The sequence below is a fragment of the Alternaria rosae genome, assembly GCF_020736505.1.
Source record: "Alternaria rosae strain MPI-PUGE-AT-0040 chromosome Unknown BKA58scaffold_8, whole genome shotgun sequence".
Classification (NCBI taxonomy): Eukaryota; Fungi; Ascomycota; class Dothideomycetes; order Pleosporales; family Pleosporaceae; genus Alternaria; species Alternaria rosae.
In genome coordinates this window covers 1-887477 of record NW_025763577.1, presented here as the reverse complement: position 1 = coordinate 887477, position 887477 = coordinate 1, and the positions used below count along the sequence as shown (strand labels likewise).

The following is an 887477-nucleotide window of genomic DNA, read 5'->3' as shown; positions in this document are numbered from 1 at the left end:
ACTTGCTATGGAAGTGGGGGAGACCTCGATAGATGAAGAAATGACATCAGAAACCTCGCTGGCGGTAGAGGAAGAGCTTTCGGCAACAGGAGTAGAGGCATCAGACAATGCGATGGTGCCAGTTTCGGTCGAAGAAACTGCGTCCGGGGTTGTGGTAATTGTCGATGATGATTTTTTGGTCAAAATAGCTTCGGATAGGGTAGAAAGCTCGGAGAAAGATGACGAAGAGATATCGGAAGTAGCAACAGCAAACGAGGAAGTAAGATCCGGAATAATGACTGTGGTTGAATACGAGATGACGATCTCGGAAGAGACATCGGCAGACGATAAAACAACATCCGAATAGGTAATGACTGATGAAAAAGAGGCTTCGGGTGAGACAACAGCCGATGAGACGACTATTTCGGAAGATGTGATGGGAGTGGAAGATACCACAACAACGGATGAAGAGACTGCAGGTGTCGGAGAGGCGCTCGAAGACGAGGACTTAGTAGGCGACGAACTGATGGTCGAAGACTTAGTGGTCGGACTCTTCGTAGACGTCGTCTTCGTCGAAGAAGGCTTTACAGAGGAAGACTTGGTAGAGCTAGTAGCCGGTTTGACGGAGCTGGAAGAGGAATGAGTGAAAGTTTGCAGAGTAGACGAAGAACGAGCGTTGGAGCAGGTACCAAAGTCAGACTTGCAAACAGTGCCGCAGTGAGCAGCGCTGGAACCGCACCATCCGTAGTCAGAGCAGCAGTCTCCAAAGCCAGATTCGGAGCAAGTATAGCCGGAAGATCCGCCGCAGGAGCCATCGGGAGAGATCTTGCTGTCAGGCTTGTTGATGCAGGTGCCGAATTGAGGGTTGCAGCCTTGAGTAATCTCACAGTGGACGCGGGAGGAACTACACCAGCCGCACCTATTAATGTTAGTCGGTGGTCAGAAGAGTCATGTCCGTAAATAGCGTACTGAGAGCAACAGTTGCCGAAGCGTGAGCCCTCGCAAGTAAGTCCGGTAGCTCCGCCACACTTCCCTGTTTCCGTGACCGCAGCAGATGAGACCGCCGTGAGGACAGTCAAAGCCCAAATGAATACTGGACGCATGGTTGCAATGTAGTTGAACGAATGTGAATCTTCGAGTCAGAAAGAATGATGACACCAAAAGGAATCAAATAGAGACGGCCAGAGAGCAATACACAAGAGACGATGAGCGAGTGATAGCTACTGTAGAAATCTGTTTAAAGCTAGAGACATGATTATACACAACGTAAATTATATAAGAGAAAGTAGATTAAGAAGAAAGGTACTCTTGAAGTTACTAAAGAAGCGCGCTTAATAACTCTAAAGAAGTTTAGAGTGTATAGTAATAGTAAAATGGTAAAAAAGAAAGCGCGTGTTAAGGTAAGTAAATTATTATAAAGACGCTATAAACGCTATAGTAAAGTGAGCTATACCTTACGTATACAAGTAAGATATAGTAGAAGTTTCTAATTAATTTTATCTATTATAAATATTAATAACTATTATACATGATTATAGTTATAGTAGAATCTTTGTAAAAAGGTTCTACTTGCTTATTGAATATGTTAGAACTTTAATTCTATATACGTTTTTAGTAAGAAGAACGTCATAGCTAACGCGCTCTCTTACTACCCCTTAGGAAAGCTCGCGGGTGATTTGCTTGCAGTAGCGTAGGGTATTTACATCACGAAGCGGATTTTCAGCGCTATTGTAGGCACCCGCAACGATAGCGAGCAAGAATTCCGAATATATGTTATCTATACTAGAGATGGCCGCCTGCCTTACAGTAATATTATCGGAGATAATGCAAAGTAAATCTACCTATAGGTACCTTTCTCCCAGTTTCTCTACTAATAATATGGCATCGTGAATTTTTGCAGCAATGCATGGATTAGAGGGACCTGCCTCGCAAGATAGCTCAGTCGGCTTATCTCTTCTGAGCTGTACCTGCGGGGCGTTTCCCCCAGACATAACTCAAGGCTATGCAGCGACATTTCCTGGACGCGGGGACGATGCATCTGAGCAGAACATCGATTACAAGAAGACCCTCCTTGGATATATCGCTCTCTAATGCTGATCGCTCTTGACAATGAGCGTGTTGACCTTCGCAGCGGGCGAGCCAATCTCGAATGAGATCGAAGTCTAAGAATTTAGGGCCCTGCGGAAGTAGACGGCTCATATGAGGGTACTTGGACGTGTTTTGTGTAGCCGCCCGGATACTACTGCCCTCGTCCTCGAGAAGCAGCCCGATCATTAGTTGTATCTTTGACCTGGAACTCGCTGTCATACACGTATACTGTCTTATAAATTATATACTGTGTTTTTTAATGTCATTATTAGGGGGCGTTAAGCTGGAGACGCTCTCTTCGAACAACTCCGCAACAGCTTGACATGCATCGCATTACAGTGGCTTTATACGAACACCACATCTGTGACGATAATATGGCTCCTCAACATCTGCGGGCGGCAGAAAGGCTTCGGGGGTTATCTTGAGTTGGGCGCATTTCTCGCAGAACCTCATGATTGAAAGCAGAGTAAAAGGATGTAGAAGGAACGATGATGATGCCTCTGAACAGCAATGAGGGGCAATTACGACCCCATCAAATTCCGGGCATGAGGCACAGCAAGACACCTATAGCAGCTCTAACTTTATCCATACATGATGGACAGGGCATGCGTAGCCGCCCAAGGTGGCTATGAAAGCTAAGCCCACGAAACGACAATAACACTTGGAAGTGATTCAGCTGCTGAAGGGGAAGGCATCGCAAATGTTGTCGAAGGCATCCTGTGTCTACGACGACATGAAGAGAATTGATAGTGAGACATTGCCATCCAACGCGAAATAACGGAAGGTGAAGATGGATGAAATGTGGATTGTTGGATGGTGTGATGATTTGTCGCGGATGAGGAAAGCGCGGAGGCTGCAGTGAGGCTGCGGCGGATGCTGCTAAGCCTCGCGCTATGACATCACCGGCCCTTTCACTCGTGCCACGAATCCATCAAGACAGCACGCGCAAGGACTTTGGTATGCATGCGCGAGTCGAGTATATCACGACAGGAAACTAGAAGACATGGAGAGCATGTATATTTGCAGCCGAACACTGCGAATCAAATTGCTGCGCTATTCAACGCGACGTGACTTCTAAACACCATGCCCACTATAGACAAAACAACAACGAAAGTCTAACCGAAGCGTTATCAATCTGAAAGCAACCGAACTCCAATAGTACGTTCTCATCTTGATCGAACGCCGACAGTACATTCTCATCTTGCTCAGCTCAACGTCCCCTGCCGACTCCTCTCCATACCCGCCGGCGCGGTGCCAACATGGCTCACGAGCTCCGCCTCATCGGCCCGATTCAATTTAGAGTCGAGCGCATCATCCAGACCTGTATTCCTCGTGCGCATCGGACTCGTCGCATCTGCCGCACTATCATCAACATCCAGTTCTTTTTCCTTACGTCTGATCGTACCCATGCTTGCTACACTAGCATCGTCGCCATCGGACTTCTTCTTGGTCTCACCCTCGCCGTTGTGCACTTCGATGGTAACGTCGGTATTGTCTTTGCTGAAGACACGAAGACCAACGACACACACGGCGTTCCAGGGGTCGCGCTCGAACTCATCTTCCTCTTCGACGAAGGGGTAGCGCGTGTTGTTGTAGCAGACATAGCGCTGGCGTTCGGAGAACATGCGCGGAATGTTGTCTTCGTCGTCCGAGAGGCCAGAGTCAAGCGAGCATGGGCCATCGAGGTCAGAATCCCAGGAGTCATCGGACATATCGTCGGGCGAATGCATTCCGTGCTGAGCGCGGTGGGAGTATTCGCTAGCACTTCGTCCGCGAGTGACCTGGATACCGGGTCGGATACCTGGGATGGGGGTGAGTGTGGCCCGGCGAACGCCAGTTGATGGTCGGTGCTCAGGACGTGGACTGTATGTCCTTTGACCGGGCGTTCCAGGGCGGAACTCATCAGTTAACGGCGTGGGAATAGGCGTCGGCAAAGGTGTAGGGATAGGCGAGTCCGTCATCTGGCCTTCGTTGTACCCGTCGCGACCTTGGTAGGCGCCTGGGAGATCAGTGTTGTAGCCACCGCGACCCTGAAGCTCCCCAGGCATGTTTTGATTATACCCACCCCTACCTTGCAGCTCACCAGGCATGTTCTGGTTGTAGCCCCCACGTCCTTGGAAGCCTTGACTATGGGTAGCAGGAGAAGGTTGTGGACTGTGGTTGTATCCACCGCGTCCTTGGAGGATTGCAGCTTCAGGAGTCGCAGAGCCGTGGCTGTCGCGGTTGTAGCCGCCACGACCCTGTAATGCTCCGGGAAGCGATGCATTGTAACCATCACGACCTTTGTTATACCCTCCCCGGCCGCCAAAACCGCCACCTGGACTAGCCGAGCGCTCACGGAGTGGGTCAAGGCTCGATGCACGATGGTGCCTAGACACCGCTTGATGAACAGGCTTAGCGTCTTCGTCGCCGGAAGTGCGGTTATCTTCCTCGACATTGATCCCAAGACCAGACAGGCCTTCGAGCTTCCTCTCGACTTCTGCCATATCGCCGGAACGATTGAGTTTGCGCGTCTCTTTCGCAGCTTTCTTCAGCTCTCGCAGCTCAGCCTTGTGGCGTAATCTCTTACGGCGTTGGTGAGCTTGCTTCATTTCGGCCTTCTTGCGCTCAACTCTCTCCTCCTTCTCACGTTTGGCCTTATCTTTTTCTTGCTCTCTGAAGTGTCCTTTGGCATGCGCAAGGTCGTAAGAGAGCCCGATCGATAACAGTTTCTCGCGCCGTTTAGTGCACGTCATCCGAATGACTTCATCCGGTGTCGGATTATCAGGTATCCTGGTTGCTTTGATCTTGAGCAAGACGGTGTAGTTACCAGGCTCAAGATCCAGCTCGGTAGAGACGGAGCGCTTCATATAGTATGTACCATTGCTACGAACGATGTACTCTTCTTCGTCGTCTTTGTGGAGTCGGAACTGTAAGTTGAACTCATACTGACCTTCGAGGCCTTGGTAGTAGCGATCGTCAAGCTGGCTGAGCACAATGACCACGGGGCCACCTTTTGCAAGATGTATCTTGAACTTGGTATCGAGGTAGTCGACGCTCCACGGAACGTTGACACTTGTCCACTGTTGAGATACAGTCCATTCCGGACCAAAGAGTCTCGTACGGTCGAAATGCTGGTAGGTACGCAGTAGGTCCTTGTACGAGATCCAGAAGACACCGTCGTCGCCGAACTTGTGATCAAGCTTCCTCATCCATTCCGGGGTCCATTCCTCTGAACCATCGCTCCAGCGACCAGTCCATTCGGTTCGGCCCCAGGGGTTTCGAAGCTTCAGCAGGCGCTGGCCGTCGATCTCGCGTGCTTCCATGACGGAGTAGGCGTGCTTCTCTTGGATGCCTTTGCGAGCACCGTAGATACCACCCATCTGGCCACATCCGAAGAGGAACGTCTTGTTGACATTCATGAGCTCTTCGCGCCAGAATTTGTCCTTGTCCAAGATGTCGGTTGCAAAGACTTCAGACGTGACACCTCCAGTGAGGTCCTCGATGCCTTCGCCAACAAAGCCGCCATCGATGGCGCTGTAGTCGCCGTGTGCTTTGGCAAAGGCCTTCTCGAGCAATGGCAGCCACGTCTCATTGGGATCGCTGCATTGCGCGAAGTATAGGGCCCTCGAACCAGTTTGCATAACAGTCCGGTATTCGTCCTCGGGGCTTTTTCGGTTCTGGAGCTCCAACCAGTGGTAGCGCTCAAGTTTTGCTTCATCAAAGTCCTCTTTGATGAGGTATAGCTTGTCGTCGATAACCTCGGAAATCCATTCGCCATCTAAGACAGGTTAGCTTTTGAGGTACTTGGCTATGCAAAAGTGCCCTTACCTCTGTGGAAGACGAATCCGTATACGCCAACTTGCTCATCGCGTGCAACGCATACCCGCTGTATCAATTCTTCCTTGTTCGAGATCGTCGCCAGTGCCGACATGAACCAGCAGTCGCCGTCGTTACCCTGCCGTACATCGTTCGCCGTAGCGCCTTCGATGAAAAATCGTGGTTCGTCGAAGATATCCTGTGACAGATTAGACATGCGACGATAGTGGTGGTGGTAATACATACCTCGACTCTCTTAACCGACAAAGGATGGAAGTCGGCTTTCTCTTCATGGAGTCCGGTCAAGCAGTCGGCGGGAGTGTCCGGAATCAGCTGCGACCGTTTGAAGTCGGCCTCTATATCGAAATGTGGATCTCGGTACTTCTGGTTCAGTCGTCGGCACTCTTTGACGATCTTTGCGACCTTTCTAGTGCAGGCTTCCTTGGCCTCTTCGTAAGATGCGAGCGCATTGACCCCGGGTATGGACCCTCTCGGCGCATGTGCGGCGGCACGTTTCGCATACAGATTGTCGGGTAAGATCGTAAAGATCTTACCGGGGTGTTTGGTCGTGAATTTGTTCCAGAATTCGTCGATGTTCCTCTGAGGAGCTTGTTTTCTGACCGGCAAGCGTGGCCGTGGCGCAGGAGCAGGCGTATCTTGAACCATGCTGGGCGCCCTAGAGTGTGGAGTGGTGATGTTGATGAAGTCGTTGTGAGTACCATTCGATGCCATTGTCAATTCTGTGCCGCGGCCCAAATGCTCAGGGGCTGGCTATGCTTCTTGGGGCGTACGGCGTCCATTGGGGACTCAGTCGTTAATAAATGTTTGAGAACGATTATGGAGTTGTCAGCCCCCAAAGACGCTTCTTAGAGCTGCCATGTATGGTGTGGTATTTCGAGGGCCTGTAAGAAAAGAAGTGGGGCAGTCAGACACGAGGGCGTTGCTCGGCGCAGCCGCTGGGCCCCCGCACACCATGCCGCTGCGAATCAGCTGGCCGCGGAGCTCCCGAACCCTTGCTCTCTGCCGTCACAAAGCGGAGAGGCAGATACAACGGCGATCTGATGCAGCTGCACTGGCCTGCGTCTTCAGCTGCAGACATGGACAGATGACGAGTAAGAGTGTTGGATTGTGACGCGACGCAGTAGGGAGGCTCTCGTTCTCTGGAAACGGCTCGGATGGTCAATGCGCGCAGCCAGGTTAGCCTGGGGGCGGCCAGCTAGCCTATTCTAGCTGACTACGGGTGGAAGCCTGACCGACTTCTTGTCTTCTCACATTACCAGTAAACGGTCGTCCGGTGATGGTTTGGAGGTGTGCAACTTGTTCACCGAAACTGCCTGCATATGGCGGGTGGTGCTATGACGCCTCTCACGTTCTGGAACCATCACCGCGCGGCACTCGCAATGGTCTGATGAAGCGTTCTTTGCAAAGGGACAGGAGTAACATCCAGACGTGTGAAACGTTCCATCGACGTATTCAGCTGCTCTGTGAAATCATACTCTCGGGGCAGTATCATGACGCCTGTGGGTCCTTCTTAGCCCCGGTCCACTCTGCAGGAAGGGCAATGGACATAGCGCAATACCAGCAATGTTCGAGAACATATTGATGCCGTACTAGGATTCACGTGAGCACAGGTTCGGACTGGAATGGTCTCAGTGGGTGTTTGTGTATCTCTGCGATCCCAGGGTGTGTGCCGACTCTCCATTGATAGGCAACTTTCCTCTGCGAGCGTGGGTCATGCGCAGGTATCTCGGTTCCGAGCCGCCGGACATGTCTCATTGCGTCCATGGTGCTGGAAACGACGCTGACTAACGCTCGCACAGTGCCTGCATAGGTGCTGTAACGTTCGGCAAGGTTCATGATGAGTCGACAGGAGTAGCGGTAATGGCTGCGCGCTCGTCGAGCCGATGTCTCGATAGGGTAAAACGGCATACGTAGCTCCCGGATGAAACAGTATCACCAACAGTTGTCAGGTCTCTATGTCAGCCCTAGCACCCAGCCCTACGAGCGATGCTGCGAGCGTCCTGCGATTTTGCAGGGATGCGATCTCACCGTAATTTCATCGCATACGGCCAATTGCGTCGCGAAGCCACACCTGGTGTGTGCTAAACGATAAACTCCCTCGAGCCGGACACAAGGGCGATCATCCAATCGCGAGTATGTTATTTGAGTGACCTCGGGAACTAACGTCTTTCGATGGTTCTATCGTAACGTTCGGGAATGCACAACTACGTAGGCTGACTGTTTTCCAAGGAGACTATAGGTAGATACAAACTGCTGGCCAACTCGGTCCTTGGGCGACACTTGAAGCTGTGACAACGCGAGGTCAGCTCCGGGTATGCAACACAGCTGGCGGAATGAGCGGTAAACACATCCCCTGAGCGCTTTCCCAGTTGTGAACACCCTGACGAGTCCAATACCGATCTGAAGATATGAAGTAGCATTAGGCTGAGTGCAAGGCTGAAGTGGTGAGATGTGGTGTGAGGCTTGGGACGTGTGCCGATTCCGGCGCTTGCCGAAAGCACGGACGAAGGCTTTAGCTCGATGCTGTCATTCCTTTGCTTGAGGCGCGCCCAGCCACCACAACCTCTTTACTCTATCAACATCACAAGAAGACGATATGAACAGCATCGCCCAGTATCACGTCGGGTGGCCCAGACCCAAGTCTACGTCTCGCAGTACTCGACTTCCACTTCCGCTGCTTTTCATTTGCCACTTCAAGTGGAGCCGCTCTCCCTTCAGATTTCCAGCTAGTTTCATTCAAACTCCCCTTCAGCCATTCGCGAGCATTTACGGCAATATCGACTATATTGCTTAAGAGGCCGCTCGATTGACTAGAAACATTGTGGTTCCGGGTTTCGACGCATCACGCGATGTCCACCCAATCGTCCAGACCCGAAAAACAAGGCCTAATCGCTGCTTGACTATAGATCACAGATACCCACCCCGCTTCTCGGTTGTCCAACTATCAACATGACGCTGTATGTAGCCATATTCATTGAACGATGCTATCAAGATTCACATCGCCTACCATCAACATGTTCCTCTTACGGCTGTGATGAGGTGGTCTCGAGCCTATCCTATCACATAATTCGCTTCCCGCTGAATCTGAGCTTCCAGTCGATGACGCAGATGCTATGGAACTAGTCACTGATCCGAACCCACCGTCGGAGTCCAGCTTCAATACTGGCCATGGCTCGTATCTTCGGAAGCTATCCAGCCATCGAGAGATGTTTTTGCGGTCGACATTGGCTATCAACTTTTCGGCGTCTTCCGTAACCAATCTCTCCAGGCACTTCTCATCGCCACCCAAGTCGTACGCATTTTCAGCATATGGATCGATTCCAGCTGCTTTTGCCGCCGCTCTTCTCCCTTCCAGCGCTTCTTCTGCATCTTGTATTATTTTCACATATTTACGGTTTAAATGCACAAATTGCAGGCCCTACTCATCCTTCAGCTCGTCCGGGTCGCGGTCCGGGTTGTTTTGACAATAAAACTCCAACAGGGGCCCGTGAGTGCCTCGAGCGTTGTCATGATGCTGCCTTGCAGACTGTACTTTTGCTTCGAAACCTGCAAATTGTTGCACCTATTCGTCTTTAACGTCAGTTAATTTTTCGTTGTACGCTCGTTGAGCCTGCGCCGGCGCTTCGTTGTCGCCCATGCGTGTCGTGGTTTCCAGGATAGAGCTATCAGTATTGGTATCCTCGCCGTCATAGACGTCACCGTCCCCATAGCGTCGAGACGGAATCCTGTGATGATACTCGTAGGCTTTCAACGGCCAGCCTTTGTCCTTGTCTTGCGGTAACGACCCAGCATGCTCCAGAAACATGGCTTGGTAATAGTCCATATCTGTCAGGATAGCGAACCATCTCTTCTCTGCATTCTGCAGCTTGCCCTTTAGCTGTCGTTCACGCGTCTTAAAACTCCGATACGCTGACTGCGCGCGTCTAACCCTTCCTTTTGCCTCTTTTAGACTACGTCGTTCTGCATGCATTCGAGACGGTGATCTGAAACGCGAGTTCCATTTCGCCACCTTGAGGTCACTAATGGCAGCGGTATACTCCTTCCACGCTGGTTGCGCGTCCTCATTGATCTTATCCAGATCTGCATCGATTTCTCTCTTCGTCTTTCGGTACCGGCGGCCCTCAATGACAGAATTACGCATCGCTGTGTACACTGTTTTCGAGAGGACGAGGGCCAATACATTTTTCTCGCCGTCAAAAGTCCGCGATAGGGTAGCAGGAGGATGCGCCGCGATGAATGGCGTGCTCATCGCCGGGAAAACAACGTAGGCAACCAGGCCGCTGGCACTGACAAGCAAAGGACGGACTTTTGGTCATGGTGGCTTGGGTCTTCTTGCCTATTCCGGGACGGGATGTATCATGAAGTGGAGTGGTGGCGTCTACTGCGTCTACTGTGTCTCTGGTTAACTTTTTGAAAAGCTGTGAATGCTTTGCATGTGAGCTAAGCTCAGATTCCTGGCGGATGTACAAATCAGCTAATTCGCGGCTTGAGATTATGGTATTAAGCCTCTGTTCAGCGTCCAGGCGAACTGCAGTTCGGGCTAATCTGACCTGAGATTGGTGTTCATCTTCTCGCATTCCTTTACGAACATGACTTCGATGTCGTTGCTTAGGTCTAGCCGCCTTCAGGAAGTAAGAGATACTTTTTCGCGTTGTGAATCGATCCATGCTGAGCATGTGATCTACGTGAATTGCAGACTGGGTGATGCTTTTCACATGCGTGTTGTGGAAGACAAGGGCAAGCTTAACAAGCGATTCGGTCAAAAGCTTTCATGGCGCGTCGAAGACAAAGCTCATTGTTCAGCATCGTTAGAAATAATTCTCATCGTTGTCCACTGCATTGCAACACTGACGGTTCGGCCAGTGGAACTCTGTTGTCTTGATATGCGATTACGATATAATAACGTATAACGTGATACATCTTGTCCGGGGAAGACCCTCGAGATAGACAATCTCATAGTTCTAGTCGGGAAGACCAGCACATGCAACTATGTGGGCTTTCACTAAATTAGGGTCAGCCTCATGTCTGAGCGCCCCAATGCCTTGGTATACGGAATGCCTAACGGGTGAAAAAGTACGGCTGTGGTTCGCCGCCCGCGCTCTGACCTCATTAGTAGACACATAGAAGCATGAATACTAGCAGAGTTCATCAATTCAACCTTCCAAACACCAAAGCCTCTTGACCAGCGCCCACAGCTTTCAACACCTCAACCGGCACACAAGACAAACGTGGAGCTGAAGGGATTAAAGGGTCGGGCGCTTTGATCCAGCAACAAGCAAGACTATGACGAACACTCGGGGCGGGAAAGGTAAGAAAGCCTCTATGTTTTATGCATGACGTCAGACGTGAGAAGCTAACAATGAAGGCCGCCGGCGCAAGAGACGGCTCGGAAGAGGCGATCATTATTCCCCAATTGAACCTGGTAGCCCTCGATCGAGGTCTCCAACACCACGTGATGTTCGAGACAGGTCGATCAACGATGAAGACCGTCAGCACCTCCCGTACGAGGAATTGGATCGACGAACTGCCACCCATAACCGAGCTGAGCGGTACGATTCTTACAATGGTCCAGACCCTGATGTGGCCTTAGCTTCTGTCGAGCACGATGCTGCACCTCTTGACGTTCTTGATCGCTATGCACGATCACCGCGAGCGATAACATCAGATTCTCTACTTGATACTGCAGTTGCGACTCGGCGCAACGGAAGTTCTCAGATCGATCTTGCGGTTTCCGCTGGCACACCTACCTATTCAGCTGTTCTTGAATCGAACAATGGCACGGGGAATCCCAACAAGGATAACTCTGTCAACCCCATTGAAGACCATGCTTGACGAAGCCAAAGTGTAAGGGGTAGTTGTAGGCAATAGTACTTGCTTTACACTACAAGAGAATAGTAGGGGACAGCTCTATATTTCTACGTTAATAAAGGTAGTTGTATGTAGGAGAAAGAGAATAATTCTTGTCCTTTCCTTTGCGGGCGGAGCGCAGGTTAAGAGCAAGTTTCTAGGCTAAGACCTAAGCGAGAGTAGCAAGCATATTGTGTGACTGTTCTCTTCACTCCGCCTTCGCCATCTTATGTTACACAAAGTCTGACTCCGCAAGACGATCCTTCTCATCCCCTATACAAAATCAGAAGAGCTGCTCGTCAGAGCAATCTATTTCTTTACGAAAACACCAAGACTTAGAAGCGGGCGATAGGCTTACAAGTAGTGTACGAGGGAGAGGACCAAAAGACGAAGCTCATCAATGCGGACCGTGTTCCAGTCAGGCAAATTTGGGAGATCCATGAAACAGCTCCAACCGGCGATTCAGACTCTTACCTAGGAAGGGGAAAGACCGCACCCACATCTGGAAGTCCGCATAGCTCGAAGACCACCAGAGTTGTGGTCACTCGCGTGGAGGGAGAGTTTCGAACTGCCTTCAGGATTACTAGCTGTAATAGCAAGCTCCAAGAAAAGATCGACAATATGGGTGGAGAGATAAGATATCTCTTGATCCATTTGGCAGGTCGGCCAGCACCACACAATCCAGCCGGTCTTCCGATCCTGCGCATCCCGTCCTGGGGAAACTGGTATGAGTTGTCGACCATGGATATTGGCAATATCGTCAGCTTCCGACCGTCCAGGAACGACCGACTCATAGGACATGCTCACATCACCGACATTGAGGAAGGTGTACTTCGGAGGACCGAGCGAGATGTCATAGGAGTCTCGACTTTGGCCATAACGTTCGAAGCGACTCCGCAATTGATCGGAATCCGGAACGTCAGCAGCGCGAAGCGAGGCCTGCAGAACGAGACACTCCACAAGCTTTCACACATCCACTCCCACCCCGTCCACATACCCCTCCCCAGGCCCAGAAAGACGCTGCTACTCGAAACGATACCAACAGCCGTAACCCTGCACAGAATCACACGGGAACTGATCAGCCTGGTACAAACAGTGCAAACGCCAAGCGCAGGAGGGACGATTCGGAAGACAGGCCTTCCAAGAACGGTCGGCGCCAATCCGTTTGATTCTTCTTCCGTATGATTCTCTACATTCTCTCCGGACATGTCGCTGATTTCCTGGGGCAACTTCCACTGAATTTGTTTTTTGTGCAGGATTAAAGTTGCAATTCACGCCTCAGCTTTCTGGAGCCATGTTGTGATCTGCGCTTTTTCCAAGCTCTTCAATATTCCCACTAGCCTCTTTTCACCCCTTTCCAGCCCTCACTCATCGATACAGAATGGGCCTGTCAATAGCGGTAGTCGAGAAGCATACGGTTCTTGCATGTGTTGTACTCGGTTCTATTTCTTTACTTTCTCGTCGATAGAATAGCACAAAGTCTCATGCTATTCTAAAATATCAAAGTCAATGGGTAGCTTCTCAGTTCAATGCCAAGTTCTTGCTTTCTACCCCCAGATGCTTCTGCTTCACACGCATGTATCAAGTGCGATGTATCTGTTGTTGATGCATATGCCATGTCTCTGGCACATGGTACACCCGATTTGTTTTATCAAAACCTCGATAATCTCTCGCGTTTGAAGGTGTCTTGCATCAGTTGCGCGGGGCATTACTCATTGAGGACAAAACGTCGAAGGAACCAATAACGGTTTGCTGACGTCTTCTCAACGTTTAGACCGTACCCCTGTGCACAAACCCGTTAATGTCTCCGCCGCAAATAGCCAGCCTTCCATCGTCTTCCCATCATCGCCCTGTAGTCTCCACATCGCCCCCTCCCCGGTAGCAACAATAGACTCATTCATCTCACACAACCATCGAGGGCTCTCATTCAGCCAAATAATCGACCAGTCCATCAGATGTGCCAGTCCGATATGTCCCAGTGACGCCAGTCCTGATATCACCCACTCATACCGCTGCGATACGAAAGCGCGTAGCTCATGAAACGTGGTCGTGGTAAAGAAGGCGACCTCGAGGAAGTGCGCATGGACCAGTGTACATATGTTGTCGAGAGTGATGCGCGAGAAGATGTGCGCGTTGACGAGCAGGTTGACGAAGAGCTTGAATGTAGGCTCGTGGAGTAGGATGGACATGAGGAGCGCGAAGTGAATGATCTTTCGAAATGTAAGCGCCATAGTCGCAAGTATAGGGTCGTCTGTCGGTGGATTATTGTGTCGTCGAGATGGACGGTATTGGCAGTGTCGCGTTGTAGAGCTGCTAGGACCGAATCGATAGGGCGCCTTGGCAAAGAGATTGGAAGGCGATACAGTCAACACCTACATGCCTCACAAGCTGCATATCATTAGCAGTGCTACTATGTTAGCATTGGTTTCTGTGTGTTGAGACCACCTGCCCTGAATGATCAGCTAAGGCAACGAAAAGCTCTGACGTTGGAAGGTGAACGCAACGATCACGTGACAGTTGGCACTTTCACTCCGGGGCTGCATCGAGCAGCACACGTCAATCAGTCGGGAACTGGCTACAAATACGCTCATCACATGGAAAAAGAGGCTAGAAAATCTGAAGTACTCTGATAGTCTTTTGTAATAGTGCTCCTTACAGGCGGCACCCAGACCTCGCCCATTGGGGGCAGTTGATTCTGGTCTTCTCCCTCGATCACTATCACAGTATGAGACAACTAGGAGCCACTAGCGTATGTCAACAATGAGCCACTTCATAGCTCATGGGAAATCTCAAGTGATACGTACGGAGTATTCGGGTTCGGCGCGCCTTTGACAAGCTTGAACCCACCTGGCTGGAGGTACTGAAAGACTTGTTTCGGGTCGTACTTTTTCGATATCTGAATCAGCCGTTGCTTGTTCTTGGATCCGTAGCTTCCGATGGGATCTTGGAACTCGGATGCGTAGTTGAGATACACAAAGTCATTGTCCAGATTCCTCCTCTTGGCTTCCGCTTTCACGAGCTTGATGATGTTGGCAATCACACTGTGAAACTTGGGTTCGTCTTCTTTGTCGTTCCAGGCCGCATTGAAGTTGAGTACGAAGTATGGGCCATTTGCTGGGTCGATGCCTAAAGCATTCCCGCCGTTCTTCTGCATGGCTTTGGTCGCGCTTTCCGTGATGGGCTGGATGGCCATGATGAGTAGAATCTTCTCGACGTCGGCGACGGTTGCTTCTTGCCTGTAGAACGTATCGACGATGAACTTGAGCAACTGTCTGTCCATCTTCAGACTAATACCCCACCAGGTCTGGTAAGCACCAGGAGCTGGGGCTCCCTGATTGAGGAGATCGGCCATGCCGGACATTGGGCGAAGGCCAGTTGTGTCGTCAATGGCAGTGATATTGCTCCAGCTGGAGAATACAGGCGCGTTCGCAATAGGCTTGGCATAATGAAGGTTGGCAAAAGCGACCTTGCCGATTCCAGGCGCGCTGGCGAAAGTCTAGACACATCAGCTTTCCGTGCATGAGGCGTGAACTTAGCGCACTTACCACAATTTGGGCGGCATCTTCATCTTTGACAGAACCAGAGACTGTGAACTGATGAATCGCATCTAGCACAGCGGGGTATGCATCTTCAAGGTACACCCGCTGACCTCCCCACATCTCGCCAAGAGGGAAGGCGTCGAGCTTGAAGTTTGTGACGATTCCGAAATTGTTACCGCCTCCTCTCAGTGCCCAGTATAGGTCGGGATAAATGGTCGCGCTGACGTTGATCGCGATGCCAGAAGCCGTGACTAATTCGAAACTCGCCACGTTATCACAAGCCCAACCGCGCTTGCTCGCGAAGTGAGATATACCGCCTCCAAGAATAAGGCCAGGCACGCCAACAGGGGCCATCTAGTCCCATCATCAGTGACAGGACCATAAAGTTGGCGCACATGCGTAGACTTACACGTCCTCCTGCGACACTCAGACCGTCTTTCTCGACAGCATTGTAGACGTCTATCCATCGAAGTCCAGGGCCGATGTCGACCGTTTTCTTATCGGAGGCAACAACAGCCTGCTTGAAGTTTTCCAGCGATACCGTGATTCCATCTTCGATACTAGATGCACCGGCCCACGCAACATGGCCACCGCCTTTTACGGCGAAGGGGCATTGGTACAACCTAGCCACAAGCACCAATGTTGAGACGTCGATTGTTTTCGTAGGCTTGAACACACAAGAAGGTCGTACTGAACTTTGTTGAGCAGACCAGTATCCTCCGGTAAAATTGCTGTATGCGGTTGCTCCTTCAGCCAAGACCTTGTCGGTGCCGAAGAGTATCGTCAAGGCGGTACACTAGAGTCTGTCAGCTTGCGCGACCGTGACTTCGTTGTAACATGCTCAAACCTACAGCATGTGAGCATTGTGCATCTAAGGCCCGCGCATTGAGTGTATTCGCAGGTTCTGGCAGAGCCGAAATGTCGACGGCTAGGTTTTCGAGAGCCGCAGTGATGTTGAAGTCCTGCGGCTCAAAGACAGCGCCGCTGGCTTGTGCTCCCACACCAGCTGCAAGAGCTGCAATTGGAACAAAACATATGACCTTCATCGCTACTGATGGCTGCAATCAATTGTGCGGATTAGGTCACTTGGCAGCGCGTTCGTGAGCGATAACCTGCGCGTTTGAGTCCCAAGGGCGCGTCGAGCTCTGGAGGGGCCCGGGGCTCTCACTTGGGGGCTCTTTTAACAGCATACCAGTGCGCCGCATCCTTCTGCACCTCGCTTGGCTGTAGGTATCTAATTTGAGGTACGTCTTCGATGATTGGTGCAATGCTAAGCCTCCTGCGAGAAGACGGTTGGATCCTGCGGGATTGTGGCGATGTGGTGAGCGAAGCCTTGCCGTGTCTTGCACGGAACGGGATGGGCTGTCGGCTGTTCCTAATCCGGCCTAGTGTGGTATGAGGGGAACAGCGCTCCCGAGGTCCAAGGTTCCCAGCTCGCCGTCGCTATGAGGTCCACGTTGATATGAAATTCATTGAAGACCACAGAAGCGCGATTCTTCGAAAAAGTTTGAGTCATGATCGAGCAGTGATGAGCTTCGATGATAGAACGATGGACGGAACGGGGCAGGCTGTGCCGGCCGAGCGGCAGAGGCGCGGGACGACCTCCAAGTGGAGATGAGATCCTTTCTCTCGGGAACATCGCCCCCACCAGACTGTGAACGATACTGCAGGTACTTCCAGCCCCCGCTGAACGACATCTTCAAGTACTTCGATGAGAGAAGTTCGAAGTAGTACGCTATCAAAGGTCACCGATAAAGTAAACAAGAGCTCTACGGCGTGTGTTAGACTGGTTGCACGATGGCAGTGCACGTTGTGATTGTGCTACTGGGTTGTACAATAACGGTCTTCGTGAGATATGCAGTAATACAGGCCCACCTCGCAAGATACCCTGCACCGCATATCAGTCTTATCAAGGTGAGCAGGCGCTTACGGAAATACTAATCGCATGGCTCCATTTCGCAAGCGGTAATATATCGAATACTCGGTCTGATGAACCCAGGCGTTGGTTCTGGTTGTGTCGATGTAGACTTTCCGCTACTTCATCAATCCCTTTCTTTTCAATCTACGTGACGACATACACTACAAGAAAGCTCCACCGCGTTGCATGACTCGAAACGCACTTCCGGTATACCAAACATCGACAACATGACGTCCCAACAACTTGCAGATGTTACTTGGGATAAGACTACACCTCCAGCAACTATGAGCAGACGCGAACTGGAAGGCATCAGCATTGCTATGCTGACACTTACATCTTTGGTCTTCGTGGCGCGGATTGTCACTCGAGTGTCTAAGCGGAGGACATTCGAGCTACAAGACTTCTTCTGCTATCTGTCTTACATCTGCTATGTAGCAATGCTGGTCATGTTTTTCAAGGAGAACGACCCCCTCTACCGAGCTGAGCGTGTCCAGAGAGGCGAGGCGCCACTGTATCCAGAGCTTTGTGCGTATATCCATCTTGCAATGTATAGACAAAGACGCTTCCTGACCCTCTTACAGTACACGACGCGGGAATGGTCTATCGATGGTTGACAGCTGGTCAACTGCTGTACTACTCATCTCTAACGGCAGTAAAACTGTCACTTTTAGCCCTCTACCGACTTCTGTTGAGCAAGGCATCTCCCAAATACATTGTGCTGTGGTGGACGATTGTGGCCTTTTGTGTTCTGGTAAATGCGGCATATGACAATGGTTCAGCGCTTTTCACTAATGTATGAACAGTCTTATGTGGGGAGTGCTATGACAACCATCTTCGTCTGCGACGACCAAAAGGCGAAGTACAACTACGGCATGTGCGCGAAACCGAATGAGCAAAAAAGAGCACAGTTTAGCCTATGGTTTGCGTACGCAGTAGATGTAGCGGGTGATCTCGCGGGTCCGTATGCCAGTCCTAACGATCAAAAGATTGTACTGACAAGCGCAGTAATGTTCCTTCCATTTCGCATGACGTGGAACCTTCGGCTACCTAGGGCCCAAAAGCTCGGGATCTTTGTCCTGTTCGGGAGTGGTTGGATATGCATCGTAGGTACAAGTGAAGAAACATTTCCCGCATTCACACAAGTGTACTGATACCATTGCTGCTAGGTCTTCGCCACGCTTCGTGTCGTTCAAGTCAGCGTCAAAGATGGACTGCCAAAGATCCCAGATCCAAAGTGGCTGCAAATGTGGACTATCATCGAGACTTCCATGGGTTGGTGGGCTCTTCACGTGCCACGGTACATGTGCTAACTCTGTTCTCAGCCGTCATCATTGGATGTGCTCCAGCATTCAACGCTCTTCGCCGTCGCTCTGGTCATCACAATGTTGAGATATCGTCTATTCGCCTGGATATCGAGACCGTAGGTGGCGACCACACTACTCAAGTGGAGCCTTATATGCGAGTTCTGCGAACCAAGGAGCAAGGGAGTGAAGAAGCACTGCATCCACGCGGTACTCCTGGACTCGCCTTTTGAGCTGGAGTCTTTGCCTTAGCCGACACTGTCGGCAGGTCCACGCATGCCGAATGATAAGCTAGTGTCAAAAATATCCCTGTTGCGAGCGCGGGCTATCATCGCACGAGTACTGGTTCTACGAAGAGTCCTAGCCCTGAGTGCCAGATACCTCAATCTTTCTCGTTATCCAGTGAAGGTGGAAGCGGTAGCCTAGGGACTGCTAGGGTGACGTCAACCGACAGCGCGCAGTCACCAACGGACACCTATCACTCATCACCCGTGACCTCTCAATCGGGTTTTTATCGTTTCAGATCTCTTGAATCTATTCGTCCTTTTATCTGTCAGATTCACTTCTTCCAAATCAAGACGACAACAGCCAACGTTAGTGGTTGCGCGGCAAAATCGACGATTGTAAACAACAAAGCGTACACTGCGCGCGCCCTCGCACTCAGTTTGACCTCCGCACACTTTTCGGAAACTCTTTCGATAACCACGCGCCATCGCGCAATTCTTGAAGCTTGAATTTACATTGCATCTTGTCTCCAAGTCAAAACTTCCTACGCTTTTCCCGTAACAACCCAAACGACGCAACACTACACCGCTTCGCCCATATCACAACAGACTACAGGAGTTAAACAGCCCAGAAGTCTACATTGCGTCGAAAGTTTACTGACTCACGATTTGGTGCCAAAGTAGACTGCACGGTGTTCGATCTTTCCATTGAACGTAGCGCTTCCGTCTGTTAGCTCCCACAGCAATCAAGATGTCTGCTCTGCGCGAGGGAATCAGAGGCGCTTCCGATATCCGCGTTTCGACTCATACCCCAACCCAGACCACAAAGTTCGAGCCCCAGTCACCGCCTGTCGTCATTTCCATTACCGCAAGCAAGCGCAAGCGCTCCGCAGACGAGCAGACCGATCCACTCCTCACAGCACCAGCCAAGAAGCTCAAGACATCAACGAATATTGCCCCAGTCTGCAACAAGAAGCCCTCTACAACCGCGACCAAGTCCCCGGGCTTCAGATCCACGCTCATCCCTCGCGGCCCCCGCAAAAATGCCACTCTCGGCGTCAAAGACGAGTCCCTCCTCCGCATGGTCTGCGATTGCACGACCGGCAAAGTAACTCAGCTTCACTTCCGCAAGATCCCACACTCCCTCATCGACTGGAACAGCTACCACCACATCAGCAAGATCAACGCCTGGCGCAACCAAATTTACGGGCGCGCCGGTCTAAAAGCCCGCTCCGTGAGCCTATGGTACGAAGCCGAGGAACTCTGGTTCGAGCTTTACTTCCAGCTCTCCATCGTCGAGGCGCGGAAGCGCGGGATTATGCTTCCGGGTAGCAGGCAGGTGCGCGAGGCGTTTAACAAGACGTTTGTGGGTAAGGTGATCCAGGGCAGGGCGGACGAGGATCTGCCGCCGAGGGTGCAGCGCGAGGGAAATGCGTTTGCGTCGAAGTTTAATCGTATGTATCCTTTGCTGAGGGCGAGGCTGAATGGATGCGTTATGGGCAGGTCAGGGGATGTGTTTGTACCGGTGATTACGTTTGGGATGATGGAGAGTTATAAGGTGATGAAGAGGAATTTGGCGGAGAGGGGGATTGAGGCTGAGTCTGAGTATGCGGATGGGCTTCAGGAGTGGCAGTGGTTTCTGTCGAATATGCCAGATGTTGACAAGCAGGCTGTTGTCAAGGAGGAGGAGAACGACAGGGAAATGAAAGCGAAAGAGTATGATGCTGTTGCTGCTTTGGTCAGCCTTGCCAACTCGCCTGTTGACCCTAGGGGTGGCTAGAGTGCATGTTGCATATAGACTGTTGAAAACGAACATCCAGACCGTTGTTAGGATCATGTAAACTTCTGGCTCAACATCTTTTCCTCGAATGGAAGACAACCTCACAGCATGGACGAGCAGAACAAGAAGGAACAAAGCGAGATGGAATGACGAAGCCTTTGCTAGTGTCTAGAACTCGCGGAATTTCCCACTCACTAAGTTCATCAGCCCACACATGTCCATATTGCCTATCTATCGCACCGCAGTGACTTGAGATATAGCACCTCTAGTCATCAACAAGTTCCACGATGTCGCCGAACTCTTGAAACAGCCACGGCTCCAGGTCCTTGAAAGCTTCGGGTACCGGCTTCTCCACAATTAGTGAGACAACGGCCGGCTCATCGCCGAACATGTTCAACATGCCTGCTACCTCGTCGTCCATACACGCGTCTTGTTGGTCACCGGCTGTATGCGGCTCGGGCAGCGTAGCAATTCGTTGTTGCATGTCTGGCAATGCTGATATTTTTGCGTGTATGACGCCTGCGATCTCCGATTGGGCACTGCTGGTGCTGTCAAAGAAAGGTGAACGGGAAGTCTTGATCGATGCTTTGCGAGGACAATCGGCGTGACTAAGCTCTGGCGGCTTTTGTGAGACGTGGTCTTCAAAACCGATCAAGCTAGAGTTTATCGGCTTGTCGTCTTCTCTGTAACGCATATAGTCCTCGTCGAGGCCGTTGTCCAAGGACTGTATGTTACTAATGTCGCTCTCGCGCATCTCCTGAAGATTTTGAGAATCTACAAGCCCAATGAAAGCCTCTCGAAGGACGGAGTCGTCATCGTCAAAGGCGTCAGATTCGTGGGTGGCTACAGGAGCTGCAGGCTCATAGTTCATGTAGTCTTCTGACTCTTGCGTGCCACCGAGTGAGTTTTGTTCCGCAATCTGATGCTGAGGATGATCGAAGTCGGCTGATGGCTCGTCAAACTGGAACTCACCATGATTGCTTGAAGCTGAATGCAGCTCAGCGGTAGAACGGCCCATAAAGTCAAGGCTATGCTCTCCTCCTTGGGGGTAACTATAGGCTGGCTTCTTGTACTTGACGGAATGAAGGGAAGAGGGAGGCTCTTTACCATGAATAGTCTTGTGCAGCTGATGCAGACCGCGGTAGTTCCTAGGTCCGTTGGTGCCATAGTCGGCTCTCTGCTTCTTTTCTTGTTGCGTGAGATCGAGCTCGTCAATCGGCGCAGATATCTTCCTCTTAGATGCTGTGAGCTGAAGCTTGGTTTGCTTCTCTTTGCCTTTCGGCGGTGGTGGTTTCTGCGTCGGCTCAGGTCGATCTTCGCCCGACGGTACGCGTTTGGCGACAGCTTTCTTCTTCGATGGTTTGTCCATGCCAGTCTTGCAACACTGGTGCTTGCATGCCTCTCGATCTTTGCACGAGTGATGACAAGCCCATTTACCGTTGGCTAGCTGGACTGGCTCCAGATCGTTGTGTTCGGCAGTAGCATCAACCGGTCGTGCGATGCGTTTGCTCTTTCCGTCATCCTTATTCTTGGCCATCTTGTTCTTCGCAGTATTCCTCAGCGTGATAGAATCGATAGGGTCAGCGTAATTCTCAATATAATCAAAGTCGAGGTCACGGAAGGAAGCATCGACAAGAGCATCGTCGTCCACATCACCATCTCCATAGTCATCGCTGGTGGCGGACATCTTTCTAAATGGTCTTGCAGTATCTGTGCGGCGCTTTGACATATTAGACTGATGTGATGTTGGCCGTTCTGACTCCAAGCGTTTTGGGGTTGAAAACATAGAAGCGGCGATCTGGGGCTTCACGGCGGCGGCACGCATACTGCCAGCTTGTAAACGTCAGTCACAGCTGTTATAATCGAGCCACAGTACATGCCTATGCCATCACACATGACGTAACAGTTGATTGACTGGTCGGGATTCGTCAAGAGTGCTGGGAATATGAGGCTTTGGCTAGACCCAAGCTTCGGGCCACTGCGACAAAGATTAGTACAGCGCAATACAGAGATCGCAATGGCTCACCTGATGCGAGCGAAATGCACCTTACGGCCATCGGAAGTATCCACCAAAAGGCAAACGTATATGAGTTTGTTGTTGAAGCGCTGTGGCGGCTGCTCGTTGATGAAGCCAATGTCGGCCTTGATCTGGATTTTGACTCCTTCATGGGTTTTCATCACCTGAACAGCCATTAGAATAAATAGTTCAAAGAAAAATTGCAGACTTACGGTTGAAGGTTGAGCATTTAGTGAGATGCGAAGCTTCGGAAACGATCGGACTTTCTCGAGCACGTCGAGGCCAAATGGGGGATTCCGACCAACGAGTGCTTCGATCCGATAAGGCTCGCAACCTTCAAGATCTTCCATAGACTTTAGCCCAGCATTGACGAGCTTCCTGACAGCGACGTTGCCGATGCTTCCAATTTGCTTCATTTGGAGCGGGCTATCGTCCCAGATTCTGGCGCCTAAGCTTCTCTCGAGCATGAGAGCACTGTGGATACTGATGGAGTCGCCTAAAGCGATCTGACAGTCGATGATGCATCTGATAAGACTGCCAATATTCTTGAAGATGATTTGCGTTTCCGTAGTATATTGAGAACGATGCTTGCCGGCCTCGCCTTCCCAGGAGATATCAGCAGACCCAAGAACTGATTGTACGATGAGAGATACCTTCTGCGATGGTAGATCAAGGTTCACAGGGATAGCCCAGCGGATTGAAGCGGACTTGTTGAGGAGCCTGTAGAATGCCTTTTCGCCTTGACGAAAGCGTATCGTAGAGTACTCAACAGCTTGAGCGATGGCGGAGAGCTGTGTATGAATGTCAGCAAGGTCCTCCAAGTAGCTTCAAAGTTGTGTAACTCACGATCTCTGAGGGAGTTGACTTCAGCCCGAGTTCCATGAAGACTTTCATAGTCTCGAAATGTACGTAGTACCGTGCCATAGCTTGACCAAACTCGGTGCATCTGAAGTACTCTTGCCCTGACACAAGATTGGCCTCGCGCAAGAGTGTAATGTCGCGGAAGCAGATATCATCGACTTGCTCCTCGATGCTTTGACCACTTCGAGCGCCGTCCAGTTTGTAGTAACCAGGGTTCTTCTGGAGTCGGACGTAAAGAAACGTACCCTTGAGCCATTTCCTGGCTGACTCTAGGTCGCTAATCGTGCCGAGACCTATCTCAGCGTTCATGTGATTTACCAGGTTAAGATGAAGTTTGCTCTCTATGAGGTCCCGGCCTGTGACCAACATTTCGTACCGGCGGACTTTCGCCTGCCTGGTCATGATGACTGCTACAGCTGAGTCGTCGTACTGGGGTCGTCCCGCGCGACCCAGCATCTGCATCATCTCCAGGTCCGAATACTCCTGCATTCCTTCCGCACCCCAGGCCATGGTATTCTTGATGACAACGAGATGGCAGGGTAGGTTGACTCCGACCGCGAGCGTGGATGTGCAGCAGATAACACTGATCTCGCCAGCGATGAAACACTTTTCGATCTTCGCTCGATCGTCAAGATCAAGTCCGGCGTGATGAAAGGCTACACCGGAAGATACGGTATCTCGAAGCTCCTTGTTCAACAGCAGGGGTGACTTAGACGGAGGCTTCCACATGCGATCTCGGTCTGATGCCGAGACCCACCAGTTTGCTATCAGCTTTGCCGTGCTGACTGTAGAGTTTCTGGTTGCACAAAAGACCATGAGCGGCTTACGCTGCGAGTAAGAAGCAATAACCTCAGGGATGTTGGCATCGAGCACCTTTTCAAAGCCGAATTCGTTGCTGGAGTTGTACGCAAAGCCTCGAACGTGCTTGCGCAGTTTGACTGGGCGAAATTCTTCGCCAAACTTCTCATTGGCGGCGGGGATGTCTGGCTCCGAAGAGTTCTTTCCCAACCATGCCGCAATGTCATGGAAGTTGGGTACTGTCGCTGATAAAGCCACAAAGCGCACATCCGTACCAATGGCCTTCATCCGCGAAACGACCGTCTCAAGCGTGGCACCACGATTTTCCTTGAGTATGTGCACCTCGTCGATAAGGAAAACCCTGATGAGTCTCATCAGCTTCTCGTGGTCCTTCCACTTCCTGGTCATGCTGTCCCATTTCTCGGGTGTTGTTATGATGATGTTGGCGCTCTGTACATTGCGTAGATCACCAAGGTCGCTATCGCCGGTCAGCTCGGCGCATTTGAGACCCAGCTTGTTGAACTTGGCGTCCCAGTCACGTTGGCGTTCTGCACACAAGGCTTTCGTCGGCGCTTGATAAACCACTTTGTACTGGCCGGTTGCGTTGGTGGCAACAGCCCGACAGACAGCGAGCTCGAGAATGACGGTCTTGCCACTTCCGGTGGGAGATGCAAGCACAAAATTGTCATCGGTCCTGAAGACTTGGTCGAAACACTTGGACTGTACGGCGTTGAAGGTCGGGTAAGGAAACACCGTTCGAAGAGGATCTGGTAGAGTAGTGACAGGGACCAGGCGGATACCTTGACATAAGGGAGCAGCGTTAAACACATCTTCTGGGTACGTCTGCGGCTCTGGGGAAGCTTGTCGACAATACGGAGGATTGAGATCGTCTCTGTGCTGTGCAGCGGATGCGCGTTGCTGGCTAGTATGTGGTCGAAAACTGGGCAGTGCGGCCTCGCCATGGGAGCGCTCATGTTGTTGTTGTCGGTACTCTTCAGCAACAGTTTGGCCGTCGCCTTCGAAAAGTGGAGCCTGTGAGCCGTGTCGAGGCCGGAAGTAAGTGACTTGCTCAGCACGCCGCTGGCTTGCCCTGAGTGCTGGACTAGAAGATGGGCCAAGCGGCATGTCGGAGCTGAACTCTTGAAGTGGAGCGGCATTGTAGGCGAAGCGATCTGGACGGCGATCAGCGTGGCTACTACTACCAAAGGCAGAGGTGGTTTCGACGTACTTATTTGACCTCGCATAGCCTGGTCAGGACGCGCATGGTTCTCTGCTTCTTAGTCAGCGGATGCCTTTCTGTAGTATGGGCTGAAGTACCTTCTTCATTGTACATGTCTTGATCACGACCCTGGTAAGACGACTGCGAACGGGCAGGCGCCGCATTACTGAAGAATGTGGATGCGCCCGGTGTAATCGACAACCTCTTCGTGTTTTGTGCAGCTTGCCGCTGGAAGTCAGAGTACGGAGGCCGAAGTACTCTGTCGTCTGCGCAGTGTGAGCCATGCAGTAATGGAAGCGAGGAACGACATACTGAATGAATCGAGTTGCTGACCTCGGTCGTACATGCTATCGTCCTCAACCACGTCATACTGGGGGTTGTCATATTGAGTGGCGCGATAGCGATCCCGAGGTGCGATTGGTCTTCCAGGCTGCTTGAACTGAGGCCGCATGTCGTACTGCGACGTGCGGCGGGGAGCGCCGAGCTGCTCGTAGCCATCATACGGATGGTGGTCGTCGTCCATGACTGCTATACTTAACTTGATCAGAGGCTCTTTGCCAGTAAAGGCGTGGCGGGAAAAGTTTGGAATCTAGAGTGGGGCGTTGAGTGAGAGTCGAGATGAGAGGGAAGTGACGATCGAGGAAGTCGCAGCCTGGTGTGCCACATCCGAGTTTGGCGGAGTCACTCAACGGCAATCTTCGATCAAGGAAAGTAGTAAGCGCGTGAATCTCTGTCAGTTATGCATGCAACTCATCCGCGTTTTGATCAATGGTCGCTGTATTGCTAATGCTCAAGCATCTCGCTTATGAGAATGCCGTTCTATAGATGGCGATTCTGGTGTTGCTTTAGGAGCAGCTTCATACACTGATGACCTCCGCGGCTTATTGATATCGATGGTGCGATCCACCGTTGTCTTCTCGAAGTCGGCAATCTTTACTGGCAACGATTGCGAGCCCCGCTCAGGCTTGGTGTAAAGATACGTCGCAAACAGCACGACGCATGTGCCCAGGAAGAACTGCCGATGGTCAGCATCATGGGCCTTGCCGTGCCATTAGAGACTTACTGATCGCGTCACCCTGAAGTCAAAAAAGTATACGCTTGCAATGCAACTAACTAAGATGGAAATCGATGTTGCGAAGTTCTTGGCGATATTATCGGCATAGTTGATAACAAGCGCAACGACGATGCCACCAGCTGCCTGAAGGCCGATGGCCGCCCAGACCACCCAGTTGTACCCGACGAAGAAACCCGTCTTCGCTATTATCTCTCCGTCCTTCCATATGACCCCCAGGAACAACGACGGAAAGAGCGACCAGAAACAGAGCTGGCAGTTACGGACCCAGAGCGGTGTCTGCTTGGCGCTCGTAGAGTCTTTCAAGATCTTCTCAAAGGTAACTCCGGCCAGGCCTGAAAGCGCGCAGGAGATCAGGACAGCCATAATCCCAACCCGGTAATTCATGTGGGGTATCTGAGCTGCGCGATCCTCGTGTATGCCCTCATATGACCCAGATCGTTTCCCTAACCGCCCTGCGACATTCTCACCGAGGTCGTGCAGCTGCTCCAGCGTCTTAGTCCATGGTTTCAAGCCCGATGCTTGTGGAGGTGACGGCGCAGTCGCTTGCGGTACTTGTATGATGGATACACCGATGATGAGGAGCAATAACGACAGCCACTTGCGCGCCGAGAGTGTTCTGCCCAACATCAACACACTAAAGATAGCCGTCGTCAGAATCTTGAGCTGGTACGTCACCTGGAACGTCGCGGCGTCCAGGTTACTGACAGCGATGTATTGGAGAGAATTTTGTATCGTGTACAGCACGGCCGGTATCGCAAGCTTCCAGCTCTCGTTCGTAAAGATCGCGGTCGTCAAGGTACGGAACAGTGTGGGGATCGTCGTATTCGAAGGAAGGTTACCTGACATTTCGTGTAATGCCTAGGACGGTCGTGAGCCTGACAGAATTTCATTCCTTCTGGCAAGTGCCCTACCATAGTCAAGCTGATAGCGAGCTTAATGACCTCATTCAAGAAGACGCTTGTGCTTGCGTGGTATCGTTGCTCTCCAGTCAGAGGCATTATCCTAGAGTAATGCATAATCTAAAGTCGCGTCAGTCACTGACACTCTCCGCTTCCTCCTCCACAGTATCTGCATGTTCGGTGTGCTCTTCGATCGCGTTGGGGTAGAAGTTCGCGGTGGAGGGCAATCGTACCAGGATGAGGGCAGAGTTTTGGAATATAAGCTGTGCAGGGATTAGCTTCTGCATATACAACGAGAGTGGCGGAGATTGGCTTACTGTCACGAGAGAGATGTGCTTCATGGGCACCCCGCCCAGTGTTCCTGAAGCTGATCTAACAACCATGGTGGGCTTCGCTCTCGTGGATTTGCTGTAGTGACGGAAACTCGCTAGTTGTGCATTGCGAAGGATGTTCTCAATAACGATAGTAGGTAAGGTCACAGTGAGTGTACGGCCAAACCTGTGCAGGACAAACGAGGCGTGCAGACTGGGTCCATCTTGAGTGCTGTCAGCTGGAGATGGGGCGCGGCTTCCGCTGCTCGAGCATTCGCGCCATGAGCTGCAGGGATGGGTTAGCGCCACCGATCAAGCTTGGCACTCTGGCCCATTTCCGATGACGCGCATCCAGACGCGTCACGTACATTCTCACCTTCACAACCACCACGACACTTGAATACTTGTCATATATGCGAGACATTCCGCCCAGGTAACCTGCAAACTGGGCCAAGATGAATGGTTGTTTCAGTAGTCTCTTAAGCGTTTCTGGGCATTTCGAGCATTGACCGTGGTGTAGGATCTGTTCATGCATCGTCTTCGGTTTTCCACCACAAGTACGTCGGATACTTCGTGATTTGATGCGAAAAGTGAAATTCGACATTGAAGCTTGGAACTTCTGTATTGCAACGTGGAATTCCGAACTAAAGCAGCCTCTGAAATGATCAGTATTTTCTCGTACCAAGGCGTGGCAAGGCTCTCCCGTATATGACCTTTTCAAAAGAATGACTGCTGCGATATAGAATTATGGTATATCTTGTTGTCGTTCATGTAGCGTCATGGACAACTACAAATATTGCATATTCATCGCGGGTGGGCCTACATATAAGACTACGCTGGCCGCAGTCACGCGGATTCCGTCCTTCATTGGCCAGAATACGCGAAGGACTCATATTTCAGGTAAGACATACAACGCCACCTAATGGCGTTCTCGCAAGCAAAGCGCCAACCAAACACCCCCCCAACGATCCACGCATGAGCTCGCCTTATCATTCGCCCACAGCATAGAGTGCAGCTGACATGGAACGCAACAGTCGCTGGTGCATACCGCTGCAGCCACTGGCACACCTCCACTGGACTTAAGTTGGGGCGCGAAGCACGTTCCGTGATTCCATTTAATCTCACTCAGGACCAACACCTCCAACATCAAACCCGCAGGGCCTACAGCAGCTGGTCCGATTCGTCCTCCATCACTACCGCCGCCTCCGCTACAAGCACACACGAGAGCTTGTTAAGACCATCAAACTGTCATATTCGTACATTCCGTCAATTGGACTCTTGCGCCGTCGTTCGAACTCTTGGCTACAGGCCCAGCAATCTCACATCCTCTATCTCGAATACGTCCGTTCGAAGCCTCCGCCCTTTTGCTTTCACTTTACCATGCTTCCATACCAATATCCAGCTCTTCCGCTGCCTGACACAGGCAAGTACACAAGGCTTCTAAGACTCAGTCCTGGCGACTTTTCAGATGAACTTCACGTGGAGCTGGAGCAGGTACTTTTGGATGGCACTTTCAACTACGAGGCTCTATCCTACGTCTGGGGCTCGACAGACCATCTGGTTTCCATTCTCGTCGGACCTTCCCGAGAATACACCATTTCGGTGACGCAAAATTTAGCGACAGCGTTACAGCATCTCAGAAACGCGAACGAGTCCCGAGTATTGTGGGTAGATGCAGTTTGCATCGATCAGAGTAATCTGGCCGAACGAAGTTATCAAGTCACTTTGATGAGCGATATCTTCCGAGCAGCATCTCGAGTTACTGTCTGGCTTGGACCCGAAGAAGACGACTCTTTCTATGCCATCAACGCGATGCATGCCATCGGTTCGAGCATCGACGTGGACTGGATCAACTTTACATTCAAGCCTAGGGTGTCAGTCAACAACCCGTCTTCCAGTGCGATAGAAAAACTCCAGGATTACCGGTTTCGAGACAAGGAAGCCAGTGCTGTCAATCGTCTATTACATCGACAGTGGTTTGAACGTCTCTGGATTCGGCAAGAGATCGGGCTGGCCACTCATGCAATCATTCATTGTGGTAAACTAACCATACCTTGGCATCTGTTTAGGAGTGCTGTCTTCTTCATTCACTCCAAAAGCCACAAGCTGATGTCTGCACTTGGAGCTCATCAGTACGCAAGTTTCCTCTCTCGCCTTGTGTTGATGTGGAGGATTTGCAGAGACCGAGTATATCGTCTACAACATCTGCGGATACAGCTCGCCCAAGTTGTATGCACAGACCCCCGGGATATGATATATGGCATCTTGAGCCTACTTCCAAAAAGTCAACAGGCCATGGGCATTGTCCCAGATTACACTCTGGATGTAGCTCTTGTCTACCAAGACGCAACTCTACGGTTCATAAATTACACGAAGAAACTCAACATACTCGTTCAGTGTGAGCTGCAAGCTATCTCTTCCCATGTGCCAACATGGGTCCCAGATTGGTCGATTGATCTAGAAACGACGCCAATTACCGGATCTGTAATTAACGCAAGCGCGGGTTTCGAAGCGATTGCAACTATCAAAGAAAAAGGGACATTGTGTGTCGTTGGTGTACCTACAGCGACAATACGGGATGTACTACCTATGCATTTTGACGAAAGCGAGGATCATTTTCGAACCATGCTAACAACCATTTGGAAACTGGCTATATCCAACTCGGCTACTTCGAATGAAACAGAGACATCGCTGCTGTCAGCGGTGTGTAATGGGCTTTGCTGTGGCATGTTCAGCCATACCAGGATCCCGATTCGCGAAGACTATCCAAAATTCAAATCAGTCATGCAAACGTTCAAGTCCAAATTGACAACAGATCCCCTCTTGGCCGGTGATGTGAACTCCACAGATGATTGGGCCAAGTACCAACGTAGAGTTGGAGAGATGTGCCGCAACCGGTCTTTCTTCGTCACGACAGAAGGCTCGGTTGGCATCGCTCCACTATTTGCCAGAACGGGCGATATAGTTTGTGTACTTCTGGGTTGTGAATGTACCATCTCACTTCGTCAGACAGGGCCTAATACTTATCAGGTCGTTGGGCCGTCATACATGTCTGGGGTCAATACTGGCGAGGCACTGTTGGGGCCTCTACCAGAACACTTCCAACCAGTCTCTTACTATAACGATGATGCAAAGGCATTTCGATATGCCTTTTGGAATAAGCAGACAGAAGATGCACAGTTCGAAGATCCTAGACTGGATAAATTACTTCTCAACACCGGCTTTCAAGTTCGTAGCCAGGTAGAGAACAAGTTTCCAAGGATCAAAACCAGTGTAGAAGCGCTCAGAAACGTTGGGATCGCGGCTCAGTATTTCAATCTCATCTAGGCAATTGAGCTTTTTCGAATCTGTATGTAGGACTCTCCGCTGGTACTGCCGTGACGCAGAGCGAGCAGCGAGCCACTCACGGTTTCCGCAATACATAATTTTCCCATACACAAAGTTACGCTCGAAGAGAAAGATCGCAACTATCAGAGCTGTTCCAGGGTACTTCAATACTGTTAAGCTCGACTACGGCGACCATTCCTGAGTGCTTCTTGGAACCTAATTTACAGATTTGTTTCTATCGCAATCTTCGGGAGCAGTAGTTCACACCTCGCACATTCAAGCAAGCGGAACATCTTCTATCTCACTGAGCTGTTGAACCGCAGCCCTGAAATGCTCATACACTTCTTCCGTGCCCATTCTATAGTCGGAGATAAAACCGGATGAACGCCTTTGATCATCTTCGATGATAGCGAGGAAAGCGAGATATTTATCGCGTGGATCGCTACAGCGTCGATATCGAAAGTCAAAAGCCACATCGAGAAGGTTACGCTGCGAAACCACGCCCCCTCTACGAGCAGCCTGCCTCATCTGAGATTCAAGAATATGAAGCAACGGCATCCAATCGAGCTCTTTCGCATTCCGCTCGTGAAGATTGTAGAGCGGAGATACGATCGCAGACTTGACGCGAAAGACCAACGCTCTTAATGTACGTAAGTCAGCGGTCCATTGAATCCGATACTGGCCACATTGTAAGACGATATGCCGAGCCAGGACTGCCTCTTGCACGGTCCACATTCGTTCAAACCATCGTCGGCCGATGATGTTGGAAACGCTACGTTCGAGGTCGGGTATTGCAATGTGGGACCAGGGCGCATCTTTTCCTTTGATGTGAGGTTGCAGAAACGACTGCACATGTTGCATATCTGTTCCCGTCTGTTCCGTCGGTACACGAAGGTCAACAACAACACTTTTTGCAGTTCCGTAGACCATGTCCATCTTTCGAACCTGATGATTCCTTTCGGTTACGTTTGATTGATCAATGCAGACTTGATCGGCCCACATCGTTCGTACTGACGCTGGGTACCTTAGAGCTTCGAAAGCGTCGTGAAGATTTTTGGTGATCCTAAATCGAGAGCCGTCGACAATGATCTCGCTATGATCGAGATCACTTCCCCAAACATAAGATATGGCCTCGTATGGGGGTGCGTCATGTGAAGTCGTCGCTATCAGACTGATCCGGATCGGATCCCCAGGATTTCCTGGATGGAGCTTGAGCAGACGAAGGTCTTCCGCTTTTGCCCAGCCGAGGGGAACATGGCAATGATATCCTTCGGTGTTGTTCTACACAACTAAGCGCTGGTCATGTCTGAAACTGGTGAAACCTACTAATATGGCAGAGGGTGGGGCTCCTGGACTGTCAACGGTACATCTGATCCAGAATCCGAAGGTGAAATGCCATCCAGTAGGCAGCCGTAATAACCATCGGTCAAGGTAGAAGGGAAGGGAGCTGAACTTGAAGAACCGCCCCCAGAATTGTGTCCAGTACGTCATTGTCGCTACGCAATAGCTACATGTAATATATCTCTCAGCTATTGTGGATCAAGATCTCATCGTAATCGACATGGGCTCTGGGAAAGTGGATGAGAGAGCGAAAGCAATGAGTCAAGAAGTCGCGGACGCATTACATACCCGAGTAGATTCCGGTGAGACCTGGAAAAGGCACAGCCACTTCATGGCGTTGTGGCGCACACCACACCAATCAAACCACTTAGCTCCATGCATGAACTCAAGTGATCATTGGCTCAGGACACAGCATAGATATCCCTCCGGCCGCAGTGCGACCCAGACAACATGAAAACCCCAGATTGCAGCGTGTCGGCCTGGGAGGTCCCCGTAGTCCAGACAAACCCACGTCGCCCACTCACCATACCATCTTCCGTGTGACTAGAGCGTTAGCTGGACATGAAAGAAGTCGCTGGATTGGAACTCGACGACACAATTCGAAGCGACGAGATACCCTCACCGTACCGTCAGAATTTTCAGAAACTGAGCAAGTATAGTTGATTTGATGTATCATTAAACGTCCAAGGGGTGCGACAAAACGAACCCACCTCTCCCAATGCGATGCAAACATAATCCCTATATGCATAAATCATCATACGAATAACCCCCTATAAATCATCAGTAACTCCACTCAAACCACTCCATAAACCACCCGACCGACCCAAACCATCACTCAGACACCATCAACATCCTCTCATATCTAATAAGAGTCGCCAAAGAACTGACTAGCAAGCATAATATCCCTATCCCCATTCGCAAAGTCCCAACCCACAATCGTCGGATCCTGACTACAACAAATGATCCTCCTGGCATCAAATTGCAGTTTGAAGACACGCGAGTTTGTGCCGTTGTTGTTGAGGGGAGCGGCAAGGGGATGAGGCGCGTGGTGATGATGGTGATGGTGGTGGTGTGGTGCAGCGTTGGCAGGGCCAGCGGCACCTTGCTGTGCGGGTGCGGCGTTTGCGGTGGGAGGATTATTCGCTGTTGGAGCTGGGTTGGCGGTGGCTGCTGTGTTTGTGGATGCAGCGTTGGCGGCGGCGGTAGGGCCATGCATTGCTTGGGATGCTGCGTGGAGGGCGTGCGCTTGTTGGGCGAGGGTTTGAGCTGCTTGGGCTTGGGCTTGAGCTTGCTGTGCGAGGGCTTGGAAGTTGTTTTGCTGTGCGGCGGGTTGCGGGTTGGCTTGTTGGTTCGGGGGTTGGGCTGCGTGGTTTGCGTTGGCTGCGTGGTTGACGGGTCTTCGGGGGCGGCCGCCGGCTGCTCGGACGGCGTCGTTTTGGAGGAGGGTTTGCGACTTCTCCCATGCTCCGTCGGGTCCTCGCTTCCAGATGATGACTGTCTCGTCATAGGAGCCGGAGACGATGCGCGCCCATTTGCTGCCGCCGCCACCTGGTGGTAGTTTAGCACCATATGCGAATACCTTTGATGGGTCACGAGAACCGGCGTTACGAGCGCGTCGCTGTTCTCTGCTGAGATTTTGCCCAGTCAGCTGTCCACTGGCCTGTGCTGCGAAGTAGTTCTGATCAATAGACCGCGCTTCGGCTTCAAGCTCCTCTTCGTTGCCAGGAAGGTCGCCAAATTGAGCTTGCACAGTGCGCACAAGATTACTGTGGCCGTTCAAGCAGGCTACCTCAGCCCCGGTTGCGCGATCGAAGATGCGTACACTTTCGTCCGAGCTGCCACTAACGATGCGTCGTCCGTCGAATTGGACACATGCGATACCCTTGGTATGGCCCGAGAAAGTTCGCGTGCATGCACCAGTGCGGACGTCCCAGCACTTGACACTCCTATCTCCAGATGCAGACACGATTTGACCATCAAGAATCTGGATCGCATTGACTGCAGCACCGTGTCCTTCCAAGGTCATGATCAGGCTGTACGGAAGGAGGGGTTTGAAATGGAGGTGTTGGGTCTCGACGTGTTCCTGCATGTTGATAATGTAAGAAGGGAAGCGAGCGCCCGACTTCATCGTCGATGAAGGATAGGTATCGTCCGTTGGCAGCATCTCCTTGCGATTCCATACTTTGATCGTCTTGTCTTTCGAGCAAGTCACCAGGTAGCGATCGTCGAACCTGAGATTCAGGACCGACTCGGAATGCGCCTTTTCGATTTCCTTGATTATGCGGCCGGTGGAGAATTTCCACAGAATAACTCTGCAGTCGCTACCACCAGACACTACAATGTCTTGCTCGGGGCGCTCGTCAAATTGTAAGCACAGCACGGACGCTGCGTGGCCGATGAGTGGCGGGTGTACAAGGCGCTGAGTGTCCAAGTTCCAGACCCTGATGCTCTTATCCCTGCTGCCGCTCACCAGGAACTTCCCAGAATACTGTATGGTATACACGCACTCGGTATGAGCTTCCTCGGGATGGTTTGGGTGTGGTAGCTGAAAGTTGGAATATCGCCCAGTGCTCCAGTTCTCTTCTAGCCTCCTCTTTTGCTTGTAGAGATATTGCCAGTTGATCCTTGCTTCCGGGCCGGGAAGCAAGAGCGAGGGGTGTATCGGAGGCCCGTTGTTCTCCGCGGAAGTGCTCGTCTGTAACGTCTCTTCAGTGACCGCGCCTTGTCTTCTTTCTCGACGCGCCACATCGGTGGGCGAGGCTGTGGGCGATGCACCGTGGAAAGAGATGCCCTCCATCTTATCCTCAGACCTGACAGATGGACTGTCATCAGCCTCTACAGCACCGTGTTGTTCGCCCCAGGCATTGCCCGCAGAGCCACTAACAGCCATTGGCTCTGATATGTTTTGCATGCCATTCTCCAACGCGGTCCCGTCACCAAACAACTGCCGTTCTCGTACGCGTTTCTTGTGGGATGGCTTGCCGTAGTCGGTATCTTCGGCGGCTCTGTGTCGCGTCTTCCGCTCTTTCTCCTTGAACTCTGCGCGCTTCTGTCTTTGCGCCTCCTCGTATGCGCGCACTTGTGGGAAGTTGGAGTTCCAGCCCTCTAATCTGAAAAGCAATTTCCATAAGGGGCTGTCGAGCACGCGTTCTCTCCACGAGCGGGATAGTGTCGACGCGCGTAACAGCGTCTCGGGGTTGAGATATGAGAGGATCTGAAAGGTGATCTCGGGCGGAAGGTGGATGACAGGGTCGAGGTGAAGGAGTGGGTTGAGCTTCTCGACGATGCCGGCTATCGAGGAGGTCCGCAGCGAGCGTAAAATAGCGTATGCGAATTCTTATGTGATGTCAGCGCAGACGCGCATGCTATTGTGATATGTACTTACCACTTCGCTCGTTCTCGCTCAGGTTCATAACCCAGTCGGGGAGGGCAAATGGCGAGTCGGCTTCCATCTCGGCGTCGGTCAAGCGCACGTCGCTGCGCATAGCCATATCGCCCTCATTCTGGCTCCTCGTGTCCTCGGAGTAGCCTTCGTCGAAGCGGTTTGCGCTCATGGCAGAGGCGGGGCGGAAAGGATGCATGTAGGGCGGGCCCGAAAATTGGGCGTTGGGGTTGCCTAGAGGGCCTGCCATGGTGGTGCACGCGAGGATGTGGGTGAGTGGAGACAAAGGTCGCTAGCTGAAAAGTGATGCTACGGCCGTTTGCAGCGCGCTGGACTGCGGCGAGAGGATTGTGTTATGCTGTCTCAACATGCGCTGGCAGGGTGGTCGGGCTGGTGCTGCCTGGCGCTCTTGGTAATCAGGGTACTGGCAATGCGGAAAGCGACGGGTGGCGAGGTACGAGGTGCGATGCGGGTTCGGGTTATCACGGTGGGGTGAGGTCAAGTCAAAGATGGAAATGTCAGCTTCGCGATGGCTCTCCAACTTTCGCAGAGCCTCGAGATGCCCAGGTGCAGCATGTCATGGCTTCCCGCGACACACGCCCGTGCACCCGCACCCATTCACTCCAGATCTGCCGCTAGCCGAGCTGCCTAGGGCATGCGGACTACTACTCGTGCGGCCAAGTCGCTGCATCTGAGACACACCAGGAGAGGGACGCTAGATGCCCGCCTAACGGTCTGATGCACTAGAAGTTGAAGGATGCGGGCTAGAAGAGTGCAACAATTCCCCGACGTCGCTGCCTTTCATGTGAAGGTCTGCCGTGTACGTGAAGCAGCGATTAGTCAACGGTTGCGCAATCGTTTGGGTTCTGTTTGAATTTTACTGTTGGGACGCGGGGACAGTTTGTGCTGTCAACACGGTTTGAGGATGCCTGACGATGCCTGACAGATGTGACAACTTCACGTGGATATCTGACGGCTGTCTTGAAGCTCTTATTCTATCGCCCAGGTAGTTTCGTGCGTTCAAGCGCCGATCGGGAACATCACCTGCTCTCGCGTTCGCCTGAGCTCGACCAATACTGTGTTCCCATCGGACGGCATGTGAGAACGGGCGCGTATCCAGCCTCCCATGGCCTTCCCGGCAACCTGATGGCCAAAGAATGGGAATCGCTTTCTCACACCGCTCGACTGCTGCTCTCTAACAATACTCGCATGAGCCGCGTGGTGTACTTAGGGCTGGAGAAATGGGTCCGCGACGGGCAAGCAGAGGGGCGATCGCGGCCCAAGGCAGCGCCTGTGCCGACATGACGAACCGCACGCGGCAGATGCTGGAGATGATGTGATAGGCACGCGCGTGCATTCACATTGCTAACCTCGCAAGTCATGAGAACGGGGTGGGATATGCTGTGCGGGCGAGGGCGAGGCGCCGTTGTGAGTCAGCTGTCATATATCGCAGACTCGGTCGTGATCAAAGGACTGGCACTGGAAATGAGTGGAACGGCGACGCGCCGCATGGCTGTGGGGTGTCACCGAGCCGTGCTGCAAACAGCGTCGTTAGCACAAACAGCGCCCAACGGCCAGCTGGAGTAGCCAGCAGATGCCAGCGACGGGCGTGTATTGAGTTTTGTAGTCGCAGTCACGTGCCGTCTGCAACGCCGCACATGGGCGGGTGAAACGACGAGCCGTGAACCCCTTTAGGCCCTCAGCGCCGCAGCATCTCCAACACCTTCTGACACCTGGGCAACCTGCGAGATTACCACGCCATTCTACTAGGACAGTTATCGCGACCCGAATGCAGGCCGGCGGTGATTTTGCTCCTGTCGCCGCACGCTCCACCTCGCCGCCCTGTGAGGATTAGCAGCAGCGACCCTGACCGCCTAGGTCTTAGCGCGAGCGCAAGGAGATCGATGAAAGCAGCATGGAGGGCGGACTATCGTTTCACTCGGGTCTGGTGAGAGCCCATACCACCTTTGCCGTCTCCCATCCACCCCCCAAGTCGCCCTCACAGCACACTGCACACGCCCGGATGACCTCGACCGGGCCGCCTGCCCTCATGTCGCACCAGAGCTTCCAGAGCACCTACTCGAGCTACTCGCACAGCAGCGCGCGCGACACGCAGAGCACCCAGGCCACCAGCAACTCGACCCTCTTCCACCCTCCGCCCGCCTTCCCGACATCCAGCACGCCCGTCAATGGCGGGCCCGTCGAAGCCAGCGACAATGTCCTCAACAAGCGGGCCGACAAGGACACCTCGCTCTTCCAACGCTGCCTGACGCTGCAGATGCGCCTGCGCTTCATCCCGGGCTTCGACCGCTGGATCGCCGAGGAGGAGGGCAAGGCCGACGACGATGCCGACCCCGTCACGCTGCTCTGGCGCACCTTCCGCCGGGGCTACCCGCTCATGGAGCTCTACAACGCCCTGGGGCCCCGCACGCTGCTGAGCATCCCCAGCTCCAAGCAGGACGAGAAGAGTCTCAAGAAGAACGAGAAGATGGCCTGCTACAAGTTCATCCAGAGCTGCGTCGCCGAGCTGGGCATCCCCCAAGAGAGCTGCTTCATCCTTGGCGACCTGTACGGTGACGACACAACTGGTTTTGTGAAGGTGAGCCCACACAACGAGACTGTGGGGTAGGCCCGCGCTAACAGATCCACAGGTTACCAACGTGGTCAACAAAGTGCTGGACGAGCTGGTCGCCCAGGGCAAGATCGCTGGCGTTGCCGAGACCCTGGAGACTGTCGGCGGCGTCGTCACTAAGCGCACCCAACGCGAGCACATTATCGACGAGCTGGTCAAGACGGAGCGCACCTACGTGCAGCATCTGGAGCTGCTGCAGGAGTTCAAGAAGCTGGTCGAAGAGAAGGGTGTCATTAGCGGCGACCAGGTCCACGACATCTTCCTCAATCTCAACGCACTCCTCGATTTCCAGCGCCGCTTCCTCATCCGCGTCGAGCAAACCAATGCACAGCACCCGGACGAACAAAATTGGGGCAACCTTTTCGTGCTATACAAGGATGCCTTCAAGGTCTACGAGCCGTATATCGCGAACCAGAAAAAGTGCGAGCAAATCGCCATGCGCGAATTCGACAAGCTGAAGGAGACGGGTGGACCGCCAGAGATGCGCCAGATGGTGGAATCGCCTACTCTACTCGCATCTTTCCTACTGAAGCCCTTCCAGCGACTCACCAAATACCCCCTCCTACTTCAGGTATGATATTCAAAGCCCCAGCTCAGAATCCCATTTCTAACACACTGCAGCAACTCCGCGACAAGGGCGACCTCGACGAAGGACGACGCCAAGACATCTCCAAAGGAATCGAAGCAGCTTCCTCCGTACTCGCAGGCACCAACGACGCGATTGCCCGGGAAGAACGCGTTGAGGCGGTTGAAGAGCTTAAGACGCTCGTGGAAGACTGGAAGGGTCACCGAATTGAAGGTTTCGGAGACCTGCTTCTACACGGCCAGTACACGGTGCTGAAGGGCGAGAGCATGACTTCCAAGAACGAAGAGCGCGAGGTATGCACCACCGCCACCCGACCCTGCGTACGTTGCTAACACCCTACAGTACAAGATTTACCTCTTCGAAATGATACTCCTCTGCTGCAAAGAAATCAACGTCAACAAGCCAAAGAACAAAATGTCCACGCGAACCCTGGTCACCAAAGACGGAAAGCCCAAGCTACAGCTCAAAGGCCGCATCTTCATGCAAAACGTCACAGAGACCATCTCCCTACAGAAGCCAGGTACGCGTTCCATCCTTCGTCTACCCTACTCTCACTAACCATTCAGGCTCCTACACATGTCAAATCTTCTGGAAGGGCGACCCTGGAATCGAAAACTTCATCATCAAATTCACCTCCGAGGAAACTATGAAAAAGTGGGCCATGCAGGTCGATACCCAGCGCCGCGTGTGGAAGGACCAGGCACGCACTAGTGCCAGCACCACAGCCTCGAAGCCGTCAGATACCCAGTTCGCGTACATGCGCGATCAAGTGCTCGAAAATCCCTACCAGGAAGACGACGATGAAGATGGCGACGAGGACATTGATCCCGTTACGGGCTATCCCTACAGACAGAATTCTTCCACGCCCTCGTTACGTTCGCGGTCAACGACTGGTGAAAGCGGCCCTCCAGATGGAGACTCAAGGGTACCGCCTCCACGTTTTCCTATGGGCTACAACGGTCAGCCAGCACTAACCCTGCGTACCCAGCAGATACAGAATGCCTCCAACAATGAATCCTACTTCTCACCTACGGCAGAAACACCGATGCAAACTCCCATGTCAACACACTCCAATGCCCGCACAAGCTCGTCGTCCAATGGCACATTCCCCTTCCCCCGTCAAGCTCCACCAAACGGATACTCTCACGATGAGAACAACCGCCACACTGCTCCTGCTCAGTCGCGCCACGGATCCAGGGGCGAAAACGTTCAACATCCCCAAGGCCGTGCGATGCAGCGCCCGTCACTTCCGGCCAATTCCACTCTTTCACAGCAAGGTAGATTGCGGGCAGCTAGTAGCCCTGACATCAACTCACATCTCCAAGGACAAACACGAAGAGCGCCGCCGTCACAGCCAGTACCAGATGTGCCACCTTTCCCTACCCACTACGCCTACAATGCCGCGATTGTCAACCGAAGTAACAGTAACTCGCCCAACAACCCACCGCCACGCGCTGCAACCCAGTCACCAGCGATCCAAAGAGACCGCTTGATACAGCAGCGAACCGCCGCGGAGTTGGCCAACGCGAACAACGAGTACCACAACAATGCCATGCGTCGCGATCCGAACTACCCCATACGTACAATGACACCAGCATCATCGTTTGAGCGGAGTCAGGGCACCCTAACTCCAGCATCTATGGATTCACGAAACATGTCGCCACCGCTTGGCCAAGACTCAAGCATACCTACACAACTCAAAGTCAAGGTGCACTGCCCATCAGCCGGAAGCTCCATGGTTCTGGTCGTCAGCACCAACATCAGCTACCAGTCGCTCAAAGATCGCATCGATGCAAAGCTCCAGCGATCAACATCCGTCTCTCTTGGCTCCGGCCAAGTCAAGCTGAAGTACCTGGATAGCGACAACACATACGTTAGCATCCAATGCGACGACGACGTACAAGAGGCGTTTGAGAACTGGAAAGAACAACAAAGCAATCTCAACCCTGGCGGCGGCCTCGGCGAGATTGAACTGTTCTGCCAACGGTAAATTCTGTTATTACACTGCTTTTCGGCATCATGGGCGCTACTGCTACTACACCACTTGGGGCATTGATTCAGGCGTTCTTTCACGGCGTGCTCGGCATACACCGCTTGCTCTTTTACTCTCTTTCCGTTCCATGATATATCCTAGGGGCCAACATACCCTTCTTGCCCCGGCGAAGTTTGGGTTTGTGTCTGTGTGGAGGGAGGCTGGCTTCACAAATACCTTTTTTGCTCTTCTCTCTTCTACCGAACGAACGGCACTATCGCATCATCCTATCCTAACAACATTTGCGGGATTCAGAGCTGGTTGGAGGATCATCAGCTGGTTCTGTCTGCGTGCGTTTGTCCTTCACAACAACGAGGGAGATCTTGTACTGCGCTTGTTATACTCGGAAAGACATGTTTTATCTATACCACGAGCTTCCGGTTTTCTTAGCTGCTTCGTAGGCGGTGCCGGCTCATCTTTTTTCTCTTTCTTCGGTTGAAGACTATAGGGTGGGCTTGGGTTGTGGTATGATTGAATGATGTAATGAATCTTTCAGCTTTGAGAATTTGAATTTTATTGTCCCTTTTTCTTACGTCTAGGTCTTCGGTGCAAGACTAAGTTGTTAGTACTTTAGATTGTTGAGTCGAGATGGGGTAGGTGTTGAAATACAATTATTTGAAGCTTTCAAGATACTCTGATATATCCGGTTCTCCGCCACTGCTTGTCATCTCATTGTGTCCTCTGGTGGTCTTTCCTGTCTAACGAATCTTGTTAAATCTCGAACTCCGCTCCTACTCCGAGCACCGACCAAAATCTTGGCACGACGAACATCCATTCATCCATCCATTTCCTAAAACAGATCCCTCATCTCAATGACATCACCCACAACATTCTCCCTCAATGCCTCCTTCATACACAATCTCGAACGCCCTCCCTTCAGACGCTTCAGCGATATCCTCTCTCTTCGCACTATCATGGCAGTCCCCCTTCTCCCGCCTTCAATTCGGAAACGTAGAGCCACACGATCTGGATAAGGCGATGACGCCGAAAATCGCGCAGCAGATAGAGGAAGGGAGGATGGTGTTCATAGTTGCAAGGGAAGAGGGGAGTGGTGACGTTGTTAGTGTCGCGCAGTGGAGTGTCCCTCCTTCTCTTTCTAGTTTCCAAGGCAATAGGGGAAGGGAAGGAAAGGAGCTGGAAGGAGAGAATATGGGAAAAGTAGAGGAGAAAGTGCAGGAAAAAGAAGAAAGAGAAGAAAGAGAAGCGTTTGATGAAGAAGTCTATCTGAATTCCCTTCCGCCTACTTGTAATCACGCTCTTATCTTTGAGTTCACGACGCGGCTTCGTGTTCTACGCGAGCGTACATTACAAGGCGCTCCGCATTTTCTTCTTGATAATCTAGCGACGCATCCAGAACATCGGGGACAAGGATTAGCGGCACGGCTTATACGGCATGCGCTGGATATGGCTGATGAGAGGGGTGTGGTTGTGTATCTGGAAACAGGGGAGGAAAATAAGGTGAGGGGGTTGTACGAGAGGTTGGGATTCGAAGAGAAGGGAAGAGAGAGGATTGAGTTGAAGAGGTTTGCGAGTAGGGAGGAGAGAGAGCGGTTGGAGGTGGGGGATATGCATGTCGTCATTGGGTACGTAAGGCTGCTATCTAAGACAACATAGATTACATGACATTTCGAGTCAAGGCTTGTCCATCAGCTCGGTCAACTTGACCTGCAACGAACAATCAGAGCTTCCCGATCTTCCCGGTAGGTAGCACTCAGACCCTCTTGCGCAACTTCCCCGTAACCGTAAGCCTCGCAACAAGAACACACAGTGCCGACATAGTCGCCGTTCCACCAGCGTAGAAGATGGCAGGGCGATATACATCGATACTCTGACCTGACCCGGCGTCTCGCCTACCACCAGCGGCCTCCAACAAGTAACCAGCAATTGGCGCACCCATCAAATACCCCACGCTCCAACCAGTGACCGACATGCTCATAGCCACGGCAGCTCGTCCGGGGCCAAAGATACCAGCGGCGACTGTTGGCTGGGTGGTAAAGTACGCGCCGTTTGCAACACCATTAAGGATTGCGAAGAGAACGAGCGGGCCCAGGGTGTTTGAGACTGGCCAGATGGCGAGCATACTCGCGGCGTTGAGAGCCATGATGATGACGAACATGTTAAGTGGGCCAAACTTGTCGCACAATGGACCTGCGATGAAACGGCCGATGGCATTGCAGGCGTTGAAAGCAGCGACGAGCGCAGCGCCAGTACTAGAGCTGAGACCAATCGATTGCGCAAACAATGGTAGGTAGTACGGCGGGACAAAGAGTGCAAAGACACCAATGGCGCTTGCAACAAACGTAGCGATGAAAGTAAGAGACCGGAACATGGAGAGATCGACAAAAGGTATGTTCCTAAGCGGCACGCGATCCTTGACCATCCACGCAGCAGGAAGACCAATAGCCCAGGTAAGCAGACCCTGTATGCGGAAGGTCCACTCGATACCAACTTTTTGATATAGCGCGTTCAATGCAACAGCCATGACGCAGCCGCCTACTCCGCCGCCCAGCTTAATAAGACCATTTGCGAGACCGAGACGAGCGCTGAAGTACTGCACGGGAACTGTGTTACAGACAGTCCAGTTGAGCGACATACCAATGCCGCCGATGACGCTGTATGTGCCAAATAGACCGGGGAGGTTGGACGTGCAGAAGCTCGCTCCAATTAGACCCAGGCCCATGAGGAAGACACCGAGGAGGATTGTTGTCCGTCCGCCTATCGATCTCATTAGACGGACGGCTCCTAGTCCGTACAAAGCGCCGCCTGCGAGTCCCAGAGAACCGACGTAGGAGAGCGTAGATGGAGGCACGTCTCTTAGTGTTGAATCGAGTAACGCAGCTTGTAAGACGCCCCAGCAGTTGATAATGGCGTTGTTGCAGAAGCTTGTTGTTGAGGAGCCCGCGACTACTATCCACCCGTATCCGCCGTCTGGTACGGCGGTGACGGAGTAGGCTGCGTTGTCTGGTGTTTCGTCATGGATTTGACTCAAAGATGACGGCCTGAATGTGGTGGGCAAAGCCTTGCTTGACTGCGGTTGCGAAGTGGCATGGACGCTCGTGAGCTCAATGCTATCTTCTGTAATGGTAGTCGTAGACATGTTGATGCTGTTACCCTGGAGTCGCAACAGGAGTGCAGACGCGGACAAACTTATGCGTGTCTTGCGAAGGGCGCGTTCACACGCCCTAGACGCCAGAACGACTGGTACTCAATGTAGCCGTGCAGGTAAGCGCAGAACGCCATGGGCCGATTTGACCTCGCTTCGTGCAGAAGGGGTCTTTTCCGATGGAAAGGGAAATGAGACCTACAGTGTAAGGACTCGTCAACTACAAGCAACGATAGACTTTCAGACGTATTCATGTATGTGCCTCCAGAGTACCATTCTACTGATGTGTCTATTACAGCCCATACCTCCAGAGTAGGCATTCCTTCTTCCTCTCTCGGGCTATTGTCGCATCGCACGTATCATGCTCCCCTTGCTGCATTCACCTGTTCAATTACTCAAGGTAACCATGATATATGGAAGGACGGATCAGTAGACGACTGCTTTCCGACGCATAGTTACGTTGGATGGTAGTCCGTCCCAAATTGCAGAACAGAGCGGGGAAGCTGCGGAGGTGCGCTAGTGCGTGATTAGTTACCTAAGCTCCTCAGGGTCCAAGGGTCCTCAAGCTATCGTCTGTCTAGCACTCATGGCACTCACCACACGCTTTCGAGTCCTACACGTCTCACAATTGTTCATACTACAGACTATCGGTATGCGCAGTAGTCCCGCCCGAGCTCTCGGTGCTTGTCAGGCTTTACAATGCGAACGACCAAGTTTCTTCTTTCAACTGCCCGGTTTTGCAGGCTAGGCGCGCTCGGTGCCCACTCGCTGAGACGCGACACGCCTCATCCAACATCGCATCCTTGATCAGTCCACGTCATGGCACATGGCATGTGCTATAGACAGCATATAGAGCTGTCTCACACTAAATCTGTTGCTAACATTTCGCACTTATTAACATTTACCTTCTATATCTCGTAAACTACAATTACAGCATCCACAATGGCAACAGAAGACACCGTCGACCTGAGCGCCGCACACGCGCCCCAACAAGCATCCCTCGAGGCATTCACCTCCATCCTCGACACCGTAAAGAGCGAACTCATCAAACTCCGTCGCGACCATGACAGTAACACCACCCTGCCCTATCAACTCCCCCCGATCCCTCTAACAACCCTCTTCTAGAGCACGAACCCGAATACTTCCGCGCAGTCTCCCACCTCTCTGACAGCGAACTCGCATCCTTCAGCGCCGACGACCTCGAATCCGTTCGCGTAGCCGTGACAGCATACGGTCTGCATCTGTTTGGCAAAGTCAAACTTCCCGCTTTAGACAACGGATACATCCACATTCGCATCTTTGGGTCTGCGAAAGAGGGGACGGATGGGAGTAGTCTTGATGAGAGGGAGTATAGTTTGCACAGTATACATACTGAAGAGGTGGTGAAGGAGGATGGGGATAGGGTTTATAGAGCAGTGTTTGGGAAGGGAGATGAGTTGGAGTGGTTTGAGACTTGATTGTCATATTGAGATGTCTAGACACTAAATTGAGAACTTCTTGAGAACTAAAAAGACGGCAGGCGTAAAGCCGCATTCACCTCCAAGATGCGTTCGTGAACCAAGCCAAGGGTCATCTTGCCGAACTCCTTGAACGCCTCGTTGTCAATTTGCCCGTTCAGCGTCTCAAGCTCATTGCGGTAGACTTGGCGAAGACCAAACACCTTTGAAATCTCATTCGTGATAATCTTCAGATTATCATCTCTGCTTTCTCGTCGCTTGTTGGCCTCATCCTGCCAGTATTCTTCACCCCCTGGCAATCGACCCAAGACTTCGTACTCCGAGACCATATCGACATCTGAGCGATACAGCTCAACAATTCGCTTGAAGCGGAATTCGTTGTGGGAATGGAAATGCTCTTTGATGCCGATGATGGTTTTCATGGTGTTGACAAAAGCTTGCCATTTCGCGAAGAAAGCCTCGATCTTGCTCAATGCCGAAGGGCTGGAAAAAATCACGCTCTTTGGTGGTTTTGGCACCAATATCATCGAATTCTTTGGCGAGCTTGACAAAAGCGGAAGGAGCGCAGTCGCCTGCATTTGCGCTCAGCCATTCGGCTTCGTATACGTTGATAGCGACAGTCAGCTCTCGGATCCGACCAGAGCAAACATCCGAGACCGTGGTGACGACGTCGTCATTTACAATAGAAAAAGTGGTAGGCTCCAAGCCACTGTCGGCGCCAACCTCACAGATGTGCTTATGGTTCCCGGGGTCTGGAACCCCCGAAGTCTGACAGGCAACATCATTGCCAGCCAAAAGATACCCATTCACGATTATTCCATCTAGGGGTGGCTTGAAGTCGAATGCTCCAGTCCAGTTTCCAGGGTCGAAGCTGGACGGGATGGTAGGTATGACGACGTTGCATTGAGAAGGCTTGAAGGTAAAAGCGAATGCTGGTGCTACTGGAGATGCTGCAACGGGGGAACTAGCGTGAAAACTGACATCATTCATGGTGCTTTCGCTTCCGTCCTCATCATCGCTTTCATAAGGTTGTGGTGAGCGAGGCGATATGATCTCGGAACCGTCACTTTCGTCAGACTCATCAGATAGTTCGTTATCTTCAGCGTCGTCTGCAGAATGATCTGATGGCTCTCCATTGCCTCCGGCTAGATTCCAAAGCTCGTGGGCGATCTGCGAATCAAGGCCGTGGTCTTCGGATATACCTTCGAGGATGTGCTGAGTTCCAGACTCGTCATCTTTGTACTCGTCGTCTGAACCAATGTCGATGCCGCCATCACTATGGTCGATCTCGCTAGAGGAGCAAGTGTATTGGTCATCGTCGTGAGAACAGGGAGGCACCGCCGATGCGTTGGCTTCATCCGGAACTTTCGTCTGCCCTGCAGTAGAAGCTTCATGCGCATGGAGCTGCTGGACGTGATCGAGGAAGAGCTGCCGGCCGGTTCGACTGCCATCAGGGTCGCGTTCAGACAAATCCCAGTACGTTTTCCAATCATCCAAGTCTTCCAATGCTTCATCAACGTCCTCGTCATATGAAGTGTTGCTGTCCTTGTGCTCGAGCGACGCCATCCGAATTTCGGTCTCCCAAGATGGCGCAAGCGCGACGACGTCAAGGTTCGGCATACGATTCACGGATCCCAATAACTTGCAGATACCTCGGATATGGCTTCGGAAGCCTCGACGGTTGTCTTTGCGCAGCTGTGCCTCTGATGATAGGCCTGCTTGGTGTGCGTCTGCATTGAGCATGACCTCAGTGGCTTCGGTAGCCGAGTCGGATTGAGTACACATATAACCAAGGTTGGCTTGCGTTTCCACTAAGTGCGATCCAGATGCCATGCTCTTGGTCTCGAGCATGTCGTAGTTCAGTCTGTCCATCTCCCAAACGGACCATTCTTCACCTGTCCAATAGCTTTCATCATCAACTGGCTAAGCTTCAGACCACTTCTTATCGCACTTGGTGAGCAGTCGCAAAGTCGATTTGACTTCGTCATCGTACTCGATTGCATCAGAGCCCTGCATCGAGCGGCACCAAATTTCAGACTCCCACGGCTTAGCAAAGTCCTCGGGTTTGCGTTGCATGATCGTGGCGCCGGGGGAGCTGAGTCTTCTAAACTTGGAGAGCTTGGCAGCGAGAAATTTGGTAGCTTCTGCGCGGAGTTTCTGCTCATTCTCCGTTAATATACACTCTTTTGTGGCCTCCACCTTAGAAGAAGCTGTTGTCATGTCTGTATCGGGTGGGCGCATTCCCGCAGTCAGACTGGGGTCGTAGAACTTCTTCCTTGCGCGAAGTGGCTTCGGAGTGAAGCTAGGCTTGGAAATTTTTGTTGTATCTGGCTGAACAAAGCTGGAATCCATACTGCGAGATGAGTCGCCCTATTAAGAAGACATGGTGGCACTTTGAAGGCGGAGAGGTGCAGAAAACACGCTGAGATGAGCTGCAGGTTGTTCCTTTTTTTGAGCCTCTTGCATGTAGCATTCGGGCTTGGGGAACGGAAGAACGACGGGCGGGATATTTGCGTGAATCTAGGCGGAGTTGCAAGTTGCGATGAGCTGTGTAAAAGACCGCAGTGGTTGAGGTGGGAGCCTATTGTTCCACGCGCACAATAACAACGGGAGGAGCGACCGCCGGATTCGCCGTGGTGGTGTGTGCGCAGTGAAGTGAAAGTGAAAGTAAAGACCGATTCCTGTTTTCCAACATGATGCCCAAGATTTCGACTGTACCATAAGTACTGGTCCCCAACTTACGGATAGAAAGATTGTGAGGTGTATGATGGAAGGTACGGAAGATAGGTAGTGGTGGCTGCCAATACTACCTTGGCCAGAAGCAAAGACGAGCATTGTTATTAGAGTCCATGGTATTTGACCCAGGGCTCTGCCACCCGCCAGGCCTTCTTCCTTACCATGTTGGCAATCCCGAGGTGCTGTGTACACGACGGACAGCTTGCGATGTCAGAGCAGACACTAGCCGATGGTGTGCGATCAAGGTGCTAGGGATTTTTGCAAGACCATGATGGAAATTCCTGGAGTCTTACATGACCAAGAATAGACATCCGACTCTACGGATCCTGAGAAGTATCCACTGAGGGGTGTCTCGGATCGCATCCAACATACGCGCATGACCTTTCGGCCGCATTCCAAGGTTGTCCATTAGGCTATATTGAGCTAGTTCTTTAGATAGAGAGTCACTTGCAAATTCGAAGTCACATCTTGGCTCCTCAAAACGGCAGTTGGAAGGTGAGAAGACGAGGCGCGGCGTTATGAAGAAATGAAGTAGACATCTGCCGGAGGACGTAAGGTTTGGGAAATTAGTGGGTCGAATCGCAACCAATAGGACGCGTCGGAAGCGCTGTCGCCCCGCCTCCCATTCTTTCTTCACGAGCTTTTCTACTTCTACTATGCTCAACCGATCGCAGCGCGTTTCCAAGCAGCGACAGTCCAAAGGCGTTTGCTTGTGTGCTGAGCAAACAGTATGACCATGGATTTTGACAACGCAGCTAAGGCACCTCATCGATCGATTGTTCGGCCCGGAGGAAGGCGCCAGGCCGGGATACATTGCGACTAGCAGTTTTCCGAGCTGAACACGACAAACAGATGCAAACGACTCATCCTCCCCATATCAGTGCTTGTTCGAGATAATATCGGCTGTCGCGATCGTCGCTGCAATTCTAATTCTTCGCCGTCGCCACGGTCTTCACGATCGAGCATCTGGACCAGTCTGGAACGTTATACCCGGCGCGCCCCTCTGACAGCCCTTAGCTCCCGAAGTGCATCACACCTCTGCAAAACACTCTGCGCGACCTCTGCTTTCAATGCTGGGCAGTAATTCGACATACAGATATCTCGATGCATCTCATGGGCGGTCAGCGCGTTGCCTTCTTCCCGAAGGCAGATGCGGCCGTCCTCGCATCGAGGCATGCTGCGCCGGCATCGTCCGAGCGCCCGACCACCACCGCGCCAATACTTGATCTTGAGAGTGCCGACAAACCCCTTGAGCCATGGAATGTGGAACAAGTCACGTCTGTGTATCCCAGCGATGGCGACATCTGGACACCAGCACCAATACCTGCCAAAACACTATGTCCACCTCAGTGCTCTGCGGATCGCTATCTCTTCCCAGTATTGACGCGGAACGAGAGGCTGAGGCTGACATTGCTCTACTACTATACTCGTGGGGCGCTTGAAGATGTAGAGTTGATGTCTCGCCTACAGGAAAAGGTTCATCTTGCGCATGAGACGGTAGGCTGGGAGTTTGTTATTGCCGGCCTTCTCAACCACAGCACTTACACTCGAATGGTCACTGTGAACCTTCCTCTTGCGATATTACCCCGTCGCGAGAGTACTTGCGCTCACACCATCAACCAACCACCCGGTGTAAGTGGACACTCATCGTTGCTGGGGCCACTACTGACATCTGCAGACTGTCTTTGCGCTGCAGAACATGGCCGAAGATTGGCGCTTCGAGAAGTCACCGCATGTTGAGCAGGGTGGCTTGCGCGCGTATGCCGGTGTACCATTGAGATTTGATACTGAATTCGGAGAGCACGTGGCTTTTGGCTCCCTTTGTGTCGCTTCAAATTCCCCCCAAGAGCCACTCTCTCCATTAGTGCAGCAATCCCTTGCTAGGCTTGCTGATTGGATTGTCATGGATATTGTGCACAGTGCAAGAGCTCGCCGTCAGAAAGAACGTAGGCGAATGCTGGAGCTGCTCTCTCAAGCTCAGCAGCAATGCGACAATCATCATAACATGGAGGAAGTGATTCCCAGAATGCTCGAGGATGTTTATCTCAATACGCGAGTGAGCATTCATCAGACCACGGATAGCCACATAAACCTCCCTGGTGGTACGAGCTTTCGCACGTCGGAACTGGAGCAGGGCCTCTGGGAGGATACAGCTTGTGAGTCATTATGATCGAGACGACTGTGACATATGCTGACTTTCGCAGATTTTGACTACGCCATCGAGAATCTCAATCATTCGGACATGACTGCGCCCCGGCCTGTACGGGCTATCGCGGCACAGTGCACCAGTCAGCGTGCGGCAATGTTTCTCGTAGTAGCCAGTAACGATCTCAAGATGGTCTTTGATGACATAGACTCCTGGTTCGTACATATGTGTGCGGTAAGCAATGTTAGGCTCGCCTTTGGGGCTTTCGCTGACAGTTTGTGACCTGTAGACAATATTATGTCGATATTGGCAAGGCCGCGCCCTCCAGGAGGCGCTCAGCGCTAAGGAAACGTTCCTTCGCGGTATTACGCATCAGCTCCGAACTCCTATACATGGCATTCTTGGCTCTGTCGAGCTTCTGACTGAGGAGCTCAAATCTCGAAACGTAGTTCCTTCGACGGCTGCCTCGTCACCCACTGCCAGCCCGGACATCGAACAGCTGGACCCATACACCTATATCAAGACTATCAAGACTTCGGCAAGAGAGTTGATCTCAACGGTGAATAGTCTCATCAAGCTGAATCAGTGGGCAGACATTGCACAGGCGGAACGCGTTCTCACAATGCATACAGTCTCTGAGATTGAAGATGCTTTGCTGAAGGAAACCCTGCTAGGACTATCGGACGATCTATCCACGCGACCATCGATTGTAATACAACATCGTCTACCACCAAGCTGCGACTTACTTGCTATCGACAAGCGGGTTTTTCTTGACTGCATCCAGCCGCTCATGGTCAACGCTGCTCAGAATGCCGCTGGTGGTATGGTAGCAGTGACTTTGTCAGTCGAGAAGGGTTGCCAGTCTTTCGTGGTTGATGTTGAACATAGTGGGCGCAAGACACCCAAAGGGAATTACGATCGCGTGTTTGACGCACATGAACAGATCGATCTTAGCGGTACCGAGTCTGCTTTGGGATTGACGTTGGCGAGTAAAGCGGCAACACTCTTGGGTGGCGAGATCACAATGGTGACTTCGCCCCACGGTGCGGGCTCGCATATCAGAGCGACGTTCAATGAGCCCGTGTGTGCAAGCTCATTACCTGCATCCCGTGCAGTGAAGGATAGGTTCAGTGAGCTTCCGCAAACTTTCCATCATCTCACGTCCAAGTCAGCGACGTCGTCTCTCGGCGATTACTTCACTCAGTATCTTTCGAGCGCCGGCTGGCCAGCATCGAACACACCTAAGGGCGCTTTTGTAGTCGTCGACTATACACCGAATCTGGCGGAGCTCTACAGACACACATCAAACATCGATGCCGACCAAGTCGCGATATGCCTCGTTCCAGAATGCGCATGCTTTCTGGACTTCCACACTGAACGTGTTCGACGGCAGGGGAACGTTGTTTATGTTCAAGGGCCTTTCCTGTCGGAAACATTCGAACAAGCGTTGAAGCACGCGGATGCAATCTCGACAGAATTACGGTCTATTGCTCTGGACACAGGACTCTGTGCGATCGGCGGGGTCGTCATCGAGCCAGTCAGCCAAGATCCTGCGCTCAACTCGAACGAGCGCCCACAACTGCCATCTGAGCGAGGTTCAATATTCCCAGATAAACTACAAAATGAACTCATCCAGTCGGTACGGAACTTGCGCATTCAAACTAAGCCTCTGGCTTCCGCGAAAGAGACCTCAACATCGAGCAAACCCTTGACACTCCTTGTCGATGACAATGTTATCAATCTTCGTCTATTAGAGATGTACTGTAGTCGTCGTAGCATCCCGTTTCGGAGTGCAAAGGATGGGCAGCAGGCTGTCAACATCCTTTCCGAGGCTCTCGTACCCAAATACGACCCGCTACTACGACAAAATCTGCCCATCCAACCTTTCGGGCTCATCCTCATGGATCTTCAGATGCCTGTATGCGATGGCATAGATGCAACGCGACAGATACGACGGCTAGAGAAACAGCACGGGTGCGAACGCAGTGTCTTGTTCATCGTCACTGGTCAGGATTCTTCAAATGATCGCAAGGCCGCAGACGATGCTGGCGCGGACGAGTTCTTAACCAAGCCGGTGGGACCCAAGGTTCTCGATCAGTGGGTAAAGAAATGGTATCCCGATATCGAAATATGAAGGATTGACCATCTATTTGCGCACTGAAGAACCTTCGAGTTTCCATGCTCATCATCCGAGGATCCGTGTAGAGCACATTTACGAGCTGCCATACGCCAAGGCTGTGCCGGCCGCTATACATGTACCGGAAGCCGCTTAGGGAACCCACGCAGGATGATGCAGTAGTTCCCCATGACCGCTGCAGTCTGGATGTCGTATTGCCTGCGCATTGTCGAGCGCCTTGATATCACACACCAAAAAGCTTGACCGAAGTTACTTGTGTGGTCAGAAGGATTGATAGGGACACAAATTGGGTCAGCTTTCCGACGCGCAGCCTTTTGTCATCACAAGCTAGCGGGACGGGATATGGCTGTTGATTGGTAGTGCCACCAGGCGATGACAGCTGCCGGGTCGCATTAGAGGCCGATATGTACGCTTGCTTTGACTTGATTGGACTCTGAAGGTTGAAGCATACAGCATCCAAAATATGATGTAGTTATCAGGGGGGGACCGCACGTATGTAGTAGATTGCGCGACGCATTTCGTCATCACCAATCAGGCACGCTGACGCCAAGTGATTATGTCATGCATATGTGAAACCAGATCGCACTTCTTATTTCCATGCCTACACCTCTATACCCCACCTCCTTGATCGTTGTCTACCACCATGATCTAAGCTGTATTCAAAATTGCCATTAGCAACTCGGCAATACACAGCCACATCGTGGCCGACTGCCCGCAGTTTAGGCACCAGCATCTCGATAACCCCCCAACTTAACGATGGCTCTATCATGGCTATCATACACATGCATAGCCATTCTTCTCGCAACCGTATATATCAGAAAACGACTCAGCGTCCGCACATCCCAACTCCAGCGCGATGCAGAAGCCGAGAAGCCTGGCCGTCTCAGGCTTGACGATGGCCTGACAGCATCCGAACGACAACTAAGAGCCAAGCTCGTCGCAGCCATTCCACACATTATCATCACACCTGACAAAGCAACGGAATTCAAAGAGTCTATGAATGCGTATTGGGACCAGAAAGCGTGTGAGGTACCGCCTGCATGTGTCGTGCAACCCCGCAATGTGTGGGAACTAGCGCAGGCGGTCAAGATTCTCAAACGCGACTTCGATTTGAGGGTTGAGCGAGCGAAAGCAACGGGGGAAGCGGTGGAATCGATTTTTGCTATTCGAGGTGGTGGTCATTCTGCTGTTGCTGGTGCGTCGAGCATTAAAGGCGGGGTGCTCATCGACTTATCGCTCTTCAAACAAGTCGTTCCTGCTAAAGATGGACGGAGCGTGGTCATTGGCGCGGGCTGCAAGTGGATCGATGTGTACTCGGAGCTCGAAAGAGAGGGTCTTGTGGTAGCTGGTGGGAGGAACTCTGCTGTTGGTGTGTCTGGTCTCACGCTCGGCGGCGGTCTCTCGTTCTTCTCGCCGCAATACGGATTCGTATGTAACAACGTCCTTGAATACGAGGTTGTACTAGCAGATGGAAGGATCGTAACTGCCTCGGAACAAGATAAGCCTGATCTTTGGCGCGCACTCAAAGGCGGAGGAAATAACTTTGGCATCGTGACAAGCTTCACAGTCCGCAGTTTCGCCGCCAAGAACGTCTGGAGCGGATTCCTCTACCTCCTTCCATGGAAAGCCCCTGGCGTACTCTCAGCATTCCACACCTTTGTCGCCCGAACACTAGCCGGTGAGCTAGACCAACGCCTCGATCCCTACGCCGCTGGCCCGTTGGCATGTTTCACATACCTCCAATCCGTCGGCATCCAGGCAATTTCTGTGCACCTCGCTCATACCGCGCCAGACACGAAGCGAAGAGGCTGGCCGGAATGTTGGCGTAGTTCTGGTTTCCAGAAGCTAGGTCGCGTTTGGAGTACGCTCAACACTCGCAGTCTAGTCGGTGCGACAGATGAGTTGGGCGTTTTGAACCCACCGGGACGACGACAAGAATTCGCGACTACGACGATCAAGAATGACAAGCTGACTTTGGAGGCGACGCATAAAGCGTATCGCGATGCGATACCGAAGATCAAGAAACATGGAATCAAGGGCATGAATTGGACGCTTGTCCTTCAACCTTGTCTACCTTCTTGGGCTCGGACGGGTGATGTGAACCCGCTTGGCCTTGATGAGGGATCGGATGAGCCGCTTGTTAATGTGCAGTTTACAGTGAATTGGGCGTTGGAACAGCATGACGAGGTGGTGAGGGCTATCACCAAGGAGGCGATTGAGCAGATTGATGCTTTTGCTTCTGAGCATGGGACTGGTCATCGTTATCGCTACCTAAACTACTGTGCAGCCTGGCAAAAGCCATTCGAGAGCTACGGGGAAGATAATCTGAACTTCTTGAAGGGTGTCAGTGAAAAGGTTGACCCTGAGGGCTTGTTCCAGCGAGGCTGTGGTGGCGGTTTCAAGCTCGCGTCATGAGAACGTTCTACCTCATAGCGCTGGGTCATGCATAGTGGGCAGATGATTCAGAACCATATAAAATTACTACACGTGCTACATCGGCCGTCGAAATGAATCATCGTTTGTCATCAACCCTCGTATCCTCGTCAATGCCGTTCGCTCTAGGAACACTTCCTCTGAGCCGTTCATGCTACCACAACTCCATATTACACATTTCTGGAACGCCATTACACCCATTTTGAAAACCCAAATCTCGCTAGATACTCATCCAACTCATCTAGTCAAGACCAGCGGCAATCGCAGCCAGAGCCCAGTCCATGAAACCGGCGTTGGTGTCAAGGATGTTGGTGTTGAACTCGGGGAGAGTGGGGTAGAAGTTGGTGCTGTATCCGAACTCCATGGTGAAGCCGTGGATCTTGTTGGCGCCAGACTTGGCGTATGTGCGGCTAGCAGCGTAGTCGTCCGAGGCACCAGAAGTGGCGTAAAGGCCGACGGATTGCATGGACGTGTAGTCACGGCCACCGACTGCTCGCATCGCAGCCGCCGTCTTAGCAGCAACGTTCTTGATGTTTGTTGCATCAGCCGAGGGAAGGTATTCCTTGTATGTGGAGTCGCCAAGACGACCTCTCTTTCCATCATACGCGCTGTTGAGAAAGTTCATGGTGGTGCTAGTGCTCTGAAGCTCATCGTCACCCCAGTTGTACAGGATGTCGCCAGTAGCGGAGTGGATATCCATGAACCACCTGATCTTCGGGAATGAGTCGTAGATGCTGACATGGTTCTTGGTCTCGGACTCTGATGCAGCAGCTGAGCCGTAAAAGGCCTCTGAGCTGGGCGAAGTGGAAGCAGGGGATGTGGAGGGGTCGAAGTACTTCTTGAAGTTCCAGAGGAAGTCGAAGTTGCGGTTGATGTCTACACCGACGGAGGCACCGCTGGTGCCGGATCGTGTGTTTCGGTTCTTGCGCCATAATGATCCGGAAGACTGGTCGTACGCAACACCGTCTGGGTTGACGAGTGGGAAGAAGACGATACCGGCAGCAAGGACGCTCTTGACCTGAGCATTGGTGTATGATTTGCTACCGTACTTGAGACCACTGCCAGCCTTGTTGGCGGCGAGGAGATCCGAGATCCAGTAGATGAGCTGATCAGGGCCTCCGCGCTCACGTGCGTGCATTCCAGCGGACAGATAAAGGCGGTACTTGGACTTGTCTGTGCCCGCGCCAACGTATCCGGCGGTTTGGGTAGCGCCATTGAAGGTCTTGTATGGCAGAGTGACGGTGCTGATACCGTATCCATTGACGAGTCCCTTGATGGCAGAGTTGATCTCGGTGGGATTCATGATGCTGCTCATGGTCGATCCCGTGGCCTTGGTGCCAAGACCAGACGGTGTGACAGAGCCGCCCGACCAACGGTCGCCAGTGCCGATCGGTGCAGTGGCAGCCCTCTTTCTGAGGTCACGACGGTGTAGGCTGATCTCTGCATGGTTTTCGTACTCTTTGGAAAGATACGCGATTTGGTCCTCGGTCAGTAGGGCGTGGAGCTCAAAATGACCTTCTTTGGATGGAACAGCCTTGGGTCTGCAGCCAAGATCGTATGTGCCATTGTTGACGATATCGAGAAAATGTGCTGGAGAAGGTGCGTTGAAATGAACAGGCAGAAGGCTACCGAGTACGGTAGTACTCTGGAGTATCAGAGCTGCGGCAAGAGCGTACTTCATCTTGAGTCTGCTTGAGGTGAAGAATATGGAGAACGTTAGAATGAAGTTGCCGGTGCTCTACAGTATGTCGTGAAACAACGTTGTTTTTATACATTCCTTCCATTTTCGTGTAGCGATCGACCTTCTCCTAATGGTCGGCAGGTGATACTCTAGCATAAACGTGTCGGACGTGTCATGGTGTTGCCTGCCGCTGATTGGCCGACTTTGCGAATTGCGCCGGGCGCTAACTTGATCTCCTTCTGCTTTCGTCTTGCCTCCGCTGAAACTCCAGATGCACCTGCCCGGGAGGATCAAGTAGATCCAGAGATGCATGGGCAATGAGAGGAGCTGCCCTGGGTGATGTGCAGCACTAGATAAGATAGATTAACTGGCCCTGAAAAGCAAGCCCTTTGGGGCAAAGTTTAGAGCTGGCTGGCCGGACGCTATCGTGAAGCGGTGATTTCCATCTCGGCGTTCCAGGGGAAGCAGGTGGCAGGACAAGACGGCTTCACCGAGCATACGTGCTGGCCACGGAAGTGACGCTGTATGGTTGTCCTGGGTCGTGACAAACTGGTTGGCGTCGGTAAATGACGGGTCTGCGCTCGCACAAAACAACCACGAAGTATTGCGCCATCGACGCAGTCCAAACACTGATCGCTGAGAAAGGCTGCAACTCACAAACGTGCGACTTTGATGGTGGACACTCAGGCCTCGGTGGTGGCAGGCGGAGCCCTGGAGATGCGGGTACCCGTCGCCAAGAGGGGCCACGTGCCTGAGTCTAAGCAGGGGCAAATTGCCCGGTAGCTATGTACGTCACCCGTTACGCCGAACGACTGCAACATACTACGTGCGACATACGACATGCGGAAACGGAGTTGAGCTGGGCTGACACCGGTTGCTTGATGAAGAGCGATGTACGAAACGCCTGTGTCCCTGGTATGCTTTTTCGTGTGCTGTCAAAAAGCAGCTCTCCCGGGGGGCAATCAGACTTTTGCCACCCTATCATACCTCAAGAATCGAAGATTGCGCCATAAGCCGGAACCCCCCGCCTTTCCATGTCGAATACAATCTGTTGTGTGAATCGTTTGTTGCTGATGATCAGCACAGCTTCTGCTCCGCTCTCTTTGAAGAGCCTATACGTCAGCAGACTCATATCTGGTTTGCCGGACTTGCGAGTATTGTACATGACAGCCCTTGGGTCTTTTCTGTAGACAGCATCGACGACGGCTTTGCCAAACGTAGCCTCGTGGTTGGGTGCAGTCCACAGGATGCGCATGGCGACGTTCTGGTAGGGAAAAATTGATAGGCATGGGCCGATGCCAGATCCTGTGGCTACTACGACAACGCTTTTGAACAATGTTGCTATACGCAAAACGCCAGAGGTAGGGATGCCTCGTCTCCAGATGTGTGTCGGTGCTGTATCGATAATGTTGCCTGTGAAGTCTCCAGCTCGACTGACTATCACAGAGTAGCCCTTATGGCTGGGCGCGTTCGAGATAGTAGCAAACCCATGCCAGTCGCGCAGCGGATGTTGGGCAAGGCGTACTCCCTTACCTGGTGCGATGTCAGAATCGAAGTGCAGGCGAAGAGCGTGCGAAGAGAGAGCCTCTGGTCGAACAGCCACGCGACGGAGGAGCAGCCACGGAAAGACGATCGCGCAGGTTGCCACTGCTATAAGCCAGACTGATGGATTCCGCAAGTACGATTTTGAGCTCAATGAGTTGCGGTCAATGGTCATATCTCTAGTAGTCAGGCCCACCAGCACCCAGTAGAGGATGAGCAGCGTCCATCCGCCAAAGCGATGTATGGCCTCCCAAAGGTCGTGGTATCGGTTGCGAACAACTGGGTGCGAAGACAGAGTTACAAAGAGCAACAGGATGAGGATGAAATATGAAAGCACTGTAGGCGCGGCAGAAATAGCTCTCTCATCAACATCCTTCCGCATCTCAAGGCCAGCAGCGACGGTGAAGATCAGAAACCAGAAGGCTGCAGCGATGGCGCAGCCTACGTGGATTCCACCGATGTGGAATACGTTCGCGCAAAGTCGGCGTACCCTGAGTGGTGCCCAAGTAGGCACGGAGGAAAAGACATGAAAGAGCAAGTTGATGACTGGCTCCGACCGTATCAGAATTGCAGCGCAGAGATTCGATGCGGTAGCGGTTGCGGCAGACGATAGCGGGTAACGGCCACGTTCGACATAGTCGTAAAGTAGCCAGCCCGCCAACCCAGTGTTGACGAATACGATTGGCAAGAGGAAGCAGCGGTACATGATAAGGGCACGATGTCGCAGCCAAGCCGTCAAATATGAGCTGCTGGGCTCCAAAAGCGTGACTGGCATATCGAGCGGTGTCGCGCATTCCACTGATGAGCCATACTTGGTGTCTATCACAGGAAATGCTTTCTCAAGGTCGAACTTGTCATCGCATAGTGCTCGGAAAGATTCTTGAGCGATTTTCGGGGTAGGCATGGCAACCTTCATTGGTGCCGCGAGAGTATCGACAGCTTTGTTCGATCTCGCAGATGTTACTTTGATGTGCTCTAGGCCGGCCGCTGTGTTTTTGACATTTGTCACAATGGATTCCAGCTGTGTTTTGTCGACTTTGCCGTTGGCGCTCAGAGGGATATCGTCAACTCGTAGCCATCGTTCAGGTACGGAGTAGTAAGGTAGATGTTTGCGGACGAACTCTTCGAGCTCGTTCTCATCGATTGATGTGGAAGACGCGTAAAAGCCGTGCAGTGACCCATCTACGACGAGCGAAGCCGCTCGCGTGATGCCGACAAATTGCTACATATCGTATTAGAAATATTCTGGCATGAACAATGGAAGCGTACCTCAAGGATGGCAGTAACACCGTCGAGTTCGACACGAAACCCCTATACTGGTCAACATACTGAGAACGCATAGCGGCTATTGGGGACAAACCTTGATCTTGACTTGATCATCTGTACGGCCAAAGGAGTCCAGGGTCCCATCCGATTTCCAACACACAATGTTGCCGAAGTCGTACATCATGGAACTATATCGTATTAGTAAGGGGTGTAAGACGAACGTTTTCTAACTTACCCATCGTTCACGAATCGATTGGGTTGGAACTTTTCGGCTGTGGTCAAAGGCAGGTTGATGTACCCTTTTGAGACGCCAACCCCGCCAACCCAAAGCGTACCCTTATGACCGAACGGTGCGAGTTTGCCCGAATGATCGAGTATGTAGCAGGATATATTGGGCAGGAGTCGACCGATCGACAACGGCCTGCCTGCTACGTGCTGTTGTGCAGAGACCAAAAATGTTTCTGTCGACCCAAGTAGGTTCCAGAAGGTCCTGTCTTGACCCCAAGCATCGGCAAGACTGATACGTATATGTTCAGCGCTGTACTCGTCTTGTTTAGGAATTATACTCACGCTTGTGGACATGCTTCTCCGGCTACAGCAATCGTCTTGATGTTGATGTAATTCTTTGGCTCATACTTCGCGAGAATGGAGGGCGTACATATCAAAGTGTCGATCTATTCACTCGTTAGCCATGTATAGCAGAAAGCAACTATTTGGACCGACCTTGCTGAGCGTTACGTGCCAGTCAGATCCCCTGAGGTAAAGCGTTCCTCCATTCATCAAACATCCGAGCATCTCCCATGCTCCTAGGCCGATAGTTAGTAAATCACACTATTCGTTGTTTATCAGGACTTACCCATAGCGAAAGAGATGCTCAGGACTTGCCCAATCTTTGACCCGACAGTCATACCCAGTCGGCCTGGTTCCGAAAGAAGGGCGTTCGTCTTGGTGCCGTGTTTGACGTCTACGCCTTTGGGTACCCCAGTACTTCCTGTCGGTGATCAGTGAGATCTGGAGGCGAAGTTTTTGGGACACATACCTGAAGTGTACATCGCATAAACACCATCTTGCGCAGTAACTTCGATCGCTGGTCTAGTAGGAGGGTAGAACGCCCCTGTGTTCATACCTAACTCAAGGACGATGACATCCTGGCCTGCAAAGCGTTTCGCCCTATCCCAGTACTTGGGAAGACACAGAATGAACTTGGCTTCTGTGTCGTCGAAAATATGCCGCAAAGATTGATCAGATGCAACGCCACCATCAATCGGTACATATTGACAGCCAGCCTTCATGACAGCAAAGAAGCCGATAAGCATCTCTATCGAGCGTTGCACAACAATACATACTCGTTGCTTTGGTTGAAGTCCCGAAGCGATGAGATAATGTCCTAGGCGATTAGCTGCGAGGTCCAGTTGCAGGTATGTGATGTTGTGGGATCCATGCACAGCGGCCACCACATTAGGGTTCGCATCAACAATACTCTCGAAAGCGCCATGGACCGTTTGATGAGAGACGGAAAGCGTTGGGCCGCGTCCAAATCGAGAGATACATTCGTGATCTGCGGTAGGGAGGTCTATCACGTCTTTGGGCAATGCATGCGTTTCCATAGTGTTGGTAGAGTAGCAATAGAGTGGGTAAGATTAGAAAAGTATCCTTCGCTGGTATGGAAGCGCAGTCTGATGGTGATTGAATGCAAAAGGGCCATGCTTGACGAGGAGTGCCGCGAATATATACCCAGCCTTATTCGTCCCGCGAACTAGGCTCACACGTTCACTGATCCGCGCATGCAGCAGGCAGCCTTATAGTCTAGACTGCTTCAGTGCAAGAAATTTCGTCAAACGCGTCGTTGCTGCAGTTGTGATCAGTCCGTCTGATCCGCTTACACCATTCTTCACGCATGGTCATTTCAAGATACGCCTTCTCGGCTACTGGGTCACGTCCTCGCGTGATCGAGGGAGTCCTGAGCACGAAAGGGCTGCGTGTGAATGAGGCATGGGTGGTCTCTTCGATCATGCAGGCGTATTATTGCACCCTCATACCGCTTTAGTTGAAGATAATCTGAGGTAAGGGATCGAACGTTTCAAGGGTCTGGCCATGTAGTAGATTAGCCAGCGTTTGAATTATTACCAGAAGGAATTGTCTCCATAAAGCGTCTTCTCTTGACACCCGAGAGAACATCCTACGAAAGGTCCTCTGAGATTGCTAAGAGAAACAGCATACGTATCCTTGGTTTGCTGTGCAGATACCGAGAGAGTGAATCGTAGCAATAAGCGCATTCTTGTTCCGATTAGCCATGGCGATTGCTGCATTCCTTCAGCAATGCGCTTCGATCTGACGTGCATTACGGTAGACGCATGACGGGAGGCATCGAGTCGCTGGACCCATGCCATCTTCGTACATATGCAGGAGGCCTATATGTCTTACCCAAATGAGATTGAAAGCGGCGTTGGAGCAGTCAAAATTGCAGGTAGGTCGCCGACCACCAAGTAAGAGACCATGTCAATGTCTGGGTATTGGCTCTAATTCCACACTATCACCATGATTCTTGCGGATCCGACGTTCACAATGCAATGGATTGTAGAGCGGCATAGCGTAAGCGTACCGATAATGGCGACCCATCGATGTCGACTGGAATAGTGCTCGTCCATGACCGTGGACCGCCGATGCAGGTCGCACATCTTCTTTTTGCAGTAACGAGTTATTGTAGGCGAAGTCAACGTGAATAGTAGGATTTGAAGAAGCCTTTTTGGCGCCCAAGTGGACCGGGAAACGGCTACGGACCCCACATTTGGGGCTCAGACTCGCCTTCTTGCAGGTGCGGTGTGCATCTCTTTGCCCATAGTACTGGTCACGGCGAATGGCGTTCGCATCGAACAAACGATACTTGGGCGATGCGTAGTGAAGTGGGCTAGGAGCTCGAGGCTGAATCTCACTGTGCCGTGCAGCACGCCACGATAAACATTAGCGGCACAATCCCCACGATCTCGTCTATGTACCGAGTCAGATCGATACTTACCTGGCTGCAATGTGGCTAGGTATTGATGCACGGCTTACTCACTCAAGCCGGTCCATAACCGGTAAACGGTATGTTCAGCGGGAACCGCCATTGAAGGTGGTGGCCCTGACAGGTTAGCATCAATAAGCGCGAACGGCTGATGAATGTATCCGCACGTAGTCCAGGTAGTCGGATGAAAGTGGTTATGAATATTCTGCAGCAGTTTGGTATCCAGTTGGAGCTGTACATGCGAAATCAATTTAGGCAAAGATGGTGGGTGGCGCTGACAAGCGGCTTCATCAGCTGCGCGCTGGGTTTGGCAGCGGGCATATTATGGATGCATGCCAGATCTTTGATGACTGCAGTGTTAGCATGGGGCGTTGGGCCGCTTCGCAGTATGGTGAGCATGTTTATCAAACCCCCGGGGCCAGACGGTGAAGCTTGCTCCTCCGATGACGTCACCACACCGTTCTGTGCAGTGAAGGGAAGCGTTGCCGTCGCCCAGGTAAGAAAGGATCGAACGAAAACTACCTCTTGTTGTATATGTCGCGGTAGTGGACGTCGCGCTCGTAGAAACATGGTGGAGAGTTGATGTCACATATTAGTGATCAGTGCTGGGCAGGACGCGCTTTGCTAGCGCCAAGGCCGTGCACTTGCCCGTGTCCATGTTCGAGAAATCCCCTCAGCGGGCTTGCGTTATCAAGATCCCCACAGCACTCACACATGCATTTGTCACAGAGTAGATTATATCAATCATGAAGTTAGCCAATTTGCGACGATCAAGCAGCGATATGACTTCAATACGCACGCCACCAACACGCGAACTGAAGATCAAATGAAGCGAAGGCGTTCAGCAATTCAGTTATACCTAGGTAGCTAATTGCATCCTATCTAGGTACCGTTGGCCGGTTGCCGATACTTCACGCCATCGATAATCGTGGTCAACGTTCCGTTCGCTTCGAGTATGTTCTTCATCACATCGATCCTCAAATGAAACCCGTCTGGGCCAGTCTTCTTGCTCCCACTCGCGCACCCCGTCTGCGAGATATCAGAGTACCAATCAAGTCTCTGGTCCCACACATTCAGAGACGAAACTGTCAGCTCAACGTCCTCCCAGCCGTTGATGACGTGCTCGCTGTCATTGGAGAAGTTGGTGTAGTTGGCAGCGACACGCTTGATGGAGTCTGCTTGTGGATGTGCCGTGTCTCCGATGAGCTTCACTTTCGCAAACCCAGAGATCCTCCCGTAGAGTGTATAGTTGCCTGGCTTTAGTATGGGTAGCGATGGGATTTTGGTTCCTGATGGGAATGGTGTCGCCCACGGTATGCGACTAGGCACCTTATAGACTGGGGCTGGACGCGAAGGCTTGCGATTGACCACATGAGCGAGCATGACACGATACTCACGTCCACCTGGAGCTGTTGAGGTGGGACACTGCAGCGGGTTCATGCCACCACAAGCTGGCGATGTGACGATAGCCTGCCAATACACAATGCGCGTGCTGTCCAAAGAGAAAGCCGGATCGGCTCGGCCGTTCCAGTTTGGGTCGTGAAAGCTACCTTCGCTATCATTGCCTTCCCCGTTGACCTGCTGCCCGTAGTACGACCCACGATCTCCATGACGATCCATCAAGATCGGTTGGAAGAAGCGACGTGGGCCATTGTTGCGTGTAGATGCGGCTACTGCAACAGCAATGATATCAATGAGAGGCGGAATACCTCGCATTCCCGACATCCACATTTGACGTTTGCTGGCACGCGTATCCTGAGTGACGAACCACTGGTCATCGGCAGAGAAAGCAATAGGATCAGCGTAATCAGGGTGACTAGTAAGACGGCGAACAATCCCAGTCTCGATATGAACCGCATAAAGATCGATGTTTGTCGATTCGGTCGGCGCACCGATGTAGAGTATCTCGTCGCCGGAACCACTGAAACCCCGCAGTTCGCCAATTGTGATGGAGTCAGGGTGAAGCTTCAACTCCTCACCATCAGCCGTTACGAAAGCTCGACGCTTTGGATCCACGAGAAAGTCGACATCGACCAGATCATAGCGAGGCACAACCGGGCCTGATCCTGAGGGTCTCGCATTGTACTCCAGACGCCCGAAATAGGAATACTGCCCAGCGTCGTCGGTAAACGAACTCCAGCCGATATGAACATCATCGGGGTGGATACGGAGCTCACGCGGACTGCCATCCGACCAGTGAATTGGATAGATATGAACATTGTCAGGTGTACATTTATCGCTAGCCAACTGCTCCCCGTTGCAGTCGAGGATGTTGTGGCCCCAGATTGCTTTGTCGCCGCTTCTGAAGACATGGGGATAATCCCGTTGTGGGTCTAACTCTCTTGCGTTCTCAGCCGGTACTCCACAAGTTAAGCACTTCCACGTGTCGCCGTTGCTGAAATTTGTGACATCAGCTTTGATGAGAATTAGCTGGACTCCATTGTAGATGCTCGCTGGATCGGGAGCCGCGGGGGCTCCAACGAACGTTACCGTGACGATCACGTTCTTGCCATCCGGAGTGAAGTCGCCAGCCTGGAACTTTTCGGTGAGTCCTCTCGCGATGCACCCGGTCGGATTTGGACATGCGCCAGGGTCTTGGCTTGGAGAAACTGGAGGTAAAGGTAGTTCGACGATGTCAAATTTTTCGGGCTTCGGAGGCTTCGGAATATGTAGGGAGGTTTCAAAGATAGCTTGCTGGTTGGTTTTGCCGGCTGAAAGGTGGTGACTGCTCTGATACGACAGGGGCACTAGGCTTGCGCCGAGGGCAGCTGCACCTGTGTATAAGTGCCGCAACGACATTTTGTAAGCAGTATTCTTGATCGTTGCATCAGCTTTGGCAGATTAAATGCATGATGGGTGTTGCAGCAGTTGCTTTATGGATGGATGGATGACGCAGTGTGAACCTTGCGAGGGTAGCGTACATCAATACGCCGAATACGCGATACGCGTACAGTGAGCTTTGACCCCCTGCCACCTTCTCACAAATCGCGCGTAACATCCGACTGCGATACCACTCCCCGCTGATTACCCATACATGGCTTCCTCCATACTTCGTAGCTGCTGCACTATAGCTCCATCTCGTTGTTCAATCGCGTAGTATAAGTATCTCGAGTTCGCCGGAGTGATTTCTAGCTGGCAGAATGAACAGAGTGCGCCTTGAGACTCAAATACGGCCTAGTCCTAGTTCGGGCTGGCCATTGAGATTGGACTCTGGTCTATGGTATAATTGCGATAGCTTTGATGTATTGGCGAGCTTCATGACTTCTCTTGTCAGCTTCAGCTAGAATACTGATTCACACTGTCTATCGACTGCCTACGTTGAGTGGCCTTGTGTGGTGATGTTGGCAGTGACTTTGGCCGTGACTCAGAGAGGCAACGAGGCGAACCGCTGTCCAGGGCGGCGCTGCGCCCTTTTGCTGACTCGACCGTCGAAACAGTACCGTTGATGTTCGAGGCGTAATTTTCGCGCACCAATCACAGCCGTCCGTCGAGAGCGCGTCTGAGCTCTTCTGAAACTGCGGTACCGTGGGCGGCTGGCTGTCTAGAAAATAGGTTGTCATCGCAGAGTTCGTAATATGATCGCATCAATGGATCGCAATCCAACAAAGTGTTGAAATGATGAGCGTATTCTGTGACTCACAAGAACTGGTGCTCCTCTGCATACATATAAAGGAACTCGTCCCGCCCAAAGTTGCGTAACGAATCGACCACCTGAACGACAGGCCTTTATCAACACCAATACAAAGACTTCGCTTCTCTAACAAGGGCAATAAACCGATTCAAAGGTCACAATCAGCTACTGCGGTTGTCAAATCTTTCTCTCAACACCAAACTATACGCGATCGCGTTACCTCAATGTCTACCACCACCAACAACGCCGAACAAGCCGTCTCTTACGCTGCCTTGATTCTCGCCGACGAAAACATCACCATCACGCCCGAAAAGCTGCAAGCACTACTCAAAGCTGCCGGTATCGAGGACGTCGAGCCCATCTGGACCACGCTCTTCAGCAACGCTTTCAAGGACAAGAACGTCAAGGACCTCATCCTCACCGCCACCACGGCTACACCAGCCGGTCGCGGTACCACCTCTGATATCAAGGACGATGAAAATGCAACCGGAGAGGATGGAAACGACGAGAAGGACGGAGAGGAGGGTATCGATATCGACGCGGACTCGGATGATGGGTCTGCATTTGGGGATTTGTTCGGCTAGGCAGCCAGCGGTAACGGGCAGGAGACTATGGGAGGAGGGAGAGGAGCAACATCGTCTTTCAGAGCGAACTGGGAGAAATGCGAGAGTTTTGAGATGCTACGTTAGTTGCGCAACAAACAAGAGGACCTTTCTCTCGCAAAACTTGCTACCTGCCTGATGTGCATGACTGATCGTGTCGCGCGCAACATACGACCACGTTCGGCTTGATCTGTGATCTTTAAAATGAGCTGAACGCAACCTGCTGACACTCTAATGGCTTAACACCGCGACCTGCATGCAAGCTTCGGTCCGGTCTTGAAGCACTACGACTGTAAGGGTGTAGAGTAATCATGTCGTATCCAAAGATCTGCGAGCGTGGCGCTTTACTTGGCCAACATAGCTGAGTATTGTGAAGAGACTTGCTAAGCTTCGAGTCCGAGGGTGAAGATGCTCGAAGTCGGCAGTGCGCTCAGGCCTGTTGCTGATCATAGAGTCAGCTGATTCATGTTACCCAAAGCCAGGACACCGGAACGAATAGTGAGCATTTAACTTGGAAGCATTTGACAGCAACCAGGAAGGATGTTCGGCATATTAAAAGCAAGCGGCCTGTGCAAATCGTATATTGTTTAGAACAGATACGAGTAAGTCGCGAGTTCAAACAATTATCCTGGCATTGCTGGGCTGCGTACGTTGATGTGTGCCAGAGCCTCCGAGCTAGGCCCGACGAATATTAAGCTTTTGATTGCGACAACCCGCGTACCTTGCTCGATCTGCAGCCGTCTGAATCGGAACCCACGCCCAAGGATTTGGTGAGAACTCTCACCCCGCAAAAGCTTGCTGACAGTCAGCTCGGGTCCGTACAACTGGGACGAAGAATCCAAAATTGACGGGCCGCTACGGCAGCCAAGCTGTATAAGAACGGTTCTGAACTACAACAGCACCATGTTGAACTTGCTGGCTTTCCGGGTGGTCGGAAAACGTGTTGTGGCGTATCGAAGTAGTGCCGGCCTGTGCATAAGAGATGCATGCGATCGAGGAGCGTACTATGAATCGACTCGGCGCATTCCGAGACTGCAGGCTAAAGCGACATCGACTGGTAGGTGACTTCCGTAGTATTCTGATATTAAACAAAGCGCACTGGTTCTCTTCTCGACCGATCAATCCTGAGGTCGAATACGTCGGGTCGCTGATATCCACCAACTACATCATGATATTGTTTGCCCTCGATGCAATCGTCAAGATTCATGTCGGCATATAGTATGTCTTCCTGGTCTTGCAATGCGTGTATATATGCTTTCTCGGCACCTTTGTAGGTAAAGCTAGGCAACGGCGCGCCAGTAGGGTCCAGGAAGAAGGTCGCGGCGCGAGGCATGGCCTGTAGGGTCTCGGCTACCACATCCGCCTGACTTGCACCCTCGATGATCGTTTTGATGGCGTCTTCACCAAGATGGCCTGAGCATGCTACACCGAAACATTTTGCTTCGAAGCAATGTGCGGCAGCACGGGTCTTGTTTGCGGCTAAGTTGTCATAGTTTGTTCCACGCGCAATGCTCGGACTCGGCTGCACATTGCTATCGTCGGCGGTTTGCTCGGCGGTTTGGGCTGTGTGACGCGAAGTTCTTGTCGGCCATATCGTCGGCCAAGTTGATATATGAATTTGCTCTGCTTGCGCGATCAAAGAATACCTTGCAAGTGCATTAGTGTTCTCGCCACAGATTAACGCGCCGATACGTCCGTATTGCGTGTTAGCCACGCGCAGCCCATAACCGTCACCGCTACTCCATGTGAGTTTTTCGAAGAAAGTCGGGACCAGCTTTCGATGGTGAACTAAGACTTCGCCTTCGGTTCCAATGAAGATGTTCGAATTGTACAGGCAGCCGTTGCTGTGTCGCGACCTTTCGCTGAAGCCGATGCTCACTAGGATGTTATTTGACCGAGCCGCTTCGCGCAACGCCTCCATTTCATCGCCATCAGCATAGATAGATTCTTGTACCATACGCTGGAACAGCGAGTGATTTTCAGTAGGGGGTCGTAGAGAACTCCAGATCGGAAAAGCAGAGATGTAGGTTTCCGGAAAGACCACGAGGTTGGCCTTGTTAGATGCCGCTTGTCTGATGAAGGATAAGGCTTTATCTGTTGTTCTGCGTGCATTGAGAAAGACGGGTGATGCATGGCAGGCTGCAACGCGTAAGCTGTTCGCCATGATGGAAGAATGCTTTTCTTATGCTTGTGTCTGTGGGTGAAGGAAGAGGGGAGTGGTAACGGTAAGCATCGCAACCCCGCGCCTGTGGCACGATTTCCCCGCACCTCTTGGAACCACGCAACCAGTTCATGTTGCCCTCACGAGCTCTACAGGCCCAACGGTATTCAATACTTGAGCCTGCTGTATCAATGGAGTCTCGGATGATCTCTGATCCTCACTCGGTTTCCGAAGCGGCCGTCACTACGCCAAGAAGAGGCATCGTTTCACGGACGGGTTTTACACAAAGTTGCCTTCACAAAGTCCCCTAATTTCGCACGCTCAGAAGAGACAGTCTCATCGGCCAAGCCGTGGCTGATGTCCTGTTGGGAGGTATCGAACACGATGCTTTGCAGGGAGCGAGCAAGGGAAGATGGAGATGCGATCTGGGCATGTTCGAACTCGCCGGTTTCCCTGGCTGATGGTGCTGGCACCCGTTCTTCCAGCTAGGAATGTGGAGTAAAATCGATACACAGCGTTGACCTGGGATGTTCGCCGTCGGTGGTAAGAGACCAGATGTGAGCAGGAACCCGTGGCCCGGTGGACGAGAGCCTTGGCCGTTACGCGCTAACCCACTAGCGTATTCAGGCTGTAAATTATCTGGGCCACTGTTCACTCCTTCATCGTTCCTCAGTATCATGTATAATCCACACACATTTGTTCGCGCGAGAAAAAGTTCTTTCAGTAGGCGGTTAGGGGACGTGTGACTGTGCCGACATTAGAAGACTTGCATCACAGCCCACTGAAGTACAGGCGTAGCTTCGGAGCGGCGATCCGATGCGGTAACACCGTAGTTATAACATCAATCGAAGAGAGGAGCTAATTTCCTGAGATAACGAGCATTTTCCAGGAAGTCGGATATGCACATGGCTCGATGCAGCATGTAAGTGCGATTGGTGTTGTGGCCTCGGGATTAGGACAGCAATTAGCCGCCTTGTAACAACGCCCGACCAGAGCATAACCCGTCGTTATATCGACATCAGTAATCGGTGAAAGGCTAAGAGCAGCAGCGGAATCAAGGCGCTGCTCGCTTTGTCACCATCTGGGCAAGCTGAAAAGTTGGAAGGCGTTTCAGCTAGCTCGTGGGATAAGTGACGTTCCAGGTCCGGCAATGTGCCGAGCAACCTGGGAATCCCACGGCAGTGACCGAAGCCACCTTCCACGTTTCGAGCTGGTTCCGGTACCTCAATTTCAGGAACTGTGCAGCCATTATGAATCTACTGACCAATCAAGCTACCGCGACGGCACCGATTGATGCGAAATTCCGCAGTGGGTCACCCGCGTGCCTGGACTGACAATCCTGACATGAACCACATCGGTCCGATGCAGCTTCTGTGCCCTGTGCGTCCAATTCATGCTAAACAACAACCCAGTCGCGACCGCCTCTGGAGCGCTTGGCGACACAGCGGAATGTAGTGGTGCTCCACTTTAGACGTTTTGACAGGATTGTTTATCTGATGAAGGGACTTCACGGCCCTTCTCCGATGACGCAAATGGTTTCGAAACCCAAGTTGGCAAGTAGCGCCATGTAAAGTTCAGTTTGGCACAGATGGTGTGCAGGCAAGGGTTACATGGCATGCAAGATCTTGTGCCCAGAGTGACTTGCATGCCGACTAGGCACAGCTCTGCCCGTCCCATGTCTGCCAGGCTCGACTGAGGAGGTATAAGAGTCTTGGGATCTTCCACTCAACCCTTCTTTCACCCACAGTCGATCATTCCTGCTCTTAGATACCCTAACAGTACTCGCTCAAGATGCGTTACTCACTCCTTGCTTTCGCTACTTGCGCTCTGGCAGCACGCCCTTTCCTCAACGAACCCGACACCGGTATCGACGACCAGTTGGCTGGATTCGTCGCTAATGACACCCTGCCTCCTCTCAAGTCTTTGGTTGGCCTGCCCGACTTCCAATGGGTTGGCCGCCAGCACATGAACACCTCCGCCTACACATACTACCGCAACGGAGCGGCTGGCGAATGGTCATACCGCAACAACCTCGAAGTCTTCTCCCGCTACCGATTGAGGCCCCGCGTCCTCCGCGACATCACCAACATCCAAGCCTCCATGCCCACGACTATTCTCGGTCACAACTTCTCAGCGCCCTTCTTCATCTCCCCATGTGCACGCGGTGGATATGCCAACGAGGATGGTGAGCTTGGCCTCGTCAAGGGTGCCGGCGAAGGTGACATCCTCTACATGACCTCGCTCTACTCGTCCAAGAGCTTGGAAGACATCTACGCTGCTCGCCCCAACGGCTCAGAGCAAGTCTTGTTCCAGCAAGTTTACCTTGACGGTGACATGAACGACACACAGGTGCTCTTCAAGAGGATCGAGAAGCTCGGTGCGAAAGCTATTATTCTGACTGTCGACTCTCCCGGTGATGGTGTCAGGCACCGTGCTGCCCGCTACGGTGTCGGTTCCGCCGACGTCAACCTGAGTCTTCTGACTTGGGATCTGTACCAGCAGCTATCCAACATGACCTCCCTGCCTATCATCCCCAAGGGTATCCAGACCGTCGAAGACGCTCGCGAGGCCGTCAAGCAGGGCGTAAAGGCCATCTTCCTCTCCAACCACGGCGGCCGTCAAACCGACACTTCGCCATCATCCCTCGAAGTCGCCCTAGAAATCTACAACGAGGACCCTGAGATCTTCCAACAAATCGAGGTTTACGCTGATGGAGGTATCCGCTACGGAACCGATGTTCTCAAGCTCCTCTCTCTCGGTGTCAAGGCTGTCGGTCTCGGAAGGCCCTTCATGTACGCCAACATCTACGGCGCTGAGGGTGTCGCAAGAGCGACAGAGATGCTCAAGTACGAGCTCATCAACGACGCGGCGAACATTGGTGTAACCGACCTCAAGAAGATCGGCCCAGAATTCGTGAACTGGAAGACTCCCGCTGTTAGCTTCAGCGTATAGACAGTGACGTCACCAGTTCTTGCTGCGCAGGAGCTCGAAAATTCCCTTCTCTTCAACTAGATGTATATACTTTTAGCAAACAATTTATCAAGACTTTCTTCAATTTCAAACATGTCGTCGCGTACTGCCTCTTCCATAAAGCCTGCTTTATACGCGTTCAGAAGAAGCACGCCCACAGCCCCTGGAGGCAAACACGCTAGTATCTTACCGTGTTGCGCTCCTTCCCGAGGCCCAGTCTCACTACATTTGGTTTCATCGCAAACTCCAACGTCAGTCGCCTGCAACTATCGAGTAGAGAGCGTCAGTCACTGTCCGATAATTCTTCCTGATTTGCTCAGCGACAAAATGCGCAAAGTGTTGGTGACGCCGCCATAGCCCGTTCACGATTCGCAGGCCCATTCGGTACCTTATCGCGCGCCTTATCGGCCACGTGTAGGGCGCATCTCAAGCAGTTCCCATGAAAATGCGCTGCCTCTCTAGCCCTCTATACGTGATGACATACTCAACCGGACATCGGTTAGGTAATGGAGATACTCGCGCTAGACATTGAAAGGCAGGTGTACGCCAGACGCGACACCGTCCTACACTAACAATATTTCCTCGCGCTTCATTCATGTCTTCCATAATCGGGCCTCAACCTTAACGCAGTTCTCCTCTCAAGCTCTAGAACGAACGAAGCCATCAGCATAGTATCTCGGGTTTTCGCCGCTCCCGTCCCATTCGATTTACACGTTATATAGCAGACTCAGCCAAGTCATGGTACATGCCACGGAGGATACGAATGCGAAGCCACAAGATGCGACAATATCCTTGACGCAGAGCGCTATTATCAATGATGGAGCGAAAACTTTGTCTGAGAACGACGTAGTCATCAGCTACCGCGGTGGCATCATCGAAAATAGACACAGCGTACACGCGGTCGTTGTCGACGCATCTGGCAAACCACTCTACACAGTCGGTGACTACAAGAGAATGACCCTTGCGCGATCATCAACAAAGCCGATCCAGACTCTTGCGATCTTGGAGACAGGGGCTGCAGAGAGATTCGATTACGATGACGCCGATGTAGCCCTCATGTGTGCTTCGCATAGTAGCGAACCTCGACACATCGAGCGAGCGAGAGCGATGCTAAAGAAGACGGGAGAGAAAGAGGAGGTGCTAACATGTGGTGGACACCCCGCTCAGAACCCTGCTGTGAATCGCGCATGGATCAAAGAAGACTACACGCCGACTGCTATTTGCAACAATTGCTCGGGGAAACATGTCGGTATGGTAGCAGGTGCGGTGTGTCTGGGCGCTACGGCTCACGACTACTATCTACATGAGCATCCCATGCAGCAGCGCGTGTACCGAGCTGTTGAGGATGTAAGCGGACTCACGAAGAAAGAGGTGCTATGGACTGTCGACGGATGCAACCTCCCCACGCCGGCGATGCCTCTTCCAAACCTTGCGCTCATGTTTGCAAGGCTTGCGGATGCCGCTGACCTTTCCGACGATCCTACCAAGACCACACTCGATCAGAGAACACGATATTTAGCTCTGATCCACAAGTGCATGGCCAGCTACCCCGGACTGGTTGCTGGCGAAGGTCGCTTCGATACAGCGCTCATGACGCCTTATAGTGGACAAGTTGTCGGCAAGATCGGAGCGGATGCCTGTTATGCAGTCGCAGTGCGTGCGTCACCCGACGCTAATCTGGCTGGGATAAATCATGGTGCTATAGGAATTGCTGTCAAGGTGGAAGATGGCAATCTCGATGTTTTGTATGCTGCCGTCATGGAGATTCTGGAACAGCTGAACATCGGTTCAAGCGAAGTGAGACGGTCATTGGATGGTTGGCGATACCCGAAGATCGTCAACACTGCAGGTGCTGTCACGGGTGGTTACGAACATTGCTTCAAGGTGCGAAGCGCTGCAAGCGTGGCGTAGCGATGGCGTAGCTGATGTTATCCCGAGAGGAGGACGTACACAGCAAACTTGAAGCGATTCGCTGCCTACCGATACACTTTAGAAGTACTTGGAAGTCAAGCATGGTTTATTTTTATCAAAGTATAGGAAAACTATCGATGCAGATATTACCAATCCTCTATAGCCCGCTGAACTGAGCTGCCGCAACATACCACCCATACAAACCGTGACAACATGTTGACAACCCTTATAGGTATCAGGAATTGGGTGATGTAGCCAGGAAGCATTCCATCAGGTGCTTCGTGAAAGGTATCAGATCTACAAGAAGCTCATCTAGCTCCATACCGAAGTCTGACTCCATGCGCAACGGGGCAAAGCTAGCCATCTTCAAGAGTATGGAACCCACCTCTTTACAAAATACGGGGAGCGTCATGCCATCAGACTCACGCCATTCTCGGATCTCTTGAGCCATTTTGGAGTAGGGACGTCGTGCTTTCTTCTTCCCCAGTGGAAGGGCTCTGAAGCCGCCCAGTATGGCTTGACCATCGCCAGAAAGACCAGTAGCCTCGCGGAACTCGACAAGTGTTCTCATGCATGCTAGCCATTTGTCCAGAGCTCCTTTGTACTTCTCGTACTCGCTGCTGTCCAGTCCCTTCCTGAGCTCGTCGGTGTATTTCACAGCCATCATGTCGACGTGTCCCACAACCTTCTGCATTTTTGCAATATCTTGGCGTCCAGGGTTGCGTGATTCGAGAAGGACAAGGAGCTGGATCCCCAGCTCACCCCGATCCCGAAGCAACTGGGACCCAACAGTGTTCTTTGTCAAATTGGCCCTGTCTTTGGCGGATGGTTCAGCGGCTTTCGCTGCGGTCATATGATGTGCTGTCATATAGCGTGGACTGGAGACTTGGGGCTCTCTCCTTGGCGTACCTCTTTTGTGTGATGGTGTAGACCCCACGGCTGTGTTGCTGCCGACTCGTGATCCGCTCTGTTTACGCTGGCTGTTTTCCAAAGCTGAGATTCGAGTACCCGCACGCCTGTTTGAAGGTATCACCACTGAAACACCGTGTCTGGGACGGCTTCGTATAATGTCATGCTTTGTGGAAGATGGTTTTCTCAATGATCGGATCTTTGAGGCTGGGACATTGGGATATTCTTTTGGTTTGGAACAGTTTGAAAAGGTAGTCGAAGAAAAGCGAGCGAGCTCATCCGTACTGCTATCAGACGATGGCGACATGCTGCGGATACACCTGGAGTTACCGACTCGTACGGCGTCCATGAAGCTTGTTGGCGGTGTGGGCTCGTCGGTTTCGGGCGCGTTCTGAAAGGCTTTCCCTTCGCGTCTGTCATCTTCGGCCTTACGACAGGCGCGTTGGATGATATAGCCGAACACGTTTAGTCGAATCCTGGATCGCGCAATGTTAGCCCTCATCGCTGTACTACGAAGCTTGCAAGCACTGACTTGTACCGATCATTAGGGTCTCCATAGATGAGGTGTCTCGGATATCCGTTCTCGGCGAACTCTGAACCGTTCTTGAATTTGGGAGCACACTCGGCGTCAAGGGCTTCACTGAGCGCCCCAGTGACATCAGGAGTAGTGAGGAACTCTGATTCCCCTCCATCGTTCCATATCTTATGCCCAGCTCCCTCGAGGCACTCGTTAACAGTTCCGTCCAGAGTGATACGCTGGTCGATAAGTGCTTCACGGATGGCGTTTCTTGACTTGTAAAGCAGCGCGATTGCGTGGACCTTGTCATTCGTGGCTATCCAAAATTCATGAATGGTAGGATTCGACTTGAATCCTGGTCTTCCTCGCTGTGTGGGGTCGGTGAACTCGTTTAGCAACCCCAAGCGAGAACGGTATGACGAAGCCTTGGTTGATCCTCTGGTGCATTCTTGGATCAGTGCTGTAATTTCTGGCGGCATAGCCAGAAAGTGTGACGACAAGTTTTTGCTGTCAGCTTTTCGAGTGGGTTAAATAAGACTTCTACCGCTTGCTTGTGTGGATCTGTACATACACTCTATTTGTCAGATGCTGTTTGGAACAAATTCGTCATCGCCTGAGAACAGTTCGAGTTGTGCGTAGAACGGTCTTCGACAGTCTCCGGTGTCGTGCTGTGAGGCTACCCAGGTGGTATGCAGAAAGAGCGTTCTCATGCCTGACTTATAACTGAACAGCAACTTCTACACACCAAAACATCTTCCGTACCGAGAAAGCTGATGACTTCGGCAGCTAAGCGCAGGTCTATTTCGCCGAATCGACCGACGGGTTCATATCTGGCGAAGATTCAACCCTCCGCATCTTATGACTCATCTCCCTGGTCGTTTCTAGGAATCTAGGTACGCCATGCCAGAATAGCTACCGTAATACCATGAGTAAAGAGGCTCGAATGACATTCGTAGCTCCTATCTTGAGGATGCAATTTCGGGGAACGTCGTCTCTTGCCAGATTGTTTACACGATCGGCGACGAAGGACCTTCATAGCTCTATACTAAGTTGATTCATTGGTTGAGATGATGTTGAGAAGATGTTGAGCTGCAAGGGGAACTTAGTACACTAGGCAACAGGCCAAGATCTGGTCTGAGAGCATCCTTCACGACGGTCGCACGGAGCGGAGACTATGTCCCATCTCCTCCAGATTCCCAGTTGTTCTCTGACGGAAGAAGCGGTGCTCGTCCCCCGGCGAATCGTTGCTGATCACACACTGCCTTATCAGACGGGTGTAGCAAAGCCGTTGCCGCAGGCCGTGCGTTCAGGATTCCATAGGCTGTAAGTCACTCATACCCTGGAGGCAATCATGCATCCCTCGTGGACAATACAAGGAATCAAAGCTTGGCTACAAAAATGTTTCAAAAATTGATGCATAGCAAGAAAGTTTCGCCTTCATGAAGTCCACCTGGAAACGGGCATAGGGTAGTACTCAGGCCGCCGTTGTCGATGACATCCCTACATGGTGCAGGCTGCAGCCTTTGCAGTGCTAAACCCCCAGGGAAATAGAGAAAAAGAAAAGTAGACAGGGTGATCTAGCGGGTGGCTGCAACAATGCTCATGCGCGGACTGACGGCTACTAGCATGTCGAGCCGAGACTGCATGGCAAGTGTGCATGCAGGTATGAGTCCGAATCACACCTTGGCGAGCGATCGTTAATGACAGTGATGAAGACCGTTATCGGTGAAGCCTTAGCACTTTGCGTCGCTTCTACTGCCTGTGAGTGTCTATGCACTGCATATGGCTGAGACAATTACGCTGAGGCTAACTGCATTCGATCCTAGGAGCAACCGCGCCGCAACGCCACCAGGACCCTGATGCTGCCGGTGAAAGATGTAGCGATGACTAACGACCCCTTTTTTGCGGCGCAACGTACCGCGTGCATTTCCGTTCAATCACCCGGGTCGATGGCACACACCACTAGAGCCGGGAAGAGAATAGGAGTCTCGGAGCCGGAACGCATCTATGACGTCGCCTTAATCGACTTACCGACACCTGTAGCTACGAGACAGGGATCATTTGTTTCAAACCTTGGTGAGGATCGGCCCGAGAGATAGTTTGTACGTCTGTCAAAGTGCAGCGTTGCCTTGATCGGATAAAATGGATACGTTAAGAACATCCCGTTGCTTCCATGATACGGTCGACTGACCTCCTTCTAGACAGGCAGATCAACACACTCCTGACCCGCATGTAACCCATAAACCATAGAATTCCTAGATGGTACATGTGCGAAGGCCTTATTCGTGCTTTATCGTCTGGTAAGTCAATCTCTTGACCTTTTCAGCCCCAGGGAATGTATCTCGTTTTGCCTTGTCTATAAGGAAGAAAGCGCATGTCACAAACACAATAACAAGCTTGCAGACAGCCCATACCATACATGACCGTATGGGAGTCGACCAAGAAAGTAGAAGAGCTGTCCATGTGCGCTCTGGTTTCGTCCGAGTGACCGCTAGCTCACCTGCCTGGGTTATGTGCTCTGTCCTGTTGGAAGCACGGCTCCTGATCCTGTTACATGCGCGGCTGAGAAGCCAACAGTAGACCAGCTTGGTGATCTTGTGCACAAGACTTCAGCTGGTGGTCACATTCCATTTTTTTGCATTACTCACCTGCTACGATCACCATCATTCTCGTACACGAGGTGAGCAGGATAACCACAGTGTTCGCAACCATTGTCGGGAGTGGTCTGAGATGGCTTCGTTTTATCGTTCGTCCAGATAAGAGGGCCGTAATTAGTCAAGCAGGTCTCGACGCTTCTAAATGGAAAAGTTGTATCCTCGCGATCGATGTTCGAAGGGCACCGGCCAACTAATTTAATTTCTATCGCGTGACGTTAACTCTCTAAAGAGGCGTATTCCTCAGCGATTTCGTGGGAGATCGGTGTGGTGTCTCTCCTGAAGTCGACAGCTATGCGCTTGAAAGCCTGCGGATCTCTCTTAGACTTCTATGGGTCATTGACTTCCGAGAGTTTGCGGAATCCTAATCGGTCGATATAGTAGCAGGCATGGTGTTTGTTCTTGGTCGAATTGAGTAAGGCTAGCCGACATGATGGCTGCTTAAGGCGTGCCATCCGAGCTGCAGATCAGGAACAGGTATTTGACTGGGAGCGATATTTGGCTCTCGTAGTACACGGATTGAGGCCAGTAGCAGAACTGGGAGAAAGTCAGTCGAAATGCCAGGAGTTGACGACATCATCTTGAGGCCTGAAAACGCCATGTCTTGCAGAATAAAGTTCATAAATGTATTAAAGTAGCGCACCTGTCGTAGTTGCGTGGTCGGGTAGAGATGGAGAGGTGCTGGGACTGCCGTTTTCAGCACCAGATGGAGTTCTCAATAAGAACTCAGGATTGAAGGAGCGGACGTGTCCATCGACGAGATTTAAACATGTGCACAAGGCTTGAGGCCATGTTTTCCTCTCAGCGCAGTTGTTTCCATAAACACCGCGGCCGTGAAACATAATGTTTCAGCACTTTGATAGCTTCCATCTGATTGAAAGCCACTGCTGGCGCCTTGGGATGATATGCCCTTACTAGGAGTCATGCCGGTGCCGTGATTCATCTAACAATCACTGTTGTTCGAGCGATCTGACTATCGAGTTTTTGGCCGTGTAGTGGGGATGAGGCATCTCGGAGTAGATGGATAAATCGCTGCAGATGCACTTGACGTCGCTGCGACCGGTCGCGTTCTCATCGCCGACACCGGTAATGACACGTCGGCTAGAATTTTAGTGTGGCTTATTCTTGAAGGCCGTGCATACAGCACAGTCTCGTTTTATGCTGTTCCATGCAAGTTCGTCAAAGTGGAAGCCGCGAAGAGGACACCTGCGGCGACATTTAGCGCGAACGCGTGACGTCACGCATTATCGCACGTCATGGAGGATGGTAGCTGAAGACAGAGCTTGAATGCCTTCGCAACGGTATCATCATCCAAATTGCAAACAATAGTGTTGTGAAGTAACTTAGGGTAGTGTGAGAACTTGATCATCGTTGGATTGCAACCGATCGACTTCCTCCTACGTACTTTTGGCCAAAAGTGCCCATTCATCCTTCAAGACATCAATGAACGCCCGACCATCCTGTCAACGCCCACCAACCAGGATGGCAAACAGATGTAGACTTTTTCGGGCTGCCTTCGCAACACTCACCTCATTCAGAACTGTCTAGTTTCTCCGACATCGCCAGCAGCTCACTCTGGATGTCCGCCTCTTGCTTGACCTTGATCCTTTTTGGTTCTGGCGCCGCGATCATTCCTGTGGTCTCAGTACCCGCTGAGCCAGCAGTCGGGAGCGCAGCCTCTGCGTTCCGCTTGGAGCTGAAGTCTGCATACACTCCAGCCATGTCGCCAGGAATAGCTATAGGTCTCTTCCGAATGGTTGCTGTCGGGATGTCGAAGTACGGTAAGCCTTGAATCGCCTTGTTGGTGATGCTCAGTGGCTTGGTGTTGCCGTCGATAGGCCCGGAGACGTAGGGCCTGGGTATAGAGCTCTCGTACATGGACAAGACGGGCATGGTACCGCTGAGCGAGATTTGAGTGCTAGCCTTGATTCTCTTTGCCTGTGCTTCTTCTTCTGGTCTCCTTACACGCCAATCGGGGGTGTTTTGTTCTGATGAAGCCGGGCGACCACAGAACTCATATTCGGCTGTTTTGTCGTCATGAAGTAGGCCCCTGGCAAACACCGTGGTAGAAGTTTCGAGATATGCAGGCCGATCGCGGTTGGGTCTGTTGGCCTTGATGTTGCCTAGATTGTCAAAATCATACAGCCAAAATGTGCTGAGCTCCCTAGCGGTGTATGTTCGGGATTTGTAGACTGCGTAACAGGCGTCGTCGTCGAGGTTTACATACCTTGAGGCTCCCTTCTACCGTAGATAATGGGATGCGGTACCTTCCCCATGTACATCTTCCAGGTCGGATGACCGCGTACTGTAGTCTTCGACCCCGTAATGAAGGCCTTGTTGGAGTCGCCCCTACCATCGCCATCGGTCCAAAGGATTCGCATTCGTTTTCCGTTGGAGACCATTGTATTCTCCCGGCCGGGGGTTGCTGCTGCGATGTATCCAGGTTTTACCATGATGTCTCCACCTGGGTGTTGTCTTACCTTACCGTCCAGAGGATATGAGATATGCCAGACGAATACAGGGGTTCTTACTTGAAGCAAAGACAGGGGGACTTACCGTGGATTTGGATGATACTATAGCGAAGAGTGAAGGAGAATCTCAACCGATACGAATAAGAGAAGGTGAAGGAGTTGTGACTGAAGAGAGGTGGATTATATAAAGCTCTGCTGCTAGCGGCGGTGACGGCCAGTAGCCACGTAGGAGGCGAGGTGTACGTTGAAGTACACCGTGGATCCACTGCCACGAGACTTGGACAAGAGAAGAGATGGGTGATGATGGGATGGCATGCAACGATATGAGAGCCTTCGGCGAAACAGCTCATGGCTATCGCAAAGTTTCTGTACACGAATTTACGTCTCCTACGATTAGCGAGCAACAAGATTGAGGATTAGCCTTTCTTAAAGGCGCGTACTGCTCTTCGTGAAGACTCCGTGCAACGATTTGGACAGATGTTCTGTAATTGAAGTCGAATAGTCGGTGACACTTTTCATACTGGGAAATCGTTACTGCTCGACATGAGCACGATGAGAGGACAATCGTGTATGATGACAAGGTATACGTGAGGAGCTTTTTTCTATGGCGGCATGGCTCAGAACCGCGGACATTATAGGAGCTCAGAGTGGTGTTAAGAGCAATTGTGGACGAAAATAGTCTAATTATGTCCTTACGGCATCTCGTCGATGGTCCGTGACGATGATGATGATGGTGCGGTCGAGTCGGACCTTCCTGGCGGATTGATGTCAACGATGTTGGCTCGGGCCAATCAAAGACGCCAAGAAAACGGTAGGTCATCCAGATCGAACTTCATGACCGCCACCACTTGCATCGCCAAATCCAACGCTCGCTGGACCCCCGAGCATCAATTGCGCGAGACAACACACATACAGCAATCACGATGCTCGCACGACACGCACCTGCCTCATCGGCGCTCAGCGCGGCCGCCCACCGAACGCTGCCCGCGGCTTCGGCAGCTACTCGCCTTTCGGCCGCTGCCCCCCAGAACCGCACACAGAAGAGGACGCTCGCGACGGTCCAGGATGCGCCACCAAAGAGGACATACGGCGGCTTGAAGGACCAGGACAGGATCTTCCAGAACTTGTACGGACACCACGGTGCGGATCTGAAGAGCGCGCAGAAGTACGGTGATTGGCACAAGACGAAGGAGATCCTTCTCAAGGGTCACGAATGGGTGTGTAGAGGCAATCATACACGGCGTACGAATCAAGGCTGACGGGTATAGATCATCTCTGAGATCAAGGCTTCTGGTCTCCGTGGCCGAGGTGGTGCTGGTTTCCCCTCTGGTCTGAAATGGGTAGGCAACGTCAAGACCTGTCATCGTGACTTCTGCTAATGGTTGCAGTCATTCATGAACTTCAAGGATTGGGACAAGGACAGCAAGCCCCGCTATCTGGTCGTCAACGCCGATGAGGGTGAGCCCGGAACCTGCAAGGACCGCGAGATTATGCGCAAGGACCCCCACAAGCTCATTGAAGGCTGTCTCGTTGCTGGTCGTGCCATGAACGCTACCGCTGCCTACATCTACATTCGAGGAGAATTCTACCACGAGGCTACCGTGCTCCAGCGCGCCATCCAGGAGGCATATCAAGCCGGTCTTATCGGCAAGAACGCCTGCGGTTCCGGATACGACTTTGATGTCTACATTCACCGAGGAATGGGCGCCTACGTCTGTGGTGAGGAGACCTCCCTCATCGAGTCGCTAGAGGGCAAGCCCGGAAAGCCTCGCTTGAAGCCTCCGTTCCCTGCTGCTGTCGGTCTGTTCGGATGCCCTTCCACTGTCGCCAACGTCGAGACTATCGCTGTCGCACCCACAATCTGCCGACGAGGAGGTAGCTGGTTTGCCGGCTTCGGTCGTGAGCGCAACCAGGGTACCAAGCTGTTCGCTATCTCCGGTCACGTCAACCACCCTTGCACTGTAGAGGAGGAGATGTCCATCCCTCTCCGCGAGCTCATCGACAAGCACTGCGGTGGTGTCCGTGGTGGTTGGGATAACCTGAAGGCTATCATTCCCGGTGGCTCTTCCACTCCCGTTCTACCCAAGCACATCTGCGACGACCAACTCATGGACTTTGACGCGCTCAAGGACTCACAGTCTGGTTTCGGTACCGCCGCTGTCATCGTCATGGATCAGTCCACAGATATCGTCCGCGCCATCACCCGTCTTGCCAAGTTCTACCACCACGAGTCCTGCGGTCAGTGCACACCATGCCGTGAGGGATCAAAGTGGACTCACCAGATCATGGACCGCTTCTCCAAGGGCCAGGGTCGTGAGCGTGAGATCGACATGCTCCAGGAGTTGACCAAGCAGGTCGAGGGTCACACCATCTGCGCGCTGGGTGAGGCGTTCGCATGGCCGCTGCAGGGTCTCATTAGGCATTTCAGGCCAGAGCTTGAGGCCAGGATGAAGGACTACGGATTGAAGAACGGCGGTGAGGCGTTGGCAGGTGGATGGGCACACGATGCCGCCAAGAAGGGTCTTCTTGTCTCGCCTGGGCAGTAGAGGAAGAGCTGGGAGATTTGTACTTTGCATTTTCCATGTTTGAACTTTGATTTCGGCGTGCATTTACTTTGAAGAGCTGAGCTGTAAATAGTTTCTCGGCGCAAATAAAGCAAGATTGAAATTGACTCGCATGACATCCTTTCTCGCAGCCATGATAGCAACGCCGGGAACGCCTTGCAAACTAAAGTAACAGTATTTCTCTTGGGCTTCCTTCTCAAGTCCCCATGCAGATCTGGATAAACTCCTCCCTCGAAATCGCGTTATCGTTGTCCATATCAAATTCCTCAATCATAGCCACCAACTCATCATGCGACAGCGCCTCGCCCAACTCCCTCGCAACACGAGTAAGATCCTGCAGAGTAATCGTCCCCTTCCCGCCTTCATCAAATAGTTCAAAAGCCCTAAGAATCTCATCCCTGGGATCACGACTCAGAATCCTCTGCGCCATGAGCGTCTGAAAAGCCTGAAAGCTCAACAACTGTCTGCCCGGCGCCGCATACTGCTGCTGTTGCTGTTGTTGTCTCGAACTCTGCTTCCCACCCTGTTGACCCCCGGCTGTCCCATACTGTTGCAGAATGCCCAGAATCTCCTGTTTTGGGAGATCAAATCCGAGTGCTTTCATAGCGACTTTGAGCTCGTGGTAGTCGATGTAGCCGTCCTTGTCGAGGTCGAAGAGGTTGAAGGCTTCGCCGATTTCTTCTCGTTGTTCTTCTGTGAGCTCGGCGAGGGAGGCTGCGCCGGAGGCTTCCATGCGTTGGGCGGTTTCGCGCGCGGCGCGCTCGCGTTCTAGGCGCTCGGATTCGAGGCGTTGGGCATTTTTGGGGTTGGGGGGGAAGGCGGGTGTGCTGCTGAAGGTGGGTTGCGGTTGGGTGGGTTGTTGGGGTGGTGCGGTGCGGTTTAGGCCGTAGCGTGGGCCGGGGCCGAGGGGGTTGGAGGATGTCGCCATGGGGAGGTTTTTGGTGGTGGTGGTTGAGGATGGGTGTTGTGGGATTGGTGGGGTGCGCGAGGTGGTGGTGGTGGTGGTGGTGGTAGACTCGCGCGGCCACGGTTTAGTAGGTGAGATTTGTGTTCAAGGAAACTTGCACAGGTTCACGGACGCTGTAACGGTGTACGGCGTAGTTGCGACAATTGTCCTCGTTGTTTGGAGATTCTCAATGTGGACGAAGATGCGCGGTTGTTTGGGACGCGAGGCGCGTCGGGCATGAGAGCTTAGCTGCAGCTCTAGCGCGATTTGGCCTCCAGTGGGGAATTGAGTTGTGTAGGGCTGACAGAGGCCCTGGCATACGACTACGATGTAAATTCCGGTACAATATAATAGCACTTATTTGTTGGTTCTCCTTCCGAAAGCGATCCCGAGATCTTTCTCCGTTTGATCTATTCGATGAACGGAGAGGACCGCTCGATTACCGCCACGAATGTCCACACAGCTGATCGAACCACCGAGGCAGTTAGAGCGCAAGCAATATGCATTGCATGTAAGCTATCCGGATTTGACATCCATTCGGACCTTCAATCTTCACATGATCTGAAAGACGCCTGTCTTATCGAGCAACCCTGCACTTGGAATGACGCAGTAAAGCGGCTGAGAGGAGGGCGTGAAGTAAAGGAGTGTAACGTCTCACCAGTCACAAAAACAAGTCCTTTGTCTGGCACACCTTCTTCCTAGCCAGAATCCCAGTCATCCATCTCTGGCTAGACCGGTCTCTTCCTTTCAATGTGACTCAATCCGGCTGTGCAGGAGGATTTGTCGCCAAGGCTGTCTTCAGTCACCAGGCAGCCGTAGGTAGCAACAGCGATGCCTGAGGGGTACCTTATGCATTCCCTTCATACAAGTCGCGCCCGGACAACGTGTCTTTTTATTCGTCAATCGCTATCTCGCTTTGTCATGCGTGCAGCGGCTGCAGTCGTATCAAAGGGTCTTTTGCTGGCAATCGTGTTTGGGAGACGCACACGTGACGCCCGGTGACGGGTTAGCGCAATTTTGACGTGCCTTCCTCCTAAGTGCAACCTCACCTTTGCTTGTCCCTCCAAACCCTCGCGCCCGTCGCTCTTTCCCTTCCATGACGGCCATTTCACTACTTAATCAGTGCCGCGCCTGATCTTCTTACTAATTCCACTCTTTACTCTTTTGCTCCTCGCAGGAAGCCCCCACCGCGCCTTGTTCTCGTCCGCCCATTCCTTGGCGCGTTTTCCGCGAAGCTCTCATCAACACCTGCCTCTCCCAGAGCTGCAGCACCTCGATTCTATCAACCACCCCGCATCCACACGACTCTACAGCGCATTGCTATCCAACTAGACACCATCACACGCGCAACCCGTCGGACACGCTTAAAATGTCCTTCGGCGGTGGTTTCGGGGGCTTTGGCTCCAACAACAACAACCAGTCTACTGGCTTCGGTGGATTCGGCTCGACCAACAATAACACATCAAGTGGTAAGTAAAAACTCTTGCTTGAATTCTTGGATCCCTTTACGCGCGACCGCTCCGATGCGCCCTGCGACATCGCCACGGCCATGACGACGAACCGTGTCTAACTTGCCTTCCGCCTCAGGCTTCGGCTCAAACGCGAACACCGGGACGAGCATATTCGGCGGCGGCGCAAATACGGGCAGTACAATGTTCGGTGGCGGCAACAACGCCAGCTCGAGCTCGCCTTTCGGCGGCTCAGGTACGTGGACCGGTTGCGCTTCACCATCGCGTCGCTATTTGGATTACTCCGCGTTTTTCGAGGTCGCTCTTTGAAGTACTACAGGGTCGCCAACGACGCTACGTGTTCCTGTGCTCCATCGCGATAGCCTCAAACTTCACGAGGATCCATTTTTCACGACCCGGACCAAAGACTAACTTTCCCTACAGGAGGCTTCGGCGCTAATACGGCACCCAAAACCGCTTTCGGTTCGCAACCCTTCGGCAGCTCGACAACAGGCGGTGGCCTCTTTGGTGGTGGAGGTGCTTCAGGTGGCAGTGCGTTTGGCGGCGGCTTCGGAGCGTCGAACAACAACACCGCTACCTCAGCTTTCGGCGCCAGCAACACCAACACTGGGGGTGGTCTTTTCGGTCAGAGCAAGCCGGCGACAGGCTTCGGCGCTTCAACAACAACTGGCGGAGGTTTGTTCGGAGGCGGCAACACTAGCAGTGGCTTCGGATCTACCAACGCGAACACCACAACGGGCGGTTTCGGTTCCAGCACTACTGGCGGTTTTGGTGCAGGCAACAACCCACCCCCAAACAATGGTACCGCCAGCACTCCGTTCCAGGCATTTCAGGAGAAGGATGGCACAACAGGCAACGCGCAATCGCAGTACCAGACCATCACCTTCCAGCAACCGTATACCAACTACTCACTCGAGGAGCTACGAGTAGCCGACTATAACCAGGGCAGGCGGTATGGCAACCAAAATGGCCAAGCTGGAGCGTTCGGACAGAGCACTGGCTTCGGCGGATTTGGTAGCAACAACAACACCACTGCTTCCACCGGCGGCTTTGGTGCAGCGGCCAATACTGGCGGCAGCTTGTTCGGCGGCGGCAATACCAACACCGGTACCACATCGGCATTTGGTCAGGGCACCGGTTCTGCTTTCGGAGCAAACAACAATACTGCGAGCGGCGGTCTTTTTGGTCAGAACAAGCCTGCAACTGGTGGTCTATTCGGCTCAAACAACAACACTACAACTGGAACTACTGGTGGTCTCTTCGGAGGTGGCGCCACTACGACAAACAACACTACTGGTGGGTTTGGGTCTGGAGGCGGCGGTTTCGGTGCATCAACAAACACTGGTGGTGGTCTCTTCGGTCAGAACAAGCCTGCGACTGGCGGTCTATTTGGAGGTGGTGCCGCGACCAACACTACCTCAACACCTTTCGGGGGTGGTGCCACGAACACTGGTGGCGCTTTCGGTCAATCGAACAATGCCGGCGGTGGTCTCTTTGGCCAATCCAACAACCAAGCCTCTTCTACCCCCGCGTTCGGAGCCAACAACACCGCCACAAATACCGGCGGAGGTCTCTTCGGCAACAACACGGGTGGAGGCTTTGGACAGAACAACCAGGCTCCTGCTCAGAACAACACCTCTGGAGGTCTCTTCGGCGGCGGTGGTGGTGGTGGCTTCGGCCAGAATAACAACAACCAGCAAAAGCCCGGTGGCCTCTTCGGCGGTGCAAGCACTGGTAACACGGGCGGTGGCGGCCTCTTTGGTCAAGCCAACCAGAGCCAGCCCGCTTCTGGCGGCTTGTTCGGCGGTTCTACTGCTAACAATAACACCAACAACACTGGAGGTGGTTTGTTTGGGCAGAAGCCTGCTACCGGCGGCGGTTCTCTGTTCGGCGGCAACAATGCTAACACTGGATCATCTGGTGGAGGCTTGTTCGGCAACCTCGGGAACAATAACAACACCCAGCAGAACACAGGAGGTGGGCTCTTTGGTGGTGGCCAGAACAACAATCAACAGAAGCCTGGCGGCCTGTTTGGCGGTTCTACATCGAACACAAACACTGGAGGCGGTCTCTTTGGTAGTGGAATGGGACAGCAAAACAACCAACAACAGGGTCTTGGCGGCTCACTCTTCTCGAACCAGAATCAGCAACAAGAGCAACCCAGCCTCAGCAACAGCTTGTTTGGGGCTTCGGGAAGCTCCCTGTTGAACACGTCGATGAACACCAACCCTTACGGCAACGACGCCCTCTTCGCTGGACTTGCTACCCCGACACAGAGCCCTGGCCCAATCGCAACTCCCTTGTCGAGCAGTCAGAAGAACAAGAAGAACGCCATACTTCCCCAGCACAAGCTCAACCCGGCTGCTTCGACACGACTTCTTACACCGCAAAACAAGAGGGGCGGTTACGGATTCTCATACTCCACCTACGGCACTCCAGTCGGTGGTGCGAGTCAGAACGGTGGCCAACTCGGAGGCAGCCTGTTTGCGAGCGGCAGTCTGTCTCGATCCCTGGGTAAGAGCCTTTCCACGAGCAATCTCCGGAACAGCTTCACACCCGAGACGAATAGCATACTGGCACCAGGTGCGTTCTCCAACACGGGACGAAACTTCGGTAACGGCAGTCTCAAACGACTTAACATCAACCGTTCCATCGCCAATCGGGCCCCACTGTTTGATGAGCCTTCCCAGAAGCGTGTCAGCTTTGCTGGTGGTGAGAGCCCCAACGGTGATGCTAACGCAGAGACTGCGCTGGTCGTCAGGCAAGATGAGGAAGATGCTTTTCCCCGCCCCAACAAGGACACCAACGGCGAACCTTCTCGCCCAGCAATGCAGCAAGTCAATGGAACGGAACTCGCCCGCGTTTCGGAGGAGCATGTACTTGCCCCCAAGTCCTCTGCATCCATCAACGTTCAACCGGGTCAGGACCCCAAGCCAGGCGAGTACTGGTCAAGCCCCTCGCTGGATCAGCTGAGGAGGATGAGCAAGCAGGACCTCAAGAGCGTACCCAACTTCATTGTCGGTCGTCACAACATTGGCCAAATCAAGTTCAACCACGGCAAGCCTGTCGATCTATCCGAAGTCGACCTTGACAGGTTATTCGGTGACATTGTTCAGCTCAATGCTCGTAACGCTACGGTGTACGGAGAGAGCTGCACCTGCCTGCCAAAGCCACCGCTTGGCAGCGCCCTGAACCAGCCTTCTGAGATTGTCCTTGGTAACTCTTGGCCTCGTAACAGGGCTGGCAAGAAGGATGTCAAGCATCTTGAGCGTCTCAAGCGAGTGGCTGGCACTACTTTCATCAAGTACAACCAGTCCACTGGCGAATGGACCTTCTCTGTTCCCCACTTTTCGTCTTACGGTCTAGACTACGACGACTACAGCGAAGACGAAGGCGAAGACGAAGATGCGTCAAGCGATCTCAGCGACGTCCCTGATACTCCTGCTGAGCAGCAGCACCGCTCGAGCCAGATGACCAGCACACCTCAAGATGACTCCTTCATCAGCCCACAGTCGCAGTCTAGCCCCGATGACACCTTTGACTTCAAGAAGGGAATGCGCGGTAGCCGTACTAGCGTGCCTGGTGGCTTCGGCGATGAGACGGCGTATGTGGATGACGAAGATATGGAAGACAACCACGGCGAGTCTTTTTTAGGGCAGCGCTCCGTGGGTTCGCTTGATGGGCAGCACGATGCTGACTACTCTGAAGAGAGCGAATCGGAATTGGCGCGCGACCAGAGCATGGCGGATTCTGTGTCGGGACCAATTCGAACCACGGAGCAAGACACCGCTAAGGAAGACCCGTTCAGGAGCACTTTGAAGCCAAAGTCGATCTTGAAGCCTAGCCAGCTCATGAAGCCCGGAGCAGGCACACCTACAAAGGCGCAACCGGTATTCGATGACGATTGGGCAAACCAACTCCAGCGCACCATCAGCCCAAAGAAACAGGATCGATTTGCTCTCCGCGAAAGCCAGGGCAACGTACTACGAGAACACGAAGCGCAGCCTACGAAACTTTCGCAGTCCTTTGGTGCGCGACAGATGACTACTGCCATGGATTTAATGGACTCTCTCTTCGGTGAGACCGAGAAGCAACAGTTTCCCAAGCGTGGTGGACACGGTATTGAGGTTTGAATTCCCCTCCCTATTGGCGTTGTATTCATGGGGCGTAATCTGTGGCGGGTTTCCTACGTGGTTCTCCTTCATAGATTGACGCTAGGACCTTACGTCCGCCCGTGTATGTAGTCACAAATTGATATGGGACAAGATTGCTGAAACTCTTGTCTCTAGTTACCCTATTCAAAACGACCCAAAACCGCCTCCGATCTCGACGAACTTGCCGATGCCGACAAAGAATTCCACGCTTGCAGCAAACCCCATTTCAGCGAAACCAACGTCTTGATCTACGGCAACAAGGGTCCCTCGCACCTCGAAGGTGGTGTCTTCCAAACCGCTCAAGACCCACTCGTCGATGCTACAAAGGATATGCGCTTCGTCAAGATGCCTACCTTTACTGATGTAAGTTTGTAGGCTATGACTATTGCTATGATATTGTTACTGATGATTGCAGTGTGCTCCCGAAACTCTGTCGCTTCAGAAACAATACACGAAGATTTACAGGGCCAATGGTGTACCTTCAGCAAGGCTCCTGACTGATCCTGCCCCAGTCGAGTTCTCCAGCATGGCAAAGGCCGTCGCGCTCGACACTCCGGCTGGCGTTCATGAACAACAGGCTTGGCAACTGCTTTCGCTTCTGTTTGACGATGCCGACCGGGTTCCAGCCGACGTGCAAGAGGAGAACGTCAACACTTACCGGAAAGAGAAGCTGTCTGAATTCTGGAAGCTGCTCGTCTGGGATGATGCGCAGAGGCATGCCCAGCAAGCCGCCTCGCCTGAAGAGCGTGCGATCGCCCACCTCAGCTGCAACAACGTTGCCGAAGCTTGCCATACATTGCTGGATGGACTCGACCTTCGGCTAGCCACGATGGTCTCGCAGATTGGTGGTGATGAAACGATGCGCCAGAGCATGGTAGCTCAGATCGAAGAGTGGCGGCGTCTGGATATGCTCTCCGAGATGGAGGACGCCCACCGTGCCCTCTACGAGCTTCTAGCCGGCAATTGCAGCAAGTCTGAAGGCAAAGCGGGATCTGGCAAAGAAAACCGTGCCTCTACCTTTAATGTCTCCAGCCGATTTGCCCTTGACTGGCGACGGGCCTTTGGTCTTCGTCTGTGGTACGGTACGATGATCGACGAGCCCATCGAGATGGCTGTCGCACAGTTTGCGGACGCCGTTAGAGACGGTAACGAAGACGTCAAACCAGTTCCCTGGTTCATTCAAGACAGCGTCGATATGGGCTGGAAAGATCCAGATGCTGAGCACCGAGAGGACCTGCTCTGGGGCATCCTCAAGCTCTATGCGGCAGAGAAGATGAGCCTTCCTGCAAATGTCGAGGACGTTCTCGCTCCCGAGAATGTGTCCGGCAATCCTTTCAACGCCCGTCTATCATTCCAACTATTCCAGCTCTTCAAGTCTAGGCAAGAAGACGATGCTGAAGCAGATGAGCGCAAGGTCGCTATGCCCACCGCTCGCGGTCAGGATGAAGAGGATGACAATTTCCGCCGTTCACTGCAGTCGTGGTCCGCACCTGGCGCTGCAGAAGATGTGCAGGCAGCGAACCCGCTTGTCGAGTTGGGTGATAAGATCACTCTCACATACGCGGCTTCGCTACATACACCAGAGCACTGGACCACTGCGATCTGGGTATACATACATTTCTCTTCTCCAGCCACACGGGAGCACTACATTCGCTCGCTTGTCAACCAGTTCTCGAGCTCATACTCCTTGGAGCAAGGCGATGCCACTTATGACTACCTTACAGGCGATCTCCAGGTGCCTGCGACATGGCTTCACGCTGCCGCTGCACTACAAGCGAAGTCGGGCGGCGATGCCTTGCACGAAGCCACCCATCTCATCAAGGCGGAGGAGCTGGAGGAGGCGCACGAAGTGCTCTGTCGAAAGGTCGGCCCTGAAGCTATCGTCTCTCGCGACTACGATGCCCTTCGTGAGCTCATGGGCGGCTTCGTGTCAACGTCGCCATTGGATCGTCCCAAGGAAGCGTTACAAGGCTGGGCGCAAGGCGGTCAGATTTACTTCGACTACATTGAGCTGATTGACCTAACCGGCCAACGCTCAAACTACCGCGTCGACGAGGAGCTAGACAACCGTGTCCAAGAGCTTCTTACCAAGCTACAGCGCGCTCTGGAAATTGCCGGACGCGACAGGCTGGGTACATGCGGTCTAGAGGAGCGTGTCGCTCTCATGGAGATCGCTGGTACCGTTGCCAACCTTATTTCAAAGACTCAGGTAAGTCAAGTTCTTCTTTCTGGCCATCGAGAAGTCGTACTAACATTCACACAGCGATCCAACCGCAACGCCATCCTCAAGCTCCCCCTCACCGAGGATCTATGGCTCAAGCACTCGATCGACCTCAGTACAAGCTACTACCGCAACGTCATGGTCACTAGTCGGTAGGACCGGTAGGACCGAGTACTCGAATCTGGTGGATATACTTGGCATGACAGCAAGCATGGAGACTTGGGTGATCTACTCTGGCAGGAATGGGTGACTGGGATACTCAACCCAAAGCTCATGGCGTATTGAGGTTGGAGTGATGAATGGACCAACTTTTCGCGAATGAAGCATGCATGCTGGGATACTGATTAGACTGGGGAGGAAAAGCGACTTCACTTCGATCATGTGTATAATAGGTTTTGAGTGTGGAAAATGAGTTTAATGCATTGTTTATGTTATTTCATCATGTGCTCTTTCGGATGCTGAAATCAAGTTCTCGCTATATCTGTCAAAGTACACTAGTTAGAGACATGACTTTGGAGACGGAGCTTTTGTTGTGGAAACGCGTGACTCAAGTTCTGAGACAGGAGAGTTACCGCTGAACCTTTCGAAATCAAGGCGTTCAAGTTTGAGAAGCGTATGTTGAACGAAACACGGAGGTGGTAGAATACGACGACTTGTATATCTCCGCGCCTGGTGATCACGTACCTGAGATGAAGGAGTGGCACTGATATATGCGGCAACTACATGTGCATGTGTTGCCATCTTGCGCGAGTATATAAATCCCACCCACGACCCTCAAGCCTCGTTACTTATCTGCAATATTCTCGCGACATGTTCCAGAAATACACATGCTTAGTGGCAAGCTCTTCTGATAATCTAAAACGGCTATGAATGGTATGATGTAAATATACATGTCCATCAAGGTACTAGATGCTATGTACAATGGCACCGCTTCGCCTCACGTTCGCGGCACAGAAGCCTGTGCCTGTTGCGCAGATGGAGCGGTGCCATCTCTCGGTGGCCCCTGTGAACGCCCACCGCGTGCACCACCTCGACCACCCCGACCTATCTTACCACGGCCGCCTCTAGCCGCATTATCGCGACCAGGTGCGCGACCACCAGCGTCCTGTTTCGGACCTGCCTTTGGTGGCGCATGTTCCTTCGAAGCTGGTCCAGCACCATCACTTTTCCCTTTCCCACGATCCGCATCATCACCCCCTTCCTTCTTATCCTTATCCTGACCCTTCACCTTGCCGCCTCTTCCACCACGTACTTTCCCTCGACCACGACCAGCACCTTTTGAGAGTTTGTCAACGAGTTTCTTGGTTTGTTCTTCTTCTTCAATAACGCGTCTGCTTTCTTGGTCCCACCATTGTTGGAATTCTTGTTCTTGTTGGATCTCTTGGAGACTGCGCTTGGCTGCTGCGTCGCGGATTGATGTCTTTTCTGCTTCTTGCAAAGAGAGAATCTCCATCATGCTGAGGTGTTGGCTAGGTGAGGTAGGTGAGTGTTGTGGTAGGGGGATGTGGCGGACTGATCGGGGGGTTGGGATGGGGTCTGTGGAGACGGACATGCCTCGCTCAGAGGCAGCGGGACGGGGTTGGGAGGGTAATCCAGCGCCGTTAGCATCTTGGCTCTGCGATGCAGTTCGCTTGTCCCTTTGCTTTGATGCAGCGCCCTTCTTCGCAACGGTTTGTCGCATGGTAAGCTGAGGGGTGCTTGATGCGCGAGAAGGCTGAGGCGATGGCTTCGATGGCGGCGACGGCGCCACCACTGGGGCCACGACAGGACTGTTACTCGGTTTCCGATGTGCGGCTGCTGTCCAAGGGGATACAGCTGGTGGAACAGGCTCTGGCTTTGCGATAGGTGTGCCGAGTTGTTGTGCTTGAAGTAGACGTTTGCGCTCCTTCTGTGACAACTTGGCACTGGCAGCCTTCGCGACTCGCTCGCTCTCACCTCGTGAAAGACCAAGCGACAAGTTTGATGGCGTAGCTGAGGAGTCTTGAGCCATGATGTCTTTGAGATCTAGCTTAGGGCCTGCGAGCGGTGTGGTACCCCACGGCTGGCCGGGTAGTCTTGTCTCCTTGACGGCTGGCGGAGGAAGAGGACTGACAGACTTCAGTGGTATGTTTCCTCCTTTATCAAACGTATGTGATGATGGTCGTGGGATCGTGCCCCAGGGTGTCTCAGGAGATCCGACTGGCGTTTCCAACGCCTTCTCCTCCCCAATCTGCTCTGTGAACCGCGGAGGCTTGATCTTCTTTGGCACATCGTCATCGTCTTCCCCATCTGACATTTCAAACATGAGGTCCTGGGTGGAGGCTTGACCCTTCAGTGCTGGTGAAAGCACTGGACTCTTAGCTTCTTTCGATACTCTTCTTCGGTTGCGCTGACGTAGCGGGGAAGCTGCCACTTCTTCCAGACTCTGAGCTCTGAAAGAGGACGAGAGATTGTCGCCATCCGCGTACTTGTTCGATAATACTATTGCATCGACCTTGGCGCGCTTGCCTCGCTCTATCCTTTCGGCAAGCTCTGGATAACGGTCGAAGAGAAGAGCCTCAGCTCGTCCACTTCTTGCAAAGGGTAGATAAGCGAGTTGGTTTTCATGGGCAACCTGGTTGAGCTCCAGCAGCAAATCCTCGTCCAATTCGTCTAGTGAGCCATTCTGCATGACTGCTTCCAAACTCAAGCACACGTACTCAAGGGCTGCGTCCTTGAACTCAGCAACTGAGCTAGGTGCAACTGCTGACAAGAGAGAGCAGACGTTTCGAGCATTGACTGGCCTCCAATTAGCGAGTGTATAACAAGACCAAACGTGAACACATACCATAGCGACCTATGAGTCTTTGACAAATCTGTGACAGACGGTCCAACATCAGTTCATTGGCCACAGACATGACGTCCATAACATGATCGAGCAGCTCGTCGAGCGCTAACAAGTCATTCAGGTCCTCACTCGTGACATCCTCAAAAATTTCCTCGCCAGCGTCGGTGTAGAGGTGGCGAACGATGAGCTCAAATAGACGCGTCTCAACATGCGTCAAGTCGATGTGAATGAGTGAAGACTCTTCAGTCCGCCTTCCCGCGAGCCACTGACCACCAGCACGTCCTCTGAACAAGCCTTCGAAGAAAGGACAACGTTGGCAAATTACATCCGAATGCAGTAGCATCTCGCCATCAGCAAGGTCAACGATGACGTCACCGGTCTCGAAGAAGGACTGCTCCTTAATGGCGAGCTCCATATCCATGTGCAATGATCTCCTTGGTTTGACCATTTGACGGACAGCAGGCTCGAGCTGTCGCATTTCGAGACGAGAAGCGACCTTCATCAGTTCGGTTCGTACCGAGCGATACCTGTGCGCCAAAGAAGGATAGTGCCGAGTGACGTTCCAGAAGTCTACCACGGAGTCGGTGTAGGCGTAGAGGACTAGATTGAAGATGGTGAGGAAGTCGAGACCCTGGAAGAGTACCAAGACTCTGTCCCCCTCTGCGCGGACAGCAAGTAGATCAGGCACCACGTATTCGGCGCCCCTGACACGAAAGTCGAGCAGAGCATCACGCAGTATACGGCTGCGCCCAGTCAAGATGAACTCGTGAACAGGTATCCGGACATCAGACAGGGTCGATCCGACTTCCATATTGTATGTTCGATCTTGTGTCATCGACGAACCTCGCAAAATGTCAGTCATCTCCGCTTCTAAGTCCTTTGACTTCAAGACACGTTTGCGGAGACCTTGCGCTTCTGAAGCTCGAGTCCAGAACCTTGGTGTTGGCTCTTCATCGTCTGACATTTCCTCATAGTTTGTCAACTCGTGAAAAGAGAGCAACGGTGCAAGATCGTCCCAGAGTCCAGCCTCATCCACACCGATTTGATTCCTGGTAACGTCGCAATCTTTGCGAATCGCGGCGTACGCGCCAAATGCGGAGGCGCGAACAGCAATGACCCTGGTCAAGCCCGAGACACGCTGAAACTTGTAGTCTTTCGGCTTAGACTCTACAGCAGCAGTGATACTTGCGTTCTTGATAGTCGCGCGTTTCGTACGTCTCCAGACGCTACCGACTTCAGTAGTCAATATGATGGAACCGTCCTGATCGACGTCGACGTCCCTTGCTGCCATATGACTCTTCTTGGACGACCAGATACGGAACGGTGCGGACAGTGCTCCTCTGATCTGCTTCGGATTCGTGGTCGATGTGCCGGCGTCCTGGGCACCCTCTGAGCGTCGACTGACCGCGACTGTGAAGACCTCACCAGAAGTAGACAGCGCACAAATGGTGTCACCACCTGACGTTATCTTGCTGATTCTATTTGGTGCAGTATCATACTTCGTAGTCAACCAACTCTCCTTGAGGAAGTTACTGGTGAAGCCGTCCAAAGGGAAGCTGAGTTTAGCATAGCCATAGTTGGCAAATACCCAGACTTCGCGATTCTCCAACAAGCATACTGTAGCACCGTCGATAGCCGAAACCGAGTGAATTGGACTGGAGAAAAGTGCTGCTGCAATTTTCCTAGGAATGACCTGCATCTCAAGCGACCGAGCGTCTGAATCGACAATACCGAGTTGGCCCTCATTCTTGCCAAAGGTGTACAGCGAGGTCGCGGTATGAACGACTGAGTGTATTCGAGATGCGGAGATGCCGGTAACAACATCTCGCTTCAAAGGTCCAAAGATCTGGCGTGGAATGGTCGATATTGGGTCGTCGTCTTTTACGGCGGGCTTCGGCAGCGCATACCCTAATTGTCCGTACGCATTATTACCCCATGAGTAAATCTCGCCTTCTTCGGTAATGGCCAAAGTGTGGTTCTGGCCCAACGCGACAGCAGCCACCTTCTTCTGACCTAGTCCGCCGCTTTCAATGCAGGCAAATTGATATCTCGTCGTTTCGTTACCCGTGCCTAAGCGACCGCCTGGACCGTGGCCACACATGTAGAGATTGGAAATTGGGTCAGTGGTCAAGACAGCGGTATGCAGTTTCGACATGCGTACGTCTTGAATGACTATTGGAGTATTCCGGATGTGAGTAGGAAGATCTACGGTACTGCGCGCTTGGAGGAGCCCAGAATCCTGCATTGGCGCGCCTGTCGCAGCCCAATACTGATTTTGGCGCTCGCGATGCTCCCTATAGAAACGCTGAAGGAGGTGATCTGGTCTGCGCAGAGTGATACGTTCCGGATACTGACGGTCATCTTCATCACCAAAACCGAGAGTGACGTTCTTGTTGCTGCCAAATGTATACACTTCATCTCCCTCGAGGAGCACAGGCGGCGCAATCAACTTCTTGCGCATCTCGTCATCCACATCGCCACTGTCGCCATGAGCCATCTCATCGTCTGAGTCAGAATCGAAAGCAGGCGCTTCTTCGGGTCGCAGAGTCCGGTCCTTGATAGTCATGGAGAATAAGTCCAAAGGACCGTATCCTTCCTTGTCTTTGATCTTGACCAGACCGCGCGCGTGCTGGTTGAACCCGCTAGATCCTTGGCCGAGGATGTCTTGCGCATCGCGGTTCAGAATGAGACGCGCGATGGCGATGTTGCCAAAGTAAAAGGCCCTGTGGAGCGCAGTCCAGCCGTTCTCTGCATCTTGTATGTATACATCGGTCCAAGGATGTTCTAGAAGTGCTTGCGCGAACTCCACTGCGCTTTCGGCGGTGGACGAGGCTGCATGGTGCAGGATAGTCATTCCTGCAGCATCGCGACTGTTGATGTCGAATCGACTAAGATTCGCAGCCGCGCCCATACCCATCTTGCGACCCTTGGCATTTGTTGTTGGCGAGGCATTGTAGCTGCCCGGACTCCCGTTCACTGCTGTGGCAAACCCTCCGCCCTGCCAGCCAGTGAAGCTTTTCTGTGTTGCAGATCGGTGCGTATGCGTGGGGGTTGCGAGGACATGTCGAAAGTTGTCGACATCATCTTCGAGGTAGTATTTCCAGAGATAGCCGCTCATGTGCCGGTAGGAGGAAGGAGAGATCCGAAGCTTGTACAAGGAGCACCTGGCCTCAACCTCAGGGGGGTCGAAGCGTGTTTAAAGGTGCTGGCTGTAAAGCTGAGGACGACTCCGGGTAGGGGGACCGAACGCGACTGGTCGGCGGGGTATGTGGCAGATGCAATCGTTGACGGGGGTAAGACGTGTACGTGTATCGGTACGCGGGTGGGAATGCGCGGGGGACGAGGAAGGGGCAAGGTGGCAAGTCGTCCGAAAGCGATTGCTGGCAGTCAGATTGAGCCTGCAAGAGGTACGATGTGGCGAAATCAGAAGATGGATTGCGAAAAGCTTCCTGGGCAGTCTGCGTGTTTGCAGTTGTGGTGGGAGGCGCAAGTGGTGGGGCGCGAAATGGGAGTGGGTTGACGTGCTAGGTATCTATGACGAAACTACCGAGGCGATTGATTGTAAGGGAGTCGCTGAGTCGCGAGAGTGAAAGGAGTCAGAATGAGAATGCTTTACTTCCTCAAGCTTCGGGCAGGCGCGATGGAGGGGTTAGTTATATGCGGCAGTTGCGAATATCGTTCGGAGGTGCACTGCGGGCGCGTTGTGGGATGGCCATCTCGAAGCCATGGGGATCCAGCCAATGGCGTGCGCCCTCCTCTCCACAAGCTGTTCTCGGAGGTCGACATTGCTTCCAACGGAAGCTCCTGGATTGACTACAGTGGGTTGTGACTATGGCATCCAAGTCATGAGATGTCCGACCTCGGCTATGACACGTAGATGAGGAAGCAGAGCTGGGGAGGGGTTCAGTGTTGCGCGCGATGAAGGCGAGCGAGCACGACTATGCTATATACCATGCACGGCCTCTCCACTCTGACTGGCGGTGAACCTGCCCTATATGACAGACTTTCAGAACGGCGCTTACAATCACTATCGGAAGGGCTTCTTGGACTTTGGATGCGCCTGGAGGGCGAGACTTGGTTGTAAAAGAAAGGTGAACCGCTGCAGGGCGGGAGCTAGCCTCTGGAGGCTACTTGGACCTAGCGATGAGTTCACGACAAGGGAGCTACAAAGAAGGTCCGAAGACGCGGCGTCAATCACATCATCGAGCAGGACATGATAGCACATGTTGATAGCCACGCGTTCGTGGGTGCCTTCGAGTGACGCGCCAAGGCCAGACCGTGGATATCAAAAGCAAGTGATGATGCTTTGCAGTGCATATGCAGCTGAACCGCCACAGGAGTTGCTCTTGCATGCATCGACACGTCTGTTCGACATGGGTCATAGGCAGCGAAGATACGAGTCGGCGCAGAATGTCCATCTGCGCAGACATTGGACATGCAAGCTATACCTTGTGCGTAATGAAACGATGTCGCACGCTGCCTGTTCCTGGCTCGCCGGCCATGACATGATGAAATCGGCACAGCGCGTCTCACCGGCAACGCGGTAGCACAGACGATAAAGCCGATCTTGTATGACCGGTCAGAGGCCAGAGGCTGCGAAAAGGTAAGGTGGGCTCGCTAACCAATGAGGCAATCTGTGCCAGGATAGCCGTCCACGTCGACTGGAGGGGGAGCGTGAATGCGCATCCGCGGGCCATGATGATGGTGGTGGATGATGGCGTGGACACGGTCTCGATGTCGGAGGTGTGGTCCCAGCTCCCTGAGCCCGCCGAAGCTTCCACAACGAGTCACGCCAGTCACGACTTGGACACTGCACACCTCCATCTTCCCCGGATTTGGCCCAAGTCAGATAGATTCCCTCATTGAGCACCTACTGCTAGCTCCCTGCAGCTCCCGATAGCTTTATCTTGCCCGTCCGACTACTGCGCGGCTGCTGCGTCGTTTATCTCGTGGCCGGCCCTGTCGCGAGCTTAGCTATCTTCCTCGCTCGTCATTCCACCACGGCCGCGTGACTGACTCCCGGCGCATGCGTCCCAACCCTCTCTGACTCTTCATACGCCATCCGCCATCCGCCTGCCCTGCCTGATTGTCTGCCTCTATCCAGGACTCAGCCGTATCAGTTGTCGTCCCAACAGCTGCAGCCAACCTCACTGCGCCCTTGTACCTTCCAGCCGGGTGCTCAGCTTAACTCCGCTCATTGCCCCAGGCACGCACTCAACACAGCACCAGCACCCTGCATATCATGGCTGCTGCCTGAGCCCTACCCGCCTGTTGAGCCATCCCCCGCGTGCCCAAGTCTTCTGAGAGACATATCTGACGGCTACTACGCGAACCTGACCCTGGCTGCACTCGTGATGGCTACGCGCATTCACCCTCGCCTGTTTCCGCCGCAACCATAACCGTCCTACTTCACTCGCCCGAGTCCCTCGCTGCCAGTCACGACACGACCTCTTCCCGCCCGTACCTGCAGGAGGCCGCCGCCATGCACCCATACTCGCGCCCCTCGCCGCGGACAGCCTCGCCTGCCAGCAACCTCCAGACCAACCCCACACGAACCAACAACCAGCGGCATAATAGCCAGGACATGACGGCCTACTCCACCACGCCGCCCTACAGCGACCGAGGCGCAGAAGAGTCGGAAGGCGAGATGATGTCGAGGGGAGAGCCCTCCTCCGAGTCGAGGGGGCAATACCACAAGGTCAACCAAGTCATCCAGGTACTTATCTTCTCCTCCCATCTGTCGCTGAACGCATACTCACTCCCAGCAGAACTTCTTCACTAAATCAGCCCTCGCCGTGATCTCTTCTCGCGTATCACTGCCTCCAGCATACAACAAGGATGGCAAGATGAAGCACAACAAGTGGGTATGTGCTGCCTATCCCGTCCCTTCACATTCCCCACTGACATGTCATAGTTCAATGTCGTCCTGCCCGACAGCGATGTACTCCAACGCCAACTCACCGAATGGAAACTCATGGATGCCGTGAACGGCCAGCATCCGTCACTATGCATCGACATCTACCTGGACATACAAGGCCTCGGCCACAACCAGTCGCTCGTCATACACGATGATGATGGAAAGAAGTGGGATGTCGCTGCGGCTCTCAACTCTGCAGATGCGACCTCCCGATCGTCAGGCCGCACTGCCAAATCCACACAGATTGTGCTCGAGCGCTGGAGGGTGCACGTCGGAGACAAGAGCTTGGTGCAGCCTTCAGAGCTGAGCGAACCGCTTCCCAACGTCTACAAGAAGGCCGTCGTCACTTTCCGATCCCTGTTCGCTTACCTCCGCTTCATGCCCGCGTTCAGATACAACAAGGTGCTCGCCAAGCAGCCTGCGAACTCACCCTCACTGAAGCTCAACTACCGCGTCTCGAATGGCGACTTTAACAGCCCCAGCGTCGATACTCTGAGTCTGCCACTCTACCCGACCGACCAGAACGAAAAGATCACAGACATAAACAACATCGAGCCCACCAACTCGCCTGTAGGCCCTCTGTGTGTGACCGTCGAGTACCGCACCAACTGCGAGTTCAGTGTAGAAGACTCGGAGTCTCTTCTGAGTTCGCAGTTCATGGGCCTGGACGACACTTACTTCGAGCAAAAGACACGCCAACTGCCTGGATCACTCCCCGTCAACAAGATGAATGCGCAAGAGAGTCCCGATGTTGGGCAAGCATATGGCAGCCTTTCAACGTTCCACCAAGTTGGTCCGCCAACAGGAACAAGCCCCATCTCAGCTCTTCGCGCAGCACGAGACATGCCGTCATCATCACCCATGGAGTCACCACCACAGAAGCTGCCACCCAACCATCGCACCGCCCAAGGCTCCAAGTCATCTTTACGCTCTGTGGATACGCCATCATATCAGCGACGAACCTCGGTCTCTTTCCAGCCCTTCAAAGCTGGCTCACTCTCATCCTCGCCAGCCCTTGGGGTGCCTCCATCTCCCACCAGCTCAGTAGGAAGACCCGGCAGCTCTCTTGGTCGGACCGCTACACCCAACCCACTCACTCAACCACGTAATCGAACGTCACTGACTGCCCTCCCTCAAACGGCTCTTCGGACACCTTCGTTACCTAACGACAATGTCATCACTTCTTCGGCATCAAGCTCGCCAAAGCCTGCACCTATCAGTCGCTACAGCAGTAGCTTCGGTCATAGGAGGAGCAAGTTTTCCACAGGCGGTGGTAGCAAGACAGAGGATGACAACCTCAGTAGTGGCAAGGGAAGCCTCTCTTCGTCGATGCAACGCGGGTCTGATACCATGAATGAGGGTACTGGGGGCAGTTCCGGTGAAGTCAAGACAGACGATGAGAACATTTCCGATTTCCTCAAGCTTCTCGAATCGAAGAAAGACCTCAAGAGCTTTACACGGAGCGACCAATCCGCGAAGGCAGCCACCATGCACAAGACTACAGCTCAGCTGTCCAAGTATCAGCGGATGCGAGAGTCTCATACGGGCCTTGCTGAATCTGTTTCCTCTTCCACCATGCTTCATCGCACACCGTCATCCTCCAGCCGCCATCTATCTAGCGTCCCTGCGATGATTGCCGGCACATCAGTATCGACAGCGTCTTCACCGGGCAAGCCAATCTCACCCCATACTCCGCACACACCAGCCATCCCATCTCGTCTCAGCGCAAACAGCATCGCTGAATACGACCAACCTACACGCAGTCGAAGCCGCCCTGGTCGAAGGACGCGCGAGCACGATGTAGTCAATGTCGAAGAGCAAAGCGAGAGCGAAGATCAAAACATGAACGCCATTGCCATTCCAACTTCACCACGGCCGTGGCACTACACTCGCCGATCAAGTTCAGTTTCCCAGCAAAATCGGACACTGCCTGACGACGAGCCAGACGTGTTCGGCGTCCGATCGGCCAGTCTTCCATCGGAGGAGGTTGATCGCGCTAACGATCTGCATCGTCTGACCAGCGCAGGTCTTACGTCTAGTGGACTTTTCGCGCAAACGGAGCTACTAGCTAGTGGCAATCGCGATAGCCAGACTGCTGATAACGATTCTCGCGACGACTTACCCCGGCCGTCGTCCACTTCCAACATGGCCAAACGCGGCACCCAGGCTGGTGCACGTGGCCGAGGCGGATTCTTCTCGCATAGCTCTTCTACCAGCCTCAGCACCGGCGGTACGAGCTCGACTGAGCGTCAAAGTCGTTACAACTTCAACAGCCGCGCTGCGACCAACGTCGACGACGACGAACCTCTGCTCTTCCAAATGAGCGAGATTGGTGCCGGGGGCTCCCGACGCAGTCTTGAGGAAGCACGAGGCGGCACCAGCACAGGTAGTGGCGGGAAGCGTGGATCGTACTTCCGCTGAGTCTTTTACTTTCAAAACAACCACGTCAAGCTTATGCACTTCTCGATACTTATTCACCTGCTTTCCCAATGGCGTTTCTGGGGCATGGAGTCTGGGATACCGTTTTCAACCATCCCTTTAGCGTGTTACATACGTTGTTGCGCATTTCCAACTTTTCGTTTTCCCACTTATCAGATTGAGTACCATGGCGGATGGATGGACCCGGCGTTACAAATGGGTGTTTGTTTTCTTGCAAACGGCCGGGAAGGACATCTAACTCTCATGTAAGGAGTGGATTTTCCATATGATTGTCATCAGTGTTTGATGCTCGGTGGGCGCGGAGTTCTTGGGACGGGATAGGACAGGCATGGTATGGGTATGGATACGGTCATCAGGGTAGCGCAGACGTCTTGATTGGATCGTCTACCTTATGAATCAATATGTGATCACTCCGCTCATCTTGTACTTCTTCATACTCGTGTATTCATACAAAACATAACACTACACTATCCCTCTTGTCCATGCTGACACTCCCTAAACCTTCGGCTTAACCCCCTTGTGAATAGCCGCAATCCCCATGGTCAAATCCTCCCACCCCTTCCCCGGAACCAAAAACCCGGCCTCCCTTATCATATTGCTAAATTCCTCTTGACTCGGAAACCTGGCTATACTCTCCACAAGATACTGATAACTCTCCCTATCCCCAGCAACCACCTGTCCAATCAATGGAATCGCACCGAAACTCCAGCGCTGGTACACGGCATCAAAGACCGGGTTGTTGACTTTGCTGAATTCGAGACACGCGAATACGCCGCCGGGCTTCAAGACGCGGAAAGCTTCTTTCAGGGCGATTTCTTTGTGCGTGAAGTTGCGGATGCCAAAGGCGACGGTGTAGAGGTCTATGCTTGCATCCGGGATCATATCCAGTTTCTCCGCATTCGCCTCTACGAAATCCAATCGCGGAGACCGCGCATACGGTGTTTGCAGCGACCGCTTCCGGCCTTCAGCTAGCATATCGGGGTTTATGTCCGCGACTACAACGCTGGTGTGGGGGTCGTGGTTTATGGTAGAGGCGTGGTCGAGCATGCGGAAGGCGATGTCGCCGGTGCCGCCGGCGATGTCGAGGATGGACATGCCTTGTTGGGTGGTGGGGGAGGTGAGGGGATTGAGGCCCGGGTTCAGGTTTCGCACGAAGTGGTCTTTCCAGAGGCGGTGGATGCCCAGGGACATGAAGTCGTTCATGGAGTCGTAGGAGGAGGCTACCGAGGAGAATACTGCGCCGACTGTGCAAGTTACCGTCAGTATTGGGCGTGTAGGGGGTGATGGAATTTAATTGGCATACCCCTCTGCTCCTTCAACGCTTCAGATATCGTCTCGAACCCAAAATGCGTCGTTTGCTGGCTGCTGCCGCCGTTCTGCGGCGACTTTGGTGGCGGCGTGCTCTGCTGCGCTTGTCGAACGGAGCACGAGAAACATCTGTACGGCTCCCTAGCCACCCTAACCTTGCTCCCGCCTAGCAATTGCCGTCCTATCCTCTGTCGCGAAGCCTGCATGTTTGCGCTGGTCGTGGTTGTTGTTCGACAAGGCTTGGCGGGCGACTTTCTAGAATTCATGCGCCATGACACGCGCATCTAACCCAGCCAGCCGTGCCAACCGGAAGTTTGCTAGCGCCCGCTCGCCATTGTTTGACCGCGGTTGAGTCGACTACGCCGACGCTTGCCGCCTACCCCAGGCGCATGCTTCCCCAGAATTATTGATATACCGCTGTTCCCCCGCCCGCAGTTTAGTTCTGAAGATGTAGATTGCCAGTCATGTCGTTCAGGTATACTTCGCGGATTTTACGGTTACAGAGGCTTTCGGGCTTGCAGGGACGGTTTGATGGGTCAAGAAGCGTTGTCGGTCCGCCATTGCAGTCATGTAGGAGTGTTGCTTCTACGCCTACGGCTGAGAGGTGAGTTTTGTGTCTGGTTGCTTTGGAACGAGAGGCTCACATTGTGTCCAGGGTGTTGTTTCCTGGTGCGCTGAACAGCGAGTTCACGAATACCATGGAGTTTATGCAACCAGCTCAGGCCCCGGCGATATCCACGTACCGTGTCATGAACCAGTATGGAGAGATCATAGACAAGGAGATTGGCGTAGAGACTACAGATGAGGAGGCTCTGTCGTTGTACAAGAATATGGTCAAGCGTCAGTGAGGCTGTTACTGTGTGTGGACATTGCATTGACAGGCTACAGTGAGCATAATGGATCTATTGATGTTTGAAGCGCAACGGCAAGGAAGACTATCGTTCTACATGGTACGTCAAACACCTCACATCTTCCAGCTTTATACTAATAGCACAAGGTCTCCGCCGGCGAAGAAGGCATAGCCATCGGCTCCGCCAGCGCCCTCTCTCCCGCCGACGTGATCTTCTGCCAATACCGTGAATCAGGCGTCTACCTGCAACGCGGCTTCACCCTCTCCTCCTTCATGAACCAGCTCTTCGCCAACGCAAAAGACAACGGTCTAGGCCGCAACATGCCCGTCCACTACGGCAGCAAAGAGCTCAACATCCACACCATCAGCTCAACCCTCGCCACGCAAATCCCCCACGCAGCAGGCGCCGCCTACGCCCTCAAGATGCAGAATGTGCAGAACCCTGAAACAGAGCCACGGGTCGCGGTATGTTACTTCGGTGAAGGCGCAGCCAGCGAAGGAGACTTCCACGCTGCCCTCAATATCGCTGCGACCAGACAAGTCCCTTGCATCTTCATCTGCCGCAACAACGGATACGCCATCTCCACCCCAACATCAGACCAATACCGGGGGGACGGCATCGCATCTCGTGGTGCAGGCTACGGCATCGCTACTCTCCGCGTAGACGGCAACGACATCTTCGCCGTCCGGCGCGCCACAGCCGAAGCGCGGCGCCTCGCTCTCCACGATGGCGGGCGCCCCGTCCTCATAGAAATGATGGCATACCGCGTAGGCCACCACAGCACCTCCGACGACTCCTTCGCGTACCGCCAACGCGTCGAAGTCGAAGACTGGAAGCGCCGCGATAACCCCATCACCCGGCTTAGAAAGTGGCTTGAAGGGCGGTCACTGTGGGATGATGCCAAGGAGAAAGAGTTGAGGTCAAAAACGAGGAAAGAGGTGTTGGGGGCGTTCGAACAGGCGGAGAAGGAGAAGAAACCTAGTATCCAGAATGCGTTTGAGGGGGTTTGGGAAGAATTGACGATGGAGCAGAGGGAGCATGTGAAAGAGTTGAGGGATGTGCTCGTGAGGTATCCGAAGGAGTATGATCTTGATGGGTTTGAGGGGGGATTGAAGGGTTTGGATGATTTGTTGGAGGGGAAGAGGGAGAAGTAGAGAGTACCTCTGCTTGGATGTAATACTACTGCATCGCCGGTCCCTATCCTGAAGCTACGAGAACAAACACGCGGCTAATGTACACATGATCAAGTTTTTCCTGCTCATCTTGTCTCCTCAACCACCGTATTACTACCCAACTGTCTCTCGTTCCATAGATGAAGATAGGTGACTGGCAACGGCGTCCAAATCCCGCGTCATAGTACTCACTTCTACAACCCCATACTTAACCCATGTCATCACATTGCACCACCGCACCACCGCACCACCGTTCCACAAAGAAACCATCAGGGTACCTAAGCACGCGAAGCGGCCGACGGCGGGTAACTACAGGTCCTTGCCAGTCTTGTCCAACGTGTCAAAAGCTGTGGAAGGTGGTATATACGCACGTCACATTCATTCAGTGTAGTGTCGCACGGTAAATCAATTGAAATTATGCTGAGCTATCTAGTTTTTTGCCGAAGCGACAGACGTCCATGGATAGTGGTCACTATGTAGCATCGACCAGCCAGTCGGGATCAGCGTCTTCATCTTCAGGGTCTTCCATCATGAGAGAGCCGGTCTCTGATGGAGATGAGGAGGGTGAGGAGGGCATTTCGATGTCCGTATTGGGTTTGAATGGGTCTTCGGGTTCGAGGTCGTCATTTTGTATTATGGATCCCTTCTCTGCATCTGACGCAGCATGGCCTTCTTCTGGTATGAAACCTCCGGCGGTATCTACAGGAGCATCAAGCTGTGAAGGCTCGCTATTGGTGTCTTTAGTAGCAGTGGAGGGACCTGCCTCGTCTACAGAGCCGTCACGGAGGAAGCCTCCGCCTTCTTCATCGTCCTCGGAAGAGTAGGTTTGACCATAGCTACTCCTGCGCCGAGGAAGCAATTGTTGCGAGTCCAGGATCGAGCTTTCAAAGCTTTGATGTCGGTTTAGGCTGATGGGTGCTGGACGATCGGTTTCTTCTGGAATGAAACCGCCACCTCCATCGCCATCGTGTTCGTTGTCATTGTCAGGTAGAAACCCGCCACCTCCGTGATTTTGCTCAGGTGGCTGGTAACCACGCGATTCGGCAACATCTCCCTCGTCGGGGAAGAAGCCTCCTGCCATTTCCTGTGCTACTAGCTCTCTATCCTCTTTACTAATCTCATCTTGCACATCAATGGCTGGACCCTTTTCGCCATCAATCTCGATAGCGTTGACACGTTGTGCGATGCGAAGGCCAAGGAAGAAACGTCTCCATAGGCGCAGAGACTCAACCCTTCGCGCCTCGGCTTCGGCTTCTTCTTGTTGGTGCTCCATTCCATCAATGACTGCCTGGACAGCGTCTGCGTACTCTTGTGCAACCACGACACCCTGAACGATTGCTGTACCATGGCGACCCTTGAAGGAAAAGCCAGTGACAGCATCGGCATAGTCTACCCCAACGATACGCGCTGCTTTCGATGCGAGCTTATGTCGGATATGCGTACCACCGGGTGGGCACATGGACGGGACGTAGAGGTCAAGATTGCCATAGGCATTGCGTGGCACGCGCCCCCGGACAACGGGAGGAGGGATGTAGAGCTCGGTCTGGAACTCTGCAAAAAGCCCCGCACCAACTTCGTCGACTTGTTCATCAATATCCATGTCTGCTCCGATTGAGGACCTTCTTCCTTTCTTGGGTTTGGCGCGCTTGAGTGGCTGCTCGCCAACTTTCACGTCCCGTCCCATACGATACCACTTGTCGGCTGTCCGGACTAGATGGACATTTGTACGACGGTAGATGGGTTCCATCTTCGGATTCATGGCACTGCCACAGTTGACCTTGCCGACCTGGTTCAAGGGATGTATCACTTCGTTATGCCGCAGGTGTCGCTCAAGAACATAGACTGGATGGCCTCTGAAGTCCTGCACATTCTTTGGAATACCTTCGGCAGCTTCTTTGCGTGCCAAAGTAGCATCTTCCATCTGGTCTCTGTCGAGAGTGGTTTCACGCTGGAAGAATTGCATCGCCCGTCTCCACCATTTATCACCATCAGGGGTAATTTCGACACGGTACTTGCGCGTCTTGGCATTGTACGCTTTCGCATATCTTCGGGTGACGTCTTTGGCAGTATAGTCTTCGTCGAACGCTATTGCGTAGGAGAGAATATTCTGAGCGAAGTTAAGCGGTGGCTCTAGCTTCTCAGGCGAGTTTACAGTAAATGTAGAATGTGTATCGATTGGTATCCACTTCTGGTAAGACGGGTTCAGTACCTCCACCCAATACACTGGATACGGCGTGTGGTAGGCTTTCTGTTTCTTGGGAGTTACACCTGTCTTGTTAAGAACGGCATGTCGCTCTCCCATCACACGCTCGAGTCTGGATAATTTCTTGTTACGCGGACCCTGTGACTTGGGTTTTGTTGGACTGGGCTCCGCCGGCTTGTTGTACGGATCGATGACTATCGTGTTTTTCTGAGCACTGGTCTTCTGCGGGGTGGCACGTTCGGCTGCAGAAGCAAAAGGTAATGGCTGTAGAGAACAAACAAGCCTAACCTCAATGCCGATTCCGCGAAGAAGAGCGCAAAACAGTTGCGTTCCAACATCCTGAGACCCTTGTAAAGTATGCGCTGCGGTGCGGAATTCATCTTTGTCCATAGGGTCATCTAGATCGTCAAAGTCTGAGAAAGGTCGGATAGCAGCTTCAGCTTCAGCCCATCTGGGCTTGTACATGCCTTGAGCCGTGATTCTGAACCGTTTTGACCACAGTACCTTGAGCTCGTTCAACCCATCTATAAATTGCTTCGAGGCCGAGTACTGCGACAAGTCGGGGTTGGGTACCAGGTTGGATAGGGTCTTGGAGGGCACAATCTTACGTAGCGTGTTTTGTACTCTCCTGTCGTTGCACCAGGCATTTCTGCGATGGACATGGTAGAGCAGACAGAGGATGTGCATCTTGTGGATATCCAAACGTCGCTTTTTGTCCACCGATGTTATGGCCCGCCGACGCATCTTCCTCCTTGTCCCAGTCTCCTCTATCTTTTTGGCTCCCATGGTAATAGAGATGTCGCCAATCTTGGGTGCAGCCTCAACGCCTTCGTGGGGGTCATCGGTATCGTCGCCGTCGGCAAGCGCATCTTCCCACTCCATATCGCTGTCATCTGACTCGTCCGAGTCGATGATGGTCTGACGGACTCGTTCGTTCGTGCGCGGTTCCTCGTCAGTGACGGAATAGGCTTGAGCGATGGGCTGCGATCGCGTGTGCGACGGCATCTGAGATTGTGGTGCAGCATCTTTCGTTTGAGACGGTGCGGGTACTGGCGATTTCGGAGCGTCACTAGGCGGTCCCCGCTGTCGTACTGGCTCAATATGGTGTTCCGGGCTTGGTTGTCGTCGTGGAGGCGCGGTTTTTCTCTTCTTGAGCGGCGGTTCGTCTGTGCTCATGGCCTGCTCTTCGCGCAGCATTTCCTGGAAGACGGCCGGCACGCCTCCATCCTCCTGCTCCTTCTTTGCCCTTCGCGTTGATCGTCTCGGGGTAGCCGACTCAGCCGCCTCAGGCGCTCTCCCTCGCGCGCCTGCCATGTCTGCTGTCACCGGTAGAGTTGGCGCAAAGTGTGGGGATTCGATTGTGACGCTTGCGGTTGAAAGTTACACAGCGCAATAGCAACCATCATGGCTGCAATAAGCAGAAATTAGAATGCGTGCAGATGCCGTGATTCGTGAGTGTACTGTGTTGCGGCGGCCTGCTTGGAGCGCATCAATGAAGACTGACCGTGATGACGCAATCGTCCAAAAGCGCGCCATCACGTGTTCGGCGATCTAGCCTCGATTTCAAGATTGCTTCCACATCACGTTCGACCAAAGTCACCACAACATGTATACCAAGGCCAATCCCATGCTCCACCTCATACAAGGAGAAAATGAATCAGATCTGCAGCCTACATTAAGATAGAAACACGCAAAGTAGGTCATCTAACGTCAACGTAGGCTCCAGGGTGTTCAGCTTTTTTCCTTGAATGAGGTGGCTCCATGAAATGGCCCTTCCCATGCTAAACCTATTATCTGGGACATGTAGTACAAACCGGCGTCCTCCAGGGCTTTGGAGGCTGGTACCCGGACACCATGGATGTTACTACCGCGGGTAACACAGGAGACTGTCGCTCTTCCCAGGCCAACATACTTCTTGAGGTGTGCCTACTCTACACAGTACATCGTTGCTACCCTTCACAGGAGTTGCGCCTACTGCATCTACGTGATCGGATGTCTTGTTATCTCTCAGTCTGCTCGAGCTCCCGAACGCATCAACATCATCAGCATCATCAGCATCACCAATATCAGTAGCAATACCAAAAGCGTCTATCACTACTACAACGACTCATCATGGAAATGTCTATGAAGCCCACCGATAATGGCATTCCACGCGCTCATCTTCTGGGTCTTCCATTTACGGTTGACCTAAGCTCTCCGAAACTGCCTACGGTCGATCCACAGCCAGTTGCCTCCCCACCGCGAGCACCGGAGTATACTGGCTCTCAGTATTCTCAGATAGTGGTAGAGACGAAGCTTCCAGCGCCAGATTCGGCCCATCTCCCAAAGACGAAGCCACATCACCGTCTACTTGGCGCGATGTCCAGTTGCTGCTCAACGAGTCGACCTCGTACACCCCCTGCGACGGCAACGGTACATGCACACGGCGATACGCGTGGCGAGGAAGAGGTGCCAGCCTTAAATAGCCCACATACCCAATCTCACGCCATGGGTATTTGCTGCTCGGGGTCTCCCCGCCCAAGTGAGGACTCTTCGCTAAAGCATCTAGGTGACATTGCGATCTCCGGCGAACAAGAGGACGTTGAGCTTGGCCCTCCAAATTTTGAGCGAGTCGTTCTCCGAATCGATGGTCTCAAGTGCGGATGCTGCGAATCAGGGCTTTCACGAGCCGTTGGCCGCATCCCTGCTGTTAGGGACTTTCAAGTGAACACTGTCCTAGCTCGGGTCGAGCTAGAGCTAGACACCAATCGGCTATCCGTTGACAAGATCATCGAGCTACTGGAAACCAGGACCGGATACAAGTTTGAGGAGCAGGTGGCGATTGCTGGTCAGGTTTTGGAGTTCATCATCACCGATCCTAGGCGTTTGCAGCATGCCGTCCAACCGCGCGGTGTCACACGTGTCGAAGCCCCCGAACGAGCACCATGGCGTCCTCTCGGCTTGTTGAGTGGGCGCACGGGCACAGCGCAGAAGAAGACGGCCGACGTCAACGGAGATGCAGATACCGAGGACAGCCCTCGCGGAACCTCGAAGCTACGTCTACCACCGACCAAGATATACTACAACGCGAGTGTCATCGGCGCGCGAGAAGTTTACGAACACTACCTCAAATACGATCCCGATCTAAGTCTAGCACCTCTAGTGGCAGACCCAGGGCTTGATCTTGGAGCCAAGCAGACCAGAAGAGCCTTGAAATGGTTTCTTCCCACACTGGCCTTCACGATTCCCGTCCTCATCCTGGCATGGACCCCACTTAATCACGAGAATCACACTTTTGCCCACATGTCATTGGCCCTGGCAACCGTCGTACAGCTCATCGCCTTCTACCAATTCGTCCCAAATGCCTTGAGATCCCTCTACCATTCCCACGTATTGGAGATGGACTTCTTGGTTACATTCAGTATGCCAGCCACAATCTGCGTGCACAAAATACGTTTGCTGACTACGTACTTCCGTAGGTACCACCATGGCGTACGTTTTCAGCGTCGTATCCTACAAGTACCAACTTGACGGTAGGCCCCTGGAAACTGGATCGTTCTTCGAGACGTCTACGCTGTTGGTCTCGCTTCTCTTGATGGGCCGCTTCATCAACGAATACGCCCGTTATCGAGGTAAGTGAAAAAATGTTTTATCACCCAGGAACCTATATTGCCTTCAGAATGTTATATCTTGCGCTTTTTCACCAATGTGGTCTTTGGGGTACGTTTTAATTTTTTTGCAGCTGCGAAGTCGGTATCGTTCAGATCGCTGCAAGCCGACCAGGCAATCCTCGTGCAGCAGACAACTACGTCATGGGCCAACGCAATCACGAGCAAGATTGACAGCAGGCTACTACAATACGGTGACTACTTCTGCACACCACCGCATGCCAGGATCGTGACGGACGGCGTGGTAGTGTACGGAGGCTCCGACGTCGACGAATCGATGATGACGGGTGAGTTCAAGCCGAACGCGAAGGGACTGGACTCCGAAGTCTTCGCAGGCACGAACAATGGAGATGGCCAGCTCATAGTGAGCCTAACGAAGTTGCCGCACGAGAACTCAGTGCAGCAGATTGCCGCCTTGGTCGAAGACGCTGAGTTGACCAAGCCGCGAGCACAAGCACTTGCCGATCGGATCGCTGGTTGGTTCGTCCCTGCAATAGCTTCCATCGGGCTCACAGTTTTTCTCATCTGGCTCTTTGTTGAGCGATACCACAACACAAAATCCTGGAGGGTACGGTATCCGCCACGTATACTTCTCAAAATTTCTAGCTAACTATTTTCCAGTATGTGTCAACCAGACTCTACTCCGCGGAAGCAGGTCGCGTACTGACGTATTAGCAGAAGCGCGGTACTCACTGCCATTACCTACGCCATCGCCACTCTCATCGTATCTTGTCCATGCGCCGTCGGTCTTGCCGTACCCATGGTCGTCATGATCGCAGGTGGTGTGGCCGCACGGCACGGCATCATTTTTCGGGACCCTCAGAAGCTTGAGGTTGCACGCAGCGTTACCGACGTCATCTTCGACAAGACCGGTACCATAACCACTGGAAAACTTGAAGTCATTGGAGTTCCCAGGTATCGCAAGACAGACCAGGCACTCATGAAGGGGCTTTTATTAGGCCTCTTGAAGGGCATCAAGCACCCCGTGTCCATCGCGATCACCCAGTATCTGGAACAGCACATGCTCGTCCACAAGGACTTCAAACTTCTTGAGGTTAGCAACATCACCAGCATTCCCGGTAAAGGCGTCCAAGGCAATTGCGCGAAGACTGGGGTGGAGGTTCGCGCAGGCAATGCAGAGTGGCTTCATATCAACGTTATCGGACAATCAAAGAATACGGGATGCTACGTCACCTACGGCGGCGACCTTCGCATCAGTTTCGAACTCCTGGATCAGCCCCGCCCTGAAGCGATAATGGTGGTTAGAGAACTTCATGCTCGAGGAATCAACGTGCACATGCTGAGTGGCGACAACGATGGGACTGTCAGCGACGTGGCGACAACTCTATACATCGACGAGGCGAATACAAAGGCTCGCTGCACACCCGAAGGAAAAATGCAATACATCCGTGATCTCCAGGACTCCCGCAGAAAATCCACCGTCATGTTCCTCGGTGACGGAACAAACGACTCTGCAGCCCTCAAACAAGCCCACGTAGGCGTCCACCTCAATGATGGCTCCGACGTTGCGAAGTCCGCAGCTGATGTCGTCCTCATAACGACCCGACTACATGACGTTCTCATCCTACTCGATATCTCGCACGCTGCATACCGACGTATCTGGTGGAACTTCAGTTGGTCGGCATTCTACAATTTGTTCGCCATCATCCTTGCTGCCGGCGCATTCGTCAAGCTCCAGGCCAACGTAAGGATTACACCGCAGTGGGCGGGCCTGGGTGAGCTCATCAGCGTCCTACCTGTGGTCTTGATCGCATTCCAGATGCGATTCCGGAACTATGGAAAACCGTACCGCATGATGGAGACAACGTATCAAAAATTTGAGGCGCCGAAGCGTGAGCAGCGACGTAGTCGCCAGAGTGCGAGTTCGGCAAGCGCTGGGTGTTGCGAATTTCCAACGTCGACTTTGGCAGCTGTTGACACGTTTACGGGTATGAGTCAGAAGCGTGGGCTCGGGAAGTTGGCGTTTTGGTTGAATTGGTGAGAACGGTTATTTTATTTGTTTTGCGTTTGGAGTTTTGCTGGGGTAGTAGGCTATATTGGGAGTGTGCAATTCATTGTTCTTGTCTCGTCTTCGTGCCTATTCGGGCTGCTTTCTACGTACACTCCTCTATTCATTCCAGGGAATGTGCCCTGGAGTATACATCGCACTTTACCGCGACATATCGCAAAGTAAAGTACAGTGTATATCTCTGGGACAAGTGTACTTGTCGCAGGTACATCATTGGAATGTATAAACAGCGAGCTGCAAGCGTCGCGCGACTCCACCATTCAACTGCAGACTCGCCTTACTAAGCTCACCAACAAGAAGAACTGGCATCAGCAGCAACTTGGCGTCCCTACTAATAGCAGAAATATATGCAGCAGCAGCATCGCCGTTAGCAGCAGCGTTGCTAGTGGTCATACATATAGCAACAGCCAGCTCAGTCACTCGCGGCCGCCGCCAAACCCGTTCGTCGGCTATGAAAACAGACCGCTGGCCCTTCCACCGCATCCGCAGGTACTTTTCCCCTTCTTTCTATCGAAATCCGTTCAATGCAGATGTATTTTGACAACATACTCTTTCCAATCCGCTGGAACGCCTTCTCGGTCCATCAAACCATGCACATATGTTTCTCCAACGAGCGTATAGTGACCTTTGGGCGCATCTGGGACTGCTCGGATGCAGAATGGTACGTTGCCTCCCAATAAGATAGCTATGGAGTCACCAGGAAGCATCTCCGGTGGACCAACGCCCATACGGCCGTCTGTCGTGATGAAGAATCTCCGATCAAACCCCGACGTAAAGCACGTCTCATAGAAGAAGCGATCATCACTGAGATCTTCGCCATGCAAGCTCCCCGCGGCATTGGGATTAGTCGCTCGAGCCTGACACCAAGACTGCAAGTTCCTTCCCAAACGCGTGACGTTTGCGTTGCCGAATCTTCGAGATTTGTTCCCCCTAGGAGAGTCGTTGGACGAAGCAGCTTGATTGGACGAAAGCGGCTCCCAGCTATCTGTCGTCAAGGTCCTCCAAAGCGCCTCTTCTAGCGTGTGATTCCCTAAAGCGCAAAAGACCCTTTCCTTCTCGGCTTCAATCATACGGTAGCATGTATCGAGGGTGTCGATGATGTTTTTCCAAGTAAGTCGCTCCGTATGTAGTATGTGTGAGACTTGAGAGATTGTCTGGCTTGGCTCAAAAGCGTCTACCGTGAGGATATCCTTCCTTCTCTCAATGTGGGCTGCCGTTGCGCCTGCTGCGGAATAAAGTGCTGAGCGATGTAGTTTGAGTTGTGCGACGGCGTACTGTGTTGGTGTTTTCGGGCTGATTTCCACGACCCAAGATGGTATGCCTGATACGCCGGCCATGGTTCTACCCATCAATGCACCCAATGAGCGGGTACCGCGTATATCCCTGACGGTCGCTTGAACGAAGACTTCTTTGGGAGAGAGACTGTAGTCAGGGATAATGGGCGGTGTACCTTGCCAGTCTGTTACGAGTCCTAGTACACCGAACACATTGTCCCTGATATTTGTCGCTTCGTGCAGGTGTACTAGACGCATGACTTGACTCAGACACAGTCTTTTACCTCGCTGTCTGAGCTTCTGGAGGGCTACCGCGCCGGTGTGCACGGCGAATGATAATTGACTCCAAGCCAACCTGCCGTTTGTCGGCAGTGACAAGCTAAGGCTTCTACAACAGCCTTTGGAGTGTCTGGTTATTGACTGAACTGCCTCTATGAGTGTATTCCATGGCATCGTGTTGTTGCAGTAAACCACTGTGGCCCGTCGAGCAAGCACCGTCTCTTGTACAACCCAGATCCGATACCACCATGGATTTCCAATCCATGTCTTCGTAGCTCGAATGACTGCTGACCAGCTCTCCTTGCGAAGCAGCCGCCCGTTCTCTACAGTGAAGAAGGGGATTTCGCCTACGTGCTTGTCCATGCCACAGATTCGTATGTAAACAAAGAAGCCAAGTACGTCCTCCGCCTCCTTTTGCTCTCCTCTTCTCCCATCTCGAATCTTGCTCTGCTTGAAGTAGTCATCCACGGTCGTGGCGTCTCTTTCATCTCCAGTCCAGTTGACGGTGGCTGGTCGTTTGAAGGGAGCTCGAGGGCTGCGTCCGTAGCCGAGCCAGATGAAGGTTTCTTCCGCCAAACTATATATTTCGCCCATAAGCTGTACTTGTTCCGAACGCTCTTTGAGGTCCGACTGGTTGATGCAGGCTGCATCTGCGTAGATGATCAAGGCCTTATCCGTTCTCCGCAATCGTTGCAGCCCATTGCGCAGATTCCGCGTTATCTCCAGCGACTCTCCATCGATCCTGATGGGTAACGTTACCGTTGGGTCACCCCAAACGTACGAGATGGCGTGGAATTTTGGGTTATCGTTCAGCGAGACGGTCTCCAGGTGGCATGCGATGTCATCATTCCAGGCCCCTGGATGAACATGGAGTAGACGTATCTCTTTCCGGGACGCGTCGAGCTGGCAATACATGTTAAGGTGCAGAGCTTGCTAGCGGTTTGCGACGGCTCGCATGGCGTGGAAGGCTCAACATCGTTACCTGGAGAGGCTGCTGAACTTCGCAGATTGCGCGTCGCATCCCTATCATTCAATTCCCCCTATAGGTGACGTCAACTGTGGCACGGACTGTTGCTACTTCCTGGTGTTGTTGGCTGAAATGGCATCTGGATATCCCATAAGCTGGGAGCACAGAAGCGAGCCAATCACCCAGGCGGCCTCGCGGGGCTGTGCTGGACGTGTATGGGTCGTGAGATTGGGGGCGGAAAGTCATGCTAATCATCCGAGCCAACGAAAGCGAAACGATGCAATATAGCAGAACAAGGTATATAATTTCATAACCATCATAACCATCATCGTTATATAGCCGCGTGGCCAACATCATCATGTGATCTTCTTTCATACATCTTTCATCTTTGGTTCAATCATCAGACAAAACAGCCGAGTACCAAAGGAAAACACAGCAAGGAAAACGTCATCATCGTAATATATAAGAGCAATTTCGTAAGCGTGTCCAAACAAGAAGCCAGCCCAGGATCAAGGGAAAGGTGGTTGCCGATCCGAAAAGCAATAAGAGGAATAGGTTTTTCGCTAAAACGCTTCAATACCGTCGCTATGCAGCCCCGCCGGGAAGGAAGAGCAAGATCAGGGGAAGGAAAACGGGCGTGGGTATGGGAGTCGTTACATAGCCCAGCTCGTTTCGATGGGGTAGGAACAAGACGTCCGGGCCCGATAAGACATCGCCGCAGTACTGGATAAGGATAGGCTTGTAGCCAGGCCGTAAAGGATGCAGTTTCATAGGAATCGTGGTATCGCTGAGCTCGAGCTCTTCAAGTCTTTTAGTTCGATGCGGTCGTCGTAAGGTTTTGGTGTCGTTGTTGCTTTGTGTAGGTCCCCTCTAGGGAAGCGAAGTCTATCGGTATATTCTTACACCCTGTATCCCGCCTCTTGGAGACATCCCGAGCATCTCTCGTAAGCGCGGACATATCCGCGACCGCAGTAGCATGCCGAGGTAGTTGATGGCGCTACAGAAGCCTTACTGGGTCGTCGTCCTCCTGCCGCAGCTGCCTGGGCAGCATCAAGACCACAGTCGGAGCTTCTTGGGCTGGTGCCGCCACTGGTGGTACTGGAGCTGTCGTAGTCGTTGGATGAGGAAGTATTGCGTCGGCCCGCTCCTATCGGTGTTGGCAGTCCTTGTGCGCCCTGGCCGGGCCGCTGTCCTGGGTACATTCCATCGTTTACCGAGAAGTTGCGGCAGATCATGTAGGCTCGGGTGGCGGCGGCATTCTTGGCTAGCTCTTCGCTTTCGTATTCAACATCCGTGGAGTACTCTCGGTTGTTTACTCTGACTGTTGATCCGTATCCGTAGCGTGTTCGGTAGGTTTGGAAAAGTGGGTCAGGCCAGTGGCGCCTTTGGCAAAGACCTATAACCGAGGGTCAGCAACCAGTATGCAAATTGAGTCTGCTATCGTGCTGCAAAGTCATAGGCATGGTCTCCCACCCCATTGTGTGGATCCCTTACACTAGACAGGGCTATCACCCATGAGTCTTGCACCAATTGCCATGTCGTCAAGACCTCATTTGGCTCAACTAGATCCAACTATGTGGTACTAACTGTCTAAAAAGAAAGGGAACAGTTCCAGCACTAACCTGTCAAGTACATAACGTAGAACATGTTGGAGGTGGTTGGAAAGGATTATTGACGTGGAATGAAGCGATTGGAACGACTGATGGCGCTTCGATGGTGAGCTGTCAGTCTGAGGGCAGGACTACTGCTGCGGAGTATTGCTGAACTGGCAAGCGTTCGTTGGTGGCGACGATAGTAGGCCGAGAGAGGTATCCGTGGTAGTGGTAGTATGACAGTAAATGTTTTTAGGGTGTGGGTGACGGTTGCCAATAAAGCATTGACAGCTGTACAAAAGAGATGAAAAGCGTTGATGTATGAAGAGCAAGGTAGAGGGAGCGGCTTGCAGTCAGTCGGACGGGGATGGGGGAAGCATATGTGCCTACTGTGGGATGGAGGAATATATTGCAGCAGGCGAGTGTAGCATGTATCCAAGCGCGTCTCGCCCACCAGTAAAATCCGTGGGGCAATTGGGCTTGTGGAAATGGATAATCTGCGGGTCTTGTTGCGGCTCTGAAAGAGGGAGACCCATAGTATGTGCTGGCGAGAAGGTAGCCAACGGTAGAGGTTCCAGAATTTTAGCTAGTAAGAGACTCAAACCTCAAAAGGTACAGCCTGACCGGTTCGCTCTTGCCACCGTGCTGCGCGCAGTAGCGCAGTGAAAAAACGGCTGGCGATCGGACACAATTGCTGTAACCCGTTTTCCCAAGGCTGGACATGTCTCGATCGGCATTGTGCAGGTTTAGACGCCTAGGATGGGCGCATAAACAACGAGGTGGCAGACGTGCATCCTAACAGCACTCTTTGCTCGTATCTCCCGGATGCACTGGGCCCACTAATGCAATATGCAAAGTGAGGGGAGAACGCAAATACGTCAGACTCTGCACCCTTTGTCAAGTGTACCGATACCCTGAAATCTTGGCAACAGAATGCGTGATATCGGCGTATGGTTTGGGAGGCAGGGTCTGAAAGGAATCAGAGACCAGACCAAACGTGCAGCAAAAAAAAAATGGGACTGCTAATCGGCTAGGGTACCAACCGCCAGAGTCGCGACTGGAGAGGAGTTGGACACGAATGTGTGACTGCAAGACAATGCAAAGCATAGTGGTTCGAAGCGAGAACGCGTCACAACAGGCATAGCATGGAGCTACCCGACAGCCCCAGGGGCGAGCGAGACGAGTTGATTGATGCGTTCGAGGGTTCGAGGAGATACCTGGGGTTGGTGTTACCAGAAAGCATCAAGCGTCACTGCCAACGCATACATGCAGAAAGCACGGTCCTCTGAATATCGCTACTTGGAAACGCGCCTGCAGCTCGAATAGGGAAAGGGTCAACGGCTGTTAGCTGTAAGCCGTGTGCATGCAGGCATAAATTGGCATTGCGGAGACTGTCTGATGGCGCTCCAGCACGTTCGCGAGACGTAGTGGAGTACAGTTTGACAGGCGATGATTGACGAGTAGAGGGCAGCTGGTAGGGGCCAGGCGTTCTTGCGCACGCGATCCCGGTCAATCGAGAGAGACAGAGATGAAGAGTTCACAGACCCTGGGATCCCCATGTTCAAGGCTGGTGGTAGGGCATCAAGTAGTCCCCACTTTGCCGAAGTCAAGACATTGGAGATAGCAGGATGCTAAGCTCAGCACGAACGGGTCTGGAGCTTTGGGAGGAAATTTTCGAATTGACACAAAGGGATCATGCATCGGGCGGCTGCAGAGCGTACTCGACAATTGACCTGCCGCGAAGTGGATAGCAGCAGTACAAAGGTTGAGGGTGCACAGAGCAAGTCGTCGTGGAGCGGAAGCAAAATTCGGACGATTCGATAGGCCGGCGCGGTTCACGACAGGCAGCGGTGCATGGCTAGGTCCCAGGTCCCAGTAAGGACCGCTTCTGTCTGGCGCCGATCCAAGATGGTGGTTGATACATGGAGCGGGACGATGGCGCTTGTGAATAGCGGCAACGAAGCGCAAGGAACAGCCACTGATATATTGGACAAAGAATAGTGTTTGAAGTCCAGGCGAGCGCGTCCAAGGCCAGCAGAATCGACGCGGAGATGAAGAACGAGCTTCAGAACTACGTCGCACGCGCGGGAGATCTGTGGATGACGCGAGCGCGCCAGCACGGCCACCCGCTCCAAGCTGCAAAACAGGCGGTGAAGAAGCCAGCGCTGTCAACCATGCGCCCCTCTTTCTGCGCATCAGTCTTTGACACTACGCATTAGCAAAGAAGGCTGTTCTTCAACTTACTCGACTGCGTGAGAAGGCGGCCATTTGGACCGCAGAGTCGTCGGCCCTGGAGGCGTCCTGTCGTGGAAATGTCGTCTTCGAATCGGCCTGATTCCATCAATAGGCTACTGAAGACCCACATGTTCGAGCGCTTTTCCAACCAAGAGCACCCTCACCCTCCTGTTCAGCCTCGCACGATGAGAGGTGGTGCTGCAGCCGGGTGTGGTGCAGGGTAATCTAGAGGGGCCGGGTTTCGCGTCCATTACCGATGCTCCATGAGGGACACAACGCACCGTCCCGACCCTCCGAATCTCGACATTGCAGATTGCAGCCCCTCAGGGTCCATTCACCCTTACACAACTCGAGGATGCGGTAAAGGCTCTGGCAGGCTCCTTCCACGCTCATGTGTGACGTCTAACAACATGGCGACTGCCAACTTTCACCGGCATCGGATAGCGGTGTCTGTTGTTCTGTGTCAGTAGCATCAGTTACCCCACGATTCAACCCGACATTCCCTCTCTAGTGACAGGTTTCAGACTATCGAGACAGGCATGGCTTGCGCATCGAGACTGTACGCCTCGCCGTCTCGTAGCAGCCGGGCTACGTAATTGCTGTCAGCTCACAAACAGACCACCCGTCGCACGAGGCGCGGTACGCGGGGTCAACGGCCAGACTACGGCGTCCGCAAAAAGCAAATGTAATTAGACCGTAGATGTAGTATGTACTACGTCTTGAACAATACGCTGTGCAAAGCGTAGGGGAACCGACGTTGACGTTGACGTTTCGAATGGCTCTCCGCCTACTCCGGAATCCGACAGATTACCTAGATATACCAACTTGACAACCTCATATATAGTATACACAGACTCGTATAACAAGCTAAATCACACAATCCTCTACTACGACTACCATCAAACCACCCAATCCAAAAACCGTCAAGATGCCCAAGATCGTCCGCCTCACCATGTTCAAGATCCCCGACCAGGACACGGTCAAAGAGGCCATCCAAATGTACAACACCCTCGCTCAAGACGCGAAAAAGGTACGCCAAAGCCCTCTCTTGACTCGCCAACATCCCCTCCAAGCCCTCCCATTCCCCTTCGAGATCTCCATACATACCCGCTCTCTCAGCCGAGTTACGGCCAGCACATATCCATCGAACGTGCAGTGCATACCGCCCGCCCCCTGCACGACGGACCATCTCATCACGTCGGAACCCCAGATTTATTCTAATCGCCCTCGGGCTATTTCCATCTTGCTCGCTCGATAAGAAAAGAGCGGATAATGGCGTCAACCCTCCTCTTCGCGCGCGCGGAGCAATGTCCCTGGCGGGTAACCGCTGGAAATATTGCCGCGGCTAGGAGAAATGGGGTGGGGGTGACGAGGCTGCAGCAAGCGGCCGACACCAGCGAGCACGCGGAATCAACTCCGAGTCACGACGCACACATCGGCCACCTTGGATCCATTGAAGCCTCACGATGGATGCGCATGCGCTAGAGATATACCGACAGCCTCCGCACCGACTGACTTCCGAGGCTATCGTCGTCCGCCGTTTGTTGTTTGCTGTTGCTTATCGAGAGGATGCATGCTAACGTCATTGTGTCTTTGTGCAGGACGGCAAGACGTACATCCAGCTTGCACAAGCCAATGCCACCTATGACGACCCGCGTAGCAAGGGCTATACGATGCTGGCGCGTTGCATATTCGAGTCTAAGGACGACATGGACTACTACGACAACCAGGATGAGGCACATGCTAAGATCAAGGCGCACTTTAAGCCGAAGGTCAACGAGCCGCCGCTCGTCATCTACTCGGATATGTCATAGAGGGGCTGGGTTGTGGTTTGTTGAGCGTTGTAGCGAAATACATGGAATCGAAAGAGTAAAACACATGTCAAACTTTGTTTCCCGTTGTGATGATGCCAGAAAATGACGAAAGAAAGCGCATGTGCTTATGCAATACCTTCACGACGACACCAGCCAAGTAGAGAAAAGAAGAGAGTTTTGCTCGGCCAAACACACGTATTGACAAAGCAAAGAACGTAATGACCGGTATTGATGGCATCAGACCTAGCTGCTGTCTCATCACTCGGCCCTTCTTTGTCTCGTCCAACATCTTTGTCCAAGACAACTCCGTTGGTTTACGTGCAAACCGAACAGTACGAGCTTCAGCTCTTCTATCGTCTCGCCTGAAGTCTCGACTCAAGCTATGGTTTTAACTTACAGGCAAGATGACAGTCTCAGATCTTTATCTCAGACGATCTTTGAGCAACGTCGCCGACTACTATTGACAACAAGTATTAAAAGAGTAAGACATCTGATGGAGCCGCTGACCCAGCCCAGGGACAAAGACGTTTACACAATGAATACTCCATGCTGATATGCAATCATCAACACTGGGGACACAATGTACAATCACGTTAGATTCGCTTCTTTGATCAAAAGAAAGAGACGGCATCTCCATTGTTCAAAACCTACCTGTGTACCATAAGACCTACCGTAGTCATCTCATACAGCTCTAGAGACCATACTTGAACTCGTCTCCATCACTATATACCTAGGTGACGAAACTGAACAACCCCATGGGCACAAAATCTTCTTCACCACAAATATCAACACCAGCACCAGCACCAGCACCAGCACCACCCATATAACAACCCCTTCGATTCTCCTCCAACCACAGGACAAGCACTTGCTGGGACTCCAGCACAAGAGCTATGTCACAAAGAAAGCGTCAAGCACCATCCTTGCCAGGCCTACCAACGTATTCATCCTCTGGCTCCTCCTCCAGTAGCTCAGACTCAAAACCAGATGACTACAACTCAAACTTCAATGAAAGAGCAGGCCGAACCCAAGAAGTAGAGTCAGCCCAAGAAGCAGATGTGGAACCAGGAGTCCTTCAATACATCTACCCACCAGGATCACCCACAGAGGTCGATACAGACGAACCTGAACTTGATGAAGATGAATCCGACCACGTAGATTGGGATAGTGAGGGAGAATCACATGAAAACGATGGAAAGGAGGAGGAGAATGATGGACAAGAGCATGAGAACCCCATAGAAGCCCAGAACAGCATCATCGTTGCGGAGAATCCTGTAGAACGCATACTCACAACGCCATCGTGGGCGGACTCGCTATCATCTATACCTTCAGCAGCTTCATCGCCGCTAGGCCCAAGAAGTCCCACTCCTCCCCCACCTTCTCCCGGCCCACCTGCGAACAAGCCGAAGAAGAGAGGTATGCCAGAGGGTACTGCTCCGAGCCCAGGACATCAAGATGCGGCAACGGGCATGGACGAAGACGGCGGTCCAGACCCCGAGATAGCAGCCCTAGTGAATAAGCGCAAACGCACCGAAAAGTCTAAGCCCAAGCCTCCGCCGCGGAAGAAACAACGCCAGGCGTCACCGGAGGAGGAGGAGGAGGAGGACGACGACGACGAGTCTTCTGGGTTATCGGATCCGCCGTCGAACCTCTCATCCCCAGCAGTAGTGAAGACAGCGAAGACAAAGGGTAAACAACTAACCAAAACCAAGGCAAACAAAACCCCTTCTACCACAAAAGGCCCGCCCAACACTATGAAAAGCGGTAAGATGAATAAGGGTGAGGAAACTGAGATAGCACATTGTAGCGGGAGAACGAAGAAGCGCACGCCGTGTGGGAATAAGAAGAGAGTGAGAAGGGGGCAAACGTATAATTGTGGGAAGCATTAGTCTAATGAGTGAGGAAGTGACCTAGGTAGGTCATTGAATCGATCATGAACGTGTAATTGAACTGCATTTCCAAGTAGGCATGACTCATTGTGGATGTTTTGTGATTTTCGCATTCATACCTGGACTACATACAGTATATGCATGCGCCATGCTCATCTCCATGTCCATCTTTCTTTCCTCTTCTTCCGCTATGCCGAAGCACATGTATAGCCCTCCCAAGTATCCAATTCCATCGCTAAACCCAGGACCAAAGCATCCCATCGATGCCAAGCCAACCCAGACGCTTTTCATGTCGTGAACGCAGCTTCTCGTGCTCGAGTAGAGGAGAGAGAAGAAGTCACAGACGCCTCCGCGGAAAATGCATTCTATATGCCGGGGTGTATGCAGAAATATACAAGAAGAATACACGTTATTAAAAAAAAAGTGTGTAGAGAAGATTTGCGTCGACGTGTTATTCGACCGGGTATCTCGTGGGTGCGTTTACATGATAATCGAAGGAGCTAAATCAAGTCAGCAACCGTATTCCACGTAGTGAGGTATGAAGGGCAAACTTACTGTCAACGTTCTGCTTGATAGACTTGTGAGGCAGAACCGAACCACCGTTAACGTAAACCTCATCGCCAATCGTAACATCATCACCAAGCACAGTCACGTTCTCGAGACGCGCCCACTTGCCCACGGTGCTGTTCCAGCCGACAATCGAGCTCTTGACCCAAGCGTGGTCCTTGACGCGGCTGTTCTTGAGCAGCACACAGCGCTGGAGGCGCACACCGTCGCCGATGACAACATTCGGGCCGATGGTAACATTGGGACCGATACGGCAGTTCTTTCCTATCTTGGCAGACTCGTCGATGAGCACGTTGCCGCCGTAGACGTAGGGTTCCGAAGCGGGGGTCAGCAGCTTGGAGTTCTTGCGCGCGAGCGACGAGAGGTAGAGGCATGTTCCCGACAAGAAGTCCTTGGGCTGACCGACGTCCATCCAGAAGCCCTCGAGGTCGAAGGAGTGGAGGAGGCCGTCCTTGACGATGGCGGGGAAAGTCTCTTGCTCGATGGATGTAGGACGGAGCTCGATGCGCTTGAGCACGCTCGTGTTCATGATATAGATACCGGCGTTGATGCGGTTGCCGACGAATTCGACTGGCTTCTCGACGAAACGGTCGATTTTGGAGGCGTGGCCCGGCTTGTGGACTACGACACCGTATTTGGAGGGCTCCTCGACCTTTGTGACGACGATGGTGCCTTCGTCGCCGTGTTGCTTGTGGAACTCGGCGAGCTGCTTGAAGGGGTAGTCGCAGGTGACATCAGCGTTGAGCACGAAGAAGGGCGAGTCGTCCTTGCCCAGGACGTTTTCGGCGAGCTTGAGGGGGCCGGCGGTGCCGAGGGGCTCGGTCTCGACGGAGAATGTGATGGTCACGTTGTATTGTTTCTCGTACTGCGCAGCGGATTATTCGTATGCTCTGGTTTGCCGTGGGGCGGGTATACTCACTGTCTTGAGCGCCTCGGCCATGATTTCCGGGCGGTAGTTGACGGCGAGGACAACATCTGTGACACCGGCAGCGGCCAGGGCCTCAATCTGATGCTGGATCATGGGCTTGTTCGCGAACTCGACGAGCGGCTTGGGGTAGGTGAGGGTCTGCAATTGGCGTTAGCATGGCCGTTGCTTTTGGCGTCGCGGGGCTCTCGAGCGAGCGCTGCGCGGGGAGTAAGGCATACAAGAGGCCTCAGACGGGTACCGAACCCTCCGACGAGAATGATGGCTGCATTGGCTGTTAGCTACGAACAAGAGAGTCGCAATTGGCCAGGCGTACCTTTCATATTGGCGGTGTTGTAGTTGCGTAAAGAAGTAGGTACTAGGAACTTGTCTCAGGGAACAACGGAAGAAAACAGTCAAGTCTTCAACACAACACAAGCAGACAGTAATTGCCGGGTATAGAAGAAGAGAAAAGAGTCACACGGTCGAGTGAATGCGCAGGGCAAAGAGCAAGGGAGCAGTTTGGTGATGAGGCCAGCTGTAGGTTATATGCGTCGAAGCACCCGCGTCCACAATTAGCGGAGCTAATGCTTTCCCTGGAAATGTTCTAGCTCCTGGCCGCGCCGGTTCCCCTTTCTTTCACCCACCACATGCGCAACCACCGAGTGCCGCTACTCCTCGTTAAACCACTCCCTAACCGCTATCGTGATCGTACGCTGGCCAGATGGGCCCCCGTTCCTGATCGCTCGCCCTATCCGCTTCTAATTCGGGGAATAGCTTCGTGTTGTGACTGCTGATAGGCTGAGTTCGTATTCCATCACGAGGGAACAATCAGCTCGTCTCTTTTCTGCTCATTGGGTACGTGACTTTGGTCACCGCTCTCTTCTCCCTTTTCCAGAGCGAATTGCACCACGTGCCTGTGAAGCTGTGAATTGGGCGGCGTCGCGCATTCAGAATCTTCTGATCACGCCTCGGTCCCCACGTCGGGACCCTGAAAGCTATCCGAGCCCCTGGTACCGCCGACATGTGGCTAGCTGTGGCTGACCGTCAACACTACCAAGCCTTTGACAAACGCCAATGTATCTGTCACGTCGCTGATGGTGCACCTGATCAATCATCAATGCACGACGTTTTGAATTTGCAGATCCATGGTACCTCCACTCGGCCCCTCACAGCCACACTCACGATGTTCGCTCCCCGCTTCAATCAGCGTTTATGCGACGCGCGTCGTATGTTGGTGGCGAGATTGCCACGATCACGCGTCCAATGCGCTTACGCAGTCTTGAATACGGGTAGATAAAATAGAACTGCGCTTCTGCCGTTATTCTGATCTAGTCTCTACGATGTTCTTCGGTACCAGATCATGTCCTCTCCGCATGCATTGGCTAAACGCTGGTTCCGAATCTTGTAATATACACACTCCCCGTACAAACGCCCAAAACACGTACTATACACAACTTCGCAACCCCTCTCGCGTCCTACAGACTCGTATATTATCTCAACTCCTCTTCCGAAAACTCATCGACCTCAACGCATCCCCCACACTACTCCCCCGCTTAAACATGCCCGGTCTCCTGCCCGGCCCATCCGTAGGACTCTGCTCGGGCGACAAACGCTGCCCTTGATTCCGCGGCGACCCCGTCTTGGTCGGCGTCTTAACCAAACCCTCACCAAACACAAACTCCTTGGTGAAAATCCAATTCCCACGCTCGTACCGCCACAGATCCAAACCCACGGCACGACCCTCCTGGTTCCTCTCGCTCAACTCCTGGCGTATCGTCGCGAATGCGCTGTCTACTTTTGTCTCTTCGTCTACTTTGTTCATGACGGTCCAGTGGGGGCGGAAGCCGCCTGCGTCTTGCTCGCTTAGAAATTCAGACCATCGGGTTTGTAAATCGGCGTGGACGTCTTTCATCGCCTTGTAGCCTGAGTCGACGTTTATGCCTACGCCTTTGCGCATACGGAAGGGCTTGCCAGTTGAGACGTCGAATGGTTGGATGCTCCCAGATACCTGTGCGAGCCCTTGCTCCAGCGCTTCCATGTGCGAATGTGGGAGTGCATGGAAGAGAGTGAGATGCGCCCCCGTGCGGTTGAGGTGTTTGGGGAAATACTGGTTTCGCATCTCGTCCATGGGTTTGGCTAGGGAGTCTGTAAGTTTGAGCGTGAGGACGTAGACTTGTTCGTCCTGGGAAGCGGTATTCGGTCTATGCTCTTGTCGGGGATAATGTCCTGAAGGTCGACTTTCCTCCACGACGTATGGCTCATTGTTGGCTTGCTTGGGACTCGTTTTGCCTTCCTTCTTGGTTGACCAGCCGCGGAAACTCGTTTTGGCACGGATTCCTGCCCCGGGGCGTTGGGGTTTCTTGGTCTGCTCTTTTTGCTGTGCTTGCGTTGCTTCAAAGGATGCGCGTAGATCTGGGTCTGAACAGGCTCGGGCCTGGATCTGAGGTTGCCGGACCCCGCCGTTTGGCGTGCTGACGGCGGCTGCGTAGGTGACTGCCATTGTGCTGAATCGTGGTGACGTTGCTGGTGTGATCCCGTTAGACAGTGATGACAAAGATTGACCCAGCTGCCTGAGGACAGCAATCCTCATCGAAAGCGGGAATGTGGCTGGTGATGTGAGTACTTTCATGTTCAGCTGCCCCTTGAACTTACGGAACTTCGGAAGATCACATACGTCACTCGACGGCCACTAGCGATGCGCCCGCGCTATGTGGAGATGCCTCAAGCTATCGCTCTTAGGTTTATAGGTTTGGAGTACTTCAAGCCTCGTGACTTAGGGTGGAGATACCATTGAGTCGTAGGCTTCGAAGCATTGTACCGCAATATAATTATGTATATGTAGCAGATCGGAATGTTCAACCACCGCAATGTACGCTTGTTCGTATTATGTGACCCACCGTGCCCGCTTCTACTGAAACCAGCTGTCTGCAGCCTATGCATTCGGCGTATCCAAGAGTCCCAAACCCCATGGCCTGAACTATTGCGTCCCAGCGACATAAGAATCTAGATCAACGTCTGCTGGTGGTGCGCCATCTTCCAATCGCCAGCCGCGCCTTCTGAAGCACCTTGCAGCACCCATGCGCTCGAGCAGATGGCCCTGAACGTCTCGCTGTCCCTTGTCGCTTCTACACGATAGTAGATGAGCGCGCTGTCCTTGCCCAGTATAACGACTTCATCGTGGCTGAGTTTGTATGACTTCCAGGGCTTGAAGTCGGGGCCTTGAAGCATGTCGTGGACTGTCGGGGAAGATACGGAGGTCAGGATGAGGTCGCTCGGGAAGATCATGACGGGATTGCTGGAGAGAAGCGGAACGAGTTCGGCGCCGGAACTGCATAGGGCTGCCCAGGCTTTGTGTTCGAGCGAGCATATCGCAGCGGTCAACGACGGGTTCGTGAGCGTGGGCGTCGACATAGTGATTTCGGATGTCGCGACGAATCACTTTGGTCTCGGGCGAGATGTTCGCAGTTTCCTGAGTTACTGCGGTGTTGCGATGGTGAGTCGGCCAAGATGATGGCGCCACGTTCAAGGCAGAGGCTTACCCCGCGACGCCATTGTGACATCACATCTCTACTTGTCGATATCTGCCAGGGCGGCGTTTTCGATACATACTGGTCTTGTCCTGTTGAGATCAAGCGAAGTTGTCTGAAATCGACTCCGGGCTATGCGCTGTCGCATCTCAAAGTTGATATAGTCTACCAGCCACAAGCGCGCCTTTGATGAAGAGGAAGGTTGCGCGCCACGGGCCTACGCGATAGTCGCGCAACGGTCTTGCATCGTCGAAATCTTTGCTACACGATTTCAAGACGATACTACGATGCTCGCCACTTGAAGCCAGGAAGGTGAATCGCTCGGCGGACCCATGCCGGGTATGCGGGGTGCTGCGTGTAAGCGGGTCCGTAATCGCAACGTCGTATCGCGCATCCATACTTCGGTGTACCATGCCGGCCTCTGCCTATGCGATAGGTGAAGACTCGGAATGCAGAGTTTGATCCAAGTCTGGATGGCGAGTGTCATGGACTGTCTTCGGCCGTAGAGGCGCCGGTTGAGGACCGCAGAGGCAAAGGCGCAGTTGCCTTGGTGGCGTCTACGTCACATACCGGGCGCATGCTGGTCCAGGCTCCAGGCGATAACGGGCGGTGGGCCAGCGGGGAACCTGCGCGGTGTAGCAGTGAAGGACGGCCACGACGGTGATGGAGCACAGTGAGGAGGTAATAGAAAATGGACAAAGTCTCGCCGTGAAGACACGAGCTAAGTGATAGCAAACAGCGACGTCAAGTAATGGCCAGTTGCCTGCGGTGTGCGTGGAAGCAGCCGGAATGTTCCCGTGCGCAGTTGCTGATTGGCGCACGGGCTCTCGCCGCATCATTACTCACTCACTGCCTCAGCCTGCCTGCATATAAACCAGCCTCTCCCCTCTCTGCCTTCTTCCTCACACCACTCTCACACCCCTCCTACAGCCCACTGATAAGCTGTTCTACCCAACCAACACTACACACACCACAAGACACAGCACACCGCAAACATGCAGATCTTCGTAAAGACCCGTAAGTAGTCACCGCCACCACGATGCCTCTGCGCCTCAGCTGCTAACACCTTCACAGTCACCGGCAAGACCATCACGCTCGAAGTCGAGAGCTCCGACACTATCGACAATGTCAAGAGCAAGATCCAGGACAAGGAGGGAATTCCCCCGGACCAACAGCGCTTGATCTTCGCCGGCAAGCAGCTTGAGGATGGTCGCACCCTGTCCGACTACAACATCCAGAAGGAATCGACCCTGCATCTCGTCCTCCGCCTTCGTGGAGGTATGCAGATCTTCGTCAAGACCCGTAAGTTGCCACATTGCTGTCCCTGACCCAAGACCCTTACTAATTCTCTCCAGTCACCGGCAAGACCATCACCCTTGAGGTTGAGTCCTCCGACACCATTGACAACGTCAAGTCAAAGATCCAAGACAAGGAGGGCATCCCTCCGGATCAACAACGCCTCATCTTCGCCGGAAAGCAACTCGAGGATGGCCGCACCCTGTCCGACTACAACATTCAGAAGGAGTCCACATTGCATCTCGTCCTGCGCCTGCGCGGTGGTATGCAAATCTTCGTTAAGACCCTGACCGGAAAGACCATTACCCTTGAGGTGGAATCCAGCGACACTATTGACAACGTCAAGTCGAAGATTCAGGACAAGGAAGGTATTCCTCCGGATCAGCAGCGTCTCATCTTCGCGGGAAAGCAGTTGGAAGACGGCCGTACTCTCTCCGATTACAACATCCAGAAGGAGTCCACGCTCCACTTGGTGCTTCGTCTCCGTGGTGGTATGCAGATCTTCGTCAAGACTCTCACTGGAAAGACCATCACATTGGAAGTCGAGTCCAGCGATACGATTGACAACGTAAAGTCTAAGATTCAGGACAAGGAGGGTATTCCTCCTGACCAACAGCGTCTGATCTTCGCTGGTAAGCAGCTGGAAGACGGCCGGACGCTCTCAGACTACAACATCCAGAAGGAGTCTACTCTCCACTTGGTGCTTCGTCTGCGTGGCGGACAGTAGGTGGTTGACGGTTGCTGACGGTTTACGACGGTATCTGGGACATGGCGTTGATGGGATGATCTGCCTGCGGGAGATCTGGTCTTATTCATAGTTTACACGACGGCTGATACAGCCTGAACAATGCATCAAGCATGCCTACGGGCGCTGAGAGTTTCTCAACACTTGTCTCTTGTGATGCCCCTGTAGCTTTTTGTTGTTGCGACACGCCCCCACTCGCTATCGCTGTCGGTGTCCCCATCTTGGTACTTAGTGCAACACCAACGGCTTCATTGCGCCGCCGAGAGCATGCGCTGCTGCCACGACGCTCATGTACCGCGGCTTCTTTCCGTTGACCCCACTTCAACTGACGCCATTGACCGTATCTCCGCTACCTAACTCCATGAACTATAGTGGCACCTCACAGCAACTCCACATCTTCAAAGAGGAGAGAGTACCTTTGGATCCATTTAGAAGCTCCAAAAGTCTGATCGGACTAAACCTTCGCGTTGCCTGCGGTCTTTCCAGCAATCTCCGCCGCCATCTCCGCGACAGACACCACTATATAGCTATCACCACACTCATCGATAACTTCAGAGCCACGCCATACAAACGACACGGTCTCCAACGACACGAGCAATTGCAACAATGGCTGACCAGAAGATGCAATACGTAAAGTACGGATCCCTCAATCGCTGGGCAGCGAACCAGCCATGGCAGCAACAATGCTGACGAAAGTACAGCTTGGGCAAGTCTGGCCTCAAGGTCTCCAAAGTTATCCTGGGCGCCATGAGCTTTGGCAGTTCCAAATGGCAGCCGTGGGTGTTGGACGAGGCTGAGAGCTTGCCTCTTCTCGAACATGCGTACAAGAGCGGCATCAACACCTGGGATACTGTAAGTCCACCCAACTGAACCTCTTGCCGCATAATACTGGGCTATCGATAAACCCGTGGAGTGTACAGAGCTAATGTAGTCAACAGGCCGACATTTACTCCCACGGCTACTCCGAGAAGATCATCGCGAAGGCGTTGAAGCAGTACAACATCCCCCGCAACAAAGTCGTCCTCCTATCGAAATGCTACTTCGGCGTCAACGAAGACGATCCTAGCCTCGGCATCGCCAGCGTATCAACCAACGACGGCGATATGGTCAACCAAGTCGGCCTCAGCCGCAAGCACATCTTCGACGCCGTCGAGAAGAGCGTCGAGCGCCTCGGCACCTACATCGACGTCCTGCAGATCCATCGGTTGGACCGCGATACCCCACGAGAGGAGATTATGAAAGCGCTCAACGACGTGATCGAACGCGGATGGGTTCGTTACATCGGTGCGTCATCCATGGCAGCCTGGGAGTTTCAGACGCTGCAGAATATCGCGGATAAGGTAAGTTTTGACTGTACGAAGTGCATGCGAGACAAGTATTGACTTTGCCTCTAGAACGGCTGGCACAAATTCATATCCATGCAGAACTATTACAACCTCATCTACCGCGAGGAGGAGCGCGAGATGATTCCTTACTGTCAGGATACCGGAGTCGGTCTCATCCCGTGGAGCCCGATCGCAAGAGGAGCTCTCACTCGCCCTTGGAACGACCGCTCTTCCAAGCGCGCTGAGACCGACAAGTTCCTTGAGATGCTTGTGCACGGGCGTGAAGACGCTATCGACAAGAAGATTATCGAGCGTGTGGAAGAGGTTGCGAAGAAGAATGGGGTTAGCATGGCTGGTGTCGCGACGGCGTGGTGTATCAAGAAGGGGGTTTGCCCGATTATTGGGTTGAGTTCCAAGGAAAGGATTGACGAAACTGTCAAGAATAGTAACATTCAACTGAGCGATGAGGATGCGAAGTATCTGGAGGAGGTTTATGTCCCTAAGGCGAGGCAGGGCTTCTAGATGATACTGTTCAGATATCGTGGTTTGAGGGAAACGCCATGTAATCGTCATCAAAGGGTCCATCGGCATCACTCCGTTCAAGGAAAGCAATGGACACCTAGAAGTCTACAAAGCCTTACAATTTCGTCGACGTTTATTGTTGCATCGATGTAGCCTGGGAAGCACCTGTCCAGTTTCTCCTTTGCGGAGGTAGCTCTTCAGGACGTGAGAGTTGCTCCAGAGGATGAGCAACGATGTCTCAGTATCGCCCAATGTTTCTACCATCATCTTACCCACAGCCTACACAATAACTTCCACTCGCAACTGATCAGCATCACTCACTCATTCGCCCACAGCCTGTACAACAACCTTCACCTCGAATACTCAGGAACAACAAGAATGAACATCACAATTCATCTCCATCTCTTTGTCCGTCTCCGACACACCGCCCGTCAGAACCCCCGTTCAACGACGCAAAAAGCAGTCTCAACTCCCCCGGTCAACGACGCGAAAAGCAACCCAAACTTCCCCAACACTTCTCCATCTCCATCTGCATCCCCATCCCCATCGGGATTACAAACCCCATACCTCACTGCCCGCACCTGACCTACTCGCCCTACCTACCACACCGCGTTCGCGCCACTAGTTCACCACACCGAACACAAGACACACTTACCAATCATCTCCCACCGCTAACTCATCTCGAGACGAGCCCCAAGCGAAACCGTTGAGACCAATGTATGTACATCCGGAGTGCGTACATGATGCATTACCTTGCATGCGCCACGCCGGTCTGGCGGCGTTGATTGTACAACGCATCAGTAAGTTGCTTTTCTCGAGCTGGGCTGTAGGGCTAGCCCCACAAGTGGCGAGTTTCTAGCTGGTTCTAGGGCGGAGCTGGTGTCTGCTAGATGGAAGTATGGGAAATTGGGGATCGGGGGGTTTGCGGTAGCTGGGTACCTAGGTAGGGAGAAAACATGGTATGGGCGGGTAGAATGGCGCAGGGAAAACTCCCTTCTAGAATCTAGACGATTCAACTACATGAAGAGAGAGAGAGGTAGCGAGACGATCAAGCTCATGATAGTGTACCGAGATTCGTGCATGAAACGTTGAGATGTAGCTAACCACGTCGTATATTGGTATGTATGGCAATCCCAACGTTGAACTTATTCCCGTATGTTCTCACGTATGCAAGATAATCGGCTACGAGACCCGGACCTCAGACTCGAAACCAAGTGTAAACCGCCCCAGCCAAAATGAGATCACCATGCGTTCCCTTTCCGGTGAATGTGGGAACCCACCTTACACACTTACACACGCCACACACACTCTAACCCCGCAGTAAGATGGTAGCCACCAAAAAAATCTAGCTGTACAAGGCCTAAACTCTACTTTACACACAGTGATCGCAAGCATACGCCTGTCTCTACACTACCACACGCTTGAACGCTGTACAACTTACGGTACTAACAAGACAGGCCCATCCCGTCTTACAAACTCTCGCCTAAGCACGCTCATGACCCATTGACGGACGGATCGGCTAGTCAGCGGGTGTGATCGTGATCGACAAGGAAGGGGCCGGGTAGATCATTCCAGTTTCCTGCCCATTGCAACAGGCTCGAACAGCTTTGTTAATTCTAGCTAAGCAAACGTTTGAAAGAGAGACGATGGCGCGCAGAACGGGTAGTGTCGGAAGCGAGGGGCGGGAAAGGCGGTGTGGTGCAGCTTTTTCCCGCGAGCCATAACCCGGAGTTTTGCCGGAGATGTAGTCCGGCGATACCATGGGCTGCATTGAACGTGAAACGCAAGTTGCAGTAGGAAGGGGAGTTCCTGTAGTTCTGGCTGTTTTGGGCAAGTGGGGTGCGAGGGGTTGGCGATGTAATGCAGGCACGGAGATTGGAGGTTGGTCTTGTAAAAGACTTTGTCGTTGCGGTGTAGAGTGGCTGGGGAGTCGGTGCGATTCCTGACTCACACACCAAGCATGCTCAGATTTTCACTTGCGAGTCACGATGAAGAGCAGAGTAAAGGCAAATAGTGATAATACCGATATTGATAATTCCCATGTTTTGATTTTGCTATAGCCTAGCAAAATACACCCAATAAAGACAATGATGGATAGATACATACTCTGTTTTCAGTAGTTAAAAAAGAAATCCGCCTCACTCACAGCTTTCAGCACGCAGGTGCCAAAAGGGCCGGAGGAGTATGTTCGAAGCCTCAAGGAAAGAAAGAAAGCCTGCTCGCTCGCTATGCCAGTAACACAATCGTCAAGAAGATGAAAAGGTGACTTTGTTCTGCTTGCTTGCTTGGAAAAGGAGGTTCGTAACACGATGTTGGACGTCAACAACACGGGAGAGTGTTGGAGTACGACACCATACCAGGGACCCCTCCAACAATGTTGCAAGGAACAACTAAAAAGGAAACAGGAAAAAATAAACATTTCAAAGAACACACAGGACCAGCGGTCCGCGGCTCTGCCTCGCTTGCTCGTGTTGTAAAATCAAGTAGTCGTGATCGTTGTCGTAGATCATACGTGCAGCCGTCTCCGTTCAGAAGGTCAATAAAAGTCGTATGAATTCATTTGTTGTGGTGAAAGAATATTGGTTTCCGGTGTCGCCGGGTAGTGAGCGTGATGTAGTTGGGAGAGTTTAGGATAAGCCGTAATCGTTGATCGTTCTCACAATCGCGGGCTAACATGGCATCCATAGGACACCGGGGAATCGCAGGAAATGCAGGACAGGTCGTTCATCATTTTAGGTTCGGGTCGTCAGCCGTTATGCGTGCAAACATCGGACACATGAGTCGTGGGTCGTTCTATGTATATGGGTTGTGCCGTGAAAGCAGGCTGCTGAGATGGTTGTCGGTGGATGAGTCGCGCGTAAACAATTGGTCGTGAAGAGTGTGTGCAGCCTGGTGATTAGATTATGGTAGAGCTTAGTTGGCCCTGATGACAAGTTTCGAGAGGAACTTGTTCGACAATGAGTCGAAGTCGGTACGATCGAACTTGCAGTCACTTCTTGAACGGAGGTACGTTTCTGTAATCTTTGTTAGCATGTTGAGGCAGTGGCAAAGGACGTCAGACTTACCATATTTAGTGACGTGCGCGCGGACCTCGGTCATGGCATCGCAGACCGCAGGGTTAGAGGCGAGGAGGTGGTGGTGTTTCCTCGAATCCCACTCGGTGAAAGAAGGAAGCTTCTGTGAGATGGCCGAGAAGAGACCAACAATGACACCAACAGGAGTGCCCTCCATCTCACCACAGAACTTGTTGACGGCACCGACGTCGGGGACGCGGTAGTTGCAGTCGAACTGGATCAGCTCCCAGACAGCGAGGAGGATAGCAGCGAGCATGAAGATGGTGGGCCAGTTCTTCAACTTGTCGCCACTGTAGACCGACTGGTAGAGCGAAGAGAGCTCCTCAAGAACATCCTTCTGCAGCTCACGCCACATGTCGGCAAGAGCACACTTGACCTGGAAGTTGATCATGACAGGTGCGATGGTCTTGCCAGAGAACTTGGACTGTTGGTCCTCGACCTTACCAGGCGTGTTGTCCTCATCGCCGAGACCCTCAATCATGGTGACGTGGAGAGTCAGGTTGTAGGCTAGGACAAGCTTGAGCGCCTTACGGATGACGGGAAGCTTCTCGCGAGTGTAGAAGCGGTAGGCAGTCTTCAACAACTCGGTGACAAAGTAGGTGCCCTCAAAGTACTCATCAACAAACTGCTCGAAACCACCGTCAATGTGGCGGTCAAGGTAGTCAGAGAGCATAGCGCGGGAGATGCCCTCCATGCCGGCGGACAGCTTGGCGGTGTTGATCTCGAAGTGGAGACCGTTGAGGGTCTCGTGCCAGTCAACACCAAAGCACTTCTCATCACGGACGTAGACGTCGCGGGCCATAATGGGGAGGTAGTGGCCGTAGCCGTGGGTAACGTAGATCAAACGCTCCGATGTCGAGAAGCCCTTGATGTTGCCGATAGAGAAACCAAGGCTGACGTGACGCTCGTAGTCGGCCTTCCAGTCCTTCATGAAGTAGGCAATATCCTTGATGTCGATACGCGTGCACGGGACCTGCCAGAGACGCGCGTGGGATGGCTGGCAACCAGCGCACGGGTCGCCCTTGTCGCAAGTCTTCTTGAGGAACTTACACCTCAGGCATGCGCGAAGCTTGCGGATCTCGTGAGCTTGCTGTCGCTGATCAGGCCTGAGAGGTCCCCTTCTCCTGCCGACGCGCTTCTCGCCCGTGGCGTCCTTCTTGGTGGTGTGAGCGGGTGTCTTCTTGACAATGGTCTTGGCAGGCTTCGATCCTGTCGCGGTCGCGGTCGCGGGTGATTTCCTGCGACGAGCCGGCGGTGAGCTGACGGCTGACGAGGTCGGCGACGCGGTATTTGACGAGGATTGTTTTATGACAATGGGCTCGACGCGTGCCATGGGCGGGCTGACGGACTGGGTAGGCGAGATGTAGTTGGCGAAGTCGTGATCGCTCATCGGGAGCCCGTGAGTGTGGTTACAGCTGTCAGAGTGGGAGTGGGAGTGGCTATGCGAGTGTACAAGCTCCAAGTTGTTCTCTGATTGAGGAGAGTGCATGGGGAACTGTATCTCCTCGAAACTGCTGAAGGAATGGGCTGACGGTGGCACGTCAGAGTGGTTCGAGTTTGACGAATTCGAGCCGGTGCGGATGTGAAGTGACTGGGCTGGGTTGAAGATGATGGCAGAGCTATCTGAGTAGTCGTACGAGTTGCGGTGACCGTGGCCGAGGCCGACGTCGACCCAGCCGTTGTCGCTACTTGAGAGCGAACGGATCTCCATCCAGTTCTCACCAGGTGAGCCAGTGCCAACGCTGGGATTTGAGTGAGCGGTGTATTCGGCGGGCGCGCTGCCGAGGTGAGTGAATTCTTGCTGGAAGTCGTTCATCGTTTGCATTGTAAAGGGCGCAGTAGTCAGGGTGGGTAGCCCGTCCATGCTGGTTGTGGTCATGAAGTTCATGGGCGCCATGGACATGGAGTTCATCATGTGCGGGTTGATACCGAACTCGACAGGCGACGTCTGCAGAGGCCCTCCGTATGTGCTGAACTCCGTGCCCATTCCCATTGAGCCCTGTCCGTAGCTATCCTGCCCAAAGCCATCCGTGTTGATGTTCATCCAAGTGGCCAACATGGGGTTCATCGGTTGCATGGCCGCGGGAAAGCCGAGGCCCATGTGGAGAGGAGCCATGCTCGTCGTGCTCGGGTGCGAGTTGTGCGCGGTAGACGCGGCTGCGTTGTTGATGCGGCGTTGCTGGTGCGGGTGCTGATGCTGGTGGTGCGAGTGCTGCTGCTGCTGCTGGCTGCCATCGTGCTGCTGTTGTTGCTGTGTCATGCTGCCGGGTGAGATTGGGAGCGGCCACGTCTGGGAGAAGTTGTAGGTTTGTCGGTTCGGGTCGAAGGAAGGGTCAAAGGCACCGTCCACGCCGTAGATGGCCCCGTCAAAGTCGATGTGTTGGTTCTCCATGTTTGCACAGAGAGTGAAAATGGGGTTCGAGTGTTGTCAGCCTCTTCGAGCTGATAGTAAGCGGTGAAGGTAAGCGGGCGGGCGATGGGCCGACCAGAGTGTAGGCGGATGATGCCAAGACGCGTACACCGCTTTTTGTATGCAAGTCCCAGCCCCACACACCAATGGCTCGTCTAGTCCTACACTTGGTTAGGATAGCGCCAGAAGCGCTGCAGCGGACCGCGCGATTCGCAATCGAGGTCAAAGAAAACCCTGACCAGCGCCGACGTGCACGAGGGTTCCTAGACGGGCGCGTTGGGTGGTGTGCGGGTAGCGAGAGGGTGCTCAACTATCGTGGAGAGGCGCCTCTAGTGAGCAGATCGTTGAGCGACGACAGAACCGAATTGTGTTCGCCCGCCGAGACGCTCCACCTGCGTCCTGGTTAGCCAGCTCCGCCTCTCGGTCTGGCTGTCGTCTGGCTAACTGAACCCACGCAAGCTGACGCCTCACCCTGCAGCAGCCAGTGAGACGGCGATGCAGGCCAGTGTGTCGCAATATCGCTCTTCTCTCGGATCAGCTGTCGCCTATCGAGCAGAATGACCCCTCTTGCGATAGTGCCGATAAGCGTTAGACTCGGGGTCTGGTAGGTAGCATCAGGGTGTGGAGGGGAGCGTTGGGGATGCCGCAACAAGCAAAGACAGCCTATACTCGACGCAGTGGGCTGGCTATACCCACCCCTCATGCCCGTGCTGGATCGTCCACCTTCACCTCTCGAACGAGCTGTTCAACATGCAGCCAGGCGAACCGGCCTGCGCTACTGGCGCCCGTCGGTGGATCTAAGAATATAGACTGCGACAAATGGTTGACAAAGTCGCGGATACTACCATGGACCAGGGCTGTCCGTATTTGCCTCACTGGCATGGCCCGGCCTGCGACTCTATAACGGCACTTCGCCGTCGACGTCCAGACTCACCGACACGTCCGAGGATGCCTCGCAACTTGTCCCGCCGTCATCATACATTCCAGAGTCCTCGGCCATCCATAGCTTGAGCGCCATACCTGCCTCCACGCGCGGTGCCCACTCGCCGGCGGTTCCTCGCGTTGGCAAGCGCTCATCGTTACCCTGGCATGCCGAGCGCCTTCTGCGTAACATCGCTTCCGATCGTACTACTGAGCACCATGTCTTGCATCCGGATTCTCGTCCATGGCAGCCGTTTCAAGTATTGTGCATCCTGTCATGCTTTGCCCGCATATCGCCGTTTGAGCAGCGACAGCTTGACAGGATAGCGCCCCTGGTCCTTACTGGTGGGCGTATTACATTGGTATCACTCTTCCTGTGGCATGCCGAGATTCGTCATGTGCTCGTGATCATCTCTGCCATCTGTTTCGTTTTACGTTGGTTTGAAGTATACCGTAGTTGTATGCTTCTCAAGTCTTGAGATGCTTCCACGTTTTCGGCGAGATCTGCGCGGTTCTGCAGTGTCGCACCCACAATTTAACAGGTCAGTAGCCACGCAAGCCACCATCATCCAAAGTCATGGGGAGTGGATAGCGTTGTGCTACTGTACGGCCTTGCTGACGTTTCTTTGTCCAACATCCTCAGGGCGTACCCATAGGCGAGGCGGCCGCATGTTGGGTCTCCGTATGACGCGAGCAACGTCGTCTTTCTATTGACTGGGTTTGACTTGCGACTTGTGCAGAGTACGAGAGGAAGAGGCGACAGGTTGGGGAATATCCCCGCACTTCATGTGGGATGTGACCGGTTGATCTTTCTAGCTCGAGAGTTGAGGAAATTGGGTGAGGCATTTGGGTACTTTGTGGGATGCATGCTTCCCCATCTCGTGAAGATAGAGTAGCCCTGGAAGTGGTGGCGGATGTAAGACCACGCAAGTAGCGCCATGCAGTAGAAACAGGTGGAATGAGAGCAGGGGTCGATGGAAATCCGTGGTGAGTACAAGGAGGAGTGGCGAGGTAATAATAGAGAAGTAGCGATAGCGACGAAATTTTGTGCCGTTTGTGATGTGAAGGAAGTCGCGGTGTACTGGTGCGCTCTTCCCGTACACGCGGCAGCCAGAGTTTGGTTCACCCGATAGATGAACGTCACGGTCTGTCCGCCATTACAACGCCATTCATCCTTTCATTCAACAAAACATTGCTGACCAGGTCATGCAAAGTCTCACCCTGTGTAAGGGGCAGTACTCGCGCATCCAGTTCATAGTCTAGAGAATACTGCAACACCAACTCAGCACGAAGCCAAGACGAAACGCCTGGCCTGTATCAACGCAGCGCAAATGGTCTTGCCCAGGCTTACTTCATTTATTGTAAATACCTTTGTGTTGCCTGTCACTAGATTATGTCCCACTGGTATCACCCTCGGCGCTGTGTAGCGGCTTTTGCTTGGGTTGCATCTCTACTCTGAACAAACGGACACATGCACATGGCAAGATGCATACCAAGGGCTTTCGATCAAGAGATGATGCTGAATGCGAAGAAGTCACGTGGACTTTCGTCGTGCACTGCGAGATGGTCGATGCGACATATTCCTAGGTTGAGAGGTAACGAAACTCCAGCAGAACAGTGTTAGAAGGTACGTGCATGTACATCGACTCAATCCGGTCGATCCTTTCCCTGCCGTTAATCTTCACCACTTGGTCAGCTTGCTGGCTTTGCAGCTGCCGGTGATTGTTGCGTATATACAATGTGGCGGCAATATAGCATACCTTATACATATCGAACCCTGAACTACAGCGAGACGAGACTCTATAACTCAGGCTATTGTAGATGCAATGACGCCTACTCAGGAGCCGTAGATGGCGGAGTACGGGAAGTTGGATATGTGGATCCGCAGCCGGCCTTCGGCTCCACGCGCATCTCCCGTACCTCGTGTAACGCAGACAGAGAGTGAAGCATTATATCTGAGACTCTTCGTGGGGCATGTCAATACATCGTCACTTCCATTCTGGTGAGATAGAAGGCGCTATTCAGTTAAGTGTTGTGCTTGCCAGGCTTCACCTTCTACATCACTCAATCATCACGAGCAAGCAAACTTCACAATACTCCAAAAGACCTCCAACATGGCACACATCGGCGCGCTGCCCAAGATCCACCGCTACATCACGGCTCATGATGATAAAGGCAAAGCCGTCTTCAGCAAAGCCTTCAACGAGGAAAGCAAGATGAAGGCCAACGACGACGGCATCGCCTTCGCTCTCAGCTTCACCACCAAAGGCTTCCCTGTCGATATGAACGACGACCAAGATCTCGATGTGTACGGCAATTATCTCAAGGACGCCCCAGGCCTTGTCGTCTCCGGTGGCACAGTTCTCCGTCACGTCGACATTCCCCCAGTCACAGCGTGCACGATGCACCGAACTGTGAGCTTGGACTACGGTTGCGTACTCGAGGGCGAAGTCGAATGTCTGCTAGACAGCGGCGAGAAGCGGTTGATGAAGCGGGGCGACGTCGCGATTCAGCGCGGAACGATGCATCAGTGGATCAACCACAGCAAGACCGACTGGACGCGCATGTTGTTTGTTCTGCAGGAGTCGAAGCCGCTGAAGCTTGCGGGCGAGACAGTGGGCGAGGAGCTTGCTGGTATGGCAGGTGTGCGTTCTTCCGATTGAGTCGTGTGTAGATGAAGATGAAGATGGGATGGTTCCCTATCGATAGCAGATGTCGCCAAGCCAGCTAGCACTCAATGTGATCACTCCCCACGTGCTCCACCCTTTCTTTCCTGTACCTGAGTAGCATTTGCAACAAACAAAGGGCAGTCGTTAACTCACGTAATGCTGGCCACACTATGCAAACGCGAACCGTGATACCCATACCGTATCTGGATGCTGCACCTGTACTCGAACAATACTAAGCAACCCTTGCAAGAACGCCATTATACGCGCCAGCCACTCACGGACGCCCAGACGTGTACTGTTCACGATTGAGACGCTACAACGTGCATATGAAAAAGATGGCTCTTCCATTACGTACCTCAGCACCTGCCCCTCGCTTAGAGGAGATTGTTCCCGGATCACAACGGATTGAAGAGCTTTCAGACGAAGAGCTTGAGAGCGACTACGAAGATATGGGAACCGCTACCATGGAAGAGCAAGCAAACATCGCTTACCTGGAGAACATAAGAATACCAATCAGAGACTCACTCGTAACGGACACATCGGAAGCGGATGATGAAACGTCCAAGGTCATATTACCTTTCCTGGAAGGCAACCCCAACAATTTCCCACTCAACGCCACTGGCATACCGAGCTTGCAGCGACGAAAGCACGCCTACTTCTTAGAAGGACAACTTGATGACTGGCCGGCACGCGCTGCCGCATTGGATGCTGCGCGACCATGGATCATCTACTGGTCTCTGCAAGGCCTGACCGCACTGGGGTCTGATATAACCGATTACAACAAGACGTAGGTCCATTCAATTCAAACACTCCCTTCTTTCCCAGAATTCGCATTTACAAGAGTTCGATTATACATGTTCTGATGAAATATAGAACACCACACACCGCTTCCCTAGCCCAACATCCAGACGGAGGATTCGGAGGTGGCTACGGGCAGTACGCCCATCTTGCCTGTACATACGCTTCAGTACTATCACTCGCCACCGTCGGCGGAAAGGACTCATATGAAACGATCAATCGCAAAACCTTATGGCACTTCTTGGGCCGGATGAAGCAAGCAGATGGAGGCTTTACCATGTGCGCAGGCGGCGAAGAAGACATACGCGGTGCCTATTGCGCCCTGGTCGTACTATCCCTCCTCAACCTCCCTCTCGAGCTACCACCCGACGCACCAGTACGAAAACAAGGCTTCACCACCTTCACAGACCGCCTTGGAGAATGGATCTCCAAATGTCAATCCTGGGATGGCGGCATCTCCGCAGCTCCAGGCAACGAAGCTCACGGTGCCTACGCATTCTGCGGACTAGGCAGTCTCGCCATCCTCGGCCCACCAAAAGAGACACTTCACAAGTATCTGGATGTCAACATGCTGATATACTGGCTCTCATCACGGCAATGCACACCAGAAGGTGGATACAATGGCCGCACAAACAAGCTCGTCGACGGCTGCTATTCCCACTGGATCGGCAGCTGCTGGTCCATCGTCGAAGCTGCAACCACGACAGGACTCTGGAACCGGGGTGCACTTGGCCGTTACATACTAGCTGCGTGTCAAGAGAACAAGGGCGGACTGAGGGATAAGCCGGGGAAAGGCGCAGATGCATATCACACTTGCTACAATCTGGCTGGGCTGAGTGCAGTACAGCATAAATATGCTTACGATGAGAATGTAAACAAGACTCTTAGTACAGGTATCTTTGGCGCACCTTTTCATTGGAAGATGGAGGGCCGATATGATGGCGAGGATAAGGTCTGGGATGAGGGTGATGCTGTGAGGGCGGTGCATCCTGTGTTTGTTATTCCCTTTATGTCGATGTATGAGACGAGAAAGTATTTTGAGGAGAAGGAGGGCTTTTGAGCATGCCAGTTCGCATATTTGAGCAGAATCTATATAGTCATGATAGGCTATGCTACCCCACACGCCGACGCCGTCGCTCTCGACCTGTAACACGCTCATGACTCCCAAACGCTATTGGGCCGGTTTCTAACCCTCCATCAAAGCAGTCATAACCATGACCACAACGAAACCCACCATAAACTCCTTACAAGACCGATCTGGAAAAATACATCATCAAACACTCGAGTCAGACTCAATGCCCATTCATCTTCCTCCCACCCACCTCCTCCAGAATCTTCAACTGTCCGGCACCAATATCATAAATAAGCCCATGCAGCGACAAACCACGCTCAACAACCGCTCTCTTGATGGCAGGATGCTGTTTCAGCACCTCGATCGACTGCTGAACATTCAGCTCAGCAACCCGCGCCGCCCTCGCATCGTCGTTGGGAAGGCCCTCCAGCTCGACTTTGTTCTTGCGACGGAGTCTGTCGGTGTTGTTAGTATGATAGCTTTTCAAAACCAGGATTCTGATCCTGCGAGCACGCGTTCACCCCACCAGATCCCTCCCCCACATGCTCTAAAACAAGGATGTAGTCAGGTCAACTTACTCCCTAACAGGCCCCAACCACTTGTTCAAAACACACCCCAGATCGTCATCTCCCAAAGCCGCATTCGCTCCTCCACATTTCGTGTGCCCACAGACAACTACTTTGTTGACTTTCAAATGCACAACAGCGTACTCCACTACACTCGCCGCCGATAGATCATCTGGATGCACTGTATTCGCGATGTTGCGGTGCACAAAGATTTCGCCGGGCTTGCAGTGACATACAGTCGTTTCCGGGATGCGACTGTCTGCGCAGCCGATCCACAAGATATCGGGAGCTTGGCCTGTAGAGGGTGGGGTACGAAGTCAGTATATGTCTCACATGCACTTCGTACAGCCAGGGCTTACCTTGGGCGAGGAGCGTGAACGCGTTGGGGTCGAGGGCTGTAGTGTCGGTGCGGTAAGTTAGGTTGCCGGAGAGGAGGTGCGCGAGGGGTTCTGGGGTGGGGTGGTCAGTTGTGGGTATGGTGTGATGTGTGCAGGATAGGATCCTTGTGCGCAGCGTCCGGGGTGATGCGATCGAAGTGTGGATCTGTCAGGGGACCTTGTATAAAGTCTACCATAGTCGGGGATATTTGAATCTGTCTTGTCTCCTGCGCATTTGCGTCTTCTGCGCCGAAGACATTGGAAATCCGTATCAGAATCAAAAGAAAGATACGCACCGATGTAAGTCGCCATCTTTGAGTCGGACCAGCGGCTGATAAGTCTATATCTATATCTCTGTAATGCCCAGTACCAAGTGTATGTCAAGCCTTGGCCACATTACCCACGGCAAGATTATATACCAAGTCAGAAAGAGAAGGGACTTGAATAAGGGACGTGAACCAAAGTTGACTTCAATTACCGCAGTCGTCGCATGCCCTCTTTTCCGACTGACTGAGGTCGCACGCGAGCGCCGCGTGCGCAAACGCTCTCACAATATGCGCCACTGTTTCTCTACACCCCTCTCTTACGTTATCTAGTTGGCCTATCATTGCGGTTATCGTAGCCGTTGAAGCCATACAAACGCGCTGTAATGAGCGCGCGGAAAAGGTGTGGAGGATGAGAGCGGTACCTAAGTAGCGAACCAACTTTACCTCTCCTCGACCGAAAGCCTTCGCACACTCATTCACGCCAGCTGATCGAAGCCACTTTCCATCAAGACAAAGAATGTACCGATCAGACTTTGTGTAACTGCCGCTTGAACATCCAACTCGCCGAGAAACGCCTCTATGCTGTGAGAGCACTATGAAGCACTTCTCCCGGGCTTAGTAGTGCTCAGCAACACTTTTTCTTGACTTGAATCTTACCCGTGCCGCATCTTGTAGTCACCATTGATTTCTCGGCGCTTCGCATGTTATTCTTCGTTGTGTGTGAGCTCCAAAGTTCGATTAGGTGGGAGGTGGCTTAGCATCCGCTGTCGCGGGCATGGAGGCATGTTGGTAGGAGGGGTTGCGGCGGCGTCAGTGTGTCACAGGATTTAATCAGCCGCATTTTCAAAGAGTGCTCGATTCCGGTATTCTGTGATAAGAGACGATAAATGATTCAAGAACATAAGGATGACATAAACTCACTCGCTTGAAGTACCACGTAACAGACACTTTAATACCCGACCCATCAGCCGCAGCGGTATCATAAAACTATGAAGATATCTAGGAGTACACTCCCTCGCGTACAAATGTAGTAAACTCCAAACACACAGTATCGCTCATACAGAAGAAAGCGGAAACAGCCTTTCGCAACCTCATCAACGCCACGCAGCAAGGGCTTTACAAACACGTACTACTACAACATCAACCACCACCTTCAGCGATGGCCTTGAGTAGCCCGCCGATATAGTTTCGGAGAGTAAGGTTGTGACTTGCAGTAAAGGCGATCTGATCTCGCAGCGGAGCAAAGATGCGGGGAACCCATCCGGCGTTCTTGGCCTCTTCTTCCTCCTTCTCTTCGTTCTCTCGTCTTTGTTCCGCTGCCGCGTCGCTGAGACGTGGCTTCTTGCCGCCGGCTGTGGCTCGCCTCGCGGCTTCGGGGCTTCCTTCACTGGCACTGAACGTCCGCTTGTGGGCCGGTGAGGATGGCGAGGTAATGTCGGTGACAGTGGTAGGTGGCGGGATCTTGTTGAGCTGCCGAGCAAGGTTACGAAGAACGAGAACCGAGGACAGAGGAAGGCCGGCCGCATCATTGGTATCATCGGTCGCCGTGTTGTAGTAGCGGAAGTTGGGTGCTGATTGCGCTCCTGCTGCATCATCTCGACCGCCGTATCTGCTGGCAGAGCTGGTCGATGAACTCTGGTGTCGCCCGCCCATACCCAAGCTACCCAACCCGACCGGTTGTCCGAATTGGGGCTGGAAGTTCTCATGCCGTGCTTGTGCAGAAGAAGTCAAAGGCCGTGACTCTGAAGGCGTGCGGTTGTGTTTCGCGTGGATGGCCTGCTTGATGCTCGTATCAGGCAAATGTGTCTTGACATGCTGTCCAGCCTCGAACGCGGATTCTGTGCCGTCAGGCGAGAATCGAGTGCAACCGCCCCAATGACAGTAGTATTTCGTCGCTTCTGGGGCGTCTCCATTCTCGATATTGACAATGTCCTTAATGTCCAGCTTTGGCTCAAGCAGCCACTGTCCGGTTTCCTGATCGCGAGGAACCTGAAGATGGACACTGACAACGTGTTCCCACATAGAGCGTGCTCCGGAAGCGAACTCCCCGCACTCGATATTGGCTGTCGAATGTTTCGAGTCGGCATGGCCGTTCAGGAGGCTCGGTGGATGCCAGCAGCAGCGCATGTACGGCCTCTTGGTGCTTGGGTCGACTGGTACGGATCGTGGCCGTATGCCTCTTATGGTATACTTTGGCTGCCCACCCACGGTCAACACCTGAGCGGAGGCGCCACCGAACGTCGTTGATACATTCGTTATGAAGTCCTTCGCTGGCATAAGCGCTTTGAAGGAAGCCGGGTTATTCGTCATATGTTCTGAGAAGGCTGCGTTATAGGCCGACCAGAGTTGAATCTGAGTAATCTCCCCAGTCGCATCCTCTTCAAAACACGTCTTGAGCCACTGCGAGCTACGTTCTGGTTCGTCAAGCGTCACAAGATGATCTATGATTGCAGATGAGAGCTTAGGCGCGTTCTCTGGAGGTGCAGAGGTCTTTGCCGTCTTGGCGGCACTCCTTCGTTCTTCGTATGCGATTGCACCGTACTGTAGCAAGCGTACCAGTTGCTTTACCACTCCTTCAATGTCAAATTCGTGTACAAGCGTCTCAACGTTGTCGGGGAAACCAGTGAAGAGATAGAGGAAGTCCAGGCATGCTATGCGCAGATCCTCGTCTTCTACTAGCAACCAGTCGCAGATTGACTTGAGGGTCCTGACTGGCACGTCAGAGAGCTTGTTTGTAGCCTCCAGGTTCATTGCTATTCGGGCGAGTGCTCTCAACGATGTGATGATGCGGCCACGATCGTCGGAATCCACTTGGGTGAGCAGAGAGCGATACAACGGGCTTTGCGAGTCCAATATCCAGTACTTCGTCAGCTGCTCGGCGATCTCCAGGGCGTAATGTTGTAGCTCCACGATAGTAGAGTGGTGGGGCAGATTGAGTGCGATAACGATCATGTCCTGGATGGATGGCACAGAGGCCGCGAAGATGGCGTTCTCTTTCAGCATCACCATGTTCCGGATGATGAGCGCAGCCTCGTTGATCATGGTGAGGGCCTTTGCGGACTGCTCAGGTAGGAGATTGTCGTGCATGTCGAGTGGGCGAAGAGACTTGATGCGCTGCAGCAGATCGCGGGTGCCGGTCAGTCCATTCAGGGTTTGCGGCTGAGTGAAGTCCTCTTCGACGTATGAGATGTCCCAGTTCACGTCGAAGAACAATGCGGACACGTCGATGACCTTGGCAATGAGTGCTTCTGCGAGCCCCGGGAACTGATCGAAGCGGTACTTGTCTCCTCGCTCATGTGAGATCTTGACTAGGTGGTGCAGCGCGTATGCCTCCTCCTCAGGCTCCTTTGACCGCAGCGCGTTCAAAGCGCGGATGTATATGCTGGGCCCTGGGAAGCCGGTACCGGGTAGCATCATGCCCTTGAGCGGCACCGGCCTGTTCTTTTTGTTGAGGATGTACTTCTTGCGCGACTGTATGTAGGTATCGAGGGAGTTGGACGGGGTAACGACGGGCTTCATGGTGGCTGGTACGGCTGTTCGTGGCTCATAGTTCGCAATCGTCATGGCCGCTCCGCTGGTGCCGTAGCCATTGGCTTGGGACGAGGTCAGATGGCCTGTCGATTGGCGCGTCTGTCGGGTTGAAGACTCGGGCTGGAAGAGCACTCGCTGCGGCGGCGCATGGCGGAGGGACCTTGTCGACCGCCCAAGGCTACCGGGCTCGTCCACGTCCATCTTGTCGTCTTTTGGTGTCTTCTCGACGTCGTCTTCTGAATCGGAGTCTTCCTCTCCCCTTAATCGTTCAGCCTCTCGATTGCTGGGTGGGAAGAAGTTGTCGACGGTTCGGTTGAGCAGGTCTCCGCCCTTTGCAGATACGTTCTCGAGGATTTCGGGCGGCGGGGGTTCGCGCTTGTGAACGGTGGATATTTCGTAGGCGCTAGAGCAGGCGTCAGCAGTTGTAGGTGCGAAGTTGTCTTTCACCATTCACGTACGCAAGGTTCTTGTAGTAGGCTGTCTTCACCAAAAAGGCCTGGGTTGTGATGCTGGGGCTCTTGGGCAGGAACTCAGTCGCGATTTTGCGCCACGCAAGCTTGTTGTTTTTGGTATCTGAAACCCTATCGTACCCTCCCTCTTCATTAACGCGTTTGTAGAGTCGCAACAGGTCAATGTGCCGGCTCCCGACTTTCGGTTCGCGATCCAGGACAGTGCTACACGTCGGGTCAATATGCGCTCATTGCGGCGAAACAAAGAACAAAAACCCACCCGCGCTTTTCGTGGTATTCGGCTAAGGTATTCAGAAAGTCTTCATATTCTTGGGTGCGCTCGACAGATTGTTCCTCTGGTTTGTTTGGGGCCATGGTGCGGCTGTCGCATTTACTCGGGACTGCTCGGGCACGGGTCGCGACGCATGCGTGGATTCAGCTGTGTGCCAGGCGCAATGGTGGATCTGCTCGTGAATGCGCGGCGCGCGTCGTTCGCGATGATGGATGGGCGAACACCAGAACTCCAGACTGCACCAAGTCCCTCGCGTTGACACGCACGGACCACATCATGTGACTGAGGTGGCCGGTCGCGACTGCCTTCGACCATCTCTCACATTCCTCAGCACCTGCGTGCGCGAGTGTCTCCATCACGACATGTTTTATCGCACAAATGCCATCACATGGTAGCTGATTGATCTTGACTAACAAACAGCCTTGCTAACGATCATGTTCTCCCTTCCGCTCCAGACTCTGTCAACAGCGCAAGACACCGACGCCAGCGAGCAGAGGTTCAACTGGCAGAAAGAGACCAATGACCTCACATTGATCATCGACAGCTATGGTGCGCGCGGTGGTCTTCAGCTCATGAAATTGTGTCAGGGCTCGCAGGTTCGGGTACGACGCATGCATGACTGATTACCCACCCACTCAGATTGAAAACCCGCTTCAAATGGTGTGCTAGCTAACCGTACGAGGACAGCAAACCATCGAAATCGAGAGACTGATCAACGAAGGCAATCAGATAACGCGTCTGAGTGAAGAGCGCGGAGTGAAGGTGCAGCCCGACCACCTACACATATCCGCCATTGTGCGCTGCCCTCTGCTCGCTATCAAATGGAAAGTGACCAACGACAAGATCAGGCGCATTCAAATGCGGTTCAAGTCAGACAAGGACTTTGACACTGCATTCAGCCACCTCCTTCGGCTCGGTCTTTACATGGGCGGCCAAAACGCAGTGCCGTCCCAATCAAAGTCTACAGCTCCGCCACCATCGCCGACACGAGGATCGTCCTCTCGGCCAAGCCTGACCGCTGTTGCATACCCTGAGCAGCCCACGGGTATGCAACAGGCCACTAGAGGTCACATCCCAAGTGGACTATCATGTCCTCCTTCGCGGCTGGCGGAGATCTCCAATCGACTGTCCACTAGTTATGACTTCTCTGCTTCTTTGAATGCTCAACTACCCACAGCGGCATACACCCGTCCAGCTTCTGCCACCACAGGATATACCAGGGAAGAATGCGGCACACCAGCAGCCTTATCAGACCTTCTTGCTCCTCCAGTCTTCTTCCCTCGTCCCACCTCAGCAACCTCGGATATCTTAGGACGCTCGCATGTTGACTCTTCATATACGTCAGATCAGCACATGCCGGACCTTCAAGAATCTCATCGTATGTCTACTGAGCGACCGGATACTGCCATGCTGTTCAACCGCCCTGGTAGTGCAAATCGTCCTGGTACTGCCGATCGCCCTGGTAGCACTGAGATACTACCACCGAGACGCGAGCTTCCTTTCCCCCGCTTCTCTTCGCCGCGTTCCTCTGGCAGCGACAGTGTGCGACCCTCTACTGGCACGATGGGGCCTCCCCCTCTACCAGCACGCGTAGCCAGTAACCGACCTGGTTCCAGCCGAAGCGCAACCAGCAAGGAGATCGATCTCCCACCTCTGCCCAAACCCACTGTTATCAGCAAGACCACACGTGGGAAGCAACCAGTGCAGCAGCCGCCTCGCACGCCGAATCAAGATCAATCCAGCCCTGCACGGGCAAAGACATCTCCACATGGCGGCATCGAGAATCAGTCACCGTTGACATCATCTCCAATCTCCTATCCATTATCTTTCCATAGGTCAAGCTTCAGTGCCTTACCAACACCGCAACCTCTCGGTGAACGAAGTAATGCTGCACAGAATCTTCACCATACCATGTCGTATAGTGGTCTCGACACCCCACCTACGTCTGTCGCCGGTCACCATGGTGTGAGCATGTCTAATCCAGGTGCTACTATGAGTGTGAATGAGAACAACCAGTTGGCAACGTATGCGATGCAGTCTGACGAGGGACGCAGAGCAGCGCTCAACGAGTTTGTCTATCGCCACCTGGAAAGCGACGACTTCCTCACACTCGTCCAAGACATGGAGACAGCTTGGGCGAGAGTTACCATGTGAACGCAATGAGAGGACCGCTGGCCAAGAGGATCTCTAGCAAGGAGTATGTGAAGGTAGGAGAATTTCGTCGAGAATTTTCAAGAAGACGTAGTAAAGAGTATGAAAAAGGGCGCGACAGCATCTCACGAACATCGAATCGTTAGGACATTGTCAGAGCTTTCGTAGTCTTGTGAAAGTAATACTGTCAACAGATGAGTAGCATGAAATTCCTTGCTTCAAATGTACCTAATGTCTACTCCCCTGCTCACCAACAACATACCCCCTCGCAATCCCACTCCTTCCCTCTTCCATCTTAGCTGCCCTTTTCCCACCAGCCCCCTCTTCTCCATCTTCCGCATCTCGGTAGTCTGTACCCAGACCCTGCCACGTCCTATTCGAGCGCAAATACTCTGCACCAGGCGACGCGACGCCCCCCACAGCCGCAATATCGCCATTCGCCCGTTTCGTCAGCGCCGAACTAGACGACGACGTCGCTGCATTGCCATTCACAGCTTTCGCCGCGCCACTCGAGCGCATAGGTCTCGCATGCGAGACGTAGCGACCAGTCCTAAGATCAAACTCAGGAGGTGCAGATTCCTCTTCAGAATCATAATCTCCATTCGCGTCTCCCTCTCCCTCTCCCTCTCCCTCCTGCGCATTGCTACCAGTATTCTCTTTTGTATCAGCCTCCCCCTCATCCAAAACCTTCTGAAAGTCTCCCTCCCACCTCCCCGTCCAAACCCTCTCCTCATCCCCCATCAACGCCACCTTGAGCTCCCACGGCGTAATCATCGGCCGCCAAAACTCCCTACTCTCAATGAGACTACTCTCCCAACACCCTATCACCACCCATCCCCCCACCTCACTGAAATTAGCCACCTTGGCCGCATTCACTTTGCCAACAACAAAGGTGTAGTATTTCTTGCCTGCGGCGCTGATTTGCCGTTGTACGTGCGACAGGATGTGCATGTAGTTTTTCACGGAGAGCGTGTTGATCAAGATGCCGAAGATGGGGGTTGTGGAGAGGGAGGTTAGGAGCGCGTAGCGGCGCATGAGGGTTTGGTGGGTGCGGGCTATGGAAGCGGTGGGTGGGGTGGAGGAGGAAATGATGTCTGTGGGGTAGATGTGTATTGAGGCGACGCGCGAGGAGAGGGTAAGGAGGAGAGACGTCGGGGGGTCGGAGATGTGGAAGAGGGCGTAGTCGTGGAGGGCTTCGTCTGTTTCCGTTGTGCTCGGTGGTATCGTTCGGTTTGGAAGTGGCGACGATGGGTTGTGCACGATTTCTGTAGCGTGTATGTGCGTGTAGCCGGCGTCTTGGAGGCGTGCGTGGAGCGGGCGGATGTGGTGGGAGTATGGTATGTCGGCCATGAGGATGACTTTTGCGTCTTTTTCTGGATATGTTCCTTGGAACGTTGCGATCACGGGATCGAGATCTAGCGGTCGTTCTGTAAAGACGTATACGACTGGTAGTCTTGAAGGAGGCGAGAGACAGGAACGGCCATAATGCACGACAACGTCCGCGTCGACGTGCTCTGCTGCAACCTCGTCTACGCAGCACGCGCCGTATGATGTGTCGCCCAGTATGAATAGACTCTCTTCTTTGCTCTCCTCATCACTTATCTCCGCCTTCTCCAAGCCCGCGCTGATTTCTTCCACGCCTGTTGTCCCATTTGTGTGTCCATTCTCCTCTTGCACCCCATCCCGCGCCTTCCTCGCCTTGCCCAGTCCCCGACTCAGCTGCTCATACACCCTCGGCGCATCAGTAAGCATATGATCCGAAAACTGCAACGCAATCCTCTTCCATCTTCCCTCGCGAATTTCCTTAACCGTGCGCTCGATCTCATACGTGAGCGTGATCTGCTCATCGGAAAGTCTAGGGAGACTCGACGTGTCTACGGCGGGTGTGGGGTCTTCGAAGATGTGCGTGTCGGGCGTAGAGAGTACGGGCGCGCTTTCGAGCGACGGGACGGCCATTGTGTGTAGTGGTCGCGTGTTGGCTGCGTTGTGTGCTTGAGGCGTGGCGGGGTCGTAACTTTTTTTGATGGGCGCGCAACTGGCGGGGCACGCCTCGGTGATGCAGGGACGGGCGGCGCCGAAGAGCCGCAATGCATGGTATGGTAATGTCGCACGTGTGATAGGTGAATGGCAACAGAACGTTGAATAATACGTGTAATGACTTAATTACTATCTACAAAAGAGAGGTGGTATCATGTTTCACCCGCGCTGAATCCAATCCCTATGTCGCCAAAAGCAAACTAGAAAATATCTCACATCATCAAGTAGCCAGACACGGCTGCTGCCAGAGCAAGACCGAGGACGTTGGGCACAAACTTTCCTACGCCGCTGTCGTCGTCGTTGTTCGTAGTGGCGAGCTGGCCGACGATCAACTCGGGCGTGTATGGCTGCGAAGTCTCGACTGTGGTGCCGTTCCAGCAGTAGTCAGTGAAGCACTGCTGGCACACTTGTGGGATCGCCTCGCCGTTGCGCTCCAAACTCCTAGAGAGGATAGCGCATCCGACGCAAGTGGGCCAGTTTGAGGCGCCCTCGCGCGTGGAATTTGCTTGGGTGACGACATCGTAACCGTTCTCGATCATGCCGTTGCGCTCGCTGATGCTGTAGTCGAGCTTGTTGAAAGTGGATGTGTTGGACCAGAAGACATAGGGGGCGTTGGGAAGGTAGACAACGAGGGGAGGAATGTTGTCACCCTCAGTAACGTTGCTGCTGTTGCAACCGAAGAATGCTGGGCGGCTGTTGAATCCTAGAGCAACAAAGGTGTCCTGGCCGGGGATGTAAGGGAATGAGGTCCTGTTCATAAGAGTGCCGCTTGCACGCTCGTAGGTTGCAACCAGAGAAGTACCGTTGGGCCAGTTTTGCGACGGGTCATCATCCTCGACAGTGTCACCAGAAGAGTCGATAGCAAAGACGACATCGACCTGGCGTACGGGCTGAATGACCGGGTTGAAGGGAATATTTTGGCCATCCTCACCACCATCCACGAGAGTAAGACGCTCCCTGTCAGCACTGGGGTTCGTCTCGTTGTGGTAGTGGAAGAACGGGTTGGGTGAGTAGTCGGCAATATCATCGCCATCTTCACCGATACCCTTGAGGATGTTCGATACAAAGTTTACCAGGATCTGGGGTACGTCTTGGATGGTGTTCAATGTGAGGAAGATCTGGTTGAACAAGGAGCTGCTGGTTCCCATGACGAAACCCAGGTTGTCGAATCCCTCAACGCAGCCCTGATCTTGTGCAAGTTCACCTTCACTGAAGTTGGAACCGATGTACTTCAGAGGAGCAAAGCCGTAGGTTGTAGGATCAAATGAACCCATTTCGAACGGGTTGAACTCGAAGTTGGTAGCGTTCAAAGAGATGATCAAGTCTCCGGGCGAACGCTCATCTGCGACGAGGATAGGCATTGGTGCGTTTCCGGACGAGAAGTCTTGGTCGTCCTGGATGGAAGAGAAGGTATAGGCTGTGGGTGTTAGTTTGTGGAAGTAATTGATATAGCGGTAAACATACCTGGGGCTCCATCGCTGGCGTTGATGAGCTGGAAAGAAAGACCGCGGCCGTAAACATCGGTAATCGACGTGTTGAAGTCACCAGCCGGCGAATCGCTCTTCTCCTTGACCGTGCTGACCAAGTTGTCGTAGTACTGCGCAGTCGAGAGCAGCTGGATTCCCTTCGTGGGAGGTCCCTTGAACAGCGAGTTCTGGAATTGCCAAATTGCCGAGTCCTCGCCCTTGTTGATGATTGCCTCAACCGAAGTGAAGTTGTTGGCGTAGATGCTGCCAATCATCCAGCCTCCTCCTGATAGTGCGGAAACATATGTGGATGCCTGCAAGATTCCTCCCAGATGTCCTGCACTCGTCGAGTTCGTTGTCCGACTGTCAAACGCCGCTAGAGCACCCGCACCGTTCAGCAGAGCCCGATATCCTCCACCAGAGAACGAGATCGCGATGTTCGGTAGGGCGGTAGTGTTGTCGCGGTGATTGCTGATGTATTGTCCAACGTCGAAGCCCTCAATATTGACGCGCTCGAGGAACTCGCGCATGGGATCTATCGTGTTCGGCCTCCTTTTCTGAAGCCATTCTGTCTCTTGCTGGGAGAGTTTGTCGGCAGATCGAATGCTCGGGCGCGTAGACGGGCAATTGACTTCGGCGGGCGCGTAGCCATTAGGAGCCTGGGGGGAGGCACGCTTCAAGATATCCAAGTCATTGGGAGGTACGACTCTAGCTTCTCGAGGAACAACGGCAAATGCTGTCATGCGTCAGTACGGTACGGTACGGTCCCTGCAGCAAAGCAGGGAGGCGCATCACTTACAGGTCGCTAAACTAGTCAATGCCGAAGCAGACAAAACAGAAGAATACTTCATCCTAACGAATGGATGCAAGGAAAAGAAGGGTGAGAGGGCTGAGAAGACGCGAAATGAATCGCCAACGAATGCGGATACATGGCAATGTTAAATGATGCGCTCCATGCTGACGGGAGGCTGCGGAATGACCCACAGGCGGCTATGCTCCAATGCACCAAACGCCCGGAAGAGCTAGGAGGATCTGACCTCATAGGCGTGCTACTAGGCGTGCCACTTGTCGTGGCTGAAGGCCCTGACGATCAAACTTTATTTTTAGTCCCATCTGTTCTCGTCGAGGTTTTGACCCTGTTTGGTTTGTAAGGTGGTGTCGCATGCCCGCCTGAATCATCAGGCCCTCAGCTGCCATCGGTCCTTGACAGATCTTCTTCGTTTGCAGCAGTTGCTAGCTGACACCGCCTTTCTGCTGTAAGGCTCTTGTCAGCGGGCACCGTTGTGGCGCGTCATCTCCCGTGAGTGGCTGGCGCTCATTTCGAAACAATACGCTTTCGGCAATCGGCAAGGTGCCGGTACGAGGGGGGTACGAAAAAGAACCTTGATACGACCCTGTCATCCTGGCATTGAGTGTGTTACTTTCTCCATGTTTGAGATGTGGAGACAAGCGTTTGGCGCAAAGTAACTATCGCTGCCCTGTTGTCATGCAATAAACAATGTCGTCATCTTCGTTAGGCCCTGATCGCAACAATTGCCGTACATAGCGCGTCGCGTCCTCGACATTAGGCAGCCTGCGTACGGTCATTTTATTCAACTGAACTACTAGACAATACCTTTAGAGCGTGTATTTCTTCACCACGGTGTATGCGCCATGCGCAGCGAGGAGTAGCTTCGCAAATAGTTCTGTTCCGAGGATCCGGACTCCGCCATGTCGATCAACGGGCGACACATAACGTCGCGGCGGTGCTATGGCCTCGCGCTACACAACGAATCGCGACGGTGCATAGTACTAGGCTACTAGCTAGATGTATGTATGGAGATGAAAGTATTGTTGACGCGGCCTGCAGAAGATGTCGCAGAGCGTAATCGTATACGCCGTACGAAAAGAGACATTTTCGGGAATTGCGCCCCGCTGCTTCCACCCGAAGTCACTTCGACGGCGGCAGCTGCGTACTACCATCTTGAGGTTACGCCACCTCCACCTTACAAATCGTTCGTTCGTTCGTCCGAATCTAAGCCTCCACGTCCACGTCTCGGATCAGGTCCTGGATCATGTGGCGATGGTCTACCTTCAACTATCCAACACCCCAGAGGAAGGAACTGCTAACGGGTGGCTGAGGGCCGGTTGCCGAACGTCAATTTGGACTTACTCGCCAAAGACCAGTGTGAGGTAAGTCATGATTCATGCACATCGAGCAACAACGACAATGAAGAAGAGCATGCGCCTTTGTCTCGAACTGGGTCTGATTTGGTTTGGGCTGGTGATTGACGTCTTTCCACATATATCAAAGACATCTACAGCATACAACGTCACAATCAACAACGACGATGGTCGCATTCGTCCTATCTGCATCATACATTGTATCAACTTCTCTTCTTGTATCTCGTGCATTCCATGTGTATTCTCCAACTATTCATTTCGTACAGTCAAAAGTTATAGCCACGGTACTTGTGCGAACCTGATATCCTTTCTCGATCTCCACGGCAACGTCCTGTATACCTAATCATCCCTTTCAACGACCAGACTCCTCTTGAACATATTGCGCCAGAGCACCGAGCGTCCCAGGAGCGGAAATTTGCCTCCGAAGTCGAAGGTACCCCACGTCGCGACTCCATCCTCTCTCACAAGCCTTCGTGCCAACGCCTCCACCTGCTCGAACCTGACAGTATCAAAGACCGGATTCTTGGAGGTCCAGTTGGTAGGTATGGTGATTTTGACCCTTCGTAGATTGCCGTCCCACTGCTTGATGTGCCATTCAGCAATCCAAGCACCCAAGTGTTCTTCCCAGTCTTTTGAGTCTCGAAAACGAGAAACTTGCCACTCTAGTTCCACGGATGCATCTTTCACATGTGCGCGGTTGAGAATGGCCATGAATTTGTCTTCTATTCCCATGTATTGGTCATATTCCCTTGCAATGGTGATATTGCGGAGCACTTCGCTGTTGAAGACGAGAGGGGTTGTGAAAGGATCGTCGGGAGAGGGAATGATGTCACATTCACTCTGAAACTCACAAACACGGTTAATATCGATTGCGTTGAATGTGCGCGAGGAGCCAAAGTAGGAGAGGGCTTCCGAACAGATTTGCTTATTGGTGAGGACCCACTTTGGGATGCCCCAACTGAACGCGGGGAGAATGTCGTCGTAGCGGATATCGAAATGGTCGTCGTCGCCATTGTCTTCCTCCGACTGTCGAACCTTATGTGTGGCTTGGACGATTAGACCCTTGGTCTTGAAGATGGTGGGCAGCCGGCCGAATGCCAAGTCGTAGATGCAGTCGCGGAGTTCTCTGGGTAGGCGGCCGAATGGGAAGGTACCAGTCGATTTCCAGCCTTGTGCAATCTCAGCTGCTCGACTGGCTCTACTGGCTCTGGCTTTGACCTCCATGCGTATATATTGGCGTATTTCCGGACAGTATCGATCTTGCACTCGGCGCGGTATCGGCGGTTGACGGTTCATCGTGGTGAAGATCTAGGTTGAGCTAAGGAGAGTGATGAGGAACGATGGGAAAGAACAGTATACACTCAAACAGAGCTACCGAAAAACCTCGCGGCAGTAAGCACAAACAAAGGCAGGGTGCAATCCATTCTCACTGCGATCTAGCTAGTGAAGCCCCCGCATACCGAGCCAGCAGACCTTACGGAATTTTGATAATTGCACATGAGCTGGCGGGTCATCTGTGTAGGGGCAAGTTGCCGAATACCATAGTGTCTTATGATTCCAGCGAGTAGTCAGTAGTACAGCCAGGTAGACTTCAACGTGATTACAGAATGTGCGTAGTACATGTCTAGGAGTATGAAGAACGTCCGGATATCATGTAGAGTATCGAGGCCTCACCAGGATTTTTTCATGTCCTCCTGGGCTCTGCATGGGCATACCTATCTAGCAAGACACAGAGACTAAGTTACGAACCCCCTGATTGCTTCACCTGCCACATGCAGCCTGATCGAAAGGCAAACATGGGGAGGGAAAGAATGACGCGGTGAGCAAGAGAAATCCGCGTTTGCAATCGCTCTCTCACCTTCACTTTGGATTTTCAAGTCTCGCTCACGTAGAAACGCGAAAGTCTCTTCGTCCATATATCGTCTATCGGCGACTCAGTTCCTGCTCTCTTCTTCAACACTCTACCTACCCACTTGTCTCTATCTACACATACACATACCAAACAGATTCACAATGTCTTCCTCAAGCATCAACAGAGTACGCCTGCTCACCCTGTTCGATGTCGATTCCCGCAAGGAATGGTTCAACTTCCTCCTCACTCCTTCAATGACCTGGAACGACATGGTGGTATCGATACAAGCAGCGCTCAAGCGCCACGATCAAGAGCTTTGGCTGCATGATAGGAATGGCGAGCCCTTGCTCGATACCGACTCTGTTTTCAACTTCGCCAGCATCGCGGACCGTGAGAAGTTGCTCGTTACGATTCGGGAAAACACACGTATCACGAGCTTCGTAGACTTGGAGGTCGTGTTGTATCTGGAAGAGGAGGATTATAGCGCGCTTCAGAAAACTCTCCAGGTAAGTTGCCGCACTCCTTGAGACTATGAATACGGGAAACCGCTTCATTTATGTCACCAAAGTCAAAGAAGCCTACACTGAAGGACATCTGGCTAACCCCTGATTTCTAGAAAACCGACATAGAAGAGAAGCGTATTCACATGGAGAAGCTTCGTCGCCGCGACGGTATCGCTTGGAAGAACATTTGTCGCATTGTTCTTCCTTACTCTGAAGTCAAGAAGCTCCTTGCCAAGATGAACAGCGTTTCTCAGCACAAGTTCAAGGACGCATACTCCGTAGCCAACTCCATGCAAATGATCCGAAACAACTGGCGCGTCCGCACCACAGACCAGACCAAGCACCTCCTCAAGGACCCGAGGTGCGTCGCCATGATCGGTATCTTCAGCAGAGCCCTCCCTGGTCAACACCTCTTGGGCGAAGACTTCATCGTCGCCGCCGTTAAAGCGCGTATCGCCGCGGGTGGATCGTTCGAACCCAAGCGTCTCATAGAGCAAGACATCTTGGACGCTATCCAAAACCTTTACAAGGCCGCGGACGCGATTGATTCGACTTGGAACGACAACAAGGCCACCAAAGCCATCAACAAGCGCGCCGACCGGATGGAGGCTTATGGCTCGCACAAGACGGGTGAAGCGGCGACTGCACTTGCCAACACTGAGGCCGAAGATATGGGTGAAGAGGCTGCTGAGGCGGCTTACATTGGCAAGGGAAAGGTGAAAGCGGTCGACAAGCTCGCTGGCCGTCTGGAGAAGACCAAGTTGCCGGACAACGTCATGGACGACGATGAAGGATACGAGGATGCCGACGACGACAGCGATTCAGATTACGTGGATTAGGTTGGTGGAGGAGCCTGGAGGATGTCAGTGAGATGGGTGTGAGTGGAAAGATACATCCTAAGACGTCGAACACCTCTTGGGTCTGGTATGATATCTTAGTATTTACTTGGAGTTTCAGCGAAGGTGTTCTGGGACCACTGTGGCGTTTTGGCGGTTACTTGATAAGTCACTCAAGCAATACTGGATACCCTGAGAACTCGACTACTTGTTCAAGAATATCATGATGATGAGATACCTATCGAGCAAATGCTTCATCCCGTGACCTATAAGCATGAATATAGCGCGGATAAGGTAGCTGCTTTTACTCAGGCAATCTATTTATCTGACATCTCGTCGTGACGTAGGCAGTCTGTGCGTGTACCGTTTGCACGTTCCCTTTTCTCGCACAAGTGAACGCGCCTTCACCTGATTCCCAAAACACCAAAACAGCATATTGTTGTATATATATGGATTAATTTTTCGATATTTCAATAGAATCTGAGGAGCCAGTAGCGTATGTCGCTTTGCATGTCTACCCCGTCGTGCGGGGTGTGATCCATTCACATACCTGGTTTCGGTGAAGCAATCTATTTTTGCTCCGGGTTCGAAACTGACTGCGGCCATCAAAGTGCGTAAGTTTTTCTTTTTCTTCCTCTGCTGATCACTCCTCTCTCTTTCACTTGCTGCGCGCTCACACACAGACACGGACGTCATTATCTAAGCTCCACGAGACCCCTCTAACCACCCAAAGAGCGCGCTATGGTATCTCTCGCTTTCCTGAACCTGTGGACTGTGGCCTAAGTCATCAAACTCGATCAACGTTGCATCTGGAATCCTAGCCGCTGCCTCTTTGCCCAACACCTCGTATTTCCCTATCTTAGCCTGCACTTCTGGCGGGCTCCACGCTTTACCGATAGCCGTGGTGTCTTTCGTCCCTATCAGAAGAAGAGTCTTAGGCTGCACCAGCTCAAACTCGTACGCAATCGGTTGAGTCAAGACCATATCCGTCGTCTGCGCCATATTGTACGCAAAGTCAATGTTCTCGGGTGACGTCCGGTAAAGTGAGACTAGCATGTTGACCCAGACATCGTATTCCGGCTTCCAGGTATTGACATAATAGGTAGCCTGTTGGTACTTGCGGATTGATGTGTAGTTGGTGGCCCGCTCGTCTTTATACAAGGCGTCGAGATTGCGCCATGGAACACCAAGTGCTTTCCAGTCTTCTAGGCCGATCGGGTTCGTGAGAATGAGATGGGATGTTTGCTCTGGGTACATGAGGGCGAAGCGTGTGGCTAGCATACCACCCATCGAGTGACCTAGTACGTATGTTGATTCCACGCCTAGGCTTTGCAATAGCAGATGTGTGTTTCGCGCCAGCTGTTGCAGCGAGAACTGGTAGGCTGGCGGTTTGGACGACTTGCAAAAGCCGATCTGATCTGGGATGATGACGCGGTATCCTTGGGTGGAGAGACGGCGCGCTGAGTCCTCCCATGTCGCGCCGCAGAAGTTCTTGCCATGAAGGAGCATGATGGTCTTGTTCGAGGCATAGCTGGCGTTATGAGCGGGGACGTCCATGTAAGCCATTGAGAGATTCGCGCGTTGCGACTCAAACTCAAAGTACTGTACTGGCCATGGGTAGGTGTAGTTCCAGATACTGGGTGGAACCGTGTTCGCGCTAACTGCCGTCGCAACGAATTGCGTGAGAAGTAGTAGCTTCAGCTGCATCTTGAAAATGACGATGGAAATCCGAGACGATTGAACGTGGTTTCGAAAGCGAGAGAGATGTGGTAGAACGTCAGGTTTCTATTCAAGGTATTGGGACTCTGACATGCATGTGCTGTGAAATGACGCCTGCCAATCTATCACACCGATCAAGACCCACTCTGATGCTTGTCTCCATGCACTGCTTCGTATCGTGATATCGATCTGGTGCGTGGTGCGAACGTGCGCATATACATTGATTTGTTAAATGCAAAAAGCTTACTGAGTCTCGTATGTTCTGACATGTATACAGTGTCTTTCCCTCTTCTACGCAGCGGTCCGGTGTGTCATAGCCGTGAGTGTATACAAAATGCTTGTTCTAGTTGCCAAGATGAGATTAATCCTCCAATGAGATGAAGGACACCGGCGGTACTCATGCAGGATGCCTCTGCGTTGTGCTATGTGGCGATTATCATCTTTCAACGGCCATGAATACGAGCGCCACGGTCGTTTACATGCACCTTCCGTTTTCCTCAAGCAAGGAAGAAGCCCTGTAGTCGATTGCCGGACGGATCCAGCATGCCAGGTTTTGTTGTGAGGGGAATCTGCACACTAGCTCCCAACATGGCTAGCATGAAGCTACGCGTCTTCAACCCCGGAACCCCATCAAATTTCCAGCTTCCACTCCTCCGCTCCCCAGTTCAAGCCACACCCCGCGAACGGACGCAGAGGACATTCACCCCGACCGACCCCTGCATCAATTTGGTATCCATGATGCCATCGCCACGAGGCCGGCGGGCTACATGCAGTGCCTAAACGGCTAAATTACATCGGACCTGAACCTCGGGTGAAGATGCGTAGACCACCATTGCGATGCTGCCGTCGGTGTGATTTAAGTGAAGGCCAAGCGATACATCAATCTAGAAGGATTCTTATCCATTGCGATATCAAGTGACAACCGAAGATACATCTCATATGCTCATGTTGAGGCGAATGTATTCGCTCCAGATATGATAGGTCTTAGTACGCCTTCGTCGCTCGGTAGAATCGTTGCGGTACCAGTCTTCTGCTTAAGCATTCTGCCACTGCCCCTGCCTAGTGATCGATCTACACCTCGTTTTCTGGGGTTAGTCCCGTTCTCGAATGCTTATTTCCAATAGCCTCATGTGGAGGGGAACTGCTTGTGGCTAGCGCTGCGGTTGTTCATCTGCAAGCACGATGCCATCCGGGTTACCGGTGTCGTATAAGAGGATCAAGATGAACGACCATGATTCTCCAGCTGTCGATCAAGTCTCTGCGCCAAGCTGGACATTCAAGATGACAGTCATCACCACCCTCGTTGCCGCTGCGGCCGCTGGTATTGTTGCTGTCTCTCAAGCTTCACCAGTTGTGGGATCAGCACCTGCCGTCGGCGTTTCGAACGCAAAGTCCTCTTTGACACTCATTTACCAGAACAACCTTAACGGCTCGGACGACAAGAACCACATCGGTGCCATCATTCTCGACCCGGTCCCTCAAGCCAATGCTGCAGCAGCCTGTGCCTCGCTCAACGAGAAACTCATTTCCAAGGCTACGCTCCAGAAGTACCAGGCAGATTTCAACGATGCTCTTTCATACCAGGATTATGCCAAATACACCGACGCTGAACGAGGGTACTACATTGACAGCGGCGTGGTCTCAGTCGGAAACCGAGTGAAGTACATGTCTGCTTCATCACACCACAAGCAACTGCCAGTCTTGTGCACACAGTCGGCAAACAACGGTTCAGCGAGCGCCGGGCCTGTGAACGGAAGTTCTATCTCAGTAGCATCTGGCGGAAACACATTTGTCGGATACCGAAACCAGAAGTCCTTTAGGTTCCTCGGCATTCCATATGCCGACACGCCTACCCGTTTCAAGTACTCTTCGCTCTACTCCAAGAAGGGCCAAACAATTCAGGCCACGGAATACGGCTCGAATTGCATCCAAGGTGGTGGTGGAAGTGAGGACTGTCTTTTCCTCAACATCCAGACACCATATATTCCTAAAGCTGGATCAAAGAAGCAGCTCCGCCCCGTCTTGTTTTGGATTCATGGTGGTGGATTCACAGGAGGGAGCGGTGCCGACCCACTCTCTGATGGTGGAAACCTTGCCAGCAAAGAGGATCTTGTTGTCGTCAACATCAACTACCGTCTTTCGACCCTCGGCTTCCTAGCCATTCTTGGAACAGACATCAAGGGCAACTTCGGTATCGCCGACCAGATCGTGGCGCTCGACTGGACTATCGCAAACATCGCTGCTTTCGGTGGTGATCCAGAGAGGATAACCATCGCTGGAGGATCTGCCGGAGCTGGATCTGTCCGAACATTGCTGGGTTCTCCCAAAGCCATCGGAAAATTCCAAGGCGCCGTTGCCTTATCCAATCTCGGAGGAGGCGTGACGCTTGGGCTGGACGGTGACTACGGAACAACATATTCGACCTATTACACAGTCAACCAGAGCTACACCGTCGCCGGGCCTCAAATCTTTGCGGCCGCTGGCTGCAATAGCACTGATGTATCAGCCCAGATCGCTTGTCTCGACAAGGTCCCTGCTGCAGACCTAGTTGGCTTCAACACTGTAGCTCGATACGTCGTCCAAGACGGTACATATGTCAACACGCCCGAACTCATCATTTCAACTCGCAATACCAGTACCGCGCACATTCCCGTCATCTTCGGTACTGTCCTCGACGACGGCGCTTCGTTCTCCACATACCCCACAAGCCCCATCTCAAACCACTCTCAAGGCCTTCAAGAAGCGTTAGGTATCAACAGCACATGGGCCGAACGCGTCATTCAGTCCGGTCTTTTCCCTTTCACCAGCACCGGAAACCTGACGCTCGACTCCTTCAACGTCTCGCAGCGTATTGCCACGGATAAAACATTCCGTTGCGCGGACCAATCGACAGTCTACTCTGCCGCGCGATCGAAAGCCTTCTCAAAGACATACTACTACCAACTCGACCGTTCCATCGACGGTTACGACCCCAACAACCTCGGCGGCCCCGCCAACGACAACCCTGATAACCCATACTTCCGCTTCCACGGCGCAGACTCGCCCTGGTTCTTCGGCGTTTTGAACCGCATCCGTGAACCAGAGGATCTGTGGAGTATTCAACTCACTACCAGCTACTTCGCTTCTTTCATTCGGAGCGGAGACCCGAATCCTAGCTTGAAGTATCTTGATGTAAGAGGATATTATAAGGTGCTTGAAGGTGTGACGAAGTATGGTCAGTGGATGCAGGTAGATGCGACTAAGAAGTCGGGAGATGAGATTAGGCTTTTGGATTGGCCGAGCAAGAGTGCTGGGTATACGGACGTGGAGCAGTGTGATTGGTTGGGGTATCCTCTGGACTACTATCTCAATGGGGGTATCTAAGTGGCCGGTACTGCTACGGGCCGTGTCATTATGTAGTCGTGTATAGGGGAAGCCCTCACAATGCACGTGTAATCGCCATCATACATTCGAACAGGTTACTATTGATGTAGTACATCTAGAGCGCCTGTAAAGAAACCAAACGATAAACACAAAGCTGACGGTATACTCACAATAATATTCAATGCGATTCTGCTCATCACCCACCACCTCACCAGTCCGTCCTCATACTATAATAAAAGTTTCCACTAACCTTCCCCAACAAATGATCTCCATACCTCCCCCTCCCATACCCCCTCCCCTCATCCTTACCCACGCCCATCTCCCCAGTCCTCTGCACACACTTCCCCAACGGCTCAACCCACGCCTCAAAATTCGGCTCATAGAAAAACGGCACACTAACCCTATACCTCTCCCCCCTATGAATAACCCGATGTTTGGTACTCTTCCAAAGCCCGTTCGTCCACCGCTCAATCATATCGCCGATGTTGACAACGAAGGCGCCGGGCAGGGGATCCGCGTTCAGCCAGGTAGTCCCGTCTTTGAGAAGGACTTGGAGGGAGGACGGGGTTGGGTCGGTGAGAAGGAGGGTTACGCAACCGTAGTCTGTGTGGGCGCCGCAGGAAAATTGGTCGATGTTGTCGTCACCAGAAATAGGTGTTGTGAGTGGGGGATAACCGATCATGCGCATGACCCAAAATGAATCGTTGCAGTTACGCAGGAAGATCTCTTCGTCTTGCGTCTCTTGTGTTGCTCCTTCTTTTGGTGGTCCAAGGTCCAGAGCTACGCCCATGGCGTGCACGAGGGCTTCGCCGACTTTCTTGACGCGCGAGATGTAATCTTCGTACACGGGCCTCAGCTGTTCAGGCTTCTCAGGCCATAGATTAACTCCCTGGAGACTCTTCACGCTGCCTGGTCCGCCGTCGCCTGGTTCTCTTTTATCAGACGGCCAGTCCCGGTACCAATCAATGGCTTCTTGCATGTCTTGCAACCCACCCGTAACATTTTCGCCGAGCCCCTGGTAGCCTCGTGCGCCGTCGCCTCCTTCTGGGCTGCCGGCGTCGAAGCGCTTGATCTTGTTCTTTTCTTCTAGGGGTAGAGAAAAGAATTCACGCGCCAAGTTGATGATTTCGTCGAGTTTGGTCGTGGAGATGCCGTGGCCGGTTAGGTAGAAGAATCCGTAGTTTATGCAGGCGGCGTTTATGGCTGCGGCGGTTGTGGAACGGGCTTCTTTTGAGGAGGAGGGTTCCATGAAGGGGGATATGTCGATTATAGGGAGTCCATCCTGTTGGGCCGCGGCGATAGGCTTATCGTAGCGGGAGCCGGAGTCGGGAGTGGGGTTGAGGTTTGTGGGAGGTGAGGATGCAGTGCCATTTGACTGCTCATCTCTTGCTAAAGGGAGGCCTGTATCCATTTCTGACGTGATGTCTTTCTTTAGATGAACGACTGTCTCTTGGATTGCATGCACTCTCTTGACACAAAGGTCGCTGGATGGGTTGTACTGCCTCTGACTCAGACACCACGGCACCCTTCACGACTCGCAACCGACCGTGCTGGGACAAAATCTGCAGTTGTTCCTAACTTTGTAAGGGCACTGCGTTTGAACTTCGATGAAGTTTGTAAGTGCGTACAAACGTGTGTTGAAATGCGAAGTCGGAATGTCAAACGTTCGGCTGGCGATACCCGATTGAGATTAGACGCGGCTATGTAGGGTATGTTCGGACAGATACCCAACAGTAGTAGATGTATCTTGAGATAATGCTACTGCCAAGGACTTTGTTTTAGTTTGTTAGTACGTATAGTTTTATCACATTTAAGAACCGTCCATCGCACCTAGGATCGAATGTCAATCAGCTCGTTACCAAACAGAGCATGGCAGTAAAGCATATCTATCTTCACACATATGAGGTCGTAAACAACACCATACTAGTCGTCATTCTGATTTCATTTCAAGTATAGTGGTATATCGCTCTATCCAGTGACCACATGTCATGCATCACATCATGATTAAGTACTATAGATGCACCTACAACGCATCGCAATCCGATACCAGCTAGCAGACATGGGGCCTTCTACATGATGACCTCGTTCGAGACGTCCTGTACCATACGTTAGCATAAGCTGAGAATTCGGATATCAATTGACTCACCCTCTTAAGCTCCTTGTAAGGCAAGCAAACACAGTTTTGCACACGGACTTCATCAGCAACAGCACACTCCTTGCCGAGAATGGTGATGCTCTGGACCTTGACGCCGTTCTTGATGACGCTGGTGGTGTGGCTAGTAACGGGAGTAGGTGTGCCCTCGACACGCGCCCAAGCACCGACCTTGCTGTGCCAGCCGATGATGGTGTACAAGACGCAAGCGTCGTGCTTGATCTCCGAGTCTTCAAGAACGATGGACTCCTTGACACGTACACCAGCGCCAATGACGACGCGGGGGCCGATGGAGACATTGGGACCGATCTTGGCGGTTGGGTCGATCTGCGCGGAGGGGTGGATGTAGACGGGAGGGAGGATGTTTGCAGAGGGGGCGGCGAGCTCTTCTGATCCTGTCTGGAAGGCCTTTAGGAGGTACAGAGCATTCGCTGGCACGGCGGACCCAGCGGTCTTGATCTGGCGCCAGAAGTCCTTGGTCTCGAGGACGAAGAACTGCCTGCTGTCGGCGATGTCAGACAGAACGTCCTGCTCCAACCGGATAACAGCATTCTCCTTGTTATCATCGTCGTCGTCGTTTTGGTAGAAGGAGGATTCGAGGTTCTCGGAGGAGGGGTACGACAGCAGCCGTGGGCGCTCGGTCCGTCGCTTGATGGCGCTGCGGATGGCGGGGAAGATGCACTCGGTCGCGAAGAGGTAGACGCCGCAGTTGATGAGGTTGGAGATGTGCGACTCGGGCTTCTCGACGTAGTGGAGCACGCGCTTCGTGTGCGCGTCCGAGACAATGCAACCAAAGTTGGAGGCGGCGTCGTTGGCGACCCGCGTACCCAGCATTACCGCCTCGGCATCCTTGTCCTCGAACAGCTTGAGCATCTCCACCAGCGGGAACGAGGAGCAGACATCGGCGTTGAGCACAAACAGCTTCTCGGGCCTGCCCTTCAGTATCACGTCGCGGAAGTGGTAGAGGCCGCCCGCTGTGCCCAATGCCTGGTATTCGCGGAGGTACTTGACGCTCAGGTGCGGCCAGCTGGTCGAGACGGCGTTGATGAACTGCTGGAAGACGGACTCCTCGTAGTAGCCGACGATGAAGACCTCCTTGATCTCGGGGACATTTGTGATGGCGCGGAAGCAGTGCTCGATTATGGGGTGGCCGGCGATGGGGAAGAGCGGCTGGAGTAGCGTTAGCGGGCATGTCGTGGGGCAGTCTATCTCGCGTCGTCGCGTACCTTGGGCAGTTCCATAGACAGAGGCCTAAACCGTGTGCCGCGAGAAGGGCCTCCGACCTAGTCTGGTGAGTATACATGGCTGCGTGTGTGTGTTGCGGGCAGGATCTACCAGAATAACGGCCTTGGTAGAGCCTCCAGACGGAGACTTGGGCCTCATGGAGAGGGAAGGCGGTTGCAGGCTCATATCGGCGTAGTTTTGGATGTGAAAAAGCAAGCTGGAATCGAGAGATTGTGAGAAAGTCTCAAGATCAGAAGAAAGGTGCAGTGAGTGCAATTGCGAATCTGGCCTTCAGGAACCAGTTGGTGGACCCTGGAAATCCAGCCCACGTTGGCGTTGGCGGTGAGGCGCCCTGGCGAATCGGGGCGTCGGCGCATCGTCAGGTGCATTGCGACTTCATCCCTTTTCACACGCCAGCAGTGAGGGAATACGAGCAAGCTAAATCCGTCGCGCATATACGATGTCATAGTACTAGCACTTCTGCTACCAAACAATGATCTGGATTTAGTCGATAGCTGCCAAGCATATCATCTGTCAACCACCTATGCTATACACAACGGGGACTCCCATCAACTCCAAGCCGCCACTACTTTCCTACGCCAGTCGCGAGCTTCTTGTTCTTCTTGATCAACGCGTTGAGCTTCTTCTCCAGCACGTCGTGTTCTCTCCTCGCCGCGTGCATGGCCTGCTCCGCCTCTTCCATAGTCAGCACACTACCTCTTCCTCTCCTCGTGTTGCCGCCATATCCACCCATTCCAGCTGTCGTCTCAATCGCGTTCATCAATCCCTGCATGTCCAGTCCGCTTCCACTGCCATTTCCAAAGGTGATGTTGCCGTTGCCGTCGAGACCAAACTCCTGTGAAGACTGGTAGCCAAGTCCAGCACCCACGAGCGCTTCGAGACCCTGCACAAATACGCCGCCGAGCTTATCGGCCGCCATCAATCCCATGCCGTCTATTTCCGTACTTCCTACCGCTCCTCCTTCAACAACTGCTTTAGCTGCTTTGGCTAATCGGTTCGAATTGACAGATATGTTTGCTGTCCCAGCTCCAGGTGCGCCACCAACTGCCGCCATCTCGGGGCGGGGCTGATTTGGCGGCGGGTTGTCCGTCTTGGGGAGAACGTATTGATTGAGGTAAGCGCCCGCATCAGCGGGTGTTTGCTGCTGTTGTGGAGGAGGGACCTGAGGCATAGACGCATCTTGTCCTTGTACGGGTGGCAAGGGAAGGTTGGTCGAACCGAGAAGCCCCGCAGAATTGTCCAGTCGCGGCATCTGTTGCCCGCCGTTGGTATTCAGCTTCTTACCTGCCTCCTTGAGTGCAGTGGCGATAGCTGGGAGGACGTCATTTGAATGCGCCGAAGAAGTCATGCTGTGACCGTGTGCAGTTTGCGTACGAGGGTGGAAACGGGCATGGCCTTTGAGTTCCTCGATGTGTTTCTCAAGCTCAAGTGCCTTGTTCTCAAGCTCCTCAGTCAATCCCCAGAAGAATTTGCCGTTGGGTGTGATGAGAGTCCTGGAGTCTGGCTTTGCGTCTTGGCTGTTCAGACGTACTGGCTTCTTCTTGGCAAGCGCCTCGAGATCGGCTTGGGAAAAGTGCAGCTTCAGATCCGGAGGTGTGGACACATTGCCATTCTGGGTAGAGCGAGTAGCATGAGCGAGTGACGAAGACAGCGGTTTGAAGAACTCAAGAGTCGACGCAAGGAGCTCGCCCGTGCGCTGCAAGTCAGCCATGATCGATTGAGCTGAATGTTCCCGCTTTTCCTTAGGCTGTTCGGGCTCGGGCTCGGGCTCGGGTTCAGGCGTTGCTATTGTCGAGATCTTTGCCGAAGACACTCTCCGCGATGCCACTGTTGGCACTTCGGGTTGTTGCTCTTCAACAGTAGCTGGCTTAGGCGACGCTGGCTGACTCTTGAATGCAGCGGCAATGGGTTTGACGTTTGTTGTCGGCTTTTTGGCTTTCTTCTTGCGCCCGACGATTGGTGCTTGCATTACCTCAACATCGGACTTGTTGTCTTCCAGTATTTCTTCTTCTATCTGCTTCTTTCGTTCTTGTCTATCCTTCTTGGCTTGTGACTTTGTCTTCTTCCTCACGGGCGCAGTCCCAACCTTACCGCCGATCGGAGGCGGTGAGCTGGCCCTTGAAAACGATGTCGAAGTGACTGAAGCAGTGTCCGATATTATTTCGCTCGGCGTGCCTGGTATGTTGACAGAAGCGATACTAGCTTGCCTAGATCGAAGCTTGTCGACCGTTGGGATCTGAGGCAAGGACGGTTGTGATGCGGCTGAAATAGGCGGCGGCACTTCTGTTTTTGGTGTCGCGACGACACGCAAAGTTCTCGGTGCACCCGCGCGCTTGATTGGCGATCCAGTCACCGCTGCGGCGGGACTTGGGGGTACAGAACTGGCTGACGTTGTTGGCACAGAGCGACTGTTTTTTGTCTGTGAGTCTGTTTTGGATGAGTTTGCAGCTGGAGAGCCTGCTTCGACCGGCAGCTTAGTTGCTGCTTGAATATCGAGCTTGCCAGGAGGCTGTCGCTTGGTCGAAGCTGGAGGTGTCGCGGTCGCTGCAGGAGTGCGCGCTGTCTCTTTTTGTGGCTCTCTCTTCGGTGTAGTCTGAACTGCAGGTTGGGCCTTCTTGGAAGCACCCTTCGACTTCGGCGTATCCTTGCTAATCGTTTCCGCCATCGACTTCTTGGTATCTGGTGTAGACTTAGGTGTCTGGGCAACATCCTCTTTGGCTGCCTTGGAAGCCTCTCTGGGTGTGGGTTCCTTGGGTGTCTGGGGAACGACAACTGCTTCCCTAGTCGTCGTCCTTGAGGGTGTCACAGGTGCAGGCGAGGGCTTGGAGACAGTGGTCGCGGTAGGTACTGCTGCAGGGGTTACAGGTTCGATAGTCTCGGCCTTCTGCTTGCCCTTGGTGTTCTTGTTGGGCGTTGAGTTGACAAGCGGCGTGGCAGGGACGACAGGGACGGCCGGTGTGATGGTCGAGGATGTAGTTCGAGACATTGGTCGAGATCCAGCACGCGAACGTGACTCTTCAAGGACCGCTTTGGGAATAGCTGGTGCTGTGAAGCCAGGCGGTATAGTGGGAGTCGATCGCCGAGGATGCTCGAAGAATTGTCCGCTTAGTGGAGTGCTTGGAGCGGGTCGTAGTGGCTCATTGTCGCTGTCGTTAACAAGTGCATCAACGTTGATTGATGCCTGTTCTTCTACACTCAAGGATCCATCATCTGCAGTACTACGTCAGCACTAGAACCTTGAATGTGTAAATCGACAAAAGCGGAGTCAGCATCTATAGGTACGGCGGCCGCCAGACGATGATCAGGTTGAGTTGACAAAAGCGCAAGGTACATCATGGTGCAAATGTCGTCTCTCGAACATCTTCGTCACTTGGTGGGCAAGAAAACAGTGAACAGGCCATCTCTCTATTAGAAAGTAAGCATGCCGACATGATGCGGCAGGAGGGGTAGTTACGTACATGCGATGGCCATGACGAAGACGACGAGAGAAGCCAACCTTTGCAGCGGCAGGACAGCGCGATCCACAAAATCATGACAGAAAATGAAAAGAAATGAGAAGGTATAGGTGCCGTGAAGACATGCCGGGGCCATATGCTTTGACAAAAACCGTGCAGTCCAACCATAACGCCAGGCGATTCAGTGTCGAAACACTGAATATGTGCCGATGCATTCGCCGTAAATCCGAAACGCCATGCAGCCATCATTGAAGTAAAGTACTAAGACAAAATGCCAAGCCGATAGGCCGACCCGAGTTCAGAATGAAAGTGACTACCATCGTCCAGCGCCGCCGTAGTTGTTGTTGGAATAGAGCGAAGAGAAACCACCTTGGCCTTGACCATACAAGCCCTGCCCGGCCATTCCGCCTTGATGCAACCTCGCCTGCAAGATACTCGGGTCTTGGACATCGGCAAGACCGCCACCCCCAGAGGAGGAAGTGTTGGCATGCCTATGCTTCTTTCCCTTTTTCTTGGATTTCTGCGAACCAGATTCCTGGTAAGCTCCAGGCGAAGGTCCATAAGGGAAGCTGAGGAGGCCAGGGGCAGGGGCAGGTGTGGAAGTTGAAGGATGTTGATTAAGGAAAGAAGGAAACATTGACTCACGCTTTCCAGCATCAGCTAGCCTAGCACCACCGTCCATGTTACGGCTGCGGAGCAGGTCCTGATACATGGCATCATTGTTGTTCCTCGCCGTTGCGCCAGCCCCATAGGGTAGACCACCGGTAGCGAAACCGTGGCCTTGGCCGAACATGCCAGTCCCGCTGACCGGGGGTGTGCCAGTAGGCTTAAGTCCTGGAGGAGGTCCCTGCACGTTGGTGAAGAACTGCCCACTCAACTGCTGATGCTGAGACATGGGGTTGAATTGATTGGCGTTCTTGGGCATCATCGAGTTTTGCTGGCTCATCAACTTCTGGTTCGCGACAGGCTGCACATTCGCAGAAGCGGAAGCGCTGTCGTTGGCGAAGCTAAAGCGCGAAGTGTGCCTGGTGTGGCTAGAAGCATTGTGCTGCTGAGGCTGCTGAGCACTCGGCATGTTGTTCAGAAGGCCCGTGGCTTGAGTGCCAGACTTGAAGTTGGAGAGCAATAGCTGCTGCTGTTGCTGAGGTGTAAGGCCTCTGTTGCTCAGTCCCAGGCTGCTGAAGTCCTCGGCCAATGGCGTGTTCTGCCCGAAAAGGCTGCCGCCAAAACCTTGCTGACCAGGTGGTGCAATTGCGTGTTGATTGAGGTGGTTGGTGTTTGTCTCGGGACCGTCTTCGGGCTCTCCTCCTAGCTGTAAGCTGCCGCCAGCCGTTGCTTCATTGTCTTCGCGCTCAGCAGTTGGGGCTTGTTGAGAAGCTGCCTTTGCTACAGCTACAGCTTCCGCTTCAGCCTCGCGCTGCAACGCCAGTTCCTTCTCCTTCTTTTCTTTAATAGCACGACGCTTAGCACCGCCATTAGGATCCAGTAGTTGAGGGAACTCGGTGACAGCTTTCAATTCTTCTTCCGACAGAACGGCGCTTGAGAACACGAACTTGAAGTCTGGCGAGCAGATGACCTTCAGTAAATCGTGGATACCATTGTCGCGGGGCTTCGGAGGGCGGGCGGCGGATGCGGGTGTCAGAGCAGGTGGCGGGGTTGCAGACTTCGATGCTTGTGCAGCCTTCTCCTTTTCCTTCTCTTTCTCCTTTTCTTTTTCTTTTTCTTTGTCCTTGCCCTTCTTCTTAGGTGGCTCAGCTGCTTTCGGTGGTTTAGCTGGTTGCGCGGGAACAGCATTTGTGACCATGGGACTGGCGTTGTTCGAAGCGACCGTGGAACGGCTGGCTCGGCGTTCCAGTAACGCCTTACTTCCCCAGCTGGCGGTTGCAGGCAAGCCGGGTGCCTCGTGTATCGAGCTCGACGTATCGGTACTATCCTGTCGATGCATCGGGATCGCGGCAGCGACAGCGGGACCCTGGTGGGCGGGAGGCGCGGCTCGAGACGTAGACGATTGTGACGGTTGTTGCGTCTGGATTGAGTTCATCATGGAGAGATCTTGGCGAGTGAAGCTGTCATTGTCTTCACCGGGTTCGTGCAGGAACATGCAATTGCGGTTATTGCAGGTCTCGCCGCGGAGGTACGCTGAACAGTACTTGGTAGTACCAAATTGAGCTCTACAAGAGACGTGAGCTTGTTATGATGCGTGTGCATGAATAGAGATTCACATACCTTAATGTCCTCTCGCCGTTCTGGGAACCGTCGACAGCATTGATGCACTTCTCTGCATCTTCCTTGCGAGCGAATGTTACATAGACACCCACCGACTGTTGATGCTGCGCGTTCTCCTTGGCTTTGCTGACGACAATCTTGAGGATCTTGCCGTACTGGCCAAAGTAGTCGTCACCACGAAGAGTTTTGAGTAGCTCGTCTTCGCGTATTGTCGGCGTGAGACCGGTCACGTATACGAGGTTCTTCTGGACGACACGTAGACCCGACAGGTGCTTGCGGCTGAGAGAGTCGGCTTCGGCTTTCTGTGCTTCCTTCTGCCGTATCTGCGCATTCTTCTTGGCCTTTTGCGCGATGAGCTGCTTGTGTTGTGCCATCCTGGGCAGTGTCAGATGTGTTTAGAGATGGAAGGTGCAGGGGACCCACTCTTCGGGGGAGATGGTCTTCCACTCGATCGTGGAGTCATCGTAGGGGCGACGGCAGGCGGGACACAGTCCGTTCATGGTCGTCTTGATGTTGTTGTAGCAGAACTGACATATCTGGCACGTGGGTCAGCATGGGACTCGACATGGTTCACCGAGTTTTGGCACAAAGGCGTACTTGGTAGCCGCATGGGCAGGGGCGGAAATTCCTGTCTGAGAGGTCAAACTCTTCGACGCAGAGCGGGCAGCACTCCTCCTCGTCATCGTCGACGAACTGGTCCTGCTGCAGTCGAGACATGGTGTGGTGTGGTGTGGTGTGGTTGCGATGTGTTGTTGAGAGCGGGTGGCGCTCAAAGTAGAGATACGTGGGGTGAGACGAGACCTGGGAGGTCAGACGAGAGGTCAGTAAGGAAACCGCGGAAGTACAAATAAACGCCGGCCGGAGTGTCGCTGTCGCTGGAAGAGGGATCCACAGGAGGTGATGGGGTTTAAGAGGCTGCACCTGCGCGATGGCACACCAGGTTCCGCTTAACGCTAGCGACTTACATAAGCGTGCATTTGCGGGTGGGAGCTGCGAACTCGACGACGTCGACGACACCACCACCCAGCGTCGCCCTTACCTGCTACATCGCGTAGCCTCACCACTCTCTCACCGCACACAATGGCTATGCGGCTAGCTGTCGGCCGGCCATTGGGCGCCGCCGTCCGCGCCTCGGGCTCCTCCCGCCATGCAGTTCGCACCTTTGCCTCCACGGCTCTCCGGGCAAAGGAAGTCGCGGGTCCCGAATCGGAAACACCAAACATGAGGGTGCGCATGTCACATGATATGGCTTATATGCGGCTTCTGACATGACTGCAGTTTGCTCCCCGCGACGAGACCGTCAAGCTCAAGCGCGCCATCGTCAACCCGGCCGACCACTACAAAGAGAAGGGCGAGGCCCTGCATAAATATGGCCAGTACATTATGTCATGTCTGCCCAAATACGTCCAGCAGTATGTCCATTCACACCTGGGGGTAACTAGCGTCTGACCCTACCCAAGATTCTCCGTCTGGAAGGATGAGTTGACTATCTACGTCCCACCCGCCGGCATCATCCCCACCTTCACCTTCCTCAAGTACCACACCGCCGCCGAGTACACGCAAATCTCAGATATCACAGCCGTCGACTACCCCACCAAGGACCAGCGTTTTGAGGTCGTCTACAATATGCTCAGCATCCGTCACAACTCGCGCCTGAGGGTCAAGACGTACGCGGATGAGGCTACCCCAGTACCCAGTCTGTGCGATCTCTACGACGGCGCCAACTGGTACGAACGAGAGGTCTACGATCTGTTCGGTGTCTTCTTCGTTGGACACCCCGATCTGAGGCGAATCATGACCGACTATGGTTTCGACGGCCACCCACTCCGAAAGGACTTCCCGATGACTGGATACACCGAGATCCGGTACGACGAGGAGAAGAAGAGGATTGTCGTAGAACCCCTGGAGATGACACAGGCTTTCAGGAACTTCCGTGGTGGTTCATCAGCCTGGGAGCAGGTCGGTCCTGGTCACGATCTCAAGCCGGAGAACGTAAGCTACTCATCATACCACACTCTCGACGCAGCATCTAACATACACCTAGTTCAAGCTCCCAACACCAAAGCCAGAGCCTCCCAAGGAGGGAGAGCAAAAGAAATAGAAGGCTTATAGAGTTTGGATTGTATATACCTGCGAAATGAATGTGCTTGTACAACACCCAATATCCCACGACATGCAAGTTACAGTCATGATATGATAGGTAGAGTAGACTCACCTGTCGGCTCTTCTGAGTCTGTACAAAGTAGACTGCATATTTGAGAAGGACCGACAAGACTTTCAAATAGAACCAGCTATGCTAAGTACAGGACCGACTATTGCAGCGCGATTGCGTCTCGTATTTCGATGATGAAGTCTCGATGCTCATGCCAAGCAGACCTCGCGTTTCTCCACCCAACCAGGTAAGCGTCAAGCGCTGCACCTTCCGCCGATTCTTACTAGTCGGGTAAACATCGGTAAATGCATAACGGCGTATTGCATGATCTGCCGTAGTATGGCTTGATGTGTAAGACGTACCACGGTAGCTATCATCGGAAGTCGAGCCTTGCACGTTCTCACCCGGAACACTACCCCGCTTTCCCCGTTTGCATCACAAGATGCCGACATCCCGGGGTGGAAAGGCTTCAGGGTAGTCTCCTTTGGTATCCCAAGTGGGCTCTTGAACATGGGCGCTCCGCCGCCATCACAATTGTCAAGCTGTATCATACCGACGTTCTCCCGTATTTCCGACTTTGGGCCAATCGCATGTGTCACCATACTTTAGAAGTAATTGCCGTCATCACACCCGTAGACCTGTCTTGCATCACTGCGCCAAGATATAAATACAATCAAGATTCCATAGTTTAGCATGCATCGTCAAGATGAAGTCCTTCATTCCCTCTTTCCTCGCAGCTACAGCCACAGCCGCAGCCACTATGTCTAACACCACCACCACGACCATCAAGCCTTTCAGTCTTTCAGCTCCACCAAACACTGACATTTGGCGCAAGCCTCCCATGCACAATGCCTTCAATGCATCAACCTACCCAGAGCAGCTCCCAACCTACACTCTGAAGAACTTCCAGCGAGCGCAACTGTCGTTCGAGCTTCCACCATCCGACCAACTCCGCCAATACGACCAAGCCGGCCTCCTGCTGCATGTCACCAAGCCAGGTGTCCCAGACAACCAGACCAAATGGATCAAGACTGGTATCGAGTTCTACTACGGAAAGCCCTACGTCGCGACCGTGGGCTGTGATGCCTGGGCTGACTGGTCGCTTACACCAATGCCTGATTTCAAGAACGGTACTATGCCTGGTGCTACCATTGAGGCTCGCCGGGAGAGCGATGCGCTTGGCAACAGTCTTTGGATTTACTGGATCATAAAGGATGAGGCTGGGAAGGAGGTTAGCAGGCAGCCATTGAGAGAGGTCACTTGGGTACTTGCGGAGGAGTATGAGCGATGGAGCATTAGTGTCGCAGGATACGTTTGCCGACCCACTGTAGCAGGTGGCGATAGTATGCTCGAGGCGGAGTTCAAGGACGGCGTGGAGATTGAGACTCTGAATAACGTGTAAGGGGAGGGTGCGAGCTGGGCGCTTGTTATGGTACGTGATGTCGTCACCTGCGGTTGCGACAGTACCTGACTGACAAACAGTAGATGGTGTACAAGTCTAAGTGACGCGTAAATAGCCAGTAAAAATTCGAATCTGGTATCATATACCTCTGTATATACACGAACTCTGCCGCATGTATCGTGCTCAATAGGGCTATCAAACCCAGGCCTTATGCCTGCAGCGTGCGAAAATCAACTCAAGTCTGCTTCCAGGAGAGTAAATTGAGCGATCATTGGCTTCTGAGAAGAGTCAGCCGAGCGTAAGCGACAGTTTCTCTCATTCATTGAGCAAGCACAAACTCACTGCAACTGCCTAAAGAAAGCACTGGCCTGTAGGTTATATCTTCTTTGATTTTGACTTGATCTTCATTTACCTGTATCTCTCGACCACAGCAATTACACATTCAATTGACTTGCACGACGCCGCCATCATGGTGCGCGTTCAATTTCATTGCCCATCCACCAAGAAGACTGTCGACGACTTCGTTGTCTCCCCGTTCACGACCCTCGAGCAAGTTCTACCAAGTGTACGACTTGCCCTCGACCTCAAGTACGCCGCGATCTACACTACCGAGGCCAAACCCATCACCGAGCCAAGCAATCTTCAAGAAGATCAGCGAGTCCTGGTAGCGGCCAGCGCCACAGAGGTTATCCTACCCGATTCGCCATCCGAGTGGGTCTTGTACGACGGCAAGGAAGGCGATGATGTCGACCCGGACGTTGAGTGCTACGGCCTTGAGTGGGATGTGAGTATACATCGATCTCTCCCCACCTCAACGGAACGTCACTGACCACGATGTAGGAGCTATGTGATCACGAAAAATGTCTCCACATCACCAGCCTGAACGAGCAGAAGCCGACAACCCGCAACAAGCTTCGAATCACACGCGAGTACAAACCTGTTGAGGCCCACATCGACGAGTACCTGGGCCCTGAGCCATTATCTACATCAAAAGCTGCCGAATTCGAGGACCAGATCCAGAAGTGTTGGGGCGTTGCCGTCAGCGACTTCCTACCTACGTCTATGAAGATTTACAACGCCAACAAGTACAGCAGCAAGCCCTGTGACATCGAGACCTTGGCTGCGTTGAGTATCACGGCCAGCTTCACCCAAGGCCAATCTCGTCTCGCCCTCGAAGTACTTGAAGAAGCGGTTGCTCTTCGGACTGAAGAGGATCAGGGTGACGACAAGGATCCCGCCTTGCGGAAAGACGATGTCCTCAACGCCATTACCATCGTCTATGAGCGGGCTGAAGTCATCCCGGCTAAGCTAATCAAGGGCAGGAGTGTGAAGGGGAAGGCGAGGAGGAGGTCCTCGAAAGGCGGTCAGAAGAAGGGCGGTGCTATGTCGAGTTGAGCGAAGTGATGGATGGACGAGGCGGCTACAAGATAGGTCTGGTGTTTACATGGAGTTACTTGAAGGAGCGAGAATATACCCGGAGTCTTTTGAAAGTAAGGTTAGATGTAGGAAGTTATACCCCGGCGGCTACATGCGGTTTGTACGGTACAGATGAACACGGGAGTTGTCTATGAAGCTGTGAAGATGGGCTACAGAATGCGATTGCAATAGATCCATCGAGTTTGTCCTTGCCTACCAAGCACCTCTGGCACTAATAAGCAGGTGAACCAGTATATGTATGCTTATATCTTCTGATGCTTACCTTCTCAAATTCTCCACATTTCTTCTCATACACACCACTACAAAATGTCAGCACCACCAAGTGCGCAACCGAAAACTGTGCAATCTACAGAAGAACCCACCATCTCTAGTAAGTTCAACTGCAAGGCTATTCCCCAAGAGAGACGTATCAGCTCTCTAACTAAGCAGCCCAATGGCTTATAGACAAGCTCAAGAAGAAGTCCTGTGAAAACAAAGAAGATTGTACGTCCACCATCCAGCTCACCTAGGCACTCTCCTTCCATCATCTATTCCCCCAACCTACCACTCTATCTCCTCATACCCCAATCATCTATCCCTCAAAACTATCATAACCCATTCCCCAGATCTCAGTATTCTCCGCTGCCACGTCAAAGAAATAAATTGCACGAAGCACGCAACACCACAACCTCCGTATTTATACAACAGAAACTTGAAGGTAACCGCCTGGAACGCGATATCTATGCGGCGAAGGAGTATGAGAGAATCACGAGGTGGAAGCTGCTTATTGAGCAGGTTGTCAGTGATGCTAAGCATGAGGGGTTGGTGGAGTTGATCAAAGGGGATAGGTTGACAAGACGTTGTTTGAGTGATGCGCAGAGCGGGTCTTGTCAAGGAGTGCAAGGTATAGCTGCGGCTTCTGAGGGCTATAGATCGATAAGATGAGAAGTGTTTGTGGTTTGTCAACTTGTGAGTTGTCCCATGAACCGACGCGATACCTAGCAAACCACATGTGTCACATCTATCAATGATGCCACCCTCTCTCGCTTGTAATTTTCTAAGCTTCTCGCTATCCTGCCACTCAGCTATCGCACACCCACTGCATCACTTTCTACATATTCATTCTAAGAGTCTCTCGATAAGACCCCGACTACTTAGGTAGTATGTCAGAACTCCAACATTCCAGCGTCCAAGCTGCCATTCCCGCAATCATCGAGATTCCCAGTAAGCTACCCGTCTCTCTATTCGAACAAAGAGGGACATGCTACAAAAGCACGACAGCTAACAAGTCTCCGTGAAACAGGTGAATGGTTTCTAGCCAAATTACCGCTCATGCCACGAGGAGATCAAGAAGAATGTGCGTAACTTGTCCTTCGCCAACCTAGCCCCCTACACCAGAAAGCTCCACTAACCCTACACAACCAAACGCAGACCTCCAGATCCTCCGCACCCAGGTGTTCGAAAGCAAGAAGAAGATAGACTCGGTGGAAGCACAAGGCAGCGCCGCCACTGCGGCCGCCCATTCTGAAGTCGAGGCAGCAAGGAAGGTAGTTGCGCAAGGAAAAGAAAGGCTGGAGCGCGCGAGAGAACGTCTGCAGCTTGAGCTTGGGAGGTCTGTTTATGCGATGTCAGAGGGGAGTAAGAAATATGAGGGTTTACGCGCGCTGTTGAAGACGGTTGAAGGGGTTGTAAGGGAGGATGGGTGGACGGACTTGGGGACGTAAGTGACGACGTGGGTATGTGTGATGTAGGGGAAAGGTATGTCAATAGCTCCTGAATTCTGGGTTATGGAACAACCCCGTGGTATGTAAATTTGGAAGATGATGCTGTACATGTCACCCACACCAAGTCAACCAATCTCACCGCCAACCCCCTATGCCGCCTGCGCAGCCCTCAAACCCCCTCTCTGTCCCGCATTCCGACTCCGCACTTCAGTCTGCCCAATCTCCAAATGCGTGCCCTTTTGGCTCTTCTCTAGCGAAATTGCCGCCCGATCAGTCACTTCGATATAATCCTTCGCATCACGCTCAACCGCACCGGGAGTAGAGACGTGTATGCCCTCGACCAGCACCTTCTCGTCATCCGGTATCTCCAGCGTAGTTTCCCTAATCTCGGGGCTTTGTGTTTTTGTGCCAAAGGGAGGGTCGAAGCGTTTCCGTAGCGTTTCGATCATCTTGCCGAACCAGAACCAGTTCAGGCCGTTGAGGATGATGTTGGAGGCGAGGTAGGCGCTTATGAGCCAGAGAGGGACAGTCTGGCCTTCGGCGAATCGGAGGACGTCGTGTTTGAAGCCGGCGTTGTGGAGAGTGGTGTTTTGCGATAGCTTTCCGACGTCTGGGTCTGAGTGCGTGTATGCGCCGGCGGCGTAGGCGTGGTAGACGTCGGTGAAGACGCGGATGGAGTTGTAGGATCCCCACACGATGCGGCAGGAGAAGAAGGTGCATAGCAGAATTATGCCGTTGACGAGCTGGATGGTGGTGCCGGTCATGTTCAGCTTATCGCAAAACCAGTGGATGTTTAGGAAGGGTGAGGAGAGTTCGTAGAGGATGAAGGTGCATGCGTAGTAGTTCACGAAGGGACGCTGTCACACGATCAGTACTCTGAATAGCCCCCATATGCTCCGAGAAGCACCGTGGTCTACTTACGAAACCCAGCGAGAATACGCAGAGGGCACAGATAGCATGGAACAGCATGCCGATACCGAATGCCTTGACATTCTGCACAGTAATGACCAAGTCCCACAGGAAGTAGCCTCCTGCCATGGCCTGAATCAAGCCAGACGCTCCAGTGTATCCATGCACGCGCTCCGTCGAGTCCATCTGATTCAGCTCCTTATCCGTCCACATGACCCATAGCGCCATACCGCAGACCAGCGTGCTCTGCACAAATGACACAATATGCACATCCCAGTTGAGCTTGGTTCGCGCTGTGAAGCCCGCGTATATCCGCGGGAAGAAGAAGCGCGAGATGGCGGGGGCGACATAGCTGAAGATAATCTGATAGAGCGTGAAGGCTGCCGCGACTTCGTGGAAGTGCAGCGGCAGCGTCTTCATGTTGAGGAAGTCCGCGACGGGCTGTACATATTTGACCAGGCTCTCCGGCGGCGCAATAGGGAACGGATCGTGCATCGTGGCAGGCGAGTGTGGGGTGCAGTAGACGCGGAGGTGGAGGTGGACGAGCGAGGAGTGATGTCAGGGCGGTAAGGGTTGCACGCGAGCAGGAGCGATGGTCCCTTCTTATTCAGGGGAGCAGCGGAGGGGCGTTCGGCAGGAAGGCAGAGCAAGAGCGCTTTTATAATCGGGCAGATACGAAGATCCAAGGCCGCGGCGGCACAGTGATGCACGCCGCTCGAGGATGCCTGGTAAAAGGTGCGGATGACGACCAAGCTTGGTGCAGTCCCTTGTTCTAGGCCGAGATGCGATTAGCGAGCCGAGGACCCATCGCCCTGCGCCAGAGGCACACGACAGATTTTATGTCCACCGGGTCATTTTTGTGGAATGCTAAATCACTGCCACAAGACCACGTCATGTTGGATGCTGTTTTATGTGTTCGGGTATAGTGCACCGCCACTAGAGGCGTCATGCTGTGACAAATCTCACCCTCTTCGGACGCCATATCACCGCATGCGAGGAAGAAGTTGAACACCTATTAAAAGTAAATAGCTCAGAGGTTTGCATTGACTTGGCTAACTTCCGTTTGTATAATGGGGTAGATTGCAGTGCAGCTGCCTAATTTCTTCCTTGTGGAGGTGGTAGTGGGTATCTTCAAAGCAATAATGTAATGATGAAGACGCCGCTCTCAAAGCCCATCAAGTCCGACGTTCTGCTTATGCCAACAGTCCCTGCACTTATCCAACCTCAACCTCTCAGCGTATGCTTCGATGAATATCGCTGCAACGTACGATGTTCTCTCAATCCTGTCGAGAAGGAAGTAGGAGTCTTGCAAGGTCCTATAGCTGACGGTTCGATCGCTGTGACTGAGGAAATTTGCCGAGTTGACAGTGAATTGACTCTGTTGTGCGGCCGGTACAGGTGAGTTGAAGATGGAATTCATACGTCTAGCCTCTTCCATGGAGGATATTGGCGGCGTGGGTAGCCCGGAAAGATAGTCAGGCTGAGCAGACGCATGATCGTGTGATGCCATGTTGGTCGATCCTGTCCATCCTCGTGCGTTCCCTCCAGGCAGAAGAGTACCCGCTGCTCTGTCTTCTGCTAGCAGATTTTCAATGTCCAATTGTGAACTAATCCACAGTGACCACACAGCTTCTGTCAAGTTGTCTTGTGTGTGTATATGGTTGAAGGCGATCCTCATCTCGTGCTCATTTCGGTAAGGATGGTGTCTGTTGGTCTGGCTATGCCTTCCACCAGGGAAATATTCTTGGCAACTGACAGTAGGATTTGGAACGCCCAGTTCGTCGTTGACCTGCTTGTTGAAATATGCGTTGCGATTCTTCTCACTCATCGACACCAATCCTTCCTCCCACATAAGTCGCTCGGCGACTAGGAAAAGTTTACGCACGTGGGCATGCGCCTCACGCTTCCCTCTGCAGATGGGGCAACAATAGAATGGCATGTACTGAAGGCTTGGAGTTTGCGTGAGATGTGCCTTCAATCCTGGTAATGGATATGGAATGAAGTCTTGCCGCGGGAATGGTACAGTCGCGGACGGTCTTTGGCCCCGACTTGTACTTAGTTTGCGTGTTCTCTCAGTTTCAGCAATGAGGCCATCTTCGAAGGAGATTTTGGAGTCTTCCGGGTCTGTCAGGAGGTCGCATGCCAGGTCAACTGGGCGTTTGCCTGGATTGGGAGCCATGGTGAGTATATTGTAGGAAAGAGAGGCGAAGAGGACGAACGATTTACATGAGTCTGTCAGTCGAGCTTTTTCGCTCGTAGTTGAAGCCCTGACCCAACAGGAGGAAGGATTACGAGTACTTGCAAGTGTCTCACCGGGGCTTTGAAGGGTCACCGTGGTACCGTGTTCGTGAGCGGGCCAAGGTGAGAGAACAGGCGAATAGACATTGTGCCCTCAGATATTGTTGAAACATTGCACAGGTTTGCCATTTTAATCGTCTGGCTGATCCTCAACAGACACACGCTGCGAATAGTACACCGGTGTAGGGTGGAGTGAGAGAATGCGGGGAGGTTCTGGGACGCGACTTACGCGACGGCTGCGTACAGGGATCAAGGATGCTCAAAAGTCGGGAAGGCGCGAAAGCGGGACACAGCAAGAGATTCGACTACAATTCTCATGTTGCAACCATGAAAGCTGTCCGACCATCTCTCCGCGCCAATGCAATATGTCAGAGGCATATCTTCTATGGCAACTCAACGTCATGTCGGACGAGTTTAATACCACGCCGAGCATACACACGACCCGCATTCGCGCCGAAACCCACCATCGACATCAAACACATTCGACAGAACCCAGGACTATATGAGCAGAACTGCATAGATCGCAACTATGCCGCACACAGCAAGTCGTCATGGCGAATCATAGAGCTGCATGAACAATGGCTCGCACTCCAGCAAAGCAGTCGCGACCTGCGAGAGCGCAACAATCGCATACGAGCCACTCTAGCCAGGACAGCATCGCGCGCCAAGGACGCCGACGGCAAGCCGGTAGCCTTGAGAGAGGGGTTGATCAGCGATGCAAAGGCATTGAAGGCGGAGTTGAGCTCTATTGAGGCACAAGAATCAGAAATCCAGGAAGAGATAGAAGGCCTGGCGCAGGATCTACCCAACTTAAGCAGCACATGCACGCCCGTCGGCACCGAACCAGATGTACTCGGCTACATCAACGAGTCCTCGAGGTCACAAAGTCGCAAGTCGCACGTCGAAATTGGGCAGGAATTGGGAATACTTGACTTCTCTGGCTCGGCGCAGACTTCGGGCTGGGGCTGGTACTTTCTAGTAGGAGACGGTGCAATGCTGGAACAGGCACTCGTACAGTACGCCCTAGGTGTCGGTAGGAGGAAAGGATGGAAAGCAGTCGCACCTCCGTCCTTGGTGTACTCGCACATTGCATCTGCATGCGGGTTCCAACCGCGGGATCAAAACGGGGAGCAACAAACATATGCTATCGAGCAGTCGGAGAAGGACAAGGCGAAGCCGCAACTCGCTCTTGCAGGAACTGCAGAGATACCGCTTGCTGGCATGAAGGCCAATCAGACCCTGGAAGAAGCGGAGCTGCCACTCAAGGCAGTCGGCGTGAGCAGATGCTACCGTGCTGAAGCTGGCGCAAGAGGAGCCGACACAAAGGGCTTGTACCGTGTTCACGAGTTTACCAAGGTGGAGATGTTTGCCTGGACAACGCCTGACAACATGGGAGAAGATCACTTTACCACTCCAACGGCACCGAGCTCCGAGTCAATCTTTGACGAGATGCTGTCGATCCAAAAGGAGATACTAGAAGCACTTGGGCTGCACTGCCGCATTTTGGAAATGCCCACAACCGATCTCGGTGCCAGCGCGACGAGGAAAATCGACATCGAAGCCTTCTTCCCATCTCGTGAGAAGGACGAGGGATGGGGCGAGGTGACGTCGTCTTCCATGTGCACTGACTACCAGAGTCGGCGACTACAGACGCGCATGCGTGTGAAGGGAGGTAAACTAGAGTTCCCGTATACGCTCAACGGAACAGCACTTGCTGTGCCCAGAGTCCTCGCGGCGATTCTTGAGAACCACTGGAACGAGCAGGACAGCACGGTAACAATACCAGAGGTGCTGCGTCCGTTCATGGGTGGGCAAGAAAAGATACAAGCGGAGCGTCGTTGATGGTGTGAAGAAGTACTGTACGATATGTATCATGTATCTAGACTATGATGTCAGGTGGTTGGGTGTCACTGGTGCCGCAACTAGATGCGCGACACCACTCAAGAAATATCTAGTCAACATATCCATCCTATGGCCACATCCTCTACCAAATCACGCTGCTCGCCCCCTGCATCAACTTTGGAAGCTTCGGACCGTCAGATGCTTGCACTCCCCTGTTTTGGCCGCGACATCCCAGCTGGTCGCCATCGAGGCTGACTCTGCGCTTGGCCCGGTTATGGCCGGCGATTGGCGCACAGCCTCCAACCTGTTCGAGCTGGGTCCCAGGGTGCATGAGACCAGGTGCATATTGGATAGCGGCCATGTGAACAACCGCCACAGCCACTGTTGTCTGGTGCTGCACGGCTCCTGAAACATTTTGTCAACACTGCACAGGTCGCGCAAAGCAGCAGAGTCTACCCTGTCGCGCTGAACCGGTTCTGGGCCAAGGTCCACCTTTGGCGCCATCGCATTCGAGGTGGGGTGGTTAGCCGGCCATTCTCGTCTACGGCCTGCGCACGAGTCCAGCCTCAACCTAGCATCAACAACCCAGCCGGCCGCCCACCACCAGCCTGCCTGCACCGCGAGCTGCACCGCTGCGTGCAACCACCGCACCACGCAGCTTTGTTGCTGTCGCCACACGCGCCCCTGCCCTCGCAGTGTCATCCGCCTCCAGCCATCCGCGAGCCGTCGCAATATTGTTGGAACGCATCATTGTCGCAAACCACTCCTTCGGCCACCCCGAGCACAGCAACACCAACCCGGACAGCGAGATAGCAAACGTCGCGGCGCATGGTTTCCTACCCAGACTCGGCGAGTGCAGAGCGCTCACTGCCAATACGGCGTCCCTCGTCGGTTGTATCGCACTCGTCGCGCGCATCCACCGTCCGCAGACATCGCCAGCACCGCTCCAATTTGGGGGGCTCGTCGCTAGCACCCCAAAATGAGTTCCCCGTGTTTACGCATACCGGCGACGTCGAAATCGTCATCAGCAATGGGCGGAAGGAAATGCGTTATTTGCTGCACAAGTTGATTCTGACGCAGTGCTCGGGCTTCTTCGAGGCCGGCACGAGCGATGAGTGGGCGACTGCTGGTGATGTGACCAACGCCGGGCCCAGCAACGGCACCGCCCTGTCGAGGATACCATCGGGATCACGGCCGGAGCAGAAGCGGAAATGGAGGTATGAGATGGATTGGGGCAGCGGCGATGATGACCTGCCCATGCTCGTGCAGAAGGTGTGTTTGTTTACCGTCCGCGACAGCGAGTATGCTAACGAGATTACAGAAGAACCAGCCCACCATGTTTGGCGGCGACCCAAGCCCGCCCGCGCAACCGCCTACTGCGCGCAACAAGCCTGCCGCACCGCAGTCAGGCTTCTTCCGCAGCATGGCCAACTTCTCCACCCTCCACGTGCCCGCGACAGCCACTCCCGAGACCGACCCCGACGACGACACCTTCCGAGACTACGACAACTTGTTCCGCATCTTCTACAACTACCCTCCCACGCTCGACTCTCTCAACATCGCGAATGCCTACGTAGAGTGCAAATCGCTGCTGCAGCTTGCCGACATGTACGACGCGCTTGGCGTCATCGGACCACGCGTAGACCATCATCTGCTGCGTTTCCAAGGCCGGTTGTGGAAGCAGATTGCGAAATACCCTCCCAGCTACCTCAAGCTTGGCTACATGGCACGAAGCAAAGCCATTTTTGCCGAAGCCATGGTACACGTTGTCGGACAATGGCCACAAGGCATCAATCAGCTACGCGGCCAGATCGCTGAGCCTGTAATCGAACTGATAGAAGACAAAGTCGACGAGATGGACGAACTGAAGGCCAAGATCGAAGTCAAGCTCTTCCGCCTGTCCCTTACAACCAGTCGCGGCGAGCGTGTCAGCCCATCGAGCAACTGGCTGGATTGGATAGCAGTCTCCCTATTCCGACAATGGCTCGCCGAGAACACCACGCCACCCCCGGCCCCGATCCTCAAATCGCCACGGCCCCAGAACTCACGAGATGGTGCGCCGCTGCCACCTCCCCCAGTCTTCAACACCGGCCGCATCTTCCGCTTGCTCGGCCAGGCCGGCTCAAGTTACCTCAACCACGACGAATGCAAGCGCTTCCTGCGACTGAACCCCGACCACTACAACCGCGACAACCTGAAGCGCTTCGAACGCAGAATCGAAGAGATCAAGGTCAAAGCCAAAGACGCCGTGAAGCCGCTGATGCGCAATTTCCTCGAACTCGACCTCCGAGAAGGTGGACTGCCCTATTTGACATGCACAAGAATCGATCCGCAAGACTTCCCATGGGATGACATATAAGAACTGGAGAAGGAAACGACTACACTGATAAGCATACACACCACTCGCCTCGACGTTTATGGATTGGCACAATCTGGCGCTCTTTTGATCTATTTGGCTTTTTGTTTTTTTTGGTTTCGTTACGAATGCGGGATGTTTTGGCGCCTGATACCCTAGGATGTTTACAGTTTATATGTAACTGCGCTGTTGTCGTTTTTTTGTTATTCCCACCCCCGATTTCCTTGACGATTTGATGATGTAGGAGAGATAGAGAGAGGTGTATGTATGTAGGAAGAGAGATGATAATTACCGTGTGTAAGAGAAGGAAGAAAAGAAGAGAGGGTATATGCTGGCCGTGTGCTTTCTTCTTCTTCATCTCTCTATTGGGGCAGATGAAGAGATGAGATGAGATAATCGACATTTCCACAATTTTTCCACTCCCCTTGTGATGTCCCCTGTTCGTTGTCTTACACTGCCGAGCCAATATCCTCTTTCATGTGCTTGTGGGTGGTGATCGTCCCTCGGTTCACATGTCCACTCCACACCTTCCAAGCTCAAAATAGCTACCAAGATGTTTTCTTCTTTCGGTCCCTGATATCAAGAGATAGCATACGGTACGTACTGCACCCGGGCGTTCCAGCGAGATAGGCTCAGGGCGGAAGGCTTGTTACTATCTACCGTCATGATCGACGCTGCATCCGCGCCAAGCCGTGGTAGCGTGTGGGGGCTGGTGACGCGATACGGTGGGTACGGGGAGGATGGAGAGATAGGGCGGAAGGATGAGGATTTTGTTACGGAATTCTGGAGTTGATATGAGATTGTGAAGGAGGCTACTCTGAGATTCTAGTGAGCTGTCAAAGTGGCCGACGCATGAATTAGCCCTGAGGACCTCGGGATCGTTGATCGTCGGTCGCCTAGGCATAGAATCCAAGACATGCGAGATAACGTCAATTGAGTTTGGTGAGATACGTGACAGATCTGTTAGATTGTGGGCATATCGTGGAGTTGATTATGCAGGTACCGTATCAAAATGTAAAGGTTTCAACTGCATCCATCCATCGTCGCCACCTCACCTAAGCAAAACACCAAACAACACTCAGGCATCTACATCATTCACTACAACCATTCCTTTCTAACAGCCGGTACGCGGGACAGAACCAAACAAATAACCTTGGAACCCTCCGATAACACTACCCCTAATCACTACCAAACATTGACGCGAACCCACCTCGTCGTTTCGCCGACGGGCCAAACCCTTCCCCCAAGCATTGCTTATGGTTATAGCCCACGGCTTATCAGATCTACATCTCGCTTCATGCCTAGCTCCCTGCTGTCTGCGAAACACTAACATCAATCGCTAAAGCACTACCCTGCCGTTCATCAGGTCCCCACATCTGTCCTTGCCTTTTCTGCACTACAAGCCAGGGTACGTGACCAAACAGAGAGGAAACTACAACCCGAAACGGCGTGACGTATCTGCATGTAGACTAATCAATCGATTTGTAGGCATGTTAGGAAGACTTGGCGGATAGGGATCGTCACTGGGTATCTGAGCCTTATGTCGATCGGCCTGATCGTGATAGTGAATAGTGAAAGAAATGAGTGTATGGTCGGCGATGATGGAGTGAGCCGCGGGATCTTGATGACGAAAGGGAGAAGAAAGGTGAGGGTATAGGGGATATTGATCGACATGTCGAGGTCTTGGACGTGGGAGCATCGGATGGGGTGAGCGAGATTGAGGCTGGGTGTAGGCAGTGTAGCGGAGAACAGCACAAGGGGCAAGACAAAGAACGACATCACACGCAAGGAGCAACCTCCGCCATCGCGTCCATCAGAGATATATAAGCCACCCTCATTTCCCCCAAAGGAAACTCATCATCACAGCAGTTCTCATCTTCTCATCTACACCTTCACACAACCACCACAACCCACCAAACCACCAAAATGCAGTTCACCATCTTCACCATCACCGCTCTCTTGAGCCTCACCTCTGCCGCCGCAGTAACCAAGCGTTACCCGTACACGGCCACTCTCGTCGAGCGCCAGAGCGAGATCTGCGGTGGTCTCGCCACGCCATTGTGCTGCCAGACGGATGTCCTTGGTGTTGCCAACTTGAACTGCGCGAACGGTACGTTATCAAGTCCCCTATCCAGTATAAAGAGGAGGGTGAGCGCTAACAAGTGACAACAGCGGGCGCCGGTATCGAAACAACAGAGGATTTCCAAGCTGCCTGTGCCAAAGACGGAACCACGGCTCAGTGCTGCATTGTGCCGCTTGGTGCTGATGGATTGCTCTGCACTGCTGCCTAAGCAGTCTCAAACTTCAAGACAAAGATGCATTCAGGCATGCCAGTTCGGCTGCTGAAGCAGTGAACCATTTGGAGAGTGGATGTATATGAGTGGCGGTCGAGACGTTGCTGAGATATAGCGCAAGGAGGTTTACTGTTCTTGTTGTCACCATCTACCACTCCTTTTAGGTGGGACAGTTCATTTGTAGATATACTTGGAGATGGAGGATTGGTAGGAAGAGAGGGGTGTATGATACAATGAGAAATCTGTTTTTTTCTAAGCTACATCTAATGCCTCGCTTCATGAATTCGCTTTGGGACCCTATTTACTTACTAGGATTCTTCCGCCGGTCAAAGTATGACTCTGCATGTGGTTCCTGGTCTGATGAGTCGAAACCTACTTACTCATGTCAGAGTACGCAAAGCAAGCAATGATGAACCAGAACAGATCCTGTCTCTTGCTATAATCTGATGATAGCAATACCATCAATGAGTTCGAGGAACGAGTCATCGTATGTATTCAACCCTCCCGAAGAACACTCCAAAAAACACCACCATGCAAGCCATGAACAGTCCAATAAATCGCCTACCCAAATATCCATCCACGCTTATGCTATCACAAAAGACACATTGCCTCCCTCCGTCCCTTCCTCTATCTCTCATCCCCCCAAATCTTCCCCCATCCCCACGCACCCTACTCAAACTCCAAACTATCCCTCACACACTTCCTCACCCTCTTCTTAAACTCGGGCGTATTATCCCTCCACAGACTCGCAGCCTCAACATTCGCCGGGCTCTCATCGTTCGGGCTGGACAGCATGGAGATAACGCTAAGAAGAATCGTTTCGGGTGTTTGCACGGGCGACCAGCGTTCTGCGGCGGATTCGTAGCCGTATTTGTCTTCTTCGGGTGGGTGGAGGATCGAGATGCATACTTCGCCGTTTTGGTAGACTGAGAAGTGTTAGTTATGCGAACTTGAACCATGAGGGGGTTTTTGAGGGGTTTGTGAGGGGGAGACGTACTATTAGGGTGGAAGATGGGTGTCTCGAAGCGCATCTTTGGTGGGAGGAGGGGGTATTCGCTGGGGAAGGTGAGGCGCGCGCGGAAGAAACCTCCTGTAATTGCTGTTAGTACTGGAGCTTTTACTTGAGAAGATCAGGTCGCGGTCTGTACCTCCGTAGAACTTTGTGTCGTCGTCGATCATCAGCATCACCTCCCACTCAAACACATTGTTGTCCACCAAGCCACAGCTTATGCCTGATATACCCTTGTCGTTTTGCATTTGCTTGAGTTGACGAGCCAGCAGCCCCGCTGCCGCAGATGACGACGCCATAGTATCCTTCCCTAAGCCTGTATGTGTATGTGGAGTGGCGTTTGAAGTTGAACCCTCGGTATGCGCAGAGTGATCGGGAACGGGTGGGGGAACGCAGCCGAAGAGACGGTTATAACAGTTGCGACGCAGAGATTGCACACGTTTTACAGCGATCCGGATGCAGTTGCTCTTGCGCGAGGAAAGTTTTGTGTGCGCCGGTTCTGTTGCGGAAAGAGGGTAGGTGGAGATTCCAGAGGCGCGTTCGGGCGTAGGACGTGGAGGGCTCTTAACGGCGGGTGTAGCGGGGCAAGCTGCGGGCGATCGGCAGGGGGCTCGCTGGCAGTCGTAGGTAGGGGATTACTGGGTGGATAGGAGTATGCGCAAGAGTCAGAGTGTTTCCGTGAGTCTAGTTAGTGAGCGTGAGTGAGCGTGATCATGTGTGAAGAAGCAAGTCTGCGGCATGCTCCAATGGCCGCGTCGCATGTGGCGGTATGCGCCAAGTCGAATATCACTTTGCAGGGATTCTTCAGGGTATTCAGGCCTTCCCTTTTGCGTCTGCTCTGCATTGAGAACGGGTACATGCCGATAGTCAGCCCTAAAGGCGTGTGGGAGAGCTGGATTCGGTGCTTGGTAGATGAGCGACGTGAGAATCTGGACCTCGGCTTGAAACTCGATAAGCCCTACGACGCCTTCACACCAAAGTGGCTTCTGTGGCTGCAAGGATGATCACTATTTGCTTATATAAGTATACCGATTCATGTCCAGATCTACTCGCCCAATACCCGTCCATCTCCGTCTACCCAGTATCCATTACGTCCCAGAACGCCGTCGTAACCATGACAGATGCGATGCCACTCCCCGAGGACCCGTGTCTAGGGTATCATTTGATCCAAAGGGGATATAGATTGGAAATAGCAAGACTCTAGAAGAGACAGAACGTAAAATCGTACATGTAGGAAGCTTTAATCAGCCGAAGATCCGGAGAAAGCCCCATAGCCCGGCTCCGCAAAGCACGGGGATGGTGAGATTGTCATCCCAGCCAAAAACATCGATCGCTTCACTGCCACTGGCGATGATGCCAGACGCTAGAGACATGGCGCCTAGTGCCCAGTATCCGGTAAGAGAAGCTTGCTTCACGGAGAGAGCGAAAGTTTCTCGCACCTGTGGAGGGAGCGTCAGGGCGCCTTGGAACGCAAAAGCGTGTTCGCCGTGGTTGTACTCTGAGTAGAGGGGACCTAGCCAGCCCCACCATACAGCTGCTGTGATAACACCCGTCACGCACGCTGCGATGGAACCTGCAAGACTCTTGCCTTTCCTGACTCTGGGCGTGAGGTGGCCCCAGAGCCTGCCGAACGTTGAAGCAGCGGTATCGCACCAACTCAGTAATAAGATGCTCATGACTGCAATATCCTTTTGGCAAAAGCGCATGACTATCCATGCGCCCAGAAGGTAGGATATCACGCCGTTGTATCCATCTACCTCTGACTCGCGCATGAAGGCACCGAGGCAGCGAATGTAGAAGCGGTTTACTTGCCAGTAGCGGTGTCGGATGACGTCGGCGAGGGCGACGGGTATCAGCATGGTAAGGAGAACATTGTGGATTTGCGACGTTTGCGTGCCGGTGCAGTAGAGGAAGATGGTCAGGAAGCCGATGGAGACGTGTAGGATCTTGCGAGGGATCTCATGTCGGTGAATCTATAGATGTAAGTGATGAGCTTGCGAAGTCACCATTTGTGTACTCACGAATGACCGCCATTTCTGGTGGATAGGAATCAAGCCTAGAGGACTTGGACTCCTGCTCATCTCCCTCCAGTAGTTCTTGTTTGCTTGCGCGGGTGACAGGTGGCCGTTTGAAGTGTTGCCAGGCAGCGTGAGATCCTTCTTCATGCCTCCGTTCATCTGCCTACGGCTTGTCAGGCCGCTCATCCTCCGCCGTCCTACGCTCCCATCTAGGACAGGACTTCGACTTCTGGCGTTCCGGCTCCTTGCTCGAGCCCTGGTGTCGGGGTCTGATCCTGAGTCCTCATCGATAGGCGGGGGTGACGTAACCCGTTGTTTGCGCGTCGAAGAGCGCGTCACCGGTCCAAAATAGCCATCTTTCGTACTACCCGCCTCCGAGGGCGTGGGTGACGGCGATATCACACGCGGCGTGTTGGGGATCTGGTATTGGCGTGAAGACTCCATGGCAACGCGCCAGCAGGTGGGAAAGTAAGGAAGAGTAGGAGCCCGGATGACGCCGGAGAGAGTGGAGTGGGCCCTGGCACAGAGTAGGGCAATGTTTACAAGCAGGGACTGGCGATCGGAGGGTTGCGAATAAAGGTAATGAGGCTGGGTTGGCGCGTCACAGCTAACATGTGGGAGGGCGGCACTTAGGGTGGCTTCGACATTGATGTCAGCACCAGGCGTGATCAGAGGCTCATGGCCCGCGGATTCGTCCGGGCAGCGCGCATCGTTTAGGGAGGCAGAAGATGCCACAGTGCGTGCAGGCGACAGCAGCGGTCGTCTTATTTGTTTTAGGCGGGTGAACAGGGAATGGGTTGGGGCGTGACGGCTAGGTAATCTTGCGGCATGAGCCTGGGAAATTTGGTCTCACGGCTACGCATGTATGATCCGGTCTCGCGAATGCGCCTATGATCAGCGTGGCGGCGGATCAGTCTTGGCGATGCGATCAGGTTCGACAAAGGAGACACGGTGTCTGCACGTCACAGCGGATTCGCAGACTCGATGCATCATGTTTTGAGTGTTCAAGCTTTTGTCAGATGCGCTCGAAACAACAGTGACAGGTAATGATCTCGCGTGCCTCCGCGCGTGATTGCCCATGAACGGCAGTGTGGCGCAAAGTGGCCGTGCAGTGCTCCACTTTATTTTCAAAGTTCGCGCGACTTTTCTGTACGGCCATCGCGACTCCAGCAGACATCTTTGCGGTATCATAGCGCATCATGGCACCTCAAACAAAGATAGATCGTTCATTCGGCGCCTTGACGCCTGCCTTGTCAGAATGGATTCTCGAAGCTGTGGATTCCATGGGCTTCGTAAAGACCACGCCTGTGCAGCACGCAGCCATTCCCATGTTCATGAAGAACTCTGATGTCGTAGTCGAGGCCGTCACAGGGAGTGGAAAGACTCTAGCGTAAGGTCATGCATTGTCAATCTTTATGCGCGTCTAACAAGCTCCTAGTTACCTCATACCCATTGTCGAGCGCTTATTGCGACTGGATGCGCCTATAAAAAAGCATCACGTGGGTGCCATTATCATCTCACCAACAAGGGAACTTGCAACCCAGATCCACACAGTACTTTCATCGCTTCTCAGATTCCACGCCCCCTCTGCGGCTCTATTGGATCCTGAAGATGAAGACACTGATATGGAAGACGCCGACGCTCCGCCAAAACCGACCTTTCCACCCGGGACGTTGAGGGTCATACCCCAGCTTCTTCTCGGAGGATCAGTAACGCCAGCTCAGGATCTGAGCAGATTCCTCAAGTCATCTACCAACGTACTTATCGGCACACCGGGACGACTCCTTGAACTCCTTTCTTCGCCACATGTCCATTGCTCACAGTCATCATTCGATGCTCTCGTACTTGATGAAGCCGATCGTCTTCTAGATCTTGGCTTCAAAGATGACCTACAAAGAATTCTCTCCCGACTACCCAAGCAACGCCGAACGGGTCTCTTCAGTGCTAGTGTTTCTGAAGCTGTCGACCAGCTGATTCGCGTGGGTCTCCGGAATCCTGTTCGTATCGCTGTCAAGGTCAAGGCACGAGCGGCACCCAACAGTGCGACAGGGGAGATGGGTGCCATCGAAGACAAGAAAACGCCAGCAAGCTTGCAGATGACATATCTGACCCTACCAGCATCGCACAAGCTACCCGCCATCAAGAAAGTCTTAAAGTCATTGGATCCGCAACCGCAGAAGTCTATCATGTACTTGGCAACATGTTTCTCGGTCGACTACTTCCAACACATTCTACCTGAAGTTCTCACGGGATACACCATTGTGCCGCTGCACGGCAAACTCCCGGACAAGGTCAGAAACCGTAACTTTATCAAATTCGTTGAGAGCGTCACACCATCCATCCTCCTCACCACAGACGTCGCTGCTCGTGGTCTCGACATCCCGTCAGTCGACCTGGTCCTCCAACTTGATGCCCCAAGCGATCCAAAGACCTTCATCCATCGCTGTGGGCGCGCAGGTCGCGCAGGTCGCAAAGGCCTAGCCGTTACATTCCTCAGTCCGGGCCGAGAACAAGATTACATCGAGTTTCTGCGCGTTCGACAGACCCCAGTATCGCCTCTAACGACACCTGAAGTTACAGTATCCGCGGAAGAAGCCACAGCAATGAGCAACCGGATACGAAAGGTAGTCAAGTCCGACAGAGCATTATTCGACAAAGCACAACGAGGCTTCGTCTCATGGGTCCGCGCCTACAGCAAACACACCGCCAGCTCCATCTTCCGCATCCCCGATCTCGACTGGACAGAACATGGCAACGCATGGGGTCTCCTCAAACTACCCAGCATGCCCGAACTCAAGAAGTGGGACGGAGACCGCAGTCTAGGCGTAGTCATGGATTTCAGCACGTACGCATACAAAGACAAGACGCGTGAACAGCAACGACAGGTCGAGCAGAGCGAGTATGAAGCTAATAAAGCGGAAGGGAAGAAAGAAGGCAAGAAGCGATATGTCACGGAAGATAAGAAGGCGTCGGCTTGGACGCAGCAGAAGGACGCGAAGGCGCTTAAGGAGCTAAGGAGAGAAAAGAAGGCAGCGAAGCGTGAACACGATCGTGTTGCGGCGCTGACGGAAGATGAGCGGAAGGAGGAAGAGAGGGTCAAGGGCATGATTGAGCAGGTACGGAAGAAGGTCGCGGAGAAAGAGGCGCAGGACGCGGCGGATGAGTTTGAGGGGTTTAGTGATTGATTGCAGGACGTCTACATGGAGGTTAAATTTTTCAATATTTGCTGGGGTGAGGTACTAAGATGTCTACATCGAGTTTGGGAAGCTCAATCCTTGTTGGTAGGAATCACTAACACGTCTACTTGGAGTTTGAGGAGCTTCGTCTTTGGATGCGGTTAATCACTAAGATGTCTACATAAGGTTTGGGAAACTCCGTTTCTTACTGGCTATTAGGTATGTAGCTATCTGGCTTCTATACTATCTTACAATTCCACCTTGTAGAACCCATGTCGTCTTAAACACCATCCAGCCGATCCGCGATCTCATCCACATCGGCCCCCGCCTCGCTCTTCCCTCCCATCCTTGGCCTCCTCCTCCACGCCTTCTTCCCCTCTTTCGCTTTCATCTTGTCCTTCATCGCCTTCTCCTTGGCTAGCGCGATCTTGGCCGCTAGACTACCCGCCTTGTCGTACAGGGTGCTGATCACGTGCACGACGTCTTGAGCACGGAGGAGGGGGTCTTTCGTCTCGTCATCTTCCAGAGCAAGGCGGGCGTTAACGGCGTCGACGAGGTAGCCGCGTACTAGGCCTCCTGAGCCGTGGGTGAACGAGGAAAGGACGACGAGGAGACCTAGGACCTTGGTGAAGATTTCGTCAGGGGCCGGCTTCATCGAAGCGGGTAGGAGCATCTCCCACTTTCTGGCCCAATTGTAGAAGATGGCCATCCCAAGGTTGCGCTTGGAATCCATATCGTCCGGAGCAGCACCAGCGATTTCCTTCAACTCCTTTTGAACGTCGACGTACGGGCGCGTGATCCGGATGGTGTTGTCTAAGACGAAACCTCCTGGACCTTTACCGACGCTCATGACATGTCCGCACTTCTGTGGGTCGGTGAGTTCCTAATCATTTGGTCAGAATTTGTTGATCGCGCTTCAATATACACCACTCATACCTTCCACGGTAAGCCGTAACCGTCGACCCATTCGTTGCTAACCTCTTCTTCACCATTGTAGAAGATGCAGTTCCTGGGCGAGTAGAACCGCATGGTCTCGCCTTTCTCCGCGGCAACTCGCACGATGTCTCCTGCTTCGCAGGCGCAGAGGTCGTAGACGGCGGCGTAATCGATGCGCAAGACCGAGCGAATGTCTTGGAGGAGCTCGTCATGCTTTTTGAAGGGCCCGACACCGGAATCGTTCTTGGTCTTGTTTAGGGAAGGACAGTAGAGAGTCAACATGGTGACGTTGATGTTGTTGTATACTCAGGGGAGTGCAGGGTGATCAAGTGGATGGGCAGGTAAAGAGACGCCGGGTTGTGGGACGAGTCAACAAGCGAGAGTACAGGTCACGAGAGACTGGACGCGCTGGAAATCTGTTCAGGTCAAAAGTGAAGGCGAGCCTTTGCGCTGTGTGACAGTACGTCACCGCAGTATAGCGAGCGCACTTCCACTGCCTCGCCTTCACTGCGCTCAGGGTCCAGAGGTCTAGCAACTGATCCACTGTGATTCCCCACAGGAATTCTATATTGTCTATATATTACTTCCAATACCGTGAGTTTTCATAAGAACATTGCGGGTGGCTGAATGGGATCGACATCAATGGGTTCGTAAGACTCAGCAATGCTCCCAGTAGGTCACAGCTTGACAAGTCATCACAGGTCTTGAAACACCCAACCTGGCATTGATAGCACCGATCAGAATATTCTTTTTGCTGCTTGATTCGATTCTAGGGTTTGACACTGGCCTTTTCATTTTTGCCAGATTTAATTCGCGCACACGTTCCTTGTCTTCTTGCGCACATTGTGTGTACTAGTCATTACACGTCGAACCGCAAAACTTAATATTCAGGTGTATAAATTTGATCAGTTTCTAGTCTTTAGAATTTGTGAGGTATCTAATATCGCAACCACTGAAAATCATCATGCGCGAGTACTAGGTTGTGTCCCTCCCCCCATATCTCCCCTTCAGTCGCAAATCGCAAAGAACCAATCTGTATCAGCGGAAATAGCCGGTCGCAGTTGTTTGCATCAAACGCTTTGAAATTGTTCGACGTGATCTGGAGAGTGTTGCGCATGGTATTGTGCAACTTTCGCGCCTCGGCTTGGTCAACACGAAGCCTTCGCGACAGGGTGATCGGATTATGGCCATTTCCTCCGAGCGCTACCACCTTCGTTGGCGTGCGCAAGTTCAAAATCATGCGTTCAGTGTACAGCACACTGAAGAGTCGGTTGCCTTGGAATAAGAGATTCGCAAGTGTTTTTAGGAAAATAGCAATGTAATCGAAGAGCTGTTTGGCAAAACAAGTCGGCGAGTGTTCCAACAGATGAGCCAGCTCATGCTCATGAGGAACGAAAGATTCGCGCGGCCCGTCTCGGAGGGGCTCTCTTGTGCGCAAGTCGACGTTGATGAGAAGTTGATTGATGGTAGGCGAAAGCGCCGCAAATTGAACCCAACTCAACGAGAAGTACGGCCGGCCATGTGAGAAAGTAATGTCGAATTCGTAGTTTAGGCGTTTCGCAGCGACCAGGTGTTGGATTGCTTGCTTGAACTCTCCGTGTGTCTGGCGACATACGCGGAGCAGCCCGCGATAGCACCGAAGCGGTAAATCGTTCCTCACGTAATGCTCTGACACCACCATAACCCCGCGAAAAGAACGCCCCAGCTCTTCGTTAAGCAACACCTCATAGACATGGTTTCGAAGTTCAAGTGGAAGATCCAAAAAGCCGGGCATGTTGTTGGTGACCAAAAGTGCGAATGCGCCTGTCGAAGATCAGGGTCCAGCGGCAGGCACACGGATGTTCGGAAGCGAGACCGAAGGATTGTTGAGTATGGTACAGGGCTGCACTCGCTGCTTGCGGGACCAGAGAATGGGGACGCGGGGATGACGACTGGAAGCTGACGTGATCAAAGGAAGTTTGCGGAGAGGATTGAAGTGAGGTTCAGCCTTTTCGACGAGGTTCAGTGTTGTGAAACTGATCGGTCCGTGCTATCCACGTGATTGGATCTGGGCTCTGGGATTTGCGAGCGGGCAATGGCGGCGCGGCGACTGCATCGTCATCGCTAAGGTGGTGTCCTATCCAAGATGGCATTTACAGCCGGCCTGACTGCTATGTAAATACGGACAGCGCATTGCATAAATGGATGACTACGAATTGGACCGCGTCGCGTCGGATAATCCTGCTCTGACTGCGCCCGCGGCCCAGCGGGCTCCCATACGACGGCTGAAGTCTCAGGGCCCGACATCGACGTCAGCTGCTCAATCTACCGGTTCCAATACTACGGTCGCATCTGGGGAGTTGACGAAATACGATGTACGTGTCGACCACAGGGTTTGAAAATTTCCTCTAAACAAACGTAGGTCGGCTGGCGGAGAATTGTCAGGAACTTTTCGCCGTCGTGGTTCTCTGTGACGATGGGCACGGGAGTCGTATCTCTACTCCTCGTTGCTATACCGTTCAAAGCAGCTTGGCTATACTGGCTGGCGGTGATCTTCTTCGGACTCAACACTATTCTGTTCGCATGCGCCTTCTCCGTCTCCGTCTTCCGATATGTGGTATACCCTGAGATATGGACCGTCATGATCGCAGACAGTGTCAACTCGCTCTTCCTTGGAACCATTCCAATGGGATTTGCTACGCTCATCTCAGCTTGGTGCTCGATATGCATCCCATACTGGGGGCCTTGGGCCGTTACCTTTGCTTGGGTCTGCTGGATGATCGATTCCGTAGTCGCTGTGTCAGTCACAATATCGCTTACCATCCTGCTGATCTCCGCCTCGGATCGTCAGGCTTTGGATCGCATCACAGCAGCTCAACTACTACCTATTGCTGCATCTATCGTCGCTGCAGGTACTGGTGCCAGAGTCGCAGAGCATCTTACAAATCCGCAATATGCTCTCGGTACGATACTTGCTTCGTACATCATGTGGGGCATGTCTACACCATTAGCGATGACTGTTCTAGTCATGTATTATACACGTCTGGCTTTGCATAAGTTACCACCAAGAGAGATTGTTGTATCATCTTTCCTACCACTTGGCCCACTAGGTATGGGCGGCTATTCCATAACGTATCTTGGTTCGGTGAGCAGACGGGTCTTTCCAGAGACGGATTTCTTTTCAGACATTCCTATAGCAGGCGACATGTTCTTCATCTTCGGAGTCTTTCTCGCGCTCATAATGTGGGCGTTTGGGTTGACCTGGCTCTGTTTCGCACTGGCATCCATCTACAAGTCTCGCCCGTTTCCGTTCAACATGGGCTGGTGGGGTTTCACTTTCCCTCTTGGAGTCATGGCTCTTAGTACGATGGAGCTTGGTAACATCTTCCCGAGTCTGTTCTTCAGAGTTCTAGGGACGATATTCGCCGTAGCCGTCATTCTACTGTGGTGCGTAGTAGCTGTTGGCACAGCACGAGGTGCATGGAGCGGTCGTTTGTTCAACGCGCCATGTCTCAAGAACTTGCCGAAAAGGGATTCCACTGGGAAGGATGAAGCAGAGAAAGAGAAAGGACCAGCACAGACATGACCTTGACCTTGACCTTGAGTGAAAGTGGTACGACTTTACATCCTGGAAACAAGAGGTGCGTGTGTGAAAGGATTGGGATCTCATAAATTGCGTTGCGTCTGATCATAAGAGTATACATGTTGGAAGTCTCCTCGTTGCAAAGCATCAAGCCTCTTGCTGTTCGTCATACAGCTACATGATCTCCAACACACGCCGATAGGCTGCCTCGAAGGACAGGTCTAGTTGCCAGCGCCTGCAGCATCGCATTGTTCTACCACATGATTAGGATCGTTCCAAAAAATCATCAATCATTGCACTCACCCTTCTGTGCCTGACACTCCTGAGTAGAGAAGTCTCCCTGTCCACCATTGGCCAAGTTCGCGCAGCCATTGAACTGCTGATCGCAAGAGCGCTGGAGGGCACCCGAGAGGTTGACAAAAGTGTCGCCCTTGACACTGAAGGGGCGGTTCGCGATACCCGAGTCGAGGACAGGTGTAGCTGCGACACCACCGAGAGCGCCTGTGAAGGTCTGCGCGTTGTTCTGACGAACATAGATGGCGCGTGCGTTGCTGAGAGCGGCAACGCTAAGGACGATGAGGGTGCTGGTGAACTTCATGGTGACGGTTTGGAGTATTTGGAATGAAATTCGTGTTAAAGTGATGGGTATCTTAATTTGGTATTGAATGAATGGGGCGGCCGAGCGCTGAAGAAGTGAAGTGAAGAGAATGAAATGAAGAGAAGTGAACGTGAGTGGAAGGAGTGTTGACTTGATGATGAACCTCTCCCAGAGGCATCTTCAGTAAATATATATTCGCACACCTACCCCCACCGCGCCTACGTCCAGATCTACAGCGCGTCTTGCAAAATTACTAGGCGGAGTTGCAATGCCAGCGTCCGCCGGTGTTGGTGTTCCAAAGTGCTGCCTCAGGCACCTGAAACCCCGCAGGTCTTGGAGCCGACACACCAAATGCCTCATTACCTTCTAATCGGCTACGCGACTAAACAACTACACCACTCAAGCCACTGTTAAGAGCGAAGTTGTTTATAGCGCAGGTTTGACAGGTGCTGACAGGTGCTTGCAGCCATCATCCTGGATTTCGCGAGCCGCGTGGGTATGGCGTTATTGGTCTCGGCCTGCTTCATGTGGTGATTATAGCCGCGGCGCGACAATATGTGATACGTTATAGTACTCGAAAATGTCGTTGGATGAATCGAGAATTTGTGGTGAGTTGCATCGACGCACATGAGGTGGCATGCGGTGTGTCGCGAGATCTGACGCGCGATCTTCTGATGATATGTGATGTACATCATTGTTCTTCTATAATTTTAGATAGAGCCGACAGCGCCGCTTTTCTTCGATTGTATATTCTCATATATATAATCGTTTTCTGTCCAGCTTTCCAACGTTCCTGTCGGCTCTTGCAAATGCTATTGCGCCTACGGCCTCATTCGGGCAGACATCTCCTATGCGCACAGGGTAGTCGCGCATCAACGCTGTTCTCGCCAATCCAGTCAAGGTAGTTCCTCCCGTAGGCGTTGGAACATAAGGATTCAAAAGCGTCAGCGAGGATGCATAGCCGATGATATCCGGTGCGATCGTGATGTACTTAAGTACCAGTCCGGTGAACGCGGCGGCAAGCAGTATGATTGAGCAAACCAATAATGCTGCGAACCATCTCCAATCGGTTTTGTACATTGGAATTGTATTCTGCGATATATTGGCTTCGGTCGCGACAAATGTAATGTTGGCGTCCGCGTGTTGCGCCTGGGTAAAGTTCATGGCGCCAGTTTCCATTACGGATGCTGGTAAATTTCCGCCGATCGCTCTGCCGGCGTATGTGGATTGCCAGAATGTGTTATACAGAATAGTCAAGCGGTCGCCGAAAACTCGCGGTGATAGCTTGTAGAGATCGGCATTTGCAAAGAATACGCCGGTGAAGTCGAGTGGGTCCTGCAGCCATTTCTCCATAGTTGTCGCGCCTCGAGCCTTCGCAACAACCACATTGTAGTTATCCGCGCTCGTCATGGCGAAAAGTTGGTTGGTGACGAACTGCCTCCTCAAGGCGATATCGTAGCCTATTGGGTAGTCCTCGTCATACAAGTACATCTTCCTCATCTTGTAAGCGGCACACTCCGTCCCATTGCAGCGCACTCCGACTTCATATTTCTCGAACGAAAGCCCGCAATTCGCCACTGAGTACTTGCCCGTATCTGAGTCGACAAGGGATTCACTCCGGATTGGACAGGGGTAACTGGCACAAATCGGGGCCGTACAGAACGTCTCGTTCTTTTTGCAAGGCGGTGGCGCTGTATCGTTGACTACTTGAAGTTGCCACGTATATTTTGACACAAAATCTATAGGTTCTCCTCGTGATGCATTATTGCTTGAACAGGTCACGTCAAATTGGCGAGCTTCGATGTTGAAAGAGCTAATGCCGACAGAGGGAGGTCCGGCTATGGGGATACCGATTAGGGAAGCGTATGTGACGTTGTCGGCTGTGCCATTAGGCACGAACTTCCACTCGTCGGACGTACTGTTCTCGATAGTGCGGTAGAGCGGGAGTTTGACATTTCCCCACAGGTCCATGGGTGTAGTACGGTATCTGGTACTGCTGAGTATAGATGTGAGAAAGATTGGCGTGAACGAGCTACGGGCCCCATCTACGAATAGTGTAAGTATAGAGCCAGTATACGTCTGAAATGCGCTTGGCACATGCAAACTTACTAAGGGCATTAGGAGTCTCCATCATCGAATCCATGAACGTCGTTGGATGCAGATAGCGCACTTGTTTGATAAATTGGACATTTCCAATCTCTTGGTCAAGTAGACGAAGTGCAGACTGTCCTCCGACTGGCGAAAGTAGCCAAATCAAGACGGATGCCAGTCCAACCATAGACCAGGATCTCAGACAAAACTGACGTTCCAGTGCGGAGAAGACGGATTGGCAGCCAATCAGCTGTTCAAGGCGGCCGAGAGTTGTGCCTCGTTGAGCAAGGAAGAGACCGACGTGTCGAAAGAACCTTCCCATCAAGGCCGCGAAGATCAGAGGGAAAATTGTGGGCGAGAGGAGAAGTGTTTGTTCCAGTTTGGTACCATAGTCCGACACCTCTTTTCCGTTCAACCTGGCAGCGATAAGGGCGAGAGCTGTAGCACGTTAGCATACAGTCGATGGGACCAGCTCCAGGCCAAAACAGGCGAGAGCAGTCATTTTGAGATCGATCGTGCTCACCTAGAAACATGATAGGCGATGAAGCCAGAACCACATCGAAAACCAGGACTAGTGCTTTCAACGGCGTGATCCTCCCTACTTTCTGTAGATCCGAAGGCCATTTCTGCGATACACCCTTGGTACTCTCGACACTGTATTCCGTATCGTTATCTTGAGGAACATGCGGGGCGGCGTTGTACGCCCCAGGATCGTATCCGGTGTTCAGGCCGCCATCATATTCCACCGACACGTGTGGACCTTTTGCCTGGGGTCTAACGGGTTCATAAGCCATGGCGCTTGAGAGTACCGAGAAGTATCGTCGCCCAAGCTGAAAAACGGTGAAGAAAAACGAAACAGAGAGAGGGAAGCTTGAACAAGTACACAGGTACCAGGAAGGATTCTAAGGACAGAGCATGAAATATGCTGCCTGCCACCTGCATTTTTGGCCCCAATCACACACATGCGGCAAGGTACCTTGCAGCGGGCACCGCCCCCCGACAACCGAACGGGGATGTTACTTCGATAGAACATGCGCGATAAGCGGCTGAGGCTCTCAAACTGTAGCATCGCAGATATGTTGACGCCCGCATTGGGGCCATCTGGTGTTGCGCGCGAAGTCGACGACGCTGTGTGGTGGATCGGACTGTTTTTTTGCCGCTAGGATGTTAGCGTGGTCCGAAAATAGGCTAATGCAAGGGTCATGATGTCTGCACTCTGTCAAACGCGACATGGAACGCTTCCATGCATTCCCCACAATCTCCAACACCATACCGCCACAAGACAGACTTGGACGCAGGTACAAGCAAACCGGATAACACGGTACCTGAATACTCTTAACTCCGAGTTGGTCTAGCCTGTGCGATGTTACCCACGTTACGCGTTAGATAACCGGCGCAATGAGGATCACAGCATTTCTCTGGGCAACCGGAACCCATATCCCACGGCGCATGAGTAGAAGCAGCGTCAGAGAAACTCTGGGGCTATCCGAGAAACAATGGCCAATCTTCCTGGTACACATATCGCTCAATCAGTTGTCGCGACGCGCTCATAGTGCTAACTCTGTAGCAGCGTATCTCACTCGCAGTCTGCAAAGACTTCACACGCGCCACATTGACCGAGCTTTCTCCAAAGGAGAAGGAATATCTGACCCAAACGATCAGGGAGTCTATAATGAAGGAAGGCCTTCCACCTGTAGACGATGAAGGGATCGAGTGGCGTGTATCAAAGATTCTGCCAGAGCTGCGCCACTATCAGCGCTGTATGCATATTCAGAGCATCAACGCTTATCAATGCTAACCGATAACAGTCGCAGATCAGTACGAAGCCTGGGAAAGGGCTGCTCAGAGACCTTTCCCTTTTGTAAGTACAATGTCATGCATTCGCTCGGTAACACGGAGCGCTGTCATGTGTTCTAACACAGTCATTAGAAAGTACTCCGCGAGGCGGTCGATGCAAACATGGAAAAGATTCCCAAAAAGGGACTCCGCTACTGGACGGATATTCCCGAAGAAGTCCGAATGAACCTCGCAGAAGACGTCAACAGGCGGCTTGATGAAAGTGACCTACCTATGATGGACGAAGAAGCCGTGTTGTATCGGTTAAGGAAACATGTGAACCATTGGATAAGGGACCACTATGTGTCGCAATGACGCGCCTCACTTCAATGTAAGCAAAATAAATCAAATTCCACTAACTCTGGTCGCGTCAAGAGCTTCGCGATTGCGACGTCTCTTGGGATAGCTTTGGGGCAGAAGTAAATTCCATGTCTGGGGTGGTCTTAGCTAATAGTGTGTATTTAGAATGGAGCCGCCAAAACAGAACGATGACTAGCTTCAAGCGACTGTTGTTTCAATCGGGAGCAAGTTCACTTCATCCAGCCTTTCGCCTTACAGTGCAAAGTCACACTGCTCTCTTTCGAAGCATCTTTTCCGAACGACCAACCCGAGCTCAGTCCTTTCGCCCAATCGTACTGCAAGCCCCTGGAGCCACATTCTAAGCAACTGGCACATGGATGGTAGAGTCGTAGACTACTACTTCTTCCAAATAATGAGCTTGCTGTTCCCCTACCTACAGCATCCAGCCATCCCTTGAACTGCCCAACGTCGACCCGGAAGCCCTCAACAAGCGGTATACTCCCAGATTTCTCCATCTTGGCGACCGTCCTCTTCAACGTCAGCGCGCCCTCTTGCGGCTCAATGCTCGATACATCCACTTGAGGCAGTTCGGAACTGCTCGAAGCGGAGCGAATCTCCGATGGAGATGCTTCTGGCCACGGCTTCCGCTCACAAGATTCTGTAGGGAAGCAAAGCGCTTCAGCGGCTGCTTAGAAGATGTTGGGGTCGTGGGCTGGTCGCCAGGAGCGGGAGCATTGTTCTCGGCAAAGACAGTGTGTAGGCAACTCGACACATTGGTGACAGCGGAGATGTGCCACGCGAGCATGACATGCGGTGGTGCGATGTCCTCAGGCGAGGCGGCGTGGCCCTTGATCAAGTTGTACGCCCACCGTCCCTCTCCATGAATGGCAAGGTACATCTGATCCTGGGATCTACTCGCCTGTCCTCCCGGTCCACGGTACCTACGTCCAAGCCTCAGCTTCTTCTTCATCTCTTCGAGATTTGTATGTTCTTGCTCCTGCTTCTCGAAAGCAGGGCGTTCTTCCTTGCCACGAAATACATCGACTTCTGCGTAGGCAATCTCAGCTGCGTCGCCTGGACCTAAAAACTGGATCTCCTTGTGTGGGACGATGCTGGTGTCGTAGAAGCCAACGGAGACGAGGTGGTTATAGAGCGGAGCGGTTACGGGGAAGGGAAACGAGGCATGGGCACGGAAGGCCTTGGGGTCTGGGAGGCGCCGGTAGAATGACTGTACTGTAAAGGACCAGTTCAGGAGGATGGTGAGAAGGGCGGGAGTGTAACCGTGGAAATCGATATCCCAGGAAGATGACTCAGGAAGGGTTGGTAGGCCGATTATTTTACCGTCTACACGGGAACCTTTTGGTGCCGGGCTGGAGTTTACATCACCGCCTGGAGGCGACATGCGCCTCTTAGCTGACGAAGGCTCTACTCCTGATGGAGCGTGAATGGCGACGTTAGCTTGGATCGGCGCCATAGGCTGCTTACCCTTGGCTATTGGAGTAGACATGGGCTCCTTACCTTTGCCTTTCCCCTTTCCTTCATCCCAAGTATCCGCATCGACATGTGGAGAAGGAAACAGCGGCTTATCCGGCAGACGCTCCTGTATGCCCGCCGCCTGACTCAGCACATCCAACCCCATATTTTGCGTCTTGTTGTCCAAACCATACTCCTCCAATCCAGCAACGAACTCTTCCCCTAAATGTTCCGGTATCTCAGGCGGCATAACAAACGGTTCTGGTGGTGCTATGCCCATAACGCGGTGCAGCCTCTTCGCTGCATCAGTTGCTCGAGCGAGACCTATTGCGCGAGTTGTCTTGCTCTTTCGCAATTTTGAGGGACCGGGCTCAGGTTTGTTGTGCACATCAGGCTCTGGAGATGTCCAATCATCGAAGCCAGATCGAGGTGTACGTGCGTTCGCAACTTGTTCCTTGGGACCTGTCTCGTTGTCGACTTTCTTGTTAGACATGCTCATTTGGGGTGTAAATTTGCGCAATGAGAAGTTCAAAGACGAAGTGGAGTTGGGCGTGTTGAGCTCGCGGAGGTCGATGGGCGACTTGAGGTTAGTGAGTGCGAGCGGCTATGAGCTTTCTGCCTTACCCTTATCTCTGGCTTTGGGGCCGTCTTCGGTGCCATATTTGCCATTGTCTTTGTTCTTGTTTTTGCGGGGGTTCTTGCTGCGGTTTTTGTGGCCGCCAGCCATGGTGAAGGTGAAGGAGATGGGGATCGAATAGCCTGTTAGCTAGAGTCGTATAGACGAACCCTTGGGGTTGTTTTTGGATAGCAACTTCTCGCTCCCAAGATGGCGAGTCGTTTGGTGAAGGTAAAGGTGTAAAGGATAGAGTAGTCGGCGAGATGGGTAAGGACATAAGCAACGACAACGGCAACAAATCCGCGGTGACTGCAAATCCATGGTGACCGACGTAAAGGACTATCACAACCAACAAAACAAAGCAGAAATTTGATGTGAAGTAGGAATTAACCTCGATTACCATTACGACATCCTCAAAAGGTGTCTAATTATACTATCGCACGTGGTATCATCTCGCCTTATCCAAGGCTCCGCTCTTTCGTCACAGCAGTACGCAATCTACTCAGTGGTAGAGAACACGTACTGGGCCTCGAGCGTGTAAGCTCCGCTGGAGGGACCGAAGATCTGCTCCTTCTCGCGCCTCCATTCGGGGTGGTTGATGGCGTCAATCCAGTCCTGAACCTCCATGACAACGCAGCCGTACTTGGGGACGTAGCCGCTGCTTCCCTCAGCACCTTGAGTAGACTTGATAGGTAGAGTACCTGGAAATTTGGTTAGCAGTTGTATGAAGACTTTGAGAATTTTACGTACCATCTTGGCCGGGGCAGCTGTACATCTGGTAAGCAGCTTGGTCAGAGTAGACGTCGAGCTTGATGCCGGACCACTCGCTCCACAGAGAAGCGACAGGTCCAGAGTTGCGCCAGTCGAGAGCCTCGGCTTCGTCGCGGTTGACAAGGTAGCAGTTGTCGTAACCAGTGCAGTTGGTACCGCAGTTACCGAGAAGCTCGGGCGCAGTCTGGTTGGCACCAATTTGCTTGGGAGCAGACCAGAAGTCGTTGACAGAGTATTGCTCGTTGGGAAGAATGGTACCGGTAGGGATAAGAATGGCGTCTACATCCATGCGCTGGCCAGAGTATGGGATGTGGAAAGTGTGGTTGAAGATAGTCTCATCCTCAGGGTTACCGAATCCGTCCAAGTTCCAGTAGGTCTAATTTGATCAGCATCGCATTATGCGTTAAGAATTCAGTCTACTTACGTGAGAAGTCAACATGATGGGCGTCTTCTTGGTGGTAGCAAGCGCCACGATCTTGATGTTCCATGTGTTTGGGGTCATGGTGTAGGTAACGTAGCTCACGACCTCACCAGGGAAGCCTTCCTTGCCGTCGGGATCGACGATCGAGAAGGTGATGGAATCCTCGGTATGCGCCACAACAGTGAAGTTGCGGTAGTCCCATCCATCCGGTCCACCGTGCAGGGTGTCGTTGTTGTTGTTCTCGTTGGGCTCGATGAAGAACTGCTCGCCATCGATGGAAAAGGTAGAGTTCCGAATGCGATTAGCGTAACGACCGGGCACACCACCCAAATGGGGGTGAACCTCGCCCTCGTAAGCAGTCGCGTTGTCGAAGCCGAGAACGATGTCGCGCTCAACACCGTCCTTGCCCATGACGAACAAGTTGGAGATGGACGCGCCGTATGGGATGAAGTGACCGCGAATGCCCTCAGACGAGATCTCGTACTTGCCGTCCTTGTCAGGTCCGGACGAGCTTGAGTTGGTCGGCGAGGTGCTGTACTGCGCGAGGGCAGTCGCAGCAAAGAAGGGGAGTGCACTTGAGAACCGCATCGTGACTTGCCAAGCTCGATCGAGTTGAGAAGTGGAGGTGATGTGATGTGGTGTGGAGAAGAGTACGGGGTTGAAGGGCGGAGGGTAATTATATACTACAGTAAAGGAACAGGCTACCGGCGTAATTACCGTTCCACGATCCTGTGACTAGGATCCATCCCGCATATTCTCACTTCTCCAGCCTCCGGGTTTATGGTGCTAATGGGCTCGTACTGGGGAAAGTGCGGGTCGCCGCTCGAGGGTAGCGAACGTGCGCTTCTTCCCCGCAGGAAGGCCATGTCAATTTCCCCAGGAACGCGGCTATGACGAAATCGGCCCGCGTAAGCTCACAGGAGCTGCACACTAGTCACATCTGTGCCATGGAGCGTGACGATCAGCTGTCGCACAAGGTTGTCGCACTCAATTGCAATTGCAGTTTGTTCACGTTGTATCGTGAGGCATCCAGCTCCGTCGCAAGCTCGAAGCCTCGGTCGTCATAGCTTTCAGAAGCGCGACTACACAATCTCACTTGACAAGGATTAGTCTAGCAAAAGGCACCGGCAAAAGTCGCCATTCGCGGAAAATAGCGGAAAAAACTAAATGCGCCCCCTTCACAGGCAGAAGAACGTGGAGATGGCTTGATGTTTACGCGGAGAGCGGCTGGGGTGAAGTATCCCTGCCGATGAGCTTACCCGTTGAGGCGGAAGCTTGAACCACGCCACATGTCGTGTATGCAAGGTCGGGATGGTATACTGCATGCAGGAATGACACCGCCATTTGCATTCTTGTACGAAGCAGCTCGTCATTTATCATCACGCCCTGGTCATTCAGAAACAACACAATGTTGGAAGAGATCAGATTGGATCGTGTCATGTTCTGTTGTTCCACGAACAAGCATTACATACATGAGTTGGGTATTCTTGTGAATTATAGTCGCACACTCGCCTCACAGCTCCAACTGCTGCACGCACTCGATGGATTCTTGTTCAGATTTCTTTTACACCTGCAGTCACTTGCCATAAAGCCGTCTACGTTGTCGTCCCAGTTGAGCGCGCGAACTGGCTAACTAGCTAGGTCTGACGGTATTCCTCATCTGCACCAGGTGAGAATGGCGATCCGAGAGCGGCATACTGTCGGCTTGAACCGTCGAACGCCACCTCGTGGTCGCTATTCCAGTGCGAGTTGGTGAAAGCACGTGTGGGAGGAGGGTATTGGTACGATCCATCAAGAACCGGCAAAGCCATGTGTACGGGCACGTGAACACCTCGAAGGCCAAGTACCTGTGTAGTGTATGGGTTTTGGCGACCGTATGGAAGAGACTCCCCACGACGATCATCTGAAGCGGCCTGCCAGTTGGTGATGTACTGCCTATTGTATTCAGCAGCGGCAGCCTGAGCATCGAGATGAGAGACCACTGAGTCGATGCGTCCTTGTGGCTGTGGTGCGTCGATCTCGCATGCGACGTTGACAGCAGTGAGCAGGTCGTCGAAACTTGATCGAGTAGGCAGCCGATGAGAATGATAAGCGCCCATGTCTTCTATAGGCTGCTCACTCTCTCGGCAGGGCCGCGAAGTGTCGGCAAAAAAATGATTGCGGTCTTCAGAGGTAGGTACCATCGGAGGGACCAAGGGGGCTTTTTGAGTCACCGTCCTCGGTTTTGGAACGGCTGATGATAGCTTTTGTTGCGCCACACCATCTCTGCAGCTCGGATGCTCGTTCCAGCTCACGTTTGGCTTGTTGTTCTTCGCCCAACAACCGCTAGTTGTCTCCAGATCATCAAGCTTCTTACCCCAGTGATGTTTCTTGACCTTTGACCTGCCGGAAAATCCCTTGCCGCACAGACCATGAATGTAGGGCCCTCCTCTTCCTTGCGACGAGGTGTTTGCCTCCTTGATCTTCTTCTCCGGCTGAGGTGGTACTGAGAGTCGATCAGTGGTCTCTGTAGATGGTGACATATGGCGAGCGATCTTGGCATCTTCTTCTCTTGGTTCCTCTTTCCCCTTAGCCTGAGTTGTTGAGCTTTGATGACAGCGGCGTTTCTTTGACGGAGGGAGCATGTCGTCGATGGGCTGGCCGATGGGTACAGCGACGGGTACTCCGAGCACAGATGGGCTAGCGGTGGTGGTCGGTCCCTTCCTTGGCGAGAGAGTTGGAGACAGTTGCGTTTGGTAAGAAATTGCTGGCGAATTGGAGTGATTGCCAGTGGGAGACTGCACATGATCGAGCATCGGACCGTTGGTGACGGAAGACCAAGGCTGGCTATAGTAGGCATGACCAACCTCGTGCCATAGTGGAGAGATTGGGGGTAAGCGCATCTGAGGCTGATGGGCGGGCTGCAGGAATTGAGGGCTAGGGCTAGGTTGTTCGAGAGGCTGGCGGAATCCGAAGTCGAAGTCACCCACGCCTGGAGGTAGACGCACGACGTCAGTATATGTCTCGCGTACATTCCGTACAGTCAAAACTTACCCCAGTCAGCCTCCCTGTGGAACAGGATGTTCAGAAGATCTTGCTTGAGGTCTGCATGATCTCCGAGCGTGTGCCTGATCGCAACGAGTGTGTCTTTCTTCGACATCTCTCCGGCTCGGAATGTACCAAGGATGTTCAAGATGCTGATGACCTCAGTCGAATGTTCACCAAATCGGAGCTTCCATAGTCAGTATCAGATGCAGCGGGGATGTATATCATGATGATGGCTCTCGATGGAGAGTGCAAAAGTAACGACTCACCTTGATGTTGTTCAGGAATATGTAAACAACCTGCCCGATAGTCGGCCGCTGACCACGATCCACGTGCTCACGTCTGCCGTTGACCGTTCCGGAGTTCATCATTCCGGTCGGGTTTAGCGATTGATGTGCATTCTGAAGCAAGTTGTTGCTGTCGAGAGCTTCCATGACGTCGGTACAGGCGGCAGCGCGGTCACTTCTTGTTGGTCGCAACTTCTAGTCCGATCGCAGTACCGGCGTTGATGCAATATATTTGCAGAGCTGATGAGTGCTGGAATCCGTGGGACAGGCGCTCGGTCCTCAAATAGCCGAGTCTGGTGTGTTAGCAGCGATTGCACCTTCCGGTGAAGTGAAGTGAAGTGAAGATGGAACACATGAACACGCGTTGTCCACCGCTTTTCGGTCTCGCGGAAGCGGAAACGTAATATCGCCGTTTGTATGGTCTGTGGACGTGCGCAGGCAGAAGACTTCGCAGGCAGTTTGCACAAGGTGTCACAAGCAGGGCCTTCTAGGCCCATTGGGACGACTGCTGCATCTGAAGGAAGTCGCGATGACCGCAGGGGAACAATACACTTCTCCTCAACGATTCAATCTAAGGCAGCTGAACAAAGCGACAGGTATAGACCCAGATCAAAAAGCGCGGAGTGGGTAAAGTTTGTATACGTACGTTTGAGACACTGGGTATGAGGTCGCATCCTAGAAATTGTCCTTCAGTGTCACCAACTCGTTCAGCATCACTGAAGAACCCTCATACATTACTTTCGTGTATCTTTCGAAGCAATCAACCGGCCTCTGAAAACCGTTTGGCGAGTATGCCCGGCATCATACACCACCTCTACCACGCTCTTCCTGCAGTGCCAGCCACTGTCCATTCGGTCGAACAACACAAGGTCGGCAGGCTGACCAGGCGAGAGGGCGAGAGACGTCGAGTCGCAGCCAATAGCGGCCTTCGCCCGCGTCGATACGGTTTCCTGCATGATTAGCGAAATCAAACAGGATTTGACCGCTGCTTACATATAGGAGTTCAGCGTCTTTCTTTGTGCCAGCTTGATAAAGACCGACACCTAAGGATGCAATGCTCTATTCATGATTTCAGCTACGTTTCTGCATGAGCATGTATGCGAGATGTCTTACCAGAGGATCGCAATTACCGTACGGTGTGAATGCGTTGCCCACGTTATTCACGGCAATGGCAGCATTGAACCCGTACTCATTGATGAGTTCAATGACCGGCAAAGTCCCACGCACATTCTCCGGTGTTCGCATCATGAACAGATCGGAGGTCGGCAGGCCTACGAAAGAGATTGGCAGATCGCCTACTTCTTGTCTCAGATGCGTCCACTCATCGTTCCGGAACCTCGTCAATCTGGTGCAATGCCCTAACGTAATTTGCCTGTCTCCCGCCTTTTCGTTCCATTCGAGCTCTTTGATCATATCCAAGGTATCCCAGACGAGTGGCTTTTTGTCTTCTTCCAGGAAGTAGTCAAGATGGAGGTCTAGATGCTTCTGGTATTTGAGTGCTAACTGCGTGATCCATTTCACGTTATCCTTGGACTTCTTCTCATCGTCCTCGACATATGGGGTACTTCCGAGCACAGCCACCTTCTCAAACGAGGCAGCACTGGTCATCAGCTTCCGTACTTCCTCGCCGCCGTCTTGACCAGAGAGTAGCGGGAGTTGGGCGAACGCGCAGATTTGCACTTCACAGCGATCCTTAAACATTTCTTTTAGCTTGAGACCTGCGTCCAAACATTTCATGTGCACTACCCCATCCACTTCTACAAATGCCCGCATAGCGGTCACACCATGTTGGATACTCTCTTCGATGAGACGCGCGCCCCTCCTCAGGAGATCATCTTCCTCAAACCTTGACTTGGCCTCACCCGTCATCGACATGGCTTCTGTGAAGTCGCCGCTCTCGATCTGTAAGTCGCTGAACTTGGGGTCTTGTAGGAGGAAGCACTTGTCAAGATGGATGTGGGCATGACAGAGCGATGGCGCTATGAGACGACTGCCTCCATCTAGCGTGTCCTCACTGCACTCGTCCGAGTCCTTGACATGGCTGTCTACCGAAGCAATTCTCCCATCGTTGATCGTGATGTCCCAGAGTGTCGACGACGGTTTATCCGGTATACGCACGTTGGTAATTCTTCTGAAAGGTTTCTTTGACGTTTGGTCCTCCATGCTTTCCTTCTCTTCACTCACGCCAAAGACTAGGGTGCTGGGTATCGACGGGTTTTGCCTGTTAAGGTGCAGATGGGAGAAAAAGAAAGGAAGAAGGAGAACAGGGGACAGCGATAATGACGCTTAGATAAACCTGGAGGATACTAGATCGCTTCACTGAACGAGCGTCAACGAATGCCAAGACGGATGCTGAAGCAGTGAATGTGACGGGGCTCCAATAGCAGCGAGAAGCACCTCTTGAAGGCTGCTATTTTACATCACACGCGGGTCTCTGATGTCGATGAGGCTGGAAATAGATGGAAAAGCTTGTGCAGTCGAGGGCTGGGTGGGGGTGATGCCCCGCATGGCTATAGGGGGAGCTAGAGTATCCGTGCATGCACGTAGTCGTACCTAACCTCGACGCGTCTCGAAGAAGTTACCATCCTATCCACCTTCCATCTCCACTGACGCGCTTTCATCGCGAACTTCGCTGCCGTTCATTTTCGCACATTTTGCAACATGCAACCGAACTATCAGGCACGGGGATATAATTATCCGCAACAGCACAATGCAGCTACGCCATCTCGGCGACCAGGTAAGTACCCATTGCCAACCACAGCTTCCCCAACACGCCCCATCGCACCGACCGCCTGCGCATACCTTCCGTAAAAGACGATGATTAGTAGGAACGACCTCGCTCACTTGTTTCGCAACCCAGGCCCCATTGTCCACGCTCCGCACCCGGCTGCGCAACCGCAGTACAACAACGCCAACATGCAGGCTTCGCAGCGCGCCGAAGCTGAACGCCGCGAGAAGATGCGCCGAATCGCGAAAAACCCGACCGACAAGAACATCCCCGAGGGCGTAGAAGATGTGTGCATCGGCGATGCCGTAGCCCGCTACAAGGAATTGCGCGAGGTCGAGCGCACGCTGGATGCGACCATGATGCGCAAGAAGCTGGATGTCATGGACTCAAAACACCATTCGCGCGCATCGCGCTACGGCACCATGCGCATATGGATATCAAACACCGCCGAGAACCAGCCTTGGCAGAGCACCGGCCTCGACGCGGACGCTTTCGATTTTGACGGCGAGAACAACGCGACATACCGCGTGAAGATCCAAGGTCGCCTGCTCGACGACGAGGGCGATGAAGGTCTCGAGGAGGATGAGGAGGACGAGAAGGACGCTGATGCTATGTATGTCAACCTTTTCCTTGCGATGGCGCTAGTTGAAGCGCGTGCCCGTCGCGTAGTCAATTCCTGCAGCAAAACTGACGAGTATTTAGGGATGAAGATGGAGCAGAGAAAAAGCCAGCCGCAAAGCCCAAGCAGTTCTCGCACTACTTCACGTCCATCAACATCGATTTCGACCGCGCCAAGAGCTTACAACCCGACAATTTTACGCAAATTGAATGGAAACGACCCGAGAACCCCACTGCGAAGGAGGCCAACTTCAGCGAACTCGAGTTTGAGCGCAAGGGCGACGAGAACATCAACATCACGATCAATCTACAGCGGTACCAAAATCCCGAAGTCTTTCGCCTGAGCAAACCTCTCGCCGAGCTGCTTGACACCGATGAGGAGGACCGCGCTGGTGTGCTTATGGGCATTTGGGAGTACGCGAGGTCACAGCACCTACAACAAGAAGACGACGAGCGCAAGTTTGCATGCGACGCGAGGCTGAAGGCCCTGTTTGGTGGCCAGGACCACTTCTTCTTCCCGAACCTGCCCCAGCTCATTAAGCAACACCTCACGACTCTCCCACCGATCCAACTACAGTACACGATTCGTGTGGACAAGGACTACATCTCGCCCGCTGCTGACTCTGGCAAGACCCCTTCCGAACCGACCGTATACGATGTCCAGGTAGCGCTCGAAGACCCGATGCAGCCGCTGTTCCAAGACATCCTCCGCCGACCAGATAGCATACAGACCCTCCAAGAGATCCAGAAGATTGACGAGCAGCTCGTGCTGTTGATGGGTGCCATTGGACAGTCGAAGGCGAAACACGCCTTCTTCACCAGCATGTCCAAGGACCCCGTGGCCTTCTTCAAGCGCTGGTTGTCCAGCCAGAAGCGCGATCTGGAGGTGCTACTCGGCGAGGCTACCCGAGGTGGCGGCGAAGACGTGTCTGGCGAGGAATGGCGACGAGGAGGAGCCGATGGCGTATGGGGTAGTGAGGTTGCAAAGGAGAGCGTGGCCTTGTGGCTTGCCAGGTCCAGCATCAAGCCGCACTAGAAAGAGGCCTTGGACACTCAGGCTTTGGAAATTCAGCTCTTGGAAACCGAGACCTTGAAAAGACTAGGAGCTTGATGCCTTGCTGCTTTTTTGGCTTTCTTGTTAGGTCGTAGGAGTTTGCGCTCGCATTATGGAGAGCCGCGTGAAAAGACGGCGTTCATATTCGATACCCAAAGATTAGTTGCTTCCTCAGCTTCGACCTGCGATGTGACTTGAGACCATGTGGTTTAATTTCGGCTGGAAGCAGCTAGTGGGGTTAGTCATCGATCTCCCACCTTCCAGATGTCAGAGTGATCTTTGTATCTGGTACCTCTGCAGCACGAATCAACCCAGCGACATTTACCCGGCATGTGTAACGTCTCGGTGTCAGATGCAGATACTACGAGGCTGAAGTACGGCAATATGCGGATTGTCCAATGACAAGCCCTGACAGAATCAGTATGCCTCCAGCTCTTCTCAGCCGTGTGCCATGCCGCATGCAGACCTCTTCACATCATCTCAATCACATCGTAAAATTATCCTGCAGACCGCATCTTCCAAGCCGTCCGATTTGGGTGTATGGGTTGCTATCACTATGCCTCCAGCTCCCGTTGGCCTTGTTATAACCCCAACACTGTGAGGGCGCTTCACGGATGTTCCTAGCGTAGAGACCACCAACCAACCTCTACACGCCATGACTGTTCTACCAACAATCGACCATACGCCGAGGTTGCTTCAGCCACGCACCGCCACTGGAAATGAGCTCAGTGTTGGCGCAATCGCGGGAATTGTTATCGGATGCATCGTCGGTGTGCTTCTCCTCCTCACCATCTTCTGGACATGTCTGCTCGGGAGCCATATATTCACGAAAGCAAAGAATTTATCTACGTCGGTTGTGGACAAGGCGGAAAAAGGCCATGCTCGCGCAAAGGATCTCTACACTGCTGGTCGAGAACAAGGTCGTCAGCCGTCGGAAACACAAGATGCGGCTCACTATGGCGAGTTGCAATTTGAAGACCAGAGTCCGTTGGCCAATTACTGCTTTGCTGAATCTGAACCCCCCGTTGACTTTCGTGTTTCTAATCCCTTCTCCATTATTGAACTCCCCGCTGCTCGGCAAGAACAAAAGGAGTACATAGAAAGAGGCTATTCATCGACAGTGGATAAGAAGCCAGTTGTGGTAGATGCGAAGCGGATCCTTGGCACCGACGATGCTTCGTACTTGGACGAAATAACGTCGCATGGTCGTAAGTGCTCCAAACATCTGATTGAACTTGAGAACATGAGGCTGACATGACGTCAGGTAAAGCACCATGGCTGACCGCAGCTCCAGCGGGTGTAGCGTCGGGCTCTAAAACGCCATTCCTCGGAACTGGAGACTCACACGAAACTCTACAATCAAGTGAACGCTCTAAAGCCTGGCTTCAGGACTTCAGGCCCGATAGATCCACCTACAACCATTGTCCGCCAGAAAGCACTTCAGCAGAATTGCACCCGCCACAATCCGATGGTGAAGATACTGTTGATTACTTCGCCTTTAGCAGACCGAGGCGAAGCCGCGCGATCGTAACAAAAAATACAGAAGGCGAAGTTACGGAACAGTCCACCTTCCGGAGGTGTGATCTTGACAAACATGTCTGTGTCAATCCGTGGGATGTGGAGCACCAGCCCAACCCGGTTATATTCTCTCACTTGTCATCTTCAGTAAAAACCACACCGAAACAGAACGTCGATCATGGCACAGCATGCGCTCCAAATTCAAAAATGCTGTCAACGTCCGAGGACTGCATTGGGATGAGTCGCTCAAATGCGATCAGGCTCCACGATCCCCCGGCCCCATGCGCAACTCCCACAACACTTGATCCAGGCGGCACCTTATTGACACTTCATCCCATCATGACTGAATCTTCGGATGATACGGTACATTCGCTGGGATCTAGTACATCAGAGCTCTCAGTAGAATCAATATCACCTGTCACAGCAACGTCTGGAGAATTTTCACCGTTCAAAGGTAAAGAACGGTGCTTGGACAAGCTTGGAACGGTCGAATTCATCAACTTTGCTGCGATCATACCAGCGACTCAGCCCTCAAGTAGCCTCGACAATGACATCGCAATCGCCTCTTCGTTGAGTTCCCATACCTGGACGGATAGCGGCGCGATTAATCTTCCTTCGCAGGCATCACCGCTTTCATCACCACCCAGCGTGTCGACACCAGCGAAGGCTTTAGTGTCTCCTTCAGTATCAACCGAAATGAGCACTGATACGGCGTTCCCATGCCCTCTATGCCACCTTAGCTTTCGAACACCAGGCCTGAGGAGGTACGTAATCTTTGATGCACAAGCAATCGTTATACCTATGCTAACAAAAGATTTTACAGAAACCATCAGAATCGTAAACACAACCTCCGTTACCCCTGCACAGTTTGCAACTCAAGGTTCGGGCTACGAGCAGACCTCCAACGGCACGAAAATAATGTTCACCGATATGATACTCACGCCATTCCTGCGAAACTGTTTAGATGCCCAAACATCGACTGTACGACTCCGGGAAAGACATACGCCCGAAAAGATAACTTCAAAAGGCATGTACAGCGTTGTGAGAAGACCATCGGTATAGCGAATGCAACGAGAAATTGAAGTTGGACGGGTACAAGGGCGACATTTGCGCTGAGGCGTACGAGCCGAGCACCGACCAAGACCTGTATGCGGCCTGGTGAGACATAACGAGTGTAGTTGGAGGACGTCAATTCGAGTCAATCATAGGCTCATGCTCCATCGGAGGCGCACCGATACATCCATCCGCCCACGTTGTTAAGCGCCCTTTATATGGCTATACGTGGGCATTGCGCGTCTCTGGAACTATATCGCAGGGCAATTCTCCACAAAGGCGACGCGCATATATCACCTCTCACGGTATGTACCAATAGAAGGCAGGATAGATATCATCGATCTTGGTTTTATGAGGGCAATCTGCATTTGCATATGCACAAAATGGAGTCCTTCGAGTTGGCACGACCTGCATCCGTGATTGGCTCAACTCAGTACTTGAGTATGCCTCACTCAGCCTCATGCTCTTGCTAGGTACTTCATAATTATAGCAGCACCTGCTTTCAGTCTACCTAAAATAACTTCCCATTTCCACGTTACCCTTACACAGTTGAGATGGCCCCCATCATCTTCGCTGTCCGCTCCGCATTGTTGCGCGCTGCGCCTTCCCGTAACAAACGAGCCTCATCTGCAGCCAACAATCCTTCGGTGGTGATTGGCATCACCGTGGCAGTCACCTGTGCTGTTCTCGCTATCGGAACAGTGTGTTTCTTTATATGGCGGAAGAGGACGAGGGCGGCGGGAATACCTGAGCAATCATGGGAGCGGCCGTCAGAGCTTGACGCAAAGCCTGAGTGGGAATATCGTAAAATATGCGAGCTGCAAGAGTCAGAAGAGGTTCCACCTGGATACTCAGCATCTCCACAACCGGCTCCATATATAACGACCACGTTATTAGAGGACGACAACAGCCTCGGATGTCCCGACCAACGGATACTCGTTCCTTTCCAAAAGGCTATCCAATCACATGCCCGTAACCTAAGACGAGGCGGCATCGAGTGTAGCCCCATCAGCCGCATCTCGCGCCAGCAGATCAGGAGTGCGTCGACAGCCGCGGCAAGGTCCGATTCTTCCAAAGAAAAGGAATGTGACACCCCACAGCAAGTGTTTCCATACTATGAAAGAACTCCTCTGGAGCTACCAGGTGTGTTTGAGTCCTTTTCATTCTGAAGCGCCCACTGACGATTTATGACAAGGCAATTTCCCAGCTTCTGGTGTCGCTCCCCCCACTCTTCGAAACGGTGATCATTTGGAGAGGGCTCGAAACCAAAATATCATACCGACTCATGTAAATCCATTTGAAGTCGAGCTTAGCCCAAATTCTGTGTATTATCCAACATCTGCCACCCCGTCGAACAGGCTACACAGGACATCACCTAGGGAGGCATATCTTCCGGGCACTGAGGTGCAGCAGGCCAACGACAGCACCTCGTTCGACTTCGGTTTTCCTATACCAGAGATGGAGATGCAACCCACGGTTACGTTCCCCGATGTTGTCGAGATTTTCATGCGCCAGCCAACACCACAGAGCGATAGCATGTTGATCGATACGGAACAAAGCAATGCTGCATCGCCATTAATCAATGGTCACGAACTACATGATTCGGACGAGAAGATGAACATGCAGATCGATCAACCGGAGAGTTCTCATCATCATGGTAGAGTTGCGACGCACGAGGTCTCAAGCGACTCCCGACATCCACAAGCAGCAGGACCGGTTCATACATTCGATCCCGCATTTTCTCACAAATCAGCCCCTCGTAGGAGAGCAGCAGGCCCCGCTCTACGCCCTTTAGATACCGAGAACACAGACGCCGAGTCGGCCGGTAGCTACAACTGCATGCCCAAGGATCGCTCGAGACAAAGACGACGACCCAATCCACGTACATTGGCACCCAAATCATCACCTCTGGGGACTTCGAAGACCGCATCCAGCCCGCAGTCGAGTAGATCTACGCCCGACTCAGCAAGAACAGAACTGAGTTTCGCATCTAAAGCTACTCATAGCACTTCACCAAACTCATCCATAATCACGACACAATCCCTAGGCGCTGAGTCTCCAGCCACCCCTTTTACACCCTCAGATAATAAACTAACCTGCCGAGACTGTGGACAAGTATTCAACACTCCAGGCCAGCAAAAGTGCGTATTTTCACTACCTTCTTTACCCCAACAGGCCCGTGGCATCTCATCGACCTCATACTAACTCAATCTCTGCAGAAAACACTACAATCGCCAACACAATCTCCGCTATGTCTGCGACATCCCCAGCTGCCTGCGCCCCTTCGGGGTAAGAGCTGATCTCGAACGCCACGAACACACGGTACATGCGGACTTATTCCGCTCGAACAAGCGGTCCTGGTGTACTGTACCTGGTTGTCCGACGCCAAACAAGGAATGGAAACGTAAGGACAACTTTGCGAGACATGTAAGGAGCTGTGAGACGAGAGCGGCGGGTGTGGCGAGTGCTGATAGGGGAAGTGCGAAAGGGAAAGAACGAGCTTTGGATATGGAATGAAGTTCTTGCCTGCGCTATCAGCATGATAGATTATAAATAGCTTGATGGTGAGGCTGAAAGCCACCTGCAGTCATGATTGGGCGGGTTCCCGTGCCAAGCGATATCAGTATGCCTCGTGTAGTGCAGAGGAACCTTCATATATCTGCAGTAATACCACCGTCTCTCTTACTCTTCCCATCTATTTCTCTACAACGGGAAGATCACACTCAGCATCTCATTGCCATATTTTGAAGCAGTCATGCTCAAAGCCCAGATCATCGGTATCGCTGTGGGCGTCACAGTACCTGTGGTCATTGTGATATGTTATGCATTGTTATTTTGGACAAATCGTCGAAGAAAGAAGCAGAGTTCCGTCGAATCTCTGACTGGGTCGACAGGAAACAACAAGGACATTATCTTGAGCCCGAAGCAGATATTGGGACTAGATGACGACACATACTTGACGCACTTGCCAGTGAACGAATGTAAGACCTCTCACCTTCAAGCAGATCATATAGGGCTAACGATGTCCTTAAAGTGTCTGCAGATCCACTGCCCATTACAGTTCGACCTGCTCGATATGTGAGCGAGTCAGAAAGTAGCAAGCGCGGGTATCAACAGACAAAACGTGATCAAGAGCAAGGAGTTAGCCCATGGGATGTGGAATACAAACCTAATCCAGTCATATTTGCTCACCTAGCGGAGCGAACATCATCACCACAGCCGCAGCGCGTAGAGCACGAAGACTTCGCTGACTTGACGCACCCGCATGAAAGCGAGACTGTCCGAGCATTGTCACTTGTAGACACGTCATCTTCGTCAGCCGACAATGCCATCAATTCAAGTGACCTTCCAGACTCAGGTTCAAGTCAAACATCAGAGGATGATCGGCCAACAGGGGCGGTGGCAAGTAAGCTAGAGGAAAACGTCAATGAGTAAGTTTGTCGCTCATCCTGCCATACAAGCGTCAACTAAAGCGACTAGACAACTGTCGCAAAATCCACCGTGGATAACCGGCGATGGAGAAGGACTGTCGAACCGACGAAGTATTCTATACGGTGATCGCCATGATATCCTTGAGGTGTTCACAGCCTCGCCTGACCCGCAAGGCAAACACGTGATTGTCGAGGAGATCTCGTCACATACAGTATCGGGGATGCCATCAGCACCTAGGTCTGCACTTATACCTTCAAATTCGCCACCGACCCTGAACTCAACACCAAGCAACATCGAAGACGAGACAGGGCTACCATACGCATGTCCAGACTGCCCCAAAACCCTCCGAACCCGAGGTCTTCTAAAGTAAGATTTACCCACCGACCCACCCACCAAAACCTCTTCTAACTTTCCCCAGAAATCACTACAACCGTACACATAACCTTCGCTACACATGCAACCTGTGCAACGGCATCTCCTTCGGTCTAGCCGCAGATCTGAAGCGTCACAAACGCAACGTACACCAACAATTCCTCGGCAGCGACGAGACATACCAGTGCACCATACCCGGCTGCTCAACACCTACCAAGATCTTCCGACGGAAAGATAATTTCAACAGACACGTAAAACGGTGCCGTAGACGGATTGGAAAGGGCAAGGTGGAAGAACCTGAAGTCAAGGAAGAACGAGATCCAGGGGAAGCGCATATGAAGAGTAGGAATATGGGTATTTAACGTTCCGCGCACAATTATCGAATACAACATCCATCCCCAGCATAATCTCCACTCATAAGATCCCACGGCGGCGGCACATAGCGTTGCCCATAGCCCATGCATTCAGCGTCCCGGCATCTCTATATCCACACATATTCAAATGTACAACAGCGCGACTTTTCTCTTTAGATAAGGGAAAAAGCCGACGCCTCATCTGCTCCTTCTGTTCTCTTCTCTTCCCATCGCTTCTCCCCATTCTATACCCTTATCTCATTCTTCATTCGTTGTGCTTACGGGGCAAGAGCTGCCCCATGTGTCCCGCGGTCTCTCTCTGTGATAAGAAAAATAACAAATGCCTACAACGCCCGTTTCGCGCACACCTCTTTTTTCTCAGGGTGGTGGAACTATGCAACTTCGATGCGGTCGGATAAGGAGAGAAAGCGACGATCATGATGTTCGAAGCGTCGTCGCTGATGATGTAGGGGGGCTGACATGTGTAAAGCCCAAGACAACACGCCAGGAAACGCCACGCAGGAGAGAAGAAATCGACCTCGAAGAAGAAAGGTCTTCCGGAGAGAAAACATCTACAGCAAGGGAACTCGTTGGAAGAAAGGGCGTTTTGTGCGGCGTGACGTGAAAGAAAGCGTGCGGGCGGAAAAAGGTGAGGAAAAGAGAGCAGACATCTCAAGTATTGCTGATGATGACTCTGGCGCCTTCTTTACCCAGCACACCCCTCTCTTTCGCCTTGGGACTCCTGTCCCGGCCCTTTTTGCGACTGAGGAAGCCGAGCATTCCGGAGGGTTTCTCAGCTTGGGCATCTTTCTGTACGAGGGCGGAACTTTGGTTAGCCATCTCAGTCCAAGAACCGGTCTCGTTGAGAACTACCTGTACGCCTCCGCTGGTGCTGATGCTGCGCTGCGAGCCTCGCTGGCGGTTGTTCATGGGACGGGAGAAGGAGGGCGTGGGAACTTCGGAGCCGTCGTTGGGGAAGTAGTCGACGTGCTCGCCGCGTTGTGACGTGGGTGAGCCGGTGTTGGCGGTCTGGTTCAGTATGTTGGTAGCAAGGGGAGGGCTGCCATTAGGTGATTGCGTCGATCGGGCGGTGGTGGCGGAGCGGGTGGGATAGATTTCGGCGTCTTGGGGATTGTTCGCGACTGGGCGACCCCAGGGATCTACTGATGGAGTGGGAGGTTGGTCCGGTGCGCTTTGGTTGCTTGTCCTTGAGCCGCCGACCGAGTCTTGGGGATCTACGACTGCGACGGCGGCAGGCGTTCGTTGGTCACCAGCGGTAGTGTAATTGAAGGGCTCGAAAAGGGTCTCAATCATCCTGTGCAGCTCTTCAGCCCTGATCTCCTGCTCGGTGGCATCGTCCTTGAGCGCCTCTCTAGGCTTCTGTCTCCGCGCTCTTGCCTCGAGCGGTGCTTCTTCCAACAGCAGCTCCTCCAGATCGTAGGTGGCATCGAAGTTGGTCTTGTCGCTCGACGGGATAAAGACGGGCGGTATCTCTTTGCGCTCCAAGGCGATGAAATCGATGGGACGGAAGAAGGGATTATCTGTGAAGGACTCGAATCCGATGGCGCCTATGCGCTTCTTCCTGTTCTTCTCCAAGAGCGAGCTGATGGCATGTAGACAGGGCATGGAAACGGGCGGACTGGTGACGGGATACGTGGGCTCTCCCTTGGAGATTTTGGCGGCAAGCGAATCGTGACTGCTGGCTTCAAAGGGTCGCTTGTTGTAGATGCACTCGTAGAAGAGCACGCCCAGTGACCACCAGTCGACTTCGCATGAGTATCCTTTGCCTTCGTAGACCTCGGGCGCGAGGTAGGCGAGCGTGCCGGACTTGCTCGTCAGCGGCTTGGTGGGGACAAAGTCGGAAGCGACGTTCTGCGGATGTTAGCGATGCACGGGAACATAGTCAGGACCAAGCTTACAAAATCTGCCAGATGGACATGGCCCTCGGAATCCAACAGCACGTTGTCTGGTTTGATGTCCCTGTGCACGATGCCCTGCTGGTGGATGTAGCGCACAGCACAACCAAGCTGGGCTATCCAGAAGCGCACAGCCTCCTCTGTAAATGTCTTTCGCGAGATGTGGAAGCGTAGGTCACCGCCATTCATTAGATCGACCACGATATATCTGCCCTTGTCAGCGGTGTGCCAACTCGTCCCTGGGAAGTATGACGTACAGGTATTCAATGTCCTGGAAACTGTAGCGCAAGTTGCAGAGGAAGGGATGATTCAGGTGCTCGAGCATGCGCCGCTCGCGAATGATGTTGCGGACGCTTTCCGAGCGTACAACTGTGACACGACGTCAGCTCCAGTAGTGCTGGGATGATGCATAGTGCACATGGACGAACCTTCATCTTTTCGTATGTACTTGAGCGCAAAGGTGAGGCCCGTGTCTTTGCGCTCGACAATGCGCACTTTACCGAATGCGCCCTTGCCAACGACTCGCAGCAGCCGGAAGTGGTTGAGGTTTACTGTTGCGTGTTAGTCCGTGATGCCCTTCTCTTCTCTATGCATCCATCTATGCATCTCTCATGTGACGGCACGCACCTTGGTCGGTAAAGACGACGGGCTTGCCGTTGCTCTGACCCATTGGATGCTACAGTGGCAGACTGCCTGGAGAATGGGAATGCGTGTCTAGTAATGCATCAGGCGACTGGGAGAGGTGGCCGGGGGGATCGGGTGGGGACGGGGCCGTGGTTGCGGGCGGCGGTGGGCAGGATGGCAGGCTTGGGCGGGCGGGTAGTCGGGGATTATTAAGGCAGAAGCAACAGGTCGAGGGCTCGCGATGGTAGTGAGCAGCACGTCGAAAGGAGGGCCCGACAGGATTGAAGAGGCACGTTTCGCAGGCGTGGCCCTTAGCGTCGGCAGGAACTAGCATGGGTAACACGTTTGAGTCGCATCCTTGCTTTCACACGAGTGGCTATCAAAGGCGACCGAACCCCCCCAGAGCTAAGCGTCGACGCTCCCTAGAGTCATGGCGTGGCAGCCACAGCACAATGCCTGGCCGCACGATAATGGAGCGCCATAGCATGCCTGGACTTATACTGGCCCGCCGTCTGCCATGTGCAACCTTGGAATCCACGGGTCTTCCACGCGGGCAGCTGTCACGGGACGGCACTCTATCTGAGCCCAGGTTTCCGGGGTTGAGCGAGACGGACGTCGTCGTCTTGCTCTGCTCCCGTCTGATCTGCACTACCTAGCTTAGCTCGGACATGTGCTGAAACACATCTTCAACCACAAGGACGCTGCGCAGTCATAGCACGCGATGCATTTGTCCGGCGTTCGTGACAATTTCCTTCTGCAGCCATCACGTCGACCCTCGCAGCAAACGGCCCTCTCGCCGATGTTGCCCTGTCTACACACTTCGTCGTCGTTGACAGACCCCAGAGAGCCCTCGCGGAGCCGGCGCCGATTGGCGCCTCCTAGTTTCTTCTTTCTAGACCCGCTTTCTTCTACTAGGTACCAACGTAGAACCGTGCGACGGGCGACCACCTCTGCCTCCAGCCAGCTGCGGGTACTCAGGCCGCCGAGTCCACTCCACGTCAAGCGGAATTGCTTTGGCATCCTTCGCGCAGCCTCGACGAAAAGTCGAAGAGAACAAATAGTCGCCAAGCTCGTCAGATATGTGCACCCTAGCAATGCAGACGGGGATAGCAGGAGCCAGTGCTCACATGCAGACCTCGACGACGCGACGAGCGGCACATGGTGTAAACTTTCAAATCTCTCCTCTTCGCCCTAGGCGTAATAGTCTTGGCGGCCCCTCGCGCCTTCTCCGGGACCTGCACTAACTCTCACTTCTCACCCCCTCGCGACGAACACTACCACGGCATCATTGTCATGGCACTCTTGTTCTCGGGACCTTCTGAGTCGGCATGCATAAATCCCTGTCTACCACCGTCCCGGCCCGAACAGTTCCTCCCACTGACATAATGTTGCACGACACCTCATCACCGTGGGCACAGACGATAGACCCTTTCGCGGATGCGCTCCGCTGCAGTGGTTGCACGTGTCTGTTCGCGTGAAGACAGAGTTTCGGCTGACTACACCCACACCAGGCTAAAGAGCGCGCGTTCTAGAAGACTTCCGCTTCCTCCGAGCGTGCAGCAGTGTGGACACAACCACGCGGCTACTGCGTGCTTCATGCAGCCAGGTGGGTTTCTTCAGCCTCGTCAGTCCCTATTACTGCAGTGCGCCCACCCTAGTGCTGTCTCCAAATCACCTTTGGTTCCGGCTACAGTTGTGGCTCATTTCCTTAGACGCATATACCTCGTGTCGGTACCTTAATGCCAGGGCAACCCTTCGAACGCTCATCCTACTTGCATGCGGCACAGCAAACTCCTGACGCAGCCCCCTATGCGTTGGCAGCCAATCTTTGAGGAACGGTATTCTACCCACAGCTTCCCCGTTCCCAAGTCCTTGTTGCTGGTTTCGCACCCGCGAAGGAGTCCAGTGTCTGCCCAGTCAGTCGTGTCACGGCTATCCATCGCTGCTATCCAGTGTCTTGGGTGTCAGCCCTACAGATATGCGCTCGGGCGGAACAACCATCTCGAATACCGTGAACATCAGGATCACGATGAGCTCCCTCACCAGCGACTCTCGCTTAATACAAGGATCCATTAATCTGCAACAAGCGGGCGTCAAGAGCCCCTTGGTGGTCCTCCGTTGCCTTCATTGGTTGGATCTACATCCCGCAATGCTGACTACCGAATGCATCACATCCGGGAACTCCAGTCTCGTACTAGCGCTATTATGCATCTAAGGACCACCCAGAGGATGTGAAGCACTTATCTTCGACATTCCAGCTGAGCTCGCCCTGCGAGCAGTGCTTTTGCCTATTCTTAGCGCCATCGGAACCAGAGCCTGTTGGCACGGACTACATATAACAGTGTGTGGCGTTTGAATAACCTCCCGCGCAGAGTGGTCCTGCAGTGCCTGGACGCATGCTGCGGAGAAGCTGCTGGAAGCCTTCCCCAGAACCAAATTGGAGCAGTCGATTATGTCGCCATTCACGTGGCTGAAAAGCCTGAAGAAAAGTGTCTTTACACCCCTACATCGCTTAGGTGCAATACCTCCACTTCATGCACGTAAGCTATGGATATCCTTGTACGCACGAGTTCGAAGCGGTTGCAGATGAATTCCTGTACAACGATAGTCTGCATGCTCTAGCACAGCAAAAGGCGTGCTGATCGCTGTATTGTCGGGCAAAAGAATCGATGATTGTGGCTTGCATGTCCCCCAGAAAACTGTCAGAGAAGAGTCAACGCCGGTATTGGAGGATAGATCGTCCATACCCTGTCCATATCCGCACAAGCGGAACACACCGCCAACACGATCACGAGTACAACATACAAGGAAAGAACTGGACGGATCTCTGCAGCCTACACCAGGGTGGAAGAAGTAGGCCAGAAGATCTACAATTATTGGAGGCTTCTACGACTTATCATACCAGGTGAGATGCATAGCTTTCCCCTTGAATAGGGCGCGATCTATTTTAGTCTCTACTATTATGTGCCAGCATACGGCATCGCACTGTGAGCAACACATCGAGGTGAAAAGGGCCTCAACGACTTGATATGAGGAACAACAAGCAACAACATTGACAGACTTGTAGCAGCTACTTTGCACGCAAAATATATCCGCACGTCGACAACTAGTGGGTGTAACAGCACGACTTACCCGTAGGGGCCGGTCAGATCCTAGACAATAGCATAAACCCATCGGCAAATAGTCCGCCTCTCAAGAAGTCCAGGCAATCTTTTTCACCAAGCCCATCGCCACAAAACTAGGGGAATAGAATGAACGAATAGTGATCGATAAAACCTCAACTAGAAAGCACCAGATACTAGAGAACAAAAGCCCGCTTCTCCTAATTTACACTACCAACCACCCGCAATCTGTACCTCCAGCACACTATCCACAACGCTCGCGTACGCAGATCGCAACTCATACCACCACGCGCACATCCAACCCACCTTTGTTTTATCAGCTACGCTAGATATTGAACCGATGTTACAAACACATTACTCGGATGCTGCGGAGCGGAAAAGCATCGGTCTGCAGATACTTGCGGCAAGTATACGGATGAGGTGTGCAATGACATGACGAGAAAGAGTGAGCCGACGACATTGACAAGCATGGCGTGAGGTGCATACAGGGCAGGAGGCGCGTGCTGCGTTCTGCCTAGGCATTGGAGCCCGGCTGCCCTGACACAGTGGTGTGTGTAGGTGGAGGAAGATGGTACGCGTGGTGCGCTGTGGAAGAAGGTCTAGGCTTTGTCCTCAGGCGACTTGGTTGGGTTGTCTGTTAGTGGGCAGCTAAACGGTTGTGTATTGTCGGTTATGGTACCGGATTTGTATGCAAAAGATGACGAAAAAGATAACGTTCTTGTACTTGATGTTGGGACATTATGCTACTGAGCTGTTGGCTTGCCTGGCTTCTGAAACTCTTCTGGGGCTGGTTGCGCTCGCACTGTTTACGATGTTCCTGCAGCGTGTGAGCGGCTCTTTGCTGTTACATGGGCACTTTATCTAGCACTGAGAAGGAAAGTTCTGGATGCCATGGCCTTGCTCATTTCCTGTCACATGTCTCATGCCTTGGTTCTCCGTTCGTATATCCATATTATATGTGGACATGTTCCATGTAGCGAGTCACTCCTCACGGTACGAAGTCGAGATGTACGTAGCATCCGGCTCTCCCCCTATTTCCATGGTCCCTAATAGGCTTGCAGACTCAGATTGCACGTTGAAATCGCAAGCTGCGTCTTCATACACTACCAGGTTTTTGTGTAATACTCGTTCTAGACCATCTTTCTAACGAGAGCAGACGCACTGCACGCCTGTGATTAGTGATGTGTAGCGAGCGCTGCCGTATCTGCATGGACCCGCGTAGAGCCAGCTACCGCTAGCATCTCTGCTGCGAAAAACGCGAGACTAAGACGGGCAAGGGAGGGTGGTGGCGACTCACCGTATCTTGACCGGAAGTTGAAGGTATGTGCTACTGCTACTGCGTCTGTCCCAGTTCGAACGGACCTCAGTGTTCGAGTATGCTGGCTGTCCTTTTGCCACAAAGTGGGCTTTGACGGTCCAGGTCTATTGGCTTGCTCGTATGTGGAGAGCAAGCATACTTACCACAGCGACACATTCGCTTACCTCGCGGTTTCTACCAAATAGAAGTTAGCATCACTCGTACTCATCACACAAAGAGAAGAATGTTCCATGTCCGCATCCTGAAGTCGAAGCATCATAGACACCCAGTTCCACCTGAAGCTGCCCCTCCTGGCGATCGATCAGGAAGGAGGGCAAAGAAGAAAGACTTGTCACAGTGACCGTCCGGGTTATCATCGGGTAAACCCCCCAACATTCCACATACGTTCAGCCCTAGCTAGCCTACAGCCAGCCATGCGGCACGTGCCGTCCATGGCGATCTGCCCACTGCCAACCATGATTGTATTGGACGGAAGAATACTTCCGCCATGCGCCCCAGTGGCGATTCTAGAAGAAGCTGAAGGTGTTGTGCATGAAGGATATCGTAGATCGGGTGCTGATCGACGAGCTGCCTGGGCATGAATGCGGGTTCCGACTTGCTTTTTTAAGGCAGCATACCATGAGTTTGGTATAGCTCCGCAAAAGTAAGTCTTTCGCTCTTGAGACGAGGATGAGCGTTTCGATGTTATCGATGTTAGCGGTTTTCTCGATTTTTAGTATGTCATCCGACTACAAGCTGCGGTGCGAGATGCTGTGTGGTGTGACTGTAACGTGGATAGACAGCTGCACACTTATCCACACACAGGGTTCCTCGCACCTAGCTACCCATGCAAGACTGTACCAGATCCCGAGCGAGTCTATTCGTACTACGCCCATTACTGTATGTAGCTTTCCATGCTTGTGTAAGGATACGAGGCTCGGGTAGCACGGCGCAATCGGACATGGATTCGACTGTATGCGCAGTCAATCGAACCTAGAAGGGACGTGAGTTAATCAGATAGCGCCCTTTGCGGGGTTGAATACGAATGTCGTACAGCAAAACTGTACCATCTTTCTTTTATCTTGATGAATAGGCTGGTGATAACCTAGGATCTGGGTTGCGGTTCGGGTAGGGCGTGCAGATGGGGTGAAGCAGGCATATACGTTGCACGATGTGCACTCGAGTAAGGCAGGATCTGCGCAAGAAAGGCCGTTTGAGATGGTCTGGATGCGAGCCTTGAACGGAGATTTCGTAGACCGGAACGTCTCCGGATCGTCGAGACACCATTCCAATCACATCTGGGGCGGGAAAATGCGACTGGTCGAGCGGAACGGTGCGAAGCGCAATGCGACGATTCGCCTTGTACATCCCTCTCCATTTCTTATCTGGTAAAACAATTTATGGTGTAGAGTCTACCGCCGTAAATCTTGCCCACAACAAGACCAAGATTTCTCGGGTTTTGTCAGTCTCGCTAAAGATGTCGAGACTGCCAGTGAGAAGTATGGTAGGCTCGGTGATTGGAACTATCTCGCTTTCCTTCTTTGCTCTGCGTGTAAGCCTTGCTCTTCTTGATCGGCACCATGGGAAACTGGGAAGATCTTCATCTCGGCTTCCAGAGGCGGCTGCCCTCTTCCTCTCTTTGCTCAGGATTGGCTCTGCTTGACCTCGTCCAGCCTTTCTTGATCTGGTCCTTAGTCGAAGAAGCTGGAGCGCTGAGACTATCATTCAGGTTGGCGGGGTTGCGTTGTTTCATATTTGGTGAGGCAGATTTCCGTCAGAGGTAGGAGAGATACGAACCTGGAGCTGTGCTGTATGTGAGCGTTGGCTTCTACCAACATTCAATGTATGCCTGTGAATTGCCACCGCTGCTACGAACTGCCAAGACTGTGAGTTATCTCGTCCTGGCAAGAATCCGTTTCGCTGTCATCGCATCGTCGTCGATAGGCGAAAGCAAGTGGCCCAAGTCAATACGGTCGCCTTGCTGGCGAGTCGAATCGTGAACGACAGGTGGCGCCCGTTGGATTTGTCGCGCAATGTTCCTCAAACTTTGTTATGTGATTAAGTGATAGAGGCGCTTTCACCCAAATGTGTTGTTGGAGGTTGGTGGTGGCCGGGGGGTTTGCTTAGTGTTGTGATCGAACCGAGGAAACATCAACACGTCGCGACTACCCAGCGCCACGAGGAGCAATACACGATGCACTCAACCAGCAACTTCAGCTCCGGACGCCATGAACGGGGCCGAAACACGGATATACGGTGAATCGCATACGACGGGCCAGCTCCCCACGCCTTCCTCGACGCCTGAACCGGACGATGTGGCACCTCCGAGTGCCCGCCGCGCCCATGAAGCCAAAAGTGAGGAACCACTACAGAACATGACGAATGGCGCCAAAGCCGAGCCAAACAGCGCAATCAGCTCCAGTGCGCCAAGCAGGAGGCCCAGTGTGCACGAAGAAGCTGTCCTCTCGGACACCAGCGAGAAGATACGGCCTATCAAGCGGCCTGGAGATGGGCGGCGGAGGAGCAGCGTGTCGGAGCACGAGAAGATACTCAAACTCAGTCCCCGCCAGATTCAGGAACTCACGAGCGAACCTGCGAGCATTCCCATCCGAGCAGCCACGCCGATTCTCGAAGACGACCTGGAAGACGCCACACCGCTGGAAGTTGGGGATGGGCAGGGCAACAACAAGCTCTTGGGTGTCGTGCTGGAGCGACCGGTAGAGCTAAATGGCGAGGCTAGGAGAGAGAAGGGCTCCAGAGGACGGGATGGTCCACGAGAGAAGGAAGTCGTTCTGATCAAGACACCTGCAACCGAATTGCGCAACGGCCGCCCGGTGCTTTCCTCACGATCCGTTACCACGCCCTCGCTCGTACGAAGAACCACGTCAAGGTCGCGATCCCGAACACATAACCAGACACAAGAGACAGAGGACCGGCGGCATGGCAGGCATATTCCTCCGCCATTGAGTCTGGACCATAGAGATGGCGCGTCCAAGGGCCAAGATCGACATAAGGAGACACGTGAGATACGCGAGCAGGTTTCTCCGACACCAATTGCTCTTCCGCTACCCCCAATGTCGATGCCCACATTTCTCTCATTGGAACTCTCCGCGAGCCGCCCCTCTCCACTGTACATATATCGCCCAGCGACGACAGACTTTCCTTACGAATCATCTGAGATTAAGTACGAGCGGTTGCTCAACTTCCTGAGGATACCGCTGAAGATCGAGGGCATACTGGGCTTTGGAGCACTTGCTTGTCTGGATGCATGGATGCACGTCTTGACAATTCTGCCCCTCCGCTTCTTGCTCGCCATTGCAATTTTGGTCAAATGGTGGGGCTCGGTCATCGTGAAAGAGTTTCGCGATCTTTGGGCTTTTGTCTACGATGGTCTTCCTCGCCTCTGGCAGCGCAGGAAGCAGACTGATGGCCCTACGCCCTTACCAACTCCTGCCGAGGAGGTGCCTCCGTCCATGTCGCGGAAGCCATCTTCCTCAACTGTTCCCTCAGCGAGCACCACAGCTAGACAGAATCCTCAGACGTCTACGACATTCAAGTTCCCAGACATGAATGAGCTCAGAGCGCGCCGGCCTCGAAACTCCCGATTCCGTCACCGCCGTACCAAGTCAACGCCTTCTACGCTACAACCAAGCCACAAAGCAGACATACTGAAAGGTCTACTGGTCATTGCCAGCTGCTTCGTTCTGATGCGTTTCGATGCCAGTCGCATGTACCATGGCATTCGTGGACAGTCAGCCATCAAGCTCTACGTAATATACAACGTCCTCGAGGTCTGTGATCGCCTGCTCTCAGCCGTCGGTCAAGATGTGCTGGAATGCCTCTTTTCCCGCGAGACACTAGATCGCAATCCCGACGGCAGGAGCAAGGTCCTCCGTCCATTTGGGATGTTTGCACTCGCATTGGTATACACTGTCGCCCATGCTACAGCGCTATTTTACCAAGTAATTACGCTGAACGTTGCCGTCAACTCCTATTCCAACGCACTACTGACGCTCTTGATGTCCAACCAATTCGTCGAGATCAAGGGCACGGTGTTCAAGAAGTTTGAAAAGGAGAACCTTTTCCAGATCACATGCGCAGACATTGTAGAGCGCTTCCAGCTCTGGCTCATGCTTCTCATCATCGCTATGCGTAATGTTGTCGAGGTTGGTGGCTTGAGCATTCAAAGCAGCGACACATCTTGGACAGCCATGTTTACTGGATCTGCTAATGTGTCTTCTGCGACCGCGTTCAAGGCTACGAGTATTATACCTATGAGTTTTACCATCTTTCCGAAGTACATCGCGCAGGTACTCAATCCATTTCTGCTGGTATTGGGCAGCGAGATGTTTGTCGACTGGCTGAAGCATGCGTACATCACCAAGTTCAATCAGTACAAGCCAGAGGTGTATAGCAAGTTCTTCGACGTTCTGGCAAAGGACTACTATTCTAATGTAAGCCATCTCTATCTTCTACAGCATGCTCACTAACACCTCACAGGCCTTTGCTGATGCGGACTTGACACGACGTCTTGGTTTGCCAGTCATACCGCTATCCTGTCTCTTCATCCGTGCTGCCATCCAGACCTACCACATGTTTATCGCCATGCACATGCCGCCTCCCCTGCATACAACATCCACATCCTTGTCTTCGGACCCGACATCCTCCCCCACAACGACCGCAGCACTAGCCCACATCGACCACGTCTTCCGCCGCGCTCTAGGCCGCTCTTCCTTCGGCGCCGGCATCCCCTCCCAAGCCTGGTACAACCCCCTCTCTTACACCCTCGACGACCTCATCGCCGGCTCCACCATGCTAATCGTCTTTCTTGTTGGCTACCTCATCTTCCTCGCTTTCAAACTCATCCTCGGCATGCTCCTCCTATCCGTGAGCCGCAAACGGTACTACGGTATGCAGGAACGGGAGAAGATGAACGTCGAAACGGGGGGTAAGAGGATCGGGGGCTGGGGCGTTGTGGATGTCGATGAGGAGAAGAGGAAGGTGATATATGATGATGATCCTGAGACGCTGAAGAGGTTGAGGGAGAGGGATGAGAAAGGTAGGAAGAAGGAGCAGGAGGAAAGGGAGAGGGGGACCAGCTTTGGGCATGTTAGTCGGTATGCCATGGTTGCTAAGAGGATTTGGTGATTTTAGGTTGTTATAGGTTCCAAATCATCTTGGCTCATTGTAATGTTATTCAAGATCATGTCCATTCCTCCACCGAGTGACTGCTCTATTGGAGAGCACTTCGCAACGATACCTTCATTTAGGTGAGGGGCTGCATACCAGCGGGAAACCCTGCCGAGGTTATATTGATGTTGCAGCACGCTAGCGGCAGCGGCACGACTCTCGATCCGCAACGGCCGCAACGGCCGCAACATCCCCAACAACATATCTACACTGATCAGAAACCTTTTCATTGGAATTCCGCCATCTCAAAATCACCACACTAAATCAGCGTTACCTCCCACAAACACCATCTTGACACTTTCGCCTCATCAACACACCTCGATTCGTTGCATCCAACTACACCACCCAAAGATGGCCGGCCAACCCATTCCCCCACAAAAGCCCTTCATGGAGCAACTAGCCCTACGTCAAACCGGCGAAAACGAATTCGAAATGATCAACCTGCCACAGAAAATGGGTAATCCACTGGACATTGCATACGGCGGCTACACCATCGCCGTAGCATGCAAAGCAGCCTGTCTCACCGTACCAGACGGCTACAATCTCTACTCCCTACAAGGAAACTACCTTGGCCCAGCATACACCGACCGACCCCTCCGCGCCAGCGTACGAGTAATACGCCAAACCCGAACGTTCGCAACGCGCCAAGTCGAAGTAAGCCAAACGGCCTCTACCAAAGAAGGACAGAAAGAAGAGAGCAGAATATGCCTCCTCGCAACCGCCGACTTCATAATCAGCTCGCCCACGTCGCTACTATCCTACTCCCCCACCCCCATGCATAACCACCCCAACTGGCGTGACTGTCCCACGCCCGCCTCGGCATTTTCCGCGCTGGTTGCGGAAGGCAAAGTATCGAAAAAACTGCTGCAACACCATGAAAAGGGTTTCCACCTCCTCTCCCACCTTTACGACCAACGCCTCGTCCCAGACAGCATCTTCACCCAAAACCTGTACGGCATCGCCGCCTCAGCACCCCACACACAAGACAGCCTCCCCCCTTCCACACGCACAACCGCAGACTGGATCCGCAACAAAGACGCGCTCCCCACACCCACAGACAACATGACATCCCTAACCTTCCTCATGGATCTGGGCATTGCCTTCTTGCCGTTGTCGTTTAATCATTTGTGGTTTGGGGATGCGAGTGCGGTGTCTAGTCTTGATTTTTCGCTGAGGATCTTTGTGGATATGAAGGATTTGAAACTGGATGAGGGGTGGTTGCTCAGGGAGTTGAAGAGTCAGGTTGCGGGAGAGGGGAGAAGTTTTGGGGAAGGCTGGGTTTGGGATGAGGGGGGGAGGTGTGTGGCTACTATGAGTCAGCAGTGTATTCTGAGGCCGCTGGCGAAGAAGAAGGGGGAGGGGCGGGGGAAGTTGTGAGGTTGCTATTGGGAAATGGGTTGGAGAAGAGAGTGTAAGGGCTATGTAGCAGATGAAGTCTAGACGTGCACGTGTGCAAAGCAGAAGATGTGGATTCTGTAACTAAGGCGCGATGAAGATGGGGTAGAGGACGATTTATATAGATTTTAATTATATTAGTTGTATGCTAAAGCGCTAAAAGACATTGTGATTGTAAAACTAGGTTGAAATTTTCTGTATGGATCTATGCGTGGATACACTATGGATGTTTAGGCTGCAAATCCTACTATAACTTCCACTCTCATGCGGTACAGGAGAACGTAGATAGCAAGAAAGGCTTGCTCAGACGTGCCGTCGGATGTCTCGATAAGCTCATCAGCACTACCCCAGGCCGTCCCGCAACGTTCAAGATATATTTGGGTAGAATCGGACCGACGGATCTATGCGGAGGGAAGACGCAATAGTAAGCCGGAACCGATCGTGTCCTCGACTTTGAATGCTACGACACAGATGGATTTCTCACGTCTCGGTAGTCTTGGACAAATCCGGCGGGTTGATCCTGCTTTCGTTGCCTGTCTTGATGCACTCAGCGATTCGGGTAAGAACATCGCCATGTCGATTCTTCGGTAGCAGGCTCGACGGGCTGCACAGCATACGACCGGTAGGAATGGACGAACGTCTGAGTAAGGGTGCTACCGTTATATAGGCTCCAGTGTCGCACTCTTGGCCATCTTATTGTATTCGCGATAAGTTGGGCAACGGCTGGCCGCACTGATTATGTTGAATCGCTGCCTGACGCCCTGTTGCAAGAAAATCGTCAGATGGTTGAGTGGGACGGTGCGTCTGCAGATAAGAGGCCAAGTACTGACTGAACCTATCGCAAGTCCAGCAACTCGATCGATGGCTTGATGGCTGCCTAGATGACTGTGAGTGGTATAATATTACCCGGGGCGTAACATGCCAACGCTGACCGGCACAAAGCAGTCGTAAGATGCACACCGTTTAAACGGCATACAGCGAGCTGGACAAAGCGCGCACAGTCAGCAATACATACCAACAACGTACCGCGCGCGCATTTGAGGTATATGGCGACAGATCAGCCCCCGGCGATCGGAAAGGCCAAGATCCGCCATCCTCGCCGTATCCCGCGGACCAACAAGCTCACAGACCCTCTCGAGCGGCACGACGATAAGCAGCGGCAGTCAGCAGTGGAGATTCCAGAATCAGTATCGAGAATCAACGGGACCCGGAACCCTTTTGAACCATCACCGTGCCGCGCACATGGCAGCTGTCAAGGTAGGGCTGAACATCATCCGTGGGACCGGAAGGCGCTACATCCGCCGCCGAAGCCGCGCTAGAAAGGTCGTGCAATCGCGCAAGCCACCACAACACCACGGCAGGTCGAGCCGGATGCAGCAACCAACCCCGAGCAGATGCCACGCAACCACTCCGGGGGCTGGATCCACTCTGGCTTCACCCTGAATCTCGCGATTTGCGATTTTCGTCCGCTGTGCTTGTGCGAGGGAGGGTTCCGGGGCTCTTTCGTTTGGGAGGGGCGTACCGGGGTGCGTTTGATTGGCGCGGTATGCAAGTATGCGCAGGGGAAACGGAGATGCACGACGTCAAGATAAGGTACATCGTTGATGTGGTTGTTTCTGTTGGTTGCCTGCAGTGTTGCGATGGCGTATGCAGCCTCCGATTACCTGAGACAGTCAACTGTAAGACATTGTTTTTCTCTAGGGGTTTGGCGGGATTCGCTTTCTCTTTCGCTTATTGCAGAGGGCAAATGGGCTGCATGTGAGGCTTGGCCAAGGCTTAGGGGCAGCCGCGGGCAGTGGTCGGACGAACTAGCTCGGATATGGTGCTGTATACAGCGTACAGTATACAGTAGGCGATGCAGGTTCCACTGCTGTGGTTACCAAAGAGCATTCAGAGCCGCATGGCCGAACGGCGATCGTCGTCGACGGACGTAGCTTTGTTCGGACCGTTCTTCGCGAAACGACAGTGGTGGACGTAGAATGAGTCGAAATCGCGTGGCCGTAGTGTGCGGGCGGTGATTGGCTGGTGGACCTTCTGGATATCGTATGCACCGTATCCGAGATGTGGTACTAGCACCTTCTCGGTGCAAGCGAGCACCAGCGCGCCGGGCAGGCAGCCCATCCGTCTCCGGTTCGCAAGCCAAGCCGTCAGTCCGCCGCCCGCTGGACCAAATCCTTTACTGGGGCGGCGGCCTGGGTCCTCATTAGCAGTAGCTGCTCCTACCTTTATTATCATCTACCCCATCCCCCTGGCCTTTGTTGTCCCTGCCATACAAACTCTACTACCTTTTTTAATACTTGTCCCTCTTTGCATTTCTCCTTCGCCTGACTAATCTCTGCCCCCAAGCGGCGATCTATCGCCCACCATGAGTCTAGTCGGCAATTTCACAACCAACATGGACCGCGAGGCTGTATCCGGTGGCGTTCCACCACCAGAGATGGCGGGCAGACAACCCTCTCACTACAACGACAACGAGCAAGCAGAATCAGATGCATCGACAATAGCAGCTGTCGAGGGCTCGCCAAGGAGTAACAACAACCACACCGACCACAAGGATGGATCTTACAACACACATGACGCCGACGAAATCGCCGAGGCTGCTCGGAGAGAAGAGGCGGTTCACCAATTGGCCCGCAGACTTACCTCGCAGAGTCAACAATCTTCAGCAAACCAAAACCCCTTCAACGCGGCACCCAATTCCGCTCTGGATCCCAACGGCGAGCACTTCAACGCACGAGCATGGACCAAGGCTATGCTAAACCTACAGCTAAACGACGAGAATGCACCCCCTACACGAACTGCTGGTGTATCTTTCCGCGATCTCAACGTCCATGGTTTCGGAACTGATACCGATTACCAGAAGACTGTTGGTAACGTGTGGTTAGATGGACCTGCGCTTGTCAAGAAAATCATGGGCGACAAGGGCCGCAAGATCGACATTCTGCAGCACTGTGATGGCCTAGTCGAGGCTGGCGAGATGTTGGTCGTTCTTGGACCTCCTGGATCTGGTTGCTCGACTTTCCTCAAGACTATTACTGGAGAGACGCACGGTTTTGTCGTCGACTCAAGCTCGCACATCAACTACCAGGGTGTCAGCCCGGAGCTCATGAACAAGAACTACCGCGGTGAAGCCATCTACACTGCCGAAGTCGATGTTCATTTCCCCATGATGACCGTTGGAGAGACTCTTTACTTTGCTGCTCAAGCACGTCGGCCAAGGAACATCCCCGGTGGCGTCAGTGTACAGCAGTACGCCGAGCACCAGCGCGATGTCATCATGGCTTTGTACGGAATTTCCCACACTGTCAACACTCGCGTTGGTAACGACTTCCTTCGCGGTGTCTCTGGTGGAGAGCGAAAGCGTGTTACCATTGCCGAAGCCTCCCTCAGCAGAGCGCCACTGCAAGCGTGGGACAATTCCACCCGTGGTCTTGATTCCGCCAACGCCATCGAGTTCTGTAAGACCCTCCGCATGGAGACTGAGATCAACGGCACCACTGCCTGTGTTGCCATCTACCAGGCACCCCAGGCTGCCTACGACCTCTTCGACAAAGTACTTGTGCTCTACGAAGGTCGCCAAATCTTTTTCGGAAAGACCACCGACGCGAAGGCCTTCTTCGTCAACATGGGCTTCCTCTGCCCTGACCGTCAGACCGATGCCGATTTCTTGACTTCCATGACCAGTCCTTTGGAGCGTATTGTTCGTGAGGGATTCGAGAACCGTGTCCCACGCACTCCGGATGAGTTCGCGCAGCGTTGGGCCGAGTCCGCAGAGCGAGCAGCTCTCCTACAAGAGATCGAAGCTTACGAGCAAAAGTACCCCATTGGTGGCGAGGCCGGCCAGCGCTTCAAAGAGTCGCGCCAGCTCCAGAAGGCTAAGGGTCAACGCGAGAAGTCTCCTTACACTCTCTCGTACATGCAGCAGGTGAAGCTTTGCTTGTGGCGAGGCTTCGTTCGCTTGAAGGCTGACCCCAGTATCACCATCACGCAACTCATCGCCAATTCCATCATGGGTCTTGTCATCTCGTCCGTCTTCTTCAACCTCCAGCCTACTACTTCGAGTTTCTACTCTCGATCCGCCCTTCTCTTCTTCGCCATCCTGATGAACGCTTTCGGTTCCGCCCTCGAGATCCTGACGCTTTACGCTCAACGTCCCATTGTCGAAAAGCACTCTCGTTACGCCCTGTACCACCCGTCCGCTGAAGCCTTTGCCAGTATGTTGACCGACATGCCATACAAGATTGTCAATTCCATCACCTTCAACTTGGTCCTGTATTTCATGACGAACCTCCGACGAGAGCCCGGCAACTTCTTCTTCTTCGTCCTCATCTCCTTCACATTGACGCTCGTCATGTCCATGTTCTTCCGTTCTATCGCCTCTCTGTCCCGCTCTCTTGTTCAGGCTCTCGCACCCGCCGCCATCCTCATCCTGGGTCTCGTCATGTACACTGGTTTCGCTATCCCTCCCAGCTACATGCTGGGCTGGTCCAAGTGGATCCGCTACATCAACCCTGTCAGTTACGGTTTCGAGGCGCTCATGGTCAACGAATTCCACAACAGGCAATTCGAGTGCAATGAGTTCATTCCTTTCGGCACCGGCTACGAAAACGTTTCTGGTACTCAACAAGCTTGCAGGACCATCGGCTCTGTTCCCGGTCAGCCCTTTGTCAGTGGTGATGCTTACATCAACTCGGCCTTCAACTACTACGCAAAGAACAAGTGGCGCAACTTCGGAATCATGTGGGTCTTCATGTTCGGTCTCATGGGTGTCTACCTCGCTGGTACTGAATTCATCACCGCCAAGAAGTCCAAGGGTGAAGTCCTTGTCTTCCAGCGTAGCCACAAACTCCCTGCGCCCAAGAGCAAGTCCGAAGAGGATTTGGAAGCAGCTGCCCCTGCACGCAACGTCTCTGTTCAGAACAATGGCTCTGACGACATCGCCATCATCGAACGCCAAACCGCCATCTTCCAGTGGGAGGACGTCTGCTACGATATCACTATCAAGAAGGAGCCTCGTCGTATCCTCGACCACGTTGATGGATGGGTCAAGCCGGGTACCTTGACCGCGCTCATGGGTGTCTCTGGTGCTGGTAAAACGACTCTTCTAGATTGCTTAGCTACACGTACCACTATGGGTGTCATTACCGGTCAGATGCTGGTCGATGGCAAGCCTCGTGACGACTCTTTCCAGCGCAAGACAGGTATGTCTCCCTACTATCGCTAACATTCGGAACACACACTAACTTCGCATTCAGGCTACGCTCAGCAGCAAGATCTCCATCTCTCCACCTCGACCGTCCGTGAAGCGCTCACCTTCTCCGCCGTCCTCCGTCAACCCGCACACATCTCTCGTCAAGAGAAGGTCGAATACGTCGAGGAGGTTATCAAGCTTCTGGAGATGACTGAATACGCTGATGCCATCGTCGGTGTCCCCGGTGAAGGTCTCAACGTTGAGCAGCGCAAGCGTCTTACCATCGGTGTGGAACTGGCTGCTAAGCCTGCTCTTCTTCTCTTCTTGGACGAGCCCACCTCTGGACTGGACTCGCAAACCTCTTGGGCCATTCTCGATCTCTTGGACAAGTTGAAGAAGAACGGTCAGGCTATTCTTTGCACTATCCACCAGCCTAGTGCCATGTTGTTCCAACGTTTCGATCGTCTTCTCTTCTTGGCCCGTGGTGGACGCACTGTCTACTATGGAGATGTCGGCGAAAACTCGCACGTCCTCGTCGACTACTTCGTTCGCAACGGCGGTCCTCCTTGCCCGCCTGCCGCCAACCCCGCTGAATGGATGTTGGAAGTCATTGGTGCCGCTCCCGGTTCACACACAGACATCGACTGGCACCAGACCTGGCGCAACTCCCCCGAGTACCGTGAGGTCAAGCGCCATCTCGCTGAGCTCAAGTCCGAACGTGGCCAAGCCGAAGCTCTTCAACGCACCATGTCTGCTCAAAAGCGAGAGGACAAGGCTGCGTACCGCGAGTTCGCCGCACCTTTCATGGTTCAACTTCGTGAGACCATGTCCCGTGTCTGGACGCAGTACTGGCGCACACCCTCGTACATCTACTCCAAGACCTTCCTCTGCACGCTCTCGGCCCTCTTCATCGGTTTCTCTCTCTTCCAGATGCCCAACACGCAGACTGGTCTCCAGAACCAAATGTTCGGTATCTTCATGTTGCTGACGATCTTCGGTCAATTGGTCCAACAGATCATGCCTCACTTCGTCACTCAGCGTGCTCTGTATGAGGTCCGCGAACGACCCAGTAAGACCTACTCCTGGAAAGCATTCATGATCTCCAACATCGCCGTCGAACTACCCTGGAACTCGCTCATGGCCGTCATCATCTACTTCTGCTGGTACTACCCCATTGGCCTGTACAACAACGCCGCGCAAACCGACTCCGTCACCTACCGCGGTTTCCAGTTCTTCCTCTTTGTCTGGATGTTCCTGATCTTCACGTCGACATTCACCCACATGGTCATCGCTGGTATTGACTCGGCTGAGACTGGTGGCAACATTGCCAACTTGATGTTCTCGCTCTGCTTGATCTTCTGTGGTGTCCTTGCCCAGCCTTCCACCTTCCCCCGCTTCTGGATCTTCATGTACCGCGTCTCGCCCTTTACGTACATGGTGTCTGGTTTGTTGTCTACCGGCCTCGCCAACGCCAATGTGCAGTGCGCGGAGAACGAATTGATCCACTTCGACCCTCGCGATGGCGAATCCTGCGGCCAATACATTGAGACATGGAAATCATCTGCCGGTGGTAAGATGCAAAACCCCGATGCCATGATCGACTGCAACTTCTGCGCTATCGAGGACACCAATGTTTTCCTGCGCAGCATCTCTTCCGACTACGGCACCGCTTGGCGCAACTTTGGGTAAGTCACTTTGATTCACATCTTACATTTTGAACCTGTTGCTAACTCTACTTCACAGTATCCTCTGGGTCTACGTCATCTTCAACATCGTCGGCGCCCTTGCCTTCTACTACCTCCTCCGCATGCCCAAGCCCAAGAAGGAGAAGAAAGACAAGAAGGAAGTCGGTGCCCATGCAGGCGCCGTCAAGGAAGAACATCTCGACCAGCCCTCGCACGTCGGCAGCAGCCTCAACTCCAACACCGAGCAACACACGGAGAAGAACACCGAAACCGCGCGGTACGCTTCCATAACCGGAACAACCACGCCACCGCCGGCACACGAGATCTCAGAAAAAGCATAATTGTCCTTCATGACCCTGCTTTGCTGTTTTTCGTTCTCTCGTTTTGATGGGCGTTCTCGCTGTATGACGACAATTAGTTGTGTACATGTTTTGTCCGATGTCGTTTATACATGATTTTTCAAGACTTAGATCTACTGTTTCTCATACGCTCAAGCGCTGAGCACATACTTATCAAGCATGTTTTGTTTTCTTACATGTATGTACATACAACCTTACCTAATCCAACAATGGTCCGCTTGCCAGCTTGCGTACCATTACGTTGACATGACTGGAATGATGGACTTGATGAACTTTACTTGAAGTGTTTGTGACTGTAAGAATGTTCTGAACTGCCATGTGCATCACATTATGAAGACAAATAGCGGAATCCATTTAAGCTTCTCTGCAAATAGATACCATCCATCTACGCAACAGTATCACTCTCACTATGTGCCAACAACCCCGCCCTCTCCCCTCTCTCACTCCCCACGCTCCTCCAGACCGGCTCCTCAGCCCTCCCCATCTCAATCCGCCGCGCAGCTACAAACCCCCAATGCCATGCCAACCCGCTCACGAACCCAACCGCATCATTCTTAAACGTCAGCAGCGCAGCCACCGTAACAAGCATAACCATCCACCTCTCCTTCCTCTCCCGTTCATCCAGCTCCTTCACCCTCTTCCCATCCCACGTCATATCCCTCTCCAACACCCTCAAATCCCTCGCATCGGTATTGATACTCTCTCCCACTTTCGCTAGCTCCACGCCCGCAGCCAGAACCAGCACACCCAAGAGTGCCTTGGGTATATCATGTAATGTGCTGATAATCGCATCTGCTTTCCAAAACGCAATAAGCCCAAGCATGAACTTGACACATCCTAGGAAGATTATACTACTCCCGCTCCTAGCACCGAATCGGAACTGGCCGGCCAGTCCACCGGAACCGTGGCACGCGGGCATGGCGCCGAACCAGCAGCCGAGCAGATTGATAGCCGCGACTGAGATGCCTAGTTCCGTTACGGTGGGGGCGGCGGGGTAAGGGGGCGAGGGCAGGAGGTCAGAAGATAGTGCTGAGGCGGCGATGACGGAGTTGAGTAAGGTGAGCGGGAGTTGACCCAAGGATGCTGTTGTCGTTGCTTCGAGGAAGTCTTTGGCCGAAGGATGGAGGATGGGGATTGCGGCATGTGGTACCTCGACTTTGTCGTTTTGTGGGGATGCAAAGGAGAGGAAGATGCCGATTAGAAAGATTATCATCGCGTAGGGTACGCGGGGGTAGGGGAATGTGCATAGTAAGAGGGTAACTGCTGCGATGGCTACGAAGAGGTTGTCGCCCCACCAGGGACCCGTCCAGGTGAGTGATGACAGGAGTTTTGTCCCTGTGCTTAAGCATAGCGATAGGCCTGCTCCGACTTGAATCCCTTTTACTACTGGAATGGGTGTAACGCGATTCGCCCAGTTAATCAATCCTGTGATGCTGAACACGCCCACGAGTCCCGCGACCACTAGTCCCGCAGCTGCATTCTGTTCCAGCGTGAATTGGCGTGCGATTGCTACTGCTGCGATGGCTTTCATTGGTTGTACTGGTAGTGGGATGCCGAAGGCGAGGCCTGTGAGTACATTTGCTGCGCCGGTGAAGAGGAGGGTTGAGGGGAGCGATATCGAGTTTGTCAGGACGAGGGTTGTCATAAGCGGTAGGAGAGTCCCTAGATCACCCATTGAACCCGATAGTTCGGCCAACGGTTGCGATTTTATCGTCTCGATGTTGTGCAGTTGGGTGCGGCGGAAGCGCCGTGTCGTATTGCGGACTTGCTGGAGGAAAGACATGACTCGACTCGCTGGAAGCTGGACGCTGAAAATGCAGGGACTGAACGCGCAGGAAGGAAATACACAGATGGACAGGCAAAAGGAGATCTAGGGTAACGGGATCATGCTGGCAGAGGAAGTTTGTGTATATCGTGGAAGCGGTGGGCGTAGATGCAAACACGGACATGTCGGGTCCCATTGGTGACAAGTGCTCGATAAGCTGCATGCGCACGCGGAGCAAACGACGTCATTCAGCCTCCATTCAAGGGTCTCGTGAACCACCTCACCGCCTGGACGTACGACGCTACAACGTGTATTTCCTGCGGTGGTGTCTTGAAAGAGACATATGCACATGTACGTGCTCCGCAGGCATCGATGGTTGGGTTAGAAGTTACTGTATAGGGTAATTTGAGGGTTCCGGTGGCCTGCACCAAGGGGCACAGAGGGCACGACGGCGTGCAACGGTTATTGGTTGGAGTGCTAGTTGTCGCGTGGAAAGGGCACGAAAGGGCAGCTGCGATCGATGGTTGTGCCAAAAGTTGCCGAAGAGGGTATGTTGGCTGGTGCGGCCAAGGGCGCGAGGGGCACCGAGGGGCACCGGATCCTCGCTGTAATCGACGGTTTTTTGTGATCTTGCCTAACGTGGGGGTTTCGGGTGGTGAGCTTGCAGGGTATAACGACCCCGCTAGAGTTGTACGAACTGCCATTCTGCTGCCACGGTAATTGATAGAGGTTGGGAAGTTGCCCGACGTAGTTAGATTTGGGTCATGGGCTAGAAGGGGAGAAGGGCACCGTTGCACAGCGGGAATCGATGATTGTTTGGAAGTTGCCTGATTGATGTAGTGCATTTCTTGTACCAAGTGTCTTTTTGACGGGGAAGTAGAAGAATGCATCAGGCAAGAGCACGGGTACCTGTATGTTTTACTTGCTGAGTTCGAGCATTCCAAGCACCAAGTGTACCAGGAATCAACAGATTTCGGTGACATGTCTCGACATTCTCTTTCCTGATGCGGTAGCCACATGCGCACCTAAACAGTACCTTGAACGGGGTTGTTTCTCTTGGCAGCGGTTAAGATTGCTCGTTTGATCAACTCGGAAACTGCTTGAACCCTGAGCAATCGCCGGTCCCACATCAGAGCTACCAACACCAACGTCCATCCATATACGCGCCTCGCTGAAGCTGCGACGATGATATTCCAACGAATTAGTTCCACACATGCGACTATCATGTCAAATGTGGAGAAAATGCGCGTCTATTTACCCCCGTGAGTTTCGGTATACATAGAAGCTGCGATCGCGTCGTCGTTCCCCAACGCTCCCCTTTCAGACCCTCTCCTATATCTGTCCTCGCTCTCTGGGGAAGTTCAACATACCAGCCAGCAAAATGAGTCCATCAGCCATCAACACCGTCACTAGCGCTCTTAGCTCATCCACAACTCAGACATCGACCGCCCAAACACCAGCACTTTTCTCCCTCGCCGGAAAGACAATCGCTATCACAGGAGGTGGTCGTGGACTAGGAATAACTCTCGCTTTCGCTGTCGTTGAAGCAGGCGGCCATGCAGCCTGTCTAGACATCCTCCCAGAACCAAGCAACACAGAATGGCAAGCCTTGACGAAGCTTGCTAAGCAACTCGGCACTACGGCAACATACCGTCGATGCGACGTCACTAGCGAAGCGGAAGTCACGCAGGTTCTCGATGAGATATCGCGCGAGGCTGATGAGCAAGGCGCGCCACTAAACGGCATGGTGGCATGCGCGGGTATTCAACAAAGAGTGCCAGCGCTTGACTACGAAGCATCAGACTTTGAGCGCATGCTTCGTGTGAATGTTGTCGGTGCATTCATATCAGTCAAGAGGGCGGCGAGAATATTGAAGGGCAAGGGTACTGGTGGTTCCATTGTGCTCATCGCTAGTATGTCGGGTCAGGTCGCCAATAGGGTACGATTATCTATCTCAGTCCAAGGCTTTCAGTTGATCTAACCATAACCTTAGGGTCTCACTTGCACAGCATACAACGCCAGCAAATCAGCTGTACACCAAATGTGCCGCTCGCTAGCACAAGAGTGGGGTCAGTATGGTATTCGGGTGAACACACTTTCGCCAGGTGTAAGTCTACTCGCATCCCGCTATCTAGACATCATACTAACTGGATCCACAGTATATACGCACTGCGATGACCGACGAGCTTCTAGCAGCGGACCCAGATGTAGAGAAGACATGGATGGCCGGCGCACTGCTTGGAAAACTTGGCGTACCGGATGACTTCAAAGCACCAGCAGTTTTCTTGCTGGCAGAAGGAAGTCGATTCATGACTGGCGCCGACCTCAGAGTGGATGGCGGTCATTGCGCGTCTGCCTAGTTTTTATGACGTCGGTGTAATATGCTCATATCCCCGTTGTTGGTAATCCTGGTGTTTGGAGTGGACAGCTCACAACCATAGACCCATGGTTCGCTGTTCCAATGTACGGTAGAACCCACTATGAGCAAAACCTCAATACTTTTGAGACTGCTTCCTTCACTCACAATTCCTCCAATACAATACCTCTCACAAAACTCAAGACAACTTTCACACAAAAATCTCGACTTCATAGCAGCCATGTCAGACGACACCAGCTTCTCGTCATGCGATCAGTCGAACGATTGCCCACCCTCTTACAACACGCTTGAAAACCTGCCATATAATGCATCAGACAGTTTCTGCAACACCGCTTCTGAACCAACACCACACAACCCATCCGATCACATCCTCTCCCCTCTACCCGCTTGTTTCCCCGACGTCCACCAATCAACGAACCACTTCTCCACCCCCAGCGACCCAAACTACGACATCGAAGCCGCATCGCACATAATAAGCGCTTCCAACACTACGAACCTCGCTCTCTCCGCGCTGCACTCAAATGCCACAGAATTCGAACGTTCAAAACATATCTCAGCAGCTGAAGCCCTGCACGATACGCGCACTACACCCACGACGTCGAGGCAGAGAAGGAAGCCTTCGGCACGGGGCAAATGCTTGACTATTCTCATCATGATCTTGGTAATCATCATTATCGGTTTGGCTATACTCTATTTTGAGGCTGAAAAGCGCCGGAAAGATGGGGAGGGTCAAGGAGGTAATGCGGGTGGAAGACTGAGGGATGACTGGGATGACGGGAACGACTCAAATGACTGGAATGCCTCGATCAACCCAGTTGGAGGGCTAAGGAGGGGAACTTGGGGAGTTTGAGAGGTAGGATGAATGGCGAGTTGCTCTGGTGGCTGTGGGGTAGGAGGGGGAGATGCTGGACGCTTATTCCGTGATCTGCCTGAGTAGACAGACTGATTTCGATGATGATGGGTAGCAGATCGCGACATCAATCGTAACATCGTCATTTTCTTGACCTTTACGCGTACCCCATTTATTTCGATACCGCGCACACAACATACTTACATAGTGACCTTAATCGATGAGATGCGTTTAGGCATCCAGGAGTCGCCTGTACGTCATCGTGACCCCACATTCTTGAAGTACTTTGACCAATAGCGTTTCTTCGGAATCGTCTCACCCGACGCTTCATCAAGTCTGGCTACGCCCTGTTGCCTACGTTGATATGAGTCCTACATCACCCCAGAACGTGGTTGACACCACGATTGCGGGTCTTCTCCGCATCAAAGAAAAGTCACTGTCCCTTTGTTGGTGATGAACACCAGTAATTCTGCCCCAACCAAGCCAGGACATCACAGCGTCCTTCATCATGACAGGCGTCATGCTCTTCTGCATCGCCAACGAAGCAAAGCCCGCAAGTCTTACCTCTTCCCAACCCCACCCCTCTCATAAAACTAACACCCATCCCAGTTCGTCCACAAAGCCACTCACAACATGCCCGACAACTTCTCCCCCTTCTACATCGCCACATCCAAAGCCAGCCCCAAGCAACGCACCGACTACAAGAAAAAGCCAGACAGCCCCGACTTCCCATGCGAGTTCACTTCCACTGCTGAATGCAAAGACTGGCTATTGCACAACCAATACAGCGTAAACTTCATCAATCAGAACATCATGTTCGTCGCCGATGCACGTAGTGCCAAGGATGAAACTCTACTGGCTTACACGTATTGTGAGAGGACTATGCGCTTGGGCCCGAATGATGAATGGGTGCTTCCGCCAATGGCGCAGACGTGGTATGAATGGCGGATTAGGTATCGAGATGCTTTGATGTTTCAGGTTCATCTGCAAGACGGGGAATTGAATGAGACGTGGTCGTTGTTTTATTTGCGGGCGGAAGAGACTACGGATGAGGACGGGGTCATCGATATGGATAAAGCTACGAAGATAGTATCTGGGGAAGAGGTGTAGGCAGGAAGCTGGAGCGTTTTGCTGTATGTGTAAGACTTGTATGCTATCGCGACAACTGTAGTTTTCATGGATGATCTCACAGAATTCGCTTGGATTATGGTGTCTAAAGTCGCCAATGCGGTCAGCGAGGTGGTCATACGGCAAGCGTATACGAAGCGGACCAACGGCGCGATCGCACTAAAGTATGACGGCGTAGGACTTACTCCGCAAACTCTATATTCGTCATCCCTTCATTTCAAACTCTCCGCGTTCATGTTACTCCGGGGTGCGATGATCACTCCTACTAGGTCTACTTAGTCCAGCTCTAGGTCGCGCTACAATCGACAAAAATGACGCCAATAGCCCAATGGCTACCCAAGTATCGACCGTGTATGGAATGCCTTGGGCGATGATGAGAGTTGAATTGAGCTGAAGCGCTGTTTGTCGTTCCTGACGTTGCGATTGATAAGGCGACTCAAGTCAAGGTCGCCAAACGGAAGAACGAACAACTCGGAAAACATGTAGCCATGAAATTCGGAATGAGCGATTGGTTAGCTAGCTTATTAAGCCAGCCACTCCCAAACACTGCTATATCGTGATGTCTCCTATGCCACGTGAGCGAGGCGCTCTAAAGAGCAAGATGCATATTGCATTTTCACTAGCAGCCAATACATGTTGCTAGCGTAAGGGGTAGCCACATGGCAGCGCTAGGAGCGAGGCGACGATCCCCGCACCGTCCTTCAGCTCACGTAGTGCATATCGGTTAAAACAATTGCTGTGCTTGAGGCGTGGCGTTTGAATGTTCAGCTCTCTTCATGGCGATGTAGTCAGCTTGAGTCGCAGTCCACGAACGCGGAGATGCTAAACTCCGATATTGGCGATGTTGACACAGGACATCGATCACCCCGTCAACAATCTCCACAGCAGGCCTATGCAAAGCAGGAGGCCTTGCGACATCTACCCTCATAGATCCCCGCGGCGAGTTTCAGATCAGCCACGGCCCGTAGCGCATCGGCTGGAAATCCGCGTTAATCCGCGCTCGAAATACTCCATGCGGATATTTGTTACACCAGATCCGGCGACAGCACAGCTGCGGCGCGGATAGCATGGCAAACGGCATCAGGCACCACGGGGCGATGAAAAACGAGATCGGGGCATTCTAGATCCGACCAAGTGCAGTCCCACAAGACCAGAAGACGCGTAATTGCTTTTGAGATGCTGCGAGGCGAGGTATCGTGGAGGCATGGTCTAGGGCTGAAGGGCGATTGGTGTAGGCACGTCGTTCTTGTGTGACTCTCGAGATTGGTCGTTGAGATGGTGGTGTTCGAGGTAGGAAGAACAAACAAGCAGGCTAGATGTCCTTGATTAGTGTTTATCGAATCTCGATGGCCGCGAGTGTTTTCCCGTGGGCGTAGACTACCCCAACAGAAGGAATGTGCCAGTTAGTACGCTCGTAGTGTTCATGCAAGATCGTATGTATAGCAAGCGATGTGTTTGTTCCCCGGGGATGGTGTGCAGAAAGCCGTTGGTGCTTGGTGGGTGGAAGTTGGAAACCTTGGAAAGGAGCTCCTTGCCCTATCATGCACCCCAATACGGAAGCGGTTAGGCGCGAACCGGTCCCCGGCGCCCTGGCTGCCGGGTTCGCATGAGGAGAAGCCATCCAACGATGACACCGGTGTCACCAACAGCGACATGGATGATTGTGTTGCGCAAGGGAGCACGATGGCAGACGACATATGCAGGTGAAGCAGCGCTGCAGGCAGTGGAAGGGCTGACGGCATTCCAAGGACTCCACTTGGTGCTATCAAAACTTCATTAACGCGACTAGGCGAGTCTCCGTCAACCGTCGCATGGGCTAGCTCCACATTTATTTCCATACGAGCGACACATTCCGAAGATTGACAAGATTCCATTTGCAATCGACGAGTTGCGCCGTGGAGTGCGTCTCGTCAGCCACGATAACAGAGATTCGGTCCTAGATACAAGAGGCGACTTCCACAGGTCGTGGCTGCGGGCGCCGGCCGGCGACCTCCGAATAGCGCGTCCGCTCCGATACGCCAGGGCTGGCGTGGCTTCGAGGGGGAAAAGCATGTGTATGCGCCAAGATGAGGTGTCGCAAAAGGCGAGCTGCAGTGCCCGGAACTTCACGACGTTCCCCAGGCTTAGGCTGAGGGAAGCGGCCGGCCACCTTCACGCGCAGCACGCCGAGACAGCCTAGCTTGCCGCGAAGTGGAATCGTATGGGCCGCGCGACTAGTCCAACTAAAGCAGGGCTTGATCGGCCTGATATGGGTCATTGGTTCTTCGCGGGAGGTCGAACGCGACAGGGTTGGTCGTTGCCGCTGGTCCTTATCTTTTTGGTGCGGGATCATGCTAGATACACTTTCATTCACGTCCGCCGTCCAGGCCCTGTGCTACGAACGCACCCTGACTTAAAAGACTCGCTTCGCCTTCACTGGTAAAACGAGCAGAGCTTGACGTCGATCCTCTCGCCGGTCGACTCCGCATCAACCGTACTTCTTCATCGCACACAACTCAATTTTGCGATTATCCCCCGCGGTGTCGTCGAGAAAATTTCTACTACAATGTCGGGCTTCGTTCACAAGGCCAATGGCGCGGTCGCGCGCTCCATCGTCGGACGGTACTTTCGCCTTGAGGGTTCAGGTCATGTATGTATATCGCATGTCGATAGTCGGTACATGCACTAACAGCCCTATAGCCCAAAGAGCGCAAGGGGAGCTACTTCTTCACTGAGTTCCGCGCAGGACTAGCCACCTTCTTCGCCATGGCTTATATCATCTCTGTTAACTGTATGTCAATTGCGGGATGTCGTTGACAGGACCGCATCTGATGACCATGTGTAGCATCCATCGTGTCAGACACTGGTGGTACTTGCGTATGCCCAGGCCTCCCGGACGACCCCATCTGCGAGACGAACCCACAGTACGCCCTCTGTGTCCAGGAAGTCAGACGTGATCTGGTTACTGCGACGGCTGCCATCTCCGCTTTGACTTCTTTCTGCATGGGCTTGTTCGCCAATCTGCCCATTGCTCTGGCTCCGGGTATGGGATTGAACGCCTACTTTGCTTACACCGTAGTTGGTTTCCATGGTACAGGTACGTTGCACCAATGCGCCATTCCCCGTTCCCGTTCATGTATCCCCGTTACGTGGTGCCCTAATTGGGTCTGCTTACCGGCGCCACGGGTCGTACCAGTTGATCTTCGTGGAACGTTGCTAATTGCTTTTTAGGCATGGTCCCCTATGAGGTCGCTCTTACTGCTGTATTCGTCGAAGGTTTCGTCTTCGTTGGCCTTACCATGTTCGGTATTCGGCAATGGCTTGCAAGAGCTATTCCTGCTAGTATCAAGCTCGCCACCGGTGTCGGTATTGGACTCTACCTCACGATCATTGGTCTCGCCTACTCCGCTGGTATTGGTCTCATTACCGGTGCTCAATCGACCCCGCTCGAACTCGCCGGTTGCGTTGCTGCAGACCAGGTTGATGGTGTCTGTCCAGGAAGTGTCAAGATGAGGAGCCCAACCATGTGGATCGGTATCTTCTGTGGTGGTGTCTTGACCGTCATGCTTATGTTGTACCGCGTCAAGGGTGCCATCATCATCGGCATTCTCCTCGTTTCCATCATCTCGTGGCCCCGTCCAACAAGCGTCACCTACTTCCCGTACACCGAGACTGGCAACTCCGCTTTCGACTTCTTCAAACAGGTCGTTACTTTCCACCCGATTGGCAAGATTCTTGCTGTTCAGCAGTGGAACATCTCGGAGCACGCCGGTCAATGGGGTCTTGCTTTCATTACCTTCCTCTACGTCGATATTCTAGACTGTAAGTTGCACGTTACAGAGACTTCTTGAGCTATATGCTGACATCACTAGGCACTGGTACTCTTTACTCCATGGCTCGTTTCTGTGGTGTCATCGACGAGCGCACCCAGGATTTCGAAAACTCCTCCATCGCATACTCCGTCGACGCTCTCGGTATCAGTATCGGATCGCTTATGGGATGTCCTCCAGTCACCGCCTACATCGAGTCTGGTGCCGGTATCTCTGAAGGAGGCAAGACCGGTCTGACTGCCATGTTCTCCGGTCTCTGCTTCTTCATCGCCATCTTCTTCGCTCCGATCTTCGCATCCATCCCTCCCTGGGCTACCGGCTGTACCCTGGTAATCGTCGGTTCGCTCATGGCAACCTCGGCCAAGGACATCAACTGGCGCTACCTCGGCGATTCCATCCCCGCTTTCCTCACCATCGCCGTCATGCCCTTCACGTACTCCATCGCCTATGGTCTGATCGCCGGTATCTGCTCGTATATCCTCATCAACGGCACCGTCTGGCTCATCGAGCTGGCCTCTGGTGGTCGCATTGTACCTCCCAACAAGGACGAGAAGGAGCACTGGACTTGGCGCCTTGAGGGCGGTCTCCTCCCCCCGTGGATGAAGAGGCTTACCAGCGGAAAGAAGGACTTCTGGAGATCTGACCCAGAGACTGTGGGTGTTGCAGAGCCGCATAGCGGAGGCAGCTCGGCTCACGACGACAAGGAGTTTGTCACCGATAAGCGAGCCTCGTAGACTATGTCTGCCTTGACATTGAAATTGTATTGGGGAGTTTGATAGTCATTCTGCGACCTTTTTGTATACATGGCGTTATCACGTCGAGGCGCCTTAATGCGCGCAGACGCGGGTAGTTTTCTTCCAATTATACCCTCACTTGTATCTGATATAGATCGGATTTATTACAATGGTACACGCATCGTAGCATCTTCATTTTTATAAAAATTTGCGTGTGATTCCTGTTTGCTGTCAGGGAGAGAGCACGCCATGTTCCAGAGCCACCGGCGCACGACGTCTGACATTCAGCCCGCCTGGTACAAGGATATCCAGACTTGTCAGATATCGATCTTGCAGCAGTCGCAACCTCAAGCCACACATCGGCAATCGGTGTTTGCCGCCACATCGGAGGCCGCGACCGAGTCACCGACATAGGCAAGCTCCGAGGCACCCCTCTCGAAGTATCTTGTGATACATCCAACCGCCGGTTCCGCAGTTAGCACAAGATTACTGCCGTTGACTCCGCTCTTATCCCTTCAATTAACTCTCGCGTTGTGTCGCGGTATACACTAGGGTCTACAACTCCCATAAAGAGCATCATTCCACAGCTTAGCATACCTCGAGGTTCCAGGCGCGGACATCCGGTGGCTTACGAGATCTTTTTCTAAGCAGAGTGGTAGCGAGCTCTACGCTTTGCAAGCACGCGGAACGACCAAGCTCCGTTATTCTTCCTCGACACAACTACTTTAAGAGAGGGCGATACCAAAAGAAAGCAATTGGACCACAGTCATACCCCAAAAACATGCCTGTGGAACTCCAGAACGGGCTGCCTGCCCACGGCACTAACGGTGTCAACGGCAACGCGACAGAGCTTTCAAATCCCACACCCGCACACCCAGCGTTCGACTCGATACCAGACGTTATACAAGCCTTCGGTACGTGCCTGCGAGCATCACCAGCTCTAAGAATCACCCTACCCCTCACCCCACACAACCTTTACTAACGCGCCCTCTCCAGCAAACGACGAATTCGTAATCGTCCTCGACTCGCCCTCGCGCGAAAACGAAGGCGACCTCATAATCGCAGCCTCGGCCCTCACCCCCTCAAAAGCCTCTTTCATGATCCGCTACTCAAGCGGCTACATCTGCGCGCCCCTCCCCGTCTCCCGCGCTGCCGCCCTGCACCTCCCGCAAATGGTCGCCGACAACGCCGACCCCAACCGCACCGCCTACGCCGTCAGCATCGACGCGTCCGACGCGTCCGTCACAACGGGCATCTCAGCAACAGACCGCAGCTTAACATGCCGCATGCTCGCAGACCCCAGCGCCAAAGCTAGCCATTTCAGGAGACCGGGTCATATATTGCCGTTGCAGGCGAGGGATGGTGGTGTGCGTGAAAGGAGGGGGCATACAGAGGCTGCGGTTGATCTGTGTCGGCTGGCGGGCAAACAACCCGTGGGTGTTATTTGCGAGTTGATTACTGATGGCGAGGAGGTGCCTGGTAAGCCGGAGTTGATTGGTGGGGGTATGATGAGGAGGGATGATTGTTTGGCTTTTGGCAAGAAGTGGGGGATTAAGGTGTGTACGATTGATGATATGGTGAGGTATATCGAGGAGAATGATGGGGTGCTAGGTACGTCCTCATAGTTTGAGGCGGGCAGAGGACCGGGGAAAGGTGCGATTATGAGAGGAAGGTCATTGATGAGATGATCCCGTTGGTATGTTGTACGTGGTCGGTGTTGGCGCACTTTGATGGACACACATGCTCTAGTCGTGGAGCAGGAGGAGAAAACCTGATATTGTACTATTAGATACTCCAATCCAGCGCAAGCTTCTCTACCCGAAAGCCAGACGAGTCGTACACGCATGTCATTCTGTAAGATCCGACGAAAACTAGCTCCGCCCACGCTGATACCACGAAAAGTAATCAAAATGTCCCGACCCATTGCGAACAGAAAGCCAAAGCCAAGCAAGCAAACCACCTCTCAGCTAGATACTCCAGACGATAGTACCGCCCTCATCCACTCCCTCCAAAGAAGTCCTCCAGCTTCCCCACCACCTCCTGCATAACCTCTTCGCTGACCGAAAACCTCACCCTCGCCCAACCCCCATCTTTCTCCACCCCATTGAACACCCTCCCAGGCGCAACTTTAATCCCACCCCTGCCTTCCAAATCTCTCCAGAAAACATTCTCCTCTTCCACAGTCCTAGCTTTCTTTGCTAGTTTAGCAAAGAGGAAGGGACCGTGTGTAGGTACCACGAATTCGATATCGTGCTGCCTTAGGATATCGGTGAGGGCAACGTAGGAGGATGTCAGTCGATTGTTATTCAGAGTGCGGAGATCGGGGAGTCGCGAGGACGTCAGAAGGGAAGATAAGTAGACGGTCGAGAGGGACGAGGGGTGTGTACTCGTCAGTGCCAGGGAAGTCAGGAGGGGAGTGTTTTGCTGGGAAACCACGCAACCCTACAATACTCATATCAGCTCATCATCATTCCAACACGTGTGATCCCGAGGAAAAAGAGGAGCGACTTACGATCTTCAGCCCACCTAATCCGAATAATCGACTTGCACTCCACACAATATGCACACGACTCGGATCGACCTTCACCGCACCCTCCGGTACAAGCGGTTCCGTCAACGCCAACGCACTTACAAACTCTGCTCCATCTCTCTTCTTCTTACCTCCTCCTCCTCCACCCTCCTCCTTACCACCATCTAACCGCATCAACCCAGCCCCCTCATCAACAATTAGATGCAATCCTCTTTCTTGACAGAATTCCAGTAACTCCCGTAATGTTTCCCGGGGGTAGCATCGCGAGAGGGGGTTGTTGGGGTTAGATAACAAGACGGCTTTTATTCGGGAACGGTGGGAGGAGAAGTCGTAGGCGGCTTGCAGGGAGGGGACGAGGTAGTTGTCCCAGTGGGAGTAGGTTGGTGGGCGGGCGGGAATTAGATGGACGTTTGCTTTTCGCTTCAATAGGACTGAGATGTCTGCTATATAATGTCAGAAAATGGAAGGGTGTGGTTTTGTTTTGTGAGTAAGACATGGGAAAAGTTATGAGTCTGGATGGTTTTGTGACATGAATACTTACGACAACTCGGCCCAGGAACAAGCACACTGTCCCCATCATCGCATACAGCATGAATTAGGTTCTCAATCCCATCCGTAGTCCCATCCGTAAGAACGATATGTTCAGCCCTGACAGCATGAACAGGCTTGAAATACGTGTTGAAAAATCCCGCAAGAGCGTTTCTTAATCCTAAATCGCCGCCATTAATCGACGGGACGGGCTCCGAAAATGCCTATTCCATCACAACACATGACTGGCCGAAAGTATACTGTATAGCGAGGGGATCAACATACCTCAACCGCCCCAACATCTCTAACAACATCTCCCAGAAACTGCTTCAACTCGGGATACAACACCTCATTACCCCCACAACTGAGGTCAATCGTATTGCCGAAAGGGTCAAACGACGCTGGTGCGGTACCCGAAAGCACAGGAACAAGCCGGTCGAGCGCGTTCCGCGCTCGTCGCGACAGCCCCGGGTCCATCATGGATGACACGGAGAGGTGGCGCGTGCTGCGCATTCAGGAATGCAGTATGATATGCGTGATGTACAAGATTGAGGTGGAGTAAATACAGCTACAGTACTGTGGGGAAGCGACCCTGCAGCACGTCGCGATAAAAGTAAAACGTTTGCGATCTCATCGTCTGGGGTGTTGCCAAGGGTGGTCGCTGCGGTCTGCGGCACAGTTAATTGTGAGGTCCCAGTGGTTTGGTAACCCGGAGTTGACGCGACGCGTCTTGTTGGGCTGGACGGGTCATAGCTTCGATACGGTAACGGATATGTTAAAAATGAGAGGAAGAAAGAAGGAGGGACATAAGTTCTAGTATTGGATTCGCGATAATGAACAAAAGCGTGTGGGGAATCTCTGAAGAAGGGAAAGAAGGGAAAAACGACGTCCCCCTTCTGCACCAAGACCATGCAAGTTATACAGCCTGCACGCGTGCCTTTTCTCCCCTGGTCTATCCTGAGCCTCATGCCCTGCCCTGACCATCACTATTACACAAATGCATGCCCCAAGCCAGACCAACGCCGTTGAAGATGCTCACGGATAAATGCATGCAGAGCGCATGCAGGGTCTAAGATAAGCGATGAGCTACGAAGCCCTATAAACGCCCTCGAGGAAATCTGCATGGGTCCGTATCGACATTGGGAAAAGCGCAGTACGTGGACTGCGCAAGCGTAAAGACGACTGGTCGTCGAAGGAATGAGATTGAGTCGGCAAGTCGCTGATCTATTGCTGTGGCCGTCCGATACCTTGCTTAGCCTGAGGAGATGTAAGCTTCATCGTTAAAACAAAGACGGCGGTCTTCTTCAAAGTGCGAGGTGTCGGAACTGACCTTCATCATCTCGATCCTCTGCTTGAGATTTTGGGTAACCTCTGCGGCACGCTTCCAGCTTTCCGCACCGGAAGCACCGGCGGAAGGTACCCGGTGAGCCGTCCCGTTCTCGGTTGGGCTTCGGCCATCACGCGACATCGACGACAGACCATCTGCTCGTGGACTTAGCTTGCCGCTCAAGTTACTGCCAGGGCGAGATAGAGAATCAAAGTTCTCCTTACCATCGCCGCCCGGGCTTCCTGGCCCACTGGCAAAACTCCTCTCTCGCCTTGGGTGCATGGCCCGACTGCCGTAGCCGGAATCACCAAAATGCGCGCCGTTGGTGTTACCAACTCCGTTGTCTGTGTAGATCTGGTCTCCGACGTCTGTAGGTGGTGGAGAATTGGAACGCGCTTGCCGAAGGAGTTCGCGCTTCAATCGATCAATCTCGCGGCGCTGGTTCTGTACTGTCTGCTCCGATGCTTCAAAGTCTGACCGCGCACGGACGAGTTGCGTCTCCTTTGCTTTTATCGAGAGCACGTCGCGAGTGTGATCTTCGATGAGCTGAGCGTTCTGGTTCTGGAGCTCGTGAATCTGCGAAGTGAGGTTCGTCCGCTCTGCACGCAAATCTTCATTCTGTCTCCGTACTCGTTCAACCTCTGCTCGTAGCTCATCAAGTTCCGCACGTTCCACCAGGCTGAGGCCGGTTGGCGCTTGTGGTGCTGGGGCAGCGACGGGTTCAGCAGCAGGCCTTCCTAGGGGACGACCTGCGAGACCGCGTCCGGCACCAAACTTGGGCTGTGGCGGCGGCGCTTCTTCCTCGGGAGGAGGTGAAACGACAGATTTCCGCGGCGAAGGAGCTCCGAGACCTGAGCCTGGCTTCTTCAGCCCACCGAGTCTTGATGGCGCAGCAAGACCGGGCTTGGCACCCAATTTGGACGCGGCGGGTCTTGAAGTCGGCTTCGGCTCGAGAGGTGCGGCGGGCTCTTCCACAGGCGGAGGCGGGGGTGCTTTCGCTGCAGGAGCCGGCTTCTTTGCGCCACCCGGCGCTGGCCTTTTACCCATAGGCTTCTTAGTCGGTGCTACGGCTGCAGGCTTGGGCGCTGGCGCAGCCTTTGGCTTGTATTTGGACTTGACTTCCGCAGCATCGAAGAACTCCTTGATCTTGGTCTTGCGGATCTCGTCAAGTCCGTCCAGATGAGCGTTCATGATACGGTCTCCCATAATCTTCCACAGCGTACCAAGCACCTCGGCACCAGCAGCTCGCTGTACCTCTTGAGATTCAGTAAGTAGTTTCGTGGAACTCTCTGCGATGGCCTTGGCTTGTTCCGGTGTTGGGGCTTCGCGGGTGTTCTTCAAGCATCGAACCAGGAATCGCGACGATTCAAGTTTGACCTGAGGATTCTTGTGCTTTAGAAACTCCAGAATCTCCTCCAGGCACTCTTGAAAGCTTGTACATGCGAATGAGGCGTCCAGAGCAGCTCCAATGGCGTCAGTCACAGTCTGTTTCTTCTCCTTCAGGCGCTCCATCATTGCGTTCATGACGTCTTTGCGGTACTTGGCGAAGCTCTTCTTTAAGCCCTTGGCTAGAAGCTCGACACAGTTCGCAGCAGTTACAACACAGGCAATATTCGCATCCTTCAGGCAGGTCTTCGCAAAGCCGCGCACTAGCTCATCGAAAGGTCCTTCGGCGATCCTTGGGTGATCAAGAGCTTTTTGCGTGTCATCGAGCGCTTCTTTTCGGTCTTTCCATTTTGACGAGGCCAACTTCTCCGAAAAGTCCTTGGGAATCTTTGCGAAGACATCAACGGCTTCGTACTCGGGCTCAAGATCAATGGCGGCCTCTTCTTCCTCTTCCTCCTCTTCGACGTCTGGTGCGGCGGCAGCGGCTTCCTTGGCAGCCTGCTGTGAACGGAGCAGTCGCTCCTGTTTTGGCGTGGGCTCTTCCTTGACCTTTTCAAATAGCTTGTCGAGATCTTGCTGTTGGACGGGCTTCAGATCGTTCCAGAAGAGCGGCTTCATAGCCTCTTTTAGCCATCGGTAAAGTTCGACTGTCAACTCTTGGGCCTTGGCGCGAACGTTCTTATCCGCGTGACCGTATACTTTTGGGAGCGCCTTGAGGACAGGCTTAGGCTCGATGGTTTTGCAGCCGTAGGCATGGTAAATCTGTGTAAGGGCATCTAAAGTTGCGGCGATGACTTTGGGTTGCTTGTTTCCCAGTACTGGTAGGAGCTCTTCTATCACGGGGTCGGGCTTGTCGGTCTCGATGTATAGCATGAGCGCTTCGAGCGCCTTCGCCTTTGCCGCCGGTCGCGTCGATGGAAGGCCCTTTTCAGCGATGGTCGTGATGGTATTTCCGCGTGTCCTATCAATGCTTTAGTAATGCGCCGCGCATAATTTTGCAAAGCGCTTACCGTGTGCAGCCGTCCTTTCCTGCTATCTCGAGGAAGGCGCACAGTGCGCCGAGACCTTCTTGTTGTGCCGCGACGTTGGAGTCGCCTGCAACACCTTTCCATATGCTCGCATCGTTTATGAACTGGCGCACAACAGGGTCTGATTCACTGGCGGCGAGACTGAACTCTTTGGCAGCGGCCTCGTACCCTTCTTTCCGTACTTTCCAGTTCTTGTGTACGAAGCGATCTGGGAGCGGCAGGGAACTGAAATCTTCCTCTGCGTCGGCCATGGCGTGTTATGGAATGTGATGGATGTAATGCGGGGTCGTCTAAGAAACCAGAAAAGCTAACGAAGAGTAAGTCGCGGTATTTTGGAAGGTTGAAAGCCCCTGTAGCAAGAGGCGCAACAGTCTAAACACTGTGTAGAGCAACAGTGATATGCGCAGAGTGGGGACAGTTGCGCCATGACTGATGCAGGAGGTAGGCGCGGCGGAGACGTACCAGATGATGTCAGTAGACAATGTTGTCGATTGCTTTTTGTGAGACTATTGAATCGCAAAGTCTCGGGTAGCGATAACAGCGGAGTGTGAGGGGTCGAGTATGGGTGTGGGCTGGTGATGTAGAAAGTGCAGTATTTGGGGCGCTGGTTTCCTCGGGAACAACACAGCAGCGTCACAGTTGTTCCTGCTGCCCAACATCCCTGCAATGAATGCCCCATCACCCCCATCGCCCGTCACCCCCATCGTCCACACGCACGATTATTGCTTCAATACAATCGCTATCCTCCCGCCGCCGCCTCTCGCCTCCTCTAATTTGCGCCCAAGATACCCCGCCAGCCGCCCCTGCAGACGACCCTCCGCTCACCGCAATTCCCCGCGCCCACCAAAAACCTCCGCCTCGACCGCACACGACTACGCACCACGTCGCGATAGTGCATGGTCCCGTCTAGCGTCGATCGCGTATGACCTAGCCATTCCGCCATGAGCGCGATATTGACAGACCGGCAAGCGGAAGAGCTGTGAGCATTGCAGACAGCGAGTGACTCGAGAGCCATGACTGACGATGAGCCAGGCACAAGGCCATAATCGCATATCTGGGCGTTATAAACGCGCCAAAGACGGCGGAAGCGTTCCGGGAAGAAGCCAATATAGCCGAGAGTTTCGACGATGCCACGCGGAAAAAGTATGAGGGGCTGCTGGAGAAGAAGTGGACCAGTGTAGTGCGATTGCAGAAGAAGGTGCTTACGCGTCAATACCTGCACTGAAATCATATGCTTACCCTCTGCAGGTTTTGGAACTCGAGCAACGCAATCAGAGCCTTCAGAGTGAGCTCGACTCCACAACGCCAACCTCACTCATCAGGAGAAACCAAGACCCCACCGCCTGGCTACCACGGGCTCCAGCACGACACACCCTCCAATCACATCGCTCGCCCATTACCTGCGTCGCCTTTCACCCCGTATTCTCGTCACTCGCTTCAGGCTCGGAAGACACTACCATCAAGATCTGGGATTGGGAATTAGGTGAGCTCGAAAGGACGGTGAAGGGACATACAAAAGGAGTGCTGGATGTCGATTTTGGTGGTCCAAGAGGTGGCACACTGCTGGCGTCATGCTCGAGCGACTTGACCATCAAGCTGTGGGATCCTTCGGACGAATACAAGAACATCAGGACGCTTCCCGGGCACGACCACTCCGTCTCTGCGATTCGATTCGTTCCTAGTGGCGCCGCCGGATCCCCGTCGTCGGGCAACTTACTAGTCTCTGCGTCTCGAGACAAGACACTGCGCATTTGGGACGTCACAACGGGATACTGCGTCAAGACGATACGCGGGCATGCTGACTGGGTACGAGACGTAGCCCCTAGCTTTGACGGACGATGGCTCTTGTCTGCAGGAAACGACCAGACTGCCCGGCTATGGGACGCAAGCTCAGGAGAGCCCAAATGCACATTTCTCGGTCATGAGCATGTTATCGAATGCGTCACAATAGCGCCTCCAGTATCGTACGCCAACCTTGCAGCACTCGCCGGACTCAAGAAACCACCACCACTTAGTAGCTCTGCCGAGTATGTTGCGACTGGATCAAGAGACAAGACCATAAAGATATGGGACGGACGGGGAACACTGATCAAAACACTTACTGGTCATGACAATTGGATACGGTCGCTGGTCTTCCACCCAGGCGGAAAGTACTTGCTATCGGCTAGTGACGACAAGACTATCAGATGCTGGGACCTCACTCAAGAAGGCCGATGCGTCAAGACTGTTACCGATGCACACGGGCACTTTGTAAGCTGTATGCGTTGGGCTCCCAACGTCATCAAGGATGTACCTGTCAATGGCGATGCCACTAACGGCGCAACCAATGGTGCCAGCAAGAAGAAGGAGGAGGATGCTGCCAAAGCAGGTATACGTTGTGTTATTGCGACAGGCTGCGTTGACTTGAACGTTCGCATCTTTGCGTCATGAGAGACGACAGCTTCGCCACTTTTGTTCGCATCGTTGCCAGTACGTGTTTTACATAGGAAGGTTGGATGTACAGGCGAAGGGGCTTCCGTACACGAGACTCCATGAGTTCCAGTTTTTACGACTTCATGTAAATACCCAAGTTACGCGCCATGATAGTCTCTCACGCGTCATAGTAAAGGCGCAAGTCGGAGAAGGGCATGCATATCAGGTTGGCGTCAATATGGGCGGGAAGATCAAGGATAGAGCAGCAAGAGACGTGCGATCTGTGTTTTCAATAAACGTTCACAGAGCGAAACGAGATGACTCGCAATATCCTCGTGCCTTACTCAATAATTACCATGTAATTCTACGATGTTCTCAGTACTGAGGCCCGTGTCTCTATGAGGCTGGGGTCCACCTTCGCGTGATGCCGGCTTAGTCACCAACGCGCTAGTGGAGCGGAAAAACTAGCCAAACCTCCGATAGCTTAACTTTTCTCTCAGCGACTTACGACTTCTCTTCCTACACCATTATTGCTACACACAGCAATGGCGCATCAACGATGTAGCAAGATTTGCTGCTGTGCGCACAAGACCTATGACTAACTGCCAGCACTAACAGCACTGCTCTCAGCATGCGCTCACTTTTGTAAGTACACACACATCATCCTCCATCCTGCGCTTTCATGATGATTCACAAAGCCAAAAACAAATTAGAGTCTTTGACCTCTAGGGGAATGAAACTCAAACTTTTGCACGTCAGTCTGATCGCGACTGCGCTCATCACACCTGTCTTCAACTCTTGCGACGAGAGCATCAAGCTAACTAGCTTCAGAATTTCTTGACATACACTTGGAACACAAGCGCAATGCGCTTTCGCGCTCATGACTGCCGCAGGTAGCTTCGCAGCTCGGTGATTTCACCGGTAAGCATACCTCTCCTCCACCTCCCTCCGTCCAATGATGATCAGATTGTGCTACGGCACGCTGGAAATTACCGACCAAGGCTTCTGCCGGTGCCGATAAACAATGGCTGTTTCTGATTTTGACTTTCACATTTACTGCTCTTCTCAACATCGCTTTTGGCTCTCGCTAACATTTCGCGCGTTGTAGACACTATCGTCCCGCGACCCAAATGGTACGATTCCTCCCTCTCGACCCCTCTTCGAACATAATATGATGATTCCGCACTGGGCACCGACAATTCGTGACGGATACGCTCATTATGGCAGGCCTCAGAAACCTCGCCGACTGACCTCGTTCGCCAATACTGCACAATCATGCAAGCGTCGCTGGGCTTCGGCTAACAACGCAATCAGTCTGTTCTTCCACCGCAGTCTGTAAGATCCTCATAGGTAAGCGCACTCCTATTGCTCACCTTCCGGGAAATGATGAACACTTGATGACGAGTCCGACGGGTTCGCCCGGTGAAGACTTAAAATCAAAATATCCATTCATGTCAACTGATCCCACTTTCATGCATACTGTTTGCTTTCTCTTCACTGGTAGAAGCTTTTACTAACTTGCTACCCAGATCCATCAGTGCTTGCCTCACTACAATCGGTACGCTCACCGCCCATCTCCTTCCTCGATATGATGATACGACTTTATCAATGACAAGCATATGTCCAAGCTTCGGCGACGACGAGAACTGTCCTGTCTGATCCACACTATACTGTGTTGCACTATGAAGATGAGATACAACAGCAACTGATCGGTTGCATAGGATCTTCTACTCATGTTGTAAGCGTGATGATATCCTCTATGGTAAGTCCTTGTCCATTACATCCACTTTCCTTTACAAGATGAACATTCAATTTATCACGACGGTCTACCGAGCTACGGCAATGGTGATAACTGCCTGTGACAGGGCATGAGTCTGATCAACACCCTCAACTTGCACATATTGATTGCTTTTTGCGTATCAAATGCTAACGATATGTTCAGATCTCAATCCTTTTCTATGATACTCGTGACCAGTGACGCCTTCGTATGCTCTTGCGATGCCGCTAGCAGTGTCCTCCAATCAATGATCTGGAATCGCCCTATGCATTTCAGGTCGACATCCTTCAGGCCAATGCCTTGCTTCTGCTCTGGGCACACACCACCAGATGTCTTCGAGCTTGGCGTGCGACGCACCAAGCATCATCCGTAATTCACCATGCCAGTAGCTCAGTACAATCCAATAGTAATATCTCCACGAATCCTTGCCGTCAAGTGAATCTCTGCCTCCAAATCTAGCTTGATACCCAGGAGTAACGCCGCATCCTTGGGCTTGCCGTTGTCGTCCACTGGTCCCTTGATGATGTTGCCGGCCGGTCGGTTGAGTGTGGCTGAGGATGGAACAGGGCCAACCTTGGAAGTGGAAGACACCTTACGGCCACCGGAGGCTTGTCCATCGCTCTCAGTGTCGGAGCCGTAGGCTGTTGGGCGGATAGTGGAGTCGCTGATTGAGGTTAGTACATGCAAAACCCTTCGTACCAGAGTTGCTTACAGGGTAGACATTCTGATGGACGGTTGGAGACAGCAAGAGGTTGATATTAGGTATCAGGCAAGTGGTTCAAGCTGGATAGGCGCCGGGCCGTTGCTAGGTATTGGTGATGGTAGATGGTGAGGATGAGATGAAGGTCAACTGTACTGGCCTTGATTAAGTGCCATATCTTTGCCTTATAAGCAAAGTCGCCATTAGACACGACAATAGCACATACCCTTCACCTTCGCCATGAGTCGATGTTGCGTTGGACGCTCGAAACAGCTGTTGTGGCACTCCTGCGTCTCAAAGTCGCTGCCATCATTCGAGTCTCGTACCAGCCTCACTACCGAAAAGGATTCCAGGGTCCAGGCAAGACGATCAACAGTGGTCGCTTGAACATTGTGGGGATATCCTATGCTTGCCGGCGGGGCGGCTATGAGGATGAAACACACAGGGGCTAGTGAGGCTCAGGGCGACCGTCTCAGCTTAGACATTTCTGTTCTCAGTCGAGCGAGCATCAGACCACCGGAGTTATCAAGCGAACCCGATTCTATGGAACTACGGTAATGTGCATAGACCAATTCGATCTGCATCGCAAGCGATGGCGAACATGGCGCATGTCCATGCTACCATCCACACCCAAACGCATTCCGACAATGCACAACACGCAAAATGGTCCTTTCAATCCTCATCGCCACAATCGTAGCCCCGGGCCTCCTCGGCTCCCAAGAAGCAATCCGGCAATCGCAATCCAAAGAGAAGCGCGAAGAACACCGCGCCCGCCGCTGCAACCTCATCGCCACATGCGTCAAATCTTCTCCTCGCAGCCGCGAGATAAACGGCCGGCAAGTCGTGCTGAGGAATGGGAAGCTCTGGATCGATACTGGGACGGAAGATGGAAGCCCGCTGGGTCATCCTTATGCCGGATATTACCTTCCTTACCCGGATACGAATTATGAGGGACTTGTCACGACGATTACGGATGTAGCGCCGATTATGAATTGGGTTTATGTTGATAGAGACACGGGAGAAGCGAAATACGGAGTGAGAGCTGATGCACAACCGCATCTCACCGGCCCATTCGACTGCACGCGTCAAGATCGGCGGCTCACATTCGATGGATGGGAGGGGTGGTGTGCAGTTGAACAAGCGCCCGGCCTATGGGGTCTGTACTTTGATATCAGCGATGACGGCCTCAAATCTAGAGTTGCACCTGGTACGCGTGTTCTGGAAATCGAACTTAGTCGCAAGGAAAGGAGGTGGAAGAAAGAGGCGGACGAGAGGATGGCGGATCAGACTACTAAGAGGGAGGTTGAGAGGGAGGAGGATGCGCCGGTTGAGAAGCCGTTGGGTGGGGAGGCTGTGGAGGTGAGGCCGGGGGTTGGGGCTGGTGTGGGAGATGGGAAGGAAGAGGGTTGGAGGCCGATGAAGATACCGAAGTCGATCTTTGAGGATCCGCCGCCCGTGGTGGAGAGTTTGGTTTTTAGGTCAAGGACACCGCCGCCGGCGTATGAGGCTGTTGGAGGGGGTGAAGAGGAGATTTCGGGTCCAGGGAGGGGACGGGACAGAGCATCTGCTGAGGTGTCTGGTATGGGTCAAAGTATTAACCCAACGCCTCCTGTCGTAACGGAACCTGTGCAAGCCGAAGCTCAGTCATCGCTCGCTGAAAAGACAGAAATTTCATCGAACGAGCCAAACGTCGCGCAAGCTCAATCACCACCGATACGTATCGATGAGGTCAGAGGCAATCCAGAAAAGGTGGACTCCCCGTCGTCACCTGAAGAGCAACCCACATCTTCCAGCGAGAAGCGAACGACACCCAAGTTGAACAGAAGCAGCGGCTCTCGAGCTCTAGCTCAAGCGCAGAAGTTCGAAGCCATGGCAGCAGCGCAAAAGACTAGTCCTGAGGCCGGAAAGCGATCGAGTAAACGTGGATCTCGTGCCAACAGTAACACTTCCTCTGTATACTCCAATGAGGATGCCTCACTGAGCGTGCCGAGTGTCAGTACACAGCCCCAAGCTTCACCAACACCGGCCCCTCTAGCACTCGCCGTCTCAAAGGCGAAACAAGCAAAAGCACTGGCGACACGATCGCAACCATCAATGACAACCGAATTTTGTGTCCGATCCGTCGATACAACGACCGGTAACACCTCCCCGCCAACGCGCACCTTCCATCCGAGAAGACCCAGCCATATCCCAAGCTCGATCTACGTCAAGCGCCAAACCCGTTATATCTCTACCCCGTCGACCAAATCCGAATAGATCTACTCCCAGCCCAAGCCTAAGTCCCTCATCACGACGATCAACCTCACAGCAGTCGACACAAAGACACACTCCCGATCGCCGACAAAGAGATCGTTCCATCTCTGAAGTCTCATCGCCATCCTCCTCTAGAGCCGCTACGTCTCGTTCGTCACCTAGATCCTCCACAATGACATCGGGGAGGCAGTCGCTTGCGAGGACTATGACGAGTGGCAAGGGGAATCAGGGGATGAGTAATAGGATTGGAGGGGGTCAGGGGAGGGGAAGTGCGAGTGGGGTGGGTAGGGGAGTTAGTACTACTTCTACTGGGAAGGGTGGGGGAACCGTGAGTACCACTAGTGGTAGGGAGAGAGCGGTGAAAACGGGTGGAAGGAAGACCACTTCGGCGTTGTTCAGGGAGATTGATGATTTGGTTGGTTTGGAGGACGAAGGTGGGAAGACGAAGTGATCTAGCGTTGCAACACCATCACACAGATGAAAGATAGACATCAATGAAAAAATCCCATCAAACATCATCATATCTACTTCACAGGTAGGTAGTGCTTGGTTGAGTAATCACGTTCTGTGTTGATGCCCGAAATCGATTAGGCGTCAATGCCACATTCCATAATTCGCTCAGTACCACCATCTTTCCTCATTTCTTCTACCACCTCACCTCTCACAATCACCAACATCCAAAACTCGAGCGACAGTCAATCCAGATGCTACGCGTTACCATGTGCGATGGATCCGCCGGCTAACCCATCCGTTGCATGTCTATGCGGTCCGGCAACTGTGAAACTCGACCCACCATCGACCGACTCACTCATCGCAAGTGCATCAGGTTTCCGACACGTTTTGGCCATATGTCGCAAGCGATTATGATCACGCGATGATATGTTGCCGTGTAGCGAGAAGCGTTTGATGGATATGGTAATGCTGAACGAGGGCAGTAATATGTCGAGTTGTTGGAAGCTGGGGTAACCATCTGGGTACCTCAGTATTCCAAGCACTGACTATCAACGACTGGGCTCTGATCGACCACTTCTCCATACCATATTCCTTGTTTATCGGTAGCATACAAATCATTCCCTAATACTTGTCAACTAATGCACTGGATGGAGGATTTGCCACAGGACTAAAGCGCATCTCCTACACGGCTTCTCTCTACCCAACTAATCACCCACCATGGATGCATCCACACGGCTCTACAAGCGCCTAGGAGAGATACCAGAGGACCCAAACGACCCCGAAAGTCTAGACGACCTGATAGTCTGCGCATTCGGCGCCTTCGAGCGATACTACGTGTGCTGGAAGACCAAAGGAGGAGAGTTTAGACAAGGTGCGCATACGCTGTCTGATAACAAGGGAAGGTTCTATACTAACAACCGGAAGATGGCTACGATCTCCCTCCCGCACTCAAGGACTGGCTCTACCCCAACGACGGCACAACACGAGACTTCGCATCCCTTCAAGTCGTCTTCGGGCGAGGCGAAGAATACTTCGCATCCGACAAGAACGGCAAGCTGGAGTACAAAGAGCCGGAACTGAAGAAGCAAGCGCCTACTGAAGATGAAGAGAAGCTCGATAGGCAAGCACTGAGGAGATCGAGAACGGTGTCGTTCTTGCGGCCATTGTCGGAAACGAGCATACGATCTGATAGCGGAGTGAGTGATACGAATAGGAGTAAGCGGTCAAGTTCGATCAGTTCGCAACGAGCGAGTCGGCCGCCGAGCTTGAGTTATACGAGTTCGAGGACGAACTCGGATATTTCGCTGTTGGGCGAGACGATTGTTGAGGGGCAGATGAGGCAACCGGGACGACCTTCGTATATATCGCAGTGGACAGCGCTCGGTTCGAGCGCGGGTGAGTTGGAACAAGTAGCGTCTCCGCAAGTATCAGATGATAGGATACATACCGAATCAGTGATGGAACGAGAAGGCAAGATGGAATCGATGAAGACGGCATCTCCAGCATCAGTTGCAACTACACCGCTACGACCCACCGTAGCCTCGAACACCATGATATTACAGCGGAGCCCTCCACCTCGACGAAAACCTACGTCAAACACTCCATCATGTACATGCAACTGCCACACCTCACAATCACCGCCAAAATCGACTTACACAACCACCGCAACACAAACATCACCTCCCCCTTCTCCACTTCACCGAGACAACCCATCTTCCTCCTACTGGCCCTCACAAGCAAACTACTCTGCCATACCCCAAGATCCGTCTTATTATACAGACGAAGAGTACGATACACCACCAGTCTTCATGGGGCGTATGTCGACGTATTTTAGCAAACCAGGGTATCAATTGGGAGACAGCTTGTTTAGTGGGTATCAGCCGATTGATTGGGGAAGTGGGTATGAAGAAGTCGAGGTCGAGGGGGATAGTTAGGGCGTAGAGGGGTTAGCTGAGGTGGAATAAAGGTGTGTCCGAGTGTGTGTTGTGTATGATATTGAGCAGATCTTTGTCCGTAATGCAGTGTTCACATTCGATGGGTGACTTCTTGAGTTGGTTATTCAGCAGCATTCCTGTTTGTCACGTTTTCATAAATTTCGTACAATGTTTGCTGTTGCCTCACGGAAGTACCTTTTTCTTTCCCTGGGGCGAATCATTACTTCTTTCCATGAGTCAGCTCCGTAGCACTCATTGTCGAAATCAACCTTCTTCCCGGTGCACCCCCGAATTTGCGCCCTGAGTACACTACAAACCAGTAAAACATCCTTCACGTTACATAAACACTGAGCCCAGGAACATTCGTACACCCTTCCCTTTGCCCCACGCAGCTTACACCCACAGCATCGACACAGCCAGTCCCATCTATGCCACGCATACACGCGGTAAACGCGCCACCAATCCCATCGTGCAATGAAGAACAAGCTTGACCGTCACATTCCAACGATCGACTTGCCAGCTGCATGCAGGGTGAAGCGGAAATTCCCCGCCGTGCATGTGATTGATGACTTACATCCGAACCTTGCACCTTAGCATCGGAACACTTCAGCACCGGAGCATAACGTTGAACTAGTGTTCACAGCATATCCAGGGCTATGCTGCTTACCTACTGCTGATCTCCAGGACTCGTACCGGAAATGAAATGGTTATTAGCAACCGACCTCATGGACGGGATGGGGCTGGAAACGGGCGATGACGTCGTATCTCGTGTTACCTGACCTTCCATCGCGAACTACCCGTTCCTGGGTACTGTACGCGAAACGCAGCGACGGCAGCTGCCCGGGCATTTTCCGCCTCATTTTGGTTCTCACCAGTAAAATACACTCGATCTGTAGCTAATAAATTTACGACAAGAGCAGATGATTCCGCAAACCCACAACCCCCACAATACAGACGCGCGCGAACACCAACTCGCAAAAAAACTGATTCATTGTCGGCGTTGACGATCGCGATATCCAACTGGCTGTATTACCCAAAGGGGAAAAAGTCGGTGGAACCTCGTCGTCTTTTCGCCTCGGTACAATGAACAGGAAAGACAACACGAGACGTTGACATCATTTTGAACGGGTGTCAGACGCATCACATTTCCAAGGGTCAAGGACAAGGGCACTTTTTCAGGGTCCTTCCGAAAGGTCCGACAGAGAGGTGTGTGACAAGGTGCGACAGCAGACAGCAGCCGTACCGACGGCCGATGCCGAAGGTAGGGGATTCAGGGATCGACGATCTTGCCTTGTCTGAAGAAGGAAGGGTCCTGAGATATGCTGAGGTCGACTGACGTATGTCCTCATTGAACTGAGAACAACCAGAACCTTCAAGATGGTGTTCGACAGAACGAGTTCGTCTTCTGACGTCCTGAAGGAGGTGCTAGCGCCAATGAGCTGTTCTTCCACCCCACAAACCTTGGAAGCCCACGCAGTCTGCGAACGCCGAAAACCCGCGGGAAAAAGTATCATGATGCAAGCGATGCGACGCATAGCGTCTAGACATCCCATATAACCTTCACATATCGCTATGCCTTTACTCTCAAGAAGGAAGTCCAGTTCGCTAGGCGGGATTGCCCGCGGCTACATATGCGAGAGTCTATAGATGCATTGCATGCGTGCGTGATTTTCGCTATTGGAACGCTTCGCTACAAAGACGGAAGAGAGGATACTACGGTTGCGGTTGCAGGGTCGCGATGAGTGATTATCTCGAAAGCTCGGTTCGAGAGAACATTGTTAATAAGCTGAGCTACCTCTCCATTCTCGTGAACATTTGCTACAACACTTCTTCAATCTTGGTATTATCTGTTGGGATGCTGAAAACGGCAGACTAGCACTATCGTGAGGAAGTATGCACCCGCCCTTATTACGAAAATGCGTGAGCACACCCAGCTTGCCCGCATCTGGTTCGCCAGAATCCCACTGCACACCTCCCACTATAGCGGTTCGTAAAGAAGCGTTAAGAGGAGGCTGTGCACTGGGCATTGGCATGCACAACACACACAAACAGCGGTTCTTTGTTTGTGCTGTGCAGCGGGCGCCGGATTGTGAACGCATCCGCAAGCAGCAGCTCGTAAGTGGGATGACATGCTCGTGGTCATGCTGCTGTTTTAGCTTTCCTGACGGTGCGCCTAGCTGATTGACTGACTTTGCCGCGCTGTGCGGATGGTCGCTGAGCCGTCTCTGGAGCTACGACAAGGTGGTTGCGACTGAGATCGGTGTTTAGCCTTGATAGCCTGGATGCCACCGAGGCCGTCCCGGCACATGCTCTTGTGCAGTGCGTAGCATTGCGAATGATCACGTCGATTCAATCGCAGCCGCCGCGAGCGCTGGCGTAGCGCTCAAGTCGCGCATCCCGTGAGACGACGTAGTGGTGTTACATCTGTCGCCGATCATCCACGCACCTCATCGTCGTCCTTTGACACAGCACCCCGACGTGGGATCTTGACAGAGCATGCGCGTCCAAAAGGTTAATCACGGTTTTGCTGGGATATAGCCTATCCCTGTCTACCGATCAAAGGAAACTTGGACGGTCAGCGAAAATCTCTGCTCGCAGGCGCTCCACGCTTCGCATGCAGGGCGTGGGCGAGGCGGGAAACCCTGAAAATTCGTTGGATTGGCGGGGACGCGGATTGGTGGAGAGGGATAATAGCGAACCTTGCGGCCGTGCGGCACGCCCTGATGCGACTCAAGGACGTCACTCGACGATGCTTGTGGGGTCCGTTGGGATGCCTCAATTGACAATGAGAGTTGACGATGAGAAGCACATGGAGACGCAGAATTGTTTTACTTTCTTATTTCATTGTGGGCCAGACGTCAGAACGCCAAAGGCTCCGTCTATACTTTTGCGAAACCCCCATGGGCAAACCGCCCAAGCATTGAAATCACCACCCAAATCCATCCCATTGTATATACGTATGCTTGCTCGTTCAACACTCAAATGCAACAAACAGTGATGGCGGCGATCTATGCAAGAACGGCCTCAAACGCACATCAAGTGAATGGTTCGGGCCAGGTCATAAAATATACACAGGCGACCGATAGTCAAAAGGGTAGTCGTGAAGACTAAAAGAAGATATGAATAGAGATCGCCTAGGCGTTGGTATCATTGCGCACCAGCAGCGTCATCAATCATGGCGTCATCAAAAGCGACAGTAGCTGCAAGAGCTGGCTGCCCCTTCGCAGGCGTCTAAAACCAACCGTTGTTGGTATAAGATAGATCAAAATTGTTCATCGCGTTGAAAGCACCATTGGTCTGATCTATAGGCCATGGGTCCATGGGAACAATATCTTCGAAATTGCTAGGCATCGAGAGTGCGGCTGTGTCGGCAAAGTCAGGCGAGGCGGTACTCGTCATAGTTGCTGGCGCAGCAGTCATGCTCTTGGCGTAGATAGGATCGAAGCCGAGCATGTTCGGCATGGGTGCCGTAGTGGCCATTGGCATGGGCGCGTTGACGGATTCACTCGGTACGGCAGTGCTAAAGCGATACGCAGGGGTATCTTCCCAGAAGAGCGACTCGCTGGCAGCCGACTGAGGGGCTTTGAAGTCCAAGTCCCCGAAGAGGGCTGGCTCTCCAATTTCCGAGTGCGCAGACGACGCTACAGTAAGGCCGGGACCGCTCAGTTTGGACTCTCCGCTGTGTGAGATCGGCTGCGCCAAGTCGTCGTTGAACTTGCTAGGGTCCAGCGGGAGATCAGTAGCAGACCAGACGTGGTCGAAACCAGCAGATGCTGTCAACCAGTCGCTATCCATATTTGGGAGGCAATCTTGCGATGGTGAAGTGGACAGGCTGCCCAGACCGAACGTACTGTTCACGGGTGTTACACTGTTGGCTATCCATGGCCACTGATTCGAGAACGTGTCGCTGACGTTGCTGTTGGGAGACTCGCCGTCTTGTTGAAAGACGCCGGGCTGACTGCTGAACATTTCGTTGAAACCAAATGTGTCGAGGCTACCGCCGACGTTGGGAGTCGGCGACTTGTCGGCACAGCGCTGTGTAGAGCCAAACATGGTGTGGAAGTCGTTGTTCGATAACGAAAGCGTGTCCATGGAGCGTGTGGCGGGCGGTTCTGGCTTGCTGCGAGTGCTCTTCTCTTGCGACAGCGCAGAAAAGGCGGCATGGCCGTGTAGCGTATGCGGACGAGGAATTTTGTACGGCAGGCCAGAGACGTGGGCCGAGTTGTTGTTACGATGACAAGGCTTGTGGTGGCCGTTGGCGAAGACTGTCAAGTGACTCTCTGAGTGCGTCGCAGTCAACTTGGGTTTCGCGCGAGCATCGTGAAGCGTCTGCCGGGTAGTGTCGATCTTGAGATCGACCTCTTCCTTCTTGGTGCCACACAAGCACTTGCCGCCGGAATGGCACTGACAGCGGCTGTCATGAGCTAGAGTTACGTCAGAAATGTCGGGGACGGCCAAGCCAGCTGTGAGCTCACTCTTCGCGTCGCCTTTGTCTTTGTGCAAGTCCTTGTCCTTCTTGTCGCCACAATCACACTTGGCGTGATGAGACTTGGACTTGCGCGCACCGCGACAGTGCTCGCATTGCTTGACAGGACGACCCTTGGGGTTGATGTGGTGGAGATCCCGATCTTCAAGACGAAATTAGCACTGAGAGTTGTGAAGCGTCGCACTGAGCGACATACCAGTGTGGTTGCAACCGCTCACGCGGTGGCCCTTGATGCAGGACGAGCAAGCCCATTTCTCACCATCGATAACAGGCATACCGGGGTGATAACGGCCGAGTGCGGTCGTCGCAGCTGGCTACGAGCAGCTGGGTAGGAGCGGTCCAGGGGGCCAACGGGCTAGAGAAGGCGAAAAATGACGAAAATAATGCCACACGCGCGGTGTGAGCGGATAGGTAAAGATACAGGTAAGAATAGTAGGGTTCAAGAGAAGCTAGTTCAAACGCCAGAGGGTATCTTGAGCAATGGTATGGTATGCTGACTTGTAACCGTGAACGCCGGGGAAGAGACCGAGGACGACAGGATGGAGTGGAGAGTGGAGTGGGAGATCAAAGGGGAACCGAGCGCAAGAGGCGCTGGCCGAAAGCGTTAGACGGAGCTCCTTGGGAACGACCAGACCAGTATACTATGTGGTGTTGTGCGGGTGAGGTAGTGATGAGAGGGAAGAGAGCGAGCGGGAGGAACAGGTTAAGAGGAACGCACACGGCCCTGCGCGGCGTGTAATTGGCTGTGGAGCTTAGCGTCATCGGCAAGTGCGCTCAGGCCTCGACGCTCGAAGCAAGCGCGATCAGCCATCATGACGGGGGCTCCTTTGGGCTAGCGCGGGAATCCCACACTTGCATGCAAGTGCAAGCGCAGGTGCAGGTGCGAGCCAGCAGCACCTTCTCACCGCATGAATCCTGCCATCCGCCAGCCCGCCGCCGTCATGGGCTTGATGACCCGCACGCCTTTTGCGCGATCCACATCGGCACGCCTACGACGCCTGCGACGGAGCCTGCTCCTGTGCTGCGCTGGCCTCGCCAGCCCGCCTCTAATCATGCGGGACTCCACGCACGGCATGTTTCATTGCGGACGCGATTCGCTTGTCGAGTCAGCATGTTTCCCTTACCGCGACGGCCGTAACTCAAAGCATCCGTCGCCCGTTGCCAAGTGGAGATCATCACTATTGTCTGCGCCGATAGCGTCCAGCACATATAGAACCGGAAGCAAGCCTATCCATTACTTTCAGGTACAGTGCCCGCTTGTATATCTCACATGAATCCTCCGGCCCAGGGAGCGCTAGCCCGTCGACACGAATTTGATCTTTTGTGGGACAAAAGCGCAGAACGAAATTTAGATCGAACAGAGCGTCTAGCCCTTGGGACCACTGGGCATAGCGTTGGCATAATGTTTTTGAAACGGGACCCCATGGTCTTCTCCGTGGGGTATACTCTGTCGGTGTATTGCACCGCTCTTATACGGAAGATCCTGGTGATCTAACGCTTGTTGCTGCAGCCAGCCGTCAAGTCGTTGATCGTCTCGTGGGAACTCTGGTACCGCTAATCTACGAGAGCCGGAGTAATTACAGCATCTGACATTGAACGACTTCGGATTCGGTATGCACTGGCCTTGTACATAATCGTGACCCGTGAACAGGACTACGTATATCACATGATACGGTAATTCTCCAGACTGCGTACCCACCAATGGCTTGAAATTGTTGAACGTCTTGACCAATGTGTCCAAGTGCACCGGAGACTTTTCATGGCGAGCTCATTGTAGTGTGTGATGACCCAAGTAAGTCGGTACTAAAACCATCATCTGAACACCTATGGATCAGCGCATGATAGCCAGGATGAGGTCAACGTCGCGCAGCAACAGTACAGAGGCAGCTGAAAAATATGGCTAACCCAGCAGTCTCTTGACGTCCATAACAATGACCGTCGTCGGTTGCAGCGTGCGGGCGTTTCTGATGATGGCTGTGCATGGTGCTCCCACTGGCCGTCCCGGAGCGCGTACGGTGAAAAGATAATCCAACAGCGACGTCGTCACCGACCAGTTAGTAGCTTCCGATCCACGCTGCGAGCAGATAACATCTCCCATGTCTTAGGAAAACGACAACCACCATAATGTTGTTGTCACTTTCCCATTCATCCAAGGCCATGAGGACCTGTTCTCTCTTGCCATGGTTCACGCTAGCGCAAAAATCGCAAAGCTCGCACAACTCTCCTCGGCGGCCTCTTACACAACACGCTCCCCTCGCTCTACAACGCCAGAACCTCGCGCGCGATCGCGCAACAATACCGGACCGGTGCTCTGGATAACTCCCAACGACATTTCTACTCGCAATCTCGAATACGACGCGCTGAAAAATGGCTGGCTACGGGGACTCGGATACGCAAATGGGCGGAGGGCCAGGCCAATACGCAAACCAGAATGGCACACCACCGGCGCAGCAACACCAGTTGACTGATCCCGAATTGCGCCTACAGGAAAATCTACAGCAGCTGCGCGACGGTGGAGACATGATGCACCCAGTCGGCCCCCAACAGCCCCAGTACCAGCAGATGGCTCACATGGGGCCTGCCATGGGCGCGCATCAGCATTTTGCCGGTCCAACGCGCCCAACGCATTCTCCACAACAAATGGCGCAACATGTCATGAATATGGACGGACACCACGACCCGTACGATCCCAACGACCCGAATCGCAAACGCTCCAAAGTCTCGCGCGCCTGCGACGAATGCCGAAGGAAGAAGGTATGCGACGCCTCGCTTCCTGCATGACATGCGCTTACGCTGGGTAGATACGATGCGACGCGACTAGCGAGAACGGCCCAGAAGCTTGCTCGAGCTGCAAACGGACCGGGGCGCGCTGTCAGTTCAGCCGTCAACCCATGAAGCGTGGTCCCAGCAAAGGGTATGTCGATTGTGTGCAGTTTGGCGAGCCTGCTAACACTTATCAGTTATATCAAAGAACTCGCAGACCGGCTTAATTCGCTCGAAAGCCAGATTCACCATCCTCCGACCCAGTCGCATAACTTCGATTTCGGAACACTGGGTGACCAGCCGTTTCCTGATACTCAGAGTCCACCGCAGTTCAAGCGACAGCGCACTCACTCCATGACAGATGGGTTTCACGAGGCATTCAGCCGGCCCAACTGGTCCGGACAGGATCGTGGTGCTGGTGGAAACGTAGATGCACATGGTCTGCCTGTGCTGGGCGATCAAGACTCGTCGCTCAATGGCAACCGTCGTACCTCTTTTGGAGACATGAATTTGGGCGGCAGTCTTATCACAGGCTCTCATGAAGAGATTCTCAAAGCGTACGTATACCCGCACATATGAGTTTTGCCAGACACTAAAACATGATTCAGGTATTACAACATCATCCACCCCACGCTGCCTGTCCTGCCACATCACGAGTCACAACTGAACCGCCTTACAAACTGTCCGTCCAAGCTGCGAGAGACGTTCTTTCTCGTACTAGAAGGCTGCATTCGATCCATCGCCTCAAAGGCTCTGCCACCCATCGAGATCAGCCTTAACCAGCTGTTACAACAGTGCTTTACTTCAGTCGATGCGGCCAACTATTGTCTTCACGATACGGATAGCTCACGACGGCTTTACAACCACTTGGTGTACTGTCAGTCACTGATACTGCTCGCTGCAGCATCTGACAGACCTGGCCCTGGTATCATAGGCAGTACTACTGGACTATTGGCTCGGATATCAGCCTGTATCGCTGATGCAGGCATCAACGATTCCAGGACATTGACCACGCTGAAAGAACAAGATCTCGAAGTTTATCAGACAGCACGTCGTGTGTACTGGACTGCGCTGATCATAGATCGCTTCCACGCGTCCAGTCAATCGACCGATATGATGATTCGACGGTACTCTGGAACACTTTCGCGAGACGATTTCTCAGCCCTGGGTGAAGTCGCTTATTATCTCGCCCGTAAGTGCAAGCTCTTTTAAATGATGACCACCCGAAATTAATCTTCATCAGGTGTTGCCCTACTCGTTGGCCGCATAGCCTACGTAAACCGCGCAGGGAGCATACCAAACGTCGATCCCGCAGCTCCCTTTGCCTTTTCTGCGCTCAAACCCGGAACCACGGAGTCCGAGTACCTCAACGGAGCTCTAGATGAAATCAAGCAGTCCATCGATCTAACTACCCTGACGAGTAACTCTCCTCCACACTTGGCGCACCAGTATCTCAGAGTGTTCATCGCGCGACTTTCAGGGCAGATTTCCCCTTCTGCCGAGATTCTCGAGGTCACCAAAGACCTGCTCAGCAACCTCATGAGCGGCGCGATCACTCCCTTGCACCACATCTTCGCTGCTCTGGTCGCTACTTCCCTTACTGAACTGAACGATCGAGGCGAGATGAAAGCAGAAGCAAGCGCAATCATCAAGGAAATGAGCGACGCGCTATCAAACGGCCAGATCATACACCGCAGCTCCGATGGTCTAGGTTGGGAAACAGCAATTGGCGATCTACTCCACAAGAAGAAGTCTTCCACACCGCCCTACACTGGTCCCGAACAAGCTAGCCCCGCGTTAGAACCCAACATGGCCGGCCTGCAACATCTTGCTGCAGCCGCAGTAGGAGAACGGGAAGGAACAGGGGATAATAACAACCGTCCTGGAAGTTCTTCGCAGCAGAAGGTTGATAATGATCTTTCTGCTGCTATGGCGGCGGCGAATGAGGCTGCTAAGGCGCAGGCGACTGCTGTTGCGGCTCAGGATCTGTTTCATTAGATTAAGCGGGTGTGGATGTGCGTGAGCGATGCTTGTCTTCTTTCTTGTAATAGATATACCCCCTTTTAGCTTTGAGCTGGTATGATGGTCTGAATTGTAGGCTTGTATCATTTTGTAATTCGATTCGTTGTCTACTTGCTCTGTTGAATGTTCAAGCATCATGAGATAACAATGGGGCTACAAGCCGGAAGTGCGTTCTTCGCACCGAATTGCGAATGTAATGGTTTAATTGGCAAAAACGATAGACGTCTGTAAGCTTCTCTCCCTCTACCGCGAATTAGAACGACTTTCTATCAGGGCTAAGAGGATCAGAACAACAGCGGTGGTGCATACCAATATGTTGAACTTTGATATCTACAGAACAAGCAAGATGTCTTCCTCCTCTAACCTGTCCATCAGATCATCATCACACCCAGGCACTTCCTTGCAGATCACCATCCTAGGATCTGCCAATCCGGCTATCGCAACTGCCCACCCAAGTTGACCACGGCAATTGAAGACCCCACAAGCATTTTCCACAACGATACCACTGGAGCCCAGAATGTCCATCTGGTTGATACTCTTAAACATTAATGGTTCTTCTGCCGAGTGCGAAGTTCTGAACCCCGGCTTCCAATTATCGGATATCCGCTTCAGACTGTTGCCGAACACCATCCCTGGACTGATTTCAAATGCAAGATTACCCACATACCATGCACAGAAGAGCCCACGCGATGGATTCGTTATCACAGGCTCGAATGTAATGACCAAGTCAGGAAGCATAGGGCCATATGAGTCGTAGCTGATCCCGTTCGTCGCTGCGCTGTTGATGGGGGTACGCTTCGCGTCTCGAGAGAACGAAATTGGAAATGTTGAACTCGCAAGCGAAACGATATGCGTAGGATCTCTCCCTGCTGATGGCGGGTCCGATTTAAGGAAGCCGCTTTTTGGATCGCGTGGGAGCATTGGAACTGCACCGTAGCAGATCCGAAAGAGTTTGCCAGAAATACCAGACTGGAAAAAGGAAAGGGGGTCACGCAGCATCTCCAGAATCACTGTACACTCTGGTGCCTTGATCCCCATTACACTATCGTCCACCACCGTATAACCTTGTGTCTTGAGGCTAGCGCCACCCCAGATTGTTGCAGCAGCCCACAAGAGCCGTTGGTGGCTCACGCCTTCTTGGGTGAAAGCTTGGAGCAGCAGTTGGTGGATCCCACCCGAGGGTCTAAGAGTAGACAGATTGAATGCAAATCGCGACGACTTATTTGATGTGCTTTGCGAAAACTCCGTTGTGGATTCCAGGCTCTTGACTGCCAAAGCGACGGCTACAATCATCATCGCCGCTATCCATTCTTCGTCCTGGTCGTCATCTTGCTTGTAGTCTGTATAGCCATATATTTCATGCACGGCCATCGCGAGTGCCGGCGCGATCGACTTCAGTTGATGGTGTTTGTTTAGAAAAGCCTTGATCAAGCCACTCACGGCTGCATCTGTACCCTCTGTGGCTGTTGAGGCTTCCAACAGAAATCGAAGCGGGTAATTCCATCTCGCTGCTTTCTTAACAACCCACCGGTAGTTTTCAGCAATATGACTTCCTTTCTTCCAAAGAGACGCAGCCGCCATGTGCTGCTCCCGATCTGGTAATCGTCCGCCTTTGTAGTTCACTTCGTGAGCTACCAGATTGCTGATCTCTAAGTCGCCTCCGAATACAGTGGTGCCATCTTCCGGGTCACGGTCTTCGGGAGATTGCTGGCTTAAATAAGTCCGGCTCTCGATTGTGCTCGCGAAGCGGAGGATGCCCGCAATCTCAGCAGGCGGCTGACACGCCCAAAGCGTAACGATGAATGTATTCAGAGTGTCCTTGTAGCCAGCGGGAATCCTCTTGCATTTATCCACGCCTGTCATGATGTCCACTACACAGTCGGCTCCATTCGCATTCGCAGCGAGGGCGATGTAGGCCGACGTGATGTCTACGGTGTGATGCACGCGGACCTGGTCTTTGGGTGGTCGGAAATCCTCAAAGTTCTTCGCACTCCATTGGCGTTCCTGCTCTTCGCTCATTGTGGCGCCGCCAAGAATCTCAGACATTGCGTGCAGAATTGCGTTACTCCGTCTCTTCAGGCTGGCACAGTTCGTTAATGGTCCGACTTCCATTGCCAGGGTTGTGAGTAGAGTGCGGAGATCACGGTGCTGATCGCTGTCTGAGTCGCAATCAAGCGTGGCTTGAACAAAGCTTTCCAGCAGTGGCTTAAAGTTGTAAGGGAGATTTGACCTATCCAGATCTCCCCGGTCCACGATACTGCCCATACCACCCAGGATGAGACTCTCCAGCAGCGAGGCAATAACTCGTTTTGATTCTACGGATCTGGCTAGAAGCACAACCAATGTAGCAATACCCTCCAGTCGGCCTAATTTTGTGGTTTGCATCGCTCTGAACCCAGCTATGGTGCGCATCTTTGCGCCGTGTATTGGCGTTGTTCTCTCCAGAACAGCGTTCTGGAGCCAGGTGGGCACGAAGCGGATTCTTACGTGAAATTGCGACTCCAAAATCTGGAAAAGGCGAGCATCGTCGGTTTGAGAGAAGACAGATCCGAGATGCTTAGCAATGAGGAGAGACGAGGCGACTTCATTCACACCAAGTCCTAGTGTGACTAGTTGATTCGCTGATTTATTCAACTGTATTTGAGCAGTCATTTTGTGGGATATGGCCGGGTTGCATTGGTGTACTTCGAGGTTCCTATTGGGCCCAGGTATTTCATTCCGGTGCGCACCTCAGAGTCCTTCCTCATTATATATATAGAGGAGAAAGTACGGCGACATGGCTCACCTCACGTAGCTGCATATTTGTAACAATTGTTTGCCTAAATTCACCTCGCCTACCTGGGTAATTTGAAATTGACCGGAAACGCAGCGCAAGCCTGCAAGCCACCACTAGGTATATGCGTGAAGCGGCCAATCATCAATTCATTGACTGGATGGGTTCAACCTGCAGCAAGGCGTTATCTTCCTCTCTTCACTGTGGTACTTGCTCGAAATGTCGAGATATTAGGTGCAGTAAGTCATCGAGATAATCCCGCTCCGACGACAACTCTTCCAGATGTTGACCAAGGCTGCGGATGTTCAAGCCCCTGGCGCAAGAAGTTCAGATAGCGGAAATCTAAGTAGGATGGCATCTCTCACCTTCTTCTTCTTCTTCTTCTTTACTCTCTGCGGCAGGGTCGTATTCAGAAGTCAACCTCGCGTCCACAACCAGCCAATTAGGGCCACAGACTTCTCACTCGGTTGTTGCGATAGGATCGAGTTTATGCATAGCAAACTACGTTGATGCTGATTCGATGTTTGTGTGCATCCAGCTGTCAGTGTGACTGACCGGAAACATGCATCGTCCTGACAGCCTCCAGGCGTATGGACATACATCATCTTCGTCTTTGGCCTATCATTGGCCTTCGATAAGCGGCAAAAGTATCACCCCCAAGATTCTGGCCAGAGCCTTGAAAGAGAGGCAGTGCTATGGCCAGTCTTTTTATTGGTTCTAGCGTAGTGGTGTCTTGACCCCGCACGTAGAAGATGCATGCTTGAAGCTTGCCTTGCTTATCATATATGCCAGCAGCGTCCTCGGACACGCCATCGTCGTCGCATGCCTCTTGCGGAGTCCTTATAGCTCTGTCTGGCAGTACCTGTTACGGCGTAGGACTCGACGGACGTTCGGATTCGCTAGGGATAGAAGACGAGAGGCCATTACGTGGATGGATTTCACTGACGCTCATGGGGTCAGAACAAGCGGACGACGGCGGACATGTCATACTTGATATGAAGGAACGAAGAAGCACTATCGGTTGCGATACGTTGTGGGATAAGACGACATCGTTGAATCATAGAAGTACTGCGTTGTAGATGGGGGTTTACGAGTTATCAACCCACACTGCGGGCCTCCCGCGAACGGCTCCAGCGCTAGTCAACACAACCGTGCCTAGGCGGTCTGAGACCCAACCTCGGAATGCTCTCCCAACAACAATCACCCCAGGATTCGTCATGATCCCTTTAGTCAGTTACCTAGAGTCTTAATAGCTACATCTTAAACAGACTAGTCTTTATGTTCTAGTCGTGCTGCGGTAGCCTTAAAGACTAAACATCTATTATTAGCACTGTTAGAATCACATTCACTCTTGCCAGTATTGTCTGTATCGTCAAAACTTTATGTATTACGAATCCTTAGCCCATCCCCAGCAGACCTTTAAGCCTAGCTAACTTCCCCATAATAATACCCTTTAACCCTCCAGCACCCATAGTAGGCACCTCATCAACACCCACAAAGCGCCTCACGAGCAGATTAAAGATATTGCCAAAACCCAACGCCATAACCGTACTCGTCAGAATAATAACATTATACGGCATGCTGAAGTCCGGCGTTGGTAGAGGAAGAAGCAGCGAAGTAGTGCGGACGTAGATACCCTTATTATCTCCCGACTGTTGAGACAGGACGCGGATAACGGCAGGTGCGACATCGAAGCCTCGATTCGCATCTGGTGGGTACTCAGTGTAGCGCAGGATCGCTTTCTCGAAATCGTAAGTGAGGGTGAGGGTGGAGCTGGGTGGGATGACCATGCGTAGCTCGAGGTGGGTACCGCGCTTGCGGTCGACGGCTGGTCGGTAGTAGGTCTCTTTGATGGGACTTTCGTCTGTGGTATCGACGCGGGCTTGGAGAGTGTGAAGGTATGGCTTCATGAACCAGGGCAGAGACTCTAGGTATACTATCTCGACTGCGTTGGTGGTAGACGGGTTCTTGATGACGGACTGTGTACTGCCTCGTTCCTGGCCGTGACCGTTGATGGATCTTGCTGCGAAGACTAGAGGATCGGGACGGACAAGACCGGTTTTCATTTTCTGCTCCGGTAGGACGAGGTCGAAGTCTTCGCCGACTGGGAGCTTGTAGCATCGGAGGGTGTCTGATGCCAGTCTCGATTCGGTGAATTCTCCTGTTGTCTTGACCTCAAGTTCGCGCTCCGGCGGCAAGTTGATGCAGACGTTGTTCGCTTCTCCCTCAGCCTGATCTGCCAGCGGACAGGCTCCCCTGAGCGGTCTTCCAAAGACCTCCTCCAGTGTCCAGGCGGGCTCGGTGCCCTTGTTCAGGGGATAGCAGGTATCGTGCCCGTTATATGGCTTGGAGGTATCGCATTCCATCTGGTTGATTGGTAGAGGTCGCGGGATAGGGTTGTCTCTGGGTCGCTTGGCTCGCGCAATGTCCAAGACCATGTCTACGCTTTGCTCCATCTCTATTGAGCAGCTTGAGCTACCCTCTTCGCACGTCGGGCGTACATCAATGGCCATGGTTTGGAATGAAGCGTCGAATAACTTGTGTCCGTCCAGCAGGCTGGATACACCAGCCTTACCCTTACAGGGTAGTAGCTTGAGAAAAGGTGTAAGGTTCTCCGTGCAGACGACTTCGTGGGGTAGCGTGCCGTGGAGGAGGTGAAGGTTGGACGAGTTACGGTGCTGGCCTTCTGGGTCAAATGACATGACGGGCCGTATGGTCTTGGTGGCATCGATGAAGTTGATCGAGGCACAAAAGAGGCCCGACAAGGCGTTGGTAAGCTTCAGCCATCGTGCAAATGCTCTGTTACAATTAGTAGGGTTCCTCGTCCAATACAAGAAATTCATACTCTTCTTCTGTATCAGCCTCTACCCAGGCCCACAGTTCAACGCCAGTTCCTCCTTCTCTTGCGCCGTTCCATGGCCGCTGTCCCCAGTTCTCCGCATCCCATCTTCCAACACTGAACCTCAAATGTAGTTCCCTCGTATGCGCATGTTGCAGAATCTGTCCAAAAGATCGCGGGAAGTATCGGAAGTTTTGTTGTTCGAATGCAGTGGCGCTTTCGTTGCTCCGGAAATTGAAAGAGGCCAGAAGGGTGTTCTGGGGAAGGGGTCGCAGGAGGAGGCGCTCGCTGTAGTCGGCGCCCGCGGAGACAAGGGCTATCAAGGCATTGAGCAACACAAAGTAAAAAGACGAGAGCATCGCAGCATCGTAGCGCTCTCTACGCGAAATGTGAGCGGGAAGACTGACGATAGCTGCTTGGTGTTGGTGTTGCGGCGGACATGTGGAGTGAAGGCGCCCCACCGGTGATTGGTCACCCGGCGTGGATACTTGGCACTGCCGCGGTCGCGATTTCTTTTGGCTATCACTCACCTCGCAGCTCTCCACATCACGACCCAACCGCCCGAATCTAACATATACACATCATGGCCGCCGCAGAGACGCGCAGGCTGCTTGGTAGGCTCCCCCAAATCACTGTGACTAACACAGCTCCATGCTAACGCGACACAGAGCAGCTTATGGGCGAACAGCTCATGAGCGGAACCGACCAGCGCGCGCCCCAGCTAAACATCAACGACACCAAGGTCTGTCGCTCTTACCTCGTAGGCAACTGCCCCCACGACCTCTTCACCAACACCAAGAACGAACTCGGTCCCTGTTCCAAGGTGCACAACGAGGCGCTCCGGACCGAGTACCAAGAGGCAGACGCGGAACAGAAGCGCAAGTGGGGATTCGAGTTTGACTACATGCGCGACATGCAGCACCACATTGACAGCTGTAACCGCAAGATAGACACTGCGCAGCGCCGCCTGGAGAAGACGCCTGAAGAGATCAGGCAGACCAACGCTCTTGTAAGTATCCCGGCCAGGGGACCTGCACTATCTGCTCACGCTCGACAGCTCAAAGCGATTAACGAACTGACCAAATCGATCGACGCCGGTATGCTCGAGATCCAGATCATGGGCGAGGAAGGCATGGTCAACATGGCCGTTCAAGAGTTCACCAAGGTCCGTTACAAGAAGGCTGAGAAAGAGGAGCGAGAGAGGGAGCTGCGTGCTCTGTCAGACACCGGAGGTCCTTCTGGACACCAGAAGCTTCAAGTCTGCGACGTATGTGGTGCGTATCTCAGCCGTCTTGACAATGATCGGCGTCTAGCAGACCACTTCTACGGAAAGATGCATCTCGGCTATGCTCAAATGCGCAAGTCTTACGAAGCCCTGACCAAGGAGCTCAAGGATCGCGCCCCGCCCCGCAATTCCTACGCTCCCTCCGGCGGCGACATGGACCGAGGCGGCGGTGGAGGTTGGGGAGGAGGTGGTGGATACGGCGGCGGTGGCTTCCGTGGTGGACGAGGAGGTCGTCGCGGAGGCAGAAGGGGCGGTTGGTAATTATCCCCGGAATTTGGCGTTAAGGTGTGTCTATGCGATTCCCAAAAGGTTCGGCTTACAGCAGTATTGATGCGAATACTACCGCGACTCGGCGGTACTTGTACAACAAATGGCGACTATGGAGGCCCTTTCCCCGGCGTATGAGCTTGAGACAGTCCAATCAGAACATGTACGCTTTTCTCCAACATGCACCTGACATGCATCTAACCAACGTCAAGGAATCTGTGCGATCGCTGGGCTAATTAGAGGAGATTGGGCCTGTCCACTTGCTACATACCGTCCTAGGTGAGTTGCACTTTTTTGCGGTATGTTTCTGCAATGTGACTCGTAACTCTGGCTTTGGTCATGACACGCTTGATATGAAATGCTCATTGACTCCGAAAATCCACACCGCAAGTCTGTCCTTGCGGCATATAACCATTACGAGGTAAGTGGTAGAAGCATCGGAAATGCACCCTTTGCTGTATCATCAGCCGCAATTTTCGGCATGGGATGTGCGCAAATCTCAACGTATCTCTGAAGGCTCGTTGCCATGACCTTATCCAGCTCGGCCTGTTTGCATACATACGGCTCGGTCAGCTCTTTATCATTGAGTATGCCAAATTAGGTCTCTAATCTATCCACGATACATAAGCAGACCATTGGACAAGACACGAGATGTATATGTACACCAATGCATTCCTCTAGAATTCTATATACAGTCCAAGGGGGTATTCGCTAGCCACTGTGGCTTAATGGGTATCGTTAATCGCGGACATTCGACCGCTCTTCCGCGCTCTTACCAGAGCACACTCCCGCACCAGAAAACCGTAACACACGCGCTGTCCAACATATCGTCCCTGTATACTTCATCTAAGCGCCGTAGTTCCTGAAGTTCTCGCAAGGCAAATAGTTGTTCTCGATGAACGCCGAACTAAACCTGATTCCATACGCGCACTCAAACTCCTGCTCGCTTTCCAGCGGGAAACCGCTGACTTTGACGGTGCCCTTAACAGTCTCGATTTTGTTGGGACTTGTTGTCAAGCTCGTGTTGAAGAGACGGATCATGTTATCGCATTGCTTGCCGTCCCCGAACATGACTTGGTTGGTGATGTTCATGAAGAAGCCCAGCGGGTACTTCTCCTCCGACGTGAGTGAAAGCCGTGTGCTAATTGATGCGGCGCCAGCCTCTGCACTCGTCGCCTCGAAAGACGTAGTTCGCGGTTCCTTAGCGTCGGGTACCGCGCTGTATGCGTCACAAGCAGGCTCGAACAACGACGGATATGTCTTGATCCCGTAATCCGCAGCGCCTCCAATAGCGATGACGTTTTCGGCCGACATGAGAAGCGATGGCGTCCACTTGAAGGACGTGGCATTGTCGCCGAGGAGATCGAGGAATGGGAATTCGATGCCACCACGCTAGTTTAAAGTTAGCACTATTACCACAGACACGATCTAAACTTAGGCGCGTTATCGTACCGAGAAGTCGGGTATTTGGAAGCCGAAAGCTTGTACGCCGTGGTCGTGGACTGCCTGGAGAAGGGCTGGGTACATTCCTTCCGGGAAATCTGGGAGGAGATGGCGGTATGCGTGCTCCAAGATGCGGTATTGCGAAGGGATGAGTTTGCGTGCGAGGTCCAATGAGATTGGTAGGACTGAGATCGTGCCGTTCAAAGTTCCAGTCGCATTCGTTGGGTAAAGTGACGCAATGGGATTTGGCTGGTCAACCGTCTGGCAGACAGCCTGTTCGACAGCCTCTTGGATTTCATGCAGGACCGGCACCTGAGGACTCGCGTTCGTCGTACTCGCATAGCGAATAGCGAGCAGCGAAAGAAAGCTGAGAAGAAAGTACTGCCATTTCGAAATCGGAGCCGCCATCTTTGGTCGTTGTATCGAGAGGAAAGCGAGTACCGGATGGCACAAAAGCGCAAGGTCTAAACAGGTGCTTATCATGGTTGCTGAGATTGACCTCCGGGCCGACTTGACAAACACTAGACGGGAGAGAAGCTGATCATGTGAAGGAAAGGGTTGGTAGTACAGCAAAGGCGCCAGCCCATTTGGCGTAATGAAAGGACTTTTTTCAGCTACATAAAGGTAGTCTATACACACCGGCAACGCATGAATCCGCGCCACTAAAAGGGCGCCGCAAGGGTATCTCGACTGGAACACAGATACCCGCAGCTGAGCGGGACGACTGACGCCGGGTGAATCAGGTACGTACCTGGCCGCAACAATGTCTGCGCGAAAGCGCGGTGCTTTGGGCAGCTCGATGTGTCCAAACGTGATCTAGTGCCATGGAAGCTTCAGTTTCCGAGACGCTGATCTGTCAGGTGGAGGCATGCTGCCGAAGGGCTAGGGTAAGCCCTAGCGCATCGAAATGCTTAGGCCCGACTGCACTTGCTGGTTGAGTGCGCCGCGCGGTGAGTGAGCGTGTATTGTTGCCGTTGGAATTGCGTGTGGTGCAGTGCGTGTGTCAAGGAGACAAAGTCGGAGTTTCATCGGCTTCGAGATGCTTGCGGGGCCGAGGGGCGCACGTGCTTGCTAGGCTGGGTTCCGACTGGCGTGCGCAATGTATTCTCCGGTTCAGATCGCTCTTTCCACCACGCTTCTGGAAATGTCTTCTTCCAAGGTTCTGAAGCACGCGTCGCATATATCGGTACGGCTTATTGCTTGCGTCGCAGATGAAGTAGTCGCGATGCTTCCTCTTTGATAGAGTAGCAACTTATGATATGCGCGAAGACTGTTCGCCAAACATCTTCCAGTCGTACATTATCCGTATTCATCATTACTCTATACGGAACCTAAAATCCATGGAATCCTTGCGCTACATACGGTAGTGTCGTGGCGTTGGCTATAGCCTGTGAAACAGCTGGTGACAAAGTTACAATAACAATCCTCCGGTGCTAAAGAATCCCATAATCCGGATCCACGGTCGACCTCAATTACACTAAGGTAGCGTGCTAATCATTTCAAATTCAACCAGTTAGATCAAGATGACAGACCTAAGCAACATTCAGATGTTGATTACTACAAGATTATACCGGCTATCGCCCAAAAACCAATGGGTATACAACGGATATCACGCACTTCCGTGTCGACCCCGCAAATACTGCTCTACCGTTTCATCGTCCATGTTATCGATCTCAGCCGCCATCGACTTGCTTGCTGGCGGCGGCGAACCACCGCTGCTTGAAGCCCCAGAGTCGGACGAAGAGGATGACGAGTTGCCGAAGCCCAACGCTGCATAGACCGCCACCACAGAGTTCGCAAGGTTTGTCGCAGCGGTCGTTGCTTGACCGATGTAACTCTGGTCTTCTTGCGCGCCGCCATCGACTCTAGCCCCTGTTCCAGCCGCTGAACCTTCTCGATGAGTAGGGTTTTCAGAGGATGGAGTATCATCGTTTTGTACAGTCCGAGGTGCAGGTTGCGAAGCTCGTCTCTCAGCCTCCTCAGCGGCGCATACCTTCGTCAACTCGTCATGATCCGTCCGAGGTGGAGGTTGTGAAGCCCGCCTTTCAGCATCCTCAGCAGCGCAGACCTTTGCTAGCTCATCATGACCGGTCCCCTCTCGTCTGGGCTGCTTATCCGCAGTCACGGCAGGCGGCGCACTTTCCCTCCTCTTCTCCTTCTCTAATGTATCTTCCAGTTCCTTGCCGAACAGCAATTTGAAGAAGACCACTAGAAGCACCTCCTCCGTTTTCCGATTCCGAAGTACATATCTCAGGTGATGCGTCTTTTCATCCACATACTTGGCCACACTGATTGAGAATCCGGGCAGCCTCAAGGAGAAATTCGCAAAGTCGAGGTGTGGATTAAAGAAGTCGGCATGGTACATGCGGCCCTTTTCGAAAGTAAACGCTGAAAGTGCTTGTTTGTCGAGGTAATGCTTCCGCCGCTTCTTCCATTTTGATGGCATAGACGATGCTTTGCGCACCTCTTTGCCGCTTCCCGATGCACCTTCTTCGATCACACTGTCACTTTCTTGACTGAGACTTGCGAGTTGATCTTGTGTTGATACATCGCTCGTCCTATCTCCGATACGAAATGCAAAGAAACTTGATAGTGCGGGTCCGTAGAGATACGGCTGGTCGGAGTATGCATCTGAGTACAGTCCTGGGTCGAGCATGCTCGTGGCGATCTTCATCGCATACCTGAAACCTGGCGGGAGCTGATGTTTGATTGAATGACCGTAGTCGAAGCCCATGACAAGGTCGGAGCCGGACATGTCCTGTTTGGGAACGAATGAGTAGGCGATGGAGTATCTATCAGAGGTATGTTGTGGGTGATCAAAGTAAGACGATGAAGCTGGTGATCCACGAGGTAGGCCGTGGTAGTCTTTGATTCGGACGCGGATCCATGCTTCTACTAGGTCGCTCTCGACGTGTGTGGGTTCTGCGCCATTGACTGATACTTGTTCGTGTTCTGAGGCATCGTAGGATGGTCCGGCGGTGACTAAAACTTATCAGCATTTTGCAAGATAACTTCAATCGATTGTAGCATACCTTGCAGCAGATACTTGTCGCGTGCCTCAGGGTCCACAACGTTGCCCGACATGTTGGTAAAGGCCGATGACGAACTAGTTCAGTAGCAGTAACTGGTATATCGGGAAAGGAGGCCGAGCAAGTAGATCTGCCAAGTGGAGCAATAGGTAGACTTATGTACCGTTGGATGCATCGTGTATTGAATGATCAGGCATCATCGTAGCTCATACACAAATCAAGCTTGAATATGCGGCCAGCGTTAGTGACGACCAAACGGTTCCACGCGTCCATGACGTTATGATCAGTCATCGTCCAATCAGAAGATGTGGCTGAGAAGCTTGCGTGGCTGCTTCATGCTGCCTCGGGCCTACTCAGCAAGCATCACGAACACCAACGAAGGTCCATGCATCGGGAAGCATTCACGATCAATACTGCCTAGGTACATACAGCTTCAAGCCTGCGCAAGAAGCAACTTGCTCTTCTCTGCCAAGCTCTGCGCCAACTGTGTCATGGGGATGTTCTGCAGAACATCGAACACAGAGCATTCCACCAACATCTCACGCGCGACCCAATTCCTTACCTCAACAGCAACCAGACTATCAACACCATACGCGCTCAGCGGCCTGCCAGCGTCGATATCGGCCTCGGGTATCATCATCAGGCTCGCAAGACGCTGCACTATGGCGGCCGTGATGAGCTGCACGGCCTCTTCGTTCGCTGTGCCGCATCGCGTCAACTCCTCTCGCAATGAGATGGTCTGTCCAGCCTTCGCAGAGGAGCCAGCTGCAACGTTGCGCAGTGCAGAAAATCGCGCGTCGGCCATCCAGTACCAGGCGTCGTCGTGCTCATTGAAGGGCAGACCGCACATAACTTGCCCAGGGTGTTGAGAGGGGCCCTCGATTGCAGTCGCCAGCAAACCATGAAGGTCCGACGTATGCATAACTTTGAGTCCCATCGCCTTGACATGGTCGACATACTCGTCGTGTTCAGCCACAAATCCGACCGACAGCAGATAGCCGATATCGATGGTCATTGCTGGGAGGCCCTGGCTGCGCCGGAATGCAGCGAATTCGTCTTGGAAGTTGTTACCGCACCCGTAATTGCCCTGTCCACGATGGCCCATCACACCGGCTAGCGAAGACAGCATAACGAAGAAGTCCATATCGCGTGGCAGTAGCTCGTGCAGGTTCCAGGTGCCGTGGACCTTGGGACCGACCGTTGTACGCACATGGTCGGCCGTCATCTTGTCGAAGAGGCAGTCTTGTAGAACCATGGCGCCAGTCGCACAGCCTTTGATGGGTGGCAAGCTCTTGGCCCTCAGGTCCTCCAAGACTGCTTGCAGAGCGGTCTTGTTGCCAACGTCGCAATCATATGCCAGCGGCGTAACACTGTACGTCTTCTGCAGTTGCGCAGCGAATGCCTTGTTGTCTGTGCCGCTGGCTGCAGAACGAGAGAGGAACACCAGGTACTTTGCGCCCTTCTCCGCCAGCCAACGCGCAATCTCACGTGTAATACCACCCAGTCCGGCAATCACGTACGTCGCGTGAGGCTGGATTCGCACGCGAGGAATTCGAGGAACGGCGCGAACAATGTCTGCATCGTCAACGCGAACGACCACCTTGCCCATGTGCTTTCCTGCCTGCATGTGTCGGAAGGCTTTCTCGACTTCGGCCATGGTGAAGATCTGGAGTGGCGCAATAGGCTTGATTGCCCCCTCATGGATCATCTTCGCCGTATCGTGCCATAGCGCTACTGCTCGTGGCGTCGGATTGTTCTCAAAGTCAAGCAGATTGACACCGATATAGCTCTTGTTGTCCAACAAAGGCTTCATGTCAAGACCGGTGTTGGCGAAGAGATCCGCCTTTCCTATCTCCAAGAAACGACCGAATTTGGCCAGGCAGTCAGTCCATGATCGACGAAGAGCCTCGCCAGCCAGCGAGTTCAGTACCAGATCTACACCCTTGCCGCCCGTGGCACGGAGTACTCCTTTGACAAAGCTGGTGTCGCGACTGCTGAATATGTGGTCTTCGGGGATTCCATACTGCTCCATGAGAAGCTGTTTCTTCGCGTCCGCGCCGACCGTAGCGAAGATCTCGGCACCTTTGGCTTGCGCGATCATGATGGCAGCTTGTCCAACACCACCAGCAGCGGCATGAACCAAGATCTTCTCGCCAGAGACGATGCCACCTGCAGTTACTAGCGCGTAGTAGGCTGTGAGGAAGATGAGTGGCATTGAGGCGGCTTCTTCGAAGCTCATGCCAGAGGGAACGGGTATGGCACCCTTGGCCGGGAAGCGGACGTAGGTGGCGAAGGTATCGCAAGATGCAGTCATGACTTTATCGCCAACCTTGATGTCTGTGACAGCCGCTCCGACACGAGTGACGATACCCGAGGCATCGACACCCAGCTTGTTCTCAGCCAGGTTACCCAACGCCACGAGTACATCCTTGAAGTTGAGACCAATGGCCTTAACCTCGATCTCAATCCAATCCACAGGCAATGGCGTGTGGTACGTCTCATCTTCTTCCCACTGGAACGTATCGAGAAGACCAGGTGTCTTGATGGTCAGCTTGAGAGGACGTCCACAGCTTTGGAAAGATACCATCTCGGGATCACCCTTGGCCTCATACTTGCGCAGCGAAGCATCGACTTCCATCGTTCGCTCCACGCGGGGTACGTAGACCATGTCACCACGCGCGGCAAACTCACCCTCGGTGCCGTCACCACGGATGTGCTCATGGGCGACTTTGAGTGTGTTCTGGGCTGCTCTTTCGAAATCAATAGTCGATGACGCCTCCAGATCGAGGCAGGCAAGGCGAACACCGGCATCTTCATTGCGAATGGCTCTTGCGAGCCCAACCATTAGACTCTTCATGGGAAATGGCGTGTCGAGGGCACCACCCCCTGTGATCCACAGGGCGCCCTGTGACGAAAGGACGACCTCACGCAGCCTGTTCCAGTCACCGTCGGTGAGATTTGCGAGGATAACATCGTCCCACTCAGCAAGACAGAGGCAGTACCTGCCCTCCACATGTGCTTTGGAAATGTCATTCCACTGGGCGGTGCTGGTCTCGTGACCAGTGGATGCAAATACTCTCTGGATAGTAGAGGCGAGCCTGCTCGTCGCTTCAGTTCCAGTAGTGATGACCAAGCAAGGAGGCAGGCTAGGACTTGTAGTCTCGGGCTTAGTCGAAATGAGCAGTGAGACAGGCTCTTTCGAAGTTTCCCGATCACCGCGGATATCGACATCAACACCCGAGAATCCAGCCAACTTCAATGCGACGTTCCACTCTTCAGCATCCAAGAGTGGACCACCCTTCCTACCGTCCGCTTCTCCTAGCCACCAGCCGGGCAGTGGGCCCATGATGAACCCGGAGAAGATGCGCTTGATGGTCACCTCGGATAAAACAAGACGACCACCTGGCTTCAGCAGCATCTTGCAATGCGCTAGTGTCTCCTGGATGCTCTTCGTCGCGTGAAGTACATTGGCGCAAACGATGAGATCGAAGGACTCAGGACTGAACCCCTGCTCCGCAGGTGCATTCTCGATGTTGAGCGTGCCGAACTGCATGATGGACGCATCCTTGTCAAACCGATCTGCCGCCTTAGCGAGGAAACCAGGAGAGATGTCCGTGAAGTAATACTGAGCGGCCTTGGAGCTGCCATCAGGGTTGCGCAAGCGTTCCAACACATGGTATGTGGTGCCACCCGTACCCGCGCCGATTTCCAGGATGCGCAAACCAGGTTGCTTGTCGGCGATCAGACCAACATACTCTGCCACATTAGTGTTGAAACTCGTGCCGAAAGCGCCGCGGTAGAAGGAGTAAAGAAGATCTCCCTCAGTCATGCACTGCAGAGCTTCGACCTCGCGCGTAAAGATGCGAGAAAGATTTTGCCCAATGCGGTCCACCATCTGCACTGTGATATCGCCGCTCTTCGACATGATGATGCGTTGCCTGGCTCTTTGCATCTCGGTCTCGACGTCCGCAGGCAGCGGAGGGAACTGCTTGATGGTGTCGTGCATCCATTCCACATACGATTTCCAGAAACCATCCTGTGGCACATGTACCTTGCCTTCTTCGCTCTGGAACCAGTCGAGGATACGGTAGATGTAAACAAGGCAGACGAACTCGAGCAGATCAAGGACCGAGTCGTCGTCTCTACTCTTCAACGTGCGCTTGTAGACGAGTTCCTTGATCTGAGATGGAGACAAGAGGTCAGCATCTACGTGCCAGTTATGTGCGAAGCACGACGCGCGCGTGTCAAGCTGTGTCGAAGCACTCTCGGTCGCACCAACAGACGCTAGTACAACGCCTTCCATGATGACAACAGGCTCGGTCATGGTCGCCTCTGACATTGTGATGCTGGAAGTCCACGTGGTGTAGCTCAGCTTCTTCGCGGAAGAGCAGCCATGTAGCTCTGAACCAGCCGTCTTTGGTATCCCGGCCGAAACGAAGATGCGATCAAAAGATCTAGGAACGACCGCCTCGTTCAGTGCTTGATCGTCACCAGATATACTGGGAAAGACAAGATGAAGTACCGAGTCCAGCGTGGCAGGGTGAACGACATACGGATATTCGAAACCCTTAGGCATAACTGCCTTGGTATCGGGAACCTTGATGATGCCGTAACTGGAGCCAGGACCAGCATACAGCTCAGTCATGTTGCGGAAGGTCGGTCCGTATTGCATGCCGATCGTCTCGACTGTGTCGTACAAGAAGCTCCGAGCCGGCTTCTGGCAGATGTCCCTAGCCTTAGCAAGAGACGACATGTAGCGCTTATTCTCAAGCGCCAGCTCACGCTCCATCGAAGGAGAGAAGGCTTTGAAGACGATGGAGATGAGGCCACGAGCATGAGCACTCCAAGAGTTCATCTCCTCACTCCAGGAAGAAACAACAAACTCGTAAAGTGTGGACGAAGGCGCTGCTCGTGTTCCTGTGCGACGGTTATGCAACTGCGTCATGACCTCAATACCCTTCTCCGTATCAGGTACGCGAAGCGCAGTGTCGATGCTGACGTCGCGCAATTCGAAACCATGTACTTCGTCGGCATTGGTTTCGTGGGCCAATTGGTGCGCCGCTTCAATAGCCATGACGAGCATGCCCGCACCTGGATACAGAATATCGCCCTGGACCTTGTGCTCACGGATCCATGGGTTTTCGTTGCACCGCAGGAAGTTGCGCCATGTGTGCTCTGGCGTTCCAGTGAGGCGATAGCCGACAAGATCGGTACGGGGCGACTTGCGAAGGCGGTGCTGCCGGCTGAGGTGTGATTCTTCCCAGTATGCCTTGTGGTTCCAGGCGTACGGAGCTAGGTCTACCAACATGCTGGTGTTGTCGGGAGAAATGTCGTTGGCTTTGCTCAAATCGACTTTGCATCCATGCGCCCAGAGATGACCCATGGCCTCCAACATAGTAGTAGCGCCATCGTAGTTGCGGCGAAGAAGGGTAGTGTAGGTCGTGTCGGCAGCACGACTCTCACTGTTGAAGATGTCCAGGAGGTAGCTCCGTAAGGCTGAGTGTGGGCCGAGCTCGACGAACAGATTGGCGAAAGCCTTGCGCGATTTACTCTCCTGAGGATGACTTAAAAGGGAACGGGTAGCTGCAACAAAGTTGACAGGCGACACGAGGTTTTCTACCCAGTAAGAGGGCTTCATCTGTGTAGGTTCAACCAAAGTACCCGTTACCGAGGAGAACATGGGAACGGTCGCAGTGGAGCCATGTGCGATGCCCTCCAGAGCCCGCTCGTAGTTCTCGCGTGCTGACTCCATGTGGAAAGAATGGTATGCGACATCCATGGGCAGCCGGGTGCATGGTATTTGCGCGTCCTTCAACTTCGCCTCTAGCTCACTGACGGCTGAAGCGTCACCGGTAATAGTGCAGGCCTTGGTGGAGTTGAAACATCCCACGACTGCTCGACCACTCTTCAAACCATTGAGGTGATCTTGTATACTACTGGCGCTGGCAGAAACAGCCAACATGCCACCGTTCTTGGAAACAGTCTTGCTAACCTGTCCTCTCAACCAAGCAATCTTGACTGCCGCTTCTTGATCGATGAAGCCCGCAGCGTACGCAGCCGCAATTTCACCGCTGGAATGACCGAGAACGGCAACGGGTCTTACGCTGAAGTCGCTCAGGAGGTCCACGAGCGCGACCTGGATAGCGGTACACGCCGGCTGACTGTACTCAGTCTCACGTAGCTTGGACTCAGTCTCGCTGCGACTAAGCTCTTCGCCAAGGCTCCACGGGCAACCGAATGACTTGAGCATGGCTTCCGATCTCCGCATGCTCTCAGCAAAGGCTTTGTACGACGAAAGACCTCTTCCCATTGCATGCCACTGCGCACCTTGGCCAGTGAAGACAAAGGCGATTCGTGGTATCGCAGAAGTGGAGGAACGGACCACTGGAGCAAGGCTCGAAAGCTTCTCTCGGAGACCGCTGACGCTTGAGGCGACGGCATATGATTTCCATGGCAGCGTGGTTCTCTTGGAGCTCAACGTGAATGCCAAGTCGTTGAAGAATGAAGGTGCAGTGGATGTTTTCAAGGCTAGGTAGTCTTGCAGGCGCTCGGCATTGCGTTTGACTCCTTCTTGGTCGTTGGAAGACAGGACAAACAATCTCGATGTGGAATGAAGGTCGCGCAAGATCTCGCTCGATACATCACTTGTGTTGTCGCTGCACTCCCCGCTGGCTGTCTCGTCAGCGACAGTACTCGCAGAACTGCTTGGACTGTCACTGAGATTGCTTGCCCGCACACTGGGCGAACCAGGAGGGAGCAGTGCCGTTGCATGCCGACCCCTCAATCCGTGACGTGACAGGAAAGACGCTGCGTCCTCGAGGATGACATGGGCGTTCGCACCGCCAAAACCGAAGCTGTTGACGCTCGCGCGGCGAGGACCGCTGTGTGGCCATGGCGTCAGCTTCGAAGCTATTTTGACGTTCTCCGGTAAATCAATATCGGGATTGAGCTTCTCAAACCTGGGAGATATCAGTATATGCAGATTGAGAGCATCAGCGATCTACTGACCAGAGATTCGGCAGTATCGTGCCTCGCTCAACAGTCAGCGCAGCCTTGATGATACCAGCTACACCTGCTGCGCCTTCGAGGTGACCAATGTTCGTCTTGACCGATCCGACGTATAGATCTGACGTGCGGTTCTCAACTGATCCAATGGTTTTAAGAATAGCCCGGGCTTCAAGTGGATCGCCAGCCTGTGTACCTGTCCCGTGAGCTTCTACGTATCCTGTCTCCGCGGGATCCACACCAGCCTGACGGTATGCGGTTCGAATCAGTTCTTGTTGCGCTTCGCTGTTTGGCAACGAGATGCCTGGTGTGCGACCATCTTCGTTGGCGGCCGTAGCCAGCACGACTGCTCGGATGTTGTCGCCATCGCGGATCGCCGCGTCTAGAGGCTACATGTTGCCACTCATCAGTCAAATTCGTCATGTCAAAAACCGCGACGAAAGCGCTCAGTACACACCTTCAAAATCGTAACGCCAAATCCTTCTCCGCGGGCAAAGCCATTCGCGTCTGCATCCCACATCTTGCTCTTGCCTTCAGGCGACAGAATCTTGGCAGCGCCTAGAAGGATGGACATGTCCGGTCCGAACATGAGATTGGCTCCTCCAACCACGCTCATCTCGGCCTCGCCTGTGCGGATGCTCTGGCAGGCTAGATGGAATGCTGTTAAACTTGATGAACAGGCCGTGTCGACTGTTAGAGAAGGCCCTCGCAGGTTGTAGAACCATGATAGTCTGTTGGAAGCTAGGGATGCTGACATGCCGGTCGCGTCTGTACAGAAGGCTTAGCTTGGATCAGCATCATACTGAATCGATTACTTACGGTATATTGAGGGCCCTTCGTTATCACGGGCTTGCAGGTTGGGGAAGTCTGCTGTGAAGGTTCCGATGTAGCACGATGTTTTTGTGCCTGAGACTTGGTCCAATGTCAAGCCGGCGTTTTCGAAGCCCTCGTACGTGGCTTCAAGCAGAATGCGATGTGTTGGATCCATGGCCTTCGCCTCTTTAGGCGTGATGCTGAAGAAAGGAGCATCGAACACCTTAAAGTCTTGTTCCAAGAAGTGCGCATGTCTGCCGCAACATCACATCAGTATGGTCATCAACGTACGCACGGCAAGAGGTTGAGCCCACCTTTGTTGAATACTACCTAGCCGCTCTGGATCGGGATGATAGAAAGCGTCGACGTTGTAACGATCCTTGGGGATCTCGGTGCGCGCGCTACGACCTTCTACAAGCATACGGTAGAAGGCTTCGGGGTTGCGAGCATCGCCCGGGCCCCGGAAAGACATGCCGATGATGGCGATTGGCTTGTTCATTGTAACAGCTTGAAGAGGAGGGAGGCTTGTGGAGAATAGTACACAGTTGTATGATGTGGTGAACGTGAGGAGAACAATCGTGAAAGTCTGCTGTGAAGGCTATAGATACATATCATCTTCAAAGGGTCTCATGAGACTCTCATCTACTAATCCTACATGTTTCGCGTCGCAATGGCCCGATCACCGTTCTCAAGCCCACGCATCCGAACTGCAATTAGGCAGGAGCGACATGAAGTCGGCCAAACATCTCGACGAAACCATCCAATACCGCTGTGTTTTTCGAGCACGCAGCATGTTGTTCTCCCGATACAGGTGGACATACTCGACTATCTTCCCAATCTCTGAAAACGACCGGGGTAGACGAAGGTACGACTCAGGTGTGTCTCCACCACTCTAAACAAGACTCTCCAAGACTTTTTGGGCCCACCGAAGGCCCTTATAATCGGAGAATTATCAGCGTCGGCCTCAGACATTTCCCCAGATCGTACTGCTGTGGTCCTCGCTTCGAAGTCCAGCGTGGGCCACGTCGCATGAGAGTACCCACTCGCTACTGCGCTCACGATTTGGCCAGATTTCGAAGCTCTAGCAACATCTACAGGCCATCCTTCATGCCCACGTGTACGCGCGCGGCCTTTTACCATTCGGCAAGGAGTTGATGTCGTATCCGCTAAGCTATCGGATGTCTCAAAACGCTCAGATGTACACTAATGGTGCCGCCGCCGAGTCGAAACGCCTACGCGTAGACGTAGACAGGATCATTTTGCTTCACAGGGTATCTCATCAAACGGCATTATCAGTAAGCTAGGTTTGTGTTGGAGACTACTCCAAAGATCTACTCAGAATTCCTCATGACTCGACGAACGGTTGGTACCATCGAAACACATTGTCAGGGTCATACCTCTGCTTGAGAAGCCGTAGCTTGTCCAATCTCCAGGGCTCATAGCCGTACAGTGCTTCTGGCGGGTCCTTCAAGGACGCCGTGCCATTACCATAGCTCACATACTGCTGCAAACGGCCGTACCCAGACGTCTCGACGAAGCGTTGCTTCCAATAGTCGAGATGGTTCTCGAAGACCTTGCGGTCTTCCATTCGCTTTGGTGTCGCATTCAGCATGCTACATCTCACACGTTAGAACTCTTTTCGTAGATGAACTAATGCGGTACACTCACAGGAAATGATTCGAACCTCCACGCCACGGAAAGGCTGTCGCATCGTCGGGGATCTCGCGAACACGCTGATCAGGTAGGCATTCGAACATGGCACTGAACCAGCCGCGGTCCTCCCACTCCTCACTCATAGCTTTGACACTCTCAAAGAACTCGCGTGTTGTCTTGAGATCAAACTTATCGACGCAGGCGGCCCCCATCATCTTATAGGGGCCTCGGAGCCAGACTTCGGGATTGCAAAAGAGCTTATTTATCTCTTTGTAGGTGGTGAAAGGTAGCTCTGGCCATGGCACGGACTTCCGCCCTGTGATCAAGACTGGGCCCAGGGACTCGAAGCGCTGCACATAGGGGTCTGCACCCGCAGCTGGACCCGACCAGACTAGGTTGACGAGAATGATGTGCTGGGCCTTGTTAGCAGCGTGGATGCCTTACTCGTTAAGCGACCTACCTTGCGACCACTGCTCTGGCGCAACCATAGGACAAAAATTGCCAAATCAGCGGGCATAGTCTCATAGACGCTATTTAGCGTCTCGAATACCGCATCGCACTGATCCAGTGTATACTCCAGATCCCAAGTATGGTGTATACCTCCGTGCGGCTGCGGATAGACCTGGAATGTAACCTCGACTGCAATACCAAAATTATGGCCAGCACCACGGATGGCCCAAAATAGATCCGGATGTGAGTTCTTGGATGCAACTATCACACTTCCGTCGGCGAGTACGAGCTTGCAAGAAACCATGTTGTCGTTTAGAAAGCCATACTTGCCTTGCAAACGCCCAAGGCCTGCACCAAAGGCCACGCCAATGACACCAGTCGTAGGACATGACCCTACATCTACCAGCTATGTAAGTACTTCCACTTTCAGCGAAGATGTTGTTACACTTACTAACTTCCATACCCAAATCATGCATGAATCGCACGAACTCATCGGTGATTGCTCCACCGCCAATCGTAACATGCCGCTTCTCAGCGTCCCACCCCATCTGGTTGAGCGGGCGCATGTTGATGCATATGCCGTTTTGGAAATGCCTCATCGTGGTAGTGACCGCATGATGGCCGCCGCGCGGTGTGAATGGAATACCCTTTTCCCGCGCATACTTCACCACCTCGACCACATCGTTCTCGCAACCTGGATCGACAACTGCGAGATACGTTGGGCGCTCGTACTGAGTGAAACGGAGATTGGCTTTGTCGAAGTCTGTCTTGTTTTCATCGAAAGGCAGGTGAATCCACGCATCGCTGGAAAGCTTTTGCTGAAGCTCGGCACGGATTGTCTTCGCCAATGAGGCAAGCGCGTCGGCGCCATGTTGGTTGACCATGATTGAAGGGCAATACAGATGAGGCCTCGAATGTACACCACATCGACTGGTGATATGACACGGTGATTTCAGACCGAAAAGAGACGGATTTTTGCACGACAAGGTGTTCAGCGACCCGCAGGCCACCCAGTCCGTCACCATAGTCCACGCCTCCAGACATAGCGATAATCCAATAACCTAGCGATACCGCGTGCTGAGGGCTATGCAAGGAAGCCCGACACACATCCAAGCTCTGCAGGTGTAGAAAGGGTCCACACCACCCAGGACTGCTGTGTAGTAATCACGAGTCATTACCCTCCGTACCCGTGGTCAAGCTTTCACCATCCACTCCAAGCACGTGGCCCAGCTGCACGCAATCTTTTGCGCACTGTTGGTAAACCCATGCATCCCGTTGGTACCCACTGTCGCATACGCACAGCCGAATGCAAGCCATTTCGGAGAAAGCTTCGGCCCGATCATCAAGGGCCGAATGAAGGTCCGGGTCACCTGAGCCTACCTTTGTATTTTCGCCACGGAGGACTTCAATCTCTGTATACACCAACTGTGGTAGAGCGTGCGTCGTCGGAGATGTGCTATTGGTTCTTTCTGGTTCACACCATCCATCGGTGAGTGCGAAGTCTGGCGATGAGAAGAAGGATGGAGTTTCTAGCCAGATGCCGCATGGATCGAACGTGTCGGGGTAGCTTACTCCGTCTATCTGGACTTTCCAAGGAATTCTGAGCTGGAGAAGACTGCGCTGTTTCCTGGCTTTCGAACGGCTGGATCTTGACTTCGTCGCATTCTGGCAACTTCACAGAATCATGGCTACCGCTTTCACACCAGATAGTCTATGGCATCAGCTCGGTCAAGTACCACCGCTGACATTTCGAAACATCACCGCCGGGATTCTCGTGCTCGTAAGTTTACGCGGTCTCTAGACTGGCTTCTGATTCAGCTCACAAAGATTACCAGATCCTGCTTCACATCTTCTTCAAGGTCGTGTACAACCTCTACCTGAACCCCTTAGCTGGTTATCCGGGTCCAAAGCTCTGGGCCATCTCTCGTCTACCATGGAATCGCGCAAACATGAAGGGTCGGATCAGCTGGAAGATCCGGGAGCTTCACGACAAATACGGCCCGGTTGTGCGCATCGCGCCTGACGAGCTCTCTTACACGACTTCGGGAGCGTGGAAGAAGATATACGGACAGCGAAACCCTGAGTTCGTGAAGGCTCTTGACGGTAGAGGTATCGCGCCTGCGAGTATAGGTGGCCAACGTAGCTTGATGACTGAGCATCAAGATCGACACTTGAGGTTGAGAAGGGCTATCGATCCGGCTTTTAGTCAGAGAGCACTGTGAGTCTATTCATCGAAATGCAGGCATGGTATGACAATACTGATCTCATCCTAGACGCGAACAAGAGAGCTACTTCCAAGACCATTCGGATAACCTCGTCCAGAAGCTCAAGGAACGAAGCAAAGATGGACCCGTCGACATGACTACATGGTACAATCTTGTCGCATTCGATATCGTATCCGATCTGGCTTTCGGCGAGCCATCAGGCTGCGTCAACAATCCCGAGCAACCCTGGATCCAAGCCATTCTCGCTCGCGCGAAAGCCATCGTCTGGTTCCAGCTTGCCGTCCAGTACGGTTTCATGAGTCTACTCATCTGGATGACCCCTAGATACGTCACTGAATCAAGGAAGAAGCATATTGCTATGACGGAAGCGAAGTTGAAGGCGCGCGTTGATGCCAAGAACCCTGGCAAAGATTTCATGTAAGTTGAACCGGATTGCTACACATGTCATGCATGCTATCTATACACTACTAACTCAGTGATTGAACAGGTCATACATCCTCGAGAACGACGAGAAGCTCAACCATCTCGAACTAGTGATGCTCTCCTCCAACTTCATCGTAGCCGGCAGTGGCACATCAGCAGGCGGCATGTCTGGTCTGACATATCTTCTACTTCGAAATCCAGACAAACTTGACAAGCTGAAGCAAGAGATACGCGGCCTGTTCAAAAGCCGCGCAGACATGACTCTCCAGGCAGTGACAAGCTGCAAGTATCTGCGCGCCTGCCTCAACGAAGGCATGCGTCTCTACCCACCAACACCAGGCTCACTGCCACGCTTTGTCCCTGGCAAGGGCGAGATGATTGAGGGCAAATGGGTTCCTGGTGGTTATGCTGTTGCTGTCAATCAGCTGGCAGCTGGACACTCTGAGCGTAACTTCAAGAAGGCTCGTGAGTTCCATCCGGAACGCTGGCTAGATGACGCACCCGAAGAATTCAAGGACGATGACCGTTCCGCTGTTCAGCCGTTTTCGTACGGTCAGAGGGCTTGTATCGGACGTTCTATGGCTTATGCCGAGATGTCGCTTACGATGGCGAAACTGGTACGGTTCTTTGACTGGGAACTTTATGATCCTGGTAATGACTGGTGGAACAAGCAGGGTACCTACTTGGTGTGGGAGAAGCTGCCTCTGTTGGTCAAATTGACGCCTGTGTCTGATCTGGATGGATAGTGATCGCTGGCAATGCAGCCTTGGATGTGCTTCTGATAACGATATATTGCATGTAGTAATATAGATAGCGAATTATCGTAGATATAGCCACGATATGATCCAAATCGGACTTGTATTGTGAACGGGGTGACTCGCTTCCAGCCATTCATGGAAGCAACGCCAAGTGGGCGATTTTCAGCTCAAGATTCAGAGAAGTGACTGGGTACTCGCCCCCCTGCTTAGTGCTATGCACGTGGGTCAAAGATGGTGCGCCAGAACGAATAGCTCGGTAGCATACTTAAGCTGAGAGTGGCGCACTGCCAGATCAACGCAACTTCGATTACAGAAGCACCCACACAAAACATGCAAACTCACCTCCTCATCCTAGGAGCTGGCTTCCTCATCCTCATCCACATAGCCAATCTGTTCCTCCTCAAGCCCCTCCGCAACTACCTCAAGAGCCGCAATCTAGGATGCGGACCCGTCCCCACAGAGCCTTACCACTTGCCCCTAGGCATCGACACCATCCGCCGCAGTCTCCTCGCCGACCGCGAGCAAAGAACCCCCGACTTCGTCTCTTCGCGCTTCCTCGCCATGGACCGCTACACATGGGCCATATCCCTACTCGGCACAACCAATCTGATAACGGCCGAGCCACGCAATATCCAAGCCCTGCTCGCCACTCAATTTGACGACTTCATCATGGGTACAGCGCGGCGTACGAATTTGAAACGAGCACTGGGGCGCAGTATCTTTGCTGTTGATGGGGTGGCTTGGCATCGGGCGAGGGAGACTATGCGGCCGCTTTTTAGTAGAGAGAATGTGAGTCGGCTGGAGGTGTTGGAGGGGCATGTAAGGAGTTTGCTACGGGTTATCGAGGAGAAAGATGGGGGATTGAAGGTTGATGAGGAGGGGAGGGCGTGGTCAGCGCCAGTCAGTTTAGCGGCGCTGCTGCCGAAGTTGACGATGGATTCGGCGACGGAGTTCTTTTTGGGGATGAGTACGGGGTCGCTTGATATGTTGCTCGCGGAAGAAAAGAAAGAGCAGGGTAGTGCTATCGAGCAGCACGATGAAGATAGTTTCGACCACGCATTCGAGCGTATGTTGACTATCCTCGGAATCAGAATGCGTCTCCGAAGCTTCTACTGGCTCTACGGCAACACCGAACTAAAAAAGTGCATAAAAACGCTCCACGCCTTCGTCGACCGCGCCATCGACGCCGCAGACCAAGCCAGAAAACAGGGTTCTTCGTCGCTCCGCTACGACTTCCTCGAAACACTGCGATCGCGCTGTGCCGACCGCGCTGAAGTCCGCGAGCAAGTTCTCGGTCTGCTAGCTGCGGGTAGAGATACCACGGCGTCACTCACAGCCTGGGTGTTTTACTGCTTAGTGCGGAACCCACGCGTATATAGAAAGCTACGTGAAACCGTTTTCGCAGAGTTCGGATCTTACTCAAGTACCATCGTTGGCCAGAGTATAACATTCGAAAAGCTTAAAAGCTGCACGTATCTACAACATGTTCTGAACGAAACATTGCGACTCCACTCCGTCGTCCCCTTCAACTCCCGCTGCGCCATCCGCGACACAACCCTCCCCACTGGCGGCGGCCCCAACGGCTCCCTCCCCATCTTCGTCCCCGCCGGCACAGAAGTAAACTTCAGCACGCACGTTCTCCACCGCAGGAAGGATCTCTGGGGCGAAGACGCCGATGAGTTCATTCCTGAGCGGTGGGAGAAAAGGCGGCCGGGGTCAACTTGGCAGTACGTGCCGTTTAATGGGGGGCCGCGTATCTGTATTGGGCAGCAGTTTGCGCTTACGGAGGCAGGGTATGTGATTGTGAGGTTGGTGCAGAGGTTTGATGTTATTGAGGGACTGGATGTGGATTTTGAGAGGGATTGGCATAATTTTACGGTTGTGTGTAGCCCGGGGAGTCCGGTGAAGAGGGAGGAGGCGGTGCTGTGTAGGATGAAGGTTGCTGTTGAGTAGGTGTTGTTGTGTTGGTAATGCAGTTACTAGTGCGTTGTTCCAGTTAGTCGTTCCGATTATGGATGTGCTCTTTGGTGTTGGCGGCATGAGTTTAGTCACGTGTTGTTCCCTTCCCAGCCGATAGCCCATGATAGAATGTACGCACGACTCTCGCTCTTTCCATGTTCATCGACACCGTCCTCGTATCGATGCCATCTGTATGCCGAGTCATACAATGACCAACGGTCTCTAGGTCCGACTAACGAGACCGGGCCGAATCCGGTATGAAGGCACTAGTATCGCCGAGAGTCTTGAGCTGGGGTTAGGAGGCTTGGGATCTACGAGTGGAGTTATAGTCGAGATCAGAAGCTTAGAGTAGACCGATGAGCCACGTTCATCTCTGTCTGCGTCTATTGGCTCGCCGACGGCCGCGTCACCAGCGAGGACGATGATGCCAGAATCTCGTACGAAAGAGCGAAAGAGGGAAACTGTTGTGAAGTTAATTGGTTCGCTATACTTGCGGGAAAGGACATATCTTGTGAAGGAACCACCTCAGAATGCTATCTTGAAGCTCGTATTTTGAACATTTGGATGAAGAGCCAAGGCGAGCCAACACCAAGCTTTATGCCAAGATGTTGTCTATTATAGCTCTCTTTGTCTTCATCAGTGTATGTATCCACTGCTAGTCATGTTAGCAAGCTCCAAGGTCTGACCCAGTACAGCCCATCGCCTATTTCCTCATCCGCTCAATCTACTACCTCTTTTTCCACCCACTCTCTACCTTCCCAGGCCCTAAACTCTGGGCCATCTCCCGCATCCCTTGGCACTATGTCAACCTCCAAGGCGACCTCGCATGGTGCATTCGAGACATGCACATCTACTACAACAGCCCCGTGATACGCATCGCACCAGACGAGTTATCGTACACCAGCAGCACGGCCTCGAAGAAGATATACGGCTCAAACCCGCCACGCGAGTTTCTCAAATGCCTCGATGGACGCGGTGTCGCTCCCGCGGTAGTAAATGGCCGACGGAGCATCGTTACCGAGACGCCCGAGCGCCACACTGTCCTCCGCCGTGCGATTCAGCCTGCGTTCAGCGAGCGAGCGTTGCGCGACCAAGAACACTTCTTCCGAGAGCACACTGATAAGCTCATCGGACAGTTGCGTAAACCACAGTACAATGCTGTGCAGCAGAACATGCTCCGCTGGTTCAGTCTGTTGAGTTTCGATATTATGAGCGACCTCGCCTTCAGTCAGCCGGCAGGCTGCCTAGACCGTGCTGATGAGCCTTGGGTTGCCGTCATCGGGGCGCGTATCAAGAGTATTGCTTGGCATCAGCTCGCTGCTCATTACCACATCGAATGGATACTCAGGTGGACAGCGCCCAAAGCGGCTATGGAGGCGCGGAAGCAGCACCAGACTTTGACGCGTGAAAAAGTACAGCGACGGATTGATGAGGAGCATGGTGGAGTACGGAAAGAGAAGAGAAGGGATTTTATGAGCTACGTTCTTGGTAATGAGAGTGCGAGTCTGAGTAACACGGACCTTTACGGTCTGGCGAGTGCGTTGATTGTGGCGGGCAGTAACACGGCTGCGTATGCGATGAGCGTGTTCGTCTTCTTCGTTTGCAGACATCCGGAAGCTTATGCGAAGGTCGTTGCCGAGGTTCGAGGCAGATTTGCGAACGAAGAGGACATCACCATGGTTGCTGCTGGTGAGCTGCCTTACTTGAAGGCTTGCATCGATGAGTCGTTGCGCATATCGCCACCAACGCCATCAGCTTTTCCACGCTGGGTTCCAGAGGGCGGAGAAGAGATAGACGGTAGATGGATACCGGGTGGAGTAAGTCTGCTTTTGCATCATGGCCGTGGCAACTTATATTGACCAATCGAATCACAGATGGCCGTAGGCATGCACAATCTGGCGGCCTGTCACGCTCCATGGAACTGGCATCGACCTCTTGACTTCTTCCCCGAGAGGTGGTTGCAGACGAAAGAAGGAGAGTTTGCTAGCGACGATCGAGGCGCATCCCGTCCTTTCTCTTACGGAAGACATGATTGCATCGGACAAACGTAAGGATTCCTTCCCCTCTCTTTTATTGCTAGAAACCTCACTGACTTCATCATTTCCCAGTATGGCAATGAACGAGATGAGACTGGCTTTGGCCAAGCTCTTCTGGAACTTCGACGTCGCGCTTAGCCCGAACAGTGAGAATTGGTGGATCTCTCAAAAGTCGTATTTGATATGGGAGAAGAAGCCGCTCATGGTCACCATAAAGCCAAGGCAGTAGTTAGGATTTGTCTCAGCGTCTGTCATGTCAGCACACAAATCTATGTAAAGTTTACTTGTCCTGTCTCCTTGAAAAGACGATGTCCGTATGAAACACTGGCATAGTCGTCTTGCGTCACGTGAATTTGACGGCACAAAGCTCCTCTTTTCGGACACATATGTACCGAACCAGGTGGTGGGTGCGTATGCTCTGTCGTACGTTTGGGGTATTGGCCGATCATGCGCGATGCGTTTGCAAGGCCGCTTTGCTCGGTCCGTTGCACTTCGGCCCGAGTGTGTTGAGACTAGGGATGGGTCTAACGGTAGATCAATCTGATAGCAGTGTACGCTCCTCGGCGATTAAATTCGAGCCGAAATAGCAAGTGAACGGCCATTCCTTTCACCACGTGGTAGACGCTCTGGCGGACATTGTAGATGAATGTTTACCACGGTCTGTGGCGATTAAATGTTAGAACAGCTAGCCTTTTGACGAACTTGCAGATGGTCGAGAGACGTTACCGTCCGGTTTCATTCCTGACCACATTCACTCAATCGCCGTTCTGCCTGACTGCTACCAGCTTTGGTCTGAGCCATGGCGACACCAGCCTCTATCGCCACTCGCCCCAAGCGAGAGCTCAAAGTGCTTTCACTGGGTATGACACGCACTGGTGAGTTCTCTAAACCTTGGCTTTGTGCTGTTATATATAGCCGCTAGGAGAAGCTGACTAGAGTGAACGTAGGGTCGGCCTCCATCACTCAAGCCCTCGAGGTACTCGGATATCAAGGCGTGCATCACGGCATTCAAGCCATCAGTTCGCCGGTCGAGTGGGATTTCTTCAGCAAAGCATGCGATGCTTTCTACCCCGTACTGCCGACCTACACCGGCGCGCCATTCACACGCGCCGACTGGGATGTTATCTTTGGGCCTTATGAGGCCGTTACCGACATGAGCTCCTTCTTCGCGACGCAGCTCATCGAGGCCTATCCCGAGGCAAAGATCATCCTGGTAGAGCGTGATGTCGACGAGTGGTACGACAGTATGGAAGCAGCCATCTTCAGCACCACATGGGGGCTTCGCGCTGACCTCGTAATCAACATACTAGGTCCGCTATATGGGCTCAACGGCGGCAAGACGATTCGCAAAATCATGTTGGGCTTCTATGGTGTGAGCAATGTGCAAGAGATGCGGCGAGTTGCCAAGGATCGGTATAGGCTGCATTATGCGGAAGTCCGGGCTGCGGTGCCTGCCCACCGCTTACTCGAGTTCCGCCTGGAGGATGGCTGGAAGCCGCTATGCGAGTTTCTAGAGAAAGAGGTACCAGACGCACCATTTCCTGTGAAGAACAAGAGAGATGAGCATGTGAAGCGGGTAAAGCAAAAGCAAGACATGTTTTTCAAACACGTTGCAGCAAGATTTGCCAAGAAAGCAATACCCTCCGCCCTGAGTGTCGGCATCCTCGGCCTGGTTGTGTGGAAGAGCAGATCTGGTGTGCGATGGGCTGAGATATTGAGCACCCTCAAGAAGATGTTGGCAGAGGCCTGGTGACGAGTTTCGCTGGTCGTAGCGGCGATGCGGCTGATCGGCAGAGTGGGACAGTGGAACGATCGCGAAGATTCTCTTTGGCAGACCTAAGTAATCCGGAATGAAGCATCAAGCAACGCGCATATACTATTCATCGCTCCTCCCGCAGTCAAAGAAGCCAGTTCTCCTTACCGGCGAATTTGTTCACATGTGCAAATATGGCGACTAGTCGTGAATGGCGAGCAGAGTGCACCGACACCTCCTCATACTAGGCAGCTGTGAGGATACCTGTCGCAGTGTGTTCACATCCGGTGGCAGCAAGATTGAGGAAACGTTGCCTGTAGACAAAGGAGTCATCGAGGTGAATGGTGTTGGCGGTGCGGTGGAGCCAGTGTCTCGTGTAGATCTGTCTGCCTAGCGACTGGAAGACTACCGAAAGGACACCTGGAACTTGGGACAGACAACGAGGACCGTGTCCGAGATTGCCGACGCAAGGACTCAGACCGGCTGAGGTTTCGTGCAGGGTGAAAATGGCGATTTTGCAATTGAAGTGTACCCATCCGCGACTTGGACGTCAAGATGGCAGAGCACCGAGGTTTCCAGATGTTCGCGTTCGCTTAGATGGAGGGGTAAATTGGACTAGAGGCACGATAGCAGATAACGACGGAGCTGCGACTTCCTCATCACCGTCTACACAAGAAGCTACCGTGGCCTATAGGTATGCATAGCGCGGAATCACACATGCTACACAGGAGCCGTGAAGGCCCAGTGCTAGCGAATTACACGTGTCCTGTAGCCAGCTGCGTCAAACGCAGGTGAAATTGAGGCTGATGCGGGCGGTTGGGGCAAGTGAACGGACCATGGGCGAGCTGCGCGCTAGACCGTTTGCGGAGCAAGATCCTCGAGATCGCAAGGTGTTCTTTCGAAATACTTCCACGACGTGTCCATATAACAGTAGCCTCCCACCGCTACTTGCCCTTCCTCCTCCACTCACCTTGCAACTGCAACCACCGCAACTCGCCTTTTGTTTTCTTTCCTAGCGATACCCGGAGAGCCTCGTCTACTCCACACATTGCGAGCTCCCAGAGAGTTACGCCCGCACTTGCACCTGGCATCCAGGCCATACCCACAGTCTTGAGGACTACACACACATCACAATGGCACGAAGCTCGCGGGGCGCCAACCAGCGCTCAACATGGAGCATTGCCTTCTACCTCCTCCTCGTCCTTGTCGGCGGTCTGATGCTGGCTAAGACAGCACACGCCCAGGACCAGGAACCCATCAAGGAGGACAGCAATGCTGTCTCCGGTCCCGTCATCGGTATCGATCTGGGAACCACCTATTCCTGCGTCGGTATCATGAAGAACGGAAAGGTCGAGATCATCACCAACGACCAGGGTAAGTTTGCATGCTCGACCATCTCCCACAACCAAACTGACATGTGTCCTCTCCAGGTAACCGTATCACACCTTCTTGGGTAGCCTTCACCGATGACGAGCGTCTTGTCGGAGACGCCGCCAAGAACCAGTTCGCCTCCAACCCCGAACGCACCATCTTCGATATCGTACGTACACTCCCGTATACTGTTGTTGGAAAGCTGTCATACTGACTGTAGAGCAGAAACGACTCATCGGTCTCAAGTACAAGGAGAAGTCTGTTCAGAATGACATCAAGCACTTCCCCTTCAAGGTCGTCAACAAGGGCGGTCAACCCAAGGTTTCCGTTCCGGTTCACGGCGAGGAGAAGACCTTCACCCCCGAGGAGGTTTCCGCCATGGTTCTGGGCAAGATGAAGGAGGTGGCTGAGAGCTACCTTGGCGAGTCTGTCAAGAACGCTGTCGTTACCGTTCCCGCCTACTTCAACGACGCTCAGCGTGCCGCCACCAAGGACGCCGGAACTATCGCTGGTCTCAATGTTCTCCGTGTTGTGAACGAGCCCACCGCTGCCGCTCTGGCTTATGGCCTCGACAAGGTACGACATCAACATCTCCCGTTGAAGCAACTCGGCTAACGCACCACAGACCGACCAGAAGGAACGTCAGGTTCTCGTCTACGATCTCGGTGGTGGTACTTTCGATGTTTCCATCCTCACTATCGAATCCGGCGTTTTCGAGGTTCTGTCTACCGCTGGTGACACTCATCTCGGTGGTGAAGACTTTGACAACCGTGTCATCAACTACTTCACTAAGAAATACAACAAGGAGAACGACGTCGACATCACCAAGGATTCCAAGACCATGTCCAAGTTGAAGCGCGAGGTTGAGAAGGCCAAGCGTACTCTCTCTTCCCAGAAGACCACCAAGATCGAGATTGAGTCTTTCTTCAAGGGCAAGGACTTCTCCGAGACCCTCACCCGCGCCAAATTCGAGGAGCTCAACAACGACCTCTTCAAGAAGACCCTCAAGCCCGTTGAACAGGTTCTCAAGGACGCCAAGATGAAGAAGGGCGACGTTGACGACATTATTCTCGTTGGTGGTTCCACTCGTATTCCCAAGGTCCAGGCCATGCTTGAGGAGTTCTTCGGAAAGAAGGCTCGCAAGGATGTCAACCCCGATGAGGCTGTCGCTTACGGCGCTGCTGTTCAGGGTGGTGTTCTCTCCGGTGACGCCGCTACCGACGACCTCGTTCTCATGGATGTCAACCCTCTTACTCTTGGTATTGAGACCACTGGTGGTGTCATGACCCATCTTATCAAGCGTAACACCGTCATCCCCACCAAGAAGAGCCAGATCTTCTCCACGGCCGCCGACAACCAGCCCGTAGTCCTCATCCAGGTCTTCGAAGGAGAGCGATCCATGACCAAGGACAACAACCAGCTCGGAAAGTTCGAGCTCACCAACATTCCGTAAGTCATCCATGCTTGAAGCATACATATGAACAAAAATTAACAACATGTAGTCCCGCGCCTCGTGGTGTTCCTCAGATCGAGGTTACGTTCGAGCTCGATGCCAACGGTATTCTCAAGGTCTCCGCTATCGACAAGGGCACTGGTAAGGGTGAGTCAATCACCATCACCAACGACAAGGGCCGTCTCAGCAAGGATGACATTGACCGCATGGTCGAGGAGGCGGAGAAGTACGCCGAGGAAGACAAGGCCAACCGCGAGCGCATTGAGTCTCGCAACAAGCTCGAGAACTACGCCTACAGCCTCAAGAACCAGGTCAACGACGACGAGGGTCTTGGTGGCAAGATCGAGGAGGAGGACAAGGAGTCTCTCCTCGAGGCCGTCAAGGAGACTCAGGACTGGCTCGAGAGCAACGCTGCCGAGGCCGCGGCTGAGGACTTTGACGAGCAGTTCCAGAAGCTGTCTGACGTCGCCTACCCCATCACCTCCAAGCTCTACGGCTCTGGCGGCCCCGGTGGTGACGATGAGATGCCCGATGACCACGACGAGTTGTAGATGGTTGACTGTAGAGTCGCCAGATGTTGCATCCTTCATGTCACATTTTGGTTGCATTGGCACCCACGTGTATGAGTAGAAAAGCACTTTTCGCATTGGAGATATGGCTTGCTTAGACGCACTCAGATATATGCGCAGTTTGCTTTACCAGTCATGGGCGTATTCACATGGAATGGAAGACTTATGAGATCAATTTGCCCTTCCAATGATGTCTGATGTCGCTTGAATTCGTGTCGCGTGTTGCTGCATACAGAGTGCTGAATGTTGATACGTGACTACTTCCTAAGACAATGTCGGCTCCTAGGTTGATTATTGAGGTAATAACCGCAATGTGCTTCACCGTCATCAGTCAAGCGCGCCACAGAAAGCGAGTTTCTAATGTACCAGTGACGATGATGTCTATCTTCTTGTTCTCGTGCATTGCTGTGAATGCGGTTGTTCGTGACGCGTTTAGAAGGAACCTTTTGTAGCCTCGTCCTCATCCCTGGGGGTGGCTAGATCATGATATATCGGGTAGGATCAAACGCCATCCTAGAACATCTCTACTTATTAAAGTCTAACCTTGTGTATACTACAAACTGCGACACGAAATCTAGCCCTCGTCTTCTGTTTAACGGTCGCTTCTGGAAGGCTCCCTCCTCGTGGCTCTCGTATTGCATGTGCCGCTTTACCCAGCTTGGCCTGCCAGGACAAAGGTCCGGCAAGCTGGTGTACCAACGAAATCGACGTTCTAGAGGAATGTTGAACATTCAATAGTGTCATGCCATGTTCTCGTATTGTCCTTGTACTTGAGTGAGGGGCTTCCCTTCCATGTTTTCTTTTCGCCAACGTGCATCGTGTCTTTGTTGCTCCTTCCTTACTAATACTCTGGGTATCGCGCATGGAAAGAACCTGCTCTAGGGCTCTGCTGATGTTCACGCCCATCAACTTACTCGACAAGTGCTCTTCCGTTCTCCTTCGTTGTCATGCGGGGTTCTTTCGTTTGGTGCCGTGGTTGCGCTTTCCCCTTGCGAGCGTTCTTACATTCAACATCTTTCCCAGCAGAACGTGGAGCGCCAGACATGTCTTTGGTGCATTTGCCGGGCTCACTGTGAGTGATTCATTCCAAGACAGTGCCGCGAGGTTTGATTCTTTGGTCGGGTGTTTGCGCTTTCTTTCTACGCGTGTGTCGCGACTTCCTCGTTTTGACACCATGGCTGCCGCGCTCGAAAAACTGTCGCCTGGTCGTTCCTACCTTTGATGGATTTGTCTGGCCATCGCTCTTCGACTTTCGATCGCCGTCGCTGGATCAATACTACAACTCGCCTAGGGAGGGTGATTATTCGCGCTGCGGGCAAACCTCTAGGGCTGGCTAGCCACCATGCCACCATCACCAAAGGTCCGGAGATCCACGACACCCAACCAGACGCACGCGCGATACATACCAACAGGTCGTTCGAGATCCGAATCGGTACACGCGCGCAGTATCGTCGCAGTCGATCGATAAACCATCTGGTCGACTCATTAATTCGTTAAGCCAGCGCTATATTCTAGTAGCCCAACGATGCATCGAAGCTACGAGGAGACTACGCGGCCTCTAATCACAGCCACATCCAAATCCTGGACCACGCAAGATTTGGATCGTGAAGGGACAATCGCTCCACTTGTGCAGCAGTAGTAACGGCTATACATACATACTCCAGGCAATATGCTCCGTGGTCGGACATATGCTTGCGAAGTCCTGGTTTCTTGCCCTGGCCTAGGAGCACAACAACCTTGGAGATAGCAGCAAACGTTATGTCTGAGCGTCAATATTGGAGAACCAGGATAGTCCCGAACGGGGACCACGCCGATCACAACACGCAATTAGACATGATGACGCGTGCAATATCACGAGCTTCACACGGAATCTCAAGCATGCAAGGCAGGTAATGTACTTTTTATGGCTTTTCGAATTTGCGAGGTACTAACAATAAACATTTACAAAATACACATAGACCGCTAAGAGCCGTGACGAATAACGCGAATGGACCTGCGACCACTACCCAAAGTGCACATGGGCATCTTGCCAGGCAACTAAGTCAAGACGACTGCCTGGGCAAGGAGACGTTCAGGTCGGCAAGGTACAAATGGGGAATATGGCGAAGAGTAATACACAAAATGACCCAAGGCACAATCCAACTCCAAGCATGTTCATGTCGGAAGCGTTTAGGAGATGACAACCTTGACGGTCTCACCGTTCTGGCCCATGGAGCAACCACCACCGGTACCAGCCATGACAGCGTCGTAGCCGCCACCGCCACCACCGCTGGCGTTGCAGTTGAAGAGGTCGTAGTCGGAACCCATCTCGCAGGTATCCATGCCGTTCTTGCACTTGAAGACACAGGTGTCCATGTCGGAGACGCACTTGGAGCCCTTGGAGCTGATGCTGTCACCGTTCATGTTGATGTTACGCGAGACATCGAAGGCACCCTGGGCACCGAAGGTGACCTCCCACCAAGTGTTGTTGATTTGGAAACCGTCGTCCTTGTAGCCGGGGAATACGGGGGCGCAAGCGGAAGGTACACCCTCCTTCCAAGAGAGCTCGAGCGACTTGCCGGCGGGGATCTTGACAGAGATGTCGGGTGTGTTGGCCTTGACAGACATACCAGAGTAGCCGAGTGCCCTCCAGCAGAACAGGAGCATGTCTTGATCGGAGCGGTCGTTGATGAACTCGGCCTTCCACTTGCTGTCACCGCCGACCCAGATACCGTCCCACTCCGACTGCTTGTTCACTCCCTTCTTGCAACCGAGCTCCTCGACCCAGTCCTGGACATCGTCGAAGATGGAGCTAACGAGTCCACCGATAGCGTCACCAACGTTGTCCAAAGCGTCGCCGAGGTCACCAAGAGGGTCGTTAGACTCTGCGGAGGTAGCGGCAGGCTTGGCGCTGGTGGTAGTGGGCTCCTGCTTGGTGGAGGAAGGCGTGGGCTCGGCCTGAGTCTTGTAGTCGGCAACCTCAGCAACCTTGGGGGCAGCCGCAGGGGCAGGAGTAGGAGTAGGGGTGGCGAAGACGGAGCTCCAGTCGACATCGCTCAGATCGTATGCGACCTTGCTCCAGTCAACTTCGTTGGCGGCACTGCGCTTGACCTCACTGCAAAGAGTTAGCATCATGGTTTCCTTGTCGACTTGAAGGCATTACTTACGCTTGACGGCGGGCGTGGAAGCTGGCGTGACGGTTGTGCAGGTTGGCGGCAGCGGCCTGGCCAACAACGATGGTGCTCAGCACCGCGGCGGAAGAGTAACGCATATTGAAGTTGCGTAAGGGTGATTGAGTAAGGTAAGCGCTGAGTATTTATACTGCGGACAGGTCGTAACGTCGTTCAACGGCGTGTCGTGATGCGCTGGTAGTGGTTGTTCAACGAGTAGTTGAGGTATGAGTAATGAGTGACTGGGTGAGCTAGCTAGCAGACGCAAGACGGGCGTGAAAGAGTGAACGCGCGAATTTGCCTTTTTAAAAAGAGGGACAGTCGGTGGATTATATGTTGGGGTGAAGGAGGAAAAGGGAAACAAGCGGCCAGGCACAAAGGTAAGTGGACCTTCAGCCGGGCTGCCCCCATCTCATCTCCTGGGAGACCGAAATGGACTAGCGCACTGCGGACTATCCCCGTTACTAATTTAGTCAGGGCCAATTGCACCGGATGTTGCACCCCTGAATAGCGCGCGATCCTGGCTCGGCTGGCGCTTCTCATTGGTGTGCCTGGCTCAGGCACAGTTGGCGCTCCGAGGTTTCAGCCGCTTTTGATCTCTCTTCGTCGCTTCATCGCCTGTCGCAGCCGCGTTCCCCTTGGCCAGACTCGCAAGCGGCAAGGAAGCAAAGACTTGTCGCTCGACTTTCACAACGACAGTGCGCAATCCCAAGGCGCGGCACTCGACTCAGCACCCGCGGGCGACGACGTGAAGGCCGCGCAATTGCGATCTACACAGTGTGGAACCTGAACAGCTGTGATTGGGGCAGCCGCCCGTGGATACTGACCCTCCAGATTCCAGAACGTTTTCCACACATCGGCGCCGCGTTGCCTGCGTGTTCCTGTCACACTCCGGCACGTGTTTTCACCCAACGAGTCTAGTCTCCGTCACCCTGACGAGTCCACAACCTTCATCTATCACTGTCACTGCCGTGTGCAGACACAATGTACACTCCATTCAGCCGCGACCGTCTGTGAGCCGGACAAGTCTTCACCATCGGCTATACATGCGTAACTCCCACGCTCCGTCAGGGCATGCAGTCCTTCCGCAGAATCGTGACGCAACCGTCCACACTACGACTTTTTGCCTCGCCCATTTCCACATCTGCAGCCCACCTGCACCTAGGCAGGATTCCCTCCATTCACGGATCAGCAAGATGTGCCGATGCAACGTTTGTGGAGCCCCGGTGCCGTCAGCGGGACGATAAGGCTCTTTATCGCAACGTGGTAGCCGGTATATGCATGGTGAAAATCTGGAAAACTACCCACTGTTAGTACGGTGTACAGCGACACCGCCAGCCATGACCAGAAAAGCCTCACACGACGTGGTGGGTCGCTGTTCGCTGGATCTTCCCTGTGACGCTCCTCCGAGCAGAAACGGACCGGTAAGCGAGAACCATGTGTAAAGTCTGCTCACCGGCCTCTGGACCTTCTCTCATGCCCAGCAAGAATAGTGACGCGGACATCCTTGTGCTTTCAGTGTCTGTTTTAGTTCTTGCATGGTTGTGCTGCGTATTGCCCTCGACATTGTACATGTGGTCGAGCACGCTGCCCTTGCACAGAGTAACAACACGGCCTCTATGCGTCAACTGAGACATTGCGAGACCAAGAGCTACACAGAAAGACTACTGCATGTGGACATCTTCTGTTCCTGCCGCCGTTCTCTAGGCGACACACATACTCTCTAGTTCAGCCAGTCATACTATCACTATCATCTGCCGGACCGACACCTCAGCATTTGTCGCCCGAAACTTCCCATTGGCGGACATCACAACACTACCATCATGATTTTCCAGTCAAACCAATCACACGAAAAGCGCAACGCCCTGCGGAGCCGACGACGAAAAACTCAAGCAAGACGTTCGCAAGTGTTGCCTGCTTATCGATACCTACTCAGAGCCGGGTTGGTGTGACATCACTAGGTGTAAGACTACCAACAAGCGAATGTGTTCTAGACAACTACAGGTAATTTCGCTTGTGGAAGGGATTTGTGGTGCTGTGGAGCGGATCTACCAGTCATACCTCGAGTTCGTCTGCTCGACTGGCTGCGAGATGATGGAAGAGTGCTTCCTGGCAGAAACTTCTTTTTGGCTCTACACATCCGCTGACAGGGTATTCGCAATCGCGGGTCTTGGAGACGCGCGAGCGGGCGGACATATCGGTCAGATCGGGCAGCAGACATGCAACATGACGGACGTGGCATCTGGCTTCGAATCGAGGTGGAAGTGGCCATATCGATCGTAGTGATGACTCAATCATGTCGCCATGACGCGAAATGTTGGAATTGCGGAATCTAATGTCTGCCCTATGCACTCTCGCGTTGATTGCAAATATCGTCGTTCATAACAACAGCAACAACAACAATTTGGCGTTGTAGTGGGGACCCATGTTCCCACCCCTCAGCACCAGCGGTTCCCCCTCAAGCACCCCTCACCCAACAATCCCAAACACAATCTCGCTACCACGCAAAAACCAAATGACGCCCCTCGACTCATGTGTTTCCTTCCTCGCCGCCGAAACAAACCTAAAGCCACCGACTGTTGCTAACTGAAGCCTGCCTAGACTGTCAAAAAGTCCGTTTTGGCAGCGGGCGCTTCGTTGCTGGTTGTGTTGTTGCGTGGTTCGGCAGGTCTGCACCATTGCGCTGGTGCGGATGTGGTGCCTGTCGATCAAACGCGTTCTCGGTTGGTGCTGCGTGCGCACCGCAGGAGATCAGGTTTGCCGATCTGAGTGGCGGGCGGGCGTTGGGTGTCGCCGTGCGGTGAGGTCGCGGCCCCAACAACACAACACAACAGTCATGCTTGGTATCACGGCGACGATTTTATGCGCTGCATGCGACTGGTAATGATAGTGTTGTGGGAAGTGTTGCGACAAGGCATCTGACGTTTCGGTGCTGAGGCACGCCCCGCGGCGTCGACAGGCAGACACGTTACCCCATCACGACGTTCATCTCGCAACACCTGTCAACAGATGTCACTTAGACGACTAATCTCATGCCACAGTTTCCGTTCAACTTAGCAACACGTGGCTGGTTGGTCAACGGACTCTAGAAGTTCTAAAGTCGCAGTTCCCGCCCGTCGCGAGACGCGCAATGCCGAACTCGGTCCCTGAACTATCCACCCATCCACATGTTCGCAGAAGCGCGCAGACAGCGTGGTGAGACCGGCTATACGAGTAGCGTACCACAAAACCTTTCCATCTCTTGCATTTCGCTATCTCATCGTTTCAGGTTGGCTTATCGCACCCCCCGCCGCCGCCGCTAGAAGAAACAAAGAACAAAAAAATTCATAAGAAGGAAGTGAGACAGATATGCGTGCCAACCGTTCCGTTCAGCTCCTACGCAGGCCCAGACGCCATATTCGCTGTGGGAGCCCAGCTGCTCCATATTAGCCTTATCGCGCCACGTCACCGACTTTGCAGTCAGCCGCACCCGCCTTCCGGCTGAACCTGTTCAACTCCCAAGAACACGGCTAGGCAAAAGAGGATTAACTCACAGTACCACAGAGCACCCTGTTCTTTTCGTCACAAAAGAGCACGCCATTAACATATGTATTCTCGTGACCTTGTTTCCCTGAGGGCAACTTAGGTCTGCATCAAACAAGTTCAAACTTCGTAGGCAGCTTAGTCACCTGCGAGATGTTTGAGCTGAAGCTATATGGTGGTGGCTGTGTAGAGGGCTCATCGCGTTCGGCGGCATAAATTGGACCCGTACATCTTCGACCGCTGTACGCTTTCATGCTGCTACTTGGTCAACAACGTTCAGAAGAATAAAGCGCGCCTTTGACTCAGACTGCGTCCCGGTCTTGGTCCGGGCTGGTCATTGAGATTGTACTTTGGCGTTTTTGTCTCAACAATGTTCAGCATGGCAAATGATTTATGCGACGAGTGCCAGCGGATCTCTATCGATACCTTGCGATCAAGCAGCGGCTTTGCGCACTCGAGTTTACTACACAATATAGACTGCGGCATATCGTCCGAATGTGCGCTGTGCTCCGAGATCGAAAAGGCTCTTCCCCAACACATTGCAAGGGAAAGGCTCGACGACAAGGTCCGGTACGAGAGACCTGATGTTCGATTTTATGTTCATCCAGATCAGATCGGTGACTTGTTTGTTACTGTTGGCTGTCGACCACAAGATATTAGATGGCTGGCTGGTCGCAGCCTAGTTTCCAAGAGTAAAGGAGGTTTAGTACGGTCATTTCGGGTATTTGCCGATCGTGGTATGTGTGGCTTTCGTCCAGTGCGGTTTCTGGACGCTACTCATAATCTTCTACTTTGCAATATTGGTCTGACACCATCTAGGTACTGCTGTGGAGAATGTATGCCGATACAGTAACCCTCTTCCGGAGCCGTTTTCGGATAAAGCCTTCAACTTGATCAAGCTATGGCTCCATCGATGCCTTGGAAGTCATGAACACTGCCGCACGGCGTCGACGAACAAGCTTCCAAGCAGAGTTATTGACGTAGGTCCTGCGGACGGATCACAAAATCCGTTCCTTCATGTGTCAAGCGAGTGTAGTACCTACGACAAGCTGTCTGATGTCTCGCAACGATATATTGCACTCAGTTACTGTTGGGGTTCGCATCTATGGGCAGGAAAAGACGCCCAGGTCACCACGGCTTCCTCTCTCGAGGCAAGGAGAAGAGGGATTCGCATCACGGATCTTCCACAGACGATACATGATGCGGTCGTCATTACCAGGAGGCTAGGCGTCCGGTACCTCTGGGTTGATGCGCTGTGTATATTACAAGGTTCGGACGCCCTGGCAAAAGCGGACTGGGAACGTGAGTCTTCAAAGATGGCGGATGTCTATGGCGGTGCATTTCTGACTATTGCTGCTGCATCTGCACGCAGTGTCCACGAAGGCATCTTCCACGATAGGAAGCCCCAAGGAAAACAAGTCGTCATGCAATTCTCTGCGGGAAACAATGGTTCGCTGGAAGGTCCGATCTACATCCAACATAACCCAGTATTTCGTGACTGCATTGATGAGCCTTTGTATCATCGCGGTTGGACAATACAAGAACGCATACTTTCCCCTCGTGTGGTCGTATTCACTCGCGACCAACTCGTCTGGAATTGTCAAACTCAGAATCTGACAGAGAGCGGAATCGAAATGAATGCGGTGGGCCAACTGAGACTTCGGACCCCTGATATCTTGGAGGATGGAGGTGCTTTACAATTCTGGCATTCTGTCGTCCGAGATTATAGTTCTCGCCATTTGACAAATGCGACCGACAAGCTGCCAGCTATCTCTGGACTAGCTGCTGCTCTGTGTCAACAAACAGGAGACAGGTATCTTGCTGGATTGTGGGAGAACAGTATCTTTGATGATTTGTTATGGGCGAACGCATCTCTTTACAGTAGTCGTGGAAACAGAGTCGCCCCTTCTCGTCTGCCGGGCTATCGAGCGCCTTCGTGGTCATGGGCCTCCGTGCACGGGAACATCGATTTCCATCGTTCGTCCAAGGATCCTGCGTCATATTGCGCAAAATTCTTATGGTGTCACGTTACACATTCTGGAATCGATAAGCTCGGAGCGGTATCTGGAGGCTGGATAAAGTTACGTGGCCCTTTGGTACGAGTCTTGAGATACGGTTTAGAACGCGGGTCCAATCTTATAGTCCAGACAGGGACAGGACAAGATGCTATGTCAGTGTGTTTGGGCCAAGCGATACTCGATGCTGGGAAGAAGGATATAGAAATCTCTACACCAGCATCCAACGACGAGTTCTCTGACATTTGGGTCCTTCGTATCAAGACGAAGGCAGGCTTAGTATTGAGAGTAGCACATGGCGAAGACTGTGCAGATGCAACAGACGACGATGAGAGTTTGTCAACAACAGACGACAGCCACGTCTCGGTTGCAGCAGATAGCGGCGGCAAACGGGACAAACAGCTTCTTGGAAGCGATATTGTACAGCGATTACGGAATATCTGGGAACGTCTGCCCTGGAAGAAGCCGAAAACAGTCATCATGCCGCCAGTTCATGAAGTCATACGGCCAAGAAAAGGACCAATTCCCAAGAGATTCCGCCGTATTGGAATGATTGAGTTAGAAGACATTGGGATGCAGGGATTCAAACATTGCGAGAAACGGACAGTCACCATCGTATAGTCTAGGCCCGATCAAGAGACTGTAGAATGGAAATGGAAGCTTTAAATCTGTTGCGTCCGATTCGGCCCTGGTCGATACAGCTGGAGAGTGCATTCTCGGCCCAATTGTTTCGTACATAGCCGCTGTGCATTCTCATCGAGTTGTTTGTTCTTCCGCTGAGCAACGATCCTAAGTACGGAGCATCTAGTGTTATCGAACAATAGCACCGTCTGCTTACTCCACTCACGAAAGCAAACAAAGCCAACCTCAAACGCACTACCAACATGTCTAATCACATACCAGAAACCATCTTCCGGCTCACCTAGAAGTACCATATTATCTACTTCATACCAAAATAAACCAAGATCGATGCAGATCATTCCTCTCATCGCAACTCCAACCAGCTTGACCATCTCAACAGCCTCAACGTCCCTTGGAACCACGCTCAACACGTTGATCAAGCATGTGGCAGAAAGCTAATGCAAGCCTAAACGCCTGAGCGCCAGAAGTCCACATCGGCATCGGCATCGGCCGCTGCGAACTATTCTCGGATGCACGGTAGCTATAACCTTTGCTTCTTCCCGCACATTGATTCCTTTAGCTTCCCACAAAAACCGAGATGCGGATTCAAAGGGTGTAGGAGATGGGAATTGTGTGTTTCGCACTGTCTGGCGATACGTACACAGAAGAAGGAACTATTAGAAGCGGAGAGGCGATGGAGGTCTGGTGGTGGGATCCTGGTTTGACGTGAAACTGCACATCAACGCTATGACTAAAATGCTTTAGCAGCCACTTCAGCATATCGTGTATGTATAGCGGTAAGTATGTAGCGAGTTGAAGACAAGCAGACATACGACACATGTCAAAAGTATATGCTAAGGAAGTGATATTCCATTGATAGAAATTCATAGAATGAGTGTAGTTCCAAAAGCTTGTACCCAAGAAGTATTAGCTCTTGGCGAATAGTCGGCTGACACCGACCGTGTTGCTGTCTCAACAGCAACCATATCCACACACTGTCATAAGTGCAGTCAGTCCTCTAGCCCTGTTGCTCAACGAGGATCAGCTTAGCATCCTACACGCATCCATTAGCACAGTTCTCACAATTGACCGCTCACAACTTACACAGCCCCCACCACTAGGCGCGCACTGCGACCCACCCGTGGAAGCCAACTGACAATTAGTAATCTCGAAACGATTATACTTCTTGTCGCTCTTGCGGAAGACATCGAGGAAGACTTTGTCTTCGCCTTCGTAGACCCAGGTTGCCTGGTGGTCGTCACCCAGATCAACTGTACCGCCGTTCTTCCGGTCGTAGTTCTGCTTGCATGTGTCGGCGAAAGACGCGGTTCCGAATGCGCCCAGATCGTCGCCCTCGCCAAAGGCGATCACGTTGCAGGCCGGGATGCAGCAGCCGCCTGGGCAGCCGCCGGCTGCGCCGCCATCGCTCACCGTGATGGCATTGGTCTGGGGTTAGGGTTAGTTTGGGGTTGGCGCAATGGGACGGTATGGGGGAGAGGGGAGGTGTACCGTAGCGAGGAGGGCGATGAAGGCCAGGCTGATGGATTGGATGGAAGGCATGTTGATGGTCCTTGTGAGTTGGATGGCTGTTGTTGATATTGTTGAGGATGCGAGTGGTGCTTGTTGCGAGGTTTGAAGATCATACTTATACCTTTTTTTTTTTCCAATTACCCAGCATCGATTGTTCACACTGGTACTGCGATGACGGAGACTGACGAGCCACTCACGATTCCTGCAACCATCACATACGCAAAGGTATTCCTCGGATGAGAGACATCGCAACCATCAGAGATGTCGATCATTCATGGGTCTGTCTCTGAGCACTTTCCTGAGAGGCAAGATGTCTTGTCCTTGCTCTACTGTAGTGGTTAGACGGTGGATTTGTATGGTAGTTTTAGGCTAGACAACAGGGCGATTGCTTATAGAAGTCTTAGCCTAGACAAGAGAGCAATTGCCTATAGTAGTCTTAGACTAGACAAGTGGGTGATTGCTTACGTTGATCTTAGACAGGACAAGAGGGCGATTGCTTATGGTATCTTGGCACGACGGACAGTGCCGACCTCGTGTTCACTAAACTACAAGCATTGTTTTGTGTTATTCTGTTCGATCATCGAGGGCTGTATGACGACATGTGTTTAAGTCGCAGCAACCATTAAGCGTGGAAATAGCAGTCAAGGTAGTCCTCAATCTGTTGAAGCAGCTGTGTTCAGATATAAGAAGTCATTTTGAAGCAGCCTGTCACTTTCGAATGAATTGTAGCAAACCTAGCCGATTGAATTGCAACATGACCAGACTACTAGGCTATCATCAAGCCCCGGTATGTAGTCTCTGCTTCTGTCTCAATAACGTACTGTCATTATTATCAGCTCAATTAAGGCGATGTTCGACTTCAGTAATAAGCAGCTGAAGTGACCTGCCAAAATGGATACGTGCGGGTACTATGACTTATCGAGAGCGGACAGCAGCTCGCTACAAGATATATCGCCAATGATTCATGAAACATGATAGACCGCTGCGACTGTCTTCTGATTGGAACTGGGTTTTCCATGTAAGCAGTCTAAGGCCAACAAAGCTCGAGTAAGACTGTTAATAATCGTCATCTCAGTCTTACTCGCGCTTTGTTGGCCTTGATCAATCGATCAATTCTGAATCCGCGTGAAAGACTTTGCACTACCTACCTGCAGCGATCTTACCATAACAGTCTCTAGAACAATACGTAGGACCATGAGAACGCTCTCGGGCATACTGTCAGCCTTCGGGCTACGATTCGTAGCAAAAAATGTCGAAGCTAACTTTGCATTGGCATAGTTACCGTCGAGAATCTCAAGGGCTGTGCGACTAGCGAATGGCGGCGGCGAGAAGTCGTAGACTGCACGTGCTGCGGATGTGGCTAATAGGAGGCAGTTTCGCTGACGTCTTATTACGGGCCTTTTGTTTACCCCGGCCTAGAGAATGCTGGGCACAAAGGGTCGGGTCGTCCCATGTTGCATAAGCGGTGTGCATCACGTTATCAATCGTCTCAAACGTGTGGTAGATACGATAATCGGCAGCTTGCTATGTGAGCTCTGTGCCGCGTACTTGATTTTTGGCTGTTGAACCCGCGGATTTGATCCACATTCTTTTATCCGTTCGGTTGAGCAGTTGCGAAACTACATCAGATTCGTCAAACAGGTAAATACTCCAGCCCTTGTTCAGAATCGTGGTCGAGCGCGTCAGCAGGAAATGCGGGGGCACGACGAGTGCCGCTGACTGCTTGCATAAGGCCGGGCTTAGGCTGACCTTGACAAATACAGCGCACGCAGAGGTCTCAAGACCATCAGTAAGAATGACCATGTGTTCAGGAGCCTAAGGTAGTGAAGTGTTAGTCATGGGGCCGCCTGATCATACCATATGGATAGTCGTCAAGATGCGGAATAGCTAATCGAAATTCTCATCTGCCATATTATGTTATTGACACCCTGAGAGTGTGTCGCCGTTGCTGAAGGCCCACACAACTTAGAGAGGATGAGGTGAGATGCAATGAGAAAGAGAGTGAGTCGTGTGTCTGCGGCAAAGATGTGTCGAAAGGGTAGTCAAGATAGTGAAGACATGATGATGGTTATGCACAAGTTCCATTGCTCTCAATTCTCCGCAAAAGAAGTGGGTATATAATACACAATGCGCGCTTCCTCCTTGCGCAAACATCTTCGCTTTTGAGCATAACCCAATCATGCTTACTATACAAGCCCAAGTCTAAGCCTAGGCCTAGATCCCACCCCTTCATCACCATCCCCACATCCCTCCACATATCCCGATAAATCATCCAATTCCACCAAGTCATCCTCCAAGTAACCACGTAAAAACCAAAAGAGCGAACGGACGTCCGAGGCCAGCCATGCGGGTGGGGGTATCTCGAAACCAAGCTAAAGCGAAAGTCGAAAACAGAAAAAGTCGTTAAACATTTCCCTCACTCTCACAATGGAGCGGAGGAGAGAATGTCGTAGGTGTGAATGTAAGGTTTGTAAGGAAAGAATGGGTTTGGGCGGCCTCAGGCACGAAGATGACAGAGAGAGATAGAAGTGAACGCCGTAAGATGCATGAATGTGGTTGGTCCAAACGTTGTATGAGAAAAGTGAAATGAGGGAGATCAGTAGTTGTAGCTGTTGTCGTAGCCGCGGGGCGCAGTTGGGGTGTAACTGCGTTGTTGCTGTTGTTGTTGGGGTCCAGATACAGGTGTGTAGCTGCGCTGTTGGGGGCCGGGGCCCTGGGGAGTGTAGCTACGGGGAGGAGGACCCTGAGCCCAGCCTGGTTGCTGGATCGGTGCTGTTGCACTTCTTTGTTGTTGCTGAGGTGGCGCTGACCCGTTCATGCCTCGGTTGGGGAAAGGTTGCGAGGCTTCACGACGCTGGATTGCAGACTGCAGTGATGCTGGAACACCAGCTCGGGGTGGTGCAGTGCCAGATCGTGGTTGAGAAGGTAGGCCCATGGGCTGCGACGGGGCGGGCGAGCCGGCTCTTAATAAGCTGGGCATTTGAGGTGGCTGGTAGTCGGGTTGTCCGTTTGAGTCCGAGAAGTAGTGCTGGGAGATGTCCTCTGTGGGATTGACATCGACAGGCGACAGTTCATACTCGGGACCCATCTGAGGACCCCGGCTGTCGTAGGGGCTGAACTCTTGGTATGGTCGGTTGGGGTGAGCTTGTTGTGGTGTACCCCGGGTATCGAGGGGTGTGATCAGTTGGGGATCGTTCTCGTACCGCCCATTGTTGTAGCTGGTATCCACAGGGGGCATGGGCCCACGTGGTGGAAGTGGGGACGCTCTACCCTGTGGCATTGGTGTGAAAGGTCGGTCGGACTGGTATGGCAGACTGTCTTGCTGACCAAAGTACCCAGTGCCGTTACGGTCCAGAGGTGGCATTTGAGGTGCCGGCGACGCCCTGCCCATACCTCCTGCCTGGCTCAACATTGGCGCGTTGGAAGCAAAACTGGCAGTCGAGAAGTTTGTGAACTGTGCGTCGCGCTCCGGCATGCCAGGGCGCTCGTCTAGCGTTGGCAGAGACGGCTTGTTCATCAAGTTTCGGCCCGAGTTCATGGTGTTCGAAGTGTTCGATCGCTCCGGGTTTGTTCTGTATGAAGGTGTGTTTGCGAGGGTATACGGGGGTAGCGTCGCTGTGGTCTGCATCGTATCGGATCGTTGCAGCGAGAAGACAGTCGATGTATCGTCATCGTCGTCTTGGAGCTTGGGTAGCGTAGGACGGGACTTGGAAGCGTCGAATTCACCCTTCTTGATGGCCCTCTCCTCCTCCCTCTTCAGCTGCTGGTTCTGCTTCTCGATGGCCTTCTTGATCTTCTTGCCCACGATGCGCTCCAGACGGGTCTCGACCTTGCGTCGACAGTAGTTGGTAAGACTGCCATCAGCCCTGGGAATGTAGTGCCAGAGGAAGAAGATGTATAGGATTCCAGCGATGATGAGACCCAGCGCAGCGATGACCCAAATGACGAGAGAGAACAACATGGTGAAGTAGATGACTGTCTCCTGCTTGTTGCCGGTTTCGACCATGAGCTTGATATTCATGAAGAACTGCTCAAAGTTGGAGCGGTCTTCTGACGCGTGCTCGCCAACGGGTATGAGCTGCGCTTGCATGACGGCGTATAAAGTCATGGCGTTGAGGGCAATTCGAGGTCCCTGAGCGACGATGATGAGAAGAGCGCTCTTGAACTGGAAATATACGAAGAGAGCGATGTAGTTGGCACCCTTCTTACTCTTGGTCAACTCTGCGAAGACCAAGAAACGGCGCCAGCCCTGGCCAGTCTTTGTGATACGCATACTCTGCAGTATAGCAGCCAATGGCTCGAGGTAGCATTCCGTGACACTTCCTGTCCGCATGACGCGCAGAGCCCGGATCCATCGGTATGCGAGAAAGACGTAGGAGACGATGATGGTGATGGCGAAGATCCATTTGGCAATGTCGAACGGCACGGTAGGCTTGACCTGGCTCGTCCATTTGTCGAAAGCGAGAAGGTTGACAGCGGTGAAGGCATCGGCAGCGTAGACGGCGCATGAGATGACGACGAGGATCCACAGCCAGGCGTAAGAGAAAGGTGCGAGGCAAGATGTAGACTTGAAGTCGGACAAGTTCTAAGACAATTAGTGATGCGCTTCCATATTCGCGCTCAAGTGCTTACAATATAAGTCCACTTCTGCTCCTCCGTCACCGTGGTTCCCTTTTCGCGGTCTCCGCAGCACCCCATGTTGGTGGTTCGGTATTAGTCGGTATGTACGTATGTGTGTATGTAAGTATCCGCTCAGCGGTACGGTGGCCTGCAGTCCAGCTGTTCGTCTAAAGAGTGACTTGGTCGCTAGGACATGGGTTGGTTGTTGTAGCCAAAAGGAGGAGGCAATTTCGGTTGTAGAGAGAGTAGTTCGCGATATGGTGGTGACAGGCCGGCTGCTCACCACTAGCGAGCGAGGGAAAGAGCGACAGGGGCGATAGTTTTGTTAAGCAGGCGGAGGACTGCGGCGGTTCGCAGGGGACGGAGTCTTGTCCAGAAAGGTGGAGGTTCGGGATGCTACCAGAGTGCCGTGCGCATGACAAGAGACGTGTGCGTGTGGGTGGAGCGTTGCGTGTTTGAGATGCGCAAGGCTTGAACAGCGGTGACAGCGGAAGAGGCGTGTCCGATGGCTGAGTACGTATATGTATAGCGACAATGGCGGTATTGTTGTTACTCGGGCTATTGTTGCTGGCTTTGCGCCGTGGTGAATGCGACGACTATAGTTGTGGTGAACGAGTGGGTACGGGCGTCAGGGAGCGGCAGGCGCGAAGGGGTATCGCGCGGCAGTCGCAAGGTGAACACAACACGAATGGAGTACAAGATGCTATGGCGCGAGCAAGTGAGTGAATCGCAGCGTCGGCGTCTACGTTTGTCGATGGAGCACAAAACGGCCACGAGTGGTGTCGGGGGAGCGTCAACAGGTGATACTCGGTCGCGTTCGAGGGCAGCGGCTGGCGGAGGGTTGCGGCTTGCCTGCCATTGGCCGGCGCCACATTCGTCCATGTTTGGCCCCATGCTTCACCTTGCCCAAGATAGCAGCCCGCTAGCCTGTTCCTCTCATCATGCGCCGCAATCGCCGTGGGGTAAATTGCAATCCCATCTAACGAAGACCCTATCACCGCTTTGGCCGCCTCTACTTCGCCATGTAGACAACGGCCCCACTGCGAAATTGACTTCTAGAGAGGCTTCTCGCACCACCTGTGGCTTTGTAGCACAGGCGGCTGCAACAAAAGCGTATCATCATGCTCTTCGGCGTGTTATGCCACACTCCCTGTCCGAGGCATGCATGCAAAGCTTCCCAAAGGGCGTTCGGCCTTGCCGGCAAGTTCCCACATAACTTCACGCGCAAAAGGACCGGTTACCTGGAAAGCATCGGGAACGTCGGCTGCCTCAGCCTTGAAGCCTCAGCCATCTCGAAACGAAACACGCGTGATGCGCATCATTGGGCTTCCTGACCAGGCAGGAGCCTTCGTCATATCTGCATTGACGTCGCCTTGCTGGGTACAGATCGTCGGGTGATGGAGAGTGCCGATGTATCCGACTCCACTCGGCAGTCGAATTCTCCTTCAACGTGTATGCGAGCCCAAAACAGGAAGTGGAAGGTTCATGCACAGACAACCAGTCAGCACTGATGTAATTGCTTACTCTCCTAGTTGGCGGGAATAACTTCCCAGAGTATTGGCGGTTCAGGATCCCCTACGCTCCTCCTTGATTCATCCTCGGGTCTGAGTACTACGTACACCAGTCTCTTTGCAGCCTCTGCCTCGTCATGAGGCCGTAGCCATAGCGTCTTAGCCCTCCAAGTAAAGTTCTCGACTGAGGGGTCATTAAATTCGGCCTGAGGCGGATACACGACACTATACGCAGGACGTCTGGAGCCTTCCAGTATCCGAACGATAGTCGTACGGTGCATGTTGTAAACCAGTCGGTCGCTGTATAAATAGCCTTCGGGCATGTCCAACGCGTTCATCGTTATCGAGATCCGCTGCCGATAGATGCTCTTCAAGTGCGCCAGCATTTTGGTGTAGTCCTCGCCGTTGCGGAGGGGACCGTAGAAAGATATTGAGAGATTTTGGAGTTTCGGAAAACTTCCATGAAAGACCTTGCTGACACTCCCTGATTTCTCGGCGTGAGTAGGAGACGGGATCATCTCGCGCTCTGACAACGACGTCTGCATCGACAAAAACTTTTGGATACCGACGGAATAGTGCAAAGAGCGGATGGCAGACATGTTGAACAGAGTTCGTTCCCTACACAGTTCAACAAGGACGGTATTATCGAGACAGATAAAGGTATTGTCTTGATAAAGCATCATAATCGTTTCCAGATATCTAGTCCATCAGTTTGTAGACTTTCGAAAAGGCGCCATGGCTCGAGGACTTACGTGGTCTGGCACGTTTGGAGTAAGGAAACGACACCTGATTTCGATTTAGGCATCGCTAGGCTCAACATGATAGAGGCAGTGGGGTTGTTAACACCCATTGCATCATGCCTGTCCACGAAGATGGATGTAACATCGCCCCACTTTCGATAGAGTACGATGAACTTCCCAGCCATGACATACTCCCAGATCATGATCCGTATCTCAGTTGGCAGATTGAGTAGGGCGCATTTCTCCTGAGCGCAACGTTTGCGAGCGCGCAACTTCATGGGTTTGTATTTTCGCAATTTCTCCGCTTCCTGTGCAACTCTTTTGTTTACCATCCTTATCTTCCGCTCATCACGGATCTCATTCGCGAGTTGGGCTGTCATGTTTAGGAAGCGTTTGGTGTTGTGGGCCCAGCGCGCAGTCCAGGAATTGTCCAGGCGTTCCTGTTCCTTCCTCCTTCCTCGCGCTGCAGCCTCTTCCGCGACGGTGTAGGATCGCATGCTCGGCAGTAGGCGCAGACAGCGGTATATGGGGTGAAAATCGGGTTCGAAATACTGTTACGTTTGGTTTCCAGTATTGTCGGGAGAGTAAGAATGAGAAGCTACGGTGTTGCAGAGCTCACACGTCCGCACGCGTCGAAATTATATGCGGCACGGCCGAGTATTTCCGGCAGCAACTCGCAGCTTCTTACAATATTCAAACAAAAAACCAAACAACTACTATAGGCTACGCTAAAGTTGCATTAATTTTGCAGCAATACTAAGCGATGGTTTGGACTTTCTTGAAGCGAAGGTTCTAACTTAAGTATCCTAAAACTTTTGGTGAGAAAGCGAAGGCTTGCACTGCAAACCTTCGTAGAATACATGTTAGGGCTTAGCTCCACTCAGGTTGGACTAGCGTCGTTCTGCTCTGCCTTTTAAGCGTCAGTAGCCTCACAATCCATCACCAAGTTCGTCCACTCTTCCCTGTCAGATCATCACCACTGACGCGAATCCCTCAATGGGTGACACTCTATGTGCAAGATGCTCGGTCCTCTCTCTCGATGATCGAGTCTTGCGAGACTTCGTCGGAGAAGGCGACGCTATACGTTTCCCTGATAAGAAGTTGGAGCATGAATCATACAAACGTCTCAACGAGCTGCTCAAACTCAACTACACTCACTCTGATATCTTCCCTAATCTGCCGGGACTCGCGGCTTCTGCTGAAGCAGGATGCGCATTCTGTAAAGTGCTACGTGAGGAGACGTTACGTAATGCTTTACCAGAAGCATGTACCGTCACGTATCATCTCCGCTACCTTTGGAATCCTCCGTGTGCACCAGAAGGCGTTGGCCTGTACATGCTGCTCGCTGACCTGACTGCCAAGGTCGAAAAGGACGACAGTGATCCCAACGTCATACTCGTTTCGATTGCCTTTAGCATTGAGTCGGCACAAGGTACAAAGTCAGAGAGTGATGCCTTTGGTCATGTTCTGACGAACCCAGAAACTTGCAGAAACTGGTTGCGAACCATACTGTCTCCGCCTTCGGACGTGCTCTGTGATGAGAACGTTGCATGGATCCAAGAAGAACTGGAGAATGACGATGCCAGTTATAGCCAGCATACGCAGTCCGACTTCTTACCCATGCGACTTATTGACGTCGAAGCCGAGGCGCATACTGGCAGTGTCCGGATCGTGACGACCTTAGCGATGCCTTCGCACACGCGATACCTGGCATTGAGCTACTGCTGGGGAGAGGCATTTGCAGCCGCACAACAATTGAAAACCACATGGTCCACGTTGCGACGACATCTCCAGTGCCTTCCATCGGACCAGATAACCAACGTAGTTCATGATGCGATAAAAGTTGCGCGGACTTTACGCATACGCTATCTCTGGGTAGATGCGCTTAGCATCATCCAAGACGATACCGAAGACTGGGCACGTGAGTCTCGACGTATGGGCCTCATATACACAAACGCCTATGCAACAATATGCGCTCTGGCATCGTCTAGCTGTTTGGAAGGCTTCCTTATCCGAACTCCCACGGTTCGGGTATACTTCAAATCCGGCTTGAGGCCACAGGTCGAAGGGCTCCTGCACATATGCCGACAGCCAGCGCTGGATCGCATTACAGACAAAGAATGTTCCTTTGATTCATTCCGGTTTTTGGATTCAGCATCAAGTGCGTGGAATAGTCGCGCTTGGGTGTACCAAGAGGAAAGGCTGTCAAAACGACAGATCTGGTTCGGAACATCCCGCCTTCATCTGGCGTTGAGCAATAAGCAACTCACGGAAGGTAACCGCGACAAATACCGCGATCCGTTGTCATCTCACCAGTGGCCATCGTCGTTTCACGACGAATATCGCGAGTTTATTGCCACTGGCGACGCAGAAATTTTGCAAAACTCTTGGCTGAACGCAACTGAGTTTGTTTCTCAAAAGAAGCTGTCCGACCAACAAGACAGGTTCCCAGCAGTCTCAGGTCTCGTCAGATTAATAGCGGAAGCATTAGGAGACACCTACGTTGCCGGAATGTGGTGCAATGACCTGCTTCGCGGCCTTCTCTGGAAGAGCGAGTCCCATGTCGTGTCAAGTCAACCATATTACCTATCTCATATTTCACGTCCAGGCTCTGCAACGTATATCTGCCCATCATGGAGTTGGGCAAATACAATCAACGGATCCTTGGGTTACGACGTCTCGCACAAGTCATACGAGGATCTCCCCCCTGAGGACGATTGGAACGGTCTGCGAGAACACTCACTGAGGTCCGAATGCAGATCACTTAATGCCTGGTCGCAACCCGAAAACGCGAATTTCAACCCATACGGCAGGATCACTGATGCTAGGCTTGACGTCGAAGCAAGGGTCGCCCCACTTCCGTCTATCCTTCATCTTATACCAGATGATCACGAGTGGATTAACCAAGCATATCAAGTCACAACCCATGATGGCAGCATCGCTGTTTGCGAGTTCGACTGGAGAAACCCCGACGACAACCATGATTTGCTGCTGGAAGACGGGCACATGCTGCTGTTGGCGAGCGCTATTGGCGGCGTATACAGAAAGGAAGATTTGGTAGCGATCGTTGACGACATGTCTACAAAAGCTTCGACATGCATCGATACGAAGGTAGCGGAGGGCTACGACACTGAACGTAACGCATGGGGCTTAATCATACATCCTATCGAAGATGGTAAGTTCGTGCGCATCGGGCGCTTCACAGTCAGATCGAAGCTTGGTGGACTGAGAGCTTTCCAAGGCTGCGAGTGGGAGGCTGTGGCGCTACTTTGAAGATCATTGATTAGAGAGAAGGCTAGATCTTTGGCCGCGCATGCGATTCGCTCGGTAACGGCGGGCTTTCTTCAGCCTTGTACACAGTCAACATCTCCAAGACGAATAGCGCAATAGCACACGTCACAAATGAATTTCTTAGAGTTAAAAAGGCAGCAACACTATATTTGCTGATAACAGTGAGCCGTCCCGCAAAATCAACGATGGAGGCTGGGTTATTACATCGCCTGCTTACACCCAAACAATCCTCAGCCTCGTCGACACAGCCACAGACTGTCTCGTTTGAGCTCATACTGCATGCTCTACGCCTCTCACCTACGAGCGGTGTCATTCGTACTGCACCACCACATTCTACATCGAGAGCTGTATAGCTCTCGCGTGCCACCCCTCACTCATGTTTTCCAAGACTACGTCCCGCTATGTCGCAAAGTATCCCTCACGTAGGTGGAAATAGTACTCCATGAGACTAAAATAGGTCCTGACCTGCCCTCAATCTCGCGCTGATGTGATCTTAGCTTGCAGCGGTACGGCTAATGGGGTTTCCCGGCAGAGTGCTTTCTGGCCAATCATGGCCTGCATGCTTGCCGTCATGCTACACAACACAGGGAGGGTTTGCGGCCACCGCTACGAGTACGGCTTTGTGCTCAAGTCATCAATATTGGTCTTTCTGTTTGACACAATCCAGATGCTGATCGAGTTCACTTGGTTGTTGTGGCCAGGGTGCACAATGAAGGTGGCCGTGCAGCATGTCTGGTAGTGGCAAGTTAAGAAAGAAGGGGCAATGGACTGGATCGGTACGAGAGAAGGAACAAACATCGTCGAGACCGTCAAGAGCTTTGCACATCTTGAGTCCCTCTCCGTCTTCGTTCAGGGCCCATTGGCGAGCGGAGACGCATATCAACAAGTGTGTTGGAAAATGAGTGACATCTACGGTAATTTGAAGAAGCTAAGATTCATGATGGTGAGACTTCCCAGACCGTATCTGGATGAGGTGGTCCAGTTGAGAGCTCGATATGATGGGAAAGATCCTGTTGAGCAAGTCAATCGCGTCGTGCAAAGGGAAGAAGAGCTACTCGAATATCGAATCGACCAGCCTCATTTGGGATCCGAAGAGGACGTGTATAGTATGGCGGACTTGGATATGGAAACCAGATGGAGGATAGGGACCATATATATGGAGTCCAGTGGCGATAGGGATGGAGTCGCGACGCGAAACTATGCCGTGCTTCGACCGGAGAAACAGGCAAAGACGTTCAGGCCCGGTTCCCCACATAGTCACTTTCAGGTTCCAGCGGTAGAGCACAGAACTACGGATGACTTGTATGGGTCTAAGTATCGAGCGCTCAATTGGCCTCCGAGACTGGACGGACAGGCTTGATGGTGCGCGACGCGTGCGTTGGTCAGGTAGTGCTCGAAGTTAAATAGGCTATGTTACACATGGTGCTTACCCGCACGAGGGAAAGCTTGACCACACGCCATGATGGATGAAGCTTTACGCTGTACGCTTGTCGCATATTTAGCAGGGTCAATACCGGCGTAAAAGACTTGGTATACTGAGTTGGGAAGTCTATGAGACAGAATCGATTACGGCACTAATGGCTTGGAGCGGTAGAGTTCGGCGGCGTGGCTTGGGCCGAGTTTGAGCCGCGTCGCAATGGCTAAGTAGCCGCCGGGTATATCATGATGCTTAGTAAGGCAATGCAAGAATGCCTTTCAAGCTTCTGAGGCATGCTGCGTGAAGCTCAGTAAGTAGTGAACGAGTACTGACAATTAAGTATCCCGAAGTAGGGGCGAACAAGCTCCAGGCTATGTAGCGTACAGCATGACGGATGCATGCATATCATGAGAAGGATTGCTTATGTTACTCGGCTATCTCTGTCAGCACATGGCTAAGCTTTCCAGCGAACTTCTGACTGGCTCAACCATAGCACAGTAAACCATCACTCAGGTACGCGCGCCCTCAACAACATACTCGACTACCCGACGCCTATCGGTGAATGCGACGACGTGTGTCTTACAAATCAGGACGCAGCGAAATGATGGACTGCTAGTGACAAGCCATGCCGAACGAGGAAGGCGGGGCGCCAAAGCTGCCCCGCGGCAGGGGTTCTGTGGTAGCAATGTCCAAATACGCACGTCATGTCGGTACATTCGAGAAGAATGACAGAGCGTATAAAGACGCCATTGTCCACCCACTCTCCACACTCCATATCCATTGAAGTTCCGACTCTCGACACCACACCCCTCACACTTCACAAATCCAGTTCTACATACCAACAACCGCCATAATGGGTATTGAGGCTGATACCGACAAGCCGCACTCGCACCATGCGATCGCAAAGGATATCCCCGAGGACAAGAACAGCGAACAAGTGCCCAAGCACGATGAGCTGAGGAACAAGGCCGCCCCTGGTGTATGCATACACTCAAACCTCACGTCATCACCTAGCTGACCCATCCAGATCCCCTACTTCACTCCCGCCCAAGAGCCCGTCGCCGGAACAGCCCTTGGCATGCTCGATGGCAGCTCCAAGATCCCCAAACTCTTCCAGCCTCTCAAGCTCCGCGGCATGACGATCCAGAACCGCCTCGCCCTCTCCCCTCTCTGCCAATACTCCGCCGAAGATGGCCACCAGACAAACTGGCACCTCACACACTTGGGCGGCATCATCCAGCGCGGCCCTGGTCTGACATTCGTCGAAGCCACCGCAGTACAGGCCGAAGGAAGGATCACACCGGAAGACTGCGGTCTCTGGAAAGACTCGCAAAAGGAGCCTCTGCGCAAGATCGTAGAATTCGCACACTCCCAAGGCCAAAAGATCGGCATCCAACTCGCCCACGCCGGCCGCAAAGCCAGCACCGTCGCCCCATGGCTCAGCAAAGGCGACATCGCAACGAAAGAGCTAAACGGGTGGCCCGACAACGTCTACGCGCCCTCCGCCATCGCCTTCAACGACCACCACTGCACACCCAAAGCGATGACAAAACAAGACATCGAAGCCTTCAAGCAAGCCTTTGTCGACGCCGTCAAACGCGCCGTAGACATCGGTTTCGACACCATCGAAATCCACAACGCACACGGCTACCTGCTGCACTCCTTCCTGTCCCCCGCCTCGAACCACCGCACCGACGAATACGGCGGCTCCTTTGAGAACCGCACGCGCCTCACCCTCGAACTCGTCGATCTAACCCGCAAGACTATTCCCAAAGATATGCCTCTCGTCCTGCGCATCAGTGCCACTGACTGGCTCGACGAAGCCGGCATCGAAGGCTGGACAGTAGACCAGACCGTCAAACTCGCTGAGATACTCGCTGATCGGGGCGTAGACCTGCTTGACGTTTCATCCGGTGGTCTACACGAGAAGCAGCATATCCACGGTGGACCAGGTTACCAAGAGCCGTTTGCCAAGGCAGTCAAGGATAAGGTTGGAGACAAGATGGCGGTGGGTACTGTGGGTAGTATTACCGATGGTAAACAGGCGAATGGGTACTTGGAGAACGACAACCTCGACGTTGCGTTTATCGGGCGCATGTTCCAGAAAAACCCTGGTTTCGTCTGGCAGTGTGCTGATGATCTTGGTGTTGAGGGACGCTGGGCGAATCAAATTCGATGGGGTTTCGGAGGCCGTGGCAAGAAGTAAGTCTTGCCTCAATCGTCTCATATCGGGAATGAAGTGGATCAGTTTTAGACGAGAGAGTCTTTTCAACGTTGATGATGACTATGTTTAGAGTATAGAGAAGAATCTAATAGATATTTTGCTAGGGATCAAGTCGTTGATAAGAAGGCGTTTGCGAATGAAGGTGCCTTTGAGATGAATAAGAGCAAGTAAAGCTAAACAAGAACGAAGCTGACTAAGAAACAATGCATACGCTTACCACCACTACCTTGTCTCCAAGAAAAGCAAAACGATCTCCATAATCACCAGTTCATCCATCACTCATTTGTCTCATTCTCCTCCCTCCCAAAGACCCTCTTCCACAACAAAAACGCCTCCAGCGTCTGACTCGGATACCTCAACACCCCCCTCTCGTTCTTCTCATTCAATCTTGCTAATTTCTCTACCGAGAAACTGACTTGCCTTCCCTCCACCACCACACTTTCCTCCTCCATATACGGATACACATCCGCCTGCGTCCCCGGTATCCGCCGATCAGCCGTCGCCGTCAAAATACCCACGAGCGTCTTGATACCCAGTAGTCCCTGCAGGTTATCACCGAGTTGAGGAAACACATTGTTGAGAGCACTGGTGATGGAGCGGGATGTACGTTGTATGGCGCTGAAGAGCACGCCGCCGGGGGCGTAGGCGAGGACGTCGCCGTAGATGTCGCCGCTTCCTGTGCGGGACGATGGTGCTGCAGACTCGTTTGGAAGGGCAAGCGAGGATTCTCCGAGCCGCGTGCTGAGAGTGGTGATATGAGCGTCTGTGTTGGGCATCAAAGGCGTTGCAGAGTCGTTGTCTGCGTCCCGGACTCCCTGTACTAACCACCGTAACACCGCGTCGCTGAGCACTTCATTCGGATAGATAGTACGTGAGAGGAGATTCGGAAGCCAACCTAGTGCATCTTCGATCCAGTTCGCGGGGCTTTGCCGCACGAAGCGGAAGGTCATGCGTCCGACGTCGTAGTGGGTACCTGGAAACCAGCGTTGGTTTACTACCGCTCTTTCCCTTTCTTCTTCGTCGTCTTCGTTGGGGTAAACAAGGCACGGTTGAAAGATCCAGAGGCGGTCGTGTAGACACGGCGCGTGATACACATGTTGTACGACGCTTGAAATGGTTTGGTCGAAGAACTCAAAGGGACTCCAGTCGAACCCTATTCCGGCATTCAGGCGCGGGATACCGAGTGCACCAACCGTATCTATAATACCCATGAAGCGGATCGGGCGTTTGACCTGCCATACTCTATCGCCGAGGCCCTTCCATCTCTGGCATTCCTCGCTTTTGGGGGCGTCGACAGGGAGGTTGCTCCGGTATGTGCGGAAGACCTCGTAGCAGAGGCGTTGGACTTCTGCGTCAGAGTACGATGGGAGCCGTTTTATTATACCGCAGTTGTTAATCATGCCGGCGACGCAGCGGACGGTGAAGGCGCCGCGGCTGAAGCCGAAGAGCCAGATTTCATGGTCAGGCGTGTAGTTTTCTACGATGAAGCGGTAGACGGCTATGCATTCGTCGCTGATGGTCGAGGCGGTTGCGCCGTCCCAGATGTACTGCAGAAAGGTCTTGTTAAGACCTACGCCTTCCTGGTAGCCGGCGATGATGTCGGGGGAAGAGCTGCTGGGAGTTGTTTTGTGCGGTTTGATGTGGTGAACTTTGGCGGCTGTCTTGTCGTCCGTGGAGTATTGCACTTCGCCGACCATGTTGGCGAGTTGGCGGATGTTGCTTGGAGGCGCGTCTTCTACTTGGGTTTCGCGGCCTACCCATGTTCCGTCGCAGAAGACGGCTAGGCGCTTACTTGGCCTATTTGAAGTTGTGGAAGGCATGGTTGAAAAGCCGTAAGGAAAGCTTATGCGCAGCGCAGACTTAGAAGATTGACAAAAGGTGGATAGATAAACCAAAGAAGCGCGTAGAGAATTGATAGAAACGATGCGGTCGCGTACGGATAAATACCAGTCCTCCTCGTCCTACTTGCTTATCTCTAGGCATTTGTAGGCTGAAGGACAGTCGGTCAGGGGCTGAATTCGCCAAAAACTCAGCTGTGGTTGCCTTCTTTATGGAGTATTCGGCGGTCTGCGCACCAGGGCTGAGCGCGTGCCAACCTTGGAATCCGTTCAGCCTTATGTCGGTGTCACAAGCACAACATTAACCGGCGCGCGCGACAACGGGAAGTTCCGAAACAATGAGAAGAACGATGGAGGAACAGCTGATCAATGAAGAAATGTGGCTTTGGATGTGGCTGAGAAGGATCGTAGACAGAGATTCTGGATTGGTGTTCCTGGAAGGCTGCAGGACGGCAGGTGCCATGACGTCATGGCTAGAATAGCAAAAAGATAGACCAAATGGCAAAAACATACAACAGCGGGGATTCGCTAGTGGTCACCCACCTAACTACTAATCCGCCGGTATCATGCTTGTATATGGCTGAGCGGACGGGAAGCCTAATTTTCATGATCCTATGGTCGTATGTGGAAGATATGCATGTAGTGGGCGTAAATATAATGATGGCGCCTTTTGGAGCAATCCATGGATGGATGCCCAGCACGATGCCAGAACCCAGGCCATGTTGCCGCTTGTTTGCGATGTGTACTAGGCGCAGCGGTTCTGAGATCGAACGTCTGCCATGTTTGTCAGAGATACCTCGATGCTTCTTTGCACTGATGTGGGAGACGCGTTATGTGCCAGCTTCAGAGCTACGGACTGAACTTGTGAGGCCACCGCGCATCCACAGCAGAGCTCAGCTTTCGCTGCCTCGTATAACAATGCTATTCGTCGTGATAATTGCCTGAATTCGCACGTCTTATCCCACAACCTCACCAATAGCCTCCCACATGCCCCTCTGCACGCGCCTTCTATCCTCTTCCCTCGCCCTTATACCATCCTCCATAGTCTCTTCACCCCCGTCTCCGGATTTATCCTCACCATCCACCCCACCGAATCCAGCAAGCACCTCCTTGACCTTCTCTCCCATCCTCCTCACACCCTCAACCTCCTCCCTCTTCTTGCGCACCTGCTCCTCCATCTTCGCAATGAGCGTCTGCCTCGCCTGATGCGGCCTATACTCATTGATAAGCGCATGCATATTCGCAACCAGCGTCATGATATCCTTGAGTTTCTGGTCTTTCTGCTCTGATGTCGGATTCGCTGCCACGATGCCCAGTAGCGATATGTAACTCATGAGTATGCTTCGTAGGAATCGGAAGAGGTAGTTTTGCCGGTCGAGAGACGCGGAGTTGTTTGCCGTAGGTAGTTGCGCGGAGGGGTCGTCGGTCGTAGGCTCGGTGGAGGAGGAAGGGTAGAGTTGTTCGTACGTCCAGTCTTGAAAGACATCTTGCCACTTGAGTTGCTCGGCTATGAAGTCCATGTTCTGCTGGAATACATCTTTGCCTTTTGCCTTTTCTTTTGTACCGAAGACGTGGAACTCGGCATCGTCGGCGGGCGGTTCGGGCGGGATGAGGTAGCGCAGCTCGGTTGGTAGGGCGAGAATTTGCTCAGCGGTGAGTTTTGTCGCTGGATACGAGGGCGAGGGTTTCGTTCCGTCATCTTCTGGCGCGGCTTCCTTCTCAATGTCTTTGAGTCGCGCGAGGTTTTCGGTTGTGAAGTGCTTGTAGAAAGGCGGGGGGTCGGGGAAGAAGTTGAGCTTGATGTCTTCGTCATCGGGTGTTGGTGGTCGTTGAGGATCGTCCATATTCGCAGTCGGTGGTTGTGCACCCGGCAAGCTTCAGAAGGATTGTCTGTAGAGTGTTGAAGTGGTGAAGTTACGCGTGGAGCTGTCGCGATGCTGGACCCTTGCGCTAAAGTTAGCGCAGAGCCCGAGCTTGGACCATTCTGCTCCCATTCCCAGCCGGCAACTGTGACAACGGTCCTTCCGCATCCACCACACACATGATTTATCAATGCTATGCCATATCATACCATTGTTCACGACACAGTACAACTAGTCGACAATTGTTGGTCCTCCAGCATACTCAGCATGCTCCACAGAATTCGCCGAACATACTCCGCTCCGCCCGTCCACGGGCAGTCCTAAAGAAGGCTGCATGACGCGGTAGTCCCCTCCCATTACAAATCCACTAGTAGCTCTTGCATCATAGGAAGAAACGTAGATTCATCTAGTCCCATAAACAATGAAAGCTCTCTTTACCCATCTCACTAAAAGCCGAATTCTACATACCCGACTTCCACATTCCTTTCACACACGCAACATGTCTACACAAAAAGCAGTTGTTCACGTTTCTCAAGGCGTCTCTGAGCTACGCAATGACGTCCCTATTCCTAAGCTTCCGGCTGAGAATTGGCTGCTTGTTAAGACGAAAGCTGTAGCGCTGAACCCGACGGATTGGAAGAATATCGAGAGAGCGGCGGCGCCAGGTGCTATTGCTGGATGCGATTATGCCGGTGAAGTTGAGGAAGTTGGCAAGGATGTAACGCACTACAAGGTTGGAGACCGGATTGCTGGCTTTGTTCGCGGAGGTACGATTACCATTGAATAGCATGAAAGCTAGTCATTAACACATCCCAGGCGACCCAGCAGACCACACCAACGGCGCCTTCGCCGAGCACGTCAAAGCCAAAACCGGAATCAACCTCAAGACCCCCTCTAACATGTCCTTTGAAGATGCCGCAACTCTAGGCGTCGGCATCACAACCGTAGCCCAAGGCCTCTACCAAGAGCTCGGCCTCCCCTTCCCACCCGCAAAGGTCCAATCACCAACCCCCGTTCTCATCTACGGCGGCTCCACCGCAACAGGAACTCTCGCTATCCAATACGCAAAGCACACAGGCTGCGAAGTCATCGCAACATCTTCACCCCATAACTTCGATCTCCTCCGCAAACTCGGCGCAGACCAAGTCTTTGACTACAAAGACGCTGATGTAGGCGCTAAGATCCGCGACGCGACCAACGACAAGCTCAAACTGGCTTTCGACTGTATCGCCGAAGGAAACTCATTCGACATCACCGCTGCAGCTATTAGTTCTACCGGCGGTCACATGTCTGCTCTTCTACCTGTGAACAATTACCCCAGGGATGATGTGAAGACCAAGTTCACTTTTGCCTACACGGCGCTGGGCGAGGCGTACAGTGAGAAGGTGGGGGCTAGTCAAGAGGATTACGATTTTGGTACTCGGTTCTGGAAGCAGGCTGAGGAGTGGTTTGGCGAGGGTAAGCTCAAGACGCATCCAATTGAGGTGAGGAGTGGGTTGGAGGGTGTGCCGGAGGGGTTGCAGGACCTGAAGGATGGGAAGGTTTCGGGTGTTAAGCTTGTTTATAGGGTTGATTAGGTGGGTTGGGGTATCTTTGTGGAGGTCATGTGCATTGTTGTCTAGTATTTGTGCCTGTTGCAACGATTAGCCATGAATACGTCAGCTGTACTGGTATCATACCCAGGAACACAGAGAACTCGATCGTTCTTGCCCAATAACCACTTGCGAAGCACGTCTTCTTGCACCTATCGTTCGGGTTCGCATTGTCGACCTCGCTGTATTGAGGAGCGGTGACAGTAAAACGATAATGGCTTACATGTTCGAGGTTTTTGCCCGTGACTAGACCTCGCTCGGATTGGGACTCACGCCTTGTGAAGACACCATTAGTATTGCGGCCAAAAATGTCCGGGTGACCAACTTACCCTTCACTCCGACTGGAACCCCAAGGAACATTCTTTAACAAGTGCTTTGGTAGCCTCGTAGATGCAAACTGGATACGATTACCGCTTGGTAACGTATACATGCTGTACGTCGTTTGAGCAATCTCTGCTCGCTCAGCATAAGCGAGATGGAGGATTATAAAACATTCCCTCGATTTCAACTCGCGCATCTCAAAGAACTCCGCGTCAAAAAGATGGAACATATTATATATCTCCAGCCGCAAGTCCCAAGCTTTTGCGTTGTGGAAGTGCCCCTGACGACTTGTCACAAGTACTTGGCGGGCTGAACTACTTTAGTCAACGCTTATTCGCAATCACAACGGAGGCAGAACTCACCCTCTTTGATCGGCCTGTAAATGTCGACCGATGGTGACAGCAAAGGCGCACCTAACCGTGTGTTCTCGATGCCTGACCGACTCGACCTAAGGTCCGTTGGGGACCCAGTATCCTTCATCAGAATCGAGTTGAACGTCGACTTTGGTGTCAAAAAGTCGTGCACCTTTGACCTTTCCGACAGCTCGGGCCGCATCCTCCACAGTAGGCATGACTTCGTAAACCATGTTAGGCTTAGTCAACTCTTTCCAGAAATAGATCAACAGAATCATCTTTGGACCCAACCCGTAATCTTCTAACATTCGCCGATAATCCTGCCCGATGGCAAATTTGGTTCCATGTATAAAGATCGTTCTGGTCTTTATCTCTTCTGTGATGTAGTAGTTCTGGAGCTCGTGCACATTAGAAAAGGGTAAAGGCTGCCAAGGTGATACACTTCCCAGGAGAAGATGGTGTGTTTCATGCGGAATTCAGGTAGAAAGCAATCATCGATACTGCCATGAAGCGGCACCGCGTTGTATAGCGCGAACGATCTAGGCAAGCCGGGGGGCTTCCCACGCATACGTAGGGTTACATGTTTAAACATCTCGTAGTCGGCATAGACACAACGACATCAGAGGTACCGTAATAGCTCAAGCACGACTGATATTTCGGGCGATGTAACGTGGATAAGACGGAAACGTGTACGGCGGAGTGCTAACAATGCAGTGCTTGGTTGAATCAAGATAGAGAAGCAAGCAAGCGCCTTAGAGGCGGACAGTTGGACATCGAGAGAAAGGCAAAAGCTGCACTGCAACTGCTATGTAGGACGAATCTATGCCAGGAAGAAGGAGAGAGATGTAGGATTTCTCTGGAAACCAAGACGGGCTGGATGTCGAAGGATGGACAATGGAGCTCTAGCATGCGGCACAGTGGGCGCTAAACTCTTCTAACTTTAGCGCCGTTCGTGTCCGCGGACCGGGAGCTGGGAAGCCAAGTAACCCTCTTCTTCTGTCACCGCAAAGACTGGACCTTACAGTTCCGCATCGTCGCGTTGACTCCTCACGCTATGTATGTCATGCCAGGATCAACGAGGTTCGACGTGCTGCATACCTCCACAACGGGCTAGCCTGTCCAGCGGGATGAAGTCGCGCTCGGCCAATCTCAGCTCATCCTCTCGGCACATGCGCATCGTGCATATGTCGCAGTTGACGATCAACAGGCACTCTTTTACACACTTACAATGCACCCCCTACGATTGGCTGCAGCTGCTGTCAGAACTGTACTGAATGCACGATGCGGTAATGTTGGCGGCCGGAGTAGTACGAAGGAGATGAAATTGTACGCGAAGGACGGCACGTTGAAGTGTGATTGAAGTATTTAAGCTTTCTGAAGTCTCGGGATTTTGGAAAGTAAGAAGAGAGTCACCAAAGCTTCTTCAATTACCGCAATGCTTTCAATTCTTCTTGCAGCGGCGCCGCTGGCCTCGCTTGTGTGTGCATCTTTCGATGGCAACCTGAACTACCACTCGCCTTCTCGCCGACACGAAGGCCTTGGCATCGATGTGCCGAAGGTCGCGAAGAGAAGTCTCATCAAGCGGGCGACTCCGTGGGATCCGGCTCAGCTAAGCTTCACACACGGTGTCGCCTCGGGGGATCCCTATCCCGACTCGGTCATTCTTTGGACACGCATTGCGCCATCTCTCGAAAACGACAGATCGAATGTGACCGTTACGGGTAATGTAGCTTTTTACAACCACGAGACGGAGAAGTACATCAAGGCCTCACCAAATCCTATCTGTGTGGACTACCGCGTTGGTACCGACGGCAATTTCTCCAGCATCGTCGATCAAGGCCAAGCATACACCACTTCCGACATCGACTTCACTGTCAAGGTATGACTCAAGCCATGGGAAGGTAAAGTATAAGCTAACTTTGAGAAGATCGAGGCGAAGAACCTGTCCCCATTCACCCAGTACTACTACCAGTTCAACGTTTGCGGTAGCTCCAACAAGAGTCCACTCGGTAGAACCAAGACCAGTCCTGACGAAGACGACGATGTTTCCAAAGTCGGTCTTGCTATTTTTTCTTGTTCCAACTGGCAGAATGGATACTTCAATGCTTACGGGAATGCTGCCAGGAAAGATCAAGTTGACTTCTTCGTAAGTATGATGCTTACGCGCATTTGTGACTCTGCTAATCTGGAGATGAAGGTTCATCTCGGTGACTACATCTACGAGTCTACCAAGGGCAAGCTAGGTCAAGACCCGCGCGCCACAAACCCCGCGCGAGAGATTGTCACACTTTACGGTTCGTACGCGGCTCGTCTTTTAGTCTGACAGCTATTAATCAGTCTCAAAGACTACCGAACTAGGATCGGCCAGTATCGCACCGATGACGACCTTCGACTTGCTCACCAGAACTTTGCTTGGATTCCTACATGGGATGATCATGGTGAGGTGCTCAGTGTGATGGCATGTATTCGACTAACGAACGGACAGAGGTCGCGAACAACGGTTACCGCGATGGCTTCAGCGGCATGAACAACACTGAGCAGAGCTTCAAAAAGTTCGGAGGAGTAAGTGTTGACTCAAGAAAGATGAACGCTGTCCGCGCATACTTCGAGTGGATGCCGTACGTATACTTCTTTGACCATTGTTGATGTCGCTAATGAGGAACGTAGGATTCGTCAAGTCGACATGGACGACAATCTCCGTATCTGGCGCAACTTCAAGATGGGCAAGCTCTTCGACCTTATCATGCTTGACACTCGCAATTACGACCGATCTATCACGACACTCAACTGGAACGACGACTACATCGAGGATCTCAAAGACGATGCTGGTCGCTCGCTCATGGGCAGCCGCCAGGAACACTGGTTCTACAACCAGCTCTCCGAGTCGCATGAACGCGGTGCTACCTGGAGGATCATCGGCAATCAGATCATCTTCTCGCGGATGAACAACAGCGCAGTGTACAGCAATGAGTTGAATGCTGATCAGTGGGATGGATACACCGCGAACCGCAACCGTACCCTTCATCACCTTTACAGCAACGAGATCCCAAACACTGCTTTCTTGGCTGGTGATTCTCATGCCAACTGGGTATCTGATCTTGTTTGGCTTGACGAGACCCCATATGATCAAGCTACTGGTGCTGGTGCCATCGGCGTCGAGTTTGCTGGCACGGCCGTTTCCTCAAGCGGTTATGGCGCTGGTAGATCCATTGCCAACTCAAGCGACCGTTCCGCGGCCCTTGTGCGCGATAACAGAGAGCTTCAGTGGGCCGAAGGTTACTACAGAGGATACTACGAGCTGTTCATCTCACCTGAGGAGCTCAATGCGCAGTACTACGGTAAGTCTGCCCATCGCACCTTTGCAGTGTTGAGCAACTCACATACTGACTATATCCAGGCTCGCCATCTGTTGCTTCTCGCAACCCCTTCGATATCAGCCTCGCAAACTTCACCGTTAAGGCTGGTGCTAACCACTTGGAGAGGGCGAACGGTACTGTAGTTGCTGCAGGCGGTCATGTCGAGAGTGGGGCGCTTCAACGTGGTCCCACCACTCCAACCAATCTGACGCTCAATACCGTTACTGGGGTCTGGAACGTTACTGGCTTTGAGCAGATGTTTGTTACATACGCCTAAGAGGCTAGATGCAGAGCGAGGGACGACCGGAACTGCGGCTGTCAGGCCCTCAACTCCACATCGATGCATATGATCGACTCATGTAATCTGTATTGTTATACACAATGATGTCGCTCACATCCTGCTCTTGGTACTGGTACTGATTTCGTCTCTGGACGTACAATGAGCTTGCTGTCACCGCGCATAATCCACCCGATCCCGTTAGGTGGCAAGGTGGGTTCGCCCCATCGACCGCGTCGCACGTAAGCCGGCCCACTGGGTTATGAGGCATACCCACCTGTTTGGGTCACTCAATGTAGTTGTCCAAACCAGGCTCAACACGCGCGATAACTTGAGCCGCCTGCATGGAGAGTCGATGGATCGGTGGTCCTCCCAAAGCTCGTTTTCATAGACGGCGGTGGCGCTTGCCCCGCTCGATGCAAATCTTCATGACGCATGCCTGCTTCCACGCTATAAGATAACGAGCACAGCGCGCGCGCCGGCCACATCAAACCCATTGAAACTTTATCGCGAAGAGCTTCGTTCAAATCAAACAATATGGCATCCACGATGAGGGCCTGGCAGTACAACAGCACAAAAGGCGGTATTGAGAAGAACCTCCAGATCAATGAGGCCGCGCCACAACCGGTGCTTCACGATGAACAAATCCTTGTCCAAGTTCACGCTATGGCAATCAATCCCGTCGACCACAAGGTCACCGAAGGCCCAATGCCACTACGACTGGTAGGCTCCGACATCACCCCAGGTGCCGATTTCTGCGGCAAGGTCGCCAAAGTAGGCAAGAAGGTTGACGAGTACCAAATCGGCGAATTCGTCTTTGGCGCAAAAGTCGGCGCGTTGACAGGAGGAAGCATGGCGCAATACGTAGCCGTGGAAAGAGAGATGCTGGCAAGGTTACCAGAAGGCGTGAAGGTCGAAGATGCAGCAGGCGTCGGCATCGTGGGACTGACCGAGTAAGGCCGGGCAGGCTATTCACGAAACCAAAATGCACGCTAACCCCATCTCCAGATACCAAGCCATCGCCCCAAACGTCAAGAACGGCGACAAAGTCTTCATCAACGGCGGCTCGGGCGGAACCGGTGTGTACGGCATCCAGATCGCTAAAGCGCTGGGCTGCCACGTGACGACCACCTGCTCTACACCCAACATCGACCTCTGCAAGAGCCTAGGCGCAGACGAAGTCATCGACTACAAAACCAGCGACGTGATCGAAACACTCTCCGCCAAAGGCCAAACCTACGCCCTCGTAGTCGACAACGTCGGCACACCACCCAATCTCTACAAAGCCGCATCCGCCTTCCTCACGCCAGCCGGCAAGTTCGTCCAGATCGGCGCGACGATGAACGTTGCTAGCATCAAGAGTGTAGGCTCAAACATGCTTTTACCGGGTTTCCTGGGTGGCGGTAAGAATAGCTACCAGCTGTTGATGGCGAAGCCGTCGTCGGATGCGCTGAGCCAGATTGGTGGATGGATGAAGGAGGGGAAAGTGAAGGCTGTGATTGATGAGGTGTTTGAGTGGGAGGACGCGCCTAAGGCGTTTGAGAAGTTGAAGACTGGGAGAGCGAAGGGCAAGATCGTTGTTAGGGTGCCGCTGGATTTGGATAAGGCGAAGGAGAAGGCTGAGGTTGGGGGTGCTTGAAGAAGTGCGCTTCTATGGTGTGTCGGGGCCGAACTGTTCTGTCGAGTTATCATCGGAAGAATGGACTTGAAGAAACTTCCTTCGCTCTCATGCTGCTATGTACGACCATCCCATGTTCGCTGGGCTGCCTCGTTCTACCCGAATTGGTACCCATTGCCAAGGGGATCTTAGCCAGACCTAAGACATCATTCACGCCGCCAGCACATTCGTCAATCCCGGTGCTTGCCTAAACCATGGTACGCATACACCTACTTAGCTTGCGGCTCTGTTATGTTACACACCGAGCACACGTCAACTATACATCGCGATAGACCTGTATAACTCAACCCAAGCATCCACATTACCTCTGCCGTGGCAACCTTTTACCCCACAACCTTACAAACGCAAGAATTCACAAAACGGCCCCGAAGAATCGACTTACCGCCAAGGCTAAGGCCATCTCAAACACCATACAAAAGCTCCGGGACAATCAAGAGACGTAAGCGAAATGTATCTTTTCGTTATTCGAAAGCTTACATGGTTATTCAAGGAGGGATGCTACGGCTAAAGAGATCGAAGAGCTTGAGGCAAGGCAAAATGCACTGGAAACCGAGCAAGGCAAGCTCCAGCGCAAAAAGAAGAACTTGGACGCGTAAGTATGAGATCTGCTTCCATCATAGTATGGTCACTAACATCACGTTATATCCCAGCACCTACGAGAAGTCGATCGATAACTACTCGCGCGTATGGAATCGTGAACTTGCCACTAATTTCTTGGAGGTTCTCACCGCTCGTGAATTGAGAGATGAAGTCTACATGTATCTTATCGGCGGCTTTCCGAACGCTACCATTCTTCCAAACAGTCGAAATCTACCGGAAAACACGATGAACGACTACTTCCTCCACCGCCAACCCATTGACCGTCGTGAACGTAGTCAACGCCGTGGACGCGACGATGCATTAGCACACTACTTCCTAGAAAGGTTCATGGGAGAGGAATCCGCCGTCGAGATTGCCCAGGTCTTTCACCGGCATGCCATCTATAAGGTCTGCAACTTCTACGATGTTTTCACACTGTTGGAAGATGGTCCTTTGACAGTCCATCCATCTTGTCAGCCTCAACACTACATCCGAACGCTCAAAGTGGCTGTGTTTATGGATGAGCTCTTCAGCGATTCGGATAGGGAATTTGCTTGGTAAAGCGCGCCGGAGGAAAACGCGAAGGAAGTGGACTACGAAAATCAGCTGGCCTGGCTCGAATATCTCGGGGAACTTGATCAGATATCACAGCTGAACGTCAAGCTCAAGGTGAAAGCCGTACACTCGTCCACGACACGCAGACATAAAGCTATACTAATCCCACACATTCAAGAGCTGGTGAAAAAGGGCTAACGCTAGCGCTTGTCGGTTTGCGTCTAAGAGTTCGGCAGCCATGTCTGGAGTTAAGGGCGGAGTGTTATCCGCGCCTACTTCCATCGAGAGAGATAAGTTTAGTGTGGGTTGGTCGTCGATGATGGTCTAAGATAGATGAGTCTTTGGGTTGAAGGAGGTTGAGTACTGTCGACATGGGAGATAATCCAGATGTCAATCGCTCAAGGGCTAGACCAATGCACAGGCAGCAGTGAGTAATCAGGAGACTATTACTAAGTGGTCTATGTATAGAAGTCAAAACTGAGAAGCGTTATCATGAGCCTAGACTAATGGTTGATATTCCAGTGAATCTCTCGCTCCGTAGTGGAGTGGGAGGCGTACGTTGGCCTTTTCATTGGAGCGCCAAGATCTAATCACTAGTGCAGCTTTCGCTACATGACATAAGAAAGGCCACATGTAACTGAGGTTTGTAATCCAAGCAATAGCCGAACAAGGCTGGTACCGAGCTGTACAAGGGTTGGGGATGGATGTGTGACTGAACCTACAGATATCGGTCTAAGCCGCTGCTCTATCGAGATTGCACACTCGCGCAACACCATACATTCGAATGAAGTAAAGAACCTGTATACAGCTGTCAGGAAAGCGTGGAAAAGTTGCTTGCATGCCTGCGACGATGTCTGGGGAGGACGTGGGCCTGAAACGCGTAGTGTAGCAACCCCCGATGCCTTCTTGGCGTCGCCCACGAACTTCGACATTGTCGCATGTCCTTTCAACCTCCCATATCTTCAAGAGTAATGTAGTCTTATCGCGATGTCGTCAATACCGCGGCGCATCATTCTCGTCGCATCATCGGTCTCCCTCCTCCTGTTCATCGCAATCTCGCTAGCAACAGCCATCGAAGTACGCGCTCCATCCACACCTGTCATACAGATCAACCTCGCGCAAGCTGCAAGAGTCGGAGATGGCGACGATATCGTCGCGGCGAAAGCGCTGTTGAACGGCACGGATTTCGACCGCGGCGATGTGTACAACGGCAGCAGCATCGTGTCCGGAGCGACGCTGGTCCCCACAACCATGACCGAAACCCAGGACGGAATGATTGGCTTCACACCGGAACCACAAACGAGTGCTGATTGGAGTGCTGAAGGTGTTTTGGGGCCTATCGCTACGCCGAAACCATCCGTCGCGCCTAAGCCTCAACCGCCGACCACTCCACAAATACCGATTCTCGCTCTCACATACTCCGGTGCGGGCGGCCCTAAACACTGCCGTGGCGACCTCCTACAGAAGACGTATTTTCCACCACCCCTCGAAACGTGGAAGAACGGTACATGCATCACTCTTCCAAGCGAAGCGCGATGTGGCGTGTTCTATTCGAACAAAGGCGACAACTGCGAGGCGCAACTGTTCAACATGCCAGACTGCTATAACACGACACGATCGTACGTGAACACGGTCGTTTTCATGCCCGAAGAAAGAGCAGTTGGTGCGCTTTGGAGCAGCATGTGGGTGCGGTGTGGTGTCGACGTGCCTGAAGCCAAGATGCTTGATCCGAGTATCCTTGGTGGCGCGTTGAAGAAGCCTGGCGGAGGTTGAAGCTATCACCCAACGTAGAGCTGCGTCAACACTATGCGCACAGACTCCTCATATGGTATCGAAAGCAATAGCTGTGTATAGCCATCATAGCCTACGCCTCGTCCATTTCGTCACAGTCATCGTCATCGTCATCATCTTCGTCATCGTATGGGATTCCATCCAAGCCTCCGATCTCTACGTCTTCGTCTGAGAACCCGTGTTCATCTTCGATTTAGTCTTCAGTGGAGCTGCGGTCTTTGTCGGTCTCATCACCCGTGCTATTACCATCAATATACAAATCTCCACCTCGTCTTTCAAGGAACTTCTCTTCATAGAGCTCCGACCCATCACGTACGCTCACACGTACAACATCTGCCGCGTCACGAATCCGAGGAAACGATTCCCAACCCGTCCTGCACCAACCACGGCGCTCTGACTTGCGACGCTTGGGTACATGTCGATACCACGTCACGTTTGGAATCTTCAACTCTACAATGCGGAAGTCCTCCCAGACCTTCCAGGTTTCCGCCGGCGTTGGCGGTTTGTCACGATGGTAATCCAACTTAACATCTATGCTACGCAATTCCAAACACGGTAGTGTGCCCTGCCGATAACTGAATGCACGGACGATAAGACATACCTTCTCCCGAGGCACGTATGTGTAGCTGGTGAGCACGAGCCGTCGAGGTTGCGTCTTTGCCAAAGGGTCCAATTTTTCCTTCGGCCAGCGTTCCAGTTCGCTGCTTTTGTGGAGCCCTGTGTATACGATCGTCAAAGACTGGAGGACTGGCATATGGGTCGAGGTAGAAATGCCAGTACTCCATGATAGACATTTCGAAGTCGAGGATGAGGTGTTGGAGAGTGGCTTCGCAAGGAAGGGGGAGATTTTTATCTGACAGCAGTCCGATGTCTCATACGGCGCGCCCATCTTGTGTGTTTCCTTAAAATCAAATCTCAACAAGAGAGACCGCATAGCTTTCGCGTGTCCGCTTTCATGTATTGCTGCGTGAAGTTGCTATGATGGCTTGTCAGCCTCACTTTCGGGACCATTGATGGCAATATTGAGTACTTCAACTTACTCCAAGGACATTTATGAAACGAAAAGAGCCCGTATATGATCGGACGGGTGTGTCATCATCTGAGTCTTCGTCATGAGCATCCTGGGGATCTAATGGCTCATAGTATTCGAAGATTGGAACACATCTAATACTATCCAAACGAGCCGCGAGGCTCAAGAATGTCTTGAGCGTGTTCGTCAGGTATTTCCGAAACCACGCCGCGCGAGGTTCTTGTATGCGTGTTTTAGCAATCTTGACTCCGCCCGATAGTCAACTGTTTGAACGATTGCGACACCCAGGGAAGTTGCAACAGCCGCGTCGAACGGCCAAGATGCTCCTCGGTGCATCGGAAGGGCATGTGATGCAGTATTTCGAGTAACACTTTATTCAAAGCGTTGTTGAAACTCCGACATGCTCGGCTGATGTTGTACACTGCCTGACGATTCTACACCAGTAATCGCGGTATGACTGGTACGACGGAATCGTTGTGTGGGGAATCTTCAATGAGCTTCATTCCGATCATCTCGATAAGTTCGGTAGATCAATTGCGGTTCTGAGCGACGCTGACGATATATTGGTAGTCTGGTGACCAAGCCATTTCGACAATGTACAATGATGAGGCTGAAGAGATCAGATTCTGAGGGTTCGGAGCTATGGCGGGGATGCGCTGGGATTAGCAAGGATATCCAGAGCTAGGCTCCTCGTGGATTAGTGGCTGGGCTATCATGCAGCCGGAATTCTCCCTCCCGAGGTCCTCTTTCCCCCGCGAGGAAGAGCACCAAGGTCGCCTCTTCGGGCACACCCATCATAGCGGTGAAATCAAGTTCGGATCAATGACTTCTCGTCAGCTGATAATTGCTATCCGATATCCTTGAGTCATCAAAACGTGTCGACGATAAAATTAAGAACAAGTAAAGCCACAAGGTATAATGGTGTACGCGATCAATTCGCAACGAGATGTAAACTCAATACACTTTTCTTCTGCATGAAAATGTCACAAAGACTCAGGCCTATCTCAAATACGCTCGTGATGGCTACATAACGCCATGACTTCAATCGAATGCAACACGAAAGATGTGCTGCGCAGAGCAGCAGCAGACCGCGATAACCAGAATGTAAGTCAACCTCATTCTCATCTTCACTTTCGCACTCACTTTCATCTTCATTTCCAACGGCACTAGTCTCTCAAAGCGCCGCGTCAAATAGACGAAAGCTTCACCTACACAAATCTCATGACCCTCATTTCCTGTTACCCATCGACAACGCGTAGCTCAAAAGCCATGTCAAAATCCACATCATCAAAGCTAGCAAACCTCCGCGGCGTCTTGGCTAGACTACCAGACAAAGATGTCCTGCACAAATTCCTCGGAAATTCTACTACTGCTCCAGGCCTACTTCGTGAAGCTGTCCTCGTCGTTCTCCACCGCAAATGGTCAGCGAACCCACCGTATCGCCTCACCGAGCTTGGAATCACCACCTACGATCGTTCCAGCATTAAACAAGGACAGCCTATCATGGCTGGCCCGCATGCAGAAGACCTTCTACGCCAAGTATGGTGTCTTCACCTCGTCATCCGCTCCACTGCGCACCTAGATTCTACAGACATCGGTCTCGAGCGCTTCCATTTCGGCACCACGGTCTACGTCACCCAAGAAGAAGCCCTCTTCCTCCTCCAGCATATCTGGCACCAGCCCATGAACGAGCAGAACGAGGACTCTGGCTACCGACCCATCATATACATGTCCTTTGGCTCCAACAGCAGCATCAGCAAGGTGCGCAAGGTCGCGTTCGACTTCGACCCGTTTCTCTTAAGCACTACGGTAGCGGCTCTCGATGCGCAAATCATACCCCAGCAGTCGAAGATTACTCGCCACGCAGACGCGGACTATGCATACCTCCTCAAACAGTTCAACGTCCCCGTATACCACTCCGATAACAGCGGCAACGCAGCCATGTACGCCACCGTCGTTGCTATCCTCTCAGCTCTGCGCTTCGAGCTGTACGGGTCGCCGCAGAATGCGAAGGCAAAACCAGGGCAAATAGGCCAGTCAAGTTCCAAGTCTGCGGCATTTGTGGTGCAGAGCTTGATGAATTGGCCTACACCGGCGCCACCTGTTAGCGTGGAGGTGTTTTGTTGGAGGTGTGGGAGTGGTGAGCATGGGTTTTTGGAGTGTGCAAATACGGATTTGAAGTGTGGTAGGTGTGAGGGTGCGGCGCAGGAGTGGAGGAGAATGAATGCTGGAACGCATATGGAGGGGTCATGTGCGTTTGGGCCTCGTTGAGCAGATGGTCAGGGAAGGTTCGAGAGCGGTTATTTGGCTCTCGGCAGTGTCACAATTAGTCTTGGAGTCAAATGGTGGCGACGATGCTAGAGTTTGGAACAAATTCGGGACTGACTTGTACGCCAGTGTGATGATTTCATTCGTAGGTGTGCAGCTACCCGGATGTTCTACCGGTAATCCTATTGAACCGTTTCCCATATTCATTCTTCTCTTCTCCCATCTCTTTCCGGAACCCCCAGTTAATCTACTGCCCACCAAGCCCATAGTCCCTTGGCGGCACCGGCAAGAACTGATACAAACACGTAGTTTTATGTGTGTTTCGCGCGCCAAACAGCCTCTTGACGCCCGAGTTGCTGCAGATCTGACAACTTAGAGCGGTATGACAGTGCTTGGCGCTATGACTCTTGTGGTCGCATCGAATGCAGTACACGAGCTCTCCCCACGGTGGTGGAGAGAGCGACCTTCCCATCTCCATGACTCCGGTCACCACGTCTGACATGCTGCGGCCCTGAACGACGGCAGGTAACGGACCAGAGACATCGGGATACATCCATGGCTTAAGGGTGAGTAAGACGGCCGCCATAAGCGTAGCTGCTGCGTCGTTGCCGGCGGTGTGGAGGTTGGGTATGACCATGTTGAAATGCGCTAGGAGATCTTTGAGTCCAATGAGAGGACCTCATGGTGCCTTGATACCAAGCTCCGGCGCCATGAGTTGCGTATCGATGAACTTCACGATAGTACCGTAACTAAGTAAATCGACACCGAATGCGCGTTGCATATGTTCGAATTCGTTCTCTACGGCGTGACCGACCAAGATGATAGGCTGTAGGTCAGACCCGTCTCCACATTCGCGCGGACGCACAAACGCGTTGATGAGAACCTGCTTCACCTCCTCCATAGTAACGAACTTGGTCTTGCCGAAAAGGAAGTTCCCGGGGTCTCCAGCACCGGGGAATCTGTTGGTGAGGTGGGCGTTCTGAATGATGCGGGCATGGGGGACTTGTATGCTAGAGAGGATGTTCTCGGCGTGGATGGTCGGGGTCAGTCCTTTTTGCATGAGCTCTGCGATACCGAGCTCGGTGGTGGGCTTCGGTTCTTTCTGCCACCACTCTGCGTCGATACAGACTACTGCGGTCTCATTGAGTCGTTGGGGAGAGCCGACAGCTGGTATACCGCAGAAGGAGCCCAGGACCTCGAAGGCGGATGTTTGTTGGAGGAACTGCAGGAGGTACTCGTTTGGTGTTAGGTCAGCTTGATTGGCGCTCATCTTGTCGGCTGTCGGAAAGTCTCTCGACTATGTGATGGAGAGTTCTGAGACGGGTCAGCGTGGCAATATAGATGTGCTGAATCAACAGCCGCGAATTCTCAAAGAGGTTCTTGAAGAGGCTAGGAAAGGGGCGGATGGAACCAGAGCACGTTGGGTTGTATCGTGAACGAAGAGAAGTTAGCTGTTGTAGAAAAGTTGAACGTCACTCGCAATTCGCAGGGTGCGTCCGGACCCGTGACAAAATAAACAGGCGTTGATCTGGAGAAACATAGTGAATGTGGCGCTACTAGCGCCACATTGGCTTCTTTCTTCAACGTTATGGAAGGGGCGTAGAGCTTGGTCGCAACGATTGATGAAGAGCACCCGATCTCAAGAGATTACACATACAAATGTGTGATGCGACAGTAAAAAATGAAACATGACGTAGATGTCGTGTATAGTCGATACATGTGTGTTCACACCAGTTCGACACGTTGTATACTCCATGATCCATAATAAGTCGACGTAATACCCTGCGCCTGTGCTAGCTGCTGCTAGCTCGCATTTCCATCATCCTGATGACCTTGTCCGCACTCATCTAGCCATGCCCGGGCCCTCTTCACCTTAGTCGGCTGTTGTAGTAACAGAGGCACTATCTTGTTTCCCTGCTAGCTCTTCCTGGCTACCGTGTATGTTTGTCCAAAACGTATCCAGCGCATTAGTCGCTTTGGGCTTAGGGCGTGTTGAAGCACTGCCAATGGTACGCAGGTTGAAGCCCCATCCATTGGCGTTATGAGTCGTTCTGCGGTTTGCATTGATAAGGATGGCAAAAGAGGGGCAAAGCCCGATCAAAATGGCTGACGTGTGTCAGTATCGAGCGTCCGCATCATTGGAGTGAGTCAAGCTCAGAGACACATAGGAGACTTACCAACAGCGGTCTCAGCCATGCTCCACACTGCAAGCCATGTACCGTCCATCGTCTTACCAGTCCTGATAGTACGCGCAGTGACATTAGCAGCGCGTAGAGTGGCGATCAAGATGCAAAAGACTCCGCTGGCAAATAGGACCATGATAGCAATTTTCTGCCTGCGCGGCATCTGAAGGTTCCACGTGAGATGCAAAGGAAACACGATGACTAGGGATCATCAGTAGCGAGTTCGAAGCGTGCGATTTGATGTAGGGACTGCTTACGCATGATACTGGTAATCGTATCCGCACCAAATGAGTACCAAATGCTGACGAACTGCCTGATCTTGTTGTTGCAACCTCCAGACCCATCGAAGAAGCTGTGAAGTGATACACAAGATGTGAGGAAAGCGACATAGTTCCCAACAAGTGACTGTTTGTCCTGTCAGCACATGGTGATTACCTTGTCAAAATGTAGGGAGAAACTCACGACGGCGCAGAAAACGACAAGGAACCACCACATCCGATTGTACACCCTCGGCAGCGCGACAGTCAGTTTCCTGTAAAGAAGAAGCAGGCCAAACTTGACAGTCCATAGGATGGCCCAGAAGAACATCAAGGCAGGAAAAATGAGTCTGCCGATGAGATAGACATGATAAGGAAGCTCGGGGTAGCGTGGTATCTTGCCTTCCGTTGCCTCCTGCACTTTACCCCGTATGGGTGACAGGACAATGTAGAGTATGCATTGCGCAAGAAAAAGTACGTAGGCAAAAGCCATGCAGCAGTCTTGGGCAACTATTCTCCTCGGCCGCAGATACTGCAGCAAGCATCGGGCGATTATAGCCACTGACACTATGGAGATGGCTGTGTAGCCGACTACCCGTACCGTTGTTTGTGAAAACGATGCGTTCGAGCCTCCATCATTGGATCCGTGAGTAGAGAGAGTCATAACAGTGAATCTGAAGAATGGAAGAGTAGTGCCAACTTGGGGGCAACGTACTGGCGAGGAAGAGAGAGGCCGATACCACACGCAGCAGGGTAGACAGTGGGGTCTATTGCTACAAACAGTGCAATCAGCGTCAAGTATAAGAGTTGTCCGACATCCTGGTTGACCGCGCCAGCGGTACAGTGGATCTCAACGCGCCAGGATTCTGGTACATGGATTGCAGCCTCATGTCGCGGCTACTTTGGTTGCAACAACAGGAAGGAAGAGGCACAGCTGACTAACCTTTCAATGCGTGTCGCCGCGCCATGTTTAGTGGATCGATGCTCTAAGCGTAGCAAAAGCTTGATGCGAGCCGCCCATCCCAGATACTCTCCGAGCGACTTATCGAACACACTGCTTGTTCAATTTTCGAAATGATGGGCGACAGTCAGAGTAAAGGTGTTGGTTGGTGGACGTTTGGAAGCCGATCTGCCTGCCCTGACACAACTCCAGATGACAGGGCGTAACTTGTCGGGGTTGACAGGGCTGGGGCTATCGAGCGGCTAATGAGGCTTGCCAGGAGCTTACCGCCCCTGGGAAGAGCTGGAAGTCTGCACCTGCCTTATATGCACTAGTAGTGTGGCGAAAGCATCGAATCCAGAGTATGTACAAGAAACTTGGTGGTGATAAATGATGGATTGAAGGATTCGTGGAGAACCGATGGTCAGGTTCACGCGCAGACCGTGCCGCAATGCCAAGCGGCGCCAGTGACGGAGCACAGAGCCGAGCCGTCCCAACCCGAAATCGGTCTCCCTTCATGTCAACATTTGCAGCTCGACACCTCTCCTCCCTTACAGGATGCGTCAACCAACTGTCTTGAATCCGACAATGGGCGGAGGAGATGCAGTTTGGATGCCTATCGTTCCTAGCGCTCGACAAGACATCTCTCGAAGAACGCATGCTCAGTGCCCAAGATCAAAAGTGCAATCCCTTCAAAAGCAGCCACGCATACAAGTCGTACCGTCTGGGTGCAGGGATGCAGGGACTGTGCTCGCTCCTTACTTCCGCGAGGCAATATGTGCGACTTGCATATTGTGGGCATCTCGGTTCGCGACATGCCGCCTGTCACCTCTGGAAGTAACGATCTGAACCTGCGCGATTGGATAGCTCATATGGTCGCATTTACACGCGCTGTATATGGCCTAGAAAACGCGCAACGGCGTTTCTAGACCTTGAATGCCATCTCCATTAATCGCATTGGGGGCCCCGCGGGTTTGGTTACGCCTACAAAAGGCTTGTCTTCTGCGATCGAGGGCCTCTCTCTTCACAACGGTGCTGCACATCTTCCAGCTCTAGCCCTTTGAGCGCGCGGCTGTTCACTTCCGTGCCCATGCATTTCTTCCAGCAACTATGCTTTTGCGCTCTTGCGCTGACAACCGGAGCATCAACTCAGGACGTCTTTGAGGCGGCTGATTTTAGTGTGACGGCGGCTCTTATTGACAACGGCATCAACGTGTCTACCATCCCCGACTTAGCTAGCCTGGTGGTAAGATCTTCCTTGAAAGGCTGCTCCATTGCTGTAGGTCTCATCTACCCCGTCTTACCCATCTTTCACTAACTATTTTCGGAAAGTGCAACTCTCTCAAAGTGGTTTTTGGAGCTAGTAAGGTATCCAGCGCTGCGCCAACAACGTACTGGTCGTTACAGCAGCTCGAAGTTGAACCCCGTTGCACGTTCACACCTCGTACTGTCCTCGAAGTCTCGAGCCTAGTACTGATCGCACGTCTTACACAATGTCCTTTTGCAGTCAAGAGTGGAGGCCATGCAGCCTTTCCCGGCGCCTCTAACATTCAAGGTGGCATTACCGTCGATATGGTCAATCTTAACCAAAAGACACTCTCCGCGGACAGGAAGACTGTCGCCGTTGGCCCTGGGAATCGATGGAAGGAGATCTATGACTACCTGACGCCCTACGGTCTTGCCATTGTTGGTGGACGAGTAAGTTCAATGATCTGACCAAATGTCTTGTATTCAGTACTGATTCCGGATAGGCGGCATATGTCGGAGTCGGCGGACTCACACTCGGCGGAGGTATCAGTCACCATACCAACCAGTACGGCCTGGCCTGTGACAATATAGCCTCATATGAGCTCGTCACCGCTTCGGGTATCATCCTCACCGTGAGCCAAAAGACGTTCCCAGACCTGTATTGGGCCCTTCGCGGCGGAGGCAACAACTTCGGCGTCATCACAACGTTCAACTACGAAACCCTGCCTCAAGGTCTCATGTTCGCGAGCAAACGCCAGTACAATGCAACCTATGCACCTGCATTGTTCGACGCGTTTGGACACGCAGTTGAGGCAGCTGAGACCGATACCAAGGCCGCCCACTTCGTTGCCGTCGCCTACTCCCGTGGCGTCAAGATTGCATCGACTGAGTACGAGTATTTCGAACCGGTCGACCCAGCAAGCCCACCCGCTATACTGAAGGAATACCTCGCGGTGCCTCCACTCACCGACAACACTCGTAATTGCAGTCTGGCTGACACAACCCCTGGTCTCAGCCAAAGCATGCCAGACGGCTTCCGCACGACTATGTGGTCGCAGTCCTTCAAGTTGAACACGGAGTTGATGAAGCGCATGACAGACCATCTTTTCAAGATCGCGCCCAGCATCCCCGTCGGCTCACCCAGTGTCTCGTTCCAAGCCTTCAGCCTACCCGCTATCAAGGCCATGCAGAAAAAGGGCGGCAATGCGCTTGGCCTTTATCCAGAAGACGGCCCCCTGTTCCACGCCCTCTTCTACATGTCCTGGACGGACGAGAGAAATGACAAGGTGGTCTTGAAAGCGGCGCAAGATTTCCTGAGCGCATCGGTTGCCATGGCGAAGGAGCTGGGTGCGTACCACGACTACATGTACATGCCGTACAGCAGTCCTTACCAGCCCGTCATCTCGGGCTACGGCGCGGCAAATGTGGCTAGGCTGAACGAGGTTTCGCAAAAGTATGATCCCATGGGTGTGTTCCAGAACTTGCAGCCGGGTTACTTCAAGCTTGATGGTGGGGCACCGTACGGTCAGGCTGTGTAGGAACACTATAGCACATTCTGATCAAGCAATGGATCATATGCGCGCGCTCATTCAGCGAAACCCATCAGGGAAGTAGTGTCGACTGAACGACGCATTTCGTCATGTATATTGGGTTGGCTGCCTCAGCCTTGTCATACCCTCATTTGGCAGACCACTACCGCGTGGTCATGTTGTCTGAACGGCACATATGTGCTGCCTCAGCTCTACCACATATCATGTCGTCTCAGTCGTGCTGCTCCGCCCTTTTTGAGCGAAGAATGACATTCGACCTCGATGCCAATGAGATATCTTAGCAACTAGTCCATGCATTTCCCCACGTCGCTGAGCTTCTGCGTACTAGGGATTTCCGTCACCACAATCGCAGAAGGCAAACTCGTCCTTGGATCATTTCATTGACGCTTGAATCTGACAACTCGTACGTAGCTGCTTGAGGCGCCACTTTCCACATGCAGACGCATGGCGCAGCAGGTAGCGCTGCATCTCATGAGGGTGGCGCTTGAACTTCAAAACCCCGCAAGATCGACTTCAGCCTTCCCTCCTTCTTTCCCATCTCACCCTCCACTCCCACTTATCCGACGATGGTATTCCAACTATAACGCTACTGTTTGCAGTTCACGTTGTGCTGTCAACCGCCACGATGGCGCGTGAGCCGGAACCGCTTGAGCGTGTCCGTGCGTTGGTTTGCGAGTTTTGCTGGGTGAATTGCTTCGATACGGAGGGGTTTGAGAAACTGGGGCGTGGTGATACTTACAAGTTCAAATACAACGTGAGTGTTGCACATGGTCACTATGCTAGGACTTGCATGATACAAAGCGTTTGTGGATTGCGATTGCGACAATCACTCAGGACACCCAATGAACACAACGTAGGCTGACCCAGGGTTTAATTTAGTTCACTGGAGAGAACCTTCAAGAGGGTGCCAGGACGGGATGCACGTGGTGTTCGATGATCGACCAACTCATACCTGGGCTTGAAACGTCTGCGCAGACTCATAAAATCAGTTTGAGCCTACATGACTTTCATGTCATCACGCCACCAGGCAATAACCTCTACGAGCTCTTCCTTGAGAATAGGCTCCAGGAGTCTCTTTACATCGAAGATTTGGAATTCTTCACTGAAAGCGATAATTTTGCCGCCCAACAAGTCACTGCTCGAGAAGTAGATCAAGATGTGACGCTATCAAAAACGTCTCCCCAGATTTCGAGATGGCTTAGGGAATGCGTTCAACATCCATGCTGTCCTCAGCAAATCGATTTCCCTCTCCCCACACGTCTCATCGATGTAGAGACAGAAAAGATCTGCCATACGAACGGAGCCTTCGGCAAATTTGTAGCATTGTCATATTGTTGGGGCTCTGGATCGCAATCACAGTTGCGATCGGACACTATTCAGACACTGATGCAGTATTTGGATTTCAACAACCTACCTCAAACTATCAAGGATGCTGTCCTCGTAACACGTTCACTCTCTATTCGCTATCTCTGGGTATGTTGGGCATTCCCACACGATCACAGTCCATGACTTATATGGCTAATCAGATCATACTAGGTAGACGCACTATGCATAATCCAAGATGATCCGCAAGACAAAGCCCGCGAGATCGGGTCCATGGCTCAGATATATAGCAATGCTTATATCACGATCCTGGCTTCTAATGCAAGAGACGCAGCCGACGGATTTCTTGCACATCGTTACGAGATCGAGGGACCTAATGCACGAATACCGTTCCGAATAGCGCCGAACCGATTCGGGAGCGTTACCGCTCGGAAACACTTTTCACGCTCGTCATCCATCAAGGCATACAATCCACTGAGCACACGAGCATGGGCATTACAAGAACAGATGATGGCTAGTCGGATACTGGCCTACACTAAGCATACTTTAGAGTGGCGATGTGCATCAGGCACGATGAATTTGAACAACTCATTGAACGCAGATTTAGATTACGACCCAGTGCCAAAGTTGATCTCTCAGCTTAGCACAGACCCGGAGGAAGCTCTTTCGGAGTGGGTGAGAATTGTGAATGATTATTCACGTCGAAACATGTCCCTACAAAGCGACAAGTTGCCCGCTATCGCTGCCTTGGCGGAAAGGTTTGCTGCAGTCCTAGGGCATTACTATGCGGGTCTCTGGCGATACGATCTCATTAGGCAATTGTGTTGGTGGACAGCATCTTTACAGTCAGAAGCTCGTGGCGATCTGTATAGAGCACCATCGTGGTCCTGGGCTTCTGCTAACGAGATTTCCTGGCCCCTAACCAACCGCGGATACGAGGACTGTTGCAACGTGATATCGGTGGAAGTAGTCCGCAAAAACGCGCAAGTCCCGTACGGAGAAGTGATCCACGCATCAATCAAGATCTATGGGAAGATAATCATCGCCAGCATGGCAACAACAAATGGGGAGGGTGGCGGGAAGTGTATGCTTAATCATGCCAAAACCGGGGTTATGGAACCGCCATTGCAAAGGTTTTACAGGACCTATTTTCAACAAGGCACCAATGACACAGCTCCTAGCCAGACTCTGGTAGTTGAAGTTATCTTTTTCTGGGATTATGACGAAGAATTTCGCAGTGATCCTTTATTCGTTTGTAAGTTCTAACCCACCCCAACAAATTCTGTTAAACAGCTCTAATGGTCGATATTTGTCCGTTTAGTACTACTGCCACTACAACGCTCCTGTCACTCAGGAGATGTTGATCGAACACTAGGCTGCAAAGGTCTCATTTTAATTCCGGCTGGGCCAGGCACTGTACGAAAGATTGGCATGTTTATGGACATTCCGGAACATGAGATAGGAGACGTCGTCGAACAAGAGATTACCATCGTGTGATGGAAAAGGCTACGGCTTTGACCCTGAGATGTAGCATGCTTGAGCTGTCGACAGATATGCGCATGGTGGTGGAGGGCTGCGCGCAGACACAGTAAATTGCGATATCTATGCATTAACCGCTGCAGCAATGTTCTTCTGTGGACAGTGCACGAAAGAGTGTGCCACGTAGCTCTGACACGGTGATTCCGTAGGGAAGAGCGGTGAGCGTATGTATTTGAGAGCGAGTCAGTCATACTGCGATTGCGCCGAAGGAAGAAGATCTAGGCATGTCTCGTAAAGCACGGCAGTGAGCGGAAGCAACTCATACGTCGGTGTAAACTCATCTTCTCCAAACCCTCAAGCACTACCCTTCTGGCATCACAGATCTCGCAAAGCGCAAAGAAGTCCGGTCTTCCGTAAAAGCTAAGAATGAGTATGATTTCGCTAGTTTCGCTATGCAGTGCAACTGAATGCTTTCGCTCTTTCTAAATGTAGTAACACCCAAAAACACCTTCTCAATCAAACAACAACAAAAAACGCCGCGGTCCAGTTTTCCTATTTCCAGTCGATTCGTATCATTAGTTCGTAGCAGGTGATTGCTCTTGATATCACATCCGTCGTTCCCTTTGCAGCGCCTCTGCTCTATTGATCTCAGCGTTCATTACGTTTGCAGCCGCGTAGCCGCATCTTCAAGACTCGTTCGTCGGGCTGGTGGGGTTGGAGAAGTTGGGAGTGGCAGGTGCGGAGTAAGTCTGCGTGATGGGTTCGCAGACGTTACGGTGGGTCTTCCAGTCCGACTTTTGGCAGTTGCGGTCGCAGTAGTAAGCAGCCTTGCAGCGGGAGCAGCGGCGGCGTGCGGGTTCGCCAGAGCATGTTGTGCAAGCTGTCGCATGTTAGTCCGACATCTCTATTATGATGAAGTTTGCATCGAGTGAAGTGGTGTTGTAGTGCCAGGCCAGTAAGGCGGCCGGTGATAATTGTGGAATAAAGTGGAGCGCCACATGCGCACTAATGCAGCCCAGCGAATCAAATCGGGTTCCTGCATCGCGCCACATGGGAGCTGAAGATAGGAGTCCAAACTTACGCTTGCTGTTGAATGCGCCGTTCAGACTTTCGGTGCTGGCCATAGGACGCAGGGAATGGAAGAGTTCGGGTCGGTTGAATGCAGGGAGTGGTGAGTTTGTCGCTGGTGGTGTGGCTTGCGATGCGACAGAGCCGTCAGAGGACCGTCTCGGAATGTCTGGTTCGCAATGTTAGTATGCATCGCAATAACGATTTCAAAGTGCACAATTGCAACTTCGAAAAAGACCCCAACATACCACTCTGCGCGCTGTCCCTCCTGTCCATTATGGAATGTCGACCATTGTTCACCGCTCCATTGCCATCGCCAAGACTGGACGTAAACACATTCAAACACACGCTTCGGGGTGGCATTTCCTCTTCTCTTTCTGTTTCGCAACGTCGTTTCCTTTCAAGCAACCGGTCAAGGGCAAGGTGTTCTAGAAAAGAAAGAATTAGGAGAATAGAAGGGATGTCTGGTATTTCAAGCAAAAATGCGGTCGCTGCGCTCCTGCAAAGTTTCGCTGAAAAGCGGTGTGAGGTGTGGAAGCACAGATCGCAAACTAGCCCAGGAACAGGCTAAGGCTTACCGTTCCGCTGAAACGCGCGGTCATGTGTCTCAGCCTTGGGTATCAATTCACCGTATCATCTTGGAGATGCAGGTCTTCTCTTGCATCTTCTGTGCATTGTGTGGTTGTTAGAGTGCTTTGAGGCTTGACGGTGGTGGTTGTAGTTCACGTTGCGCGACTTCGTTCCGATCATCGCGGGATCTGCAAAAGAAATCTCCGACTGTCTGGAGCGCGATTGAGTTTGAAAAGCAAGCAGCTCGATGCTCATCCCCATTAACGGAAACGGCGAGACCGCCAGTTTGTGGGGTAGTCAGCGGCTGACGCTCCCCGTGGAAGCTTTGCGTGTACGTGTAAGCAGTGAGCTGATCAGGTATTGAGTGTTCGTTGTTCATCTACGATCAACGCTGGCGCAACAGTAGTTTCTTTTGCCAAACGCAAGGGTGATGCCGGACGCGATGGCGACTGAGGACCCCTATTTCGAGTTTGACACTACTGGTCTGCCTGGAGATCGTCATAACGCCCGCATGTCGCGAAGTCAATTTCAGCTGACCTGGAGCTGCCGTTCACCGTGTTCGCTCTTCTGAAGAACAGGTTTGTGCTGATGAAAGGCCCAGCAACCGGTGAACTTGGTAAGCATTGCCGCTTACTACGGGAACAAGTCAGCTTCAGATCTGGACAAGATAAGAGAATCGCGAAATATTGCCGAATTGATCGCCTCTATCGCCAGTATTCAGTCGATTTAGTAAGCGCCACGTCTGAAGGTCAAGTGGTACGTGATGTCGCGCGGATGAAAGGGTGCGCACGTGACTAGCCCGCTTCGCGTGGCCCCACCATCTTATCTGGACCCTCATGCACTTGTCAGTCCAAAAGCGACTAGACGGTATTGTCGACAAGTCGACCCAATACTGTATATGGCTTCATAGTCTTTGAAATGTTAGCGTATATACACAGGCTGATATCACAAAGTACGTCGAATGCGAAGTCACATGTAAAGCCTAGCTTCTAAGAATATTGAGTGAGCGAGAGGTCACGCCAGCCGACTCAATTTTTGGGCACACCAGCTTCCCGACGACATCCGTTGCCTGGTACCTCATCCTTAGCTATGACGGCGACTTGTTGCCTAGTCGCTGGTAACGCAGATTCACCGAGGGCTTGATCCAGATCATGGCAGACCTACTCTCATATCAGCTGATCACGAAGGATGGACAATGCTTGAGCATGTTCAGAAAATGGAGCAGCAAAAGGACACACCGGCGGTCGAACTTCCGAAGCTTGATTCCCGTAAGGCAACTGAGACAGTTCGCAAGGAGCGACGGAGCGTTCCATCCTCTGAAGTACGACATACAGAGACAGAGATGCCGTAATTCCTAGGCTGCGTGAGACGCCTCTATGGCGCCACGGTATGGCGTGTTTCTGGTTATCAGATGATAGCGGCTTCTGGTCGCCATGCATAGTAGCCTTGGGAGAGGGTCTCGGCAGACATGGAAGAGCTTAGGAGACGTCAGAACGACGACTAGAGTTTCTATTGTGTAACTAGCGGCACTGTGTGGCGGTGCAGAGCCGATGAACCGGTGTTTGCGGCTGTCATGATGAGCGACATGGCGCTAGAAGCCATTAAATCTCCGGCCAAGACCAGTGACTTGATCATGTGCCACTAGAAGATGCCTACAAGCGGGACTGACAGTTTGATGGCTTGCTCTGACATACGGGGCGAGCCGACGGTCGTGTCGCGGTGGGAGTCATAGGAAAGCGCCAAGAGAGACACCGAGAAGTGCCAAACGGGGCACATTTGACTCACCGTTGGCAGAATCGAGCGACAGCTGGGTGTGAAACTTGACTATCCGGGGGCTTGTCAACGTGTTTCTCGTGATGAAACACATCCGCTGTATACCGAAGGATACATTGGTAACCAGGGCCTGCTCAGCTCGGTGGGGTGGGCGCGAACTGCTGTACCAACGCGCCGATAGCGAAAAGAGTCACCAGAGAGCCCAATTGACGAATGACGAGGTGCCAAACTCCGGTCAACCAGAATGAGAAGAGCTAATAGATCGATGGGTGAGTAGCGCCATGCACGTTGTTCGGCAAGCGTCGAGTAACAGGGTGTCTGATGAGTCTTTCAGAGACACGCAAACAATTTGCATGTTCGCCGCCCTCGACTGGCGCACATTCAAGGGCGTAGACGAAGCTATGCCCTTTTGCACAGCCCTAGGTGAGGTGTTGCGGGTCTTGTCGTGGTTGCAACCGCCGGTCTGTAGCATGCCAGCCACGCAGAGTGCAATTTTGCAGCGATTCGCACAGTCGCACAAGGGATTCAACAACCACTGTGCATTAGTTGACAGATTGGTTGCGGGAGGTTGTGGCTATGCGCGAACCTGTGTAGCGGTGAGATTGTGGGAGTGCTGCGCAAATGAGAAAGCGATGGTGGGGAGAACACGAGTCTATGCCGGATTGAGTGTGGCTGATGCCTCGAGAAACAGGCAGCGACCACCCGCGCACCCCTCAACACCCTGCGAACGCGGACAGCGACATGAGGCGCAGCATCGAATAGTCAGACCCCGTCCACGATATGCGACGGCCCTCGTTGGAGAGACAGCATAGGTGTTCTCTCTGCCCGACTGGACACGTTGACGGGCGCCAGGAGTCGGTGCGGCGGGTGCTGGCACTGCTGGACCCATCCTCCGACAGCAGTGCGCGAAGCGACAGCTCACCATCGCCAATGGCAGCGCCCTCGAGCAGCGGCCGTTGGCGGCCCTCTGACTGACGAAACATGCGCCTAGCGGCGGTTCCCAAGACATCGTCGTCATGCACGGATCGAAAGGAACATTTCAAGTCACCGCCCTCGCTAGCCGGCCATGGCCCCCCCCCCAGTCTGGACACTAGGAGCAGCTAACCTAGCCCTGCTGATGGGCGCAGGCAACCCTGGCCTAGCTCAGGCTTCCACCCACACCCTGGGCATGCGGCCTCTGTAGAGAGACAAGACATATATTCCATGGCACCCACACCCACCATGGCCCCTCCATTCATACCAACTCACTCCAAGCGACGACGACCTGCTCTCTACATAACGACCAGTCTTCGCCATCCCACAACGACCAAAGTCAAATAACTCTCAACAACACGACACCAATATCATCCTCCCATCCGGGAGTGACTTCGCTACCATTCCGTACCTTGGCAACAACGTCACAACGGCTTACCCAAAGTCCATCCTGAAGAACTCACCCCCTTCATCACCCAAGATGCCTTCCGCACGCACAAATCAGCCTACCATCGTTCACTCACGGCCTTCCACGGCCAAGAAGGAGCGCGTGGTCGGCTTCTACGAGGACCCAGTCGACTCTTTCTCCCGCCCCGTCAACACTGCCGAGAGCTGGGCCGCCTACCACTTCGAGATGCACGCCAGGAAGTGTGCTTACTGCCACAACCCTTACGAAGTCCACCGCAACCACGAGCAGCTCTGCGATGTCGGCCACAGTCTTGCTCAACAGGTCGCTCGCTACATCTACCAGAAGTCCGATGGAGCCACCTACTCAACTGTCGAGGAAGACAACAAGCTCGTTCGCGTAGAGATCCCTGCCGGCTACGTCGAGGTCTGCAGCCTCCTCAAGGCCATTGAGCGCAGCATCCGTCACCGATCCCGCAAGCCATTCGTCTCCATGGACCGCAGCTACTATGTTGCTCCCCGCACAGCACCCGCCTCTCCCCGACGAAGCCACTCCGTCAAGGTTGAGCAAGAGCCAAAGACCAAGAAGTCATCATCACGACGCAACAGCGAAATTGTCGACTGGCCACAGCACTCCACCAGCCGGCCGAAGCGTCCACTCGCCGAGATCAGCAACACTCCCAACTCCAAGCGCGGGTCGCTCTACGAGGAGGAAGTAGCTAAGCAGCGCCGGGCTGCAAAGCACTACGCTGTCGAGGTCCGTGAGCCATCATCACGCGACATCCGCGAGCACCGGTCGTCTGGCTACTACCGATGAATGATGACTTGAAGACTTTCTTTGCGCCTTACGATATACGATCTATTGAATAATACGATACCCACACTACCATCTACGGCTACGAGGCCTAGCGGCCGCGCGGTCAACCGCTCCGATCCCACCACGACGACATCCGCGGGCGGACGCTGCAAAAGCTCCGCGCCGGTGCGCGCCACCGCCAAACACACTTTCATACATGCTTTATCGCACGCCTTGCTTATGCGTTGCTTATACATGCTATTGGGTAGTGGAGGAACGACGGTGGAATGATACCTGCAAAGGATCAGACAGTTGCATGCCTCCACCTTTGCGGTGTTTGAGGAGGGAATGGATGATGCGCTCCAGGGTAATGGACCCTGGATGATGCGGAGGAAACTTGGAATGACGTTAATGGACTGAGACTAGAGGGTCTGGCTAGATAGCTAATAATGGAGACATCTCCTCATCACTCAACATCACCGTGCCATCATGAAGTGACTTTGCCCCATTACCCAAGAATAACATTGACATTACTTCCACGACAGTCTGGACGTGCATTTGCGACTGAATGCGACAAGATGCGCTCCGATAGCGCAAGTATTGCTCCACACACACACAGAATCCCACAGAACCACACTACTCTGAAACAGTCACACACAAGACATGTCGAACCAACAATGACTCCCACACGACACACACCTCGGCTGCTCCCCTCTAGGCTCTTCCCTTTGTTACGCCTGAGACACGACCAATCAGACCCCAGGGCAGCCAGCAACACCTTGTCTTATCTCTGGCCAAGTTTCCCATCATGTGGCCAGGAATATATTGATCGCCGGCGCCGGATACGAGTGCGTGAACACCCTCGTTACCAAGATTTCCGCGCGTGTGCGAATGGACCCTGGTGTCTGCCTGGCGTCGCAAGCACCCTCATTGTCGCCCGGCGAGGTAAGTGGGTTTCGATACACCCTCCTGGAGTATCAAAGTGAGACTTGCATTTGCGCAACTGCTAGTGTATTCCGCGGTTGTGCAGAGATGTCATTTCGTCTCGGTTGAATTCAAAGTGCAATACTGAGCCACAAAGCCACTTTCTGACATACATGACCTCAGCCCCCCGAACGAAACCAGGACGACATCATCGTCAGCTGGACTGGGGCCCTGGTCGGATGTTTTTGATGACAGTCAGGGTGCTGGGGACCGTGGCTCATGACGTCTTATCATCAAGGTTCACGACGGCAGAATTTTGATCTTCGTCAGGGAGGATTCCAAGGTTGCGATGCGGGGCATGGCAGACGTCAGGGTCCAGAGGCAAGAATCTTGGAATCTCACACGGGACGGTAGAAGTCAAGGGTCTGCCAAGTTGGGGGCGAGCGAAGGAGGTACCGTGATCGGTAGTGTTTGAGAATACGTCTACTGTGATGGTTGCCTTGGTAGGAGATTACTAAGAGTGGCCTGGATGGCTGGTAGCGATGGAATGTGGTGTTGCGGGGTACTTGCGCTGAACGGCAGCCGGCAGATAGGCAGCGGCCTCGCCGGCTGTGCTTGATCTTCAGCGCCGTCTGCCACAACCAGAACTCAATAGAAATTCTCGCCACTGCCAAAAATACAACCCTGAAATCAACGGCGATATTGCCATAATTCGAGGATCGCTATAGCAAAAGCCTCACGATAATAACAACTGTCTCGCTTCTTCCCGCGACACGAAGATCGAACGAGAATCTACGAACGTTATTGCGCGTCCGCCGCAGAACGACCGAGTTGCCATTATCGTACGTCACATATACTCAACACATGTTGGTCATCGTGCGATGGTGAGCAGAAAGACTGCAAACCTCAGGAGAGCGGAGGAATTGCGAGCTGCACTTCGCACTGTCCAGCCCAAAGGCCCCGCCAACCCCTCATACTAGCCAGACTCCGATAGCGACATCTACAATCCAGAACACTTCTCCATCTTAATCGTGCATTGACAACTGTCCCAATATCGCGGCAGCTATCTGTTCTGATCAAGGACGTTCCCGACTGTGCATCCCCAGAGCCCGTGGGTGATGCCGGTAACCGCACTCCAGCAGGCCCCAGCCCCACCCAGTCTATCATCAGGATGAGCTTGTAACTGGCCAGACCAGCACAACAACGACAGTTCAACGAAATGCACGACTTCATCATGGATAACTGTCGATTGCATATGATATGCATATTCTTATTCTCCAGTGGAGCAGGCCGCGACTCCATTGTCACCGGTCAATATGCAGCTAACCCTCTAGTCGGCGTCGTAGTAGGTGCAGCGCGCATGCATGGCAGCCTCACCGGTCAACCAGAACGAGTACCTGCACGAAACCCACAGCACGCGGTCTCGAATCAATCATAAAATCACCCTCCTGCATCATCGGAGCTGCCCGTGTCAGTGTTTCAGGACAAAAGCAGTGCGCAAGCTGTATTGCCAACTCACCAGCTCCCCCGCATTTACCAGGAGCTGCCCTTTGCCCATCCGGCGAGGCTGGTCCTGCTGGCCAGCGTGTCTAGCTGAATCCCGTGTCGGACTCACACAGCGCACGCCAATATTCACCTTCGTCCGAACCCAACCTCATCCCAGCCACCCGACCCTCTGCTTCCCCACAGTCCAATACTTTAGTATTTTCTAATGTAGTCCGGTGCAAATGTCAACGTGTCGACCTCGCTTGCTGGGGTCCCTCCCCCGAGGAGTCACAGCGGCCCTGCCCAACTGTGGACATCTGTGGACAATCTTCGCCTGCTATGGGCCCGTAGCCGAGTATTGATGGGTACGTCGCTGGATTTGGGTGACGCGGACAGGGCTGCGCTGGTCGCAGGTACTGGCAGAAAAAGTGAAAGTGATTGGGCAATGGCTTGATGGTCGAGGTGGGTGTTCGGTGGTCGATGCGTGGTGGTTTGTCGCATGTCCGAGTGTTGCGGGAAGCCGCCGTTCGGTGGGTGGTGGTGGGTGAGGCGCAGCACCGCGTTCACAGGGCTGAGCCGTCAGATGTCGTTCAACAGGTCAAGCCACTCGTTCAATGCATGATAACCGGTCAAAGCACCATCGCACCTGATCGTGCGGCTGATGAAATCGCTTTCCAACACACGGAGACGGCGCCCTCCGACACGCATTTGTAATTCGTAAGACGGACGCGCCCATCTCCCATCGCAAAACGGCAAATGCGACCACCATCTCCAGACCTTCCTAGGGGCCAAGTCTCGTATCGCCTAGTCTCAGGTACCGCCGCCGCGCCAGCGACAGCCTTATGGCCCCCATCCCACGCGCCATCGCTCCATCCTTCGTCCCGTCGATTGCAAAAATAGCCCCCAGATGTTCATGCGCGACGTGCTGCGCCGCCTCCACGTCTGTTTCGACATCAAACATTCTGCAGAGCCAATCGCGATGGGCTTTTCTGCCAGACATGGGTTCACATCCTGAGATGTTTTTGGCGCCAGGTACGCGTCGTCAGGGTCGCTTTACTATATTCCAGTCGCTGGGGTAGAATGCATGAATGGTATGAGGATGGGGCTGGGGAAGTTGGGGGTTGAGACAATGGAGAGGGTGTGACGATGACGACAGTGGGAGTGAGGAAGAGATGTGCAGTTACTTTGAACGCTGATGTGGACAGATTACGAGTCTTTCGTTGGAGTAGGCTCGGATGTTGGCAACGTGCGGATGCTACCTTGGGGGCAGGAAGCTTTTCACCCATGTTCGATGACCATATATGGTAGAGCATTCATCATGCATGCCTTGCTGTTTTGCCTGATGTATAAGAAGCTCCACGATTGAAGTAACACACGGATGACTGCGCTCAGTGACGACATAGGCTGTTCAAATGATACGAGTCAAATGAGGTCTGACATTGTTTGCATGTACCAACAGAAGACTGCAGATGATGTACTATCGTGCTGACTGCTTAGGGTCGTCACTGCAAGGTCATAAAGTAAACACAACCCAGCCTAAATGAAGTACTATCGTGCTGACTGTTAAGGTCGTTGCTGCAAGGTAACAAATTAAACACAATTTACTTTGAACGAAAAAGTACCCTGTGGGGCTACCTAGGTATTTGACTTGTCGCTGCAAGATAATAACATCACGGCGAATCTATCTCTGGAAGATGTATAAAGTTCTTCGTTCGCCGTTGAGCTTGGTTTCCACCACAAAGAACAGAAACACACCGCACACCAAAGGCATCGTTATTATACCTACATTACTCTATTCACAATCTATAACTCCTAAGTTACGATGTTGTCCTTGTCCTGGATGGCATGCCTCAGCGTTCTCCTTCCCTTGGCTACCGCCGCGTGCTGTAACGGTGACGACGACGTCCGATGTGAAGATGGCACTCGAAGTACACCATGCTGCGGATACGGAAAATGTAACATATTCTGCTGCGCCTGCAAAGGCGGCTGTCGTCACACGAAACGGGACCTTCCACTTGAATTGGCTGATCGTTCGGACGCTACCACCACAGCTTTCATGGAAGCTGATACAGAGGGTACGGGCAGTATCACTCTGGACCGCTATCTGGAGTATATGGCGGTGAAGGGAGATAGTGAGGTATGGGTAAAGTGGTTTGACGAGTAAGTGCTGAGATTCTTCTTGTTGCTATTGGATGTGACGTTGACTTGACAAAGGCACGATACGAACAACGATGGTGTCATCACTATCGACGAAGCTGCTTAAAACCATCAGCCATGAAAACGCGGTTCTAGCCAAGGATCAATACGGCTTGCGGAATGATGCTGTAGAGTAAGCAGGGGATAGCGTAGCTAAGAGACGCTCAGGTATACGCACTCCAAAGAGAAGCGTCCAACACTCACTTAGACAACACACTTTCATATACACAATGCATTCGTTCTTGCATTGTCGAGTTAAAACTTAATCGAAGACCTGGAAATGCGCGTCTACGGGGTTCTTCCCGTTGATAGCGGGGACGTCTTGTAGACATGCACTTATCACAACTACAACATCTTTTAGTGCCTCTAACACAACATGGTGCTAGGTTCGGGTACAGCGTCACAACTTACTATTATGCCGGCTGAATGCTGGACGTTAGATGCATGTATTAATTGATCGTGCATGCCCAAATCATGCGAGCGGCATGCATTGCTGAGGTAAGGGAAGGTGCAGTCCATACTTTCGGGTGCCGTCGTCCTGGTAGCCTGCTGAGGGATCGTGTTCCTAGTCCCCAGGTAGCCCGACGGAGCTACCACTTTTGCATAGATGTAGCGTCGAGTGCTAGAAGTGTCGAACGTACAGGCTGCATCTCGACCACTTGTTCTCTAGTCTGATCATCTAGGTGACAAGTTCGGCGGATAAGGGAAGGTATTAAGTTAGTGATAGTAATACGAAGAGACACAGATTTTAGATTAAGACGGCTAAACACTGTGCTCCGCCACGGGCGCTGTCTTAGCATTGCGGCACAGTCTGCGGGCGGGCTGGCCTGTCCGCATGTTCTCCACGAAACTTTCAATTCACATTGAAATCAGGTTCTCGTACATAGTCGAAGTTGAATGCTTCGGTTACGCTCGTGCATAACATCTAGCGCACAGGGGCAGGCGCATATTCTAATTTTTTTGTAAGGGATGAAGGTCTTCTGCCGACGTTGGAGGCCTCACCCTTGTTAGCCACTCGAATAACCTCAGCCACACAAATGCAAACGCCGCAGAACCTTGAAGTATTGAGCATTCACAGATTGTTTCATGCGCGCTGTCTAAAGACTCGCACCAAGCGGTGCTTTCCCGTCAAGCTTGAAGTAACCTGGTTGCAGGTTCTGGAAAACTTGCATCGGGTCAAACCTTTGCGATATAGCCCTTAGTCTCATCATGTTCTCCTCTCCATACCCAGAAACCACAGGCTCATATCCGCTACTGTACGGCATGTAGTAGTACTCGTTATCGACACCTAGCTCCCTAGCCATACCCTTGGACGTCTCAATATAGGACTGGGCAGCCTTTAGCATCGTTGTGTCGTCGCTAGACTCGTTCCACGCCATATACACCAAGACATGAAAGAACGGGCCGTTCTCAGGGTACAAACCGAGGGCATTACCACCTTTCTTTTGCATCGCTTGTAGCGCTGGCTTAGAGAACGCTTGGAATGCAATGTTCACGGAGACGGCAGGCAGACCAGGTGCCATCTCAAAGAATTTGTCGGTCATCTTTTGAATGAGCTCGGCGCTCATTTGGAATGACGCAGACCACATCGAGGTGCGGAAACCAGATGGCATATCGTCGCTTCGGTGTGGCGTTAGATCTTCGAGGGTACTGTTGCCCGTCTTGTCTTGCATGAATGGAATGCTGAGATACTCCCTGGCGATTTCGGGAGGGTTCGAGAGGTCGACTGGGAGAAGGTATTCGAGTTCGGTAAATGCGAGCTGGTAAGTATCGTATGTTGTAAATGACACTACGTGTGCGAGCTTCGTATCTTCCTCGGCATTATTGATGGCGTTCCCAAAAGCAGTGATCAATGCGGGAGTGGTGCTGGGGTCGTGGATACGCATGCCACCCCACATGGGTGGTTGTACAATGGTCTCATAGTGGAAGGTCGTGACAATGCCGAAGTTGTTTCCGCCACCGCGTAGGGCCCAGTATAGATCGGGGTAGAGGCTCGGAGACGCGTTGACAATGACGCCAGACGCGGTAACGACTTCGTAGGACGCGACATTATCGCAGGCAAGACCGTATTCGTTTGTCAAGTCGCTGATGCCTCCACCTAAAGTCAGACCACCAACGCCGACGTGCGCAGCCTACATGATGTATTAGCACACTCCATGAAAGTGGTCCAAAGATCTGAGCTGGACTTACTCGGCCACCGACGATCGTCAAGTTGTACGGAGTGAGGTAACGATACGCATCTATCCACCGGTTACCTGGTCCAATAGCGACAGTATTCTTGTCGGCAGAAAGCTCGCGCGTAGTGAAGTCTTTCAGATCAACTGTAATACCTCCATGGATACTGGATGCACCTGGATATGCTGCATGTCCTCCACTCTTCACCGCAAAGGGGCACTGGGTAAGGCGAGATATCAATATCAATGATGACACCTCAAGAGACGCCTTGGGAGTGAAAGTACAACACGGCACAACGGCGGCTTGTTGGTTCGACCAGTATTCTGCACTCTGACCATGGACAACTTTTTCTTTACCGAAAACGACTTTGAGCGAGTCGCACTATCGCAGAGATTAGCTTGTGCTAGATCAAGGCACAGCGACACAACTTACTGCAATGGAGCAGCTGCGTAACAACGATTGATGAGCCAAGGCCACCAGTTCAGGCACTGCCGAAACGTTGACCCCATTCCTGATCAGGGCTTCGGTGACGTTGAAATCTGGTGCTTCGAATGTGTCTTGAGCCAACACCGTCGCTGTTGCGGCAACGGTGCCATATGTTATCGCCACAATGAGTTTCATGGTACTTTGAGATATAGAAGATTGTGAGATCAGCGGCAGGGCGGGTTATCCCGTTGACAGTCGACATACTACCTTTGGTGCACGTTTACGTACGAGTGAGTAGGCGAAAGATTCGCATGCACTGAGATTAGGCTGTTTGCTCTCATGCAAGCTGCGGGTCTTGCATTAGCATGGGTTATACGATGCCTGAATTCTACTCGTAGATTTGCTTCCTTCGCTTTGGTACATCCGTAGCCGCTGGCCACAACCACAATCCCAAGAAATGATTTCAGGGCCACATAATGGACTGCCTGTACGTGGCCGTGTCATTGTGGAGATAGGCACCCTGGAGAATGATCAGAGGAAAGCATGCAAGCCGAACGGAAGATTTACATGGAGATGGAATGAGTGGGGTGAGCGAGAGGATACGGCAGGTGGAACGGGTGCGGCTCGTTGCAATTGGTTGAGGACCGTGCCGCATTGCCAAGGCCTCGCATGGGGCTTTGCAGCTTCCTCCTTGGTGAGTGCATGGCAACGAGATTCGCGACTGCCGCCCACGACATACCGTCATGTACACCAAACTCCAACACCAGTCGTGAGTTAATGAACGATATATTGCACTCCGGAAAACGATGACCTGGTACACGAGCGTCAGCAGCCGCGGCCAATATATCCCTGGGCATCATGAATTCCACAGTCCTGGCGCGCCGCCGCGAAGGAGACAACCACCAAGATACTGAAAAGAAACCGCGCGATATCGCAAATACCGTGCGCATGGCACCATGTTCTTCATGGACATAGACGACAAAAGATGGCCTGAATCATATCGCCCGCTACAGGAAACGGGTTATGAGGGACTCTTATTGACGGAGGCGCAGCTGAGGTGTAACGACGTTGCACTCACGACCTACGTTTGATATACGCCATAATCTCTTCGAAGTCGGATATCACCGGCTGTCGTCTACGCGATAGCACTTTTCCTTAGTTTCCTTTCAAGTAGCTTATTGTCGCTCTCTCTCCCTCCCACAACGTTATCGAGACCTCAATCCTCATCGGCCACCATGGATGCAATTCTACCAAGCCAGTCTGGCAGCGGTAGCCAATGGTCATACACCATCATTCGCTGTACTCGTACGCGCAGCCCGAAACGCGATAAGAAGGCCTGATTAGGACGAGCAAGTGATTCATCCTACTACCCGGAGTACTATCGGTGTTTCGAGTGGACCAAGAGACCGCAAAAAAGAAAAACACAAACGACGTGGCTAGCGATCAATGATCGTCAGGAAGAGCTTGCGACAAAACAGGACCTAACGTCATCGAGAAGCCCACATATTGATGACGGCAGCTTGCGCCTTGCAGATTGAGCTTGAAAAAGTACAGAACATGCACACGAACCGTCAATCACTGCAGCGAATCGAGTTGAGGATGTGATGTATTGCATGTACTATGCTCTCAGTTATGTGGAGCCACTAGTTGGAAGCTCGCGATTTCCGCGTCAATCAACGCTATCTTTCGCTGAATGTGTCTCTGGCGTACTCCAGGCATCCAAAATTGATCGCAGTCATGTCTCAAACTCGCTATTTCATGTTCAAGTTCAAACTACGGACGCGCAGGCGCTCAGCTTCATGTATGCGCCTCAATCGGCCATTGCGCAGCCTCAGGTGCCCTTGATCGCTTGCCTGATGCAACATGCACCAGGCCCCACAGTACACTACGAGGCTAGTATGAGCATCCCAACGTGGTCTGAAAGTACTCGGTCGAAAGCGAAATCAGCTCGCTCCATGGACGGTGAAAAGCAACCTTATGTAGGTAGACATGGTGCGATTGGGCAGACGGCAGACGCTTATGCTGCATGCGGACGTGGCTTGACGCCACAAGCTGAGCTATTCTCATGAGGCGAGCTGCCATCATAGTCGGTGGTCGCGACCAGGCTTATGCTAGAGACTCCTCTTCGTGACACTGCATTTTGGTGCATACAAAATGCGGGCCATATTCTGTATCAGCTATATATAATCGTGAAGGAATGCACAATGACAAGACACGAACAATCTCCCTTGTATCCCTACACTAAAATCTCAAGCAGAACCAAACCCCACATCACGAACTACAATGTCTACCATGAAGCGCATGGAGAGCGCCGGAGACAAGTACGCCTTCCCAAAGTCTGCAGCGTCTTTCGATCGTCACTTCGTATCTGGCGTCAAAGATCTTAGAAGAGTAGTCCATGACACCCTCTACCACTTCCACACGCTACTCCTCTTCACCAACGATACGATAATAGACACGGTCATTCCCGGCACGTTCTTCGGAGTACTCACTGCTCTCTCCGGGCCGTCTCTGAACCTCCCACCGCAAGGCACGCTTGCTGTGTTACAGAGCATTCCTCGGATTTTTCTGTGGCTTTGGCTTATGGCTTTGCAATTCAACGTTCAGAATCAACGGAGCGCGACGTCAGTCGAAGAGGATGCCATCAACAAACCCTGGCGTCCGCTTCCGGCAGGAAGAATCACCACTACGCAGACCAATCATCTTCTACTTGCTGCGCATCTGGTAACTGGATGTGTCAGCTTCTATATGGACGTATTACCAATGTACATCGCGTGGGTCATCCTGATCACTGCATACAACGACTGGGGTGTCAGCGATTACAGTGGCATCGTGCGCAATGTCTTTTATGGCGCAGGCTTCACGTGCCTTTTCAGCGGTGCTCTCAGTATTGCACTCGGCTCAGATACCCCAGTGAGCCGCACAGCCTGGCAATGGACTCTTCTATTCACCTTTGGCATTGTCGGCATGACCTGTCAAGTTCAGGAGTTCCGCGACGAAGCGGGCGATCGAGCTCGCGGCCGCCACACCATTGTGATCGCGCTGGGCAGACAGTACGCACTATGGACTGTTGCGGCAACCGTCGCTTTTTGGTCGGTGTACGCACCGTTGATCTTTCTGTGTGCTCGTTGGGAGGTTGTGGTTATCTCGGTTGCTGTTGGTGCGCTTCTGGTCGGTACTGCTATGGCTGGTTTGAAGGATCAGAAGTTCGATCGGCAGATGTACAGGCTTTGGAGTGTTTGGGTGTGCTCGCTCGTTGGACTACCATTGTTAGCCACTACCTTCCCGTGAAGAAGCTGCTATGATCGAAGTAGAGAGCCGATGGAAAACCAGACGCAATGCAGCAATTGCGACAAGAAGTCGACGTGTCGATGTATAGGGGACTGATTACATGGGTAGATAACACCCTGCACGAGTAAAAGTAGTCTCATATGAATTGAAGAGCTTAACGATTGACTCCCGAGGTCAGCGCAGACGCGCCGTTAGCCTGGAGTTGTCCCGTCGTGCACGCTGTCGCGGCCCATGCTGTACCGATAACGGAAGCGCGTCCAGGGCGTGACGCCGGCCGGCTCTGTAGAAACTGTCTGGTGGCATCAAGTTTCCTCGCACCTTCTGCTGAGAGGCTGCAGCTAGGCGTCGTGATGGATTAGATAGCAGCTCAGGTCTCATGAGGGATGAGCGCGTGCGATCGGCGGAAGGGGAAAGCTGGACTAAACCTTGATTGACCTAGCACCTTTTGTTATCGATACTGCACATTGGCCGTGCCTCTGAACCCCGCGATCCTCATAAGCTCAACGTACCAACACTCCCGATGTCATTAGCAATGAGTTTTGGCTCATCTCTGCAAAGACTCTATAGTGTCTGGTTTCACATTTCAATGTTTCTATACGCTACACCCCGATGCATTAGTTCTGTGAAATGACTGGGCAGTTGCATTCGCATTCAGCCCGTGCATGACAAGAGAATGGAGACCACAATACTTGTTTTGCAGCGTCCATGAAGCGCGGCTGCGACTGAATACCTCCATACCTTCATTCGAAGCTTTGAGACCTCAGGTTCAAGAGTTCGACCTTGGGTAGAACGCCAGACACGTCGACAACAGCGTGTCAGAATACGCGTAAGGCTAGATAACCATTCACGTGCTTCGGGACGTCAACGGCCTTGTTGATGTCGCACGGCTTCGCTATCGTCTATTACACCCCGAATCTATGCTCTATGAGGTCGCCAAGGGCTAGAGCGGAGCCTCAAGCGGAGAACCAGGCGAGAGCTAGGTTTATCCACCAATTGAGCTTGACCATCACGGCCACGCAACAAAACTACCTATATCGGCGCATAGACTCTTAGATCGACCCCGACCATCTTCTTACATTCCACAACATCCGTCTTCTGGCAGTTTCAATGACCAAAATGGCTGCAAACGCTGTCGTCGAATCGCTGAAAAGCGCCAACCTACTTCCCTCTGCCATCATCCCAGAGTCTTTCACCCCAGCTCTGGACCTCAGTGTCAAGTTTTCCTCGGGACTTGCTCCAGAATATGGGAGTCTCGCTCGCGTAAGCCAGGTCAAGGAGCAACCCGTTATCTCTATCTCCTCTCCACCGACATCTTCCGCCACGAGCTACACATTCATGATGATCGACCCCGATGCGCCTACACCAGACGATCCAAAATTTGGTTACTGGCGCCACTGGGTTGTTACCTCTATTCCCTCTCCGTCAGCGGCCACCTCTCCAGAAGACATCACCGCGAGAGGAAAGACGCTCACGCAGTATCTGGCACCTGGACCGAAGGATGAGAGTGGGCCCCACCGGTATCTTTTCCTGCTCTTTGAGGAGAAGGCAGGAGAAGCTTTGGAGAAAGCGGATGTTGGCGGAGAGGAGTTTGTTGAAAGGAGAAGTTTCCGAGCGGAGCAGTTGGCGGAGAAGAAGGGGTTGAAGTTGGTTGGCGTACAATGGATGCGAGGAGTGGGCGACGGGTGGAAGGGAGAAAAGGATGAGCTATAGAGAGAGCTATTGAGATTGAGTGTCTTATCTAATCCCCGGGGAAGAAACAGTCCAGCCTCTTCTTCCCACCAGTAAGACTACGAATAGGCCTCAGAAGAGAGCGACTTGACTATCAAGTATGGCAGCTGTACTAGTCGCCAGTGACACGTACTGAGCCTCGCCCATGATACCAATGAAGCTCTTCCCATATGACGTATCGGATCCTGATTGACGAGATGATGGAAATGTTGATGTGGTTGAGTGGTGACAGGCCACACTTCCACGGTTGCTGACTGAGCAGCGTTGCCGGGCTAGCGCTCGGCGCGTCTCCAACGCTCTGACCCTCGCTTGGTCTTTCGTGAGCAACGAGGCGCAACGTCACGAATCCTGCTCGACAGCACAGCATACGCGAAGATGACAACTATGCTCATCGTCGTGCCAAAGTGTCAGTTCAGGACACAATTATACTATCACCGCCCCATCTCGAACGGCACGCGTAAGTCATTACGTCCCAACTGACCGCAAATCAGTACCCTCATCATGGTCGCCGCGGCCCCTTCCTCGTTATCTCCATCGCTGTTCGTCTTTCGCATCCCAGAGGTCGACTCCTACGCACACGCTCTTTCGCTTCGGCTGCCGCACGCTTCATGAGGTCTCGCTGACGTTCGTTTGCATACGACGCATTTGAGCGTCCTTGAAAAATCTCTCTATCTGGCCTACCTCTAAACAGTTTGGCTCCTCGATCGCTCAATCGATCATCACTACCCGTCTCGACGTCCCCCCTCCTTCCACAGCTATGCCACCTTGATGCTTCAGCAGACCTACGTGGATACGATGCGGTTCGATGATGCTGGTCTCGTTGAGATCTGTGCTCTTCACCCTTGCAACCATGGCTATTAGTCTGGTCTCCCACATTAACCTCGCTGGCTGGGGTACTATACTGGCGGTAGCCATGGTGGTCGCGATCCTGTACGTTGGTTCGGGGCGCGTCTCCGCGTGAGTGCAGATTGTACTGTGTCTTGCTCTTCCTCATAGACTTTTGTCTCATCGCGGCACGTCGAAAGCCCTCGAGTGGTGATAGACCTACCTCTGAGGGTCTGAGCTCGCTACGCCAGATCGGCAGTCTGGCCTTCCTCGCTTCTGAAGAGTTTCGGGGAGATCGTTGTCTACTCCCGCTTTTGGTCGCTGACCTACACTCTATCCTGAGAAGGCCGTGCAAGCGTAGATGAAAGTGAACGTCTAGACGCGAGTGCCACCAAGGACAATCTACTTACCACCCCTCTCTGAGCTGATTTGCTGTTAGTTCGAACGCTTATCCTGGCGAAAGTCATGCTTCTGCTCATGCGCTTGCATTGAACTGTGAGAAGTGTCTGGCTACTCTATGGTGGCGTGAAGATCAGACCCTTGAGAAGGGACCCGTGGACGCCAAGAAATTACAGTGCCGGGCCGCGGATTCCAAGGTTGAGCCGGCACGCGTTCCGAGCCACTTAAACATCATAACAATCTAACCTTAGAATCGTCCCAACTCCAACGCGCTACAACTGCACCAACATGGACCCAATTCAGAAAGCGACTGAAGCAGCGGAAGTCGGAATGAGCTCACAGTCGCGCCAATATGATCAAATTGATTGTCTGCACAATTACTTGGCGTCCGAGTCGTCACATCCTCCCTCTCGTGATCGCATCTACTGGGCCGCGCCCCAAACACGCATGAAAACAAAAAAGACCTCTCTGGGGTCAGACTACAATTCGCATCCAATCGTTTATCTAAATTCTAAAACAAACTCTCGCCACGACTTTGGTGCGGCTTGAAGAAGTCACGTATCGACATTCTCATGGATTCTGGAGTTCTTCCAGCGACTCCCTGCACACGCGTTTCTTCCTGGGGCCACTCGATAGCTGAGTCTTTACGTATCGAGGTTTCACTCACACCGTTGCGAGACTCGACTACTTTCCGAGACTTCCTTTCACTCAGTTCATGGTCTTCCCGCTTCCGCTTAATGCCGCTGGGGCGATAGGACAGATTTTCGGATGGATTGGTCGGCGATGGAGACAGCGTGTCTCTCTTGTCGTATTCTAACGCCAATCGATACAGGCCGTCTTTGAAGTCCCAAGTCTGTCGCGATATTGGTGTAGAGTGTGTAATATTTTGTTCTGCCATTGCTTCCATGCTGTCATCGGTGCTTACATCGATAAATGAGAGCTCGTCGTCATCCGCCACAATTGCTGATGGCATAACGTCACGTTCAGCTATACGGCTAGCTTCAGCTCGATATCCGTCTGGTCTCGTCCAGTCACACGATGGTTTTGCTGTGATCTCTAGATGTGCTGGAGGTGTTTCGCTCGTATCGCAAATGAGTTCCGCCATGCGCCACAGTTCCGGATCACTCTGAGAATGAGAATAAGATAAAGCTGGCGAAGGCGGACGATTCCTAAGACCAGCATTGCGATGCTCTGAAGCCCGGTCATGGTGTTGTCTATGGTCATGCCTTCGTGACCCTGAACGAGACTGAGAGCCATAGCGAGATTGTCCACGGCTTCGCTCATTTGATCGATCCTGGCTTCGATGTCTACGCGTCTGAGGCTCTTGCCCACGGTGCCTGGACCTACTATCTCGTCTTCGCGACCGAGAACGAGACCTCGACCGAGACGCATTGTGAAAGTATTGGGCATGATTGGTACTTCGCGATCTAGCCTCCCGCCTCTGTTCGCGGTATGAGCTTCGATGTCTTCTTTCCTGGGATCTCGAGCGGCCGTGCGGCTCTCGGGGTCTTGGCCTTGAACCATGCCGCCCGGGTGGTTGTTCAGGATAGTATCTCTTGATCTGACCATCATGCACCCATAGGCGATCGAGCTCCTGTTGTACTTCAAACCAAGCGTTTATCCATCTCGCCTTTCCCAACTTCACCAAGTCTTCATGTTCTTGACGAACATATTGATAATACTTTAGCGATTTCTGACACTTCTTCCGCTCTCTTAAAAGCTCGCGCAACCATTTCCTTTCGTCGCGAGCTGCTCGACCTGTTTTTTGAAGCTTTTTCTTTGTGATCTTGATTAAATGTTCCAGCTCCTCCTGCCAGGCCTCAGCCCTTGCTTCGTTTTCGAAACGGACCCTCTCTTCCTCAGCAACCTTCTCCGGGATAGTCCAGTACGAGTGGGCGATACATAAAGCGTTTTGTATCTTCTCAGCTAGTGACTCGGATAGGACCAACGTATCAAGCGGTTCTCGCCCATCCTGGGCACTGAGGAAGTATGCTGGCCCAGTAGTACATCTCAGTCTATTTCTATCGTGCCTCGTCCATTGACGGTTGATCTGGTCTAATTGATTTGCGTGAAAATTGGGATCATAATCGGGATACAAGAGGTAATGATGGTCCATGTTGAGCGGTAATGAAGTAAATGATGGCGTGTAGACGCGATATATAAGTGCGAACAAAGGAGCTTTATCGCTCCACCTATATCCACATTAGGCAAACGTCGTACGCCTACAACAAAGATTGCGTTTTCTTTCATGTTCAACTGGATCTCCCGTTTTTCTTTCATTCTCCTAAGGTCATTCACACTTACGAGTTCTCCCCGTTGCATAGTCCTGTCATCGAGATCACAAGACTAGACCGCTTTCGTGATGCACAGCACTGAGCACGTACCTGGACCTAGCGAAGAGCAGGCGCAATTGCCTCAAGATTCACTCAGGTTACCACAGATGTAATGCCTGCCTCTACTTCAGGGGCTGCAGCCATGGAATCACTCTCATTACCACTCCATTCGCTCAACCATACTCAACCCTGTTTGTCAAGCGGATCCCCTAGATCTCATCATGCCTAGCAAGGACGAGCTCACGGGGCCACCTTCAGAGACCCACGCCCAGAGACCTCCGCGGCACAGAGCCGAAATTGTATCACCGTATGATTCAGATGTTGAGGAGGTGTCGGCACAGGACTATGATCGCGATCGCTACGAGCGTGAAGAGCGAAGAGATCGGCATAGGGTAGGCGACCCGCCTCTCGACTATGGCGAAGGAGAAGAGCCCCGTTGTCGACCTCAACCTCAACCTCAACCTCGAGGTCGATCACTATCTCCTCCACGCCCCCGTCGTCGAAGTCGGGATCGAGACTACTCCAGGGACCGACCACGCGGCGGGCAACGAGACCGAAGATCCCCCAGTCGGCGGCGAGACCAAAACGAAAGAAGGCCCAATCGAGCTTATAGTGATGAGCGTGGTCAAAGGCGAAATGGGCGCACGTCACGATCTCGCTCTCCTGGTCCTCAGCGCGCGCCAGCACCGCTGCCACCACCACCATCACCACTTGCTTCTCCTCCTCCTCTTCCTCCTGCTCCTCCAACTCGCAGTACGGGCTACACCATCATCAGTAACCGCACAGGAGATGTAACCATCTACAGACCCGAGTACGGACAGACCCGTGGGTCCTACACGGACTTGACGAAGGAGTATTTCACCAGCGACGTTGTTTCTGTTCGACTCTGTGACTTCTCATCCGACTCACAAGCGATAGTTGGGAAGTATTCCACACCGTCTCCACAAGGTTTGATCAACTTGAAGCAAAATGTGCCTTTCATCTTTAAACGAGTCGACTGTGATTATGGCATTGGTTATGTTGCGCACAGCTTCGGAGGGCGGGGATTGAATCGAGCGGATTGGATACCGAAGTTGGAGCACGCAAAGTACCTGGGGATGGCCAATGAAGACGATTTGTACGGGTTTCAAGGAAATGGTAGTCCGCATCAACAGCTGAAGGTGCGGCGAGCACCAGGATCAAGATACCTCTTGAACATAAGTCATGTCTTCGTGGGTGAGTTGGTGAAAGTCACCTTTCCACGAAAGCCTTACTACTGGGGCCGGCTGAGACTTAGAGATTACTACCGGCTGCAATGCCTCAGTGATTTCCTCACGGCATCTCCTGGATCGAGCGCGGCAGACATCGATGACATTCCAACAAGAATTGGCTTGGACATCGGTGCGTTGAAAGAGCTGCGAAGTGCGGACGACTCCTTGGACAGAAACATGAAAGCTGGTCTCGTAGCTCTCGATGCCATACACAAGCGGAAGCCATCCGACAATGACAAGGACGCAGATGCCCGTCCGCCTAGGGCTCAGACAGCACCGAATGGCCGCGTCCCACCTCCCACCACGCGTCCAGGTGCCAAAGACGCTAGCTCGACAGCGCCACCACCAGCAACTACGCAGACTACCGGGGAGGCGACGCGGCCACGAGATCAGCCCCGACAGCCATCAGCAACGACTGCGAACGCGACGGGGGACCCAAGACTCCAACCACCCACAGAGCTGAGAACAATGCGCCCGCGCGACGATGACACTCATTCATTACCGAACGCCCATCGACGGCGAAATTCTTAGAGCGCTTTACAGGGTATTCCGGCCGATCTGTGAGGGACCATGGGTAGCATCCGTCTACACTAGTCTCCAGTCCACAATGAGCAGCGCATTGTGCTCAAGAAACAAAGCGGGGAGGAATGTGCTCAGGGAATCAAGTAGGGAAAATTGGTCATCTGAAGAAGGCAAGCTCTTTGAGACGGCTGCACAAGCGATTCGGATTGGAAAGAGGCGGGTATTCTTTTGTTGCAAGACACAGGAGACGGATAGGGTCGTAGCTGCGCTTGCGGTCGTCTTTGTCGGTTGAATTTCACAAAGTCAGCACTTCATGGGCGATGCGACGCTCTAGGCCAGAGGTCATCTTCGTGATGCGACTCGGTTGGCCAACACAGTTACTATGTGTGTATAAAACGACATTATGTTGTGTATGTGTCGATGCGTGAGGATAACCGTTGATGGATAGCATCATGTGTGAGAGACGACAGGTTGCCGAAAAGGAGCAGAGTGCTTGCTACAGAGAAGAGAGCAAGCATCGAGCTGCAAGCAGTCTCATGGAGATGGGATGGAAGCTGCAAGCCAACAAACGAGGCGAGGTAGCGAAAGTTAAAGGTGGAAGGGTGACGAATGCGGCTCCTTGCCCGCCAAGACCCCGGAGATTGCCGGCGCCGATCATCACAACTCAAGGAAGCATCGCTCGTGAACTTTGACAACTGCGCCAGCTTCCCCTCTACGGGCCATACAGCATGCTCCGTGTAGTCGCTCGTCACCTTCCCGTCGTTTCCGTATAGACCATAGACCTCGGCTCACACTAGCGCGTACACAGCTCCACCGCTTCCGCCAGCCACCGTCGCGCGCATTCGATGGGTATCTGCTCGTCGTGCCTGGGAGGGCGAAGGACTTCCGAGTCTGATGTAAGTCCTCGTTGATGTCGAATTGCGCTATACGAGTACTGACGCTCTCTCTCACAGAACTCGGACGCCTCGCATCTGCTCGGAGACCAGTACCAGCCGAACTATGGTACCGCCAGCAGCACCCACAACGCGCCTCAGCCAGACCCGGAGGAGCTACGACGTCAGCGAGAGAACTTGGAGCGAATTTGCGCGGAGACAAACGAGTGAGTTCTGCCTTCCTCATAGTATGGGTGTTCCTTCCCACAGAAGAGACTGTACCTTGCCGCAAAGAGACCCCTACCTTCCGTATAAAGGGACTCACAGTCTCTTGGAGGCTCCCCATCTTCAGTAAGACATGACGCTGACCCCGTACAGTCAACTGATCCCCGTCTCTCAACCGAGCGCCCTCCCTGAAGTCACCGAACAGCCGTCCAAGAACGACGAATACGCACATCTTTTCAATGAGCGTTTCAAGTCGATACGAAGCCAGCGCCCATCCTCCGCCGGTAACGACGATGACGACGAAACAACATGGCTCGAGAACGCCATGGGCAACCAGGGCGAGGACGAGCTGGAGCAGATCAAGCCAGCCAAGGGAAAGCTGACGATTCAGTTCGGTCAGCGATAGACACCCACACAGCAGGCCGAGGTCGGCGGCACCTTCGGTCAGTGCGAGTGCCTCAGCTGAGGCTACTTGTACCTTTTCATTGCTTGTCTTGTTCTGCATTGCATCAGCGCCATTACGGATACCCATAATCTTTTCCTTCTGTTGTTCTTCTGCCTCGAAAGGAGGTCGTTTACGTACGTGTTCTCAAGTAGCATAATCATGTCTGCATCAGATGTCTGCATCGTCTTCTTTCGTTCATGTCTCTCAAGAGTTGGTCTGGCAATCTCATTAGACGCGGCACGTTTCTCTTCATTACTCATTTGATGCAATCGGTTTCTAGAAACATGCTCCTACGATAGGACTACGCTATCCTAGGTAAATACCAAGCTGGTGAAAGCCAACCAATGCTGACTCGTTACCCATGTGAATGGACCGACAAAGGTCACGACATATCCGTCTATCGCTGAAAGGTCTAGCAATGTAACAGGAGGCCAAGAAAATCATCGCTCGGACCGATACAACGCCATCAACTCCACCGTCTACTCTAGACAGGCTTGAACAGCAAGTCAGGAGGACCAGCCGCAGGCTTCTCGTCACTCACTCCCAACTCCGCCAGCATACCACCAGCGCGCTCGTCCATCAACTTCGCCAACTCCTCCCGAAACTTCTCGTCGATACAATCAAGACGCAACTTCAAGCCCGGCTGCACCGCGTGCTGCTTCTCCGGATCCAGCTTCTTGAACGTCTTCTTGCCCCAGACCAACGCGGCGCTCTCCATCGCGTTGAAGAGGGCCTTGTTATCGTCTCCGTCCATGGTCTCGGCGTTCAGGTACTTTGCTGCCATCTGCTCTACGAAAGCTCCAACAGTGCACTCCTTAGCTTCCTGGTCAGCCTTCTTGGTTGTGTCAGCTTTCTCATTGTTGATTACCGCTCGATACTCCTTACTTACGCTCTGGTCAGCCAAGGAGGCCACAGTCTCTTCTTGAGCTGTTTCGCCTGTTTGGTCTGATTGCATCTTGTCTCGGAGATGCTTCTGGATGTACTTGTACGTCTCACCCTGTGGCCTCGGTACACCACCTCGCTTAATGATATCGGGAATCCTCGAGGCAGGGTTCGACAGGACAGGATTCTGGCGACTCAACAATGGCTCATCGTATGGTCCGATGGCAACGTCATAGAGGCCCTCGTCGCCCTTGTACTCGCCACCTAGGTAGCCACTTGACCTACCACCGCTGCGCACAGCGCCGTCGACCGGGTCAGAGTGCGGGGACGGCGGATCGTGATAAGTCGGAGCGGTAGTTGATCGTCGAGTTGCGCGTGTGGCAGGCGGTGTCCGGGTAGCGGTAGCAAGGGCGCTCTCGGCGAAGGTGAGTTCAGTACGGCGCTTCTTGCTGGGTGTAGGTGAGTGATCGTCTAGCTCGAAGTCGTCTTCGGAAGAGAGCTCGTCCACCTCACTGTCAAGTACAACAGGCTTCTTCCTGATCGCACGCTTCTTTGCTGACGACTTCTGTGTAGACGAGACAGCCTCCTTCGGCGCGGGATCGACATCTTCCTCCTCTTCCTTGACCCCATCTTCCTTCTTCTCTTCGCTCTCACGTACGGGTGTGCTGCTCGCCACTGGCCTACGCCGCACTGTTCTACCTGCAGGAGTAGTACCAAGCCCGGTTCCGGCCGCACCTGGAGTCGCCATGTTGCCATGGAGAAGACCTTTGTTGTTCTTGAGCCGCTTCTCATAGCACGGCTGGCAGACCTGGAATGTGCAGCCAGGGCAGCGTCGCATAGTATCCATGTTACGCTGATCGCACTCGGTACACTTGGCCGTGTGTACAGTCACCCTGCTATACAGCGTCTCGTCGACAGTGCAGGGCTGGATTGACAATGATCCTCCTGGGGTGCGGGGCGCGCGAGTGGGGAACGGACTGCTAGATGAACGCGGCGTGTTTGAGAGCAGCGGGCGGTTACGTCGGCCTGGTGTGGACGGTGAGAGTGAAGGTGCGAGTGCGGGTGCGGGTGTTGTTGCAGTTGGAGCCCTAGCGTGGCGGCCCGGACCTGGACCTGGTGTCGTTGGAGGATCCATGGCGCCACGTGGTGAGCCTTGCTCTGGTGGGGTTGGGTCGGGTGCTGCGTCGCTCATGTTGTTTAATTGCCTTGTCCTTGCGGAGGATGAGTGTACTGAAAATTGGATCGCAGTACTCTGAAAACGCTGGAGTGGACGCTGGAAGAAAAGTAGATGGTGGGAGAGTTATACTTTGAAGATTTGAGACTGATAAAGGGTCTCAGTAGTCGCCTGAGACTTTCGATGACTTGCCGCTTGGACCGTTGTCTCTGATCCAGATCCGCAGGAAGGTGATTGATTCAGGAGGGTATTGATTGCAATAGTTGTGGACTGTAAAATTGGATGTAAGAAGGCGCCCCTCTGATCAATCTAATAGAAGTCGGTGCTTTACGCTCGGACTAACGCGGGGTATAATGACGCGAGATCCAGGCTCCAGAGCTGTAGAAATCCAAACAGACTTGAATTTCGAACCCGGGGCGAGCAAGTTCAAACGAGGGTGACCGAGGATTATGGGTGGCGAGATCCAAGGAATCGAGGGGTAAATATTGCTCGTTTCGAAGGAGTATTCACTGACTGAGACTGGGGCTGTTCGAGGCCTTGGGTTTGCTGTGGGATAGACGGGTAAAGACCGAGGAAGATGGGAGTGTATGTACAAGTATAGGTGCAAAGAGCAGGAAGAAGACAATCGCCGCAACCAACACCAAGCTATATACAATACTTACGACCCGCTATGTGAAGAGAAGACCGCAAGATATACGACGAAAGCGGGTAGCAAAGCGAACAAGAAGCAGGAGGCGAACGAAGGACCACCATTGTTGATTGTGTGAAGCGGGAATAAGTTCTTTATAGTACGTATGACATGTCACATCTGTCACAAGTGGTATTGGAGTCATGGAGTGTTGCGTAGCATTCACATCCAGGGATCGAGGGGAGCTACGTGCGTTGGTAGTACGGCGGCAGGTGCATTGGGGAGATGGTGACAAACGGTGGGGATGGGAGTTGGGGTTCGGGTTACTGGATGGGGTAATCGTAGTCGTTGCAAGGCATAAGAGGGGGATGATATTGTTGGATGTACGTAGTGAAATCTGGATCTGGTGTCTTTGATCTGTAGGTGAGGTTTTGTGACTTTGCAGTGGTTTGTGGTGTACTTAAATGTCTCGAAGTGATGAGCCACTCACAGCTTCCGCAAGCTAACCAATAGGCGTATGGAAAATGAAATCGAATAGTAGGCGTCGCTGCGATGAGATAGTGGAGTTTCTTTGGAGTCTTTGTATATGTGTTGGGTGGGGTGTGGTCCGACCACGAAAAGACCCTGTACCAGGTCGATGTTGGATGGTCGTGGTCGTTGGATGGCCCCATCTTTGCCATGCGAACGTGCGGATCCTGCGGGCCGATCTCGCAGTGGATCTAGATCTGTTGGATGTCGTGCCACATTGCATAATCGATGGCTTCGCGATGCTACCCTGGTACTGACAAAGTCGTGCTTGACATCTGGACCGTACTTCGAGTACCATGCTCTGGATATGCTCGGTGAACCGGAAGTACCAGCAATGCTGTTAGGCGCTGAGAACAGTCAGTTTGCTATATCAAACGCGGTGTCGTAGTCGTGACGTGGCGACGAAAGCTCGGGACAGTATTCTCCCAGACCAACGGCGTGAAGCTCTTGCTAGTCACTAGTGAGGCTCTTCGTGATGACTAGCGAGGCTGCTGGAGGACTGGGCGGTGTGCTTGTACGATAAGAAAGCTAGATCAGACGCTAAGAGTGGATGCCGTTGATGGTATCCAAGTCAACGTGTCGTGCATTGCGGATCTACTGAGTGCATGCACGGTACCTGAGGAACTGCAGCCTCGCTTACCCAATCCGTTGCAGAAGGAACTCGCATCTTGCAGATGTGACACCTGCAAGGAGCCGCATCGTCCATCATGTCCAACCCCGCTATCAGCCGTGAACCATTTTCCCAAATCTCTTTTGCCGCCTGCAGCGCCGACCGACGCTCTGCCGCTATGGCTGTTGGGTGCTTGCTTCTGCCTAGAGCGGGGTCTCGCCGCTTGATGACGGCTCTAGAGAAATCTGGGGGTGTGCGGCCTCACCGGCGACCCTCTTGGAAAATGCAACGCTCTATATATATCTTTGTCGCTTCTTCAGCAGCAGCAGCGGCACCGGAGTGACGCCGTACGCTGTACGTCGCAGAGAGCAGATAGCTGGAGACGGCGGTGAGTGGACTGCATGGTGATTGCAGGAGACCTAGCAGCGGGCACTAGCCACACCGACTAGGCTAACAAGGGCGCGCAGCTTCTTCACTTCGGACAATGCGCAAAGCGCGACAACCAAACATCGCGCGTCCATCAACAGACCGCCAAAATCATCAAGCGCGCGTGACAGTCGACTGCGCGGAAGTTTGCGCCGCGCAATCGTATAACTCTGAAGGCTGTCGCAAAGTACGCGTCGCGGGCTGTTCGAAACCCAGGCCTTAAGCGAAGACAACCCTGCCATCACTACAGCATACACATATTCGAACCCTTCTGGCTGAGCCCGCCGGATATTCTTAAGCGGAGAAAAGCGTCGTGGCGGTGCGGCTGAAGACCACCTCACCAAATCAAAAGCTTGGGGCTGCAGCCTCTGCTTCTTCGCAGCGGCCGGGTTCGCACACCACCAAGCACCCTCCTCTCGGCGGCCTCCCCTTGCCAGTTCGAGACCTGGTGTGCGACCTAATCACAGGCCTCCAACAACCGTGTGTGAGACGATAAAGTCGCCTCCCACGACCTTGCACAGACCGTGTATCTGTGCGCAGCCATAAGTCTCCAGGCCAGACGTTACGAGAACAGGAACATCAACGAAGAACGAGCTCACGATCACGACCACGACCATGGATCAGCCAGAACCTGCGACACCGCTTTACCCGGCCATGGCCCTCCTCAATTACATGCATGCGCCCACAGTCGGCTTCTACTACATGGGAGCCTGCGCATTCAGTTTGTGCATACTACAAAAACCACGATTAGTATCAGCCAAGAGGCGGCGGAGCATACTAATCGCCATGCTCACGATACTGGTCGCATACATCACAGAGGTACTTTACTACTTCAGCCGATCAATGGGCGACTGGGACTATGAGGCACCACAACCTGCAGCAATCCGCTGCTTGGGATCGATACTGGTCTGGAGTCCGCTCGCATATATACTCTGGTCGAGTAAGGCATTACGGTGGCACGCCTACTTTGGCGCATTTGTCCTGCAATTCGCTTTCGAGACTACAACATGCCTAATAACAGCATTTTCCATTCCGGAGAAGAATAGGCAGAAGAATGCGCCTTTTGTGATTAACTGCGTCAGGGCGTTGGCTTCGCTCATACTACTACTTGATGCCTTTGTCATTCTGGTCACCAAGCAGGCGCAGGTTAGCACGGACGAGGAACGCCAGTCTCTGCTAGGAAAGCAAGCGAATGGCTCATCGACGCCCAACGGCAACGCCGGATATGGTACCATTCCTACGGGAACATCGAGCGATGACGAAGAGGCACCGCCAAAGGACGACGACAAAGACATCAAAGAGCAGCAGGCAAAGCGTCTCGAAGAGGAAGGTGGCTGGTTCGGATATCTTAAGGGTTTCGCCGTGTTCTTGCCTTACCTATTCCCGAGAGACGACTGGAAAGTCATGGCTTGCCTGGGTCTACGACTCATTCATATGCTGCAAGAGCGCGTTCTCAACTTGCTTACTCCTCGCCAAATTGGTATCATCACGAACAAATTACAGCACTCTTATGAGACTCAGAGTGGCGTCATGCCGTGGAAGGACATCGGCCTCTGGGTCTTGTTCTCATACATCAACAGTTATGCTGGGCTCGGCATAATCGACGGCATTGCAAACCTAGTCATCTCGAACTCCGCGTATCGGCGCATCACCTTGCTCGCATACGAGCATGTTCTAGGTCTATCTATGGACTTCCATACCTCGAAAGACTCCGGGGAGGTTCTGAAGGCTGTTGAACAGGCGTCGTCTCTAAACTCGCTCATCGAGATGGTTCTCTTCGATATTGCGCCAATCCTGCTGGACCTCGTCGTAGCAATGTACTATGTGACGCACTTATTCGACGCTTACATGGCGTTTATCATCTTGTTCATGGGCGCGGCATACATTGTCATCGGATTCTACTTCACGACGCTCTCCCAGCCGAAGCGAAGAGACTATGTTGAGAAGCAGCGTACCGAGAGCTCTACTGTCAACGAGACAGTTCACAACTGGCAGACGGTCGCTTACTTCAATCGATTGGTGTTCGAACACAAGCGCTACGCCGAGAACATCATGAACACCATCTCCGCTCAATACGCATACTACTTCCGGTCCATGGGCGGTCATGCAGCACAAGACCTTCTCACAACTTTCGGGTTCGCTGGTGCTTGCGTCTTTGGTATGTCGCAGATTGTCACTGGTCGCAAGCCAGTTGGTAACCTTGTTACTCTGATCATGTACTGGCACACGATGACATCGCCCCTCTATGTCCTCTCATACAGCTATCGTCACATCTCTAGCTCGCTCATTGATGCTGAGCGCCTTTTGCAGCTACTCAATACCAAGCCTACAGTTGCCGACCAAGATGGTGCTAGAGACATTGTGGTTTCTGCGGGTGAGGTCGAGTTTAAGGATGTCGACTTCCACTACGACGAGCGTAAGCCCATCATCAAGGGGGTGAATCTGAAGGCCGAAGGCGGACAGACCATAGCCTTCGTTGGTGAGACAGGAGGCGGCAAGTCGACAATGCTCAAACTGCTCTTCCGTTTCTACGACGTCACCGGCGGTTCAATCATGATCGATGGTCAAGACCTACGTTCAGTTACGCAAGCCAGTCTCCGGAATGCTCTCGGTCTTGTGCCGCAAGACCCTGTCCTTTTCAACCAGACCATCCGACAAAATATTCGCTACGCCAAACTCGACGCAACGGACAAGGAGATTGAAGATGCATGCAGCGCTGCTGCCATCCACGACGACATCGTTGGTTTCCCCGACGGCTACAACTCCAAGGTCGGCGAACGCGGTGTGCGTCTGTCTGGCGGTCAACTCCAACGTATAGCCATTGCCCGTGTACTCCTCAAGAACCCCAAGATCGTCATGCTCGACGAAGCCACCTCGGCAATCGACTCTTCCATCGAGGCGCTCATTCAGCAAGCATTCCGCAAGCTGAGCCAAGGCCGCACAACCTTCGTCATCGCGCATCGCCTCAGCACGATCGCTGATGCGGACCAGATTTTGGTCGTAGAGAAGGGTGAGATTATCGAGAGGGGTACGCATCAAGAGCTGCTGAAGAACGAGGCTGGCAAGTACTCGGAGCTTTGGTCGAAGCAGACTGCAGGGCACTTGTCGAAGACGCCATCGAAGGAGGACGTGAAGAAGGATGCAGATGCTCAGGAAGCGACGAAGGTGGGTGGAGACAAGGAGACCGAAGACAAGGACACCAAGCAAACAGATGAGGCGACTGCAACAGCCGTGGAAAGGCATAGTGATAATGAGGACACGACAACGAAGCGTAAATGAGCAAAGCTTGTGGTGTAGGGAGGAAACGTAATTAGGGCTTTCGGCCACGTAGTATCGCAGCAAAGCGAATCGCATTCATCGCAACACACCCACACACCCACATTGCAAACATTGTGCAGTATGACTCCGTAGAACTCGTCCGCTTTTTCATGTATTGTGCGACAAAACACTCCATACACACATTCCTGTTGCCTTGAAGCCGCTCAGCTAACGCGGGACAACAATCCCGCCAGCCAGTCGCAAATGTGCCCTAAAAGAGAGGCGTTCTCGGGAAGACAACATGCCGACTCTGACGCACGGACCCTCGCGGACGAAGGCAAGCGCAGTTGAAACGATGCATGTGCGGGCGAGCAGCTGAATGTTTTAAGATGCGCTGCTGAACCTCAATCTTCTGTTCTGAAGACATACATTCTACGCACGTTTCGACTTGGCAGTGACTGCAGATTACCACGCCGCTCACAACCTTCGTTGTGGCACAGATAAAGTACCTTACGTCATCCATTACCCAAACAGCTTGATTCGCCGCTTCGCCCCAGTCACCAAGCAAAGGTTCGACCCAAACAGTCAATCCCTTTCGCAACAACTCCGACTCGGTGCCCATCATGGCGGTACCGAAACGCTTCCTGCTGTTGGCAGCAGCGGCATTTACGTGGTTTAGTCAGCGGTATGCGCCTACGGTCGCTATCTCGCGGGGCTACATCAAGAACACTATTGCGCTTTTCGCAATCGCCGTATTCATCCAATTGGCGTGGGGCATAGTCATCTATCCATTGTTTTTTAGTCCGCTGAGGGGGTTGCCTACGCCGCCGGACTCGCATTTCCTATTCGGCCACTTTCAGCGCATCTACAAGGATCCGACTGGTGAGCCGCAAAGAGATTGGATTGACAACGTGCCGAATGATGGCGTGTTGTATTATCGGTGGTTGTTCAATGAGCCGCGGATTCTGGTGACGAATCCAAAGGCGATTGGGGAGGTGCTGGTGCAGAGGAACTATGAGTTTGTTAAGCCAAGTAGGGTGAGGAAGGGGTTGGGTAGGTTGCTTGGGGTGGGGATTTTGTTGGCGGAGGGGGATGAACATAAGGTGTGTATAGATGATGCACTTCAAGAGGATGGTTGCTGACTTGTGTGTGATCACAGCGCCAAAGAAAGGCACTCATGCCTGCGTTCAACTTCCGACACGTCAAGGACTTGTATCCAATCTTCTGGAGTAAATCACAGGAATTTACGGACAAGCTTTCTGAAACCATCAAGAACAGCCCCGATGGGTCATCCGTAGTCGAAATCGGTCATTGGGCTTCCCGCGCCACCCTCGACATCATCGGTGTCGCAGGAATGGGCAAAGACTTTGATGCCATTAGCAACCCGTCCAACGAACTCAACGAAACCTACCGCAAGATCTTCGCCGGCGCTCGTGGTGCTCAACTCGTCCAGGTATTACTCAACCTGCTACCCCACTGGGTTGCCGTGAATCTTCCGTTGGCGCGCAACGACATAATCGGCAACGCAGTTGACACCATCAAGAAAGTCGCTAGGGATCTCATCCACGACAAGCGCGAGAAGCTCCAATCCGGCGAAGCAAAAGGCATGGACATCTTAAGCGTAGCCATGGAGTCCGGTGGTTTCAGCGACGAAGACCTCGTGAACCAACTCATGACCTTCCTCGCCGCTGGCCACGAAACCACCGCCTCAGCCATGTCATGGGCCGTATACCTCCTGTGCCAAAACCCCGATGTGCAGACACGCCTACGACAAGAAATCCGCGCGGAGCTGCCCGAAGCATTACAACCAGGTGGCCAAATTTCTTCGACAGAGATCGACAGACTACCATATCTAAACGCCGTATTACAAGAAACCATGCGTATCTACCCACCCGTCCCCCTCACCCTCCGCGAAACAGCCCACGACACCACCATCCAAAACCACTTCGTCCCCGCCGGCACAACTGTAGTAATCTGCCCCTGGGCCATCAACACCTCGACTCACCTCTGGGGTCCAGATGCCCGCTCCTTCAATCCCGACCGCTGGATGCAGCCTGGTACTGCTAACACGGGCGGCGCGGAGTCGAACTATGCCATTACGACCTTTTTGCATGGGCCGAGGAGTTGTATTGGGATGCAGTTTGCGAAGGCGGAGTTTGCTTGTTTGGTGGCGAGTTTGGTGGGGAGGTTTGAGATTGAGTTTGAGGAGGAGGGGCATGTGGCGGAGGTTCAGGGGGGGATTACGGCGAGGCCTAAGGGGGGGTTGAATGTTAGGTTGAGGGAAGTTGGGGGGAAGGAGAAGGCGTAGGTAGGGATATATGATCTGAGCAATACATGATCGGAGTTCATAAGAATTCTTCATGTACACGACCAAGGTTCCTCGCGAGAAGATCTTTCAGGCTCGTGTTCGAAAGGTAGAAGGAGTTCATGGGAATGGTGTAATCCGAGATGCACATGAAGCTATGTTTTCCTGTTTGGGTTGGACCTTAACAGTAATTGGCTCGCGACCCCAGCAGGCGCTTGGTCCAGCTGCCGCGCACGACGTACCTCTGGTACTCTCTCATGTTAGAAGATCTTACCTTCCTTGCGATTCCGACGTGGGGTAACAGAAGACCTTCACCAACCAGCAAGGACCATCCTAGACGTTCGCTGCGAGACGAGCCGCCGGTGGGGGTGGGAGCGCGCGCTATTGGGCATAGAACCGTCGACAACACCCTGGAGTAACCACCCGTTATGGAAAAGCTGCAATCTCCGAGTTACTGCATCATGTACAGAAAATCAAGGTAATCTTAAGGATCATGGAAGCAGTTTAGCGTGCCATACTTCGTGGCTATCCAAGGTTTTCGTTGGGCGAAGTCGGCGGCATGCGATCGAGGCAGAATGCCGCTTCTGGACTGTGATTGGTCAAGCCCTTGGCGAAGAACGTACCACATTCGCATGTTCTACAAGGTCTGCATAGGCTTTGGCAGGCCTTGCGTCGAACGCAATGCATCCTTTGTCGCCGTGAATACTAGTCTGCACCTTTTTGGTAACACAGATCTTGGGATGTCAGCCTGGACTTTGGGTGTAGACTGTCGACGGGTACAGTCGTCGTCACGATAAGACGAGGAAACGTTGAAAGCAGTTGAAAGCTGAATTCAACTGCGAGCTTCGATGGTGTCATGATTGGCGCGGGACACGTAGTGCGTCCGTTCCGATATGCAGATAATATGCGGGAGCGCTATGGCAAGCAAGATCGACCGAAAAGGGTAAGGTCGCTATGCGCAAGGCTTGTAGCGACGACGAAAAGAGCAAGATGAATGAGCGTCAAGCGGTACGTATCGCCAGTACATGCAACTTAGTTAGTCGCCCACTACCGAACTGTAGCGAGATGAGAGATGTACTGGGTTGGTTGCCCAGCATGTCCAAAAGTGCTGTCTCGCGATATCATTGGTCGACCCGGTGCTTTACATGTGTTCCGGTTATGCACACATATTCAACTGCAGCCCAATACATCCAAAGTGCGGCTTTTAGACCTCCCTTCTGTCGTAAGTCATGTACGAACCATGTCTGAGTGGCCCTGCTGACAACACGTCGAGCTGGCTTATTGGTCGTCGAGCTGAATGTATGCCCCTCAGGTGTCCACCTAACCGCGTCTTTCAGCCCGAGGGAGAAGCAGTAGTACACGAGTGACGACCTGTCGTATATGATGAGCGCTTAAACCTACTCGCCGTGGTAGGGCTTCGGTCGCAGCATACTCAAGAACCTTAGGTAGCCCACGTATCCTTTTGATCCTCTAGCCTGGCCGATCCGTGCTCTCCTTCGCACAAACACGTATCGGGTAGTGAGTCACCAAGTCTGGATAACGATACGGGGAGCGGATGGCGGAGGAGAAACGTGGTGGAGTCGAACCTTGGAGACGTATGAAGGCGATCGGCCGCTATTCAGGCCACTTAGCGTTCGCCACGTAAGTCGACCTTTCTAACCTTCCTTCCTGGCTCTTGAGACTGTTGCAACCTACTACGACCACTGTATAGCTTAGCTGACCTCAATAGCATTTTTCTCAACCGGAAGAGCGAGGAAGAACATCGTGCAGCCCGCACGAAAAGCACGATGGGACACACGGACACGACAGATCGTCCACGGGAACAAATGATCGTCAGAGCGACCCCGACAAAGTGAGCAAGGTACTCGCAGACCACTGCATACATCCACCTGAGCAACACATCGGTTCACGCACCTTTCCCTCGATAGTCCAAAGCGCACACACGTCTGCGCCGCATGAACTCGACCACACAGGGGGGACAATCGACCGGAGACCATGCGGGATGCTGTACAGGATAGCTTTACGGACGAACGAACATGTCGTGGTGTACATTCGGCAACGCAAGCCAGGCCAAAGGCGTAGAAGAAAGAGTACACAAGATGATAGAGTGAGTGCAGGCCGACCAGCTGACACTATGGGATAGGCAACTAAGACCGGGGTATTATCGGCACTACCCGCTCACACCATCCGAGTGAGCCCTAGCGTCATCACGTGTCTGCCAAGCTGCGAAATTTACCCCACCAGCCGTCTTCCAACACAACAACACCATCGAATCCGACCCTCCGCCCGCTTCATCTCACGATGGTCGACCTTGCTGCTGCATGGCGCAAATTCGTCGCCCAACCACTCGACCAGCCTTCCCTGACTGAGGGGAAAGCGCCGTACTGTTTCTCGCCGGGCCGTGCACTATGAGCTCTCCACTTCTATTCGCGGTTACGCGACGGTCACGGATTGGACAGCTTCAGCCCCCAATTCAATCACAGCGGTTACGATCACCACAATCCAGGACGCAGCCAATCAAATAAACTGGAAATGGTCATTGCATCATTAAATACTGAGAATCTCAGGAATAGAAAGAAGCGACTGTAAGAGGTAACGCCCGGCCTTCCCTGTTCCGTATGCCATCGCTCAATGCCAGCCCTGCATGCATCATTCCGCCTCCGGAACCGAAAAATGAATGGCCTCAATCTGAAAGAAAATACCGGAGCGGTATATATGAAACGAAACCGCAGACGCCCGCGCCATGACCGCCGTAACCTCAGTAAACCGCTTGCAGTCTACGGTTGCGCTCGCAAGACAGCTCATTGATCTCTCCATCCAGACTGCGAATCATCTCCATCGATTTCTCGATCGAAGCACCGAACTTGTGAGGCTCTCGCTGCCAACGCCCAATACGGTCCACTTCAGCGGCTCGGCGGCGCATCTTGGTGTTGATCTTCTCACAGAGCTTGCAGTATGTTCCCGTAGGAATGGTCTGCATGATGAGCTTCATACCACACGTCTCGCCGATTCGGTACTCCTTGGCACAGTGTTGTCGGAAGTGGCCCCACTTCCAGTCGCCGCAGACGAACCTGTGTTGGTCGTAGAAGCACATGTTTCAGGCTGGGAGAGCTTGGACGTCTGATGTTCGGTAACACGTTAGTCTTGTTCACGAACCGCTTGGATATCAGCACTCGAACGCCTACCTGTTGCTGCTCGTTCAAACACTGGACCTTTTTGATAGGGCCAGCGATCGCGTTCCTGGAAGTGGGTCAGCTCAGGGGTCACCTCAATCTTGACTCTCAAAGACACATACAGAATGGTTGGACGGTAGGAGGCCTTTGGTGAAGACGGCTACGGTCTATACCCAAGAAAGATGTTGTTGGTCAAGCCTGGTGTCGCAAAAGATGGTCGAGGATCAAAGTCTGTGGTCAATGACTGGAAGAGATCTTTGAACTGAGTGTGGAGAGACTGATATTCTGGCAGCAGCGTACCGCTATTTATCCTTCGAAACGAACTCCCCTCGCCGGTCTCGCCGGCCATCCATCGAGCCCGAGCCCGCTTCGCTGTCAGGCCATAAATTGATGCCGTAGCCTATCCCTTCGTCGACGTGGTAGCACCCCACCGGGCTCCATCCAACGATATCGCTACGATTCACGGATCCCTCTTACTCTGACGCTAGAGTAATGCGGAGACGGGCTGAAATGATACCCTAGGCCGTGCCGGCGTTTCCAGCTGCAGACAGTTATCACATTTGCTAGGGGATCAACGTGTCGTGGCTTCCTCAACCACGTAACCCTTTGTTCCAGATGCGAAAATCCCTCATGTTCCTTGTCAAGATGTCTTAGTTGGCGCTTGGGGGTGTTATGGTGTGTCCTTGTCGAGCAATCCGGGCCTCTCATGCCATATGAGATGGAGCATTCGTGAACCGAGATACGATCACGTGCTGCTTGGTGTATGCCGAGTTACAGTCCGGTTCAAGAATATTTTCCTGGGTCCAACAAGCGATTGGCCAATGGCTCCCGCTATTGGTACCTCAGTGGAAATGCCACCAGGCAATACACGGGCCAACCTTGAGAATCTCTAGGTTCCACTCTCTTCACTTCGAGCTATGGTCAACCGTTACAAGATGCACTGACCAGACCCTGGAGAATAAGCAGTATCGTCGCCTGCGGTTGGGCATCGCTCTTTCCTTACGCGCTAGTACGCCATGTGGTCACGGTACTTCGGGCATTTCTCATTTCCTACGCTACATGCTCGACCCCCAAATTTTCCATTTGTGGTCACGCTAATCAACCTGTGTAGCATCACTGAGCTTCACCGATGGTGCTCGGCTGTTTTTTGCGTCCACTAGAGATCCTCACCTTTACCGCTTGGCTGACACACAACATGCCGGTCTTTCCACTATGGACTCGAAACGCTGTTGGCCAGTCACCTTATCTTGTTCTGCTGCAGACATGCGTCTTCGCCTTCGCACCTGGTCACCCAGCATCGCCACTGGGATGGAACGCTAGCAACATCCGCATGCATGTTGCATAGCACGGACTGGGTCCTTCATTCAGCTGATCGATATCCCCACTCAACGGCTGACTTTGCCCGTGGCCGGTCCGTTGTTGACTGACTAGGCCCTGCACGCTGACAGGCATTCCTATCCTAGATAACAGGATGGCGTGAAGTTAATGCGGAACCTAAGCCGCCATCGCATATCACGGTAATCATCTGGACCCCCGAAGACACACTAGAACCAGCCAAAGCATGCCCCATCGGAGATCCTCTGACGTGGCGAGCGGTATATGGTTGATCAAAGGAGAAGCCGTATCCCTGGCGTTGTCTCGCCATCTGTCATAGCTTTTACGAACACATCCGCGTTGGCTCGCCTGCCTTTCCGCTCATATTCAGCGAGGGATGCTTCCACCGGGCCTATGGGAAGATTTTCTTGACTAGAACCGTCTTCACCGGTGAGCCCAAAACGATGGCAAACAAGGCTTGAGCTATATTGTGTAGTCAATGCAGTGGCAACATGATGCAGTGTGCTTTCGTAAGTCGACTCAACCAGTCTGCCTTGTCGTTAAACAAGGCAACAATTCCACATTACCGAGCCAATTGCTTTCTCTCAGTTAGATTGAGCCGTAAATTCATAACCATCTTCCTTAACTGTGTACTGGGCATCCATGGCATGAATGCGGCAAAGTGAGCCTACATCGAGTGATGCAGAAAGCGAAGTGTCCCTGTGGTGTCATCCGGCCCAACGACGGACTTGCGTCGTGCACGGAACCACACACCAGCCATCACAATAAACATGACAACTGCGGCCACTGCTGCGACCATAAGTAACCTTGCAAATAGTTGCGCAATGAATCGACCCGTTGCTGATTCCACCTCTTTTGGGTCCCTCTGACGCTGTGACTTGGCCTCCTATGGTCCTTGCATGCAAACATGCCCAGAATTGGGCTCCTTGAGTACGCAAACCTCAATCTCATCAAGGCTCGACGTTGGATTTTGCTACGCGGCACTCCGCGCATACTTCTCGTCATGTGAGAGCAAGGCGATGCTGGGTACGCCGCGAGTACATGGGCAGCGATGGAACTAGATGGCAAGTCGCACGTAATTTTGATCCCGAGACGAGCGAGTGCTGTGCTTGTGTGGGCCGGAGCTGCGGTCACCGGCGCCCTTTGTGCATGACGAGGCTAAGCTGTGTGGAGGCGGATTGGTGGGCGCCGCTACATGGTGGGTCAAGTCGTTCTGGCCAGCCAGGTTACATGTCGCCGCGTAAGAACAATATGGTTGGTCAACGCGGATGAGAACGTTCATGTATGCCGAGACCAGCGTAGACTGGATGACGAAAGATTGCCTGGAAGGAAATCACACATCACTCCACGGGTCACACGTCTTAGTCAAAGCAAGGTATTTGATGACTGGGATAAGGTCAAGCATGACACGATGGATAAGTTACGACTCATGCTAGAAGTAGTTGTGACAGTAGATGGCGGCCATCCCGTGCAGAACGTGAAAAGACCGAAGTGGCGGGACCTCAGGCTGAAAGCCCTGCCTTGTCTTCGCTTGACCACCGAGAGAGCATGTGGGTGGCACTGGCAGGTTTCGCTCGAGCACGGGAAACTGTTGCATGCAACCAACCTCTAGCCGCATATGCACAACGGAGGAGGGATCAGGGGACAAGTTCATGGCCTGGCTGATGCCGTGGACATCCTTTGGCTGGCCACTATACGAGCAGCCTGTCAGACCGATGAGGGCGTGCAGGCACTGATCAGAGACAAAGAAAACAGAGCTTTAGCGACGATGTGTTGTTCATGCGAAGGATGCGGAAGGATGGTGTTACGCATGAATCTGGCTATCGTAACCGTGTTGGGTCGCTGATATGGCCGGACAACAATGTGCTGATCCGGAAAAACATCAACAAGCAGTGATTGGGGCTGGCAAAGGCTATATGCCGTGCACGTGGCTTTCATAAGGAAAGCGCCGGGAGCATGGCACACGTAGATAGGTATTCGAGAACCTACCTTTGCCTGATGACGCAGAAAGAGGGGTATGCTCAGGCGAGCCTTTATGCATTTCTCAGTTTCAGATGGCGGCAGTTACTGCTGATATGGTCGTCCAAAAGCGGCTGAACATCGTACGTACTGAACATGACACTTGGTACCAGCAATTGGAGACCTACAAGCTAGGCATGTGGGGCGGAAGTGACCTACGACATCGCACCTTACTCCATATTAGTGGCCTATCCGCATCAGATAACTGGCCGCCGGCGACATAATGCTGAAGCAGTATGATGCTCGCAAAGCTACACCTATAACAACGGCAAAAATCGCCGCAATGATCCAATTGGCAGGAGTTACTACCATGACAAGGATATGCCCACACGATCGGGGTGTAAGGTGCGTTGGTCGCATCGTCCTTCAACCGAATGAGCGGTGACGAAACCGTAGCAAAAGGACCGATATGACATGCACGGTAAGCTCAAACCCACCAGTGTAAGTGTGGGGAACAAGGAAACAAGAGCAACAAAGAAATAGCAGTAGAGCCTATGGAACTAGAGGGATAGCACACTTTGTGCGACAACCCCGTTGCGGCCGTCATCGCGACCCAGCGCTTGACGAAACGTCGTTTCCCTACGCGCCCACAATACCTTGACATAAACAATAACAACAACATCAGCGGAGAGGAAAATGAACAGGCACTATCATGCTGCAAGTAGTTGAGCCATTAGTTCGGAAGAGAGTCCGCACTTGTCAATTGCGTGCGCAGCAGCGTGCGTCATTAGCTTCATGCTCAACATCTAAGCGAGCGAAGGAAAATAACCTAGCCCGATTACCGGCCACTGGCATGACAATGAGCGACGGCGCTACATTATCAGATCCAGAAAACCCGAGTGCGAGTAGAAAGTGGCTTTCACGGGGCTTCTGTAACGTGCAGCTAGCCCAATTAGTTGGCTGTAAGGCGGAAAAAGTCGGATGATGGTGATGTGTAATTGGCACTTTTAGGAATTCCAAGGTCTGTGCATAAGAGAGGCAGTGCTTTCTAGGTTTGCAATACACCCTCAGTTGCTAGTCAGCTTGAAAGACGTACTGGCCTTTCACGCGAATAGCCGTTGAAAGAATGGAAAGGCTGGAAGCGAGGATCCGAAAGAAGGCTGGGAGAACAGAGTGGAGTCAATCTAGAAGCGTGTTCATGTACGATGACGGTCTGTGGGTAAGGCTTCAGAGGAGTCCGTGTTCAACAACCAAACTTCAATGGGTCAAGGTTGATGTAACGATGCCTGTTGGAAGCCATCACGAAGGCGCATATCGAGACAACCTGAATACAATGCCCGATTGCAAAGTGCGCCATTGCAGTCTAAAGCACCTGGAAAGATCATGTCTACCACGACTCATGATCACAAACATTGACACATCGACCAGCAGGGCTTCAGAAGGGTATCTCCCTGATATGCCTGTACGTACGTTTCTCTAAAGAGAAGACCCGAACGTAAACGAGCGGTGAAGATAACCACGTACCATCTTTTCAGAAGAGGTTGGAGATTGGGCGTGTGTACGTCTTGGCACCGTCTTGCTCCGGGTCAAAGCGGTGTTCTCCGACCAACCACCGGCTCTCGATGTGCTGCTGGCTTCTTATCCTAGATCCGTTTGCCTCTGTGTTGTTCAGAGAGGCACCAAGGCATATCCCGGACCAATTGCCAGCTTGACATTGTGCGCGTGGAGCAGTCGCGCAAGCTTTCCATGCGACGCGTCGAGTCTAGGGGATTCCCAAAGCCGCCATATGCCCGGTTGAAAGCTTGCCAACTGTGCCTAACTTGTCTAACATCATGATCACTTGGACCACATGATCAAACAGTATACGTTGTGTCTGGCAGCGACCAGCAAGTGTGGGAGGTCGATTTTGGAAGGAGAATGGACGCGGTGCGAGGTCAGAGGTTGGGCCGGGCTGATACATCTACGTGAAGATGTGTCGAGCTGTTCAGGTAGAACTGATAGGGTTACATCGACATTGATCACATTGGGCAGTACGGATGCTTGAGCAATGTTATAAACCACGTTCGCGTAGGAGACAGGGGCGCGTTTGATGTTCCAATGTCATTGATGACTAAGTGGCCTGCGGCTCTATCTCGGCCCGGAAATAACTTCATCTCCGGCGTCCAGATTGTCTCCCATGAAACCAACTGGACACCACGTCGAAGGAAAAACCTTGACACAAGCGATGAATGATATGAGAAGTAGACGCAGGTTGATCATGTGTTCAGATATCAACAGCCCAAAGCCGCCAATGCTTCAGCTGGTCTACCTCAAAGCTCGTCGTGGCCCTCCGCATTCACCTCACACAACCGCCCATCCTCAGTCTCCACCAGAGCCTCACTTCCAACGCATCTACGGCACCAAAGTACGCTCTTTGGGTCAACTTGCCTCTTCACTTCCCTCAACATCCAATGCTTTTCGCCCCAGAACGCTTGTTGCCATTCCGGTTCATAGCTATCCCCTTCGTTGAAGTATGCGCCAGTGTCGGGGCTCAGTTGCCGCAGTGCCTCGATTTTTCTGCGTGTAATATCTAAATATACGTAATCTATGAGGGCTTGGGATGCAGTGTCACCGAACGGCGATACGACGATAAGGTGCGTGAGAGTGTTGCGCCATGCAGGGTTCAGAGAGCTCTGAAGAGGGTAGTAAGCTGATTCGTTTGGTGCAGCAATCATGTGGCCGATGAGGACTGGGTTAGCTGCTGGTCCCTATGGGTATATTAGCCAATGTTGCAGATGTCATCTAGAACTAAGGTCATTTACATTTGGCTTAGAGGCATTATTAGTGGGCCCGATCTTCGAAAATACGCCCGCTGTAAGGTTTGGATCCGCCAGACTTTCAGCACTGAGCAATCTCGAGCCATATGCTGAGCCGCTATTTGCGACTTGTTCGTTTGTGAAGTTGGATTTGTGCATCTCAAGATACGTGTTCGCGTGCGATATTACTGATTGCCATTCAAACATCTCCTTCCTCTCGTGCAGATACGCTTCGATAGGTTCCATGAGTTGCTCAACTACTCCGTTTGGAGTGTTGTAAAGTAGGAATGTCCAGGAGAATGATAGCGTAGGGACGATAGGCGGTCCAACAACCAGGTAATACCCTTGCATGCCGCCTTCTTTCAGCCGCTGCATCTCTGCGTGCAGATATCCCAAGAACTCATAAAAATTGGTGCTTCTGCCTGAGTCTTTGAAGCGGACTTGGAAGGTATGGGCAGTAGTTCTTGGAGTTGGGAAGGTGCGAACGACGACTTCAGTGATGATGCCGAATGTTCCGCCACCTCCGCCTCGTACGGCGAAGTACATTTCTTGGTTTTGACATGGGTTTGCGAGGACGATTTTACCGTCCGGTGTGACGATGGAGGCCTCAAGCAAGTTGTCGGCCCCCATCCCGTAGCTGGTCGAAAGCGGTCCATGGCCACCGCCCGTGAGCCACCCAATGAGCCCAACGCTAGGATTGGCACCTGTTACAATCGCCATTCCGTACTGAGCAACTACTTCTTGAACTTCAATGTTCGTATGGCTTGCTGAAACACGCACAGCAGCTGAGACATTCCGATCAGGGCAAAACGCCGGGCTGAAAGAGGCGAGATAATCGATGCCACGCATATGGTGCGTCCATATACTTAGGCTGCCATAACCAGTGCTGCGACCTTGGTATGAGTGTCCAGTGGCCTTCACGACAACGCGAATGTTCCTTGCACTTGCCCAAACTAGAGCTGTGCTGATTTGAGAAGCAGTGGTGGTATTCACTACGTAGGCGGGGTAGTTGCCGATACTACATCCTTGCGCTTCAGCATGTGGATTGCCAGTGATGCTAGTTCCGTTTGGAAATAGTGGATTGCAAGAGTTGTTTGCCCATATAGGGTAGTCGATACTGACGGGATGCGTAGCATGATATGAAGAATCGAACCAGCGCGACGTCACGAAGTCACACGCTTCTCGATTGAACTCCGGCCTCGAAGGGTAGCAGACTGCTCCAGGTGGAACGCTTCGGATAAGTGCGCCATCGAGTGTCGTGTTGAAGTCGCTCCATTCGTTGAAAGTAGGCCAACAAGCATCACCAGGTACCTGATCCCTGCGTTAGCAGCACTCAATGAATGCGTAATCTCAACTCACACATTTGCATCGCTGTTCGCCCGCGTCGACATGTAACAAGATGCAGAGCAGAAAGATGATCAAAGCATATAATCGCATATCTTTAACCCCCTAAGCAGGCTGTCCGGCGTACGTTGAGCTTCAAAGTGTTCGGGAAGTCCTTCACAGCAGCTAAAAGTCGGAGATCAGTTGCAAGAAATCACATCGGTGCAAAGGCTAGCCGATGGACCAACTTTGGTGAAACGTACCAAATAGGGTGATCGTTCAACGCGACTGGAAAGTTTCCCTCGCTGATTAATTCTCGAATGACGGGAGTACTATTGATAGCAGCTTGCTTTGCAAAGGTGTTGACGGAAAGAGCAAAAAGTTGGCGTGTATCGAAGAAGAGAATGCGAAATGCGGAATTCAGACAATATTTGACGTTCGATGATTCATATAAATTTCGTGAACCTTGGAGAGCTGACAAGCCAAGGCCCGGTGAGGGGCAAAACACGTGACGAGACCCAATTCTTCTGATCCTTCGTCTTATCCTAAGGAGGCTGTCGTTGCGAGTAAACAACTGATATCCCAGATAAACGATGAACGCGGACGAGTTCATCTAGAATAGTGTGATATGGAAATCCCTCCATTTGCCTTCACCGCCGTGCGTAGCTGCCCTGCCAGGCTGCGGCTGCGCCAGGGATGCTACTATCGTAGCCATTTCGATCATGGCATAATCCATCGCATTGGAGGATGCCGCTCGTGCAGGGTTACGTGTCTCGTTTTAGCACTATGCTATCGTACTTCCATCATGCCAGCATGTGGTCGTATTGACGCTGCGAGGGCCTTCTAGAGAGACTTGTCAGCATCGAGCACTTGATGTCGCATTCAACACACATACCTCCAAACCCGTTTCAAGCGGGCCTTCGATGCCTCTTGCTGAGCCTTCTCCGAGCGCGACTCGGCTTGCGCGCTGGTATTTGATCGTGGTTCGGTGCTAGAATAGGTCGTTCGGCGGCGTGCATGTCGCTACCGGCTACACTTGCCCCATCCCTCAACGCACGACGCTCCTCGTCCTGAACCTGAATATCGAAAAACGATGTTCTCCAGTTCGTCTGTTCCTCTGGCATGCCTCCTGAGCTCCTCACCAGCACGCGCCGCGATCGCTGCATGTCGCTGACGTCCGGCTCTTTCCGGAACAAAGCATCGCTGAAGATGCGCTTAAAGAACTTGGGCATGTTTATTCGCTGTACTTTGCAAAACAAAAGTTATAGCCGCAGGAAGGATAATATGCAGGGACTCGCGGGATGCGACAGGCCTTATCAAGCCCGTGTTGATGTTTGGGTGGCGAAGATGAGGGCGGCAATTGCGGGGGCCGATACCCCTGTTGCGAGAAGAAAGGCTGTACGATTGGCCAGTATAAGAGGGCCGTAATGTTGATCTCGGAAGGCTGTGATCAACTCTCTCCTGGACGCGTCAACGGAATTTCGCTTCCCGTGCCTTCGCCCGCTTCACTGAAGATGATTGTCTTTCCATAACGCGCATCTAGCGTCTCGCGCCTAGTCGTGCATATTTCAGCTCACCATACACGCGCCTAGAAGCGCCGTTGCCGACGATTCAATCAACGCGCGCATTCGGTTCGGGAGCTAGCTGCAACGATGTCACAATGATCGGCACAACAGGGTGTTTACTAGAACCTATGGCTCTAACAAAGCGTCTAGATGCGGATGAACTTTAGTTCATGTGATGACGAAAAGCCCGGGCACCAGCCATCCCGTTTACCGATTGGCTTCATGCTCCAAATACAATTTCCGTGCTTTGTTTCCTTTCACTGACGCTAATTCACCCCCCGTGTCTCTCTCTCTCCTCTTGTATCCTCTTCATACACTCCTCCTCTGAGCAGTCGAACCAATCATTGATATCGCTACCATACCACTCAATGTCTCCAAGTCGCCAGGACTCGCACGAACAGCCATCTTGATAGCACTTGTGTCCGATACCATCTCCATAATCTTGGCTACCTGACACAAAGAAGCCTTGAATCTTCAAACGCGAGACCACTGGGCAGATTGCCTTGAGGTAGTCGGACCAGTCGTCGGATACATCCCATTGAAAGGCGATGTGCAGTTTGAACCCTCCTTCCGCGCAACACATGGTTCTTCCAACAACGTATAGAGTGACTGACATATCTGTCGGATGTGTACTGGTCGACTAGATGGCCTACTATGTCCGGTATGTAACGTCAACGACACGGGACCAATAATGACTGCCAGCGCCCGAAGGAAATGACATGTTCGGACCGAAGGCGACCAGCTGTCATACAGGACTCCATCGTCGTCTTGCAAGAGTGGCTGCAGGAGCTTTATATCGACCGAGAGATAAGCGCACTTGTACCAGATCTTTACAATTTCTCGTGCGAACTCAGGCCCGACCTCTCCTTCTCGCATCCAGTATGGCGGCTCATATGCTTTGACCATTGGCGCAAACTCATACAAGGGGTTGTGTGGATGCTTGGAGTTGTTATCGACAATTTCGTACGGCCCGTCCTGGCTTCCGTGGTATAGCTCGGTGTAGACCATGTCTCGGAGCTCGCGTGGCAGTTTCCCCAGAACCGCATTTGGCAGCTCCTGTATGATCTCTCGGCACTGTTCTTCTCGCCTAAATAATAAGATTCTATGGTCGTTGGTATGAATGGCTACGCTTGTTCAAATTCCGGGTGGCTTACCCGCGAAAAGCAAGACGTCTCATGTCCAGCAACCGTAGTTCCTCAGATGCTATGTAGGCTTTTTCGCCATCCTTTTCTTCGATTGTGCGTGTTCTAGTGGCCAAGTTCAGCTAATCATTCACATACTAGATGGGCTGCTCTCACTTCTCATCGACGTTACTTATGGCTTCCTTCAGGTCATCGACCGAACCAGCAAGCCTGTATAGTTGTACAGACATGACTGAGTGAGTGTCGTGGCGTTGGCTATGACTTCAGCGGATGGAAAGCGGAGATGGTAGGGCTGCACAGAAGTGCCTGCGCGTTTGTGAGAAGGCCAGTCAGGTTCCAATCTCAAGCCGGCACTAGCTCAAACAGGCAACATGCAACCTGATCTGGTGCGTGCTTCCAAGGTTCTTCACTGAGAGCACCTTTACCTCATGTCGCGGAGTTACTCAGAATGCTCTCGTGTCAGCAAAGAGAGGAGGGTTGGCTCCCGAAAGTATATCACAGGAAACAAGCCTGAGTCCCCCCGTATCGGCCGCTCTCTGTACAGATGGTACGCGGTACGGACCTCAAAGGTATCGCGATCTCATCGTATACCATAGTACAATCTTGAAAACCAGTCCGAACCAAGAACAAACCCCATGCTGAGTCAAAAACGCAATTCATTATTCAATACTCGGTCCGGCATGCTCACCTGTGGGCATGGTGAACTTCCCAGAGTGGAAGCTTCAGGTTTCACGGCAAGAAAAACATCAAGAAGTTTTTGGGTCATGGAAGACAAAATACCTTTTATTTTAATGGTAAATCCCTCGCCCTCCACCTCGCGCATTCCGGCACCCAAGTATCGAATTTTTGTCGTTTGATCCCCGGATTGACAACACTATAGCTATCATGTACTTGTACCTGGCCCCAGAACTTACGCTTTTCCATTCCAGGGGAAGCTGTGCCATCTATTGTAGACGCTAATTCTGTAGACGCGTCGGATTTCTGACTTGTAACGGGCTTGCTCAATCGGATCGTTTCGTCCGTGGTGTTTCCATCGATATGACGAGGCTCGGGTTCATCACCCGCTGGGGAATCTGCGTGTATGTCGACATATGGATTGGCAGACTGCACCGACGGTTGATCGTTTTCTCTACTATGTATTCCACGATCTTGCGCGCTCACAATACTCTCAGTGCTGCCATCATCGTCACTGGAGCTAGCATCATAATACGTATCTATCGTATGAATAGACGGCGGGCTGAGAATACCGGCTTCGACGTTGCGCCATCTATGAATACGTTCCCTATCGCCATCGGTACAGATCAGCATCGCGTCTAGCTCATCAAGATCCAGGCATGGGTTGACATCTGGTTCGATAAGTTCGTCCGGAATTATGAGAACGTTCGCATCGAGTGCGCGCTTTTCTGCGTCCCGATACGCTTTTTCCACATCACGTAATGCACCTATCAGTTCTTATCCTTTCTTGAGGAAGAAGGAGGGAAATGTAGTGGCAAGTTCGCCATTGGTTTTGGTCGGATTCCGTGCGCATAATCTACCGAATACGATCTCGTACTGGTTTCGATGGTTCTTGTGCACTTTCTCGGCTTTGAGGTAGGCTTTCTTTGCTGCGTTGAGTTTGCTTTTGATATTGGCCTCCTTCAGTAATCGGGACTCCCTGGGTTGGTTGCTTTTGTCATAAGACACAATCTCTTTGCCAGTTAATATGTCATCTTTTGCGACGGTGTTGATAGCGGGCGCTACAGTCGGCACATCCCAAGTGTCTCCTTTTTGTGTCTCTTTCGGTGGCTTTCATGCGATTTATTCCCCACCCCTTTGGAAATACCAGTTCCTTCCTCCTCTTCTTCTTCTGGGGGGTTAATACCCGGTACATCTTTGCTCTCGTCCTTGGCGTAGTCCGGTAAGATCCCTGCCTTGATGAAAGCATCGTCGTGACTCAAAGAAACAGCTTTCATGTAGTTGTGCCACTGGTCTCTCAACTCTTTCTCATTCTGTTCGATGCTATTTTTCTCCTTCTGAAGTTGTGAAATAACCTCTTCTGTTTTCGATAGTCTCTCCCGTATCCGTATGACTCTCGTACGCGACTTCTCTTAGTGGTGTTCCTGTCCAGAGGTATGCTTTGACATTTGGGCCTTTGCTAAGGCCGAATTGTATGAGTAGACAAGTTGCTGAAGGCCAGAGATCTTTTTATCGATACGTGCAATATCAATTTGGGGCGGCCCTCGAGCTCTCCGTGAGCGCGCTGAAGCTTTACACACTTCAACGTCCTTTGACCGAGTTGGTAAGACGGCAATAGCGCTATGGCTGGCTTTCCGTCTACCGGTACCCCAATGAACGCAGCCGAGCTCGTCTTGTAGCTTGTCTTGGAGTCTTCATGGCTGAGTACCGTCTGCCAAAGTTTTAAATGGCCTCCGGCCTGTTCATTTGCCTTTGAGATCGTATTGTAATCTTCCGGACTTGCTGGGGGTTGGAAATTCGAAGAACAATCCTCCTTTTCCGGGTGGTTCGACTGGCGGCCCGGCATCTGAGCGCCGTCATACAGTGACATTGGTACGCCGGAAGTGCTAATGGTCAGTGGTACCTATCAGCGTCGCCGGATGACGTGTGCAAATTATTCAGGTGTAAACCAGCTTAAGGTTGAGCTAGTATCTTAGAACGTCATCCGGCTACGGACAAAGAAAGTACCATGAGCGTTTTCGGCAGCTTTGTAAGAGCTATCAAAGAGCACACTACAGCATTTGTCCTTAGCCATCGGTTCCTGGTCTGCTGCGAATTCTGGAGGTAACATTCTTGAGACTGAACCATGGTGCTTTAAAGAGGAGTTTGTCTGTCTCTCAAGTCATCTCCCAAAGACACGTATATGGAACTGCTATTTTGCATCTTTAGGAAGATCTTGCCTCTTCGTGTCGTCGCGTACTGGACTCGCTATAAAGTCCCGTTAGTCAAGAAGTTTGAGACCTCGCTGTTTATATATTGATTTACAAAGCGGCCTTCAGATGCTACTCGTTGCATTTTGGATCAACACCACTACCGTCACATTGATCACTGACCCATATGTAGTAATTTCGTCGTAGTTTTATATCGAGCCAGCAGATATGCGAGTGATGATGCGAATTAAAAACAGCAAAGTGTTCAGCAACGCTTGCGCAAGTACGAGGTAGTAAAACTCTCATAGGTCAGGTATTCACTGGTCTGAGCACTTTCACGTAATATGCGGGCGCTAGGGCCGATGTCGTACGCAAGGCATTCATTTCGAGCCCTAGTCGCTCTGTAGTTCATAACTACTGACGGAGTCAGTACCCTGTTCTCTACACCGATCGTCCTTACACTCAACTACCAGCTGAGTATTCTGTCAGCCACCCGCCCATAAGGTTCATCGCTCGAAAGGCCTACCGCCCGCACAACGCGGATTGCAGACCTTGAAGATTTACTCCAGGCCAAAGCGCGCCAGTCCCATGGCCTCTCCCGGACGGGCCACCAGCCTCCAGTCAGCCCGCTATTCTGGGGTTCGTCAGTGTCCAGACTCCCTCTGCCGCCCACTACCGAAGTCGCTGGTTTCCTCCACAGTGTGATCGATACTCGACCCTCATAACCACGACGCGCTGATTCGACATGGCGGGCCAAGGTAAGAAGAGGAACATCGACGATGAGGATGTACCGTGAGAGAGTCGACGAAAAGTGCTCAAGCTTGCAGACGAAGGAGAGCCACTCCGTAAGTAAATCACTCGCTAGATGTCATAGTACGACCGTAAAAGCCAAGAGCTCTTTACTAATATCATATTAGAATTAGCAAAGGTCAATCATGTTTTTGGGTTTAGGAGAGTCGACATGTTCTAGCGTCGCTACTTCGAAGAGTGGTACATCTTCGATCGCCCCGGACACTGCATTGGCGACTGGAAGGATGGCTGTAGCACCGGCTGTCTCGATGTCCTTGCTCGACCGCATGACAAGCCATCGTATTGCCGACCTATCTAATTTTCCCCCGGAAAACGAAGGCAGGCCTGACATTTGAGGGTTGCTGAAATAGTTGACATCTTTGGAAGAATGCGGTGAAGTAAGGGAGAAGATACCAGAGGCGGAACTCAAGAACATCACCACCGGCACAATCATCTGGGAGGTCACTGCTGACGAAACTACGAACGTTAATGCCAAAATCGCCAGGTCAGACTGTTTCCCAACTTTCGACGGTCTTTATTGCGTGAAGGACGCGCCCTGGATTGTTCTTTTCAAGAATGAAGAGGAAGCGAGTCTCGAATGCTTGAGGATGACCCGACACGGCGGCGACGGCAGTTCGAAATTGACACCAACGCAGCTTGCCCAGACAATGCGTGTACTGTATCCGGGTATGAAGGATAACTCAAACGTTCATGGGCTTCCAGTCGTGCCAGGACTCCCAGGCAGGCGACAGGATGTCGCTTATCAACATGAACGAGATAAGGACTTTCCGCGCTACGAAAGATACACTCATCTGGGGCAAACTGTATCCGGGCTCGGTGTTGTTCTTCTTGAAAGAATACATGAGCCGCTTTGAGGCGAAGGTTCAGGCTGTACTAGACGAGGTTTAAGCTGAAATTGACACATCTCTTGATGAGGCAGCTCCAGCCGTTGAGCGACTACCCGGACAGCTTGAGCTAGAGCATGGGCCCCCATCGGTATGTTCGCTGAAATCCATCTTGGTTGTCAAGCTTACTAACCATCCCAGACACGTTCTCAACACACTTGCTGTAGTGAACCCGGTCCTTGCAATTGCACTAACGACAAGGCAGCCGGGGTACCATTGAGCAAGAGCATGGTGGGGTATGCGACGAGTATTGATTTAAGACGAACGGGGAAGCATGACCTACCGATACGGCGTATATCGGTATATGGGGTATATGGAGTGTTAGACGCTTACGTTAAATCTTTGTCCCACTTTGTCTGGGAATGCGACATAGGAAGGGTGGAGTACAGGCACGCAAAACTCTCGGTGAGCTCAGTAACAGCTGCAAGTCTTTGTCAGCAGATTCTTTCAGCATGCTTTCGCATGGCAATAGGGGAGTAGAGTAGGGTATGGTAACCAGAGCTCTTAGCGAGCTTACGCATGAAAAGCCTATCTGGTAATCATATCAATGTTTCGCGTTGTACTTCATAGATGAAGTATCACACGTAGCCTTCATAAGCTTTCATAATTCCATGATGCAGCTTGCGAGAAATGAGTGATTATGATGAGTTTGATGATGAAAGCGATGAAGGCTGATGAGTTGAAGACGTAAACCGGGCAAGAAGCCCCTGCGCAAGTGCGCTAACACGAACGGAAGCCACGATGATGTTGATCAAGCTAACCCGCGAATCCGTCGCGTTGCCGCTGCCAGATGCGCGACACGTCTTTGTTCTTCTAACAAGCATTCGTTATTCTATCGTGCTGGTTCATTCATTATTGAAGTCACATTTTCAGAAAAACTACATCCCGTAAGCTTCTGATTCTCCGACTGTCGCGACTAATCTAACAAAAGTCCAAAGATTCCATTAGATAATCCCCAAGGCGGGTTCCAAGTATGTCTAATTCCTCCAAAGTCTGCTCGACGCAAGACGCTAGCACCTTTCTCATTCCCGAAATTAACTCCGTCTCTTCACACTTGTCTCGACGCTCATCAAATTCCCACTAAGATCTATTCCGCATCTGACAAAACACGCAGTCCCGACAGTGTCGTTGCTGAATACGCGCTGTAGTATCGATAGGCTCTACTTCTTGGAGTATGGCTTGGTAGCTACCGCGCTCGGTCGCCCATTGTGTAGTCGCTTGCCAGATCGCAATATCGCTAATCGTTCTATCGCGGTCTTCGGTCTCGTTAATGGTGTCTGTGTTTGTGCTAACGACGCTGCGAGGTGGCAGGATGGGCAGGGCTTCGGGAGTGCTGTCTCCTAGTGAGACAGCTGCTGGGGGTGGTGAGCTTCCAGGCTGCTGTTGGCCGGGCGGGAGGAGCTTCTGTGGGACAGCTATTGGCACGCGAGGAGTGTATGTAGGTGTTGATGGTACGGTATCTGGGCTGTCTGTGCCGTTTAGCTTTCGCGCCTCTTTGACCGGAACAAGTCGATTGCCAGCGACATCGGCCCACGTGGTGCCCTGCGGCGCCGCAGCGGGATCTCTCGCAACGTATGGTTCTAGAGGTGGCGTGAAGAACGGCGCGTCTTCTTGCGCTGGCTCGTCGAAGTATCCTGGTTCGTCCTGCTCCACCTGTCCCAGTGACCGATTCGCTTGCCCTTGATCCCGCAGGTATCTCACCGACTGTCGCTGATTGTACATCTCCACTTTGAGAATGACGTTCGCTATGCGCGTCTGGTCTGTCTCCTCTTGAGCACGCGTTGCTTCGGCTTTGGTGCGGAAGCCGACGACGATCGTGGTAACATTGCTGTTCGGATAGACGTTCTTAAGACTTGTCGGATTGTAGTTTTCGTACATTCGTTTCAACTCCTCTGTCTCGGTGTAGCCGGGTACGTTCTTAACGAAGATGAGGTGCTCGTTCGCTGCCTTGGCGCCATTGTTCAGTGGCATCGTAACTGTTGCGCAGTGTGGGCGGGATTGTGGGGCTTTGGATTGTATTTGCGAATTTCTTGGTGGTGTAAAATCTTAGTCTGTCTAGATATATAAGCGATAGCGAGGCGCGGAAGTGAATGTGGTGCTAAGAATCGAGATGGTGCGTGTGTGTAAGAGAGAGGTGCAGGAGCACCCTGAAAGTTCTTGTGACGGTCGCGTATCAGATTGGCGAGTAGATACGGGTCTTTGACTGCTGCAGTATTGTTTCCACAGGTAGTTCTATTGCTGTCGCGGCAGGTGTAGTGGTGTAGGTGACGAAGTGATCATAGACGAATGACGCAGAGCACATCAGGCCCATAAAGTGCCGCGAGGATGTATTCGTCCTCATGGTACGCACGCAAACGGAAAAACTGAAGAGCAAGTGACTGGGAATCCCAAGGACGGTAACGAGACGTTTGAAGCCAGAAAATGATTAGTCGCGTCGTAATAGGCTCAACATGGCTCGACCAAGATCCAGAGCACCAGAAATCACAGAAAGCGACCTACAACACGCAGTCAAATAGCGAGATTAAGTTGCGGACATATCATCAACTAAGTCACAATGTAGTATGCAGTGTAAGACGTGAAGAGCGTAGACGCGGCGGAGTGAAGCGCGTTGATATTCGAGACCGGCACTACGTCATGAAGCCTATTCTAGCTTACCCGCGTGGCTTATCCCTGTCTTTTCGGGTCATCGCGCTCCACCCCCGATGAATCTTATCGATGTGCATCCTTACTCTGTGACTTCCGTCGTGCCCATGTTCTAGCAAAGTACGATGCATGGCTAGCTACATCAGATGAAGGTTGTGTATGAATGGTGATTTGTGTGCACAGGTTCATCCATCGCCATCGTATCTGGAAGCAAGATATATGGGGGGTATATATTCATTTATTCTATTATTCATTCCCACCTCCCTATCACCTCCACACCATCAATCTAAACCTTAACAACAACCTTATGCGGCGCGTCCTTCTCCTCAGGCTCACCAAAGATGTTAACAGGCCACCTCGGCTTGTTAGCAATGTAAGGAATGTTGAAGCGGCGGGGCTCCTTCTTGCCAATCTCCTCGACCTTGGCAAAGTCGTCTTCCGACAGATCAACCTCCTTGAAGTTCTCTTGGATGCGCGACGCGGTGACGGACTTGGGAATGACGGAGTGGCCGCCGACTTGGGCCCAGGCGAGGATGACTTGTGCGGGGGAGGCGCCGATGCGGGTGGCGATCTCCTTGATGGTGGGGTGCTGGACGAGGAGGGGCTCGCCGACCATGTTGTTGCCGAAGGCCTGGGGGTTTGTTAGTGTTTTGTTGGGGGAAGCAGAGGGGAAGCTGCTTACGGAGTACTCGGTGATGTGAATGTTCTTCTCCTTGCAGTACTGGATGAGCTCTGGCTGGAGGAGACGGGGGTGGCGCTCGATCTGGTTGGCGGCGGGGGTGACGCCAGTGCCGTCGATGATAGCCTGGAGGTGCTCCTTGGTGTGGTTGGAGACACCGACGGCACGCGCCTTCTCCTTGGGCAGCTGTGTCATGGCCTTCCATGTGTCGACGATGGAGACGTCGTTGAGCATCTTGACGTCCTCGCCCTCGAGAGGGAAGAGGTTGTTGTGGACATCGCCGCGCTCGTCGAAAGCGACGGGGAAGTGGACGAGGTAAAGGTCTAGGTAGTCGAGGCCAAGCTCAGCCAGGCAGTCGTCAAGAGCGCCGGGGACGTCCTTGGGGCGGTGCTGCGAGTTCCAGAGCTTGGATGTGATGAAGACGTCCTCACGCTTGAGGTTGGGGACCTCGCCGCCGAAAGCCTTCTTGAGGGCCTGAGCGATCTCCTTCTGGTTGCCGTAGACCTTGGCGAGATCAAGGTGGCGGTAGCCAGCCTTGAGGGCCTCGAGGACGGCGGCGCCGACCTGACCAGGTTCAGCCTGCCATGTGCCGAATCCAAGTTGGCTGGAAAGATTAGCAATTGATACGTATGTCTGCGGGGTGTTTGTTTGAGTACTCACGGAATGGCAGCGCCAGTGTTGAGAGTAACCTTCCTTCCGAGAGACATGTTTGCAATTGGTGAACTTGGGGTATCAAGAAGAAAAAGTAAAGAATTTGTGAGTGCTGAAATGCGGATGTTCTGGACCTTTAAACGTTGTCTGGGGAAAAAGTTGTCGGAGGTGGGATGGAGGGGTCGGAGACGTCACCGAGCCCCAGACGGCACCATCTCCATGTTTGGCAGCCGCCTCCGCGCATCAAGTATGTCCGACGGTCCACCTTACAGACTTCTGCGTCATGCATTGGTTCGCCTTCGCCAAAGTCGCGGTAGTCGTGTCTCAACAAGCATCATCCATCGGCGCTACGAAGTTGGAGAGGCTTAGGAGTATCTGCCGTCGATCTACCGCGGACACGTCGCGTCGCCATTGGTGGATGAAATGTGGCAAACGCGAAGTTTTTGTAGGCGGAGTTCAGGGACCGGGTCGCAAACGCCTATTGTCTTGTATAAGCGCGGGCATCATGCGGAAGAGCTATGGCGGCTGCATGTCAAGATGGGGTTGGCTTGGTGACATTGACGGTGACATGCGGATGGGACTGACCTCGGCGCATCAGACGGTTATATAAGCGACCCACTCTACAGCCACGTCGCCTTTCCACCGCGTTCTAGACATGTGAGTTCGCTATAGCCTTGACAATTCCATTGCTCACTGTATGCGCAGAACCATCATTGGGGGCCATACAAGCATCAAGGCACATTACAACGCATTAGACAACATAAATGTCTTGCTGTCTTTAATATGATCAAATTAATCCAATAGCGATATCATACAGCTTCATTCGAAAGCTGGAAACGGATCCACTGCTTCATCCCCCTCCCTCTCTTGATTGCGGCACTCGACTCATACCCCACCTCCCTCATTCAAAAACCCAAACCAGAAAAAACGCCTTCCATGCATCCCAAGCCAAAAAAAGTCTGAACCCCATATCCTTAGAACATGCTACACCAATGCTTTCCCAAGAGACCATGGTCCTAGTCATCGCTGTCATACTCGTCATCTTCGGCGAGTAAAGCAGGGTACTGACGGCGCCGTAGGTCTTGTTCGAGACCGCCATCACTTTCTGGGTCGACGTAGCCTCCACCGCCTACAAGCGATAGTAGTACAGGGAGCAAAATCAGTGCGTGGGTGGACGCCCAAAGAACAAGGGCGACCCAGACGCGGAAGTAATAGATTTCGAAGATCTGGAGAGTTATTAGAATGGGGAACGGAAGGGAAAGCGGGGATGGCGACAACGTACCTTACTCCTAGTGAAAGCCAAAACACCCACGCCCAAGATCTTGGTGATGGTGATGCCGCTGATGACGCTACTTGCCACGTTGACCATAGCAGTCCAAGCGCGGGCATCACGACCGCGGAAGCGGTGTCGTGGTGCCTTCTCCATGGTAGCGCGGCTGGGGAAGGTGAATGCACGGGCAATGTGCGCTGTGAACTCAACGCTGATACCGACGCAGATGATGAGGTTGACGAGCGAGACGGCGTTGAGAGATACGCCGAGGACAGCCATGGAGCCGATGATGGCAGAGACTGTCATGCCGACTACGAGGGTGACGACGAGACCAGTGGCAAGGGAGCCGAGCATGATGGTGGTGATGACGAGGACTGCGGCGAGGGCGGACCCGATTAGGGCGCCGGCTAGACGAACGATGGTTGTGTATTGGTCGAAGAAGATGTAGAACTTGGAGTAGGGGAAGACTTCTGTATCGACGTCCTTGGAGATCTCTTTCGAGATGCGACGTGCGGCGGTGTAGGCAGAGATAAAGTCACTCTGCGAGCGGAGAGGCGTGTGTGAAGTGCGGAAGTGGGATGCGGGGATGGTAAGGTGCTTCGAGTCGATGACTAGAGCGTCAGAGTAAGCGGCCTTTCCACCTAGTGGGCAGTCTTCAGTAGTCGGTGCATCAATCCAGAGTTGAAGATAGTGGATGAACTCCTCGCCTTCGGGCATGCCCGACAGAGTCATGTTCCAAGGTGGTTGACGGCCCTGGAAGCACGGCTTGCCCTTTTCGTCGACGCAGCACTTCTCGTTCTCGGGGTTAAGCCATAGGAAGAAGTCATCGAGCCAGTTAGCGGCCGAAGCTGCAAGATGTGAGACCTCAGGCCGCTTGCGCTCTGCTTCGATGATGTTGGCTAAGCTCTCTCGATCGCAAGTGGAGAAGCGTCCACAAAGCTCCTTTTGAGGCTTCCGCTCGGTAACGTTCAGCTCCTTGGTGACAAAGTAGACTGGCGGGCCGACGTCGAGGTAGTCGTACAGATCATTAAAGTAAGGAATAAGATAAGAATCGCTGGGGATGGCAATGCGTTGATCAAGGCCTAGCTCCACACTTGGGAAGAGGGCAAGACCGGCCGTGAAGATTCCGAAGAATAGCGCAATGATGCCGACCTTTGTCTTCTTTCCCAAAATCGCTGGAGCATACGTCTTGCGGATGAATCGCTGGAGTGCGCCTTCCTCGCCAGCGCCGTATCCCATACCACCGTTAAGGTAGCCAGGATCAGCACGACCAACACGAACACACGGGAAACAGTCGGCTCGGTTGTTTTCCACACGTTGCTGGTTCAGGGCGAGGACAGCAATGAACATGGTGACTTGAAGGATAGCGTTGATGAAGACGGCGCCTGCAGCGTACGCGGCGAAGTTTCGTACGGCAGGCATCCCTACGGCACACCCAAGAGCGAATGCGGTGGTCTCTGTGAGCGCAGAGAGTAGAATCGAAGGGCCCATGCGTCCAAGTGCTCGTGATACACGTTCTGGGATGCTACCCTCGGGGTGGCTGATGTTGATGCGCTCAAACTCGTGCACAATGAGGAAGATGTTGTCAACACCAACAGCCAGTACGAGGAACGGAATGACCTCTGCAATGATCAGGGTGACTTTGATACCAGCTGCTGAGAAGAGTCCGACAGATGCAGATACAGACATGAGCACAATCAAGATGCCGACAGTACCGAGCATGAACTTGGACTGCACAAACGCGTTCGCTGGGTTGCGAAGAACGGATCGTACGGTAAGCGTGGTAGAGCCCAGAGCCAGGGATGCGTACAGGAACATGATGATGTAGCTGATGACCACGATCTTGGCATCCGTGTTGGTGCTCTTACTCAACTCCTGCTCAAGACTGACCTCAGTGTTGAAACTCAGTCGGAGACCTCTCTTGTGAGCTTCATCAGATACGAACTTGAGGTAGTTCTTCATCTCGTTCTCAAAGTCCATGGCGCGCTGTTCTTCTGGGGTGCCCTTGGGGAAATTCTGCACAACCCATGTAACGACGAGCGCTTTGGCGTCCAGAACGGTGTCGTTGACGCCACCAAAGAGAAGATGAGGGTCGAGCGGCTGCTGGAAGGTTGGCAAGCACTGAGAAGGGTTGTCGACACATTGCAGTAGGTCGTCTTGCCAGCTGTCGGGTGAAACATTGGCAAAATCGCCTTGGAAGTATCCAGTCACAGACTGAACAACGCAGTCGTCGCCTACTGGCTTGAAGCAGACCTTGTCCAGAGTCACGCCGTGCTCGTAAGACTTGAGACGCTGGATCTGGTTCTCTACGCCGAACCACCAATCCAAAGTCTCGTAACTGAGAACGGGTCCGGCTTCTCCGTGGGTATCGTTGACAAGGAAAGCCTGTTCAGCACGGAAGAAGGGGCCGAATTTCTCATCGAAGAAGGTCTTCTCCTGCGCGGCAGCGGAATCAGGAGAGACCCATAGATTGACAGGGTCGGTTTCGATCTGGAAGCGTAGCCATCCCAAGCTCATCAGACCAACCACAATGACGCTAGTGACGATGGTAATGGCAGGGAAGCGAGCGCAGATGTAACCAAGACGGCTGAACATGCGATCGCACCACGTGTTGATGAAGTAGTGTTTGGTGGGGCGATCCAACATGCCAACGTTGTGTACGATATCGCCCTCATCCTCATCGTCGCTAGGGCTCGTGTCCTGCAACAGGCGCATACGCTCGGTCTTGTGTTTCGAGTGATTCTTGTAAGCGACGTGACCTGCGACAGCAGTGCAGAGCAAGCCGAGGAAAAACGAGTAGATGATGATGACAGCGAAGGATAGGCAGGGCAGCAGACCGACGTGGCATTGCTTCTCCTCTTGCACTTCGGGTAGTTCAGTGCATGATCCACCACAGTCGAGGCAGGCGCAACGATACTTCTCGTCGTCAGTGTCGCATGGGTAGGCGTGCTTGTTCATCGCATCCATTCCAGGGAACTCGTCTTCGCTGGGCCGGGGAAAGTTGATCTGGAAGGGCGAACCCAAAAACTTCTTGTCGCCCAGGAACTTTAGGAACTGTGTGTAGTTCTTCGCGCCACCTCCAATAAAGTCCATAGCTTTGCCGTTTGTCGCACCGAACTTGACATCCTTACAGCTGTCGTAGAAGGTTGAGGCGTACTTGTCGGATACCAGGTTGTCTAGTTCGGTGACTAGGTACTTGTCACCTTTGGGCTCGGTTCGCGTTACGTTGATGAATGTGGATTGGTCGGGAGAGCAGGTGAATGTGCAGAAGAGGTTGTAGAAGTTCTCCTTGCAGGCAGGGCATGCGTTGATGATAGGCGTGGCGCGGTCGAGGTTCGTCTTGAGGGCGTCAAGCTGATCTTCGTCACAGCAAATGTCGGTGTCTGACCACTGACTGCCGCAAATGTCGACCAGCTTCTTCCGCACATCGCTGTCCGGCGTCTTCGCCGGGCCGTTGTCAGGGCAGGGCAGCTCTGACCCAAAGAAGCTCTGCTTCCCGCATTGCCCGCGGATCGCGCACCTTCCCTTCTCGTGTTTCGATGTCAGATCCGGTCCTGCAAGAGCTGATCCAGTGAGGATGGAAAGCAGGCCAAACGTCATGGCCTTCCATCCTCGCGTGCTTCGCTGCACCATCTTGTGCGATGCGCCTGAGCGCTGAGACCGAGCGCGACGCGGTATCGTATGAAGAGCTAGATGCGATCGGATATTGAAGAGTGCGAAGGAATCGACGATGTAAGGGCGATGGTAGGCGATGGGCGGGGAGGACTACACGTTCGAGCCGAGGTGGCGGGTGAAGCTGTCGGGAGCTATGTACGAGGCGAACGCGATCCAGGAGCGTCTAGCACTCACGCGCTTTCGTGGAGCTAGTGAGGGAATGCGCAGGAACTGGAATAGTGTTGCAGAGGAACGGTTCGCTGCAGAGAGTGTAGGAGTTGTTATGAGGCATGGGCGCACAGGCAACCGCAAGTGTCTGGGGTGCAGACGTCACTGCTCCAGCTTGGATAAATGGCGCGCGCCGGCTCAGGAACCAGAAGCATGGGCCCCTTGTCACGCGTCTCAGCCACCCAACACCAAACCACATGCTGAAGGTCGTCACGGTCTTCATTACATTCAAGTTCAGTGCAATCTGTATATTGAACATTCATTCATGTGCATGGTATCGTAAATCCGTATCTATATCCCATCCTACCATCCCATGCCTAAATCCTTCACGTGTGTCTTTCGACGGGTATCCCTCTCTTTTAGCAAAACGAAACCTTCCTACTTGCGCAGATGCTGCACCAGCTCGACAAGCTGCGAGCGCGTCTCGTCCTCGAGCTGGTCCTCAGGCGGGCCGAGAACCTTCTCGAACACGGGCATCAGCGTAGATGTGAGCTGCTGCACCGTTGGCTCGTTGAGTTGATAGAGCTTGACAATCATGCCGAACACAGGCTTGTTCTCCTCGTAGTCCTCGCGCAGAGGCAGGAGCTGCACCAAGCGGGGCAATACCTCGGCAATGGGAAGCTTGCTAGGGTGTTTCGCGATGAACCTGCTGACGCATCCAGCCGTGTTGTCGAGAAGACGGGCTTGGTCCTGAGCATCGAGCAGAGGCTCAAGCTTGGAGAAGATGGTAGGCAATGACTTGAGGATCTCGTCGTCATTGGTCGTCATCTCGCACAGGAGGCCAATGCCGTAGACAGCGTTAGACTTGGTCTCTGGGTCCTCGTCTGACAGGCGGTGTAGGAAGAGCTTCAGCATGCTAGTGGTGTACGGAGTGCAGGCGGCACCCATGTTACCGACACACTCAGCAATAGCGCCAACGGCAGCGCTTCGCTCGGTGGATTCCTGGCTGCTGGCGTACTTGACGATGGGCTTTTCGAACATCTTCCACAGTTCAGCGAACTGCTCGCCAAGTGCAACAGAGAGACAGGTGACGGCCTCAAGAGCTGTCTCAATGACGAGCCAGTCGTACTCAGAGGATTCATCCATGATCTCCTCCTCAGCCTCGTCGCCTAGATCCTGCTGGCAAGGGTGACGCTTGGTGATGACGGCAAGCAGGTGCTGGCAAAGATCAGGTACAACGGTGCCGTTGTCGGTCAACAAGATAGCCGGTCCGCAGACTTTGAGGGTAGCCGCGACATCACGGTTGATGTCAGTGACAGTGCCACTGGAGAACGTTAGCCAGATTCTCATTCATACATCATGTATATGTGATAGTGTTGAGAGTTGCTCAGTCGTGATTTCGCTTTCACCTCAAGTGCACTTTGGCATCGGAGTGAGCTGGGATTAACGACAGTTGTGTCATCTTTGCAGGGTGTGTCAGAAAGGAAAAGAGAGTGTACATACCGGTCCATCTCGTCTTGCCAGATTGTCATGGTGGCAGTCATGACGAGGTTGCCCAGCTTCTTCAGCTCATCGGGAATGTCCACCTTGAGAGGAAGACCAGGTTGCCACTTGGCCATACCATCGCCCTCAGCCATACCGAAGAGACAGGCAAAAGTGCGCCAGAGCGTACTGATAGCAGCCTTGCGAATACCCTCGTATGAGTGGTCGACAAGTTCGAGCAGCTTAGTGACTGTCGACTCCATGTAAGGGATAAATTCACGGCGAGTGTGAGTGATGATGTCTCCGAAGACTTCAGCCGCGATCTCCTTCTCCATGGCAACAGCGCTGACGCCCTCAAGGTCATCCCAGTCATCGTCGTCATCACCGGCCATGAGAGCTTCGTTCAGGTCGCTATCATCGTCGTCGTCATCGCTAGCAGCTGCGACCTTGATCTTTTGGCCCTGGATAGTAACTTCTTGGCCGGCCAGGTCTGCCGCCTCCTCACCGAACTCGAGATCAAGGTTGGTCTCCTCCTGCTCAAGGCAGTCATTGAGCCCCTTGACGATGCCGGCAAGATACTTCGCGAAACCCTCCTCGTAGACCTTGGCCAATACACTCCAGAGGATGTAGCTGGTCTCCCTGAGACGGGGGTGGTCCAAGTGGAGAGCTTCCTCGGAAGCTTCCATCAGCGGCAGAACGTATGGTTCGAAAGGCTCAGGGCCGACAGCGGACGCAATCTTGGCCATGGAATCACAAGTGACACCGCGAAGGTCGAGCTCGTCTTGGCTGTCCTTGATCCTCACGTATGGCGAAAGCTCTTGCATGGTCTGGGCGAAGAAGGGGATGAAGGCCTTCTCAGCAGCAGAGGCGATGGAGCCAACGGCACCGATAGCTGCGCTCTTCACCTTGAGGTCTTCGTGGTGGAAGAGCTTGCTGAAGCGTGGGATGAGTTCAGGCACGTACTTGCCGGCATCCTCTGGCTCGAGACCCTCGATGAGAGAATCGATAGCATGGCAACTACCACGGACAATAGAAAGGTTACGCTCGTCATCCGAACCCTGCATGTTGTTGGCGGCAAGGTCGAAGTTCTTGATCATGGCGGGGATCAGGCGCGCGTGCTCCTTGCCAACGTCCTCGGCCAGGTCGTCAGCCAAGCGAGCGACACCGTTAAGAGCGGCGGCTCGGACTTTGAGCTCAGGGTCCTCCAACAAGTGCAGGACCATGGGCATGATTTCGTTAAGCTGGGTAGCAATGAAGTCAGGCGCGCCTTCGACACACATGCCAAGAGCCAGAATACCGGCTTGACGGTAGTCGGGGTTCTGCGACTGGAAGTAGTTGCCAAGGTTCTTAAGAAGAGGGATGACAACTTGGCTGGGAGGAAGGCTTGAGGCAAGGATGTCGAGGAGTCCAAGAGCGGAGCGGGCAGGAGTGACATCCTCCTCCTCGCTGGAGAGCTCACCGAGCTCAGTGACGATGTGGAGAGCCTTCAGGGTCATCTCCTCACCGATCCTCAGACCCTGCACCTTGAGCTTCCTGTAGCGAACGCATTGCATGAGGAATGCGAGCGCCTGAGAACGGTAGTCATCTTCGACGTTGGTGCTTGACGCAAGCTCGAGCATGAAGCGGACGAGATCGCCGAAGTGCTTTGCCAGAAGCGCGGACTCGCAGCCAAGAAGAGTCTGGAAGACCTCGAAAGCTTGCATAGCGCGGTCCTCGTCACCCTCATCGACAGTAGCCTTCAGAACGTTGACCATGCCGGGGATGGACTCTTGGAATAGAGCAAGCTCCTTGGGGCTCTCGTCGGGCTCAAGCAACATAGCTAAGCGACTGAGACCAAGCATGGTGTTGATCCTGACTTCAACGCTCTGGGGGTCTTGGATGGTGGAGCTGAACAGCTTGTACAGATCGGCTTGCTTGCCGGGGAACGAGTCGCCCGCTGACTCAAGCGTGGTGAAGATGATATATGTACCGACTTCACGGTGGCGCGCCTCGTTGCTCGTGGCAGCCTGTTGGAGGTAGCCAGGCAGGTCAGCCCACTCGCCATCTTCGAAATCTTGCGACGCGATGGCCGAGATGACGCGGGCAGCAGAGTGCCGTGTGAGAGTCACGTCCTCGTTCAGTGTGAACTGGAACAGCTGATTGCGGAGAGAGTTCTTCTGGTCCGCAGGCAGGTTGGCCCAGTGCTTCGTCACCAGCTTCCTAGCCTCGACGGCCGCCAGTTGGCGGAGTTGAGGCTTAGGGTGACCGCAGAGGATCTGAAGGAGGGCATTGAGAGAGGCGGGTGAGTTGTAGTAGTTCTTGTTGAGGGTAGAGGTAGCGGATTTGACACGCTCGGTGTCGGCTGGAGAATGTCAGTACAGGTTCTGTGGTAGAGCGGGGTTGGGTAACATACGCTCCATGAGGCCCTCGAGCAGCTGGACAAACTGTTGCTCGTCCATGGCGATGCTCTCACAGTGTAGTTATGTAGAAAGCAAGGCTGTGGTGATCTATCGCGGGGCAGCGAAGACCTTTGATATTTACAGTTGTGAAAAGAGCGCCGCTCGATAGAAGAAGGTGGGATTTCAACTTTTTTAGTGGGTCCAAAAATTAGGGTCCAAAAGTTAGGTAAGCCGGCTCACCGACCAATGGCAAACGAGCGCGGCAAACTCGAGAAGCAAACGCTGCACGAGCACGTAGCAGCGCGGAAAGCCTTGAGTGGGGACGCTCCTTTCGGTGTCCCTGTTGGCTAGTGGTCGTAGAGTCCGACCTGGTGCGTCGGTAGACTGCGCTGGAGATCGACTGTGCGAGCTGGCATAGGTTCTGGAGCTCCAGCATTAAAGCTGCTTCGTGTGACGAACGAAGAAAAGCCCCATGGAGGAAGTAGTCTGTGAAATGCCATCATTTGAAGTGGGTGACAGCTCTTCAGGTAGCTAGGAGACGAGGCGGCGATGGCTGGCAGTGATGCCTTGTTCTTGCCAGGAGGTAATGCAGAGGGAAGCCATCTTGTCGGAAGCTTCCGTGACAAGAACGAGATGAAGAAACAGCGATACAATGAGGTAGCAGGTTTCAATGGATGGAGGAAGCTGGGGGAGCTGGAGATGTAGAGGTTCCAGACAGCTCCAACGCGACTTGATAGGACGCGCTAGGCCAGGGTCTGTGCGGCGGAAAGCTGTTAGCAAAAACAGAAGGAGCAACGGCAGACAAGACAACTCGCCGCTGCCATCACTAAAGAGGAGGCTCTTCCACTACATTCTCTCTTACCCCGAAATTGTAATACCCCACCCCATCTCCGCCGCCCACCCCAGCCACCTGTATACCTCACCAGGACACGTTGCTCGACCCCTCCGCCTCCGACTCCATGGCTTCAGTATGTCTGGCAATTGCCGCCCCAATCTGACAACATGTGACATCGATACTGACTCCAACCAGCAAGCTCCTAACCAGCCGCGCCCTTACCCAGGCAACTACCTCCCTAATGGCGGCGCTCCCGGTGGTCCCTCAGGCCCAGCGCCTGGAGCTGTTCCGCTGCTCCCTAACCAGGGCCGCGTGATCCAGCAGGGAAGCGTGCGAGTGCTGTGCATTGCAGATGTCCGAGGTGAGGGCGACAACAACACCATAACTGCAATTCCATCTTGCTAACGCCAACTAGGAAACCTGCAATCGCTCAACCAGCTCGCTGCCGACGCCCGCGCAAACTACATCATCCACACCGGCGACTTTGGCTTCTACGATGACCGTTCGCTCGATCGCATCGCCGAGAAGACTCTCAAGCACGTGGCCCAATACTCACCGCTGTTGTCAGATGCAGTTAAGCGCTCCATCGCATCAGCCCCTCCCCAACCGCCCATCAAAGAGCGCTTCGCACGGGAGCACCTGCCACTCTCAGAACTGCCCCTCTTCCTCAACAAGACATACACCCTGAACGTGCCAGTATACACGGTGTGGGGTGCTTGCGAAGATGTTCAGGTACTGGAGAAGCTGCGATCGGGCGAGTACAAGGTGGACAACCTGCACATCATCGATGAGGCGCATTCGCGGCTGCTCGATGTAGGTGGCGTCAAGCTACGACTGCTCGGTCTCGGTGGTGCTGTCGTCATGCACAAGCTCTTCGACAACGGCGAGGGCAGGACGACCATTGCAGGTGGACAGGGTACCATGTGGACTACCCTGCTACAGATGGGCGAACTAGTCGACACAGCCAACCGCGTATACGATCCGACCGAAACCCGCATATTCGTCACCCACGCATCTCCCGCTCGCGAAGGTCTGCTCAACCAGCTGTCCGTCACGCTCAAGGCCGACTTCTCTGTCTCCGCTGGTCTGCATTTCCGCTACGGTAGCTCCTACAACGAGTTCAGCGTCAACCCCACACTCGACCACTACCGCGGAAAGCTCGCCGCATCCAAGGCCTCGTTCAACGACGTGTGGGATACGGTCAAGACTGAAGTCGAGCCTGCGGTCGCTGATAGCGAGTCTCAACAACGTCTACTGGCACTGGCACTTGAGATAGTAAACAAGATGCCAACTGTAGCCAACGGCGGAAACCCATTCGGCGGTCCAGCTCCTGGTCCTCAGAGCGGCCAGATCGACGAGAGCGCTTTCAAGAACATGTGGAACTTCAATCTTGCAGATGCTGCCTACGGTTGGCTCGTACTGGATATTGACAATGGCAGAATTGGTACTGAGATGAGGGCCCAGGGTTTCAACTTCGCTCACCGAGGTGGAAAGGTCGCACCTGGCCAGACTCAGCCTGCAGCTGCAAACACTAGCACTGGTCCCCCAGCTGCAGTAAATCCCAGCCCTTCCGCGCAGCCATCGCCTGCTCCAGGTCGTTCAGCTGGACCACCAGCGAACGCTCCTCAGCAGCCCCGCCCTGCCGTTGCGACCCCGCCGGTTCCTCAACAGCAGAAGCAGAATGCCGGCCAGGCTGCACGGACCGGACCCTCGCCCGCCCCCGCTGCTACACCCAAGGAGCCCCTCAAGGCCGCCACACCCCAGCCTCCGGCCAACAACACGGCAGCAAATGCCGCTGCTGAAAAGTCCATTCCAAGCGAGGTCAAGCCCAATGGCACCGGCGCGCCAGAGAAGGCTACATCCCCAGCTCCCCGGGAACCCGTCGAGCGCAAGGAGAGCAAGGGTCTCTTCATTGCCGGTGTAAAGGACGAAGAAGAAGCCAAGGGCCTGCTCGCCGAGGAAGACAGGTCCAAGGTCGAGAAGATGGAGAAGATCAAGCACTTCTTCGTTGCCCACTTCGCTACTTCGCAGGACATGCACGGTGCGCTCCGTCGCGTTGCGGATGATGTCAGGAACGCTAGGGGCGGTCCAGACAACAAGACCGTCAAGGTGTACAACGAGCGTGGCCCTGGTCCCAACCAGCCTAGGTACGGAGCCGGCAGCTGGCAAGCCAGCACCCGTGGTGGCGTCTCAGGCGGCGGCTACCGAAGTGGAGGTGCCTCAGACAGTGAGGGCGGTCGCGGCGGTCGCGGAGGCCGTGGCGGTGCTTCTCGCGGTGGACGAGGAGGCGAGCGAGGCGCACGCGGAGGCCGTGGAGGAAGGGGATCATTCAGGGGTGGTGAAGGTGCTCCCGCAGCATCAACAGGAGGCGAGTCATAAACGCTGCCTGACCGCACCTCCACACCCTCGCCGACTCTGATACCCCTTCTTTCTTCTTCGGTTCCGTGCTAATGGCTGCCATAGCAAACATGACGCGGTCTGTCCCGGGCGAGTTCGTCTCTGGCGACATCCGCAACCATGTGCTCTAGCTTTTATCATGTTTTCTGGGAGCGATTTTCCATACCTTCTTCGTAGCGGGCGTGGGTTGTGCGGGTTTTCCTTTTCAGTCCCTGTTTAGATGGGACCAGGATGGGTGGATCGGCGCATTATGTGGTCCTTGGCTTCCATATTTTGGATCGCTAGGGAGGCTTTCGATGAAGTATGGTATGTATGTACTGTAATCACAAAACATTGAGAAATATGTCGTGAGCAATCGTTTCCGACCTGTCCATGTTCTTGATGCACCCCAATTAAGGAAGAACCTAAACACTCTGGAGCCTACGTTAACGTTAGGTTACTTACTTTGCATGTTTCTATGTTAATTTAGGCTGCAGACCTGTTCAGTTTTTTCCTTATATGAGGTGGCTGTGTCGTATATCATCTCTAGGCTGTACCATGGTTGGGGTATGTTGTTTAGTCCCAATCCAGCATGACAGCCAGGTAACTAGGGTTTTTCAAGTCATATACTAACATTACATGTATGGAAAGGTACAAGGTCTTGCTCCCAGTATCTCTGTTATTTTCTCGTTCATTTACCACACAGTAATTGCCCGCTCTCCCATCTTGTATCATCACCGGTCACGCTTTCAACATCATCAATACCGCTCCAAACATGGAGAAATCCAGCACTATTCAAGGCAAGCCAAATTCAGAGCCAACAGTCGCCCTAGAAGAACCCGCACTAATCTTCGAGTTCTTCGAGACCCTTCCTGCAGAACTCCAAGCCAGCATCATCAGATACGCTTGGAATAATGCAGTACATGCATCGCCACGACACCTCCACGCTGACACCAAATTTTGCCAAGTCTATTCTGTAGTCTCTGCATCAGCAGCAAGTACATTAGCAGCAAGTATACCTTCCCCAGTACATTACAGAGTCTCTCCCTCTGTCAACCACGACATCAACTTGCACTTGACTAGCAAGTTCTTCGACGCCGAGTGCAAGTTCCTGGCTGCGCCGCATCTTCTCCACCTCCCTGTTTCCACCTCGGAGGGAACTAAATCGAAGGGAACCAAAGCAAAGGAATCAAAACCTCTCCTCTTCATCCCAGACGTAGACACCCTACACATCAACACCAAAGGCGAAATAACCCACAAAGACACCGTCCTCCATGCTTTTGCCGCCTTGCCCAAACCCCTCCGCGACACCGTCAAACATATCGACACTGACTACACAGACGCACAGGACCGACGCGAGCTGTGCGATCAGATAAGTCGCGGAGGCGGTCCATCGAGCATGGTCCGCGAAATGGATGCGCCGAGATTAGAAACCGTGACTATCTCGGTCTGTAGCTATATCCTAAGGGATAGTAGATCTCTTGTGTTGCTAATTTCTGGGAAGGAGGGGCAGAGAGTGGAGATGAAGGTTGTGGCAGTGAATATACGGAAGGGGATGGGATTTTGGGGTAGGATGGTTGGATAAACAATTGCGGTGAGGTTAGGCGTGGCGGATACGTTGTATGATTCCACCAAGTATACATACCAAATGCTACAACGTCGCCGTCTGGCTCAGGTCTCATTCATACATACTACCTAGCTACACTACCAATTATACTATAGCCTGATACTAGCTGATCTTCTGAGCCAGCTCCACCACGTATAGACACCTTGTAGTCTCCAAGCGGCTCTGTTTGGACGTAGTGAGTGTGTTGAGGAGCGATGCCTCTATGATCGAAATGCGTACGTGCAACTTCTGAAACTGGTGGGCGACCTGGTGTGACGATCCATACGCATCTTTGGCCATCTCGGGCTCTCGCTGTGGTAGACCGCGTAGGGTTTCGTGGGGGAAGGCCATCCCCAAAGTGAAGGTCGTCCAACTCGCTCTCGGAATGACTGCAGATGTCGTAAATGATTGATCCTGACTGGCTTACCGGGCCTTTGACTTCAACAACTTTAGCATATCTCCGCTGGTCCTTCAATACCACAGGCGAAGCTGAAGGCAGAATGCCAAGCTGATGCAGTGTTGAACTGAGTTGTGAACTCACGCTGGGAACAACTGGAGACGCAGGGGAACGTTCAACGAGCGTTGTTTGACCACTGTTCAGTTGCGATGGACTGTCATATGCTCCTGGAAGATGCGATGGGTTGACACATGCTCCCGGTGTATGAGGGGTGGGTGAAGACGAGAAAGCTTCGACGACAGTTGCTGGACCACTTTCGAGTTGCGATAAATTGTCTAAGGATGCTACGAAGTGTGGGGTTGGCGAGAAGCCTGGTGGAGACGTTGCCGCATATGTTGCTGACAGCTAATCAGTAATCGAGCATAGAGGCGACGGACGATGTGCGGTGTTGTAAGCTTGGTTATCCTGCACATCCTTCCAGTCTGGTAGAGCCGCGAATTCTGCATCGGACATGAAGGCGGGATGCGAACCTGTCCGCTTGTTGTGAGTATATTCGACGGGACGCTTCAGCCACAAGCTTTCGACATGCTGTATCCGATGGCGCTCCTGTAATCGAGTCACCCAACTTTGCGCTTCTTCCTCTTCTTGCTCTTCCTACGAGCCGACCTCGTCAGCCCAGCTGCGGCCCTTCTCCATAGGCGATGGGAGGCCAAAATCGTCTGTCTCCTTCACCTTCTCTTTGACCTCTCCGGGTGCCTTGCCCTTGGCCGAGGGTAGTTCTGGGAATTCTGATGCTGAAGGCGCAACGTTATCGCGCTTTTCCCGAGTGTTTGCTGGCCTCTCATCGGAGCCTCGGAAGTCGCCACGGCCACCCCTGCTGCCACGGCCTCTGCCTCTACCTCGTCCGCGACTAGACTGTGCAGAAGTTTCATGGTAATCTTCGCCTCCGTTGTAGCCGTTGTCGACTGGTCTCGAGGGTGCGATGCCACCATGCGCGCCACGTGCAGCGCCTCGTCGCTTCTCGTCTCCAGTGCCAGAGAAGCCATCTTCTTTCTCGAAGTCCCACTCCCTGCCCATTTGAGCATTGAGCTTGCGCTGACGGTTCTTCTCACGTTCTCCCATCATCTGTTGGCGACTCTGGCGCTCTGCCTTCTGCTTCTCCGCAAGAGCCTTCTTGCGCTCTATATCCTGCTTCTGCATGACAGCTTCTCGTGCCTCGAAATTGCCCTTGTCAGCCTCGGCGCGAGCATGGGCGCTCTGACGGGCTTCATTCTTAATGCGCATGTTGGCTAGCTTCGTGTTGAGCTCCTCTTCTGTCAGGCGCGTACGTGCAGGTCCACCAGTCAGGCCTCTGTCTCCGCGCACGGCGTGCGTGGTCTTCTCCTTGGGCTCGGTTGGTGCAGAAGGAGGGGCTGAGGAGTCTGCGACATCTGCGGCGGCAGCGGCAGTCGGCGCAGCTTCCTTGGGCGCCTCGGAGGCCTTCTTGCCATTTTCTTCTAGTCGAATATCGGTGTTGTGTCCGCCGCGGCCTCGTCCACGGCCCCTTCCTCTTCCACGGCCGCGACCTCTATCGGCGTTCCTTGGCTCACGAGGTGCATGCGGGGCGAGATGTGCTTGCGGTGCAGTCGGCGGTTGTACTTCCTCGGGAACGAATGCGGCGGCGGAAGCCTGTAGCTCGATGGAGTTCTGCTCAACGACTGGTTCGGCGATAGGCGTGATGTCGTCGTCGAAGAAGAGGTCGTCTGTGCTTGCTGTTTGAGCGAATGGATCTATTGACGGATCGTCGAAAGCGGGGTCATAGGACGTGCTGTCGATCTGGTGGGGGTTAGTCATTTATACCGAGTATATGACTACTGCAGCAGGAGATATATCAAGGGCAATGGATGCATTAGTCAACATACCTGTGCTGGCGCTGGTTCTGGTTGAGCGACACTGACCTCGGGCGCTGCTGCTGGTTGCTCCACCTCGTTAGGTTGGGTTGCCCATTTTGACTTGAGCATGATGAATAATAACGAGTAGTGCTAGAAATAGTATCTAGAACGAAGTATTGGATTTGAGTCTCAGCGACGTTATTTAGCGATGTTGGTTAGCGATGTGAGGAGTCTTGGTCGTTGCGGCTGGCCGAATTACTTGCAGGAACCCTGGCAAGTCCGTGCGGAACACCTCCCCGCATCTGCAGTCTAGACCCGATGGGTCCTTCCAGGCCTCACGTCCATGGTTCAGTGGGAACTGTCCTCAGCATTCGCTGCGTCTTACCTTCGTCCTCGTAGAGATGGATGGCAGGGAAGACCGCTTGGTTGCCACGTGTGCAGCAGAGAGAGGCCCGGCACACCTCATACATGGCAAAATTGAACAGGTGCCTTGCAGCAAACATCAAGCCCATGAACAACAGTTCGCTAGCTGCAAAGGCAATGTAGACTTCCGGTATTATCAATTTTGTGCTAATGTTGCTCCTGCTGAAGGAGACCACAACATGGAAATATTCATCTCCGTGACATAATCTACCGATCCACGAACGCCTTCGCTAAATCATTGGAAAAGGAAGTAGGGCTATGCAGCCAATAAAATTACAAACACATCAAAAGATAAGGAAAGATCCGCACGACAGCTACTCTGGTTCTCCGTGTGAACTAGGAAGGACATCAGATACCTGAACGACAAAAGCAACGTACGGATACACTGGGATACCGGAACCGTAGGAATAACCGTCTTGCGGTTTACACCAAGGCAGGTTCTCCGCAATGGGCCAAACTTGTCCTCCTGAAGATGGAGGCTTGGGATGGAACGCCAGAGGCGTGAGTGCTTGACCAGGCCCGAGAGGTGAGAATTCGCGGCTCTGGCGCGAAGAACCTGGCGATAGTTCCGGTGGAGAGGTTGGTTGGTCTTCAAGCCAGCCGAGTACCTTTTGGCACACGGTTTCCGTGATAGCGTTGCCGACGTTGTCGAAATCCTGTCCGTTTAAGGTGTACTTGAGAATACCAGGATCACCAAATGCTGGTGCATGTGGAGGTCGCTTCGTAGCGGCGAGACGCATTTCATCCTCGACATCCTCCACAGTTCGAGGTGTAATTGGCTTCTTCGTTACCCTAGTACCGGAGATGGCAGACATGTCGCCTATGGACACTGGACCATCGAACTTTGCAAGCTCATCGAACTTGGGAAAAGAAATCTTGGAGATGCCTTGGGCCTTGACTTTCACGAATAGTTCGTCGAGAGCTGATGACACCGTCAAATCGGCTTCAGTCAACCCAGTCTTGATCAGCGTGATCTCGAAGCCATTATCGTCAAAACAATTATCAGATGGCTTGCCCAAGTAGGACAATAGCCAAGCCTGGTCAAAAACCTTCTCCTTGGGATGGAACTCAGCGTCGACAGACACCTTGTACTTGCAGCGAATGAGCCTCTGGCGCGGAGTCTCCATGTTCTCGTTTAGTGCTGCTTCTAGAGCCTTGTTAAGGGCGACAACGCCGTATGCCTTTTTAAACGCTACCACATGGTCGGTAAGCCAACCGGGGGCGATGTCTTCTTTTGTGATGGAGATTTCGACGGGTGGGGTTTGGGCGACCGCAATCTTTCCGAAGTGGAATACTGGAGCGGTAGGGTTGAGCATGCCTATATGCGCAGTTTTGAGTTGTGAAGGAGGAGCAGTCTTGGGGTAAGATATACACTTGAACTTTTGTTCGACTCTGGTTGGGCTGCTGCCAACCTTGGTTGGAGCGTTGTCATTGGACCCAGTAGCAAGGTCCTCGAATGCAACCACGGGTGGATCTGTGTCAGCCTGAGATTGCGAGGTGATAGCCTTGATATTTGCTGTCCGGGTTACAGTGAGGGCTTCGACGTCAGTAGTGGCCTTGTCTTGCATGGTTGGCTCGTCTCGAGAAAGTTCAGACGCAACCACAACGTCAGCAATAGCCTTGACCGTGGAAGTAGTCACGGCTTTTCTAGCAACGTCTTCTTGTACAGGCGCATTCTCTTTTGAGATGATGGTAGTGACTGACGCATACGGAGCGTTGTTCGCGTAAAATTTTCCGGTGGCGGCAATGCGCCTTGCCAGCGCCTTCTCTTTCTGCGCCTTCTTGTGGTTCTTCAAACCCTTGTTCTTCTTGTAAGCGACATCTCCGAAGGCGTCCTTGGGTGGAGCCATATTCGCGTTTCGAAGGTTCGAAACGAGAGTGTGACTAAGTACTGTCAGGGGTGGCGTGAATGAAAGCCTCAACATGCAACTTACAGATATGGGTGATAATAGTATAAGCGAGGGTATGGCAGAGTGCTCAAGACCAGATTGATGACTGCGGGCCAAGAGGAATCGATGCGCGTAATCAATTGAACGAGTATGCAAGGGGGAAGAACGAATGTGGTGAGCCGTGTCTAGTGCTTTTGGCCTGCGGGCGATGGTGTTGCACGGGTAAGATAACCTCGAGTGGAGCGCAAGCAGGTTGATCGTACGCTGACCGCGGTAAGCTATCGACTCTGGGTGTCGTGCGCCGTATTAGACACTAGTGCTGTGGGAGTGGAAGTGATGTAATGATGTGAACAATGGCGTCCGTGCGTTGAGACAAAGTAAGAGTGAAAGGAATTCTAGTGTGACTAAACGTGCATTGTTTGACAGTCACATTGTTCAAGACGCCTCGATCGTCACGTGGGGTTGCCGGAAACTAATGTTAACATGAGACGAATGTGTTATAAGGCATCTGTAAGACGGCTAGAGCGCTGCGAGATCAAGCAGACCGGTCCAATCCAACAAGAATTCTTGAAGCCGCAACAACCTCGACAGCACATGATACTAGCCTGACCTGATCGGAGGAATTACATCCAAAGTCTCAGATTTTGAAGACGCAGGGCGTTTGGCGCTACTTCACTGCGTTCCTCTGTATATGCGTCAGTACGTGCGCCGAGCAAGTTCAGTGGGGTGATTTACCCTGCACCCCTCCTCGTGAGGAGGGATGACGAAGATGAGAGCGCAAAAGCTGTGTGCGTAACCAATCTCTGCCTCGTTATCGTACTATTCGAAAGTGTCAGCAAAGTTTCAGGACGGCGTGAGTAAGACTGCTCACCTTGAGGAAGCCGAACTGCATATTACTTATAGTAGTGCGATTCAACCATTGTACCTTGACTCGTTCATGGGGATACCCGGGCCAGAATTCGCTCCAGCAATCGAACTCGCTGCCACCTTTACTTGACATAACGAGTTCGGAGAGTTCTTTGCCGATGCACGCAAGTTCGAGATCCTCTTGGTCGTCATCTTCATCAAGGTCCTCGGAGTCATACTCTGCTTCGCTGTCGTCTTCTTCATCACTCGCAGTGTGAAGTACGGGTCGAATGAGCGTCTTGATGCTTAGCGAGCGGAACACCTCATATGCCTTGGAATCTGACCCTTTGAGAACAGCAGATAGAGCTTCTGAGCCCTCCTCAGTGGCGTGAGCATATGCATGAGAGCAATACTTTCCGAGTCTACCGCCTGGAATCGTGTCAGTCATTTTCGAGCAGTATTCTAGGTTATCACGAACCCTTGGTCATGAAATTGGGACTATTCAAAAAGTTCGCGACCTCGCGATAGAGTGGCAGCTGCTAGACATCGAGCACCTCGGCGTGTCCTGCAGGCTCTCCAAAACCCCGACGTACAAAAAAGTTGTATGTAAGGGTTATGCGATGGCCCGCGGTGACTTCGAGGAATTCATGCTTGCAGTCACTGTAGAATGCTGCCCACTGTGTAGCGTTGACGTCACCAGACCAATCGAACATAGTAGTGTGCCCTTTGTGGCGGACGACGAGCTGACCTCCTTCGTGAGCGCACAGCAAACAGACGACAAGTGAGCCGAATTGCTTCTCAGAACGTGGTGTATCGATATGTGGCTTGAACAGACCTGACGGTGCTCCGTAGACCTGAATACACTGTCAGTTTGTTGAATTTGCTGAAGTGGAAGAAGGCGAGAAGTCGCGTACATTCAACTTGTAGAGTTCAGCTTGAACACCCTGTGACTGGTTGGGGGACATTGGAAGCAGAGCTTGCGCAACAACATCGACGATACCAGTCTCATAGGGACAGAAGTTGGTAGAGAAGGCGGAAGTGTCGAGCTTGGAGGCCTTGCGGTACGATTTGTCCATGACGTCCCTGCCATGATATCCGAAACCAGCAGGCTCGGTACCTTCGAGGAGCTTCGCAAGTGCATTGTCCACTATACCCTTACTGTCGACTTGTAGAGGTAGAATCAGTTTCTCGGTGACGCTTGAAGAGCCCCAGCGGATCGTGATCGGCGAACTTGGATGGTCGTTGGTGTCATCTAGGCCGTTGACAGAGCCACCACACGCGTATGTGGAGTGTGTGAGTATATTCTGGAGAGCCTTAACAATCGGCTCAATTGAATTGTTGTCATCATTTTGAGCGTCGTCACGGTTGTTGCGGGCCATGTCTGCAGCGCTGTGTGCGTAGGAGCAGGACGAGTGAAGTCAAAACAAACATGTAGTCCTACGAAACAGGAGCTTCTCAAGGCAGCAGTACGACGTTTCTTCGTTGTAGGATATAATGATGTGACGGTCACGATCTTGCTGTACGTCCATTGGTCATTGGGATGATGTTCGTGCTCTTGTGAGCAACCAGCCAGGTATGGTAGCGTCTGTAATGGAATCTATCGATAAAGACCAGAATCAAGGAGCCTTGCTCCGTCTCGAGGGAGAGTGACGAATGCAACCGCTTCTGATCGATGGTGTATCTGCGTCCTTGTGAACAAGGACGGATGATATCAGACTATGTGTTACTGGGTGAAGACGTGAGGAAATGCGAGTATGAATGCATCGAGATTACTTCAGTTAGGGAGACATGAAGCTGACAGTCTTCTTCGACATGGTCGCCCCTTCTGGCGAGTGGTACTTTGACGGAACACCAGGCGAGATCGTGGAGCAGTTAGGCGAGATCGTGCAGTTTCGCGACCGTGAAGATGCTAAGACCTTAGATCCGTTTGTCATGACTTTCGCAAAGGCGGTCTAAAATATGCCGGTCCTCCAACACTTCCTGCTAGAAACGGAGCTTGGGCACAAGATACGCTACTGGGAGATATCGTACTATGCGCCTGCGATCAAAGAGAATGGGCACGGGCGCGAAGATGATGATAAGATGCGACGGATCTACTGTTCCGTCGGGGAAGTATGGAGGCCAGATGACTTCATGGCAGAAGCTTTCCGACGTATCGGGCGGGATAAGCATGAGCCAGAGCTGATTGAAAGGTTTGAAGGAATGGGTAGCAGAACTTGGCCGCTTGGTTCTCCTTGGACTTGGTTCTGACCTACCTGGGTATGTAATCAACTTATCTGCGCTTTTACAAATGACTAGGTAGTCTTGATAACTCTTGCCGAACCATTATTCGATTGCGACTACTTAGCACTCCAGGCAGCTAAAACGGCACGTGCGGCGACAAGCCTTCCCGACGCTAAGCTTCATTGCGACAGCAACGCGCTTACTAAGCAGTCTGAACACTTCTACGCTCCATGCGTCCCATTCATCTTGTCGACCCACCTTGTTGTCGTCGACCTTACAAAATGCCCGATATAACAGCCAACGATGGTATTCATGTTCACTACGAGACATATGGCTCCCCCAGTGCCGCTCCCTTGATCTTGGTGAGCCCCCCGCTATCGAGCGCGTACCGCTACCAGGCCTGACATTGGTCGCTAGCTGCACGGCTTCACGGGTTCAGGCGCAGTCTTCAAGCGCAATGTTGCCGCACTCGCAAAAGCTCACCATGTCATCATCCCTGATCTGCGCGGGCACGGCGACTCCGGTAAACCAAAAGCCGGCTACAATGTGGCACGCCTAGCGATGGATCTGAAGAATTTGATCGAGTTCTTCGGTCTTCGCGACGGCACCATCAAAGCCATAGGCACGAGCCTAGGCGCAGCCATCCTATGGAGCTACAGCGAATTGTTCACTACTGGCGCATTCTCGCACATGGTTTTCGTGGACCAAGCTCCACTACAGAACTATCTTGAGGATTGGGGTCCTGATTTCGGCAATCTGGGATGCAACAATCCAGAGGCCCTGAACACGATGCAGAAGACACTGATTGCCAACCCGAAGGAGGCGCATCTCGGTACTATCGCGGCGTGCTTGGGCTACAGATCTCATCCGCGACCCCGAGACCCTCCGTCGGATTCGGCACAGTGGGAAGATGACGAAGCGTTCTTCCTGGCTGAGGCTCTGAAAGGCGATGGGTGGTGGTATGGGAAGCTGATGGCTGATCATACGGCGAACGATTGGCGACATCCAATCGCTCATGCTTTTGGGCCGGAGAGCGGTAGTGAAACAAAAGTTCTGGTAGTAGCAAGTAGCCGAAGTGGATGTTTCCCGGCTGCAGGACCGCTCCAGGTGGTGGAGCTGGTGAATGGAGGCGAAAAGGAAGGACTCGCGAAGGGAGTGACCGTGGATTGGGGTGGTCATTGGTGTTATTGGGAGAAGCCGGAGATGTTCAATGCGCTTGTTCTTGATTTCTTCTCGTGAGCGCAATGTACGCTGTAATGATTTGATGCTGCTGCGAAAGAGTAGTTCGTATTATTTGTCATCTCGACGTGCATACCTAGAGACCATCTTTTCATCGCCCAAGAGCGAGAGGGGTATAACTTCCACGCAACGAGTTCTTTCGCGCGTCACAAGCTGCAGAGCGTAGCTTATGAGTGGCCTATGGGCAAAAATAAGGCGAAATCATACAACAGTGGGGATTCACGAGCAATTATCCACAGAACCACTTCTAACACGCCGGCATCGTGCTTGTATATGGCTGAGCAGACAGGAAAGACCACTATGTGGGGTTCCCCAGGCTAAAGAGGCGGCTCCCGGAGGCTCTGGGGCTAGCGTCTTTGGTTTGTGGCTCGTAGCGAGCAAAACTGCCTCGAGACGAGCATGACTCGCCTCGATCCCCGCAAGACCTTCACGTATATATGCTCAGTTGTCTGTATCTTCATCGCATTATCATCACGCACTTCTTTCTTGTGCAAATATATTCCTCTTTACTTCTTCCCAGCATTGAACAGCTTTCATATCGAGACATCAAGCTTTACAGTCAGAGACCGGATTACCGCAGACCTCATCCGGGAGTTCAAAAAAGTAGACCACCAAAGATGTCAAACAACATCCTCATCACCGGCGGCGCCGGCTTCTTGGGCCCTATGCTCGCCGCCAAGTTGGCAAAAGATTCTTCAAACAAAATCGTCCTAACCGATCTCCGAACACCTCAACGGCCAGCCGGCATCTCAGACTCAGCTTCCAACCTAGAGCTCACAGCTGGAGACCTCACCTCACAGTCAGACATCGACAAACTTCTCTCCATGCGCCCACAATGGTCAGCGATCTTCCTATTCCACGGCATAATGTCCGTCGGCTGCGAAGAGAACCCCGCACTTTCCACCAAAGTCAACCTAGACGCCACGCTTTCCGTTCTTACATCCATCTCAAAACTCCAACAATCCACCAAACCCCGCATTGTCTACGCTTCTACCCAAGCTGTGTACGGACCACCTTATACGGCAACAGGTCCGATTACAGATGATACCCCTGCGACACCAATAGGCGTGTACGGCACCCACAAGGCCATTATGGAGAAGCACATTGATGATCTTAACCGTCGTGGTCTTATCGATGCCTTCTCCGTGCGTCTACCTACCGTAGTTGTACGTCCAGGTGCGCCATCGCGATCAGCGGCAGCATTTCTGAGCGGCCTACTGCGCGAGCCGCTAGCCGGGCTCGAATGCATCGTCCCCATTAGCGACCGTTCAGCGCGACAGATGATATGTTCGCCACGCGTCATGATCGAGAACTTTGTGCGCGTAATGAAGGCACCCTCGAATGCTATGCCCGAGCATATTCGCGCGGTGTACATGCCGGGAATCAGCGTCACGCTTGGAGACATGTACGCGGCGTTCGAGGCGGTGGTTGGAAAGGAGAAGCTGAGCCTGTTGAGGGAAGAGGTGGATGAGGAAGCAAAGAGGCTGCTGGATAGTTGGCCGCAGACTGCGGAGTTTGGAAATGCAACAAGAATGGGGCTGTTGTTTGATGAGAGTTGCGAGCAGATCTATAGAGAGTATGCTGATAGCTTGAAGGCATAGGCTCTGAAGTAAAAATGCATTACGAGTTTCAATCTCAACATTCCAAAGAATCATTGTATATCGCAAGGAAAGTTATCGCTTACTCATGTAACAGTCTCAAAATAGACGTCCTCCTCAGACCTTTCGACGTCCAAGTAACCCAGCTTCTCCATGTTTACCTCCCACCTCTTCACCTTGTCTTCTTGCGACCCGGTCAAGAGCTCCTCTTTCTTTCCGTACTGCCACCGGCTAAAGCCTCCAGGCCCATCAACCCGAGCCTTATACGTGCGACCAGTCTCCAGCCCTTCCATACTGCGAATACATCCCTTCTCGTTGTCTAGGTTCTCCAACGTACATTCGAAGCGCCATGGCCTGTCCGCTGAGATCTCCACGAAATCGTCATCATCTGGGAACTTTGGATGAGGATCACCATCCCAGCACGCGAAAACGGCATTCCATTCAACCTCCTCCCCGCTCTCATTGTCTCGACAATCGATTAATTCGTCAACACAGTTCAAGTCTCCAGAACAGAGTCTCGTGACCGAAAGTGAGGAGCGTGATTTATCGAACACGAGAGGCTCGGGACTGTCGGTCGTGTATTCGATGACGAGAGTGAAGGGGATTGGACTATGAAGATGAGCTTTGCTGGGCATCTCCAGCCTGGCGAAGATTCGCGGGGGCGCTGGATCGTCGTGGACGGTGAAATAGTATGTGCCACCTTCACGTCCAACGGGCAGCTTCTGCGCTGGTAGCAGGTTCTCGGGTCGATCATCGATCTCATCCATGTAACATGCAAACGCTTCGCCGCTGCTCTCAGACAACCGCAAACCGTAGGTATGGCCAGGCTGCAATACCTCTTTCCATGCAGCATGTGTGGCATCAGTGAATACGACGACTGATGCTTGCCGATGCTGCGGCGATGGTTTGGGTGGTATATTGCGCTGGCCTATCTGAGGCGGCGTGGCAGGTGGTAGCTGCACCACACTTGCATTGTCCTTGTCAGACTTCACTAGTTCGAATAACCCAGATCTCAATGCCGTTAGGAGATCCAGGTCCCCCGTGGTAGTGGCGAGACCATCACAAAAGAGAGTCATCGAGCGCTCTGTCTCGAAAGTCGTGATTACCATGCGACCTAAGTCCCAAAGTCTTTTGCGGTTCACCTGCAATATCTTATGGTGTTCCAAGTCTTCTTCATCATATCGTAGGCATAGGGTATTGCTGAGTAAGATTTGACTAGTCATAGTGAGCGAGTCCTGTCTGGTATGTACAGCGCAGGCCTGGGTAACGATCGAGAGACAGACGCTTAGGGGTAAATCGGGAGTAATCACGTAGCCGGAAAAGCTGCCAAACGATCTCTTGCCAGAAGACAGCAATCATGAATGTGACGACAATTGTAAAGGCTGTGCCGTGTCGATGTTCTAATAATTGTGTGACGTCATGTCAGACCTAGAACCCGAAAGGCCAGCGCTTGACGAATGACTAAGATGAACCCTCTCCGCCGCTTGGAAGCCTACACCGGTCAAGAGTTACTACTGAGGTACATCTACCAAGCTAGACCCCGATCGTTCCCACCCTCGAACAAACGAGATCGCAATCATTAGCGACCAAGTTGTCCTGACCGCGCTTCTCTTGACGATGACAGTTTCACATGATCATTCACTATCACTACCATGGCGACCACGACCAAATTCGATTAAGATAACAAGCTAGTCCGATACTCGCACATCGTTTACAAAGCTCATATTACGTTAGCGTCAGCGTTCCAGCTGAAACGAGCTTGTTTCGGACACAAGCCCTGTCCGTCGTAAGACACCTCTTCATGTTTGCGTTTCTCGACCTGCCGTGCCTGTTGCCAAGGTATGGAAGGACGGATGCTCGAAGACGTCAGGTCTCTTATCATTGGAAACCATCCGTCTTGCGACTGTACAATGTATTGCGATTTTGCTCGGCATTCCCTGTAATCGTCTTCGCGTTGGAGCGCTCGGTCGAGATCGGCGAGTTCGTCATCAGAGAATAGGGCAATAGGCATAGCAACTATCAGCAGCTGGGGAATTCCGGGTACATAATGGTCCGCACCATACTGCAAAGACAGATGGAGCATATCGCGAACGAGTTGTTTGAACTCTATGTCGTGTACACTTTGCTGGACGCCATTACGCATGGCTTCGAGGAGGACCTCCCATAGAGTGCGGTCACCGTGTGTGACCACGTTGGGATCTAATGCATGTTCAAGGAGGATGCGATATTGTTCGATACGCGGAATAAGCAAATCTTTTGACGATGATCGACCAGTTGCTAATTCCTGGCATACGCAAGTAAGCCATCCGTCAGGGGTCCTGTCGTTGTATACAACGGAGATATCAGCGCCGTATCGAAGGAACTCTCGTAAAATCTCGTGTTTGATGCGCTGCGAAGCAGTCGGCAGATGTAAGGAGTCACTTGCTAGCGTCCGTAGGAAGGCTTTGCTAAGCGTTGTACCTCGCAGCGTAGCGTTCGGGTTCAAGCCGCGGCTGAATAGGCGCTTGAAATATCGCAACGTGGTCCGCAGATTATCCTCTAATGTGGCATCTATGCGAGTCAGCATGCTGATCCAGCTGCTTATCGCCATGTTGACATCGACACCCTGTTCAAGAAACATTTCTAGAACAGTCCAGCATTGGTCTTTTCTTCTGCCGTCCATCGAGATTGTCACTTCGTCTGCGAAACTGATCCAATTGGATGCGCCATTAACGACAAAGTTAGGGTCGACTCCAAGTTCAAACAGTTGCTTTACCAATGACGGTATCATAGTAGTTCCAACTGCTCTTAAAAACGATGGAATAACCCGGGCTTGGCGATGCCCAAGAGCAAAGTGGCGTTCAACAGAGGAGGGTAGGCACAGTTCGTATGACTCATCAGAACCAACAGGGCAGGCTATTGCATGTTTGAGTATACAGTTGAGATCCAATACACTGCCATCCTTGTGCATCCGATAGCTCAGATAATTCGCGTAGCCAATGGAAGCTGCGAAACGGATAATGTCGCAGTTCAGACCGCATGCAGTGTGAAATGGCCGTGTGCGCTCATTTTCTAGCTCTGCCTGGTCGATGACTTCAAAGCAGTCAGCCGTGTTGCCTGTTTTCAAGGCGCCTTGGCTAGCTAACTCTACGGCCAGCTTCAGAGTAGAGGGACATGAGAATCTCTCGATGAACTTTGATTCGGCAATCAGAGCTCGACTTATACCAGTAAAGGTGTCAAGTTCATTTGACGCCCAGGACTCGAGTTTCTCCCTCATACGCTTTGTAGCGAGGAAATCATTCAATGTGCGGTGTAGGAAGTCCACTTTGGTCTGGGCGGAGACATCGGTTGGGGAAGCTGCCTCCAGCAGGCCCTTGAATCGACCATTGAGCCGTCTCTCGGTCTGTGTTGCACGTTTCTGTATTGAGGAATGTCGCCATCTCTTGCTGGGCATCTCGAAGCCGAAAGTTGTGTTGCCCTGTTCCAGAAAGTAGTAATGTATCAATTTCAGTTGACGAGGGCTTCGCATAGCGGCGAGGAATGTACCGGCCATCCGGCTCCGATAGATCCTTTCGACGGACCCCAGTATGTGCTCGAAGAACTCTTCTAAATCTGAAGGTATCGCGCGCAACCGCTCCTGAAGTAGGGACACAGGGTCCTCGTTGATCATGCCATTGCGGAGCGACTTGACAACAAGACGTACCCAAAGAAACACTCCCTGTGCTCGCTCTCCAATATCATGAATAAGATCATCGAAAAGATTCGGTTCGAGATCCGTGGTGCGATCGTATGATAGCAGATTCTCCCGTGCGAATAGTTCGATGTCTGGTCTTGTAAAGTCATGTAGTCGAAGCACGTTTGCGTTGGCCATTCCGAAGGAATCTTGAAAACAGTTCCAAGGCCTACTGGAAAGGCATAATTTGACGTTCGGAGTACTGGACAGGTCTTTCAGTGTCTCGATCACATCCCAACTGTCTCCATAATACTCGTCAAGACCGTCTATTTGAAAGTAGAATCGGGTGTTGACAGTAGATTGAGCTCGAAACAAGGCAAACGCTCTTTGTAGCTCTGAGAGATTCCACGGCTTTGGCAAGGTGATATCATGAGGCTGAGGTTCCGCGTTCCACCTTTCAGGACATATCGTTGGAGCCAACTCCGGGCAAGCATATAGTACATGGTAGAGGAGGGTTTGTAATAGTCCCTCTAGAGACTTTTGCATCTGTTGACCCGGCGACCAAAAGTAGAAGCACGCTCTGACCAACGGAACGTTTCCGGACCAAACTTGAAGGGTCCGGATCGTCTCATCATGTTCGTAGAGATGTTTCATTAATGTTGATTTTCCGGAACCTGACGTATCGTTCAGCTGACTGCTAGGTTTGTGGAATGTAGCTAGAACTCACCTGGCTTTCCCGTAATCCAGTAGATCCCACTGCCATGTTGCAGCCATTGTGCGAACCGAATATCCGAATTTGAAGCACCAATATCGGGAATACTATTGTTATACATCCAGGCAAAGGTCCTTTGGTGGGCATCTCTGATAGCACTTTGTCGTATATGCATACACTCATAGCGGAGACTCGCAATGATCATATGACACTGAGATGCTCGATGAACCTCCGAAGATAGTTGACAGAATCGATCATGAAGTTTCTTCCAGAAAGCATCACAGTGGAGAGCTGAGATGCGCTTCTGGGTAGCTTGGAGCTGGCTGTCCAGAGCCTGGATTTGTGATGTGATACCATAGCCTGTCTGTATATTCTTCTTTTTCCAATCCTCCAAGAGGTCGATAAGCTGGATCTGGTTGTCACTAGATACATCGGAATTAGTGTAAGTGCAAATTAGACACCGTCAAGAGACATTACTTCGTGTCGGAGACCAGATGCATCGTGACCTGATTTCTCAGGAGTTCCAGCCTTGCCTGCAGTTCTTCGATGTGCGCCTTTCCCCATACGAACTTCAGAGCTTTCCGAAAGCTCTGCCATCTCGTTGTTGATTTTGCAGATCGCGTCCCATGCTGCTTGTGCTGCAGTCCAGAAACTGCATCCAGGAGTTCCTCAGCAATGATATTGCAGCGTTCGGCGATGTTGCAGAGTCGCGATGGTGAGGCTGCATTCAAAGTTAATCTACTACTGAGAGCACTGATGTCCTGGGATACGATGGTGAGGTCGACATGCTCATTCAATGCGCCCGATACGGACTGACGTAGTTCCCTTGATTTCGACAGCAGCACAAAACTGAATGAGATGAACTGGATAATGTTTCCGGCGAGACCAATAGCGGCGAGACCTTCTGCCATGCTGATTGTGATCTTGCTTAGTGAGTCGAGAAGGCATGGCCGAGCGAGAAGCGGCCAACCTTCATTTCATAGATAGAAGCGATGCAGCTGCACAGCCGCTCCAGGTCACATCACAATCAGGCTGAACGCTATGCTGCTTTGTGGCGACCTATGATTCGATGAAAAGACGGGAACGGTAGCACGACATGATGCGTGCAGTCCGACAAACCAGAACGATGCTCTCACGCAGCGGCGTTCCGGTGAAGTGTAGCAGCTTTGGTTGGTGTCAATTGGAAGGCACGAGTTCTTGTGTTCGGCGCTGTCCGTGTGCCGACCATAAGAGCCGCAAGGCACATCCCAAACAACAGGAGCATGGCTCCACCATCATTGAGCCTACAACAAGCCAGTGCCATCGTTTACCGATTGCATGCGACAAAATTCGGATTGATTCAATACAAAGACAGCAAATTGTGTCATGCGGGTTCATGGTTGGCTCGCCAGAGCGACTGTCAGCCTCGCACGAGTGCCTGAAAATGTGAAACATTTTTAGTGCTACGTAGATTGTACACGCGATGATGCACGCGACGAGCCGTTCGCATCATCGTGGCGATTGTCTCGTGCCTGCTTTTTATACCCTTCCCCTCAACCACTCACCCGCCCGCTTAGCCATGTTCACAGCCTCCTGTTCAAACCCTAGAAGATGGCCAAGAAGAAGGATGTCATGTGGGACATGCTCCTCAATATCCAGCTGAATATCGTTCCCTGCTGCCTTCATCTTCTCCGCCCACTCCACAATATCAAAGTATAGTACCTCTCCGCCGCCCGTATTCACGAACATGGGCACTTTAGTCTTGAACGTCCGGTTCTTCTGCGACACGTAAGGCTGCGACAGGACCTTGTCCCCACCCTCGCCCGCATACGCGCTTGTGCCCCATGCCGTGAAGGGAGGCGAGATGTAGTCTGTAGCGTAGTTCCGGTTGTCGTGGACGTAGGAGCCGGAGGTATCGGCGGGGTTGGTCCATGGTGACCAGAGGAGCGCGCAGGAGGGGGCGGGTAGACCGAGTTCGGAGCCGTAGTCAGAGATGTAGCGGAGGAGTGCGATAGCGAGGTTGCCGCCTGCTGAGTCTCCTGAGAGGATAATGTTCTTTGGGGAGATCTCGAGGTCGTTCAAGAGGTATAGGTATGATGTCAGACTGTCTTGGAGGGCGGCTGGGAACGGGTTCGACGTCCTCGAGACGGGCAGGGTGGAGAGGCGGTATTGCGGACAGAAGATGTGCGTGGCTGGTGTGTGTTTGAGAAGTTTCTTTGCCATGGGTCCGCTGGCTGCTGTACGTCCGTCTCCTGAATTGAGTTAGTTACCCCCTCATTGCATAGTGAAAGCGGTTTGCTCACCCGTAACGAAAGCTCCGCCGTGTATGTGGAGAACGACCTTGATGTTCTTATCGCTACCTGTGGTCAACGGCGCAGGAAACCACGTCGCCCCGATTTCCACAGGCACAACGTCCTCGTTGCTTCTCAATGGCCCCTTGTATGCATCCTTCTTCGCCGGCTTGATGACTACGAAGCGTTCCTTTTCTTGTTCCGGTGTCAGGGGTAACGGCGTGGCAACCTGCACCTTGGACACGTGCCATAATCCAGAGAAGAATGCGTGTACGGTGATAGCCTGTCGAAGAGTCCAGCTGGGATGCTGGCGACCGAGCACGAGGAACTTGATGAGGATGATGGGGAAGCGCACGAGCTCGAAGCCCAGGGCGCCGAGCCCATAGATGGCCTTTACGGGGTGTTGCGTGAGGTCCACCATGGCGCTAGTGGCAGTGTAGACAGAGATGAGGAGAGCTCCATTGCGGGACTAGAAGTTTATAACACGATGACGATGGTGTGCCGCTTGCCTGTGATTGTTGAGGGGCGGCTGGTTTCGATGATCTGAGCCGAGGTCCTTGGCAAGGCTAGCTCACGATCTCCAAAGCTACCCCACATCTGTACCTTGACTTTTCCAACCTTTGCCCTTATCGACTTAGAGAAACGGATCTCAGGACGCATCGCGCTGGATCCGGCGATATCGCAACCCGTTTTCGAGCACGCAACAACGACCCGACGTCGGGAAGCTCACCTCCAGGTGACTTACACGTCCCGGACAATTCTCCGGCGTGCTGTCTTACCTTCGTCCTACCAGATTCCTCACAAACAGGCACACATGCTGAGACGCACTGACGCTTGTCACATGGGAATCTAGCGAGGCTGCCTCACCTCACTCCTATCTATCGCGGTAGCATCGATGTTGTTCAAAGAGTGCCTTTTTCTATTCGACACATAGTATCAGACGAATTTCGACACTGTACCAGGTTGCTCTCAGGAGAAAGAGCTTGGGATGCGTGACATCACCTTGCAGGTTCAAGTAGGCAAAGCGCTTTTCAGCTCTTTGCTGGATTTGGGCATCTCAATCTTCTTTATGTCTTTCCAACCTCAGTAAACCTTTCCTAGGCTCAATTCGTATCACAGCCAGCCGATTGCTGTTGCATGACGGGCTCATCTCCTTCATTTCAAGAGGAGCGCGGCGTTGACTGGTATCCTAAATGCCTGCTCGAGAATTATGGCAGTCATCTGACCGAAGTCAAGGGGACAGGTAAAGGTGCCAGTCGGATCGGGCTTGCATCTGAGCCTAAAGATTCTAACGACGTTCCTTCTTCGGCACAGGAGGTAAGTAGTCTTCATCAGGGTCTTCCTGTTTAGGCTTCCTTCCACCGGACTTCTTGACAGGCTTCGCAGCGGCGGATCGTTCCAGACCATAATACTTGATCAGCGCCAGGATATCCTCTCGCGTAGTGCATGTGTCGCGACTGAGCTTTGTGTTCCGCCCTTGATCAATACGCTCCCGAATCCTCTCTTTTACTTCGTCCAGCTTTCCTTCCGCAAGCCTTGCTAAATCCAGAAGGAGGATCAGGAATTCCTCGCCCCATATCTCAATTTCAGGGGTGTGTCTATAGCTGAGGCCATTTGGAAGGGCTTGGTGCACGTAATGTATACCCCATCGACTGCAAACCTCGTTGATCACTTCGTTCATGACTGGGTTGGGGGTCGGAGACCGTGACCGTTGCGTGTTGGGTGTCATAGTTGATGTCGATGGAGGAGTGCGTCTGAGGGCCTCGGTTGCGGGTCGCAATACGTTGCTTGGATCGTGCAGAGTCGCCGGTGGGTATAGAGAGACTGCGATCATATAGGAGCTGGCGGAATTATATCGTGTCGGGGAAAGACGTGTGACTGAACAAGGTCGCCATCAATCCGTGTGAATGAGGAGTAGCCACACAGAAGCTCGCATTTCGACTTTCACCAGAATCAAATCGCCTGCGGTCTACGACTCGCTCGCACCGGAGAAAGCGATGGCCTAGATGCATCGTAGGACTGCATGTCATACTCCCTACGCTTTTCCAGAAGGACAAGGTACAGTTCGCACACGATGCCATGTATTCGAACTAGAATATTAGTGCAGCTGTCGAAGGCCTGCGTATATAATATGTTCATGGTAAATCTTATAAGGAGCGGTGGCTGAGTCCTACACCCATCCCATCTCGTGATGAAACGACAAGTAGGACGACGTCCATCATTCGAATGAACAGCTTCTACCTAAGTGAAAAGCTAGTTTGATGTTTGTCTCCGTACAGTGAACCATGAATGTTCCATCGATGTCCAATCCGGCTTGCTGTCGAGCAAGCTCTTTGAGCCCTTCACACCTTCGACGCGAGTACGGGTCGTTGGAATTGAGTGAAAGCTGAAGCACTTGACTGTGAATGAGTACCGACACGTACAGTAATAATTCGATTATTCAGTCATACTTGTCTCTTGAACGTGGGAAGATGACAACGACCTGGAGGAAGAAGGGGAGATTTGCTTACTCAGCTTATCCCACCAACCCGAACCCTGGCGTCTTTCCGCTGAGAGTTCCAACCAACTTCAATCACCATGCCTTGCACTCAACGACCGGCATCTTTCCGCCGTCGAGCAATGCTAGAAAACCAACGATGCTGGTTTCCTCACATCACCATCTTTTGCGAATACACGGGATGCCAATGTCAGGTCTCAGCTATCAGCTGTCGCACCTGCCGGAAGCTGTCAAACGTAGAACGACCAACATTGCACATGCACGTTGAACACCGCCGCACTGTCTTCGCCCAAGACGTCAGACTAGCGCGCTCCTCGTACGATAAGCAAAAACAGAGAACAATGGGGACGTCGCATGCATAGCCTTGCTGGTTCTTATGCCTCGGTAGAGCATGTTGCCCCTTTTCGCAAGTCAGGCGCGCGTGGTAGCCCGTTCAACCAACGGCATCGCAAACTATGCGAGGGAGCATTCGTGCGTAGTCGCGAACAAACTGAAAAGTAACAACAATAAACACTCGGGCGATCTGGTCGTCTTTGTGATGTTGTATAGACTGTACGCTCTGCATGTCGAGAGCTCCGCCAAAATACTAGGTAACCGCATCCGTCGGCAATTCCGCCGAGAGAAGGCGAACCCCGACCACTTCTTGTCGCGTGCGCAGTCCGGAGATTTTCAGGACCAATTGACTAGAAGAAAATGCCAATCATGCATGGGGTTTATGATGCCAAAATTAGACGACAACGGTCTAAGATCGTTTTCTAGACGAGGCTGTCCTAGCTCCTCGGTGCGAGTAACGGCAACCCCACACCTTCCTTGCTCCATCCTACATCGTATCCCGAACACGAACTTAGTCGCTGCGACGGGCACTATGGCAGCCTTTCCCGTATGCGCATTGATCATGCGCCGTTTAAGATACCCCCCATGGATATCCTTTAATAGCATTGCGCATCCCTAGAAAACTTATATACCGCTTCTCTGCGCAAAGGTCTCCGCCATCATCACCCGACATTCGTCTAGTCATTCGTTAAAATTCCCAACCAAAACAATCATGAGGAGAAACCAACTAATCAGCCTCGCGCTGCTTGCACCAAGTTGTCAAGCATACGTCTGGCCCAGCAAGTACGACCAGCTCGATGACCTCTTGTATCTGCAATCTGGCTACATCAGGAACGGAGAACTCTCAGATCGTACGTTTCTAGTTCCCTCAGTATATGCCGCTCGAAACTTACACAACAATAGAGGTTATGACCTGTGGATTCGGCGCCGGTCAACCAGGCATCCAAAAGGCCGCAGAATGGGTGCGAACGAACTTCCACGACGCTGTCACCCACGATGCTGCAACGGGGATTGGAGGCTTGGACGCTTCGATCCAATACGAACTCGACAGACCAGAGAATCTTGGCGCTGCGTTGAACAACACCCTATCCGATATGGCTAGTTCAGTCAACATTCGAAGCTCTGCAGCCGACGTTTTGGCCTTATCATTGGTCATGTCTGTGGCTCGTTGCGCTGATATGCGCGTGCCATTACGACTGGGGCGCAAGGATGCGGCGGAGGCAGGTATCAAAGGCGTGCCAGAAGCGCACACCGACCTCGAAACCACAAGGAAGAGATTTGAAACTGCCAGTTTGACAGAGAAGGAGATGATCACTTTGATTGCTTGTGGTCACAGCATTGGTGGTGTTCACTCAGTCGATCACCCGGAGATCGTTTCCGGTCCCGTCACTGCCGAGAACAAGGCAACTTTCGATACGACGAGCGGAGAGATGGATAACAATGTGGTACTGGAGTACCTCAACAACTCGACAGCAAACCCCCTGGTCGTCAACGCCAACAACACGTTGAACTCCGACAAGCGCATCTTCCTAGCCGACGACAACGCGACCATGCGCAAGCTTGCAGACAAGGCCTACTTCAAGTCGCAGTGTGAAGCTGCCTTCGAGAAATTGATCCACCTCGTGCCAGGAGATGTCACACTAACAGAGCCCATGGAGCCCGCAGACATCCGTCCTTACATCACATCCTACCAAATCAAGGATGGAGCTGTCGAACTATCAGGACGTCTTCGCGTCCGAACAACACCAGTCACCGGCCGTGACGGCAACTCGCTCACTGCTTCTCTCATTCCAGTCTCGCGCAACGGCACCGCACCTACCGAGATCGTCGCCAACCCCGCTAGGTTCAAGGGAGGAGTGTCTTTTGGATACCTAGACGAAAGATTCCAATGGTTTGAATTCGACCAGACGCTCAACGCTACCGATGCGTTCGAATCCTTCACCATTCGCGTCAACGATGAGACCTACGACAACGGCGGCACAGGCTCATACCCGATCAATGCCGACGTCCTCTACCAAAATGCACAGTCATGCACAGTTCATGACACGGCTACAGATGAATGGAGATTGACTGTGACTGCAGCCGTTTCAAAGTCTCTTCTCCAGGGTGGTGCTACACCACAGATCAACGTTTCGAAGAAGTCCAAGGTTCAAGGCCTCGTCATTCCTCGTCTGATGCCAGATATCGTCGAGATGACGCGTGCAGGCAAGGAAACTGCGGAGTATGTTTACTATACTGCCACGACGGTCTTACCTGTGAGTGGGCTTGACTCTACTTTTGATATCGAGGTTGGCAACTCCAAGGTGGAGTTTATCAACGCGAATGCTCTTACTCAGCAAGCGTGTGCGCCGTTATAGATACCCCATATGTAATGAACATTGTTGATCTCTTCGATTCTCGAGCCTCTAATAGCTACATGGAGGTATATCGTTCCGTGAAGTACAGGTATAGATCTCAGAATACGCTGGTGATACGTCAAGCAGATGAAACACACTAAGTCAATGTCGCCATCACGCCTTGCTACTATTGACACTACTACTCCTGCTCACAACCCTAGCTCGATAGCAGCTTCCTCGATTTGCATTTCTGTCTTGTATAGCTCCATTTCAGTCTCGACGTCTCCCCTTCTCTGCTCGGCCCAAGCTAGATGATCTTTGTATTCACCGTAGAAATCGGGATCTGTCAGCCACCAATCGAGCAACACCACGTCAACACCGTCTTCGATGGCACGGAAGTCATCATCGTATGACATCCTGAATACCTGATCATCGTGGTCGATAGAAGTTATGTGAAAGCGTTCCAGTTGGAGCTGAAGTATGATCTGGCGTAATGGCGAACAAGCTCCAAAAGACCGGGCTAGAAGTCCTAGGTATATACCGACTTCGTGTGCGTCATCCGATGATTCAAGAATAGCTCTTACAAAGTCGTTTCTCAACTTTCGCGTGGATGGGAGTGCAGCGACGCCGGAGTCATTATAGACAAGAAATTCGCTCATGTTGAATCCACGCTTCATGAGAGTCTCAACAGAGACTCTATAGAAGAAGTATTTCTCTGGGATCCCCCACTCGAAAAGGTACTCGTACCGCAGTCGGCTAGGTTTTTCCATTTTCCCCTTCCTGGCCAGACCCTCCGCATGATGATACCTGACATGCTTGTCTGCATTGGGCACGTAGATGAAAGCAATCCAGATTTGGCTAGGATATTCTCTGTCTTCGTAGAATTTGTTGAAGGCGCGCCTGAGGGTATCAAGTATGCGGCTGCTAACGGAAACGAGGGCAGTCGGGTATGTCGTGCGCAGATTCAAATGATTAATAAACTCAGTGAGAAGGTTGTCGCCTAAGGGTCGTCCTTGCCCAGGACCTTTGCCAGAGATGAGGCCGCCAGCGCTTGTTTGCGAATAGCATCGATAGAAGTAGCTTCCACAATCGCTCATATTTGGATGTGTTTGGTGTGGTGGACATGATTAGGAACCTCTACTTGCAAGCACCTCAGGACTTGTTCCCCGCACGAGCAGGGTTGGTGGTACCAATCAGGAACCTTGCCTGATTTCGGAGCTACGTAGATATGGTTATTCCTGGCCCCGCTTTAAAAGTAATACGAGCATCGTGTCGTAGGAACGATAGCACGCATGTGACGATGGACGCCTTTCCTCGATAGAAGCAATACAAACATGATACAAATAGTTCACTCAAGTGTCCTACTCCATCGCGCTGCTAGAGAGGTTTAGCGCGCGATCACGGTGCTCAGTAGTATGCAATATAACACCACATCCCGCACTCGCTAGTCCTTGAGGTGCATGAGTTTCTTGAATATCTACGAGACCAAGCCGAGCTCTAAGTCTTCCTAGTCATCTACTAATACATCATCCCCACCGACCACACCAGGAACGCCGAACCATGCAACCCAAACCTACAACTTCGAAGACAACTTCCCACTCTTTTGCGCCGTGTACGTGGCGATGAGATCCATCAGCGCTGGGCTCAACACATCATATGTCTGCAGGCCCTCCTTCTTAAACTTCTCTCGTACGGCGTCCATGTCCTTTGGATTGAAACCCTGCTCGATGATGCTGCTGACGAAGGCGGCGAACTGGGGCTCTTGCCATCCCTTCTTGTCACTGAGCTCGGTATGAACGAAGTCCAGGCCCTTGAATGGATGGTCGACGACGATGCGACCGAAAAGGTGGACGCCGCATTGCTTGCAAGCATTGCGCTGGATAGCCGCTGATTCGTCGACGATGTGCAGCTTATCGCCGTTGGCAGTCACGGAGACTTGATCCTTGGGAATGACACCGACGACTGAGAAGAGAGCGCCTTTGGGCTTCCAGCATTTCGAGCAGCCGCAGGCGTGGTTGTGCGCGACGTTGCCGGCGAGGGTCACTTCGACCTTCTTGGTGGGGCAATGGCAGTAGAGCTTGCCGCCGGAGAAGTTGGGGTCGCCCTTCTTGATACCGTTGTCGATGGCGGGGTGGATAGACGGCATTATGGTTACTGATACACTGGTAATTTACTTGGAATAAGAGGTGGTTGTATGAGATTATCTCGAGGGTAACAAAGTCGCAGATACTCAGGTACCTGGACGCACACTATATACGGGTCTTTGTTCCACATCGAGACTATCACCCCCTCACTGGACTGCGCAACCGATCAAGAAAGAACCGCCCAAATATGTGGTGCGACCGCATGCAATACTGATGGTATTGTGGACATGAGGTGCGGAGCCGCATAACGTTGCCGCTTTAGGTCACTCGGCCCTTCCCCGCCTCGCATTGGAGATTGGCGCGATACAGCTGCCTGCTGCCGTGGAAGCCATGCAACTGTTCATATTCACTCGGTTTCGCAATCATGAAGAGGACATATTGTCACTATAGTTCACAGACGAGGCTGGCGATATGACAAACATTAGATTCGGTGGTGTTGCACCTGCGACGTGGAGGCTGCCTCGTATCGGCGCCCGCCAAACTCCTGACTTTCGCCACCTTTCCCTCCCACATCCCATTTGAGGAACTCCAGCGAGAACTTTACACACATACCTTTCGCGACGACAACGCAGTAGCCTTAGCCCTGTCACTCAGCGATGTCTGAGAAGACGACCCCAACACCAATGAACAGCCGCGCACAACTATCAGTCCGCCCACCCGGCGACTTTGCATCGACTAAAACCCGTGGCCCGTCTCCCTTGAATTCCACACAGGCAACCAGGGCATCTCAGACCTTCGGCGCCATGGCTATGATTATTTTAGGCTGAAGCAGGAAAATTTCGTTCTTGCAGCAGCAGCTTCTTTCTTCACCCTCGGTCGACACTCCTTAACATCCACTATGAGCTGCGCAAATATAGCTTTGCCTTCAAACAACAGTTCAGTATCTCTGTACTCACCTTCGATCATCACGAAGTGGCTCTAGCATATCGATAGAGCTCATTGGTTCACCTCTCCTGGATTTTGTGTCATGATAAGGACACTGGGGCGGGGTGAGGAAGTGTCGAAAGTAGTGGAGAAGGAAAGTTACGTGCTCATCCGACATATGCGTGACATTGGACGAGTCCGACAAGTCTAGGATACACCATCGCTCAAAGCAGTGCTGATGAAAGAGGGAGAATCATTTACCACGGGACAAAGGGACAGGAACCATAGATGCAGCTACCCACACGCGAGGGACTGATCTCGCGGGTATAATGCAAATTCCAGAAGTTCTGAGCAGCTACTCTACTCTACGCTGTCAGAGTGCCACAGGACTAAATGGGTAAGATAGTTTCAATTTATTTATCGCATCTCCATGGGATGGAATATATACCCTTCTCGCAGTTTCATCACCCCGCTCTCCTGCCCTTCTGCTCTTTCCGCCTCCGTTCTCTATTAACCCTAGAAGTCAAAACATATCTCTTATACTTAAGTATCCTTTTCCTGTAGCTAGCCACAAGCTTCCGTCCTACAGACCTCTCATAGGCTTCTCTAATCCTATAAAGTTCTATCTCGCCCTCGATAAACTTCATCTCTTCATCTTTGGATACATTAGATGGCCATTCGGGGAATGGAGGCCATGTAACGTCTTGTACGAAGAGTTCTTCTATGGGTGTGCAGCTGCGGTCTCGTCGTTGTGGTGGTCGATGTGATTGCAATTCATGTTCGCGACGGCTGGGTGGAGCGTGCGATGATTCATCTGGAGATGATCGCCTCGTATAGTGGCTTCGTGGGTGATGCCTTGGAAGTGGTGATGGCAAGCTTGGAGGATATGGGAGTTGTGGTCGTGAGCTTGGCGGATATGGACCCGGCAAACTAGAGCTAGACCCCGACGACAATGACGACGACGAACATCTTACTTTCTGCGGCGGTCTCTTGCTACTACTCCCACTACTTTGCCCTACTATTCGCTGAGCGATGAGCTTCCTGGCCTCTTCCAGACCCCCGGTAGCATTTGCAGTGAGCTTTGTTGGCGTGAAGGGAAGGCCTCTCGAGTGCGTCCTTTTCGAGCTATCCCCGCTTTTCTCCGCTGTCTTTTGCTCCGCGAGCAGCTGCTTGACATGAGCCAACCGTTCGGTAGCACTGTGGGCAGATTTTGGTGGACGAGGGATAAACGGGAAACTCATGGGATGTGGATTTCCTGACATTGCTCTTGCAATTTACTTAGCAGCTCTTTCTTCGATCTTTGCCAAAGGGTATATATCGGTAATATTGAGTGGCATGTAGGTGTTGGTGAGATCATGGGCTAGCGATGATGTTTGATTGGCATGCCGACGTTTTGCTGGGTCGAATGTAAGTTCTGTGGGTGCGATGGTGGTGAAAGAAGCTGGCGTTGTGCAGTTTTGGACAAAGACGACAATGACGTGACAAAGGAGGTATCCGGTGTTGAAAGCAAGGTCTTGTCCACGCTTGGTATTATAGGTTGTTGTCGCTATCCCGTCATTCTTTCATGTCGCACTTGATGTGTCAATTCAATGCCAAGGGGTGTCGTCGATGAATCAGGGAGTCGGTCTTTGACATCGTTGCTGCCGGGCCATGTTTGTTCAACCCGGATCTCGGACCACCAGCGCAAATCGTTTGACTTGTTCCAAATGTTGCTGGTAGTACAGTCTTTCTGCTCTTTCTACTGCCTTATCCTCTCGAACCTGCTCGCGCCTAACCCTCCGATATAGCCTAACCAGATCACAAACAGTGACGCACAGCAACCGAGTCCGTCTTCGCTGATGTCTGAAGTACACCATATCGCGCATCTGCTCTAATATCCGAGCCATGATTCGTGCATTTGTGAGAAGCACAAGACACTCGAGTCGAATCTGGAATATGCGAGACCAGAGGTTTGCACGGTGCTCGCCGTGAGGGTGGAGGTCGTATGGGATTGCGTCGCTTGCGTCTTGGAGTTGCCAGATGCTGTTGATATTTTGCAACATGGCAGTGCTTGCTCCTGGGAGTGTGAGGCGGGAGGTTTGAGGGTGAGTCATTGTTATTTGAGATGGAAGCTGGATGGTTGTAGAGACAAGCTTTGGTGCTGGGAATATGGCCTTTGAAGTCGGTCTGCATAGCGTGAAAGCGTTGTTATAATCGAGTACGTGCATGAGAACGTTGGCAAACATGGAATACCTTGGTTCAAAGTCTTGATTACTTCGGTTCTGCCGGGATGGTGAATGGTACTCAACTTCTTAGCCTTTAGCCAGTAGCGGCATTTCAACTTCCTCACACTTCCTCCACCCAATAACGAAATTTCTATTCGTCACGCAACATCGTTTCTCACTATTCACACTCTACCAATACGCGATGAATTTTTCCAAGCTTCAGAACATGACCGCGAAGATTCTAGAGGATTGGTACATTACGGACGTGCGCTATGCGTTCCCTGTTCAGTTACGGCCACCCCGTGGAACCACTATACCCCCAATGCTCATCGCTGCGCTGTCCGATCTATCAAAGATCTCAAAAGGTCAGGTCGAACGAGTAAGAAATCCGCTGCGCGATGCAGTTCGAAAGCGATACAGTCGGTCGATGCTTGTAGGACAGACCGCTGTGACGATGGCGGATGTGCTGAAAGCAAGGGATTGGATGTTGGCCCAGATGGAAGAGATTGAACGCGAGCAGTCGCCTCCAGAAACTGGTAACGACACGATTACTACCGGGGGCGACCAGCCAACGACCCCATCGTGACCACCTAGAACCGACCGAAAGCCACTCAGACCACAAACTCCAGGGAGTACTACAGTCACAACAGTTCAGAACCCAGAGACTTCACCTGCGAGGCCGTCACGTTCGAACAGCTTCCTTTGTCTCGAACACGCTGGCGTCGAGCCAGCCGTTCCAGTCGACAGACACCAATCTCCATTACGCGCGATCGGCGAGACCTAGTCATCGAGCCCACCCACAATGTGCGAACAGCGACCCAGCCTTGTGTTACTGAGGAAGGAACAGCTGGAGGCGGACATGCAACGGCTATTCGCCCGAGAGAACGACCATAGACGGCGGGTGGAAGAACACCGCATCAGAGCAGTTCGCCACGAACGCAGAGCTCTTGTGCTGATGGTGCGAGTAGCAGATCTAGAGACGCAATTGACCGGCCCAGACGACGAGCACCCAGGCTGACATCAAATCGCCCCAATAATCGACCCAAGTCCACCTATCCTGCGTGCCCATCGTGTCATCGTATCCACCGCATCCTTCCTAAGCTCCGGCGTGGGAGCCGCAAAAGCCACAGCCATGACCGGCGCAATACTCCTCAACAAGTCAAACCCCGGTGTCTGTGCCTGTTCAATCTCCGCAGCAGCCTCGATGATATCCACCGTAGCTTTCGTAGCGACGTCGTAGTAATGCTTGGTAGTGTTCTCATACGGCTCCATTGGCGCCGTCGCTTCTGTATGCATCTTATACATGAGCATGCTCAGCACAAGGCGATCGGCCATGTAGTTTGATGCGATCAGTGCTACGAAGGTATTAGGGGAACTGGATTTGGGGGATCCTTGTCTGGGACCTTTCGACGTACCCCCCTCGCCAGGTGTTCCATGTGGGCTTCTGGATACGCTGGTTAGGTGGGGATATGTTGCTGCCCAGTCGTCGAGTTGCCGGATTAACTTGCAGGCGAGTTCTTTGCAGGGCCGGATGTCGACGTGGGAGGGGATTGGCGTGGAGAAGAGTACGCGCATTGAGCCGGGTATCTCGAGCATGGCGAAACAGTGGGGGACCATGAGTTCGATGTCTGCGAGGGTTTGGTGTGCGTCTCGGGGTTTGCCAATGAAGGGTAAGGTCATCCAGTCTGGGGAGGCGTAGACGGACTTTCGGTTGAAGACTACGGATTTGTGGGCCTGGGGTGGTCAGTATCGCGTTTTAAACGTGTGTTGGACTTGATAGTACATCAGAACTGCGAATTCCCTTGAACAGCGGCCAGATGGCGCCTGACCCGCAGTTGCTTGGACCGCGCATATTCATGATCTCAGCCGCAGCCGCGATATGAGACATCGCACCCGTCGCCGTCGCCCCTACATACAGTTCGTACAACGACATGATAAGAGGCACCATAACCTCTTCTTCATCAGGAATAGCATCGTTCTTCAGTCTCGCTATAGACGTTCTTTGAGCGCTCAAAGCCACGGTATACCATCTCCAGGAGTCGACCAGAATGCTCGGATCATGATGTTGCTTCCCGAAGAAGGCCATGGAAACTGCGCGTAGAGACAATCGAACCGCCGGCTTTCTTGCGTTGCTGTGAATTTCGTTTATGTGGCCAAGCCATTGGATTTCTGGTGCGTACTGACTTCCGCCTTTGTTGAGCTCAATGTAGTGGGAGAGGAAAGCGGTATCTAGTGCTTCTGGCAGGACTCTTGAGGGTTGGTTCAGCATGGGAGGTCTGTATTGGTAGCGTATGGCTACGATAGCTTGCTCTATCTTCTCGTTGTCTCTACTCTCAGATGGTAATGCCGAGTATGAGGAAGATGGCTGGTCAATTGGTGTTGGCTTGCTTGAGGCTTCGCTTTGGGCCAGGATTGTATGTGGCGTTGCTGATGACTCGCCATCTTCTTTCCCGCGGACTGCCAGCGCAGCTCTTGTTGTCTCTTTCTTCTTCCGCCCTCTAGGCTTGGCCACTCGCTCCGTCATGTCGATGACAATGGAGCCTTGGAGAGCACCAGAGCAAGCAAGGCCGAGACGCCGACATTGGTTGCATATGTCGGGTGTTTCGTCGCACTACATCACGGATTAGTTGTTAGGCACTGAATTGCGGATAGTGAGTAGATAGACCTTGACGCGTCTGGATCGACATTGAGCACAAGCTCTACTGCGCTGGGATTTGGGAGGCATTTCGTCTATATAGGCAGGCCAGGCTGATGCTGCACGGGAAGTGAAAGAGGGAATTCGCGCGAGGTAGACGAGGGAGGGATACAGGGGTAGTGGTAGTCGGGCAACTTGATGCGGCGCAGTCCCATTTGTTCATGCTGATTGGTAGCGGTATAAGGTTTCGGAAGACACCTCTAGTATAGTGGGGAAACCGCGAGGTATCGCGTGAATTTCCGCAGCGAGTCTAGCACGTGCTGTAAGGGTCCAGCGCGTGCATTGGAGCGGGTAAACATGGCGACTGTCATTATCAGCATCAAATGTTTAAGTATCGTGTTCAACTTCGTTGTGAAGAATGTGGTAGATGTGCGTATGGAAAGGGGACGTTGTGATATAAGCTCTCTGTTGACATGGCCTATTGTCTACACTAAAGACTGACCATGAGCATCTCGTAGTGCAGGGTCACCGATCTTCTTAGTCTGCCATGTGCGGCATCGTATTGATGTCAAGAAATTGAGACCTGATACTGAAGATGCGACAGAAGCTTACCTAGATAAAGACTGCATAAAGGGTATCATACAAAAACATCTCCATGCCCATCTCCATGCCCATGCCCATGCCCATTTACCACCTACTCCCTCCCCAACTCAACAATATCTTTCATTTCCAGCAACCATATCCCCCCGTCCCTCTTCCCGTCCAAACACCTCACCCCCGCCTCAACCGCGGCCCTCGCAATCATGGCCGCATCCTGCGCCCACCAATCCGTCATCTTCGGCGTGAGACCCCTCAACCCCTTCGCCAGCGTCCTGAGCGCCGCCTCAGCAGGCCTCGAGTCACTCCTCTCCCCCACAATCAAGCCCGGCCTTACAATGACCGTATGCTTAAACCCCAGCCCCTTGACCGCTTCCTCCAACTCGCCCTTCATCTTCGGGTAGGCAAAGTAGGCCGTGGGATTTGCGCCGTTGGTGGAGATGAGGACGTAGGTGTCTACGCCGGCTTCTTTCGCTGTCTTGGCGAGAGAGAGGTTGAGGTCGTAATCAATCTTGCGTTGAGCTTCGAAGCCGCCAACTTGGGCGCGCGTTGTGCCTAGGGCGCTGAAGAAGACGCGTGGGTGCGAGGACGAGGGGAATTGCGCGGGCCATGTGGAGGACTCGGGGCTGGTTATGGGTTGTAGCTTTGTGGAGCCTGCCGGGTTGGGGAGGTCGCGGCGCGTGTAGGCGTGGATGGCGGAGAAGGAGGGGTGCGCGAGGAGCGTGGAGAGGATGTTGGAGCCCTGCGTGTGTGTTAGGAGTGCGTGATGGAGTTATTGCGGAGTTGTAAAGGACGTACGACGAGGCCTGTGCTGCCTGCGAGTACTGCTGCCGCCATTTTGCTACTTTGGTCGTGGTCTGGGTAGTAGTAGGATGAGCTTCTCAGTATCAAGTGTGTGCGCGTGGTGTTGTCAGTCAAAAGTTTCGCCGCGTCTGTAGGCGCGGAAATTCGTCCGCGACCCTGACAAGCCGACCGAAGTGCGTCATCGTCGCGACAGGTCTCTCTCTCGAAGCTTCATCATCAAAACTGCACCGCACATGCGACAAGCAATAATCGCAGATGTAGAGGAAGATGATTAGGCATGGAAGCAGCTTCATCCAGTCGTTGTACGCTTACCATACAGTTTGCTTTTTCCACAAATCCTTGTCACACCACAATCGTGTCACCAGCACGCCGCAGCACCCCTGAGTCATGCCGTCGGCGGCTGCCGACCCTGCCCTGACCGAATGCCTCACACCACTCTCTCGCGACCGTCATTGCATCCAAAGTTTCGTGCGGATCTAGGCCAATGGCAGTCCCCGGAAACAGGCGACTGCTTTCTACGGCACTTGGTTCTGTTGCCCGATATGGTCGTGTTTTGCGGCTGACTGTCATTATGGTGTCCCATCTGTCAGGCCAGCCGTTCGGGTTGCGGCGTAGGGCTGAGGAGGATGAAGGTGTCACGCCATGGTTTGGTGGTGCCATCGCGGGCTGGTGAGGGTGATGGGTTTGGAGGTTTGGAGGCTACGTTTGATAAATGAGACGTCTTCTTCGGGATTCAATACTTCATCACAGCAGTCATAATCAGCATAGCTACTACGACAACAGCAACAAACACACTACTTCGTACCCATCCACATACGCCAAAAGTACACGAGCATCATCATCTCCTGTCTAGGACCATAAAAAAAGTACTTTGACACCAATTTCATTTCGACAAAGACACCACCCAAACAACCACAAACATGCCATCACCAACCCAAGCCCGTCTCCTCTGGCGCACTCTATCCCGCAACATGGTAGAGCCCCACCCATTCGCTCGCAACCCCATTACCATGACTCCTCATGCATGGCGAGCTGGCGATCTCTCCCGGAAACTAGTAAAGACGAGTGCTGTGTAAGTTTCCCACAATTAACCCCTCATATCGTTCCGTATGCCCAATCATATTCTGCTTGGAGATCTATTGCTGACGAGCATGAAGTTACTTCCCTTTCTACGCAGTCATCTTCGGTTGGCCGGTCGCTGCGTCGTGGTGGTTCAACGGGAATATGTGACTCTCTTCTGCTTCGGGAGAGGGCGAGGGGAAAACAGAAAGGAAAGGGCTGAGTAGCAAAGAGGTCGAAGATTTGATACTGAATATGCGATGGGACGATTGATTTTTTATACGCATTGGGATGGAGTTCGGGTGTTTCAGATGACGTATTTTTGTTCATGGGAAGGAATTCAGCACTACCAATGGTATCTTGTTCAAACATGTTTTGTGTTTTCTTTAACATGGTAAGGGATTTGTGAGGACTATCAATGCAACATCTAGATTCTGTAATCACATATTCCCATCGCCCAACACCCTACAGGTCCAGCACAATCCTCCCAACCCCCCTACTAACACAACTCAGCATACTCGCCTCCTTTTCCTCATCCATCAAACCCGTACCCCGATGTTCCACCCGCCCACCACAAACATCCACCCTGCACGTCCCGCAGTTACCCACCTCGCACGAGCTATCGATATCCATACCCACAGCCTTCAGCGCATCAAGCAGCGACTCCGTAGGTCCTATCTCCACCGTCTTCCCGCTCTGCTTGAGTTCCGCAGTAAACGGATCGCCAGATGTAGCTACAGTGAAAGCTTCGATGTGTACAGAGGACTCTGGTATACCGTAGGATTTGGCGATAGCGATAACGGCGTCCATGAGACGTGTGGGACCGCAGGTGTAGATGTGGGTTTGATGGTCGGCTTTTGCAAAGATAGCGGTCAAGTTCAGACGCTGGCCTTTGGATTTGTTGTAGATCGTTGCTTTGGATCCAAGAGCGGCGATTTGAGAGGCGAAGGGTACTTCTTCTGCGACGGCGTAGTGGAGATGAAAGTCTTGGTTCGCTTCTTGGAGATAACTAAAGGCTGTCATGAAGGCTGTGATGCCAATGCCGCCCGCGATGATGATGTGTCGATCTGCGTCTTTGGTGAGAGGGAAGCTTGCTGTGATACGGCCAATGGTGAGTATATCCCCAACTTTGGTCTGCTCGTGAAGGTACTTGGAGCCACCGCGACTTGATGGGTCTAGAGCGACACCAAGCTCGAACCGCTTTGAGTTCCCACTCACAATAGAGTAGGCGCGTACCAACTTTCCTCCAAGCTTTAGCCGCACGTGGCTTCCAGGCTCGACGGGCGGCGGCTCTGGGACGTCTTCAGTGGATTCGAAGATGAAGGCCGTGACAGCCCTCGTTTCCCTCCGTTTCTCAACAAGACGGTATTCATTCCACGTATCCATCTTCTCGTCCTCGCCACCAAACAACCTGCTATTGTGGTCTTCAACAATACCTCTGTCTAGACGCTTTTGGAATTTCCCCTTGATGTCCCATCCGAGTTGTGGAAGCTGAACGATCTCCTTCATCATCTCCACGTTATTTGTCTCGATGAAAAGGTAGTACATGACCCTGGCTATCGTCCACTCTGGATGCGGTCGCTCGAGTAGGGAGATCATGTCGCCGGCGGTGATGGTACCGGTCTTGATGATACGGTACAACCAGCCTGTTCGGAGTAAAGTCTGTGTGCGCTTGGCCATGTCTTTGACTTCGAAGCGATGATTGAGCTTGTAGCAGGGGCCTCGTGGCTCGCTGACTTCGACGATGATTTCACCGATAGCTAGTCGATCCCCAATGCACAAGTTCATCTCGCTGACTTCGGTGTTGAAGAGGTTCTCGCCAAAAGCGCCGGGCTTGAAGTGGGGTTCTGAAGCGGGTAGCTCCTTCTTCCACTCATCGTAATGCGATGTGCAGTAGTGGAGGAGCGCTTTGTCCGGGCCGCCATGCAGGTGGAATGCATGTTCATCAGTCGGAATACCAAGCTCGGTGATTTCGACTGGACCCGTCAGCGATCCTTTGTTGATGGCAGACTCGATCTTCCCATTTCCAAGCGACTTCTTGATCTTGCCAGCGCGTAATTGGATGAGGGGGAAGGGTTCGAAGGGCGCTGGGTTGACCAGTGTGTCGGGGTCTGGGGGCGGCGGCGGTAGCCAGGTCGAGACAGGCATGCTTGATGTATTAATTGGGGTGGGTTGAGTACGTCGAAGCAGAGACAGTGAACGGAGCTGCAATCCTTCGATATCCACAAACGTTCCTTTACTCTAGGCGTAAGGAATCGGTGCTCCGTGCTTCAGATCGAGTCAAAGGGAATGGACAATGGCTGTGTCGATCAAGAATGTGCAGTGAAGAGAAAGCTTCTTCTACTTCATACGATAGCTTCTAAGATGTTGGAGCAGTCATCAGGCGTGCAACAATCGCCTGCGGAATCGCCTGGGATGGGTCTAGACTCATCGTAAGCTATACTATACTTAGAAGGCGCATGCGGAGATTGTGAATCTCAAAGAAAAGTCGATGGGTGTTAGAGACAGCTAGAAGCACAACTTGGTAAGCAGGAGTCATGTTTGACCTTCGTCAAAGCCTCGTGACCGCGCTACCCAGAAGGCCACAGTGTATTGCTCAACTGTTGATTTCCTGTCCATCTCCGATATTTCAGTCCTTATCATGTTCAATCCATCGTGTAGGGTTTGCCACGATGCTGCCTGTCCAACAAAAAGCTTGATTCGAATAAGGCGCCAAACTACAGGTGACGGGGTCGGGCCTCGGAGAGGAACGCAACTCCCCGAGCCGGCCGGGTGCGCGTCAGTTTGTTCGGAGGTCAGTCATTTACCTAACCAAGTCTGGTTGTAGGTTGTTCGAGATGTAAGACGCGGCTAAAAGCTCAGGTGGAAGTTCAGATGATAAGACGCGTCGCATGTCACGTGGGAAGCGGCCTCGGCTGCAGTTTGGTGCAACTGACGTCAATGTGAGGGTCCGTGGACAAGCTCCGAGCTACAGCATCAACTCGTCACCGCGATCTCAAGACACTCAATTGCTGTTGACCACGCAATTACTCGACTTCAAACCCTCAAATTTCAATACGTCCAATTTACTCAGTCGAAAACCATCAACTGTCCCACAACACAACCTCACAATGTTCCGCATCCAACACGCACGCGCCGTACAACGCGCAGCCTTCTCTCGCCCTGCCATCGTTCGCCCTCGCTTCCTCAGCACAACAACAGCACGCTTCGCTCAAAAAGATGCGCAAGACAAAGACTCGCTAAAGCCCCGATCGACCGAATACGCCAAGTCTGGCTCCGACGATGGTGCTGCACACTCCGATGCTGCCTTCGACCCCAAACAGACCAGCCCAGAGGAAGCAGAAGCAACCGCTGAGAAGGAAGCTGGAGGCCCACAAAACAGCTTGAACGCCAGCCCGGGCAACAAAAAGGTCAGCGAACCCAACAGCCCAGACGTTGGTGGCAATGGCGGAGCGCCGGACAAGAAGAGCAGCGGCGGAGGCAGCGCGCCTAAGAACAGCACAGGATAGATGTACATCACACAGACGGAACAGCCGTAATGAAGGGCTGTAGCAGGCAGAGATATAGGGTAGCTATCGAAGGTAATCTAGGGCGCATAGGGATCATCACATCACAGCATCATAGCATTGGGAGTTGCATCTCAGAGCACACAACTGTATATACCCCCACAATCGAAAGAAAAAGTGCCAATTTCGAAGCCGCGACAACCAGTGACGTGCCCATGCTGCAGCTCCACCGGATTCGGCATCTGCGTGGAGCAACCTCTGTCTTGCACCCATGCAATGACGTCACAGCCAATTACGCTGCCCACAAGAACGCGGCAGCGACATCCGTCTTTGCACAACAAAACACTTCACACCTCTTCAATCATACTACCAAACCTCTCACTCTCCCATTTCCAACCCGCAAACTTCACAATCCCCCGCCTCAAACCTCAAACCCTCAAAATGTCACCCCGCGCCCTCTACACAGCAACCCGCTCCCTGCGCACCCCCATCCCCAGCTCGCGTATAAGTTTCACCATGCGCCGCACCTTCCTCAGCACACCCACCCTGCGCATCAAAGAAGACGCAACGCGCACCCCCGAACAAGTCGAAAGCGCAAAGCAAGAACAGCTCAAGGAGCAAGAGAAGGGCGAGGGCAGATGGCGCGAAGACCTTGCTAGTCATGGCGAGAGCAACATTGCTGCGGATAAACAGCAGGTGCACGATCATGATCAGCATATGAAGGAACTTCAGCAGGAGGGTAAGAAGAAGGGTGAGAAGGGGGAAATGTAAGGACGTCTTGAAGAAGTATGATCTGAAAAGCACAAGAGCGATAGAAGTTTGTGGTGATATGTATCAATTGAAACAAGCGCATACCAAACAAACAAGCTGAACCCAAAGAGAAGAGAAGCAGCAGCATGTTGAAGCCACCTACATCCCCCTCCCATCCCTTCTCAACCACCCACACCCCCACCCCCCTCAGAAATTCACAACACTAGCCTCCAAAACCCCTTCCTCCCCAATCAATGCCTTCAACACATCCTCCCCAACCGGCTTATCAACCCCCAAAATCATCAACGCCTCATTACTCCCCTCTCCTTCTCCCACCCCGTTCCCAGTCCCCCCACCACCATTCCTCTCATGCAACCTCTCTTCCACCTCCTCATCCAACGGCGCCACATTCATAAACTTGATATTGACGCCCGCCTTCCCCAGCAAATTCCCTACGTACCCGATCTTACCCACGGAGTCGAAGTTGCGACAGATGAGTAGGGTGCCGCGGGGCACGAATTCGCCCTTGAACTTGTCGAGGCGCGAGATGAAGGGTTTGTTGCCGGAGACGAAACCTTGGATTATTTGGTCGTCATCGTTGGATGTGTTTTGCAGGGCGCGCGCAGCAGAGGGAGACACGTTACGTGAACGCGGTTGTTGGGATACAGAGCGTGAAGCGCGGGCGCGCAGGGTGATGAAGGAGGAGTAGGGTTTGTCTTCTACGTTTTCGCGGGAGCGCTGTTCGTTGATGAGGATACCGCGTTCTTTGGCCAACAGTTCAGCATTAACGATGTTGATGTTTAGGCCGTCGCTGGAGGTGATGGGCGTGAGGAGGCCTTTCACTAGAGCGGCGAAGAGGGGTTTTGTCGTGTTGATTGTGGCGAGCTTGCCTTCGTAGGTGAGATCAAAGGTTGTGCGGAAGGAACCGGTCTTCGCGGAGGAGTAGTGTTGGGTGTAGAGGCTGCCCATCTTTTCTACGAGGCTGATGAAGGGTTGGAGGGTGCGGTATTCGTCTGGGAGGACGATGGGCGCATTTACTGCTGAACGGGGAAGCTCGCCGCTGAGGATGGAGACAACTTGCTCGCAGACGTCGATGGATACGTTTTCTTGGGCTTCTTTGGTGGAGGCGCCAAGATGGGGCGTTGCTACTACTTTTGGGTGGGCAATTAGGCGGGATGCTGATGAGTCTTGTTGAGGTGGTTCTGATGTGAATACGTCTATCCCCGCGCCGCCAACAACTCCAGCGTCTAGAGCGTCGACGAGAGCATCTTCATCGATCATGCCGCCGCGTGCTACGTTGAGTATCCGGGCCGTTGGCTTCATCGTCTCCAGTTCCGCCTTACCAATCATGCCTTTGGTTGACGCGATCAAGGGAGTGTGCAGGGTCAAGAAATCGGCTTCTTTCAGAATCTCCGCTAGACTTGGTCGAAGAGTCACCGAAGCTGCTGCTGCTAGGTTCGGGTTTGCGTAGGGGTCGTATGCAATGAGGCGCATTCCTAGGCCGTTGGCAATACGAGCAACTGTGAGACCGACTATGCAGGCGTTAGCCAGGTGATGTCAAGCTGAGATTCAATGCTACCTTTGCCCAGCCCCACGATGGCCAAAGTCTTGCCTTTCGCCTCCACACCCACCAACCGACTGCGCTCCCATTTCCCAGCTTTGATACTCTGTGATGCATCTCCAATATTGCGAGCTACGGCCATCATGACTATAGCAAGTCAGCTGGGGTACGTATAACGATGTCTGGGTTACCCACGAGCTATAGTGTGTTCCGCAGCAGCGTTGATGTTTCCAGAAGGCGAATTGACCACGATGATACCGTGTGAAGTGGCACTCTGAACGTCCACGTTGTCAACACCGACTCCTGCACGCGCAACGACTTTCATGTTCTTGGCTGCACCCAGGAGCTCTGCAGTGACCTTCGTCTCAGACCGTACGATGAGGGCGTCATATTCGCCAATGATATTTTTCAGCTCTTCCGGACTCAGTCCCTTCTTTTCATCTACATCGAACTGGTCTTTCAGCAATGCCAGTCCATCTGGCGATACTTTCTCCGGTATCAAGATCTTTCGTTTCGCTGTACGCATGAGGATAGCCATGATGACGAGTACTCGTGTTTGTTGTTATCTTTAACCCTCCTGAGATGGATAGATGGAAGCAATTAAGTATGAAAGGGTTCCGGTGGTTTCAAACAAAGGTGAGAAACGGTTATTGCGCCGAGTTAGCTTCACACGAAACTGGTATACAACCTTGTGAGGGACTGTATGGGATGTAAGCGCAAAGCCTACAAGAGGAGTACACTCCATTTTGTACACCTAAAGTAAGACTGCGCCGCTATCGGTCTGCTGCAGTAGCATGCGTCAGAGGGATGTTTTTGTGGTAGCCTTACCTGTTGGCTGTGTTTACCCCGCACTCCTTTTACCCCACGGGGTGAGCGCCGCTGCTGCAGGGTCAGTTTGGCGAAGTACCTAGGCATTGAACAACGCCATCGAGACTTCGCAGAGACAATAATAGAGAGCTTCGTAAGAAAAGGAATCGAAAGAAAACTGATACGATCTGGGATGTATTTCATTATGCAGTTGGCGTCGCAGTACCGCGATTGCTCGCGTCCGTCACGGTACTATACTGTGCATATGTTGCGCAGCGTGGGTAGCCACAAATGGTGTGATCTTCAACGATTGGAGGCTGAATTGCTGTTGAGTGGGATATGCACATCACGCGGGTAGTCGGCGCCGCCCGTTTACCAATTGCTACGTGTCTTGAGCTTCTCGTTCTGCACTACCTCGATCCAGTAACCATCAGGATCTGCATACACTGTCAGTTGTCGATTTTCCCGATAGATAGATAACGGATTACCTAGTACGAAAGCGATGTTCTTCATGCGACCGTCAGTAAGCCTCTTCTTCCAGTTGACCTTCTTCTCTTCGAAGCGAGCACAGGCGGCGTCGAGATCGTCGACAGCAATGCAGATGTGACCGAATCCTTGAGGCTCATCGTTGCCGTTGTGGTACTTGAAGTTTGCGTCCTTCTCGGTTCCGTAGTTCCATGTCAACTCAAGCAGGCCTTCGGTGTTTGCTACCGGGTTGACGCCGTTTGCAGTGTTTTCGGATGCATCGGGGCCGTATCCTAAAAAGTACAGGTTGAAGCCGGCACTTTCGTTCTCTGAGGTGCGCTTAAGTTTCATGCCCATGACGTCTTGATAGAAGTTGAGTGAGGCCTCCTTGTCCTTGACGCGGATCATGGTGTGATTCTACAATCATTAGCATAGTAGCATAGAGTCGTTGCGGCACTACTTACCATTCGGTACGAGCCTGTGTCGGTGTCCTTGACGTTCTCCGTCTCCTCCAGTGGCTTCTGGCCAATCACCTCTACCCAATAGCCATCGGGGTCGAGCACAAATGCAATGTGGCGCATGCGACCGTCTGTGAGCTTCTTCTGAAACTTGTAACCGGCATCTTCTAGCCTCTGGCAGGCTGCCTGTAGATTGTCCACCGAGATGCAGAGGTGGCCGAAGCCCTTGTGAGGTTCCGTGTTGCCATTGCTGATTTTGTAGTTTGGATCGTCTTCGGTGCCGTAGTTGTGAGTCAACTCCACAATTCCCTCGCGGTCGGTCCAGTGGTTGCCATGTGAGACGGCTTTCGGACTATCATATGCGAGGAAGTAAAGGTCGAACTTGGCGTCGGGGTTCTTGATCTGGTTGATCTGCTTCATGCCCAGGAACTCGTAGAATTGGACTGATCGCTTGGGATCCTTGATCCGGATCCTAGCAAATGTGAGTAAGTAGCCAATGATATGGAGAAGGTGCATGAAATGCCATGCGGGTACTCACATGGAGTGGTTGAGCTTGTACTTGGATGGGTCGGTCGCCATGGTTGCTAGCGTTCGAATAAGGAAGCTTGGTGTATTGTTTGATTTGAGAAGACGAAATGTAGATGATGCGACTACTCGTGATGTTCTTAGTATTGCTGGACGCGTGAAAAGCATTGATTGAGCTCTCTAGAAGGATCGCAGCGCAACTGAGGGGAAACAGATTCTAAGGCCGATGACGTCTGTGATCCAATGAAGAGCTACCAATTGCCCCTCACCCGGCATTTGCTCGGAGATTAGCCCGGTGGGGTAGGATGGCATCTTGCGTGGGTGCGACGAATAGTCTTGTGACGTCGAAATTGAAGAGGAGCACTGTGTGCTGAGATCTGGATATATACACCAGGTCGACTTTGTTGTAAGGCGCGTGGCGTACAATAGCATCGTCATGTCGCGTGCGCGCGGACTCGTTTCTTCGAGTTGCACTTCCCCGTGACCTGGCCCCAAAACACACCCTACGTCCGAGTACCGTCGTGGTGTGTAGATACACGAAATCTGGGTAGCATCTCCAAGCAATTCATGGTACTAGGCTACAACAATACAAGCTCTTCGTAGCATGAGCGCGAAAGCACGTGCGGCGGAAAACAAGGCTCCGTCCAGCCCAGATGGTCATAGCTCTCTCTCCTGGGGAACTTCGTCTAGAACATCGTCATGATCAAGATACTGACACGCGCAACTTCTCTCTCGTGATCCCATCCGTTCCTTCTCGTGTTCTAACGCGTTCCTTGCTGTTGCGACGCGTCGCTGGCCGTTGTATCCGCCTTTGATCTCAGAGAAGGCGCAGATCGGGGAATTAGCAGCACGACAGCGCGGAAGTGGTTGCGCCAGCCATAGACCAGGTACGTGGGCCTTCTTTCACGTCACCATCTATCATATCGCATCCATTCGTTGCAGCGCGCGGTATTCGCTACATGCTCACGCGTCACTGAAGTTTTCCTACGCACATTGTATCCTTCATTTGTAGTTCTTAACACTCACAGCTTCCCCGTCTAATCATGTCTGCAGCAGATCCCGCAATGATCAACATCGCTAAAGTGAGCGACTGGCTCACTCAAAATGCAAACGAGCACATCTATCCAAGACTCTTGTAGGTTCCAAGTACCATATGATGTCGTCCAAACTGACATCAGTAGCTTAATGTCTCCCAATGGCACACTATTAGCGTACTCAAAGCCTGTTCAGACCAAGGAGCTTCGCGATCAGGCTGCCCTCATATCTATGACCTGGAAAGACAATTGCCAAGGACGCCAAAAGCCATCGACCCGCAATGGAGCTACCCAAGACCAGTCGCTGCAACCCGCACTCAGGACACTCACCATCGAAACTCCGGATTGCAATATTATCGTACGCCTATTGCAACCAGAGCTACTGCTCGTTCTCATCGGTAGAATCGCTCCCGGCAAGAAGCAGGACTTCAAGATCTCTGCCGAAGGACAGGGAGATCCACGATACCCAGAGGCCGACGACCCAGTTTCACGTCCCGGTTCAAGCAACGAACAGCATTTGACCATCAAAGGCAAAGCGCCCTCGTTGCTTAGTAACATGAGTCAGCGCGATAGAGATATCAGGGGTGGCGCGCTCCATGTCCAGCGAAAACGATTAGACGCCCTCGCCGAGTACGTGTTGCAAGACTTCGGAGACACTGGATTCGTCATGCCCGCAGATGCAGACCTTCAGTAGTACGATGATGCGGCTTGGGCCGGGCATACGTTACCCCTGCCTCATTCCACGGATACCGACTCAGAGGAAGGCGATGGCGACGAAGTACTGCACAAGAGATCGCTGGCTGGATTCAGTTCGCTGACCGCGCTAGTATGAGCCCATTGTGTTACCAAGAAAGAAGCGGACTGTAGTAATCTCGACGTCTCCACAGCCGTGTGCTACACTATAGCCAATGATCACGCTGCCTATTTGCTGGAGGGGGTTAACTATTGCTTGGTACGACTTGAACGCGAACGACCAACCGTCAGCCTACTTTACTGGAAGATGGATGACACCGATATTGCCCAGATGACATTGTTGACAGAATCCTCGGCGAGATGCGACAATCTGCAGACGTCTCATGGTGAAGGGGAAGATCTGCGATTGCTGCAGGAATATGTGGACTGATGAGACGTAATTACTAGAAGAGCGAAGGAAGCATTGGAAACGGCCGTCGTGGATGCGGTGCATTGTTGGATACCCAGAAGTCGAATTTGACTTTGTTTACTGTTCACTTAGATTCCAGGTGACATTCTCTCGGGCTATGATAGCTAATTGTCCGGGCATGTATTGCCCGAAATAACAGAACGACACCATGTCAACCTAGGAAAAAACAAAACACCCTAGAGGCTACATTAACGTTGGGTTAGCTGGTTTGCAGGTTTTTGTCTTGATGTATTCTGTAGACCTGTTCAGTTTTTTCCTTGCATAAGGTGACACCGTCTCCAGAACATCCCGCACAGTAGCGACCCAGCGCGAGGTCCAACAGCACATCCACGCACATTGCTCGTGATGACGAAGGCCTTTTCGAAGCCAGGCTAAGCACAGCAAATATCAACTCGTCAAACTTCTATTTGACTTTTTGTTCAACAAGGTCAAGTATCAGGCAAAGGGCCACAGGTCGTGGAGGCATCGACCGGCCGCTACAAACACCCCGCCCAACTTGTTGCGCATTACATTATACAGGCAACGGCTTCGGAACACCCCTCTTAACACCCGGCTCACCCAAACCAGGAATGACCAAAGGCGCCCTTCTCTCCATCGGCGTCCTACCGATAGGGAAGAACTTTGTAATCGTATGATCAGGACCATATGCCTCTTCAACGAGGTACACCGTCACTCTCCACCAAGCGCAAAGTGCGCTCAACATCCAAAAGTAGCTTGCAGCCTTCATGCCCATCGTTACTCCGCCAGTGAGGCTGTCGCCCGACGCGCCAGTGTCTGCCGTAGTGATGGGACGGCCATTGTACGCGAACATGCAGCAAGCGATCGTACTCCCGATAGCTAGGGAGAAGAGACAGACGCTGAGGACGACGTCACGCGCTGTAGCTGCGAGCGCGCCCGACCAGGTGAAGACACAGAGGATCACGAACCACGACGCGAGTTCGGGGAAGTGAGTGTGCACTTCATGTGGCTCGAGAGCACCGGCCGCCTATCATTCCCTTCATTAGATCATCTCTCCTGTTCCAAAACGTTTTCAAGAAAAAGACTTACAACAAAAGCATACAAAATCCCAATACTAATCCAAAAGCTTCCCCACATTGTGTTAATCACCGTCACCAACGTGTCCCGCGCTTTAAACCCATACAATCCGGCGATGAACTGTGCCAGCCCGCCAAACAGACCTACGAAGGGAAAGAAGATGGTCGGTGACTCGGGATTACCCCACCAATTCGCGATGTAGGACGAGGTTATCCATGTTGAACCTGCGAAGCCGGCGAGACCGAGGGCGGCGGGGGGTGCGATGGGTTGGAGGAAGATTTGGATGCCGGGGGTTTGCTGGAGGGTCTGGTCGACCTTTTTGGGCTCGTCGGCGCCGTGGAGTGCCATTGTATGTTTTGTTGGTCAAGGGAGCGAAGCGAATACTTGTCAGCCTTGATCGGATAACTACTGTGAAATGTAGGTGTTTTGTTGATAGTGGTGAAATGTTTCTGGGGTCAACAAGGATGTAATGCGAATGCTGAGAAGGTGCGAACAGCAATTAGATAACCCATGATTTCCATCAACAGTCGGCGACCTTATTGCTGTGATGCAATCGTACAGTCAGTGGAGATAAGGCTGTGATGTTTTGTTGTTACATGGCTATGACGATAAGCGTGACGCGATAAAGCGCTCCGCGTGCTGATCGCGAACATCGCGACTGATCCACGTCGGCACCTCACTTCCGCGTGAATACCTTGACATCATCACAACGCGAATGGATATGTTCACTCGTTGAAGCTATGTGACAGAGGTTGATGCACGTCAACCTAGGAAAAAACTGAACAGGTCTGCAGCCTACATCGACATAGAAGTATTCAAAGTAGGTGACCCAACGTTGATATAGGCTCTAGCCCTGTTTAAGTTTTTTGTTGTGTAAGGTAGATGGGACTACTCAAGCCACAGTCGAAATCGTGATTAGTGGGGAGATCGGGGATGGGTCCTTGTCATTGCTAGATTCGGTAGTGCGCGTCGATGTGGAGCGGTGATGCTTGTGATGCTTATCCCAATGTCATATGTGCTTAGTCAATTGAGCTTAAACGTAGGAAGACTAGTGAGAAAGAATACATCATCGAACATTCCCCAGATGATGCTGATGATATCGAGTGCATGGAGCATCTTTGGCCAGGGTTTGGTGTCTTCCAACTCCTCAACTCATACCACCGTCCTCATTGTCGCTCGATACTTCGCTGCCCTTTTCATCGCTTTGACCGTCGCTGTCTGTGAAAATTTCGGGTTCATTCCTGCCGCTGTCTCCTCTGGGTCAGTGCCGTTGTTTGCATCCACTTCTCTTCGCTCATTTATAGTCCTTTCTTGACGCTCAGCCTTTTCCATATCGACTGGAAAGGCCCCTGGTATGTGGATACATTTGTTTTCATCATCTTTCGTGACACATTTGGCAGAGGCGATGCTATCAACGAGGACCTGGAAAGCGGCTGTTTCGGAGGAGGAGGGTGCAAACCCCTGTGGTAAGAGATAGTCATAGCGCTCTCCGAACCACAACCAGTATTCCTTCAATGACTCTTCGTCCATGGGAAGGCCTTTCATGCATGCCTTCCCGAGTATCCGTAGAGTCTTCACATGTCCATAAGCAGCTGCGATGTGAACAATCGACAGACCGTCAACTTTCTTACGATTCAGCCGAGCGCCGTGGTCTATGAGTGTCCCGAGTGCGGAGCAGTTGTTGCTCATCACAGCTATCATGACTGCTGTTCTGCCCTCATCATCTTGAGCTTCGATGTCGGCGCCAGCTGACAATAGTCGTTCGCAGGTGTATGATGTAGACCAGTAAGCCGCCCTCATCAGAATGTGCATGCCATCATGCAGCCCATGTACATTAGCTCCGGCATCTAGCAAGACATCTATCATCGGAGTATGCCAATCCCGCAGCACCGCCACGCCTAGAGCGGTTTCATTGTGCCGGCAAACTTGGTCAACGTCTCCGCCGGCCTCGACAATCTTCCTGCAAATTGCGTCCGAACTCAAGTGAGATCTACCAGCATTACACAACGGAGCTGTACCATCTTTTGCCACACCATGTGAATTTGCGCCAGCTTCGATCAGCAAGTCGACAGCCTCAACATTCCCCAGAGTCATAGCCCAGTGCAGGGGTGTGTTCCCCATGGAATCTCGGGTTAGCACAGCGCCCGGCTCACTTCGTAGAAGGTATTTTAGGCTCATAAGGTTTCCGTTAAGTAGTAACTTTGTGGCGGGAGCGAGGTCGAGAACATCACTAGCGTCCAGAAGATTCGATCGTCTCTGGAAGTCTTCGCATACTTCGCCCTTTACAGAGATGACGCCAAGAGCCTGCGCAGGAGTACTATTGTCATCAGCGTGTGTGCAAGTTGGTCCCGATGATGCTTACAGCCCGTTAACCGGTGACGGAAATTCAATGTCCGCTCCGTCATCCAACAGCATCATGTACATAGACTCAGAGTCTTCATATTCGAGAGCAATCTTCCCAATTAGCCCAGAATCCTGTCGATGAAGAGCGAGCGCTTACGGTAAGTGGCGAGATAGGTTCGCGGTTTAGGGTCGTGAGCATATCGAAACCCCAGACTCCGTAATGCTCCATCATCCGCTGAACTTCAACAACCGCACCATTACGCAATGCAGACGTCAAGCTCCAGTGGACAAAGTTGTCATCGACAACTTGTGGTATTTCAAGACTCCAGACTCCTCCGATGCCACCGAGTGAACGCCAACATGCAGCAAATTCAGTTCCCATCGGCAGGAGCCATGTCGGAAGAAAGTACTGAAACCGCAGAGCTCCTGTTCCGTTTGACTTATGACGACACCGACCGTAGTTACATAGCCGGCGGTTGAGTAAAGGCACTGAAGCAAATTTGAAGAATGCGGCACCTATCACCCCACGTAGCCACCTCGGCGTAGTAGCCACAAGTGGTATATGGCAATCGCAAGGACCTGATGACTTGCAGGTTCGATCTGTCGTCGCTTCGATAGTTTCAATCTTGATATGGGAATTGCATTTAGTTTGCTGGTCGATCATGGTCCCATCGGTGATTGACGAGATTGTGCTCCTACAGGCCGCTTTCTCCATGGCATCAGGCAGATCGAGTGTTTTGTCATAAGTCGTCGATTCTGTGGGCATGTCTCCCGCGTGAACGATGGTTACATCTTGTATGACAGTAGAAAGCCTGCTGGTGGTTCTCCTGTTTGCGCAAAGTTAGCCAGTTGGCCTGTGAACAATGTCTGATCTAGCCCTCTCTTACGATCCCGGCGTACGCCCGACAACGGCAAGTCTCAACTCACAGATTCGTTGCACTCATCGCTAATACAAAGCTGAGTTTCAAGGAAGCCAGCTCCTGTTGGAATGCGTCAATCTGACATTGTACTTGACCTGTTCCCAACACGTCCATCCACTTCACACATCTTTTTAACTTGGTGACCTTATCAGCACCGGCCACTTCTTTTCGCTCACGCAAAACATTTCTCCGTAGATACTTGGTGAAGGCGTCGACCCGGCCCATTACTCGGCCTGAAAGCCTATGAAATTTAGCCTGATAATGTGGCGGGACCTGGTGCCGAGTTTCATTCAACGCCGTCTGTACTAAGGTGAGAGTTGCCTTGAAGTCAGTGACTTCATTGATCGCCCCAAGGACGTAAAGTGAGACGCCGCGCAAGCCCAACACTTGTTCGAGGATCGAGGCGGCATGGCTGGCTGCGCTGATTAGGGTGACTATGCTGGGCACTAGGTCTATGGCTTCCATTCTTTGTATGCGTATGTGTAGAGTTCAGTCTAAAGTTTTCGCGTCATCCTGGTGATATCGAAAGAAGTAAGGTAATAGATTATAAAGAGGCTATGATAGAGGTGCAGTGCTGTGGCCTATGATTGCTTAATGTCGTTCGTACGGCGCCAACTGTACACCAGAGGAGTACATAGCCCTCAGACGGTCGAATCAATACGGAGATGGGTTGCACCGCTGCGCGCGTACAATCTGGCATTAGATTCGTATGCATGCACCCGGTTCATGCATTTAGTCATTCATGGTCAGCCTTGTGTGGTAGCATACAGACGCACAGAGCAAGCGATGGGATGGAAAATTTGCCAGTTGTTGCACGACCATGCGCTGCGCGAAGGGCATTGGAAGACGAGATGAGACGGTGTTGTTGATCAGATCTCCGAGGGCCGTGATTTCCCCGCTGTCACGTGCCCAGACTCTTGGCGTGTCGAGCACGCAATTCGCGCTAGGGCCAAATTCTCGTCGCGTCAAGGCGACATTCCGCGCATTTGCAATCTATCGCCCGAAAGACGTGCTAGAGCATCTGGACAGAGCCAATCATGGTGTCTGTGAAGGATTGCGTCTTCCTCGGTCGGTCTTCTGCCGATGTCGCTACTGGACGACGGCACTTTTTGGCTGCTACGAGGCGGCAAACCCACGACACGGATATACTCCCACTGTGAAGTCTCCGGACAGTCGTAGCACCTCCCGTTCTCTCGTATACGCCAAAGAGAGACCCTCACTGCCTTTTTTTGAAAGGCTGAGTTGCTGAGGCGCATACTTGTATTCAAGATGCATTTCCAACAGACTGAGTCTGCCGGCCCTGGGGCTGAGCAGAATGCACCCAAGAACTTCTCCAAAAAGTCGTCCAGTCTGCCATTTGGTCAAAACCTCTCCTACCAATCTATCGGCGGACCCACCTACCTCACGGCGCAAACCCTCGTTCAGCAAGTCGCATACGCCCTCTCGGATAAGATATTCGCATACTCGGCTGAGTCGTTCGATTTGGATGTCGCAGTCAAGTACTGGCAGGAACAGGGCGAGAAGAACGCCTTCGGCTACCAGACTGGTGTCTCTTCGCTTGAGACGAGGACCGGTGCTGGTGCCATCGCATTGGGATACATGTTCTCCAAGGACTATGACTTGAAGAAGCGCCATATCCCCCAGTCCATCGTCGCCTCCTCTTCTACGTTGAACTACCTCCGCGCTTCGCTCGACCAGCTATCCGCCCTCTACTCGGTCGCAAACCCTTTGACCGCCCACATCGCCGCTGTCGACTACTCAGCCAACTCCAGTGCTGGCCTCGTCACCGACTATGTGTCTTCCCTCACACTCGCCGAAGACCTGGGCCTTGGTCTCGTCTGCAGCCCGTCTGTCTTCGAGGCCCAGCACATGTCCCTCTTCGCTACCCTCCTTTCGAGCGTCCTCCCCACGATCCACACATATGATGGCATTAGCGTTGGAAGGGAAACAGCCAGGCTGGTAGATACTCTCGACCAGACCAGGCTGCACAACAGCTACGAGGCAGTGCTCAAGGCCGTCTCGGAGGTCGACAAGAAGCACTCTGACACTGCTGGACGCGTTCTGCGCCTGCTCCAGGCCTTCAACGATGAGCTTGGCGAGGACTACAAGCTCTTCGACTACTACGGCCATGAAGAGCCAGAGAGCGTGCTTGTTGTCTTTGGTACTGTGGAGGCTTCATTGACCGCTCAGGTCGCCAACGCCTTATCCAAGGATGGCGACAAGGTCGGTGTCGTCAACGTCCGCGTCTACCGTCCGTTCGTTGAGGAGGCTTTCCTTGAGGTGCTTCCCAAGAGCACTCGTCGCATCGCCGTTCTTGGTCAAGTTAAGGATGAGGCTGCGGTTCTCGACCCCGCAGAGTACTCCAGGCTCTACTCCGACGTCTTGGCTGCCATTCAGTTCGCCTACCACAGGGACGTTGAGGTCAGTGATGTCAAGTACTCGCGCGAGCAGGTCTGGACTCCCAGCAACTTCCTTGATGCTTTCCGCCAGATCCACGCCGAGAAGGAGGGAGCCGAGGTCCGCTCATACGTCGACATCTTGAACACGGCCGACGTCAAGCAGTACAGCTTCTGGAACCTCGACGAGTCATCTGCCGCCAACGCCCCAGTTGTAGTGGGCAAACTCCTCTCAAGTGACTCTTCCAAGAACGTCTTCGTTCGCAGCGGCCACGACAACCTCGTGCAAGGCGGTGTTACTCGCACTGACATTCGCAATGCTGACTACACCATCGAAGCGCCTTATGCGGTTGAGCAAGCTGATGTTGCGTACGTCGGCGATGTTGCCATTCTCAAGGAGTTCGACGTCCTGAATAGCGTCAAACCTGACAGCTCCATCATTGTCAAGCTGCCCGGTGTAAAGAACGAGGACCTTGAGAAGAAACTCTCGCCTGCTTTCCGCAAGGCCCTCGTGGACAAGGACGTTCAGCTCTTCGTCCTCGACCCTGCTTCGTCTGAGGCTGTCGCTGAGGACGAATCTCTAGAATCTTACCTCACCCAGCTCGCGTTCCTGAGAGTTGCTCGTGAGGACCTGCTATCCTCTGGCTTGAGCAAGCTTGCTGCTATAAATGGCAGCTCAGATGTCTTCGACAAGCTCGCCCAGCAGCTCGAAAGCGCTCTTCGTGAAGTCGAAGTACCTGCTGCTTGGGGCACTGTTGAGGATGATGTTGAGCCCATTCGCCTCCCTTCAGACATCAACGTTAACAGCTTCGCTCCCTTCGATCGCATCGAGTCTGAGCCACTCACACTGCTCAAGGACTGGCAAGTCGCAGCCAAGGGCTTTGCCTTCAAGGAAGCCTTCGGCACCGCGAACCAAGTTCGTCCCGATCTTGGCTTCAAGACCAGTGTTGTCCACGTCAAGGAGCGTCGCCGCCTCACACCGCAGAACTACGACCGTAACATCTTCCACATCGAGTTCGATCTCGGTAACTCTGGTGTTACTTACGCCATTGGCGAGGCCCTCGGCATCCATGCAGAGAACGACGAGGCACAAGTTGAAGAGTTCATCAAGTGGTATGGTCTCAACCCCAATGAGATTGTCGAGGTCCCGTCTCGTGACGACCCCAACGTTCTGGTCAACCGTACCGTTTACCAGTCCCTCATGCAAAACGTCGACATCTTCGGTCGCCCACCAAAGCGTTTCTACGAGTCGCTTGCTGAGTTTGCTGATGACGAGCGTGAGAAGCGCGAGCTTCTGCAGCTTCTGAGTGCTGAGGGTGCCACTGAGTTCAAGCGCCGTGCTGAGGTTGACACTGTCACCTACGCCGACATTCTCCTTGAGTTCCCGTCTGCACATCCAAGCTTCCACGACATCGTTCGCATCGTCAACCCCATGAAGCGCCGCGAATACTCCATCGCCTCTGCACAGCATGTAACCCCCAACTCCGTCTCTCTGCTCATCGTCACTGTCAACTGGGTCGACCCCAAGGGCCGCGACCGCTTCGGTCAAGCGACTCGCTACCTCAACAGCCTCAAGGTCGGCGCGCCTGTTACCGTATCCGTCAAGCCGTCTGTCATGAAGCTTCCTACTAAGACAACCGCGCCCATCATCATGGCCGGTCTCGGAACTGGCCTAGCGCCATTCCGTGCCTTTGTCCAGGAACGTGCCTACCAGAAGCAGCAGGGTCACGAGATCGGCGAAGTCCTACTTTACATGGGCTCTCGCCACCAGCGTGAAGAGTACCTCTACGGTGAAGAGTGGGAAGCATACCAAGACGCCGGTATCATCACTCTCCTCGGCCGCGCCTTCTCTCGTGACCAGCCTCAGAAGATCTACATCCAAGATCGTATGAGGGAATCTCTGAAGGACATCCGCAGAGCTTACCTGGAGAAGGAGGGTAGCTTCTACCTTTGCGGGCCGACATGGCCTGTACCTGATGTGACCGAGGTGCTTCAGGAGGCTGTCGAAGTCGAGCACAAGGTCAAGAACGTTGGCGCCAAAAAGATTGATGGACGCAAGGAGATTGACAAGCTGAAAGACGATGGCAGATATGTACTCGAAGTCTACTAGGAGCCAGGTTTATATGAGATAGATCCATGACATTCCATTATTATTCCAGGGCCTAGTGCGAATGACCGCAAACTATCTTGCCATGCTTCAAACGCTTTTCTTAATGACTGAAGGACTTCACAGCCTCACCGTAATGTTGGAAAGGAGTGAAGCTCATGTTTACTGACCAACGCAGTGCATTTCGCCCAAGTGAAGTCAAAGCTAGTGCCAAAGATACCTTCGAATAACTCTACCTCTTCGCCATCATCGCCTTCTTGGCACGAAGACGTGCAAGTTTGAGCTCCGCTTCAACGACGGCCATCGCTGCATTGATACCCTCCTCGTCTTCGGCCATCGGTGCGTCGTCGACGATGGCTCCTTCGTGACCGAAAACTCCTGGATTACCGAAGTTGTTGACCTGCTCGCCGTCAAGGCCGGGCGACTCGCGCTTGATCTTGGGAGTGTGGCGATCGAGGCGCTCGGGGCCTAGCATACTAGGCGAAGGGGCCATGGGTGATAGTTGGTGAGGGGCGTACATGACTGAGGGTTGATGGGCAGCCTGGCGGCCCTGATTGGGAAACTGGGGCTGGCCAAATGGTGGATAGCCGTAGCTGTTGAAGCCTGGATAACCACCGTAGCCACCAAATCCGCCGCTTTGGGTAGGCATCATCATCGGACGACCCCATTGATCGATGGGCGGCTGACAGTAGTAGCCACCATACTTACCAGGCGGTGGTTGATGAGGTGGTGTCGGCGACTCCTCCTTGACGGCTTCTTTCTTTGGTGTCTTGTGCTTCTTGCCGCGAGGACTCAACGCAGGGGGCTGATGGTAGCCACCCATCACCTGGTGACCGTTTGAAGCACCTCCGCTGTGCTGCTGCTTGACGTCGTCATCCGACTCTGAATCGGACCCCCCAGAACTGTCCTGGCTGCCGTCACTGCCCTCCTCACCATCATCTTCAGACTCACTAGCCCTCATAATCCTATCCACATCCTCCTCACCCTGGATCTCCTTAGCATTAACAAGCAAATGCTTATACCTGATCCCAAAAGAAAAGTCCATTTTCCAATCTTTCACCAACATATCTTCCATAACATCGAAGTCTGTGGTGGCGAGCTGTGGCTTCCGATTCCCAGTGTTCTTGACGCGGTAGCGGACGACTTCTGTCATTGCAGCAGTGAGCCACTTTCGGTTTTTTGTGAGCTTGGCGACCATCAAGATGGCTTTGAGGACTGAGGGGAGCCACTTCATGGGGTCGTTCTCGTGGGCGCGCATGTAGATGCGAATTTGGCCGTTTTTGAACTGGGTAGTTTGAGTGAGTGGAAAGTAGTAGGGTAGTGTGAGTATCTACCAGAGGACGGTGACATTTGGGGATGTAGTTCCCGACCCAGTTCTTGCCCCAGTAGCTTTCAATTCCTTTGATGACGGCTTTCTTGGCTTTCAAGTCGTTTTTCATGACGGGTCTTGGTTTACTCGGTGTCGGACCGGGTTTCTTAACAGTCTCTTTGGCAGGCTTCTTTGGCGACGGCTTGGTGGCCTTGCGCGTTGACAAGCGTAGGTTGTGGCGCTGGCGTGTGGCGGCAATGGGCCCATCGTCTTCTGATGGCTCGCTGATCGTCTGAACTTTGTTGGACTGGCGCTTCACGGGCGGTCCCTCTTTGACGTCATCGTCCGACACGAAGATGTTTCCCTGGGCTGTTGAGCCAACTTCAGCGTCTACGCTTGTCTGTTGGCTTTGTTAGCGTCCCGAAGTCGTGACGGAAAATATGACTGCGGAAGCATTCGCGACATATTTCTCGTACAAACGAATTGCTAACATGGGAGCGTGGAGAATATTGCGATCGATGTGCGGTAGCCCCTGGCGCAGTGACAAGTTACTTACCGGGTATAAGGGAAGAGCGGCCTCTGAATTCACGCGCGTGTCAGTAACTTTAGGCGCAGTAACTTTGGGCACAGATGGTGGCGAGTCATCGTCGAGGCCCCATTCCGGACTCGACATTCGCTCAAGCGATTCTGGAGAATATGAGCGATCCATATTGACGACCGCGCGATTCCGGAAGCAGAGGAATCAGGAGTTGATGGGAGGTATAGACTCGAAGTCTTTGATTACGAGCAGCAGATGTAACGAGATGGAAGCTTTGGGGGTCGCCTCGAACTGGTAGTTGATGCGGAGGATAGGTAGCACGTCACTGACGAGGCTTGGTCATAAATAGTCACTCAATAGCAAGGACGCACGGTTGACCGTAACCCACTAGCGCCCATGTGGCATCAATTTGTGTGGGGTAGATCTGGAGCTAGACGGTGGTGATAGAGGGACAGACGTCGCTTAGGACTGACGGTGAGAGAGGAGACGCAGTGACTGCCTGGTAGAGCGCGTTGGCCAGCCACTGCACAGGTCTGGAGCATGAAAGAGTAGATAATGTTTCTGCGAGGCGACAGTGTCTTATATACGGTAAGACTTTGTCATATGGAAGCGCCGAACATGAGTGGCTCCAGTGGAGCTCTTGTTTTGAGAACCGCGGTCTACTACGATTCCATCAATGATAGAGTCACTGCGAAAAATCAAACTATTGCCATCTTCTTCGGACTTCTGTTATGATACCACTGTTCATAGACAGTACCTACAAACTTCTGGTCCCGCAAAGCCTCAGTCGAGATCTCTGGATGGTAAACACATATGAAGATAATCCCAGACCTATGGTATCTTCGCTCAACGTATCAGTATTATAATACTTACAGAACTCCACTAGAACGATCAGATACCAAACTGGAGAAACGCAGTCAATCAAAGGATCGATGTAGCCCTTGTTCAGGACGACGGGCTGCAGTTTTACAAGAGAACCTATAATGATAGGAATTGCTATGCTGCTAAAGCTTTCAAATAAGGAACAAAGGAAGACGGACTTTTCGTTCGAAGGATTTTAGCAGCAACACGAAGTAGCCGGCGGGCTCAATTTGCATGTTATTATCCAATCGCTACTATGTGAAGTCTACAAGCGACTTTGAATCTTCTCCAGCGTATCGCCCAAAGCGTATTCGCTCGCCACAGTCTTGCTCCTGACCTTTTCGCCATCCTCCTTCGTCACATAGCGCGCCTCCACAGCCGGGTTGTAGGAAAAGTGGCTCGCTTTCTTAACTTCTTCATCACTCATCTTGACGTTCTTCCTACCATCAGCACGTTTGTAAACGTTGATGACGACAGCTCCTCCCAGGCCAAGGTTGTGTTGCAGCGCAGCGTCTGCTCCATCAGCAAGTCGGTTGTTGGCCCAGCCGCGAAGCTGCCACGTCAATTCCGCACATTGCGCGAGTCCAGTTGCGCCGAGAGGATGCCCTTTGCTGATGAGACCGCCTGACGGGTTGACGATCGGACCTTTGCCGCCGTATGTAATATCGCCATTGCGCACCATCATGTGTGCTTTTCCAGGCTCGCTGAAGCCCAGACCCTCCAGTAAAATGAGTTCATTGGCCGAGAAGCAGTCATGCAATTCTGCCACTTTGATGTCTTTTGCGTTGACGCCAGCCTCCTTCAAAGCTGCTCGCGCCGCGCGCTTGGTCATGTCGTAACCAACGAGATCCATCGATGACTTCGAGTAGAGCTGCGGTGAATCTGTCATCAATGACTGGCCTGCGATGAGAATAGCTTGACTCTTCAGGTGTGGCCTAGCGTCCAGGAACTTCTGGCTGACGATGATCGCTGCACCAGCACCATCGCTTGTCGGACTGCATTGAAGTTTCGTCAATGGAAAGTGGATCATAGGCGCCTTCTCAATCTGTTCGAGTGTGTAAACATCTCTAAATTGCGCGTACGGGTTCTTTTGGCTGTGTTCGTGACTGATCCTCGCAATCTCGGCGAAGTCGCGCGCCTCAGCGCCATACTTCTCCATATATTCAAGACCGGCATTGGCGAAGTATTGAGCATTGGGCGGAGAGTTACTTATACCGCGCGTGTCAGCCATCATGCGCATCGACAGCCCCATTGGAGAGGGTCGATCTGTCCAAGCAGATTTGATGGATCCTGGTTGCATCTGTTCAAACCCGATGACCATCGCGCAGTCAACTGCTCCATTCTTGATGAGGGTACGCGCCAGATGCAGTCCAGTCGAGCCAGTGGCGCATGCATTGTTTGTGTTGTAGATTGGGATACTGATGATCGTCAGTGCCTCGAGATTACAGATCATGAAAGCCGGACTTCATACCCTGTCATGCCAAACTGGTAAAAGATCCTTTGGCCACTTGTAGTGTCGCCGTAACAGTAACACGCAACACCAGTTTCAACCTCATCGTAGTTGATTTGTGCGTCTAGCATTGCTTTGACACCAGCCTCATAGCCCATTTCCGGATATGCGCGCGTTTGTCGAGGCTTGATAAACTTGGTGAGCCCGACACCAAGGACATATGCTGGAATCTCATTTTTTGCCATTGTGGTATAATGAAAAGCGATAGACTGCGTGTGAAGGTAATGATGTTGTAATGGTAGATTTAGGTCTGACTGCTGGCATGCCTAGATAGGGCATATGGTATGTAGCTGCCGGGAGGCGACACCCTGGACCGAGGTTCGGTTACCCCACCAGCACACCTCCGCAGCATCAGCACGTTCGACTCGTTCGTTCCTCACTTAGCGAACGCACTCACCGACCTAGTTTGGAGACAGTTCAATGACCTGTCGAACGCATCGATGCGCCTGTGCATTTTTGACAGGTTCGCGATCTTGAGTGTTGCGCCATGTCTCTAGGCTCTGGTCGAGCTAGCGACACGGCCCAGGCCATGACTGCTTGGGCGTATCAAACTCGACAGCTCCATCTCGCCGCTCCTCGGTGGCTATGGAGAGGCCAGCATACCATCGCCCTCCAAACACTATGTCGCCTCTGTCCTCAGAAAGATCGCGGATCGCGCTATCGCAGAGATGCTGAAGACTGCACGCGCGAAGGCCCATCGGCTTTGAGCGCTTCACCTTCTCGAAACTCAATGTTGCATCGATGCAACTCTTCGAAAATGCCGTTGTGCCGTATTTTGATTGTTGTAAATGGCCGACGCCGAGAGGCTGACATAGCTTTTCGCATTCGGCTTGGGGCCACATCATAATCAGAGCAGCCTGACTCTTGCAGCCATCCGGTCGAATAGCCGATGTGCACCCGACTCAACAGTCAAGCCCACGAACTGTGAGCACAATCCATGGCAGGTGGTGTTTTGCTTGGAGGCCCACGCGCAATTTGCAAAGGATAGCGGTTCCTGCCTTGGCATTGCGTTTCGAAACGACTAGCATCCACTACAACGTCAGGTTCATGCCATGAAAACATGAAACATCCTCGTCAACGAATTACCGCGACCGTGTTACCGAACAGTGTGTCGGCATATTTCCGTCCAAGCTCCACGCAATCTACTTAGTACAGTGGTGCAAACGCCAGTTGACCGTTCTGACACCTGTAGCGCCACCTATGAACCATGTTCCTGGGCATCGGAGGTCCAGATTCCAGGTTGACAACGTGGTGAGGCTGCATCATGAGCTTGTTTGACGGGCGCTAGGCCGGAGATAGTTTTCATCCTTGGAAGTGGCAGATTGAGGGAAACATGATCCACAATGGGTATTGTCTTCATATAAGGATGCATCTTGCGGTGACTTATTCGGTACACGCTCTTTCGCTTTCGTCCATTCTTTCGGTATACTTGCTCGTTCTACGAACGTTGCTTTCCAGTCATTCTTTACAGCCTTGACGGCTTCACACTCTTTTTTTGCGGCAGTGCCACACGTTTCTTTCCTCCACTTCAGTCATCACTCACAGCGTCACAATGGCACGCTCATTCCTTCTCTCAACCGCCCTTCTGGCGCTCCGCGTATCGGCGCAAACATCTGGAAAGTTCACAGATGAAAAGACAGGCATCACCTTCCAAGGTTACCACCACTCTTCCGGCTACAAGCTGGGTTATGCTCTACCTGAGAAGCCTACCACCGATGTCATCATTCAACTTCAAGCACCCATCACCAACGATGGAGGTTGGGCTGGTTTCAGTCTGGGCCAATCTATGACTGGTAACCTTCTAGTTGTTGCTTGGCCTCACGAGGACAAGGTCCTCTCATCTTTCCGTGAGGCAACTGGCTACACGAACCCAGCAGTCAAGACTGGCGACTTCACCATGTCGCCTATCCCAGACGGAACGTTTGTCAACGACACCGCCTTCTCATACACATTCTTGTGCTCCAACTGCATAAGCGACGACCCATCTACTGGCCTTGTCATCTACGAGGACCCAAGCGTCAACGTCCAGGGCTGGGCTTACTCTGATAAGCCGCTCGCAGACTCCACGACCGCTGGCGCGGTTCTCAATTACCATGACGCTGGTTTCGGAGCTTTCGGACTACCCATGAGCAATGCTACTAGCCCCGACTTCGAGAAGTGGGCTGCGCTTGCCGTGGCTGGCACCCCTAGCACCCCTGGCGCCGGTAACTCTACTACCCCAGGAGCTGGTGGCAACTCGACTGCCCCAGCTGGTGGAAACACCACAGCCACCATCGCCAACTCTACATATGACTACATCGTTGCTGGAGGTGGCGCCGCCGGTATCATCGCAGCTGAGAGGTTTGCCGAGAGCGGCGCCTCTGTCCTCTTGATCGAGCGCGGTGGCCCATCATACGCTTTCACCGGCAAGACTGACGTCATGCCCTGGAACGATACTATCTCGATGTACGATGTTCCTGGATACGGTTACTACCTCAGTGATGTCGGCAGCCCTGCTTACTGCTCCGACACTGCGGATATGGCTGGTTGCCTGCTCGGCGGCAGCACTGCAGTCAACGCCATGATGTACGTTAAGCCTCAGGAGCGCGATTTTGACGACAAATGGCCCGCTGGCTGGAAGTGGACCGATGTCGCTAAGGCGGCTGACCGCCTGTACGAGCGTAACCCTGGTCAAACCTACGGATCCGAAGACGGTGTCCGCTACGATGATGGCGCCTACGACGTCCTCTCCAAGTTCTTCGAAGGCCAGGGCTGGACTGAGACTGACTTTGTCAAGGACCCCAACGCAAAGGTTGACGTCTATGGCCACCCCACTTGGAACATCGCCAACGGTCTTCGTTCCGGTGTCGTCAGGACCTACCTTCCCCTCGCCCAGAAGCTCGACAACTTTGAGCTGATGATGAACACCAACGTCGTCCGCGCTGTCCGTGAAGGATCGGCGGTCTCTGGTATCGAGGTCGAGACGGCTGATGGCAAGCGCGTCATCTACAACGTCAACAAAGGAGGTAACGTTATCCTCGCAGCCGGATCGATGTCTACTCCCCGCATTCTCTTCAACTCCGGAATCGGTCCTGCCGACCAGCTCAAGACAGTTGCCAGCGGCAGCAGCGGAGTCACCCTCCCTGACGAAGCTGACTGGATTGATCTCCCGGTTGGTGCTGAGATCAAGGACCACCCCATCTTTACTGTGAAGTTCAACACCAGCACCCCGCTCTCTGGAACTGACAAGGACGCGCTCATCACCCCCAACCAGACCACCATTGATCTGTTTGCCAAGGGTTCCGGTATGCTCGCACAGTCTGGTCAACGTCTCAACTGGTGGTCGTCTGTCAACACCACTGATGGCAGCGAGATCTTCTTCCAGGGTACCTGCAACTCGCCTTCCGACAACACCATCCAGATGAAGGTCTACATCACCCACGGTCTCCAGTCTGTTGGTAGCCTCGGTATCACTGCCGATGGCGCCACTTCCTTCATCACCGACCCCCACATGACTTCCGATGTTGACACTGAAGCTGTCACCATGATGATGGACCGTTTGATTGCCATGACAAAGGGCGGCAACTCCACTCTGACCTTGCAAGCCCCTGCCGGTGTTACCAACGTCACTGGCGCAGACCTTATCAAGTCCTTCAAGACTGGTAGCCACTACGTCGGCACAGCCAAGATGGGAACCAAGGGAGATGCCGGTGTCGTTGTTGACACTGACACTAAGGTCTACGGTACCGACAACTTGTTCGTCGTCGATGCCTCCATCCATCCCGATCTTCCCACCGGTAACACTCAGGCTATCGTCATGGTTGCCGCCGAGGCCGCTGCTGAACGCATCCTTGCACTTGGTGGCAGCCCTGCCAGCGGTACCACTCCCGCCGTCCCAGAAGAGGCCAGCTCCGGTGTTCCAGCTGCTACTTCCTCAGCTCCTGCTGTTTCCTCCGCAGAACCCACCAGCACAGGATCCACTGCTACCCCTACTGCCGGCCCTGCTGAGTCTGAGGCACCCGTTGCATCTGCCTCTCCCAGCCCTTCTTCGTCCGCTGGATCTTCCACCCCCTCAGCACCAGCCGAGTCCGCCCCAACCACCACACCCGCCCCCGCTGAGCCCGCTGAGCCCACTGAGCCCGCTGAGCCCAGCACAGCCGGAGCATACGAACGCTGCGGTGGCATCGGCTTCACCGGCCCTACCACTTGCGCCAACGGCTGGAAGTGCGTAAAGCAAAACGACTACTACTCGCAGTGCCTCCAGGGATCGGCCTCCAAGCGCGGCCGCTCTGAGCCTATATCCCTTCGTCACGACGCCCCCACCAGACGTGCGATCAACGGCCACAAGCCTGTCAGCCCTGTCATTGTCAGGGAGCATGTCCATGCCCAGAAGCTTGGAAGGGCTTCCTTCATCGAGGCCTACAAGTCGTAGGATTCGGGATTGATGGAACGCTCTGAGTGAGATGTGAGGAGGAAATGTTTTCTTGTACATAAATATTACATTCTGTTGGCTGCGCCTTTTGTATAGTTCAATCAAATCATCATGATAAACTCCAGTGCTTCATCGATACGTGATACGTATTTCCTCGTCTGATCGCAAAGCCAGCCTATGGCGCTATATGCTTTGAAGCTGATCTTGTCAAATGTTATGGGGAGTATCTGAATGTGCTTGCGACAATAGGAGAGTAGCGACAAGAAGTGTAACGATGGGTGAAGAGGCATCAACACATGAATGCGCGCATCGCAAGGCACATTGTAAACAAAGGCTTCGTAATTGAAGATAGTACATTGAGTGGGTATAGTGCCATGATCTAAAAGGCAAACTCATGCTGTGAAAAGCGGGAAGGAAGGATTACAACAATATGTTGGAAGAAGAGATAGAGGCAAATGCATCATTCGCACTCGTACGTCACCACAAGCATGTTCTCCATGCATCCCCCCACAAAAGAAGAACTCTAGTCTTGCTCCACAGTGAGCTTGTGGGCTGTCTTCGTGCTCTCAGAGATAGCCTCGTTGTTGAGCTCAGCGAGCTGGTTCAGCGTCTCTTGCATAGCTGCCAACTGCTAGCGGCGGATTAGCGATCTATATCTCGTGTGCGACAAATCATGCAAAATGATCACATACAGGATAGGGTTTCACTTACAGTTCCTACCACATCCTTGTGGTCATTGGCACCGTTCGTTTTTGACGGCTGAGTGCCCGGCGCCATGGCTTCGTCTTCCTCCTCATCCTCTTCTGCGAGAGAGTTGATGTTACGCTGCTCGCCTATGGTCGCGGCCGCACGAGCAATGCGATCACCAGCAGCGATGATGGCTTCAAGGCGGTCGATCTTGTCGGTGAGGAAAGCGTTCTCTTTCTCCAAGGGCTCAACCCGTGCTAGGTGCTTGCGAACGACTTCGCCTTTCATAGTTTCGATACGGTCCTCGGCGTCCCGAGCAGCTCTCATAGCTTCATCACGTTCTCGCTCCACCTCCCGGAGTCTTTCTTCGTAATCGGTTTCGTTCGATGTGGGGGCTTCCGGAACGTCAGGGGATAGAGCTTGCTGCGAAATACCCCTGTCTGAGGTTGCCTGTGTGGCTGTCTCTTGCCTTACAGCCTCAAGCTCGCTAGCATGCCTGATACGCTCGGCTTCTAATTCAGCGGCCAGAGCAGCGTATTTCTCTTGCAGTTGCTGCAAAGCGTCGGAGGTGCTAGCCTCCATGCCAACCATCAATTCGCTGATAGCTTCCTCATGCGCCTGGTCCATAGATGCCTTCTGCTCGGTGAGATCAGAGTGCCGTTTCTGCATTGTCTCAAGCTGTTGTTTCAAGGCTTGCATGTCGTTCGAATGACCAGCTTGAAACTCGTCTTTCAGGAGCTCAATCGCGTCACTCTGCTCTTGATCTGCCTTCGCAATCTTTTGTTGCAAGGCGTTATACTCAGATTGCAATTTCGATATGGTCTGCTCATAGTCTTCTGTGAGCGAGTCTCTGAGCAAGGCCATGGCGTCCTGATGCTCCTTCTCTGCAGCGGTCTTCTTCGCGAGAAGGGATTCATACTTCAGGGTCATCTCGTCATTTCCGGCAGGTTGGACCTGATCTTTCGTGGACAGTCCGGCCTTAAGTTCATCAATCTCAGCGTTCAGCTCTTTCTTAAGAGCAGCGAGTTCGTTGAGGGCGGATTGTTTGCCCGATAGCGCCGTAGACCTCTCCTGTTCCAGTCGATCGGCATCGCTTTGCATGATCTCAAGTAGACTAGCATACTTTTGCTCAATCTCAGCCTGTTGTGTTTCGAGTGCTTTGGCGTGTGCTTCCTCAGTCACCAGCTGCCCAGTCAGTAGGTCTGCGTGGCTCTTTTCGAGTTGTGAAAGTCGCTTAGAAAGGTCGTCCCGCTGACTCTGGAGAGCATCAATCTCAGCCTTGCGGTTTGCCTCGATACTGGCGATCTCTTCCTTGGCAGCATCGTGCTTCATTTGTAAAGCGCTCAAAGCTTCAGACGTACTCTTAGCATTTTCTTGAGCTTGGTCGTACTTGGCTTGGAGCTCGCTCAGAAGCTGCTTAGACACGCCCTCTGCCTGTTCCTTCAAGTGCATGATAGCTTGATTATGCTCATCTTCAGCCGAGGACTTCTCTTCCAACAGTGCGTCGTATTTGGATTGAAGCTCGCCCAGGATCGACTTGGTCGTGCTCTCCGACTCGGTCCTCAAAGCTTCGATCGTCTGGGCATAGGTCCCCTCGCTTGCATTCTTCTCTTCGACTAGTGTGTCGTATTTGGCCTGGAGCTGCTGGGTGAGCTGTCTGGATGTAGTCTCTGATTCCTGCTTCAAAGCCTCGATAGCACGTTCGTGTTCGTCCTCGGAAGCAGTCTTCTCGCGCAGCAAAGTGTCGTATTTGGATTGAAGTTCTTCAATCAGTTGCTTTGAAGAAGCATAGGCATCGGCGTCGTGCTTCTGGGTCTCAAGGACGCGATAGTGTTCTTGCGCTGCAGCCTTCTTCTCTTCCAGCAAGGCATCGTACTTCGCTTGAAGTTCATCGAGCAGATGTTTTGACTGGCTCTCAGAGTCCTGCTTCAGCGCTTCGATTGCTCGGCTGTGGGCGTCTTCTGCAGCGGTCTTGTCTTCCAGAAGAGAGTCATGACGGGCTTGCAAATCGGCGATGATTGACTGAGTCATACCATGCGCCTCTTCTACGGCTGCTTTCTCCTCCTTTAGACGGTCTAATTGAGACTGGACGTCTTTGACAGTGGCAGCTTCCTGGGTGAGGGCATCAACGCGGGCTTGAAGATCGGCGACTAGAGACTGAGAGATGTCGTGAGCCTCTGTAAGAGCAATCTTCTCTTCTTCAAACTTCTTGAGCTTCATGAGCGCATCGTCTCGGTTTTCGGTCGCGCGAGCGGTGCTCTCCTGCGCTTCTTCTGCCTGCTTCTTGACAGCTTCAAGCTCGCTGGATCGTTCGGCAAGGATCTGCTCATGGTGTTCCAGTATTTTGCTCTTCTCGATCACAAGGGAGTCGTAGTCAGCCTGCAGGGTGTTGAGCCGCTTGGTTGCGTCTCCTTCAAGGTCCGCCCGCAGCGACTCAATCTCGCGTTCGTAGTCCTCACCGATGACACGAAGATCTTGCTTGTGTCTATCGTGCAGCGCATCAAGCTCTGCCTTGTGGGCTTCCACCTTCTTGTTCGCGTCATTCAGTTCGGCCTGGAGTTTCGCCGTGTCAGAGGCGTGCTGCGACTCCTGCTGTTGTGAGGCTTTTTCGAATGTTTCGATGGTGCTGCGCAGACTGGCGGCCTCTTCCTTGAGCTGTTCCAGTTCGGCGGCATCAGTAGTGAGCTGCTCGTTCATGGCGTCCAGTTGTCGCACAAGTTCCTCGTTCTCATTAGTCTTGACTTTGATCGCTGCCTCGTGTGCCTCCTTCAGTTCTTGTATTTGCTTGTGCAGCTCTTCAGCGACTCTGGCACCATCAGTTGAACCTTGCTGCAGAGCCACGATCTGTTCCTGGAGACCATCGATCGACTTGAGATGGCCAGAAAGCTCGGCCTCTCTAGCTCGCAGCTCAGCTTCCGAACTGTTCTGTAGCTCGTCGATCTTGGCCTGGATCTGTTCTGCGTGGGCATTGCGTTCGTTTTCCAAGTCTGCAGAAACTTGATCCGCCCGTTCCTGCAGCTTGGCAATGTCGTCTTGGAGCTCCTTTTGTGTCTGAATATGAGATGTTATGGTCTCTTCCTTGAAGCGCAGTTCGTCCGTGTGTTTCTGATGTAGCGTCTGGATCTCGGATTGAAGTTGCTCCACGACAGCTGAAGACTCGGATGACTTCGACTCGAGAGATCGCTGTGCTTCTTGAAGAGCGTTGGTATGCCTCTCTTCCCGAGAGGCAACTTCCTGCACGTACTCGTCGACAGTCTTGGTCAGCTCGTTGATCTTAGCATCACGCGAACGGAGATTATCCGATTGTGTCTGTTCGAGCTCTGCGAACTTGGTTTCGAGGTTTTCCAGCGTCTTCTTGGCGATGTCCAGCTCCTGCAACAAGCTGTCACGCTCATCCCGAAGCGTGGAAATCTCCGTGTTGAGTCCTTCGATCTGCGCGGCTTGCTCCACGAGCTTCTTCTTTTCCTCATCCCATTGCTGGCCCTGTTGTTCCAGCTCGGCATTCAGGTCGTCTAAGACTTGCTGCAGCTCGCTGGCCTTGGCAGCTTCGGTTGCCTCTCTCTCCTGCGCAGCCTTCTTCTCTTCCTCCAGCTGTTGGCTCTGTTCTTCCAGCTGCTTGGTCTCTCTCGCAAACTTCTTTTCCATGTCCTCGACGAGGATCGTGTGGGCGCGGTGCTGCGAGGGCGAGGCATCTGAGCCGCCGGAGATGGCCTTGTCCTTTTCAACAATGGCAGCCTGAGCATCCGCCAACTGTTTGCGCAGCTTGTCCTTTTCGGATTGCAGGTTATCAACTTCACGGGTGAGGTCGTCGCATTGCTCTTGAAGCTTGTCGCGTAGATTGGTCTCCTTGAAGAAGTCTTGCATGATCTGAGCGCTCCGCCTTTTCATCTCCACATCCATCTCGGCACGTCCCGTCGGCGCAGTATCCGGACGCGGCGGTTCCTCGCCGAGTTTCGCCATGGACGTCCGGATGGGCTCGAGAGCGCTCTTGCGTTTTTCAGTTTCGGCATCAGAGGCAGCTTTGTCCTTGAGGGGCGCACGGCGAGGGGTGACGACGACGGGGCTCTCTCTGTGTCTGGATTAGAAGACAGTTACTCTGGTGATTGATACCCTGACTCACGCTTCTTCGGCTGTATCCTCCGTTTCCGGCGCTGGTGGTGGAGGGGCAGACACGGACAGCTTCTTCGCAGGCCCAGCCGACGCCTTCGCTGTTGCGCCTGCCGTCCGTGTTCCTGCCGCGGGTCGAGTAGCGGTCGGCCGTGTCGACGAGGCAAGAGAGGCGCGCGGGGCAGTCCGGGTCGTTGCTGCCTCTGCAGGTGGGCGTGTGGTTACGGGACGCTTGGCTGCGGTTGTTGTCGTGGAGGAAGGCGCAATGGATTGCCTCGAAGTCGGTTTGGCAGGAGATGGCCTTGAAGTAGCTGACGACGTGACTGGCGTCCGGCGCACTGCTGTCCTCTTCTTCTCATCGCCTGATGTGACCGACGACAGATCTGGCTCGGCATCCGATGCGGTTCTCGACGATGAGACGGTCCTGCGCGCGGTCGTACCCGGGGCCGGACGCGTAGGGGGCTTGTTCAGACTGGATCCCACTGTGCTGGTACGCGATGCCGCCGTGGTGGGGGCTTTGGACGCGCTCGCAGCTGTTCGCGCCGTGCTTGTTGATGCCGCAGCAGGTCGACGGGCGCTCGCAGCGGTGCCGCTGACTGCAGTCGGGCGGCGAGGAGCGACGCCATCTTTCGAGGCTGGGGAAGGTGCATTGGCAGCCATCTTGCGGCGGACTGACGATGTAGGCGTCGAGGGGGCGGGCAGTTTTTTGGGCTGCGGACTCCCGACTGGCACGCTTTCCGAGAGAGCTCTGTCGCGAGCCGGGGGAGGTGTCGCCATTCGGTGCCGGATTCAGGGGCCTATGCTGATCAATGCACTCACAATCGCGCACTCAGCGGGGTGTGCAGCAAGTGCCGGCCTGATGGAATGGATCTGAACAGCAGAGAATGGTATGGCGTACCTGTCGCTTCTCAGTCGCGACTCCCTCACGCGCTGGGCTAGCACATGTATGTGGGGAGTGCAACAGCAGGGTCTCATAGCGCTCCAATCCACGCCCAGACGGCCAGCACAACACACCGAGCATCACCACCTAGTTTCATTCTCGCCGCCCATCATCACCTTCCTGGCCACTGAAGAGAGTCCACGTCAAATCTGTCACCTTGCATTGATTGTATCGACTTTCGGCGTCAACGTGGGCCGAACCCTACGGCACCAATGCACCCCATCAACAGGCTCCCACCATAGTGGCTTGCAGCTCCCCCACTTCGCATGCTATAGCCAGGAACAACTTAAGGCATCAACGCGCGACACAAGACATCCATGCTCCAGACTCACCTACTACGTCATTGGCTCGTTGTGCGTCTGACAGGAAATGTGATCGGCTCTACACCAGTCCACAATGCCGTGTTCCGGATCTATGACAGTATAGGCATCAGCCTCAATTGTTTCCTCTACCGCTTCGCACTGCCCAGTCCTTTGTCCAATCAATATACGACTAAGCTTCGGACTGATTTTGCGTAGCTGTTGAGGACACTTGTGCGTGTGACTACGGTTCACGATGACATGTTAGACACCAGGCCACTCTAATGTCCGGACATATAAGGGTCTCTTGTTACTCTGCATTGTGCTGTTCGTCCTTGACACAGCTTTTCCATCATGGTCTACAACCCTGACTTGTACCGCGACAAAGAGCGTTTTCTTGGCATTCTCATCGCCGATCTTACGTCCGCGCAACTTGATGCAGTTCAGGTGTTGTTTGGCACAGGTGCCAACATGTGCTCCCCAAACCCTTCAGGACAGCTGTTCATCCAAGACAAACGCGACTTGCCAGACGTCTCCCATGCAAACTTGAGGAGAGTCTTCGCCGAAGCAGAGGCCTTACTTGTTATCGACGCTCAAACGCCCATTGACGGCGGTATCTGGTATCTTGACAGTTTTGCTGAGCGTTTCGACGTCGATGAGGGAATTGCCGAGAACCTCGATACTCTTTATAAGATTCGCATGGACATCCGCGACGTTGTCATCCAGCATGCGAACTACAGTATCGCCAACACCGATATTCGAAACGATTTAGACACTGTCGATGTGCCTTATCCCACTCCGGAGGACTTTGTTCAAGACAAAATATTCTGCACGGGCTTCAATCACATCAAAGAGCGCTACATGAACCCAACCTGGGTTACAGCTACACCGGACGAGCTGGAAGAGAGTATAGACGGCAGAGACTTGGATAACTTCATGCCGCGACCGGAGACCGTATACCGAATCAAAGAAGATGTCGCGAGAGAGGCGGGGTTGAGGAGTGCATGGATGATTGCGAGCGATAGATCCGGGGAAGTCGAATTACCTGATGGTACTAAGATAATCTTTCCTCTAGGAAGTAAGGTTGTACAATCCACATACGACCCTGATATAGTGGTACCAGTGTACAAAAGACCAGAAGGAAGTTTGTAGACACCACTCATCAACATGCAACGTTTCCTTGTCTGCCATGCCACGCGACACACCGTTACCGTGGATGGAAATGGAGACGTGCACATATTACCTTGTTGAGCGATTGGAGTTGCTTTATGCCTGACAGCCTTGAGTGCTAGCTGAGGCGAATGTAGCTAGGAAACTTCGCGTTGAATGCAAACACACGAAGATGCCGCGCAAGCATTCGTGAACATGCTTTGACGGTATACGTACTGACTCACAACGTATCAGACCTAGGGACCCACTCACCCGCCGTTGAGTTTTAGCTCCGCACATTCCTATCCCAGGCCCAAACACGACCTCTACAGTCCAAGCATCTTATGCGTTAACAAGCGAGTTTACGCCCAGAGCTACGACGCCATGATCAAGGGTAACCGTTTCCTGCTCGTGAACTTTCACAGGCGATCTACATGTCGTCTACATGCTCAAGCCCAATTGCGTTCCTACGCTAGCTTTCGACCTGGGTAATGGCACCAAGGCGAAGAAGAAGAGCCAAAAAAAAAAAGGTCATCAAGCCCATAACTCAGCGCTTTCGGGGCTACGCAATGCGTTTTACCCTAGGAAACAGCGACCCTCGATGGAGAAAGGAGCTGCCACCTTCAGAGCTCTTGTAGCCTTGCAACGTCATCATGCTGTTTAGCGACGCCGGGCTCCTGTGCGAGGCCATCAAGGGAGGTGATGATCGCTTGGAGGATTACAAGAGTCTTGTAACTCTGGACTTCAAACTTGCACCGGTGATCAAGCGTCCACCGTACCAACTCGAAGGCCCAACGGCTTAATTCTCTTCTACCAAAACCGGGAAGAGCTGTTGGAACCTTTTCGCCAGAGCTTCCGCCCCATGCCAGAGGTCACCATTGGTGGCACGGAAAATGAGTCCCTCATTCAGTCCGCCAAAGAGGATTTCGCACAGAATAATTGCCAAGATCTTGACGCTGTCATCTCCTTGTGGGCCTCGAGAAACATCGAGGGTATCCAGCATTTCAAACAAGGCGACGTTGGTTGTCTGGAACTTTGGGCTGGAGTGAGAGACGAGATCGATGAAGCCCACAAGTCAGACACATGGAAGCGTCTTATTGAGAAATGGGGTCCCGCATTCGTGGCAAAGGTTACCGAGCCCTACCACACCACGAATCTCAAACTGTGATGGGCTGCGCCCAAGGGTATTCTCGGCTGGGAAGCCTTCGGAGATCTTTTCCAGAAATCAGAACAGTTCTAAGCTTAGAATATTTCAGGACTAATTCTAAGAAGAAACTTCCAAATACAGTCTCTATAAAGCTTTAGCTTTCTAGGTTATTGAATTTGTCTAACATGGGTGCACGCTTTGTAGGTTACCTGTGCTAAGACCCTACTAAGACTACCACTATTATAGCTTATTATAACTTACTTTAGTATAGTATAGCGTTAAAAATAGTAAGATAAGATTAGAAGGCTACCTCTACTTTATAATTATATATTTGCCCTCTCTAGGCCTAAGAGACAGGATCTATAGTGTACTTTTTTTAGAATTACGTAATAACGCGTTACTATATTAAATCTAATAGTAAACTTAAAGATCTCTAATATAAGCCTAGATTTGCGCCTAACAACTTTACGCTATATTCTATAATTACTAAGACAACTATTTTTACGCGCGCAATTATTGCGACGCGCTCTAAATTTATTCTATATTACTAATAGTTCTTTAGATTATTAACTAGCACTAATACTAGCCTTATATAATTAAGCAACACTAAAAGAAAACCTAGCAAGTCTACCTGCACTAGTATAAAGCCCCTAAGACAACCTAAGACACCTATATAATACTTATATAATTACTAGCAACCTATATTCTATGCGTAATTACTTAGTAAGCCTAGCTATATTAGCTATATTACGCTATTCTCTATTATTCTAACTATCTACCCTACCTATTATCGCGCGTCTGTTAGCATAGCCTAATACTACACTATAATTCTAGCGCCTTCTAGAGCTAGTAAAGCGCCGCCTACTTCTAGCTAATAGAAATATTATTGCGCGTAACCTTAATAAACTTAAGCTCCTTTTAGGTTACTAGTATAACTACTAAACTAGCTAGTTTCTTATCTAGTGTTAAAAGTTAACTAAACTATTCTTCTATAATTGTCTGCGTAGTAGAAGAAAAAAGGTTTATATAGGCTAGACACTATATAGCTATAATATATAAGCCTACAAGGCGTTTTTAGTTTAAGTTAATTACTACTATAATTCTAATACTATTATATTAGAAGCTCTTTACTAGCTCTATTCTTATAGCTAAGGTTATTAGGTCTACTATCTTAGAGTCTCTAGTAAGAACTAAAAAGTTAAATAAGCTACTTCTATAAGTAGTAAGTTCTACTATAGTTATATATTCTATTACGCTAATAGCCTAGGTATTCTTAAGAATAGAGGCCTCTATTTTAAGTATAGAAAAGAAGTTAGTCTATACTATATATTCTTAGTAGTTAATAGACATGTTAGTAGATATTTATAAATATTTTAAAGTATATAAAGGTATTAAGAAAGATATAAGATAAAAAGAAGTATTCTTTAAGTACGTAGAACTTATATATAAATACTACGTAAAGTAGCTATTCTCTAAACTACATTTTAACTACGCGAAATACCTTTAGACTTATAGCACTATAGTATAATATTGTCTTAAACCTATAGTTTACCTACGTAGTACTGTAGTCTAAAGCTGTCCTAAATTTACCTACTTCTAAGGCTAATATAAAGGCTTCTATTTAATACTATACTACGTTCTAACTTCTAGCTCTTCTACTAATAAGAGCTTACCTATTATTACTTTCTAAAAGCTTATTTCTATATTAATGTCTTTAGAGAGAGAATGTAGCTCTATAGCTTAACTATATATACCTCTAAGTCTACTTCTAAGTTTATAAGAAGTCTCTATTACTATTACTACTTATAATTATATTATTAATACACTAGATCTATAGTAAATATTATAAAAAGAGTTTTATTAATTTCTATAGCTATATATAGTAAATGTAGAGTGTTTAGGAAATACACCTATATTAAGATTACTATATAGAGTTAGTAACTATGTTTTATTACTCTACTCTACATTAGCACTCTACTATAATTAGTATAATAGGATATAAAATTATAGTAGAGCTTACTACTTATAAAAGTAGCTTATTTAACTTTCTAGTTCTTACTAAAGACTCTAAGATAGTAGACCTAAAGGCCTTAGCTATATAGATAAGACTAGTAAAGAGCTTCTAATATAAGAGTATTAAAATTATAGTAGTAATTAATTTAGACTAAAGACACCTTACAAGCTTATATATTATAGCTATATACTATCTAGCTTATATAGACTTTTTTTCTTCTACTACATAGATAATTATAGAAGAATAGTTTAGTTAACTTTTAATATTAAATAAATAACTAGCTAGTTTAGTAGTTATACTAGTAACTTAAAAGAAGCTTAAGTTTATAAAGGTTATGTGTAATATTATTTTTATTAGCTAATAATAGGTAGTACTTTATAAGCTTTAGAAAGTACTAGAACTATAGTATAGTATTAGGCTATATTAATAGACGCGTAATAAAAAGTAGAGTAGATAATTAAAATAATAAAAGATAGTATAATATAGCTAATATAGTTAAGCTTATAAATAATTGTATATAGAATATAAGTTACTAGTAATTGTATAGATATCTTAGGTTATCTTAGAGGCTTTATATTAGTATAGGTAGACTTACTAGGTTTTCTTTTAGGATTACGCAATTATATAAAGTAGGTATTAGTACTACTACTAATGAATAATCTAGATAACTTTTAGTAATATAGAATAAATATAAAATAGTTAGCGTGTTATAATTACGCGCGTAGTAACTATTGTATTAGTAGTAATTATAGAATATAGCGTAAAGTTGTAAGTTACAAATCTAGGCTTACGTTAGAGATTTTTTAAGTTTGCTTTTAGAGTCTAATATAGTACTATATTATTATATAATTATATTATTATATAACAATTACGTAATTCTAAAATAAGTACACTATAGGCTCTATCTCTTAGGTCTATAGAGGCTAAGACATCTATATAATATCTATATAATTATTTGCAACCTATATTCTATGCGTAATTACCTAGTAAGCCTAGCTATATTAGCTATAATACGCTATTCTTTATTATTCTAACTATCTACTCTACCTATTATTTTATATTTATTAGTATAGCCTAATACTATACTACAATTCTAGCGTCTTCTAGAGCTAGTAAAGCGCTACCTACTTTTAGGTAATAGAAATTTTATTACGTATAACTTTAATAAACTTTAGCTTTTTTTAAGTTACTAGTATAACTACTAAACTAGCTAGTTTTTTATTTAGTATTAAAAGTTAACTAAACTATATTTCTGTAATTATTTATATAGTAGAAAAAAAAAGTCTTATATAGGCTGGATACTATATAGCTATAATATTTATATTTATAAGGCGTTTTTAGTCTAAGTTAACTACTACTATAATCTTAATACTATTATATTAAAAGCTTTTTACTAGCTCTATTTTTATAGCTAAGGTTTTTAGGCCTACTATCTTAAAGTCTCTAGTAAGAATTAGATAGTTAAATAAGCTACTTTTATAAGTAGTAAGTTCTACTATAGTTATATATTCTATTATACTTATAGCTTAGGTATTTTTAAGAATAGAGGCCTCTATTATAAGTAGAAAAGAAAATTTAGTCTATACTATATATTCTTAGTAGTTAATAGATATAAGTAAATATTTATAAATATTTTAAAGTATATAGAGGTATTAAGAAAAATATAGAATAAAGAGAAGTATTCTCTTAGTAAGTAGATGATTTATATAAATACTATATAAGGTAGCTAATTTTTAAATAATATTATAACTACGTAAAATATTCTTAGACTTATAGTACTATAGTATAATATTGTTATAAACCAAGAGTTTACCTATATAGTACTATAGTTTGTAACTATTTTTAATTTTACTCACTTCTAAAGCTAATATAGAAACTTTTATTTACTATTATACTATATTCTAAATTCTAGCTCTTCTACTAATAAGAGCTTACTTATAATTACTTTCTAAATGCTTATTTCTACATTAATATCTTTAGAGAGAAAATATAGCTTTATTACTTAACTACGTTTACCTCTAAATTAAGATCTAAGTTTACCTGTAAGTCTATAAGAAGCTCTATTACTATTACTACTTCTAATTATACTATTAACATACTAAATTTATAATAAATATTATAGATAGAGCTTTATTCATTTATTTAGCTATATATAGTAAGTACGAAGTGTACAGAAAATATACCTATATCAGGAATAATATATTAAGTTACCTAACTACGTTTTATTACTCTACTTTGTATTAACACTCTACTATAATAATTATACATTTGCGCATTATACTTTATATAACCAAAGCATCTATAGCGTTCTTAGAATAGTTTGCTTTCTTTAGTATATACTTACTTTTTTACTTACTTTCTATTACTACGCGCTCTAAACTCTAATAAAGCTATTCTACGCTAGCTATTCTTTACTATTATTAAATCTTCTACTCTAATATACTTTCTTTTATATAATTTACGCTATATAGTAGTCTTATTAGCTACTAAACGCTTTGTAATTTCTTTTTATTAGAGCAGGAACCTATAGATCCCTAGTCTAATTACCTAATTTCGACAATCTAGGCCACGTAATCGCTTAGTAAGTAGATATATAGTAGGGGATTTTTCCCTAAGTTCTCTTTAGTAGTTTTTTAATTAATATGCTTATTTTAACTAAACTAATTAGGTCTCTCTAGCTCTAATACTTATAAGCCTAGTAGCTTAATTATAGAATTTATTTCTACTACGCATTAAAGCTTACTAGAAGATTATTTAGTTAATTATTCTATACTACTTTCTTAAATGTCCTTGCGATTAGAACTTATTACGTAATTGCGATTTCTTAGTTAACCTCTGCATTCTACTTTACTACGTCTTCTTAGCTTAATTGTAGCTCTCGCAATAAATATACTATAGATATAATAAGTAATATAGTAATTATAGCCTTAGGCATAACTCTTAAAAAGTAATCTAACTAGCCTACGTAGTCTACTCTTCTTAAGTAATACTATACTAAGAAGAAAGTTTAGAAAGAAGTTAATCTAGATCTTTCTAGTATCTAATTTATAGATTCTTGTAAGTCTAAGTACTCTAATATACTTAATTCTTTTAATAAGTCTTAGAATCTTAAGAACAACGCTACATCTAAAGAGAAAGTAGAATATAAGCTTAGAATAAAGAAGTATAAGGCTCTCTAGTATAATTGTAATTAAAGAGTTAAAAACTATACTACTCTTTTAAGTTAATAGAGCTATTATACTAAGTAATAGGTTAGTAAGAGTAAGAAGCTCTCTAATTTTAGAAACTAGATTAAAATAATAGTCTACTTTAATTATCTCTACACAATAATACTAAGTATATAAGAATTAACTATTTAAGCTCTTAATAAGGTTTTAAAAGAGAATCTTTCTTTTACTAATTAAAGCACATAATATATAGTACGTATAGAGTATTACGCTTATCTTAAAAAGGCATGTAATAAGTACTAAGTTACTTCTAAGTGTTAGTTTAATAATTAGCTAATACTATATTAATAAGCGTTAATCTATAAAATTTATAAAGTAGAAGAGCTACTTATAATTATAGACTTTCTAGATATAGTTAAATACTTTAATTATAAGTAGGCTTAATACTAGCGTAATAAGTAAGCGCAAGCTATAGCTCTTAGAAAGAACACTCTATTACTTAAGAATCTTAGTAAGATACGTAGCGTTATACTTTAAGAGATATTAATTACTTCTAGAAAGAGTAAAGTAAGTACTATTTTCTTTATAACAGTAGAATAAGCTCTAGCTTCTACTAACTTAGAATTAAAGTAATTAAGCTTACTGCTATAGTTCTGCCTATATAAGTCTAGTAATAAGTATAAGTAGAAGCTAATTACTTATTATTAATTATAGACTACTAATACTAGATCTAGTCTACTAGGTGCTGTACCCATTAAGCTTACTAATTAAGATAAGAAGAAGATCTAGAAGCACTATTATAACTTAAGATAGGAAAGCCTTTGTAAGAAAGTTAAGTAAATAGACTAGAAGATAAGCTTACCTACTAAAGAATTATATCTAGATAATATAGTATTAACAATTATCTACTCTAAAGAGCTAATAGCTAAGTTTAGGCTACTTGTCTTTAGTATAAGCTTTAGGCCTTATACTCTCTCTACTAGTGTAGTAGAGTAATTTCTACTACCTCTATTAGAACGAGTGCTTAATATAGAGTTAGTTGTATTCTTATATGTATTGTTAGTGTCTCCGCGTCTAAACACTATCTAGATTCTACTTATATTTTCTTTACTAATCTCTAAGCCTAAGAGCCTTTTAGCCTACCTAACTACTAGTTTTACTACTATATCTCTTCTATACTTAAGAAGAAGGCCTTCTCTTCTTTCTAAACTAAAGAAAGCAAGTAACTATTAGATATTCTCCTCTACCTATTATATTATTGTCTTCTAGCTTTTCAACCTAGATATACTATACTCTAAACTTCTAGCTAAAGTCTAAGTGTAAAGACTCTTTAGGCTAATCTTGTTTTAGTATATTGTTTTCTTACCTCCCTCTTATATAATTTAACTTATTCTTTTTCTCTTCTACGCTCTTCTCTAGTAGGTTCAATAGATATACTAGCTAGTTATTTTAACTTTTTAGTATTAGTAGCTAAATCTCTATTAGCTTTTACTCTATGTCTTTGTCTAGTTTATTCTTTACTTTCTTATAGTAGGCTTTTATCTAGCTTCTATATTCTCTCTAATACTTACTCTTTCTTAGGTAGACTCTCTTTTATCTCTTATATTTAGCTTAGATATTACAAGAATATTAGAGAGATTGTTCTATAGCCTTACTATTACTAGACCTCTATCGCTAGCAGCTTTACTTATTTAATAGCCTTTTAGTGCCTATTAACTTAGGCACTATAATAATAAAACTATAACTTCTTACTACTTATATTATAGTAACTACTTTCTTTAATTTTACCTGCGCGTAATATATTATTATCTTCTTTTAGTTCTTCTACTGTACTACGCGCTCTATTAGTATTATGCCTCTCTTACCTCTACTTGCGTATTATTTTTGCTTACTATAGCTTCTTCTACTTTATTTAAAGGCTATTCTATCTTTATTACCAACTAGATTATATATAATAGTAAGTAGAGCGTACGCGCCTTATCTTATAATACCTATACTACTAATAAGCCTACTTCTACTTCTACGCCTATTTTTTAGTCTACTAGAGTTATATTTTCTAAGCCTAAGAGCTACTTAGAGTTTAATACTTTGTAACTCTCTTATAGAAAGATTAGAGCTGTAACTACTACTACTTTTAATAAGCGCGCTTTTTTTATAAGCTCTACTAAGCCTAGATATCTACTTACTAAGTACTATTGTACGGGTGTTAGAGAATAAAAAGATGTACTGCTACAAGCATGTAAAGTAGTTAGCATAGGTATTAAGGCATGTAGGCATTATTTTAGTAGAAAGAGATTCTATTCTAAGAAGATTCTCTAGTTTAAAGTACTATATAAGTATCTAGTATCTAAAAAGCTGTTCTTGTCTTCTAGAAAAAAAGATTATCCTTGAATACTATTACTATCTCTTGTATTTTTATCTATTAAAGTTCTTATTCTTAGCAATCTTTAGAGAATTAAATAGCTAATTTATACTAAGAAACTCTGTGCACTAGTATAAACCTCTCTTTCTTTATAGTATAGTTCTATTATACTTACTTTAAGACGTGTTGCATACTTCTAGAGTAAAGGAAAAATAAAGAAAAAAAACTATAAATATAAATACAAAAATTAAGTAGAGATAGTAGTAGTAAGATATTATACTATTAGTACTACTTAGATTTTAAGTAAAATTAAGTAGCTACCTAACATCTAAGTACTAGCAGTATTACGTTAATACCTACCTTACTTTTTAGTACGCTTACTACAACGTAGAGTTATAGATAGACTAGTAATAGAAGTAGAAGAAGGTAGAGCTTATACTACAAATTTAAAAGAAATAAGTAGAATAGAAAAAGATAAAGATTTAGTAGAGCGTATAGAGCTATTCTAGAATAATAGAGTACCTAATTAAGAGCGCAGAGTCTTAAATAGAGAAGAAGAATTAGGTATTATAAGCATGCTCTAGTTCTTCTAGAAGTAATATTAAATATTAGATTCTATATTAATTTTATTAATAAGATAATTAATAGCGTTACTAAAAGAATAGTTATAGTTCTATCTAAACTAGTTGCCTTTATGCTTAGAATAGCAACTCTTATTAGTAAAGAAGAAATAGTCTAGATTGCTCTTATCTTTGTTTGCTATAAAGGCAGCATTTTTAAGTTAAATAACTACTAGCTATAACTCTTTAATCTAGTTAATAATATGTTTACGTTATTTTTTAATAAACTTTATAATTTCTTTCTTATTCTTATTAAGTAACTTATAAAGTTCTATATAAATAAGAGAGTTGTTCTATAAGACTTACGTAAGAAGAGCCTTCTAAGTCTAAGAGTTAAAGTTAATGTATATATCTACTAAGAATAACTACTTAATACTACTATATTTGTTGTAATAACCTAATAGTAAAGTTAGAGAAGTAGTAAGGTTACAATAAGCCTTAGCAATCTTATTATATATTTTTATAGCTAGGTTCTTTATAATACCCTAACGTACTATAATAAACTATAGAAGAATTATTTAATAGGTTATAGTAGTAGGTTCTATAGATCTATATAGTATTATTAGGTGCGTAATATGTATATCTTCTTATTAATATATAGTCTTAGCCTATTACACACTAGGAGCTATTGCTTATACTACTAGTATCTAGTTATTAATATCTTTCTACTCTTTAATAAGACTATTAGAGTTCTTCTTAATAGTCTAATACTATACTAAGTATAGCTTAATATAATAGTAGAAGCTCTCTAATACCTTAGTGTAGTTCTTATTATCTTCTACGTTAAAGAAAACTAAACTTTAAATTATTTTAGACTCTAGCCTAGTCTTATTAGTAATCGCAAGGTTAAGATTAATATAGTAGGAGAATATAGCGTGTCCTGCCTCTATATACTTAGTGTAGTAAGAATAAGAGATTATTATAAACTATTTACAAAGAACTACGTAAGTTAACTAGTAATAAAGGTTGGTACGTACAGCTTACTAAATAAGAGAGTAATATATAATACGCAACTATTCTAGATTTTCTTACTTATTTACTTATTAGAGGTAGTACCTGTACATCTTAAAGAATTGCTTAATAATATTAATAACTTTATTATTCTTAAGCATTAGCTAGTTAAAGTTACTTATAATAATATTTCTTATATAATAGAATTTATTATATATATCTCTCTAGTCTATTTTAAGTTAAATAGATTTTAATAAGCGCATTAGAAATAGATTCTCTGTAATACTAGAATAATAGTAGTAACTAAGTAGGTTAGACTTCTATATACTAACTCTTTATTGCTTAATAAAGAGAATTAATATTAATAGGTAAGATTAGAACTTATGCTACTTATTCTAAGAGAGGTATAGAAGAGTAAGAATCTTATTAATAAAAGTAGTGTTTATAGCTTGCTTATATATAGAGATAGTAGATATAATTCATATTAACTTAGCTAGAATATTCTACTTAGTTAACGTAGACCTCTTAATACTATATAGTAATAACCTTAACACGTTTATAATTATTAAGTTTAATATACTTCTTGTAACTATCTAGAATAAGCGTAAGAAAATCTAAGCTCTAATTTATATAGTAATAACTTTTAGTTATTATCTATTTCTTAATCTTATTAGTATTCTAATTCTTATCTTTATTGTCTTTATTATTAAGAGTAGTGTCTACCTTTTTAGCTATAGTATAATATGCCTAAGTAGACTTTAGAGCGCTAGCACTAGAAAGAAGTAGTAGTAAAAAAGGTTCTATTATTATCTAGTTCCTTTAGAGCCTTATAGCCTAGTTCTTAATAGTAGTAGCTTTCTACTTAATAACTTTACGCTCTACTTTCTACTCTTAAACTTCTTAAACTTCTAGATCTAGTAATACTTACTAGGTCTTACTTAGCTACTTTCCTCTTAGCTCTTTAAGCTTAGTGTTAATTTAATTACTACTATTATTAATTACTTCTAACTTATTTAGAGTAGATCTAAATTTAGTGTTTATAGAAATAGCTAGCTTCTAATAAGAGTGCATTTTTATTTAATAGCGCGTAACTACCTCTATAGCCTTAGTCTAGTTAAGACTATATAAAGTGTACTTAATAGAGGTTTGAACGCCTTAAATAGTACTATCTTATAAGTAGAAGAAAATATACTACTAAAACTTATACTAGTTATTGTCTTCTCTATTTAGTATATACTTACGTGCAAATAGAATTAGAGAGTTTATATTTAAAGTCTACTATAAATTCTTCTTCTCTTTTTTATACTTATTAAAGTCTACTTATAGAGTAGTAACTATCTAAGGTAATACTATAAGGTTATTAGAGTAGGTGTTTATAAGCGCATAGTCTATAATATCTTTTATCTAGTTTCTAATAGTGCTCTAGTCTTATAATAAAATATTAGTATTATTACTTCTATTTATAGCTTAAATACGCAGAGTAGTAGCCTAGACTAAGAATAGTGTAACGTCTTACACGTCTATATATTATAAATAGAACGCTACATCTATTATAGCTTAGTAGTTATATACTACCTTGCTTAAGAATTAAGAGATAAAGTCTATAAGGCTAAGTTATAATATATTAATAGCCTTAACTACACTAGAGTGCTCTTAAATACGCTTCTTCTTTACGTCTACAACCTTAGCTAGAATATAATACTAAATATAGAAACTTTTAACTCTACTATACTTACTTATAAAGTTTAGAAGTTTCTTAGCTATATTAGATACTTCTAAAATAATATCTATAAGTTAGTTAAAAAGAATACTAGAGTTAACTATAAAAGTGTTAAGAAGGACCTTCTACTACTTAGGGTCTTAATATTCTATATAAGTAACTAAGCTCTTTACTTACTTATTAATATCTAATTTCTTAATATTATAAGACTTAGCTAAAGTAAGAATAAAGATTTTAGTATTAATATATAGAGCTTACGTAATTATAAGAGTATTCTTCTTAGTAATTACACAAGAGTAGGTTAAAGAAGAAGAACTAGAGCTTCTTTCTAAAGTCTTAACTTAAAGATCTAAAGACTAAAAGCCTAGGAAGAGACTAGAGAAAGTAGAAGAATACTAGTCTTCTTACTAACGTAGAGAAGTTTTCTATAAGAATAATTCTTAGTTATAAGAAAAGAAGGCCTAACCTATCTATACTTTCTTACTTTTGCTCTTACTCTTACTCTTATTCTTACTAGCTATCTTCTATTAAGCCTCTAGTAATGCAGGCGTTTTTCTTATATAGCTCTAGTCTAGCTTTTATAAAGAAACTCTTGCTAGACTAGCTTAGTATATAGAACTAATATTACTAAGCTTATATATGTTATATATATAGATGCGCTTATACGCTTATAGGCTCTCTCTATTATATTAGTTATAAGCTTAGTAGGTAGAGCGCGCGCTTTTATATATAGGGTTAGCTATAGCTATAGGTTAATAAGTAGTTATTATAGTTAGTAATAGTAAAAGTTCTAATAAGAAGTAAAGTAAGGTAGTTAGCTAAGGTAGAAAAAGAAAAGACAGCCTAGTTCTAAAAGGTAGCTATAGTGTATAGTAGAGAAAATAGAAAGAAAGAGTTAGAAAAAAAAAGATAGAGTAGTAAGCTAGAAGAAGTATATATATACTACTAGAGCGACTGCCTATTTATTATAATGTTAATAGGTAAAGTTAGAAGGTAATATTAAGGTAAAGGCGTAGTAATAAATTGCGTAATTACCTATTATACTTTATAGTGTATTTGCGTAAACAATAGGCGCAGTATATAAGTAGTATTATATTATAGTAGTAGTAGTAGCTAGATTTTAGGTAGAATTCTAACCTACCTAAAATCTATATATTAAGAGTGTTGTAGACTATAGTTATTAAAACTATAGCTAATAGATAACTATTCTTAACTAAATTTGTTTTAACAAGGTTTTAAGTACATTAAGATAGTAGAAATAGTCTAGTATTATAGAAGTTCTTTATTCTTCTCTACTTAAAGTAGTTCTAGATGTTAGTTAGACGTCTACAGCACTACTAGTAGCTACTATAAAGAGATAATACTTATAGCTTTCTTTCTTATTATTAGAAGGAAAGAAAAGAGAAGAAGACAAAGGTAAAGTATATTTTTAATAATAGTAGTTATTCTCTAGGTTAGTTAGAGTAGCAGCCTTAGGCAACGCTAAGTATTATAAGTTAGTAGTAGCTTAAATACGTCTAGTTTAAATTAGTGATTCTAAAATAAGCTTTAAATGCATAGTAAAAGTTAAGTATACATTATAAGAAGAGGCTTTTAGATAAGAAAGCCTATAGGCTCTCTCTTCTCTTTCTTAAGTAGTAGCTATCTCTTAGTCTAGAAGATTTCCTCTTTAGAAACTAAGAATAAGTTATAATTAGAGAAGAAAGTAAAGTCTAGTTTAAATACTCTTAGTTTATCTTTAGTAAGTTGCTTAGTAATAACTACTCTAGGTTAGCTAATAAAGCGTAGTATATTTCTCGCCTTCTCTTTCTTAAGGTGTAGATAAGTTATAGAGCTTTAATTATCATTTTCTTTATCTATAACTAAACTAGCTAGCGCGTTAGTAGAGACATTACTATTTTTTTAGTTTCCTAGGTTCTAAAGCTTTATGCAACTATAGTCTTATTCTATAATATTCTTAACTATTTACTATTAAAATAGCTTTAACATATTTCTAGAGATAGTGTATAGAAATAGTATACTATTAAGATTCTCTAGATAGAATATGCCTTATTCTAGCCTTAGAAGGCGTACGCGATATAGGCCTATCTATCTAGTGTTAAGCTTTCTATCTCTAAATATATTTATCTTATAAATAGAGTTCTAAAGAAGTACTAAATTACCTTTTTATAGATCTTTACTACGTACTTCCTTAGTGTTATTCTAATAGTCTTTCTTAGACTACTATAATTAATTAGTGTAAGTAATAGTGTGTTTAGTAAATTAGTCTTAAAAGTCTAGTTATATTACGCGTATTACTAGAAGCTACACGCAGTTCTTAACTTCTTAGAATAGAAGAGTCTAATATATTAGTAACGCTAGTTCTAATAGAAGAACTAGGTTTTAACCTATAATTAACTAGTATAGTAAATAGCCTATCTAAGATTACGTAGAGATGTAGTCTATAAAAAGAATAGTAGGTAAGTTATCTACCTATACACTTATAAGTTTAGCTAGTACATTTACTATGGGCTTATAACTACTCTTAATCTTGCCTATAGCTTATAGGTTGTGTAAGAATAACTAAATATATTTAATTTTATAATGTTTAGTAAGGTACTTTACTACTTTAGTAAAGTCTAGTCCTCTATTAACTAGAAGCTTACGCGTAGTACTCTATTAATATATAATATTTTTATAGATAAAAGTAGCAATAGTACTAGACTTATTATTAGGAAGCGCTCTAGCCTATAGCTATTTGCTTAAGTATTCTCTTATAATAATAAGATACTTCTTACTCTAGTAATATAGTATATAGACTATATTAATTGTAACTATCCTCTAGATCGCAAAGCTATAGGTATTAGTTAATATATTAACTTTTCTCTTTAATAAATAGAGTTTGTACTCTAGATTTTTTAATAGCCTTCTATAAACATCTTTATATATACTAATCTACTAGTAACGCTATACAAGTATAGAGTATATAGTATTAATTCTCTAATAACTAAGATACTTATACATCTACTATATAGCTTAGGCACGTATATTAATATTATTAATAACTTAGCGTATAGTAATGTTTCTAGAGGTCTTATAAAAGAGTATATAATTGCGTATAAAGAAGTTAAGAGCTCTCTTTTTCTATACGCGTTACTCTCTTAGTATTATATTCTTTAAAATTCTAAAGTTAACTAGAAATTACGTAATTTGTTTAGACTAATTAGTGTACTCTTACTTTAGTATACGTATAGTTCTAATTAGTATCTTCTTATTTATATTACTAATTATATAGTTAATTAACTCTTTAAGATTATTTTTAGATTTCTCTAGGTAGTACTTAATTATCTAGCTTTAGGTATTAAGAGAGCGCGTCTATAATAACGTTTTTCTTACTAGAGACGTGTACAATATTAAAGTTCTATAGTAGAATAGTAGATATCTATCTATTTATAACTAAACTAGAGTTATTAGTAGATAAGTAGTTAAGTTAAGTAATAAGCGTTACTAAATTAGTTTTAATAGTAAAGTGTATACTATATAAGTATATATAGAATTTCTTTAGCGCCTATAGTACTACTTTATATTCTAACTTAGTAAAATACTAAAGGTATTCTCTTACTAACTAGAGCGTACTCTTAAATTAGATAGGGTAGCGTTTACTATTAGCCTATAGTTGTTCTATGCAGGCTTCTTCTCTATCTTAGCTAGTGTCTGTTATAAGAAAGACCTTATATTATAATATATTAGTATAGTTAAGGCTAGCTAGAGCTAGTGCTAAGCAAATTGCTTACTTAAGTGTGTATATAGACTAATCCTACGCTAGGCTTTAGTTGTACTATATATCTACTCTTAGTAACTAGAAGAGCAGCTTTATAATAGTTGTAAAGTTCTTAACTTTAATATAATAGTAGATATATAGTCTAATTGTAAGAGGCTACGCTATATTAAGTAGACTACTCTAGTTACATAACGTACAACTTAGCGCTAACTAAAGTAGTAAAGCACAAAGTCTATAAGAGGCAAGCTGTACGCGTAAGAAGAATCTTTTTTCTCTTATCTTTCTTCTTCTATATATAGAACAAATATATACTTGTTAGTAGGCCTCTTTTTGCTCTTAACATAAGAAGAAAGATTATACATTTCTTACTCTTTCTTCTTATACGTAACAGAGCTAGAATTAAGAACAAGACTTCTTTATACAACTACAATGCAACTAGGTAATAGCAATAAAGTAATAGACTTAGCTAAGACCTATAAAGTAAGAGAAGCGGAGGCTTTCTCTTAACTACAAAGTAACTTGTATAGCTATTTGTAATAAGAGCTTATTAACATAATTAGCCCTCTTAGAGAAAACCTTAACTAAATAGTAGTAGAACAATAATTATATAAAGCACTACAATAATAGGTATAAACTCTAGCTTAAGCAGTATCTTGTTAGGGCCTAGGCGTGCTAACTTCTAGTAGAGTATTATTCTATAACACGTTAGCACCTACACTACCTTCGCTCTACTAAGACACTATACATTAATATAAGAAACTAAGACTATCTAATATAAAGGTGTTTAAGAAAGGCTTACATAAAAACTATACCTAATAGAAGACGCGCGTATAAGTAAAACTCTTTATAAACTAATAAGCCTACTCTTCTAAAGAAGTCTAGGTACACTATATTATTACTTGTATAAAGAGCTAGGCCTTTACTACCTTAAGAACATACGTTACTAGCATAATAGAGAGCTCTTTCTAATTATTTTTAGCGCGGCTTTAGAAGTAGCTTAAAAGGTTCTTTATAGATTCTACAATCTATAAGAAAGTAATATAGTAGATCTATATAACTAAATAGAGAAAGAGTAAGTTTATTCTCTACGTGTAGGCCTTTAATCTAAAGTTTTTAGAAGTAGGCCTAGAGAACGCGAGTAATGTCTAGAAGATTAACTATCTTAAGAAGTCTCTTAATAAGAGATTATTATATTACTAAATAGGCTTTTAGCCTATAAAAGATAAGTTATATAAGAAATTTGTCTAGAGAATACGCGTTACCTAGGAGAACTTTAAAGCTATAGACTAACTTAGTTTCTATACGCTACTAATAACCTCTCTACACATTGCGCCTAGTAATAATAATATAATAGATTAAACTCCTACTATAGCAGCGTTCTAGCCTCGTACAAAGAGAGAATTCTAGAGAACACAGGCCTAGGTTTAAAAAAGAAGAGAGCAAGAAGACTATTTAAGATGTAGGCATTAAGACTATAAAGTTACTTAGTGCTAGGTTAAGATTAGAAAGTAACCCGCTTATATAGAAGAGAAAGAAGCTGTAGTCGCTATAGTTACTTCTATAAGAATAGATACTAACTCTAAGAAGTTAGGAAAAGAAGAGCTCTAGCTTAAAGACGTAAGCTAGAGCTAAGTATAGTAAAGCCTTTTTAGGCTGTACAATCTCCTTAGAAGATTTTGTTCTAGCTAGTAGTAACCCTCTCTATATTAATAGATGTTATAATAAATAGCTTTAAATACGCTACTACTATAGTTAATAATAGTTATTATACTTATAGAATTATAACTAAGAAGCTTATACAATTAAAGAGCTTACTACGCATAGAGATACTATAAATTTAGATTAATAGAGTAAATAAGTAGAAGAGCTCTATTAACACTATTATAGAGTTTAACTTAGACGTTAGAGAATTAAAATAACGCGCTATAGTATATATTATTTCTATAACGTATAATTACAACATAGTTCTTAGGAAGTTATAGCTAGAACAACTTAGTAGAATTATTAATTCTAGCTAGCACACGTTAAGGCTACTTTAATATAGTATTACTATACGTAGTATAGAATTATAGAAGAGAAAGATAGACTTCTCTCTAATTTCTGCTACAGCCTTCTAACTATACGTATAACAAATTTAGCAAGAGAAAAATAAGGTATAGATATTTGTAGTAAGCCTTTACAATATTAAGAAAGCTCTCTAGATTAAGACTCTCTTAATAGTAGAGTAAATCTACTAGCAACTTCTAGAATACCTATAGTTATACGTACACCTTTTCTAACTAAAGAAGAGAGAGAACCTTCTACTCTTATAAGAGCCTAAGGTAGACTACTAACTAGAGCTAGAATAAGAGAATAGTAAGAACCTAAAGATTTTGTACAGGCTTCTCTATAGCATATTAAGAGATAAACTATTAGTACTATAGAAGACACTATATAAGCTTCTAGACAAAGAATTTATACAAGTAAGCAATTTTTCTATAGCGTTACTAGTTCTATTTATATAGAAGCTAGGCAGCGGGTTATAATTCTGTGTTAACTATAGAGCGTTAAACGCTATTACTAAGACAAATTAATACCTACTACCTCTTATTAAGAAAACCCTATACTAGATTAAATAGGCTAAGTAGTATACTAAGCTTAACGTAATAGCTATCTTCTATAAGATAAGAACTATAGAGAGGTAGAAGTAAATAATAGTCTTCTAGATAAGATTTAGCTTATATAAATAGCTAGTAACCCTCTTTAGCTTTGTAAACGCTCTAAGCACGTTTAAGCGCTACGTAAACTAGGTTCTAAGAGACTTTCTAGATAAATTTACCTTAGTGTACTTTAATAATATTGTTATCTTTATAGATAGACTACTATCCTAGCACTATAGCTACGTATAGGTAGTATTAGATAGACTTAAGATAGCTAGACTATAATTAGAGTTAAAGAAGTGTAAATTTAACGTTTAGCGTACAAAGTACTTAGAATTTATTATAGAAGTAGAGAAGAGCGTATTTATAGACCTAGAGAAGGTATAGACTATCTAAGACTAGAATGCGTCTACTATAGTTAAAGGCGTATAATAATTTCTAGAATTTGCGAACTTCTATAGAAAGTTTATTCTCTACTTCGCACAACTATCTAAACTACTAGTCTAACTTATACGCAAGAACGCTAAGGTTGTATAGAGAATAGAGTAAGAGAGAAGTTTCTATATAATTAAGAAAGCTTTTCTCTCTAATAAGGTTCTTATACTCTTTAATCTAGAGCTACTAATAGTCTTAGAATATAACTTGTCTAGATACACACTAGGAGGTACTCTTTTCTAAAGAGGCCTAGACGGCGTACTTTATATAGTTGCCTATCTATTACGCAAGTTTCTTGCTTATAAATATAACTACCTAATCTATAATAAGAAGCTTTTAGCTATAATCTACTATTTAAAGAAATAGAACGCTAAACTCTAAGGCGTACAAGAATTTAAGGTTATTATAAATTACAAGAACCTTAAATACTTTACTAAGAAGTAAAAGATAATAGAGCGCTATATACAATAGTTAGTTAAGCTATTAAGGTTTAGAAATATAAAGATTAGGTATAGGCTAGAAAAGAAGAACGTATAGGCTAATACTCTCTCTAGACAAGACTAGGACATGCTATAGAATAAAAATAATAAAAGAATTATAAGTAGAGAGTTTGTAATACTAACTCTAGCTTACTAATAAGATTATGTATAAGTTACTATATTACTCTCTATAGTTATACTAATAGTTTTAGATACACTACTCTAGCTACTAAATAAACAAGAGTTAATACAGAACTACTAGGCTATAGTAGTAGCTAAGGACAACCTCTATTAGAAAGTACTCTAATCTATATAGAAGAGGTAACACTTACTATCTATAACTAGAAAGATAGCTATGTCTCTAGAAGACTATATAATTAACTTAGATAACTACCTTATATAGAGAACACGTACCTAGGTACCTAAATTAGAACTACTTTATACAGGCATAATCTAGATAGCCTACCTATTCTTGCAAACAGGCTACCTAAGTTAAGAAGAGACATACAAGATTATAGCAAGAGAATAGTACTAGCTAAAGACAAGTAATAATATTAGACGCTTTATACAGAACTATAAGCTCTATAGAAAAAGCACTCTATAGAGAGATAGTGTGCTAGTGCACAGAGTTTCTTAGTGTAAATCGGCTATTTAATTATTTAAAGATTGCTAAGAACAAGAACTTTAATAGATAAGAACACAAGAGAAGGTAATAGTATAAGTAGATTATCTCTTTTCTAGAGAAGAGAATAGCTTTTTAGATACTAGACACTTATATAGTACTTTAGACTAGAGAATCTCTCTAGAATAGAATCTCTTTCTACTAAAATAACGCCTATATACCTTGATACCTATGCTAACTACTTTATATACTTGTAGTAGTACATCTTTATATTCTTCGACACTCGTACAATAGAAGATATAGTTACCTCTACTCTCTACTAGTTCTAAGTTATACGTAGCAGCACTTAATAGTAGACTTTATTATAGAGCTCTTCTCTTTAGAAGAGAAGTTAAACCTAATAGTAGTAAAAGACTACCTTAGTAAAGCTGTAATCTTAATACCTATATAGAAGATAGAGAGCTAGAACGTAGCCTAGGCCTTTATATAAGAAGTATACTATTACTATAGCCTTTCTCTCTCTATTACATTTAATAGAGGCCTCTAGTTTGTAAGCGCTATATAAAGAGATATCTATAAGTTATTAGGTATAAGAAGAAACCTATCTATAGCCTACTATCTATAGACTAATTATACAACTAAAAGAGTAAATAGCAATATTAAAGTAGTTGTATAAGTATTTTATAATAATAACTAAGATAACTAGGCTACGCTATACCTAATTCTTAAGCTAATACTTAACTCCTATATAAACACGTCTACTAGTATCTTTCTCTTCTTTCTATAACATAGTTACTATAATACGCTCTTCTCTTAATAGAGAGAATAGAAATATACAAATAGTAGTAAGATAGCTAAGAAGCCTATATATAAGAAGGCTAAAGACATTATCTAAATAATTACCTCTACTATAGAGTAGGTAATTGCAGCTATGTTGTACGTATAGTAAGAATAGAAAAGGTAGGCAAATAAGTTTAGGAAACCTACTCTTACTTATAAAGTTAGAGATTAGGTTTAGCTTAACCTATAAGATGTACGCACTATAAGAGCTAGTAAGAAGCTAGACTAGAAGAGTAAGAAGTACTAAGTAGCACGCGTATAAGACCTATACTAGGTAGAACTAGCTATTCTATAGAAAACTAAGTTCTACTATATAGATAAGATTAGACTAGCTACTACTAATTCTCTACTCTTATAATAAACTAATAATCTAAACTCTATAGTAGTTATTATATACAATAAAAATAAATAAGAGAAATATCTTAAATAGTATATAGAGAGTATTATAAGTAAGAGAATACGTTAAGAAACTAAGTAATATTTTATAAAATAGGTTAGATTTTAAGAAGCTATATAAGAACTAGAAAGAAATCTAGCTAATACTACTACTCTATAGTTCTAGCTAACTTATATATAAGCTATATAGCCGCCCTCTAGTTCTCTTTAGAGAAGATAGAACTACTAGTAGTAAAAACTTAGTTGTCTATATTAATAAACTTCTTCTTAGTAGAGAGAGCGCAAATTGCCTAACTACCTATATAAGAATAAGAACTAGAAAGAGCTTCTTCTCTACTATTAGGCGCTCCTTAACTAATAAGACTACAGCGCATACTATACTTAGTCTAGACGTAGTTAGAATAGGCACTATTCTACTCTTTAGAAATAGAGACATAACTAGTAAAAGTAGTAAAGGCTCTAGCACTACGTATAGTATAAGTATAGTTATTAGAGTAGCTAGTAGAGTTAAGAACACTATAAGTATAGATAATAAAAGCCTTAACGTATAAGTCGCGTCTAGTAAGAATTTAGTAAGTATAGATAGTGCTGTAAGTAATAATAGAGAAGTACTTACTATTCCCTAGACCCTAATAGGCGTTGTATAGTAAGTTCTAGATAGAATAGAGAAAGAACTTAGTAATATAGTAGATAGAAGCCTATTAAAAGGTTAGCAAAGTAAAAGAGAAGTTAAGAGAAACGTATAGAGGCGATTGTAAGCACATAATAAAGCTTATTAGTAACTTTCTTGTTAAGAAGACACTAGATAGAGTAGTTATTTATGTTAATACTGCCTTATATATTAACAACTATAATCGCAGCGTTAAAATAGTTGCGAGTAAGTAGGCGATAGGTAATATTCTAGAGGTTAGTTGCAGCGTTAGCGTATAAGCTATTAGCCTAACTACTAGTAGCGAAAGCAAGGTAGTTAGAACTATTAGCAGCCTAGATACTACAAGTAGAAGTAGCTATTGTTAAGATATTATACAAGAGGTCTTAATAAGAAGTAGAGAAGTTAGTATAAGAAAGGAAATAGTTAAGAGAGGGACGCTAGCCTTATATACCTAGAAGAGGGCGCTAAAACCCTCTCTTACTATAAGAAGTAGTTAAATAATAATAGCTAAATCTATATAAGAGGCTCTATTTACTATTAGAGTAGTTAAATAATAATTAATATACACGTATAGAAGTTATATTTACTACAGACTCTAACGTTATATTGCAAATACTCTCTAATAATAACGCGTTACGTATAATTCTTAGAAGAGAGGTATTATAAGAGGCTACGCTATATTAAGTAGACTACTCTAGTTATATAACGTACAACTTAGCGCTAACTAAAGTAGTAAAGTACAAGGTCTATAAGAGGCAAGTTGTACGTATAAGAAGAACCTTTCTTCTCTTATCTTTTTTCTTCTATATATAGAACAAATGCATACTTGTTAGCAGGCCTCTTTCTACTTTTAACACTAATAAATAAACGTATATTGCGTATATTATAATATAGTAGCTAGTTAAAAAGCTTCTTAACCTTCTTGCTATTAGAATAATATTCTTTAGAGCTAATTTTATAGCCTATAACCTTAAGTCTTTTTATAAGAAAGTAGCACTTCTTTTCTAAGATAGTATCTTTAACTTATTTAATATCTACAAGAATAGCGTTAAGCTAAAGAATATATTTATATACATAGTAATAAACGCTAAGTATAACTATCTCTATATTATAGTTTGTCTTAGAACTACTATATATTATGTTATCTATAAATACTATAGTGTTAGGCTAGTAGTTTTTGAGAATCTTTATTATAACACGCTAAAATACTATAACTAAGTTAGTTACTCTTACAACTATAGTATATAAATAAGGTAACCTAACTAGTATTTAGAAGACTATTATGTCTTGAATAGAGCTATAAAGAGTAATCTAATTATAACCTAAGAAGAGATTTATAAGTAAATTAATAAGGCATTTTATAAAACGCTTAGAAAACTTATCTACTATTAGTAGTAAGTTTATATTGTGTATACTAACTATATTAATTTTTTAAGTATTAGATATTTATTAGACTATTCTATTCTTCTTAGGAATAAGATACTATAGGTTATAATACTAACTATAATACTACTTCTATGTTTCTTTATTAAGACAGGCGTTAGCTATTTTAATAACTAGATTCTTAAGCTTCTTAGAAATAGTAAAATCTCTTACTTACTAAGCTTAGTATAGAATAGTATAAATCTTATAGAGTAAATAAATATCCAGGTATATTCTACTAGACTTAGTAAATTCTTAGAATAGCGCTGTCTCTAAATTATAGAGTATTTAGATAAAGAGCTCTCTTTCTTTATATATAACCTAGGTTCTAATATAAAGGTTAGTAAGCCTCTCTAATAGAAGATAAGTTCTTCTTAGAAATACTACGTACTATAGCTTAAAAATATTATTGTGTAGGCTTAGGTCTAGTTTGCAAATAGATATATAAAGGCGTTAGCGTTTCTTAGCTAATTTCTTCTAGTCTTTTTATTTAAACTCTATTAGCTTATCTACCTAAGAAATATCTATAGGTTAAACCTTTTTGTCTACTATCTTATATAGCGTATATATGTCTAGTTACTAATAAGTTACGTGTGTATAGTCTAAACCTCTCTAGTAATTAATTTTGCACATAACTATATATTTATTAAGCTCTTACTTATAGTAAAAATTGTATTACTATTCTTATCTACTTAGAGTGCTTTAGTATTATTATTAAAGAGAGCGCGTATCTATCTCTTCTATAACTATTAAATACTTACTAGATATAGTATTTTATATTCTCTAAAGCTATATATTAGGTTATACTATACTAATTAATAGAGGTATTAAATAGTAGAGACGTCTTAGAATAGCTATAATAGAAGACTTATTATAGTGCTAACTTATACGTGTCTAGCTACGTTGTCTTACTATTTATCTTAGCTATTATTTATAGTTAAAGATAGGTATATAGGTTTTAAATCTAACGTAATAAAGAAAACTAACTTAGTCCTATTCTCTAACTAAATATAGTATTATACTCTACTAAACGCGTTATATTATATTATAATATATAACGCTGTATACTATAGCTCTCTAAGTATAGCTAAGCGTGTAAGGTTTACTATAATATAAAAAGTAGTATAAATAACTATAGTGCCTATACGTAAGAGAATATTAAATACTATACTAATAAATAGCTTATACTCTCTATTAGTAGAGGTAACTTCTTATAGTAGGTCTCTAAGTCTCTATTACTAAAGCTTATATAGTATCTTTAGTACTCTTGTAGCGCTAAGACAAAGAATATATATCTAAGCACCTATATTAATAAGGTATTTAATTAAGTCTCTATAGATATAAACTTATTTCTCCCCCCTCTAGGCCCGAGGGACAGGACCTATAGTGTACTTTTTTTAGAATCACGCGATAACGCGTTACTGTGTTAGACCTAATAGTAAACTCAAAAATCTCTAATATTTGCGCCTCACGACTTCACGCTGCATTCTATAATCACTAAGACAACTGTTTTCACGCGCGCAATTATTGCGACGCGCTCTACATTTATTCTAGATTACTAACAGTCTTTTAGATTATTAACTAGCACTAATACTAGCCTTATGCAATTAAGCAACACTAAAAAAAAACCTAGCAAGTCTACTCGCACTAGCATAAAGCCTAACCTAAGACACCTACACAATACCTATAAGATTACTAGTAATCTATATCTTATGCGCAATTACCTATAAGCCTAGCTATATTAGTAGCTATATTATGTAACTACTATAGCTACTATCTACATTTACTATTATTTGCCTGCTTATCCTCTATCTATGCCTATAAGTCTCTAGGTCCTTTACTATAGCTATAAAGATAATAGAATGCTGCGCTTAAGATTGTATATCGCGTAGATGTAGTAAAGGACTTTTAGCTTCTACCTCTTGTAAAGATCTTCTAGAGTAATCTTAATAAAGTCTTTCTTCTAGGCTATTATTAGAACTTGTGTGTTAAGGAGTTTTTCTTTAAGATACTCAAGTTACTATAACTATACCTTTGCGAAGGCCTGCTTAGTAGCTAAGAGGTCTAACCTCTATTCTATAAGTACTACGCCTACTAAGAAGATAATAATTACTAATACAGCGTTGCTGTGTAGCTTTTTTAGGAATTTCTTGTTATTAACGTTAAAGTTAGTGCTATAAGTACAGCTAATCTAGCTGCTAGCGTACTTTAGCCTAACTCTTTTATTAAGAATAACCTCCTCTAGCACATTGCTTAGACTATAGTAGTAGTTGTTTGCTATTTTCTAGGTAGTAGGCTATAACCTACGCTTAGAGTACATGCGCTTAAGTATTAGACGCAACTTGTAGTTTATGTTAATTGTATTATTGTTAGTATTATTATTAGTATTAGTATTATTATTATTCTTAGAATTAGTATTAGAATTAGTATTAGAATTAGAATTAGAATTAGAATTAAAGATATAAGATAAAGAGAAGTATCTTTAGCGCAAGAGAGAGGTTTTAAACTCTTGTAGCTACGCTCTTTTAACTCTAAACTAGACTCTTACAGAAATCTCTATACTTATAGTACTATAGTTTAACGCTATCTTTAACTATAGTTAACTTACGTAGCACTATAGTTTAACTTAATTTTTAACTATAGTTTACTCTTAAAGCAGCACTACTATAGTTTAACGCTACCTCTACTATAGTTGCCTACTAAGTTTTATAGTTAATAGAAAGGCTTTTATTTAATATTATACTACGTTTCTATTCCTAACCCTTCTACTAATAAGAGCTACTTATTATTACTATTAGCACCTACCTCTATAGCTTAGAAAGCTTGTTTCTATGTTAACTTCTAGATAGAGGATATTTTAACATTTATATAGCTCTTTAGACCTATAGCTTACCTATTGCTACCTCTAAGCCTATCTCTAAGTCTACTAGAAACGCCTCTATTACTATTACGCCTATAAGTACGTTGTTGTTAAAGTACTAGATCTATAGTAAACGTTACTAAGAGAGAGTTTTATTAATACCTATAGCTATATATAGCGTATATAAGGTGTTTAGGAAATATACCTGTATTAAGATTACTACATAGAGTTACTAACTGCGTTTTGTTGCCCTGCTCTGCATTAACACTCTACCGTAATAAACTTATTTCTCTAGTAGGTCTATCTATATAAACGCTCTTTTTATATGTTTATATACTTCTTGCACTACTTTAGTAGGTACGTAGTTAAGGCCTTTAGCCTATAAATCTCTATAGCTAGTAATCTTGTGTCTTATATACGTATTTAAATAGTACATATTAATAGTGCTATAGAATATCTTAGTATTATGTTATTGCAATTATATTGTTACAGAGAGTTGCTATTATTGCGCGTAGGTAATAAGATAGTAGGGCGCTAAGGTATAGAAGAGCGCCTAGATTTTAGCTAGCTTAGTAGTTAACCTAAAATCTATGTAATAGCTAGCTCTATAGCTATTTACTATTCTAATACTATTAATACTAATATTATTCTCTTTTAAAAGATTACGTAATTAATTGCGAATACTACCTTATTCGATTAAGTTAGATACTATTATTCTGCGTACTTTCTAGCTTAGAAGCGCTATTGCGATATAGTTAGGCTAGCTCTTAATAAGCTCTCTAAGCTCTAGGTTAGAAAGTATATTAGAGAACTTAACTACTTTCTTCTTGTAGTCTTGTATTAGATGCTTAGGATTAGCTAATATACTTTATCTATATATATATTCTTAGGTAGATGCATAACTGTAAATAGCGTATTAGGAGCTTGTAGGTAGAATAGCTCTTTAACCTAGCTATCTTTCTAGCGTATAATAGTGTCTAAAACCTAAGAATTAGAAACTTAGTTATTAATATTATCTCTTAGTAGCTAAGAGCTCTAAAATTACTTAGATAGTTACTCTCTCTTCCTTATATAGCTATTACAAATATAATTTAGGTTCTAGAGAATGCTTCTCTCTAAGCGCCTACTAATAGCATTACTCTTAGCGCTATAGAGAAAGGTACTATTCTCTTCTCTAAGAATAATACTATTTATATTAATATTATTAAGAGTCTTAATATTCTCAGAGTACTCTACTTCTTCTTAAAGTTAGAGGAACTACTAGTAAATATCTTAAAACTTCTAGTAATAGCCTAAGTACGTAGCTATATTAGCTATTCCTACTTATTTAGAATGCCTAGAGCAAGAGTTCTACTTAAACTTCTCTAGAATTATATTAGAAGTAGGTTATTATATTATGTTGTTAGTAATATTAAAGTACTCTTAAATTTTAGACTTAAGCTACTCTAGCTATATTATTAATAGTCAAGTTCTTAGAATTAGATTAAAACGCTTATGCGGTAGACTAAAGTAGTAGGTTCTAATCTTATAATTATTATTTTAATAGTAGCTAGCCTAACCTAGGTTATAAAGATTATTATAGAGCTTATAGTTAATAATCTTCTAGCCTTCTATATTATATATATAATAAGTATTAGAATACTCTACTTAGCTAAATATTACGCTTCCCTCTCTAAGAGTAGTGTTTCTAGGGGCCTTAGTAATAAAAGAACTATTATTTCTTTTTATTAGTAGCTTCTTATTAACTATACGCCTAATAAAGTAGAGAGTATTAGTAGGCTTCTTAAATATATAGCTAGTTAAAGAAAGGTGTATAAAGTACTCTACTAATGCTATATTAAGCTTTATATTCTTTAGTATTATGATAAGATTCTCTACCTCTAGGTTAACCTCTAGAGATACTATATTTAGTTACTCTTTCTAACTCTTAAAGTCTACTATTATATTCTTTACTTTATTAGAGTTAAAATTAGCTCGCTTATTAGTAAGTATAATACGCCTTATCTCTGCGTTTATACTATCTTAATTCTAAGTGTGTATCTTATTAATTCTATTAGTCTTCTTATAGTGTGCCTTTAAGAAGTAATAGATTTTATCTATATTATACTTAGTCTAGTTATCTCTCTTAAGGGCATCTAGTATTATAAATATAATAGACTCTTTATTATATTTTAGAAGACTATAGAAGAAGAGGATATCTAGCCTCTTATAAGAGACTTGCTTGCTAGCAATGTAAGTATTAGATATTATTATAAAATAAGTATAATACTCTATAAGACTAGATAGATTGCGTATACACTTCTAAATAAAGGCCTATAAGTATAAGCGCTTACCTATTTTAATAGTAGTATCTTTATTAGCCTAGTAGTCTTTTATAGAAGACTTAAGCTTACTCTAGTCTTTATCTTAGTAGCTAGCTAGCTACTTAATAATATAAAAAAGAGAATAGTCTTTATTACTAATATAGTCTAGAAGAATAGAGAGTCTTATTTAGTTAGAGAGGCCTCTATTATTAGCTTGTTAGTTATAGTCTTTAAGGAACTTAGTAACATCTTTACTAGTAAAGACTAAAGTAGTGTGTCTAGGTTAAACTATTAAGACTATACTATTAGTTGCTATTACTAATAACAGCGTGCTTTCTATTTCTATAATTATTTTAGGTATTAGGGTCTTAGGTGTTAAAGAAGTAGAAGAATTAGTAGATAAATGTTTAGGCGAAGAGATTGCTAGATCTCTTAATGCTTTGCGCTTCTTCTATTTCTTTCTTAGCTGTCGCAATTCTAAATAACTTATAAAGAAGCTAATATTTCTTTATTAAAATAGACTATTTCTAAATTCTAAATACCTCTCTCTTTAAAAGTCCCTATCTAAATACTTGTCTCTCTTTTTTCTTTTTAGAGGAGTCTCTAATCTCTCTTTTCTTAGCACTACTTAGTACTTTCTATACTAATATACTCTATTAGGTTATTAGTTCTATTTAACCTATAGTTCTATACTATTATGCGTACTAAGTATACTATTATAGTGTTATGCTAACCTAGTTGGCCTAGTATTTTATTATAATTTTAATCTATAATCCTAGGTATTAGTTAAAACAGCTCTTCTTATTAATTCTAATTAGTTGTTATCTCTAAGTAATTATCTTATCTATTATTACTTAGAGAGGAAAGAAAGGTTAGCCTAAACGTAACTATTGCTATAGTTTAAACTAACCTAAAAGGAAGAGATAAGTCTGCACTTATAGTGTTATTAGAAGTTGTCTTTGCTATATATATTATATTAATGCATGCTAACTACCTTCTATACTACGTAGTAGAGTATATTTCTATAAGCTTTACTATTTGTATAGGTGTTAGAGGATATAAAGATGCACTACTATAAGTATATAAAGTAGTTAGTATAAGTAGTAAGGTATATAGACGTTATTTTAGTAGGAAGAGATTCTATTCTAGAGAGATTCTTTAGTCTAAAGTACTATATAAGTGTCTAGTGTCTAAAAAGCTATTCTTGTCTTAAGGAAAAAGATAATCCTCTAATACTATTACCTTTTCTTGTGTTCTTATTTGTTAAAGTTCTTGTTCTTAGCAATCTTTAGATAATCAAATAGCCGATTCACACTAAGAAACCCTGTGCACTAGCACACTATAAGTAGATCTATATTACCTTTTAAGAACTTTCTCTTAATATCTACTAAAATATTTTTAGCCTAAAGTTATTAACCTAGACCTAATACTTAACCTTATAGGTTTTATAGAGTACTCCACTATAGTATTAATTACTTATCTAGGTAGACCTATTCTTTATTAATAAATGCTCTTAGCGTAGAGTAATTGTTTTTATAGTAGTTAGGCTTATTATATACTTAGTAGTTTATAGCTATTCTATAAGTCTATCTACTCTTTCTATTCTAGCTATAACTAGAGGTAGCGCTCTAAAATTCCTACGCGTTATTTTAATACGCCTAATTAGCGTTCTCTTAGTATTCTCTATATTGCTAGAGCGGTTAGTAGTATTAGTTACCTAGCTAGGCTTATTATTAATCTTATAGCAAATACGCCTATAGTTAGTTTACTTAATTATTAGCTCTATAATTTACCTTACTACGCACTTTGCTATTACTTCTAAGTTCTATTTCCTAGTGTGTCTACTAAACTTTCTAAGGCTCTATCTCTAAACTACCTTAATTAATCTTTAAGTCTAGCATTTTGTTAACTAAATCATCTACTTTAGAATTAGTAGTAGCCTTTCTTAGAGATAATTAGGTTAACTAGTGCCTAAAAAGTTTATCTTAGAGTAGAATATTAAGTCTAGGTAGCTAGAAGACCTAGGCATAGTTCTCTAGAGTAGCTAGCGCTAGCTGTTAAGGCTATTAAAGAGCTATTAGTTATAGTAAGTTAAATTTAATCTCTAGAGCAATTTCTTTAACTACTTTAGATAGGTTAAGTATATAAGCTTTCTCTTCTACTTCTAAACGCGTAATTAGATAGTCTCTAATTTTAGTATAGCTATATAATTTTAGGTTATTAGTTTATAAGCTAAATTCACTAAGTACCTTTATAGCTTATTTAAAAGGTAATTCTTTAACTGAATAAAATCTATAATAATCTTTCTTAATAGTTAATACCTCTATATAGCGTTTACTACAAATTTAGAATTCTTAACAGTACTTTTTAATATTTAGGTTAGACCTAGCTTAGTACTAAAGTAGCTAATATTTAAAGTACTTTATACAAGCTTTCTATAAATTCTTATTATTAGTATTAAAAGTTTCTTTTACGTATCTCTAAAAAATTCCTAGAAGCTTATAACTATAGCGTTAGCGTACTTATTTAAGGCCTAAAAAATTACTCTCTACTTTAGCTTATAGTAAGCTAAAAGGTATTTATTCTTTATTTTATTTATAAATTTATAATACTTTACTACATTTTTGAAACGTTCTAAAACTATAGTAATATTAGTTCTATTAAATACTAGAGCTATTTTAGATAGGTAGAGTAGTAGCTAAATTATGTATTCTAGTAGATAATTGCCTAGTTACTATACAGAAAGAGCTATTGATTAAAGAAGTTTTATTATATTATTATTCTAGAGTTGTAACTAGAGCTATATATAGGTACCTAAGGCTTCTAAAATAGCTTTAGGTGTGTTAATACTCTCTAATAGTAATATAGTAGTAATAGTAGGTTTAATTAGTCTTGTTCTAACTAGTGGAGATAGTTATTTCGTAATTCAGGCTGTTAGAGGTACTTTAGCAATTAACTTAAATTACTTACTTACTTTAACCTTTCTTATTTAGTTATTACTTATTTACGTAACTTAGTAGACTAATATCATAAATAGTATAATAGCTAGAGTAAATATTAAGCGTATAAGTAATATTGTCTATTATTAACTACTTACTTTCTATTAAAGTAAGATGTTCTTTGTTAGAAGAGCTATTGCGCGTTATTTTATACATTGTAATAGTAGCTCTAAGCTACTCTACTATTTAACTTTTTTCTTACTAACTAAGTACGTAATAACCTTTATTATATTAGCTCTTTCTTCTTTGCTAAGGCTACCTTGTAGAGCTTTCTCTAGGAAGTATATCTATATACTTTCTACTATGTTATTTTCTATCTATACTATTATCTAAAAAGTAATTAGTCTCTACTTAACTTCTCTTCTACTACGTTACACCTTATAACGTAGTGTTGTTGTAGCTATACTATTTGTTAGCCCACTTATTATTCTTTATAGCCTTAGTGTTCTCTTTATTAGAGGTCTTTTAGTATGCCTACTTTCTAAGTGTCTTTGCTAGCTAGCTCTAGTAGTTACTTCTACGCGTCTCTTTGTTATAGTATTCTACCTATTATCTTATATTCTCTACTTTCTATACTTGCCTATTATATTATATTATATCATATTCTAGTTCTGCTCTTATGTTCTATCTAAGGCTTAGTAAACTATTGTTCTATCTAGCCTTTAGAGTAATTGTATACGTAATAGTATTACGCAGCCTTTCTAAGGCTAGAAGACTATATAGATTAAGGTTTAGTTAGTTACTATATATAGTAGAGTAATTTATACTACCTTTATTAGAATAGGTACTTAATATAGAGTTAGTTGTATTTTTATGTATATTATTAGTGTCTCTACGTCTAAACACTGTTTAGACTATACTTATGTTTTCTATACTAACCTCTAAGCCTATAAGCCTTTCGGCCCGCCTAACTCCTAGTTTTACTACTACACTAGTATAATTCTTAATAGAGGAGCTACTATCTACTTTATTAATAATAAAGCTCTAATAAAGCCGAACTTATTTATTAAGACTTGTAATAAAATTATAGAAGTAAATAGTTAGATTCTCTCTATAATTAGTATTAGTAAGTAAGTGCTAAAGTTTATACTTAGCACTACTAAAGAACTAAGAAAGGCTAATCTTACGCTTATAGAAGTAAAGATTATACTTAGTTTCTATATAAATATAGTCTTAAAAGAGTTTCTTAGACTAGGTAGTATATAGTATATAGAATATAATTAAATAATTAGAATAGAAACGCTAGAGAAATCTAAAATACTTATAACTCTTAAGTGTAGATTTTATCTTCTATTTATTAGATATAAAGCTTCTATCTATTCTACAATCTCTATTATTGTAAATGCTATTGCGTAATTAAGAAGACCTTTACTATATACTAGTAATAAGAATCTCTAGTATTAAAGATTAGACTACTTAGGTAAATAAGCTTTAGAGTCTCTTGTTAAGGCTACCTAGAATATAGAGATTACTAGTACTTAACGTAGCAAATGTAAACACTATACTATAGTCTATACTTACTAAGTAATCTCTTAACGCGCAAGAGAAAAATTGCTGTAACCTTTCTTGAGAATATTATAGAATCTCTTTAACTTTCTAGCTAGCTAGCTCTATAAGTAGTAGGCCTTAATTATAAAAAAAGACTACTTAGAAAAGCTAGATAATTATAATATTAAAGTAAAGATTCTTAATAATATTATAGACGTAATTACAAGCTTTTTAAGAAGAGTAGAGCGCTTCTATTAATAGAGGAGTATAGAAATCTATTAGAATAATAATACTATAGAGAGGTAATATAAAGAAAGAGTACTCTAAAAAGTTGTAATTTTTAAGCTTTATAACTTTAGCACTAGAAGAGCTATAAGAAAATTTTTTGTAAGTTTTAAGAAGTCAAATACTAAATGAATAATATAGACTTGTAAGAGAATTACTTAGTAAGCACCTTTAACGCAATGAATAGAGATAAAAAGAGAGAGAAAAAAAAGAAAATATCAACTCTAATATAACTTTCTAACTAGCGTATAAAAATCTCTAAAAAAAATACAGGTAAAAACAAGCTTATATAAGTGTTACGTAAGCCTACTTTTAACTAGTACTTCTACTTTAATTAAATTTTAAAATTAAGTTAAAGTAAAAGTACGCTAAAAAAGTACGCTAATATTACGTGATAATATACTAGTAGTTTTTTACATAGTTTCTTCTTTCTACTCTAAACATTTTCTTTCTACTCTTAACATTTTCTATCTCTATTATCTTGTAATGTCTTCTAGATATCTAAAAATTAAAGAAAAAGTCTCTACTTTGTTATTAGAGAACTACTCTATTACTTTTATAAGTACTATATTAGAAAAGTCTTCTAAGAGCATTTAGAATACTATTTCTTATTTTAAAAGAAAAATAATATACCTCTACTTACTTTAAGCTCTAAACTAGGCTATTCTTTTAAGATAATAAAAAGAACTAAAAGAGCTATTAATAGAGACTAAACTAGGAGTTCTAAGGAATAAATAGGTATATTATAGAAGATAATAATTTAGATTTTTCTACTAGAAGCCTTGAACGCTTACTAAGAGAAGAAAACTACTCTATTAATACTTCTAAGAAAAAGCAGCTTTTAAACGCTGAAAAAGCTAAAAATCGCCTATTATACGATAAAGAAACTCTAAAAAAGATTAGAAATATAAACTTTAATAAGATTGTGTTTTTAGATAAGTCTACTTTATACCGTAGTTATAGAGCTGTAATAGAGTGTAGAAGAAAACACTATAATAAGAAAGTTAAAAAGAATTTAGTCTCTATAACTAATAGAAGTAAGTTTAAAATTCTAAAATAAGTACTAAGAAATACTTAAGAAAATCTAGAAGTTTTCCAGTATTTAAATATAATAATAGCTCTTATACTAACTAAGATATAGGCTATAATATCTCTATCTCTATTCAAAAAGCAATTTAGATTAGTAGTAGATCTAAGCTAGTAGTAATTAGAAGGTCTAAAATTACTGCTAGCTTTACTAATACTAGGTATATTAATAAAGTTCTATTACCTATAGTAAAACCTACTATTAAGAGAAGTAAGCTAAGTAACCTTTATATTTACCTTAAAAAGACTATAGCTTCATAGTCTATTACTATTTTTTGAATTTGTTTCTATTTTAGTAAAACTATTATAGTATTCTATCTAAGGTAGTAACTTTAGTAAGATAACGCTAAAATATATAAAACTAAAGAAGTTTTATCTTAGTTTTCTAGAAATAAAGTTTCTCTCTTAAAGTATGCTAGCTATAGCTCTAGTTTAAATTTTTAAGAAAATGTTCAAAGCCTATTAAAAATTACTCTAAATAAAAGGCCTAGTGCCTCTTTAGGCTTAGGTACTAGTAAGAAGAGCATAAAAGCTTTTATTAAGGCTATTCTAGAAGAGTAGAATTTAATACTATAAGAGGCTATAGATAATTATATATTATCTTTACCTGAAAAATATAAGGTAGTATTAGACGCTCAGAGGTAGTATACTAAGTACTAGCTAGCTAGTACAATCTACTAAGATTTTAAAGCTTAGAAAGAAGCTTTTCTTTATAATTTATAATTCTCTTAATTGAAAATTCCACTTTTCTTGTATATAGCAACTATGTATACTAAGAATAATATACTAAGTTTTTAGAGATTTTGATACTACTATTAAAAAGTTATATTTAATTTTTGGTAGGTTTTCTATTACTTTACTTTCTCTTAGCTAGTTGCCTACTATAGTGCCTATTTATAAAGTAGTTTCTAAAAACGTATTATTAGGTATGTTTTTATTTTTCTAAAATTTTAGAAATTTAGTTAACGTGCCCTACCACTAAATAGCGCACACTACTAAAATAGCGCACCTCTACATAAAACTATCTTTGCACATTAATAATACTCTACTATAATATGTAATAAAAGCATATAATAGCTAAAATTAATCTTCTACCTCTACTACATCTTTCTTATATATGCGCTTATTATATTCTGCTTTGCTATAGTTCTTGCAGCGTTAAATACCTCTTGTACTACTACTTACGCGCACTCTCTTCTAACGCCTCTCTACCTCTAACTAAATCTTAACATCTTTTTACTTAACTATATTCTCTACCTCTGTCTAAGATAGAGTTTCTTTCTTCTAGATCTACTTTTTCTTGCGCTTTCTACATTTAGACGCTGCCTAGTTTACCTTCTTAAGATTAGCTATTTTAGCTTTAAGCAACGCATATACGTAAACTTTTAAAGTTAACCTTTTTCTAAACCTATAAGACTATCTTAATAATAGAATTAGGTAAGAAACTCTTATAGTCTCTTATCCTCTTTAGAATTAGCGTTGTTTAAGCTTTAATCTCCTAGGCGTTGCTTAGTATTCTAGGTTACTAAGAGGTAGGCTCTTATATAGATAGAGTTAGCGTATAAGGCTTTACTTTAAGCTTAGATAACACTACCTCTAGATTATATAGGACTAAGCTAGTTGCTCTAAAGCTTAATACAATATTATCTCTTAAAAATGCTTTATTAAATACTAGCCTAATAGTAGCTAGAAAGGCCTTTTTATTAATGTAGTAAATATAACTATCTACTAAGCCTCTAAGTTCCTTCTTATACGCCTACTTTAGTAGAGTAAAATAACTTATATTAAGTAGCTATAGAATATATAATAAGTAGAAAGGTATATAGACTATAATAATCTTATTCTCTTCGCAAAGATCTTAGAAGGCGAGGAACTAGTAGCTCTTATAGCTATTAAGGACTAGTAGCTAGTAATTACTAACTATCCTTGCCTTTGTGTGCTAGATAAAGTGCTGTAACTAAGTAAGACTAAGCTTATTTATTATCTAGCTGTTATTACTAACACCTATCCTCTAATCCTTTAAGTTGTTATAATACTAGGCCTAGTCGTAGTGCTTTGCTTTAAGAATAAGAAAAAGTAGAATTAGCTACTCTATTGCGTTAATGCTAGCAATTAACGTTACCTACTTACAATTGCTAGGTTAAACTCTAAGTAGCTTAAGGCGTCTCTTAGAGGCTGTTACTACTTTAATAGACTCTCTAACGCCTATCTAGAAGCTAGTCTTATTAAAATTATAGACGTCTTTGTCTAGAATTCTATACTTAGCCTTAATATTATATACAAGATTAAACTAGAGCCTAATAATAGCTAGGTTACTATATAGAACTCTTTAGTAATCCTGCTATTTTATTACCTAAGATTTAATCTTAGGTCTTTAGCGTATAAGCCTATAAGTCTAGTTTTCTCTAACCTAGCTACTACTACGTATAGCTAGTAGTTAGTTAGCTATTTCTTATACGTAGCTAAGCGTAGAGGTAAATTCTTGCGCGTTAAGCTTCCTAATAAACTATATAATTGTCTCCTCTTTATGCTTCTGTAGCTTTAATATATTATAGTAAGTATTATAATTAGAAGCTAGTTTAGCGCGTTGCCTTTAAAGAGTAGTTTTAGGCATATTGTACACAGCTATAGCACGTTATAGGCTTAATAACGCGTTAGATTTTATAGCCTAAATAGCAAGAATAATTCTATCTGTCTAAGAACGTAATTTAAGATTAGGTTGTTATAGCATTGTAGAGATAGTAGAAAGTAGTGTAGTCTTAGTATAGTGCGCCATTTTAGTGGTGTGCGCTATTTAGTAGTAGAGCACGTTAATAGCTTTTTTAGTGCTAAAGTTATAAAGCTTTAAAAATTATAACTTTTTAGATTACTTTTTCCTTATATTACCTCTCTATAGCTTCTAATATAGACTTTTATATATAGGCCTTAATTATTACTCTAGATTCTTCTTTTAGAGGCAAGTGAGTAAGCTAGAATAGCGCTATTATAGGTATCTCTCTACGTATAATTAATACTATTTATAGCTAAGCCTACTAGTAAGGCTTTAAGCTAACTAAACTTATAATAAAGCTTTACTCTAAATATCTTAAAGATACTCTACGTGTAGGCTATTTATATAAGTAAGAGATTATTTAAGAAGCTACTATTTAGAAAGTACACTTTAATTAATGTAGATAAGAGAAGAGCTATACTAATATAGCTAGTATTCTTAGTCTTTAAGGCTATAATGTTTTATCTATAATAGTTTAAAGAGTTCTTAAAGTAGTAAAATATAATAAGATAAAGCTAATAAGAAAGCCTAAGTTAATAGAGAAAATAGAATAAGAAAAACTTAACTACTATCTTACTTATAAGAGCTAGACGCTTAAGAGTTAGAAGAATATTATCTAGTTAGATAAGACCTTTATTATACTTGATTACTACTATAGTAGCTATTAAGTATAGAGAAAAGTAGATAAAGCGTTTATAGAATTAGTTATTTAAGAAAGATAGAAAGGCTTAATAGAGTTTATATTCTAGAGCCACTTCTTATATAATTTTAAAGATTCTCTTTATATATAGAGACCTAAGATAGTTTTCTAAAAGAAAGAAGTAGCTCTTAAGATTAATAGAATAGATAAGATCTTAGAGCTAATTTTAAAAGAGAATTAAAAGCTCTTAATAAGTAAAAAGAGAATAGTTCTAAGAAATAAACTAGGCAAACTTTCTTAATAAAGATAAAATAAGTAGAATAGAAAGCTTACTTATAGTTATAATAAAGATAGTATTAATTAGTAGTATTATTAATCTCAAGTTCTTTTTCTAATACTTCTTCTCTTTACAAAAGAGTATATAAATAAGAGACTAGATACTATTATTTTAGAGAATAAGGCTCTCTCTTATACTTATTACGCTTAGTATTATATACATATATAAGAGAGAGTAGAGAAGCTCTTTTAGTATAGTTATTTACCCAATCTTAACGCTATTAAGCTAGCCTAGCTATAGTTAAAGAGAAGAATAACAAAGAAAGAAGCTCTAAAAAACAAAAATAAGACTAACTAAGTATAGAAGTAGGCCTAGAATAATCTTCTATAGTTATAGATCTAAGCTTAGATAGAGAGAATTTCTATCTCCGTTTAAAGGATTATTAAACTTAGTAGTAGAAATAAGTATAAGAAAGGTAGAGGTTTGCTAAAAGAGTATTAAGACTTTGCTATCTATATTTTAGTAGTATTTTAGTTATATTTAAGATACCTCTATTAGTAAGAACTTTTGAAAGCAATCTCTATATATTATATAGATATAGTAAAGAACTTTTAGCTTCTACTTTTTATTAAAGTCTTCTAAAGTAATCTTAATAAATTCTTTCTTCTAAGCTATTATTAAAACTTATATATTTAGAAGTTTCTTCTTAAGATACTAAAGTTACTAAAACTTTACTTTTATAAAGGCCTACTTAGTAGCTAAGAGCTCTAATCTCTATTTTATAAGTACTATACCTACTAAAAGATAATAATTATTAATATAGCGTTACTAAATAGCTTATTTAGAAATTTCATACTATTAATATTAAAGTTAGTGCTATAAGTATAGCTAATTTAGCTGCTAGCGTACTTTAGCCTAACTCTTCTATTATAAATAACCTTCTCTAGTATATTACTCAGACTATAGTAGTAGTTATTTACTATTTTCTAAGTAGTAAGCTATAACTTACGCTTAAAGTATATATACTTAAGTATTAAATAGAACTTATAGATTGTATTAATTATATTATAATTAGAATTACCTTTTGAATTAGTATTAGAATTAGCTTTAGCACTAAAAATATAAGATAAAGAGAAGTATTTCTAGTATAAGAGAGAGGTTTTATACTTTTATAGCTACGCTTTTCTAACTCTAGACTAAACTCTTATAGAAATCTCTATACTTATAGTACTATAGTTTAACACTATCTTTAACTATAGTTAACTTACGTAGTACTATAGTCTACTCTTAAAGTAGCACTACTATAGTCTAATACTACCTCTACTATAGTTACTTACTAAGTTCTATAGCTAATAGAAAAGGTTCTATTTAATACTATACTATATTTCTATTTTTAGCTTTTCTACTAATAAGAGCTACTTATTATTACTATTAGTACTTACCTCTATAGCTTAGAAAGCTTATCTCTATATTAACTTTTAGATAAAGAATATTTTAATATCTAAATAGCTTTTTAGACTTATAGCCTACTTACTACTACTTTTAAGTCTACTTTTAATTTACTAGAAACGCTTTTATTACTATTTCGCTTATAAGTATATTATTATTAAAGTACTAGATTTATAGTAAATAATATTAAAAAAGAGTTCTATTAATACTTATAGCTATATATAGTAAATATAGAGTATTAAGATAATATATCTATAATAAGATTACTATATAGAGTTACTAACTACGTTTTGTTACTCTACTCTACATTAACACTCTACTATAATAAAGTAGAACTAGTTTTCTACAACTTTAGAATTCTTATAGAGAGCTTAAACATAGTTATTCTTTTAATTACGCTTAACTTTAAGCTTTAAATAGCTCTTTATAAAGTTTATAGCCTATCTCTTACTTACTAAGTTATAGTTATAGATCTAGAGTAAATTATTAGCTATCTTCTTTATATTAGTAATCTAAGGTATGTATTCTTACTCTAATATCTTTAAAATATATTAGATAATAGCTACCTTATTTAAATTTTTAAAAAGCTATTAATTAAAACATACTATTATATTAGTAAAATATTCTAGTGTTATATTATCTTAGTATTCTTTCTAGAACGTTATAGGCTTTAGTAGTATAATTTATAGTAAGTATTATATCTTACTAAAGATCTTGAATTATTTGCTATATTTAAGATTCTTTCTAGTCTAATAGTATATTATTATATTAAGGTATTATAAGATAGGTAGAGTTTAGATTTAGTCTTAGTAAAAGCTAGCTATCTACTTATTCTAGCTACTTGCTTATTACCTACGCTACCTAAAGTAATATAAGATAATTAGACTTCTATACTATATAATACAATCTCTACTTGTAGAAGCGTAATAGTAATAAAGAGATACTATTATATTAACTACTAACGTACTTTACAAGCATATAGACTACCTAAGTATATAGACTACTTTTGCTAAGACTCTACTAAAACTAAGACTGTACACAATAGTATAGAACTATACAGAACTATAATTAGAAATTATAATAGACTATTCTACTTAGAATCTACTACTACATCTTGCTTATAGGTGCGCATATTATGTCCTATCTCGCCGCAGCGTCTATAGCGTTTTTACAACAGCTTGCCTACTTTAACGCGCGCTCTCTTCTTTACTTTCTTTTTATTACTACGCGCTCTAAACTCTTTAAGAGTAGTTAGTTAAAGACCTTTCTTAACTATAAGAGCTCTCTCTTTATACACTTACTTTCTTTTATATAATTTATATTGCGTAGCTACTTTATTAGCTACTTAAAGCGTAGTATTCTTCTATTACGCTAATATAAGCTTATGCGTAATTACTACTACGCCTTTTACTATCTTTTTAAAGGCCTTAACTATTAAAGTTAGTAAGCTATCTATATACCTTTAAATTCTTATCTTAACTAACGTTAATTACAACTCTAGTTCTAGAGTATTACTTAGTGTTTGCAACTACTAGAGACTATTCTTAATAGTAGGTAATAGTAGTATACGTAGGCAGACATTAAGCGTTAATATAACAGCCTCTAGATTAAATAAGACTAAACTAGCGCCTTAAAAGCCTTCTAAGATATTACTCTTTATAATAGCTACTTTGTAAGTAGTAATAAAGTATAGTAAGAATAAGGTTTTGTTAATATAGTTAATATAGTTACGTATTAGATTCTTAGCTTAGCACCTATATACCTACTTTAATAGCGCAAAATAACTAATATTAAGAGGCTGTAGAAGGTGCGATAAGTAAAAAGGTATATAGAGAGTAATAATCTTATTTTCTCTATAGTACTACTAGAAATTAAGCAAGTTATAGCTCTTATAGCTGTTAGTAATAAGTAAGCGTACTATGCCTAAAGTTTGCTTTTTTATATACGTATTAAAGTGCTTTAACTACTATAAGCTAAGCTTATTTATTATCTAGCTATTCTTAGAGACTCTAATAACCTAATTCTTAGGTAAGTCTTCTTTCTTATACTAGGCTAAGAAGTAGTACTTACTCTAGAAGATAAGAAAAAGTAGAATTATCTACTTTATTGCGTTAATGCCTTAGATAGCTGTAACCTACTTATAGTTACTCTACTATACTATCTTTAGTTGTTCTTAACACTTAGATAATATAATAACTGCTTAAGCTATTATTATATCTATTATAAAGCCTATTTTATTAAAGTTGTAGGTATTTTTATTAAGAATACTATGCTTAGCCTTTATATTCTCTATAAGCTAGAACTAGTCTTGTATAATCTTAGAATTCTTGCAGAGAGCTTAGCTATAGTTATACTTTTAATTAAACTTAACTTAGAGCTCTAATTAGCGCTATATAAAGTTATTTACCTAGTACTTGCTAACTAGCTCTTCCTAACGCTAGGCTAGCAAATAATTAGCTATATTCTTTATAGTAGTAAGCTATAGTAAGAATCCTCGCTTATTAAAGTTAAGTGTACGCTATAGAACTACTATCTCTTCTATTATAGTAAGTCTTATAGCTACTAGCTAATAATTACGTTATAATAGTTTTCTAGTAAGTTGTCTTATAAGTGTACTTTAAGAGATAGTATAGATTGCTATAGTATATTATAGAGTAAGTGTTGCGTCTTATTTAATAGCCTAAAAAGTAAGCTGTATTTAGTTCTTATTAAAGAGCTTTTATACGTTGTTACGTTAAGGCATTACGATAAAAGTATAGTTTTAGTAGAGTCTTAGCAAAAGTAGTCTACATGCTTAGGTAGTCTACATGCTTGTAAAGTACGTTATAGTTCTCTAATACTTAAGCGCGTATAAACGCTAGTTACTTACTAAGTATATAAATTCTATTAATTAGCTAGTTATAGCCTAAGCGCTACACGTATAGGCTTTACCTATGTTTTCTTACTACTTTTATATTCTACTATTGTTTTCTTACATAATATCTTATATTATACTAGATATTATATATAGTTATAATTTACGCTTCTAGTAAGCTCGTAAATACGTACTTATAGTATCTTATAATAATATATCTCTTTTATCTAAAGTCTTTTTTATGTTATCTAGTTAAGGCATTTTTTTTATACTTAAAGTTTAGTTAGGTCTTAGCAAAAAGCTTCTACTTGCTTTAAAGTTCTACTCGCTTATTACCTGCGTTAAGTCTATTTACAAATTAATAGAAAGAGAACCTCTACTTCTTAGTATAAACTAATACGTATATAGTAAACTGTCTAGGCGATCTGTGAGCTGTAAGCCGCAACCTGCAACACAGATCCCTAGCTACCTTTTGCGACAGGGCGTTGGTTGTGATGTCATGCGCGGCCCGTTACCTCTTCTCTGCCTAGCGCCCCGTTGCCGAGTCCGCGGAACGTAATGCTTCGCACCACTTGACAAGGCTTAATCTGCCGTTCTGCCTACCGCCGACCAACCAGCGCAACCTAGGCTCTCGGATTGCGACGGACATGGCACTGCGACCCGTCTTCTGCTCAGCCGTTGCAGTAAATGTGGAGGTAGATGCGGAGAAACCTGGGGACACACTGCCAGGCGCGAGCGACATGCCTCGGTTTGTTCGAGACATGACGACGGCAAGGGGTGAAAGCTGAGCCGTGTGCCGTCTCTCGTCAATCACAGCCATCTCTGTATTTCGATATAGCCATCATGCCGCTGCTTGGGAGTGCGTCGTCTCCAATTTGCTCTCACAGCCAACTTTTACCTCCGTTTAAATCTACGACTTCACGACCATCTAAACGGAAAGCCACCTTCTATCATGTCAGAGACCGCAAAGATAGACCACGAGATGACCGAGCATAATGGTGTGAACATTGCAAACAATGGTGCGCCATTGAGTCGCCAGGTCACAGTCGCTCTCTCGCCCGAGCAGTACGAGCGTCTCTTCTTCCAGCCATCCGCACCACGTCGCGGAGATCTCGCAAAGCGGTTTGCGAATCCAACACTCCTTGGACTGATAGGATTCTTGGTTCCATACACTTCGACTATCCTCATATTGTGCGGATTCCAAGGTGCGGTGGCTCCGCAGAGCCTAGTCGGCATCAGCGCCGACTACTACTTCTTTGGAGCACTAGCCATGAACATCGCTGGCATCGCCGAGTTCATTCTCGGTAACAGTACGATTCGCCAGTATTTTCCCGTACTCTTCTGACGTTACTGACTCCTTGCAGCTTTTCCCTTTGCGGTTTTTATCATCTATGGCAGCCATTGGGGCAGCCTCGCATACCAGCAGGACCCAATACACCAAACCACCTCCGCCTTCGGTGAACTCGGAGGAGCGAATGGTGCAGCCTACAATTCGTCTCAAGGGTTTCACAACGTCTCCATGTAAGTAGTCTCGGCCTTCTGCATGCCGTAATATCCCGTCTGATAAGTGTGCAGGGTGCTCGCCAGCTTCGTGTTCTTGATCGGTACACTTCGCGTCAACCTCTTCTTCACGTTTACGTTCTTCGGACTCGTCATGCTATTCGGGTTTATCGCCGCTGCAGATTTCTCTGTCGCTTCCGCCACGACTGAAGCCGATCTTGAACACATTAATACGTTGTTGCGATGCGCAGGAGGATTCGGGTTTTTAGGCTTGATTTCTGGCTGGTACCTTGCCATTCTTACTGCTTGCCAAGCCGTGGGAATCCCATGCCCGCTACCCATCTTCGATTTGAGCAGCAAAGTTTTCCCGGACAAGACCCAGAGTAGCCAAGTCAGTTAAACCAATGGTTAAATGGCTTACAGCCGTTGTATGTGGGACACGGGAAGAAGCCACTCTGCGCAGGTGCTAGCTAGCTACGCGTCCTCGTGTTTTTCACGTACCGCGAAATGACCAGTCGCTTAAGGTTTACCGAGGTACTACCGCTGCTGCAAATCCATGCGAAGTGATGTGATATGACATGGGCACTGTGTCCGTTGAACCCGGTGGCTGAATGTCGTTTATTATCGCGGGTCGATCGAAAGAGAGCATCATGCAGATCCGGGGCTCGTATACGCGGGCACGCGGGGTAGCACGGTCAACCCTCACTATGGCTTCACGGGAGGGTAGAATAGCGCAACTTTGGGTTCTTGTCCGGCTCAATTCGCAATCTTGGCTGCATGATGGTCTTGGGCAGCTTGCGTGGTGGAAGTAATAAAGAGTCGGCTGCCTCAACGATGCAGATGTGGGTAGTCCAGCAGCGGTAGCGTACACATCGTAACCATGATGCATTCCGCCTCATCTCTCCTTCTCTTTGGCGCCACTTTGCTGTCGACCACCCACGCTATCGGTCCCGATTGTGTCAATGGCCCGTTGAAAGACAACAAGATCTGCGATGTCAATGCCGCGCCAACGGAACGGGCAACAGCCCTCGTTGCGGCTATGGAAAACGAAGAGAAGCTCGATAATTTGATGAGGTAGGCGTTCGTCGCGACTTCATCATTCCAGCAAGCTGATGTTTGCAGTAAATCCAGGGGTGTGGCGCGACTGGGCCTTCCAGCCTACAACTGGTGGGGCGAAGCATTGCACGGTGTAGCAGGAGCCCCAGGAATCAACTTCACAGAACCGTTCACGAACGCCACCTCTTTTCCCATGCCGTTGCTCATGTCTGCTGCCTTTGACGATGACCTAATCTACAAGATTGCCAACATCATCGGAAACGAGGCACGCGCATTTGGTAACGGTGGTGTGGCACCCGTGGATTACTGGACCCCAGACATCAACCCATTTCGCGATCCTCGCTGGGGTCGGGGCTCAGAAACGCCTGGCGAAGACATTCTCCGCATCAAAGGCTACACAAAGAGTCTGCTTGCCGGACTAGAGGGCGATCAAGCTCAAAGGAAGATCATCGCGACATGCAAGCATTACGTTGGCTACGACATGGAGGCTTGGGGTGGCGTCGATCGCCACAACTTCGACGCCAAAATCACGATGCAGGATCTGGCGGAGTACTACATGCCACCTTTCCAGCAATGCGCACGAGACTCAAAAGTTGGATCGTTCATGTGCTCGTACAACGCCGTCAACGGCGTTCCCACCTGCGCCGACACATACGTGCTGCAGACGATCTTGCGCGATCACTGGAACTGGACGGAAAGCAACAACTACATCACCAGTGATTGCGAGGCCGTCGCTGACATTTCCGAGAACCACAATTACACAGATACGCTCGCCGAGGGCACAGCAGTTGCCTTTATCGCCGGCATGGACAACAGCTGTGAGTACTCAGGATCTTCCGATATTCCTGGAGCTTGGAGTCAAGGACTCTTGAATGTCTCCGTCATAGACAGGGCACTCACGCGCCAGTACGAGGGTCTTGTTCGTGCTGGCTACTTCGATGGTGCTGGAGCTGTATATGCAGACCTGGGCATCGACGATGTGAACACACCGGAGGCACAGCAGTTGTCTCTTCAAGTTGCGTCAGAAGGTCTTGTCATGCTGAAGAACGACCAAACTCTTCCTCTCGCCCTCTCCAACGGATCCAACGTCGCCATGATCGGATTTTGGGCTAATGACTCGTCGAAATTGTCCGGCATCTACAGCGGCCCTGCTCCCTACCTGCGTACTCCAGTGTGGGCCGGTGAGCAACTCGGTTTGAACATGTCTATCGCTACAGGCCCAATTCTGCAGAAATCCAGTGCCCGCGATAACTGGACAACAAATGCGCTGAACGCGGCAGCAGGATCCGACTACATCATGTACTTTGGTGGTCTCGACACTTCAGCAGCGGCAGAAGGCTTCGACCGTACCGACATCAGCTGGCCTAGCGCGCAAGTTGAACTCATCACCAAGCTTGCTCAACTTGGCAAGCCTCTTGTGGTCGTTGTACTGGGCGATATGGTCGACAACTCTCCCCTACTATCGATGGAAGGTGTGAACTCCGTTATATGGGCTAATTGGCCTGGTCAAGATGGTGGATCTGCCGTCATGCAAGTCATTACTGGCGCGCATGCAGTCGCCGGGCGCCTACCAATCACGCAATACCCCGCGAGCTACACCAATCTCTCGATGTTGGACATGAACCTCCGCCCCGGTGCCGTCAGTCCAGGTCGCACCTACCGCTGGTATAACCAATCGGTACAGCCCTTTGGATTTGGCTTGCATTACACCACCTTTGCTGCGAACTTCAGCAGCAGCGAGGGCCTCACCTACAATATTCAAGATATCATGAGCGATTGTACGCAGGAGCATCCTGATCTATGCGCCGCTGCGCCACTGGAGGTTGGCGTGACGAACAAGGGTAACAGGACTTCGGATTTTGTAGCTCTAGCTTTCATCAAGGGTGAGGCTGGGCCCAAGCCGTACCCGCTCAAGACACTGGTCTCATACGCGCGATTAAGGGACATCTCTGCCGCACAAACAAAGATGGCATCGCTTTCTCTCACTCTCGGAACGCTGGCACGCGTCGACCAGATGGGCAACACAGTCGTGTACCCGGGGGAGTACACGGTGCTTCTCGATGAGCCTACACAAGCAGAGCTGAAGCTCACCATTACGGGTGAGGAGACTGTCTTGGACAAGTGGCCGCAGCCCCCAGCAGCTTCGTAGGTGATAGAAAAAACATCGCCATTGAGATAGATGAGGATCAAAGACCTTTGCAGTGTGTAGTGCCACTTTCCTCTTTGTGTGATGATTCCGGTTCTCTTCGACAGCCATTTGATGCCTTGTGCTCGAGGTCCACTAACGATCGCAAGCATGCAGTAAATGCTTAAGCGGAAAAGACATCGCTTTAGGCGTGAATTATCGCCTAGATGATAGGTAAAGCGTTAATACCTAGGCAGAACGCAGTTGATGCCCAAATAGAAAGTAGAGTGGTTTATACCTATGTATAAAGCTTAATACCTAATTAGAAAGGTTCATACCTAAGTAGAAAAAGGTTTATACCTACTTAGGAACCGCGTGTAGGCAGAAACCGTCCATCAGGCCTGCGGCGCTTATGGTTTACAGACGACGCGTGCGGTACGTGCCTCATGAGTGCACACAGTCACATGATCCAGTGGGGCAGCTTTCGGCATGCAGAATTCTGCAAGGTCTTGCTATCATTGCAACAATGTCCTCTAGAACACCCATCCAGACATGCGATCCACAGTTTACGTCTCGAAGCAGGCGAAATACCCAACCACGATGCAGACCGCCACTTCACTCCAATTTTTCATCGAGACGTCTCGTGTGGACAGCCCAGCCTATGACGGAGACTGTAGCGTCGACGACAACGTCCTCCTAGAGTCTTCAATGGGTACAAAGGTTATCTCTGCACACTGTTTCGGAGTATCATCCTGGACTGTGACCGCCCGGCTACATCTTCAACTACCTGAGGATACCGAAGAGCGTTAGTTTCTTAAGCCCGCGCTAGATACCTGAAGTTGTACCTTGATGGAAGGCGAGTTTAATGCGGTGTCTTAGCTGTACAACTGGGCCCCTTATCTCGTGCTCAAGCCGCACTCGTGGGGATAATACCAGGACGACGCACGCGAAGTATACTTCTTCCTTTCGCAATATATCGACACAAGCGACCGTATGCCCGATCTCAATCAGCTATGTGAGAAGTTGTCCCGTCTTCATTGAGTAAGTACCTTACTTACTGGGCAATATGGATTCTATATAACCACATGTCTGTGTCGCGCCTCTCAGTACGTAGGGTGGGAGAAAGATTAGACAGTATTTTCTATCAAAATTCTGCAACATGTCATCGATGCCGACTTCAAGTAAAATGGAGATTAGGAGGGGCTCCACAGAGCAGAAAGGTGGCTTACCTAGTTTTTTATTCCTAGATTGCCAAGGGTAATAACGGCAGGAGATCCTAAGTTTAATCCTAGCTTAATCCACGTTAGTCTGTAGGGAGGCAACACCGGAATAGTTATTAACGATGCTTTTGCGTATCTTTTCGACTCCGCTACATTCTCTGCCTATAGCGAACTAGAAGTGGCGGGTTAGGGACCTTACTACAACCAGGTCAGCAACAAGGATTACCTCGAGACCTATCTAAAGCACTAAGATCCTAGCGAGCCAAAGGAGGAGTAGAACGATCGTAATCGATTCTACAGTGTTAAATAGAACGTCATTTACTTAGTCAACCACGTTGCCTAGAGCAAAGCCATTCGCTAAGTGTAAGTCAGGCAGGAAGTAATAAAGCACGACTAACACGCGAACAGCGCCTACAATACTACACCTTTCCTCATCTACATATAGGCGCCTTTCCCATAAGAAGGGAGACCTCCGGCATTACAGGAGGCTAGAATAGCTTCTCTTTCATCTGAGCAGGACCATAATATGTAGAGTGAATAGCTTGGTGTAATGTAATTAAAATGCTAGTACAAACAAGCTGTATTGTAATCTTGCCCTCATACAAGGTCCCCCGGAAGTATATCAGTTATGCCTCACTTTCCAGATTTCGTCTCCGTCAAAATGTGGGGTCCAGTAGCTAAGGAGGCGTGGTGGGATAAGGGACCGTTGCGTACTTGTCTCCAATGCATGCCCTTCCATCGTAGCAAGGCGACGCACAATGCCGAAAGCATACCACTCCACAGGCCCAGGGCTGTGAAATACCATCCTCGACCAGCTGCGTTCAGCAATGGCTGTAAAACCGCAACTCCCGTCGCGGCCATGGCGCAGCGGGTAATGCTCGTAGCAGCTGCAGCTGTGCTTGGACTTTGAGGGAAAGAATCCACTAGCAAGGTGCTGAATGTCGTGTAGCCGTAGCAACCCCAGAATCCTTGCAAGAACTGTAAGATCAATGGAACAGCCGGATGGGCGTGATATTGGACACTCCATCCATAGCCGATCGTTGTCGCGACCGATATTATCAGCATGACGTAGCTGTACCTTGTCCTTGCACGCTCGATTGGAAACTTCAGAAGGTCATCACCAGATACCTTGTCGATGGTCCAGCCGATGCTGCGAGCAATGGCACGATAATTGTGATCCATCATCTTTCCGGTAAAGTAGGCCCCGGCGATGGTACCAATGCCACGCGGTAGATACGATAGGCCAATGTAAAGCTCATTCCAATGATATATATCTTTGTAGATGTCTGGACCCGCTGCAACGAAGGTATAATCTACAATGTAAAATGATCCGTGGACCCACAAGGTGAGGAAGGTATCTCTGTAGAAGATGATGCGAAAGCAGGCAAACAAGTCAAAGAACCCGTACTTCCGCTTGGTTGTTTGACATTCGGTTGCAACGGGTGACTCTGCAGTCGAGCTTCCTTCGTTCAGTCTTTTCGTTGCTTTCACCTTGATTCGTTTGCGTAAAAGGCCGACCCAACTGTATTGCCACCACTTGTATCCAGACTTCTTACTGCCATTGCCGACCATGTTACGAGCCGTCTCGGGGAGTAGCGTGCCCACGCCGACGAGCAAGACTCCGCCGACAACGAAGAGGGCCCAGAATACCAAATTGATATTTCCACTCGTGTACGCCACTACACCTCCTACGACTGGGCCTATACAAGTGCCCAGATTCATGGCCATGCTGATTGGGCCTAGCATCTGTCCTCGTTCGCTAGGGACACAGACGTCTGCAACGACACCGAAACTGATGGCATATGCTGCGCTTGCTCCAAGGCTCTGTATCGCACGCAGAACCAAGAGAACTACATAGTTGCGCTTGTTAAGAGCAAGTCCCAGGTTACCGATGACGTACAGGGCCAGAGTGGCCAGGAAGTAGGGTCGCCGGCCATGAACATCAGACAGTGGTCCGAATATGACGGGTGAAATGGCTTGGAAGACGATGTAAAGGGTTATTGTAAAGTTAATGGCCTGCGCTGAGGTGCTGAACTGCGTACGCAGCAGAGGAAGAATGGGGAAGTAGATGGTCGCCGTCAAGGGTGACGTGATGGCTGCCAAACCGAGAAGCGGTCGTAGCTGCCGCCGCTGGGAACTCGTGAAGGATGTGTATTCGAGCGGGGTTGGTGCAGGCGCGTCGTCGCACCTGGATTCTGCAGCATCTTTACCCAATTCCGCATCACCGACTCGCGTTGGGGGTGAGAAAGTAATCTTTCCGGACATGGCGCCGAGCTGGTGCTTGGGCGAGGCTGGTCGCGCGAAGTCTGGCGGGGTAAAGCTTCCGACTGGCGGCCGCCATAGCTCGTCACGCGCGCGCGGGCAAACCTCCACCTTCTCCTCACCAGACCCCAGAATACAAACCCGCCATCCCTGTACGCACATCTCGTACACTTGTCGATCACTCCTTCGAGCTGCTGCGCTATGCCTAACGGTACAGGCCAAGAGGTGCAACATGATGCATCGCGACCAATTCCTCCGTCGCCCGCGTCCATAGCCAGGAAATGCTACCTGCTGTGAGGTCATCCAGTATGCAGCACAGCGACCACCGGATATTATGAGCTCGTGATAGGAGATTGAAAACGAGTGCGCAGAAGGAGAAATTTCGGCATCCAGTCCTCATCACAATGGCTACCACCATCTTGCTTTCGGCATGCCTTGCCCTACAAGCCGCGGCCAAGACAGTCAGGTCACCCACACCCCCTATGGGATGGAACTCGTACAATACTTGGAACTGTTTACCCTCTGAGGAGAAGATCCACGAGAGCGCCCAAGGCCTCATCGACCTTGGGCTTGGTAACGCCGGCTACAACTTTGTGACAGTCGACTGCGGATGGAACGCCCATGATCGGGACGCTGATGGGAGGCTTCAATGGAACGAGACTCTCTTCCCATCCGGTGGCAAGGCGCTTGGCGACTTCCTCCATGACTTAGGCTTGGACTTTGGCCTGTACTCTGGCGCTGGTTACCTCCAATGCGGGTCAGAGTCGCTGCCTGCGAGTCTGGGGTACGAACAACTAGATGCGGAGAGCTTCGCTGAGTGGGGAGGAGATAGCCTGAAGTATGGTCTAAACGTCCTGAATGAGCTCTTCACATACTAACAGTATGCAGGTACGACAACTGCTACTCTACTTCCAACACGACGATGGTCGACTCTAGCTCTGCAGAAGCTCAATCCCCAGCACGTTTTCAACACATGGCGGCCGAATTAGACGCGGTAGACCGCGATATCCACTATTACGTTTGCCAGTGGGGTATTGGTACTGATGTCGGCGACTGGGCTGCTGAAGTTGGCAACACATGGCGAATCAGCAACGACATCTACAATGCCTGGCGCAGCATTTGGCGCATCACGAACCAGGTTGTGCCATACTTCAGACATACCACTGTTGGTGCCTTTGCAGACATGGATATGCTGATGTAAGTAAAGTAATGTGTCTCTGGGACTTTCGACTGACCAGTCTAGCGTGGGTCTCGATGCCCTTTCAGAAGAGGAAGAACGCTTCCACTTCGGGATGTGGGCGATCAACAAGTCGCCTCTCATCATTGGCGCTGCCCTCGACCCCGAACGTCTCAGTCAGAGCTCACTGGACATCCTCTCCAACAAGGAAGCCATCGCCATCAACCAAGACCCACTTGCCCAGCAAGCCATGCTGGTGCGTCGCGATACCGAAAACGAGTGGGACATCTGGATGGGAAAACTCTCGGGATCAAAGCAGGTGTTGGGAGTCGCGAACTGGAAGAATGATTCTCAAAGCGTAGACTTTGATCTGGCGACATTGGGCATAGCTTCGGCCGATGTGCGCGATGTTTGGGCTGCGGAAGACCTTGGTACTTTGTCTGGCGCGCAGACTGCCGACCTGGCTGGACATGAACTGCGACTATGGGTTCTATCGAACATCGTGACAGCTGCGCCTCTCAGCTCAGAAACATACCACTCAGCTGCCAATGCGTCGCTTTCCGGGCCAGCGCATACGTTCTCGTGCGCGACCGACGCATGCTTTCCCACTGGATCGAAAATCGAGTACATTGGCCGCGCCAGCAGCGTCATGTTCGCCAACGTCAGCTCTCCGTCGACTGGCAAGAACCTCATGGGCATCGACTTCGTCAATTATCACTACGCATTTACTACTGCATGGGAATGGGGCGACAACACGCGTAACATGACAATCGCAGTCAATGGCGCTGAGGCGAAGAGATGGGCCTTCCCTCTCTCAGGCGGTGATTGGGAGGAAAGTCTGCGACTGCAGATAGAGCTTGACGGCTTCGTGGAAGGCACAGAGAACATGATCGAGTTCCGAGGATACGGGGACAGCTTTGGGCCAGATCTTGTAGGCTTTGAGGTATTGAAAAGCGTTTAGAGTTTCCGCGTAGGTATATACTTTCTGCTTAAGGTACAATCTATATACTTTCTACCTGGGTATAATCTATACTTTCTGCTTAGGTATAAACTATACTTTCTACCTAGGTATAAACTGTGCTTGTTACCTAGGGATTAATTACACTTTCTGCCTTACTCTGTGCTTTCTGCCCTACGCTGGAAGTCTGTGGACGACATGAATACGAGAGGACGTGATGCAGGCGCATCGTCGCGGTTGGATACATCGGTGCTTGATGTACATCCGTAAGCATGAATGTGTCTACGCCTGTGTTGAATAAAAGAACCTCCGCAGTCATTGATCAGCGGTTCACCCAAGCATGTTGAGGGGCAGGTACCCCGCATGTGTTTACCCGCGGGTCAACAATCACCGAACGTCCATCATTTAGCTGTCACATCGGACGAGCTCATTGTTAGTCCACAACTAACAGACAAGATGACGCTTGTTCCGTACACCTCATCGCCGCTAACCAAGGGCTGGGCGTTCAAGCAGGGCGACCGCTCTTCTACTAACGAGTATCTGCCAGCCTGCGATGCACCAACTGAAGTCTATCGCGACTTACTCAAGCACGACAAGATCCTAGATCCCTTTCATGACCTCAATGAGCTAGCAGTGCACTGGGTTGGCGATGAGACATGGACATATCGCACGACCTTTGCAGCGCCTTCTAGTCATGGGGTGGCGAACGCGATCACTACACTCCGGTTCGAAGGTCTCGACACCTTTGCTTCCGTTATTCTGAACGGCGAGATGATCCTGGAGTCTGACAACATGTTCATCGAGCATCAGATCGACGTATCGGGCAAGCTCCAGGCCAAGGAAAACGTGCTGGAAATTGTCTTCGAGTCAGCACGCAAGAAGGGTCTCGAGTTGGTGGAACAGCATCCAGAACATCGCTTCATTGTACACCAGACAGAAATCTCACGAGGGCCTGTTCGCAAAGCGCAGTACCATTGGGGATGGGATTGGGGCCCTATTCTCATGACATGTGGGCCTTGGAAGCCGGTGTCGATCGAGACGTGGGCTTGCCGCCTATCAGCACTTAATGTGCAGTACGAACTGTCGCAAGACTTGAAGTCTGCCGAACTGAATATGAGTGTCAGATGGGAGGGTAGAGTCACAGATATAGCTTTCACAGTCTCGAAGGAGGGAGAGGAAAAGGCCGGTATACGCGTCACCACCACTGATCGCGTTGGTTTTATGGAAACTACGATGACCATTGATGATATCGAGCTTTGGTGGCCGCGCGGTTATGGACAACAAAGTCTGTACACCATCAAAGCAGAAGCTATTGTACAGGGCCACCCATCCCCGATCCACCTCATCTCTCAGCAGTTTGGCTTTCGCCGTGCTGAGCTGATCAAAGAGACAGACACACACGGCACCTCTTTCTATTTCCGTATCAACAACATCGACATATTCTGCGGAGGCTCATGTTGGATACCCGCCGACTCGTTCCTCACGCGGCTCAAACCAAGCGACTACCGCGAGTGGGTGAAGCTTACTGCCGATGGCAATCAAACCATGCTAAGAATTTGGGGAGGCGGTATCTACGAAGCTGATGCGCTATACGAAGCCGCTGATGAGTTTGGCGTGTTGATATGGCAAGATTTCATGTTCGCATGTGCCAATTACCCAACCTACCCCGGTTACTTGAAAAGTGTGGAGATTGAAGCAAGACAGAATATCAGACGGTTGAGAAATCACCCTAGCCTAGTGGTGTGGGCAGGGAACAACGAAGACTACCAAATCGTCGAACGATACAAACTTCAGTATGACCCTGACGACAAGAATCCGGAATCCTGGCTCAAGACCGACTTTCCAGCCCGCTACATCTACGAGCATCTTTTGCCAAAACTGGTCGAGGAAGAATGCCCAAACGTACCCTATCACCCCAGCTCGCCTTTCGGTGATGGCAAGTCGACGGTCTTAGGGGTGGATCCTACGATCGGCGATGTCCACCAGTGGAACATGTGGCACGGCACCATGGAGCCTTACCAAAGGCTTCCACATTTGGGCGGTCGCTTTGTATCCGAGTTTGGAATGGAGGCCTATCCGCACGTCTCCACACTTGAAATGTGCATCAACCACCAGCACGACCTCCATCCTGGCTCGATGGCCATGGAATTCCGCAACAAAGCCATCGGTCATGAACGACGCCTCATCAGCTACGTCTCTGAGAACTTCCGGGTCCAGTATCTTCTAAAAGGCTATACACTTCTCACCCAGGTGATGCAAGCGGATGCAATGACGTGGGCTTACAAGTCCTGGCGCCGCCAATGGGGATCAACTGGCGATCGCAAATGCGGAGGTGCGTTGGTGTGGCAGCTGAATGACTGTTGGCCGACGATGTCTTGGGCTATTATAGACTACTATAAGGTGCCAAAGCCAGCGTACTATGCTATCAAGCGCGCTATGCAGCCTATCACCATTGGTGTACAACGCAAGTACAACAGTTGGACTGTGCGACCGGCTGATGGACTGTGGCAGCGCGATGCTGGACATATCGACATGCGAAAACTGTGGCAGGATGTCGAATATGATCTCTGGGTCTCTAACAGCACACTGGTGAGGGTGGAAGTTGATGTTAAGATACGTTACATCTCGATTGGGACGGGCAAGGACATCAGCACTGAAGAGCGCAAGCAACTACGCATCGCGGCAAATGGAACGACCAATATACTCACTGGCCATCTCGTCATCGTCGATGAACCACAAGAGCCGGGTGGACCTTTTCGTACAGCGAGGGCTGACCCTTTCGTCATCCATGTGTCGTTATACCAGGATGGTCAGCTTCTCGCTAGCGACGTGTCCTGGCCAGAGCCTATCAAATATCTCACTTTTGACAACTCAGGCGTACATGTACGCTACTCGGAAGACAAAAAAAGAGTGTTTGTCTCTTCTGCGAAGCCAGTCAAGGGCTTTGTGTTCGAGGAGGGAATTGAACACCGTCTGAGTGACAATGGGTTTGACTTGGTACCGGGGGAAACGAGAGAGGTGCATGTGGAAGGTTTTGCAACAACGCTGAGGTGGAGATATGTTGAGATGTGAAAGCTATGATTTGGTCCCTTGTACTTCAGTTTAGCTAGTCCCTCATGACGCATCCCAAAAGCTATCTTCTGAATCGCTTTCCTCATCCGCAGAATCCACTGGCCTCTCGCTGACCTTCCAGAAAGCTGTCGGTCCGGCAGGGCCATGACTAAAGTTCGGTGTACGACGTTAGCGCATACCTCACATCATTGCGTTCTTGTATACTACTTACGCATCAAAGTCCTTGTCAAACCACGTTCCTACAACGCCACGTGGGCAACGTAATCCACCCACTTGAATGCCATCACTGCGCCATCGCTCCTCACCGCTATCGCAAAGTCAGTAATAATTTGCTCAGTGCATTCCCACAACTCTCTGTACTTACCCTTGGAATATTGAGATGGTCTGCCAGCGAACCTCTCCTTCCGGTGTCAGCCTCACGGTACCGCGGATACCAGAGTTTGCATTTGGATCCCAAAGAGCATCTACGGATTTGGATTTGCCTCTGAAATGCACAATTGGTAGCGTTGAGTTATCGAAAGGCCCTGGTGCAGTAACATCCGTGATACGCAGATCCATGATGATGTGTCTAATGGCTTCGTCGGTGTTCAAGGCGTCTCTTGGCTCGTCGGAAGGAACCTTCATCGCCTCGGAGCTGAAGTTGTAATTGTACAAGTCGTTATAATCGAGGAAGCATACGATCTAGATTCGTTAGACGGATGGGCAAGTGCCTAGGTGACGTGAAACCTACACGCGACCAGATACCTTCCACTCCATATGGATCCTTCATGTTGAGAGAAATGTCCGGTTGCTGTACTAACGCCGTATAGTTCGGTACCACGCCCATCTGATCGTTGTCTATTGGAATTACACCATCAAGTGGAGCGAACCATGGTGGTCGAAGTTTATTCGATACCGTGTGGGTGCAGAAGCAAGAGTTGTAACCGATGACTATCATGATGCTTTCGATCATCTCCCAATCCACTCGCATGGTGCCATCATCACGGAAAGGGCCCCACTCGTTCTGATCGGTATAGTTGCGCAGGTCGTATACGCGTGATCGGGCAAATGGATTCGTTGAGAGATCTCTTCTTCCGGCGTTAGATGGTGGAAAGCCGAACAAGCTATGCAATTTTGCGCTCAACTGTCGACTCTCTTCGTCCCCGGCTGGCTTCTGTTTTCCTGTGCCAGCTCGGTCGAAAAGAGAGGATCGACACATAAAAGCATCGTGATTTTGTGCGATGCGCTGGAACTGGTCGGTCACTAAGCGCTTGTTACAAGTCACGCCATTCTCATCTAATGACATCGTGGCGATAAGCTGATCGACGGTCGTTGCAACGAATGTGAACTCTTCTTTCTATTACTGCTTAGCAACGTTACCCGTGAACTGCGACTGGGAGCGTACCTTGAGGTCATTGTTGGCAGAATCGAGGATCTTTTGACATCTCACCACCCTCTGCAATGCTCCTACCCATTCTGGCTCAGAATCGGCCGGTCTTCGGCGTCGAGGGTCGTCCTGCCGCACCATTAGACTCCATGAAATTTGATGAGAGGAATTGTTATCTCATACAAAGTGCTTCAGGTACAAGGTCTTGTAAAGACGCTTGTTGTCTTTGATGAATTGGTTGAAGCCTCTGGACGTTTGTGCACATGCCGCGAGATCGTGGGGATCTATCTCTTCCAGAATCCCGATTAGAACATCATAACACAAATCCAGTAGTTCGATCATGATTGTTCTCTTGGAGTACGAAAGCTCAAAGCAGTTGGTAGCGAAGGTGGAAAGCGGAGACAGACCAAGGGTCCAAGTGGTGACGGTGTGGGGTCCGGAGATAAGGCCTATCCCCGTATAGTTCGCAGCGAACCGACAGAACTCCAACGACCTCTCGCTCGCTGAGGTTTGTGCACTACTAAGTGCTTGCCGGGATTCATGTGTACCAGGGAATGTCTGCGTAACAAAAGAAGACGCCACCATCGCGAGCGACAAACTGGACACCTGCAAATGTCACGACAGCCACTAGCGCAGCTTTTAGTCAGCACAAAGCCGGAACGCCGAAATCTATCAGTTTCTGCCAAGTCTCATGCTCATATTACGCATTGTGCAATGTGTCAGGGCGCTGCCAAAATTTCACAACGATCCGTTGACCCCACAGAGTAATGAACCCTTTCCGCAGAGGCTGTACCATTACTGACGAGCGATGATGAGCGTCTGCGAGGCCTATGTGACGCGCAGCAGATCGGACCAGGAAAGCGTCGAGATACAGGCTGATCCAAAAATGCGCATCGCTAAAACAAGAGCCTAAGTCACTTAGGAAGACATGTTGAATATAAAAGCAATGCATTCGGGGTATCTAGGTTAAGCAAACTACCACTCTAATCGATCGTCACACGTCAACCGTACATCCCACCTGTCGTCTCCCTTCCACACCTCACCACCCTTGTTGTTCTTGGCGACTATCCGCCTGAGATCGCTAATCATACCACCAGGTCCCGAAGCGAATACCTCAGTGCCTCCTCGTACAGTGCCAGCGACGAACTCTGACACCAGAGTATCGAGGTCAGGTCTTGCTTGGATGTGATTGAGGCCCAACTCGGACTTTGCGACACCATGAACTGACAGCGCAGAGGATGCGTCGGCAGATGAAGAGTCAGAGGCGGAGGTGATCTCCTTGGAGCACTCGTTGGGCGCCGCCTTTTCCGAGACAGTGAGATCGAGGTTGGCTTCTTCTGCGGCGCGGGTGACGTAGATATGAACACCGGTGCGCAAATTCTTGCACTTGCGCTTGAGGGTTGCGAGTTCAGGGCCGACCCAGTCGATGTCGCTTCTTCGGCGTATGCTCCAAATGAGCGTCATATGGCGGTCAGGCGACTGTGGGCTGGAAGCGAGGTCGAGGAGGACGGGAAGAACGTATGCGATACCGGTACCGCCAGCAATGCAGAGGATGTTGGAGTTGGCAGCGAGACCACGCATGGTACGCTCGCCGTAGGGTCCGGTCATGACGACAGAGAGGCGGGCGTCGGCCATTAGGCTTTCGTGCGATTCTTGGTGACTTGACATGTTCGCAATGCGCTTCATGGATAGGTCTGCAATCTTCCTCGTCTCTCCACCCCTAGCGCGGAAAATGTACGAGTGGCGCTGGGAGTCAGCACCATAAACCGGGCGGCTAATTGGTGTGAATGGGTGAGACTGCCAGATGGAGCTGTCGGGGAATGTGAGGTAGAAGTGCTGGCCGACTGACCAGGCATCTTGAGGGTGGTCGAAATCCAGACGCACAACATCGCCGTTGACATCGTCCTTGAAAAGCGCGACGTTTGCAGAAGCGGCGCGGAAACCCATATGGCCAGAGGGCAAAAAGTTGTAGTGGAGCAGGGCTGACCTGGCGAATCGAATAGCGCGGTCGACGAACCAGACCAGAAGTCCGGGTAGGAGGAAGACCTTCAACTGCTCCCAGTGCCCCCAGCACGCTCCAATGTACACCATGGCGAGGACGTAGTGGGCCTTGCGGAAGAATTCGTAGCCAGTGAGTCTGATGCCCCAGGGGGTGGAGAGCACAACGATAAGGATCAAGAGAAGCATCGCGACTATTCCCCAGATGATGTACTCTTGGGAGACCAATTCCTTAATGACGGTTGGCTGGGGTTGATAGAGCTTAAGCTCTATGATTAACCAGCCGATAGTGTGGAGAGTGGACTGGATGAAGATGATGTATCCTAGCCAGCGGTGGAGGAAGTTGAAGCTCTGGTATGGCAGGCCAGTGACGAGGGACAAGATAGACTCGCGCGTCGAGAGCATAACGGAGAGGGGGGTAAGAGCATATGCGATGACGCCAATGCGGTCTGACCATGGTCCAAGACTGGTGCGCGTGTTGTAGACGCCGGGATGCTTCTTTACGGGCGTAATCCATTTCTGGTAGACGATGCCGATGAAGGTGAAGACGGTCAGGTAAGCCGTCAAGACGATGAGGGTCAGGACCTGGGTGCGAGTAACGCGTCCGAAGATTGGTCGCGCTGCATCAGGGAGAAGGTATTGCCGTGCGTATGATGGTATCGCCCGTTGAAGTCTTTCGAATGCGCTGCGTCGTTGCGGTACTCCTTCTCCTCCTTCTGTGGGTAGTTGCACGCCGGATGGCTGCGAGCGCGCAAAGTGTCGACCAACGCCCCATACCAACAGAATGGCGCCAATGGTCGCCCACACGATGCCCATGTATAACATGCCATTGTCGTGGCTGCGGTAGACAACGTCGAGGTACAAGCAGGAACCAGGGTCGCTGGTGCAGGGTACGAGGCGATCTGCATAACCCCAATGCGGCTCAACAGCGCTCGCCTCGGAGTAGTTCTGGATGTGCGCACGCGCGACGAGCATGTCAGCGGCCATTGTCAAGGCAAAAGTTGAAGAGACGATGCTTGCTGCATGTCTCAAGGTGGAGCGCGGACCGCATATCTATATGACCCATCGCAGGCGGACTATTGCACACCGGAAACGTGGTGAGCACGTTTCGTAAAAACGCGGGCCAAGGATTCGAGAAGTGGGCGGCGACGCTTAGGCGGGTCTTTAAGCGGCTCCCGCACTCTTGGGGCGATAGAAATGGCTAGTGCGAGTGTGTTTGAGCAAGTTCCCCCATAATTCGCGGCGCGATTGCCGGCATGCTTGCTCGGGCCAGACTGTCGTGAGACGGCATCTCGTTTCTACATATCATGGCGCTGTATCTGCAGTCGCCGGGTCTGGTTCGACGTCTGCCATATCGGTTTTGACATTCCATTCCACGGTCGAGCACTTGACACCTATCCACCCAAACTCAACGTCCCAAGAACACCATCGCCCATCATGCACGGAATGTCAGGAATGGCCGGAATGGCTCCCAACAGCACTTGCGTCACAGAGGTCCGCGGTCCACTTCTTACAATATTATACCAAGACTGACAGTTTGTAGATGCTGTGGAATTGGCGTGTCGAAGACGCCTGCTTCCTCTCCGAATCATGGCACGTGACCAACAACGGCATGATGGCCGCCAGCTGCATCGGCGCGGGTCTTTTAGTCGTCTGCCTCGAATTCCTGCGACGAGTAAGCCACGAATACGACGCTCTACTCCTCCGCCAGTTCCAGCGACAACTCAACCTACAACGTGCTGCTCTTGCTGCTGCGACACCCACCAACTGCTGCGACGGTCCTACTTCGACTCTCGGTCTCCAACACGCTACCTTCCGCGCCACGGCCCTTCAACAACTTGTTCGCGCGTCCATTCACGGTTTGACCCTCGGTCTTGCGTACATCATCATGTTGCTGGTCATGCACTTCAACGGCTACATCTTCATCTCCATCATACTCGGTGCTGTGCTGGGCAAGTTCCTGTGCGACTGGATGGTGGTCAGAATACCATACGGTCAGGTCGATGAGAAGGACACACGACGCTCCTCGATTGAGGCGGCAGGGCCAACTGGTTGCTGTGCGTAGATGAAAGAGGACGAGCTGGTTGCGGCGAACTTTGACGATTAGATACCCTATGATTGCGAATGAATTCTTTTTTCCCTTTCATCCTACGTCTTGCAGGAAAAGTTCCTCCACATCGCCGAGCTTTGTGTGTTTGATGATATGTATCGTGACAGCTCAGTGGCATTGACCAAAAAACGCAAACTGATCGTGCCGCGGAAGTGTGTACATTGCTTCACCTACCTGCCAATACACCACTTGTAGGGCAAGAGCATACAACAGATTCGACCACTCGGAGACCCTCCGTATAGGCGATCCACGTGTATGATCTCGTGGGATAGAGCGCCCGCATTTCCGGATGGCAGCCATGGTGGCAATCAAAGTCAAGCCCTTCTCGGCCCTACTATTGATACCGCAATAAACTACTTCTGCACGTCTCGACCAGTGATCATGTTCGTTGAGCACCATATGTAACCCGCACGCTGAGACCAGGTCACAGCTAGGAAAGGGTGGGGTTTAGTGGCTCAGACCCCACAATAGTGTGGGAGGATTATCCAAGAGCGTTCTTTTGCGCAAGTTGTGGCTATGGGCCGAGTATCGATGGAGGGCTTGGTTCGGAGGTAGTGCGACATATTCGAATGACAGGTGGCGAGTGACAAGCCGGTACTTTACAGGTAAGATCCTTCTTGGATGAAAGGGTTCTGCGCAGATTACGGCCAAGTATCGAGGGCGGGTCGAGAATCCGGACTGTCGATAGTGGCGAAGCCTTCGGTGATGTAGTGACGATTCATCGAGTTATTTGATTGCTAGGGTAGCTAACTTCTGATGTCATTCTTTAAAGCTGTCGCATGGGGGGCATGTCTGTGAAATGAGGCGACTGAGATGCATGTACTGCGCGCGGCCCTGAGTTTTTCAAAAGTAATCGCTCGAATTTCAGACTTCTCTACCATCACATTTCGGGGAGAACAGAAACACCTTGTAGTCTGCATTAGTGTTAACACAAAAGTTAGTTAAATCGTGATGTAATGTAGACCTCTACGTTATTTACTTTTATCATTCTCTGTGGGTAGGTGTTCATCTGTTCACTTGAGAGGCGTGCTACAGCCGTACACGCCCGCCAAAAACGGATCGTACTGCATCCTCAGCCTAAAAGTGCTCTGTTGGATAATGTTACAGCTTTCGGTTGCTGCGTAAGACATCCGGCTTGTCACGATTCGTGGCACCCATATTTGACGCGTTTCGCCCTTCTGTTCGAGAATCACATATTTAGACCTATGAACACTGTGGACTTCGTCTCTATGGGGGCTCATAGCGTTTTAGTTATTGCGAAGTTGATGCTCGTGTTACTAGAGTTCGCCTTGATACATGAACGGGCGCGCGGCATCGTACACAAGATTCGCTTTCCTTTATCATACGAACGTGTAGCCTGGGCTGACCCTCTCCCTATCGTCGTCTGAAGCTGGAGCCCTTAGCGGTGCGTTTTTGGTCGTATCGATGATTGATGATCGAGCACTTCCTCGGTGAATGAGGAGATGAGCGCGCGGCCCTCTCTCGCCTCGCGACTCACTCTCTGCCTTGGCGCCGCCTCATAGCAGCAGAAGGGCGCACTCGATCAGATTGGAGAGTCTTGGTGAGAGCTAGCTTTCAAGCAGTTGCTACGAGGTCAGCAAAGTCAGTATAAGCTTGATTAGAGCCCCTGGTGTAAGAAGTCAGAACCCAAGTGTATTTAGGTATCGACTCCAGCATTAAGTTCCGACAGCGTGCGCAACACGACCTCCCTTACCCGAGAAACCAACCGAATGCTCTGGAGTCGACAATGTCGCAAGATCTTCTGATTTGCTTGGTTTTATCATAATGAAGTCTGCGTACCTGTTCAGTTTCTTCCTTGTCGAGATGATTCTGTCTTGCAATCGGACAGGTCCACTCGATCGTCAATGTCCTGCGTTCAGAAGCCACCACGTTATGTTGCATGACATTCAACAAGAATGGTGATCTATAGGTACCCACGGCGCGATACATTTTCCGGCACGCACAGAGCAATGCAAATGTCATGTTAATCGCATGCTACAATGGCAAGACACAGGCAGAGCAATAGAGGGGCGTACGCGAAGCATGCTGTGTCGTGTACAGGTCGACGTAGACATGTACGCAACCGATCGCAGCTGACAGGTACCGACGCGCGCATGTCCGATTGTCGGCCGCTGACATGACTCGTGTACATCGAACTCGCAGTCGTGCCTGCCCACAACTCACCACGCCAATCCCCTCCTCCCCCTGCTTCCCGCATCACACGGAAAGCATCGCGTTCGGTTTCCAGGCTGATGGAAGGGTGGATCTACGCTCAAGAAAGCCTTTCCTGCTGTCGGGACCCAAGGATGAAGGATGAGCCGCCATTAGCACGTCTCTCGCACGAGCACCCCAACCGTCAACCCCACTTGCGCCAACCTGCCAGACCCTTGATTCCGTTCATAGCAGCAGCGTAGATGAGATGTGATTGGACACCGACGATGGCAGGAACGGTATGCCTGCAGAGAAAAGCTTCTCGAAACCCATTCGACCCATTTGTAACCCTTTTCCCGCTTCTTCTATCCACATCGTCTCTTCCCTATCTATGAGGCCGCCACCACGGTACGAGCAATGGAGCAAATTCTGCAGAAACCCCGAGCAAGCTCCACCGCATGTCCGGCGGCTATCGAGTATTGGGAGCACCATCGGCAGGTCCGTAGTCGCGGACTAGAATCCATCATCTCCCTCGGTACCCCCGCTTTACGAAGGCATGACGGAGCAGAGGGCAGGCAGTGGAGTGGTACAGGTAGGCGTCGTGGCTTGCGGGTTTTGATCAGATAATGATTAGATCGAAAATTTTCATCTGATAACCCACGCGTCACGCCACCGTTGGCTCCTATTGGTCCGAGATGCCGGCTGATTATCGAGATAAGATTTTGGAGGCTGTCTGGGCCGTGCTTGGAAAGGCTTAATTCCGGGGAACCAACTGCATTCAGGAAAGTCAAGCTTTGTTGCATGATGCTAGCCGGGGACGAGCGCGTGATATTCACCACTATTTCCCTGTTCATGATGAACGTGAACGGAATTCCCCACCCAGCGACGAGGAGCCGGTAACCGGGCGCGTCTCGGAAAGGTCCTGCGGTGGAACTGCGTGGATCAGCGTTTTCTTTATATGAACCTGAGGCTCGCTCGGTACCTTGTCTTATCAATCTCCTCATCTCATCTCCATCACGGCCTCTCTTTTGGTGTACTTTTATACCTGTCACCAAGATGGGTTTCACCTTCAAGGGATTGACTACCAGTGCATTGGTCTCTGGCAACACCGCCAACACCAATGCCAATGAGAAAGATATTGCTGACGTGCCCGCTTCCTACCAGGGCCATACCAGCATGGATGCTGCCCGCCCTGACGAGAAGGTTGGCAGCCCGAGGGAATCTGCCAGGAGCCGAGACTCAGATGAAGAGCTGAACAAAGTCGATACCACCGCAGAGGCTGGTGTTCAAAGTGCGCAGGCTGCTTCGCTCTTGTGGAAGAAGCGTGACTTGATCCTCGCGTACATTGCGTAAGTCACTGCCTTTTCACTACTTCAAGACAAGACTAACAACAACAGCATGTGGTTCATCCAGTTCTTCACTGCCTACGCATCCAGTACCTCAAGTACCCTCGGACCCTACGTCACCAGCGACTTCCAGAAGCACTCTTTGACCGCCCTGACCACCGTCATCTCCTCCATCGTCGGCGGTATCTGGAAACTCCCGTATGCCAAAATTCTCAACATCTGGGGCCGACCTTTCGGTCTCGGCCTGGGCGTAGCCATCTACGTCGTCGGTCTCATCTTGATGGCAAGCTGCAACAACGTCAAAGCCTACTGCGCGGCACAGACCTTCTTCTACGTCGGCTCCAACAGTATCGACTTCTTCATCACCGTCTTCATCGCTGATACCTCCAAGTTGCGGAACCGAGCACTGTTCATCGGATATGCGTCCTCCCCATGGCTCATCACTACCTGGATCTACGGATATGGCATCAATAGCATCACAGCGCCTGGCGGCATTGGCTGGCGATGGACTTTTGGTATCTTTGCCATCATTGCGCCCATCGTCACATCACCTCTCATGCTCCTATTCATCATCTACGAAGGCAAGGCACGTAAACAGGGTCTCATCACGCCCCGGCCCAGCCGCGGTAATTTTGTCCAAACGCTCAAGTACTACCTCCGCGAATTCGACGCTGTTGGTCTTCTGCTCCTCGCCGCTGGGCTTTCGCTCTTCCTGCTCGCCTTCAACATCTACTCCTACCAGGCCAAACAATGGGCGTCGCCTCTAATCATCTGCTTCCTCGTGTTCGGTGCCCTCCTTGTCGTCGCATTCGGTCTATGGGAGAAGTATGGTGCACCAGTCACCTTCATCCCATGGCCACTGCTCAAGAACCGAACCGTCATCTTCACCTACACCATGGCTGGCTCCCTGTACATCGGCTGGTACTGCTGGGACTCGTACTTCTACTCGCTTCTTATCGTCTTGTTCGACCAGATTCCTGTACACGCCACTTGGATCGCCAACATCTACACCATGGGCAGCTGCTTCTGCTCCATCGCTTACGGACTCTTGCTACGATACTACGGAAAGCTCAAGATCTACTCTCTGTTCTTGGGTGTACCTCTTACCATGCTCGGTGTTGGTCTCATGATCAAGTTCCGCCAGCCCGACGAAAACATTGGTTACATTGTCATGTGCATGATCTTCATCGCCTTCGGTGGTGGTATCTTGGTCATCTCTGAGCAGACCACCCTCATGGCTGTGTCTAAGCAACAGGACTTCCCGGCGCTCCTGGCCGTCGAGTCTATGATCATCTCCATCGGAAGCGCTATTGGTTCCACTGTTGCGGGTGCTATCTGGACCGGTGTCTTCCCTGCTCGTCTCATGGCTAACCTGCCTGAGAGCGCCATGGACAATTTCGCCGCCATCTACGGCGATTTCAACGTTCAGGACAGCTACCCTGTCGGCACCCCGACTCGTGATGCCATCAACCTCAGCTATGGTCAGACACAGAAGTACATGCTCATATCGGCTGTTTGCGTCTATTGCATCACTCTTTTCAGTGTTGGCCTGTGGCAGAACGTCGATGTCAGGACCATGAAGCAGAGGACTATTGGTCTGTTGTAGATTTTCTATGGCTTTCAACGTTCTTTCCGCATGCATTGCATTGGCGGCGTCTTGTTCTCTTGATGTTTCTTGCATTGCATAGCAAAAGGCTGTTGAACGAATGTACCTCTTGCATCTCACGATGATAACGGCTTCACAGTAATGAACTAGTAGTTGTTGTTCGAATCTGCATCCCATGCTTCTCACGAACACCGTGTACGCCGTATGTATATGCTTGTTGTATGCTTCCTAAAGACCTCGCCTCATGTATTTGGATATCTAAATGGTGGTGCTTATGACACCAGCTCTCGGAAAGAAAGCTCGGGTATGACGCAAAAGAATCACGCAAATGAATCTACAAGAAGACAACCACACTCAAAGCCAACGCAGTCATGTACCCAAGGGTAGCAGTTAGCGAGCTGGCAGCGCCTGTCGCGCTAGTTTCTGCACTCTTCTCCGCATCGTCAGTTGGCGTCGCAACAGGTGAAGGGGTAATGGTAGCGGATCCGGAGGTAGCGGCAGGCTTCGCGGCCACACTTGTCGAAGAGGGAGACTGGCTGATTACGGGCTTGCTGGGTTTCGCACTCACATCACCACCGCTGGCTTTGGCCATGCCAGATACCCACTTGACGACCTCTTCGTTGTGCTGGAAGAAATAGTTGAGGTGCTCGTTTGTGTCCGGGGGAGAAGAACCGACGGCGCAGATTGGGTCGCCGTAGTGGCAGTAGTCGAGGAGGACGTTGGCGTAGGCGTTAAGGCCTTCAAGATGTTCTGGGCTGCGCGCACTGGTACCATCGTAGTCTACGCCGCGACCGACGGTAAAGTTCTGGTCACGAGAACGGACGACCGCGCCAAAGGTCACTGCTGCAACAACTAGAGCAGAAAAGTTAGCAAACCGGTGTAGGGCGTGACTCTAGCTGTACATGGGCGTACGTACCATTGGAACCAATTGTAGCATCCAGAGCTGGGTTCATCTCTTGCTCACATGCAAAGACTGGGCCTCCTCCTCCACCGAGCATGTCCTGTGCGACTGATGCACCCTGCGAGAAACCCAAAACGATCAACTTGCTGTTCGGACACTTTTCGCTGTACGCCTTCATCTGGTCCTGTCCGTTCTTGGCACCCTTGCTTGCTGAATCACACCATGCGGTTGCTCCCCACGCTGAGCTCTTCGCAGGGTACTCGACATCTTCGTAACCGCACTCTTCTGAACCTCCAATTCCTGCGCAGATCTCCGAGGTGAGGTTACCCAAGCGGCCGGGGTAGGGTTCGTCAGAGCCTCGTGCGACAAACACGTGGAAAGGTTTGCAATCGTCGGAGTGGAAGGCGAGGATTTCTGTCGAGTTGCAGTAAATGCCGGGCGAAGGTGCGTCGCAGCGTTCCTGCGCGAGCACGAGGCTTGCACCGATGGTGATGACGAGGAGGGGAAGTTGTGAGACCCTCATATTAGCGAAATTACAAAGTTCGGTATAACGAGTGACTAATGTAGGTAGCCGCGAAAAGAAAGGACAACTGAGCGTCTTGCACCAAAGAACGCGTGATTAGTAGTAAGTAGCAAGACCCCGAAGCTGCTTCGACAGCGGCAGGGCAGCGGGAGATATACACGACACCAAGCGGGCAGCCATGAGAAACCTGACAGTACGAGGATCAAGAAGTCCCAGGCGATCGGCACCCATGATGTGAGCGCACGGCCCCCACAGATGGCATGCATGGCCGCAAGCCTGCTTTGGCATGTTTCCACGGGGGCTATTCGACACAAAGGCAGCCTTTCGACAGAAAACGTCGATTCCGCCCCGTCGGCTAGCCCGATGCGGCAAAGCCACACGCGCCAACGCGGATTTCGGCATCCGGCCAAGCCGCCTGTGCCACAGAAGCCACATGAAGCCGCCGGTCTGCAGGAACAAATCTCGCCCAAATCCTTGGGGCTTGCGCGTCCCGTCATCGAGGCGTCGAAAAGGGGGGCTGTTGTCCGTCGTTTCGTGGGCGCTGTGGTGGATTACTATACAAAGCGCGTTGCGATGTAAGCAGCGCTACCTAGGTATCTTATCAGCACGAGACGACTGACTTTCATAGGGAACGCCATACTTGATATTCAACACCGAGTACGAGTACTGAACGTGCGATCGACCCGTACCGCAATACGATGCAAACGCCGGACGCCTGACTGCCCATGGAGTAGCATTCGTTCGAGACTTCTGGTGCCTGAGTCGTGTCCACTTTTTTCATTTTGGGGGGTCCCCACCTGCATCGGTCTGGCTTCTTCTGCATCCTTCATGGCTGCGACTTCACCTCACACATTGGTGTATTGTTTTAGAGGCCCCTGACTGTCTCGAAGAGTGTAAGTGCCGCTGCTTCCGTATCCGTTGACTTGTAGACGCGCGGCAGGTAAACAAGGAGTCGTCTGCTTCTGGGAACAGCTCTCTCTCTCTCTCTCTGTCTGCCTTCTTCTTTCTAGGAATGGGAGATAGAACACTTCCGCTCCTTCTTTCAGGGCGCTGCAACGAAATACGGCACAATGGCATTGCACTGTGTAGGAACATGGCGGAGAGTCAATAGCCACTTCCGCTTCGCCATGAATGGCAAGTGCGCTCTTCGATATCTGCTGTAGCAAAGAGCTCAGCTCTATCTTTTTCTGCATGTTTCCTCGACTCAACGTGTTCGCATCTCTTTCACTCTTTACACAGGTGCCTACATCCCTGTTCCTTTCACTATCCCATCTTCTCATGTGGCCTAAGGGTTCATTGTCACATGCGTCTCACTGCGTATGCTTTAAACTTCTTTCCTAGATGATACCATAGAGTATCTGCCACGCTGAGCTGAGGGGCATTGGAGTCTACATGTCGCTACCGCTCCATGAGCCAGGTGTGAAGTGTCATTGTGGAGACGACCTTCACGGCAGCTCACACTGTCTTGAATTCCATATCAGCATACACTGTCCACACACACACACACACACCTTCGCTCACTACGATCCAATATGGCGGAGCATTGCTGCCGGCACTGCCTTTCCCTTTGTTGGTAGATCTATCACAAGGCGCCAATCTCTCCACAGTGAACGCTCGCGCAACAACGTCAATCCTCAGTCACAAGACCCAACCCCCCAGCCTTCTTGAGCCACTCTTTCCCAAAAACCCTGCCTTTTTCGCGCATATGGCTCTTTCCGTCGTGGTGACTGGTGTATCAAAGCTGAATGTACCAACAATTTCGTCATAAACTCCCCATTCACTAGGGTTCACTTCTGCCGACGACGCCAAGATCCACACATTGATCAAGTGCCATTCCATTGGCGTATGTGCCTTTCCTCCCTCTTTTGATCGCCAACCTTTCTCACGCTCTCGACCAACGCGCCCAAGCAGGAACTGCCTCCACTGTCCATCGACTTCCCATCTTGATCGACTTTTCCGGGATCCAGACGGCTTAGCAGTCACCGAACTGTTTCAGAGCTTCTTCTCGATCATTGCTACCTACACTTCACTCAGCTCATCTACCCCCACCAACTTTGCCACCATGGCCCCGATCCGCGAGACCATCCGGAAAGGTGCAAGCTACCTAGTAGGGGTCATTAGCGAGAAGGCGCAGATCCAGTACCAAGAGGTATACCTGAAGCTCGAAACTCATGCTCGCATATTTAAGGTTTGTATATCCAATCAGATGACGTCCAGATTGCGACTAATCATAGACACAGCGATCTATCGAGAGGTCAACCCCCTGTATTGTCGCAACAGGACTCAACAAAGTCCGCAACAGCTCCAAGCGTACAGAACTCCTGCCGCGGGTCAAGGTCAGTCGATCTGCTGTTCAGACTGGAAACAAGCTGGCTGACCCCCCAAAGAAGCAGCAGATCTACCTCACCATGGCCACGGGTCGCATTGAGAAGCCCAAGCGAGATCCCCATCCCCGAAAGTTAGACCCTCGATGGTACGATATGGCCATGAAGAGGAAGTCCGAAGAAATGTGGTGCGAGCGCGAGATGCGTCTCCGAGAGAGGCAGCGAAAGGACCTGACGGAACGCAAGCGACGACAACAAACACAACGTCGCGCTCCGAACGACCAACACTCCACCAAGCGCCTAGGTGGTATCGAGAACACACATTCTCAGTGGAAGCCACTGACTGTCCCACCGTCGCCAAAAACTTTCAGCAACTTACAGTACCCCGCCGAGTTCTACGAGAACCAAACCCCCGAGGAACGTAGAGCGTATGTGCGTGAGAAGTTGACCAACGTCCTTGGCGAGGAAAAGATGAGAGCGCCCATCCTTCCTTCTGGCCACAACCCCATGGAACCTGTCATCGCCGAGTATAACCAGTGCATGGCCACAATCGGCCTTCTCAACCAGTTTAAAGCTCATCGGGCTGAGGCGCAGCGGCAGTATAACGAGCAAATGCGTCTAGCCCGTGAGGAGGAGGCCGCTCGACTCAACACAAAAGTTCTTCTTGATTATTACAAGAACGTCTACCAGGGCCGCATCGACGTGCTTGCATGGCATACCGGCGATATGCTCTCAGGGATCGAACGACTAGAATATCTAATCCAGAACGGAGAGCTTTGGGAGGTGACGAAAGTCGTACAAGTACTCACCCACCAAGTCTTTGAACCCGTCAAGCGCCTACTAGAAGAGTTTGACGCCGACATCCCGCTGGATCCAGAGGGCGCCCAAAGGCTCAAGCAAGCCTGGCCGATGGCTCGTCTACAGGCACTCTATGACTTCCTACTGGGCAAAGCCAACGGATTGGACCCGCAGACCGTTCGTATGGCTCAGTGTATTGAGGAAATCCTTCGACGTCTTGACAACCCGAGCGTGTTCGTGAACCCTCTTGCGCCCAAATCTCAGCCGTTCAGTGACTTCGGTCAGAGCTAAGGCTCTACAAGCATCAACCCCCAGAAGATCTCTGCTCTTAAATCCGCATCATCTCTCACTGGCATAGTCCCACCACCCGCAGAAGGATGGTCCTTCCGTGGCCGAACCTCCACTTCCGGCATCGACCCCGACGCCCCCCCGTCCTCCCTTCCCAACGCCGCCACCTCCGCACCCGCCGGAAGCGGTATATCCAAGCTCATCACCGCAACGGCCGAGAACGTTGCCTTCAAAGCTGCCGGCCCCCAAAACCCCTGCATAACCGTCGAGCCTGCCGACAGCGCTGCACGCAACCACGTCCTGCAATACATCAGCACCGACAACATGGTGCTGCAAGCAGAGATGGAAGACATGTTCCGGCACGCCGAGCCAAAGAGCAGTCACCGCCGCGCCGTCACAGAGTGCATTAAGGGCATTGTGGATGCTGCGAATGGCGACGAGAAGATACTGGGTACGATGGATGCGACGTATTATCGTGCGCAGATTGAGCAGTGTGTGAAGAAGATTGATGCGCTTGCGAAGAGGTATCGTGAGGTTAAGGATACGAAGGCGCTTAGAAAGTTTTGTGGGCAGGCGCTGAAGATTTGGGCAATGCATGGGTGAATGGCAACTAGGAGAGGGTTTTGGATGGTGTTGTCGAGAGATGAAGAAAATAGTCTCTCTGCTGGATGCCAATCCGAGGCTCGACTCTGATCTCTTTTACTATCATGAGACACCCGGAAGGATGGCGGAAAGGACCAAAAGTTGTCTTCCTCACGAACTCATGACTTCACGACACTACGGTTTACGAAACCACGACAACCATTATCTGCTTTTTTTTCCACGCGGTATTGAAGATTTCTAGTTATGCAGTTCCAGCGAGCAAGCGAATGTTGTCTTCTTAATTTCCTTAGTCGTTCAACCTTTCGATCTCTCAGTCTTTTGATACCCACCGCGGTCCCGAGGTCGACAACCCCTACGTCAACTACGGCTACAAGCGCGATAGGTAACTGTGAAGGTGTCACAGTTCGCTGGTGCTTGGAGTTCATAGCAATAATAGTCAATGATACCCAATTTTAGATAAATCCCAATTCCTTACGAGCGACGGTGATGATGGACGTGGAGCGGTTCTGCAGTACTGTGGATGGAAACGAAGAACGAGCGTAGGCCCCAAAACGGTGTCACATGTCAGAGGCCTGCAAGCGCCTTACCGTACGTCTCGCTCCCACAATGGCATCTTGCATAGGCTCCAGCTGAACAACGTTAGGTCGTGTATCTCGCAACTCACTAAGCTTACCCTTATAGTCCACATCCGTGATGGAATAGGAATAAAATCGATGCCGTTGGCTGCACAAGGACGGAAGCTGTCGACGCGCTAGTGGCCGGATCCTGGTCGCGTTCCGAAGTAGCTTGGGGGAGCGCCATCCTTCTTCCAACAACTCCATCGCGCCATGAACAGCCATCCTTCGCCCATGGAGCACATGGACGTCGAAAGGAGGTCGTCGTCGCCCAAGCGCAAAAAGGTCCGCCAAAAGTACGCGCCCAAAGCATGTAAGTCGCGATACTCGCTCTGGTTCGGCATGCCTGGAGCTTCCTATGCGGCATTCCGATGGTTCCGTAGTGGTTCGGCGCAGCTCGCGCGACAGGACGACGAGATTATGCCATCAGCCGGCTGACAGATTGTGCAGGTGTATCATGCAGGCGATCCAAGCTCAAGGTGTGTATTGTCTTTTGTATAATGGCTGCCCCTGAGCTGCTCTTTCCTTAAGCGCTTCACCGGCTTCCTCATGCGACAGCGCCGCTTCCGCATTTACCAACTTTACGAGCAACAACCATGATAGGCAGCGACTAACTCCAACAGTGCTCCGGCGAGAACCCATGTCAACGGTGCATGGATAATGGCAAGCGATGCTTCTTCTCTGAAGACCAGACGGCCGCCGAAGCCCTGCAGAACCTTAGTCGACCGACGCCTGCCCTCCAGACCCAAGCCACGAACCCCAGCGGCAACGGCAACGGCCACAACGTACCACGAAGGAGCTTGATGCCTTCCGACAACGGCACAGAGCGAAGGGCGAGCGATGCCAGCACACGCGGCATGACCATGGAATCACGCATGGCCCGAATTGAGGCCATGATGGAGGCTCTCATGCGCGACCGAGGCCTGACCATGACGCCAATGGGCAGTGTGGAGCGCGAAGAGAACGGGAGTGATGCCTTCAGGGGTGACGCCGTGCTGCCTGTCCCACCGCTGGATCCCATCAACCCAGCTCTCGCCTTCATGGGGCAGCCTTCACTATTCACACAAGAGTCGGCAGACTCAGCAAACCCAGACGCCGGCTCCCCTATCAACACCGAGCACCTCATACAAGTCGGCAACAGGAAGGTGCCCTTTCCTAGTTCCGCCGATTACCAACAGTACCTAGCCTCCTTCTTCACCGACATTCACCTGTCTCATCCGTGCATAGATGAACCCGAATTCCGCAACCGTAGCCAACACATGCTAGCAAGCACGACCATATCATCAGAAGATTGTGAGTTCCTCGCACTGAACTACACAATCTTCGCGTGCTGCGATGTACTACTCAATGTCGCACCCATCGATACTGGCAAGCCTAAGGGCTGGCGCTGGCTTGAGATGGCTGACGAGCTTGTCGACAAGAGGTCGCTACTGAGTGGAAGTGGCGACTTGACGATGATGCAGTGCGCTCTATTCCAGGTAGGTTTCCGAGTATCTCCAACTTGGTGGCCACAAATTGACAGTCGTAGGCCATCTACTACACCTACGCAGACATGCCCGGTCCTGCCTACAACACTATTGGTGCCGCTGCCAGACTCGCATTCCAGTCGTGCCTGCATCAACAGTCCACGTGGACGAATATCACAACCATTCAAGCATACGAACGCATCTGCACGTTTTGGAACATATTCGTCCAGGACCGCTTCATCTCTTTGACGTGTGGAAGACCGTATACCATTCACGAAACCGACATTCAAGTCGAGGCGCCTGTAGATCTGTCGCAAAGGGTAAGTAAAGCCCCCAGCTCCTCCTCCTCCTCCTCCTCCTCCTCCTCCTCCTCCTCCTCCTCCTCCTCCTCCTCCTCCTCCTCCTCCTCCTCCTCCTCCTACCTCATGCTCACGTTCTATAGGCAAACCTCTACCAAACCGAGGGTGATGACCCCAGACCTTTCATCGATCACTACATCCACTACGTCATACTCTGGGCGCGTTACGCCGGAAACGCTGTCGACGGCCGTAGTCTCGATAGCACGACGCAGGACATCATTGATAGGCAGATCTCCTACTTCCTCGATCACGACTTACCAGAACTGAGGATCCCATACGCTCAGCGGGACGCTGGAACTGTACCACCGCTGAAGGTGTTCATCACCCAGAAGAAGACAGACTTCGTTCTTTGGGGGCTACGTTCCGTCATAATCTCCCTGCAATACGACGACAATCACGCTGCTCACCTCAGCCAACTTGCCGGCTTCAGCCTCACCCGAATGACCGCCTTTGCACAGGATGCTAGTCATTCATTCAGCCTCCGCCATCGCATGACATCGTCCCTGTCGAATGCACTTCTGGTACTTTGCTCTCTTCTCGTTCGCAATTCTGCTGGAAGGACACAGACCCACATCGAGGCTTTTCGCCGTGCCGAGAACATGCTACATGACTTGGCATTTAGTCAGCCATATGCGAAACGCGTCTTGTCTGATTTCGAGAGCATTGTGCGTGTGGTGGAGGATTGCCTTGATGGGAAAGATGCCCCAGAGAATGTCGCGGAGCTGTTTCCTTACCAGTCTTCGAGCGCTGACATTCGTGGCGTACTGTGGTTGTAGTGAATAAGAAATGAGGGGGAAAGTGGCGTTTTTATGGTTTCAAATGTATTTTACTCTGTGTACCAACTGCCTGCATAGATACCCATTGCCCTCGTACGGGCTAGGAGATTTACTTTCATCATATTATACTTTGCTCACATCTCTCTGCCATTAGTCGCATACATGATCGTTATCCATGGGTAACTGGAGAGCAAGGATGACACTTACTGCATACAAGCGTAATATCCTCTGGAAACGCCAAACCCAAAACACAACGAGTAGCTACTGGGTGTCCTGTGGAACAGACTTTGAAGAAACAACAAGACGAAGTGCTCTCCAATCATTCGTTAAATAACGTAAAGTGGTTGTCAATAGAAATAACGACTAGGGATGTTTGGGAGAAGTACCTTCGAAAGTATACATGTCGGTTTCATGAGCATGAGGAGGGCGCATGTGCGAGACTGGTTACAGAGATACTATGACTTCGGAAAGTCTAAACGGTGTGAGGCAGGGTTGCTAGATTGTTATGGCAAGTTAGTCAGTGCGCCGACTTCGGTCAACTACGTGCCGCTGCTGTTGCCTCGCAGAATGGAAGGGCCAGTGAAGGAGGACTTAGTGTCATGCTAATCTGTTCTTTCTATTGTACCGGGAGTCTGCCCACCTACGTACAATCCCCGCATTGCGACAGCTTTGGAACCTTTGCGACAAAGCCCGTCAAGCTCTATCGTGGATAGAGATCTGGTCCGCCGGTAGGTAAACATAATTGCGACTGACAAACATCCTGCTGACTATTTGTTGAGCGCTCTGCAAAATTTACGATAGATGCGCCACGTTACCACTCTACTCGGCGACCCGATAACGTTAAGCTAAATCCCCGAGGAAGTTCTCTGCGCCAGACGACTTGAGGGATTTCGGATCAGTAAAGCAGCAGAAAAGCTCGACCAAGTAATCAGCACGTACATAGCGACCCACGCAGAGGCAGAATGCATGAAACTATCCAAGCAGTTCTAGAGCAAACTACCGCGGGAACTAGGAGAAATGGTATACGATCATCTAGTGCCGAGGGAAATTCACACCATCGGGCACCCCGACCACAATCTTAAGTGGCTTCACTCTATACAAAAGACCAGTTGCGATCATCTTGTTGCGCATGGATACGTTCCGCTCGACATCATAAAAGAGATTATCGAGACATAGCACGAGCTATCGACCTTCATCGTCCTCGGCTTCCTCTTAGGGCGTAGTAGTAACCCCAAATGTACTTCAAGAGCCTTAGACTTCCTCCTCCAGAACAGATGGGGCCTGGACATTGATGTGCGCCAACACGTCAAACACATCTATATCCGCCTCGAATATATCGAGGGCGTGGATGACAACGTCACCCAACTTGACGCTAATCTCCGGAGACTGTCATCACTGGGAGCAAATGCGCGGGTCGTTCTACAACTCCAATCTACATACGTCCCCTCCTCGACGCTGACAGAGCTTCAAGTGTCAATTCTTGTGGGGAAGTTCCACATGGTTTTCTCTGTCCTGACGAAACTTGTCAAAGAGGGAAAGAGAGTTATGGTCAACGTGAAAGGCTATCATGTGTTCGAAGTCAAGGTCGAAAGGCTGAACGCGCCGAGTTGGACCAGTCAGTTGATCAAAGTGCTCTCAGACAAAGACTTACTTGTTCTACAACCATAAGCTAAACAGACGCATCGGGACACACTACCATTTTGCAGATTATGTTGAAGAGCATTGAGACTGCGTTACATGCGACTGCATGGTCTACAAGTCTACATTGTTACCAATTCCGCTGGACTCGTTGTATCGTCCTATGTAGGAGCAGGCCAAAGTCCAGCGGTAGCTGTTGTGCCAATGCAAAACGGGTCAGTTTTTACCTTCCAATACAGCCTTGACAAGTATACTATCGCGACGATGTGGAGTAAACATCCAGGCTACGTCGTTCTACAACTTCGCCTTCCTTTTCAGGATCGGATCTACCCACTTCTTTCACCCCTGCTGTACCCCAGCATTCTGCGACGCATTCTGATTGATGGGCAACTTCTCAACCCAACGCATGATGTTCTCGTACACATTGCCGTCATACATACCCAGCGCACTGCAGAGACTAGCATCGGAAAAGTCCCAGGCATCCGTCAGCGCAACGGCCTCAGGCAGTAGTTGATCGAGCAAGCCATTGACGAGAGAGCGAATAGTGTCGAGCTGCCTCGAGGTAAGATATGGAGAGCGTTCGTCGGCCGTCTCGATAAAGGATACTGCGTCGACGGTACGCGGGTTTATGATCGTTGATAGGGCGTAGAGGGAGCGCATACGATTCAAGACGATACGCAGGTAGTTGCAAGTCGAGTCAGACAAGCTTGAGATGAAGTCGATGAATGAATTCAGGATGAAGTACTCAATATGGGCCCGCGAGGCGGAAATGAGCAGCATCATGTGCTCGTTCCAAGCATCTGCAGGCAAATTGCTTGATGCGCGAATTGCCGAATGCGCCTTGACGACCATACGGTGTGCACGTTCGCGATATATAGCGAGTTGTACTTTTGGGTCGAGAAACTGCGTTGCGGATGCACTACACGGGGGGTTGGGGTCTTCAATATCGGTCAGGTACTGCACGTGAGGCTCAATCGGCTCCCCATCTTGTAGGCGATCAAGTTGCTTGAGAAGGTGTCGCCCGAGTTGCTGCCATAGAACATAATTCTCGCCCTCGAACGTCGCGCCACCGACCAGCGCACCAACGATATCTGGCAGGCCTGAGATAGACATGTAGCCATGGCCGCCACACAGCTTACGTGCGTCTTCGGCGCCATCAGCGGCCTCGGACGTGACATACGCCTTCATACCAGCAGTCAATGCGTGCACAGCCGGCAAAAGCGAGTGGTCGTTCTTGCTCTGCATCTCTCGTAGTTTGCCGTACTGTTCGTCGCAGACCCGAGAGCCGAAGAACATGGCGTATGTCTTGGCCAGCAAACTCAAAAGACGGAAGTGCTGATGCTTGTAGTGCAAGACGTTTCCTTCGGTCTCAAACGCATCGGCAGGGCCGAGGCCTTGTTGTCGTACAACGGAGTATCGTGTCGCAATCGTCAAAGCTTGGGCTAGCTGAACCGTAAAGACACTAGGCATCCTACCGCGGACGAGCAGCATGACGGAGTACGAGAGCTTAGCGCGGAGGGGGTCCTTGGTGAATGTGCCATCGGATGTGAGCTGGCTATGAGCCATGAGCATCTGCGATCAAGAGATGCGAACTTTATCGAAGGAGGCGAAGCCATTATCAGCTTCGTTATAGCTAGGTCTTGGTGAGAAACCAAACTCCTGACGTCTTTTACGATTTCGTTACTTACCCAAGCTTCAAGCCAACATCGCCCATCTTCACACCAGGCATTGGTGTGCCGTCCTCGACTGATCGAAGTTGTACAAGAAATATGTGTGGGCCGTGGTCCTGGTCGCCAACAATGAGTCTCGCCATGACTGTACCATGCGTGGTCGAGAAGCCCAGTCCCGCAGGCCAAAACTTTGTCGATGAAATTATTGGTGAGTGAACGACGAACTCATCGCGATCGGGGTCAAAGGTGGCGGTTGTTTCGATACCTCGCACGAATGAACCATGGCCAAGTTCGGTTTGCGCGTATGTGCCAAGTATCTTGCCGGATCGAGCGAGCGGAAGCCACTTTGCCTTTTGTTCCTCTGTACCGTTGTGCTCTATGCCAGGCTCGAAGAGGATGGTTTTATGGCCGAAGGGGCTGTTGGAAGTCATTTCGTCAGTCGTGGAAGATTCTCCTAACTACCTCAACATACCTGGCGTTCATGAGGTTGTATCGCGGTGTGATCCACACAAAATGCTCATGGTCATGCTTGAGCATATCATCAAGGCACGCTTTTCCCATCTCAAGGCCTTGCTCGAATAGATCCTCGCGTGAAGTCTCTGCGTAGCATCGAGGAAGCTTTGCATTGTCGTTGGTGCCGAGTGCTTTCTCAACTCGCTTGAAGGCGGCCCGTCGCTCCTTGACTACCTTCTCACTGCAGATGGGTTAGCGAGGATGTTACATAGGCGCACAGATTGTACTTACCTTCCCCAGAGTATGCACGTCAGCTGGGACGTGTCGAACGAAGCGGAGTCTCTTGCTTTCTGCAACAGCGCGCTCTGGACACTTGCTACCATGTTGACCATTGCTGCTCTACGCGTATAGACGACAAATGGTGAAAATGAGAGGCGAAGATGCGGGGCGAAGACGAGGATTAAAGGTAACCAATATATATGACCATAGGAGACGTGGTGAGCAAGCTGAGATACAGCAGTGTATTGTCGGATGCACTGGGCTTTCCCCATCGATGATGGTGTGCTTCCCATGGCCTCTCTGGGCAGCCACGCAACCCGCGCTTGCCATCTTCCAAGCCAGATATTGTCCACCTATTGCCCAGTACGAAGAATACCTGCATATCTGCGGCGTAGACATCCAGATCGAAAATTGCGATTGGTCACATCGTCAAGATATCCTCACGGAGATGTGCATGCATAGTCCTTCCGTTAGCCAGATGCGAGATACGGATCTTCATCTAGAGTATAGTTGATACGAATCCTTCACTGTATGGAGCGATCCCTTGGTTTCTCGTTTCATAGCCTTTACTTGTACAGTTCAGACTGAACACATTCCACGAGTTCCAGTTCACGGCCCGGGCTTATGCTCATGTGAAAGTCAACTGGACTTATGTGTTGGTACTCCGTATCGGACGCCTTCCTAGGGGTTGTATGTTGGCCAGTCAATAATATCGAAATCTGGAACCGAAGGACGCGGGCCGTGTTTGTAAGGGCGGCCCTTGATGGCGCCGCCACGTGGGAAAAGTCTTCATCTTCCGATGGCATATCGAATCGCGTCTGTTCGATGTTTGCCGTGTCTTGATCCTTCTTCGGAAGGGACGTGAACTGCGACGCTATTCGATGAGCCTTCTTCGATCAGATGATAAGGACGTGGAGCGCGTCAGAACGAGTACCAGATGATCCGCTCCTCCAGCACGCAGGTGCTTGGCTTTGACTGTTTTGTGAGACACATTGGCATAGATTCACAGGTCTGACTCCTATTCCTTGATTGGAATGAGGCGGCGTAATGCCTACAGCTGAGGTAGCAGCAGTTCTATAGGGGTGCACTCCATTGCGCTACTAGACTGTGTCCGCCATTCCGAAAGCTAAGTGATATCCTAGTAATCTATATCAAGATTTCGAAAGATGTTGTTGCGGCTTCTTTGTTGATTAGCCATATCGAATGCAGACTTGCGGGAACTGACGGATGTTTAGATGCTGAGATCGTGGTGTTCTGCGGTGAAATGACGGCGGGCAGAAGCGAGCCAAGCTTCTTTCAGGTTAGCATGCCATGCAACTTGCCGAGGCGACACTTGCAGAACCTGTGAAACAACTGCCGCGCATTTCCATGCGTGCATGCCAACTCTGGCCACCCCTTGCTCTGCAACAACGATAGTTATCGCGCTGCTTTCCGGTTTTGTCTGGAGTATGCCTGACCCCTGGCTCGAAATTTCGCTTTGGGCCTCCCGAAGATCTTAGGCGATACGAGCAAGCGTGTTCGAACTACTCGTATGCGGCCTGCATGTAATCATTAACGCATCACCGACTACAACTGGTTTGAGTTACCAGTACTGTGCCAAGCGTACCTGTAAGCAATGACTGCTAATAAGAAGCATTCGCGAGCCTTTAGCAACCTTACTCATCGATCACATGCGGGTCGCACCGTCTCCATCTTTTCTCCGGCCTTTGCCCATTCTCGGATTTCGGACTTAACAACCATTGGCGCTCTAGGCGCGTCGTACCCTCCTAGGATGTCTGTCAGCTCTCCAATGTTCATCATGATGACGCAGTGGTGTATCGTTGCTTGTCGCTTTTGCGGAGCTTGCGGCATTTTCATTCGTGGATCCAGGTAAACCACGTGCTCGCAGAACGATGTACAGGGGTTGCCTGCAGCACATACTGTGGGAGATCAGTATAGCCCATGATTAAGAATCAGTCACCCTGAGGTCATGACACAACGCACATGTACTGGCGCTTGCAGTCCAGAATGCGGGACTTGCTCGCATTTGTAAGGGCTTGCATCCCGAGCCTCATGCTTGAACAAATTTCCCCAACTCCACACCCCAACCATGGCGCCCGCTGAACCCAACGCAAAGCCTTTCGAGCTCTTAACAGCCGAAGAGCCAAACTTCCCCGAAGAGCGAGAAGGATGGAAAGGATACGTCGAGTGGGAGCGATACCCAGAAAAAAAGAAAAAGGCGGCAGAAATCCTGGCGAAATACGACTTTCCCGTACCTCCCGAATTCCAGTTGGAGCCGTTGCCCAAGACCAACCCGGTCCTTGAAGGTGTGCGATGGAAATACTACCACTACGCCATGGGCAAGACACTGAAGGATATGCCGGCTGATTCATGGGAACACGTCAAGAAAGAGAAGAGTGAGGACATGGTCCATGTACTGCAATTTCCTTACAATGGAGAGCCGGAGCGCAAGCGCCTCGTCGAAACTGAAATTACTAACAACAAAGACCACTTTGTTCGGAACCACGGTGGCATCCCTGAGATCGACCCGGAGAAATACTTCTTCGAAGTCGAGGGTCTTGTCGACAAGCCGAAGAAGATTACGTTGAAGGAGCTACAGGACGAGAGCATCTTCCCACGTATGGAGACCTGCGTTACCCTGCAGTGCAGTGGTACGCGGCGTATCGAGCAGATTCATGACTACCCTGGAGACGGAGACGAACTCATCAATGCGCCATGGGGAGAAGGCGCCATCGGTACTGCCCGTTACGTGGGCGTCAGCCTTAAGAAGGTACTCAAGTACTGCGGGTTGAAGCCGGAAGGAAAGCACGTGGAGTTCTTCGGCGCCGATACCTACTTCAAGAAGGGTCACGTATACAACTACGCTGTATCAGTACCGACTCGCAAGGTAAAGATCAACGAGGTCATGTTGGCCTGGGAGATGAATGGAGAGCCACTACCAGCGATTCATGGCTTCCCACTCCGTACCGTCGTAATGGGCTATATCGGTGCCAGAAGCTGCAAGTGGCTTACCCGCATCAACGTCATCAACGCTCCATCTCTGGCTCCTGTCCAAATGAAGGAGTATCTATACTACACCCCGCAGAATGGCAAGCAAAACGTCACATACAGCAACGGTTTCAGTATCCAGACGATGCCTGTTGCGAGTGCCATCATGACGCCCGTTGACAAAGACGTTATCATACACGACGGGAAGATTCGTATGACTGGCTGGGCATACAGTGGAAGCGGTTGGCCCGAGCGAGTCGAAGTCAGCAATGATGGCGGTGGTGTTTGGTACGAGGTGCCATACGAGAATTTGAGCAAGAAATACTACCACGCCTGGCGCACGTGGTGGATCGACATTCCAGTCGACGCGGAAGGATGGCTGTAAGTCTATCGTCGTCGGTGTTTCAGCGAACAATGCTAACTTGACTCAGTGAATTCTGCGTGCGTTGCTGGGACGATGCCCTGAATGTAAGTACAGTCTAGCTCCCCTTGCGAACATCTCGCACGTCTCGCATCGTGGTTGTTCCGATGTGGCGTGGAGAGGTCTTGTTGTATCTACGAGACAACATTCGCTGACCTTATGCGCAGACGCAACCCACCTTCGTGCGAAGTGCATGGAACTGGGATCTCCACGTGACATCCTCATGCCAGTAAGCATTCCTCTTCTGAGTGATCTTTCACGCTCTATAGCAAGATACTAACGTTATGGTAGCCGCGTGAAGCTTTACAGCGTCAACCGCACCAAACCAGCCACGATGAAGCGTCTCAAGCAACTCGAAGACCACGGTGCTTCGATTCATCCCATCACCAGGCCTTTGCCATTTGATCTCGAGACCGAAGAGGATTATCTTAAGGAGATGAAGAAGCGCGGAGGTCGCGATCCGGAGGAGTAGGTTGTTGGAAGAGGACTGTTCGGCCAGGTTGGCTGCCCGGTTGGGGGTCTGTCCTAGCCTTGGGGCGAATAATGAGACTACACTAGGTATTGGAACGGTGTTACTGGTTGGAGTAAGACATTACAATGCAATGAGAATATATATCCCTCCTTGAGAACAGCTGTCATGGTTGAAGTACCCAACAGGTAGACGCGGACGCAAGCAGCGGCAGCAGTTCGCCACGTCGTATTGCCAGTTTATTCGAGCCTTGCCGGTCTCAGAGTGCGTGCAGTGATATGTGTATGAGGCACAGTAGTTCCGGGGATGAAGTCTAGTCGGTGATGGAATGCGGCGCAGTTGAGACATTGCCCCACTGCGGGCAGCAACGTGATCACGAAGCCGCTCTCGAACCTGGGTCTCGTACACAGTCAACGACAATGCACATTGCAGCTGTTGATGCTATCTTGGTCTTACAACGCAGTTTTGTTCGACGTTTGCACGAAGATCTGAAGCTTGCAAAACTGTAGCGACAAGTCATGTCCAGTCTGCCTCGCCACGCACGTGCTGCGCAGCGCATTCCGCCCCTGCATTGCATCACAGGATATCTGCATGAACTATCGGATCGTGCGAAGAATAGGCAGGAGCGGGCAGATGGATCGGTCCTCAGTGGACCATGTGGAGTACATACGAGGGTAGTGTCTGCGCACGTCAGCCGGGCGACATCCGCAAGCGCTTGGAGCCAGGCATCAGGCTTCTCTTGCGGTTGTTATTGGGTATGTTCGGGGGGTATATGGGATTCGATTCTTCCGCCGGCAAGATTGAATTGAGGGTGTACGATAGAGCGTTGAGTTGAGCTTGGTATTCTGGGTTGGTATAAGTATGCAAAAGCATTGTGATAAGTCCTAGACCATCTACATCAATCTCATCTTCTCAGCATTACTACTCCCCTTCCTGCCTTTCAAAATGCGGTTCTTCATCCGTGCTCTTTCTCTTGCTGTAGCTGCGGCATCGCTTCTTGCTCATGCGGCACCTATTGCGACTCGCTCTACCGAGGATTTGATCGCGGGCCGATATATCGTACAGCTCAAGCCGGACGTGGACGTCGCATCATTTACCGCTCATCGCGAGCAGGTTCGTAGTATAGTAGCTCGCCATCTTGGTCTTGGACGACGGAATGACATCGACCTGAACGCAGGCATCGACCAGGAGTACGACTTGGGAGACTTCAAGGGCTATGCGGGAGCATTCGACCCAGCCGTGGTTGCTGAATTGGAGGCAATGGATGATGTTTTCCTCGTCGAGAAAGACTTCCTAATGTATCCTACGGCTCTCATAACGCGTACGTATATTACACCCTGAAGCCTACATCGACTTTAGGCCACTTACTTTGGACGTTTTCAACTTGATGTAGTCTGCAGACCTGTTCGGGGTTTTTCCTGTATGAGGTAAGACCATGCCGCTGACACTCACCAGAAACCAACGCACCATGGGGTCTCGCAAGCGTCTCCTCTAGGACCAGAGGAGCAACTAGTTATGTATACGATTCGACAGCTGGCAACAACACCTACTCGTATGTGCTTGACAGCGGTATCAGAACAACCCATGTCGAGTTCGAAGGCCGCGCATCTTGGGGCTATAATGCAGCCAACAGCAATAACGCCGATGTCTCCGGCCATGGCACCCACGTAGCTGGTGTAATTGGTTCAAAAACCTACGGCGTCGCCAAGAAGACAAATCTTGTTGCGGTCAAAGTAATAGGCGACGATAACGTCGCAGCTGGCTCCAGTGTGCTGGCCGGCTTGAATTGGGCAACAAACGATATCGTCACCAATAGCCGACTGGGTTCAGCCGTGGTGAACTTGTCGCTCGGTGGGCCGGCCTCCTCATCCATGGACAACGCCGTCAACTCATTGGCGAACCGAGGTATATTGCCTATCGTCGCTGCAGGAAACGAAAACCAGCCGGCCGCAAATGTATCGCCAGCTCGTGCTGCCAACGCTCTGTGCGTAGGAAGCGTTCAATCGAACGATGCTCGTTCTTCGACATCAAATTACGGGTCTGCCGTAGATATCTGGGCTCCTGGTGGTGACATCATGTCTACCTGGCACACTTCAGATACAGCCACGTTAACAGCGAGTGGTACCTCCGCGTCAGCACCATTTGTGGCTGGCATAGTGTCTTATATGCGAGGTCTCGAAGGACAGTCGATTGGTCCGGTCGCCAGGGCAAGAGTTCTGGCTTTGGGTACTGTAAGTGACTCTACACTCACTGCATGTGGGACATACGCTGACTTCGCACACCTGACTTTAGCCAAACCGCCTTACGGATGTAGCAGGCGCGCCTAACCTGTTGGCTTACAATGGAAGAACTTAGAGGCGATGGTCGCAATCGGTTCGCATTTAGTCCGTATATATCAATACAGCTTCGATTCAGTTGAATTCAGCTTTGGCGCTACCTCGGTAACGAAGACCGTATTCAATGGTGCTTTAGATCTTACTCGGCGGGTGTCACGACAAGCGTTCTTCACGGGACCTTGGAAGAGCTTGACGAGCTTTAAAGATCGGGAGTTGATCGCTCAGATCCATAAAAGCAAAACAAGTATCTGTTCGGAGTGGTTGAATTCGTAGTTGCGTCCAACGACGAAAAGTGTCGGCGGCTGTCAGTGTTCTCATGCGAGGAGAACAGGCCATCCGGAATAGGCCAAGATCGACTTAGTCATCCAGCGAGTGGGGCTCATCAGAGGTTCGCGATGACGTAGAACACCTTTACGTTCACGCCAAATCCTCACCACAGATGCCATTAGAATGCCATCTACATCTCTCCAAACTGCCGTGAATGCGTTCCTGAATCTGAATCGCAACTCCGGATACGGTGAGGCGCTGGCAGTTTTGTGCGTAGCATGGACTTCACTTAATCATCATTAACAATTTCTTGCAATGGCGTCTTCCAACGCAGTGGCTTCACTAACAGCAGGCACCTTGATCTCTACGGGTTTGAAGTACCTACCATTCGATCGCAATGCAGATTTAACAGTCTCTCGGGAGTCCTCATTGCGATGGAAGCAGGACTAGAGTCTTAGAATGCACGAGCAGGTAGGGAATACGACCATGGATGTTTGAAGTTCACAATATAGGAACCTACGAAGATGGCTTCATCTACTGGACGCGGCAATGACGTCTCCTACGTAGCGCCCTGCTCATATAGATCCTTTCGACAACTACTACCCAAGAGCTTCACAGCAACTGCGATCCTACCGCCTACTCAGGACCTGTAGTACGCGATGTGTGCACATTCGAGACCACATCCACCGCGATCGACCCGCTATTAACCCTATCGTTACCTCTAGCTTACATATTACCGGCATGGTAATGGCCGCGCTTCCGAGTTGCGGATTGAGAGGGCTGATCAAATCCCTGCTCTCACCTCAGATCACGACAAGCGATCACGCCGAAACCTCGACCTCACAATACGTCTGCGCGCGCAAGAGATACTTGAGTGGAAGAAAGGGACGAACATGCGTTTACCGGATCAGTGGCAAGCATACAGGCAGGGATGGACGCAAGGTTAGGCTATACACGAATGTGGAAGGTGTCGATCTCGACAACGACGAGCGGCAGAGTTTTGCTAGCATCCACCGCACGATGCAATATACTAAGGGCTGTAGCCCGAGGCAGAATAAACATCACTCCTCTCCAAAACCAGACGCTGCAGGGCAAAGGCGATTGAAGGCCAAGAGGCTGGCTGTCAAACCCCGAGACGCGAGCAATGACGGCTCTGGTAGTCGTTCTGAAGGCAATGGAATTGCGCCGTCACGAGCCAGACTCATGAGTGCAAGCTCAAACGAAGAGTGGGACGTACCCAGACATCTCAGATTTAGGAGGGAGGATGGCAAATACATATTCCGCAAGTCGTACAACGAATCACGCAGCAGGATGGGCGTTGTCGGTCGCCGTGAAGACTCACAAAACGACAGACGACAAGAAGCAGACTGCTTTGATGAGCGAACGTCGCGAGTTGAAGGACGCGAGCGAAGAGTACTAGACCATTATTGCTCAGGCGCTCTACCAATCCCAAAGCATCCATCAAATCGACCATCTCAGGAATCAACACCGATACTCCCTTCAAGAAGATCTCGAACAGCCGCAGCGAACAATACCGTCAAACTTGTCATCAACCCGAGAAAAGATACATCCGAATTGAAAGAGCATGAGTCCCTCGACAGAGAGCAGAACGCATTTCGGGTTTCAAAGGCGCCTGGAAGCCCATTCAAGCAACCCGGGCTGACGCCACAGGAGTCGTCCGGATTAGTCTTCGGGACAAGCTCAAAAGTCGAAACGCGGAGACGGCTGTGAGCGGGTCGCGCAGACGATCATGTTGCGCCAGACGTGCATGAGTCCGCATCCCAGCTCGTAAACGATCCTTCGCTAGGCAAAATCCAGCAAAAGACGGGGGCATACAGCTCGTCTCGAAACCCACCTCCATTAGATCTTGAACACAATATATTCAACCATGGTGAATATTAGGTTCTTGCAACATCCCGAGCACCGACTCTCATCAGTCCTTCAAGAACAGTGTTGTCAACACATGGCGCCATGCGGGCAACAATGCCACAGTTCCTTCCGGAACAATCCCTACAAGAAGTCACTTCAGCTATACCTGGTTTAGTCCATTCTCATACCGGTCTACCATCCAATCGGTACCCATCAACTGCCACACCGGGTACCCCTCCTTATACCCCGGGGAAAGACGAAATGATGCGGAAATGAGGCAGCCTGGTGTTATGGCATGATCATCAGTTCTATCATCCACACAAATGTCCGAAACGGCAACTGTACATAGAAAATAACAATTCGGGTATTATTCAAACGCCGTGTACCAAAGGAAACATATTAACCGATCCAATTAATCCACGTCCTCAATCCAGTCATCAAATCCGCTGTTCATCACGGGTATCGCCTCATTTCCTCCGTCCAACTGATCCCTTCCGGTATGTTGGCTGATGTCGTCGTCCAAATCCTGATATTCCTACTTAGCATCAGTTTCGGTGTCGACAGCGTTCACGTCTCCTGTGCGACCGGGGTTACAATGATCTTCGCCCCCATGACGGCCGGGGAGTCCGCGTCCTCGATGTCGGGATAGATGTTATTTACCAGATATTGTCCGACCTGCCAAGACTACAATTTTGTTAGCTACCAGCACTCCCATAGGACTGGAGATACGCAACGTACCAGAAGCCCGCCCTCAACATAATGTCTCCACCTCTCTGAAGACCCCAGGTATACCAAAATCTCCCACGGCAGTTCCTCGCTATCGAACTCCCAAAACGTCATGTACTGATACACTGACGCATTGTCTACTTGTTTGTGCTTCTGGTCCTCGATAAGGGAAGCGTTTTCGAGCTTGAAGATGCGCGTGCGAAGTAATCCAGGGTTCTCGAGCATACCGGGCGTGAACTCTTCCCCGAACCACTTGACGAATTCGTCGTGAACCTCTGGGGCAGGCTGCCAAAGAACTACAACCCACATTTGGACATCGCGGGGATCTGTTGCAGGGTGTGTTAGCTTCCATGGTGCATCCTTGTATCATGATCTCGAGGATGACATACCTCCGCGCCACTCTTCCCCAACCCAGTTCATATGCTCTGTGTAGAGCCGCGTGTCTATCGTCGCCTCGTTCGGAAGTTTCTCGAGCTCAGGGCATATCTGCGTGTCCAGGTCTTTCGCGCTTGGTTGTTTTGGCAGATCGTAAATGGTCATGAACCTGCCATTGATCCCAGGTACCTCCTGGAATGGACTGTCCTCCACTTGCTCTGCGTGTCTGGCGGTGGACCTGATCTTCACCAGGGCGTCGGGTATATGCGTGGTTTCGTACCAGTGATAGGCATCCTCAGCATCCTCGCCTAACTCCGCCCAGGCACAAGCAATCCTTGACATGATTTTCTTTTTGCGAGCGCTCGCTTTTCGGTTCCGCGGACGTGGTCAAAAGGAATGAATTCAGAAATGTAGATGAAACTGGACAAGCAGAGTAAGAGGGCAAGGCAACACAGCGGTCAGCATAGGGAGTACGCGCAAACAGAGCGACACCTGGACTGTGCCATGAAAGTTTTGCCCTGCATCCCTGAACCTGGTGCTCTTCAGCAAGGGTTACTTCGTCGGGGCAAGTAAAGCTGTAAGAATTTCCCCAAGCAGTATGGTGTTGAGGCGGCCCGTCTCCGCCTGACTGCGGCCAGGAGGGTACCTCCGCAGTACAGCCGGGGAAGTTCGCATTGCCGAAAGCTAATTTCGCGACTACTGCCAATAGTCACGATGTGTGTAGTTCGCGAGCTGATCTCAATAAATGCGAGGCAAACCGGGATTTTAAAATGATGATGCGCTGATTTCAGCTGGAAGCTGAAAGAGGTCGAGTCATGGGATTCACCGATGTGCCAGGACCAGGACATGGGTGATACGCAGGAAGACCGAACGGGTGATAACACGTCCGGAAGGAGAGTCGCGCAGACAGGAATCAGGTAAGTCAGCCAGCTGATAAGCACGTATTGGCTCGCTAAAAACAGATAATGCCTTCGCTTAGATAGCATGAACGCCACTTACACCCACCCAGTAAATAAGACATGGCAAGACCGCGCCGTAAACCCAAAACTCCTCTCGCATGTTTCCCACGTGGCGCCCCAGACAACGCAACATGACGCAAGAGTTCGCAGCTCTTACAACGGAATTGTCTTCCGCTTCAATGAGGCTTCTGCCAAGCGCGTCAACCCCTTCACTATCTTCATAACAGGATGCCATCTCCAATGTCAATGTGCATCTTCTTCTCATGCACATCTCTCTTGTCCCTCCGCGGAAAGCCGTGGATTGCACGTTCACAGCCCAGAGCTCGGCATCTGAATCGGCGGTCGTCCAGATGGGATCCTCGGTAATGGCGTCGGAGGTCCGGCATGCGTGAGTACTTCTTGTTGCAGCCGATATAAGTACAGATATAGACCCTCTTGGTCTCCACTCGGAAGGAGATGTTGGCTGTAATATCGTTGTTGGTCGAGTAAGCTAGCTGCGCTGGTTGGTTCTGTTGGTCCGAAAGTCTTCCTCTAAGGATGGGGCCTGGCAGAACAGTGCCTGCCGTCAGTCCAGTTCCTTGTGATAGGTCCATGTCGTAGTCCACGTGCTCATAGATGCTGTCGTTTTCATGACTGTGAATCCCTTCAACAGCGACTGAGCTGTTGGTCGCACCGGCGTTCTGATTCCAGGTATTCATAGCGCGGCAGGGGTCCTCGGGCGTACATCCAACATACTGAGGGTTCATCATCTGGCGGGCTTGCTGGAAATCTGCAACATCTGTCCCGAGTGTACTTCCGTCCAACGTGGCACCGATTGAGTCTACGAAGCCGGAATTCGCAAGCGCTGGCTGCGTCCTCGGATAACTCGGTTGGCCTGGTCCGGTATGGGCATCTGTAACGGCCCCGCCTAGCCATACTACAGGGTCATCAAGTAGATGCAAATGCATGTATGATGATCTTTATAACCTAGATGGGGGCATGATCATGACTTGTGCTTCGGGGCAATGTATCATGGGTTCCTGCTTAGATCAACGTAGTACCGTATTGAACTTGATAAAATATTTTAGCTCTCGAAAAAGAAAAGCTTGCCTACTCGTGAGGTCACCTCGCTTTGCTCGACAATCTGGGATTGGAGAAGCAACAAAGGGGATAGTATAGCCTGGAAGGCTGGTTTGAGAAGCAATAGGAATAACCTGGAATGATGGTCTGGAAAGGAGATACGAAAAGCCTGGAAGGCTGGTTGGGGAAGGAGAGAAAAGCCAAATGAAGTCGTAGATGAATGCCCCCATCCACATGTGTTAGTCTCCAGTACATGATGATCGAACCTGAATTAACATACAATGCAGGATCTTCATGTGTCCCGATGGTGTTCAGGCCCAGGAGTGGCGGAACCGATGCCGCTGTATCCCGTTCTGTTACCCCTTTGTTTACGTCTCCGCCTGATTCCTCCAGGTATGCAGGGAACCCGTGATTGATCATCGGAAGGTCAGGGCGGACGTCGAATCGAGCCCCATCTGTAGACAGAGCAGAAGTATATAAGTTGGGCGGCAAAAAGTTGCTATCGACCCAGAGTTCGCCGAGCTGTGGACTCGGTGCCATGTTGAGGGGAATGGATCGTGATCTTTTCGGGTTTCAAAATGCAGAAGCACAGATTTGGTGATCGAAAGAGTAGAGGAAGAGTATAAATACTGCTCAACACAGAAGGCTGAGTTGCCCTTCTATGCAGACGCCCCTCTGGCTGAGGGGCGCCACGCCACGTAGGCTCCCAAAGCCACCTAGTTCCCCAGCCAACCTATGATTCTACGCTGGCTGTCCGCAGGTGTATGAATCTCATGGGAGGATAATCAGCTGCACTCATAAATTCTTTTGCGCTGCACTGCTTGCGCGGTACTAAGTGGCAGTGGATCGAAGGAAAGTCTCTATGAGCATTTTGATCGAGCTGTTTATATCGCAGCATGAACCGTACGCATCGATTCTGACAGGATGCGATGGCGGTGATGGGGCGTATTGCGCGAGTGGTGTTGTGTTGACTGGCGTAGAAGACGATGGGCACACCGGAATAGCGGCAGGGAGATGTGGGGCGCGAATCTCCGGGGCAGTGCAAGTCACTGAGCACCCGTCCACTCCTTCGACATGCCCAACCCCATCAAACATCGTGAAAATTCTCCATTTCACTGGACCCACGCACATCTGCCCAGCAACTCGTGTTTTCTGACTGGTCCCAAGATCGCACCTAGCAGCTGTCGCTCGCTTGTCATGCCCAGGCATCGAGTTCACATTGAGACGCAGGGCGCAGGACGCGCCGGTAACTAAGTATTGCGCCGCAAGCGCAACCTTACTGACAGTGTGGAGCATCGGTCTACCCATCTCTTCAATGTTCTTTTGAACTTATCGAGGTCCAAATCGAGTATGTCAGTCTAGCGCTCCCTTCGATGGCGGAACGCGCGTTACGAGTTAGTACTCCTCGCGACAGGACAGATAGCACGACTACTACGGACACAAACCTAGACATGTCTACTCGAGTTGGTTACCTGATCCTCGCTTTTAGCCACCCGCACACTTCTTTGGATAACTGTTCTTGGAGAAACGATGCGCGGAAGATCAGTGTCATTATCCCATCATCCCGCCACGATACCTGCACGAAGAGAGTAAGGATTTTTACCATTACCATATCGAACAAACCCTTTGCCTACGACTCACGCCTGACCCACTCTATCGGAAGGAATGATACCAGTGAACTAAATTTCCTTTGTTCCACAATGTTGGAATTGGCGGAGAAGCGGGAAAGACCAAGGGCGCTCCTTAAACTAACACGGCGACAAGTTGGTGAGGCCCGCTATTCACGCATTTTCGCGGTAGTTTACCAGTATCCGAAGTCATATAAGACCAAAGTGTACAGTATGGAATTCCGTACTGCATCTGTTGTTCATCGGATCAAATCACAACAATGTTGCGCAACACTCTTTCAACAGCAACCGCCTTGGCGGCCTGTGTGGTTACTACCCAGGCTTCTTTAAATATGTCTGATACATCTTTCAAGCTTCTCAAGTCTTCGTTGAGTCAGCTTGCGGAAGTCTACTTGCCAGGCTCAGAAGGATTCGCCAATGCCACTGTACGATGGGGCGCCGGGCAGACTCCGCACTACGATATGATCGTAAAGGTTGCGACAGAAGAAGATGTTCAGGAGACTGTTAGAAAACTCCTACCATGGTAAACTTCATCTTCAGCTAATCTTAAGCCAGATCCTCTATGCCAATGCCAATGATAAGCCCTTCCACGCTATCTCTGGCGCTCACGCAACGACGACCTACCTCAACAACATCACAAACGCCGTCGGAATCTTCATGCGGGGTATGAATGATATTTTCATCGTCGATGATGGTGATACTGCTTTGATTCAGGGCGGTATCCTCAATGGAGACGTCATTGACTTCCTATGGGCTCGTGACAAGCAAACAATGACAACAGCATGTGCCTGTGTAGGCTATGTGTCCCCTATCCTTGGTGGAGGTCACGGCTGGAATCAGGGACGTTATGGCCTAGCATCCGATCAGCTCATTTCCGCGCGTATGGTCCTAGCCAATGGTACCGCCATCACTGTCAACGAGAGCAGCCCAGACCTCTTCTGGGCGATACGTGGCGCTGGTCACAACTTTGGTCTAGTTACTCAGGCTGAGATCAAGATCTATGACAAGAAGCCAGTTGTGGATGAATGGGCTGTCAGCGGCTACTTCTTCACGCACGACAAGATGGAAGACGTTGTAGCAGTCGCAAATACCTGGATGACGGCTGCTAACAGGTCGGTGAGCTTGGAACACTACGTTGTCTTCTCTTTCGATCCCAAGGTAGACCCATTGAACGTAAGTCTACACCTCTTTCTCTCCTAATACTAGCCAATTACTAACATCACCAGCCCATCGTCATCATCTGGGTAATTTACCAAGGTGTCGACACCGTTCCAGCCCAATACACCGACCCCTTCGTCGCACTATCGCCCATCAACACCGACTCGGGCGTAACTGACCTCGCTGGCGTGAGCAAATTCACCGGCGCCGACCGCGACGGCCCCTCCTGCACCAAAGGCTACACCCGCTCCCTCGTCCCCGTCTCAGCAGACACATACGACACGCCTTCCCTGCGCAAAGTCCTCGACATCATGGCGACCTTTCCAGCCGAATTCCGCAACTCAGCCGTCCTCCTCGAAAGCTACTCCACCAACCGCGTTGGTGAGATCCCTAGCGACAGCACCGCATACCCTGATCGCGACGGCCAGCTCCTCTTCTCCCCTTTCATGACATACGACAAGAATGCTAGTCTTGATGCACTCGCGTGGAGCTATGCGGGTGAGATACGCGATACGATGATTGAAGGGACGAACAAGCTGTATGAGTCTTACATCAACTATGCGAGGGGTGACGAGACGACAGAGCAGTTGTATGGGTATGAGCCGTGGAGGTTGGAAAAGTTGAGGAAGCTGAAGAAGGAGTATGATCCTTTTGGCAAGTTCAACTTCTTTGCTCCCATATTGGGAGAAGATGGACAGGCGTTGTAGGTTTGAGCCGTATGGCTGAGAGTGGGCTGGTGTATACTTTAAGCTTACGCGGCTTTTGCTCGGTGTATACGAAGCTGCTGCAGGAATCCATTCGTTTACCATACAGATAGTACGGAATTCTACTTCTCGCTTTGGTCTGTGTTCTGATGCATGTGCGAGTAGTCGCGCGTAGTCACCCTGTGATCTGCGCTTATTCAGGTGCTTACTGAGAGCTCATTCCGCCACATCCGCGCACTACATTCCATCCGGTCCAACCGCTTGAATGCTAGAGGATGACTTCGCAGCCGGTCCTTGCGCAACCGCCTTATACATCGCACATTCGCGTACGCGAGATGCCGATGACAGCTGGGTTAAATGCCCTCTGTGGCTGATCCATCCGGCGAGCGGGACATCGAGGTGACTTGAGAGTAGATATAGAGTCTTTTCTTCCCATATGTTGACAACAGGCTATTTCACCTCATCCGCAAAGCCGCAACGATGTTCAGCCGCCCATTTGCGTTTGCCGTATCGGGTGAAGACGACTTAATCCCATTCGTTGACCCTTCTTTCACATCAAAGACGTACGCGAGAGAGCTGAACCCATTCGACGTTCTAACAGGAGCAACTGCGAATACTAAAGATGCGCTCTTCGACGAAGCCATTTCTCCGTCCAGCATGTGGTCGGCATCAAGTCGTCCAAGCAGCAGCCCATCCGTAGCATCCGAGACGAAGCTGCTAAGCGCAAATGTGCCGGCTCGTCGCAGATTAGCCAAGGCGAACACTTTTCCAACGTACAAAGACGAGTCGCGGTCGAAAGTCCAGGATCAACGAGCAGCGAAGAAGACGATACTCGACCTTGTGCCCATTGAAGAAGCGCAGACCTTCAGACTAGAGGGCTCTTTCATATACGCAACCAAGACGCAGAACGTGCCGCGATACCAACTGCATCGAGACTTTGACTGCGACGGATCTGTGTCAAAGTTGCGTATCCGCGCGGTACATGCACGCGAGACGCGGTCATATTCAGTACCAACCACACATGGGGTACACGACCACCCGATCCACTACAACAGCGATGAAACGCTATACAGCATAAATATCTTCGAAATGCGAGGCAAGAAGGCTGGCACATTTCCCGGCAGCATCCAGATGACGTCTGGGGAATCATTGTGGGGCGGCCAGTGGACGCGCATCTGGCATGTTACCAAATGTAAAGCTCAACATCACATTTGCGATTACAGGGGTACATGTGAGCCAGAGAAACGTCTTTTGTACTGCATACAGAAGGGTGTGTGGGAGGATGCTGAGGGGTTGGTGGTTGCACGAGAGGAGATTGGAAAAGAGAGGCTGAGTGCCGCGAATGCGTCCCGATCGCTAACAAAGATGGGGTTCGAGACGAACAGAAAGGAACTTGCGTTGGAGATGACGGATGAAATCGAGAAGGACGGGAAGAAACGCGATTTGGTAATGGCGTGCTGGGTGATGAAGTTGTGGATGGCGGAGGAACTCCGGTGGGAAGGAAATTGAACGCGGGAAGGAGACGCCGAATAGAATGCAAGGCGTCCAGTCTCAGATCAGTGAGTGGTTGTGAGCTTGTTGGAATTACCTTTACCTTGAATAAAACATTGCAATCGCGTTGCATGCTTGCAGTGATCTTGATGCAAAGAAATCGATGTGCGTCACGTGGTTAGGTATTGTGAGCTACGCGCCCGCACCCGCACCAAGTGGTGACAGCTGTCAGTTGGATGCCCCTGCATAAGACAGTAGTGCAGTAGATACGATTCCAAGTCTCGTCTTGTTGCTCTTTTAAAAGCAAGCATCTGCGACAGCATTGCAGACCGAAGAATGGAGTTTGGCAGGTCAAGCGTCGTGATAGCGCGTCTTCCGGCGCGCCTGCTAGACCGAGCGCCACAGCCAAGGGGCGAGAGCCACCGCCTCACCCATCAATCGTTCCCGGGATCATCGCTCAGAGGGGCATTCGCGACTTTGGCGATTGCGACCACCATGACTTGATTATCTTCACCCGAAGACTTTGTCTATTTCAATGCCTTGAAGATCCACAACCAAACTCCGAATCCCAAGTTTGGCGGTCGAAGCCCTATCGCCGCGATGCCGCTCATCACCCCCTCACGGCTTGCCATCATCATCGTCTCCTTTTCGCTCTTGACTTTCTTCTGGACTTTTGGCCTGCCGCAACAGGCTCCCCCCCAGCCCGCGATACCCGTCATCGACCATTACGACCACAAGAACGTGCATACCGAGCCGATAATACCGCCGCCCGTCATCGAGACTCCGCACGCGACATCCTCGCCGATAGCACATGGAGATCATCCGAAGGAGACAGATGATCACAGATGGGAGGATAAGGGAGCGCAGGGTGGAAAGGGAAAGGCGACACCATCCGCGCCTACCGAGACGGGAGTTGCGGAGTATGAGAAAGATGGCGGAAGATGGGAAGATGAAGAAAAGTTGAAGGGCGGTGATAAGTCTGGGAGCATGTCAGGCTCAGGCGCAATGGCCGCGCCTACAACACTAGCCACGGAGGCGATACCCGCGTCGAAGAGTCCGATTGCGGCCAAGCCGGACGTTGCGCCTACGAAGCCCGCCGAAGCCGCCCTTCCTACGCACGCAGTCGAGAAGTTCTGCAGCGACGCTGATGGAGCCAAAGACGTCATGGTCATCCTCAGGACATCGAAAGCCGAGATCGAAAAGCTCAACAGCCAGCTCAGCAATCTCCTAGCCTGCGTTCCCACTTTTGCCATCTTCAGCGACCATGCCGGCGAGTTCCAAGGGCACAAAGTACACGATGCGCTCGATTCCATAAGTCACGAGGTCAAATTCAAGCACAAGGAATTTCAGGAATATCAGCTCATGCATGCTGACGCGGAGCACAAGCCAGACCTGAAGAAACTGGAGGAGCTAGACAAGTGGAAGTTCCTGCCCATGGTGTACAAGGCGTACCACATGAACCCCAGCGCCAGGTTCTTCGTATTCATCGAAGCCGACACGAGTCTGAGTTGGACGAACTTGTTGCAATGGATGAACAGGCTCGACTATCGGATACCGTACTACAGCGGAGCTCCCTACTACATCGCGGGTACGCAGGTGGCGCAACGCGGAGCGGGCATCATGATGTCTCAAGGTGCTTTGCGACGATACTCCAAATCTTACGATGAGCTCTACACAACCAAGTGGGAACCGGATAACGGCGAGCAATGCTGCGGCGACTTGATGCTAGCAAAGGCGCTTGGCGACGCACATGTGGAGTTCTATGCTTCATGGCCACTACTCCAAAGCGAGCAGCCGAGTACACTTGACTACACCAGAAAACACTGGTGTGCTCCTGCAGTATCATGGAATCACCTTGGTGGCGACCAACTCACCAGGCAGTGGGACATTGAGAAGAAGTGGACCACAGCGAATGGCTGGAAAAAGCCATACTTGTACCGCGACGCCTACCACGACTCAGTAGAACCGCACATTGAAACGCAAAAGGTGGGTTGGGACAACCTGAGCCAAGACACGAAGATCGTTGCACCAGAAGGACGTCGACAAAAGCTCAAAGACGACGCCGCGGCGAAGAAAGAGAAAGAGAAGGAAGAGCAAGACACCGTCAAGCAAGAAAAGAAGCCAAAAGAAGAAGACAAGACCCAGCAAGACCACAAGAAAGAGCCCCCAAAACTCAATCTCGACACCGCCCCACCACCCGACTCCCGAGTCTTCCAAGAAGCCGGCGCCCTCCCCACCTCGAATAGCATCTCGAGACGCGAAGACAAGAAAGACGATAAGAAAGGCAAGGACATGAAAGAAGACAAGAAAGAACCACCCAACTGGGACAAGCTAGCTGAGAAATACCCTGATGCAGCAGATAGCTCTGAGCGCTGCCAGGCCGTATGCTCAGAAGTCGAAGACTGTCTGCAATGGCGGTATACGGCCAAGGGGGATGGAGAGTGTCATCTCAGCAAGGTGATTAGGCTGGGTGGGAAGGTAGGGGAGGGGGAGTGGACAAGTGGGTGGGAGGTTGAGAGGATTAAGGGGATTAAGAAGGAGTGGGAGTGTAAGGAGGTTAAGTGGAGGTTTTATCAGTGAAATGGGTGAGATGAGTCAAAAGGAAAAGATGAGGTAGATGGTTAGATTCAGGAAAAGAGTGGCGTTTTTGGTGTCTGTTTGGGAAGATTGTGACTGGGACTGAGATGAGAGCTTTTGTATAGTGTTGAGCTACTCTTTGTTGGAAAGTTGGGAGCACGAAAGTGTGCGAAGTGGTTGTATATACCCTTTTTTGTTGTAATGTATATGGCCATGGCAGAATGCATATCACCAGAATGTAGTCGGGCTTGACGTGATGCCTCTGAGCTCGATGGGTTGAGCCGTGATACCGCCCACATGAAGTGGGTCTGACCTTCGACAACCACGGCTGTGTTCTGTCGCTACCACGTCTCTCATGGATAGCTGCCAAACATTTCGTTTACCATATATATGTTGCCGCGTATTATATTCGCTTTTCGCTTTTCTCCATCACAAACAGTATCAAACAGCGCTACTTTCACTCTTTGACGACGACTTGTCCATTCATTAGTACACACTTCGCGTCTACCTCCTGAATACAGTCTTGCATCGCTCATAAAGTACAACTGACTTTCAAAACTACGATAATTTCCACTAACAGATTATCCTTTCAGAAGTAACCGACGATGCTGCTGGCTCAAGTCTTCGGTCGCTCGCAAATGCGAGTCTTCCACGGTCCGTTTCCTCCCCCCTAGAAACTCGATAATATTTGCGGTGGCATGTTGCTGGAGGCAGTGGAATACGGATTAGGCGCGAATGGAGAAGAAAGAACGGAGATGGCGGGAGTGTAACAGGAAAGATGTGAGTTGTGAAGTGCCAAGAGGGAGCCTTCATGGCCACTTTTCATCGAAGTCTAGCAGTGTGAGGAAGATCTCCAATTTGAAATTCTGTGTCTTCCCACAATTCCTCCTGGCGTAAATGAGCAAACTCATGCACCCCACTGTTCGTACCTTCTTACGCTTGACCTGGAATGGCAGGCGCCGTACGCCTTCTTGGCTACTTGCATTATCCTGTTTATCCCCATGCCGTGACATCGTCAACATCAACCAGCACTGCTCACGAATTATATTCTGTAGACTCGAATCCCGTACACCATGGAACCTGACGCCCTCTCCCAACTAAAAATCCTCCTAGCCGCTGCCCCAACCCTCCGCGCTCAACTCAGCAACACCGAGCGCCTTCAACTTAGCGGATTAGCCGAGGCGCTAAGAAACGAGTTGGAAAGACCAGATGAAGCCGTCTTCAGGGTGACGTTCAATGAGGTACGTGTCATGGCCAGGTTGCGGGGTTGCAGTCAAACACATTTCACATGACTCGCAGAAGTAATGATTAGCGCTAACAACGAGTACATCCAGCCCGGACATTATCTCGCCATTCGACTTGCTTTGCAATGGGGTGTTTTCGAGGCGCTGGGTGATGTTGGAGAGAAGGAGGTATCGTGTAAGCAGATTGCTGAGGGTGCGGGGGCAGATGCGCGGTTAGTTGGTATGTATGCCTCATCACTACTTAGTTTCCAAGGACTTTTTCAAGACATGTATTACCAGCAACTTGAAGATTTTAGCTGTATCTTGTACATGAGATGGTACTGATCAAAAACTTACAGCACGCTTCCTACGCCATCTAGCCGCAAACGGCACGATCCATGAAGTCGATGTCGATACATACGCCAGCACTCGCCTCTCAGCTTCTCTAAGGCAAAAGTCTTTCAAGGATGCTATACACTTCATGTAAGCCCCACCTCATACTCACTCACACACACACATTTAAGCCTCTGTACTCATACCGCACACACAATAGGTTTGACGACTTCTACAACGTAGGCTGGCGCGTCCCGTCATTCCTCGACTCAATCTCTCACCTTAATCCCTCCGATATTAACAACGGCCCATTCCAACACGCTCATGGCTTCTCTAACAAGTCGCTTTACACCGTTTTCAATGAAGATGCAGCGATGGGAGAGCGCTTCGGTGGTATGATTCAGATGTACAACGCCGGTAAGCCTTTCTTTTGGGAGAATGGGTACTATCCATTCAAAGAGCGATTGGTGGTTAGTGGACCCACTTCTGACGAAGAGGTATTGCTTGTCGACATCGGCGGCGGCGATGCAGGCGATTTGGGTCTGCTGAAGAAAGCGCTTGGAGATGATGTCAAGGGTCGACTTGTGCTACAGGAGTTGAAGCACATTGTTGATAGAAGCAAGCAAGATGGGTTTGAAGCACATGTTGGTGACTGGAATGAGGTTCAGCCGATTAAAGGTTCGTCTCCATACTCGCGTAACAACCCTATGAGAGCGGCAATAACGGTTCTGTATAGGTGCCAGAGCTTACATGCTCCAGCATATTCTCCATGACTTCAGTAGCGATGACGCGTGTCGCCGCATCCTGCGCAACATCGTCCCCGCTATGAAGCCCGGTTACTCCAAGCTTCTCATCAAAGAGCTTCTTATACCTGATCAAAACGCGCCGTGGGCGTTTACTGCCATGGATGTCAACGTTATGCAGTCACTTTCTGGTCAAGAGCGGACTGAGTCGCAGTTTCGCGAACTACTCGGGTCAGTGGGGCTAAAGATGGAGGGTATTTGGGGTCATGAGAATGCGTTGGATGTGGTCATCGAAGCCTCTCTGCCCTAGATCCCTATCTACACAAACTCCCAGTCGGAATTAGATGGTTCTTCACTCGGTATAACATACTTCCTCCATCCCTCCCCCGTATCCGCCTCCTTCCAAGTGTCCATATCACCCACCACCCCATTCTCATCTACTCCCCAATCCCCCCTCTCAACCATACCCAGCCAACTTTCCAATACCCCCACCAAACTCTGCGCCTGGAAGTCTTCAAGCGGCCGCCGCCCAGGCTGATACAATTCCGTATAGCTATCTTCTCCGCGCCCATCCTTTTCACCCGCAAAGTTCATTCCGTCACCCCTCCTTGCATACCCCTTCCCACCAATAGCGTACGGCAGGACAAACGAAATCCCATCTTCCAGCCTTCTACGACGAGTAGGTAGGAGGTACAACCCAGAAGGGTAGATCTTGACATCTCTATATTCGAAGAAATTAGGTACCCGGACATCGTCTGGACTTTGTGGGGTCCAGGTGGGGTCTTCGAAGAAGTTGAGGGAGGATTGGAAGAGTAGAATGGGTGGGACTTCTTCCTTGTCTTTCAACATGTAGGAGCGGAAGGGTTGGTCTGGAAAGTCTGAGGATGTGATGACGCGGAGACCGGGTGCTATCATGCTGAAGCGGGGGCGCCGGGCGCGGAAGAGGAAGTTGTATGCAAATCGTTGGGGGAGGTTTATCGTGTTGCGGATGTTGTCGTCGAGGAGGCCGTATACGGCTTGTTTGGCTTGTGATTCTATACTGGTTGCGGGCATGCGGCTTTCAATCGCCTCAACGAGCTTGTCCCAGATATTGAAATTATGTTTCAGCATTGTCTCGTTGTACGGCACGAAGATCCAAGGCGCATGTTCCCACCACTCGTCGAACACTTCAGGCCATTCTTCTCGAAGTTTCCCTCCTTTATCCGGTGCAGCCTGGATGGTCTCTTTGCGGATCTGAGAGAGCCAGAAGGTGAGCACGGTTTCTAACGGGTACCATTTCTGAGTACTAATGTCATCGTTGTCGTATATGGTAAGTCTGAGAATACAGAGATTCGTTTTCTGATCATATCTATCTTTGTGAGCACATTGTTCCAATGTATAGCAACATAAAGTGTCTTACATCAATCCACAAATATGCCCTGTATCGAAATGACCCGCGGCATACAGAACTAAGCGCCTTCCCTCATCATCTTCCTCCTCCTCGTCTTCACTCTTATTATCGTCGTAATCCAAGAGCATGTCTTCGAATTCGAACATGTATTCTGGATGAGACAGGCCCTGAATCCAATAAAAGAACTCGGGGTAGAATCCTTCCTCTTCTACTCGCGGGATCTGGACTTGCTCGAGGAATTGAATTAGGTAGGGTGAGAGATTGGACCGTTCGGCTTCGGCTTCTTCGCCGTATATCTCGAACCAAGATTTGCTGTGCGAGGCGAGTGTATCTGGGGACCGGCCTGAGCCGACCCAGCCATGTCGCACGATTTCGTTGTGGAGGGAGATGCAGCGTTCGACGTCCATGGCTGATGGCGATTGGGCACTGAAGGAAGGAAAGTATCGAACATGGGTCGCAACGAATGTCCGAGCTCTAGGCTCTTTAAATGGTAGTTGTAAGTAATGGCTAGTTCCAAGGAAGATACTGCGCAAGGCTACAGCGCATAGACGAAAACCTAGACTGGAAAGGAACTAGTAGCCAAGACGGGCGGCTCGGAAGCGAAGTTTAGGAGAAGAAGGTAGCGAGTATATGGAAAGCCTCGAATATGTGCATGTGGTGACGGCGGCGATGACCAAAGCGGTTTGCCCGTCTCTCAGGTGAGGTTATCTCGTTCGCAAGGTGAGTGCCGACCACTAAGCCCCGCATGGCGATATTTCCGCGACAAGGTAAGATTGAGAAGTCATCTATCTCACTATTGCGGAGGTGGCAACTCGAAGCCCAAGTGAGATACATAGGACCTCGATTGCCTGCATACTGACAGCCCTTCATTTCCCTCCCACTTTGTAGACACCATCTTTCCCTACCTCCACCCACGATCGGATCAACATCAGAGTCAATCAACAGTATGCCACCCAAGAGATCGCACGCCGAGATGTCGGCTACAGGGATTGAACCGCCTGCGCTGGATTGTTGTCCACAGGGAGAGCATTTGGTCGCTTTGTGAGTGGCTACGTTCTTGCTTGAAGTACACTCCACTGACCATGTTTGACAGTGCACAACGAGACCATGAAATTATCAAGATATGCCTGGGTTCCTGTGACGCCAGCCTTGGTTCCATCTTTCTGCCCCGTGAGAAGCTAGAGTCCGTCTGTCGCAGTGGCCACCGCCCTGTCTACCGTCAGCGTGGACCTGAAACCGCGCCGAAACTGTTGTTGCTTTCCGAATGGAACTGTCCCGAGGTACTTGGTCTGTTCGTACAATGGCTCTACACTGGAAAATACACCGAGTCGAATGGCCCAGTCAAGAAGTTGGACAGCGCTACCAAGACTCCGCGCCTGGACATGTGCAACTCTTACGAAAAAGGCACCATGGAGTGGACAGTCAAGGCTGCGGTACTGGCTTGGTCCTTGGGTAAAGAGCTGAGAATACCCACATTGCAGAATTATGCTATGAGACGCCTCTTCGCCGCTTTCTCACACCCTTCCAGAAGACCGCTACTCACACCAGCCTTGTATAGATGCGTTGAAAAACTGGACCGCTGCTGCTTTATCGAAAGTCTGGCATCAAGAAGGAAATGGAAAGACCTGGGACCAATGGAGCGGGCGCTAGACGTCACCATCATTCGAAATTGGGGCGACACGGCTGTTGTTGATCAAGAGGAGTTGGATACGTGGTCCGCATTACTCAAATCATGCAACCCATTCCGGGACAAGTTCCTTGAAGGATCTTTGCTTTCGCTTGATCAACGTCGTGAGAAGGTCCTGATGGCGGAAGATTATTTCGTCGATGTGCCCAAGAGCAAGGTGGTACCATCACTTACGGTAGTGCTAAAACATTAACGACATGGTCCACGTCTGGAATGGATATCCCACCAAAAGCGATTGATACTATTGAGGATTTACCTAGCATTTGAGCTTTTGATTGGTTTCCAGGAGTCAGGAGTGCTCGTGGTGCTTGTTTTAGTTGATCTATCACTACATACCTACCGCGACTATTGCGCGAACTTCAGAGTGATGCGGTAGTGACTCGTGGTATGCGCACAGTTGGCAACGATGATGGTACAGCTCATCATGAATGCACGAAGGTGGTGATGGTGTCGTCGCTAGGCCGAACCGTCGATCGCTCTCCCACCCTCGAACGCGCCAAGACCCCAACACATGACCGCGCGCCATCACCCTCAATGTCGACACAAACCTCATCTCTTTACCCTGAATCAGATTCGAAAAACAAGCTTCCCTCAACAAACGCATCACCACGTAGTCAATTAATCAACTCCGTCAACCATTGTTTCAAGCCCAGCCTCACCGCCAGTAACGCCGGCATCCCAGCCACTCTGCCAGCATTCCAGCCCCTCGGCCCATGGACGCGACCCAACCACCCACGCGGCGCACGCACCCCGCCACGTCTGTACAAAAGTGCCTGCATGCCACCTGCAGAATGGACTACGACTTGGCTTGCAGATTTCCTCGCTGATACTATTAACTCGATTTCCTCCTCACACCCTATTACACACGTTAAGCTTCTATCGCACTTTCGTGTTCTTCGCACTACCATCGCTATCCTTAACATTGGCTTGCTTTGCTTCCCGGGATTATCACACTTGACTACTGAGTGTTGCTTGGACGATAGCTGAGCTTGGACCGACGACCACCGCATTATACAAAACCATTGATTGTTTGCGCTGAGATTACAGTGCGCATACAATTACTACACTATTTACGAAGAGCAATTGACTGACTTTACCACAGAATACTTGTCGCATCGCATCACAACACACCAACCACACCAACACCACTCCGACCACTACCACCAACGAGACCCCCTCGTTCCCACCAACCCAACCGCAACCATGCAGCGCAACATCGTCATCTTCCTCATCATCCTCATTCTCTTCATCCTTATCGCTGCCATCGCATACCTCATCTACTACCTCCAGACCCGCATGGCCGTCGGCGGCACCGCGTCGTCTGTCTCCGATATGACTGAGAACGTGTAAACCCACGACACAGCACACAACGCAGCGCATCGATACCACAAGAGGAAAGAGGAACAAAAAAGACATTTTTTACGACGATATGAAAGATAGTACAGCACCACATTTGCATGGCACCGGCGTTTTAGGCAGTTGCAGTTGCATGGCTATGCGACTTGCGCCTTGGAGTTTGAGATTGTACGAGAACGAGATAATGCGATTGAAGTAGCCATGTCGATTAGCATGGGCTGATTTGGGATACCCGCAACGTTATTACGGAGCTTATTGATATATTTGTATATACAATTGCGCATGGAATGAATCACATACTCAAAGTCACATCATACTTTCTCTCTTGATTGCTTTGCCCGTGGAATCCGTCGTTTGCATTGTTGTTTGATTGCGGCGGGAAACGAGTCTTTCGTCTTAACTTAGGCGGCATGATACAGTCCTGGCAGATCGCAGGCATATCTTAGCTCTCTGTTTGCATTGCTCATCCGCAGAAACATCCATGTCGCCTTTCACCAAGTGCTGCACGTCATATTGTGCATGCAAGTGTGAACGTTACGAATTCCCAATACTACCAGATGCAGGGTCCAAAACTGGAACCGCTCGAACGAAGCCTTGATACTCCAGTGTTTCGTTTCCGTGCCTATCCAAAAAAGTTCTTATGATACATGCGGCACCTATACGCCGTACCAAGCAGATACATGTGTATCCTTTTGCAGCTCATCGGAGTCCTCCTAAGCCTCCAAGCGCACTAGAGGATTGGAAGGTTCAAATTGTTCCGTGGGTGCCAACGGAGACACTTTCGGTGATTTGAGTAACGGTAGAGGAGGTGTGATGGGTGACCATGACGGCGCGCGGAACTGTTTTGGAAGCATTTTCGCGTATGGCATCGCAGGGGCGAAGTCGAACCGAACTTCATCGGAGGGGGGTATCTTGATCGGCAATTTCGGTTGCGGGTACTACTCGACTTGAGCGGATCAGTCGTCGTTCATCACTGTGTCGTTGGTGTCATCACCGTTCAGAGGCTCGTCCCCGTTCTCGGTGAAGACTAGGTGACTTTCGTAGTATTCAAGCATCTGCGACGTATTAGTGTAATCAACGAAGTCCAGAGAGAATTGGCAACGCACCTTTTGTGGACATTTTTGGTAGACGTGCTTGAGAGGGTGCTGTGTCTTTTGCCCATTCGTCCACACCAGATATGCGAACTTCTCCAGTTGGCCCGTCTTGGGGTCCTTCGTTTGCTCCACCGTGTCAATGGAGTCGACGTCGTGTTCCCATGAGCCTGGCGGTGGGCTCCATTGTGCCACTTTCTTCTCTGGCTTATCTGCCTTCGCGCGCTTCGTGGAGGACGACGGGGTGCCGGACTCGGATTTGACGCCGGCGGTCGATGGTCGTCCCTTCCGCTTCTGGCCCTTGGGTTCTGGTCGGCCTCCGATTTTCTGAAAGTACTCATTCAGGACGTCAATGGCTCCCTCCCTGCGAATGTCAGTCTCAACCAAGTACAGAGCAATGCCGCAACGTACATGTTCTCCTCTGCCTCCCAGGTCCGGTCCTTGGGGTCGTCGTAACCTTCCCATTTGACGTCAAATTGGAGGACGCCCTGGTGTTGTCAGTGTTTGCGCGTGGAAAAGAGTTGGTGTTTGCGCGCACCTTTTGGAATCTGTGGCCGTGAATCGCCTCCACGACGTATCTGGCGCATTGTCAGCGCGATGCGATCCATGCATGTATGGACATGCGCGTACTCGTCCTCTCCCACCTCACTGTCTTCCTCTTCCTCTTCGTCGTCTATGGGATCCTCCTGCACCGGCTGCTTTCCCTTTCCCTTTCCCTTTCTTGGCTGCGCGGGGGCGTCCTCGGCGTCCGAGGACCCGTGATCGCTAAGAGCAGCTGCGCGAGTTAGCAGCTGGATATTACGCGTATGCTGATTGTTTGGGCGAGCGGGCGCGACTCACGAGGCATGTCGAAACGCTGTCGCTATGAATGGGAATTGAAGATAACGCGGATGGATAGCTTCATGGAGCTTGAGGCGATTCGGATAAGCGCGATTATATGCCCGGGATGCGCTGGGGATGGGTGTGGCAGCAGCTCGGGGCAGCAAGCGTCAGGGCATTTCGGAGAGTTGGAGCTGGCGGAAGGCGCGTTCGCGACTCGCGGCCGTGCGCCTTGATGCCAAGCCCTTCTGGGGAAATTTCAAGACCGACATGGCAGCTGTTTGGCTATACCCCACCACCCCTCACTACAAAACATACCCGGGATTCTCTCCTAGTGTATGCCAGTAGTCTGATCTGTTTTCGGAATTGTGAATTTGTTACCCCAGCGAGCATTTTCACACCACAAAGATGCGTAAGTAATGCGGGCAGAAACAGCTCCAAACACCCAAACCCCAGCAGTGAGATATATATGCTAACTTTGTTTGATTACAGAGGTCGATCTTTCCAACGGTATGCGTCCGAATCTACTACGAATCGTCCGCGAACGAACGACTGACAAAGTGGGGTATAGCGCAGGTGATGAAGGATGAATCGGGCAGGCCGTTCATCATTGTCAGAGAGTATGTGGAATGATATGAATGGAGCTCCAGGCTCTAGTAAGAGGCAGTAGCTAATATCCGGGATAGTCAGGGCAAGAAGCAGAGGCAGCACGGCAACGATGCGGTCAAGTCCCACATTCTCGCGGCCAAGACGGTCGCGAACATCGTCAAGAGCTCTCTGGTAGGCAGTATTGTTGTAATCGAGGAAGCTAGGACATGGACTGATGATATTTAGGGACCGCGAGGACTCGACAAGATCCTAATTTCGCCCGACGGAGACATCACAGTCACAAACGACGGCGCTACTATTCTCTCGCAGATGGAGATCTCCAACCACGTCGCGAAGCTGCTAGTCGAACTTTCCAAATCACAAGATGACGAGATTGGTGACGGAACAACTGGTGTTGTAGTGTTGGCGGGCGCGCTCCTCGAGCAGGCAGCGGACCTCATCGACAAGGGCATCCACCCCATCAGGATAGCAGACGGTTACGACCAGGCTTGCGAGGTTGCCGTGGCCAAGCTCGACGAGGTCAGCGACGAGATCAACTTCTCCAAGGACAACACGGAAGAGCTGTTCAAGGTCGCAAAGACAAGTTTGGGCAGCAAGATCGTTTCCAAGGCGCACGACCAGTTCGCCAAAATCGCCGTAGATGCCGTGCTTTCGGTCGCGGATCTCGAGCGGAAAGACGTCGATTTCGAGCTTATCAAGGTTGACGGCAAGGTTGGTGGGTCGCTCGAAGACACATTACTTGTCAAGGGTGTCATAATAGACAAGGACTTTTCGCATCCCCAGATGCCGTCGGAAGTCAAGGACGCCAAACTCGCCATTCTCACATGCGCATTCGAGCCACCGAAGCCCAAGACCAAGCACAAGTTGGACATCACCACCGTGGAGGAGTTCAAGAAGCTGCAAAACTACGAGTCGAACAAGTTCACCGAGATGATTGAGCAGATCAAGAACACGGGCGCCAACGTAGTAATATGTCAGTGGGGTTTCGACGACGAGGCCAACCACCTTCTCCTCACAAACAAGCTGCCCGCTGTACGGTGGGTAGGAGGCCCAGAGATCGAGTTGATCGCCATCGCAACCAACGGACGCATCGTTCCCCGCTTCGAGGACCTCAGCGCGGAGAAGCTAGGAAAGGCTGGCATCGTCCGGGAACTGACCTTCGGAACCACCCGCGACAAGATGCTGGTAATCGAGGAGTGCGCAAACACGAGGGCTGTCACAGTCTTCGTTCGCGGTAGCAACAAGATGATCATCGACGAGGCCAAGCGGTCACTACACGATGCTCTCTGTGTCGTCCGAAACCTGGTTCGCGACAGCCGTATCGTATACGGTGGAGGAGCTGCGGAAGTAGCATGCTCGCTTGCAGTTGAGGATGCCGCAGTCAAGGTAGGCGTTTCGCGGCTCATACACAGTAACAATCACTAACACTTTGCAGAGCCCTGGCCTTGAGCAATACGCCATGCGCGCCTTCGCCGATGCCCTTGACGCCGTCCCCATGGCGCTGGCTGAGAACTCCGGTCTTAGCCCCATCGAAACTCTCGCTAACATCAAGTCCCGACAAGCCAAGGAAGGAAACACCAGGTTAGGTGTTGACTGCATGCAGACGGGAAGCAACGGTAAGTGCACTTCGCTCTTTGTTATCCAACCATCTCCCCACGGCTGCCTTTATCATTCCCGGCTGCCTCACCACTATCAAGCATAGCTGCAGTACGGACTATCTCCGGGAGACCCGAGACCCGTGATGCATTCAAGTTCCCGCATTCAGTTCCCGCATCCAACGCCCCCGTGGGGTACAGTGCATTACCCCACGCCGCGCCCACTTGCTGCGCTGGCATGAACGCAACTACAAGTGGAGATGAGCAGGAGTCATCTGAGACTTTTGCTTTGCTATCATTGTTATGCACAACGTCATGGGCCTCATTGGTGGCTGAATTACCGAAGATTGTGCTGACGTGGCGTCATCACAGATATGAAGGAGCACTTCGTGATCGATCCCTTGATCTCGAAGCGGCAACAACTGTTGCTCGCTACACAGCTGTGCCGTATGGTACTCAAGGTACGTATCGTAAATTTCCCCCCTTGTTCCGTTACGAATTGTCGTTTGTCGCACCGCACACCTTTGGTGTAACTCCCTTTCCGCTATCCCTTCCGCTTCCCTCCCGTCTGTGCAACCTCGCTTTGCTCACTTCCCCTCCCTTGCGTCCTTCCTCTGGATCGATTGCAAGGCCGGGGAAGCGGGGAAGCCGAGATAAAGGGACGCACGGGTTACGCTTTATGCAGGTTGCATTGTTCTCGTTCCACGCGAACAATCACACCCTTTCGCTTTGTGTCACCGATTATACTCACCGCTGGATGCTGCCTTGTTGCAAACACAACTGACACCAACGCACAGGTCAACAACGTCATCATCGCTGGAAACGACGACCAGGACTTCTAGACGCCGATCAAGTCACCACGCCGTACCTATCACACCGATTGATCTGTGCCTTGTGTTTGTGACTGTGCCTGTGCTTGATCGTGGGCGCATCGAGCGAGGCGCAAGGGCACGTTGGATGGAAACGTCTAGAAGCCATGTCTAAGGCGTTAATACCCATAGACTATTCAAAGTAAAATCAATACAAGCATCTTGGTGCTATCATGTGGCTCTTGCGTAGCATCCAGAGTGGTGATGAATGTGCACCGTCACGGTCCTGATGGCTGATGTCGACGTAGATTGTGTCGCGATCATCACTGCCTTGAACATTTAGTCACACTAGTGGTGCGTTTCATGTCTGCATCACACTGTTCCTCCGTAGCATGAGACGTAATCCTTCGACCCTACGATCGTCATCTATGAGACTCAATTCCGGCTCCCCGTAAGCAAATCCTGCGTTCCACGATGCAAAAATATACTGCATATATGCATATGCACATATGATCGCGCGTTAACCATATTGGAGTTCCGTTCCGCAACACGATCCTGATTCGCACTCTGTGCATTATGAGTCGTCATTGTTCATTCTAGACCTCTCAATGCCAATTGCAGAGGCCTTGTTCGTGATCTTGACGCGAGAATCCACTGGTGAGCGAGTTGAGTGGTTCATCTGACAGCGATTGGGATGATGGGCGGTGTATACTTTCGTATCAGCGTTCGGATTTTTTTAGTGTTTTTTTAACTAGGCAATGAACGCAGGAAAGAATTGTGAGAAAGGTTGAGTGGACGGCAATATTACTACTGGCTTCAGCAGAATGAGAGAGCATGTGTTCACGTGTATCAAGCCTTGGAATGGAAGATCAAGCTAACGAGATGAAATCGAGGAAATTCGACTGGGTAGTACAGTGCATGTGGATCTAAGGGCTCAATTGTGATCCAGTGAGGTGGAGGAAAGGGGGAATTATCGAACCCACTTGTGTTAGGAAGTACATCCAGATGTGTACATCTCGATGAGTATCCTCACGATGTACAAATATCATTCCATATGTCGGAATCCAAACCTGATCCTCGCACTGTTTCCTTTACAATACATGATGACAATTACAGTGACTACCACCAGGAAGATGTACCCGATGAAGCATACTACTTCTAACCGACTACTAACTTCACAACAAGTCTATCCCGATTCCTATAGCTAAATCTCCACTCATGCACATCGCTTACACCTACACTTGCACTCTCATATCTCATACACTAAGTAGTCATGCTCCTACTATTCCTCGCTTCATCTCGCCTCGACATTTGGCGACCGGGTAAACCGTCCGCCGCATTGCAGAAGCGCTGCACATCCGTAGCGCAAACTCTCTTAGATGAAGGAAGGCGTCCCTTGCGGATATGTCCGGGGTGCATGTGAGAACACGAGGGAAAAGACCAGGCTAGCTGTTTCGGTGGATAGGGCGCTGCAAGGCGTTTATGCGAATATTGGTGTCGTGTGTTGTTGAGGCTCGGGATGTGGAGAGGATATGGGTAGGTGGAGGGGAGAAGTATTGACGGGTGCATGAGAGTATCGAGTACTGTCAGAATGGATGGGTGAATGATAGCCGGTGGAAGATAATGGTATCACGGTAGTTGCAACGCCTTGTCGTTTCGATCACCGTCCGAAACCACAATGTAGCTACTGAACAGCACGCATGTTGTGTTGTGAACATCAGAGTCGCATGGTCGGTCTGTTACCCACGGCAAGATTGTCTCGAGCAGCATTACCATCCAAATCTAAACTTGCGATCAACAAACCATTCTTTCGGAACGAATCGCCGATTCCAACGTTACCATCGGTATGTTCTAGTTCCAATCGCCCTCCTATCTTATCGAGGGCGAAGTGCATCCAGTCTATATCAGACAAAGACTATACATTCGCGTAAGTATACCGCAGCATATTCTAAATGCAGCTAAGCGATCGCCGCAGTATTCAGGCACGCGCTCAATCTCACTTCCATAATGGGTCGCTGTTTACCTTGTCCATACATGAAGGATCTACTGTGAGGCGAAGCGGAAGCGCGTGACGAAGACACCCTGGACATGCTTTCATGCTAGACTGACAAATGTGCATGAACGTAACGATAAACAAAATAGCGGCATTATGATATACTGGGCGCCTCAATGTTGAGATGAACGTGGCATACAGGGGCCGAAAATACTCGACGACGGCACAGGTCAAGAACGGCAATGAGGAGGATCATGTGAGGGCCTTAAATATGTGTCCGGAAACATGGAGCCTTAGTCGTGACAGGTGACACTTTTCTCTTTGACTGCGCCCAGGTGTCAGCCTGAACCAGAGGTGTGGCGAGATGAAGATCTGGGGCTGATATGCGGGGGTGGAGATGGGGTCTCCAATTTTCCAGTTTGGAAAGAAAGCATGACACTGACGATGATGACGCTATTAGAGAAGTCAAGTCGTACAGCGCAGAGTCAAGTCATCCGTCACAGTAAGCAAGAGCCCCGAGCGTGCTAAACGCAGGGCAGTAATATCGCCCTCTCGCCCCGAGCCTTCCCTCCCTCACCGTTGGCTCACAGCCGTCTGCCGTCTGATGTCAGCATCATGTTCCGCCCCGAGGCTCGTGTTCCGAAAGTCGTCGCGAGATATGGGCCGCGGGGGAAGCTCCGCATGTGATGTGACGGAGATTGATCAACATAGCATAAAGTACAGCGAGATATAATACCCGATACGAAGGAAGCGCGTAAGCACCCGATGAATGTGCATGCAGAACCGAACCACGCGACGACGTTTGTCTGGGGTAATTGCGCCAGGCATGCGGACGCGGAGGCTACGGAACAGAACCGAAACGGAAGATATCGACCGAGTAAGTGTTCGCTGATGCCGAGAGTACTGTATAACTACGCCTCGACTGTCTGTTAGTGGAGGAGAGGTTCTGCCTGTTCTTCCAGAATGTGGAATTAGACGTTGTGTTTGATTAAGGTTGGTGTGCTACAGCAGGTGGACTGCGTAATCGAAATCGCGCTTTTAGTGCGACATCCTGCCGGCCACGTACGGGGTAATGGAGAAACCTGCAAAGATGGGAGCCGAATTTCTCGCTTGCGTCTATTACCGACTTTGGGAGTGAGTGGTGGTGGCTGGAAATGACATAGAATGCTGGGGGCTTGATAGGCTGGATATTTGTGTTTTATCCACGAACCATGCGAACCGCGACCACGGGATGAAGGGCCATGTCGTTCGGGCCGTAGTGAACCATGGAGGCGTAAGACTACCGAAGATCTTGGTAAGACTCGGGCCGTGTGATAAAGTACTTTGGTGCACATGTGGTTGTGTGATGAGTTGTCGGGCGTAAGACCGTGGGGTGTGCTGAGATGATACGGCAGTTGCGTTATTAGCTTGGGGCTCGTTAGTGATATGTTTGGGTGTTGTACGAGCATAATGTTGTGCGGTATAGCATTGCGATCTTCGTAAGCTATGCGCGACACTTGGATATCAGAGTCCAAATTCAGCTCCTTCTTCTGGCGGTGAAGGGGTATACGAGTATCCTGCCACAGCATTATAGCACCCCTAAGTTCACTTGTACGACCATAGCGTGAGACCTGGAATCAGGGTTGGTATCTGGGGTCAGCGCCTCGGTCCCGACAGCGTGGTAATAGGCTCTCGCTGGCTGAGTGTAATGACATTCAATATGGGACCGGGTACATCAGCGCACGCTGACCACCACTTGAGTTGACACCGTAAGCGCGTTCGGGTAGGACGAGATAGATGAAGACGCGCAGATGACAGTCAGCACGCAGTGTTACCGAACCAGACTGGGAACTGGGAACCATAACCCCGGGACGGGTGAAAGAGCCTCGCCAACCGCCTCTTTCTGCTGAGGCCTGCAACTACCATGTTCGAGACGTTATATTGGAGACTTTCAGAACGTTTTGTAAGCCGATTCCTAAGAGAAGACCAGGCATACAGTCGTCTGGAAGGGTTGCCAGAGATGGTAAGGTGTCGAGTGAAGGAATTGTAACCCGTCTTCGGTCCCCACGAGGTCTCCAGACTTTGCTCACGGCTTGACCGATAAGCTAACCAAGGTGAGTGCCGGGAAGAGGGCCCATGCAAGGCGCAGCCTGAATGCAGAAGGTGGAACAAGATGGCCGTTGGCGAAGGAATCTGCCACAATCCTACGAGAAAACATCATCAAATCCACCGCTCTCCATTCGCCCGTTACAAAAAATATTGGTAAGATATCAGACGTGCCGTTACTTTTGCAGACTTTTACCCCCATCTTTGGGTTTCAGGTACGGTCTCATGAGCAATGAGCCGGCCCGTTTGTCGCTGCAGAATCCTGCGGGAGTAGGGCGTTCTACTCGGATAAGCTATGATAAGCTGCACACGTGGGAGCAGTATACACCACACGGCGTTCGCCAAGCAGGAGGCGTGTCCATGTGAACTCAATGCCGGCTGGGGTAATGAGCCTGGAAGACTGTAGTTGGCCTCTTGGGACCTTCGCTCCGAAGTGCGGGATACTAGGTCGACATTGCACCGAAGTCCAACAGATGAATGACTTTGCTTGTGACATTCGGCGGAAAGACCGGCGCCTTGATCCGCTTGATGTCGCGTTGCCATCGGTGACCGGCGAGACGTCCGGATGTCATTTGGTTGGTTATCAGTGCGGTGGACGATGCAACGAGCTCGTGCGTGCACGCGTGGGATGCCTGCGCGTCGGGCCCCACCGCCAGGCACTGGGGAACGTGTTGCTGCTTTGGGCAGCCACAGCCCTCGTTCAGGCAATCGACGATACTGAATGCGCGCCAGAATGAAGACCCGGCTCACTGGAAATGAGGAATAATTTCTCCTATGCTATTTGTTGGGCGCAACGTCCGCTTCCGGGGAACGCACAGGACTACTGCGATTCGTGCAAAATACCTCATGTCGATTCGTGCAAGAAGGCGGAGACCAGCATCATGTTCCCCCCGTGCGCTAAAGATGTGATAGAAGGGCTGTAGCGACAGGAAAGGCAAATCTTCCTATCCTTTCTGATGGTGAGGTTTCAGTAGCATTGCGCGACATTGCACTGACCAGCGAAGCCTCGGCTAATTATCGCGCATGAGCAACACATGTGAGGGTGAGCACGTTGTTGCGGATGATTGGACAATGTACACTGAGAACGGCCGGGCGCCGCCACAGGAGGGGACTCTGTGATGCGCGATCCTGGAAAGCCCCAAGAAGGAGAGGGAGCTGCGCGACCCAGAACATGATCACAACGTGACACGGAAAGGTGAGCGTAATGCTATCATGACCAACCGATGTAACAGCCGGTGGTTGCAAGCCAGGCAATTGGTGCTCCTTGGTAACAGCCACGCGACGCCCGCGGGGAGCGGCTGGACGCCCCGGATCCGATATGGTTAGCTCGAACATGGTTTCCAGGCTGTCGGGCTCTTTGCATTCTCCAGTGTCCGGTAGAGTGGCACTGTCAAGCCGCCATCGTGGGTTCAGTATTATCATGTAGTTAGTGTGGGTTGTATGCGAGATCGATGTGTACGGCTCGATAGCCCAGCTCATGTTCACAGTGCAGAAGAGTCGTTCGTAAAAGGAAAACACGAAATGTACCGAGATCGTTTGCCGTCGAGCATGTGACGAGTAATCATACAGCGATCGACTCCCCGGCACTTGTCATAACCACGGATGACAGGCTGATGGCTACTCCCGACGCAGATACGAGCCCTCATCTCAGCTGGCCGCTGACGGAATCGATCGCTTCGATTTTGTCCCGAAGAGAGTGCGACAGCAGTGAATGGGTAGAGTCGTCGAAGTTGGGCAGTGCGCAGCGTCGACAGAATGTCTTTTGTGTTGCGACATGTGCACATACCGATCACGTAGGTGCCACCTTCGCCATATGGCCGTGCGTGCTCGTTGCAGAGCGAAAAGCAAGGGCAGAATCGATACCAAAGTCGCTTGGCAGGCGTCACAGCTTGCTATGTCGTGATCCGGGGTACAGTCATTGTCCTGCGGCTGATCAAAGCAACCCGATTTAGGTCATGGTACAACATATACGCAGTCTCGGAACAATGAAAGGTGGTTACGACTAATGCGAACATGAAATACACCTTTGGCATATCGCGCAGTCGTACCAGGTTTGATAACGGTTAATTCCATAGCGATAAGCCGATAGATGTGGGAGCTTATGGAAGTTGACGGTTGTATGAAGATCGTGAGAAAAAGCACACAACAACCACTGCGGGGCCACGGTCCGGGGAACTAAAGTTCAGCTCCATGTCATGTCACGAGCGAACGACAGACTTTGGGGTGGACATGACCCCGTCTTTCCCTACGCTGACGTTTGTTCTTTGTACCAAAGAAATCGCTGTGCATAATGTGCGATCGATTGCATCGTGAGCCGGGTGGCTTTCAGGAGCGATGACCGGTTGGATAAGCAGAGCGATAGGCACTCGACAGTCCAGTGCCACGTAGAGGTAGCTGCCGGTGTACAACTCATGAAACAAGCATCACGCCGCATTCAGCGATAATGTGTGGTCGCACCTGATGCTTTTGCGGCTTCGTGATTCGACAGGCGCCCCAGATGACCTCGAGAAATTGCCGTGTACTGGACTGACGTAGCATAACAGCCAAGTTGGAAGTTACTGGAGGACGAGTGGGCGCACAGTGCACCATGGCAGGGTACCTGTCGCTACCCCAAAGTCTGGAGCGGAATATCTGGGGTAGCTGGCATGTCTCAGAGGCGTCGAGGACAGCACTTTAACCAGGTGGCCACCGGGCTTGTACCTCGTGGCCTGGCACCCTTGCGAATAACCAACGCATCTAGGAACCTAGCGAACAATGGCTTGCCGATTCACAGTCGCAGGTCAGCGTTGGCGGTAGGCGGTAAAATTCGCAATCGCAGAGACAGAGGCGGAGTTGACCACACCGAAAGCAGCCCTGTCACCAGAGCGTGCGAAGGCTGCTCTTGACCGCCACGGAAGAATAGAAGGATCCCGTGTTGCCGACCCCAGTGCGGGGGATTTGCGCAGACGATGCAGACGGTGCAAACGACAGAGAGTCGGATGCGGACCTGAAAACAGGGCTGTCGTGACTTTCAGCGTACCTGTCTCGTCGAGGGTGCCAAGTTGCTCGTGAGGCTGTCTAGTTGGTGTGAATGGGCACGAGGGTTGACTCAGGGTCCAAGAGGCACAGCCAAGGGCGCAGCCATTTGGGCAAGGGAAGCACATGGGCTTCGAAGGCTAGACTCGTGCAGGGGGGGAATGTCGGAAGAGGCGAGTTAGGGAAAAGAAGCGCCGCGCGGAAGTTTTCAGCTGCTTCCGCGAGCGCTAACGGGATGCGACAAGCAGCATCACATGGCGTGCATAGGTTTTCGAAACCGCTGAGTTAGCGGTATTGTATTACGGCGGCGTAACTTTCTCCCAAGGTTCGCCGGGCAGGTGACTTGTAGTGCAACGGATCCGCCAGCGACAGCAGACAGTGCTACCAGTCGGCCAGGCAAGCCGACCATGGGCGCTGTAGGAGCAGAGGGTGCCGTGGTCAGCATGGCCCCGATGGGCTCGACGCAACAGCGCGAGTGATGGGCATGAGTCTTGAGGGAGGCGGTAGAGACAGCGAGTCAGGCAGTGTTCTGGAAGTACCAGCGTGCACGGCCTGTGTTGTTCAGATCATGTGCCTCCCCACGCCCAGGCCTTCACCACGCGGGCGGCGATGCAGAGGTGGCATTCGCTGGCGCAGGTGGCGGCGGCCCTGAATGCGTTGTTTTGGAAGTGTGAATGCGGCCATGTTTCTGGGGGGATGACGACGGGGACGAGGGCCACGAGCGTCGCAGAAACTGACTGAGAGGATCCATGGTAGACTCTGGACTCCGGGCAAAAGAGCGGTAGCCCGAGAAAGGCCGCACGGGCATGGATCAAGGCTCTGAGGGCAATCTGCCGGGGGAAGGAGCGCAGAGCAGGGTCCCCTGCACCTTCCTGTTAGTGTGGGTGCCCATCGCGCCCTCCATGTCGGCCCAGGTCGATGCCCCCCTGTCGTACCTAGTGGATCCGGCACGCACACCAGTACTGGGCTTATACATACAAGATCCACTCCCACTTACATGCTCTCTCTACATACCTCGCCCATAGCATTACACGCCTGCTCCCATTCACACACTACGCTCTCTTGGACCTCCCCACATATACACCCATTCACACACACCACCGACTATCCATGTATCTGTCAGCGCTGTAGCATCGCCGGCGACTCCCTCTGCTCGGCAACTCTCCATTGACGCACTCGGAACCTCATCGTCACTGACGCAAGCGGAACCACTGTTAACGATCTCCACTCTCAACCCCAACACAACGCCTACGATGCCTCTCCGCGCCGAACGGCCCATAGTGCGTGTCGAGCACAGCTCCATGCGCACCATCGAAACCCGCAGCACCGAGAACCTGTTCGGCCTCTGGTCTGGTGAGTGACATGCAGGCCCGATAGACGCATGACATATCGCCATGATAGCATGTGAAGCGCACAACAGCGACTAACTCACTTCTCAGTCTTTGCACGATGCTCGCCTGCCATGGAAGACGGCAAACGCTACGAGAACATGGCCTGGAGGTTGTGGTCCCGCGAGACCTTCTGCTGCCAGCCAGACCCCGTGGCTGCTCCCCAGTGGACCTTCCAGCGCCAGTTGTCAGCTAGCGCCGCGGACATGCCCGCGCTCTCTACCAGCGTCGCCTCCGACGACTCCAATGTGGAAAGCGCCATCATCACCACTTCCCGCTCTGATCTCTCGGCCGACCGCCCCGACCTGCGCCGCCACGACTCTGCCACCAGCCAGGCCCGCGGCAGGCACATGACGCCCATCGGCCTCGAGAAGGTCGTCAACTCGATCCAAGAGAAGAAGTTCATTGAGCCGCTCTCGCCTCTGCCCGCACAGCTTGCCCCGCCTGTACCCGAGCAGAAGCCTGCCCAGCACTCCACGCCGCCCACCACCGCCCGCCCCATCCCCGAAGCCTCCACTTCCACTGTAGCCACGACGGTGAACAGCGAAATCATGAGCCCCGCCGTCAGCTCCGAAGCGAGCACCTCCACCGACGTGAGTGAGCACAGCGTCGTTCGCGGCTTCGAGCCCGGCCACATCTCCACCTCGGTACGGTCCACCACCAACCTGAACCCCACCCCCATCCTCAAGAAGACCTCCAGCTTTGTCACCAAGCCTTTGCCTGCCAAGGCCGACTTGAGCAAGAAGAAGCAGCCCATGTTCACTCTCGGTGGTTCCTCTGAAGAGGAGAACGGCAGCTCCTTCGAGGCCTACTCTCTCCAGCGCAGCTCCCTCTCACAACAGTTGCGCAACGCCGCGCCCATGCGCAAGACGACCTCGTTCAAGAACGAGGTTAGCACCCGCACCTTCCACGACGTCTCCGAGAGCAGCGAGGCGGCCATCGAGACCGACAGCGAGGATGATGTCGACGAGAGCGCCATCGAGGACGAGGACTCGGACGAAGATGAGTGGGAAGACGACGACAACGAGGAGAGCGGTCCCCCCAGCGTTGCTGAGCACCGTCCCTTGTTCTCGCGCGTCGACTCAAAGCCCAACCTGACCTCCCGCCGTTCCCTACTCACGACCGCGCTCCACCAGGGTGACCGCGCATCTGCACTACAGAATGAAGCATCGCGATCATCGCCTGCTATCCGACGCTCACGCACCACCACACCCAACGGTCCATCGACCGGCAACTCTCCACACGAGGACAAGGGCCTGATGATGCGCGAGCCGGCTTCCCGCCCAAAGCCCATCATCATGACCACCTCCAACGTTCACCCACCAGCAATGTCCCCCAAGACATGCAGGCGTAACATGCTGACTTCCGAGCTGACCGGATCACTTCGTCAGAACCTGCTGTGGGAGAGGCAGCAAAAGAATGCCACCACCAATGCCGTAGCAAAGCGCGCCCAGAGCGCAGTCAACCTACCAGCCCTCCGCCGGGCCATGACCACCGGCGATGTCAAGGGCCTCAACACCAACGATCAACAAGCTCAAATTAGATCTACTACTTTCCGGGACGACAACAAGCCCGACAGCTCATACAACCAGTTCTTCGACGGCGGCGACGCCCAAGAGTACCACCGCTCCGGATGGTAGCACTTCATCATCATTTCTTCACATTTGCACTTCTAGCGGCATCTATGGTTTGGCATTGGACCAAGGCGTTTTGTTTCTTCACTTTAGCGCTCTGCAGGCGATGATGGGTTATGATCCTCCCAAAATCTTCTGATACTGCCAGGGCATCGATTATGCCCAATGAGGCTACGAATTTCTTTCATGCAGTTATACCGGACAATGGGTGCTTCTTGGTCTGAAGACGGGTTACGGCTCACGCCTATTTGGTCTGTACTATCACCTGCACTGTACTTGTATCGGACTCTTTGCCCGACCCATTATACCCCGGCATGGGACGGCTCCACGGAGCTGTTGAACCACAGCAACACCTTGCTTGGAAAATAGCAGGTGTTTGCCTAGATACCTAATGATAAAAAAGCGGATTCTTCATCATCTCACACTCCTACATGCTGCCTATTGTGACTGTGGCGGCAAGGTCATGCACTAGGCCGATGTACCTCGAAGCCTCATTGACTCTCTAGCTGTCACCTGTTCCGGGGTTCGAGGTCCCAACAAGACGCATGTTCGATTGTAAAGAGCCATTTGTTTGGCAGGTTCCTTTACCGCTCTTCTGAACCACTCCAAGCTAGTTGCCCAAGAAGCGCTTATGCACGCTTTGCTGGAGGCTTCATGCAGTGCCGGATCGCACCACCACACTGATTCCCCCCGTTACATCTGCCGCGCCTAGAGGGCACTCTGTCCGTGTCACGATGGCGATCAGCCTGGTCATTGTTTATTGATGATATGGCGAAACTTGGATCTGCAATAGCCGCGACATTGCTCGTCGCTCGTCACAGCCCGAAGTCAAATTGGATTGAGCCGCGCCGCCCTTGCTTCGGCCCGGCTTCCTGTTCACCGTCACGAACTCTGTGTGCCTGACATCTGCTGCTGCGCCGCTGCTCATCACAGGAGATCCCCAAGGGCATGCGGTACTCGAGGGCGCTGCCCCGTGAGGGCCTACCCTTGCGCCATATAGGCCAGGGCGCAGGCAACGTGCATCGTGCATCGTGCGTGCATCGTGGCAAGCACACCCACCCTTCGTTGTGCGTCGTGGGATCGCGGGCGAGACTTGACGGCTGCAGACGCCGCTCAGCCTTATGACTCGAGCTGCGAACTCAACACCAACAGCTGCCACCACGCAACGCAATCTCGACGCTCGAGGTTTCAGCAGGGCAAAGCACGAATCGGGCGGCGAGGCTTTCCTCAGACACTGACACTGACAATATTGAGCGACGCCACTACGTCATGCTAGCTGAAACTTACCGCACTTCCCCGCGCGCCGTTTTGCTCCTGCTCCAGGCTTCCTCGCCCTCGCCCCTCGCTGCTCAATATGCGTCTGCATCAGCATCACTCAACCACCATGCAAGCCTTGCCAGATGACTAGGGGAAGCGGTCTCACCAATCGTCCCTCAGTCGTCGCTCAGCAATCATCACGACCGGACTGCGCGGGCTCAATCAGCGCAGCGCAACGCGGCCCCAGTCGCTCCAGCAGCTTGCATTGTTGACGCTCACTATTACCACTGATTTCAAAGTCCTCTGATCATCCGGATGCTAAAAACAACATTCATCCCTGAAAACGGCGGAAGGCGACGCTCTATCAGGCACCCACAGCGCTACCCCGCGACCAAGTCGGTCTGGAGGTCGATGCGTTGGCATGTTAGCGCCTGCGAGTGGTCATCTGAAGCCAGCCTTGACGAGTCAACTTGGAGATGCTTCAGCCTCATGTACGAGGAACTCCGCCACGCCAAATGGCTCCCTGGCAATATCTGGATGAACCGCTTACATCCCTCGTCCTGTGACTGTGATTATCGCTTCCGTTGGCGGCTTCGGTTCAGTATCACTCCAGGCCTCCTGTCTCCGCGGTCTCATTTGTTGCCCCCGTGGGGGTCCCGTCACATGAACACCTATCGTCACACTTTGGTGACGTCCCTTCTCGCCAATGCCGCTGCGTGCAGATCTGATGTCTGCGTCTGCCTACGCGTCGAACGGATCTCGGGATGCTGGTGTCGCTGAGGCGGAGCAGAGATAGTCAATTGCCGCTGTGCAGGACGCCATTCTCCGCTGATCAGGTCGGCGAGAGCGCCGTCAAAATGTCGTGCTTGAGGTCGTGGCCGCGGAAGTCTTTCCCATTGCCTGGATGTAGAGTCCCACACGCAGCGCCCATCGTTTCGTCAATACTTCCCGCATTACACATACTTCAATCACAATACTCGGCTTGCGCACCTAACGTACAAATGGTTTTGGTCATACCAATGGCTTATCGGCCTTGAATGCAGCCATTGGCACTGCCCATAGCTTAGCAGGGCACATGGGAGTAGCAACACCAGAACCAAGGCACTACGACTTCTCTGTCGTTGTGGTGACATTCTCTTTGCTTCCTGTCGATGCTCGTCCCTAGTCTTCAGTCGTACCCCGACCCTTTGCCTATACATCGGCCTAGCAGTACACCATCATGCTTCATCCGGTGGTATTCTTTACATCAGGCGCGCGTTGCAAACGGCACCCCACAATCTACTTTTTATCAGTTCAACCGTCATATTACTAACTCGAAATAGTAGGAGCAGGCACAGGAACTACTTGCGCTTTGACTGTTTACAGCTGCATCAGCTGTCTCCAACACGTTTGAACGCCAACCATCCCCGCTCAAACCTCAAAACTTGCCAGCGCATCGCCCAAGCGCGCTCATACCGTCTGTTGACCTTCACGATAGTAGGTTGTTAGTCGGTAAGATCTTCGGTAGTGGCTCTGACTCCGGGACATTGCCCTAGCATAGCGTCAATTACCCCAGGCTTCGCTGGCATGTTTCAGTCAACACCATCACGATATGAAAGGGCCGTTTGACGACAATCAGGATATTTACATTTCCGAATGATCGCGATCTCTCGATCGTGTCTGCGATCAAAGGGCGCACCAGGATGATCACGATCAGTCTCTTGATTCCAGGACAGACTTGCAAAGATCGAGATCAGGCATGCACCATCTTTTTTTTTTTAAAGTCTCGGTAGGTGGACACCTGCTCCACTTCATAGAGGCGCCACGGTAGTATGCAGCCCTAAATCACCCACATGTCCATCGCCTTTACAGATGTACGTCATTGCTCACCAGCCTCTTTTCTCTCCCTGATTTCTCTAACATTATGATTGCGAACGGGAGCAGTGATCTTGCGGCTTTCGCCGTGCTGATGCATGCTCTAGCCGCCAGCCATGGCGACAGCAAGCCGAGGTATTTGCATGACTGCGCTATCGAAGCTCAACCAACTTGGGGTCTAAGAGGCGGGGGAGACATTGCGCTGGACAAGCGGAACAACCCCCGGCCACCCTTCGACAACACCGAGGCTTTTGGATATACGAGCACATGGACACCGTGCTGCTCCTAGCACTGCCCGTGAAGATGGACGGTCCTCATACCGCGCAAAACCCTTTTGCGACAAGCTCCGATGCACGCAGCCATGACGATATCGCAAGCACCCCGGACATTTGCTAAAGAAGGTAAGTCGCGATGGCCAAACACCAAGAAAAGCAAGACATCGTACGCAACGGTTATCACGAACCAGATAGCTACACGGCGATCTTGAGACTTGAGGCAAGCATGATGCAAGCCGTTTCTCAGGAACGGCATCCATTAGAACCGGTGCTGTGCGTTAAATCTACGATTCGATTGAGAGGCGAGTGACGACTTTGGTACACTACCGGTAGATCCAAACCTTGGAGACTATCCCCAGACCCCAGATTTACGTAGTATCGGATGGCGCTCCCGGAAACAGCATAACGCTTCTCAGTATTTGTTACATCTCATTTCTTTTCTCTGCTGTTTCATTACACGTCCCTGCATCGCTTGGAATCTGCCAGAAGGTTCGGGAGTTTGTCGTGGTCAGCTGTCTCCTGATCTTGCAGCGGGCACGTCTTCCCCGCCGTCGTCGCAAGCATGCGCTTGCTGCTTCAGCTTCTCCCACGCGATGCATCCTTGCGTAGCGTGCGCCTCAGCAATACATCGAGTGCGGCACCGCTCTGCTCATCCATCAGCTTACAGACATTATCAAGAATCTGGTGACTCACTACTGCTGCGGAGCAAGGACGAGCCTACTGACCAGCAGTCAGCACAGCCATGGACAGAAGCCGTCTCGGGTATCTTCGGATACTCAGACCTTCGGCGCAATACAGATCGGATGGAGCACTTTCCAGAACTCATTTTGCCCGTCAAGCCTTACTGCCTTACCTCATGATCTTCTTGGTCTGCAGACCTCCCGGCCCCGCACGTGTCAAAAGAACGAAAATGGGCCGAAGTACCCTGAAAATCTCACAGTAATAGTCGGCGAGAACACCGCTCCATAACGCGATTGTCCACCAATCCGCGTTCCTGCTATATCGTGCCGATTATATCGCGGAACGTTGCTTAGCTTCCCCACGAATGCCGCTTACCCCGCAAGGACTCGACTTGAGCGGTTAGCTAAACAGAACAGGCAATTTCCGCCCAAGCACTGATTCACGACTGACAAACAGAGTTTGGAGCGAAGGTTTTGAGATGTCAGGTGTGCTAATGAAACTTGTGGAACTGGTGGTTACACTTCCCCAGACTGGCAACCCCGGACGTCGCAGGTTGCCAAATCTATACGTGTCAAGGGTAACACTCCACACACCCCATAACTTTGACCCTCGACGCGAAGACCCTTTTCGCATCAGTTGCTTCCATGGTTGTTCGCTGCATCAAAGATGCTGTCATCAATGCGCCTCACTTGCCAGAAGCCGCGAGATCCTGGTCACGAACCTGTTACAATCTGGAGACAATGGGTCGCGACGCATCATGGGGTAGAAAGCATATCACTTTTCTGGGGTGAACCTGCTCGTGCTTCGTCATGGAGTCTGGGATCTATGACGTACACACCGGATCCAATGCAGGTACCAAGGCCCACGACGTCGATCACAAAGTTACTGGATTGGGTAAACCGGGTCAAACCTCTCCCCAGGCAGGCTAAAAGCAGAACACTGGTAAATTACAACGCGAAAAATATGTCTTTGTCAGCCTCGAGGTTGTTCAGCTCCCCAACACAAGACATGTTGCGGCAGGAATGTTGGCTTGCTTCCACAGAGTTGATCCTACGTCACACAAGAAGTCTAACAAGATCGCGCTGACGGAATAGCGATAGTAGTTTGCTGATTGGCATGTCTAGCCTTACTACCAATATCGATGTTTCTCTCAACAAGACCTCTGATGCCCGTAAGTGGTGTGGAGTCGCTATCGCCAGCGCCAACAGCCCCTCCGCTCCACCGGATCGATTGGCCACAAGCGGATCTCAGCCCTTTTCGCCTTTTGCCATCGTCACACACAAGCGAAGATTTTCTAGAAGCCCCAGAGAATATTACATCGTTTACGCCTAGAGCTATTTGGCATCGCCGCACACCAAGCTTTTTATACATCCGGTGGCCATCAGAGTCGAATTTTCCGTATTCGGCACTCGCGAGGCTGGCGACGCGTTGACGCGCATGCGTGCAGGGTGTTGAATGTATCGATTGAGTTGATTCATGCGTCATTCGTGTTTGCATTGGGATTAGGGTATGCACAAATCACACAAACTTATCCAGTTTATCACGAACAGCGTCACTCATGCGCAGCTGTCGACGCTGCAGCACTTTCATGTCGGTAAACCCGACGGACGCTGACTTGTGAACGCATGCATGCATGAACCGAGTTTCACGTGCCAAACCTGCGCGGGCGCGCATGTGTGCGTGCTTGCCGAGCTCCACCGACACGCAAGCAACGCAAGTTCACGAGCGCAGCAAGGGTTCTTGTTTCAACGGAATCAAAATGGCAGGTACGTACCTGCATTGCTACCCAAAGCACTGTCACATCGGACGTGATATCTGCACGAGTCTGAATGAAGGAGAGTTTTTTCTTTTCTTTAGTTGGTTTTCAAGTCACATTGTCATGATCCTTCCCCATCAAAGTAAAGCTCGCATGTAAAATCTTGGTTTCCACTCGCTCTACAAGGGTCAATATCTCCACCTGGGGGCGTAAATTCTCGCATAGTTCCCGTTGTCTTCATTGTCACATGTCTGGCTGTACTCCGCAATAAGGGTGCAGATGCGCGGACGAGAATAATTCTCAATCTCACCCGTACATTTCCGATAAAAAGGTCCACTGTAAAGCGCACCGCGAGTAGTTCCCGCAAGTCCAGAACGTCTCGGTTATTTCTGTATATGTGGATATGCATGGAGTTGAAATGCCATGTTCCATGTCGAGCTGACAGCGTCGCGCAACCCACAACGGTGAATGCTCGGCTCGAGCCTCTCGAGTATCTGAGCCACAGCATTTTTCACCGCCACGCAAGCGGTGGTTTGGGCAACGTTACACCGGCATCAACTTACTCGCAACGAGTCTAGTTTTCTTCCGTTCGTTTAGACTGCGATGGATGCTAGTGGGCTACTACTTCCGGCATGGTAAGACACGATAGTCTATCTTCGGAGGCTCGGTTCTGTTTCTCTGCTACAAGCGAGTAAACCCAGAGCCCTACAAACCACCGATGCCAGCTAACCTCCGATGCGATGCCTCCGCTTACGCTGCCTACGCTTAGACAACGTGTTCGGCGTATCGAAAACAACGGCAACTACTCAAGTTCCCGTCCAATACCAATCCTCCCGAGAATAATCGCGCGTTGAATAGCATGTTGCATGCACCCTCACACCCTTCTAGACTCTGCATTAGCGCCGCTTCGAGAAGAAGCATCACCCTCGCATAATGCATACAACCACCACGGAAGACAGACTACCTCCGCGCACTAGTTCACCGGCTGGGAATATCGAACTTTTTAACCTAAGCCCGTCGCGAACCACCGTTGCCATCGCTGTCTCACTCGATTCCGAGGTGGCTGGACTGTGGATACAGCAAAGTCTTTGCTTCGGAGTCTTGTGCGATGGCACACTATCGAACGATAGCTGGTGTACAAACCTTGCCGTCCCGACTCCGAACGAATGATACGTGAGACGATGGCAACTGACACTACTGTATATTGGATATGGAGGCGGCTGCAATCGGGGGTCGGAGGAAGGTGTTGAGGCTCTGCGGGTACGTGCATGACCGCCGATGTGGGTCCTGTCGGTGTCGCGAATTGAGCACTGAGGTGCGTTCGCGTAGGGTGGTTGGGTGTAGTGCTGACCTGCTGATGGCCAGGTGTGAACTGTTGAGGTATTGTATTTTTCGAGAATGAAGGTTGGGCCTTTTGTTACGTGCAGGGGGCGGGATGTGACTGTATGGTGATAGGGAAGGTGAGATGCGTTGGGGGTAGATTGTGTATCTGTGCCTGAGGCTAGGTAAGGAAGGTGCGTAGTGGGGTGTAGATATTACTACCGCTGCTTTCTGTTCGCGCGTATTGGTCACTTGGAGCATAGGCATGCGTGTATGTCATGTGGTTCGCGTCTGAACATGGTCGTTCCATGCTGGAATACCTTCCTTGAGTGTAGCCGTATATCGGCCGAAAAAAAGAAAACTTCAACCTACCTTTACCATGCCCAACTTGAACACCTCGCACCATACGCTGAAAGAATCTAGAACGCGTAGTGCTTCAATCCAGCCTCAACAACAGTCAATCAGTACACCTTAATTTTGCCGTAGCCAATATATCAGCCCGGCTAGCTCAATCGGTAGAGCGTGAGACTCTTAGCTTTCACGTCCTAACTAGACTCGATTGGTTATCTCAAGGTTGTGGGTTCGACCCCCACGTCGGGCTTGAGCAGCGTTGTCCTCCTGAGAAGGAGGATGAAATGTGTTTTTGGTGGTTGAGGGTGATGGTGTTGGATTTTTGATGTTTTTGAACTTCGGTGATTGCCAAGGAAGCGAAGCGAGGGCAGGGGATCATGAAGCGGCGAAAATACAATGGAGTACAGAAGGACATGTAGCTTTGATACGAAAGGTGTACGGGGTAGGAAGATAATAGACCTACTGGTCGCTGGGTCTGGTGCAGCCTGCGCCATGTATGGCACTATCTACTTCTTCTGCCGACTACAAGCACCAACAGGTATATGAAGATCACTAAATACTACGTGCTGTCATGCATTTTGCTACTACTGTGCGATAGTCCAGAAAAGATCAGGATAACACATCTGCACCACTGGATCTGGCGTTGAAGTGGTGACCTCCGGATGCTTGCCAGAAGTTAACAACATCCACAGGATCGTGTCATGTCATGTTTCCTTATATTGGGATTCGCCAAAGGTTTTAGAATGTACTCGTACGTGATTTGAGTACTTCGCGCATCTTCCCCTCTTACTTGCAACTCAAAAACCTTCCTTCGGAAGCAACGATTCAGTTCGTTAGAACGCATATCGCAAGCGCAATCTCTCTAGAACGCCTTCCATGACTATATATTAGTCGCATAATTCGTCTTCTGATGGTACGAGACAAAAAGGACAATATTTGTAGCATTTTAAGCACTGCGCGAAGGAACAACCAACGAACAATTTAGTTTCACGTCAGGGGGTTCTTTAGCGAACTCTCAAGATGTAACAGCGTTATGTAGAAGAATGGACATTCTTCTAGCCTATCTACTACCTACATTGACACCATAACTGCCTTCCTCCCTCCCTCTCACCCCATCTGCTATCTACATTCACATCAAAACCCCCTCCCACTCACCCCATCCACAAATAACTTCATGTCATCATTCCTTCCCTCCCTCCCCATATCCTTTCAAGTTCCTGTCATCACTTCCTCCCTCCCACCTTTAACAATGGATCGACGATCCTCTGCTCTGCCTTGTCTCAGCTTCTTGTGACTGCGACCTATCACATTCAGTCCATCACGCACCGTATCCAGTAGCTAAGATGCTGTAGGCTCAGCCCAGCCTGAGCTGATGTTGGCCAGCTCCTCATAAGGCATCTTGCCATCGACTAGCTGATGGTTTCCGAATCTAGCCACGACCAAAGCAGTCTCTTCGAGTGGTGAAGTCTGAGGTTCTGTGTTCCCTGTGTTGTTTGACGCTTCGATGAGACAATCATGCTCTTGTTCCTCGTAGCTCACAGAGACCAGGTCATCAATTGATAGCGCTACATAGTCGCTTCGATCGCGGCCATGTCTTTCTCGCAAAGTTGCTGCTTTAGAAAGGCTAAGGGCGGATCCTTTGAGTATGTTCCGGACGACAAAGCAATCTCGGTCGACAGACTCTTTCGCTGGTCGACCATATTGGAGCGCAGATACGAGCCACCTCGCCGGCCAGAACAGCGAGAGATAGCCAATGATCTAAGCAAACTCATGAACGATCATCAAGCTTACACTGATTATCCTTCGCGCGAGCTCAACCCTTGCCGAGAAAGTTGTCACATGCCCTGTGGAATCCTCAGCGTTATGGGACTTTAGATGGCCCTTTGTTTGCGCGATGTAGTTGATGGTCAGGAGCCAGAGCGGCTGCGTCACATAGAGTCTCCGACGTCTTCGACGACGCAATAGGTTTTCATTCATTGTTAGAAAGAGCTTGTCAGTTGGGCCAAGCGATACTCGTAAGGATATTAATCCAGATGTCAACGTATCTGGAAAAAGGCGCATACTGTCTGGGCCACGCAGATATCCATAGGAGCAACTTAGACAAATGAGTTGCTAAAGACTGCTTTGGTGATTTTCACGCTTCCAAGTGTGCGGAAAAGGCAGCCAAGATGCGTAGATTCAGATTTCAGTTAAATCACGCATACTGTTGTAACGGTGATTACTGTCCGAGTGTTCGAAAAAGCTTGTCCCTAAGGCCAAGCGACCGCCGTAACGGTATCTCTCTTCATAGTCCCCAGACCTTGGACATTGAACCTCACTCTCCCGCATCAGCGCGAGAGAGCGAGGAGGAAAACCGCAATTGGGCCGTCTATGCAAACAAGAGCGACGATCACGGTTTTGGATTCAAGTTAAGGAAGGAGGAAAGAGGTGGGTTTATATGGGCAGTGTGGGCGCGCGGCAGGGCATTGATCCGGTGCCGGGGCTGAGTAATGAGAGGCAATAACGTGATGGCTTGCGCATGGATGCTCTGTTTGCAGAAGGAGCGTGAATTTAGGTTCACTGGCGTAGTGAAGGTGAGTGACCGGGTAGCGAGGGACGCGTCAACGACGACGCGCGCAAGGCAACATCAAGTTTAGGCGGATTCATACGTTCGATCACTTGAGAACAGGAGACGAGAGTTACATGCTACAGTACAAGGAGATAACATTTGGTAGGTGTAGCCGTCCGGTTGTCCTTTTGGGTGTTATCTACTTCGTCCAATTACGCTACTTCCTGCTTCCTAATCGCTTCCAGCTTGTCCTCCCATATTTGAGGATTAAGCTCATCCCTTCGCATCTCGAGCGGCCCCATACTGGCGAACAGCAACTCTCCTTCGTTGCACGCAAATTCATGCTTTCGTCCCAATGCAGGCCAGTAAGAACGCTTACAACCTCTTTACAGTTACGCAGTCGTGACGATACGTTACGTAATGTTGATAAATGTCTCCAAGATACTGAAAGGGTGTTATATACTGCCAAAGGTCTTCTTCGTATTCTTCCTGAGCTGCGCCGGAGTGCACTACAACGTTGCCCAAAAGCAATAGACCTGTCTGGGGTCTTTTTGATCGTTAGCTATCAAAATCTGGAGGACTGTCCTTACTACTCACTGTTGTGCAATCTTGTGCCACGCACTATATTTGAAACTTAAGTTGAGATGTGCTGCTATTCTCAGAACCGGAAATGTCTGCAGATATAATTTCTAATAAACAAGAATATCAGGGAAGAGTGCGAGCTAGAGTAGTAAGAATAGGACAGCCAAGTTCGTTCGCATAGTCGAATTGGGGCTCCGGTATTACCATACACGGCGTCATCTTTGTACGCTTCTTCTAATCTCATCACTTCCATCCTATGGTGCTGCGACGGCTCAGGGACGGCGAGCCGACTACACCTCCCGAATTTCATACGACTCATACATGCTTGGTTATACAGGAAGTAGTCCTATACCACTCAAGTGTCTTGACGCATGTACTTTCGATCAAGGGTTTCACGTATTGGGAGCTGCGAATTTTACAAATCGAGCTGCATACCTAAAATGCCCGCCGCTATTGAATCAATACTCCATCGCATCCTCGAACAAACGTCATAACCGCTCCTTCTCCGTATCAATGTTAAAAGGTAGGAATCGAAAGAAAGAACTTCATTGGTATCAATACGGAATCATTACGTACAGGGACTCGCTGAAACGCTCAAAAAGGTAGAACCCAAAATCAACCCAACTCTGCTCACCAAATTAAGAAACCTCCAAGAAATACTCTTCAAAACGAATGTACGGTCTGATCTAGGCCGGCTTTACTCCCTCATACAGCGTGTTCAATTTCAGGTCATTCATATCTGACTTCCACTCGCTTGCACGAGGAAGCACGACACGCCAGCCGCGATCTTCAGTCTCTTCCAACAACATTGCCGCCTTGTCTTCTGCATCTGCTCGATTTGTTGCGCAGATAACGAAGGTGGTGAGGTAAAACATTACGAAAGGATATCTGGAATTGATGCAGTGTTGGACGTAGTATTGCCATGCATTAGCGGACCAAGGGCGATCAAAGGCTATCGTATAGTTAGCAACAGAGGCGGATGGAAGAATCATGGTGACGTCAACTTACGCATTGCATTCCAGCGATAGATGTGGCCTTCCCAGGTAGCAAACGTCAACCCAATGTTACCGAGACTCTTGATGAAAGGCATAGGCCAAGCGCAGTAGTGCGTCTGTATGGAGCCTTTGGCCATGATACCATCGGGATGCTGCTGTTTGAAGGATCGGGCGAAGTCCAGCAAGCAGTTCGGGGTAGGCAAAGGAAGCTCTGGTATCATAGAGATCTTGTCGCTGTGATCGTAAGGGAAGTATAGATCAAGAGCGCCATCCGAGCCTTGCATGATGATGGGACGGGTCTGAGGCTCCTCGTACTCTTGAACGAGGCTAACGATACCGCACCGCTCCATGTCGTCGACGACTCTCCGGATGAAGCGATTGGAATCTCGGGAACGAATCTCAGTCGCTGTCCTCTTCTGGTACGTGAGTATGGCGTTTCTGTCCGGCGAGTGATGGCGGTATCGATGGCATTCATACTGAACTTCGGGCGGTGCAGGAAAGCGCATGTCAGCCGAGCACTCAATGGACATTTCTTCCATGAACATTTCTTGTACGGAGGGTGGTATGACTTCTGATACGACTCGTTTTGCTATCCTTCGAGGCGAAGGATCGCCAGCGAGCATAAGCAGTGTGTCTTGAACAATGTCGATCAGCTCAAATGGCATTCCGACTTCGCGATCGATGATGATGAATTGCCAAGAGTCAACGACGATTGGGTCATACATAGACGTCTTGCGCAGCCGAAGGTCGTTCTTGATGTCTTCCAATGTGATCATGGTAGTCCAGGCTGCTTCAGGGTCTTGCGAAAAGTCCTGTACGGAGCGCGTGCGTTTTATAAATAAGTCGGCTTCCGTGGGATGGACCGTGGCATCAACGTTGGTACCTTCGTAGACGACCAGGTACAGTCTCTCTGTCCGCCTGCGTAGTTCATCCAGGAAGTACTGCGTCATCGGATCGCCGATAGCCATTTGGCCGCACAAGTAGTTTCGTGCTTGAGTCTGTACCAGTCCATGGTCCTTCTCGATAGTCTTGGTTGCCTTGCTGAAGTCTCCCTTACTTATAGGAATGAAGCCGAAGTAGATACCAGTCGCACACTCGCTCAAGATACCCGAAGGGTTGTACCAGTTGTCGCGGTACAGTCCAAGCATGAGTAACTTGCAAAGCGTAGTGTAATCTTCAAAGTTGGAACATATGCTTGCGACAGTCCAAGGGGTGAGCAGAGTTGAGAACCAGCGATGCCTAGCCAATTTTAGTAGATGACAGCTAGGATTTGAGTATCACTGACAGTATATCCCAGCACGGCTTGGTCATTCCAAGACCTTCGCTAGTACTGGGGACGTCTCCACCAAGTAGTCGAACAGTTTTGATATCGCCACCAGCAAGTGTTTGCGCGCAGATCGCCACCCGAAGATATTGTACAGCATGTGGTCTCCAGGCTTTCTCGAAGAAGTCGCAATAAGTTTCCAGTTGGCTCGCTTGGCAACCAGATAGGTACTCGCCTATGCTTCTTGATCTTGTCGCGCGCTCCAGTGCATCGGCTTCGCTGTCGTTGAGAATCATTATCCTAAACCAGGCGCATATGATCTCGGCTCCAGTATCTCCAACGGCATCGTCCTGTACTGAAGAATCTAATAACTGAGAGGAGAAGTGTAGATCGGGCAAGATATGGTACAAGCGACGGATAGCGTCCGCGCACAGGTCGGTGGAGAAGTGCTTGAGAACGAGTATGGTTCCGTCGTCTATTCCCTGTAGAGATCTGATGGGTATCGCAGGCTTGAGCGGAGACTGTAGTATCATGATTTGTTCCGAGAAGTTGCTATCTTTGAGTCCACCTGGTGTATCTGGTAGAAGTTTCCGGTTCAGGTTCGACACTAAAGATATCAGCATCACACGCAAGAGCGTTCATTTGGCGGGACACCTACTGAGGATCATGTTCGCCAACGTCCTGGCCTCTTTCTCCAGTTTCGCGATCCATTCTATAAAATCGACGGTGTCGATTCCTCGAGTATGGAACCTCTCCCTGATACGACGACGGAGTTCCACAGCTAGACGGAGCTTGAGAACCTTCTCTTTGGCCATGTGTACGTCGGATACCACAATCTTTTCCGCTGCAATGTGAAGCTTTTCCCAGCGTGTGCTCAAATCATTCTGTTCCCTGAGATGCCAACTGCACCATGTCTGGTCCTCGGTCGAAAGTAGGAGATGACAGCGTCGCCCGTCCGTTTCTATAGCATCGCAACGACTGTCCTGAGTCGCCGGCGACTCAGGTGGTTCGCATGTGTGGATAAGGTTTCGTGCTTTCTCTCTTGATCTGAATCGGCGTCTTTCGGGCTTATGGACGTATAACAGGAGACTCATTGAAAGTGACGAGATAAGGGAAGCAAGAAGCCCTCAGATCCACTAATGCTAGCTTGCATGCATAAAAACTAAATGAAATAACTAAACGAAAGAAGTGGTAAGAGAATGTAAAGTGAGGAAGTGGTATAATGGGCCGAAAAGATGAAGCCTTCCCAGCAGCGCGGATATCAGATACTAAAGGTACAGTGCCACAGGTCCTCGGAGGACGAAAGAGACGCTAGATGAACAGAGACGCACGTTGTAGCAACGAGATGGCGTAGGAGTCTGTGCAGACTACCGCCAACAGTCGTTCTCGGGTAACAGCATCTGCGATTCTCATTTGTCGGCTCCAGCGCGAATGTGTCGAACTGGCAACCCCTTTGCAGCTTGGCTCTTGTAGTGTTTTGAAACCGTCAGCCAACAGGCTATTTTAAGCGCTGTGGATGAATTCATTAACGCCGGCAAGGCACAGCAAGCAAACCAGAATCTTCAAGTCTTTGAAATGACGGCCCGCGCAGTTTGCGCAGGCGTGAAGGAATCACATGTTGATGCTGAATACATGTAAATACAAACCAGCTTGCCCGAAGATACGTTTAGCAGTGCATTGCAGTAGCCGCAAGCCCAGGACCAGCGTTCCGGTGTCGCGTGGTATAGATCGGTATCGCGAAATCAAGCGATCAGTGTTCAGGGCGGGCGGGTAGATGTCTTACATCATTGGTGGTCAGCGAGAAGGCTGGGGCTAAGCGCTCAGAGCCCATGCTCAAGATGCCTCCTGAGCGCAACAACACCAACCCCCAGGTAGGTAATCGACGATCGATTTTTTGTATTCGGCAGGCTCTCAGGGCTGTGTGTGACGTCCGCCTTGGTTATACTTGATCTCGAAAACGTCGCCACCAGCGCTTGATCGTGCCGCATGGTCGCTCAGTGGCCAATATCCGACGTAAGTGACGATGTGTTTTCACCGCCTCTGCTTGTTCCTGAGATGGATCCGGCAGAGGTGCGACTGATCGGTGTGTGGATTGTTGTCGTGAAGGAGCTTTGGCAATAGTTTCAGTATGCGCTGGCGCGGCCAATCCTCCACTCGATGCACACGATAGCGTGCGCGAAAGCCAGGGAAGTACACTGAATACTGTGACACCTCCATGCTTCGTTGTTGGCTCTTGATATGGCGCGAATATGGCGGGGAGGTGAACACTGGAGAAGTACGGGGAAAGGTCCGATACCTCCGATACAGACCCACTAGTCGGCATTGGTGAACAACCCCACATTCTCGGTATACCGAATGCAGGAATTGGGGTAGCTATCATCCGAGGTTGCGCTTTGGTGCAATGCATGGCAGTCATCATGGAGTTTCTCCACACGCTTTACACGCGGCTTCATTCCTCATCTCCGTTTCCAGCCGTTCCTAGATACTAATTGAGCGACATACCGTTCTAGGATCCAATTCTGCATCTCTCCAGAGACACGTACAACCCCCGCACTGCTCCCCACGTCTGTGTAACCTAGAAATAACCTCACGACTCCCTCGCCATGGTGATTTCGACAGCGATTCGCATTGCGCCCTCGCGCGCAGCTCGCGCAATGAACCTGCTTCGTACCGTACAATATACGCATCCTCCTTCATGTCCCTGCCATTCGAACCCCAACTACCACCAATCGCCGTCAACCGTTCAACAAGCACGACGACATCTCGCAACACCCCTCGATCACTCTCAACAAAAAGAATATGCTTTTGAGATGGCAGCATCGAGCATAAGATTTGGTCCGGGATGCACAAAAGAAGTCGGCATGGACTTCAAAAACATGGGCAGCAAGCGCGTCATGGTCGTCACAGACCCCAACGTGAGGAAATTAGACGCGATGAAGCAGGTCATTGAAGGCTTGGAAAGAGAGGGCGTAAAGTACGAGATTTATGACAAGGTCAGAGTGGAGCCAAAGGACCACAGCATAATGGAAGCGATCAACTTCGCGAAGCCGTGGAAACCAGACGCGTACCTAGCTGTTGGTGGTGGCAGTGTCATCGACACAGCCAAGCTGATGAACTTGTACACCACCTTCCCAGACGCAGAGTTCTTGGACTTCGTCAACGCTCCACTGGGCAAGGGAATGCCTATTCCATCAAAGCTATTCCCACTCATTGCCGTACCAACAACAGCAGGAACGGGATCTGAGACGACTGGAACAGCAATCTTTGATTTGGTCTCTAAGCGCGCAAAGACCGGTATCGCTCATCGCAACCTGAAGCCCACTCTGGGTATAGTAGACCCACTCAACACACGTACCATGCCATCGGCTGTCCACGCCTCTTCAGGTCTCGACGTTCTGTGCCATTCTCTCGAATCATGGACGGCGATACCGTACTACGAACGTACACCACGTCCAACCAACCCCATCAACCGCCCAGCGTATCAAGGTGCAAACCCAATCTCCGATATTTTCTCCCTCAAGGCTTTGAAAGATACAGTCAAGTACCTGCCTCGTGCTGTCAAAGACCCGGATGATCATGAGGCACAGTCTCAGATGTTGCTGGCTGCAACACTCGCCGGTGTTGGCTTTGGCAACGCCGGTGTGCATCTCTGCCACGGCATGTCATACCCTATCTCAGGCCAGAACCCTGGCTACAAACACGCAGGTTACGATGTAGACCACACCATCATTCCTCACGGTGTCAGTGTTGCGGTAACTGCACCAGCAGTGTTCAGGTTTACTGGCGCATCAAACCCCGAGCGGCATTTGGCTGCAGCAGAGGCCTTCGGTGTTGACATCTCGAATGTCAAGGCAGAGAGTGCAGGCGAGGTACTAGGTGAAGCACTAGCGGAGTTCTTGATCAAGCTTGGTGACCAACCTCGCGGTCTGAAGGCGCTTGGTTTCGGAAAGGAACATCTCGATCAACTTGTTGAGGGCACGATTCCTCAAGCAAGAGTGCTGATGCTCGCGCCGAGCTTGGAGATGCAAAACATTGACGCTGAAAGGGAGCAGTTGCGGGGCCTGTTTGAAGATGCTATGGAGTACTGATCGGGAGTTACGGTGACTACTTAGCATGTAGCATAAGGGGCCGCTGACGATGTGAGATGTAGAGTCGGCTGTATACGTAGTTGCAAGCTTTCTAAAGTTCAAATGTGACGTATTTCCATTGCATCTTAATTTTGCTCGCCATGCTCATCTGGAACTATGTTGCCCAACGCGCCGTACTTTGGCTGCATGACAAATATTTTTGGTATGTACCGAGCAGCAGGCGGACAGGGGTTGCTGATAACCTTGGAAGGTCGAAAGTCTTCAAACTCGGCTGTCAGGCTAATCAGTAGCACGTTGATGAGGCTTCTCGGTGCTAATGTGGGGGTACTATGCGTTGGGCGGAGACCCTGACAACCCTCTCACTCTGGCGCGCAATGGCATGAAGCCACGATACGTCAACGACCTTGGATGTAACCATGTGGGAAGGGTCTGTCCCGCGATCACCCCTAGGATCGTGGCGCAGCAGCTGTTCAAACCCTTTTCCTGGTGAAGATCCCGCGTGGATCTAGACTAAAGCTTCGAGCGTTGACGTCACAGGTCCAGCCAAACCCTCATCGTACCCTGCTTCTCCGTGAGTTGGGCGTGTCGATCTAGATCCGCCCACGGAGCTTGAATCAAACTTAAACCCCTCCCTGGACCCTGATTTTACCCTGAAAAATAATCCAACCATATAACATATCTTTATAAAAGACCCTCGTGCAGCACATACTAGACGGGCTCATTTCCGAAAGAACGCGAACCCCGCCTTCACCAACTAAATCTCGCTAGCCGCGTCGTCAAGCTTCACAGCAGCAACAACAACGTTACCACCTACACTTGCGAAGACACGTTCCACAACTGCACCCTGTTCCTCTAGCACCACGACACACCTGCAATATGTCTGCGCCCACCTCTGCCACGACTGAGATGCCCACGCGCAGCCTCACCAACCGATCTGCCGACGATGATGCCATCCCAGGAGAGGATACCTCAGAGGTGAGCAGTCTGAAGATCGATCAGAGGGAAAGCCCCTAACATGTGCTCAGGTCACAAAGCTCTTTGCGGAGCGATTGCAAGCTTGGAAGCACGCCGTCGCCTACCTCGAGGATTATGTCACAGCAACCGAGAAGACAAACCACGCACACGGCAAGGAGTATGAGCGCGTCTTGAAGGTTGGTCGACTCAATGCGATAGTGATACCGCTACTGACATTGAATAGACGGTCAAGGATCCCCTGAAGGAGGGCCACCACTTCGATCAGTCGCTCGGTGGTATTGCGGGCATGTTCGAGAACATCAGGTCAAACACACAGGTAAGGCATCTTGCATATCATGTGCCAGTTCTATGTCTAACCATGGCAGGGCATCTCCAACCAACACTACGAGACCGCAAAGCAGCTCAAAGGCGCCGTCCTCCCCATCTTCGACCGCCTCCACACCGAGATCAAGAACAAGAGCAAGGAGCTCACCAAAGGAGCTGGCAAGGGCAGCAAGGCCGTCGACAAGGCTCGCCTGCACACCCAGAAGCATATTGAGCTTCTCGGCCAGCACACCGCAGTCTTTGACTCGCACAGCGGCAACATGAAGGCTACCGACGACCCCTACATCCTTCAGCGCGGCGTCAACCACCGCCTACACAAGCAAGTGCAGGAGGAGAACAACAACCGCCAGGACTTGATCAGTGTGCAGAACTCGTTCGCCCAGTTCGAGGCCCACATCATCCAGACCATCCAGTCTGGCATGGGCCAATTCCTGCAAGTTGTCAACACCCAGGCCGAGCACACCAAGGCCGCATACGATGACATGGTTGGCACATCCCAGCGCATCCCCCAGGACTTCGAATGGAACGGCTTCATCCAGCGCAACAACACTGTCCTGATCGATCCCGCGGCCCCAGCCCGCACACTCTCCGACATCAGCTTCCCCAACCAGAACCACCGCGCGACGCAGCCCCTCATCTCCGGCTCGCTTGAAAAGAAGGGCAAGATCATGCGCTCCTATGACACCAACTACTACGTCGTGACGCCCTCCAAGTTCCTCCACGAGTTCAAGACAGACGACGACTTCGCTAAGGACCCAGTCCCCGAACTGTCTCTCTACATCCCCGACTGCATGATCGGCGCCGTCAACGGACAAAAGTTCAATGTCAAGGGCAAGGACGTGTCCAAGGGAAAGATCGGCGGTGCTTTCTCCATGACGCACGAGTTCGCATTCAAGGCACACACCCCACAGGCGGCAGAGCAGTGGTGGCAGGTCATCAGCGGGGCTGCCGGCAAGGTCACCAACGACGTACCCACCAGCCCCGTCTCTGGCGACACCAGCCCCCAGAACATGTACCCAGAGGAGAAGACGCAGCCTGCTCCTATTCAAACCACGGGTCTAGAGGGCACTGGTACAAACACGGCTGACCTTGCCGTCACGGGTGGTACTAGTGCGCCTGCTTCTGCCGTGCCAGGCAGCGCGACAACGGCACCTGGTAGTGCTGTCCCAGGCGAGCCGGCAAAATACTAGTGAGAAAGTCTCATGATCGTTACATGCACGTCTGATGAGGCTGTGGACGTTGATACGAAGGTGACGCTGTGGTCGTTGCTCGTTGATGAAGAGTTGATGAGATGATGACGGATGGATGGATATATATACATACATACCCCTTTTGCTTTGAATAGTACTAATACATGATAATGCTTTTATATTTCTCACTTGACTGTCTAGTAATGTCGAGTGATTGATTAATCCCACATCTGCCTCACATTCAAATTCACCCGTTTATTCGCCATCCACCCCCTCCACGCTTCATACTCTCCTCCTCCAGTATCTTCCCCTCTTCCTCCTCCTTCTGCTGCAGCAGGCCAATCTCTCAAACCCTCCGGACACGTCCCCGCTACTATTTGCGGAACCCCATGCCACGCAAACCTCGACTCCCCACTCATATACACCGCACTTCCTGACCTCAGTCTTAACGTTACGATTTTCTCCTCTATCCTCTCTTCTCCCTCCTCTTCTGTCGTCACTGTAGTCCCCAAGACGAAAATCGCATCGCACCCCAGACTCACGCTGATGAGTCCTGTGTTACTGGTTTCTGCGACATCGCGATGCACACTCAATGTATCTCCTGGTGAATACAGGTTCACGATTGCGGCTTCTGCTTTCGTTGCGGGATACAGTCCTTCTAATAGCTCTTTTACATCAGGAGGGAATGGCGGTGGAGGAGTGGAGGGGTAGCGTTTCAAGGTCCAATCGTACTGACCGCCTAGCGTTGTCCAGCGCAGTTTCTTGTTCAAAATTTGGGATATGCTGAGGGGTTTGTGGATGGTGGGGTCGATGGGGTGGGCGATGGGGACAGGGGAGGAGGGGGAGAGGGAGAAGAAAGAGGAGTAGGAGGAGGGGTAGGAGAGGGTGTAGTGGGTGTGTATGTTTGTTAGGTGCGAGGGGGAGGAGAGGGAGCGGTGGAGGAGGGTTGATAGGAGAGTGGATTGTACAGAGAGGGGGAGGAGGGAGGGGGTTATGTGGAGGCCTGTCTTACCCGTCAGGACCAAGTAAAGACAGATATGAAATGACATCGAAACGCAAATTCAGAGTGTCAAAAGAGAAACAATTCATTTTATTCAGAACATGGGAAGTCCTACCTGGAAGATCTTCGTGCTCGTAAACGGGTATTGATCTTGGCAGATCCGTGGCTTGCAGTTGTTCCCCGTCTTCACCGGCGAAAGACTTGAAAATGGCGGTCAGGTCTTCTGCGGTGTATTCTTTTACTACGCGCACTTTGGGGTTTGATGACGCGGAGGCGTCGCTTGAGAGGTCGATGATCTCGCCATCTAGATCTATGTCTTTTGCTTTCATTTTTTGGTACTTTTTGTATACGCTTCGTATGCTATCTGGAGGGCGTTCATGGGGGTCTAGGTGGTGCATTTTGTGTGTAGTCTTGCAAGCAGAGAGTCGTGGGAAACCGATTATATATGCGTAGATAATCGTGAGCAGGATCCACGGGTAGATGTTGTTGTTGATGATGATGGGGCTGTAGAAACGTGGGAGGTATTGTTGACTAAGCTCGCGTTTGTGGCTGACGGGTGCGCGTTGCCCGATGCGTCAAGGGTGTTTACATCTCGAATTTCCTAACACCAGACACCCTCGTCCCCTGCTCCCCGCTGCACCTTCCTCTCTGCCCGCACGTACTAACCACAGGTACACACGAGAGGCATCCAACGACCTCGCCTCACTTCGAATCGGGAATAATTCAGACTCGCGGCGAAACAGCATCTCCCGCGATCCACCTAAACACGCTTGACCGCTTGTCGTCTGAAGCAATCGCAATACCCAGCCCGCCACAATGGAGAACTACCAGAAGTTGGAGAAGGTCGGAGAGGGTACGCTATTCCTCGACGGCTTCCTATGCGCATACTTACATGATCCCAGGAACCTACGGAGTTGTCTACAAGGCGCGCGACCTCACCACCAAAGACCAGCGCATCGTCGCCCTCAAGAAGATCCGCCTCGAGGCCGAAGATGAAGGCGTCCCGTCAACCGCCATCCGCGAGATCTCACTCCTCAAAGAGATGAACGACCCCAACATTGTGCGCCTCCTCAACATCGTACACGCCGACGGCCACAAGCTATACCTCGTCTTCGAGTTCTTGGATCTGGATCTGAAGAAGTACATGGAGGCGCTGCCGGTCAGTCAGGGCGGACGGGGCAAGGCGCTGCCAGAGGGCTCTGGACTGGCTGGACAGAGCCTGAGCATGGACGACAAGATGGTTAAGAAGTTTATGATGCAGCTGTGTCAGGGTGTGCGGTATTGCCATGCTCATCGCGTGCTGCATCGTGATCTGAAGCCGCAGAACTTGCTCATCGACAAGGACTGTAATCTCAAGTTGGCGGATTTCGGTCTGGCGCGTGCGTTTGGTGTTCCGCTGCGAACATACACCCACGAGGTATGAATACCGCGTATGTGACTTGGGTTTAACTGACATGTAATAGGTCGTCACGCTATGGTACCGTTCTCCGGAGATTCTTCTTGGTGGCCGCCAATACTCAACTGGTGTGGACATGTGGTCTGTTGGCTGCATCTTCGCCGAGATGTGCACGCGCAAGCCTCTATTCCCTGGTGATTCGGAGATTGACGAAATCTTCAAGATCTTCCGGTATGCGCTCTGATACATCTATTCTATTATCGTACACTAACCGTATTTAGTATCCTCGGCACACCCAACGAGCAGGACTGGCCCGGCGTCACCTCCTTCCCCGACTTCAAGCCCTCGTTCCCCAAGTGGGGCCGGACAGACGTCGCGAACATAGTCACCAACCTCGACGAGGTAGGCCTTGACCTCCTCGATGCGCTGCTTGTCTACGACCCCGCCGGCCGCATCTCAGCAAAGCAGACGGTCATCCACCCGTACTTTGGCGGAATGAACGGTGACACACGACACGAATACAGCAACGGCTACCACTAGCCTGTCCCAGGGGGATGCTACGACTGTTACGCATTGAGTGGTCTGCATGATTGGTGAGCAATACGAGACGTTAGTGTCTAGGAGCTTTCCTGCTTTGTTCTGGTTACAAGGATTGGGGCTGTACCCTTATCGGACAGCAAACGGCGTTCCGGTCAGGATATGTTACAGAGTACATGCATACAATACTACATACAACCACCTACCGTATCTCTCATCGTCTTCATGTTTTGTGCTGACTCGCGATGATGCCCCTGGTGTCGATGAATGACGTAGCGCGGCTGCCCCACCTCAGCCCTACGGACCTGCAGGAACGCGTCCACGTACCAGGTCTCCAACCCCGTGGTCTGCTCACCACGCTTCTTCCACTTACTCAGCAATGACTTCCCTACCGAAACTACTTCCGCCATCCACCGGCCCACGTCTCATCGTCTACCACCAGACTTTCCACGACTCAAACGGCAATTACCACTCGTTGCTTCCGCTGCTTACGAATAACACGGGCATCACACATGTGATTGTAGCGGCGATCCACCTCAACGACGGTCCGGGGAATATTACGCTGAACGACCACCGGCCGGATGATAAGAGGTATGATCAGCTATGGGGCGAGGTAAATTGGTTACAGGGTAGCGGGGTCAAGGTATTGGGTATGCTAGGCGGAGCAGCGAAGGGGAGTTTCGAGAAGTTGAGCGGAGACGAAGAGAGTGTATGCTACCATCCTGCCTCACCATTCCTCAGAAGCATAAAGCTAACGATCCCACGGTTCGAAGCATACTACACCCCCCTCGCCGCCCTAATAGCCACGCACTCCCTCTCAGGCCTCGACCTCGACATCGAAGAAGAAACCACTCTGTCCACCACCACACGCCTGATCTCGCGCCTTCGGTCCGACTTCGGACCAGAATTCTTGATAACCCTCGCTCCCGTGGCTACAGCCCTAATCCCAGACCCCAACATCCCCGCACACCTCCGCCCCCCTCGCCCTATGCTCGCCAGCGGGCCCTCCCCCAACCCTTTACACCCAACCCTGCCCCATTTATCAGGCTTTAGTTACCCGGAGCTCGAATGCAGCGTCTACGGTAAAGAGATAAGCTGGTACAACACGCAATTCTACTGTGGCTGGGGCGACGCAGGGACGACGGCGTGGTACGATGCTATTATCGCCGCCGGGTGGAAACCAGAGAAGGTCGTTATGGGCGTAGTAACGAATCCACGGAATGGGGCTGGGCACATAGGCGTGGGGCGCCTGGCCGAGAATGTGAAGAGGTTACGGCAGAAATACAGGAATGTGGGGAAGGGGTTTGGAGGCGTAATGGGATGGGAGTACTTCAACGCCGGAGACTGCGACGACGATATCACACACGTCTCCTCCCTCGAACTCAACAACGATACTGTTCAAGCCGGGTGGGTTAAAGCGCTAGGACGGGTGCTACGAACGGAAGTCGACCTAGATACGACGCCTACGTCTTCGTCGAGTGGAGCCGGGGCTGGGGGTGGAAGTGGACTTCAGAATATCACGGCTGATCAGATTCGCAATATGGTTAGTAACCTTCCTGCTGCGAGGGCAGCTTGGCCGGATGAAGAGGTGCAGAAGTTGGTTGTTTTGGGGTTTAGCAGGCAGGAGGCGCTCGCGGCGTTGAATGCCACGGATGGGAATACGGAGATGGCGGCGGGGTTCTTGTTTGAGCATTATCCTTCGTGAGGATGGTGTTAGATTTGAGGGATGTAGGGGGGGGTAGGTATAGAGATGTGGAGGGGGATGAGTGTATATGGCGACGTTTATAATGAGTCATGATGTTGGATATACTGGACTTGGTACTTGAGATGACTTTGGCGGTGATGGCGAAGTTTCCCCTCAAGCTTGTTCTCCGTGCACATCACCGTTGCATCGATGCTGGGAAGTGGGTCAACACGACTCCAGGGTAAACGAAAAATCTGAAACATCACACGCTACCCAGTCCGGTTCAACCTCGCCATTAAGCCAAGACACTGAGGCTCTGGTTTGGAATGATTGGCATTGCGGATGTCCTACCAAAGCCATGCTAGCCCCACCGACAGTCACGTCTCGGTCTGCTGCCCGAACATCCCGGAGTTTACCCGACATACACGATCCGATGACAGCTTGGCGATGTGAGAGGTGGAAGATCTACTTTAATTCTCGCCTACGCGTGACCATCTTGCAGTGCTTGTTACCAACCTAGGTATACCAATCCCACGTTTACCCCAAGAATGACTATACGTCGAGTCAGTCGCTGTAAGACATGTCATTACCTACTTTGTAGAGATTGTGAAGCACGAGTCAGGCGACGCCAAGGTCATCTGCTACGTCACAGCCACCTTGTAGATAGTGGATAGTGGATGGAAGATGCAGATCAAGCAGATGTGATAGATGATGAATGGAGTGTAATGATGTATGTAATTACTATGCGTAGTAAAAAAAAAAGATGCGCGTGGGGTATCCTCCCTCCTCTAATACCTCTGTTCCAACCCAACCCAGCCCAACCCAATCGAGAGTGGTGAAGCCCTATGACAAGACCAAAAGTAAAAGTCTAAATCTATATCTATACAAATCTTGAAGTGAAAAAATAAACATACGTCTCTGCGTCTAACACGCGCTCGTGATCATGACCATAACGATGACAAGGAACGCATGCGATGAAAATAAAGTCGAAAAGCCAGCGGAGCAAAACAACAAGCCCCCTCTGATCCACCATCCAACGCAGTAAACGGTCCCACTACCTCCCGTCACTGCTCGGACTAGCCGTCCGTGGACTCTGCCTCCGACTATTCATCTGCGTATTCCGATACGTCTCCTCATTCAACGTATCGAGACTCCTTGTCGGACTAGGTGTCGTGCCCCTACTACCGCGACTCCTACTAGGAGAACTGGGTCTACTCATAGCAATCTCATAGCTTGGGAGATCCATATCCATACCACCGGGGGTACGTGAACCAGCAGGCGTACGCACAGCGGTGTTATAGCTGGGCGTGCGGGCTAGGGCGTCCATGTCGTAGTTCGAAGGGGGAAGATCGAAATATGCTTGTTCTGTATTGTTGGTGTGGGCGGGTGTACTTTCGCCAGACGAATGTTGGCGGTTGGGTTGGAAGCGGGTGGGGCGGTCGGAGTGATTCATGCTGAGGTTTGCGAGGCGATGTTGAAGGGCGGCTGCGGAGGCGCCACCGCCGGGTTGATGGACTGCTGCGTCAAGGGAGGTGAGGTCTTCGGCTGAGCCGCGCCGCGATTGCGCATAGAAAGGCGTGTTAGCCCCGCTGTTCATCATGCTGTGGACGCCGCCGGGGGTCATGAAGCCAGAGGGGTCGATGTCGTTGTAGAGGGAGTCGAGTTGGTGGAGCCCGTATGTGGGAGGCGCGTTTTGGTTGACTTCGTCTTGGATGGCTTGTTGGTTTAGGATGTTTTGGTCGACAACTACGCTTTGGTCCTCGTTTGGTGGGAGGTTTGGTGAGATGAAGAGGTGGACGTGGTTCTTTACTAGCAGTTGGCTGGTGTGGCCTTCGGGGTTCTTGAGGTTGACGTATAAACGCAGTTTGTGCGTTAACCGTATGTTCTCTGTGTCCACGGATTGCCGGCAGTTCTTGAGTGACTTCGGTAAGTCGAGCGTCATGGAAAAGCGATGCGACTCGTCGAATAGAGCATCTGTGTCTTCTGTTCCGTCTGGGACCCTGCGCGCAGAGTTCTCGGGCATGTCGCCTTCTGTAACCGCAACCTGGATGTCGTTGTTGTGGCTTATCCGGCGGCCAGCGTAGTCGGCAAACAATTGCCGCGATTCTATCAGCTCCATCTTGATTGTCGAAATCTCCACGCCCTTGCGCAGAGGGATCAATACGAAATCGGCCGTTATCGACGTTCCGACAATGTAATTCTTCTGCGGGACCGTAATCTTATAGGCCAGCTTGTTCGCCCAGATATCCTCGTTAATCTGCTCCATAGGCATGGATTCGAGCATGTCGCGTCCGAGCGTGCGAATGACGCGGATGTGCGCCGTAGCACTGAGCTGCTTGCTCATGTACCCTCTATCCACGTGGGCCTTCAGACTATATACCACCCAATTTGTCGGGAGTCCCTCGACGCTCTGGTCGAGGTTGGGCGGCATCTTGAACTTGAAATCCCACTCATGGTATCCGGCGTTGAGCTTGTGTGCTTTGGTCTTGCTGCCAACGTCGACGGGAAAGAGGTGGAGTTCTTCGACGAGGAAGTTGGTCTTTTGCGTAATCGGCTGCGGGCTGACGGTGTTGGTCAAATGCCATCTGCGCGGACGGCCAATTAGCATGCGATTCTGGTAAACCTCAAGAAAGGGGTGTTACCGTACGAGACTTTCCGTGTGCCAGTGAGAGTTATTCGCAAGCTCCTCACTGACATGGACTCTGGGTTGTTTAGAATCAATTTGCCCCTCAGCTCCGTCTCATGCGACTCGGACGACTCTCCATAGAAGACCACAAAAGGCGACTCCGGCCTGAGAGTGTGTTAGATATCGCCATGTTGAGGTTTGGCGGTGGTAGAAGCGTACTTGATCTCCAGGGTGGGCACGGCATGTCTGCCGAAGACCCCGACACCTGGGCGAGGCATGATGTAACGAGGGTCGTTTTTTGTGAGTCGTACCAAACACCACCGAAAAGGTGTTTAGAGGTTTCTCGGTTGTAGAAATGTAACCAGCGACAATGTACCCTTCTACTTATAGCAGGCGTAGGTGGTATAATATGCGAATGGGGTCGGCGATGCAGTCAGCAAGCTGAGAGATGCTGAGAAGAAGAAGCGTGGGAGGAAGTAGACACAGACAGCGACGCACGTCACAGATATGCAACCAAAGTAAAGTATGGGCGGGACTCTACTCAGCTGGCCGCGGCCGCGTGTAGGTACCGCGTTAGATATACCATGTTAGCTGGTGCGCGTGGGATAAAGCGGGCAAGGGCGGCCTGCACCCTGATGAGCTCATGGGCAAAAGTGGAGACGACAAGTCTTGTAGGCCTGCTCGCATCATTGTAGTCGCTGGTCTAGCGCGCTCCTGGTTGCGCTCTTGTCTTAGAATTTTCTGGCGCACCCATTAGGCGTCGCATTGGCAGGCCAGGGCTGGCAGCAGGGGCCGTCCCAAAGAAGGTGTTCCGATAAGAAGCCACCGCGAACGGCGGCCATGGCGATAGCAGCGCAGCCTTAATCCGCCTGTGCAAGTAGCCTTCGGAGACATTGATTACGCGCGTCCAGAGTAACTCACTCGAATACAATCATGAATAACTCCGTCTTACAGCCTATCCAACAAACCCGACATCACCCACTATTCCTCTCCCTCGCTTGGAGTCACATCGCCCTCTAAGCCCTTCAGGGTTTTGCTTGCGGCTCTCCCGAAGTATCTCCACATGGTACCCAGCCTTCTAGTGCTTCTACCTCTTACGCATAGCCTGCGATTGCGCCACACCTGGCATGGTTGCCGCCCATCTTGCAGCATCGGCCAACCTGCAGCTGAAATTCCGAAACGTGCGAATGCACCTCGCCGGTTCCAACGTCGACGAATACTATCGTCGAGTCTGGCATTCTGCTCGAACGAGGGTCGCCTGACGTGGAGGGATTAGGTGGAGGGTGTGCATGCGTATTGCGTGTCGTCGCACGATAGAGGGGTATGGCTATCTAGGTTTGAGTTGCGGTGTTATTTGCGTGTGAACCATCGTTCGTGCGCGAGTTTCTCTCACGGCAGTCTGACTCCGTCTCAACTCAACGCATCACCGATCCAGTCACGCCGTCGCCGTCACAGCTGTGTTGACCGCCACGCTGAAACCTTGGTGGTAGCCACCAGCCTCTCCTACACTACGACACCACTCTACGCCTACCTTAATCTCGGTCCGAGCGGGCACGGTCACGAAAATCTGCGGCTAGACCTGCATTGCCGCAACTGTGGGTAATGCAAGCAGAGCCTCATCATAGCCATGTACATGTACGTACCTTATACAGACCCACAGTCGCTTCTCTCAAAGCGACTACAGTAATTCCCGCATGCGCCGCCGCGTGTATCCACCGTCCTAGTACATGCTCCGATGTCGTGAACGTAAGAGACATGGTTAGTTACCGGCCGGAAACCAGTGGTCCTCATGGTCGTGATTTTTGCCGTAATGGTACATGGTGGAGATAAGGAAACTTGATTTTTGTAACGGATATGTACTGGGTGTTCTAGAACAAAGAAGCTTCTTCGCCCGCGCATGCAAGGAAGACGTGCAGGTAGGGCTGAACCGTCTGGCACATGTCAAACTGATATCGGAATATATCGGAGGTCCAACCTCCTCCGATAGAATTCGTGTGGCGCGCCGTTCCCAGAGATCCACAATTTCAAGGATTGCATTTTATACTTTCAGTGGAAGTATACATTATCTTAGAGACTGTTTGCTTCCTAGACTGTAGTGGTAAGTATGCAGCAAAGTGCACACGAATGCTGGCTCCGACTACTAGGAGCGTCTACCAAGACCTCCGATCCCGCCACTACCACCACCAAAATTCAATCGCGCGATAACGTCTTATGCAGATCCAAATACCGCGTCCTATGCATGGTTCCCGTTTGCGGTCGCAGACGTACTGCTGTCGTCATTCCCAGCACCCTCTTTCGGTCGGTCCCAAGTCCGGATGTGGCCTGCGATACAAACTGTCAGCGATCCACTTCCTTATCTCTCGTTTTTGCCCATCGCGAACTCAACAAATGCGTCGGCGGATCCCTGTGTGCCACTAGACGGGTGTTCCTGCGCACGGCCACCTGCGCCGCAGTAGAAACCCGCCCTTATCGCAGATCATGGTGCAACGTGCGCGTAACGGGTGGATATGAGGTGATTTGAACGAAAACTTTGCTCATGGGACTCACCGTTCTTGCATGAGGTCAGGATGCAGTCCTCTTCGAAGCCTAGCCAGCACAGTGGGTGCTCGTGGACGGATTTTGCCTATGGGTATTGGCGGTTAGAAATTGATGTTGAGGTTTCAGGCCAAACTCACCAGCACTGGAGGTAGCATGGCCGTGCGTGCCCGAGGCTCCACGGGATGCACCACTATTTCTTCCTCGTCCGTCATGCTGCCCGATGTGAGGTTGGAGTTCGACCGTAGCCTATTTACTGAACTGCCTCCCGTTTGTGTGCGCTGCATCTTGAGGTTCGACGAGGCGATGCTACCGCGCTGTCGCACAGACGCCTACATCAACGTTAGCCATCACAACTGTCGCTTTCAACGACTGCACTTACCGCTCGCGGCCTGTGCAGCATACCGACGCTGAAGTCCCACAGCAACAAGCGACAGTCCTCTCCTACGCTGCCGATACGGTAATTGCGCTCGTCGCATCGCCATGGATCGAACTGCACTGCCGTCACCCATGAATTGTGGCCTTGACAACGCGCTACCAGCATGCTGTCTTCCAAAGACCATATCGAGACGAGATCGTCTTGCCCTCCTGTGACGACATAGCGACCGTCAGGCGACCAGCACACGCACATCATGCCGCCATAATAGCTCATGTAATGGTGGAGCAGCTTCTCGCGAAGGAAATCCATGATCCTGAAGGACCCGTCCTCGGACACAACAGCGAGATGACGTCGATCGGGCGAGAACTCGAAAGCATTGACCTTTGACCTGGAAACTTGCCAGTAAGACACAGGATTCGTTCTCTGGTTCTTCGAGTTGACAGACTTCTTAACGGTTAAGAGGTGCTTCAGCTTCTTCTCCTGATCCGTCAGCCCATTCTCGCTAGGAGATGTGACGGCTTCTTCTGGCACGAACACGGCGTCCTCCTTTTCCTTGTCATACACCACCAGACTGCCGTCCATGTGCGCTGCTAGGAACAGGTTCTCACTATTCGGCAACCACCGTATATCCGACACGGCGGTCTTGTTGATGACGCCGTTCTTGTTGATGCGCGCGTACTTTTGCGACATGGGCTCGTACCATATTATGTCGCCTGTCGAGAAGCCCATGATGATGTCAAGATGATTCGGACCTTTTGTGATCTGGTTTATATCGTGACATAGTGCGTGCGCTTTGGTGAAGAGGATCTTGGTCAAGTGTTCGTCCTTGGTAGGCGATGTCAAGTCCAGCCACTGGAATGCGCGGTTGATGTTTGCAAAAGCATAGAGACCATTGGGGTTGTGTTCCTGCAATCGCTTCGTCAGGGCCTCATGGGGAATGACTCTGGATACGAAGGACGAGTTGCTCTTAACAATGTTGCTCTTCGGTTTCCGCCTCTTAGTAGGATCCTTGGAGTCTTTGCCATTGATGACTGCCAGCGCCGTGTTGCCTTCACCAAACACGGGTGTTTTCAGCCCATCCAGCGGAGACGACACGATGCCATTGGCGCTGTATGAACCGCCATCGCTCGCCTGGCTGTTGCTTTCGTGCGGCGACTCCTGTATGCTCGCGGGCACTTGCGACCGGGTGCTCGTTCGCGTGCCGAATCTGTGGAGTTGCGACTGCGAGGGCTGACGGGGCGCGAGGGCGACCAGCGAGAGCTTCGTGCCAGCTGTGGGAGGAGAGACTGTCGTCGCAAGCGGGTTCGGGTTATGGATGGGAGCCTCTGAAGGATGCGGCGGGGGCGTAGCTAGGTGGAGGTCGTCGCGCAGCACATAGGTACCTTTCATAGCGTCAGTGAGGGCGAGGACTGCAGGGTCCAGGCTGGTTAATTACCTTCTCCAACGACCAGCTGGTGCTCGGGACCGGTGGGATGGGTGAGGGTGTTGTTGGTCTCGATAAGCTGGCCCGGCTGCGCGCCCGGGTAGCCTCCGACAGGATAGCGTGGAGGTGGAGGGAGGACGCTGTATACTGATCAGTCGCGCGTCCGATGGGGGTGGAGCATGATAGGGCTGCCATTGGTGGGTGACTGGCGGTCAGCTGGAGATAGGACAGGTACTCACAACATAGCTGCTGCAGTGTAATCAGTTGCGGACTAACTAACGGCTTTGAACCGGCTGGAATCGGGCCTGGTGGAGTCGCGGTGCCTGGCTAGAAGTGACAGGGTAGAGTTAAGGTTAAGACATTAGCACCAGCAAGTACCGCGGCTATGGCATCGGCGTGTGAAGAGGGCAAGATACGTCAATTTGGGCGCGCGCGGAGAAGGAAGCTTGTGGCCCGCGGCAGGTAGGCTGGGACTGGCATGGGAGCGCGGGCCATGGAACCATTGGGGAAGTGGAAAGCGGAGACGAGACGGACGCCTTATGGCTCCGTGCACTGGGCAGTGTTATTAATTGTCTGCCATGCCGCTGGCCGTTGGTGGAGAGGACGAGGCATGACATGGGTTCGGGCTATCTGCAGGGCCACTCTCCAACGGTCGAGGCATCGCATCTTCCCAGCAACCAATCTTGCGGGGCTGCTGGCGGGGAAGCTGCGATCGTCTCCCACGTGTGCCAAGCCTTCTGACAGCCCACTGGTGCTGCCTTGACCACGAATCGCTCGGAGTCTTAATGAACATTGCACAAGTCTGAATATTCTTCACGGCAGGTCCGACCCAGTTTCCCAACCTCACTCGCTACCTCCATCGCACCTGCCCCGATGCACCAATAATGCCGCCGAGAAATGGCGACCGGTATGTGGAGCTCCTTCCCGACAACACACTCTCTAACAGCCACAGTACGGATCTGTCTTTGCGGTGACGATGGCGTCGGCAAGAGCTCCATCATCACGTCTCTTGTCAAGGACGTCTTCGTCACAGCCAAAATCCAGCCCGTCCTGCCTCAGGTGACGCTACCGCCCACGCTTGGGACGCCCGATAATGTCACCACCACCATCGTCGATACCTCCGCCCTCCCCCACGAACGACACACTCTCCGCACAGAGCTCAGGAAATCGAACGTCATTCTACTCGTATACTCGGACCACTACAGCTATGAGAGAGTGGCGCTGTTCTGGATGCCCTACTTCCGCTCGCTGGGCGTCAATGTGCCAGTCGTGCTGTGCGCAAACAAGTCCGACATAGCCTCGAATGGCACAACCTCGCAGGTCGTGTCTGAGGAGATGCTACCGGTCATGAATGAGTTCAAGGAGATCGACTCCTGCATACGCACCAGCGCCAAAGATCACCACAACATCAACGAGGTCTTCTTCCTCTGCCAAAAGGCTGTCACGCATCCGATAGCGCCTCTATACGATTCCAAGGAGAATGCACTCAAGCCAGCAGCCGTGTCTGCACTACAACGCGTCTTCCACCTCTGCGACACGGACAAAGATGGGTACTGGAACGATCAGGAGATTCACGACTTCCAGATCAAGTGCTTCGAGAAACCGCTAGGGGACGACGATTTGATGAACATAAAGAGGTCGATGGAGCGCTTTGCCCCTGGTCTGACTGGAGAGCATGGAATGGACGAGAAGGGGTTCCTGCTCCTGAACAAGATCTTCGCCGAGAAGGGGCGGCACGAGACCATCTGGATCATACTGCGGAAATTCCACTATACCGACAGTCTTAGTTTGCAGGATACGTTCCTCCATCCCAAGTTCGACGTGCCTCAATTCTCCTCCGCCGAACTCAGCCCGTCTGGCTACCGCTTCTTCGTTGACCTCTTTCTCAAGTTCGACATGGACAATGACGGAGGACTTAACGACAGAGAACTCGCGAATTTATTTGCGCCTACCCCTGGCATGCCGATATCGTGGGTGGACTCGGCGTTCCCATCATGTACAGTGCGCAACGAAGCGGGATACATTACACTACAAGGTTGGCTCGCGCAATGGAGTATGACTACCTTTGAAGAGCCCAAGACGACTCTGGCGTACCTAGCATACCTCGGATATGAGAGCGGCGAGCGCGGAGGCACGACCAGCGCACTCAAGGTGACCAAAGCTAGGAAGCGACGGAAGAAGCCTGGACGCGTTGAGCGCAACGTCTTCCTATGCTATGTTATAGGGTCGAGCGGGAGCGGAAAGAGCTCATTGCTGTCTGCCTTCCTACAGCGACCTTTCAGCCACACCTACCATCCCACGATAAAACCGCGTTCGGCTGTCAATAGCGTCGAGTTAAAAGGTGGCAAGCAGTGCTACCTAATCTTAGAAGAGCTCGGTGAACTTGAACCCGCGATTTTAGAAAACCAGGCCAAGCTGGACGCGTGCGATCTGTTGTGTTATACATACGACTCGAGCGACCCCACAAGCTTTGCGCATGTCGTCGAGCTGCGGAAGAAGTACCCCCATCTCGACCAACTACCAGCGGTCTACACAGCCCTGAAGGCAGACCAGGACAAAACGATGCAGCGATGTGAGCAGCAGCCCGACGAGTACACCAGCGCCTTGAGAATGGCACCGCCACTGCACGTCAGCACGACGTGGAACAGCATCTCGGAGCTGTTTGTTCACGTACGTACTACGTCCTCTAATTGATCTCACCGAGCTAACATTGTATAGCTGGCTGAAAGCGCCACCCACCCCTCGACAGCCTTCCCCAAGCAGGAAGAGGACGGATACGATTATCTCAATCTTTACCTAGCGCTTGGAGCCGTCACGTGCGCAGTGGCTTCGGCGATGTTCGTTTGGAGACGCAGCAGCGCTTCGACTTGAGAGATCTGAGACCAGGGGCCAGGCATGAATGTGAATATTTGCTTCTTGTATATACCATGGGCAGCACACCACTTCCACCCCTATAGACAAACTACTCGCAGTAGGAAAACTCCCAAGCTTCGGAGATGATGGCAATGCAGCACTCACGATAATGGCAGCGCGGAGGGTCAGCGCTTAAGCATGACATCACCTTGGCGTGCGGCTATGTTGTACAACAGACAAGTCTCAGTGGCACGAGCGAATAGCTAGACGCAGGGACATTTACCCCTGGCGCTTCGGCCTGACGCGGAGTAGCGCCAATATGTGGATAGATGATATCGGTGAGTTAGCATCGGATCACGATGTTGGGCTGGAGCGACGGAGGGTGACAGCTCGCTTGACAATGGTGTGGGCTAGCGACGTGCTTCATGATGCACTTAGTCCGGGGATCTGCGAGTAGTCTGAGACAAGACGGCTATTCTTGTCTCTCCCACGCATCACATTCAGTGACAACATGAATACCCGCGTGCTGCAGAAACCGTGAAAACTCCATTAGGGGTTCCTTTTGGTTGTAGACGTTGAAACGGTCTCTGGTTGTTTTTGAGCAGGACCCTGAATGCGGTATCAAAGTCGACAGGTTGGGTAAAGCGGACATGGATTGGCTGTTTGGCGCGCATGATCGTCGGCGGTGGTAGAGGGCGCCTGCTGGCAGACAAACACTTGTCGCAGTGGTGATGCCCCCCTGTGTGGCGGAGCAGCTGAAGAGCGCCGAGTCGTGCATCTTGGGCGCGCTCAAGGCTAGTGACTTTGTAGTTAGTGGAGGTGCTGGACATGTGCATCACCGACCGAATGTCTACCTATACTATTTCTCCCTGATATCATGGTGCTTGTTACTCCTTCGACGCAGCACGCCCAAGCCCGACTCGTCCGCCTCGCAAACCTTGGGCCCTTGGATGCCCGCACCGCCTCGGCGCCCTAAGCAAGCCGTGGCAATCGTGCTAACCCGCACCTCCGCACTCCTCGCAAATGGTGAGTTAGCCGCGCACGTGTCTAACCTCAGGCACGCATATCATATACTGTGGTGGAAGTCTGAGGTCGCCATTGTTTCGTTTCTCTGCGTATTCGTCCGGCAAAGGCCCGCGGCGCCAACCCGACGTTCCAAGGAGCCCCCAAGCTGACCAAGTCTCGTACCCCACAGGCAACCGACAGAGCCAGAGAGCTGGACCGCCTATATCAGATGCGAAACCCAGGGCCGCGCCGGGGGCATGCGCCGCAGATATCCATCAGCGATGACAGTCACCACGTCACCGAGGCCATAGGCGACATGTACGGCGGCGACAGCGACACGGAGGCCCCAAACCGCCGCAGCCTGCGACCCCTAAGCTTCGTCCCCAGCCCCAACGGCGACTCGATCCAGTCCTTTGGCGCCTTCGAGGCCTTCGACCCTTTCCCCAACGCGCCCCCCGCGAGGTCCCCGCTGCGTCCCCAGATATCCTTCGAGAAGCCCGCGACGCCCACAAGCCCCAATGGCACCACCACCATGAGCCAGAAGCGGGCCTCTGTCGGCCGACACCCGTCAAATGGCGGCCAGATATCCCCTCCGCTGTCCCGCTCCAACTCGAACACGGCGTCGCATCAGTTCCCGCTGAATAATCTCGACTACGAGAACAGTCCTGCGGGTCTCGCCCAGGAACTGAGCAACCTGCAGGCGATACGGAGGATGTCCATGGGCGTTAACAATGCCGATCCCGATCTACCTTCGTTCCAATCCGCAAACTCACCGCCCTCTCCACCCGCCATGTCGGAAGAAGACGAATCGAAACTTTTCTGGGTACCCGCACGGCTGCATCCCGAACTGGCGCCCATGGAGTTCAAGACGTTCATTGAAGATAAGATTGACAGGACAAGACGACGCTCCGGAGACTCCGACTCGCTATCCCCGGATGGCGCCATGGGGCGTCAGGGCTCAGGTGGAGGGCTGCGGCGGAAGAAGTCCATGCTATCCAGACAGATTGATACTGGCTCTGGCTACAAGGACGGTGCCGAGAGGCTGGAGAGGAAGCGATCCGGCGCGCAGCCCAACGGGGGCTTGTCGAACCTCCAGGAACTTGAGCACATACAGGAGGACCCGGTGGCCTTGATAAGACGGATGAGCATCGATCAAAAGGGCATGGTCGGGGAAGGGGAAGAGGGCGCCGATGGCATGCCCATTGTGCCGGGCAGCAAAATGCGTGGTCTGGGGACGCTCAAGAGATCAACACACACTACATACAGACGAGGCAGTCTACGGAAAGGCGGCCCGCCTCTCTCACGGCGACTCGTCTCCGGTCGACAAGCAGACACAGACACAGAAGACTCCCCCTCCACGTCGCCCGTCCACTCTACCGAGAGCATACCCGAAGTCCCCCCACTCCCAGGTCTCGCACGCGTTCAGTCGGAACCCGTTAACTCGGCGTTTGAGGGATCGTCCAACAACTTCTCGCGGCCTGGGGCAAAGCGGACATCTCCCAGCTATGGCGGCGAGAGACCAGGCTCATCGGAGGAATACCCCAGGTCAGCTTCCACAGAGCCCATATCACAACAGGAGCGAAGTTCGCCGCAACCCAGGCAGTTCCATTCGAGAATCGCCTCCAACGGCCGGACGACAGCACCTCTGCCAGGCTACACCCCTCCGTCGCAGCAGGTACCCCAGATCATCGAGACACCACCGCCACAAGAACAAAATCGAACACCTCAGTTTCAATTACCCGAACGTCACTCCTCCCGCCAACCTCCGCCTCAAGCCCAGCAACAACCTGCAGGCCCTCGCCATTATCCTCAGCCTCAGCAACAAGCTACGCAACAACAGCGCCAGCCCCAGTCGTCGAGTCGACCGAACCGTCATGCTCAAGCTGCGCAGTCGTCCCCGATCAAGCCCGCGCAATCCTTCGATGAGTTAGTAGCGCATCCTTCAGCGATGCCCGGCCAGAACAACAGGATCGACTCGTTGTCCATAATCCCAAACGCACCAGAAGAGAAGAAGCTCGAGCCGAAAGCGAAAGACAAGAAGGATAAGGATGGCTCTGAGGGCGGGCAAAGGAAGACGAGCTGGGGCTGGTTTGGCGGTGATAAGGAGAAGGAAAAAGACAAGAAGTCAAAAGACAAAGACACAGAAAAGGAAGCCCCGAAGAAGGTCAAGAACAAGCTTAGCAAGTCCCAAGAAAAGGAGAAGGACAAGGGTCACGATGACACGAGACTGGACCTTCTGCAAACATCGATACAGGGAGGCGGTCGTGGTCGAGAAAGCGTAGTGCTGGATCGCGAAAGCGTCAAGCTGGAAGAAGAGCGGAAGAAGGAGAGCGCCAGAAAGACATCTAGCGAAGGCAAGAAAGAGAAGGAGCCTGGACTACTATCCTCCATCTTTGGAGGAGGAAAGAAGAAGGGCGAGAAAGAATCGTCTCACAAGAAGAACGCCTCACGCGGATTATCGCCCGAGCCCCCGCCACGCATCCTGAAGCCCGACATCGACTACAACTGGACCCGATTCTCGATCCTAGAAGAACGCGCGATATACCGCATGGCCCACATCAAGCTTGCGAACCCCCGCCGCGAGCTCTACTCCCAAGTCTTGCTGTCCAATTTCATGTACTCGTACCTCGCCAAGGTCCAGCAAATGCACCCGCAGATTTCCATCGGCAACTCCAAGCAAGCAAAGCAAGCTCAACAGGCTCAGCAACAGCAACAAGCCGCGCAGCAGAAGAAAGAGCAGCAACAGCAGCAACATCAGCAGCAGGCCGCTCAACAATCTCAGCAGCAGCAGCAGCAGCAGCAGCAACCGCAGCAACAACAACAACAGTCGCAGCCTGAAGAGTTCGCTCAGTATCAGCGGTACCAGCAGGTAAGACATGACGAAATTAAGTATGTAGTTCCGAGCTAATGAATATATAGCAACAGCAACAGCAACAGCACGAGCAGCAATCCGAAAAATCCCAGGAATGGCCAAGTGTACATCAACAACAAGCGAACGGGGGTCTGCAGCAGCAAAACGGCCAACATGCAAGAGGCGGATCCCAGGGTAACTCTTACAACCAGAACCCACGCGACTCCCACCACTCGAATCATAGTGCGAACGGTGGTGGTGGTGGTGGATATAGTGTAGCGAATACGCAGAATTATCTGGGACAATCTGGTAAAGGAGGGGGAGGAGGGTATAGTAATTATTCGGACGAAGAGAGGAGTCAGAGGGCTGATGATGATATGTGGTAGTTGAGTCATGGACAAGTTGATTCGGTCGTATGAAGGGGGCGGAGTAGGGATATACAGCCTCTTTTGAACTACGCCTTCTTTTTCCTCTCTCAGTCTTTGTTCTTTGTACATTTATCTGGGTCTATCTAATTTTCGGGAGGGATTGGTAGGCGTATGGGGGTTTTGGATGGGGATAGAGAGATGGATGAATATTGACGGTCGCAAGATGGATGTGTCGACGCGGAATGGGAAGGAATTACAGATAATGTAATTTTTTGAACCTCGAAGCCCTCTCATCCCGTCATCCGTTTGTTGTTTTATCTTTCCATCCATTTCATTCGAATTGGATGCAACTTCGTCGTTCCAGCGATTTCGAGAAGTAAGGGACAGAGGAAGGTGTTTGTGGGGAAGCAAACTCTGGAAAGAAATGGAGCAAAGGGTGAGTATTTATCAAGAAGAGGGGAAGCGTGATATAGGATCTTTCATCAAATCTACTACCCAGCCTTTACGAAACAATCGAAAGAATACCAAGGACACCAATTTCAGAATGTCGCCGAACGAGAAACCCAAGTTTGATATCTCGCTACGGGAGGAGAACAAACGACGAAGACGGAGGTAACAGGTCGATGGTAACGAGAATCACGGTAACGGAGGGCCGGTCGCACCAGATCAAGACAGTGAGATGTTGGATGATCGAGAAGATATGGGGGAAGAGCAAGCGAATGCAGAGCCGGATGTACCTGAGGAAGAACAACAACAACAACAGGAAGAAGACGAACGAGGGCCAGACCACCCGACCGAACCTGATGACGACGTACCTGATGAGCCTCTTCCTGCGTGTGATGCAGATGCATCCGCGGCTGCGGACGATCCTCCTCCTCCTCCTCCTGTGGATCATGCAGCTGCACCGGCGGCTGCACCCATCCCGGCCCCTGCTCTGACGGACGCTCAACGAGTTATACAAGAGATGGCTGCCATCACTACGAACTGGGGTCCAGAATTCCGTGACCTAAGAGACTGCATACCAGCGAAGACTTGGCTCAAAGGTAAAACAGAGCATCTAACCGAGAAAAGTTGCGAACCAGACACCCTCCATCAACTGCGGAAGCTGTCCAACGTAACTCGTAATCTCGGCAAAGAAGTCAAAAAGAAGATTGGGTTACGCTGGACCGGGAGAAAAAAGAAGACTGGAGACATAGGCAGTGAGTCGGATGAAAAACAGCGGAGCTTGCGCGAGGATTTGAAGAGGATACGAGAGGAATACACGACAGCAGAAGATGATGAGGATGAAGATGAAGAGCCGGAGAAGCCCACCAAGAGGAACGCCAATGGGAAAACACCGGATCGTACTACGAAACGCCTTCGCAAGTCAACGCAAGATGACGAAGACGAATATAGCTCAGGAGAAAGTAACATACCCCACGACGGCCCTGGGGCAGAGTCAAAGCTCAAGGGAAAAGGAAAGGACAAGGCGACTGAAGTACCGAGCGACGACACTGAAGCCATACCCTCCACACACGGACAGCGAGACCTGGCGCTCGGCCAAATCTACCACAACTGGGAAATGGCTTCGGACGAGCCACTTGTCCGATTCTTGCCAGCGCTCCTGCTTCCACCAGACATGACGGACGAATCTCTTATCGATGGCAGGATTCTCGCGCGCCTCCGTGATCTGTCCAATGTCACCGCAGGGCAACGTGTCTTTGTTCAAGAGGCGTTGTTGAGCGAGATGGCTGACTTCATGGGGGAAAATGTAGAACGAGTGCTTGACCTTCTTGCGCGGGTTCGTGTTCAGATTCAAGAGACGATACGAGTGCTAGAGCGAGCATCAGAGGAGGCAAGGGCTGGCGAACAGGCGGTAGGACCGAGTCGTGGTGCTCTTCTCCCAACACTAGGCGCCGCTAGACCTAGCATCTACGACGCCATGGGAGGGGGTGATGGTCCGCTTGGACAGCCGATGCTACTCACCGAAGATGAGAGAGCGCGCGCGCGCCGAGCCCGCGAACTTTATCCGCCAACAGCACCTCCCTTACCAAACCGATTGTTCCAAGCTTCGCAAGCACGAACACAGCCTGCAGCACAACCAGGACTATCGCGTTTCGAAAGCGGTGTACTGATTATAGGATCGAGCTGGACGCTACGCCGTGCTCTCGACGACAGCAGACAAGCCGATCAATGTATTCAGACAGCCCGGCGTAGATACGAGCAGGCCGTTCTTAATGGACAGTCTGTCCAGGATCAAGCCGCTCTGCTGTTGGGAATAGAAGCCGCTAGGGGAGTAAGCGATGAAGTGTATGCGAGGACGGACGCGTTGCAGGGACGCTGGGTAGGAGCACGATCGACGCGTAGTATGAGGGGTGACGGTCTTGGGGGTCTTACCGGTGACTTTGGATTGGGACGTCGCGCGCAGGCTGAGGGTGCTAGTGAGGAGGAATGCGGAGACGGACAACAGGGAGGGGATGGAGAGAATGGTGGAGGTCTCGGAGAAGGGACGAAGAAAACGAAGAAGAAGCCGAAGAACTAGCGGAAGCATGGCTTGCTAACACCTAGTGGGTGTCGGTAGACCGATGTAATTTCATGTCACTCTCTTTCTATTGCACTAGTAAAACTTTGACGAGTCGTTATCTCATCAATAGATTTAATCGATGTGAACTAAGACGTTCTATCGTTTTTATGTGTGTTCGAGAACATCAACTGCCACATTTGCGTCTTCCCATATCATCGACAATGATGCTGACAACGCCGCGGCACACTCCAAAGCACCATTGTCCAGATGTTAGATTGCTCCGCTGAACACTAGTACTGCTTTGGAAACGTTCGAGCGATGTCTTGTTTAAAGTTCAAAGAGCGTGCTTGCTCGGATGCAAACATTGGAACGATGTAGATGTGTAGCGGAGGATCTTAAAACCTTCGGACTGCTCTTTACTTGTGCCATGCCGCCGAAAAGGAAAAATCAGGCTAAGATGCCACCTGTTGGACAAGCGATTGATGACGGGGTGGTGAGTGACGGTGACGATGATCCTAGGACCGTGTTTGATCAAGAGATAGCTTTGGGGCTAGTGCAAGAAGACGACGAAGAAGAGGACCTTGATTGGAACGAGAACGATGATGAATCCGATAATGAAGCTCAAAATGAAGGTTCGGCGTCCTCCAGCGTCGATTCAACCTCAAGTTACGTCGCGCGCCAACGACAACGAGCAGAACGCGAGATACTAGAAAACTGGGCATGCTCTAGTATTGAAGGTGCCTTTCCTTCGAAGACATGGCTCAAGGGAAAGATGGACGTGGAAAAGAAGAAGTTCGACCTGAGAGATCTTAACACAGCAATACTCCTGCTATTTCGACGACTGTCGCGCCTAACTGTGGGCGCTAGTGATGATATCAAGGAGAAGATAAGAGAGAAGTGGAAGTTCAGGAATCATGATAAGGTAAAGCGTGTAGGAGATGACCCGATTACAAAGCAGCAGAACCTACTCGAGGACCTCCAAGACCTGTATGACGACGCAGAGAAAGAACAAGCAGAGTTGAGGCGCAAAGCTGAGGAATACGAGGCCAGAACAGAGGAACAAGCGGGCATGAGTGATGACGAGGAAGAGGACGAGAGCGATGCTTCTTCTGAATCGAGCATACCAGTAGCGGGGTCCACGATACAAACCCTAAGGGGCCGATACTCTGCGCTGGAGCAAATCTACGAGAACTGGGGCATCCAAACTATAGTCGGACACTTCACAGACGGGCTACATAGAGAGGATGTCAAAGACGACGACAAACTTGACGCCGGCGTCATTGAGCGACTTCGTGACTTATCCGAAGTCACCAACTCGGCGGCACACGGTAGGAGGATAAGACGGAGGCTATGGAGAAGCTTGCGAGGATTGGAAGAGTACGATGTTGAACGGGTCGTAGCCAGGGTAGCACTAGTCGGTCATTACTACGTCAATATCCAAGCTGAGAGAGAAGAAAGACGAGCGAGGGGAGAAATTGTTGGCGATTCGAGCGATTCCGAAGACGAAGAACCAGGCGAAGCGGATAAGGAAAAGGAGAAGGGAAAGGGTAAAGGGAAGGCACCAGCGACCAGGGCAGAAGCCAATGAATCAGCAAACCCCAAATCCAAGCGTCGCCCAGCGCAACAAAAGGTTCAGAAGAGGAAACCGGCAGCTCAAAGCCGAATAGATGACCCGGATGCGTCATCGGAGTCTGAACGGCGTCGCTCGGAGCGGATTTCCAATCGCGAGGCAGGACGTAAAGGCAGGCCATCGCTAGTGGTAAAGCTCAAGTTGCGCAACCTTCGCGGTACACCTCAAAGGAACAGCCCCTCTACCAGCCAGTCATCCGTTGCTTCAACGGCACCATCCAGTGCATTGCTAGTCACATCAACTCCGGGTGATCAGCCATCCTCATCCGCCGCAATCGCGCGCCACCATCATGTCGTAGATGAAGCCACTGCAGCGTCAAGACGTGGAGAGCTCGCTGATGCAAGAAGGACACTTCGCGAAGCTCAAGCCATGGAAGAATTTGCTGAAGCACAGGTTGTGTCTACGCGGACTGCACATGAGAGAGCTGTTAGCTGGAGAGAAAATGCGCGCACTCACGCCACGCGTGTTCGAGAGGAGCTGCGATTGATCGAGGAAGTGATGGGTGGTGAAGAGAGTCAGAGCGAAGACGCTGAAGATGCGGAGCCAAGACGAGACGAACGCGAAGACGAAGGCTAAGGGGACGAACAGTGAGGAAATCTAGAGCAGCGGGGTATGACTTAGCGGGAGGTTCGAATGACGCGTCTCACATCAGTTACTTCAAATTGAAAAATGATATACTGTGATGTGCATGTCATTGGTCCTACATGTGAGTTGCTTTGACAGCTAGTCGACAGTCAACGCTGCTAGAACTCAATCAAGGCGACAATACTCATGCTATGCAACTGCTTCGCGTGACCACTGGTTCGCGTGTACGTACACTAAAGAAGACTTCCTGCAAAAGGTGTTTCTTGTCTACCAACATCGCAAGCTTCGCATTTTGTATCCTATCCAGAACAAGGCCATAGCCTCGATGTACAACCACCAGACTAGTGAAGCGAAACGCCTGCCATATCGACGTCCTCCATCTCTGCCGAAACCGGTGTAGGAATATCGCCGGAAGCACTAGAGCGGCGAGTGCGAGAACCACCGTTGGATGCGGAAGACAACTTCGCAGTACCGTACTTCTTATTCTGGAGGTCGCGCAGAATCTCTTGGCCTTTGAGCAGAGAGTCACGCTGACCGCTGAGCTCCATGCGTAGACTGAAACGGTGTGCGGATTCCGAAAGGAGGCGGACGGCGTTGTGGTAGGCTGCGTCGTGATATTTAGTATCATGTTCACATAGTCCAAAAGGTTAAGACTTACCTTCGCTGCCGTCGTTCATGCCCAGCCCGTTCTCAAGTTCGTCGGGGAGTTGGGTGCGAAGCTGCTTGAAGAATTTCGACTCGATCCTCATACACACAGCGTCGTGGAAGCGGCGGGCTGCTAGCATGTAGTACGTCGTGACTTGCGCGATAACTCCTAGCTCGACAACGTAGGGCTCATGGTTCAACACCGCCATGACCCTGACGTCCTTACTCATCCTGTTTTCTTCTTTTGGGGTAGTCTCTTTCCCTGTACGCTTCAATCTATCGCGCTTGTAGATGTTAAGGCGAGTCTTGAACCGAGCTTGACGATAGTGTTCTAGTACTGCTTCCTTCTCAAGCTCGAACAGCTCGTCGTGGAAGATAAAAGGACCTTCCTTCTCGTCATTCAGGCTCTCGTTGGCCATGGTGTTGCGCTGTTCAGTAAAGTTCAAGCTGACCATCTGTTCTACGATCTGCCAAGCAGTACGGTAAAAGGTCGATCCCTGGTACTTGGAGAAGTGCTTGTGGAACACAGCCTTCATTTGATCAACGATCTGACCTTCGAGTGTGTTGAAGAACTCGTGAAGCGGTTGCGACCAATGTGCAAGCGTTTCGAGCATCATGTTGTCAACCACGCGCGGCTCAATCTGCCCAGGCACTTTACTCTGTGAGTTCTCCGCCAGGTGTTGTGTAACTTGATCAAGGAAGAACTTCTTCCTGAGCTCACTGAAGTCCGGGCTTGTCACCGCCGGCCTGCCTTCAGTAGTCTTTGGTGGCCCGCGACGGCTGGGAGTCTTAGCAGGCGAAGGCCCTGGGGCGTCACCGAGCTTTCTCTTCTTGGTCGGAGTTTCCGGGTTGCTAGACATGGGTGTGTCGCAATCTCCATCGTCCATGTAGTCCTCGTTGTCATCGTCATCATCAACAGCAATAGCCTTGCTAGCTGAGCTGCCGGGTTGAGCGCCCAGGACATCCATGTAGACAGTCGCATCCCTGCTTCCGCTTGTCGACATAGTAGGCTTCATGCTAGCCAGCGCATCGAAAAAAGCCTTCTGCAGTGTTCTCCAGTTGTTGCGCCACGCCTTGCAAGGAAATGCAGCCTCCAGCTCCTTGCGTACATTGTGTGAGAAGTCGAGTACAACATCCGAGATGATTCTGGGGGCGTTGTGGGTAGGAGGATCCGGAAATTCTCGAAGATCGGCGAGGACCTGTTCCAGTCTGGCATTGATCTCCTGGTCAATAATTGGAAGCATCTTCGTCATCTGCTCAGCAAGCTTTCCGGAAAGGAAGCCTTGCAGGTTCAAAGTGCCAAATCGGTGTTGATAGTGGCTGAACTCAGTTGACCAGGGTGTTCCTTGACTGAAGAACTGGTGCTCTTTGAACCGAGCTTGCGTATGGGTCAGGCCGCGCCCCATCTCCACCTGATTCAGATTCTTGACGACGAAGTAGCCATGCCCCAGTGCGAAGCGCTTCTCGTCGAAAACCTCCATAAGCTTGTCGTGACGGGATCCTTCAGGTATAAGGTCTGGCTTAGTGAGCACACCTAAACCTATTAGCAAAATGTCTACTGTGAGAAGCGAGAATACTTACCAATGCACCGGTCTGTAGCGTTCAGCTTCCGCGCAATGCCACCTGCAGACGAGTTGGCGATATCGGTATCTAACGAGCAGGTCACGAGGATGAGAGCTTCTTCATCCTTGACATAGTCCGTCACAAGGTTGCGAACGAAATCTACCAGGAACTCCTTGTCTTGAGTTTCTGCTTGATTGATAATACCTGGCAAGTCGTAGAAGCTGAGCGCCGGGAGTGTTGGATGAGAAATAGAAATGCAGACGATGTTGGGGCTGAAATCGCAGTGCGGCTTCTCTCGAAGTGTAGCAACGGTCGATCCAAGGAAGTCAGTATAGTCCATCATAGGGTTGATGATCGCCAGTTGAGCGCGTGCGATGATATCCTCCAGCTCATGCGGGTCTTCTGTATCCGCGAAATGCACGACGTTTGGTCGAGCCATCTCCACCCAGCCTGGGAATCGGTGCTCGAATCCTCGACTCTTGTTACCATCGTAGCCAAAACCGCGGCGCAATGAAACGCTTGCACTCCAGCCGGCGCGAGAGTCCTCAGAAGGCTCAAGCTTGATGAAGAGTGGGCACCTGGTGCACGTATCATCGGCTCTCGGTGTCTTAATGCCTGAGATGGCTTCGATAACTGATGACTTGCCTGTAGACTGTTCCCCTGAGTACAACTTTAGTAAATGTTAGATGAATGCCATTACACAAGACATACCCAAAACTATGCATTTTGGCAGAGGTATCTTCAGCCTTTGTAATCCAAGGCCCTCCAGTCGATTGATCGTCGCAATCACTTCCTTGACTTGTTGTCCAAGCGGATCAATCTCTCCTGCTGCGCATGCGTTATGTGTCTGTTGTGGATCTGGATAGTAGTAAGTAATTGAGTACTCAGCTGCGAATTCTACTTTATAGCTCACCATCTTGCCCCACCAGGTGAAGCGGCTCAAGGCCCTCGCTCAGGCGCGATACGTCGTCGCGTGCGGAGTGAAGCTCAGGTTCTTGAGAAGGCGTGTACGAGTTGCTTTGAGTGCCGAGATTGGTGGTACCTCCAAGTGGTGCGTCCGCGATCGTACCGTCGTCGCTAGGTGAAACTGGTCGCTTCATAGACTCCTTGCGAGTGCGGCTACGAGTGGTACCACCCGCCATGTTAAGAGGTTATACGTAAAGTGAAGTTGGCGTGGTGGTAATGGTGGGTAGGCGAGAGAGTATAGGTAGCTTAATTGATAACAACGAGAACGCGAGCGCCAAGACTTGACTTTAGGCAGCAAATTCGAGGTGACACAGATTTTAAAGCAGGGTCCAAGAGCCGTACGCAAATGGAATCGATTGGACGAGCGTAGAAGCGCGGGGACGAGAAGGCAGGAATGTCGTGGTGAGCGCGAGTCTAACACAACTTCTGGAACGGTGAACGGTGAACGGTGAATGCATGATACGAATGAGCTCAGCTTGTAGTGAGAGAAGAACATGAGTAGGAATGAACGACAATGGCTTTTACGTTACCAACACTGTAGGTGTGAGAACTCCGTCGATATATCATTTCTTTTGTACGTAGTCTGCAACTGATATTCAGGACACATCTGGAGTTCGAAGACGGTACGCATATGCCCGGAAATACAGTGAAAGGAACCAATGCTGGAGATATAGAAACCACAATCAGTCAGAGGTGTTGAGCAAGCCGCGCACTCATCGCGTGAGAAAGAGGCCGACGGCGAAGAGACTCGTCACCCAGATATCGAATAGCTGTTAATATCACAAAACGGACGTAAGAGACTTCGAGACGAATTGGTCTGGATGATGCAGTATGGATTCATTGGCCGTGGCGGATGCACTGTCGCAGGCGATGCGTGTTGTGGACATGAGCGGGTTGTAGCTGCATTCTTCGACAAACCTGCTATAGCTGAAAAACGAAGGAGAACGAAGCATATGAATCCAAATAGGCGGAAAGATGTTACCACATAGATGGTTCTGATGATGAGTGATGAGGCATGGCAGGAGGTTTGACGGCAGAGGTGGACGCGCCAGTCCCGAAGATTCGCCGCTAGCGCCAAAGCAGCAAGGGTGCTCAAGAAATTCCATCGAAGCACATCGTCACCGGTGGCTACCGTCCGACCACGAGCTCGCCCACGCCCTCTCCTCACCTCCGGAATCGCCCAAAACACATCCTCTCCTCTAATAATACATAATGGATCATTCGCGCGATCCCTGTCCCTGGGTCATTCTCAATGACTTTGGCGGTGCCTTTGCCATGGGTGTATGTCCCCTCCAGCGCTGCATCTCTGGCCCATATACTAATACCGCACTAGGCCGTCGGAGGAGCAGTATGGCATGGTGTGAAGGGTGTAAGTACCTTGTTGCTACTCTCTATAACTTGCGCTTATACACCCATAGTTCCGTAACTCACCCTACGGCGAGCGACGCATCGGCGCCATCACAGCGATCAAAGCCCGCGCACCCGTTCTCGGCGGCAACTTCGGTGTCTGGGGAGGACTTTTCAACACATACGACTGCGCAGTCAAGGGAATACGGAAGAAGGAGGACCCGTGGAATGCCATCATCGCAGGATTCTTCACGGGTGGATCGCTCGCAGTACGAGGAGGCTACAGGTCGATGCGAAACGGCGCGATATCATGTGCCATCCTGCTGGCTGTCATCGAGGGTGTCTCAATTGGCTTCAACCGCATGATGGCCGACAATACAAGGCTCGATGCTCCCCCACCACCACCGAGTGACGTCGGTGCACCATCTGGTGGCGGCGGCATGGCTGTGGCCGCGTAAAACGTTTTCGATTCACGATTTATACCTCTTCAGAGCGAACCGCTACAAGGCCACGGGCGGGCAGCGACATGTCTGGGCAAGCGGTGTTTTTGGGATGTTTGGCATATACCGCAGGCAGGTTTCGGCAGCGGGCGGCGTTCACACTCTCCTCAGCTTTGTGCTATACCTGTATCATATACGCGACACGACTTGTACAACATCTGGAGGCGTCTCTAGACGAAGGCATGAGTGTGCGGAATTCAGAAGATACGACACATCTCAATGTTCATCAGCTATTGCGCAACCAATCTATTGAATCCAAGCTTACCGCAATAGTTTAAACTCAAAACCCGCCTAAAATAACTTGATGACATCATCAGACCCACTCCTCAGTAAACAAACCTCTGAGCTCCCCCGGCATCCTGCAACGTTTGGGACACTTCTAGTGCCTCGAAGGCTAGAACTTGCACGTGGGGAAGCCGCTCAGAGAAGTCTGCTATAGCTGCAGATTGATGCTAGCTTCTTCGAGTCGGCGTGGCTGACGGCAATGAGCATTGACCGCCTTTTACCCTGGAAATACTGCTACCTTCCCGCTTCATTCGATGTCTTCACCCCAAACCACGATGCTGCCTCCACACGCGCCAGAATTACGAAACCCATCTCCTCCATCTCATCGTTTGTATGTTCCGCACTCGACCATCCAATAACACCAATACGACCCAGAATCTTTACTCTCAGATGCGAATATGGCACCTACAAAGAGTTTCGATCTGTCGAAAGCCATCCAATCAGAGCTCAGCTACATCTTTCCAATGTCCTTGAAAGATCATGTCGCGACCATCATGACCAACTGGCATCTTGAAAAAGCTACAGATTGCATTCCACCTCCACTATGGCCCGGACAATATTTTCCTCAATGGGGCGCCGATATCATCATGCTTTTAAGCCAGATCTCGTCAACGCGTGGCGCTACCCTTCCAGACTTCACAACAAAATTGAGAGAGGCTGTCAAACTGCGCCAACAAAAGAACAAGTCTGCGACTGGGAGAACGAGCCGGGTCAAACCTATAGATCTGAAAGCCGTTTTGAAACAATATGAAAGAGAAGCCGAGACGACAGGAGCTGGGGCAGCAAGTCCGGTATCAAACGCAAAGGAAAGGAATGGAGGCCGCACGACCCGTAATACCCGTATACAGGTGCCCAAAACACCCGTAAACCACGACGACGAGGATGAGGAAGAGGAGGAAGAAGGTTCATCCGAGCCCCTCGCCGGCGGAAAATACCAATACCTCAACGGCGTGCGACCCGTCAAAGTCGACCTGAACCCCGATGCATCAGCTGTGAAGAAGCCAACGCGACCCAAACCACCACCAAGGGGCAAGAGACGGAAAGCAAACGAAGCCGCGAATCCTGGTCCTCAAGTAGTCGAACTCCCAACTTTAGTGCATCAAGATCCCGATCCCCGGGTACCGGATGATACGGGTTTTCTGTCGGATCTTGAAGGCAATGAGGTGAAAGAGAAGGGCAAGAAGAGGAAGAAACGACTTTCGAGACTTGAGCAGCAAAGAATTAGGGAACCGCATTGGCAGTTGGATAACGATAACATTACTCTTGAAGTTTTGACTCCTACTCGGCCTCTCGATGCTCCCGGTGTTGAGGATGAAGACGAAGGTGCACTGGTACCCGACTTGGGGGACGATGAAGACCTGGCTATGGACCACACGGAAGACCCAGCCATGCAATATGGAACGGACGTTCCCCCAGATACTACGGAGGAAGCCGAACTGGAAGCTGTCAGCTTGCTCAAATCTCTACCTAACCTACCCGCGAATGCGACGGCAACGGAGAAGAGGGAATTAGAGGAATTGAAGTTGAGCATGGAGCAACGGATATGGCGGATCAAGGTTTTGAGGATAGAAGAGCGGGTTCAGAATGAAGGGCTGGGGAGACGAGAAGAGAAAGGCGAGGAAGAACAAAGTGGGGATTCTGAGGAGAACGCTGGTAGAGGCGGCAGGTTGTCGAGGATAGAAGAGCCGGCTCAAGACAAAGAGCGGGTCAGGCGAAAAGGGACCAATGGTAATGTAGAGGATGATACAACTAGAGGCGGCAGGGTATTGAGGACCCGTAGGGGGAAGTAGCTGCAGATATTGGGTACGTACGCAAAGCTTTGCGCGCATCAAAACTATGGTTTCCACAAGGTGTGATTGCTCCATCGCGGCTCTCATTGGCGCGATCTGGATTTTGCTACCACGGACGTGGACGGTAAGGTTACGAAAGACGAGTAAGAGAACAGCAATACAAGACCACTATTACAGCTATATGGGCGATATCAGATGCCGTGTTTCATTATTTAAATCCTCATTTCCTTCTATTTCTACAACTGAATTTTACATCAACTCTCATCCTACTAGCAAGTTTTAGGCCCGAAAATAGCAAGAAGTTCATACAACATAGTGTATTGCCGCGAGTGATATGGCGTACCAGTGAGTTACTACGACAGTCTTCTAGGTCTTGATGACTGACATGCGGAAAGACCGTCAGGTTCCTCAGATTCTTCAGATACGGAGATGTCTGATGTCTCAGACGATGGATATAAGTAGCTTCCACAAGACAAATGTGGGCTTCCAGACCACCAATACGTTCCGCTTCTAAGCGATGAGAACGATGGGCTTCTGGAAGAGTCCGCTCAGCTCCAAGACGAGGAAGCTGGTGTAATTCTACACGAGGAAGCCGCTGAAGCTGCTGAAGCTAAGTGTTGCACATACCTTACGGAGTACGTATAACTCTTTCATCATAGACAAGGCAATTGCTGACGGTGCGTAGCGCGACGACACAACTAGGACACACTCAAAACCTTCTGATTGCTACTCATTCAGCAAGGTACCACAGTCCAACCGGACATGCAACAAAAGCAGAGGTCGAAGCTTTCCATACAGATAAATGCATGGATGTAAGAGCCATGTATTGTCGTTTGGTCTTCCAGCACATGCAACGTCACCTACCCATCGAAGTCCGCAAAATGGTCTATAGATACATCTTCGAAGACTCTCATGTCAACATAGACAGAGAGGGCGAGCCCGAGTGTCGTTGTGCAGGCTCGTACAACCATCTGTTACAGTTCAAAATTTTTACTGCCAACGCCGCGGTAAGAAAAGAGCTAGTTGAAGCATGGTACCGAGCTACGACCTTCCACACCGCAGATCCCAGCACTCTCGCTTCCTCCCTCTCTTGGTTTGGATGGCGTCGTGGTCTGAATCCAGGTGATTTGATCCGACAAGATTTGAAGCCACTGGATTTAATCCGACACGTGGAAGTCGATATACCTATTAAACTCCGCCACGGCACTACCTCCCAAGAGACCCTCGTCCTGAGAAGGCTTGATTCTCTGTGCCAGCTCAATAAGCGTACGATCATTCGGATCGCTCTAGAAGTCCCCGATCGCGATGAATACACCTGTTTCGCAGAGCTCTTTCTCGTCTTCGGGTGCGACTACGCGCAGAAAGTAGAGTATCTATTTGCACCATTGATGCGCCTAAGAAGTGAGGGCTATAGGGTGATAGTCCGAGCAGACCAGGGCCTGGAGTTCGTGGTTGAACCGGAGACTAGTGTGAAAGGGTGGGCAAAGAGATGTCGTGAGGCTATCACTGAGGCAAGGCGCTCCTGCCATTGAATGGGCCGACAGTTCGGCAGGTCTTTTTGACTAGACGTGTAGGTTGTACAGCCTACATTGTACAACCCTCAAGTCGTGCGTTTGTTGCGGATGAGGGTCACATGGAGGAGGTACACTAAATAGTTAAGCAAGTCGGGTTCAATTAGGGTTAGTTCTCTTGAGTATTTTTGAGTAAGATATAATATAAATTCATGCCACCGGATCTTCTCTCCCAGATGGCTTTCCCTCGAGGGCCTTGCAGCTTTACGTACATCGATGGCTTCATCCGGAGCACCGCCGAAAATCGTTGCTTGTATGAGCTTGATGGAGTGTGGAATAATTGCCGTTGCGTTACGCCTGGGAGTTCCGCTCATATTACACGAAGTTCTCAATCCGATGATAAGAGATGACGGGCTATCCACTGAACGTGGTGGACCTGTGTGGGGGTGCACGCTTCCCGACAAAGTTCCAGGTGCCAGGGTTGGCGCTAGTCCGAACCAGAGTTAGTAGGCAAGTTTCGCCGAGGCAAGATCGCGCTGCGGTTTCACTCTCGAAACGCGTTATGTCTTCACTTAGGTGCACCCTCCCGCCGTTCCCCGCGTCCTCATGATCCGACATCTTTGCAACATCTGTGGCAAGCAAGTAACAACAGGGACACTCATCTTGTGGACTCCAGTGACTCTTCAAATAAGCAGTACGACTCCCGTGAAGACTACTTCGGCTGCGTTGCTTGAGCTTCGCGACACCCGTCATAAGTACACGCCCAGCTGAGCTGACAACCATCCCCACCGCTTAGCTATTCTTGAGCGAAAGCTGGAGGCTCTTACCCAACATGTTACAGGGTCCATGTAGTAGCTCCAAAAGGTAGCTGCAACGCGACTGGGGGCGGCATGTTTTGCGCAATCGTTTCACCTCCAGCTTCACGATCAGGTCGCGTTTCAAGTTCCCATCCAAAAGTTCGAGACCTCTTTATACAAAAACGAAACCGCTACCCATACTGTTCTTTTGCTCATGCATCTTCACATTGACTGAACACAGAACCCACTCCAAATTCCCACCCCATCATCATGAAGTCAGCTATTGGTCTGAGCTTGCTAGGAAGCGCGCTCGCACTATCGAACGAGAAAGTCGGCTTTGTTGCACAACAGCCTCTCATACAAGATGCTTGCCCGTCAAATCATCTACTTGACAACGGCAAATGCCTGCCTTTGGCATATGGCAACTCACCAGCATCAGTAGCATTCCAGTCCAACACCTCCGACCCCTCGCCTCACACAAATTCCCTAGAAGACGCCCGGGCGTTAGCCTCTCAAACAGAAAACTTCCCTTGGACATTCTGGCCAGAATGTTTCACAAACGAAAAAGTCGCAGAGCCCTACTGCGTCTTCAGCAAACAAGACTTCGCATCAGGGCGAGGCATCTTCATCGTAACCGCACGTACCTTCGCCTACGCCATGCTACAACACGACGCATTCAAGCGCCCAGAAACCCTCGAGCGCATCAACCACTACGAGAACCCACCATTCTACCAACATGAATTCCCAGGAAAAGGAAGAGGCCTAGTCGCCAACAAGACCCTCCAGCGAGGCGACCAGATCTTCGCTTCCACCCCCATTCTCATCACAGACCCCGATCTATACGACCTACCCGAATCTGAGCGCCTTGCGCTGATACATCGCGGTATCGACACACTTCCGAAGTCGACGCAGTCGTTGTTCTGGGAGCTCATGGGCCACACGCCCGATGCCGATGAGATAGACGACCGCATCACGACCAACAACTTCGAAGTCGCTATCGACGGTATCTCGCAATCCGCGCTCTTCCCCGAGATTGCTATGCTGAACCACGACTGCCGACCTAACGCTGCGTACTTCTTCGATGAAAAGACGCTGACGCACTACGTCCATGCTATCCGGCCCATCTACCCCGGCGAGGAAATCACAATAACATACATCAACAACGAGCTACCGCGTGCAAGGCGTATGCGCGGTTTGGAAAAGAACTGGGGGTTTAAGTGTTCCTGCTCAACGTGTACTGCACATGCTTCTTTGGTTGCAGAGTCTGATTCGAGGCTCGAACAAATCGCTGCTCTTGAAAAGGATGTTCTCAACGATTGGACGGAATCTTCGTCTGCGACGCCCGCCACAGCAGAGCTTCTTGTTAGTTTGTATAAGCAAGAGCGTCTCGATGCTAGTCTCGCGACGGCGTACCAGCATGCTGCGGAAGTGTATAGTAGTTTTGGGATGAAGTGGGAGGCAGTTCGGTACGCGAGGTTGAGTGTAGAGATGAGCATGCTAGACAAGGGCTGGAACGACAAAGACACTGCTGTAATGCAGAAAATGGTTGCCGACCCGACGATGACGTGGAGTTGGAAGAAGAGGGTCGGGGCCAAGAGCGGATGCGGATGTGGCAAAGCCCATTGAAGTGTACTACGAAGAGAAATAGTGGTATGATAAGATACAGTCTAATTAAATATAGATGAAGACATGTACGGTATTCAATGTTCTACAAAGAAAAGAAAGTGCAAAGTGCGAAAGGACTATTTCTGCTCGATCGTCGCACCACGAACACGGGTGTTGTATACGTTGTTGCACTTGGTGCTCGCGTCCGCCGCGGAGATCTCACCCTTCTCACCAGCGCAGTTACCGCTCGACTTCCTCTTGCCTGCGTCGCAGAGCGCAACACCAGCGGCGGGTACGGAACCCTTGAGGAGATTGGGCGACTCGATGATAGTAGCAGCCATACCGCCAACAAGATGGAAATCGATGTGGCAATGGAAGAACCACACACCCGGGTTATCAGCCTTGAAGCGGATGACTGCGTAGCCGAAAGCCGGTACGACGAAACCATCGCGCTTGAGAGGTACGCTGGGAAGCGAGCTTTCATCGCCGTTCCAGAAACCGAGGCCCGTGGCCACAACTTGGAAGACGTGGCCGTGGAGATGCATGGGGTGGGGGTACATGTGCGGGTTGTGCATGACGATCTGGACGATTTCACCGGACTTGATGACCCAGGGGTTGATACCGGGGCCGTAGGTTGCGGGGTCCATGCTGCCGGTTGTCAGAGCAGTGTAGAGGGTAGGTACTTGAGGTGGGACCCATGGCTGAGCGTTGAGAGGTGTGCGGGTACCGACGCCCTCGAAGTAAGTCTGGTTGGTGGTGAACTCGATGTGGTTATCGACGGGGCCCATAAGTCGCTGACCATCAAGCGGCTTCATGGTGAAGTCGTTGAGGATGGTTTGTGGTGGCGGCGTCCACTCGTCGTTGAGGATGCCGTCAATTTCATCGGAGATGCTATCGATGATATCATCTAGTTCGTCAAAGATGTCGTCGTAGACTACTTCTCCAATGATCGTTCGTTCCTCTTCTGAGGGGGCGCCGTTGGTCAACATATCTGTCATCATCTGCGCAATCCAGTTGGAGGATCCTTTGGGGTCTTTCTTTCCTTGCACAATTACGCCATAGCTCTGGCCGGCGCAGATGATGATCGTCTCTGCCTCCTGGGGCTGCGTTTGGACACCGTCAATCTCGACTACGCTCAGCGTGTAGTTTGCAATGTGGAAGCGAGCGCATGCGACAGCGGCGGTGTTGACGATACGAAGAAGGTACCTTTTGTTCTTGGCGATCTTGAGGTCAAAAGGCTTGGCTGCATCGTTGAAGAGGAAAGAGTCGGGTGAGTCGAAGTTGGCATTCGTGTTGTCAGGGCTCATGTACGCCTCGATCATCTCAGGCATGGGGCGGTGGTACCTGATTACTGTGAGCTTGCGCGCCTGCAAAAGCCTGAGTTCACTTACCAGTCCGACATGGAAAGGTATACCTGCTTATCGATGTTCAAGCTCTCCTCCCAAGCCCTATCGTGAACAATCATCTTGCCGCGCAGACCATCGGGATATTGGCCCTTTTCGTGCGCATGGTACCAGTGAGTGCCAGCAGGATTCGCGATAAAGGTGTAGGTGAAAGATGATCCAGGCTGAATGGGGCACTGCGTAACTCCACTAGGGCCGTCGTAGTTTTGCGTCCCCTTTTGCCATATTCCGTGGAAATGGAGCGCCGTTGTTTGATCCGGAAGGCTGTTGTGGACCGTCACCTGAACGGTATCACCTTCATCGCATTCTATAGTAGGAATAGGCCACTCTCCATTGATACCAATGACCTGTCTCTCGAAGCCATCAGGCGCAGCCTACAGCGAGTTAGCGTTGTCATTTGGTGGAGGACGACTTGATCTGGGACAGTATATGTCCGATCTTGTTAGTGTCAACAGGTAGGGTAGAGTAGAGTACTCACAGTCACGTAGCCGACCTCGAAGTCATAAGTGACAGTCTTTGCGCAAGCTACTCCAGCGTACACCGCCAACAAGAGTGCTTGAGATAGACCCAACATGTTGCTCAACAAGTAACGAATGAAATATAAAGAGTGAATATCTAGTTGAAGAAGCAGCGCTCCAGGGAGTTTAAGTATGAATGTATGCTTTTCATGGAATTGGCCGACTTTGTTGGCCCGTTCGACCATGCTCTGATCGATCCGATCAGATATGAACGCGTATTCAATATTTCGAAGCTCTCAACCCCTGCACGACGCGCTAAGATCAACGGCTTTGAACAGACCGCCCTTCCAGAAGGGATAGAATGCGCCTGCGTGCCAGCACCCGATACACGCAAAAGAAGCATGCCGCACAGATGCAGCAAGGGTCCGACCGTCTCCATGCGAGTAGCGGGCTGCAACGCGGGAATGGTTTGATCGTTTTGATCGCCGTGGAATGGCAAAGCTTGACGGTACTGCGAGCGGCCATTGGCTCACATAGGGTGTTCGCAGCATCAAGAAAACCCACATGCACATGCAAGGAGCGACGGATGCCAATTGGAATCCCGTCCGAAACGCATTCTCGCGTGCTGGGCAGAAAAAGAATGGAAGACAAAAGTGGCGTGCATCTCAATGCTTCTATGATGGCTTGCCTAGACTAGGAACAGGCTAGCGTGGTGCGGTTGAGGCAAAAACGATGGTGATCTCTCGGAAACTTTGGTATACCATGTACCGACAGTCGGACATGTGTGGGAGAGCCGATGTGGTACAGCATGTCCAATGCAGACGCCACGCGAAGTTAAAATTGCAGTGCTTTCTTTACGGCGTGCGCTCTTGATCGCTCTTGGTAGCAAGACGATGTTCTTTTCCACAGTCTGCTGTTACGTGGCGTCAATGAGCTCGAAATTGAAGAATGCTCGGGCAGCTCAGTGTCAACTTTGGGAGGTCTGACAGGTGTCATCGTAAAGACTGCATGCTGCGACATCCAGCTTGTGCCGCTCATCCCGTGGTCGTGGTTCCGTATGTCTTATATCCGAACCTGAAGCTGTGCAACCCTGCGCAACAATTGCTACACATCATATGCTGCCACTAGGGCCCTGAGAAAGAGAGGAAGCTGTTCCTGAAAACCGAAGTATGACAGATCATCTTACAAGTTCTCTAGCGTATGTCAATCTTGGGTCTGGGATTTAGTAATCGAATGGTAGTTATTGAGGAGCAATCTCCTTCAGGTTTCGCATCCTTTTCGACATCCATTGAATCGACCGTCATTCGCATGTAGCGGTGAAAGTACACTGTTGTGAGATGTTGCGTGATCGCGCGATGGGAGATGCAAGTTTTGGGGTAGCTGGAGATTAAGCTGATGCGACAGATGATGCAGGCATGGTGTTGACTTCGGCCCGCTGAAGGATGCTCTTTCGCACAACATCGACGCTGAGTCTAGACCGACGGATATTTCCTGGGCAAATTTGTTGAGATACTGGGAACCGTCGCCCTATTCTTGCGCGTAGGTGAGAATCGCGATCTTTCGGTGTCGCGCGTGACGGTGAGCGAGCGCTGCGAAAAAGCCCCAGAGAGATGAGATGCGACGCACGGGATTTGCTCAAGATCGTCGGGAACGCGGAGGCCGAAGCTCCGGGCGGGCGCTCCAGATGTCATGTTCGCTACGGCCGCGTCCACGGTTTATCGCAACACCTTCATCAGGTGCATCCCATTCCATTCAGTGTATCGTTCAATGCTGGTTGCTTGGTTTCGGTATCGCATGTACCACTGTTCCTGAACTGCCCTCTACTTCTCCCGTGGTTACTGACGGTGACTGCGAGCAGGCGCGTTCCTCCAGCATGAAGCCGCACGCGTGTTTCCTCTCGATGCTACTGAACCTAAAGGGGTAGAGACAATGGGCTCACATTTCATTGCGCCCAAGATGACGACTGTTCAAGCGCAGACATCATGGCTGTGCAAAGCTTGCTCGTTGCAAACGAGCAAACGAGGAGGAACTGTCCCTCGACCGAAGACCGAGTAACCGGGACGATGAGGTGCCAAGCCCTATAAAACACGAGAAACCAACTAATACCGCTAAGAAATCTTTTCTTGTCGACTGGTAATTTGTCTGACTTCTTTGTGGCTTGACAACTCACCGTATCTCTGCGGTGGCCTAAAGTTCCTCCGCATACTGCACCAAAACGTCAGCATGGCGTTGGCCGTATGCCTCTGAGGTCCACAAACTTGGGCGGAACAACAATCAAATCCATACTACGATTGCTACTGTAGTCTCCATATTTCGCGCCGTCTCAGCTGGCGCATCATTTGCTGTATGCTTGGCATACTCGGTGTTGTCTTTCGCGGCTATCGTGTCGCGCGAACCCGTGTCCAAGACTTTTGACTGGCCCACACCTTCACATCACCTACGTAGATGACTTGAGGATGCGGATGAACATGCGGACATACGCAAACACATCCGGTGAAGTATGTTCCATCACCGACATCTGCTCAGCCCACAGCACATGACGCATCCAATCATACCCACATTCGGAAGTCTTGGCTACCGAAGCGATGCCGCTAAACCTATCCCGGGGCAATCCGCGAAACATGATGACTTAGAACGTGGCTTGCAAGAGAAGGCTTCCTGCATAAGCTTGTCAGATTTCGCATCCTTGGCTATTCTAGGACTAGCAAACGGGTCGTTGAGATACGCGTAGCCCGCACTGCCTCAGGCTGGGGCTATACTTGCACCATGTATGGATTCGGTGCATGGTGCGAAACACCATCTCACCTGTATCTCCGACTGTAAGCTATAAGGCGACAGAGATTCCATCTTCAACATCTCATCATCACAAACCAACGCACCTACCTCCACCTTCCCCAGAGATCACTCATCTCAATCGCTTTGGGAGTATTCCACCCTTATCGCAACGACTCCCACCTACAGAACCCCCTTTACAATGCCCGAACGTGTACAAGTCCCTGAGTGGTGCGTCGAAGTTGGCCCCGAATGTCCCGTAGAGGGTACACTGTACGGCTACTACCCCAGTATCGGTGCCAATGGTTTCTTTGCGGCCTTCTTTGGTCTCTGCCTAGTCATCCAACTGGGGCTGGGTATCCGATACAAGACATGGACGTACATGGTAAGTCACTCTTCTTTCTAGCAAGACGTATCTAACACCCGATAGATCGCTCTCAGTCTAGGCTGCTTAGGCGAGCTCACTGGATACATCGGTCGCATCCTCTTGTACAACAACCCTTTCGACGAAACCGGCTTCCAAATGCAGATCTGCTGCTTGATCATTTCTCCCGCCTTCGTTTCCGCTGGAATATACCTTACGCTCAAGCACATTGTCATCAACTTCGGAGAGTCGTGGTCACGCTTGCCGCCGGTGTGGTATACGCGCATCTTCATCACCGGTGACATCTTCTCGCTTGTCCTCCAGGGTGCCGGCGGTGGTATTGCTGCTACAGCAGATAGTGGCTCGGATCTGCAAGACCTCGGAACAAACCTGATGGTGGCAGGTGTCGTCCTCCAAGTCGTCGTTCTATCCGTCTTTGGCGCCCTACTCGTCGAGTACACTATCCGCACCTACCGCCGCCGCGAACAACTCCCCGCCAGATCAATGACGCTCTTCAACAAGACGTCGTTCCGCTGCTTCATCTTCGCCATCGTCATTGGCTTCTTGGGTATCTTCATCCGATGCATCTACCGTATCCCGGAACTCACCGATGGTTGGGGCAGCGAGCTCATGCGCGACGAGACGGACTTTATCATACTGGAAGGTGTCATGATTGTCATGAGTGTGTTGGTACTTACCGTATTCCATCCTGGTTACTGCTTCCCAGCGCTCGGTGGCACAATCGGCAAGAATAGGGTGAGTCGCGGCAAGAGTATGGACACTACGTCGTCAGATGTCGAGATGGTATCGGGTCGGGTTTAAATACCACGGGTGTTTGGGTTCCGGATTTTGCCTACCACAGGCCGTTGGCATAGCGCTTCCCTTTGTCAGTTCATGATGTTAGACACGGAAATATACAGTGGAGGATATACCAAGAGAATTTCATATGTTAAGCGGTTAGTCCAAGAACTTTTTAAATCCGCTTGTCATGTGCTAGTAACGCACCTTGTCCTACAAATCCGATTTCGCGTATGCACATTTTCCGCACTTATTCTCGCGTACAAAGTTCGTTACGAAGTCAACAGCCTAGACCCCGCAGATGGACTCTGCCCAGCCTGGACACGAAGCATCCTTCCCGATTGATGAACAGCTTAACATACTTGGACTTCGCATGCAGCTGTCGCTCGCGATAGATTGGCGGTCGGCGTCGAAGGCCGAGATCTCGGCGGATGGCCAACCGAGGTGGATCCAAGGTGAAGCTATCGAGGTATGAGTATGCAGTTTGCAGATTTGCATGGGCCTTAGAAGGTCTGACTCATACCTGTTTTCGACAGCTGTCTCCGCATGTGTACGCGACTAACGATCGGCAAGACCGGTAGTGTTGTAGTGGCTAACCTGTTCACACGTTATGATCTTCGAAACCGGGGCTGAGGAACCTTGGAAACTCGTTACGAGAATCACGTGTTGAAGTGTCCAGATTTCCCTCAACCTCATATTAGATATCATCTCTTCCTGCAATGGCAGTTCAAAGAAGAAAAGCTCATCATTACCTGCTTAGCAGACGTAGGAGCATCCATTATCAGCCGCCCTATTTCCAAAGCGCCGACTCTGGACTCGAATAATGAGGCGGTTCGGCCTCAAACTCCGGACCTTCTATAGCAAGTAAAGGTGGACGCACGAACGTGCAGTGCTACGGGCACATGCTCCTGTTGATGGTGTTGCGATCTCTGTGCAATACCACGACAACCAACGTATGTCGATTCCACCCAACTTGCAGATGCGTGTAGCCAGTAGCATCTGTCGGACATTTCTGCAGAGCGAGGTGGTCTAGGCTCTAGTTTTGCAATCGTGGCACCTCAAAGTAATCTTGGAGTTCACCCTGCCCAGTGACGTCAATCACGCATTTTGTATTTGAACCTCGTCCGCCACTCCTCCGATGCGCAATGCGATTTCGCCTTTTTTCTTTTTGAATGTACGGATGGCGACATGAAGAGCCCACCGAGCAGGACCGGTGGCGACGATGCTTTACCGACCTAACTGCCGCGCCTGTTGGCGTATATGCATGGTATACCTACTAAGGTCAAGAGAAGGTTGTTTAGCACACGCTGTGGATGGCACGACGTCACACTTCGATACGAGATATTTCTCGGCTGCAATGTACCAGTCTAGCAGTCAGCACGACACGCACCGCCACCTCCACTCTACCACACCTGTCGCTGCACGTCGCCCAATCATGGCCAGTCTTCACCCACACCATATGTAGTCGTTTGAGGCTCTCGAAGCGTCGGGGAGCCTGGAACCCCGTTGAATGCTAGCGAGCAATACATCTGGACCCGAACCGCCGCACAACTGCCGCCGAAGCTAGCCTATCCGTCTGGAACGTAACCTCGGTTTCCACCCTCATGCACTTTTCTCTTTCGCCTCTTTTCTATAGTAACAGTTTTCTATGTATTATTCTGGACCGGTCTTTACAGCACGTGAGATGGTGCGCCATAGCGTCTCATTGGTCAGGAGAGCATTCCCGGACGAAGCTTGCTGTCGGCCTTTTGTACCGAGCTTTCGATCAAATTCGATCTTGGGCTCAAATGCGATCTGTTCAAATATTCCAAGGCCAGGGACCCGTGGCGCATCGACCGGTTTATCTGTGTAACAGGGAGTGGCAAACCGCTGCAGATGTTGGCAGGTACAGGAAGCGCAACTCCAGAGCGCGAGGCACGCCCAACAATACGGTCTGCGGAACACGCTCACGCATCCAACACTGCCTAGGCTCCACCGGCTCCACACGCGACTTTGGCATCTCTGAGCACTGGGGATCTCGCCCACTACATTAACATTCACGGCATGGATCACGCGGAGCGATGGCAAAGCATTGCACCAGCCTCAGATGAGCCCGGTCAGCGACGCCCAACATCAGACAGGCGGAAGAAGCGACAGGCGGTTGCCGTGGCGTGCGTGCAGTGCCGAAATGGGAAGGCCAAGGTACGTAGGACCGAGTTACACTCAATAGCAATGCCCTGGACCATTCCAAGGTATTTCGCTCAGCTATCAGGCATTATGCCATACTACCCAGCACTGCGAGGCACTGAGGGACACTTCCAAGTATCCAAGGCCCATGCATTCCTGATTTGCGCTCTTCTATAGGTACTCACATCATGTGATACTACCTGTACGTAGGCCTTTTGCAGCTTTCATTGGCCCCGCGGACATTGCTGATTGCTTATTTGCAGTGTGACGGTACCAGACCCCAATGCAATCGATGCAAGGAGAACGAGCTATCATGTCAATACGACGTCGCCGAAGGTGTCTCGCGAGCTGAGCGGATGAAGATTATGAAGAGAGACAGTATGACTGGTGAGCTCGACGACCTGAAGCGCATAGTCACATCGCTACGCTCTGGGACCGACGACCAGGCCGCCGCTGTTCTCGCTCGATTAAGGCTTGGTGAAGCACCCGAAGAGGTTGCAAAAACCCTCCCGATGACAGTATCCCCGGCGATATCCGGCCAACCCCCCAGGTATGCATTCGATCACAGCTTCCTCTGGCTACAACAAGTTGATAACCCTGGTTCAGCTTACTGGGTCAGGAGTCTACAGACACTTCTGGAAGCGGTATGAGCCTCGAATCGGCGTTCGACACGAGTAAAGCTGCCTCACAGTTTCGAAAGGGCTCTAATATCTCCATGGCATCGCCCACGAGCCAGAATAGAGGCTGGTCGCCTTCAGCAAACAACCCTGCATCGTCGTTTGGGCCGGGTAAAGGGAAACAGTCAGCAACGGTGGATGGAGCGAACGATCATCACTTCTTAGTCCCGCTGTTTGACCGAGAAGACTATCTCCTAACAAGGGATGAGGCTGGAGAAGAGAGTGAAGAGGAAGACAAGATTCAGGACAACCAAATTGACCCACGACTTTTGCAGCAAGGAACGAATTTCGACGGCGTCGGGAATGCAGCATCATCATCGAAGTCATCTCGAAGCCGACGACCCTCACCGCACAGAAAGAACACGATACGGTCGATATATCCCACGCATCTCACTGGCCGACAATCGATAGTGAACACCATCAGGATACATCCAAATCTCAACCTCCGCAACCTCTTTGGCAACATGCCCTTCTCCAGTAGTATCCGAAGTAATCATTATCCAGGCGACATTCAAGAGACTCAAATAAGCAACTTGTTTTTGCCGACGTGGTCCATGTTACCCATCAACACAGTACCTGACCCTGGGTCGTTGAAACGCGCATTTCCTGGTATCTACGAACAAGCCACCGCACTAATAAACATGGGCATACCCGCAGATCAAATCATCGAAACCCACCCCAACATCGCCGCGCTCTGGGACGAAGACGTATACAACAACTCCGGCATACTCACCAAATGGGCAGTCGGCATGGTGCACGGCGTGTACATGAAGGGTACATCTCACCGGGCCCGTCCCCCAAAAACACGTCATCGCTAACAACCCCCGCAGGTAACACCTTTTCCTGCTTTGGCTCCATGTACCTCTTCTGGTACCTAATGCGTTGGATGATCTCCCCCAGCCCAGACACCTACAACGCAATCCCCGAATGGTTCCGGCCCACGCCCAACCAACTCTTCATGCCGCATATCAACATCGTCGACTTCATCGTCTGGCCCGCCTTCCGCGAACTCGTTACGCAAATACCTGCTATGCAGGAGCGCATGGAGTGGCTCATGGATATGAGTCTTAATATCCAGTGTGATTGGTCATTTGCGACGGACCAGGCGCTGTGTAGTAATGAAGAGACGGGGCAGGTCGATCTGTGTGATACGGCGAGGGATGCGGTGCGGGAGTTGGCGAGTTGGAGCTTGGGACCGAGTTTTAGGGGGTATGTTAGTAATGCGGATAGTTATGTTAGGATCAGGACGGAGGGGTATTGATGGAATGGGGGGCGTGGACGGGAAGATCGATCGATCGATCGATACGAGTTACATTATAGGGAGGATGCGCACGCGCGAGGGGGATTGGCGTTGATCGCTAAGCCCGGCACGCTGCGGGGCAGTAGTCTTTGTCGGATGTGTGCCGCGGAGATGAACGACATAGCGGGAGGAGACGGAAGCTTGGCGCTGCGATGGACGAATGGGAGGGCCACTTGTTGTTGTTACTAGCGAAGCATATTACACGGAGTTGCTTTTACTTCAATGGTCTTGTTGAACGAGAAGCATATGGGGCGACCCGGCGACGACATACGAAGCACATTAGACGAAGAATCAAGGACAGGAGTGCACTCTGCTCTACACTACGTTTTCTCCGTAATTGGTCATAGTGTGCTGCGGGTCTTGTACGATATGCTGTGTCCTGTATCACATGTTCACGTGTGGAGTCGCTTACGTGAGAATGAAGATGTATGATGTGCTCTTTACCATGAACTCAAGACCCAGAAACTCACTCACATACTATCGCAACATCCAAGTCCTAAATGAATGTAATGTATTGATTATACTAGTATTCGTAACCATCGTGTCGCGTTCAGCGTCATGAAAGCGTATCCGTCGTGAGCGAATGTGTGCGTGTAGCACCACCATAACCGAGTGAGTGTCGTGAAAGCAAAAAACAACAAAAAAAAAAGACGAGGCATTTTTCCACCACTGACCATTACCACTGCCATGAACCATAATTCACAGCTGTAGCGAATCGCTACCCATTACCACCACTAAACTCTGACCATTACCATCATGCTCATATTCATCGTATCAACCGTTTGGAAAAACACACTGGTATGCCACAGGCGGCAAAACCCTGTACACAACTCTTTCCAGTATCTCTTACACATACCCAGCATTATAGTCGTATCATGATCATCGTATCATCAGTGTGACAACAGCACCTTGGGGTCTTAGACGACCCAGGGGATAAGACCGTCGCGGTGGTATTTGATACGGAGGTCCTGCAGAGGTAGACGTACGACGTTAGTAAATATCTCACAATTCTTTCGTACAATGGGAGCTTACCTTGTCCATCAACATGTCCTTGACCGCGTTGATCTGCTGCATGTCCAGTGTAGCAAGCTCCTTCTGAGCTGGCGCAACCATATCCGGGTGAGTTCTACTAGCGACCTTGCGGTAGGCGAGGTTGATACCGATGGAGCTGATCTTCCAGTTCTGCAGGCCTAGCATGTTGTAGGCGAGCATGTTGACCGGGGGCAGGAGGTTGGCTGCCGAAGAAGCATGGGCACGGCGAGGACGAAGGGCGCGTGTGGACAGCGGAGGCGGTGGGCCGACGGGAGCGGTGGGACCGAGGGGCGTGGAAGGGGGACCGAGTGGAGTCGTAGGAGGAGTCTCGGTGTAAGGCTCGTAATTCTCGAAGTCCTCCCAGAGAGGGTCGGCAGGTGAGAAGCGGAACGGGGTGTCAGGAAGACGGGGAGACGGCGAGGGCGTTGAAGCAGTGGAGAAGGTCCTGTCGCTGAGCGGAGTGCGTAAGTTGTTGGTCTTGGACCTCTTCGGTGTCTTAATGGGCCTCGGAATGTCGTTGGCTGCGTAGCTATCGACGAAGATGGTGAATTCGGGCTTGCGCTTCTTGCTTGGCTTTGTAGTTGACTTCTTGGCAACGGGTGCTGGAAGAACAGTGGGCCGAACCGTGAAAGGTGAACGAAGTGCGGAGACTTGAGAGCGAGTACGAGGTCGAGGAGGGTCGAGGTTGCCGTTACCGGTGAGTTCTTGGCCCTCGACGGAAGGAAGCGGTGTTGCCGCCGCGATCGCGAAGAAATAGTTGTTGACAGAGTCCGACATCTTGACAAGCTCACTGTAGAGCTATAAACCACTGAAGCTCCCACCAAAGCAAAACGCTGAACGCTAAACAGAACAGAACAGTAGAGAATAGAGAGACTAACCTGGAAAACGTAGAACAGAACGGTTGACTCGTCGTCTCCGGAACAGAAGCAAGGGAGAGGGAGTGGCCGAAGAAAGGGAAGACGACTATGGGAACAGTGGCCTTTATAAAGAATGACAAGAAGATGAACTGATATTTCGAAGCTGAATGAGAGTCGTAAGAAAAGAGTACGATCGAAGGTGACCGCGAAGACGAATTTGAACAGGCAGGGTGGGCGCTCGGGCACCGGACCCGGGCTCCCGTGGTGAAGCCGACAAGAAGCTTACAGAATCTCACAACGCGTAAAAACGCGTAAAAAGCGCGCATAGAATGTTTTGAGAGCGTTTGCATGTTCTTAAATGGACCTCAGCGCGTCAGAAACAGACGTAGATGACGTACTGATAATCTCGATGGACTGAATGTCGTCTTGATCAGGGAATACGGAGGACTCGACAGCTTTGATGACTCAATGAGGTAGCCGTGACGATGAGTGTGAGTGGATAATGTCTTTCTCCGCAATACAAGGGTCTCCTGATCAGCTAGAACGTGGTCAGGTTCCCATTCTAGATGTGTGTTACGTTCTCAGGACATGCTACCAGTAGTGAAAGGAAGCCATGTGACTGTCATTCCTTGACGAGCATCTTGTAGGCGTTTGTTTTCCAGTATGGTTGCCGACTTTAACGCGGTTCCTTGTAAAAGGCGATATGGTATCGTTTGTGTTGGAATGGTCGTGAGTGGCTCGCGATATGTGAATTCTGGAGAACCAAAGCATGGCTATGGAGATATGGCATCGCGAATAGTAAACGCATACAATGACTGTAAGATGTACGCGGCGAGTCTCAGCGAAAGGGTTGATAGCCCAGAGCCGATCAGGGTAGGGCAGTCCTTAGGCTGAATACAATTAGATATGTGGTCTCCGGAGGTTCGACGCAGAGTCGGCGGATCTGAAGCCAGACGCGATGTCAGTAAGGGGATCGTGCAGTAGTACCGAAGGAATCAAGTCCGCCGAGACTTGACTCGAGGATGTAACCATGAAGATCAATACGTATTGCGTGAAAGCCTAGGTTGGTCGTTAGCTATGAGTTTCTCCGTTGTAGGTGCATGGTTGAGAAAGATTAACTGACAGCTTCGCAACCCCACGAATGATAGAGAAGAAGTGTGGAGAGGTTGATGATACGCAACGAGCCAAGGACGAGGAAACTTTAGTAGATGAAGTCCGTAGCTGGTAGCCTGGTACTTGGTGGTTCCTTACTATTACCTGTATCTTGATTGAAGTTGTCGATCCATAGCTTACTGCGACAAATCTCTTTGCCAGGCAAACACCAGTAAAGTCGTATAGAGTACAGTAGCATCACTAACCAGCGGTAATGGTTGAGTGTTGCACACCAAATCGAGCGTACTGTGTACGTCCGCGCTGGAGGACCCAGAGTAGCGAAGAAAGATGAGAGTGGGATTTGCTGTTCATAGATCAAGTATCAAATTCGTTTGCGAAGTGTTGCTATCGACGTTTGATGATAACGGCATGACATGCCCATACGGACACAAAGTAAAGTCGGCAAACGATCGTGATCCGATGTCTTTTACTAGCAGAAGCTCAGCCATGGCCAGACAAGCTTTCTGGAAACCCGGTGACTGCTTATCAGTGTCCGTATAGCAAGAGATGTGTCAGTCGACTGGTAAACAAACGCACTTGTACGAAGCAGCTTGTTATTAGAAGTTGTCGTCAAACCTCCTCCGGACTACTCTCCGATGTGTTTGCCGTTAAAAAACCAATCCGGTGGGGGTGTATACCTCCAGCCTACGGTGTAATATTGGTGCAACTCATTGGAGCCCAACGTCTCCGTCCCGTGGGTGGTGGAAGCTAGAGGCTTGCAAAGGAAGGAGCGCAGATCATGCCGTTATTCTTGAGTGACGAATAGATAAAGCTTTTTGTGACAATTGCCTCTATTTGCTGCAGGGAGATGAGGAAGTTGTTGTTGTTGTTGGCAGACACGCAGGAGACCGGACGAAAGCATCGGTACTTCGGCACTTCGGCCCGGCCGGATTGGCAGTCGTGATGAAACATCGCAACTTCACGCCCTGACGACATCACAACGTCGCTTCAGATATATGTCTAAGTCGATACCGACGATGCCATCCATCTTCTCATTGAACCCAATTGATCTTCTACTAACCTGGTACACTAACGTTGCAGCTTCCATAACAGGACGTACCGCGGCTGCTGATGCGGGGAACAAGCTACTCGCTGCTGAGCCGCTGAGCTCGAGTAAGCGTCAGTGAGGCATTACGCGTCCCAAACCCATCATTCCACTTCTTCAAATGGATCTTGGGCCATCCGTCAACTCCGTTGGAAAAACACCCACGCAAATATGGCTCTTGCTCCTGCTCCAACGCGCCTACGCCAGATTGCACTTGTCGCGAAGGATATCGAACGCGCAAAGCAGCAGCTTGTAGGCCGTCGATGTCAAGGCAGACATGTCGAGAACTGACGGAGATGCCAGACATACGTTCTAGGAACAGAAGTCGTCTTCGAGGATCCAGCTGTCGAGCAATGGGGCTTGAAGAACTTCCTCGGTGCGTTTAGGGTACATTCTCTTCCTAGCTTCAGCGACTAACATTGCTGCAGTACCAATCGGTGGCGACTTCATCGAGGTGGTTTCGCCCATTAAGCCAGGGACGACTGCTGGACGGCTGGTCGAGAAGCGCGGCGACGGCGGATACATGATCATCATGCAGACCGAGGACGCGAAGAAGCGGCGAGAATACATCGAAGCGAAGGGACTGTCGAAAGTTATCTTTGAGCATAGTTACGCGGATTCAGTGTGTATTCAGTACCATCCAAAGGGCATCAAGGGTACGCTAGGCGCCTACCAATTGGAAGGCTGTACGGCTAACGAGGTGACAGGCGGCATGATGCCTGAACTCGATTCCCACGTACCGGGTCCGAAGAATCCTAGGCCAGTTCAGTCTCGCTTCTCCCCATGGCATGCGTGCGGTTCAGACATCGACCGCTATAGGGACGGCATGGAGCGGACCGAACACCTTACGCTAGAGGGCTGTGTACTGCGCCTGCTGCCCGGCGACCTCGGCCACGAAGCGGCCGCACGGGAGTGGGAAGCGATATTTGGCGTCGTGCGCAGCCGCGACCTGTTGGCCTTCACGAACGCCAGGCTGGGTTTCATACCAGGGAGACAAGGGCATCCAGAGGGCCTTGTGTCGATCACGATCGGCGTCAAGGGCCAGGATGAATATGATGCCATACTGGAGAGGGCCCGACAGGCGGGCGTTTGTGGGAACGACGGGATCGACATGTGCGGTGTCAAGTGGTACCTTGCCCTGACAGGTCACAGTGCGACTAAGGGGAAGCTATAGCTCCATGCATCATCACATCGCACGAATTCTGGCCAGAACCCGTTTCACGTTGCTGACTGCATGCAGCGTGCGATACGCTTTGACACTGCGATGAGCGTGCCACGTACGAATCGTCTGCAAGCCAAGATTCTCACCGAACAGTGTTGAGATAGCCTTAAGCGCCGTCTTCGAGCGTCCCGGAGTCGGTACCCCTCCCCCACCGACGTCATCTGCCATACAAGATGAGTTACCAGTCCTTCGCCAGTATGTTTACGAAGGACGCGTCTCGACCTTCACGCATTGTTTCATGTTCAGAAAATTTTCATGAGCGAAGCCACGACGCCAAGCTGGCTGGCGTGCGCAGGACAGCAGTTGATGGAGATTACACGATCCACACCACCCAAGAAGCTTTGGTAAGAGTCCCCCAGCCTGGGCGCAAAGAGCATCCCACAACACCAAACAGATGCGCGCATCCTGAAAATTTGCCACTATCCTTCGCTGCTCCGCCTCCCGCTTACCTACACGATAGGCCTCTGTCGCGGTCTGTGCACTGCACACCCCGCTTGCGGTGACGCCAGGCACTCCCGCGCTCGCGATGGGGACGCGTCCATGCCATTACGGATTCTCTCATTACTCCCTGCTGCATTTGTCGCGCCTTTGCAGTGCGGCGAGCGGAAATGAGATCTGAGGCGCAAAAAGCTTCTATGCTTCCACGCTTGGTGGCTGCCTTGTTGTGCACCGCCTCAACTTGGAGTATGCTAGCCTGGGTGGCTCACGCTTTTAGTACCACGTCCTCATACGACAATTCCATGTGACGTACCAGTTGCGTTTTCCGCAGTTGCAGAACTGCTAAGCTTCCTGCACAGCTGCGCATTCGCCCGTCTCTCCCTCTACGAGATAGCAACACTCGACGTCAGATTGACCGTTCTCATTGCTCCCATCTTGCGAGGTCATCCTAGTTTCGATCTAAGCTCCAGAGCTCTCGGCATCCTTCCGGCATCCTTCCCCTAGCCTAGCCCTACGAGTTCTCCCCTCATACATCAGTCCCCGCACGGGGCATCGGCTAGCCTACTTGCGACGATAATGCAGCTTGGGAGGACGAGCAAAGGAGCAATTACACACTTACGGGGAGGAGGCGCACCACATTGGCTGCCGTTGGGACTGCCTGTGTTCACGGCTTTGCAGCACCCTTCGACGCATAAAGTCTGCCGCCCCAGCCCTCCTTCGGACGTTTGTTTCACCCACCGATGATGCGCCTCGATCAGATCGCATTGGACCAAAACGCGACACATACCCTCACGCCCTCCGCTGACCACCCTAAGTGGTCCAATCACCCTTCGTCCTACTTCATATAGGACTAGAGGGTACACGACATCTCAGCATGGCGGCGTCGATGTACCTCAACGATGATGAACGATTCGACCTTCCCATACGCTTCCCAGTGGGCTCTAGCGAATCTGCATACAGTGTCACTGGCGTAGGTTCGCAGCGTGTCACGGCACCCCAGCATGACTCTTGGTCACAGCATGATACTCATGTAAGCCTTGCTCTGCTTCGCTGCGCATTCACCTCTAACCTCCCATTCAGCTCGAAATCCCTCCGCCTTCCGAACATCACGCCAACAACGAGCCCCCACCCGTACACTCGCACGCATACTCCAGCCAAGGTCTACTACTACTACAACACGCAGACAGCTCAGGCAGCCGCCTGCCATCAGCTAATTCGCAACATGGTCTGCAGGTGGCTGATGCAAACACACCCGAGGAACCTGTCTCTCCTTCGTCTGCGCCGCTATTCTCGATCCCCAACAAACTTCAATGCGAACAATGCCCTGTGTTGTTCAATGGTAACGACAGAAAAAACAACCTCGCGCGACACGTACGGAATAAACACACGTTGGCCAACGTGAGCACCTTCAGGTGCACTAGGTGCAACAAAGTATGCGGTCGCAAGGATGCCTTATTGAAGCACGAGCGCAAGTGCCAGCCAGGCCTACATTCTGATCCCGTCAAGAGAAAGAAGGACAAAAAGGCCACTGCTACAACTCCATCACGCAAAGCCAACAACCGCTTCACCCCCCGTCGCCCACCAGCCAAGAGGCCTGCCCCAACCAATGTCGTCTCGGCACCGCAGACCCCTCGAACGCACGCGCCCACGGTGTTTGCGACCCAGACCTCGTTCACTGTGCCGGACCTACAGCAAGCACCAGGCATGGGCCCGCTTGCACTCGACTTTTCAAATATTCATACATCAGCACATACAGACCATGAACCCTCAGTTGCCAATGTCTGGGGTGTTGGAAACTGGGTACCGACTCCCTCCGGACCGTCTGATCCTGCAGCAGGCGAGGACCAAGCCTTCAAGCAACTCCATTACGCTATGCAGCAAGCCGTAGAGGCGGTGCCATCTCACCAAGCTGCCGATCCCTTCCTCTATCTTGGTCAGCATAGACTTGCACCGTACAATGCGGCCCAACAGGAGGGCTGGCCGTCGCCACAGCATCTGCATCCTCCTTACCCTGCCCAGGGTTACAGACGCCCGCTTTCGCCAACCTATGTAAGCGTATGTCTTGAGTCGACGGATCTGAGCACACTACCAAGCAACAACGTTTTCGACGCCGCCTCTTCATCGTACTTCCCTCTGACATACCCATACAATGGACCGACCTCTGTGCACGGCTCAGTAGATCCCGCCCATCGCAGCCCTCTAGCATCGCCGATCTCATTTCATTCAACATCGCTACACTCCGCAGCATCGCCTTATGGTACGCATCATAACATCCCATCTGCCCAAGGTTCGCCTCCAGGGCATCATTGCCAGGCTATTCCGAATTCTGATGCAAGCTTTATCTACAGTCAAGAGGATGAGGACTTATTGACAGATCTATTTACTTGGTCCCCACCGCTGTAAGAAGATCTGGGGTAGCAAAATTGGAGCGGTCATTAAGTAGCGTTTCGTACCACCTCATTCAAGAAACGGAGAAGGTGCTCTGCAGTCTACATCGGTATAAAACAAAGATTAATGAGATCACGAAGGCAATGTAGACTTTTAGCTTAGCTGGCAGGTGTTCACTTTTTTCACAGTGGGGTTTACCGTATTCATTTTCACATCACTTTATCTCATAGACTTCACTTCTTGTATATATATCACGTTCTCGATACCCGATCACCAACACATTCTTGCAAGCTCAACTTCATGCCACCATCTACCGGCCTTCCAGGTCCACGCATCCCTTGCTACACTATACCACACTCATAACCCCACCATGCACCAGAAACGACTCAAGATGCTCTCGATCCGGAACAAACAGCCCAAACTTATAATACCAATCTTCGGCCAACTCTAACAGAATCTCCTTGTTGAAGTACACAGTGTTGAAGAACGCCTTATCCGGTTCGTACACCTTGACATCGCGGCGCTGTTCCTCAAACCCCGAAAGCGACATCGGACTATGCGCTTCTTCGTCGTTGCAGTCATCGGAGAACCCCGGAGCAGCACACCATATCCAACGGATACGCCAGGGCTCCAGTTCCGCCCAGAAGATTCCGTGTATCATGTCGCGGAGTTCGCGCGGCAGCTTGGCTTGCATGAGGTTGGTCGCGTTGCGGGTGATTGGGGGGCAGAGTTGGTTTGCTTCGACGATGAACGCCTCTGTCCTCTCGGCGCCGAGGGTGTGGTGTTCATTTCTGTAGCGCCGGGCTCGAAGCGCGGCTCTTGGGGAAGAGGTGGTAATAGCCATTTCGTCTTTGTAGGTAAGGTGGAGCGCGAGTTGCTGCTTTTGGAAGAGGAGGACGTGCTGCCGGTTTGCGTCGGTTATGCTGTAAGATGAATTAGTGGATGTGCGAGGTGGTATGCATAGTTGCATTCACGCGCGGAGCTTTTGCTCGCACGATGCGATTTCTGATGCGGACAACATGACGGGCAGCGCGGTTGGGATGTTAATGTCACAACAGGCTGATGGTTATTGGGATGTTCGAGAGAGCTCAGGATAAAAGGTATGTTGTTGATATCGAGACTGCAAACGCTGGGGTTGTTGTCGTTGCGCGTGATTGATGTAGGGCTAACGCGACCGAGGCTAGTGGCTCGCGGTGTCACATGTCGAGCTCTTTTGTAGGGTCTACGTCGACTGTATGCTGACTATTGCAAGACGACAAGCGAGAGGTCACCAAGCATCTCTTCATGTTGATATCTGACTTGTTGTAAGCTCCAGTATGGGTAGTAGCGGAGCTGTAGCAGTAAGGCAGTGTTCATCTCATCTCATGTGAGAGCGTGAACGATACATCCAATCTACATCATAAAACCCCAACACAAGCCCATATATTAGCCCAGAGTCCTTGACAATTACTTCCCGCCGCAGGGTTAGGATTCCAGGCCAAGAAACTGTTGGTGCTAATGCTATACTGCTTCTCAATAGTGGCGCACGTATCACCGCTCTTCACCAAGTGGAATGTTTTACAACTGTTCGCTAGCTCATTCTAGATCGGGCTTGATGTTTTTACACCGTTTCCCGGGGTTGAAGGCGTGAGGTTGTACCCAACAAGGGACATGCAAGCGTTGACACCTGCCTATGGACCTGAACCAGACGTTCCAGCACCCGTGCTACTCCCTGACGTACTGTAGCGATTCCGTTCCAAGAATACGTCGAAGACGCTACGCCTGATGTCGCAGATAACGTAGTCATTGGTGGTGCGAAAGAAGATGCGGGGGCAGTTGTGGTAACTGGCGACGTAGTGGGAGAACGAAGGCCTGGCGTGGAAGACAGCTTGGAACTTGAGGCAATCGGAGATATCCTGATCGATGAAGTTGTTGTAGAAGAACTGATCTTGGTACCAACTTCAACACAGTAGCTACGGCCAACCTGGTAATTCCCGCATTCACTGGTAAGGGAGGGGTTCTATCATCTTGTCAGTTCTTCCAGATCCCCTAAAATCGAACACCCTGCAGCCAAAATTGGTGTCAAAACGGAAGTTGGCAAAGTCTTGACGCGATGTAGACGCCAGGGTCGTTTACTTCCTCCATATACTGGTACTTACCCACGCGAACAATTCAGGGGTTGTAATGAGATAAAAGTACGCGACGAGGCAACAAGAAATGTTGTTGTCCAGGTTTTCGTGCCACAATGTGCACCCTGGGTGCGCACCCGGGTCGACGATACCAACTGGTATTTTGTTTCAGGGACAAATACCCGTGCCGCGCGGGCAAGCAATGGTTGTACAGGCTGGGTCGTAGGCTTGCGAGAGCATTTTGCTTGCGGATGAGTTTGAGTTTCTTAAGGTATTGGGGACGGAAGAGTATATGCATGAGGAGTGGCTCTCTCCTTTCTCAAGCGCATGGCACAGCTATAGAACCAACACAAAACCTCTATCGGGATATAGCCGATGTCTTCCAGTCAAAGTGACTATTACCAGACGACAGTGTTGGGTTTAGATTACGGGTGAATTGCAGTCAAAAGGAAAGCTGTAGACATAAAAGAAGAACGTACCACCAGCCCTCATGTCATCGTTCCCAGTCTCCTGAGATATGCAATTACCCATGAGTCCGATAGTGTCCGGCCATGTCAGATTGGTACAGGAAGCTGCTTCGGACATTACAGCCTCCGCTCGTTCCGTCACTCTTGCATCAATGGGTAGCGCACACGTTTTCGTGGGCTTTATGCAGGGGTTGAGAACCTGACATGCTTGCTCCGAATTGTTGAAGGGCCGCTTCTGAACTCCGATAGACCCAATCGGTCTGCCGCAGCGTCCCTTCCTCGCGAGCGTTATAGAGTCGTTGTCTTCGTCTGAGTAGTTTCCTAATAGTCCAAACATGGTCTCTCGCTCAAATCGCACAGTGGTATCCGGGCTGTCTGGCGGCAGCCCGGTTGTATTGCCACAGGCGTACGTCAGACCGAAGGTGTAGCTCAGACGGAAATCATCCAGAGTATTGTTCCATAATAGCGAAACAAGCTCGATCGTGAGCAAAATAACGGGGGAAAGTTCTACCTCAATGGTATCGGGTCGACTTTTACCGGAGGCCACGATGATGCGTGGTTCATACCTTGCCGTGTCGAACCCATCAGTGATGTTCCACCTCCAGAAGACAGTTTTTTGGCCGATGGCGGAGAAGTTGTGAACCGCGAAGATGACGGATGATGGGTAGTAGGGCGTGATCAAGGAGTAAGGCGGGGGGGGGGGGGGGGGGGGGGGGGGGGGGGGGAATACGAGGTCGAACTGTACTGTAGCCGGTGGGTCTTCCGATTGAAGCCCAGTACATGCGCTCGGGAGGCACAGCAAAATCGCTGAATGTTGGACATGGCGACGCATGATCATGCAATAGCGGTCTGGTTAGTAGGAACTACAGCTCGAGAGAAAAGAGTAGAAGAGTTGGTGATATACAAGATAGATGGTAGTTGTCGTATATGCCTTTAAGCGCTCTATTCGTGACACCAACACAAGATTATAGTAAATGCGCTTGGCGACGCCGCGTAGAGGTGTCCGGGTAAAGGGTTTTGCTTGGCTTATCTTCGCGTCTGCTCGAAGCGTTCAACACCATATCGACGAGTTGTCTGGTAGATCTCGGCAGCGTGATATAAACGCAGACCAACGTTCTATGACTGGACAATCTCTTCTCTAATATGCGTCTATACAGACCATGGATGTGATCAAGCTACTAGGGAAGGGCTCTGGAGGGACTGAGACTCAAGCCGTCAAGACTATTGTAGGTACCATTTCGGCTTCATATGTACACCGAGTTCGTTACGAGGGCAAGCGCTCATTGCTGACACGAAAGCATGCTGCAATGGAGAAATAATAAGGACCGATGCAACTCGGGGTAGATGGACCGCTAATAGCTTCTGGCAAGCGTAAGTACATGACGACTTTCTCTCGTATTGAAGGTGGACATCGTTCTAGAGACGGAAGTGAGATGCGTAGAAACCGAAGTTTGGCGACAGGTGGTGCTCGTCGTCTGGTATATATAATTCAAACATACTTATACCGCCTCCAATAAGCCATTGGTCCGACGACCATCTTACTCAAGACGGACCCTAGCCTCCACCCTAAGGCTACATCTCCAAAAGAAGCATCGTTCAAAGGCTAAGTAGCGTCGTGTCAGAACCTGCTAGCACCGGGACCGGGTGCGCCAACCAAACCTGCCAATTCCAGCGTCCGGCGCAATCCGAAGCGCTTCGTATAGATCGACAAGCGCAGTCATCCTATTTCGGGCGACCTGTCGCGAAAGTCGCCATGCTTCATCCCCAAAGCAGAGCGAAGTGTCTCCGCACAACAGACCGCCTGAGCAGTGGCACCGCCGTCGCAACCCCCGTCAGCCAACCTAGGACGCCGCCCTGCCAGCCGAACCCAATTTCGAGGACGTGGCTGACCGCCGATCATTGGCGCTAAGCATGTTCTAGTGCCTTGGCAGATATGTAGTCGCGTGGCTAGGGTGAAGTGGCGGTGATAAGCGGCTGGGCTGGGCAAGAGATCCTGTTTTGCAGCTCTCAGGCGTGCCGTTGGTGATGCGCTTGACGGGCGTCTCAATCGTGGTAAGCTGTAGGATCGGCTGGGGGAGTATACCTCGTTCGGCAGGTGATACTGGCCCGAGTGTCACAGCGTCGGAAGCCAAGCGCAGCAATTCGAAATAAGGCAAAGTGATCTGGCGCAGTAACGGATATCAGTCTTGTGTGAATAATATTGATTGTGTGAACTGGAGACTCGTATTGGGGTATCATCGCGTCGGAAGACCCAGATCGAAAGTGCGACGGTACAATGAATCGGGGCGAAAACCACCCAGCCCGAACCGAACCAAACCAAAACCGAAAACATGATAACAATGAATTCCCCCATCCCAAATTTGGAAAACGCCTTGGTAATGCAACGCTATGCTATGCGATAAGCCCTTGCCTCTTTCTTCGTAAACGTATTATCTTTGCTTTGCCAGTAGAGCAAGCCGTTGCTATTGTAGTATGACATTCTCTTCCTGCTGGTAAACAACGCCACTCGTATTCTGGGCGAAGATCTTTTGTATCGGAAGCGTGAGTGCGTTCATGATGTTTTCGCGGAAGTCCATCTTGACGTTGCTCTTCTCGAACCAGTAGTGGCGGATGAGCTTGCCCTGGCAGTTGCTGACTTCGACACCGGGGAAGCCATTGGCCTCTCCGCACTCAAGCTCCTTGATGTATTGCTCGTAGTCGTAGCGGATGTACTCGCCGAAAGCGGATTGCTCGTGGAAGCGGGGTTGTTTCCATTGTGAGCAATTTGCGTAACGGGTGTCGTCGGGGCACTCGTGCCATGCCTTCAAAATGGGCAGGGTTTGTTCGTTGTTCTGGACAATCATGAAGCCGGTGTTGGTGTAGGTGCGGTTGAAGCGGTCGGAGTTGTATTGGGGCTCTTTTGCGCTCCAAGGGTCTTTGGCCATGACGAACGAATGGTGCGGCTTTACGTCCCAGTGGTTGAGCATCCATTCGACAGGGACGTGCAGGAAGCGGAAAGCAGCATCGGCGTCGAGGAAGATGATGAACTTGTAGTCCTTGATGTGGTTTGCAAGTGCAGAGGGCTTGATCCAGGTGGCGTGTCGGTCTTCGAACTCGCGGGCTTGGACGAACTTGTAGTCATAGCCATGGACGAGCGCATACGTGTAGTGGTTGAAAATGCCACCAGAAACGTGGTTGATGTTGCGCCAATCGTATTCGCCTTTTTCGTATTCCGCAGTAGACTTGAGGGGGCGGGTCTCCAGATCCAGAATCAGGACGTCGCTGCCTAGGTTCTTCTTGTAGCGCGGGTTTGGTGGCAATGTAATGTGGCTGCCATTGGGTTCGCGAATGAAGGGCTCAGTTGGTGATACCTTCAAGTTCTGGTACAACAGCTTGATGACATCGCCAATGGTCGAGTCGGTCTGCGCGCTGGCTGCTGCTCTGTAGGGTCTGTTAGCTTCCGCCGGAAAAGCATAGATTAAGCTATGGTCCTTCCGTCCCAGCAACCACGAAATGACAGCACGTACAAGTTGGACTGGCCATGTGGGAAAGTCACCCGGGGTGGACTCTGCCAAGCCATGAAGGCGAAGATGAATACCAGGACACAGCCAGCGCTCACCGAGAGCGCGAGCAACGGGCTCCGACCTCCAGTTGACGGTAGCATCATCTTGGGCAGCGTAGATCCGGGAATGGGAGAAGATCCAAACGAGCGACGCGACGAAGTGCAGACGAAGATGTCTAGATGGCGATAGGGGGTGCAGCGTGCTGTGGCAGGGCGTCGGGGGATCAGCACATTTAAAAAGACGACCGACCCGCCAGCTCGTCAGCACCAGCCAAGACGCGCAGGAGGTAGCATGGGGCGCTGGGGGCCGGCGAGATTGCGCTTGGCAGGCCCTTCAGCCTTTTGCGGTGTCCCTGCAGCCAGACGCCCCCGAACCTGGATCCACTGGCGGTGCAAAGTGGCTTCTGGATCCCGTCTTGGAGCGAATCAGATGCCGTCCCGCTGCTGAGCCGTGAATCTTTCCAAAGCGTGTTGATGCACGGTTCCTGCCGCGCTGGTAAACGGCTGGCACGGCATCACAGTGCAGTTGGCGGTCATGTGCTGCTGTGGCTGACAGCGCATCGATATAGACAAAGTCGAGGCTGTTGATATTTTCCGAGGAAAAGCTATTGTTGTACGTGTTGGGCTTGAGGCCTTTTGCAGTGCGACCGGACGATCGAAGATGGTGGCAAAGGGTCCAAATTGGGGCGACGCCTACCAGAAACTGGTAATCTCCCCGCCTGACTACCCGCCCCACTCAACATCTCCATCCCGCCTCCTGACATCTTCGCTGTTCCCGATAAGCCAACGACTCCTTTCCAACATGCAGAACCACCCCGCATCCGACGCCGCTGTCTGTTGCTGTCTGAAACGAACCTGTGTCCACTGCAGAGAACGCTGTGTTTCCGAGGCGGTGCCACAATATGCGGCTGCTGACTGGGCGTTCCGCAGGCCCGTGGAGCAATTAAACGCTCGACGTAGTCAGCATCAATGCAATAAGCTCGGTGATTACTACACTACATGGGGCTACGATGGATAGCCTGCCGCTGCTGGTCCTGATCAGTGATCATCTCTGGGGGGCGACGTCTATTTCTTACGTTCTTGTCAGCCCTGCCGTGGGGCGTAGTCGACTCGTCAAACCTCGAGTATGCGACACAACTCCGACTCTCGGTAACTAGCTGCACGGGTGTTCTTAACTTAAAACTGACTTCTTGACGTTGCTTTATAGACCTGATGCGGCGTAGCCTGGTCCGCATTGTATGCATGCAAACGCCAACCGATACTCAGGTCTACAGGAACTGGATGCCTGATCTGCCACTCGGGTTTACCCACCCTAGCGCAAGGCTTGAATGGACGACAGAGAACTGACTTGCTTGTGGCATGGTTGTTTCAAGAGGGTTTGTTACAGTCTTTGTTTGTCTGGAAGTTTTCCTCGTCTCGCGCCCACTTTCTCGCGCGTTCTCTGTGAGATGAAGCAAACTTCTCCGTCCGCTCAGTATGTAGATTAGATTGCGCCACAACTTTCCCTACATACTCATTACATAATAAGCCATACAGCTAGGTCACAGACTCCATAACGCAATGACAGAAGCAGGCTACCACCAATTCGAAAGCTCACCAACCCCAAGCCAGTCTTCGACACCATCTGCGTCAACGAAGTCTGATCCTATCGATACCAGCAACCAACAACGTCAACATGAAGAGACCCAGGCTCCCCCTGCCGACCACAGACACGATTCCGAGGCACGAGCCGAAAGAATGCCGGCCCCAGAAGATGACACTTCGGGCAAATGTATCCCCTCACCACTACGCATGGCTATGTTTACCGCAGTGGCAGTTTGGGTTATACTCGCGTGCTACCAGGGCATTTTATACATTACTGGTGCTCAGTCCATCACCGCTGCGCTCGCCACGGTCTTGATCTGTACCGCGATCACTTCATTGCAACCCTCCTTCCAGGGCAGCTTCATCTACCTCATATCCTACGCCATCGGCTTCGTGGCGACAGTCATCGAGACAGCGGTCCATGAGGGTTATGCCCACGGTTCAGAGACTCACTCCAGAGGCTCCTCACGGCGGCATCGAATCAAAGGCTATCAGCAGAGAAGACGTCCGCCCCAGAATACTACGAGCCTGCTCCATGATGAACATACGTGAGCGGGTGCATGAAATACGACAAGGCAGCGACAATCTCAGCGAGCGGAGATTAGGAGGTATTGTAGTGTGGTTTAACAGTATATATAGTGCGTAGAAACGTATACTAGTCTCTGAACACGTGTGTGTATTCATCCAGCTTTTGCGACAACACTAGAGACAGGCATAGAACAACGTCTTTGACCGGTAAGTACCTGCTTGCTTGAGTCAAACGCCCACCGCATTTGACATTGTCGCGAACCAAAATCACTAACACCGGCTTTATTCCCCTACCCATTAATTCCCACCTATACTTCTAGTCACACCTGCCGTTCACATCCTACACCACTACCCGCCATGACATCCCCCGATGAACAGCACAGTCCCAGCCAAAACGACATTGGAATCACCACTTCCTGCATGACTACGCATGACTCTTCGGAAATGGCACAGGAGAAGACTACACGTCTTTTGAATCCTTGCGCACAAAGCTTCACACCACAGACACTACCCACCCCTGCTCCCGCCGATCAACCACGCGAGCGAGAATACCCCATACGACAGCCCTCTATTCCGCCTTCAGCTGAAGATCTGCGGGAAGGCAAAGCGGTCAACTTCGTGTGGCCGTGATCACGGTTAACAAGACTAGCGAGAATGGGCATCTTCCATCTTCAGACATGGTATAAATATATCGACACAGCAAAACCTACTCAATACCAAATTAAAGCCACTTATAATCCCCCTCTCCACTCGTCTGATTAGTAGTAGCACTAGCCATCTCCTCGTACTTCCTCCGCACCTCCGCCATCATCTTTTCCCGCTTCTTCTTCGCCCTATTCTTCTGTCTCACACTCCTCACTACTTCCACAATATCATCAACGTGGCCCTTTGCCGTCGTGTATAGGCTGAAGCAGTCTCCTCGGCTGCCACCACCACTGTGGAATTTGCCATTCCCCTGCTTGGGCGCTGTGGGTACGCCGTCGTTAACGTCAGTGGTCTTGCGTCTGCGGAGCGCAAGAAGCTCCTCGAAAGCCTCGTCTGGATCGCGCATCCGTTTGACGGTGATGTGGTGTGTGTTTCTGCGCTGTGGGAGGGTGGGTGAAAGACGTATATCCGAATCTTTCCGCAGCTCATGAGAGCTTTTTTGCACTGGGAAGGTTTGCGCACGCCGTTGCTTAGTGGGGGGCGGTAGTACGCTTTCTTCGAGAGGATGCGTGCTTTTGTTTGGGAGCAATGGCCCGCGCACCGTGATACTTCTGCCTCTTTTGCTGCTTTTACGGGGTATAGGCGGTGTGTTGTTCCGTGGCTGTGTTACCTTTGGCTGTGCTACTTTCGTTTCTTTGGGGAACAGACTCCATCTTATCATGGATGCGCGTGCTGGTCGGTCTTTACGACTGTGCTGGTGACTCATACGTTTCGTGTAACTGCGACGGTTGGAGAGGGGTTCTGGTGCAGTTCTGGGGTCCGCGAAAGTTGTTACTACTTGCAGTGAAGGACGACCGCCTAGCTCTAGCTTGTTGTACTTGTGCGCCGGCGGTAAGGCACTACCACGAGGAGAAGACTTGGACTTGCTGGGTATACGCAGGGGTGATGGCACGGCTGAAAACGTCGAGACCTCGTCTAGCAGTTTCTGACGCGGTAGCCGTGCTGCTGTACCGGTTCCAATGATCTCGCTGAACAGGTCGGCGACAGTATCACGCTTTGCAGCCTTCGTCTCGACTTCATTATCGGTGTTCCGCGGCCTAGCATCGCTGGAGACTACAGGACTGACTACATCAACCGCACTATCTTGGACACTCTCTCGGAGGGCTACAAGGCTTCGTGGGGGTAATGAAGTCGACCTTAAAGTTGGATGTATCCGGCAGGCCGGTGACCCTCCCTCCCGAGTTTCGCTTTCATCTACCGCCCTCATACTCTTTGGTGAGTATTCTTGCTTCAGCCTATCTTTATATACCGACGTCGGCTGGATGCAGTCGTTAAGCACCCACTCTTTCTCCAAAGCACTTAGAGTATTCCTTGCCCCGCTAATCGCGGATGAAGTGGACACCGTCTTATGCGGCTCGTCTTTTGGTGGAACTGGCGGCGCAAAAGGATTTCGCGCCGTAGGGCTTGTCGCTGTATTGCGCCTGACATCACGGTCGTGGAGTGGGATAGCAGCCGACTCGGATCTGCGGCGTGCTTGGGAAAGAAAGAAGTGAGCGAAAGGATTCTCCAGCTGCGGCATGGTTGCGTTGTGCTGAGAATCACGAGGCTCAGGAATGCGGGGTTTGCGAAGTCTGCATCGATCATGCCCCATGTCGCTGACCCCCGAGAGCTACGGTGGGGATGATGAAGGGAGAATACTAGTGCTGCGAGAAGCTGATTAGCAATGAGGATGTAAGTTCATAGGAGTCATTCCCGATGACTCAGGTATGATGACATCCAAAGGCCGAGGAGATATGGGATGAAAGTATGTTTTCGATTGGTAGATTGTATAAAGAGACGTGGTGGTTCCGTGCCAGTCTATCGTCGTGGGATGAGGTGGAAGTACGTTTGAACGCTGGTGGTAGCGACGCGCGGGTATCCGATACACGAAAAAGACAAAGAAAACGTCGTTAACAAATGCTAGCACTCGCTGGTGTGAGGCGCGATAAGTACGCTTCGGTGCTGAAGATCGCTGTATGCTGAATGCAGAAGAAAGGAAAGGTACCATAACCACAAACTGGACGCGATATTGCTCGCTGCAATCATGCCTCATCATGGTTGCCGTACAAGACGCACTGACATCATGGGAAGTCCACACATGCCATATCGCGAGACCTGGTAGTACCGTGTGAGCCTCATTTCAGATGACCAAGATTGTGCCGAGTCAACAGCAGCTCAGGCGCAAAGTTAGTCATGTATGACATGTCAGCATCATTCGCAACGTGATGAGCGGTCTCCTCCAGATTGCCAAATATCGCCTCCATATCGTCTTGCGATATATCTTCCATCTCTTCATCCTCATCCTCGTCTTCGCCAAGTTCGATGTCGTACTGATGCTGCGGCTTTTCCTGGTCTGCCGCCTGTGTTGAGGCCTCCCATTCTTCGATGTCGGCGCCAGAGAAGAACGATCCTTCGTTTGCGTGCTCCGTAGACTCTTCGTAGTCGGCAGTGGTATCTGAGTGGAGATCGAACGACGTCACGGAGAACATGTCTAGATCCTCGAATGCTGAACAGATAGAAGACGGAAGAGAAGCTGGAGTCTGGGGAGTGTACGCATCGTCCGAGCAAGAGTTGGCCATGACCTCGTCATCGACACCTAAGGTGGTCAGATGAGAGCCTGCATAAACGCCAGTGAGAGACCTTTCCAAGGTAGATGGGGCAAGAACAGCATTCCTGTCACCCACGAACTGGAGTCGAGTGCCGTATCGCACGTGAAGTTCTTGGGCGATACCGGGCGCAAGCCAAACATTGTGGAGATCGAGGCGCATAAGTTTTGCCACTCCGGAATCGAGCAGTCGTCGCAATGAAACCGTGATGGGATGGCTCGCGTGCAGTACGGAGTCATCGACGCGTGAATTGGTAAGCCTTGATAAGGAGGATTGAATGCGAATGTGCAGGTCCTCGAAGTCTGCGCCGATGGTAGCTAGTGATGCTATTGTATCAGCGATCTTGCGCTCTCTTCCCAAACCCGCTCTCCCAATCGTGGCATTCACGGCGAGTCGACCTAGGAATCGAAGATACCTATCGGGGATAGGAGGAAGCACGGTGGCGCTGTTGTTTGTAGGTGACGACGGGGTGTGGATGCTGATGCAGATGTTCTTGTAGAAGTAAGATGTGGACTCCAGATGCACCTGTTTTGAGACGGTGAAGAGTGCAAGAGCGTTGTGAGTTTGTTGAGTATAATGATCGCGGAGAACGTGATCGTATACCATGTTGCGCAACTCTGCAGGAAATTCGTCAAATCTCGTCATGGCGGCTACAAGGTGTTTGAGTATTTGTCGCGATCGATTGAAGTATGTGCGAGACAGATACGATCGGAAAGGTGAGCGGTGATGTCCTTTGACGATGTTCCTGTTTCAGGTGGCGCGATGTGGGGTGGGCTCAGCCAACGCACAACAGGGGTGAAAGCATGCGCTAATCGGGAGCACTAGGATTCACCAGGTACAATGCCGCGACAAGAGTGTAGTCGTTGAGGTACAGTGCTGTGTCGAGAAAGCAGGTCGGCTGTTGCTTTGCGTGTGGTGCAGTCGTACTTGACGCGACAGCGCGGAAGTCGAGCAGGCTTTATGTACGTGGTAGTAGTGCGATGGGGTTGGAATCAGCGAGGACGGTGCGGCAGGTCGAGCTGTTATGCGGCTTCCGAAGACTGATCTACGCTAGCGTGCACACGTGAATGGCTTGGGTCTGGCGGCTGCACAAAGCTATCAAGGGGCGAGTATACTCGCTAAGCCACATTTACCATGGAACGGGACTTTATATGTACTTCCCTACCACACTTGATGACTCCATGGTTCCACGCAAATCGACACAATCTCAAATCGCAGCTGCCTGATAGGATGTGCCGCATGCCGCTGGCCTGTTCTGGAACGAAGGCCGTCAGGGCTGAACGCTTTCTTTGCTACTACATATTGAATGCGGAAGGTATACGCTGCATGCTGCGCTGACCTGCAGCGGTATTTATCCTGCTGAAGCCTTCACGGTGTAGACTACTCGGATGCGACTTTTGATAGCGAAGCTTGTTTGAACTAGCAAACGTGACCAACTGAGGCAAAAGTTCTGCGTTCTTCCAGCATGTTGCAATGCGCCAATCGGGAAGCGGGATATAGCAGGCGTACGAAAGGAGCATAGCACAGCCGCCCTTTCTGCCTTAAGGCTTCCTCGCTCTTGTCTGCTACCTAAATGGACGGCCCAACAAGGTGCGCTCCGCACTGTGATTATCCAGCATGACTGGAAAGTCGCTATCGCCGAGTGTGTATTGAGGATGGTGGGGCCCGCCCTTTGACGACCTCAGCGCAGAAGCGGCATGCCTTCAGCATGATCCCGCGAAGCGATCTTGCGGCATTTACCAACAAAACCCGGCTTCCCACCACTCGAGCAAGATATTCCTATCCGAATGCGCTCCCATAAGCTAGGCGTACAAGACCGATGCGTCAGCGGCAAGCGAATAGGACTCGATCGTGCGTTCCCGGCGGTGGAGCTGGTAGCTAGCGGAACAGGAACAGGACAAGCGCGTGTCACCCGCTCAGGGTTTCATAACATACGCGCACACTGCCAGCGGGAGGGGAAGCAGGTGTCGTTGGCATATGGGCAGATCGCGATTGGAAACAAGGAGGATGAAGGCAACCATGGCACGCGTCGTGAGGTGACGTTTCGCGGTGCCCGCGTCAGGACGTTCCGGCGCTAGCTTATCGATAAACGTCCACGTGACGTCTCTTTGTTCACGCGTGTCTCAACACGCACCTGCTGATACGTCGTCCTTCAGCATCACGATTGCCTCGTGTGACTCGAAAGCGGGCCGACGCCTGATCTAGCCGATTACTACGTCCCGCACACCATCTCCGATGTGACTCACGCGCTTACTTCCCTGACAGTTCATTCTGCTGGTGGGCATGTTCAGCAACACGACGTCATGATCATGAGTCGTCAGTGCCACGCCGCAATCAGACAGACGATATTGCAGAGTTTAAGCTATTTTGCAAGTGCTGTAGAGTAGAAAGCTGTTATCGGCTGCGGAGGGTTACACAAGAGCAGCCCATGATATACTTACGCCTGCATCGGAGAGCCCGAAGGAGACGGTACAAGGATCTGATGAGGGCCATTGACTCCCAAAGTCTATTGTGAGCTATAGGCAATAGCATCTCCTATCATTCCTCATTGGAACCCAGATCGTGGCCCCTGACACCAGTGTCACTACGCTTGGCACGGCTAACACAGCCGACACCGCTGGCCCACATCCTATCTTATACTGCTATGTCTGCGCATTCTGGGTCGAGCAATGTCCTGATGTAAGTGGTCCGCAATTCGGATTCCCCTGATGTATTTTCTAATCAACACTAGACACAAGCTACCTCCGATATCTGCAGCTGCTTGACAGCTTATTACGGCGACGGTAAATGTTGTACCGCAGAATGTGGATTCAGTTGCTAGTGAGGTCAAAGTAAGGAGGCTGTTGCCGACTCATAGATTTCACATTAGCGGCTTCCTCATATCATGGAGACCTTGGTTAATTGAGTATTACGCATGACGCGTGTTGAATCTAGAGAATAAACTTTTTCAAGAGATTGGCAAGCTTCTCCGGCTGCTCAAGTGCCAAACTATGCCCACATTCCTCAAAGACCTCCCAGATATGCACCTTCTCCGCCGCAGACTCCATCTGCTCCTTGACTAGCGGTCCAAAGAATCTAAGCCTCGTTAGCTTCAAGCTCCCATCAGCACATTTCTCGTCATCAAACTTACTCCGGCGCCCCAACAGTCATAATACTACACCTCAACTTCCCCCCAGTCAGAATCTCCTCCTCAACATCCACATTGACCCAATGCGCCCTATAACTCTCGAGCACACCCCTCAACCCGCCCGGCGCCTTCAAACACCTCACCCACTCATTCACAGCAACCTGATCTAGCGCACTAGGATTATAGCACTCAGCCTTCATGAAATGCGTCCAAAACTCTTCTTCCTTCCCCTGGATCAACATCTCAGGCACGTGTGGCAGCCAGAAGAAGGGAATATGCCAATTCCACACACCGGCCTGGTTATACTGTGCTGCGATGTTTTTGCGTGTGAAGAACGTTTGCTTGGTGAGCGCGTAGGAAAGTAGCATCTCGCAGAAGGAGAGGTGGGTCACGCGTTCGGGATGCAGCCCTGCGAGGCAGAAGGCATATGTTGCGCCGCGGTCTTCGCCATGGACGGCAAATTTCTCGTACCCGAGTTGGGTCATGAGTTCCGCCATGTCTTTGGCGTTTGTGCGACCATCGTAGCCTTCGCTTGCGGGGGGCTTGTCTGTTGCGCCGAAACCGCGGAGGTCGGGGGCGATGATGGTGAACTTTTTGGTTAGAAGGGGGGCGATGCGGTACCAGTAGTAATGTGTTTTGGGCGTGCCGTGGAGAAGGAGTAAGGGTGGACCGGCTCCGGATTTGATGTAGTGGAGGCGGATGCCGTTCACCCGTGCCATGTGGTGGTGGACGGGCTTGCCATCGTGATCATGTATTTCAGGCATTATGAAAAGGTGGTATATATTTTGGGGATGATCCTATTGGGCCTGGTAGTGTTGTGATACGTGGGACTGTTTGAGCATCATGGCGGTGGTCCTACCCCACATCCCAACGTCATGGTTCACCGATGTGTGAGCGGAGCGATTTCCGCACTAAGAAAAGCAATCTCGTCGGCATCACCTCCGATAGGGTCATAACATACTCGAAGATAATGGAGAGACGTCCTGGAGGTAAACAACAGTTATATACGACAACGACAACGATATCTCACAAGAGGATTAATGATGGTGGCCAAGTTGCATCGATTGTAAAGGTCGCGCCTCGCTCGTACAGCCTGAATAAATATGTCATAGGTTCTATCTTTTCCTTTCCAACTCTTCCCATACTCATGAGTCCGGAATAGCAGCGATAGCCTCAACCTCAATCAAGAAGTTACCCGGAAGCTTGCCAACCTCAACAGCAGTGCGCGCAGGCTTCGGTGTGGGCAGCATAGCAGCATAGACCTCGTTCATCGCGCTGTAATCTGACATGTTGGCAAGGAAGACGGTGGTCTTCATAACGTAGTCCCATGATGTACCGGCTTCTTCGAGAATGACCGCAATGTTCTTGATGACTTGAGCCTAGGTTTAGTTAGTACGAATCCATGATGAAATTGGACTTGGCTCATGTACCGTTTGAGCTTCGATGCCGCCTGCTACAATCGATCCATTGAACGAAGGGACGGTTCCTGAGGTGTAGACTATGCCCTTCGATGTCCATGCGCCGCTCGCTTGACGTGAATCAGTATATAGTCATCGAACATCATCCAAGTGGCATACATAGAATGGGCCCTTGGGTTCCAAGGTAGGTCACAACTGGTTGCTCAGCGAGCTTTGGTGTTGGCTTGGCAACTACAGCACCAGTAACAGCGAGGAAGGTGGTGACGATGGAGGTGAAAGAGACCATAATGAATGAGTTATAGCGATTGAGTTCTGCAAGGTTATGGACGTAGAGGCAACGAGTACGATGGGATGAATATTCTGATCTTTGGCCCGTATACGGTCTTATAGGATTTGACAATACTTGCGGATCATCATTCCCCGACTCTTTCGTGTTCGGTCAAGTCTGACCGCCCGCGTTGTACCGAATGCCATGGCTTCCAAGAGCTGCGAGTGTCCATGTACCAGGTAAAGCTCGTTGCCAATGTCACTCCGACATGCAGCCAGTATTGTTGGATTCCAGCCACAGCTGAAGATCCGCGATACAGTCAGACCCGTTTGTAATGGTTAACGGTCCGCCGCCGGCTCCAAGGTACCGGTATGTCCACCAGGAACCGTACTACCTGCACTACACTCAGGTCGGCAGGGCCTCGCGCAACCGTTTCGGCGCCATCGTGGGGTTCAAAATCGCGTAGATATCCAGAATGCACTAGAAAAGGAAGGAGGATAGCACTTGTGGCGAGGTGGAGCAGAGCTCAGTTAAGCTATCGCGAGAAGGGCCGTCGAAGATGTAGTTCGCCTGGGCGCCGAGACATCTCTGCATTTGTATCCTGCGTTTAACGCGCATTGTGAAGCGCGCATTCGTCCTGACGTAACGCGAGATAGCGGTTGCAGGGTGTTGAGATAAGAATCGGGTTTTAGGCCAGCCGTTGCGCGTTATCGCAATCGTGGCTCCACCTGGGGTATCCATGGCTTGCCGCTCATTTGCCGAGAGGATCTAGACCCCTGTCTGAACTTCCCTCCGTGAAGGACAAGCCTTTCCTTGCGGAGTTTTGACATTGTTCCCGGACGAAGTTCTATGCCACGTTTTTGGCATATCTTGTATCCGACTCATGTTTGTAGCCTAGCCCCACATGAGGGCTTCGACGCTTTGTTGGGTCGCACTGAGGGAACACGCAGATCATCGTATGCACCTCGCTTCTGTGACACCTTCGTGATTACAGAGTCAATATGGTGCGTGGTCTTCATCTTGAGGGTCTTTTTTGTGAGGGTGGTACTCTTTTCCCTTGCTCGAGAGACTTGACGGCCCATGGCGTCCCTGGGGTCGACGGGGACCACATTGGATGGTTCGAGGTAGCATCGTGAAGTTGCATACGCAGCGCTGATATCGGAGCCGAGATTGCTCGGAATGACGGTCATGGCTAAGCCGAGACTCCTGTCTTATCCGATGTGGGTTATCTTTCCGCTGGTAGGAACCTCAGTCCACAATGCCATCTCTTCCGTAAGCTGAATCTCCACACTATCACCCGTACTGCGTAGCGCTACTGCACCTCGCTTCGAGGGTATACTGCGGGTCGACTGTAACAGGCATTTGGGCGTGTCGCGTACCCCATCTATCTTACGAAAAGTCTTGTAGAAGTCGCGCATGGCGACGCCTTGTAGTCCTTATCGCGGCCGAATGCATAGAATTTTGGTCAGGCCAACGGCAAACGGTCCGTCGCAACGACAACTTCCGATGATCGTAGCCACGCCCTACGACGATAAGGCTTGGTGACCAACGGGAATGCGAAAGAAGGTGTAAGCCAGTGTGGTACTGCCCGCTGTGTTGTTCCATGTAGATCTGTATTTGAACAGGGCATCTTTCCTTCTTTTCACCTTCCTCATCACATCCATCTCTTCTTCACACCATAATGAAGGGTCTTTTCACAGCCTCTTCGGCTGCCCTATCTTTGGCTGGTGGTGCCATTGCCAGCCCAGTTGCCTCTCGATCAGACGTCCTCTTCTTCAAGCCTCTAACTGTCACATCCAACTCGGTACACAACGTACATGTCGGCTACGGAGACGATGATTTCGAGGGCGAGATCCGTCTGGTATATGGAGAGTGCGGCATGAAGAGCCACGCCGATGGTCACCACGATGTGGCATCCCACTACATCAAGCGATCAAGTCGTCCCGAGAGGTTCGTCTGGATCGTACCAGATGATGCTGTCCACGGCGGATGCCTTCATGCCTACTCAGGGTCTAACTTGATCGGCCGCTCAGCGCCCATCTCGATTCAACATCCACCAAGGAAGCGAGAAGAGATCTCCGACGTCGCTGATGCCATGGGTCCTTGGTTCGATGGTGTGGCCTACATGGAGGCGAAGCAAAACAACGCATCGTACGCAGCAGTCGAAAAGAGCAAGAAGATTGCCATCGTTGGAGGAGGTATGTCGGGATTGATGACCAGTCTTCTCCTCGACTCCGTAGGCATCCACGACTGGCACATCCATGAGTCCTCGCAGCGTATCGGCGGCCGTATCCGGACAAAGTACCTTGCAGGCAGCACGCCAGAGCAGTATCAGTACCAGGAGATGGGGCCTATGCGATTCCCAGTCTCGATCACCTACCCAGACCAAAACGAAACACTGGAAATCAATGACCACAAGATGGTTTTCCAGCTCGGAGACGTCCTCAACCAGATGAACGGGGGCAATACCAGCGATCTTGCCGTCAACTTCATTAAGTGGATCCAATCAAGCCCAAACCTGCCGGGTAATTCGAATGGGTACCGTCTGCCAAATGGCCGTATCCCTAGTGCAACGCAGATCAAGAGCAACGCGACAGCCTACACATTGCCAGCAGCTGAGGGCCCAGATGAGGAGGCCGTGGAGCACGCGGAGGAGGCATACGAAGACTTCGTTGGATACACACCTGAGGTCGAGCGGGAAATCGCAACCAATGTTTTCAAAGCCCATAAGAATGCCGTCGACAAGGGTCTCTTCCATTGGTCTGAGGCTGCGTACATCAAGTACGCGCTGAACGCGAGCGATGATGTTGTCGACTACATCACCGGCAATGCTGATGCTCCAATCTGGGAGTACGACACCGTGTACTTCAAAGCCACGGACTGGCGAACCATCGACAAGGGTCTGGAGTCGCTGCCTCGTGCATTCTACCCCCACGTTCAGGATCGTCTGACTCTGGGACGCAAGGTGACCGGTCTCAAGCACGACGAGAGCACCGGAAAGATCGCTGTCCAATGGCGCCAAGATCCCTTCGCCATGGAGCCGGAGAGTGAGGAATACGACTACGCAGTCGTCGCAGTGCCCTTCTCCAAGGTCAGGCTCTGGGATCTCCCCCAGTACTCCTCGCTTCTGTCGCGCGCCATCAGCGAGATGAACTACCAGCAGTCCTGCAAAGTCTCTCTGCATTATAAGACTCGATTCTGGGAACACCTCCCAGAGCCCATCATCGGTGGCTGCGGCTCAGTCGATATCGCAGGTATCGGCAGCGTTTGCTACCCCGCGTACAAGGTCAACTCAACTGGGCCCGGTGTCATCCTTGGATCGTACATCTCTGGTACCTTAGCGCGCTCGGTGGGTGCGCTCAGCGAAGCCGACCACGTAGCAATGGTCCAGCGGGCGATGGTGGAGATTCATGGCGATGTGGCTTCCGAGCAATGGACTGGTGCATACGAGCGCCAGTGCTGGGAAACCGATGAGCACCAAGCCGGTGCTTGGGCCTCCCCATTCGTTGGCCAGCAAGACCTGTTCCTACCCGCCTACTACAAGACCGAGTTCCAATCCATCTTCATCGGTGAGCACACAAGCTACACACACGCTTGGATCTTCTCAGCACTCGACTCCGCTGTGCGCGGTACTTCGCAATTGCTGTTGGACATGGGTCTCGTTGACGAGGCGAAGCAGATCGTGGATACCTGGATGGGAAGGTGGATCTCCATCTAGATGGGCTAATAGAAGAAAGTAAAAGCTAGATAAACAGCATAACAATGAATAATGTCTGATCAAATGCTATAATGCACTTCGATGATGGTGAAGTAAGGTCGCGAGAATTATTGAAAGACGCGTGGTGCAGAAACGATGGGGTGCGACTCCCCTGCGATGGCGTCATCGCCCCTGACAGTTTGAAACCGAGGCTTTCACATGCACGTCTCCAGCCACCCATATATACATCTTCGCAGAGCTTTATTCGATCGACGAGGTGACAACAATCGCGCCCGGAGTCGTCCTGCATCGGCGGAGGATGCGATCGTCACGTTGAAAACCACTTCGTCCATGTCGGTTGCCAATAACAGACCACAGTGCCGATCATGGAAGATTCCTTATCGATGTGTGGTTCACGTGATCATGCGTCGAATGATCCCCAAACACGCTCACCAGCAGCTAGGCAACACCACACGCGACAATCGAAGCCGCGACCCTCACTATCTGAAGTCTTCATTGCTCATCGTACTACGCGTCCAGACCAAGCAACCTCAAAGACGTTGCCATCTTGTTCGAGGAGCAAACTACCTAGGTAAACAGGTGCGCTGCCGTCGATATAAGTACCTAGGTATAGAAGAAAGAGGCTCATGAAACCATCAGGTGTTGTAGCCTTCTAAGATGTAAACGCTCACTTTTCTTCTGGTACAGGGTTTCGCTACCACCAGAAACCCGATCGATGAGCCACCTCGTCATTTCTGAGGTTGTGCCTAACTCTGACAGCAGTCTGCATAACAATCACGAACTTCACGTTGCGTGTGCCCCGACACCCTCGCGTACTCCTCATGCTCATCAAACTATTTGCACTATGGCGACGTCCCACGTAAAGAATCCGGTACGGTCGGCGAGAGCGCTCAAGCGATTTCGTGGTATGCTTGACGAGTCAGATCATGTGTGGGATGTACGTGTTCTTTGCTGATGGCCCAAAGGAATTGGGACGATACAGAACCTCATACGAAAAGGACCAATATCACAGTCAACCAGGAAGTACGCCGTTCTGTCTGTGAAGGACTTCTCGAAAAGATCACAGCGCAAGAAATTCGAGACCAGATATACGGATACCTTCTGGAACCGGGTACTGTAACGCTGCGTGAGCCCTTGGATAGCCTGAAATACGTGTGGCGATGACCATAGATGTGTGGGTAACCGCCCTCAAGCCTGTACATCTTCGCGAAGCCGCGACCGTTGGAGCTTCGATTTGCTTCGCAAGCAGTCTGACTTACCGGAAATCTGGCTTTGCGAGAATGTCGGTCACACGTTCTCAGTCGAACTAGTCGAACATTGGTACAGAGTCAATACCTTTGCCATCGAGCATCCCGATGACTTGTGCCGCATCGCGAACTTCGCTATCCAAGATCGTTGGCAGCTGGGTATCGTACCACGCGACCATATCAAGAATCTAATTTTCCCCAATCACATGGCGTTCGTTGCTCGAGATGACCATGGTGGGTCTCCATCACAATTGCCGCTGCTACGCAAGGGACTGGAACAGTTCCTACAGTTCAATCCTAGTGCCAAGATCAATTCCAAGATTTTGACCAGCGCAGCACCTAGGACCAAGTTCAGGACGAGCGCTTTTGCACCGCACAAAATCGGCTCACGGGCAACAGACAAAGACAAAGTCTTGACGCGTGACATGGCCGAGAAATTGGAGTTGTGTAAGGATCCTTGAGAGCGCACTTTTCGATACATTCAGGAGACTATGTGCTGCTGGGCTTCGGTTGATGTTTACTGTGGATGATGGTTTGGAGATTACCGCTAACAATGAGGAGGATATCACCTATGAGTTTTGGGTGGAGAAGATACTGGCGTATCAACAGGCGACGAAATAGCGACACTGCAACTCCAATTGGGGAATATAAAGGTGCAAATCTGCACCCAAGAAACGTGATAATCACGCCTGAAGCGCCTTAGGGACTTTTGCTTCTCTCTGTCGCACCCTTTCATCACCTTATTATCTCCAACACAAGCTATTACCTTGCCCTTCTTCCTCTTTCATCACCCTGTCGTCTCCGATGCAGACTCATCAGACTCATCATTGGCCTCTGGTTCACGGCGGGCGCGTTGCGCAGTCATAGCCTGGCGAATTAAGCGAGTGGCCACTACCACACCGTGGGACTTACTTTGTAATGATCGTCAATTTTCTCCGCCCAACGCTCCTCCGTCAGATCCTCGCTTACAACCTTGAACTTCAAGTGGTAGCCCAGCTTCACGGTGACACGATATTCGGCAGCAACCAACTTCTGAATGCTTGGGAAAAGAAGTGCAAGATCCGGAAGCGGGATTGCTGCGCTGGGGTCTGCCACCGCCACTACCACTGCCCTTGTCTGCATAGCCTGGAAGCTCAACAGAATGTTGACACGAGTCTTGAGAGTATGAAGCTCGGCTAAGTCTTCGGCTAGTGTGATGCAATCGCCTGACCAGTTGACCGGGGTGAACAGCTCGATACTCCGGATCAGCTTCTGCGTGTCAAGGCCAAAGCCATGGAAGTCGGTTTCAAGAAATAGACTGACTTGATGGGGCTCAATGAAGCGAAACGTGGAGATCCTGTACCACGCGCTAGCTAGCTCCAGCATCGTATGCCTGGGTATCGCCCTCGCTTCGAGTAAGTGACCGTAGCCTCTTGACGTGAGTGTCTTCTGGAAGTGCTTGGAGCGGCTTGCCCTCGTGTGGCCGGGAATGGCGAATGCTGGCGATGCAGACTCGAACAGGTCATAAGTATTGATACTGATCGCCCTTTGATCACCGATTATATAACCGTATACCTCATCACGAAGTTCTTGGGCAAGCTTAGCATTTAGTAAATCCAAAACGATTCGATGACGGTATGTTATGAAGTCCTTCAAGTACTGCTGGAGAACTCTCTCGAGCTGGTTTACTTTTGCTGTGATCTTCGCTAGCTTTTGCTTGAGATTCTGGAATCGTTGTCGGGTTTTTGACCTCAGATTACCGCGCTTTTGATGGGGCCTTGTGCGGTTGAGCTTGGCTCGGTCAGGTACTTCGATGTGCTTCAGGATCTGGATGTGCCTGAGGGTACTGAGATTATTAGCAGCTGCTAGGTTCGTAGACTCCAGACGGAACTTACTGGGAGACGTAATCATGGTCGAGAGTGAATTCTATAGCGGACGGAATGCACACCTCCATGATGACTGGACAAAGAGTAGATCAAGAAATTGGTTGACGAAAGGTCGCGATGTGTAGTTGAGGCTGTAGGAACAGAGTGGTGGGTTCGTTCATCAACGTAGCGTCGCGATCAGTCATCCAAAGAGAATGTGAAGGGGAGGAACACACGGGCCAGTAACTGGACCTACACTACAGCAATCGACCTAGAGAGTCACAGAGTTAGATGTCAAGACCAGGTCCAGGCTCTCACAATGTCTGTTACGATTCACTTTTCGCTCAACGCTAGCCGACGACCAGCTCTTCCTCGAACATTGGACCCCACTATCGGAGATCCTCGAAAACGAAAGCAACATGTCTCAATTAGCCGAGTCGGATCGTGGGAGCGTTTACAAGTAAGTTATCGAAAAGGCGATACAGAGGTACATCGTAACGTGAAAACTAGCGCAATCCGGAAGTTCGAACTCATATACCATGTTTTGGTAAAGGATATCAAACTATTTGCGGAACCTCATTTCACAAGGTTATTGAATACGCAGTCACTGGCCGAAGACCTGGCCTACGACGAGACCGAAGCCTACGCACAGAAATGTTGCCCAGAGTTGTGCGCTGCCATGTCGAAGTCGAGGTGTGCGAGAAAGAAGACGAAGACAACGTCACTCCACTCCAGCAATGTCCTTTCAAGCTCGCGCCTGGCGCATCGGTCATCTTCACCTGCGAACAGAGTTCATTGTTGGTAAAGGTGAGCAATTGTGTGACGGGGAATACACCATGTTCCTCCTCTCAGAACGCGTAAGCGAGCTATTTCCTCTGATGCAGCAGCTGATTGAGGCTGCCTATGAGTTGTACGGGGCGCTGGATGGGTATGAAGACTTCCGCGTCACTCCCGCCACTCTGGACCGAGAGATTTGGAAGCACACGCTGATGGAGTATTGCGAAGGCCGCGATTGTGGGTAGATCGTGCTGGTCCAAGATAGCTTCGCTGACCAATAACAGGGTTGTGACCGACACGTGACTGCAGGTGGTCATCATGCGACTTGGGAGTAGACATCCCTCATAGCACGGAGGATGCATTGAATTTACTGGATGTGAGTGGGTGAGCACGATCGAACTGGCGTATGCTATATGTAGCGTGCAATCAACTACTTGTGCTCATTATTTCGACGGTGTACGCGTACATATGCACCTTCCTCATACAAGTGCCGTCGTTTGAAGAAGGTAGTCGCGGTGACTACCTCCCCGCCTCTGCATCGTGGCATCCATTCGCGCATGCCGTATGTTCTAGGTTCAGCGACGAAGGTGGAGGTGAAGTCGTCGCGTTGTCGCACGGTGGTTGGGTGGTGTCGGCGTCTAGGGCGCGAGGGGTCGCCAATCTCTCCGAACATAGGACCTGTTGACTCAGAAGATATATTGGGAAGCTGCTCACCAACATCTACAACCACACACTTTGAATCATCGATTCAAGCAAAAGATGGACACAAAAATCTTTCAATGGGAGCGCACTGTCGCTTCGGGCATCTACCTCATATCTTCCGACCGGTCGCTCCTTCCGTACACCTTCGTTCAGGAAGCCTACGGCACAGAGGCAATGTTTTGGGCGAAACCGCTCTCTTTCACGGACCTGTCGACCATGCTTGACAACAGTCTCACTCTCGGTGTATACTCTGTTTCGGACGGCACCAAGAAGCCCATTGGCATGGCGCGCATGGTTACCGACTACACGACGCTCGCCTACCTCACAGACGTCTACGTCGTCCCCGAACACCAAGGCCAAGGAATTGGCAAATGGCTCATCGCCTGCTGTCGCGAGATCTGCGTCGGAATGGAGAATCTCCGGTTCATGGTCCTATTGACCGGCAGCGAGCAAGCGCAAGCGCTCTACAGGAGGGAGTTGGGAATGGCAAAGCTTGACGGGGTGGAGGAGGGGCTGGTTTGTATGGGGGCTCGGCGGGCAAAACTCACCGAAGCAGCGGGCGCTCCGCCCTCAGCATAGCGGGACCTACCGGTTTGCCGTGTACGCACGTATGCAGTTCCCTGCCTTAAACATGGACGACTATTCCTCGCGATCAGACGCTACAGTGACAGAAACGTGGTTTGATGGTTGGTCTCGACTGATGACAACGGCTATCTTTGCTTCCGGCCTAGTCGCGGGTCCATGCTGCATGCATGTCATCTCTAGCGTAGATATCGCCATCCATTTTTCTTTATCACCATAGACTACTGGTCTGGCTCGCGCCCTCGGCCTTCTGGTATGTTCCGAGTAAGCGGACGAGGCCTGAAGCCTGTTTGGTGCCGGCATGCGACGAATTGTCATCATGGAGGGGCAATCAGGCCTCTGTTGGAACTCCGTCTGGTGGTTGTGTGTCGCGTCGCGCTGTTACATCGAGATTCGATAAGTGTATTACGCCTACTAAACTGGGATCCGCCTCCGATGCTGCCCGAGGAAGACTAATCTAGATCGCGCATGTGTAGACCTGTCGCATAGATCGCCAGGGACTTGTTGATATACAGGAGCAGTCGACCCTGCGTTCACGTCACGTTCGCCGATCTCTCACAATTCACACCAACATGACCGCGACATTTGATACCTCCCCACTATCACGCACATCGTCCCCGCCAGCATCACTGAAGAGAAAACGAGCGGGTTCTGATACACAACCGCTTACCCCGCCTCTGGCCGCAAGCGACTCTGAAGGATCGCGTCTGCTCTCGCGCGCCGTCAACGTCCTCTCAACCGCTGCCACTGCGCTCTCGCAGGTAACTTTCCTGTACGAGTCCGACCATGTGGCGCGCGATGGCCTCCTACAGGCCGTCGAAGCCATAACAAAAATCAATCAGACAGGCGGCAAGCTCATAATATGCGGAGTGGGCAAAAGCGGACTGGTGGGGCGCAAGATGGTCGCAACGATGAAGAGCTTGGGTATAGCGAGCTCCTTCATGCACGCTGCTGAGGCATTGCATGGGGATCTCGGAGACATCAGGAAGGTGAGTTTCATCTCAAACCCCAAACGACGAGGACTGTACTGACAAGAAGTAGAACGACGCAATCATGTTCATATCCTACTCCGGCAAGACAGCAGAGCTCATGGCCCTCCTCGAACACATACCCTCCCACACACCCATCCTCGCCATCACATCGCATACGAAACCCTCAGATTGTCCGCTCCTCGACGACCGGCCAAACTCCATACTGCTGCCTGCGCCCATACATGAGTTGGAGGAAGTGTCGTTTGGCGTCTGCGCGCCGACTACCAGCACCACTGTCACCATTGCGGTGGGAGACATGCTGGCGTTGACGGTCGCGGAGGCACTACATCAAGATGAGACGAAGGCTGTGTTTAGGACGAACCACCCTGGCGGTGCGATCGGAGCGAAGTCGAGACGGATAGAGAAGGAGGATGATACCCAGGTGGAAGCGAAGGAGTGCGATGGGCTGGTTACGCCGCCGGCTACCTGACCGTGTTCAGGAAGATACCATAGGTGCAATAGGTGAGAAATTCGGAGACGTGTAGATCGTGTAGATCATGTACATGCGCAAGGAACGGCCGTAACAAACCAGAGAGACTTTTCCTCATGTCTTTCAGTCGAGAAATTGTCATCGCTGACTGACCCTGGTGATGTTCCACGGCACTTTGCAGGCAGAACAGTACAGTGATGTTGCGACCCCACACAAGCTAGTGGGTGGTGCCTTCCCGTTCCATCTGCAGCCCTCTGTCCATTCAACCTACCTTGAGTATGCGCCACCATACAGGGTTTTCTGACATAGTCTCCATTACCGTGCATAGATTGGACACCAGCGCTGATCGACGCGCACACTTGGCATAGGTATCTCGTAGAAAGCCTCCATTACCGCGCATGGATTGGATAACAGCGCCCATCGACGCGCTCACCTTAGATGACTGCATGACTGCGGCACAGCCTCACCATGGTGGTACAATGAGGGGTTGCCTGCCGCAACTTTCATCTTCCATCTCAAGCATCTTTGGGTTCCTTCACGCACCACAAGGAAATCGATATCTCGAACACGACCCATCATGGAAACACTAGCAGCCATTGGCTTAATCGCCAATATTATTCAGTTTGTCGACCTCGGCGCAAAGCTCATCGGCTCTGCGAAGGAGATGCGCGACTCTGCTAGCGGCATGACGATGCAGAACAAAAGTCTAGAAGAAACTACCACTGAGATGCGCTATCTGGCTGTGAGGCTGGACCCACCTGCCACGGAGGCGAAGACTGACGATGAACGAGCACTCCGTCGGTTGGCTCAGGAGTGTCGTGAGCTATCGGACCAGATACTTCGTCTTCTGAGTGGAATTGCCCCTACCAAGCCAAATTCATGGCGTCAAATCTGGGGATCTACGATGAAGAACTTCAAGCACAGGGACGAGAAAAGAGAACTCGAGAGGAAGTTAGCCAACTGTCGTGGTCAGCTACATTTTCATTACAGCAAGTTGACCAGGTTAGTTAATGTCATCGCTCTTGGGCACTTTTCTGATATGTGGGTAGTTCGGAAGTACAAGCGCAGCTCCAGACTCTCGGAGATCTTGCGCGATCGAATCAAGCCATTTTGCAAACGCTACCGCAACATATCGAGCAATTTCATCAAGGTACATGTGTTGATTCGTTGGGTGTTGAAGCACAGGATCAATTGAAAGCGCTACTTGGATTGACAAAAGTAGTCAGAGAAGCGGTCATCGACTACAGTTTTCTCGAGAGTCTTGCATTTGAAGGAATGCAGGCTAGAGTTGATGTCATTGAGAAAGAGCACAGAAAAACCTTCCGATGGATTGTAGAGCAAGATGTAGAAGTCGACGATGCCACGTTGAAAACCAACGCTCGCGAACTGTACGTTTCATGGCTACACCATGATTGCGGAATCTTCCATATCGCGGGAAAGTTGGGCTCTGGCAAATCCACACTCATGAAGTTCTTGTACAAGCATCCCGAAACACGCACGCAGCTGTTACTGTGGGCAGGTTCGTTATCCCTATCTGACGTGTGGCATGCTCATTTACAGTCACAGGTCAAACGAAACTGGTGGTGGCCAGCCACTTCTTCTGGAAACCCGCGAAAATGCCGTTACAAAAGTCGCTCGATGGATTGAAGAGATCACTACTCTATCAAATTCTGGAATCACATCGGGAACTGACCAAGAAAGCATTCCCGGAAGGTTGGGAATGCAGGATGAAATCACAACACTGCCCGGTAGGGCTAAAACGAAGACTCTCCCCGGGTGAAATTCACGATGGCTTCATGGCCCTCCTAAAAGACGAGACCATCCAGCGATCATACCGATTCTGCTTCTTCATCGATGCTTTGGATGAATTCGAAGATTCCCGCCAACACGATCACAGATCATTGGTCGATGCGCTGCGTAATTGGACCCGGATTTCTTCAAGAACCATCAAGCTATGTGTCTCTAGCCGAGAAGAAAATGTGTTCGAAAACGCATTTTCTGGTGATTCAAGGATACGATTACAAGATCTAACAAGACACGATATGGAGCGCTTTGCCCGTTCTAAGCTCGAATCTATACACGATGATGCGCTTCGGGAGCGCCTCGTGCTTGAGATCGTCAACAGATCGGATGGTATCTTCCTGTGGGTTGTCTTGGTCATCAAGCAGCTTCGTCAAGCTTTGGAAGACGGACGCGACACATCGTCTTTCGAGCAGGAGTTGGGAGCACTACCTACTGAGTTGGAGGAACTGTTCAAGCATCTGCTCGACTCTATACCAAAATCGTATCTGAGAAGAGCGTATCAAATCTTTGTCATGACTCACAAGCACGAAAGCTTGGGGACCAAGCTGTCTACACTGTCCTGTCTGTATCTGGACGCTTATGAAGTGGATACCGAGTTTGCAATGAAAGATACATTCCGTTTTCCTAAGCCAGATACCAATAATCTCCACGATCTGTACATCTGGTACAATACACAACTCGACAGAGCTCGGAGGCTGATACAAGGCTATTGTAAGGGACTAGTGGAAGTTAGACCCGACATTTTGCCCACGCAATCGCCTGCAAGGTCAAGACATGTCGTTTTCGTACATCGGACCATTGTGGAATTCCTTGAATACTCAAGTATCCTCCAAGTCATGAAACACCCGTTGAGCGATTTCGATACGATTGGGGCGATTTCACAGTTACATCTGGCTGAGTACCAATCTTTACCTGCCGGTCTTATCGATCTAAACCATTGGTGCCAGATTTACAGGGGGATACTCCACATGAGGTTTCATGGTGGCATGGACAGGTCGCAATACCATTTCTTGGAGCGGCTAGAGTGTGTCATCTCGAGAAAATTCCCGGGTTGGCTGGAAACCGAACAAAGTCAGTACTACTTGCCCATCTACAATGTTGGTCCCGACCCCTTCACCATCGCGACTACCTTACCCAGGAACTTGCACTCACCAGGGAAGACTGAACTTACCCTTAGAGCTCCCCTCTGCATATCGGCATGGCTAGGCAACACGTCATATGTCCACTGGAGGTTAGTTGGACCTTACAGTAGAAGGATACCCAGTCAATCCATCGGCATTGTTCTCCACTGTTTAAGGTACCGGTTACAGGAGCTTGAGGATGCTCAAGATCTTGAGTCAACTGTGTCTATATTCGAAGAGCTCTTGGATGACTGCACATCCCCAGAAACGAAATTCCTGTGGCCTAGACTCATCTTAGATTGTGTCAAGAACAAACGTGACGGCATTCCAGCTCGCTCTCGTATTACAGGCCAGCTCATCGCGTTGTTCTTGAGAAAGGGCGCAATGGTAAAGCTCTATACGACTGAGATGGAACTTTACCCGTGCGGTAAGAAGAGCATGTCCGATCCCAGGGATGTTCAGATCTGGTTTAGAGGAACGCCGTTGTTTAAGGAGGTCGAAGTATATGAAACCCCTCTTCGGTTACTCACCTTTCTGAGGCTTTCCAAGCGCGACGAAACATATATTCCATTGGAAGGTCTCGTGAAGTTCTGCAATTTTGAGAACGAAGCGGAAATACTCGAACTGATCACGCATGCTCGTAACGAAGACGGCAGTAACGGACAACGCACTAAAATGGCCGATACTGTCCAGAATATCTCTTGGAAGAGCTACCCCGATGATGCATCGGTTATGCACGCAACGTTTGAGCCTGCTCAAGAGCTTGGTAGTGCAGCCGGGCCTGGAAACCAAAACAGCACAACACTGTCTCGAACGTCCACGGAAGCAATAGCAAGGAGCGCACTGGCCAGAACGCCGGCGGGCAAGCGTCACTTTGGTCGCGCCTGTGGCATGTGGGTAGCGGTGACGTATGCTCTGCTGGGTAAGGAGACTCCATCGAGAAGCTGAGGACCTTTCACTAATATGTACCTTAGCCTTGCTGTCAGCTTTCCTGATTATTCATCAAGACTATTTCGGATTGACAGTCTTCTAAAACTTCTCATAGCGAGGCGCCCCCATCACAACGACGGCATCAAGGACCGATGTCATATCGATTGTTGTATCTAAGATCACTGTCTGGCGGAGGTCAGGTCTACAATGTGGTCGCCAACGCCGGATACTGAAGCCAGGTATGAGTTCACATTCTACAGTGTTATTTGTAGATCACACAAGACATATGGAAAGTCTGTGTAGTAGCCAGAGTTGTGGATAGTCCTAACAATACGTTGAAAATGTGGGTATGTAGCCATCATACTTTGGCGAAACTACAGGTAAGGGGCTTTGTCTTGAGAAGCGAGGTCTTGGGCCATTTTCAGTTTAGTCGAGTCTTTGTTGACATCAGTATCGTAATCGGTGGGAGAAAGAAAGAAAGCGAGTGATTGTCTACCAAAGGCTTGTAGTGAACAAAGACTTCACCATACATAGCAAGTGAGCGGGCATTGTCTTCATCGCAAGAGTAGCCTCATCCTACTGCGCGCCTACATACTTTCGCACAACGACTATCATGATCCTCATGTTAGACTCATCATGACAGACGAATATTCGCCCATCGCACGTCCGTCTCGTCAAGAGAAGAATGGTTTCCTTTGCGTTACTCCTACGCCGGCGGACAAAGCTAGTGGTAAATCACAGCTACAGCTAACCAGTTCACAACCGCAACTAAAGACTGGCAAAAGACCATTTGGAGGCGGTGAAATACTCGGAGAGCCTCTCACAAAACGATCCCGGCTCGACGAAAATGATGAAGCAAGGCGCACCAAAGAGCGCAAACCAAGGGTACTAGACCCGGCAATGTTAACCAAGCACTTCACCATGGCCAACAAGAAAGAGATAGAGAAAGTGAAAGCACGCATCGCATCAGCGACGCCATCGAATCCAACTGACATTCCGCCTCGCACCACTCGCCATGCAGAACCGGTGATACTATCGATGGCTACTGGAAAACCGATACTATCAAAGTCATTGCGCGAAGCACCGCCGCTTCATAGAGATACGCCGTCTAAAGAACGCCGAGATGCTCTGTTAATCCCCAGAGAGAACATATCGAAGCCACGTCGAGATATTTCCGCTCTCCACAAAGCCAGGATGTCTGAAGCGCAGAAAGATACGCCAATACAAGGAACCAAAGCCAACCCCATCTCCTTCAGTCCCGACCTAAACGAGCTAGACCGTGAGTTCCGCGAGGGATCAGGATATTACTCGCAGCAGGAAGAAGATGAAGTGTCTTTCATATCGCCCTGGAGTGAAGGGCCGCGGGGTCCTAGTGCACGTCAGGCGCTTAAACGAGATGAGCCGCTTAAAGACCACTACCAGCCGCCCCGGCGTACCTCACGGCCTGAGGAGAGGAGGCGGAGGGATTTCAGCAGCGTAGAATTGGAAATGACGGCGAAGAAACGCCGGACGTTGTCGAATAGCTGTGGTGTTTCTCCTCGATCGGAGGATAGAAGTCGCAGTCGCAGTCGGTTGAGGTCGCTGGTGAAGAAGCATGATAGGTATAGGGGTGATGGGGCGGAGATGCCTTGGGGGCGTAACGCGAGGTTTGATCGCGCTCTATCGCGACGGCCCCCGCCGGCATTGCAGCGACCACGTGACAAAACTCCGCCGCCTTCTAGGCAGGTTAGGAGAGAGGAGAGGTCGAGGAGTAGAGGGGCGAGAAAGAACCGAGGGCGGAGCCGTGGTGCAGACCGAGAGCGTAGCCCAAGGCGAGAAAGAAGCCCAGAGCGGAAACGGAGTAGACAACGTCGTCGTAGCTCATCGCGCCACCGCAATCGAGATCGTCGTGATAGTCCAGACCAACACAACAACAAACGCCGCAGCCGCAGCCCACGGCCCTCCAAACAACCCCCATCAGCCTCCCCTCCCCAACCACCTCCGCCTCCATCCCCCTCCGAGTCCTTCTTCGGCGCCGATGACATACCCGAACCCCATGAGACTCTCGGTGTTGGCGAAGGCGAGTACACTCTAGAGCAGGAAATGGCGTTATTTGGCCTGGCGGTTACTGTGTATGTGCAGAGAGAGAGGGTGGCGGAGCTCATGTTGAATCGCATGAGACTACAGTTTGATTTAGATAATAGGAAGAAGAGGTGTGAGGAAGGAGATGGAGTGGAGGAGAATAAGGATAGGGGGGAAAGGAACGGAGATGGGAATGGTGAAGGAAGGAATGAGAAGAAGGATGTAGGGAATGGGGATGGTGGGGAGAGGGGCAGTAAAGAGAGAGTTAGCAGGGAGAGGAAAGAAAGTGGAGGGAGGAAGGAATGTTCCTAAGGATGGATCCTCGTGTGATTGTGGTAATGGCTAGGTAGATGTATGCTGGTAGCTTCATACTATTAGACGAGATGAAAGCGAGCCTTGATTGGGTATAATCGTTGATAAATACATGCCCTGTGCCTCTACATACCTTCGTTGACCATTGCATCTCATCTCTTATTCGCCCAAGGTGCCTTCGTGCTCTCTGGCTCGTTCGGGACACTCCCAGCGTTCCCCTTTGCCCATGGCGCTGTGGTACCATCTCCCGGCGGCGGCGGTGCAGGCGTTCGACTCGCCCAAGGTGCTTTCGTGGGCTGGTTCGGACCACTGGGTACACCGGCGTCCGCACCTCGAGCACTAGCCCAGGGAGCAGCAGTCGCAGCTGGCATACCACCACCCGGCCCTCTGGCACCAGTAGTAGCCCCTGCACTAGCCCATGGCGCTGCGGTCCCTACCATACCGCCAGGTGGGCCTCGACCTGGCATGCCAGCAGATGGCTCAGCCATCGGATCGCGCAACGCGGGCTGGGGTCTTGCAGTTGGTGCCGTATTAGATGGGGTACTCGACTTTGGCTGACTGGCTGTGTGGACACTTGCTTGGATGGTCTTCGCGTTCGGATCGGCAGAGAAGGAGAAGAGGGAGCCGAAGGGGAAGTGCTGGACTACCGGGAACTTAGACAGGACTTCTGCGTTGTACATCTTGATCATTCCCTGGTATCAGGGTTAGTGACTGCTCGTGATCAGGTGTGCATTGATACTAACCTTGTTGATCTTGGCCCATCCTGCCTTTACGCCGGAGACGTCGTAGAGTATGTTGCTGTGTTCCCAGAATGGACCCTTCTTGACGTCGTAGATGAAGCCGATAGCGCTGAAGTACATGTTCCGGGTCCGCTCTCTGGCTACCGCGGGAGCTTTCGCTACATCGCCGGGGTGGGGAGCTGATGGCAATGAGCCTTCTGCTGCTACGTCTGCTGGTGTGTTGATGGCTGGTGAGAGTTGTGCGCTACCGAATATATATGGTATGAAAGAGTGGTCGTCTAGTCCCCATACGCCATGCGACCCAGCAGGCTCCAGAGTGTATGTCATGATGAGTCGGCGTATCAAGGCGAGGTACGGTTCGATAACCCCCAGGACAATGCCGCGTTCTTGCTCTCCATCCTGTGACGTAGGAAAAGCTCCGAGTTTCCAAAGACAGCCGAGGAAAGCGAGAAAGCTCAGTTCATGACCTGAACCGTAGTCTAGGCGTTGAGAGCTACCAAAGCTGCCGATGAGATAGGCTTCCAGCTCGGTCTTGGCTGAGACGTCGGATGAGGATTTGAAAGAGAGTACTTCTTCCGGCAAATATTGATCTAACAACCCAGGAACTCTTTCTCTGACAATGTCGTACCAGGTCCTGAAGCTTACGTTTCCGAAACGACGCGGTCCAGGATCTGGTGGCGCTTCATCGATGATGGAAGTCAGGGCATCGATAAGCTTGGCGAGGCTTTGCACCACGGGTGGATGGGGCATATCTGGGTCGTTCAACTTCCATTCTTTCGCCGATTCTGTGCTATTCTTCTCTTCGTTTTTGATCTTCCGTGGTATCATGGCCGTGTTAAGCTGGAAGACGAAAGTCATGATATCGGCATAGGCTCTGCTTGCCAAGAAAAAAGTGACGTCGTCGCCATCGTGGATGCGTTTGGTGGGGACTTCGAAACTGTGCGATGCATCTCTACTCAGTACTTCCAGCACAGGTGCTTTGGATGGATTCGATGACATGGTGGGGTGCGTGGTGTTGTGGTTGTTTGGGGGGTTAGTGGGCAGGGACGATCTCATGTGATAGCGTGTTTTGGCCCACTCTTTCGCGCCTTGACAGCGTTCGATGCTTTTGGCCGCGGGGATGACTTCACTCTCCCCCCACATCGCCGTCATCGCTCGGATACCCTCATTAGGACAAATGCGCTAGTGTTGTTGACGCTCATTATATGGCGCGACTTAAGGATGCGCCCAAGCAGGCAGGTGCGTAGTGTCGCAGCTGCTGTCGAGCTGGCAGGTAGATGCGCGAAGCTCTCCAACATGCTCACCAGCTACACAATCCTACATGAAGCTTCCATCCGAGCTTATATAAACTGACATTCCATATAGCATTCCAAAAACCCGCCTCGCCTTCCTCAGACGACAATGCTGCAACCCAACAGCTCCTCGCCGAGTCCAACTCTCCAAGCGCCAATCCACCCTCATCGTCTGCAATTCTCGGTGCCAACCTCCTCAATGCAGCGCGTCCTGGAAAGCTCAAGCGAGTCAGCATACTTCCCGAGGGAGCCAGGCAGAACCTCGCGATAAGAGGTGACCCCTACGAGATTGAGCTGAGCCCTGAGAAGGGTCGATACGCGTTGCCAGAAAAAGTCAATCACAAGCCGTTGAAGATCAATAGGAAGAAGAAGGAGGAGGAGGAGAAAAAGAAACCAGCTAAGAAGAAGGAACAGACAGCAGAACAGGCGGAACAGGAGAAGAGTGAGGCCCCTGTGCCTTCTGCAGAGCTCCCAGTGCACGACGAAGCTGGGCCTCAAGTGGTTGAAGATGAGCGGGTAGAGGATTTGACTGTAGCAGAACCTGAGATACGTTCCTCGCCGCCGGAGCTCGCACAGCCTCAACACACCCCATCCAAAGCCACAGCGCCTGAACGCGACAACGGTGTGATCGACTCCACTGGCACCACCAGCGGAGGTGGAGTACCTGCTGGAATACCTGCTGAAGCGCAGGAGGACAACGGCAGTACACGACGAACGTCGAAACGAAAGTCGGAGTCGGATCACAGCGAGGAGCAACCCTCCAAGATCCTGAGGAAACAAAGGCGGACGACTGGCGAATCGGACGCATCGAGAAAGAGTCGCCCGCAAGTACGCATACCGGTCCGGCAAAGCTCGCAACAGCAGGATGTCGCGGACACACTAGGACACAACGATGTTCAAGTCACGCAAGAAGGCGCCAAAGTCCATTCGGCGCAGACAAAGGAGTCCCACCGAAATCCTGCAGCACGAAAACTGAAACCTCGGAAGCATCGTACCAACGGCACTGCTGAGTCTAGCCAGCAGCTACTAGCTAACAGGAGAGGATTGCAAATACGCGCAGAATCGCCCAATCAAGCTCCAGAAGTTGCTGGTGTTTCAGAGACTGAGAACGCGCCTGTTATTGACGCGTTTCAGGATGATTTAGACGAAGACGAGGCTAGTAGCGTCGCTGAAGAAGCTGATAACATAACGCGCCCTACAGGAAGGCCTGGGAGTATCGAAACCGTCTTTGAATTTCTCAACCTTGAGGTACGGCCAGGAAAGTGCCGGACTAAGCTGGGTAGCACCATCAGACGCGCATGCAATACATACAGGGCACACCTTCAGGAAGGTGACATTTCCATGGACACTGTCGTCGATGAAGCTGATGACTTACGAGGAGCGCTCGGACAAATCAGTATAGGAGTTGAAAAGAAGGACCAGCGCGCCTTCAAAGGAGATGCCTATAGCCACGTCTTCCGGGCTCTTACATTATACCTCGAAGCATTGTATAACTGGCTACTTGAGAACGGTGGCGAGGTGACCGAATCTCTGGATGCTATGCAGGTGCTGTCACCTCTGATACACCAGATACTTATTTTCAAGGACACCATCGCTGAGTGGAACGTCGCTGTACCTCAACGATTGAAGGGCGATCGAGTCATCAAGAATGTTGATATTGGTCTCATTGCTCATCTTCGACAAGTGGCCAAGACGTATCGCGGACACCTCAGTAGATTAAATGTCAGGGAGGAGCATCGCAAGCTCCAAGGAGACTTCGAGCGCAGGATGCAAGAAAGAAAAGAGGAGGAGAACCGCAAAGCCGAACTTGTGGAAGCGCGAATGCAGCGGTGGAAATATTGGCAGGCCCTGCACATTGCGCGCTTGACGTGCGAGCCCGATGCGCGTAGAAGGAGCAAGCTGGCTATCACGAGACTCGAAGACTTGGAGGAGAGAGACGCCAACGGCGTTGTCTTCGAACGATTGCCAGTATTTAGGTCTCGTACCGCTCCACCGCATCGTCAAGCATCCGCGTTGGACAATAAGCCGGAGTGGACAGAAGAGGAAGAAACTGCTCTGCTTGAAGGCTTGAGACATCTCGCTGGTACGTTCGGTGACATTGTTCACAGCTTGCCATCCTCGCCCTGACATGTGTTCTAGGTCCTAGAGTCTTCGAGAAGATATTCACGACGTATTGCCGCCCCGATTCATCTCATCCACTTAGTGGCCGTTTGCGCGATCGCAGCGTCGCGGAGATTGTCACGAAAGCAGCACAGTTCCGATCAGACTTCCAGAAGTTATATCAAGATAATGGCTGGGAGGTCGAGGAATGGATTACGAAGATTCCAGTATTGCCGTAAGTCCGGGTTGTCTCGATCCTTCGATCCGCCTCTGCTCGACGTGCGATTCTGTCCCTTTTTCGCTGGGCGAAACTGGGATTTTGCCAAGTCACGCTATTTGCCGTTTGTCTCTTTGTGATACCCCTCGTATGCTATCACTCTTTATATCATCGCAAGCATTATTATCAGCGTGTGTTTCGTGCAGTGCGCACCCGTAGTCTAAAGTCGCACATGTCTAGACCTGTCCTCACAGTGGCCCACCATCCACCACATCCTCCTATGTGCTTCATAGATACAATCACCACACACTGTCGCATCCAGTGATATCTTAGAAACTACAATCACTGCTACTTATCTGGTGAAATCACGAGTCTGTTCTTACGCTCGTGGGTGCGTGGCCAGATTACTGGACGTGAATGACAATTACGCGAATGGTCAACCGGCGACCGGTAGACATAAACTTGGGAACTGGTAATCTGCCTCCGCTTCTCCACCCGTTATCGCACCTCTACACAAAAGGCAATATTCATTTCGGATTATTTTCACCTTGGGTTCCGCGCACTCGTCCATCAACCGCCCACGGTCGCAAAGTCGCCCTCTCACTTCAAATTTCTTGCACTCTCTCTCTTCCCTCCTACGTACTCCAACGCGCCTCTTGCTTTCAACCGCAACCGCGACCCTGAATTTGAATATTCACCAAATTCAGGTCAACGATCTTGACGCATACTCAATACTTACCACGATGTCAGCACCTATAATATCCACCCCTGCGGCTACAACGCCCTTCTCCAAAGCGGCTAGCCTTGCACACTACGAGATCAAGAACTCGTTCGAGCTCATGATAATGGCCAAGCTGCGTTGCATTTCTGACGCTGGTGGGAACCAAGAGATTATCGCGCGTCTCATGGCGCAAGATAAAGAGAATGGAACTTGGCCTGGTAAGCATGAGGAGCCTGGGGCAGCTGCGACAAAGACCGGTGTTGCAGCTAAGAAGAAAGACGAGGAAGAACTGGTTGTCGTGCCGGTCAAGCAGGTCTTGGCTAAAGAAGAGACGCCTTTTGAGACTGAAGTCGCTGTTGAGGAAAAAGCGGATCACGCGCCTTCTGCAACTGTCTCCAAAGACATTACCGTCCCCACTGCGACCGCTAGCACCACCATAACTGGCACCAGGAGCAGAAGGCCAATAATCCCTTTGTCACAATTGGCACACGAATGGGATGAACAATGGGGTGCACCCTACACTTTTCCTCAGGCCGCTATCGCCGGCTCGAAATCTCAAGACAAATCTGTGACTCGCGCCGAGTCCGTTTCTAGTGGCTCGAAGTCACCCGTCACTCCCACCTCTACCGTCTCGCAAGTCTCTCCCGTGTCTCTGGCAACTCCTGCCTCGTCCCTTCCGACCATCCCGGCTTCTTTGAAGTCGAATCCATACACCCTTCTCATGAGCGATGAAACGGATGATGTAGAAGAAGAAGAGAGCGAGAACGAGGGGCTTATCACTCCGGTGAAGAAGAATACGGGGAAGGCGCCCATTGTGCACAAGAAGGTTCAGAAGACTTCTTTCGTGCATCAAAAGAAGAAGGAGATTCCTCTTGTAAGCAGCGATGATGTGGACGCTGGGTACGAGATTAAGACGAAGAAGAAGCGTGGGAAGAAAAGCGGAAAGCAGGTCAACGAGAACAATGCTGCTGCGGTGTCCACGGGCGCTGATAATGCGGATGCGGTAGCGGCCAGTGATGATACTGCTGCTGCTACTACAAAACAGCCTGAGAACCTCCCGGATCCTGTTTCGCCTGCCAGATCTGCGCATGCTGAGGCTACGTCAGAGTCTAAGGTCGATGTTCTCTCAGAGTCTGCCGTGGTTGTGCGAGACTTTGGTGCTGTGAATTCACCCTCGCCGTCGCCCTCGCGGTCACCCTCACCCGAAAAGGCAGCTCACAAGCACGACGTAGCCGATTTCTACAACATGCCCTCGCAAACGCAGGAAATTCCCGCCTTCGGTGAGACCTTTGCTCAAAAGCAGAATCTGGGGCAGAGGATATCCTACCTTACCCCCTCGCCACTCCAACCAGTTCAATCAGCGAAATCAATGAAGAACACTCCGGTCCAAATCTTCGTTGGCGCTCCTCCATCACCACCGTCACCGCCACCACAGTATATTCATGCTGCTCCGTCGTTCTCCGCGCCCACAATGGCAAAGAGCCAGCGGCGCAACGAGAAGCGCAAACAGGACCAGGCTGTTTCCTCGTCAAATATGTATGACGCACTGGTCGCCGACGATACCGTTGACGCTGATGAGACCGCTTCTGCTTCTGGTGACACCGATGATGAACGTGATGGCGATAGCGACGGCGAGGCTGCACCTGCTCCGAAGACGAACGCGAAGAAAAATAAGAGGCGCGGGAAGAAGGGTGGGAAGAAGGTGCAGGCGATGAAGCAGAAAGTGAACCAGGCTGTGGAGGTTCCTGTGGTGGTTCAGCAGACGGTGGCGATGCCGGCACCGATGAAGATGGAGATGTCGCATGTGGTTGGTGCGGTGGCGATTGTTATGCTTCTTGTTGCGCTTTTGGGGGCTCAGGTTTTAGGATAGAGTAGCAGAGCGCGTGTTCAGCTGCTCGATAGGTGGATGGCATCTTGTGTTCGGTTCTTAGCGGCATTTCCTGGAGTATCTGGGGTTTCACGAAGACACAGTGGTTTACAAGGAATTCTGGCGTTCTGATGGGATTAGCAAAGTAATTTTAGATACTTCTCGTAACACTTTGTGTGTGCAACGAAGAATCGAGTGCGCCATTGGATCAGACTATGGCCTGGTCTTAGTTCAAATTTGTCTTTGATATACTCCTTTGGTACCCAATATGACTGCGATAGACTGATGTTGTTCGCTGTGTGTCTGTCAAGGTGGTGTGTGTTTTGTTTCCGCGATGAGTTTCATGCCACTTCGTTCGCGTTGTATCAAATCTGAGAAAGTTCTTGCGCCTTCGACTGCTCCGCATACTGCGTTACTAGAATTGTGTTTCGAGGCTTCTACGAGTGCGAAAGCGAACAGGTGCGTCCGTCGAACGCGATGGAATGGAATCGGGAAGTGCATAACCGTCACCAACTGGGCGGTGTGAGCTTAATCAAGCGTGAGTAGCCAGGAAGTCCCGTCTCATGTTGCGCGAATAATCAGAAAAGGGTGAGGTTTCTAAACGTAAAGTCTTCCGTTCCTGGACTCGCCCTGGACAAGATGGCTACGGCTGAATGGAATGCACTAGCACCGCACGCCGTGGCCCTTTTGCGGTCATTTGAACTGCCGTGGACACCCTCAAGGCCGTTACCAAGCAGTCATCCCACAGGCTCCGCAAGCCATCGCGAGCTACGCGCGACTGTATCTGCATTACCACCAGCAAAGCCCACGAGTATACCATGTGGAATAACACCCCCACCGTGCAAGCGATCGCGCACCTGCATACATGTAAATCAACCGACCAATAACAAGCTTTCACGCAGCGGGAGGGGTCCGCGCTAGTCCGCAGCCAGAAGCTTGTAGGGAGAGCACCGCCTTCCCACAACCACGACATCATCACAATGCGCGAATTATCCCCCCTTGGCGCACGCCGGCGAAGCAAGTAAAATGTAGCCCATCCTACTTTCACGTGCGGTTTCGTGGCCGCAATAGGCAAAACCAGGCCCACGATGGCAGTGGCTGAGCAACACCGCTGATCGCAAGATAAATCCCTCATACAAAACATTTTGCTGGGCTTTTGTACCCAGGCCGTATTGCGCTGTAGCTCACGTGTTTTCTGGGCGATTCTACACCCCTCTCCTTCTCTTTTTATTCCTTTCACAATACATTGGTAGCTTTCTGTACTGTGCTTTGAACACGAAAGAGTTATTTTTCCTTTCGCTTACTTCGCCCTTGCGCTTTCGTTGCGTTACTGCACGTAGCGATAATCCCTCAGTGTGTCACTGCGGATTGAGCGCATAGCGACAAAGGCAATATGTGGAAGCCGCCAATCAACTTCATCACGCTGCATTGTAGGTTGCAGAAGGTTCCGTCTCATCCGGGAACGGCATGGCTAACGCGGTGTAGATGCATACATTCTCAGTTTCGGGATTCTGGCCCTGATCATCATCTATCCCTATGGAAATCTCTCGGCTATCGATGCGTACTACTTTGGTGTCAGCGCGTCGACTGAATCTGGCTTGAACCCGTATGTTTGGGTTGATGTACTGAAATGGATGCAGTGCTGACGGGGCATTAGTGTTGATGTCAAGGCTCTCACGACATATCAACAGATCTTCGTTTACATTACGCCTATTGTTACAAACCTGGGTTTCATCAATGTACTTGTCGTTGTTGTGCGACTACGCTGGTTCAAGCAGAAGCTCAAGGGCATTGGTATGTTAAGCATCGCTCTAATCCTCCAGCTGAAGCTAAACCTCAATAGCGGCGGCACATAGTAGACCCAAGAGCTTGCAGCTGTCTATGAGCCGGGCTCAAACAATCGACAACACCGCCGATACACGAAAGATCGAGGAGGGTCTCACCGGCGAGACCACAGTCTCTGAAGTGAAGCCTGCTCCCACTGCAGAAGAGTCAAACGATCAACCTCCCGCTCCTCGCATCACATTCGCTCCGGATCCTCGACCCCATGTCAACGAAAAGGGCGCTTTGTATGTCCCTGGTCCACGAGAACGCGATAATGGCGAACGCATCACTTCGATGTCAGATGGTAAGCCCTCTAATCGGATGTCCATAACGACATGCCTAACACAATGACTACAGATGAAGACGAAGATGAAGACCGCATCAAGCCAGTCGCAGAGTCAAGCAACCCACTACGTCGCCTGAGATCAGAGACTAGGAGTATGAACACGCGAACCATGAGCAAGGCTACCTCCGTAGACCGCGCTGTGTCATCCATCTTCGTCCTCGGGAGCACCGCAAGCGGCGCCCGTCGTAGCGAAGACAAGCCGGCACGCAGAACACCTACCATTGACCTGAGCTCCATGACCCGGGAAGAACTGGGCGGTGTTGAGTACCGCGCACTGCAAGTCTTGCTTAAGGTCACCATTGGTAAGTAGCAAGAGCTATGTATTGGGCCCGCTCATGCTAATCATCACTTCAGGATACTTTGTCGGCCTACACACACTCGGAGTTGTTTGCCTACTCCCATGGATCCACAACGCACCAGCCAAGTACCAAGACTACCTCGCCTCTCAGGGTCAAGACAAGACGTGGTGGTACGCTCCAATCCCCTCTTCACCACCTCACTCCCATCTCTAACACACCCCAGGGCGTTCTACTCCTCCCAAACCATGGTCGACAACCTCGGCCTAACCCTCACACCCGATAGCATGGTAACCTTCCGCGACGCAACCTGGCCCATGCTGATAATGTCCTTCCTCGCCTTCGCCGGCAACACATTCTACCCAGTTTTCCTGCGCCTCCTCATCTGGACCATCTACAAGATCGCGCCCGCCGCTTCTTCCCTCAAAGAATCCCTGCGCTTCCTCCTCGACCACCCACGCAGATGCTACACGCTTCTCTTTCCCAGCACCGCCACCTGGATCCTAGCCTCCATCCTCTTCGCCCTCAACTTCATCGACACGCTCCTCATCGTCGTCCTCGATCTCGACAATCCCGAAGTAAACAGCCTACCAGTCGGCCCCCGCATCCTCGCCGCCATCTTCCAATCCGCATCTTCGCGTCACACGGGTACCGCGACCTTCAACCTTGCAGCCGTCAACCCGGCCGTGCAGTTCAGTCTACTAGTCATGATGTACATTTCCATCTATCCCATCGCAATCAGCATCCGCATGAGCGAGAGTTACGAGGAGAAATCCGTGGGTCTCTACGCCGGGGATGAGAATCTCGATGAGCAGAAGGGAGGCAAGACGTATCTCATCAGCCATATGCGGAACCAGCTCAGTTTCGACTTGTGGTATATCTTTTTGGGCGTGTTTTGCATTTGCATTGCGGAGAGTGACAGGATTATGAGTCGGGAGGACTATGTAAGTCGCCTTAATCCCCGTAGCCGGTTTCTCGGTTGAGAACGGCAAACTAACGAAATCGCTAGGCTTTCAATGTCTTCGCCATCTTCTTCGAAGTCGTGTCTGCATACGGAAACGTCGGTCTTTCACTCGGTCACCCGTCGAATTTGACGTCGCTATCTGGCCACTTCAACACATTCGGTAAAGTGGTTATTTGCTTCATGATGCTGCGTGGTAGACACCGCGGTCTGCCTTATGCGCTTGATCGGGCGATCAATCTGCCTCATGACCTTGTTACGGAGGATGGACAGGAGGAGAAATATAGGGATGAGGATACGGCGACGTCGGAGGGTGGAGCTGGGAGACAGAGTGAGAGTGAAGGGAGGGGCAGGAAGACGATGAAGAGTCTTACGCAGTAACATAGACATGCATGATTTCAAATAGAGGCGACTGAGAGGTTCAGTTGTATATATTAGAATAGATCGCATCGAAATCTCAGAGACATGTTCACAAGGTTCCCGCGGGTCTTGGATGAAAGATCTCCGTGCAACGGCCTACAAGCAAAGATTAATCAACTAGTAGAGGAGGCTCAAGCAAGGCTGGCAAAGATATTAGCATTAACTAAGTTAACCGCGAAACCTTGTGGGCCTTACAAGCCTACATTGCCTGCTCCTGCCTCTCAATCTAGCAATAAAGGCATCTCTAAGGTTAACAAGGTTGTGGTGCTAAAGTGCAAGTCCAACTGATGATACTTTAATTGCACTCAACTATCTAGTCATGGAGCCTCAACATGACGCTACGATACAGCATGAAAGCGCTTATACAATCTCAACCTATCTACTCCTTAAACCAGACACGAAAAACAAGGGAAAAAAAAGGAAGACAAGGATCTATGAGGGTTTCCCACTGACAAAAGCCTAAAAGTCCATCCAGTTGAACCCCCCGTTCTGAAAGTTCGATCCCATTTGCGGGCGGCGCTGGCTACCCAGATGCGCTCCATACTCACCATCGCTACCCATACGACGAGGAGCCTCACCCCCACGAACAGCGCTGCTACGATATAGACCCCCACCGTAACCACCAGATGTCGACGGTCGCTCATAGCCGCGATCGATAGTAAAGCTAGTCTGTTGCGGTTCGCGGAAGTTAGACGCGTACGACGGTGTAGCGTATGAAGAAGCACCAGAGCCGTATCGGGAGGAGGAAGAGGAAGTGCTAGACCTACCCATACTACCCAGAAGCCTCGAAGTGGTAGACGGCTGTTCAAACCGCGAACTACCAAGCGGACTGACAGAGCGATGGTCATCATAAGAATGCTTATTAGTGTAAGCGCGCGGACGCTCAGACGTGCGCATAGGACTCAGGTCGCGGTACTTATACCGGCTGTCGTATGGTTCGCGCTGGGATGCAGCGCGGCCAAGTCTAGAGCTACCCGTTGTCTCACAGCGGGACTGGCTGGTGAAGTCGCCGTAAGGCTGGGAGAAGGGCGAATCCATTATGCTTGAGCTGGAGGAGCCGTAGCTGTAGGGGTCGGAGCTGGAGGATGAGTAGGCGTCGCGACGGGAGGAACGGCCGGTGCTAAACGGGTTTTCGCCGCCGAAGAAGGATCCGAATGGCATGTTGGTTTGATTGATTGAGAATGGGTTTGATCTGGTGTGTTGTTGGGATAGGGGGATGAAGACTGTATTGGTCTTCAAGGTGTGTAGGTTTGTGTGTGCGTTGATGTGATGCCTTCAACTAGAAGCCATACTGGGGACTCTTTTATGCATTCCAATCCATCCCAGTTGTGACGAGACAGTACCAGTGAGACCATGGTGTTAATGAACGATATGTTCGGTGACCGTGTGGTGTCGAAGAACGTACAGCAAAGTTCCAGATCAATGTGTGGTGTGAATGTATATCTGGATCACTGTGAATGAGGGGTGTATGTGGTGAAGTGATAGGGTGGGAGAAGTACTGGAGCAAAGACGCGGTTATGCACTGGAAGGAGAGAGAGGCTGTCTCAGCGATGGAAAGACATTCATCAGATTATTTGGCATTGGATTGATTTTTTGTTTCGTAGGATTACAACATAGTCTTTGAGGGATACAGGATCTTGCCTGTTCCCAACTGCTGCCAGACAGCGATGGCTGCCATACGACCCCCCTTCTACACCTCCGACACCCACACCACATCTACGCAACATTCTCCATCAACCCCGCACCCACCGTCCTTCCCCTCTCCCTAAGCACAACCCTCATCCCCTCCTCAACTGGCAACTCCCTCTCCAATTGCACCACCACCCTCGCCACCTCACCCGGCTTAACAATTCTGGGCTTCTTCTTGACGACCTCACCCGTAAACTTATTCAGCTTGGCACTCAACGTCCTGATACCCGCAGGCGAGTTTAGGGTGCTTCGGAAAACTTCCACGGGCATGGGTAGAACGTGTTCGAAAGCGAGGAGCTTGGATGTGAATGCTTTGACGAGTTTGACTGGGTCACTTCGCGCGCAGACAATGTCCCCTTGGCGGAGGTGAACGGGGTCGATGTCCGTGAGGTGCAGTGTGGGGATTTGACCGCATACGGCCCAGTCTACGGGGGCGTCTTGTACTTCGATTGACTTGATAGTGGCGGTTTCGTTGGCGGGGAGGGCGAGGATGACGTCGCCTACTTGTAGGGTGCCGGCGTCGATGCGCCCAGATATACTGAGTGGGGAGCGTATGTCGCCGCGGAAGACATCGGCGACGGAGAGGCGGAGGGGCTTTGTAAAGTTTCGCAACGGGAGGTCGATGCGTTCGAGGGCTTCTAGCAAGGTCTCGCCGGTATACCAGTGGGCGGCGGAGTTCTCGATCTTCTTGACGACGTTCTCTCCCGTCAAGCCTGCGAGCGGGATGAAGGTTATTCGCTTTTCGAGAAAGCTGGCTTCTGTAAGGAAGGCTGTCATGCGTTTTGAGATGTCGTCGAAGCGTGATTTCGACCATCCGACAGTGTCCATCTTGTTTACGGCTACGATGATATGTTGCATGCCCATGCTTCGTGCGATCAAGATGTGTTCTTTGGTTTGCCCCTTAAGACCAGACTCGAAGCTATTCGTACTTGCGTCGATGACTAGGACGGGAAAGTCGGCTTGCGATGCACCTGAGATCATGTTGGGGATAAAGTCCTTGTGTCCAGGCGCGTCCAGAATGGTGAATTTCGTCTTGTCGGTCTCGAAGTAGTTGGTAGCAATGTCAACGGTGACACCACGACTCCGCTCCTCGCTTGTTTCGTCCATGACCCAAGCTAGCGCGAATGATGATTTGCCGATAGTTTCTGCTTCTTTCCGTAACTTGTCTATTGATCGCTGGTCGATTACCTTAAGGTCGTAGAGCAAGCGCCCCATGAGCGTACTCTTGCCGTGATCGACGTGACCTGGGGAAGTTAACAGCAGATCTTCACACCCACGATTGAACTTGATACTCACCAAGTACTACAAAGTTCGCCAACCGCTTCGAGGCGCTCTTCTCAAACTCATCCACAACGTTCAAGTTCTTGCTCTTCACTCTCGGTTCGTCGGCCACGGTAAGCTTCTCGACCGATTCGGTCAGGTCACCGTTCGTTTGCTTTTTCTTCTTCTTCGGTGTTGTGCCTGTATGCCTTAGAGATATTCAAACAGAGTGTATCCGAATCTAGTGACGTCCGCCGCCTGCGCCCTTTGCCTGTGCTGCCCGCACAATGTCATCCGGACTCGGTCCAGCAAATGCTCCCGAGCCATCATACGATTTGTACGCAGCAAAGGGTAGTGGAACCTCTTGCAGAGGTGCTTGGGGGTGCTTCGATGATTCGTCAGAGCCGCAAAGGGTAGAAGCGAACATTGACGCGGTGGCACGTTGGGCTGGCGATTCGACGACTACGGCAGGCTGGGGTGCTTGGGGCTCTTCTATCTCGGGTTCTTTTGGTGTTTCTGGTGCTGGCGATGGCGATCGTCTGCGGATAGGATATCTAGAAGGACGAGCTGGACCAGTACCACCGCCGACAGAAGCGTTGCCCCCCTCCTGGTTCTTCACCGAAAGCTTGTCAAGCATGGCAATGGCCGAATCCGCGTCGTGGTTGGCTTTCGAGGCAGCAGCTTCCGCATCTTCTCGATCTTTTCTCCGCTTCGCCGCAAGAGCAGCCAGTTTCGAGGAGCCCCCAAGTAGTCCGCCTTTGTAGTGTGGAGGATCAACGGTGATGACGCCCAATCGTTCGGGTGGTACGTTGCCCCAGGGCACATCCCAGAAGAAGTCTGTGACAGCAGCGTTGGTAGGCATCGAGATGGGAGCGACGGTATAGGGTGGGCAGCAGAGCGGGGCAGCAGATGCGTCTACATAGCTAGAGTGGAGTGCAGTGAGCGTGCTTACCTGTAGTAACCGGCGCCTTCTCCTCCGCCACACTAGCAGCTTGGTCGAACCTCGACACTGTCTTTGCTTTCTCCTGCTTGGGCACCTCTGGCTTCGGCTCCGAGACGCCTAACTTATTCTTCAGATAGATGACGCTCTTCCCAATGTCATAGTAGTAATGCCACAACGCTTCCTGTATTTGCTCGTCGCTCGTGAAGTCGCTCTTATCTCCCAGCGCCTCCCGTACTCTTATCGTGCCTGCACGCATCTGCTCCTTGTCGTCTTCGGTCATGCCATCTCCTGCGTCGGCTTCGCCAGCTTCTTCCTCGTAGTAGTCGTCGTCGTCGTCGTAGATGTCGTCGTCATCGTAGTCGATGTTGCGCGTGCGCGAGAAGCCGCTTTTGGGAGGCATCGTGGCGATATTGTTGCGCTGGTAGGATGAGGAATTATTGATTGCGCGTTGTGGGTGAGTCGTTTCGCAGGCGTGTAGAAACGTTCTAGACAGGTAGCTTTGGATTCTCGATCTAGTGTGAATTATCGCGTCCCTTGGTTGACGTCGGTGGTGGGGCTTTCCTTGACGTGTAGCGCGGCTGCTGTTGCCCCGCGCTAGTTGGAGCTTTGGGCAATACAATGACGATGATTCATTTACATTCACCAGACATCAGAGCAGGAATCATCATGGAAATCGTTCGATTCAAGGCAATCTCGCCGACAGCTCAATACCCGTCGAAAGATACAGCAGTGGGGTATAGTATTAGTGGAAAGAGACAATGCTGAAAACCTAGCCCGACACTCGCGCCCTTCGCCCGCTGTATTCAAGAGATTTTTTTTCGTAGTTTTCTGAACCGTTTTCTGATGCGACGTCCCCTGCAGAAGATGCTCTCCAACTTTACTTTCATGCCTGTGGACTATTCTCAAGCCCAGACGCAAGCTTTCTATTTCTCTGCCTTCTCCTCAGCGGCGGCTGGGGCAGCAGCAGTAGCGGTAGGCTCCGCAGCAGGCGCAGGTGCAGGAGCATCGGCAACAGGAGCAGTAGCCGCAGGGGTCGGGACAGGAGCGACGGGCTCCTCAGCCTGCGCAACGGGAGCTGGTGCCGCAGCTGGTGCGGCGGGCGCAGCAGCCTTGTCCCCGCCAAAGTTGGGCTCATCAAACATAGGACCGCTTGTCGCGCTCATGCCGGCAGCGGGCTGGCTGTTAGGCACGGCAGGCATTTCCACGGGGGCAGCGGGTGCAGGTGTATCCGTCACCTTGACCTCAGTATCCTTGGGGGCCTCGGTAGCAGCGGGCTGAGCTTCGGCAGCAGTCGGGGGAGCGGGCGCAACGGCACCAACGGGTTCGGGGGCTGGAAGATGATACGTTAGTCTGGGTGTTTTGAGTGATGCAGAAGATATGAGAAGTACTAGTGAAAACAAGTGTCGTATCTGGCGTAAGTCGTAACAAGATGTAAACCTACTGGACGTGGCTTGCTTGACCTCAGTCAGGGCCGCAGCTTCATCCTTCTTCACCTCGCTCTGAGCTGGATCTGAAGCTGGAGCTGCAGCAGGCTCAGCAGGCGCTGGCACAGGCGGAGCTGGCTCGGCGCCTGTAGCCACAGGTGTCGTCTCAGTCTTCGCGGGCTCGGGCGCAGTTGCGGGGGCTGGGGCAGCCGGCGTAGTCTCGCTGGGCTTGGTCTGCGCAGGCGTCGCAGCAGCAGCCTCTCCAGTGGCCGTGGGCTTTGGCTCCTCCTTCTTGGACTTCTTGCCCTTGAAGAGACCCTTGAAGGCCTTCTTCATCTGGTCCATGGCGTCGAGTGCTGTTGGAATTGTATGTTAGATAGCGCTTCTGTGGGTGTGCATGTGATCACGGGGTAACGTGGACATAGTGGCTTGTGGTGAGTGGGAGTTTGCGCAGATACAAGCTGACACCGAAGTAGCCAACTGCCACGAGGAAGTGTGCAAAGATGCAAGCGCATCAAATTCGGAGATGGACTCGATTTGAAGAGTGGAAATGGGTGAGGATCGCACTTACGAACTCCCGGCATGCTGATGACGAGTCTAGCTAGCTGCTAGATAAGCTATTGAGGGTTGAGGGATAGCACAAGCGTGCGCAAAGAGAACAGGGAAAAGAAATGCAATGGATGAGTCGCTAACGGCGGAGGATATCTAGGTCGCGAAGGAGCGTGATGATGACAGCGAAGCGCGCGGAGGATGTCGAGTTGACGAAGCTCTGTTGTTCTAGCCGGGACCCTGACACGCTAGCCAATCGTCTCCACCTCCGCACTATGCACGCCAGATGCACACCATGCCACCAAAAATAGCGCCATTCATGCACCGCTATCTGCACGCAATCAGCCGCCGTTGGTGTTTCAGCTGTCACTCGAGTACACTACAGCCATGCGAGACATCCTCCAGTTCAGATGTCGCGCCTACCGCTCCCAAGGCTGCCAACGAGGCCGCCGATGCCATAGAGATTAGATGCCGCTTCTGGTTAGCGCTGACTCGCCCTGCATCGACGACGATCGGAGATTTTGTGGTTTATCGCCAACACGTGAGCTGCACAACACCACTCACCCAACCCATGAACACAGGTTCCGGAGTAGATGTGCTTTACATCTTACAGAGATGTCGCCAACTAGTCTTTGCCGTTGTTGCTATGGCATGGGCCTAAGTTTGCGCAGCACAGAGAATACATATGGATAACGTCACCAAGCACAGGGCAAAGGCCCTAAAGTTTGGCTCATGCTGATGAAGATGTACCGAAAAGGCCCTTTTTCTCTAGGTGTCCATCCATTGCGGAGGCCACGGAAGTATCAAAGGATGTTTACTCCAAACTTTGCAGAAAGGTCTTCTTCCGGTCTCTTTGCGCTCTCCTTACAGCAATATGGATGTTGGCAACGCGACAAGTGTGGATGACCAATTGGGGTCGGCGTTTGCAGTATTGGAGAGTAGCCTCATCGTGCAGTGTATCGTGGCGATTGCTGTGATATGCATTTGCACCCGGATATGGTCGTCGCACGTCTTCAGATCCATCAGGTACGGCAAGGGGCACGATGTCCTGCCACCAACACTGCCGTATTGGATACCTGGGCTCAGACATGCTCTATCTATGGCCTATGATTCGCATGGTTTTCTCGCCCAATGTCTGTAAGTAGTCCTTCATTACCAACACAAGATGTCGCATCGCAGTGTAACTAACTATACGACAGGAACCAATATGGTGACGGCTCGCCCTTCTTCCTCGACGGTGCAGGCGAAAGACTACTCTTCATCCTCGATCCCGAGCACATCAAAGGCGCACTCAACAGCTCCGCCGAACTAGACCCCAACCCCTTCATCCACGACAAGATTATGGGCGCACTGATGAGCAGTCCCAAAGCCGCTATTGACTACTACAACTCCCCAGAAAGCAACACAGACTACATCCAAACCACGCACATCCGCCAGCACACCACCGGGACGAACCTCGGTCTCCTCGTCCAACGCCTCTTCGACGTTATGAAGCGCACCATCTCCGAAACCCTCGCCTCGACCCCTGATGGCACCTGGCACGAAATTCCTGACCTGTACGCCTTCCTCGAATACCACCTTTCGTACGGAATAACCGAGACCCTCCTTGGCACCTCCATCATCGAGTCTTACCCAGAAATCATAACAGACCTCTGGATCCACATCGAAGCCACGGATCAATTCTTCATGAGCCTCCCCCGCTTCGTCATTCCGAAAGCATACGCCGCCCGTGACCGCCTCCTCTCCGCAATCCGCAAATGGACCATCAAGTCCGAGGCTCTGCGTCAAGCCAACGCTGTGAACACTGTGTGGGACCCCGTCGCGGGGAGTGGTCTACTACAAGAAAGAGAGAAACTGTACAGTGAAATGCCTGGCCACGGTATCGAGGGCCGGTCCGCTCAAACTCTCGGCTTACTCTACGGCGGAACCAGCCTAACTGTGCCAGTCACATTCTGGTATCTGTTTGAAACGCTGCGGAACACTGAACTACAACAACGTGTGTTGTCTGAGATGAAGGACCACGCGAATGAGGAGACAAAGGGCTATAACTTCATGCAACTCACCTCCCGCCCCCTTTTCCAGAGCCTCCACGCCGAGACAACGCGAATGTATAGTTCCAATCTGGCAGTTAGGGAGGTCACGAGTGAGACGTGGAAGTTGGACGGAAAATACAGTGTACCAAAAGGCACCCAGGTCTTCATCAGTCATAAGTTCGCGGGACAGTTTACGCAGGGGTGGAAAAGCATACGGCCTCAAACTGTTGCCCAACCTCTAGATACATTTTGGCCGGACCGGTTTCTCGTCAATGCTAGTGCTTCAGACGACAAGACTGGGAAAAGAGAAAAATTTAGCGACGCAGGCCTGAGCGGAAGTTGGACTAGCTTGGGCGGCGGAGAGCACAAATGTCCCGGTAGGCATTTTGCACGCAACATAGGGATTGTGACGTTGGCGGTGTTGATGGGCGTGTTTGAGATCGAAGTGGCTGATCTGGAGAGTGCGAGGAGATTGGATCCGGAGAACAAGAAGAAGGCGTTTGGCACGATGAGGCCGAAGAGAAAGATTGCGGCGAGGATTAGGCGGAGGGTTTAGGAGGGTTTGGAATAAAATTCTGGGTTGGAGTATGCATAACCTTTGACACTGTTGATTTGGTACAGTTTGATACGTTGTAGACGGCTCGCGTCTTAAATCCAAGTACTCTCTTGTTTCCGCTCACTCTCGGCTTCTGAAACTGTTCACGAACCCCAGCTTCGGTCTGCATCGAGGCTTTCTCTGGCGTATCATACACCTCTACATACACCTACTGCGGCACCTACGTTGCGCTTCTCGTTGTCGGGCACCTCATCCATTGCACTCCTCGCTACAGCTACGCCGTCCGATATCGCCTCACATGGCTCCCCTTCTCTCCGGTCTGCAGCCTCTGGTACAACCACACCGGTATCACATTCCCCATTCCCTGGCACAACCGTACCGATATCAACGCCGCCATCTGCTCGAGCGCACCCCACAGAGCTAGCAAAGGATAATCGACACTGTACTTTGCTCACCCCGTGGCCAAGATCATCCACCCTCTTCCATCACCCTATCAAGTCTCTCACCAGATGTTGGTGCACGTATGCTAGAAGTATCCGAGATTGCGTTCCGCACTCTTAACGATTGACCGAGTCATATTGACTCTTGCAATCGCATTCGCAGTGCTTACGTGGCTTTCGTGAATCTGCTACATTGAGAAAAATGAGTTAGATCTGGGATCTGTTTGAACGCTCATATGTTCCAGTCTGGCTGCAGTGAGACTACAGACTCTCAAGAGGCGTGTGAGAAGTGTCGGACTAAGGGGTGAATGTGCGGACGCATGCTTCATGTATTCTCCCTGGGTGGACCAGCGACGTATAAGTTGGTGATGTTCCCATTGAAGTACTACAACGAGTATGTTTCGAAAGAGACTTGGGACAGTGTCGGGTTCTGGATCAATCTTTCGTATCTTCGTGTGCTGTAGCTTATCAAATTCAACAATGATAGAGTTATGTTCAAATCTGCCCCCAAAGATGCTCGTCACAAGTACCAAGCCTTAGTCTCTTCACTACGGGAATCTGAGATGCATAAATCTCCTGACAATAATGCCCTCGAAGCGTTTGAAAGACTGTGCTGAAGTCAAGTATCTACTCCTACTTCTCCAGTCTACCAGCCCTCTTCTCATCCCTCCACCACTCACACTGCCTCCTCCTAATCCCATCCCCCTCAACCCTACTATTGCCAAACGGCTCCATCCTTAACTGCAACCCCGGCCTCCCCTCACCTCCATCTTCGTATTTCGGCCAAACCGGCACGCCAGTCCTATTCCCCGCATTCGGATCGCCCAGCGCCACAAAGTCAGAGAAATACGCATTGAGTAACTCCTTGCCAACCTCGGGGTACTGCACACCCCCCGCACCGGCCGGTTCAGCCCACGTGTACTTTGTGTCGGCGGTGTGAGGTATACCTTTCCAAGTGGGGAAGGTGTTGTTTACGGCGAAGACGAGTTTGTAGACGGGGACTGAAGCGGACGACATGCGCATGGCGGTTTCTTGGCCGGGGCATACGTACATGTAGTCGGTAAGAGCGGCGGAGAGGCGGTTGTACTGTGTAGAGTTGGGGCTGTGGACGTAAGGGCCGTTGATGTCGTCCGCTGGGTCAGGGTAAAGCTCCTCGAGATCAGATAGATCATCAGTGGTTAGGCCGGGGATCAGGTTCTTCATGAAGGCGAGGAATTCTTCGTTCGTGGAAATGTCGCCTGGGGAGTAGTACTTCGCTTCGTCGGGGACGTTTGTTGTGATAGTGGGGATGCGGTAGAATTGTTCGTTGATTCCGGACGTTGAGCCTGCTTGCTCTAGAAGAGGGCCGCCCCGCGTGGGTTGGAAGGGCCATGTGATGGGGTATTCTGAGGCGCGCCACAGCAGGGCACTGGCGTTCTGGATGGCATCGATGGGAGCGGAACGTAGGCAGCTGAGTATTTCGGTGTCGGTGCTGTTGGCTACTGCACTGCATCCCGTGTAGCTCAGGTATTGCGCAAACTGCTGCTGGTACAGCGGGTAAGATGCATTGGGGAAAGCTCGGGCAGTCACACTTCCCGACTGGAGAAGAGCCTTGGAGAAGAGTGGCGCGGCGCCCTCGGTGGTGTTGTAGTTGTGGAAGAGATGGATACCGACTGAGTGCGCACCAGCCGAGCGACCTCCAATAGTGACGCGAGACGCATCACCGCCAAAAGCCGAAATGTACTTTTGAACGAATTCGAACAGTGTCTCCTGGTCGCGAAGGCCAAGGTTGAGAAGTCCTTCGCGCTCAAAGACTGGGGAGGGGAGGAAGCCCAGAGAATTGACCTAGACATCGATATCAGCGTTATTCGTATGGAGAGAGTGGATATGCGTACTCTGTAATTAAAATTAACAACAACCAGCGGCTCCTTTGAGTTAGCCACAAAAGAAGCACCATCAAAGCTCCTCGCACTGCCAGCAACGAAACCCCCACCATGAATCCAGATTAGCACCGGTAGTTTCGCGTCATCCGCGACGCCCTGTGGTCTAAAGACGTTCATGCTCAAGCAAGCCTCATCCATCTCATACGTGATATCCAGTGGATCCTGGAAGCAGGAGTATCCATAACTACTCGCGTTCTTGACCCCGTCGAAAGGCTCTGGCGCGCCAACAGGCGTAAACCTTGCCTCTCCGATGGGCTGAGAAGCATAGTCGATACCGAGCCAGGCGTCTACGGCGCGCGGTAGAGGTTTCTTCGTCAATGTTTGCGAGACCGTGGTGCCGGCAAAGGTACCGTAGCCAGGAAGCGTGACTTGAGATGATGTGTTGTATGTGGCCGTTACGCTGGTGAGCACCGCAAAGGTGGTGAGTAGTCGCTGAGCCATGCTGGTGTGGCCCATAATGGCGTCGATGCGGGTAAGTAGAACTGACGTGACGCGTTCGCAGAACGCTGAAGCTACATCCAGCGGCGCCATGGTAGAAGCTCATATACCAACATCCGACGTATGTCTATACTTCCGAGATCGGTCGTATACCTTGCCCTGCAATGCATTCGCATCGACATTCGTCTCCACTTCCGTCTCCACTACCCCACAATCACCTAGTAATCAACGGCGCGATGGTCTTGGTACCTGCTACATACGGCGGCGACGTACGACAACGCGGAGATACGCGTTATGTCGGCTGTTATCTGTCATCGGCAATTCGTCGGTACTTTATCTGACAGCCGATCGGATGGCATCCGACGGCGACGGATGTTGATAAGTGAGGGCGGATGTCAAGAAGTGTTGAGGTTGGGAGATGCAGGTTGCGCGAGCGGAAGTTTGCCGGATCCGGGTAACGAAACCCCGGGGGCCGAGCGGAAACATACCCTCTACTAACTCGCACTCCCATTCGTGTCAGGACTGCAGCAGAAGGCGTACGAGACACATGACTTGGAGCGTGGCTTCTGCTCTAATCTGAAGCGAGTGCTCGTAAGAAAGAAGCGACTCAGGGACATCCTTCATCCGCATCTCTAGGCTTGGCGTGGGGGCTCTCTTTTCTATCTGGCGCCGGCGCTCCATGCTTGACTGTGTCTCATGGCTGAGAGTCCAAAGGTAAATACACCATATGGATGCTTTCCGGTAGACTCGTATGTTCGACCTCTCCGACCCTTTACACGCGCGAAATATGGTCCTTCGTGAAGCTTCAGGAAAGCTGATTGTTTAGCAGATATCTCTCCAATATCTGTGACTTGAATCCAGATGAGCAGGCGTCCGTAAGTTCCGGGTTTATCGCGGTAAGGAAGTCCATAATTCTCCATCTCCAAGAAACGCCCAACGTTTGTTGAACCACCCGCGTATATCTCAATCATTTTACCGCTGGGGTGGCGTATCTCTCTCTCCCAGCCCTCAATGGCCTCTATGGTAGAGATTTGGATCGTATGCGTCAGATTTGCGTCACGCCCTCCGAAAACAGCTTGTTTCTTCTGGGTGATCTTCAGTATGTTATGTTGAAATTCGAATATGCACATACTTACGCATTGCACGACGAAAACAAGGCTTTCGGTGTACCATACACATCGATTACCAGCTTCGCAATATCGCATCGTGTCGTTTTTACGAAACCCTTTTCCGATCTGGACGTTGAGTGAAAGTTCTTCGAAGGAACTTGTGTCATAGCCTTTCATCGGCGATATCCTTCGCACTACATCAAGCTGTCTTGAAGCACCAGAATAAATCTCTTCTAAAGAGAATTCGAGGACATGAAAAGTGTTCGTTGCGTTGCTTTTGCCGAAGTGCAATAGGTTAGGCCAGGGTTTACCTTTCACCCATCTCTTTTCCTTCTCATGAAAATGGTGCTCTTCACCAAACGATCGGTGAGCTCTAGCTTCAAGTGACACAGCATTCGATGCGATCTTCAACTGCCTACCATTGTATGTGATTGAGGCAAAAGTAAAATTGTTTGCAGTTGCATTGACACCTTCTCCCAGCGAACGAGAGTCCACGCTGAATAGGGACAAGTTATCGTCCAAATAGTGAGTTGGGGCTGAGGAATAGCCTTCGCTTATAAGTGGCAAGCTGTACCTGTTGACCTGGTTGATCCATTCGAAGATTTCCAATGAGACGTCGACGTCCGGGTCAGTCATATTGTCATCGAGGATCTCATCTTCCAATGCCACCGCTTCATTGGTATCATCGACTGCCACGGCATTGCGTCTTCCAGAGGATATGTCCATGCGGATCTTATCCAACTTTCCGTGAATCTCAAGCAATGAAAGATAGTGTGCCTCAGTGTTCCTCTCAATCCTGGAGAACGTCGCGACATTCAGGCCACTGAGAAGCTGCTGTAGCCGGGCACTATGGGCACCAATCTTGTCCCTTATCGCAGCTTGTTTTCCACTCGTGAACGCAGGCTTGTCGCGATACCGTGACCGTGCATCGCCAGTGTCGAGCGAGCGGAAGTCGTGCAATATCGCCTTCACCGAACGAAGATCCGCTCTGCAGTCCTGTAAGCGAGCTGCCAACTGGCCTTCCTGCACAGGCGTAAGATGTCGGAACGAGGAATGAGGCTTTTTGTACTCGTTGTCCAGAGCAAGAAGGAGCGATCGTAGTGAGTCGACTAGATTGTGCCATGTCAGTACCTGCACATGCTGGTTCGCTTGCAATCTGCTTACCCTCCACGGTGATCTCACGGAAGCTGTCGCCTGCGTTCTTGCACGACTTATAGACCGAGTATGCGTAGTTGCTAATCAAATAAATGTCACTGATCGAGAAGCCAAAGTTGGCCATTGTGTTGTGAGTGAGCGATGCTAGTCCGAGCTGAAGAGGAAGGAACGGATGCGCCCACATCGAAGTCGGATCGAGGCTATGCTACCAGTGAGCCTTGGAAGTGATGCGGCAAGGCTGAATGTTGATGGCGGGGTTGATTGTGGCGTTCGCGTTGCCTAAGCTAGCGCTTCTCATGGCCATGTCAAGATGTGGATGATAGTTGGAGCTGTAGGGGCCTCACAAAAATTGATGGACGATGTAAGTGGTGTTAGCGATGTCATCTCAACACGGAGTGGAAGATCTACTCCGCGAGGGCTATAGGCGGAGTGGACGTACGGACCACCACGCTAGGCTCAAAACCATCGCATAATCACCTGAGCGTCCATGTATGCATACCTAGGTAGACCATGAATACTAAGCCTGGTTCTAGGACGGAAGGCACACCAAGCATGACATGCCAAGTATCACGTGATAAAATGTTCACTTCGCCATGCAGGTGAGAACACAGGCTGAAAAACAATGGTAGAGACTCGACACGAACGCGCGCATAGCAAGACATTTTCTTGGCAAGTATCCGCTCAATAACAAGCTTCAAAAGCGGCAGAAGCTCGCCTCAATTGATCCCAACCTCCCTAAGAATGTCCAGAACCACTAAACTCCCTATCCAAAAGAATGAACATGCTGTCGATGAAATCCCGCGCCCCGCATCCTCCCCATTCACCTACGACCCCCCATCAAACCCCTTGTCCAACTTCTTCAACGCCTCCTCCACCTCCACCGCCCTCTCCTCCCCACCCCTAAGCCCCTGCAACCTAGGTAAATTATGCATAACGCGCTCGACCATCTCCTCCAACGCCTTAGGATCCCTCACGCCCGCACCCGCACCCGTCATAGTACCCCCAATCCCACCCAAGGCAGTAGCTCGCATGTTATCCCAAACAGCTTGGGCAGAGTCTACTTTGGCCTTGCCTTTGGCACTACCACTACCGTTGTTATTGGTATTGGTAGGGAGGTTGCTATTGTTATTGATGTTTTGATTGCCATTCCCACCCCCATTATCTGTCCTCGGCGTCAGCGACACATTCTGAATTGGCATTTGCTGCTGCATCGACGCCGAAGACTGCGGCACATGTTGACGTTTCCTTAACATGACCTGGCCTTGTTTGTCCATGTAGGTTTCGTACCCTTGTTGGTCGAGCACTTCGTCGGGGACGCGAACGTTGACTGGTGATCGGTTGCTGCTGCCACTCCCACTCCCACTGCTCTCACCAGAGACAGCAGGATTAGGGTTTGGGCTGGCTGCTGGCGCTGCGGGGGTTTTTGCCTTTGCGTTGGCGTCTTGGTTGTACTTTTCCAGCGCGTGGATGCGGTCCTGGTTTTCTTTGTTGCCTTCCATGAGGAAGCGGAGACACATTATGGCGTGTTCGCGGATGTAGGGGTTGTGTTCGTCGTAGGAGCAGCAGTTTAGTACGGCTTCGATGCCGCCGAGTGGGCGGATCTGGTCTTGGACGTGCTTGTTCTTCCAAACCAGGGAACTGAGGACGAGAACTGCGAGCTTCTTCAGATTGCGCCACTCGAAGTCTGAGGGCTCGTCAGCTGCTTCGTCCATGTATGGTCGGGGTGATGGTGATGTAGGTGGCGGGATGTATGGCTCGGCTGCTCCGGCTGTAGTATCGTAGGGTCGTTCAACAGCGACAGGTTGTGGTTGTGATGGCTGCTGCTGATCCTGCTGCTGTTGTTGTGGCGAGGGGATGTTAACCTCTACTGGTGCTGGAGGTGGTGGCGCGTGCTGAACATTTCTCAGAGGAGGCGGCGACAGCTGACCCTTGGGTATCGCTGCGTCCAGCTCTTTCAGTAGGGTGACCAGTTCATGTGAGATCTCCCAGTTGCTCAGCATTCTCTTCCATGTCTCGTGTTCTGTAAGAATGGCGAAGAACTCTAGGTATTGGTACACGCCCTCGTACATGCGTTCCATGTCCCACAGATTAAGAGGAAAGTCCTCGGGTTGCGCATGTCCCGCGCGGATTTGGCCTTGCAGGAAGATGAGGGCGCATGTTTGGGGAATGATATGGCGGCGGAACTCGGTGAGTAGAAAGTTGACCATGTGGACATCGCCTTGGTCCACTTGCGGGTGGTTCGCCTTGAGATGGCCCTTGGTGGGCTGCGCGCGGGCTTGTCTGGCACGGAAGATATTTGTGAGAAGCTTCATGATGACTGCCTGGGCCGGAGAAATGATGTCCTTAGATCTGTCGTAACATTAGTCAAATTCCGTGCTTCCAATGGGTATACTTACTCAGACTCTCTAAAGGCATGGTAAGCGAACGGCAGCAGCTGGTTCGCGAGAATAGCCTCCATGATCTTGACCATGAATTTGAAGTACAACTCCTCCTCGCGCAGATCCCAAGCAGCAACAAAGATCAACAACTCGCGCAGCAGATTTCGGCCATTGTCCTGCGCAAGAAGCAAATGACAGCGAACGCCATGCATGCTTCTGACACTACTGAAAACAGTCGGGTCGGAGTGGTGACCTGGCTGTCCTTCCGTTGGCTCAACGATTCCAGCCATGATGATCATAGGCAGAACCTCAATCTCGGTAGGACCCAGAATAAGCGGAACATCTGTGAGTAACCCTCGGCCTTCATCACCAGGAATGTCATCGTAGTCGTCATCATTGTCATCGTCATCCTCTGGCGGAGGAGAGGTTGGAGACGCTACGTCACTGATTAGCCCTGATGGACGGTCGGGGTCTGGCTCCAGACGCTTTAGCAGATCTTCTTTGCCATTTTGGAGGATCTCCGCACCGAAGGATGGCGGGTATGTCACACGGAAATCGATCTCACCTGCCGGGGGAGACCGTTTGATGCTGGGATCTAGTAACGAGTCATCCAATGCTGGTTTTGGGGATTGTTTCTCCGCTGTGGGTGGGGACGTTTGTTGCTCGCGGTTGGATTCGTCGCCAGGGAGAGCAGTGATAGATGATCGCATCCTGTCGACCTCCACTTGGAGTTGGTTGATGCTTTTCGCCAGTGCTTGTACACTTTCTTCGTTCTTGGCATGCTGATCCACGACTTTGCGGTATGTGCTGGACTGAGTGATCTGGTCACGGTATCTGGCAACGACATCGGCATACAGCATGTTCCATTTCTGAGAGGGTTAGCAGGAATCGAGTCTTAGAATAGACGTAGCTTACGTTCTTCTCCTCTTCGCCCATGGTCTGCCACCGCCGCCGGCACTCGGCGGCAATTTCATTGGCGCCTGCCTTGACACCATGATGTATCAGGGCCTTCTTCACGTCGTTGCCAGTCTCACCGATGTAGAGAAGGAATGGCGAAGACGCAGGCTGCTGTGGAATCTTGAATGCATCCAAACTACGCGCCGCATGAGTGGGCAGAGGCTGCTCTTCCGGTGGCGGGCCTTGATCTTGTTGCGGAAACTCATCCATCTTGTACTTCATGTCTGCGAAATTGGGTAGTTCATTATCGAGATGACTATCGAACAGTTCGATCCAAAGCATGAGCTTCCGCTGCTCATTTCGTGCGATGAGATTATTGAGGAATTGCAGACAAGTGATGAGCAGCTTCTTGTACGCATTAATGACGCCCTGCCATTTGTCTTCGTCCTGGGTTCCAGCCTCACCATCGTAGCCCCGCGCTGTAACGCGTACGCAGACGTTTATGAGCGCGAAGATGTCCTTGTCGAAGAGCCTGTCTGCGCTCAGGTTCTGCACCCTCTCGCCATGGACCTGCACATTCCTCGCAATGCACACGAGCTGGTTCAGCCGTTCCAGATCCCTAAGCAGACTCGGCGAATAGCTTGCAATCAGCGGGCCCGATAAACCCTCGTATTCTGGCGCAGCAGGATCCGGCGCAGCGAAACAACGGCGTTCGAGCGAGGGTATGGCGGCTTTGAGCACGCCAGCAAGATCGTCCCAGAACTCCCACGAGAGGCCGAGCTCTTCGCGCAACTCGAGGCTCTTCCGCGACTCTTCCAGCGTCTTCTTGACAACATCCCGCTCTAGCATGCGCAGTGTATCATCCCGGACATAGCCTGGATTGTGGAAATGGACTGTATAGGGCGCGAGCGCAAGGCGTAGTCGGGTGAGGTAGGGTCGCGCGGTCATGCCAGTCGAGCTCTCGGGCCGCTCTGAGTCGCCCACGCTCTCCGTGTCGTTGATGCTGCTTTCGGCCATGGCTGGCTCCTTCTCAGGCTTCACGTCGGGATCTAAAGGTGCGCGGCGGTCCCAGTCATTCCACAGTTGATGCTCGGCGAGTAGCGATCGGTAGACCCATACACGAATGGGCCCGGGTGCGCGGAGGATGCGGTAGAGGTTGTTGGAGGCCAGTTTTTCGACAATGTTGTGGTATTGCGCCAGCGCTATGGGTGCAAAGGCGAGGTGGGCAGACTCTTTGGCCGTGTCTACAAACGGCGAGGGAAGATGCAGAGAAGCAGGCGGCGAATCGGAGTGCGTGGAGGAGCTCGAGGCGGACGGCATGGTGAGCGGCGTTGACCAAAAATTTACTTGTCGGCCACCAAGACGTTGCCCCACCATGCATCTGATCCCCGCCATCTGACGTACACGCCCGCGGTCAGGCAGATGGTCGCGATTGCCCAACTGTTCATGGCAGGCATCACTCAGGTTTCATCTTGTTGCATTCACGTGTTCACTCACATCGAAATGATAGATTTAAATTTGGTAATCTTGAATTGAAATATACCAATACTGGCATCATATATATGTACGGAGCATATGAACCTCGAGTAGGCATAGTATTTGGCCCGGCGAGTCTAGTGGTACCGCTTGTTTCGATCTTGGAAGCAATGTAATGTGGTCATGATACATGGTAATAGTATCTCCCACGGACATGAATTGTTCCGTTGGCAAAGCTTTTCAGCTTTGCGCCGTGCCAGAAGGCATGAGCACGCAACCCTCGCAGTGGAGGCGGTCACGGTGAATAAAGGGAAGCGGAGATGGGAACGTGGTGGCGACGTTATACGGAGATATTACATACCCTCGGCCTTGAGTCTAGCCGCCATGAAACGGCTCACCTTTTTGGTCTTGCCATCTCGTTCTTCTACGATGGGGCTTTCTTCGTCCTCTTCAGTTGCCTTGAAACCGCCTTGACGCTGGATGAACCGATTGCGCGCCTTGTGATACTCTGCTTTGATCTCGCGGTCCAAGAGAATTGGATCAAACTCATCAGGTGCCTGAGGCTCTGAGGGCAGAGGGGCATGCTCGGTAATGGTGTTGGCTAGTGTTCGTCCAGCAGGGCCACTTGGCACAGGCGGCGCTTCCGGGACATCAGGTGTCGGAAGCATCTGTGGAGGAGCGTTTGCGCCAGCCCGGGCACTCTTGAACCTGGATACTTTGCCCGGTTTGGGTGGTTCTACTGGTGCTACCGGGGCTGCAGACCGCTCGACAATGGTATCGGATATGGTCGTTGTCGATCTAATGGGTAACTGCGCGGCTCGAGTTGGTTCTTGTACTGGCTTTGGTGCTTCAGAAATGTCCAGGTCGTCAGCAAAGCGCACTCCCTTCTTCTTCGACTCCTTTGTATCAGCCGGCGCCTGCGTCGACACTGAAGTGCCCAGAGACTCGTCAAACTGATCGTCGCTCTTGACACGCATAGTGCGAATATCTCCGATGTGGTCTTCGAGAGATGGCTTGGCCGACTCGGGCCCTACATTCTCAAGCATGCGAGCGCCCAACTTCTTCTCCAGTTCCATCATCTGCTTGCGATAATCTTCGGTGATGACAGGCTTGGTGCTGCGGCCATACTCGTCTTCCTCTTCTTCGTCCTCAGTATCGTAGTCGCCGTAGTCGTCATCCTCCTCCTCGTCAGAGTATGAAGCAGTAGGCTGGTCCAGATCGAGTTCAGCGACAATCTGTCCGACTTCCGACATGCCATACTGAAGCATTTGCCTTCTCAGCTCGGCTTCCTCTGCAGACTCGTCGTCTGGTATGATGGCATTGACCAAGCTCTCGTAGTCGTCCTGTGTGAGCTCCTCATCGACAGCGAATTTTGCATCGTTGTCAGGTTGTGCAGGTTGTGGTGTAGCTTTCGGAGTTGATTCAACGTCGACCTCCTCAGCGAAAGACACAGACTTCTTTGCGGACGCCGGGTCTGAAGGTTGGGAGGAGGATGGAGTAGGTTTCGACTCCGGTGTGGTGTGTGAAGTTTGCGCAGAAGTGGACGGCGTATCTGAAGAAGCTTCCTGCGCCTCCGCTGCGTTCTTCTTCTCCAGCTCCGCTTTCTGGACACCGGCCTTGCGCAGCACCTCAACAAGCTCAGCCGCAGCCTTGCCTGTCTGGTTGACCGAACTTGAAACTTCGTTACCCTCGTCATCCAGTTCTTCCTCAATGTCCATCATCGGCTCGCCCTCTTCATTGTCCATGCCTGGCTCTAGCAAGACATCGACACCAGCAAGCTTCTTCTCGGCAGCATCGAGGTTCTTTTCGATAGTAGCACTACTCGTCCGAACATAGTCAATGCGTCTAGAGATCATGTCAATAACTTGGTTAGCAGTGCGTTCCGACGGCGAGTTCTTGCAGAGCAGCTCCTCGACTTCCTTATGGTCCAGGAGAGTAAGTTCGAGGTCGCGTGCCATCTCACGTATTTGTGAGGGTGGGGGATCGCTGGCAGCTTGGATCTCTTCCTTGAGCGCCTCATACTCAGCCTCCCAGGTCGTCCAGTGGGAGAGGGCTTTGCGCAGCTTATCGACATTTTGCTGCAGCTGCACACGGCGGCGCTCGATCTCCTCTAGAGCGCTCTGTGTTGAGGCTGCCATTTTTTGCTGATGTGGTGAGTGGGTTGGAGAGGAAGGAAAGGTGAAGGAATTTTGTGTACAAGAAACAGCGTCGGTCTTGGCAACTGCCCCACAAGGGAAACCATGCAAGCCATGCATACGGATCGTCGGTATGTCGTCTGTCAGACAGGAGCAGTTCGAGATCCTCATATTAAGTCTTGGCTCCCCTCATCTACATTTCTATCAAGTCCCGGTCATGCTCCATACCTCGTAGAACGACCAGCGACTTCCACCCGCTGAGTCAGCATCAAACCTCAAGTTCCCGAGGCCCCATCCTCGCAACTCCATCGCCTCATGCCCGCCATGTCGAAATCCGCGCGCGGCGCCGACGCGTCCAAGCCAGATGGCGGTGCGTCTCTCTCCAAAACCCTCTACAATTTGTCTTTACAGCAATCACAACTCCCTCGTTCCCTCGCTGACGATGCATCAGACTCTTGCCCCGTATGCAGGTCGTCGCGCTTCCTCAACTCCAACATGCAGTTCAAGATCAACCCAATCTGCTACCACAAGATGTGCGATACCTGCGTAGATCGACTGTTTGGCAAGGGAAACAGCATATGTCCTGTTGCTGGATGCGCAAAGACGCTGGCATATAGGAACTTTCGGAGGGCGACCTTTGAGGATCTGAAGGTGGAGCGGGAGGTGGATCTCAGGAAGAAGGTCATGAAGATGTATGTGCGATCGATGGTTAGAATTGACGTCTTGCTAACAATCTATAGCATGAACAAAACAGAAGACGACTTCGAGTCCCTCCGCGACTACAACGATTACCTCGAGCAGGTCGAAGAGATCAACTGGAACCTCATCCTCAACATTGACGTAGACGCGACCTGGGCAAAACTAAAGAAGTTCGAGACACTTCAAAAAGCCGAGTCAGAGGCCGCCGCCCGTAACAAGAGCACCGGGCTCAAAGACGACGTGGACCCGGGTTTCGCAATCCGAGGACTGAAGAAGCGCGTCGCGCCACCCGTAGAAGCACCCTTCGACCCATTCGGCGGCTACAACATCGCGCCACAATACTACGTCCTCCAGGACAACTACGACGTAGACTGGTACGCTCGTATGAAGCGGGATCCAGCACATTTGGTGGGAGGACACAGTTTGCAAGACTACTGCAGTCGGACATTGCGCGAAGCATTCGGCGGCCTGGGTGTCTTTGTTGAGGACGAGATTCCCGCGCGGGAAGCTCCGTCGATGTCCATGGACGCGGATATTGGCACCGAGCATGCCGCGACAGCAGCCATGAGCAGAGATGTCATCATGGACGACGTTTTCTAGATTTCCTGCACTGTGATACCCGGCTTCATGCCAACATTTGGGCGGCGTTCGAGATAGCGTTAGAGTAGATGAGCTTATTCTTTCATGGCATCATTTTGTAGTTTACATCCTGCTTTGCCCAACTTCCCCCGCTGCCCCGTGATATCCAATGTCGTTGTACTCAAACTGCTCCTCAGGCAGCGCGTACCCGTCTCCGCCCCTACCCCGTTGTGTTCGCGCAGCGATAGGATTTGGATTGATGTCCCTTCCAGCATCCTCTTCATCTCTCTTCGCCTCCCCGCCATTTAGCACATCCAACTGCTGGAACACGCCCCTCGTCCTGGCGCCCCTCATGACCTTGATATCCAACCCCAACGCACAGCTCGTGGCAACAAAGCCCAACAAAGCGAAGCTGAACAGCGCCTTATACATCCTGCACACGCTGACTCCAGTGTCTGATTCCCAGCTCTCTGCGTCGCATACATGTGCCAATGTGCCCGAACACCACCATGCGAGCAAAGCGAAGGATACAGTCCAGAGGAGCGCGAGAATGCTGTTGAGGAGTAGGTTCAGCGACGCGGACAGGCCGTGGCGGATGTGTAGAATGATCGTGGTTGTGAGTGTCGCGAGGGTTAGGAGGGATACGGTCATTAGCTAGGCAAATATTAGTATTGTATGTAGTAGGTAAGTAGCCAGGTTGGAATGGGGTAGAAAATACCAGAATAAACGTCCATGGCAACCTATACCCATCATGCGATAGTTCACGTAGGAAGTAAAACATGACACTTGCTACTACTAGGGACGAAAGTAGTTGCGCGCATCGTATGATGTGGAAGGGTAGGAACGGGTACGCTGTTGGTTTTACTCGCGTCTTGCGCGGTGCCATGGTGGGCGGTTATGTGATGTGTTGTTTGGCGCTGTAGGGACGACTGCGGCACGTAGGAGATGATAGTAGAGGTGTTAATGGTAGAGCAAAGACCGCATCCCCGTCATGCGCATGTTGAGACGCGGAGTTGAGACTAAACTAGGGGTCCAGCTGGTCTGGGCAGCTCAGCTTCTCGTATTGCAGCAGCGGTTGCGCCGAGATGGCACCTTTGTGACGGTAGACATGTGTGCAAGCTACAGTTCTTTCGATATTTCGTGAGAAGAGGTGGTCTCGTAGTTGCGGTGTGTATTGTTGTGAGGATAGCCTTGTTCGTTCCTGCTGATAGAGGACCTCAGGCACCCGACTAGCGCGCCTGCCCACTTGGGCGTTTCAATGTTCTACAGCCATTGATCATGATTTCATCGAGAGCTGATTGCGTTTCTACCACCTTTTCCCAGCATGCGGCTCTACCGCTCGCGTAGACTCGGGGCAACGGAGAGATGGCTTTCGCAACAGGATTAGTTGAATGTGTTCTACCAATACTACCAACGGCCAGGGCCCATTGCCACCAGTGTGAAATACGGCTCGCGCATCATGCACTGCCATACAAAAAAGCCTCTAGTTCCCGTTCATCAACTCCCGGACCCACATTGCGGCTGATTACTCAATGTCTTCATCATGCCTCAAGGAACGATAGCATCTTTTCAACGGAACGGCTATCAGCATGGCTACCACGCCAGCAATCGCGACAGCACCCAAGGAAGCATTAGTTAAAGGCTTCCATGAAGCATCCGGGCTACTCTTCTGCTGTCACCAGTAGATGGGCGCAAAAGTGGATGTTGTGCCCATCCCCTGTCCCGTCTCGCATCGGATAAAATCGATACACGATATCAGGCCCGCACCTGCATATGGAATCTTGGATCTCGGCCCAAGATCTCGATGTCGCTAGTATGCTTTTCCTAGTTCAGTAGCGCTGACAAGCAATTTATATTCTGCTGTTATGCTCCAAGGCGACCTTTTGACGGTCTTCAAGTCCTGCGTCGGCTATTCATTCTTTTGAGAGAGCGCTATCTTTCCACAAGACGCGATTATGAAGTTACATACTTCCACATTGCTAGCCTTCGCGCTGTTGGAGTATGGCAGTGCGGCGGTTGTCGAGCGGGAGGCAAAGGGATCAATTAATTCTAGCTCTTACGACTTTGTACGTTGCCTCTCGAAACCAACAGGTTCCATCTTGACTCCCAAGTCTATCTAACAGACGATGTAGATTGTAATTGGAGGCGGAACTGCAGGTCTCGCCGTCGCTTCACGCATCAGTCTCGGACTCCCAGAACTTAGCGTCCTGGTCATAGAAGCTGGACCCGACGGCCGTCAGGAACCAGGTATCTCCGTCCCAGGAAGAAAAGGTTCGACACTTGGTGGCAAATATGACTGGAACTTCACCACCATTGCACAACCTGGCGCCAATAACCGCGTCTTTGCGCAGAACCGTGGCAAAGTCCTCGGAGGTTCCTCTGCGCTGAATCTTATGACATGGGACAGAACTTCCGAGTACGAACTGGACGCTTGGGAGAAGCAGCTCGGCAATAAAGGATGGAATTGGAAGAACTTGTACGCTGCGATGTTGAAGTGCGAGACATTCTTACCGTCGCCTGCCTATGGCACTGAGGGGGTCGGCACAACGGGGCCCATCCGCACGCTCATCAACAGGATCTTCCCCCGACACCAATCCTCGTGGTATCCCACCATGAACAGCCTTGGCTTGGCGACGAACCGAGAGAGTCTGAACGGTAACCCGATCGGCGTCTCCACCCAACCCAGCAACGTCAGCCCCAACTACACTCGCTCTTACGCCCCAGAATATCTCAAACTCGCCAAGGATAACCTGGTCTTGAAGCTAGACACCCGTGTGGCGAAGATTAACTTCAAAGGAAAGACTGCCGTTGGCGTCACCCTCGAAGACGGTACAACAATCACCGCGCGAAACGAGGTTATTCTCTCGGCTGGATCTTTCCAAACTCCTGGTCTTCTGGAACACTCCGGTGTCGGCAACACAACTCTCCTCAAGAAGCTCGGTATTCCTGTCGTCAAGCATCTGCCTTCGGTTGGCGAGAACCTTCAAGATCACATCCGCATCCAAATCTCCTATCAGTTGAAGCCCGAATACCCTTCCTTCGACGTCCTCAAGAACGCCACTCGCGCAGCCGCTGAGCTAGCCCTCTACAACGCCGATGAGGTGTCACTTTATGATTACACTGCCAGCGGCTACGCATACTTTCCCTGGGGTACCGTCGGCAATGAAACCACTTCAAAGCTCCGGAACCTTGTTGATAGCGACGCGAGCTTGACTTCCGCCACCGACAAGTTGAAGAAGTCATACTTTTCACCTACTCTAAGCACAAAGGTGCCTCAACTGGAAGTCATCTTCTCGGACGGTTACACCGGTCTAAAGGGCTATCCCGCCGCCAACTCCTCGCAATTCGGTATTGGCACTTTCGCACTGATCGGCGTTGTGCAACACCCCCTCAGCAAGGGCAACGTACATATCAGCTCCCAGAACATCAGCGACAAACCTCTCATCAACCCAAACTACCTCTCCCATCCATACGACCTCGAAGCCGCTACAAACCTCGCCAAGTACCTGCGTAAGATCGCTTCCACAGCGCCCATGAGCGAGGTCTGGACGCAAGAGTACGAACCGGGCAGTGCTGTTCAAACTGATGCGGATTGGCGCAAATATGCACTAGCGAATACGTTGAGTATCTATCATCCTATTGGTACTGCTGCATTGCTGCCGGAGAAGGATGGCGGTGTTGTGAACTCAGAGTTGAAGGTTTATGGCACGAAGGGATTGAGGGTGGTGGATGCGAGTATTATTCCTCTTTTGCCCAGTGCGCATCTGCAGACGCTTGTTTATGGTATTGCGGAGAGGGCTGCGGAGATGATTGTGAGTGAGCATAGTTAGGTGGTAGGGTGTTAGTGAATCTATGCATGATGTACTGTTGTATACTGAGCGGCAAGACGGCGGCATGAAGATCTCCCATTTGTTCTCGTATGGCGCGTCAGACGATGCCGGTCGTGCTTCATAAGCGTGGTATGTCTGCCATGTAAGGCCTCCCCACCCGTTTGGGCTAGCTTCCTTTCCCCCGCATGTAGGGCCGAGTCCAATCAATACTACTTAGATGCCGCCGATGCCGACACATCGCGGCATCACCACTAATGCGCCCTGCGGATGACACCTCAACAAGCCACAGTGCTTATCAGGATGAACGCCGACGGCAACAACGTCAATGGATGAGCCTCGTCACCAGAACATGCCACCAAGGAATTATATCTAGCAACACAAGCTACATAACCTAAAGCTCGAACAAAGGACTTCGATTAACTGACTTTACATACCACGAAAACGTTCCTTAAGGTTCACTTCACAAGCTATCAACATGTCTTTCTCGATAGGCATGCCTTGGAATAAGGGCGAAGAGAAGATGCACCGCCTCCTCCGCGTTCCCCCTCAAGACAACCCGACTTCTGCCATGCTCACACCACAAGCTGCCTTCATGTTCCAACGCGCTCCTCTGCTCGCATTTGGGACTTTGGATGCGGAAGAGAAACCTTGGACGGCACTATGGGGTGGCGAACCTGGTTTCTCCGAGCCGCTTGGTGGAGGTTTTGTCGGTACGCGTACTCTTGTCGACGGCAAGCACGATCCTGTTGTACAAGCCGTGGTGGGCAGTGGTGAGAAGAGAGATATGAGTCGAACGAAAGACGGGAAGTTAGTAGCAGGTCTAGCCATCGATCTGATGACGAGGAAGAGAGTCAAGACTGCTGGACACATGATCGCAGGGACGATTAAAGACGTCGATGTTGAAGTAGAGGGCGAGGAAAACAGGAAGCAGACACAGCTTCAACTCGTCACCAAGATCGAACAAAGCCTAGGAAATTGCCCAAAGTATCTCAACCAATACGATATCCGACCCGCGCTCGTAATGCCAGAACTAGTATCGCAAGCCTCATCGTTGTCTGAAGAAGGAACAGCGCTGATATCCAAATCCGACATGTTCTTCCTCTCCACCTGCGCAGAAGACGACATGGACGTCAATCACCGCGGCGGTCCCCCCGGTTTCGTCCGCATAATCTCCCCAAAGACGATTGCCTACCCCGAATACTCTGGGAACCGGCTCTACCAATCCCTCGGAAACCTGATGCTCAACCCAAGAATCGGTATCACATTCCCTGACTACGAAACCGGCGACGTCCTGTACATAACCGGCGCGACCGAAATCCTCGCCGGCACAGACGCCTCCGCCCTCCTCCCAGGCAGCAACTTAGCCGTCCAGATAAGGATCTCGGAATGCCGTTACGTAAAGACTGGTCTGCCCTTCCGCGGCACGAAGAAAACACCAAGCCCATACAACCCACTCGTCCGCACCCTCGCTACAGAAGGCAACATCCGCGCCGCACTATCCTCCGCCACCTCCACCCCTCGCCAAACAGCCCTTCTCACAAAGAAAGAGCTACTCACACCCAGCGTCGCGCGCTTCACTTTCTCCGTCTCCGACGGCCTGACGTACCGACCTGGCCAATGGATCGCCCTTGACTTCAGTCGAGAGCTTGATGTAGGATATGAGCATATGCGGGATGAGGATCCGGGGAGTCTAAATGATGATTTCGTTAGGACGTTTACGATTTCCTCTACCCCTACTGCAGGAGACGGGGGTAAAGAAAAGGAGTTTGAGATTACTATTAGGAAAGTCGGGACTGTGACTGGGTTTCTGTTCCAGCAGAATGAGCGGGCGGGGTTGGAGGTTGGTGTTTTGGGTGTGGGTGGGGAGTTTAAAGTCGAGAACACAGGGCAGGGTGAATCGGTTTTTGTGGCTGGGGGTGTGGGTGTTACGCCCCTATTCGGTCAGGTTGGTGCGCTGGATTTGGCAAATGGTGGGTTCATGTTACTTTGGGCGGTACGGGGAGATGATATAGGGTTGGTGAGGGATACGTTTAAGCGGTATCCTGGGCTGGGGAAGTGTACAAAGGTGTTTTTGACTGGAATGGCTGTGGAGGGTGAGCTTGCTAAGACGAGAGATGAGGTAAAGGCGGAGGCGGAGGTGGTTGACAGGAGGATGGTTAAGGGCGATTTGCAGGATGTAAAGGCTGATACGTGGTATGTGTGTGCTGGGAAGGCGATGAGGAAGGAGGTCACGGGGTGGCTTGAAGGGCAGAAAGTGGTCTTTGAAGACTTCGATTACTAGGAACATCGACACGATTGAATTGATGTATTGCTGCTCATTGAATGGTTTGAACTCGCGGTGTTCACCAACGACGCTTGCCAGAACGTGCCTTCCTCTTCACTGTGTGTGACTGCCAATCAAGCAGCTCTATGACAGCATTTTCCTCATTCGTCTCATGACGTCCACATCTTACGATGGTAACTTATCTGCACCTGCCGCCAACTATGACAACCGTTCCGAACCACATGAAGCCACTTCCGCATGCCCACCTTCACTTCTTCTACATTACTGTTACCGCCGTGTATCACTCAGCGTACGACATTTCCGCAACCAGTTCCTTCGAATTCACACAGCATGACGGCTACCACTACAGAACAGACAACTACTACAACCATTAGCAAACATGGGACGGCGAAGAAGTGGCTACAACGGCATCTGCGCAAAGTGGCATCGCGACAGACGTTGAAGAACGATGACGGGCCAATTGAGATGCGGCGAAAACCATCACTCAGACGACCACGCACAGCACCTTCAACAGGAGCGGCACTGAGCCTGCAAGATGCACCAGCAGTACCCCCGCTCCCGATACTTGTAGAGCGAGTGTCGCCTCGACCGCCGGTTCTGCCCCCTCTTCGGCCAGCGAGACCAGATTCCGGCGTGATACGAGATGTCAATGCATGGCTCGATGCCAGCATGAACACGCCTTCACCCCCGCTCATGGGAGGCATTTCGTACTGGAGAGCAGCGACAAGTGTAGGTACCAAAGACTCGGCCGTGGCTCAGCACGCTGTTCCCGTGATTGGAGCGCCCGGAGTCGCCAGACCATCGACAGCCACCAGTCAACAGGGAAAGTCATTTCTTCATTGCGCCAAGAAGATGCAGGTCCAGATACCTTCGCTTTTACGCAACAAGTCTCAACGGCAGGCAGGCCGGAAACAGATCAACAGACAGTCAGCATCGATGCCACTCTTAGCTATTTCCTACGAGGACGTTCAGGAAGCCCCTGGCCCGATGCTCATGTCCCGATCTAGATCACTTCTTCGTCCCGCCACGCGGCCATCGACGCAACATCCCTCGACGCGCGCCAGTGCGCTTCTATCGATCGATCTACAGTCGCAAGGGCAGTTATCCTCCCGGATGGGCACACCAGCGAGTGCGCGACCTAGCGACACGGAGAGCGTCTTCGAGCGACGACTCAATGCCATATTCATGCGCACGGCTCGAAGCGCAGACAGCACCCGGCCATCGACAGCAGCAGCCGGTCTCATCCGCGAAGACTCCATGGGCGATCTTTCCGATGCCCCGACGTACTTTTCTGGACCTCCACCACCGTCTTACCGGTCGCGCCCTGAGTCTTTACTCAGCACTTCTTCCTTCGGCTGCATTGATGGTATGAACCCCACACAACGACAGCTCAGTCAGCAGAGAGCGGCATTACAAAAGGGAACGAGGTGCAGGCTGAAGAGATTCGCTCAAGGGTTTGCGACGTGAGAAGCGGTGACAAGGCGGAGGCGAAGTGAAGCAGCAACGAACGACTTGTACTGAAACACGAGGCCACGATGATGAATGACGAAGAGATGACCGGGAAAGATATACCACATATGAGTACATGACTATACCATTGTTTTACCTTGAAGAGCTGGCATCTTCATACCCAAAACCGGGAGGTTGACTCTTTCCGTTGGCACACTGAGGGATGCGCAAAGGCGCATGGTATTTAGCAACGAACAACTACATGATGTATAACACAGAGCGCTAGATTATATAGTGTGTAATGCAGCTACAGAACAACGGAATGTGTCGTGAAGTCATGTTGATGAAGGCGCGGTAGTGAGGAGGTGAGAGCACCGTCATATGACGTGGGGACGGGCCGCGGTGAACCTAAAGCGGTTGGGGCGTTTTCACCGCCTACTCATTTGATGGCCGCCCATGCACTCCACCATCTCCATCAAGATCATTGGGCCCAACGTGGCACGCTGTACCACGTCTAACGCTCCAACGCACACAATTGAATCTCCATGGCCGCCCGTTGATCCACTCGGCTACCAGCACAACGAAACCCAGCTGGCTGCTCCACTCCACTCCTACGATCCGCAGACTCGCATCATTACGTGCAGCACCCACAGCCAAACGGCTCCCCGACCTCACCTCGACAACGCCGCGCGCCCGCGTAGGCGAACTCAAGCATGGCCTCGGCAGACGAATCTAATTCGCGGCCCAAGAGGCCAGCCGCAATGACCAGACAGTCGTCGTCGCAGTCGCACATCTCGCAGTCTCCGTCCGAGGGCGCCCAGCGCTCAGCCCATCAGAAGAGCCAGCGCCATCATGTCGTCGGTCAACGCGTGCAGAGGAATACGTCCTTCGGCAAGAATCTCAACAAGCTGAGCAAAGCCGAGAAGCAGGCCCAACAGGCGCTTCAGGGCGCAGAAAACACTGGGCGACACCACCGCCGCTCGCAGTCGGGCAATTCCATTTCGGCGCCCAGCAGCCCACACGCACGTCCAGGAATGAAGCGCCATGCATCTTCTGGCGCCGTTGTGAGAGCAAACAACCAGCAAGCAAATCTGCGCAAAAACCACTCGAGCGGCCACCTCCCGCCGCGGCAAGGGCATGCGAAACACGCGCTGAAGGGGTCGAAGAACGAGAACGCTGCTTCCAAGCGGGCGCTCGCAACTCCCTCTCGATCTCGGCAAAGTTCTCCGGAGCCACACGCCGCGGTGCACTTTGACATGCCCAATGACGACGAGGAAGGAGACGAGGGCGGATGGACCGAAGAGAGTGCGTCACAGTCGCCCACTACTACCCGATCCAACACGCGCTCCAACTCGGTCATACTTGAGGCACAACACAGAGCGGCGGAGATCAACATGGAGAAGAATAGAGGAGAATCGCAAAACCCGGCGGGCACAACTCGAGAAGCGCCCAATCAGGCGACCCAGACACTCACCGACCGCACGCGCACAAACACGCAGGTCAATGGCGGGAGCTCCTATCAACATTCTCGACCTCCAGATGCTGATATAATCACATCACGACTACTACAGCGTAGCGCCTCGCATCATATCGCTCCTCAGACATCGTCAGTCGCCGCAACCGTCGTATCTTCCTCCGATCGTCATAATCTGCTCAGTCATACAGCTGGGTCTGTTGGATCTACCTTGGTCGACACGCCAGGGCACAACCTAGTATCGCGCTTCATGGATGGAGACGGATCTGCTGGGACACCTCACGACGGCGAGTACATGGCTGCGCATCAGCTCAAAGAAGATACCGATGAAGGCGAGCTCGACAAGATCAAGCGCAACAAGTCTATGCCCAACTTCAAGGGCGGCGCAGACACACCCTCCAAGACGCCCCAGCGCTCTGGCACGACCACGCCGACCAATCTACCCCCTTCACGAACCCAACAGAAGCTCATGCTTCAACGTGCGTCGTCCAACATTGAACCGCAGAAGCTTGTTCCCGTAACGCTCCCCCGCACGGGCGGTCCCACATATCTTCAATCCAGCATCCACTACAACGGCAATGGCGAGGGGCGTCTGGACCCACGTCTACAGCAGCAATTCAATCACGTTGCGGTCGAGTACAATGTTGTGCGAAGATACCGCAACCCAATTGCAGACGCACTCGCACGAATCTACCAAACCCCTGGCATGTCACGCAAAACACGCATACCCAAGTCGCACGGCGCGAACGGCTTCACGACAGGAGCCAGCAGCGTGAGCACAAGTTTGAACGAAAGCGGCGTCGAAACAGATGGGGCGAGCTCTCGGAGATCACGAGTCAGTTTTGACCATGATGCAGGGCGCGGCAAGACTAGTCGCGACGAGAGCGACTTTGAAGGCAGACAACAAAGTTTCGAGAGTGACCAGGCGCGCAGCCGAAACGAAGCCGAGGAGATCTGTCGCCGTTTATGGGAGAGTGCCGAAGTAGTCGAAGCCGACTGAAGACAATAGTGTGGTTTGTTTGGCGGCGCTGATCAAACATTCACGACTCGCAGCGAGGCGCTCTGTTTGCGTCTTTGCGACTATTGTGTGAGAGATTGCCAAGACTGTTTTACTGTCCAGGTTCGTGCGTTCGCTTGCTTCCCTTTCTCTGCAATTTGCCGTAGTCTGCTCGGGGGGTGAGGGAATGAGGGTCTTTGTTCTCTCCATAGTGGACTGCACGCACGGGTTGCTATGGCGCAAGGGGCTTTGTCTAGTCTGGCTGGAAACAGCATGGTGTTGGGGAAGAGCGCACTTGCGAATATTGCTGCGCCGGCAATGAAGCCGAAGAGACATGAAGTCATGGTGGTGGTGGTGGTGGTGGTGGTTGTTGCTGCATTTGCATTCTGCGCTCAAACTAACTTTTGCGCGTGGCACAGAGTCGTGGTTCCCCGTCTTAAACCTTGCGACTGGCGGAGGCGTCGGCGCATTTGGCATGACACAACACGCGACGGTTGGTTCGAGGATTGAAAGCGAGTGCGATGAAGATGATTTATTGTCAAATTTGCGCGCGCGCCCTCGCTTTCAATCTGCCGTCCCGCCGAATTGCAAGCAAGCAAGCCTTCAAGGTCGATTGCACAGGCGCGACTTGCTTGGCCTGAATTGATTCATTTGAGAAGAGCGGACGTTAGGAGCTGGATTTGCAATGGCGTTGCCAATGGCTTCAATGCGATGGATGGGTCACGATGGAAAGGCGGAAATGAGCAGAAGCCCATATTGTGTACTAGTAATGGTAGGGGTAGTGCGGGCTATGGAGCCAATCAATGTGGATGCTCGCTTGTGTAATTGTAATTTCAATCTTCCAGCGGAGATCGTTACTTGTTCCTGTGTGTCAGTGGTTTTTGATTTTCCCACGATGCGACTTTGCATTGATGGGGCAAGTGCATCTGGACTGGCTTCACATGTTACTGCGCGAGGTCTTTGAGTCACAGGATGCATGCGTGCATATGTTGAGGGATACTACGCAGCAAACTCTTTGCAAGAAATTCTCTTTGCGTTCCACACCACCATCACAACACTTCTCTCATCGCTTTGTTGTACCGTCTCTTCCGCGTCCAGCACGCCAAGGTGTCCAGGCAACAATAGCCTCGTCTTGCCGCCGGCCACGTTGTCGAACTCACCCATGGTCTATAGATGGGATGGGTCTGAGACGCGGGCGCTGGTTGGCTTACTGTGCTACCCAGAACACATGTCGCAACGGGTAGCGTGCCACGAGTGTGCGAGCTGGAAAGGGTGCGGTGTAATAGTACGGCAATTTGTCGTGCTGGCTCCAGTCACGTTTCCGCCCTGAGTGGCCGTCGCCGCCGTCGGTGTACAGCGTCCGCCAGTCGTGCTGGCCTAGCTGCCTCCAGTCGCGTTTCCGCCTTGGAGGCCGACAGACGGCACGATTCGCTGCGCATTGTTTCAGCGTCCGTGCAGCGAGGCGCGACACTGTGGACTGAGGCTGGAGTGGAATGTGGAACGCATGGGGTGTGAGAAGTTGCCTGGGGTGATGGCCGTTGAAACTTGATCTTTAGTGAGGTGAGGATCATGGGGCGTGAACCTTGAGTTCGCAGATGCGATGACAGCATCACAGCGACTTTCTCAAGGTTGCCCCTAGCGATGCGAGTGAGAAGTGAGGTCACCACCCGCCCGTCACGAGGATGCAGCAAGCGTGCAGCACGTTGGCCTTAGAGTGGGTACCTCGGTAGTTCAGGTCCAGCGCGCACCTCAGGCCAACCACAGGACGAGCGCGGACTGGGATGCTGTGCAGAGATTTGCCGTGGCAGCCATAGCCAAGGCCGCACAGACTCCACTCTGCCAGCTAGATCGGCAGCTTCCCTGCTCAGGTACTCCCGTTAGACTGCCCGAACCTGCGTTAGCGCGCCCAGGGGACCGAAATTGCGCTTTAGCAGTGGGAAATTGCACTGGCGGCAAGGATGCCAGGACACGATACAAGCCCGGGGGCGGCCCACTTGCCCTGCCCGTTGTTTCCCCTTCACCCTCCTCAAACGTGCGAGACAAACCCTCTTTTACTCTCTCTCGAGACCTCACGATCTTTTAAAGCGCCTTGCTTACCCACACTCATTACCACCAACGACTACTATCTTTGATATCTCACTCTCTCTCTCTCTCTCTTGGTCCAAGACTAGCCACACTGCTCTCTCGCATTCCAAACAAAAACAAATCACCGTTGCTCATCTCAAACGCACCTGCATAACACCTGCAACTCACCCATCTTCTGATTCGACATCGAAGCACTGCGCATTCACAGTCGCATATCCAACCCACACAACTACCTTCCTTCACCAACACCAACACCAAAATGCGCTCCTTCAGCCAAATCATCATCGCGCTCTTCGCGCTCCTCGTGTGCGCCTACGCCCAGGAAGACCAGTACGACGCAACCGTCTACATCACCTCGACCGTCTACCGCGTCAACACCGTCACCATGTCTTCCTCCACCCCCGCCGGCTACACTGCCGCAAACTCCACCTCGACCATCTCTGCCACTCACCCCACCATCATCCCCTCGTACAACGCCGGCAACACCACCGCCAGCATGGCCATGCCTACTGCCTCCGGCCCCATGGCCAGCGCCAGCGCCTCCAAGCCTGCTCAGTTCGAGGGCGCCGCTTCATCTCTCCAGATCAACGGTCTCATTGTCGCCCTCGCAGCTGGTGTCGGCTACCTCGTTCTATGAACGTGAGAAAAGAAGTGAAATTGCATCATCGACTGGTGCGCTGTCTTTGATTCAACAAATACCCTTTTTTCTCATGTTATATTGTTTCTAAACAACCCATATCACGAGGATGTATGTCCGTTTACGTCTTGTCTTGCGTCCCGAGTTTGCGACTTTGCATCATACCCCCTTTTCAACCCTTTGGACTTGTCCATCGGAGTACCTTTTGTTTCTACATTCACGTTCCTAGGATCACCCGAATCCTCCTGTTTTGTTACCCACAACCACACTCCTTTTGTAATCACACACCATCTTTCTCTTGTCTGCGACGATTGACGAAACTTGTGGGATTATTATCAACAACAACAAACTTACTGGGTAATACTGGAGCATTTTGGGATTTCCTATCTTTTGTTTGTGGTCGACCGGCATTTTCTTTTGTTAAGTTGGTCGACCTTCTGTTATACCCCCTTTTAGGCGCGCAATTAGGACGCTGCTTTGTGTGCGAAATGCGAATGCGATATCTATCATGCATTGGAGGTCCATACTTTGTACTTGGTTGAACGCGGCTTGCTGCGCACCTCTGATTGTTCTTCGCTTGCTTTCTCAGCGCAACAGATGATTTGCTGCCTTCTTCTCTGGTGGAGCTGGAGTTTGGTGATACCCCGATACCTACTTTTTTTTTGAGAGTGCGATTTAGCTTGGTGTTTTGATTGAGAGAGTGGAGGGATAGGATAGGATAGCATAGTTGAGAACGAAGAACTACTTGTTCCATCGATTTGACTTTTTGTTCAATGTGATTGTGCGACCATCGAAGATCCATATTGTTACCCGACTTCCATCCCAAAATCCCGCATCTTCACCGCCCATCTCTCACCTACTCACCAGCCATCACCGCAATCTCCCTTCGTCCTACCCTCTCGGCACCCATAGCCGAACACGCTCCCTACAGTCTCGCTTCTAGACCTCCGTGCCCTGGTGCTAGCAGCTTTCTAGCTCATGCTCAGTCCACTCTTTCTTTCTTTCGGTCGCTGCCGTAATAGCGATCGACATGTTCGGCTGTTTTTCTCTTTGACCAACTCGGAACCGCGAACTATTCGGTGATATGCGCTTTACGGTGGATACGGTCGGAGTTGTGATTGAGTCGAGATAGGGATGTTGGGTGTGGGTTGGCGAGATGAAGTTGGTGGGATGAGGGGGGTGATGAGGAGGGTAATGTGGGTGGTGGAGGGCAGGGAGGGTGATTGTGGGAAGTTTAGGTACCCGCCACAGAGTCCCGGGGATGGAGAGATTAGCAGGAGGAAGAATGTCGGATCGAGCTCCTTTACGTGCGAGGACGTTAATATTTAGTAGTTGTTCGCGATCAAGCGTATAGATCCAACGGCCTAAGGAGGACACGCGACCCCTCAAGCCCATTCTACGGAACCATCAGGTATTGTATCGTTTTGTTTTTTCTGAGATGGCTATGATTCGTGACCACAAGCACATGTCCGTATGACCTTTGTCAATAATTACGATATGTTCAGACTCCAACATCCTTCCATTTCCCTCCCAACCTGATCATTCACATCTTCAACTATAACTCCCACCCACAGGTCCCTCCAACCCAAAACAACTCGCGAAATAACTCACCGTCCCCGCCCAATCCGTAAACAAGCCCTTGACCCCCACCTCCCTAACCAGCACATCCAGCACCTCATAATACTGTCCATCATGGTCGACCACATCCGCAATACTCGCAAAATAATACTCCGCATCCCTCTTCACATTCGCCAACGGCCCACTCCTTTCAAACGTCCAGGCAATAATATCCATGCCATTCGCTTTGATCGCTTTCGAGTAATCGCTTTCGACGACGGTGTTGTTATTTGCGCCACCGACGGATAGTAGCATGGGCAGCGATGGCGCGATGATATTCACGCCCGCAGCGCGGGCGTCGGATAGATTTGCGAAACCGGCTGCGAGGTCGGCGGGCGTATCGAATTCTTGTAGGTAAACGGCCTGAGCGCCAAAGTCTTTGTCGTTTTGTATCCAATACACGACATCATCGAATAGGAAAGATTGCGGCCACACGCGATCCGCATGGATACCCTTCTCGCGGAATGCAGAGATCATGTCGGAGGCGTATTGCTGCTGTGTGTAGTTTCCCTGGAAAGGCATGGGGACGACAGCGGGTGGCGTTTTTAACTCTGGAGTGAAGTTGCGGTAGCCCGGGTAGGAGTCTACGAGGTCGATGTATTGGTTTAGGGTGAGGGTGCGGGCGCACGTGTCATAGAGTTCTGTGCGCCAGAGGGGGGTACCAGCTTGGTAGGTCAATGGGGTTGTGGCTGAGGCGTTGAAGCCGTCTTGTTTGCTGCAGAGGGTGCTGACTGTGTTTCGTTAGTAGATATTGGGGATTTGGGTTGTTGAATTGGAGGTGGAGAGCGCACATTCATCGATTGTGATGTCTGATGTACAGCATAATGCATTCGCGGGACTCGTTGCATTCGCTGGTGTAAATGGTATAGTGCATTTTCCTGCCAATTCGGGCCTGAGTAGGATATCCGTTGTTCGGTGCAAGTCGCATAGATCGTGTCTGCACACTAACCCCAGATCGCTTGTGAAAGCTACATCGCATTCCAAGATACCGGCACCCATCCGCGCTCCAGCATCTTGAGACCGGATGGATTCTTCTGGGAATTGGAGTGTACCTCCACCGCGGTGACCAATCGTGAATGGAGAGATTGAAACCGGAGTGTTTTCACACGACTGCAGTTTCCGCTTCAGTGGACTGTCGGTCATGTTGTTGATGATGTAGTACGGTCGAGGACCGACGGAAACGAGGTAGTCAGTCGCATTCTCGAGAGAAGTATGGTGATGCTTGCTGACAGCCGGGTAGCCCAGAGCTGTAGCAGCGAGTCCCAGGACCAGAAATTGATTCATATTGACGAAAAAAACGATGACTTTTTGGAGGAGCGAAACGACGACAAAAACCAACACACCACCCCTCAATCACAGCCAAAGCCATCCATCTTTTATACCCAACGTCGTCAGCCTGCTCAAGCTAAACGGCATTCCCCTACGTCAACGACAGGCTTAATCGATGACCCTAGCCGTACCTAGGTAAGCTGCAGGAACGGACGCATGCTAGCCATCCATCTATCCCATGTGCGCGGCACGCAGCGGGATCACCCCAGTCGCCAAAGCTTGACAGAAGCTTGCGTGAGCTTGCTCGAGCTTCTGCAGCGACCGCGGAAAAGCTTAGTGTGTTCCCAAGCTGTGTAAAAAGCGGAAGGTACGGACGGATTAAGGTCACACGTGGGTGAGTAGGCGGACGTCGTTTAACGCGCGCGCAGGTGTAATCGGTTGGGATTGCGCCAATCGATTAGCGCATGTGGGGCGCATGCGGCATGCATGTACCTACGTGGGCACGTTGATTCAACCCCGCATGTATCCTGTCAACGACGATGCGTTATGATAAGACGTTCCGGCCTAGTACGCTAGTATTTGTGAGTATGCGTGCTTGTTAGAGGATTCGAGATGCGGTAGGAATGTCGAGAAGCACATCTCGTTAGCGACCTCTACAGGCATCATCCTACTTTCCACCGAAACCCATCCAGAGTGTCAACTTAGTTCCAATTGCTTCTTATTTCACTTCATCGTCCGAATCTATAGGATGGAATGCATACAGCATTGGTCTAGCCACGCTCAATATCTCGCATCTCAGCGCCCAGGCTTGGACCGGACCATGGCGGGACCAGCAGGCCCATGTTACGTCCACGATTTTCCTGCCAACCTTGCTCTTTCTCCTCTTCAGTCTTGTTCGGGTCATAGAGATTGCCATCGTCACTCTGCATTGAATCCGACGGCGTCGGCAACGAGCTCGCACTCACCCTGCGAAACGTCCTCTCCGTAGGATTGGTCGAACACGCTACTCTCCCAGGGGTCCTGACAGATGAGGTGGCTGTTGCTGGTAGTTGATTTCTTGGCGGTGAACGAACTCGCGCTTCCTGAGCTGGAGTAAGTGAAGGGAGAGAAGAAAGGAATTCCCGTTCTTCTTCGGGTGAGCGTGAACGACTGTGTGTCGGGGTAGGATGTCCGTCTTTGTTTCCTCGACGCGGCTTCATCTGTGTGGGACGTCGATGCATGTATCCCCGTCTTGCAACATCTACGTAGAACTCTGGTTTAGTTTCTGTTTGCTGAGTCTTCGCCAGTCTGTCAGTTTTTGACTCCTTGGATATTAGGTGTTGGTTTGTCTTGACCCAGTCGTTCTCGGAACGTGCATCTTGTTCAGGAGCGGGTCTGGTTTTTGCTTGCTGACTCTTCGCCAGTCTGTCAGCTTTTGGCTCCTTGAGTATCCGATGTTGATTCTCTTTGATCCAGTCCTTCTCGATCTGTGCATTTCGTTCTGGAACGGATGAGGACTCTTCTTTCCCAGTACTACTTCCCATGGCTCTGATCGAAAGGCTGTTGCCAACTCCTCTTCCCTTCCCATCTTGGAGACTATCGAACGCTCCACCAGTCCAAGTGTTATTAAAGCCCCTTTCACCTCTTCCACTGCCGTTATCCTTGCAAAAGCCCCTTCCTCCCCGGCCATTACTATATCCTTGGTTCCCACCTCGTCCGCGCGGTGCTCCTGACATGCCGTCGAAGTACCTCGATCTTGGTTTCTCTCCAGTTGAGATTGATCAGCCGTAAAGTATAACGCTCTATATGTGCACGCGAATTGCGACTTTCATTCAGCAGTTTGTAACGCCAGCCCATGATTCCGGTGCCTTCGTCACCAGTACATGTCTCACATCACATGCCACGTCCAGACGCTTCTCCAAGCACCCGCGGAATTCGTACCAAACCCCACCCATCTATTCAGCTACCTTTTAATCCACTTCCACTTCTCTATCATTTTCTCCTTCCACACACCACACCACCACACTACCATATCACCATACTTCCATACTACATCTCCATGCTCCCTCTAGCACGTTTCCGAAGACGAATCCTCTTTGCGAGAGCCACACTGCATCTTGACCTGTGCGCAGATGGGAAACGGCGATGCCGAAGAAGGCGACTCCGCTGCATTGCCAGTAGCGAGTGGGCCTTCTTGTAATGCCAAAGCAAGGTCAGGGCGCTCCTTGTTGACCTGGTCCTGCTCGCAATGTTTAGTTAGACGTGGACGCTGCTCTTGACATAGACAGCGGCATTACACCTCAAATAGCTCCGTCAACACTAGCATCACGTTCATAGCCTCAAATCACAAAAAGCCCACATATCTCAAAGTTTACTTAAATTCGATTCTTCCACCCACTCCACCCCTATCCTATCCTATCCATTCCTATCCATCCCCTTTCTAATATCTAACAATGATTCAAGAGAAGTTTGGTGTTGGGTATATACAACTTGTAAGCACAAAGAACCTCCCAAGATAGCAGTTTTTGCGCAACTGCTTAGCCCGCCAACGAAGGCATGTGTGTAGACATCTACATAGGAAAAAAGATGATAACAATCTCGATGTTAAATACAAAAAAAAAAGGAAGACGGCTTATTAGTACGTATATATGTGAGAGAGATTTCGAGTTCTGTTGATAAAAGAAAATTGGAACTGGGGTATCAAGCTGCAAGGCCGGGTATAATGGGTATAGCGAAAAGCCGAGCTGAGTAGTAGAAAGATAGAAACGAGATAAGGAAGAGATGGCGAGATTTCTTACAAATGGAACAAGGAGATGGAGAGAGGGAAATCGCTGTAGAGTGTGGACTGTCCGTGTATCGCGTTCCGTGTATCACGTTACGCCTTGCCCGAAGAGTCCGACGCCGGTTTGGTGACAATTTCTGCTGTGGTGTACAGCATCAGATGTTGTGGAGAGTTCGATTAACCCATCGAGACGCTGGGGTCATTGGAGCCGACAAAGCCCGTTGACATACCCATGTCCATGCGGAGGAATTGGTCTTGGTGGCTGTCGAGACCATCCATGCCGCCTGACATGCCCATGGAGTTGCCCATGCCGCTCATGTTATTTTGATTCATGGCGTGGGGGTCCATCATGGCCAGCGATTCTCGTCGACTGCTGTCAGCTGAGCCCACGTGCTGCATATGGGGCGAGAGCTGATGCTGCTGATGGGGCCGGAAGTCTTGGTTGCGTGACTGGTTCATGTGCTGGCGTGCGGCTGCCCATGCTTGGGCTTGAGCCTGGGCTTGGGCAATCTGGGCCTGCGTGATGTGCTGGGTGGGTTGCATATGTGGCTGAAACTGTTGCGAAGGATGTGGCGGGGTGGGTTGGAGGGGTGCTCCGTGGTGATGTTGTGGCTGGGGGTGATGCAAGGCCTGTTGTTGGGCCTGATGCTGCATCTGATGCATCGAGTCATCCTCCTCAATGGTCTGGGGCGTCAGGTCAATGTCGTCGTCGTCATCGTCACCTTCCGCATCGACCTGATCGCAGTCTCCATCACCACATACGGTGGGCGGCGCGCTGAAGGGCATGTTGGATTCGACCTTGATTGGGCTGCCTTGTCTGGGCTGGTTCACGGTAGCGAATTGTGGTGGGATACTGGCCATGGAGCAGCTTCTGGTACTGGCACCACCGGGCAATTGCTTTTGCGCGCCCATGCCCGAGACTGAGGCCCTGTTCTCGCGTATAGCAGTCCGCCACTTGTCGATGAGACGGTCGTAGTCCCAGTTGCGGTAGTCCATGCCGTGCTTAGCAAGCTCCCTAGCAGTGTCGGTGCCCAGGTTGATGCTGATGGGCGACACATCGGGGGCGCCTGAGGTCCAGCGGTTAGCTTTCAGGTATTCAATCTCCCTGCGTGCGTTCCCTAGCTGCACCTCGGCTTCCCGTCGCCTGTCGTCGGCACGGGCATAGCAGCGCAGTATCTCAACCTGCCAGCACTCCTGCCTCGTCTTATCTGACTGCTGTGTCCAGTGGTGGAAGGCGTCTGCAATGTGCCCGAAGAGGCGTTGTGGGTCGTGGTCGAAGAGCGGTGGGGTGGGCAGGGGCGAGGTGTTGGTGGAAGGAGCGGAGGAGTGTGAGCCCGCGGGATAGACCTGGTTGATCTGTCGCTGTCGCTGGTAGGCAAGCAGACGCTCGCGGACCTGCTTATTCAGCGCTTCGAACTGCTTCTGTCCAGGCGGGGTGATGGACCATGACTCGGACGTGGGAAAGGGCGTGGGGGAGAAGAGGGTAGAGGGCGCGGGGAGGATCTGGAGGCACAGCGAGGGGAAGCTTTGGGTGTAGGGGTCGAATTCGAAGAGGCCGGAGCCGGATGCTTTTGCGCTGGTCTCGTTAGCACAATACAAATAGGGAGTGATGAGGTGACATACTTGGCGTCTCGCACGCTCTTCAGCAGCTCCCGCAGCGCCATCTCGGTGGCACTCGCAATCTCATTCTCCTCATTCGACTTCCGCCTCTGGTCCAGGTCGGCCTTTCGCGACTGCCGCGATACGTCCCGTCGCAGGTCTGGTGTTTTGGTGTTGAGTCGTGAGGGCCGGTGGCCGCTTCCCCAGCTGACATCCTTGAACTGCCCCCTCGTCTTGCCCACCTCGAGCGGCTCATCGTCGTCTTCCGGGCTCTGCACGAGGACCGAGTCCTCGCTCGCTATCCGCTTCTTGTTCGCGGGCGTGCTCGTACCGCTGTCATCTCTGCGCGGCGTTGACACGCTGCCCTTGGCCTGCCGCCGTGTGATGCCGCCTCGCAGCTTCCGGATCTCGTCGACATTATGCACGCCATCGGGCGCCTTTGGGTTCTTCGGTCGGATGTATAGGTCTAGATGGCGTCCCAGGCTGGACGAGGTGAATGCCTGGCCGCAAAAGGGACAGTTCTTGTCTTTGGCCGCCTTGAGCTGTGGTTCGGCGGTGGAGCGAGGTGTGGACGATTCGGTTTCGCCCATGATGCCCGCCAGATATTATTACTCAGGGTTCCCAAGCTCGAGCTTATCTCGATACGCAGAGTCGTTCATGCGTGGCTGCAGCGTGGAAGGATTATAGCTGCAGCTATGACATTACTATTACGGTCAGAAGGGGTAGTATACAAGGAAAGATGGGCATAGTGCACGCCAATGGCTAATGAGAGGAGACCAATTGGACGCTGGCGACAAAAGGAGCGACGCGTTCGTTGGAGCAATATTATCTCGCTGCGGCTTGGCGCGAAAAGCTGCCCCTAATGCCTCTGCCGGCCACTATGATGCGCGCGCAGGAGGCGCGCAGTCAGCCGTGCGTGCAGCGGGAAGCCAGCCCGCCCGAACCAAAGGGCCCGCGACCTGTCAGACGTCGCGTCCAGGTCTCGACAGTCATGAACAGTCGACACAGAAATTGCACTCGCGTCTATTTTCGCTCTCTTTTCGCCTCTACCGCACAGCTTTGGCCAGCCTCGCCGCTGTCCGCGCCGCAATGTCCTCATACTCGTCCATGCCGCCGTCAAGCTTCCTGAGCTGCCCTCTAGTCAGCCGAAAAACGCTCCCCGGAGCTAACCCTGTCGCTTCATCCTCCGACTCGCTGCTGTCGTCAGCCTCGCCCTCGGACGCGTGAACCCCTGGCGCTAGCTTATACGGCGACTCCCTCTGCACCACGGTTCTGCGGGGTGTTAGTCGCTGAACTCTATTTATTCACTCCAATGTACATACCTCATGAAGAACCGGTCGTGTGTCACCACCAGCAGCGCCCCGTCGTACTCTCGCAGCGCCATCACGAGACCCAGGATGGTGTCGGCGTCCAGGTGCGTCGTCACCTCGTCGAGAATGAGCAGTTGCGGCGGCGGCCATAGCAACTTGGCAAGTGCGACCCTGACCTTCTGCCCTCCCGACAAGAGCACGAGCGGAACATCCGACACCGTCTGGCCATGGAGTCCGAGTCCGCCCAGCACTGCCCGCGCATCCTTCTCCTGTGCGCCCTCGCCAAAACTTTCCATCACGTGCCGGAGCGCTGTGGTCTGAGAGTTGGAAGCCGCGGTCGCAGTGATCTCTTCGACCGACTGCTGCGAGAAGCGGCCAATCTTCACCCTTGCATGGCGCGCGACACTGCCTGATGTGGGCTTGAGACCGCCCTCTTCATCACCGCCCATTATTATGGAGACCAGCGTCGTCTTCCCTGAACCGTTGAGGCCTGCTAAACCTACCCGATCCCTCGGATGTATGGTCAGACTGACGTCGGTCAAGATGGGCAATTTCTTTCGCCCAGGGTATGCAAATGACACCTTCTCTATACTTACCAGTGCCCCGGGAAACTTTAACTCGGGTGGCTGATGTGGGAAGGAGAGGTGCACTGGGGGATCAAAATCAGGTATCTCAATCTCCGCCCGCTGCGTCGTGTGATAGCCTGCAAGATCGCGGTTCAACTTGAAGCGACCACCTTTGGCACTGACCTGCAGCCCCATTCTATCATCAAGTTTTTTCTTCCGAGACGCAGCCTGTTTCAATTTCTTGTCATCTCCCTTGTCCTTGGCAGCCTTGATGTTGCCTGCGATGGTCTTTTCAATGTGCTTCTTCTGCTTGTCCTGGGCTTCCTTCATCTTGGTCATGTACCGGGCCTTCTTCCATCTTTCGCGCTCGTACATGCTGAGATTGCCGCGGAAAGTCTCGAGAACTTGGTTGCGGAGAACAATGAGCTCCTCGGCTACGGCGTCTCCAAAGTCGCGATCATGGGTCGTTATCAAGACAGTCGTATCTTTGAGACTGCGGATGTAGTCTTGTAGCCAGATAATTGACGGCAAGTCAAGGAAGTTGGTGGGCTCGTCCAAAAGTAGTACGTCCGCATATTGTGTGAGAGCACAAGCCAGATCGCAGCGCGTCTTCCATCCCCCTGAGAGTTCCGACACGGGCTTGTCGATGCGATCCTCTTTGAAGCCGAGGCCTAGCAGGACTACACGTGCTTTTGCTTCTGCCTCGCCCGCATCCATAAGTTCGAGAGAGGCCTGCACACCAGCAAGCAAATCTGCAGCTGCTTGTGTTTCTTCGCTCAGCTTTGTGGAGTCGATTTCAGTCTCTTGTAGTCGCTTCTCGGATTCTTCGAAGCGCTCTTCAAGCTTGATCAGCTCTTTCCTGGCCGCTTTGCCCCGGGCTCCACTTCTCCTCTCAGCAATTCGGTGTCCTTCTCTCAGTTGAAGTGCTAGCCTCTCATGACCAATGCGTCTGTACGCCTGAACCGGTGCCATGGAATCAACTGAATTCTCAACCGCCTCACTAAGCAATTTCGCTTCTCGCACGTAGCGTTCGCGGACTCGATCACTTCGGACAACATGCTGAAGGACAGTCTCGCTCTCCAGGCTCAATGCAGTCATGTCATCTCCCAAGTCGTCCTCTCTCGTCTGGCCCAGAAGTAGAATGCGCGTACTCCATGGTATACCCGGAACCAGACCGTCGGCGATAGCTTTGAGGAGTGTCGACTTTCCTGTCCCGTTTCGACCTACCATTACATAGTGGCGTGCTTCCACCAGGTGAAGCGTTGTACGTGATAGTAGTTCTCGGTTAGCGACTGTAATAGACAGGTCTTTGACGAGTATCTGCATGCGTCAACATCGGTGCATAGAGGAGAGGTCTGCTGCACGCTTACCTCTTTCGACGCGGGTGCATCGACAGAATCGACTGCGTACCGCGATTGCTGCGCCGTGACTGTTATGTGTCCACCGCCGTGATGCTCTTCCGATGCTGGCGCTGCCTCTTTCGCTTTGCGTACCATTGTGGGTGTGGTCGAGAGATGGCGAGTTTAGCAGTGTCGTCGCTGGAATGGTATCTTTGACTTTCGATTATGATGATCTTGAGTAACGGCAACCTTCCAGCTCATATACACGAAAAAAGACATGGCCGAGCAGGGCTAGCGCGATCTGTGGCAAGGGATGTGCGATGCTAAGACGGATGGCGCTCGGCTCAGGATGAGTCGACGTCGTGGCCTCTGATTGGCTGAGCGGAGAATGACTAATCTTCGGAGGAAGGCACAGCAAGACGACCCACGAGATCAACTCAACGTGTGCTTACGGCTACCGACAAGTCTCATCATTGATACTCGAACTCCTCCGCCAGCTCCTTCAACTCTTCATCATCTTCCTCGTATGTCGCATCTTCCGGCCACTTCCCTCCGGCACGCAAGATAGCGTATCTGGAGCCTCCAATTTCACGTACTCTCTCTTCCCATGTTGATTTTTCAAACTCTTCTTTCAACTCTGCGTAACGTTCTTTTCGGGCTTGCTTCTCGGGAGTGCACGTGATTTTGGAGCCCCGGGATCCTCGTGGCGCCTTTTTCCTTCTCTTCTCGGACATGTCGTTTGCTTGATTCGTATAGGCTGCCCACATTATAAGCTGTTGCTCGGAAGGATGGACCTCTTCCCAACCTGGGACGCCTACGGGAAACTCAAGTCCCATGGGGAGAGCTTGCTGCCGTAGGTCCGCAATGTGTTCGAGGTACTGCCGGTCTGCTTCTCGTTGCTGGATCGCTTTGAGTCGCTTCGTTCTGGCAGCTAGTCGTTTTGAGGCTGGCGAGAATTTTGTCTCGCTCCTCTCATCACTCTTCAGGGAGGCAAGGACGCCAGTGTAACCCATACTAGCCAAACATCCGTCCAATACCTCGACATCTCCTTCCGACCGCGTTACCTCCCAGTCTTCCAACGCTTCGTAGCCGGATACATTCAATGGAAAGGGTATATCCCCCTTCTCCGCCTCTTTTCTGTACCCCGCGATTTTCAACATCCACGCCCTCTCCGCTTCAGCACTCCTATCCAGACTCAACGCCTCCATCGTCGCGACATTTCGTGCGCGTCTCGCATCGGATATCTGTGGAGGAACATATATCCTCAGAGTGGCGGCTTTTATCATTCGAGAGCGTCTCCTTGCGTATGAGTCGCATGGATGGCTGCAGATGTGATTGGCTCGTCGTTTTTGGATCATCGTAGTACCGGTGAGAGAATGTAGGTTTAGCATCACGGTATCATGGCTCGCGAAGACTGGTATCGCGTGCTAGAACACGGTAAAGATGGGCGTGAACAAAGACTTTGTATGGTATGGCGCGAGTGATGGTAGTGGCGAGATGGAACAAAGGGAGGTTTGGTACGACAAAGAAAAGAATGGGCCGGATAATAGGATGATGGCATAAGTCTTATCACCCGACGGCAGGCGAAGTTGTCACTAGGCGAAATGATATCCGGGTATTTGCGAATTCCTCAACATGAGCAGAATTTGAGCCATGCGCAACGAGAAACGAACGAATCGATCCCCCACATCCACTCAACTCTGCCTAGCCCTCAGATCCGCCTGCCTGCCCCTCATACTCTGGAAGAACCCCTGCATCAACGCCTGATCAATCCGACTAAACTCCCACCACCCCTCCTGCGCCGCATCCGTAGTCCCCACATAAACCTCCCTCGGATGCAGTCTTGCGCAAGGCCATAGTCCAAACGGACGACAAGACAGCGTTGCGAGCAACGGATACACTTCTTCAAGAAGCAAACTCGACAACACCTTCATCTCGCCCTTGTATCCCGGTGATAACTGATCAATCATCTCCTGCGAAAGCTGATCGAATGTCGTGTCCACAAGACGTACGTGTCCGCCATTACATCCCCATGCTGCTCCATACGGCGGCGGGGGTCTCGTTTCCTCAGTTGGCGGCTCAGTATGCGACTTGAACGCTTGTTTGTCGACGACAAGGAAGTCTTGTGTCCACATACGGCCCAGCGTCGGTAGCATAGTAAACGTGCTCTTGAAATGTTGTTTTGCAGCCGCGGTGTCGCCTTCCGCAATACCGGCCTCCCGCCCGTCGATGAACATGATTTTGGCCTTGCCGATGATATTGTCGAAGCCCGAGATCCAGGTTCCAGATCGCATGACATCTTTGGTGAAATTTTCTTGGAAGGTAGCCCATTCGGAGTCTGTTTGCTCGTAGGTCAAGCGGTAGCAGACGAAGCCCCATGCGTCAGGGTTCCTCTCAAGATTTCGTGGGTTCTTTGCGTAAAAGTCCATGCGTTCGCGTAGGATGGTGATCCAATGTTCTTGCGCGGCGGGCTTGGGCGGGCCGCATAGGGCTAGGCGGGTTTCGTCGCGGTTCTTCTTGCCTTCTTCGTAGTGGCCGAGGAGGTTCTCGGTGTCACGGAAACGGGGGTGAGCTGGCTTGGTGAGTTGTCCCATCATGTCCATTTGTTCTGCTAGGGTCGGTGGGTTGGCGGCTGATTCCGCAGCGGCTTTGTCTTCTGCTTCCAAGATGGCTAGTTGGTGCTTGAAGGATTTGCTTCCCATGATTTGGGACCAGGTGTTTTTTCGTTGTGCCACTGGGAGGTCGGTGAAGGCGTTGGTGGCTGTGTATCCCTTGAAGCCGGTCATCGGAACGCCAATTGTGTACTCGAGTCTAGTGAGCATGCCTCTGAGATCTTGGACACACTCGTAGTACTTCTTGCCGGCCTCGCCTATAGCTGCTTCATCTGTTCCAGCACTCTTGAGCGCCTCTTGATACTGCTCAAAAGCACGTGCTTGAACTTCATCCACGCGATCCACAACCCACTGATGCGTCCGCGTTGACATGTTTGTCATCCCGTCATTCCAGTACTCTGCCCACATGCCAGCAAGTTCCAGTTTCTCTTCGACGCCATTTTGTTCGCGTCGCAAATTGGCTGCCTTCTGGAATTCGACATATCTGTCGATCATCCAGTTGAAAGCGTCGCGAGTCCGGGTGTGGACCTCCTCGTGGTTGAACCAGTCAAATATCTTGGTGAGGTCATTTATCAATTCGAAAAGATTCTTGTAGTTGGCAGGGTCATCCATCTTGCGTTCCGCCCAGCGATCTCCGCTAAGAGGCACCATACCAAGCAAGAGCTTTGCTTTGAGGGGACGTAGACGTGCGAGGAAGCCCATGTGTGGTTGTCTTCGGAGTTCTGGGAGCTCTTGTCTCATGATCAGGGGTGCGACGCGGTCCATACAGCTGTAATTGTTTCTGTTGAAAGGTGCCGGAGCCCATTGGCTGTACGGCTTGTTCAATAGACCCCATTCTTCTTGTGTCATGAGCGGGAAAGAAGGACGGTCACCGCCGAGTCGGAGACCACCAGTACCATAGTCACCAAAGTTCTGCAAGTTTCGTACTGATATAAGGTCCTCCTCTTGTATCTGTCAGTGTGAATTCATGATGGAGTTGATGGTTTAGTACCATATATAAGATTGAGCAGCTGTTCGTGACTCCATGATGCGTGGTCGCCGAACCAGTCCTTCATGTGCTTCTCCGCCGCATCAATATCCATATGGCGAAGACTCTCTTCCATTGTCTCTTTTTCTGCAGCGGATGCGGTATGTGATGTTGAGGTGAAATGTTGATAGCGGACTATGGGAATCTGTCTTTGTATTTGTAGCATCGAAGACAGCTGCGGTGTAGAACGAGCTATGCTGAATTTGGGTACGCGCCAGGCTGCAATGCGCGAGGCTTGTCGGGCCAGCCGGAACGAAGCCATGAATAGCAATTGTTCAAGGCAACGAACGCTCGAGCGCGAAGCCCAGAAGACGTTGACGGGCGGCGGCTGCCTCAGGGTGAATATAAGGCGTGCCACGCTATAGCCGAAAAAGGAAAGGGATATCACCACTAGTTTCCGCGGTGGCACTAGGCAGCGATCTGGACCCAGAACACTTCCCGTCCCAAATCGATCATTGCTTTTTCGCTTTGCGAGATACGCTCTGCAGGTGCGCACTTCTACTTTCACCCATCCAATACGAGAACGGGTATCATGTGTGCCGTCCCTGGAGTGGCCAGCACTTAGGAAAGAGTTCGTCGTATACTTGTCTTTCAGCTCATGACATTTCCACGTGGCTTGCCTTCTCCATTGCAATTCCTCGTGATCCATCTTGGAGAAGTTCCTTCCATAGCATACTCAAAGCTGGATGAGCGATCAGTGCCATTAACTTGAGCGACCCATCCTTTTGCCACTCACTTCTGCGTATCACCCAGCTGTTCAGCCTCACTTGATACTGCGACTCTATCAACTAAGCTAGTGTTGCGACACGAAAATCCCGATATCCGTGCCCATCTTGCTTTCAGGCCGCACAATAGCTTCCTCGCTTTCATTCTCAATTTCCGTGAGCCCCTCAATCCCGTATTTCCTGTTGCTACTTGACTTGTTCGACGATGTGCCAAAACGCTTCAACTCAAATTTGCTGCCATGCGATCGATCGGACTGTGCGCGAGGCGTGCCGGAAGCCTTGTCGTGACTCCCGGCGCTGCTCCAGACTTTGGGAAGATAGGTCTTGATCAAGACTTTGAAGGTAGATGCCGAGCTGCAGATGATGGCTGTAAGGATATGTCGTCAGTCTTGGAATGTGTGAAGCGAGTAAGTAAAAGGAGACATACCCGCGTAGATCTCGATGCTGCACCAGTTCAACGAGTCGGCCATGTAGTACCAGATATCGGCTTCGTCGGAGAGGAAGAGCACGTAATAGAAGCGCACACAGCCAGCTGCAACGGCAACCAATCCGACACCTAGAAGAGCACACAGGGCGATCTTTTGACCGCGTGGCATCTGTAGCTTCCAGACGATATGCATTGGTAGGATGTATATAGCAAAGTCTTGAATAATGCTGTGAGGTGTAAGGGTCAGCGAGTCTGCTTAAGTTGGGGTCCTGGCTGCAATACTTACTTCATGATGCCGTTGATATTGAAGAACACTTGCTGCGTGTCCTGCTTCAGGCACTTCTCTGGATGCAGAGCCTGACCTGCAGGATCCCAAAACAGCGATGGCGGCGTGCAGACGAACAGCAGCACAAAGAACGTAACGATCGATAATGCGGCAACCCATGCCATTAGGAAGTATACAATCCACCTCGTGGGTAGTCGAGGGTCTAGTCGGTGGTAGAAAACGAGGATACTGAACTTCACCAGACATATCGCGACAACGTAAAGCAGACGTGTGGCAAGATTCGCCTTCAACATCGGAGTGAGGTCTTCGGTAGGAATGTCAAGTGCTACGGGATCGTCAGCGGGTATTCGAGCGAGATGAGTGGTATTGAATACTTACTGTGCTTGCCTACACCATACCAGCCACCTATGAACGGGCTGTTAGTCAATCTTCATCTCGAAGACGCACTCAATGTGATACTTCTAGACTTACAAACCATGTTAGCCACTGACAGCGAAATTGTGAAAAACGCCCCAGAGACCATCAGATCTATATTCAGCTGTGTCAGTATGGTAGTTGCGGGAGCCAGCTCTCGAGGTAAACACACAGTCATCAGTAGCCAGTTTCAGCCGTATCAAGCGCACCCGTACATAGATACGTAGGAACACTATGGCGCTGGCGATTGCGATGAAGGGAATCCCGATTGCAAACAACGAAGACTGCTTGGTATCACTCTCCAGCCCGCGAGGCTGCATTTGACGAGACATGTTCTGCCGTAGAGACATCTGCGATGCTCAAACGCCGAAGAAGAACTGATGCGTATGGAGAAGGTATTCCATCCAAAGACAAGTGCCACTGCAGTCACAGCTGAAGACATGACCACACCTATTGGCCTACTCGGGGCCGCCCTCCGTGCCTCACGGTGTGGGATAAAAGGCTGGCGATCGTTATGTCTGTTAGTAAATGACATGGTTGTCGTTTCGCCCCAGTGCAACGGCCTTGCATGCCCATGCAGTTGCGGCTCGTTCTGGTATCTCTTTTGTGTTCAATTACTGGAGCAAGTATATTTATCCCCTAGCCGCGCTAAGATTGCCGTTGCATTATCTGGATAGAAGCAACTCATGGTGGTCTGTGAGTCTCGGTTAGGATTTTGACGCAAAGATGAGCTCATACTCGGTAGTGTCGCATGAACTTCTACGCCGCACTGACTCGAGGGCGGACATTACCCCACGCCGTGAGCCGTGGCTAAATCCTACACAAGGGACCTTCCGCTTAGGATTGTAGACGGCGCCAATGGGATGCCGTTCCGGTTTGAAGGAATGGCGCAACGCGCAAGCTGCTGCAGCCGGTGAACCAGCATCCATTTGGCATCCATGATCGCGATGAGAACGAAAGCGGGAATCGTCGTCCCATAGTCCTATTGGTGATTTGTGGAGACCAAAGGAGTTTCACGATGATTAGCCAAACAACATCAACCGAGTGCAGTAGTTGTGGTATTGTCGAGCCTTTAAAAAAAAGTCCTCAAGACAGTGTAGTCAACAGGGGTTTATTTCTTAGTCGCGCCGATGCAGCTTTCCATCGTCACCATGCGTCTGTTCTCCTTTAGTGCAACCAGCTCGGCGTGAAAGTCAGCTTCCCAAGCATCTTGCAGTCTCTTTGGCTCCCAGCCTAACAGCTTGCGTGCAAGTACCGCTTTCGTAGCTTTATGCCCACCCCAGCCCCGCTCCGCAATATCGCGACGACCTGCAGTAAGTTTGTCTGCAATCTCATGCAGCGGCACAGATCGTATCTCTTTCTCCTTAGGCGTACCCTCGCGGGGTAGGATACCGCCAGCGAATGCTGCGTCTAGACAGCCTTGGTTGATCTCCTTGATGAGTGTGCGGCCAACAGCCGCAAATATGACGCCGTTCTCGCCGGATGGAAGGTAACCGACACCACGATCTTCGCGTTCGAGGATCTTACGTACCAGAAGGACGTAGATGTCGGCGAGATCGAGGACGTGAACCCAATCGAAATTCGCTGTCTCGTTGAGCTTCCAACCGTATCCATGCTGTACAACGTACATCATGATCAGGGGAATGACCAGGCCTTGTTGGTTGAATAGGCCAGTGCCTTCGCCGAAGATGCACGGTGTGTTGACACTGATAGCTTGCACGCCAGTAGCATCAGCAGCCTCCAAGACACCCACTTCCGTTGTGCGCTGTGTGTAGGGCTCCATCTCATCGAGCGCTCTCATGAAGCTGAAGATCTTGCCTTTGTCCGTCTCGTCGTTCCATTCGCGTATGGGTCGTGGAGGTTGCGATATAGGACGGTCGGACAAGTTGGTGCAACCGGATATGTGCAGAATCCACGGCGCGGGCTTGCCAGCATTGATGCCGCGAGCGAGTCCATTGACAAAGGCAATGGCGCCTTCAGGGATGAAGCCAGATCCGGTGTTGATGACAATGTCGTATTTGGAAGCTGTGTCTTCGATGAAGGCTACATCTTCGAGCCCAGACCATTTGATGGTGTTTACGCGGGCGCCATATACGGTCTTGAACTTCTGAGCTTGCGTTTCGTCGCGAATGAGGAGATCAAACGTGAGGCCTTTGATGCTCGGCGCCGTGCTTGCAATGAGTTGGGCGAGGACAGTGCCGCCGACGTATCCTGTGGCGCCCGTGAGTAAGATCTTGCTCATTATGAGATGAAGAAGGATGTCCAATAGGTTCCAGAAATTTGTTGACCTTTCGAAATCCTGTTGCAAACTCAACCAGTCTTGTCTTTCGAGACAGCTCCTCGGAACCTGACTCGCATGCCTGCTTCATAGTGGATTCCGTGCTGTAGGAAACGAACCTGGTCATGTAGGATTCGTGCAGATTGGGAAACAATAACGTCGCGTGGGGTTGGGCAAGTAGCTGAAAGGATTCTTCCGTTTAACCGAGTTACTTTGAGCATGCGCCGGCCGCTTATCGACTCGATATATGCCCCGAATCAACGGTTGTGACCGTGGCAGAGCGTGACCAGGTAGCCGACACCCAAAGGAAGAGCGCAACAACTGATCGTTTCGGTCAGGTGAAGGGTAGCTGCAACATCTTGTCTTCCAAGGGCTCAAAAGGAGTCGTGTTCCTTTAAACCCATTAACAATCTGGACTGTATGAGGTAACATCCTCCGCTATTACCAGGGAAGACGCGTTCATGAGGCACAGTAAGATCGTCTCATGCGGGATCGAAGGCGGGCTGATGAGATGCACCACCGTAACCAGCTAGAGTCGAGCTTCCTGGTCACGGAGTTATATTACCGAAGGGTTTTATGATTGCCAGAAAGTGATGTGTTGCGTTCTGAAGACCTTCATGAGCAGACGATAATCGCGTCTCATGACTGCAAGAGGACCATCGGCTAACTGAATTTTTTTCGCATGGATATGACCGGTCACCACGAAGCTGCTATGAATGGCGATGGCATTCCGTCGCGGCTGGAGCGTGTCCGTTATGTCACCCCATGGCTTGAGACTTGACCAGACGCCGCATGGCCGTGCATACTTCATGCATGTTGTCGTCTATTGCAACCGTGTTGGATTCAGGTTCGTATCTTTACATCTAGTAGTGTGCAATGGCGCAATGCGAGGGCTGCGGGTAGTGGTCGAGACGATTCCTATCGTGTAGATGGATTGAGACGGATAATTGATCGATCGCACGACGCGTCTCCTTTCTGGCCGACTAGCGCGAACCCAATTCGCGTCAACGTGACGTAACCACCGAGGCTCGCAAACCCACGAAGTGATAGTAATGGGAGCTCATCCTACTTTACTCTACTTTAAACGTATTGAACGATGGTTCTCAAGTGAACAATTGTGACCAAGACGATGACTGGCGGACCACGAGTGCCGTGCGCATCGCACAGCAAGACCTTTCACTTCCTTACGAGGCTTCCCCCCAATCTTCTTGCTATATTTACCGATTTTTTTAGTACATTCTCATCCAGTAATACAGCATCGCGCTACTTATTGTTTTCGTGTGGCATCGGCGTATGTTCGTGAATCGCTCAAACCACCTCCCGTCAGCTTAAGGTTCGGATTCTATGAGCACATCTTATAGTTGCAAGCCAGGTCCAGAACCCAGCAAGCCGTTTCTTCCAATAAATAACCTTCGAGCGAGTAGGAACACCCGATGAACTTATTCTGCCACAGATGTTGACGCGTCGCGGAGATCGAAGACTCCCAGGACTGCCTATGGCTGTGTCGCGCAGGATGTTCGTGGTGTCATACCGCGCCCACTAGATGCCCAACTTACCATCATGGGGAGAATTAGGCGTGACACTAGATGCGCAGAAGAAGGAGCTGTATTGAGAAACTGGATGTGACGGAATCGTAGAGTGGCGAACTGCCAAATCTGGAAGCAGTTAGACCACGACCTAGCGTCCGCGCTCCTCCCGCGGACTAAACCACATACCAGCTAGGCCGCTCCCCAACCTCCACTGGTTTACTAGAGCTACGGCATCATTCTGCACACATGCATTCACTTACACGGTTCACCCAGGTGATCGATAGTTACGGTTCTTGTATGAGCAGCTGAGAGCAGCAGCTGAGAGCCATGTCAGAGTACGAGCCTTCGCTATACCTGCCGTCCTTGCCGGCTACCGCCATCGTCGGCACTCACATCCGAACAGGTCCACTCAACGTTGTATCGCCAAGCTGGTGACAGCAATAAACGTCATATGTATTAGGCATGCTTTTTCATTTCGCATACATTCAAAGGTAGAGTTTGCTCCAACATCCATCTGAATCTGACTTCACCTGAGTGGAACTACCAGCACGCTTCGTCACACAGCGTGCCATGTCCACCATTAACATCACCAACGAACGAGAATCCTACCAAGCCGTCTTCGCCCTCGATGTCATCACGGCAGCCGGCGCCCTGATCTTCCTTGGTCTGGCTTCGAGACCTACATTCCAGCGGATCAAACAGCGCCGCTTCACTGCACCAGGCAAGAACAGCGCGCGCGATGGCCCACTCAAGACAACACTGGGGACGTATCTCTTCCTCTGGCCGGCGCTCCTCTGCCTCTTCGTCGCGTACCTATGTCGCTTCATATCCGATCTCTTGAAGACTAGCGGAACGATCGACTACGATGCGGATCTAGGATGGAACGGCCGTCGCGGCTACACTCTCGCGGACAGTGACTACGCCTCTAGCATCTCAGCGCTTTCTTTCGCCACAACGCTCGCGACCATCTTCTTCACCGTGCTGCTGAACGGCGGCGTCTGGATTCACTCTAGCCATGTTCAAGAAAACGGTACAGGTATTTCGACGCCAAAGACCTTGTCGCGTATTTGGAACACGTTCATCATGCTTGCGATGCTGGGTACCGGTGTTGCAGCTTGGGGCCTTGGTCTAGAGGCACGCGATTTCAGCAACGGTACCTCAGGCCCGGATGCGCTCTTGTCTTGGTCAAATGTCATGCACCATGACCGTGCGACGAGGATTACCTACATCGTACATGAGGCTATTGTTGTCGCTGCGAGTCTAAGTGTTTCCATCGAAGTGTGGAGGGAGTATGGTACCACAAACAAGAATGCTCATGGTGTAAGTCCTTCTCTGCGTGACAGTGTCTCTGGCTCTAGAACTAACCTTCCACAGTCACCCGAACGTAACGACCTCGCTCGTTTCGCTTTCACCGTCGTGCCTCTCATCTGACTACGCGACATCTTCATCATCTACGATATCATCCTACTCTATATCGACACCTCTGGATGGTCAGACAGGTCTGTTTTGGCTACAACCTTCCTGCTCGTCGTTTGCAGGCAGTTTGCTAACCTAGCGATCTTGGGTATGGTGCTCTGGGGTGCTTGGCGAATGGGTCGAAGTGTCAGTCTGTTCGGAGGCAGCTATGCTTGAGTGAGAGGATTCCACGTTGTGTGAGACATTACGAGACTGAGGCAATATGACACAGTGCTTGAGACTCTCGATCGGGGACACAGCGTAGCGGTATGTACTTTTCTTTGTATGAATAGGTTTGTGGGATAGTTATGGTACATATGAGATTGTAATAGACTAGTAATCGCTTCATCGTTTTATTCCACTACAATCAAAGGTACGCGGTAGTGCACCCTAACAAAAGGACCGAGCCTTTGGAACAAACGAGACATAAACTATATGAGACCAGTTTGTCTCAGTCTAGAAGTCCGGTCGCCCTTATAAACTGTACTGATACTACCCTCCCTCATATCTTCATTCTCTTAACACACTCATTCCTCGCATCGCAAAGGCACCATCATCCACCGAAAATGAGGAACAGCGAAATGACCGACGTAACTGACCAGCTCAACGATATCGAGGTCCCACTGACTGCTCAAAGCAAGGCACAGCGCAAACGACACGACGAAGCTAGCAGCCTCATCGGTACTGACATGACAGGCCTAGCGAAGCAGCTTATGGATGTCGACATCGCACTAGCCAGCCACAGCGACGCAGAATCGCGCAAAAGGCACGATAGCGCCACCAAAGAGGTAAACCGAAAGCGGCAGCACGCCCTTGAAGATCTGCATATCGACCTCGCGCCGGATCACGAGCGCTCAACGATCGTACAAGAATTGGAGCAGCTCGACTCACCACCTTCTCTACTCTCACCCCTAGCACTCCATCTTTGGATTAGTGACGACGAAGATGATGAGCGAACAACGGATGAGGAGGACGCTTTCTTAACAATCGCTGTGCGGGAATTAGAAGAGACGCGAGCATCATCGCGAGCCAAGAAATCGAAGAAACGTAACTATGGTAGGGTTGGTAGTAGCGGTGGAATTGCAAAATTGGTAATCCATGGTGGGCGCCCTGGGAAAGTGCGGGATGACAGTAAGGCGCACGCGGATAGGCAGGCGAGCAAGGTACCAAAGGAGGCTGACCGCAATCAGCCGGCGCATATAGAACCAGTTGTTGATCTGGACCGGGAGGAGTTAGAATATTCAGCGGAGCAGCAACGACGCGAGCTGTGGAGAGGCAGGAGATATAGTGCGTCTTCTCACTGGTCTACGAAAGCAGTCGCAAACTTTGGCGGAGATGAAAACGACAAGTACGCGTGCTTTAAGTAGGCGGTTCTTCTACGGCAAGGGCATACGATTCTGGTGTGCTGCTTGTTGTGTGTAGTGCAGAAGGAACTCCTATGGTATGAACGGCGTCGAACCACGGATGGATACTCTTACTATGTCCCAAAGCGAACTTCACTCCATGTGCCGAGAGCGCTGCCCATATATCATTCTCGTCATTCTCTGAGATTTCTGCAATACACATGATTCTGGTCTTAATCACATACATCTTCAGCGTTTTGACTGTTCAAGATGCCCCCTAAGGGGAGCAAAAAGCCTAACGGGCGCAAACGTCGCTATGTTGACGAGCCCACAGACCCGGCGCCGTCGCGGCGACAACCACGGCCGCTTCTACCTGGATCGCCAAAGCCAAGACGGGATGTCAATGGTAATATCACAAATGCAGCTGACCTAAGTGAGGCTACACTCGCGCTCGCGCAGGGTAGGCCTCGGGTTCAACCCACCATCCCGAGTCCTGAACCTACTGCTCATGGCCCGGATTTACGACAACAGTTGGCGATCCATGCGCGACGAGCACATGCGACTCGACACCATCTAGGGCGGCACATACGGTCTGGTCCTAGGACAGCGTCTGAGGGATGGGAGCGCAGTCAGCGACAAGCTCAAGATGCGCGTACACCTGCAAGCCATGCTACCGCTCATTCGGAAGCGATCTATATGCAGTATGCTGTCCCGTCGCCGGCCTCTCATATGAATCTTGTACAGCCGCAACGGCAATACCAGGAACAACAATACCGGGAACAGCAGCAGCAGCAGCAGCAGCAATACCAACATCAGCAGTTTCGTAACGCTTTCCCTTCTGCGGAATCGATGAGGTTTCCATCAGAATCGAGCCAGGGTACTCTGGGCCATGGCCCCTCGAATGCTATGGAGCCTCAGCCTTCGAGTAATACCTTCCAGGAACAGGCCTTGCAATCTGAAGAGTTCCAGCGATACGGACTGAACTTGGAAGCAGTTCAGAACGGTGTATCTGATGACAATGGCGGGGAAGCCCAACTGCCATCCGACTTTTGGGATTTCCAGACTATTTTGATGGATACATCCTTGATGGCTCCTGTTGACCCGTCAAACGGGTGGTCCAGCCTTGACCAGATGACTTCACGTCCAATCTTTCATCAGCATCCCTTTCCTGCCCCTACCCCTACCCCTGCTCCTGCTCCTGCTCCTGCTCCTGCTCCTGGCTACCAGAATTGTGGCTACAATCAGCTCACTGCTCAGCTTCCCCCTGCGAATCCCACTCTTGCCGGCTGCGATGCTGATTGGGCGTGGAATACGCCAGGTGCACCCGCCTACTATGCGTCACAGCAGGTCCATCAGCAACCTGCTTTTCAGCCTGGACATAATGATGTCTTCCAGAATGGGAGCTACGCACAGCCCCAGCCCGCCGCTTTCCCAACGCAGAATACAGCCTACACCAACGGCTATCAGCAACAGCAACCACAGCCGATGTATGCGCAATATCTCGACAATAATTTTGTCATACAGCGGCTTCAACCCACCATGTATACGCCAGCCTATCCGCAACAACAGACCGCGCAGCACCAAGTCGAATATCCCGTTGCCGACTTCGATCCGCCTACCGCCCACGAAGGACCCCCTTCGCAACAACCAGAAAACCCCAACAACAGCACCCAACATGGACAACAGCAGAACGCGCAACCGATGCGACGACGACGACAACCGCAAACCCCGGCACCACACCCTAACTCCCACCTCAGCACCGCAGAATGGGTAGAGACACAACTCAGGCCCCCTTCTCCCAGCGAGCGTACGGACGGCAAAGGGGATGGTCCGTGCACATAGGAGTGAAACTGGGTGGAGTTGAAATTGATGAACAGAAAAAGGCTGACTGCGCGTAAGAAGCGATGGATGAGACGGATGAGTAATGGGGAATGAGGAATTGAAAAGCCTGAAGAAGAAGGAGCGAGAAAGATCTGGATACGTGTAGACAGGGAGTTGAGGACTGGGGGAGGGTTCATGGAGGAGATGGACGGAGGAAGGAAAAGAAGATGGGAGGTACACGCGAGACATGAAGATGCTGTAGCTATACAAGCGGAGGATAGGCAAATTAGAAAGGGGAGGAAGAAACGCGATAGTGACGGTTGGACGCGTATATCTCACAGGGCATTTTCGTTTTTCATTTTCGGACTCGCACAGAGAAACCTTTCATACCGTTATTGTAGATACTTACACACCACTCAATCTCATGCAAACGAATCACAACTCTTGTAAATGAAATATGAGGCTGCAGGAACCAAAAGCTGATGGATATGCGATGACATACGTCGGTGAGGTTGGTTTGAGCGGTACCGACACAGCCGACACCGATATCGGAACGCTCGGAATAGCTTCAACCGCTATTTGCGGCTAGTGCTTGGCTTCATGGCAGCCAATGAGCTCTTCTGAGCTTCGCGCTCGAGCTTGGAGACTTTTGCTGTATACGCTGAAGTTTGGATGTTTGGTCGCAATGATTGACAGTGGCCAATGAGATCGTTCCAGTATGTTGATCTCTTTCTGATGACTCCATTTCAGAGCTTTCGACGATCAAGTTATTCTGCGACAGTAGTTGAAGAGATCTCTCCGCACGCGTTATCTCAATATCAAATAAGACGCAAACCACATGTCCATATTATCAGTATGACTTTTTATCATTGGTATCTATCTCATCTCATCATCACTTTTTTCGGGACAGTCTTTCCCCGGATCTAGCTTCATTTCGGCGTAACCTCAGGAGAGGCATAAGTAATCTGATCATGGAGTGTTTCGCGATGAAGCCACCTCCGCCAGTACGTCAAGGTAGTGTGCATATCCGATGAAGCCTTCTAAGCCCTCGACATGTTCTCGCCCTCCTCCGCCTTTTGGAGACCGTACTTCTTGAGACTATCGTGTGTTAGCAATCATTCTGTACCTTCAAAAGATATATAAACTCACCGGATGCTCTGGATCGCAATGAACCCAGTAGTATCCATGGGACTGAAGTTATCCAGCGTATCCATGCTAGCCTCCTCCTCAGAGTACAGCTTTTCAGTCTGGCTAGACCGACCAAGAACATACGCGTTGCCCTTGTACAGCTTCATCCTAACCTCGCCGTTGACCCTGCGCTGGGAGAAGAGCAGGCTGTTCTCGATAAACTCGCGCTCAGGAGAGAAGTACATGCCGTTGTAGAGCTGGTAGCTCCAGTTGTGGGATACGAACTGGTCGCGGAGGTTGCGCACTTGGGCGTCCATGACGAGACCCTCGAGATCGAGATGGGCGAGGCGGAGGATGGTCATGGCGGGGGAGTCGTAGCAGCCGCGGGACTTCAGTCCGATGAAGCGGTTCTCGACAATGTCGATGCGGCCGATGCCGTGGGTGAAACCGAGCTTGTTGAGCGCGGTGAAGAGCTCGACGGAGTCGGTGTAGGTCTTTTCGGGGGTGGTAACTTTGACGGGAATGCCCTTCTCAAAGTAAACGGTTATGTCGGTGGGCTCGTTGGGCGCGTTGAGCGGCGAGTCGGTCATGGTCCACATGTCGTCTGGGGGAGAGACATCGGGGTCCTCCAGAATACCTAATCTGTTAGTCCCATGCGTACCATCTGAATATGTGATGTCTTACCGGCCTCGTAACTGCAGTGAGCCAAGTTGGCGTCCATGGACCAAGGCTTCGCCTTGGTAGACGTAACAGGAATGCCATGCTGCTCAGCATAGTCAAGCAGATCCTGCCTGCCCTTGAAGCGGTCGCAGAACTCAGGCAGCCTCCAGGGCGCAATGACCTTGATGGTAGGCTGGAGTGTGTAGAAAGCCAGCTCGAAGCGGACCTGGTCGTTGCCCTTGCCTGTGCAGCCGTGCGAGACGAAGCCACAGCCTTCTTGTTGTGCGACGCGGATCTGTGCGCGGGCGATGACTGGGCGGGCCAGCGAGGTGCCGAGGAGGTAGCGGCCTTCGTATGAGGCGTTGCACTGGACGGCGCGGAAGCAGAGCTCCTCGACGAATTCCTTCTGGAGGTCTAGGATGACCATCTTCTTCGCGCCGATCTTGAGCGCCTTCTTCTCTACCTCGTCCCAGGGCTCTTCCTGGCCGACGTTGGCGAGGAAGCACACGACCTCATAGCCCTCCTCTTTGTTTACGCGTTAGATCATGTCGCGTCTCTAAATGTGTTCTGACGTACCGATGAGCCATTTCAGGATCGTGGAGGTGTCGAGGCCGCCTAATGACTCAGGTTAGTTTGTTTGCTCTGAGCAAGTTTAACCCGGTTGGCGTGGAACTGGCTGTTGTAGGAGTACTCACCAGAGTAGGCAAGGCAAACGCGTCCCTTTGACATATTTGCAAGTGTTTGGGGTATAAGAAGTGAGAAGGAAGAGTCAAGAAGAGTCAATTGAAGAGGGGTTGCGGCGTCTGGGGAACGACGTGTGGAGAGTCAGAAACCTTATCTTATCGCACAAAAAATGTTCGGTGCTCGTCATCCCTGCCGCCCGATCATCGGCTGTCAGCCTCACGAGGAGCTGAACTCCATGACATCAAGTATCAATAGCTAGTAAGGTTGGCTAGAACTCGTGTCACGGTTTGCAGCTTACAGTCTGTAGTATAAATACTACTTAATGTTGGTAGCAGACAGTTTCTAAGGTAATGTCTGCTTCTACCCTTAGATATTCTTCACACATTGCGACAGAAATGGTAGCCATTCCTAGTGCCTGTCGATTTGCTCAAACTTGACAGTAAGTTTACACATAAAGGCAATGAACGAATGGTGCGTCTCAACGGAATGATATTCGACATGGTATATAATCCCAACGCCAAGTATGCAATGCCCCGTCCCAGAGCATGATTCGTCGCAGGCAAAGTATAAAGAGAAAAAACCTCAATAACCCAACAAGACTGTCGCTACCCGAACTTCCAAGATGCAGCGCCAAAACTCAAACACGCGTAAACACTGAGCATGAAGTCTCGTACATCATGCTAGAAAGCGCCACCAGCCACTCTCTCCCGCTCGTAGAACACGATATACGCCTTCTCGTTCTGCAGACGGTTGTGTGGCGGAAGATTCCCAGGATCAAAATCCGTAATCTTGTCGTCGTTAAAGGACCGCCAACAACCCCTAGACTTGTCCTTCACGAAAGCGATATAATGTCCGCTTCCAAGCGTAGCACCAATATGCCAGATAACAGCGTAGGCGTTATAGACATACGGCCCATTCATAGTAGGATCGCTCTTAACACCAGCAAGTTGCGCAGGTCCGTCTCGGGCCTTTTCCGACACATATCTTTCTTGTTCTGGCGTCATGGGTGGCTCGACAAAGGGACCCATGTCTAGACGTTGAAGGGGGAAATTAACTGGTGTACGGACTTTGCGGGCGCTTTCGGTGCGTGATGCGCTGAAGCGCTTGAAGTGGATGACGAGGGTGTCGGGGGCGCGGGTGATGGTGATCTTCTTTACGGCTTCGCGGTCTTTCTTGCATCGAGGGCAGCGCCATAGTTCGTCTCCTGCGAGACGCTCTGGTGCACAGTATGAGTTTAGGCAATGGCGTAGATCGCATTCGCCGTCCCGTGGGATCTCTACGCTGATACTCCAAAAGGCTTCGTATGTTGTGCTAGTCACACCGCATGTCTGGCACGTAAGCTGCGAAGCGTGCTGGCCAGCGAACAGACCGCCAATGACGGACATGTCCCGGTGTTGGTATCGTCGCCACTCAATCATTGCCGAATACTGGCGGGGAAATCTTTCTCGTTGCAGCTCTTCCTGGTCCGAAAGTGGCTTCAGTGGCGGTTTGTTCCAGGTTAGGTTCAAGTCTTCGTGCATGTAGTCTAGAACGAATTCCAGGAACTCCTTGGCGTCTTGCTGCTCATCAATGCCCCACTGCGAGTTGAAGTGTCCGCAGATACGCTGTTAAAGGTTAGCCATGACTATCCACCACTTCCAATTCTTGACTTACCCTGAATGTGCTCGGGCGCACGGACGTGACATCACCCTTGTACAGATTGGACAGGAGCGTTGCGTACGCTTCTGGCAGAATGCCTTTCGTTCCCTTCCAATTATCTCGCTGGAGGTCTCTCTGATAACGTCCTGTGAGAAACAGGTCTGAAAGCAATAGATGCCCGCTGAGACACTGCACCACCGAGTTCATGTAGCACGTGACACCAAAGTTCAGCAGGCCCGTCCTATGTAGCCTCAGGTTACTAAATTGAGGTTGTCCATTGTAAACAACATTGCGGTTCTGTTCTTGCCGATCATGCACGCCACTATAGCTCACCCTAGGAACAGAAGGCGGCGGACGAGAAGGCGCAACGGGTATGGCAGGTGCGACGTATTGATTGGTTGACTGGAACTTGGACGGGTACATCATGGATGATTGCTCGGCTTCAACATCGGGGTATCGGCGTAGGAACTCCTCTGTCGAACGATAGAAGTCCTGCGTGGGTTCGTCGTCTTCTTCACCATCTGCCGGAGGGACTTCCACTGCAGCACGCCCCTTCCGAGCTTCCTCCAGCCATTGTTGCTGCTCTTCTTGGTCCATGGGAACGTATTCACGTTTTGATCTCCTTTGCGTATTGTTCCTCGCAATATGGCTGGCGGCTGGCGATCTTCGGATAGCCCGAGCCCGCGTTGGACCAGCGGCCACTTGTCCAGCAGTGTTCGACGTCTTCAAAGCCTGTGGGCCGACCAGGTCCATCCAAGCGTCGAGACCGCCTTTGAGGAGAACCGGAGGTCGCCTGAGCGGTTTGTCCGCATTGAATTCGTGAAGAGTGTCGAATAACCGCTTCAACGCGATTTCTTCATCAGATCTGTTGTGTCTCTGCATAAAATCGATGTTCTTTGTCGACTCATCGTAGTATACGACCACGTCAAAGTCTGCCCTCTTGTCGAACATGTCCTGTTCCTCGTCTGGGGATATGATGAGACGGTCTAGAAGCTGTTCGGCGGAGTCGCCATCGCGCAAAGTCAAGGGTTCTATGCACATGATGTTCCGCACGAAGATGTGTCCTGCGTCGAAGTCTGTTCTATCCCGTACATCGATGGTGAGTACATTGTACATGCGGTAGTAGTCGTAAAGCATGCTAGCATCGATCTCAAGTTCGACCGTCTTGCTGACAGATCTAGTTCTTCCATTGCCATCTCGAAGGGTTTGCGCGGGAAAGTATGAGTCGGGCGCACTGTTTGCATTCGGTGCATACGCTGATGCACTGGAGGCGGCAAGTGAATTGGTACGGCCTCCGGTTCCGTTCATACTTCTTGGCGTACTCCGAGGTGGGTTGATGCTCGAAGGGCCTGAGATGTTCCTGGCTGGACTGTAGGTAGGACTAGGCTCTTTCGGTAGCGAAGCCGCGAATTGCGTATCGAGTGGTAATTTCGGTGGCGGCGGAGGCATGTGAAGGGGCGGTGGAGGCATACCCCGGGGACCCATGATCCGATTTGTAGAATGGTAGTCTGCAGGAGAGGGCATCTTGACAGAAAGATCCTGGCTGGGTCGAGGTGATGTATCGACTAGTGGACCGGTCCCTCTCAGATTCGCAAACCGCTGAGCAAGGTCATTTACTCCGTTCACATTGGATATGCTTTGGTGCACAGCCCGACCATGTAGCGATTGCGGCTTCGGTTGCACGGGTGGTTTTCTCCGTGAAGAATCCAGAGAGGCCGCAGGTGAAGCTCGACCGTTTGGCATTCCGGTGGGAACTTCAGGAAGCATCAGCTCGTCGTCTTTCCGGACGGCAATCATGCCATTGCGGTTGCTTTGTGTTGTAGAGGGGGGTGTGGAGGTCGTCCTGTGATGTGCGCCGTTTCTCTTGTTATCGTTCTTTATAATGTCCTTTATGCGCACAAACCGCTCTTCGTTTGACTTGATCTCTTTCATGAGCTCGTTGAAGTCGCGGTGGATCTGGCTTCGGCTGCCATTGATCTTGTCGTAGTAGTCGCGGTGGGTGGGTATCAGTTCGGCGACGATCTGATATGCGACAATGTATTCCCAATAGGCGCCGGCGGGAGAGCGATTGTTGAGCATGTTCTTGGCCGAATTGAAGTGTCCCCTAGCTCGTTCAAGGAGGAGTTTGATCTATTCCTGGTCAGCGACTGGCGTATGCTGAACCTCATACAAGGGAAAGCTGAGCAGGCCTGGAGCCTACATCGACATGATGACATGCAAAGTAAGTCACCTAATGTCAACATAGGCTCCAGGGTATTCAGTTTTGTCATTGAATGAGGTGGTGTTGGATGAGTACCGAATGGTGTTTTAGCGACTCGGCCGTGTCTGTCGCAGAGGCTATGATTTCGGCGATGGGCGGGAATGGTCCAACTGGGCCTCTGGAGTCACCAGCGCCGTCGCCGCTTCCCCATCCGTCTGCGCCGACGCCGTGAGCGCCATTGGTGTAGCCGTTCATCGCGGTGGTGGTGTGGGTGGACGAAGGAGGTGCTGAGGGCGGCGGAGGAGCAGCCGCACTCACAAACACACTTTAGAAGGCGGGCAGGCGTGCATGTTCTCGAGTCCAAGCAAGGCGCACCTGGATGTATCTAGACCCGCAGTCGAATACGCGTGTACGTGTGGCCAGAGAGGCAGTGTTGATCGGGAATGCGGGGCGGATCGGGTAGCGCGTGATTGGGCAGTGGAGTGCAATATACGGGCGGCGATTCTACAACAGCAGGTGGATTCCAGGGGAGGTTTGGGTATCGCGAGTGAAAGCGTTGGGCGTGTATGGCTTTCCCGCGCTGGGCAGGGTTGAAGCATGCGTCGGTGGATGCGGCTCAGAGGCGTCCGGCGTCATCGCCAAGCCCTCACCTCGGACAGCTTGCTACCTAACTACCACAACGACTATCCCCACGCGCTACTCTCCACCCAAGCCGCAACTCTATTCAGAGGCCACAGCAACTATCGAAACACTCCTACATACCTTTGACACTCCGGAATTCATCTCTCCACTGGGAGCGCCCCTACATCATGGCGGGCTGGTTCGGGTCCTCGACCACCGGCGCGCTCGATGAGCAGATCGAGCGCGCCACCTCTTCGAGCTTGTACGAGCTGAGCCGGGACAAGATTTATGGAAACAATCATGCTAATATACATCAGAGAGGATATGCCCCTCAATCTCGAGATATCCGACGTTATTCGCTCCAAGACAGTGCAGCCTAGAGATGCCATGCGCGCATTGAAGAAGAGGATAGGGAACAAGAACCCCAACGTACAGCTCGCCACCTTAAACGTACGTACTACTATCTGCGAACCTCATGAGCTTCTGCTAATCGTCTCAGCTCACAGACACGTGTGTTAAGAACGGCGGCGCCCACTTCATCCAAGAGATAGCTTCACGCGAGTTCCTCGATAACATGACGTCCCTACTCAAGGCCCCACCCACCGTTGCACCCAACAACGATGTAAAGAACAAGATGCTCGAGCTTATACAATCATGGGCGACTGCCGCTGAAGGGCGCCAAAACCTCAGCTACATCAACGAGGTCTACTACAGCCTGCAACGGGAGGGCTACCACTTCCCTCCGAAGGAGAATATCTCCAGCAGTATGCTTGACAGTAGCGCAGTAGGTTGTCCATATATGCGCAACTACTACGGACTAACACGTTCCAGCCTCCCGAGTGGACCGACTCCGACGTCTGCATGCGATGCCGCACGCCCTTTACCTTCACGAACCGGAAGCACCACTGTCGCAACTGCGGAAACGTCTTCTGTGGCGCATGCTCGAGCAAGAGCATCCCATTGCCTCACCTCGGCATCATGGACCCTGTGCGCGTCGACGATGGTTGCCATGCGAAGCTTACCGAACGGTCGCGAGGAACACCACTCCCGAGAGTCTTCGATACCCCCAAGCCACAGAGGACGCTATATCAGGGCTCAATGGAGCCGCGGAGTGCGCGCGTGGAGGACAGCTTCGATGCCGACTTGAAGCGAGCACTGGAGATGAGTCTGGACGAAGCCAAGGGAAACAGCTCGTCCGGCTTTGTGCCTCAATCACAGTTGCAGTCACAATCCAAGCCAACGAACGGGACGAGCAAGAAACAGCCTGAAGAGGAGGAAGACGCAGACCTGGCTGCTGCTATTGCAGCTTCTTTGGCCGACATGGAAGAACAAAAGAAGAAGTATGCCACGACCTTCCGGGAACAGGCCTCCAATGCGAATGGATCCGCGCCTTTCGTTGCACCTAAGAACGATTACGAGCTCACACCTGTCGAAGCCGAGAACATCAACCTCTTCTCCACGTTGGTCGACCGGTTACAACACCAAGCGCCTGGCACTATCCTGCGGGAGCCACAGATACAGGAGTTGTACGAGAGCATTGGAAAATTGAGGCCGAAGCTTGCCCGTACCTACGGTGAGACTATGAGCAAGCACGGTATGTCACACTTCTGCGCCATAAGAACCGTACTAACATGAACAGACACACTGCTTGACCTACACGCGAAGTTATCCACCGTTGTCCGATACTATGATCGCATGCTCGAGGAGAGGCTTTCCAGCACATACAATCAGGCCAACGCCATGTATGGTCTCCCTGCTTCTTCACAACGGCCGGCATCCAACCTGTACCCAAGCATACAGCAATCCGGAGCACCGGGATCCGGTGAGAACTATTACACAGGAAACGCAGACCCTTCTAGTGCATACGGACAACCGCAATCGCAATATGGTGCTGGTTACCAAGCACCCTACCCACAGTTCGACAAACGACCACAGTCCTACGCTCCTCCCCAGGATCAGTACCAACAACCCTCACAACCATACCCCAACCTCGCACAACCGCCACCTAATACTTCGTACCCAAACCCTGCTTCGCCACAACTTCAGCGCCAAGTCTCGAATCAGCAATACCCGCCACAACAGTCCTCAGGATATTCATCCCAACCACCTCCGGTGTCTGATGCAGAGAGCGCTAGCTTCTACTACGGAGACAACGCTGCAGCGCAACCCTCTCAACCACCAATGCAGCGGAGCCAAAGCTACGGGTCTCAGCCATCCCAGCAACAGCAGCCTCCCTCTCCACAAGCATACACCCGAGCTCCACCACAACAGACGCCTATCTCACCACCCGCACAACCTACGACTGCGTGGCAGAATCCCCCATACCCCAGGCAAGATCAGCCACAGACTCAGCAGCAACAGGCACCCCCACCGCAGCAGCAGGCACCTCCACAGCAACAACAGGCTCCACAACAAGCGCCTCCACCCCAACAATACTGGCAACAGCAACAGCAAGCGCCCCAGCAGCAGCAGTCTTCCGCGTGGCAATCCGCGCCTTATGCGACGGGCGGTTATGGACCTGAGAGTTTCCCGTCTGCACCGCAGAACCAGTTGCCCGCTCAGCAGCAGAAGGTTGTGGATGAGCCTCTGATTGATTTGTAGATGATCAGATTAGGGTGGGCCGCCATTTGAGTTGAGCTTTAGTCTGAAGGGTATTCGGAGTCTAACGCATACTACGCGATGTCAGTATGGGATAGCATAATCTGATAGTCTATAAGAGGGCCAGGGACAGGATTGTTCGTTCAGGTCTTTGGGCGTTTGATAGGTCAGGGAAGACCTTCATCGTCGCTTATAGATACATGAGTATCAGAATAATCGCGAATATCACACTATGTTACGTCTACCCAGCACCAGTTTCTAGCACATTTTCCTTTTCAATGTTGGAACTCTAGATGTCCAAGTTCATTGTCTTCCTCGCCAAGACGACACGACACATGCATAAACATTTCCTCCACGAGTGAACAAAGCCATATAATACGCCGGATCTGTGCAGAATACGCTGACCTCCATTGATGAACTAGCCAAACAAGGAAACACAAAGGTAAATCGCTTTGCTTGTCTATCGCACATAATGCAGACGTAGCTCGCAGTCGCTGAATCGAAAGATGACTAGAATTCATCCTCAATACACTCATCGCGACTCTGAGAACGCATTCACATAAGACGTTCAGCATGGCTACAACACCGACCATCACAGCCGTGCTAACAACAGCGACTACGTCTGTCATGAACCAAATAGACCACCCCCAACCCCCTACCTCCTCCTGCCTCTTCCCCCTAACCAACTTATTCAAAATCCTCATCTTCGTCTCCATCACCCTCTTCCACTCTCTCGCCACGCATCGCCGCCGTAAAATTGTTTGGGCAGAAAACAAAGCACAAGACTTAGCGACCGCATGGCAGGAACCCTGGTTAACAAACGATTGGGCGACGTTGTATGGGTTGGTTGGGTTGGCGCAGCAGGGCGGGATTAAGAGCGAGCATACGCCTTTTTATCCTCACCATCTATCTACAATGCAGGGGCGATTGATGTCGGAAGATGGGAATAAGAGGAAGCAGCGATGGACGCTGCGACGGTTGTTAGAACGAGGTGTTATTCCGCTGAGGATACAAGATGGTGGTGTGTCAACTTCTGTTACCCGAACCTGGGGTGTAACGTCTCCGTTTCCCTGGCTGGTTCTGCCGCGGTGGCGGCAGACGAAGGAGAGGGGTTTCTTCGAATTCCTGATTCCACACCCGGAGCGCGTGCAAGTGAAGCGCTTGATACGGTTGTTGAGCAGGAATAAGATGAATTATAGGGTTGAGTGTAGGATGTATGATCCCAAGACGAGGAAGACACGAACTACGAGGGTGGAATCGAGTGTGCTGCATCGCGAATGTCACAGTCCCATCGAACCCCTCCCCTCCTTCCCGCTTTCTGTGGGCGCGGACTCGAATTGCGAAGCCCTTTTACCGTTTTTGTCGGACGGGGAGGTAGAAAGTGCGCATGGAACTCGGATAGCATGGCTGGATGATTATGTGAAGGAAGACTCAGCGGGGAGACCGCGTGCGCCGTTATTGCGTTGGAGTAGTTGGGCTGTGGTTAGAGTTGAGGCGGCGCATTGGGGGTATGGAGAGTTGGATTGTTATGTTTTGGGGGCTGTGCAGGATAGTGGGATGGAGGTTGCATGGGTGGGTGATGTTTGTGAGAGGAAGGCTGTGGAGGAGATTGAGCGGTGTGGACTTGAGCTGTGAGCCAGAAGATAGATTAGAAATATTGCAATGTTTGTTTCTGAGCATCTAAAAGGAACCGGGTTCTAACTGTCTTTTCATCCACGCCCCGATTTCTTCTACTCGTGGTCTTGTTGCTGGGTCGGGGTCTTGTTGAGACCAGAGTCCTACGCCTTCGTACGAGGTCAATTCGACTCTGTCTTGGGCAATCTCTTCGTATTGCTTCTTCTCCGCTGCGTCATGCCAGCGAGACCGCCCGGAATGCGTTTTGAGTATTTGACGGGCGATGCTGCGTCGAAGGTGTTTGGCCAACTCATTTGTGGTATCGTTCAGCGGACTACAGAGTCCGCTTGTGATGTTCCAGATGGGCAGAGTCAGTCTGGTGCCAGCTGGAGGGTAGTTGCGAGCGTAGGCACGACATCTGCTCAGCGTTGGTACTGCCGGTGGGGCTTTGATAGCATCTTCAAAGGTCGCATAATGGTTCATGGCCATCTGAGTCTCAATGTCGAGGAGTTCGTCTGGCTGCTGGGATGCAAAGACGTCGTCTTGTGGCGGGAGGATAAGTTGCGCATGAGGAGAACGGAAGAAGTGGAGAGGGGACGCAAACCGATCGAAGTAGTCTTGTGGCTTCCTGAATAGAATGTCACGCCTCTCCGTCAAAGTCATGGTCGGTATGATCTCCTTCTCTTCATGAGCCTGCCAAGATGTCGGCGGCGGTGTTTTGGGTAATCGTTTCCTACCACGCTTCTTTTGAGGTTGCATATTTTCTATAGTCTCGCGAATTGCCAATGAACCGGCCATGTCTTCATCAGCAGGGAGTTGTGTTTCGTCGCCGTATTGGGGCTCGGGGAGATCCTCTGGTTGGACAACCGGAAGCTCATCTGGAAACACCCAATCTACAATCGGATTGTTGATGGCTACAGCACCGATTCGACTCTCCCCAACGCGGCATTCTGTCAGAGCCAGCATAGTTGCTAGTGAGCCGCCTACGAGTTCTCCGCATACGCCCATGCGAGCTAGATAAGGCCGTTCGAATTCATCGATAAGGATATGCTCGCGCACCCAATCGTAGCCAAGCAGCACATCGTGACATGGGGTCGGATACTGGTGCACGGATGATGCGCGGTAGTTGATACGAACGATAGTTCCAGCGCTTGACTCTCTTAGCGTTGTTATAACGCGTTCGTCTTCATCTGAGCTTTCTGGTACTACTGGTCCTGGAGGTAGGTAAAGCAAGACCGGAGCTTTAGATGCTGATGCATGGAATACGCTAAAGAAGGTTAGTACTAGAAGAAGCCAAGATGATGCCCAGAAGCTGCGATCTGAGGTATGCTCGCTTAGGGCGGGGCATGGTGTTGGATTGCGGAGGAGTAAAGCGCTGTGAGGTCATCGCACAGCAGGCGGAGGTTTACCCGGGCAATTGCAACGACGAGAGACAGGATCGAAGGACAGACAACGTCATGTGTAGAGACGAGACGGAAGACTTACTCAACCGTAATGGAGCCGTTGGACCGACAGGGGATCTCGATGCGCTCACATCGTGGGAGAGCGGTGACGGCCGAGTAAGGTCGTCTGTTGGGGCTTGAACTGGCGCGAAAGGCGAGGAGAGATAATCGGGGCGGTGATAGGGCAGTGAAAGCCTTCAGACAGGAGTGTCGCAGCATTAATGGGGACCATGCAAGCGATGGTGGGCACAGGTGTAGTCACAAGTCACTAGGCGGGCAAGGCGTGCAAGATGAGAGACGTCAGTTCGCTTGGGGCTGTCGCTTCCGCATACGGACGGGACGACGGCCCTAGGGGAAGGAGCCACCGCCGCGAGGAAAGCGCATCAACACAGCACCGACTCGAAGTGCAGAAATGCAGAATTTGCGTGCGCGATATAAAAATCGGTGCGACAATAACAAAAGCCGTTAGCAGAGCTGTCAAACATCAACAGGTCTACGGTAGTGCTCAGGGGGAGTGGTGGGCGGGTCAGCATGGGGCGCGGCGTGCAGGGAAATTAGGTTAGCTGCTTTGAACCCCGAACTGGAGCTGGTCTGGTGCAGTCCACAACCCGCAGCCTGATTTCATTTCTACGCCGCCTCCGCTCCTTGGTGCCGACCTGTCTTTCATTCCCGTCTGTCCTTGACCGTTGTGCACTGTGCGATTCTGCCTGTGGTGTCGAAATCCCCGCAGGCTCCTTCCAACCTATTACGCCCACGCCCATTCGCGCCTACGACCCGCTTTCACAGCCTCCCAGACCCGCGTAGGACCAAACTCCGTATCACCTAATGCATGCACCTGCACGCTGCGCCCGATAATCCTCCCTAATATATCCTTCTGCGAAGACTGCGTTGTGCGACAACACTCGTGTTTCCAACATCGCAACCCCGAACGCCTTATCGCGAAGACCTCGACCGCCCTTTCAACACGTGCGCCTGCTAGCCTCCACCTGGACGCCGCAATCCTCGCACCTCCACCGAACCTACACGCATACGCGAAAGTGGCGATTGTCGAATAATACCTGGGAACAGCTGCTTCGGGTCGTCGCCCGTTAGCTTATCGATATGGCGGAAGGATCCAAAGTCCGCGCAGTCTTCACCCTGTGCAAGAACCTGGTACTCGCGGCGCTGCTCTATGCCGCTATCTACGGTGTCATCACCTTCATAAACGACCCCTCTGTCGCTGCGAAGGGGAAGATTGGCATTCCCGCCTTCCTGGACAAGGCTGGACCCACGGAGCTGATCGAGACCACCAAGGCGGGAGTCAAGGTCAAGTTCGCAGGCACCACCAAGACCGTCACCATCAACCCGCACGCCAATGTCTTCAACCGCCCCATTACCGCCGTCAAGAACAAGGACGACTACCTGGGTCCCCGCCCCCATGTTGATACCGAGGCGGATATTGATATGCTGATTGAGGAGTGCCGCGGCACCTATGCTGGCATTGAGAAGATGAGGAAGCCCTTTGACTGCCTGAAGTTCTTTGCAGAGGGCGAGGACCGCTACTACAGCCTACCAGAGCCCGCCGACCGAGCCAGCGCCCAAGATCCCCGCAACGCCGACTTCATCAACGCAGACGGTCACGGCAAGACGCTCGAGAGCTACACTCCTGTGAACGACGCGATTGCTGCCAACGGAACCAACATCGGCACCTGCCCCGGCCCTATCATCCCATACCACACCTACTGGACCGGTCCCGCGACCTGGCGAGTAGAAGTCTTCATCAAGAGTTACCTCTACACCCAGAATCTGGCTTGCTCTCGTCTTTGGCTATGGCTCGACACCGACCACAACCCGAACGCTGTCGACAACATGCTGAACAAGGATGCTCTATTTGCCCGTTTCCTGCCTCTGGTCGACAGAGGTGACATTGTTGTTATGCCCTGGAAGTTCCCTAACCGCATCCCACTGGCCACTGATAAAGACGACAAGAACGGTTTCGACTACTACAGCAAGCCCGGCGCCGTCAACGCCAAGGGAGAGAAGGACGTGGCCGAGAACATCGTCGAAGACAAGGATGGCCAGCAGTGGCTCGTTCTGACCCAGAAGCAGATGACGTTCCTTCCTGTTGCCGTTTCCGATGCAGTTCGCTTCATTGTATTGCACATCTATGGAGGTGCCTACTTCGACATGGACGTTCTCATGCTCCGGGACATGCGACCGCTCCTGTTGCCCAAGGAGCATGCCTGGGCAGAGAGATGGGCAGCACACCCTCACCCCGGTGACTACAACACTGCCATCATGTCACTTTCGGCAAACTCCTCCCTCTCATCCTACTTGCTCTACGGTGGTATCAGAATGGGCGTCAACTTCCATCCCCGGGTACTCGGTCGCATGGCCTGGAAAGACGGACGCGACCAGGAGTTCAAGATGTTCGAGACCGCTGCCTTTGACCCTATCTGGACAGAGTTCAACTGGGATCGCGAGGGCCGTTGCACAGTGCCATGCATCCGGGACTACAGCGCAGTCTTCAAGGGCAAGATTGGTGGCGTCAAAGACGAGTGGGAGAGCTACGACGGCCCACAACTAAACCGCATCGACCTCAAAGACGCGCAACGCAAGGAGCTCAGAATGTCGGCCAGCGACTCCTTGGCTAAACGCGGGGAAGAAAACGTACCCGCTTCCGCCGCCCTACCAACTCCCAATCACGGCGACAAAGAGCACCCCGATTCGTTCCAAGCCACGCTTGACGAGGAGGCTGAGCTGAGAAACGCTGGTGTGATTACTGACTACGTTCTCTCTGAGGACAAGTTCCCTCCCAACAACCGCACGCTGGAAAACTTCTTCCGGGGTGCCTGGACATACCATATTCACAACCAGGTAAGTCTCAACAGAATTTCCACATGTTGTTGCCACCCCAACCCCGCTTTTGAGTGCTTCTAGTCCAATGTCCCTGCAGCAGAAGCTTGGCAACGGCGTCTTCTCCACGTAGAAAGCAAAGAATCCACGCTAACAAATCATTACAGTGGATGAAGCATCCCGAACCATCATCATGGATCTCGGTCCTCGAACACGCTCACGATGGATTCATTGCAGGCAAGCGCACGAACCCTTACGGCGAGAAGTGGACAGGCCCTACCCTCATGCCATACAACTACTGGCCCGAGTACGTGTGAGGCCCCGGCAACCGCCGAACCTTAACCCCCCTTCTGCGACATCGAGCTACGAGCGGATGCACAGAGGTTGCCGTGTCGAGTGCTTTCGCTTCGAGGGAGACAATAGTTCCCTTCACGTTAGGCAAGGTCGCTCAGGTGTTTGTAGCTAGCTACTGACCACCCCATGTGACCTTGCTATGAAATCGACCAGCGCTCTTCGACCACCATCAATCACCCTTTCATGGATCACGATACGTTAAATTCATTTTTTTTCAGTCAAAATATAAGCGCAGCATAAAAGCCAGATTCTTAGATATCTGACTTTTCGGAGTTTTTGGTGTTGTTCTTGGTACTTTCTAATCGGCTCGCTTTCGCGGCATATACCCTTCGTTTCTTGTTAATTGTTCAGGGCGGTCTTGGGCCTGTGGCACTTGATCTTGTCGATTTGGGCTGGAGATTTATATCTCAGTGAGCCGTTCTTATTAGTTAGTAGGGTGGGAATATCTAACGATGTGGCATCATGGCCAGAATTAAGAGAATAAAACGAGATGAATCTACCGAAACGCGCTAATCTCTTGTCGTATACGCATCTTCTTCTTGGCTTTTTTGATCGGCACGACTCATCATGGTTGTTCTCCGCGACGGGAAGATCTGCAGTGAGTCTCGTCACGGTACAGCACGACCGACCTTGTCTGGCCTACCCATACTTCCCCGGGCGCCTCACAGCTAAGCTATAGTTCAGCGTACGACATATACAGGAAATGGCGAATAATGGAGTTAGATCAAATTTCAACGACTCGGCTGTTGCCCACGATGAAAATGAGCCCACGCCTCGATCTCGTGATGCTTGTGGAAACTAACGTGGGGTTCTGCAGGGTATTCCTGACAAGTGACTGGATTTGATGCCTAAGCCCAGTCTACTATGTAGCTATAGAGGGGTAATGTAGAGTAGTACCTGATAAAAGAGACATGTCTAGCGTGTTGAGTTGCAGTAGAGAAATGGTAGATATTTGTGAAATCAACATGATTTTTAGAAGATACAGCGAAGTGCGATACCAGATGTACTATGTGATTGGATAGATAGGTATATCGTTCCTAAGAGGTTGAGAATAATCGCTATCAAGCCGCGATAGCAATTGTCGAGTACTTGTAGCTGCAGCTAAGTCATCTGAGGCTATCACGGGTCCAGGTTTGATAATGATGTACTTGTGAAAAGGTCGCTTGCAACAACGCTAATCATAGCCGGCAGCTGTAGGCTCGCGATAGGATTATTGTTCTGCTTTATACAATAATATAGCGAAACTTTAAGTAAAGGAGCTATATCTAGCTTTCGAAACATGGCAGGTGATAGTAAACGATGATAGGGAGACCATCATGTGTTACTTTTGGACGTGGCCTGCAACAACGGTGTGGGTGGCGACGCAGTTTTTGAGAGACTTAAAGCGATACAACATTTGTACTGGTCTCCTCAAGACACCCGTGCAGCAACATTTGCCATGATAGCAGATTAGAAAAAAAGCGAAACCTCATTCCTCCCACTCCGGACGCGACACCGAGGGGTATGCAAGGGAGCTCATGAGAGAATCTTGTTCCACGTAAGGTCCCTTAGATAAGATAGACGATGGCGACAAAAGCGGTCACGAGGCCTTGAATTAGAGTCATCGGAACCGCACGCCATGAACCAATCGGACATCGTAGATATAGGAGAGCCATGTCCCTAGAGCCGCACACTGACACGTCGCCCAACGGGATGCATGCCAACAGCCGCGGGGTAGATGAAGGTTCTCAAAAGAACTAGTATCAATTGCCCAAGTGTCGGTTGGAGTATCAAAGCGGACTTAGTCACAGTTGTGACGTCTTGACCTCCCTGTTCGCAGTACGATCACCCGCTGGCTGCCGTTTGACTCGTCACGAACACCATACACCACACTTCTCTTACAGCGGGAGAGCTGGATACTTTGTAAAGGTCCGAAATGGTACCCATTGATACGACGACGATATGTCACCCCTACCAATCAGTCAATGATCATCGCCTCACATGCTTCAAGAGATCCTGGCGAAGTTCCTACCCCCACGCTTGCGAAACGGGTCTTCGTCCCTTCCACCGTGGAAGTAATGTTCCAGAATGAAATCCGCCAGTTTTCCGGGGTTGCATAGTAAGGTATCCTTGCTACGAAGCCCGATCTGACAAGCGCTTTTTTTTTGAGATTCATCGTGCACCTGGTTTAAAAATGCCCGCAGGGATGGGGCTGGACAACTGTCTTAAGCGATGCATGCGTATATGTCGTGGAGAGCGGTGAGTGCCGTATCATAAACGACCGTCCCGAATCTTCGGTTGTGGTGCAAAGAGAGAATGGCGTTCCAAGCATCGTTGCGGCGCAGCTCATACCTATCGCAGACGAAAGAGTATCGTGTCTCTTGGGCAACGCGAGTCGGCGAGGTACCAAGGCTCGGGGACACTGACGTGGAAGCTGATCTTATATACGTTTGCGGCAGGGACTGACGTGAGATGAAGAAAGTCGGGATGTGGTGGGCATCGGAGATCGGTAGGTGGGCGCCGAAAGGACATTAGCCCGGAAAAGGAATCGCTCGGACTCTATCAATCTAGTTGACGTTTTCCAGAACCCAAATTGCGAGAGCGGACCGATTCTCTGACACTCCTGCCTCAGCCTTCCAACAGGAGGCGCTCTCGAGTGCGACTGTCACACTTCGTGATCTGATGCATGCCGGGACACAACGGAACTCAGATATACTTTTCACCACTCAGACGGACCCGATCTTCACTATGACGTCCTGGAGAGTTATGAGGCTTCTCATCCTCGTAGGTGATCCTCCGCATGGGATAAGATGAATGCGAAAAAGCGGGGTCGCGGCAAAGGCCTGTACGCGTCCGCGCTTAGCAATATTCGCATACCGGGTACCATGTATACACTGAAGTCTTATGAACGGCTATCGCCAATCATTCATCTCCAGCCCAAGGTTTCATCATATCTTTTGTTCATAGGCTTGAATAGCCACGATGTTGAAGACTTTTGACAGCAGCGATATGAGCGAGGTGACAGGAAAGCCTCATACCAGAGGTTCCGACAACTCGGCGACGCCAGCGAATCCATCGTCCGCGGTCCCACAAACTACGGCACCACCCGAGCCCCCTCGCCGCCAACAGATGCGTAGCTGCGACTCGTGCAAGCGCGGAAAACGAGCTTGCGATGCAGACAAACGTGTCGACTTTGCGAATCAGACGTGTTCGAACTGCCTTCGAAAGAACCAAGTCTGCACCTTCAACTGGCTGAAGACAGCGTCGGTGAACCATCAAGAGCGGGAAAGAAAGCGGAGGCGTTCAGAAGAGCAGAACGATTGTGATCAACTCGAAGAACATGCAGCGAGTGGCTCTGTCAGCTATCAGTATCAAATACCACCTGAATCTATCGCGAACAAAGCTCACTACGAAACTCAAGATCAAGGCACACAGTGGCCATCATCTCAAGACGAAAACGAGGCACACGAAGACTACTTCAACAACCCACCGAGGGACGACGCGGATAACATAGCCGAAGAATCGAAACCCTTGGAGAACCTAGACTCAGTGCAATCGGGCACGAATGTTGATCAGGGATTATTTAAGTCGCGAGACTCGCGGAGAAACTCTTTCGCCCTGCGTCCTCATCGTCGAAACCAGAGAGACGATGCCTCATCTCCGTTCATGGACATACTACTGGGGGAAAGAACGTCTCGGGGGTTCGTGACCAACGGGTTACTACGCATTTACAACGACAGTATGGAAAACTCTCTCTCATGCTGGCTCACAGAGCACAACTGCCCATACACGATGACGCGCTACAAACCTTCTCTCCTCTCAGCGAGCAAGGCTACACGGGAATGGAGTGGCACCTGGTCAAACAGAATGTACAATCGCGTACTTCAACTTGATCGAGCCTACGCATCCCTTCGCATTCGAAAACCAACGGTCGAGGAAGAACGTACAATCTCCAAAGCGCTCAATATGACCATCATGTCTTTCGCGTCACAGTGGGCCCAAGCAGGGGAGAGAGGCGCAGGAGGTCGTGCGACAGACCCTCAATTTACGGCAGACAGGTTCCCTCAGTCGAATGAATTTGAGCGATCCATGCAAGAAACACTCTGGCACCAAACATCTCAGCTACTGCATCGGGCTGCTGACATCGGCTCTTTCCGTGTTATCTTTGCCTTGATCATCTTCTCGCTGACCCAGCGGCCCTTGGACACCACACGGCAATCTACACGTACGGATCCTAAGCTGAGAACGCATTACGAACATTTCCAAGCTTTGGTACAGGATGATGATGCCCCCATCTTCTTGGAGATAGCTTTGCGACAGCTCCTCGCTCAACGACGTAGATTGGAGCGTGTGGAACAAGACCTGGGACGAGATCCCCTCCAGCAAGAAGACAGAGATACTTTCAATCTGCTATATTGGCTTGGCGTTATGTTCGATACCCTTTCTGCAGCAATTTCTCAACGTCCAGTAGTGGTCGACGACGAAGATAGCGAACTACCACCTCCAACTAACAACGCGTACACCGAACCCTTCACCTGGCCTAATCCTCCGACTATGTGCAGTGACCAATTTGCAATGCCAGAAAACCTTTCTAGAATTTCCGACGACTCTTCAGCGACTCAGGGTTCTGGAGGTAATGCGGTATGGGGCGATCTCTTCACGCGCGATGGGGCTTTGGAAGTGGATCCTGGAGCAGCACGATGGCCATGTAGCTACAAAGTTGCCGCTGCAACACTCAGCTCTGCTGCACCAGTGAAGGTGCTTCTATATCGCCGCGTCGCACATCTTCAAGCTTTGGTGTCACGAAAGGCTCCCCCAGCTAGGATTGAGGTAAGTACATAGATACATCATCTTCTTCTCCGTCTCCGTCTGACTGACCATCACGTACGCAGTCAGGTATAAACGGCGCATTTCATGTCTACAACCACTGGCATCGCACCTACGCCCCCTTCTTCTCCGATTGCGTAAAGCACCACGCCACCCTCCCTACACGCGTGCAGTCCTGGTACATCCTGCTAGCAGGCCACTGGCATCTCGCAACCTTCCTACTTTCCGATCTCCTATCCACGATTGACAGCACGAAACTCTCTTCGCCGAACGAACGCACCCTCCGCCAGGCATCGAACCTCGTTGATACGCTACGGCGACAGAATGCGCTAGCAGTGGCTGACCTGAGTCTAGCTAGCATACACAGCGTAAAGGACAAAGAAGGAACAGACGACTTTCACTTTGCGCTGAGCCAAGCTGCGCTCTTGACAGAGCCGTGGACTGTAGTTTTCGTGCGCTCATTATGCAGAGCAGGATACGTCCTAGTCCAGGTCGTCGCTGCAGAGACGATCGAAGAGGAACGAGACCAAGCCATACGCAGATGTCGCGATTGCATCGAAGGTCTCTGGTATCTCGGTCGGAAATCAGACATGGCGTTCCTGGCGGCACGATATCTATCGGATATGTTGGATGAAGCTATACGCGACACTAGTGCACGGACGATGACGGAGGAAATGGGCAGCGATTCTGCAACCGTGTCGTCTCAATTTGGTGCCAACTCGAGTCCTGGGACGGATGCGGTGGTACCTGGATATCAGCAGCCGTTCAGTTCGATTGGGGCTTTTCCATCGTGGACGGATGCGGATTTGATGGGTAGCTGCCAGCCGGGTAGTAAGATGAATGAGGGCGATGTATTGAACATGGAGACCCCTTTGAACGTTGATAGTGCGCTGCTTTGGGACTTTAGTCTGCAAAGATGATAAGTGTATATCAGACTCAGCCAAAACCGAAGTGTGGAGATGTTACGCATCTAATTCAACTCACATATCGTAGCGATCTATTGACGAAGCTTAATGTATGTTGAATATTACTGCGCCTCAATGGTGCGTGGGACTTGACCGGTCCCGATATGTGCCAATAGAAGTGTGGCACGCTGCAGATCCAATGTTACACAGCAGTAAGAGCACAAATTCGGGTTACCCCAAGCCTTTGTGAGCTCTTTCCTCGAATACCGCACATGTTTGGGTCTTGAGAATGAGTTTACCCCGCATCGTTCGCTGTCTTGCTCTTGCCAAAAGCCCAGCCACCTCAGCTCTCATTTCTGGAAGTAGCGAAATCTGTTATAGAACCAACCAAGGAGAACTCGATTGTGATCTATCCCAACTAGCTCGGCTCATTGTTCTGGTTTCTGTCATTGTTTACCCTAGGAGCGGAGCGAATTCTTTGCGCTAGGCTTTACGACTGCACATTTCGTACTCATTCCTGTTTCAGCGGCAACCGACGCTCGCTCTATAATCAGTGGATCTGTCAGTCAAGAAGAATGACCAGCGAACCTTCTGCCCCGGTCACGGATGTATCTACTCAGGTAAGTAATGCCAAGCCTTGAAGAAGCGGACAAGGCTGATACGATGCTGTAACTCGGCAGCACACCCGTTCAGAAGTGGGAACTACCCCCAATGAAACCGCTATTAAGATCGGAGATGTCAAACACGATGTCGATCTCTCAAAAGTACCGTATCTTTCGTCCTTTGCCGGTTTCCAAGCCAAAGCCCAGCCCGACGCAACCGAATTGGTCCACGGCCCAATACCTCTCTTCGACGTAGCTTTGAAGGGTAGTCAATCGGGTTATCGCCAATGCTTCAGGAATCTCACGCCCGAACTTCAACAATACCACGTTCTATGCGAAACCTACGAGTTTCTCGGCATCAATGTCCTCGGCGAGCAACGTATTGACCAGATCTTCGGCGATCTGAGGCTCTGCAAGGCAGGTTGGGAGACATGGGATGAAGGTATCAAAGATGGTAAATCGAAAGCACGCGACGCCGCTTTCAAGTTACTGTATCTGATACTGCTGGGCGAGTTTGAGGATGAGAAGAAGGATGGCGACAAAGCGTACAACGCAGTGCTGTTCGTGGTATCTCATCCCGGAACGTTCAAGTGAAGAACAAGAACCGTAGTGCGGGCGGCGTATGAGGAACGTTTCGTTGTCTCGACGAAGCAGATGGTAAGACTGGATCAATGGCTGAAAGGGGATACTGTAGATGATATTGAGGACGACGTCACTACAGAGGTGGAATCATCTGACGAGTACTATGGATCGGATTGGTCATAGGGGTTGCGGAAATTCGTGCTGTTACTTATTGGATCAAGCTTTCATCATAAAAGCCCGGCTATCACGTCACCTGATCAAGAGAAATGTGATCCGTGATTACGGATGCTTGCTGTTTTCACAAGTCATCGTAGTCTTCTGCATTGTCCAGCGCGATAGTAGCAAATAGCATACGACCATCTTACCCACCTACATGAATAGCAGGCATGCTCTCCAACCAGTTTCAAAACCACCATCCACTGTCAACAACACGATGTTCCTACCATGAGGTCATCCCGACCGTGAAGAGCGAGTGGATCTCGAGAGGAATATTTTGTCTCAGTGGGAAGCCACTACCAAAAATGCCACGTCTATTCCTCTATCTATGCGCTACCCGAAAGGCCTTGAATGGTGGCCTGTTGAGATCTTGTGTACCTTAAGCGACCTCGCCGACGAAACGCTAGGTATCGACAATTGGAACAATGTCTACGATCTACTCGTAGAGGGCAACAAGAAGAGGATGAAGTACGAGAATAACACCTTGTTAGCAGAGATACAGCTGAGCGACATATCATATGTGCGAGAGCGCGTTCGGGCGGAAGAAGAGGAGGGAAGAAGAGGAGGGAAGAAGAGGAGGGAAGAAGAGGAGGGAAGAAGAGGAGGGAAGAAGAGGAGGGAAGAAGAGGAGGGAAGAAGAGGAGGGAAAGCAGAAGATGGTCGATACCATGGCGGAAAACGACGGTATGTTGGGGTTATATACACTCGTTGAAGTCGCGGATGAGCTGAATTCATGTGGAAGAGTTGTGCGTTGTTTGATCCGCCTGATGATACAGACGATGCGAATGCCACCACCAAGCCTGACGAGAGTGCGGGAGCGACCGTCACTACGAACGCGAGCGATGGACCCACTAATCAGCAAGCCGATGACTCAGAAGAATCTATTCCAGCTGCTATACTTCCCACAAATAGTCAAGAAGCCAAGATTAAGAAATGGAACTTCTGGATCAATCATCACTGGCAAGTACAGGACTACAGAGATCTCATCCTCAAGGAAATGCTACAAAGAAGTAACGACAAGGAACCAATCCGTAATCGGGAGTTGAAAAGCTACGGAACCAAACAAAACGGTGAGGTCCTGGAATTGCTAAACGAAAGAGCCAAGATTACTGGAATACAGCGGAAAAATTCAGCATGGGCGAAGATCGTGGAGAACTGGGGCGATAGAGCACCAAGGTCAGGAAGAAACTCAGAAGGAGAGTTCTCTGGCTGAAAGCAAGGAGCACGTGGAGTATGGCGCAGGTCGCAAGGCGAATCATTATGGTGAAGACACTGAGAGCGGAAGAGAAGAGAAAGATCAGCTGGAGCCAGAACAGCATTAGAAACGCCCAGTTCATGAGACAATTCATTCTAACATCAAAAAGGCGCGGCATAGATAGGGGCTCGTTGTGGGCCTCATGATAGGTTCGTTATCCACCACGGCTTTGACGTGATCAAAACACTTTCCTAACTCGTCAGTCCCTGCACAGCTTTCGATCCCGCAATCTTGAACTTTACACCCCCTCTTGGGTATTCCTCGCGCTCAAGTATATCGTTTATAGTTGAGCAGAGCTCGGTGAACTGACTCTGTGCGGTGTTAAGAGTTGACTGACCCAAAGATCATGTTCGAAACTTACAAACTCTCGTACGCTAAGCTCAATACTGGAAAGAAAAAGGTTCCCAATGCCCACGCCTAAAGACTGAATCCATCGTCGACTATACTTTCTCAAGAAAGGACAGATGGGTCCTTTGTCAGAGGCAAGATAGACTAGGCACTCGAAATCACCGTTTGTAAAATGGTGCGGCCAGTACGAAACGAAGTAATCAACTTCCAGAAGGGTGGCTGACCTGGAGATTGCGGGTTCGTCTGGTTCCAGTGCATCGTCTGGGTTCCGGTAAGCTAGGTCCAATATCCTCATAGAGCGGGCCAGGATAAGAGAATAAGCAAATGCGTGACCGTGCGGGAAGATAGTGTTGTACGCGTCGCTCTTGAGGTAGTCCTTCGCCGACTGGTGAACCAAGACAACTTTGGAATCATCAAAGGATAAGAATGATCCACAAGCACAGACTATCTCTTTTACTCTCATCTCCACCTGTTCGTCCGTAATATGGTCAAGCTCGCGCAGAAGATTTCGTAGTTCCAGGTAGGACAAAGGCTGGAAGACTACTACTACTACTGATAGTACAAACTTGTAGAGCTTGGCTTCGGGTTCGTTTAAGTCTTCAATCTGCTGAAGCATCCTTCCGTATAATTCCTTGAGGCCAGGTGGGAAAGCTTGCATGGCCGCTTCGTAAAAAATGCCTGTAGAGTCTTCTAATTTCTTGCAGACCAATGCTACCCATAAAAATGTTCCTCCAGCGTTTTCAATCAAGTAGTCTTGAATAACAGCTGCGTCCGTCGGATTGTACCTCTTCTTCCTGGCCAAGTGCTCAACCTTGTGTAGAATATATGTGTTGACTGCTTCGAGCGTAACTCCAGATTTAGGGTCTAGTACATGGGAAATCATTTGAGGATGCTCGGTGAGTATATCATGGATATCGTTCCACTCACGTGAAGAGATTATCCATTTAATGTTCGAAACCCCCGTTGAGATCCGCACGATCAGCTCAAGGAGCTTCTTACGGTCATCTGGGTCGATGCATTCGTCAATGGCGTCTACAAGAATGTAGATGGTTGCTTCGTGCAGACATGGATCCAACAGCATGTTGGTAAAGATCCGAGATAAAGCTGTCCAAGAATTTGAGCCGGTGAACAAGTCTTCACCCACACGATCGTATTCGAGCCGTACATGACGTATGAGCGATAGCCGCTGCCCAACGAGATAGTGAATAAGACCACGCAAGACTGCGTTGGCGTTATTGTTGTGCGGCTCCGAGGTCTGACAGAAGAAGTATGATAGCAGATCGACAGCTAGTACGGTTCGACCCAGCACGCCGATAATTCCACACATAAGCATGGTCTTGCCCTGACCAGGCGCGCTGCATAGCGTCAGCGCATGTTTTGAACCCTAATAGCACCGCGAGGCGCTCTCAACTTACCCTTCAATCCATAATAGTCGCACTTCCGGGTCATCGCACCACTGTTGATACGCCGCGTTGTCGAGTATCCATCGAAAAGAACCATCAAGCAAACCCCCTTTCAAATATTCCAGACGTTCCCTGTCGTCGCTGGGGTTAGTCAAGAACAAGTTTTGAAGACATTGGTTGTCCGCTGCAGTCTTTGTATCCTCCACGGAACGCGCTGCTTGTGCCTGGATACTCGTCGCGATGGTATGTAGACTGATACTCTGGGCTTTGGCATCCTTGGCGATGACTTGCAATTGATCGCAAACCTCATGTGTGGTGAATTGCGCTGCATCTTGTCGTATTATTTCTTCCATCTGCTTGATGGCTGTCAGTTCGCCTTCCCAGTCATCCCACTTGAGCAGGTCTCTTGCAAACACTACACCCACGTCGACGATGGTACGTTATGATACTCTTGATCTGATATTCCAGAAGACTCGCGTAAAGGTCAATTAGACTCCTCTCTAGTTGCTCTTGAAGAGGCCGCGATCGTTGAGCTTTTTGATTGTTTTCCAAGAAAAGATCAGCTAGGTGCCAGTACCAGTCCATCCTTGACACGACATAAGCGATTCCCTCTCTGTTGGAGGAGGCTTGAGTGAGTGGGTTCATGAGTATCTGACGAGCATCAGCTATAAGCTTGTATCATCAACGGTGGCCAGCCATACATCAAGAGCAAGGCATATTGGTACCCAAGCTACAGAGGCTTCCGGCGAGGCTTTGGTCGCGGTGGAAATGGTATCTTTGATGACGTTGAAAACTTGCAGTCCTTGCGCGACTGAGTCTTTGGTAGTAGCTTCCTTTTCTGTTCTCTGCAGACCAGAATCTACAAGCTGTCGCATTTGGAGCGATCTTGACTGCCCTAGGCTGATTTTGTTTATCTGACAGTTGAGATCTACAGCCTTGTTGTAACTCCCATCCATTTGGCTCGAGAGGATGATCTCATAGTGTCCAATCAGTCTTGAGTCTTTCGCCTTTAGCTCATCATAGGCGTGATTCCAAAGACGACCAGGTAAGCTCGGCGCGACGGGCTCTGGGGAGCTGGTGTCGGGGCTTTTCGGCCCCTCCTTGCTCTGCGCCTGTTGTGACTCGTCAATTGTAGGCACGACGACCGGTGGCTGCCGTAGCCCAAGTGTTTCTCGCTGTTTTCGATGAAAAAGCTTAATTATGTTAGAGAACCGCATGGCCATGAAAAAGGTGACCAGCAGATGAAGAAGAGGAGAAAGAAGTGAACAAAGATTGATCTAGACTTGCAGAGACTGTGGCATCTGGGATATATGTGCGGGGTCTATCTTAAGATCATTGGCCGCTCCCCGTCGTCTTACAGCATACACACCGTCGCGTAATGGACAAGGATGCTGTTCGAGCTAGCATGCACTGAATGAGCCAGAAGTGACTGTAGGAGGTATGACGCTGGATCCTGCGAACGCCACACGCGACAACAAAGGAGAGCATGCCTCCTTCGATCTATACTGGGGGCTGGCCTAGTTCTACGCCTATCATAGAAATTATACTTTCATCTACGGGACGTACGTACGACGGAAATTTGGTGGTGTCGGACCTAGAGCGAAGTTTCACGCTGTAGGAATTTAATGCTATTGGACACGACATGAGCGCGTCGATGCTGGTCGAGGTTTGTAGCGCGATTTCCAAAGTCTTATCAGCGACTAGCGGCGATGACGTCATCGATCACCAAAATGACCAACAGCCTCACCCATCCCATCCCATCCCAGCCGAGCCTACCAATCATCCCACATCCAAGATGTCGCACAATTCTTCCACCGCAGAGAAGATCACCCAAATTTACACCCCTAGTCCATCCGCCACCGAACCCGCCAACACCCAAGCCGTCATCTCAGCCCTCAACCTTCAAGTACACGTCGAAGGCGGCTACTATGCAGAGATCGATCGCAACCCTCTCACCATTCCGAACCCTTTCTTGGTAAAGAATGGCGGCGATGAAGAAGAGGATGTGAAGAACACGGCGGAGAAGCCCATGTCAGGTGACAATGCAATTAGGAATGCGAGCACGAGTATATACTACATGTTGAGTGCAGTGAATCCGCAGGGTCATTTCCATAGGAATAAGGGAAGGACGGTATGCAAAGACCCCATTGTTCAAAACCTGAAATGCACGCAGTAGTAAGTGAAGTACTAATACTGAATGCTGTGTATAGGTACATACCCTCATCTCAGGTCGGGGTCGTTACGTCCTGATCCACGCCGACGAACCTGGCAGTAAGAAACGTATCGAGACCTTTGTTGTTGGAAACGATGTCACAAAGGGAGAGAAGAGCGTATGGATTGTTGAGGGTGGGAAGTATAAGGCGAGTTTTCTGCTCGACGGAGCGGAGGGGGAGAGACTGTTGATCAGTGAGGTATGTGCTTTGATCCATGATCACTGACGACCGGTGGTAAGCTAACGCAACTTTTCAGACGGTGATACCAGGCTTTGAGTTCTCAGATCATGATTTTCTGACGGTGGACAAGTTCAGGCAGATTGTTACGGATGAACAGGCGAAGGAATTAGAGTGGTTGGTGAGAAAATCGTGAGACTACATCCGATAATGCCAATGTTAGACACATTACGCCGAAGTAGCTGCAAAAAGCAAACAGCGACGCTAATGGCCTGCACTGAGTGTGGCGGAACGCGATGTCGCGTCTTCACGTGTGCGTGATGAAATAATGGCGGGGCGCTATCGATAACGGGCAAAATTGTCGATATTTCGTCACGCAAACCCACGCCCAGCGATTCTCTCAGCAACACAGTTCAACATGACTTCAGTTTTCGGCCCAATTGCAGGCAAGTGATCGCGTGAATATACACATCCATTTTCTAACGTTCCTCGCAGAGCAACACCAGGACAAATTCGACCTTGGAATCTGGCACGCGCTCTTCAACTGGAACAACCTCACCGTCGCCGTCCAAAACCAATGGGGCGGCCCCGACTCCTCCGATAAGCGCGACTGGCTCGCAGGCCAAATCTCAGAACTCTTCGCTGCGGAACCCCTCACAGACCAAGAAGATGTTGAGGTTGTCCTACTACAAGTCCTCGAGGACGAGTTCGGCGTGCGCGTAGAGGACGAGACCGAAGTCGCTGTTGCGCGTGAGATCATGGCGATACGGAAGGAAATTGGAGAGGGCAACACAGCCATGGTGGATGCGCTACAGAAAAAGTGGGAGGAGCGCAAGGGCAAGGAGATCGCGACTGGGAGTGTTAATGTCAAGGAGACGAATCAGGACTTTGAGGGGGATAGTGTGGATGAGGAGACGGATGAGGATGAGGATGTCGATATGGATGATGCGCCTGCGCTTGTGCCTGCGAAACCGAAGTCTAAGCCTGAGCCTGAGATTGATGAGGACGGCTTCACGACGGTGGTTGGCAAGAAGAAGAGATGAAGTGGGAAGGGGAGGAACGATGAGCAGCGATACCAAGCCAGCTGAGGCAGTGGAATGTTATACGTCGTGTGGACGATACTGCATAGATGGGAATCTATGAATGCAACGCAGCAAACACCGCACAGGAGGCGCGCATGAGGGCAGCGAGTGGCGACACCATAAGGCCTATACAATGGCCATCTATGAGCCTTATCGGAGGAGGTGATTCAGAATGAAAGCAAAATTAATCATGGCCGCGTCAACAGTCTTGACCATTGTTTGTGCAACGCGAGCGTGCCTGAACTGGTGATGCACGTCGCCCAACTACTAGCGGCAATTGCGGAGCTTCATGCATGGCCCCGCCCGCATTTGACCTGCACCCTTGATTGACCCAACCAGCCTGTGTCTCACGACCACAACAACATCCTTAGCCCCCACCCTATACACAATCTCCCCTAAACCTCGCCTCCCTTCTGGACGGTCGTAACTATGGATTCCGCCTACGATCACATCCAGGAGGAGAGCTACCCGCAGGACCCCACCAAGCAGTCCGCCGGCGGAGATAACGCCCACCAGGAGACGACCAACAACTTCAACGCCGAGTTCCAGGATGCTTACAAAGCTATATCGAGTAGCCCGTGGGCAGCGCGTTTAGGAGGGTTCTTGGGAAATGTGCGGAAGCAGGTAAGACTTGCGTGTGTGTTTCAAGGTACACTTACTGACCAGGTGCGGTGTAGGGCGAGCAATACTACGACACCGCAAGTAAGCAATATGCGCCACAGGTCAAGAACGCCTCAGCCAGCGTCTCCAACATTATCAGCCACGCGCGCAAGATCTCGCTCCAACCCGGCGACGCTTCAAGCTCCAAATCCGCCTCCACCTCCCAAGATGCTTCCACCGAGAAAGCGACCGAAGATACAGAAGCTCACCCCGACCGTCCCGAATCCCTTACCGCAGACATCGTGAAGGAGGCAGAAGGGATACTATCGCACTTCCGCTCCGAAGCCGCCAAACGCCTCAAGGATGTCGAAAAAGCCGAAGACGCCGCAGACGAAGCACTCCTCAAGTTCGGCAGCAACATCCGCAACTTCCTCCGCGACGCCGTTACCATCGCGCCTCCCGAAGCAGGATCGCAAGCCGCCAAAGATGGCGATGTACTTTTCGAATCAAAGGACAGCAGCGGCAAGAAGGTTGTTCACGCCACGCGCTTTGACGCCCAACTCCACGTTATCCATTCGACACTCGATTCCTTCCTTAAGGACCCCGCGAGCCCGGAGTGGGAAAACTGGAAGTCGGGTTTTGATGTAGATAAGAAGACTGAGGCTATTGCGAAGGATCTGGAGAAGCATGAGGAGCTGAGGAGTGCGATGGAGAAGTGCGTCCCGGAGAAGGTGGAGTACAAAGTGTTTTGGTGCAGATACTACTTCTTGCGCCATGTTATTGAGAGTGAGGAGCAGAGGAGGAGAGAGATGCTTAAAGGTGAGTTGAATCCATTTCCGCCGTGCGAAAGGATAGTAAAGCTAACATGTACAAACAGCATCCACACCCGCCGCCGACGAAGAAGTAGCCTGGGACGAAGACTCCGAAGAAGAAGACGAGGACGATGACGAAGAAGAAGATGACGACGAAGACGACTCTTCCGAGGAAGAAGAGTCTGACGACGACTCCGACGACGATAACGCCACCGTTACCAAACCCAGCAAACCTACTTCCACAATTAAATCCACCGCCGCCGCTCCTTCCACCGCTACCACAAAACCCGCTTCTACCACCGCCAGCACACCCAAACCAGCAATCGACCTCGCCGCATCAGTCAAAACACTGAAGCCCACAGACGAGGCCAAGCCAACACCCGCGCAACCCCGCCGATCGAACGATGAGAAGAGCGTAGCTGATAGCGACGCGAGTTACGATCTTGTCTCTGGCACAACGACGAGGGCGCCGGGAAGTCCGCAGGATGGCAAGGATGGGAAGAAGAAGGTTGTTCCTGAGGAGAGTGATGAGGAGGAGGACTGGGAGTAGGGGATCTGGTGATGAAACAGGAACGAATATGTGAATATGAATAAACACGGGGTGTTTTCGGCGCGCCTGGATTGTATGCTTGGTTATTTGTTGTATGCCGTTTTGATGGGTATAAGTAAGGGAGCAAGAATATGTCGATAGGACGAATCTCACCTTTTGCGGTTCTATTGGAGACCTGGTGATGAGTGCTTGCTCGCTATGCTACGCTAAACTATGATAGTCGAAGATGCATTCTATGAAGAAAAGACAAGTGGTATCTAGAACGCCCATTTTGATGCTTGAAATCGCTCGCTCTTTCGAATCTGAACATGAAACAATCTGCACACATTCGCTCATGATACTCTTCTTTCATCGTAATCGTGGTCTCGTAAGCACCGGATACTTCTAATTCGGCCTAGCCACACTACTAGGTGGTGTATCAGGCGGCACACTACTCGTACGCGGTATCGTTGTATCACCCGTCTGTCTCCTCGAGAAGTTGGGCTGTTTCATCTGATTGAGATGTTGGCCCGGTTGGGTTGTTGCTCGTCGGAGGAGAGGGCTTGGCGAGGAGACATTACCCAGACTATGCCGTCCAGAGAACGAGATGTCGACAGATGATTTCGACCGATGACCAGAAGATGGAATAGGCGTAGAGCTGAACGTCGTTGGTGTACCGCCTCGTGACCGTGAGTAGGGCGATGAACCGCGCTGACCGATGGGATAGCTATCATAATCGTAACCTCTACCGTCGTTCGCAGTGGGCGTATCTGTCCACTCAGTTCGCTCGTGGTCGTGCACTTGTTCATGCCCGTGTTCGTGCAGTTCATGCTCCAGATACTCTTCTCCTCTCCTCTTGATCGGACTCTCATCGTATGGATCGAAGCCCACCCTCATCCTGGCCTCCCTTCTCACTCGTCGTCGTAACTCGGAATCACCACCGGCGCCCACTGTACTGCTATCCGAGAGGAAGAAGTTGAGGAACTCATCAGGGATAGCGAGGTGGGAAGATTGCTGGAATTGCTGGAGAGCAGTCAAGCGGATGAGCATTTCCAGAAGCGAGAGCGAAGTTTTGATGGCGGGTAGAGACGTCGGGGCTTGTTGCTTGTATTGTGGAGTTGGTGCGGAAGCTTTTTGTGGAGAGGGAATTATCTGGTTTCTTGAATCCGGCTGAGGAGAAGTAGGTGTGCTAGGTCGGAGATTAAGGTTGGAGAAGCGGCCGAGGAAGTCGGGTGGTGTAGGTGTGGCTGCTGGGGATGGTGATGACACATCCTCCGTGAAGTCCTCTGTTTCGTCGATCTCAGAGTCGGTGGTGGGGTCTTCGATGTATACTTCGAATGCCATCCATTCAAGATCGAGCGTGGGAGGCAATCGCCAGGGGTAGGTTGGTGGTTCAGGCTCTTGCGGAGCGGGCTCTTCAAGGTGTGGAGTCGACTCGCGTCGCAGTTGCTCTTCCAACTCTGTTTGCTCGGGATCTTCATCTTCAGCAGCTGTATGTGAGTCATCCGACTCATAGCCAGGTTCCTCGGTATCGCGTTCCATCATCCGGCGAGGTGGCGCTGCATTGACGTCTCGCTTCAACAACAATATTGGGTTGTTGCTCTCGTTGTCGGAACCAATGTTCAGTATCTTACCCGTATCGGCATAGAAGATCTTGGACACTTCGTGTATGGGTATGATCTCACGAACGCCCGCTTGCTGGACACCATCATATGGTCCTGGCTGGGGTTCGTCGTCTTCGAACTCATGCATACGGCCATCATCTAAGTCTTCGACGATGAGTAGCTGATAAGCAAACTCCTGCAACATGCTGTCGGATGGAATGTGACGGTGATTAGCCTCATGAGCTCGTCGACTGTCCTGCCCCAAGGGCGTCGGATAGTCATACACGTTGTCTAGTGGGACTCTCATTAGTGTGACACGCGCCTTGTGCATGACCTCCTTCCACGTCGTCTCTCGCACGTCTTCTTCGTGAGCTCGATGCGCATATCCAGCGAACAACATGTACATGGAGAGTGTGAAGGTCGGACCAATTTGCTGAGCCCTAGGCTTCGATGCGCAATACTGCATATCGCCAGAAGTGAGAAAGGTGCTAGCCTGTAGAAGTCGTGATGGCGATACAGTAGCTGGGAGTGTAGTCGAGAGACTGGTACCAGATGTAGTGATTGCCAGATTGATCAGTGGTACGGCGTCTTCGATGCGCTCTAGTAGCCTCTTCATCTCGTCGATGATGATCTTGAGCTCGACATCGTTCTGATCGCGTGATTTTGCTTTGGAGCTGCCTCTTCTTGCGAGCTGCTCTTCAGCGACGGCCTTTTCGACACGACTACCTAACGTTTGGATATCCCACCGAAGAGACTTTGTGAGACCCACCGCAGACTCAAGCGAGGTGTTTCCGCGTGCCGCAATCAATTCGATCATGTCGATTGCTGGTGAGATGATCTTGATCTTAGAGTCAAGTCTCAACTGCAGAGTAGCGAGTTCCTGCTTTTCTCGGCCATCGACCGTCTTCATCAGTCGACCACATTGCTTAAGCGCATAGTGGCTGGTGATTGCTATACCGCTTCGGATAGCATAGCTCATAGCCTGCTGGGTGACCTATCACATGTCAGCATAATTCAAGAATACGAGAAAATGACTCCTTGTCTGCTATGACGTGTTGGGAGTCAAAGCATAGTCGTACCTTTGCTAAGATTGCCTCCATCTTGCCATATGGATTGGGCTTCACCCTTGTATGTGTGGAAGGGGCGGTTGATGAAGTGGTTGGGAGAGAGGAACCATGAGGTCAGAATGTCAGGTTGCCGGGGAACGCAACCGGGATTATGTGCGGCAAGTGACGACAAAGTGAATGTTTGAGGTTGGTGAGTGCCTTTGTTGCTGGGCGCCCTGGCCAATGTTAGGCAGCGAGGCGTTGAGTCAGCCCCACACAGCCACCCAAAGCAACCCCGCCAAATCCTGCGTGGGCAGCAGCGACCCGGCACATTTTCACTTTTCGCCGACGACACTCGACGCCCGTCCGCTTATATACCAAGATAGTCGCTTCCTGGCTGCGGGTCGACTTCACGCACTTTCAACCTACGAGCGACTCAGTCGTCCAAAATTCGCACGCCGTCGCACCACACCACCCCGACGACACGATACATCCCCGCGAGACCGACGTCACCATGGCTGATAGCTGGGAGCAAGAAGAGGAGCGCCTCGCGCAGCAGGCGCAGGGCATGAACCTCAACAACACGCCCACTTTCACACCAGGCGCCCAGACATTCACGCCCGGCGCCAGCACATTCGTCCCCGGCCAAGCCTACGGAGGCTACCAGGGCTACAACCAGTACGGCCAGCAACAATATGGCGGTTACAACCAATACGGTAGTCAGCAATATGGTGGCTACCAACAGCAGCAAGGCTACCCGCAATACGGCCAGCAATACGGCGGTCAGCAAGGAGGATACCCCAACTACGGACAACAATACCCCCAGCAGCAGAACTTCCAGGCCCAGCAGGCGCAGCAAGGCCAGGCTCCTGTACGGATAGCAAAGCGAGGCGACACCGATATGGCTGGTTCAGAGGGTGCGGCACCCGCCGAGGCCAAGAAGGAGGCGCCCAAGGCAAAGGTTCTCTCGATTGGTGGCGACAGCGCACCTAAGGCAAAAGTCTTGTCTATCGGAGGCGACACCACAACACCAAAGGTTGAGAAGGCAGGCGGCACCAAGGTCCTGAGCCTGGGCACACCCGCCGCTCCATCGGCCGCAAAAGAGAAGGCAGACAAGGAGAAGGGCACTGCTGAGGCCGGAACCAAGGTCACCGCTGCGAAGGCCATCGAGAAGACTGGAGAGCCCACTCCGGCATCTGGAGGCTCTGGCAGGACCTCGCCAACACCTTCATCTGGCCGCAACAGCCCGACACCGAAGGAGAAGGCTGCGGAGAAGGCCAAGGCACAGGACGTCGAGAAGGAAATGGACGAAGTTGTAGATGAGGCCACCCTTGCCGAGATTTACGGAAAGGAGCACGTCAACATCATCTTCTTGGGCCACGTTGACGCAGGAAAGTCCACTCTCGGCGGAAGCATTCTCATCTCGACTGGCATGGTGGACGAGCGAACACTTGACAAGTACAAGAAGGAAGCCAAGGACGCTGGTCGTGAAACATGGTACATCTCGTGGGCACTTGACTTGAACAAGGAGGAGCGACAGCAGGGTAAGACTATCGAGGTTGGCCGAGGTTTCTTCGAGACGGAGAAGCGACGATACTCTATCCTGGACGCACCCGGCCACAAGACATACGTGCCGAACATGATCAGTGGCGCCTCACAAGCAGATGTGGGTATTCTTGTCATCTCTGGACGTAAGGGAGAATACGAGACCGGTTTCGAGAAGGGTGGACAAACCCGAGAGCACGCCATGTTGGCCAAGACACAGGGTGTCAACAAGATTCTCATCGTCGTCAACAAGATGGATGACCCTACTGTTGAGTGGTCAGAGGACCGTTTCAAGGAGTGCACCAACAAGGTGGTCATGTTCTTGAAGGGTCTCGGGTACAACCCAAAGACAGACATCAGCATGATGCCGGTCAGCGCGCAAACATTCACAGGTATCAAGACCCGTGTGCCCAAGGACCTGGCTCCCTGGTACGACGGCCCATCTCTGCTCGAATACCTAGACAACATGCAAGCGCTCGAGCGTAAGCTCAACGCGCCTTTCATGATGCCCATCGCCGCCAAGTACAAGGACATGGGTACCATGATTGAGGGCAAGATCGAGTCCGGTATCATCAAGAAGGAACAGAAGTAAGTGATGCTGTCGGAAATGATGAATACCATCATACTAACGAAATTTAGGTACCTCATGATGCCCAACCGACAAACCATTCACATCTCCGCTTTGTACGGTGAACAAGAAGAGGAAATCCCAGGCGCGACCTGCGGTGACCAAATCCGTGTGCGACTCCGTGGTGTAGAAGAAGAAGACATTCTGCCTGTAAGATAAATCCGGATGTTATGCTTTGATCGCTTGCTAACTCCAATGTTTAGGGATACGTTCTGTGCTCACCAAAGCGTCCTGTCCACTGCGTCTCCCAGTTCGAGGCCCAGGTCGTGCTGCTCGACATCAAGTCTATCCTGACAGCGGGATTCAACTGCGTGCTCCACGTCCATGCCGCACAGGAAGAGGTTACCATCACCGCCCTATTGCACAAGTTGGAGAAGGGCACTGGACGGAAATCGAAGAAGGCACCAGGATTCGCTACTAAGGGCATGAGCATCATCGCGCGCTTGCAAATCACTGGTACAGCCGGAAACATCTGTGTCGAGCGATTCGAAGACTACCCGCAGCTGGGACGTTTCACCCTCCGTGACCAGGGTCAGACGATCGCTATCGGCAAGATCACTAAGCTCATCACGGACGAGGCTTAGATGGTCGATTGATTCAAGCATGGTCATCCCACGAGGAGGAAGAGGGGGAGCAGGATATCCGTATTGATAAAAAGCTGTTGCCATTAAGGCAACATAGCCTGAGGTTCCACGGCGTTTGGACGTAAGGCTAGCATAGACCGAACATCCGAACAATACGATCACGAATATTCTTCCGTTTCTACTCATCGAATTTCCTGTGTGTGATGATTTGCAACTGTACATGTATTGATCTCAGGGCTCGGAGATAAGCGTCGCCGAACTGTTGTGAGACAAGCCTTTTAGTGCCGCAATCAACAGCAACCTTAATTGACCTTCCGAGTCAGGAAGTTTGATGCATGTGCGCGAAGGGTTAGCTAGACGCACATGCAGAAGTCAATGACGTCACACGGCATCTTCCAGTGAAAGAGCCCCGTCGCGTGACTGTAGCGACGCATCCATAGCAAGGCTGTTCGCTTACGTCATCCACTCCCGCGGCCAAAGTTCGCGACTCCATCACTCACGCACCAAGAGTCCACCACCACCATCCAGCGCACGCTGCGCAAAACTCCCTCCACCACCTGCCACGATGCAGGGCTTCAACATGGGGCGGTACTACCCGCCCGACGCCTCGAACCCACCAAGCTTCAACAACTCCTCCCACGCGCTCGGCAAACGCGCCAACAAGATCACCCAAGGCATCCTGACCGTCCGCTTCGAACTCCCCTTCGCCGTGTGGTGCAGCCACTGCACTCCACCCGCCATCATTGGCCAAGGCGTACGTTTCAACGCCGAAAAGAAAAAAGTAGGGAACTACCATAGCACACCCATATGGAGTTTCCGCATGAAGCACAGTGCGTGCGGCGGGTGGTGGGAGATACGAACCGATCCACAGAATAGCGAATACGTAGTCGTTGAAGGGGCGCGACGGCGGGACTATGGGCCTACTGTGAAGGATGATACGGCGGACGGCGACCTCAAGTTCCTGACGGAGGAAGAGAGGCAGAAGAGGAGGGACGATGCTTTTGCGAATCTAGAAGGCAAGATGGAGGATAAAGGGATTGAGAAGAAGAATAGAGAGAGAGTGGAGGAGTTGTACGATAAAGCAGAGGTTTGGAGAGATCCTTACGATATCAATGCGAAGTTGAGGAGGGAGTTTCGCGGGAAGAGGAAGGTCTGGAAACAAGAGGATAAGCATAAGGAGGGAATGCAGAATAAATTTAGTTTGGGGATGGATATTGTGGATGAGACGGAGGCGGATCGTACGCGGGCTGGGTTGGTGGAGTTCGGCGCTGCGGCTACGGCTGACGAGAGGTCGTTGGAAGCGCTGTCGTGGAAACCACTGTTTGGTGAAGCGAAGGTGGAAAATAAGAAGGACGTTGAGCCGGCCCCTAAGACAAAGAAGCTCAAGGCGGATATAGCGAGAGAGAAGTCGAGACTGGGGTTGCAGCAGACGCTCGTGGGCAATACGAGGGCTGTGGTCGATCCATTCCTCAACAAGGAGGCTTCAGGGACGTCGAAAGTCAATCTTGGTATATTGAAGAGGAAGAGAGATGCTGAGACGATGGATGCAGTTGCACCCTTATCAACATCAGGCCAAGAGAAGGAGAAAACAGAAACCGCAGTGCCGACGAAGAAGCCGGCCTTGCTTGGGGCGTTGGTCGGGTACGACTCGGATTGATCGCACGTCCATGCATTGATTGACAACCGCCTTGCGACACTGCTCTTGCATTTATTGGCGTTTGGGTGAAGGAGCACATGATACCCCATTTCCTATTTTTAAACCTATCAGCAATGCACGCATTTTGGTCTTCCGTTACTGTCCAGCTTTCACACCTACTGCGGTCAGAAACGCTTCACGCAGTACCTTGCTAGTACATTCACCCCTCCCATCGTCCACCTTCTGCTAATCTCATACCGCTTCTCCAAACTCCCTATAGTGTTTGCTGTAGGTACAGCCCTTCTGATTCCACTGATTGAACGCAAAATTCCAGAAGAACCTGTACCCGAGCAAAGACGAAATATCAATGATCATGAATCCAACTCGCTCAAGCGAGTGCATCTACTACATATCTAGTACGACCTGATGACAGAATGCGTGTTTGTGAGCGGTGCGTCGTATAAGATCATGGCGTGCGACTATAGACGTCCTGTATATGTCCAAGCTTTATCGAGCGCTGCGTTTCGTTCCTTTCACACTTTTGGTCGTGGCTGCTGAAAATGATACCAATGTTTGCTCCTTCCCCTTTCGTCCCCAGGGTGCATCTCGGAAGATTCTGCCTAATTCCACATCACCGGCGCGTCATGAGCGCTCATGCACGGCAAGCATGAGATTCGCCGCCCACCAGTATATAATCTGCTCGTACCTCTGCCACCTTTCCTTCCCTCTTCCACCACTTCTGCTATCTACAGATACGACCTAGCACAATCGTTGCCGGATCTCTTTGCTCCATCCCGCTTGATCAGCCTCGTGTGGTGGATGCTACAAGCGCGAATTGACGTTCGCGGCTTCGGGAGGCTCGGCGGTCAAGAACAAACTCAATCATACATACTCATCGACTCTATTTTGCACCCCCTCATGATCGAGCAGCCACGGCTGCTAGCCATCGTCTCCCTCCGACGGTGGCCCTACGTTTCTTGTAAGTATAATATTGGTCTTATCTTCAATTGACCGAGATACTAACAGCTTCACATTACCATCATATCGGCTTATGCTCTTGTCGCCGCTGGCGATTGGCTGATGGGGGAGATGAACGGGAAGGGCAGAGCTTTGACTTGATGATCGGTGCTAGAATGCTACATGTTCTCCTCATACTCTTGTCGTGATTATCACATGTCATTCAGGAGGTAGTCGCAGTGAATTTGTGCAGTGAAGAGCATTCTCATGTGTCAATGTCTCCGCCCGGCATCTATGTGGACTAACTACTCACGCATGTCGTGGTCTATGTAGAAGCCTGCTGATCCACAATCATCACGTCGATCTGGGAACTCGCCGTCTATCCTGGACGTGATTGCTGAGGCGTGTTTGCATATCTGGAATTGGCAACGGTAGTGGCGAATGAGGTTGACGACAGGCCGGTCATGGTAGGCCTTGATCAGACGCCCAAGTGACGGTATCTCTAGAACGTTACCAAAGGGGTTCTCGCCCTTGGATCAGATGACAGGCGGAAGTCGAAGATGCTCGCCACCCAAGACAACTAGACACACGTCGAGGAACCATTCCATGGCCAACATGAGCATTAGAGACGCCTCAGTAACACGTGGGACCTCATCGAGGAGAATCATGTCGAACTTTTCTACATTTGAGAGCCTCGGAATACGTTGGAAAAGCTCAAGCTGGAAAGCTGCGGATGTGGCGACGACTAGATGAAGCTTGAGGGTGCAAGCCTGCATGTGCTCCAAGATTGCTGTGTTAAGAGTCTGCTTGGCCCCAGCGACTTGGACTTGACCGGTTTGGAATTTGCACCTCTGCGGCCTTTACATTGGCGAACTCGGTGTAGATGAGGCACGACTTCTCATTCGAATTGGCGTCTATGTGCTTGCCTAGTCTGTACGCGAGCATTCGGAGAGGCTCGATGTGGACATAGAGCTGGTCATTCCACGGGGATCATAATCATCGTCGTCGGAACTGTCCTAATGCTTGCCGGGTTCATTGACGAGCGATTCTTCGATGGTGCTAGCTTCCATGCGAAGTAATAGGCCGTCGCGATAGCACGCCGAAATAGACGACTACAGATCTCCTTGCCTGTACCGAGATAGATGCACAGGACAGCCAGGCGGCTACAAACGTGTCTTTATCTCGAGAAAGTCATGAAACGGGATATAGAGGCGATTGCATTGATGGGTTAAGATAGTTTTTACTCGGTCGATTGGCTGTAAGCATCACCTAGCTGGCCTGTGTTCACAACGAGGGGAACTATCACGACGGTATATGTCATTATCGAGAACGAAAAACGCTCATTACTTACATCAACCCTCAATACATCAAGGAAGAAAATGGGAATATGTACCAGTCCAACTCCGCCGTCCCCATCAGTACTCGTCATGGCGCCATCTCACCAAGCCAACCCCGGTGCCACCGCCTACTGACCGTCCAATCCCAACTTCCCGACAATACCATCCACAAGACCACCAATACTTGCACTCTGCAGGATCTCAAACACACTGACAGTAGCCTTCGTTTCCCTCTGGATCCAGTTCTTAATCTCGACGGCCACCAGCGAGTCTGTTCCATAACTGCTCATCGAACGAGTCGCCTCCAGTTCCGACACATCCATCATCAGACTGCGCGACAGCTTCTTGAGTAGCGCTGCAATGATGAACTCCTTAGCTGCTCCGGCAGAAGAAAAAGAGGATAGCTGTGCGGAGAGGGACAGCGATGTGGTTGTGGTGCCATCATTGGATGCGTGTGCTGGCGTCTCGATTTTGAGATGCGGGCGCAAGTACGGCAAGTGACTCAACACTGGATCCCGTGCGAAGAACGGCGCTTCTCCATCGTTCAGACTACTAATGTCGAGATCGGAGTCAAGACCAGTGACCACATGCCCCATCATCGGTTCGCGAATGCCCAGCTCGATGAGCGCCAACATCTCCTTCTCATGGATGTGTTTGAACTCCTGGACTTGCACTTTGCGACCTTGAACCTTCTTCTCGACTACATAACCTACGTCGCCGACGATGCCGAGATCGATGGCTGTAGCTGGCAGACCTAGCGCGTTGCGATATTTCGCTAGCGCGACTTGGTAGGCGCAGCCCGCGGCGTAGTTGGCTTGACCAGGGTTACCGATGAAGGAGTGTAGGGAGGATAGGAGGATGAAGAATTCGAGTGGTTGGGATAAGGTGGTCTCGTGGAGGTTCTTTGAGCCGTGGACTTTGGGAAGAATAGTCGAAGTCCATTGATGCGATGTCATTGTGCTGAAGAGGGAGTCGTTGAGGGTCATTGCGCCTTGGATTACACCCTTGATGGGCGGGAAGGAGCGAAGGGTTTCTGAGAGAAGGTTGGAAAGCTCGAGTGCGTCAGAGACGTCACACTTCAAAATGGCAGTGCGGACACCCGAAGCGTGGAGAGATTCGACGAATGCTTGGGCTTCTTCCGACACTGCGCCGAAGCGAGAGATGAATATGAGGTGCTTTGCGCCGTGCGTGACGAGCCACTGCGAGATGCTTCGTCCAAGACCGCCAAGACCGCCAGCGAGGAGGTAGGAAGCTGATGAATCGAAGAAGACAGTAGGTGGTGGTCTTTGGGCAACCTGGAGCTTGTTAGTCGCATTACGGACATCAGTGTATGTATGATGACATACCAGAACTTGATCGTTATCCCGCGGCACCATTACCACCTGTTTATCGTGACTGGCATCTTGCAACATCTTGACAGCCTCGTTCAGCTTAGACCAGGGCAGGATTTGCGTAGCGCTACGGCTGATTGTCTTCATCGCCGTGGTAGCGCTCATAGCTTCTTGGAACATTCGACTGGCAAGCTTGGGCTTTTGCGTGTACAGCAAAGCCATATCGACTGATGAGAACGACGCATTACGACCAAAGGGTGCCATCTCTAGTCGCTCAGTCTTTGGCGTGTTGAGATTCACGAATTTGCCAAAAGAAGCGACGCAACTGAACGTCGCCTGTAGTGCCTCACCAGTCAAAGTGTTCAAGATGACATCAACACCGCGGCCTTTGGTTGCGCGCCGAAGCGCAGTGACAAACTTGAGATCGAGGCTGGAAAAGATACGGGTTTCTTCGATGCCATAAGTCTTGGCAAGGTAGGTCTTCTCTTCGTCGGATCTCACGGTGGCAAAGATCTTCGCGCCCGCCTTCAATGCAGTCTCGATGCTAGCCTGGCCTACAGGATCTGCAGCCTCGTGAATGAGAACGGTCTCACCAGGTCGTAGATGCACGATGTGGTTCAAGGCATAGTGAGCACTCGCGTGCGCCTGTGGTAGTGTAGCTGCGACTTCAAAAGCCATGTCATTGGGTATCTTGTGCGCAAAAGCTGCTGGCACGCGCACTTGGGTGGCAAACGTCCCTGGATACCATACTGCCACTCGATCACCGACGTAAAGGTGCGCCACGTTAGGGCCGGTTTTTGTGATGATACCCGCACACTCTTGGCCAAGCTTGCCATCGAAGTGTTCCACATCCAGTATCTCGGTATCCTTGGAGCTGAGACTAGTAGCGCGAACCTCAATTTCAACTTCGCCGGCTTGTATGGGTTGCGCAAAGATCATATCCTCTTTGAATATAGCCGCGTCTGACACGCTAGTGTTGGCCTTGCTGAGCTTTAGTGGGCGACCGTCTTGTAGCACATTCTCCATCTGCGGTTGTAAAGCCGCTGCATCAGTCCGACCAACCAAGAACTCGTTCGATTTCTTATCTTCAATTGCACGCTTGATGTGAAGAACGCCGTCCTGCTCGACGAGCTCGCTATCGACCAGACTAGCGCTCTTTTCAGAACTTAGCTGCTTCTCATAGACGCCAAGAAGTAAGTCAGCGACATGACAAGCAGGCAAGTTTCTCCTCACGTCCAAATCGACTGTGATGCACTTGAAGCTCTCATTCTCAGCTCGTAACGTGCGAGCCAGGCCTTGAAAAACTGCAAGCTCGGGACGTTCAACATCTGAAGATGCTGCGCCTCGTGTAATCCAGATCAACCCTGCCGATGCCTCGGCGATATTTTGAAGGGCCCTAATGTCTTCTGAAGTGAGATCAGCGAGCAGGGGCTCTTCAAGCTCGACGAAGCTGACGCAGATGGTACGAGTGAGATCCTGTTGGCCAAGCTTGGAGAGCGACACGAGCTGTGCTTGGAAGCCAGACTTCTCCAGGCTGTTCTTGAGAGCCAACGGCATGTCCAATCTGCTCATACGGATGCGTGAGTCGGCGCACAAGATGACGAAGCGAGGTCTTTCTGGTGGAGTGATCACGCCATTTGACAGCGTCGGCTTTGCTTCAACGGCAGTTGCAATCATCAGCCTTGTGCCCTCCTCGAGCGGATCCAAGACGTCGGGACTACTTGCTTGAAGGGTACTGAACCCTGTCGAGCGCAGCAAGTTCTCCCACTGGCTCTCGGTGAGCAGAGGTCCACCAGTCCGCCACTCTTCTGATGCATTCCACCATCCAGGTAAGGTGCCGAAGATGACTGAAGCAGCAAGGAGACGATTCGTCATCTCAAGAAGGATTAGTCTTCCTCCTGGCCGAAGAAGCTTCCGCGCATGCGCCATGGTGCGATGCATGTCTGATGTGGCGTGAAGCACGTTCGCCGCAACGATCACATCGTAAGAAGCTGACTTGAAGTCTTGCGTTTCTGGATCATGCTCAACATCCAGCTTCTTGAAGTTTATGAACTGTGCAAACTCTTCGAACTTCTCCGCGGCGCGCTGAAAGAAGTAGGATGAGATGTCGGTGTAGGTATACGACTTTAGGCGAGGGTATCTGTGGAGGTCTTCACAACCGCTCAAGCCTTCCAGCGTCGGAACTGTCGCACCACCAGTGCCAGCGCCGATCTCGAGGTAGTCCAGATTGGGGTACTTGTGCGAAAGCATTGTGGTGTAGCGTGAGATCTGAGCATATGTATTTGGCATGCCGACAGCGGTAGTGTAGTAGTCCTCCAGTAAGTTCTCGTGTGTCATCAGTGCAAGCGGCTCGACCTCCTGCCGGAACACGGCTGGGAGAGCTTCACCAACACGAACAAGAAGCTTGCCATCATAAGCCGTCTCATGGTTGCGGTAGTATTCTACCATGGTCTCAAGCTTCGATGAAACTTCTGGGCTGTGCAGCTGTTGCCACTCATCTGTCTGTTGGGGATGTGTCTTCGTTAGCACTGCATCGCGAAGCTCGCATAAATTGCGATAGAATTTTTGATGATGTGTCAGCATGGTTGACTCCTCAGTCGGCGCGACTTCTTGCAGTGCCCTGTCAATGAAGTAGTATGAGAGCAGTTCCAGCTCTCTTACAGTCTTCGGGCGGTGGTCTGGCTTCGGTGCTGCTTGAAGCTCGCGGTTGAGGTGTTCGCGATCGATGAGTTCTACATCTGGCTCCCACACTGCTTTATAACAGTGTTTTGGTGGTGGCGCCTGCTCATCAGATGCGCTGCTGGAGTTGATGGCGATGAACTTGAAACCGTCCATAAGAATAACCGGCTGCGAAGTAATCGGATCCAGCGCGAAGATATCTCCAGTAGCTTGTCGTGCGCCGCAGCGTTGAGCATTCACGACAACGTTGAGACAGTCACCGATCTGGGCTGCAATATCGGCGGATATAGAAATTTCTTCGATGAACGTAGGCACCATGGCGCCATCGAGCTGGTTTAGCTCAGCACCGCCAAGTGCAGCCAGGCCTAGTTGTAAGAATGTATCCAAGGTAGCTGGGTGTAACAGGCGGTCATACTCGAACCCCTTTGGGTTGTTCGATTTTGTATCAGTGACCTGAACGACTCCGGCGGCTTTGCCAGGAACTTGCGGGTTGATGCAAATATCCTTCAGACCCTGGAACATTGGTCCGTACGTAAGACCAATGGCGTCGATACTGCGGTAGAATGATTTGACGTCCATTTTGTGTCCGCCAGCTGGGTACACGGTATTCCAGTCATTGACACAGTCCTGAGCGAGCTGTTCGTCCGAGGTAGATTGGCCTGATACCGAGACCAAGCCACGGCAGTTCTCTACCCAGCCTCCATCTGCAGTGTAGGAGAAAATGCGAAAGTCGTGCCAGACTGGCGATGATGGCCCACCGTGAATGGCGTTGCATTTCATAGAGAAACAAGTCTCAACACCCTCATCAGCCTCCGGCACAACAAGTGCGCGCGAAATGTTGACCTCGCGAAGTCGATACTCAGCCGCGCTACTGACGCCCTGCGGAAGGAAATTAGACGGCGAGATAGTACACATCTGCCGACACGCCTCAATAGCCATGCACAAGTACCCACACGCCGGGAACAGCACATCGCCTTGAACGACATGATCCCGCAGCCACGGTTGCTCGCGCAAGCGCATAAAGTTCCTGAACCTAGGCTCCATTGGGTTCCAGTCATTGACCGGTGCGCCCAAGATATCGGTCCTACCAGACCGTCGGAAACGGTAGTCTCGGCTAAGGCGCGACTCCCACCAGTAGCGGCGGGTGTGGTTCCAGGGATATTGGGGAAGATCGGTGAGCACGGATAGTGGCTGCTTGGGTTCGGTCGGGAAATTGATGGCGTGCAGATCGACCGGATATCGGTGAGCGAATAGTTGGCCGGCTGCTTCGAGCGCAGTCGTATCGGCAGGCTTGTTGCGAATGAGCGTGGAAAGATACTGTATTTGCGGTTTCTGGTCGAAAGTGGCGTCGAGGATTTCTTTGACTGGGAGTTTGAACAAGGCATGTGGTCCAACCTCAAGCAGTATCTCCACAGCAGTCTTCCCATCCTGTGAGTCTGAGGTGCACAGCTTGGCCAACGCTCTAGAGAAGCGCACGCTTCCGACGAGGTTCGATACCCAGTACTCGGCACCGAGCTGGTCTGGACTGATCACGTCTTCCGTCACGGAAGAGTACATTGAAACTCGCCCATCAGTCTTAATCGTTGCGACCTGTGCCTCTTGGAGACGGGCAAGATACTCCTCCGCGATCGCCTGCATGTGGTGGGAATGATAGGCAGTATCCACTTGGAGCAGCCGCGCAAATACGCCTTTGGCCTCCAGAGCCTTATGTAAATTCTCAATGGCAGCAACATCGCCAGAGATGGTAACGCCACGCGGACTGTTCACACAAGCTACGACAGCTTTGCCAAGACCCTTACCCAACTCTGCAATCTCGGTCTTTGCATCATCTTCGGACAGGCCAACCGCCATCATTCGTCCCTCAAGTCCCATACTCTTGACCTTTGGCGACAATAAACCTCGGAAATATGCGACGGTCATCGCCGACTCAAGGCTCAGCGCACCGGTGGCATATGCAGCAGCGATCTCGCCACTGGAGTGGCCAACTACACTCTGCGGACGAACATTCCACGATGCATGCAAATCCACCAATGCAATTTGCAGAGCAGTACAAAGTGGCTGGCTAAACGTCGCTTCGTTGACCCGCGAGGTAGCTTTGTCTTTGAGCAGCTCTTCCATCAGTGACCATCCGGCACCCAGACTGATCACGACAGATTCGCATCGTTGTAAGCTCTTCCGGAAGACGGGGTAATGGAGTAGTTCTCTTCCCATACCCCACCACTGAGCGCCTTGGCCAGTGAATATGAAGCCTATCCGCTGTGATGTTACGCCACCAGCAGAGCTTGGTCGAACGTCCTGCAGTTTGCTTTCCAGATCGAGCTTTTCCGTCGCAACAATCGCTGAGCAATAGGGGAATTGTGATCGACGCTCACACAATGTGTACGCCAGATTATCCAGTAGCTGCTCTTCGTCGAAGACATCCTGACGTTGAAGGTGTTTCGACAGATCTTGGCCCATCTGGATAAGACTTCGCTCATCGTTGGCAGATTGTAGGAAGAGACGCGATCTCGGTTGGTTGCTGAAGGAGTCGTCACTCACAGGGCTGACGAAACCGGAGTCGTTCCTTCTGTGACGTGCTGAGCGATGATGCCTTTGAAGAAAGTGATGTGCATCGTCAAGAATGACGTGAGCATTGGTTCCACCGTAACCAAATGAGTTCACGCTTGCGCGCCGCAGACCGTCAAGGGGCCACTCTTTAGGCTCTGTGGGCACTTCGACCCGCCATCCTTCAAAGTCGATGGCTTGGTTGCCCCGGCTGAACCAAAGGTTTGGTGCAATCATGCCCTTCTCGACGCTTAGCATGGCCTTGATAAGCCCAGCAATGCCGCTAGCTCCCTCCAAATGACCCATATTTGTCTTGACCGAGCCAATGGAGAGAGGAACAACTCCCTCGGTTGTCGCAGAGATGCGGTGGGGACGGCTCGCGGTAAACACCTCGCCAATTGCTCCACTTTCTATAGGATCCCCCGCAGCCGTCCCTGTACCATGCGCCTCGAAGTATCCCGTCTCACTTACGTCGATCCCTGCGGCGCGATATGCTGAGCGTATAAGATCGACCTGTGCGTCTTTCGAAGGCATCGTGATGCCCGGCGTTCGTCCGTCTGAACTGGCAGCCGTGCCGCGAATGATGGCTCGAATGGGGTCGTTGTCGCGTAGAGCTAGATCTAATGGCTTCAGTATGATCGCGCCAACACCTTCCCCTCGCGCATAGCCATTGGCTCGGTCGTCAAAGGCGTGCGATATTGAGTCTGGACTCAGGAAGTGCATGTCGCTCATTTCGATCTGGATGTCAGGACTCAATATGAGGTTGCTTCCTCCCGCGATCGCCATGGAGCTTTCACCAGTGCGCAGGCTTTGGCAAGCCAAATGCACAGCAACGAGTCCACTGCTGCAGGCTGTGTCTATGCTCACACTCGGGCCTTTCAGGTTGAAGAAGTAACTCAGTCGGTTCGATAGCATCGTCTGCGAAGCGCCAGTTGATTGATACTTGGGTGCTAGCTCCATATCTCGCCGTTGCATCTCCTCGTAGTCTTTTGTGAAGCAACCGACATAACATGAAGTCTGGGATCCGGAGACTCGGGCTAGTGGCGTCCCTGAGTTTTCCAATGCCTCGTATGTTACCTCGAGCAGTAACCGCTGCATGGGGTCCATGGCCATAGCTTCGGCTGGCGATATCGAGAAGAACGGCGCATCGAACAACGAAACATCTTCAGCGAGATAGTGCCCGCCGCGGTTGTTGCACTTAGATATGGGTCAGCGGAGCGGTCCGCACGGTAGATGGCGTAAACTTACCGTCCCGAAACGATCCCCATCGGGATTGTAAAATGCATCAACGTTGAAGCGGTCTGGAGGTACATCGGTGCGAGCGGACTTCTTCTCGACCAACATCTGCCATAGTTTCTCGCCGTTCGTGACGTCGCCTGGAAATCGGCACCCGAAGCCTACAATGGCAATGGGCATCGGCTTGGTATCTTCATATGTCATTGTCGTCAGAGGTCATGAGTAGTGTTGAACTTTATTGATGACTTGGCCAAAAAAGATGTTGAAGCAAACTGCAGCTGTTCAATATGGCCATTGATGAGAGGACACCACAGAGCCCTCTAATGGAAGGATCAGGAGAGCCCTTGTCAATTGAAATGAGATGCCCCAGACGAGGTTCGGTCGCCAGCAGCCACAATGATCACTGGGGTTCTGCGTGCGTGCGGCAAGAGACCCTCCCTGACACGCTTAGCTGCACAATGTCTATCACAGCCCTTGCCACGCACCACATGTTGCGTAGACCAACTGCCTGACAATCAAGCACAGAGACGAGAACGTCCCCTTACAGTACAGGAGGCAAGGGCATATCAGTAGCGCATCCTTCGCGTACTCGGTTGTCGCGAACCCCATGGCGAGCACTGCGCAGACATCTCCGGGAACAACACAAAGAGACATCAACACATGCGTCCCAAATCCTCTCTGCCCAATGATTACTGCTCTTTCGGGATTTCATGCTGCTATTGACAAATGCTGATCAAATTGGGAAAGGCCGTGGAGGCTATCAACGCTCGATTCCCAGAACAGACACCGTGCTAAGGTCATGCATGCGTAGCCACTTGGTTAGGACCTTGTGCGCTTGAGTAAGATGAGTGATCAGACTATCGCGATCGATTCCGTTACGTGGCTATTGTTTGTTGGTCGCTACCAGAGGTATTTACGGGGAAGCTTCGGCCTCGTACAGATCAGTGGCAGAGTGGTAGCTTTGTGTATGGCATCGGAATCAGTGATAGTGAAAGCAGCCTATCACGGAACTTGACCAGGCGATGGAAGGCCACCCGAACGCCTCAAGCGTGCCGCCCCGAAGGATCAGAAAGCAGCGGTGTAACCTGCAAAGGCAGAATGCATGGCGTTTAGGAACACGCGAAGGATCTCACCCATGGCTTCGATCCTGCATCCGTCTGCACTGCAAGGGAGTACGAAATGAGCCGAAGTGGTGTGGAGCTGCCCCGTTACAGACGAGCCGTAGTGGAGCGCGTGCATGCCCGTCATCGAATAACAAGGTTACCGCTGCGTGTAGCGCGCTTGGTTCCTGTTCGTGCAACAAATTTTGCGCGCGTCGGGTGACATGGCGGCGGTGTCATGTCGGCCTGAACGCGTGGGGTGGATGATGGTGGAAGGATTGAGGTTCAGCGCGCGCAGATGCCCAGATGGTGACGAGGGGCAATTTCAGGCTAAACCCCGCTTGGCAGCAAGCGCCACAGCAGGCACGCCCCAATACGAGCAGTCGCAGACTTGACAGCCTGCACTCAATTCTTGGAAAGGAAGGGTAGCCGCAAGGGATGCGTTCTTCATATAAACGAGGTGTCTGCAAGTACATGGCCTGACTCGTCTTCTTCCCACTTCACAACGATTGGCTGGTCTAGACGAATGGTACATCGGAAATAACAAAGTTGAGACTCTCCTTACATGCGAGACGCAGTGCGCTTGCTACCTGCCAGAGTGGGATCTCCCAGCAGCTGTTCGGCGACATCCCCACTAACCGCGCTTTCGACATCAGCCGATTCTTGCGCTGCGGGAGTGCCCTCAGTATCGAGATACGCCTCAATCAGACTCATGTTACCTTTGCCGTGAATGGCCTTGATCTGCGAGCGAAGTCAGTACCACGCCACTTGTGTGCTGCTCACTGATAAGCTCACCTTGAGACGTGAGTCGGCATCTGAAAGAAGACGACGGAATTGTTCCTCCGTGCGTTGTTTGGCTCCAAGCATCAACATCATCATGAGATCGACCTGATGCATACGGTTGGCCTGGTACCGGGAGACTTCACCAAGGGCTGGCATGACCACATCGTTTATCAGAATCGGTGTTCCAGCAGGGCTCTTCTCCAAAGCAGGAACTAGTGCCCTGAAGATGCGAATGCAGTCTTCGTCACTCCAGTTGTGAGTGATGTAGCGTAGGAGATATGCCGCTGCACCCGAGACAGGTTGCTTCGTGAAAAAGTCGTGGGGCATGAACGTGACACGGCCATTGAGATCCGAAAAGTCGTTTTGCGATGCAGATGACAACATGGTCAATGAGTCCTGGACAATGAGCTCCAGATTGGGAAAGGTCTTTGCAAAGTCAGTAAAGCGCGCATAGTGTCTTCGGCATCGTATCCGCATACCCGGGCAAGATTGACGCTCATGTGGCCACTCCCACCTCCAACGTCAATGACCTTTCGTCCACTAATCTTATCCCATGGAAAGCTCTCTTTAAGGTTGTCAAAATGCCTTTCAACTGCGTCGCTTAGTGATGAGCTTTGTATAAGAGTGTCAACGACTTACGCCTTGATACCCCGGCCATTGCACTGGCAAAGCGAGCTGCTCGCTTGGGATCTTGCTTATAGTAATCGAAGAGAACGGTACCGTGTCGTGTCACAAAGGCATTCCTCTTGCCATCTGTCACTGTTGGTGACTCTTTGATGCTCTCTGCGGTCTCCGAAGCTGCCCTGAAGAACTCATCCAGTCTGCAAATGACTTAGTATTAGATCCATTTGTAGAAAGGCAGGCAAGCACTGACTGGTATGCCATGACATCGCGCCATTGCTTGTCCTTCAAGTAAAGTACGCTCCGTGATGTGTGCTTGAACACATCCGGCTCAGATTCTTCAAAGACACGATCGGAGGATAGCATACGAAGAAAACGACCGACGCGGTCTTCGTCCATACCGGCTTTCTCGGCAATTTCCTTGGTGGTAGCTGATCCATCATCTGGAATAGCCTCAAAAAAGTTGAACTCGCAGGCTACTTGCCAGGCAGCTAGATCGTACAGGTAGCACACGAATGTTCGCGCGTCGTTCCTGGGGCCGTTGACGAGACGTAGCAGGTCACGAGCGGCATCATTGAGGCGATCGCGCAACTTGATCTGCTCCGGAGTCTCGGGGATTGTGTCAGAATCGATGGCGAATGAAGGCTCTGGCACCTTCTTCTCGGTCAAATCAGTGACGATCTTTGTAGTCAGCTGCTGGACCTCCTGGGCCAGCTCGAGTAGGGTGGACTTGTGTTCCGCAATCATGATGTTTGATCGTTGTTTACACTTGGGGCAATTGTCAAGAGGAAGATGATTGGGATTGAAGCTTCCCGTGCGACCTCTGAACTCCGCGTTATAGTTCCGGGTGATCGGGCTCATGTTGCTTACACGGCGGCGTTATGCAGGACGATGCTCTCGGAGTAGCGTTCGATGTGTCAGCTATCTGGAGCATGCCGTTGGTCCTATCCTGCGCCCTTGACGATGCCCGGCTACACGCTGGGAGCAACCCGAATCGTATGGTAGGGCCCAATGGGAAGAACTCTCGCCTACCGAGAGACCAGATAGGATACGGAGTACGTCTGCTGCATGCGTGTGCAGCGCACAATTCGGGCCTCTAGCTGCATGGTTCCTCGTGCACTCAGGCGCATGTGATTTGCGAACAAAGGTCATGAGAGACGTCTTTGAATGGCCGTGTTTCGATTCAGCAAATTGCACTCAGGCCCATAGGTCTGCCCTCTGACTTCAGGCATCCTCGCATCGGCCCGGCGGAAAGCCAGCAATCCGAGACAAAGATCTTGACAGCGGGAGGCATCGGTGACTCCCGTCCTTACGACAGTTCAAGCGTGTGCCTGAGTCAGGTTACTGCAGGATTAATAGACGCGCTGCAAACCCTGGTTGCAGACGTGGCAGACGCCCCGCTCGAGTGAACCCGCCGCGTGCTGCGCTGTAGGCGCCGAGAGCAGTCGTCGGCTCTACTGATAACCTAACAAAAGTTCTTTATCGTAATTGGTGTGATCAATTCCAATTCAATAATGACAGCCGTTGGTCGGCGAAATGGGTGAGATGGGTGCGCGGGGATGAGCCAGAAGTGTAGAAGCTACTGCTCCAAGGCTGAGACGGTGCCTGGGGATGGTAAGTGACTAAGCTTCCAATACGCTAGCCCTGATCCGTACGGCATGTGTCAATGGGACTGCCCAGGTGCTCGCGAGGTCGCTTCTTCACAGGTTAGCAACACAGTCAATACCGTTGCTTCCGCTGTCGCATCATCCCAAAGATGACACATGAAACATATACCGCCCTGACTCCAGGATCCCACCCTGCTGTACCAGGTACCTGCCTATATTCCCTAGGTAGCCGCGTCTTCAATGCGACCTTGAAACAGCGCCACAACCAAGGTGTGGACAATAGTCCCAAGCGAACAATGTCCCCAGAAACAAGTGCTCATCTATTGAGCAGAACTTCCTATGGCCTCAGGGTCGCCTGTCTTACAGACGATCGACTGCCAGTTACGATGATTATTGCTGATGAAATGCTGATGACGAGCTATCAAGCTCATGCTGAGCGCCGGGCATGGCAACGATCAACTGCCATCTTGTGGTTCACACGCTCGGATAAAGTAGAAAAGGGTCTCGATGACGTCGTACAGGCGGGTCGTGCAGGGGTTGAGAAGTGCACCGAAAATCCGGGGGACCATCTCCACTCCCTACCCCTAAGGCTCGTGAAGCTCTCCCTGCGCTTCTCACAGCTCGTACATTTTCCTTTGTTAGAACGCGTCTTCGTTAATTCCTGCCGTGGAAGAGGCTACGATTACTGCACAGGTTTCTACGCGACAGAAGTTGGGCGCGTCCTACGCCACCTCGGATAGCTGCGCACCCCTGAAGCCCGAGTCGCGATGCCTGTCAACACCATCTCTGTGGGCGCGGCTGTGACGCCCACGGTTATTCAGACCTATCTTTCGCATTACCTCAATCGCCGACCCCTTGCGCAAAAGCCCACGGCACACATCTCGTATCACGAAGGCCTCGAGCTCATCCGCCGCTTTCTCCACTATGCCTCGTTCCACACGGTCGACGAACTACAAGCCTTCACGTCGCAATGGGTTCCAGTGCCGCGCTGGGTGCACGTGAATGTAGTCGAGGTTTCGGCCACTCTACTACAGCGCTCAGCGGAACTACTCAATGCGCAATTGGGACCAGAAGGCATCAAAGCAGTCGGAGGAAAGAACTGGTGGCAGTGGAGACGCGAAGGCACAACCCTCAAGGCTGAGTGGATCGAGATGCGCAAGGACTACGATGCGAGGAAACAGCTGGCAATTACCAAAGGCGATCGCATAATGCTCTATGTCCACGGTGGCGCCTACTTCTTTGGCAGCGTCGATGAGCATCGCTATCAGATGCAGAGGCATGCGCGCAAGCTCAAGGCTAGGGTTCTGGCGCCCAAATACCGACTTGCGCCTCAGTTCCCCTTCCCGTGTGGTCTGCATGACTGTAAGTAACTTTGATGTTCTGAAGAGATAGTACTGATCACTCTAGGTTTGGCCGCCTACCTCTACCTTCTCGAACAAAAGCACGATCCTACGACGATTATACTCGCTGGTGACTCGGCAGGTGGTGGCATGGTACTCAGCATGCTCGTGACAATGCGCGATCAAGGCATACCATTGCCCGCGGGAGCCATCTTGATCAGTCCATGGGTAGATTTGACACATAGCTTTCCTAGTCTAGGAGGTGATGGCAAGATGGATTACATACCCTCGCATGGCTTCATCCACAAGCCGAGCATGAGCTGGCGTAAGTTGGTCGTGTCTGTGTCGACAAGCTACCACTGACCATACATAGCACCTCCCAACGCAGACGACATGCTTAGCATCGAAGCATCCCTCAAAGGTTCCACCAAGAAGAAGAATAGTTCAGACAAGAAAGAAGACCACGCGGCAAAGAAGGAGGCGGAAGCTGAGCGCGTACGAGGCTATTCCGTCCAATCTGGAGACCTACCACCTCTAGAAGAGGTCGCCGATCCATCAGCTACAGGACAAGGCATGGGTACTTGGATCTCGTCAAATGGAAAATACAGCATTGGACCCAAGAGCCAGCTATCGGTTCAGCTCGAAGATGAACGCGTGGAGATTAAGGACCAGATCCAGATGTACGCCCCGAATCATCTCTTGACACATCCTCTGGTATCGCCGGTGCTACAGCCGACGCTCGGAGGATTACCTCCTCTACTCATCCAAACGGGTGGTGGTGAGCTACTCAGAGACGAGCAGATCTACCTCGCGCACAAAGCTGCGCAACCACTGGCTTACATACCACCACCTTCCAACAACCAGACCGCCGAGTCCATACAAGCTCAAGCCGCCAGTTATAGGCCCACGAATGTTCAGCTTCAGGTCTGGGATGACCTATGTCACGTCGCGCCTACTCTCAGCTTTACCCGCCCAGCAAAGCACATGTACCGTAGTATAGCCCAGTTCGGTGCCTGGGCACTTGCACGCGCCCAGAACAAGTCCATCGACATCCTTGATGACGATGACATTTCCTTTATGAGCAGTGATTCAGGTACTTCGTCCGAGTCTGACAAGGCTGGTTCCGGTTCTTCCTCAGACGACCCGAAGTCCTCGAACAAATACCCCAAGCCCACAAAGGCCGAGAAGAAAGCTGCTCAAGATGCACGTGTTGGTCGAGCTGGTGACGCGATTCCGCCATTCGAGCGCCACATGATCCGCCAGCGCATCGATCGGCACGGGCGTATATATGCACTCGCCCCGAAGGAAGAGCTTATTGCACTGAACATTCCTAGCGTCGATGTGGGCGTGCCAAAGACTGGACCAGTCAGCAAATGGATGAAAGCCCAATCTCAGTGGAACAGCAAGTTTGCTAAGCAAAAGATCAAGATCCAAAAGCAGCGTATTAAGGATATGCAAAAAGGCTTCGAAGGCTTCGAGGGCGAGACACCCCCACCTACTGCCTTGGCTGGTAGGAGGATCAAGGGCATGAAGGCCGAAAAGGCGAAGAAGAGGAGTTGGGGTATGTCGATGTGGGCTGGATGGGGAAGTAAGCATGACTCAGCTACTGTAAGTGCACTCCTCCCGCCAATATCAGGTACGACATCCATACTAACGCACCTTAGATTGTCCGAGAGGAGAAGGCAGACCAGAACCCCGATACGGAGACTTCTACCTCCGCCCAAGATCCGGCCAACACGACCACCGACGGTGCAACAGAAAGCAAGCCAACACGGAGTCGACCCAACAACCTCACCGCCCCAGGCGTGAAACGCTCGCGTTCCCACTCCCGCCACTCCGCCGTGACCGACCAAGGCCAAACCGGCCTCCCCATGGATGACCTCTCGAAGATCGACCTCCCCACTCCCGGCCTCGCCGACGCAACGACCCTCGCCCCAGAACGCTCTGCCTCCCCACTCCCATCCCCCACGAGCGTACTCAGTGAGCCTGGTGTACCACCCAACATCATCGTATCAGACAATCCCGAGAATTCCAGCACCATCATCCCGGAAACTGATACCCTGACTACGCGCCCAACGGCTGGCGGTATCGCGTACCCGTTTAGTCTCAAGGTGGATGGGCCGGACGGGAAGGATGTTAACGCTAGTACGCTTACGCTTGCGAGTGTCAATATTACTACGCCGCCTGCTATTGACGTCGATTCGGAAGAGAAGCAACTTGGTAGTATGGTGCCGGTTGGTGAGAGCGTGAATGAGCAGGTGTTGAACGAGGAGAGACCGGGTGTTGAGCGGTACTTTACTGCTGGAACTGGTGCGGGTCTGTTCAGCAGTGGTGTGCCAGAGGAGAAGGTCGGACATGTGGAGAAAGTGGAGAGGCCGCCTGTTGAGAGGTTTGAGACAGCGCATGATGATTTGAGCACGATTGCTGCTGCGAATGGGGGGAAGGCGTGATACTTGCGGCTGGGTAGAGAGCTGTGAAAAGATTGAAGAGGAAAGAGAAGGATGAGCAAAACATTGTAGATACCCATTTCCTTGCCTTTTGTAATCTTAATATAAACGTACACATTATCACATCCTTTACACCTTTTGCTGCACGCAGTCAAGGTCAAAGCGGGGACACTGATCCGATGCGCGGTGATCCTATGCATAGTATTGACGCCAGAGAGAGCGGGAAAAGCTGTGTCGCTTTCAACTTTGGAGTAGTCGAGTGAACGCATGAATGGTTAGCAGATGACTGTTTACAGGCTTACGAGGGTAAGACGGAGTTTGAGCAGCTTCGTGCTTGTCAGTGCAGGGTTGCGCAATGGAAGTACATGAGCGAAAGGATAGTGGAGAGAAGCAACGCAGGTGTTGATGGCTCGGGGTTGGTGGCATCGTGGGTTCTTAGGCGATGACGCAATCGTGCATGATGCAACGTGTCCAGCACACGCCCATGAAGCTCATAGAGCAATCTCTCTTGACGCATACAAAGATCTCTATCTCATTGAAAGTGTTGCTCATAGCTGATACGGGAGGTATTCGCAGAATTTGGCATCGACACAGTGGGTAGACGCAAGACTGTGCATAGCTCCAGGGTTACGGGGCAGCTTTTGCATGCCAAATTCGAAGGCGCAACGTATCCGCGACACAAGATAACTTAACACGCTGCATGTCGTGAAGTGTTAGTTCGTGAATTTTAAAGAAAGATGATGTTTTGCCTACTCTTCTTTGCTGCATGTAGGTTAGCTATGCCTGCTCACTAATCGTACTTGCCGTCTTCTGAAGAGTGGACGCGCATACCCCACCACGTCTCACGAATACTCCCGCTCCATGACCACGAGATGACCCCGAAGCTACCTCATGCGCCCTTGTGGTCAGAGCAGAGTCAATCGGACATCTGTAGCTGGAGTCATGGCTATGATCACTGGAGTTATGGCAATCATCAGGGGAGTACCACCCTGTCAAACATGCGCGAGGCCGCACGCAAAGGCTGCATTCGATGCAAGCTACTTCTTCGAGGAATTGAGAAGTACACATTCCTTCCTTACCGCCCTCATCGAACTACGGAAGCTACCCTTGGTGAGTACGAGCCCGATCCGGGTCTAAGAGTCCACGTCCGCAACGATCCAGACACGCCTCTACGGGTGGCAGTACAATATACAGGCATGGCAACTAAATCAGGGAGTTTACCCATGGAGTTGTATTTCTACACTCATCCCGGTTCGTTTGATACCACAAGAGATACGGCACCTACGTCATTCACTTACCATTCTCAGACAAGCCACCTTACTTTTCGGACATTAATCCAGCAGGACACATTCCGGCTGACCCTGCCTCCCAAGCGTGCTTTGACACAATCAGAGAATGGATTAGGAAGTGCGATGCTCTGCACCCACAATGCTCTCCCAAGACAGATATGTCAACGACGCCAACAAGGCTTATCTCGGTCGGTTCGTCCTCAGATGACATCAAGCTGTGCAGCTCGAGTGAGATGCCAGCTGACGCCCGCTATGTTGCCTTGAGCCACACATGGGGGGTAAAAGAAGAACGCGTGAAAGCCATGCCCCTGCTCTTGACAAAGAATTTGTCTGCTCGGCTGCTCGGTATATCATCGCATGAGCTCACGCAGACGTTCCAGGACGCTATTACGATTACCAGGAATATCGGCATCGCATATGTCTGGATTGACTCATTATGCATTGTCCAAGATGACCATGAGGATTGGGCTAAAGAAGCCTCCCGTATGGCAGCGGTGTACAAGTACGCATACTTGGTCATCGCCGCGACAAGCTCGAAGAATGGTGACGATGGCTGTCTTCGTCCCAGAGTCCCGAGCCACAACTTATCAGACCCGGTCAATGGTAGCTTCCACGTACAACGACAGATATCCCACCGCACGATCATTGAGTGGCAAGCAGAGAGTATCGATATGCCTCTTCTGGATCGAGCGTGGTGTTTTCAAGAGCGGCTACTTGCTTCCCGAATTCTTCACTATACTGAACGCGAGATGATGTGGGAATGTCAAGACAAACTCTGGTGTGAATGTCAAACCATTCAATTCGATGATCCATCGGCAAGGTCCAATTTCGACAACCCATTGACAACGAAACCGGACACGTTTAAGCTTTGTTATGCCGCCGCGGTGGCATCAACGGACCCTGAAATACGTGCCAATTCATGGGACAAGGTCGTTAGAGAGTACTCCCAGCGGGCATTAACGTTCGGAACCGATCGACTTCCCGGTATCTCTGGCATTGCTAGAGAGCTTGCGCTACCATCAATGGGTAGATATCTGGCCGGGTTATGGGAGTATCAACTTCCGCAAGCGCTCTTATGGACGTCCGTAGGTGGAGTCGTCGACCGTCCCTGGGTACTTCCAAGACCTTTGCGATATGCGGCGCCCACGTGGTCTTGGGCATCGACACTTACAGCCGTGGCTCTAAAACAAAAGAGTACAATAGCCACGTCCATAGTATCGGTCTGTCGGGTGATAGATGTAACATGCACACCACAGACCGCCAATCCATACGGACACATGCGAGATGCACGATTGAGAATATCCGGGCCAACGATAGCAGCGACCCTGGTGCGCACAGATCGTATATCCGAAGCCACACGCTACGATGTCTTCCTGAAGGACCCAGATGGGGTGGAATCAGAGAGGTCGATCAACCTCACCATGACGAGTGATATTGAATTGATGGAAACTGCTGTAAGTGTGGTGCTAATGGTTCTAGAGATCTGGTCCTATGCCACGGGCTCTGAGCATCGGGTTGATTGTCTCGCACTGGTCAAATCAAAGACGCACAGTGAGTGTTGGGAGAGGGTTGGAAATGTCCACGGAAGGGGACTGGAGTTGTCTCACACGAAGGAAAGTGAATTCATCATAGTTTAGCTCCGTCTCGGAGATAGCGTAACCCCGCATGACATCACCTCGGTATTTCTAGAAGAGGATATTACGACCTCCTCCCCTTCCAATCAATGAAGCACACCCTCCACCCAATCCCCCGCAAAAATTCACTTCCCCAACTTTCAGAATGTCCGTCTTCCGCCCCTCAGCCCACGCCCTAATAACAGGTGGCGCATCCGGCGTCGGCTACGCCGTCGCCCAACTCTGCTTGAAACACTCAATGCGCGTCTCCATCGTCGACTTCAACCAATCCTCTCTCGACATCGCACGCAAAAACCTCTCCGGCGATGTAAAATGTATCCAAGCGGACGTATCCTCTCGCTCAGACTGGAGTTCCATCCGCCAACAAGTCGGTACTGATGTTGACTTCCTCATGCTAAACGCCGGCATTGGCGGGAAAGGAACGTGGGGTGATGAAGACTACTTTGATAAGATTCTGGCTACGAATCTTGGGGGTGTGGTGAATGGGCTGAATGCTTATGTTCCGAGTTTGAAGGAGAGGGCGGGGAAGGATGGAGAGGGGAGGAGTGCGATTGTGATAACAGGGAGTAAACAGGGTATTACGAATCCGCCGGGTAATCCTGCGTATAATGCTAGTAAGGCGGCTGTGAAGACGCTGGCTGAGCATTTGAGCTATGACCTCAAGGATACTAGTATCGGAGTTCATTTGTTAGTTCCGGGGTGGACGTTTACTGGGCTTGTAAGTTATGTTGATCTTGCCAATTACCAACCGCTAACGCGCATCATAGTCTGGGAACGAGCCAGGCTCTACCAAAGCCAAACCGGAGGGTGCATGGTCAGCCGACCAAGTAGCGGATTACATGTACGCCAAGATGCAGGATAAGAAGTTCTACATCATCTGTCCCGACGACCAGGTCACAGAGGAGACGGATAAGAAGCGCATGTTATGGAGCGTTGGCGATATTGTCAACGAAAGACCACCACTAACTCGGTGGAGGGAGGAGTACAAGGAGGAGGCGGAGAAGTGGATGGCGGAAAAGAAAGTGTAGAGGATATGATAGAATGACTACACAAACTGACAACATCACCTTATCGATACTCTAGATCCTTCAAAATCTTATGCTCGACTGGAAGTACATGGGCTACATGACACATGCTGTGGTAACGACCTGGTTTCGCATCAATACCTTCCACATTCACAACTTCGTCGCGTTGGATGTCCACTCCCGCAGTATCTGGCTCGGCGACTAAGTCTTTCCTAGTATCGTACCTGCGGAACACTTGCGACGCCTCACAGTCCTACCGCGGGGTGATATGAAAGACTACAAACCTCAGAAACGTTAATGTACGGGGAGACATCTGTGTACAAGGCCAGTGAGGCCGGCGGATGTCTTAAGCGACCATCTTGAGCTTGTGCTTAAGATGAAGAGACTCCGCGGGTTTAGATTGCATGTCATGATCTCGGCTTCCGAGGTGGGATGGGTCGAGGAGATTTTGAACGCGGTGAGGCGCGTTCGGGCGAGACCGATAGGTGCCGGTGTGAGAGTCCGGTTTACTTGGGGAGGGGAGAGTCTGGATGGTTATTTTGAGGAACTGCAGAGGATTGGGGTGTATGAAGTAACGATGTAATTGGGTTAAAGTGCGTTGGTATCTGTAGACGATTACCTCTCCAGTCCAATCAGACCTTCCACTTCCTGTGCAATCTTGCTGAACGCCATAGCTCGCTCTCCCTCCGGTTCTGCGACCACAGTCGGCTTCCCACGATCAGCGTCGTCGCTGATACTCGCATGTAATGGTATCTCGCCCAACATGTTCAAGTCGTACTTCCCACACATGGCTCTGATCTTGTTCATGTTCCCGAACACTTCATGCACATCTCCGCAACCGGGACATTTGAAGCCCGCCATATTGCAGACTAGACCCAATAGCTTCACATCGACTTTGCGGAAGAGTTCAACACCCTTGACAGCGTCTTTGAGTGATAGGTCCTGGGGCGTTGATACGATGAGTGCGCCATCTAGGATGAGCTGTTGGGTGATGGTGAGTTGGACATCGCCGGTGCCGGGCGGCATGTCAAGGACTAGGACGTCCAGACCGCCCCATTCGACTTCGTGTAGCAATTGCTGCAGAGCTTTCATGACCATAAGACCTCGCCATGCTACTGGTGACGATTCTGGGATAAGGTAGCCCATCGACATGGATTTTAGGCCATAGTTGGAGAGTGGGAGTAATTGATTGTCTGGGCCATGAGATTAGAGGCTGGTTGGCAACTCAGTTGGTGCGAGGACTGACTCGCTGAAAGTCGAGGCTCGCCAGACAGATTGAGTAAGGTTGGTATCGATGGGCCAAAGATATCGGTATCAAGAATGCCAGCCTTGTAACCACGACGCGCAAAGCTCAAGGCGAGGTTGACTACAACACTGCTTCAGTATTGTGGAACGTATTTGATCATGGACGGTAAGTTATACCAGCGATAGTACTCTTTCCAACCCCACCCTTTGCAGATGAGACAGCAATCACTTTCTTCACATCTTTGATGTTCCGCTTCTGTGGCAAGCCTCGCTGCATGCGCGGCATTTGCGGAGGCGCGCCTGACCGCGGAAGACCCTGCGTTCGCCATCAGCTATCGCGCAATCGGACATTCTAGCATGTAACATACAAGAGGATTCTCATGCTGCAGGCATCGCAATGTCGAGAACAACCGTGGCTTTAGCATCGTGGTGATAGAGACGGGGGTTGCGGAGTTGATGGCGGAGGTGACGCGCATCGGCGTTTCATTTAGCCGATGTCATTGAACTTTTTTGTGGGGCGCAGAGTGAACTTTCTCTTCCGACGCGGTTCACCAGCAGCACCAACACCAAACAGCTTGTACACTATGGGAAAGTCCAAGATTAGAGGTATGAACTTTTGATGTATGCGCAACCAAATTTTGCTCACATGAACACCAGATATCGACCCCGAGTCGCTTCTGGACCCTGCGCCGAGCTCCAGCGAAGACGAGCGCTCTGACGCTGAACTCTCCGAAGTCGAAGATGACAATGCCGGGCGCGAACATTATACCACAGTGGCAAAGAGCAAGCTGAGGAAGCCGGTAGAAGTGCCTCTGGGCCCGGAGTATACTGGGCGCAAGGTGGACCGCAAAGCACTCGAAGACAGCGACAGCGACGATCCATTTGCGAAAGGTTTCGACGATATAGACAGCGAGGCTAGTGATGAGGACGAAGAAGATGATATCAATGGCGTAGAGTTCGACGGCGAGGAAGATAGCGACGAGGAAGACCTGAACGGCGAATTCGACGAAGACATGAGCGACGAGGACGAGGAGATGGGAAGCGCAGGCGAAAGTGGGAGCGACGACGATGCCAATGACTCTGAAGACTCAGAGGATGATCAGTCAGGCGCCGAAGCCAAGACCGACGCGACCACGATCCGCGACCTCATGTCCGCCAACAAGTCCTTCACCTCGACCATCGCTGCTGGCACGCAATCCGATGTCGCCAAGGGAGAAGCTGTGAAGACTCAACGGAAGACATTTGATACGCTACTCAACTCGCGCATTCGACTTCAAAAGGCGCTGATCTCCACAAACTCCATGGCTGCAGAACCCTACAAGACAGAGGCCGCGAAAGATGCGCCTATCGAGGCAGCGGAGGCAGCTGCATTGACGCTCCTCAACAACCTCACGAACCTGCGACTATCTCTAGAAGAGTCGCGAACAGGTCAGAAGCGGAAGCGCACGGCATTTGACTCTGCGACACCATCATCCGAGATCTGGGCCAACATCCAAGCCAGCGAGAAAGCCACGCTCCCCCACCGCAAAGCCGTCCTCGAGCGCTGGTCGAACAAAACCAAAGCCACGACCGTCACAAACAACAAAGCGCGCCTCAACGCATCCGCGCAACAGACGCTAACCGAAGTCCTCGACTCCCAGCTCACATCCTCCCACCTGGTAACCCGCACCCAAACCCCGCGCTCTTGTGCCCCCCTCCAGTCCTCCGGCAAAGCCGTCCAACCCGACCCCGCCATCTACGACGACGCCGACTTCTACGGTCTCATGCTGAAAGAGCTGCTCGAACAGCGCTCCGCCGATCTTAACGCAAACGGAACCGCCGAGTTTGTTGTACAAGCACCGTGGCAGGTTGCGCGCGAGGCCAAGACGAAGAAGGTTGTTGATACGAAGGCTAGCAAGGGGAGGAGGCTAAGATACACGGTGCAGGAGAAGTTGCAGAACTTTATGGCGCCTGAAGAGAGGGGCGCTTGGGGGGATAGGCAGAGGGATGAGCTGTTTAGTAGTTTGTTTGGGCAGAGGTTGGGGCTTGGTGAGAATGATGATGTGGAGAGTGAGGAGGAGGAGGGTGTGGATGCTGAGGAGGCGGGATTGATGTTGTTTAGAAGTTGAGTGGGCTGAGTAGGTGAGAGGCAGATTCATGTCACGCAGATCATGGTGCGCTGTCTCCGATGTCTTCGTTCTCAGACTACAGGCTATAACGGTTGGGCATAATTGCAAGTCTCAGCTATGTTATTGGTTGGTTCACACTTTTGGTGGCGTATGTCAGCAAAATCAGCCCCCAAATTGCCCGCGTATCTTCATTCTCAGCTAATCAAAGAGCTTGCCTTTAACTCGCTCAGCGATCATCTTCCAGCCTCGTTCCACCACTTTGTATTATAAGGTAGCCTGTCCACACGCCTGAGTCAATTCTCAGCAGCTATTCCACCACCGAGTGAAAATGCCGCCGTTCAACGCATCCCACCCATACCTTGCGCAGAATGCAACGTTCAATATCAGCGTTCCTACCAATGCAACTTGCCGTATGTTGCATCCCAGCCCAATCCCATCAGTTTACCGACTGACGCGCTAGCAGCTAGTGACGCTCCAGCCCACGGAGTATCATGGCAAAGCGCATACTGGTCAGTCATGGCCTGCTCTCTAGCCGTCCTCCTACAAGAGACGGGAAAAGTAGTCAACGCACCGTACCGCATCAGCTATGCTCTTCGTGCATCTCCGCTTATCTGTGCGATCGATACGTTCCTCATGTTGTTGAAGTTCATGGTCATGCTGGCTGTGGGTTGCTCGCCTAGGATGGCAGTCAGGCATGTGTGGTATGACCGGTTTGTGGAAGATGAAGATATAGGGGATAGATCGTGGGTGGTTTGGGTTTGGCGGGATTTTTCGCGGAAACATCGTCTAAGCAGTACGACCGGTAACGACCCCTCCTGTGTGGGGGTGCCACAAAACGATGGTCCCACTTTCGATGGTGAAGCCCAGGGTACATCCTCGGGTGCTCCTCCTGGTTCTGACAATGGGGAGATTCGTTTAGCCGATGTACAACATCTGAATACCACGCCCGCAATCGACACGGTCGAGCCTACCCCGATACCGAGTCGAAAGGATGACCTAGATTCCACCGATGCGGAACTTGGGTGTTCAAGAGCTCTTCCTGTGATGAGCAAAGAGGGAAGCGACATTGTCAGTCTACCGGCAAATTATCCGCCGGGATCCAGTGCAATACTCATCCGTCGTTCCTCCCAACCCGGTACTGGGGTCACTTCAAGCGTAACTCAGACTGAAGCCATTGCAACGCAAGAACCCGACCAGCCCGATGGTAAAGATGTAGCTCCCACGTCAGGCAGTGTCTCAATTGTACATCAAGAACAATCTCCAAACAACGCCACCGACGAAGCCCCAACCACAGTCGGACAATCCCTTGATCGTCCCAGCCCTTCCGAAGTGTCTATCACGTACATGACGGATCTTCCTGGCTGCGCCGTTGATCGCAGCTGGAGACTTAGCATGGTCAGTTTTATCTTCGGCGCGTTACCACAGGCCGTCAAGGTATTTGCTATGAAGGGAATACCAGTCACACAGATCGTGGTCGCTTTTCTAATCAGTTCATTCATCACCTCGGAGGTTTTCCGCTCGGTCGCTGGGCCCGTTGGCCTTTCCAATCTCTATCACCCGCCAGTCGTCCTTCGTTGCAAAAGAATTTTGTCATCCACGCATCTTACGCACCTCGCGTTCATAGCGTGTTATTCTTATCTTATTCTACTTTCATGTGTCATGGTGTTTCTGGAAGTTCCGGGTCCGGCTGGCTCGGTACGTAATGGTGTGTTTGCTTACAGTTTCATCCCTTGCTTCGCAGTCGCCTCGTGGCTCTCAAATCGCATGGTTGATCTGCTCGAATACTACGTCTTCTCTAAGACTTTTGCAGCTTATATCAAAAGCAGGTCACTACATGTGAGCCACTGCAAGCTTTTTGATGGGTTGCGTGGAAAGCTCTTGTTGCTCGTTCCGAGATCATTGATGCTAGGACCGTCTCGTGTAGAGTCCCACGCTGTTTGGTTGGTTGTCTTTCCAGGCTTCTTCGCTGGCATCGTGTGGGTCTATTGGCGGTTTTCCTCCTTGATTGTTACCTTGGGCTGGGGTACGGCCACGATATTCATAGGTCCTACTTTCATAATCACGCCTGCGTATATGCTCGTACTGTCGCACGTCTTATACCACGTCATATTCGCGAATTCCCTTGCCGATCCTCTCCGATACATATGCGGCGTAAAGGGCACACTAGACGAGTTTGCCACGGGAATCTTTCTTCTTCTTAATGTAGGGCTCACGCTATTTATGTATAGTGTTACATCAGGATTTAATGATAACTTGACGTTCAAGCCTAGTTGGACGGAGATGCTAGGATAATCAAATGAGAAACTCTTTCTATTAAAGTGTTATAACGTGCATCGGGTGTAAAGCAAGTAGTGGACTGGATTGAGCAACGATGCAGACGACTTAGGCAACATGTACACCAGGCCTCATCTCTAAATCGGCGGCTTCTCCTCCCCCTCTTGATATTCTACAGCAATCTTCTTCGCCCCAGGACTAGGCTCCGGATAACTCGTCCTCCTCCTCGCCCTAACATAAAAGTTCATTGGCCGAATAAGCTGGAACTCTGGATCATACGTCACCGCCTCCTCACCTTCCTTGCTGAACTCATACCTATACACCAACTCCGGCAACAGCACCTTGACCTCGCCAAGCGCGAAGTTGAAACCGATACAACTACGCGGACCTGTTGCGAAAGGCATGTATGAGTTCTTGGGGCGATTTGATACCTCTTCTGTGCCCCAGCGGTCGGGGTCGAAACGGTCGGGGTTCGACCAGATGGTAGGGTTGTTGTGGATGGCGTGGAGGGCGCAGATGACGACGGAGCCGGCGGGGAGCTTGTAGCCGCCGGGCACGATACAGTCGACCTTTGCGGTACGTCCGGGTTGGAACGAGGGGTTGTGGAGGCGTTGGGTCTCCTTGACGAATTTGTCCAGGAATGTGAGGCCGTCGGAAAGTTCAGGTGTCCACTTGGTATTCTCGTTCACGCCGGCGTCGACGAGTTCCTGGAGGAGCCGGTCCTGGTTGCCTTCATATACGCAGAGGGAGTAGAGGAGCCATGAGAGGAGGGATGAAGTGGTGGTAAAGCCCGCACCGGAGATGGGGAGCATGTTGGGGATGACGAGTTCACGGGGTAGCTTGTTGCCGTTATCGTCGGTGGCGCGCTTCAGATAGTCAACTACGCAGCTGGCTCCTAGGGCTGCGGACTGCAGTGGCAGATCATCTTCGTTGCTTCCTTTTGGTGCTTGGTCGATTGCTTGGTTAAGAATAGTCCATAGCCTGTATCGGATCTTGTCGAGGTCGTATGCTGCTGTGAAGGGAATGGCGCTCAACTTCGCGTACCAGGCACCTCTTGACGCGACCTTCTTGTTCAGGGAGAGCGATTGTGCGATCAAGATGACCAGCTCGCTCAGCGGCGCATCTGGGTTGTCGAAGTGGTGGGCGTCATAACCAAGCGCAAACTTGAAGACGGTCTGAGAAGCAAGCTTCAGCATGTACTGGTAGACGTTCCATGCTTCGCCCTGCTCATCGAGCTTGTCAAAGACCTTGAATGAGTCCTTCACCGAGGCTTCCATCAGAGGTGTGTAGTGTCTGATAGCCTTGGGTGCCATGGAAGGCGGGATGAACTTATGCGCTTGCCTCCATGCATCGGTGTCGGTGTCGCAAATGAACAGCGCTCTGTTATCCTTGATACCCGCCAAAGGATGCTCGGGGGTGATGTGTTTGCTGAAGAACGCCGACTCCTGGAAAGCCACAGTCGCGATAGCAGGGTCATTAGTCAGGTAATTTTGCTTGCCCATTGTCTCGTACTTGATCAAAGATCCGTACTTCTGGAAGAGACGTGCATGGTTTCCCTGGGCGCGTTAGTGATAGTCTGCAGTCTTGTTGGAGTCGCTTACGAGATGATCGGGAAAGACCTCGTAGTAGCTTCCCACGAAAGGAAGACCTTCCGGGCCTGAAGGGTCGCGAATGGCCTGACCGTCGACAGTAATGCCTATATCCTCGTCGCAATCCAATACATCATCTAAGTCTCGCAGTTCATCTCCTTTGGGATCTTGCAGCCCGATGCCTGATGAGATGTAAGTTCATGTCCGTGTCAATTGAATGAGTCTGCGTACCAGTCGATTGGATAATGTTGTACTGCTCCGCTACAGCAACCTGCAGCGCTTCAAAGTCATGATACTGGTCAATGTGAATGTCCTGGCGAAAGACATTCTTGTCCTGGCCAACGAGGTAAAAGCCCTTGATAGTCATAATGCTTAGTAGTGAAGTATGAGATGACGGTTGAGCGTCGCAATCTTGACAGGACTATAACGCGACTAAATGAAAGGCACACCAAACTACGTATCCATCTGCAACCCACCACCTGCAGGCCTCGTCTAGTCTGTAAATATGACGCATCGCCACTGACCAACATCCGGCACAGGCGTAGTCGTACGAAAAGCGCCGAGGAGCCCAATGCGCCAAACCAATGCGCCAAAATAAAGCAAAAACACTGCAGGTCGTGCGAACCAGCCCGGCCGAAGCGGTGATCGAAATTTTGTTGTGGTACTGTTTCAGCAAGATCGTTGCGCGTAAGGCTTGGACAAAGCCACTCGCGTGGTGGCACCTCCGATTGTCAGCGAAGGCTTGATTGGTTTAAGCCTCGCTATGCCGAGGTAAGTGGGGTGCTTGGCTCCACCAACACCGGACACCTCGTGGTAGCCGCTGTAATAGCGCTGTCATTTGTCATGGCCCAACAACAGATCCTGATGCTGCGAATGTCCGAGATCTCGGTCGCGCACATACGTAGTGGATCGGTATGCCCGTTGCGCATTTGCTGCAGGGGCCTTTTGCGATGATGAAGGGTCTTGGCTGGGGGTTGCCATCGTTGATATTATCGTCTCTGGCGCCCCCTTAGTGACAGAAGGAACGCATCCATCTTTTTCAGCTCTTTCAAGCCATGGCCGACGGTGTATACACTCTCCAGGAGGTAGCGAAGCATACTAGCAAGACTGATCTGTGGGTCACACTGTGGAATCACGTCTACAATGTGACGGACTATCAAGAAGACCACCCTGGTGGTAAGGAGTTCCTGCTTGAGAACGCCGGCACAGATGCGACTACCGCCTACGAAGACATTGGCCATTCAACAGACGCCAGAGAGATTCTCGAGAACTTCCGCATTGGACGAATCGCAGACGAGGACTGGACCGACCATGAAGCCGCAAAGATGCCCACGATCACGCCGAGCAGAGTTCATGTTGTCAACAACCTGCCTCCGCCGAAATCGTGGCGGTTGCATCTTGGAGCCATTGGCTTCGGTCTAACATCTGTCGTGTTCTCCATTGTCGCTGGACGACGATTTTCGCCGCTCTTGCACCGTCTTCAAAGCGCTGGGTTCTGGAAGGGCTTCGCCGTTTCCTCCATCGCCAGTATGGCCTTAGCCGGCTACGCCAGCTTGTGGGCAACCAAGAGCTTCGACGTTGCGCACAAAGACTTCCAATCCTACCCCGCACACATCAAAGCAAAGTCCATGTCCTCGAAACCGACGAAGAAGAAAGACATCAACCTCGGTGTCCTCAACGCCCGCGTCTACCAGCCTTTCCCGTTAATCGACAAGTTCAACATCTCCCACGACACCATCCGCTTCGTCTTTGGCCTCCCCAATGAGAACTCCGTGCTCGGTCTGCCTACTGGTCAACATGTTGCGATCAGGCACGAAGTCGATGGAAAACAACTCGCACGATCATACACGCCGACATCCAGCAACAAAGACCGCGGCCGTCTAGAACTTACCGTCAAGATCTACGAAGGCGGCAAGCTGACACCTTGGTTGAGCAAGCTGAATGTTGGCGACACTGTCGAGATCCGAGGACCCAAGGGCGAGATGAAGTACCACAAGAACCTGGTCAAGGAGCTTGGTATGATCGCCGGCGGTACTGGTATTACACCCATGTTCCAGATCATCCGCCGCATCTGCGAAGACCCCCGCGATGACACCAAGACGACGCTTTTGTATGCGAACAAGACTGAAGGAGACATCTTGCTCAAAGATGAACTTGACAAGTTTGCGAAGAAGTACGAGCAGTTCAACGTGCACTACGTCTTGAGCAACCCATCGGACAGCTGGAAAGGCGAGAAGGGCCGTATCAGCAAGGAGATGATTGAGCAGCGCCTGCCCGCGCCGGCTGGTATGGACAGCAAGATTCTTGTTTGCGGGCCGGACCCGATGATGGATTCTATGGTTAGCTACTTGCAAGAACGCGGCTTTAAAGCACCTGGTATGTTGCGACCATTTCATGACATTGCATGGAATACTGCTAACTCAAGCTTAGGCAAAATCTCGAAGCCTCAGGATGAGATTTTCACCTTCCAGTGATCACTTTGTTCACTCTGCTATGGATTCTAAGGGTATGGGGTGGTCGTGGCAGTGGTATTGTCGGAGTAGATTGGTTAAATTGGGTAATGATATCAAGTTGTTCAAACTACATATTTCGTAATCCAATGCGCATGTAAACGTTTTCAATATGAACTTTATCATCAACCAATACTCCTCTTTCCAAGTTCTGCACGCGTATCCCGAGAATCGTCACGTTGGCACATAAGTTAGCAACCGATGTTCGCGCAACCTGCAGTTCGGCCGACATCACACCGCCCAACGTCTCGCACGCCCCAACGCACATCTCGCACGATACAAAAAGCACCGTACGAATGACGTCGCCACCCGAGCGGCACAGCACGGATGCCTACCGCGTTGTTGGGCAGTGACGCAACACCTACATGCTTCTAGGCTGCATTAGCGTCTACCAATAGTATACATCATGCATCTAGACGCGCTTGAGGAAGTCGCAGTATCAGCGATAACTCAGCAGCCGCAATAACCATCTAGACTAATACACCACGACAACGAGAGATGTCTCTTTGTGCTAGACGACTATCAAGAGGCGTTCGGCGGGTCTCGGCCGAGTCTCCTGCGAGCTATGCAACGACGCGCTGTTTGAGCACGCGTATAACTACGCAGGAACTCAAAGTGAGGAATGCCAACACAGCTTTTCGCACTCGATCAACACCATTGTCATACTCAATCATGTCGAATACGCAAACACGAGCTGCATCTAGCATAACACAACCGCAATGGATGGCACCGGACACATCATCGAGACCAGTCGCTGTTTTGGGTGGAGGAGTCCTGGGTCGGCGAATCGCTGCTTCATGGGTCGCCGCTGGGTATGAGGTCGTGTTGTGCGATCTCAGTGACGAGCAGAGGAACGCTGCGACACACTATATCGAACATCACATGGACGAGTTCTCGAAACTTACCGGAGACTCACGGAAACCGGAACAGTTCACTACTGTCAAAGACATTGAAGAGGCGGTCAAGCATGCGTGGTTAGTGGTTGAAGCATTGCCAGAGAAGCTTCCGTTGAAGATCGAAATCATGGGCCAGCTTCAACAACAAGCACCGAAGGACTGTATTCTGGCATCGAACTCGTCGTCGTACAAGTCGCGGTTCATGCTCGATAAGGTTGAAGCGAGTAGTCGGCATCGCGTTTGCAACATGCATTACTACATGCCACCGGGTAACAACGTTGTCGAACTCATGACGTGCGGCGAGACGCATGGCGATATCTTGCCGTTCCTGCAAAGCAAGCTTCATGACGCGGGCATGACTCCAGCTATCGCGCGCAAGGAGTCGACCGGTTTCATCTTCAACCGGTTATGGGCTGCGATTAAGAGGGAGAGTCTGCTCATCATGGCGGAGGGTGTCTCAGAGCCTGAGGAGATCGACAGGCTATTTTTGACGATGTTCAAAGATAACCCGGTCGGACCTTGTGGAATGATGGATGCAGTAGGATTGGATACGGTTGCTTTCATCGAGAACAATTATGTTGAAGAACGTGGCGGCGACCCCACGGCACGAGACTGGGTCCAGAAGAACTTTGTCGAGAAGGGCAAGCTAGGCGCGAAGTCTGGTAAAGGCGGTTTGTATCCTGCCGGTGAAACGACCCGAAGCTCGAAGGACGAGAGTGGCCATCACGACAACCTCGCGGCGCCGAGACTGTACTTCCTCGACATTGGCATCGGTGGTAATGTTACCGATTTGCAGAAGATGGCCACATCTGGTAAGATCATGACAGCTTCAGCGGATGGAAGCAACGTGCGCGAACTTGTCGGCGGCCAAGCCATGCCGGACGGCATCGACGTTTCCATCTCAGCTGGTCGCATCTTCTGGACGAACATGGGCGCGTCTCCCGCGAAGAACAACGGCAGTGTCATGTCAGCGAACCTTGATGGTACCGACATCGAAGCCATCATTCCGGAAGGTCAGATCCACACACCCAAGCAGCTCAAGATCGACCATGAGAACAAGAAGCTGTACATCTGCGATCGAGAAGGCCTCCGAGTCCACCGATGCGACTTTGATGGCAGCAACCACGAGATCATCGTGCAGACAGGCAACTCCAGCTCAGCGGACGGAGAAGACCAGACGAATTGGTGTGTTGGTATCGCAGTCGACCCTGAAGCAGGACAGTTCTACTGGTCCCAGAAGGGCCCGTCGAAGGGCGGCAAAGGCCGCATCTTCCGCGCCAATATGCAGATGCCTGCCAACGAGACAGCATCCTCCCGGTCCGACATCGAACTACTCTTCGACCACCTCCCTGAACCCATCGACCTGGAGTTTGAAGCTGATGGCCAAACGCTGTACTGGACCGATCGCGGCGAGTACCCGCTCGGCAACACGCTGAACAAGGCGTATGTTGGCGCGGAGATGAAGGAGGAGAAAGGTGTTGTGACGCTAGCGAGACATTTCCACGAGCCGATTGGACTGAAGATTGACGCAGTGAACCGGCACGTCTACTTGACCGACCTAGGTGGTACCGTGTACAGGTTCGATATGGACGGAGGAAAGAAGAAGAAGATTTATGAGACGGACAGCGCGTACTCTGGTATCGCGCTTGCGCACCTGCACTGAGCGTATATGTAGCCCTGTTGTTAGTATCAGTAATGTAATTGTGAGGATATATTCGAGGCAGTTGAAGTGATGAGATGATGGTGTCGGTGTCTGAGTGAGGAGCATACGCCGACTCACGCTCGGCATCCAAAACCCACCGAGGGTCCAAGCTTCTCAACACCAAAACATTCCGACCACCCCACGCGACAATTCCGCTGCGATAGCCGTCCCTCCCCCTTTCATTCCACCTAGGGCGCTCACTCTCAATTCCTCCATCGCGGCTTGAACTCATCCCCACCGCCACGATGAACACAATCTCCAAACCCCCGACAATAAAACGCATCTCAGGCCCCAAGCGCTTCCTCGGCGTCCTCGTAGGCATAACCGGCGGCCTCGGCGCCAACGTCCTCCTCGCCTACAGCGTATCCTCCTTCTACACGCGCAACACCAAATTCGTCCCTTACGACGCCTCGTCGCCCGACCTCACCACCAGCGTCTTCCGCGCGCATAACCCCAACGGCAACCCGCCCGGCTGCATAGATCACGCGACAAAACAGATTCCGTATGGGAAGCTGCCGGAGAAGTACTGGGTCAAGGGCGATGGAGGCAGGATATCGGTGGATCAACCGGCCCTAACGACGGATTTCTGTCGGGGGATTTGGAGCGGTGTTGCGTTTAGGGTGCAGAGGAGGTTGTTGGAGAAATGGTATCGCAATGTGGAGGGCAGGGATACGCATCTTTGGGATGTGAAGGAGTTGGCTAAGAGCGATTATAAGGTTGGGACGAAGATTGTGGATCACTTTGAGGTTGTAGAGCACAAGGATGATAAGGTGAGATCGTACCTTCTACTGAAAAGAATGCTAGCTAACTCATGTTTCTTCATAGGTCATCGTTCGATGCGGCGACTCACCACACGTTTCCGAACCCCGACCCTCGGACGGCCTCTTCTCCATGGAGGTCTCTAAAGACGACGCAGCGCAAATGGCTACCTTCCACCTGAAGTCTGTTTTCGTAGACACAACGCCAGAGGGCAAGGACGCTGGTCCACAACCAGGGCACATTCAATGGCTGCACAGATTGTACACCAAGCTCTGGATGGAGAGTGCGACGCGCAAGTTGATCAAGGAGGCATAGATGACAGGATTACAATATATGTCAACACAAGTGAGGAGTATCCTCAACAAGCGCAAAACATATTGCAGTCCCCGTACTTAACCTCTGACATCGATGCGCGAATCTAGGCTTTGCACGCGCGACATTGGACGTATTCCATGATGAAGTCCAACAGGCTTGAATGATCGGTGTGCGGAGCTCATCCAGCCTGTTCGTCCACAATTCCAAAGAGCAGCGCAAAAGCAAGTCTAATGGTAGCTTAGGCCAAACGTAGGGATCAGTCATCGTGACATACGTCAGAGGATCGGCGTGCGTGAATAGCCGATACTCGTTCGTTCCAATTATGATGGTCTGGAGAGGTGCTATCACGGCACCATGTTCAAGATACTTAACATCCTATATCATGTCCTCCTGTCACTCTCTGATCTCTTTCTAATACGACCGCTGACTTCACATCCTCACCTTGACACCAAATCAGAATAGATAGTATCTCGAAGACTACACCCCAACCACAACCCTCACAAAACCTCCAAAATATGGGCGTCATAAGCGTAACCTCCGAAACTATCTTCAACTACCCACCCGAAATAATCTACGACTTCGTCTCCAACCCCTCAAACTGGGGTCGCACCTACACCGGCAGCTCCGGCCTACCCCCAGGCCAAAACCTGTCCCTCCCCCTCAAAGTCGGCGACGTCTGGACCGAGAAGGTCGCTCTACCCAAAAACACCTATCACCCAAAATGGGTCTTGGAAATCGCCGACCGCGGCCGCAAGTTCGCGTTTCGTCAGGTCAACAACATCGCTGCTGGGGAAGACGGAAGCGGTGGTGTTCCGGGGTACTGTTGGATCACGTATACGTTTATGAAAGCAGGGCATGGCTTAACTTTGTTTACCCGCAACCTAACGTGTGAGCTTGAGAAGGGGGTAGATGTGCCCGATGATCTCATGTTGGCGATGTCGAGACCTAGTGGAATTGACAAGTATCATGATGCGATTAAGAAGTTGCTTGATGTGGAGTTTGCTGAGCACAAGGCTCTGGACAACTTAGGGGATTGATGAGTTGATGTTGTTGAATTTGTTCGCAACGAAGATTGGTTTTGGACAGTAGGATGGATAGAACTGATACAATAATTGACTGTTATATATCATACGCGACCGTCGCACAGAATTTCTTCTTCTCGATACTCGGGCAGTGTCTGCATTATTTGTCAAGGAGAATCAGCGCAACAGCGAGGGCTACCCAGCTCGAGACAAATGCGAAGGTGGGGCGATGAACCGAACGCTAAACCACCTTCGGGGTTAGCGTTATGTCTGTAAATCCAAGGCCCCCAGGGACTCGCAACCTCACGCCCACTTTGTAGCATTGTCTTAGAATCTCACCACATCTAGTCTTTATACCAATGTAGATGGCAGCGCAGTTGCTTGGTTTGTTCCTCGTACGAGGTGAAAATAATGCTCACAGTGGTACCAGCACGCAATCGCAATCCGAGTGGACGCATCGTGGTTCTGTGATTACAGGTCGAGGCCTAGCTCCTCCGACACCTCAGTCATCGTGCACAATAGTTATACGCCCTGAGCAGTGTGAGAGAACAAGAGCATTGCGATCTGAGCTACTTATTCATAGTGTCATTTGATCCATCGATTAGTCCTCGACCTCGGAGATGTGGTACCCCGCAACAACCCCGCACAGTATCGACTGGACCGTCAATCAAAGGCCAATGTCGCGATTGTGCCCCTCCGCCCCGATGCATGCTGTCCTACCAGATATTGCTCCGTAGATCATTCTCTGGGTTACGCAAAGCTGTCAGCGTTGGCGACTAATACGCCCGGCGCCTGGTGCCCGATGCGACATGACATAGGAGTAACCTGTGACGCTCTACAAAGCGGTGACCTTCCGGTCTTCCATCCGTCTACCATGAACCTACAACTACTTTCCCAATCTTTCGTACGATATCCTCGGAAATGGCGCCGGATCTCAACACCATAGGAAGCGGCAAGCAATGGGACTACTCAACGCCTGGATCTGGCGGCTACAACGTCCCAGATATAGTCTATAATGTGCGTTGAGACCTTCTGCGCTTCATATGAAAGCACTCATCATATTTCAGGACCCATCATCTCGAAAGCTCAAAGTGGTGACCATCGGAGCCGGCTTGTCTGGTATTCAAATGGCGTATCAGATACAGAAACACACGCAGAACGTCGAGCATGTCATCTATGAGAAGAACGCCAATTTAGGAGGCACATGGCTCGAGAACAGATACCCAGGTATAGACGCTAATGAACCATCGTATGATTGAGCTGACTTATTGCAGGTTGTGCTTGCGATGTCCCGTCCCATGCCTACACCCTCAACTTTGCTCTCAACCCAGACTGGCCGCGCTTCTTCTCATACGCACCAGACATCCAAAAGTACCTCGAAAAAGTCTGCGATGTGTTTGACTTGCGCAAGTACATGACGTTCAACACCGAAGCCGTTCGAGCCGAGTGGCAAGACGATGTCGGCAAGTGGAAGGTTACGCTCCGCCAGAAGTCATCTTCCGGCGAAGAAAGAGAGTTCGAAGAAGAATGTGACCTTCTTCTCTACGCTTCCGGCATTCTCAACAACTACAAGTGGCCTGGTATCAAAGGCATCAACAGCTTCAAGGGCCGCATCGTTCATACCGCGACATGGCCGAAGGACTATCAAAGTGAGCAGTGGAAGGACGACCGCGTGGCTATCGTTGGCTCTGGCGCTTCTTCTATTCAAACGGTACCTAACATGCAACCACACGTTAAGCATATGGACATCTTCGTCCGAACCGGGGTGTGGTTTGTCCAAATTGCAAACAACTACGGCCAGAACAAGGAGTACTCACAAGATGAGCGCGAGGAATTCCGGAAAGACCCACGCAAGCTAGTCGCCCACGCCAAAGACATCGAGAACCAGATCAACGGACTTTGGGGAGCGTTCTACGCCGGAAGTGAAGAGCAGAAAGGCGCTCAGGATCTGTTCAGAGAACGAATGAGGGAGTTTATCAAGGATGAGCGACTCTTGAACGGATTTACCCCGAAGTTTGAGGTCGGCTGTAAGTCGCGTCTAGCCTCCAACATTGCTTCCAAACTGACACATTGCAGGCCGTCGCATAACCCCGGGCGACCCTTACATGAAAGCCATTCAGGAGCCAAACGTCGATGTGCACTTCACCGCCGTGAATGAGATCACAGAAATCGGTGTCGTCGGTGCAGACGGCATTGAGCGTGAAGTCGACACCATCGTCTGCGCCACCGGCTTCGACGTAACCTACCGCCCCCGCTTCCCTATCATCGGTAAGAACGGTGTCGACCTCTACGAAAAGTGGAAGAACGAGCCCAAAGGCTACCTCGGCCTCGCATGCCCCGACATGCCCAACTGGCTAATGTTCATCGGCCCAACCTGGCCCGTCGAGAACGGCTCCGTTACCGGTCCCTTGCTAGCAGTCGCAGAATACACCATCCAAATCATCAAGAAGATGCAACGCGATCACATCAAATTCTGGGTCCCGCGTCAAGACATCACCGATCAATTCAACGAGCATGCGCAAGAATGGGTCAAGCACACAGTCTGGAAAGGTGAATGCAGATCTTGGTACAAAAACAACGACACCGGCCGCGTCAATGCCGTTTGGCCAGGCTCTTCGAACCAATACGCTGAAGCTATTGAGACGCCGCGATATGAAGACTTTCATATTGAGTATATGCATAAGAACCCCTGGGCGCATTTGGGCATGGGGTATGCGATGCGCAATAAGCAGTTTCCCGAGGCGGATGTTAGCCCGTATTTGCAGTTGGAGAATATTGATCCGCAGTGGCTAAAGGCTATTGGGTATGAGGGGCCGGCGGAGGTGGTGGCGAAGGTGAGGGAAAGGAAGGAGGAGGTGGATGTTAAGAGGGCGGGGGTGGATGGGGGGCTTGAGGGTGGGGATGGGAATACGCTGACGTAGTGGTATTGATGTGAATATCTCGTGTTCAATTCGACTAATTGAAGAAAGAAGCTATGTGCAAAGTTACTTTTTCAAGAGCGTAAGCACGTACTGCTTCATGTCTGGTGCAAGAGGTGCTGAACCTGTACGCTGTATAGACAAGCGGATGAACCATCCGAAATCTTCGCTGAATATCGTGTCCTGGATTCGAAGAGTTTTACGATCTAGAGTGCGATCCAACGTTGGCCGCGATGTTAATAGCCATGTGCACGTCGATAGTGGCACTGGCCCATCGCCTGGAATTTGAATGCGAACGTTAGGCTCAATCTCAGTGTCGAACCAAGGGTTATAGTTCTCATTTACGTGAACGACAACTACTAGCTTCAGACTGACACTAAGAGTAGACTGAGAATGAAAAGTGTCGCTTTTCTTGCCAGTATAACAAGCGGACCACATACCCGGCAGAGCAGCGATCGTCTCTATACTATACCCTCCCTCTGTAGGAAAGGGTCGCGCATTATCCTTATTCATAGTAAAGCGTAAAATTCGGGAGCGTAGCGCGGAGTCTATTGAGATTCGCAGCATCGAACGACCTTCGTCACGATATGCGAGAACTGAGAATATGGAGACAGACGCATGCGCATGGTCTTTCGTCGATGTTGTCACATAGATAGAAGCGTACCGAAAGTCTTTCAAAGCACTCATGGGGAGAAGAATCAAGTTACCTTGTTCCCCCAAGGTGTCCCAGTCTCTCTCGAAACCATTTTCGCTGCCTTCGACTTGACGCAACATTACGCACAAGAGGAGGATATCAGAATTCGGACGCTCTAAGCACGCAAGGCAGCCATACCGAGATCTGTCCTGGTGACGAAGTAGAGGTAGACTGAGATAGCAACCACGACTGGTCAGGTGCGGAGGCAAGTAATCTTCCGGAGGTGGAAGTACGGAGAAGCAAGTTTTCGACAAGTGCTCACGGAGAAAGGACTCCGATCCACCTGCTAGCTCCGCAGAAAGCAACTCGAGCACCGGCTCAAAGGTGTCAAAATCTGAAGGCGACCTGGCTAGAAGGCTTTCGGTCGGGGAGAATGCATCCCAGGCAAACAGAGCGTAGTCTTCGTCGACTCGAAGCATCTCCTCCTGAAGGCGTCGAAATGCGCGTACCCCTTCGCCGTAAAGAAGGGGCATGTTCACACCGAGTATTCCGAAAAGACAGTATGCCTGATCCTCCAAACGACTGGTCTCGCGACTTGCTGCCCATGCCAGTCTTACGGCCACCGCGTAATCGAGAGGATTTTCCTAAGTGAGTATGTCCCGATTTATACCAGTAATGTTCGTTAACAGAATTTTGAGACTGCTGCGCGTCCCGATTTCCGACCAGGATGCGTCATAAAACTCAACAATTGAAGGCGCGATGAGCTCCTGTAGTGTCCACCCTCGCGTGAACCACTTCAAATCGCGGAAAGCTTTGAAATCTTCCGTTCCGGGCTTCTGGAAAACGTCCTCTAGGTAGGCGTAGCAAACGCGGGCGTTCTTGTACCATTGGTACATGGAGTTGATGGCCTCGGATAACTCAGCGCTTGAAGTCTTATCGATGCAACAAGTGTCAATTCAACAGTATGCGAACCCATCAACTTTCGCTTTCTTGCAACAGCCCGTAAGTTTTGCATAGCCTTTCCTCGCGGGTGCTTTGCCAGACAAAAGATCTTGAAGAGTGACTTCCTCTTCCCTCCAAATGTGAGAGAGGATAACGTACTCGGGCACTCGGCTTTCCAGGAATTCTTGCGCCTCTAACGTGGAGGTATTAAGCAGCCGCATGTGGCAGAAGTATCGTCTTTGGAGCAACGTGAGCTCACTGAGGTATGGGGTGTCGCGCCTGTGATGAGAGGCAAGGGACGAAGACCCCATCCCAAGACGACTTGGAAGGTGGCACAGCAAATGCACGCCATCCCGCTCTTGGTTAGCGCTATCTCACCTGTCGAACCCGACGCCCCAGGCACCTACCGTTCACATGCGCCAGCCTTATCGCCAACACCACAGTGTACAGAATCCAGGAAACTGCAACAACAGCTACCTAGGTACCATGACCGAAAAGCAGGCTGCGTCCGCGAGCGCGAGCGCTCACGTCAAGCCCCGCATCATCATCCATGGCGGTGCGGGCAACCTAACGCGCACCTCGATTCCTCGGGATCGCTACAATGATTATCGCATGTCGCTCTTCACAATCCTGGGGAAAGTGGAGGGGCTTCTCCGCAAACCAGGATCGACAGCGCTGGACGTTGCGACCTACGCCGTCACACTTCTGGAAGATGACCCGCTATACAACTCCGGCAAAGGCGCAGTCTTCACGCGCGAAGGCAAGAACGAACTCGAATGCAGCATCATGGTTTCGAACGGCTATAAGAAACGAGGCGTGGGATGCATGTTGCTCAGCCACGTCAAGAACCCCATCAAGCTGGCGAGAGAGTTGCTTATCAAAGGCGAAGAAGCAGACGGCGGTGGTGCAGCCGACCACTGCCAATATAGCGGAGAGTTCGTAGAGGGTCTCGCAAAGGCCTGGGGGCTTGACATTGTGGACCCAAGCTACTTCTTCACCCAGAAGAGGTGGGATGAACATCAACGCGGCCTTGCGGAAGACGCGAAGAAGGCGCAGATGGGCGTCAGCGTCGACGCCATGAGCGACTGGGAGAAGGATAACTACATTCCGCTTGGAACGTGTGGTGCGGTCGTTGTTGACAGCTTCGGTACCGTCTGCACGGCAACATCGACAGGTGGGTTGACGAACAAAGTTCCTGGGCGCATTGGAGATACGCCGACCATCGGTGCAGGGTTCTGGGCTGAAGAGTGGCACGAGGAGAAGGCCGCTGGACCGCAGATGTTGTACCAGCCTACTGCCCGCGTCGCCCCGCCGATTGACAAACTATCACGAGGCGATATACGTGGGATAGTGGGCGACTGTCTACCTTCGCTTGGGCCATCCACAATACGGGCAACTACATCATCGCCAGCACAGCCATACGAGAAGCCCGTGTCGGCGCGCCACACAGTAGGTCTCTCAGGGACCGGCAACGGCGACTCGTTCCTTCGCACGTGCGCAGCTCGCACTACAGCTGCCAGATCAAGGTTCTCTGGCTCATCACTCTCCAGCGCAACAACATGGATGGCCGGGCCTGACGGTGAGCTTCAGCGATCTGCTGGAGACCGTTGGGGCGCAACCCATGAAGGAACTGGGGGTATTATTGGCATAGAAGTTGTTGGCAGCAAGGTGACGGTAGTACAAGACTTTAACTGTGGAGGCATGTTCAGAGCATGGATTGATGACGACGGTAGTCCAAGATGTTTAGTGTTCAGGGAAGAGGGCTGGGAAAGTGGGCCAGAGAACTGGGATGATCGTAAAGCGCATTGATCTCCGCAGTTTTGCGGTCCGTGCAGGCCTCAAGATCCAAGTCTTACTTGCTCACAATCGTCCCGTCACTTGTGTAGAGCATTGCGCATGCCAGAGCACCTAGAAGACAAGATGTGCCTCACATTGCGTGGACTGCACCAAAGTCGCGAAGTCGAGACCTTCCAACGGAAAAGGATGATGATCCGCCAACGTTCGGTCGGAGCGACGCGGCCACTGCGGCTCACATCGGCGCCACTCCGAGCGACCAAGATGCAGCATCCCGACGACGCTATACAGCACTAGAAGGTCCAAAAATATTCTATTCAAGCTTTCAAGCACGGACGTGTGTCATTTGCGGAGGTGGCTTCGGCTCTTTGGACATCGTCATTCGCGGTAGCCCCGTGTAACCGGCACCATGTGGCGAATCCGGAGGCTGGTTACGAGCGCTAGGCGTTAGCTGAACTATCGTCGTCCAGGTACGACAGCTTAAACCGCGCAACAACACGAGGACTATGAGTATATAGTCTCACCCTCGTTTGCATCATTCTCATCTCCATCACAACATCACCACATCATCACAATCCTACGACACTCGCTTCGTTCATTCCAGCATCTCAACACCACTCACTTCACGAAGCATCTCTCCGCAACAACAAACATGCGTTACACCACCTTCACCATCGCTGCGGCCGCGTCCTTTGCTTCAGCGCAAACTACTTCCACCCCCGCAGCCGCATCTCCCACAAGCGCCACCGTTCCTGTCGGCGAGAACTGCACACCAGGCGGCGTGCCCTGCGCACTCGGCGCCAACTGCTACGCCGTCAACTCCGGCCTCATCCCCGTATGCGGTAACTTCCAAGCCTCATGCACCCGCGACGAGCAATGCGCCTACAACACTTGCAACCTCACCGACGGCCTTTGCAACGGATTCATCGCATCTTCTTCGGCCTCATCCTCGGCGTCAGCAATGGTCACCAGCGGTGCCGTCACACCAACCAACCAAGGACCTCAGCCTGCCCCGTCACCCACCGTCGTTGCGCCTGCTGGCTCCCTTCCTCTCGGCGCTGACTGCAATCCTTATGTCAAGCCTGACCAGTGTGCCAATGGTGTGCAGTGTTGGGCCAGCAACGCTATGTTGATGGCGCGATGCGGAAACTTCAACGCCGAGTGCAGTAGCGATGATCAGTGTGCGTATAACATCTGCAGTGGTGGTCTCTGCAGGGGTTTCAAGCCGTCCAGCGAGTTTCCCGTCATGTCTTCAACTGCGATGAATCCTATGCCTGCTGCTAGCTCAATGCACCCCGGCTCGATGGTCGCTATGCCGTCCGGAACCATGGGCCATATGCCATCTGGCATTGTGCCTCCACACATGATCAACGGTACCATGACCATGGTGCCTACTGGAACTGGTGCTGCTATGCCCAGCGGTCCGGCAAACGCCACGTCGACCAGCCCTTCTCAGTTCACTGGTGCTGCTGCCGTCGACAACGTTGCTGGCGGTGTCATGGCGATTGTCTTTGGTGCCGTTGCTTGGGCTTTGTAAGCTGTTGGGATGCGCGCGCTGTTGGATCTTCGCTATATCATAGAATTAATTTGCTGTACATATTTATCCTAACGTCATAACGCTACACAGCTATAATGCTAGAAAAGTACTATTTCTTCAAATTTCTTCGCACATGTTATGATAACCGTTGTCTTGTTCCCATTGATCCGCATTCGGTTTGATCTTGGTAGGCTTGGCATGCTTCTCGAAGCAGCCCTCGGGACGTCACACCAAGATAACGTTACTACGCAGCACTCTTTTATCAGTGATAGAGTATACAAATTATTGCCAGCAATTAATCGGGACGCGCCGTTCTCCAGCTTGCATGTTAGGCTAATATCCGCTTGATCGGGTTGATGATAAGCCGAAGAATTTTGTGAGTCACGGAGTAGCATGCATATATCGAACTACTCTTGTATCTAAAAGTTGCGCCAACAACGAATTCAAAAGCTTAAGTATAGCACCAGGAACTGCCAGCACTGCTTTTGCTGATTGCGCTGACAACTCGATTTCACGAAACACCTCCCTACAACCACGATGACAGACGTCGAAAACGCACTTTCCGTAGCAGGACGAGGAGACCTCCGACGCTCAATCGCAGCCACAAAAGACGCCTACATTGAAGCAATCCCCAAAGTCGAACTTCACGTTCACATCGAAGGAATCATAAGTGCCGATCTCAAATGGAAGTTCTCCCAGCGAAATGGCCAAACCATCATGAACCCCCGAACCGGTCAACCCTTCTCCTCACTTGATGAGTTGCGAGACTCGCACGATACTTTGAAGCCGCGTACTGGGAACCGTATGGACAACACCGAAGAGACGCTCTCATTCTTCGAGGCGTATTACGGCGGCTTCGAGGTATTGAAAACGCAGCAGGATTACTATGATCTTGCTATGGAGTATTACGAGCGTGCTGACGACATGAATGTGCGTTATGCAGAGATTTTCTTTGATCCGCAGGGGCATACGCGTGTAGGGACGAGTTGGGAGGCGATGATGCGCGGATTCCGAGAGGCGACGTGGGACGCTGATCAGATTCTCAATGTAAGCCCCGAGAGTCCCTTCAAGAGAGATGCTTTGCTAACTGTAAAACACAGGTCAAGTCGAAATGGATCATGTGTTTCCTTCGAGACGAATCACCAGAGTCTGCGATGCAACATTACGAGGCAGCGCTTCCATACCGCGATGTGATTGTTGGCATCGGTCTTGATTCAAATGAAGTCGACAGGCCACCTTCGCTGTTTGACGACATCTTTGTCCGTGCGCGGAATGATGGCTTTCGTCTTACAGCGCATTGTGATGTTGGCAAGCCGTATCCCCTCGAACATATCCGCCAGGTGACATCCAGTATCGCGGGCACAGGTGCGGATCGAATCGACCATGGACTGAACGCCGCCGGTGATGCGAATCTCATGGCGTTGATTAAAGAGAAGGGGCTCGGAATGACAATTTGTCCTTGGAGCTATATTCGGCATCAACCGATGGACGAGGTATTTGAACGTATTCGCGCTCTCTTCGATGCCGGTATCGTGATTAGTATTGCGAGCGACGACCCGGCGTTTATGGAGGATACGTGGGTGTGGGAGAATTTGCTTGTGGTGAAGAAGTACTGTAACTTTACCAATTTGGAGATACAGAGGTTGGCAGAGAATGCTATCAAGATGAGCTGGGCGGAAGAAGACGTGAAAAGCTCTATATTGAAGGTGTTGTACAGTATCGATCCAGGTACATAGATGGTCTGCTATATCGTCGCCTTGCGCTCGTGCAAGAAGACAACGATCAGATCATTACAATACGATGAACATGTGAACTCTTTCCCACCACGCACACGCACTCCTCACAATCTCTTCAGAACCTTAGTGTCTAAACGTAGGCGCGCGACGAGGACAAGAAAAGTGGCAAGAACACCCGTCCCCGCAGCGTAAAAGATAGCAGCCCTGTACGGTTCAATCGAAGTAGAGTCCGCCGCACCAGTCGCTTCAATCAACAGCCCCGCAAGAGGAGCGCCAAGGAGATAACCTGGAGTCCAGAAGAATACCATAACAGCGATGGACGCCGCTGCCGAATGTGGAGCGACCACGGTGACGGCGGTGGGTAGACTGACAAAGAAGCTGCCATTCGCACAACCATTCACGAGAGCGAAGACGAATAGAGGAGCCAACGACGTGCTGACTGGCCAGATGGCTAGCATGCTGACTGAGTTGACCAGACAGGTGATCATCAACGTGTTGAAGGCACCGATCTTATCGCATGTCCATCCGCCCAGGATACGACCGACTGCTGTTGCCGCACCGAATCCACCAACCAGTCCTGCACCAGTTCCGGCTGACAAACCGATCGAGCTCGCAAACAGCGGCAGGAAGAAGGGCGGTACGAATAGTGCGAAGACGCCGACTGCACCGGCCATGGTCAGCGTGAGGAAAGGGACGTTCTTCAACAGCGACCAGTCGAACCGCGAAAGCGTGCCAGTCGTCGTGCATTCCTTTAACGGCAATGTACATGGAATATCAGTCGCCATAATAAGGGTGCCCAAGATGCGAAACGTCCACTGCAGGCCAAACTTGTCGATGAGTCCCTGCGCAGCAAGCGGAAGCACCGTCGCGCCAACACCACCACCAGCCTTGACAACACCATTTGCAATACCCGGCTTAGAGCTGAACCACTGCAACGGCAGACTATTAGTCGCCGCATACAACAGCGACGTCCCGACGCCCATGGACAGCCCCGCAATACAAAACAAGCCACTGAGATGATCCAAGGTAAAACTTGTAGCAACCAGACTCATTCCAAAAAGAATCGTTGCGGTAAGGCCCGTGTATCGCACACCAAAAGACCTCATAACTCTTATCCCCGCGATGCCAAACGCGACCATGACAGCCATATACAAACTGCTGACGAAAGTGATGGTGCGAAAATTAGTGTTTAGCGCGGGTGATTTCAAAATCGCGGTTTGGAGGACGCCCCATGCGGTTGTGTAGCCGTTGATCCAGAAGAGGAGGAAGGAGCAGGATGCGACGACGGTCCAGCCGTAGCCGCCATCTGGGATGGCTTCTGCTGCATCAGCGGGAGGCTGTTCGGAGTCCTCAAGGCCGGTTGGGTCAGAGTGTTGCTCGAATGGGATAGATGCTTTGCTTGGGGTGAAGTGGACCTGAGAGTCGGCAGGGGATGCGAGGTCGCGAAGGGGAACGATGGTCTGAGTTGTCGACATTCTGTGCTGGCCTTGTCGTATCACACAGAGGGCTGAGAGCACGTCTCTTCATATCGAGGCGAGAACATCGCGGCACCTTTATACTTTATCCAGAGGAGACACAGGGTGTAGAGACATACGCTAGGGCGTGAGTATGCAATGTTGACAATTGCTTCGCTTAGACTCCAAGATTTGTAATGCGCTACCACGGCTGTGCCAAGCAAGGGCAGAACTGAGTGAGTTAGCAGTATCGGGGTTAGTGTCCGAGAAGGAAAGTAATCAAGATGCAGCAGGTTCTATGAGGACTCCAGTATACGTGGGTCGCGTGCGCAGATTCTGCGTCTCTGAGTCTACTATCCGTTTGCATGTATATGCAGGAAGATTGTAAAACAGCCTCGCTTGACCTCACGATGAGACAAGGTATCTCGCTTCATCTGCCGCATCTGGTCTTACCAGTAGCGAGTGTCAATGTTGATGCATGTCAGACGTACCTCCTGCTCAATGCGGGTCTAAAGGCGAGTCTAACTGGAAAAAGTCCTGGTATTGTGTAGGCCCAAGAACATCTTGGCTACCTGTGGCAGATACTCGTGGACAGCAATAAGGCGGACCACGTGACGAGATGGAGTGCACCCAGCTTGATGTCTGGGCGGCAACCTTGGACCAGCATAGGCGCTAGAAGAATGCAACGTTTGGCAAGCGATGTAGAGTCGATCGATGGCTCTTTCCTTTCACAGGTGGCCGTGATGATGCGGGGTTTGCAACCAGTGGGTGCAACGGACAGGCTGGATGAGGGTAAGACAATGCGATAGCAGAAATGATGTGGCGCAGTATGCCGAACGTGCCACACTGTATACGTGGACGCGAATGATTCACTTGCTGTGCACTGGGTGTGAGTTGGTAAGTGGCGGTTACTGAGTGAAGAGGAGATCAACTCTTCCGCAGTTGGTGTTGGCGTGAGCGGAACTTGTGACAGTAGATCAATGGCGCGGATGCCGACCGTAGAAGTGACGATGACATACCTGTGAAGCGCAGCAGGTAGACACCTGTGATGTGTGGCGATGCGTGAATGTCGGGTTCATGATCAAGTGTTGTCGCCAAGGGCGGACGCGTCGTGTGTGGCCAGCACAGCCACAGGCAATGACATAATCCCCGCCTCGGCCGCCCGCCATGCTTCCTGCCCATCGCCATCGGCAGCACAGGCATAAGCAACGCAGCCGCGCTCTTTTCTCCGCAATCCGCTCCTGATACCCCAACTACCTCATACTCTCCCCCCACACGCGCGCCAAGATGGGTTTCAGTCTCAACAACCCGCTGCCCTCGTCCATGAGCAGTAAGTCACATGCAGCCCACTATGTTTATGCGCGGCTCGCGGTCCGGTGACGTCGCTAATAGCTCTGCTCTCCAGGCGAATGTCGTAAGACGGGAAAGATTCTTGCATCCTTTGTCGACCCCAGACAGGCGTTTGGGCCTGACAAGATTATCCCGCCCAATGTCCTCGCCAATGCAAAGGTAAGGACTCGACGCGCATCCGGTGTCACGAAGCTGCCCAAGCAAACACTCCACATCTCAGGCCTCCACACAACTACATGCCATGATGCTGACATATCCTAGGGCCTCGCGATTCTCACAGTCTTCAAGGCTGGCTTCCTCGGCACAGCGCGATTCGGATCGGGCGTCGTCGTTGCCCGTCTCGCGGACGGATCGTGGTCGGCACCCACTGCCATCGGAACCATCGGCGGCGGCTTCGGCGGACAGATTGGCTTTGAGCTCACCGACTTCGTCTTCATCCTCAACGATGCATCCGCCGTCCGTACGTTTGCGCAGGCAGGTTCGTTGACATTGGGCGGCAATGTCTCCATCGCGGCAGGACCCGTCGGTCGCAATGCCGAGGCTGCCGGCGCGGCGAGTCTGAAGGGCGTAGCTGGTATTTTCAGCTACAGCAAGACAAAGGGACTGTTCGCTGGTGTCAGTCTGGAGGGAAGCGGCATCATCGAGCGGAGAGACGCCAACGAAAAGCTCTACGGCCGCCGATGGACTGCCCGCGAGATTCTCAGCGGCCAAGTCCCCCCACCACCAGCCGCCGCGCCGCTCCTGCAGGTTCTCAACTCAAGAGTCTTTGCCGGAGTAGGAGGAGCGCAGAATGTTACCAACGACGCCATGTACAACGACATCCCCGTCTACGACAACTCGCGCGACAACGTAGTATGGCAGGGCCGCGAGGGCTCAGCCATGGGCGAAGGCGTGCGTCGTGACCGCACAGGCTCCGTGGGCCAGGGACACAATGACTACGAGTACCGAGACCGACCGCAGCACTCATCTACATGGGCGGATGACGTATACGACCGACAGCCATCCTCGGCACCAGGAGGTCTCAACCGCTCCTTCTCTACTCGCGCAAATCCCACCGAGACCTTCGACCGCATGGACAACCGGAGCCGCTCTTCTACTTTCGGCGACGACTACTCGTACAGCGATCGCAAGCCTGGCCGACCGACGGCGCCGAAGCCAGTATTTGGACAAACCACGGGACAGAAGAAGGCAGGACTGCAATCCGACCAGGCAATTGCCAAGTTCACCTTTGATGCGGACCAGCCGGGCGATCTCGGCTTTAAGAAGGGCGAGATTATCACAATCCTGAAGAGGACGGATAACGAGACAGACTGGTGGACAGGCAGAGTCGGAAACCGAGAGGGCATCTTCCCAAGGTAAGTCGCACAGGCCATGCCATCATCAACATTCCACTGACAGCCACAGCAACTACGTCGAGACCGTATAGAGTCGTCCCTGGCGCGTACACGATACCCACAACGAACCCTCCCGGTCGATGCAACCTCGAAGATACCACAACCCTGACCACGTAGACTGTCACACCTCGTTTCATTTATAGTCTAGCGACATTCTTCAACTTCCTTTCGAGCGGTCGGCATTTAGCACCTTGCTTGCTTTCGCATGGCCTGGCGTTTCTTCTTTGAGTTCGTTATCAGTTCTCCTTGTTGCCTTTACCCCAGATACCTACGTAGCGAACAGAAGTTGATGAATCAAGATACATAGTGAGTCTGCTTGCAAGTGGAGTATGGGCAAATATGTATTGGAGTTACCCCAATTCCCGAGGTGGAGACGGCCGGCGGAACATCGTATCAATGACTTACCGATGGCTCCGACCCCCGCCTCATGCTGCCCCTCATGTTCACCCACTGCGGTATGCGCATCGGCAGAAGAATACCCTGCATTGGCCTCCCTGATACGTGTCATAAGAAGTGAAGCTACGCTAATGTGGAAGGTACTTAGAGCAACTGCTCGATAGCTACCCCACTTGGCCGTTGGGTAGCTTCGAAGCTATCAACGACCATCAATCCTCAACATCATTCCCGCGGCTGCATATCTTAAGTCCGGAACCGCTCTCGTGCCTGACTTGCTGCGGTACTTCCCCTCAAACACCAACTACTTGTGGAATATAATAATTGCCAACGCCTTGCACCAACGCCTCAAACCGACATCATGACGAAATCATCGTGGGAAGAGACCGCTAGCAAGAAGCGCGAAGCTATCTTAGCTGCCATACCCTCGGAATGGCGACTAGAGAAGTTGCCATCGGTAGAAGAACAGGTCGATGTCACAGACTATGTGAAGCAGTACTTCAGCAAGCAAGAGCTCGACATTACCGA

The 887477-nt window shown here is 51.6% G+C and overlaps 319 protein-coding genes and 1 non-coding gene across 320 annotated transcripts; 167 read left to right on the top strand and 153 right to left on the bottom strand.

Moving 5' to 3' along the window:
• Window positions 1-1862: 1862 nt before the first annotated feature.
• BKA58DRAFT_225713 (uncharacterized protein) lies at window positions 1863-2442 on the bottom strand. Its single transcript, XM_046166347.1, has one exon. It carries the CDS (start codon window positions 2284-2286, stop codon window positions 1927-1929), a length of 360 nt encoding a protein of 119 aa, XP_046022609.1. The 5' UTR covers window positions 2287-2442; the 3' UTR covers window positions 1863-1926.
• Window positions 2443-3075: 633 nt separating this feature from the next.
• BKA58DRAFT_365716 (uncharacterized protein) lies at window positions 3076-6990 on the bottom strand. Its single transcript, XM_046168872.1, has 3 exons — window positions 6112-6990; window positions 5878-6064; window positions 3076-5827 (listed from the first exon to the last, which is right to left on the bottom strand). The coding sequence occupies exons 1-3, from the start codon at window positions 6595-6597 to the stop codon at window positions 3273-3275; spliced, it is 3228 nt and encodes a 1075-aa protein (XP_046022608.1). The 5' UTR covers window positions 6598-6990; the 3' UTR covers window positions 3076-3272.
• A 2458-nt stretch (window positions 6991-9448) lies between these two features.
• On the bottom strand, window positions 9449-10135 carry BKA58DRAFT_442447 (uncharacterized protein; the record flags this gene model as incomplete). The annotated part of the gene is made up of 1 exon (XM_046173899.1): window positions 9449-10135. One exon carries the CDS (start codon window positions 10133-10135, stop codon window positions 9449-9451), a length of 687 nt encoding a protein of 228 aa, XP_046022607.1.
• Window positions 10136-14233: 4098 nt separating this feature from the next.
• On the bottom strand, window positions 14234-16422 carry BKA58DRAFT_225662 (FAD binding domain-containing protein). The gene is made up of 4 exons (XM_046166346.1): window positions 16124-16422; window positions 15682-16068; window positions 15279-15626; window positions 14234-15229 (listed from the first exon to the last, which is right to left on the bottom strand). Exons 1-4 carry the CDS (start codon window positions 16316-16318, stop codon window positions 14504-14506), a joined length of 1656 nt encoding a protein of 551 aa, XP_046022606.1. The 5' UTR covers window positions 16319-16422; the 3' UTR covers window positions 14234-14503.
• A 995-nt stretch (window positions 16423-17417) lies between these two features.
• Window positions 17418-18724, top strand: BKA58DRAFT_461582 (uncharacterized protein; the record flags this gene model as incomplete). The annotated part of the gene is made up of 4 exons (XM_046174810.1): window positions 17418-17715; window positions 18196-18293; window positions 18357-18462; window positions 18513-18724. The coding sequence occupies 4 exons, from the start codon at window positions 17418-17420 to the stop codon at window positions 18722-18724; spliced, it is 714 nt and encodes a 237-aa protein (XP_046022605.1).
• An 856-nt stretch (window positions 18725-19580) lies between these two features.
• On the top strand, window positions 19581-20378 carry BKA58DRAFT_276898 (uncharacterized protein; the record flags this gene model as incomplete). Its single annotated transcript, XM_046166812.1, has 1 exon — window positions 19581-20378. A coding segment is annotated over one exon (798 nt), but the record flags the coding sequence as incomplete, so codon positions are not given.
• A 280-nt stretch (window positions 20379-20658) lies between these two features.
• BKA58DRAFT_461570 (nucleotide-sugar transporter-domain-containing protein) lies at window positions 20659-27747 on the bottom strand (the record flags this gene model as incomplete). Its single annotated transcript, XM_046174809.1, has 13 exons — window positions 20659-22321; window positions 22372-22463; window positions 22542-22676; window positions 22725-23303; window positions 23359-25343; window positions 25400-25441; window positions 25489-25656; window positions 25703-25979; window positions 26256-26405; window positions 26454-27323; window positions 27377-27484; window positions 27598-27627; window positions 27682-27747. The coding sequence occupies 13 exons, from the start codon at window positions 27745-27747 to the stop codon at window positions 20761-20763; spliced, it is 6063 nt and encodes a 2020-aa protein (XP_046022603.1). The 3' UTR covers window positions 20659-20760.
• Window positions 27748-28804: 1057 nt separating this feature from the next.
• Window positions 28805-30482, top strand: BKA58DRAFT_389898 (heterokaryon incompatibility protein-domain-containing protein; the record flags this gene model as incomplete). The annotated part of the gene is made up of 1 exon (XM_046170795.1): window positions 28805-30482. A coding segment is annotated over exon 1 (1252 nt), but the record flags the coding sequence as incomplete, so codon positions are not given.
• A 658-nt stretch (window positions 30483-31140) lies between these two features.
• On the bottom strand, window positions 31141-32849 carry BKA58DRAFT_225578 (heterokaryon incompatibility protein-domain-containing protein). The gene is made up of 2 exons (XM_046166344.1): window positions 32329-32849; window positions 31141-32283 (listed from the first exon to the last, which is right to left on the bottom strand). Exons 1-2 carry the CDS (start codon window positions 32491-32493, stop codon window positions 31279-31281), a joined length of 1170 nt encoding a protein of 389 aa, XP_046022601.1. The 5' UTR covers window positions 32494-32849; the 3' UTR covers window positions 31141-31278.
• Window positions 32850-36104, bottom strand: BKA58DRAFT_225624 (F-box/WD repeat-containing protein 7). Its single transcript, XM_046166345.1, has 2 exons — window positions 35729-36104; window positions 32850-35679 (listed from the first exon to the last, which is right to left on the bottom strand). Exons 1-2 carry the CDS (start codon window positions 35973-35975, stop codon window positions 33206-33208), a joined length of 2721 nt encoding a protein of 906 aa, XP_046022600.1. The 5' UTR covers window positions 35976-36104; the 3' UTR covers window positions 32850-33205.
• Window positions 36105-37640: 1536 nt separating this feature from the next.
• BKA58DRAFT_321321 (Pleckstrin homology domain-containing protein) lies at window positions 37641-40933 on the top strand (the record flags this gene model as incomplete). The annotated part of the gene is made up of 5 exons (XM_046167802.1): window positions 37641-38324; window positions 38377-38928; window positions 38979-39236; window positions 39286-39463; window positions 39510-40933. 5 exons carry the CDS (start codon window positions 37641-37643, stop codon window positions 40931-40933), a joined length of 3096 nt encoding a protein of 1031 aa, XP_046022599.1.
• Window positions 40934-41815: 882 nt separating this feature from the next.
• On the top strand, window positions 41816-42589 carry BKA58DRAFT_320873 (acyl-CoA N-acyltransferase; the record flags this gene model as incomplete). Its single annotated transcript, XM_046167782.1, has 2 exons — window positions 41816-42074; window positions 42135-42589. 2 exons carry the CDS (start codon window positions 41816-41818, stop codon window positions 42587-42589), a joined length of 714 nt encoding a protein of 237 aa, XP_046022598.1.
• Window positions 42590-42637: 48 nt separating this feature from the next.
• BKA58DRAFT_225558 (major facilitator superfamily domain-containing protein) lies at window positions 42638-44307 on the bottom strand. Its single transcript, XM_046166343.1, has one exon. The coding sequence runs from the start codon at window positions 44070-44072 to the stop codon at window positions 42687-42689; it is 1386 nt and encodes a 461-aa protein (XP_046022597.1). The 5' UTR covers window positions 44073-44307; the 3' UTR covers window positions 42638-42686.
• Window positions 44308-44923: 616 nt separating this feature from the next.
• On the top strand, window positions 44924-45559 carry BKA58DRAFT_225543 (uncharacterized protein). Its single transcript, XM_046166342.1, has 2 exons — window positions 44924-45147; window positions 45204-45559. The coding sequence occupies exons 1-2, from the start codon at window positions 45021-45023 to the stop codon at window positions 45533-45535; spliced, it is 459 nt and encodes a 152-aa protein (XP_046022596.1). The 5' UTR covers window positions 44924-45020; the 3' UTR covers window positions 45536-45559.
• A 3671-nt stretch (window positions 45560-49230) lies between these two features.
• On the top strand, window positions 49231-52716 carry BKA58DRAFT_225529 (uncharacterized protein). The gene is made up of 4 exons (XM_046166341.1): window positions 49231-49903; window positions 49950-50427; window positions 50476-50651; window positions 50707-52716. The coding sequence occupies exons 1-4, from the start codon at window positions 49376-49378 to the stop codon at window positions 52549-52551; spliced, it is 3027 nt and encodes a 1008-aa protein (XP_046022595.1). The 5' UTR covers window positions 49231-49375; the 3' UTR covers window positions 52552-52716.
• Window positions 52717-53157: 441 nt separating this feature from the next.
• On the top strand, window positions 53158-55067 carry BKA58DRAFT_389885 (FAD binding domain-containing protein). Its single transcript, XM_046170794.1, has one exon. The coding sequence runs from the start codon at window positions 53311-53313 to the stop codon at window positions 54967-54969; it is 1659 nt and encodes a 552-aa protein (XP_046022594.1). The 5' UTR covers window positions 53158-53310; the 3' UTR covers window positions 54970-55067.
• A 32-nt stretch (window positions 55068-55099) lies between these two features.
• On the bottom strand, window positions 55100-56802 carry BKA58DRAFT_225525 (uncharacterized protein). The gene has a single exon (XM_046166340.1). It carries the CDS (start codon window positions 56666-56668, stop codon window positions 55229-55231), a length of 1440 nt encoding a protein of 479 aa, XP_046022593.1. The 5' UTR covers window positions 56669-56802; the 3' UTR covers window positions 55100-55228.
• Window positions 56803-57490: 688 nt separating this feature from the next.
• Window positions 57491-61083, bottom strand: BKA58DRAFT_461561 (transmembrane protein 1; the record flags this gene model as incomplete). The annotated part of the gene is made up of 8 exons (XM_046174808.1): window positions 57491-59432; window positions 59480-59521; window positions 59571-59664; window positions 59712-59993; window positions 60047-60150; window positions 60200-60282; window positions 60333-60467; window positions 60516-61083. 8 exons carry the CDS (start codon window positions 61081-61083, stop codon window positions 57657-57659), a joined length of 3084 nt encoding a protein of 1027 aa, XP_046022592.1. The 3' UTR covers window positions 57491-57656.
• A 2160-nt stretch (window positions 61084-63243) lies between these two features.
• On the bottom strand, window positions 63244-65359 carry BKA58DRAFT_389881 (saponin hydrolase precursor). Its single transcript, XM_046170793.1, has one exon. It carries the CDS (start codon window positions 65277-65279, stop codon window positions 63363-63365), a length of 1917 nt encoding a protein of 638 aa, XP_046022591.1. The 5' UTR covers window positions 65280-65359; the 3' UTR covers window positions 63244-63362.
• An 828-nt stretch (window positions 65360-66187) lies between these two features.
• On the top strand, window positions 66188-67155 carry BKA58DRAFT_225483 (uncharacterized protein). Its single transcript, XM_046166339.1, has one exon. It carries the CDS (start codon window positions 66336-66338, stop codon window positions 66693-66695), a length of 360 nt encoding a protein of 119 aa, XP_046022590.1. The 5' UTR covers window positions 66188-66335; the 3' UTR covers window positions 66696-67155.
• A 632-nt stretch (window positions 67156-67787) lies between these two features.
• BKA58DRAFT_225481 (carbon-nitrogen hydrolase) lies at window positions 67788-69029 on the bottom strand. The gene has a single exon (XM_046166338.1). The coding sequence runs from the start codon at window positions 68875-68877 to the stop codon at window positions 67798-67800; it is 1080 nt and encodes a 359-aa protein (XP_046022589.1). The 5' UTR covers window positions 68878-69029; the 3' UTR covers window positions 67788-67797.
• A 1302-nt stretch (window positions 69030-70331) lies between these two features.
• Window positions 70332-71936, top strand: BKA58DRAFT_389879 (uncharacterized protein). The gene has a single exon (XM_046170792.1). The coding sequence runs from the start codon at window positions 70666-70668 to the stop codon at window positions 71824-71826; it is 1161 nt and encodes a 386-aa protein (XP_046022588.1). The 5' UTR covers window positions 70332-70665; the 3' UTR covers window positions 71827-71936.
• A 329-nt stretch (window positions 71937-72265) lies between these two features.
• Window positions 72266-73896, top strand: BKA58DRAFT_389877 (L-asparaginase II). Its single transcript, XM_046170791.1, has one exon. The coding sequence runs from the start codon at window positions 72583-72585 to the stop codon at window positions 73753-73755; it is 1173 nt and encodes a 390-aa protein (XP_046022587.1). The 5' UTR covers window positions 72266-72582; the 3' UTR covers window positions 73756-73896.
• A 94-nt stretch (window positions 73897-73990) lies between these two features.
• On the bottom strand, window positions 73991-75660 carry BKA58DRAFT_471604 (uncharacterized protein; the record flags this gene model as incomplete). The annotated part of the gene is made up of 2 exons (XM_046175237.1): window positions 73991-75140; window positions 75197-75660. The coding sequence occupies 2 exons, from the start codon at window positions 75658-75660 to the stop codon at window positions 73991-73993; spliced, it is 1614 nt and encodes a 537-aa protein (XP_046022586.1).
• A 3521-nt stretch (window positions 75661-79181) lies between these two features.
• On the bottom strand, window positions 79182-80438 carry BKA58DRAFT_422950 (uncharacterized protein). The gene is made up of 2 exons (XM_046172843.1): window positions 80063-80438; window positions 79182-80027 (listed from the first exon to the last, which is right to left on the bottom strand). The coding sequence occupies exons 1-2, from the start codon at window positions 80286-80288 to the stop codon at window positions 79366-79368; spliced, it is 888 nt and encodes a 295-aa protein (XP_046022585.1). The 5' UTR covers window positions 80289-80438; the 3' UTR covers window positions 79182-79365.
• Window positions 80439-81156: 718 nt separating this feature from the next.
• Window positions 81157-82945, top strand: BKA58DRAFT_471602 (uncharacterized protein). The gene is made up of 3 exons (XM_046175236.1): window positions 81157-81523; window positions 81575-81646; window positions 81695-82945. The coding sequence occupies exons 1-3, from the start codon at window positions 81230-81232 to the stop codon at window positions 82850-82852; spliced, it is 1524 nt and encodes a 507-aa protein (XP_046022584.1). The 5' UTR covers window positions 81157-81229; the 3' UTR covers window positions 82853-82945.
• A 14-nt stretch (window positions 82946-82959) lies between these two features.
• On the bottom strand, window positions 82960-84016 carry BKA58DRAFT_225440 (uncharacterized protein). Its single transcript, XM_046166336.1, has one exon. The coding sequence runs from the start codon at window positions 83796-83798 to the stop codon at window positions 83067-83069; it is 732 nt and encodes a 243-aa protein (XP_046022583.1). The 5' UTR covers window positions 83799-84016; the 3' UTR covers window positions 82960-83066.
• A 777-nt stretch (window positions 84017-84793) lies between these two features.
• Window positions 84794-92099, top strand: BKA58DRAFT_389869 (nucleoporin nup189). The gene is made up of 6 exons (XM_046170790.1): window positions 84794-85285; window positions 85404-85520; window positions 85709-89412; window positions 89575-89802; window positions 89855-91648; window positions 91703-92099. Exons 1-6 carry the CDS (start codon window positions 85186-85188, stop codon window positions 91814-91816), a joined length of 6057 nt encoding a protein of 2018 aa, XP_046022582.1. The 5' UTR covers window positions 84794-85185; the 3' UTR covers window positions 91817-92099.
• Window positions 92100-92499: 400 nt separating this feature from the next.
• BKA58DRAFT_225362 (uncharacterized protein) lies at window positions 92500-97792 on the bottom strand. The gene is made up of 2 exons (XM_046166335.1): window positions 94467-97792; window positions 92500-94417 (listed from the first exon to the last, which is right to left on the bottom strand). The coding sequence occupies exons 1-2, from the start codon at window positions 97582-97584 to the stop codon at window positions 92598-92600; spliced, it is 4938 nt and encodes a 1645-aa protein (XP_046022581.1). The 5' UTR covers window positions 97585-97792; the 3' UTR covers window positions 92500-92597.
• A 1939-nt stretch (window positions 97793-99731) lies between these two features.
• BKA58DRAFT_225344 (autophagy-related protein 13-domain-containing protein) lies at window positions 99732-103061 on the top strand. Its single transcript, XM_046166334.1, has 3 exons — window positions 99732-100182; window positions 100235-100330; window positions 100381-103061. Exons 1-3 carry the CDS (start codon window positions 99949-99951, stop codon window positions 102802-102804), a joined length of 2754 nt encoding a protein of 917 aa, XP_046022580.1. The 5' UTR covers window positions 99732-99948; the 3' UTR covers window positions 102805-103061.
• A 256-nt stretch (window positions 103062-103317) lies between these two features.
• On the bottom strand, window positions 103318-104336 carry BKA58DRAFT_320776 (ubiquinone/menaquinone biosynthesis methyltransferase ubiE; the record flags this gene model as incomplete). Its single annotated transcript, XM_046167780.1, has 2 exons — window positions 103318-104066; window positions 104126-104336. 2 exons carry the CDS (start codon window positions 104334-104336, stop codon window positions 103318-103320), a joined length of 960 nt encoding a protein of 319 aa, XP_046022579.1.
• Window positions 104337-104512: 176 nt separating this feature from the next.
• On the top strand, window positions 104513-106546 carry BKA58DRAFT_389862 (thiamine diphosphate-binding protein). The gene is made up of 4 exons (XM_046170789.1): window positions 104513-104734; window positions 104786-104970; window positions 105019-105080; window positions 105128-106546. The coding sequence occupies exons 1-4, from the start codon at window positions 104595-104597 to the stop codon at window positions 106133-106135; spliced, it is 1395 nt and encodes a 464-aa protein (XP_046022578.1). The 5' UTR covers window positions 104513-104594; the 3' UTR covers window positions 106136-106546.
• On the bottom strand, window positions 106547-109837 carry BKA58DRAFT_389861 (uncharacterized protein). The gene has a single exon (XM_046170788.1). The coding sequence runs from the start codon at window positions 109668-109670 to the stop codon at window positions 106626-106628; it is 3045 nt and encodes a 1014-aa protein (XP_046022577.1). The 5' UTR covers window positions 109671-109837; the 3' UTR covers window positions 106547-106625.
• A 1006-nt stretch (window positions 109838-110843) lies between these two features.
• BKA58DRAFT_461533 (E1-E2 ATPase-domain-containing protein) lies at window positions 110844-114070 on the top strand (the record flags this gene model as incomplete). Its single annotated transcript, XM_046174806.1, has 4 exons — window positions 110844-111756; window positions 111815-111967; window positions 112078-112576; window positions 112682-114070. 4 exons carry the CDS (start codon window positions 110844-110846, stop codon window positions 114003-114005), a joined length of 2889 nt encoding a protein of 962 aa, XP_046022576.1. The 3' UTR covers window positions 114006-114070.
• On the bottom strand, window positions 114069-116682 carry BKA58DRAFT_389858 (heterokaryon incompatibility protein-domain-containing protein). The gene has a single exon (XM_046170787.1). The coding sequence runs from the start codon at window positions 116498-116500 to the stop codon at window positions 114554-114556; it is 1947 nt and encodes a 648-aa protein (XP_046022575.1). The 5' UTR covers window positions 116501-116682; the 3' UTR covers window positions 114069-114553.
• Window positions 116683-117189: 507 nt separating this feature from the next.
• BKA58DRAFT_225272 (uncharacterized protein) lies at window positions 117190-118332 on the bottom strand. Its single transcript, XM_046166332.1, has 2 exons — window positions 118175-118332; window positions 117190-117948 (listed from the first exon to the last, which is right to left on the bottom strand). Exons 1-2 carry the CDS (start codon window positions 118197-118199, stop codon window positions 117452-117454), a joined length of 522 nt encoding a protein of 173 aa, XP_046022574.1. The 5' UTR covers window positions 118200-118332; the 3' UTR covers window positions 117190-117451.
• Window positions 118333-119488: 1156 nt separating this feature from the next.
• On the bottom strand, window positions 119489-120527 carry BKA58DRAFT_225283 (uncharacterized protein). Its single transcript, XM_046166333.1, has 2 exons — window positions 120389-120527; window positions 119489-120328 (listed from the first exon to the last, which is right to left on the bottom strand). The coding sequence occupies exons 1-2, from the start codon at window positions 120410-120412 to the stop codon at window positions 119726-119728; spliced, it is 627 nt and encodes a 208-aa protein (XP_046022573.1). The 5' UTR covers window positions 120413-120527; the 3' UTR covers window positions 119489-119725.
• Window positions 120528-121020: 493 nt separating this feature from the next.
• On the top strand, window positions 121021-122220 carry BKA58DRAFT_225257 (uncharacterized protein). The gene is made up of 2 exons (XM_046166331.1): window positions 121021-121409; window positions 121981-122220. Exons 1-2 carry the CDS (start codon window positions 121308-121310, stop codon window positions 122191-122193), a joined length of 315 nt encoding a protein of 104 aa, XP_046022572.1. The 5' UTR covers window positions 121021-121307; the 3' UTR covers window positions 122194-122220.
• An 863-nt stretch (window positions 122221-123083) lies between these two features.
• BKA58DRAFT_461532 (uncharacterized protein) lies at window positions 123084-124079 on the top strand (the record flags this gene model as incomplete). The annotated part of the gene is made up of 1 exon (XM_046174805.1): window positions 123084-124079. The coding sequence occupies one exon, from the start codon at window positions 123084-123086 to the stop codon at window positions 124077-124079; it is 996 nt and encodes a 331-aa protein (XP_046022571.1).
• A 505-nt stretch (window positions 124080-124584) lies between these two features.
• BKA58DRAFT_320773 (nucleotide-diphospho-sugar transferase) lies at window positions 124585-128053 on the bottom strand (the record flags this gene model as incomplete). Its single annotated transcript, XM_046167779.1, has 4 exons — window positions 124585-125511; window positions 125566-125712; window positions 125793-125836; window positions 127099-128053. The coding sequence occupies 4 exons, from the start codon at window positions 128051-128053 to the stop codon at window positions 124585-124587; spliced, it is 2073 nt and encodes a 690-aa protein (XP_046022570.1).
• Window positions 128054-128556: 503 nt separating this feature from the next.
• BKA58DRAFT_413332 (uncharacterized protein) lies at window positions 128557-129105 on the bottom strand (the record flags this gene model as incomplete). Its single annotated transcript, XM_046172417.1, has 2 exons — window positions 128557-128900; window positions 129093-129105. The coding sequence occupies 2 exons, from the start codon at window positions 129103-129105 to the stop codon at window positions 128557-128559; spliced, it is 357 nt and encodes a 118-aa protein (XP_046022569.1).
• Window positions 129106-129699: 594 nt separating this feature from the next.
• On the top strand, window positions 129700-130487 carry BKA58DRAFT_225061 (uncharacterized protein). The gene is made up of 3 exons (XM_046166330.1): window positions 129700-130097; window positions 130155-130386; window positions 130436-130487. The coding sequence occupies exons 1-2, from the start codon at window positions 129832-129834 to the stop codon at window positions 130282-130284; spliced, it is 396 nt and encodes a 131-aa protein (XP_046022568.1). The 5' UTR covers window positions 129700-129831; the 3' UTR covers window positions 130285-130386; window positions 130436-130487.
• On the top strand, window positions 130155-131253 carry BKA58DRAFT_389844 (ubiquitin-related domain-containing protein). Its single transcript, XM_046170786.1, has 2 exons — window positions 130155-130382; window positions 130436-131253. Exons 1-2 carry the CDS (start codon window positions 130361-130363, stop codon window positions 131101-131103), a joined length of 690 nt encoding a protein of 229 aa, XP_046022567.1. The 5' UTR covers window positions 130155-130360; the 3' UTR covers window positions 131104-131253.
• An 85-nt stretch (window positions 131254-131338) lies between these two features.
• Window positions 131339-133157, top strand: BKA58DRAFT_224954 (NADP-dependent oxidoreductase domain-containing protein). The gene is made up of 4 exons (XM_046166329.1): window positions 131339-131756; window positions 131823-131973; window positions 132060-132461; window positions 132516-133157. Exons 1-4 carry the CDS (start codon window positions 131728-131730, stop codon window positions 132966-132968), a joined length of 1035 nt encoding a protein of 344 aa, XP_046022566.1. The 5' UTR covers window positions 131339-131727; the 3' UTR covers window positions 132969-133157.
• A 2724-nt stretch (window positions 133158-135881) lies between these two features.
• Window positions 135882-138434, bottom strand: BKA58DRAFT_321410 (uncharacterized protein; the record flags this gene model as incomplete). Its single annotated transcript, XM_046167806.1, has 2 exons — window positions 135882-135982; window positions 136034-138434. The coding sequence occupies 2 exons, from the start codon at window positions 138432-138434 to the stop codon at window positions 135882-135884; spliced, it is 2502 nt and encodes an 833-aa protein (XP_046022565.1).
• Window positions 138435-141039: 2605 nt separating this feature from the next.
• On the top strand, window positions 141040-142146 carry BKA58DRAFT_389839 (cupin domain-containing protein). Its single transcript, XM_046170785.1, has one exon. It carries the CDS (start codon window positions 141488-141490, stop codon window positions 142034-142036), a length of 549 nt encoding a protein of 182 aa, XP_046022564.1. The 5' UTR covers window positions 141040-141487; the 3' UTR covers window positions 142037-142146.
• A 1-nt stretch (window position 142147) lies between these two features.
• On the top strand, window positions 142148-143944 carry BKA58DRAFT_389838 (CaaX farnesyltransferase beta subunit Ram1). Its single transcript, XM_046170784.1, has 2 exons — window positions 142148-142829; window positions 142916-143944. Exons 1-2 carry the CDS (start codon window positions 142369-142371, stop codon window positions 143898-143900), a joined length of 1446 nt encoding a protein of 481 aa, XP_046022563.1. The 5' UTR covers window positions 142148-142368; the 3' UTR covers window positions 143901-143944.
• Window positions 143945-144132: 188 nt separating this feature from the next.
• BKA58DRAFT_413327 (carbonic anhydrase) lies at window positions 144133-145167 on the bottom strand (the record flags this gene model as incomplete). The annotated part of the gene is made up of 4 exons (XM_046172416.1): window positions 144133-144367; window positions 144491-144773; window positions 144838-144927; window positions 145152-145167. 4 exons carry the CDS (start codon window positions 145165-145167, stop codon window positions 144133-144135), a joined length of 624 nt encoding a protein of 207 aa, XP_046022562.1.
• An 803-nt stretch (window positions 145168-145970) lies between these two features.
• On the bottom strand, window positions 145971-149603 carry BKA58DRAFT_343518 (uncharacterized protein). Its single transcript, XM_046168383.1, has 3 exons — window positions 149382-149603; window positions 149111-149326; window positions 145971-149055 (listed from the first exon to the last, which is right to left on the bottom strand). The coding sequence occupies exons 1-3, from the start codon at window positions 149474-149476 to the stop codon at window positions 146262-146264; spliced, it is 3105 nt and encodes a 1034-aa protein (XP_046022561.1). The 5' UTR covers window positions 149477-149603; the 3' UTR covers window positions 145971-146261.
• BKA58DRAFT_461512 (uncharacterized protein) lies at window positions 149557-151666 on the top strand (the record flags this gene model as incomplete). Its single annotated transcript, XM_046174804.1, has 3 exons — window positions 149557-149571; window positions 149849-149995; window positions 150081-151666. The coding sequence occupies 3 exons, from the start codon at window positions 149557-149559 to the stop codon at window positions 151545-151547; spliced, it is 1629 nt and encodes a 542-aa protein (XP_046022560.1). The 3' UTR covers window positions 151548-151666.
• A 62-nt stretch (window positions 151667-151728) lies between these two features.
• Window positions 151729-153636, bottom strand: BKA58DRAFT_389827 (diphthamide biosynthesis protein 2). The gene has a single exon (XM_046170783.1). The coding sequence runs from the start codon at window positions 153498-153500 to the stop codon at window positions 151773-151775; it is 1728 nt and encodes a 575-aa protein (XP_046022559.1). The 5' UTR covers window positions 153501-153636; the 3' UTR covers window positions 151729-151772.
• A 157-nt stretch (window positions 153637-153793) lies between these two features.
• Window positions 153794-155898, bottom strand: BKA58DRAFT_321368 (lysophospholipase catalytic domain-containing protein; the record flags this gene model as incomplete). Its single annotated transcript, XM_046167804.1, has 3 exons — window positions 153794-154998; window positions 155046-155783; window positions 155847-155898. The coding sequence occupies 3 exons, from the start codon at window positions 155896-155898 to the stop codon at window positions 153794-153796; spliced, it is 1995 nt and encodes a 664-aa protein (XP_046022558.1).
• A 1855-nt stretch (window positions 155899-157753) lies between these two features.
• On the bottom strand, window positions 157754-158392 carry BKA58DRAFT_461503 (uncharacterized protein; the record flags this gene model as incomplete). Its single annotated transcript, XM_046174803.1, has 2 exons — window positions 157754-158168; window positions 158238-158392. Coding segments are annotated over 2 exons (570 nt in total), but the record flags the coding sequence as incomplete, so codon positions are not given.
• An 831-nt stretch (window positions 158393-159223) lies between these two features.
• On the top strand, window positions 159224-160404 carry BKA58DRAFT_321182 (uncharacterized protein; the record flags this gene model as incomplete). Its single annotated transcript, XM_046167797.1, has 2 exons — window positions 159224-159568; window positions 159679-160404. The coding sequence occupies 2 exons, from the start codon at window positions 159224-159226 to the stop codon at window positions 160402-160404; spliced, it is 1071 nt and encodes a 356-aa protein (XP_046022556.1).
• Window positions 160405-160981: 577 nt separating this feature from the next.
• Window positions 160982-162108, bottom strand: BKA58DRAFT_471578 (alpha/beta hydrolase fold domain-containing protein; the record flags this gene model as incomplete). Its single annotated transcript, XM_046175235.1, has 1 exon — window positions 160982-162108. One exon carries the CDS (start codon window positions 162106-162108, stop codon window positions 161101-161103), a length of 1008 nt encoding a protein of 335 aa, XP_046022555.1. The 3' UTR covers window positions 160982-161100.
• Window positions 162109-163369: 1261 nt separating this feature from the next.
• On the top strand, window positions 163370-165774 carry BKA58DRAFT_365587 (Alpha/Beta hydrolase protein). The gene has a single exon (XM_046168871.1). The coding sequence runs from the start codon at window positions 163402-163404 to the stop codon at window positions 165481-165483; it is 2082 nt and encodes a 693-aa protein (XP_046022554.1). The 5' UTR covers window positions 163370-163401; the 3' UTR covers window positions 165484-165774.
• BKA58DRAFT_422925 (uncharacterized protein) lies at window positions 165429-167305 on the bottom strand. The gene has a single exon (XM_046172842.1). The coding sequence runs from the start codon at window positions 166892-166894 to the stop codon at window positions 165692-165694; it is 1203 nt and encodes a 400-aa protein (XP_046022553.1). The 5' UTR covers window positions 166895-167305; the 3' UTR covers window positions 165429-165691.
• An 89-nt stretch (window positions 167306-167394) lies between these two features.
• On the bottom strand, window positions 167395-169185 carry BKA58DRAFT_365582 (nucleotide-diphospho-sugar transferase). The gene is made up of 4 exons (XM_046168870.1): window positions 168971-169185; window positions 168862-168918; window positions 167630-168805; window positions 167395-167579 (listed from the first exon to the last, which is right to left on the bottom strand). Exons 1-4 carry the CDS (start codon window positions 169043-169045, stop codon window positions 167553-167555), a joined length of 1335 nt encoding a protein of 444 aa, XP_046022552.1. The 5' UTR covers window positions 169046-169185; the 3' UTR covers window positions 167395-167552.
• A 104-nt stretch (window positions 169186-169289) lies between these two features.
• BKA58DRAFT_389820 (uncharacterized protein) lies at window positions 169290-172361 on the bottom strand. Its single transcript, XM_046170782.1, has 2 exons — window positions 172339-172361; window positions 169290-172285 (listed from the first exon to the last, which is right to left on the bottom strand). Exon 2 carries the CDS (start codon window positions 171864-171866, stop codon window positions 169446-169448), a length of 2421 nt encoding a protein of 806 aa, XP_046022551.1. The 5' UTR covers window positions 171867-172285; window positions 172339-172361; the 3' UTR covers window positions 169290-169445.
• Window positions 172362-172494: 133 nt separating this feature from the next.
• On the bottom strand, window positions 172495-175466 carry BKA58DRAFT_224758 (uncharacterized protein). The gene is made up of 4 exons (XM_046166327.1): window positions 175159-175466; window positions 174985-175097; window positions 174562-174936; window positions 172495-174506 (listed from the first exon to the last, which is right to left on the bottom strand). The coding sequence occupies exons 1-4, from the start codon at window positions 175276-175278 to the stop codon at window positions 172649-172651; spliced, it is 2466 nt and encodes an 821-aa protein (XP_046022550.1). The 5' UTR covers window positions 175279-175466; the 3' UTR covers window positions 172495-172648.
• Window positions 175467-175641: 175 nt separating this feature from the next.
• Window positions 175642-176662, top strand: BKA58DRAFT_413316 (NADH dehydrogenase iron-sulfur protein 3 mitochondrial precursor; the record flags this gene model as incomplete). Its single annotated transcript, XM_046172415.1, has 4 exons — window positions 175642-175788; window positions 175840-175973; window positions 176022-176553; window positions 176606-176662. 4 exons carry the CDS (start codon window positions 175642-175644, stop codon window positions 176660-176662), a joined length of 870 nt encoding a protein of 289 aa, XP_046022549.1.
• Window positions 176663-177372: 710 nt separating this feature from the next.
• On the top strand, window positions 177373-178541 carry BKA58DRAFT_389814 (uncharacterized protein). The gene is made up of 2 exons (XM_046170781.1): window positions 177373-178145; window positions 178196-178541. Exon 1 carries the CDS (start codon window positions 177420-177422, stop codon window positions 178113-178115), a length of 696 nt encoding a protein of 231 aa, XP_046022548.1. The 5' UTR covers window positions 177373-177419; the 3' UTR covers window positions 178116-178145; window positions 178196-178541.
• Window positions 178542-178584: 43 nt separating this feature from the next.
• On the top strand, window positions 178585-179725 carry BKA58DRAFT_431098 (uncharacterized protein; the record flags this gene model as incomplete). Its single annotated transcript, XM_046173088.1, has 2 exons — window positions 178585-178899; window positions 178956-179725. 2 exons carry the CDS (start codon window positions 178585-178587, stop codon window positions 179508-179510), a joined length of 870 nt encoding a protein of 289 aa, XP_046022547.1. The 3' UTR covers window positions 179511-179725.
• Window positions 179726-181237: 1512 nt separating this feature from the next.
• On the bottom strand, window positions 181238-183012 carry BKA58DRAFT_224716 (TLC domain-containing protein). The gene is made up of 2 exons (XM_046166326.1): window positions 182177-183012; window positions 181238-182112 (listed from the first exon to the last, which is right to left on the bottom strand). Exons 1-2 carry the CDS (start codon window positions 182657-182659, stop codon window positions 181405-181407), a joined length of 1191 nt encoding a protein of 396 aa, XP_046022546.1. The 5' UTR covers window positions 182660-183012; the 3' UTR covers window positions 181238-181404.
• An 18-nt stretch (window positions 183013-183030) lies between these two features.
• BKA58DRAFT_389807 (uncharacterized protein) lies at window positions 183031-184645 on the bottom strand. The gene has a single exon (XM_046170780.1). It carries the CDS (start codon window positions 184341-184343, stop codon window positions 183330-183332), a length of 1014 nt encoding a protein of 337 aa, XP_046022545.1. The 5' UTR covers window positions 184344-184645; the 3' UTR covers window positions 183031-183329.
• A 122-nt stretch (window positions 184646-184767) lies between these two features.
• BKA58DRAFT_389806 (seryl-tRNA synthetase) lies at window positions 184768-186446 on the top strand. Its single transcript, XM_046170779.1, has one exon. The coding sequence runs from the start codon at window positions 184790-184792 to the stop codon at window positions 186302-186304; it is 1515 nt and encodes a 504-aa protein (XP_046022544.1). The 5' UTR covers window positions 184768-184789; the 3' UTR covers window positions 186305-186446.
• A 536-nt stretch (window positions 186447-186982) lies between these two features.
• On the top strand, window positions 186983-188988 carry BKA58DRAFT_224674 (uncharacterized protein). Its single transcript, XM_046166325.1, has 2 exons — window positions 186983-187576; window positions 187626-188988. Exons 1-2 carry the CDS (start codon window positions 187133-187135, stop codon window positions 188661-188663), a joined length of 1482 nt encoding a protein of 493 aa, XP_046022543.1. The 5' UTR covers window positions 186983-187132; the 3' UTR covers window positions 188664-188988.
• A 1485-nt stretch (window positions 188989-190473) lies between these two features.
• Window positions 190474-191169, top strand: BKA58DRAFT_224632 (fungal hydrophobin-domain-containing protein). The gene is made up of 2 exons (XM_046166324.1): window positions 190474-190770; window positions 190833-191169. The coding sequence occupies exons 1-2, from the start codon at window positions 190587-190589 to the stop codon at window positions 190949-190951; spliced, it is 303 nt and encodes a 100-aa protein (XP_046022542.1). The 5' UTR covers window positions 190474-190586; the 3' UTR covers window positions 190952-191169.
• Window positions 191170-191623: 454 nt separating this feature from the next.
• On the bottom strand, window positions 191624-192262 carry BKA58DRAFT_321459 (ubiquitin-conjugating enzyme E2 15; the record flags this gene model as incomplete). Its single annotated transcript, XM_046167808.1, has 3 exons — window positions 191624-191880; window positions 191952-192044; window positions 192103-192262. The coding sequence occupies 3 exons, from the start codon at window positions 192260-192262 to the stop codon at window positions 191624-191626; spliced, it is 510 nt and encodes a 169-aa protein (XP_046022541.1).
• An 825-nt stretch (window positions 192263-193087) lies between these two features.
• On the bottom strand, window positions 193088-194527 carry BKA58DRAFT_224622 (uncharacterized protein). The gene is made up of 2 exons (XM_046166323.1): window positions 193985-194527; window positions 193088-193936 (listed from the first exon to the last, which is right to left on the bottom strand). The coding sequence occupies exons 1-2, from the start codon at window positions 194423-194425 to the stop codon at window positions 193208-193210; spliced, it is 1170 nt and encodes a 389-aa protein (XP_046022540.1). The 5' UTR covers window positions 194426-194527; the 3' UTR covers window positions 193088-193207.
• A 653-nt stretch (window positions 194528-195180) lies between these two features.
• Window positions 195181-197166, top strand: BKA58DRAFT_413305 (P-loop containing nucleoside triphosphate hydrolase protein; the record flags this gene model as incomplete). The annotated part of the gene is made up of 2 exons (XM_046172414.1): window positions 195181-195371; window positions 195420-197166. 2 exons carry the CDS (start codon window positions 195181-195183, stop codon window positions 197164-197166), a joined length of 1938 nt encoding a protein of 645 aa, XP_046022539.1.
• Window positions 197167-197437: 271 nt separating this feature from the next.
• On the bottom strand, window positions 197438-198375 carry BKA58DRAFT_404169 (uncharacterized protein; the record flags this gene model as incomplete). The annotated part of the gene is made up of 2 exons (XM_046171831.1): window positions 197438-198040; window positions 198094-198375. 2 exons carry the CDS (start codon window positions 198373-198375, stop codon window positions 197438-197440), a joined length of 885 nt encoding a protein of 294 aa, XP_046022538.1.
• A 655-nt stretch (window positions 198376-199030) lies between these two features.
• Window positions 199031-199867, bottom strand: BKA58DRAFT_321111 (uncharacterized protein; the record flags this gene model as incomplete). The annotated part of the gene is made up of 1 exon (XM_046167793.1): window positions 199031-199867. One exon carries the CDS (start codon window positions 199865-199867, stop codon window positions 199031-199033), a length of 837 nt encoding a protein of 278 aa, XP_046022537.1.
• A 203-nt stretch (window positions 199868-200070) lies between these two features.
• Window positions 200071-201676, top strand: BKA58DRAFT_224571 (sulfite transporter Ssu2). Its single transcript, XM_046166322.1, has 2 exons — window positions 200071-200447; window positions 200495-201676. Exons 1-2 carry the CDS (start codon window positions 200274-200276, stop codon window positions 201656-201658), a joined length of 1338 nt encoding a protein of 445 aa, XP_046022536.1. The 5' UTR covers window positions 200071-200273; the 3' UTR covers window positions 201659-201676.
• A 91-nt stretch (window positions 201677-201767) lies between these two features.
• BKA58DRAFT_224557 (uncharacterized protein) lies at window positions 201768-202343 on the bottom strand. Its single transcript, XM_046166321.1, has 2 exons — window positions 201959-202343; window positions 201768-201908 (listed from the first exon to the last, which is right to left on the bottom strand). Exons 1-2 carry the CDS (start codon window positions 202251-202253, stop codon window positions 201877-201879), a joined length of 327 nt encoding a protein of 108 aa, XP_046022535.1. The 5' UTR covers window positions 202254-202343; the 3' UTR covers window positions 201768-201876.
• Window positions 202344-202809: 466 nt separating this feature from the next.
• BKA58DRAFT_224555 (uncharacterized protein) lies at window positions 202810-205451 on the bottom strand. The gene is made up of 3 exons (XM_046166320.1): window positions 204868-205451; window positions 204363-204782; window positions 202810-204298 (listed from the first exon to the last, which is right to left on the bottom strand). The coding sequence occupies exons 1-3, from the start codon at window positions 205136-205138 to the stop codon at window positions 203007-203009; spliced, it is 1983 nt and encodes a 660-aa protein (XP_046022534.1). The 5' UTR covers window positions 205139-205451; the 3' UTR covers window positions 202810-203006.
• Window positions 205452-205575: 124 nt separating this feature from the next.
• On the top strand, window positions 205576-206668 carry BKA58DRAFT_389795 (uncharacterized protein). The gene is made up of 4 exons (XM_046170778.1): window positions 205576-205856; window positions 205915-206104; window positions 206153-206205; window positions 206274-206668. The coding sequence occupies exons 1-4, from the start codon at window positions 205743-205745 to the stop codon at window positions 206493-206495; spliced, it is 579 nt and encodes a 192-aa protein (XP_046022533.1). The 5' UTR covers window positions 205576-205742; the 3' UTR covers window positions 206496-206668.
• Window positions 206669-206681: 13 nt separating this feature from the next.
• On the bottom strand, window positions 206682-208939 carry BKA58DRAFT_224538 (uncharacterized protein). Its single transcript, XM_046166319.1, has one exon. The coding sequence runs from the start codon at window positions 208450-208452 to the stop codon at window positions 207019-207021; it is 1434 nt and encodes a 477-aa protein (XP_046022532.1). The 5' UTR covers window positions 208453-208939; the 3' UTR covers window positions 206682-207018.
• Window positions 208940-208943: 4 nt separating this feature from the next.
• On the bottom strand, window positions 208944-210766 carry BKA58DRAFT_471557 (galactose mutarotase-like domain-containing protein). Its single transcript, XM_046175234.1, has 3 exons — window positions 209765-210766; window positions 209320-209716; window positions 208944-209270 (listed from the first exon to the last, which is right to left on the bottom strand). Exons 1-3 carry the CDS (start codon window positions 210347-210349, stop codon window positions 209068-209070), a joined length of 1185 nt encoding a protein of 394 aa, XP_046022531.1. The 5' UTR covers window positions 210350-210766; the 3' UTR covers window positions 208944-209067.
• Window positions 210767-211299: 533 nt separating this feature from the next.
• BKA58DRAFT_224484 (uncharacterized protein) lies at window positions 211300-213354 on the bottom strand. The gene is made up of 3 exons (XM_046166316.1): window positions 213055-213354; window positions 212795-212972; window positions 211300-212732 (listed from the first exon to the last, which is right to left on the bottom strand). The coding sequence occupies exons 1-3, from the start codon at window positions 213217-213219 to the stop codon at window positions 211399-211401; spliced, it is 1677 nt and encodes a 558-aa protein (XP_046022530.1). The 5' UTR covers window positions 213220-213354; the 3' UTR covers window positions 211300-211398.
• Window positions 213355-213772: 418 nt separating this feature from the next.
• On the bottom strand, window positions 213773-215617 carry BKA58DRAFT_224482 (cytosine deaminase protein-like protein). The gene is made up of 3 exons (XM_046166315.1): window positions 214186-215617; window positions 214066-214131; window positions 213773-214022 (listed from the first exon to the last, which is right to left on the bottom strand). The coding sequence occupies exons 1-3, from the start codon at window positions 215233-215235 to the stop codon at window positions 213807-213809; spliced, it is 1332 nt and encodes a 443-aa protein (XP_046022529.1). The 5' UTR covers window positions 215236-215617; the 3' UTR covers window positions 213773-213806.
• A 1-nt stretch (window position 215618) lies between these two features.
• On the top strand, window positions 215619-217564 carry BKA58DRAFT_224494 (SWI-SNF complex subunit). The gene is made up of 2 exons (XM_046166318.1): window positions 215619-216413; window positions 216503-217564. Exons 1-2 carry the CDS (start codon window positions 215890-215892, stop codon window positions 217452-217454), a joined length of 1476 nt encoding a protein of 491 aa, XP_046022528.1. The 5' UTR covers window positions 215619-215889; the 3' UTR covers window positions 217455-217564.
• A 422-nt stretch (window positions 217565-217986) lies between these two features.
• On the top strand, window positions 217987-220167 carry BKA58DRAFT_224489 (uncharacterized protein). Its single transcript, XM_046166317.1, has 3 exons — window positions 217987-218680; window positions 218737-219754; window positions 219814-220167. The coding sequence occupies exons 1-3, from the start codon at window positions 218128-218130 to the stop codon at window positions 220070-220072; spliced, it is 1830 nt and encodes a 609-aa protein (XP_046022527.1). The 5' UTR covers window positions 217987-218127; the 3' UTR covers window positions 220073-220167.
• A 906-nt stretch (window positions 220168-221073) lies between these two features.
• On the top strand, window positions 221074-222888 carry BKA58DRAFT_343444 (uncharacterized protein). The gene is made up of 3 exons (XM_046168382.1): window positions 221074-221186; window positions 221239-222184; window positions 222263-222888. The coding sequence occupies exons 2-3, from the start codon at window positions 221502-221504 to the stop codon at window positions 222558-222560; spliced, it is 981 nt and encodes a 326-aa protein (XP_046022526.1). The 5' UTR covers window positions 221074-221186; window positions 221239-221501; the 3' UTR covers window positions 222561-222888.
• A 1960-nt stretch (window positions 222889-224848) lies between these two features.
• BKA58DRAFT_224465 (kinase-like domain-containing protein) lies at window positions 224849-227007 on the bottom strand. The gene is made up of 5 exons (XM_046166314.1): window positions 226744-227007; window positions 226545-226667; window positions 226374-226485; window positions 226120-226324; window positions 224849-226072 (listed from the first exon to the last, which is right to left on the bottom strand). The coding sequence occupies exons 1-5, from the start codon at window positions 226784-226786 to the stop codon at window positions 224873-224875; spliced, it is 1683 nt and encodes a 560-aa protein (XP_046022525.1). The 5' UTR covers window positions 226787-227007; the 3' UTR covers window positions 224849-224872.
• Window positions 227008-233327: 6320 nt separating this feature from the next.
• On the top strand, window positions 233328-236449 carry BKA58DRAFT_389775 (eukaryotic membrane protein family-domain-containing protein). Its single transcript, XM_046170777.1, has 2 exons — window positions 233328-235613; window positions 235660-236449. Exons 1-2 carry the CDS (start codon window positions 233388-233390, stop codon window positions 236305-236307), a joined length of 2874 nt encoding a protein of 957 aa, XP_046022524.1. The 5' UTR covers window positions 233328-233387; the 3' UTR covers window positions 236308-236449.
• Window positions 236450-236545: 96 nt separating this feature from the next.
• On the top strand, window positions 236546-237858 carry BKA58DRAFT_389774 (thioesterase-like superfamily-domain-containing protein). Its single transcript, XM_046170776.1, has one exon. The coding sequence runs from the start codon at window positions 236701-236703 to the stop codon at window positions 237724-237726; it is 1026 nt and encodes a 341-aa protein (XP_046022523.1). The 5' UTR covers window positions 236546-236700; the 3' UTR covers window positions 237727-237858.
• A 26-nt stretch (window positions 237859-237884) lies between these two features.
• BKA58DRAFT_224366 (uncharacterized protein) lies at window positions 237885-239206 on the top strand. Its single transcript, XM_046166313.1, has 3 exons — window positions 237885-238388; window positions 238590-238631; window positions 238687-239206. Exons 1-3 carry the CDS (start codon window positions 238202-238204, stop codon window positions 239061-239063), a joined length of 606 nt encoding a protein of 201 aa, XP_046022522.1. The 5' UTR covers window positions 237885-238201; the 3' UTR covers window positions 239064-239206.
• Window positions 239207-239913: 707 nt separating this feature from the next.
• Window positions 239914-245270, top strand: BKA58DRAFT_389769 (ABC transporter CDR4). Its single transcript, XM_046170775.1, has 3 exons — window positions 239914-242945; window positions 243000-244620; window positions 244679-245270. The coding sequence occupies exons 1-3, from the start codon at window positions 240110-240112 to the stop codon at window positions 244959-244961; spliced, it is 4740 nt and encodes a 1579-aa protein (XP_046022521.1). The 5' UTR covers window positions 239914-240109; the 3' UTR covers window positions 244962-245270.
• Window positions 245271-245276: 6 nt separating this feature from the next.
• Window positions 245277-246877, bottom strand: BKA58DRAFT_224357 (uncharacterized protein). Its single transcript, XM_046166312.1, has one exon. The coding sequence runs from the start codon at window positions 246760-246762 to the stop codon at window positions 245365-245367; it is 1398 nt and encodes a 465-aa protein (XP_046022520.1). The 5' UTR covers window positions 246763-246877; the 3' UTR covers window positions 245277-245364.
• Window positions 246878-247832, bottom strand: BKA58DRAFT_224356 (uncharacterized protein). The gene has a single exon (XM_046166311.1). It carries the CDS (start codon window positions 247761-247763, stop codon window positions 246993-246995), a length of 771 nt encoding a protein of 256 aa, XP_046022519.1. The 5' UTR covers window positions 247764-247832; the 3' UTR covers window positions 246878-246992.
• A 35-nt stretch (window positions 247833-247867) lies between these two features.
• Window positions 247868-249298, top strand: BKA58DRAFT_389765 (oxidoreductase). The gene is made up of 3 exons (XM_046170774.1): window positions 247868-248683; window positions 248738-248851; window positions 248904-249298. The coding sequence occupies exons 1-3, from the start codon at window positions 248126-248128 to the stop codon at window positions 249102-249104; spliced, it is 873 nt and encodes a 290-aa protein (XP_046022518.1). The 5' UTR covers window positions 247868-248125; the 3' UTR covers window positions 249105-249298.
• Window positions 249286-250181, top strand: BKA58DRAFT_389764 (uncharacterized protein). The gene has a single exon (XM_046170773.1). The coding sequence runs from the start codon at window positions 249342-249344 to the stop codon at window positions 249969-249971; it is 630 nt and encodes a 209-aa protein (XP_046022517.1). The 5' UTR covers window positions 249286-249341; the 3' UTR covers window positions 249972-250181.
• Window positions 250182-250210: 29 nt separating this feature from the next.
• Window positions 250211-251511, top strand: BKA58DRAFT_224336 (uncharacterized protein). The gene is made up of 2 exons (XM_046166310.1): window positions 250211-250524; window positions 250581-251511. The coding sequence occupies exons 1-2, from the start codon at window positions 250480-250482 to the stop codon at window positions 251079-251081; spliced, it is 546 nt and encodes a 181-aa protein (XP_046022516.1). The 5' UTR covers window positions 250211-250479; the 3' UTR covers window positions 251082-251511.
• A 2133-nt stretch (window positions 251512-253644) lies between these two features.
• BKA58DRAFT_320607 (permease family-domain-containing protein) lies at window positions 253645-255642 on the top strand (the record flags this gene model as incomplete). The annotated part of the gene is made up of 5 exons (XM_046167772.1): window positions 253645-253728; window positions 253779-253869; window positions 253924-254175; window positions 254310-254900; window positions 254951-255642. The coding sequence occupies 5 exons, from the start codon at window positions 253645-253647 to the stop codon at window positions 255640-255642; spliced, it is 1710 nt and encodes a 569-aa protein (XP_046022515.1).
• A 781-nt stretch (window positions 255643-256423) lies between these two features.
• Window positions 256424-257267, top strand: BKA58DRAFT_321059 (DHBP synthase RibB-like alpha/beta domain-containing protein; the record flags this gene model as incomplete). Its single annotated transcript, XM_046167792.1, has 2 exons — window positions 256424-256556; window positions 256639-257267. The coding sequence occupies 2 exons, from the start codon at window positions 256424-256426 to the stop codon at window positions 257265-257267; spliced, it is 762 nt and encodes a 253-aa protein (XP_046022514.1).
• Window positions 257268-257452: 185 nt separating this feature from the next.
• BKA58DRAFT_224260 (pyridoxal phosphate-dependent transferase) lies at window positions 257453-259296 on the bottom strand. Its single transcript, XM_046166309.1, has 4 exons — window positions 258986-259296; window positions 258714-258924; window positions 258155-258615; window positions 257453-258084 (listed from the first exon to the last, which is right to left on the bottom strand). The coding sequence occupies exons 1-4, from the start codon at window positions 259211-259213 to the stop codon at window positions 257638-257640; spliced, it is 1347 nt and encodes a 448-aa protein (XP_046022513.1). The 5' UTR covers window positions 259214-259296; the 3' UTR covers window positions 257453-257637.
• A 628-nt stretch (window positions 259297-259924) lies between these two features.
• BKA58DRAFT_320204 (armadillo-type protein) lies at window positions 259925-262692 on the bottom strand (the record flags this gene model as incomplete). Its single annotated transcript, XM_046167753.1, has 3 exons — window positions 259925-259957; window positions 260031-262374; window positions 262424-262692. The coding sequence occupies 3 exons, from the start codon at window positions 262690-262692 to the stop codon at window positions 259925-259927; spliced, it is 2646 nt and encodes an 881-aa protein (XP_046022512.1).
• A 564-nt stretch (window positions 262693-263256) lies between these two features.
• Window positions 263257-265034, top strand: BKA58DRAFT_224192 (WD40-repeat-containing domain protein). The gene is made up of 3 exons (XM_046166308.1): window positions 263257-263420; window positions 263474-263639; window positions 263690-265034. The coding sequence occupies exons 1-3, from the start codon at window positions 263383-263385 to the stop codon at window positions 264869-264871; spliced, it is 1386 nt and encodes a 461-aa protein (XP_046022511.1). The 5' UTR covers window positions 263257-263382; the 3' UTR covers window positions 264872-265034.
• Window positions 265035-266804: 1770 nt separating this feature from the next.
• On the bottom strand, window positions 266805-267851 carry BKA58DRAFT_224099 (uncharacterized protein). The gene is made up of 3 exons (XM_046166307.1): window positions 267557-267851; window positions 267343-267508; window positions 266805-267294 (listed from the first exon to the last, which is right to left on the bottom strand). Exons 2-3 carry the CDS (start codon window positions 267351-267353, stop codon window positions 267021-267023), a joined length of 285 nt encoding a protein of 94 aa, XP_046022510.1. The 5' UTR covers window positions 267354-267508; window positions 267557-267851; the 3' UTR covers window positions 266805-267020.
• A 7-nt stretch (window positions 267852-267858) lies between these two features.
• On the top strand, window positions 267859-270232 carry BKA58DRAFT_389746 (uncharacterized protein). The gene is made up of 2 exons (XM_046170772.1): window positions 267859-269440; window positions 269508-270232. The coding sequence occupies exons 1-2, from the start codon at window positions 267994-267996 to the stop codon at window positions 270032-270034; spliced, it is 1974 nt and encodes a 657-aa protein (XP_046022509.1). The 5' UTR covers window positions 267859-267993; the 3' UTR covers window positions 270035-270232.
• Window positions 270233-270753: 521 nt separating this feature from the next.
• Window positions 270754-271970, top strand: BKA58DRAFT_413283 (uncharacterized protein; the record flags this gene model as incomplete). The annotated part of the gene is made up of 2 exons (XM_046172413.1): window positions 270754-270907; window positions 270961-271970. The coding sequence occupies 2 exons, from the start codon at window positions 270754-270756 to the stop codon at window positions 271968-271970; spliced, it is 1164 nt and encodes a 387-aa protein (XP_046022508.1).
• Window positions 271971-275085: 3115 nt separating this feature from the next.
• On the bottom strand, window positions 275086-276731 carry BKA58DRAFT_461444 (uncharacterized protein; the record flags this gene model as incomplete). Its single annotated transcript, XM_046174802.1, has 2 exons — window positions 275086-276598; window positions 276653-276731. The coding sequence occupies 2 exons, from the start codon at window positions 276729-276731 to the stop codon at window positions 275202-275204; spliced, it is 1476 nt and encodes a 491-aa protein (XP_046022507.1). The 3' UTR covers window positions 275086-275201.
• Window positions 276732-278689: 1958 nt separating this feature from the next.
• On the top strand, window positions 278690-281394 carry BKA58DRAFT_223931 (uncharacterized protein). The gene is made up of 5 exons (XM_046166304.1): window positions 278690-279210; window positions 279258-279370; window positions 279417-279776; window positions 279828-280411; window positions 280463-281394. The coding sequence occupies exons 1-5, from the start codon at window positions 278824-278826 to the stop codon at window positions 281215-281217; spliced, it is 2199 nt and encodes a 732-aa protein (XP_046022506.1). The 5' UTR covers window positions 278690-278823; the 3' UTR covers window positions 281218-281394.
• Window positions 281395-284095, bottom strand: BKA58DRAFT_223932 (uncharacterized protein). The gene has a single exon (XM_046166305.1). It carries the CDS (start codon window positions 283891-283893, stop codon window positions 281572-281574), a length of 2322 nt encoding a protein of 773 aa, XP_046022505.1. The 5' UTR covers window positions 283894-284095; the 3' UTR covers window positions 281395-281571.
• Window positions 284096-285411: 1316 nt separating this feature from the next.
• BKA58DRAFT_321330 (GPI transamidase component GPI16 precursor) lies at window positions 285412-287212 on the bottom strand (the record flags this gene model as incomplete). Its single annotated transcript, XM_046167803.1, has 2 exons — window positions 285412-286813; window positions 286860-287212. The coding sequence occupies 2 exons, from the start codon at window positions 287210-287212 to the stop codon at window positions 285412-285414; spliced, it is 1755 nt and encodes a 584-aa protein (XP_046022504.1).
• A 224-nt stretch (window positions 287213-287436) lies between these two features.
• On the top strand, window positions 287437-288399 carry BKA58DRAFT_321422 (uncharacterized protein; the record flags this gene model as incomplete). The annotated part of the gene is made up of 3 exons (XM_046167807.1): window positions 287437-287467; window positions 287522-287862; window positions 287911-288399. 3 exons carry the CDS (start codon window positions 287437-287439, stop codon window positions 288397-288399), a joined length of 861 nt encoding a protein of 286 aa, XP_046022503.1.
• A 709-nt stretch (window positions 288400-289108) lies between these two features.
• Window positions 289109-290591, bottom strand: BKA58DRAFT_223894 (uncharacterized protein). The gene is made up of 2 exons (XM_046166303.1): window positions 289858-290591; window positions 289109-289797 (listed from the first exon to the last, which is right to left on the bottom strand). Exons 1-2 carry the CDS (start codon window positions 290329-290331, stop codon window positions 289252-289254), a joined length of 1020 nt encoding a protein of 339 aa, XP_046022502.1. The 5' UTR covers window positions 290332-290591; the 3' UTR covers window positions 289109-289251.
• Window positions 290592-291457: 866 nt separating this feature from the next.
• BKA58DRAFT_321240 (polyketide synthase PksC) lies at window positions 291458-301194 on the bottom strand (the record flags this gene model as incomplete). The annotated part of the gene is made up of 8 exons (XM_046167799.1): window positions 291458-291841; window positions 291917-292830; window positions 292881-292954; window positions 293414-299836; window positions 299886-300271; window positions 300340-300650; window positions 300702-300949; window positions 301010-301194. 8 exons carry the CDS (start codon window positions 301192-301194, stop codon window positions 291458-291460), a joined length of 8925 nt encoding a protein of 2974 aa, XP_046022501.1.
• Window positions 301195-302040: 846 nt separating this feature from the next.
• On the bottom strand, window positions 302041-303682 carry BKA58DRAFT_413276 (uncharacterized protein; the record flags this gene model as incomplete). The annotated part of the gene is made up of 4 exons (XM_046172412.1): window positions 302041-302308; window positions 302364-302761; window positions 302809-303197; window positions 303250-303682. The coding sequence occupies 4 exons, from the start codon at window positions 303680-303682 to the stop codon at window positions 302041-302043; spliced, it is 1488 nt and encodes a 495-aa protein (XP_046022500.1).
• Window positions 303683-304153: 471 nt separating this feature from the next.
• On the top strand, window positions 304154-306318 carry BKA58DRAFT_223829 (cytochrome P450). Its single transcript, XM_046166302.1, has 4 exons — window positions 304154-304578; window positions 304634-305016; window positions 305072-305440; window positions 305511-306318. The coding sequence occupies exons 1-4, from the start codon at window positions 304483-304485 to the stop codon at window positions 306190-306192; spliced, it is 1530 nt and encodes a 509-aa protein (XP_046022499.1). The 5' UTR covers window positions 304154-304482; the 3' UTR covers window positions 306193-306318.
• A 99-nt stretch (window positions 306319-306417) lies between these two features.
• On the top strand, window positions 306418-308454 carry BKA58DRAFT_461433 (cytochrome P-450). The gene has a single exon (XM_046174801.1). It carries the CDS (start codon window positions 306535-306537, stop codon window positions 308155-308157), a length of 1623 nt encoding a protein of 540 aa, XP_046022498.1. The 5' UTR covers window positions 306418-306534; the 3' UTR covers window positions 308158-308454.
• Window positions 308455-308768: 314 nt separating this feature from the next.
• Window positions 308769-310871, top strand: BKA58DRAFT_461426 (cytochrome P-450; the record flags this gene model as incomplete). The annotated part of the gene is made up of 4 exons (XM_046174800.1): window positions 308769-308804; window positions 308859-309980; window positions 310038-310210; window positions 310272-310871. 4 exons carry the CDS (start codon window positions 308769-308771, stop codon window positions 310426-310428), a joined length of 1488 nt encoding a protein of 495 aa, XP_046022497.1. The 3' UTR covers window positions 310429-310871.
• Window positions 310824-312117, top strand: BKA58DRAFT_223803 (P-loop containing nucleoside triphosphate hydrolase protein). The gene is made up of 2 exons (XM_046166301.1): window positions 310824-311074; window positions 311147-312117. The coding sequence occupies exons 1-2, from the start codon at window positions 310999-311001 to the stop codon at window positions 311950-311952; spliced, it is 882 nt and encodes a 293-aa protein (XP_046022496.1). The 5' UTR covers window positions 310824-310998; the 3' UTR covers window positions 311953-312117.
• Window positions 312118-312830: 713 nt separating this feature from the next.
• On the top strand, window positions 312831-315602 carry BKA58DRAFT_223770 (heat shock protein 70 family). The gene is made up of 5 exons (XM_046166300.1): window positions 312831-313326; window positions 313383-313492; window positions 313549-313899; window positions 313949-314772; window positions 314826-315602. The coding sequence occupies exons 1-5, from the start codon at window positions 313086-313088 to the stop codon at window positions 315325-315327; spliced, it is 2028 nt and encodes a 675-aa protein (XP_046022495.1). The 5' UTR covers window positions 312831-313085; the 3' UTR covers window positions 315328-315602.
• Window positions 315603-317514: 1912 nt separating this feature from the next.
• BKA58DRAFT_404134 (uncharacterized protein) lies at window positions 317515-318595 on the bottom strand (the record flags this gene model as incomplete). Its single annotated transcript, XM_046171830.1, has 2 exons — window positions 317515-318439; window positions 318492-318595. 2 exons carry the CDS (start codon window positions 318593-318595, stop codon window positions 317515-317517), a joined length of 1029 nt encoding a protein of 342 aa, XP_046022494.1.
• A 3791-nt stretch (window positions 318596-322386) lies between these two features.
• On the top strand, window positions 322387-324652 carry BKA58DRAFT_404133 (heterokaryon incompatibility protein-domain-containing protein; the record flags this gene model as incomplete). The annotated part of the gene is made up of 2 exons (XM_046171829.1): window positions 322387-322753; window positions 322836-324652. 2 exons carry the CDS (start codon window positions 322387-322389, stop codon window positions 324650-324652), a joined length of 2184 nt encoding a protein of 727 aa, XP_046022493.1.
• Window positions 324653-325585: 933 nt separating this feature from the next.
• On the bottom strand, window positions 325586-326212 carry BKA58DRAFT_471524 (uncharacterized protein; the record flags this gene model as incomplete). Its single annotated transcript, XM_046175233.1, has 3 exons — window positions 325586-325706; window positions 325757-326098; window positions 326162-326212. 3 exons carry the CDS (start codon window positions 326210-326212, stop codon window positions 325671-325673), a joined length of 429 nt encoding a protein of 142 aa, XP_046022492.1. The 3' UTR covers window positions 325586-325670.
• A 2413-nt stretch (window positions 326213-328625) lies between these two features.
• BKA58DRAFT_223590 (uncharacterized protein) lies at window positions 328626-331120 on the bottom strand. Its single transcript, XM_046166298.1, has 2 exons — window positions 330815-331120; window positions 328626-330767 (listed from the first exon to the last, which is right to left on the bottom strand). The coding sequence occupies exons 1-2, from the start codon at window positions 330878-330880 to the stop codon at window positions 328779-328781; spliced, it is 2055 nt and encodes a 684-aa protein (XP_046022491.1). The 5' UTR covers window positions 330881-331120; the 3' UTR covers window positions 328626-328778.
• A 569-nt stretch (window positions 331121-331689) lies between these two features.
• BKA58DRAFT_389720 (uncharacterized protein) lies at window positions 331690-333860 on the bottom strand. Its single transcript, XM_046170771.1, has 3 exons — window positions 333066-333860; window positions 332335-333012; window positions 331690-332283 (listed from the first exon to the last, which is right to left on the bottom strand). Exons 1-3 carry the CDS (start codon window positions 333548-333550, stop codon window positions 332154-332156), a joined length of 1293 nt encoding a protein of 430 aa, XP_046022490.1. The 5' UTR covers window positions 333551-333860; the 3' UTR covers window positions 331690-332153.
• A 373-nt stretch (window positions 333861-334233) lies between these two features.
• Window positions 334234-336477, top strand: BKA58DRAFT_343369 (heterokaryon incompatibility protein-domain-containing protein). The gene is made up of 2 exons (XM_046168381.1): window positions 334234-334485; window positions 334534-336477. Exons 1-2 carry the CDS (start codon window positions 334389-334391, stop codon window positions 336324-336326), a joined length of 1890 nt encoding a protein of 629 aa, XP_046022489.1. The 5' UTR covers window positions 334234-334388; the 3' UTR covers window positions 336327-336477.
• Window positions 336478-338614: 2137 nt separating this feature from the next.
• On the top strand, window positions 338615-339967 carry BKA58DRAFT_404128 (NADPH dehydrogenase; the record flags this gene model as incomplete). Its single annotated transcript, XM_046171828.1, has 2 exons — window positions 338615-338740; window positions 338789-339967. 2 exons carry the CDS (start codon window positions 338615-338617, stop codon window positions 339965-339967), a joined length of 1305 nt encoding a protein of 434 aa, XP_046022488.1.
• A 146-nt stretch (window positions 339968-340113) lies between these two features.
• Window positions 340114-342063, bottom strand: BKA58DRAFT_223553 (uncharacterized protein). Its single transcript, XM_046166297.1, has one exon. The coding sequence runs from the start codon at window positions 341803-341805 to the stop codon at window positions 340261-340263; it is 1545 nt and encodes a 514-aa protein (XP_046022487.1). The 5' UTR covers window positions 341806-342063; the 3' UTR covers window positions 340114-340260.
• A 314-nt stretch (window positions 342064-342377) lies between these two features.
• BKA58DRAFT_389714 (MED7 protein-domain-containing protein) lies at window positions 342378-343880 on the bottom strand. Its single transcript, XM_046170770.1, has one exon. The coding sequence runs from the start codon at window positions 343665-343667 to the stop codon at window positions 342780-342782; it is 888 nt and encodes a 295-aa protein (XP_046022486.1). The 5' UTR covers window positions 343668-343880; the 3' UTR covers window positions 342378-342779.
• Window positions 343881-344184: 304 nt separating this feature from the next.
• Window positions 344185-345262, top strand: BKA58DRAFT_413266 (chaperonin 10-like protein; the record flags this gene model as incomplete). The annotated part of the gene is made up of 2 exons (XM_046172411.1): window positions 344185-344452; window positions 344502-345262. 2 exons carry the CDS (start codon window positions 344185-344187, stop codon window positions 345260-345262), a joined length of 1029 nt encoding a protein of 342 aa, XP_046022485.1.
• Window positions 345263-346956: 1694 nt separating this feature from the next.
• BKA58DRAFT_389711 (PhoD-like phosphatase-domain-containing protein) lies at window positions 346957-349702 on the top strand. The gene is made up of 7 exons (XM_046170769.1): window positions 346957-347830; window positions 347879-348097; window positions 348149-348245; window positions 348297-348389; window positions 348437-348569; window positions 348619-349289; window positions 349349-349702. The coding sequence occupies exons 1-7, from the start codon at window positions 347387-347389 to the stop codon at window positions 349582-349584; spliced, it is 1893 nt and encodes a 630-aa protein (XP_046022484.1). The 5' UTR covers window positions 346957-347386; the 3' UTR covers window positions 349585-349702.
• Window positions 349703-349988: 286 nt separating this feature from the next.
• BKA58DRAFT_223485 (uncharacterized protein) lies at window positions 349989-351592 on the top strand. The gene is made up of 2 exons (XM_046166296.1): window positions 349989-350537; window positions 350593-351592. The coding sequence occupies exons 1-2, from the start codon at window positions 350122-350124 to the stop codon at window positions 351221-351223; spliced, it is 1047 nt and encodes a 348-aa protein (XP_046022483.1). The 5' UTR covers window positions 349989-350121; the 3' UTR covers window positions 351224-351592.
• A 1301-nt stretch (window positions 351593-352893) lies between these two features.
• On the top strand, window positions 352894-354275 carry BKA58DRAFT_223460 (uncharacterized protein). Its single transcript, XM_046166295.1, has one exon. The coding sequence runs from the start codon at window positions 353384-353386 to the stop codon at window positions 354167-354169; it is 786 nt and encodes a 261-aa protein (XP_046022482.1). The 5' UTR covers window positions 352894-353383; the 3' UTR covers window positions 354170-354275.
• Window positions 354276-356486: 2211 nt separating this feature from the next.
• BKA58DRAFT_320584 (uncharacterized protein) lies at window positions 356487-357488 on the top strand (the record flags this gene model as incomplete). The annotated part of the gene is made up of 1 exon (XM_046167771.1): window positions 356487-357488. One exon carries the CDS (start codon window positions 356487-356489, stop codon window positions 357486-357488), a length of 1002 nt encoding a protein of 333 aa, XP_046022481.1.
• Window positions 357489-357725: 237 nt separating this feature from the next.
• Window positions 357726-358800, bottom strand: BKA58DRAFT_422871 (uncharacterized protein). The gene is made up of 2 exons (XM_046172841.1): window positions 358182-358800; window positions 357726-358133 (listed from the first exon to the last, which is right to left on the bottom strand). The coding sequence occupies exons 1-2, from the start codon at window positions 358753-358755 to the stop codon at window positions 357733-357735; spliced, it is 975 nt and encodes a 324-aa protein (XP_046022480.1). The 5' UTR covers window positions 358756-358800; the 3' UTR covers window positions 357726-357732.
• Window positions 358801-359255: 455 nt separating this feature from the next.
• Window positions 359256-360853, bottom strand: BKA58DRAFT_223429 (uncharacterized protein). Its single transcript, XM_046166294.1, has 4 exons — window positions 360131-360853; window positions 359926-360073; window positions 359663-359869; window positions 359256-359591 (listed from the first exon to the last, which is right to left on the bottom strand). The coding sequence occupies exons 1-4, from the start codon at window positions 360587-360589 to the stop codon at window positions 359359-359361; spliced, it is 1047 nt and encodes a 348-aa protein (XP_046022479.1). The 5' UTR covers window positions 360590-360853; the 3' UTR covers window positions 359256-359358.
• Window positions 360854-361955: 1102 nt separating this feature from the next.
• On the top strand, window positions 361956-363651 carry BKA58DRAFT_320945 (uncharacterized protein; the record flags this gene model as incomplete). Its single annotated transcript, XM_046167789.1, has 3 exons — window positions 361956-362144; window positions 362198-362563; window positions 362617-363651. 3 exons carry the CDS (start codon window positions 361956-361958, stop codon window positions 363649-363651), a joined length of 1590 nt encoding a protein of 529 aa, XP_046022478.1.
• A 945-nt stretch (window positions 363652-364596) lies between these two features.
• BKA58DRAFT_320251 (heterokaryon incompatibility protein-domain-containing protein) lies at window positions 364597-366252 on the top strand (the record flags this gene model as incomplete). Its single annotated transcript, XM_046167758.1, has 2 exons — window positions 364597-365136; window positions 365200-366252. 2 exons carry the CDS (start codon window positions 364597-364599, stop codon window positions 366250-366252), a joined length of 1593 nt encoding a protein of 530 aa, XP_046022477.1.
• Window positions 366253-367151: 899 nt separating this feature from the next.
• Window positions 367152-367809, bottom strand: BKA58DRAFT_413258 (uncharacterized protein; the record flags this gene model as incomplete). Its single annotated transcript, XM_046172410.1, has 3 exons — window positions 367152-367345; window positions 367547-367702; window positions 367782-367809. The coding sequence occupies 3 exons, from the start codon at window positions 367807-367809 to the stop codon at window positions 367152-367154; spliced, it is 378 nt and encodes a 125-aa protein (XP_046022476.1).
• Window positions 367810-371111: 3302 nt separating this feature from the next.
• Window positions 371112-372284, top strand: BKA58DRAFT_223176 (uncharacterized protein). Its single transcript, XM_046166293.1, has one exon. The coding sequence runs from the start codon at window positions 371330-371332 to the stop codon at window positions 372068-372070; it is 741 nt and encodes a 246-aa protein (XP_046022475.1). The 5' UTR covers window positions 371112-371329; the 3' UTR covers window positions 372071-372284.
• A 3996-nt stretch (window positions 372285-376280) lies between these two features.
• Window positions 376281-377040, top strand: BKA58DRAFT_404116 (uncharacterized protein; the record flags this gene model as incomplete). Its single annotated transcript, XM_046171827.1, has 3 exons — window positions 376281-376618; window positions 376731-376787; window positions 377016-377040. The coding sequence occupies 3 exons, from the start codon at window positions 376281-376283 to the stop codon at window positions 377038-377040; spliced, it is 420 nt and encodes a 139-aa protein (XP_046022474.1).
• A 506-nt stretch (window positions 377041-377546) lies between these two features.
• On the bottom strand, window positions 377547-379860 carry BKA58DRAFT_389682 (uncharacterized protein). The gene is made up of 3 exons (XM_046170768.1): window positions 379262-379860; window positions 378845-379210; window positions 377547-378786 (listed from the first exon to the last, which is right to left on the bottom strand). Exons 1-3 carry the CDS (start codon window positions 379448-379450, stop codon window positions 377752-377754), a joined length of 1590 nt encoding a protein of 529 aa, XP_046022473.1. The 5' UTR covers window positions 379451-379860; the 3' UTR covers window positions 377547-377751.
• A 1602-nt stretch (window positions 379861-381462) lies between these two features.
• BKA58DRAFT_389680 (UbiA prenyltransferase family-domain-containing protein) lies at window positions 381463-382888 on the top strand. The gene has a single exon (XM_046170767.1). The coding sequence runs from the start codon at window positions 381539-381541 to the stop codon at window positions 382544-382546; it is 1008 nt and encodes a 335-aa protein (XP_046022472.1). The 5' UTR covers window positions 381463-381538; the 3' UTR covers window positions 382547-382888.
• A 527-nt stretch (window positions 382889-383415) lies between these two features.
• Window positions 383416-384301, top strand: BKA58DRAFT_223150 (phosphatidylethanolamine-binding protein). Its single transcript, XM_046166292.1, has one exon. It carries the CDS (start codon window positions 383654-383656, stop codon window positions 384254-384256), a length of 603 nt encoding a protein of 200 aa, XP_046022471.1. The 5' UTR covers window positions 383416-383653; the 3' UTR covers window positions 384257-384301.
• A 1345-nt stretch (window positions 384302-385646) lies between these two features.
• On the bottom strand, window positions 385647-387929 carry BKA58DRAFT_223136 (uncharacterized protein). Its single transcript, XM_046166291.1, has 2 exons — window positions 387883-387929; window positions 385647-387690 (listed from the first exon to the last, which is right to left on the bottom strand). The coding sequence occupies exon 2, from the start codon at window positions 387612-387614 to the stop codon at window positions 386010-386012; it is 1605 nt and encodes a 534-aa protein (XP_046022470.1). The 5' UTR covers window positions 387615-387690; window positions 387883-387929; the 3' UTR covers window positions 385647-386009.
• Window positions 387834-389808, top strand: BKA58DRAFT_223124 (uncharacterized protein). Its single transcript, XM_046166290.1, has one exon. It carries the CDS (start codon window positions 388053-388055, stop codon window positions 389610-389612), a length of 1560 nt encoding a protein of 519 aa, XP_046022469.1. The 5' UTR covers window positions 387834-388052; the 3' UTR covers window positions 389613-389808.
• Window positions 389809-390448: 640 nt separating this feature from the next.
• On the top strand, window positions 390449-391106 carry BKA58DRAFT_442313 (late endosomal/lysosomal adaptor and MAPK and MTOR activator-domain-containing protein; the record flags this gene model as incomplete). The annotated part of the gene is made up of 3 exons (XM_046173898.1): window positions 390449-390499; window positions 390557-390702; window positions 390854-391106. 3 exons carry the CDS (start codon window positions 390449-390451, stop codon window positions 391104-391106), a joined length of 450 nt encoding a protein of 149 aa, XP_046022468.1.
• A 324-nt stretch (window positions 391107-391430) lies between these two features.
• Window positions 391431-393625, bottom strand: BKA58DRAFT_223120 (uncharacterized protein). Its single transcript, XM_046166289.1, has one exon. It carries the CDS (start codon window positions 393217-393219, stop codon window positions 391630-391632), a length of 1590 nt encoding a protein of 529 aa, XP_046022467.1. The 5' UTR covers window positions 393220-393625; the 3' UTR covers window positions 391431-391629.
• Window positions 393626-395822: 2197 nt separating this feature from the next.
• BKA58DRAFT_223021 (uncharacterized protein) lies at window positions 395823-398688 on the top strand. Its single transcript, XM_046166288.1, has one exon. The coding sequence runs from the start codon at window positions 396009-396011 to the stop codon at window positions 398670-398672; it is 2664 nt and encodes an 887-aa protein (XP_046022466.1). The 5' UTR covers window positions 395823-396008; the 3' UTR covers window positions 398673-398688.
• Window positions 398689-399032: 344 nt separating this feature from the next.
• On the top strand, window positions 399033-401435 carry BKA58DRAFT_222938 (cytochrome P450). The gene is made up of 2 exons (XM_046166287.1): window positions 399033-399754; window positions 399811-401435. Exons 1-2 carry the CDS (start codon window positions 399275-399277, stop codon window positions 400957-400959), a joined length of 1629 nt encoding a protein of 542 aa, XP_046022465.1. The 5' UTR covers window positions 399033-399274; the 3' UTR covers window positions 400960-401435.
• Window positions 401436-401910: 475 nt separating this feature from the next.
• Window positions 401911-403368, top strand: BKA58DRAFT_404107 (uncharacterized protein; the record flags this gene model as incomplete). The annotated part of the gene is made up of 6 exons (XM_046171826.1): window positions 401911-401964; window positions 402137-402178; window positions 402406-402597; window positions 402686-403063; window positions 403100-403147; window positions 403201-403368. The coding sequence occupies 6 exons, from the start codon at window positions 401911-401913 to the stop codon at window positions 403366-403368; spliced, it is 882 nt and encodes a 293-aa protein (XP_046022464.1).
• Window positions 403369-403714: 346 nt separating this feature from the next.
• BKA58DRAFT_320930 (uncharacterized protein) lies at window positions 403715-404050 on the bottom strand (the record flags this gene model as incomplete). Its single annotated transcript, XM_046167787.1, has 1 exon — window positions 403715-404050. The coding sequence occupies one exon, from the start codon at window positions 404048-404050 to the stop codon at window positions 403715-403717; it is 336 nt and encodes a 111-aa protein (XP_046022463.1).
• Window positions 404051-409693: 5643 nt separating this feature from the next.
• On the bottom strand, window positions 409694-412064 carry BKA58DRAFT_222838 (uncharacterized protein). The gene is made up of 4 exons (XM_046166285.1): window positions 411805-412064; window positions 411578-411727; window positions 410225-411529; window positions 409694-410170 (listed from the first exon to the last, which is right to left on the bottom strand). Exons 2-4 carry the CDS (start codon window positions 411653-411655, stop codon window positions 409733-409735), a joined length of 1821 nt encoding a protein of 606 aa, XP_046022462.1. The 5' UTR covers window positions 411656-411727; window positions 411805-412064; the 3' UTR covers window positions 409694-409732.
• BKA58DRAFT_222842 (uncharacterized protein) lies at window positions 412064-412923 on the bottom strand. The gene is made up of 2 exons (XM_046166286.1): window positions 412437-412923; window positions 412064-412381 (listed from the first exon to the last, which is right to left on the bottom strand). The coding sequence occupies exon 1, from the start codon at window positions 412771-412773 to the stop codon at window positions 412450-412452; it is 324 nt and encodes a 107-aa protein (XP_046022461.1). The 5' UTR covers window positions 412774-412923; the 3' UTR covers window positions 412064-412381; window positions 412437-412449.
• A 2108-nt stretch (window positions 412924-415031) lies between these two features.
• BKA58DRAFT_404103 (uncharacterized protein) lies at window positions 415032-417033 on the bottom strand (the record flags this gene model as incomplete). Its single annotated transcript, XM_046171825.1, has 5 exons — window positions 415032-415690; window positions 415784-415984; window positions 416071-416236; window positions 416566-416769; window positions 416920-417033. The coding sequence occupies 5 exons, from the start codon at window positions 417031-417033 to the stop codon at window positions 415032-415034; spliced, it is 1344 nt and encodes a 447-aa protein (XP_046022460.1).
• An 824-nt stretch (window positions 417034-417857) lies between these two features.
• Window positions 417858-419286, top strand: BKA58DRAFT_404102 (uncharacterized protein; the record flags this gene model as incomplete). Its single annotated transcript, XM_046171824.1, has 5 exons — window positions 417858-417870; window positions 417940-417957; window positions 418289-418588; window positions 418812-418897; window positions 418948-419286. The coding sequence occupies 5 exons, from the start codon at window positions 417858-417860 to the stop codon at window positions 419284-419286; spliced, it is 756 nt and encodes a 251-aa protein (XP_046022459.1).
• A 600-nt stretch (window positions 419287-419886) lies between these two features.
• BKA58DRAFT_422854 (uncharacterized protein) lies at window positions 419887-421030 on the bottom strand (the record flags this gene model as incomplete). The annotated part of the gene is made up of 1 exon (XM_046172840.1): window positions 419887-421030. The coding sequence occupies exon 1, from the start codon at window positions 420775-420777 to the stop codon at window positions 419887-419889; it is 891 nt and encodes a 296-aa protein (XP_046022458.1). The 5' UTR covers window positions 420778-421030.
• A 705-nt stretch (window positions 421031-421735) lies between these two features.
• Window positions 421736-422835, bottom strand: BKA58DRAFT_320620 (aldehyde reductase 1; the record flags this gene model as incomplete). The annotated part of the gene is made up of 3 exons (XM_046167774.1): window positions 421736-422080; window positions 422132-422732; window positions 422789-422835. The coding sequence occupies 3 exons, from the start codon at window positions 422833-422835 to the stop codon at window positions 421736-421738; spliced, it is 993 nt and encodes a 330-aa protein (XP_046022457.1).
• Window positions 422836-423684: 849 nt separating this feature from the next.
• Window positions 423685-428016, bottom strand: BKA58DRAFT_389654 (sterol-sensing domain of SREBP cleavage-activation-domain-containing protein; the record flags this gene model as incomplete). The annotated part of the gene is made up of 2 exons (XM_046170765.1): window positions 424062-428016; window positions 423685-424005 (listed from the first exon to the last, which is right to left on the bottom strand). Coding segments are annotated over exons 1-2 (3827 nt in total), but the record flags the coding sequence as incomplete, so codon positions are not given.
• Window positions 428017-428309: 293 nt separating this feature from the next.
• BKA58DRAFT_320309 (armadillo-type protein) lies at window positions 428310-431791 on the bottom strand (the record flags this gene model as incomplete). The annotated part of the gene is made up of 3 exons (XM_046167762.1): window positions 428310-429195; window positions 429375-431694; window positions 431746-431791. 3 exons carry the CDS (start codon window positions 431789-431791, stop codon window positions 428310-428312), a joined length of 3252 nt encoding a protein of 1083 aa, XP_046022455.1.
• An 899-nt stretch (window positions 431792-432690) lies between these two features.
• BKA58DRAFT_404098 (ser/Thr protein phosphatase family protein) lies at window positions 432691-434945 on the top strand (the record flags this gene model as incomplete). The annotated part of the gene is made up of 3 exons (XM_046171823.1): window positions 432691-432699; window positions 432762-432927; window positions 432982-434945. 3 exons carry the CDS (start codon window positions 432691-432693, stop codon window positions 434943-434945), a joined length of 2139 nt encoding a protein of 712 aa, XP_046022454.1.
• Window positions 434946-435582: 637 nt separating this feature from the next.
• On the top strand, window positions 435583-436599 carry BKA58DRAFT_222770 (uncharacterized protein). Its single transcript, XM_046166283.1, has one exon. The coding sequence runs from the start codon at window positions 435718-435720 to the stop codon at window positions 436525-436527; it is 810 nt and encodes a 269-aa protein (XP_046022453.1). The 5' UTR covers window positions 435583-435717; the 3' UTR covers window positions 436528-436599.
• Window positions 436600-437599: 1000 nt separating this feature from the next.
• BKA58DRAFT_321306 (uncharacterized protein) lies at window positions 437600-438945 on the bottom strand (the record flags this gene model as incomplete). Its single annotated transcript, XM_046167801.1, has 2 exons — window positions 437600-438760; window positions 438847-438945. The coding sequence occupies 2 exons, from the start codon at window positions 438943-438945 to the stop codon at window positions 437600-437602; spliced, it is 1260 nt and encodes a 419-aa protein (XP_046022452.1).
• A 608-nt stretch (window positions 438946-439553) lies between these two features.
• BKA58DRAFT_471489 (uncharacterized protein) lies at window positions 439554-441089 on the bottom strand (the record flags this gene model as incomplete). Its single annotated transcript, XM_046175231.1, has 1 exon — window positions 439554-441089. One exon carries the CDS (start codon window positions 441087-441089, stop codon window positions 439554-439556), a length of 1536 nt encoding a protein of 511 aa, XP_046022451.1.
• Window positions 441090-441755: 666 nt separating this feature from the next.
• On the bottom strand, window positions 441756-443353 carry BKA58DRAFT_422849 (uncharacterized protein; the record flags this gene model as incomplete). The annotated part of the gene is made up of 6 exons (XM_046172839.1): window positions 441756-441813; window positions 441864-441947; window positions 442000-442403; window positions 442453-442510; window positions 442568-442828; window positions 442889-443353. The coding sequence occupies 6 exons, from the start codon at window positions 443351-443353 to the stop codon at window positions 441796-441798; spliced, it is 1290 nt and encodes a 429-aa protein (XP_046022450.1). The 3' UTR covers window positions 441756-441795.
• A 1104-nt stretch (window positions 443354-444457) lies between these two features.
• On the top strand, window positions 444458-445747 carry BKA58DRAFT_389647 (Alpha/Beta hydrolase protein). The gene is made up of 2 exons (XM_046170764.1): window positions 444458-444559; window positions 444615-445747. Exons 1-2 carry the CDS (start codon window positions 444479-444481, stop codon window positions 445434-445436), a joined length of 903 nt encoding a protein of 300 aa, XP_046022449.1. The 5' UTR covers window positions 444458-444478; the 3' UTR covers window positions 445437-445747.
• Window positions 445748-446053: 306 nt separating this feature from the next.
• On the top strand, window positions 446054-447037 carry BKA58DRAFT_320560 (uncharacterized protein; the record flags this gene model as incomplete). Its single annotated transcript, XM_046167770.1, has 1 exon — window positions 446054-447037. The coding sequence occupies one exon, from the start codon at window positions 446054-446056 to the stop codon at window positions 447035-447037; it is 984 nt and encodes a 327-aa protein (XP_046022448.1).
• Window positions 447038-447079: 42 nt separating this feature from the next.
• Window positions 447080-448257, bottom strand: BKA58DRAFT_461363 (uncharacterized protein; the record flags this gene model as incomplete). Its single annotated transcript, XM_046174799.1, has 1 exon — window positions 447080-448257. The coding sequence occupies one exon, from the start codon at window positions 448255-448257 to the stop codon at window positions 447121-447123; it is 1137 nt and encodes a 378-aa protein (XP_046022447.1). The 3' UTR covers window positions 447080-447120.
• A 576-nt stretch (window positions 448258-448833) lies between these two features.
• On the bottom strand, window positions 448834-452309 carry BKA58DRAFT_413238 (uncharacterized protein; the record flags this gene model as incomplete). Its single annotated transcript, XM_046172409.1, has 6 exons — window positions 448834-448890; window positions 448944-449783; window positions 449922-450095; window positions 450357-451360; window positions 451414-451820; window positions 451876-452309. 6 exons carry the CDS (start codon window positions 452307-452309, stop codon window positions 448834-448836), a joined length of 2916 nt encoding a protein of 971 aa, XP_046022446.1.
• Window positions 452310-452603: 294 nt separating this feature from the next.
• Window positions 452604-454191, bottom strand: BKA58DRAFT_422845 (alpha/beta hydrolase fold-3 domain-containing protein). Its single transcript, XM_046172838.1, has 2 exons — window positions 453681-454191; window positions 452604-453629 (listed from the first exon to the last, which is right to left on the bottom strand). The coding sequence occupies exons 1-2, from the start codon at window positions 454087-454089 to the stop codon at window positions 452917-452919; spliced, it is 1122 nt and encodes a 373-aa protein (XP_046022445.1). The 5' UTR covers window positions 454090-454191; the 3' UTR covers window positions 452604-452916.
• A 2807-nt stretch (window positions 454192-456998) lies between these two features.
• Window positions 456999-458877, top strand: BKA58DRAFT_365366 (heme peroxidase). Its single transcript, XM_046168869.1, has 2 exons — window positions 456999-457349; window positions 457402-458877. The coding sequence occupies exons 1-2, from the start codon at window positions 457211-457213 to the stop codon at window positions 458853-458855; spliced, it is 1593 nt and encodes a 530-aa protein (XP_046022444.1). The 5' UTR covers window positions 456999-457210; the 3' UTR covers window positions 458856-458877.
• On the bottom strand, window positions 458878-460000 carry BKA58DRAFT_389637 (uncharacterized protein). The gene has a single exon (XM_046170763.1). It carries the CDS (start codon window positions 459929-459931, stop codon window positions 459044-459046), a length of 888 nt encoding a protein of 295 aa, XP_046022443.1. The 5' UTR covers window positions 459932-460000; the 3' UTR covers window positions 458878-459043.
• A 153-nt stretch (window positions 460001-460153) lies between these two features.
• Window positions 460154-461277, bottom strand: BKA58DRAFT_222722 (putative glutathione-dependent formaldehyde-activating enzyme). The gene has a single exon (XM_046166282.1). It carries the CDS (start codon window positions 460978-460980, stop codon window positions 460408-460410), a length of 573 nt encoding a protein of 190 aa, XP_046022442.1. The 5' UTR covers window positions 460981-461277; the 3' UTR covers window positions 460154-460407.
• A 624-nt stretch (window positions 461278-461901) lies between these two features.
• Window positions 461902-463197, bottom strand: BKA58DRAFT_222711 (uncharacterized protein). The gene has a single exon (XM_046166281.1). It carries the CDS (start codon window positions 463102-463104, stop codon window positions 462307-462309), a length of 798 nt encoding a protein of 265 aa, XP_046022441.1. The 5' UTR covers window positions 463105-463197; the 3' UTR covers window positions 461902-462306.
• A 1869-nt stretch (window positions 463198-465066) lies between these two features.
• BKA58DRAFT_404086 (uncharacterized protein) lies at window positions 465067-466570 on the bottom strand (the record flags this gene model as incomplete). Its single annotated transcript, XM_046171822.1, has 2 exons — window positions 465067-465780; window positions 465830-466570. 2 exons carry the CDS (start codon window positions 466568-466570, stop codon window positions 465067-465069), a joined length of 1455 nt encoding a protein of 484 aa, XP_046022440.1.
• Window positions 466571-467117: 547 nt separating this feature from the next.
• BKA58DRAFT_389631 (NAD dependent epimerase/dehydratase family protein-like protein) lies at window positions 467118-468394 on the bottom strand. The gene is made up of 2 exons (XM_046170762.1): window positions 468077-468394; window positions 467118-468020 (listed from the first exon to the last, which is right to left on the bottom strand). Exons 1-2 carry the CDS (start codon window positions 468113-468115, stop codon window positions 467376-467378), a joined length of 684 nt encoding a protein of 227 aa, XP_046022439.1. The 5' UTR covers window positions 468116-468394; the 3' UTR covers window positions 467118-467375.
• Window positions 468395-468872: 478 nt separating this feature from the next.
• On the top strand, window positions 468873-469459 carry BKA58DRAFT_222494 (uncharacterized protein). The gene is made up of 2 exons (XM_046166279.1): window positions 468873-469154; window positions 469240-469459. The coding sequence occupies exons 1-2, from the start codon at window positions 469003-469005 to the stop codon at window positions 469310-469312; spliced, it is 225 nt and encodes a 74-aa protein (XP_046022438.1). The 5' UTR covers window positions 468873-469002; the 3' UTR covers window positions 469313-469459.
• A 147-nt stretch (window positions 469460-469606) lies between these two features.
• Window positions 469607-471289, bottom strand: BKA58DRAFT_321378 (pyruvate kinase-like protein; the record flags this gene model as incomplete). Its single annotated transcript, XM_046167805.1, has 1 exon — window positions 469607-471289. One exon carries the CDS (start codon window positions 471287-471289, stop codon window positions 469607-469609), a length of 1683 nt encoding a protein of 560 aa, XP_046022437.1.
• A 962-nt stretch (window positions 471290-472251) lies between these two features.
• BKA58DRAFT_321231 (uncharacterized protein) lies at window positions 472252-472650 on the top strand (the record flags this gene model as incomplete). Its single annotated transcript, XM_046167798.1, has 1 exon — window positions 472252-472650. The coding sequence occupies one exon, from the start codon at window positions 472252-472254 to the stop codon at window positions 472648-472650; it is 399 nt and encodes a 132-aa protein (XP_046022436.1).
• A 282-nt stretch (window positions 472651-472932) lies between these two features.
• BKA58DRAFT_389628 (uncharacterized protein) lies at window positions 472933-473576 on the top strand. The gene has a single exon (XM_046170761.1). It carries the CDS (start codon window positions 473089-473091, stop codon window positions 473416-473418), a length of 330 nt encoding a protein of 109 aa, XP_046022435.1. The 5' UTR covers window positions 472933-473088; the 3' UTR covers window positions 473419-473576.
• Window positions 473571-475747, bottom strand: BKA58DRAFT_343253 (D-isomer specific 2-hydroxyacid dehydrogenase). Its single transcript, XM_046168380.1, has 3 exons — window positions 475154-475747; window positions 474977-475105; window positions 473571-474929 (listed from the first exon to the last, which is right to left on the bottom strand). The coding sequence occupies exons 1-3, from the start codon at window positions 475494-475496 to the stop codon at window positions 473605-473607; spliced, it is 1797 nt and encodes a 598-aa protein (XP_046022434.1). The 5' UTR covers window positions 475497-475747; the 3' UTR covers window positions 473571-473604.
• On the bottom strand, window positions 475729-477778 carry BKA58DRAFT_389625 (lactoylglutathione lyase). Its single transcript, XM_046170760.1, has 4 exons — window positions 477227-477778; window positions 476695-477160; window positions 476254-476647; window positions 475729-476202 (listed from the first exon to the last, which is right to left on the bottom strand). The coding sequence occupies exons 1-4, from the start codon at window positions 477379-477381 to the stop codon at window positions 476138-476140; spliced, it is 1080 nt and encodes a 359-aa protein (XP_046022433.1). The 5' UTR covers window positions 477382-477778; the 3' UTR covers window positions 475729-476137.
• A 119-nt stretch (window positions 477779-477897) lies between these two features.
• BKA58DRAFT_222466 (uncharacterized protein) lies at window positions 477898-479087 on the top strand. Its single transcript, XM_046166278.1, has 2 exons — window positions 477898-478348; window positions 478395-479087. The coding sequence occupies exons 1-2, from the start codon at window positions 478257-478259 to the stop codon at window positions 478939-478941; spliced, it is 639 nt and encodes a 212-aa protein (XP_046022432.1). The 5' UTR covers window positions 477898-478256; the 3' UTR covers window positions 478942-479087.
• A 749-nt stretch (window positions 479088-479836) lies between these two features.
• On the bottom strand, window positions 479837-481025 carry BKA58DRAFT_389618 (GPR1/FUN34/yaaH family-domain-containing protein). The gene is made up of 2 exons (XM_046170759.1): window positions 480457-481025; window positions 479837-480394 (listed from the first exon to the last, which is right to left on the bottom strand). The coding sequence occupies exons 1-2, from the start codon at window positions 480790-480792 to the stop codon at window positions 479921-479923; spliced, it is 810 nt and encodes a 269-aa protein (XP_046022431.1). The 5' UTR covers window positions 480793-481025; the 3' UTR covers window positions 479837-479920.
• A 311-nt stretch (window positions 481026-481336) lies between these two features.
• On the bottom strand, window positions 481337-484172 carry BKA58DRAFT_422832 (uncharacterized protein; the record flags this gene model as incomplete). Its single annotated transcript, XM_046172837.1, has 4 exons — window positions 481337-481441; window positions 481603-482748; window positions 482945-483614; window positions 483715-484172. The coding sequence occupies 4 exons, from the start codon at window positions 484170-484172 to the stop codon at window positions 481337-481339; spliced, it is 2379 nt and encodes a 792-aa protein (XP_046022430.1).
• A 523-nt stretch (window positions 484173-484695) lies between these two features.
• On the top strand, window positions 484696-488261 carry BKA58DRAFT_389617 (sulfite reductase flavoprotein component). The gene has a single exon (XM_046170758.1). It carries the CDS (start codon window positions 484977-484979, stop codon window positions 488211-488213), a length of 3237 nt encoding a protein of 1078 aa, XP_046022429.1. The 5' UTR covers window positions 484696-484976; the 3' UTR covers window positions 488214-488261.
• Window positions 488262-488328: 67 nt separating this feature from the next.
• On the bottom strand, window positions 488329-490228 carry BKA58DRAFT_461340 (uncharacterized protein; the record flags this gene model as incomplete). Its single annotated transcript, XM_046174798.1, has 3 exons — window positions 488329-489495; window positions 489545-489919; window positions 490076-490228. The coding sequence occupies 3 exons, from the start codon at window positions 490226-490228 to the stop codon at window positions 488443-488445; spliced, it is 1581 nt and encodes a 526-aa protein (XP_046022428.1). The 3' UTR covers window positions 488329-488442.
• An 817-nt stretch (window positions 490229-491045) lies between these two features.
• Window positions 491046-492764, bottom strand: BKA58DRAFT_222429 (thiolase-like protein). Its single transcript, XM_046166277.1, has 2 exons — window positions 492390-492764; window positions 491046-492336 (listed from the first exon to the last, which is right to left on the bottom strand). Exons 1-2 carry the CDS (start codon window positions 492611-492613, stop codon window positions 491184-491186), a joined length of 1377 nt encoding a protein of 458 aa, XP_046022427.1. The 5' UTR covers window positions 492614-492764; the 3' UTR covers window positions 491046-491183.
• Window positions 492765-493819: 1055 nt separating this feature from the next.
• On the top strand, window positions 493820-496957 carry BKA58DRAFT_389609 (choline dehydrogenase). Its single transcript, XM_046170757.1, has one exon. The coding sequence runs from the start codon at window positions 493981-493983 to the stop codon at window positions 496837-496839; it is 2859 nt and encodes a 952-aa protein (XP_046022426.1). The 5' UTR covers window positions 493820-493980; the 3' UTR covers window positions 496840-496957.
• A 143-nt stretch (window positions 496958-497100) lies between these two features.
• Window positions 497101-502818, bottom strand: BKA58DRAFT_222386 (uncharacterized protein). Its single transcript, XM_046166276.1, has 3 exons — window positions 501647-502818; window positions 497551-501595; window positions 497101-497470 (listed from the first exon to the last, which is right to left on the bottom strand). The coding sequence occupies exons 1-3, from the start codon at window positions 502408-502410 to the stop codon at window positions 497363-497365; spliced, it is 4917 nt and encodes a 1638-aa protein (XP_046022425.1). The 5' UTR covers window positions 502411-502818; the 3' UTR covers window positions 497101-497362.
• A 408-nt stretch (window positions 502819-503226) lies between these two features.
• BKA58DRAFT_413221 (uncharacterized protein) lies at window positions 503227-504024 on the top strand (the record flags this gene model as incomplete). Its single annotated transcript, XM_046172408.1, has 2 exons — window positions 503227-503872; window positions 503948-504024. The coding sequence occupies 2 exons, from the start codon at window positions 503227-503229 to the stop codon at window positions 504022-504024; spliced, it is 723 nt and encodes a 240-aa protein (XP_046022424.1).
• A 43186-nt stretch (window positions 504025-547210) lies between these two features.
• Window positions 547211-548158, top strand: BKA58DRAFT_413220 (GPR1/FUN34/yaaH family-domain-containing protein; the record flags this gene model as incomplete). Its single annotated transcript, XM_046172407.1, has 3 exons — window positions 547211-547568; window positions 547623-547779; window positions 547834-548158. The coding sequence occupies 3 exons, from the start codon at window positions 547211-547213 to the stop codon at window positions 548156-548158; spliced, it is 840 nt and encodes a 279-aa protein (XP_046022423.1).
• Window positions 548159-548362: 204 nt separating this feature from the next.
• On the top strand, window positions 548363-551019 carry BKA58DRAFT_222370 (beta-xylosidase). Its single transcript, XM_046166275.1, has 2 exons — window positions 548363-548832; window positions 548881-551019. Exons 1-2 carry the CDS (start codon window positions 548639-548641, stop codon window positions 550961-550963), a joined length of 2277 nt encoding a protein of 758 aa, XP_046022422.1. The 5' UTR covers window positions 548363-548638; the 3' UTR covers window positions 550964-551019.
• Window positions 551020-552337: 1318 nt separating this feature from the next.
• Window positions 552338-554424, bottom strand: BKA58DRAFT_471462 (major facilitator superfamily domain-containing protein; the record flags this gene model as incomplete). Its single annotated transcript, XM_046175230.1, has 1 exon — window positions 552338-554424. One exon carries the CDS (start codon window positions 554422-554424, stop codon window positions 552793-552795), a length of 1632 nt encoding a protein of 543 aa, XP_046022421.1. The 3' UTR covers window positions 552338-552792.
• Window positions 554425-554546: 122 nt separating this feature from the next.
• Window positions 554547-559628, top strand: BKA58DRAFT_365314 (glycoside hydrolase superfamily; the record flags this gene model as incomplete). Its single annotated transcript, XM_046168868.1, has 4 exons — window positions 554547-555259; window positions 555310-555618; window positions 555665-556553; window positions 556872-559628. The coding sequence occupies exons 1-4, from the start codon at window positions 554826-554828 to the stop codon at window positions 559626-559628; spliced, it is 4389 nt and encodes a 1462-aa protein (XP_046022420.1). The 5' UTR covers window positions 554547-554825.
• Window positions 559605-561557, bottom strand: BKA58DRAFT_389595 (uncharacterized protein). Its single transcript, XM_046170756.1, has 6 exons — window positions 561178-561557; window positions 561013-561123; window positions 560359-560964; window positions 559993-560309; window positions 559840-559935; window positions 559605-559776 (listed from the first exon to the last, which is right to left on the bottom strand). Exons 1-6 carry the CDS (start codon window positions 561334-561336, stop codon window positions 559671-559673), a joined length of 1395 nt encoding a protein of 464 aa, XP_046022419.1. The 5' UTR covers window positions 561337-561557; the 3' UTR covers window positions 559605-559670.
• Window positions 561558-561774: 217 nt separating this feature from the next.
• Window positions 561775-564257, bottom strand: BKA58DRAFT_222259 (ferric reductase). The gene has a single exon (XM_046166272.1). It carries the CDS (start codon window positions 563977-563979, stop codon window positions 561970-561972), a length of 2010 nt encoding a protein of 669 aa, XP_046022418.1. The 5' UTR covers window positions 563980-564257; the 3' UTR covers window positions 561775-561969.
• Window positions 564205-565134, top strand: BKA58DRAFT_222144 (Ctr copper transporter family-domain-containing protein). Its single transcript, XM_046166270.1, has 2 exons — window positions 564205-564486; window positions 564536-565134. The coding sequence occupies exons 1-2, from the start codon at window positions 564430-564432 to the stop codon at window positions 565055-565057; spliced, it is 579 nt and encodes a 192-aa protein (XP_046022417.1). The 5' UTR covers window positions 564205-564429; the 3' UTR covers window positions 565058-565134.
• Window positions 565135-567481: 2347 nt separating this feature from the next.
• BKA58DRAFT_222130 (uncharacterized protein) lies at window positions 567482-568611 on the bottom strand. The gene has a single exon (XM_046166269.1). The coding sequence runs from the start codon at window positions 568255-568257 to the stop codon at window positions 567643-567645; it is 615 nt and encodes a 204-aa protein (XP_046022416.1). The 5' UTR covers window positions 568258-568611; the 3' UTR covers window positions 567482-567642.
• On the top strand, window positions 568232-570638 carry BKA58DRAFT_222186 (siderophore iron transporter mirB). Its single transcript, XM_046166271.1, has 2 exons — window positions 568232-568602; window positions 568651-570638. Exons 1-2 carry the CDS (start codon window positions 568310-568312, stop codon window positions 570203-570205), a joined length of 1848 nt encoding a protein of 615 aa, XP_046022415.1. The 5' UTR covers window positions 568232-568309; the 3' UTR covers window positions 570206-570638.
• Window positions 570540-571629, bottom strand: BKA58DRAFT_320171 (Alpha/Beta hydrolase protein; the record flags this gene model as incomplete). Its single annotated transcript, XM_046167751.1, has 2 exons — window positions 570540-571057; window positions 571122-571629. The coding sequence occupies 2 exons, from the start codon at window positions 571627-571629 to the stop codon at window positions 570540-570542; spliced, it is 1026 nt and encodes a 341-aa protein (XP_046022414.1).
• Window positions 571630-571772: 143 nt separating this feature from the next.
• On the top strand, window positions 571773-572765 carry BKA58DRAFT_222349 (uncharacterized protein). The gene is made up of 2 exons (XM_046166274.1): window positions 571773-572204; window positions 572258-572765. The coding sequence occupies exons 1-2, from the start codon at window positions 571916-571918 to the stop codon at window positions 572506-572508; spliced, it is 540 nt and encodes a 179-aa protein (XP_046022413.1). The 5' UTR covers window positions 571773-571915; the 3' UTR covers window positions 572509-572765.
• A 926-nt stretch (window positions 572766-573691) lies between these two features.
• On the top strand, window positions 573692-575642 carry BKA58DRAFT_442260 (uncharacterized protein; the record flags this gene model as incomplete). The annotated part of the gene is made up of 4 exons (XM_046173897.1): window positions 573692-573817; window positions 573870-573965; window positions 574017-574984; window positions 575054-575642. 4 exons carry the CDS (start codon window positions 573692-573694, stop codon window positions 575640-575642), a joined length of 1779 nt encoding a protein of 592 aa, XP_046022412.1.
• A 626-nt stretch (window positions 575643-576268) lies between these two features.
• Window positions 576269-578945, top strand: BKA58DRAFT_222095 (uncharacterized protein). The gene is made up of 5 exons (XM_046166268.1): window positions 576269-576569; window positions 576707-576735; window positions 576880-577734; window positions 577785-578042; window positions 578165-578945. Exons 1-5 carry the CDS (start codon window positions 576470-576472, stop codon window positions 578855-578857), a joined length of 1935 nt encoding a protein of 644 aa, XP_046022411.1. The 5' UTR covers window positions 576269-576469; the 3' UTR covers window positions 578858-578945.
• A 1476-nt stretch (window positions 578946-580421) lies between these two features.
• On the bottom strand, window positions 580422-583001 carry BKA58DRAFT_431003 (acyl-CoA dehydrogenase/oxidase C-terminal; the record flags this gene model as incomplete). Its single annotated transcript, XM_046173086.1, has 5 exons — window positions 580422-582046; window positions 582089-582128; window positions 582184-582582; window positions 582638-582859; window positions 582910-583001. The coding sequence occupies 5 exons, from the start codon at window positions 582999-583001 to the stop codon at window positions 580835-580837; spliced, it is 1965 nt and encodes a 654-aa protein (XP_046022410.1). The 3' UTR covers window positions 580422-580834.
• Window positions 583002-584896: 1895 nt separating this feature from the next.
• BKA58DRAFT_471452 (Oxidoreductase, molybdopterin-binding domain-containing protein) lies at window positions 584897-587068 on the top strand. Its single transcript, XM_046175229.1, has 4 exons — window positions 584897-586266; window positions 586317-586353; window positions 586474-586535; window positions 586598-587068. Exons 1-4 carry the CDS (start codon window positions 584987-584989, stop codon window positions 586776-586778), a joined length of 1560 nt encoding a protein of 519 aa, XP_046022409.1. The 5' UTR covers window positions 584897-584986; the 3' UTR covers window positions 586779-587068.
• A 652-nt stretch (window positions 587069-587720) lies between these two features.
• Window positions 587721-589130, top strand: BKA58DRAFT_413207 (subtilisin-like protease-like protein; the record flags this gene model as incomplete). The annotated part of the gene is made up of 3 exons (XM_046172406.1): window positions 587721-588096; window positions 588231-589006; window positions 589068-589130. The coding sequence occupies 3 exons, from the start codon at window positions 587721-587723 to the stop codon at window positions 589128-589130; spliced, it is 1215 nt and encodes a 404-aa protein (XP_046022408.1).
• A 986-nt stretch (window positions 589131-590116) lies between these two features.
• Window positions 590117-591085, top strand: BKA58DRAFT_286960 (uncharacterized protein; the record flags this gene model as incomplete). The annotated part of the gene is made up of 2 exons (XM_046166852.1): window positions 590117-590698; window positions 590858-591085. Coding segments are annotated over 2 exons (810 nt in total), but the record flags the coding sequence as incomplete, so codon positions are not given.
• Window positions 591086-591461: 376 nt separating this feature from the next.
• On the bottom strand, window positions 591462-592790 carry BKA58DRAFT_221964 (uncharacterized protein). The gene is made up of 3 exons (XM_046166266.1): window positions 592363-592790; window positions 591986-592299; window positions 591462-591931 (listed from the first exon to the last, which is right to left on the bottom strand). The coding sequence occupies exons 1-3, from the start codon at window positions 592688-592690 to the stop codon at window positions 591815-591817; spliced, it is 759 nt and encodes a 252-aa protein (XP_046022406.1). The 5' UTR covers window positions 592691-592790; the 3' UTR covers window positions 591462-591814.
• A 735-nt stretch (window positions 592791-593525) lies between these two features.
• Window positions 593526-594254, bottom strand: BKA58DRAFT_442254 (uncharacterized protein; the record flags this gene model as incomplete). Its single annotated transcript, XM_046173896.1, has 1 exon — window positions 593526-594254. One exon carries the CDS (start codon window positions 594252-594254, stop codon window positions 593526-593528), a length of 729 nt encoding a protein of 242 aa, XP_046022405.1.
• A 2220-nt stretch (window positions 594255-596474) lies between these two features.
• BKA58DRAFT_389555 (uncharacterized protein) lies at window positions 596475-598134 on the top strand. Its single transcript, XM_046170754.1, has 2 exons — window positions 596475-597167; window positions 597221-598134. Exons 1-2 carry the CDS (start codon window positions 596484-596486, stop codon window positions 597857-597859), a joined length of 1323 nt encoding a protein of 440 aa, XP_046022404.1. The 5' UTR covers window positions 596475-596483; the 3' UTR covers window positions 597860-598134.
• BKA58DRAFT_221891 (uncharacterized protein) lies at window positions 598056-599656 on the top strand. The gene has a single exon (XM_046166265.1). It carries the CDS (start codon window positions 598337-598339, stop codon window positions 599363-599365), a length of 1029 nt encoding a protein of 342 aa, XP_046022403.1. The 5' UTR covers window positions 598056-598336; the 3' UTR covers window positions 599366-599656.
• A 291-nt stretch (window positions 599657-599947) lies between these two features.
• On the top strand, window positions 599948-602323 carry BKA58DRAFT_343192 (uncharacterized protein; the record flags this gene model as incomplete). Its single annotated transcript, XM_046168379.1, has 2 exons — window positions 599948-600401; window positions 600471-602323. 2 exons carry the CDS (start codon window positions 599948-599950, stop codon window positions 601925-601927), a joined length of 1911 nt encoding a protein of 636 aa, XP_046022402.1. The 3' UTR covers window positions 601928-602323.
• A 410-nt stretch (window positions 602324-602733) lies between these two features.
• On the top strand, window positions 602734-604607 carry BKA58DRAFT_389551 (S-adenosyl-L-methionine-dependent methyltransferase). The gene is made up of 5 exons (XM_046170753.1): window positions 602734-603165; window positions 603259-603388; window positions 603507-603630; window positions 603701-604158; window positions 604217-604607. Exons 1-5 carry the CDS (start codon window positions 602998-603000, stop codon window positions 604531-604533), a joined length of 1197 nt encoding a protein of 398 aa, XP_046022401.1. The 5' UTR covers window positions 602734-602997; the 3' UTR covers window positions 604534-604607.
• On the bottom strand, window positions 604202-606102 carry BKA58DRAFT_422807 (uncharacterized protein). Its single transcript, XM_046172836.1, has 2 exons — window positions 605623-606102; window positions 604202-605571 (listed from the first exon to the last, which is right to left on the bottom strand). Exons 1-2 carry the CDS (start codon window positions 606018-606020, stop codon window positions 604542-604544), a joined length of 1428 nt encoding a protein of 475 aa, XP_046022400.1. The 5' UTR covers window positions 606021-606102; the 3' UTR covers window positions 604202-604541.
• A 302-nt stretch (window positions 606103-606404) lies between these two features.
• BKA58DRAFT_389545 (uncharacterized protein) lies at window positions 606405-607859 on the top strand. The gene has a single exon (XM_046170752.1). The coding sequence runs from the start codon at window positions 606696-606698 to the stop codon at window positions 607491-607493; it is 798 nt and encodes a 265-aa protein (XP_046022399.1). The 5' UTR covers window positions 606405-606695; the 3' UTR covers window positions 607494-607859.
• Window positions 607860-609164: 1305 nt separating this feature from the next.
• On the bottom strand, window positions 609165-610738 carry BKA58DRAFT_221799 (uncharacterized protein). Its single transcript, XM_046166262.1, has 6 exons — window positions 610588-610738; window positions 610378-610522; window positions 610286-610325; window positions 610159-610235; window positions 609763-610111; window positions 609165-609711 (listed from the first exon to the last, which is right to left on the bottom strand). The coding sequence occupies exons 1-6, from the start codon at window positions 610592-610594 to the stop codon at window positions 609613-609615; spliced, it is 717 nt and encodes a 238-aa protein (XP_046022398.1). The 5' UTR covers window positions 610595-610738; the 3' UTR covers window positions 609165-609612.
• Window positions 610739-610850: 112 nt separating this feature from the next.
• On the top strand, window positions 610851-613966 carry BKA58DRAFT_389535 (chaperonin Cpn60/TCP-1 family). The gene is made up of 8 exons (XM_046170751.1): window positions 610851-610978; window positions 611059-611076; window positions 611138-611186; window positions 611253-611346; window positions 611401-612561; window positions 612611-612791; window positions 613143-613231; window positions 613568-613966. Exons 1-8 carry the CDS (start codon window positions 610975-610977, stop codon window positions 613610-613612), a joined length of 1641 nt encoding a protein of 546 aa, XP_046022397.1. The 5' UTR covers window positions 610851-610974; the 3' UTR covers window positions 613613-613966.
• A 7705-nt stretch (window positions 613967-621671) lies between these two features.
• On the top strand, window positions 621672-624110 carry BKA58DRAFT_430995 (uncharacterized protein). The gene is made up of 2 exons (XM_046173085.1): window positions 621672-622025; window positions 622112-624110. Exons 1-2 carry the CDS (start codon window positions 621926-621928, stop codon window positions 623698-623700), a joined length of 1689 nt encoding a protein of 562 aa, XP_046022396.1. The 5' UTR covers window positions 621672-621925; the 3' UTR covers window positions 623701-624110.
• A 6121-nt stretch (window positions 624111-630231) lies between these two features.
• Window positions 630232-631252, bottom strand: BKA58DRAFT_221586 (uncharacterized protein). The gene is made up of 2 exons (XM_046166261.1): window positions 630869-631252; window positions 630232-630804 (listed from the first exon to the last, which is right to left on the bottom strand). Exons 1-2 carry the CDS (start codon window positions 631102-631104, stop codon window positions 630438-630440), a joined length of 603 nt encoding a protein of 200 aa, XP_046022395.1. The 5' UTR covers window positions 631105-631252; the 3' UTR covers window positions 630232-630437.
• An 82-nt stretch (window positions 631253-631334) lies between these two features.
• Window positions 631335-631438, top strand: BKA58DRAFT_t69. The gene has a single exon. It is a non-coding gene; the product is annotated as a tRNA-Lys (tRNA).
• A 1088-nt stretch (window positions 631439-632526) lies between these two features.
• BKA58DRAFT_404047 (uncharacterized protein) lies at window positions 632527-633165 on the bottom strand (the record flags this gene model as incomplete). The annotated part of the gene is made up of 2 exons (XM_046171821.1): window positions 632527-632946; window positions 632980-633165. The coding sequence occupies 2 exons, from the start codon at window positions 633163-633165 to the stop codon at window positions 632527-632529; spliced, it is 606 nt and encodes a 201-aa protein (XP_046022394.1).
• A 1700-nt stretch (window positions 633166-634865) lies between these two features.
• On the bottom strand, window positions 634866-638123 carry BKA58DRAFT_430994 (uncharacterized protein). The gene is made up of 4 exons (XM_046173084.1): window positions 637236-638123; window positions 636599-637184; window positions 635327-636552; window positions 634866-635270 (listed from the first exon to the last, which is right to left on the bottom strand). The coding sequence occupies exons 1-4, from the start codon at window positions 637669-637671 to the stop codon at window positions 635005-635007; spliced, it is 2514 nt and encodes an 837-aa protein (XP_046022393.1). The 5' UTR covers window positions 637672-638123; the 3' UTR covers window positions 634866-635004.
• Window positions 638124-638943: 820 nt separating this feature from the next.
• BKA58DRAFT_389508 (NAD-dependent methanol dehydrogenase) lies at window positions 638944-640788 on the top strand. Its single transcript, XM_046170750.1, has one exon. The coding sequence runs from the start codon at window positions 639181-639183 to the stop codon at window positions 640663-640665; it is 1485 nt and encodes a 494-aa protein (XP_046022392.1). The 5' UTR covers window positions 638944-639180; the 3' UTR covers window positions 640666-640788.
• A 560-nt stretch (window positions 640789-641348) lies between these two features.
• On the top strand, window positions 641349-643263 carry BKA58DRAFT_221515 (uncharacterized protein). The gene is made up of 4 exons (XM_046166260.1): window positions 641349-641640; window positions 641691-641816; window positions 641864-641956; window positions 642006-643263. The coding sequence occupies exons 1-4, from the start codon at window positions 641542-641544 to the stop codon at window positions 643152-643154; spliced, it is 1467 nt and encodes a 488-aa protein (XP_046022391.1). The 5' UTR covers window positions 641349-641541; the 3' UTR covers window positions 643155-643263.
• Window positions 643264-643372: 109 nt separating this feature from the next.
• On the bottom strand, window positions 643373-644659 carry BKA58DRAFT_430991 (uncharacterized protein; the record flags this gene model as incomplete). The annotated part of the gene is made up of 2 exons (XM_046173083.1): window positions 644270-644659; window positions 643373-644157 (listed from the first exon to the last, which is right to left on the bottom strand). Exons 1-2 carry the CDS (start codon window positions 644550-644552, stop codon window positions 643373-643375), a joined length of 1068 nt encoding a protein of 355 aa, XP_046022390.1. The 5' UTR covers window positions 644553-644659.
• Window positions 644660-644699: 40 nt separating this feature from the next.
• BKA58DRAFT_365256 (kinase-like domain-containing protein) lies at window positions 644700-647792 on the top strand (the record flags this gene model as incomplete). Its single annotated transcript, XM_046168867.1, has 7 exons — window positions 644700-645007; window positions 645057-645571; window positions 645618-645781; window positions 645832-646021; window positions 646091-646143; window positions 646364-646796; window positions 646839-647792. Exons 1-7 carry the CDS (start codon window positions 644971-644973, stop codon window positions 647790-647792), a joined length of 2346 nt encoding a protein of 781 aa, XP_046022389.1. The 5' UTR covers window positions 644700-644970.
• Window positions 647793-648717: 925 nt separating this feature from the next.
• Window positions 648718-650887, bottom strand: BKA58DRAFT_221503 (carbon catabolite repression protein cred). The gene is made up of 3 exons (XM_046166259.1): window positions 650617-650887; window positions 650419-650562; window positions 648718-650356 (listed from the first exon to the last, which is right to left on the bottom strand). Exons 1-3 carry the CDS (start codon window positions 650673-650675, stop codon window positions 648826-648828), a joined length of 1734 nt encoding a protein of 577 aa, XP_046022388.1. The 5' UTR covers window positions 650676-650887; the 3' UTR covers window positions 648718-648825.
• Window positions 650888-652392: 1505 nt separating this feature from the next.
• On the bottom strand, window positions 652393-655095 carry BKA58DRAFT_221499 (WD40-repeat-containing domain protein). The gene is made up of 6 exons (XM_046166258.1): window positions 654974-655095; window positions 654747-654874; window positions 653315-654693; window positions 653073-653264; window positions 652945-653020; window positions 652393-652719 (listed from the first exon to the last, which is right to left on the bottom strand). Exons 1-6 carry the CDS (start codon window positions 654976-654978, stop codon window positions 652631-652633), a joined length of 1869 nt encoding a protein of 622 aa, XP_046022387.1. The 5' UTR covers window positions 654979-655095; the 3' UTR covers window positions 652393-652630.
• Window positions 655096-655166: 71 nt separating this feature from the next.
• Window positions 655167-657846, top strand: BKA58DRAFT_221398 (mitochondrial Rho GTPase 1). Its single transcript, XM_046166255.1, has 3 exons — window positions 655167-655641; window positions 655687-657404; window positions 657453-657846. The coding sequence occupies exons 1-3, from the start codon at window positions 655632-655634 to the stop codon at window positions 657603-657605; spliced, it is 1881 nt and encodes a 626-aa protein (XP_046022386.1). The 5' UTR covers window positions 655167-655631; the 3' UTR covers window positions 657606-657846.
• Window positions 657847-658622: 776 nt separating this feature from the next.
• Window positions 658623-661885, top strand: BKA58DRAFT_221477 (uncharacterized protein). The gene is made up of 2 exons (XM_046166257.1): window positions 658623-661461; window positions 661512-661885. Exons 1-2 carry the CDS (start codon window positions 658822-658824, stop codon window positions 661827-661829), a joined length of 2958 nt encoding a protein of 985 aa, XP_046022385.1. The 5' UTR covers window positions 658623-658821; the 3' UTR covers window positions 661830-661885.
• A 431-nt stretch (window positions 661886-662316) lies between these two features.
• Window positions 662317-664456, top strand: BKA58DRAFT_221402 (uncharacterized protein). Its single transcript, XM_046166256.1, has one exon. It carries the CDS (start codon window positions 662491-662493, stop codon window positions 664330-664332), a length of 1842 nt encoding a protein of 613 aa, XP_046022384.1. The 5' UTR covers window positions 662317-662490; the 3' UTR covers window positions 664333-664456.
• Window positions 664457-664741: 285 nt separating this feature from the next.
• On the top strand, window positions 664742-666591 carry BKA58DRAFT_461278 (uncharacterized protein; the record flags this gene model as incomplete). The annotated part of the gene is made up of 1 exon (XM_046174797.1): window positions 664742-666591. One exon carries the CDS (start codon window positions 664742-664744, stop codon window positions 666518-666520), a length of 1779 nt encoding a protein of 592 aa, XP_046022383.1. The 3' UTR covers window positions 666521-666591.
• A 279-nt stretch (window positions 666592-666870) lies between these two features.
• BKA58DRAFT_320429 (interferon-induced GTP-binding protein Mx) lies at window positions 666871-669837 on the bottom strand (the record flags this gene model as incomplete). Its single annotated transcript, XM_046167764.1, has 5 exons — window positions 666871-667133; window positions 667188-668708; window positions 668756-669397; window positions 669449-669595; window positions 669651-669837. 5 exons carry the CDS (start codon window positions 669835-669837, stop codon window positions 666871-666873), a joined length of 2760 nt encoding a protein of 919 aa, XP_046022382.1.
• An 889-nt stretch (window positions 669838-670726) lies between these two features.
• On the top strand, window positions 670727-671878 carry BKA58DRAFT_221354 (Tim17/Tim22/Tim23/Pmp24 family-domain-containing protein). Its single transcript, XM_046166254.1, has 3 exons — window positions 670727-670984; window positions 671037-671072; window positions 671122-671878. The coding sequence occupies exons 1-3, from the start codon at window positions 670916-670918 to the stop codon at window positions 671506-671508; spliced, it is 492 nt and encodes a 163-aa protein (XP_046022381.1). The 5' UTR covers window positions 670727-670915; the 3' UTR covers window positions 671509-671878.
• Window positions 671879-672299: 421 nt separating this feature from the next.
• On the top strand, window positions 672300-673625 carry BKA58DRAFT_320232 (uncharacterized protein; the record flags this gene model as incomplete). The annotated part of the gene is made up of 2 exons (XM_046167755.1): window positions 672300-673158; window positions 673279-673625. The coding sequence occupies 2 exons, from the start codon at window positions 672300-672302 to the stop codon at window positions 673623-673625; spliced, it is 1206 nt and encodes a 401-aa protein (XP_046022380.1).
• A 2081-nt stretch (window positions 673626-675706) lies between these two features.
• Window positions 675707-677623, top strand: BKA58DRAFT_389484 (uncharacterized protein). Its single transcript, XM_046170749.1, has one exon. The coding sequence runs from the start codon at window positions 676204-676206 to the stop codon at window positions 677557-677559; it is 1356 nt and encodes a 451-aa protein (XP_046022379.1). The 5' UTR covers window positions 675707-676203; the 3' UTR covers window positions 677560-677623.
• Window positions 677624-677675: 52 nt separating this feature from the next.
• BKA58DRAFT_442228 (multicopper oxidase-domain-containing protein) lies at window positions 677676-679515 on the bottom strand (the record flags this gene model as incomplete). Its single annotated transcript, XM_046173895.1, has 3 exons — window positions 677676-678882; window positions 678930-679315; window positions 679420-679515. 3 exons carry the CDS (start codon window positions 679513-679515, stop codon window positions 677676-677678), a joined length of 1689 nt encoding a protein of 562 aa, XP_046022378.1.
• A 2737-nt stretch (window positions 679516-682252) lies between these two features.
• On the top strand, window positions 682253-683462 carry BKA58DRAFT_221256 (RTA1 like protein-domain-containing protein). Its single transcript, XM_046166253.1, has 2 exons — window positions 682253-682556; window positions 682602-683462. Exons 1-2 carry the CDS (start codon window positions 682374-682376, stop codon window positions 683355-683357), a joined length of 939 nt encoding a protein of 312 aa, XP_046022377.1. The 5' UTR covers window positions 682253-682373; the 3' UTR covers window positions 683358-683462.
• Window positions 683463-685281: 1819 nt separating this feature from the next.
• Window positions 685282-687568, top strand: BKA58DRAFT_221242 (uncharacterized protein). Its single transcript, XM_046166252.1, has 4 exons — window positions 685282-685514; window positions 685763-686049; window positions 686106-686950; window positions 687007-687568. Exons 1-4 carry the CDS (start codon window positions 685377-685379, stop codon window positions 687435-687437), a joined length of 1701 nt encoding a protein of 566 aa, XP_046022376.1. The 5' UTR covers window positions 685282-685376; the 3' UTR covers window positions 687438-687568.
• Window positions 687569-688282: 714 nt separating this feature from the next.
• On the bottom strand, window positions 688283-689656 carry BKA58DRAFT_221206 (uncharacterized protein). Its single transcript, XM_046166251.1, has 2 exons — window positions 688509-689656; window positions 688283-688444 (listed from the first exon to the last, which is right to left on the bottom strand). The coding sequence occupies exons 1-2, from the start codon at window positions 689283-689285 to the stop codon at window positions 688394-688396; spliced, it is 828 nt and encodes a 275-aa protein (XP_046022375.1). The 5' UTR covers window positions 689286-689656; the 3' UTR covers window positions 688283-688393.
• A 1937-nt stretch (window positions 689657-691593) lies between these two features.
• Window positions 691594-692847, top strand: BKA58DRAFT_221082 (uncharacterized protein). Its single transcript, XM_046166249.1, has 4 exons — window positions 691594-691814; window positions 691866-691938; window positions 691991-692218; window positions 692270-692847. The coding sequence occupies exons 1-4, from the start codon at window positions 691734-691736 to the stop codon at window positions 692734-692736; spliced, it is 849 nt and encodes a 282-aa protein (XP_046022374.1). The 5' UTR covers window positions 691594-691733; the 3' UTR covers window positions 692737-692847.
• An 845-nt stretch (window positions 692848-693692) lies between these two features.
• BKA58DRAFT_221084 (uncharacterized protein) lies at window positions 693693-695791 on the top strand. Its single transcript, XM_046166250.1, has 2 exons — window positions 693693-694252; window positions 694303-695791. The coding sequence occupies exons 1-2, from the start codon at window positions 694097-694099 to the stop codon at window positions 695623-695625; spliced, it is 1479 nt and encodes a 492-aa protein (XP_046022373.1). The 5' UTR covers window positions 693693-694096; the 3' UTR covers window positions 695626-695791.
• Window positions 695792-695956: 165 nt separating this feature from the next.
• BKA58DRAFT_404026 (uncharacterized protein) lies at window positions 695957-699017 on the bottom strand (the record flags this gene model as incomplete). The annotated part of the gene is made up of 5 exons (XM_046171820.1): window positions 695957-696533; window positions 696854-696942; window positions 697331-697609; window positions 697749-697873; window positions 698198-699017. The coding sequence occupies 5 exons, from the start codon at window positions 699015-699017 to the stop codon at window positions 695957-695959; spliced, it is 1890 nt and encodes a 629-aa protein (XP_046022372.1).
• Window positions 699018-700370: 1353 nt separating this feature from the next.
• Window positions 700371-701970, bottom strand: BKA58DRAFT_471420 (uncharacterized protein). Its single transcript, XM_046175228.1, has 2 exons — window positions 701692-701970; window positions 700371-701605 (listed from the first exon to the last, which is right to left on the bottom strand). The coding sequence occupies exons 1-2, from the start codon at window positions 701829-701831 to the stop codon at window positions 700648-700650; spliced, it is 1098 nt and encodes a 365-aa protein (XP_046022371.1). The 5' UTR covers window positions 701832-701970; the 3' UTR covers window positions 700371-700647.
• A 1018-nt stretch (window positions 701971-702988) lies between these two features.
• On the top strand, window positions 702989-704029 carry BKA58DRAFT_220990 (uncharacterized protein). Its single transcript, XM_046166248.1, has 2 exons — window positions 702989-703200; window positions 703255-704029. The coding sequence occupies exon 2, from the start codon at window positions 703287-703289 to the stop codon at window positions 703860-703862; it is 576 nt and encodes a 191-aa protein (XP_046022370.1). The 5' UTR covers window positions 702989-703200; window positions 703255-703286; the 3' UTR covers window positions 703863-704029.
• Window positions 704030-704514: 485 nt separating this feature from the next.
• Window positions 704515-706396, bottom strand: BKA58DRAFT_220922 (uncharacterized protein). The gene has a single exon (XM_046166246.1). It carries the CDS (start codon window positions 706132-706134, stop codon window positions 704560-704562), a length of 1575 nt encoding a protein of 524 aa, XP_046022369.1. The 5' UTR covers window positions 706135-706396; the 3' UTR covers window positions 704515-704559.
• Window positions 706396-708273, bottom strand: BKA58DRAFT_220957 (uncharacterized protein). Its single transcript, XM_046166247.1, has one exon. It carries the CDS (start codon window positions 707771-707773, stop codon window positions 706658-706660), a length of 1116 nt encoding a protein of 371 aa, XP_046022368.1. The 5' UTR covers window positions 707774-708273; the 3' UTR covers window positions 706396-706657.
• A 1785-nt stretch (window positions 708274-710058) lies between these two features.
• On the bottom strand, window positions 710059-711019 carry BKA58DRAFT_320430 (soluble epoxide hydrolase; the record flags this gene model as incomplete). The annotated part of the gene is made up of 2 exons (XM_046167765.1): window positions 710059-710203; window positions 710259-711019. The coding sequence occupies 2 exons, from the start codon at window positions 711017-711019 to the stop codon at window positions 710059-710061; spliced, it is 906 nt and encodes a 301-aa protein (XP_046022367.1).
• Window positions 711020-711209: 190 nt separating this feature from the next.
• Window positions 711210-712135, bottom strand: BKA58DRAFT_220753 (Endoribonuclease L-PSP/chorismate mutase-like protein). The gene is made up of 3 exons (XM_046166242.1): window positions 711833-712135; window positions 711686-711783; window positions 711210-711634 (listed from the first exon to the last, which is right to left on the bottom strand). Exons 1-3 carry the CDS (start codon window positions 711957-711959, stop codon window positions 711401-711403), a joined length of 459 nt encoding a protein of 152 aa, XP_046022366.1. The 5' UTR covers window positions 711960-712135; the 3' UTR covers window positions 711210-711400.
• A 1242-nt stretch (window positions 712136-713377) lies between these two features.
• Window positions 713378-715777, top strand: BKA58DRAFT_220778 (flavin-containing amine oxidoreductase-domain containing protein). The gene has a single exon (XM_046166243.1). The coding sequence runs from the start codon at window positions 713623-713625 to the stop codon at window positions 715657-715659; it is 2037 nt and encodes a 678-aa protein (XP_046022365.1). The 5' UTR covers window positions 713378-713622; the 3' UTR covers window positions 715660-715777.
• Window positions 715776-716944, top strand: BKA58DRAFT_220872 (uncharacterized protein). Its single transcript, XM_046166245.1, has 3 exons — window positions 715776-716230; window positions 716299-716564; window positions 716625-716944. The coding sequence occupies exons 1-3, from the start codon at window positions 716025-716027 to the stop codon at window positions 716777-716779; spliced, it is 627 nt and encodes a 208-aa protein (XP_046022364.1). The 5' UTR covers window positions 715776-716024; the 3' UTR covers window positions 716780-716944.
• Window positions 716945-717693: 749 nt separating this feature from the next.
• On the bottom strand, window positions 717694-718839 carry BKA58DRAFT_422777 (uncharacterized protein; the record flags this gene model as incomplete). The annotated part of the gene is made up of 3 exons (XM_046172835.1): window positions 717694-717774; window positions 717819-718731; window positions 718781-718839. The coding sequence occupies 3 exons, from the start codon at window positions 718837-718839 to the stop codon at window positions 717694-717696; spliced, it is 1053 nt and encodes a 350-aa protein (XP_046022363.1).
• Window positions 718840-719944: 1105 nt separating this feature from the next.
• BKA58DRAFT_220716 (acetyltransferase) lies at window positions 719945-721096 on the top strand. The gene has a single exon (XM_046166240.1). The coding sequence runs from the start codon at window positions 720287-720289 to the stop codon at window positions 720806-720808; it is 522 nt and encodes a 173-aa protein (XP_046022362.1). The 5' UTR covers window positions 719945-720286; the 3' UTR covers window positions 720809-721096.
• Window positions 721097-722305, top strand: BKA58DRAFT_220717 (uncharacterized protein). Its single transcript, XM_046166241.1, has 2 exons — window positions 721097-721800; window positions 721853-722305. Exons 1-2 carry the CDS (start codon window positions 721384-721386, stop codon window positions 722270-722272), a joined length of 837 nt encoding a protein of 278 aa, XP_046022361.1. The 5' UTR covers window positions 721097-721383; the 3' UTR covers window positions 722273-722305.
• Window positions 722306-722724: 419 nt separating this feature from the next.
• Window positions 722725-725028, top strand: BKA58DRAFT_220686 (uncharacterized protein; the record flags this gene model as incomplete). Its single annotated transcript, XM_046166239.1, has 3 exons — window positions 722725-723274; window positions 723322-723791; window positions 723839-725028. Coding segments are annotated over exons 1-3 (2085 nt in total), but the record flags the coding sequence as incomplete, so codon positions are not given.
• Window positions 725029-726762: 1734 nt separating this feature from the next.
• On the top strand, window positions 726763-728499 carry BKA58DRAFT_442211 (uncharacterized protein; the record flags this gene model as incomplete). The annotated part of the gene is made up of 1 exon (XM_046173894.1): window positions 726763-728499. The coding sequence occupies one exon, from the start codon at window positions 726763-726765 to the stop codon at window positions 728497-728499; it is 1737 nt and encodes a 578-aa protein (XP_046022359.1).
• Window positions 728500-728651: 152 nt separating this feature from the next.
• On the bottom strand, window positions 728652-730238 carry BKA58DRAFT_413174 (uncharacterized protein; the record flags this gene model as incomplete). The annotated part of the gene is made up of 2 exons (XM_046172404.1): window positions 728652-729191; window positions 729243-730238. 2 exons carry the CDS (start codon window positions 730236-730238, stop codon window positions 728652-728654), a joined length of 1536 nt encoding a protein of 511 aa, XP_046022358.1.
• Window positions 730239-730361: 123 nt separating this feature from the next.
• BKA58DRAFT_389446 (uncharacterized protein) lies at window positions 730362-733194 on the top strand. Its single transcript, XM_046170748.1, has 3 exons — window positions 730362-730478; window positions 730605-732614; window positions 732671-733194. Exons 1-3 carry the CDS (start codon window positions 730445-730447, stop codon window positions 732868-732870), a joined length of 2244 nt encoding a protein of 747 aa, XP_046022357.1. The 5' UTR covers window positions 730362-730444; the 3' UTR covers window positions 732871-733194.
• Window positions 733195-734037: 843 nt separating this feature from the next.
• On the bottom strand, window positions 734038-734414 carry BKA58DRAFT_389443 (uncharacterized protein). Its single transcript, XM_046170747.1, has one exon. It carries the CDS (start codon window positions 734380-734382, stop codon window positions 734125-734127), a length of 258 nt encoding a protein of 85 aa, XP_046022356.1. The 5' UTR covers window positions 734383-734414; the 3' UTR covers window positions 734038-734124.
• Window positions 734415-736705: 2291 nt separating this feature from the next.
• Window positions 736706-739271, top strand: BKA58DRAFT_220620 (potassium transport protein 1). The gene is made up of 8 exons (XM_046166236.1): window positions 736706-736866; window positions 736922-737042; window positions 737094-737230; window positions 737280-737564; window positions 737618-737908; window positions 737961-738075; window positions 738129-738846; window positions 738912-739271. Exons 1-8 carry the CDS (start codon window positions 736830-736832, stop codon window positions 739242-739244), a joined length of 2037 nt encoding a protein of 678 aa, XP_046022355.1. The 5' UTR covers window positions 736706-736829; the 3' UTR covers window positions 739245-739271.
• Window positions 739272-739742: 471 nt separating this feature from the next.
• On the bottom strand, window positions 739743-740585 carry BKA58DRAFT_471405 (uncharacterized protein; the record flags this gene model as incomplete). The annotated part of the gene is made up of 1 exon (XM_046175227.1): window positions 739743-740585. Exon 1 carries the CDS (start codon window positions 740442-740444, stop codon window positions 739743-739745), a length of 702 nt encoding a protein of 233 aa, XP_046022354.1. The 5' UTR covers window positions 740445-740585.
• A 414-nt stretch (window positions 740586-740999) lies between these two features.
• On the bottom strand, window positions 741000-743575 carry BKA58DRAFT_442205 (elongation factor 1-alpha; the record flags this gene model as incomplete). Its single annotated transcript, XM_046173893.1, has 4 exons — window positions 741000-742216; window positions 742269-742433; window positions 742482-743147; window positions 743185-743575. The coding sequence occupies 4 exons, from the start codon at window positions 743573-743575 to the stop codon at window positions 741000-741002; spliced, it is 2439 nt and encodes an 812-aa protein (XP_046022353.1).
• A 147-nt stretch (window positions 743576-743722) lies between these two features.
• BKA58DRAFT_389436 (uncharacterized protein) lies at window positions 743723-745339 on the bottom strand. Its single transcript, XM_046170746.1, has 2 exons — window positions 745171-745339; window positions 743723-744955 (listed from the first exon to the last, which is right to left on the bottom strand). Exons 1-2 carry the CDS (start codon window positions 745181-745183, stop codon window positions 744099-744101), a joined length of 870 nt encoding a protein of 289 aa, XP_046022352.1. The 5' UTR covers window positions 745184-745339; the 3' UTR covers window positions 743723-744098.
• A 593-nt stretch (window positions 745340-745932) lies between these two features.
• On the top strand, window positions 745933-747831 carry BKA58DRAFT_220589 (cytochrome P450). The gene is made up of 2 exons (XM_046166235.1): window positions 745933-746285; window positions 746348-747831. Exons 1-2 carry the CDS (start codon window positions 746023-746025, stop codon window positions 747735-747737), a joined length of 1653 nt encoding a protein of 550 aa, XP_046022351.1. The 5' UTR covers window positions 745933-746022; the 3' UTR covers window positions 747738-747831.
• An 894-nt stretch (window positions 747832-748725) lies between these two features.
• On the bottom strand, window positions 748726-750730 carry BKA58DRAFT_220574 (acetylcholinesterase precursor). Its single transcript, XM_046166234.1, has 2 exons — window positions 750052-750730; window positions 748726-750001 (listed from the first exon to the last, which is right to left on the bottom strand). Exons 1-2 carry the CDS (start codon window positions 750628-750630, stop codon window positions 748811-748813), a joined length of 1770 nt encoding a protein of 589 aa, XP_046022350.1. The 5' UTR covers window positions 750631-750730; the 3' UTR covers window positions 748726-748810.
• A 254-nt stretch (window positions 750731-750984) lies between these two features.
• BKA58DRAFT_471400 (uncharacterized protein) lies at window positions 750985-753186 on the bottom strand. Its single transcript, XM_046175226.1, has 3 exons — window positions 752811-753186; window positions 751674-752755; window positions 750985-751622 (listed from the first exon to the last, which is right to left on the bottom strand). Exons 1-3 carry the CDS (start codon window positions 752983-752985, stop codon window positions 751197-751199), a joined length of 1683 nt encoding a protein of 560 aa, XP_046022349.1. The 5' UTR covers window positions 752986-753186; the 3' UTR covers window positions 750985-751196.
• Window positions 753187-753625: 439 nt separating this feature from the next.
• BKA58DRAFT_442200 (uncharacterized protein) lies at window positions 753626-757396 on the bottom strand (the record flags this gene model as incomplete). The annotated part of the gene is made up of 3 exons (XM_046173892.1): window positions 753626-755150; window positions 755198-756048; window positions 756095-757396. The coding sequence occupies 3 exons, from the start codon at window positions 757394-757396 to the stop codon at window positions 753626-753628; spliced, it is 3678 nt and encodes a 1225-aa protein (XP_046022348.1).
• A 191-nt stretch (window positions 757397-757587) lies between these two features.
• Window positions 757588-759830, bottom strand: BKA58DRAFT_389428 (Prefoldin subunit-domain-containing protein). Its single transcript, XM_046170745.1, has one exon. It carries the CDS (start codon window positions 759805-759807, stop codon window positions 757906-757908), a length of 1902 nt encoding a protein of 633 aa, XP_046022347.1. The 5' UTR covers window positions 759808-759830; the 3' UTR covers window positions 757588-757905.
• Window positions 759831-759836: 6 nt separating this feature from the next.
• Window positions 759837-761093, top strand: BKA58DRAFT_389427 (RNA polymerase II transcription factor B subunit 3). Its single transcript, XM_046170744.1, has 2 exons — window positions 759837-760379; window positions 760428-761093. Exons 1-2 carry the CDS (start codon window positions 760003-760005, stop codon window positions 760984-760986), a joined length of 936 nt encoding a protein of 311 aa, XP_046022346.1. The 5' UTR covers window positions 759837-760002; the 3' UTR covers window positions 760987-761093.
• BKA58DRAFT_471396 (uncharacterized protein) lies at window positions 761089-762170 on the bottom strand (the record flags this gene model as incomplete). Its single annotated transcript, XM_046175225.1, has 2 exons — window positions 761684-762170; window positions 761089-761619 (listed from the first exon to the last, which is right to left on the bottom strand). The coding sequence occupies exons 1-2, from the start codon at window positions 761849-761851 to the stop codon at window positions 761089-761091; spliced, it is 699 nt and encodes a 232-aa protein (XP_046022345.1). The 5' UTR covers window positions 761852-762170.
• Window positions 762171-762760: 590 nt separating this feature from the next.
• Window positions 762761-765033, top strand: BKA58DRAFT_220499 (choline dehydrogenase mitochondrial precursor). Its single transcript, XM_046166233.1, has 2 exons — window positions 762761-763031; window positions 763098-765033. Exons 1-2 carry the CDS (start codon window positions 762921-762923, stop codon window positions 764793-764795), a joined length of 1809 nt encoding a protein of 602 aa, XP_046022344.1. The 5' UTR covers window positions 762761-762920; the 3' UTR covers window positions 764796-765033.
• Window positions 764992-767134, top strand: BKA58DRAFT_389422 (uncharacterized protein). The gene has a single exon (XM_046170743.1). The coding sequence runs from the start codon at window positions 765271-765273 to the stop codon at window positions 767074-767076; it is 1806 nt and encodes a 601-aa protein (XP_046022343.1). The 5' UTR covers window positions 764992-765270; the 3' UTR covers window positions 767077-767134.
• A 275-nt stretch (window positions 767135-767409) lies between these two features.
• BKA58DRAFT_471393 (uncharacterized protein) lies at window positions 767410-768546 on the top strand (the record flags this gene model as incomplete). Its single annotated transcript, XM_046175224.1, has 1 exon — window positions 767410-768546. The coding sequence occupies one exon, from the start codon at window positions 767410-767412 to the stop codon at window positions 768544-768546; it is 1137 nt and encodes a 378-aa protein (XP_046022342.1).
• A 695-nt stretch (window positions 768547-769241) lies between these two features.
• Window positions 769242-771002, top strand: BKA58DRAFT_413159 (uncharacterized protein; the record flags this gene model as incomplete). Its single annotated transcript, XM_046172403.1, has 1 exon — window positions 769242-771002. The coding sequence occupies one exon, from the start codon at window positions 769242-769244 to the stop codon at window positions 771000-771002; it is 1761 nt and encodes a 586-aa protein (XP_046022341.1).
• Window positions 771003-771550: 548 nt separating this feature from the next.
• On the top strand, window positions 771551-772278 carry BKA58DRAFT_220470 (uncharacterized protein). Its single transcript, XM_046166232.1, has one exon. The coding sequence runs from the start codon at window positions 771803-771805 to the stop codon at window positions 772241-772243; it is 441 nt and encodes a 146-aa protein (XP_046022340.1). The 5' UTR covers window positions 771551-771802; the 3' UTR covers window positions 772244-772278.
• A 959-nt stretch (window positions 772279-773237) lies between these two features.
• Window positions 773238-773861, top strand: BKA58DRAFT_220460 (uncharacterized protein). Its single transcript, XM_046166231.1, has one exon. It carries the CDS (start codon window positions 773344-773346, stop codon window positions 773719-773721), a length of 378 nt encoding a protein of 125 aa, XP_046022339.1. The 5' UTR covers window positions 773238-773343; the 3' UTR covers window positions 773722-773861.
• A 1411-nt stretch (window positions 773862-775272) lies between these two features.
• BKA58DRAFT_321049 (PLC-like phosphodiesterase) lies at window positions 775273-776481 on the bottom strand (the record flags this gene model as incomplete). The annotated part of the gene is made up of 2 exons (XM_046167790.1): window positions 775273-776069; window positions 776130-776481. 2 exons carry the CDS (start codon window positions 776479-776481, stop codon window positions 775273-775275), a joined length of 1149 nt encoding a protein of 382 aa, XP_046022338.1.
• Window positions 776482-776988: 507 nt separating this feature from the next.
• BKA58DRAFT_461213 (uncharacterized protein) lies at window positions 776989-778367 on the bottom strand. The gene has a single exon (XM_046174796.1). It carries the CDS (start codon window positions 778320-778322, stop codon window positions 777378-777380), a length of 945 nt encoding a protein of 314 aa, XP_046022337.1. The 5' UTR covers window positions 778323-778367; the 3' UTR covers window positions 776989-777377.
• Window positions 778368-779287: 920 nt separating this feature from the next.
• Window positions 779288-781785, bottom strand: BKA58DRAFT_220424 (uncharacterized protein). The gene is made up of 2 exons (XM_046166229.1): window positions 780992-781785; window positions 779288-780944 (listed from the first exon to the last, which is right to left on the bottom strand). Exons 1-2 carry the CDS (start codon window positions 781555-781557, stop codon window positions 779546-779548), a joined length of 1965 nt encoding a protein of 654 aa, XP_046022336.1. The 5' UTR covers window positions 781558-781785; the 3' UTR covers window positions 779288-779545.
• On the bottom strand, window positions 781694-784339 carry BKA58DRAFT_461209 (ABC transporter ATP-binding protein uup-1; the record flags this gene model as incomplete). Its single annotated transcript, XM_046174795.1, has 3 exons — window positions 781694-782239; window positions 782290-784163; window positions 784214-784339. The coding sequence occupies 3 exons, from the start codon at window positions 784337-784339 to the stop codon at window positions 782014-782016; spliced, it is 2226 nt and encodes a 741-aa protein (XP_046022335.1). The 3' UTR covers window positions 781694-782013.
• A 157-nt stretch (window positions 784340-784496) lies between these two features.
• On the bottom strand, window positions 784497-785725 carry BKA58DRAFT_220438 (uncharacterized protein). The gene has a single exon (XM_046166230.1). It carries the CDS (start codon window positions 785572-785574, stop codon window positions 784654-784656), a length of 921 nt encoding a protein of 306 aa, XP_046022334.1. The 5' UTR covers window positions 785575-785725; the 3' UTR covers window positions 784497-784653.
• Window positions 785719-788126, bottom strand: BKA58DRAFT_389402 (uncharacterized protein). The gene is made up of 2 exons (XM_046170742.1): window positions 787787-788126; window positions 785719-787739 (listed from the first exon to the last, which is right to left on the bottom strand). Exons 1-2 carry the CDS (start codon window positions 788082-788084, stop codon window positions 785878-785880), a joined length of 2160 nt encoding a protein of 719 aa, XP_046022333.1. The 5' UTR covers window positions 788085-788126; the 3' UTR covers window positions 785719-785877.
• Window positions 788127-788312: 186 nt separating this feature from the next.
• On the bottom strand, window positions 788313-789994 carry BKA58DRAFT_430950 (uncharacterized protein; the record flags this gene model as incomplete). Its single annotated transcript, XM_046173082.1, has 5 exons — window positions 788313-788914; window positions 788975-789201; window positions 789261-789585; window positions 789732-789798; window positions 789845-789994. 5 exons carry the CDS (start codon window positions 789992-789994, stop codon window positions 788616-788618), a joined length of 1068 nt encoding a protein of 355 aa, XP_046022332.1. The 3' UTR covers window positions 788313-788615.
• Window positions 789995-790732: 738 nt separating this feature from the next.
• BKA58DRAFT_220388 (uncharacterized protein) lies at window positions 790733-791995 on the bottom strand. Its single transcript, XM_046166227.1, has one exon. It carries the CDS (start codon window positions 791914-791916, stop codon window positions 790786-790788), a length of 1131 nt encoding a protein of 376 aa, XP_046022331.1. The 5' UTR covers window positions 791917-791995; the 3' UTR covers window positions 790733-790785.
• Window positions 791996-793709: 1714 nt separating this feature from the next.
• On the top strand, window positions 793710-795275 carry BKA58DRAFT_471382 (uncharacterized protein). Its single transcript, XM_046175223.1, has 3 exons — window positions 793710-793816; window positions 793885-794801; window positions 794856-795275. The coding sequence occupies exons 2-3, from the start codon at window positions 794052-794054 to the stop codon at window positions 794910-794912; spliced, it is 807 nt and encodes a 268-aa protein (XP_046022330.1). The 5' UTR covers window positions 793710-793816; window positions 793885-794051; the 3' UTR covers window positions 794913-795275.
• Window positions 795276-795502: 227 nt separating this feature from the next.
• On the top strand, window positions 795503-796744 carry BKA58DRAFT_461181 (uncharacterized protein; the record flags this gene model as incomplete). The annotated part of the gene is made up of 1 exon (XM_046174794.1): window positions 795503-796744. One exon carries the CDS (start codon window positions 795503-795505, stop codon window positions 796301-796303), a length of 801 nt encoding a protein of 266 aa, XP_046022329.1. The 3' UTR covers window positions 796304-796744.
• Window positions 796745-797034: 290 nt separating this feature from the next.
• On the top strand, window positions 797035-798603 carry BKA58DRAFT_389396 (uncharacterized protein). The gene has a single exon (XM_046170741.1). The coding sequence runs from the start codon at window positions 797129-797131 to the stop codon at window positions 798119-798121; it is 993 nt and encodes a 330-aa protein (XP_046022328.1). The 5' UTR covers window positions 797035-797128; the 3' UTR covers window positions 798122-798603.
• A 347-nt stretch (window positions 798604-798950) lies between these two features.
• BKA58DRAFT_471380 (argininosuccinate synthase) lies at window positions 798951-800695 on the bottom strand. Its single transcript, XM_046175222.1, has 5 exons — window positions 800584-800695; window positions 800465-800503; window positions 799913-800413; window positions 799250-799865; window positions 798951-799198 (listed from the first exon to the last, which is right to left on the bottom strand). Exons 1-5 carry the CDS (start codon window positions 800615-800617, stop codon window positions 799141-799143), a joined length of 1248 nt encoding a protein of 415 aa, XP_046022327.1. The 5' UTR covers window positions 800618-800695; the 3' UTR covers window positions 798951-799140.
• Window positions 800696-800934: 239 nt separating this feature from the next.
• On the bottom strand, window positions 800935-804836 carry BKA58DRAFT_220356 (ubiquitin carboxyl-terminal hydrolase 2). Its single transcript, XM_046166226.1, has 3 exons — window positions 804507-804836; window positions 802226-804340; window positions 800935-802176 (listed from the first exon to the last, which is right to left on the bottom strand). Exons 1-3 carry the CDS (start codon window positions 804663-804665, stop codon window positions 801253-801255), a joined length of 3198 nt encoding a protein of 1065 aa, XP_046022326.1. The 5' UTR covers window positions 804666-804836; the 3' UTR covers window positions 800935-801252.
• Window positions 804837-805013: 177 nt separating this feature from the next.
• On the top strand, window positions 805014-807962 carry BKA58DRAFT_422747 (vacuolar protein sorting-associated protein 27). The gene is made up of 5 exons (XM_046172834.1): window positions 805014-805293; window positions 805349-805481; window positions 805531-805815; window positions 805863-806625; window positions 806671-807962. The coding sequence occupies exons 1-5, from the start codon at window positions 805220-805222 to the stop codon at window positions 807630-807632; spliced, it is 2217 nt and encodes a 738-aa protein (XP_046022325.1). The 5' UTR covers window positions 805014-805219; the 3' UTR covers window positions 807633-807962.
• A 597-nt stretch (window positions 807963-808559) lies between these two features.
• Window positions 808560-809264, top strand: BKA58DRAFT_365138 (uncharacterized protein; the record flags this gene model as incomplete). Its single annotated transcript, XM_046168866.1, has 2 exons — window positions 808560-808843; window positions 808880-809264. The coding sequence occupies 2 exons, from the start codon at window positions 808560-808562 to the stop codon at window positions 809262-809264; spliced, it is 669 nt and encodes a 222-aa protein (XP_046022324.1).
• On the bottom strand, window positions 809265-811303 carry BKA58DRAFT_389389 (Alpha/Beta hydrolase protein). Its single transcript, XM_046170740.1, has 2 exons — window positions 810729-811303; window positions 809265-810510 (listed from the first exon to the last, which is right to left on the bottom strand). Exons 1-2 carry the CDS (start codon window positions 810902-810904, stop codon window positions 809310-809312), a joined length of 1377 nt encoding a protein of 458 aa, XP_046022323.1. The 5' UTR covers window positions 810905-811303; the 3' UTR covers window positions 809265-809309.
• Window positions 811304-811616: 313 nt separating this feature from the next.
• Window positions 811617-814101, top strand: BKA58DRAFT_220301 (uncharacterized protein). The gene is made up of 2 exons (XM_046166224.1): window positions 811617-813541; window positions 813688-814101. Exons 1-2 carry the CDS (start codon window positions 811787-811789, stop codon window positions 813835-813837), a joined length of 1905 nt encoding a protein of 634 aa, XP_046022322.1. The 5' UTR covers window positions 811617-811786; the 3' UTR covers window positions 813838-814101.
• Window positions 814102-816610: 2509 nt separating this feature from the next.
• On the top strand, window positions 816611-819823 carry BKA58DRAFT_220297 (uncharacterized protein). The gene is made up of 2 exons (XM_046166223.1): window positions 816611-818683; window positions 818746-819823. The coding sequence occupies exons 1-2, from the start codon at window positions 816836-816838 to the stop codon at window positions 819598-819600; spliced, it is 2703 nt and encodes a 900-aa protein (XP_046022321.1). The 5' UTR covers window positions 816611-816835; the 3' UTR covers window positions 819601-819823.
• Window positions 819824-820160: 337 nt separating this feature from the next.
• On the top strand, window positions 820161-820952 carry BKA58DRAFT_413145 (uncharacterized protein; the record flags this gene model as incomplete). Its single annotated transcript, XM_046172402.1, has 3 exons — window positions 820161-820205; window positions 820266-820747; window positions 820784-820952. 3 exons carry the CDS (start codon window positions 820161-820163, stop codon window positions 820950-820952), a joined length of 696 nt encoding a protein of 231 aa, XP_046022320.1.
• Window positions 820953-821313: 361 nt separating this feature from the next.
• BKA58DRAFT_442173 (uncharacterized protein) lies at window positions 821314-822198 on the top strand (the record flags this gene model as incomplete). The annotated part of the gene is made up of 2 exons (XM_046173891.1): window positions 821314-821669; window positions 821730-822198. 2 exons carry the CDS (start codon window positions 821314-821316, stop codon window positions 822196-822198), a joined length of 825 nt encoding a protein of 274 aa, XP_046022319.1.
• Window positions 822199-822311: 113 nt separating this feature from the next.
• On the bottom strand, window positions 822312-825274 carry BKA58DRAFT_389385 (NACHT domain-containing protein). The gene is made up of 5 exons (XM_046170739.1): window positions 824693-825274; window positions 824417-824642; window positions 824004-824367; window positions 822602-823943; window positions 822312-822551 (listed from the first exon to the last, which is right to left on the bottom strand). The coding sequence occupies exons 1-5, from the start codon at window positions 825212-825214 to the stop codon at window positions 822432-822434; spliced, it is 2574 nt and encodes an 857-aa protein (XP_046022318.1). The 5' UTR covers window positions 825215-825274; the 3' UTR covers window positions 822312-822431.
• Window positions 825275-825786: 512 nt separating this feature from the next.
• BKA58DRAFT_413144 (RmlC-like cupin domain-containing protein) lies at window positions 825787-826577 on the top strand (the record flags this gene model as incomplete). The annotated part of the gene is made up of 3 exons (XM_046172401.1): window positions 825787-826122; window positions 826202-826402; window positions 826461-826577. The coding sequence occupies 3 exons, from the start codon at window positions 825787-825789 to the stop codon at window positions 826575-826577; spliced, it is 654 nt and encodes a 217-aa protein (XP_046022317.1).
• Window positions 826578-826799: 222 nt separating this feature from the next.
• Window positions 826800-827424, top strand: BKA58DRAFT_413143 (pre-rRNA-processing protein TSR2; the record flags this gene model as incomplete). Its single annotated transcript, XM_046172400.1, has 2 exons — window positions 826800-826827; window positions 826877-827424. The coding sequence occupies 2 exons, from the start codon at window positions 826800-826802 to the stop codon at window positions 827422-827424; spliced, it is 576 nt and encodes a 191-aa protein (XP_046022316.1).
• A 468-nt stretch (window positions 827425-827892) lies between these two features.
• BKA58DRAFT_320305 (uncharacterized protein) lies at window positions 827893-829425 on the top strand (the record flags this gene model as incomplete). The annotated part of the gene is made up of 3 exons (XM_046167761.1): window positions 827893-828087; window positions 828141-828882; window positions 828941-829425. The coding sequence occupies 3 exons, from the start codon at window positions 827893-827895 to the stop codon at window positions 829423-829425; spliced, it is 1422 nt and encodes a 473-aa protein (XP_046022315.1).
• Window positions 829426-829809: 384 nt separating this feature from the next.
• On the bottom strand, window positions 829810-832108 carry BKA58DRAFT_403976 (RanGTP-binding protein-domain-containing protein; the record flags this gene model as incomplete). Its single annotated transcript, XM_046171819.1, has 2 exons — window positions 829810-832002; window positions 832088-832108. The coding sequence occupies 2 exons, from the start codon at window positions 832106-832108 to the stop codon at window positions 829810-829812; spliced, it is 2214 nt and encodes a 737-aa protein (XP_046022314.1).
• A 272-nt stretch (window positions 832109-832380) lies between these two features.
• BKA58DRAFT_389379 (P-loop containing nucleoside triphosphate hydrolase protein) lies at window positions 832381-834986 on the top strand. Its single transcript, XM_046170738.1, has 3 exons — window positions 832381-834187; window positions 834239-834377; window positions 834431-834986. The coding sequence occupies exons 1-3, from the start codon at window positions 832569-832571 to the stop codon at window positions 834809-834811; spliced, it is 2139 nt and encodes a 712-aa protein (XP_046022313.1). The 5' UTR covers window positions 832381-832568; the 3' UTR covers window positions 834812-834986.
• A 232-nt stretch (window positions 834987-835218) lies between these two features.
• On the top strand, window positions 835219-836831 carry BKA58DRAFT_389378 (CWC16 protein). The gene has a single exon (XM_046170737.1). It carries the CDS (start codon window positions 835377-835379, stop codon window positions 836466-836468), a length of 1092 nt encoding a protein of 363 aa, XP_046022312.1. The 5' UTR covers window positions 835219-835376; the 3' UTR covers window positions 836469-836831.
• Window positions 836832-838704: 1873 nt separating this feature from the next.
• On the bottom strand, window positions 838705-846865 carry BKA58DRAFT_220207 (uncharacterized protein). The gene is made up of 3 exons (XM_046166221.1): window positions 846544-846865; window positions 840088-846492; window positions 838705-840036 (listed from the first exon to the last, which is right to left on the bottom strand). Exons 1-3 carry the CDS (start codon window positions 846733-846735, stop codon window positions 838870-838872), a joined length of 7764 nt encoding a protein of 2587 aa, XP_046022311.1. The 5' UTR covers window positions 846736-846865; the 3' UTR covers window positions 838705-838869.
• Window positions 846866-848192: 1327 nt separating this feature from the next.
• BKA58DRAFT_442165 (sterigmatocystin 8-O-methyltransferase precursor) lies at window positions 848193-849782 on the bottom strand (the record flags this gene model as incomplete). The annotated part of the gene is made up of 5 exons (XM_046173890.1): window positions 848193-848372; window positions 848427-848840; window positions 848894-849006; window positions 849054-849235; window positions 849289-849782. 5 exons carry the CDS (start codon window positions 849780-849782, stop codon window positions 848193-848195), a joined length of 1383 nt encoding a protein of 460 aa, XP_046022310.1.
• A 1361-nt stretch (window positions 849783-851143) lies between these two features.
• Window positions 851144-854562, top strand: BKA58DRAFT_389373 (uncharacterized protein). Its single transcript, XM_046170736.1, has 4 exons — window positions 851144-852004; window positions 852050-852307; window positions 852356-853590; window positions 853647-854562. Exons 1-4 carry the CDS (start codon window positions 851410-851412, stop codon window positions 854430-854432), a joined length of 2874 nt encoding a protein of 957 aa, XP_046022309.1. The 5' UTR covers window positions 851144-851409; the 3' UTR covers window positions 854433-854562.
• Window positions 854563-855750: 1188 nt separating this feature from the next.
• On the top strand, window positions 855751-856884 carry BKA58DRAFT_292266 (heterokaryon incompatibility protein-domain-containing protein; the record flags this gene model as incomplete). Its single annotated transcript, XM_046166875.1, has 1 exon — window positions 855751-856884. A coding segment is annotated over one exon (1134 nt), but the record flags the coding sequence as incomplete, so codon positions are not given.
• A 552-nt stretch (window positions 856885-857436) lies between these two features.
• Window positions 857437-858462, top strand: BKA58DRAFT_343006 (uncharacterized protein). The gene is made up of 2 exons (XM_046168378.1): window positions 857437-858070; window positions 858120-858462. Exons 1-2 carry the CDS (start codon window positions 857498-857500, stop codon window positions 858378-858380), a joined length of 834 nt encoding a protein of 277 aa, XP_046022307.1. The 5' UTR covers window positions 857437-857497; the 3' UTR covers window positions 858381-858462.
• Window positions 858463-858942: 480 nt separating this feature from the next.
• Window positions 858943-860160, bottom strand: BKA58DRAFT_389364 (P-loop containing nucleoside triphosphate hydrolase protein). Its single transcript, XM_046170735.1, has 4 exons — window positions 859991-860160; window positions 859800-859938; window positions 859624-859743; window positions 858943-859570 (listed from the first exon to the last, which is right to left on the bottom strand). Exons 1-4 carry the CDS (start codon window positions 860096-860098, stop codon window positions 858993-858995), a joined length of 945 nt encoding a protein of 314 aa, XP_046022306.1. The 5' UTR covers window positions 860099-860160; the 3' UTR covers window positions 858943-858992.
• Window positions 860161-861986, top strand: BKA58DRAFT_389362 (traub transciption factor family protein). Its single transcript, XM_046170734.1, has 2 exons — window positions 860161-860228; window positions 860280-861986. Exons 1-2 carry the CDS (start codon window positions 860207-860209, stop codon window positions 861728-861730), a joined length of 1473 nt encoding a protein of 490 aa, XP_046022305.1. The 5' UTR covers window positions 860161-860206; the 3' UTR covers window positions 861731-861986.
• BKA58DRAFT_220146 (uncharacterized protein) lies at window positions 861895-864082 on the top strand. The gene is made up of 2 exons (XM_046166220.1): window positions 861895-862140; window positions 862194-864082. The coding sequence occupies exons 1-2, from the start codon at window positions 862059-862061 to the stop codon at window positions 864020-864022; spliced, it is 1911 nt and encodes a 636-aa protein (XP_046022304.1). The 5' UTR covers window positions 861895-862058; the 3' UTR covers window positions 864023-864082.
• On the bottom strand, window positions 864003-866260 carry BKA58DRAFT_430931 (cytochrome P450). The gene is made up of 3 exons (XM_046173081.1): window positions 865825-866260; window positions 865606-865775; window positions 864003-865560 (listed from the first exon to the last, which is right to left on the bottom strand). Exons 1-3 carry the CDS (start codon window positions 865958-865960, stop codon window positions 864142-864144), a joined length of 1725 nt encoding a protein of 574 aa, XP_046022303.1. The 5' UTR covers window positions 865961-866260; the 3' UTR covers window positions 864003-864141.
• Window positions 866261-866428: 168 nt separating this feature from the next.
• BKA58DRAFT_430930 (uncharacterized protein) lies at window positions 866429-868234 on the top strand. Its single transcript, XM_046173080.1, has 2 exons — window positions 866429-867969; window positions 868024-868234. The coding sequence occupies exons 1-2, from the start codon at window positions 866649-866651 to the stop codon at window positions 868065-868067; spliced, it is 1365 nt and encodes a 454-aa protein (XP_046022302.1). The 5' UTR covers window positions 866429-866648; the 3' UTR covers window positions 868068-868234.
• Window position 868235: 1 nt separating this feature from the next.
• BKA58DRAFT_389357 (uncharacterized protein) lies at window positions 868236-870749 on the top strand. The gene has a single exon (XM_046170733.1). The coding sequence runs from the start codon at window positions 868602-868604 to the stop codon at window positions 870660-870662; it is 2061 nt and encodes a 686-aa protein (XP_046022301.1). The 5' UTR covers window positions 868236-868601; the 3' UTR covers window positions 870663-870749.
• A 197-nt stretch (window positions 870750-870946) lies between these two features.
• On the top strand, window positions 870947-871775 carry BKA58DRAFT_442156 (uncharacterized protein; the record flags this gene model as incomplete). Its single annotated transcript, XM_046173889.1, has 2 exons — window positions 870947-871471; window positions 871527-871775. The coding sequence occupies 2 exons, from the start codon at window positions 870947-870949 to the stop codon at window positions 871773-871775; spliced, it is 774 nt and encodes a 257-aa protein (XP_046022300.1).
• A 147-nt stretch (window positions 871776-871922) lies between these two features.
• Window positions 871923-872939, top strand: BKA58DRAFT_220119 (uncharacterized protein). Its single transcript, XM_046166219.1, has 2 exons — window positions 871923-871964; window positions 872018-872939. The coding sequence occupies exon 2, from the start codon at window positions 872291-872293 to the stop codon at window positions 872810-872812; it is 522 nt and encodes a 173-aa protein (XP_046022299.1). The 5' UTR covers window positions 871923-871964; window positions 872018-872290; the 3' UTR covers window positions 872813-872939.
• A 779-nt stretch (window positions 872940-873718) lies between these two features.
• Window positions 873719-875718, top strand: BKA58DRAFT_320482 (uncharacterized protein; the record flags this gene model as incomplete). Its single annotated transcript, XM_046167766.1, has 4 exons — window positions 873719-873814; window positions 873865-874024; window positions 874072-874824; window positions 874874-875718. The coding sequence occupies 4 exons, from the start codon at window positions 873719-873721 to the stop codon at window positions 875716-875718; spliced, it is 1854 nt and encodes a 617-aa protein (XP_046022298.1).
• Window positions 875719-875734: 16 nt separating this feature from the next.
• Window positions 875735-877093, bottom strand: BKA58DRAFT_220105 (uncharacterized protein). The gene has a single exon (XM_046166218.1). The coding sequence runs from the start codon at window positions 876880-876882 to the stop codon at window positions 875782-875784; it is 1101 nt and encodes a 366-aa protein (XP_046022297.1). The 5' UTR covers window positions 876883-877093; the 3' UTR covers window positions 875735-875781.
• BKA58DRAFT_220104 (uncharacterized protein) lies at window positions 877094-877669 on the bottom strand. Its single transcript, XM_046166217.1, has one exon. It carries the CDS (start codon window positions 877600-877602, stop codon window positions 877306-877308), a length of 297 nt encoding a protein of 98 aa, XP_046022296.1. The 5' UTR covers window positions 877603-877669; the 3' UTR covers window positions 877094-877305.
• A 108-nt stretch (window positions 877670-877777) lies between these two features.
• BKA58DRAFT_320486 (nucleophile aminohydrolase) lies at window positions 877778-879100 on the top strand (the record flags this gene model as incomplete). The annotated part of the gene is made up of 1 exon (XM_046167767.1): window positions 877778-879100. One exon carries the CDS (start codon window positions 877778-877780, stop codon window positions 879098-879100), a length of 1323 nt encoding a protein of 440 aa, XP_046022295.1.
• Window positions 879101-879470: 370 nt separating this feature from the next.
• Window positions 879471-880891, top strand: BKA58DRAFT_220033 (uncharacterized protein). Its single transcript, XM_046166215.1, has one exon. The coding sequence runs from the start codon at window positions 879738-879740 to the stop codon at window positions 880620-880622; it is 885 nt and encodes a 294-aa protein (XP_046022294.1). The 5' UTR covers window positions 879471-879737; the 3' UTR covers window positions 880623-880891.
• On the top strand, window positions 880892-882410 carry BKA58DRAFT_220027 (uncharacterized protein). The gene is made up of 2 exons (XM_046166214.1): window positions 880892-881669; window positions 881723-882410. Exons 1-2 carry the CDS (start codon window positions 881160-881162, stop codon window positions 882356-882358), a joined length of 1146 nt encoding a protein of 381 aa, XP_046022293.1. The 5' UTR covers window positions 880892-881159; the 3' UTR covers window positions 882359-882410.
• On the bottom strand, window positions 882282-884134 carry BKA58DRAFT_220070 (major facilitator superfamily domain-containing protein). Its single transcript, XM_046166216.1, has one exon. The coding sequence runs from the start codon at window positions 883831-883833 to the stop codon at window positions 882463-882465; it is 1371 nt and encodes a 456-aa protein (XP_046022292.1). The 5' UTR covers window positions 883834-884134; the 3' UTR covers window positions 882282-882462.
• Window positions 884135-885000: 866 nt separating this feature from the next.
• Window positions 885001-886958, top strand: BKA58DRAFT_389349 (uncharacterized protein). The gene is made up of 4 exons (XM_046170732.1): window positions 885001-885142; window positions 885218-885321; window positions 885424-886517; window positions 886567-886958. Exons 1-4 carry the CDS (start codon window positions 885100-885102, stop codon window positions 886586-886588), a joined length of 1263 nt encoding a protein of 420 aa, XP_046022291.1. The 5' UTR covers window positions 885001-885099; the 3' UTR covers window positions 886589-886958.
• Window positions 886959-887477: the final 519 nt, after the last annotated feature.

Coding starts and splice junctions, on each gene's coding strand:
- BKA58DRAFT_225713 (XM_046166347.1), bottom strand. CDS start 2,286: ATGACAGCGAGTTCCAGGTCAAAGATACAACTAATGATCGGGCTGCTT.
- BKA58DRAFT_365716 (XM_046168872.1), bottom strand. CDS start 6,597: ATGGCATCGAATGGTACTCACAACGACTTCATCAACATCACCACTCCA. Junction 6,065..6,111: donor TGTCGGTTAAGAGAGTCGAG/GTATGTATTACC, acceptor AATCTGTCACAG/GATATCTTCGACGAACCACG. Junction 5,828..5,877: donor CGGATTCGTCTTCCACAGAG/GTAAGGGCACTT, acceptor AACCTGTCTTAG/ATGGCGAATGGATTTCCGAG.
- BKA58DRAFT_225662 (XM_046166346.1), bottom strand. CDS start 16,318: ATGAAGGTCATATGTTTTGTTCCAATTGCAGCTCTTGCAGCTGGTGTG. Junction 16,069..16,123: donor ATGCACAATGCTCACATGCT/GTAGGTTTGAGC, acceptor GACAGACTCTAG/TGTACCGCCTTGACGATACT. Junction 15,627..15,681: donor TGAGTGTCGCAGGAGGACGT/GTAAGTCTACGC, acceptor TGATGGGACTAG/ATGGCCCCTGTTGGCGTGCC.
- BKA58DRAFT_225578 (XM_046166344.1), bottom strand. CDS start 32,493: ATGACGTACTGGACACAATTCTGGGGGCGGTTCTTCAAGTTCAGCTCC. Junction 32,284..32,328: donor CCCCACCCTCTGCCATATTA/GTAGGTTTCACC, acceptor TTAGTTGTGTAG/AACAACACCGAAGGATATCA.
- BKA58DRAFT_225624 (XM_046166345.1), bottom strand. CDS start 35,975: ATGGCAGGCCCTCTAGGCAACCCCAACGCCCAATTTTCGGGCCCGCCC. Junction 35,680..35,728: donor GAGCGAGAACGAGCGAAGTG/GTAAGTACATAT, acceptor ACATCACATAAG/AATTCGCATACGCTATTTTA.
- BKA58DRAFT_225558 (XM_046166343.1), bottom strand. CDS start 44,072: ATGTCTACGACTACCATTACAGAAGATAGCATTGAGCTCACGAGCGTC.
- BKA58DRAFT_225543 (XM_046166342.1), top strand. CDS start 45,021: ATGGCAACAGAAGACACCGTCGACCTGAGCGCCGCACACGCGCCCCAA. Junction 45,148..45,203: donor ACTCCGTCGCGACCATGACA/GTAACACCACCC, acceptor ACCCTCTTCTAG/AGCACGAACCCGAATACTTC.
- BKA58DRAFT_225529 (XM_046166341.1), top strand. CDS start 49,376: ATGCATCTCATGGGCGGTCAGCGCGTTGCCTTCTTCCCGAAGGCAGAT. Junction 49,904..49,949: donor CCATCAACCAACCACCCGGT/GTAAGTGGACAC, acceptor TGACATCTGCAG/ACTGTCTTTGCGCTGCAGAA. Junction 50,428..50,475: donor CCTCTGGGAGGATACAGCTT/GTGAGTCATTAT, acceptor TGACTTTCGCAG/ATTTTGACTACGCCATCGAG.
- BKA58DRAFT_389885 (XM_046170794.1), top strand. CDS start 53,311: ATGGCTCTATCATGGCTATCATACACATGCATAGCCATTCTTCTCGCA.
- BKA58DRAFT_225525 (XM_046166340.1), bottom strand. CDS start 56,668: ATGAAGTACGCTCTTGCCGCAGCTCTGATACTCCAGAGTACTACCGTA.
- BKA58DRAFT_389881 (XM_046170793.1), bottom strand. CDS start 65,279: ATGTCGTTGCGGCACTTATACACAGGTGCAGCTGCCCTCGGCGCAAGC.
- BKA58DRAFT_225483 (XM_046166339.1), top strand. CDS start 66,336: ATGTCTACCACCACCAACAACGCCGAACAAGCCGTCTCTTACGCTGCC.
- BKA58DRAFT_225481 (XM_046166338.1), bottom strand. CDS start 68,877: ATGGCGAACAGCTTACGCGTTGCAGCCTGCCATGCATCACCCGTCTTT.
- BKA58DRAFT_389879 (XM_046170792.1), top strand. CDS start 70,666: ATGCGTTACTCACTCCTTGCTTTCGCTACTTGCGCTCTGGCAGCACGC.
- BKA58DRAFT_389877 (XM_046170791.1), top strand. CDS start 72,583: ATGGTACATGCCACGGAGGATACGAATGCGAAGCCACAAGATGCGACA.
- BKA58DRAFT_422950 (XM_046172843.1), bottom strand. CDS start 80,288: ATGGTAAAACCTGGATACATCGCAGCAGCAACCCCCGGCCGGGAGAAT. Junction 80,028..80,062: donor CGGTAGAAGGGAGCCTCAAG/GTATGTAAACCT, acceptor CCTGTTACGCAG/TCTACAAATCCCGAACATAC.
- BKA58DRAFT_471602 (XM_046175236.1), top strand. CDS start 81,230: ATGCTCGCACGACACGCACCTGCCTCATCGGCGCTCAGCGCGGCCGCC. Junction 81,524..81,574: donor TTCTCAAGGGTCACGAATGG/GTGTGTAGAGGC, acceptor TGACGGGTATAG/ATCATCTCTGAGATCAAGGC. Junction 81,647..81,694: donor TCCCCTCTGGTCTGAAATGG/GTAGGCAACGTC, acceptor TAATGGTTGCAG/TCATTCATGAACTTCAAGGA.
- BKA58DRAFT_225440 (XM_046166336.1), bottom strand. CDS start 83,798: ATGGCGACATCCTCCAACCCCCTCGGCCCCGGCCCACGCTACGGCCTA.
- BKA58DRAFT_389869 (XM_046170790.1), top strand. CDS start 85,186: ATGTCCTTCGGCGGTGGTTTCGGGGGCTTTGGCTCCAACAACAACAAC. Junction 85,521..85,708: donor CTCGCCTTTCGGCGGCTCAG/GTACGTGGACCG, acceptor CTTTCCCTACAG/GAGGCTTCGGCGCTAATACG. Junction 89,413..89,574: donor GTGGTGGACACGGTATTGAG/GTTTGAATTCCC, acceptor TCTTGTCTCTAG/TTACCCTATTCAAAACGACC.
- BKA58DRAFT_225362 (XM_046166335.1), bottom strand. CDS start 97,584: ATGAGCGGCTATCTCTGGAAATACTACCTCGAAGATGATGTCGACAAC. Junction 94,418..94,466: donor AAGACTCATAGGTCGCTATG/GTATGTGTTCAC, acceptor ATTGGAGGCCAG/TCAATGCTCGAAACGTCTGC.
- BKA58DRAFT_225344 (XM_046166334.1), top strand. CDS start 99,949: ATGCACCCATACTCGCGCCCCTCGCCGCGGACAGCCTCGCCTGCCAGC. Junction 100,183..100,234: donor AGGTCAACCAAGTCATCCAG/GTACTTATCTTC, acceptor CACTCCCAGCAG/AACTTCTTCACTAAATCAGC. Junction 100,331..100,380: donor AGATGAAGCACAACAAGTGG/GTATGTGCTGCC, acceptor GACATGTCATAG/TTCAATGTCGTCCTGCCCGA.
- BKA58DRAFT_389862 (XM_046170789.1), top strand. CDS start 104,595: ATGTCGTTCAGGTATACTTCGCGGATTTTACGGTTACAGAGGCTTTCG. Junction 104,971..105,018: donor GTACAAGAATATGGTCAAGC/GTCAGTGAGGCT, acceptor GACAGGCTACAG/TGAGCATAATGGATCTATTG. Junction 105,081..105,127: donor GAAGACTATCGTTCTACATG/GTACGTCAAACA, acceptor TAATAGCACAAG/GTCTCCGCCGGCGAAGAAGG.
- BKA58DRAFT_389861 (XM_046170788.1), bottom strand. CDS start 109,670: ATGGCAGGCGCGCGAGGGAGAGCGCCTGAGGCGGCTGAGTCGGCTACC.
- BKA58DRAFT_389858 (XM_046170787.1), bottom strand. CDS start 116,500: ATGTATTGCCAGCTCGACGCGTCCCGGAAAGAGATACGTCTACTCCAT.
- BKA58DRAFT_225272 (XM_046166332.1), bottom strand. CDS start 118,199: ATGTTCTACGTTATGTACTTGACAG. Junction 117,949..118,174: donor CTACGTTATGTACTTGACAG/GTTAGTGCTGGA, acceptor CCTCGGTTATAG/GTCTTTGCCAAAGGCGCCAC.
- BKA58DRAFT_225283 (XM_046166333.1), bottom strand. CDS start 120,412: ATGGCCGCCTTCTCACGCAGTCGA. Junction 120,329..120,388: donor CCGCCTTCTCACGCAGTCGA/GTAAGTTGAAGA, acceptor ATGCGCAGAAAG/AGGGGCGCATGGTTGACAGC.
- BKA58DRAFT_225257 (XM_046166331.1), top strand. CDS start 121,308: ATGCCCAAGATCGTCCGCCTCACCATGTTCAAGATCCCCGACCAGGAC. Junction 121,410..121,980: donor TCGCTCAAGACGCGAAAAAG/GTACGCCAAAGC, acceptor GTCTTTGTGCAG/GACGGCAAGACGTACATCCA.
- BKA58DRAFT_225061 (XM_046166330.1), top strand. CDS start 129,832: ATGGCCAGTTGCCTGCGGTGTGCGTGGAAGCAGCCGGAATGTTCCCGT. Junction 130,098..130,154: donor GCAGATCTTCGTAAAGACCC/GTAAGTAGTCAC, acceptor ACACCTTCACAG/TCACCGGCAAGACCATCACG.
- BKA58DRAFT_389844 (XM_046170786.1), top strand. CDS start 130,361: ATGCAGATCTTCGTCAAGACCC. Junction 130,383..130,435: donor GCAGATCTTCGTCAAGACCC/GTAAGTTGCCAC, acceptor AATTCTCTCCAG/TCACCGGCAAGACCATCACC.
- BKA58DRAFT_224954 (XM_046166329.1), top strand. CDS start 131,728: ATGGCTGACCAGAAGATGCAATACGTAAA. Junction 131,757..131,822: donor CAGAAGATGCAATACGTAAA/GTACGGATCCCT, acceptor ACGAAAGTACAG/CTTGGGCAAGTCTGGCCTCA. Junction 131,974..132,059: donor GCATCAACACCTGGGATACT/GTAAGTCCACCC, acceptor TGTAGTCAACAG/GCCGACATTTACTCCCACGG.
- BKA58DRAFT_389839 (XM_046170785.1), top strand. CDS start 141,488: ATGGCACACATCGGCGCGCTGCCCAAGATCCACCGCTACATCACGGCT.
- BKA58DRAFT_389838 (XM_046170784.1), top strand. CDS start 142,369: ATGAAAAAGATGGCTCTTCCATTACGTACCTCAGCACCTGCCCCTCGC. Junction 142,830..142,915: donor ATAACCGATTACAACAAGAC/GTAGGTCCATTC, acceptor GATGAAATATAG/AACACCACACACCGCTTCCC.
- BKA58DRAFT_343518 (XM_046168383.1), bottom strand. CDS start 149,476: ATGGCCCCAAACAAACCAGAGGAACAATCTGTCGAGCGCACCCAAGAA. Junction 149,327..149,381: donor GAATACCACGAAAAGCGCGG/GTGGGTTTTTGT, acceptor CCCGACGTGTAG/CACTGTCCTGGATCGCGAAC. Junction 149,056..149,110: donor GCCTACTACAAGAACCTTGC/GTACGTGAATGG, acceptor CGCCTGCTCTAG/CGCCTACGAAATATCCACCG.
- BKA58DRAFT_389827 (XM_046170783.1), bottom strand. CDS start 153,500: ATGGCCGTCCCGTCGCTCGAAAGCGCGCCCGTACTCTCTACGCCCGAC.
- BKA58DRAFT_365587 (XM_046168871.1), top strand. CDS start 163,402: ATGACAGTCATCACCACCCTCGTTGCCGCTGCGGCCGCTGGTATTGTT.
- BKA58DRAFT_422925 (XM_046172842.1), bottom strand. CDS start 166,894: ATGGATACAGGCCTCCCTTTAGCAAGAGATGAGCAGTCAAATGGCACT.
- BKA58DRAFT_365582 (XM_046168870.1), bottom strand. CDS start 169,045: ATGAGCCTGCAACCGCCTTCCCTCTCCATGAGGCCCAAGTCTCCGTCT. Junction 168,919..168,970: donor CTACCAAGGCCGTTATTCTG/GTAGATCCTGCC, acceptor TCACCAGACTAG/GTCGGAGGCCCTTCTCGCGG. Junction 167,580..167,629: donor CTTACAAGGAGCTTAAGAGG/GTGAGTCAATTG, acceptor CGTATGGTACAG/GACGTCTCGAACGAGGTCAT.
- BKA58DRAFT_389820 (XM_046170782.1), bottom strand. CDS start 171,866: ATGTCTCGAACTACATCCTCGACCATCACACCGGCCGTCCCTGTCGTC.
- BKA58DRAFT_224758 (XM_046166327.1), bottom strand. CDS start 175,278: ATGTCTCGACTGCAGCAGGACCAGTTCGTCGACGATGACGAGGAGGAG. Junction 175,098..175,158: donor CCTGCCCATGCGGCTACCAA/GTACGCCTTTGT, acceptor CCCACGTGCCAG/ATATGTCAGTTCTGCTACAA. Junction 174,937..174,984: donor AAGACCATCTCCCCCGAAGA/GTGGGTCCCCTG, acceptor GACACTGCCCAG/GATGGCACAACACAAGCAGC.
- BKA58DRAFT_389814 (XM_046170781.1), top strand. CDS start 177,420: ATGAAGTCCTTCATTCCCTCTTTCCTCGCAGCTACAGCCACAGCCGCA.
- BKA58DRAFT_224716 (XM_046166326.1), bottom strand. CDS start 182,659: ATGCACGATCCGTTCCCTATTGCGCCGCCGGAGAGCCTGGTCAAATAT. Junction 182,113..182,176: donor GCGTATTCTCGCTGGGTTTC/GTAAGTAGACCA, acceptor ATCGTGTGACAG/CGTCCCTTCGTGAACTACTA.
- BKA58DRAFT_389807 (XM_046170780.1), bottom strand. CDS start 184,343: ATGGCTCCCAATCCAGGCAAACGCCCAGTTGACCTGGCATGCGACCTC.
- BKA58DRAFT_389806 (XM_046170779.1), top strand. CDS start 184,790: ATGAAAGCTGTCCGACCATCTCTCCGCGCCAATGCAATATGTCAGAGG.
- BKA58DRAFT_224674 (XM_046166325.1), top strand. CDS start 187,133: ATGGTTTCCTACCCAGACTCGGCGAGTGCAGAGCGCTCACTGCCAATA. Junction 187,577..187,625: donor TGCCCATGCTCGTGCAGAAG/GTGTGTTTGTTT, acceptor ACGAGATTACAG/AAGAACCAGCCCACCATGTT.
- BKA58DRAFT_224632 (XM_046166324.1), top strand. CDS start 190,587: ATGCAGTTCACCATCTTCACCATCACCGCTCTCTTGAGCCTCACCTCT. Junction 190,771..190,832: donor CAACTTGAACTGCGCGAACG/GTACGTTATCAA, acceptor AAGTGACAACAG/CGGGCGCCGGTATCGAAACA.
- BKA58DRAFT_224622 (XM_046166323.1), bottom strand. CDS start 194,425: ATGGAGTCTTCACGCCAATACCAGATCCCCAACACGCCGCGTGTGATA. Junction 193,937..193,984: donor ACCAGAAATGGCGGTCATTC/GTGAGTACACAA, acceptor TTACATCTATAG/ATTCACCGACATGAGATCCC.
- BKA58DRAFT_224571 (XM_046166322.1), top strand. CDS start 200,274: ATGGATGACTACGAATTGGACCGCGTCGCGTCGGATAATCCTGCTCTG. Junction 200,448..200,494: donor GGGAGTTGACGAAATACGAT/GTACGTGTCGAC, acceptor AAACAAACGTAG/GTCGGCTGGCGGAGAATTGT.
- BKA58DRAFT_224557 (XM_046166321.1), bottom strand. CDS start 202,253: ATGAAGTTCACCAGCACCCTCATCGTCCTTAGCGTTGCCGCTCTCAGC. Junction 201,909..201,958: donor GGAGTGTCAGGCACAGAAGG/GTGAGTGCAATG, acceptor ATCATGTGGTAG/AACAATGCGATGCTGCAGGC.
- BKA58DRAFT_224555 (XM_046166320.1), bottom strand. CDS start 205,138: ATGGCTTATGAACCCGTTAGACCCCAGGCAAAAGGTCCACACGTGTCG. Junction 204,783..204,867: donor ATCGCCTATCATGTTTCTAG/GTGAGCACGATC, acceptor AACGTGCTACAG/CTCTCGCCCTTATCGCTGCC. Junction 204,299..204,362: donor GGAGACTCCTAATGCCCTTA/GTAAGTTTGCAT, acceptor CACTATTCGTAG/ATGGGGCCCGTAGCTCGTTC.
- BKA58DRAFT_389795 (XM_046170778.1), top strand. CDS start 205,743: ATGAGGATCACAGCATTTCTCTGGGCAACCGGAACCCATATCCCACGG. Junction 205,857..205,914: donor AACAATGGCCAATCTTCCTG/GTACACATATCG, acceptor ACTCTGTAGCAG/CGTATCTCACTCGCAGTCTG. Junction 206,206..206,273: donor CTCAGAGACCTTTCCCTTTT/GTAAGTACAATG, acceptor CACAGTCATTAG/AAAGTACTCCGCGAGGCGGT.
- BKA58DRAFT_224538 (XM_046166319.1), bottom strand. CDS start 208,452: ATGAGCATGTCTAACAAGAAAGTCGACAACGAGACAGGTCCCAAGGAA.
- BKA58DRAFT_471557 (XM_046175234.1), bottom strand. CDS start 210,349: ATGCGGTTCTCAAGTGCACTCCCCTTCTTTGCTGCGACTGCCCTCGCG. Junction 209,717..209,764: donor CCATCATGTTGACTTCTCAC/GTAAGTAGACTG, acceptor TGATCAAATTAG/ACCTACTGGAACTTGGACGG. Junction 209,271..209,319: donor CAGCTGCCCCGGCCAAGATG/GTACGTAAAATT, acceptor CCAAATTTCCAG/GTACTCTACCTATCAAGTCT.
- BKA58DRAFT_224484 (XM_046166316.1), bottom strand. CDS start 213,219: ATGGAAGCTCTCGACAGCAACAACTTGCTTCAGAATGCACATCAATCG. Junction 212,973..213,054: donor TATTCCTGAACAACATCAAG/GTGAGTCGTTAC, acceptor TGACTATGGAAG/CTCCGATTTGGTGAACATTC. Junction 212,733..212,794: donor CCACAGGGAGGCTGACTGGG/GTAAGTTTTGAC, acceptor GTCTACCTCCAG/GCGTGGGTGACTTCGACTTC.
- BKA58DRAFT_224482 (XM_046166315.1), bottom strand. CDS start 215,235: ATGGAGGACCAAACGTCAAAGAAACCTTTCAGAAGAATTACCAACGTG. Junction 214,132..214,185: donor ACGGTAATTGCGATCCTCTG/GTAAGACATCTC, acceptor AATCATGAATAG/AGCATTGCATCCTTAGGTGT. Junction 214,023..214,065: donor AAGACGCTGAACTCCTATAT/GTAAGCAGCGGT, acceptor CTAATCATGCAG/GAAACCGTATCGACGCGGGC.
- BKA58DRAFT_224494 (XM_046166318.1), top strand. CDS start 215,890: ATGATTAGTAGGAACGACCTCGCTCACTTGTTTCGCAACCCAGGCCCC. Junction 216,414..216,502: donor GAGAAGGACGCTGATGCTAT/GTATGTCAACCT, acceptor ACGAGTATTTAG/GGATGAAGATGGAGCAGAGA.
- BKA58DRAFT_224489 (XM_046166317.1), top strand. CDS start 218,128: ATGACTGTTCTACCAACAATCGACCATACGCCGAGGTTGCTTCAGCCA. Junction 218,681..218,736: donor CGAAATAACGTCGCATGGTC/GTAAGTGCTCCA, acceptor ACATGACGTCAG/GTAAAGCACCATGGCTGACC. Junction 219,755..219,813: donor CGAACACCAGGCCTGAGGAG/GTACGTAATCTT, acceptor AAGATTTTACAG/AAACCATCAGAATCGTAAAC.
- BKA58DRAFT_343444 (XM_046168382.1), top strand. CDS start 221,502: ATGGAGATGCAACCCACGGTTACGTTCCCCGATGTTGTCGAGATTTTC. Junction 222,185..222,262: donor AACACTCCAGGCCAGCAAAA/GTGCGTATTTTC, acceptor CAATCTCTGCAG/AAAACACTACAATCGCCAAC.
- BKA58DRAFT_224465 (XM_046166314.1), bottom strand. CDS start 226,786: ATGGGTCAGAGCAACGGCAAGCCCGTCGTCTTTACCGACCAAG. Junction 226,486..226,544: donor GTACATACGAAAAGATGAAG/GTTCGTCCATGT, acceptor GTCGTGTCACAG/TTGTACGCTCGGAAAGCGTC. Junction 226,325..226,373: donor TTCCAGGACATTGAATACCT/GTACGTCATACT, acceptor TGACAAGGGCAG/ATATATCGTGGTCGATCTAA.
- BKA58DRAFT_389775 (XM_046170777.1), top strand. CDS start 233,388: ATGAACGGGGCCGAAACACGGATATACGGTGAATCGCATACGACGGGC. Junction 235,614..235,659: donor CAAAGGACTACTATTCTAAT/GTAAGCCATCTC, acceptor AACACCTCACAG/GCCTTTGCTGATGCGGACTT.
- BKA58DRAFT_389774 (XM_046170776.1), top strand. CDS start 236,701: ATGGCCGGCCAACCCATTCCCCCACAAAAGCCCTTCATGGAGCAACTA.
- BKA58DRAFT_224366 (XM_046166313.1), top strand. CDS start 238,202: ATGCTACGACACAGATGGATTTCTCACGTCTCGGTAGTCTTGGACAAA. Junction 238,389..238,589: donor AGGAATGGACGAACGTCTGA/GTAAGGGTGCTA, acceptor ACCTATCGCAAG/TCCAGCAACTCGATCGATGG. Junction 238,632..238,686: donor TGATGGCTGCCTAGATGACT/GTGAGTGGTATA, acceptor ACCGGCACAAAG/CAGTCGTAAGATGCACACCG.
- BKA58DRAFT_389769 (XM_046170775.1), top strand. CDS start 240,110: ATGAGTCTAGTCGGCAATTTCACAACCAACATGGACCGCGAGGCTGTA. Junction 242,946..242,999: donor CTCTTTCCAGCGCAAGACAG/GTATGTCTCCCT, acceptor CTTCGCATTCAG/GCTACGCTCAGCAGCAAGAT. Junction 244,621..244,678: donor ACCGCTTGGCGCAACTTTGG/GTAAGTCACTTT, acceptor TCTACTTCACAG/TATCCTCTGGGTCTACGTCA.
- BKA58DRAFT_224357 (XM_046166312.1), bottom strand. CDS start 246,762: ATGTCTTTCCTCCAGCAAGTCCGCAATACGACACGGCGCTTCCGCCGC.
- BKA58DRAFT_224356 (XM_046166311.1), bottom strand. CDS start 247,763: ATGTGGCTACCGCATCAGGAAAGAGAATGTCGAGACATGTCACCGAAA.
- BKA58DRAFT_389765 (XM_046170774.1), top strand. CDS start 248,126: ATGAGTCCATCAGCCATCAACACCGTCACTAGCGCTCTTAGCTCATCC. Junction 248,684..248,737: donor CGGGTCAGGTCGCCAATAGG/GTACGATTATCT, acceptor CCATAACCTTAG/GGTCTCACTTGCACAGCATA. Junction 248,852..248,903: donor TGAACACACTTTCGCCAGGT/GTAAGTCTACTC, acceptor CTGGATCCACAG/TATATACGCACTGCGATGAC.
- BKA58DRAFT_389764 (XM_046170773.1), top strand. CDS start 249,342: ATGTCAGACGACACCAGCTTCTCGTCATGCGATCAGTCGAACGATTGC.
- BKA58DRAFT_224336 (XM_046166310.1), top strand. CDS start 250,480: ATGACAGGCGTCATGCTCTTCTGCATCGCCAACGAAGCAAAGCCC. Junction 250,525..250,580: donor TCGCCAACGAAGCAAAGCCC/GCAAGTCTTACC, acceptor CACCCATCCCAG/TTCGTCCACAAAGCCACTCA.
- BKA58DRAFT_224260 (XM_046166309.1), bottom strand. CDS start 259,213: ATGCGCAGCACGCGCCACCTCTCCGTGTCATCCATGATGGACCCGGGG. Junction 258,616..258,713: donor TGTTCCTGGGCCGAGTTGTC/GTAAGTATTCAT, acceptor GACATTATATAG/CAGACATCTCAGTCCTATTG. Junction 258,085..258,154: donor GATTAGGTGGGCTGAAGATC/GTAAGTCGCTCC, acceptor TGAGTATTGTAG/GGTTGCGTGGTTTCCCAGCA.
- BKA58DRAFT_224192 (XM_046166308.1), top strand. CDS start 263,383: ATGAGCGCGATATTGACAGACCGGCAAGCGGAAGAGCT. Junction 263,421..263,473: donor GACCGGCAAGCGGAAGAGCT/GTGAGCATTGCA, acceptor ACGATGAGCCAG/GCACAAGGCCATAATCGCAT. Junction 263,640..263,689: donor TAGTGCGATTGCAGAAGAAG/GTGCTTACGCGT, acceptor TACCCTCTGCAG/GTTTTGGAACTCGAGCAACG.
- BKA58DRAFT_389746 (XM_046170772.1), top strand. CDS start 267,994: ATGGTCCTTTCAATCCTCATCGCCACAATCGTAGCCCCGGGCCTCCTC. Junction 269,441..269,507: donor ATCAATGACAACCGAATTTT/GTGTCCGATCCG, acceptor CCATCCGAGAAG/ACCCAGCCATATCCCAAGCT.
- BKA58DRAFT_223931 (XM_046166304.1), top strand. CDS start 278,824: ATGGCTGGCTACGGGGACTCGGATACGCAAATGGGCGGAGGGCCAGGC. Junction 279,211..279,257: donor ACGAATGCCGAAGGAAGAAG/GTATGCGACGCC, acceptor TACGCTGGGTAG/ATACGATGCGACGCGACTAG. Junction 279,371..279,416: donor AAGCGTGGTCCCAGCAAAGG/GTATGTCGATTG, acceptor AACACTTATCAG/TTATATCAAAGAACTCGCAG.
- BKA58DRAFT_223932 (XM_046166305.1), bottom strand. CDS start 283,893: ATGACTGCTCAAATACAGTTGAATAAATCAGCGAATCAACTAGTCACA.
- BKA58DRAFT_223894 (XM_046166303.1), bottom strand. CDS start 290,331: ATGATAAGCACCTGTTTAGACCTTGCGCTTTTGTGCCATCCGGTACTC. Junction 289,798..289,857: donor TCCAAATACCCGACTTCTCG/GTACGATAACGC, acceptor ACTTTAAACTAG/CGTGGTGGCATCGAATTCCC.
- BKA58DRAFT_223829 (XM_046166302.1), top strand. CDS start 304,483: ATGGCTACCGCTTTCACACCAGATAGTCTATGGCATCAGCTCGGTCAA. Junction 305,017..305,071: donor GCTTTTAGTCAGAGAGCACT/GTGAGTCTATTC, acceptor ATCTCATCCTAG/ACGCGAACAAGAGAGCTACT. Junction 305,441..305,510: donor AACCCTGGCAAAGATTTCAT/GTAAGTTGAACC, acceptor GTGATTGAACAG/GTCATACATCCTCGAGAACG.
- BKA58DRAFT_461433 (XM_046174801.1), top strand. CDS start 306,535: ATGCAAACTCACCTCCTCATCCTAGGAGCTGGCTTCCTCATCCTCATC.
- BKA58DRAFT_223803 (XM_046166301.1), top strand. CDS start 310,999: ATGGCGACACCAGCCTCTATCGCCACTCGCCCCAAGCGAGAGCTCAAA. Junction 311,075..311,146: donor ACTGGGTATGACACGCACTG/GTGAGTTCTCTA, acceptor GAGTGAACGTAG/GGTCGGCCTCCATCACTCAA.
- BKA58DRAFT_223770 (XM_046166300.1), top strand. CDS start 313,086: ATGGCACGAAGCTCGCGGGGCGCCAACCAGCGCTCAACATGGAGCATT. Junction 313,327..313,382: donor GATCATCACCAACGACCAGG/GTAAGTTTGCAT, acceptor TGTCCTCTCCAG/GTAACCGTATCACACCTTCT. Junction 313,900..313,948: donor TGGCTTATGGCCTCGACAAG/GTACGACATCAA, acceptor AACGCACCACAG/ACCGACCAGAAGGAACGTCA.
- BKA58DRAFT_223590 (XM_046166298.1), bottom strand. CDS start 330,880: ATGGGGTGCTGCGGAGACCGCGAAAAGGGAACCACGGTGACGGAGGAG. Junction 330,768..330,814: donor AGCAGAAGTGGACTTATATT/GTAAGCACTTGA, acceptor TAATTGTCTTAG/AACTTGTCCGACTTCAAGTC.
- BKA58DRAFT_389720 (XM_046170771.1), bottom strand. CDS start 333,550: ATGCGATCCTACACCGTCGCGGAAGAGGCTGCAGCGCGAGGAAGGAGG. Junction 333,013..333,065: donor CTCCAAACGTGCCAGACCAC/GTAAGTCCTCGA, acceptor CTGATGGACTAG/ATATCTGGAAACGATTATGA. Junction 332,284..332,334: donor TGGGAAGTTATTCCCGCCAA/CTAGGAGAGTAA, acceptor CTGTGCATGAAC/CTTCCACTTCCTGTTTTGGG.
- BKA58DRAFT_343369 (XM_046168381.1), top strand. CDS start 334,389: ATGCTGCTCGCTGACCTGACTGCCAAGGTCGAAAAGGACGACAGTGAT. Junction 334,486..334,533: donor TAGCATTGAGTCGGCACAAG/GTACAAAGTCAG, acceptor TGACGAACCCAG/AAACTTGCAGAAACTGGTTG.
- BKA58DRAFT_223553 (XM_046166297.1), bottom strand. CDS start 341,805: ATGCCTTCCACAACTTCAAATAGGCCAAGTAAGCGCCTAGCCGTCTTC.
- BKA58DRAFT_389714 (XM_046170770.1), bottom strand. CDS start 343,667: ATGGACGATCCTCAACGACCACCAACACCCGATGACGAAGACATCAAG.
- BKA58DRAFT_389711 (XM_046170769.1), top strand. CDS start 347,387: ATGCTTTCAATTCTTCTTGCAGCGGCGCCGCTGGCCTCGCTTGTGTGT. Junction 348,246..348,296: donor AGAGATTGTCACACTTTACG/GTTCGTACGCGG, acceptor TCAGTCTCAAAG/ACTACCGAACTAGGATCGGC. Junction 349,290..349,348: donor GCTCAATGCGCAGTACTACG/GTAAGTCTGCCC, acceptor GACTATATCCAG/GCTCGCCATCTGTTGCTTCT.
- BKA58DRAFT_223485 (XM_046166296.1), top strand. CDS start 350,122: ATGGCATCCACGATGAGGGCCTGGCAGTACAACAGCACAAAAGGCGGT. Junction 350,538..350,592: donor GGCATCGTGGGACTGACCGA/GTAAGGCCGGGC, acceptor CCCCATCTCCAG/ATACCAAGCCATCGCCCCAA.
- BKA58DRAFT_223460 (XM_046166295.1), top strand. CDS start 353,384: ATGTCGTCAATACCGCGGCGCATCATTCTCGTCGCATCATCGGTCTCC.
- BKA58DRAFT_422871 (XM_046172841.1), bottom strand. CDS start 358,755: ATGAGCGCCAATCAAGCTGACCTAACACCAAACGAGTACCTCCTGCAG. Junction 358,134..358,181: donor ACTCATGGCGCCGGAGCTTG/GTATCAAGGCAC, acceptor AAGATCTCCTAG/CGCATTTCAACATGGTCATA.
- BKA58DRAFT_223429 (XM_046166294.1), bottom strand. CDS start 360,589: ATGACTCTCTCTACTCACGGATCCAATGATGGAGGCTCGAACGCATCG. Junction 359,870..359,925: donor TACGATTACCAGTATCATGC/GTAAGCAGTCCC, acceptor GATGATCCCTAG/TCATCGTGTTTCCTTTGCAT. Junction 359,592..359,662: donor CATGGCTGAGACCGCTGTTG/GTAAGTCTCCTA, acceptor GACACACGTCAG/CCATTTTGATCGGGCTTTGC.
- BKA58DRAFT_223176 (XM_046166293.1), top strand. CDS start 371,330: ATGCCTTCCGCACGCACAAATCAGCCTACCATCGTTCACTCACGGCCT.
- BKA58DRAFT_389682 (XM_046170768.1), bottom strand. CDS start 379,450: ATGAAACTCATTGTGGCGATAACATATGGCACCGTTGCCGCAACAGCG. Junction 379,211..379,261: donor TACGCAGCTGCTCCATTGCA/GTAAGTTGTGTC, acceptor TCTCTGCGATAG/TGCGACTCGCTCAAAGTCGT. Junction 378,787..378,844: donor TGACGATCGTCGGTGGCCGA/GTAAGTCCAGCT, acceptor TACATCATGTAG/GCTGCGCACGTCGGCGTTGG.
- BKA58DRAFT_389680 (XM_046170767.1), top strand. CDS start 381,539: ATGTCTACCATGAAGCGCATGGAGAGCGCCGGAGACAAGTACGCCTTC.
- BKA58DRAFT_223150 (XM_046166292.1), top strand. CDS start 383,654: ATGACCAAAATGGCTGCAAACGCTGTCGTCGAATCGCTGAAAAGCGCC.
- BKA58DRAFT_223136 (XM_046166291.1), bottom strand. CDS start 387,614: ATGGACCATCATTACCTCTTGTATCCCGATTATGATCCCAATTTTCAC.
- BKA58DRAFT_223124 (XM_046166290.1), top strand. CDS start 388,053: ATGCCTAGCAAGGACGAGCTCACGGGGCCACCTTCAGAGACCCACGCC.
- BKA58DRAFT_223120 (XM_046166289.1), bottom strand. CDS start 393,219: ATGAGCGACGCAGCACCCGACCCAACCCCACCAGAGCAAGGCTCACCA.
- BKA58DRAFT_223021 (XM_046166288.1), top strand. CDS start 396,009: ATGGATCAGCCAGAACCTGCGACACCGCTTTACCCGGCCATGGCCCTC.
- BKA58DRAFT_222938 (XM_046166287.1), top strand. CDS start 399,275: ATGGCGGTACCGAAACGCTTCCTGCTGTTGGCAGCAGCGGCATTTACG. Junction 399,755..399,810: donor CGGAGGGGGATGAACATAAG/GTGTGTATAGAT, acceptor GTGTGATCACAG/CGCCAAAGAAAGGCACTCAT.
- BKA58DRAFT_222838 (XM_046166285.1), bottom strand. CDS start 411,655: ATGCGATTATATGCTTTGATCATCTTTCTGCTCTGCATCTTGTTACAT. Junction 411,530..411,577: donor GCGAACAGCGATGCAAATGT/GTGAGTTGAGAT, acceptor CGCAGGGATCAG/GTACCTGGTGATGCTTGTTG. Junction 410,171..410,224: donor ATAATGCCTCTAAGCCAAAT/GTAAATGACCTT, acceptor ATATACCCATAG/GGACCAGCAGCTAACCCAGT.
- BKA58DRAFT_222842 (XM_046166286.1), bottom strand. CDS start 412,773: ATGCCCAAGTTCTTTAAGCGCATCTTCAGCGATGCTTTGTTCCGGAAA.
- BKA58DRAFT_222770 (XM_046166283.1), top strand. CDS start 435,718: ATGGAGAAATCCAGCACTATTCAAGGCAAGCCAAATTCAGAGCCAACA.
- BKA58DRAFT_389647 (XM_046170764.1), top strand. CDS start 444,479: ATGCCCGATATAACAGCCAACGATGGTATTCATGTTCACTACGAGACA. Junction 444,560..444,614: donor GTGCCGCTCCCTTGATCTTG/GTGAGCCCCCCG, acceptor ATTGGTCGCTAG/CTGCACGGCTTCACGGGTTC.
- BKA58DRAFT_422845 (XM_046172838.1), bottom strand. CDS start 454,089: ATGGTGGACCTCACGCAACACCCCGTAAAGGCCATCTATGGGCTCGGC. Junction 453,630..453,680: donor CGGCGGAGCTTTCGTTACGG/GTGAGCAAACCG, acceptor AACTCAATTCAG/GAGACGGACGTACAGCAGCC.
- BKA58DRAFT_365366 (XM_046168869.1), top strand. CDS start 457,211: ATGAGGAGAAACCAACTAATCAGCCTCGCGCTGCTTGCACCAAGTTGT. Junction 457,350..457,401: donor GAACGGAGAACTCTCAGATC/GTACGTTTCTAG, acceptor ACACAACAATAG/AGGTTATGACCTGTGGATTC.
- BKA58DRAFT_389637 (XM_046170763.1), bottom strand. CDS start 459,931: ATGAGCGATTGTGGAAGCTACTTCTATCGATGCTATTCGCAAACAAGC.
- BKA58DRAFT_222722 (XM_046166282.1), bottom strand. CDS start 460,980: ATGCCGTCTATCCACCCCGCCATCGACAACGGTATCAAGAAGGGCGAC.
- BKA58DRAFT_222711 (XM_046166281.1), bottom strand. CDS start 463,104: ATGTCAGGAAATCCACATCCCATGAGTTTCCCGTTTATCCCTCGTCCA.
- BKA58DRAFT_389631 (XM_046170762.1), bottom strand. CDS start 468,115: ATGGCGGCAGCAGTACTCGCAGGCAGCACAGGCCTCGTC. Junction 468,021..468,076: donor CAGGCAGCACAGGCCTCGTC/GTACGTCCTTTA, acceptor ACACACACGCAG/GGCTCCAACATCCTCTCCAC.
- BKA58DRAFT_222494 (XM_046166279.1), top strand. CDS start 469,003: ATGCCATCACCAACCCAAGCCCGTCTCCTCTGGCGCACTCTATCCCGC. Junction 469,155..469,239: donor CTAGTAAAGACGAGTGCTGT/GTAAGTTTCCCA, acceptor ACGAGCATGAAG/TTACTTCCCTTTCTACGCAG.
- BKA58DRAFT_389628 (XM_046170761.1), top strand. CDS start 473,089: ATGTCACCCCGCGCCCTCTACACAGCAACCCGCTCCCTGCGCACCCCC.
- BKA58DRAFT_343253 (XM_046168380.1), bottom strand. CDS start 475,496: ATGGCTATCCTCATGCGTACAGCGAAACGAAAGATCTTGATACCGGAG. Junction 475,106..475,153: donor TGCGGAACACACTATAGCTC/GTGGGTAACCCA, acceptor GACTTGCTATAG/TCATGATGGCCGTAGCTCGC. Junction 474,930..474,976: donor CATCGTGGGGCTGGGCAAAG/GTAGCATTGAAT, acceptor ACGCCTGCATAG/TCGGTCTCACAGTTGCTCGT.
- BKA58DRAFT_389625 (XM_046170760.1), bottom strand. CDS start 477,381: ATGCTTTTCACGCGTCCAGCAATACTAAGAACATCACGAGTAGTCGCA. Junction 476,648..476,694: donor ACACAGGCTCGTACCGAATG/GTAAGTAGTGCC, acceptor TAATGATTGTAG/AATCACACCATGATCCGCGT. Junction 476,203..476,253: donor GAACATCGCTTTCGTACTAG/GTAATCCGTTAT, acceptor CAGTGTATGCAG/ATCCTGATGGTTACTGGATC.
- BKA58DRAFT_222466 (XM_046166278.1), top strand. CDS start 478,257: ATGTCTGCAGCAGATCCCGCAATGATCAACATCGCTAAAGTGAGCGAC. Junction 478,349..478,394: donor CACATCTATCCAAGACTCTT/GTAGGTTCCAAG, acceptor TGACATCAGTAG/CTTAATGTCTCCCAATGGCA.
- BKA58DRAFT_389618 (XM_046170759.1), bottom strand. CDS start 480,792: ATGGCACTCCACGGCGCCGACGAGCCCAAAAAGGTCGACCAGACCCTC. Junction 480,395..480,456: donor GGATTTTGTATGCTTTTGTT/GTAAGTCTTTTT, acceptor AGGGAATGATAG/GCGGCCGGTGCTCTCGAGCC.
- BKA58DRAFT_389617 (XM_046170758.1), top strand. CDS start 484,977: ATGCATTTCCAACAGACTGAGTCTGCCGGCCCTGGGGCTGAGCAGAAT.
- BKA58DRAFT_222429 (XM_046166277.1), bottom strand. CDS start 492,613: ATGGCAAAAAATGAGATTCCAGCATATGTCCTTGGTGTCGGGCTCACC. Junction 492,337..492,389: donor TACCAGTTTGGCATGACAGG/GTATGAAGTCCG, acceptor GACGATCATCAG/TATCCCAATCTACAACACAA.
- BKA58DRAFT_389609 (XM_046170757.1), top strand. CDS start 493,981: ATGGCACGCTCATTCCTTCTCTCAACCGCCCTTCTGGCGCTCCGCGTA.
- BKA58DRAFT_222386 (XM_046166276.1), bottom strand. CDS start 502,410: ATGGCGACACCTCCCCCGGCTCGCGACAGAGCTCTCTCGGAAAGCGTG. Junction 501,596..501,646: donor GAGGATACAGCCGAAGAAGC/GTGAGTCAGGGT, acceptor ATCCAGACACAG/AGAGAGCCCCGTCGTCGTCA. Junction 497,471..497,550: donor ACAAGGATGTGGTAGGAACT/GTAAGTGAAACC, acceptor ATCCGCCGCTAG/CAGTTGGCAGCTATGCAAGA.
- BKA58DRAFT_222370 (XM_046166275.1), top strand. CDS start 548,639: ATGATGCATTCCGCCTCATCTCTCCTTCTCTTTGGCGCCACTTTGCTG. Junction 548,833..548,880: donor AAGCTCGATAATTTGATGAG/GTAGGCGTTCGT, acceptor TGATGTTTGCAG/TAAATCCAGGGGTGTGGCGC.
- BKA58DRAFT_389595 (XM_046170756.1), bottom strand. CDS start 561,336: ATGATCGAACTACTGGATTTGTGTTATGATGTTCTAATCGGGATTCTG. Junction 560,965..561,012: donor CTGCCAACAATGACCTCAAG/GTACGCTCCCAG, acceptor AAGCAGTAATAG/AAAGAAGAGTTCACATTCGT. Junction 559,936..559,992: donor ACCATCTCAATATTCCAAGG/GTAAGTACAGAG, acceptor ACTTTGCGATAG/CGGTGAGGAGCGATGGCGCA.
- BKA58DRAFT_222259 (XM_046166272.1), bottom strand. CDS start 563,979: ATGGCCGCTGACATGCTCGTCGCGCGTGCGCACATCCAGAACTACTCC.
- BKA58DRAFT_222144 (XM_046166270.1), top strand. CDS start 564,430: ATGCACGGAATGTCAGGAATGGCCGGAATGGCTCCCAACAGCACTTGC. Junction 564,487..564,535: donor ACAGCACTTGCGTCACAGAG/GTCCGCGGTCCA, acceptor GACAGTTTGTAG/ATGCTGTGGAATTGGCGTGT.
- BKA58DRAFT_222130 (XM_046166269.1), bottom strand. CDS start 568,257: ATGAGGAGATTGATAAGACAAGGTACCGAGCGAGCCTCAGGTTCATAT.
- BKA58DRAFT_222186 (XM_046166271.1), top strand. CDS start 568,310: ATGGGTTTCACCTTCAAGGGATTGACTACCAGTGCATTGGTCTCTGGC. Junction 568,603..568,650: donor TTGATCCTCGCGTACATTGC/GTAAGTCACTGC, acceptor TAACAACAACAG/CATGTGGTTCATCCAGTTCT.
- BKA58DRAFT_222349 (XM_046166274.1), top strand. CDS start 571,916: ATGTTTCCACGGGGGCTATTCGACACAAAGGCAGCCTTTCGACAGAAA. Junction 572,205..572,257: donor TATACAAAGCGCGTTGCGAT/GTAAGCAGCGCT, acceptor TGACTTTCATAG/GGAACGCCATACTTGATATT.
- BKA58DRAFT_222095 (XM_046166268.1), top strand. CDS start 576,470: ATGAACAGCCATCCTTCGCCCATGGAGCACATGGACGTCGAAAGGAGG. Junction 576,570..576,706: donor AAAGTACGCGCCCAAAGCAT/GTAAGTCGCGAT, acceptor CAGATTGTGCAG/GTGTATCATGCAGGCGATCC. Junction 576,736..576,879: donor GCAGGCGATCCAAGCTCAAG/GTGTGTATTGTC, acceptor TAACTCCAACAG/TGCTCCGGCGAGAACCCATG.
- BKA58DRAFT_471452 (XM_046175229.1), top strand. CDS start 584,987: ATGGCGCCCGCTGAACCCAACGCAAAGCCTTTCGAGCTCTTAACAGCC. Junction 586,267..586,316: donor GTCGACGCGGAAGGATGGCT/GTAAGTCTATCG, acceptor AACTTGACTCAG/TGAATTCTGCGTGCGTTGCT. Junction 586,354..586,473: donor GCTGGGACGATGCCCTGAAT/GTAAGTACAGTC, acceptor CCTTATGCGCAG/ACGCAACCCACCTTCGTGCG.
- BKA58DRAFT_221964 (XM_046166266.1), bottom strand. CDS start 592,690: ATGTCAAGGATTGCTTGTGCCTGGGCGGAGTTAGGCGAGGATGCTGAG. Junction 592,300..592,362: donor TGGGGAAGAGTGGCGCGGAG/GTATGTCATCCT, acceptor ACCCTGCAACAG/ATCCCCGCGATGTCCAAATG. Junction 591,932..591,985: donor ATGTTGAGGGCGGGCTTCTG/GTACGTTGCGTA, acceptor ACAAAATTGTAG/TCTTGGCAGGTCGGACAATA.
- BKA58DRAFT_389555 (XM_046170754.1), top strand. CDS start 596,484: ATGTTCAGGAGACTGTTAGAAAACTCCTACCATGGTAAACTTCATCTT. Junction 597,168..597,220: donor CCAAGGTAGACCCATTGAAC/GTAAGTCTACAC, acceptor TAACATCACCAG/CCCATCGTCATCATCTGGGT.
- BKA58DRAFT_221891 (XM_046166265.1), top strand. CDS start 598,337: ATGTTCAGCCGCCCATTTGCGTTTGCCGTATCGGGTGAAGACGACTTA.
- BKA58DRAFT_389551 (XM_046170753.1), top strand. CDS start 602,998: ATGGAACCTGACGCCCTCTCCCAACTAAAAATCCTCCTAGCCGCTGCC. Junction 603,166..603,258: donor TCAGGGTGACGTTCAATGAG/GTACGTGTCATG, acceptor GAGTACATCCAG/CCCGGACATTATCTCGCCAT. Junction 603,389..603,506: donor GGCAGATGCGCGGTTAGTTG/GTATGTATGCCT, acceptor AAAAACTTACAG/CACGCTTCCTACGCCATCTA.
- BKA58DRAFT_422807 (XM_046172836.1), bottom strand. CDS start 606,020: ATGGACGTCGAACGCTGCATCTCCCTCCACAACGAAATCGTGCGACAT. Junction 605,572..605,622: donor GGGCATATTTGTGGATTGAT/GTAAGACACTTT, acceptor TCACAAAGATAG/ATATGATCAGAAAACGAATC.
- BKA58DRAFT_389545 (XM_046170752.1), top strand. CDS start 606,696: ATGTTTGACAGTGCACAACGAGACCATGAAATTATCAAGATATGCCTG.
- BKA58DRAFT_221799 (XM_046166262.1), bottom strand. Junction 610,326..610,377: donor AGTGAGGTGGGAGAGGACGA/GTACGCGCATGT, acceptor ACAATGCGCCAG/ATACGTCGTGGAGGCGATTC. Junction 610,112..610,158: donor TGGGAGGCAGAGGAGAACAT/GTACGTTGCGGC, acceptor TGACATTCGCAG/GGAGGGAGCCATTGACGTCC.
- BKA58DRAFT_389535 (XM_046170751.1), top strand. Junction 612,562..612,610: donor TTGAGGATGCCGCAGTCAAG/GTAGGCGTTTCG, acceptor AACACTTTGCAG/AGCCCTGGCCTTGAGCAATA. Junction 612,792..613,142: donor CATGCAGACGGGAAGCAACG/GTAAGTGCACTT, acceptor GCGTCATCACAG/ATATGAAGGAGCACTTCGTG.
- BKA58DRAFT_430995 (XM_046173085.1), top strand. CDS start 621,926: ATGCCTCTCCGCGCCGAACGGCCCATAGTGCGTGTCGAGCACAGCTCC. Junction 622,026..622,111: donor CCTGTTCGGCCTCTGGTCTG/GTGAGTGACATG, acceptor CTCACTTCTCAG/TCTTTGCACGATGCTCGCCT.
- BKA58DRAFT_221586 (XM_046166261.1), bottom strand. CDS start 631,104: ATGCCTATGCTCCAAGTGACCAATACGCGCGAACAGAAAGCAGCGGTA. Junction 630,805..630,868: donor TCACACCTGGCCATCAGCAG/GTCAGCACTACA, acceptor CGACACCGACAG/GACCCACATCGGCGGTCATG.
- BKA58DRAFT_430994 (XM_046173084.1), bottom strand. CDS start 637,671: ATGAGTCTCCTGTTATACGTCCATAAGCCCGAAAGACGCCGATTCAGA. Junction 637,185..637,235: donor GTTGGCGAACATGATCCTCA/GTAGGTGTCCCG, acceptor TGATATCTTTAG/TGTCGAACCTGAACCGGAAA. Junction 635,271..635,326: donor CTATCGCTGGAATGCAATGC/GTAAGTTGACGT, acceptor ACTATACGATAG/CCTTTGATCGCCCTTGGTCC.
- BKA58DRAFT_389508 (XM_046170750.1), top strand. CDS start 639,181: ATGGTGATTTCGACAGCGATTCGCATTGCGCCCTCGCGCGCAGCTCGC.
- BKA58DRAFT_221515 (XM_046166260.1), top strand. CDS start 641,542: ATGTCTGCGCCCACCTCTGCCACGACTGAGATGCCCACGCGCAGCCTC. Junction 641,641..641,690: donor CAGGAGAGGATACCTCAGAG/GTGAGCAGTCTG, acceptor ACATGTGCTCAG/GTCACAAAGCTCTTTGCGGA. Junction 641,957..642,005: donor ACATCAGGTCAAACACACAG/GTAAGGCATCTT, acceptor TAACCATGGCAG/GGCATCTCCAACCAACACTA.
- BKA58DRAFT_221503 (XM_046166259.1), bottom strand. CDS start 650,675: ATGCCTCGCCCAGGTGTCGGGGTCTTCGGCAGACATGCCGTGCCCACC. Junction 650,563..650,616: donor GTGCCCACCCTGGAGATCAA/GTACGCTTCTAC, acceptor ACACACTCTCAG/GCCGGAGTCGCCTTTTGTGG. Junction 650,357..650,418: donor ACTGGCACACGGAAAGTCTC/GTACGGTAACAC, acceptor CCGTCCGCGCAG/ATGGCATTTGACCAACACCG.
- BKA58DRAFT_221499 (XM_046166258.1), bottom strand. Junction 653,021..653,072: donor CCATGCTACCTCCAGTGCTG/GTGAGTTTGGCC, acceptor CAATACCCATAG/GCAAAATCCGTCCACGAGCA. Junction 652,720..652,944: donor CCTGACCTCATGCAAGAACG/GTGAGTCCCATG, acceptor TTTGTATCGCAG/GCCACATCCGGACTTGGGAC.
- BKA58DRAFT_221398 (XM_046166255.1), top strand. Junction 657,405..657,452: donor TCTCGGAGCTGTTTGTTCAC/GTACGTACTACG, acceptor AACATTGTATAG/CTGGCTGAAAGCGCCACCCA.
- BKA58DRAFT_221477 (XM_046166257.1), top strand. CDS start 658,822: ATGCGAAACCCAGGGCCGCGCCGGGGGCATGCGCCGCAGATATCCATC. Junction 661,462..661,511: donor AGTATCAGCGGTACCAGCAG/GTAAGACATGAC, acceptor ATGAATATATAG/CAACAGCAACAGCAACAGCA.
- BKA58DRAFT_221402 (XM_046166256.1), top strand. CDS start 662,491: ATGTTGGATGATCGAGAAGATATGGGGGAAGAGCAAGCGAATGCAGAG.
- BKA58DRAFT_221354 (XM_046166254.1), top strand. CDS start 670,916: ATGGATCATTCGCGCGATCCCTGTCCCTGGGTCATTCTCAATGACTTT. Junction 670,985..671,036: donor GCGGTGCCTTTGCCATGGGT/GTATGTCCCCTC, acceptor ATACCGCACTAG/GCCGTCGGAGGAGCAGTATG. Junction 671,073..671,121: donor TATGGCATGGTGTGAAGGGT/GTAAGTACCTTG, acceptor ATACACCCATAG/TTCCGTAACTCACCCTACGG.
- BKA58DRAFT_389484 (XM_046170749.1), top strand. CDS start 676,204: ATGAAGTCAGCTATTGGTCTGAGCTTGCTAGGAAGCGCGCTCGCACTA.
- BKA58DRAFT_221256 (XM_046166253.1), top strand. CDS start 682,374: ATGCCCGAACGTGTACAAGTCCCTGAGTGGTGCGTCGAAGTTGGCCCC. Junction 682,557..682,601: donor ACAAGACATGGACGTACATG/GTAAGTCACTCT, acceptor AACACCCGATAG/ATCGCTCTCAGTCTAGGCTG.
- BKA58DRAFT_221242 (XM_046166252.1), top strand. CDS start 685,377: ATGGATCACGCGGAGCGATGGCAAAGCATTGCACCAGCCTCAGATGAG. Junction 685,515..685,762: donor GCCGAAATGGGAAGGCCAAG/GTACGTAGGACC, acceptor GCTTATTTGCAG/TGTGACGGTACCAGACCCCA. Junction 686,050..686,105: donor ATATCCGGCCAACCCCCCAG/GTATGCATTCGA, acceptor ACCCTGGTTCAG/CTTACTGGGTCAGGAGTCTA.
- BKA58DRAFT_221206 (XM_046166251.1), bottom strand. CDS start 689,285: ATGTCGGACTCTGTCAACAACTATTTCTTCGCGATCGCGGCGGCAACA. Junction 688,445..688,508: donor AGGACATGTTGATGGACAAG/GTAAGCTCCCAT, acceptor CTACCTCTGCAG/GACCTCCGTATCAAATACCA.
- BKA58DRAFT_221082 (XM_046166249.1), top strand. CDS start 691,734: ATGGCTCTTGCTCCTGCTCCAACGCGCCTACGCCAGATTGCACTTGTC. Junction 691,815..691,865: donor AACGCGCAAAGCAGCAGCTT/GTAGGCCGTCGA, acceptor CGGAGATGCCAG/ACATACGTTCTAGGAACAGA. Junction 692,219..692,269: donor CCATCCAAAGGGCATCAAGG/GTACGCTAGGCG, acceptor ACGAGGTGACAG/GCGGCATGATGCCTGAACTC.
- BKA58DRAFT_221084 (XM_046166250.1), top strand. CDS start 694,097: ATGGCGGCGTCGATGTACCTCAACGATGATGAACGATTCGACCTTCCC. Junction 694,253..694,302: donor GGTCACAGCATGATACTCAT/GTAAGCCTTGCT, acceptor CCTCCCATTCAG/CTCGAAATCCCTCCGCCTTC.
- BKA58DRAFT_471420 (XM_046175228.1), bottom strand. CDS start 701,831: ATGATGCTACCGTCAACTGGAGGTCGGAGCCCGTTGCTCGCGCTCTCG. Junction 701,606..701,691: donor CCACATGGCCAGTCCAACTT/GTACGTGCTGTC, acceptor CAGACCCTACAG/AGCAGCAGCCAGCGCGCAGA.
- BKA58DRAFT_220990 (XM_046166248.1), top strand. CDS start 703,287: ATGACAGAAGCAGGCTACCACCAATTCGAAAGCTCACCAACCCCAAGC.
- BKA58DRAFT_220922 (XM_046166246.1), bottom strand. CDS start 706,134: ATGGGGCATGATCGATGCAGACTTCGCAAACCCCGCATTCCTGAGCCT.
- BKA58DRAFT_220957 (XM_046166247.1), bottom strand. CDS start 707,773: ATGACGAGATTTGACGAATTTCCTGCAGAGTTGCGCAACATGGTATAC.
- BKA58DRAFT_220753 (XM_046166242.1), bottom strand. CDS start 711,959: ATGGTCTCTTTCACCTCCATCGTCACCACCTTCCTCGCTGTTACTGGT. Junction 711,784..711,832: donor AACCCAAGGGCCCATTCTAT/GTATGCCACTTG, acceptor ATTCACGTCAAG/CGAGCGGCGCATGGACATCG. Junction 711,635..711,685: donor GCGGCATCGAAGCTCAAACG/GTACATGAGCCA, acceptor AACTAAACCTAG/GCTCAAGTCATCAAGAACAT.
- BKA58DRAFT_220778 (XM_046166243.1), top strand. CDS start 713,623: ATGAAGGGTCTTTTCACAGCCTCTTCGGCTGCCCTATCTTTGGCTGGT.
- BKA58DRAFT_220872 (XM_046166245.1), top strand. CDS start 716,025: ATGGAAGATTCCTTATCGATGTGTGGTTCACGTGATCATGCGTCGAAT. Junction 716,231..716,298: donor TCGAGGAGCAAACTACCTAG/GTAAACAGGTGC, acceptor TGAAACCATCAG/GTGTTGTAGCCTTCTAAGAT. Junction 716,565..716,624: donor AGCGCTCAAGCGATTTCGTG/GTATGCTTGACG, acceptor GATGGCCCAAAG/GAATTGGGACGATACAGAAC.
- BKA58DRAFT_220716 (XM_046166240.1), top strand. CDS start 720,287: ATGGACACAAAAATCTTTCAATGGGAGCGCACTGTCGCTTCGGGCATC.
- BKA58DRAFT_220717 (XM_046166241.1), top strand. CDS start 721,384: ATGACCGCGACATTTGATACCTCCCCACTATCACGCACATCGTCCCCG. Junction 721,801..721,852: donor ATCTCGGAGACATCAGGAAG/GTGAGTTTCATC, acceptor GACAAGAAGTAG/AACGACGCAATCATGTTCAT.
- BKA58DRAFT_389446 (XM_046170748.1), top strand. CDS start 730,445: ATGGCGCGACTTAAGGATGCGCCCAAGCAGGCAG. Junction 730,479..730,604: donor GGATGCGCCCAAGCAGGCAG/GTGCGTAGTGTC, acceptor CATTCCATATAG/CATTCCAAAAACCCGCCTCG. Junction 732,615..732,670: donor AGGCTTGAGACATCTCGCTG/GTACGTTCGGTG, acceptor CATGTGTTCTAG/GTCCTAGAGTCTTCGAGAAG.
- BKA58DRAFT_389443 (XM_046170747.1), bottom strand. CDS start 734,382: ATGGGCGCCTTCCCCGTATTCTTCTTCACCGGAGTGATAAGCCCCTCG.
- BKA58DRAFT_220620 (XM_046166236.1), top strand. CDS start 736,830: ATGTGGAAGCCGCCAATCAACTTCATCACGCTGCATT. Junction 737,565..737,617: donor CATCACTTCGATGTCAGATG/GTAAGCCCTCTA, acceptor CAATGACTACAG/ATGAAGACGAAGATGAAGAC. Junction 738,076..738,128: donor GGTCAAGACAAGACGTGGTG/GTACGCTCCAAT, acceptor AACACACCCCAG/GGCGTTCTACTCCTCCCAAA.
- BKA58DRAFT_220589 (XM_046166235.1), top strand. CDS start 746,023: ATGGATGTTGGCAACGCGACAAGTGTGGATGACCAATTGGGGTCGGCG. Junction 746,286..746,347: donor GGTTTTCTCGCCCAATGTCT/GTAAGTAGTCCT, acceptor ACTATACGACAG/GAACCAATATGGTGACGGCT.
- BKA58DRAFT_220574 (XM_046166234.1), bottom strand. CDS start 750,630: ATGGCGCCGCTGGATGTAGCTTCAGCGTTCTGCGAACGCGTCACGTCA. Junction 750,002..750,051: donor TTGTTAATTTTAATTACAGA/GTACGCATATCC, acceptor ATCGATGTCTAG/GTCAATTCTCTGGGCTTCCT.
- BKA58DRAFT_471400 (XM_046175226.1), bottom strand. CDS start 752,985: ATGTGGGCGCATCCGTTCCTTCCTCTTCAGCTCGGACTAGCATCGCTC. Junction 752,756..752,810: donor CCGTGAGATCACCGTGGAGG/GTAAGCAGATTG, acceptor GGCACAATCTAG/TCGACTCACTACGATCGCTC. Junction 751,623..751,673: donor TTGTTTTCGTCGTGCAATGC/GTAAGTATGTGC, acceptor AAGATCACCCAG/AAGAAACAAGCTGTTTTCGG.
- BKA58DRAFT_389428 (XM_046170745.1), bottom strand. CDS start 759,807: ATGCATGGCTTGCATGGTTTCCCTTGTGGGGCAGTTGCCAAGACCGAC.
- BKA58DRAFT_389427 (XM_046170744.1), top strand. CDS start 760,003: ATGCCCGCCATGTCGAAATCCGCGCGCGGCGCCGACGCGTCCAAGCCA. Junction 760,380..760,427: donor AGGAAGAAGGTCATGAAGAT/GTATGTGCGATC, acceptor AACAATCTATAG/CATGAACAAAACAGAAGACG.
- BKA58DRAFT_220499 (XM_046166233.1), top strand. CDS start 762,921: ATGAAGTTACATACTTCCACATTGCTAGCCTTCGCGCTGTTGGAGTAT. Junction 763,032..763,097: donor ATTCTAGCTCTTACGACTTT/GTACGTTGCCTC, acceptor CAGACGATGTAG/ATTGTAATTGGAGGCGGAAC.
- BKA58DRAFT_389422 (XM_046170743.1), top strand. CDS start 765,271: ATGTCTTTCTCGATAGGCATGCCTTGGAATAAGGGCGAAGAGAAGATG.
- BKA58DRAFT_220470 (XM_046166232.1), top strand. CDS start 771,803: ATGTGGATGCTCGCTTGTGTAATTGTAATTTCAATCTTCCAGCGGAGA.
- BKA58DRAFT_220460 (XM_046166231.1), top strand. CDS start 773,344: ATGCGCTCCTTCAGCCAAATCATCATCGCGCTCTTCGCGCTCCTCGTG.
- BKA58DRAFT_461213 (XM_046174796.1), bottom strand. CDS start 778,322: ATGTCAGGAGCACCGCGCGGACGAGGTGGGAACCAAGGATATAGTAAT.
- BKA58DRAFT_220424 (XM_046166229.1), bottom strand. CDS start 781,557: ATGGGCGAAACCGAATCGTCCACACCTCGCTCCACCGCCGAACCACAG. Junction 780,945..780,991: donor AAGAGCGTGCGAGACGCCAA/GTATGTCACCTC, acceptor TAACGAGACCAG/CGCAAAAGCATCCGGCTCCG.
- BKA58DRAFT_220438 (XM_046166230.1), bottom strand. CDS start 785,574: ATGCTAAACCTACATTCTCTCACCGGTACTACGATGATCCAAAAACGA.
- BKA58DRAFT_389402 (XM_046170742.1), bottom strand. CDS start 788,084: ATGGCTTCGTTCCGGCTGGCCCGACAAGCCTCGCGCATTGCAGCCTGG. Junction 787,740..787,786: donor GCTGCTCAATCTTATATATG/GTACTAAACCAT, acceptor GACAGATACAAG/AGGAGGACCTTATATCAGTA.
- BKA58DRAFT_220388 (XM_046166227.1), bottom strand. CDS start 791,916: ATGAGCAAGATCTTACTCACGGGCGCCACAGGATACGTCGGCGGCACT.
- BKA58DRAFT_471382 (XM_046175223.1), top strand. CDS start 794,052: ATGTCCACCATTAACATCACCAACGAACGAGAATCCTACCAAGCCGTC. Junction 794,802..794,855: donor CAAACAAGAATGCTCATGGT/GTAAGTCCTTCT, acceptor AACCTTCCACAG/TCACCCGAACGTAACGACCT.
- BKA58DRAFT_389396 (XM_046170741.1), top strand. CDS start 797,129: ATGAGGTTTCCATCAGAATCGAGCCAGGGTACTCTGGGCCATGGCCCC.
- BKA58DRAFT_471380 (XM_046175222.1), bottom strand. CDS start 800,617: ATGTCAAAGGGACGCGTTTGCCTTGCCTACTCTG. Junction 800,414..800,464: donor GATCCTGAAATGGCTCATCG/GTACGTCAGAAC, acceptor GCGTAAACAAAG/AGGAGGGCTATGAGGTCGTG. Junction 799,199..799,249: donor ATTGCGATCCAGAGCATCCG/GTGAGTTTATAT, acceptor AACACACGATAG/TCTCAAGAAGTACGGTCTCC.
- BKA58DRAFT_220356 (XM_046166226.1), bottom strand. CDS start 804,665: ATGAACGGCTACACCAATGGCGCTCACGGCGTCGGCGCAGACGGATGG. Junction 804,341..804,506: donor AGTCGCTAAAACACCATTCG/GTACTCATCCAA, acceptor GACCAGGAATAG/ATCAAACTCCTCCTTGAACG. Junction 802,177..802,225: donor TGCGCCCGAGCACATTCAGG/GTAAGTCAAGAA, acceptor AACCTTTAACAG/CGTATCTGCGGACACTTCAA.
- BKA58DRAFT_422747 (XM_046172834.1), top strand. CDS start 805,220: ATGGCGGGCTGGTTCGGGTCCTCGACCACCGGCGCGCTCGATGAGCAG. Junction 805,294..805,348: donor CGCGCCACCTCTTCGAGCTT/GTACGAGCTGAG, acceptor AATATACATCAG/AGAGGATATGCCCCTCAATC. Junction 805,816..805,862: donor GTATGCTTGACAGTAGCGCA/GTAGGTTGTCCA, acceptor AACACGTTCCAG/CCTCCCGAGTGGACCGACTC.
- BKA58DRAFT_389389 (XM_046170740.1), bottom strand. CDS start 810,904: ATGCTGCGACACTCCTGTCTGAAGGCTTTCACTGCCCTATCACCGCCC. Junction 810,511..810,728: donor AACGGCTCCATTACGGTTGA/GTAAGTCTTCCG, acceptor AACCTTCTTTAG/CGTATTCCATGCATCAGCAT.
- BKA58DRAFT_220301 (XM_046166224.1), top strand. CDS start 811,787: ATGGCGGAAGGATCCAAAGTCCGCGCAGTCTTCACCCTGTGCAAGAAC. Junction 813,542..813,687: donor CATACCATATTCACAACCAG/GTAAGTCTCAAC, acceptor AAATCATTACAG/TGGATGAAGCATCCCGAACC.
- BKA58DRAFT_220297 (XM_046166223.1), top strand. CDS start 816,836: ATGTTGAAGACTTTTGACAGCAGCGATATGAGCGAGGTGACAGGAAAG. Junction 818,684..818,745: donor CTCCCCCAGCTAGGATTGAG/GTAAGTACATAG, acceptor TCACGTACGCAG/TCAGGTATAAACGGCGCATT.
- BKA58DRAFT_389385 (XM_046170739.1), bottom strand. CDS start 825,214: ATGGCCATGCGGTTCTCTAACATAATTAAGCTTTTTCATCGAAAACAG. Junction 824,643..824,692: donor CAATATGCCTTGCTCTTGAT/GTATGGCTGGCC, acceptor GATGCTCGTCAG/ATACTCATGAACCCACTCAC. Junction 823,944..824,003: donor CGACTATTATGGATTGAAGG/GTAAGTTGAGAG, acceptor GACGCTATGCAG/CGCGCCTGGTCAGGGCAAGA.
- BKA58DRAFT_389379 (XM_046170738.1), top strand. CDS start 832,569: ATGGCTGATAGCTGGGAGCAAGAAGAGGAGCGCCTCGCGCAGCAGGCG. Junction 834,188..834,238: donor ATCATCAAGAAGGAACAGAA/GTAAGTGATGCT, acceptor AACGAAATTTAG/GTACCTCATGATGCCCAACC. Junction 834,378..834,430: donor AAGAAGAAGACATTCTGCCT/GTAAGATAAATC, acceptor TCCAATGTTTAG/GGATACGTTCTGTGCTCACC.
- BKA58DRAFT_389378 (XM_046170737.1), top strand. CDS start 835,377: ATGCAGGGCTTCAACATGGGGCGGTACTACCCGCCCGACGCCTCGAAC.
- BKA58DRAFT_220207 (XM_046166221.1), bottom strand. CDS start 846,735: ATGACATATGAAGATACCAAGCCGATGCCCATTGCCATTGTAGGCTTC. Junction 846,493..846,543: donor ATGGGGATCGTTTCGGGACG/GTAAGTTTACGC, acceptor CCCATATCTAAG/TGCAACAACCGCGGCGGGCA. Junction 840,037..840,087: donor GGGATAACGATCAAGTTCTG/GTATGTCATCAT, acceptor AACAAGCTCCAG/GTTGCCCAAAGACCACCACC.
- BKA58DRAFT_389373 (XM_046170736.1), top strand. CDS start 851,410: ATGCCTGTCAACACCATCTCTGTGGGCGCGGCTGTGACGCCCACGGTT. Junction 852,005..852,049: donor CCCGTGTGGTCTGCATGACT/GTAAGTAACTTT, acceptor TGATCACTCTAG/GTTTGGCCGCCTACCTCTAC. Junction 852,308..852,355: donor CAAGCCGAGCATGAGCTGGC/GTAAGTTGGTCG, acceptor GACCATACATAG/CACCTCCCAACGCAGACGAC.
- BKA58DRAFT_343006 (XM_046168378.1), top strand. CDS start 857,498: ATGTCCGTCTTCCGCCCCTCAGCCCACGCCCTAATAACAGGTGGCGCA. Junction 858,071..858,119: donor GGTGGACGTTTACTGGGCTT/GTAAGTTATGTT, acceptor CGCGCATCATAG/TCTGGGAACGAGCCAGGCTC.
- BKA58DRAFT_389364 (XM_046170735.1), bottom strand. CDS start 860,098: ATGCGCGTCACCTCCGCCATCAACTCCGCAACCCCCGTCTCTATCACC. Junction 859,744..859,799: donor TGGAAAGAGTACTATCGCTG/GTATAACTTACC, acceptor GCAGTGTTGTAG/TCAACCTCGCCTTGAGCTTT. Junction 859,571..859,623: donor CGAGCCTCGACTTTCAGCGA/GTCAGTCCTCGC, acceptor CTCATGGCCCAG/ACAATCAATTACTCCCACTC.
- BKA58DRAFT_389362 (XM_046170734.1), top strand. CDS start 860,207: ATGGGAAAGTCCAAGATTAGAG. Junction 860,229..860,279: donor GGGAAAGTCCAAGATTAGAG/GTATGAACTTTT, acceptor CATGAACACCAG/ATATCGACCCCGAGTCGCTT.
- BKA58DRAFT_220146 (XM_046166220.1), top strand. CDS start 862,059: ATGCCGCCGTTCAACGCATCCCACCCATACCTTGCGCAGAATGCAACG. Junction 862,141..862,193: donor TCCTACCAATGCAACTTGCC/GTATGTTGCATC, acceptor ACGCGCTAGCAG/CTAGTGACGCTCCAGCCCAC.
- BKA58DRAFT_430931 (XM_046173081.1), bottom strand. CDS start 865,960: ATGACTATCAAGGGCTTTTACCTCGTTGGCCAGGACAAGAATGTCTTT. Junction 865,776..865,824: donor CAACATTATCCAATCGACTG/GTACGCAGACTC, acceptor ACATCTCATCAG/GCATCGGGCTGCAAGATCCC. Junction 865,561..865,605: donor AGGTCTTTCCCGATCATCTC/GTAAGCGACTCC, acceptor TAACGCGCCCAG/GGAAACCATGCACGTCTCTT.
- BKA58DRAFT_430930 (XM_046173080.1), top strand. CDS start 866,649: ATGGCCGACGGTGTATACACTCTCCAGGAGGTAGCGAAGCATACTAGC. Junction 867,970..868,023: donor ACGCGGCTTTAAAGCACCTG/GTATGTTGCGAC, acceptor ACTCAAGCTTAG/GCAAAATCTCGAAGCCTCAG.
- BKA58DRAFT_389357 (XM_046170733.1), top strand. CDS start 868,602: ATGTCTCTTTGTGCTAGACGACTATCAAGAGGCGTTCGGCGGGTCTCG.
- BKA58DRAFT_220119 (XM_046166219.1), top strand. CDS start 872,291: ATGGGCGTCATAAGCGTAACCTCCGAAACTATCTTCAACTACCCACCC.
- BKA58DRAFT_220105 (XM_046166218.1), bottom strand. CDS start 876,882: ATGCCCCTTCTTTACGGCGAAGGGGTACGCGCATTTCGACGCCTTCAG.
- BKA58DRAFT_220104 (XM_046166217.1), bottom strand. CDS start 877,602: ATGGGGTCTTCGTCCCTTGCCTCTCATCACAGGCGCGACACCCCATAC.
- BKA58DRAFT_220033 (XM_046166215.1), top strand. CDS start 879,738: ATGCGTTACACCACCTTCACCATCGCTGCGGCCGCGTCCTTTGCTTCA.
- BKA58DRAFT_220027 (XM_046166214.1), top strand. CDS start 881,160: ATGACAGACGTCGAAAACGCACTTTCCGTAGCAGGACGAGGAGACCTC. Junction 881,670..881,722: donor ACGCTGATCAGATTCTCAAT/GTAAGCCCCGAG, acceptor TGTAAAACACAG/GTCAAGTCGAAATGGATCAT.
- BKA58DRAFT_220070 (XM_046166216.1), bottom strand. CDS start 883,833: ATGTCGACAACTCAGACCATCGTTCCCCTTCGCGACCTCGCATCCCCT.
- BKA58DRAFT_389349 (XM_046170732.1), top strand. CDS start 885,100: ATGGGTTTCAGTCTCAACAACCCGCTGCCCTCGTCCATGAGCA. Junction 885,322..885,423: donor ATGTCCTCGCCAATGCAAAG/GTAAGGACTCGA, acceptor GACATATCCTAG/GGCCTCGCGATTCTCACAGT. Junction 886,518..886,566: donor CGAGAGGGCATCTTCCCAAG/GTAAGTCGCACA, acceptor TGACAGCCACAG/CAACTACGTCGAGACCGTAT.